This window comes from Hemicordylus capensis, chromosome 2 (genome assembly GCF_027244095.1).
Source record: "Hemicordylus capensis ecotype Gifberg chromosome 2, rHemCap1.1.pri, whole genome shotgun sequence".
NCBI classification, from domain to species: Eukaryota; Metazoa; Chordata; class Lepidosauria; order Squamata; family Cordylidae; genus Hemicordylus; species Hemicordylus capensis.
Window position 1 is genome coordinate 368,363,563 of NC_069658.1, and position 815,138 is coordinate 369,178,700.

The window sequence follows — 815,138 nt, forward strand, 5'->3', positions numbered from 1 at the left end:
TTTTTTGAAGGGCGGTATAGAAATTGAATTATTATTATTATTATTATTATTATTATTATTATTATTATTATTATTAATTATCCTTGGTTGAAACTAGGGGTCCATTGACAGGGGGAATAGATCCACAAGTAACTAATAATATTTTTAATTTTAATGTAATAATGTGTAAAAATTGACTCAATCCCTGCACGCCAAGTTGTGGATGGTTCCGACCCACCAGGGTATTTGAGTTGTGTAGCCCTGGCTGAGGTGAGATGCAAAGGTATCACTTAGAGCAGAGACATGTGTTTGGGCATCAGAAGACTAGGCTGCACCCTTAATCTGTGTACATTAGGGTTTGAGAAAAACAAGTTTGCACCTTGTTATGAGACTTTCTTCCTGCTGAAATGAAATAAACAGTGGCAGAGAGACTTCAAAAGGGCCATATTCATGGCATTGTTGCCTAGCAACAATTTATTTATTTAGACATACATGCTCTTGCACGCTCCCAATTTCCCTAAGTGGAACGGAAACCAAAGTTAAGTTTGGTTGCTTTAAGAGGAGAAAGCCCTGGAGGCTTTTGGTGTTTCTGTGATTTCCTTATTTATAGATATTAGTAGAGCATAAGTGGAGGCAAGGAAACATGCTTTTGATACCACTGACCACGGTATCTTTTTGGATAGGCTGGCTGGGTTGGGTATGGGAGGCACTGCTTGGAGGTGGTTCTGCTCCTACCATGAGGCCCATTTCCAAAAGGTGGTGCTAGGGGATTACTGCTCAACCCCTTGGCAGTTGTGCTTTGGGGTTCCACAGGGTTCCATTCTTTCCCTCATGTTGTTTAACATCTACATGAAACTGCTGGGAGAGGTCATCCAGAGATTTGGCCTGAGGTATCATCAGTATGCAGATGACACTCACTTCTCTCTCTCTTTTTCTCCAGATGCAGGTGAGGCAGTGACTGTCCTGAATTGGTGCTTGGACGCAGTAATGGACTGAATGAGGGTAAACAAGCTGAGACGCAATCCAGATAAGACAGAAGTGCTGTTAGTCGATGATTCCTCTGCCTGGGTGAATGATGCTCAGCCTGTTCTAGATGGGCTTACTCTCCTCCAGAAGGACCAGTTTCACAGTCTGAGGATGCTCATCAATCTAGCATTGTTGCTAGAGGCTCATGTGGGCTCATGAGGGCTCAGAGCACCTGTGGCTGATATGCCAACTACAACATTACCTCATGCTCTGGTAACCTCTTGCTGAGGGTGAATGCAATATGATGTACATGGAACTGCCTTTGAAAACAGTCCGGAAACTGCAGCTGGTACAAAATAGGGATGCAAGGTTATTAACTGGGACTGGACGTTTTGAGCATATCACACCAGTACTTCATCAGCTGCACTGGCTTCCAGTGCACTTCTGGGCCCAATTCAAAGTGCTGGTTTTAACCTTTAAAGCCCTAAATGGCTTGGGACTGGGCTACCTGAGAGAGTGCTTGCCACATATGACCTTAAGATCTTCTTCGGAAGCCCTCCTCCAAATGCCCCTGCCAAACAAGGTGAGGCAGGTGGCTACTAGGGAGAGGGCCTTTTCGGTGGTTGCACCTTATTTATGGAATAGCCTCCCCAGTGAGGTTCGCCTGGCTTCATCATTTTGTTCTTTTAGACACCAGGTAAAGACCTTTTTGTTCACTCAAGTATTTAAATTTAATTTTTGGTTTTTAAATTTGATTTTTAAACTGATTTTAAAAGAATTTTTCAATTGTGTGTATTGTATTTTGTTTTTGTCCTCCTTTTTGGTCTGTTATGATTTAATGTGCTATATGTTTTTATTTTATGTTTTAATGCTGTGTTGTGAGCTGCCCAGAGAACAATTTGTTATGGGGCAGGTAACAAATAAAGATTACTTATTTATTATTATTATTATTAATCATCTTCTTCTTCTACTACTACTACTACTACCACCACCACCACCACCACTAGGCAGCAGATCCATTACTCCACACCAGTTCCCTAGAGAGAAGCCCTGAGGTTCTCTCCAGCCAAAGTTCCTTCAGCCAACTTGGAAGAATCTACTTCTGCCTCTTCCGAATGGTAAACTTGCCACAGCCCCCTTCCCTCAGCTGGTGGGGAGCCAAATGATTGAAGTTCTGCATATGATTCACACTCACATGGAGACTCCCAGACTATCTGCTAGCCAATAAATTGTTGCCTACCTCTGCCTTATTCTAGCCTGCCCAATAAGACCAGTCATTTATTCTCTTCCCAAGCAGGAAATGCTAGTTTGCTTGAAAAACCTATTTTGCTTGACTTCTGGCATGTTCCTGGCCTTTAACTACTGGTTTGACCCTGACTCTGTCCTGACTGTCTACTTGGCTTACCTTCTGGCTCCTGGTTGTCTCTGATCCCTCACTGTCTCCTCAGTTTGATCTTGTCCTGACTGATTTCCTGGCTCTTCTGGTCCTGGCTTCTAGTCTTATACCTCCTAGTGACTGCCACTTCTGGCTCAGTCCTGATGTTGGCCAGTAGACATAACAATACATGTACTGGGGCTGTATATCACTGAAAAAAATCCAATCTGAATTGAGTGTATTGGCTTGCTGGTGCACTAGGGTGGGTACCTGCATTGAATGGATCTGATAGTACAGCAGGATTGTGTTGACCTACTCGGGGCTTACCTGATTGCTGCAGTTTCAAAAAATGGTTGCCTCAACAGGCAGCAGCAATGAAGTTTAAGAGCTCCACTTTTTCTCCCTAGCAACTGCCCCACAAAGCTCTGGGGAAGGAAGCAACATTGTGATGTGTCTTTATCTCAGTGCATTACTGGGAAGAAGAAGAAGAAGAAGAAGAAGAAGAAGAAGAAGAAGAAGAAGAAGAAGAAGAAGAAGAAGAAGAAGAAGAAGACTGCCCTCTGTGAGTTGGGGTGGCAGCTATTTCCCCCCAGTAATGCCCTGAGGAAGGGATGCAATATCATGATTTTGCTTTCTTCCATAGTGGATAGTGGGGCAGCTGTTGGGGAGAAAATTTGAGTTTTAAAACCCCATTACAACTTTAAGTGAATGAAAAGTCTGAGAGCTCATGACACCTCTTTCAGATAAGACCCCAACCTCCACCAATCTGATCCAGGGTTTATCACACACCCCTCTACCAGATATGATTGGATTGGGCCCTATCAGGTAATTTCATTGAATCCAATCTGTCGAAAAATTGTCCAGTATGGCCTGTATTAATTCAGGTCTGGTTATCAGCCCACTTCAATGAACAGCTTAATATACATAACATGATATGAATGGGAGCAACTGTATTTACATGTACTTAGGCATGGGTTTGGATGTAGAAAAGGATAGGGATTAAGGAAAATATGGGATTTCACATAGTAAGTTTTCTAGGGTTTTATAGTCATAAGCCTAAAACATACAGCTAGAACTCACTAATGCTCCATGTTCTTGACACTGGCCAGTATATTTTACAACAGATAGAGACTACCTGAAGTGATACAATCTAATTTAATAGTGGATTAAATTTAGGTCTCTCACCCATAATGAACTGGGCTTCGTGTAGTTCTCCATCTCCATATTATTCAAATCCGATACATTTATGAATAAACTACTGACTTGAGCAAGAATAAGAACTCATCTGTGTCTCTTTAGCTATTGTCTTAAAGTGTCCTGAACATACATAGGAAATAGGTTCTTGTTGTTCCTATCCTTATGTGCTCTTGACTGGATATAATTAATTCTATTTGGGTGTATATGTGTGTACGCATGCACATTTTAATGAAAGTGTGACTTCTCTTTCACATTCCATAAAGAACATTTTGGTCTTAAAAGCAAGCTGTCACTTGACACTGGGTTAACAGAAAACTCATGTCAAGTATCTGATGTGGCATCTGGGAAAAACGCCAGAGTTCAGAATTACTAATTTGCTTCCACCATGAGTGTCTAGAAGAGCTGAACAAACAGGCTTGTAATCCTTGTGTACTGAAGGAATATCTTACAGGTGAAGTAATACCATTCTGTTTGATGCAGGCTCCTTTCTAATTACCAAGTTAGTACTGCAATAATGGGAATTTCTTTCCATAAACTTCTGTTCTCAGGAGAGATAATTGTCATTCTTTATCCTTTGAGACTGCCCTTCCCAATAGAAAGGGACAAGGCTGGTTTGCATTTTTTTTAATCTCTGCCAAAAAGTCAGACTAGGCAGTGGCTGACACCAAGAGCTCAATGAAGGAGCTGTTGAACCAGCGAAGACTGGCTTCAAATGGAGGAGTGATGTAGGAGCCAGAAGCACCGCACCCTCCCTGGAACTCAGGCTGGCTCTGATCCAAAGCAGAAAACTTTGGTGCCTGAGCTGGCCTCCCCCTCCTCCCAAGTAGGTACATTGGAAGCGGGGTTCCGATTAGCCAGGCAAGCATTTTTCCTCTGGTGCTGGAGTTTGGCCCGGGCGGAGCATTGCCTCTGCACACCAATATCATTCAAGGACAAACCAATATCATTCAAGAGAAACAGGAGCAGTGGATAAAATGTCTTCTTCCAAATAATTCCCCACTTTCTGGGGAAGGTGAGAATTATTTATCCCTCTAGCTGCTTTGTAAAGGTCTTGTGTGGAAACAAGACCAATCCATTAGATCTTTCACCAACATGCCCAGCAATGTGCCAGGTTAATCAGATCAATTTGTTTCAGGTTGTCCTCTTTCTTCAGAGAGGGAAATGAAGTAAGATTTGGTGTGCCCTCACATTTCTGGATGATCCAGGGTCTGCTTTGGGATGAAGCAGCTATGTAAAATGTTCACCTCAAAGCCGTGGTGGCTTTAAAAGGAAGTCATTGTGGTCCATATGTCACAGCAGCTGTGTACCCTGGACTTGCATCAGATCAGAATGTCATCTAGGTGGCAGCAAAGGAAGGACTCCTGCAACCTTAAGAGTGGCCCTAAGATGACTAGCATTATCTTGAGGGCCAGACACTGCCCAAGCCCCATCCCCCAGTGCCCGAGGTGGTTAGATGAACTGCCATCTGCACGCCTACAGTGCAGTTCACACTGCACACTGCTTTTCTCCCCTGATCTCTCCACCTCCTGATCTCCGTCTCCATCCATTCCTGATCTCCACCTATGCCTGTGATGTGCAGAGCAGCTGATTCCCACCTACACTCTGTCTCCTATCCCTCCACCCATGCATGTGATGCACAGAGTAGGCCATGTACCAATCCCCCATGCATCTGATTTCCCCATCCTGTATAGGTACTCTGCCAATTCCCACCCCCATCTTTCATCCAATCTCAACCAACTGCATCTCCTGTTACCCACTGGTAGTGTTAATAACTGCCACTGTTCTTGCTGCTGCTGCTCCGCCATCTTTGTCCATCCATTGTCCTGGTCTGCCTCTTGAAAAGCCAGAGGGTGGGAATGGAGCGGCACCCTTTCAAGAGGCAGATCTGGACAAATAGATGACAGGGCAAGCGGTTATGCTACACTTACTCTGCTGGTGACAAGTCTAGGTGGTGGTGGCTCCACCATTTTGTCAGGAGCTGTCTGGGTTGAGGCTGACAGCAATAGACTCTGAATAGAAGCTACTCCAAGTGGCAACCTGCTGAACTGTAATAGAATATTGAGCTTTTAGGCCCTGGACTGGTGCAACAGCTGGGCTGACCATTGGATCCTACCAGAATCAGGAGGCTATAAAGACCTCCTGTTGGGAGAAAGGTTTTGCCTCAGGAGGATCAAAGTTGACTTGAGTAGAAGGCCTTGATACTGACCTTGATACTGAATTGACTACTTGAATTGAGTAGACAGTGGAGTGCCTTTGATCCTGACAGACTGACTCCATTTGCAAGAGATGTTGATTTGCCTGCCTTCCTCTACATTCTACATCCTACTGAAATGTTGGTGGCAGTGTGGACTTGTTGGCTCCTGCAAGGCATAGCCTGTTCCACTGGCCCAACCAGGAGAAGAAGGCCCAGTGAAAAGGCAGGAGATTGGTACTTATGCAAAATGGGGGCTGGACCATACGTTGCTCCTTCGCTATCTCTCAGACCCTCTTCTGTCCTTCTGCTCCCCAGAATGAATGACTTGCACACCCTCTTTCCTTGCTTCCAGTCTTTTGCAATAATATGAAGATTTGCATATCCCTGGTTGGCCTCCATGCACTCACCAATCAGATAACTGGTGTCAGGTGAGGTGATCTGGGGGGGTTGTTATTCAGTGGCAGAGCACATGCTCTGTATGCAGCAGATCCCAGGTTCAGTTTCTGACATCTCCAGGAATCTTCCTCGTTGGGAAAGACCCATGTCTGATACCCTGAAGAGCCACTGCCACTCATTGTAGACAATACTTGAGCTAGATGGGCCATTCATTTGATTTTGTATAAGATTGCTTCCTATGTTCATAAATGTAAGGTAAAATACAACTGGAAGGTTGGGGCAAGTGCAAAAGATTTGAGAAATGTTACATCACTAGCCAGAAGTTTCACCCTATTCCTAAGAGAACTGAGGGTCCAGTTGCAGTATGAAGTGTAACAATAGCCAGTATCAGAGAAATTGTGTCCCTGTAGTCAGGGAAAGATTGTATTGGACTACATCTCATGTCAACATTCATTTTGCATCTGTTTCATAGGAGTCTTTCTGGACTGCTTCCAGCTTTCTGTTTTGTCTCCATTAAGAACTCATGGGTAGTTTACATTAGGTTCTGCATTATGAACAATTGTTGTCTCAAATGGCCATGTGTTAACTAATTCTGAAATACTGAGGAGATTGTGCTGCATGAAGGAGAGCTTTCAGGTCAAAGAGCTGGACTTGCACACAAGCTTTAAAGTAGAGTGGCCAGATACAAAGGCTGACAGGGCTCCTGAATATGCCATTGTTGTATAGAAGAGGGAATTTCAGCAGGTGTCAGTTGTCAGGCAAAAGTGAGAAAAGTTCCAATTTCTTCGACAAACACAACTAAAAAGGACATGAGCAATGTCTTCCTGTGTTTGGAAATTCTGTTTGAACTCCACCTATGCTCATTTTGGAAAGCAAACAGTGCAAGTTTTTTTTTTTTTAAAAAAAAAAGCACTGATGACAAATGTGGGACATAAACTAGACAAAGGTAAACACTTTCAAGGCCTATTGATTTCCATTGTGTGTAACTCTCCCATTTAAAGGGCTGTATATGCATTTGCAATGTTGGAAAGTGGTTGACCGAACTTGAATATCAGTCCCCATATATTTAAATGCTAAAATATGAATAGATAGAAATGATATAGGTAGTTAGACAAAACTGAAATGGAGCACTTTAGAACAACCACTTAACCTGTTTCCTTGTTGCTGTTATGACTTTTAAAAGTTGAAGAATGGCAATAGTTCTATTACTCTTTCTAGAAACAGACTAACGTCAGTGATAAGACAAACAGAATACAGTTCCAGATCCCTGGCATGAATATTGAACAAACCTGACTATGGCAGGAAAAAACCTGAGGCCACATTAATGTAGTCATATTTAATATGGGCCTGAAATATGTCTTGATGTCAGAGGTCATCAGTTCAATGGAGGTATATAAGGAGTACTCACAATAAGTCAGTGCCATAATATTAACCAGATTATTTAGCAATCTGAAGTGTTTAAGTGCAGCTATAGCACAATTTTAAAGCCATTATTCACTGCATTTTAGAGCGTGACATTATCAGGTAAAAGCAAACAAAAAAAATACATATGGCTACATTGCAAAAAGGTTTTAAAATCGTTCACATTTGTTACTGAGGTCTGTTTAACATCCCATTTAAAAACAAGGGCACAAGTCTTTGTCTTAGAAAATGATATATTAAAAATGTAGACAAAATTTAATATTGAGAAGGTTCATAGGATGCTTGTGACAAATATCTGCAAAATAAAGGTTTATTTGTTTGAAACTTGGAACATAGCACTCTGAGGGAATAATGTATATGTTTAATGAGATAATGATAAGTAGGCAAATTTACTTATTATATTTATTCTATGTTTATACCACCCCATCTTAAAACAAATAAAAGCAACAAAAATTACAATAAGCTAAAATGACAATTAACAATCAAATAATTAAAATCATCTAGAACAATTTATAGCAAGTTATCTGAACTACAGCCTAAGAATGTAGGGGAAATTAAAGTGGATTGTCATAGCAGCATGATATAGAGAGGCATATGAGTGTATATAACGTGTGTGTGTGTGTGTGTATCTATATCTATATCTATCTATCTATCTATCTATCTATCTATCTATCTATATATATATGAATATGAATGATATAGCACAACACCATTGGTGATCAAGTTAAGACTGCTTTGTAGGTTTGGATCCCAGCAGTACAACAGGGATGTAATCAGTTATAAAGGGTGTGTGTTGGTAATTTTAAAAAAATGTTATGTGATAGTGAGTCAACGGAATCATATGAATACTTCATAATATGAAGGATGAGCTGCACTAGACATACATAGGGAGGGAGTGGTTCTTTTTGACTGTACAACTGCTTTCAATACCACTGATCATAATATCCTTCTGGGCTGTCTGGTTTAGGGATGGTTGACATAGCTTTGCAGTGATTCAGCTCTTAATTGTCAGAAAGGTCCCAGGGAGTGATGCTAAGGGATGCTCCATTTTGTCTCCCATGCTGCAACTTCTGCAAAACGCCTATGGTGGTATTCAAGGGTTAAAGCAGGGAAATGTAAGTGTTCCCCACACCTGAAGCTTTGACAAAATTCACCCTCACTCCCAAAATGCCAAGCACCCTCCCTTAATTCTGCCCCTTGAAGAAAATGAAGAGAACTATTCAGATCAGCACTAGCTGTATGGTTGTGGTTTATGTTGGCTGCATCCAGAGGAAGGAAGCAGTTGGACAGTGAGACAAGCAGGCTGACAGCATTTTAAGACTTAACTGCATTGGTGCCCCAGGGAAGAGGCCATTTTTACAGCCTCCCCTTCTTCAGGAAGTCCTCTGTGCCACTCAAAAATATGTCCTTGAGGGCTGCATAGCCCTTGGACATATTTTCAGGTGGCACTGTGGCACGGAGCACTTCCTGGGAAAGGAGAGGCTGTCAAAAATTGCCCCTTCCCTCATGCACCAGTACAGTTAGACTGGAAGTGCTGTTAGTCTGCTCCTCTTGCTGTATCAGTGCTTCCGTCCTCTGGTTGTCAGCCCCATGTGTTAACTAATTCTGAAATACTGATGAGATCTTTTTTTCGAGTTTCGACTTGTTGGCCAGCCTGAGATCTAGTTAACACACTCGGCTGCATATAAATTGAATTAATGACTAAATGAATAAAATTACCATATACAAAGACAATCTTTCTGCTTATTGTAATATCCCTGATTAACATCATATCTTGAGGAAGACTGAAACTCAGGTGTACACATTCCCATCATTTGAAATGAATCCCACAGTGAGAGACAATAGCTACAATCTTTCACCAGTTCTGCCCATTGAACTTTTATTGATATTAATAGGAGCCAAGTATCAGTCAGTGCAGGACTGCAAGCCAAGGAAAACGTCTTCTCAGACCCTGGAACTCCTGTACGAAGTATGGGATCAAAAGTCCTCTAAATTTATTGATATAAATGACTTCAGAACAATAGTACATTTGCTGGTCACCTCCAGACTTGATTATTGCAATGCGCTCTATGTGGGGCTGCCTTTGTACAGAGTCCGTAAACTGCAGTTGGTCCAGAATGCAGCAGCCAGGTTGGTCTCTGGGTCATCTTGGAGAGACCATATCACTCCTATCTTAAAAGATCTACACTGGCTGCCGATAAGTTTCCGGGCAAAATACAAGGTTTGGGTTATAACCTATACAGCCATAAACAGCTTGAGCCCTGGGTATTTAAGAGAACGCCTTCTTTGCTATGAACTGCACCGCCCATTGAGATCATCTGGAGATGTTTGTCTGCCATTGCCACCGGCTCATCTGGTGGCTACTCAGGGATGGGCCTTCTCCATTGCTGCCTCGAGGCTTTGGAGCACACTTCCTGCTAAAATAAGAACCTCCCCATCTCTTAGAACTTTAAAAAAGGCAGTCAAGCTGCATTTGTTCACCCAGGCTTCTAATTACTGTAGATATTGTTTTAATTGTGTTTTTCATAGTTTTAACATTTTAAATTTTAATTGTTGTAATGTTTTAATCTTTTTATCTGTTGTTTTTATTGTTTTGCTGTAAACCGCCCAGAGACTTGCATTTTGGGTGGTATACAAATGTGTTAAATAAATAAATAAATGTTTTAAATCTCTAAATTGCTCTTTTTAATAGTTTTAGTTTGTTTTTCTTGTGTTTATTTTTGTGAACAGCCCAGAGCCTTTGGAATCAATATAAATGAATGAATGAATGGATGAATGGGATCTTGATTTGTTTTGCAGGCCTTAAATTAAAAATATCCAGCATATGTATGTGTCAGGACTTGATAGGTTATAGTTCCTTAGTTTCTTTCTCTTCAAAGCAGAAAACATGAAGTAGACTTTAAGTACCTCCCAAACTACCAAATCTGAGAGAGCAATTCACACCTTTCTGTATTTCTACCTATAATGTCTAATTCTGATACGACTGCATTTTCTAATACTTAGAAGCTCAAATGAAATAGTATACAACAAATAAAGCATGACTTTTTGTTGCATTTGTTCCTGTCTTTGTCTCAACATGGCAAGAAAAGTCTTTTCTTTATTAATCTGGAAAAGCTAATCCTATCTGTGGCATAAAATCACAGCTCTCCCTGAGGGTGCAAACATATACGATTGGACATGACAAGCAGTGCAAGAACACCAAGTCCAACTGAGGTTATCAGGGAAAGAAGGAAAGGTACTTATTAAAAGTAGAATTGCCACACATAATTAAATGAAAGGTTTAATCAGTATCTTGACAACCAATCTTGAAAAAACAAAAGTCTTTTGAGAAGAATCTGCCAAGGGAAAAGCATGACAAGTGTGTGTCGAAAACATATCTGGTCAATCTTCTGGTTGGGACACTGAATGAGCAGGAAGCATTACATCACACACAAATCTCAATGTAGTAAGGTGTGATGTTCTACCAGTCCTTAAGATCTCAACTAGTTTTCTGATATCCCAAAATGGCACACTCAAACACAAACCCCTACTTGCACTTGGCCGGGCATCAGATTCCTACCCCAGTCTCTCAAAACAGGAAGAAGCTCTTCCTAAAGCAGGTTCTGACTTCACCATTTGTAACCAGGTATAGATATGCAAAACCACCTAATGGCGCAGTGGGAAATGACTTGCCTAGCAAGAATGAGGTTGTCGGTTAAAATCCCTGCTGGTACCTATATCGGGCAGCAGTGATGAAGGCATCATCTCCTACTGTGCAGGAGGAGGCAATGGTACACCCCTCCTGTATTCTACCAAAGACAATCACTGGGCTCTGTAGGTGCTAAGAGTCAACACTGACTCGACAGCACACTTTACCTTTACAGATATGCAAGAACAAAATACATTAGTAGTAGTAGTAGTATTTTTAAAGTAGCGGGAGGCCCTTTACAAAAATAAAACCTCAGACAAGCCCAGGTGGTCCCTAATAAGGCAGATGTGAAAGGGAGGGGAAACAAATTGAAAATGGCTAGACTAAGAAAATCAGAATATAGAAACAAGAACAAAGAAATCAAGACAGGCAAAAGCTGATTTTTTAAAGAGGGGGAAGGCAGATGAGAGAAGAATCAAATGAGGGAAGAATTCCATTTATAAGGAGATAACCCATCTCTCATTCCACTAAGATCAGGGTGGTTCTTATTAGCTTGGATGGTTTTAAAAGGGGCTTAGAATAATTCATGGAGGACAGGTCTATCATTGGCTATTAATCTGGTCTCTATGGGCTCACTTCCAGCCAGACATTGCTGAATACCAGTTGCAGGGGAGCAACAGCAGAAGAGAGGGCATGCCCTCACCTCTTGCCTGTGGGCTTCTTGGAGGCATTTGGTGAGCCAGTGAAATATGATGCTGGACAAGATAGGCCTTGGGTCTGATCCAGAAGTGCTGTTCTTATCTTCTTAAACACACATGTGCTATTCTCAGCTGCTCCAAAGCATGTGCACTAGTATTAAGGTAGATATATACTCAAAGGTAGTATATCGAGGATATATAACCAAATTAAAGTGAGAATAAAGAAAAGCAATTCTTGAGCTACTGCCAGCCCTGGCTCAGTTTCTCTGTGTCAAGCAGTGATGCTAACTTGACCTCAAGAACCTCTTGGGATCTCAAGGTATACACAGTTAATCTGTGTGTCTCAAACCTATAAACTGCCCTTTACCTATTAACTGCCCCTTACCCAATTTATTCATATGAGGAAGAAGTTTCTGAAAAAAGATTTAGAATAGGTCATGACTAGATGAAATTAGAGTTTCCTTGTGGTACTCATACTGAGTCTTTAGTACACAAGATCAAGCATATATGAGCTTTGTATATTTCGTGCTGGGTACATTTTGTAGCTTTCATATGGAAACTGGTTTAGATCACAGCATGCAGGGCAGTTGGGGGCTAAATCTCCATTCTAGAACTGGCTATGTTGAGAATGGGTTCCTCTGCAAACATAGCATGGTTGTAGGGAGTGCAGCCCAGAAGACCAGATGCACGGTCCATTCATAAGAACAGCCCTGTTGGATTGGGCCCAAGGCCCATCTAATCCAGCATCCTGTTTCACACAGTGGCCCACCAGATGCCGCTGGAAGCCTACAGGCAGGAGTTGAGGGCATGCCCTCTCTCCTGCTGTTACTCCCCTGCAACTGGTACTCAGAGGCACCCTGCCTCTTCATGTGAAGAATGTGCATGTACAGAATCTCAATGGTTAGATGACAGATTGGGAGGTATGAGGACCTTTCTATGATAAGGTTGCTGTGTTATTAAATTACTGTATCCTTGTTGTGGTGCTTTGGGATAGGGCTTACCCATTCAAGAGGTGAATCAAGGCAGTAGCTTCAGGCCATGGCGGTTGGTTGGCCACTTGTTAATGAAGTGGCTGGCAGTAGTGGTGGCTCCTTTGCTTCCTCCATCAGTCTGCTGCCTGGCAGCTGCCTCCCCATACCTCATTAATGAGCTCATGACCTTGGCCTACACTCACCACTGTGTTTTATAGCTGCTTCCCTCATACACACAAGAAAATCTTATGTAGATTTAACTAAAGGTTTATTCAGCAACAACTCCATTTTCTCCTTCTCCTTTCCCTCCCTTTTCCTTTCTGACTCCACCCCCCCCCCACACACACACACTCTACAGGATCCCTTGTGAGACCAATGTTCAAACAAACAAACAAACTGCAAGAAGACTACTGGATAGAATATAACTCATTCACTGGTGTAGCCTGGAGCATGGCAATGATTTCTAAATGGTGGGAAGTACCAAATAAGACTATTAATGATGGGTAAAAACATCATGTAGCAAAGGAGGAAATCACTGAACAGCTCTTTTGGCTGTGTGCCATCAGCAATCGGAGTGTCTTTAGGTGACTTTACAGTTTGCTGGTTCTCCTTCATTACTATCAAAGTATCAGGGCCAGCATCCAGCACACCTGGTGCTCATGACTTAAATTGTATGAGGGATCACCCAGGCTTAATAATGCAAGAGCCTCCTTCCTTAAACATTTTTTGGAATGGTAAAGAAGTGTGATTTTCAACGTGTACAGAGGGCAATGCTTTCACGGCTGAGTAACCACAACCAACCCACACCCATCTGGGATGCGAGAGAAGAGCCTCCAGGTTGGAAGGCATAATTTGCAGGCAGGCTTTGGCCTTAGCACCTCTTATTTTAGAAATTAAGCACCACTTATGCTTATCGCATCCTGGTGCTGAAGCCACACATAATTAACTTACAGGTACTTCACTGCCTCCAAGTATGTAAATACCCCGAGTGTAAGAAAAGAAAAGCTAACCTGCAAACCCAATGAACCCAGGCATATTATCTCTAAGTACACAAGTGGAAGCTGACTTAGCTTACATTTAAGCAGGAAGATGTGATTAGTCTTTAATATTTCAAGTGTTTGTTTAACTTGCGTTTCCCAGTTCATTACCTCAGCTTTAAAGCTACTGAAATGCAATTTACTGAACAGGCAAAGACAGGAACAATCTTTCATGTACTAATTACAGTTCAAGACTTGGATTTAAGCCTGCAATTCTATGCACACTTACAGGAGAGTAGGTCCCATTGTACACATTGGGACGTCTTTCTGAGTAAACATGTATAGGACTGTGTTCTAGGTTTTTGAGTAATACAATAGAAACTACTGAATATAATTTCATTGCTTTGAACATTTTTTCTGCATTGCACTTAGGTAAATTAAATATGAATGCACCTAAGGTGAGTTTAAAGTTGAAGAGCTATATTTTGAGGCAAGCAAAATTTGGCATATGTCCTTGACCATCCATAGTACCTGTACATGTTCAATGTGACTCATGGCCATGTTACATTAAGGAGATGAAATCCAGCTTACTTGTGTGGGACAAATGAAAATGCTTTCTTTTCTTTTCTTTTTTAAAAAGACCATTAGTGGGCAACTATCAAACTCTTAAAAAATAAAAAAGAGCATTTTACTGATCCTGTAATGCTCCTTATTATAGCAGAGGGCATGACCCACTTTGTTATAAAATCCAAGCCAATTCTTTTCTCAGGTATAAAGCCAGATTATCTTGGAAAGGAATGGGAATATATAGGGTCCAGAGGAAGCCAAATATTTCAGAGATAATAGAATGTAAAGTTAACTTATATGAACTGCTTGCCGCAGGCTTTGCCCCATCCATGCCCCCTTTTGTTTTCAGATATGTCAGGTCTGTTCATAGTATTGCATGGCTAAGAAGAGAAATGTAGCAACAATTTAGAGCAATTAGCTGTGTCTACCCAGTGTAATTACAACAGGAACCTCCATGATATGAAAACACACTAAAAAGTGTTTTTAGAAAGCCTTTGCACTGGTATTGTAATTATTCTACTTTCTCAGATGAAACGTGGACCATTTTCTCTCTGAAGGGTACCTGATGCTGATAAATGCAGGCATGAAGCAGGCTGCTAAATACTTTCCTGTTGCTAGATGCATAACGTATAATTTCCTGTGTACATGTCTATATGGAGTAACCATTTCTAGTTTCTCTTTATGCCAATGTGTGTTGTACAACAGTTCTTTATAAAAGTTGTAACTCAGTACAGAGAAAGAACAGGGAATTGTTGTGAGTTAAAGTCCAGCATGGAGGAAGAATAGGATTGTTTAGCTCATAGAACAAAACCTCAGAACAAAAAACCTGTTTTTGTTTAAATACAATTGAATGCATTACTGTTCACATAGACCAGAAACATTTAAAAGTGAGGACCAGTGACCAATTTTATTAATTATGGTATAATCTAACTTACTGAAATTATATTGAGTCATTGCCAAATTAAATTGATTAAAAATATGTAAGTTTTCAGCAGCAACATAAAAATTTGAGAGAGATCTTGGCTTTTGTAAATTATTAAGAAGTTATGTGGCTGAAATGATCAAAGAGCTGCGCATATAAATATATCTAATAATCATTGGATAGCTATTTGATACATAATACTAGAGAAATGTCCATCAAATGATGGAATTGTGTATGAAAATACGGCCAGGTTGTAGCTGAGTGGTTTGGTGAGTACCAGGCCCAGTTCCAGGGATGTGCACAAGCCGGTTCAGTGCCTCCTCGAGACAGTGCTGAACTGGCTTAGTTGCTAGCATTTGAACTGGTTCAGCAGGATGTAGAGCAGTTCCCTTTAAAAGCAGGTAATCAGCTCCTTTCCTGCTCACCTGCTGCCCTGCTGCTTTTCCAGCAATGGCGCCCACTCTCCAAATAGCCACGCACAGCTGCAGTGCTGTTCCCTGCCGCCTCTGCACATGGCCAGCACGCATGCTATTTGGAGAGCAAGCACTGCCACCAGAAAAGCAGCAGGGTGGCGGGCAAGCAGGTAAGGAGCTGCTTACCTGCTTTTTAAGGGAACCATTCCTCGTCCTGCTGATGGCTGCCCAAGCCATTCATGCACATCCCTACCAGTTTCTCTTACAAGTTGGCTTCGGTTCACCTTTCTTTCCCTTGGCTTTCTGCTTTTTAATTTTGTTCAGCAAGTATAAAATATAAATGCGAACACTGGACACAGAGCCAGGAGAAGGAGTAGGCAAGCAAGGCAGCCATCTAGGGTGCAGTATGCATAGGGGCACAACTAAGGCTGCCACACAAGGGTGCACCTAGGTAATTTTGGAGCCTGGACCTAAAGGCCTTTGGAGCCCCCCTTCTGCAAGTTAAGCATCATCCCGCTACACATACTCACTGTGACACACGCAGTATCTTTTAACACATTGGTTCTTGGGGGCACAAGCAGCAACTTAATTCACAAGAATGTAAGAATATAAAACAGGTACATTTATTCAAATAAGCATTAGCAGAAACAATTCAATGCAACTTAACACATTCCCATCCCACATATTTCTCTCCCCACTGCCCCCTCTGTTTCTAAAGCAGAGGTCACGTTCAGCCATCTGGCCCAGCACGGAGTGCAGCATGGTGACCATACCACCCGGGACAGACTAAAGAGGATTGGGGGGCCCCCAAGGGGTGTGGAGGCCCTGGATCTTTGCCTGGAAGTCCAGGGGAAAGAGTGCCTCTGTTGCCACATTAGCTGCAGAGAATTCCTGGACACAAACATTAAAAGGGAGCCCCACAAATTTTTAAATCCTGCATTTTTTATTGTGATAAGTAAAAATGCTCGACCGTGGAGCCTACCAGCCATTTTCCCTATTGCGTTCTTTGCATAGGAGCTGGTTAGGAGCTCATATGGTTTTGTGAGCAGTAACTGGGGGTGAAGCTACTTCAAAGCTTCATCTTATACAGGACAGTTGTGTTTTAAGGCCTGTTGCTCCTTGTATTTCTTCCTGCTGACTAAGAGAGGCCCTCACAAGACTGCAGGTGCTGCATTAATTGTAAACCGCCCTGAGCCTTTTCGGAAGGGCTGTATAAAAATCGAATGAATGAATAAATAAATAAATAAGGAAATGGGACCCCAGTAATCCTACTAGAGAAAAGAGGACTCTTTCTGTCCATATACATCACAGCTAAATCCAAAGTCCCACTACCACCATCACTAACTCTAGCCATGATCCGGAAAGGAGGGGAAGGGGTTTACTAAGCCAGAGAGAGACAGCTAACCTGGCCAGTTGGCAGCATGGGTGGCAGAGAAAGGGTAAGAATATGAGGTTTTAAAATATTGGCACCGTGTACCTACAATGCCTAGAAAAAAGCACCAGAAAAATTGGCAAAACTCGTTAAAGTAATTTCCATGCTCATATTCCTAGATATTTTATACCCACTTTTCCTACATCTTGATGTCCAATTAATGGACTTTCTAGGCCAACCCTGGGCATGTGTCAACCCTAGGTGCAATGAATTACAATTTTAAATATTAAGTGTTATACTTTATAAATATGTTTTTAATATCAGAAAATTCCTTTCTTTGTGGCATATATTTTGTGATGCCATTAAGATGAAGACCCAAAGCCTTTCAAAGGACATGGATATTTGGCAATTTGCAGTGTGGGAGAGGGAGGGATTACCTGAACCCTGACAAAAGGAGGACAGATATAGCTGCAATGTGAATCAAGAATCCCATCCTTCTCTCAACAGCAATTCACTAATCCTACATCCTGAAATGTGCACACGATCCAACTGCTTCTCAAGCAAGCTGTTAATATAGGTGGCCCTCGTTATCCATGGGGGTTCCGTTCTGGCCTACAACCATGGATAACAAAACTGTGGATAACAAGACCTTGAGTCAATGGGAATTGAGGAGTTAAGTTCCTTAAGGTTAAGAAAGAAGTTAAAGGTTAATAAGGAGGCAGGAATAAGTGAAATAAAGTACCATACCATGTTTTCCAGGTCTCTGGCTGTCCAGCAATGCTCCCTCGCAAACCCCCAATTCCTCTGATTTTCAACAAAAAATTGTGGGGGATTTTTATTTTAACAAAAGAGCCACAGAATGGCTCCATCCTGAAATATGGTGGCTGGAAATGACATCAGAAGTCTTTTCTGGGCACCCAGGAACTGTGGATAGGCTACTTTGGCATATTTTTTAGAGCCACAGATAATGAGATTGGGTCTCCATCTCCCAACCATGGATACGCAAAACCATGGGTGCCGGAACTGCAGATAACGAGGGCCACCCCCTGTATATTTATGACAGGAAGGGATAGCAGAACCCTGTTATATTCGGCTAGTTCACATGACAATCCAAAAGTAAGTGAGACAAGAACCCGAGGTTCTCAGAGGGTGAATGTTCCTGGCAGGTGTGTTGTCTGAACCCACCAATCTCCATTTCCCAACTTCCACCTGAGATTCCCCCCTCCCCAGCTTCAAATATCAGTGACAAGCAGGGTGAGGAATCTTGGGCAGAAGTCAGGAACCAGTGTGGGAGCCAGTTTTGAAAGGTAAAATTATGTACTTCATACTGCATAATTTTCAAACTTTGCCTAGGGCACACAAATGTCATCTAATCTGCACTGATTGGATATCATCTAAGCATATTGTAATTATTATTATTATTCTCCTCTTCCTGCAAACAATTTCCTTTAACCATGTTGCTCCCCTGCCCTGAGTCATAACAGTTTAAGAAATTCTTCCAGATATAAATGGCCTCTGGGCCCTCTTTCTTCTTCCTTCCAATTAATTCGTGCTCCCTCTTCAGTATGTTAAACCCCTGTCTCCTTCCCTCTTCCCTTCAGTTCTAGTCAGGTGTCTATTCAGTCATACCTGCTGCCATGTTAGTCAGACGATACTTCATTGGTCTTAGCAGATCTGTGCACCATGAGCATGTGCATCCTTCCCCTCTCTCAGCATGCTGGTACAGCTTTCTGTAATCACACGGAGGGTGTGGTTTGTCTGGACTGCTCTTCTACACACAGCCCAGAACTGAACTGAAGGGATGGGTGAAAGAGGAAGGAGTTTAACATATTCCTTATTAGTATTTGGGCTATATGTTTAAACTAATATTTGGAGCAAATGTAGAGCAGCCATTCAGATGGACAGCTCACACCCTGCCCTCCATGATAAAAGGACATGCTGGGAAGTCATCAGGTCTGTGGAGGATGTCATGATGGTCATGCTTCTGACATGTCCCCTTCCTAATCACATGTGGAGGAAATGCATACCAACCCAAAGTTAAATAGGATCAAGATTCCCTCTGGTTGCTTGTGTGTGTGTTTACAATTAGTGTTTGTCAGGTGAATAAGATTAATACTGCCAAAGGCAGTATTATCTGTGTACATAGACTGAATGCCACAGTGTGGCTAACAGAGTTACACTGTAACTCTGTGGTGCAAAGCTAGTTCTGGCCAAAATGGGAAAGCTCTTGCCCAATATGCCTTGGAGTTGTGTTGTATGTGCTCTTGGACAATGATCATGGTGCTTACACTGTTTCATCACACTCTATGATGTCCAACGCTAGTGGTTGCGCAACTTTGCAGAGCAAAGCTACCACCAAGAACACTTCTGTCAGTGTACTCTGTATGTGAGTGGCTGTAAACAACAACATTGGTTTTTACCTCTAATGGGTGGCATTCACAATGCCGTAGAAAAATACAATGACCTAGGAATGATCCAGGTAGTCAGCAAAGATGTGGACTGAAATTTCTTGCTTGCATAGATAGGGCTAAGGTTAAGTCTAGATAATAAACTTCAGATAACAACCTCTGAATCTTAGGTGTTACACATTCCTTAAATGGCCTGCTGGATCAAACAGAAGACTTGCTATAACCATCATCATGTGTAAATATGGTGCTGATAGCTAGACCAAATTACTCATGAGTAGTCCTATAAATAAGTGGGACTGCTCATGTGTAATTTCATCTGGAAATTAGCTGGTGCTATAAACTGTTCTCTATAATTGACCGTAAACTGTGAAATTATACAATACCCCAAATTTGGAATTAATCTCAGTAGTAATGTATTACTAATATGTGCTTGAAAATCTCATGCATATCATTAGCTAATTCATTTTGTGTAAACAGCTGTAATTGGGAGGTATTGAGTGAAAATGCATATTTTTCTTTCTTGGACCAAGAAACCCAATATGGACTTCTCTTGCATACTTCAAAGACAATAAATTTTTAAAGACATCCTAAACTTCAAAGGATTATATTCTGTTTTAACATCTGAACCTGAAGCCAAGTAGAGATTGGTCAGTAATTAATGATCTTATGCTGATCTGAGCTTTCATGAGAGCCATTGGAGAAAATAATCTGTTTTTATGATAACATACTGAAACCTATGAATAAATGTCTAAAATTTCCTTTTACTAACTTAGTATAGCTTAATACGTTACAGAAACTTAGGAGGAACAGGATGTGCAAGTTCCACCCTGGCATCTCTGTCCTGTTGAAAGCCACAAAGTGAAGGGTAAGGTTCTTGGTTTATTTTTTCATTTAAGATATGGGAAAAGTTTGTTGAAACTAAAAGCAATATGGCTAAATCCTATAGGCCCATTCACTCATTATGTTCAACACTCATACAATGAGTGTTCAGTGTACACAGGTACAGTCATTCACACAGGTACAGTCATTCTGTATCTGAATGCAGGTACAGAAGTACACTTGCTTTCTGTACCATGTGTTTGAACAGCTTGTATCTAGGTTCACTTTTAAAATGAAAACTGCTACAGTCATTCACACAAACATGTGTACGAGTGTACAGACAGCTGTACACTCATCCAGCATAATGTCTGAATTGGGCTAATATCTGGTTTGATTCCAGGCCTAGAATCAAACAGACAAATCAAGTCTTAACGAAGGAAGGCAATACCTGAGTCAGTAGGGTAATAATTGTAAACTTTTCTAACTCCAAAATAATGATGTGTTCTAAAGCTAATGATGTTGAGATATCTAGCCTGAAAGAAGATTAAATGGGCCAAAGAGATTAATCTTTTTAAAAATGAACATGATTCTGGTGAATTCCTAGTTTATTTTTTGAATTTGGGTGCACATACAAAATACATGTGTGCCCTGCTAAATATTAAGGGATCACATGTGTAAAATGAAGAACACAACTCTCTTAGAAATCACACACAGAGAGAAATGACAGCCTGATCTTTTCCTAGCAGCCACTGCAGACTGTCTATAGAAATGTGTCTAATTCTACATGCATGTGGCTTTCACACTTGACATGACACATATGCAGTTTTTATTTGGGTATGGATATGCATAATCATGCTCCTTACCAGCTGTAGCCTTTTCTAAAAAGACCATATGAACTCTTCAAAGTAATCAAATTTCATATTTACATTTAAAATACTAAGAATCCACGCAGCACGCCGTTTGCAATGTGCATACAGGAGATACCATTCCATTTGTAAGATGCTTCTTTTGATCTTTCATACTCCTAGAACAACAGTCATATCAGAGACTATGATTCAAATTGTTAGACATAAGCCAAGGTTAAATCAGAAATTGTTAATGCAAAAGGAAAACAGTGGAAAACTTTCCCCAACTTTAAGCAGTAACCTGTTGACAACACAAGACGAAGATGTCATGCTTTTGCTGTCTATACAGAGAGGCTAGCACTACAGTTCCTGAGGGAGAAGGCAAGAAAGGGAGCACCCAGGCCAAGGAATTCTTGTCCTCAGCCATGAAAAGACCTCCAGGGGACTGAGAGAACACTGCTTTTTAATTCTGTGGTAATATGTTTATTTTTAATATTGTAAACCACCATGGGTGCCTTAATCAAGGCAGAAAGGGAGTATATAAATGCAACGAATGTTAAATAAATAAATAGCTCTCCAGGGTTTCAGACAGGGATCATTCCCAATTGTCAGGGATTGTCATGGGATCTTATTCCTACGAAACATGTGCTTTAGCATAGCATTATGGCCCCTTCCCATTTTACCTCAACCCCACTTTTTGCAGGGAGCTCTGTCCCTTTAGCCATTTTGCTGTATCTCAACCACATCCAGAAGACTGCCTTTCTGGATAAAACCCACACACTCTTGTCACATATTCATTGGCTGGATTTTATTTCAGAGAAAAGTCAGAAATGCATCAGTATATTTATCAGTTAATATAAAGCTATAGGCACATATTATATGATTTGAAATATGATCTAATGATGCATTCGAATTTAGAAATAGGGAAAAAATAGTCTGGGAGTTGAAGAGCACTGTACTTGCCTTGGGCAGATGACTCTCTCCTGGAAAAGTTAAAATTGGTTAAAAATGTAAAGCATTTCTACCACCAGAGGGTAGTACAAGAATGGAGGAAAAAAAGGACAAAATGTGATTTTGGAAGTTCTGAAACTTGAGCTTTCTACATAAAAGGCTAACATGTTGGGTGGCTTTCCCCAGTACTCCTAACTATAAATGTGTGTCTGGAGAACCTTCCAGAAAGAAAAAGAGCAAGGAAGGAGCTAGGAAAACATGCATCCAGGCAGGGAAACATAAATTTTTCCACATCCTCAATACAGGTGGGGGAATTCATATATCCTAAGTGCTATATGCTAAAGCTGGCATCCCCCTTTCCCTTACTTTAAGACAAGGGTTCCCAATCTGGGTGCCCAGATGTTGTTCGACTACAATGCCCATCATCCCCAACCACGAACCCCATTGTTGCTGGGGATGATGGGAGTTGTAGTCCAACATCATCTGGGCCCAGATTGGGAACCCTTGCTTTAGGAAATAGACCAGTAGATAGACATTCTGCTCCAAGGACAGCCATTCTGCTTGTTTTGATGGAACAAAGAACTGGCAAACAGTAGGACACAAAAGAACAACAAAGAATTGGACTGAAATACTGTCCCTATTTCCAAGTGCTGTTCAGAGAGATATCTTTTTAAAAGCCGCACCATTATTTCACGCTTGATGAGATGATCAATTTTAATGAATGTATTGCTCTATAACATCAACTGTGGTATTCATAATATAAATGTACAGTTGCTGCCACCTCCTATGGTTGAGAGGATCTGTTGTAATTTCATAAATAATGAATTAATTGCCCTGTTACAGAAACCACCGGGCTTGATTTAACTCCCCATCTCTGCTTCTGATGGTGGTGGTGACCCACAGAATTAGGTCACAACTGTTAGGCACAACAGCAGCTGTGCTTGCCTTTTGACATTCAATGGGTTGGTCACTGATGAATGCGTTCTTCAAGTTCTGGTTCTTAAAGAAGACAAATTACGACCATGATTCTTCCAAATATTTAACATTCAGAAGAACACCCAGAGATTCAGGAATATATGACTTCCCAGTATTTAAAGAAAATGGAGATCATCTGAGAACACATTCTCTATGACACATTTAATTTCTTTAGTAATCAACGCATTACTACAAAGAAGTACACATGCTCTTTCACTGCAGCAGTGCTCCCAGAACTCTCAGGATCAGGGCCTACTAGGTCCCCTACCCCCACCCCTTCTGAACCAGAAACAACATTGAGATTGATGGTGTGTCACTGCTCTGGATCCTGCCATCCTCAGAGGTTCCGTTGGCAGTGACCTGGGACAGGGCTGTCTCAGTGATGGCACTGAGGTTGTGAACTTCGCCCTGACCCGCTTGACACCTGACAGGTACCCCCTCTGGCAATCTTTTGTAGAGCATAAACAACTTTTTCTCTTTAGACAAGTGTTTGCCATATTGGGTTGATTTTTTACCTCTCCACTGCAAGTTTGTGGTGAGTCAGTTTGTGGTGCAAGTTTGTTGTTGAGCCAGTGTGGTGTAGTGGCTAGACTGCTGGACTAGGACCAGGAAGATCTGAGTTCAAATCCCCATTCAGCCATGATACTAGCTGGGTGACTCTGGGCCAGTCACTTCTCTCTCAGCCTCACCTACTTCACAGGGTTGTTGTGAGGAGGAACTCAAGTATGTAGTACACCGCTCTGGGCTGCTTGGAGGAAGAGCAGGATATAAATGTTAAAAAAAAAGTTTTGTGCTTGTTCTGTACTCCACTTTGGCTGCTCTTGTGTCATAATACTGGGTTTTTAAATTGTGTTTTAAAATGTATATATCTGTGAAGTTTGGTTTTGTATGCCATCTGGGCAGAAAAGTGACACAAAATGTAATAATAGCATCATGCCTATGAAAAGAATGGGCAAACAGAATCTGCAATTATAAGCGGTGCTTGATGTACTGTATAAGGGCCAAGGGCCCTTCCTGATTGAAAATGACTCCCACAACCTTGTAGGAACCCAGATGTTGCTGAACTATTTAAAAACAGAGGGGTTTATTTTTGCAGTTGTAACAATACTTTTGCAGGAGACGATCTCATTCCTACTCCTGGGCCATTACCATCACTCCCTCCATTGAGCCCAGCAGCAGGATTGCTGTTGGGCTTGAGGGCTACCCTCCACCATTCCAAACATCAGGGTTGCTGCTGGATAAGGGCTGTTCTTCACCTCTTCCACTAGCAGCTGGGCACTTTTTTTAGGGCTGTTCACGACCTGCAGTTTGAGCACTGGTTCGGTGCCGAACCAGTCTGGACAAGGCCCAAACAGGTTCGACGCCACGGGGAGGGGAGCAAGGAGCAGGAGTTTTAAGGAAGAGGTGAGCAGGTCCTTACCTGCTCTTTGCCACCACATGCAGCTTCCTGTTGGGCCGGTGCTCCTCCAAGTACCCCCACTAAGCATCAGCATCTGCGGGTGATGTTGACCATGTTTCTCAAAGCTCCCCTCCCCGTGGTGCTCAAACCATGGTTCACGCACGCCCCTGCACTGCTTGCCAATGGGCAAAAGGTCCATACTCTGTCCTCTTCATTGTGACTCAGCTGGGCTGCCTCAGGATATGACAGCCTGTTTATGATAGGGTTGGGGTGTGAGGGACTGTCCCCAGTAGGTTTAGGGCAGGCACCCCCAAAGTACGGCCCTCCAGATGTTGCTGAACTACAACTTCCAGCATACCCAGCCACAAAAAAAATGTGTCTATGGATGCTGGGAGTTGTAGTTCAGCAACATCTGGAGGGCCGCAGTTTGGGGATGCCTGGTTTAGGGTATCCAGCCAGACAACGTGAGCAGATGCCCTTTGTGGCCAGTGTTACAAGGCTTTCAATAATCTCGTAAAGGAGGTCAAAATTATTCTCTATTTAATAGCATAGGCTGAGATGAACTGGCTTGCCTGACATTAGATGTTCTTAAACTAAAACTAACTGAAAGCAATAGGCATACCCATGCATAACTCCTGCATAGGAATGGGCTGCATGGCTGCTGCGGTCCTGTTCCTTGGGAGTATGCAGCATTTAAACTCAGTAGACCACTCTTTGAATTAAACATGTTTGGGATCAAGGTGCACATGAAATTTACTGAACTAAGATTTGAAATGGGAGCTTACTGTTGCTAATCACCACCTTACACCAGCCCCCCCCCCAAAGCATGGAATCTGCTCAGGCACATTCTTCTTCTCCAGACTTAGCTAATGGAGATTTCTAAGAGAATCCAGGGGGGCTACAACCCTTTGATAAAGCACTGCAGTAGATTCTTTACTGTGTATGTAGCCATTGGCCATTACGACGGTGGCCATTTAAATCTGGCTGGGAAATGCGTTTTGGTTGAGGTTCTGGTGGGGATTTAGCTTTTGCGCTCTTCTGTTACTTTCTAGCAAAGCCCTAGAGATTGGTAGGCAAGGAGTTATGAAGAAGTTCTTTAGGCGCAAATGCAAATGAATTATTGTTTAATTCTTCAGGTTCCTGACCCTATCTCAGTTGACCAAAGGATGCTTTGAAAAGAAATGCTTCGATGGAGAGCAGAGCAAGGTTTATTTTCTAACCCGAGGGATGAAGAAGATCGAGTCTGTGTCAGGATGGCAGTTAGTGGGCAGCCGCTGGCTGCGGTTGGTTAGGTTTACTCTCCTTCTCATGCCTACTCCCCCGGATCGGGCCCTGAAGCCAACGCCGAAACCAGACTGCAGCGGTCTCAGTCTCCGGGAGCTCTCCTTGGCCAGTTCCGCCGCGGCGAAGCAGCCGCTTGCCTGCGCGCAAGCCTCAGAGCGCGCCGCGACTCCCTCCGGCAGTCACGCAGCGCTCCTCAAAGTTTTGCCCTACCTTCCCTGCCAAAGTTCCGAAGTTTGGTGACGTCAGCAGCGCGGCCACCAATAGGCGCCGAAGGTGTTATTTTGGGGAGGGCAAGGGGCGGCGCCGGTGTCCGCCTGCTTTGCCTTGCCCAGTCCATGGAGAGGCGGCCGGCTGCGAGCGCCCCTGGATCCTCCCCAGCGCTGCCAGTGGCTCTGATTTCGGGATCTGGGCGCTGCTGTCGTCGCCGGGGGCTGTGCTGGGCTGCCCTGGAAGAGCTGGGCTGGCCGAGTGAGCGCGGAGCTGGTCTTGGCTTTAATTCCCACCGTCCGCCGGTCACCTGGGCTGGACGCAGCAGAGCAGGGCAGGTTGGGGCTTCAGCTGCGAAGAGCAGGAGAGGACGGCTCGGCTCGGCTCCCCTTTAGCCTGCTTTGCCTGCTGGGCTTTGGGCGCAAAGCGAAGATCCTACAGGGAAAGCGGCAGGCGATGCCTGCAGCAGCAGCAGCAGCAGCGCGTTCTTCTCAGCTGTGCTGAGAGCGCTGCGTGTCTCCCGCGCCGGCTGCTGTTGGGACTTGGCGAGATTTTCCTTTTCCTTTTCGTTTCTCCCCCCGCTCCTCTCGCCCCCCAGCTCCTCACTTCTGTTCAGAGAGGAGGCGAGCATGCTGGCCGCAAGGAGAGAGGGGTCAGGGCGCCTTGGGCTGCTCCTGGGGCTGTGGAGCCTCACGCTTTGCTTGCCTACCGAAGGATGCCCGAGTAAATGTACCTGCTCCGGATCCAATGTGGATTGCCACGGACTGGGACTCAAAACGGTGCCGCGAGGCATTCCCAGGAATGCAGAGAGACTGTGAGTACCAGTCGGCAGCTGGGAGGAGGAGGAGGAGGCTGCAACTCCAGCCAGGTTGCTTAGAATGGGACTTTCCTTGTTGGGCATAGGCACAGCTGGTACAATAAAAGGTTCCTGCGAGAAAGCGGAGGGATGGTTGTTGTTTCAAGAGTTGTGGTGATTCCTGGCTGGCTCTGGAGCCTGGGGTTCTGGCGGATGAAACTTAATTGCGCTGAAGTTTGAAAACAAAGCCAAACATTCCCTGGCGATTGTTAACCGCAGGGAGCTCTAGGGCTGCAGCTAACTTGGTGGCCACGGATGGTGCTGAGCAGCAGCACCTCAGGAGGAGACCAGTGTGATGCTTCGCAGAGCTTTAGAGCCAACTTTGGCTGTAGGATGCGCCTTTGCTGCTGCGGTGCTTGGAACTGCGCAGCAGTTTCGCCATTGTGTGTCAGTGTGAAGGAAGGGAAAGAGAAACAGGCAACAAGTATGTTTGGCATTTTCCCACACGATGCTCACTGGAATGTCTCACCAGACCGTGTGCTCGCTTATCCCTATTTGAAGAGCGTTACAACTGCACTTAGTCGGGACTGCACATTCTTTAGGGCATTAATGGCCACAGTGAACATGATGTATGTTGCTCCAAGCCTCAACTGCTTTCTGCTAGCCTGCGTGGCTCACCGGAGCTGCTTGGAGCTAGCACTGTGTGTGACTCTCCCCAGCTCTATGGAGGGAAGCACCATCTTAGGCAGCTTTACTTGGAAGTAAGTCTTGTTGACTTCTCCCAAGGCGGTCTGTGTAGGATTGCAGACTGGGCAGAGTGTGCTTAGCGGCTCCAAGTTAAATTCTGAGAAAGATGGGGCTAAAAGAGATACTAGCTAAGAAATTGAAGGATAATAGGATGCATTGAGCATTCTGTTTCTTTTATCTTTCCTGAAGCTTACTGGATAGACCAAAGCAATTCAGGAAATACTTATCTCATCCTTTTGGATGTAATGTATAATCAGTTTTCATTCCGCAATTTAGTAGACTTATGCAACCCACTCTGCAACCATAACTGGAAAAAGTCTAGTATCATGAAGTATATATTTTTGCAAAAACAAAGCATCTGGTGGCTCTTAAACACTTTTATTGTGGCATACCTTTTCACTGATTAGACCTCATTTTGTCAGATGCATTTAAGAGCTTTCCTCCTTGGCAGAAGATGGATATAGGTGCTCTGCTCATCCTTTGAACACATGAGTGTGGGGGGTGGGGGCTGGACTCTGTAAGCAGTGGACCCCAAAGTTCATGAAATGCAATGGATAGCAGTAGGTCTGTAATATAAAATAGATGTATTCTATTTACACACAGAGAAACACACACAACACCTTGGTATTTGTATGTATGTATGTATGTACCATCTCCTAATAAAGGATAACACTTCATGCATCTGGTGAAGTGTGTTCTAATCCATGAAAGCCCTGTAAATTCCACAATAAATCTGTTAGTCTTTAAGATGCCACAGTATTCTTTTTCAGAGCTTGCTGAAACAGCTCTGGAATTTGTATATATTCCTGGTTATTATTGCTATGTATTTTCCAAGCATGGGGGACCATGTTGTGTTGTCTTCATCTGAGTGAGTCCTTATAATAGTATCGCAGCATCAGATTCTTAATTGCATTTTTAATATAGTTAAAGCTTTTAAACAAAGTCCTTGGAAAGAAAAGATAAGGTTGCCATGTTGGTCCACTCTAAATAAATAAATAAATAAATAAATAAAAATCATAGGGTTAATATAATGCGAATTTATTTTACTTATATTTAAATATTGCCTTTTCCCAAATCAGCTAGTGGTTATGCTTACATCATGAATATTGGTCAGTAAAGGCATAATTTTACTGACCTCATAAAGGCCTTCCATTGGAAGTCAACTGGATTGGCTTCCAAGTATGTGCTTAGGAATGGGGTATAAGTTACCACAGTGAATATGGCAATCAACAATTGAGTAGCAGTATAACCTTAAAATATACAGCTTATTTCATTATGCAACTGGAAATGTACAGAGCTGAGCACTTGAGACAACCTTCCTACTGTTTCACTGTTTGGAGCCAGTAATAAATGTACTGAAGTATAGATCAAGTAGGTCTTGTTTACATGGCAGTGCCTGAGATGGTAAAAGCTTAAACTGATTTATAAACATTGTCAGAGGGAAAAGTATGCTAGCAGATGGTTAAGCTTGACTGCACCTTCTATTTGAGCTAAAAAAAATTGCCCTTCTAAAAGGGGGGGAAAATGAAATGAGTGACAAAGTTGGCCTTTTGGTGGAGAATCTTTTTGTACTAAATGTTAACGTTAAATTGATGTTTCATGGGTTGAGAATGCTCTTGAAAATATGGTTCATATTGAAAATTGTTGCCCACACTGATCAGTGTTATGATCTTAGGAAGCACCTAACTTGTGCACTCTATAGTCTCTTTTTGCACAGATGTTCAAAACTTAGTCGATTTCTATAAACTTACAAGAAAAGGTTAGAGTGATGATCTTTGCTACTTTGACACTCTAGTCAGAAGCAGACCAATGGTTCTTCCTGCTTACACTATTTCTAAGAACTGCACATCTGCAAAGTTTATGGAGATGATTCTTCACACTAGTGATCCAGTTCTCAAATACCACCAGGATGTGCCACCAAGGTCTTGTTCTGAAGGAGTGGGGTGGAAGCACCTTTTGGAAGTTGCCTAATGAAGCAGCTGTTCAGAAGCTGATCACCCACAAGAGGCTGAGAAGCACTGGGTGTTAGCTCTACTGGGCAGTTGCCAGCTGATGTGCCTGTAACCTTTTGGACATCAAGCATGATGCCCAAAGCTTGGGTTTAAATAAACTATTTCATTCACCTTCTAAGTTCTTTTCTGATCAGCTTCTTGGGCAATTGTACTATTGTAGACTGATCTGATGCCTAGGAGGAAGTTGCACTTGTTTAGTGACATCACAAGCCTTGCCCCGTAAGGCTGTATTTCTTGACAGATGGGAAACAGTTGCAATTTTCAGACTGTAGAGAGTTCAGTATAACACTCAGGAAAAACAAAAAGTTGCACATTGAGCAACTGAATTTCCCCTTGGCACCGTGTGTGTATACTTATTTGTGTGCATCCCTTTTCATTGTGCACTTCTAAGTTCTCCACTAACTTGGAATGTTTTTTCTTGACAATGCGACCTTAAAAGAAGTTGTTCTCTATTTCTTAAAATATCTAAGCGTGGAGTGTATTTGAATACACATTCGGTTGCTTAAATATCCACTGACTTAAATGGGCAGTTGAACTCCTTCCATCAATGAGATTTCAGCAGTTTAACACTGCCCAGGTTTGCTGCCTAGGCTACCATGCACACACACTTGGGAGTAAGCCCCACTGAACTCACTGAGACTTACTTTTGGGTAAAACATGCTTTGGACTGGTCTGTAAATATCATCCAGTGCCATCTTATGCAGGTCTGCTTGAAAGTAAGCCCCACTTAATTCAATGAGGCTTACTCCCAAGAAAGTGTGCATAGGACTGCAGCCTTAAACCTTTGTCAAGGAGAAAACCCTCACAAATCTACAATGATCTGGGTGCCCCTTGGTGTGTAGGGAGTAAGATGTTTTGTGTGAGACATGAGAAAGCAAAATTTGATGATGCGTCCTGTCAGTGTCTTATGTGAAAGTTTCTACATGGCCAAGAATGTATAACATTCACTAACAACATGGGGATTGCTTCTTTTCCAAGAACTTAATATGAGGCAGCTTTTTACTGTTGCCTTTGCTGTTGATATATGTAAGTTTGTGTTTTGGAACTCCCATTTAACTGCCGTTCTTGCCCCTTGGCCCAGATATCATCGGCTTTCCCCCCTAGCTAAAGCAAGAATACTAAATATATTTCAAATTTAGCTGCCTGAAATTAGTTAAGTGATATGTATTATTGCAACCTGATCTCTTAAACCTAAAATTAAAAAAACCAAAATTGCAGTTTTTTCATTGAATACTATTCTTATCCAGAAATAAAACTGTATTAGGCTTCGATTCTGTGATGCACACTCACTTTGGAGCAAGTCACATTGAACTCTGTTGGACTGAACTTCCAGATAAACATGCAAAGGGCAGCTGGTTGTTAGTCTCTTTACTGCATGTGGCTATGGGACAGATGTTCTTGGCCTAGAGAAGTTGAGTGTGCATTGAGGGAATATTGAAATAATGACCACAAGAGCCCCAAAACAAATTCGCAAATGCCATTTATAAATAGGATAAAGTTTAAGACTTCTATGATTGATGGTTTGCCTTTAAAAAACAACACTCTCCTACACAATGGAATGTAGAGAGCATTGGGCTCACCCTGAGACAGACTTCATACTTGGGAAATTACTATTTTATCAGGACACTTTAAAAGATGAAATAAATATTTAAAAACTAGAATGTGCAGTCACAAATCTTGTCAGTGGCATTTAACTCTTCAAGAGAGTTGGAAAAGTAAATTGCCTTATAATTAGAACTGGATGGAGTTCTCTAATATAGTAATCTTGAAGATAGCACCACAAGATTTGTTATTTATACATACTTGGAATGATTTGATCATTGAGCATCCTATCTAACTATTCATGGGATTAGAATCATTACCCGCCAGTGTAAGGTATTAAAGCCTTTGATTCAGAGCTAGCTCACGTGAGGAAAAGAAAATGCCAAGTCATCCCTGCTGAGCTGCCTGGGTGGGCTTCTCATCAAACCTTACTATATTTCCAGTAGATTTAAAATGCTTCCACCAAGCACCCTAAAACTTGCAGAGAGCTGGATCAGTGAACTGGGTGCTTTAATCCAAGGTCCCTCTTTAGCTAGGTATTGGGCAAATACAAAAAGATAACTTTCCACGTGTATGCCTACACGGTATGAGAAAAACTCGTAGCTGCTGAGTGCTAGAGGATGCTTTTGCACCAGAGAAATCCCCTTTTCTGCCCCCCACTTTTTCCCGAGTTAAAAACCAGCTCTGAGAGGCTTGTAAAAAGAAAAGAACAAAAAACTAGCTTTATTCATTTACTACAAAAATAGGTTGCATTTAAGAACACTTAAATTGTTACAGAGTACTTTTTAATTAGTACAGACTAGATTCATCTGAGGCTTTTGGATGGTTAGATAAACTTAATAATACTTAGTAGCTAACAAAAATACTTCAGCAGCACCCCCAAATGATACTGGGGTGGCATAGAGTAAAATCTTAGTTACTTAGTGGCAAATAACAGATATGTAGGAAATTCAAAGCACAACCAAAGAAACAGAAATTCTAATGCAAATTCTTACTAAACCACTTTCTCCTGCCCTAAACCTCCGAAGCCCCTAGCCTTGGCTTCCTTTTTCCTTGAACTTGCCAAACTCCTGTTGAAAATCAAGCCCCTGCAGTTCTATCTTCCAAGAGCTGCAGTCACCTTGTTGCAGCAAATTCCATTGCCACATGTCACCTTGCTCCTCCAGCACAGAACTTCATTTCATGTTCCCAGAATTCCCAGTAACAACTCTCTAGGTCCCCCCCGCAGAGTACTAATTGGGCAATCTCTGTAGGTCACCAACCTGTCAGTCAAGAAAAGGGTTCACTTCCAGTTAACTTTTTTGAGGGAGGGGAGATGGGTCATTACTAGGGGTGTGTACGGAACCGGCTGGTCCAGTTTGGTTTGGGTCCAGACTGGACCCAAACCAGACCAGGCCAGTTTGGTCCGGCACCCCCCCCCCAAAAAAACACACTACACAACAACTTTGTTTTGGTCCAGGGGGAGGGGGTTGTGAACTTTTTTTAAATTAAAAATATTATTTTTTATATTTTTATTTTAAAAAATTATATATTTTATATTTTTACATTTATAGCCCGCTCTTCCTCCAAGGAACCCAGACCGGTGTACTACATACTTGAGTTCTTCCTCACAACAACCGTGAGAGGTAGGTTAGGCTGAGAGAGAAGTGACTGGCCCAGAGTTACCCAGCTAGTATCATGGCTGAATGGGGATTTGAACTCGGGTCTCCCTGGTCCTAGTCCAGCACTCTAACCACTACACCATGCTGGAGTTGTTGGAGGCAGTGGGGGAGGGGTCCATGGAGGCTCCCCCTCCCCCCGCCGTCCTCCCTTCATGCCTATACCAGCCGTTTGGCCAGCTCTTCGGCCCATTCGGGCTTTCCCCCTCTGGCATGATGGCCATTTTGGAGGCTGCCATACCTGCGCATTTGGCCTCTGCATGGCCCAGTTCATGCAGAGGCTAATTGTGCAGTCATGGTGCCCTCCAAAATGGCCACCACGCCGGAGAGGAAAGGCCCAAACAGGCCAAAGAGCTGGCCGAACAGCCAGTATAGATATGGAAGGAGGCTGGTGGGGGAGGGGGAGCCTCCATGGACCCCTCCCCCACACTACCTCCAACAATTCCCCTGAAGGGAGTAAGCAAAAAAACCTATATCTTTTTTATTTTTAAAAAAGTCCGCGAACCCCCTGAACAGTGAGGGGGTGTTTGGTCCGGGGTCAGACCAAACAGGGGATGGTTCAGTTCAACCCCGAATGGTTGAACCGAACCAGTTTAACATCGAACACGTTCACACATCCCTAGTCACTACAGCTAGTTCAAGTCTCTGCATAGCTTTAGGTAGCCATGGTCAAATTGCAGCCTTAGTCTGCAAAATGGGAATATTGATTTACCTCCCTCCCAAAGTTAGTATAAGGTCAAACAAACTGAGGACTGCCAAGCAGTATTAAGTGTATGTGCTAGGTAAATTATCAGATGACACCATCATTTTTTAATAAGTTGGCAGGAAGTTTCTACCTTGAAATCTGGACACCAGATGCATATACTTTAAAATACTCCAATGCCACAGGAAATGAGGCTGCTGTGGCTCCTCTTACCTGTTTCTTCCCCAGACTCCCTCCACTACCCCATCGTCTGCTGATTCCTTTGCAGCATACCTGAGGTCCTACTTACCAGAGGAGGTGGACAACTGAGCTTATGCATGGAGTAGAGAGGGTGGACAGAGAGATTTTTTCTCTCTCACACACAACGCTAGAACCAGGGGTCACCCCATGAAACTTAAGGTTGGGAAATTTAGGACTGACAAGAGGAAGTACTTTTTCACACAGTGCAATTCTTTGCCATGGGATTTGGTGATGGCCACCAACTTGGATGGCTTTAAATGGGGCTTAGACAAATTCATGGAGCACAGGTTTATCAGTGGCTACTAGTCTGGTGGCTGTGGGCCACCTCCAGCCTCAGAAGCACAATGCCTCTCAATACCAGTTGCAGGGGAGAAACAGCAGGAGAGAGGGAATGCACATCTCTTGCCTGTGGGCTTCCCAGAGGCATCTGGTGGGCCACTGTGTGAAACAGGATGCAGGACTAGATTGGCCTTGGGCCTGATCCAGCAGGGCTGTTCTTATGGACTGGTGAGGGAACGGACAGGAGGAGCTGGAGTGACTTCCCCTTTCACAGCACTGGTATTTGAATGTACTGTATGCACCCATGTTCCGGTTGCAAGGTGACAGACCTCTATACAAAGCTCCACATTCCTTCATCAGATTTGGGATAATGAGCAGCACTGAAAAACATTACTTGTTGCATCACTGTTGTACTAAAAGCCACTAATCCGAATTGTGAAATGTTTGCTGTGTTTGTAGTAAACTCCATGTGGTTCTCTTTGAAAGAAAGCTGCTAGTAATTGTTTCGAAGCACCGTAATTGGCAGGGAGTGAGGATTTCTGCCTTCTGCATTCCATGGCCTACTTTAAGCCTGCTCCTAAATGTCTGGTAATTCTTACAGAACTATGGTGATGTTAACAATGTCACACATAAGCCTAAATAAACAATGCAGACATTCTCCAGTGATACATCCTTCTAGCATTAGGAAGACTAAATACAGAGGACATAATAAGTGGTGGCTAAAACAAAAATACTTATGATGATTCACATAGTACACAGAGTGCATTGCAAAAACCCACAGAAACTATTTCCTCCTTAAACCTCAAGAAAAGGAAAAGGCAGATGAAAAAAGGACTTGCATTGTAAGTCAGTTTCTTTTTTCTTTTTTCTTTCCCCTCCCAAGGATGTTCTCAAATACCTTTCACATGACCAGATTCTACTGTTGGATAGCTGGCGCATATATGGTCTTCATTTTCTTAGTTGGATTAAGATGTGCTACTAGAAGCTATAATTCATTATACACTTCGAGTCGGGTCTCACAGGTCTCTGCGGGTCTCTCCCGCAGACAATCTGGGCAGGAGCCCTGGGTGGCTGGATTGGCCACCCACAGGATTGCCGGCTCCGTGACGGAGCTGGGGGGAGCAGAGTCCGATCGGCTCCCGGGAGCACCAGCATGCCCTGCGTGAGTGCGCAGGGCATGCTGGCAAGACCCCCGGAGCCGGGAGGTGGCTTTTCGCCTCCCCTCCGGGGGTCTTCTCGTGAGTAGCCATGGCTACTAATGATTAAAAAAAAACCCAGGTTTGTGCAGTGCTCGTTCCGCAAACCCGGTTTTAGGGGAGGGGTATTTAGGCGGGTTAACCACCTGGGAGCCACTGTGCTCGCTTGCAAGCCCGGTGGCTCCCACAATCAGCCAAAATCGGGCTAGGCTCCCCTAGCCCAATTTTGGCTGATTGTGGGAATAGCCCCTTCCTGTTCACAGTGTGGCAACTGTTTTTTAAAAAAAATCTAGCAATGGAGAACTGCTTGCCCTATTAAAATGTGACATATAGGTAGTATTGTTAATGAATAATGAGAGGAGGTGAGACATGTAGCTTCTCTTAAGTAGGCACGAATATTGTGGGCTGTATTAACTGTCAGATAAAGACTTGCAGACAGTGAATGCCAATGTGATGCATCTGTCTTTGATTCTCTGCTGAAATGTTGATTGGTCACTGGAATTCTGGCACAATGCGGGTACGCTGCTTTTAGCCCAGCTGTGGGTTCCTGGTAAAACTGAAACATGCTGTCTCTTTGAAACAATGCTTACTATCTGTCCTTAGTTGTTGGAGGGAGAATGGTTCTATACCAAACATCCCAACAGCATTTTGGTAAGTAACATGCAAGTGATTAAGAACAACTCCTATGCAGTGAAGAATCCTTTTTACTAGCTTTAATTTGGGTATCACATAGTTCAGATGACATAATAAACCATGCTTTGTTCTCCTACCAGGATCTGAAACCAAGTTCAGCCATCCTGGCTGAAAATGAAACTGTAGTTTGAATAAGTCATAGAGGCTGTTCTCACAATGAGGGAAAACCGGGCTAAGGGAGCCCAGCCCGGTTTCCCCCCATCGCGAGAACCACCAGGCTTGCAGGTAAACCCGGTGATTCAATAACGGGTAGACGGCCAAAGTAGCCCTTGCCTTAAATGAGGTTAGCACATTGTGAGTCACATTGCTGCACGGCAACCCACAAGGAGACCCCTGACTGGGAGGCTAAAACAAGCCTCCTGGCCTGGGGGGGGGGGGTCTCCCCGGAACGCCCCACACTTCTGGGGGCCGGGTAGCCCTGCAACCTCAACTGGCTCCATGATGGAGTGGGTTATTGTGTGTGTGGCTGATCCAGCCACCCAGGGCAAAACTGTTGCTTGTGTGTGGGGAGAAAGGGCTTGGCTCGCTCTTCCCGCCAAACCCCTCCCGGCTCTACACCCCAATCGTGTGTAGAGCCTCATAGTTTGCTACATTTAGATGGAGCAGTGAAGAGTGGTTTGTGCAGACTAGAAGTGGAAGCTTCTATTCTCCCCCTCCTTATGCGTGAAAAAGGGGGGATGAAGCATGCAAAAAAAGCTCCAGCAAGCTTTGGGCAAATACACTCCCTCCTCTTTCCGCCTCCCCTTTTTTATTTGTGCATAAGGGGAGGAGACTTGAAATTTCTGCTTCTTGTCTGCAATAGCCTGCAATTTGCATTTCACTAGAGTGTGGCAAACTGTGATTTGTGAGTTAGGTCCCAAACCAGGATTTGAAAACATTGGTTGATCCTGATTCTGGATCCTGGTTTGAGAACTACAGTTTGTTGCATTTGAACAAAATGGGAAACTGCAGTTTGCCAACTAGAAACAAAAACTTCTAATCCTCTGCCCTCACGTGCATAAGAAGAGCCCTTCTGGACCAGGCTCCAGGCCCATCTAGTCCAGCATCCTGTTTCACACAGTGGCCCACCAGATGCCACTGAAAGCCTACAGGCAGGAGTTAAGGGCATGCCCTCTCTCGTGCTGTTACTCCCCTGCAACTGGTATAGGCTGAAGGTGGCCTATAGCTCTCAGACTAGTCGCTGTTGATAGACCTCTCCTCCATGAAGTTATCCAAACCCCTCTTAAAGACATCCAGGTTGCTGACTGTCACCACATCTTGTGGCAGAGAATTCCACAAGCTGATTATGTGTTGTGTGAAAAAGTACTTCGGTTTGTTGGTCCTAAATTTCCTGGCAATCAATTTCATGAGATGACCCCTGGTTCTAGTGTTATGTGAGATGGAGAAGGATTTCTCTCTATCCACTTTCTCCACACCATGCATGATTTTATAGACCTCTATCATGTTTCCCCACAGTCGTCTTTTTTCCTGAAGCCCCAGGTTTTCTGAAAGGGAAGGGGAACCATTTGAACCCAAAAGTTTGTCACAGTGTGTTCTCACAGAAGCAAGCTATGGTTTGTTATTAGGTTTGAATTTGGGTCACACAGAAGACTGGTTCAGATTCAGTGCATGCTAAATCATGGTTTAGAGCTCCATGAGCAAATCTCAGGGAGCCACAGACTCATGTAATTTCCCTCCCCTCTTGTAAGCATCAGAGAAGGATATTGAAAGCTTTTGCATTGTTTGCACATTAAAACAAGTCGCAGTTCTGCATTACCTTGAATTGTGGGGACTGTGGCTTGTTAATTCTATCTGAGATATTAAACCACAATTTCGCTGGTTGATATCATTGTAGCTTTAGTTAGTTAGGCTTGCTTATGTAGTGCTAAACCATGGTTTAGCATTACTGAGTCAAAACTTCAAAAAACCAGAGACTAAGGATATACCCAGGAATTTTTTTAACTAACTTTGGGATGCAATTGCAGCACCAGTCTATCTAGTATGGACTGGCACCTGGTAAGCATTGGCTCACCTGGTAGGCAGAATGGTTCAAGAGGCAGTTGGTAACATGGTTAATGATGCCTGGGCTTTCTGCCCTGCTTGATCTACATTTTCAGGTTCCACTGCTATTATCATGTTCTGTTCTGTGGTCCTCAGGAGTGAGTGTGAGTGTGTGTAATAAAAAGTGAAGTAAAATAAATGAACAAGAATATAAGGGCCAGGATGAGTGCAGGAAACAACTTATTATAGGACTGATTTCCATCCTAGACCAGGATGAAACTAGTTCTGGAAATAACTAATTAAAAGACCATTAGCTGAGAAGAGCAGGTGTTACTTTCAAATACTCCAAATGAGCAGACCTTAGCTGACTGAAGGCTGCAACCCTAAACATGTTTTTAGGGAATCCCACTGAACCAAATTGGAGTTACTTTTGAGTAAATGTAGAGGAGCTCTCTACATACAGAGGAGAGCTGGTCTTGTGGTAGCAAGCATGACTTGTCCCCTTAGCTAAGCAGGGTCTGCCCTGGTTGCATTTGAATGGGAAACCACATATGAGCACTGTAAGATATTCCCCTTAGGGGATGGAGCCACTCTGGGAACAGCAGAAGGTTCCAAGTTCTGTCCCTGGCATCTCCAAGATAGGGCTGAGAGAGATTCCTGCCTGCGACCTTGGAGAAGCTGCTCCCAGTCTGTGAAGACAATATTGAGCTAGATAGACCAATGATCTGACTCAGTATATGGCAGCTTCCTATGTTCCTACTTAAGACCTTGAGGCTCTACACACAATCCGTGAGGCAGGTCTCACAATCAATGAGACCCACTTCTGCCAGGTTAGCGGGGAGAGCAGGCTAAGCCCGCGCTCCCCACAGACGAGCGGGGCGGCAGCCCTAGGCGGCCGGATTGGTCACCCATACAACTGCTGGCTCTGTGACGGAGCTGGCGGGATCTGGGGAGTTCAGGGGCCACGTGGCCCCCGGAAGCTCCAGTATGCCCTGCGTGAGCGCACAGGGCATACTGGAGAGACCCCTGAGCCGGGAGGCTGCTTTTAAGCCTCCCGGTCGGGGTCTACTCTTGAGTAGCCATGGTGCAGAACTGTGCCATGGTTACTCTCGAGCAAAATAAATGAGTTTGCAGAGCACTCACTCTGCAAACCTGGTTTAAGGGGAGGGCTGGTTTGGCGAGTTAACCACCAGGAAGCCACGAGGCTCACCTGAGAGCCCGGTGGCTCCCACAATCAGGCGAAATCGGGCTAGGCTCCCCTAGCCCGATTTTGCCTGATCGTGGTAATAGCCCCCGTGTGTTGAGCCTAACCGGGCTCTGTGGGGAGAACAGGCTTAGCCTGCTTCTACTGGCTTCATCAGGGAACTGGTAAGCACAGCGGGCATCAGGGGCCACCTGGCCCCCGGAAGCCCCAGGATTCCCTATGCGAGTGCATGGGGCATTCGGGGGGGGGGGCTGACACCGGGAGCCTTGCTGTAGCCTCCCAGTCTTCAGGGGTCTCCTTGTGAGTTGCCACGCCACGGCATCTCATGATCAGGAAAACAGGGTTAGTGGAGCATTTGCTCCGCTAACCTCTTTAATGGGGTGGGGGGTATTTAGTAAGGTTTGCTGCCAGGAGCTGTGCGGCTTGCATTGCGGCACCCGACTGCAAGAAAGCGGACTGGGCAACCTTTGCCCACTTTCCTGCGGTTGTGAAAATAGCCTTCATGTCTATAAAGACAGGCATTGCAGGATTGTTACAGTGAAACTGTAACAAGTGCTGTGTGAAACTGTATTGAACCTTTGTTTTGATTCCAAATCCAGGTGATTGTGAAAGAGCAATGCCTCAGCAGCAGGGCCTGGGTGTGAGAGAAGGCAGCTTTACTATATTTACCCAAATAGAAGTTGACTGAAATTAAGATGACCCCCTTAAAAAGTAGAGATTAAATACAAGTTATATCTGCATTTACTCGAAAGGGACCGGTGTTCGCGCGTGTGCATGTGCGCGCGCTCACATGTTTTTTGGTGTCTGCTCAGTCAGTTTTAGATCCTGCTCAGGTTGAATTGGAGAGGTCCCACTCTGAATGAACGTGCGTGCACACTGCCTTGATACTGCCACCCAGAACAAAACTGGTTACACACACAGATGGGGAAAAAATAGAGAACACGGAAAGAGGCTCTGAATTTAAGACAACCTCCTGGTTTCTAATATCAAAAACTTGGGGTGGGGCGGATGGGGAGAAGATCTAGTTTTGGATTCAGTTAAATACCGTATGTAGTGCTGTGTTTTCCTGTTCAGGTTGGCACAGCAGGGTCTATAGATCCTGCCACTCTGTTAAATTGCATAGCAGTAGCATGAGGACTGCCTCCTGTTGCTGGAATCTTGTGCTAGAACTTGCCTGTCACTTCCTGTCTAAACGGTGCTGAGATGAAGCCGTGGCCAACTGTGCCTAGTCTCCTGAAGGCAAATAGTTTGTCCATGGGTGACCAGCCTTATTACAACATAGCTAGAATGGTTACAGATGCCTTCAAATAATACCTTAACTAACGAAGTTCTCCTGACTCTTTAAATACCTCTTGTGTTAGCCTGATGTGTTACAGCCTGACGTTTTTTGTATCATTGCAAGACTTAGTTGTTGTTGTTGTTGTTAATAATAATAATAAAAAAACATTATTATTAAAACAAACAAGTTGCTGGGTTGAACTTGAGTGATAGGCTAGGTTATTTCCTTTTCTCTTCTCTTTCTTTTTCCGTGTGTGTGTGTGTGTGTGTGTGTGTGCGCGCGCGCTGAAAAGTATGACTTAAGATGGACACCCTACATTTGAAGTTAAAAGTAAAGTGTGCCATCAAGTTGATTTCGACTCCTGGCGCCCACAGAGCCATGTGGTTGTCTTTGGTAGAATACAGGAGGGGTTTACCATTGCCATCTCCTGTGCCGTATGAGATTATGACTTTCAGCATCTTCCTATATCGCTGCTGCTCAATATAGGTGTTTCCCATAGTCTGGGAAACATACCAGTGGGGATTTGAACTGGCAGCCTCTGACTTGCTAATCAAGTCATTTCCCCACTGTGCCATTATGTGGCCACACAAAGTTACACAAGTATAAATTTAATGAACAGGCTTGTGGAGCAGTGGATGTACTGAACTGGGGGCTGGAGGTGGTGATGGGCTCGATGTGGGCTAGCAAACTGAGTTTAAATCCAGACAAAATGGAGGTGCTTTTGGTCAGTAGGAAAGCCAGTTGGGACAGGGTGATTCAGCCAGCTCTGGATGGGGTTGTACTCCCCTTGAAAGAGCAAGTGCGCAGCTTGGGAATGCTACTGGACCCGGCTCTGCTTTTGGAAGCTGAGGTGGCCCGGGGTGCCTTTGCACAGCTTCGGCTAATGCACCAGCTACATCCCCTTCTCAAGAAGGCAGATCTGGCCACAGTTACCCATGCCCTAGTCATGCTGTGGCTGTATTACTGCAATGTGCTTTACATGTGGCTGCCCTTGAAGAATATCCAGAAACATCAGTTGATGCACAATGCAGCTGCCAGGGTTCTATCTGGAACTACTTATTTGGCGCATATTACACCTATTCTGAAAGAGCTGTAATGGTTGCTATTTTGTTTCTGGGTTCAATTCAAGGGCTGGTTATTACTTTTACCTTAATGGTATGGGCCCTGAATATCTGAAGGACCGCCTGCTCACAAGGGTTTCTGCCTGTCCAACAAGATTGCCAGAGGAGCCCTTGCTTCATGTGCCAACACTGAGAGAGGTTAAATTGTTGGGCACACAGGATGGGGCCTTCTCTGTCGTTGCCCCCAGGCTCTGAGATAATCTCCAAGTGAATGTCTGCTCTTTGACATCTGTTGCTACTTTTTAAAAAAAGAACTAAAAAACCTTTTTATTTGTTCAGGCTTTTACCCCTTAGAGCTGCCAGGTCTCTCAGCTTTCCTGTTTCTGTTTGTCTTTTTAATGCTCTCCCTCTCTCCCTCTCTTTCTTTTTCTTTCTTTCTTTCTTTTTCTTTCTTTTTTTCTTTTTTATGGTTTGTTTCACTGATTTTAAGTTTTTTAGATGTAATGTTTATTGAATTTTATTGCATTTTAACTTCTGCAAACTACCTTTAGATGCATTATGAAAGGTGGTATAAAAATTGAACAATAAATAAAATAAAAACTGGGAACTGAAGCCCTGAAAAATTGGATTTGGTTCCAGTGAAGGTTCATCAGTATCTTTTAGCTGCCAGTGCAGTTCAGACACTTAATTCTAACAAGTGATCCAGAATTGGTTCAGACACTTCAAACTGGTTTAGTTACATTTCATAAATAATATATCCAAGTCACTTGTTTACACTGCAACTCTATAAAATGAATCAAATACCTGTTTCACTTGAGGAAAAGATGTATACATTGTTTACACGGTTTATTTTATTGTTTTTGTTTTGCTTCTGTTCAAGCACCAGGAGACTACTATTCCTAGGCCCTGCTACCAGTGGTCTCTTCTCCTCTCTTCTCTTCTCCTCTCTTCTCTTCAGATGGCTCACTGAGAAATTTGAGACAGGTTTAGAGATCTCACAGAAGTTCTGGGTTGACATTTCCTTAACCTTGGGAGTGTGCGTCCCTCCCTCTCCTGTCTGTGTGTGAGCTGGAAGAATTCTGCTGCTGACTGTGGTTGGAAACAAATCAATATCAGTTGTGACATCTGAATTGACTAATCTGAGTTTGTTCTAACCAAAATGCTTGAAATAAACGGAGACCCACTTCAAAGCTTATGCTTGGATCTCAGTTTATTTCAAGCACTTTGGTTAGAATGAAGCTTAATTGATTGGTTCATATGCCATAACCAGTCTTGGTTTGTTTCTAACCACAGTCAGAAGTAGAATTCAACTTGCGCTTGGCTAGTGGACGGAGGGAATGCATGCTCTTGAAGTAGAGACGTTGTGTAAAACCTAGACTTAACTTTGGCTTTGCATGGTGTCTGAACCCATTCATGATTTCTCCATAAAGAGCTGGAGTGACTGGGGAACCCATACCACCTTTCAAAATAATCTCCTGAGGGTCTGATTACTGAACTGGTTTTGAACCAGTTACCACTTCTTGTGAGAAGGGTTTGGCTCAGGTTCAAGGTGACCAATAAATTATAGGTTAAGGTTCAGTTTCCAATCGCTTAAAAAACCTTCTGAACTGGTTGATTCAGAAAGAAGTGAAGCTCCTGGCTCCGCTATAAACCCAGAATTTGCAGCTAGACTTTTGCTGGTACAACAGCTCCATATTGGGAACTTTCAATCGGCTCCCAAGATCTTGGTTATAGCCTAAGTTCTGGTCTAGCTCCTGTTGTGGCTGTTGACCCAAGCCCTTGCCTTTTTCCTGGCTTCACCTGCCTCTCCTGGCTTTGCACTCAATTCTGACTCTGACCCCAGGTCCCAGTCCAGCATTGCTGCCTAGCACAGACCCTAAGCATGGACACTTGAACAGCCCAGACAGTCTGAAGTAAGACAGGCATGGTGTGGGATGACTTGTAAGAGGACACTCTGCTGGGTATGTTCCACAACCCTTTTTGAGGCTCTGGGAGTTACAAAGGAGCAGAATAATATTTGGTAGGGGTTATGCTAGCAGCATAAGGGTCTCTGAAACCCCCCCCCCCCATTACTTGGTGGAAGCCACTATTCACTAGCTTTGATGGCATCTTCCTGTTTCGTCCCAAACCTTGTGATACAATCTTTTTACTTACGGGACTCTTGTAGTTCCCTCCATTTTCAAATGCCCTTTACTTCCATGGGCTGAGGCGGGGTGTGTGTGTGTATCGGAGAAGCATGTGACCATGCCCCTGCACATTCTGGCCTTCTATACGTCAGAGTGGATTGTTCCCCGACACATTTTCCTGGTAGACCCATGAATTAACAGGGGTGGGGAGTGGGTGGGGAATGGAAGAGGTGCTGTTTGTGATTTAATCTAGTCCGTGCTTATTGTAAGGATTCTCAGTTAACACATGCTGAAATGCACACATTGAGCCTTGATGCCAACAGCAGAAGAATGATGGTGGTGAAGATGGGGCTGCTGTTCCATGTGCTCCCCTTATCTCCTATTCAAACTGCTTGATTGTTGAAATATTCTGAATACCCTGGAAAGGATTGGGAAGCTGTTTTTCTTTGCAAATTGCATTGTGAAGTAGAAACTTCATATCCGGTGTATCGCCCAAAATGGAGACCATGGCATGTTTTACTACTAACCAAATAAAAAATTAAGTATTGGCACAGATGGAGGTGCGCTTAAGAGGGTTTGATATCCCCGTACTGTGTTAATCCTGCTGTTTCTCAGTTTTGTTTTAAATTTGCTGTTAATTGAATTTGTCATTATTTATGATTTTGTTTAATTGTGCATTAATTTAGCATTTTTGCATTGCTAGGCACTTTGGAGATCAGAAGGTAGACTATGAATGAAATATGTTAAAAATATATACATCTAAATAAAGAAACACAACACTTGAGGATCTACCCATACTGTTGCAGGCAGTCTCTGATCTCAAAAGTTTCTCAACTGAAAGTTGGTAAAATACTTGAATTTTGTGTAACAAGTATCATTAGCCTGCTGTAACTGGCTAATTTAAAAAAAAACCACACACCTAGGAAACTGCTGGTTTGCATTTCAACAGTATAAGCAAGAATCCAGTCACCCAGTGGCTTCGTAACCATTTTGAAACCTGGCAAATACATTAGCTAATCATATGGATGTCATCAGTCCTTGTAGATATGGTATTCTAATATAACTATAACATTTTCTGCAGTAGTGCAACAGATACTCAGATGTTTAATGTCTTGTACCGACTTTACTGTTGTAGAACAACACTTTCAGTGAATTCAACAACCTGTATACAATCCACCACTGTAATAGCTTAGGAGAACAGGCAACAGACAGTAGTGCATTTGGATACAGAATGAACATCCTCAGCTAAGGTGGGGATTCATCTGCTGTCGGCTTCCGGAGTGCAGTAATTACTGTGGTCATACAGGTTTTTAGGTGACAATATTTGGGGTGGAGCAGTTTGTAGTAGAAGACAAGGATTAGACTAAAGTAAAGGTAAAGTATACTGTCAAGTTGATTTCGACTCCTGGTGCCCACAGAGCTCTGTGGTTTTCTTTTGGTAGAATATAGGAGGGGTTTACCATTGCCTCCTCCTGCGCAGTAGGAGATGATGCCTTTCAGCATCTTCCTATATCGCTACTGCCCGTTATAGTACCAGTGGGGATTCGAACCGGCAACCTTCTGCTTGTTAGTCAAGCATTGCCCCACTGCATCATTAGGTAGCTTCAGGATTAGACTAGCAGAACATAAATCAAAGGCTAGAAAAATAGGGCTAAGCAAGTATGGGCTAAAGGAGGAAAACAGTCCTGACTTGCCAGGAACATGTCACCACTGCAATATCGAGGACTGGAATTAGCCTGACCCAGGAAACCTTTATAGGCTTCCCAGCCAATCAGAGTTGGGAAACATTAGGTCTTAGGAAATCCCTAAAGGAACAGGAGAAGATAGAAGGCTTTCTTTGACTTCCTAAGCCTCCTGTACTGGTTGGGTGGCTGATATGTGGATATGATCTGTTCTTGTGAAGGTTAGGAATTACTTTCCCCCCTTCACCCAGCATTCTTACTAGAAATTATTGGAAGCTGAGAGATGAGATTCTGCCTTGACCTGCCTTGCTGGAAGAAGGAAGCCCAGTTCCCTTATTCCTGAGACCAGTACACAGGTGTCAGGAGCTCGATAGCACAAGTTCTTCACTAAAATAACAACATGAATCTTTGCCAAGTACAACCCGACTGTGCATTTCCTTAGGACTGAAAGACTAGAAATGGACAATAATAGAATGAATATTTTTGTCATAACATGAAGAACATTGGTAAATGGAAAAAAAAAATACAAACTTGCTGGAAGGAGATCATTACAACTGCACAGTTGAAGCTATACATAGGAAACCCCAACCAATTTGGCATTAAGACTTTAAAAAGAACAGTATCAGTTTTCTGGTTGCTGCTTAAGTTAGAGAGAAAGTGTTTAAAGAAAAACATGTTCTGAGTTAGATATATTGACATGATTGATGCCAAGGATTACTTCCCCTGTGGGCATGGGAGGGCCTACCAAACCATGGGGGGGGGGGCGAAACTAAGGATGGGCAGATAATTGTGGGTTTTCTTTCATTTTAGCAGCAAAAAAAGTCTAAAATCTTTCCTTTACAGCCCACCACAGTTTTCTCCTGTATCATCACAGCGGTTGCTGCATCCTGGTTTGAGTAGCCAAGCTGGCAGACTGGTCCAAAGAAGGGAGCTTAAGTTACTCCATGCCCTTTGCTTGCCATGGCCTTTGGTTATTGCAGACAAAAAATAATGTAATTCCTTTCCATGGTAACTTCTAGCAAAGCCGCACCAGTTGTCAAGCTACTTCTGCTAGCTTGCTTTGACCTGTCCGCTGCTAGCCATCAGGAATTCATCCTAAAGCTGGGGCAGCACACGATTATTGACATCTTTTCTCAGATGGGAGGGCCATTGAGGTTATGGGCATTTGTCTTCATGCCATTGGTGGTATAAAATTGCTGCATGTATGCAGTCAGTCAGACAATCAATGTATTTGTTTAGCCGTAGCCATAACAAAAATGTTTGATTCAAAAATTGGGTAGGTAACAATATAAGAAAATTACAGAACACTAAAAAAAAAGGCAAAGATTGATTCATATTTGTATGCGAGTAGTTAGATCAGATGCGAGTAAATGTCAACAGACATGTGAGACAAGACTAATTTGCTACCATTTTAAAATTTCTATTGAAATAGCAGACATCTTTAAATGCCTTCCTAGGGAATACAGACTCTCCCAACTATATTCTCCTCCATGGCACATGAATAAACTTAACAGTGAGAATTATTACAATGCATTATGATGTTGGAATTACTATGTTGAATGTAGGGTTGTCTGGTTGTGTCTCTTCCCTTAAATTCGCTGTGGAATTGGGAGATGAAGGCAGCCATGGTTTTGTTTTGGTTTTGTTTGTTTTTACACATTCTATATCCTACTCTTCCTCCAAGGAGCCCAGAGCGGTGTACTACATACTTGAGTTTCTCCTCACAACCACCCTATGAAGTAGGTTAGGCTGAGAGAGTAGTGACTGGCCCAGAGTCACCCAGCAAGTATAATGACTGAATGGGGATTTGAACTCAGGTCTCCCTGGTCCTAGTCCAGCACTCTAACCACTACACCATGCTGGCTTTTCTCCCAGCCCCCCAGTTCTTTCATTTGCTGTGTCTCCCCACTCCATCTGATGAACATTGCACCTGCAGACCTGCGAAGCTTTGGTAAGGCTATTGAGGCTATTGTGTTTCCTGGTTCTGTGGTAAATCTAGAGGAACGGTGGTGGCGGGGGAGATACCTAGATTGCATCTTGGCAATTCAAGTTGACTGAAACTCTAGCATGCTTGCTAGCCTGCTGTCTAGCAAAAGTAATACAGATGCTGAGTTTAGAAACTGGTTTAATTTTGTTGAATTGATTGCCCAGGTTAGAAAGCAGTGTTGATGCACAAATCTAATGTAGACATCTTCCAAGGAATTAGGCATGTGGCATTTTGATTTGCCTCTGGAAGTCACCCGAATATACTTGTTTCAGCTGCCAGTGGTGTTATTGCCTGAAGCTTTCAGACAGAACTGTCAACTTTCTAGAAACTTTAAAAGGAACATAAAGTTAGAACTGGTCTTTGTAAGAAACTCTCTTGTATCAAGATGTAAAACTTGGCTGCTATTGGTACAGTGGTCATTATCTACATTAAAGATTTTGTTTCTTAAGCCATTGACTCACTTCTGAATCAAAGAGAAATATGCTTAAAAATAATTGTCAATGTTGAATGATAGAAGATAGGCCCACCAAGCAAGTTTCAGGAAATAGCTATTATATGATTGGGAAGGCTGGAACAAAAGAAGCTGTCACCCAGTGCCAAGCCCTTAAGAATAATAGTTGAAAGCAGAACTCTTAATATGGCTTAATGGCACAAATATGTAGAAACACCAGCATAATAAAAACAGTGCAAGTGGGATTTGAAAAGCAAATGGGAAAATCTTAACATGAGAATGCATCTGGATGGATGGGTGGGGGTTTAAAGGTGTCCTCATGTTCTTCTGGCAAACACAAGGATAGTTCTGGTTCTTATTAGAATAATTTAGAAGTCAACAAACTGCTGACCTTAATTAAGAAGCTTTTCATAATCTATCATCCTCTTCCTACAGCAGTTCCTTTCTAAATATTCTTAGGAGCTTGTTTTGAGCTTGGAAAATCTGTGTCTTGAATGCTCAGCTTGTTCAGAAGTGAGCAATATTTCTTTCGTCATAGTCAGTGGTAAGAACCCTGTAACCTCTTAGTTATGGCTGAATAATAACAATAAAAGACTTGTCAAGTAGCACTGGTGGCGCGATTCTGAAACAATAGAAATAAAAATATTTCTCTAGTTGTCATAAAATTCCATGTAGGCAATTAATGTCTTGAATTTCTGCTTGTTACTTAAATTTAAAGCATGGAAACCCTTCAGAGTTGAAAGAAGGTTCCCAAAACATTGCCTGATGAAAGGGTTATCAGATTCTAGCTCTCCAGATCCGGGTACCCAATCTGCACATTATATAAATTGGCTTGCAAATTTGCATATGCAAATTAGCAGCTGCACTTTCCAGTTGATTTGTATTTGCTCTGGATATCTACCAACAATAGTTAGAGAAGATACCTTGGCCTGATCATTTTCCTTGACATATTAACAGCAACAATAGAACAACAACAAAAATGCACAGTTTTTAAATTAAGTCTGCAATTCTGTACACATTTATTTGAGAGAAGATCTGATTGAAACCATCCGTGCTTACTTCTAAGTAGGCATGCATTGAATGTAAAGCCAAGAAAGTCCTTAAACATTACAACACACAGCCTGGTAGGCAGGTAGTGATTCACATCAAAAGCAAGCTATCCTCTCAACGGCCCAATAGAGATCCCCTGTTGATAGCAAAAAGGCAACATACCTCAGGGGATTACTGTACTTATGAAAGTGGGACCCTCCCAGCTAGCCTCCTGTGCACTTCCTCTCTTTATTCAAGCCCAGTGGATGAGCATAATAGTGGCTGCTCATTTTGCTCCATAACTCCGCTTGAGCTTAGCTAATAAATACATAAATAAATAAATAAGTCTGGGCAAATCCGGGTGAGATGCTCAAAACCGGGATGATACCTGGAATTCTGGAGGGCATGGCAACCCTACCAGATGAGAGCTTTGTGGTGTGCAGAAGGCCATTTTTAGTGGGAAGAATAAAAGATTTAGCCAAGGAGAAAGTACAAGTAGAATGGAGAATTCTTCAGATGGCCAAAGTCATGGTCAGAAGCAGGATACAGCAGATCAGCTGATGACTCCAAGATTCAAACCACAAGCTTACTAGGAATAGACGTATTATCTTATGTAAGAGTTTCCCACACAATATTCTGGCTCAAGATCTAGGACAGTAGTCAGATACAGTTCATTTGAATTCAGCTTTTTGCTGCCGTCAGATAAATTGGATTTTCTTTTCTTTTGGTAAACATCCCTAGGTTCTTATATGCCCTCTGTATGGGGTACTCATTTTAATACACTGATAAATGTTTATATTACTTGTAGGAAAACCTTGCAGACTTACTTGGTGGTGACTGAGAAGAGAAAATGATTAAACCCAGCTGGGCAGAGGGCTACGACAACCCTCTGCTGATGGTAATCTGAATGGCTTAAGTTCCATTAAAGATGGCTGTATGGCATCTGTGTTTCCTTGCTTATAGGAATAGAGGCCACTGGATGCTGTTTCACATTCTTTAGAAGCAGCACTTCAGGAACTGCAACTGAAATCAGTTGCCTGGGAGATACTTAAAGGCTGTTCATGTGAGCTTCAAGAGATGGCCCACTCTGTTCTCTCCAGAGCTTGTATAAGGAGCTGCTGTTGGGGGCAAAGAGTAAACAATGGGCTTGTTTGGTCAAGTCTGTTCATTGAAAATTGAGACCCCTGTTAATTGCTGTGTTGCAAGCAGGCTGCAGAGTTGACTCTGTGGAGTTGATTCTAGTCCGTGCACCATCTTGCATGTATTGTCCCATTGAATAGGAATATAGGAAGCTGCCATATACTGAGTCAGACCAGTGGTCTATCTAGCTCACTATTGTCTACACAGACTGGCAGCGGCTTCTCCAAGGTTGCAGGCAGGAATCTCTCTCAGCCCTATCTTGGAGATGCCAAGGAGCAAACTTGGAACCTTCTGCTCTTCCCATAATGAGAAGGAGGGGGACTGATTCACATGTTGCTATGTGTTCTTGCTAGAAAAACTGTTAATACCTTTACAATGACAATAAAATCTCAGTCCTCAAACGAAAGATGCAAGAGGCATTATCGCTACTGCTGCTGCCCCACAATAACCCATCATCTTAACTGTGGCCATCTTTTAAAAGCAGTAGTTCATTGCTTGCTCTAGTAGCAGCTACCTTTGCCTAATTAGGAGAGATTAGCTGCTACCAGAACCACCGATTGCCACTTCTGAAACATGTCCAAAGTTGCTGAAAAGCATGAGGCTTCTCCTTCTTCATCACCATTCTCCTCTCTGAGAGCACTGGTGAACTGATGGTACATCATTCCATCTCCTGCTGTCACTGCCTGTTCTAACCATGGGGAAGAGGAATTCCTGGTAGGAAGAAGACTTCTATCTACATATTCCCTCATTAGAAGAGCAGCATGTCAACTGAGCCAGAATGATGTGGCAAAAACAAGGAAAGCTTGTGGGGGCAGGGCGGAGGCAAGTGTCCCCTCAGAAAATTAGCTGCCTCCCCATCTGCCCCCCACTCCTGTTTCAGAAATCTAATAATGGGGGGGCTCAACTTGCCCACTTAGAAATGCCCCTTCTGTGCCCCACCTCAATTTTTCTCTCTGATGCTGCTACTGGCACAAAAAGAAAGGAAACCAGTGCTTGTTTACATGATCAGTTATCCTGTTGATAAGAACTTGTGAATTCATTCTGATTTCTGACCTTAGCCATTTGGGGCGTATATTCAAGATTAATGCAGGAAAATGTTTGACTAACAATCAGAAGGTTGCTGGTTCGAATCCCCGCTGGTATGTTTCCCAGACTATGGGAAAGGCATCATCTCATCTGCACAGAAAGAGGCAATGGTAAACCCCTCATGTATTGTACCAAAAGAAAACCACAGGGCTCTGTGGGCGCCAGGAGTCGAAATTGACTTGATGGCATACTTTACATTTCATAAAGCCAGCTCCTGGTAAGGCCAATGGTTCCTGAGTTGCCATTACCTGGGATATGAGATCATGTTAATGCAGGAGGATATACTATCATGGGTATGCTTCGTAGCCATAGAGAAACACTGTGTCATATGCCTACTTGGAGACAGTTGGAAAGTGGGTGAAGTGAAACACCCGTGCAATGGTTTGTAGAGTTATATCAGGACGCAACGTAATACTGTATATCAGGATGTTGATTCTGGTTATATCAGGATAATAAACCAGAGATAAGAATGTTGGAATCTGCTTTCTGTCGCTGTTAATCGTCTTGAGCAGTGGGAAAGGCCAGGGCTGATGCTTTCCTCTCTTTTTACAAACAAGGCAACTGATTCATCTCAAAACGATTCATCACAAAATGAGGGCAAAAAGAAGATTTCTTAACAATAATAAAAATGAGTAAGGCATTAAGAAAAATATTTGAAGTAGGATGAATCCTGGCAGCCTTAATGTGTGTGTCATTAAACAGCAGGAGGTAATGAGTGGGATAGTACTGATTTTGAAGCACTGGAATTGTTCAGTAACAAATCAAGGATAGAAAGTGACATTTGTTTGTGTTGTGGTGTTAAATTTAAAAAATTATCATATAAGTTTGAGCTTTTATTAAGATTGGTGTTGGAACAGGAAGACCAACAGTATTTCAAAGACTTGTGATAATTACTCTTGCAGAAGGATGGAGTGGTTAAGCAATTCAAACTTGTTTTTGTATCAGGATTGGCTCACATGGCTGTAACATTCCTGTTAGTAGAAATTTATACTACATTTGGAAAAGAAAAGAAAAAAAAGCTACTTCTGCTACGTTGTTACCAAAATATGCTTCACATTAAATGGCTATTACAGCATGTTTATGGGTAAAGCTTCCTTCAGAGTAACAGCTTAGTTCTGAACTCATGTGATTGGTGTTTATGTAAAGCAGGCATTCCATGCCATTGTAGTCTGTGTTTATATTTCTATCTGAAATCATTGCATTCCATTGTTGCTTCCTCCTCTCGAAAAACTGTCTGCAAACCTAGGGCCAGCTACTACCCCTTTGCCTGGCTGCATGGGTTGTATGCAGAAAACATTCATAGATGGTGTACGGTTTTCTGCAAAAACAAAACCACCACAATGAAAAAAGATGCTGGGCATAAACCACACACCCCCAAGATTTCTAGTTGGCATGTGTGGACACATTGAATTACTTTAGATTTAAACAAAAACAACCATCCATGAAAGGGAAGTCTCCTGCATCACAGTGTGAAAATACAGGAGGCGCAGACTCCGTAAGATCAAGCAGTGAGGCTGCTGGTGGTGGCATTGCTGAGCTGAAATGGAGATGGGGACATGATCTTCTCTCTACATGTAAATCAGAATCCCTTCCATGACTAGATTAAAATAGAATTCAGCGTTGCAAGCCTGTCTTGCATCCCAGGTGCTGCTCTGCAGGGAAGTAGATCACTCTAGCACCTTGGCCATCTTCACAAATTTGCCAGACTGAGGAGCCAGGCCAGTGTCAGTGTATTTACTAGATGACTCCATTGACCCATCCTGTCACCTGACAACTGCTGAATTACCAGACTGCTGCATTTCCTTCTGGCTAGCTGCATTGGCAGTGCTAATGGGCTGCAGGCCATTGGCTTCTCTTTTAGCAAAATGCCACAGCAGTGTGCAGAATAAGGCACTTGTGTCTGGCTGCCAGAGTGTCCAGTTTGAGACCCTTGGTGGCTGGCAAGGAGGGACATGTGACAGATGTCATGATAATGGGAAGTCTGGTGATAGCTAGGACACCTTGTCTTTTCTCTGTTGCTGCCTGCCTGGAAAAGCTCGGATGTTTTCTGCTGGACACACAGATGAGGAAAATTACAGCTGCTCCAGCTTTTTCCAAAGGAACATGTGCTTCTGCATTACCAGTGCTGAAGGCTAAGCTACCATTTAGGGAGGGCTGGACACATTCTATTTGGATCTAGGAACCAACCCCCAAATTAGGAGCCAGACAATAGACACGTGAGAAATTTCCTGGACTTTAAAGTTTAACATACTTAGAACAGAAACAGGGCTGCATGGGACAAATAAAATGTTCTATTCAACAACTCTACCTCTGAATATCCTAGTCTAGGCACCATGATTAAATTTCTGAGCACATTGGCTCCCTAGAGCCTAAGATTTCTCAAGCCCTGACTTAGGGTTTCTACCACATGGTTTGAAAAACACTGAAGTACACTTGATTTCAGTGTCAATATGTATGAGGCTGGTTTATTGTGTGGGTTGGAAAACATTGCCGAAAAATATTTTGGCTCAGTGTCCCCTACGAGTTCCAATCATGCATTGTCCATATGTTCGGCAATGATGGCATTCCATCGTATTTGCTTCAAGACTTAACAATCATTTAAAGAACAACACAAATATCTATGATGACAAAATGACTTCTTCATAGTAACTTGGCTTGATTTTGGAGTTCTAAGGGTGCTCTGGATTAGACCATTTCTTTCCCTTGGTGCTGGAGCACCTGCAGCCTCTCTCTGCTGTTCGTCATCCTCAGCCAGATGGCTGTTCTCTGGTATGGGGGAGGAGAAAGGAAGCTCTCTGTGTTGACCTAGCAACCATAGGCATGCTAACCATCAATTTTAGAATAACTGGAAATAGCTGGCAAGTGTGCCTTGAGATTGCTAGGAAAACCACAAAGTGCTTGTTCCTCCCCTCACCATCTTGAAATGGCCATGACACTGAAGTGCTACAGGGTCATGGTGAACTGCAGCAATAGTGGTGGTTGGTATTCGGCTGCAGAACCACTCTTCGGGCTTGATTAACTGTTCTCCAGTTAGTATCTGGGTCTGGAAGATTTATATTTCAGGTTTACTTCCAGACAGTTCTGTGGTCTTTGGTTGCTGGTATCTGGAGCTGGGAAGGATTCTTACCATATTCCAGTTTGGCTGTGTAGATACACAGGCTTTTGCCTTCCTCACAGCAAGGGAACTGCTCTGTTATGAAGTCCATGTGGCTAATATTCAGTGTCATAACTGGCACTTGGACATGAGGCTGAGCTTGGGGACAAAAAGAGTGGGCTGCTCACAAACTGGAGTATAAAATCTCAACAGCAGCATATAGCAATAATTTTTCCAAAGTGCATTTGGTGGCTCCCCCACCCCACCCCACCGCTTCCACTGAAACAGGTATAAGTGAATTTTGTTTCCTGTCGGATCTTACTTTGGAAGGATTTCGAAAATACTCGATGCTGTCTTTAAAAGTCTCATTTGCAACAAACAATGAGCATTTTGCTTCTCCCTGTGCTTAGTCCTGAGAGCTTCTGATGAAGAAGAGCTGCTAGATTGGCCAGAAATGCTAATAGTGAGAATGTGTATATCTGCATGATAAGTTAGACCTAGTGAACCCATTAAAGACATAACTGTATTTGAGTTGACTGTATCTACTTAGTGTTTCCAATTTGGCTGCTATCATGTAAACTTAGGCAGCTGAACTCAAGACTTTCCCCCCAGCAGTCGTTAAGGTAGATGTGGGGAAAGGAAACAGATACACAGCAGGGTGTGAGGCTACAACTTGTATTGATGAAGAGCTTCCAAAATGTTGGCATAAAGAGGCAGATGTTGGTGACAGCCTGACTGCTTACAGGATGGACCACCCAATCAGCTACTGTGAAACACAGGAGGAAAATGTGTCATGTTACTGCAGATGATACAGGTTGATTACACAGCCTGTAAACAGGTGTGATTGACAACTTAACTCACAGTGGACTGGCTTCTGCCCAAACCCCTTAAGTGCAAACTCATTTGCCAGCCTGGCCTTGGGTGCTCCTATAAGGGGGAGTCTGTGGGCAGCCCACCCCATGTGTCCCCAAGCTCAGCCTGATGCCAAAGTGCCAGTTACAAAACCGGCTATTAGCCACATAGACTCCATAACTGAACAGGTCCCTTGCTATGAGGAAGGCAGCAGGCTGAGAGTAGACAAGCACAGAGCCAAATAAGCTGCTGATTATCTAGACCTATTTCAAACCGCCTTTCGGGCAGGCTGTGGGGTAGAGACTGCCTTGGTCGGCCTGGTGGATGAACTCCAATTGGGAACTGACAGAGGGAGTGTGACTCTGCTGGTCCTTTTGGATATCTCGGAGGCCTTTGATACTATTGACCATAGTATCTTTCTGGAATGTCTGAGGGGATTGGGGATGGGAGGCAATGCTTTGCAGTGGTACCATTCCTACCTCACAGACAGATTCCAGATGGTGTCTCTTGGAGACTGTCGTTCTTCAAAATCTGAACTTTCCTATGTTGTCCCTCAGGGCTCCATATTGTCTCCGATATTATTTAACATCTCCATGAAACCGCAGGGAGAGATCATCAGGAGATTTGGTGCAGGGTGTTATCAATATGCTGATGACACCCAAATCTATTTCTCTATGTCAAAATCATCAGGAGAAGTCATAACCTCCCTAAATGCTTGCCCAGAGGCAGTAATGGGCTGGATGAGGGATAACAACCTGAGGCTGAACCCAGATAAGATGGAGATACTTATTGTGCAGGGTGGAACTTGGGAGACTATTTTGATCTGCCAGATCTGGATGGAGTCATGTTTTCCTGGAAGAAACAGGTATGCAGTCTGCCCTGGTGTCCCAGGTTGAGGCAGTGGCTAGAGGTGCTTTTTATCAGCTTTGACTGATACACCAGGTGCGTCAATTTCTTGAGATGAACAATCTTAAAACGGTATTACATATGCTCTTAACCTCTAGGCTTGATTACTGCAATGCACTCTTATTTGGGGCTGCCTTTGTACATAGTCCGGAAACTGCAGTTGGTCCAAAATAGGGTGGCCAGGTTGGTCTCTGGATCATCTTGGAGAGACTATATTACTCCTGTGTTGAAAGAGCTACACTGGCTGCTGATACGTTTCCGGGCAAAATACAAGGTGCTGGTTATTACCTATAAAGCCCTAAACAGCTTAGGCCCTGGGTATTTAAGGGAATGTCTACTTCGCCATGAGCCCCACTGCCTGTTGAGATCATCTGGAGAGGTTCAACTGCGGTTGTCGCCAATCCATCTGGCAGCTACTCGGGAACGGGCCTTCTTCGTTGCTGCCCCTGGACTTTGGAAAGCGCTGCTTGTTGAAATAAGAGCCTCTCAATCTCTGGCAACTTTTAAAAAGGCATTGAAGACACATTTATTCACCCAGTCTTTTAATTAGATTTATAGTTTTAATATTTTTTAATGTTTTTAAATGTGTTAATATTTTAAATGATTTTAATTATAAAATGCCCAGAAATGCAAGTTTTGGGTGGTAGAGAAATATTTTAAATAAATAAAGACGCTGGGGTAGCGTTTGAAAGAAGCAGTCTCCTCTGTGTTATATTGCTGCATGTATTGCACCTGGCCCAGCCATTTGCAAGCATGTTGGGAAGGGTAGAGAGCAACACAGAAATGATCTGACCAACCACCAAGCTTACCCTGCAAGTTACTGCTAGCTGCACAACCTCTCACTAAGGCTTTTGTGTCTCATCTCACCACTAGCTTCAGGCACAGATTGGTCACATACCTCAAGTGCAGGAACCTTGTTGTGCAGCTGTATCCCGGCTATGGATTAAGGGGGTATGCAGAGCAAATTCAAGGAGATTTCGGGTAGACGGTATTGCATTGTCCATACATTATTTGCTGCCTAGTGAGAGCACAGTACTGCACAGACCTGGGTCTCATCTAGCTTACATAAAGGAATTATCCTCTTAATAGGGCCTGGATCTACAATCAGTAGAAAACGATATGGATTTCTAGAAGCATAGGATTTTAGTGTTAGAAGGGACTTGCAGTACAGTTCCATGCCCAGTGCAGGAATCAGCTACAACTTTAAGTCCCTTCTAACCCCATCCAGCCTCTGAAAACCTCTTTGTGAAGGAGAGCCCGCCACGCTGTGAGGCAGACTGTTGAACAGCTGCTTAATTAGAAATTGCTCCTGATGGCTAGCCTGAATCTGCTTCCTTGTCATTTCAACCCATTGGTTCTAATCCTGCGCTCAGGTGCAACAGAGAACCAGAGGCTGTGCCATGACCAAAATAGCTGGTGGCAGGGTGGGGGGCGGGGGAGACAGGGATGGACCTACCTCCCCCCGCCAGATGAGTGTTGACGTCCTCTTTGGTGTGCCGATGTGTGCCCTCACAATCTGCGCTGCTCCATGCAGCATGGATCATTGGAGGCTGGGATTTGTCGTCCTGGCCTTCGGGAACCCCACAATGCACCATACAATGAGTGTGATGGATTGGGGGATTCCCCCAGGAGTTGAGTGCTCTGGGTGCTCGAATCTGTGTATGCTAGGGCTGCATGTAAGACCGGGGTCTTAACCCTGGCTAAGGCTGGGCTTCAAAGTCGGGATAGACTGGGCGAGAGCACTGGGATTAGGAATGATCCTGGCACTCCACACAAGCAGCCTAACCCAGGCTGGGCTGCCCTAGCCTGCATGTGAGAACTACCTTCAAGTCTGTTCCTTGTTCTATATGACAGCCCTTCCGATAATTGAAGATGGCAATTGGATCTCCCTTTAGTCTTCTCTTTTCCAGGCTAAGCATGCTCGGCTCCTTTCACTATTGCTTATCTTTCCCTGCCTTTGGAAGGGCTGTGTGACCCTCAGGCATCTATTTTTGGCAGAAAAAGATCAGTGCTGGAGGTAGGTAAGATGAGCAAAACTCACTCTTCCCACCTCCCTCTGCATGCTGCAGTAGTGAGGAAGCCGCCTGCTGAGTCCTTGCTTCTTTAGTCAGAATATCAGCCACTGGATATAAACCTGGCTGAGCCAATTGAACTATGCAATGATGATAAAGAAAAGCTTCAAATGGGTGATCACTGACACAGGTAACACCCTGTGAGCCAATTCAGACAATATATCTGAATATTGTCACAATTAGAATGTGGGTGTGCTGAGAGTGCCTTTGACATGATATATTTTGCATTATATGGACACCCTCCTGGCATAGTTTAATATTTGGAAAGTATGTGGAGCAGCCATTCAAACAGCCCCTCCCCATGCAATAAAGGGACACACACACTCAGTACGTCCTGCTTTTAATTGTGTGGGCTGGGTAGGTACTTTCTAAACTGGCCCTATGACAGTTGTAAGATTGACAGCTCTGGAAAACTAATAACCATCAATGCAGACAAACACAAGCAGTTTGAGTTATACTTATTTATTTATTACATGCATAGCCCGCTCTTCCTCTGAGGAGCCCAGACCAGTGTAGATGCTTATTTTTATCCTCACAAAAACCTTGTGAGGTAGGTTAGGCTTAGAGATACATTACTGGCCCAGAGTCACTCAGTGAGTTTCATGGTTGAATGAGGATTCAAACTCGGGTCTTCCCAGTCCTAGTCCAACACTCTAACTACTATGCTAGCTATATGATATAAGGCTATATGACACACATGTGTGTGCGTGTATGCGTGAGCACGCACACCACCATAAAAGAAATAATTAATATGCTAAGAATTGTTGACAGAAGGAAAAGGAAACTCCAGCAGGATGATATGGCATTGTTAGTTTATAGCTCCAACACTTGTATGTGACTGATTTATGGATATCACAAACAGCATTGTGAGCATTTTACAGCGTCTCACACTAATGTAAGTTGACTGTCTCCAACAGCGTTGATGCAGCAGCAAGCAGCAACAAAACAGCTATAGACTAACAATGCCATATCTCGCTGGTGTTTTCTTTCCCTGCTTCTGTCATTGTTAATATGGAGAACGTTAAGCCACACAACTCTTTCTGAAACAGATGCAAAAACACTGTTTGCCACAGAGGCCAAAAATGATATCAAGTTGTTCACACAAGTAAAAGGACAAGATTGAACAACAAAGGAGTTTCAGAAGCACAATAAGTCATACAAACAATGGACAGATATAGTGAGAAGTAGTAGCAATGTTACAAATAGCATGTACTTCCAAAGCAGTGGTGAAGTGTGAGCTAGTGGTATTACTTATCAAAATGTGTTGAGTAGAAGAAGAACCTATCTCTCAAGGACAAGCATTACTGATGGGTATACTGAACTTAGTATATGGAAGACCTGCTCAACTTTGACCCTCCAGCTGTCTTTGGACTACAATAATCCCCAGCCACAGTGGCCAATAGCCAGGGATTATGGGAGTTGTAGGCCAGCATCTGCAGAAGGGCCAAAGTTGAGCAGCCTTGATATAGAGGCTTAAATACTGTATACTTAAAGACCTGGAAATACATTTTTGCTTGTAAGATTACTAGGTGATAACTGGCAAGTCTATCTGGCATGCCATCTTGAAAAGTGTGTGAAGCAGATGCCAACATACTAATAAGGAATATTCTCTTGCAGTTGTTGGAGGCTAACACACCACTACCATGGCTCCCAACATTAGATAATTTTCATTGACTTGGCAGGCAATTTCATAACTTGATTACACAATTTTATGATTTCATTCTTCACCACAGCACCAGTGTACATAAAAGATTAGCATCATTATGTGCTTTCTAGGAAACACACACACTGGTAGTACTTAGCATGCATGTAATGACAGGTATTAAGACACTTTATTTCCATCCTCAGTCATTTGGGGAAAATATTTTATATGATAAAATTATGTGAAGCAGAAATTGGTAAAGCACAAATTATTTTAGAATTACACATGGATAAGGGAATTTACTTCTTAAACTATACTATACATAACAGTTCACTAACAAGGTAGTGACCGTTTGTATGTGTATCTACAGCAGCACAGGATATTTCCAAGAAAAAGCAGCTTTGGATGACCAAATAACATTGACATTTGAATCTAGCATTCCCAAATGTAGCAGCTCACACATATTCATGATCTGGAGGACCTGTGGCCACATTATCTCTCTCTGCAAATATAGAACTCCCATTTCCAATCAAGGACAGCCCCAGAAAGCTGAGTAACATCAACATTTGGATTCACCATCCCAAATTCAATTTTTTAAAGGTGAGCTGTGCAAATTTATACATCAAAGTACGTCTTTCTAGGAATCCTCTCCAAACATACCACTTTTTATATACCACTTTTTATTTTTATTTTGTCTAAATTAAAAAACAACAACCTTGCTTCAGCTGAGAATCTAAATCCCACCACAATAACTTTACAAGACAGTTAGAATTAAATCTAAGCATAGCTATTTATGTCGCAATAAAGAAGGGACATCAAGATATTGTGCAACTTGAAGGAATTTCTGAGGCGTCTATGTTATCAGACATGTTTAATGATACTTCATTAAGATTAGACTGAGAGCTAGAACCCTGAAAATCTTGTCAGGCATGATAGAAACACTGTGACTTTAGATCTGTAACAACTATGTTAAAAGCGGCTTAATTAGTTATGCTGCGCAGGAGAGGAGAGAAGCAAAGGGACCTAAGAACAGGCACAAGTGCCTCTTTTTCTTGTATGAATTAGCAACATCAGTGCTAACCTCCCTCCCTATTACTTTTGAATGTCATCAATTACCTTCAATTTAGCTTTAGTCCATGTAAGTTTCATCTCAAGTGCTAGAAAGTGTTTGTTTCTTCTAGAGCAGGAATAGGCAATTTTGGCTGAGGTTGATGAAAAACAGCTCCCATCATCCTCAGCCACAATAAATTGTGACTGGGGATGATGTGATTTGTAGTTCAACAATATCTGGAGAGCCAAGGTTGCCTACCCCTGTTCTAGAGCATCCTCTCTAATAAAACGCTTGGTGTCCGTCCGTGGACGGACACCAAGCGTGCGTTCGTGCCTGGCCTGTTCTGGGCATGCCCAGAACAGGGCAAGGGAGGCACGAACGGCAGGACCCGGCGGCCATGTTGGGGCCGGGAGAAGGAGAAGTGGCCGCCGCCTACGCCAGGAGGAGAGTGCGGGAGAGGCGGCGGCGCAGCCGTGGCCACGGCCAGAGGTGGCGGTGGCCGCGACGGGGCAACTGGCGGCGGGAGTGCGGGTGAGGCGGCGGCGGGGCCAGAAGCGGCCGCCGCAAATAAAGGAGAGAGGCGCCGGGGGAAGAGGCGGCGGGGAAGCTGGCCGAGGTGGTGGCGGAGCCGCCGCCGAGGCCTGGCGCCACCAGTAAAGCCGGGCGGGGGGGGAAACCTTGGGGCCCGATCCCACCATTCCCGTCCCCCCGCCAAATTACTAAGGGCCAAATTGGCCCTGAAAAATGCCGCCGCCGAACCGCCCTCCCAGCTGCCCGATCCCACCATTTGTACAGGAAAGAGGAGCTCGCTAGCAGAGCTCCTCTTTCTGCAAAGGCTCTTCTCAAACTGGCGCTTTGAGCGGAAAGGGCGTCCTTTCCGCTCAAAGCGCCAGTTTGAGAAGAGCCTTTGCAGAAAGAGGAGCTCTGCTGGCGAGCTCCTCTTTCCTGTACAAATGGTGGGATCGGGCAGCTGGGAGGGCGGTTCGGCGGCGGGGCCGAAAGCATTACTAGCGCCCGTTTTTCAACGGGCTAAAATTCACTTGTTCCCAATAAAACGGCCTTGAGCCAAACATTTATCCAAACAAGAGAAATCCTTATAATCACATCAGTGCATAACTCAGTGTGAGGATAGTCCAGAACTGAAAAGAGCCCCAAATAACCAGAACCACTTTGCTAACCTCAGTAGAAATTTTTTTCCAAATGAATTATCTCTGATGTGAAGTTGACAAATCACTGCATGCAGACAGTGACTTCAAACAATGTACAAAACTATATTACATAAACATATTGAGTTTCCCTGCCTATGTACAAAGGTTTGGACAATTGCCGGCTGGCTCACCCGATAAAGCCAGGTGTGTGCTGAGACTACACCCATTCTACTGTCACAGAGGACATCCTGATACATTGTCAGGGCATTCCTTAATCATCTAAGAAAGGTGTTCATCATGTTTTAAAACAGGGTTTTGGAGTGCAGGTAGAGAAGCATCCTACATGATTAAGGGACATCTGGGTGCGCTGTTGGCGTGACCCTGTCCTGATCGCATGGCCTGCGTTAATCTAAACTGGTCTTATGAGTTGTTGATTCAAGCTATTATGAATCATTTGAGGTTCTTTGCTCGCATAAACAAACCCTCTAATATACAAAGTTATGTTTTGTGAAGTTGATACCTAAGCAGAGCTTTGCTCCCTTGTAAGTTAAGGTGAACTTTGCCAATACATCAACTGTAAATTATAGTGAACTCAGTTAATTTTTTTAAGAAGAGGTTAAGTTTTAAAATATGACAAAAAGAAATAACTTACAATGTTTGCTTTAAGATGTGCTTAGGAATCTGATAGTAGTGAAAGTCAGTATCTTAAAATATACTGCTCTTACTTTCAAACAAAGCTCTTTCTTTCTGCAGGATATTCTCAGAGTAAAGCTTCCCTAGTGTTTTAAAGGATCTCTTCATAAATAAACCATTTCCTTAGGGGGGTGGAAATCAGTATACTACAAGATGGAGGATAGCAGAGCTAGTCCAAGAGATTGTAGCAGAATTGCTATGAAAAGCAATTGCAGTAATTGATTTCAACTTATTTCTAGGAGCAAAATGGCAAGGCGTATTATCCAAACATTAAAGAGATGAAACTCACACAAAAAAAGGCCATGCTAAAAAAACCAAGGAAACTGCAGTCCACGATCAATTACCCAAGAAGCCTGACAGCTGGATGGACACGAAAAAGTTAGAATGTGGTGTTCTTAAAGGAGTTCTAGAAACACAGTGGCCACTTTTGGTGGTAAATGTCTTCTGAAAGTGTCCAACTGCACTTTTATAAAATGAAACCACAAATGAGTTTGCTGTACTTCATAGAATGTTTATTGTGGTGCAAAATCATATACCATCCTTGTGTTGGGGAGCAAAAAGACAATAACAAAAAAACTTTCAGCTGGAGTCAGTGCCCAAGCATTATTTCGCTGGGTCCATTAGAAGCTTGTATTGTTAACCATTGTCTTGTGTCTGTTTGAAAAATGGACAAGAAGGTCTTCAGTTCTTACAAACTGAAAGATTGCTTTGTGCCCTTTAGTTGCTTGTAGTTCCCTTTGTTTAAGCTCCATATGTTCCTAAGAGAGTTGTATTTAAGAACATAAGAAGAGCCCTGCTATATCAGGCCAAGGCCTATCCAGCCCAGCATCCTGTTTCCTGCAGTGGCCAACCAGATGTTCTGGGAAGCCCAACAGCAGCAGATGAGGCATATCCCCTTTCCCCCCATTGCCCCCTGATAGCTGATATTCAGAGGCTTCCTGCCTCTGGACCTGAAGACAGAATTCAGCCTTCAAAACTGGCTGCTTCTTTTATATGTTTACTCATCTTATCTTTAATTACGCTTTCCACCTGGAACAGATACTAAACTAACCAGCCTGTAATTTCCTGGATCCCTTTTAAAAAACCAACATTATATTTTGGCCAGCTGGCACAGTCCTCTGGCACAGAGCCTGATCCTATGAGAAAATTACATATTTTTGCTAGAAGATCAGCAATTTCACATCTGAGTTCACATCACAACTCTCTAGTGGATGCTGTTGGACCCAGAGAGGAGTTGTTTTATTTATATGTGCCCTGGAGAAGATGTGACAATCACTCCCCCACCTGTGCTGTGGTAGTAGGGAATCCTCCTCCTGCATCCTTGCTCCATTAGGATAGCAATAGCAATAGCAATAGCAATAGCACTTACATTTATATACCGCTCTATAGCCGAAGCTCTCTAAGCGGTTTACAATGATTTAGCATATTGCCCCCAACATTCTGGGTACTCATTTTACCGACCTCGGAAGGATGGAAGGCTGAGTCAACCTTGAGCCCCTGGTCAGGATTGAACTTGTAACCTTCTGGTTACAGGGCGGCAGTTTTACCACTGCACCACCAGGGGCTCAAGGTTGACTCAGATGTCAGTGAGTCAACCCTTTCTCATGATTGTGTGAGAGGGCTTCGGGCGGGCAGTGGGGTAGGCAGCAGAAGCTTGCCCTCCCTTCAGTCAATTTGGCCACTGGGTCTGGGAGAGTCAGGATGTGTGATCGCATGGCCAGATGACCCATTGCTGCCCCCAAGCAGTGCAGGGATCAGGATATGTCATTCTGGCCCCCAGAAATCCCACAATTGTGGGGATCCCCCTGGCGACAGCCAGGAGCCTACTTCTGTGGTAGCGTTGTCTGGGAGCAGTTAGTGCTTGAACACAAGCAGTTAGCCTGAGTTAAGGGTGCACATGCACCCTTAACCTCTGCTAACTAACCAGTGGGTTCCGTAGATGGGTTTGCTGCCGCAGCACCGCTTAAGAGCCACCCAGCTCCCTCTGGTTCTCACAGGCAGCCAAGCCCGGGCTTCGCTGCCCTAGCTGCTTGTGAGAAGAGCCTCAGTATCTACAAAAGTAAAAACTTCCCTGCAAATTGTAGTATAACACTAACTGCTGTAGTGCATATCAACATATGATACAATCACACTACAACACTGTATGTAGTAGTGATGCTTTCATTCCAAAGCTTCCATGAAACATTATCTCATTAATGTTTCATGGGAAATAGACAGTCTACATAATGTAGTGTCCTATGGTACATGGCCATGTTTTTCTGCAGAAAATATGGCTGAAATTGCTATTTCTGACAAAAGGAAGCCTCGGATGGCCAATTAGCACTGGAATTCAGGTGCATTACCCAAATTATGTAACATAAGGTGAACATACTAATTCATATCCAATTGACCTCAGTCCATGTTTCAATCTTGCCTAGCAGATTTATTTTAAAGTTATTGAAAAGGTATTAGTGAGAGAACTGTAGCCAGCAGAGGGCAGTATTAGGCATTTCTCTAGTTCTGTGGTTGTCTCTGTAGGAGAAGGTATTCTTGGAGAAGACAGATGGATGGTTGTCAGGTGACATACAGCATCTTCATACTGGCATCTACTTATTGTGTAGTTTAATTTATTGTGTAAAACAAGGTCAGGAAGGAAGTATTAAGATGACCTCATTAGTAGCCTCCTAATGGACATGTGGCTCAGTTCTACAACTAAAGCTTAATGGGTCTGCCTGGATGGGGGACCACCTGAGAACCATATGTAAATTGTTACAAGTTCTTTGGTGTCAAAGTGGATACAGGTGTAAAATATATATATTATAACGACAAATGTGTAATCAAAGCAGTGTCCCTACTTTTGTTTTTGTGGGTCCCCCCCCCCTTTTTTCCCAAAGAGTCTTCTTCTTGTCTTTGAACGGCAGGTTTTGGAGAGGAAACCAAATGCAGATGGTGAACACTGAGCAACAGGGAAGTGTTCTCATATTGGGGAGGTGCAAGTAATTTTTTTCCTGATCTAGAAAGGGTGACCAAATGTTTGGGGGCTTAGGGATCTAGGAGTCTTGGGTGCAGGGGTGGGTGTGAATAGTAGTGAGCGGGGAAGGAAAGTGATATATTCAGGGATGGGGCTAGTCAATATAACTGGCCTTTATATACAACTGGCTACAAATAGCAGGCTATGTGATGGTTAAAGTCTCAAGACCAGCTCAAGCTATTTGCTTCACAAGGCAAAATGCATGATTCATCCAACCTAATCTTATTATATGGTGTGTGTGTGTGTGTGTGTGTGTGTGTGTATAAAAGAATATGGGTTTTTTGTTGGGGGGGGTCTAATTTCATCTCAGTTTCCTTTTTTGTACAAATGAACGAACAGAGGAAAGGGAAGAAACTGTCACTCCATTTATTTGAATGAGAGCAAAGGGCAGCAGTCCAGAAAATGAAAGGTGGCGGGGGGATGATTGTTCTTACATCTCAGACCATTTCAGGGGTGTGGTGCAAGGTGAGGAAGAGGAATGTGTCCCCCCGTAAAGATTTTCTGGATCAGCCTTGAAGGACTGAAATGCTGCCACACCAATAGCTTCCAGTATTGTGTATTGTATTTGACCAGCCGTGGTAAGGCCACTTTTGATATGCTGGCAAGACTATGTGTATACTCTGCTGGAACATTTTTTGAATTGTGAGAGAAGTGAAAGGATGTTCTAAGCAAGCCTTTCGTAGTTTGAAAAGGGAGGAAGATTTTAGCCTATGGAAAAAGCAGGTGGAAGAATTCCTGTGTGTGGTAAGAGTGGAAAGTGTTCGTATTTTAGGGAGCACTGGTGGTATTTGAGGTGATTGGGGAAAGAGAAGGGGAAAAGCAGTACCCAGGAGGGAGTTAATAGCTGGGTGGGGATTTGAGAAGTGGCAAGGAAGTGACAGAGACAAGCCTCAGGCTTCAGGGTGAAGAGATATATGGCAAGTAATAAAGGTGAAAAACTTAGTTAGGAGTGTTTAAGGAGGAAAAAAGCAACTCCCAGACTGGATGAGTTGCCAAAATGCTGTCCTGCTGTTTTATATTTAAGTTAGATGAACTGTGAGAAACAAGACACACAAACTGTATAAAGTACTTTCCATGCATAAATGGCTGAAGATTTCATGAGAGGCATCTTAGGGCCTGTAGGGTTGCCAGGTCTTCTCAAGCTCAGATCAGGAGGATAGCTAGCACCTAGAAGCTCAAGGATGGCACCTGCTGGAGCAGGGTGTATGTGTGTCCCCTTTGTGAGACAGAGAGATATAAAGAAATCCTAACCTTTGCTCTAGAAGTGATCTCTAGTGCCAGTGCATGCTCTCTCTCTTTCTCTCTCTCGTGTGCTAAAATAGATATGTATTATGCCTGTAATGGTATTGCACACTCTGTCCCAGAGAAAAATATACTGGGACTGAAGGAATATGCTGGAAAAGCAGGATCATTTAAACATTAGAATTGGGCGTGTGTGTGGAATAGCTTGCCTCTTTGTTTCTGGCTCTGCACCCTGATAGTCTTCCATTTATAATTTATACTAATAAATAGACTAAAATCCTATAGCTTCGGGTTAAACTGTAAGAACAGTTTAAAAACTCTGGAAAGCCAGACCAAAGAAGTAAGTTTTAAGAGCTCCCTTGCAGGCCAGTAATGTTGCTTAAGAACAGGTATGCAGTTTGGGAGTGCTCTTGGATCCTGGCTTCACCCTGGTATCTCAGGTGGAGACGATTGCTAAGAGAGTTTTTTCATCAGTTTCAGCTGATTTGTCAGCTGTGTCCATTCCTTGAAGAGAATGACCTCAAAACAGTGGTGCATCAGCTGGTAATCTCCAGGTGTAACTTCTGCAATATGTAGGGCTGCCTTTATACATAATCTCTGGAAACTTTGATTAGTTCAAAATGCAGCGGCCACATTGGACTTCGGGGTAACCTGGAGAGACCACATTATGCCTGTACTTAAACCAGGGCCTGATTAAGCTAGTGTGGGGCCTGTAGCATATGTTATGAAGGTGCCCCAAATTTAAAAAATGCACATAAATATTGAAACATAAATTATTTACTTGCATAGTAAAGTAATTCAATTTTTTTGTTTGCCTAGTGCCCCCCCCCAACTGCCCCATGCCTCCACTCAGCTGAGCCAGCCAGTCAACAAACTTTGCAAAACACACACACACACACACACACACACACACACACACACACACACTTTTGTGACTCCTGACCATGGGTTCTCCTTTGGAGTTATTTTCACAAAGAAAAAGGGGGTGGGGAACAAAACTGAATATTTAAATTAAAAGGTTCTCAGGAATTCTGTACTTTGAGAAATCTGAACTTATTAGCAATTTTGGCATACAACAGTGGATGTTTGATTCCAATGTGTGCAGAACATATTGGATGCCAGCAGCCATCACATTAAAAGGGCCATTTGACAATATTAAGAATATATGTTTAACCTCTTGTGTAAGCCTGACAGGAAAGCAGATGTATATTTAAAATAGTTGATGCATTGCAAATGAATGTGATTATGATGAGGTGCATTAGCAACTTCCATGAAAACAGAAGTATCCAAAAGACAATCTTTTGGCAGGAGGCACAGCCTCTTTCAATCTAAATTACACTAACATGCTTAATATTAAAAGGAGGAAATGCACAAATCATTCAGTGCAACCCTAAGCATGTTTACTCAGAAGTAAGTCCCACTGAACTCAATGAGCCTTACTCTCTAGTAAGTGTGTTTAGGTTTGCAGCCTCCGTTTATCTTTGGACAATTTCAATGGGCATCCCAATGTAAAGCTAATGAAGTTGGCAACGCAGCAGTAGTTATTTCAGTTCTAGAGGAGAGGAAAGGAGCTCACCTTAAATTTGGCAGTTCCTTGAAAAGCAATGATCACAAATCCCCTCCCAACAGCACTAGATACTAAAAGAGGATATAAGTGCCCTTATCCAACAAGACCATAATATAATCTCCCTCCAAGCTCCCCTCAATTGATCCACTAAACTTTGAGACTCCTCTTGCCGTGCATCTGAGTTACTTCCAGCTTTCTTTTTCCTCCTAAAGGTACACATTCTCATTATTTATCTTTACCCTCTCCCAGTCAGTTGGAAAATGCTGGCAACATTCAACTAGCATCTTCTTTAGCTTCCTTTCTTCTGCCCGGCATTAACAGTTAGTTGTTTTTTAATCTAAACTGCTCTTATTTCTTTTACTCTCTGTGTGTATGTTTTTAAAAACTTTTACAGTTTAAACAAATAAGGACCAACTCCCTGGTGATAAAGTTATCTTTGAGACCCCTTTGCAAGCTATCTGTTCCTACTATTGTTCTTACTACTCCCTCCCATGCTTCTTAACATAATAGATAATCCAATCAACACCATGGTGCCAGGAAGACCTTGCTTAAACGCCCTCGCCCTCAAGCGAGGGGAGTGATGCTGGAGATGAGAATGGGCAGCAGCAGGCAATGAGGAATGTCAGCAGAGAGCACCAAACAGAGAGCAGAAAGAAGGGGCAGACGTTCAAGCCAGGCATGCGGGGCCCTAGAAAACGTGGGGCCTGTAGCAAATGCTACATTTGCTACTATGTTAAACTGGCCCTGACTTAAACAATTGTACTGGCTGCTGATATGTTTCCAGGTAAAATATATAGTTATTACCTTAAGAACATAAGAACAGCCCTGCTGGATCAGGCCCAAGGCCTACTTAGTCCAGTATCCTGTTTCACATAGCAGTGCACCAGCTGCCTCTAGGAAGCTCATAGGAAAGAGGTATATGCATGCCCTCTCTCCTGCTGTTGCTCCCCTGCAACTGGTATTGAGAGGCATCGTGCCTCTGAGGCTGGAGATGGCCCACAGCCACCAGACTAGTAGCCATTGATAAACCTGTGCTCCATGAATTTGTCTAAGCCCCATTTAAAGCCATCCAAGTTGGTGGCCATCACCAAATCCCATGGCAAAGAATGGCACTGTGTGAAAATGTACTTCCTCTTGTCAGTCCTAAATTTCCCAACCTTAAGTTTCATGGGGTGACCCCTGGTTCTAGTGTTCTCTCCACTCCATGCATAATTTTATATACCTCGATCATGTCTTTGGGGTTCTTTTCCAAGTTAAGAGTCCCAGATGCTGAAGCCTAGCCTCATAAGGAAGGTGCTCCAGGCCCATGATCATCTTGGTTTCCCTCTTTTGCACCTTTTCTAGTTCTACATTATCCTTCTTAAGATATGGTGATTAAAGCTGTATGTAGTACTCCAGTTGTGCTAACTTGGCAAAGCCCTGCTAACTGGGCAAAGAGGCAACTTTTACCGTGGTGATCCTCTTTATTTAGCATGGGGAGAGTAACTGGCCCTATCCACCCCCAGCCCAGTACTTCCAGTGACTGTTGCTGGTGTCTATCTTATGTTTCATTTTAGAATGTGAGCCCTTTGGGGACAGGGAGCCATCTTATTTATTTATTGTTTCTCTTTGTAAACCATCCTGAGCTATTTTTGGAAGGGCGGTATAGAAATCGAAATTAATAATAATAATAATAATAATAATAATAATAATAATAATAATAATGTGATTGCACCATAGATCCAAGATCTCTCTCCTGGTCAGTCACTGACAGCTCAGATCCCATCAGCATATATGTGAAGTCGGGGTTTCTTTGCCCCAGTATGCTTAACATTGAACTGCATTTGCCATTTGTTGCCCAATTCCCCAGTTTGGAGATTTTTTTTTTGCAGCTTCTCACAATCTGTTTTGGATTTCACTATCAAACAGTTAGTGTCATCTGCAGATTTGGCCACTTCACTGGTTACCTCAACTTCTAGATCATTTATGAACAAATTACAGAGCATTAGTTCCAGTACCAATCCCCAAGGGACCCCACTTCCTGTTTCATACCATTGTGAAAACTATCCATTTATTCCTACTCTCTGTTTCCTGTCCTTCAAACAGTGACTGATCCACACATGAACCTGTCGCCTTATCCCATGACTGCTAAGTTTACTCAAGAGATTTTGGTGGGGAACTTTATTTATTTAATAATATTTCTATACTGCCTGATATGTACATCTCTAGGCAGTGTACAAAATTTAAAATATTTAAAAGTCACAGATTAAAATACATGACAATAAAAACAATAGAACAAAATAGTTATTAAAACAAGTTTTTAAAATAATAAAATAAATTCTAATTAAAAGCCTCCAAAAAAGGAGAGTCTTGAGGTTCTTCCTGAAATCAAACAGAGAAAGAAATCCTCTTATTTCAGTAGGGAGCATATCCCAAAGCCCTGGCGCAGCCACAAAGAAAGCCTGGTCCTGCGTTGCCACCAAACAAGCCGGTTACATCCATAACCGGGCCTCTCCAGAAGAATGTAACAGGCAACAGGGTTTATGACAAAGAAGGTGCTTTCTTAAATAGCCAGGACCCAAGTTGTTAAGGGCTATATAGGTAAGAACCAGCACTTTGTATTTCACCCAGAAACATATTGGCAGCGAGTGCAGTTCTTTCAAAACTGGTGTTATGTGGCGGTCCCTTTGTGACCACATAACAAAAATCTTGTCAAAAGCTTTTTGGAAGTCCAGGTATACTATGTCAACTGGATCACCTTTATCCACATGCCTGTTGGCACTCTCAAAGAACTCCAAAAGGTTAGTGAGGCAAGACTTGACCTTGCAGAAGCTATGCTGGTTCTCTTTCAGCAAGGCCTTTTCTTCTATATGTTTTTGTCCTTAAGTATGCTTTCCATCAATTTACCCGGCACTGAAGTTTTAGCAGACCAGCCTGCAATTTCCCATAAAGGGCCTCCCAACCGGTTCCATGCACATCCCTAATGTACTATTCTCCAGAAACAGACACTCAAAGGTCTCTCTGCCTCCCAGAGTCCACATATACGTTTTGAAACTCCCTCCTTTTGGCTCCCTCTCACTCCTGGTCCCACCCTCGCCAGCCAATGGGGGCACAGTTGCCCATGACGACACTTGATTTGTATGATGACAAGCCAACCAAGAAGCAAGGAGATCGCAAGCCAATCGGAAGCCAGTGCCAGAAAACCAATCAGCAATGGAAAAACAGGCCTCCAAAATGGTGCTTGAAACACCCAAAGCGTTTTGATTGAAAAGGGGTTGTTTAGTTTTAAGCTTGAAACAAGTCCTTTATTGTAAGGGCATTCTGTTGCAGACTCAAAACACTTGAAACATTTTGCACATCTCTAACATAGAGGCTGCAATTCTGTGCATGCTTACCTGGAAGTATGTGGCACTCTTCGGTAGTCATTCATTCATTCATTCATTTATTCGATTTCTATACCGCCCTTCCAAAAATGGCTCAGGGCGGTTTACACGGAGAAATAACAAACAAATAAGATGGAACCCTGTCCCCAAAGGGCTCACAATCCAAAAAGAAACATAAGATAGATACTAGCAACAGTCACTGGACTGGACTCCACTGTGCTGGGGGTGGACAGGGCCAGTTACTCTCACCCTGCTAAATAAAGAGAATCACCACATTAAAAGGTGGCTCTTTGCCAAGTAAGCAGGGGTTATGCAAAATATTGCACTATAAGACACTCTTCTTTCTCTATGTCTATTTTGAATATATTTTAGGTATTTTAAAAGGCAGCAAAATGTTTAAATCATAAAGTGTGGATATTAGAAGAATTGTATATACAAAACATTAATTAATGGAGGCATGGTTTATTGCATGGTTTATTGATTCTGTAAGTGGAGACTCTCTTTTCCTGGAGCAGAGAAAGTTTTTTGGAAGGAAAGTAAAATTCTACACCAAAGAAGCTAGCGATTTTGAACTTGGATTAGATTATTCAAATCTGTATGATGTGCAAATCAATTTACTTCGTGGATATTTATTGTCAGATTGCAAGCCTTACTAATGATTCAGTATTAAGTCTCTAGAACTTGAATGATGCCTATTATATTATTATAGTCAATAAGAACAATGTAGAGGTAAGAATAAAGGTATGGGCACATGGTGGTTAACAGGACTGTGATAAGTAGTAAAGTAAAGGTAAAGTTGTGCTGTTGAGTTGGTGTCAACTGCTGGTGCCCACAGAGCCCTGTGGTTGTCTTTGGTAGAATACAGGAAGGGTTTGCCATTACCTCCTTCTGCACAGTAGGAGATGATGCCTTTCAGTATCTTCCTATATCAGTGCTGCCTGATATAGGTGCTTCCCATAGTCTGGGAAACATACCAGTGGGGATTTGAACCGGTAACCTCTTGCTCCCTAGGCAAGTTACTTCCCCACTGCGCCACTAGGTGGCTCATGATAAGTAGTAGGACTATACAATTAGGGAAAATCTAATCTCAGATAGCCTGATAATCTGTATTGGGCTGGGATGTTGACATGTAGTTTAGAGAAACTCTGCCCCTTGGAACCACTTGCAGCTGTTGTTGGCCTTTCCAGGCATCTCCCAACTCATGATGGCTAGAAGCTTGCTTTTAAAAAAAGCAAATGTGAGAGTCACAATAGTGTGACATCTATCAGACTACAGTTAGTTTGAAACATAGTTGATGAGATCTCCGGATGAGATCCCAACTCACTACACTTACAAGATCTTAATGTCTCCAAGTCTGTTTCAGTCATAATTCAAAGTGTTGATGCTTTTCTTTGAAGTCCTGAACGGCTAGGGATGTCAGTACTTAAAGGATCACCTTCTTGCTCATAGGCCAGCCTGTATGGTGGGGTGGAGGGACTGCTGCTCAGGCTGTCCTTCAGGTGTCCCTGCTAGAGGGATGGCAACCTGAGAAAATACTTCGTTGGTTGTGTGTGCTGCCTTCCAATACTCTCCTCACCAGGCTTTTCGTGTGCACCAGGCAAAGTCTTTCGATCTCCACTGGTATTTTGTTTCATCCTTTAAAATTATCTGCTACTTTATTCTTGTGGTGATTTTTAAAATTTTTTTTTACTTTATTTGAGAGAGATACATGTGTCTTATAAAACCTGACCTCATTCTAGTTCTGCTCCGACTCGGTGCTGCTGTTGGGAGTTGCCTCTGTCATCATCTGTTCCTTAACTTCCACATAGCTGACTAACTCCAGTTGGGATACCAAGAGCACAGGATGCCCAGTTTCTACCTGTGGTAGTTCTGGAAGCCTGACAGAGACAAACCCTGAAGGTGCAATAAAAAAGAAACAGAGTGTCGTTCCATCATTAGTACTGCCTCCAGCAATCGGCTAACATTGTTCAAGTGCCAATTGGTCTTCTTGCACACTAATCTTTATAAACTTGTTAAATGCCTACTGGCATGAATAAATTCCATCTTGGTTTAGTGTATTGTGGGAGTCCTGCAAAAAAGTAGATGCTCTCTCTTTATCTGATGCTCTTAAATCATTTCTTTAAGATTTGAAATGCCTGGCAAGTGCTGTGTCAAATATGGATTTGCTTTCTCTTTGCAGTGACTTAGACAGAAACAACATTACAAGGATTACAAAGGTGGACTTTGCTGGGCTTAAGAATCTTCGTGTTTTGTGAGTATTGAGGTGGGCGGGACCCCTCTCCCTAACACGGTTTTGCTTTTGACACTCAAAAACTGCCATCAACAATGATCTTCCCTGTGTGCTGTCAGTCTGCGTGAAGCTTTGAACTACATTACCTTCAGCAGATCTCTGACTATCCAAAACATATCTTCATTGGACATATGTTAAATGTACACCTTTCTTTGGTAACATTACCCCTTTTCAGATGAATGCATATGGAGGAGAAAGTGGGATCATATGGCAGTAACCTTTGGCCTATGCATGTTTGTTTGAACAAGTGAAGAGAGTCCCCATGTGTATAACTGTATGGATGGGGCACTTTCTCCATGGAATTATGGTAACCTGCTTTTACCGGGTTCTCCATAATGCTGAGAGAACCATCTAAGTGTGCGATTGTATGTTTGGGGGTTCTCTTCAGATGTTCAAGTAAACACACGTAGGCCAGTGGCAGAGTATGTATGTTCATTTGAACACCTTCAAAGGTTCTTTTATTTGTAGCTTTTCCACCTGATTGTGATCAGTATGTTGTACTTTTTCACTTGCTTGTACATTGACTATGATTAGTAGGCAGAAGGTTGTCCGAAGCCCAATGCGTTGGCTACAAGTGCAAGTGACATTTCATCTTGGGGCACTGGGGGTCGGGGAAGGAAATGTAAAACAGTTGCTTGACTTATTGAAATTGTGGTAGAAATACCTGCATTAGATATAAGAACATAAGAAGAGCCTGGCTGAATCAAGTCAAGGCCTATCTAGTTCAGCATCCTGTTTTCCACAGTGGCCTGTCAGATGCCTCTGGGAAGCCCATCAGCACAGCAGCAGATTAAGGAATACCCCCTCTTCCACCGATTCTCCCTTGCAACTGCTGTTCCAAGGCATGCTGACTCTGAACCTGGAGTTAGCACATAGCTATCTTGATTAGTAGCCATTGTTCTTCGATGTGGTCTCTGTGCTTTACACGAATGGGCTTTGCACCTGCGCAGAGACCACAGTGGAGCTTCCAAGCTAGAAATCTAACTTTTTGCGGTAACCCCGCCCCCTCGGTATATAGGCGACTGCGCGGGCTTACCTCTCCAGTCTTTCTTCATCCGCGATAGAAGACACATCGTTGAGCACTCCTTGCTAGACTATGCTGTTGAGTATTTACCCTTGCCAGTTTTACCCTATCTTTTGTTCAGTACTCCCCCTCGTTAGTGTCTTTATTTCATCCTCAGTAACCCCCTTCCCCCCCCCTCAAAGTTCCTTTGAGTTCACCATTATGTCATGGCCTTCGGGCCTGGTGTGTTATGGTCTCTCCGCTCTTTCTTCGGCCTATGGCCAAAACTACTAACTTTAAGCAGTGTGGTAGCTGCATATCTAAAATCCCCTCGACTGACGGCCACAAACTTTGCCTTTTCTGCTTGGGAGAGGCCCATAAAGTTGGCTCTTGCTCTCGCTGCACGGCCTTTACCAAACAGGCACACAAGAATCGCGTTTACCAAACAGGCACGCAAGAAGTCTCGACTTCGCTCTTGGCTCTGGGAACAGGCCTTTAAGTGTTCGTGATCAGACAAACCGCCTACGATGCAGGTCCCTTCGAGCTCTTCTCCTTTGGCCCGGGGCTTACAGCCCATTTCCTCCCCACTTGGGTTCTCAGTTACCACTCCAGAGGCCAATGTACCAGTCAATCCCATGGCTTGGGCCTCAACCTCGGTACCGAAGAGTTCCGTAGCAGTGTCGATCTCGACGGCGGCACTTATTGAACCATGCTCGGTTCAATCTGCCAAAAAGAGAAAGAGAAAGAAGGCCCGTCATGCTCCTACAGAGCCTCCTAAGAAAAAGCATAGATCGACCTATGATACCGAACACCGATCCCGTACGCTGCAAACAGAGACTATCCTGGATGCTGAGGTGGTCTATGCATCTAGTCCCCATGATCCCGTATACGAATCCGAGCACGATTCTGAACCTGAAGAGATTCCCCCTGATCAGCCCTGTCGTTGGTCCAATCGGGACCTCGAGGCTGCTCTCGACGAGCGCTATGCCCATCAAGTTGAGGAACAGGCGGACTACTTTTACGCCCAGCAGGAGGTTCACCAACACCGCCGAGCCACGGCCACCATGGAACCACCCCTTCAGCGTTCTCTCTCACCCCGGCCGTCGACCTTGGTACCGGCTTCGATATCAAACCCATGCTTTGACACTACAGCTCTTCCCCCTCCACGTCCACCCCGAACCATGTCTCTGCTACTGCCGCGGGTTCCACCGCGAAGTTCTCCCATGCAGGCGGCCATGGCTGCGACCACCCTGAATTCTCAACCACCTCCTACTCGGCTTTGAATCCAACCCCTTCCTCCTCTGGTCTCGAGTGGCTCCTCAGATTCATCTTCAGATGAAGAGGGACCAGATTCCTCGATCTCAGACAGGATATCGGGCTCTTCACCCCCTACCATTATCATGGAACCTAGGCCCAGCTCTCCATCAGAAGATTTCCGAATATATACTGACTTTGTCTCCTGTATGGCGACCTCCCTGGGCATTCAGCTTTCCCAAGGAGATAAATCTGAGCCGGCGCCCTTTTTCAATTAATTGAGGACGATGCCCATCCATCGGTATCGCTCCCTTTGAATCCATCTATCCTCAAGGTCACCAAGGCCTCTTGGTCAAAACCCTCTTCCTTGCCCCAGACATCGAAGAAACTCGATTCCTTTTATAAGGTGCACGCCTCTGCTGATCAGGATGACCCCTTTCTGAAGCAATATCCTTCCATGGACTCCATTGTAGTAGAGTCTTCACTCTCAAAGTTCCGTGGATACACCTCATCCACACCACCCGACAAAGAAGGAAGGAAACTAGACACGTTTGGCAGGCATTTGTATTCCATTTCATCTTTATTGACCAGAATTACAAATTATCAGGCCTACTACTCTAGATACCAGTCTTTCCTGTGGGTCCACATGGCCCCCTTCTTAGACCATTTGCCTGAAGAGCAGCAGGGCCCTGTGAAAGTTTTTCAACATGAATCCACGCAGGTCTCTAAACAGGACTCCATGCAATCCGTCACCTAACTGAAGGTGCTGCTAAAGTGATGGCGAGCTCCGTTGCTCTTCATCAACACGCCTGGCTCTGATCTTCCGTCCTTATGCCCTATGCTAGATCCAGGGTGGAGGATCTTCCCTGTGAAGGTTCATCCCTGTTTGGAGAAAAGACAGGTGATACACTTCAGAAAGTGCAGAAACTTCGTAACACGGCCCACTCTATGGGATTTCAACAGTCCTCATCCAGGCCTTACAAGCCTCAGAAATGGCAGCAACAGCCATACTCCTCCAAACACCATTACTACCAACCGCAGGACAGATCCTTTCGTTCTGCCAGGTACCAGCCATACAGAAAGCACTCCAACTTGTCTGGCTCCAAGCAGCAGTTACACTCTAAGGGGTCTCAGCCCCAAACCAAGAGACAATGACTTGAAGTCCCCTCTCCGTTGGGGCAACAGACCCTCCCCCTTCGTCTCCACTTGGGAAAATATCACCACCGACTTTTGGGCTCTTACCATCATGAGGGTTGGTTATGATATAGAATTTGCATCCACCCCTCCGTACAACCCCCCGCTCCCCACGCCGGCCACCCCGGCTCTCCTAGTGGAAGTCGGCTCTCTGCTCACGAAATCTGCAATAGAACTGGTTCATATCCCGCAGTCCCCGGGTTTCCATTCTCGATACTTCACTGTACCCAAGCCGGACGGCTCCCTCCACCCTATCCTGGATCTCCAGGAACTGAACTCTTTATGTCACATACCGGAGGTTTCGTATGGTCACCATTCCCACCATCATCTGCACAAGAACCAATGGTTCGTTTCAATAGACCTCCGGGATACCTACTATCATGTCACCATCAGACCCCAGCACCGTCGTTTCCTCCACTTCCAGATAGCGGATACCACTTACCAGTTTCACACCCTTCCCTTCGGGATCCGCTCCGCAGGTGTTCACCAAATGCATGGTTCCAGTGGTGGTGGCCCTGCAACAACAAAACATCCAAATTTTTCCATACTTCGACGACTGGCTCGTGGTTGCCGACAACCCACAATCCCTTCTGAAGGATCTCCAAATGGTTATTGACCTCCTTTCCAACCTGGGGCTCCAGTTGAATTTTGAAAAGTCAGCTGAACCCTTCCAGAACCATAGAATTTTTGGGGGTCGTCTTCGACTCCATTCAGTCAAAGATCTTCTTACCTCAGCGCAGGATCCAGGCCATCCTTGACCTGTCATCCCACCTTCTCTACCACCCGTGTCAGCCAGCTCAAACGATCCAGTTCCTCTTGGGCCACATGGCTTCCACCACCTAGTCCTCCCTCACGCTCGTCTCCGTGCCAGGACTCTGCAACATTGGTTCCTCTCCGTGTTCTCTGCACACGATGACTCCCTCACCTGCACCCTTATGCTCCCGCCTCAAGTCCTGCGTTCCCTGCTGTGGTGGACGGACCCTGCCAACCTCCGCGTTGGCTCCCCCTTCCAAACCCGCGTCATGCCCTCCTACTCACTACGGACGCATCCATGGACAGCTGAGGTGCCAACAACCACAACATCCACGGTATCTGGTCTCCTTCCGAGGCTGCTTACCATATCAACTACCTCGAACTATTGGCCATTTTCAAGGCTCTAAGGGATTTCCTCCCTCTGATACGCGAATCTCATGTTCTTGTCCAAACGGACCATGCTCCCGCCAAAGCCTACCTGAATAGGCTCTTCCCAGCCCCCTCCTATTCCTAGCCATGGAAATGTGGTTCTGGTGCATTCACCATGGCGTCACCCCCCTGGCGGTCCATATTCAGGGACAGAACAACACCATGGCAGAAATATTGAGCAGGACCCAATCAACGTCACACAAATGGCAACTACATCCCCCCACGCCCCGCTCCCTCTTCCGCCGCTGGTTGCTCCCAGAAATAGACCTCTTCGCATTAGAGACGAATGCACAGTGCCACCTGTATTGCTCCAGGTCAGGTATAGGACCCAACTCCCTTGGGGATGCGTTTGCCTTGAACTGGACGGGACGTCTAGTCTACGCTTTTCCTCCAATTCCTCTACTTCCTCAAGTCCTTCAGAAAATCTCCCGGGACCGGCCGCACTGCATACTCATTGCTCCGTGGTGGCCCAGGAGGCCCTGGTTTCCCCGCCTCCTCCGCCTCTCCAACCATCAGTACCACCACCTACCACACATCCCTCATCTCCTATCCCTGCAGGGCAGTCGCCTCCTACATCCAGACCTACAGCGTCTCCATCTTATGGCTTGGCACATAGTCCCAACCTGCCCGTAGATCTACAGAGAATAGTCAATGCCTCACGTAAACCTGCTACCATCACCTCCTACTCCCATAAATGGACACGTTTTCAGAACTTTTTGAAGGACAGAGACGTCCCCTTACATTTCCTCTCTGTGGAACATGTTTGCTCCTACTTACTCTCCCTCAAGGAGGCTGGGCTCAAGATGCCTTCCTTGCGAGTTCATCTCACTGCCATAGTGGCTAACTCTCCATCATCTACGCCATCGTGGTTCCAACACCCTACGGTTAAACGTTTCCTCAGAGGACTCACTCACCTCTACCCAGACCCTCCAATCATGGCACCTGCATGGAACCTGACTTTAGTCCACTCCTCTCTCATGCACCCTCCTTTCGAACCCATGGCTACAATTTCTCTGGACCTACTTTCCTGCAAAGTAGCCTTCCTCATGGCCATCACTTCTGCCAGGCGGGTCAGTGAACTCAGAGCATTTAGAGTTACCTTACCTAGTTTTACACAAGGAATAAGTCATCCTTAGACCAGACATTGACTTCCTACCAAAGGTGGTCACTTTGTTTCATCGCTCCCAGCCAATCTCCTTACCTGCGTTTGTCTCTGAGCCGTCGACTGAGGCCGAACGACTTCTCCACACTCTCAACGTTCGCAGGTCGCTTGCCTTCTACTTAGACCAGACCTCCACTCTCCGCACTTCTAACTCTCTCTTCGTACTTCACTCTGGACCCAATAGAGGCAAGCAGGCTTCTACACAAACTATATCTAGATGGGTGGTTCGCACCATCTCTCTAGCTTACTAACTCTCCAGGAAGCCTCTCCCACCCTCCATCAAAGTACACTCAATGAGGGCAGTTGTGGCTTCCACTGCCTTGACAGGTCCATTCCTTTGGATGACATCTACCAGGCAGCTACGATGGTGTCAAAACACTCATTCATACAACACTACACCCTAGATGTCCAAGCCAGAAAGGACACAGTGTTTGGCAGGGCGGTGTTACAATCCATCTTCGCCTGATCCCTCCTCCAGGTGAGCATGGCACAGGTGCAGCTTGCTATGCGCCCATTCGTGTAAAGCACAGAGATCATGTCGAAGAATGACAGGTTGCTTACCTGTAACTTGGGTTCTTCTAGTGGTCATCTGTGCTCTTACACGCCCACCCTTCCTCCCCTCTTCTAATGTATTTTCTGCTAGTCTCTTTCAGATTGCGGACTCAGAAGACTGGAGAGGGAAGCCCGCACAGCCGACTATATACCAAGGGGGCGGGGCTACCGCCAAAAAGTAGTTCTCTAGCTTGGAAGCTCCGATGTGGTCTCTGCGCAGGCGCAAAGCCCATTCATGTAAGAGCACAGATGACCACTAGAAGAACCCAAGTTACAGTTAAGCAACCTGTCGATAGACTGGTCCTCCATGAATTAGTTTATTTTGTATAGGTTAACAAACTACTAGATTTCACTCAGAAAGTGTACAAATGTAGCAATCTGATCTGAAACATGCTTGCTCGGATGTAAGGCCTTGTGGAATTTTGGTTTCATGTAAGTGCATAGAATTTGGTCTCGTGGCAAGTTCATGAATGGCTGTTCATCACTCAGAGACCATAGCATCAAGTAATAACTTGATTGCATGAAAGATAGCCATGACAAATCGAACACAGAAAGATCTAAATAAGCAGATAATACCTCAGCAGATAATAATAATCAGCAGATAATAATACTGAGTGATCAGTTGCTAATTAATCTTAAAGTACAGGAAACACCTATATCGGGCAGCAGTGATATAGAAAGATGCTGAAAGGCTATGATAAACCCCTCCTGTATTCTTCCAAAGACAACCACAGGGCTCTGTGGTTGCCAGGAGTCGACACCAACTTGATGGCACACTTTACCTTTACAGTTAACTGAATAGCTCTGATGATTACTGCATTGACATTACTTAAAGGCACAGACTGACAGAAGGAACTCTGCTCCCCTGCCCCATGTTGCAGTGTTTGTGTTAGTTATTTCACGTTCCTATGACAGCTGAAAAAAGCTAGCAAAAAGCAATGCGTGATAATCTAAACTTTAAAAAAGTATTGTTTAATGGATTCAGCCAAGATGAAAGAACAATACTAGCTTTTAGGAAAGGACATTTTTTATGTGCTCAGTTTGAATAATAAAAAGACTGTTTATATTTTTAATACCAACAACTGCCTTTCTTTTGTAGACATTTGGAAGAGAATCAGATTAGTGTGATAGAACGTGGAACATTTCAAGATCTAAAGCAACTTGAACGGCTGTAAGTATTCTCTCTTTCTAGAATCCTTTCAGTTTTCCAGTTAAGAGAATGAGATGTAAAAGCAATCTTAGTGTGACTGGGTGATGAGGACATGGGGACATATTAGATAAATGTCAAAATAGCACCTGGCCAGCCCCGGAAAAACCCTTGAAATCTGGGTTGAGTCTGGAAGTGATGTACATTCAAAGTGTTAATGTCATACAGAAATGTTTTGTGCTTTCTGTTCCAACCTCTGTTAAAAGCTAGAAATTTCAACCCATCCGTTTGGTTTAAAAAATATAAATATAAACACACACACACACACACACACACACACACACACACACACACACACACGTGGACCTCATTATCCATGGGGGTTCCATTCCCCTAGAATACCATGGGTAATGAAATCACGGATGAGGCATTGAGTCTATGGGATTACAGGTACAATTCCATCACAGTCTCTTCTTCTGGACCAGAATCCTGATCTTTATCATGAATCCCAAGTAACGGTCTCTCATTAAGAATGAATAACTTACAAGACAAATGTGCTGTAGACAACAGTGAGTAACCAAAGATGTTACTCCATCATCTCTCTGTAGTTGATGGCCTTAGGGCATAGTCTGAGGGTAGATGTAACAGCCAACTTTCTGAAGGTAAGCAGGTCAAGGTGTGGTCAGTGCCTGGATAGGAGACTTACATATACGTTGAGTTCCATGATGGGAGAGAGGCAAGAGACAAGTAATAAAGAAATTACCAAAGAAAACTTAATACCATAACATAAGAAATACTGCTTGGGTGCATTTTATATTCACTGAATTGAAACTTACATCTTAATACAGTAACCAGAAAGGCTTTGCTTTTGGCCTTGCCTGTCTGTCTGTCTGTCTGTCTATTTATTACATTTATAAACCGCCCCATCCAAAAGCTCTGGGCAGTGTACAACTAGTTTAAAAAACATTAAAAGAAACATAATTTAAAACACACTACTTAAAACAATATAAAAACAATTTTAACACAATTTAAAACCAATTAAAATACTTTAAAACAATTTATGAGCATTTAAGCTTCTGATGCTGCATTTTTGGTTAGGCTATGCTTACCTGCCATTTTGCAAAGGTTTGTAATGATTAAGAGATTTCTCTCTGTTCCCCTGAGTTCATTCATACAATCCTTTTAACCCTTGGCGGCTTTGTCTCTAGGTCAGCAAACATGCCCATGCTGTCCCAGGCCGAGTCAGCCACGTGGCGACAACTGGTACCAACTTCCATATGCTAAACTGAGCTTGGATTGACTTTTGGTGCTCAATTGCCACTGTTAATAATGTGCAGTTGTGGTTAAATGCCAAATGCTATACAGGCTCAGCTTAGCATGTGGCAGATAGCATTATTTGGCATGCATTTGATTGACTCAGCCCTAGGGTAACATGGGCTGATAAATGCTGAAATTGCCAATTGGCGGATGCTCAAATGGTAGTGTGAATTAGCTCCAAGAAGAAGAAAATATCAGTCACTGCAAGCATTCAAGTGGAAAGTGTGACATAATATGTCCTAGCTTTAATGGCAATACCGTTGACTAATGCAGTAGGGCTGAATATTGAACGTTAGGCTACATTTGAAAACTGGATTTTATTCATACAATTTCTTTTTTACTCCTGTTGAAAATGTTTAATTACGCTTGTATTTTGATCTGTTATATTAGATGAAAAAATATTATTAGCCTGTTTTAATAAAGTAGCTGTTATGACAGCTAGATTTTTCTTTGGCCAAATAGTCATTAATATTGCAGTAAAATATCATTTGAAATAATACTTGGTTCATTTGTGGTTATTCAAAAGGCATGAAACCTTTATGCCAAATGAATGTTGTTTTAATAGTATTTCATTTGCCGACACATCAAAGTGGAACTAAAACTACAAACTAAAAATGTGGACATTTTTCTTTGAAATTTATTGCTTGTTATGGTTCCTGCATGTAAATTTTCAATATATGAAAAGGTCTATAGATTGTGTTCAGGCCAAAAACACACTTGTTGACAGATTTCAAATGACTTTGCTTTGAAGATTTACGCTTCCTAAAAACTGTAACTTAAATTAAGCATTTGGATGCACATAAGTTCTCAAATGGTAATGCAATGATTTAGTTTAATAGATGGCAAAATACTTGCGTAGTTGAATTGCCAAGTGCAAATAAAATGTGGCCTTGGAGAGGGTTCCACCAGAGGAAAATGGCTGTTTAGTTGGTGGAGGTGTTGGCTGCTCTGAAATCTATTGTGTCCTGTGAAGGCAAGTTACATGGTATATCTTGACATTAGTAAAATGTTGAATACTTTTTGAAGTCAGTAGAATAGTTGTTGTTGTTTTTTGAAAGTCCAACACGAGTAATGAAGTTGTTTAATGTATTCTGGCTCCATGTAGCTTGCACAGTGTAGGCTGTTGATGTTGACTACTGTTGATTGTTGACTACTGTAATCCACATTTGCTCCTTAGGATATAACTAGGAAGGATGAATGCTATCTATTGTGTGTCAGAGTAATTAAAATGTAATAATGCACTCAACAGAAGAAGTGCAGTGTAACAATGCATTGGCTCATAAAATGAGTGAGCATTCTACTAAGTGGTTAGAGTGCTGGACTAGGACTGGGGAGACCCGAGTTCAAATCCCCATTCTTTGCTTTTAAATTTTTTATTGATTTTTACAATATCTTAACAATCTCGTTACATCCAATTAAACAAATGTTGACTTCCCGCTCCCCAATCCGCGCAAATCACTAACTATACAATTCAAGCATTGCTATAGTAATTCAAAACATATATCCTATACCTTACAAACTCGATTTTACTCTACTCAGCCTGCTAATAAAGTTCAAATCCCCATTCAGACATGATACTTGCTGGGTGACTCTGGGCCAGTCACTACTCTCTCAGCCTAACCTACTTCACAGGGTTGTTGTGAGGAGAAACTTAAGTATGTAGTACACCGCTCTGAGCTCCTTGGAGGAAGAGCCGGATATAAAAATGTAACAAATAAAATAAATAAAAAAATAAACAAATAGTGAGCTTTTCTTGAATGTGCAGTTGAGATTGTGCTCAGCTGGTAGGCTGTCATGTGATCCTGGCTGACTATGGAGATTATTTATTTATTTATTTATTTATTTATTTATTTATCAAATTTGTATACCGCCCCACACTTTCGTCTCTGGGAGGTTAACAATAGCATAAAAACAGTTAAAAACATATACAAAAAACTTAAAAACAAATCAACAATTTAAAAATAAACCAGAGATTAAAACCCAAAATATTAAGGAAGCTGAGAAAGCTTTGGTGAAAAGATGGGTTTTCAGGTGTTTTTTTGAAAATTGCCACGGATAGGGAGGATCGTATCTCAGCAGGGAGCACATTCCACAATCTCGGGGCAGCAACCAAGAAGGCCCGTCTCTGTGTAGCCACCAAACAAGTTGATGGTAACTCGAGACAGACCTCCTCAGACGACCTCAGTGGGCAGTGGGGCTCGTAGTGAAGAAGACGCTCTCTTAGATAACCAGGGCCTAAGCCGTTTAGGGCTTTATAAGTTATAACTAGCACGTTGTACTTTGTCCGGAAACCTATTGGCAGCCAGTGTAGCTCCATCAGTAAAGGAGTAACGTGGTCTCTCCGAGATGACCCAGAGACCAACCTGGCTGATGCATTCTGAACCAACGGAAGTTTCCGGACTACATACAAAGGCAGCCCCATGTAGAGCGTATTACAGAAGTCATGTCTGGAGGTTACCAACAGATGTACTGTACCACTGTTTTGAGGTCAATGATCTCGAGAAATGGGCGCAGCTGGTGTATCAGCCAGAGCTGATAATTAGCACCCCTGGCCACCACCTCAACCTGAGAAACCAGGGAGAGGTGTGAATCCAGAAGTACTCCCAGACTGCGAACCTGTTCCTTTTGGGGAAGTGTGACCCCATCTAGAACAGGTAGATTGAAATAGTCTCTAGAGTTCTGACCCCTCACAATAAGTGCCTCCATCTTATCTGGATTCAGCTTCAGTTTATTCTCCCTCATCCAGCCCATTACTGCTTCCAGGCAGGCATTTAGGGAGGATATGCCAGCTCCTGAAGAAGTTAACATGGAGTCTGGGTGTCATCAGCGTATTGGTTACACCCCGCTCCAAATCCCCTGATGATCTCTCCCAGTGGTTTCATGTAGATGTTAAAAAGCATTGGAGAAAGTATGGAGCCTTGAGGGACACCATACTTAAGCTCAGATTTTGAAGAGCATCAGTCTCCAGTTTACACCATCTGGAATCTATCGGAGAGGCAGGAGCAGAACCACTGTAAAACAGTGCCTCCCACCCCCAACTCCCTCAGACGTTCCAGACGGATACTATGGTCGATAGTATTGAAAGCCACCGAGAGATCCAAAAGGACCAACAGAGTCACACTTCCTCTGTCAATTCCCAATTGGAGATCATCCATCAGGCCGACCAAGGCAGTCTCCACCCCATAGCCCACCTGAAAGCCAGTTTGAAATGGGTCTAGATAATCAGTTTTCTCCAAGATCTCTGATTAGAAGCGGGCAGACAGATGCGCTCCTCCCTGATTAGAAGCTGGCAGACAGATGAGCCCCTCCCCCAGTCTTCTAGAAGTTTTATACTTGTGAATATCAGTTCTGCATATTGAGGAAAATCTAGTCACATTCAACTGATTGACATATTTCAAGTCAATGATCTTGGTTATCTCAAGCAGCTTTCCTTGGTTTTTATGGAGGCTTAATTTCCTTAAGTGAGGAAGTAGCCTTTGCCAGAGATGAGATGATTGTACTGCATATGGGTAGTTTATCTTTATGAGAGACTTCTTTTTCCTTTTAAGAACTGGTTGGGATGGAGAGAAAATAGGGTAGATGGATCTGAGCGACATCAAAGTATATTTTCCTTGTTCAAAAGGAATGTTATGAAATTCTTTGCAAATATTTTCCAATTTAGTCACTAACAAGACAGTTGATGAATTGGGGTAAATAAATGTTAGTTCAGCTGTTGCATGTTAATTTCCATTGAGGTCATGTAGGGTTTGTGCCTGAAAAGAACCACCCTTTTAAGATTTTTATGTTCTTATGGTAACAGCACTGATCAAGATGAATTGCAATGGGAAGATTTGTAGCATACCAACTTGAAAAAGTTAAGAGTCACTCAGAACTGCCTGGTGATAGTCTATAGATTAAAGGCTAGTTCTGATAGAGCTTCTTCCTCTATGGTAATGCTTTTGGAATTGTTCCACGCTGGATTGGACGTAAAAACTGTTATAGCTGGCCTGTTATACAACTCAGTTTTTGAGGAGGAACCATGAGCAGGAAATTATATTCCACTCGCTTTTGCTGAAAGATCTTTCCTGGGGGAAAGGAATTGCATAATGACCAACTTCCGATATAGGAATAATTGGTACTGTACTGCTGTGGAGAAAATTATGGGATTAAAAGAGGTCCTGAAGTGCACAGGAGTTATCCAGATTAACCCTTTAATGTTCCTTTCAAGCCATGTGTAAAGACAGACTTTGGAATCCAAAACAGGAGCCCACTGGTAAAAAGTTCATTCACTGTTGCTAGCATTGGAGTGGTAGTGCTGATAACTGCTGCTGCACTGGAGATGAATAGAATGTTAAGCTCAGTCTTGTTCACAAAAGCTTGCATTTAACAAGTACCTCTTATTATTGACCGAATCACAGGATAAAAGAACCTGGACTAGAACTGGGCTGCAATGGCACACCTAGGTAATTTTGGTGCCCAGACACCCCCTGCCATGAGCCCCCCCCCACTATGAGGCCCCCCCTACATTTTTGGGGGACCTCCTGCCGCCACTCTGCCGCTGCCTCACCGTTCTGAACCACCAAAATTTACCTTAATTTTAGCCACCAATGTGCATGGCTGGGATGGGGGTGAGTCGAGCAGCACCCTACCCACCCACCCCCTGTGGCAGCGGTGGACAGAGTGGCCACTGGGCCTGCCCATCTGGCCCAGCATCCCTTAAACTTCAAGGCACTCCAGCGCACCTGAGCAGGACACAGGCACACTGGAGCACCCGGCAGTTTTCAAGGGCCATTGGGCCAGATGGGCAGGACCAGCAGCCGCTTCACCTGCTGCTACTGGCTGCCACCATGGGGCAGGGGGAGGCCTGCTCAGCTCACCCCCTGCCCCCCAGTGGCACACATTGGTGGCTAAAATTAAGGTAAATTTTGGTGGTTCAGTGTGGCAGGGCAGTGGCATCTGAGGCCCCCCTAGACCTTGGAGGCCATGGACTGGGGCACCAAGGTCCCAGGGTAAGAACACCTCTGCTGGGCTATAATGAGTCGAATTCTATAAGGACATAAATGGATACTGGAGGACTTAAATTGTCTTCAGAGTAAATATTGATGTTGAGATGGAAGGTGTCATTCTGCCATAATTAAACTATGCTAGTTGTGGTTAACAGTTGAACATAAACATAACCCAGAGGAAGGAAAAGGTCACATGCGATACAGAGGAACAAAAACAAAGGCAACCAGCATGGGGGTCAGATGCTTCATTTTGAAAGATGTAAGCGAGTGGGTAATGAATCCTCTCCAGCCAGTGGCAGCTATTGCCATTAACTTTCAGGGGTGGTTTATTAATTTGAGAAGGCAATATATTGGATTGAACAACCATATGATTATTATTCATATTTATATCCCATCCGTCTGCCATTGAGGTCAGGATGGCATTCTCTGATGTGGGTTATTCTAAATACTTATATTCCACTTTTGAATGAAAACCTCTTGAAAGTGGTTTATGTAGCAAAGAGAATGGAAAATTGGTTCCGGATGCCACAGGAACCCTCTGTCTAAAACGAAACACAAGAGAAACATCAGCCAGTGGAGAGATGCTGAGGCGCTTCACACAATCGGTGTGAAGCACTGTTAGTGCAGAGAGGGCGGGCTTAGCCCACTCTCCCCTCACATGGGCAAGGAGCCATCCCTGGGCAGCTAGATTGGCTGCCCACATGATTGCCGGCTCCGTCAGTGGGGTGGCTGGGATCGGGGAAGTTCCAGGATGCCCCGTGCGAGTGCCCAGGGCATTCTGGAGAGACCACCGGGGGCAGGAGGCTTGTTTTAGACTCCTGGCGGGGGTCTCCTCATGTGTTGCCACGGTGCGGAGCTGCGCCGCGGCAGCACACAATCAACTAAATGGGGTTAGTGGAATGCTCGCTCTGCTGACCTCATTTAAGGGGAGGGGTAATTTTGGTAGTTTGCTACTGGGAGCTTCATGGCTCCCATGGCAGCAGATGACCAGGAGAAATCTGACTAGGCTCCCTTAGCTTGAGCTCTCCTGGTCATTGGGAATAGTTTCACTATGTTGCTTTATCTCCTTAAAAGGCCATCACTAAGGATGTGTGAACTGGTCCAGGGCTTCAATGATTTGGGGGTTTGGTTCGGGCTTGAACCGAATCCCCCCCCAGTTCCCTCTGGACTGGAACCGAACCCCTCCAACCAGTTCGCGAATTTGGTGGGGTTTTTTGAAAAGCTTTTGGGGCGGCAGGATACCTCCCTGCTGCCCCTTCCCCCAGTCGTCGGCAAAAGGCTTCAAAAAGCCTTTTGCGCATGCGCACGTCATGTCTCTGTGACATGCACGCACGTGACAGAGACGTGATGTGCGCATGCAACATGCGCACGTGCAAAAGGCTTTTTGAAGCCTTTTGCCGACGATCACCCCAAAAGCTTTTCAAAATGAACATGCTGGCGGGGGAAACATGGTGGTGGGGGGTAAGTACACCCTCCCCCGCCCTTAAAGAGCCCCCCACACCAGCGCCGGACTGCCCTCATATCCAGACTGGTCCGGAGGCCTTCAGAATGGCCTCCGGACTGGTCCGGGCTCATCCCTAATCCCAAGTGGTACCCGGGACCTGGTGTGTGATATCAGTGTCGACGACCCTTTAGGGAACAGTGACCATGGTGCAATCAAATTCTGCATAGATGTGGGGAGAGAACCAGCAAGGAAGTCTAACACAGAAGAATTTGAAATTCAAGAATTTGAATTTCAGAGGAGGAAACTTCTCCAAAATGAGGAGTATGGTGAAAAGAAAGCTGAAAGGGAAAATCAGAAGAGTCACTTCGCTCCAGAATGCATGGAGTTTACTCAAAACCACAATACTAGAAGCCCAGTTAGATTGTTTACCCAAAAAGAGGAAAGGAGGATGCCAGCATGGCTAACAGGTACCGTCAAGGAAGCCATAAAAGGGAAGAAGACTTACTTCCAAAATTGGAAGGCCTATCCAAATGTAGAGAACAGAAAAGAACACAAACTCTTGTAAAAGAAATGCAAGATGACAATAAGGGAGGCGAAAAGAGAGTTTGAGGAACATTTAGCTAAAAACATCAAGGAGAATAACAAAAACTTCTTTAAATAAATCAGATGCAGGAAACCTGCCAGGGTGGTGGTTGGACCTTTAGACAATGAGGGGGTGAAAGGGATTATTAAAGAGCAAATGGAGGTTGCAGAGAAGTTAAAGTGTTCTTTGCGTCCGTCTTCACGACAGAGGATACTGAACATATACCTGTTCCTGAACCAGGCTTTTTGGTGATGAACTGAGTCAGATAGAAGTGATAAGAGATGATGTTCTGGAAAAACTGAAAAGTAACAAATCGCCAGGGCCAGATGGCATCCATCCAAGAGTCCTCAAAGAACTCAAATGTGAAATTGCCAGCCTCCTTGCTAAGATATATAACTTATCCCTGCAATCAAGCTCTGTACCGGAGGACTGGGAGGTAGCAAATGTAACACCAATTTTCAAAAAGGCATCCAGGGGCGATCCAGGAAATTACAAGCCAGTTAGCTTAACGTCCGTTCCAGGCAAATTGATGGAAGGTATCCTCAAGGAAAAATTGTAAAGCACATGGAAGAACAGGCCCTGCTGGGAGAGAATCAGCATGGCTTCTGCAAAGGTAAATCTTGCCTTACAAACCTTTTGGAGTTCTTTGAGAGTATCAACAAGTGTGTGGATAACGGTGATCCAGTTTATTATTTATTTATTTATTTATTTTTATTTGTTTGATTTATATAGCATTCTTCCAAAATGGCTCAGGGTGGTTTAAAACAAGGTAAAAACAATTAAAACAAGTTAACAGATAAAACCAGTTAAAAACAAGTTAAAAATAAAACCAATTCAACAGCAAAAAAGCCCTGGAGATCCCAGGCAACTATTTAAAACAATTTTACTTCCAAAAAGCTTTCAACAAAGTTCCTCATCAAAGACTCCTGAGGAAACTTAGCAGTCATGGGATAAGGGGACAAGTAGATGTGTGAATTGCTAACTGGTTGAAAGACAAGAAACAGAGGGTAGGGATAAATGGAGAGTTTTCATAATGGAGGGAAGTAAGATCCCCCAGGGATCTGTACTGGGACCGGTGCTTTTTAATTTATTCATAAATGATCTAGAAGTAGGGGTAAGCAGCGAGGTGGCCAAATTGGCAGATGATACCAAACTCTTTTGGGTAGTGAAATCCAAAACGGATTGTGAGGAACTCCAAAAGGATCTCTCCAAACTGGGGGAGTGGTCGACAAAATGGAAATGTGCTTCAATGTTGGCAAGTGTAAAGTGATGCACATCGGGACAAAAACCCCCAACTTCAAGTATTTGCTGATGGAATCTGAACTGTCAGTGACTGACCAGGAGAGGGATCTTGGGGTTGTGGTGGACAGCTCGTTGAAAGTGTTGACTCAATGTGTGGCAGCTGTGAAAAAGGCCAATTCCATGCTAGGGATCATTAGGAGCGGGGTTGAAAATAAAACTGCTAGTATTGTAATGCCCTTATACAAAACTATGAAGCGGCCACACCGGGAGTACTGCGTACAATTCTGGTCACCACATGTAAAAAAGGACATTGTAGAACTGGAAAAGGTGCAGAAGAGGACAACCAAGATGATCAGGAGCTTAGAGCACCTTTCTTATGAGGCATGGCTACAACACCTGGGGCTATTTAGTTTAGAAAAAAGATGACTGTGGGGAGACGTGATAGAGGTCTATAAAATCATGCATAGTGTGGAGAAAGTGGATAGAGAGAAATTCTTCTCCCTCTCACATAACCCTAGAACCATGGGTCATCCATGAAATTGATTGCCAGGAAATTTAGGACCAACAAATGGAGGATCTTTTTCACACAATGCATAACCAACTTGTGGAATTCTCTGCCACAAGATGTGGTGACAACCAACAACCTGGATGGCTTTAAGCGGGGTTTGGATAACTTCATGGAGGAGAGGTCTATCAGTGGCTACTAGTCAGAGAGCTATAGGCCACCTCCAGTCTCAAAGGCAGGATGCCTCTAAGTATCAGTTGCAGGGGAGTAACAGCAGGAGTGAGGGCATGCCCTCAACTCCTGCCTTTAGGCTTTCAGAGGCATCTGGTGGGCCACTGTGTGAAACAGGATACTGGACTAGATGGGCCTTGGGCCTGATCCAGCGGGGCTGTTCTCATGTTCTTATGTTCACATTGGCTGTCTGTACCAACATGATCTGGATGTGATGGAACCTGACTTTTTACTGTACTTTGTAGCCCTCCTTGTTGGTTGTTGCCGTGATCTTTGAATATGAATCAATGTCTTAACTGTATTGTCTGTGTAGAATTATTGGTGTGCTAATATGATTGACAGAACAATAATAATAAGCTCCATTCACAATATACCATGTCTGTCTTCAGTAAGCAATTACTACACTTTACTTGGTGACATTACACCTTTTTGATCTCTCTTTACTGATGAGAACGGACCTTGCTCCTTCCTAAACACTTAAAAAGTGGCGCCTCTTCTGCAAAGGAAGCCATTAGCAGCTCTGTCAACAGGCCTTCACAGGAGGAAGCCAAACTCGGGAAAAGGGCAGTTAGGAAGACCACAAGACGCATATTCCGAGAATGGAATTATTTGGGTTTATATAAGTGCATCTGCACAAGCCTGAAAAACACAGAAGCTTATTTTAACTAATAGAATAATAAGCCATTCTGATTTCATCAAAAACATTTGCATAGCAGGTCACTGACCCATAAGAATTCAAGGAAAAACAAATAGAGGTCATGTTTAAATAGACCAGAGGGTTTAAAACCACAATTCCTTTGCCTCCAAAGCAAGGATTACAGCCATGAATGAAGAAATAGTGCACAGAAGTAACACTGATGAAACAATAGATTTAGTATAGTCCGGTATATTTCTTGCTTAAACTAATTTTTCTTCTGTGACACATTTCATGTTTTTACTTCAGGGTGATTTATTCATGGATTTCTAATGCGTGAGAGGAATGCTGGGTTGTTCACACTTACAGTATGTGCAAAAGACAGGTTTTGTTACCTCTTCTGTTCTAATAGTCACACACATGTGGTGTGTGCATGGCGAAGTAGATAGTGTTAACTTTTAGCAGTATAAGTACAGAGATAGTGTAAGACAAACAGAGAATGTGGACATGAAGTTTATGAGCCTATTATCTGAGCACGAGGTTTTCTGAGCTTAAGGGACAAGGACTAGTGTTCTCTCTAATTTTTTTTTCATCTGTGTGCGGAATGAGTTTTGTTCTGGGTGGCAGTATCAATGCAGTGTGTGTGCACACATATATTCAGAGTAGGACCTTCCTGATTCAACCTGAGCAGGATCTAAAATTGAGTGGACATCAGAAAATGTTGTGAGCGTGCGCACATGCGCATGCCTTAGAGGGAACAGTGACAAGGACATAAAGAATGGAGACCCTTTGCACTAACCTGACAGAACTGTTTTAGCTATTATGAATGAATGAATGAATGAATGAGGGGATTGACTTGGCATTATGGGAAACATGCTACTAGTTTCCCATTCGCTCTCAACAATATAAAGCAGAACTTACCTTATTGTGACATCATGTTGTGATGATTCTCGAAAATTGATTGGCTGGGAAAATGTGGAATGTCATAATGTTACACATGAGGTAAACCTGGCTTTGACGTTATGAAGGGAGAGTGGAAAGTTAGACTTAGTGCCCTTTTTTGTAACAACTCTCTATTTACCATAGTTCAGGGTTTCTCAATGTGTGGGTCCCCAGATGTTATTGGACTTCAACTCCCATGATCCCCAGCCTCAGTGGCCTTTGGTTGGGAATTATGGGAGTTGAAGTCCAATTACATCTGGGGACCCACACGTTGAGAATCACTGCCATAGTTAGTTTGCTCTAGCAGCAACGATGTCAAGCCTTTTCTGAATTCCAGGATCTAAGTTAATGTGGACATGTACAGGTTTTCACTCAAGCAGTTGAACTGTTTTATACATTATACTGGAATCCTGAAAAAGTGGAAAGGCAAATCATGAATTTTGAAAATGAAAAATGAGTAAATAAACTGGTAGGTATAAAAAGGCTTATGGTATTCTGACCTTTATACAGAGTAGGCACTAAGAAAACCCATAGAGGTAGCTGGTAACTTCGCTCTACGTGTGGCCAGTGCAAATATAGGCAAACCATGATTGTGTGAATTTGCCTGTAACATCATTTAAAGAGAGTTATCAGTGTGTCACCTTCCCTTAGGCACGCTCTGTTATTAAAATGGCAAGGTTACTCCTTTGGGTGCTGATGATAATAGTTATTAGTTGCCCTGGCAGATTGCCAGACAGGTGTGTCTTTGTTTTGTCTTTCAGGGACAGAAGAGATGCAGGGGCTCCTTACAGTAGCCTCCAATTTCCCAATAAACCTTCAGGCAAAAATGTGTTTCCTGGTGTAGTGCTCATGTTGACGGCACATACTTCCTTGCTCCATACATGAAGCACACACATGGATAATTACAGAACTATTGTGTGTCCCGAAATAAATCATAGGGTCATCCAGGCTGCTCTAAATAGGTCTAAAAAACTCTAGCTTCAGTCATCTAGCTTTGGAGTCCCTCTATATTCTATATTTGGCCCCTGAAGGCCAGGATTCTTGTCTCTGCTAGCCATCATCACTTTAGCTCTGCAATCAACTGTAGTAAGCTTCTCCATCCTAGCTTTTATGGGTAGTGGCAGACTGACCTGGAAATCAGGACCCACTTGGTTCAAATCTGGTCTCTGCTCACTAATAAGTTTATTTAATAGAGTTTGTTTAAATATTTGATTTAAATAAAATTAAGATTTAATATTAAATAGCATTAATCTTTTAAGCAGTTATTATCCCTTAAGCGAGCCAGTCCCTCTCAGCTTCAGCTGCAAAATGTGGAATGTAATATTTATCTTACGGGGTTGTTGTAAGCATAACATCAAGATAATATACATGAAGAGCTTTGAACACTCATATGTGCTGCTTCTTATTGAAATAACCAAACTCATACATTAAGACAGGCCTTGACCATTTTTTCTGGATCTAGGAGCCAGCCCCAAACTGGGAACGGGGCAATGGACACTTGACAAATTTAGGGGGACTTAATGATAGTCGTTGCAGAGGGGAAGGGTAAATGGGCTTTTCTTTGTGCCTCTTACAAGTAATGTACCTAGAAGAGAAACAGGGCTGTCTGGGGCAAATAAAGATTTTACAAAATCATTCTACCTCTGCATATCTTAGTCTAGGCACCTGACGCCTGGGATCTGTGAAGCTCTGAATGAAGAGCCCATTGAATAATGACATTCATTGGATAGAAAGCATGCTCTGGCTTTCAACCTATTACAATAATTATAAGTGGAAATACATATACTAACAGGAAGTAGCTGATGCAGAAGCCATCCAGCTCATGTACTTATGTTACTACATCAAAGCAACTTAAATAATAATAATAATAATAATAATAATAATAATAAATAGCTGTTCCAGACAGCCAAGAACCAGGGGTCAAGTTGGTAGTCAAAAGTCAGGAACATACCAGAGCTCAAGTCAAAATGATCGACAAAATAATCGACAAGTCAAAATGATCGACATAGCAATACCAGGGGATAGCAGAATAGAAGAAAAAGAAATAGAAAAAATCACCAAATACAAAGATCTACAAATTGAAATTGAAAGGCTGTGGCAGAAAAAGACCAAAATAATCCCAGTGGTAATTGGCGCCCTGGGTGCAGTTCCAAAAGACCTTGAAGAGCACCTCAACACCATAGGGGCCACAGAAATCACCATCAGCCAATTACAAAAAGCAGCTTTACTGGGAACAGCCTATATTCTGCGACGATACCTATAACAGCAACAACATTGACAATAAAATTCTGGCATCCCAGGTCCTTGGGAGGGACTCGATGTCTGGATAGGACAGACCAGTCGATTACACCTGTCTGACTGTGTAAAATAATGATAAATAATAATAATAGCTGTTCCAGACAGCCAAGAACCAGGGGTCAAGTTGCTAGTCAAAAGTCAGGAACATACCAGAGCTCAAGCCAAGCAGACAGTCAGGAATCAAGAGATGACCTGGTAGCTGAAGGTCTGGAACACACCAGGGGTTAAGCTGAGCAGGCAGATCAATGAAGCAAGCAAGAAGAACTGCACCAGAAGTAAGGAGATCTTGCTCTGGAAGCAAGGCCTGCCTCAGACAGAAGTGCAGCAATCTGCCACAAGGGATTGCTTGTGGCAGACAACACACAACACCTCCGACTAGGCAAAACAAGATAATTACTGCTCTATCCTGTAACTGTCCATTGCACCCAGAGCAGTTTCTTTCCATAGATCCTAAGGGGCAAGGAGGGAGGTTTATCAAGGGAGAAGTGCTCACAGAGATTTACTGGCAACTGGTGGGGCTTTAAGTTATAACCAGCAAGCAGCTTAACCTGGGTCCCTCGAGGAGCTAAAAGATAGCTGATGCAGTTGAACGGGGCTTACATTTTTTAGTACCCTTCTTCCATAAGGGGAAGAGCAACTAGCATTCTGAATTAGATACTGCTTCAAAATACTCTTTGTGGGGATGGACACATAAAGCACAGTTCTATGATCTGCTGAAGTCCAAAAGAAAAAGTCTCTGACAATTTCCTAGTGAATCTAGAAAAAGTGCTGCTGGTCATTTCTGCAATGCTCATATCTAAAAATAAAGTAGGGTCTAGAAGTACCATTAACCTATGGTCCTCTGATGGGCAACCTTGGCCAAGAAGCTATTGATTGATTAAGTGCCATCAAGTCGGTGTCAACTCTTAGCAACCACATAGATTCTCTCCAGGGTGATCTGTCTTCAATGTGGCCTTCAAGGTCTCTCAGTGCTGCATTAACTGCTGTTGTAATTGAGTCCGTCCACCTTGCTGCTGGTCGTCCTCTTCTTCTCTTTCCTTCAACTTTTCTCAGCACTATGGACTTCTCAAAGGAGCTGGGTCGTCACATAATGTGTCCAAGGCCTCTTAAGACTTGTTTAAATTCAGCTTTGTTTTTTTCATCCTCATCTACTCTGCAGATACTAAAAATCACAACAGCTGCTCTTGATTCAGATGAAAAACTTAGTGGTGTGTAGCAGGATTGGGCTCTGGAGTAGTTTGTCCAAGTAGGTTCTGGCAGCCCTGTGCTGCATTGTCAGGGACTTTGGGGCTGAAATGAAGCAACAGCCCCTGCAACTGCTAGACAACATGTAGTCTCGGGATTAGTGAATCCTAGTATAAAGAGCTTCCTGGCCTTTAGTACCCTCTGTATTCTGTACTTCAAAGTCCTGCTTCTCCAGCTTCCAACTCAAGCCACTGATTTTAGTGATCCTGAGTGGGAAAGAATACATTGTCCAAGTCCAGATCCAGCCCATGCATCAAGTTTTCATATTTTCTAAAAATGTTGGCCTTGCAGAGAGCATTGGTTTAATCAGCTGGCAATGAACTGAAAACTTGATTTGTATTCTGTAAAACAGAATGTTCCAATACTCAACACATTGTTTTCCCTTGTTGCAAGTGAGGCTGAGGGCATTTGGTTCATTAGTCATATTCAAATATGGATTTTTTTTGTTTTTGTGTAAGCAGAGTGGAATTTTTCCCCAGAACGGTTAACTCAGCTATTAAAACACCTAGAAGATATAAAATAATCATTGGGTATACTTAACAGTCTGGTCACTTTTTTATTGTTCTAAGTGAACCTCTGTTTTGCAGTGGAGATAAAAGCAGATTTGTGATATAATCCTGAAAATATAATCTATTTTGTTTAAATGTACTTCAACAACTTTTAAAAACTGAATGGAAGACATCTAAATGAGGATAGGCACTGGCAAACTGTCTTGTGGAGCTTGTTTTGGAAACAAATAACAACTGGAAATCATATATGTGACAAAAGTCATTTGCAAAGAATGTTTAATTGGCTAAATTATCAAAGCAATTGTGTTCTTCAAAAAGCATTCCTTTTCACTCTGTTATAGATTTCCAACAAAAAAGGGAGAAGTATAATATTTTGATTATTCATAAGAAATGAACCATATTTCACTTATATCAAACTATTACATACCTGTTTATGTGCATATATGGACAAATTGTGATTGATTGATTTTAAAAACTTGTTTTGAACTCACAAGCTTAAGCTAGGATAACAAAAGACTTCATTAAATAGTGTTTCTGAATCACTGTTTAACTGGTAAGTATACAGCTTTGCACTGCTTTTGTGAACATATGAACCAGCTCTCAGTTTGCCACTGAGACTCACTTTGCCACCTGAAAATACTTTATTAGAAAATACTTATAAAGACTTTACATTCATTGATGTCACATTACTTTGAATTGCTATTATCTCATGACAATAAAGAGGAGAAAGGGAAATCCCACCGTGACTACAAAACAAAAAAAATGCAGATAATGATGACCAAACACTGAAAATATAGATAAACACTGGAAATGTATATTCAGAAATAATAAGCCAATAATAAATAATCCATAACATTAATAAACAAAAATCATGACTCTAAACTAAATAATTCCACAAGAAGAATAATAATAATGTATGCAGTAATACTCAAACCAACCACAATGCAGAATACATAAATAATAGCATGTGCAATAACAGTAATGCCTTCTCACAATGCAGAATACATAGATAATAGCATGTGCAATAACAGTCAAAAGTTAAGGAAGGAGGTGTAACTGAGCCAGGCAAAAACTGGGCTGCAGGATGACATAGGCAAAGTCAAGTATCAAAATGGAAGTGGCAGATGATAAAAGCACTGCAAAGCAGGCTGGTTCACATGAGCATTAAAATCAGGGGAGAAGGTGGGCTACTAAAATAGAATTCACATATTATTTTCCTCCAGCACAGAGATTGCTCCTGGCAGGGCTCCTAGTATTTGTAACCCAACTTTTAACTGAGGGCAGAGGCACCCTTTGGACTGGACTTCTGGGCAGATAATTGGGCCTCTCCCCCCAATTATCTCAAAAAATCCCAGAGGTTGGGGTGGCTGTGCTGTGCCAGGCACATGATGACTGTGTTGTGGGTGGGCTGTGGCCAGCCTGCTGATCACTTGATCTCCTCTTGCATGACCGGCGGGCGGGGTCAGGCACTGAGAGAGCTGGGAGGACCTGAGTGTGGCCAGCCTGCAGCTGCCTGCCTCTGCAGAAGTTCTGTTGTAGGCTTTGGTGGGCCTGGGCTTGGCCACGGAGTGAACAGGAGAAGAGAGAAGAAGAGGAGGTGTGAGGGCAGGGCAGGGGGCCATACACCACTTGTTCATGTCCTCTGGTAGCAAGCAATAGCAACAAGGAGGCCACAAGGGTGAAAAGGGCTGCTGCCAGAGCACAGGCAAGATCTGGCAGGTAGGGGAGCAGCAGGATCATAGGCTGGCACACGCTCTGCAAAAAGGTGTGTCTGTGTGGAGCTAGATTGTGCTTCCCCCTTCTCATTGCTCTGACTAAGAAGTGAGCTTCTTGTTGAGAGCAAGGCGGGTTAGCCGTGCTGCATGGACAAGAGTCAAAGCGCAGCAGTGGCTCTTTGCAGGTGAGAAGGCAGAAAACGTTTTGCTGTACTTTGCTTTGTGCCGAAGCACTGGTGGAGGGGAGGGAAAGGGGCTCCTCTGCTGAGATTGCAACACTGGGCTGCCTGATTCTATGTGTTAATACCTGGAAGTGAATTCTGTTACGTTTAATGTCGCTTAGGCAAGTGTGATTGCGGCCTTCCCCTTTCTCCTAATGCATGCTTGTCCCAAATAGACTGCTGTGTGGGTGAGGGGAACTTAAGCATTTGACTGTGAGAGAACATGTCACAGTGGTGACCCATGTGATGCCTCACTCGCGCGAGGAGGAGTGGAGCGTGCTGCGAAGGAGCTACAGGGCTTCCGCCATACAGTGAGCCCGGCCAGGTGTTCTTCTCTGTGGGGAGTGGAGGGGGGAGGTGTAGGTGGATGGAGCTGCCTTGCATTGTGATCCCCTGCAAGAAACAAGTAGCTGGAAGATATTTGTGGGGCTGGTGCCAAGTAATGCATTTCCAGGAAAGGCTCAATACCCCACAGTGCCTGGGCAATGTGTCCTCCCCAGGTAGTAGGGAGGAGGAGGAGAGAAAAGTCTTTTCTGGTCCCCAAACAGAGCTATCAGTCCAACCTGTCCACCTTTTTATCCCGGCAAGTCCATCAACCCCTTCCTACCAGGCTGAAACCAAAGTTCCGTCGAAACGTGTGCAGAGCTACCTATTTAGGTAACCTCTTCCTGCATTAAAAAACAATCCAGTTTGGCAAGGGAGCAATAGACACCTGTCCATTTGCAGGGGGCTAAATATCCGAGCCTGACTTTTTCCCAACAGCAAAATGGGAATAAGGTGAAATGTGGCAGGGGTTGGGAAACCAGGGCACTTTTCAGATTAGACCCTGCAACGGGGTCACGATGTATCTCCGAAGTGTGCTTCTGTACTTTCTGTGTTGTGACACCACAGTCCCTACACTGACAGCAGGGTGCCATTCATATTTCCAACGCCTTGTTTCAAATTTAATCACTGAGATATAGTGCTATAACGTTGTATGTCCAGCATAAAAGGGTTGCTGTGTTTTCCGGTTGTTAGTTTTCATGAGATTGCTCCCCCTGCTGGGAACTTTGCTCTTTACATTTTTGAATGTGATTTGCCCAAACCGAAGCATTTTGTCACTGTTGAGCAGGTAATCAGGAAAGCGCCCAGGGCATGATAGGAAAGCTCCACTTCCCTTCCTCCATCCCTCTACTTTGTTTACATCTAGCTGGAGGAAAACTACTGGAAAACTCAAAAGCACATGTACTACAGATAATATTTTATCCCATTCCTAATAAATTCTGCTTATCCGTTAGGATTTCTTGCCAATGGACAAGCACAGCTACCTGTGACTCCTGTGTATTTTAAAACACCAGATATACTATTTCCCCATCCATACTTCTGAATCCCTAACCTTCAAATAAGGAAACACATGTGTGTGTGTGTGTGCGTGTGTGCGCATGTGTATCTTCAGAAACTGTGCCATGAGAAACCAGCAGGACTTCAACAATGCCAATGTGATAAAATACATACCTAGTTCTACTCTGCATAAGAGGAAATTTGGAAACTCTTCAATATTATGCAGTATTTTTTCTGGTTTTCCCCCTCCTTTTTAAAATAAAACAATCAGAAATAAATAGAACATACATTTATCAAATAAACCATTCCAGGGTCAGCAAAATTCCTCCCAGAGAAAAGGGGCAGCAGGCGGCAGCTGGTCACTGTATTCATAGTGCATTCCACTGCTTTCATAGTGTATTCAGCTAATTTAAGATGCAGGACTCCATGCAAAATGTGGTATGTGCAGGTCAGTGGGAAGTATCTTATTCATAATTTCTTCTAAAAAATAAAAAAAAGTTCCCAGCTTTCCCTGAGCATGTTCTGGTGTAAAAAAAAATAGTGCATTGCAGCTTATCTTACAGCAGGGGGCAATAGACCTTTAGGTCCAAGCTACAAAATTACTGAGGCGCACCTCTGACTGAGGGTGGAGGAGAGGAGAGTCCTCCTATTGTGATTCTCCAGTTGTGAGAACCCTCACTCTGCTTCTACCCAACCACAGGCACCCAGCCTGCCCTCCCCTGCATGGAAACCATAGAGAATTGTGCTTACAGCGACTGCTGTGAATGGGCATGGTGCTAGCCTGCAAAGCACACACTATGATCCTGAGGCTGGAGCAGTGTTGGCAGGGTTGCATCTGCATCCTACTCTTTCATGGCCAGTGGGAGGGCAGGTGCTGAGGTTACAAAGCTTTTCTGGTCTGCTGGCAGTGCAAAGCATTCTGGGAAGACATACACATCCTTGGAGGACCTCCCATGGAGGACAGGGCTTGCTGTTGCCAAGTTCAGCAATCAAGCCCTCCACAGCTGTGACCATGTGCTTGCTGGGTTTGCAGAGTCAGGTGATGCTCATGTACTCACCTCACATTTGCTAAGGTGATGCTCACGTACTGTATATAGAGTAAAATCTTGCCTGGACTCCTTCCCACCTAAAAATGGTCTCATGAACAAGGCTAGCATATGCCGAAACCAGTGGAGAGACGAGATGTCAGTGGTCAGCCAAGAGATGTGTGCTGTGAAAAAACTGTACTCAGTGACTGTGCTTTACACTCTCAAGTTATGTTTAAATGTAAACACTAGAAAGATGCTAGGATGAAAACATCTCAGTGCTGCTTGCTGAATCGCAGTGTTTATGTTGCTTTCAAAGTTGTACATTGAGTACTTAACATTTGCTCCAAATATTAAAGACTGTAATGTCCTGTTCAGACACAGATATATGTGTGCAGGCATACATGTGTAAAAGTTTTTGTGTGATTGACCATACATGCTTTCATTTATGAGTGAACCTGAGTACAGTACAAGCACCCGCAAATGCAGGGTACAGATAGAATGTGTACTACTGTACATATGTTGAACATAATGTGTGAATAACACATATGCATATATATATCTGTATGTATATATACTGTGTGCAGTTCGTACATGTGTTGAACACAGCATGTGAATAGGGCTTAATATTTTCCAGATTCTAAAAATGGTGAGAATTTAGGATATATTTTGTATATGTTACCATGCTCTGGTAACCTATGATAATCCATAATTCTCATGCTTCATCCAAGTTGTGTATAGAATAATGGCTTCCTTGTAAAGGTAGAGTGTGCCATTGAGTCGATTTCTACTCCTGGCACCCACAGAGCCCTGTGGTTGTCTCTTGGTGGAATACAGGACAGATTTACCATTGCCTCCTCCCATGCAGTCTGAGAAGATACCTTTCAGCATCTTCCTATATCTCTGCTGCCTGATATAGGTGTTTCCCATACTCTGGGAAACATACCAGCGGGGATTCGAACCGGCAACCTCTGGCTTGAGTAGGTAATGTCTATAAAGATGGGCAACTAAAGTATCCCAAGGCAATGTAGGAACTGCTTTCCTTTCCTTTTGTAGTTTGTAGGGCTCATCATGGGAAGGGATCAGTCAAATTGAGTATTAATTCCCCCTGGGTTCTACAACTATGCAGGACCTCAAATGACCACTGTAGCACTATTTACACACTAAGTTGAAGAATTTGAACAAAGTTGTACAATGAGTGTACAGTTTACATAAGTAGAGATCTGTACACGTTATTCATATGTTCACGTTATTTATATGGGGAAGGTAACGGGGTGCAAGGCCATTCCACCTGCCTTTCTGGGACTCACCAACTGGCCCCTTTGCCTCCTGTGGAAAGTCCAGCCCAGACGGGGAGCAGCCTGCCTGTCTGCTCATCTGTTGCCAGGTTCCAGCTGGCTGGCTGCCAGCCTCCCAGATTGAACTGCACCACCTGTTGCTTGTCCTGGAGCTGCTTGTGGGAGGAGTGGCTTTCGGGGCTTGCAGGCTTAAAAACAAGAAGGCTTGCCAAAGGGGGCCGGCCTTTGGGGCTGGGCCTTTGAGGGTGGGACTGAAGGCTGGGGGGGTTGTGTTGTGCCAGGCCTTTTGCAGGTATATGTTTGGGCTTTCTTGAGTGGGATGGTGTTGGGGGTGTGCCCAGCAGTTCTGGGGCAGCTATTACTATAGTGGTGGGGAATAGAAGAATTGGCACTGGCAGAGCAGCTGGCCATTACAGGGGAAGGAAAATCAGTAATTTAGTAACAATTTGCACTTCCAACTGCTCTGTCAGCTCCCAGGCCTCGGGGAGCAGCTCCAAAGACCCACAGAGTCTGGCCTTGCTCCTCTGCAATGCCAGGTCAGTTCAGAATAAGACCAAAGTTGTCCACGATTTGATCATGGACGAGGGAGCTGACCTGGCATGTATAATTAAGACCTGGCTGGGGGAGGTGAGTGGTCCAGTGTTGGCTCAGCTTCTCCCACCAGGTTATTCTGTCATGGAACAGACCAGGGGAAGTGGGCAGGGTGGGGGTTAGAGTGGCTGTGGTCTATAAGAATATCATTTCCCTTACCAGGGCCCCTGTGAGACAGTTGACTTCTATTGAGTGCATATTTTTGAGGCTGGGAACTAGGGATAGATTGGAGATTCTGTTGGTGTACCGTCCACCCCACTGCCCAACTGACTCCCTAACTGAGCTGACGGAGCTGGTCGCAGAGTTGGTGATGGAGTCTCCTAGACCTTTAGTGCTGGGGGACATCAGTATCCACTTTGGGGCTGGCTTGTCTGGTGCTGCTGAGGAGTTCATAGCGGCCATGACAACTATGGGCCTATCCTAATTAGTTTCTGAACCAACTCATGTTGCCAGCCACACACAGAATTTGGTCTTTTGTTTGGATCAATGGGGTGTTCCATGGGTGGTTTTCCCCATTGTCATGAGCGGACCGCTACCTGATTAAGGGTGGTCTCACAGCCTGCAGGGGTGGTGGACCTATTAGGATGGTCTGTCTAAAAAGGCTGCTGGACCCAGTAGGATTTCAAAAGAAGGATTTTTATTTTGGTGTGGCCAGTGGTTTTTTTGATGCCCAGGTGGGAACCTGGAACAGGGAACTCATCGGGGCAGTAGACGTGATTGCTGCTAACCATCCCTTCCAACCTGCTTCAAAAATGGTGCCTTGGTATACTGAGGAGTTGTGGGGGCTGAAGCGGTTGGGTAGGTGACTAGAGTACAAGTGGAGGAGAACTTGGTTCGAATCTGACAGGATAAAGCATGTGACCTATTTAAAGACTTGTGCGATGGTGGTGCATGCAGTGAAAAAGAGATTTTGGTCTGCACGCATTGAGATTGCAGGTTCATGCTCAGCAGAGCTATCCCAGGTTGTGAGGAGTTTAGTCTCTGCTCCTTCTACTTCAAATCAGTCCCTGGGGTTGTTCTGCTGTGATGCTTTTAATGGGTTCTTTGCGAACAAGATCTCCTGTATTTGGGCCGACTTGGACTCCACTATTTCTGCAAAGTCTATGGAGGAGGTGTCCAGCAATCCCTCTTGCAGTTTAGGTTGGATCAGTTTCAATCTGTGACTCCTGAGGATGTGGACAAGCAGCTTGGGGTGGTGTGGCCTACCACCTGTTCTCTGGGTCCTTGCCTGACTTGGCTGCTTCTGTCTAGCAGGGAGATTGTTGGAAGTGGCCTGGTTAATATCATAAATGCATCACTGAGGGTAGGTAGGGTGCCTCCTTGTCTGAAGGGGCAATGGTAAGACCACTCCTTAAGAAGCCTTCCCTGGACCCCTTTAGTGATGGATAGTTACAGGCCAATATCCCTTGGTTGGGCAAGGTGGGGGGGGTGGCCAACCAGCTCCAGATTGAGAGGGTGGTGACTGACCAGCTCCAGGCAGTCTTGGAGGAAACTGATTATCTAGACCCATTTCAAGCTGGCTTTAAAGCTGGCTATGGGGTTGAGACAGCCTTGGTCGGCCTGATGGATGACCTTTACCGAGGAACCCCCGGAGGAAGTGTGACTCTACTGGTTCTTCTGGATCTCTCAATGGTGTTGGATACCATTGACCATGGTATCTTCTGGATCGTCTGGCGGAGTTGGGGATAGGGGTTACTGCTTTGCAGTGGTTCTACTCCTATCTCACAGGTAGATTCCATATGGCGGAACTTGGTGACAGTTGCTCCTCAAAATGGGAGCTGTTATATGGAGTTCCTCGGGGCTCCATTCTGTCACCAATGCTTTTTAATATCTACATGAAACCGCTGGGTGAGGTCATCAGGAGATTTGGTGCAGGGTGTTATCAGTATGCTGATGACACTCTAATCCACTTCTCCTTTTTCTCTTCAGGAAATGGTGTTCATTCTCTAAATGCCTGCCTATAGACAGTAATGGGCTGGATGAGGGATAACAAATTGAAGCTGCATCCAAGCAAGATAGAGGTGCTCATTGTGGGGGCTCAGAATCTGAGGGGTGAGTTAGATCTTCCTGTGCTGGATGGGGTTACACCCCCCCCCCCGAAGGAGCAGGTACACAGCTTGGGAGTACTCCTGGACCCAGGCCTCACCCTGGTAAGTCATGTGCAGGTCATGGCCAGGAGTGCTTTCTATCAGCTTCAGCTGATTTGACAGCTGCGCCCATTCCTTGAAGAGGATGAACTAAAAACAGTGGTGCATCAGCTGGTAACCTCCAGGCTTGACGATTGCAATGCGCTCTACGTGGGGCTGCCTTTGTATGTAGTTCAGAAACTTCAGTTAGTTCAAAATGCAGCAGCCAGATTGGTCTCTGGGGCAACCTGGAGAGACCATATTATGCCTGTCTTGAAACAGTTACACTGGCTGCCTATATGTTTTTGGGCAAAATACAAAGTGCTGGTTATTACCTTTTAAGCCCTGAACAGCTTAGGTCCAAGATATCTTAGTGAGCATCTTCTTCTGCATGATCCCTACCGCACATTAAGGTCATCTGAGGAGGTCCGTCTCCAGTTACCACAGTTTGTCTGGTGGCGACTCAGAGGTGGGCTTTCTCTGTAGCTGCTCCTGGGCTATGGAATGCACCCCCGGCAGAAATCCATAATTTGAGTTCATTACTGTCTTTCAGGAGAGCCCTTAAAAGTTATCTGTTTGGCCTGGCCTTCCAGGGTTTTTATACGAGTGTAAAGTGTTTTAAATGGATTTTAATAGTTGCCCTGGTTTTCCAGGGTTTTTAGCTGTTTGAATGTTTAATTGATTTTATTCTGTTTTTATAGTTTTTATTTTATTTTTAACTGGTTTTAATTGTTTTTATGCTGTTGTAAACCACCCTGAGCCATTTTGGAAGGGTGGTATATAAACCTGCCTGCCTGCCTGCCTACCTACCTAAGTAAATAAATAAATGTTGAAGTGTGCTTCCCATCTGTACCATACATTTGAGGGACCTGTGCCCAGGTTCACTTTTAAAATGAACACGGACACAGTCCTTCACATAAATAGATGTATGATTGTACAGATTTCTGTACACTCATACAACATAATGTCTAAATCAGGTTTGTGTGTCAGATCATTTGACACCTGCCTTCTCCCTCTCAGCCACTACCCAGGTAGTGCAATGGTTAGAGTGCTGGACTAGGGCGGGGAAGACCCAAGTTCAAATCCTCATTCAGCCATGAAGCTTACTGGGTGACTCTGGGCCAGTCATGTATCTCTCAGCCTAACCTACCTCACATGGTTGTTGTGAGGATAAGCATAACCATGTACTCCGCTCTGGGCTCTTTAGAGAAAGAACAGGATATAAATGTAAATAAATTAAAATTAAATAAATAAATTATACAATAGCTTCCTCCTTGGGTCACCCCCTCCCTCATGGGTTGGGTTGGCATGGGTATGTAAGGGCACATATTTTTCTCTGCAACATAACCTATGCAAAGTCAGAATTGTGGTTGATATATATTGTTTTCATTTCTTCACTTGGCAAAATACAATTAATTGTTCAGAGCTGCTCTAAAAAAATCTCCTTTAATCATTTAAATGATTTCCTATTAACATATATATATTTTCAAATAGCTCAAATATTCTCAAACTAGCTGGGCCGGTGCAGAGCATCTGCGCCTCCGGCTGGCCCACTCAATGCCGCTGCTTGTTTCTGCTCCTCCCCCACACTTTCTGGATGGTGGGTCAGCCGGCCCGCTTCTTCTCCCCCCATGTCCCCCCCCCCACCGTGTGTGCTTTCTAGCTAGTGGGCCGGCTGGAAAGACGGCCTGCCACCTCCTCCTGCCTGCCCACTCCAGGCAGCAGCTGCCTCCTCCCGGCAGCCGGCCCAGCCTGCCGCCTCCTCCTTCTCTTCCTCCTCGCAGCTGGCCCGGCCCACCACTGCCTCCTCCCCCCCCCCCCGGTGGCCGAGCTGGCCCACTGCTGCTGCCTCCTCTTCCTCCTGCTCCCGGCAGCTGGATTAGCGACAGGTACATTTAAGAGAATTAAATATATAGAATAGATATCAACTTGTTCCGCCCCAAGACTTTGGAATGTGCTCCCTGCTGAAATAAGAGCCTCCCCATCTCTGACAACCTTTTAAAAGTCTCTGAAAACCCATTTATTCAACCAAGTTTTTAAATTAGAATTGTGGTTTTAAACTGTTCTGTTTGAATTTGTTTTATGTTGTGAACTGCCTAGAGATGCAAGTTCAAGGTGTCTGTGTGTAAATTTAAAATATATATATATTAACAGATGGAGGAGCCATGTCCTGATATTTCCTTTTCTCATATTGATATCAGTTGGGCTTCGTTAGTTACTCTATGCAACAACAACCTTATACAAAATAACTAGTCAATGTGTAATATATTTGTATTGTAGTATATTTTATTTCGCACATTAACAGATGTAGCCAGTGATTTTGTTAAATAACTAGTGCTTATTGACTGAATTTCATATATAGCTGTTACACCAGTATAAACAAAATACAGCTGTGTCAAACAAACTGGCCTTGATTAGCTCATGTCACTTGAGCAAACCTCTTAAACAATGGCAAGTTACATCCAAATGTCCCCAATAATAAGACTTATTTCACTTCTAAAGAAGCAGTGCTGGCTCAGGTGCTAAATTCCACATCTCTGTTGAAATGCAGATGGATTAGAACTGAAGGAACAAAGTATTCTTGATAGATGTTTGTGTAAACATTAGCCCACCCTTTCGCCATCACATTCCTATACCAAAGTTTGCTTATCGGGATGTTAATTTAACTTCCTTTCTTGTTGCATCATGCAGAGGTTGCAGCTGCGGCATGTGAACTTAGATGAAATCATCGGGCAGTGCCTAGAACACATGCCATTTGAACCTTTCTGGCTAAGAGAGGACAGGGATGAGGTGATGGTGGTTCCCAGAACTTGGACTTCCTTGAGGTGCCATGTGTAAAGAAAGAATGGCTGTGGCTGCAGTCCTGCTGCTTCTGTGGCTTTCAGCTGTTACCTAAGAGCTTAGCATGAATGCTTTTCATAAACCTCAGATCAGTTAGCTTGCAACTGAAGTGTGGTTTAAGAAGCTCTTGACATTTGTATTGGTTGGCTTGATTTCTTCCACAAACTATTTTTTATCATTTCCCATTCTTAGATATTCTCAGTGCACACTTTTAAAAAATTAACCATGACATAGGAAATTAAATACCGGAAATAGTTTCATAATACAGCAAAGAAACAGGAACATGGGTGGTATACATATCTCGGAACCTAGATGCTTGTTGAATAGTGACATGGCTGTCTATGTTAGTGGATGTGGTTGAATAAATCCAGAGGGGAACAACAGAATGTGCTTCTGATATAGCTCCATGGAAACAGAACAAAAAGATAGTGTTTTGAGTAATGGAGCAGCATAATGTAATTGTAGAAGATTAAATGTATATTGCAGATATGATTACAAATATTGATAATACACTGCAACAGGATATTTCCAGATTTCAGGCACATATACCTACCACTCAGCAAGGCATAATGGAATGTATTTTCTATTTATTTATTTTAAAGCATGGTTGCCATAATTATATGGAAACATTGCAGTTTGGGATGTGTGATACCTCACCACCACAGCTTTCCTCAAAAAACCATGGATGCTGGATGATTGAAACCCTGAAGGGATTTTTCAAGGATCCATACCAGGGCCAGTGCTAGGACATTTGGCACTCCCCTGCAACCTATAAATCGGTGCCCTCCACCCTCAACAGCAGGCATCCCCATACTGCAGCCCTCCAGATGTTGCTGAACTACAACTCCCACCATACCCAGCCACAATAAATTGTGGCTAGGAATGCTGGGAGTTGTAGTTCAGCAACATCTGGAGGACCGTAGTTTGGGGATGCCTGCTCAACAGTGTATTAATGGCAGGCTGTATTAATGGCATCCCAACAGTGTATTAATGGCATCCCCTTCCCCTTTACGAACTCTCAGTTTGTTCACATGATACTACTATTTTTTCCTTCAATATAATATAATGTATAATATAATGTATAATATATAATCTAATGAAGAACTTAATGCTTCATCAGATTTTCAGGCAGCTCTTCATTCAGTGAGATTCATGTTATTGAGATGCAGCCAACCCAAGCCCAGACTTGCCCACTGGATCAGTGTTTCCCAAACTAGGAAATCGTGTCCCTCATTCTAAATTCATTAGATCCTCTGAACACCTCCTCTGTGACAAGCCTAGCACCCCTGTTCTTGCTGAATCCCACTGCTTGGGTGGCTCTTATGTCTTAAGTAAGTTGCAGTTTAGAAAACAAAATACCAGACTCTTAACTCATCATGTAGACGACATAGCCTGTGGGGCATACTAGTAATAACACAAAAAAGTACAAAACATACACAGAATCAGAACAAACATGGTCCCCAAACCCTTCCCCTAAAATGAATATGCAAAAAACATAGCAAAGCATTTTCAGCAATCTAGTATGACAGATATAAGCATTTCCCTTAGTTTTATGCAGCCACACCTCTAGGCCACCTCCAGCCTTAGAGGCAAGATGCCTGCAAATACCAGTTGCAAGGGAGCAACAGCAAGAGAAAGGGCATTTTCAAAGCAACTAAATCATCATCACTGCCTTGATGGTGTGTAAATCAAAGTGAAGTGAAGTACATTACAAGCCTGCAAGTAGGAACAAACATATATAAACGGATTATGGCCAGCATTTCACAAGGTGGGGAAAATGTGATCACGAATTAGTTGTCTGTTACCTCTCAAGCAACCCTGATTGAACTGCATGAATAATGAGCAGGGGCTTATCTCTCTGAGCTGCTTTGTAGGTTTATTTTTACAGCTATATTCATAATTACTATCTCCATTTATAATAAATTATTATAGAACAATTGGAAACTGTTCCTGTACAGTTTGTCTCCAATGAACCCACTAAATCCAATGCACTTGAGGGTCACTTGTTTGCAGCTTAAAACGAAGAATAATTAATTATATACTATTTATTTATTTATTTATTTATTTTATTTAAATCATTTGAACACAGATTCCCCCTAGTTCAATCCCTACCCAGTAGCCATCGCCACCCCCAGCACCCGCTTCCTTCAGAACTATCACGATTGTTAAAAGTAAGCAAAAGAACCAGAGCTTTGGAAGGGGAAAGGGTTTGAAGCTCGCCTTGCCTCTCCCGCTTGGGATGTTTCCAAGTGCGGTGCCTCCTCAGAGTGGAGGAGGAGGGAGCTCAATTGCTTCACGGTTGCTTCGTGGAGCAACCCTCTGCTTTGGTGAAGGTGACTCCCACCTTCTCCTCCGTCTCCGCCCCCTTTCCTCCTTCGCTACCCTGAGTGAGCGAGCGGGAGAGGAAGAGAGTTCCTAATTGCTATGCAGATGAGGATTGTTTGTGCTTCCTAATGCCACAGAGCAGCCCTCCTCCTCGGTGTGGCTTTTTTCGGTTCCAACTTTTCGGCTGGCAAGAAACTGGTAAAAGGGAAAAGGTGGCTAGTGGGGGGGATAGGAGCAGCATGCCTGGCGCCCCCACAATGGTGGCGCCCCCCAGCGATGCAGTTCTTGCTTACTGAGTTGCGCCAGCCCTGATCCACAAACATGCACACACTCACACACACCTTACCATAACTTCAAAAAGGAAGGGCATCCAATGTTGACCTAAATTTGGTCTCCCTCCACTTTCTAAACCTTACTTGGTTACTCTCTTCCACTCTGTCTCTCTCACTGCCAGATCTCTGGATTGGCTCTTCTCTCCCTTCCTTACCTGGACTAATTTGGGCTTCTCCTCTCCCTCCTCCTAGTTCTCCTGATAGGCTCTTTTGCCTTCGCTCATCTGAGTTCACCCAGGTTCTTTTCTTTCCTCTTCCCAGTCCTTCCCCAGTTTTCCTAACCACATTCTCCTTCCTTCTCTATCTGAACTCTCTTGGGCACTGTGCCTGCCTTTTCCTGATCTCCATGCCATACCACTAGAATGCCTCTGCCTTCCTTCTCTGCCCTAAATCTTTCAGGGTTTGCTCTTACTCATCTCCAGTTCCATCTGCTAGTTCTTTGACTCACTTCTCGCTCCCTTCTTCCCCAAGCTTTCTTGGGATCTTCTCTTCTTTGCCCTCAATTCTTCTACTGAGCTTTTACCAGTTTTTTCTGTCTCTCTCCACTCTCCAACTGATTTTCTCCACTAAGCAGACCAACCAACACTGCTTCATTTCCCTTTCCTGTCTATCATAGTCATAAGCATGTAGTCATAGTCATAGCCGAGGTAAGTGAGCCTGGGCACTTATCCATCTGAGTGGACAAGTCACATGAGAACCCCCTTGTTAGCATCATAGTCAAGCCTCTTTCTTGTTTTCAATAAAATATTTTTATTTGTACTTTTAAGCCTGTTGTTGTGATTTTCTGGGACACAACCTGTTTTATAACCATGCTGAACGATCCCACAAGTGAAAAGCATCCCTGGTAACACCAGCAGTGAGAATTGTTTAAAAGACACAGGAGAGACACTGTGAATTCTTTCCTTAGTTACATGTGAGGTCTGTGAACATGTTTAGCTATCATTTCCAAACTGATAATAAGTTATGTAGTTTTCTGTCTCCTGTATTGAATTGGGAGGCAGAGAAAACTACAATTCCATGCTCCTTAGCTGGAAATGATGCTTCTGAGCGAAGAACAAATTCTGCAAGTCTCTCCTGTGTGGTAAGTTCCGCTTATTCATTCTCTCTCTCTCTTTTCAAAAAAGCAAGAATATTTTGCTTGGGAAGAGGGAGCAACTATCAGAGAAAGTCTGTCTGTCAGCAGCAGTGGGGATGAACTCGATACAAGTTCTAAACTCAAAGGGCTCTGGGCCTGTCTGAATGTGGAATGAGGCTTTTTGAATGGAGGGAGTTTGCATTCCAACCCTTTCCCATTCAAAGTTTGCACCATCATTACGGTAATTGCAGTGCTAAATTAATTTGATTCCTTGTATCCTTAATTTATCTTTCAGTATTTCTCTTCTCTCACAGTGGTAGGGTGGTGAAATAGAACCCACATGGGTAATAGGATTTCTGTTGTAGCTTAGGCTTTCTCTAGAATGTTATGTTTTGCTAAGATTCTTTTACTTCTGTTACCATATCTGAGTCTTTGATATAAGAAGGGCTATAAATAAGTTAGATTTTTCCCCCCTGTCGTCCCCTGAAGAACCAAGAATGAAACGAACAGCTTGCTTCCATACATTTCAGTTCTTGAGAAGCATTGTCCTGCTGATACATTGTTCTCTCCTGTTGCCATGCTGGAAATAAGGGTAGGGCGAGTGGTGGAACTATGATTTCCCTCTAAAGAAACTGATTTGAAGGTCACATTGGGCTAGTTAAGATGATACTATAAGAGGAGAAACCTAAGTATGTAGTACACCGCTCTGGGCTCCTTGGAGGAAGAGCGGGATATAAAATGTAAAAATAAAATTAAAATTAAAAAATAATCACGTGGTGGAGGAAAGTGGGTGCACACCTATACTCCTCCCATTGAGTGCACTGCCCTGCCATTTGTGTGTGGGACTGTAATCCAAACCATCCCTCAACATGCAGATGAAATCTGGTTCAGATGAACAGGTATGCTGCTTGGGGGGTGATTATGGATCCAAACCTTTTTCTGGTGTCCCAGGTTGAAGCAGGGGGCAGAGGTGCTTTCTACCAGCTTCAGCTGATGCACCAACTGTGTCTGTTTCTTGAGATGAAAGAATGTGGTACACATCCTAGTAACCTCCAGCCTGGAAACTGCAGTTGGTACAGAATGTGGCAGCCAGGTTGGTCTCCAGGTCACCTCAAAGAGACCATACTATTCCTATATTAAAAGAAGTACACTGGCTACCAATAAGTTTCTGGTCAAAATACAAGTTGCTGGTTATAATCTATAAAGCCCTAAACCACTTAGACCCTGTGTATTTAAGAGAAAATCTTCACTATGAGCCCTATCACCTATTGAGATCATCCGGAGAGGTTCCTTTGTCATAATACCTGCCTCCTGTTACGATCTTCTGGAGATGTCTGGTTATGGTTGCCACCAGCTGGTTTGGTGGTGACCCAGGATTGGGTTTTCTCTGTGGCTGCCCAGGGCTTTGGAATGTGCTCCCTGCTGAAATAAGAGCATCTCCTTCTCTTTTTGTTTTCAGGAAGAACCTCAAGTCTCTCCTGTTTTCTCAGGCTCTTAATTAGAATTAATTTTAATAGTAATTTTAAAAACTTGTTTTAATAACCATTTTATTCTGTTGTTTTTATTGTCATGTATTTTAATTTGTGACTTTTAAATATTTTAAATTTTGTACACCTAAATTTTGTACAGAAACCTAAGTATGTAGTACACCGCTCTGGGCTCCTTGGAGGAAGAGCGGGATATAAAATGTAAAAATAAAATAAAATTAAAATTAAAAAATAATCACGTGGTGGAGGAAAGTGGGTGCACACCTATACCCCTCCCATTGAGTGCACTCAATGGGAGTGCAATGGGAGTGTATAAAAATATGATAGATAGATAAAATCTGCAGTTGCCATTAGCTCGTCTGGTGGCTACACAGGGATGGGCCTTCTCTGTCGCCACCCCAATACTCTGGAATGTGCTCCCTGTTGAAATAAGTGTCTCCCCATCTCTGACAAGTCTAAAGACACATTTATTCATCTAAGCTTTTTAACTAGACTTGTGGCTTTACATTGTTTTAAGGTCTTAATTTCTGCTTTAATTTGTTCCATGTTGCTGTAAACCACCCAAAGATGTAAGTTTGGGGTGGTGTAAGTGAATAAATAAATAATACTTTAAATTAGTATTTCAGTTACACATTGAGGGGAAGATTGGATGAACCTCTCCGTGCAATTAGGTGATGAAGTTAGGCACCCCGGATGGAGTTGTGTATGTGCTTTGCTCCTCTCCCATATAACTGAGAGGGCCAGTGAACATATCCTTAGAGCTATTCTATTGATCACTTGAGAAACAGAGCTGGTTTAGCTATAACACAGAACCATGGTTGAGTTAGGTTCCATGCGGTGTGCCTGTGTACTCCCTGTGCCCACATGAGCATCTACTTCTGATTTAGACAACAATAAAGCAAGATGGATTGTGACATACAAACTGAACAATCTTGATTTATTCTAACCTATTTACTTGAAATAAGCTGCTTTGGATCCCAGCGGTACCACGGATCCAGATCCTGGCGGTGCCGTGGCGCCAAACAGGGCACTGAATCCTGTCTCTTAACCTGGTTGCTAGGATTGTATGTCAGCATGAGCTACATGCAGCTCGCACTGACACAGAGACTGGAGTGTCCATCCCCTGGGGGAATCCCCCAGTGCACCGTGCTTAGCTCATGGTGCACTGTGGGATACCCAGAGGCCGAGATAACGAGTCCCCACCTCAGAGCAATCCATCCTGCTCCATGCTGCATGGAGCAGCATAGATCTTGAGGGGAGGACGCTCTGTATTCCCACCAAGCACAGGATGATTGTCGGGGGGGGGGCACGATTTGTGAAGCCTTTCCTCTGCCTGCCCACCCAGTAGGTTGTATGAATGGCCCCATTGTGTTGGCAAATACTGAAACCACTTGCTGAGAGGACAATGAATTTGGTTTGGATCACCATGCTTGAAAGTCGCATTTCCCTGTCTCCTAATGAAGCTTTGTACACTTTGCTGCTATTATTGTGTGTCTGTGTCTATAAGTGTGTGTGTGTGTGTGTGTGTGTGTGTAAAACACACACACACACACACACACACACACACACACACACACACCGCAGTACCTCTTCCAAGGAATCTAGCCTTTAGTGATCAAAGCTGGTTCTGAATTACATAATGCAGAACTCTTCCAACTTATGAACTCTATTCATGATAACATACTATTCTGAAAGTATTAAAACCTGAAGGTATGAACTGTGTGTGTGTGTGACAGACAGAGAGAACAAATGTCAAATAAACAGAAAAGCAACATACCACAAGTGCTTTGGTATATCATGCTGTTTAGACTTTGGAAGTTGGATTTAATATTCCTTGCAACTTCCCCCCCCCCCCGCAAAAAAGGTCAATGCGTGTTGAAAAGCCCATATGTTTCTGTGTGTACTGAACTAATTGTAACTTCTACTGTTCATAGACAATTGCCTTCATGGAAGAATCTTCAAAGGATTTTTGTTAACTTTGATTGTTCTTTATTTAGGCGTCTAAACAGAAATAAACTGCAAGTTCTTCCAGAGCTCCTTTTCCAGAACACACTGAAGCTAACCAGACTGTAAGTATAGTTTTTATTTTTGGCATACTATATGTGCTTTGTTTGGTTCTTAAGCCAGTAATTTTGACTGTGAGGTTTTGGTATGATGCTTTATTGAAGTGGATTTTGAGATGTGTCTTAGCTTATTGTACAAACTGTGCTGAAAAACAAATTTGAGGAGCATTTCCCTCGTTACTAGTGCTGTAGATTTATTGAGAAATTGAATGAATGTTGCTGAAGTTACAACTCCTTTTCAAAGTTTTTCATATATGAGGGATTTTGAGTGGTTGATGTCTAAGTTGTGATGACTGCTTTGAATAAAATAGTGTTTCAGACACTGTCACTCTTGTGCCTCTTGATGCCTGAAATAAAACTATGATGTCACTTATGTTTGCCATCTCTCGTGAGCCTTGAAGTACAGAATTTGCTAGCTAGATACATGTCAATTTGAGCTTGAAGTACACATCATTATGCCATTGAAATGGCAAAGTGTCAAGATCAAACTTCAATGAAAATTTTACAGTATTTTATGAAGATGATGTAAATTGCTTTCTGACCACCAGAAACTGAAATAGTTGATTTATCTAGAAAATATGTTACAAATGTTTCCCTCCTGGTTTATAAATTGTCCATTTATGTAAATATCTACATAGGATATGCGACATACTTTTGTATTTTGACAGAATTTCAGGCATTATAAACATTTTTAAAATGCTTTTGGTAATCTTGCAGCCGCAGCATATGAATGGCTCATAACAAATTTATTTATTTATTTTTATTAAGAATATTTATACTCATGTTTCTGCCTGACAGTAATTGAATATTGACAAATAATACACTAAGACTTCTTAAGGCAATAAGGCAAATATACTAAGACTCTCCAAGCTTTATGTGTTACACATATATTTTGATCCTACACTTTATCTGCATTTCTTATCCTTGGTTTCGAGCTGGTGAGTTCTCAGCCAGTTATTATAAAGGGTTAAGGGTTGATCTAGAAATGCTACACATTTCATACTTCATTTTTATAAACAATATGCAATTATACTTTAAGCTAATATTTTCACGGCCAAGAATGGTCGAAAGTTAAAAATGCTCCTGTATTTTGTGAAAAAGGTTTCCTGGATTTCAACATAATTCCTATCATTATGGATATGTCATAATTTATCCTTTCAGAAACAGTTTAATTAAGATCTTCAGCTTTCCACATGATGCGGAATGCAAATATGTTGTACCCTGAATAAGCTGTTAAACCATGTGCGCAACTATGAAAAAGGGTTGCATCCTTTTGACTTTGTAAATAAAACTGTCAAAGGAACCACTACTCCGAGGTCTGATAATTGGACAGCTCCCCAAAAGCCAAAGTTTAAAAAGAAAGGGGCAATCAAATTGCAGTACTCTTCAATTACAGAATATGTCTGCAATTTCTGTAATTATTTACATGGTCCTTTGTGACATCTGTTTGACATTACTGGTAGGGATATAAGGAGAATCAACCTTTGAAAGGAATGTGAAGCATCCTGTTAAATGAATTTGGTGCATACATTATTTTAGCCTTTCTTGCCAGGAGGAGGAGTCCATACTTCTCATGTTTGCTTTTTCTTTTGAGGTCATTTTATTGAAGTTCTCTGATGCATACTCATAGAACAATATCTTCCCCCAAAGGCAAAAGCAACAAAAGGGTTGTGGCAGGAAGGATGGCAAAGCAAGCAGAAAGGAGGAGGGTAGGCCTTCCTGTCATATCCAGAACATTTTTGCAATCTCTCTCCAGGTATGTTACTTTAAACCAAGTATGTTACATTAAGCCTCCTTACAGTATGACCAGTTTCAATGGAAGTAGGTCAGTGGAGACTTTGGATCTGTGTTTGTAATTTCAATGTCTGAATTCAGATACTCATAACTGAATCACTTCCAATCAATAGCACTCTTTGAAAGTACTTTTAAAAATAACTACTCAGACTAATTAACTGAGAAATTGCTTGGCCAATCAGCATTTAGTAGTCATCCATGTAATCAAAACAAAGTAGCCACTTTATGAATGTGGGAAGTGCGTGGGATTAAGGGGGAGGGTTCAGATTGAGTGTAAATAAGAACTTTGAGTTGTTCTAGAAAGTGAATAATTTAAAATTTAAAATGTTGCAGTTGGGACTTTACATTTAAGTAGTAAATAAAATGCCCCAGGTCTATTTGAAAAAGTAAGCTTTTCATCTTGCATCTATGACTGCTTGCAGAAATGATCAGTTCATAGGAAGGCTGCTTCAGAACCGTGACTAGTAATATTTTATCGTGGGCAAGTTTTCTAGGGATGTGCAAAACGTTTCGGGCACAGATCAATCTGTGCCCGAAACGAGCAATTTTGGGTGATTCAGGGCCGAACCAAATCACCCCCGATGCCCCCCGATATTTTTCGTGCCTGAGCCGAATCACCCCTGATTCGTGCCCGAAAAATTCGGCTGATTTGGGATGACGTCTCTTTGAATTTCCCGCCTTTTTGCCTCCATTGATTTGAATGCAAAAAGGTCTGATGTGACGTCAGCTTGAATTTTGGGTCCCAGGGGCAAAATAGCAGGGTGGGGTGGTAGTGCCTAATGGGTGGAGGCTACCACCCCAATTGCAGGGGAATTGGGCAAAGGGCTGATTTTGGGGGAATTTTTGAAGTTTTAGTGTCTTTGGGGCAGATCGGGGGCATAGAATGGGATCTGGGCAAAAAGAGTGGGGTGGGGTGGTAGTGCCTAATGGGAGGAGGCTACCACCCCAATTTCAGAGTGATTGGGCAGAGGGCAGATTTTTGGGGAATTGTTGAAGGTTTCGCGTCTTTAAGGTTTTTCTCCATAAAGAAGCATGGAGGTATCAGCAAATGTATAGCTTCATGTCAGGGGCAAAGGGGTAGCCTAGAGCAGTGTGGGGTTGGTGGTAGTGCCAGGTAGGGGCAAGGAAGCTACCTGAATTTTTTCAAAGGATTTGGGCAGAGGGCTGATTTTTGGGAAATTGTTAAAGTTTATGCGTCTTTAAGGTTTTTCCTCATAAGGTATAATAATGGAGCTTTCAGCAGCCCCATAAGTGCACTTGGGGGTGCTGGGGTGGCCCAGAGTGAATGGTGGTGTAGTGCACATGGGGTGCCAACGACCCCCATGGGTTTCTAACCCATGGGGTACAGGGTTCTGTTGTTTCTGAGGTATTCTGAGTGTGGATTCTATGATAGCAAATGAGATTTTCAATGAAACACCATGAATCCACTCTAATTTGCTATCATAGAATCCACACTCAGAATACCTCAGAAACAACAGAACCCTGTACCCCATGGGTTATTGTAGCAGGCTGGTATTTGGCTTTTTGGCACCAGCAGTGAGATTCAGCACTATCACACAGGAATTAAAGGTTGCTTTGATTTCTTGGGTAGATTCTAGACTTGTGAGTGGCTCAAAGCTTTAGTAGGTTAGTTTCTTAAGGTGGGGGAAGAGGCTGACAGCTGTGTGGCTGTAGGAAACATGGTATATATCTGGATCCAATTTTGTAGGTCACAGCATCGGAAAAGTGATGCAAAATGAAATCAACATTCCCAGTGGGAGGGGACATCACTAACAAAAGTGGTGAGTAGGCCTGGGCCTACCCTGAAAAAGTGGTGAATAGGCTCAGCCTCCCTGAGCCTCCCTTGACTTCAACCACTGCTGACTCAGTAACATGAAGTGTAGAGAAGCCGGATGAACGTGCCGCGGAACATTGGGGCCCCGATTTGATATCCTGAAAGTTGGCAGAATACAGTAGAGCCAGCTCTGTTGCCAGCAGCACCATGCTTCCTCTTGGTTTTGGAAGTCATGGGGCTTTGAAATATCCTAAATTGTGTGATAACAGAGCTGCCAGTTGCCAGTTTATGATTCATTATTAGTAATAGTGATTTAGTGACTACTATCCTTTTCAGATTTGCCAATCCTTTTTCAAAACCACCATTAGTCATTTTGTAGTTATCCGAGTTAATTGTGAATTGCAAGATCTTTTTCTTTCTGAATGTATGAAGTTGCCTTATACTGTATCAGACTGTTGATTCATGTAGCTCAGTATTGTCCATACTTACTGGCAGTAGTTCTCCAGGATTTCAGACAGTAGTGTTTTCCAGCCCTACCTGGAGGTGCCAGGGGCTGACCCTATAGACTGTCTTCATTTTTTAATTATTCTGCAAATCTATGCACATCCAAAGAATACTAACATGGTGAGTGTTATTCCTATATCATTGGTATTTTGCTTTTCTGGTTCTGTGTCCCACATGTGGTGCCTCTAATTGCTTTTTAATTTTGCTCTGACCAGTTCTGCCTAATGGGAAAAACCTCTGTATAGTTTAACAACTTCCTTTTTTGCTGCTGTTGGGGTTTGAGGGTATTGCAGACCTCTGTGATTTCCATAGCTCACTGATTATTGTACAATGCATTTCCCATGAATTTAAACATAATTTGATAGGGCACAGATTGCTTCAGGTCTTGTGGGATGGGAATCATAGTGGTTCAGTCTTTGCTTGGCAAATTATTGTGTGCAATAGTGCAGTTCAATAGCAATATTTGTTTCATTTTCTATCTGTTTCATGACTTGAAACAGATAGAAACAATGCAATGGAGCTAGCAAAAAAAAGTCCCATTAAAATATCTTAAAATGGTTTTTTTTAAAAAAAACAAACCTGTTAACATTACTAACATTTCTATAAACCTCTTGTTTAAAAGGCCAGCCTAAAAAACCCACAAACAGTAGTACTTCTAGAAAATTCCACAGCGAACTCATATATTGGTAATGAGAATGAGCTGAGAGCTGGATGGTCCTGGGTTCAAATTAGAGTTGAATCAATCTATTTAGTGTCAGTTTGCTTTCAATATTTAAAAAAACATCCTCTATATTGGGTGTGCTTCTAAGTTCCTTCCTCAGACCAAGCTTGGGGACCTGAGTGTTTGCTGATTTAACTGAACTAAAGCTTAGGCAGGGTGTCTGTTAGCTCTTTTACAAATCCTCTGTATCCTTTATATAGCCTCTGTAAGCTTTCCCCTCACACCTATGTTACTGGTAAAATTATTTCATGGTTCTGCCCTTAGCCATTCTTACAGTCACATCTGCTCTGGGCAGGGCCACATGGGTTTTACCAGTCACATGGGTTTGAAGGAAAGACTTACGGAGGGTATATAAAGGGATTCTGCCTAAGCTTTCACTCAGTCAAGTCAGGGAGCTTCTCAAGCTTAGAGGTTATACCATATCTTTGCTTGTAAGATTCAGGAGCTTCTTGTAGGTTCATTCAGGGACCACTCAGTTTCCTGCCACTTTAAAAATCAGCCTTTGGGGGCTTTTGCAACAGCTCCGTCTGCTCTATGATTAGTAGCCAAGAAACACTGCGTTTTTGTAGGCAGAGGAGGCAGAGAAACACTTCGTTTTTGTATAATTTGACCAGCTCATAATGTTCAGATGTATTGGATACCATTTCTCTTAATCTTTAGTGCAGAAATGCTCCCATCCTATGGCCTTGTGCTGGGGAATGGGTCCTTGTCCCACCCCCTCAGCATAGTCCCAGGGAGTGCCCCGACTGGTCAGGGCTTGCCAGAGGGGGGGCCCCGCACATGCTGCCTCTCCCTTTCCTGTTCAGGCTGGCTTCCCTCCCCACTGCCCCGGACCCAGGCACAGAATGGGCTTTGGCTGGTCATCCTTTTGCGGGCCAAGTAGGAATTTTTGGCCCTCAGAGGACTGGCCATGCTGGGGGTCTTTTTGCCTACTCCATTCTGTGTTTCCTATTAGGTCACAGCTGAGCAGGTACAGTGCAGGCTGGGTGGAGGTGTATAGGGGTTTGAGATCGGTGAGCACCCTTGGACGGTTTAAGAAGTGTGGATTGGTCAATTGGTCCTTAGAGGCGTTGTGGCTCAGGCACTTTGATTTGCCAGAAAACCTGCTTCAGGGCTTCATAAACTTTAAAGGCTGAGTGGTTTGTGGGAGTCTGAAGCCCTAGAAATTGCCCTGACCCTGAGGCGTTGACAATTAAGGGGATGAAGCAAGGTTTATCCCTTAAGGGTTATCAGGATGTGTTGCCCATTTTAGGCACTGGCGAGGACAGCAATGGTCTAACCCAGGCTTAGTTAGGCCTGCACTGTGGCGGGGGGCGGGGTCTGTTGTGCACAGTTCTCTGATTTCTCCACATCAATAAACTTGTGGTTCTTTTATCCAAACCGATTGCGTCTGTGTCTTCCTTGGGACTGGGGATATGTCATCTTAGGGCAATTGGAAAATAAGATTTTGCACATTTAGTTGAAATCTACTTTTTGTTCAAGTCATGGGTGATGGATCCTGATCACAGCTCAAACAGAGCTGTGCACAATGCCCCCAAAGTCTATTTGAACTCGGCGTGGAACTGTAGGCAAGTCTGACAAAACTTCAGGGCTTTGGGAGCAAAGAGCTATGCAATCCCTGAGCTTGTCTGGGAAGCTTACTACCCTTAAGACTACAGAGGCCCTTTATGTTCTCTCTGTGCCTTGCCTTGCCACTATTTTCCTGATCTTTTGTTGTACTGCGAAACAAAAAAATGTTCTTCCAAAAGCTTTAGTGTTATCACTAGGCTCGCATCACTAGTGAACATATGGAACACGGCTGCTTCTAATTTCCAGGCCAAGTTTCTAAGTGCTTTTAGCTTCAAACTAGCACCTTGAAATGTGTCTTGAAGCTAATGGGAGTCTAATGCAGACATGAATCTCTTCTGCAGTACAGTTATTCAGAGAGAAAAAGCTTGTCTCATGAGGCATCATGTGATAGCATGCTCTCTAAATTCGGTCCTCTCATGTGAGAGTGTTACCATGCTTGCTCACAAATGTATGTTACACACATGTGCACCAATGGTTTTGAACCAGTCTAGGGGAATTTATTTAAAACCAAATTTGCAAGTATGAATAACAAATGGACCATATCCTAGACTTTTTTTTAAAAAAAAGAGAGAAAGTTTTTAATGAAATGCAGATGCACTGTGTAAAATATGGTAGTTGACAAACCTGGTACAACTGCATTTGTGCAGGGTGAGATAAGGAGGGGGAGAGTAAGGGACTGAAGGCTATAATACCTAGGCAGTTGGTGGGCATTGGAACATGGGCAAGAAGAAGGGCAGTAAAAGATAGAGAAAAGAGAGAACCCAGAGCAACTTTGTTACCCGTCTTCATTCTGCTGTTTTGTGTGTGATGCCAAAAGGGGTGACTTCTACCTGAAAAGTGGAATCCACTTTCAGGGGATCTGCAAAGGTTTTGCCAAAGTGTCAAGCAAATGGATGCAGCAGAGTGCTAACTTGGTGCCAAACCCTATGTGTTGTGGCACTCTGTGTGCCCATAACTAGCAAAGGGGAGCACTGAGTTTCCCAGGTAGTCAGGTGCAGGGGTTAGGAACATAGGAAGCTGCCATATACTGAGTCAGACCATTGGTCTTTCTAGCTCAGTATTGTCTTCACAGACTGGCAGTGGCTTCTCCAAGGTTGCAGGCAGGAATTTCTCTCAGCCCTATCTTGGAGATGCCATGGAAGTTAGTTGAAACCTTCTGCTCCTCCCATAGTGGCTCCATCACCTGAGAAGAATATCTTCCAGTGCTCACACTTCTAGTCTCCCAATCATATGCAACCAGGGTGGACCCTGCTTAGTTAAGGGGACAAGTCAGGCTTGCTACCACAAGACCAGCTCTCCTCAAAAATGCCCATCCTCAGTGGCTCAAGAATTTGGTTCCCAAGTCCAGAAGACTCTCAGGCAGTCAAGTACAAGGATTAGCCTTTGGCAGGCCCATGCAGATAGGAACCCAAGGACTCTTAGTGCCAGGATTGTCCAGGGCAGTCCTGCATAGGCCCATGCAAGAAACACTCAAACTCAGCTCAGCACTTCTGGGCCCTGCAATCCAGTGTTCCAATTTAGGGAATGATTCAGCTTAAGGGAGAGGGTTTGAGCACACAGGCTGTGCTCAGCTAGCCAGAGCTCAAGGCAGTAAAAGTCAGTGTATGTATACTACCAAGCCCTTACAACATAAACTTCAGCAGCTGAGGTTTGAGAGCAGAGGCTTTATATAGGGTTATGTCCTCTGCAAAGTTCAAAAGGCAGGAGAATTTAGAAATACAAAGAAGGCAAAAGGAACGTTTCCAGGAACCAGACTTGGAGCAGGTATGGGTGTGGTAGTTACTGTTCAGATGGACCACAGAACAAAATAATTCTGTTGTGCTGAATGTACATAACTGATTTGGGACTTGACCTTGATTGCATTTTGGGATATCTCTCCATGCTTCTCAGGAGTAGTCTTTCAAAACGTTTTGCTGTGTCAGGATCTGGCTTCATTAAGAGTACACAGAATTCTGTGTGTGTGTGTGTGTGTGTGTGACCTCTTCCTAGGTAGCTTCGGCATCTTGGTCCTGGATTCATGTGGCATAGCTGCTTAATCCAAAGAGAGCCCAACTTCCCTCTGGCACCAGGTGGTAGTTCATGCATCACTCGGCCTTGCTTCTGTTGGAAGCTAGAGTTTCTGGGAGTGGGGCGGGGTAGGGGGTGGAGGCTGTCTGGCAACAAGAGAAGGAACTAGTAGGCCACCTTTTAAAATGAGCTCAAGTGATAAAGCATTGCCTGGACAAAAGTGACACGACTATAAGTAAGCAGGGGTTGCTATGGTTTTGGCTCATCCAGGAATTAGGGCTTTACTGTGTACAGATCCCAGCAGGTCTGCTCAGAAGATGGTAAATAATTACAAGGAACACCAGCTCTCTAGGGGCACTTCAGGTTTGAAAGGATGTTCACTAGGTCAGAGGTGAAGACTACAGACTGCCAAGAGGCTCTTGTACCATTTATCAAGCTAGAGCTATTTTTATTGCTTGTGTTGTGTTCTGACTCTAAATGGCATAATTTGAGCAAAATCATGTCTGGAAAAGTGACTCTGGTTACAAATCCTATGGCACCTTTCTGTTCACTCTATTTCCAGTGCAAGGCAGAGTGCTCTGCTTATTTTCTTGAAGTATGAAAGGAACGTTAACAAATTATCTGCGCTGAGTAGGAAACAAATGAGTGGATGTCAGAAAGTGAGTAATTGAGGTTCCATCCTGGATTTCCAGTCTCCCCTGTGTGAAGTTAGCTACTCAAGACTAATCTGTGCAGATGTTTCCCTTTTTTCTAATACGGCAAAAGGGAAAGAGAAGCAGAAGTATCAAGGCATAATCGTAAGATTCATAGAAGTTGGTATGGTGTTTTTTTCCTGATGGTTGCGGCATGTTGTACTGATTCTGGCAAAGATTTTGTTGTTTAGGAAATGTCTCCATAATGTTCAGACAGAGATTAATCTTATTTCTCTTAACAGGTGAAAAAAGATTTTCTATTTTTCTACTCTGGTTGCCCAGTCAGTGGTTGGCGTTTTCTCTTGGATCTAAAGGCCAGTGCCAGGTTGTGTAGTTAATGAGAGCCAGAGTGTATCACTTGCACTAGGGGTACCTGTATGTCATTGGTGGCCAGTGACAGCAGTGCTGGGGGCGGGGGAGGTGAGAGGTACCTTTAAAAAGTGATTACAGACGGTACTGCCGACACTTGCAAGCCATTGCGAGCAGCAGCACCCTGCCTGGTATCCATTGTGCTGGCTGTCATGGCTCCATCACTCACCTGGCCTCTGTGCTAGTAATCACTTTTTAAACGTAACTCTTGCCACCCCCCCTAGTGCCACCCTCACCAGCCGCCACTGCTGTATGTAAATTTTAATCCAAGGACCATTGCATGCATTATATACATGCCAAATACAAAGTTCTGGTTACCAAGCCCTTAATTGCTTGGGCCTATGTTATTTAAGAAAGCATCTCCTTCATTCATCACAAACTTCCCACTGAGATCATCAGGAGTGTATCACTTGCATTTACCATTGGTTTGTTTGTGGTGATTCACAACTGGGTCTTCTCCATAGCTGCCCTGGGAATTTGGAATGTGCTCTCTGCCAAAAGAAGAGTTTCCCCATCTCTGGCTGTCTCCAAGAAAGCTCTTAATAGTCATCTGTGGGTTTGTTTGTTTTTTTAACTTTTAATTGCTTTTTAATTGTTTTTAGTTTTAATTAATTTTATGTAAACTGCCTGGAGATGTTTATATCAGGCAGTTTATAAATCAAATCAAATCAAATCAAATAAATAAATAACAGCAAATATGGGTTGGCCAATGAGAGTAGTATTGTGGCTGTGGTGCAGTCAGTCCCTGATCTCTTACAACTGGCTGCTGCTGATGTGACATGTTTTGAAACACTTATTTGCCAACTTAATATTCTACCACTTTACTTGTACACAAGATAAATCTTTTGTTCACACTTTATAAGGACATATGTAAAGTGACCTCAGCTATGAGCAGTGGCCTGCAAATCTTGCCTGCCCTTCATAGTCAGCTAGTCAGCCAACATTTGTGTTTACGTCTGGCCCAGCCTCTTCCCCAAGAAGGGGCAGGGTCTTTATTATGTCAGACCAAGCTGTGGAAGTGCTTGAACATCTCCTAGAACCAGCACAGCTGTGATGAAAACCCCCACCCTCCTGTCTGACTGGGAGTTGGAATGAGCACCATTACACTGAACCTCAGATGGGTTCAGTGCAAGGCAATGGACATCCTCCCATTGTTATCCAGAGTCTAGATATGGTCACAAGCACCATCTGGCATGGCATAGACTTCAGAGAGTTTCAGAAATGGGTGTCATTGCTTTCTGAGTGTCTCTGATATTCCGTGTGTGGTCAGGGAAATTTCCTATCTGCAGGCTCTGGAGAAGGGCGAAGACTCCTGACAGAATAATTTTTAAAATGGGTTTATTGTTTATTGTTGGTATAAGGGTTTCTACACAGAAAGGGTTGGTATGGAACCCTTTCTGTGTAGCTCCGTGGATGCCCTTGGGCAAGTCGCTATCAATCAGTATAACATATATCTCAGATCTGTGATAAAATAATTCCATTTATGTTTCCTTGAGCTCTTTCAGGGAAGGGCGGAAGTAATATATATGTATCTGGGAGCAGGACACATTGTTGGCACTCGATAATGTGTTGCTCACAAGTGTTAGGAACATATTTGGAGATCACCATTAAAACAGATTAAGAAGCTTTAAGAAAAACAATATTTATGTATCTTGTGGTGCTTATATGTTACCTGGTATCCATTTAGAAAGCACAGTAAACCACCAACAGCTATAACCTACAGAGATGTTGCTTTATATTTTTTTAGCTTTCTTGATGTTTTCTTTAATCGATGGAACACTTACTCAAAACAATATTTAGCTCTAGGTGATATCTTTTAAGCATTTGGGGCATGCTGTTAGGGAAACTGGGAAGTGAAAGAGATTGCTCTTCAGAGGGGTTCTTAAACCATAAAGTTGAACCAGAATAAGAACAAATACTATTTTTCATATAGGGCGCTATTGCTGTATCTGCATTTTTCACTATTAACATCTCACTACTTTGTGTGAGGAAAGAGCACATCAAATTGTTCCAGGTATTTAATATAACATCAGTATATATTTGTCTAGTTTCAGGTTATCCTAAGGCAAGTTCTGATTTTAGAATATAATATTTTGTTCAAGGTAAATGCAGAAAGAAATAAAGAAACCCTAACATAATTAGCACATTGAAGATGTAGGTATAATTTTACCTACAAATCAACCACTGTTCTGTATGGATTTAGCAGCATGAATAGCAGCATGGTGGGTTTTTTCATCCAAGAAAATTTGGATGAAAATATTTGATGACTGTCCATTACTTAACGAACAAAAGGTGGCCACAGTAGATGTGTCTAGATTCCGTTGCAGCAAGCAGCAAAGAGTCTGAAGTTGACTTAAGAAGGCCTTTATATATTTAGTATAATATAACTGTATTGGTGGTAGAATATTGTACATCAGATGTGGATGACCTTCGTAGCCAGTTCCAACTTAGGCCACGAGAGAAATATCCATCAATATTACTAGAACCAGCTGAACGTACAATCTCAGGCAGTTGTCTAATGATGGATTTTGTCACACTGCAGAATTGAGCAGTTTAGATGAGAACCATCCGCGTAAATTAAAACAGTGGTGCATATGCTTGCAACATCCAGGCTTGACTACTGTAAGGCGCTCTACGTTGGACTCTCTTTATACATAGTATGGAAACTGCAATTGGTACAGAATGTGGCAGCCAGGTTGGACTCCAAAGCTACTCAAAGAGACCACATTACTCATATTCTGAAGGAACTATACTGACTACCCAATAAAGTACAGGGTATTTAAGAGAGCACCACTTTGTTCATGAACCCTGCCACCTATTTTTAAAAAATGAGGATGTAGACCCTCCTCCTCTGCTCCTGATTGTTGGTTATGTGCTGAATCTTAGCATATCCCTCCCCTCAGCCTGCCTGACAGACTTCAGAAAACCTGTCCCATTAATTTCAGTAAGACTGCTTATGAGTAACTTAGTGTGGATGTGAGATTGTAGTAGCCTGTTTCCCTACATTTAAACTTAAATTTGTATTTTATGTATATATGTACACACACACACACACACACACACACACCTGGCACTATGAGGTACTTGAGATGAAGGTATGCAACAGAAGGGGCACCCTTGTTTTTAAAAGGTTAGGAATCCCTGTTCTAGGGGCCAATTTATCTACCTATGATTTCTGTATACTTAAATGCAGATTACCTCTTTTGCCAATATACCTACCTCTTGACTTTTACTTGTTAAGACAGAATGATAAGATGCATTTGTGCATCTTATTCTCAAACAGATGCATTTAAGAGTTTCATTTGTCAACCATCTTAACTGTGTGTGGATGAAATGTTACACAAAGCTATATAAAAATAGTACATTATTTCAGAAAGTGAAGTGGCATTTCTGGCATATGATCTGAGTCCTCTTTAAATGGAACAGACAGCATTTCTTCCTGAGACACTGATCTCCCTAATTTGACTAATCCAGACAAATAAAAGGATATGGGGTTCCCTCCCACTACTGTGAACTGGGTTCTTTACTGTGGATCAAACTGAACTGTAAAAGACCTGCCTTATATAAGCTATTGAGTTGATATCCCAAACTTTATTTGAATAAACACATTTTAAAGAGTTTTGAATAAACTCATTATTTGAATAAACACATTTTAAAGAGTTTTGACTGAATAAAATTTCCAAAGAAAACAAGATTGATGGAAGAGGATATGAGATTTACAATCCAAATTTGTAATAAATTGTGGCTGAGGATGATAACAATTTTATTACATCACTCTACCTCTGACATCCTGGTCTAGGCACCACAATTAAATTTCTAGGCAACTCCCTGGCACCTGGGATTTGCCAAGCCCTGCTCTAGAGACTGTTCTTATTATGATTTGGGGGTAAATACTAAGGTTTCAATGCATTTTCCAGCATTAAAGGGTGCTTTGTAGCATGGACAGTGTCCATGTGTGTACATGCAAACATAAGTACAGTGAGCTTCAGCTTAACACAGAAATGCCTGCCCTCTTACCTGCTGTTCGTAAACTGAAGTGGGAGTAATTCTTTTTTAGTGGTTGCTGTGTTTGATAGAACCAAAGTTTTGGTTAGAGAATTCCCTGAAGGGTACTCTGCAGCAATGGATATGGAGAAGGAGATCAGTTGTCCCTGAAGCATCTCTTTCAATGCTGGAGTGGTGCAGAAGGAGTGTCTAATGGAAAGATGCTATGTTTGACAATCTGGAAATATAGCAAATAGCTTCAGTGTGGCTTGGTAACTGAAGCAGACAAGGTAAGCAGGAGGAGAATTTCAGCTATGTCGTGGGAAATGGCCTTGGCTAGCTCTCTGATTAGCAGCGGAGTGCAAATCTCTTGGGTCACTGCCAGGGTTCAGGAGAGCAAAGCACTGCTGGGATGTTAAATTGCTGCCATATTTCATTCATGGCAAAAAAAAGAGTTGACTGTTTGATTAGAGCTTATTGATGTTAGGGCCATGCCATCATTACAGTGCTTTAAAAACATGTGCAGAAATTATTTAAGAGTTGTGAACAAACAGGTTTCCATTTCCATTCAAGGAAACCTGTAAAAAACTATCAGCTTGCTTTTTAATGTGAATAATAATAGAGCATTGCTTATGGCTTGTACAGAAGAGGGGAAGGAGGTAAGCACAACTCACAAGCCAGACAGAGCTTCAGAGCTTCTTGATTAGGAACAGTGAGGTGCCTTCAGAAGATACAGAACAGCTCTTAGAATGTTTTTTATTTGTTTAGTATAAATGGCTATCTGGATTTTAAGTATGATTACATGTAAGATGAGTAGACCATTAGGCTAAAATTCTGTTGCAGTGTTGGTGATGAAACTACTTTTCATACAAGAATCCAAAACAGTTCAATAGAAGTCTAAAAATATTTAACTGAAATAATCAAAACCAACTGAAATGAAAAACAACCCCCAAAACAAATGGGGTTACAATTTTCTCAAAAGGGAAGTTCTTAGCTTTTCCCAAGAGTAGTCGTAGGGTATCTGCAAGAATCTCTGGGGAGGTAATTCCAAGTGGACTGGGGCAATACCCAAGGAAACCCTTCTTTTAAGTCCATTAGGTGACACTTCTTTCCTAGATGGGATTTAAAACAGGGCCTCTGCGGCTAATCTAGATTGAGGGGAGTGCCTGCAAGAAGAGTCATGTAACATGAAAGATATGATGAATTGTAACTATGCTGCCTGGATTCCCACCCCAGGGGAACCTAAGCCAGCACCCCCATCATGACCTGCAGATAGAGCTCTGTTTTCATCGTCTGAGGACCTGCCAACCCTAGCAGAGTTTCCCCTGGAGCCAGGGCTTTGAAAATCAGGCAAAGCCTCTTTAAACAACAGAGCCTTCCACAGAGAAAAGGAAGGGCCAACTGACTCATTGTTGTCCCTATCTGCTTTGTTACCAGTGTTTGTCTTCTAATTACTATTACTTCACACGAATAATCCCAGCCAGTCGCAGGGTTGTATCTCAAGTTGTTCTTCCTTGGATAGCAGGCACTTCGGTTCATGCACAAGAGGCCCCTTCCTGCTGCAGCTCCAGGGCCTCATGCAGTTCTGCTCCAGAAAGTCTCCTGACCCTCAGCTAATTGGGCAATGGAGAGCAGGGGCTACAGTGACAGAAATCACCCCTCCTCGCTCAAATGGTGGTGTGGTTAGAGTGTTGGGCTAGGACTGGGAAGACTTGAGTTCAAATCCCCATTCAGCCATTAAAATCACTGGGTGATTCTGGGCCAGTCACATATCTCTCAGCTTAAACTACCTCACAGGGTTGTTGTGTGGAGAAATATAACCATGTACACTGCTCGGGTTCCTTGGAGGAAGAGCAAGATATAAATGTTTTTTTTTTTAAAAAAAAACCTTTTAAAATGTAATTACCTTCTGTTCACAGCAGGCGTGGCCCAAGAACATGCCTCTGGGGGCAGGGGGCAGCTTCTTTAAGTGTAAACAGAGCCGGTGCTCCGTGCCACCCAGCAGCCCCCACAGCAGGGAATCGCCTCCGCCACTTACCTGGCCGCTGGCAGGGGTTCGCCTCCGTGGGAGCCAGGTGAGTGGTGGAGGAGATTCCCCTCCACAGGGGCTGCTGGACATGCACCGGCTCCGGTTTACACTTAAAGAAGCCGCACATCGCCCGCCCTCCACCTGGAAGCACGTTCACGGGCTGTGCCTGGTTCACAGAACTACGTAGGTTACAATCCTTGTAGAGTATGGGATCATGCTGCTATCTTCTTTAGCCAACTGTGTGATTGTGACAATGTCATTGAGGGCAAACAAAGCCGTTTGAATGTAAGGGCTACACTTTCTGAACCAGCCACATTGATTATCCCAGACCATCAGCAATCATGGAGTGAGCAGGTTGATTTCTCAACAGTGTCAAATCTAGTTATTTGATGATGATATTGAGGGGAAAATAAGTAATTAAGGTGGAGGGCAGTTCCTCCAGGATAAGTGAGTGTTCTCAAAGCAATCTTTGAAAATTTGCCAATAGAGCATACTTTTCAGTGCTGGTAAAAATGATAATTCAAAAGGGAATATTTTAGGGTTAGACATATTTATAATATATAATTGAAAATCGTGATCAAGTTATAGCTAGCTAAATGTTAAGTTATAGACCTTTCCCTTCTGGCAACAATGGATCTCTTTCCTCTCTTCATGATCTTCAAATACACTGCAGTAGTCTTTCCTCTGATCTCTTCCTGGGCATCCTCATATGAGGATAGCATCTTTGAACATTCCTCCCTCACCCAACCAACATTTATTTAGAATTTAAAGCACTTCAGGGAAGTGTGAAAAAATAGTTCCATGCTGCTTTGTCACTCCATCAAGACGCTCTGTGTAGAGCTCACACTGAGACATTGTCAACACAATGTAGTGCTGGTAAAAAGATGTTTGCTTAGCTTCTGTTGTTATGATGGCTGTTTGCCTGTCCGCATTTTCTATAAGTGTGTTGGCAGTAAGTAGACAAAAGAACAAATAGTTTATGTTGAACCTCACCCCACTCCCCCAAATATAGGACACATGGTCTACAAATACAAACCCGCTTTATCAAGCAACTTAATGATCAGTGGCCACCTGCCCATTATAAAACCACTGCACAGTACAATATTGTACTTCTGCCCAAATGTATCAGGGATATAAAACAATATTTTACTTTTATGTATAGCCTCTGACTTTGAAGTATAGAATGCACTTTCATGTAGGAAAAATCATTTCTACCACATGTACAGCATCTCAGCTGCCATTATCACATGTGATTATGTATGCGATATCTGTGCTTTTTCCTTCAGGGAAATGATATCTCTGGAGGACAATTGTCATTAGTAAAGTGGCCCTCACTTGGCACAATGGGTTGTTTGAGTAGCCTGCCAGAATGAGCATCCTGTTGTCATCGGGGGTGGGGGTGGATATGTTCCCATTTAAATATTAAATCTTTTTTTCCTTTTAGCTACCTTTACTATAATGGTGGCCACAGTGCTTCGCTCTGTACATCACAGCCTGTTTTCTTGGCAGGAGACTTTTCTGTCTGTTGTACACTTATTACTTCATCTTTGCAATTTAATGCTGAGGTCATTCTAAATATTGCATGCTTAATCTTCCAACATGAAGATTTAAATACTGAAAGGATACTTGAAGACATATGTGCTTCTAGATATCCAAGTTACTTTTTAAGACCCTTTTATTAAATAAAAAAATTGGAGATTCATAAAATGCTAGAATAACGAGAACTGTTCGGTCATAATGGAAAATAAATCCTGAACTGCAAAATTTGAAATATCCCATTGCCAGCACTGAGGTGTATTCTACATAAATTTTATTAAGTGTTGAATAGTCAGTGCATGCATAAAATGTACTCTTTACAGGAACATTACATGGAGTTTATTTGGTATAAAAGTAAACATGACAAACTAAGTCAATGAAAGCTTATTCTAACATTTAAATTGGTTACCTGTACTTGGGACTGTTCTTTGCATTTTTGTATGAAGAAACAATATCACTATCAAAGCTGGCTTTTTCATGATACTCAGTGAGATGGTTGTCTCAGGTGGTGGACGTAGGGGGGGGCTATGGGCACTGCTCCCTGCCACTGCTGCAAGAACCACCACACCCGTGTGATTCCTTTCTTATTGCTCTCCTTCTTTTCCCCACCCGCAAGGGTGCACCACTCGCCAGCCACTCATCCATTAACATTCTCTCTCCTTGCAGGCGAACAATGAAGCTGGCTGCTGCCATAGCAACAGTGAAGGAGAAGCTGTAGGCAGCTCCTTCTCCTTGCCTGCACTCCTTTGAAAGCCTGCAAAGGTTGAATTGGAAACTAGAAGCAGTTTTGGAAAGGGATGTGAGGTGAGGAGAAGGAGAAGGAGCAGCCAACAGCCTCACCTCCTTGCCCGCTCCCCTTTCAAACCTGCAAGGGTCGGATCCACTTTTGGCAGGATTTGAAGGGGCACAGGACAAGAAGAAAGGGCTGCTTACTTTCTTCATCGCCACTCTTCCTTAAAGCCTTCCGGGAATACCCAAGGAGGGAAGTAGTGAGGGGGCATTTTGTGGTTTGTCTCAGGCATCCAATGGTCTTGGGCCGTCCTGTTATCCATGTCATATTGCTTTTATCTGTGGCCCCAATCTGGAATAAGTCCAATGTAACTTGAATGAGTTGCAACTGATTGTCACACTGGATTTGACATGAGACATAGCTGATCAGGATCTTGTGTGATTGTCTGCCCTTGTGCAGCCCCGTACATCTTGACGAGAGAAGCAGGACTAGTGCAAAGGCTTCACTCTTCCTCCCATACAATTTTCCCACCGTAATCGGAGCCCATCCAGTAGTTAGGCTATTTCCCACATTCCTCTAGGATCGACAGGAAGTTGAAACAGCCAAGATTTCTTGAATGACTAGGCAGCTCCCAAATCCCCAGTTCCTTTTCCTCTTTCCTCAGGATCGGCAGCCAAAGAGAGAGCTCCTCCATTTCTCTGACTAAAACCTTTCCTTAACCAAATTTCCTCCCTCAAATATCGGCATTTGCCTGCCTGCAGGTACCTTTATCTCGCTGTACTTTCTTCCTCTGCACTCGGCTCCCTCCTCGGCTCCCTCCTCCTTTGATTCTTGCTCTCCTGCCGCCTCTCTTCCTGGGTCGCACATGGAGCACACCCACACCGCTGAAGCCTTTAGGGACTCACTGTCGGAGGGCAAATTACGAGCAGAAGCCCATGCCCCAGAAGGGTCGGCAAGCCTCCCCCTTGAGGGGGTGAGAGCTGCACTGTGCAAGAGAGCAAAAAAATCCAAAAAGAAGGAAAAGCACATCACACATGGTCCGGAGCAGCCCTGTGCTGCTGGGAGTCACCAGACACACCAGAAACAGGCCAAGAGGATCAGCGAGCACCTGATACTAGAGGTGGTCTGCCAGCAGTGGCAGCCTCGCTGGATACCTTCCCCAAGGCTCCTGGACCACCAGGGAGAAGCCACTGAGGTGGTTGACGCAGCAAGGGGTGCACAGGGTGGCAAAGCAGCCAACGCGGCAACGGGCGTTTACTGCCTGTAATCCTGGAGAATGCCACGCTTGTGGGAAACAGGGGCATTCAAGTCCTTCCCTTACCCGCCACAACTACTGCCACTGGCCCACAAACAGGGGACATCATAATTGTGAGTAGTCCAGTGTGCGGGCAGGGCACGGCAGACCCATCAGTTTTGGGGAGCGGGGCAGTGGCTGCAGGGGTTTATCGCCAGGGTGTTTAGGGCTCTGATCCCTTCCCTGGCTACAGAGGCCAGAGCACTCCTCCCCCATAGAGACCACATCCAGATTCATCCTTCCCAGACTCCGCCACCATCGGAAGGGCTATCCCAGAAGGAGAAAGGGGCCATTTCTTTCCCCATACTCCCATGGCTAGGAAGAGGCGGTGCTGCCATTGACCCTCATCTTCTTCCTCTTCATCCCCAGAGGGCACAGCCAGCAAAAGGACTCCCATTCAGGACCATATCACCCATAAAATACCCCCTTCCATGAGGGCTGAGAGAGAGACAACCCCAGTACATTTACCCAGGGACCTGGAGAGGCCGGATGCAGCTCCCCCTACTGGGACCAGGGGAGAACCTGTTCCAGCTCATGGGCCCAAAGACCTGGAGAGGTCTGATGATACTGATACCTTCAATGACACAGGAGGAGGAAATATCAGAGGAAGGAAAGGTGCACCAGCAGATAGCAAGCTCCACTCGCTTGTTCCTCTAATCAGATATGGAGGTTTTGTTGGCGAAGGCACGCTGCACGATTAATGCGCTGACCTCCTTGGAGACCCCGGCTCCCAACCAGGGCTTGGACCAGGAGGTTTTTTCCTCCACCTCCAAGGCCATGCCTGTAATTCCTTTCCCCCAACTTTTTCTCTCTACTGTGTTGGAGGAATGGAATACGCCCTTCTCCCATAAGTCAATAACAAATTATACTCACTCCCTGAAGAAATAACAAACATGCTGGCTCCCACCGTGGTAGACACCCTAGTCGAACAGCTGGTGTCGGGAACCATAGTCAGTAAGGAAGGGGAGGAGCACATAAAGCTCCCTGAGGATAAGAAGTGTGAATCACTCCTCAAATAGTCCCACGAGGCCAATGTAGTCAGGGCAGCTGCAGCGAACTTGATCTTTGCCAGGGTGACGGTTCTCTGGGCAAAGGAACTGGCTCAACTGGTCCCTCCTGAGAACACCAAGCTACGCCAAGGCATCAACAAGATGGCCAAAGTGGCGGCGTTCATGGCAGCCTCCAGCCTGGACTGTATCCGGCAGGCTTCCAGAGCCATGTCCTTGGCAGTAGCTGTCAGACGCTGTGTCTAGCTGAAGCACTGGAAGATGGACTCCAAATCTAGATTGAACCTAGCCTCAGCTCCAAGCTGTTTGGGGAGTCCCTGGAACCAATACTGGTGGAAACCAGGAAAAAGAAAAAGGTGATGCCTATCACCAGGATGGAAACACCCAGGGCATTTAGGAATGGGGCTCCCCCTGCCCCCCCTTTTCATCCCTCTTTCAGGCATTCAAACTATTCTTCTAGTTGTTCCTTTCGTGACTACAGATATTCTAGCCAAAGGCCAGGAAGACGCGCCCACTGGCAGCAATGGCCCAGGGGCACAGACAGACAGCCTTTCAACAAGCAATTTCAGGCCTATTCCTTTCAGCAAAGCAATGACGCCGCCCTGGTCGGAGGCCGGCTCCTGCTCTTCAGGGAAGCCTGGTCAGAGGCCACCTCTGACCAATGGATACTCCAGATGGTCTCAAGGGGTCTGTCCTTGAGTTCTCATCCTGCCGCCCCGCCCCCCCCAGACAAATTCATCACCATGCCTGTTCCCAATTCATTGGTCCCCTGCTAACTGGGCAAAGAGGCACCTTTTACTGTGGTGATTCTCTTTATTTAGCAGGGGGAGAGTAACTGGCCCTATCCACCCCCAGCACAGTACTTCTAGTGACTGTTGCTGGTGTGTGTCTTATGTTTCTTTTTAGAATGTGAGCCCTTTGGGGACAGGGAGCCATCTTATTTTATTTGTTTGTTATTTCTCTTTGTAAACCGCCCTGAGCCATTTTTAGAAGGGCGGTATAGAAATCAAATCAATCAATCAATATCGGAGAAATGGATGCAGATGGCTCAGGCTATCCAGCACCTCCTACAGAACAGCGCAATAGAGAGAGTGCCTATGACTGAGGCAGGACATGGCATATACTCTATGCTATTTTTGGTTCCAAAGAAGGACGGATCTTGGCGGGCAGTGCTAAACCTGAGATCTCTGAACCTCCACAACAGGAAATGCTCCTTCAGGATGGAGTCCATCAGAACCATCAAGGAGACAATAAGGAACCAGGAGTTCCTAGAGTCAATGGATCTGTCAGAAGCCTATCTACACATCCTGATCCACCCAGACCACCACCGTTTCCTCAGGTTCTCCTTTGGCAGATGGCACTACCAGTACCAGGCAATGCCCTATGGCCTCTCCTCAGTGCCCAGGGTCCTCACGAAGATCATGATAGTGCTGATTGCACACATCAGAACCCGAGGGGTCTGCATCCATCCATATCTGTACGATCTGCTCATGTGATCACAGTCACTTGCAAAGGCCCAAAGAGACGTGCAGCAGATACTTGCCCTCCTTTTAGTTGCATGGGTTTGTGGTGAACCACCAAAAGAGCCACCTGATTCCCACGCAAAGACTCCTACATCTGGGAGTGATTTTCGACACAGCAAAGGGGTGCATTTCCCTGTCTCTGGAACAGAGGAAGAAAATATCTCTACTTAGCAATAAAGTGCTGAGAGAGGGCGCAGCCCACCTCATGATGCTGGCCATGTTATGGACTGCATGATAGCATGCATAGAGTGCACACCATGGGCCAGGAAGCACTCTCGAAGCCTACAGTGGTTTCTACTACCTTACCAGGACGAAATCACGATACGCGCACAGATATGCTTTCAAGTTCTCCTCACAGTACAAGTCTCCCTTCATTGGTGGAGATCCAAGGTCCTATCACAGAGCCTCCCATTCACCATACCAGACAGAGTCACAATAACCACAGACACAAGCCTAGGGGGCTGGAGAGCCCACCTCCAACATCACTTTGTGCAGGGGCGATGGCACCCAAGAGAGCAGAAGGAGTCAATCAACTTACTAGAACTCAGGGCCATATGCTTAGCGCTCATTCACTTCCTACCATACATCAAGTACCTCCACATGTGTGTCCGCATGGACAACACCACAGCGAACCACATGTGAACAAACAAGGAGAAACAAGATCAGGAATCCCACTGATTCTCATGCAGGAATCAGCCAGACTCTTCACATGGGCAGAGAAGAACCTCTTATCCCTAATAGCGGAGCACCTGAGCAGCACTGTGAACCACAGGGCAGACTGGCTCAGCAGGAGACAGGTCGATGCGGGGGAATGGTCACTGAACGTGGAAGTCTTCAACATGATTACCAGGATACTGGGGCATCCAAAGATGGACCTCTTCGCCACCCTGGAAAACAGGAAAGTGCTAAGGTTCATGTCTCAGTTCTACCACCCACAGGCAGAGGAGAAAGACACATTGTCCAACAGTTGGCCAGCAGGTCTCCTATATGCATTCCCTCCCACAGCAATACTCACCAGAGGGATGATCCACAAAACACGCCAGGAGGGAGCAACTATCATTCTTATCACACCAAGGTGGCCACGGCAGCCATAGTTTGCCAACCTACTAGCCATGTCAATCCAGCCACTGTGGCCCCTTCCTAGATGCCTGGACCTACTATCACAAAGGCCACTACCCAACCCCAACCCAGACTGGCTCCAACTCAATGCCTGGATGTTAAGTGGGAAATCCTAGCCAACCTAGGATACAACTGCAAGGTGCAGTCGACAATACTAGCTGCCAGGAGGCCATCCACTAACAGGATATATGAAACCACATGGATGGCCTTCTCAGGATGGGCCAGGCGGAAGGAATCCAACCCACGATGGCTAAAGTCCAGGATGTCCTTCTCTTCCTGCAAGACGGTCTTGACCAATGTCTCCGCCAAAGCATCCTACACAGGCAGACGTCGGCCCTGGCATCCATACTAGAGCAAAATCCAAAGGGATCAATGCTCCTCTACCCGCATATTTGACGCTTCTTGAGTGGTGCCACCAACTTGGCCCCTCCACCAATTCACAGGTTCCCGTCATGGGACCTGAATAAGGTCCTCAGTGTGCTCACCAAGTCACCTTTGAACCCCTCAAGGAGGCCCCACTTAGAGTGCTCACTGGGAAGGTACTTTTCCTTGTGGCAGTCACCTCCATGCGCTGGGTCTCTGAACTGGGCACCCTATCCATTCGAAAGGAGCTGTGCATTTTCCAGGAAGAAGCGGTGATACTATATCTGGACCTGACATTTGTGCTCAAGGTCAGTTCAATCTTCCACCACTCACAGCCAGTGGTACTTCCCTCATTTTGCCCTAAGCCGACACACCCACCTTGGATGTGAGAAGAGCCCTATGCATATACATACGATGGACCAAGCCTTTCCAGAAGTCCAAGGCCTTATTTATGTTCTTCAGCCACGCAACACTGGGAAATAAGGTGACGAAGGCCACGTTGTCAAGATAGATATGGGACACCATTGCCCTGGCCTGCAGCATGCTGGAGATACCCGTTCCGGGGGGCAACACAGCACACCCTACGAGAAGTGCATCTGCATCAGTGGCCTTCTCGGCCAGGGCCCCACTCCAGGCCATATATCAAGCAGCGACCTAGGCCTCCATCTCCCCATTCATAAAGCATAACAAGATCTCAGCCTTCCACGCAGAGCAGGTGGTCCTAGGCCGCACAGTGCTCCATCAAGTAGTCTTGATGTGCCGGACCTGTGCGTGCCAGAGCTTTGGTACATTCCTAACTACTGGATGGGCTCCGATTACGGTGGAAAAGGGGTCTTACCTGTGAAGGGTCCTTTTTCACCGTAATCGGAGCCCATCCAAACCACCTCACAGAAGTCACAAGCACAAAGTAGGCCACATAAATAAATAAATAAATAAGTGTGTGTGTGTGTACACACACACACACACTCACTCTCTTATCTAGATGATAGACGAAGGTGTTGCATCATGGGGCAGGTCACATCCATGGCTCTTTGTGTGACACTTCTTACGTTTACTCCTTACTCTAACCTTTCAACCAATCTCTAATTCCAGAACAGGAGCTCTCTCCCATTTTCAGATAAAATTTGCAGCATCCTTCGGCCAGACAGTCGGAACTGGGGATTTGGGAGCTGCCTAGTCATTCAGGAAATCTTGGCTGTTTCAACTTCCTGTCGATCCTAGAGGCATGTGGGAAATATCCTAACTACTGGATGGGCTCCGATTACGGTGAAAAAGGACCCTTCACAAGTAAGACCCAATGTTCCTTTCTCCAGTTTAAATTCTACTCCATAATCTACTATTAGCTCTGCAGTGGGAAATGTACCAGATACTGGTATATTTCCTCCTGCAGAGCCAATAGGAGTTTGTGGGGAGGGGAGGTTAGATTGCAGGCATGAGTCCTGCTACCTCGAGAGCTGCCAGCTCTTATGAACACTAGCAAGACTTATGAACACTAGCAAGATTTCAAACTACTACAGTTAATGTTGAAATGGACAACACTGAGTTGCTAATCTTAATTTAACAAGTCCAAAAGTATGAAAGGACGCAACGTCAAAATCATGTAGCGGTCCACATTATGTTAATGAAAGTGTAATGGTGTAGGCACTTAATCCAGTTGAATACTTAAACTGCATTGCTAGCCTCTAAATTTTAGAAAAGAACTGAAACCTAGGGGTGTACATGAACCAGTTCGCAGGCCATGTTGGAGACCTGCGAACCGGTTCACTTGTCCAGCGGTCCAACGAACCGTTGGCCGGGGGGGGGGGTTGCTTTAAGGGCAGAGGGGTGTACTTAGTCCTCCCACCACTTTCCCCTCTCCGGCGCTCCAGTTTTCGGCAAAATCTTCAGGGCAGCATTGTTCTTCCCTGCCGCTCTGCCCCCTTGTTGTCGGCCAAATCTGGAAATAACACAGGCACATGCGCCTGCTGCCGCCATGCACATCACGCACATCACTGTGATGTGTGAGGCATGCGCGGTGGCAGCAGCGGGTGCATGCACCCGTGTTACTTCCGGATTTGGCCAACAACAAGGGGGCAGGAGCAGCAGGGAGGAACACTGCTGCCCTGAAGATTTTGCCAAAAACTGGAGCTCCGGAAGGGGAAAAGCGGCGGGAGGGGTAAGTACAACCCCCCCACCCTTAAAGCAACACACACACCCGGCGTTGGACCATGCCTCCACGGTCCATGCACATCACTACTGAAACCTTCATGTTACCTTTACTCTCTTAAGATTTTGGATGCAGAGACAGTTACCTAGTTTAACTACTGAGTGGCAGTTGAACCAAACGCATTTAGTATTTTTGGTTTTGCTAAGAGATTAGATGCAAAATTAGTAGTGTCCATTCGAAACTGAACCTGCTGCAGTTTTGAGTGGCTGATTCCTAAACACAAATCTGATAAGATACAGAAGAAAGAGGTTCAAAAGACAACACAGTGGTAATTTTGCCAAGGACCACTACCAGAAGTTTTCCTTAGTAATAGTGCTTTACTGATGGCCTGCTCTTCAAGATAGAACATTCTGATTCAGTGATGTCTTTATCAGGAAATGCATGAAAGTATCATGTACAATTTCACATGGTTAATCTAAAAAGTTTATTTCATGGTGAAAGGTCAAACGAGGTTAATCTTTACTTAAATGAGATTAAGGATTTACAGCATTTAGAGTCACATTCTGAACAAAACTATAGAGATGAACTAACCAAGTATGAGCTTTCCTTTTGAAGCATCAGTCAGCAGGCTGGAGCCATGAGCTTATCAGGAGATTTCCCTCATGGTAAAGAAATGAATGAGGAAACAAAACTCATCCAGGGAAAAGAGGCTGTCCTGCAGACCACTACTTTGAAAGATAACAGTTTTAAATGATACACTCTGTTCCCTATCTACATGCTTGGAGTGCTTTGCAATTAAGCACACTTAGGGGAAGGAGAAAATATTATCAAAGGATACCCTAAAAGGAAATCCAGGAACAAGAGTGGAGGGGGGAAACCTAGTGACTTTTAGGTGGTCTCTGATGGTAATGGTACATCAGCCAGGGTGGGGGCGGGACAGCTATCAGGGAAAAATGTGTTCCATGCTTCTTTGTACCATTATGGCAACTAGATAGAAGATGGAGTTGCTGGCCTATTTTCTGTTAAATAGTATAGCACCTGGGTCTTGCTGCTATACCATATCTCCCAAGGCTGGGCAGAATGGAAACTGCAGCCACCTGGCCCGGGAAGGATGAGATAACTTAGTGTGGCCACACATAATTTCTACGAAATTCCCTGGGCTTGGCTTCTTAGTATGAGCGAAGAAGGAGAAGGAGAAGGAGAAGGAGAAGGAGAAGGAGAAGGAGAAGGAGAAGGAGAAGGAGAAGAAGAAGAAGAAGAAGAAGAAGGTGGTGGTGGTGGTGGTGGTGGTGGTGCTAATGGCTTGCCTCCATTCCTGCCTGCTCTGCAACTCGTCCATCACCCCATCTTTGGCCCTGCCATCTACCTCTGGCCCTTGGATCGCTGTTTGCCCATGCTAGTATCTGACTGTCAGCTTGCCTTAGAGCATTCCATTTGCATCTGACCCTTTGGGAACATAATTTGCTTGCTCTGAAACTTGACCACCATCCTATTTGATCAAACTGCTTGCTTGTCTAGGGTTATACTGGGCCCTGACAAACTGATTGCCTGAGTCTTTCTCATGGAGAAGAAACTGCTTTTTCAAGAGTTCAACAGCTGTGCTGCATCTTTGGGAAAGACCTTTCTCAGCAGCTACACCACTCTATGAGGGTGGAGACCTATTGAAATGGCACGGCTCTGGAGACTGATGGACTCCAATGGATTCCTGAGAGCTCTAGGGGATTTTCCAGGTGCTCCTGTTGTTGCTCTAGTTGCCATCTAGAATGGAGAGTTAGCTTGGGTGATATATACAATCGTTCCCAAGTGCCCTCTCTTGCAAAAACAGAGCTCATCTTGTCCCTTGGTATACAGTTGTCCCTTGCCAAAAGTGGATTTATCAAACACGGTTTTGAGTATGTGCATATGGAATTTTGCAGCCTGTCTTGTGTAATATGACTTGAGTATGCATGAGTTATCACACTATTTGGGTGGTGAGAAGCACAAAAGAGAGGAGAGAGAGATGGGGGAGAGAAAGATAGTGGAAGAGAAGCAGTGCAGCACCAACTTAGCTCCCAGTGCATCCTCTCGGTGGAGTTTGTGAGGTGTTCTGCAGTTTGTGAATAGTTCCTGCCCCTAGTAGGAACAACCCTTGCAGCGAAGTCTAACCTGAGCTCACCTTCCTTGCTGGGTGCAGGCAGGCTAGCAAAGCCTAGCCATTAACAGCCTTCTCCTTCTTAGCGGACATGGCTGCTTTCTTTGCCTTTGCTTTGCAACAGAAACCAGGCTAGTGGCAGTGGGGCTGGTGGCCATCTCTCCACTCCTGTTGGCCTCGGTGTTTAAACCAATTAAAACAAGAACCAAGTGCGCCTCCTGTCAGTGGGGCCCTCAAATGATGCACACACCTACTTGCTCCTTGTGAGGTGAAGGTAAGAATTGGGGTGGTGCATACGGCTCCCTGCTCTTCCCTGGGGCTGCCCACTGTGTGTTTCCTTGACAGCTTCTAGCCTTCCTGAAAAGTGAGGAGAAAGTGCTTCACCTTGAAGCCAACCAATGAGCTGGATCTTAGCATCCCAGCCTTGGCCCAGGTAGTGGTGGGAGTCTGGTGGGGAGCTTTTGCCCTTCTAGGGTGGGTAATCCCTCTTTTCCATTAGGCATTGGGGTGGGGTGGGAGAAATGGATATTCTCTGCCAGGGAAAATAGTGAGAGGTTCTTCCAGGGTTTTTTAGTGATTTTCAATATGTTTGAAGTGCATTTGCAGCCGTGGTTCCCCTAACTCCCTGATTCCCATTGACTTCTATGTCTTGCCAACTGTGGAGTTTTGCAAGAACATAACCCTTGTGTTGGCAAGGGATGACGGTATACCTGGGTGGTGAAGCAAGCTGGGAGATGGCTGGAACACAAGTGGAGGAAAACCCGGGGTGAGTCTGAGCGAACACAGGTTAGAGCTTATTATCAAGTCTATTATGTGAAAGTGATCAAACAGAGGAAGTGGTTTTTTTGGTCCACCATGGCATCCTCTCAATGTTGTCCAGTGGGACTTTTCCGAGTGGTGCATGGCAAGATGTATTAGAACCCTCGGTAGCATGCTATGACACATTTGCACAGCACTTTGAGGGTAAAGTTACTTGCATTCAGCATGAGCTGGACTCTACAGTTGATGCAGTGTCATTAGGAGAGGTGTCCAGAGTACTACCTGGTCCAGTTTGCTGGAAGAGTTTCAATTATTGGTGCCCGAGGATGTGCTCAGTGGATTTCAGCTGATCGCATGCATTCTTGACTCTTGCCCTTCATGGTTTATTAATATAGTAGGGAGGGAATTCTTTAAAAAAAATAAAATTTGTGTGTGTGTACTGACACCTCACATAGGCTGCAGGGAACAGCGCCACAGTCACAGCCCTGAATGGCTGTTTGGAGAGTAGGCGATGCCAGCGGAAAAGCAGCATGACAGAGACGAGCAGATAAGGAGCTCCTTACCTGCTTTTTAAGGGAGCCTCTTCCCACCCCGCCGGTGGAAACATGAACAGCTCGTGCACATCCCTAGTCTGAGGGTGCTCATCAATCCAGCACTGTCGCTAGAGGCTCAGGTGGCCTCTGTGGCTCAGAAAGCCTTTTATCAGATTCGGCCGATGTGCCAACTGCAACCTTATCTGGATAGAAATAGTTTGGCCACAGTTCCTCATGCTCTGGTAACCTCTCATTTAGATTACTGCAATGCATTGCATGTGGGGCTGCCTTTGAAAATTGTCCAGAAACTGCAGTTGATACAAAATAGGGCTGCAAGATTAACTGGGACTGGGTATTTTGATCATATCTTCATCAGCTTCACTGGCTCCCAGTCTGTGTTTGGACACAATTCAAAGAGCTGGTTGTAACCTTTAAAACCCTAAATGGCTTGGGACTGGGTTGCCTGAGAGCATCTTGCCCCATATGTCCTGACTTACACCTTAAGATCTTCTCTGGAGGCCTTGCTTCAAGCACCCCTGCCAATCGAGGTGAGGTAGGTGGCTACTAGAGAGAGGGCCTTTTCAGTGGGTGCAACCCATTTATGGGACAGCCTCCCCAGTGAGGTTTGCCTGGCACCATCACTTTGTTTTTTTAGATGCCAGATAAAGACCTTTCTGATTACTAAGGCCTTTTAAATTTGATTTTTAAAACTGATTTAAACAAGTTTTCAAATTGTTTGGTACTATAGTTTGTATTCTTGTGGTTTGATGTATTTTATGTGTGTTTACTGGATGTTTTGATACTATGTTGTGAACTGCCCAGAGAACAATTTATTATGGTGCAGCTAACAAATAAAGATGATGATGGTTTTATTAATTGCTGAATGTTGAAGACTGAACAGCTTGTGAGTTGATTTGGGGTACATATTATTTGGTGTTGATGTAATCCTTCATCTGAATGGTAATTGTTCTACACAAATTATTTTGACATTTAAATGCTGCAGTAAGATTGCATAGTTTTCCTTCTCTAATGACAGCATGGAGAGGAGCTTTTTCTGGTTATTCATCTGCTTTCTCTTTTGACAACTTGCCCTGCAATTAATACATACTTCTGTGACTGTTTTTCTCATAAATGCCTTTTGAGTTCCAGAAAAGAAACCAACAATTGATGTGTCCCTATTTTCATATGACCTTTTCATTCTTTCAATAAGGTGTTCTTTTCTTTTGACTAGGTTTCAATCGGTGTGAATGCTTTTCCATAGCAACTCATTTTCTGTTGACACCCTAGTGAAGTGATCTTCACAATTTCTAAAGTGGGCCTGCAGGTACTGAGGGCTCATTCCACAGGGCGGGGGGGGGGAGTGGTCCCAGCCACAGCAGAGGGTGGGGAGGTGGTCACGGCAGCAGCAGAGGGAGAGAAAGCACATAGTGAGGAGCAGGAGTGGGAGAGAGAGAGAGAGAGAGAGAGAGAGAGAGAGAGAGAGAGAGAGTGAGTGAGCTCATGGTGGCTGAGAGGACTGGAGGCAGCAAGAGGAGGGAGAGAGGCAAGCCAGGGGCTGCCACTGGGGTCAGTGTGGGCCACCAGTGGCCCACAGGTTACACAGTGAAGAACAGTGCACTAATGCAAGAGTTGTTTTTTGCAGCATATTAATGTATAGAAGCCACTAAAACCTTGTAAACTAGTAAATTGTAATCCTTGAAAGGTCTGATTTGGGGTATTGCACGGAAAGATAGTTTGCATGTTTCTTCCCTCCCCTCACCCCCCCCCCACCAATTTGGTGTTTGAACCTGTGTTGTGAACATGATCACTGAATGCCATTCTAGTAGTCTTCATGACCGATATTATATAACTGTTTAGTTTGTATCTTTCCCCTCCATCCTCCCAGTGGATACAGAAGTTGAGCAGGTCAAGCCATATGTTGATTTTTTTCTATATATGCAGTTGCCTTTGGTCATAACATCAAACCGGAGGCAACTGTGCCAAAGGTTCAAATTTGTGGTCATCCAAATGTGTGAAGCCACAGTTTCATCACCCAACTGACCTGCGGTTTTCGACCACAAACCATAATCTGAACCTTTAGTCTGTAGTGAGTTTTGCTGCTAAGAACTCAGGTTTGAAGGCAGCATCTTATTGTCTGAATTCTGTCGCCGTCATAACCTGGATTTTGTTATGACTGCTCCTGAAACTATAGAGAGAGTGGCTCAGACCATCCCAGAAATGCATCCGCTCTATGCCTGCCACGCTTCTTGCTGGCCAGCTCTCCAGTCAGTTGCCCACGCTATGCAGCCAGTGCATTCCTCCTGCTATTGCCTGACAACAGGGACACCACGTTGCCATGTCCCATGCTTCAATACATTTAAACGATGATAACCACACAGCCAGCTCTCCACTGTGTCTTATGCCCCTCCACCATCAATCTACACAAAAAGGATGTGATGACAAGACAGGCACAGCGGGAGAAATTTCCAGCAGAAGGACTGCAGAAGTCTGTGCACAAACACATGGAGCCCTAATGACATCAGTTACTAAACAACTCAGTTGTTTCCCAACAAAGATCACACATTCTAGGGGAGTGATGCCATGTTGCTTGGCAGAAATACCAATGTAATACCAGTGTGAAAACCCACAGAAACCCCATCCATGGAAACCTTTCTGTTGTCCAGTCATATAAAGAAGGAGACAACAGCTCTCTCCATGAAACTCCTGTCTGAATCTGACCCATTTGCTTGTATTAGGGATGTGTGAGCTGGCTCGAGGTCGAGCTGGCTCACACTCGAACTGGCCCAGCTTGAAAGCTCACCCTCAAGCCAGATCAGGCCTGGTTTGGTTTGAGGTCAAGGCAAACTGGCTGGGTTGGGGCCAGTTTTTTGTTTTTTGTTTTTAAATATGGTGGACTTATCACCATTGCCGGGCTTGGTGGGGGTGTGTGTGCTTTCATGACCACTGGGGTGTCTCCTGATGTCCTCCCTCCCCCTGCCATTTTCAGTTCATTTCAGGCCATCTTCTGCCCATTACGGGTCTCTCTGTGGTGAGGTTGGCCATTTTGGAGGCCACCATGCAAGTCCAATGGCCATCTGCATGGCTGGGTCAGTGGAGGATTTCAGTGGTTTTTATATAACGCTGAAATTGTATGTCTCATTGTATGTAGTGGTTATTTACTGGCTGCAAAACTGTAATTAATATGGAATTAATGATAAAAATCCAAACTGTGTAAAATACTATGAACATACTATGACTCAGGGTACCAGTGAGCCCACAACTGAGCCACCTCATGCTTAAGTACCAAGCAAGCATCTTCCTTATGGGCAATTTATATGTCTTTGAGAGACCACTTGCTCCCGGCCACCAAGGAACACATTTGGCGGAATGAGTTTGTGGATATCACTGTTGAGGGAAATTGAGCAAAAGGAATCGGATGCTGTTTTGTGGCTAGCAGGAAGGCAACATTGAGGGAGTTCCAGTCACTGATTGGACACCTCAATGTTATGGGTAGGGTCATTATGCCAGGAGAGGCATTTTTGGGGAGGCTGTGTGATGCTATTTGCGGGGCTTGTACCCCACATCATTGGATCCGAATTACTAGGGATATCCATGAGGATATTCAGGTGTTACTCATCTTCTTTTTGGGGATCAGAGTGGTTTTAGCATTAGAAGGATGTTGGAAGGCTGATAATGGGCTAATCCTCGCCCTAGGGATGCACAGTCTCCCATTTCCCCTGCTATATTGGCACATGACTTACGTCTGTTTAGTGAGTTATGTGACTCTGCGTTTGAGGCTACGCTGTTTAGGATGACAACTTTAGTGGCCTTTTTTAGTGCCTTGAGTATTAGTGAGCAGTTGGCAGCTTCTAAGACGGAAAGTTCAGACAGAGCACTGGAAAGGGAGGATGTGCAGTACCCGGGGACGGGTGTGTTGCTAAAGCTTCACTTTCAAAAACTGACCAGAGGCAGCTGGTGTTGATTATCCAACTGGCCTGCAGCATGGATCCAGCACTCTGTCCTTTTGTGGTGATGCAACAGTTATTGTCAGGTTAGAGGGGTTGGACACAGTGTTTTTTTCCTCCGGCATTTAGATTTGCTGCCATTCACACATTATCAATTCTAGTCAGTTGTCAGGCAGGCATTGAGTAGAGAAAGTCTCCCTGCCAGTGTTTTTGGCATATAGGAGCAGCTTCTACAGCCACCCAGCTGGGTCTTCCTCCTCCTGTGATTCAGATAATTGGCCAGTGGAGTTTTTCTGCCTATAAATTAAATACGGTCATTTAAAGGGCCTCATTAGAGAATTATCGAGTAGTAATGATTGTTTCTTTTTCAGATTCTGTTGAAATGATGGACCAGTTTTGTTTTCTGGGCCAGTCAACGGGCACAAGCCACAAGTTTCGGAATGCAGTTGGGATGTGGCTCTTTAGTGTGTGTGGAGTGGCTTGGTCATCGAGGCATGAACTGTGGTCATTTGATGCCACTCCTGGATGAATACTTCAGTGGGCATCCTGGCCCGCATGTTCTGATCTTGCATTTGTGGGGTCATGATTTGGATTTGCTTAAGGGGAAGGCTTTACGTTTACAGGTGATCTTTGACCTGTAAGCTTTGTTGGCCCATTGGCCCAGTTGTTATTATGATCAGTTTAACACCATGACAACGTTGGAGGGGGGAGGGTGACCCCCAGTGTTCAGATTACGCTTGCAAGAAGATCAGTCATGGAGTAGGAAGAGCCATTTTGTTGATGGGAGGAATGAGCATTCCTCATGGGGAAATTAGACATAGCTGTGCGCAGATGTATAGGGTAGACGGGGTCCATTTGTCAGATCAGGGCAATGATTTTTTTCAAGGATTTGCAACAAAGCTATTTTCGGCAGGTGGGGTAAAGGGGCTAAACTGAGGGTTGTCCTTTTTATGGCAGGGGAGTTTGGGCAGGTCAGGTAAGGAATCAGTGGTGTGCAACTGGAGGCACCTGTTGTAGGTGAAGGGTGGCTCCATGAAACAGCACATCAGGGTTTTGTGGCCCCGGGGTTGGTTGGGAATGGGCCACGTTTTGGTGGCCATTTGGCTCACCCACTCAGAGCTTTGGGGTTCAAGGTGTGTGTGACCTGGGTAGTTGTCTCCTTAGCACAGTAAACTGTTTGGCTGGATGAAGTTATGCAGAAGACTCTGCTGGTCTCTTTCAGGCCTGGTTGCTTTGCCCCAGAGGCTCAAGGAAGAAGGCAGTTCTTGATAGGAAGCTGAATAGCCCCTGAGGGTGGGGTTGGAGTGGCCTGCACTCTAGTTAGTTATCCTGTTGTTTATCCTTTATCTTAATTTTGTGGGCTCTGGGGGCAATCACTTCAAGGTTTTCCTCTTAGCTTGCTTCCAGACAACAAAAATTGGGAGCACACAACCTCCTTCTGTTATAGATAATGACATATTTCAAAAACCTGTATTTGAGATTTGTTTCCTCAGGTTAACAAATCAGATTAACAAATTTATTCAGAGATGCTTCATTAATCCACAATAAATCCATATAGTGAATAGAACAATTTTATCCATCATATCATTCATTTTTAATATGAAAGGGTAGGGGTGTACAAACCGGCTCAACGTTGAACCGGTTTGGTTCGATGGTTTGGGGTTGAACCAAACCACCCCCTGTTTGGTCTGACCCCAGACCAAACACCCCCTGAATGTTTGGGGGGTTCGTGGACCCTTCTCTGTTTTGTTTTGTTATTAAATTTACCTTATCCCCCTAGGAAGAGTTCCTGGAGGTGGTGGCGGGGGGCCCCCTGTGGAGGTCCCCCCTCTCCCCACTGGCTCTCCTTATTGCCCCCTCTAGCCGGTTCAGCCACTCTTCGGCCAGTTTTTGGCCTTCTCCTGGTGGCCCAGTGGCCATTTTGGAGGCCGCGCACCTGCACGATTGGCCTCCAAAATGGCAGCTGCACTGCTGAGAGAAGCCCAAAAACTGGCTGAACAAGCTGGAGGGGGCAATAAGGAGAGCCAGCAGGGGGAGGGGAACCTCTGAGGACACCCCCACTGCTGCCTCCAGGAACTCCTCCACGGGGGATAAGGTTAAAAAAACCTTTTTAAACATAAAAGGTCCATGAACCACCACCCCCCAGACCGAACTGATCTGGGGGGGGGTTTCAAAGGGGTGCTAGACCGAACTGGTCCGGTCGGGTTCCAGTCCAGTCCGGATTCAAACCAAACTGGGCCAGCCGGTTCCATGCATGACCCTATGAAAGGGCTTTGAAATTGTTCTTCAGATGAAATAAGCCCTCTTGTGGTGTTATGCTGCAGAGTCTTGATTAGAGTCTTTCTGAATTCTGTTGAAAATTGAGTTTCTCATCTAAATTTAACAGTTTGTGTTACTGTATTATGAAGGATACTGTTCTGATACAGGCTTTAGAATTACCTTGGCCCAAAAGACATAATGATCAATATTCAAACTTTGATAGTTTTGTATGACTATGCTTCCAAGGAATAGAATCTCTAATACCCAGGAAAAGGCCCAAGATATCTTACAAATGCCAGAATGTAACACTACTTCTGACTGCAAAGTACACTATCCTTGCTCAGATTTGTGTATCTTATGCGTGTGCACCTAATTTACATATGCTGATCAGGCTCTCCACCCAACACCTTCAATAACTCAGGGAAATTACTCTGGTACTACGACAATTACTCAGGTGATGACAATCCCTTTGCAGCCATGGCGCTCTAACCAGACTGTGTGAATCCTGTCCATTCTGAACCAACTTGCTAGTGCCCACAACCAAATAATCAATGTTGAAGGCAGTTTCATTGGAAGAAAGTAGGGGAAAGAAGGGTTAATATTGTAAGTCAAGCGGCTTGTAAGAAAAGTAAAAGCAGGAAGAGACAGAGAGATTGAGTTGGGGGTGGGGAGAGGTTGATGAGTCTATCAATCAGGGGCAAGATCTGATTTGAGTGCAGTTGGAAATATATTTATTTATTTATCACATTTGTACACCGCCCCAAATGTTCCAATATCAATTTAACAATTTAAAAATCATCCACAATTTAAAACCATAAAATTTTAAAGCACTGAAAAAGCTTGGGTGAAGAGGTGGGTTTTCAAATGCTTTCTAAAAGTTGTCAGAGATGGGAAGGATCATATTCCACAGTCTCGGGGCTGTGTCAGAGATAGGGAGTGCATTCCACAGTCTCGGGGCAGCAACCGAGAACTGCCCCCATGTGGCCACCAGCTGGGCTGGAGACTGATCTCTCCAGACAAACTCAATGGGTGGTGGGGCTCATAATGAAGAAGACATTCTCTTAGATACCAAGGGCCTAAGCCATTTAGGGCTTTACAAGTTATGAATAGCACTTTGTATTTTGTCCAGAAACCTGTTGGCAGCCAGTGTAACTCTATCAACAAAGGAGTGATGTGGTCTCTCCGAGATAACCCAGAGACCAACCTGGCCGCCTCATTCTGCACCAGCTGAAGCTTCCGGACTATGTACAAAGGCAGCCCCACATAGAGCGCATTGCAGAAATCCAGTCTGGAGGTTACCAATGTATGTACCACTGTTTTGAGGTGATTCATCTCAAGAAATGGACGCAGCTGGCATATCAGCCGAAGCTGATAGAAAGCCCCTCTGGCCACCACCACAACCTGAGATACCAGGGAGAGGTGTGGATCCAGAAGTACTCCCAGACTGCTAACCTGTTCCTTTTGGGGAAGTGTGACCCCATCTAGAACAGGTAGATCAAAATCGTCTCTAGAGTTCTGACCCCGCACAATAAGTACCTCCATCTTATCTGGATTTAGTTTCAGTTTATTGTCCCTCATCCAGCCCATTACTGCTTCTAGGCAAGCATTTAGGGAAGTTATGCCATTTCCTGAAGAAGCTGACATGGAGAAGTAGATCTGGGTGTCATCAGCATACTGATGATCTCTCCCAGAGGTTTCATGTAGATGTTAAAGAGCATTGGAGAAAGTATGGAGCCTTGAGGGACACCATAGTTAAGGTCAGATTTCGAGGAGCAACAGTCTCCAATCAACACCATCTGGAATCTGTCCGAGAGGTAGGAGTGGAACCACTGTAAAACAGTGCCTCCCACCCCCAACACCCTCAGATGACCCAGAAGGATACTATGGTCGATAGTATTGAAAGCCGCTAAGAGATGCAAAAGGACCAACAGAGTCACACTTCCTCTATCAGTGCTGTTTTGCTGGATGCCAGGGTGGCATTCATCTGGAAGTCGGCTAGTATGTACAGTAACAATTGCCCACATAATGCACAAGGCAATGCTGGTGTTCCTAATGATCTGGCACTGCCACAAATGTTAATATTGTTTCTTTGCTCAATACTTCACAAAAATCACACTGGCCTTTTCATATATTGTAATTTCTTGACTTGTTAGTGATAATTACCTTCTTAAGGGTAGTATTTTTCTCATATAAAACCAGGAAACTTTAATGGAGATGATGTGTTACTTGGAATTTTTTGCTGTCAGTTGATAAAGATACTAAGCATACTACTATGATGAGTAGACAAAAATGCATACCCTAAAATCATTGTGTTTTTGTAAATCAGTAAATTATATTACTTTCTGCTCACTTAAAAAGAAATAAACATAAAAAAGTCAAAGGCAGTGGAATTACAGAACTGGGAATGAACTCTGAATGTTATCTGCTTTGTCTCTATTCTGACTCTAAGGGAGAGTTCCTGCTACTGATGATTCCAAATAAAAGCCTTCCGTTTGGTAACAAAAGGATTAGTGTGACTTACATGACCATAGTTCTTTGATCCTGTCGTTTGAGATGGTATTATAATTACATTTTCTGGAGTAGCTGTCTTCAGTTCCTGTAGATACTTCATAGTAGAGAAAATTGGTGTAAAACAACCTGAATGTGCAGAAACCTGATCCTAATTTCACAGGAGGGAGGTGTACTGGATTTTGAACTACCATCAAACTGTTGTCTTGTGCAAAATTCAAATGTATGAATATAACAAATAGAAATAATACTTTGATTTTAGATATTTGACAGTAAATAATTAATGTCATGTATTGCATAACTTAATGCTTAATAGCAAGCCATCCAACATCAGTGCAATTAGACTGGGGAAAAGAAGGAAGTGCTAAAAGCACCTCTGTGGGCGACTCTAAAATTGCCTCCAAATTTACATGCTGCCTCATGGATGGCTTTTTTCACATCCCTGTGTGCATATGTTAAGTATATAATAATAATTAATTTGGTGACACCACTGTTGATTCTCCTGAAGTAGCTCTGAGTCCTAATCAGCAACTGAAGAGAGGCTTCCAAAAGCAGGGGGGGAAATATGTCTCAAAAGATGTGAACGTTTATTTTCTTAAATATATTCTGCTTTCTCAAATATAATGTGCTGTATCTCATGGTGGAATCAGTCAGTGATACAGTTAACAACTGAAAAATTGGTGGTGTGAATTGCTTCAACTTTCTTGCTAGATTCCAGGAAATACCATAAGTATACTATGAAAAGTGAGTTTAAAAAAAGAGCAAGTTTCAAGTTCGAGAAAGCAACCTTTCTGGTTATGAGAGCCAAAAGAGAGAAAATATCTGTGACTGTGGAGCTTTGAGGACCAGAGCTGGCTTAGGAAAAAATCTAAGTATTCTGTAGGAATCGCTTGCAGTGTTTAGTCATCTTCTGCAAGATTAATACAGATTACCTGAAAGTTTTTAACTTTTCAGCAGGTTTATGGCTAATGTAAGGTTAATGTTCTGTAATCATAATTCATGTGCCTTAGAAGCTGCATGAAGTTATCCAGCAAATGAATCTTTACTGTCATGGTGATGAGGATAGCTTTACCTGCTGAATGTTCTGTTGGGCAGTTTCTAAAGGCACAAGAGCATTGCTAGAAAAACGGTGGCAGTCTACTGAAGTGGACTGTTGACTAACTGGCTGTTGCTTGTCAGAGGCAATACTGTAAAGTCCATAACAAAAGTGGTGATTGACTGTCAAGTGCTTTTTATTTCCAATGGTTTTGATCTGATGGGTCCATAGTTTTGACACATTTGGTCCTACCAGCATGCAATGATTCTCTTTTGGAGAAAATAAAAAAACAAAGGGAAATAGAAAGATAAATTGAAGAAGAGAGAGAAAATAGAGAAGTTGACATATCCAGGCAGATATATAGTAAATTACTAATGGTAACAAGGGTATATAAAGTAAAAGTGATACAAACTGATAATTCTCCTGGTGAGAGAAGGGTTAGAGACTGGAACGTAAGCCGCAATGACAGCAGAAAAGCCTAAACTGATTCTGTATGTGAGGCAGAATGACAGACTGGGAGTGTGCTTCATTGGTTTTTGCTTTTGTTTTATTTGCTTATTTATGTGATTGTTTCATTGTTTATGAATTATTATGTTTGTTAATTGAATTTTTATTAGCATTGCAAAATATTGATATTATTGGTTTTGTAGTTATGTTATGTTTATGGACTGTTGTAAACTGAAATTAATTGTATTGTTGTTTGATTTGTTACTGATTTACTCTGAATTCATCAATTGTATTGTGTTTTTGATATTTGTTTCTGTTGATTTGTTTTGATTTTTTGTGTTGCTCTCTGCGTTTGGCTTTGTTCAGGAATTGAATGTGAGATATAAGTAATGGTCTGTTTTTCTTAATGGGCCCCAGGTTGTGTAAACTAGGTAAAATGTTCTGGCAAAATAGACTCTGTGACCAAGTGACTAGCTACATGGGCTTGGAGCTGGGAAACCTTTGATTGAAACCCTGCTCAAGTATGCATTTATTAGGCACCTCCTCATACTTTCAGCCTCAGTTCTCTATCTTTAAAATATTAATATTAATGATGATAAGTTACCTCCATAGTATGTGTTGTGTAACATTTTATAATTTAGATGTGTTATAGCAATGAATAATCAACAGTGGCTCATTTGCCATACTAATTTCACTGGCTGACATGATGAAGAGTACTACTCAAAGTAGGACAATATCTAACTTATTCTTTCACTTTAAGTAGGACTACTTTGAGTAATTTTCCTCATGTAGGACACTGTAGATCTTAATGTCAGGAAACTGAATTTCAAGCTAGAAAGTAAAGCTACATATGCACTATTTTGTTCATGCTGCCACCTCATGGACCTCTTGAAAGGCAAACCTGACTATTTCAGAAGACAGTTTCAGACTGATTTAAGTCTTTAATTATTATTGTAAGTGCTGGGAATGCCACACCCAGTTAACTAAGTTATCCAGTTATCTTAATCAACTGGCTGGGATTTATTTTCCCCTGTGAGTTAAAGCAGATGACATTTAGTTGCTTCTAGAGATTTAAGCCTGCTTGGATGCCCTGCTAATTAGTTTGATTTAGATAAATTTAGGTTTGTATTTTTCCACTTATATTTGAGGAGATTGGAGGTTAGTGTATAAAAAACATTTCTGAAGGAAAGTTTGCATTATCTCTTCAAATTTGGAATGTGTGTGAAGAAACTTAAATTGAATCTGTGCACCTGAACTTTGAAGAATTTAATCTGATGTTTGTTGAGGTGGAATAAATATTTCATGAGGCAAGAGGGAAGGTTAATTTTGCATTTTTGCTGAGTGTGCATTAAGGCACAAATACAGATGACATGACTGTAAAAAAATATTTAGTTTTTGTTTGTAAAAATGATTTTTAAAAAGCTTTATGGCTAGTAGTTCTTACTGTCAACAGATGTGATTTTTGAATAGAAAACATATTTACATGTAAAAATGGTTTAGGTAGGTATTTTTAATTTAACATACCATTAAGAAAGAAACAGACAAATAAGATTGGTTCTTAAATTTAATTCCTGACTCTTCTCAATTCATCCCTTTCATGATGCTGGACAAGCACCAGTCCAAATTACCCCAATTTTCTAGGCTTCAGTAGGCTTGTGGAATGTGCACAAGTCAGATGGCAAATTGCCCCAAAGTGACTTTCCTGTATGCAATTTCAACAGCATCTTTTCAGCCACTCCACAGCATGTGCTAATAGAACTAAAGATGGTGGGGGGAATGGAGCACATTCCTAATGACTGATTAAAATGAAAATAACAATGGGATTAGTGCTTTCCTATAGTACTGATTCTTAAAGGGGAAAATCCAGCTTATTAAACATATTCAGATCTCTTAGGTTCCTGGCTCAGTCTCAGCAGAGCAGCACTAGCTGCTGGAAATGCTCAATGCGTTTTAGAAACTGGTTTGCAGCTTTAATTTCTTCACTTGATTGATTGGTATGGAAGGAATGCACCTGGTAAAAATTCCCAGCCTGGAAACTCAGAGGAAGTCACGTTGTCAATTTGCCTTTTGCAAGGAGGAGGCAGGTAACAGAGAGCTGAATCGTCAGAGGAGTGTTGATTTTGAATAGCAGCCCTAGTTTTTACTTTTAGAAGTGGTATTGCATCATTAAAGCCAGATGTATGTATAATGGTGTGTTTCAAAAGGTATGTTAGGGATTAGATTGATAACCATCATCTTGCTTCTGTTTTGTTCTGAGGAACCAAGGTACCTTGATGATTTTCTGTCTTGGATGAATAGATGTTTGTTTCCATGGTTTCTTTAAAAAAAAAACACAACCCCACTTCAGATTCAGTGAGCCTAATCAATAAACTGTGTTCTCTTGTTAGTTAAGACTGAAGTAGAACATGAAATACCCAATCACAAAGCTCTACAGAGAGTGGCAATGGCGTGGGGGGGGGGTACTTCAGTAAGGTAAATTATAGGTCATTTTGTTTTGTTGCTTTTGAGCTTAGAGGAAAGAAAGATTCTATTTTTCTACCTAAAGATTACTTCAGCATAGTCTGTGTCAAGGCTGCTCAACTATGGTCCTCCTGAAGACGCTGGCCTACGATTCCCATGATCCCTGGCTGTTGGCCACTGTGTCTGGGGGTTATGGGAGTTGTAGTCCAAAAAAAGCTGGGGGTGGGGCTAAGTTGAGCAGGCCGGGTCTATGTAGATTCCTCTGTCTGTTAATGAGCAGTCCTTTTAATAATGTTCAGGTATACACAGCCTTTACAAATAAAAAGTGGAAGTCTTTCAGAAAATACCTCCTCAGCCTTGTGCAGCAGCCAGCAGGGTCAGCCACTGAAGGGAGCCCCTTCAGGAACCACAAGGAAAGGGATCCACTCTGCTTGCTGAGAGTAATCATAGCTGTTTTGATTATGTGCCTGAGTGAGGATGTGAACCTGTGAAGAGCTGGGGGTGCTTCAGTTACTAGGGGAAGGTATGGCTTGGGGCTTCATTTACATCAGAAGAGGGGAAGAGTGGTTCAAGACCTTATTCCTATCTCTTCTTCTGGCTGTTCCTGTAATGGGAAGGTTCCCGGCTGCTTTACCAGTTTGTTCTTTGGTCTACTGGTGCTGCTGTTTAATTCTAGGTCGGTCCAGAATAAAATCTGTCTCATACACAATTTAATTGTGGAAGAAGGGGCTGAACTGGTTTGTATTATGGAGACCTGAGTGGGGAGCTGGGAGAGATTAGTCTTTCCCAACTGTGTTTACCTGGGTATTTAGTGCAGCATCAGCATAGGCTAGAGGGCTGGGGAGGGCTGTAATTTAGAAAAGCTCTATTTTTCTCTCTAGGCCCACTGTCAGGGTGAATGCTGGTTCAGAGTGTTTGTATGGTGTCAGGTTCTCAGGACAGAGTGGGGATTCTTTTGGTGTTGCCCACTCCCACAGCCCAGGGTGGGCCACCCTGCAGAATGGCCTATCCTGCTGCCCAGCTGTCTGCCTCCCTGAGCTAATGGAGGTGGTCTCGGATTTAGTGTTGAGGACTCCCAGAATGATTGTTCTGGGTGACTTCAAAATCTCTGCTGAGGCTGTCTTGGCTGGGGCAGCTCAAGACTTCATAGCCGCCATGACAACCATGGGGCACACTTGGAATCTGTTTTGGTTTTTTTCCAACTGGACTGGAGGATGGTGATTTGAAACTGGGGAATATATCACGTATGCCTTTGTCATGGTCAGATCACTTCCTTATGAGGTTTAGAGTCTCAGCAGCTACACCTCTCTGCAAGTATGGTGGACCTACACAAATGTTCCACCCCCAGAGGTTGTTGGACTCTAATGCAGGCTTCCCCAACTTGCAGCCCTCCAGATGTTGCTGAACAACAACTCGCAGCACCCCTAGTCACAATTTATTGTGGCTGGGTGTGCTGGGATTTGTAGTTCAGCAACATCTGGAGTGCTGCATGTTGGGGAAACCTGCTCTAATGGATTCCTGAGGACTTTGGAGGATTTTCCAGGTGGTATGGCAGGCACTCATGTTGAAGCTCTAGTTGCTCTCTAGAATGGAGAGATAGCTTGTGTGGTTGACATGTTAGCTCACAAGTGCCCTCTCCTGCAAAGCAGAGACTGTGTAGCACCTTGGTACACACCTGAGCTGATGAAGCAAGCTGGGAGATGGCTGGAACACAAGTGGAGGAGAACTTGGGGTGAATCTGAGCAAAGGTTAGGCTCTTGACTGATGGAGGGGTCATTTGGCAGAGGTGTCCAGAGTGACACCTGGTCTAGTGTTGCTGGAGGAGTTTCAATTATTGGTCCCCGAGTTTGTGGACAAGGTGTTTAGTAGAGTTCAGCTGACCACGTGCGTGCTTGACTCTTGCCCTTCATGGCTTATTAAATCTAGTAGGTAGGGAATTTTTAGCTCGGTCAAGCAGGTTCTAAATGCCTCATTGAAAGAGGGAATGGTCCCAGCTCTATTGAAGGAAGCTATTATTTGACCACTCCTAAAGAAACCTAGTCTGGACCTAGAGGATGTAAATAACTGTAGGCTTGTGGCCAATATTCCCTTCCTGGGCAAGGTGCTTGAGCGTGTAGTGGCTGACCAGCTCCAGACATTCTTGGAGGAAACTGACTATCTAGATCCATTTCAATCAGGCTTCGGGCCTGGCTTTGGAAGAGAAACTGGTTTGGTTGCCCTGTGGAATGACCTGTGCAGAGACAGAGTCAGGGAGTGCAATCCTTCTAATTCTCTTGGATCTCTCTGCAGCTTTCAGTACTATTGACCATAGTATCCTTTTGGATAGGCTGGCCAAGTTGGATATGGGAGGCACTGTTTGGAGGTGTGGTTCTACCTCGAGGCTCATTCCCAAAAGGTGGTGCTGTGTGATTACTGCTCAACCCCTTGGCACTTATGCTTTGGGGTTCTGCAGGGTTCTCTTCTTTCCCCTATGCTGTTTAACATCTACATGAAACCGCTGGGAGAGGTCATCCAGAGATTTGGCCTGAGGTATCATCAGTATGTAGAGAACACTTAGTTGTATCTCTCTTTTTCATCAGATGCAGATGAGGTTGTGTGTCTCCTGATACAGTAATGAACTGGCTGAGGGAGAACAAGCCGAGACTCAATCCAGACAAGACAGAACTACTGCCGATCAGTGGTTGCCTGCCTGGGTGAATGATGTTCAGCCTATTCTAGATGGAGTTGCATTCCCCCTGAAGGACCAGGTTCACAGTTGGGGGTACTCATTGATCCAGCACTGTCACTAGAGACTCAAGTGACCTCTGTCTCCCAGAGTTCCTTTTATCGGCTTTGGCTGATACACCAACTTTGACCTTACCTGGACAGAAATAGTTTGGCCCCAGTTCCTCATGTTCTGGTAACCTCTCACTTAGATTACTGCAATGCATTGTAAATGGAGCTGCCTTTGAAACAGTCCAGAAATTGCAGCTGGTACAAAACAGGACTGCAAGATAATTAACTGGGATTGGACATTTTGAGTGTATTACACTGGTACTTCATCAGCTGCACTGGCTTCCAGTCCATTTCTGGGCCCAATTCAAAGTGCTGGTTTTAATCTTTAAAGCCCTAAATGACTTGGGACTGGGTTACCTGAGAGAGTGTCTTGCCCCATATGTCCCAACCCAGACCTTAAGATCTTCTTCAGAGGTCCTGCTCCAAGTGCCTCTGACAAGCAACAAGTGGGTGGCTACTAGGGAGAGGGCCTTTTTATGGTGATTACACCCCGCTTATGGAATAGCCTCCCGAGTGAGGTTTGCTTGGCCTCATCACTTTGTTCTTTTAGATGCCAGGTAAAGACCTTTTTGCTCATTCCGACCTCTACAATTTTGATTTTTAAATTTGATTTTTAATTGATTTTTAAAGAGTTTTTAAATTGCTGTGTATTGTATTTTTGTGTTTTCTTTTTCCCTCTTTGTTTGTTATAATTTAATGGATTGTTTCATGTTATTGGATGTTTTGATGTTGTGTTGTGAGCCACCCAGAGAACAATTTGTTATGGACAGTCAGTCTTTTTTTCGCCCTTTGACCAATACCAAATACCTAAAACAATTGTAAAATTGAAAACATCCATATTAATAACATATCTGTACTTTGCATCCAACCATTAGAGAGCAGAGTATCTTGCACCTGTATTGCAGAAGAGCAGAATTTCACAACTGCATGTGTAATTGATGAATTAGTATCTATTAGCAAATATTTTATTTATTTATTTATCAATCAAATTTGTATACCGCCCCAAACTTTCATCTCCAGGCAGTTAACAATAACATAAAACTTAAAACAATTTAAACAATTGAAAAGTCAAAACCAGATTAAAACTGAAACATGTAAAAAGTTGAAAAAGCTTGAGTACAGAGGTGGGTTTTCAAATGCTTTTTAAAAATTGCCAGAGAGGGGGAGGATCATATTTCAGTAGGGAGCACATTTGACAATCTCAGGGCAGCAACCAAGAAGGCCCGTCCCCATGTGGCCACCAGCCAAGCTGGCGACAACAGGAGATGAACCTCTCCAGATGACCTCAGTGGGTGGTGGGGTGCATAATGAAGAAGATATTCTCTTAAATACCCAGGGCGCAAGCAGTTTAGGACTTTATAGGTTATAACCAGCACTTTGTATTTTGCCCGTAAACCATTTGTCAGCCAGTATAGCTCTATCAGCAAAGGAGTGATATGGTCTCTCCAAGATGACCCAGAGACCAACCTGGCCGGCGCATTCTGTGCCAAATGGAGTTTTTTAACTACGTACAAAGGCAGCCCCACATAGAGCACATTGCAGAAGTCAAGCCTGGAGGTTACCAGCATATATACCACTGTTTTGAGGTTATTCATCTCAAGACAGCTGGTGTATCAGCCAAAGCTCATAGAAAGCCCCTCTTGCCATCACCTCAACCTGAGATACCAGAGAGAGGTGTGGATCTAGAAGTACTCCCAGATTGCATTCCTTTTGGGGAAGTGTGACCCCCATCTAGAACAGGTAGATCAAAATAGTTTCTGGAGTTCTGGCCCCACACAATAAGTACCTCCATTAAATTTTATTTAACATAAAATTCATCCGTTTGTCCTGGAAAACTTTGTAAAACAGGGTCAATTAGTCTCCGCCTAAGACCAAGCAGATTGTGGAATTCTCTGCCACAAGATGTGGTGACAGCTAACAACCTGGATGGCTTTAAGAGGGATTTGGATAACTTCATGGAGGAGAGGTGTCTCAACAGCAACTAGTCGGAGGTCTATAGGCCACCTCCAGCCTCAAAGGCAGGATGCCTCTGAGTACCAGTTGCAGGGGAGTAACAGCAGGAGAGAGGGCATGCCCTCAACTCCTCCCTGTAGGCTTCCAGCGGCATCTGGTGGGCCACTGTGTGAACCTGGATGCTGAACTAGATGGGCCTTGGGCCTGATTCAGCAGGGCTGTTCTTATGTTCTGTATAAAAGGCACACCACAGGAGCACATGTCCAACAACTTGAACTCATTCCCACTTGTGACTGGGACAAAATGACCGTGTCATCTGATTAAAAGTACAGGAAGCCATCTGTCTGCCAACTTCAGGACATGTATATCAACAGGCTCTTAATTAAAGAATTTGCATAAATATTAAACAGCAAAGGGGCCAGGATGCAACCCTAACTGACCCCCACTAGACATCCTAATAGGCCTAGATAACTGTCCCTGTTGATTACATCTTACTCTGAGGCTTATATTCTTATACAATTTTATCAGCAGCAGCAAGATACCTATGACTACATGAAACCGCAGATATAGAATCCACATATAACAAGGTTCTCTTGTATATCTGTGCCATCTCCAGCTGAAGATTTGGCAATGCTCTTCATTTGGGGGCTGTAAAGGGTTGGACATGGGCTAACAAGCTGAAATCAAATCTGGACAAGACAGAGGCTTTCTTGTCAGGAGAACTGCTACTTTGCGGGTGGCGTATCAACCTTTTCTTGATGGAGTTGCACTCCCTTGAAGGAGCAAGTTCACAGCTTGGAAGCCCTCCTTGACCCAGCATTACTCCTGGATGCCAAGGTGTCTGCTGTGGCTTGGGAGGCTTTCGCCCAACTTCAGTTTGTTCTCCAACTGCATCTGTTCTTGTACCAGTCAACTTTGCTAGAGTGGTTACATATTACTGCAACACATGAGGCTGCCCTTGAAGACCTTCTGGAAGCTTCAACTGGTCCAAAATTCAGCAAAAAGAGTCCTGAGAGAGTAATGATGCATGTATGATATAACACCAGTCTTGCAGGAGCATTGGTTACCAGGTTGTTTCCAGGTGCAATTCAAGGTGCTGGTTACCTTTAAAACCACTCACGGTTTGGAACAAGAATACCTGAAGAAAGTGATATAAGGGTACCGGAAGGATGTAATGTAACTTAATCAACTCAAAGCCAGGATGCTCTGATGTGGAGATAATTACAGTTTGTCTCAGATTATCTGGGCAACCAAGCCAAGTGAAGCACGGACTTACCAGGAAGTCATGTTTTCTCAGCTTCAGCTTCTCATATCTGAAATATAAACCCCTGCTAACTTGGCAAAGAGGCACTTTTTAACATGGTGATTCTCTTTATTTAGCAGGGGGAGAGTAACTGGCCGTCCACCCCCAGCACAGTACCTCCAGTGACTGTTGCTGATGTCTATCTTATGTTTCTTTTTAGATTATGAGCCCTTTGAGGACAGGGATCCATCTTATTTATTTATTAATTTCTCTGTGTAAACCACCCTGAACCATTTTTGGAAGGGCGGTATAGAAATCGAATAAATGAATGAATGAATGAATAAATAAATAAATAAATAAATAGGGCTAGCAGCAACATAGGGGGTGGTTGCAAGGACTAACAAAATAAAGATTATAAAGTACTTAGACACTAAAAAGGACTGAAAACATGAGAAACCACCATAGCAGTTTTCATTAGTGCTTATCCATCAGGACTATGTTTTATGGAGAATGTAGTAAACTTAGATCAACCTTTCTAGACAGTTTACTACATACAGCTGTATCCAACAACTGTGCCTAGACAAGGAGGTCAAAACATAATATGAGTTCAGAACAGACTTCGAACTTGTGCATTTTTAAGCCTAAGAGTGTGTAATGCTAGTAACATAATGAAGTGTTAAGGAATAAGTAGTATCATTTGGCAGGAAAAGGATCAGAGCAGCTGCTGTTTATATAGAACCAGTATACAAAATTAAATTTAAAAAATGGTCATTGCTAAAAGTGTGCTATCTAGAAAATATTCTGATAAAGAGGTTCTCATAAAATTGAAAGTGTACAAGTTAAGGACTCTATTATTAGGAAATAATTTAAAATAAACTTCCTAAAATAAATGTGTCTACGCAGTAGTTCTCAAAAAACCAAGATTTTTTTTAAGTGCTGTGCACATAAATTAAATCATTTTCAATGTTGCTTAGCCAATTTAACAACTTGATACGAGTCAAAGTAGTGCTAGATGGAACATTCTAGAAAAAGGTAAATCCACAAACAAGGTGCTGAAGAGGTCTCAATTATTCTTAGTCCCAGCAGAGCAAATTGTTCAAGAGAAAGACCTCTGTGGAGAGCAGTTGCTATCCCAGTTATTCTTTGCAATGATTTGATTTCCTAGGTTATTTGTTTCATAATTTTTACTGTCATCATTTCCTACTATGAAGTTCTAATTCTGTTTGATTAAACTGCCAATCAAACGGGTTTGGAATTGAAGTAACTGTGAACGAAGTAGGGATGTGCATGGAATGGTGGTGACGCAAATGGCCTCTGCCCTCTGCATATGCACGGAGAATCATCTAATGGCAGCTGCAGCTTGCAGCAGCAGCAGCCCCCCTCGCCTCTGCTGTGCCCACCACTGGCGGCTTGTTTTTCAAGGTTAAGACTACCTCCCCACCCCACCCCACATTTACTATCAGAAAAGCCCTTTGTTTGTAAAGGGTAATCCTTGCCGGATTCCCCTTTACAAGTATACCTGTCAAGCCAATGAAGCCAGCTTGCCAGGTAGGTCTTTGAGCCAGGCTTGCACAGTAGAACTTGTATACTTCCTTCATTGTGTTTGAGATATGAAACCACTATAAATGGGGTATGTTCCATTAGGGCTCCCCCCACTTATTTTTAAAGGAAGAAAGGAAACCAACTGAATTCAGTGCAGAAGCAATCCCCATGGATGTGCAATCCCAACTTCAGAGTTAGCAATACAAACAGTATTCTTTCATATACATGTTTTGACAAAACAGAAGAATAAGAATAGCATCAAGAAGCTATGAATGACCAATGACCAAAGGCAGTGGTTCTAACAAGTCCCTGTTCCATCGAAACCGGGATTTCTTTACAGGAGAGCTACAGACAGAATTTCTTTTCAAAAAGAAATGCTTCCAAGCAAGTGGAAATTAAAAGGCTGCAGTAAAGAACCTCTGCAGGAAGTAACTTCCTCTGCCCACGTTGGTGAACAGCTCTCAGCAATTACTGTGCATGGTTTCTGCCACATGTCATTAAGATATGCATGTTATTGTTTTTATAAAAAGATGGAGGTGGAATTCAGCACTTGATTATAATTGAAAGCAACTGCTGATGTGAACTGCCTTGAGTGCATTGTGGTGAAAGATAAATTTTAAAATAATAAACTCAAATATGTCAGATAAGTAAATATATGCCATTCATTAACTAAATTTGACCCTATATTAAGTCTTGAATGAGCCAAGAATATATGCAGGCGGTCTGATGTGGTTCTTGAATATGGCAGTTGTGTTGGCCTTCATCACCACTTTTGTAGAATCTGGCCCAGAAGACATTCTACATGTTTTATGTATTATAACAATTTAAAAGTGCATATATAAGTTGTAGAAAGTACAGAAAAGTCAATTTTCTCTTGCTATATTTTTAATTACAACGACAACAACAAAAGGAAACATAACTGTAACCACTTAACAAACCTTTAATAAAGATAAATTCAACATTTATCTGTTGAATTAAGTCAGTTATCCTGTCAGGCATCCTGCTTTTTGAGATGATACCCCTCTTCAGCCCACTTGTCTTTTCCTATTGATGGGCTTGAGTTTAATGGGTTCAGTATTTGTGGGCTTTCATCAAGCATTGAGAAAAAGCCCATTTGTTCTCTAAGAGTTCTCTATTGAATAGAATGTTGGTGCTGGGGCATGGAAAACATCATGCAGTTGCACTCACATATTGCCCCTTGGGAACTATCATTTGGTTTCTATAATCTTGCACCCACCATACAGCATCAGTCACACCAGAGAACCAACTTACTTCAATTAACACCACCCAAACACACACATGGGAAAAATAGAAAGGTTTAGATCTGGATGGAGGGGAGACACCACCACCACAAACATTTGTGCAAAAAAAAAAAAAAAAAGAGTTTCAATAAAGAAGATATTCCTCAAACCTAATCCTTCTGATCTGGTGAGTAGCAAGGCTGGAGAGGACCCTGGGACAAGAGGCAAAGATGCGGGGAGAGGAGAAGTAGGCTGTGCCCTTTGCCTTCTTCTTGCCTCCCCCCATGCTTTTGCTGCAGAGGAACAGTAAGGACATGGAGGGGGGGGGACATTCTTGGGATGCCCTTTCTCCCACTCCTATGCAAATAATACCACACATGCCCCTCTTCAAATATCAAGAGTTTTGAACTAGAACATAACATGAATATTGTCAGAAGTCTAATTCTGACACTTACACAGACACACGTGTACACATTTCCATGGTTCAGAAATTTTTTTCAGCTGGCTTTGGGAGCCTGATCTGCTGAACACATATTCACAGAAACTCATTTAAGATTCTGACATGAAGAATATAAAGGGGAAATGGACTCAATTCAAATACAGACAAGCATTACAAGGAGGACATATTTGTGTAATAAGTAGTTACTGATTTCAATACCATCACTACTCAGACCGTGTTCCAGGAATTAAAGATTGTGTTTTTATGTAGTACTTCATAGCAAAGTCAAAAAGAAAAGTTACATGGTTTGGAAAAAAAAATCAAGGGTTTTTAACTAGAACATAACGTGGATATTGTCAGAAGTCTAATTTTGAATCCAGATTTTATTACATGCTTAAAATTACAGCAGAAGACTCAATAATTCTTGCAGTGTAAACTTAAGACTGCCTCTTTTATAGCTCCTTCAACAACAGTCATTATTTCAACCACTGAAATTAAAATAAGGTTGTATTATTAAATATTAATATTAATAATAATAATAATAATAATAATAATAATAATAATAATAATAATAAAATTTATTTGTTAGCTACCCCATAACAAATTGTATTGGTAATGCCCATCACTCCAGCCCTGAGTTAGAGCTTCTGCTTGAAACTATTCAGATTTGGCTCCTAGTATCGATAGCAGAGGACAAACTCCTCATTGACCAACTCAAAAGTGATAAAGCCCCTGCGAATAATCTTATCCCAGTAAAGATGACCAAGGCAAATCGTGAGTGGTGAGCACAAGTGCTGGCAGCCCTATTTACCCATATAATCAATTCGGCCCACAGACCAGAAAATAGGGGTATACACCAGTGTTCCCTCTAAGGTGTGTGCAAGTGTGTGCACTCAAACTTTTTTATGTCCGCTCAGTTAATTTTAGATCCTGCTCAGGTTGAAACAGAAAGGCCCCACTCTGAATGCATGTGGGGAACATTAGAGAGAACACTGGTGTGCACAAAACCGGTTGGCCCGGTTCGATTTGAGTCTGTACAGGATCCGAACAGGACTGAGCCAGTTCGGTATGCTCCCCATCCAGCCCACCTGATTATGCTGATTATGTATGTGGGGAGGTTGCGAGTCAAATTTAAAATTTTATTTTATTTTTTTAGTAGCCTTGAGGGAATAAATACTAAAAAGATATTAAAAATTGACTCACGAACCCCACCAAACGGCCGGGATCGGACCGAACAGTGGGTGGTTAGGTTCAACCCCGAACTGTCAAAACTGCTTACACATCATTACCAGAAAACTGGGTCTGGCTATTGTAGTATCTATCTTCAAAAAGGGAAATAGGAATGTTCCCTCTAACTACAGACACATAAGCTTACTTAATAACATCAGTAAAATGTAATGCAAGGTAAATAAATCAGAAACTCGTGGACTGGTTGGAGCAGGAGCAATCCTGGACAACAAGCAGGCAGGCTTTAGACCAGCGTGATCCATGACTGGTTCTTGTCTGATCATTCAACATATAGCTCAGAAATACAGTAGGACCCCCAAATCTACCTTATTTGCTGCATTTGTAGATTTCAAAGCAGAATTAAATTCAAACTCTAGAGTACATCCAGAGTACCCAGAATGTTGGGGGCAATATGCTAAATCATTGTAAACCGCTTAGAGAGCTTCGGCTATAAAGCGGTATATAAATGTAAGTGCTATTGCTATTGCTACTGCTACATCTATGGTCCAGGCTTAGTGGCACCTCGACTGAGAAAAGGCTCTTAATTGACACCCGGTTTCAATATCTGTGGATACAAAAGGGTTAAAACCTACACATCTGCAGTTCCCAGAGGGCTGGAAGTAACTGCAGAGGTTACTTCCGGCTGCCATTTTGTCTGCAAGAGCCCCTTTTTTGGCTCATTTCAGCAAAAAGAAAAAATCTGCACTTTGAGGGACTTTTTAACTTGGGGGAGGGAGCATTGCTAGATGCCAGGAGACTCACGGAGCATGGTAGGGCACTTTATTTGGCCCATTTTGTTGGGGTTTTGGTGTGTTTTTTTTAGTCTGGGAACCTAACCCCCCATGTTCCCATAGACTCAATTACTCATTATCTGAGTTTTTGTCACCCGTGCTAATCTGCAGGAATGGAACTCCTACGGATAATGAGGTCCACTGTATGTATCATCCTTATACGAGTGGCATGCAATTTCAAACCTCTGGATGATGGTTTCATATAGATCTTAAACAGCCTTGGGAAATGAATGGAACCCTGTGGGATGCCCTTAGCCAATGCCCATGGTGACAAATAGGAGTCCCCAGCATTAGCTTCTGACTCTGCCCTGGAAGAACGAGCAGTACTGGAAAAACCCAATGACTTCTAACTCATCCCCACAAGGTGGTCCAGAAGGATACCATTGCTGATGGTATTGAAAGCTGCTTATGAAACTAAGTCACAAACACTTTTTAAAAACAAAATGCATTTGTGGAGGTCTCAGTCTGCAGAATTCGCACAGTGGAAGGGGGCTTTATTCAGCTTTCAGGATCCCTTCAGGAGCTTCTCAAAGTTATGGTAATAAATAGCAAATAGTAGACTTTATTTATTTATTTATTTATTGTTGCATTTATATACCGCCTTTCGTTAAAAGACAACCCCAAGGCGGTTTACAAAACTTAAAACATACAATAAAAGACAATAAAAATATTAAGCTAAAATATATATATAAAAAAGACCAAATTTAAAATTTATCAAATACTAGCATAAAAACAATAAAACAGGTAAAAACACACAGAAGAAGCAGTAAAAACGATTATGAAAAAGCCAAGTTTTAACAAACTTTCTAAAAGCCGTGATGGAGTCCGAGGAGAGAATGGCCACTTGGAGAGCATTCCAAAGTCTGGGGGCAGCAACAGAGAAGGCCCTGTCCCGAGTGCACGACAGCCGGGCCTCTCTCATTGTCGGCACCCGGAGCAGGGCCCCCTCAGATGTCCTCGTCAAGCGGGCAGCAACCTTTGGGAGCAGGCGGTCCCTCAAATACCCCAGGCCCAAACCGTTAAGGGCTTTAAAGGTCAAAACCAGCACCTTGAATTGGACCCAGAAACGAACCAGCAGCCAGTGCAACTCTTTCAGAATGGGCGTGATGTGCTCCCAATGGGCAGCTCTGGATAAAACCCTAGCTGCTGCGTTTTGCACTAGCTGCAGTTTCCGGATATTCTTCAAGGGCAGCCCCACGTAGAGCGTGTTACAGTAATCCAGTCGTGACATGACTAAGGCGTGGGTAACCGTGGCCAGATCTGCCTTCTCGAGAAAGGGACGCAGCTGGCGCACTAGCTGAAGCTGTGCAAAGCCACCCCTGGCCACCGCCTCCACCTGAGCCTCCAAAAGCATAGCCGGGTCCAGTAGTACCCCCAAGCTGCGTACTTGCTCCTTCAAGGGGAGTGCAACCCCATCCAGAACCGGTAAAATCTCCTCATCCCGATTGGATCTCCTACTGACCAACAGTACCTCTGTCTTATCCGGATTCAATTTCAGTTTGTTAGCCCACATCCACCCCATCACGGCCTCCAGCCCGCGATTCAGGACATCCACCGCCTCCCTAGGATCAGATGACAAGGAGAGATAGAACTGAGAGTCATCCGCATATTGCTGACAACTCAGTCCAAATCCCCGGATGACCTCTCCCAGCGGCTTCATGTAGATGTTAAACAGCATGGGGGACAAGACCGATCCCTGCGGGACCCCACAGGCCAACGGCCATGGGGCCGAGCAGTAGTCTCCCAGCACCAGCTTCTGGACCCTCCCCCCAAGAAAGGACCGGAACCACTGCAACGCAGTACCTCCGATTCCCATACTCAAGAGGCTACCCAGAAGGATACCATGGTCGATGGTATCGAACGCTGCCGAGAGGTCCAGCAGAACCAACAGGGTCGCACTCCCCCTGTCTAGTTCCCGGCATAGGTCATCCACTAGAGCGACCAAGGCAGTCTCAGTCCCATACCCGGGGCGGAAGCCAGATTGAAAAGGGTCCAGATAATCCGTATCATCCAAGACCCTCTGCAGCTGGGACGCCACCACACGCTCCATCACCTTGCCCAGAAAGGGAAGGTTAGACACAGGTCTATAGTTATCCAGGTTGGAGGGATCAAGGGAGGGCTTTTTTAATAGTGGTCTTACCACCGCCTCCTTGAGGCACAAAAACCTTTTGGAGTTCTTTGAGAGTGTCAACAAGTGTGTGGATAATGGTGATCCAGTTTAATATTTATTTATTATTTATTATTTATTATTTGTTTGATTTATATAGCGTTCTTCCAAAATGGCTCAGGGTGGTTTAAAACAAGGTAAAAACAATTAAAACAAGTTAACAGATAAAACCAGTTAAAAACAAGTTAAAAATAAAACCAATTCAACCGCAAAAAAGCCCTGGAGATCCTGGGCAACAATTTAAAACAATTTTACTTCCAAAAAGCTTTCAACAAAGTTCCTCATCAAAGACTCCTGAGGAAACTTAGCAGTCATGGGATAAGGGGACAAGTAGATGTGTGGATTGCTAACTGGTTGAAAGACAGGAAACAGAGGGTAGGGATAAATGGAGAGTTTTCATAATGGAGGGAAGTAAGAAGTGAGATCCCCCAGGGATCTGTAGTGGGACCGGTGCTTTTTAATTTATTCATAAATGATCTAGAAGTAGGGGTAAGCAGCGATGTGGCCAAATTGGCAGATGATACCAAACTCTTCCAGGTAGTGAAATCCAAAATGGTTTGTGAGGAGCTCCAAAAGGATCTCTCCAAACTGGGTGAGTGGGCGACAAAATGGCAAATGCGGTTTATTGTTGGCAGGTGTAAAGTGATGCACATTGGGACGAAAAACACCAGCTTCAAGTATACGTTGATGGGATCTGAGCTGTCGGTGACTGACCAGGAGAGGATCTTGGGGTCGTGAAAGTGTTGAAAGTGTCAGCATCAATGGATCTTGTTGAAAGTGTCAACTCAATGTGTGGCAGCTGTGAAAAAGGCCAATTCCATGCTAGGAATCATTAGGAAGGGGACTGAAAATAAAACTGCTAATATTATAATGCCCTTATACAAAACTATGGTGCAGCCACACCTGGAGTACTGCATACAATTCTGGTCACCACATGTAAAAAAGGACATTGTAGACCTGGAAAAGGTGCAGAAGAGGGCAACCAAGATGATCAGGGGCATACAGCACCTTTCTTATGAGGCAAGATTACAACACCTGGGGCTATTTAGTTTAGAGAAAAGACGACTGCGGGGAGACATGATAGAGGTCTATGAAGTCATGCATGGTGTGGAGAAAGTGGATAGAGAGAAATTATTCTCCCTCGCACATAACATTAGAACCAGGTGTCATCCCATGAAATTGATTGCCGGGAAATCTAGGACCAACAAGTGGAAGTACTTTTTCACACAACACATAATCCACTTGTGGAATTCTCTGCCACAAGATGTGGTGACAGCCAACAACCTGGATGGCTTTAAGAGGGGCTTGGATAACTTCATGGAGGAGAGGTCTATCAACAACTACTAGTCGGAGGGCTATAGGCCACCTCGAGCCTTAAAGGCAGGATCCCTCTCAGTACCAGTTGCAGTGGAGTAACAGCATGCCCTCAACTCGTGCCTGTAGGTTTCCAGCGGCATCTGGTGGGCCACTATGTGGAACAGGATGCCGTACTAGATGGGCCTTGGGCCTGATCCAGCAGGGTTGTTCTTATGTTCATATGCCAGTTATGTTAGTGACTTAAAACCTTTGGTTATGTGCAACTCTCACAGTTGCTTTTTTGTTGTCATCTCATATGGTTAGGAAGACTACCAAATCCTCTTACTATGTGAAACCATGAGAACCATCCTCTGAGTTGCAAACTTTAATCATTTGTTCCTGCAGTCAACAAGCTTGGGAACATTAGAAGACTATTTCTGGCTTGCTCAAACTATAATTTCCAGGGTTCAACTGCTGCTCTAAGCTCTTCTTGGTTTGATGCATAGCTAGACGTTTCCTTTAAATATAGCATGAGGTTTTCAGTTGTGGCACATGACATTGTTTTCATGGCTGAACATTCAGTGTTCATATCTTTGCACCTGGTAGTGTGTGTTGCTTGTGCCTGCAGAATCATGAGGTCTAGGCTGCTATTCTTTAAATAGGATAAAATAATAGATGCATTTTGAAAGTGAGTGGTATTACTGCATTCGTTTTAACAAGTGAGTCTAAAGTAGCAATCAACATTATTGATGTATCCTTCGCTGAAAGAAGCAGAGATGTGAAATTTTGCTGAAAGATGTTTTATTTTCACTTACAGAGTGCTCAGCTTTTTTGTTCACATATGCACATAACACTAAGCCCACCAACATGTATCTACCCCCACAAAGAGCATGTGTGTTCCCATCCAGTTCTCATTGAAAATGCAAGATAACTTCCCCGCCACTCTGAAGGAGCGAGATACTGCAGCCCAGAAATCCCATCATCCTCTCGATCAGGTGAATGTGAATGCTTGCTCCTCTCCTGGGGCCCCCATCTATCCCTTTCTTAAATCCAAGCTCCCCACCCCCTATCTCTCAAGCCTCTTTCTCTTGCCCGCCTGGGATCTCATACAATTAGAACTTGTATTCTTATTGCTTTAACCACAAGGTTTTATTTTCTGTATCCCCCTCCCTCAAATAAATTCTTCTTTTGATTTTGAAACCATATCCTGCCTCAATCCAGTCATTTCTTGAGTCCAAACGTTTGCACAAATTAAAACTGGTGGAGCTGACCCCCTTTAAGAGTTAATTCCCCCACAAAGCCCGAACGTTGGGGTGCTGACCAAACACTCTAGGGCCAGTTCCATTAACAGGTCAGAGTGATTCATATCTCTATCAGTGAGTGTGTATTAGGGGTGTGCACGGAACTGCAGAGCTGCGGTCCAGCACTGGGGTGGGGGGTTCCTTTAAGGGTGGGAGAGGGTTTACTTATCCCTCTTGCCGCTTTCCCCCTCCAGCTCACGTATTTTCTGTAGTAATCGGGGAGGCAGGATACCTTCCTGCCGCCCCTTCTCCCGCTTGGCTGCAAAAGGCTTTAAGAAGCCTTTTGCGCGCGTGCAAAAAAGCCTTTTGCAGCCAAGCAGGGGAAGGGGCGGCAGGCAGGTATCCTGCCGCTCCGATTACTAAAGAAAATACATGAGCTGGAGGGAGGAATGTGGCAGGAGGAGTAAGTAAACCCTCCCTCGCCCTTAAAGGAACCCCACCCCACCCCAATCCGCCTGAACCCGAACCGCTCATGTCCGGACCGGTCCGGAGGCCTGTAGAATGGCCTCCGGATCGGTCCGGGCACATCACTAGTGTGTATACTGTTGCATGGATATATGAACCTGAGAACATTCTTTAATAAGTGTTGTTTGACATATTAACTCACCTCCAAAAGTGTTACACTGTTTTTCCCCCAGGTCCTTCTGTTTTTGTTATTTTCTCTCTGTTCATTATTAATGCAGCACACTTGTCTAGTCCAAACTCCATTGCTATATCGCTACTGAATATGCGGACAGTGTTTAGCAGTGATTCGGTTTCTGACTGGGACTTTCCATACAACTTCAGATCGTCCATGTACAGCAGATGTGTTGATTTTACTTGATGTTTTAGATGTTTGGTATCCAAGGCCTGTTTTGTTTAGTATTTGTGAAAGTGGGGTCATGGCGATTACAAACTACAGAGGGGATAGTGAGTCCCCTTGGAAAATGCCTCTTCTAATCCTAACCTGTCCAAGTGTCTCGCCATTGATTGTTAACTGTGTACTCCACATGCTCATTGCTTTTTTTCTAAATATCTGAATGTTTTTGCTGACCCCAGTTGTTTCTAAACATTTTAGTATCCATGTGTGAGGCAATGAATCGAAGGCTTTCTTGTAGTCAATCCATGCAACACTTAGATTGGTTTTTCTTCTCTTGCAATTTTCTAAAATCATTTTGTCAATCAGCAGCTGGTCTTTTGTGCCTCTGGTGTTCGGGCAATTTCCTTTCTGTTCAACTGGAAGCTGTTTGTTAGTAAATAAGTGTTGCATCACTTCATCTGCTATTATTCCAGTTAATAATTTGAACATGGTTGGCAGACAGATTATCAGTCTATAATTAATTGGAACTGCACCTTTTGCTGGGTCTTTCATGATGAGATGAGTTTTCCCAGTTGTTAGCCATTGTTCAATATCACCTCCTTGCAAAATGTGATTGAACTGTTTTGATAGTTGTTTATGAAGGCTTGTTAGGTGTTTAAGCCAAAAGCCATGCAGTTCATCGTCGCCTGGAGCAGTCCAATTTTAATTTTCTTTGCTTATTATTATAATTATTGTTATTATTGTTATTATTATTTTATTTATATTTTCTATCCCGCTCTTCCTCCAAGGAGCCCAGAGTGGTGTACTACATACTTGAGTTTCACTTTCACAACCACCCTGTGAAGTAGGTTAGGCTGAGAGAGAAGTGACTGGCCCAGAGTCACCCAGCTAGTTTCATGGCTGAATGGGGATTTGAACTCAGGTCTCCCTGGTCCTAGTCCAGCATTCTAACCACTGGTCAGGAGCCACTTAAAACAGCTTGAATGCAAATATATTGATCAGGTGTCTGTGTTTTTTCACGTAAGTTAAAAGGTATTAGAAAACAATTCTGAAGAAACAGGTTGTATTAAATAACTTAGAATAGTCAGAATTTCCTGTTATCTATATTTGTCCTGACACAAACTGATACGAAAATCATTTGAAGTGCTTCCTTGAATGAACATAGTTCATTTGTTTGATGCAAAACTCCAAGCCCAGAGATTTGCTGAAAATTATAGAGGGACTGAAAATGCCTACACAAGAGAAAAAATTGAAACAGGAGTCCAGAGTCTAATAAATCCAGTCCAGAAGTAATAAATTCTGAAAGGGAATGAAGGAGAGAAAAGAAGACCCCTTGTGTTCCCGGCAAGATTAATGGGGACAGAATAAACAGAGATCTTCATTTCCCACTCAGTGTGCTAACTTTTCCAGGGATATAAAGCAACCACACACACACCCCATCACTCCCTCCATGCACCATGCTAGAAACCCCAGCAAATCTCTCAACACTTATAACCAAGAGAAGCTGGAGAGTGTAGAGATTAGTATAGGGAGTGGTGACCGCAAGAAAGGTTTCTCCATGGGTCCAGCTTCCTATGGGTGCGAGGCAAGCTGGATGGACTGGCCCACAGACCGATCCAGATAGTGATTTTAAGCTCTTGTAGGTTCTAAGAGAGCATATGGAATGCTCAGTGGGGTCCCAAGTATGGCATACGAGGAAGCCCGAAGATTGTGGTGGGGTCCTTGGAGTTTCCAGTGTATAGCACGGGAGAGTACTTGTTGTAGCGTTGGAGCCCTGAGTGAGAGGCACACAGGAGCACAGGAAGGAGTCCCAAGTGTAAAGCAGAAGGGTCATGGAACTGGGTCATGGAACTTGGGGGTACTTGTATCCCGAAACGTGCCTTGGGGGCACATTCCTGCTGCTGTACTTTGCTGAGCAGAACAGCCAGGACAGGCCTACATGAAATGCATGGTGTCTGATTGTTCTTCCTGGGTGTCACAATGTGGGGTTTGCCTTTTGCAAGTAAGGCTGATTGTAATGAAAATCAGAGTAAGCAGGTGCATGAAAGAATATCCGTGCTGCGAAGAGCTCTCCAATAATCCTATCAATAATTTCAATAAAATACACTTCTAGGCGCACATAACTGACTCATCTCCTTTGTGATGGGGAGAACATTACTTCTCTGCCTTATCTGCCTTCCTTGGCATAATCTGCTGGTTAGCATGTTATCTCCTGTGAAAGGAGGGAGGGAAGTGAGGTGGTTCACTCTTATGTTTAGAGTGGCCTTGGATGCCAGTTAACTCACTATAGTTAACTTTTGAGTCTACTTAGCTTGAGTTCCCAGTATAGGGAGGGGGTGTGCATCTGGATCCCTGTCCCAATTTGCTTTGTTTGCAGGCAGATCTAGGGGCAACTATCCCACTGCCCACTAAGTGACCTGTCCCCATGTGTACTATAAACTGAGAGCTCACATTGTGGTGCAGCTCTTGAGCATATGCAAAGTGCAATCTCCAAGCCTGGAGATGCAACAGCAAACAGGGAGGCTCCTGGGAACCGGGTAAAATAAGTGTGGCTGGTAACAGACCTTACTAATACACTGTAATAACAAATCTCTATCTGAGAATCTAAACATGTCATAGTCTATTTGTTAATTTGTAATCGTAGGTTTTCAACAAAATGCAAGTTCTGAGAAATACCCTGGCAAATCATTAATGCAGGAATGCAGTCTTACCTGAGGTATCAGAACTTACAAAGCCATAGGAGGAGTAAACAAAAAACAAATTTTCAGCTGAATCTCTGAAAAGCTTGAACAGTTAATTTTCAGCGACAGTGGAATGATTTAAGCTGCAGCTATGTTATTATTGAACTGGTAGATGAGAGTTGGCTCATAGTGTATTGTTACGCCTGCTAACTGGTCAAAGACCCCCTTTTAAAGTGACATTTCTCTTATCCTTGGCAGGGAGGCAGCAATTGGCCTGCATCTCTCTTGCTCTTCCAGTGGTTGTTTCTTCATGTCTTCTTTCTGTCTTCCTTTTAAAAAATTTAAGAGTACAAACAGGGCAGCTCATCCTTGAGGCAATGTGAGGTGATGGTCTAAGGCAGTGCCTGCATGATGGGGCAACCTGCCTGACCCCATCCCATACCCATGGACACAGGATCACCTATTTGTTTGTTGCTGCTGCTGCCCTGGCTCCTCCCCCCTCCCTTTGACTCCCCTAGAGTCCTGGTGATAGGGGAGGGAAAAGGGTGGTGAAGGAAGTGAGAGGGAAAGTGAGTAGCTGGATCATTTTGATTCTTGCTCCCCTCCCCCTCCCGGTGCCTTCTACTGACAGACTTGTGCACTGCACAATGGAGCACTCATTGGTGGAAGGCACGGGGGTGGGGTGGGAGAGAGCGAAAGATGTAGGTTTTGGGCAGTATAAAAATATGTTAAGTAAATAAATAAACAAACAAACAAATAATAGAGCTAATGCTTCTGGTTTCCAAAATAAATGATTGAAGTGGGACTTGCATATCTGACCCTTACCGTCTCCTGAATTTTGTTCAGTTCCTATTAGGATGACTGGTTAAAAAGGTAACCTTTGCTTAAGGGAAAGCACTTGAGCTTTTGCAAGCTGTAGAAATTGGCTCTATGTTTAGCTACAGGCAATGCTATGGATTAAATGGTATTAGGAATATGTGACACTTTTTTCAGCAGTTTGGATACACATTCTTATTCAAATACAGATGGAGATGGCTTTTGGCAATATTGTGTTTGTACTTTTTGCTAATGGTGACATTATCATGCCTGTGTTGAGCTTGTTGCAACCATTCCTTTTTGTTGAAACAGTAGGCAGAGTGTGGGAAGAGAACAGGTGTAATCCTGTCAGAGGGGAAATACTGGGAAGAAAGATTTTGATGGCTTGGTGGAACCTATCTCCCTCTCTTCCCCCACATATCAGTTATTCCTCCATTCTTGTTGTTGGTACAAGGGATATACTTTGTGCCTGTTAAACTTCCAGGTGTTTTTCGCTCCAAATACTTGGCTTTTATAACAGTTATAAGTCACTTTTCCAACTCTGCTGATTATTATTATTTCATTTCTAGATGGAGGTTTTAACAAATGCATTTCAGAATTCTTAGGGGAAACTCCACTGTTAAAAGACCAACACTTTGCCTATATTTGCTTTCCGCCCCAAACTTTGCTTGTTCCTCATGAGATTGACTTGTTAAGGAAGTAGTTGTCCACCCCCCCCCGAATTCTCATACAAAAAGTGATACTAGTTTGTACTTAATACGCTTGAAGTGCTTTTAATTTGGCAAGCATCTTACAATGTTTATAGACTGTAGTCCTGTTAATACACGAAGCAATGGCATTCCAGCCTTATGGCCATGGAAATGCCCGCAATCTCACTTATGGCATTTTCCTCATCAGATAAATGCTGTGAGCAGCATGACATGGCTTCCTGGTACATCAGTGATGAAGGAGAGACTTCCAGGCATGCTCTGGGACACAGTGTAAACAAGTATAGTGCCCCCTGCGCGCGCGCACACACACACACACACACACCACCATGTATGAACAGGGCTCTTGTTTTTGCAACTTCCCTGCAAGCTTGATTGATTAAGTGCCGTCAAGTTGGTGTCAGCTCTTAGCGATCACATAGATTATCTCCAGGATTATCTGTCTTCAACGCAGCCTTTAGGTTTCTCAGTGGTGCATTCATTGCTGTTGTAATCTAGTCCATCCACCTTAAGAGACTTGGCCCAGGATCATGCTCAATCGAGTAGAGAACTTTCAGTGGCAACAGATGAGCCGGGTTACGTTTCATTGGAAGAGGAGGCCTGTTCCCAGGCCAAGCCTGCAGAAGACGCATCATGGCTACCTAGGCATCGGTCACCCCCTCAAAGGCACCAGGAGTGCATCCCTCTTAGGGACCAGAGTGCCCACTGGGACTCGGAAGAATGCTTCTCGGTTTACAGGTGAGATCGGTCCTGGGACCATTGTGAGCCATCATATCTGGATCGATACTGGACAGCGGAGCGTCATTCTTCCTTGAGTGAGTTTGAGCCTTCTTATGGTGCTTGGTGCCGGGACTCTGGATCATGTGATCAATATCAAATGGACTATCGATCTGACTGCTTGGACTATGTTAGGCCCCGATATGGACCTTGTAGAAGGCCCCACATATGGGAAACCCAGAACTGTGACAGGCTGGCGTGAACCCCCCTCACATTTGGAAGGGAGGCCGCGTTCTCGGTCACCGCAACGCTCCGCTTGGGATCAAGGTGAGCGATGTGAACCGCCCTCTTCAACTCCAGTGCTACAACAGTTTGCTGTGCCTGTTCAGATACCAAAGGAAGAACTTTCCGCTTTGGTACTGGACAATCCAGGTAGCAAACTAGACACCCCTATGGGTTTGACGCCCTTGGCACAGCACTCTTTGGCTACTCCGGAGTCGGAATATGAGAGTGATATCAGCTCCCAGGACTCTGAAGTTGTTTCCCTGGGGTCATCCCCGCTTGACATACAGTCGGATTCAAAACCTGTTTCACCGTCTGAGGACCTCAAACAGTACTCTGCGTACATGGCCCTCATGGCTTCGGTGTGAGCCTTGGAACTCAGCAGAAGGGAGAACTGGACCTGTTGTTCAGCATTATCAATTCAGAGGCCAAGGTACCAGCCACTTTCCCCCTGTTGGAGGTCATGCAGGGTCATTGGAAAAAGTCGGTGACTCTTTGCCAGCCTAATAGGCTCTTGGAGAATTTTTTGCAGGGTGCAGCTACAGGATGATACGGCCTTTTTGAAGAATCATCCTGCCCTGAATTCAATTGTCATGGAAGCGTCCCTGCAAAGGACCAGGGGTTACAGCCAGTTGGCACCGAGTGACAAAGAGGGCAGAAAATTGGACTCTTTCAGAAGGAGGCTTTACTCGGCCTCAGTTCTCCATTTGAGGGTGGACAATTATCAGGTTTATAACACCGTTATAACCACTTTTTGTGGGAGAAAGTGGGTCCTTTCCTGGATCTCCTGACGCAAGACAAGAAGGATCTGGCAAAAGCGTTTCTCCGCAAGGCTATTCAGGTGGCAAAGCAGGAGCTTTATTCAGCCCGGCATTCGGTGGAGTGCGCGGCTAAGGTGATGGCCACATCTGTGGTGCTCAGGTGACATGCTTGGCTGTGTTCGTCTGGACTGAACTACAAGGCCTGTGCCAGGGTCGAGGACCTGCCCTTTGAGGGCTCGAGCCTCTATGCAGAGCAGACGAAAGACATGCTCCAGAAAGTTCAGAACCTAAGGAGCACAGTGCGCTCCATGTCATACTCATCATCGAACACCAAACCAAACCACAAAAAACTGCCAGGTGGTTGCCTTGTCACCCACAGAAGACTCCTTCTCAACAGCAGTCGCCATCAGAACGTTGCTTTCATGGCAACTAGTTCCAGTCAAGGTACAAGTCGGGCTCCCAGCCTAGTAAGCCACCTTTCTAAAACAGCACCTGAACACCTTCCAAAGGAATTGAGCTTGTTAGGTTCCGACGATGTTTCTGCACAGGCGTATAGCCCATTAGTGTAAAGGGACAGATGACCACTAGAAGAAGCAACGTTACAGGTGAGTAACCTATAGTTCTTTTCCTTCAAGTTTTCCAAGCATTATGGACTTCTCAAGGGAGCTGGATCTTCACATAATGTGTCTGAAGTATGATAGTTTGAGCCTGGTCATTTGTGTCTCGAGTGAAAATTCTGGATTGATTTGTTCTATGATCCATTTGTTTGTTTTCCTGGCTGTCCATGGTATCCTCAAAAGTCTTCTCCAACACCAAAGTTCAAAAGCGTCAATACATTTTCTAATCTGCTTCTTCAAAGTTCAGCTTTCACATCCATAGGGAAAAACCATTGTCCGAATGATTCTAATCTTTGTAGGTATAGACATGTCACAGTATCTAAATATCCTTTCCAAGGCCTTCACTGCAGCCCTACCAAGTGCTAGTCTGTGGCATATTTCTTGACTGCTGGATCCTTTTCTGTTTTTGGTCGATTCTATAAGGCAAAAGCTATCCACCACTTCAATGTCTTTATCTTCATTATCAGTTCTGAGGCTGGTTGCTTGTACCTGTTATCATTAATTTAGTCTTCTTTACATTTAGTCATAGTCCCATTTTTTCATTGACGTTCACTACTAGAGCTTGCAGAAGCCACCATTATTCCTGTTAAAAACAACAGCTTGGGAACTGGTGCAAGAAATAGTGACTTTTCTAGAGCCTCTCAGGTATCTTACAGCAAATGTGGCACTTGATCTGACATCCTAGGTCCTTATGTAACTCTAGCCACTTGGCTATCCTGATTCTAATATGGATCTGTAAATGAGCCAAACTAGTTTACTGTGCAGGTCTGGCTAACATAATACTTTCCCTAACAGAATAAATGCTTCTCTTAATAGAGTCTGGTTCTGAGTATCTAAGGATAAAGATAGCAAGTTATGAGACAGAATAGAAAGATGATTCCAGCAAGAGAGTTGAACTCTTTCAAGGGGGCTGTTCCTGTTGGAGATGATATAATGACATTATCCAAGGCAACCATATGGTTTCTGTGCAGTGCTGACATAATTTATTATTTGTTAGTAAGGATCATGGTTAACCTCTGTGGAGGTTTTCTGTACCTAACTGCCGCTTTGTGGTATTTGCATGCTGCTGAAGCAATCATTCTCTTCTCACTTAGGGGCTGTAGCTGCAGTACATACTGTGGAGTATCTGAGCACAAGTTTAAGTCATTATTAGCTTCTGCCATCAGATAAAATTGGCCAGTGGCATAGCATTTCTAGGAGAATACAAACAAGAATGAATGGCTGGACTGGAAGTTAGACCTCTTGCTTTTGAGGCCCTGTTGCAGATGTCTCGAGTTGAGAGAGAGAAAGTTGAGCGACAAAGCCAGTATGATGTAGTGGTTAGAGTATTGGACTAGAATTGGAGAAACCCAGGTTCAAATCCTAGTTTAAATAGATTCAGGTCTAAGGGTCCCATACTGATGGGGTACAATGGTTTAGGACTGTATGCATCAGTAGATTCAGATTTCCAACGCTGGAAATCCCTGCCCCCACCCCCAGGAGGCACATAATGCGGAGCAAGTGCCCTGGATAGTGTGGTGGTGGTGGTCGGGCTTTAACTGCCCACCCAGCACTGGTGCAGAGGTGGTTGAGTAGCACAGCTATTCTCAGAAGCGTGTGGGGCAGGCATGGAGTGACACAGGGCAGCCTGGAAAGCCTGTGCGGCTGCTGGGAGGATGCATGGGCATCGAAGGATGGTAGTTCTGTGCTCTGAGCACACAGTCCTATCATGGTTTCAGCAGAACCTAGAGAAAGGATTGCACAAAGGATTTGTTCATCTTGGCCTTCCACTGGCACGTACCAGCAGTTAGGGCTAGTTATTATGACTATGACTTGCTCATAGTCTGATCTAGGAAAGTTGTCTGAGGGAACTGGCCAACATCTATAAAGCTAATTATATATGTCCACAGTATTCAAAGTTTGACTGGACAATATATAAAAATAGTCTGCCAAATAACATTTTTAACTGATAGCGTGTGTGTTTGTTTTTTAAGGCACAATTATTGTTGCATACAATTTGCTTTCCAAAACATATCTATCTATCTTCTTCTAAGTTAATTCATAAGATTTCCTGGCTGCAGCATAGATCATTGTGGGAGGCAGCCCTTATTAGGTCTAGACTGGCTGAACTGCTTTCATCAAATGGGTTGAGTTTTAGAATTCATTTTAAACACAGATCTGAAAACAAAGATGGAACTAAATGTTACCTTGGCAAACATGGTCCTAACTCCACATTCACCAAGATAATGGAAATTCAGAGTCAGAAAGAGTGTTTAACCTTCCCATCTTTCCAGATTCTCTCCTGTACTCCCCCCCCCCACCGCCCACACACACACAGTATGGGCTTCAGGAGAGCCCTTAAAACCTATCTGTTTGGCCTGGCCTTCCAGGATTTTGTAATTGTTGCAAATTATTTTAACAGTTGTAAATATTCAGCCTGGTTCTCCAGGGGTTTGAACTGTTTAAATGTTTTAACTGTTAATTAGTTTTATGCTGTTTTTATAGTTTTGATTTTAATTCATTTTGTTTTTACTTTGATGTAAACCACCCTGAGCCATTTTTGGAAGGGCGGTATATAAATCAAATAAATGCATGAATATCCACCAACAGATTTCCCCCTAGTAGGCTTTCTTTGAATTTTGGAGCCCAGCTGGGGGAAAAGAAAGGTTTAGGCACCCTGTCTCCTGCCCATGAATTGTGTCCTGCAGCCACCTGCCCCTGCCTTGTATAAGTAACTATAGCTTGGGAACCCCATGTTTTCTTTCATACTGTCTAGTTATGGCCTGATATTGTTTATTTGTTTATTTCGGCCCAAGGCCAGCATATAGTTATGGCCTGATAATGCCTGTGTGTATGTGTGTGGGGGCGGAAACCGTGATGACTACCTTGCATTTTCTGTATTAAATATAAGGGTTTTCCAATCTTCACTGTTGCACAAAAGGTAAAGGAAAACATGCTACGGACCATCTCATTGTCCCATTTCCCATTCCTTCCAGGTGATAGAGGGTTTTTATTAGCTCCTTCTGCCCTTCCATCCCACGGCCCTCACTCACGGTTTGCTCTCTCAAGCAGTGTTAATGTGGCAAGGCCCAATGTTTGGGGCTTGTCACCAAAGGCATAATTCAATGATAGTTGATGTATATTATCCAGATTATCTGTCTGAAATATGCATGGAGGTGAAGTGTGGTCATTTATCATACATGAGAGTTAAGTACTAATCCAGATCAGGAACAAATCCAAAAGTCTATCTGGCTGCCCAGCTTCTCTTCAAGCTGCTGTGGAATGAAGAAAGAATTTGGGAGGGAGAGGAGGGGTTGCAAACTATTAAATCATTGACTTAGAACTGAAAACTGTGCGCTTTAGTTCACTGTAAAAACACTAGAGGTGCCAAAGGAATTTATGACAGCTGGATTAGATAAGTAGGGTTGACACAAAGTAAAATTTATCTATTTCTGTAGTGTCTGTGAAACAGTCACATAGTCTGTGGCTAGAAAAAGCTGTTACTTCATGATGTTCATGTATATTCAGATTTAGTTTACTAATCCTTAAGCCTTCTAAGGTGGTGAGCAGGTGCAAATTGTGCTAGATCATTTTCCAGGAAATTTGTTCTATACTGTGTACCATGAAGGAAAGGTATCGTGAGCAAGATATAATATTATCTTATTACTAGTTGACAGGGCCCCTAGTTCGATCCCTCCCCCCCCCTTCAGGCCTCTCTCCCTGCCTCTGTCTTCTGGCAGGCGTCTCTGATGCCCGCCCGGTTCACTTCTTCTCCCCCACCACCTGCCCGCAGTTTCTCCTGTCTCATGCCCCAACCTTAAAGTGGAATCCTGCTCTCCTTTTCATTCTCAATGAGATCCTTACTAGATTTAATGGGCCACCTATAAGTGCCTTGAAACGGCCAGTTTCTCTGTCCTCTCTGGTCACCGCCTCTTCCTGGCAGTCCAGCCACCTCCTGACCCTGTGGGCATGCAGGCCACCGCTGCCTTCTCACCATGGCTGCTGCCATTTCCTCCAGCAGCAGCTCAATGGCCTCCTGCCAGGTGTGAGCTCCTGCCACCCAGCCAATCGCTGAGTGCTGGGACGCATCCCCACAGGCACATTTTCAAGGATTAATTATAAAGATAGTAAGATAATTATATTATCTGCATATATCAAGTATACAAAATATGTGTGTCGACTGCAACCTTTTGAGATGAACGTGACGCGTGGTTTACAACTAGCAGTAAATATTTAAACTCATGGTTCCTTAAAATTGCAAAATAGGTTTGGGAATGAAATAATCTTTCTGACAAGGAATGGGTAGATTGCTTGACAAGGGATTCCTTGACAAGGAATGTGAGATTGCCTTCTTGAGTAATGGATGATAACTGGGCAGCCCAGGGAAGCAGGCTGCTCTAAGAAGTTCTGCTCCAATACCCCTAACTCTAATTTGAACATAGTGAAGAAGGGATGAGGTGTTGTCCCACTGCAACTGATACAGCTGTCAAAACTCTTTTTGTTCCCACACCCCCAGGCACGGCGCAATAAAGACAAAGTTCTTTTTTGGAGAAAGGACCACAACTTTATTAACAAATTAATGACTTGGATGGTGTAGAGGAAACTCCTCCCCCAGCAGTGCGGGCTTAACTAAGGCTGGAGTCAGATTCTCATCCTTCCCAAACCTTTGGGTGACACATACTGGCTCAGAGTCTGGAATCAGATAATGCTGATTCCTACTCAAGTTACCAATTGGAAGCATCTGAACCTATCATGGACTTTACCCTCACAAGCTGCATAGCCTCTGAAGTAGTGAAGCCCAGGAAGCAGGTATGAATGGAAACCATGTCCTTGAGCCGCAAAACCTCTAAGACAGTGGTTCCCAACCAAGATTCCTCCAGGTGTTGCTGAACTACAACTCTCAGCATCCCCAGCCAAGTTGTAGTTCAACAACATCTGGAAGAACCCTGGTTGGGAACCACTGCTCTAAGGACAGGTTAACCACCCACCTGATTTAAGTAGCCCAAGAATGTTCACCATTGCAACCCATCCTAATGTTGTATGAAGCCTGTAATGCCAGTTGTGACCTAACTAAGCTAGCTAACATGGACTACAGCAGGCAAAATACTGTACCCACACAACAGCCAATCAGGTGAGAAGCAGAAAATTCTGCATCCAGGGTGGGAGGGAGGGAGAGCCTGTCTGGCCAAGACTGAAGCCCTGAGAGGGCAGCTGCTATAAGAGTTGTTAAGCCCCACCCACCCAGGGCCTGGCCCAGTAAAGAGCCCTGTGGCTTTTAAACCATGGGGTGAAGCAAAACACCACCCCCAGCATGGGGCAAGTAGGTGGCTCTATACTGCACAATCAGGGAATGGGAAAAGCGTGATAATTCCTGGATTCACCCATTGGCCCAAGGAATGAAGGAAATAGTCCCCCCCTAAAGTGGAATCCTACTCTCCTTTTCATTCTCAATGAGATCCTTACAAGATTTAATTGGCCACTTATAAGTGCCTTGAAAGCTGCATATGTCACACTGGCAGTATATATTGTGTCTTTGTAAAGTCTACAGATCTGACGAATGACTGTATTCCTTAGAAGCATAAAATATTGCTCTGTCTTGCTTGTTCTCTTCCTATGCATTATGCAGACTCTATTTTATATAAACTTAGTTTGGGAAGCAAATGCCATACTAACAGATGTTTAAAAAGAAAGTCAACTTGGATTAATAGGTTACAAGGGAGAAGATCATTATGCAGAGAGCTTCATTATGTCAAGTATATTTTAACTGACTTGGGTTGGATATCATTAATCTGATCCTCCCAAATCATGGGGAAGACTCCTGATGTTTCTTATCTTATCCAAACCTTAGTGCAAGTGAGAGAAATCTCCACCTCTTTCAAAATAGAAATAGGTGGGATTTCACCTCACTTTCCCTGATCTTTGGATAAGAAACATATTTTTAAAAATACATTTTTGGTTTTATCCTTTAAAACTGCAGCACACATTTGTGAATTTGTGCAGAGCTCAGAGGAAGGGATATGAGTTGCCAGGGGTGTGTCTGGCAAACTGGCAAGTGAATTTGTGCATCTCTGACTGACAGAGATACTATAGTTGATATGGTAGAAGGTAGATTAATTAGGAAGAATTGATTCATCATCCATCAGAAAGCATAAAATAAATCTTGGCAGGTTATGCTGTTTCAACAGGAAAAGGACAACTGTACAGAAGCAATTGGTGACATACAAAGACACTGTAGACATCCTTACTTCTCAACATCTCCCATAGCTGGTCGGTTGCTGACTTTCTCAAGTTTGCCTTTAAGGTGGTTTTACTTATCTGGCAAGCACATATTCTCTTGGTTGGTAAACATGTTTGATTAGTTATGTTTCAAGTACTAAACCAGCAATGATTTGCTTCTCGCAATAACAATTTGATTCTGACATGCACAATAACTTAGTGAGTCTTATGTATTCTCAAAGGAGATACAGTCATCTATCGCCAACCGCGGTTTTTCCAATCGTGGTTTTGAGTATCTGTGACTGGGAAATTGTGGCAGGTTTTGCCAACGGCGACCCGAGTATCTGTGATTTGGTAAAATATTTTTTTATATTTGGGGGGTTTGAGATTTGGGAGGTGGGTGATTTTGGGGTTTGAGAGTGATTTTGGGGGATCCCCCTCACTCCTCTTGCTGACTACTGGTGATTTAAAGGGATTCCGGGTGATTTTTGGCTATTTTTTGTCATTTCCCCCCTGTATTTTTTGGTCTTCTCCTGAACGTGATTCCCCAACCCCCTGTTTCCAGTGTTTCTCAATTACTTGCCAACTGCAAGTTTTCCCAGAATGGACCCCTCACGGTTGGCGAGAGATGACTGTATATATTTCACATGGTTGTTATTTGGGTTGGACAAGCATCCTTCCTGAGTTCTGGGGCTCTGTGTGCTTCTGTTTTGTGATTGTGTGCTCGAAAAAAGCAAGATCGGAGATATGGGAAGTGATACTCTACTAATCTCTCTCTGGGTTAGGTGGGCTTTCCCTCCTACTTTGTTCAGCAGCCAGGTACAGCTACTGGATAGGACAGAGCCCTCCTGCCCAGTGTGAGCCTCACAAAAGATCACTTCCCTTGCCTCCTACTGTACTTCTTATGAGCAATATGAAGCACACACAGCTCCCAGATCCGGGATGCTTGTCTTGCCCTAATGCTTATTGTGAGAAACAGCCTATTTATGTATGCAAGCTCTCAACAGTGCAAAGTACCAGTTATTGCAAGCATGGCATTTAAATGATAGCCTTTGTAATACAAGGTTGATTTGCATGGAATAAGATATATTCAGTTTTATTGGTTGATAAACAGTTGGGTAGTGAATAAAATGATCACACCTTATCACAGCTATTTTTAAAGCCATTAATTGCTCAATATAATCTAATAAAACAATTCAGTGGCTGGATCTGACTGGCTACTCTACACTACTGCTGCCAGGAGCAGCATTTTAAAACATCATTTACCCATGGTGTGTTTCTTGTTTGTGTGTACTAGACATTCTCATGCAACAGTTTACTGTTTAGCAGTAAAGGGTGCTGCATCTTTCTTGAGCGATCCACAGATTAAGCAATGCTATATTGTTGGACAGAACAGCTTCTGAATCAGTTAACTTATGATAAAATTTAACTGCATGTGTTTGTGTGTGTGCATCTGTGTCATTTGTTACTATTTTGGTTATTAGCCAGTAGTATCATTTGTGCTGGTATGATGATAAAAAAAGCTTTTCCTGAAGGTGAGTGCATTGGAATCGGGGAAGAAAGGAGATAAGAGTATGACAGGCTCCACCCACAGGCACCAGTTATGATGTCTGAATCACTGGGTTGCTTACCTCGCACCCTTTCTATAACTGGATAAGTAAAGAAATATGTCCCTCTTCAAAGCAATATACCTAACCTAGAAAGATCCCCAGATGTTTTCAGTACAAATGATGCAGACCAGGTGTGTGTTACACATGAGTCATGTCTTCACTGACCCATAATAAAGCCAACCCAGTACAATCATGAGTTTATATAGGCTGCAGTTCTGCCCATTTGCTGGTGGTGCTGCTGTTGGTTATTTCTATGTACAAGGCATCTTACAGAGCGACACCGGCAAAACCAGACAGGTTTCTTTCCCTGTGGAACTTGCAGTCTAAAATATACAATGGGGGAAATGACAGATGAATATAGGCAAATACAATTGCAGACAGAGGTGCAACTAGGTAATTTTGGAGTCTGTACCTAAAGGCCTCTGGACAACCCACCTACCGACCCACACAGTATTTTTAACACATTTTTAATGTGACCACACCACTGGGAAAGACTAAAAATGATTTGCGGGGCCCCAGGGGGTGTGGAGGCCCTGGACTTCAGCCCGGAAGTCCAGTGGTAAGAGTGCCTCTGGTTGCAGATACTTAAAACTTGGTTATAGATGAGAATACAGCATTTGAAGGACAGCTCTTATGAGAACACCCATAAGTTCTTCTACCAAAATTTCTCCTTAGACTAGTCAAAGACGTTAACTGAATGCATGCTCAACTGTCCAACAGGCTAGCATGGTTTCTTGGTAATGTCCAAAGCCATTTATTCTGCCGGTGCAAAATGGCCTGGCAAGGATGTGAAGGCTCTTGCTGGTACTCTTACACTGGCTACAACTCGCATGTGTTCTGCTTCATCTCTGCCTCACCTCATCCTGCTTCCAACATGAAAGGAACTGTTCTGACAGTGGAACAGTTAGCTTAGTTTTCTAAAATTATAGCTTGCCATGTGCATACTTCTGACAAACTGCATCCTTGTCTCTTCTGGTCTTTGGTTCTGGAGAACTGTAATCCAAGCTTTATAGGCTGCTCTGCAGGGTGGTTTGGGTGTAGATAATCCCATTTTGTTGAACAGATTAGTTCCTTCAAGGGTTATGAATCTTGGACTAGTTTCCACTTGTTTTATACGAGACTTGTTTTAGTATCCACAGAAGCTGCTCTCTGTTCAAAGAGTTTATCATAAGTTAAAATAGTGTTAACGGCAATGTTAAGCAAGACCTACTTCAATGTTTAGTTACTGATGGAACTGATTTGACCTTTTAATCCAAACAAAGCAAATTGAAGGCATTATCCAAACATGCACAATTAGCATATGCAGTGTATAAGGTAGTAATAAATTATAGTGGTTGCTGTTAATATAGGATATCAGTATCAAGACAGGATACATGAGATTGGTATATCCTACATTCACATCATTTGATTTAATCCCCCTTAAAGAATGTGATTTAACAATTTTACTGTGAACATAAATGATGTATGATATAAAACCAAACTTGTATTAACAAAACAGAAAAATTGAGTTACAAAGTGGTTTGTTTTTAAGTAACATGCCATTTCAATATTTGTCCAGAAATCTGTGTCTCTCTATTGCTGATGGATATTTAGGCATTATCCGTTTTATTCAATTTTTTAAATGGTTTCTCGTATGACCAATACTGTATCTTAGATTAGCAGACAAAACTATCGAACTTATAAATTAAATATAATAGGGGGGAAATCAGCATTTTGGCCTTAAATGCTCTCTTCTTATCAAGACCCAAAACATGGCTCATAACATAAACATCACCATCCAAGTCAGTTCAGTATAAACAGCTCCTATTTTTTAGTAGGCATCCTGCATGCTTTGTAGTTGGTCTTTTATAACTAAGGATGGGTTCCTTCTGACTGAAGCTAAATTTTTTTGTAATTATGAAAATTGCATTTTTAGTTTAAGAGTCAAAATTTACTGTATGCAAATAGAGAATTCAGTTTGCTTTGTGTTTTTGACAGTGTGATATATCTACCAAGAGGAAGGCAAAACTTCAGTGCTAAAAGCAAAACTTGGATTGTCTATTCTACAGCTGACATCCTGGAGGTGGGGGAGGGTCAGTAGTGCTTTTTTGGTCTGTTGAAGAAAAGAACAAAGGTGATACCTTTTATTAAATAACTGTAGGATGACATAGCCTTTTGAGTCCAGTGTAAGGTCCAAACCTGCCATACCTTGGGGATAGAAACTGAGCAGTGTACCCTTCAAATGCACTGTCTTATACAGAGAGGTACCGTGGCTTTTTGCACAACATTCTAGTTCTGTCACAGAAGGCATATGAGACAGATGGGAATATGTTGGGGGTTTCATCTATCTGTGGTATGCTTCAGGAATGCCAGTCCTGCCAATAAAGATGGGAAGCTGTAAGGCAGGCTTTGTGTTTTCCAATAGAGTGTGATCTATTAGACCAACTCTGACAGTGTTTGGTCTTTCCTGCTGTGCACAGATTGAGTCCATATAGATGGCTAATTAAACTTTGAGTCAGTAAACAGATATGAGAAGTCACTACTTTGAAGATGAGAAGATCACAGGAACAATATCCTGTTGGTTGGTTAGCCTCAGTTAAAGCTCAGTATGGCAGCTCCTTAGCGAAGGATTCTGTTAATTGTAAAGCCCCTTCTGACATTTGTAGCAGCAGCTAAGGGTTTTTCTAAGAGCAGATAATGTGTATAAAAACTTCTTATTTCATATTATTTTATTTCCATAAAGATGTTTGTTTAATATATATGCAGTTTTCTTGAGAGCAAAACATTTACATTGACACAGTGGCTGAACTCTGCTTTATATATTTGAATGTGAAGCAGCTGAATCTAATTCCTTGTATCCTGTCAAACCTGCCACATTTAAAATAATTATTTATGTTGAGAGAAGTTCTAACAGCGATATGCTTTTTTAAAAAAAATTGCACCTAATTTATCCTAAAATAACATGAAGGAATCTGAAGGTTTATTTTTATGGTGGCACATAGTGGATTTTCCCTTGACATAAAGAGAATATAATTTTGCATAAGGATCTTCTCAGAAGTACAGTAGAGGCAAATAAACATGTAAGATAGGATCAATATTAAATTAGTCTCTCTTCATAAATATAAATATATGGAAGCAACTTCCATAGATATGGAGTACTTCCTTATGTATAAAGATGTTTTAAAAAGTGGGGTCTAACAATGTAGATGTTACATCCACACAAGATATTCTGGCTGTATACAAGCAATCACTCAGATATACAAACATTGGCTGGGAGCCAAAGAACTATACAGCTAGATCTGTATGCAAGTGGCTTTAGGACTTGTAGGGTTTTTTGTTCTTAAATATCAGTTATTTCAGTTTCAAATGTAGGTTGTGATGGTACTTGAGTCATCTGCTCAAGGGGGGAAAGGTCAAAAATTCCATAGGGCTAGTTCAAGCTTCTACAAAAATCTAAACCATGGTCTGTAGACCTGTGCAAATATTCAGCTCCAAATAACCAAAGCTGAATAATCTGTGCAGCCCTTCAGGCAACATGTGGAGGCAAGTGTTCCCAGTGCATGCCTCCACACAGGACCAATATCCCTAACTGACCTTCTGAAGGCATTTAAGCATGCCATCTTTAAAGGTGTGCTGAGAGGTATAGCCCTTTCCCAGCATTTAGCTCCATGGAGAAAGTGTTGGGAAAAGAGTACACCTTTCCAAGGGGACTTTTCACACTCTACACAGCAGGGCTCTGTGCTCTTTAGGGCCCTTCAGAACCCATGGGGGGGGGGTCAGTTAGTGATTCCATGTGGAGATGAGTTCCATCTCTGTGTGAGATGAGTTACAAATTCTCACCTACTTAAGAGTCTGTGCAGATTATTTGGCTCTGACAGCCAAATAGTTGCCTAATGGGCAGCATTCACTCTAGCTTGTCATAACTAAGCACCGTTGAAATCAATGAAGCAAATTATCCGTGACTAACTTAAAGAACTGAGCCATTTTGGACTGAGCTATTTTTGGAAGGGTGGTATATAAATTGGTATATAAATTTTGGAGGCTGGACCTAAAGGCCTTTGGAGCCCCCCCCCCGCTGTAAGTTAATCATCATCCCTCTACACACACACACACACACACACACACACACACACACACACACACCATGACACACACAGTATTTTTAACATGTGGATTCTTGAGGGCACAAACAGAAATTGAACTCACAAGAATGTAAATATAAAATGGGTATAATTCAGGGCTGGATTAAGGGCAACTGATGCCCTAAGCACAGCCCAATAATGGTGCCCCCCCTCAGCCCCCTCCATTGCTTAACTGACAAGACATTAAGACTCAAGCAAATAATTTACTTATTCCTTAATATTTATTTAAATTATAAAAAGTTTTCTTCTAGATTTTTTAAGGTAAAACAAAATAATTCCACTGCCTATGATTTCTTATAAATAGCCACAACAGAAGGAATGATTGAGAAAAATATTTCATCTTCAAGGTCAGACATCATATCATCCGACCATCTTTTACGTGAAGTTTTATCAATATTTTGTACTACTCTTTACAGTAATCTTTCACAAATCAATGACTTTTTTACTTCAGATACATAGTTTAGTAGTTTATCGAAACCTTAGTTGCTCACTGAGCCAAAGAAAATGTTCCTTTAACAATGCAGAGTAAAGTCTAACATGACAGATAAAAACAGTTACCAAAAATTGACTAAAGTTGAGAATGACAGTGAAATGCAAGGTGGCAAAAGAAATGCAAGGTGACAATAAGGGAGGTGAAAACAGAGTTTGAGGAAAATTTAGCTAAAAGTATCAAGGGGAATTATAAAAACTTCTTTAAATACATCAGAAGCAGGAAACCTGTTAGGGAGGCTGTTGGACCATTAGATTATGAGGGAGGGAAAGGGATTATTAAGGAGGATATGGAGGTTACAGAGAAGATCGATGAGTTCTTTGTGTCCATCTTCATGGCAGAGGATACAGAGCATAAACCTATATAAACCTGTATAAAGCAGATTTTTCAGGGACGGAGGCTAAAAAAAATGAGTCAGATAGAAGTGACAAGAGATGATGTTTGAAACTGTCCAGAAAAACTGAAAACTAACAAATCGCCAGGGCCAGATGGCATCTATCTAAGAGTCCTCAAAGAACTCAAATGTGAAATTGCCAACCTCCTTGCCAAAATATATAACTTATCCCTGCAATCAGGTTCTGTACCGGAGGTCTGCAAGGTAGCAAATGTAACACCAATTTTTAACAAAGGAATCCAGGGGCAATCCGGGAAATTACAGGCCAGTTAGCTTAATGTCCATTCCAGGCAAAGTGATGGAAAGCATCCTCAAGGAAAAAATTGTAAAGTACATAGAAGAACAAGCCCTGCTGGGGGAGAACCAGCATGGCTTCTGCAAAGGTAAATCTTGCCTCACAAACCTTATCTTTGAGAGTGTCAACAAGCATGTGTATCAAGGTGATCCAGTTTACATAGTATACCTGGAATTGCAAAAATCTTTCGGCAAAGTTCCTCATCAAAGTCATGGGATAAGGGGACTAGTACATGTGTGGATTGCAAGCTGGTTGAAAGACAGGAAACAGAGGGTAGGTATAAATGGAGAGTTTTCACAATGGAGGGGAGTAAGAAGTGGTGTTACCCAGGGATCTGTACTGGGACCGGTGCTTATTAATGTATTCATAAATTATCTAGTAGTAGGGGTAATTAGCAAGGTGGCCAGATTTGCAGATGATACCAAACTCTTTCGGGTAATGAAATCCAAAACGGATTGTGAGGAGCTCCAAAAGGATCTGTGCAAACTGGGTGAGTGGGCGACAAAATGACAAATGCAGTTCAATGTTGGTAAGTGTCAAGTGATGCACATTGAGACGAAAAACCCCAACCAAGTATATGCTGATGGGATCTGAGCTGTTGGTGACTGACCAGGAGAGGGGGTCGTGGTGGACAGCTCGTTGAAAGTGTCGACTCAATGTGCAGCGGCTGTGAAAAAGGCCAATTCCATGCTAGAGATCATTAGGAAGGGGATTGAAAATAAAACTAATATTATAATGCCCTTATACAAAACTATGGTGTGGCCCCACTTGGAAAACTGTGTACAATTCTGGTTACCACATCTAAAGAAGTACATTGTAGAACTGGAAAAGGTGCAGAAGAGGGCAACCAAGATGATCAGGGGCCTAGAGCACTTTGCTTATGAGGCAAGGCTACAACACCTGGGGCTTTTTTGTTTAGAAAAAAGATAACTGTGGGGAGACATGATAGAGGTCTATATAATCATGCATGGTGTGGAGAAAGTGGATAGAGAGAAATTCTTCTCCCTCTCACATAACACTAGAACCAAGGGTCGTCCCATGAAATTGATTGCCAAGAAATCTAGGACCAACAAATGGAAGTACTTTTTCACACAATGCATAATCAACTTGTGGAATTCTCTGCCACGAGATGTTGTGACAGCCAACAACCTGGATGGCTTTAAGAGGGGTTTGGATAGCTTCATGGAGGAGAGGTCTATCAACGGCTACTAGTCGGAGGGCTGTGGGCCACCTCCAGCCTCAAAGGCAGGATGCTTCTGAGTTCCAGTTGCAGGGGAGTAACAGCAGGAAAGAGGGCATGCCCTCAACTCCTGCCTGTGGCTTCCAGCGGCATCTGGTGGGCCACTGTGCAAAACAGGATGCTGGCCTAGATGGGCCTTGGGCCTGTTCTTACGTTCTTATGTTCAGTGAAAGAGTTAAGGGCATGATAGCTTGGGGGGAAACTCTGTGATGCGCCCATTCCCTTGATGCCCTAAGCACGTGCTTGTTTTGCCTTATGGTTAATCCAGCGCTGGTATAATTATGTAAATATGCATTAGCAGAAACATTTCAACCCACAACTTAACATATTCCCATCACACACATTTCTTTCCACTCTGTCTCTAAAGCAGAGGTCATGCTTGGTTTCCCAGCACAAGTCACAGTCACGCTCCTCCACCTGGTACAGTGCGAGCCAGTGGTATGGCAACCACACCACCTGGAACAGACTCCCTCAGAGGAGTGTGAAGGCCCTGAACTTTGGCCTCTTTTAGAGTATGGTGGAGTAGAAACTAACTTCCTTTTGTTGGGTCTGCTAACACACTGGTCAAGCAAACTCTGAAATGTTGATTGCAAAATAGACATCTCTTACTACCTAGAACAAAGCATTTTTTGGGGGTAAAAAATTACTTATTTAGATACTGTAGATCACTTTTTTCTTGGCTAAATAAAGACATTAAAGGGGCTAATGTTAAAGATGAATACATTTAAACAGCCTTCCAACATGATTTCCAAAATTGTTAAAACATGCATATATGTTGAAAATTGATCAGTGCTTCCATCTAGAGTTGTGAGACGCGCTCGCCAAGAGTGTGCCATGCCCAGTCAAACAGGTACATCTGGAAGGTAGATGCCAGTCTTAAGTAAAGGTTCAACAGTGAACAATTCATGTTCCAATAACTTAGATTTTTATTTTATCCCCCCCCTCTCTATTTACAAGTATTGTTCAAAATGGCTCACAAAAGTGGTGGTGGGGGTATCTTAATAAACAAACCTATAAACTTCAGTTGTTGTTTTTAATATGGAGAACTCTTCAGCAAAAAGTTTCATATAGCAAAAGAAAAAAGAGATAGTAGATTTAGGTTAGACAATATACTCGTTTAATTGATACCATAAGACGGTATAAGACCCTTGCTCAGAGCTGTACATGTGAAGTGAAGCACTTTCTCAGATCAGTTAGTTACACTCATAAGTCTTGTCTTGTTGTGTGGTATGTTAGAAGTGAGAGAATTCTAAAGAATTGCTCTTAGCACCTCTTCTGGCTACTAGAGGCATGATGAGATCTTAATAGATCAGTTTGTTAGAACTGTTCACTTGTTGTTGAAGGCTAGTGCCTGTTTGGGTATGTTGTTCTATGTCTTTCTCTTAGTGTATGATGTTTCAGTTTCTTAATAAATCTTTGTTTTTTTAATTCAACCTAATGTCTCCAGATAATGAGGCTGTTCCCACAATCAACGGGAGAATAGCTCATCTTAGCCCGCTTTCCAGGGATCGTGGGAACCACTGGGCTTGCAGGGGAGCCTGGTGCTCCCAAGCCAGTTAGCCCGCCTAAAACACCGTCCCCTTAAATGAGGTTAACGGGGCACCATTAACCTCATTTTGTTGCTCATGTGTTGCCATGGCATGCGGCGACACACGAGGGGACCCCTGACCGGGAGGCTGCAAGCAATGTCCCAGCCTTGGGGGTCTCTCCAGGATACCCTGCGCACTTGCACAGGGCATCCTGGAACTTCCAGGGGCAGGTCGGCCCCCAATCCCCAACACCCCTGCCAGCTCCGTGACGGAGTCAGCAGCCATCCAGCCCATCCAGCTGCCCAGGGCTCTGGGCAGGATCGTCTGTGGGGAGAATGGGCTAAGCCGGATCGTGAGAAGAGCTTCAATCCCTTGAGCTGAACTGCTTTACTACCAGAGCACACTCTGCTATGTGAGGATTTTAATGTTTCTTCTCACACCCCTCAAGTGTGAAGCCCAGTATTGGAAGACTGGGCTCCTGGACTACTGTGACCAATAAACAAAATGCTCCGGTTAATGATGAACTGTTGTTCATAACTATTTGTAGAAAGGAGCAAAAAACGAATGTTAGGAGCAAAACATTACTTTCTTGTGTCTCACTTGGTGGACCTTCACTTATATGAATACAGCCTGAGTATTCTTTACCATTTGATTATCGCCTGTGGCTGTTTTTACCCTGTGGTGTTTAGCAAGTATACACCAGGCTTGAGGTTATTCTTCCAAGAAAGTGAGCAAGGGTATATGGTTTGCTTGGTTTCGCCCCCCCCCAAACATTTATCTATCTATCTATCTATCTATCTATCTATCTATCTATTTATTTATTTATTTTCCCCATATTTGCTATTGGTAGCTAGCTAAAGGCAAACATGGAATCTGTCAGCATGAGAAGGCTATGAATGTCTTGGTCAACATCTCTAAAATATGGTGAACGCTAGATGTTAGTTTGAATGTATAAGGTTTGCTGGTGTATTCTTGATTTAATTGTAGTAAAAGGGAAAAGAACTACTGGAATTGTTGGAAGTCTTCAAATTCAAAAAGTTACCCAAAGGAAAATGTTAATTGCCAACTGCACATCACACAATCCGTCAACGGTAATTTGGTTTTAATTAAGGCAAGGTTGTTTTCCAGTTGCAGCCTCTTTGATTTGACTTCAGTACTTCATCATAAATGTTTGGGAAATGTGAATACCTTCCTTTTATAGCTTTGTTTCTGTAGAAGGGAGTGTGTGTGCATGCGCGCCTGACTGTCTCTGTATTCCTTCATAATCTGCAAAAATGAAATCAGCAGAAATTAAATTTGAATATCTGTGATCCAGCTCCAAGGACAGGTTTCAGCTATGAAGTATGTATCTGGGGGATGTTTCCTTCCAAGTAATTAAAACAATTAATACACCAGAGCATACTATTGATTTCTGCTATCAAAACCCAGCATGAGGCAATCTGTATTACTAGAGCAAACACTGAATTAGTGTCCCAAGTTATTTAACTGTTTTTATTTTCCACCCTGCTACCCTAGTCTATAGCAGTTAAGACCAGGTGGCAGGGAAACACATAGTCTGGGTATGATTATGGATAAAAATCAAGAGAGAACACTTGTTCAAAGTACCTAGAAAAGGAGACTTCTATTAATGCATTCTTATAAGGTTGTCCAAAAAGTTTAAGATAAAAGCTTCCTTCAAAGGTAATTCAGTATAACTATTTTGCTGCACAGAAAATAAAACTGCTGGGGGAAAAATGTTACTTATTTTCTGTGCAGCAGAGTACTCATACTGTGGTAAACTTTGAGCCTCGGATTCAGGAAATGTTTTCCAAAATGCTTTGGCTAGCCTTACAAAAACACATGAAAAATCCTATTCTAGGCACTTTGAAGAAGTTTTTTTCTCTCTTGTTTTTGTTTGGTGCCTCCTAGGGATGTGCATGGAACCATTTGGTGCTCCATTCTAGGAGCATCTTACCGGTTCCGGCAACTGGTGTTCGAACTGGTTTGGAGGGGGAGGAGTGAATTTAAGGGGCAGGGAAGGCACTGCCTACCTGCCAGCCCCACCACTTTCCCTCCCGCAGTGCTCTACCAAAAAGTGGTGGGCAGGGCTGCAGCATGCCTCCTTGCAGCCAAGATCAGCATCGCCACACAAATGGCCAACGTGCTTTTTGGAAGTGCACCGGAGGGGGAAAAGCAGCAGGGAGGGGGCTGGCAGGTGGGCAGCACCTCCTGCCCCATAACGTGAATCCCCCTCCTGCAAGTGCACGGAACTGGTTTTGTGCACATCCCTGGTGCCTCCGCTCTCTTTTTATTTGTATCTTTATGAGTAAAATGTTATACTTTGGACTAGTGTTTTGAATGGGCACAGTTCAAAGGCTTTTCCTGAAGTAAATTAATTAAGAAATGAAATAAAGAGCTGGGGAGATCCTATATCATTGGCTGCCATCTTGACTAAATTTCTCAACGGAAGTCCTATTGAAATTAAGTAGTCCTTTATTATTATTTATTATTATTTATTTGATTTCTATACCACCCTTCCAAAAATGGCTCAGGGTGGTTTACACAGAGAAATAATAAATAAGATGGACCCCTGTCCCCAAAGGGCTCACAATCTAAAAAGAAACATAAGATAGACACTAGCAACAGTCACTGGAGGTACTGTGCTGGGGGTGGATAGGGCCAGTTATTCTACCCCTGCTGAATAAAGAGAATATTAACTCCTTATTGGCACTGATAAGCAACCTAGTCTGGATGTCAGCCAGTGCCATTTATGACAGTGTGTTATAGTAAAAATAAATAAATAAATAAATCCATAATTGAGGTACTGGTGATGAAACAGTTCACACAGATCCAGTATTTTTATGGAAGGATCTTTGTGGAAGAATTAGGAGCTGCTATAATAGGACCCAAGAAAACAGATCCATGTACTTATTGACCTCATGTTGTAAGTTATCCAGCAAAGAGCAGCAATATGAGAAGTTGAGACTCCTTACTACTTGGTTTGGAAGTCCAAAGCATCTCTCTCTCCCCCTTTAGCCAACACAGCAAGCATCCCAACCCAGCTCAGATCTCGTTCAAAGGAGGAGCCTTTTAAACAAGCTCAGAGTGCCTGGATAGTTTTTCTTAAACATTTTTGTTCTGTCTTAAAGTTGTTGTTGTTTAAACTGAAATCCCACATTTGCATGCATTAACCAAGTGGATGGTTTGAAAGCATGCATGAAGTGCTATTTGATGCAGAACATTTCACTGCAATCAAAGTGTGAGATACAAATTCAGTTGTTCCAACAAACGCTCCAGAAAAGTCATATGAACAGAGAAAACAAACCATGGCTTTCTGAAGCACAAGAAGGGATTTATAGACTGAAGTGAGCAGGGATTGGTCTTTGGGGTCAACTGTCAATTACTACTGGCTAGCAGGTATCCTTGTATTGCAATATTTAGTGTAACAGGCTTGTAGAAGACGCAGAGCACCAGTGGCAAAAGAAGTAAGGCACTGGATCCTCCCTGCCAAGATCCCTGGTTTGAGAGTCCCCCCCCCACCCCACAAAGTATTAAAGGAAGGATGAGAAGAATAAATGCCCTTTCAGCCACAGTTGTACAGTCAATTATCATACTAAGAGCCAGTGAAGATGGTGATCACTGCATGGAACAGTTGGACCAACCCCAGAGATGGAACCACATGGAGGGCATAACATCTGATCAAGTGCATCTGCAGAAATAGCCACCATATTTAGCTGAATGCAGCAACTAAAAAAATTAGCCCCTATGCTCTTATTGTCTCTGGGCTATATCTGAGCATGTACCAGGTTATATACGATTTATTTCTTCCCAAGACTGTGATCCCAGGGCTGTTTCAGGAGACTACAAGCATCTGAACTGGTCTGAGTGCAAATCTGATGGAGTGACACACACTTAAATTGAAAAATGCAGTTATTGAGATTTTCAAGTAAGTGTGTGTGTGTGTGTGTTAATCAACTGTGCACATTAAAGGTGTTTAGAAGACTCCTATCCTGTTCCCTTCTGACTATTCAATATCGTACAAATTAACTACAGCGGTTTATGTCAGATGTGCAAGTCATTGGATACAATAACCTCACAGACTTGAAGGAGTAAAATGAAAGAAGGACCTCCATTAAAGAAACAAATCACACAAGGTTTGGGGGAAAGAGCTATTCTAGATGTGCTGTGTTAAAATAGACTTATGAACTTCATGGCTGAAGGAAACTATAAAGTAGTGGTTTAAGATTAATCGTATTTTTTATAGTAAGAGACAGGAGTTTAAACCATGTTGCATTTGGAGCACTGTAATCTAATAAAGACATTATGTCAAAGGAAAGAAAAGAATTAAGCATAAAACTCAAGCAGTATCACAATTGCTAAAATAAAATGACATGTGTGCTTCCATTTGGGAGGGTTCTTCCTTTATGAACCCCTCCTTTGAGCCCCATCTTGGCATGTAGTCCTGGCTAGCTTACAACTATAAAGTGCTGAAGAGAAGTGAGCAGAGGGTGGGAAAGAAGGCGGAAATATGTAGCACTGGAAATTTTCAAAGAACAGCTTTGAAGAAGGATCATAATAGTTCTGATGCTGTGTGGGCTTGAGGAATTTCAATAATGGTGCAGAATTTACAGTATATACCCTGTGTAAGACTGGCTGTTGGAGCTGATAAATCTTCCATATGCCTGCATTTTGATTTTTTGCTCCTAATAGGGTCTCCAGCACATAAGATCAATTGGTGGTATATGGCTTATTATTATTTTTTAGAAATTCAGTTAAAATTCTCTGTTTTCATAGAACAAATGCTTATCTGTAATCTTTGTAAGCTGGAGAGCAATATGTAGAAAGTGCTTCTTGAAAATGGCAGAAAGTGTACCTTTTGAATATTGAAACAGAAGTTTTATTCAACATTTTTTAAAAGGCATGTTGTGGAGGTGCAGTTGTGCTTAAAGCTGAATATTTGATATGACAATAAGAAATGTGTTAAATTTCCCAAAGCTATAGCATTTAAATTATTGAACCATTGAACTATTTTTGGAAATGCAGGATGAGAAAACAGAAGTTGACTCTCTAGTATGTTAGCTGTATAATACAAGCTCACCATGTGTTTATACTGGGGTTTGCAAACGGATTAAATTTATTTACTAGTCCAAGTCCTATTGCAGTTGCTGCAACTGTGTGCTTTCTGACAGCAGTTTGATAAGTGCCTATGTCTTTCATTGCTCTGTCAGATTCCTTTTCCAGTTCACTGCTGCCTTTATTGAAGTGCTTTGGTGTATTCCTGTCTCAGAAATACAACTGCCCTTGCTGACAGGCTGGACCAACTGCTCAGATCTTGCTTCTACATAGGACATAGGAAGCTGCCATATACTGAGTCAGGCCATAGGTCCATCTAACTCAGTATTGTCTACACAGACTGGCAGTGGCTTCTCCAAGGCTGCAGGCAGGAATCTCTCTCAGCCCTATCTTGGAGGTGCCAGAAAGGGAACTTGGAATGTAGATGCTCTTCCCAGAGCGGCTCCATCCCCTAAGGGGAATATCTTACAGTGCAAACACTTCTACTCTCCCTTTCATATGCAACCAGAGTGGACCCTGCTTAGCTTAAGGGGACAAGTCATGCTTGCTACCACAAGACCAGCTCTCCTCTCTTCAGGTGGAATGGTGCTCTCAACTTGCTTTAGGAAGCTGGTGATGGTGGTCTGCTTTGCCTTTGTCTGAAGAGCCCTGTAAGCTTCTCTGTAGGGTTGCAGTGTAGCCTCCAACTGTTTCTTGAATCTTATGCAGTGTTCCATTGATGGGTCAATTTCTAAGGCCTTCTCAGCCAAGGCAGTCCCCATCTTAGGAAATTCTGACAGGACCTTGGTGGTTAAGGGCTTTGCTGCCATCATCTCCTTCTCTCCCTGCTCTTCTTCGTCGCTCACAGTAGCCATTTGAATGTGCTCCTCCAAGTCCTCAACTCCTTCTCATGTGACCTGAGCAGTTTCTCCACCTCAACTGGCTGAATATCCTCCAAGCCTTCACCAGCAACATTGTGCATGAAGTTGATAATTTGTGCCACTTTGTCCTCTGTTAAGAAGGGACTACCCCTGGCCACAGCTTTTTCCAGCAAGCATTCTAGGTTCTCAGCCAGATCTCCTGAAGGGATACCTTGATGACTTCAATACAGTCAGCAATGCTGTAAGTCTTCCAACAATCGTTGACTGAAAGGGGTCAGTTCATCATGTCCAGCAGCCTCTTGAATGCCTTGTGGGTGCAGTAGGACTTAAACGTTGTAATGAGACACTGGTCCATGGGCTGGATTAAGGAGGTGGTGTTTTGACGGCAAGAAGGCAATCTGCAGATTTGGATAGAGAAACTGCAGGGTCTCAGGATGGCCAGGGGCATTATCCAGCAGCAGGAAAATGCTGAAGGTGAGTTTTTTTGCTTCCAGATATTGCTCCATCTTGTGTAGGAAGCAGTCTCTTACCCAGTCAGTGAAGAGTGAGCAGTCACCCATGCTCTCATGTTGGCTTGCCAGAAGACCGGAAGTTGGCTCTTATTTTCCCTCCGAGGGCACAAGGTATTCAGTGCCCAGCATTTATTCATTCATTTATTTATTTGATTTCTATACCGCCTTTCCAAAAATGGTTCAGGGCAGTTTACATTAAACAAAACAATTAAAATCAATTAACAATTAAAAACAGAGACTATAGAACACCATAAAACAACAGTTAAGACATTCAAAAAGTTTAAAAACCCTGGAAAACCAGGTTACAGCAAGTTAAAAACATTTACAACAAATTAAAAAACCTGAAAAGCCAGGCTGAACAGATAGGTTTTGAAGCCTCTCCTGAAGGCCCATAATAAATTCAAATTGTGGATTTCTGCTGGGAGTGCAATCCACAGCCCAGGAGGAGCTACAGAGAAGGCCCGCCTCTGAGTTGCCTCCAGACATACCGGTGGTAACTGGAGAAGGACCTCCTCAAATGATCTTAACGTATGGTGGGGATCATGCAGAAGAAGGTGCTCACTAAGGTAACCTGGACCTAAGCCATAAAGGAGCATTGGCTTCACCATGCAGTCTCCAGCAGCATTCCCACAGACTAGAAGGGTTATCTGGTTCATTCCTGCTTGGAGAAAAGGATTGGCATTCTCTTCCTAGACAAGCCTGTCTCGTCAACATTGAAGACCTGCTCAGGCCTGCATCCCTTCAGCTGCTGCAACACTCTGCTGGGAATTTGCTTGCTACTTCATGATCTGCAGATGCAATTTCCACTGCCAATTTCACATTATGGGGGCTGTAGTTCTCAAACCAGCCCTTGCTTGCCTAAAAAGTGCACCCAGCATCACCAGATGTTGCTGCTTGACCTTGTTCAGTGAAATGCTTGTACAGCCTCAGTGCCTTCTCATGGATCCGCTCAGTGACACTTACTTCTGAGCTTGGTCCTCTATTCAGATGTTCAGGGCCTTCTCCGTGTATTCCATGGTGGGATCACAAGAGTGGAACGCCACCTTTGCACTTCCTGAAGTGCTTATTGCTATACTTGTGCAGATGCTGGTTGTTCTTTCTGATGTACTGCACAGTCAACTTGTTAATGTCGTAATGGCTCCCAACAGATGCTGTACTGTTTCCTTGAGCCAACATGTCCAGCAACTCAGACTTTTGACACAGGGACATAACTTGGCACTGCCTTTTCTCTGCTTGCCTCTCCCTGAACTCCCTGCCTAACATTTCTCCATTTGTGGAGAAAAGGAAACTGTGCAATCACTGCGGGGGGGGGGGGGGCTGTGCAACCAGCCCCCCCGCCCCCGGCTCTTTCCTCCCCTTAAGGAGGAGAGCTGGTCTCATCTCCTTTGCTAAACAGGGCCTGCCCTGGTTTTCATTTGAGTGTTAGACTACATGTGAGCACATGTGAGTCCCCTTAGGGGATGAGGCTTCTCTGGGAAGAGTACAGTACAGTTTCCTCCATGGAACGTTCCAGTTCCCTCCATGGCATCTCCAGACAGGGCTGAGAAAGACTCCTGCCTGCAACCTTTGAGATGATGCTGCCAGTCTGTGTAGACAATACAGTACTGAGCTAGATGGACCAATGGTCTGACTCAGTGCTGTGCAGTATAAGGCACAGTACAGTATTGTCCAAAGTACAATGCACAAACACCCCAGAGGAACTATCCCAAAGATGACCTGGACTTTACCTTTGTGCAGCAGCTCCAAGGAAACATTCCAAAACATAAGACACTCCAATGCACTCCAAACTCTTTGAAGACACACTCTCCAACCTCCATCATCAACTCCTGGACAACCCACCAAGCTCCTCCCTCAAACCACACTTGCTCCCCCAAGCTCCTCCCACAAACCACATATAAGGCACTTCCCAAAAGCAAAACTAAATGTCATGCCCACAAAATCTGCAAATAGCCGAAACCCTATACTGTGGATAACAAGACCTGGTATGTGCTTGTCAACTGTGAATAAGCGAAACCATGTAAAACAAACCTGTGGAGATTTAGGGTCATCTGTGTTCCACTTTTCAACTAAATAAATGCAGGTATATCAGACTGTCATCCCAAATCTTAAACCAGCTGGGCACCCAGCATGGTGTAAGTGGTTGGACTAGGACAGGGGAGACCCAAGTTAAATCCCTGTTCAGCCATGAAGTTCACTGGATGACTCTGGGCCACTTACTTATCTTTCTCTCATCTATCTCACAGGGTTGTTGTGAAGATAAATATTATCATGTACACATTGCTTTGGTCTCCTCAGAGGAAGAGTGGGGTATAAATGTAGTAAATAAGTTTTAAAAATTGGGTTAACTCAGATTTACAAGGCTTTTAACATTTGTAATTTTAACTTTCATATGTAGAGCAGGTTTATCAATTGCTTAAATGTGACTACAGCTATAAACCTTCAACTTGCATTTTGCAGTGTGCTTAAGTGTGTCTGATTATTATCTATCACTGGAATGTTGGGGGCTGACCTTCCTGTATGTGCCATACACTCCATTAGTAAGACTTTACTTGATCAACGCTCTAAAACAAAAGCATTTCAAAATAAAAGACTTGTAATAGAACTGAGAAGTGTGAAGACTTCTGTTTCTAAACTACTTATAAACGGGAGAATATGCTTGAACTTTTCAGATACATTTCTAGACTGTTTGAAAGAGAATGAGAAAGTAAAACCAATACGCGTCTTTGAGTTTTTCCTCTTTTGGTCAAACTGCAGAGCCAGATAGATGTTTGTTAGAAGCAGTCTCTAGAATGGGTAGTGGTAGCAATAATCTAATCCATCTAGCAGATTGGAAAACTGAACTTTTTAGGCTCTGAACTTGATAGTGTCTGGTTTGTTTTCAAGGCAAAAAGTTGCTATTTGCACACAATCAGGTCAAAGCCCAGCAGCCCTAGAAGCCCAGCGGAGGAGAGGAAGAGTCCATCTGCTTCCCACCCAGTGCTGCCTGCGGTGAAAGACTGGGAGGGTGCTGTTGGCTCCTTCTGCTGCTTACCTGCCTGCTCCTGCTTCCCCTGTGAGGCTGTGATCTGCTGCCTCTGTGTAACATCTGTGGGGAGTGTGTGCAGGACTGGGGCCAGTTCCTGAGTGACTCAGCACTTCCTGGGGTCACCTGCCCAGCTCTGGGCCTTTATAGGAATGCTGCTTGTCTCTCAGTTTGTTAGAATCCCAACAGAGGAGAGGAGTCCATCAGCTTCCCATCCAGTGCTGCCTGGGGTGAGAGAACAGGTGGGTGCTCTTGACTTTTTCTGCTGTTATCTGCCTGCTCCTGCTTCCTCTGAGAGGCTGTGCCTTGCTGCATCTGTGTAACATCTGTGGTGAATGTGTGCAGGATTGGGGCCAGTTCCTGAGGGACTCAACAGTTCCTGGGTTCACCAGCCCAGCTCTGGGCTTTTATAGGAAAGCTGCCTGTGGCAGCTGGCCTGTCACCAAAGAGGGTTGCCCCTTTCGGGGATAATGAGAGTGAGGGCCAGGCTGTTTGGCTCAAGATCCCTTGTGGGTGTGTAAAGGTGGGTGGGCATTTTAATTTGGCTTCTTTTTGAATTCCTGGGTGAGTTGAGTTTATATTGGTTCTGGGTTTGTCTGGAAATGGGAGGACAGGGATGTATCCACTGATTGTGGGGCAGTTATTTCAGTGGTGGTGGGGAATAGAAGAAATAATGTTGACAGGTCAGCAGGCCATTGCAGGGGAAGGGAAATCAGGAAAACTTAATAGCTGTTACCCCTTCTGACTATCCTGCCATCTCTTTGAGCTTGGGAAGCAATGCCAACCAACCACAGAGCCTCATCTTACTCCTTTGTAATGCCAGGTCTGTCCAGAATAAAGCTAAAATCATCCATGATCTGATCCTAGATGAAGGGACCAATCTGGTATGCGTAACAGAGGCTTGGTTGGGGGAGGCTGGTGGCCCAGTCTGGTCCTGGCTTCTCCCTCCAAGGTACTGTGTTGAGGAGCAGGGGAGGGGATTTGGGTGGGGACATGGAGTGGCTGTGGTCTCTCAGAACAATATCTCCCTTGCCCGGATTCCTGCCGAAGTGTCTGACCATATTGAATGTGTGTACTTAAGTTTGGGGACCAGGGTTTTTGGGGACCAGACTGGGATTTTTGTTGGTGTACCGATCGCCCTGCTGCCTAATGGAGACCCTAACTGAGCTGATGGACTTGGTCTTGGATTTGGTGTTGGAGTCTCCCAGGCTTGTGATAGTTGGGGACTTGAATGTTCACCTTGGGAGCGATCTTTCACTCTGAACAGGGTGGTGTTCTGTGGGTGGGAACTCCTGTGCTTTCCTCATTGTCATGGACAGACTACCATCTGGTTAAGGTTAGACTCACGACCATGTCCCACTTGCGCAGGGATGAAGAGCCCATTAGGATGGTCTGCCCGAGAATGTTACTGGATCCAATAGGCTTCCAAGATGCCGTGGAGGAATTTAGTGTTGGCATGAAACCGACATATTATTACATAGAGCGCATTTTAAGATCTATGCTCAGGCTATATGTGCAACAAAGAAGCAATTATTTTTCTCCTGAACTTCCTGAATGTGAACTTCCTCAAGTTCACATCTGGTGGAGTTGTTCAGGGTCATGAAGGGGCTAATGTGCGCCCCTTCCCCCTTGAATCAGTATTTTGAACCGACCATTACTCACTGTGACGTTTTTATTGAGTTTTTTGTGGACAAAATCTCTTGTATTCAGGCCGTCTTAGATTCAAACTCCAGAATTGGTACAGAGTCTGATGCTGAGGTGTCCAGCAGCTCCTCTTATGTGATGACCCTGGATCAGTTTCAGTTCATGACTGAGGATGTGGAAAAGTTACTTGGAATGGTGTGGCCTACCATCTGCCCTCTTGATCCTTGCCCGACATGGCTCATACTATCTGGCAGGGAGGCTGTTGTAGAGGGCCTGGTAGAGATTATAAATGCTTGTCTGAGGGTGGGCAGGATGCCTCCTTGTCGTAAGGAGGCACCCATTAGAACACTTCTGAAGTAGCTTGCCTTGGATTCCTCAGAATTAAGCAACTACAGGCCTGTCTCCAATCTTCCATGGCTGGGCAAGGTGATTGATAAGGTGGTGGCCTCCCAGCTCCAAGCAGTCTTGGAGGAAGCTGATTATCTAGACCCATTTCAAACTGGCTTTCAGATGGGCTATGGACTGGAGACTGCCCATAGGTCAACCTGATGGATGATCCCCAATTGGGAATTGACAGAGAGAGTATGACTCTGTTGGTTCTTTTGGATCTCTCGGTGGCTTTAAATACTATTGACCATAGTATCCTTCTGGAACATCTGAGGAGCTTGGGGGTGGGAGGTACTGCTATGCAGTGGTTCTGCTCCTACCTCACAGACAACATTCAACGAGGTCTCCACTTGTTCCCAATGTCGGGATTTGATTTATGCTCTTTTGTGTATACAAGGTAAACACGGCATAAAACACTGCAGAAAAGGGTGTTTTGCTGTTTGTTAATTTGGCATTTTTATAGAAATGATCCTTTTTTTACTCAATAGAATTGGCTTTTTATCATTCTTATCTGTAATTCTGAAATGTTAGGTTGCTTCTTTATCCTTTTACCAAACTGTGGGCGGTGAAAAGTGTGGGAAGTGGTTGCTGTTTCTTTTTCTTTTTCATAATTTGTATTGCTTGGTATCTCCAAACACTTTTGTTGTATCTATCCTTTAGCTACTTTCTAATCTGAAAATTAAAATTCTATTTATTTTTTAAAAAGAGATAAAACAGAAGGGGACATAGCAGAACCACATAAAGAGCAGACAGAAGGCTGTGCCAGCTCATCCAAGAGTCCAAAGAAAGATAGCATACATCAGGTGAGAGAATCAGTATCTAGGTGCTTATATGCCAATGCCAGAAGCCTCCAAGCCAAGATGGGTGAGCTGGAGTGCTTGGTTGCTAACACAGAAATAGATATAGTGGGCATAACAGAAACATGGTGGAACAGTGAGAACCAGTGGGACACTGTTATCCCTGGATATAAACTCTATAGAAAGGACAGGGAGGGGCACCTTGGAAGTGGAGTAGCACTGTATGTTAAAGAAGGGATAGAATCTAACACGCTAGAAAACCTAGGTGGACTGGAGTCCTCCACAGAAGCCCTATGGGTGACAATACAAGGCCTGAAAGGAAATGTGCTACTGTGGAAGTGCTATTGCACTGTGGATCAAAATGCTGACAGTGACTGGAAGTTGCAGCAGGAAATCAGGGAGGTGTCAAGGAGAGGCAGGGCTGTGATAATGGGTGACTTCAATTACTCACACATAGATTGGGTAAATTCACAGTCAGGTAATGACAAAGAGGTCAAATTTCTAGATACGCTGAATTATTCTGCCCTAGAACAGTTGGAACCAACCAGAGAGAAGGCAACCTTGGACTTAATCCTGAGTGGCACCCAGGACCTGGTGTGTGATGTCAGTGTCATCAGCCCTTTAGGGAATATTGGCCATAGTGTGATCAAATTCAGCATACATGCGGGGAGAGAATCACAATAAAAGTCTTAACACAGACGTTTTGAATTTCAGAAGAGGAAACTTCTTGCAAATGAGGCGTATGGTGCAAAAAAAGCTGAAAGGGGAAATCAGGAGAGTCACTTTGCTCCAGAGTGCATGGAGCTTACTCAGAACCACAAGACTAGAAGCCCAGTTAGATTGTATACCCAAAAGGAGGAAAGGTACCATTAAGCCCAGGAGGATGCCAGCATGGCTAACAGGTAATGTCAAGGAAGCCATAAAAGGGAAGAAGACTTCCTGCTGAAATTGGAAGGCCTGTCCAAATGAAGAGAACAGAAAGGAACACAAACTCTGGCAAAAGAAATGCAAAGTGACAATAAGGGAGGACAAAAGAGAGTTTGAGGAACATTGAGCTAAAAGTGTCAAGGGTCCCCTCAGTTTGATGCTGAGTGGCACCCATTAAACTTTTTCTTGCCAAATCTCTTGCTCAGCTTACACATGTTGCACAGCTATAGCCCTCTTCTAGCTATCAGCAGGTGGAGAGAATTCAATCTAAATTTCTTAGAGCTGTACTTTCGACCCCCCATTGTGTCTCTAACGTCAGATTGAGACTGGAGATGGGTCTAGTCAAGGTGGAGGCTAGATATTGGATACTTATGATTTTTTACTGGATTAAGATCCATCATTCCCATGGTAGTTTAGTATCTCTTACATTACAGCATGGTGTAGTGGTTAGAGTGCTAGACTAGGACCGGGGAGACCCGAGTTCAAATTCCCATTCAGCCATGATACTAGTTGGGCCAATCACTTCTCTCTCAGCCTCACCTACTTCACAGGGTTGTTGTGAGGAGAAACTCAAGTATGTAGTACACCGCTCTGGGCTCCTTGGAGTAAGAAGGGGATATAAATTAATTAATTAATTAAATAAATAATTTGCAGGATTCATTTTATGCCTCCTGGGAACGTAGAATACTTACTAAATTGGCAACATTGGGGTTGCTTCCGCTTACCCTGCTTAAAATGTAAGTACATCAAGCCCGTGCCTTGGTGAAACAGAAAATATTAGACATGGAGCGGCAGGAAGATTTATCTAAGTCTCCAGGTTTTTATTGTAATGATACCACAAGATATATTGTTGCTCCTTTATCTTATCTACAACAACTAGACATCCACAGATATAGGTTGGCTTTCACACAGGCCAGATGTAGGTGCCTTCCCTCTGCTGTTCTTGAAGGTCACTACAGTGGGACTCCTTATGCGGAGCGTCTATGCCCTTGTGGTGATGGGGAAGTTGAATCAATCAAACATGTTTTGCTTCATTGCTCCTTTCAGAGGCGTAAGTATAATAGGGCAAGGGGAGACAGTTGTCTGGGGGCCCACTGCCTTGGGGGGCCCCCAGAGGCAAGTCACATGACTGACTCCCCCAGCTTGGGCTTCCTTCAGTTATATTCATCCTCCAAAATTGATGTGAGTGTTAAGACCTGGAGCTACCAGAACAGCATGTCTTTCTCTAGTACCATTAAATGACTTGCATTGTCCATAATTCACAAAACCTTTAAAAAAATAATTAGGATGATGTTCGATTGTGGCACATAGGTGTGTGTGTGTGTGTGTGTGTGTGTGTGTGTGTGTGTGTATATATATATATATATATATATATATATATATATATATATACATACACTATCCTTTTTGTTACCTCTATTCAGCCTCATTTAAGATTTCTTTACTTCATGAACTGAGCTTCAGTGAGGGGAGGCCCATTTTAAAATCTTGTCTCTGGGCCCACTACAACCTTGCTACGCCCCTGGCTCCTTTAATAGGGACATCTAGAATTAATATCTAATTTCCCAGGAAATTTGCCTAGTCCACAAGTGGCTTTCCTGCTTGAGGACAGTATTCCTGCCATCACTTGGAAAGTGGTGGGCTTTTGTGCGGCAGCTTGAAGATTGCGTAAGTTTTTAATTAACAATTCTAGTGCTGCCCTATAACCTTTTAGTTATAATATTGTTCGTAGGTTAGACTGTTGACTTATCTTTTTAATTGTTATTTACATTTTAATTTTAATTGTATTTTTTCCTCCTTGTTGGGCTGCTCATAGACCATAATAAACTTTGAACTGAACTGAACTGAACTGAACTGAATTGAACTGAACTGAACCTAGTGCGTGATGTCAGTGTAATCAGCCCTTCAGGGAACAAAAACTTCAACAAAAACTTCTTTAAATACATCAGAAGCAGGAAACCTGCCAGGGAGGCGGTTGGACTGTTAGACAGTGAGCAATTATTAAGGAGGATATGGAGGTTGCAGAGAAGCTAAATGAGTTCTTTGCATCCGTCTTCACGTCAGAGGATAATGAGCATATACCTTTTCCTAAACCAGGCTTTTCGGGGAGTGGGGCTAAAGAACTGAGTCAGATAGAAGTGACAAGAGATGATGTTCTAAACTGTCTGGAAATATATAAATATATATTATTTAAAATATATAACTTATCCCTGAAATCAGGCTCTGTACCAGAGGACTGGAAAGTAGCAAATGTAACACCGATTTTCAAAAAGGGATCCAGGGGCGATCCGGGAAATTACAGGCCGGTTAGCTTAATGTCCATTCCAGGCAAATTGATGGAAAGCATCTTCAAGGATAAAATTGTAAAGCACATAGAAGAACATGCCCTGCCGGGAGAGAACCAGCATGGCTTTTGCAGTGGTAAATCTTGCTTCACAAACCTTTTGGAGTTCTTTAAGAGTGTAAACAAATGTGTAGATAAAGGTGATCCAGTTGACATAATATACCTGGACTTCCAAAAAGCTTTCGACAAAGTTCCTCATCAAAGAGTCCTGGGAAAACTTAGCAGTCATGGGATAAGGGGACAAGTACATGTGTGGATTGCTAACTTGTTGAAGGACAGGAAACAGAGGGTAGGTATAAATGGAGATTTTTAACAATGGAGGGGAGTAAGAAGTGGGGTCCCCCAGGGATCTGTACTGGAAACAGCGTTTTTCCCCATAAATGATCTAGAAGTAGGGGTAAGCAGCGAGGTCGCCAAATTTGCAGATGATACCAAACTCTTTAGGGTTGTGAAATCCAAAATGGATTATGAGGAACTCCAAAAGGATCTGTCCAAACTGGGTGAGTGAGCGACAAAATGGCAAATACGGTTCAATGTTGGCAAGTGTATAGTGATGCACATTAGGGCAAAAAACCCCAACTTCATGTATATGCTGATGGGATCTGAACTATTGGTGACTAGAGGAGAGCTGGTCTTGTGGTAGCAGGCATGACTTGTCTTCATAGCTAAGCAGGGTCTGACCTGGTTGCATCTGAATGGGAGACTTGATGTGTGAGCACTGCAAGATATTCCCCTCAGGGGATGAAGCCACTCTGGGAAGAGCAGAAGGTTTCAAGTTCCCTCCCTGGCTTCTCCAAGATATGGCTGAGAGAGATGCCTGCAACCTTGGAGAAGCCGCTGCCAGTCTGTGAAGACAATACTGAGCTAGATAGACCAATGGTCTGACTCAGTATATGGCAGTTTCCTATGTTCCTATGACCAGGAAAGGGATCTTGGGATCATGGTGGACAGCTCATTGAAAGAATCGACTCAATGTGTAGCGGCTATGAAAAAGGCCAATTCCATGCTAGGGATCTTTAGGAAAGGGACTGGAAATAAAACAGCTAATGTTATAGTACCCTTATACAAAACTATGGTGCAGCCACACCTGGAGTACTGTGTACAATTCAGGTCACCACATCTAAAAAAGGACATTGTAGAACTGGAAAAGGTGCAAAAGAGGGCAACCAAGATGATCAGGGACCTAGAGCACCTTTCGTATGAGGCAAGACTACAGTACCTGGGGCTATTTAGTTTAGAAAAAAGATGACTGTGGGGAGACATGATAGAGGTCTATAAAATCATGCATGGTGTGGAGGAAATGGATAGAGGGAAATTCTTCTCCCTCTCACATAACACTAGAACCAGGGGTCATCTCATGAAATTGATTGCCAGGAAATTTAGGAGCAACAAATGGAACTACCTTTTCACACAACACATAATCAACTTGTGGAATTCTTTGCCACAAGATGTGGTGACACCCAAGAAGCTGGGTGACTTTAAGAGGGGGTTGGATAACTTCATGGAGAAGACGTCTATCATTGGCTACTAGTCAGAGGCCACCTCCAGCCTCAAAGGCAGGATGCTTCTGAGTACCAGTTGCAGGGGAGTAACAGCAGGAGAGAGGGCATGCCCTCAACTCCTGCCTGTAGGCTTCCAGTGGCATCTGGTGGGCCACTGTGTGAAAAAAGATTCTGGACAATGGGCTTTGGGCCTGATCCAGCAAGACTGTTCTTAACCGCCCTAAATTCTTAACCTCCCTAAATGCCTGCCTGGAGGCAGTAGTGGGCTGTATGAGGGATAAAAACTGAGTCTGAACTCAGATAAGACAGAGGTACTTATTGTGTGGGGTCAGAACTCGGGAGATGATTAAAATCTGTCAGTTTTGCATGGGGTCATGCTTCCCTGGAAGGAACAGGAGCACAGTCTGGGGCTGCGTTTGAATCCGAACGTCTCCCTGGTATCTCAGGCTGAGGCGGTGGCCAGAGGTGCTTTTTATCAGCTTTGGCTGATACACCAGCTGTGTCTATTTCTTGTGATGAACTGGATTACTGCAATGCACTCTATGTGGGGCTGCCTTGTATGCAGTCTGAAAACTGCATTTGGTCCAGAATGCAGCAACCCGGTTGGTCTCTGGGTCATCTAGGAGAGAACATATTACTCCTGTGTTGAAAGAACTGTACTGACTTCCACCACATTTCCGGGCAAAATACAAATTCCCTGCACTCCCTGTTGAAATAAGAGCCTCCCCATTTCTGGCAACTTTTAAAAAGGCACGGAAGACACATTTACTCTCCCAGACTTTTAATTGGATTTATAGATCTAATATTTTTAATATTGAGTTTTAAATGTTTTAATGTTTTAAATGATTTTAATTGTAAATCCCCCAGAGATGCAAGTTTTGGGCAGTATAGAGATATTTTAAATAAATAAATAAAATGCATGTGTCGGTATCTCACTTGAGTATCTGTTCACAGTACCTTAGGAATAGGAGTCTGCAGCAGGTCCTCAACCTGCTACCTTGGCAAAGAATCAACCTTTTAACATGGTTATTCTCTTTATTTAGCAGGGAGAGAGTAACTGGCCCTCTCCACCCCCAGTACAGTGACAGCTGCAGGTGTCTGTTGTATGTTTCTTTTTAGATTGTGATCCCTTTCGGGGGACAGGGAGCCATCTTATTTATTTATTTTCTGTGTAAACCACCCTGAGCCATTTTTGGAAGGGCAGCATAGAAAATGAATGAATGAATGAATGAATGAATGAATGAACTGGCAATATGAGTAATGTCAGGTAGAGATTTAGCCTTTATATTTTTATTTAAGCACAGGTCAGAGTAGTGGACTACAAAGTAACTTGTAGTAAACTACGAGGTAAGCAGCAAAAGGTGCCCCCTTGGCAGCCAGAGGCTAGAAGCAGTGTGTAGGTAATGTGGGGAGACCTAATGCCTAAAATGCTTTCTTGTTAATGACTGCCTTTTCTTTGACTGCGCTGCTCTACTCTGCCTTGTTTTGTGCCTGGCTTGCTTTCGCTTCCCTGCTGTTGATACCCTGACCTCTGAATTGGCAGAATCTCTGTCTGGGTCCTCTTCTTTCTTCTATCAGCAGCCACCTTGATCCATGTTGCCCCCTTTTCACACCTGCTTGAGGGACACATTGCAACCAAAAGTATGATGTTTAAACCTGTGTAGATTGTACAGATTAGATAAGGGAAATGCCAGAGTAACTCTGAATTTTAAAATGCATGATTCTGGACAGGAACTTAGATTAGATAATAGCAGCTAGGACTTGTGCATAACACATGTAAATGGCTTTGAAGTTACTAAACCAGATCCTCAAACAAATGGGAAAACTGATTTAGCATTTCAAAAGAAGCTTAGAAAGATTTATATTCTAACTGGGGAGCCCTGTTTAAAATATATAAAGCTTTTAGAGTCCCAACACTAAAACAGATGCAGTTCCTAGTATTTCACACATGCCCTGCAAGATATAATTCTCTGTGCTGTGTAATTCATTCAACAATTACACTTCCCTTAAAATAGTGGTGATGTCCTTGTTAAAATATCCCATGGACAAATATCTGTTAAAGACTGTCAAGGTTAATTCAAACAGGAGAGGAACACAGCCCCAAATCACTGGAGAGTCATATTTTCTAACAAGTGGAGAACGCTTATTTCTTCCCTCTGAAGTGTCCAGCATAACTGGTGCATCCTGGGAAGCAATGTTTCAAGGATCCCTAGGAAGCAGACGGTACAGCAGAAATGTGGGAGCCTAACTATGATTTAAGACTGCTTAGAAGTTTTTCACATATGTAAGAAAGAGAAATAGCGGTGAGGGCTTACATTCATCCCCAAGGAGCAGGTTAGGAATGTGAGGCTGAGTCAGGCACTCAGAACTCAATTTGCAATGTGTTTTGAGGATCATATGGTTCTTTGAATAAAATAATGACTTACATATCCACTTTGTGGAGCAAATATGTCTTGATATCCTCTTGAGTCCTTGCACCTTGCCATAAATTTTCCGTTACTTTCTTTCAGTATCTCTCTCCAGTCTAACAAAACATGAACTGACTGCTTGGGAAATGGGACAGGGTGTTTTAAAAATAAAATATTGTGAAGTGACATAGATTAAAAAGCTTGATATTTATGGTATCTACAGACATTACCCTCAAATGTTGGCATCATATATGTTAAAAAAGCCAATTTTCATCAGTTGCTCACATTGAACTGACAGTGCAGTGTCAATTGCACTGTCTCTTTCCTCTGGTGGGTGCATGCATAATGGAAGCCCCACGTCATCAGGCCAAGGCGAGGAGAAGATATATCTGTGTGGAAAGTAGTGCAGGGACACAGATTCTTTCCACTCAGAGCAGAGTTGTAGACAGATCTCTCCCTTTGCACCTGGCTTGCCTCCTTTGGACACAAGCTGGCTGCAAGGGCACAGACTAGTCCATGCTAGAGTAAGGGAATGCTTCCTTCCATTGGTACAGTCTGTCCTCCATCATCCCTTGTGTCCTGGCTTACCTCCATACATATGAGGCAAACCAGAAAGGCACAAAGAAGAGAGCTTCCCTCTTTGCATTGTTGCATCTAAGCTTCCTGGATGCCCAAGGGAACTAATCCTCTGGGCATATGTATCTTCCTAGGGAAGAGGCAAAAGCATTGACCAGGCATAAGCCTTCTTGGTATTTGTCATATAGTGGTGTTCTTTCACAGTAGCTCATAGATGGAATGTAAATGACTTTGCAGTTTATTTTTGAGAAAAACACAAACATTACTTTGTAGTTAACCTTCAGTTTGCTTTTGGTACACAGTGTGTGTGTGTGTGTGTGTGTGTGTGTGTGTGCGCGCGCGCGCTTGCACCTTGTGTCAGGGACAGCATGTTTGTTTGTTTGATTTCTCAACTGCCCTTCCAAAAATGGCTCAGGGCGGTTTACACAAAGAAATAACAAATAAATAAGATGGATCCCTGTCCCCAAAGGGCTCACAATGTAAGAAGAAACATCAGATAGACACCAGCAACAACCACTGGAGGGGTGCTGTGCTGGGGGTGGAGAGGGCCGGTTTCTCTCCCCCTGCTAAACAAAGAGAATCACCACATTAAAAAAGTGCCTCTTTGCCAAGTTAGCAGGGGTTCTTTATTTAGCTTAAAGAAGCATCGTGGTTTTTACAAACATGTTGATGTCTATAGTTTGCAGAAATTATGTCAAGGAAATTACAAATCTGTTAGCAAATACCTGTTTAATCAGGCAGCAGAAAAACCTATTTCTATGAAATATGAAAATGTGTGCCCCCCCCCCAATGCTTCAGCAGTTCAAATAGGTTGTGGCATTGCTTAGGATTGTGGCATTGCTTAGAAGATCTCATTTGTTCATAAACTAGCTAGTAAAATGCTTCACATAGATAAATTGTGTGCTAGAATATGGACCAGCTGACCTAATTATTTAAATTTTTTGTTTAATGCTTTTTATGGTGTGGAACTGTTAATGTTTAGTTATTCCTGTCCCAGCATTGATTTTTCCTTCAACCCTCCCTACCATTTTATTATTAAATTGAATGCGAATGCAGAAGTATTCTTATGTAACTTCTAATTACTTTGTGTGTGTGTGTGTGTGTGTGTGTGTGTGTGTGTGTGTGTGTGTGAGAGAGAGAGAGAGAGAGAGAGAGAGAGAGAGACTTTCTCAAGCACATTCTCTGAAGAAACATTTTCTAAGTTGCTGTTAACTTTATACACTTTCTCCTGTTTAAAGAAAATGCATCTGAGAAACCTTTCATACTAAAATGTCTTAAAATTTTAATACAGATTAAACTGCAAAGTTCAGGGAATGTGCAAATATAAGGAGTTCTAAAACATATACAAGTTCACAGAATTGACCTCGACCATTAGACTAATTAGTATTTATGTTAATTTATTTTTGTTTCCATTTTTATATCATCTTTCATAAGGGATCCCAAGGCAGTTTACAAAAGTTAAAATACAATAAAATTTCATAAAAATCACATTTAGGAACATAGGAAGTATCCATATACTGAGTCAGAGCATAGGTCCATTTATCTATCTGTCTAGCTATCTAGCTATCAAATTTGTACATCGCCCCAAACTTTCATCTCTGGGAGGTTAACCATAGCATAAAACCAGTTAAAAACATATACAAAGAACTTAAAACAATTTAACCATTTAAAAATAGACCAGAGATTAAAACCTAAAAAAATATAGGAAGCTCAGAAAGCTTGGGCGAAAAGATGAGTTTTCAGGTGTTTTTTGAAAATTGCCAGAGATGGGGAGGATTGTATCTCAGCAGGGAGTGCATTCCAAAATCTCGGGGCAGCGACCAAGAAGACCTGTCTGAGTAGCACCAAACTAGTTGACGGTAACTGGAGATGGACCTCCTCGGATGAGCTCAATGGACGGTGGGGCTCGTAGTGAAGAAGACAGTCTCTTAGATACCCAGGGCCTAAGCCGTTTTAGGGCTTTATAACTAACACTTTGTACTGTATATAACTAACACTTTGTATTTTGTCCGGAAATCTATTGGCAGCCAGTGTAGCTCCATCAACAGAGGAGTAACGTGGTCTCTCAGAGATGACCCAGAGACCAATCTGGCTGCCGCATTCTGAACTGACGGACATTTCTGGACTACATACAAAGGCAGCCCCACGTAGAGCACATTACAGAAGTCAAGTCTGGAGGTTACCAACAGATGTACCACTGTTTTGAGGTCGTTGATCTCGAGAAACGGGCGCAGCTGGTGTATTAGCTGGAGCTGATAGAAAGCACCCCTGGCCATCGCCTCAACCTGAGAAACCAGGGAGAGGTGTGGATCCAGAAGTACTTCCAGATTGCGAACCTGTTCCTTTTGTGGAAGTGTGACCCCATCTAGAACAGGTAGATCAAAATTGTCTCTAGAGTTCTGACCTTGCACAATAAGTACCTCCATCTTATATGGATTCAGCTTTAATTTATTCTCCCTCATCCAGCCCATTACTGCTTCCAGGCAGGCATTTAGGGAAGATATGCCAGCTCCTTAAGAAGCTGACATGGAGAAGTAGATCTGGGTGTCATCAGCGTACTGGTAACACCCAGCTCCGAATCCCCTGATGATCTCTCCCGGCAGTTTCATGTAGATGTTAAAGAGCATTGGAGAATGTACAGAGCCTTGAGGGACACCATACTTAAGCTCAGATTTTGAAGAGCAACAATCTCCAATCAACACCATCTGCAATCTATCTGAGAGGGTAGATTAAGTATTGTCTACACAGACTGGCAGCAGCTTTTCCAAGGTTGCAGGCACAAGTCTCTCTTGGTCCTATCATGGAGATGGCAGGAAGGCGACTTGGAACCTTCTGCATACGATCATGAAGATGATCTTCCCAGAGCAGTCCCATCCCCTGAGGGGAATATCTTACAGTCTTCAAACATGTAAACTCCTATTCAAATGCATACCTGCTTAGCAAAGGAGACAATGCATTCTTAATACCACAAGACCAGCTCTCCTTCAAATCTTAAAATTACTTAAACAGTAAAAACCATAAAACACAAAAAACCCCAACCACTCATTTTATTATGATGATAATTATTTATTAATTACAACCAACATTAAAGACTAATGTTGGTTTTTAATCCAGGAACTATAAGGCAGACCAGACAGTACAAAGGATTTTAGAGCTGTGGCTTTTAGTACATAAAAAGTCCCCCCGCCCCCACTAAACAATTGTTTAAGAAGATTCATATGTTTAGTGCTGGACAATTAAAGCAAACAAACCAACATTTATATACAGCTTTTCGACAAAATTTCCCAAAGAGGTTTACACACAGAAAATAAAAATAAAGTAATAAGATGGCTCCCTGTCCCCAAAGGGCTCACAGTCTAAAAGGTAGACACCAGCAGCAGCCACTGGACGGATTCTGTGCTGGGGCCATCTAGTCAAAATTTAAGGCTGTCCAGTGAAAATGCTGCGGTTGCAGGGATATACTACTCCTGTTGCATTTCACCTCCACAACTGGTCATCTACAAACAGATGAAATGATTAAGTTGTCTTGACAATATAAGGATATGTCCATATTGGTGATGGATGTTTGTGGTTAGTATAGTGCCATAAATGTGCCTGCCATTTTACAGGATTGGCCCTTGGGAGTTTATAATGTAAGACTTGATACAGAGTAGACAATAGAGATGGATAAATAGGTTAAGAATATGCACTTATTTTAGTGAATCTTACTTAGGTTTAGTTACAGGAGGCCAAGGGCCTACTTCAACAAGTGAGGAATGCAGGCATATGAAGGGAATTAAGATTCATGTTGAGAGTGTCCAGTTGCCTCGGGTTGGCACTAGGAAACCGCCTCATAGGTCAATTGCTTCTGTCCATCATGCAGCATTTTGGGAACACTACCAGAGGTTCTGGTTTCTTACCCTTGACCTCTTTTGTTTTGCCTCATCAATGAAAGAGGGTGTATTAATAAAGTTAAAACTTCCACAACCAATACCTTGTAGGCAGGACACAAAGAGACACTCATCTGCCACACTGCTGGCTGTTAGATATCCTCATGACATTTTTCCACAGGGCAAACAGGAACTGCACTCAGCAGCCAGTCTCAATAACTAGGAGTGAACAAAGGCAAAGCAACTCAAGCATGCTGGTGTAGTCTAATTAGCAGCAGTCATAATCCCTCCATTGGCTTTCCAGTTTTCTAGTTTTGTTGTCTGATTCTTCCTTTGGAATTAAGCAAAGTTTAAGTTTCTTCTAGTAGCAAGAAGTAAGAACTTTTTCTTCGAGTGTTCAAAATTCTTGTAGTAATGAATAGTAGTATATCTAGTAATACTGAAGGCTATGCACGAAAGTGAATAGGTGACACACTTCTGAAGGTTTGACTTCTTTCCCTCCAGCACCAGGCAAGGCCATTTTGCTGAAGCTTTGAAGTAAAGAAATTTGTACATAGTGCTTTTGATATTATATTTTAGTTTCACATCACAAACATAAACACCTAAAGTAATACATTTATCGAGCCAGGATTTTTTGGAAAGTGGTTAAATTTCCATGCTCTTGTCTAGGGCTCCTTGGAGGAAGAGTGGGATAGAAATGTAAAGAAATAAAAAATAAAATAAAATAGTTTCCCATGCCCATGGTCAGCATGTGAAACTAGTCGAGCCCCAGTCACGCTCTGTTACATTGGAGCCTGACTGGGGAAGAAGGCAGCATCATGGTTGCGGGCGGTGGGTAGAATGAGTTAAGGATGTGCCAAAAATGTTTTGGAGGCCATTATAGAAGCGTCTGAAACATTTTGGCCACCGGGGCCATTTTGGATTTTGGAGGTGGCAGGAGTGCTCCCTTAAGGGCAGGGGAGGGTGCACTTACCCCTCCCACCGCATTCTCCCTGCCAGCGCTTTGTTGTATCAAAGCCCCTTGGGGCTGCAGCATAACTCCCTGCCTCCCCGTTGCCATCCTTGGCCAGAAGTACTTGGCACTTGTGTGTGTACAGCAGACAGGCGCATGTGCCCAGCACTTCTGCCCACTTCCGGCTGAGGACGGCAATGGGGCGGCAGGGAAGTACACTGCTGCCCCAAGGGGCTTTGATACAATGAAGCGCCGGTGGGAGAAATGTGGCAGGAGGGGTAAGTGCACCCTCCTCCACCCTTAAGGGAGCATCCCCGCTGCCTCTGAAACGTGGAGGAGTGGTTCCGGGTACATCCCTAGAATGAGTGTCTATAGAGGTGGCCCTTCTCCCCCCTATTAATGCATGGGGGAAAGCACGCCACTATCATGATACTGTGTCTTTCCCTGAAGCACTATTGGCTGGCTGAAGAGGGAAGAAAAGCAGGTTTGTTCAGCAGCACTGCTACTTCCTATCAAGGTAGCAGGGTGTTTTTTTTTAAGAAGGACCACCCACTACATTGGTGCAAGGTAAGTCCTGCCATCCCCCAATACACTGGACTAGTCCAGTGCAGTTTGTGCTATTGGATTGATTAGATGAGAATTTCTCCATGTGTGTTGTAATGCCAAGCTTGACAACACAAGCTTGATAGGAATCAGTGCGGATCCCATTCTGATCATTTTGGTGGTGCACTGTCCTAGTATTTGGAAACACTATTACTATAGATATTATATTATATTATATTATATTATATTATATTATATTATATTATATTATATTATATTATATTATATTATATTTCACAATATCTTCTTTATATATAATTCTCTTAAATGTACCTGTTGCTAATCCCATGTGTGGCAGCTCTCGCGAGGGTTTTTAAGCAGCTGCTACATAGGATAGTGATGGGGATGCGGGAGAAAATAGGGATGCCAGCTAGCGGCCAGAGGAGGCGGCGGTGGGCCGGGCTGGCTTGTAGCCGGCTTTCTAGCCAGACCACCAGCCAGAAAGTGTGGGAGGGTGGAGAAGGGTGGGGGAGAGAAGAAGTGGGCCGACCAGCTACCCCACCGGCCAGAAAGTGTGGGGTGGCTGAGAAGCGGGCAGGGGAGAAATGGGTCGGCCAGCCAGAAAACCAGGGTGGGGTTGGGGGAGAAAAAGGCAGCGGCTGTGGGTGGGCCAGCCAGAGACACAGATGCTCTGTGCCCGGCCCAGCTAGTTATATTTTATTGCACAATATTGCTCTATTATTAGAAACTCTATTACACAAGTAACTATAAGGTAGATTTACAAGTAGGCCCACTGTAGTACAGACTGTGGTGTTATGATTTGTCAAATATTGATTGATTGATTGATTAAGTGCCATCATGTCAGTGTTGACTCTTAGCGACCATATAGATAGATTCTCTCCAAGATGATCTGTCTTCAACTTGGCCTTTAAGGTCTCTCAGTGGTGCATTCATTGCTGTTGTAATCGAGTCCATCCACCTGGCTGCTGATCGACAATATCAAACCCCGAAAAGTGACTAGAGTTCATGAAACCACTTTGCATATACAAACTCAAAATGTTGGGGCTTGAGCACAACTTGTATTCAAACATCCTCTTCAAAAAATGAATGCTAGAAGCTGGAACTGCAACCAGAGGCGTAACTAGGGAAAACGGCGCCCGGGGCAAGCATTGAAATGGCACCCCCCTGCGCCCCCAACATACTGCATTATACTTAGGTTTTTCCTCACAAGCACCCGCCGCCGCCGCCAAGCCAGGCCACTGACTGGCCGCCAGGCACCAGCAAAGCAATGGGGGGGGGGCGCGGGCGGCGCGGAAGGGACCGCTCGTGGGGGAGGGGGCGCCGACACGCTCCCTTGACTGCTGCAGTGCTGCTGCACTGAGCAGAAAGCATTTGTATTAACAAAAATTTTTTAAAAAAAATTAAAAAATTTTTTTGTCATGGCGGCGCCCCCCATGTGACCAAAAAAGATGGTGCCCGGGGCACGTGCCCCCCCTGCCCCCCTATAGTTACGCCTCTGACTGCAACTCAAGATTCCTAGGATCTTCTGCCAGACATAGATTCTGCAGGTTCAGTCCAATATCCAACATTTGTGGAAATCAGATTTGACCTTGGGTTAAAAAGAAAAAAATAGAATATGTGCCTTGGAATGTATCAGAAGATAGCTGAAATATCTATATCTGAGGACCCAAAATCCAATTCCAGAACTATATATAACACGTGACTGGCAGTGTGGCTACCTTCCACTGTTGGAGAAGGAGCGTCAGAAAGAAGCTAGGCTTCAAAGACTTGATTAATCTCCATACTATATCTCTACTGAGGCAATGTGGAGAGCTTAGAGCTATCAAAAATCTTGACTCCCTAATCTTTGTCTTGACTCTGGACAGGAAAGTTGCCAGGAAGAATTTTGCAACATCCAGCAGTGGGTGTGACAGCAGGCTCTGAGCCATGCCCTGCCCCTACTGAAGGAAGGGAAGCTGCAAGGTTAAAGAAAAACCACAGGAAGAAAGAGTTTCCAACTTAGTGGCAAACTTATCCACCAACAAGACCCACATTGGAATGCTTTGAATCTGGACTTAGAGACGTTTTGGCTGTGTTTTACAGCAATTCTATTCCCATTTCACCACTACTCAGCAGGTGGCGGCATGCCTAAATTAGTGATGAGTAAGTGCCGTTGAAACTGAGATTTACTGGGATTGTTAGTCATGACTAACTTGTTTCCTTGATTTTGGTGGTGTTCAATCATGACTAACTAGTCTGGGTGCTGACCAATAATTTTGCCCGTTTTTTATGATTGCCTTTATCAGTGCATGCATTGACAATGGCAGCAGTACAAGGTCACCAAACATGACGTTTTATTAGCAGTACAATGTTGATGGAGCTGCTTTAGAAGCCAGTTAGAGCAAAATGGTTAACATCAGCCTAGAAAGTACATTTGAGGATTGCAACTGAGCACATGTATATTTGTAATTCTTTTTTAAAAGTCTGATTTGAATCCTTCTTGCATGACTCTTGCCAATAACTTGTATTTGCAGTGTTTATAACTCTGAAGTGATAAGAGCATATGTGATTTTAAAAAAATAGCTGAGAAGTTTCATCTGCACAATTTATTTCAGTTCTAAGTACACTAACAGTTAGGCTTAGGTAATTTACATGCCATTGCTAGTTAGTTTGAAACTTTCTTAAAACAGAGCTGTTTAGAATCCATATAAAGTGTGTTTGCTAAAAAGCTTGTCCTGGTGGTGCTTGTAGGATAAAATAAGGTTTTAATTGCTTTCAGCTTAAGCTATTCGTTTTAATTTTCAAGGCTCATAGTTTTTGGAGAATGAAAATTTGCTGAAAGGTCTTGAAAAGGTCCAAATACTCATAATTGCCCTACAATTAGTCAATCAGAGGTGGTTAAAATGTGGAATGTGTCAAGCAATTCGCTGTAGAAGATTGATGAGAGAACTTTGTAAACAATAGCACCTTTCCTGTTGTTCCTACTTCATGTAGAGTGCTGTTTTTAAACCCTACAAGACAAGTTCTGAAAATTGTATACAGTTGGGAAGCACAATTTGAATTCTGAAGTTTGACATGATCAACTGTAGAGTGAGTGGTTAGTCTGTTATGTCTGCTCTGTTTCTGATATTGTTGCTTTAAAGACACTATTATATTATAAGATAATTCTATCTTTACCAACGTGCCATCTGAGTATTTCACAACCCATGCTTATCCATGTTTTCTCAGAAGTAAGTTTCACTAACTTACTTCAATGAGATTTACTCCTAGATCCATGTGCATAGGCTTGTAGCCGTATGGGGTGTTTGGTGATGTTTGTAATGTCCTAACTCTGTTGAGTCCTGAGGTATTGGAATGAAACTTTATATTCAAATTCAGGTCATAATCATCTGTATCCAGTTTGGATCAGTGGAGGTGCAAAGTGTGATAGGTGAATCCTTAAGCTCGATTTGTAATTGGGCTTGGCTAACTGAACAATTTTCTGAAAATACCTTGGTTATTTCCACCCCCAGTCATGAACCCTTTTGGATCCAGTCACATTTCCAGTTTATTAGGAGTATAACGGAGGGAAAGATCTGGACCCCACATCATGAGCTCACATCCTCTCTGGACAACTGTGATCCCTCCCCCAACCTCTTTAAGTGGCTGTTGTGGTAGAAATTTCTGTAGCAGCATATCTCTCTTGGCACTTTAGAATGAAGGTTTGTGCTTCTGAGTCAGGTGCAAGGTCTGGCTTGACCCCTACTCTTATTTTGAACAAGAGTGGAATGAGCAAAGTTGCCAAAAATTATGTGCCTCACTAGCAGAGCAATTTTAAAACATATAAATAAATACATGTAATTCTAGGTTACTTTTCCAATGGAATAAAACTGGGGAATGTGATGATATTTGTCACCAGCTGAAGTACCATCTGTAATGTGAACTGTGCTCTGCTAGCCCCAAGCGCAAAGCAATTTCCAACAAATCCAAAGGGAGACATTTTTAACTCTTAAACTGGTTCTCTGCCTAGATGTGTTAAAATGAAAAAGTGGTTGAGTGTTTGGGTAACTTGATAATGGTTTCATTTCTTTGTGTAAGCCCTTTTTCATGCACAAACTGAAATTTCTGTGGTTTTGGCTAAGGATCTCCGCAGCCTGCTCATGCTTTGGCCCTCTCGGCTCTCCATGCTATTTCTGGAGTCAAATTTATTATTAGTCCCTTGGGTCTCTGAATGAGGCACTTCCAGACGGCTCTTGATCCTGAAAGGAAATGTACCACTTTGGCAACAAAGGAGGGGGTAGGAAGTATGACCCCCATACTTGGAGTTTCATAGTAGGGGCCTCAAGGACCTAGATATACTCTTCAGAAGAGGAAGATATTTATCAGCATTCCAGCATCTTGAAAATTTAAAGGGAAACAGAGGCTTGCTAAAGTTTTAAAGCCAATTCATGTAGACTTATCACAGCCGTATCAGAAGAGCTTTGCTGAATCAGACAAAAGGACCATGTAGTCAAGCATCCTGCTTCCTACAGGGGCCAGCATGATGCTATCAGAAAACCCACAAGCAACAGCTCTCCCTGATTCTTTGATGCTCAGCCTGGAGTTTCCATTTAGTTATCATGGCTAATAGCTGCTGATGCAGCTCTTCTCTTTGCAAAACCATCTAAAGCTAGCAGCTTGAGTGGAAGGGAGGCTTAGGTGTCAAAGGGACAAGTACATGTGTGGATTGCTAACTGGTTGAAAGACAAGAAACAGAGGGTAGGTGTAAATGGAGATTTTTCAAATGGAGGGAAGTAAGAAGTGGGGTCGCCCAGGGATCTGTACTGGGACCGATGTTTCCCCCCCATTAATGATCAAGAAGTAGGGGTAAGCAGCGAGGTGGCCACATTTGCAGATGATACCAAACTATTTTGGGTTGTGAAATCCAAAATGGATTGTGAGAAGCTCCAAAAGGATCTCTCCAAACTGGGTGAGTGGGCGACAAAATGGCAAATGTGGTTCAATGTTGGCAAGTGTAAAGTGATGCACATTGGGACAAAGTACCCAAACTTCAAGTATACCCCAACTTCAAGTATATGGGATCTGAGCTGTCGGTGACTGACCAGGAGAGGGATCTTGGGGTCATGGTGGACAGCTCGTTGAAAGTGTCGACTCAATGTGTGGCAGCTATGAAAAAGGCTAATTCCATGCAAGGGATCATTAGAAAAGGGACTGAAAAAAGAACTGTTAATATTACAATGCCCTTATACAAAATGATGGTGCAGACACACCAAGAGTAATGTGTACAATTCTGGTCACCACATCTAAAAAAGGACATTGTAGACCTGGAAAAGGTGCAGAAGAGGGCAACCAAGATGATCATGGGCCTAGAGCACCTTTCTTATGAGGCAAGGTACAACACCTGGGGCTGTTTAGTTTAGAAAAAAGACAACCGCGGGGAGACATGATATAAGTCTATAAAATCATGCATGGTGTGGAGAAAGTGGACAGAGAGGAATCCTCTCCCATAACACTAGAACCAGGGGTCATCCCATGAAATTGATTGCCAAGAAATCTAGGACCAGCAAACGGAAGTACTTTTTCACACAACACATAATCCACTTGAGTAATTCTCTGCCACAAGATGTGGTGACAGCCAACAACCTGGATGGCTTTAAGAGGGGTTTGCATAACTTCATGGAGGAGAGGTCTATCATCGGCTAATAGTCAGAGGGCTTTACAGGCCACCTCCAGCCTCAAAGGCAGGATGCTTCTGAGTACCAGTTGCAGGGGAGTAACAGCAGGAGAGAGGGCATGCCCTCAACTCCTGCCTGTTGGCTTCCAGCGGCATCTGGTGGGCCACTGTGCGAAACAGGATGCTGGACTAAATGGGCCTTGGGCCTGATCCAGCAGGGCTGTTCTTATGTTATTATGTTAGTTGTCACTTTCTTTCTCCTGCTGGATGGCTTGTTTATGCATCTGTTTATAGTACTTAAGAGCAATAGACTTAGGAAGCACAATTTTTGCTTGTGTATTTTTTCTCCATGCACTAGCTTTACACGTCCTGCCTTTTTCTAAAAATAAAGCAATACAAAAAATCAACATCCTATATATTAAGTGATTACAGTTTTAAACTATAAATATTGAGTGTGAACTCACAAACAAAAACATAATAGAAAGGGTATGGCACAGAATTTTTTCTTCCTCTTAAACTCTGACACCTACACTTCATTGCCCCAGATCAATTATGGAAATCCATACTGGATCAAGAGCCACAGATGTATCTCAGGTACTGTCTCTCTGAGCTGGATTGGTTTCAAGGCCATATACACTCAAAGCCAACTTATGCAAAGTTAGATTATTATCTAGTTTGGAAAGGGGTTTTTAATCTTAAAATAGCAGCAACAGTGTGTGTGTGTGTGTGTGTGTGTGTGTGTGTGTGTGTGTGTAATATCCTGATTAGTTTTGCAGAGCAGAAATAGAGGGCATTAACCCTTTAATTTAATGTGTGACTAAGACCATTAGGATAAAAGTGCAAAAGGGTGTTATTTAGCTTCAGTGTATGGTAGCTATCTTTTGGGGGGAAAGAATCGGTTATTGTTATACCCTGTGGTGCTAAGAAGTTCCAGACACTGGTGCTAGTGCTGATCCTGCCTCCTCTGCATCTGATTCAGAGTCACTACAGTAAGCAGAGGCTATGATGAACCTAGCCATGTCATAGATAATGTAGCTATCGCTAAATGCAATGTGATAAATATCAGTAATTGGAAGAAGCAAAGAATGAAGATTTCTTGGCTTTATTGCTTAGTAGGATGAAATGGAAAAGTTTCATGGCCCTTGTAGTAAAGGCAGGAGACTTGGGTTCAGGAGGAGCAAAGTACTGGCAGACAGCCCAACAGCTTGTTCCTTTCTGAACAGGAGTTGCAAGTAACACTCTTATTCCCGAGATGAGAGAATGGTACTCATGTTGCTGCAGAAGTGAAGTTTGACAAGTGAAGAACCAGGATAAGAAACTGTGAGGGGAGAGGGAAGACAGCTGGAAAAAGCAGGAGATGTACCAACATGCTTTCTGTTAACTTCCCTTGACCATTCCTGAGTTTTGTTGGTGATCACTTTGAATTGCAAGCATGCCAGGTGCAATTTACAGGTTGCTACTTGAACAGACTGGATTTAGAGTGTGGTTTAGCTCAAAGATGCCTGTTGACTCTCTTTAGCTTGGATAGTTTTGCTGTTGGAGTTACCTTCATAATGCTCCCCCCTTGAAAAAATTAATCTGCACTAAATTGCTCAGAGTAGAAGAACAAATATACTGCTCTTTCCCTAAGCAGTTGTTGAAACTAGCAATGTGTGTTGCAGATCTTCTCATTTCCCAAGCAATCAATGGTTTTCCATTAACTGTCAAAAATCAGTTAAAACTAAACTCATGAAATAAACAGTTCTGAGAGCCAGGGTATCTATCCAAATAGCAGAGTTCCAAATTTGAATTTGTCCCTGGAATCAGATTAGGTACTGAAGTCAATGCAAGCATCATTTAAATTTAAAGACATGCCAATATTTAAAAGGAGTCCTTGGGTAATATCCAGAAATCCAGTGTGTGTGTGGTAGGTACTTGGAAGCTGGAACTCTGTACTGGGTTGATGAAGGCTTTTAGTTTTATCATAAAACTTTTAAAAGCAATTCTCTTACTTAGGCCTGGAAATCTAGTCTTAGAAGAGGTAGTGTAGCATTAAGCACTGACAGCAAGTTTAGGTTTAATAGGTACTAATCACTCAAACACACAGTTAAACCATACTTTAATTCCCATCATTAATTCTCCTCCATATTTAATTTGCAGGGGTGTTTCTAATATCAATGAGTAGGGATGTGCATGGAACCGGCAGGGGCCGGTTCGAAGGTGGAGGGGGGGGGTCAGCTTTAAGGGGAGGGAAGGGTGCACAGCCCCTGTGTCCCCCCCTGCTGCAGGTCCCCCCTCACCCTCTTAAAACCCGATCCAGTGGGGTGGCAGCATACTTTTCTGCCACCCCGTTCTCTCCTCGGTCCGGAAGTGACTGGATGTACCCCTCACACATGCACCTGAGGTACTTCTTATCACTTCTGGACCGAGGAAGGAACGGGGCTGTAGGGAGGTATGCTGCTGCCCTGCCAGACCAGTTTTTAAGAGGGCACCGGCAGGGGGAACTTGGCAGGGGGGTAAGTGCACCCTCCCCCGCCCTTAAAGTCCCCCCCCACCTTCTAACCATCGGCTGTTCAAACCTGTTCGGAGGCCCATAAAAGAGCCTCCAAACAGGTTTGTGCACATCCCTCCCTATCAATGAGGGATTGTGAAGGCAGAATAAGCTAGTTTATAGAAAGCAGGATTAGAATGCTTGTATGCCCAGTATACCAATGGGCATGCAGTATTTAAAACTGACATTCATGCCATAAACACTGTTGCCATTTTCCTTAGACTTGGCTGTGAATCGTAGGAGAATAAAACTGGAACAGTTTTATCTCTGCCTATTTCTCACATAGGTATCACAGTATATAATGACTGCAGATGTGTGGATTGCTTTGAGGTAAGGAGTTGTAAGGAATTTAAACTAGAATTAAAGTTGAGCAGCTAGATCTAAAACACCAATTTGGCAAACCAATTTGGTGGATTGTTTCACAACCCTAAGACTTGACTTCTGTATTGCACTCAAGATGACGTTACTCTCGTACAGGGGTGGGGAACCTTGGCCCTCCAGCTGTTGTTGAACTACAACTCCCATCATCCCCAGCCACAATTATTGTCTTAGGGTTGTGAAACAATCCACCAAATTGGTTTGCCAAATTAGTGTTTTAGATCTAGCTGCTCAACTTTAATTCTAGTTTAAATTCCTTACAACTCCTTACCTCAAAGCAATCCACACATTGTGGCTGGGGATGGTGGGAGTTGTAGTTCAAAAACAGCTGGAGGGCCAAGGTTCCCCACCCCTTCTCTAGAAGACAACTCTAGGAATATATAGATGAACATATGAAGTTGCCTTTCATCAAGTGAGACTCTGGGTCCATCTGAATCCATCTGAATCTAATTACTTTTAAAACTCAGTTTTATCGCCCCTCCCCACCACCACCAATGAACCGGGTCCAAACTGGCTTGAGTTCAAACTGAACCAGGCCATTCTCAAGGGGGTGCTAAAACTGAACATGCCTGATCTAGTTTGAATCCAGTTTGGATTTGAACCGAACCGGGCAAAGTGGTTTTGTGCACATCCCCAGTCAAACTGCATCTCTGGTTGATTCTCGCTTTTCAGAGGAGCTGAGAACAATGAAATGGCTTGGTGGACAACTAGTGCACGACTGGAGGAAACCTGTGAATTGAATCATGCTGAACACAGGCTCAAGTTCATTTTATAACCTACTCTGTTGCAGCAATGGAGATGAGTAAATCTCTCTTTTCCATTATTGTGTCTACTCAGTGTAATCTACTGGACTTTTTCTGGCTGCTGACGGTTTGGTAGTCCAATGTAACCACTTTGCTTAACATTGTGCAGAAAAAATTGTTCACAGCCACTCTGACCTGGGCTTTGCAGATAAAGAGGAATGTGACTGATAGACAATCTCTTCCAGTTATTATGGCTGTCTTTCAGTTTATTCTGCCAGAGTATGTGGACTTTCTTGGAGGACTAAGGTCCATCAGTTGCACTCTTGATCCCTGCCCATTTCACCTCTGGAAATCTTCCACACTGCGTTTGGTAAGATAGATTACACAGGTTATTTATGCCTTTGTAAGTTGTCCCTCTTGCCTTAAACCAGTTATCTTCACTATTTATATAGTAAAGGCTGTGCCACTTTGCTGCCGAGAGGGCTTGTTCCATGAGGGGGCGGGGCAGTGGCCTTGGACTTGATAGAGAAAGTGTGCAGGGGTAGGAGGAGAGAGCACACGTGTGGTGTCAGCCACAGCAGGCATCACTGGCATCAGGGGAGTGAGAGCAAGAGGCAGAAAGAAGGCAGGCAGGCAAACGAGCAATCAGCAGGAGTGGGAAGCAAGAGAGGGTGTGCAGGCCAGTGTCAGCAGTTGTGGTGGGAATAGAGAAAGTAGGGAAGGGGGAGGAGAACATAAGAACAGCGCTGCTGGATCATGCCTAAGGCCTATTAGTTCAGCATCCTGTTTCATACAGTGGCCCACCAGATGCCTCTGGGGAGCCCACAGGCAAGAGGTGAGGGCATGTTTCTCTCCTGCTGTTTCTCCCCTGCAACTGGTATTGAGAGGCATCATGCCTCTGAGGCTGGAGGTGGCCAATAGCCACTAGACTAGTAGCCATTGATAGGCCTGTTGTCCATGACTTTGTCTAAGCCCCTCTTTAAAGCTATCCAAACCACCACATCCCATGGCAAAGAATTCCATAGATTAATTATGCACTGTGAGAAAAAGTACTTCCTCTTGTTGGTCCTACATTTCTCGACCTTCCATTTCATGGGATCACCCCTGGTTCTAGTGTTGTGAGAGAGGAAGAAAGATTTATCTCTGTCAACTCTTTCTACTCCATGCATAATTTTATACACCTTGATCCTGTCTCCTCTTAGTCGCCTCTTTTCCAAAGTAAAGTGCCCCAGATGCTGTAGTCTTGCCTCACAAGGAAGGTCCCTGATCATCTTGGTTGCCCTCTTCTTCACCTTTTCCTACAACACCTTTCTTATGATATGGTAACCAGATGTGGCTGCACCATAGATTTGTATAAGGGCATTATAATATTAACATATTTATTTTTAGTCCTCTTCTTAATGATCCCTAGCATGGAATTAGCCTTTTTCATAGCTGCCGTGCACTGAGTCAAAACTTTCAAAGAGGAGGAAAGTGAGAGAGAGAATGTGTGTGGTGGCAGCGGTACTGAAGGTGGGAGAAAGAGTGAAAAATTAAGTGTGCTGGAGCAGCAGCAGGAAGAGGGGAGCAAGAAATAGAGAACATGGGTCAGCAATTAGTGGTGACAGAGAAGGAGAGGCAGGAGGGGAGAGAAAGAGCCCTCATGAGGACCAAGGTGCTAGAGGTGGGGGGAAGGCAAGCCAGGGGCTGCCCCTAGGGTCTTTGAGGTCTGCCAGAGGCCTGCAGGCTGTGCAATGAAGAACAATGCCTTAAACTATGCAGTTGTGTATTCCCTTTGAAAGAATTCATTTTTAGACAAGGGGTACATGAATAATGACTTCTAAGTCTCAAATTTACCATATTTAAGATCTTAGGCCGAATGGAGATGTCTATGCTCAAAGTGGTTTTGGCTGAACCTGAGCTTTTGGATCCCTTCCAGTTTGTCTTCTGATCTGGATTTGGAACTGAAACTGCCTCAGTTGCTCTAATGGATGATGTCTTCTGGAATGGATGGGAAGACTGCAATACAATTGATTTTCATTGTCTCTTCAGCAACTTTCTATACTAACAATGGTGTCTTTTTGTTATATCTAATGAAAAATGAACAAAGAGGCACTGTTTTACAGTGGTTTCCAGTCCAATCCCTTAGATTACAGCTTCCCAAACCAGTGGTACTCCAGATGCTGCAGAGCTACAACTCCCATCATCCCCAGGTACAATAAATTGTAGCTGGGGATAATGGAAGTTGTAGTTTAGCAGCAACTGGAGTACCACTGGTTGGGAACCCCTGCCTTAGATTGATCCCAGAAGGTGATGCTCTGCCCCACGCATCTGTGGGTTGCCACAGATATCCTCTTGTCCCCAATGCTTGCTAAGATCTACAAGATTTGAAGGTTTGGCTGAATTATTACCAATACTGATGACGCTTGGTTCTATCCTAGCAAAACCTAGGGCAATGGTGGAAATCCTTCAGTGGTGTTTGGAGGTGATTCTGTTTTAGATGAGATTAAACAAACTAAAACTTAATCTTGAGAAGATGGAAGTGCTGTTATTGGGAGAACTATCTATTCTGGATGGAGGTGTTCACTTGACTCTAGATAAGGTTATGCTCACCCTTAAAAAGTCAAATATACAATCTGGAGATGATACTGGAGTTGTCTCAGGATGCCCTCTTGCTGTGGCCAGTAGTGCCATTTAAAAGAGTTGGCTGGCTCTGCTCTGTGGTATGTCACTAAGGGAAATTCAGTTGACAGGTACTAGAGAAGGGACAATGCCACATTTTAGAAAGGTTTACTATATCATATTTAGCTTTAGTTACATTATCTATTTCATGGCCCAGTCTGTCATAGCCTCTGCTCATGGTAGTGATTCCGAGTCAAATACTGAGGAGGCAGAACCAGCATCAGCCCTAGATCTTGACACCAGACCAGAATTTTAGAAAGTCCTTGAGATTGAGGCCCCCAAGGAAGCTGGGTTCTCTGAGTACCACACTTGGAAATTAAGCCTAGAATAGAGACAGTCTCTCTCACACCATCACCCTCCACTTAATGTATGCATGCAAATGAAAGTTACAAGCTTGGCAGGAGTAAACAGAATGGAGGAGTGCCAGACTCAAAGCCAGAAGGCTGTCATCTTCATAATTCCACTCTGCGTAGTCTGGGCTTAGTCTTCCTTGGGCTGGTTTCAAATCTAAACAATCTAGTCTAACATTTCCCATGCCATGGGGCTAGGAGTCCAGAGTAACGGCATATTCAGGATAAGAGAGATTGTATTCATGTAAGTCTAAGGAATCAAGCAATGCTGAGAGCGAAGTAAATATGGGTAACTACTAACTAGGCTACAGACAAAAGGACAGAAATGAATGATCTATAGGGGCTATTCACAGGTGGGTGTGCCTACCAGACAGGTGTGCTTCCTAAGGAAGGCTTCTCAAATTTTGCCTCGCCCCCCTCCCCGCCAGACAATCAATTGTTTTGTTGATGAGAGTACCCCCTGTGCTCCCACACGATCAGCCCTGCTCCATGCAACACAGAGCAGGGCAGACTGATCTGAGGCCAGGACTCATTGTGAATCCCAATGCAGCACACAACACACATGCTGCATTGGGGGATCCTCCCAAGAGACGGGTACTCCAGACGCCCATCTCTGTGTGAAGCTAGGTTGGAAGCAGGCTGTGATTGCACACGATCAAGTAACTTGCTCCCTTAACCTCAGCTAACAGCCTTGTAAATAACAGGGCTAGACGAAAATACTTGACTAACAAGCAGAAGGTTGCCAATTCGAATCCCTGCTGCTACTTTTTCGGGCAGCAGCGATATAGGAAGATGCTGAAAGGCATAATCTCATACTGCGTGGGAGGAGGCAATGGTAAACTGCTCCTGTATTCTACCAAAAGAAAACCACAGAGCTCTGTGGGCACCAGGAGTTGAAATCGACTTGATGGCACACTTTATCTTTAGGTAGTGTTGCCCCGCCAGGATTGGGCCAAATCCAGGCAATGCTCATCTGCAGCCTAACCCAGGCTGGGTGTCCCTAGCCCAGATTGGGCTGAATGTGAGAACAGCCTCACTGTCATCTAGGTCACTTCTGTGGGTTGTAGCAGATATTGTAGGCTGCTCCTCTAAATGCACCACTGATATAGGTTCAAGACCCTTTGAGAGCCCCATCTTTACACAGTAGCAGATAGGAATGGAGTCTGGTTTGGTTACAATAATCCTGTGGTATAATTTCCTCAGCCTGTAAGATAGGTTGTTCAATAGGCTGTAAGTATTAATATGATTACTAACCTCTTCTCCATGGCGTTTTAACGTATTCCTCTGGAGAAGCTGCTGCTCAGAGGATTTGTCTGTCATTAAGGATAATGTCTGCCTTAGACATATCTGGAAATCCACATGTCTTCCTTAAACAATACAAGTTTTAGTTGATTTGACAGCACACAGCAAAGTAGCTGGATAGCTGTCATCTCAGTAATGATAGGGTGGGGTGGGGGACATTGCAAGCAGAGCTGATTCCAGGAGAGGCCTCTATTTGACTCAACACAATCTCATTTGACATCAGTCTTTCCAGGATTTGATTTCTATTGAGACTGGTAAAGAGGGCATGGAGGAAACAATATGAATTAGGCTGGTCTGCTTAGTAATTCTATAGTGGTTTGTGATTGTTGACAGAGAGCTCTGCCCCACCTCTCTCTCTCTCTCTCTCTCTCTCTCTCTCTCACATACTCACGCTCACTCTTACATATACACACAGATTGTACATCTGCCTTTACTCTTTCCTCATCTTATGTGGTACTCCTTAGACATTTGTCCTGCTGTACCTTAATTTTTCTGATATTTACAGGCAACCAGAAAATGGAATGTGTTCTTGGTCCTGATGAGCTCATAGTGTAAGACTTAAAAGGGAAACAATGAGCAGTTTTAATGCTTGTTTAATTGGCTTTGGTGAATTAAAATGGGGGAGCCTGAAAATGTCTCTAGCTTTCATATAAATCTGCTGAACACCTCTTGACCCCTGTGTAATAATAAATAAAATGCATTGTGGCTGTCTGAGACAGATCGGCTACAGTGGAAGATATGAAGACATTTCACTAGAACATCTGGCATTCATTGTTTTTCCTCAGGGAGGAAAGGAGGAATCAAAAGCCGTTTGGCCAGAATTTCATTTACTGCTTTTCATATTGCCATATGGATTTCTAAAAGAGAAAAAAAAAGAGTACTGTCCTAAGCTGGAATTGTTTGATGGAGAAAGATGTTACTTTTTTCATAAGCTCAGTACAATCTACATATATAAAAGAAATTCCTCTCCCGCAAAATGTTCTATTATGTGGCAAGAGATGTGCTATGTATGCTTCATATATCACTCCACTTTTGTCCCTTAGACTACAGAGACATTTGCAAGCTGTAGTACATTAGAACTTAAGATATGCTGTGAGTGTATGTATTAGTCATCTTGTTTCTCTTCAGAGAGAGTGAGTTCTTCCTCCACACTAGTCTTTGGAAGGGTGCTTGGGAATTTTAAGGGTGAAGTATGTCTGCTTTTTTTGAAAACCCCAAATCTCCTAGATTCATATTCACTGAAGTTGAACACACACCCCTCCCCACTACAAACAAAATTTCATACAGATGTCTTATAGAATGGCAGGGCACCAAGGGAATCTTCAAAAGTTAAAATATTTCATTTTTTAAAATTTTCCCCATGACCATAACAAACTAGAATTATACCAAATGTTATGGTTTGTGTGGAAGAAAGTAAATAATTTATGTACACTTGTATATTTTTATATATGAGTAAGAAGTTGTCTTTTGTACCTGATATAGACATATCATGAGAACTTATTTTAGTGCACTTAATGAAATCAAGGAGCTGTGTCATATGAATTGTGTTTCTAGAGCAGAATTAGGTGTCAAACTATACATTAAATATGGAGGAAAACCCTCCTGTAATATTTGCCATTCCTTTCCGTTTCTCTCCAAGTGCCTGAAAGCTGCCTGTGGTTGAGCTGTATGAAGCCATTGGCTGAGTTTCTGTGATGTCACACAAATCTTGAGGGTGGGAGGGGAAGACCGGAGATAAAGGCCTCAAATGGATGAAAGAGGGTAGACACAGGAAAAACAGGATCTAAGAAATAAGTGGAGGAAGGGTTGTAATGGAGTGAGATAATGTGCAAAATAAAGTGAAATTGAGGGGAAATTAAAGACTAAAGCTGGGTTCAGCTGTGAGCCTCCCACTAACATTTTGGCTGAATTACTATGACTATCTGGCAGACAAGTCTCACCATACAGCTGAGATGCCTGTTTCACCATTTGGTAGAAAGAAGTCCAGATAGGGGTGTAAGGCTGAATTTTTCATGTGTTCTCAGCTTGCTTAAGGGACATTTGCATCATCTCCTAGTAGCTGACATGGTTGAAGGGAAAGGGAACAAAACTTGTTCCCATTTTGGAAAACCATTTTGTTCTCTCAAAACCATTTTGGAGAACTGTTAGTCACTTTTTCTTGTTCTCTGGGTTGCAGAGAGTAAATATAAACAAAAATAGATCTAGTATATAAAATAAATTTTGAGTAAAAGGTTTTATTTACCGTTCTCATGAATAAAACAGAAATCAGAATTGGTCAGTTTAAGTGAAGAAGTAAAGATTTTTTACAAGTTTCTAAAAAATTTCCACATTTGGATTATTAATCATGCATTGCCAACTAATAACATGCCACTGTGATATGAATAAAATAATACAAAAATGTTCTAATTATTAGCTTATCTGAAGTACTGACTGTCCTTGCGTTCCCTCAATGTATTTTGAATCCAATGAATAGGACTGCCATTCACAGTTGAAGTGAATCAAGCAAAAGTACCCTGTTGTGAATTCATTTCCTCTCCAGAGTCTGTCTACTTATTTTAATGAGTAGGTTGATTAAAACAAATACAGGTATCATTTGCACTTCTGGGGTGTTAAAGTAAGACAAGATTCTTTAAAATATGTGTGTATGTATTTATTTAAGAAATAAATACCTTTCTATTTAAATACAAAATTGGCAAGGGAGCTTTTAAGGAAAAAATTCATAAAAGACTAACAATAAAGTACAGTGACAAAGTGGCAAAGTGTATAAACATGATGAAATAATAAAATACTATACAGTAAAGCTTCAGAAGCAGCAATAAAATATGATGATCGCTGTTCAGTTGAGAACTCTGTTGAAAAGAATTGCATTGACCGACCGGGTGTCTAAAACTAGCTACCAGGCAGATTGGTATTTAAAAAGTGTTAAAAAATGAGGTGCTACCCAGAAAAGCTCTATTTCTAGTCACCACCTGTCTTTTTAAGGTGAGGGCACCCAGAAGAGGGTATCGACAGATGATCTTAGCATGTGAGTAGGTTTTTATGGGAAGATGAAGGTTACCTTGACCTACTAGAAGAAAAGCAGTCCTGATTGGAGTAGGATTTCTTGCAATTTTATGTCGATAGCAGAATTAGAATTTGAAGAAGTTTGTAAATTTGTGGTGAAAACAGCAATATTGTCAATACTCAGCTTTTGTTTAGAATATTTGAGAACTAGCTGGGCGGGGCGCAGAGCATCCGTGCCTCTGCTGGCCCACCCATCCCACTTCTCCCCCCCCACTCCCAGCCATGGCTTCTGGTTGGCTCTCAAGCTGGCCAGTCCCCTCTTCCTGCCTGCCGCCTGCTCCCAGTGGCCGGTCCGCCCACTTCCCCCTCCTCATCCCGGCGGCCAGACCGGCCCACTACCACCTGCTCATCCCAGCGACCGTTTTCTCCCATCCCCGTCTCTAGTCCGGCAGCTGATCGGGAACTCTCGCGAGAGCTGCCACACATGGGATTAGTGATGGGTACACCTAGGAAAAATAAATATATAGATACATTCTTCCCCAGTTCACAGTGCTAGAGATACAGAGGATCATGTTCAATACCTTTTAAATGTACCCTTCATGACTAAGGCCTGGTGAAACAATGCCGACTCCAACACACATGGGGAAGGAGGGGCTGTGCCAAGAGTGTGCCTATTGGAATATCCTCCATGGATGCCCCACTCCCAACGCCCTCCCGGCCTGTCCTGTGATCACATGTAGGGGTGGTTTGTCTGAATGGCCCCTAAGCATGCTGTTCAAATACGTGTTTAAATTTGTTAACTTGTTTCAACTGTCAGGTTCCCATTGTTTGGGATGGAAGAGTCTGTACAGACGTCTTTGCTTCTCACAAGGCTGGTATTTTTTCATGACATTTCTAGCTATAATTTTCCAGACACAGGAGATGGAACTGTTTTGAATAATCGTTTGATTAGGAGCACAGAACTTAATGTCATAACCTGGTATCTAATCTTAAACAATAGTACAGACACAGCTAAGTTTCCACTCACATTATCTATAATATGCTTGGCTCTTCAACTGAACAGATGTAACTGAAAGCATTAAGAATATATTACCCATGCTGGGCTCATAGGTTTTGTTTATGCACATATCATGATTCATACCCCCCCCCCCCCATTTAATTGGCAGAGTAATGGAATGTTATAGTTGGAAGGAACCTTGGCGGTCTTTTAGTTCAACATCCACCACCCTCAATGAAGGAAACGGCTACACCATCTCTGACAGTTGTCTGTCCAGTCTCTGTTGGAAAACCTCCACTGAAAGAGAGCCATTTCAGTATGAGGTAGCCTGCTTCACTGCTGAACAGCTCTTAATGCTAGGAACTTCCTCCTAATGTTTGGCTTGAATCTGCTTCTTTGTCATTTCAACCCATTGCTTCTAGTCCTGCCCTCAGGAGCAATCAAGAACAAGCCTGCTCTTTCTTCAAGCAATCGAGCTTCGATGTGGCAGCCCTCTAGATATTCGAGAGCAGACAGCATTTCTCTCCTTTATTGTTTGTTTAATTGTCCAGAACTTAACAAATCCCAAGCACCAGAGTGCCATGGCACTTAGAAATTTAACCATGAGAAAAATGGCTCAGCGGTTACATAATAGCAGATCCACCTCCTAGGGCAGAACATGCTGTCGCCACCCTTCCCCACTTCTCATTTCTGCACCACCTTTTGTGTTGGACATCTTATTCAAGGTAACTCCCCCCATTAAAACAACAGTTCTTTTGTTAAAGCTGAGATAGTGAGATGTGAACTCTTTCCCCATGGGAAGAATATGCCTTTCTTCTACCTTTCATTTTTTAAAAAGCTTTTTGAGGAGTGCATGCTTAAGTAATGCACTTTCAAAAAATATGTATTTATAGGACTTCCTTCAGATGTTAGAACAGTATGAGGAGATCTGATCCCTCTCCCACTTCTTCATAGGAATGTGTTGGCACTAATTCTCCTGACTAGGATATTCAGAAGTGGCATTAACATCTTCATTTCTGTCAGCCCTGTTTCTGTTCTAAGTATGTTACTTGTGAAGGGAATAAAGAGAAGTCTCTCTACAGTGTCAGTAGTTAAGTCCAGTAATTTTGTCAAGTGTCCATTATCTGGCTCCTAAATTCTGGCATTAGTTCCTAAATCCAAAGAAAATTAGTTAAGGCCTATTTTTGTCTTGTCTTCTTTAGGCTAAATATACCAAGTACCTTCAACTTGGTTTCTAGACCCCTCATCATCTTTTGTTGCCCACTCAGTCTACTTTATCAACTTCTGCCTTAAATGCAGGGTCCAGAATTGCAAACAGTATTCCAATTGAGGTCTAACCAGCACAGAATAGGGTGGGCAATGATTTTTCATGATCTAGACACCATTATTATTTCTTGTTTACACCGACAGACAGGTGTTATTGACTGGTTTGTTTTATCCAGACATCGAGTCCTTCCCAAGGACCTGGGATGCCAGAATTTTATTGTCAATTGTTATAGATATCGTCGCAGAATATAGGCTGTTCCCAGTAAAGCTGCTTTTTGTAATTGGCTGATGGTGATTTCTGTGGCCCCTATGGTGTTGAGGTGCTCTTCAAGGTCTTTTGGAACTGCACCCAGGGCGCCAATTACCACTGGGATTATTTTGGTCTTCTTCTGCCACAGCCTTTCAATTTCAATTTGTAGATCTTTGTATTTTGTGATTTTTTCTATTTCTTTTTCTTCTATTCTGCTATCCCCTGGTATTGCTATGTTGATTATTTTGACTTGTTTTTCTTTCTTCTCAACAACAGTTATATCTGGTGTATTGTGTGGCAGATGTTTGTCTGTTTGTAGTCGGAAGTCCCATTATATTTTTACATCTTCATTTTCTTCAACTTTTCAATTTTATGGTCCCACCAATTTTTGGCTATAGGTAGCTTGTATTTTTTGCAGATGTTCCAGTGTATCATCCCTGCTACTTTGTCATGCCTTTGTTTGTAGTCAGTCTGTGCGATCTTCTTACAACAGCTGATTAGGTGGTCCACGGTTTCATCTGCTTCTTTACAAAGGTGGCACTTGCTGTTTGTGGTTGATTTTTTGACTTTTGCTCTTATTGCATTTGTTCTTAATGCCTGTTCTTGTGCAGCCAGTATTAAACCCTCTGTTTCTTTCTTCAAGTTGCCATTCTTAAGCCATTGCCAGGTCTTGGTGATGTCTGATTTTCCACTTATATTGTGCAAATATTGACCATGCAGGGGCTTATTTTTCCATTTTTCTGCTCGGTTCTTGACTTGTCCTTTCTTGTAGGCCTGCTTTGTTTCATTGGTGTTGAATAGTTTAGCGTTATTGACCATTTGAAGTGCATATTCTTCACTGAAGTGCATCTTCTTCATCTTGATATATTCTTCAAGGCCTCTTTTCTCCTCCTCTACTGTTTGATGGACTTGCAGCATTCCTCTTCCACCTGAGCTGCGAGGGAGGTATAGCCTATCAACATCACTGCAGGGGTGCAGAGCATGATTGATGGTCATGATTTTCCTCATCTTACGATCTAGCGTCTCTAGCTCTGCCTGGGTCCAGTCTATTATTCCTGCAGTGTATCTGATAACAGGTATAGCCCAGGTGTTTATGGCTTGTATGGTGTTCCTGCCATTGAGTTTGGACTTGAGGATTTTTCTAACTCTCCTGATGTATTTACTTCCAATTTTTCTTTTAACTTCAGTGTGTGTGATGTTATCAGCCTGGAGAATGCCCAAGTATTTGTAAGGTTCTTTCTCTTCCAGGTTCTTGATCTTGCTTCCATTGGGCAGTTCTATTCCTTCTGTTTTTCTTATTTTCCCTCTGTTCATTATTAATGCAGCACACTTGTCTAGTCCAAACTCCATTGCTATATCGCTACTGAATATACGGACTGTGTTTATCAGTGATTCTATTTCTGACTGGGACTTTCCATACAACTTCAGATCGTCCATGTACAGCAGATGGTTGATTTTACTGGATGTTTTAGATGTTTGGTATCCGAGGCCTGTTTTGTTTAGTATTTGTGAAAGTGGGGTCATGGCGATTACAAACAACAGAGGGGATAGTGAGTCCCCTTGGAAAATGCCTCTTCTAATGCTAACCTGTCCAAGTGTCTCGCCATTGATTATTAACTGTGTACTCCACATGCTCATTGCTTTTTAAAATAAATATCTGAATGTTTTTACTGACACCAGTTGTTTCTAAACATTTTAGTATCCATGTGTGAGGCAATGAATCGAAGGCTTTCTTGTAGTCAATCTATGCAACACTTAGATTGGTTTTTCTTCTCTTGCAATTTTCTAAAATCATTTTGTTAATCAGCAGCTGGTCTTTTGTGCCTCTGGTATTCGGGCAATTTCCTTTCTATTCAACTGGAAGCTGTTTGTTAGTTAATAAGTGGTGCATCACTTCATCTTCTATTATTCCTGTTGTTGTTGTTGTTGTTATTACATTTATATCCCACTCTTCCTGCAAGGAGCCTAGAGCGGTGTACTACATACTTGAGTTTCTCCTCACAACAACCCTGTGAAGTAGGTTAGGCTGAGAGAGAAGTGACTGGCCCAGAGTCACCCAGCTAGTATCATGGCTGAATGGGGATTTGAACTTGGGTCTCCCCGGTCCTAGTCCAGCACTCTAGCCACTACACCATGCCATGCCTCTAAGGCTGCATTAGCTTTTTTAGAAACTTCATCACACTGCTGGCTCATATTCAATTTGTTGTCCACTTAGACACCTATTTCCCTTTCACATGTACTGCTGACAAGTCAGCCCCCCGCCCCCCGCACATCCCATTCTTGTGCATTTTATTTTTCTTACCCAAATGAAGCTCTTAAACTTAATCTTGTTGATATTGACCCAGTATTCGAGCTTGTCCAGATTGGACTGAATCTTGATTCTAAGGTTTTAGTTATTTCTCCTCCTTTCCCAACTTCAAGTTATTTGCAGATCTGACAAGCATCCCCTCTATTATTTCCTCTAAGTCATTTATGAAAATGCTGCTCAGGACAGAGCCCTAGGGTACTCTCCTCAATACTTCCTCCAAGATTATTTGGGCCGTTAATCAGTACCTGCTGGGTACAGTTGTTCACCAGCTGTAAATCCTTCTAACAGTAGCATGATCTGGCCCACATCTCACCAATTGTCAAGAAGGATATTGTGGGATAATTTGTCAGTTTGGACCACTTCTCATGTATAGGGATCAGGGATAGTGCATTGGATTACCCCCATCCTTCCAGTCCTTCCTTGGGGGTAGGGGGAGGTTCCAGAAGGTGATGCTGGGCAATTTCTGCTCGACTCCTTGGCCTCTGGCCTATAGAGTCCTATAAGTTTCAGTATTGTCCCTCATGCTGTTTAACATCTACATGAAACTCCTGGGAGAGGTTATCAGGAGGTTTTGGCTGAAGTGTCATCAGTACACAGATCACACTCAGCTCTACCTTTCCTTGACATCCAATCCTAGGGAAGCAGTGGATGTACTGAACCAGGGGCTGGAGGCGGTGATGGTCTGGATGTGGGCTAGGAATCCAGGCAAGATATAGGTGCGGTTGGTCAAAGGAAAAGCCATTTGGGACTGAGTGATTCAGCCAACTCTGGATGGGGTTGTACTCCCCTTGAAAGAGCAAGTGTGCAGCTTGGGAGTGTTACTGGACCTGGCTCTGCTTCTGGAAGCTCATGTGGAGGTGGTGGCCAGAGTGCGCCATTGCATCCCTTTCTCGAGAAGGCAGATCTGGCCATGGTTACCCATGCCTTAGTCACATCACAGCTGGATTACTGCAATGCGCTCTACGTAGGGCTGCCCTTGAAGAATATTTGGAAACATCAGTTGGTGCAGAATGCAGATGCCAGAGGTTCTCTCTGGAACTGCTCACTTAGAGCATATTGCACCTGTTCTGAAAGAGCTGCACTGGTTGCCAATTTTTTCCTGGATGCAATTCAAGGTGCTGGTTATTACCTTTAAAGCCCGTAACAGTTTGGGCCCTGGATACCTGAAGGACTGCCTGCTTTCAAAGGTTTCTGCCCACCCAACAAGATTGTCATGGGTGCCTTTGCTCCATGTGCCAATGTTGAGAGAGGCTCAATTGTTGTGCACACAGGACAGGGCCTTCTCTGTTGTTTTCCCCCAGACTCTGGAATGCTATCCCAGCAAACATTTGCTCTGTGACAGCTGTAGCTGATCTTAAAAAAAACAACTAAAGACCTTTACTCAGGCGTTTACCTCCTAGAGGCTGCCAGGTTTCTCTGCTTTTACTTTTTGCCCTCTCAAGACTCACCTTAATAAATTCAGGCCCATCATCATGCTGGAGAACCTGCTGGAGGCCGCATGACAACTACAACTATGGTCCGTCCTTTCAGATATCATTCCAAATAATAATTAGCACAGAAACTCTGGTTTGTAAGTCTTTCTGAAACAAAGGTTTCTGGTTTGCTAGCTCTTTGTAAACCATGACTTATCAGTTCAGACACCAAACCATATTCACACTTTCTTAACAGTGGTTTTGCATAGTATGAATTGACTTCATCAAAGCATCATTTGGAACATTGATTATACAGGTGAAACTTGGAAAATTAGAATATCGTGCAAAAGTCCATTAATTTCAGTAATGCAAATTAAAAGGTGAAACGAATATATGAGACAGACGCATTACATACAGAACGAGATAAGTCAAGCCTTAATTTGTTATAATTGTGATGATCATGGCGTACAGCTCATGAAAACCCCAAATCCACAATCTCAGAAAATTAGAATATTACATGGAACCAAGAAGACAAGGATTGAAGAATAGAACAATATCGGACCTGTGAAAAGTATACAGTGTACTGTGCTTGATTGGCCAGCAAACTCGCCTGACCTGACCCCATAGAGAATCTATGGGGCATTGCCAAGAGAAGGATGAGAGACATGAGACCAAACAATGCAGAATTGCTGAAGGCCGCTAATGAAGCATCCTGGTCTTCCATAACACCTCATCAGTGCCACAGGCTGATAGCATCCATGCCACGCTGCATTGAGGCAGTAATTGCTGCAAAAGGGGCCCAAACCAAGTACTGAATACATATGCATGCTTATGCTTTTCAGAGGTCCGATATTGTTCTATTCTTCAATCCTTGTCTTCTTGGTTCCATGTAATATTCTAATTTTCTGAGATTGTGGATTTGGGGTTTTCATGAGCTGTACGCCATCACAATTATAACAAATTAAGGCTTGACTTATCTCGCTTTGTATGTAATGCATCTGTCTCATATATCAGTTTCACCTTTTAATTTGCATTACTGAAATTAATGGACTTTTGCACGATATTCTAATTTTCTGAGTTTCACCTGTATCTTGTATTCATGATGATACGAAAACATTCAATTCTAAATCAAAGATTTAAATAATTTAGTTCTTATTTAAACTTAGTTCTGCAAAAATATACATAGGGTTGCATTATTAGTCACAATTTTGTCTAAGAATATTAGTCACATTCTTTAAAAATAGGAACTTGACATTGTAATACCTTGTTGGGATTTTTAAAACATTACAAAAGCAGGAAAAATTAAAGGCAGCAAAAATAAACTAAAAGTCTTTAGCAAGAATATGGCTGATATTATGACTTCACCACTTCCCTTCTACTTAGCTTTTAAGGAAGGTTATGAAAACATTTATATAATGCTCAGGAAACAAATGGTGATACGCACGGTAATTAAAACATTTTTATCCCCATGCTTGATGGCAGGCAAGGAAGGAGGGGTTGGCTGGGAATCTGTTTAGTCAATTGTCCTGTATTATTCTTGATGCATGGAGTGAAACATTGAAAATGAATTGATAATTTATAAATGTTTCCAGTAAGCCGGTACGTGCTTGGCTCTGTGTGTGTGTAGAGAGAGCGAGAGAGAGCGAGAGAGCATGAAACAGATTTTGCATCTGATTTCAAGCTCGAAACGAAATGCACGATGCTCAAAAGATTTCATTGAAACATTGGCAGAGTCAGCTGTTTCAGCAAAACAGACTCCAATCACCCCATTGTTCCCCATGGGTAGCTCCTTGGGACACCAAAGTGGATTTGATGGTAGGGCATGGTGCTACCCACCACCCAACCCACAAAAGAAATGGGCAAGCAGTCAATTTTTTAATTTTTTAAACTTTCCTTCCAAATCCCCACAGGATCGATAGGTTAGAAATTTGTTAAAAATCACCCGCTTGTCCATTTCCTTTTTGGGTTGGGTGGTCGGGTGCACCCATCATGCCCTACCACCCAACCAACTTTGGTGTCCCTAGGAGCTACCCATGGGGAACAGTGGGGAGTTGTGTATTTCCCATTGTTCCCTGTGGCTAGAACAAACAGAGTACACAATTTTGCAATCCTGCCTTGAAAAAACACTGCAGAAGCTCTCAGTAAAACCACTGCTAACTGGGCAAAGAGGCACCTTTTAAGTGTGGTGATTATCTTTTATTTAGCAGAGGGAGAATAACTGGTCATATCCACCACCAGCACAGTACCTCCAGTGACTGTTGCTGCTGTCTATCTTATGTTTCTTTTTACATTGTGAGCCCTTTGGGGACAGGGATCCATCTTAATTTTATTATTTCTCTGTGTATACTGCCCTGAGCCATTTTTTGAAGGGCGGGCAGTGTAGAAATCGAATAAATAAATAAATAAATGGGAATTTGTCCCTCCCAATGCAGAATACACATTTCAAACATAATCCAAAAATGGCCAAAAAATTATCACTGACCCAGAATCCACTGCCAGCCACAGTGTCTGCACTGCAGTAACATCATTGGCACAAGTTGCTCTTTCAAACACAATTATGACTCCTTACATTTGTAGCATTGCAAAAACTTCCACAGCAGCACCCTCAGCAGCAAGCATAGCCATAAACTCAACTACAGCCACTTGAGTTTCACTCAAGGCAAAAATGACCAGGCTCAAACTATCATACTTCAGACACATTATGCGAAGATCCAGCTCCCTTGAGAAGTCCATAATGCTGGGAAAAGTTGAAGGAAAGAGATGATGAAGATGACCAGCTGCAAGGTGGATGGACTCGATTACAACAGCAATGAATGCACCACTGAGAGACCTTAAAGGCCAAGTTGAAGACAGATAATCCTGGAGAGAATCTGTCTATGTGATCGCTAAGAGTTGACACTGACTTGATGGCACTTATCAATCAATACCTTGCAATGCAGATTGCAAAGCAGACTAAAGCAGTGAGTGAAGCACAAGTTAGTCTCAAGTCCACACATGGAGCTCATTACAGCAATCACCAAGAAATATTACACACTCAGTCTCTCTTTCTCTCTTCATTTCTTGCCACAACAATCTGAATCACAACTCAAGAAAGGCAGGCCAGGCACCCAAGTTCTGCCTTTGTCAATCTGAGATCCAGCGAAACCAGATAGTTATATAAGCAATAGGACAGCAAGCATATTTTATTTATTTATTTATTTATTTATTTATAAATAATATTTCTATACCACCCAAAACTTGTATCTTTGGGCAGTTATTAAGTGATGAGAAAAGAAAACCACAAAATAAAAACTTCCTTGATTCCGTTCGTCCTCTCCTGATGTAAGGGCTCTCCTCTCTCTCTCTACTTCCCAGTCCCTTTGAATACATTTTGGAATTCCCTCCCTTTTTGCTCCCCCTTTGTCAATCTGAAATCAAGCAAAAGACGATAGAACAATCGCACAGCATATTATACTCAATGCTGAGAAAAGAAAACCACAACATCAAAATCCCCTTCCTGCTGTCCTGATATATCCTCCTTCAAGAGAAGCATAGGGTCTCTCTTCCCCTCTGCCTCTCTTTGAAGAGGTTGGCAAAGTGTTGGCAACAGTTGTTCACCACAGATAATGCATATTTCTTAAATTTTTCATGTTTTTTTTAGCATTCCCCCAAAATTCAGGCCCATACTGGATTCGTGCCTTTGCTGGTTTGAAAAACACCATTCTAGTGATCTTGGGGTAATTATTGTTCAAAATCCTCATAATAACATGGAAATAACTAAGGGAAAGTTAGCAAAGAACATAATTAAGTCTACCCATTGAGAATTCTGAAGCCAGAGTTGGGAGGGGCAAGGGACATGCTGGTTCTGAAAATAGGTCTGATAAGGACAGTCTATGAACACTCTGGCACTTGTAGAGTCAAACAACCATTCATCCTTCTCCCTTTCCTTTCATGGGCATTTGTTTTCTCCCTCAGTCCCCATTTCTGTCAGTCCCACCAAACTGGGGAAGCAGAGGCCCTCAGCAAAGCTTGGAATAAATTACTAGAAAGTATAGAGGCGTATCTAGGGAAAATAGCGCCTAGGGCACGCACTGAAATTGCGCCCCCTGTCCAAACATCTGACACCCATCTTTCAGATAACTTTACCATAATATCAGATCAAAAATACAAGTCAAGCTTGTTAAGCTTTTAACATTTCAAAAACTATTTAGCAGTGGACATAGCCATACCAAAAAATGCTGGAAAACTACAAATTTCAGTATGCTGGGGCTCATGAAATACCCAAATACTATGTGGAGGTGTACTTGGAAAACTAAATAGAAGTGCCTGTCTAATTCTCTAGTATGCTTTGTAGCATCACTATTACATAAGTTTTAAAAATAAATGGAGAATTTGACTTTTCCCAGATACTCTGAAAATAATTAAAGGATATGCAGAGTAAACTGTGTCACTGCTTGGAATATATTCTAGTATTTCAGAAAGACAGTTAAAATGAGAGAAAGAGAGCAAGAAACTCCCAGTGGCCTTAATACTAAGGATTTCACACTGATTCAAAGACAAACTCACCATTAATAGCCATATTATTAAGACATCACATTTAACTCACTTATCACAAGACGCAAAGTAAGAGCAAATGAATACAATCCTAGCTCATAAGCTTCAGCTCAGTATTCACAAGCCCTGATTCTCTGTACATAGTGCCAATCGGAATATGTGTACAGTGACATATATTATATTAATTATTATTTTTTTTAAAAAAAAAAATTACCTGTAGCCCCTTCGGGGGGCTTCCTAAAGGCCATGGGGGGGGTCTACAAAGGTTCCCCCTCCCCCTGCTGGCCTCTAGGGCCTCTCAGGGACCATTTGAGCATGTGCAGTGGTCACTAAAAATGTTTTTTAAAAATGGCCACTGAAAACAAAATGGCCACCACACATGCTCAAATGGCCTCTGCAAGGCCTGGCATGGCCTAGGGCCTCACAGAGGCCATTTGAGGATGCACGGTGGCCATTTTATTTTTGGTGGCCATTAAAAAAAATTTTTTTTTTTAAATGGTGCCCTCTTCAAGTGGTGCCCAGGGCACGTGCCCTGCCTGCCCCACCCTAGATATGCCCCTGAGAAAGTAAGTCCATTGATACCACTGGATTTTACTTGTGACTAAATACACATAGGAACTGGGACCAGCAGAGATCCTAGGCAAGAATGTGGACCCTCTCTTTTCCTCCCAGCCCCTCAGCAAAGCATAGAAGGGGGGATCCTTTTGAGGGGGGGATCCCATGTATTTATTTGGTACGCACTTCTGAGTGAATATGTATAGTGTTGGGACCAAGGAACCTATGCTAGGAAGTTCCAAAGATGGAACCTCATGGAAATCCTAAAAACCATTCCCACCCAGCGCCAAGAAACCACCATTCTGGTGCAGACTGCTCTTGAACATGGAGGTTCTACACCAGAGCCAAACTGCTTCTCTTGGCCATACTCAAGAAATGAAGCTTCCATGTTCACAGGCAGTTGTGCTCACGTAGAACTTTCATATTGAAAGGCATTCTACACCACAATGACATATTTTGGCACTGGGTCGGAATGGTTTCTGAGATTTCCTTGCTGCACTTTTTTGGAGCTTTCTGGAAGCATGTAGCTGAGTACTGTGAGAAAGATGATGCTTGGCTGGAGTATACATGCTTTTTCCAGCAGCATTTTGATAACTCAACCTGCAATTCTATGTGTACACCTAGAAGAAAGTAAATGCTATTTACTCTCATATACTGAAAGGAAAGTTAACCAATTCCTGAAAAATGGTTGAGGGAAAGGAGAATAATTGAAAGATCCTTTTAAGCATGTGAGTGGGGAGGAAATGTAACAAATTGTTCTGGTAAGGACTAATTCATGTGTTCGTGCATCTGCCATCTTGAATCGGGGTGGATGACATCATTACTAACTTTACCATCATGGCATCCCTTTGTGTCCCTACAGTTGTAGCAAATTTGGTTCAAATCAGTTAGCCCACTTGCATATTAAACGTTTATGCATCCACCATCTTGAATTGGGGTGGATGACATAATCACAAACTACACTGTTGAGGTGTCCCTTCAACTGTACCCAATTTGGTTCATATTGGTCCAGGCATTGAGAACGAAGTTGATAGGGGAGACTGATTCTTTCTCTTTCTCTCTGCCGGGTGATTATTAAGATTACTTTCCTTAAGGAAAGTAGGCTAAATATCCTGTGAGGTAAAACCACCACCACCCCACTCAGCACACAATTTGTTCTCAAAGAATCTGATAATTAGCCAAAGCATCCCACAGGGCATAAGATCTATTGAAAACAATTTAAAACAAAAATGCCAATAATTTCTCCTCTCCTACATTAGAGAATACAGCAAGAAAGAGATAGTAACTGGCTAATGAGGAACATTATTCAAAGTGATCATACTGAAATTAAAATAACATGTTAAGGAATGCCTAATGTACTTTTAATTGCAATGATACTACTTTGAGTAACCTATTATCCTATCAGCCATTAAGCATTGTAGAATCCTGAGGCTGAAAGGGAATAAATCTATTCCGTCTATGCTCAGAGGCTATGTAACTTGTGTGCAATATGTTAAAATGCTGAAAGAACTCCCTCATCTTAATTATATTAACAGAACTGTGACATAAGGAAAGGTTCTTTGGTAGGAGTTTTCTCCACCATAGTAGCTCGCTCTGTAATTGGAGGATAGATTTTCCTTTCTCTTGAAAAATGACTGATTTTGATCAGTATTATTTGACAGTAAATATAATATCTTAAGCCTTGTTTGACAGTTACTACTCATGCCTCTCCAGACTAATAGTATTATTGGCCTCAGTAACTGGACTGGGCACATAATTATTCTTAAAACTAAGAGTATATGTATGTATTTTATTTTAACACATTTCTTTACTGCCCAATACAGTATAGAAATCCCTGGGTACAAGTCCCTGGCTAGTTCACAACCTAAAATCACAACAATTAAAACATTAACACAATCAAAACAGTTTAAAATACAGATAAAAACTCAGTTTAAGGTGAGAGTTAAGCTGCTTTACATTTTTACTCATGCTCTAAAAAGAATGGAAATTGCAAGTTAAGGTGCCCATCATTATGCCTGCTCCATATATGCTGTAAGGACTTTTTACAGTCTGGTATATGATTATGGCTTTAGAAATGAGGTTCTATGCACCCAAACTTTGCTTTGATCAGAGGTGTATTGGGCAGAAATTTACCAGGGGCATCTCTACGAAGTGATTGGAGAAGCTACCCCTGTTAAATGTCTGCCTGGATGCATCCCTCCCCAGCCCAATGTCCAAGTCTAAGTGTGGGTGCATGGAGCCTCATTTCTAAAGCCATCATCACATACCACATTGTACAAAGTCTTTACAGCTTATATGGCACAGAAGTTAAGATGGGCACCTTAACTTGCAATTTCCATGCTTTTTAGAGCACAAGTGAAAATGTAAAGCATCTTAAGTCTCATCTTAAACCACAGGTTTTTGGATTACTGAACACACACACACACACTCACACTCACACACTCTCTCTCTTCCAGGAATTAAAGGATGTAATTTGTAATAAATGCAACAAACTTAAGGTTATTTTAAAATCTCTTCCTTCTTCCTTCCTTCCTTCCTTTCAAGTTAGGAAGTAGGGTTCCATGTTGAAAAACAGTATTTCCAACTGCCTGCTGTAGTTTTTGTGTCTTCAAACTGTGTTCTAGAACTTTGATTTGTGTTTCATTGGTTGTCACACTGGTACTACTAGCATAAACCCTGAGTAATAATGCAGTTGCTTTCTACAGTGGGGAAGCTGTGGTTACAACACAGCAGAATATGGCCTTCCCAAGAGTACAGGAATGGGCAATTTATCCTACGTACATGCTGCATGTTACATCATGCATATATTCATGTTCTTAAATGCATAGAATACGTGTTTCTTCAAGTACATAACAGATTGCACTTCCCAAAACTGTGTGCAATGAAAAACAGCAGTTTAAACTGAAACTGGAAATTTTTAACCTCTTCTCTGATACTGAGTGAGACCTGGACATTATCTATATTAGGTTAGATCACATGATCATTATTTGGGTAAGAGAAGCATCCTACTTATTCAAAAGGTGCATGTGCTCCTGTTTTGTGATTGTGAGCAAGTAAAAATTGAAGAAGGAGACGAGGAGGGAAGTGGTTATGTGTGAGATTCCCACTGGGTAGGAGGGCTTTTCCTGCTACCTCATTAAACAGGGTAGGACGGAGCCCTACTACCCACCAGGAGCCTCATACATGATCACTTCCTCACCACCTACTTTGCTTTTTGCTCACACATGATAAGAACATAAGAACAGCCCTGCTAGATGAGGCACAAGGGCCATTTAGTCCAGCATCCTTTTTCACACAGTGGCCCACCAGATGCATCTGGGGAGCCCACAGGCAAGAGGTGATCACAAAATGGGAATGCACACAGCTCCTGAGCTTGGGTAGGATGCTTGTCCAACCCAATTAATGATCATGTGAACTAGTCTACTGGCAGTGCTTCTTGAAGGTGTCAGAGAGGGGTCTTTTCCAGCCCCATCTGGAGATGCTGGACACTGGGACACTGAACCTAAAACTTTGTGCATGTAAGGCATGTACTTTATCATGTAGCTTCAGCTTTTCCCTTCACGCACCAAGGAGGAATAGGAGAGAGCACAGGAACCCAAGGCTGCTCTGCTCAGGCACATAATGTTAAGCCATGGTTTAGTGTTAGGTTTGCATGCGGACAGTACAAGGTAATTTGTTAAAGCCACACGAGCGATTTCCTTGTGGCTATTTCTTGTGTTCCAGTTAGGAGCTGGCTAGAAAACCAAATAAACTTAATGAGAATGCAATTGTTAAGAAAGCTTCCAGCAGTTTAGTAATGTTGTGACTTGCTTTTCTCTTATCCAGGAAATCCTAATATGAAACTAAAGCAAGGAAATTAAGTGCTATTGCATGTACCAAATAAGCTACTCAACTAAGGCTTTTCCTAGATTAGGAAACACTCTTTCCTCATTAAGAAATAATTGATTGTGGTCAGATGTTGTGATAACTCTTGGGAGATTTTAAACCCAGCACCTTCATCTGAGGCTCAGCATGTCAATAATGGATCTCTGGTGGGATGATGCAGCCGTAATTGAGATGCTGTACCAGCTGGAATCCAGATGAAGAATGCCTTTGAAAATTTAATCACAATCACGTTGTACATTAAATACTTATCTGTCTAGGTTGCTAAAGAGTGGAGGAAATGAAGTTGTCAAGAAAAGTGGGAGTTTACAATGCAGGGAAATGCACACCTTTGGTCCAAGAATGTGGTTATTCAGATAAGATAAAAGAATTCTTTGGCATCTTATTTATATTTTCCATAATGCTTTCCAAGTATTCAAAGCTGGTTTTTTTCATATTAATGGTTCAAATATGTTTGTTTATTCTTATTTTTTATTTATTTTTACCTTTTATATCCCGCTTTTCCCTCCGAGGAATTCAGAGTGGTGTACATGGTTATGTTTATCCTCACAACTACCCTGTGAGGTAGGTTAGGCTGAGAGATACATGACTGGTCCAGACTTACTCAGTGAGTTTTGGGGTTGAATGGGGATTTGAACTTGGGTCTTCCTGGACCTATTTATTTATTTGATTTATATACCACCCTTCCAAAATGGCTCAGGGCGGTTCACAACATGATAAAAACAATTAAAACAAATCAACAATTAAAATCAAACCATTAAAACACAATAAAACCAATAAAACAGCTAAAAGCCCTGAAAACCAGGGCAACAGTTTAAAACAGTTTAAAACAGTTAATCATTTAAAACTCTGGAAGGCCAGGCCAAATAGGTAGCTTTTAAGGGCTCTCTTGAAGGACAGCAAGGACCTAGTCCAACACTAGCCACTACGCTATGCTGTCACTCATACTGGTGATATAAGACAACAGTGTGGCACCTGTAGCAGCCAGTGAGAGGTGGGGGGTGGGCTTTAAAAATAAATTAGCAGGTGCTTACCAGCATTACTGCAAACTGTCTCTAGTAGCGGCGCTCGGCCCGCCTTCCCACGTGGGGCAGCGGCGACACCCCGCCTCCACCCTCACCAGATGCTACTGTGGTGTGTGTCTATACGTACTTGTGTGTGTAAATTAACAATTTAGTTAAACAAAAACTGTTGAACAAAGTACTGTATGCGTAAGTACTATAGCTGTGAGAAGACTATATAGACACTAAGTGCTATAAATGTAAGAAAGCTGCAAAGAAGTTTGGCTTGCCTGAGCAAGGTTTTTCAGTAGTTGTCATGTTCAACAATTCATGTTATCTGGGGCTGTGCTCATTTCCCCTCAGTGGGCAAGCACGTCCACCTCTCTCCACGACCAAGTAGACTGTTTAACGCATGAGACAGGCTCTTCATGCTGACTCCCAGACACATGGGGCAGGCATTTTCCTCCCCTGCTTTCATGAGTTCAGACTGCGTGTTAGCAGGCATTGACATGGAGACTAAGGCTGGTGGTCTGCATTGAGGAGGAAAGCGGGGGGTGGGGTGGGGGCTGCTGATTTCTCCATTATGTAAAGAGGAGAACTTCCTGGGGTTAACGTACACATTTGTCGTAAATACATGCATTTAGTCATAAATAATAAATAAATGGATTTTATTTAGTTAGTTCTAAAGGGGTTTCTTGAGGACAAAACCACAATGTGCACATTAATCCAGGTGCTTCTCTTGCTTCATATCTGTAAACAATGCAAAACACATTTAATTATTGAAAAGTATCCAGACTGGGTTATCTGAGTACATCAGTTTGTGTTTTCTGCAAGCAGTTAGTATGTGAAGTGGTATTTGAATAGGCAGTAACTTATAAACATCATAAACCACATGTAGCCAGTAGGGAACAGTAAGTAGGAAGTAGAATTATCCAGGAGACGTATACTAGCTTCAGGAAAGCATATGTCCTTAAGAAAACTGTGTGTGGAAGAAATCACCATGAAAACATTTGCTACACTTTAATATTTATGCACTTCATTGCAAATAAATGGCATGCAGGGTTGTATTTTAACCATGAGAGCAGTGGTTCTTAATCTGGGGTGCATGCACCCCCCGGGGGTACAAGATGCCCTTTCAGGAGGTGCAAGAAATGCCCGATTTTTAAAGATTATTTTGAAAGGTAAATAATCAAAAACACAAATTAAGCACAGGCATGTAAGTCCATCTAGTTTGTTTCATCAAACCTATAAACATTATAATACACATTATACCTTTTGAAACTATTATATAACACAAAAGCATAAAAGATGTTATGAAATAATAACACTAAGTCTGGCACAGAACTCTTACCACTAGCAAAGCAATACAAGCAGTGAAAACATAGCCGAAAGACTCATGCATGGCTTCGCTGATTGGCTCAGGGCTGCTCGGATCACTTTTGCAGTGAAATTATCGTGCTACAACATACAGTGTACCGCCACATTGCAGGGTATTTCTTGATGCATGCGCAGATGATGTGGCAGCACTGTGGCTTTGTTTGAGTAGCGGTTATTCTGCAACGTCTCTGGATAGTACTTGTGAATTTTACTTTGAAATTAAAATAAATATGTACTCTTCTCTTTCATTCTAAAGTTATGATATATATAAATAATTGTCCTATTTTAAATAACTGTCCTACTTCCATGATAGTTTGGTAAGGGGTGCAAGAACATATTTTGAGAATGAAAGGGATGCAGACTGCAGTCAAGGTTGAGAACCACTGCATTAAGAGCGTTTAATCCGTGCTTAGCATTTACTGCTGCAGTACTGTGGTTTAGTGAGAAATTTAAAGAGCCCTTTCTCATGAACAGAGAAAGGGCTCCAGAGGGGCAAGGGGAGAAAGCCTCGAAACGTTTACCTCCCCTGCAGACCATCCTCTTCCCCTTGCTGAGCGAATGGATCGTTCGTCCAGATGGTTCCCTGCAGCAGGAGGTTTCTGGGGCTGGGAAGCCCCTGAAACCATCCTAATGCGGTGCATTATGGGATGTCTCCCGGTGCCAGTTGCGAGGCTTCTTGCATCTATGTGCTGTGTGGAGCCGTGCAGCACCAACATGCGATCAGTTAGCCTGGTTTCTGGGTGCCCTCGCCCTCAAAACCCAGACTTAAGTGGCTGGCTCCCCAAGCGGGTTTGCCACCATGCTGCCGCCAGGAGCCATGTGGTTCCCAGCAGTTCACACTGACCGGCAAAGTCAGACTGGACTTCCTTAGCCCGGTTTTGTCTGCACGTGTAAATCGCTCCAAAGCCTTTGTATAAGCAAACAACAAATTCTGTCATTCTGTAGTATGTTGTCCTGTTTAAGTTATGTCTGATTTTACACCTCTTCTTCAGTTCTGAAATGTTATTGGGGGTTTTTCTTTCACATTTTAAACCAGCTCTCCTCTTGGATCTCTTGCCAGGTCCTCTTTAATTTTTTTTTATTTTTGTAGGCTTTAAATTGGTTTTAAATTAGACATGATAAAGAGACATTTGAAAGTGGTTTACTCTGCTGTTGTAGAACTGCCACCATGCAGGCAGAATGGTAACAGATGTCTCTAGAAGACTTCACAATTTTGTTCTTATAAATATCAATTCATTGTAATAGTGGGCAAATTTGCCGAAGATTTTTTATATTCATGAATGTTATTCTTGCTGTTGTTAATACAATGCCTTCCACGTACTGTACCTGGCACATTACAACAGATGAGGGGATAAGTCTCTGCCCTGAGGAACTTGCAATCTAGAATCAGGTACAAGGGAGACAACAGAGGAAGTGGAGGCAGGATAAGAAGATGTGGTTATTTCATAGACATGTACTGTACTTAGACTTGTTGCAACAGGGTGTGGGGACAAGGGGGTTGTGCCAAAGGCTTCATGGAAAATGTAGGTTTTGAAAGATTGTCTTTCCCTACTTCTTTTCAAGAGAGAGAGATTTGTAGTTGAGCTAGCATGCTTCCAGTGACAATTGTGTGACAGCTGAGTAGGGGATGAGATGGTGGCAAACCCAGATGCTCAGTGGTAGAACATCTGCTTTGCATGTAGAAGGCCCCAAGCTCAGTCCATGGCATCTCCAGGTGGGGCTGGTAAAGACTCCTGCCTGAAGCTTTGGGGAAATATTGCCAGTCACACTGGGACACATTACAGCAGGGTTTCTCAACGTGTGGGTCCCCAGATGTTACTGGACTTCAACTCCCATAATCCCCAGCCCCAGTGGCATTTGGTTGGGAATTAAGGGAGTTGAAGTCCAATTACATCTGGGGACCCACACGTTGAGAATCCCTGCACTACAGTCACACTGTAGACACACTGAGCTAGATGGGACCAATGGACAAGGTAGCTTTCTATGCTCCTGTAAACCTGTGCTTTGTTAGAAATCTAAGAGGCTCTTCACACAAGCAGTGTGAAAAGCCTAAAGGGGGTTTGCGGGGAGATCAAAACTTGGGGAATCGTTGGCCAGGAGCCCCACAGTCTCCCAGTCTTGGCTACAAGCAGCTGAGGCTGGCAGACAATTGGCAAAACAGGGTTAAGAGAAGGCTCGCTCTCTTAACCCTGTTTAAGTGGGTGGCTGGCTCAGTGGGTTTGCTGTCGAGGTGGCGCCAGGGTCAGGCACAATCCCGGTGGTTCTCATGAATGGGTTCTCATGCATGGGCAAGCCCGGGTTTGCCTTTGCATGAGAACAGCCTCAATCCATAATCAGCACGCTGAGTAAAACCCTGGCTTCTGAACTAGATATGCTGTTAAATGAAAATGCTTTCATCCTATAGACTTTGACATGCAATGCAGAGTACAAGATGGAACACTTTTCTGCTTCTGCCACAACAGGATATGTTAAGGAGTAAAAATGTGCTAAAAACACTTTCTTAAGCTGTAAAGAGCCCAAACAACCCTGCAATCTTAAACTCATGTAACAGCACCATCATTGTTATGTTAGGATGAGATATAGTGCTTGTCAGAGTACAGAGAAAACTAAGCCAAACCATTCCTCTGCAATAACTTGTAATGAAAGAGTAATTATTTTGATTGTTGTAAATTGGCTTTTCCTTCCTAAACATGTGACTGTAATGTCTCTGTTTTTCTAATGCTAATACGAATGTTTTATTAGGAAACCACAACTTGACGTTGGGAAAATGCATAACACTCAAAGATAACCCAATCTTCTTTGTTCTCTGTGGGTTTTCTTGCTATGTACTGAAGTATTTTAAATCGTGTGTGTGTCTTTCTGTCTGTCTGTAAATACAGAGAAGCGTGTAATTTCAAAGCAGGTTTATTGGATAAGTTTGACTTGGAGTCCTGTAACCCCGAACTGCTGAGAGAGTTCAAATGCACATGCTTTTGAAAACTGCTTCCCTATGGTGCAATCCCAAACTAGTAAGATGTAAGTGTATGAATGAAGCAACCATAACAGCAGAATCAATCACATAGGTTTTTCACAAACTCTTGATGACTGGTTGAAAGGCAGGGCAACAATAATAGGAGCAGAATCCTTGTGATTGGCCCTCTACCTCAAGGCTACTTCAGATTTCCTCTATCAAATTTCTGAGTATGGTGGGCTTGTATTACAGGTAAATGGCTTCCACACTGCTGTGGATGTATGCGGCAAGAGACAGAATATTGAGTCTTTGAGCTAGTGGATACTAGGCATGTCCACCCATTATGTTCTGGGGGGAAATGTCAACGTGGAGCATAGAAAGCTGTAAAATATAGAGTGGGATGGCTGGTCCATCTAACTCTGTATTCTCTACACTGACTGGCAATGGCTCTCCAGGGTTTCAGGCAGAGGTCTTTTCCCAGCTGTACCTGGAGATGCCAGGGATTGAATCTGAGCCTTTCTGCATGCAAAGAAGATGCTCTACCACTGAGCTAATGTGTATCCCCTCTCCTGTCCGGGTGGGGGCAGGGGGCGGGAAGCAATAAGCTGGAAAGAGTAAAAGGTAGAAGAGAGTCTGAAAACCATCAAGGTGAATGTTTCTCTCAACTCTTGGGAATACTAGGAGTCGGAAGATATGAGAGAGTCAATCAGGTTTCAAGCTGCTTCTACCCTTTGCTTTTTCAATATTTCCCCCTCAGTCTCACTTCTTTCAACACCTTCGGCAGGGTCAGACGATACCTCTAACTGGTGCACTGAATCACATGGGGAAAGTGTGGACATACATGTTTCTTCCTCAATCAGTTTGTAAGTAGTATTTATAAGTAGTTTATAAGTTTATAAGTAGTATTTAATAGCATGACGAGGGGATGCGGTTTGAATGTTCTGTCTCCCATACAGTTATGTGGCAGTGAGATGGTATACTGAGTGTGTAGCAGATTTGCGCACTCATACTGCTTCCCACATGGATCAGTGGGGCTGGTCAGATATACCATCCTAACCGGGGCTTTGTCTCTTCCACCTCTTTCTCTCCCCATCCCTTCTTCTTTTATTCCTTTTTGTCTAGGCACTCTTCATTTCACTCTCGTGTCTGTAGCTTCCTGTATTCTCCATTCAGGCTTCTGTGACATCATAGCAGGTCAAGTTGACTTCCTAGATTTAAGTAAGCAAGTAACTAAGACCAGTTGCCATGGGGAATTGTGAAACCTTCTTCTGGATGTTTTAAAGCAGAAACTGGGTAAACATCTGTCAGGAGTTGTTTAAGTATTGCAAATATTTCTGTAAGCATGAAGGTCTTGATGGCCCTGGAGATCCTCGGCATCATTATGAATCACTTTTAGGATGCCTTAACAGAATCTGTATTATGAATTTACGTCTGCTAGTCAGCTTATATGAACAGAGGCATTCCCATTTAGAAAATGTGATCGCTCTCCATATAGTGACTTAGAACATGCACTTTTCTCATCAGGAACCAATTTTACTGTAAGCATAATGCCAAGAATGGTGCATGCAAAGTCATGCATGTAAGGCATGCTTCTGGAAACACTAAAACACGCCCCTCCCCCCCCCACACACTGGAAGAGGAGCTGAGAATTGTTCACCACTGCCGTCTTTCAGTATGGAACCTGATATTCTACCTTCTGCTAACTGCTTTTGCAAAGTAGGAAAGGCTGTGAAGCTTACAAAAGTTTACAATTATTTTATACTTGAATCCCTAACTTAATTTTCATCTTATTATCAAGTGTTGAAAACCTGTGTTAGAGTTTTGATATTGTGACAGGAAAGCAAACGGCTATGGCTGCAACCTTAAAGACATAGGAGTTACACCCTCCTGAACTCAGTAGGACTTGCTTCTGAGTAAACTTGCATAGGATTGGACTAAGTGTGTTGAGATTATTGGCATTTGTACCTACTTGTTCATACTGAACCCTTTTAAAAAAACAACAACTTTCTGTAGGAAAAGCTGCTGCTTTTCCAAAACCTGCATGAACTGGTGGACTGTTTAACCTGCTTTTCTATAAATATCATGAAAAGACATTCATACAGTTTTTCTCTATTGATGGAAGTAGCAACAAAGTAAGTACCTTTAGAGACGGAAGCAACATCTTTTATTTAACAACCCATCCAGATTTCTCAACCTCTTTTCTCTCCCTACTGAGAGAATTAGTTTAACCATGGCAATGGACTGGGCTGGGGATCAGCCAGCCAATATGATGGTATAATGACCTACAGAGAGCTTATTCCACAAAGTGTGTGTGGTACAGGGAAGTCCTGGTCCATCTCAAGGAGCATTTTACCACAAAAGGATGTGGTACCCTTGGCTTTCATTCTGACTTTGATTGGCTATATGAACGAAATGTGGTTTCCTGCAGCTGTGTCTGCCTTAGGAGAGCTGAGGACTATTCCATGTGGTTGATGCAATATTTATAAAACTTTAAAGGTGATTAAAATAAAGGATTGTTGTCACCCTAGATCTTCAAAGCCCTGTGTGACAATATTGATCTTTCAGCCAAACAGCATGATGCGATAGCCAGAATAGTGCTAAGGTAGCTGTTTTTGTGTGCTTTCTTTGGCATAAAAATCAAAGATAGCATTTGTCTCTATCTTTTTAATTACATGGCTTTGATTTTATAAGTGTCATGTGTTTTGCCTTTGGGGATCTCAAAGGATTGGGCCTATGTTCCTAAAGTGACTGTCTGACTACTTGGTTCCACTTGGTTGATTTTTTTTTAAAAAAAAAATAAGCTTGATCCTCAGTTAAACAGGTTGTGGAATACAGAAACCAAGTCGACGAAAAGGGGATCGTTTTAGTCTTAAATGGTTCTTCCCAGGCCTTATTATTATGCTCCCAGAGAGGTTGGCATCCAGACTTTGGTGATGGTGGTTGGAATATGTTGTCCTTGTTCCCAGATTTAGGCTGCAATCCTTTCCACATGTACTTCAGAATTAGCCCCGTTGAATTCAGCAGAACTTCTCCTCATATACATGCATAGGGTTCGGCCATAAAACCTTTTGGGGTTTGGAGTGGGTGTAATTATGAGTGTTTTTCTTATGTGGTTTCAAACTCAGACTTCATCACCGATCCCCTCAGGTGAAAGCATCTATAACTGAATGACTTGGAATCCATTCTGCAGGCATATTTTCCCAGAGATGGTACCAGAGGTAATCCCCCAAGTGACAACCCGTTCAAACATATTGTGTGACTGGATCTGTCAATGGAACCACTTATGCTTCAGGTTCTTAAAGGGGAAAAATAGACGCACTCATGGCAGATAGATCTGTCATTAGCCATGATAGCTAATGTTTGCTCTCCGTTTGCTGTCATCCTGGTAACCTCAAGGACTTCCCCTTACTCTGGAAGATAAAGGTCAGGCATATGTTTCCTCCACATAAGTTGCTCACATAACTGCAGCAACAAAAGAACAACACACGATTCCGATCCAGAAATTATTTTGTACAAATGTACAATTGTCTGTACACTGTTTATGTGTGAATGATTGTACCTAATAGCGCAGCGGGGAAGTAACTTGCCTAGGGAGCAACAGGTTGCTGGTTCAAATCTCCGCTACTAAGTTTACCAGAACTATATTGGGCAGCAGTGATATAGGAAGATGCTGAAAGGCATCATACTGTGTGGGAGAAGGCAATGGTAAACCAGTCGTGTATTCTACCAAGAAAACCACATGGCTCTGTGATTGCCAGGAGTGACACTGACTCGACAGCACAACCAGATCAGACTTTCATTTTAAATATGAAACAGGGTACAGGTTTCTCAAAAGTGTACTCCTGTATCTGTGTCCCACATCATGTATAAATCACTGTACCTGTGTACAGATCTGTACCTGTGTACATTTGTTGTACAAGTGTTCAACATCATTGAATAGGACTTCTGATATCCTGATATAGCAACGAGCAACACACTCCTTGAGTTTGCCTAGATTTCTTAAAACAATGAGTTCCCCTCTCCCCATTAAAAAAAAAAAAGTTTGTGACCCCCTTGGGGTCTGCTAATATTTAGTGGGGAAAGCTGTAAAGCACCCATGAGATACAATGTGATATAAATCAAATAAACAAATAGGTTCAGATGGAGTATCTTTTGGAGGGCAGATGCTTTCATGCTCTGTTTGTGAGCTTTTGAGAGGCATCTCTGGCTGCCCAATGTTGAAAACAGGATACTGGGTCCTTGTTCTGATCCAGCAGAGCTGTTCTTAGTCTTCTGTAGCAAATGTGTTACCTGTGGAAGCTTTTTAATCAGGGCACATATCCTCATAGAATTGAAATGTACCTCACATATTTCTCATATCACCTACATAGCTGTCAGATAATGAGGGTAGGAGTGTCAGTGAATGGGCACAACAAAGATAAGTAACTTTCTGTGTGGATGTATAAGCTGGATGCCTGATTTGATCGCATGGCTTTTCTCTGACTATTGGATTGCAATCCCACTTCATGCTCAAGATAAGACCTATCTCTGGATGTCTATAAATTGAGATATGGGCAATAGGATGGGCAGAGGAGTTGTACAAATGTTCTGCAAAAAGTAGGAAAAAGGAGGCTGTTTGTTTATCTTTGCTCACTTTTCAGCCAGAATTTTCAGCTTCTGGCTATTCAGGGCTTGAGTTGCTGTTGAATTCCTAATGTTTATCTACACACCAGGCACTCAACCACACTGGCTGCACTGCCAAAAAGACTTCAGCATTTTCGCGAATGGACCACCCTGCCGGTGGGTGAGGTGTGTAATTCAGTCTCAAAGAAAAGATGCTGTGCAGAGGCTGCTTATTATGTTGAAGTGTGTGTGGTTTTCTGGGAGGCATTACTTGGCAGTCCACAGAAAATATTAAACTTTCCTTGACTTGGAAAGGCCAGGATGACTTAGATTCATGGTAAAAGGTCTGCAGTTCATCTCTGCTGTTAAGTGTTTGTGTTCAAACTGATGTGGTCAGGGGAGGTCTTGACTTACTTCTGAAGTTTATCCTTGCATCCTGGATACTCCTAAGCAATGACTGCTGGGAATTACAGTCTCTTCTGCCTTATAAAGATACTTTTCGAAAGTGGGGTTATTTCATACCTGAAGAGCATGATAGTCTATCAAAAAGACATTGCTGACATCCTGACCTGACAGAAATCCTGCTGAAATTCAGTAGTTCTTTAGAGAAACTCTTGAGTGGTACTACTGAATAACTTAATCTGGATGTCAGCCACTGATTGCAGAAGATTCATGGGAAGCTACATCTATTTTCAAAAAATTGAAACCCCTAACTGCTATCTATCTTTATTTACCTACCTACCTTTGAATATATACACCAGCAATTAGAATTTCCCCTCCTCACCATCCAGATAAAGGCTGGTCAAGCATTTCATCCCATAAGCGAAGTGAAGAGTCTTTTCTATTTTTAAGAACAGCTGCTAGGTCCTGTGGGTTGTATTCACCTATCATCACTGCTCTCCTGAACTGTCTGTCTTCTTGTCTTCCCTCCATTCACACAACTATTGCTGTAAGCCACCTAGTATGAACCTGCCTCAGTATATGGCTTGAGTTGAGAAGTGTGGCGGGTGGGTGGGGAGGCGGGGACTGGAAACATTTGGTGGGAAAATGGGATTTCCCCATCCTTCCCCCGCAAGTGGAGAGACAGACAAATTGGAGATTTTGGAAAAATGGGGGGGGGGGTTTAACGAGAGAGAAAGAAAGAGAAGTAAAGAGTTTCTCCTGTTTATAGTTGAGCTAATGCTGACTGCAGGAAGACTTCAATTTCATATAATAAAAGTTACCTTTTGATGTTGATCTTATTTTATTTCTTTTCATCTCTGCCTTCCTAATTTTCAGTTGGCAAAATATCAGACAAGTCCAGATGCAGCAGCTTGCAGGTAGTATATCTCAAGGTTTTACAAATTTGGTCATCATGCTGCAATTGTGCCTAGAAATATTATCATTGCACCTAGGGAAAAAACCTCATAATGAAGGCAATGGCTACATAGAGCAGACTAATCTTCTGCAGGGACAGAGCGAGGGGAGGGAAGAAGGGAGGTGCTGGATTGGCTTCAGTCAGAAGGGGCTCAGCTCCATCCACAGAACAAAAAGGTGATATCAGGAAAGGGGAAGTACTGAGCCCCCCCCCCCCACACACAACTGTCCATTTGTGTACTATTATTCCATTTGTCCATCGTGAAGGTGCAGCCTCCTGTCTCTGCTGCATCTGGCCAATCTCTTGCCTGTTCAACAGGCTGCGCCCAAGGAATAGGAGGATACACACCACCCTGCTTGGGCAGTGAGCTTCTCCATCTCCGCCCCTCCTGACACAGAGTAAATTAACATTAATTGGTGGGGAGGGGAAGTTGGCACAGGAGAGCAAGGTTTAAGTTTGCAGCCTTATTTTATGGGTAAGTCCCTTTGAATGCTATATCTTACTCCTAAGTAAAGATGCCTAGGACTGTGCTGCTTTTCTCTCTCTCTGTACTTTTATTGACTCTTGTAAAATATATATTTAAAATTAATTTTGTCAACAGTTGTTTGGTCTAATTCAAAAATAGAAGTTTTCATTGTCCAGGAGCACATTTCACAGGTAAATCTTTCTTAGCCCTTTCATCACCAAGCATTTTCTGTGAAATCTTTCAAATCCACTTCATCTAGTGCATACTTTATAATTTACTTTTACAACCAAAGATTAGGGGGTGGGGAGAGTGAGAAATGAAAGGGGTAGAAAGGGGCTGGTGTGGGGAAGGAGAACTTAATTGGGGGTTCTCCCAGCTACCCCTTTCAAAACAGAGATGGAGGAGAGAGGGAAAACAATGTTTGGCTGAAAAATAAATCTGGTTCCTAAATGTTTGGGCTGGCTCCTATATTCAAATAAAATAAAATGGGCCTGGTCTATTTCTCGCACTACATATATTTGTAATTATTGTTTAGTATGTTTATGACATTTAAAAGTAAATATTTGTTTGTTTATTCAGTTTATGTATCGACCTTACAAAAATGGCTCAGGGCGATTTACATCAATATCTTAGTTTAATTTTCAAAAAGAAAAAATCTCATGCAGTAACTATACTGTATATAGTTCATTTTGTGTCTTGTAAACTGTAATGTAAGTCTAAATGTAATACAAGCAGCATTGCATATACAGGTGAAACTTGGAAAATTAGAATATCGTGCAAAAGTCCATTAATTTCAGTAATGCAAATTAAAAGGTGAAACGGATATATGAGACAGACGCATTACATGCAAAGCGAGATGTCAAGCCTTAATTTGTTATAATTGTGATGATCATGGCGTACACCTCATGAAAACCCCAAATCCACAATCTCAGAAAATTAGAATATTACATAGAACCAAGAAGACAAGGATTGAAGAATAGAACAATATCGGACCTGTGAAAAGTATACAGTGTACTGTGCTTGATTGGCCAGCAAACTCGCCTGACCTGACCCCATAGAGAATCTATGGGGCATTGCCAAGAGAAGGATGAGAGACATGAGACCAAACAATGCAGAATTGCTGAAGGCCGCTAATGAAGCATCCTGGTCTTCCATAATACCTCATCAGTGCCAAAGGCTGATAGCATCCATGCCACGCCGCATTGAGGCAGTAATTGCTGCAAAAGGGGCCCAAACCCTGTCGAGGCCTTGGTTGATCTCTGGAATGGAGAGATGGCCCGGGCTGTTGACACGGTTGCCCCCAAGCGCCCTCTCCGGCTTGGTAGAGCCCGTTCTGCTCCTTGGTTTTCCTCAGAGCTTAGGGCGATGAAGCAACTCGGACGACGGCTGGAACGACGCTGGAGGAAGAGTCGTCACGAATCCGATCGAACACGGGCTAGAGCCCATTTTAGGGACTATGCCGTGACGGTGGGGGCGGCGAAGAAATGCTTTTTCTCCGCCTCCATTGCGTCTGCTCAGTGCAGGCAAACAGAGCTGTTTCGTGTGGTGAAAACTTTGCTCCACACATCCCCCTGGACAATAGGGGAGGAGTCATCTACGGCTCTTTGTGATCGGTTTGCCTGTCGCTTTGCAGATAAAGTCGCTTGCATCCGTGCTGACCTGGACTCCAGAGTTTTGGCAGTTCCTTTGGTACCATCTGGTGCCTTTGGTACCATCTGGTACCGTGCCTTTGGTACCATCTGGTCCCGTTGTGTTGGATTCTTTTCGGTTGGTGCAGCCTGAGCATGTGGACAAGATCCTAGGCAGTGTGCGGGCGACTTCGTGCGCTCTTGACCCTTGCCCTTCATGGCTAATAAAAGCTGCCAGGGAGGGGACAGGTAGATGGCTGGAGGTGATCGTTAATGCTTCGTTGAGGGAGGGCAGGATGCCATCGTGCCTCAAGGTGGCGGTGGTAAGACCTCTATTTAAAAAGCCCTCCCTTGATCCCTCCAACCTGGACATCTATAGACCTGTATCTAACCTTCCCTTTCTGGGCAAGGTGATGGAGCGTGTGGTGGCGTCCCAGCTGCAGAGGGTCTTGGATGATACGGATTATCTGGACCCTTTTCAATCTGGCTTCCGCCCCGGGTATGGGACTGAGATTGCCTTGGTCGCTCTAGTGGATGACCTATGCCGGGAACTAGACAGGGGGAGTGCGACCCTGTTGGTTCTGCTGGACCTCTCGGCAGCCTTCGATACCATCGACCATGGTATCCTTCTGGGCCGCCTCTCAAGTATGGGGATCGGAGGCACTGCGTTGCAGTGGTTCAGGTCCTTTCTTGAGGGGAGGGTCCAGAAGCTGGTGCTGGGGGACTACTGCTCGGCCCCGTGGCCGTTGGCCTGTGGGGTCCCGCAGGGTTTGGTCTTGTCCCCCATGCTGTTTAACATCTACATGAAGCTGTTGGGAGAGGTCATCCGGAGTTTTGTACTGAGTTGTCAGCAATATGCGGATGACACTCAGCTCTATCTCTCCTTGTCATCTGATCCTAGGGAGGCGGTGGATGTCCTGAATCGGGGGCTGGAGGCCGTGATGGGGTGGATGTGGGCTAATAAACTGAAATTGAATCCGGATAAGACGGAGGTGCTGTTGGTCAGTAGGAGATCCAATCGGGATGAGGAGATTTTACCGGTTCTGGATGGGGTTGCACTCCCCTTGAAGGAGCAAGTATGCAGCTTGGGGGTACTACTGGACCCGGCTCTGCTTTTGGAAGCTCAGGTGGAGGTGGTGGCCAGGGGTGCCTTTGCACGGCTTCGGCTGGTGCGCCAGCTGCGTCCCTTTCTTGAGAAGGCAGATCTGGCCATGGTTACCCACGCCTTAGTCATGTTGCGGCTGGATTACTGTAACGCACTCTACGTGGGGCTGCCCTTGAAGAATATCCGGAAACTGCAGCTAGTGCAAAATGCGGCAGCGAGGGTTTTATCCGGAGCTGCCCGCTGGGAACATATCACCCCCATTTTGAAAGAGCTGCACTGGCTGCCGGTTTGTTTCCGGGTCCAATTCAAGGTGCTGGTTTTGACCTTTAAAGCCCTAAACGGTTTGGGCCCGGGGTATTTGAGGGACCGCCTGCTCCCAAGGGTTGCTGCCCGCTTGACTAGGACATCTGAGGGGGCCCTGCTCCGGGTGCCGACAATGAGGGAGGCCCGGCTGTCGTGCACTCGGGACAGGGCCTTCTCTGTTGCTGCTCCTAGACTCTGGAATGCTCTCCCGGTGGCCATTCGTTCCTCGGACTCCATCACAGCTTTTAGAAAGCTTTTAAAGACTTGGCTTTTTACCCAGGCTTTTACATAATCGTTTTTTACTGATGTTCTTGTGTGTTTTTTATCTGCTGTCTTGTTTTTATGTATGTTTTTAGCTTGATGTTTTTACTGCTTTTATTGTATGTTTTTTTTTTTGTAAACCGCCTTGGGGTTTTCTTTTAACGAAAGGCGGTATAAAAATGTAAAAATAAATAAATAACTAAAATAAAACCAAGTACTGAATACATATGCATGCTTATACTTTTCAGAGGTCCGATATTGTTCTATTCGTCAATCCTTGTCTTCTTGGTTCCATGTAATATTCTAATTTTCTGGGATTGTGGATTTGGGGTTTTCATGAGGTGTACGCCATGATCATCAAAATTATAACAAATTAAGGCTTGACGTATCTCGCTTTGCATGTAATGCGTCTGTCTCATATATCAGTTTCACCTTTTAATTTCTATTACTGAAATTAATGGACTTTTGCACGATATTATAATTTTCCGAGTTTCACCTGTATTTCATCCTCAAAGTGCTCATTTTTTCAGGAAAAGGACAAAAGAGAAACCAGATTTCACCCCAATTCTTTCAACATTTCTGGAAATATGACGTCTCTGATTACAGCAAAAGGCTTTGTGCTGACTCTGCACAGGAATATGGCATTATGAAACGTTGAAGTATGGCTGTTGGAAAACTATATCTACCTGGAAGCAGATGCATATAGACAATCAAGCAGCATATTGCCATAGAATTAGCATTTAGAGATGTTGACTTTCAGTGTTTTTAATAATTACTTTATTGCTTCTTGACCTTATTGCTAAGATCAGTTATCTGGACAGGTGGCCCCAGATTCTTTATCTACAGGTAGAAAAATAGGCACATTTTGCCTGTCCGTGGTTCTGTGTCCAGAAATTACCTGGAAATTACATCTGTTGTCATTTGTAGCTACTATTTTACAGCAGAGAGTCATTTTGTGGCTCTTAATTATTTTTGGCAAATATTTGACTATTTTAGGGGCTTGGGGGGCATTGCTGGAAATCTGAAGAATAAAGTACAGTTCTTTTCTCCTCTTATTTCTGCCTTCCTTGTTTTGGGGGGAGGGACTTTGGGGGGGTTAGGAACCTAACCTCTAGATTCCCATAAGGTAAGTTTTCATTATTCATTGTTTCTATATTTGTGCCTATAGGTGAAAATGGAAACTTGCAAATACTGAAGGCCATCTTTATTACCACTCTGAACTCTATTTTCACTAATGTGATCTTATCTATTATTATCGGTTTAATACAAGATAAGCTCTTGATTTTAGATTGGCATATTGCATTGATTGTTGATGTGGAAACTTGCTCTGCCCCCTCCATGCTTCTGGAAGCACTGCATTCCCTCTCAGGGTTCATTACTCGGAAATGGGCCTTCTCTGTTGCTGCCCCTGAACTTTGGAATGTGCTCCCTGTTGAAATAAGAGCCTCTCTATCTCTGGCAACTTTTAAAAAGGCGCTGAAGACACATTTATTCACCCAGGCTTTTAATTAGATTTATGGTTTTACATTTTTTATGTTGGTTTTAAATTATTTTAATGTTAATGATTTATATGTTTAAATGATTTTAATTGTTTAATTGATTTAGTATTGATTTCAATTGTTTTGTTTTTATTTTGATGTAAACCACCCTGAGCCGTTTTTGGAAGGGCAGTATATCAATCAATCAAATAAATAAATAAATAAGAGTGCAAGCGAAAGAATCAAATAAATAAATATTAAGTACTTTAGTATTAGCCATTTCAGGCTTGCAACTGCTCTTGGCACACAGTATTTGGTTTGAAGCTTTATCTATTTGTTTAAGATAAGAATAGCTTTTAAGCATATCTTTAAAATAACATAAATCAGCAAAAGTCATTTTTGAATCTTGGCAAGAAATACAGTAAAGCAAACTTCAAAAGCTTTTTAATTTAGTTAGAAGAATTAAATTATTTTACCAGCTCCTTTCAACGAATTACCTAATGTAATTAGCTTCATGTTTGGAGAGAGTATAGTTTGATGGTTTGTAAAGGTTTACATAGGCTATATGGAGTGGGGGAAAGCACTCCAATACCAGGACTATGAAGAGTGTTAGAGAGAAGACATATTCGCCTTCAAAATATTTAGCCAGGAAAATGAATTGGATTACTTTAAAAGGCACATCTTGGATAAGCAATTGGAAATGATGAGCCATCAAACTTCTCTCCCTTATTAATGTTGTGCTCTGTTTTCTAGTCAGACACTACTATACCATAAACATATAATTAAGTATCTTAATTCGTCTCGCCCCCAATTTTCTGTATAAATGTATTGCAAATATGTCTTCTGTCATAATTTAAAGTCTAGGCAGGTCATGTAGTTACTGTCATTCTCCCTATAAGATATTTCAGTCTTAATGTAAAATGAAGAAAGAACATGGAAAACTAATCTCTTTTCATAACACAGTAAAGACAAAATGTGTCGTCAAGTCGATTTCCATTCCTGGCGCCTACAGAGCCCTGTGGTGTTCTTTGGTAGAATACAGGAGGGGTTTACCATTGCCTCCTCCCATGCAGTATGAGATGATGCCTTTCAGCACCTTCCCATATCACTGCTGCCCAATATAGTAGAAGTGGGGATTCAAACTGGCAACCTTCTGCTTGTTAGTCAAGCATTTCACCCCTGCGCCACTTAAGGTGGCTTTCACAGTACTAAGAATGTAATCCTTTGCATGTTTACTTGAAAGCAAGTCACACATTGAAAGCAATTCAGTGGGCTCACTTAATGTGTTTAAGAGTGCAGCCTTAGTTGCATTTGGTTACATGGGGAAGCTGTATTTCCTTCAACCTTTCATCTGCATCAGTTTGGGACAATTATTTAGCGTTGCCATATAGAGTTTTGTGTGGATTCTAAGCGTGCTACATCGTACGTATTTGAGACTTTAGCAGGCCTGTATTTCTAGGTGTCTTTGCAAGTATTCAGATCTTGTAGTTCTAGATATTTGAGGGGAAATGTGCAGACAATATTCTGCCTAAGTAAGGAGCAAGCTTGTTCCAGTGGTCTAGCCAATTAGTGGGTGACCCTGTGATAATTGACATATAAGCAGTGATAACCTGTTTCATATTTCCCTTCATTTAATGTACTATTGACCAATGAAGAAGATGCAAGCAGGTTCTGAATCTGAAGCTGGATTTGTATTGCTCTCCTTGTTGACTATAGCAAAGTTTATTTTGTTCTTTGCCAGAAACTTAGCTGGCTTCTACACAGAGCAGCATGTGGTTTGACTAACTTTCCTGTAAATTGATATCTTAAAAACAGAGGCCTCAAATGTGTTATTAACATAGAAGTGAGGAAAATGCACTTTGTACGTACCCAGAAGAGCCATTTCCTGTATTATTATTTCACATATTTCAGGTCTGAGATTTATTTTTGAAATGGTTGAGGGATGGGGATGGGGTGAGACTTGGATCATTTGCAAATCTGTATCAGAACAAATGCTTAGTAGTAATTTTCCTTTAAAGCAATACAGTTGTAAAATGTGTTCTACCAAGACTTCATAACAAGCCGCATTCTTGCCCCAGTATTCCTTTAAAGCAATACAGTTTTAAAATGTTTTTTACCAAGACTTCATAACATGCCACATTCTTGCCCCTTGGTTTTTCCTTTTGAAAACTTCAGGCTACTGAAGACTGTTTCTTCAGTGTGCTGCTTTTCAGCCCATTACCTAGGATGAGAGCTGGTCTTGTGGTAGCAAGCATGAATTGTCTCATTAGTTAAGCAGGGTCCGCCGTGGTTTCATATGAATGAGAGACTAAACGTGAGAGCACTGTAAGATATTTCCTTTAGGGGATGGAGCCACTCTGAGAAGAGCATCTAGGTTCCAAGTTCCCGCCCTGGCATATCCAGGATGTGGCTTAGAACAGTGGAGAGAGGAGAGCTGGTCTTGTGGTAGCAAACATGACTTGTTCCCTTAGCTAAGCAGGGTCAGCTCTGGTTGCATATGAATGGGAGACCACATGTGAGCACTGGAAGATATTCCCCTCAGGAGATGGAGCAGCGCTGGGAAGAGCTAAAGGTTCCAAGTTCCCTCCCTCTATCACCAAGATAGGGCTGAGAAGGATTCCTGCCTGCAACCTTGGAGAAGCTGCTGCCAGTCTGTATAGACAGTGCTGAGCTAGATGGACCAATGGTCTGATTTGGTAGAAGTCAGCTTCCTATTGTGTCTCATTTCATAGCCATCCCATCTCTTGACCAGCTTCCCTAGTACTCCTCACTTCCTCTCCTTCTCTCTCTAGCGTACAGCCTTTCTCATCTGAAGCACTAGGCAATTTGCGTTTTCCATCATGGGGGTGTCACTAGTCACTAGCATTACAAATGGAAAATTAGATCTCAGATTACTGAGTAGAAGGTGCCCTAATGATCAATATTATGGCATTCTTTCTGACAGTAATATTTCTCCCTAGGCCCACACTAGGTGATGCTCTGGTGATTCAACAAAATGATTATATAGGAAGTACCACGGTTTGATGCATTGGGTTGAATGAATGAATGATTTATTATGGTCATAGAAGAGTAGAAAATGCATACGATATACAAAAACACACAGTATAGTCGTAAATAAAGACTACAGAACTATCACACATAATCATTAGCATAATCAATAATCATTATACAAACAGTGCTCAGCCATTCAAATTATGATAACGAATATTTATATCCCACTTTTCAAACAAAAATGTCCAAAGTGGTTTAAAGATAGTTGTGCCGTCAAGTCGGTGTTGACTCCTGGTGACCACAGAGCCATGTGGTTTTCTTTGGTAGAATACAGGAGGGGTTTACCATTTCCATCTCCCACACAGTATGAGATGATGCGTTTCAACTTACAAAGCAGTTAACATCTAAATAAATAAATAGGCTCCCTGTCCCCAAAGGACTCACAGTCTACAAAGAAACATAAGATAGACACTAGCAACAGCTGCTGAAGGGATGCTTTGCTGCGGATGTATAGGGCCAGTTGCTCTCCCGCTGCTAAGTAAAGAGAATAACCACTTTTAAAAGGTGCCTCTTAGCTCAGTTATCAGGGGACATTTTAGTCAAAGTATGTTGGGTGGTGCAAGCCTCAGAGCAAAATGAGCAACTCTATCAGAAATAGATGGTTTCTGATCTGATAGAATAAATAAATAAAATTCATCATACCTATGTGACATTTTAACTAAAATGGGTGTAATAAAAGTAGACTGAATGTCTCAGTAATAAGAACCATACAAAAGAACATATTCCAGTTTCCTCTTCACCCATATCACAAGGACAGATACACTTATTAAATGGAATATTCCAATATCTTCCCTCAAGAAAAGCTGATGGTAAGGCATTAAAACGTGCCAGTGTTACCCCCCCCCCACCGATGAATCAGGACTTTAAGGTAAAAGAAGTGTCCAGCTGGAGTAAATCTGAGCCTAGAGTCCCCAAGGCTAGAGTAGATGGGGGCCAAACTGCATCTTTTTGCAGCTCGGTATCTCATACTGTGCGTTGTTGTTGTTGTTGTTGTTATGATGCATCTATATTATTATTAATAATAATAATTATTATTATCATCTATTACATTTATATCCTGCTCTTCCTCCAAGGAGCCCAGAGCGGTGTACTACATACTTGAGTTTCCCTTCACAACAACCCTGTGAAGTATGTTAGGCCGAGAGATAAGTGACTGGCCCAGAGTCACCCAGCTCTTATATCCCGCTCTTCCTGCAAGGAGCCCAGAGCGGTGTACTACATATTTAGGTTTCTCCTCACAACAGCCCTGTGAAGTAGGTTAGGCTGAGAGAGAAGTGACTGGCCCAGAGTCACCCAGCTAGTATCATGGCTGAATGGGGATTTGAACTCGGGTCTCCCCGGTCCTAGTCCAGCACTCTAACCACCACACCACGCTGGTGTGTCACTGTATTGCATACACATTGGTAATTTTAGCTTAATGATAACCTAAAGATATTAAGCAGGAAGTAAACTCATATGTTAAAAGTTTTCCCCCAAGAAGAACAACCTCCAAATGCTTAAAAAGCATTTACTAGAGTTAATGGGGCCAAACCAACTGGAAAAAGTATTAATTTTAGCCAAAAGTTAAAGACCTAAAGCTAAGCCTGGGTCTCAATTGTAATTAAGCCCAATTTCAAATACAAAGATGCACTGGAAAATGCGGCATGAAACTGAAAAGATTGCTGAGCTCTCAAAAATTTTGGATTGAGCAACTTCAAGGGGGTCATAGTTATGACAAGCACACAATTGTGTGCCATATAACGATTGCAATACAACTTTTGCCACAAATGCCTTGCTGCCTGAAGGAATATGACGTCCTCCAATAGTATGTAATAATCCAATAGCAGTAACACTCCTCTGTGTGTTCTCCGTGACAGATAGTTTGCCCCTTCTAGGAACCTGTGAAGTGGAGCCATGCTACCTGCTCTAAGTTGTTCCCATTCATTTGCCACCTGTCCTTAAACTGGTCTCCTTGCAAAGACTATTACTTTGGTCTTTTGGTAACTAATGGTCAGAAGTGCATCATTACAATAAATGGCAAGAGCACGTAATATTATCCTCGGACGAACAGATATCTGAGACAGAATTACTGCATCATTGGCATATAAAAGTACAGAGATGGATTTGTTGGGTTGTATATTAACAGAATGAGCAGGGTGCATTTCTTATGTTGCTAAAAGTTCATAGACAAGAATAAATGTTCTTTCCTATCAATTTTTCTGTTTTAAATATTTTAATTATCTAATATGAAAATATTGTGTTCCATCTGGAAATAAAATATACATCCTTAAATTCATATATATCACTAAGTTATATATATATATATATATATATATATATATATATATATATATATATATATAAAAATGAAATCTATATCAGTAAGTTCATATATAAGTTCACAGATTTGATCATATGTATACACTACACCAACTATGGAAATCACATACATTGTGAACAGCAATTTTAAAAATGTGATAACACACAGATATCCAGATACATAATCAAGTCTGCTGATCTGTTGTCTGGAAACTACACAAAAATTATTACCACATGATATATAATTAGCAAATTACCACTAGCTCTGTGATTTCACTAAGCAATTCATTGCATCTGCTCTCAGAAAGGTACAAAAAAGTACAAACATTTATTTTTGTAGCCTTAAAGAAATACTAATATTTGATATGAAGTACAATTGAAGAATTATATAGGTGGGGTGTGTGTGTGTGTAGGTCTATCTATCAAATCTCCACCCTGAATTCCTGGAAAGTCAGAGTTGAAGCTGTGAAGTCGAGCATAACAATTTTCTGAATACAGTTAACAATATCACATAAAATATAGTCTGAAAAACCTCAAAAGTAAGTCACTTAAACACTACAGGAAGTCACCTCAATTCTAGTAGATTATTTTTTGAATAAATTTAATCACAAATACCAGTTCTGTTTCCAGGTGTCTGTGAAGGTTTTTAAGAAAATTAATCAGGATTTTCCCACTAATTGCTATATGAATGTACACGGATAAAATAAGACTTAACATTAGTTATATGTTTACATGTTATGATTGCTGTTGACCTTCAGCTAGAGACAGCAGTTTGCTTCAACAGTTCAGACTAATATCTAGGTATTTCAGAGTTTGCCGAACTTCTTATATAAAAACACAAGTGGTAGTGTAACTATCAACCTCCCTTCCCAGATAAAGTTGCAAATGGCATTGAGGCTAAAATGAATTATTTGAAATTGCACTTGTTTCTGCCTTGGAAGTTGATTACCTGCATTTAGCAGCATGATTGCACTGGGCAGGTGTTGAAACTCCACTTGATACATATGTTTAGCTTTCTTGCTCACTGTTTTGAGCTCCTGCACATTCTTGTGTTGCCTCCCAGAAGTGAATGCTTACAGGCTTTCCTTCACATTTACATTCTCATTTTGTCTGGAAATTGCAGAAATGAGCCCCTGTGGTGTCCAAAGCAAGTCATTCCCTCTAGTCTCAGGTGAGCAACTTCAAGTGTAATGAGACATGATGTTTTCGCAGTGTTTTTACAGTGAGAGTCTCCTGTTCAGACCACATGAAATGGCTTGTACATGGGATCTTGTTTTCTTTAAAGAAGAAGGGAATTCTCTGCTTCCTGCTGAAATAAGGGGCTGTGTGTTTTGTTTCCCTGCCATTCACTATGAAAACACTGTTCCTGTGACTCCTGAGCTGCCCATAGCTAATGGCAGAGATCAGATTTCAATGCAGAAAATGAGCTGAACCTGTTACTGAGGATTTTGTGAGGTCTTCTCAGCACAGAGAGAAGTTCAAGGGTGGAGGTGTAATAAGGTGCTTAAAATAAGGAATGGATTGGATCTGTTGTTTTGTTTTATGTAAAATAAGGGATGACCACGAAGAGGCATGGCAGGGTAAGAACAATCATAAACTGTGTCGTGTGAATAGGAAAGTGCTTGAATTATTAGAATGGGAATTAGGTTAAATGATTAGGTTAAACCTAGGGAATTAGGTTAAATGGTTAAATAAAGGGAGAAAGGCATATAGGTCTGTAATTGTGTTCAAAATGTTCCATTTCTGCTGTTAAATACACTATCAGATGTGTATTTAGGGTGCACCATGAATCTTAGCACTAGGACAGGAGCAATTTTTTAGAAGCTTTACTTATATTCTTTTTTTATCCAGTTCTTTTGCCCCTGTTGAATCACTAACTCTGCAATCCTAAACACACCTGCTGATGAGGAAATCCCCCCAAGCTCAGTGAAACCTGCTTCTGAGTAAATGTGTAACTTGAACATTTGCATAGCAAGGGAGTGCTGGGTTTGCTTATGTTGGTTTTCTCTATATGGGTTTCCTTTTGTCACATCTAGTTTAGCTCTTCTTGCCAACCCTGTGGTGAGTTTATTCTGAAAGCATCACTTTGGGTCTTCTGGTGCTCCAGTATTCATAGCTGCTATAAGTGCTGCTGCTGTTGTCTGTGTCTGTCTGTCTGCCGATCTAAAACAGGAGTTTCCAGCCTTTTAAAACAACTATACCTCTTCTGTCACAAATCTTCAGCTTGGGTAACTCATAGAGATTGTCTGTGTGCGTACACACACATACACAAACACACACACACACACACACACACAAATGTTAGAGTTATGAGACCATCAACTCTCATCATGGCTTACATCCAGACTAAGTTACTCATGAGTTGAAATGAATGGGACAAAAGTTGTCTCATTTACTTCAGTAAGGTTTGTTATGTGTACACTACTTCAGTCCCTGGCTTACATCCAGATAACATTACTCACAAGTAGTCTTACTGAAGTGAACTTGTCCCGTTACTTTCAATACGAGTCATGTGTGGAGCCTGACCGCCAGTGGCCCGTGTGTGGCCACGGCGGCGACCCCGCCCCCTGCACCTGACGTCAGATGCAGGGGGCGTGGTCTGGCTCCCGAATGGAGCCCAGCAGCTCCATTCAGGAGTTGGGAGGCAGGCCGGCGCTGCATTCACAGTGCCGGTCATTTAACCGCACGGCCCCTTCAGGAGCTAGTCAGGCAGGCACTGCATTTGTAGCGCAGCCAGGGGCAGCTCTTCTCTGTAGGGAAGAGCCACTCCTGGCCACACCACGAACGCAGCACCAGCCATTTAACTTGTACTGGCGCTGCGTTACCTTAAAGGCAGGGAAGAGCTGCTCCTGGCTGCGCCGCGAACACAGCGGCCATTTAACTCCTGAATGGGGGCTGCGTGGCCCCCGCTTGGGAGCTAAACCAGCACCCCCGCGTCTGACGTCAGATGCGGGGTGTGTGTCGGGGCCGCGAGATGCAGCCCCTGATAGGGCGCAGCCTGGGTTCTTTGAACCCGTTCTCCCAATGGTGGCTCCGCCCCGATATGCGTACTCACTGAAGGACATGGATGAGAGTTATTGATTGGAGAAGTTTGTCGCCCTAACTGAAACACTTACATTTGTGTGTTTATGTACACAAAAATTTAAAAGTTAGAATTTTGTGTGTGTGTGTGTGTGTATACATACATACAAAAACATGTAATTCAGGTGTTACAGTTAGGGAGACAAGCTACTCCAGTCAACAACTCTAATCCATATGAAGTTACTCATAAGCAGTCTTACTGCAATGAAAGGGACAAGTTTACATGTCCTATTAATTTCAAAGGAAGTACTCAGTGCTAATTTTCTGAAGCCTGTCAATCAGGTTGAGAGGAGGGGTATGCTAAGCTTTAGTGTGTAGCCAGCCAATCAGGAGCAGATGAGGAGGGTCCTCAACCTCTACCTCCCTCCTTTCCCTTCTGTAGTGGACATTGCTGAGGACATGTGGGCTTGAAGCTGGCGATCCTCAGATGGCGATCCTCAGACTTCTCCAGTACACTGTACACTGTACCTTTCCAGTACACTGTTGTTCAGAGTGGGCTTTGGTTTTCTTCATGAATCTACATGGAGCTCCTAAATATAGATGGAAGCCTGCCTGTGAAGAGAGAAATGGTGCATGATAATAAGTATGCCATCAAGTTGATTTCGATTCCTGGCGCCCACAAAGCCCTGTGGTTTTCTTTTGGTAGAATACAGGAGGGGTTTACCATTGCCTCCTCCCCTGCAGTATGAGATGATGCCTTTTGGCATCTTCTTATATTGCTGCAGGGATTCGAACCGGCAACCTTCTGCTTGTTAGAGAAGCATTTCCCCGCTGCGCCACTTAAAGTGAAGCATGTAATAGTGGTGCGCAACTGTTTGTATTTGAAACTAAACTGGAGTGGTTTTGCATATCTATCTTGTTCTTAAGGTTGCAAGGCATTTTAGGCTAGAGAATGAGTGTTTACCATTAAAAGCGTTGCAAAAGCATAGACAAAGTAGTAGTAGTGGCTTTCCCTGCCCGAATCCTTGTATGTGCTCTTATCTCCTGCCTGCAATAGTGCAACCATGTAGATCCATTTGCTTCTTCAGTAAGAGGGTGGATGAAAACGTAGCTGAAGAGAATTGCACCTCCGTTGCCTAAAAGTGGTGCTTTTGGACATTACTGCTTGCTCTTCAGGTTGCAGTCTGGCAATCTTTTTCATTATCTGTGCATAGTCCTGCACTGGTACAAGATGTGTTGGAGAAGATGCTGGCTAATCTGGTCTTTCCCTTTGCTTCTCTGCCCACTGTTGGAGTTGTACCACATAGCTGTTGCTAACTGGCTGGCTGGCTGGCATAGCTTTTCATGCAAGTGGTGCAATGCTGCTTCCAAGTAGCAGTGTGTGGCCAGTGTGGCATTGTGTCTATGTGAGATGCTCTTGTGATCTTATTTGTTTCATATTTAGCAAAATGAGGGGATTTTTTCTTTATTACATTACTTGCTCTTCCTACATTCATGCTAAAGGTGATAGGATTATGTTGCAAATATACTTTTATCTTGGTTAATAAAACCAAAATGCTGTCTGATCTTTTGCTGTTTTCCCCCTTGATATTTAAGAATGGGGAAAGGACACCTGGTAGAAGAGGCATTTTCTATTACTTATATATTTAACATTATAGTTTAACATCTGTTTGCAAGCTCACAAAGAAAACTGGCTGGTGTTTCTTAGGATCAAACAATACAGTGTACAGGTGAAATTTTATATTGCTATCCTTCTAAAGTATTTTGTCGTGGCAGAATCTAACAATCTGACCATAATACCCACCAATGAGGAGATATTTTCAGAAATGTGTCAGTCCCTAATCGGTGTAATTTATAACTGAGTATCTAAACTTCCACATGGGATGGTCCGCCTCTTCATAACGTTGTCTTGGGTGGGTTTTTAGATAGCCTGTAGCATGTCTCCCATATTTCTTTGCTGACTCCTTGAGATAACTAGGGAAAGCAGTAAGATTGCTGGAGGACTTTTATGTTTGTCCTCAGCCAAGACTTCATAGGTGGAGAGGAATTCTCATCTGGGAGGTAATTAGGTACAGATGAGTTTATTTAAACTAAGCACCTTTCAGAGATAGATTAATCCTGCTGAAGTAATGTGAGGTACTGTAGGAGCTGAAAATGAAAATTATTTGGTTTGGTTTCTTGGAATGATCTCTGAAGTTCAGTGAAACACCAGATCCCGCCCCCACCCCACGACTACCAACCCATTGTATTTTCTTCAGAGATGCAACTTTTGGGTGTGTATGTTTGGTGATTGGTTCTTGATGAAGTCTTTTATTAAGAAATCTTATGATATAATGAAGTAATCTATTGTGTTGGCCATGGTTGGAAGTTCCAGGCAGATGGTATTTCAGTAAAAAAGAGTAATAGAAATATTTTTGACATGTTTTCCTTGGGCAGGGAAAGATACAGTCTTCATTAGCTGGGGTGTAATTTTTCAGTATAGTAGATCTGCTTTGTATCATTTGTAATGACAGAGGAAGCCAACTCCCAGATCTAATTGTAAATGACTTAATTTTGATTTCTCGTTTTTAAAAATCTCTTTGAGTTAAATAGTTACTTGAAACATAAAGGTGACTCTTATAGACCCCACAGGGGAAAACACATTAAAACTTTTTAAAGAATCATAGCCAAAAATAATTCTCATGATTAAGATCTGGTTCATTCATGATCTTAAAGGCTGGTATTAGATGCTACATGTTCTGCTGAAATTAGATGTAAAAATAAACCTTAATGATTAACTTTAATGAAGCTGAAAATAATAGGAGCAAAATACACTAGCATCATCATAATCCTTTATTGCTTTAGCCAAGGCAGTTGCATAGAAATATAATATGGATAAAATAAAACAAACCAGAGATATAGCAATACAAACTTCAGAACCATGAGATGAAATATTCATTACCAAGTCGAAGCATCGCCATAGCAGTCAGCGGCATTATCTGAAATAGTTTTTGCACATATTCATAAAGCTACCATGGCAAAGAGTGAGACTTCATGAGTCACGAAAGTATCTGAATCAGATATATCTTGACAATAAAAAAATTCAAAATGCAAATTAGCTAGTATGGTTCCAAGAAGTGTGATCATTTCTTAATGTGAAATTATTGTACAGTGGGCAGTACAATAAATAATGAGGCAAATCTTCAGTCTTTGGCACTCCTTTGCACAAGAGGAGTTTGGAGATATCGGCCATCAAGCATAGCCATTGGCATTGTTTTGAAATGCATGGCCGTAAAAGCTTGTCTGAGTTTCAGAAACGTGAGGTTTGCCAGATAAACTCTTAGGTGATTGTCTTTAGAGAGCTGAAACCGCCTTGAACATTTAGAATCTGTCTGTCTAGAGAAATATGATGACTAAAAACCCGGCCTCGAAGGCTGTTCTTTGAATGGAGGGCAGGCAGGAGATCTATAGAGATAAAATTGAAGCAGAGTGGGAAGCCTAGAAACCCAGGCCAGGTAGATCTGCAACTGCTTGTAACATAATGTAGATAAAAGCTTATCTGTAGTTGTTTTTTTTTTTTTAACATCCTTAGGTAGTTAAGCATAACCTAGTGGATATGAGTTCCAATGAAGAAAAAGCCCTGCTTTGACCCGGACCAAGGCTGCTGATGTCCTGGGTGGCAGAAGTGAAGTTTCTTAAGAAAACTATTTTGTAAAGTTTCAATCTTAACAATTTGTAAGTCGCCTCAACTGCATACTATTGAGCCCTACGAAATTTGGGCTTCTGCCTTATTTTTAAGTAAGCTGGATCAATCAGGAAGCCACCTCCATCTGAGTAGTGACAGTGAACCTCCCCCATTGGATTTCTCTCAGGTTCAAAACCCTATAAAAGATCCAGATCCCCCACTGTGACCAGTGCTCAGAGCTCTGGCCAATATACAGTTTTTGTCACACTGTCATTGGGATGTGCTCTCTAAACAGGAGCTCAGTGGCCTGTGCTACTAAATACTACTCCAGAACTTTGCCCTGCCAAGAGCTGGTCTTGTTCTTATTCCCTTTCCCTTCTGAGCTGAAATCATTAGGTTGCTGAGTCTCTATTGGAACCTGGATCGTGGAATCCAGAATCGTGAGAATCAGCTGACTGGGACACTTGAGTGGGACATTGACCTTTCTTTGCACCCTGAGTCCCTGGGAACTCTTCCAGTAATAGGCTTCCATGAGATCTCATCTTGTATTTTGACGACTGAAGAGTCCAGGATTCCCTCAGCAGAAAACCCAGAGAGAATCCTTAGAAGCCAAGTTTCTCCTACGGTGGTCATGCCATGAGTTCCATATTCATGCCTGACTGCCTGGGGCTTTTAGCGTTCTCCCTGATTGCTGTGAGCTCACGTAGAGTTGTCAGTGGACCCTGTTTTTGCCCTCTACCTAGCATCCTTTGGCATCACACACGATGAGCAGCATCCAGGAAATCTACGTATATGGAACTGTCTCTTTTCTTCAAACCTTATGCTCTTTTCTCCATTCTATCTCCTTGTCCACAAAACTGCTCCCCCTCCTTTTTTATGTTTGCATGCTTAGTTGTCTCTGACTGAATTTTACCTTTTTAGTCTGTATAATTAGTTTGTACTCCTGGCACTCCCATTTTGCATCATGCTTCTATTATTTCTGTTTTCAGAAGCCTAGTCTCTGAGTCAATTGTCCTCTAAACATAAAGGTTCACCCTCGAGTCAGTGTCAATTCCTGGCAACCATGTGGTTGCCATGTGGTTTTCTTTGGTAGAATACAGAAGGGGTTTACCATTGCCTCCTCCCACACAGTATGAAATGATGTCTTTCAGCACCTTCCTATACAGCTGCTGCCCGATATAGGTGTTTACCATATCCTGGAAAACATACCAGTGGGGATTCAAACCAGCAACCTCTTGCTCACCTGGCAAATCATTTCCCCGCTGTGCCATTAGGTGGCTCCATTGTCCTCTAGGGGTACTGATATTTGCCTTTGCCTAGACTGCAATCCTTTGTCGTTGCATACTTGCAAATTGGTTCCAGAGCTAATTCCCCCAACTTGAGCAAAAACATAGTCACAGAATGTGATAGTTCACATGCACCTGAGCAAGTGTGGTAACACTGTTCCCCCAGATTTAAAGAACTTCACAGTCACAAAAATTAAAAACATATTAAAAATAACATAATACAAAAATAAGCAGAATTCACATAGGCCCAGGTAATAAAAACAAGTTCACAGCTTATCATAAGTCAACAAGATGAGAGGAAGCTTGTTTGCAAAGTCAGGTCTTGGACAAACTCTGAAAAACGGAGATGGAAGAAGCATTTTGAATCTCACAGGGGAAAGAGTTCCAAAGGATGGGGGCAGCTATAGAGAGAGTCCTCTCTCTCATGGCTGTCAAATGAAGGTGTCTCATGCAGAAGGGTCTCCTAAAAGATCTAATAGGTTGGGCAGATTCATGGGGGAGGAGAAAAGGAAATTCTTCAGATCCCTAGCCCAAAACTGCTTGGGGCTTTAAAGAAAATTGGCAGCTCTTTGAATTGCACCCCAAAAGACTAGTAAACCAATCCAGGTAAAACTGACAGTACTGTGTCACTTCAGAGGACCTCAGAGGGCAAACTAAGTCGGAGAAAGGGACATTTGAAAAATAAGGTTTATTTTTATAGAGCAAAGCACAGTGCAGAAACTTGGGAGTATTGGAAATGGGAGTGAAGGCAGCTCCCAGAGGGTGAGTTCCAAGATTCCTATCCACAAAGCTGCTGCCAAAGAGGAGACAAAGACGCCAATAGCCAGTCAGAGATAACTCAGGGATTCAAGGCAATCAAATGCAAGAGTTAGTCTGCGCAGTTTGCATAGGCAAAGTAGGCACTTGTCTATGGTGGCAAATTTTGAGCAGTGGCAAATTTGCCTATGCGTTAATCTGCCACTTCTACTCGGGCGGTGGGGGAAAGTTAAATCTACATTTAAACCTCTTTAAACCGCTGCTGAATGGCAGCAGGACCAGTGGCAAGAGCTCCTAGTGGGCCCGCCTGCCTCCCAAATCATGGCAGGTTGTCGGCTATCTTTGCGTGTGTGAGTGTGGCAGGATGGTGGAGGAGAGCTCTTCCCATGGGCCCGCCTGCCTCCCAAATGACAGGTCAGGCCATTTTTGGCCAATTTCGGGCCTTTTTCATACATGCATAGAGCCCCAAAATGGCCCGAAAACAGCCTGGCCTGTCATATGGGAGGCAGGCGGGCCCTTGGGGAGGAGCTCTTGCTGCCGTCTCTGTCACCATCCCACCACACACATTCACGAAGACGGTCTGCTATGATTTGAGAGGCAGGTGGGCCCACTAGGTGCTCTTGCTGCCGGCCCTACGGCTGTGCGGCAGCGGCTTTAAAAGGTTTTAAAAGTAGACTTTTAAACTTTCCCTGCCCCCACCACCCAAGCCTTTTACTTGTAAAGGGGAACCCTTGCCAGGATTGCAAATCTTGGGTGGCCTATGGGCAGCAAAAAGCTTAAGCTGCCCCTGAGTCTGTGGCAAGCTCATGCAGGGAACATCTAGTCCCGGCTATTATATTCCCAGTTTCAGTGATTCAGCTTAGGACCAAGGCAGACTTATGTAGGTTTCCCTGCAAAAAAAGGGGACTTTCCCACCTGGAGGATTCCCCAAGAATACTGATTTCAGCTCAGGATTAGCATTTAGTAGTCCAGTGATACAACTTAAGGGGGAAAGAGGGTTTTAATGCATAAGCAGGCACCTGGCTCAGAGCAGTAAAGCAGACGGTGCCACCACAATTCACTGTAAGAAGTTGCACGTATGTCTCAAAGCAAAGGCAATGTATATGGGTTTTTTCTCCACTTTCTGGGGTTTCCTAGTAGGGGTGGAAAAGTGTCAAGAAAAGGGGAAATACTTAGAAATCTTTATTGAGGGGTCAGGGAGATAAGTGTGGGTGAAGAAGTTGCCATTCATATGGAGCACCAAGACAAAAGGGCAGCAATTATCAGTCTTGGAACTTGTCTTGATTGCATTTCAGGGTGCAATTACAGGACTGGCATTTTGTCCTAAGATGCTGCTAACTCCAAAGAGAAAAATAGTTGAAGAGTTCAGCAATTCTGGGTGGGTGTTCTGCCTTCCCAGGCTGTTTGCATAGGTTCAGTTTGCATGACTAAGCTATTATGGTCCAAATGGAGCTTTTCTCTCTCCTGGCACCAAACCCTTGTCTCTGCAACAGTCTCGCTCAGGATAAATGCTGCATTCCAAAATGGAAAGGAGGCTGTTTTATAACAGCAATGTTTGTTTTCTGTAGTGGATTTTATTAGCCATTCTTTTGTAAATAAGAACATGATGTTAAGGAAAATATAGGATGTAGTGTGACAGCTTGGAACAAATTTATACAACACTGGAAAATGCAGCATTCTTTAATTATGAGGGCCACTTCATGTATTTGCTCACTGAAATCAAATTCTCTCTAACAGAAAGCTTGCATTTTTGTAATGTACAAACGTTCAGGCATTGTTTGTTTGCTTAATTTCATTTATATACCACCCATCCCAGAACGTCTCAGGGTGGTGAACATACAAATTTATGTATGTTTTAAAAACCTTTAAAATCTTTAAAAATCTTACATATATAAAATAAAAATATAATGAAACATAACATTAATTAAATAAAAATAAAAATAAAACTCATTTTAAAAAATGAACTAAATATTATTAAAAACCCAGCTGGAGAGATGCGTCTTGAAGGCATGCAAGGATGGTAAGCCTCTTATACTCAAAAGGGAGTGCATTCCACAACCTAGGGGTGACAACTGAGCAAGCCCAATTCCAGGTTGCCACCAGGCCAACTGGAGGCACCTGAAAACAGACCTCTCCTGATGATCTTAATGAACAGTGGGGATCTTTCAGGGGAAAGTGTTATCTCAAGTAACCTGGGCCTAAGCTATTCAGGGCTTTTAAGGTGATACACATCACTTTATATTTTGCCTGGAAACATACCGGCAGCCAGTGCTACTGTTTAAGAACAGGCATGATGTGGTCTCTCCAGAGACCAATCTGGCTGCTGCAGCTCGAACTAACTGGAGTTTCCAAACTATGTACAAAGGCAGCCCTACATAGAGCTCATTGCAGTAGTCCAGCTTGGAGGTTTCTAGCTGATGGATCACTGTTTTGAGGTTATTCTCTTCAAGGAATGGGCAGTTTTGAGGTCATTCCCTTCAAGGAACGGGCAGAGGCGTCGTATCAGCTGAAGCTGATAAAAAGCACTTCTGGCTATAGCCTCAACCTGTAACACCAGGGTGAGACCAGGATCCAAGTGCACTCCCAAACTACATGCCTGTTCTTTCTAGGGGCGTATAACCCCATCCAGAAAGGGAGATTCTATTCCCTCCAGATTATAACCCCCTACAATGAGCACCTCCATCTTGCTTGGATTTAGCTTCAATTTATTATCCCTCATGCGGCCATAAATCCCCTGGTGATCTCACCCAGCTGTTTCATGTAGATGCTGAGCATTGGTGACATACTGTTTTCCAACATGTTTTCCATCATGGATATGTGAAGTGGGGAACTGCTGAAGTTATCATTTTCCTGGTTCATGAAGAATTAATAATCTTAGTAAATAAAAGTAACACTTAGCTTCAATAATGTGTTTTATGTGGCCCATCTTGCACAATGAGGTACCTAGAAGAAGGAATACTTATATTTTTGTTGGAACAATTAGTCTTTACATTACTGGAAGCAAGCTTTTGATATGTTCTTTGTCAGACTTCAATGTTTGGAGCAAAAGTGAAAAAGAAAAAATATTTTTGACAAGACCCTTTAAGAACTTGGATGGGTTATTTGATTCAGTTAGAGGCGTCACTTTTAATTTAAAACTTGTGAGTTTCTTCAGCTCTGTTAGGCAAGCCAAAACTGCTTGGGCCTAAAATGAAGTATAACTGAAAGGTGATAAATCTAGAGTAAACTGACACAACTCTCTCCCCACCCCCAGCATGTGCTAGTTGCATCTATGCTTTGATAGTTTGGTCATCGGAAATGACCATTAAGTTTTTGTGACTGATTAAAGTACCTTTTAATGATTCCTATAGTGATACATTAATCACACGGTGAAGTTGCCATATGACCTAAAAAAGTTGTAATGACTGTCATGAAGAGAGAAGTGTAATTGCCATACAATAAACAGTCTTAGGAGCCTACCCATGCTGCCTTGGTTGAGGGGAGTGCACATGCAAGGCAAGCTTCTCATCACAAAAATAGGTCATTAACGGGCTATCAAAATCTACCTTGAATTGGACACACTAGTGATAGCCAAAGACCTTGAAAAACTCATCAGAACAGTTAATACTCCAAGAATCAGAAATTCTCAGATTTTGAAAAATAAATGTGATTAAACTGCTGTTCGAGACCTTGCATGAGTTGAGATTATCCTAATGTAATAGGATCACTATAGTTGACATAGAGAAAATGAGAAATGAGTGGGGCCTTGCTAATCATCAAGAAACTAAACAGTGGATGGGCTGTGGCGATTTACCACATTCTGCTGATAGGGATAATTCGTTTCAAGGTGCCTGAGCTGTATGAATAAGGAAGGTCCTTCCAGATCAAAAGTCCATTAAAAATTCTTTCAAAGACTGTGTGCTCTGTAGGACCTTTGGGTTTTGTGTTTATAAAATTAAAGCATTATTTCATTTATTTGAATGTGAAACAGTTTCAATATTTATTCTTGTTATATCTGGCAGAGATCTTCAGTGTGCCCTGTTGGTGCTGCTTGGTTTGTCTATAGTTTCCTTTAATTGACTTTTTTGGGAGGGCAACTTAAGACCTGAGGCAACACCAGCTAATTATTTTGCTTAGGATAATGGCATGAGACAAGAAATGCACAGAGAGTTGTCATTGTTCCTCGTCCTTACTCTATCTATCTATCTATCTATCTATCTATCTATCTATCTATCTATCTATTTACTTTATGTGCCCCCTAGTATAAAAATCTCTTTGGAATCTCGATCACTCTGTACTCTGCTGATACAGGTTTGTGAGTAAATTGGCACTTGATTCTTCATATGTCCTTCCATGGAAATTGATCACAGCAGAATCAGCAGAATTCTATTTAATTTCCTAACATTGTCAAAATGCAGTTCACTGAATGAAGTCATATGCTACGAGCTACCTAAACACGCCTGTACACAAACTGTGCTGACCACCTTTACGTTCTCAAACGCACATTCTTTTACTGGATAACTGAACAGTGTGTCAAAAACATAGTATCTGGGTGAATATGAACCACGGGCTCTTTAGGAGCTTGTTGGGAACTGTGCTTCATCAGCCATTGCATTTCTGCTGGGAACTGGAAGCCTTCTGGGAACAGCTCTTTGTCTTGCTCCTTCCCCAGTATTACCACTGCCGTAATTGGTCACTACTCTTTCACGCCCCTATATGGATTTCCTTTTCCTGCTAGCAAACTTTGTCTGAAAAACAAAGCACCTAGTGTGCTTTGTTTCTTCCCATTCCTGCTTTGCTCCCTGGACCTGTTGTGAGCCTTTGCCTGGTTCCTTGTTCCTAACACCTGAGTCTTCCCTGGCATCTGCCTCAGCTACCTTGACTGCCTTTCTGAAACTGATCTCCATTTACTTCTCATTACTATTATTTCATCTTGCACTAAAGGGCCAAACGAGATTTTGCACAGATGATTTGTGGAACACCCACTTGGCTTAAAAAAAGAAAGGCAGTGATGACTGTCATTTGACTGGAAGAATAGCATGGAGTATGGGCAGCATAATCCTTTCCAGTTAGGTTGAAATTTTATCAAAAATTGCTCTCCCAGATGCTTTTCTACTTGTGGAGGAAAAACACAGGTATCCGTAACTTTTCCTCTTTGGATGGGAAAGCAGCTGGTAAGGGGGTTACATGCTCCTTTACCATGCCATTCTTCCTGTTGGAAGTAAAGGACTCTGTGCTGTCTCATGTCTCAGTGACAGAGGGGGCCAGATTAGTGAGTCAGAGGGCTAGAGGGGTCAAGACATTGGGCATTCCTTCTCTCTACTGCTCTGACACTATCCCTTTGATATGTAGATTGCTGCTCTCGGGGACTTCCTGCCTGCCTGCCTGCCTGCCTCTCTCTCTCTCTTCCTTCTTCTTCTCCCTATCACACACACTTGCCTCTCTTTCTGCACCATGTGTGCAGAGATGCATGCAGCATCTCTCTGCATCCAGCTAGCTAGCTAGATTAGAGATCCTATCTCTCCAATTTCCTATCTAGAATGGAGTTCACCAATAAATACTCCTTAGATTGATTTGAAACTATGAACTGGCTCCAAGTTTCTCTTGCTCTCAGCAAACATGCATGCCTGGGCAGACTCTGCTGTGTTTTGCCTCTGTGCACTCTGCTGTAATAGAAGGGTATCTCTTACCAGAGAGACATCCCAACATTTCTGAACAAATGTGAAGCTTCCTGTAGCTTTTTTTCCATTTTTTGTTAAGAAAGCTTGAAGACAGTTCCATATATCTTACATGTAATGTATAATTTGTCTCTCAGTCAAATACTTCAGCTCAGCTACCCCACTGGAGAAAGCCAGGCCCTCTGAGAGTCCAAGTCTTTCCCCCCATCCCCTGAGAGATCCTGACATTGTATGAAGGTGCAGAACTTCTGCAGTGCATAGTGTCCTGAACATTTCTAAAGTGATATGAATCCATTCTGGATATAATTGATAATCCTGCTCACAAGTCCTATTTGCCTCTGTTTCAGTAGAGTCTAGTCTCAAAACAGAAACAATTCTAGTCTCAAAACAGAAAGCAGTTCTGCATCATCATAATTTTACTGCCTGTCCTGAAGGGACAAAAACACCCTTTCTTTCCCCTTGGGTGCCATTCAGGTGCTTAGGGCCATAATGTCCTAGCTGTCCATCTGCATTATTTTCAGTTATCCCTGGTTGCCTGTTCTAAAGTGTTTGTGGTAAATGGCCTTGTGCCAATGTGTTAAATAAAATGGAGTGAGCACACACATCACTAAGACTCCATTAAAGTCATCTTCTCTTAACTGTTGCCAAGAGAGCACCCGCTGAAGGCACTTGTTACAGAAGAGGAATGTAGATTTCAGTAGCAGAGTTTTCAGAATTAATGTCTGCTTGGGCAGAGTAATTGATTAACAGGCTTTAAAAAAAAACCTGTTAAAATTCTGTGGTTCTCTTTAGCTAATATATAGAAATGGAATGCACTTCACAGCAGAGGAAGCCTAACTTGTTCTTTATAGCTTTGTTTAGCCATGGGCTTACTTCAGTTTTATTTTCCATTATAAAATAGATGCTTCTGTAATGAATAAATCACTTTCTGAAAGATATTTGCAGCAATAGGAAAGAATAGCAAGGCTAGCTATTAGATGTATTTGGTGAGTGTAGACCAGGATTCATATATTAATGCTGTATTAAATGTTAGGACAGCAAAACTGACAAGTTTCAAGACCTCACTGGTTCTGCAACATTGGCTGTTAACCAAAAATTTGAGGATGTGGACAAGCTGAAGATGTAGACAAGCTGCTTGGAGCGGTGTGGCCTACCACCTGTTCTCTTGAAGCTTGCCCGACATGGCTAATTCTATCTGGTAGGGAGGTTGTTGTAGAAGGCCTAGTAGAGATCATAAATGCTTCTCTGAGGGAGGGCAGGATGCCTCCTTGCCTTAAGGAGGCAACTATTAGACCTCTTTTGAAGAAACCTGTGTTGGATCCCTCAGAGTTGAGCAACTATAGGCCTGTTTCCAACCTTTCATGGCTGGGCAAGGTAATTGAGAAGGTGGTGGCCTCCCAACTCCAGCAGTCTTGGATGAAACTGATAATCTAGACCCCTTTCAGACTGGCTTTTGGGCGGGCTATGGGGTGGAAATTGCCTTGGTCGGCCTGATGGATGATCTCCAGTTGGGAATTGACAGAGGAAGTGTGACTCTGTTGGTCCTTTTGGATCTCTTGGTGGCTTTCGATATTATCAACCATAGTATCCTTCTGGAGCTCCTGAGGGGGTTGTGGGGTGGGAGATGCTACTGTGCAGTGGTTCCACTCCTACCTCTCGGGCAGATCCCAGATGGTTCCCTTGGGGACTGTCGTTCTTCAAAATCCGAACTTCGGTATGGTGTCCCTCAGTATTGTCTCCATATTGTCTCTAATGTTGTTTAACATCTACATGAAACCGCAGGGAGAGATCATCAGGAGATTTGGTGGAGGGTGTTATCAGTATGCTGATGACACCTAAATCTTCTTTTCCATGTCAACATCATCAGGAGAAAGCATAACCTCCCTAAATGTTTTCCTGTAGATGGTGATGGGCTGGATGAGGGAGAACAAACTGAGATGAATCCAGATAAGACGGAGGTACTTATTGTGCGGGGTTGGAACACAGAAGATGATTTTGATCTGCTTTTTCTGGATGGGGTCACACTTCCCCAGAAGTAACAGGTATGCAGTCTGGGGGTGCTTCTGGACACAAACCTCTCCCTGGAACATAGGAACATAGGAAGCTGCCATATACTGAGTCAGACCATCGATCTATCTAGCTCAGTATTGTCTTCACAGACTGACAGCGGCTTCTCCAAGGTTGCAGGCAGGAATCTCTCTCAGCCCTATCTTGGAGAAGCCAGGGAGGGAACTTGAAACCTTCTGCTCTTCCCAGAGCGGCTTCATCCCCTGAGGGGAATATCTTGCAGTGCTCACACATCAAGTCTCCCGTTCATATGCAACCAGGGCAGACCCTGCTTAGCTATGGGGACAAGTCATGCTTGCTACCACAAGACCAGCTCTCCATCTCCCTGGTATCCCAGGTTGAGGCAGTGGCCAGAATTGCCTTCTGTTAGCTTCGGTTGATATTCCAGCTGCATCCATTTCTTGAGATAAATGACCTCAGAACAGTAGTACATCTGCTGGTTGTCTCCAGACTTGACTACTGCAGTGCACTCTGTGTGGGGCTGCCTGTGTTGTACATAGTCCAGAAACTGCAGTTGGTCCAGAATGCGGAAACCAGGTTGGTCTTTTTGAGCACCCTCTTTGAACACCGATTTTCAAAAAGGGATCCAGGGGTGATCCGGGAAATTACAGGCCAGTTAGCCTAACGTCTGTTCCAGGCAAATTGATGGAAAGCATCTTCAAGGATAAAATTGTAAAGCACCTAGAAGAACAAGCCCTGCTGGGAGTGAGCCAGCATGGTTTCCACAAAGGTAAATCTTGCCTCACCAACCTTTTGGACTTCTTTGAGAGTGTCAATGAGTGTGTGGATCAAGGTGATCCAGTTGACTTAGTCTACCTGGACTTCCAAAAAGCTTTTGACAAAGTTCCTCATCAAAGACTCCTGAGGAAACTTAGCTGTCATGGGATAAAGGGACAAGTACATGTGTGGATTGCTAACTGGTTGAAAGACAGGAAACAGAGGGTAGGTATAAATGGAGAGTTTTCACAATGGAGGGAAGTAAGAAGTGGGGTCCCCCAGGAATCTGTACTGGGACCGGTGCTTTTTAATTTATTCATAAATGATCTAGAAGCAGGGGTAAGCAGCGATGTGGCCAAATTTGCAGATGATACCAAACTCTTCCGGGTAGTGAAATCCCAAATGGATTGTGAGCAGCTCCAAAAGGATCTTTCCAAACTGGGGGAGTGGGCGACAAAATGGCAAATGCGGTTCAATATTAGCAAGTGTAAAGTGATGCACATTGGGATGAAAACCCCTAACTTCAAGTATATGCTGATGGGATCCGAGCTGTCGGTGACGGACCAGGAGAGGGATCTTGGGGTTGGGGTGGGCAGCTCGTTGAAAGTGTCGACTCAATGTGCAGCAGCTGTGAAAAAGGCAAATTCCATGCTAGGGATCATTAGAAAGGGGATTGGAAATAAAACGGCTAACATTATAATGCCCTTATACAGAACTATGGTGCGACCACACTTGGAGTACTGCGTACAATTCTGGTCACCACATCTTAAAAAGGACATTGTTGAACTGGAGAAGGTACAGAAGAGGGCAACCAAGATGATCAGGGGCCTAGAGCACGCATCTTATTTATTTATTTGATTTGATTTGGTTTGGTTTGGTTTGGTTTGGTTTGGTTTGATTTGATTTGATTTGATTTATATACCGCCCTTCTGAAATGGCTCAGGGTAGTTTACAATTAAAACAGAAAACATTAAAAACAATTAAAACAGAGATACAAATATAAATACCAATTTAAAACAACTTAAAAAACAATTAAACTATCAAAACAATTAAAACCCTGAAAACCAGGTATTAAAACAATTAAAACTGATTAAAAACCCTGAAAGGCCAGGCCAAACAGATAGGTTTTAAGGGCTCTCTTGAAGGACAGTAAAGAGTCAAGATTACGAATTTCCGCTGGGAGTGCATTCTACAGTCCAGGAGCAGCTACAGAGAAGGCCCGCCTCTGAGTCGTCACCAAACGAACCGGTGACAACTGGAGACGGACCTCCCCAGATGAGCTTAACATGCGGTGGGGATCATGTAAAAGAAGGCTCTCTCTAAGATATCTCGGACCCAAGCCGTTCAGGGCTTTAAAGGTAATAACCAGCACTTTGTATTTTGCCCGGAAACATATTGGCAGCCAGTGTAACTGTTTTAAATAGGCATCATATGGTCTCTCCGGGTTGCCCCAGAGACCAATCTGGCTGCCGCATTCTGAACTGACTGAAGTTTCCGGACTACTTATGAGGCAAGACTACAACACCTGGCGCTTTTTAGTTTAGAAAAAATACGACTGCGGGGAGACATTATAGAGGTCTATAAAATCATGCATGGTGTGGAGAAAGTGGAGAGAGAGAGAGTCTTTTCCCTCTCACACAACACTAGAACCAAGGGTCACTCCATGAAATTGATTGCCAGGAGGTCTAGGACCAACAAACAGAACAGCTTTTTCACACAATGCGTGATCCACTTGTGGAACTCTCTGCCACAGGATGTGGTGACAGCCAACAACCTGGATGGCTTTAAGTGGGGTTTGGATGACTTCATGGAGGAGAGGTCTTTCAAAGGCTACTAGTCGGAGGGCTGTGGGCCACCTCCAGCATCAAGGGCAGGGTGCCTCTGAGTACCAGTTGCAGGGGAGTAATGGCAGGAGAGAGGGCACGCCCTCAACTCCTGTCTGTGGCTTCCAGCGGCATCTGGTGGGCCACTGTGCGAAACAGGATGCTGGACTAGATGGGCCTTGGGCCTGATCCAGCAGGGCTGTTCTTATGTTCTTATGTCTCTAGGTCATCTCAGAAAGACCATATCACCCCTATCTTAAAAGATCTACTCTAGCTGCCAGTAAGTTTCCGGGCAAAGTACGTCTTGGTTCTAACCTATAAAGCCCTAAACAGCTTAGGCCCTGGGTATTTAAGAGAATGAACCACTCCAACCATTGAGATCATCTGGAGAGGTTCGTCTGCAGTTGCCACCAGCTGGACTGGTGGCTACTCAGGGATGGGCCTTTTCTGTTGCTGCCCCGAGGCTTTGGAACGCTCTCCCTGCTGAAATAAGAGCTCCCCCCCTCCAATCTCTTTCAGCTTTTAAAAAGGCAGTTGAGACACATTTGTTCACCCAGGCTTTTAATTCAATACTTTTTCAATAGTTTGATGGCTTTTAAAAGTCGTAACATTGTTTTAAATCTTAAATTATTATAATGTTTTAACCTTTTTATTTGTTGTTGTATGGTTTTGTTGTAAACAGCCCAGAGACCTGCATTTTGGGTGGTATACAAATATGTTAAACAAACAAACAAGAATAACTCAAGCACTGGTTCAGATGTAATGCAGATCCACAGTTGCATGTGACATCCCTGAGGCTCAGGAGTATGAGATCCTTCCTCTTTCCATGCCTGCACAAGTGTCAATTTTTGATTAATGTTAGAATAAACCAAGATTGGTCATGATATTCAAATGGACTGAGCAGTCTAGTTACTTGAAATATGCTGCAAGCTGTACCTAGGTTTTGAAGTAATTTACAGATCACTGAATTAGAATAAACTGAGATTAGTTTAGATGTCGCATCCAATCATAGTTAATTCTGACCTGACTCAAAAGTATGTGCTCACATGAGCATGGGGTAAGATGATTTGATCCCGAGTCTTAAGAATACTGCAAACTTAACTGTGATTACATCTGAGCCAGTCCTGAGAAAGTTTGCACTGGTGAAACTTTTCAGTAAACATTATGCCATGATGAATACACATCCGTTAATTTTGTATTAATCACATTATTCTATGTGTTGTGGACTTCATGGAAGGCTATTTCTTTACAATTAATACTGTTTTCTTAGGGAGGAGGTTAACAGTAGACACAGACAAGGCTTCAACAAACCTTGAACTATCTGACTCAACACTTTCTGACACAGCACAGTCAGGTCTACTAGGGATGTGCATGGACCAATGCTCGTGCACAGATTCAGTGCTGAGCCAGTTCGGGGAGGGGAGCTGGATCAATTTTTTTTTTAAGGAGAGCAGGTCTTTACCTGCTCTCCACCACCACATGAAGCTTCCTGGTGCAGTGGCGCTAGCACACACATGGCTGACCACGCATATGGTGCCTGCCGATTCGCGGATGCCCTGTGCATGCTGGCACCACGTGCGGATTCTTGTGTCAAGTGTCGCCACATCAGGAAGCTGCATGCGGTGGCAGAGAGTAAGGAGCTGCTCTCCTTTAAAAAAATAATCCCGCTCCCCTCCCTGCGGCCGAACCATCCCTAAAGTCTACAAACCCAGCCCTAGTCAATCAGACTAAAACATACCTGAATAACTTCAGCCTTCCTGCAGATATTGACCTACAACTCTCATTGCCCCTGTATATCGGCCACTGTGGCTGGGGATGATGAGAGCGGTAGTCTAACAACAACTGGAAGGCCAAGTTGTGAAACCCTAGTCGAAAACAATAGCATTCAGTAACCCAGTGGCCCTGTTATCTATATGGGGAAGAGTTTGTGAAATGCCTTGCAGAACCTTTGAAAACCAGGCTGAAGCCACTTCTAAATATAGACATTGAGTGATTGATTGATCACATTTATATATCATCTGATGTGTGTATTATTAGGCAGTGTACACGGTTTAAAACACAACAGATATGAAACAGTAAAAACAATTAAAATAATTTCAGAGAATAAAAGTTAACAATTTTGTGGGGATAAATTTATTAAAAATAAGTTGCATACAGAACAAGAAATGTGGAAAGGGGGGAGTAAAGAAATACACACAGGAGTTAAAGGAAAAATAAAAAAAACAGTAGTTGGGTCAAAACTAATAGTAAGCTCAGTAGTTTAGTTAACTTAGGTCAGTAACTGGGCCAGTTCTTGGCTGAAAGTATTAATCTCAACAGCATTTGGCAAGCCTTGGACACCCGTTGAAGATGGAAAATGGTGACATTGGCTATTAGCTCAAATATTTATAAGAATCAAATAGGGAAGGCCTTCCTACTTTCCCAGGGATAGGCAGCTCTTAAGCCTATGCATGAAGACCTGTTGTATCTCTGATGCCACACCAGTCTTAGACCAATCTGAATTCAGAATTTTTCCTCAAAGTCCTTCCTCGTAAACGGGTTTTGACTTTAATGGCTAAATGTGAGACTGGACTGGACTGGTTTACCTGTTGTGTGAGATTGTACCTTGATGGCTGAGTTCACAAAATCAGAATGCCTCAGAATGCCATATAATGCCTCAAAATGAGCTGTTTTGAGTATTCCAAGCAAGGAACAGAATGCTCTTCAGCCAAAGGGCCTGTTCCGAGCTCAGAACAAAATGACCCCATTCTGATTCGGAACATTCTGAGTGTACCGAGCACCATTTAGGATTCCAAAATGGCTCTCTTCTAGTCTCTGCCCATATGGGGGAGCCATTTGCGGGGTCACCACCAGCTACATGCAAATGGCTGCCGTGCATGCATAGAGGCTAGAAGAGCACCATTTTAAAAATCAAAATGGCAATTGGAACGTTCCAACTCAGAATGGGGTCACTCCGTCAGAACAACCAGCTTGGCTAGTTGTTCAGACGGAATAATTCTGGGATTTTGCATTGCATTCCAAGTTCTTAATGGAATGCAGAATCTATTTTGTGAGCCTCTTATGAACTCTAATAGTTCTGTGCCTGCCCAAAAATGTGATACAATAGTTATGCTAGTTAGATTCATCTGAACGTATGCAGAGAAGACTGAAACAAATAGGAATCCGTATGAGAGTGCCAGCTACTTACATTTCTTAAGGTTGATAAGTTCAGGTTGAGGTAGCAGGTATTTGCGTGTTGTCTTTGGTCACACTATTTCCATGGAAACACAAGGGTATTTTTTTTCAGCTGTGCATAAGCTACAGTCATGTAATAATTGTATTTACCAAAGCAACCCACATGCTGGCAATTACTCTATCATTGCATTTTCTTCTCTTCTAGTAGTTCTTATTAATTGTGGCTTGTTCAGAATACATGGATGCAGTTACTACTGATTTAGGCAACCACTACACTTCTCATGTGTTCCAACACATGAGAAGGAAAGAAAGTACAATATCCTGTGCACCAAAAAGAGTTGGGGAATATGCTACAGATCCTGAATGATATAGGCCGTGGCTTTGGTATTGGTGCTTCATTGCTTCTCGGCCTTTTGGCTAAAATCAAGTGTAAGGCTCAAGATGTTTGGATATCCAGGAAGTGAAAAGTATCACAAACCCTACTATACTCAAGGTACTTTTTGGGAAATCCACCATAGATTTCCATTTTAGTGTTTGTGAGCCTTCCTTTCTCCGCTTTTAAATCACTTGTACATAGACAGGAAACTACAATAGGTACAGAATACGCAGCCAGACAAGTCTCTGGGACAACCCAAAGGGACTATATGATACCAATTAAAAAAAAATTGCACTGGCTGCCAATATTTTCTAAGTGAAATACAAAGTGCTGGTTATTACCTATAAAGCCCTCAATGGCTTGGGTCTATGATACTTAAAAGAGTGGCTTCTTTGTCATGAATTCTGTTGCCTATTGAGATCATCTAGGGAGGTCTGGTTATGGTTGCTGCCAGCTTGCTTGGTAGTGACTCGGGACTGGGCCTTCTCTGTGACTGCCCCAGACCTTTGGAATATGCTCCCTGTTGAAATAAGAGCATCTTCTTCTCTGTTTGCTTTTGAGAAGACCCTCAAGAAGACCCTGTTTTCTCAGACCTTTAACTGAAATTAATTTTAAACTGTTTAATTTGTTTTATCTTATGAGATTGTTTTACTTTTTATTCTGTGGAAGTTTAACTGTTTTTACTCTGTTTTATATCTGTTGTGTGTTAAATTGTGTTCATCGCCTGGAGATGCACATATAAAAATATGATAAAATAAATAATAAGTTGTAATAAATAAATAATAAATTGGAATAAATAAATAATAAATGCAGTATAAAAATATGATAAAATAAATAATAAATTGTAATATTTTATAGGGTTTCTGTTGCATAGTATATTGTATGAGCCTGGAGGGCTACTAGTATTAAACTCTAGTTTATAAAGTGATTCTAACATTTCTAATAGGGAAACACTCTATAAACAAAATTGTTGCTAGCATAAAAATAGCATCTCTGAGTGTAACGTGTGGAAGTTAACAACTCTAGGGAATAAATGTAGCTTATACAACACTAGTCACTTCATGAATTTTTGTTAGATTTTTCCACATTTTGTTTTGTTGTGCAGTTGGTTCTTGAATGTCAATACTAATACAAGGTCCTACATTATGCTCTGGATCCTAAATACATTTTTAAGGGTGGTAATTTTCTTTTGTAATGAACATTGTCAGTTTAAAAAGTAGAATACAGAAACCCTTATTTGCTTAGGGCTGGAATCCTAAATATGCTTATCATCGAATAAGGGACACATTGAACACAGTGGGACCTATGTTGGAGTAAATAAGAATAGTATTTCCTTGCATGCCACTTTTTACAAGAAATTATTATTATTATTATTATTTCGATTTCTATACCGCCCTTCCAAAAATAGCTCAGGGCGGTTTACACAGAGAAATAACAAACAAATAAGATGGATCCCTGTCCCCAAAGGGCTCACATTCTAAAAAGAAACATAAGACACACACCAGCAACAGTCACTGGAAGTACTATGCTGGGGGTGGACAGGGCCAGTTACACTCCCCCTGCTAAATAAAGAGAATCACCACGGTAAAAAGTGCCTCTTTGCTCAGTTAGCAGGGGTAGACTTGTATTTCCAAGTAGACTTGGAAATACAGGAAACTTGCTGGAAGGATAAGGATACTCTTGAGTAACAATCTTGGATAGCTTCACTTCAATGGCACCATTTATCTTGGTCTTAAAAGACTTGCTTATAGACTTGCTAAGGAAGTAGTATCTGTATTAATGTTAATAAAGATAGAACTCAAAGAAACAGAGAATTTGTGCTCTTGATTAAAATTGGGAAGTGTAATATGGAGCCACCTGCTGGCTATTTGTAAGTTGCTGTGCTTTGTTACCTATAAGAAAAGACCAGTCTGTTTTCAGTTATACTTTTTGCTGCAAATGAGAAATACAGGAAGGCTTTAAAATAAATAGGTTAATAAAAGAAGGTTAGAGTTGTTATTTATTAACTCTGAAAACAGCTGGTAAATAATTGATGCTGAGTTTTACATTTTTACTCCTTATCTGAAAACCTTTCATACATAAGAAAAGACAAAGGACTTGGCTGCAACCAAAATACTTACCTACTTCTTGTGACATTAAAACAGGGCTGGCCCAAGTCCCTCCCCACAGCACCTTATACGGTGGAGCCCTGCTCCTTGAATGGGCATCTGCAGGGAGTTTTCCAAGGGTAATGGTGGCAGTGTTCCCTCTAAGGCATGCACGTGTGTGTACAATCATACATTTATTGGTGTCTGCTCAGTTAATTTAAGACCCCGCTCAGGTTGAATCAGGAAGGCCCCACTCTGAATGCAGATGCGCACACACTGCCTTGATACTGCTACCCAGAACAAACTGCTTTCCACACACAGATGAAAAGAATTAGAGAGAACACTGAGTGGTGGCAAGGCATATTCATATATATGAAATCATTTGTTATATTCTATATTAATCCAACCAACCATGAATCTGGAGAGAGGGGAATTATTTCTTTGCCCCCTTGCTGCAGAAATCCACACTTCCACCTCACCAGCAGTGTGCTGAGCATGCCCCTCTTCTTCCCCTCCCCAATGGTGCACAGAGTATGTTGCCCCCCCCCACACACACACTTTCCCTCCTTCTATCCTGCAGGTCTTCCCCTTCTTTGGTCCCCCATTTGCCCTACCTAGAGGTGTACTGGCTTCATTTGCTGCTGCTTCTTCTGCTGCAGTTTCAAAAGGCAAAGGGAGTGGAAGGAAGTGTGGAGAAGGAAAGCAGAGTTGTGGGATAGAGTGGAGATGCTTTGACCCACCAATCTGCTCTCTTACCCTAGGCTTCTCCTTTTTTGCAGGTTGAGGAACAGCCATGGCTGACAGGTCATGGCTGGGTAAGAGAGGTGCCAGGGTGAGATTGGCGTGCTGGTTCATGGGGCACATGCCTCAAGTGTCAACTTCTTCACTGCACCTCATTTGCAGGCCCTGCATTTAAATGCATTTTGAATAGGATACACAAGCAAGATGCTTGTATTGTGAAAAGTTTGCTCAGTGAAAATAGCAAAGGGTGTGTGTGTGTGTGTGTGTGTGTGTGTGTGTGTGTGTTTAAAGCTGTTTTTCTTTTGGCTGCCACAGCTTCAGTCCCTACTATCTACACGTAAATGATCTCAAGTGGAAGGGCTGGGAAGAACTCTGCCTGAGACCAGTCTGGGTAGATAACACTAGTCTACATGCACCAATGGTCCGAGTGTGTACAAAACAGCCTCTATGTGTATTCATAAACTTTAGTTCTGGAACATTGGATTAACAAGTGATAATTGCTCTTTATTATCATGTAGAATTCTATAGAGAGTGTATTTATTACAAATTATATACTAATAAATGCTATAGAGTATTTATTAACAAAATACATATTTGCAATACTGTAGAGTTTGCAAAGATTGTGGTTTTTAAAGAAAAATAGACAGTAAGAAATATGCAACTGGTACAACATGGAGTGCTGTTGAAAAGTTATGTGTATTGCTATTAGGGCCAATGCCAAATTTAAAAATATTTGTCAATTGTAATGTAATTAATCACATTTGCATATGAGTAAAAGCAAACATTATAGAGCAAATGGTACACCTCCTTTATTTTTGGATGATGCACTCATCTGTTGTAGCAGGCATAATCTTAGGGCCAAACTGGATGAGATTTGGGGTTTATTGTTAAGTAAAAATAGGAGCTGCATGGGGTGTCAGTCTAGATCCAGAATGCAATGCAGTGGAAGAGGTGTTTAACTCTTTTATTCTGTGCTGTTTTCTTGCCAAAATCCCCCCACAACCTGCTATGGGTATTCAAAGGTGCTATTTACTATAATGGTACCATCGGTACCTAGACATTTTGTGGGTTTATTGGTGGGTAAGCAGCATGGAAGTAAAGAGTTAACCATCTCTACTTTTCTATAGTCACCCCGATGTGAATTGGGTCCCAAATGGCTGCTTTCTCTATTCTTAACATAAAAGTAAGTTTTAAAAATTACTTTTTAAGGTAATTTTTTTTTACTTTTTTTAGTAAATCAAAAAATTTTTTAATTCCCAATGCCTGTACAAACAAGAGCTATGTGTTCACCTGTGAGTACTGCAAACCTATGAATTGGAGCTATCAATGGTACAACTTTGGCCTACCTCAGTCATCTTAACTGGTTAGGTGGCAGGGACCACCGGTGCACTTCCCGCAGCCACCAGCATGTGACCCCCCCAAAAAAAACCCAGTGTACCCCTGTGCTGCAGGTCTGTGCTTGGCCCAGTGCCACCCCCCCCAGCAGTGGGGGGGGGGAGGGTGTACACTGAAGATGCTCACTAGGCACCTTCCTGTCTTCTCACCTCCTGTTGCCACTTCAGAGATGGGGCAGAAGGTGCGGGGGAGGGCGAGGAGGTCGAGGCAATTCAGGGTCCACCAGCAGGATCTGTGCAGATCGCGCAATGAAGAACAGTGGCATATATAGACGATTTGTTCTATCCTTGACTTAAGAAAGTTTAGTTGTGATTTGTACTGGCACTCTGTTCATTCTGAATTATTGTATTTTTTAAAAGTTGTTTTGATTTAAAATAGTGTCTGCTATTTGTTTATGTGCCCGAAGAAAGGCTATATTGCCTTATTGGGCCTTTCTAATAACATTAGTTCTGAGTGATTTTAAACTTCTGCAAAACACAGGACTGCATGCAATCTACAAAAGGCCTAATTAAACTATTCTGTAAATCGACTCCTTGTTTCTGCTACAAGTTTTTAAATGGAACGTTTCCTAATGAGCTCTCTAAAGAAAATACTCTGTGAATGATCTTTATTGGAAAATAGTCTTTTTTCTGAGGTCATGTCGCAATATTACCTTGGAAACTACTAAAATGTGAATTAAGCTGAAGTTTATCTTGAATATTTTAACTAGGAATATTATTGCTAACCAGATTTCTTCTTTTTATCAACTGATTTCAGAAAACGCCACCACATTGAATTAGTGGCATTTTGAATTTAATATGTCTGATTGTTGATTCTGCTGGCAATACTAGTTAGTTAGAAAATGTTCATTGTGAATTTAAATAATCTACTTCATGAATTATTCCACAATATTTTGAGGAGTAAACAGGAAATAATTGGCCATGTTAGTTGGGCTGGTTTAATCCATGTATTATTGGGCTACTTTTTAAATATGGTTTTCTTATTTATAACAATGCAGAAACATATGATTAGACTTCTGTTCAGTCCATTTGTATCCAAAATATTCCCCAACAAAAAATAAGAAAAAGCTCAAAGCCATTTATAATAATTAAAATTGTGGTATATGTGTAATGTATAGGGGCTTATGATGTAGCAATCCAGTTTGTTTTGATTCAACAGCCCTCTTCAGACTTTTTTTTTAAGGTGCTGTACTTGCTTACAGCATTCCAAAATCACTCAGAAGTTCCGTCCTGGCAGTGGCACACTCAGAATCCACATCATCCTGCTACCCACACATATAGCATTTGTCTTGCAGAAAAACGCTGCAAGTGTGGACAGTGTGAGGGTGATGCCTTCTAAGCACATTAGTGCTGTGGTAAGGCTTGCAGGTGTGCTCTTGGAGCGTTGTATGTGGGTACAGTGTTACTTTTAAAAAAAAATCTGAAGAGCGCTTCTGTGGCTGTGGTTTAGAGTAATTCTGTGTGTGCAGTTCTCTGAGGCAGAGCCTGTCTCTGTGTCTCCCTGTCTGTAAGTTAGTTTATGTGAACTAGCATCAGCTATTAATGTAGTTCCAATAGCTGAAGCTATTTCATAAACTAGTCTGTGGGCCCAGAGAAAATATTTTTTAAAAAACCCCACCCCCACCCCCCCAGCTCATGAAGTAAAGAAATCTTAAATGAGGCTGAATAGTGGTAATGGTACTAGAGAAAGACATGCTGTTCTGGTAGCTCCAGGTCTTAACACTCACATCAATTTTGGAGGATGAATGCAACTGAAGGAAGCCCAGGCGGGTGTGTGGCTGGGGGCATCAGTCATGTGACTTGCCTCTGGGGGGGCCCCCCAGGGCAGTGGGCCCCCAGACAACTGTATCCCCTTGCCCTATTATAGTTTCGCCCCTGTAATCTGTGCTGATGCTGACTTGTTGAGCAGAACCTGAATGCAGCCCTGTAGCCAACTCTCATTAGGTGGAGCAGCCACATTTCTCAGTGGGCCTTTTTCTTCTTCTTCTTACCAGCCAATTTTGTTCTCTCCCTTTCACTGCCAGAGGAGGATGTGAGGGGAAAAGGAAAGGCAACAACTTTTCTCCACTCCTCCATGCAGAGAGAGTATTAACTTACATTGCAGGCTGTGTATGAATATGGTGAATATTTATATATTGCTTTTCAGTCCCCAAAGCGGTTTACATATATATATATATATATATATATATATATATATATATATATATATATAGTAAAATTCGAGTGAACAGAAAACTCATTATGAACACCAGAAATTAAATGTTAGGGTATTTTTTGTTTCATTTAGAAATAAGATATTAAACTTAGCTTTGATGCTAGTTTCAGATTCCAAAAGATGGCAGATGGGCTATTTAAAGGTAATCTGCCATTGATACATGCACAGTATCTCTCCCCCCCCCCCACCAAGTTTTCCTTTATAGAGCACAGCACCCCCTTCTGTCTTTTAAGCTTGTTGGAGCCTTCGCAGTTGCTTGAAGGGGCTAGAGTTGAAGAGGCATTGTGTAAGTGCTTCATTTGTGACCCTCTGAATTTGCAGCCTCTTGCTGTGCTCAGGTAAGTAAGTATGCACATGATTACCTGCTTTGTTTTTTGCACCCAAACATGACTGAATATGAAAAAATATCTTCTGACAAGCTACATACTATGTTTTGACTTCATTTCCATTTGCCTGAGACAAACATCTTCAGAAAATTATGTCTTCAGGAAGCAAATTTTGCTTCAGGCAAGTTTGCAGTCCCAAACTGGCTTCTTCTATTTTCATATAGAATTTTACTTGGTTTTTAAATTTTTAATTTCTTTTAAAACTGGATATCCTCGTCATACTTAATATACTAATACTGGCTCAAAGAGCTGCTTCCAAATGCATGGTAGCTCCTGTATCAATACAGTCTTTGGCAAACTTTAGCATCGTGTAGGCTCCAAGTGTCCTTATTTCCCAGGTGCAATCCATATTTTCTGGAATCTGTCTGTGGTAAATTACCTGGTCTATTTGGTTACCATTTTTGCCTCTGGGGATACCTTGTCCAGTTTTATTCATGCAAGTTGCTAAAGTTATCATTCTTCAAGATTCAGCTGCTCTCTCCCCACACAGAGTCTCTAGAAATTAGATCTCCAACTGGGCAGTGGGTGGATACATCCTGTCCCTAGTTCAGGTAAATAGATGCACAACACTAAGGCACTACACAGTGCACAGCATATAGTGGGTGGAATCCAGTCTTCATCAGTGTGGGTGGGTAGAGGATTGGGCGGTATGAGTATTGGTTGATAACAATATATCCCCCATTTTCAGCTGTCAAATATTGTAGGTATGGGCTTGGCTTATCTGCTTTGGTAGTCTGGAATAATGTACTCTGCTTGCTCTCAATACCTGCTTTCCATTTGTGGCATGCTTGTAATCAGAATTGTGCACCATGACTCCTGGGTTGCCTGGACACACTGCCTATACATTCACAAGCATGTCCCTATTCTTTACTTCATAAACATGTGCCCATAGTCAGCGTGGTGTAGTGGTTAGAGTGCTGGACTAGGACTGGGGAGACCCAAGTTCAAATCCCCATTCAGCCATGAAACTAGCTGGGTGACTCTGGGCCAGTCACTTCTCTCTCAGCCTAACCTACTTCACAGGGTTGTTGTGAAAAAGAAACTCAAGTATGTAGTACACCACTCTGTGCTCATTGGAGGAAGAGCAGGATATAAATGTAATAATAATAATAATAATAATAATAATAATAATAATAATAAAAATAAATAAGGCACTACCTTGTCATGGTTGTGGGGCTTGCGTGCTCTGAGGAAGGTGAGAGCTATGCCAGAGGTCCAACCATACTGGACAGGTCTCACCAGAGGAGCCAGACAAAGAGTGACTCTCCCATCAACAATATGGTGAGACGTAACTTTAATAAATCTATACCGGATCGGTCGTTGCCCGGGTCAACAAGGACCGCGCCAGGTGCTGGAGTCCCTGGACATCTGGTGGCAAGTGGGCAACAGGACTCAGGATCTTGAGTTGAGCAACCAGGGCTGAAGACAGCAAAGTTACCGGAAGAAACGTTGCTTAACCAAAAAAAAAAGAAAAATGCCAACAAGGAAATAATGATCTGCTATTACAAGTCTAGTCCAACTAGAAGAGGTTATTTAAAAAGAATGTACCAAATTTGGAAAGAGAAGCATCCAGATACAGAAATAACAGAACAAAGGCTAGCAGACCAGAGAAGATTCATAATAAGAAATAAAGTATTCACAGGAGTTGAGCTGGAAGAACTGCAAAGAGCAACACAGGCTCAAGACATGGAAGAAGAATTATCACCAACTGAAGCAGTTGCTCAAGCGCAGGTGGAGGAGGTGTTGGAAATCAAGGATGCCACTGTTGCTGAACTGTTTCAAAATCAAAACCAGGCAACCTCTCCTCTGCCTTCACCTCAAAAACCCAAATGCCGTTCAACAGAAAAGCAACAAGAACTAAAGCAAAAAATAATTGAGCACATGAACCAAACAACCACCAGGGTTCGACTTCCAGCTCTAAAAACAGTTGCCAAAAAACAACTTGCTCAGGTATTAAAAGATGTCAATGCTGCACTTGCAGAAATAACAACCAAGAATTTGCAAGAAACAAACCAACTAATGTACAGTGCAGCAACAATAACAATACAAGAGCTCGGATATAAGATCAATGGACCTGTAAAAAAAGAAAGTAGTACATCACCTAAATGGAAGATTAGATTAGAAAATAAAATCTCCAGGCTTAGATCAGATGCTAGTAAACTGAAAGATATGAAAGACAAGAAGCTGAAGAATGAAAACACCAAACAGTATCTGATCCAAAAATACCACCTAGATTCAAGGAAAATTAGAGAAGTCCTGGAAATAATAAAGCAGCAAATAACAGCAGTGTCAAAGAAGATTAGCAGGTATGAAGCCAGAACTACACAACACAGGCAGTATCTCCAGTTCCAGTCGAATCAGAGACATTTCTACCAAAGCATAGAAGGAGAAACTGCAAGAAACATAGAAACACCAAATCAAGAAGAAACAGTGAAATTCTGGGGGAAATTATGGGACAATCCAATAGATTATAATAAAAAAGCAGGCTGGATGAAAGAGGTCAAAAAATGTAACCAACAAATGCAAGAGCTAATAATAACACCAGAATTAATAAGTGAAAGAGCAAAGAAAATTAAAAATTGGACTGCTCCAGGCGACGATGAACTGCATGGCTTTTGGCTTAAACACCTAACAAGCCTTCATAAACAACTATCAAAACAGTTCAATCACATTTTGCAAGGAGATGATATTGAACAATGGCTAACAACTGGGAAAACTCATCTCATCATGAAAGACCCAGCAAAAGGTGCAGTTCCAAGTAATTATAGACCGATAACCATGTTCTGCCAACCATGTTCAAATTATTAACTGGAATAATAGCAGATGAAGTGATGCAACACTTATTAACTAACAAACAGCTTCCAGTTGAACAGAAAGGAAATTGCCCGAACACCAGAGGCACAAAAGACCAGCTGCTGATTGACAAAATGATTTTAGAAAATTGCAAGAGAAGAAAAACCAATCTAAGTGTTGCATGGATTGACTACAAGAAAGCCTTCGATTCATTGCCTCACACATGGATACTAAAATGTTTAGAAACAACTGGTGTCAGCAAAAACATTCAGATATTTATTTTTAAAAGCAATGAGTATGTGGAATACACAGTTAACAATCAATGGCGAGACACTTGGACAGGTTAGCATTAGAAGAGGCATTTTCCAAGGGGACTCACTATCCCCTCTGTTGTTTGTAATTGCCATGACCCCACTTTCACAAATACTAAACAAAACAGGCCTGGGATACCAAACATCTAAAACATCAAGTAACATCAACCATCTGCTGTACATGGATGATCTGAAGTTGTATGGAAAGTCCCAGTCAGAAATCGAATCACTGCTAAACACTGTCCGTATATTCAGTAGCGTAGTACACTGCAGGAATAATAGACTGGACCCAGGCAGAGCTAGAGACGCTGGATCGTAAGACCAGGAAAATCATGACCATCAATCATGCTCTGCACCCCCGCTGTGATGTCGATAGGCTATACCTCCCTTGCAGCTCAGGTGGAAGAGGAAAGCTGCAAGTCCATCAAACAGTAGAGGAGGAGAAAAGAGGCCTTGAAGAATATATTAAGGACAGTGAAGAAGATGCACTTCAAATGGTCAATAATGAGAAACTATTCAACACCAATGAAACAAAGCAGGCCTACAAGAAAGAACAAGTCAAGATCTGAGCAGAAAAATGGAGAAATAAGCCACTGCATGGTCAATATTTGCACAATATAAGTGGAAAATCATACATCACCAAGACCTGGCAATGGCTTAAGAATGGCAACTTGAAGAAAGAAACAGAGGGTTTAATACTGGCTGCACAAGAACAGGCACTAAGAACAAATGCAATAAGAGCCAAAGTCGAAAAATCCACCACAAACAGCAAGTGCCACCTTTGTAAAGAAGCAGATGAAACCGTGGACCACCTAATCAGCTGTTGTAAAAAGATCGCACAGACTGACTACAAACAAAGGCATGACAAAGTAGCAGGGATGATACACTGGAACATCTGCAACAAATACAAGCTACCTGTAGCCAAAAATTGGTGGGACCATCAAATTGAAAAAGTTGAAGAAAATGAAGATGTAAAAATATTATGGGACTTCCAACTACAAACAGACAAACATCTGCCACATAATACACCAGATATAACTGTAGTCGAGAAGGAAGAAAAACAAGTCAAAATAATTGACATAGCAATACCAGGGGATAGCAAAATAGAAGAAAAAGAAATAGAAAAAATCACCAAATACAAAGATCTACAAATTGAAATTGAAAGGCTGTGGCAGAAAAAGACCAAAATAATCCCAGTGGACATTGGTGCCCTGGGTGCAGTTCCAAAAGACCTTGAAGAGCACCTCAATACCATAGGGGCCACAGAAATCACCATCAGCCAATTACAAAAAGCAGCTTTACTGGGAACAGCCTATATTCTGCGACGATATCTATAACAATTGACAATAAAATTCTGGCATCCCAGGTCCTTGGGAAGGACTCGATGTCTGGATAAAACAAACCAGTCAATAACATCTGTCTGACTGTGTAAACAAGAAATAATATCTGCAGCCACAATTTCCAAAATCCCGCCAAAGACTAAACTACTTACTCTCGGTAACCACTATAGATCTACGAACAGTTTATATTCTGTTTATAACACACTGTCACTTACATAGAAGACTACAGTATTGAGACAATTATAATTTTGTGTCTCGCTCTAAATGCATTGGGCTTGTTAGATGACCGACTGACTTTGATATAAGCTGCTCTGTCATTCTTTAGATGAAATTTGTTTTTTATTTCAGCCCTTATTTTGTCTGTATTTATTGTTTGTTTATCATATTTATATATTGCCTGAAATATACGTCTTTAAGTGGTGTATACAATCCAAATTACAATAGTGAAAAAACACTTTCACAGAATAAAATCAATTAAAAACAATTCATGATGTGAAAAAACAGATGTGCCTTAATGGTATTTTAAAAAGCAATCAGAGATGGAGAAACTCTTATTTTGACAGGGAGTGCCCCGGGGCAGCCATAGAGAAGGCCCGGCCCTGAGTAGCTCCCAGACAACCATAACTGCACCTCCCCAGATGATCTAAATAGGCAGCAGGGTTCATGACAAAGAACATGGTCTCTTAAATACCCTGGACCTAAGCTATTCAAGGCTTTATAAGTAATGACCAGCACTTTGTATTTTGTTCATAAACATATTGGTAGTCAGTGCAATTATTTCAGAATCAGTGTTATATGGTCCCTTCATGTTGTCCCAGAGATCAACCTGGCTGCTGCATTCTGTACCAGATGTAGTTTCTGAACTATGTACAAAGGCTGCCCCACGTAGAATACATTACAATAGTCAAGCCTGGAGGTCACCAGCATATGTACTTGAGGTCCTTTACCTCCAGAAATGGGTACAGCTGATATGTCAGCTGAAGCTGATAAAAAGTGTTCCTGGCCACTGCCTTAAACTGATAAACCAGAGAGAGTTTTGGATCCAGGAGCACTCCCAAGCTACATACCTGATCTTTCAGGGTATGTAACCCCACCCAGAACAGGTGGATCTAAACCATCTCTCAGATCCTGACCCTGCACAATCAGTATCTTCATCTTTTTTGGATTCAACTTCAGTTTGTTATCCCTAATCCAGCCCATTGCTTTGTCCAGGCAGGCATTTAGGAAAGTTGTGCCATCTCCTTATGAAGTTGATGTGGAGAAATAGATTTGGGTGTCATCAGCATATTGATAACTGTATATTGATAAGACTCTACAGAAAATCACCAAAAATAAATTTGGCACCAAAACACCAAATGTATGGAAAAAAATATTGCAGGCAAGCCAATTGGATTACCTTGACTCTTTAGATTGTTGCTGCTGCTAAAGTTTTTAGGTTTGCTGTGGTCTTGGCTCTTCTCTTCCCTGTTACTGTTATAGTCCCTGACAGCCTAGGCTAGATTTTCTCTGCCCTTCCTCTTGTTCTAGTCTGTGTCCTCAATCATATTCGGCCTTTGTTCCAGTCTGTCTGTTCTCCTCCCGTTTTGGTTACTGTATTTCATCTTACCATAGTTGTACTCCTGAATTAATACCCTCACCTCCCCCGCTTTTTAAATTGGACTAGGTTGCCAGGTCTCAGTGTTTGATCTGAAGTTTTAGGGGTTTATTCTCCTTCTCAGAGTGACCAGGAGAATAAGTAAAATCTCAGACTGAGGCAGTTGCAAAGTGATGATTTATTAATAATAATAATAATTCGATTTCTATACCGTCCTTCCAAAAATGGCAGAAAGTCTGTTTGCAGAAAGTCTGTTGCAGAAAAAATAGCTGATGTTCTAGGGTGTAATCTGGAAAGCACCCTGGATACAATACCAAATGAGATATTTTTAGGACTCTTGAGAACAATACATAAGCCCTAAGATTCCGGTTCTGAAGAATCTATAGAAAAGTTCTCTGAGTATGACTGACCATGCTCTAGGGAGCTTTTCCAGTCCAAAGAGTGTTAATATCCATTCAACACTGAGGCTTGTTGGAAGAAAGCTTTTGATGTCACCATGAACTACAAAGGTTAAGAAAATATGAGGAGATGGGGAAAGCTAACAGAGGATGCATAAAGTGATTGGTTGTTTGAGTGGAGGATGTCTCCTAGAGTGTGTTCAGATAAGCTTGGGAAGTATGTGTGTTCTTTTAACTCAGGTTTTGAAGCTTCCTTGGACATGTTTAGTGCACTTTGAGTTAGTGTTTAAGATTTAGACAAAAAGTAGACATTGAAGGCTAACCATATTCTGCACATGTGCAGAATTTTGTCTTGCATTCTAACCTGTAACAGGGACAAATTGCATTTGATTTGTAATATATGCATGCATTGCAGCCAGGCATGTTCATATTCTGAACCAGGTACTTGTAAATTTGGCAAAGCCAGTCCTTGGTGTTTTTACACCCCTCTAAAATTAGAGAGATATTTATTTGTTGGCTTGGGGCTTTTTTATGCTTAGGCATGCAGTTTGGAAGTTGAATCTCACTTGTTTCACATTGCCAGAAGATATAGATTTATAAAGAGAGAGTTTGTGAACGTAACCATGTAGAAGTCTTAAAGAAAGTTCTTCAATATGGTTATCTTGACTTAGTAGATCTATTCAAGCACACTAGTTTTTAAAGGTCTTAATACTTCTATAATGCATAAGTGGGTCAAGCCTAATTTGGTGATTGGTATCTTGCACGTCTTTGTGTTTTCTTCATATATAATGCATTACTTTGCCCTATGTAAAACAATTTTGTACTATTTGTGCTTTAGTATGTGGCTGATGATGTATACTGGTCCTCTATCAATATCTTTTACTTTCTAAAGAACCCCTTGGCATACATGGTAATACCAAATCTGAGCTGCATTATTAGAATGACGTGCTAAATAAATGGACGATAGCACTGACAAGAGAATCATCCCACCACAAGAGATGAAAATTCTATGGATGTTTGTCTTATAGACAGAGTTTTAAGTATAATTTCTGATTAAGCAAACATCACAGCCTAGCTCGAAAACATTGAGAGAGCCATCGTTAAGTCAAAACTCATATTTTGAAAACGTTGAGCTGGCTTTATTCAGGAGATTTAAAATTAAACAGATATTTCACATTGAAATTGGAAGAAACTTGTAGCTTTTTAAAATCAGATGTACATGTAAGTGTTATTAGATTGTGAGAACCATAAACTTTTAAAACGAGCATATTCAAGTAAATAACAAATAAGAACAGAAGCCATAAATATAACTAGCTTAACCCGCGCAGAGCATCTGTGCGCTAGCACAACTTGGTTGCTCCCCTCACCCCCTGCCACAGCCCCCCACCTCAGAAATCTTTCCACCCTCACCTGAGCCTCACTCCTGCTCCTCCTCCTCCATCCAGTTGCTTCCATCCGCCTCAGCACTCTTGGTCACTCCTCCATCCCTTTCCCATCCCCCTCACCCTTCTTGGTCGTGGCTGCAGCGTTGTTGGCGCCTATTAGCCAGGCTGCAGCCCCCTATCCCCAGACACCTCCCCACCTTCACTCTATCCCCACTCCTACTCCTCCACACAGGAGCAGCAGCAGTTGACCAGGCCCTTCCTTGCTGCCACCCCCACCATGGCCACTTGTTCCCCTCAGGCCACTGACAGGATTGGGCCCATCCCTTACCCTCGCTTCTTTCTCTCTCCCTCTCCCTTATTTTTCTCTCTTTCTCTCTACTCCACTCGCTATTACCCTCTGTCTTTCCCCCCTTCCTTGTCTCTTTCTCCCCCTTCCTGAGTTAACAGACCTTGTTTATCTTGTTTCCCCCTCTAATTCACACAATGGCAGCCCCCTTCTCCTGAAGGTGCTCTTTCCTCCTAACCACCCCTCTCTTCGCAGACCCCTGCCCACTATCCATTTATATATATAGATTCCTCTTCTCTACAATCAAGAATATCTTCCGACCAGTAACAGTTGCATTCCAACTGTCCTTAATCTCTTCCCTATCTGCATTTGGAATCCCTACTGCCCAATCAGCATGGTGCCACAGGCTCCTCCTCTCTATCTGCATATGGAATCTCCACTGCCCAATCACCACGGTGCTTCTGCTCGCAAACTCGTGAGAGAGGTGCCACACATGGGATTAGCCATGGGACGCCTTAGGGAATTATATAGATAGATACTGAAAAGTCCTGTTCTAATTAATGCTCCCTGCCATTTGGCTACTTAAGCCAGATAACCCCTGCTAAATGAGCAAAGAGACACCTTTTAAAGTTTTAAAGAAACACAAGGCAGATACTAGCAACAGCCACTGGAGGAATACTGTGCTAGAATTGGATATGGCCAGTTGTTCTCCCCCTGTGGCTGTTGCTGGTATCTGCTTTGTGTTTCTTTTTAGATTGTGAGCCCTTTGGGGACAGGGGACAATCTTATATGTGTATTATTTATTTTTCTACATAAACTGCATTGAGAACTTTGGTTGAAGAGCAGTATATAAATAGTTGTTGTTGTTGTTGTAGATAGCCTGACTGATTTTTATGCATTTTCTGCTTAGCATATGCTCTGATTTTTCAAGCCTTGGAAAGAAAAACAGTTCTGACCACAATTAGCACAAACAGTCCAATCCTTAACTCTGCATATGAGCTTATAATATAATAAGTGATGAGGAGGAGCTTCAACTTGACCTCATCCCCAAAGACGAAATTCATGGTTACTTCATGTCTATCTCCCTGCCAAATATATTGTGGGTGTAGTTGGAAACCATGAAGCTGAAAGAGACTTTTTGAGTTGGTTCTAGCCAAGATCAGATAGTTACCTAGGTTTTAAGTTCATTTAAAGGGGGGGGGGGATCTGTCCGATATTGTTCTGTGCAAAACATTTTTTAAAAATCCATGTATTAAGATACTTTTTGTTTCATATGGGCAATAAGATGATTTTCAGTTGCACTACATACACTCCCCTGCATCCATAACATTAACATTTCAAATTGCTTTTAGGAATACTTTAGATACAGTCACATTATTAGGGAAGAGTTTCTTTGGTGCAGATACATTACTTTAAGACCCGTGAATGGGTGTGGTGTTTTTTGTTTTGTTTTTGTTTTAATCTATTTTAGACCATAAAAAAAACCCAGCACCTTATTTCTTTATCTTGTCCCTCAGCTTTTCAGGAGTACACTTTATGTACCTTAGCCGTGGCAGAAGCTTGTTGATGTTAATACAATTCTGTTGTGTGGCACTGCCTTGGATTCTACACTTAACTACACATTTTGCCTTGTGGCTGCCTTGACTAACTCACTTGGTTGTGGAAAAACCACAAGAATGAAGAGAGTTACAATGACAACTATGAACCCTTTAGACTGGAGAATTTCTTTTACAGAGTTGGTCCTCTAGACACAATCATGGCAAATGGCAATATTTCAAAGCCTGAATATGTAACAAGCAGTTCATCAAGGAGTGCTTTCTGTTAGAGGAAATAGAGTATTACCCTCCTGCTGCTGTAAACAGAGGAGATAGTAGCGTTGCTTGGAAGACCAAGGACAGAGCATAAACATTTGTTTTGAACAATCTCCGGCTCTTTTGAGTCTCTGTGATGCCAACATTTTGTTCATACAACATTTGTTCATAACCTTTATATTCTTATTTGTTTAGATATATTGTCTTAGTCTCATTAAGCTAAATATACTTATCCCACTAGCTGTTATGGAAGAAGCAGACACTTTGGCATTGGGGAAGGGGAATTTCCTTGGCTCAGTAGATGTATACTTTCCACTCTACTATTGCCAAGCTGGAAGGAAGAGCAATGATTAGATGTGAAAAACTCATCTAATTGGCCTTGCTCTTGTAGTTGCTTTATTCAGTAGCTTTTTGATAGCTTCTCCTAAGATTTGGAATGCACTCCCTGCCTAGATGTAGGGTTTGACTTCCTTATCTGCCTTCAGGAGAGCCTCAAAGATGCATTTGTTGATGTAGACATTTGGCATTAAAATTGGTTAATTTTTTATTTAAAAAATTAAATGTTAATCCTGTTTAAAGTTAAGTTTAAATTCTGCTTTTACTGTATTTGTTTACATGCTGCCTAGAGATCAAGCATTTCAGCGATATAAAAATAATGAATACAAACATGTCCAGCCAAGATCAGGGAGAGAGATTGCAAGATCATAAGTTAGTTTTTTAGCTTTATGTCAAACCGTATTTCACAATACACATATTACACCATATATTGCCTTCCGGTGTGAGATTCTGCCACAGTAAGCAGCTACCATACCACTTTGAGCAGGGGCAGAGCCACCATTGAGTGAGTAGGATGAAAGAACCCAGGCCACTATTAATCAGGGGCCGTGCCTGGCGCCCCAGCCACACCCCCTGCATCTGACATCAGATGCAAGGGGTGTGGCTTAGCATCTGCCATCAGACATGGGATGGGGCCAGGGGCCGTGGTGGCAGGCTGAACTCTGGCCACCACTGGCCTCCCTCCCTCCCTCCACCCCTGACTTTGAGTGTACCTGGAAGGGAACCAGTTACTTGAAAACAGGGACATATGCAGGGATGGGCCTTCTCTCTTGCCGCCCTGAGACTCTGGAATGCACTCCCTGCTAAAATAAGAGCCACCCCATCTCTGACAACTTTCAAAAAATCTCTAAAGACACATTTTTTTCACCCAAGCGTTTTAATCAAAATCATGGTTTTAAATCTATTTCAGGTTTTCATTTTTGTTTTAACTTGTTTTATGTTGTTTTAAACCACCCAGAGATGGAAGTTTGGGGTGGTATACAAATAAAATAAATAAACGAACAAACACAAAATGAATAAATAAAATGCTTTACAAGTTTCTAGTGTTGAAGACCCATGTTAAATGAAGAATCTTGTTCATGATTCTCTTAACCATCATCTGTCCCTTTCAGTGGCACATAAATTGGAAGCAGAGACTAGTTTGCCAGCGGCTCACAACTACAACTGATTGTGCCATAATTAATATGTCATATACTTTGACAAAAGTTGCAGCAAATGAGTCTTTTTTCCTAGGTTTCATTGGGCAGCATTCAGACTGATTGCCCTCACACAGAGTGTTTTAAATGTATGTGTACAACAATTACACCCCCTCCTTTCTTTTGCCCTTGAAGAATGGCTCTGAGGATCTCTCAGTCCTCAGAGTCATATTTTCAGGGGGCATCAGGAGCAGCAAAAGGAAGAATCAATAGAAATCACTGAACATTTGAAATGTTCTAATAAAAAGGCAACATTAGTCTGGATGCTGCCTAGTGTGTCTGAAAAGTGCCATCCAGTAGAGCTATTCTGGACGGTCAAAGGCGTGGCCAGTCTAGACTGTGTTCCTGCCACAAATACCCCTGAAGGCGGCATATTAATTGTTACCTTAATTTTTTAATTCCTCTTGATGAAAAGAAATTGCACAACAGCCAAATCTTAGTATTGCCTTGCAGATGGTACAGAAGACACAGACTCTAAAATTACTGTATGGTATGTTTACATCTCTTTATGTGAATAATATTTTATATTTTAAAAGTTTTTATTAATGTTTATGAGACCTTGAGGATGACGTGTGGGAAAGAGTTTTGAAAGTACTAGGAAATGTGTGGTGCTAAAGTCGGTACATACATGTCTGGCAGTGTAACAACCTGTCTGAGGTGCATAATAGCTTTTTCTAATTCTCTGCTGTCTGGCTCCTGTCTTCTCCAGTGCAAGTTATTTTCAACATTATTTTGCTTGTGGTTAGGAAAAAGATATTTAAGTTTAAATGAAAAGTTGGTTGTTGGTGTATGTAACAATCAGCCAGTAACAATCTTTCCTTTCCCCTAAAAAGTGAACCGGAAGTAGTAGTAAATTTATTACGGTCCTTAGACCAGCTTAACATTTAAAGTAATACAATTATAATTTACAAAATATTCAGATTGCTAGTACAAGCTCTACGAAGTTTAGATGCAACAAAACAGAACTTGGCCACGTTTATTGAAGTAACAAGTTTAAAATTTGACAATAAAACATCCAAGTAAAATTGATTTGTATGACCAGGATAGTTCTTTAAGAGAGGAGCAATAAACTTACTACGAGCATCCCTATAAAAGTGAACCGGAAGTGTATCCTGTCCTGGCTGAAGGGGTGGATTAATTTTTTTGCCGCCTATAAGCAGCAAAAGATTTGCTGCCACAGGGACAAAAGTAAGGGGACTTGTGGGGGAGGGCAACTTAATTCTGTTTTTAAAAAACCTTTAGAAATGCCGCTATGTAGCGGCAGAGGTTCCACCCACTTCCTGAACCACCACAAGAGTGGAGGTGAGGTCAGGCACTGGAGGAGAGTGGCGAAAGAGCTCTTCACTCAAGCCCGGCTTCCTTGCAGATGAGTCAGACTGGGCAATTTTGGGCCTTTGCACGAGCGTGCACAGAGCCGTGAAATTGCCCATTCTGCTTCATTTGCGAGCAAGCTGGGCTTGAGTGAAGACCTCTTTCCCACCATCTCTGCCAGGATGGCAGAGACAATAAATACAAAGCAAAACCCATGAACAACCTTGAACAGGTAGAAATATGAACAATATGTATAATACACATTTGAAGGATAAAAAAATATACTCCAAGTATAATCTGATCCACAAACCACAAAAGGCATCAACAATACAGAGACATGTAAATGCAAAAAATGTGGGCTAATAAAAAGCTCCACAAACTCAAAGATATTGTTTTTGACAGAAGCTGATGTAATGCTTGTAGTGCCAAATTGCTTGAAGTAAATCCTCATAGGTGAGAGGTAATCATCCTGAACAAGAAACTTGACAGACTTCCTAGGTAAAAGTCACTTTCGAAATAGTCTTCATCAGAAGAACCAATAAACTGCACATCAATTTAAAAAATGATAATACACCAACAATACAAAGTAAATAATGAAAATGTGTCAAGATTCAACAAAACCAAACCTTCTATCTGGAATAGCCTTGCCTCTTAGAGCAGCACAGTAACAAGTACCTGCTAGAGCATGCTAATCTCCTTAGTAAACAGCACTCAGCCTTGAAGTTAAATACTCCCCAAATAAGTCAACCAGTCACATCAACAGGTGGAAATAATTAACGAGCTATAGTGATCTTCATACAACCCTTAAAAGAAACTGGAGAAATCACAGTTTACATTTAACCCATTAAATGTAACGTATAAATAAAGTAAGTCTCTTTTTGGAGGAGAATCCTATGTATATCCTGTTTATCAAAGGACTTTGATATAAATTTGAACAATACAAAGAACTTCAAATCATGAGGTGAGTGGGATTTTTCAACAAAATGTTGCACTAATGGGGCATCCAATATTCTGTTCTTAATCCTGGATCTGTGTCGCCAGAGACCCGAAACCGCTCTGCCTTATTTGTGAGTAAGCTGGGCTTGAGTGCCCAACCTCATCTTGAGTGCCGTCCTCCAGTGCCCAACCTCACGTCTGCTCCTGTGATGGTTTAGGAGGCAGGCAGAGCCTCTGATGCTACACAGCTGCATTTTTAGAGGTTTTAAAAAACAGAATTAAGTTGTCCTCCAAGATGCCGCTCCCCAGGATTTGCCACCATAGGTGGATGCCTATACTGCCTCTGCAGTAATCCACCATTGCCTGACTGACAGGCAATGGGCTGGGCTGGGCTTGCAGAGGACGTGTCGCCATGGAGTTTAGCTGCAGAAACAATTGCAGATCCTTGAGAGACAGGATTGCAGGAAGCTTGATTCTCATCAAGTGGTGGAGGAGTTTTCATGGGAAAGGGAACAGTTTGTTAGTCAGTTTGTGTTAGACATTTATTTTCCTTTCGTGTGCTCTGTATATCCTTGCAACTGGTCTAGGACAGTATACCTGTAATGTAACTAAGCTAAGAAACAATAGCCTGTGCCCATCCATCCAGGGTGCTGCAAAAAGTCTCTGTTAACGTTTAAATGTGCTTTTTTATCTTCCTACATCCCTGTTCCTTGTGCTCTTTGGAAGTTTTCTTGCAACTACTGAGTGTTTCTTTTACCTGTAACTAAAAGCTACGAGAGCCTCAGATGGAAGCTGCCTGTAGTATTTGGAATAAAGTTTATTTTTCTTTTTTGTTCTTTGCAATTTTAACAAGCCTCTTTGAGTGGATTTTTAACTCAGGAAAGGGGGGCTGGGAAGGGGATTTTGACTCTGGTGCAGACCGTGTCTCAATGTGATTGTTCATCACCAAGTTTTCTCACCACGTGTAAGCTTGCCCGTGGAAGGTAGTTGTACTTTTGTACTTTTGTAATTCCCTGTCACCCAAACCAGTGGAGGGGGGGTGTTAAACTGTGTTAATAATTTGGGTGTGGCAGCAGTGAATAAACTACTAGAAGTCCAGGAAACATTTTGGGAGAAGCCTTTGTTCAGAAAGCTCACGGGGGAGATGATTCAGCATTTTGTTTCCTCTCATATGAACTTGCTCTGAGACAAAAGCTTGGTAATTCCTACAGTGTATCACTATGAAGTAGACTGAAACTATTCTGTACTTGTTCAGCATTCTGACTCGGCCTCCCCACCCCCACCCCCATAATTCACAGGAATTATGTAAGACTACATCTCATCCTTTACTCATTTGAAGTCAGCATGCCTTAGTTTCTTGAGAATCAGTAGCCAACAGTAGCCAGCTTATGAAGCAGCATTGCTACTTCATGAGGAGCATTGCTACTTCTGTAGTGCAGACTAGCAGTGCTCTACTTCTTGCATGGGACTACACTGTCATTCACAGGGACCCAATTCCAGGTCACAGGGAGCGTTTCTGGGTTGGAGGAGATAGACAACATTCACAGCCCACATGCAAAGGCAACAGCATCAGCACACATGAAGAGCCAAGACTTTGTTAGAAGTGCTAACACTTCATTAAGTCAGGGTGCAGGTTGTTTGCAGGTTGTTGTTTTGCTATTGTTTGTTTTATTACTGATATTTATAGACTGTTTCCCCATTCATTGAGGGCCAGCACAGCAGCAAAGCAGCTGTGTTTCATTACTACTTTCCCTCTTGTGTTTTGTGCCCCTGCTTTTTGGGGATTTGGGGATTGAAGTTTATCTCCCTCTCTTCTAATTCAAAGTCAAGGAAATTGGAAGGCTTTATTTGTCCTCAGTGACATGGTCATGTTCACTATGCAATTCCTGCTTGGCTGAAATAACATAGTAAAGATGTGGCGGGCGGGGGGGGGGGGAGGAGTTCAAAAGACTGAAAAGTCGAGCTTTCTCCCCCTGCAGACTCCTTTCCTCCCTGACAATTTTTCCATCATACATAATAGAAATTTGGCACAGAGCTACTAAAAACTGCAAAACATGTAGTACTATAAGGTTCTTTCATTGTGTCTCCTGTTTCATGCCTTGCTGCTTGAGCTCCCCTTTACTAACTCTTCTTTGAGGATTCAATCTAATCTTTATCTGCTGCTCCAGTTCAGAGAGCAGCCAGCCATTCTGGAATGCCTTTCCTCCTGCAGAGGTTATGGTGGCTGTAGAGGTCAGGTGGCTTAGTGTCCTTCAGACACTAAGTGAATACCCAGCTTTTTCCAAACATTGGTGTGTATGCCCTCCCCCCCAGTGGGGGCTGATACTTTTTGCGGGGGAGGGGTTATTTATTTTATCGTTGTCTCAACTCTGTTTTGATTATTTTTTGAAAACATGGGATATGAGCTTTTAAAAACAATACTCTCTCTCTCTCTCTCTCTCTCTCTCTCTCTCTCTCTCTCTCTCTCTCTCTATATATTTAAAGCAACCTTGTTTTATGTGAGCGTAATGGAAACTAAGTCAGCAACTGGCTGCCAGACCCGTTCAGCATGTCAAAATGAAATTAATACATTTGTAGCTAGATGTTGTCAACTGTAATGTTTCTTGATGAGGGCATCCATCTAAGGCTATGTGGCAAGAAAAATAAGTGAGGAAGATTGTAATGTTGATTGTGACCTCTAATTGTATTTGATTGGTTGATTTTCTTCAGTGTCATGGAATTCTGACTTGCCAAGTATTAAAAATACTTGTGATTGCTTACAAATGCAACTAATCTCTCTTCTCCATTTTAGTGCTGGAATTACTCTAAAATATTTGCAATACTATGTAGTTTTTGGTGTGGCAATTCTTGTAAGTCTGTACAAAAGTCTTTCTCTACCATATTGGCCAACTTACCTGTAATATTACACTCAGCATGACATTACTGTATGTATTACATTATGCATTAGTTGCTTGATAATTTCAACTCTTAATGTGTCATTTCCATACAATTAATTACATAGCAGAATAATTTTGCTATATAATGTAGAAATATATATTGTTCTCAGAAACATTGCAAGCCAGCTTTAGCGAAACAAGGGAATGACTTTATTTCTAAATGAAATTGAATAAAAAGATAATTTAGCTGTTGCATGGATTCTGTTCCTGTGTTGGGAAGCAGTAATACAAAACTACAAGTCTTGATCAATGCCTATAGGAGTGTTTCCACCAATTTCTGTTTGGCTAAGCCGGTGCCCTAATATGGGCATGATTATATTTTGATATTGTCAGTATCCAGAGCTGTATTTTTTAATGATTCCATGCTGTATAGGGAGAAGCCCATATAATAATCAACCTGAATCAATTTCCTGATGTGCAGTGAGAAGTCTGTTTCTTACTTTGTGGAATCAGAATCAAGTTTATGACTGGTGTCTTGGTTGTTTAGTGCGCTATCATCCATTAGAGAAGTAACCATATTACTTGTAATACTTTGCCTCAAAGATGTTCTGAACAATATCCCAAGAGATATATGTCACATTAAACTCCCATTGGAATAGGAGATAATGTGTGTAAATTCTCAAAAACTGGAAGGGAGCAACATAATTCTGCCTAGAATCCTGTGTCACACAGGCTTGTACTGTCAAGTTTAATTGTAGTCATCTACCCAGCCTTGTATGTTGTGGGCTCATTTAATGGTGTCTGGGAAGTACGGTAACAGCTGTGGGTCCGTCCACATAAGTATCCACAAAATGTTTTTCAAGAAGTGCTTTGAAATACCCCCAAATAATGCCAGAGTATCTCTGGGTTGATTAGAAGACAGTAAATGTGATCGTGTTTTACAAGATCTGAGACACTTTTAGGAAGGAAGGATTTTAGATAACAAGGAAGATTAAATAAACTGCAGCAACATTTGATACTAGTGTAACCACTAGAGCCCTCACATGAAGACTGCTAAAAAAGAGAGAGAGTAGAGTTTCAGCATCATGGCTGATGGATGGTTTCAGCATCATGGCTGTTGTATAGAGTCCTTCAGCACTGAAGGTATGGAGTCTATAATATTTAAATGCTGCCTGAATGCTGGGAAAGCACAGAACCATCAAGTGCAGTATCATCTCACCCTTCTTCTTACATTGAGTGACTTCATTTTAGTCTTGTCACTTTGCGTCCCTAGTTTCATAGTTAGTGGAAACTTGAACCTGGATTTCACATTTCAGATTCCAGCACTATCTTCCTCAACATTCACTGCCTCTAGAAAGTTTTCCTGATGTCACTGCAGCAACATATTTTGTAGCCATGAGAAAAATGCTGGCTTTGGTGTATGTTTTTTCTGTTTTAGGGAACAGAAGCACTTTGCTGATCAGAGAGTATGCCCACAAGTGTATTCTCTGTGGCATACAGCTTGAACATTCCCTCCTAAAAAAATTAAATGTTTACAGAGAACAGGAGGCCACAGACATCAGCTGGTTATCATAGGCAGCCAAAATTTATGCTTGCCTCTGACCCTGGCCCAAGGGGCAGGGGCAGTTTCTTCCTAATACCATGCTGGCCTTTGGGTTCCAAGACCCAGCATGACTGCATGACAACAACCCCGGCCCTCTTTCCATCCTGCACTGGGAAAGAGGGCCAGGGATTCTCCTGCTCTTTGAGCTGAGGCCCAGCAAGAGGTCAGGGCAATCTCTCACCCTTTTTCTGAACCTGGAGACATCGTGTTGACTTTGGAGGGAGGAATAAAGTCTTTAGATGTCCTTTTGCTTCCTGAGCCTCTGATGATAAGGACTTTTGCTTCCTAAGCCTCTGATGATAAGTCTGAGAGTGCCCCAGTCAGAAGGTGGAAGCTCTGACCTTAATGAAAATGTGCTCATCTTTTGTGATCTTGAAAGCACATTTGTGAATCCCTGATAGAGGTGGTTTTAAAAAAAAATGTTCTTAATTCTTTTGGATTTCAAGCTCTTATAAAATATATCCCTTCATCTTATTTTGATTATATAAGCATGGTGTATGATTTCTTGTAGTGTGTGATTTGTAGCCCCAATGGAAGCATTTCTGCTGCCATTATTTTATTGCTAAATGAGCATTCTTCACCAAACTAGAGATAATTTGAAATACATCGTTTGGTCATACTTGTTTCTTTTTTGTTTTGCTTAACAGCTTCAGAGGCCCTGATTCATTCCAGACCGCAGGGAAGGGGATTTAACTCTTTGCCCTTCCATGGTCCCATTCCATATTGGAAGAGCTGTGGTGGTGACAATGAGCTAAATTCCCGCTTCTTCTAGCAGAGGTCTCTGTCCAGCTCGGAGCTCACACAGCTACTATTTAGCTTTTTTTTTTTTTAATAAGGAAAAATATATGTAGGGGCAAATGATGTATTTAAAAGTTGCATCTAGTTTAGCCCTCAAGCCTTTCCCCTGATGTCACAACTTAGCCAGTTGGTTACTAGGCCTTTTCTGTTGTGGCAACCTGCCTTTGGAACTTCCTCCCTAGGGAAGCTTGCCTAGTGTGACCATCACTTGTCATTTTGGAACCAGACCAAGACTGTTCTTTTATTTACTGCTGTGATTTTCTGGTTTTATTCTGCACTGCTGATTTCTTCTCTCCTCCCCCCCCCCTTATTTTATTGTAATATTGTATTTGATTTTTGTAAGAAGCCATGGTAATTTTTTATAAACAGAAAAATGAGTTACAAATTGCAAGTTTGCTTAGTGTTGTGCTACCCACCTCTCTCTAAACATTATAGACACAGGTATGTAGATAGGTAATGATTAAGATTCCCGTTCTCTATATTTCAGCTCCTGATGATCTTCTGTAGCTTAGACTAATGAAAGACTAAACTCAACATGGTTAAAATTAAGGATCAATGAATTCATTGAAAGTAGTAGGTTTATGTAAATAATCACTGAAGAATAACAAAAAACAGCCTGTTACTGAATAGGAATATGTTCTATAGCAAAGTTACAGTTCTTAGCTACTTCATTCTGTGGAAAGTGTTCTATCCTACTGTAGTCTTCATATCCCCTCTACTACATTCTCCAACAGCTGGTATCCATTTCCCACAACTGATAAGATGGCAAACATACTCCTCATACATTTATTTTGCAAATCAGATTTATTTGGTTCCATGAGGTTTGTATGTAGCTGATTTGATTTCCTTTTCTAACAAATCCTTAGATAGGTTTGTCAGATATGTGCACATTAATTCATTGTGGATTTTGTGCAGTTGTGCAGTTGTCCTTCCCAGGATACAGACATAACATTGATCTATCTGAATGGCATCTCAGGCATAATTAGCTCTTCATAAATAATGAATTCTTCACAAAGTCTACATTTTTAGTTGGATCCAAGCCATGCTGTCAGTCCAGAATTTGATTTGCCTAGCCTAATTCAGAATATATACGAATAACATTTATTACACCAACTTTAGTTGGCATGAGCTTGTTTAGCTTTTGAGTAAGCTTTTTGAGTTGGGGAGCAACCATAGTTCAGTGACAGTACATGATTTGCATGTAGAAGGTCTTGGGTATCCTTCAAGGTCCCTGGTGGCTCCAAGAAGGGTTAGAAAAGTCTGCCTGAAACCCTGGAGAGCCACTGTCCATCGTATAGGTAATGAAGAGCTAGAAGAGCCTGACCCAGGCAACTTTTAACATGTTCATATGAGTTCCATGGCATTTATCAGACAGAAATCCAAGTAGCTTGTAGCTATCTAATTCAGGCTGTCCCCAGGTCTGCGGAGCCCCTGGGAAAAGTGCTCTCTGTGGGCCTCCCTTTACATGGATGCTTCCCATAAGGGTAGTGCTTGCCTTCTTTTTGGTTGGGTGGGTGTTCAGCAAAGTTCCTGCTCTATGACCATTCCCTTGCATTTCCTTTGTGGGCTCCCAGCTCACCCACCCTCCTCCTGCAATGGCAAAGGAGTGTGAAAGAGTCACATTCCATCATCACCACCTCTCTTTGCATTTGCTCCATCAGGAAAAACGTTCCTCTAGAAGTCTCTAAGCAGTTGCAGGAACCTTTTGGAACAAGCTCCCACTTCTAGATGGGAGTGTGATGGAGGATACGATGACATAGTGAGTGACTCCCTTGCTTTCTCCAGAAACTGGAGCTTTCCTTCAGGGGCCCTCCCTGATGCCATAAGGGCCGCTGGTAGCAATCACTTATTTTTGAATGGAGGAGGCAGTGATGGAGTGATTCTTAGTGAAGAGACTTCATGAGTGCACAGGAAGGACACTTTAGGATCTGGCAGTGGTCCCTTCGAAACTGCTTGAGAGTGCCACCACCCTATAATGGCAGCCCTTTTATGGAGTAGGAAAACTATGGTCAGTTGCATGTCACTTAAAATAGATGGTAGCTTAATAATATATGTACCGTTTTACACATACAAAATAAATTGAACAACTTATTTACCATTTCATAGGTCAAAGTAGATGTGTATTTTGTGGCTAAGATTTTTTTGCTGCCTCTTGTTAAACAGTTCATGCTTAGTGATGGCACTACAGCCACACTTGGCTACTACTGTAGCCCTTTGGAAGCTGTTGCCTATTAAAATTCATGCTGCACTAAGCCAGTTGGTCTCTCAACATACAGTGATTTATGCTGGAATTATGTACGCTTTGGCCTCTGAATCCAGAGAGAGAGATGGTTAGCAGTACTCTTAGACAATTTAGCTGTTGTGGATATGCTGGTTATCTGAAAGCCTGAGGAATGGGGAAGTGTGATGTGGCAGACTGAGATATCCTGTTGGAGAAAAGGCAGCAGGATTGCGGGGGGTGGAGCACTAGAATCGTAGAAAGGGGGATAAAGCATGGATTTGGCCTGACTAAGAAGTGTCAGGCTGGCAGGCAGAAACCAAGGATAAAAGGCCTCTTGGGTGCACACGGGGAAATTTTGAGTAGGGTTAGGACCGCAGTTTGGCATAGGGAGCCATTTGTTAGTGAAATCTCTCTCTCTCTCTCTCTCTCTCTCTCTCTCTCTCTCTCTCTCTCTCTCTCTGCATGTGCGCATACACACACATATAGTCATGTTAGAGTGAAAAGTGTATGCTTAGCTTGTAGTGTAGAATTTTTTATATGATTGTTCAGAACTGAAGATGAATAAGGCACATAAAGAATGGCGTTAATAAAGGATATAAAAATGGCATAGCTCAGTAGAAGAGTGCGTGGTTTGCCTGTAAAATGTCCCAGGTCTGAAGAGCCACTGCCAGTTAAACATAGGAACATAGGCAGCTGCCATATACTGAGTCAGACCATTGGTCCATCTAGCTCAGTATTGTCTCCACAGACTGGCAGCGGCTTCTCCAAGGTTGCAGGCAGGAATCTCTCTGTATGCTTTGGTAGTTTGTTGGTTCAATAAAAAAATCTTGTCCTATTTAAAAAAATAAATCTTGTCCTATCTTGGAGAAGCCAGGGAGGGAACTTGAAACCTTCTGCTCTTCCCAGAGTGGCTCCATGCTCTGAGGGGAATATCTTACAGTGCTCACACTTCTAGTCTCCCATTCATATGCAACCAGGGCAGACCCTGCTTAGCTAAGGGGACAAGTCATGCTTGCTACCACAAGACCAGCTCTCCTCTCCTTAAAGTATCAGATATTCAGAATAAAGCTGCTTAACATGTTTTTTTCATCACTATTATCGAATATTGTGAACTTTTTCTTGACGTCTTGAGATCAGCTATAACTCAGATAAAGGCTCTGATTTATGTAGTTCAATAACATGTGATTCAAAAAAATGGTGCAGGAATTATGTAGTGGTTTTATTTTAATTGTGTATTGTTATAATCTTGTAATGGGCCCTAAATTATTCTGGGAAATGGTTGGATAAACTGAATGGCAGTTAAGAGAGTCCCTTTTTTTCTCTTAAAACCATTGTTTGAAATTGTATGGCTTGTACCTTTAACTTGGATAGCACAACTATGGCACACTCAAAAATTTACAAATTCTAGTTTGAAAAGTACCAAAAGGTTTAGCTGTCTATGAAGGAGGACTGAGCAGAAACAGAATCTTGTTCAAGACCACACAGAGCTCCCATAAAAAGAAACTGTCCTGCCCAGCTCTTCTGAACCTGTGAGTTATGTCCTATAAAAGGTCCCGTGGAAGCTCAATTGTAGGGAAATTGGAGGTTTCTATTTAAGCCTTCAGTTACAAACACTTGCATTAAAAGAGTTCCAGCTGAAGCAACAAGAGACATACCCTTGAGTATTGTTACCCTAAATTTAATATTCACAGTGCACTCCCTTGGTAAAAAGCAAGCCAATTACAATTTTGAGAGTATCAGATTAAAAAGTACAAAGCAACTTCAACAGGGAAAATCCTATGAAGGCAGTGCAGAGGTTAAGCACAAAATAGAAGGTGGCCAAAGGCAAAATGAAGCTTTAAATGTAACATAACAGAAGTTGTGAGCTGTTTTATGAACTGCCACCTCACCCCTTTAAAAAGCTGCTAGAGGTTCCTTATAATCCTTTGCGTTTTCCCCCGTTGTGTTTTTTAAAGTCTCAGGTAAAATAGCTCTTCACCATACTATAATTTTGGATTATTTTTGTGTGCTTCATTTTCTTTGGTTGCTGTAGTTTTAAAAAGGAAGTTTCCCAGGGCAGATGGCCTTGTGCACGCTGTTGGGCATGTTGCACCAATATATTAGTTCTCTTCTAGTATACTTGACCAGGGAACTCCATGCCATTGTAAGGACCTAAAATAGCTGCATAAGGAAACATTTTGCTCAGACAACTAACTATCATGTTGGTTTTGTGTCAATTGTGGGTTGCACTTTTGGCCTGATGGTGTGTCAAGTGAGGGATGCTTTCAGAACCCCCACATTTCACTTGTGGCATTTCTGGTACAGTCAGTATGAATTGGCAGCTGTGACATGGGGAGTATACGGTAGCCATGTAATGCCAACCCTCCTGCTGCAGGTTAGGCCATTGCCACAGTATTTGTGGCATGATATTTCTGTCTCAGTTGTTTTTTCTCAGCTGCTCATAGAGACAGCCAGTTTAGCCCTATAGGGAACCTAGGCAGCACCATTCAAGTCAGAAGCAGCAGCATGTAAATATGGCTCTCTTGGTTGCTGCTTCTAACAAAGGTGGCTCAGTGCGCTAACTGAGACTGTACCTCAGAATTCACCCTGATGTGACAGATGCCTCATTACATAGCACCATACAAGAGAAGAGAGCAAATGCCCCTGCCCTGAGGGGCTTATAATAGAAGAACACACACAGGAAATCAATAGAGGAAGGGAAGATAACTTTTATGTACACAAACTTAGGCTTAGTTGCAGTAGGGTCGGAATTGTGTCAAAGGCTTCATGGAAAAGGTGGGTTTTGGGGAGAGTAAGGGAGGAAGCATGGCACAGTTGTTCTTGAGTGAAGTTCTAGGCATATGGAGAAGCGAGATAGAAAGGGAAGAGTCATAAGAGCTGGAGGGGAAAGGGGTCGTGGCAGGAGTGCAACAGGATATGAGAGGAGAGAGAAAAGGAGGGAAAGGCCTGATCATTGAAGACCAGTTCTAGCATGAATACTAGTTGGAGATTTATTATTATTTATTTATTTCGCATATTTTTATACCACCCAAAACGCAAGTTCTCTGGGCAAATTACAAAACAATAAAAACAACCAATAAAAAGATTAACATATTTCAACAATTAAAATGTAAAAATCTAAAACTATTAAAACACAATTAAAACATACCTAATTAAAAGCCTGGGTGAGCAAATGTGTCTTGACTGCCCTTTTAAAAGTTGTAAGAGATGGGGAGGCACTTATTTCAGCAGGAAGTGTGTCCCAAAGACTCAGGGCAGCAATGGAGAAGGCCCGTACCCGAGTAGCTACCAGACAAGCCAGTGGCAACTGCAGACAAACTTCTCCAGATGATCTCAATGGGTAGTGCAGTTCATAGCAAAGAAGACATTCTCTTAAATACCTAGGGCCCAAGCTGTTTAGGGCTTTATAGGTCATAACCAAAGTCTTGTATCCAAACCGGAAACTTAATGGCAGCCAGTGTAGATCTTTTAAGATAGAAGTGATATGGTCTCTCCGAGATGACCCAGAGACTAACCTGGCTGCCGCATTCCGGACTAACTGCAGTTTCTGGACTACATACAAAGGCAGCCCCACATAGAGCGCATTGCAGTAGTCAAGTCTGGAGGTGACCAGCAGATGTACTACTGTTCTGAGGTCATTTATCTCAAGAAATGGATGCAGCTGGAATATCAGCCGAAGCTGATAAAAGGCACCTCTGGCCACTGCCTCAACCTGGGACACCAAGGAGAGGTTTGTGTCCAGAAGCACCACCAGACTGCGTACTTGTTCCTTTTGGGGAAGTGTGACCCCATCCAGAACAGGCAGATCAAAATCGATCAATCATTCTCTCACATATATATATATATATATAGTTAGTTTTTAATTGTTTTTATGTGTTTTTATATGTGTTTTAAACTGTTTTATCATTGTGAACTGCTCAGAGACACGAGTGTGGGGCAGTATAAAAGTGTAATAGATAGATAGATAGATAGATAAAAAATATATCCCGAATTCCGACCCTGCACATTGAATACCTCCGTCTTATCTGGATTCAGTCTCAGTTTGTTACCTCTTATCCAGCCCATCACTGCCTCCAGGCAGGCATTTAGGGAGGTTATGCCTTCTCCTGATGACACTGACATGGAGAAATAGATTTGGGTATCATCAGCATACTGATAGCACCCTGCACCAAATCTCCTGATGATCTCTCCCAGCAGTTTCATGTAGATGTTAAACAACATCGGAGACAACATGGAGCCCTGAGGGACACCATACAAAAGTTCAGTTTTTGAAGAACAACAGTCCCCAAGAGACACCATCTGGAATCTGCCCGAGAGGTAAGAGTGGAACCACTGCAAAGCAGTGCCTCCCACCCCCCAACCCCCTCAGATGCTCCAGAAGGACACTATGGTCGATAGTATTGAAAGCTGCTGAGAGGTCCAAAGGGACCAACAGAGTAGATTTCCTCTGTCAATTCTCAATTGGAGATAGTCCATCAGGCCGACCAAGGCAGTCTCTGTCCCATAGGCCACCCAAAAGCCGGTCTGAAAATGGGTCTAGATAATCAGTTTCATTCAAAATTGCCTGGAGTTGGGAGGCACCCTCTCAATTACCTTTCCCAGCCACGGAAGGTAGGAGACAGGCCTATACTTGCTCAACTCTGAGGAATCCAAAGCAGGCTTTTTCAGAAGTGGTCTAATAATTGCTTCCTTAAGGCAAGGAGGCATCCTGCACTCCCTCAGAGAAGCATTTATGATCTCTGCTAGGCCTTCTACAACAACCTCCCTGCCAGATAGTATTAGCCATGTCAGGCAAGGGTCAAGAGAACAGGTAGTGGGCCGCATCATTCCTAGCAGCTTGTCCATATCCTCACGAGTCTCAAACGGAAACTGATCCAGCCTAACCACATTAGAAGAGTCGCCGGACACCTCTGATTCAGACACTGCAGTAATTGTGGGGTCTAAATCCAAGTCGGCTGGAATACGAGAGATTTTATCCACACACAAAAAACCATTAAACACATCACAGCAGGTAACAGATGGCTCCAAATTCTGATTCAAGGGAGAAGGGGCACTCACTAGCCCTCTCATGACCCTGGACAACTCCGCTGGACGTGAACTTGCGGATGCAATACGGGCCGAAAAGAATCACTTCTTTGCCTCCCATATTGCCAGAGCATAGATCTTCAAATGTTCTCTATGTTGTAATCTGTCGGATTCGAGTTGAGACTTTCTCCACTTGCACTCCAGTCATCTACCTTGCCACTTCAGCCCCCATAGTTCTTCCGTATACCAAGGGGCTAATCTTGAAGCAGGTCGGAGAGGATACATAGATGCGATCATGTCTACTGCCCTGGTGAGCTTGCTGTTCCAATTCTCCACCAGGGCATCATCAGGATCATTGGCAGAGCCAACACTAAATCCCTGTAAGGTTTCGTGGAACCCTATTGGATCCAATAACCTTCTCAAGCGGACCATTCTAATGGGCACCTCGCCCCTGCCAAGGTGGGGTGTGACTGTGAGTCCAACCTTAACCAGATGGTGGTCTGTCCATGACAATGGGGAAATCACAGGAGACCCCACCCATGGAACACCACCCTGATCAGAGCATGTGACCTGCAATGTGCGTTGATCCTGAAACCCTTTGGGATAGGCCCATAGTTGTCATGGCTGCTATAAACTCCTGAGCCGCCCCAGACAAATCGGTCCCAAAGTGGGCATTGAAGTCCCCTAGCACCACAAGCCTGGGAGACTCCAACACCAAACCCGACACCAAGTCCGTCAGCTCAGTTAGGGACTCCATTGGGCAGCAGGGCGATCGGTACACCAAGAGAAGTCCTAGTCTATCTATGGTCCCCAAACTTAGGTACACACAAGTTTGGGGACCATGGATAGACTGGCACTTCTCTTGGTGTACCGATATGGTCAGACACTTCCACAGGGATCGTGGTCAGGGAGAGGTTATTCTTATAGACCACAGCCACTCCACCTCTCCGCCCACATCCCTGCACCTCATGTTCATGTTCAACCAGATCATGTTCAACCAACCCTGCTGATGCAGTTGGGTAGACTTAATGTATTTGGCTGCCTGAATAAGAATCCTAGACTTGTTCTGATTGAAAAAAGAAGAGAAATGGGCAAAGTCATTTGTAGATTGCTGAAATAGTTCCTGTGTTCTGCACTGTTTCTTTCTACTCAAGGGAAAAGGAAGCAGTGTACTGCCCTAAACATGAATCTGAGATGACCTGACCCATCAGATACATGACACAGGACCTGCACATGGCACAATTTAGTATCCTGTAAGGTTCTACTGCTGACAGTAAGAGATTTTTTCAGTGCCCCATGTTTATGTGGTTCATACTGATCTTGGGCTCTGAGTCTAAGCTCATAACCACAATTTTAATAAAAGGATATGGGTAAGGCATCCTGGACTGCTGTTTTGAGTGATAACAAATATCACTTTGAACAACATCATACTGATTTGCTATTGTAATGATGAAATATTACTTTGAATAAAGTGTGTCCATGTTTTGTACCATGTGCCCTTGTACCCTTGCTATGTTTTTGGAAGGCCAGCCCTCTCCTATTCATGTTTTGGGCAGTATTGCCTCCTTTCCCCTAGTGTAGAAGGGAATTGTGGGGAGCATGGAAGCTATTTTGGCAACCTACAAATTACTTTTCCCATTTCCCTTCTTTCTGCATTCAAAACAAACAAGCTTATTGATAGTCTGGGACTGTTACTCAGACATTTCTGAAGCCAAAGGCAGTTGTAATGGGCCCCACTGCGGGGGGAGGAGGTGCCAAGGAACCAGTGTTGACATGACCATGTGATGGTTCATTCTTATCTGAAATTGCATTTCCATGAAAAATGTCACTTAGCATATTTTGCCAGTTTAATGGCTCCTTTAATGTAGCTCAATTAATATTGTTTGTCGATCTAATCCAACACAGCTGTTTTTGAAATAGTGGCTAGTAATACTTCTATCATCACAAAAGGCTTACTACATCCTTACTCTTTCTTTCTGCCCATTTCCCTTAGGGAATGCAGTGCATATTGTCTTCATTAGTGACTTGATTACAGCTGTGGCCCTTCAACTCCCACTACCCCCCGCCCTTTTTGGTTTTCATTTAGGTCCATACTCCATCAGTGTTCTAGCTTGTGCTTGGCCCAGAAGGCACAGCTATGTACAGGGTGGATTTAAAGATCATAGAAAAGTCTTGGACAGGGCTGTAGGGGAGACAGTTAAAAGATTAGATGGTAAATTTACTTAACAGAAAATAGTCCAGTGGGACCAAACTTCATATCCTGTTTTGGGATAATATATTTCCTTCTGTGCTCTGGAATGAATCTGTCATCTGAAGTCTAATAATGAGAGGCAGAGGATTTAAATCTTTGACCCTCTTCTATATAATTTAATAAAGATAAATTTCTCCTTATCTTGTTTAGTACCTGATATTAGATTGCTTGTTTGTACTACTCTGAGAACTCAGCACAGGGTTTTGTCATTTAAACACAGTGTGATAGAAACACTCTTCAGAATGAAGCTATTGTATTTGAAAAAAGAAAAAGAAAAACAGAGAACACCATGTGTGTAAGGCTTCAGCTTTTCTTTTATGATGATGTTTCCTGAATGTGTGGCAACAGCAGAGGCTAAAATGCTTTATATCAGACATGTATTCTTGTATCCTTTGCCTCCATTTGAGTGCTGAGAGCTATATGGATTGGATTACAAGACTAGAGCTTTAAGCTTGGCATTTGATTGATGGTGGCACATGAGTTGCAGGTCAAAGCACAGTGGTCCTAGTTCTATAATGTGTGACCATACACAGCTACATCAAAATGACCTGGTCCAATTCCTAAGCATATCTAAAAGCAAGCCAGTGTTTCTCTGCAGCTAAATTTTAGTCTTGCATATTCACTTGAGAAATGGAGAAATAGCAATAGGAAGGGAGGTTGTGGGCTGAGCCTGTTTACAGCTTTGGTGCACAAAGGATGCTGTGGCTTGTACCCTTCAATGTGAATAAAACCTACCAGCTAGATTCTGTTTTTAGCATTGCTCTTGTAATGCAAGTGACAGAGCTGCTACACCTTTGAACGGACCGCTGTTGCACTGTATGCAGATCATCTGCCACAGGGAATCGTGGGAGAGAGGAGCCCCAATTTCCAGTAACCTCGGGAGAGCTGGTCTGCATGCTGGGCAAAAATAAAGATATGTCTGGATGGGCGACTGGACTCGCAGAATGTCTGTCTGGACTGGTTCTTCGCAGCAGTCGCCAAAACTGGGAGAGGTGTTGCCGGGGTACCCATCCCCGTGGCTGGCTTGTGTGGAGCAACCGGGCTGGACGGCAGATGCCGTCCAGCCTGCATGCATGTCTCCATGGCCTAGCATTCTTGTGAAAGAGCAGTCCATGGGAGAAGGGTTTTTGTCACACGGTATCAGTGATTCTGCCTGATCCCCCTGTCCCCCCAGACAGTGGTTCTCATGAATTGTGAATGGATATCCCCATAGCCATATAGAATCATTCTTTTCACTGGAGGCAATGTTGCTCCTGCTGCACGTCCCTTCTCATGATTAAGGGACCCAGGGACTGCACATCTTCACCCAAGGGGAAGGGGCTGGGCCATCCCTTCCCCAACATCATGGTCCAAAAAAATAGACCTGAGCCATTCAAGAATTCCTGGGTGTGACTGCTTTTTAAACCTGACGCCGGGTACCACCGCACTGCTCTGTGTTGCCTTCCCAGTAATTTAAAGGTGTTGCACAGTTTATGTTGCCACCACGACTACCTATGCTTGTGAATATACTTCTTTATCATTTCATTTTTGAGAGCAATGCACATAGTGCCTGTGCCTATTCGTTATGCCATTGTTCGAAGATAGAAAACAGACCTCTATTGATTCCAATGCAAATTAAAAATTGATAAACATCTTTTCCTGTTTTCTTCTGGGCCAGCTCTTACATCTCTTTCATAATAAAGTTACTTATGTATTCAATCCCATCTCAACCTGTTTCAGGCTCTGGAAGAGGGTAGTCAGCAGTAACCATCCTTAGGAGATCACGACATGCGAATTGGCCCTGGATTATGAACCAAAAGATTATTCTGGAGGATTCTGACACAGTTCCATTCCCATAAACATTTTCTTGCTTTTGGTGTGTTTACCCTCTCTTGTAAGCAACTGTTCCTTACTATGACCCAAATGTTGCCCCAGTGCCGTGGTGTCCTCAATATAATTAAATTATAAAAACACATTTTTAACTCAATAATGTGAAAGCCAACCTGGTCAGGTTTCTTCTGCTCACTCGCTCGTAGACAAATCCCAGTTGTATAGTTTCTATGACCACAATTGTTCATCAGATTTTGGGAATCATACAAAAGATGTCCCACAATATAATAGAATTATGGTTTGCTTCCTGCACTCTATGCCGTCATCATTGGCCGATTAGTAACTGCCATAGCTAGAATAATTATGAAAACACGAGTTAATATTTCACAGGGTCAGGTTTGTTTTTCTAAAGATTTATTAACTTTAATTCGTACTGGGCCCTTAATTTAGCAGGGTGGGTGGTAGAAAATATCATTTTACGCTTGAATGACAGTACACTTGGATGCCTGGACCTTAGTTTCTGCAGTCTCCATAGATACCAAAGACAATACATTCAAAAGGCTGCACTGGAAGAGCTATTACAGAAGGAGATCTAGGTATTTGACACTTTGCAGGAAGTGCACTGAACAATGTATAAGTCGGGTCTCTATTTTGCTTAATGTTAGAAGCTCACAAAAGATCACGCAAGGTAAGAAACATTATTGTGTGCTCAAGATTGTTGGACCCCCTAAAAAAATGAGGCTGTTCTCACAAGCAAACCAAGCTCAGGCATAAGCAGCCTGGGTCTGGCTACCCATGAGAACCGCCGGGATCTGCATGGATCCCAGCGGTGCTGCAGCACCAAATCCAGAGCCGCAGCCTGGCTTTTAGCCAAGGTTAAGGGTGAAAAGGCGACCACAACCCTGACTCCAGGATCATGTGTCAGCCCAAGTTGCTTTCACTGACACAGAGACGGGTGCCTAGAATGCCTATCCCCTGGGGGAATCCCCAGAGCACTGCACTTGGCATGCTGTGCATTGTGGGATTCACAGAGGCTGGCACAGCGAGTTCTGGCTTCTCTTTATAAGCACAACTGGGAGCAGCTCAGAGAGACATCCACTCTGCTCCTAGCGGTGCTGGTCCTGTGGGCGTGTGGCTTGCGTGCTGACTGGGCTGCAAAGGGTTTCCTGGGGGAAGGTAGGTTGAACACTGCCTTTCCTCCCTCTCCCCCCGCCCCGCCTGCCTGCCTGACCATGCGCGCAGGGTCATGTGCATAGTGGTATTTAGTGCAACATACACTATGAACCTTGAACTGTTCTTTGTGTAGAATATGTAACATATGTATTACATTTTATTATTTTATAGCCTCTCATTCTTTCATGCTGAAGCTCCAAGCAGTGTACCTGGCTTTCCCTGGTAGTCTCCCATCCACAGCTTGATCAACCTAGCAACAGCAAAGCTGCATCATTTGCCTTCAGTTCATTCCATACAGCAGGTTGCAATATATGCCTGCCATTAGAAACACAGAACTGTAATGCTGTAGATTCAGTGCAATCGCTTCATGTTTGCTTACACATTGAGATATCTCAGTGTTAGTCAATTGTTGGCATATACATTCAAGGATTTGAGGCTGAAGAAATTTGGGGGGGTAGGATTTTTTCAGTTGACTGTTTTGTCTTGTAAACACTGACGGAAGCCTATTAACACGCCTATCTTACACATGCAGAAATGAGTGGCATTGACATTTGTGCTGGAGTGAAGCCCAAGCACAGAGTGACTGGAAAGCCTTTTGGTTAGGGATGTGCACAAACAGCGATTTAAGCACATTTCGGTTCTGGGGCTCAGGAGCTTTAAGACAGAGGAGAGCAGGTCTGCTGTCCCATGAAGCTTCCTTCCATGTGTGTGGCTTCCATGTGTGCCCCATTCAGCTTCCTTCCATGTGCATAGCATCAGCACACACATGATGTCCGCAGATGCGCGGGCGCCATTTGTGTGTTCAGCAAATGGCAACTGCACATGCACGGATGCCATGTGCATGCTGATGCTATGCAGGGCTTCTTGGGATGCATGCCACCCCAGCAGGAAGCTGCATAGGGTGGTGGAGAGCAGATAAGGACCTGCTCTTCTCTTTCTTAAAACTCCTGGGCCCCGCAACTGGAATGTGCTCGGACCATGGTTCATGCACATACCTATTTTTGGTGCACTGAGCACTGGCAGCTTCCTTCATGCACTTTATATATAGGTGAATGAAACAATGATTGTTTTAAAATGTTTTCAGTTAGCAAATGTTTTGCTCTTTGCAAAGAAAGGGAGCATTTAGTGAGGCTGCTACCTTTATAGTGAAAGTGACTAATCAGTGCCAAAGCTATGTACTCTCCTAGCAGAAAAGTGACTGGAGTTTTGCTAAATAGATATGTTAGCATTAGCTTGTAAGAACTACTCCATATGTGGTATATTAGAAACAGTATAACAAATAATGGCTGCATTGATTTATTGTGCACTACTAGAAATAGCAGATCAATGCTGATCAAATCGCAAACAAACAAACAAACAAACAAACAAACAAATAGAAGAGGCCAGTATGGCCTCCCCAACACTATCAGTATCTATATCGGGGTGGCATTGACCTGATACTTTACAATGAAAAACACCTGATTAAAAACAGCATGGAGCTGGCTTGGAGAGACTTTCTCTCCAAGCAGGCTGCAGACCTGGTCTTAAAGGACTGCACACCCAAATTCGGAGGGGTGAGGGGCCCAGGAAGCACCACTGGGCCAGAAAGTCTCTCCAAGCTCCCAGGCTGGTTTTGGGTTTATATCCTTTTCAGAAGTAGAAGGATTTCCAATAGGACAACAGAAGTTTTAGTCAGAATTCTGCCTATCAAGGCTCCTGCTGTCATATCCAGTCTTCTTGCAATAATGCCCAATAGTGGGCATATCAATCCAATAGGAATATCAGACCGATATGACTGCAGAGCCTTACTGTCTACAGTATTAATGTCAGCCAATTCATTGTCTTCAGTATTTTGTTATAACGTATGGAGCAAAAAGGGAAAAAGAGAGCATTTGATACCCTGTAAGAAAATTGCCTAATTTTTTCTCTCTCCCACAATATGCTGACTCTATAATCTATATCTGCATATACATAAAATAATCCTGAAGGAAAACACATATTTACTTTGTTTTTAGATGATGCATGAGTTTGTTGCAGCTGGCATCTTCTGAGGCTTCTCTTCTCTAAACAGCTGCTGCTGCTTCGTCCTCTTCTTCCTCTTCCCCCCCTCCTCCCTTTTCTTTGTCTTCTTTATTGCCCACCCCATAATGATTGTTCTTTAGGTGGCATTATTTATTTATTTATTTATTTATTTGATTTTTATACCACCCTTCTGAAAAGGCTCAGGGCGGTTTACAATTAAAAACAGAAACCATTAAAACCAATAACAATTAAAACAGAGATATAAATATTAACACCAATTTAAAAACATCTTAAAAAACAGTTGAACTATCGTAACAATTAAAACCCTGAAAATCAGGTTGGCATTAAAACAATTAAAACTAATTAAAAACCCTGAAAGGCCAGGCCAAACAGATGGGTTTTTAGGGCTCTCTTGAAAGTCAGTAAGGAATTAAGATTACGAATTTCTGCTGGGAGTGCATTCCACAGCCCGGGAGCAGCCACAGAGAAGGCCCACCTCTGAGTCGCCACCAAACAAACCGGTGGTAACTGGAGATGGACCTCCTCAGATGACCTTAACGTGCAGTGGGGATCGCACATTACAAAGTAAATACATTACATTACAAAGTAAAACAATAAAACAGCAATACAAATTAAAAATACAATTAAAAATACTTTAAAACAAAACCCCACCAAAATAAGCTAAAAGCAAAATAAAACTTTTTATTTAAAAAAAGCATGGATTAACAAAACTTCTTACCCTGAAATCTAATAATATGATGATGCCAGGTGAGCTTCACTTGGGAGGCTATTCCATAAATGGGGTGCCACTGCCAAAAAGGCCCTCTCCCTAAGAGCTACCGACTTCACTTTGGTGAGGGCACTTGTAGCAGGGTCTCCAAGGAGGATCTTAAGGTCTGGATAGGGGCATATGGGCAAGGCACTCTTTCAGGTAAACTGGTCCCAAGCCATTTAGGGCTTTAAAGGTTAAAACCAGCACTTTGAGTTGGACTTAAAAATAGGCTGGGAGACAGTGCAGCTGAAGAATCAGTGGTGATATGATAAAAACTTCCAAAACACCTTGTGCTCCTATTTTGACCATGAGTGGAGGCCACTTTACTGACCTCTGTGCAGAGGCCATTTGTGTGACCTCAAAAATGGTAATTGTGCATGTGTGGAGGTCACTAAAATGAGGCCCAAACCAGACTGCTACTCAGCTCTGTCTATCGGGAGGGGGGGTTGGCTGGCAGGGGGGCACCGCAGCCGCCAACACCCGCCTGTGGCTGCCATTTGTCACTACTTACTTATTCCCTTCCCACTTGCTCTACCCTTAGGCAACCCCCCCCCCGTCCCTTTACTGGTAAAGGGGAATTTTCACTGGATTCCCCTTTATCAGTACAGCTCTGAGCCAGCTCAGTTGGAACGAGCCGAGGCCTCAGTTCGAACCAGTCGAGCCAAGACGGCTCGATGTCAAGCCAGCCTGGCTCAATGTTGAGCCCAGCTTGTACATCCTTTTTTGATGGTAGTAAAAACAGCTAAGAGGTCCAAGAAAAGCAAATAGAGTCACTCTCTCACCCCCGACACACACACAGAGGCATGGTGACAGAGGCAGTTTCCATTCCAAAATGAGGCCTGCTGCTTCACTGAAATTGATCTAGATAATCAGTTTTCTCCAAAAGTGCCTGGATCTGGTCAGCCTTTCCCAGGAAGTGGATATTAGCTGCAGACCTGTAGTTGTTAACATTATCTGTGTCCAGACTAGGTTTCTTGCTCAAGCTTTTAGTAGCCTACTTTCCTTAAGGAAAGTAAACTTATGAGATCACCCAACATTTTGTGTGTGTGTGTGTGTGCCTATCAATTTCGCAATGCCTGGACCAATATTAAACAAATTGGATAGAGTTGTAGGGACAACTCAATGTCGTAACCTTTGATGATGTAATCCACCCCATTTCAAGATGGCAGATGTGTGAATGTTTGAGGCCCAAATGGGCTAACTTGTGGACTGCTTAACTGATTTGAACCAAATCTGGTATAGTTCTTGTGAGTGACACACAGGGGCACTTCAACAGCATTATTTGTGGTGATTTAATCCACCCCAGTTCAAGATGGATACATCAACATTTGAAGCTCAAGTGGGCTAACTTGTGAACCACCTAACCAATTTGGACCAAATTTGCTACAGGTGTAGGGACAAAGGGACAGCTCAAGGATGTAGTTTGTAATACTGTCATCCACTCCAGTTCAAGATGGCGGACACATGAACATTTGAGGTTCAAGTGGTCTAACTGATTTGAACCAAATTTGTTACAGTTGTAGTGAGTGACACATGGATACCTCAATGGCATAGTGTGTAATGATCTCATCTACCCCTAGCCTTTTAACCATTCCTGCACTGTTGGTGGTGAAGTGTAGTCCTTTGGCCACTCCCAAGGTTCAGGTCCTTCCAGTGTCCTTAGTCAGAAAGGGAGGAGCCAGGTGCAGTTGTGCCTTGGGCAGTGTATCAGTTGCCAGGATGCGTAATGGATAATCTTTATGTCCGATGACAGATATGGAAGAGCAGTACAGACAACATTCTCAAATGCAGCTGATGAGGGCCTGGATCCAGATAACATTAAGGAAAATGCTGTGATCTTCCAAAAATATTACATGCTAAGGCTTGGTCCAAATCCTCTGTCTTGGGCATGAGTGGGAGGCACTTCCATGGGCACATGGAGAGAAGTGACTGCAGTTCCAGCTGCAGCTCTTTTACCCACAAAGGTTGCTCCAGAAGACTCCCCCACCTTGAGGGAGAGGCATAGGGAGCTGCAGCTTGAAGGAGGGAGCACAAACTCCTGGTAAGTGGGAGTAATTTTGTGCCACTTTGATCTGAGTCTAGGTGTGTTTTGATCTAGAATAGTTCTTCCCCAGGCACTTGCAGGAGTCAATACTGCTTGAAAAATCATGCTACCATCATAGATGAATTATATCAGGAGCAATTGCTTGGCTTCCTTGTTTATATGATTTGTCTTAAAACACTTTTGTTTGATGTAGCTGTATATTAAGTGTAAATGCCAAAATGTAACTATCAAAAGCTTTTTCTGCTGTGATTTTCCTGCTTTGTGCATTATCTCTTCAAGCAAAGCATAGTGTTTAATTTTGCATATATTTTCTCTCTTTCCATTTTATTCTGATTGCTTCTCAATCTATTTTTCATGGATTTCTTTACTGTCTTTAGTCTCCTTTGCTTGCAAAAACTGAATTCCATCCTAGGTGTGTGCCCTTTTCCTGCATCCTGAGTTTATAAATATTATCATCAAAAGTGAATAATGCAAATAAATTCAGTATAACATGTATAATCTAGTATGCCAGACACAAGGTAGAAATGCCCAGTAGCCCCCAGCAGAGGGCACCATAACCTGTCAACACTTCTTTCCTGATGCATTTAACAAAAACTAGGCATTGGCTTTTCAAGAAGATAAGAACTCCAATGTTATGCTACCCCTGATTGATAGATAGTGAAGCATCAGCTCCAAATGGATATACTTGTTAAAAGGTAGTAACCCCTTTCACTGCTTTTTTGGTTTTGTTTATGTTTAGTGCTAAAGAAGGGAAACCTTCATTGTCCTTGATTTTTATTTTTTTTAAGAAATTGAAAAAAAAAGCTTCACTAAAGGCATTGGTTTGAAGAAGAAGTGGTTGATAGTGGTTTGGTACTTGTTTTGGTTCCCCTAAAGCCTTTGTGAGCACCCTCACATTTGACTGGTGAGGTGGGAAGTGCTCAGCCCCTTTTAAAAAAAAAATGGTAAAAAGACGGCTGAGCTGTAATATTTCCAGTTTCATTCTCATTTACAAATGCTTACCTTTAGGGGGGCAATATTTCCCACAGTGCTCTGTCTAAGCCCTGAATGCACAACACTCTCACATCCTTGTGAAACTTGCCCCAAAGGACTATTTCAAAGTCTCCAGGAACCTGTGCAGTCCTTGATTGAGCCCCTAGAGCTAGTCCTCCGAGGACTATGCTGTGAGAAACACCCAACTCAACTCAGGCACTTAAGCAGACTCCCTTTTTGTACACCCTATATACATTCTTCTCTAGCCCATGTGACTGTTGATGAGATCTATTGATTGGAGAGAGCTTGTGTACACTATTTGTCTGAATCCAAAGCTAGGATTTCCCCCCAAGATCTTTGATACTGGAAATCAGGAGTCCTGCTCCTTTCAGGTAAATGCAGGTATAACCTGTATTTAACCTCTGCTTTTAAAGGCATCATCTTATTTATTCATTCATTCATTCATTCATTGTTAAATGTATATAGCTCCTTTCATTAAAAACAATCCCAAGGCGGTTTACAAAAGTTTAAAAAGTGTAATAAAAATAACAGTTAAAAGCATTAAGCAAAAAATATGAAAACAAATCTGATTTAAAATATATAAAATACAAACATAAAAACTGTATGCGGATAAAAACGCACAGAAGCAGCAATAAAACAAACATGTAAAGGCCTGGATAAAAATCCAAGATTTAACAAGCTTTCTAAAAACTGTGATGGAGTCTGAGAAGCAAATGACCACTGGGAGAGCATTCCAGAGCCTGGGGCCAGTAACAGAGAAGGCCCTGTCCTGCGTGCATGACAACTGAACCTCCTTCATTGTCGGCACCTGGAGCCGATCCCCCTCAGATGATCTCATCAAGCGAGCAGCAACCCTTGGGAGCAGGCAGAACCTCAGGTATCCCGGGCCCAAACCGTTAAGGGCTTTAAAAGTCAAAAACCAGCACCTTGAATTGGACCCAGAAACTCACTGGTAACCAGTGCAACTCTTTCAAAATAGGTGTGATATGATCATACCAGGCAGCTCCAGATAGAACCCTAGCTGCCGCATTTTGTACAAGCTGCAGTTTCCGGATATTCTTCAAGGGCAGCCCCACGTAGAGCACGTTACAGTCTTAAATTCAGAGTCATCTTCAATCCGGGTAAACATGGTAGTATGGATTAAAGCTGTTCAGTCCTGTCCCTCAGTGCAGAGCTCCTCATGTCTGGCAACTAATGAAGCAAGATAAGGCATCATTATGGACAGAGCCATTGGACATGTTGGTCCAACAACATCCAGAGGCAGACTAAACTCTTAAATATCTCTGAGCTCAGTCTATCCCTGCTGGGATCCACCTCCTGACTTGGAGAGCGGTAGTCGTAAAGGGACAGCTGTCTGGACTAGGGATGTGCACAAAACTTGAAAATCTGGTTTGGCTCGAATTGAACCGTAGTTGAGCCGAACCCGATCCGGTCTGGTTTTGTAGACATTTGAACCAGAACTGGTTCAGTTAAAACTGAGCCCGGTTCTGATAAGCTTGAAGCCTCTGATAAGCTTGAAGCCTCTGTACCCTTACCAGATTCCCCTTTACTAGTAAGTTTCAAGCTGGCTCGAGCCCAACTAGGCCCAGTTCGGCTTGACCCGAATCTCTTCAAGCCGAGCAGCTTCAAGGCAAGCTGGCTCAAAGCCGAGCTGGCTTGCACAACCCTAGTCTGGACCAAGTCTAGCATTCTTCCTCTACAACCGATCCTGCCTCAGCTGTTGCTGGGGCTGACATACAGATATCATTTAAGGTGATGAAAGAGAGAGCCAGCTCCCCTGATGGCTCAGGTTCTGAGATTGTTGTTTTAATGGGATTCAGACTATGGGTGTTGCCTTGAGGGGCTCCATCTCTAGGACTCTCTCAGGCTCTGGCCCAGTGTTGGGTCCGGTGCCAGTCTTGCCTCTTTGGAGTCAGACTCTGAGTTACTGATTGGGGATGGAGTCCTAAAAAAGGGAGGCTATCCATGTTTTTGCTTAATTCGTTCAGAAAGCTTCCCAAGTTTGGTTCTTGTGTAGAGATCCAGCACAGCATAGCAGTTAGAGTGTTGGACTAGGACTGGGAAGATGTGAGTTCTAATCTCCATTCAACCATGGAACTCACTGGGTGACTCTGGGCCAGTCATGTATCTCTCAGCCTAACCTACCTCACAGGGTGGTTGTTAGGATAAACATAACTGTGTACACCGCTCTGAGCTCCTCGGAGAAAAAGCGGGATATAAATGTAATAAATAAATAAATAAATAAATAAATAAATACAATGTGGGACATGCAGATTTTGATATGGAGCATGGAAAGCATGGAAATTCAGCTCAGTTTAAAAATGGCATAGGAGGAAGTTTTCATTCATTACCTTCTGCTAGCCAAGGTCTATAATAAATCAATCAATCATGCATTACCATGGTGTCATAGGTGCACTCTTTATGTATGTATTTAAAATATTTACATCTCATCCCTTCAATGCACTACCCGTCGAGGAAGCTCATATGGTTAGGGAGACAGATAAAATTATTTTAAAACAGTAAGGCTCTACACATGATCCATGTGTAGAGCCAAAACGGGGTCTGTGAGATTGGGGTTTGACCTGCTCTTCCTGCAGACGATCAGGCAGCACTCCCTAGGCAGCCGGATCAGCCACCCAGGCAATTACTGGCTCCGTCACAGAGCCAGTTGAGCCAGCGGAGTTCAGGGGTCTCCTGGCCCCCCGGAAGTTTAATAAGGCATCACGTGAGTGTCTGGTGCCTTGTGGGGAGCCCCCCAATGCCAGGAGGCTTGTTGTAGACTCCCAGTTGGGAAGCTACTTGTGAGTCACGGCATGAAGCAGTGGTATATGAACTTTTAACCCAGTTTTCGAGTGCTCTCGCGCCTGAAAGGAGGGGCCTAATGATCATCACCTTCCGTGGTGAGGGTGGAATCACTCCTTGATTCAAGGAGGTACGTACCACCTCCTATATTAATGAAGTACTGGCATTCAAGTATGCTGTCAACAAAGAAAACAAATGGTGTGATCTAGTTTCTAAATTTCAGAATAAAGAATGCCTTTTAAACAGGGTTTGGGCTGGTAGATTTGTTCTACCAGGGAATAGGGCAGGGCTGCTCAACTTCACCCCTTCGGCAGATGTTGGCCTACAAATCCCATAGTCCCTGGCTACTGGCCACTGTGGCTGGGGATTGTGGGAGTTGTAGTTCAAAAGCAGCTCAGGGGGCAAAGTTGAGCAGGCCTGGAATAGGGTTTGGTGCCAATTGTGTACTTCCAGTGGAAATGCCAGTGGTTAAGCCCTAGCAAGCTCTACCTAGCATCCTGGGAGCTGGATTCTACATGGTCCGTAGGCTTTGTAACTACTGCTGGTGCTTGCTGCTTTGCTTCTGGCCATGAGGCTTGAAATAGCCCCGGTAGTTACAAGTCTTCTAATGAAGTGCAATTGACGTCAATAGAAAAATACTTGGCATATATGTGTAATTTATTGATTTGTAAAAACTACATGCATTGTGAATTAAAGTCCCTATGTAATGTCTTCAGCATAAACCCCAGCAAGAATGGAAAGTTTGAAGCCAAGTTACTTTCCACAAATCATTTAGGCAAAACTCCCCTGGCTGCAACCTGATACATTCTGCTGCAGCACAACACAAGGTACGACTTTCTCTTAACGTGGAAACACTAAATCTGAGGGTCTTTAACAGCACCTTGTTTTGTGCTCATTTGTTGTAGATCTGATTCAAATGATAGTGTTAAGATTATGTGGATGCAGCCAAATAAGCTTTGTGCTATTTGATGAATGAGATACATTTTGATCTTTAACATCAAATATGGCTAAAAGGGAAAGGGAACCAGTGTCACATGAGGTTCGTTATGAGCACTCTATAACCAACCTGGCTTGCTTTCCATTCTGCTGGAGTTTGGCTGAACTAAATTCCGTCTGAACAGGAAGTCTTCCTAAAAATTGACATTTGCTTTGTTTATAATTTCTGTTGTTTATTCCCATTTTATTAGGCGTTTATATTAAGTTTTTTAAGAAGCACCTGGGTGAGATTATACTTTGTGTTACAGGAGGCTGGTTTGTTGCTGAAATATGTTGTTATAAACAGGGTGGATTTGATTTAAATCAAACTGATTTAAATCACGATTTAAATCACTAGCAGGGTGGATAAAAATAAAAAAAAATCTGACGGGCCTCTCCAGATAACCTCAACGAGTGATGGGGATCATACCAAAGAAGGCGCTCTGTAAGGTAGCCCAAACCCAAGCCGTTCAGAGCTTTAAAGGTAATAACCAGCACTTTGTATTTCGCCCAGAAACGTATAGGCAGCCAGTGCAGCTATTTTAAGACAGGCATAGTATGGTCTCTCCGGGTTACCCCAGAGACCAATCTGGCTGCCGCAACTGAAGTTTCCGAACTACATACAAAGGCAGCCCCATGTAGAGCGCATTGCAGTAGTCAAGCTTGGAGGTCACCAGCTGATGCACCACTGTTTTCTTCAAGGAATGGACACAGCTGTTGAATCAGCCAAAGCTGATAGAAAGCTCTCCTGGCCATAGCCTCCACCTGAGATACCATGGTGAGGCCTGTATCCAAGAGCACTCCCAAGTTGCATACCTGTTTCTTCTAGGGAGTGTAACCCTGTCCAGCACAGGAAGATCTAACTCATCCCTTAAATTCTGATCCTCCACAATGAGCATTTCGGTCTTGCTTGGATTCAGCTTCAATTTGTTTTCCCTCATCCAGCCCATTACTGCCTGTAGGCAGGCATTTAGGGAGTGAATGCCATTTCCTGATGATGATGATGATGATGATGATGATGATGATAAGGAGAAATAGATTTGGGTGTCATCAGCATACTGATAACACCCTGCACCAAATCTCCTGATGACCTCACCCAGCGGTTTCATGTAAATATTAAAAAGCATTGGTGACAGAATGGAGGGACTCCATATAATAGCTCCCATTTTAAAAAGGAACTGTCACCACGTCCCACTATCTGGAATCTGCCTGAGAGATAGGAGTGGAGCACTGTAAAGCAGTGCCTCTTATCCCTAATTCCCCCAGGTGATCCAGAGGGATACCATGGTTGATGGTATCAAACACCGCCAAGAGATCCAAAAGAACCAACAGAGTTACACTCCCTCTGTCAATTCCCCGGTTAAGGTAATCCATCAGGCTGACCAAGGCAGACTCAACACCATAGCTCACTCTAAAGCCTATTTGAAATGGGTCTAGATAATCAGTTTCCTCCAAAACCACCTGGAGCTGGTTGGCCACCACTCTCTCAATCACCTTGCCCAACCATGGGAGATTGGAGACTGGCCTATAACTACCCATCACTGAGGGATCCAGGTAAGGCTTCTTAAGAAGTGGTCTAATAATTCTACCCTCCCTCAGCAATAAGTTAATGATATTAACTAATCCATCCCCAACAATCTTCCTGCTAGACAGAAGCAGCCAAGTTAGGCAAGGATCCAGAGAACAAGTGGTAGGCCGCACCATCCCAAGCAGCTTATTCATGTCATCAGGCATCACAGATTGAAACTGATCCAATCTAATACTGCAAGAGGGATTGCTGGACACCACCTTAATAGACTCTGCAGAAATAGTGGAGTCCAAGTCGGCCTGAATACAGGAGATTTTGTCCACACAGGGACACCTCAACATTGTTGTTTGTGATGATACCATTTACCCCAGTTCAAGATGGCAGATGTGTGATTGTTTGAGGTGCAATTGAGTTAACCTGTGGACCGCCTAACCGATTTGAACCAAAATTGCTATAGCTGTAGGGACACATAAGGACAGCTCAATGGTGTAGTTTATAATGATGTCATTTACCTTGATTCAAGATGGCAAACTAGTGAACATTTGAGGTGCAAGTGGGAACCTATTTGGACCAAATTTGGTACGGTTGTAGGGACACATAGAGACATCTCAAACACATAGTTTATGCTAATGTCATCCACCCTAATTCAAGATGTTGGGCATATGAACTTTTGAGGTGCAAGTGGGCTAACCTGTGAGCTGGCTAACCGATTTGAACCAAATTTAGTTCCGTTGTAGGGATAGGGAAAGGAAAATAGGCAGATTAGTTCTTACTAGAACAATTTGTATTAGTCTCTTACCTGGTAAGTTCAAGTAGGACAAGCATCCTGTGTACTCTCACTAGGGAATTGTTTCCCAATAAGACAAGTCTCATGATTGGTGAGACTCGTTGGAGGGGAGTAGCAAGGAAAGCAGGACTTAGCCCGCGCTCCTCGCAGATGATCCCCAGGTAGTCCTGGGAGGCTGGCTTGGCCGCCCACACGACTGCCAGCTCTGTCACGGAGCCGGCGGGAGGTGCGGGAGAAGTTCCAGGATGCCCCACGGGAGTGCGCGGGGCATCCTGGAGCAAACCCCAAGCCTGGGAGGCTGCTTGCAGCCTCTCATTGGGGGTCTACTCATGTGTTGCCGCACTGCAGAGCCACACTGCGGCAACACACGACACGCACAAAAAAAACAGGTTAGTGGAACACTCGCTCCGCTAACCTGGGCTAAGGGGAGGGCTTCTTAAGTGGCTGACCCGCTTTGAGGCAACTGGGCTCGACTGCGAGCCTGGTGGTTCTCACGTTCTGCTAAAATCGGGCTAGGCTCCCCTAGCCAGATTTTAGCTGATCGTGAGAATAGCCTCTATGTCTAGGTAAAAAGGATCCCCTCAAAGATGAAAGGAATACAAAGAACATGTAGAAGATTATTGCAACTGATGTCCAATGTGTTTCTATAAATATGATGAAGATTGCTGTCATTCAGATTTAAGTGTTCAGCAAGGAAGGATACCTGGTTTTTTTTATTGTTAATAGATGACATCAGATGACTCTGTGGTTGCTTGTGTCATACAGTAGCATACAATGTAGTAGTCTCTAGTGAGGCCATGCTGTGATACAGAACTTACTGGGTCTGTAGTATCTCCACAGTATTCTACACAATAGCAAAGGTGTAGTAAGGACAATTTACACACAGTCAAGATAAATGACCTGAATAGATACATTTACCAGTGATGATATGATAAGCAGCACTCCAGTTGCAATGTTCAGTTACCATATAAGTGGATGCCTACAGTAAGGGTTATCTTTAAAGCAACATAGTTAATGGTTCAATGTATGAAATTTCAGTTGTGGAACAATACAATAGATACCCTGTCTAATTGTAAATATGAACTATTTCCAGTGAGTTGTTCCTGCTTTCTTAGAATTCTGCTTCAGCATAACTTCCATCACAGATCATTTATTCCTGTCATTTTTCTGTTTTCCACTGAAGTCCAACTTAGCATTGCATCTGTGGCATTATTGCCTTTGCCATTGTAGCTGTAGTTTGTTGGATATAAAAACAACAGTTGGAATTTATGACACTTTTTTCGAAAACCAACTTTTCAATGTTTGAACCAAAGAGAATGAATACTTATTTCCAGGTATTGTTCAGAAATTTGTAGAGATATTTTGCATGTAATGAAACCTCTACCTGCTGTACTATTAAAGAATTTACTTCTGTTGTTTATTATGCTGGTTGCTGTTAAAGTCTATTCAGAAATTGTTTCATTCATGCTGGTTAATTTTATGGTTTGCAACTAAATTTGGTGAAAATAACCAGGTAAATACTGGCAAATATAGGTATTAATGAAAAACTCTCTAACGTAATAGATAAAGGTAGGTTGGAACAGATGGAGAAAATTTCAGATGGTAAAATGAAATTTTCTCCATCTCTTGAGCTAATTTTCTGTCTTTGTAAGTGCAGCTACTACATATGTGCCATGTCATTAAATTTTGGTGTTATTTATTCAGCAGATTCTAAGCTGATTACGGAGTGTGCCAAGGCACTTTTCTTGTTCTGAAAAAGCAAGCAAACCTTGGCACTTGTCCTTTATATTTTGTATTCGTTTATTTTCCTACAATGCAGTGAAAAACAAGGGGCTATTCTCATTATTTTCTTCGATCGTGAGAACCACCAGGCTCGGCTGTGGGCCTGGTGGTTCTAGAGCGGGTAACCTGCTCAAGAACCCCGGCCCTAAAACCAGGTTTGCAGAGCAAGCGCTCTGCAAACCTGGTTTTGAAGATTGTGAGTAGCTGCGGTGTGGCTTCACTTCATGCCTACTCATGAGGAGACCCCCGGAGGGGAGGCAAAAAGCCGCCTCTTGGCTCCGGGGCTCTCGCTAGCACACGCTTGCGCAGGGCATGCTGGAGCTTGCGGGAGCCAATTGGCCCCCGCCAACTCCATCATGGAGCCGGCAATCATGTGGCGGCCAATCCGGCCGCCCATGGCTCCCTCTCCGCTCGTGTGCAGGGAGAGCAGGCTTAGCCTGCTCTCCCTGCTCACCACCCCAAACCGGGTCTCACGGATCGTGACACCCGGTTCAAGATCTAGTCTTTAAAAAAGAACATTTGTGGGCTGCTAAAGTAAGTAAATCAAAGATCCATTTTTTAATATCTGGAGGGTATTTACATTTACATTTTGTTGAGTAATGCGTTTAGACACCAGAAAGGCCCTAGTAAGCCATTTACATTGATTAAGGGTTATTCCTTCTACATCAGAAGGCAATCCCAACAAAACTGAAATAGGATCTAGAGGATATTCCTTTGCTATGACTAAATTGACATAGTTACTTATCTTTTCCCAGAATGGAGATATTACCTTACAGTTAAGGAACAGATGTATAAGTCCCACCTCTGCTTCCCCACATCTCCAACATTTGTCATATTGCTCAACCCACATTCACAGAGTCTAATTGGAGTCCAATAAGAACAAAAAACTATTTTTATTGGACTAACTTAAGCTTCAAATCATAAGATACTTTGGCAGTTTCTTGCCCCATTGATGTGAGATATCGTTTCATGACCATTTGAATTTGCCACTGAATGTTAGTGTCCCCAAAACCTATGCAGTCTTGTGGTGTGGTCCAGGGGTTCTCAACCTGCAGTACTCAAGATGTTGCTGAACTACAACTCCCATCATCCCCAGCTTCAAGTTTTTTTGGCTGGGTATGATGGAAATTGTAGTTCAGCAATATCTGGAGTACCACATGTGGAGAACCCCTGGCTTGGTCCATTAGCTTCAGCTTGAAGAAGCCTTCCTTCCCTTGGATGCTCTGGTTTAATCAGTTACTTCCTCTTTAGCGCATGGCATGGTGGCTGCAAACTTATGATAAACTGGAATATGGTATGATGTTTATTGGGGTAGTAGGTCTCAATGAATAAAGTTTCAAGTTTGAGTATACCTTTGTGAGTCTTGTCCTAGAAATGTATCAAACAGATGTCATGAATATATTAGTACAATAAGAGTAATGGCACCCTGTCATGGGGAAAGGAGAGTGACTCTGTTTTGGACTCTGGCATTGTATTTGGAAAGTTACTTCAGGTCACTGTGGATGATTTTGCATTATATTTTCAGCTCTGCAAAGATGCATTCTTTTTATATCTTCTGTTGTTTCCAATAATGTGTTTTGATTTTAATGCAAATCAGAAATAGTCTTCTCCTGCAGTTGCATGGGTAGGCAATTTTAAATATCTCTGGATTCCCCACTCCAGCGGTGTTTGAATATTTCCTGTCAGTTTCAGGTTTCCAGTTCCTGTCGAGAACCATCAACAAATAGATTGGCTTGCATGATTCCTGACTGTGTTTTACTCAAACAAATCTTGATTTGGATTTAAATTGTCACCTTTCCCTTTTATCTTTTTCTGCTTTGTTCCTTATCTTCTTGCATATCTCATTAAGAACAAAACACTGGATCTTCAGTCATCTCAGTAACTTCTTGGGGGCCCAAGACATTAATAAGGAGGATATAATTTAATTGTTAGAAACCTCTTTTCTTCCCACTAGTTTTGTACCATCCAAAAGGACAATACATCTACTTTTCAAAACATTTATGTTCTAATTCCCACCCACCCCCATTTATTAATATTTTTCTTTATAAACATCTTTTCTCACCTTTAATTTGAAACTATTTTATTATCTGTTGCATATTGTTTTGTTTTTATCTGCTCTATTTCTTGCTTTTATTTATGAGTGTTGGTTGTTTTATCAGGTAGCAGATGATTATCACTTGCTTGTTGATGCAAGACAAGTATCCCATTCTTTCATTACTTGATAAATAATAATTATGCAAATATAGGTAAAGTAGTAATCCCATTATTCTGTACAAAAAGTATTGTCTCAAAAAAATCTGAGAAGATCAAGCCTAGGAGACATTCTTGGCCTTTGTGACTCTCAGTATTTTAGATTCTTGAACCCAGATTATAGAACATTTTGTTCTTCTGGAATGTCTTCAGTGGAAAGAAGAAACTTCTCAAGCTCTCTTAGGAAAATAATTTTAGCATCACCTGTGTCATATTTGTGAAGAATGCAATATAGAAATCTGACAGAAATTATAGAGATAAAAATCAAGGGCTCACCTGTTACAGCTTAGAAGTGTTTCATATTCAGAGCATATGTTCCCAATGCTAATCAGGTACCAATAGGATTAAACTCATCCATCTGACTGACAACACCTTGCTTATGTTCTCCCCCACCACCGAAAGGTAATAAAAATCCACGATCCTATCTCATAATCAATACAGCATCTATTCAAGCACCTTTTGCATATGATGTCCTGATACTTCTCTGATAAGAGCACAGTTCTCTTATGAAGGTTACTGAATACTTCACAAATGTGCCTTGGTCCTTTTGAAGGGTAATTTACATCAAAGAAAGCAGAAAAATGCCACTAAGGCTGAAGAGCATATTAATGAGCTTGAGGAATGTAAAACAGGAAAAATACTCTCTGAAGTATATAATGAAGCTAGGAACATTGGAAGCTGCCTTTTACTGAGTCAGACCATTGGTCCATCTAGCTCAGTATTGTCTACACAGACTGGCAGTGGCTTCTCCAAGGTTATGGGCAGGAGTCTTTCCCAGCCCTATCTTGGAGATACCAGGGAGGGAACTTGGAACTTTCTGCATGCAAGCATGCCAATGCTCTTCCCAGAGCAGCCCCATCCCCTAAGGAGAATATCTTATAGTGCACACATGTAGACCCCCCATTCAAATATAAACTAAGATGGACCTTGCTTAGCAAAGGGGACAATTCATGCTTGCTACTGCAAGACCAGCTCTCCTCCCATATGGGCTGTCCTCACGGGGGTGTGGGTTAGGGGCGAATCAGCAGGTGCATGGGCCTCTTAACATCTCAATCCAATATGCTAACTGAGTAGAGCAGGGATTCTCAACGTGTGGGTCCCCAGATGTAATTGGACTTCAACTCCCATAATTCCCAACCAAAGGCCACTGGGGCTGGGGATTATGGGAGTTGAAGTCCAATAACATCTGGGGACCCACACGTTGAGAAACCCTGGAGTAGAGAGACACTTTTAAAAAGTGGTGGTTCTCTTATATTTCGCAGGGGGAGAGCAACTGGCCCTATTCAACCCCAGCACAGCATCCCACCAGTGGCTGTTGCTGGTATCTGCCTTATGTTTCTTTTTTGATTGTGAGCCCTTTGGGGACAGGGGCCCATCTCATTTGTGTATTATTTATTTTTCGATGTAAACCACTTTGAGAACTTTGGTTGCAGAGCAGTATATAAATATCCATCGTCATTGTAGTAGTAATATTCATAATATGTAAAACATAGATGCAAACATACACAATTTAACAGTTGCATTCCAAACTTTAATTCCAAAACTGAATTATCTTGCAATAAAAATCTCATTTGGACACTTGGATTCCAAACACTTAACTCAAACTTGGATGGACCCCCATCCTCATCTCTCTCCCTTGCCAGGCCATATGTTGCCTGGAACTGGGAGATCATTGGGCTGGCGGTGGAGACCTGCTGCAGAAGGCAACGGGCTTCTCCTTCCTCAGTTGCTGGTAGTGGTGCGGCCCCATCCCTGATCCCCCACCACCCCCAGCACTGTACAAGATGGCCGCCCACCTATGGCAGCAGCACTTGGAGCCAGGCTCCCCGCCCCCACTCTGAGTATTATGTCTCTCTGCAGTGCTTCCCGGCAGCGATCCTCCCTGCTGCCACACTGCAGAACGACTGAAAAGAATGGAGGCAGGCTGGTGCTGTAACTGGCCCACCTCCTTCCTTGATTGGTTGATCCTGGCCATGTGCTGGGGAGGCAAGATGGCAGCGCTGGGCCTGCCTCAGTGCTGGCAGCAGAGAGAGCAGGAGCAGATGCACATGTGCAAGCCAAGTGGGCGAGGCTGCTGAGCAGTGAGGCAGGCTCACTGCTTACTTGGCCAGTGTGCCACCACAGGGCCCCTCCAGGCACAGTGCAATCGCACCGGTTGCCCCACCTTAAGGATGAACCTGCTTCCCATTCTGGGTTGTGAGGTTTTAAAGGGCCCAATGGTAGTGGGATGAGAGCTGGTCTTGTGGTAGCAAGTATAACTTGTCCCCTTAGCTAAGCAGGGTCTACCCCGGTTGCATATGAATGGGAAACTAGAAGTGTGAGCACTGTAATATATTCCCATCAGGGGATGGAGCCGCCCTGGGAAGAGCATCTAGGTCCCAAGTTCCCTCCCTAGCTTCTCCAAGGTAGGGCTGAGAACAATTCCTGCCTGCAACCTTGAAGAACCACTGCCAGTCTGTGTAGTCAATACTGAGTGAGATGGACCTATGGTCTGATTCACTATATGGCAGCTTCCTATGTTCTTATGTACGTACATTACAATAAACACATAATTTGACCTTATTTATGTGTACTAAGTTGAAATAGCAACTGTCATGGTGGGTGGGAGATGAGGGACTGTGGGGAAGTTCTTATATTGATATCTACTCTTTTCTCTTGCCATCTTGTCTGTGTAGTCTGTTACTTTTACCAGGTGCCTAATAGTCCTTTCTTTGCTATAACTTAGCTGCAATATCTTCAGGAACCAGGAAAGGTTATAGTCTGATGGAAGGGGTCTTCCATAAGAATGGAATATTTGCTAGGTCAGGGTTCTAACCTGCTATATAATAGATTATGGTTCAGGAGGCGGTTTAGGGAGAGCAGAGCAGCTGTCCCTTCTCCCATGTTTCCAATGACATATGATTGATTCCCGAGGAGCCCTTGTGTATTGTAAGATGTAGAGTGTTAGTTCCATAAACATTTTTGAAATCCACTGTCTTGTGGGAGGGGGAGTGAATGTACCTGATTATTTTAAAATTTGTGGGGCATCTTCCTCAGTCCTGAAATCTGAAAATGGTACTCCTGTTCTGGTTTTGTATGTTTCATGCTAAAGTGTTGTATATAGATTCCCCCATACCTAGTGCGAATATGATCTCCCCAGAGCGGGAGTCAAGTGTTTGGATGTAGTGCCGGGCACCTCTCTTCTCTCACATATCACATTCTAAATATGTTAAGTAGCTTAAATTAACCAGGAGTATTTTCGGACAGCAGACTTTACTGTGAGTTCACATTTGCCCAAAAAACCTGACCGCCAAAGTGGATTTTTTACCCCAAACATAAACAGGGCTGTGCTCTAAAAGGCAATTAAAAACCCCAATCGTGTGTGAAATGCTCCCTGATAGCTCGCAGGGACTTTGGGGTAAATCTGGCCGATATGTGAATGCACACCCTCCATTCCAGAGGAGAAGCGAGCTAAATCCCTGTCTGGAAATGCTCCAGGTGCTACAATACTGTTTGAGTTAAGTTTAGTTTGTGGTTGTGTGGTGATAACCTTCCGTCTTCCAACATTTTTCATTTTATTAACCATTATAACAGTGAAGGTCAGAGCTCAAGTTACTCCCCCAAATGTCTGCAGCAAGCATATTGACAGGATAGAGATGTAAATAGAACCAAATATGCTGTATACATATTCTGATACTGCCGAAAGAATTAGTTCCTAGGAATGGTTGATTTAGACAGGAGATGTCTGTAATTTGATGGGCTTTCTGATATATTTATTTAAAAGTTAAATATATATTTAAAGTTATTGTTAATTCCTTGCTATCTTTAGGAAACCTATTTCCAGTCCAGCTGTAAATTTTATGGGATAATGGAAGTTTATTTCTACAGGTGGCCCTCGTTATCCACAGTCCCAGCACCCATGGTTTCGCATATATGTGTTTGGGCCATGTGCACCTGGCCTTGTTATTTGCGGATTCAAAAGTATTAAATTTCACCTATCTGCAGTCCTAGGTGGCTGGAAAAGGTCATTTCCGGCCACCATTTTGCTAAACAGAGCCATTTGGTGGCTCTTTCTTTTAGAAAACATTTTTCCTGAGAATTATTTTGGGAAAATGGTGGAGTTGGGGGTTTGGTGGGGGGGCATTGCTGGACAGCTGGATACCTGCAGAGCATGGCATGGTATGTTATTTCTTCAATCTCTACCTTTTATGGCTTTTTTTTCCTCCTCCAGGAAACTAACTCCCCAATTGCTATTGACTGGGAACAGAACCCCCGCAGATAATGAGGGCCACCTGTATTTTCTGGCCTTGGGAAGCCATTTGTCTGTGATGGTTGCTGATGGGCTGGAAAGGATGTGTTGTATCTCCAAAATAACTCGTATCTCAAACCAGGAATGTGCAAATTGTTACACAGGAATTTTTAAATTGTAAATGTTTTTAATCTGCTGTAACCTAGTTTTCCATGGTTTTTAAACTGTGTTGAATGTTTTAATTAACTGTTTTATGGTGTTTTATGGTTTTTGTTTTTAACTTTTAATTGATTTTAATTGTTTTGTTTTAATGTAAACTGCCCTGAGCCATTTTTGGAAGGGCGGTATAGAAATCACATGAATGAATGAATGAATGAATGAATGAAAGAAACTGCAGTTTCATTGCAATAGGGCAGATTAACTATGTTGGTCCATTAGGACAAAGTTAACAATTCCCCTCATTTATTATATGCTTAAAATGTTTAACACCTTCCCATCATCACCAGCAAAATAGGCAACAAAAAGATCAGACTGTTACTTTAAAAAAAACACACACCACCTTCTGTGAATACAACTGTTTTAACTAGTTTAAAGATAGGAGAGTTGGCACCAAATCAGTTTGGAGGATATCCCACAATTACAGATGCCGTATAGAGAAGGTTATATCCCTGAGCCTCTGGACACCTGGAGCAGGAGTTGAGGGAACTTAAGCAGTTTCAGTTGTCCCAAGTTTATTTCTTATTGGACCATAATTTTTTCATGATATCAAAGAAATTACAGGATATGTCCTACTGTTAAATCCATTAGTCATGCTTATCTGCTATTTAAAATCTATGGTACTGTCTGAGGAATTGGAAATGGTTATACATCTTTTGACAGCAGCTAGAATTACAAGAAGTTACAAATGGAAACAAGAAGATCCACCATCTGTTTTTGAATTGTAACTCAGAATTTAGGATATGGTTCATATGATCAGATTGACAAATTTTGTAAGATTGAGGCAAGGCAGGCAGGTGGACAATAGCTTAATCCAGAAAAGTGTGTATCTTTATCATGAATTGTGATGACGCAGTACAGGATAATGTTTTGAGTTGCATAGCTCTTCCTTAGGCTGCTGGGTATTAAATAATGTGCAGCCTAAGAGCTTGAGGTTTTAACCTGATTTAAGCTGACTGTTTTTTCTTCTTTTATCCTCTTAAGAGGTGATTTGCATACATGGGCTTAACAACAATAATTTAATCAGATATCTGCTTTCTCCTGTTCGTCTTTTTCTTGAGCATCTAGCCTGACAGGAGTGTAGCTATAAGTGAACAAGGGTGGGCAAAATGTTAACATAAGAACAGCCCTGCTGGATCAGGCCCAAGGCCTATCTAGCCCAGCATCCTGTTTTGCACAGTGGCCCACCAGATGCTTCTGGGGAGCCTGGAGCCCTCAGGCAAGAGGTGAATCCTCTTTCCTGCTGTTGCTCCCCTGCAATTGGGCAGCTGCTCACTTCCTAGGCCCCTGAGGGAGGGGACCCTCCTCCAACCTTGCTATGCCCCTGCAGCCTGGGGTGGAGATCTATGACTCATACTGTATTATTGAGTCAAGCCAATAGTATATCTACAGGCCCAGTGCAGTCAACCTGGCATGTAGCAGTTTTCCAGGGTACCAGACAGAGATTGACTGGCAAACTTAAGTGAAAGGATTCCCCAGGCCTTTTGACAGTGAATACAACTTCCTGGTTTGCAGGAAGCATCCATAACTATACCTTTCCTAAACAAAGTACACCAATCTATTTTATGTCAGCAACAGAAGGTTTCCATTCACAAAAATATCTCTGGTATCAGAGCTGTCTGCCTTGCTGAATGCCTCATGGAGCTCTGCTGACTTCACTATAGGTTCTAAATCCCTTTCCTGGTGTCACAATATGTATGTTCCATTAAAAATAAACTTTGTTTTGGTTGGTTTGTCCCCAGATTTGTTCCTTATATTAAATTACCTGTTTCCTTTCTTTTCTGGCTCAGAACCTTAAAAAAACAGATACTGCAATGCTGTTAGGCTTCTTGTTGTCAACATTAGTAGTAATGTTTTTCTCTTTTAGTGCATAACCCATCTGGGTATCTCAAAATACTTAACATCATTGTTCAGAAATACTTGCTTTATTGCTTAAGATTAAACTCTGTCCTTTACAAGACCATTGTTCTTCATATTATTGGGTGGCGGGGGGGTTGGATAATATTTTTTGGTACATAAAATTCAGCAAGATAATCATGTTTTCATCTTTATCTCATGCATTTATCCAACAGAATTTTACTGTATATATTCTATCTAGTGTGTTAAAATAATGAGGTTTTAATTAATGTTGTTTGGTGGCAGGAATCTCTTTAAAAATGGAAATGATCAAATTATGATAATATAGATCTTAGGAGGATGAAGAGAAGACTAGAACTTCAGTCTGGTGGCCTCATTCTCACTGGCTAAGATACTTGGGGGACAGATCTTCTTAGCCTATTAGCCAACATAGTGTAATGGTTGGAGTTTTGGACTAGGAACAAGGAGATCTGAGTTCAAATCGCTATTCAGTCATGAAACTCACTGGGTGACTCAAAGGGTCTATACCCTAGACTTAAAAACACTCCCAGCATGAAAAGGGAAGATGCCACCAAAGATTAAGTGATCGCCCTTAAGCCTTTGATATGTCTTCTCATTTAACACTGAAAGCAGTTAAATCCTTTCAGCAATCAGGAAGTAAAGCTTTAGAGTGGTATTTGATCATTTAGTTAGCCATACTAATTTTCAGAATAATTCATCTTTTTTGTTTTGCTTTAACACCAATGCAAGTAAAAAATGAAGACTAGAAAAGAATCCCATGAATATTTCATTGAGCAACAATTTGAATACAAGTGTTACTGGTATAAATTAACAGGGAATATACCAGGCAACACTGATGCATCTGAAAACACATAAACTTGGAACATAAACTTGCATCTTCCTTTCATATTCATGTTCTGGGAATAGAGGGGATGTGTCTTGAGCGAGAGTTGTCCAGCAGTAGAGAAGAGCAGGTAGCGGGGTATGATTTGACCACAGAGCCTGGGGGACTTCCCAGTCAAGGCTCCAAGGGAAGGCAAACATTGTTTCAACAATGATCACAGTTCATTCAACTGAACTCTGAATTTGTGGCAATGGCCTGCTGAGTGTTCAAGTTCTCTCTCTGGACAAAATTCTCTTTCTGAACTTGGCACATAACTTGGAACCATCCACAGGTTTCCAGGTGCATCTTATCTCCTTAACAAGGGTCTTATAGAGAGCAAGAGATTATGCAGTCATTTAGATGGTAGAACTTTAGATTTGGCCAGCATTCAGCCTTGACCTTATGGTGTTCTGTGCAACTCCAGGAAGTGTTGAATATAAGAAGCATGTTGCTGGAAACAATGGCATGGTTGTCCACATCCTGCTCAATCATCACCATCCTTCCTAGCCAAATGATGGTTTGACTAACATAACAGTGCAGAAAGGTGTCACAGGAAGAGGGCTGCAGGTTCCACAATTGAGAATGCAATTCTCAAGCTCCAGGGACAGTATTAGACATCATCTTCTTCCCCGGATTACCCCTTGGCATGCTTTGGCCTGGACTAGGTCTCTGCCAAGTTTGGGGAATGCAGGTTCTCTGTGGCTGGTCTCCTCCCACAGAAGACCCACAAAAGATGAGAGTCAGTACACATTCCAGAGCAGTCATTCAATCTGCTGAAAATGTAAGTTGACATCATAGTTTGTTAATGTTGACTCACAACATATGCCAAGAATTAAGGGTGTGCAGGCTGGCTTGGAATCATGCCAGCTCAAGCCGGCTTGGCTTGAAGGCTTGCGCTCGAATTGAACTGACCCCATAGAGAGGAGAACCGGTCCGAGTTTGAGTCGAGCCATGCCTGGCTTGAAAACCTGCCTCGCAAGCTGCCTCAAGGGGCTCAACGGGAATACTTGTAAAGGGGAATCCAGCAAGGATTCCCCTCAAGTAAATAGCTTTTCCAATAGTAAATGTCGGGGATGGAAAGGGTAGTCTTTAGGTAGTCTTTACCTTTAAAAACAAGCTGCCGATTGCATCAGAATGGTGGAGGAGGTGGAGGAATCAGTCAATAGATTGTCAGCCAGCATCAGGTGAGGTTCATGAATGTGTGAATCAGCCTTAATCATGGTCGATGGCAGTGGGATGATGGAGGTGGTGGACAGTAGAGGCTTGGACCTTGATGGATTCCCCTTTACAAGTATACCTGTAGAACCCCTCAAGCCAGGTCATGAGGCGGCTTAACAGCAGGGTCAGGCTCTCTTCCACCGAGCGTGCAGCTTCGGGAGGGATGCACATGGAGAGGTGAGGGAGGAAGGGGACACCCGCCTAGCCAGCCAGATCAGCCGAATCAACCCTGGCGATCAATGGGGTGACAGATGTCGCAGCCAGATCGCCCTCACATCTGCGGGGTCAGGCTTGATTGATCAATTGAGCCCAAGTCCAAGCCCTCTTGGGGTGGCTTGAATCTGGTCCAGAAAACTGGTTCCATACACACCCCTACCAAGAATGGTAACTTAGAATGGATTTTCACATGCATGTTCATTTGTATTCTGCAATAATTGTCAAAGGTCAAATACAGAATTCTAATATTTTATACTACTTTTAAATTGAATCAGTCGATAGGTTCAGCCAACAGTCATTAGCTGAGGTTCATGAAAGTGTGACTAAGCCTTAATCATGGCCAGAAAACTATGTTCTATTCAAATTAGGCATACATTTCTAGAGACTATAAGAGCTGCTTACATACAAACATATTCAGGTAGTTTATTAGTTCTGTAATTCTGTTTGATATTGAACTGTTCCCAACCACATTTTGAACTTCAGATTGGAAGGAAATATACAGGCTCATGATTTTCTTTATAAACCTAAGTGCACACCCTGCATCAAATGTATTAGAAATGGCTTAGTTGGATTAACAAAAATAAAAGGTAGCAGTCCCCTCTACAACTTGGAAGATGCAATTTCTAGATTTTTGGCTTTAACTGGGATACTTTGGCCAGTATGTGGTGATGACCACCCAAAGAACTGAACAAGCCAGATTAGTTTTCATGGCATATCAGATGATAAGGATTACAAAGCTGTCCTTTAAAACAGCCAGGCCAAATATTGCATGTGGTTTTACTTTGTGTCTCTGCAGAAAAATGAGTCTAAAGGGCATATCTTCAGGGAGACAACTTTCTTCTTATCGTGTCAGACATCCCTTTTTGTTCCCAAGGAGGAAACAGCATTGTCAAGTTGAATATTAGTTTTTGTTCACCAACAGTGGCCTGCTGAGTGCCATGGGATGTGTCTCAGGTGGACCACAAGAGAAAGCAATTGTGTTTTCTTTAGCCACTGTCCTGAAATGAAGACTAACATTTGTTTCTGATAAGTCTATGCAGTGACATAGCTAGTCAACCAATGGCAAAATTATCTGTCATTATGGAAAATGGCAGAAGTGGTGTGGTAAACTTATCAGTTGAGTACACAATTGATAAGTATAGTTGGCATTACCTGGAAAGTAGAGATGTGCAAAACAATTCAGGTACAAAATGATTTGTACCTGAATCTGATGATTTGTAGACAAAACAAATTATCCCTTTCCTCAATTGCCCAGATTCGGGTACAAAACAAATCACCCCAATGCAGACCAAAAAAATTCAGAGATTTGGACCTCCATTTTGTGGCCAAAGTGAGTTGGGTGGTAGTGCCCAATGGGTGGAAGCTACCACCCAAATTTCAAAGAAATTGAGCAAAGGAGTGATTTTTAAAGAATTTTTGAAGTTGGTGTGTCTTTAAGCTTTTCCCCATAGGGAATAATGTGGATTTCAGCAGCCTTATAGCTCCACATGGGGGGCACCAGGGTATCCCAGACCAGATTGTGGTTGGTGGTGTTGCCCAATGGGTGCAAGGAAGCTACCATCTATATTTCAAAGAAATTGGGCAAAGGGGTGATTTTTAAATGATTTTTGGAGTTTACATGTCTAAGCTTTGGGGATTTCAGCAGCCTTAGTTATAACTCCGGGGGGGGGGCGCGGCACCAGAATGGCCTAGAGTGGGTTGTGGTGGATGGTAATGCCCAATGGGTACAAGGAAGATACCACCTAGATTTCAAAGGAATTGGGCTAAGGGGTGATTTTTAAAGCATTTTTGAAGTTCGCATGTCTTTGGGACAGATACAGGGCAGAAAAGGGGTTTTGGGGGCAGAAGAGTGGGTCAGGTGGTAGTGCCCCAATGGGTGCCTGCAACTACCCAGATTTCAAAGAAATTGGTGAAAGGGGTGCTTTTTAAAGAATTTCTGAAGTTTGTGTGTCTTTAAGCTTTTGACAAACATTGAATCCATTCTCATTCCTACCAGAGAATCTGCTCTCATAAGAACACCTCAGAAACAACAAAACCCAGTGCTCCATTGGCTTGCCATTTGGGGGGTGGTTGGCACCCTATGTGCACTACACCACACCCTGCTCTGGGCCACCCTGGTGCCTCCCAAGTGGACTTATGGGCCCCCATTATTCCCTATGGGGAAAAACTTAAAGACCTGCCAACTTCAAAAATTCTTTAAAAATCACACCTTTGCCCTATTACTGTGAAATTTGGATGGTAGCTTCGACCCACTGGACACTACTACCCACCACACCCACCCGGGACCCATTTTTTGCCCTGAATTGATTCATATTTGGAAAATTTGGGTACAAATCAAATCTGGGGTGATTCAGGCGGGCAGATTCAGACCCCAAACAAATTGGGGGCAATTCAATGTGGGTACAAATCAAAATGAAAAAAATCAATTCGTGCACATCCCTACTGGAAAGCTTTAAATCATTGCATAACAGGGTCTTGATACAAGAAACACCTGGTCTATATCTTGTGTTTTGTGTTTTCCTCTCTCCATTTATACAGGACCTGGTTTTCCAGAAGTTTCTAAATTATAGTAAGTGGTGTCAAAGTTGAAAATGAAATCAGATTTTGTAGCATCAAAGTGAAAGGAAGATGAATGGCTTCTCAGCATGTACATCATGCAGAAGGAGTTGGAAATGCATGCATCTCACACAGAGGAGGCAATGCTCCAACTCATTCCAAAGAAATGTCTTAGCTCAGCATGACAGAGTACTAGAAGGAGCTTGCGCAGCTACTTTAGTAGTGGCATCTGTTAGCCTAGTTTGTATGCCAGTTTTTCAGTGTTCATGCAACATGCAAGTGTTTGCTGAAAGAGGATTGTCATTATGATGACTAATTGGGGCTGCTTGTGTACATTTCTGCACCAGTAAAGTGTTATCTTCAAAATGTTTTATGTATAACCTTTACTGCATCTTCAGTGCATTTCTTTAATGATCTCAGGGGAAAATAAATCCCAAGTTAATGCATGTTCATATTCAGGGCTTTCTTAATCTAGGTTCTAAATCTTTCTTTAGTTCCTTTACTTAAATTATCAAGATTCTGTTAAGTTTCATGCACCCTGGGTGAGGAATGTAGAAAACTGTTACCATATGTTAAACATTGTAAGATGCTCATGATATCATCCTGTATGAACATGTTCAAAATGGATTCCAGATACTGTATGATGATGCTCAGTCATACAGTGTTTGCTGTGGAATAATATTTGTGCTCACATGCTGGGTGCATATATTTTTAAAAAAATATAACCTTAGGCAGAGAAAACCTGAACCATTAGAATTCTGGGCATCATTAAAGTCAATAAAATGTTGTCATGCTAAATACTGAAGTCTTTTTTGTTTTAAGCAGAAGGATTGTGACCCATCAAAGTAATTTGTCAAGCAATGCATTCTTAACTTTTAAAATTAAGTGTGCAATAACTTCAGTTTTAATACTGAAACTGCCGACAAAGTTAAGCAAGGCTTAACATGATTATAACCATCAGGCTGAGTGAGAGTTTCATTTCTAGCTCAAAAGCATCGTGGGCATTGATTAGTTCTGAGCAGGATTTCCGCCTCTCAGCCATCTCTTCAGTGGCAGCTTGTTTGTTTCATCTCATAGTGGGAGCCATTGAGAACCAAGCCAGATCCATCTGCAAAGGCCATGCTTTGAAACATGTTCTGTTTCTTGGTGATTATATTGAATGGCATGTTTGGAACAGGCTTCTATTATATTTGCATTCTGCCTTTGGTACATAGTACCTAACTACAGCAGTGTTTTGACTGCACAACAACCCTGTGAGGTACATTAGAATCAAATAAGGCCTCTTGGCTGAAGCTTGGCTGAATTTCACAGAGGAGCTGGGATTTGAACTTGAGTCTCGCAGGTTAAAGCACAAGACTCCAGTCACTGCATAACTCATCTCAACTTTAAGACATCTGCTTCCTGCTATGCCATCCTAGTCTGATGAGATGCACAATAAAGGATACATTGTGGTTTTATTCAGTTTATTATTCTGTGATTCTTACATTCCCATTTTTACAGAAGTTCTACTTTGCACACCAAAATGATCTATATTTAGGTGTCATCTAGTGATAACCTTGGTTGAACATAGTTGTGCCATCTGTTAACATCTCCTTCCATTCTTTCCAGTTTGATTTGTTAGCTATTTTTGCAGCACGTTTACTATCATGAGAAACAATGTAGACAGCCAGTGATAATGTTATACAAATAAACGGGTCTAGTTAAGAACTATTTTTCAAGGATATCATCAATAGAAAACATCTGGATGTTTTTTCTTGCCCCTTCAAAAGACTCTGAATGTTCCTATTAGGAGTGAGCAAAAGTTGGGGTGTGTGTGTGTGTACACATGTGTATGATTTGTCTATGTACAAATTGTCTTAGCTCAAAAGAAAACATAAAATAGTTTAAATTACCTAAATTTTAAAACTGTTGTCTCTTGTAGGCTGTTTAGCGCTTTACCTCTCTCGTGAATTATAAGATAATTTTACATCTCCACAAAAATCACCCACTTTTTCTGTGTACAAAGTCATCAAGATGGATTAGAATCACTACACAGAGAGAGAGAGAGAGAGAGAGAGAGAGAGAGAGAGAGAGAGAGAGAGAGAGAGATACATACAAGTATTCACTGTGAACTTAATGTAATGTAGCTGAAGGAGAGAAGGCAGTTAGAATTAGGATCATATTTAACTCTTTCCCCAGAGTGGTGGGAAGGGTTAAATATGCTCTTTCTAGTGCTGTGGTCACAATCCTGATACTCCCATAGTTGCTATTTAACTTAAAAGAAAAACCTGAACAAATGTTTAAGGCTAAAATTATGCCTTTAATGTAGCATATAGTTTGGCCCCAAGTATGCACTCTTAAGAGTGAGTCACTCATTGACCTGCACAGTTGTGGAGGAGCTTTCTTTTATGCTGTTGCTGTCTAAATATGGTGCCTACATGGCATTGTTAAGAGTGCATGGGTTTGCTTCTGTACAGGCTGTGAGAGGGTTTCCTTCATGGTACCGTTAAGTGGTGTTTGGGGCATATATACAGATTTATCTTCCACTGTATATCATTTGAAAGTAGTGGCATAGCCATGCTGTTGCACTGTGCAAAGTGGACAATTGCCAGCTCTTTAGATTTCTTATCAATTGATGGGAAAAGGTGCTTGCATAATGATTTTATTTATTTATCATATTTTTATACCACCTGATATAGACATGTCCAGGTGGTGTACAGAGTTGAAGCATTGCGGCCACACCTGGAATACTGCGTACAATTCTGGTCACCACATCTAAAAAAGGACATTGTAGAACTGGAAAGGGTGCAGAAGAGGGCAACCAAGATGATCAGGGGCCTAGAGCACCTTTCTTATGAGGCAGGGCTACAACACCTGGGGCTTTTTAGTTTAGGAAAAAAGACGACTGCGGGGAGACATGATAGAGGTCTATAAAATCATGCATGGTGTGGAGAAAGTGGATAGAAATTCTTCTCCCTCTCCCATAACACTAGAATCAGGGGTCGTCCCATGAAATTGATGGGATTGCCAGGAAATTTAGGACCAACAAACGGAAGTACTTTTTCACACAACACATAATCAACTTATGGAATTCTCTGCCACAAGATGTGGCAACCTGGATGGCTTTAAGAGGGGTTTGGATAACTTCATGGAGGAGAGGTCTATCATCGGCTACTAGTCAGAGGGCTATAGGCCACCTCCAGCCTCAAAAGCAGGATGCCTCTGAGTACCAGTTGTGGGGGAGTGACAGCAGAAGAGAGGGCATGCCCTCAACTCCTGCCTGTAGGCTTCCAGTGGCATCTGGTGGGCCACTGTGTGAAACAGGATGCTGCACTAGATGGGCCTGTTCTTATGCTGTTAAAACAATACAAAACATTTAAAATTCACAAAACAAGTAAAGAACAAGTAAAAACCATCTCAAAAGAGAAAAACATTTTAGTTTAGTTTAGTTTAAAAAGTTTTATATTAAAGTTTTTAAATTTTCAGTTAAATACCTGGGGAAATAGGTATGTCTTGAGGTTCTTCCTAAAAGCAAGCAGAGAAGGAGATGCTCTTATTTCAGCTGGGAGCATATTCCAGAGCCCTGGGGCTGCCACAGAAAAGGCCCAGTCCCGAGTTGCCACCAAACGAGCTGGCAGGAACCATAACTGGACCTCTCCAGATGATTTTAATAGGCGACGGGGTTCATGACAGAGAAGGCACTCTCTTAAGTACTATGGGCCATTCAGGGCTTTATAGGTAATAACCAGCACTTTTTTGTTCAGAAACATAGCAGCAGCCAGTGCAATTCTTTTAAAATCAGTTTTATTTGTTCCCTTTGGGTTGACCCAGAGACCAATCTGACTGTTGCATTTTGTACTAGTTGTAGTTTCCGGACTATGTATAAAGACAACCCCACATAGAGTGCATTACATTAGTCAAGCCTAGAGGATACCAGCATATTTACCAATGTTTTAAGGTCATTTACCTCCAGCAATGGACGTAGCTGGCTTATCAGCCAAAGCTAATAAATGGAGCTCCTGGCCACTGCCTCAAGTATCATCTCCAAAGTACATTGGTTTGCTCATGCACAGGCTGTGAGAGGAGCACAAAACAGAATGGCCTTGGTTTAACCCTTAGTTTCTTTCCCTCCCTTGCTTGCTACTCAGATGTTCCGGAGGATGTTTTGCAGTGATGGCTCTTGAAGTAAAAGCACTTTTTTCCTGGTTAGGTCCTGACAAATGGATTTAAAACTGAGAAAAGCTCATATTTCTTCAACCTTCCAATTATTTATTATGTTCACACTCGTGCGCGCTTCAATGGCAGTGGTAGGGGATTCTTTATTTCCTTCTGCTGAATTAATGTAGCATATTTCTGTTGACTTCCTTAACTGTAAAAGTCAACCTTAAATTGAGCAATATACCTAAGATAAGATGTCAAAGGTTTTAAGGTATAAGAGACTTGTGGCCTTGTGACATAAAGTGTGTGCTGTAGTCCAAAAGTTAGATTTGTTTTAATCAGATGTTAATTCAAACCATAATATTGTCATGACTGCAGTAGCATGCTTTCAGGAAAGTGTGTCTGCAATAAAGGCAGGCTGTCAAAAGTTCCACTTATTAGGAAAGAATGTTGATTATATCAAGCTACTTATAAATATACAGATGACAGGGGTTAATGAAGCCAGTTTGGGGTCTGTAGCAGAACAAAGTTTGCATTTGAACTTGGGTCTAGCAGAGATGGCAAAAATGCAGAATCAGCATAGTTCAGTACTGACAGAAAGAGGGAGGAGGAGAAGGGAAGTAGTACAGCTTGCTGGCCTTTAGCTGCTTAGTGAAAGGTTAGCAAAGTGTGAGACACTTAAAGTGGGGGAAATTAGGGGGAGAGGAAGCTCCCTTGGCTTTGAGAGATCCTTGAGCAGCTCACTAGGGGAGCCTGCTGAAAGGAATAATAAGGCAAGTTAAGAGAAATGGTACCAGATGTGGCTGCAATGCCAACAATCAGCTAAAAATGTAAACATACATAAAGCTTCAGTAATAAAGTTGTTACAGCTGTAATACTTGGAATTGTAAGAGAAAATATGAACTTTTTCATTTAACTAGAGATAAATCAAAATCTGCTTCACATGCAGATCTGTGCCTTTTCCCTCTATATTTAATACTTCATGTAATTTACATACGTTATCACTATTAATAGCATCCACTTTTTTTTAAAAAAAAAAAGCAAACTAAAGCAGTCATTCTCATGGGTTTACACATGTGATTGATTTGCCTGTGTTCAAGATTGCTGCACTTCAAGAATATATTTCAATCATATAAATAATCATATTTGCACATCAGTTGCAGTTAAATTTCCAGTAATTCATCTGTGGGCAAGTCTGTCTCTGTAAACACTATGACTCCTTTGAATTTCTGCCTGCTAATAAAATGGAGTAATTAAAATGGAACCCTAGAAGGCGAAAGGGACATAAATGTTTACCTTTTATTTAAACATATATACAGAAGATCCTAACATCCTAATATAGATCAAAATAGAGACTCGAAGGGGGCAGATAGGAGAAGAGAAAAGATGATTTCATAGATGAGATGGGGATTAATGGCTGTGGGGTCCCTAGGTTTTGACACTTGTTTTCCCAGTGCCTGACTATTTTTCAGATTGACTATTTCTGCGACATTGTTAGACATCGGAACAGGCAGATCCTTTAAATGATTATTTTTTTTGGCTGGAAACCTTCCTCAGGGTCCTCTTTGGAGATTTTATTAAGCCCTTTAGCTGCCAGACTTCCTTCAAGGTTTTCTTAGTTAGAAATCCCAAGCTGATAGTAGTGCTATTAGTACTAAGTGGCAACAATAATAGCAGTGCACAAAGTATTGTGTGCAGAACACATGTGTGACACAGTCCCTGTGCTGAAGGCTTACAACCTGTATTCACCATCAGAATCCAGCTGCTGAAATTCTGTATACTCTTCCAGCAAAGTGGGGTAGGGACACAACTGCTCACTGGCAGACTGCAGAAGCAAGAGTTTAAATATGATAGGGGATACTTAATGTGGCGGCATGTAAGGGGAGAGTGTGTTTGGCAAATGAACACGTTGTTAAATCAACTAGAAAAGGTTACACTTTTTTCACATGCTGCATTCTCAAAAGAGCTATAACTTCATAAATAAACATTTCTACCCCAAAAGAGGATCTCTTTATGAGGTGAGTAGAGTTGGAGGTTTCTATCCCCACAAGTGCAGCGGAAATATCACTTGAATTGGTGGCAGCAAGCCGACAGAAGACTTGAGAGAGGAGGAGTAAGGGAGGGTTATTCAAAAAACACCAATTCCAGTCCCTTACAGTACCAACTCTAAAAGCTGACTTATGAGTTACTCTTTTTCAGATGCTTGATAATTCCCATGTGCTTAAAAAATTGGTCTGTGTTTAATAATACATGGAACTTGATGTCTCAGGAACCACTGGTCAGCAAGCCATGGAAGTTACATGCATTTCCAGGGCACTTTCCAGATTACACCCGCTGACAGGGTCACAACGTGTCCATTAAGTGTGCTTTCGTACTGCCTGTGTTTCGACATCGCAGTCCCTGCACTGTCAGTAAGATGCCGTTCACAATTCCGATGCCGCCTTTTTGTCTTATTCCTACAACGTTGCATGTGCGTTGCAGAAAAACAGCTGTATTTTCCTGTTGTAGGAGGGTTGTGCAGGCTATTTACCAATCAATCAATCTCTTTATTTCGGTCAGTGACCAGCATGCAGGCTATTTACGTTTTCAAAACAATCCTGCCAAGCTGAAGCATTTTACTGCTGAACAGCACGTAATCTGGAAAACACCCAGGACCAGAACCTCTCAGAGCAGACACTCTGCAGTTGAAAAAGTAATAGATTGTTGCTTCAGTAGAAGTCTTTCCTTTCACAGCTATCGTATTATCCTGAGTTAGGGTCACTTTGCACATCTGCTCTTGGTAGAGGAGGGGAAAGCCAAACCTGCATCAAAGTAGGGAACAGACTTGCTGTGCTCAACTGAAGTCATTTTGAGTTTCATTGAATGCAATATTCAGGTGATCTGTTTTTAGAAAGAAATGTCATCCCTAGGAATATACATTTTGCAAAGAAATGTCACTCCTAGTAATATGTTAACAAACAATTTGTTACTTGGACGGGGTGTGTGTGTGTTATGTTTTTCACTGACACTTTGACTGTTTTCAGTACTTCCTAGTACTGAATTTTAAATAAATGTTTGCTGCCTAGTTTATCAGCTCATCTAAAAAGATATTTTCAAATTGCTTGGGAGTAGGAGGGATATTGCTTCTTATTAATCATCCATGTTGATCCTTCTCATATATTAGTTGTCCTGAAAATGTGAGTTCTGCCATTCATCACGGAAGGTGTTTGTTTTATTCATTTAAAATCAAGCACATTTTGAAAAACTAACTAGGGGTTCTTTTCAGATGATATATTTACATGTGGAGGAGGGAGAGAGGATAGCATCTGCTTGATCTCTATGCATTTTGTTATAAGCTCTGAAAACCATGTGTACACATGTATACGCATACATGTGTACACATGGTTTTCAGAGCTTATAACAAAATGGTCAGGAACCCTGGGGGGGGGAAGCCAAGTTGCTGAACTGATTACACAGAGAAAGCCTGTGTAAATAGTTCTGCCATGCTTCTAGTGAAGGGAGGCAGCCTCACCATGATGCAAGAATCACTTGATGTAGTTGTTCCACCACAAGGGAGATGCAACAGTGGTCAAGTCATAACACACAAATTCCTCTTTCTGGGAAGACACCCAGAACTGTTTGCAGATGAAATTATTTCTTACTCTTCAGCAATCCCCATTTAATAATTAGTATTCGCTGCAAAGCTTAGCTGAGTGGTATGTAAGCTATTACAATATTAGCACTGCTGAATAGATGATGTTTTAATGAAATTGTTCACCTGTGATCGCATTCCATTTCCCCTGGATGTCACTGTTGCTCCACATAAATGAAGGAGAACTAGCATTCATCTGGCTAGATAATGAATCTCTGATGTGAATGCACAATCTCTCTCCCCTCCCTCCATTCTATAGCAGAACCAGCGTTTAATTCTACAGCCCTTTCTAGTAATTCTCAGTAGTTTTAGGACTGCACAAGCATCTGACATGACAGGACATTTTTAGAATATTCATTCTTCTAATGGAATCAAGGACAAGTGCCACATGTAACACAAATGCAGTCTGATTTTGTTATAAGCTCTGTGACTCCCCTACTTGGAACAGTGTTGTTATACAGTCCATGGAACAAAAATGACATGGAGGTGGCATTTGAGATTTAAGCAGAAGTCCAGTCTTTCTTGCATAGCAGTGTTATCTGGCTTGAATCAAGGGTGGAGTTTCAGTAACCCTGAGATCAGAATGGCTACATTTTAGGACAAACATTGTGAGTTCTGCCTTGTCTGTATACTTTGAACTCTACTGGAGCTTTAGGCTATTGGAACCTCCAGTACAGTAGAACATGATGCATTTTTGTTCAAGAGTTGTTCCTTTTCACACAAGAAGCTACAAAATTTGTGATCTTGAACACTCAGTGATTACTTGTGTGACTCTGCCTTATTGCAGCCGTTTAGGATAGTGTGAACATCCAGAGAAGCCATGTGTTGTGCTAATGTTTGCTGGATTAGTCATATGTGAAAGTCATGTTATAAGCTTGTTTTAGTTTGATGCCAGCCAGTAGGCGTACAGTTCTATAGAGAGCCTACTGGTATAATGAAATAATTACAAAATCTAGGGCTGTTATCCAATTACTTTGACATTTAGCTGTTCTTTGCAGCTAATGGGATTAAGTTCATTATAAAGAGATTAAATGTAGAATCAGAGCTGAGGATAACAAAGATTTGAGCATGCAATCCGGGAAAGCTTATATGAGTTTGGACATTGTGACACTCTGGAGATAATGTAAATTGGTAGGATTTAGTTCTTAAAGTCCTAGAAAACTTCCCTGATTTTGTCCATAATATTGTGCATCATGCATTCCTTTAAGAGATGTCAGTGTTTTATTACTTTGGGTTTCGTTTGTAGTAAAATGTTTTCACTGTTCAGCAACTACTCAGTCGACTGTAGAATAGGCTGAAGTTGAAATACTACGTAGCTCTGTTCAGCTTGATTCTCTTAATATAGATTGTGGGTTGGGGAAATTAGCATTCAGCAACTTCCTAGCTACACATCTCTTTGCACAAATGTGTTTCTATATTACTTTTATATTACTTTGTACAACTTCCTAAAAGCCTTAGAAACCAATATTCTCTCTCTACCAGCATAGTTTTGTTAAGGACCTGACACACAATATTAGGAATCACATGAGTATGTGCTATACCAATTAGTTTGCCACCTCTTCCCCCCACCCCCATCCCCTTTAATGGTATATTGGAAACATTCAACAGATGAACTCTTTACTAGCTTGCAAAAAGGAAAACTATCTAATTCTGCCTCATAGCACTTGTTAAAGGCACAGGAACCTTGACAAAGCAGCATCACCCAGCCCATTCCCATAATTGGATTACATGATCATTTATTCACTACATGACTCTTTCTATCACAACTGTAATTATGCATATTCTTTTTGCTAGTAAAATTCTGTCATAGAGATTAGTTTAATGGTATGGAAATATTTAGCATTTTGCCCCTTACTTCAGATGCTTGAGGCTTTATTTAAGTTGGGTCTTGTTAGGGCTCAGCCTTGGACTATGGAACAATTATATAAAGCACATTTGTAGAGTGTCTTTCCATCATCAATGAATACCTACCATTGAATTAGCCCTCCTACATCTTTGTATTAGAACTAAGGGATTCCAGCTCAAAATGCATGACTTATAGACAGGCTTAAGTATCAGAACTGTTTTACAAATGAAGCACTGCAGATGTGGAATGATTGTATGCTTAATGAGACCAGAGATTTTATCTGGAGAAATGTTTGGGTTTCCTTTTACTGTATTGAACATTTTTCTACAGCTGTTTATACAGTCCAGCACTTTGTCCCTACATTTTTTCCAACAATGGCCAGGAATGTCAATGCTAGCATGGTGGAGAAGTGGAAATAGTTTGGCCCATGCTACCATACACATTGGAGACTATGACAGTTCCTTGTTAGAGCTTCTCTACTCCTCCTTATCCACCAACCATTCTAGACATTAATTTTAGTTTAGACCATTTGTCTGGGTAGCAAGAATTCTATTTTAATTAACAGTGCAATTCTAACCAAGTTCCCTCAGTAACAGCCACTGAGTTCAATTAGACTTACTCCCAAACCAGCACAGGCTTGCATCCTAACTCTGGCAAGGAGCCCTAGCCCAAGTCTCACACTGACACATCCCTAGAAGTATCATAGAGACAACTCTGTAGCCCCTTGACACCAGACTGGACATGGCATATCTAGCAAAAAATTCAGAAAACTCAAGTTGCTCAGGATGTTGCCACTGGTAACACATTCTGTACTAATGGCCCATATCTAGGGAAGTCAAGTATCAAGCTACAAATTTTTCTCTGCAGGTCACAGATACTCATGAAGGAAACAGATTAACAGAGTAGCCTTTTAATATCGGAGAGCTGGTCTTGTGGTAGCAAGCATGACTTGTCCCCTTTGCTAAGCAAGGTCCACCTTGGTTGCATATGAATGGGAGACCACATGTGAGCACTGTAAGATATTCCCCTTAGGGGATGGAGCCGCTCTGGGAAGAGCAGAAGGATCCAAATTCCCTTTCTGGCATCTCCAAGATAGGGCTGAAATTCCTTCCTGCAACCTTGGAGATGTTGCTGCCAGTCTGTGTAGGCAATACTGAGCTAGATGGGCCAATGGCCTGACTTGGTATATGGCAGCTGCCTGTGTTACTTTAATAGAGTTCAAGAGTACATATAGAGATTACTTGAAATTAGAGACCTGACTAAATATGTTTTTAAGTTGCTTGTGGTGATCTAGAGGCATCGCTTAATCTGTATTTGGTGCAATGGGTAAAAGTGTGTGCAGGCTCCAAATTAGAGTAACTCAATTCTAGATTTCAATGATATTTTTCTTGCCACTCTGCCCCCAGGAGGTACATGGTTTATGCAGTCTTCAACAAGAACCGTGGTTTCACTAACCTCCTTGGGTGAGTGCCATGTAAAAATGGGTAACACCTCTTGAAACAGTATGTCAACTGCTTCTCAGATATGTAAATGATGTGCTGTTTTCAGCCATACAGTCTTGTAAATGATGTGCTGTTTTCAAAACAGTCAGTTTTCTAAAAACGTTCGAGGATTTGTTGATGCCTTTTTTGTATATTTTTTACAGGCTTCAGTTATCTTCAATCAAAGAATTCGCAGAGTTGGTTCACTCATCCATTTACATTTGATTCCTTATGATTTGGTAACATGTAACTGTCAGTTTCTATCGAAACTGTTTCTGTTGTACAATTCAGTGCAAAATCAGATTGGTAAAATTGGACCATGTCTGGTTTTCTTAAATTGGAGGTGTTCGAAAAGAGCTCGAACCCAAACCTGGCCAGCCCACTTCAGATCAGACTTCTCCAATCCCTTTTGTAAAAATTGAGAGCTTTCCAGAGTTCCAAATGGCACCATGCATCTGCTTTCCCCCCGCTCCCAGCAATCACAGTTGGGGGGTGAGGCATCTTCTGCCCACCTGCCTGTGTATAAATCTAATTTTCAAAAACATTTTACAAAGTTTTTAGTCCATTTTTAACACACAAGCGATTTCCAGGTTTATCCTGCAATTATCTGATGTTACATCTCTTACCCTACAACTCTCTGGTATGAGATAACGTTTCTTCTGGTTTCACTTGAGTATTTGCAGTTACTTTAAAAAAAAATTGTTAAGGTTTCTCCGACTTCAATTCCAACTCCGACCCCAACTTTCAAAGGGGTCTAAAAGACCCCAAACTGTTAGTTGTGGGGCTGGAGCAGACCCAATCCTGACTTTTCCATTTGTGCACGGGCCTACAGTTTTGTATGTGAGAATATAAAAGATGTAAGTTGCAGCAGTGTTGTTTGATCTGTGATGGTTCATTTATACATACAAGTCAAGATGTTGCAGTCATAACATGATGAATGTGCCTATGTCAATCAGCTCAAAGATTGCAGCTTTCTTGTTTTATCTTGTTTACGTTTTCTAGACTGCTAATAGCCTATTTTACAGTTTATCTTTCATTTGAATTCTGAAATCACATGAGTATTGAACAGTTTAGACATACAGTGGTCCCTCGACTTACGAAGTACTCGACATCTGAAGATTTCGACATACGAACGACAAAAAATACCGGAAGTCGTTGCCGCTTTAGATGCGGCTTCCTCGACCTACGAATTTTTAGATGCGGTTTCCTCGACTTACGAATGTTTCCGGACCTCCGTGGATGCGCTTTTCGACTTACGAAAATTCCGACCTACGAACGTGCGTTCGGAACGGATTATCTTCGTAAGTCGAGGGACCCCTGTATCTCTTACCAACGTCACCAACTCCCTCATTGAGCAAGGAAGGACTCTGTCTCCCTAGGGCCATTCCACATGATCAACCAAAGTATGTTCCAAGGATGTCTGTGCAATAATGTGCAAAGGATTTTAACAGCAACCACAGCTTGCTAGTGTGTCTGCATTACATTAAAAGCTTAGGCCATAGTTCCCTTAAGGACTGCCTACTCCCAAATGATTCTGTCCAACCCATGAAATCATGCAGAGAGGTTCTCCTGTGCATCCCACCACATACTGGAGCATAGTTGTCGGTGACATGTGGACAAGCTTTGCAGTGGCGGCCTTGGCTCTCTGGAACTACCTGCTCCTTGACCTTATGCTTGCTCCTTCCTATTCTATTTAAAACAGAAGTTGAAGACTTTTTTTTATTTCAGCAGGTCTTTTCCTAAATCTCTCAACAACTGTTTTAATTATTATCCTGTTTCCCTGCATTTTTATTATTCCAGAGACTGCTTGTTTTATTGTGCTTTGAGATTTCATTATAAGCCATCATGAAGTCTCATGTGAAGAATGTTGGCATATATTAGATAAAAAAGAATAATTGCTGCAGGGAGCTAGACCTGCTTCTGATTTGTTACTCTGCTTTTACAAATCCTATGAGATGCATGCTGCAACAGGTGTCTGCGCCCTGCCAAACGAATAAAGGTCCCAAATTAAAAATTGCATGAAAAATAAATAAAATGCCCTGACAACTAACGGACTGTCATTGAGTACTGTAAGAGTCGGGAAGAACATCATTTTCAATCAGAAATGGTCACCGAGAATATCCAGATTTTTGTAACATTCACAAAACAACACCATAAAATATGTGCCATATCTATAGCATGAATATGTTGTCTTGGTTTTCACACTTTGTGGGTTAAATAAAATGTATTCCTACACCAAAAACACCACGTAAACACACACGTGTGTGTGTGTGTGTGTATACACCTTGTTATGAACGAGGAACAACACACATAAGTATCAATTTATGAACATATATAAGTATCCATTTATAGTAATTATTATTTATGAGCAGAGATAGTCATAGCTTAGTTAAGTCCAGTTAGTTTTGGTAGCCAACATGCTACAGAGTCTTTTGAGGGCAGAGAAAAAACTCCCTCCTCAAAAGGAGTGAATTAAGTAATAGTTTGTGAGGCTTGCTTGGCAGTGCTGGGTAGGGGGAGAAGAAAGTTATTTTTGCATTTTTCTCCCTGCAAAATTCCTTTTTGTGTCCAGGAATATATCTGTGAGGGCTATGTGACCCTCATGGACATATTCCTGGACACAAAAAGGGTTTTGCAGGGAGGGAAGATAAAAATTGTTTCTCATTCCCCCTCCACTCAACCAGCACTGTGAAGCAAACCTTGTCTGCAAAGCAAACCTTAGTTAAGAGGATGTAGATCTTTCTTTTCCTTTGTAAGGCTGTGCAGCATGTCAGCCACTGAGACGTGGTCTTGATACTGCAGAATATATATTGTAGAAAGGCTGTTCCACATATGTCTGATTTATTAGAAATCTTTATTATTATTATTATTAATAATAATAATAATAATAATAATAATTTATTTATTCAATTTCTGGACCGCCCTTCAGAATAGCTCAGGGTGGTTTACAAATACCATAAAACTGTTAACATCAATCAATAATCGGGAATAAGAATTTTAAAATACAATAAAACAGTTAAAAAAACAAAACCATTCAGAACCTTATAAAAACCCGATACATTAAAAACCCTTTAAAACAATTTAAAAACCCTGGAAGGCCAGGCCGAACAGGTAGGTCTTGAGGGCTTTCCTTAATGACACTATTAGTTTAGAACAGTGGTTAAGAACATAAGAACAACCCTGCCGGATCAGGCTCTAGGCCTATCCAGTCAAATCAGGCCCAAGGCCTATTTTGTCCAGCATCCTCTAGTCCAGCATCCTGTTTCACCCAGTGGCCCACCAGATGCCTCTGGGAAGCCCACAGGCAAGAGCTTTTCTTGCATATTTTTTTACTAAACCTTCTTGCTAAACTTTCATCTGTGTTGCTTTTTATATAGTTCATTGTGAACAGATTATTTAATTTTTTCTATCTTTGCTTTTTAGTATATTTAAACTGCAAAAACATCTGTTTTAAAACATTTCAGGGGAGTCTGTCTTGGTCATAATTTTAAAACAATGCAAATTCCAATTTAACACGCTTGCTTTCAATTTCATCCTGTTCAACTAATACATGCTTCCTAGATTCTACAGCTACATAATTACTCCCAATGCATAATGTAGATTCAGGAGGTACAGTTCAAATAATCAGCTCCTATACATCATGATCAGGGGCATAGCAAGGTTGGAGTGGGCCCAGAGACAAGATTTTAAAATGCCCCCCACCCCCCACTGAAACTCAGCTCATGAAGTAAAGAAATCTTAAATGAGGCTGAATAGTGTTAACAAAAAGCATAGTAAAGTCTCTCTGTGTGTGTGTGTGTGTGTGTGTGTGTGTGTATGCCACAATAGAACATCATCCTGATTTTTTTTTAATGTTTTTGTAAATTGTGGACGATGCAAGTCATTTAATGGTACTAGAGAAAGACATGCTGTTCTGATAGCTCCAGGTCTTAACACTCACATCAATTTTGGAAGATGAATACAACTGAAGGCAGCCCGGGCGGGTGCGCAGCTGGGGGAGTCAGTCATGTTACTTGCCTCTGGGGGCCCCGCTAAGGCAGTGGGCCCCCAGACAGCTGTCTCCCCTTGCCCTATTATAGTTATGCCCCTGATCATGATAATCATGATAAGGATGTATAGTAAGTGAGTATTTAACCTTTAGTTGTTGAATTTGTTTTATTTGTTGTAGACATGGGTCCCAACTCACCTTAACTATCTTACACTGTGTATTGCTTTGCCATTTACACAATGCAATCACTATGGGTTAACTATTATAGCTCACAACATGTATTAGACTATTCTGCTTGATCCTCATACATTAAATTAAATCACTACATAAAAAATGCAAATTAAATCAGTACATAGAAGATGCTAATTAAATCATAATAATTGAAAAATTAATTTGAGCTGAAAAAATACATTAACAAATGTAGGACTAATGTAGGTTAGGAGTTCAATTATTTACTTTTTAAAATTAAACCAAACCTAAAATTGCAAATTAACTGCTTCTTGAAGATTCCTTAATGAATGAAAATACACAAATTTAATTTTGTAAATAGAAATATTTCAAAAACCATCTTCTTATTCCATGCGTCTCCATGGTATCCGTCTGTTTTCAAATGGGCAGAAGTCAAAGGCTTGTTAATGTACCTTTTATTTTATTTTTTTAAAGAAATCTATGCTTCAAAGGAGCATAAGAAATTTTAAGCATGTAAGACTTAATGGTTCCATATTATCATGAGATTAATATAGATCCATACTGCCTTACCATGATAGTACTGTCATAGTGTAAAAGTTTAATAGATTTAGGGGTATAATTGATAATATGCAGTGTTGGTTGCATTAGCACTTTGAATGTCCTCGGCCTCAGAGCATTTTATTGGGTAAGTCACGCTGAAGTGCAGGAAGGCTAAGTGATTTACTTCTGATTATAGTGAAAGCCATTTAGAGAGCTGAGAATAAAGATCATGTTCATTTTTGATATGGTAAATGTACTTTGATGTTGCCATCATTTTCTCACAGTGAACATTCATTCTGAATGCTTCTATAGGATATTAAAACTGAGACATTACATTCTGAATAGTTTTGAAGCAGAGCTCCATAAAGTGGGAAAATATTCCAACAAAACACTCATCATGCGAAAAATGATTGGTAAAAGGTGCCTGGGAGAACATCAGTGATATTGAAAAGGGACATGGGAACTGTTCCTCAGTCTGTACAAAACTTTAGCAGCTTGGTTAATTTTTTTCAAAGGTATGCCATTAGATATTGTTTGTTTAAAGTTTTTTTTTGTGTTTTTAAATTTGCTTTCATCATACCTCGTATCCTTCCATATTCCCTTCTTTTCTCTATTCCCACTTTCTGCACTTCCTTTCCTGTCCTCCTTTTTCAACACATTACTTTATGAACAGAGGGAAGAGAGAAAGCAGATGGGTAGACAAAAAACAAAGGAAATAATAAAATAAAGTGTGGTGTGTGATTATAAGGATTTTGAATATAAGGTCTACTGAAGTTTCGACTTTGTTGGTTGCATTAGATTTAGCTCATGCAATGCACATATTAAAACTTTCGATGGCTTACCTTTCATCCTCTCTCTCCTGTATCTGTATGGTACAACAGCCTCATAAATTGTGACAAAGTGGAAAGGAATTCCAAAACTGTCATTCATTGATGATATTGTCAGAGAACATTTAAAGCTTTTAATGTAATGGAATTTTGAGGTTGGTTTTAGGTGATTTTGTTCCCTGTCTAAATGACACACCATAAATTCATAAGTATGGTCCTTTTCCATTTTAAGTTTAATCTTGAATTGCAGTCGGAAGCAATCTTTAGCCATTTGAATCAATGCTCTTTGAATGTTTTTAGTTGGCATAGCTTAGCAGTATAACAGAATTGCTTATGAATTCCTTAGAATCTTCTGTAATTAGATCGTAAGTATCTAATTAAGAAAGAGTATTAAAACATTTCATGGAATTCTTTCCAGACTCATATATATTTGTGGCTGGATTCAGTACTAATTTTGAGCAGTTAGGTGCAGTTGGCATATCTCTGTAATACAAGAATTGATTTACTTAAAGAAAATAGGTCTGGATTTAGCAGTTTTTTGTTTTTGTTTTTTAATACTTTTTATTCAATTTATTCTCAACATAAGATACATACACGCACACACAAAAAGAAAAAGAAAGAAAAAAAGAAAGAAGAAAAACACAAACAAACAAAAAACATGAGGACTTCCATCTCATCATTAGAACAAGTATCACAATACCCAAGTCTTGCCTGTAATTTAATCATTCTCCCCCCAATTAATTGCACAAAAATCAGCTCTAGGGCATTTTAAAAACATTTTTGTTACCAATCAAAAGCCTGATAGAAATCCATTTTATAATATGTTTTTAGGTAAATAAGAAGAGGGCCCCACTCCCCTTTAAATACTTAAATAATTTATTTCTTAATAATCCTGTTAGCTTTGCCATTTCTGCCAACTTTAAGTATCCAATCCTCTTTACTTGGGCAGTGGATGTCTTTCCATTTGTATGCAAATGTCAATCTTGCTGCTGCTGCCAGATACATAGAGAGGATCCAGTATTTCCTAGGCAATGAACTGTTATCAATACCTAATAGTATTGTTTCTGGGCTCTTAGGGAAAGTCATTTTAAACACTTTCTTAAACTCATTGTATATTAAATCCCAATAGCCTTTAGACTTATTACAAGTCCATCATAAATATATATATATAGGAACCCTCCTCTTTTTTACACTTCCAATATTTGTTTGACATGTTCTTGTAAATTAAAGCCAACTTCTTAGGAGTTAAATGCCATCTGTACATCATAAGATTATTTGGATTTGGAATTTTTTAGTAAATTGGATTAGCCACTAAGAAACTTGTTTGATGCTCTTCCTATGTGCTCAGCTGGCGTTATATTTAAATATTCTGGTTGCTTAGATGTATGCTGCTGTTTGTTTTGTACTTCATTTTCATCCAATATATCACAAAGGCACCAAAAGGTTTTTGTAAATGCACCTTTATTAATAGTTTTGTAACTTTTATTTCCATAAAATGAAACAGAACCCCAATTCTGTGAAGCTTACTCTATTTACATGACTTTTCATTTTCGTCAAAGAAAATGTGTAGCTTATGGGTGTTTTGCAGGACCTAAGCAAATTTACTTGAAAATGTTCTTCTGAATGACTGGCACTTATTTCAAGATAAATGTGTTTTGAATGGTATAGATAGACACACATGAAGTGATTGTTACAGTTTAGGAATCTCTCTTCCATGGTTTTACTTTCAATATAAAAATGGGCTTTGGTTATATGATTGCATTGTGTACATATTTTTAGTCATTCAAAGCATATTCTTCCATTTATCGGGTTGATATGTTGGAGAGATACTGGTGATCCTTCATTAGGGATGTGCAAGCAAGTTCGACGTCGAATGTGCTCGACGTTGAACCTGTTTGGTTCAACCGTTCAGGGTCAAACCGAATAATCCCCTGTTCGGTCCGACCCCGGACCAAACACCCCCTGACTGTTTGGGGGGGTTCGTGGATTTTTTTTTAAAATTCAATATATGCCGTGGGCATGGTTTAGAGTGTAACATTGTGAAAGCCTTTCTCAGTGGAGCATGGGTAACATTGGCCAAATACTGTGAGAAGCTTCTGTGTCTCTTATAATAGCGGTGCCAAAGTGAGAACTTTGAAGACTGTACTGCAGCAGCATCTCTGCTGGCATTCAAGGAGCTTGATCTCTAATATTTTCTCTGCTCCAAGATCTATGTTCACCCACTGAAGGCAGGTAGTACAACTGTAGGATATACAAAAAATGTTTGGTCCATTGATTACCACCCACAAAATGTGAATAACAAAATTTGACTAGGTGATGTTCCAGGAGTACTTACTTACTAGTCAGTTTCTGCAAGCTCAGGCAGAGTGGATAGACCATTTAGATTTTATTACTAATAGAATGTTGAGGGCTTATGATGGGAGAATGCTGAAACAACTCCTCATCTTCTACATTGTCACTAAGATGTTAGTATAATTCCATTTTTCATGCTGACACTTCTAAGTACATTCCTGTCTGCATATGTAAATTTTATAGTTTCCACCCTAGATGGGGGCAGGTATGCACGACCACCAGTTACCCATATCCTTTCCACCAAAGGGGAATGGTTTTTAACAGAAAAGGTCTGGGGTGAAAAGCTTAAGCAGCCCACCCCACCTTCCCATCTTCCGTCCCCTTAAATCTGCAGCCTCTGAGGCTGGTTTTGGTTAAAGAAAAAAACCCAGTGAAATAATTACATGTCATGTCTAGTTTGAGTCTCAGGCTTGTTAAGGTTTTCAGTAAGCTACAAAGGAACTTGAGATCCTAATAGAAAGACTTGCCATTTATCTAGAAATGGAGATTCTTCAAGGCCCACTAAGGTATTAGCTTGCAAATAACTGAGCGTTGTTGGTTTATGTATCAAGCCCAGAACAGCATTAATTGCCAATCAGGAAAATTCCTTGATTGGGCAAGAGTTCTGAAAGTCCCATTTCTTTGAAGGGCCCATTGCTGCTGCTACAGCTTCCAGCACCATGTCGCTTCCCTGGAAGGCAAAATACGGACAGCATCTAGACATTTCTCCTGATCATACTAATGGTCCTTGCTTCATCTCAGGGACCAAGATGATCACCACCATGAAGAGGTAATTAACCCCTAACTGAGTAAAGAGGCACCTTTGCAAGTTGATATTTCCTTATATTTAATGGGTGGGGATCAGTTGTCCCAATCCAACCTCAGCAGAGTACTGTATATCCAGTCAACGGCTCATTGAAGGTAGCCCGTGTGAAAACTCTGGAGCACCCTGCTGCCCTTTCATGCACCACTTTTCACCCTCCGCTTCCCAGCCACTGGACTGGCAGAAGCATGGGGGCTGGAGAGCGAACATTCATCCAGCTGTCACGGGGGTGGGGACAACTCCACTGTGGCTGGGGGGGGCAGTGGGGTCCAACCTGCTTTGGTCTCTATGTTACAGCTGGGTCAGCAGCTGAGCCTTGGCAGTGGCAGTGGGCAGCAGGAGCACTGCATTCTGTACTGGGGATGAGAAATGCTGCTGCAAGCAGGCCAGCAGGGGAGCAAGGCAGCCCTTGTCAGGGCCAAGGGGTTCTGGGAGACAAAGCAGAGTGGGTTCTTTGGACCCATCCACCATATTGAAGTTCCACCTCTGTCTCCAGTGGTTGTTGTTTGGTGTCTGTTTCCTTTTAGATTGTGAGTCCTTTGGGGATAGGGATCCATCCTACTTATACGTTATTTTTCTATGTAAACTGTTTTGAACACTTTGTTGAAAAGTGGTATATAAATATTTGTAGTGATAGTGATTATTACCTTTTTTTCATCATCACTAGGAAAGGGTGGTGGTTCTATAGAGAACAGGTGGTAGTTTCAGTTTGTCTCGAGCATCTCTGGTTCTTGGTGGGCTCCAGGAGCAGCTTCCTCATAAGGGCAATGAGAGCACAATGACTTCAGGTGATAGGTTTGTTAAGGGGCAGTGAGTATGGCTGCCATCCTGTTCCATCATAGGCATCATCTCACTGCCTGTTGCCTCTGCCTCACCTCATCTCCACTGCTGCTCCTCTGCCTGTGATTTCCCTCTCTTGTGAGCTCCAGCCCCCACCCCCCCGGCATCTGTCACTCTGGAAGCCCAGCACTGATTGCCAACCCTCTCCCCTTTTCTGTCCTCTTTGATGGCACACAATCTTTGAACCAGATCTTAACGGCAAGGCAGGCAAGTCCTCCATCATCACTAGCCAGCATTTCCACCAGTTCTTACCTTCTTTGCAATGATACATTTGCTAGAATTAGACTGGCAGGAACAGCTAGCTGGAGGTGAGTCCATATTTTTTAACTTGATCCAAACATTGGTGGCTGAACTTTGACTGCATTACTAACAGACACATCCTTTGGAAGCTGACCATGACTCAGTGAAGGGGAAAAGATTGTACCTCAGTGTTAGAGCACATGATTTGCATATAGAAGGCCCCAGATTCAGTTCCTGGCATGTCTAGGTAGGGCTAGGAAAGACCTCTTTCTGAAACCCGGGAGAGCTCCTGCAGTCTATAATTACCAGTGATCTGATACAATATAAGGCAGTTTCATATATTCATAGGCCTAGATAAACCCTTTTATTGTGTTTCAGTCTCTTCTTTGGGGTCAAGGTGCTTGAGCAAGTGGTGTCCTTTCAACTCCAGATCGATCTGGATTATCTGGATCAATTTCAGTCTAGACTGGGCTTGGTATCAAAAGTGCCTCGATTGTCTTTATGGATTACCTAAGCCAGAAAGCCTATAGACAGGTGCAACATCAGTGACCTCATTGTGATTAAAGGATCCATGACTGGCCCCTGAGGCCCTGATGAAAAGAAATATGGGAGCCACCAGAAAGCCAGCCCAACAAGAAGCACTCCAAGACAGTGCCAGGGCCACTTTCCCAAAGCCATGTGACTTGGAGCACTCTTCAGCAGGTATGCTGGCTACCACCACCATCTTTTATCTACAATGCCCCTACCCTGTTGCTGAGTCCAGTGCATTATAAGAAAAAGTTGCCAAAGCACAGCTAGCACAGCTGCCAAAGAGCACTCTAAGCTGCCACTCCTGCTAAGATAAACCCCTACAAGAGTTTGGGGGGGCGGGTTAGCTTGGAGGTAGCTCAGAACATTCTGTGGCCACTATCTTCCTTTACTGGTAATGCAATGCTTTGCTTCCACTGTTGCTTCTTATGACACAATGGTGAGTGTTGCATTATAGGTTAAAATAAGGAAGATGACAGCTGCTAGTTTGACTCCCTACTCCCGCTGTTTGGAATGTTCTCACTTGGTTAAGGGCCCTGACAAATTTGACACTGGCACTGAGCACAGAACAATGTGACCTTGCTAATTCTCCTGGCCCCTTTGATTGCTTTTGAGCCCATCAACCGTAGTTTCCATTTGGACTGTCTGAGTTAGAAATTAGAGACAATGTTGAGAGTGCTCAGTGATGTATCTATGTAATTGTAGTGCCCAGACTGCTCCTGCTGTGAGGCCCCCCTGCCACGAGGGCCCCCAAAAACCTGATTTTGGGGGCCTCCTGCCGCCATCCCCGCTGCGCTTAACCTCAATTCCCCCCCCCATAATTTCAGCCACCATATGCGTGGCAGAGGGGTGAGCTCAGCAGCCCCCCCCCCGTGGTGGTGGACAGAGCAACCGCTGGGCCTGTCCATATGGCTCAGCAGCTCTTGAGAACTGTGAGGTGCTCCAGTGCGCCTTTGCAGTTGAAATAGATTGTCGCAAGCCCATGATGCCATGGCCCCCCTGGCCATTTGGAGCCCCCACCCCCCAGACCTTGGAGGCCACAGACCGGGGCCCCAAGGTCTGGGGGTAATAACACCTCTGGTAGTGCCTGGGTTCCTATCAGTCAGGCTAATCCCCGAAGGTATGTGGGGACATTTGTTGCATCCCATGGAAGTTGTGCAATGGGGTGGTGAAGGGCTTCATTTTGTCTGAATAAACAGGCATAAGATTGCTCTGTACATAAATTCTAATATTGCATTTTCCTAGAATGTGCATGAAGCAACAAAAACAACAAAAAGGCTTTGCAAAGCCATTGAAGAGGCTGTAATATGCTTTGTGCTCCCTGGCTCAGTATATATGCTGCATAGTAACAATTCAAAGCACTGTTCGTTTGACAGTCTTTGCCTCTGCTCAGCAATGCTGCAAATAGGAAATCAGTGCTGAGGCAAATAAAGAGGTTTTAGCAAACATCTAGACTGGATGGTTGGGTGAAAGCAAATGTAGTAGTAAAAATCCCTGTCAGTGTACAATTTATTTTGTGGGATGAAGGCGCAAATGATAATTCTAATGATTATGTGCCAGTAGTATTGTGGTGCTAGTTGTGAGGTCTTTGCAGTTGACTGTCAATTTTGTATGCTGAACTAAATAAGAAATAATTAAATGATACTAAGCAAAGCTTGAGGACAGAATCTTAAGAGTGTATATGCATAGCAATGTGCAACCTAAAAGAAAAAAAGTGATATTAAGAAATCTACCTGCACTCTGGTTGCCTTAGCATCTGCTGGTCTGCTCCTAACTGCTGTGTTGAATACAGCTATTTATTTTATCAAAAATTCTATATGTAATACCAAGTGTCAGACATTTAACCTGTGGTTGTTCTTATCCTTGGTCCGCCCCCCCCCCGACCTTGAGTAAGTGATAGACATTTTATGATTTAGTCAAAATGCTTGAATGAATCCTTGCCTAGGATGGAAGACCTAAATATTACCTCAGTGCTTCCTGAAGATTGCTCAGTATACGAGGGTGGAAACCATTTGTTATTACTTAATGAAAAGGTTTCCTCCATAAATCACATCTTCACTTGGTACTGACTGAGAAACAGCAGGAACCTTCAGTATTGCCAATCTTCTAATAGACTTGTATATCCTGGTTGGTGTACTACCGTCCTTATTGGCCGTCTCTTAATTATGCAGTGTTCTTTATGCAGTAAATGTATTGTTCTTAGTAAAAAACCAAAACATAATGCATACATTTTTCTTGTTATATAAACTCTTGGCAACTCTCATTACTTTGCATTTTGTGAAAAATAAAGTAGGGTATACTGGCAGAAATGTCTTAACAGATGAATGGGATTGATTAATCTCATCTATGAATCTGGAACACTTGACTGAAATGCTCAGAGAGGTCAAGAATTGATTATCATTGCTATCAATATATGAATAATAAATATGTCAAAAATGAGTATCAAAAGACAAAAAAGAGCACCATTGTTGCAAATGAATCTACATCAGTTGCTTTCAACAATCAATCAATAGTAATACAGGAAACCTAAACAAAAGGTTCATGATTATATTTACAAGAGTATGGAAGTTCAAGATGAAGTCCATATATTTGAAAAGAAAAATATATTAGTTAAGCTAATCCATTCAGTTTTGAACCATAAGGATATGGAATGGATGGATCAAAGTACACATTATTATGTAGCCAGTATCATATTATAGGGGCATATAATTTGTATTTAAAATATGGATGCCATGCACTTCTATACATTACTATATTTTGTATACATTTTCTGTACGATTATAAATATGAATATTTGATAGTGAGTTTTTGTTGTTCTGTGGTGCATGTATGCAAAAAAAGGGAAATAAAGTGGATCTGCAGGTATATTTATTTATTTATTTATTTATTTATTGCTTGTTTCTATACCACCCCATAGAAAAAGGTCCCTAGGCGGTGCACAGTCTTAAAAACCATTAAAACATTGACACATACAGATAAAATACAGATAAAAACACTAAAACCCAAAGCTTTAAAACAATAAACTAAAAGCCCGACTAAACAGGTATGTTTTCAGTCCTTCTTAAAAACATTCTGAGAAGGGAAAACTCTAATTTCATTAGGAAATGTGTTCCAGAGTCCCAGGGAAACTCTAGAAAAAGCCTAGTTTTGAGTCCAACTGGACCTCCTCAGATGATCTTAATAGGTAGCAGGGTTGATGAAGAAGAAGGTGTTCCCTTAAATAACTTGGACCCAAGCCATTTTGGACCCAAACTATAGTTTCAAACCCTACTTCTGAGAGTGAGGTAGCAGAATAGTGTGTTTGGTCTTTGTTTTTACCTATTTATTTTAAACTGTAAATCAAGAGTACCTCCTGCATATAGAACAATATGATGTCAAATGGAACCCTGGCTGGGCCTACCATCAGAATGCTGCCGCAAGGATGCTCATGGGTGCAAGTTGCTTCATGAGTATTACACTCATCCTGCATCAACTTCATTGGCTACTGGTCTGCTTCTGGGCTAGACTCAAGGTGCTGGTATTGACCTTTAAAGCCCTACACGGCTTACGGCCGGCATACCTGTCGGACTGCATTCACCCATATGAATCTGCCAGGTCCCTCCTCATCATCTCAGGCCCTGCTCATGACTCCTCCACTAACAGAGATCTGGTTGGTGGGGACTAGAGACAGGGCCTTTTCGGTTGTGGCCCCTTGGCTTTGGAACACCCTCCCTGAAGATCTTCGCCATTTTCCCTCCCTCTGTGTTTTTTAAAAAACATCTTAAAACACACCTTTTTAAGGAGGCTTTTTAATGCCCCATTTTTATTTATTAATTTATGTTTTATTATATCTGGTAGGTTCTTTAGCTTTTTATATTTTCAGTTTTAATTTGAACCTAATAATGATTGTGGTTTTTAATCTGACAACTTTTGTTTGTTTAATTTAGTTAATGTTATTACTTTTATTGTATCTTGTGTCTATCTTATTGTTGTGAGCTGTCCCAAGCAGTAGTGCACTGGAGGGGTGGGGTATAAATATTTTAAATAAAGAAATAAATACCATCAGACTAACGCTATGCTACTGTGGCTGAAAACTTACAAGCTCCAGAATACCTTCTTTTCCCCCACAGAGCTTTAGTATTTTTTTCATATATTCAGATATACAAGATCAGTGAGATTCCCTTCCTGTTCACTGTTAAGGAAACTCACATAGATTTTTAAACATTCCAATCTGGCAATTAATTGTATGGGATACATAATTTATTCTTGTGAGAGAATCCCTTTCAGGTTCTCTCTAGTAGATAATGCATTACAAAATGAATGCATTCCAAACGTGTAAAATGACCCCCACCCAGATCTTTGCTTTACCACAGATACACCGTTTGAACAACTTCTTTGCTACTTAGAATAAATAAAATCTTCACTGTGGGTGAAAGAAATGTTTATCCCATCTGCATTTAATTTTAAACTTGTGTTTTCATCTTCAATAAATCACAAGGAGGGAGTTGTTATGTGTTATTAAAAACCCTGAGCTAGAAGTCATCTACAAATTATTTGGCACCAATTGCCCAACAACAGGTGTGATTTAGGCAGCAGGCGTCCTCCTTTCCCCACCTATCCAACCATGTTTAACCTGGAGTGAATGGGACTTCTTACCGGGCCTCACAGGCCAGATATCTGGAGTTAACCGGGGCACCATGATGCTGCATTATCATTACAAATAGGTGGATTGTGTACTAATGTTGAGGTTTAGGCAGATTATGTACTAATTTTGAGGTTTAGCCTAGAATTGTTTCATTGAGGTGCTCGTTTGAGAGTAATTGCAGAGGTTCAGGTACTCATTTACTCATATGTACAAAATTTGCTACTTAGCTACCAGCTCTCATTCAGGGCTATAATTATCTGCATAAGCACTGCACTACCGTTGACTTAAACTCCTTTCTGTATATGTGTGAATGTGAAGAAGTTGTAATTTCAAATTGTTCCTCTGTACAAGTCTGCCTTTAATGTTCCCTGCTGGTTGCCAGTGAGCAAAGCAAAGAGTGTTACGTAGAAGCACAAATAAAACCCTGTCAAGATTATTTACATAGTACTTTGCTTTTGTTAGAATATCTGTTTTCCCCCTACTTTTTAATCATCCTCACTACTAAAACTGTAGTTAACACAAATAAAATATCAGGCTCCAGAGCTGTACAGTCGGGACCACTTCAGTAATTATAATTTGTATTGACTTACCTCACTTCCCCTGGGGAATTTTGGATGCCTCTAAGTATGTTAATTTAACTTTACTAATTACAATAATTACACACAACAACCCATCAAACAGTTAGGTTGCTACCCAGATATTGTGCCAGACTGAAATCCAGAAAATGGAAAATGAAACTAAGAGTGCATATCCCATTTTCCTTTACTAGAGTGATTCATGCTAAATCTTGTCTTGGATTCTGGGCCATGCAGTGAGTTAATTGTATTTATAAATTGAGGTAAACCTGCTTCTACTAGTGACAAGAGATAAGGAAGTGTGGAAGAGGTCTCCACTAACTGCTAATTCTGTGATTCCAGGAGCCTTTTCTCACAATCAGTGGAAGAGGGCTCCACTCTGTCAGGGAGAAAGCCTTAAAATGCTTACCTCCCCCACAGTCATTGCTTGTCTTCTGGCTAGGTGAGCAGATCACTCACCCAGACATTCTCAGGCTGCTATTGGCAGCCGGGAGAACCTGTGCGACTGCGTGGTTCATTATGGGGAGCTTGCCGATGCAGGCTGGGAGGCTACTCGTGTGTAGGTGCCACGCAGAGCCAACACATGATCAGTTAGCCTGGGGTAAGAGCGTGTTTGCTCCCTTAACCCTGGCTAACAGCCGAGGCTCCCTACTGGGTTTGCTCCTATGCTGCTATCGAGAGCCATGCAGCTCCCAGCAGTTCCCATGCATGGAAAAAACCAGGCTGGTCTTCCTTAACCCAGTTTTGCCTACATGTGTGAATAGCCCCCAGGTCTTCTAGTTGCTCAACATGAGGCTGGGAACTCTCTCTCTCTCTCTGTCTAAATTGTGTCAGACTGTTATTGCTCACCCAGCATATTAATAACATTGATTTCAGTCTCTATGGAGGCCAGAGTTGTGTTTTAGCCACCGCCTTGTGAGGTGAGTTAGTCTGAGGAAAGCTGGGCCAAAGGCCACCAATTTCCTTCAAAGCTGAGTGGAACAGAACCTTGAGTTTCCTCATAACCTGATGAATCACTTTCACAAATCACACTGACTTTCTAAGACAGTGAAGTTTGTAGAATTTTGGAGACTCCCTAACTTATATGTAGGTAAGGCAAAAAAACCCACCAAAAAACCCAAGTCCTGCTATGCTGCCTCATTGTGGCTGGGGGTGGGGGTGTTCCTGGGATGGATGTGCGAAGTACGCCGGGAGGTATACTCCCAGTAGGGTCACCCAAAGCGCGAAGGTCATCCCAGCTGCCCAGCTAAAGCAAGCAGGCACCTATATTGGGCACCAGCGATATAGGAAGGTGCTGGAGGTGGACGATCACTTCAGTGACAACAACAAAGGCCTCATTTCATACTGCGCAGGAGAAGGCAGTGGTAAACCACTCTTGTATTTTACCAAGAAAACCACATGGATAGACAAAATGGAATGATTGTTGATGTAGTGGCATATGATGGGCCCCTCAGGTTGGATGGTACTCAAAATGCTACTGAGAAAGAGCTGAGGATCTCTCAGAGTACCGATGGTGTTTATGACACAGTTAGATTAAAGCCTTTTGAATGTCTAGCAGCTGATGTTGCCATGCGGGAAAAGAAAATCTGAAGCTGCAAAGACAGAATTACAATTGGAACGTAGAACGAAAGAAGCATGAATATGGGAAAGCTTGACACAGTGAAAGATGAAATGAATCGACTACAGATTGACATCTTGGGCATCAGTGAATTAAAATGGACTGGAATGGGACACTTTCAGTCAGAAAATCATACCGTTTACTACTCAGGACACGAAAACCAAAGGAGGAACGGTGTTGCTTTCATAGGAAGGATATAGCAATGACAGTACTTCCATACAATGCGGTCAGTGACCGACTAATATCAGTTAGATTTCATGGACAACCCCTTAACATGACAGTTCTTCAAGTCTATACCACAACTGATGCAGAAGAAGAGGAAGTTGATGAGTTTTATGCTCAGGTCCAGTCTGAAATTGACAGAACATGCAAGCAAGATGTGATGCTGGTGGCTGGAGACTGAAATGCCAAAGTTGGAAAAGATAAGGAGGAAAACAAAGTTGGCCTATATGGTCTAGGAAACAGGAGAATGACTTATCAATTTATATCAAGCCAATGACCTCTTCATTTCTAACACATTCTTCAAACAACCAAAGAGTTGTTTGAAGAACTATACACATGGACATCACCAGGTGGAGTACACAGAAATCAAATTGATTACATTATTGGTGTAAGGAGGTGGAAGAGCTCAGTTATAACAGCAAAGATAATGCTGGGGCCGATTGTGGAACCAATCACGAACTGCTCATGTGCAAGTTCCAAGTCAAGCTAAAGCGGAGAAGCAAAGCTATCCAGCTTCCATAATATGATCTTGAGAATGTTCCCACCATTTTCAAGGAGGACATGAGGAACCGCTTTGAAGTTCTGAAACTCATTGATAGGGAACCAGAGGAACTGTGGAATGAAATCAAAGAAGTTGTTAAGGACGAATGTGAAAAGAGAATGCCAAAGACCAAGAAACAGAAGAAAGCAAAATGGATGTCAGAACAGATGGTGGAAATTGCCCAGAAGAAGAGAGAAGCCAAAGTCAAGAAAGATAAAGACAACAGGAAGGAACTTAATAGGGAATTTCACACAGCTGTTTGAAGAGACAAGGAGCAATACTAGAGTGACATCTGTAAAGTACTTGAGGATGGAAATAGACATGGAAAAACAAGACAAATTTTCCAAAAGATCTCTGACCTCAGAAGAAGGTTCCAACCTCAAATTGGTATGAGCCCCTGGTGGCGCAGTGGTAAAACTGCCGCCCTGTAACCAGAAGGTTACAAGTTCGATCCTGACCAGGGGCTCAAGGTTGACTCAGCCTTCCATCCTTCCGAGGTCGGTAAAATGAGTACCCAGAATGTTGGGGGCAATATGCTAAAATCATTGTAAACCGCTTAGAGAGCTCCGGCTATAGAGCGGTATATAAATGTAAGTGCTATTGCTATTGCTATTGCTATTAAGGGCTGCCAAAGGACAGATAGTAACTGATTCAGAGAAGATCAAACAGAGATGGAAGGAGTATACTGAAAATATGTACAGCAGGGACGTCAACATCCAAGATACTCTAGAAGATATTCCCTACTTCCAAAACTTCTAGTATGGGAAGATGAAGTTAGTCAGCACTCCATTCATTACCACGTTGGAAGGCTACAAGAATTGATGGAATAGCTACAGAAACATGGCAGGTAACAGAAGAAGAATCAGTCAAGGCTCCAACCAAACTATGCCACCAAATTTGTAGAACAACACAGTGGCCAACAGTTTGAAAGAGGTCAGTCTGCATGCCCATACCAAAGAAAGGAGACTGAACAAATTGTGCAAACCATCACACAATATCCTTAATTTCACATGCTAGCAAAATAATGCTCAGGATCATCCAACACAGATTAGATCCCTACATGGAAAGGTAAATGCCAGATGTTTAAGCTGGTTTCAGAAAAGGCCGAGGAACAAGAGACATTATTGCTGACGCACGCTGGATAATTGAGAAATGCCAGAAAGAAGACTACGGAAAAGCCTTCGAATGCATCTACCATGTCAAGTTGTGGAATTTCCTTAGGGAAATGGACATCCCAGAACATCTCATTGTTCTCATGAGAAACCTATACACAGGACAGGAAGCCACAGTGCAGACAGAACATTGTGAAATAGACTGGTTCCAGATCGGCAAAGGAGTAAGGCAAGGCTGTATACTTTCTCCTTCTCTATTCAATTTATATGCTGAACATATACTGACAGAAACTGGATTGGAAAAAGAAGTGTGTGGTTTTAAAGTTGGAGGAAGAAACATCAATAACCTGTGCTACACTGATGACACCACTCTGATACCTGAGAAGGTAGATGATCTGCAAGTTCTAGTAATCAAAGTCAAGAAGCACAGTGAAAAAATGGGACTACAATTAAATGTAAATAAGACTGAACTAATGACAACAGGTACAGCAACCAGCCCCAGAATTGATAATGAAGACACTGAAGTGGTGGATAGCTTCTGCCTTTTAGGATTGGCCCTCAACAGTAAAAGATCCAGCAGTCAAGAAATACGTCACAGACTAGCACTTGGTAGGGTTGCAATGAAGGTCTTGGAAAGGATATTTAGATGCCGTGACGTGTATTCACCTACAAAGATTAGAATTGTTCAGACAATGGTTTTTCCTGTGACACTCTATGGATGCGAAAGCTGGACTTTGAAGAAGCAAGATAGAAAAAGCATTGATGGTTTTGAACTTTGGTGCTGGAGAAGACTTTTGAGGATAACATGGACAGCCAGGAAAACAAACAAATGGCTCATAGAACAAGTCAATCCAGAATTTTCACTCGAGGCACAAATGACCAGGCTCAAACTATCCTACTTTGGACACATTATGCAAAGATTCAGCTCCCTTGAGAAGTCCATAATCCTGGGGAAAGCTGAAAGAAAGAGAAGAAGAGGACAACCAGCAGCATGGTGAATGGACTCAATTATGACAGCAGTGAATGCACCACTGGGAGACCTTAAAGCCCAAGTTGAAGGCAGATCATCCTGGAGAGAATCTATCTATGTGGTCGCTAAGAGTTGACACTGACCTGACGGCACTTAATCAATCAATCAATCAAGGCAAAAATGAATGTGGCGTGTGATGGTTGGCAGCAGCACCAGAGCTATCAATCATATTTTGAAGCCCAAGGAACCGCCTTCCAGGAGCGATTGCAAAGGGGAGCAGCCTTTGGAATGGAATGGAGAGGAGCTGTTAAAAGGAAAACCAGTCAAAAATGATGTTCAGATAGGGCCTGCACTGGGACCAGAGGGGTTCCTGGGAGGGACTGGGTAGGACAGGATCTGAGTCTATAGGTGTAAGACAATCAAACTGTGGTTACCTCAGTTATATTATTAACCCATCTGCTCCAAATACACAGTGTAGAATTTCTGCTATTGGCTGAAGTCTGTGTGTCACAACCTTATATCATTAATTATATACACTTAGCCAAGCCTTGCTGTTTTTGTTAAAGAAACCATTACGAATGGGAAGCCCTGCCTTGGCGGAGAGAGAAGTCATTAAACTTGTTGTACACAAAGAACCTTTATTTTGTTTTTAGTTTAAAGCTCATTTTGTTTCAAGTGTGTTGTACTTTCTATCATGAGAGCCTCAGCTACTGGGATAATTCAGGGTAAAAATATAGCCAGGAAGAGGTTGTTGGTGGCAGCAAAACCTAGTAGAAAGGGATAGGAAAATATTATTCCATAACAGCAACCCAAATTGGTATGTGTGTTAACCTCACTAGTTTTAGTACAGACCCACTCACGGGCAGAGTCCAGACTGGGGAGCAGGGTGCCATTCATGACAAAGCAAAAGCAAAGAGCAAAGGCACCTGTAAGTAGATGTCCTTGCCTGGGGGAGTGAATGGTTGCAGCAACTAGTATGAGAGCGCTATGGTGACAACCCCTCACCCCATGCTTCAAGACAGTTCTCCAGGACTTTTCCTGCCTTGTATACACTCTAAATAGAGAACAAAGCAGGAAACAGAAAGAAACTTAAGCAAATACCTTGCATTAAAATTTGGCTGTATCCACAAGAAAAGATTATTATTGACAGCCATAATGACCTAATTGTCTTTGCTGTTCAGTTTTCTCCCTCCTTTGTTTTGTCACATTTGTCATCACTGTATGAAGCGATATCTTTTTCCGCCCAGTAACACAAAACAAAAGGGTAGAGGCAAAATGTAACCAATACCCTGTGCTTTGTTGAGCAAAGACACTGGACACCACCACTCCTAGACATAAAAGCCTTTTGCTTCTGGCCAGTAGACCTGGGAGAAATCAACCACAGATGATGGGGGACAGTGGATAATTTATCATGCCCAGCTCCTTTCAAGACAGACTTTCAAACCTGGAACTTCACTATGAGATACAAATACTTAAAGTGGGGGGTGGGGGCTTTAAAGTGCTTATATTTCTTTACCAAATGATATATCTAATCAGCCCTATCCTTCTAAGCGTGATATGATCAGACACCCACTCAGCTTCCCAGAATGTTGTCCCACAGACTCATAGTCATGTGGGGCAGGGATCCACCCATTACATGTGATTTAAGTATTATTTAAAGTATTTATAATGGCAAGTGATGGATGGTTCAAATTAATCTCTTCCTTCCCTCACACACATGTGATTATGGCACTGTAGGACAACATACTGGGAGGGGGAGCAAGACATGCATGCAAATATCTCGCATTGCATGGTGCACCTATAGTCTGAACCAGCCCTATGAGTGTTTAAAGAATGTGGGCTCAGTGATAGGCTTAGCTTTGATGACTAAATAAACCTTGATTGTCCGGAGACAATATACACTTAGATACCAGCGGCTCTGAATAAAAACAGGCCCTGCTGTGAGTTTCCAGATACATTTTATTTATTAATTATTTTATTTATTAATCAAATTTGTACACCGCCCCAAACTTTTGTCTCTGGGTGGGTGATCATTTGGCTGGGTGATCTTGGAAACGATGCTGCACTAGATGAACCTTTATCAGATGCCCTTGTGTTAAGATACAGAAGTGGTTTGTACTGTTTCTTTTAATTTTGTAAATATACCTGGTGCATGGTCTAGTGTGGGCAATAGATATGTAAGAAGGATGATAGTTATAGAGAGATGAGAGAGAAAGAGGGCAGATTACTGCTGAGCAATTTCATAGACCAGTATAATTTGGTACAGGCTGCCTGACCTCTGGAATCTCCCAGATGGTCACCCACCCAGGACTATGGTGTCTGGGAGAAGATGTGATCCTTCGGATTTCCCCTTCTTGTTCATGGATGACAATTTTGTGGGATAAGAATTGCTGCTGTTTTATGCAGGCAGCTTCTGGTGAGTTAGGCTAGCAACCACCTTGGTTGGATTTTCTTTCAGATTATGTGGTTTATTGGCAGTGCAATTCCTTTAATAAAGATTATGGCCTTAGTTCAACTTAGTTGTCATGGCAAAGCAATATTTATGGTGTGCTGTGTAGCGTGTGAACCCATTTAGCAATTAAACTTCTGCTGCATCAGGCGAGACCTGCAAGTTGCTGCTACGTGAGATAACTGATGCATGCCCTGGTGCGGCAACTCTCCCAGGTGGAAGTTTGAAAGAAAAGAGTGCTCTGAGCCTCACAGTTGGAGGTGTGGTTTAATTGTTTGACAGCTCTCTGTATGTTTATAAAGTTTCAGCAGGGGTTACACAGCATGTGTCCCTTAACACTGATCTTTCAGAATTGCCAAAAGCTTCACTGTGAAAGATGAAACAAGACGCTTGTTTAGAGCAGGGCTCTGCTGCCAAAGGAAATTGTCAAACATTAGATCTGCAGCTGCACCTACAGCAGCCAAATTATTGCATTGACATGATGACAGCTCCTTAGGGTTGCTTCCTAGGGATCACACAACAGGGGGGTCAAAGGTATGTATATAGCAGAATTGCATGCATCACAGTTAGCAGTTGTGGCTTTCTCTTAGTGCTCTTTTTGTGGGGGTTGGTAAACAGGTTTATGAACATGGTGCTCTACAACGTGTTGTGTAGCCATATGAGAGACCTTGTCATTGACTTTATAGTGCATGGCGTACAATCTGCCAGCTTTCTGGTCCTTAAGGACAAGAAAAGCAAAACATTTGAAAAGCAGCTCTTACAAAGGCTCACAACCTTTCTAGCTCTGGTTAAGAGGAACAGTATTTCTGCTCATTTGGCTGCATACCACTTCTGTTTTGTTCCTAGTACAGAGAAAGTATGGTGAGCAGTCTTTCCTTTTTAACTAGGATTTGTCAGCAACACCCCTTTGATTAGAAATTATAAGGATTAAATTGAAATTTTAATTAGGGCAGAGCACTGCATAAAAATGTGTTTAGGTTTTCTTGTCCACAAGAGCACTGCAGTGGATCATTACAGAAGAAGTGGGCTGCACATCATGTCAGCCAGTGAGTCTAAGATCATATCTTTAATTCCCCTCAGTACATGAGCATGTAATTCAACTGGATCTGGACACTTAAGCCCATTTTAGGTAGGTAGGTAGGTGTTCTTACCATCTTTTAACCTGTCTTGAGGTATTTCCCTCCTGCCTTCATTTGTGCATCTGTTGCCTGGCTAGGACACATTTGCCCAGCTGAAGATAGATGCAAATTAGGAGTTAAGCATTTCTGCCTTCTTTCTGTCACCTGTTACCATTTCAGTGTCTTCTCTGAGCAACTGATCTACCACTTCTTGGATCGTCTTCTTGTTTCAGATATAGCCGTAAAAGCCCTTTTTGTTTTTTGGCATACCTCTCAAGCTCCAGCTAATTCTGAGGCTTCACTTTCTTGATATCCCTACATGTTTGAGCCACTCTTCTGTAGTCTTCCTCAGTTATATGTTCTTCCCTCCTATTTCTAATATGTATCATTTTTATTTCTCAGTTGTGCCGATAGTTCTCTGAGAGTCTGCACTGGTTTCTTGAGATGTCTCCTATTTTTCCTTGTCATGAAATTTGGTGGCCATGAAGTTCACGAATGGAATGGAATGGAAATAATGTGTATACCTGCATAGAAATCCATGAATTTGAGTGTGGAAGTTTCATGTCTATCAAATCACTCAATTAGAATTTCCAGTTCCTCTCTTTTGTTTCCCATGCATATAGACATTGGAGACTGTAGGTATCACCATTTACTGCTGTTCTTGTTGCAGTGACTTGTGAATTTCTGCTTCCTCCCCACCATTTTGCTTCTTACTTTGGCATATGTTTTCTTGTCCTTAGTACTTCATTTTATACTTGGCACTGAGTTTTTGTCCTTGCCCATTAGATTCAGTTTAAAATCCTCATAATGAGGTTTGAGAAGTTCCTGTCAAACATATTCTTCTAAGTCCTCATGAGGTACACACCATAAAGTTCCATGACTCCTTAATGTAGGTAATGTAAGCAATGGTTGAAAAAAACTAAGCCTTTCTCAACGACACCATCTTTATAGCCAGCTGCCTACATGCAGGCTTCTCCATTCTCTTCCTATGTCTTGACCTTCTATGGGAAAGCTTGAGAAAAGCTTGTACCTCCAATTCCTTCATTTTCCTACCCGTCTCATGGTTCTCCTAGTCCTTGTAGTAGATCTGTTGCTGGTTTCTTCTGGTGGTATCACAAGTTTGAGAGAAGGTTGCTACCCTCCAGTTTTTTACCTAGCATTTCCAGAATAGCAGGCCTATCTCCATGGGGCTGGGCCAAATCTGTTCAATATGCCCAAGCATTTTTGAGATTCACTAATACTGAAGGTGAGATATATGCTTCAGCATATGCATTCAGAATATGTCTACTTTTCCTTGTTTGTTTAGAAAACTTATATCCCACCTTTCAGCCTGATAAACCTCTCAGAGCAGTTTACAGACTAAGATTTTTAAAAAATTATTAAACCAACATAAATATTTAAAAATTAAAGTATTAACTAGCTTAAATAAGCATAAACTATGAAGAGCCACAACAAAACTTTAAAATCAACAGTAGAAGCTAATCACTGTACAGTTTAAATTGTGGCCGAACTGATCCTAAAACCTATTAGGCTTGTGCCTGCCAGTCACAACTTAGGAGGGTGTCCAATAAATGGGGTGCCATAATGGAAAAGGCCTTATCTCCAGTAGCCACCTGCCTTATCTCTGAAGACAGGTGGCTTCATTCACCTGAAGAAGGTCTTTCAAAGAAGATCTCGATATTCAGGTAGTTCATGAGGATGCTAGTAAACTAGCACTAGGTAGTTGACTTCCATACTGTATGGGCAACCAGAGAAGGGAAATGCAACAGCAAAGGTGCATGAAATAGAAGCAGTTTATTTCACTTCTCAGAAAAAAGGATGCTGCTTCATCCATAGGCCCATTGTGGAGGGTGCTGCTGCTTTTGGAAGACCTCCTTTCTTAACTTTTTAACGTAATTTATCTTCCTCTACAGCACAGTTCTGCAATACTGTATTCTGTTCCCACACACAATATTTGGTAGAAAGATAGTTGGTTCTGACAAGCCTCTAAACATTCACATCATAATGTAGGACCAGTGGAAACTACTTGAGCTTCTTCATCCAAACAGTTGTCAGATTATACAAGCCAGTTTCCAGATTCAAATTGGGCTTTTGGTCCAGTGCATCCTCCTGTCCTTTATTATATGCGCACATACTGAAACGCGACTGGTCCATATGCCAGGGAAGTAAGGAATCTGAGTACACCTCTCGGAGACCCATTGTCACCACTCAGTGCAGGGCAGATACGTGTCCACTTGCTGCAAAGGAACAGCCTGAGTCTCACCAGGGCAAGCAAGATGCTGTCTCTCCATGCTATACTCTAGTCTTCTCAAGCTGGGATGGTCTTGCCTTTGTGTATCCTGCCTAGTAAGATTGTGAAATACACAATTTGCTAGGATATGTAGAAATCGTCACTGGAAGAGTCCAAGCTGAAACTCCAGCAATAGGATACATACTTTCCAGAATTTAATTGTGATAAGGGGATGGTGGTACTAAATGGTCTACACAGTAGTGACTCCCGGTAATAGACTGCCTCAACAGGGAGAGCCCTGACTTGTAGCCAGTCCTTGCAGCTGCTTCTGCCTGCCTGCAAACTGGTCAAATGGTGTAGAGGTGACTATGTGCAATCCTATGCAAGTTTACTCAGAAATAAATCCCACTAACATGCTATGTTTTGGATTGCAGCCTGACCCGGGGTTTGAAGACCAAGTTACAAAAGGGGAAAAAATACTACATTAGGTGGCATGTGAATGCAGGCTTTTAGAAAGAGGTTATTGCTCTGTCAGATAAGAAATAAAATCTGGGATAAAACAATCTCAGTTATTTTTTGGTTCAGTCCTCAAATGTTTGATTAAAAAACAAAACTGCCCAAGAGTATTTTCTCCCTAGAAACCGGTATAAAAAGGCATTGGGCAGGCAGCTTCTAATATTTTATTTAAAGTGGACATTTATGACTGGCTATTGACCTTGAGATTCCATTAGAGGTAATGAAGGGCAGCATTTGAGGTTTCCTACACAGCGTGCAGCAAATGATGCATACCCTGGGATCATAGAACATTTCCTGTTCTACGCTGTGCAAGGATGGTACATAGAAGTATTTGCATTTGTTGCTTCAACAGAAGAAGATGAAATGGCAATTTTAGTCGATCAGCTCAGTTTGGGTTTTTGAGTACCCACAGCATGCTGATATTAGTTATTGGTCAGCTTTATTTATAGGAATTTGTACTCTGCCTTTGGTATAAGACGGTAGAGAGAGAAAGGAATGGCACTAAAAAGCATTACAACAACAAACAGTAATAGCAGTAAAAAGTTATCAGTAAAAATGAGTTGTCAGTAGCTACTGAAATATCTCTGCTCCTTTACATGGCAGATTAATTCCATCATATAGAACAATACTGTGGCTTTAGATCAGAGGTAGATAAGCTTGTGTCTCTAGTTGTTGCTGAATTCCAATTCCCATCATCTCCAGCCACAAATTTATTGTCGATTTATGGGAGTGAGGGCCAGTATACCAGTTTAAGAAAGAAAGAAAACTACTATGATATGTATAGAGCCACTAAATTAGTCTAGGGCAATTTCCGCACATCCATACATGGAAGGATGGAAGGAAGGAGAGAGGGAGAGAATGAGATGGACAAGAGAAAGAAAGTGGGAGGAAAAAAGAAAAGGGAAGAGATCCTACACATCTGATGGTTGCAAAGTAGATGAGATGTGTGCACATGCTCTCTCCCTCTTACACTCACACTCGCCCCATCCCACTCCTGCCAGACTGGAGGAGCTGGCATACTGGCCCTTTCAGGAGCTGCTAGAATAGAGTGCACTCAGCTATCCATGGCACTTTCCATCGTGCCTTCTTTCTGGGGTCCTTTTCTCCCTTTTGCTTTTTGGCAGAGACTGGCTGTCCAGTGAGCTCATCCAGAAAGAGCCAAAGATAACTGAGCACCTCCACTTTAGCTCTTCCTTAAAGAGCCAGCGCATCAGCTCCTCTGACTGGCCAAAACTCTGTGGTGATGGGATTCCTGATGGTTCTGCTGGGGCCCCCAAGACTTAGACTTAGCCCAAAGGTCTGGTCAAAAAGAAGCCACTGTTTTAAATTAAAAAGTGATCTGGGACCGAAGTGATCTTAATGACACTTGCTTCCATATGAACCTGCCCAGCCTTAAGATCAGCCTTGGATAGCCTGTTTCTGGTCCACTATTAACCAAAATTTGATTGATATAGACAAGCTTGATATTGATTGTATTCAAGATCTTTGGAATAATGAAATTGAGTACCCTACCTTTTCAAACCAATGCGGGCCACCCTGCATTGGTTTGAAACAGAAACTCCCTCTTATTTCATACCTGTTGTACACTTCAGGGAACACTGAGGTGTTGATCACAGACTCCTAGTTGTTGGACGTGTAATTTTGGATGTGGGAATACTTATGCATATGATTTGGTCTTGACCTATTTATTGTTCCAAACTGCCTTGAAATTACTGAGATTGTAAACATGATTTTACAGTGATCATTGGTAGTTAAAGATGTTCATACTCTTCTGGTATTCCTAGATGGAATACTGTATATCAGCATTCCTAGATGAAATACTGTATATCATTACATCAGAAACTTTGGATTCTCCGAGCATGGGGAGTTACAGATAGGATTATTATGCAACAATGAAATGATAAACCTACTCCTGAATTACAACTTTAGATAATTGATCTGTGTTCCTTGTCTGTATTTGAACTGATTTCTTTCTGGCAAAATGGTAAAAAAGAAGAGTTTTCAAAGATTTGGTATAACTTTAATGAACTGTTTGTTCTTTGAAGAGATTATTCTTAGAATAATATGTTTTTTAAAATATAAAATTTATATGTTAATGTTTAAGATCTTAAAAATTTATTTGATTGTATTATTATGATGTCTATTTCAGCTGAAGTATAATAAAGGGGATAACTGAACAAAGAGGCGCCTTTTTAAAGTGGCGATTCTCTTTATTTAGCTGGAGGAGAGCACCTGGCCCTACCCATCCCCAGTACAGGATTCCTTCCTGTGACTGTTGCTGGTGTCTATATTATGTTTCTTTTTTTAGATTATGCAGCCTTTGAAGACAGGGAGCCATTTTATTTATTTATTTATTTATTTATTTATTTATTTATTTATTTATTTATTTATTTCTATGTAAACCACTTTGGGAACTTCTGTTGAAAAGTGATATACAAGTTTTGTCATATTCGTAAAGGGGCCAATTAAAAAAAAATGATTGGCAGATACCAGAGGTAGGGCCTTGTCAGCAGTGGCACCACAAATCTATCATTTCCTTTCTGGGGTATTAGGCTAAGTTTCCCACTTACTGTCTTTAGATGGGTGATTAATACCTTAGTTTTGCAGAAGACTTTTTATACCACTGGAATGTGATGTGATACCCCTGCTAACTGAGAAGAGAGGCACCTTTTAAAGTGGTGGATCTCTTTATATTAAGCAGCGGGACAGCAACTGTACCTATTCAATCCCCGCACAACATCCTTCCAGTAGCTGTTGCTGGTGTCTTCTTAAGGTTTCTTTTTAGATTGATAGCCCTTTTGGGACAGGGGACTCTCTTACTTATTTATTTATTTATTTTTCTGTGTAAACCACTTTGAGAACTTTTGTTGACAAGCAGTGTAGTAGTAGTAACAACAACAACAAATCAATGGCTACTAGTCTGGTGGCTATAGGCCACCTCCAGCCTCAGAGGCAAGATTCCACTAAATACCAGTTGCAGGGGAGCAATGGCAGGAGAGGAGGCAAGCCTCACACCCTGTTTTGTGAGCTTCTTGAAGGCATCTGGTGGGCCACTGTGTGAAACGGGATGCTGGACTAGATGGGCCTTGAGCCTGATCTAGCGGGGCTGTTTTTATGTTCTTTTGTTTTTATTATTGTTTTACTTGCTACTCCTGTTCTGGTTTGGTGTTTGGCATCTCAAGAACAGCTTCCGAGGGAGGGGGGGCGGTCAAAGTGTTGGTAACATGAGTAAAGATGGGGACAGCGCTGGCTATGTAACTCAGCTTGAGGCTTGCTCTTCTAGAATTTTTATTACCCACACAGGCAGGTGGTGATAATGGAACAACAGTTGTCGCCTCAAACAACTCCACTGTGTGTGGGGTTTTTTTGTTCTTGTTTTTCATAGTGTTTATTTTATTATTAGTGTTTATTTTATTATTTCTCTTGCTTCTAACAGTTGTGTAAGCCTTATGAATGAAAAGCAGGATGTACATGTAGGCAATCCATAAGGAACAGTTTTTATTGATAGTCGATTGGCTCCCAGCATGCTTTGAGCTTCATCAAAAGAAAGAGTACGCAGTAAGACTATTTATTTAGTATATTTGTATACCAGTCCCAAACTCACGTCTCTGGACAGTTTACAACATACTTTATATAACACATTATAGAACAGTATCATAGATAGCCCTACCTGCATATTTTAAAGAAGTTCCCTGACAAAGAAATGCATTGGGACCCCAGAAGCTCTTCAAAAGTACCATAGTTTCTGTCATGACCTAGTCCTCAAAACCCTACATCTTCCCTAAAGGTCTCAGAGCTAGAAACGATCTAAGAGGAAATTCCCCATTGTGCTTTTCCAGGAAGATGAGGATGTGTTGCCAGACTCCAGACCTGGGAAAGTCAGTCCAGATCATTGGAGTCATCGCTCCAACCACCAAGACAGTTCATTCTCAAAGCTCCCAGGTAGAGAAAACAAAAGGCACAGTTTGAGTCCATATAGCAGTAGCACAAAGCTGTGCAATGCTCCAAGCTGAGCACCATATGCATAAATTCACTGAAAACTTGTATAAGGATTAAGATGGTGGTAACCTTCAAGCTTTCATAGGAATATATTGGTACATTTGGAGTGATTTTTCAGCAGGTGCAAGACGCTGCAGATGGAAAGGGAAGCTGCATGAGTGGAACTCTATCTGAAATTTAAATCTGGGCAGGCAGAATATGACTGTGATCTACCAGTCATTATCAGACTCATTACAATATATCAGCCACAGTTTCTTCTGACACCCTTTGCACTCCCTTCCCTTTCAGCCAAAACTGCACGTTTGATTGGTGGCAGGGGTGTAGCTAATTGATTGAGCAGATGGGTTCAAAGAACCCAGGCCCCCAGCTCCTGAGGGCCCTCCGGGTCCACCCCTCTCTATTTTCTTCATTATCTCCCTCACTCCGAGGGGCTGACAGGGAGAGGGGCTAACACAGGCCTCTTCTCCCCTTGCTACGTTCCTGATTAGTGGACTGAGTGTATAGTAGTGCTAGTTCCAATCTCCATCCCTCCCTTCTCAGTTTACCTCTCTAATTAATGTGCAAAGCTGCTTCCTGCACACATTTGTTCTTTCTCCTCTTTTCCAGCTATATCCTGACCCTGAAACAGCAGCAACCAAGAAGTCTTTACAGCCCCACTGTACAGTTTCGCCTCAGTGCCAACAGAGGAATCCTGATTTTTGCACTAAGCTGTGAAATGAACAGAGATTGGTTAGAGAATGAGGAGTGGGTTTCTGTGTGAGGTGGAAGAACTTTGGACTTAGATCTGATGGTAGGAAAACGTGTTATTGATTGGAGAATGCACTCATGGGCACGTGCCTTACTCCTAATGTCTGTCTTGTAGACATTACAAGAAAAGATAGAGAAAGTTAGTTGTGAAAAAAGAAAATCTTTTTATAAGATCTCTGAGTAAAGGATCCATTGAAAAGTGGATTGCTGTATGGAGTTAAGTGGCCTGGTTGCACAGTTGTTTAATAAATATGGTGGAAATAGGGATGAGTTTCCCCAGATTCTAAATAACTTGGTTCCTCAGTCAAGTCAAGGCTTGAAAAGGCAGTCTCCTGGCAAAGCAAGGGGGAAATATCTCTTGCTTAGTTTACAGGCTTGTTTTCAAAAGATGTGGCCTGGAATATGGGGAAGGGAAGGACAATGCCCCATGGAGGACCCTGTGACCCTGAGAGACCCCTCATGAAGGTCAATGTTTTCTAGGATGCTCTTTTCAAAATTAGTCTTGGAGTTAAGCAGTGGGGATTTTCTTCTGTTGGCTAGCTCTGTTATAGTTTTAAGGGGTACACAGTGTAGGGGAGTGGAGGAAATAAAGCTCCCACAGAAGACCCTTGACATCAGAGGGTTCCATGTTGGCAGTTGACTTTTGTCCTCCTGCCCCAGGAGGCAGCCCTTAAAAAAAAACCAAAATCCATTTGGCCCCAGTTTAATGTAATGGAATCACTTCACTCTGGAGATGTTGAGGTTTATCTCTATTGCAGTCACCCTGTAAATCCTGTTCTGTATTTCTAGGTGTGTGGGGAGATAGCAGATTGCCATTGTCCATTAATATTTAATATACCTCTGACACTTCCTTTGAGTTGCACTGCTCCTGAGTTTTGAGAGTGTGTGGATGGAATAGGTTGCAGTTTATCAGCAAGTAACACTCTTATATCAGAGCTGAGGCACAAGGTTATCCTTCCTTCCTTCCTTCCTTCCTTCCCTCCCAACAATTTATTAAACATTTATTTCCATTTAGCTTTCAAATTGTTGTTACTACTGTTGATCTTGTTCCTTCTAATGCCTGTATCCAAAGATTCTTGGACCAAACATGTCTAAGTGAATAAGACCATTGCTTCCTTAATCACACATATAAACAGCAAATAGTGTTGGTTTTTTAAATCTGAAAAGGAAATAATATTCAAATTGGTTGCCTGGCAACAATTGTACCCACTTTTTTTGTTGTATATTAACCGTGCAAGTCCCAAGATGCTTCTTCTAAAGACTAGGTGTCTAGAAAAAATGATAACCCATTGTTTTCTGTATTATTATATTCACAGTTATTTAGTGGTGCCATCGTAATATAATCTTTCTTAATCTGGAACCCCTATAGTATCATTTCAGCTGTCAGACACAATTCTGACGGCACATTGGAGGGCTGTTACTCAGCTGAGAGTCCAGATGGGAAGAACTTTACCACTTGTACCACTGTCACTAGTGGTATCTTAACATGCTGCCACCTTTGATGATTAAGTGACATTCCTTCCAGCTTGGCAGACATCTTTTCCCAACCCTCAGTCTGCTGCATTTTGTGGCCACTGTTTCTTTAAAAATTCTACTTTTGTACCTACAAAAATGTTCCACTAGAAACACATGTACTTTTCAGATCTACAAGAGTTTCGCTCCTATGGAAGCCAAGATCTATTGAAGCCAGAATGTAGTTTTAGCCTATTAATCCTTAGAAAATAAAATGCTTGCCTAGCTGAATTCAGTGATGAAAACAGGTAGCATACTTTTCAGTAAGGTTGGTGTTTGCAACAGACATTTTAAGTACCCCTACTCTTCTTTCCGTTTTCAGGTTGGCAGAATGGCAGCATTTCATTTTCTTCAATATACCCCGAAATTCACCAATCTATAATGCATGCAACTTGGTGGTTGGTAGGAGTTTTAAAAATATATGATTTATATTTTCAAGTCTGAGAAATCGTGTGTGTGTGTGTGTGTGTGTGTGTGTGTGTGTGTGTGTGTGTGTGTGTGATTCAATAATCCTGCTCTCTAGCCTTATAGAGAAATGGCATACACAATTTCCCTTTGCCAGAGTGTTATAAGAGAACTCAATCAGGGAAGAAAATGAAAACCAGACTTTACTTGTGTGTGTATGTGGGGGTGGTAGGGAAATTGTGGTGTTTGACTATGATCCTTTAGAGATTTCCTTTGGATGAATACTAATCCAAGACATTGAAATGACATGTACAAATGCTTTTATTCTGCACCCACAGCCTTAGTCATAACCTTGGTTTACCTATGGAACCACAGTGTATTTTATATTACCAGCACTTAATAATATGCTGTGCATAAAATGACAGAAAGATGCAAAGTTGTAGTACATGCTTGTGAAATGCTGGGTTACTTTATTTTTAACTATATATACAGCTTATACACTTCTTGTCCTGAGGAAGGTCATTTTTTTTAACCAGTCCTAAGAGCAAAGCTGGCACTGGCATCTACACTGTAAATATTATAGAAAACTCCAAGGATGGGGTGGGGGATGCAAAATTGCATGCCAGCAGAGATGATTGACAAATTCTCATTAAACCTTTCAACTAAATCTGACTTGTAAGACTAGTAATTTTTGAAAAAATAAATGTCATTATCGAGATTCTCAGATTCCTAATGAATGAAGTTTTTAGGAAACCCTTAAAAAAGAGGAAAAACCATAAACATTGCCTAGCATTTCATCACTACTATGCTTCTAACCTCTTAGATTCCTTAGCTGAACTTGGTTACTGAAATCACTGTACATACAAAACACCTGTAGTATGTAGAGATAAACACTGGGCAGCATCTAGACTGTTATAATTACTAAATCTCATTGAAATTAATTAATTAATTGAAATTAATTAATTGATTTATTAATGTCAATGGGACTTCATCATAATTAACTACTCCCAGTGATTTCAATGATGTTTGGTCAAGACTATCTAATTAGGATGAGATCATAGACAGAGGTAGAGCATCTGCTTTGCATGCAAAACATCCCAGGTTTAATCAGTAGATGGCTTTAAGAGGGGTTTGGATAACATTATGGAGGAGAGGTCTATCAACAGCTACTGGTCGGAGGGCTATAGGCCACCTCCAGCCTCAGAGACAGGATGCCTCTGAGTACCAGTTGCGGGGGGGACGCTGGGGGGGTACTGACAGGTAGGCAATGCCCTCCCTGTCCTTTAATGCAAACCCCCTGCCCTTCAAACTGGCTTGGACTCCAGCGGACCAAACTGGTTCAGTGCTCCAGGAAGGACTGCTGAACTGGTTCTATGCACATCCCTAAAAAGAACCCATTTAACCACCTAGCACTATGCTAGCCAGTTGTGAAGTGGTAATAGCTGAGCCACTGACACCAGGTAGTTGGCGAGATGCTTGCAAGTTGCTGCCCTGGGTGCAGGCACCGCCTGAGACTGCTGTCTCACTTCACCTCATTCACAAACTGCCCCCAACGCCAACATTGCGATTATGCACCTCAGGGATCATTGTCTTGAGTGTGAATATGAATGGAAAGCTTTCAGGACAAACTTATTTCAGGGAAATAGCACAGAGCAGAACAAAGTAGCATTTGTCATTAAAAATCCTGTATATCCTAACTCAAATTAGGCGTGATGCATGCTGCAGTAATGCATACAATCAGTAAAATTATCATTATGCTTTTCATATGCTGTATTTATGTATGTAGATGTTCAACTCTGGATAAAAAAAATTATGGCTTGGATACTGAAGTGTCCAAGCTTTGGATGTAGATGTGCAACTCTGGATAATAAAAAATTATGGCTTGGATACCAAAGCCCTTTGTTGGGCAGTGTCGGCAGGAGCAACGGCAGGGAGAGCCGTTCCGGCCACGCTGCCAATGCAGCGTGGGCTGATCTCTCTCCTAAACGAAGCCACATGGCCCCGTTTGGGAGGGAGCTCGATCAGCCCCACTGCATTGTCAGTGAGACCAGGAGCAGTTCTCCCTACCCTTTAAGGCAGGGAGAGTCACTCCAGCTGCACTGCCAATGCAGGGCAGGCCGATTTAGGCTCCAAATGGAGCTGTGCGGCCCCATTTGAGACTGAAATAACACCCCCACACTCACATCTGACGTTAGATGCAGGGAGGTGTCTGGGGCCACGCTTGCAGCCCCTCATTGGTGGCGGCCCAGGTTCTTTGAACCCGTTCGCCCAGTGGTGGCTCCGTCCCTGTGAATGCTTATGCAAAGTTGTGTGCCACCATGTATCTATTATCTTTGTATTCATGGAATGTCCAGATATTGTAAGATTTGCAGGAGACAATCAGAAACAGCATTGTCAGAGCAGAGTGAGCAACATTCATCAGAACGCAGGCCTACTGGCTTAATACAGAGCTGCTATAGTCTGCTGCTGTTATTTACTACTAATGGACTTTGCAGTATCTCTATGATTCTGCTGACTTGTGTCCCCACCAGAGCACTCTAATTTCCATTTATTAAAAGAATTCAGAAAATGTAGAATTCCATAAAGGAACTAGAATCCTGAAACTGCGTCCCTGAGAATTGGGAGATAATTTCAGGAGGCACAGGTTGTTATCGAAGTAGATGGCCAAAAATTGCCCACCGCTTGGACAATGCAGAACTCTGGTACATTGACAAAGGGTTAATATGGATATCAGCTAATAATGATAATGATTAATAATTTGCCATTGATTCTGTGGCACTAACATATATGTTATAAAGACATAATGAAAAAATATAACTAGATATCTTAGAGCAATAAGAGAGTTTATTGTTTTGATATTTATTCTGTGGATTACACACATTAAAAATCTGGTATTAAATTTAAAAATATGAAAGCCTAATACTCACTACCATAGCTCTTATACAGAAAATAAAGCATTTCTGTTGCATCTCTGCGTTCTAGCAGAAAATGAATATCAAAAGGTTTTACCATGTGGGCTAAAGTAAATGACTACCTAATATTAACCTTAAAACACACTAATTAAACCAAAAAGTATTTTAAAAAATAGCAGACCATTAACACTATATCTCTATCCTGACATCTCTGAATAGAAATAGTGTAATTTGGGGACATATCTACTAACTATTTTAGGATTTTATAATCCTGTAAAATATTATGCTATGAATAAATAACATCTTTAGGTTTAATAGTTCAGATTGGGAAATGAAGCATTTATTCTGATCAATTCCTTTATCTTGTGATATTCTATTTTCATATCTTAATGAAATGATAGCATTTCATTAAGATATGAATGCAGCAAGCTGATTTCTTCTGGAAAAGATCATTCTTCATTGTCAAGGAGTAGTACTGCCAGGTGTTCTGATAAAGAAATTAGCTTAATGGACTGACAAAAGGATTGAAACATTAATTGCTATGATTAAGACTGTTTTGTGATGGACTGCTTATTTCATTATAATGGCTGCAGAACAAATAATTTTCATACCTCTTTTACTAGTGTAGAGTAGTATTTAACAACTGGTACTGCAACATAAATCATAAGGTAAAAAGCTCTTATTTAATTAGGGTGAAGAACCCTTACTTAAGATTTTGTAAAAATAGCAATTGATGGAACTGAAAACTATTTTTTAAATGTTGATTGACAGCAAAGTAGTAAAAATGTTATCTAAGCAAGTATGTATGACCAGGCACTTCCTAGAAGAGGTTCAAATTAGCCTCAAACAGCCACCCACATCACTTTTCTCTGTGTTACGATTTTGGGGACTGATTTTAAGTGTGGCCATCCCTATTTGCCTTCATCACCAAGAATGAGCCTGGGTGTTTCCTGGGATGCGGGGAATGCTAGGCTAGGCAGGTGATGGATGGAGACACAGATATTGAGAGGTGGAGCCAATTGTAGGCAGCTGCGGACACCAAGGGAAGCAAAGATGCCTAGGGACACCCTCTCCCTGCTCCATGTCTGCCAAAAAGCTGTATGCAACTTTCTGCCCACCTTGGGTGACCACCACTTAACCTGAGTGTCCATCCTAGCAAACAACATTTTAAAAAAATAAATAGAGATCACTTGCTTAATCCTTGCCCAAAGAACATAACCCACAGTAGACATGTTGTTGTTGTTATTGTTTTATTCGATTTCTATACCACCCATTCTAAAATGGCTCAGGGTGGTTTAATGTTACAGACATTACATTCTCTGGCCACAATCCAGAGAAAAACCAAATTAGCTCTCTGTAGAGCAAATGTATTTTTGAAGTTATTTTCCTTCAAGTCACTTCTGCAGTTATTTGAAAAGCAGATTGGACTCAGAAATCCATTCACATGTCCTAAAAGAACTTTCTGTATTCTTATGCCAATTTCTAATCTAATTAGTCCAGTCTTAAAGTTTGCTGTTGCTTCCAGTGTTTTATGACATGCATTTTATTAATAGTTTGCATACAGATCAGATCATGATGCTTTGCATACAGATCAGATCAGAGAACAAGAGAGAGAAAACAGAGATTGCATCTCTCCGCTTCGAACAAACACAAACAAAGAAGCCAGCAAAAATGGCTTTTGGCAGCCACTGCAACAGCCAGCCAACCTACCTGCCCTCTAAACAAAATGGTGATTGGATTCTTCCAAGTAGCTAAAAGCAAGAGATTTCCCCATCCTCTGGACATTATTATTGGCTGCCTGAAGAGTCAATCAGCCTAGACCCTCTCTGATTGGTTTATAAGGCAGTCCTAGGATGGCCATTTTACAAATACAAAAGTAAGCATGTTATTGGCTCTTGCCTTATTAATATTAATATTTTAAAAGAACTGGTGCTTTTCATTTGTTCTTTGAGGTTGGTATTTTTGTCACCCACCTCACAACTCTTAAAGCAGCAGCAGGGAACAGAGTGAGGCAGTAGGCACACAAAATGTGTGCCAACTGAAAGAGGAGAGCTGGTCTTGTGGTAGCAAGCATGAATTGTCCACTTTGCTAAGCAGGGTCCACCCTGGTTTGCATTTGAATGGGAAACTACATGTGTGAACACTGTAAGATATTCCCCTTAGGGGATGGAGCTGCTCTGGGAAGCGCATCTGCATGCCTGCCTGCAGAAGGTTCCAAGTTCCCTCCCTGGCATCTCCAAGATAGAGCTGAGATGGACTCCTGCCTGCAACCTTGGAGAAGCTGCTGCCAGTCTGTGTAGACAATACTGAGCAAGAGGTGAGCTGATCTTGTGGTAGCAAGCATAACTTGCCCCTTTAGCTAAGCAGGGTCTGCCCTGGTTGCATATAAAAGGGAGACTAGAAGTGTGAGCACTGGAAGATATTCCCCTCAGGGGATGGAGCCACTCTGGGAAGAGCAGAAGGTTTCAAGTAACTTCCCTGGCTTCTCCAAGATAGGACTGAGAGAGAGTCCTGCCTGCAACCTTGGAGAAGCCATTGTCGGTCTGTGAAGACAATACTGAGCTAGATAGACCAATGGTCTGACTCAGTATAAGGCAGCTTCCTATGTTCCTAAAATGGAGGTAGAGACAACATGGCTGACTGAGAAATTTAAGGTGAGTGCAGCCCACATTGCCCATAGCTGAGATACGCCTTTGACTGATGAGGATAACATAGGGTTGCAAATTGTCTTTGCTGTGTTGATTGACAATTTTGAGGGGATAGTGGAACAACTCCCAAGATCTTCTAGACTCTGGTGACCCTTTCTTATTTTATATTGTGTAAAATATACTCTCCGTGTAAACCGCTCTGAGCCATTTTTGGAAGGGCAGTATAGAAATCGAATGAATGAATAATTGCTCCTGTCTGGATGCCTTGCTCCCTGCATGAGTGAATGCTTTCCTCAGAGGCCAGTGACTTCGCATGCTTGGGACAAGAATGCGTGATCCTAATTAGCTAAATTAAAAAGAGAAATCAAATTTCTATCTTGCATTTTCCAAAAGACTCGTCAGCCTACAATATGAAAATAAAATCCCAGAAGGGAGAAAAAAAACCCCACAGTACTTCCAATGTCTTATATTTTTCAGACTTAAGAGATAAATTTTGCAAATTGACAATTTCTTAAACTGTCTTCACTTCTTCTCCAAGTGGTTTTAATAATTTAAATTGTGTTTAAAGTGTATTTATTTTGTTTTTATCTGTGTTTATTTATGTGAACCACCTAGACCCATCTGGGTGAAGTGGTATAAAAATTGTAAAAAAATAAATACAAATATGAATACGACAAATATTTATACACCCCTTTTCAACAAATGTTTGCTATCTATCTATCTATCTATCTGTCTATAATGGCTAACTGTTCCCAAGAGCCTCACAACCTAAATAAATATATAATTTCACTCTCCACTCTTAATGGAAGACAATGTATAGCATATCTCATTGCATTGTATAGTCTTAGGTGCAACCTGGCAACATGAAACATAATCTTTTATCGCCATCCTTAATGAGTGGACAATTATCAAGTGACATATGCTATATTTATTTTATCATATTTATTTTTAAACCGCCCAAAACTTACATCTCTGGGCGGTTTACAAGATTAAAAGTAAAACATTAATTAAAAACCAAAACAAAAAATTTAAAAGCAAGAAATTTAAAACACAATTTAAAATTTTAAAACAATATTCTAAAAACAACATTAAAACAATCAAAACAATATCAGTTAAAAGTCTGGGTGAAGAAATGCTTCTTTAGAGACTTTTAAAAAGATGTCAGAGATGGGGAGGCTCTTATTTCACTAAGGAGTGCATTCCAAAGCCTCGGGGCAGCAATGGAGAAGGCCCGTCCCTGAGTAGCCACCAGATGAGCTGGTGGCAAATGCAGACGGACCTCTCCTGATGATCTCAGTGGGCGGTGGAGTTCATAATGAAGAAGACTTTCTCTTAAATACCCAGGGCCCAAGACCAACACCTTGTATTTTGCCTGGAAACATATTGGCAGCCAGTGTAACTCCTTCAGTACGGGAGTAATATGGTCTCTTCTGGATGACCCAGAGACCAGCCTGGCTGCCGCGTTCTGGACCAACTGTAGTTTCCAGACTGCATACAAGGGCAGCCACATAGAGCACACTGCAGTAATCCAGTCTGGTGGTTACCAGCAGATGTACCACTTTTTTGAGGTTGTCTAACTCAAGAAACGGACGTAGCTGGCATATCAGCCGAAGCTGATAGAAGGCACTTCTGGCCGCTGTCTCAACCTGGGACACCAAGGAGAGACTTGGCTCCAAGACTGCGTACTTGTTCCTTCTGGGGAAGTGTGACCCCATCCAGAACAGGCAGATCAAAACTGTCTCTCAAGTTCCGACGGCGCATAATGAGTACCTCCATCTTATCTGGATTCAGTCTCAGTTTGTTATCCCTCATCCAGCCCATTACCAACTCTAGGCAGGCATTTAGGGCATTTAGGGAGGTGCCCTCTCCAGATTGATATATAAATCAATTCCAATCTGTTTTCACATTTTATTTGATAAATTTATCACATGTTTATATCCCATATGAAATCTCTGAGCTGTTTACAAATTAAAACAAACTTATTGCAACCATTGTTGACAGTCTGATAGGAAAGATCATTGTATTTTATGGATCTGATTAAAATAGAGGTAACTACACACTAACAAATACAGACCTTTGCAGACCACATTGACAATGTAACAAGAGGGCAGTGCATTCAGAAAAAGAAAAAAGACCAAATAAGACATGCATTTTACTTTTTTCTGAGAAACAGTCTAATGAGAAGTATCTTATATGATAGTTAAGTCTCCCTTTTAAAAAAAGGTTTTGTTAGGTTTTGTTTGCTGACATAGAATAGAAATTATAGAACATTATAGGAATTGGGGTCTGGGTGCGAGGTGGAATCAAGTATTTAATTGTTAAAGGGTTATTATTTTTCTTGTTTCCATATAATTTCTAGAATGAAATGATCACAACCAGTGATGTCCTGAAATATGTTGCGAGAGTGATGAAGTTTGCTACTCATCACAAAACAAATCTTCAAAATAGATGCAAGATATTGGAAGGAGTGAGCATATAATTAGGTCGAAATGTACCTTATAACAATGGGACTACTTTGCTAAGAACCGGATGGTAAAGATGAACTGGAGGAGAAAAGACATTTTAAAAAACCAGTTATTACAAGGTTCATTAATTCTCCCAAATCACATGAATGGAGGGGAAAAATGAGTCTAGAAGAATTACTGGCTTTAGTTCAGAATGTCAATTTCTACTTTTAATCCCAGTTCTCACAATTTATTTGACATTCTGAACAGCAGCCAAAAAAGCTATTATAAGTATAAAACACACTCATTGGTATAAATCTCATTAAGTTGAGCAATTTAATTAAGGTATTGACATGCTTAATTGAAACGTGCAAGGAGAGACCATTTTCATATCTAATTTCCATACGCTTTCTGCTTTAAAAGAAGAAAAAAAACCCTGTAAAAACATTATAGATTCAGCTAAGCCTTGCCATCCCAAAGGAGCACTTGCTCCCATTTACCTTGATTTAGAGCCAACCACTCTCCTAAGTGGAGGTCCATTAAATAGATCTGATGTATGCCTGACTCAAACATGCGTCAGCTCCTCTTATGATCAATAGAGGAATGAATATATATATATATATATATATATATATATATATATATATATATCCAACTTGATTAAATAAAATAGTCTTCTGGGTAAACTTAAGATACTTGGAGATAGGCAGAGAATCAATATATCAGCCATTTGAACATTAACTATGTGCTTAGAAATTTTATTCTCACATTTTGAAGATGCTTGCAGTTTTTAAGTATAGACGTGCAAAAGTCCACTATATAGGAAGCCATTATGCACAATACTTTGCTTGGTCAGAAACACTCTTGTTCTCTTTTATATCTTTAATTCCTTTCTTAACTATTTATTCTAACACCTTATTATAGATGGCTGGTATCCAAAAGGGTTAAAATAAATCTTCCATTGGGGGAAATGGTGTGGTGGTCTTCCCTAGGTTACATAAGCCATGGAAGAACCATAATACTCAACTTACTGATAATAGTGTGAATACGTGGTTCCTGTCTTATGTATAAAGGCCATTGAAAAATTACTGAGTGATTAGCTCTACAATACGGCACGGGCACAAGTTTACAAGTATTTCAAATTTGTAAACTTTTTTCTTTGAAAATAATAAATTTTATAGACATTAAGCCCATAATTCAGGCATACAAAATATGATTTGCCATAATATACAATCAAGTTTTTAAATGTGTGCAGAAGGAACATCACACAAAATTCCTTGCTCATTCCTTCCCACATGTTCCTGAAAACCCACTACTTAGAGACTGGAGATCTTTGAGAATGGCTTTTCAGAGGACCTAGGAGGCTGCCATGATGGATGCAGCCTGTTGCACATGGATACCCACATGCACAGGATGTGATGCAAGGGGACTCCAGAGGGAAACCAGGTGCAAGCGCCATCTGTGAACAGAGCCCTGATAGTAAAAGTGCAGCAAATAAATAAAATAAATTTTCTGGTTACATGCACAAGTATAAATATTACCAAAGACTTGGAAACACTTGATTGAGCCATCTACAAAATTTCATTTATGACTCACTTGTGTAACTCATAATATAATATAGCTTCCTTCCTTTATCTTCATATGCTGCACTTGGTCAATGTAGTTATGCATACATTCACACCAGTAGGGTAATGCAGAAAAAATTCTGAAATTGAAAATCTTCCACAGCTATATGTATAAACTACTGTGCCTTTCACATAGTGAAAGGGATATTTTAGTACTCTACAGTTATCCAGTTATTCTAAGCATTTCACCAAGAGATGTTTCTTATGAATGGAACTAGAAGGTTTTCAGCTCAAGACAAGAGGAATAGACAAGTGTGGTAAGATGTCCTTGCCCATAGACTCATTGATAAAATCACCGTTTAGTGAATCAGAATGTGGTTCAAATAGTTCTGAAACAGATTTTTGTCAAACTAATCTAAACTGGAACTAATAAGTAGTGCAAATGCTTCTATAGTGACATTGAAACTGAAAGTGAGTGCCCAGTGAGAGAGAGTTAAACTTTCTTGAAGTGGACAAGAATAGCACAGTCTTTAGGTGTGCAAAATTAGTGGTCAACATTCTGACTTAACAGTGCACAGATGCTTCAAACAAAAGCCATGTTCACAGCGCTAGTCTCCCTGCTTCTGAGCTGTAGGTGTTCGTGCATAAGAGTTTTATATTTATGCTGTTCTCCCCTTGTTCCAGAAGCACTGTGAAAAACAGCCACGAGGGCTGTCAACCCTTAGGGGCATGTTTCTGCTGGGAAGGAGTGTTTTCAGAGTGGAGAGTGGTGAAAATCTTCCCTTCCCTATGCACTACAGCACAGTGTTAGTGTGGATGTCAACCACTATATGTTAATAATAGCTAAGATGTTGAGAATTGTTTGGCCTGGCCTTCCAAGGTGTTTAAATTGTTTTTAATTATTTAATTGGTTATAAATGGCTCTGAATTGTTTTAGATTTGTTTTTATATTGTTTTAACCTGTTTGTTTTAAATGCTGTTTGTTATAGTATTTTACCTGTTGTACACTGCCCAGAGCCTTTGGATGGGGCGATGTAGAAGTGTAATAAATAAATAAACTAGCCTACCCACACAGAGCATCTGTGCACTTTTTGGGGCCAGCTGTTCCCTCCTGCCCCACTCTTTGTTGCCCTCCCTTCCCCTCCCTTCTGCCCCACTCTCTCTGCCCCACATTTTCTTGGCTTCCCTCCCCGTCCATTCTCTCTTGCCCAGAAGCGTATCTGGGGAAAATATCGCCTAGGGCAAGCAGTGAAATTGCGCCCCTGTCCAAACAGGAATCCTGGGACTTGTAGTAAACAATATCTGGAAATCCCTGTTAAAAGGAACACTGTACCATCTAGACATGGTTGTTGATCAAAACCTGAAAACATGAGCCATCTCTGTAAAAGACTTAGAACAACAGTCAGGAGTTATGTGAGGATACCAAGTGTCATTTTCTCTGTCTCATCTCATGCTTTTTTAAAAACATGACTTTGTCCTAGAGGATCACCTGCCCAAATAGCCACTAGCAAAATAGGGGAAGAAGAAGGTGGTGGTGGTGGTGGGGTGTCTATAAACCAGTGAATGATTCATGCCAGCCTTTGTCTTGTGATGACTGTTGGCTCATGATGGGGTATATGTGCATTCACCACACTAGTGCTTACTTTGACACCAGGAGGGAGGAGGATACATTAGTTTGCTACACTAGACAGAGGAATTTGCAACAGGAGCAGACAGCCAAGTTCTGCCAGGGCCAAAACTAGCCCCTGTCAGACTAAGAAATCATTGTAATTTGCCCCTTCCTATCACAAGCAGTGTGCTGTTCTTTTATTATTGACTGTAACTCTCAGATATCCCAGTCATGGATGGAAAATTCAGGGTCAATTTACAAGAGACACATTTTCTACATGGGAGTTTCTTCTGTGCTCTTCAGGTGTTGTGCAGAAACCCATGTGTAGTGATCAATACATATGTATCTATTCCACCAGGGGCATAGCAAGGTTGGAATGGGCCCAGAGACGAGATTTTAAAATGGGCCCCCAGACCCTCCAGAGCGTCCACACACCCCAGGCTCTCAAGGATTTAGGTCTGATATTTCAAAATACTTATGCTGCCTGGAAATACATTGCACTGAATACACACACGCACACTTCGCAATATATAGTGATATACATTGAGTACTATATATTTGTGCTACTTTTAATGTCTAGAACACATTAGAAACACTAATTATTAAAATGGCCCCCTCGCTGCAGATTAGCAAAGGAACCTTTCAACCATGCAGGGTGAGCCTCTGTTTGTTTTCTCAGAATTCTGAACAAATTTAGTAAAGTTTGATTCCAGGAGGTTTTTCACATGAAGCTTTTAAAGCCCTATAACACACATCTCCTCTGGAATGGAGGAGCTGCATTCACATGTTGGCCAGATTTACCCTGAAGTCCCTGCGAGTTATTGGGGAGCAGTTCACACATAAGTAAAATAAAATAAAATAAAACAAAAGCATAACACATGCTTCACAGTTCTCACTCAGACCTTCTGGGTTGCAAAACAACTTGAACATAAGTGCATTTATGAATGAATGAATGAATAAATAAATAAATAAATAAATAAATATAATATAATATTGTTCCAGAAGAGCTGTTCTGCAGTTTGCAGGCCCGGCAGGGCCGATCCTAGGCCTAGCAGAAGGCAAGCAGGATGACAAGTGGCTGAGGGGCCCTGGGGCTGGGCAGGTGGGCAATGGGGTGGGGGTGGCAGGAACTCGCGTGGCGCCCTCACCTCAGTGGCTGCCCCGCCCCAGTACCACCCATGCTCTTGCCCCCTCCCCCTCCTGCACCACACTCTCTTGTCCTCCTTCCTGCTCCCCTCTCTCTTGCCCCTGCCCTCCCCTCCCACCCTTCTCCCCTCTCCTGCCCCTCTCCCCCTCTCCTGATCCCCTCTTGCCCCCCGCCCCACACTCTCTTGCCCTCCCTCCCCCTGCTCCGTCCCTCCTGATCCCCTTTCTCTTGTCCTTCCTCCTCTTCCGTTCCTCTCCTCCCCCCCCCCGCACTGTGCATCTTACCTCAGCGGGTGGCAAACAGGGAACCTCCTCCCGGGCAGCGGAGTCCAACCGCCCATTTCCCCCCCACGCCGGCCTCCAATGGGCGCCCATGGCTTCGTGCTGTAGCATGTTTCCCACTCACCCCTCACACTGGCACCTCTTCTGGCCATCGTGCCGCCGCTGGCTCCCACTCCCAGCAGCCTTGTCCTTTCCCGGGATGGCCTGATTTGGCCAGGCCGTCCCGCTGCCTCCTGACGGCCAGCCTAGCCCGCCTCCTCAGGCTGTTTTGCTGGCTGCTGATACTGCCCACTGCCATTTTTTCTTGCCCGCAACTCTCACCCTTCGGCAGCGGAACTCTCACAACATGTTGCAAGTATTCTGCCGCCAATTCCAGGACACGCATGCCAGCTAAGAGAATTAAATATATAGATTGTTGTGTTCTATTGTATATCACACGGGTGATCCTCATAAGTCATCTATGCATCATTGGGCTCGTTTTTGGAAGGTAAAATAATCACAGAACAAGATGCTGAGGGATGGGAGAAAGACACTTACTTGCATTCAGCCACTGACTATGGATTAATGGCCATTGTCATGTTTTGAGGAAATCTTTTCAAAGTAGCTAAAAGTCTCTTTAACCTTATTCTGCTGCTCAGTTCAGCAAAGTTGTCAGTGTTAACTATAGTTGAGTGCTCAAACTAGGATTTGAGCTCCTAAATGTGCAGCCAGCTTTGGTTTAGACCTGCTTTTGTTTTCCATCTGCTCAACACTTTTTTCAATGGTTTCCAGAAGCATAGTAACAGCTATAACTATTATTTGTCCATTCACACATCACACCAAACCATACGTAGTACAGAACTTGATTTTTTTAGACACACTTAACCATTTGGACATTGGCACAATCATAACTAAACTTTACTTAAACATGATTGACATGCTGTTTGAAGTGAGCCTCCTTTTTCAGTGATATAAGCTGCTCAGTAAGTGGCTTGGTAGGGGTGCAGCTGGTCCACTGCAGATTCAATACCTGGGGTTAGGAGATGAGGCTTGCCCCTTGCCGACCTTTCTTGAGAAGGTTGGTGAGCCGTCCAACAAAACAAGAGGAGAGGCGGTTGGCTACCTGTTGCCTGGCGGCTACCTGTTGCCTGGCAAGGTTTCCAGTGATTGAAAGAGCAAATCATTCCTTGGCCTAGAGGACTGGCAATGGCATGATCACAGACCCTGGGTTCCCCAGGAGGAGGATGGCTGGAGATCATGAAGGAGACAGTGGGAGACATCCTCAACCCAGGATGATGGTGGTCCTGCACTAGTGAGACCACACCCAGTAAGCCAGGGGATCCTCTGCCATCAGCCCTGCCAAGATCTGAGGACACTGCCTTGTGCAAATCCACTGAGGTCCTCCTGGTCATGTCAAAGGGTCCCACCTGGAACGAGCACCTGTAAAATCATTTAAGGCCGTTTAAACACCCACACTTGCCTACAAAAGCTAAGTCAACTTGCCTCAGCAGCAGACTATAAAACCTATCAGTCTCCAGAGCAGGAGTCAGCAACCTATGGCACATGTGCCAAAAGTGGCACATGAAATGATTGTGAGTAGCACTCATACCACTAGTCTTCCAAATAATGGCACACACATTTCTAAAGAAAAAGTGTTGTCATTTACTTATCCTACAAAGTTATGTTGCTTTGACAAAAGATGAATATAATTTAAATAGTTAATGCTTGTGTTTTATTCATTCCTGGAATATTTACTTTAAATTATGCATACTAAGCATTTTTAAAGCATTATTTATTTTACATACAACAATAGTTTAATTATATATAGAGAGAGGGAAAGAACTCAATGTTCAAATGTATTACTGGTATACAAAACCTTAAATTAAAGTGAATAAATTAAATGTGAATAAATATTCACACTTATTAGAGTGAATAAATTAAGAAGCAACATTACTTCTGGAAGGTTGCCTATCCCTGCACTAGAGAAACTCTACCGGAGCAATATTCTTCTGTTGCAGTACCCAGCTCCTAATTTAGCTCTGGCCGTGGTCCTGACTGGTTGCCATGGGAGCTGTCCTGGGTCTGAGCTATTCCTCATCCTTGCCATTGAGGAGATTGTGGTACAGACAAGGGCAGCTTCAGAGGGGGGCGTGTAAGGGTGTTCAATCACCTTATCAGAAAAGTAGTTGCCCCCCACCTGCCCTTCTCCCATTTCAGAAATGTAGTATATGGGATACAGTTTGCCCACTGAAAATGTACGTTGCTCCTTGTGTGTTCCTCCTCAATTTATTTTCTGGTCCCATTACTGGGTGGAGATTGGAGCACAATAAGCAAAGGCGCATTTGAAGGCTAGAAACAGGAGAGGAGCAAGAGCTGAGCCATGAAGGTGTCATAAGTGTCATTTTGTCATTTTTTTCTACAGGCAGACAGGGTTCAGATGTAGGGAGAAACAAGGCATTATTGCTACAGTAGTGAGCCTCAAAGAGCCGCGAGCTTTTGTGCTCTCCTTTTGCTTTCCTTGCGCAAGGAAAGTAAAAATGTGTGCCTTCAAGTTGAACTAAAGCACTGTTCTGCATTATGTACAGACTCGGGGAGCTGTAGTTTAGTTCAAACCTCACTTAGGTAAAACAAACCAGGATCAAACCATGGGTTCAGATCCTAGTTTGTTACCAGACCTCTTGAGGTTGGTTCTCATAGCCAGAAACCATGTCTGAACATGGCCTATCTGAACTTGGCCTACATGTAAGACACATTTCAAAGCATCACTCCTTGTGGTCTGCAATGAATCAGAACAAGTAATTGTAATAATCCACTGCAACCATTGAGAAATTTCTCCCTTTAGTCCATCTTTCTTCATCTGTGTTGAAAATTCACTCTTAATGAAGTGCTGCTGAATTTATTTTGAGATATTCCAATGTAAATGCCTTGTTGCAAGTGCCAGTGAGTTAGCGGTTGCACCCAGCTTCTTTTATACATGGCTGATAGAGAAGTGTGGATTTTTGGCAGCTTTGGAAACTGGTTTTGATGTCCGCCTGGCTTTTGGGAGGCACAGGTGAACAGGAGGACATGGGAGATATCAGTGCCACTGTTGCAGCCAGAAGTCATGAAGCATGCAATCTTAAAGGATGAGGAACTCTTGCAAGATGAGATTTTGTTCCCTCAATGGGACTGTAAGCCTACTGAGCCCTTTTCATCAATTGAGCCCATTCACTCAGTGCGTCTATGAGATGTCAGGTTCCCTTCAAAAGGCAGGGGGATGATGATAAGGAGTTCTCCTTACCTTGATGGATAGGCTGGGTAAAGCACTAACCTGTGAACGGGCTGAAGGAAGTGCCCAAGGCTTGTAGAGTGAGTACTAAGAGCAAGTGAGGCTAGAGGTGGTGCAACTCCTTGCTTCCTAGTTATGAGGCCACAAGGGGGAGCTATAGGTTTCCAGGGAAGGTCTCTCACCCCTCTTAGAAAGGTTTACTGAAATTAAACACCTACTTTAAGTGGATGCTTTAAACTATCTTCTTCTATTTTTTTTCCATGATTAGGTTTTCAAGGCTTTCTAACATTGAAAGCCTTGAAAACCTTCTCCTCCATGCTTTGTGCTAACACATTTTAGCTGGAATTTATTTATTTATTCATTCATTTATTTCCAGGTTTCTGTATGAAGAGTAGAGTTTAGACTGATATATGTCTGTGCTACAATTTCACCTGTCCTCAGAGGTGATAACAGTTAATTGCCTTGAGACTACTTTCCCCCCTTATGTGGTTCCTTGTAGTATGTAAACAAAAAGTGGAACATGTGAATTTTTATATGAGCCTGTTAAGCATAAGGCCTCTTCCCTTCCCCCTGCCAGGCATCACTTTCTCTTTTATACTTAATTTAATTGTATGAACTGACATTGTCAATCTGCAATCCAATAACATGTTTGATGGCAACTCAGAAGAAAGTCTAGTTAATTTTTGGAAGTGCTATTATGTAGATAAATATTCTTGCAGAGTGCTGAGCCAAGACATTTGCTGATTAATCGGAGTTCTGTCCTTGTCTTCTCCAGGAATAAACCTTGAAATGACAGAAGATACTTTAATGCTTTCAAATAGCAAGAACACACCCGCACTTTCTTTTTGCACAGTTGTGTGCCATTAAGTGAGAAGTCTGACACTAACCACATTGTAAAATCTCTGTGGTATGCAGTAGGGCCAAATATCCATCAAGACTTCCTTTCACATATCTGATAAGGTATTTCATTCTTTTTTCTTTAGTATACTTGTTTTTTCAGTGGTGCTGAATAGACTAAAATGATATATTTCTAAGTCTTGCTCCCCACCTCCAAAAAAGGTTGTGTGTCAAGGGAGAAAAATGCTAAATATTATTGGTTCCAGAAGCTCAATTGACAATCTAGGCAGATATACTCAAGATTCTAGCTCATATATTTTGTTAAATTTTAATCAGTGCTCTGTACTATAGCTGAAGAGGCATTTTGACACAGACTGTAAGAATCAGTATCCATTTTGTTGCTTTGCATGGTCGCTCTCTTGAAAAGTTCATAGAAAACAAGCTGTTGGACAGAAGGATGATACTGATAATGCGTTGAGCAGGAAAAATAATTTGTCTTGCTGTTAATAGGTGAAACCCTGTGTTGTGCAGATTATTGAAGATATGCAATAAGGTTAAAATAAAACAATGTTATTTTCTTGCTTTGTCATCCTTGTGGAATGCTTCTGAGAATTTACAGGTGCTTCTGGTACACAGTTAACACTCTTTTTAAAACAGCACTTTTCAGAATTGACTTGGACTCCTGTCTGTGGAGTGGAAATGTTTCAGTGTAGGTTAGTGCTATGTAGAACTACCACCGAGAAAAAATGGACAGATGGTTTGGTTATTTGGCCTGTGTGATGTGTAAGAGAGTTGCCTGACATGATAAGAATACAGAGAAGCCAGTAAGATATATCATGGATTGTTGGAAGGAAACCTCATACATAATGGGAATAGTTTATGAAAAAGTCCAGGGAATTTTCTGTATTGTGCTTTAGAATTCTTTGATTGCAGTGTTGGTCCACTTTTATTATCAAGGATCTCCCTATGTCTTTTAAAACTTCTTTGGTTCCCTTTAAAAACAGCAACAAAAAATCCCTTAAATCATGAAAAGTGCCATTATATTTAAATGTCATTTAAAAAGTAAAGTAGCTCCCAGCAGAACAATGCCTAGTTCTCATTGTTTTAATCTCTTCCAGAAAAAACACAACTTTGTGAATCCCATAAGGATCCTGCTTACCCCTACAGAAATATCTACCTAATCTTCATTAAGCCTAAACTTGCATGTTGAAAAGAGGATGTGGGGATTTTTAGATATTTTATTTTGGGATCTAACACAGTTGTTTGAAACTTAGTAATAAGTGTTTGTGTGTATGTGTGAGTGTGATCTATCTATCTATCTATCTATCTATCTATCTATCTATCTATCTATCTATCTATCGTGACTGAGCACATCCTCCAAGGATCCAGAGCATCCTGACAAGCCTATTAAGTTGCTTTTCAACTTTATCCTGTGAACACACACTTATACCGACACACAGCCCTACAATCAAAGACTATTTAGTAGATCTAACATGACTGAAATAGCTGAGGAATTTGTTGCTGGAGCACCATATGCCAAACTGGAATTGTTACGTAATTCTTACAGAGGCTAGAATCTGTTTAATAACATTTCTTTTTAAGGCCTAAAAGGAATATTAGTGCTAGTGCTGTTTCCAAAAACAGTTTCTAGTTAGTTGTGTAGCTGAATTGATATTTCTTTGTGGAATAATACAAATTCAGCACCCAAACAGAGACACTAACATATCTTCTTCTTCTTCTTCTTCTTCTTCTTCTTCTTCTTCTTCTTCTTCTTCTTCTTCCTCTTCTTCTTCTTCTTCTTCTTCTTCTTCTTCTTCTTATTATTATTATTATTATTATTATTATTATTATTATTATTTCATACAAATATACAATCCATCATCATTAAATAGTGATGAGTACATCATCATTAAATTTTGAGTTCCAAAAAGTAATCAACAAAAAGCATAACTGAACAAATTTGGTCTTTTCATTCATTTCTGATCTTTGAAAAAAATGAACTTTTGTAAGTACTGTAATGTGGTGTCCCAAATATGTGTTTACCAATGTATAAACAAGGGTGGATAACATAATAAATATCTTTATTATGACCAGTTAAAGCTTCAGAAGCTTTACATTTCCTAAAACACTTTCTCAGGTTTGGTACTGAACAATACAAAAAGCAGGGGAAATTAGTGCATGGGCAAAACAATATTGCTGGTAGATGCTTGATTCATGGAACTTTTTGTAATCTTTTTTGGGTTTAGGATTGTGCCCAGTGCAAAAGATCACAAATTGGATCAAGACATACTGTGAAAAAGAAGTAATAGTCACTCTCCTTTTTGAAAGAGACCATAGTGGTCACTCTCTTTTCTAATATTTACCTGAATCTCTCCAGCACTAATTTGGTAGCTGATGAACAGGACAGGCAACTCAAAGCTAATGTGACAATTCCAGTGTCTTTTTGTTTATGCTGATGGCAAATCTCAATTTTGTGGATTACTATATAATAAATCAATACAAAATTGACCTTTTAACTTTTCTGTAATGAAATTGAATGTGGCTTTGCCGCAAGACTTTAAATGACCTCTTATCAATAATCTAAGTCTTTTAAAGTGAAAATTTAACATTTCCACTTCAGATTCTTCTATTTGTTTAAGGAAGGGTAAGGTTAATGTTGTGAATATGTAAGATTGATACAGATTTCATCACAACTTTTCTACCTGTCAGTCAAATGAATATATACTATCGATAACCTTAACTGAAAGTTGATTGCCTTTGAAAACTGTCATTACTTGCATGTTTAAAAACTCACTTTACTCTTAGTAGTGAAGTCAGCTGCTATGCCCCCTCCCATGACTTGAAGAATGGCTGTTCTCTTATCGAACTTTTATATATGTTAAAAAATTATATAAACTCTCAGGTTAGAAATACCTGGCCGGTATTTTTAATAACAAGATAATGAAGCATCTGTGAACATCACTGGAACAGCGGGTTGTGATGTCATCTGATAATCATGGAAATATGCTGCATTTAAATACTGTAGGTGTATGTCCACAAGCAGTTTCTTGCTATCTCAAACCTATACTAAGTGAAGGCTGAATCAGATGTTCTCTCAAGGGCTCCCCACCATCAGCGTCCAACCCTACTATACAGAGAGTTTATTGTGTTGTTTTATGTCCTTTCCTGTCCACTTGATAGTGATGTAAAGAAGTAATCCTTCAATAAAACATTCTGATATTTTGAAGACATGAAAGGTTTTGTGTGTGTGCACATGTGTGCGTATCTGTGGACTGGTTCATGTTTCTTTGTTTCAGAGTTCATGTTCACCCTACAGGCACTATTTCAAGATCTGCTTTACAATCAGGAAAATATGGAAAACAGCCCTTTAACAAAGGCAACAGTAGAGAATGCTTGAGTGCTTTGCCTTTTTTGCAGTCTCTTACTCAGTAGAAATATTTTTCCAGAACATTATAGAGGTTATTATTAATTACAATTATTTGCTACTATTTTAAATACCATTTTTTCACTTTCTGGAAGTGTGGGTTTGTTTAACTGAAGACCCTTGCAGAAAACAGAAAGTCATAAACATGCATCATGATATTCACTTTTCTATTATTATTTCTTGTTTACACAGTCAGAGAGGTGTTATTGACTGGTTTGTTTTATCCAGACATCGAGTCCTTCCCAAGGACCTGGGATGGCTGAATTTTATTTTCAATTGTTATAGATATCGTCGCAGAATATAGGCTGTTCCCAGTAAAGCTGCTTTTTGTAATTGGCTGATGGTGATTTCTGTGGCCCCTATGGTGTGGAGGTGCTCTTCAAGGTCTTTTTGGAACTGCACCCAGGGCGCCAATGACCCTGGGATTATTTGGGTCTTTTTCTGCCACAGCCTTTCGATTTTAATTTGTAGATTTTTGTATTTTTTGATTTCTTCTATTTCTTTTTCTTCCATTCTGCTATCCCCAGGTATTGCTATGTCGATTATTTTAACTTGTTTTTCTTTCTTCTTGACTACAGTTATATCTGGTGTATTGTGTGGTAGATGTTTGTCTGTTTGTAGTCGGAAGTCCCATAATATTTTTACATCTTCATTCTCTTCAACTTTTTCAATATTATGGTCCCACCAATTTTTGGCTACAGGTAGCTTGTATTTTTTGCAGATGTTCCAGTGTATCATCCCTGCTACCTTGTCATGCCTTTGTTTGTAGTCAGTCTGTGTGATCTTTTTACAACAGCTGATTAGGTGGTCCACTGTTTCATCTGCTTCTTTACAAAGGTGGCACTTGCTGTTTGTGGTGGATTTTTCGACTTTGGCTCTTATTGCATTTGTTCTTAGTGCCTGTTCTTGTGCAGCCAGTATTAAACCCTCTGTTTCTTTCTTCAAGTAACCATTCTTAAGCCATTGCCAGGTCTTGGTGATGTCTGATTTTCCACTTATATTGTGCAAATATTGACCATGCAGTGGCTTATTTCTCCATTTTTCTGCTCGGTTCTTGACTTGTCCTTTCTTGTAGGCCTGCTTTGTTTCATTGGTGTTGAATAGTTTCGCGTTATTGACCATTTGAAGTGCATCTTCTTCACTGTCCTTGATATAGAGCCCCTGGTGGCGCAGTGGTAAAACTGCCGCCCTGTAACCAGAAGGTTACAAGTTCGATCCTGACCAGGGGCTCAAGGTTGACTCAGCCTTCCATCATTCCGAGGTCGGTAAAATGAATACCCAGAATGTTGGGGGCAATATGCTAAATCATTGTAAACTGCTTAGAGAGCTCCGGCTATAGAGCGGTATATAAATGTAAGTGCTATTGCTATATTCTTCAAGGCCTCTTTTCTCCTCCTCTATTGTTTGATGGACTTGCAGCATTCCTCTTCCACCTGAGCTGCAAGGGAGGTATAGCCTATCGACATCACTGCAGGGGTGCAGAGCATGATTGATGGTCATGATTTTCCTGGTCTTACGATCCAGCGTCTCTAGCTCTGCCTGGGTCCAGTCTATTATTCCTGCACTGTATCTGATAACAGGTATAGCTCAGGTGTTTATGGCTTGTATGGTGTTCCCGCCATTGAGTTTGGACTTTAGGATATTTCTAATTCTCCTGATGTATTCACTTCCAATTTTTCTTTTAACTTCAGTGTGTGCGAAGTTATCAGCCTGGAGAATGCCCAAGTATTTGTAATGTTCTTTCTCTTCCAGGTTCTTGATGTTGCTTCCATAGGGCAGTTCTATTCCTTCTGTTTTTCTTATTTTTCCTCTGTTCATTATGAATGCAGTACACTTGTCTAGTCCAAACTCCATTGCTATATCGCTACTGAATATATGGACAGTGTTTAGCAGTGATTCGATTTCTGACTGGGACTTTCCATACAACAGATCGTCCATGTACAGCAGATGGTTGATTTTACTGGATGTTTTAGATGTTTGGTATCCAAGGCCTGTTTTGTTTAGTATTTGTGAAAGTGGGGTCATGGCAATTACAAACAACAGAGGGGATAGTGAGTCCCCTTGGAAAATGCCTCTTCTAATGCTAACCTGTTCAAGTGTTTCGCCATTGATTGTTAACTGTGTATTCCACATGCTCATTGCTTTTTTAAATAAATATCTGAATGTTTTTGCTGACACCAGTTGTTTCTAAACATTTTAGTATCCATGTGTGAGGCAATGAATCGAAGGCTTTCTTGTAGTCAATCCATGCAACACTTAGATTTGTTTTCCTTCTCTTGCAGTTTTCTAAAATCATTTTGTCAAACAGCAGCTGGTCTTTTGTGCTTCTGGTGTTCGGGCAATTTCCTTTCTGTTCAACTGGGAGCTGTTTGTTAGTTAATAAGTGTTGCATGACTTCATCTGCTATTATTCCAGTTAATAATTTGAACATGGTTGGCAGGCAGGTTATCGGTCTATAATTACTTGGAACTGCACCTTTTGCTGGGTCTTTCATGATGAGATGAGTTTCCCAGTTGTTAGCCATTGTTCAATATCACCTCCTTGCAAAATGTGACTGAACTGTTTTGATAGTTGTTTATGAAGGCTTGTTAGGTGTTTAAGCCAAAAGCCATGCAGTGTATCGTCGCCTGGAGCAGTCCAATTTTTAATTTTCTTTGCTCTTTCACTTATTAATTCTGATGTTATTATTAGATCTTGCATTTGTTGGTTACATTTTTTGACCTCTTTCATCCAGCCTGCTTTTTTATTATAATCTATTGGATTGTCCCATAATTTCCCCCAGAATTTCACTGTTTTTTCTTTATTTGGTGTTTCTACGTTTCTTGCAGTTTCTCCTTCTATGCTTTGGTAGAAACGTCTCTGATTCGACTGGAATTGGAGATACTGCCTGTGTTGTGTAATTCTGGCTTCATACCTGCTAATCTTCTTTGACACTGCTGTTATTTGCTGCTTTATTATTTCCAGGACTTCTCTAATTCTCCTTGAATCTAGGTGGTATTTTTGGATCAGATACAGTTTGGTGTTTTCATTCTTCAGCTTCTTGTCTTTCATATCTTTCAATTTTCAATCGGATCTAAGCCTGGAGATTTTATTTTCTAATCTAATCTTCCATTTAGGTGATGTACTACTTTCTTCTTTTACAGGTCCACTGATCTTATATCCGAGCTCTTGTGTTGTTATTGTTGCTGCACTGTACATTAGTTGGTTTGTTTCTTGCAAATTCTTGGTTGTTATTTCTGCAAGTGCAGCATTGACATCTTTAATGCCTGAGCAAGTTGTTTTTTTGCAACTGTTTTTAGAGCTGGAAGTTTTTAGAGCTGGAAGTTTCATAAATTTTTTTCGGTAGTGCTCCCAGTGAGGCACTACCTTGGTGTGGTTGTGGGGCTTGTGTGCTCTGAGGAAGGTGAGAGCTATGCCAGAGGTCCAACCATACTGGACAGGTCTCACCAAAGCAGCCAGACAAAGAGTGCCTCTCCCATCAACAATATGGTGAGATGTAACTTTAATAAATCTATACCGGATCGGTCATCGCCCAGGTCAACAAGGACCACACCAGGTGCTATAGTCCTTGTACATCTGATGGCAAGTGGGCAACAGGACTCAGGATTCTTAAGTTGAGCAAGCAGGGCTGGAGACTGCAAGGTTACTGGAAGAAACGTCGCTGCTTCTATTATTATTGTTGTTGTTATTGTTATTGTTATTGTTATTAATTTCTTGTTTACACAGTCAGACAGGTGTTATTGACTGGTTTGTTTTATCCAGACATCGAGTCCTTCCCAAGGACCTGGGTTGCCAGAATTTTATTGTCAATTGTTATAGATATCGTCACAGAATATAGGCTGTTCCCAGTAAAGCTGCATTTTGTAATTGGCTGATGTCGATTTCTGTGGCCCCTATGGTGTTGAGGTGCTCTTCAAGGTCTTTTGGAACTGCACCCAGGGTGCCAATTACCACTGGGATTATTATTATTTTCATTTATTATAAGACTTAAGTGATTATGATGGCAGTGACTTTCTCCTGAAAAGTCTTTAAGAGTAATTTTAAAGACTGATATCAAGCTAATATTATCACACTTCAAAACCTACTCACACAATGTGGCATGCTTGTGATATGGATAGCAGCATCAGTGCAATGTGCAATTCCAACTTCTATACTCAGCAACCGCTTTAAAGCTGTCAGGTAGTTGAAAACTTGAGAGGTAGTTATACAGCACATAATACAAACTGTTGAAGATTTGTAGAGCCAGAGGAGACTACCTCAACAGCACCTAAAATCAATGCAATTTAAAACCAGAATTTATTAATCCTTTCAGAAAGAGAGACATTTCCTATGATTTCCTGTTTTCTTAGAAGGCTGCAGAAAAGACAGAGAATAGGGCTAAAAGAGGCAGCAATAATATAAATTATCTCTATGCTAGAAATATTGTTTAAATCACAATTTTGTGCTCTTTTTACTTTGCCCAAAGAAATACATATGAATATACATTTGAATACAAATTCAACATTTTTAATTTTATCTTTGTGTTGTAGTTGGAGCCAGTGCTTACCTGTTTAAAGTATAGTTCTTTCTCTTGTGCTGCTTATTTTGTTGTTGTTAACCCTTGGTTTTCTAATCATGATTTATTTTCCATTTAAGCCAGTTGCTGTCGCTCTCCCATCTTGCTTTCAGTGATATATGTGATACGTCATACTAGATTGATTGACATTTGAAAGCTGATTATCCTCTTTTCCTCTGTATTAGACTTAGAACAAAGGTTTACCATGAAGAAGTGGTAATAAGTGGTTTTATTCCACAAGAAGTGGAAAATAGGATTAGGAAGATGGTGTTTTACTAGTCAATTTTTAATAAAATGGGAAAGTTGAAATGAACTTGGATATGTCTTATTGAAAACAGCATAGTATTGTGCATGTGCAATTGTATGTCCATCTGAGAGAACAGTTACAGCTACCAAGAGAAATTGGTGTAGACTAGATGACTAGGATAAATTGAATTAGTCTGACAAGGACATTTGGGGTGGGGGTGGGGTTGGATATACCATCATCCTGATGGAAAACAGAAGAAAGCCCTTGGTGACACAGCTTGACCTGGAATGTCAGTGTGGGTTTTCTGTGTGGTGTGCTCTCATTCAGAGCAACAATGCCTGTTATTCAATAAAATCACTTTGCTGAAGGTTCACAATATAATGCAGAATTTGTTTAAATGGAAAATTTTATGGAGTACATTCTGATGAATTCTATTTAGCTCAAGAATCTGACTTAAAAGTGAACTACTTGTACATCTCTCAAACAGCAAAGTTCTATAGCTGTTGGAGAAGGTTCCTTAAAATCAATGTAGTGATTCAATGATATTATTATTATTATTATTATTATTAGCATTTATATCCCGCTCTTCCTCCAAGGAGCCCAGAGTGGTGTACTACATACTTGAGTTTCTCCTCACAACAGCCCTGCAAAGTAGGTTAGGCTGAGAGAGAAGTGACTGGCCCAGAGTCACCCAGCTAGTATCATGGCTGAAAGGGGATTTGAACTCTGGTCTCCCCGGTCCTAGTCCAGCACTCACACTTCACCACACTGGCTCACAACAAAGGTTTGCTATGCTTGTTGGTAATGATAAAACAGACCTGCTTAATTTAATTTTTAAATTAAATTAATTGAATAAACACAATTTCTGTATAAACTGAATTTCTGAGACAACTGGGATATTATAAGGCACAGTTGCCTGTTTTAAAGTGGGGGGTAAAACTTGACATACATAACTTCTTTCATGATTATGCCACCTATCTCAGGAGTTCCCAACATGGTTAATCCTAGATCCAGAAAATATTTTTCAATATATGTTTGTTGAAAGAGTTGTGATTACTTTCATGTCACCTTGTATAATATTTACAATTTTTATATAATTATTTACCATTATATCTCAAAGGAACTACTGAAATGTTTCTTATTTTTTTCTTGTATTAAATTATTTTGTTTGCCTATTATATTTTAAAGTAATAGCCTTTAGTAATAATAGTATTTAGTAGCAGTAATAGTAATAATATATGTTATGTCTTTCTATGCAGTATCAGGTATTTTTTCTTATAGAAAATTTTATCATTATAATAGAATCCTATAATATTATATAATATACTAGAATACTTTCTTATTAGAAAACCTTTTTTCCATATAGACCACTTCCTATTTTAATTAACAGTCATCTTCAAATTTAAAAAGACACACAGAAGAATTGGGAAAAAATCATTTAAAATGCATCAGGGTGAAATATGGTGCTATATTCTATCCAAATGGAATAGAAATCTGTAGGTTCCTTAGCTGCTGCTATACTATAACTGTCGTTTGCATTTTTGCACCCTTTGTTCAAGGAGCTCAGGGTGGTCTGCTAACCTTCCCTGCATGTTATCCTCACAACAGCTAACATACCTGTGAGGTAAGTTAGCTGAGAAATGGTATTTGCCTAAGGTTACCCAGTAAATTTCATGGCTGAGTGGAGATTTCAACCCACTCTAACCACTGAATGACAATAGCACCACATATGACACCTCTTAATAGTCACCATTTTTAAAGAATTCCCTGAACTGCAGTCTCCACAGCAATCACTTCAGCCCATGATTTGTTAAAATAAAGTATATGTGTAAATAGTTTTATCTGCTCAAGTCAAAGAGTCTGGTGTGAGCATTTCCACCCCCCACATTCTCTGTGTATGTGTGTATGTTTTCCCATTTGTTCTTAATGAGTATATATTTTCTTTTGTTTAGGGACTTAAGTGAAAACCAGATTCAAGGCATCCCAAGGAAGGCTTTTCGAGGAATTACTGATGTGAAGAATTTGTAAGTGGCATCTATAATAGAACTTAAGTTAAATTTCTTTTATTTATTCTATTTTACTGTTTGCAGACATAATAGTCTCTTCTCATTTTGTTGCAGGGCATTATGTTTAGGAAGGTGATACTAATGTCCAGTTATTTGAATTAATTACATTTCCTTTAAAAGACTATAAATCTAGGAATAAATCAGCAATAGTATATGTTGTGTTTTACTTATTAATAATTGAATTTAAAATAAGAGTGAAAATCATCACTTTTTGTAGCCAGAATTTTTAGACGAGAAAAGAGAGCTTATGTTTGAGAAATGTCTGTCAGGATTCTAATAGGATTATTAGAATCCTGACAAACATTTCTTTACTGTTTAAAACAGTTATTTTCTACATTTTTTATTCAAAATAATTGTAGCTTTCCAAAAGGAGCTGGAAGTCTGTGCTTTTCTCAAATCTGCCATACATGCATAATAAGTTGCATGCTAATCTTCTCTGCATAGTTCCTGTTTTCACAAAGCTATATATTTTAAGCTGATGTAGGTTTGTTAGAAAATGATCCAGTGTAACTTTCAACCATGCTTCCTTGTTTTTATACACAACTGTCGTTATATTGTAAACTTGTGGCAAGATATTCATTTCTCAAAATTTTTAATCATAGTTCAATAGATTGCAAATGTATTTCAATAACTTTGATATTCCACAGAATACATAATGCAGAATACTTTACTTTGGGTGATGATATACCACAAACAGTATAGTAGGCAAAAAGCATTAAGGGCACAGCAGCTTTGTGCTTATTAATGCTTACATTAATGTGCAAGAATGCAAGAAAGAGCCTTTGTTAATCAAAATGTTGTTTCCACTTAGTTTAAAGTTGGTTGTGGTTTTGTGGATTGCCAAGAAAATGCTTAGAACTAGATGTATTATCAGCCCTTTGGTGCATGTGCACAGCAGTTCTCAAGGTACATCTGACATGCTTCTGATCCTTTTGATGTGCCGTCAGATATTTGAAAGTCTAAGAAGAGCAGCTTTACCAATTGCTGGATGTAGGGACAACAGGAAGTGCAAGGGGCACACTCTTTCTGTTCTCTGCCTGAATATTAGTTTTTGGGAAGCAACAGCAGGCCGCAGCTATTGCTCTACATGTCCCAATTCTGAGCTTCCCAGAAGCATCTAGTTGACCACTGCAGGCAACAGGATGTTGGACCTTTGGCTTGATCCCTTAGGGCTCTTATGTCTATAATTCGTTGTAATGTCTGAAGTAGACCTAGATATCCGAAATGAACCCTCTGTTCTGAGACCTGAAAGTCTGTTTTAGAGTTTGCATTAATACTTGAATACAAATATGATGAGTATTTATTTACTGTTTTTCAACCAAAGTTCCCAAAGCAGTTTACATACAGAAATTAATTAATTAATTCAGTTGGTGCCTGTCCCCAAAGGGCTCACAATCTAAAAAAGAAACATAAGAAAGACACCAACAACAGCCACTGGAGGGATGCTGTGCTGGGGTCAGATAGGGCCAGTTGCTCTCCCACTGCTAAATAAAGAGAATCACCACTTTTAAAATGTGCCTCTTTGCTCAGTTAGCAGGGGTTAATATGTTGTTAATAAGTAAGTAAAGGGGACAAGGTAGGAGGTAAGTAAGTAAACAAGTAAATAAGTAAAGGGGAAGGTAGGAGGGCCTTTATGAATTCATATTCCCCCCTTGGGGCCTCCCATTTTATCCCCCAAGTCCTTATACTTATCATCTAAGAGAGCAACTGTCCCTGTTCATTCTAGCATAGCATCCCTCTCAACGGCTGTTACTTCTCTCTCCCTTGTGTTTGTTTTTAGAGTGTGAGCCTTTTTGGGACTAGGAAACTGTCTTTAAATTTGTTTCACCATATAAGCTACTTTGAGGACTTTATGTTGAAAAGTGGCATATAAATATGCTTAATAAGTAACTTCTGAAGGCCATGGTTCTGCCCTTTCTGGCAGAATTGAGGTCTTCCCTTCTCCTCTTTCTGGCTCCCTGTAATTCAAGCACTGGCTTGCATATCTCAGCACATTAGGAGGCACTCATGCTTCCTGTTTGTTCTGCATTAACTTACAGATGGACAGCTTTCAACAGACAAGACAAATTGTGCTTAATGCTACCGGTGCTAATACTGCCTTTAACATGGGGTCTCATGCATGCATTTTTCTTGCATATTTTCAGAGTAATCCAATGGATTAAATTCCTTTGATTCCTGATAGAGGTGTCTGGTCAGATGTTGACCTTAATGAGTTCATTAAAAAAACCCTTTGGGTATTACTTTTACATTTTGTAGGAATTTGGTAGCTAGGCCACATTACTATACTATTAAAATGATGTCACCAAGTTGAAACTTCCTATAAGTATGTCTGCAACCATTTCTTCTGAAGCACAATATTTTATATCAATAATATTTTTCTCTTGTAATTATCTTACAAAATCATATTTCACATTAATATGCTTACTTCTCTGTGTAACCTTCTCACTTTGTCACAGAATAATACAACTTTGTCTTCATACATTATAGTAGGTTGCAATGCAACTACTCGAAAATCTTATGTAAGTTTATGTAACTGAATAACATCCTGACAAGCTTGTGCCACAGATATATACTCAGCTTCAGTTGAAGTTAAAGCTACAATAGATTGTTTCTTGATTAACCATGAGATTGCCCCTTCTCCATAGAAAAAATACATTACCACCAGTGTTCCCTCTAACAGGGATTCCCAGATGTTATTTACTACAACTCCCAGAATCACCTGCTGCAATGGCCTTTGGCTGGGGGTTATGGGAGTTGTCAACAACATCTGGGAATCCCTGTTAGAGGGAACACTGATTGCCACTAGTTGATTTTCTGTTATCTCTGTCTTTAGCACAGTGGGTATCCATGTATCCTGCTTACTTGATTTGCTTACATGCTGGCAGTACTAATTCCAGAACTGCTGTGCCCTTTAAATACTGTGCAATTCTTTTAAGTGTAATCCAGTCCTTCTTTGTTGGTGAATTCATTTTTCGACACAATATTCCAACTGCTGCTGCAATATCAGGATGTGATACAGTTGTAATGAATATTAACTTTCCAATTCCCATTCTGTAGTTTTCATTGTTTTCAAGAGACTCATTGGATTTCTTCTCCTTTAAGAAACCCACTTCCATTGAAGCACTCATCCCATTTTCCTTTGTCAAACCAGGACACTCAGTTAAGTTTATCTTTTGCCTCTGAATGCAAAACTTCCATCATCTTACCTTTTTATTTGTATCCTGAGATAATAAGATGATTGTATTAACAACAACAACAAATTATTATTGTTGTTGTTGTTAGTAATAGTAGTAGTAGTAGTAGTAGTAGTATTTATGCCCCGCCCCTCCAGTACACTACTGGTACACTCCAGTACACTACTGGTATACTCCAGTAAACTTGGGTGGCTCACAATATCAACAACATGTACAATGGTAAAACAAAACTTTAATAAAATTAAACAAGTTTAAAGGCCAGACTAAAATCACATTTAAAATGACAAAATTTAACATTTCAAGTTACAAGTTATTAATAGAAAGAAGTAAAACCTATTTCACCCAAATCTTTAATTTCTACTTCTTTATTTAAATTCTTCACTATCTTACCATAATCTTTCTGATGACAAACAATCAGATAATCTTCATATATAAGAATGTACATCGATCTTCCATCTCTATCTGTTATATTAATTCTCCTGGGTGTGCCTTGGAATGTGCGGCCCAGCGCCCAGCTGATTGGCTGGGTGGCGGACACGCCTGATTTGCTGAGGCACACCCAGGAGGATTGGTTGCTGCAGCGGGCCCAGCTGTGGAGGCCAGAGGCGGCGGCAGGCCCAGCCCGGCGACGGAGGCAAGGCCCAGGATGGGGGAAAGAAAGGGGGGGCAAAAGTGGCGGTGGGGAGGAGAGACGGCTGGGCCCGGAAGCGGAGACTGGGGCAGAAGGTGAAGGGGAAGAGGTAACTGCCGGCCCCAAAGAGCTCACAGATGCTCTGTGCGGGGTCGGCTAGTATCTCATATATCTCATATACAGACAAGGATCAGCCTTTCCCTGTCTAAATTCTTCTTCCAGAAGCAGTTGATTTAATTTACCATTCCAAGCTCTGGCTGCTTGTTTAAGTCCATATATACTTTTCTGTAGTTTACCCACAAGAGTTTCACTTAATGGTAAACACTTATTTGTACCACATATAGTCTTTCTTTCTGTTTTTTGGTAACTTTACAAGTGTCCATGTCTTACACTTCTAAAGTAAACCTTAGCAGCCTGTATCCACTTATGTGTATCTGAATCAGGTATTCCTTTTATTTTATAAAAATCTATGGATTCAGGTATTTTCTCCTCTTCTGCCTTGAAAGAAAATCTTTTATGTGGGCTCCCTTTATTAATCCTATTTGAATGTCTCACCTCTAATTGTGTTCACTCACCCCTTCTTGATCAGATAACTCTGCATCAAGAATGATTATTACTTCTTTATTTTATTTATTAATTAGATTTATATACCACCCTTCCAAACTGGCTCAGGGTGGTTCACAGCACAATAAAAACAATTAAAACAAATTAACAATTAAAATGAAACTATTAAAACACAATAAAACCAATAAAACAGCTAAAAGCCCTGAAAATCAGGGCAACAGTTTAAAACAATTTAAAACAGTTAATCATCTAAAACCCTGGAAGGCCAGGCCAAATAGGTAGGTTTTAAGGGCTCTCCTAAAGGACAGCAATGATCTCAAATTATGAATTTCTGCTGGGAGTGCATTCCACAGACCAGGAGCAGAGAAGGCCCGCCTCTGCATCACCACCAGACGAACCGGTGGCAACTGGAGACGGACCTCCTCAGATGATCTGAATGTGCGGTGGGGATCATGTAAAAGAAGGCGCTCTCTTAGATAACTCGGACCCAAGCTGTTCAGGGCTTTAAAGGTAATAACCAGCACTTTGTATTTTGCCCAGAAACATATAGGCAACCAGTGTAGCTGTTTCAAAACAGTCATAATATGGTCTCTCTGGGTTGCCCCAGAGGCCAACCTGGCTGCTGCATTCTGAACTAACTGAAGTTTCTGGACTACGTACAAAGGCAGCCCCACGTAGAGCGCATTGCAGTAGTCAAGCCGGGAGGTTACCAGCTGATGCACCACTGTTTTGAGGTCATCTTCTCCAAGGAATGGGCACAGCTGTCGAACCAGCCGAAGCTGATAGAAAGCACTCCTGGCCATGGCCTTCACCTGAGTTAACAGGGTGAGGCCTGGGTCCAGGAATACTCCCAAGCTGTGCACCTGCTCCTTCCAGGGGAGTGTAACCCCATCTAGCACAGGGAGATCTAACTCATCCCTCAGATTCTGAGCCCCCACAATGAGCACCTCCATCTTGATTGGATTCCGCTTCAATTTATTCTCCCTCACCCAGACCATTACTACCTGTAGGCAGGCATTTAAAGAATGAGTGCCATTTCCTGAAGATGAAAAGGAGAAGTAGATTTGGGTGTCATCAGCATACTGATAACACCCTGCACCAAATCTCCTGATGACTTCACCCAGCGGTTTCATGTAGATATTAAAAAGCATTGGAGACAGAATGGAGCCCTGGGGGACTCCATATAGCAGCTCCCATTTTGAGGAGCAACTGTCACCAAGCTCCACCATCTGGAATCTACCCGAGAGATAGGAGCGGAACCACTGCAAAGCAGTGCCCCCTATCCCCAACTCCCCCAGGCGATCCAGAAGGATACCATGGTCGATGGTATCAAACACCGCGAGAAATCCAGAAGAACCAGCAGAGTCACACTCCTTCTGTCGATTCCCTGGTATAGGTCATCCATTAGGCCAACCAAGGCTGTCTCAACCCCATAGCCAGCTCTAAAGCCAGTTTGAAATGGATCTAGATAATCAGTTTCCTCCAAGACTGCGTGGAGCTGGTCGGCTACCACGCTTTCAATCACCTTGCCCAACCAAGGGAGATTGGAGATTGGCCTGTAACTGTCCATCACTAAGGGATCCAGAGAAGGCTTCTTTAGGAGTGGTCTAATCAATGCCTCCTTCAAACAAGGGGGCACCCTACCCTCCCTCAGTGATGTGTTTATGATATTAACTAGGCCGTCTCCAACAATCTCCCTGCTAGATAGAAGCAGCCAAGTCGGGCAGGGATCCAGAGAACAGGTGGTAGGCCTCACTGCCCCAAGCAGTTTGTCCACATCCTCAGGAGTCACAGATTGAAACTTATCCAATCTAATAGTGCAAGAGGGATTGCTGGACACCTCCCACAAAGATCCTGCAAAAACAGCGGAGTCCAAGTCAGCTCGAATACAGGAGATCTTGTTTGCAAAAAACCCATTAAAGGCATCACAGCAGAATGACCCCGGGGACTGATTTGAAGTAGAAGGAGCAGAAATCAAACTCCTCACAACCCGGGATAGCTCCGCTGAGCGCGAACCTGCAGCCGCAATGCGTGCAGACCAATGGCTCTTTTTTGCCGCACACACCACGACAGCATAACTCTTCAAATGGGTCACATGCTGTATCCTGTCAGATTCTAACCGAGTTCTCCTCCACTTGCGCTCTAGTCACCTACCCAACCACTTCAGCCCCTGCAACTCCTCAGTATACCAAGGGGCCATTTTTGAAGCAGGTCAGAAGGGACGCTTAGGAGCAATCATGTCTACTGCCCTGATGAGTTCCTTGTTCCAGGTTCCCACCAGGGCATCAACAGAATGCCGCACCAACGTCAAAATCCTCCAAGGCCTTTTGAAATCCCACTGGATCCAGCAGCCTTTTCAGACAGACCATCCTAATAGGTCCACCACCCCTGCAGGGGTGGAATGCGGCTGTGAGACCAACCTTAACCAGGTAGTGGTCCATCCATGACAATGGGGAAATGACAGGATCCCCCACCAACGGAACAACCCCCTGATCCGAACAAAAGACCAAATCAAGTGTATGGCCAGCAACGTGAGTTGGTTCAGAAACTAATTGGGATAGTCCCATAGTTGTCATGGCCGCTATGAACTCCTGAGCCGCACCAGACAAGCCAGTCCCAAAGTGGCTATTCAAGTCCCCCAGCATTAAAAGTCTCCAACACCAACTCCACGACCAGCTCCATCAGCTCAGTTAGGGAGTTGGTTGGGCAGCGGGGTGGACGGTACACCAACAGAAACAAAAAATTTTGACGTAGTTTCTGTTCAGCTTCTTCACCTGCTGGAAAATCTAAGTGACGATTAAACATTGTACTTACGTTAGTTTCTTGTTTCTCATCAAAGTAAGCAGCAGTGCGCAATTCGATGTTATCTGTGGCAGGGTTGAATATTCTATTATTTTTACTTCCCAATTCAGATCCCCGCAAAATTCCTTCTTCATTTCTACAGTCCAGTTTCCCTCTCTGCTCCTTGGGGATGTACGTGTATGCTTAACTTCCGAACACTTTGATGTGCTTAAAACTGGGGTTTCTTCCTTTCCACAGTTCAAAAGGATTTAAGTCTTTGGTTTTTGCTATCTTAATACCTCCTCCCCCCCAACAGTACTTATTCTTCAGTCCTGCGTTAAGTAGTATCTTCTGCACAATTCCCTGAGCATATTCTGGAGTAAAGAGCAGTGCATTCCTCTAATATAAGTGACAGGACTGCCTGTGCAAAACCTGGTCTGATGTCTGTATATATGAAACATAGTGTTGGATCATATTATAAGAAGTCTTGAGAAACAGAATAATTATGCTTGGGTATGCATGTATGCTCATCACTGAGTGCGTTTATACAATGTGGAAGGCTGGTGTAGCTTCTTCCCCATAGCAAGTGTACTGTCATAGCTCACAGCAGCATGAAGCTTTTCCTGGTTACTAGGCAGAACAATCTACATTTTTACATAGCCTGTTATGTACGTCAATGTTCTCTCTGCAGAGGAGGAGTGAGGAGGAAGCTTGCTGCGTTTCCCTTCTCCCCACAGCCTCCTCCAACAGTGGGTGGGGAGGAAGCCCTACCTACCAAGGAAGGTGTGCTATAGGACTGCTTATAACTCTTGTTATGGCAAGCCTGGGCAGATGAGGCCAGCCTCCTCCTTTACAGTTGTCCCCTTATATGAGATTTAAGCACGGAAATGAAAGCAGCATAGGAAACAAGTATTGTAATTTTACAGCTAAGCAATTAAGCAAGGCTCTGTAGCCAAATAGACAATCTCAAGGTGTAAAAGCTAATACAAGTAGGTGGCAATTGAGGCAATGTCCAAAATGAGTACAGGTGAGGCAAGCAGATACAAACAAGACAGAAGCTGGGACTTCTGTGTGTTGTTCACATAGTACATGTAGTTCTACAAGTACATGTTGCCAGGAGGTCAAGGCTAGAGGGAGGAAAAGAGTTCACAAGTAGCAGGATAATGGCCAGCCAGTCGATGACTGAGTGGAGTTAGGAGACACTAGTGGATTTCATCCAGATCAAGACTGCTGGATAAGACAGGGAACTCTGGTCTTAAAACAATGGTTCTCATCCAGCCATGGCTGCATAGTCCTGACATTGATTGTCTTCCTCTATTTACAAAGGTGCTACAGCTCTCTGATGAAGACCCAGCCTATCGTATTGGCTCATAGCACTTGTGGCCTTTGGCCTGCCTGCAGCTGAGCCCTGGTAGCAAGAAATGCAAAGAAAATAATTGACATAGACAGATTATGGTCCTGTCCGTTGTGTGCTTTATGTTGGACACCTGAGGAAACCATTCCAAGTGACCTTTTATTCAGAAGAATAATGTGATACTTCCCTTTGCTTAATTGCAGCTATTGGGATGGGGTACAGTTTTAACAATTTAGACTACTATGGGGATTATTGAGCTGAAGAGTGTCATCTAATTTGCAAAATAGAATAATTGAGTTGAAGCACATTTTCCCTCCAGACGTGGATTCCAGTAGAATCCAAATAATAACTTAGCATTCTAATGGTTCTTAAATGAAACTCTGTCCTGCAATTTTAGTTATGCAGATGGGTGCATTTAGTGAAATCTACAGAACTATTCTTTAAAAGATTTAATTGGAAGGTTCAATAGAGGAAATATTTGCATTCCTTTTCTTTCTTTGGCCGTGGGCTTTGCTAGTCAGGAGGAATTTTTCGACAACAAATTTTTCAAAAGCCAAACTTGTCACCCTTGGGGGAAAAATTGCCCATTGCAGTGCTGGCCCTAGGCATCCCAGCAAAATGTCAGGTAAGTAAAATTGGATTTTAGCTCACTTTAAAAATATTGAAAGAAAGTTGCACACAAATTGTTCAGAGTTTTTGTTTCTTACTTATTGTTTTATAATTAAATAATCTGAGCCACTGGGAAAGTCATCAGGAAATTTCAAATCATTTGATTATTTGCAAATCTAAATTCTAAACCACTGCAACACTCTCAATGTACAATATGATTTAATTTTTAATTAAATCATCCTATATATAATTACAGTATTATGTTCAGATATTTCCATAGATATTTTACTTTCAAAGTTTAAGCTCTTTCCTTAGTACTTTAAGAAAATAAGAATAACCTTTCTGGATCAGGCCCAAGGCCCATCTAGTCCTGCATCCTGTTTCACACAGTGGCCCACCAGATGCTGCTGGAAGCCACAGGCAGCAGTTGAGGGCATGCCCTCTCCGCTGCTGTTACTCCCCTGCAACTGGTACTCAGAGGCATCCTGCCTTTGAGGCTGAGTGGCCTATAGCCCTGCAAATAGTAGCCGATGATAGACCTCCCCTCCAGGAAGTTATCTAAACCCCTCTTAAAGCCATCCAGGTTGCTACCTGGGCAGAGAGGCACCTTTTAAACATGGGAGCAGGGGGAGATTAACTGGCCTTATCCACCCCCAGCAAAGTACCTCCAGTGACTGTTGCTGGTGTCTATCTTGTGTTTCTTTTTAGATTGTGAGCCCTTTGTGGACAGGGAGCCATCTTCTTATTTATTAAGGATGTACATAAGAACAGCCCTGCTGGATCAGGCCCAAGGCCCATCTAGTCCAGCATCCTGTTTCACACAGTGGCCCACCAGATGCTGCTGGAAGCCACAGGCAGGAGTTGAGGGCATGCCCTCTCCCCTGCTGTTACTCCCCTGCAACTGGTACTCAGAGGCATCCTGCCTTTGAGGCTGGAGGTGGCCTATAGCCCTCCCAACTAGTAGCCAATGATAGACCTCTCCTCCATGAAGTTATCCGAACCACTCTTAAACATCAAATGGAAAAGAACATTCCCTTTGGAATATTTTGTTGTACCTCATTGTCATTGTGAAAATGTTTTCTACAGAGATTACATGCAGGTAGACCATTTTTGCTTATTTCAAACATCGGCCCAAGTGTAACACTTTTGGGACTCCAGAATGATACCCAAAAAGCTCACTCCTAGGGATGTGCATGGAGCGTTTTGTGCACATCTGTGGGTGGGTGAGTGGAGAGTGGTCACTTTAACTGGGAAAAGGTAGGTCTTCCCTCCCCATCCATTGCTCCTCTGCTGCCCTGTTTATATTAAGCAGCTGGGCTGGTGCTGCAGACCACTCAAGATGGTATCCACAAATGCTCAGATGCCATCACCTTCCAGACATTGCCGAAAGGGTGCTGGGAAGTGGGAATGGATGCAGCCGGAGCTGCGTGGCTTTTTCAATGAGACAGCCCAGCTGTTTAATACAAACAATGCCATGCTGGGGCAGCAGCGGGCGGGGTGGGTGGGTGGCGGCAGAGCAACAGAGGGGCAGGAAAGACCTGCATTCCTCCATTTAAAGTGACTAGCTTTCTCCCACCAAAACGATTCAGCTGGGGCAGTGAAGTGATCCAGTGCCTCAAAATAGAGGTCCTGAAACGCTTCAAGCACATCCCTACTCCCTCCTGTCTGTCCCCAGTACATCTGTATTGCTGCTCCCCCCCACCCCCCAATTATGACAAGCTTATTATTATTGGGGCATGGGAGGAAGAGGTTTTCTGAGAGTATTGGCTATTGTTGACATTGTCATCAGTGATGTTAACTTCCTCTCATAAGACCTTAAGCAGGGCATTCTTAACCTTTTCCCTTATTTGATGCCCGAGTTGAATGTTTGTAATGGAATAGTGCCTGAAAAATGTCACTTGAGCTCAAAGGAGTACTTTCTGTGAGAAAGGATAATTAATATGACTAAATGTTGTATGACTACATTTAATATTTCTTTCAGTTGCACCAGTACTGCTGTAAATGGAAATCAAAGGTTGAATAGTAGAGTTGGATAAATACATAGGGCTAAAATGGACCTTTAGTGGAATTGATTACCACTGATATTAAACAAAATGGCCTTGACAGGCAGTTGATTGAAATGTATAATTAAATAAATTTGGGCTATGCAGTTTGTGTAGTGTCCTTTCTGAATGTAACTTGATTAAAATAAATGACTGTATGATTCAAAAATCATACGTAACATCAACATTCTATTTTTTAAAAAACTTCCTTCGAATAAAAACATACACTTGGAGGTTATCCTTGACTAATTTATGCTGACTTCATGCCAACTTTGAATGTATTTGTTGAAGATTTCCTGTAGCATATATTTGTGGCTGTCAAAGAGGCTTTTATCCTGGAAAAAATTGTGCTGGTTTTAATTACAATTTTAAATAGCTCTATAACCATTGTGAACTCTGGATTTACATCATTTTTATGATAGTCTCATAGTTCCTGGTTTATTGATTTTGTCATTTGTTTCATTACATTTAATGCAAACCTTTTGTACTGAGTTACTCTGTTCTCTGGGGACTGGGGGGGCAGGCGGGGGGGCAATATGTAGTCTCTTGGCCAAAACAGTACAGCACATATAATTTCACTGAACCCATGGAGAGCTGTAAATCCCGTTTAGCAGGGTGGCTGCAGAAATATGCCAGCGTGACCTGTTCAAAGTCGATGAGAATGCAGGGTTTGCAGGCAGTACTTGACTATGCACCCCTTTTCCTACAAAGCAAGGATGATTCTAGTCACCCGTATTTTAATATAATTAAGACAGATATATTTTTAAATGTTATGTTTGTGTTGTGAATGTTGATTAAGTACTGGATTTTTAAAAAATAATATTGCTTTTTGCGTGTAAACTATGAACTAATGTAGTCTGAAATTGTCAGGCCCAGAAAGAACCTTACACTAACGGCAGATCTAAGCTGGTTACCACGGCTTAAGAATGGTTACTTGAAGAAAGAAACAGAGGGTTTAATACTGGCTGTGCAAGAACAGGCACTAAGAACAAATGCAATAAGAGCCAAAGTAAAAAAATCCACAACAAACAGCAAGTGCCGCCTTTGTAAAGAAGCAGATGAAACAGTGGACCACCTAATCAGCTGTTGTAAAAAGATCGCACAGACTGACTACAAACAAAGGCATGACAAGGTAGCAGGGGTGATACACTGGAACATCTGCAAAAAATACAAGCTACCTGTAGCTAAACATTGGTGGGACCATCAAATAGAAAAAGTGGTAGAAAATGAAGATGTAAAAATATTATGGGACTTCCGATTCCAAACAGACAAACATCTGCCACACAATACACCAGATATAACTGTAGTCGAGAAGAAAGAAAAACAAGTCAAAATAATCCACATAGCAATACCAGGGGATAGCAGAATAGAAGAAAAAGAAATAGAAAAAATAACCAAATAGAAAAAGAAATAGAAAAAATAACCAAAGATCTACAAATTGAAATTGCAAGGCTGTGGCAGAAAAAGAATTATTATTATTATTATTTCTTGTTTGCACAGTCAGACAGGTGTTATTGACTGGTTTGTTTTATCCAGACATCGAGTCCTTCCCAAGGACCTGGGATGGCTGAATTTTATTGTCAATTGTTATAGATATCGTCTCTGAATATAGGCTGTTCCCAGTAAAGCTGCTTTTTGTAATTGGCTGATGGTGATTTCTGTGGCCCCTATGGTGTTGAGGTGCTCTTCAAGGTCTTTTGGAACTGCATCCAGGGCGCCAATGACCACTGGGATTATTTTGGTCTTTTTCTGCCCCAAACGGCCCCAAACCCAAAACGTTTCGGAGGCCTTTACAATGGCCTCCGAAACGTTTCGGGCACATGCCTACTGTAAACATTAGATCCATTTTGGAAGAGGTGATGGTGATGCTTAGTAGCATAGTCTCAAGGGTAGTACAGGTAGATATTGCCTACCTAGATGTCCTAGAATGCTGCTTCTCTTCCAGCAGTAGCATTAAGTACCATTGGCCACTATTGGAAGAGATGTTACAAAGTTGATCTTAGATGGGCTGGATGGGGCTAGAGTTCATTTTGAGGTGTGATGAAGTCCCTGTGACTCCAAGAGGGAAATTAACTCACACATCCCCGAATGTTCTTTCTCCCAGTTTGCAGCTAGGAATGCAGCTGCATTTCTCCAGATCAAGAATATAAGGGGCGAATGAAATGTGTACTCCCCTTCATAAACATATATTAGTTTATTGTTTAGCAACAATGCATTAATTTTAAATTTTAATGGAAAGCTGTTGAATTTATACATTGATGTGTTTCTGATATCAGTCAGTAGTGTCATCCACAACTGATCTAGTTGTGGGTCTCAGCTAGGGTTGAGAAACACAAGTGGAATTCTTAGAACTGTAGAATCATATGGTTGAAGGCGGCCTTGTAGAAGTATATCCCTTCCATTTCTGCACGACATTCAGGGCTAGAACATCGCCAACAGAGAACTGTCAAGTGTCTGCTGAAAGACTTTGAGTGACTGAGAGCCACTTGGAGAGCTAGTTAATTATAGCTCTGGCGGAGGGTTTTATTTTGTTGTTAAATTTGTTTTATTGTTAAATGTGTATACCACCTTTCATTAAAACAATCCCAAGGAGGTTCACATAGGAAAATTAAAACGACTATAAAAATTACACAATTAAAATATTAAGTTAAAATATAAAAACAGAGATCTAACTATTTTTAAATATATATATACGCTATTGTTTTATTGGCTCTGGCAAGGGTGGCTCTGGTGGAGAGGTGGGGGAAGGGGACAAGAACCCCTTCAAATAAATAGTTTGCCTCCTCAGCTGATCTTCCATTTCTGTTTCTGAAACTGAAGACACGAGAGACAGCTGGCCCTCCCAGAAATGCACTTTTTCTGCTTCTGTCTCCTCACTTTTTTTTTCTGGTGCTGCCACTGCTAATTGATTCAATAGCTCATGCTAACTGAGCAAAGAGGCACTTTTCAAAATGGTGATTCTCTTTATTTAGCACGGGGAGAGCAACTGGCCCTGTCTAGCCCCAGCACAGCATCCTGCCAGTGGCAGCTGTTGGCTCCAGGTAATTCAGAACACTTTCTGATTCTCCTGACAATCACTCTCTTCCATGCAGTTCCCTGCCCCTTACGAGTCTTATCTTCCTCCTTCACGTCTGCTTTGTTCTCACTGCAGTGTTCTCTGTGACCTGTCCAAGAAATCTTCTTTCTCTCTGATGACTAGAAATGTAGAAATTCATTATTCCAGTCCTCACTTTCAAAAGAGCAATCGGGATACTTGCTGCAGGTGCAGTCTGTGATGTCATCAGGATTGGATGATGACACCACAGAGCTCACTGTCCATCTTCTTGCCTCTTGTTCACTTCCTAAACTCTATCTCTACTGATGGCTTTTGCTGCTTTGTTGTTTTCTAATTGCTTGAATGGTACCTGAGGTCCTGTGAAGTGGTGATGTTTAGGAGATGCTGGTGCGCACCCTAAGTCATGTGCCTTTTTGCCCACTGATGGCGAGAGCACTGGGTGGCAAGAAGTCCATCTTCATGGCATCTCTGGCATTCTAAGCTAAGACTGCTGGTATAATATGTAGATGAGCTGTTACTTCCTAGACCACTGACCTCTTGTGGAGATAATGCAGGGTAGCAAAAAGCCCAAGTCCCAGTGAGGTTGCAGCAATTGTTTTCAGCAGAGGGTTTTGAGAGAGCATATAGATGAGCTGCTCATCTTGCCAAGCCTCCTGACCTGAAATACATTACAACAGTAGTACCACCATCATGCTCTTTTTGTTGTTTAGGTTCTTCTTATTTTGAAAAAAGAAAATAGCAGAAGCAAAATAGAGAAAGGAAGAGGATGAGTTACAGAGGCGGGGAAAACTCTTTTAATTATAATCATTATATGGAAAAGGGAATTTCAAGATAAACCTTCATGACAAGCTGCATAAGTCAAAATTCCTTTAATTGTATCTGGTCACCCTAGAGAGAAGTGAAAGATAAAACTGTGTAATGAAACAATTAAAAGTGGGCCTGTTTTGCAGCTTTGGGGAAAAGGTGAGTCTGAGAAGATTCAAAGCGGCTGCTGTGCTATTGCTAGGAGTTTTTTGTTTTGTTTTGTTTGTTTTGAGAAATGCAGACATTTACTGTAAAGGCAAGGTTTTTCAGATGCATAAAATTTTGCTAAGGCCAATGAAGGATACTTGTACAAAGTTGTATACATTTCAGATTTAGTAGTTCTTTATTTTGCAAAGAAAAAAGGGATTTGCAAACACCCCCACCCCCCCAAAAAACCCTCTTGGCCAATAATTCATCTTTTTTTCCACACGAATTTTTGCTTGATTTCCCCCTTTCTTTAAATTCTGAAATTTGCCCTAATAGTCAGAAATTTGGGAAGCAGAAAGGTAAATGGTTCTCTTTCACCACCCATGACAATCTTACTTAGCTTGAACTAAGCTAGAAACAGCAGCTAACAAACACATATACAAACCTTCCCTCACCCCACACATTATCTCCTTTTCCCCACTTCTTAAGTATAACTGCCTCTGCGTACATAATTGTGTGGAGTTTTACATGGATAATGCAATGTGTGGATAATGTTACTGAAAAGGAATCTTGATGTTATTGTGTGACTAAAGCATGGTCAGAAATGATTATGTGAAGAAGAAATCATGATGAAGAATGATTATGTGAATGTATGTGTGAATCAGTCTTTACTTTAGGTTTGAGTTGAGCTTTTCTCTTCATTGTTAAGCTTTATCCCCTTATTTCTGAGCGCTGAAATTGCTCTCCCCAGTAATCTAGCCTTTCCTAGGAAGCAAATTTAGATTGGGAAAATTGTGTTGGTATACTAAAAGTATATAAAATTGTGAAGCTCTTCAGATTATATGTTAGAGAAGATAAAATATTATATTATTTTAACCACCGTTAGCTGAATGCACCTGCAACTATAGCAAGCACAAAGGCCCTGGAAGTTATTTTTAAAGGCCCTGGAAGTGGTTTTGTAAAAAAAACTTTGCAATGCATATTAACTTAGACATGCATGGTTTATCAAATAAATATTTATTTTTAGATTCTCACTGTCCAACTTCTGTTACCTATGCAATGGTTACACCCAGACTAGAGTGCTGCAACACACTCTACATGGGCTGCCTTCGAATTTGGTGTGAAAGCTTCAGCTGTTCAGAATTCTGCCGCAAGGATGTTTCTGGGTATTAGGTTGCTACTAAGTATTATATTCATCCTGCAGTAGCTTCACTAGCTGCCAGTTTGCTTTCAGGCCAGATTCAAAATCTTGATCTTAAAAGTCCAAACTTTGAAGCTTGGGACCAGGGTATCTCTCAGACCTCATTTGCCCATATAAATCTGCCAGGTTTTTCATTCACAGGCCTTGATCTTGGTGCTGCCACTGATGCAGATTCAGTTGGCGGTGACCAGGAACAGCCATTCACAGCAGTGGCCCCCATCTTTGGAATGTTCTCCCATCTTAATTAGTTTTTTGAAGAACCTGAATACTCTCATTTTTTAAAGCAACATTTTAAAATTAGGTTTAATTGTGTTTACTGTTTTCATACGGTTTTCATTTTGCCTGCTGTTTTGTTTTGCAATTGACTTTATTTTATTATTGTTTGTTGTTTGGTAGTGTTTTTATTGTAATCTACTCTGAGCAGCAATGTGCTGGAGGCGCTGGAAAGTAATATTTTAAATAAAATAAATTAACAATAGTAAAATTCTGGTTCATATAGAAGGCAGTTAACTCTCATTAAATTAGGTATGAATTTTAAGTGTTTAAAATTCTAGGTTTTAGAATTTAGGTCTCTCTAACATCAACCTAGGTTTAGCCATAGTTCTCTCCTAACATCAGAGCTTATTTTGCAATTTGTATTGGTCTTTCAGGTGTAAAATAATTTCAGATTTAGAATAAGCTAGCTGTGTACTTTATCACTGTCCTACAGGAGAGAATAAACTGTGCATCAGCCTCCTAATTAAAATAAAAGCCTTCTTGAAAAAGGTTCCATGCAATGTTCTGCACATGGATATGCACAGGAGATAGGCTTCAAGCAAGTGAAAAACTGATAATTAATTATCTGTATTTTTCATTACCTTAGTAAAATGACTGAAATAAAGTCAATTGCAGCCTGATTCTAACTGTGCTAACTTATAAGTCATATTGAGTTGAAAGGATTGCAGCAGTTAAGCAGGGGCATAGTTACTCTCATAGCTTAGTATTGTATGCCTTCCTTGATATTGGACACTGTCAGGATAGCTTGTGAACGTAGGCATGTTAACTACATGACTTGGTGCACACTCCATTCCTCCAGAAGCACAACAGTGCCCATATGAAGGGTTTGCCATCTGGCTCACTGGAACCCTTCTCCCTCATTTCCCCTTCCTGTTTTTTTCTCAACTTGCTTGCACATTGCGACATGCTCACACCCAGAGACCCATTGGTGTTTCCTACTACTTCTATTACGATACAGTATATTTAGCTTTTTGCAGAAAACGTTCTCAAAGCAGTTTACATAGAAAAAGAATAATGATGATAAGATGGTTATCTGCCTTCAAAGGGCTCACAGTCTAAAAAGAAACACAAGGCAGACACCTTCAACATCCACTAGAGGGATGCTATGCTGGGGCTGAATAGGGGTGTGCACAAAACCACCTGGTCCGGTCCGGTTCGAGTTTGAACTGAAACCAAACTGCACTGGGCCAGTTTGGTTTTGGCCCCCTTCGAACCCCCCCTCACTTGGTTCGGTTTGGGAGGGGGTTGTCAAACATTTCCCCCTTTTTAACTTATCCCCTCCGGGGGGGCTTCTCCAAGGTGATGGTGGGGTCTGCAAATGTTCCCCCTCCCCCTACCAGCCTTCCCTTTGGGAAAAATCACCTAGTTTGTGCGCCCTTGACCCTTTGTTGGGCCTATTCCTTGATGCTGTGGCCATTTTGGAGACCGCCGTGCCTGCACAGAGGGACTCTGTGTGGCCTGGGTCATGACAAAACCAAACATGCTTATGCACGTGTGCAAAAGGCTGAAATGGGCTGAATGCTGACCGATCTGTCCCTTGGGAGCCAGGCAGGCTCAGGAAAGGAGCTCTTGCCTCTGCCTCCCCTGAAACGGTCTACCCTCAAGTGGCTGCCCCGGTGACCCCATCCCCACTGCGCAGTGGTGGATGGTTAAAAGTTTTTAAAAAGAGAAAGATTTAACTTGTTCTCCCAGCCCTCGGGGCGGGGCGGCTCTGAAGCCCTTCACGTCCAGGCTTCAAAATTACTAGGTGCACCCCTGATGAAAGTTTCTGTTACTTAACAATGCATTTGTAAAGCACAGATCACATTCACTTTAAAGCAGGGCTGCACAACTCAAATGCCCTAGTAGGCCAGAATCAGCCACAACTTGGTGTGCAGGGGCCGAGGTCAATTGTTAGTGCATAATTACTTTAAAAATATTATTACTTACTTGTGGATTTTTTCTCCTCATCCAGAGATGCACAATTTTAATTAAGGATAGTGGCCAGAAAATAGGCCCTATCCATGGTCAGTCAGTGTGGCACCTGCAGTCAGAGGCGTATCTAGGGAAAATAGCGCCTAGGGCAAGCACTGAAATTGCGCCTCCTGTCCAAACATCTGACACCCATCTTTCAGATAACTTTACCATAATATCAGCTCAAAGATACAAGTCAAGCTTGTTAATCTTTTAATATTTCAAAAACTATTTAGCAGTGGACGTAGCCAGACCAAAAAATGCTGGAAAACTATGAATTTCAGTATGCTGGGGCTCATGAAATACCCAAATACTATGTGGAGGTGTACTTGGAAAACTAAACAGAAGTGCCTGTCTAATTTCCTACTATGCATTGTAGCATAGCTATTACATAAGTTTTAAAAATAAATGGAGAATTTGACTTTTTCCAGATACTCTGAAAATAATTAAAGGATATGCAGAGTAAACTGTGCCACTGCATGGAAAATATTCTAGTATTTCAGAAAGACAGTTAAAATGAGAGAAAAAGAGCAAGAAACTCCCAGTGGGCCTTAATACTAAGGATTTCACACTGATTCAAAGACAAACTCACCATTAATAGCCATATTATTAAGACATCACATTTAACTCACTTATCACAAGAAGCAAAGTAAGAGCAAATGAATACAATCCTAGCTCATAGGCTTCAGCTCAGTATTCATAAGCACTGATTCTCTGTACTTAGTGCCAAACTATATATGTCTACAGTGTGTGTGTGTGTGTGTGTATATATATATATATATATATATATATATATATATATATATATATACACACACACACACACACACACACACACACCCACACACACACACCCCTGTAGCCCCTTCGGGGGTCTTCATAAAGGCCATGTGTGGGGGGGTCTGCAAAGGTTCCCCCTCCCCCCACTGGCCTCTAGGGCCTCGCAGGGACCATTTGCAGTGGCCATTAATTTTTTTTAAAAATAAAACAATGGCCGCTGAAAACAGAATGGCTGCCGCACATGCTCAAATGGCCTTTGTGAGGCCTGACATGGCCTAGGGCCTCACAGAGGCCATTTGAGCATGCACAGTGGCCATTTTGTTTTTGGCAGCCATTTAAAAAAATTTTAAGAATAGCGCCCCCCTTCAAGTGGTGCCCGGGGCATGTGCCCTGCCTGCCCAACCCTAGATACGCCCCTGCCTGCAGTGCATGCCAGCCCCAAACAGATATCAAGTCCTCTCCAGTTCCTAAATCGCTGTTGCTTTCAGGCTGCAATCCTCGGCATGCTTACTGGGAAATAAGTCTTGCTGGGTACACTGTGGGATGTATTTTCGAGTGAACATGTGTAGGATGGTGCTATAAGGCAGTTTAAAGCTCCTATGTTGCTGCAAGATATTCCTATCTGGGGGCTAGTAAAATAGTCTCTGCGGGCCAAATGTTGTGCAGGCCTGCTTTAAAGTCACACTATAAATGGATACAAGGGCCTACTTGAAGTGCAGCATGAAGTTCTGAATCTTCTCACTGACTCTCATTCTGCTGCCTCAAGTTTCAAGTGAACCACTGCATACATTGTGTTATGTCATTTTTTGAATATGGGTATGGTGATTGATCCTGTTACATACTTGAAATGCAAAATGCTATTTTGAATGTGCACACTAAATTTATTTTGATGTCACAGTGTTCAAGTGAGATAAAAATATTGTATTCAAGGGAGATAATGTGATAACTGTTTCATGAATATTCTAACACAACAGAATAAAATTTGGTACATCTGTTCAAAACAAAATTCTGCCTTTCAGGTTTGTACTCAGCCTGACCTCCCACATCTGATATTCATTTTGAAACGGGTCTGGGAATCAAATTGGGCTTTCAACTTGAAATGTAGAATTTTGTTCTGAGCATGTGTACCAAATTTTATCTCATGATTGCAGTGCTCTCTTGGAGTTAATCACACTAGAAAAAATCAAATGGAATGTTGAATGGGCTTATTAAGCTGAAGACGTCACTTTGCTCTGTCAGTGATTGTTGATTTTTGTATGTTCTTGTTTGCTTCGTTACTGAAAGAAAGTAGAGATGAATGTTCTCAGGAGTTCTTTCTCTTCTAATAGCCAGTACAATATCAGTGGATTCTGGTAGGTTACGATGGAGATAGGATCAACTAAAGGATGAAAGTACAAGATTGTATCATTGCCATCCCCATTCATACCTTAGGAGCAAAGTATGCAAAGCACTTCACACTTATATCCTGGCATCCTTACCTTAAAGGGTTGTTGTAAGTAAGTAGCATTATCTCCATGTTGCAGGTGGGAAGCTAAGGCCGAGGGGACTTTCCTAAGGTAACCTAGTGAGTTCATGATGAAGGCAAGATATTAAGTTCTGATTGTTAGCACAGTCTCAGCCATTTTCAAATATAAACAATTTATTTTGGCACATTGTTCCAGAAAATGTACATATGCTCACAACAGAAACAAGAAATTCATCTATTTCCAAGATAGAGACCAAGGCATTAATTTGATAGATAAAGCATCTTTCTGTACAAGCAAAAAAAATTCAATAAGATTAGATTCACCAATGATTCTCTAGTATAATTAATTCCTGTAGCAGCCCATTATTCTGCTTTTATCTAATAGCCATCTTCTCCTAACTTTAAATTATTATTTATAGAAATCGGGTTTCAATGTTTTCTGCCAAGTTGAACATCCATAGTTCAGTTCCTAAAGGGATGATCTAGTAGTTGTTAATGTTGCACAACAGAACATTTGTGTCTTTCTACACGAAAGCAAAACATGCTGCTGCACAGCTTATGAAAACAGGATTTTGATTTGTGCAGTGGTAATTTGACTTCCCTTTCCCAGCTGATCCAAACATTAAATCACAGAGGTGGTACAATTCTCCAGCACTACTGTTACTCTTGAGATGACATGTTGGTAGCTTTCTTAGATAAAATGTCAAAAATGGTCTCTTATCTGCTAACTTTCGAAGTAGACTGTAATTTTTCATATGGATATGACAGTGAATTCCCATGTAAATGTGTGTAGGATGTCAGAACAATTCTCAGATTAAACCTTCGAATCACCTATCACAAACATAGAAATATATCATGTTTTACTATCATGTCTTGTGAGCACGGTAGCAGCAAATCTTTGTTTTGCTTTACCATAACTCTTAGAATCTAATTGTATTCTTACTTTTTTAGCTATTAAAAAAGTAATAGCTTTTTAAGCTATTATTAACAGTGCAGTGAATAGATTGTTGGGCCAGGGACAACTGGGTTCAAATTTCTGCTAAGTCACTTACCTAGCTGTGTGGCCTGGAGCCAGCCTAACTTCCTCACAGGATAGATGTGAGAGGATGACCCTCCTCTTAAAAAAGAGAGAGAGAGAGAGAATGGAATGACCTTGTCCATTGCCCTGACCCCCTTAGAGGAAAGGTGGGATAAAAATAGAGCTCACTGATTATGGAAAATATAGCTGATATTTATTTCTAAGATCATTCATATAACTGCTGTGAATTCTCTGTAAATAAAACATAGTGACCCATATGTGCAGCATTATATGGGGATTCTTGATCGGCCCACACTGCTGTGGGTGTCAAAGGAAGCATTGCCAGTCTTGTGCAATAGCACAAGTATGCAAATACTTAAAGCAGCATGCCCACACTTTAGGAGTTCTGCTTACATTTGAAGCAATGTAAGTAGTGCTCCTGAAAGTTAGGCGTGCTGCTTTAAGTAATTTTGCACTTGTGCTCTTGTGCAAGACCATCCACACCTCCTCAAATGCCTGCAGCAGTGCAGGCCAGTCAGAAAAAGGCATGGAACTATGCGCAACATGTGCCAGTAATAGGGACGGAGGGAGGCCAGCCTGCCGCCACGGCCCCCCTAACCCTGCCCCCTGCATCAGGATCTGATGCCAGATGCAGGGAGCAGTCAGCCACCCCCCCATGTCCGATGTCTGACATGGGGGGCATGGTTTAGCTCCCAAACAGGGCCTTGTGGACCTGTTTGGGAGCTAAATCGGCCAGTGCTGTGTTTGCAGCATGGCCGGAGTGGCTCTCCCTGGAATGGAGAGCTGCTCCGGCTGTGCTGTGAAAGTAGTGCTGGCATATTTAGCTCCCAAACAGGTCCACAAGGCCCTGTTTGGGAGCTAAACCCCTCCCCCCACATCTGACATCAGATGTGGGGGGCATGTCTGGGGCACGAGGTGTGGCCCCTGAGGGGGGGCGGCCTGGGTTCTTTGAACCTATTCGCTCAATGGTGGCTCCACTCCTGTTCAGTAACTTGAAATACTTACAGCTAGAAGCCCTGCGGCACCTGATACATTGGAGAATGCTCCTGTTGTAAATAATTTGTGGGGCCACTCTAAGAAGAGCATCTACATGCTTGCCTGAAGAAGGTTCCAAGTTGTCTCCCTGGCTTCTCCAAGATAGGGCTGAGAGAGATTCCTGCCTAAAACCTTGGAGAAGCCGCTGCCAGTCTATGTAGACAACACGGAGTTTGATGGACAAATGGTCTGATTCAGTAGAAGGCAGCTTCCTATTGTCCTTTACCACAGGACAATTTGTTGTAATTACTGTGAGAGTTTGTTGTAATTACTGTGAGAGTTCCTGTTGTAGCAGCGCACCCCCCAGCACATCAATCCATGTTAGTGACTGACCAGGAGAGGGATCTTGAAGTCATGGTGGACTGCTCGTTGAAATTGTCGACTCAATGTGCAGCAACTGTGAAAAAGGCCAATTCCATACTAGGGATCGTTAGGAAAGGGATTGGAAATCAAACTGCTAACATTATAATGCCCTTATACAAAACTATGGTGCGGCCACACCTGGAGTACTGTGTACAATTCCTGTCCCCACATCTAAAAAAGGACATTGTAGAACTGGAAAAGGTACAGAAGAGTGCAACCAAGATTATCAGGGGCCTAGAGCACCTTTCTTATGAGGCAAGGTTACAATACCGGGGGCTTTTTAGTTTAGAAAAAGATGACTGTGGGGAGACATGATAGAGGTCTATAAAATCATGCATGGTGTGGAGAAAGTGGACAGAGAGAAATTCTTCTCCCTCTTCCATAACACTAGAACCAGGGGTCATCCCATGAAATTGATAGGCAGGAAATCTAGGACCAACAAACAGAAATACTTTTTCACACAATGCATAATCAACTTGTAGAATTCTCTGCCACGAAATGTGGTGACAGCCAACAACAACAACAAATATTTATATACCGCTTTTCAACAAGTTTCCAAAGCGGTTTACAGAAAGAAATAATAAATAAGAAGATGGCTCCCTGTCCGCAAAGGGCTCACAATCTAAAAAGAAACACAAGATAGACACCAGCAACAGTCACTGGAGGTACTTTGCTGGGGGTGGATAAGGCCAGTTAATCTCCCCCTGCTCGATAAAGAGAATCACCATGTTTAAAAGGTGCCTCTGCCCAGTTAGCAACCTGGATGGCTTTAAGAGGGGTTTAGATAACTTCCTGGAGGGGAGGTCTATCAACGGCTGCTAGCCGGAGGGCTATAGGCCACCTCCAGCCTCAAAGGCAGGATGCCTCTGAGTACCAATTGCAGGGGAGTAATGGCAGGAGAGAGGGAACGCCCTCAACTCCTGCGTGTGGCTTCCAGCGGTATCTGGTGGGCCACTGTGTGAAACAGGATGCTGGATTAAATGGGCCTTGGGCCTGATCCAGCAGGGCTGTTCTTATGTACATCCTTATCTCCTATACACCACTTTTCAATGAAAGTTCTCTGAGCCATTTACATAGATAGATATCTGTGAGTGAATGAATGAATGAATGAATGAATGAATGAGGTGGTTCCCTGTCCCAAAATGGCTTGCAATCTAAATTAAACACAAATTAGACACCTGTAACAGCCACTGGAAAAGTACTATACTAGGAATGCATAGGGACATTTGTTCTTCCCCTGCTAAATATAAGATTATCACCACTTTAAAAAACAAACACCTCTTTCCTCAGTTAGGAGGGAAGATACTTTTTGTTCCACAAAACACTGAAAGATGATTCGTATTCAGATACTTTAGCTCAAAACCAGTTTTTAAAGCAGTTAATGTTATTTGCTTCAACCATCTGCTTCTTGAGTTATTTACAGTACTAAAGAGTAGACTTGCTAATTTCAAACCAGGCAGGTATATGTTAAAAAAACGTGTCTGTAGAGAAAGACACACATTTTTTAACATATACCTGCCTGGTTTGAAATTATTTAGGGTGAGAACTATAAACACAACGTTTTCTTCCTAAAGATCAGCTTTGGCTGATACGCCAACTTCGACTCTACCTGGACAGAGATAGCTTGGCCACGGTTACTCATGATCTGGTAACCTCTCGCTTTGATTACTGCGATGAGTTGTATGTGGGGCTGCTTTTGAAAACTGTCCAAAAACTGCAGCTGGTACAAAATAGGACTGCAAGGTTACTAACTGGGGCTGGACATTTTGAGCATATTATGCCTGTGCTTCGTGAGCTGCACTGGCTCCCAGTCCGTTTCCAGGCCTGCTCAATTCAAGGTGCTGGTTTTAAGGCTTTAATGGCTTGGGACCAGGTTACCTGAGAGAGCGCCTTCCCCTATACGTCCCAACCCAGACCTTAAGATCTTCTTCTTTAGAGGCTCTGCTCCAGCTGCACCTGCCAAACGAGGTGAGGCGGATGGCCACTAGAGAGAGGGCCTTTTCAGTGGTTGCACCCTGTTTATGGGATAAACCCCCAGTGAGGTTTGCCAGCTTCATCACGATGTGCTTTTAAACACTGGGTGAAGCCCTTTTTATTCACTCTGGCCTTTTAAATGTTACATTTTGATCTGATCTTTACTGATTTTTTAAAAATGACTTTCAAATTGTTTTGTATTATATTTTGTATTCCCCCCACCACCACCACCATTTGCGGGGGGGAGTCTGTTATGATTTAATGTGTTGTGAGTTTTATCTTATGTTATTATGTTGTGTTGAAGGCCACCCAAAGATAATTAAGGTGTACCTAAAAAGAAGGCAGCAGAGTTTAAACCTTTGAACAGAAGTCAATGACTGCAATTTTGCATGCATTGTTGATAGCTGTTTCAGTGCTATAGTTCTGCTTTCCACTGAAGTTCTGCAGTGCCCGTATCTGTGTATCATATCAGATAATACGCTTGTTGTCATTACCAGAAGCCGGGCATGAGGAGCATACAGTTCAGCCAGACTCAAAGGTCTGAGCACACTCCAGAGAAACAGTTGCAAAACTGAATATGGGAGGAGGGGCAAGTGATTGTGCACTAGCTGTGATCTGGGTGGGTTGGCGGTGGCCAACCCACATAGTATACCCAGCACTGTATCAAGGATGGAGGAAAAGCATGTTCCACTTTGCCTTACCCAGATCACAGAGAGCATACTACCACTTCCCCCTTGTCCTACTTAGATCTTTGTCAATAGACTACCATTTCTCGGGAGCAGTCACAACGCTTGGGGCCCGGCTGGAAGCTTCTGCTACCCAGATTCTGGTTGTGAGAACAAGCTCAACATTATTTGAACTGCTATGGTACAGTGTGGAATTAGTGGTAGTGCAATCTTACCCATATTTTCTGTTCAGTTGACTTACTTCCAGATTAGTTATTACATAGGATTTCAGTCTTATGCAGCTGTGGGATTATTGAAACATTGAGGTCATTCACACAATCAAAAACTGTATGCTGCTGAGCTGTGTGTGCTCCCAAACCCAGGTAGAACACAGTTTTTGACTGTGTGAATGATCTCATTTTGAGTATGTTGGAAATTGGGTTTTAAATATTTGCTCTTTAAAAAAGTTTAGCTATTTCACTTTAATTGTATTCTTTTCTAAATGTTACCCATTCTGGATGTGAGATATAGGGAGTAAAATAAATTAAAGCAAACAAATTTTTTTTTTTTAAAAAAAGAGCTTAGAATGGTGGTAAGAGGAGTAGCAGCACAATATTATTAAAAGGTCCCCAACCTGCACTAGATTATACCAGTAGTTTCAACCCTGGTAAGTTGACCAATTTGATACCATTTGGCTGCATCATAGCCAAAAATTGTATCAGGGGTTAGAGGAGTTGGAGAAAGCTGGAAATATTTTTCTTTCTCCCAAGCATTTGAGAGGAACTTCTTCTCACACTTGCACAGATAGACAATAGGGACAGGCCCGGACCGGTCCGGAGGCCATTGAAAAAGCCTCCGGACCTGGGTGGTTCGGTTCGGGGTGGGGGGTAGCTTTAAGAGCGGCGGGAGGGTTTACTTACCCCTCCCGCTGCTTTCCCGCTCTGGCGCCGTAATCTTAAGAGTAATTGGGGCGGCAGGATACCTCCCTGCCGCCCCTTCCCCGATGTTGCTGAAAAACCTCCCAGGAGTGCTTTGTGCGCGCGCACGTCACAGAGACGTGAAGCACGCGCACGGTGTCTCTGTGGCGTGCATGCACGCAAAGCACTCCTGGGAGGTTTTTCGGCAACATCGGGGAAGGGGCAGCAGGGAAGTATCCTGCCGCCCCAATTACTCTTAAGATTACAGCGCCAGAGTGGGAAAGCAGCGGGAGGGGTAAGTAAACCCTCCCGCCGCTCTTAAAGCTACCCCCCACCCCAGTGCCGGACCGCAGTTGGCGGTTCCATGCACACCCCTAATAGACAATTAAGAGACACACTTAATTGTGCCTAGAAAACCAGCTGGGATCCATTGTACCTGTGTTTGAACCTGTGTAATGTGATTTCCGCAAATATTTTCTGTTAACTGCTTGATAACTGTTTTTGTGATAAAACTTCAAAACTGTCTGAAAAAGAAAACTCAAAAATCTAGCTGGGCTGGCATAAGCCCTTTGACTGATCATTGTGAGGGATGGGCCATAATTCAGTGTTAGAGCAGATGCCCTACATGTAGAAATTTCCAAATTCAGTCCCTGGCCATAGGATCCCAGATAGCAAGCCTGGGAAGTGTCTCTAGGTTGAGACCCTAGACAGCCACCACAGCGGGGGATCAGGGATCCGACTCAGTATAAGGTGGCTTTATATGCCCAGGAACAAGCAGCTCTATGGATTTTGGCCTTGACCCATACACAATAGACAAACAGTCCCATCACAAAAGAATGACAGCACCACTCCATTTTATTAAATTGGGATAAATGTGTGCTCCACTATTGACGTGTGGGAGTATACGGACTTCAGATAATAACTTTTCAAAAAGAGCAAAATGTTCACAAAGTGTCAGGGCTTTGTTCGTAACACAGCAGGCAGCCTTGTGTATTAGGTGAACACGCTCATACTGTACCGCTGCAGTAGTACAGTAGTCTCTAAAAGTAGCACTCAGCCTCTTAAGTAGCACAATAATGGTGTGTGTATTTAAAAAAAACAAAAACTTTTAAGTGATCACAGTAGAGCTTATAATTCACTTACAGAGAATTTGTTAGAGGCAGCGAGGATTGTATTAGCTGAACACTGGGAAGCGGCTGATCTGCTAACTGCTTCTGAGTGGCTGAAAACCTTCTTAGATATAGCAGAAGGGGTAAGTTGAGTGATAGAAGAGAAATGGGATTCACATGCTAACTGATTTTGTGAGAAAACCGGCCCATTTTGCTGATAATTGGAATGAATATTGTAGAGAGATACAGTGGGGGAAGTCTAATGCCCTCTTGGGTTTATGGAATTCATTTCACAGTTATTTGGATTCTGGCCTAGAAATTTTGCTATTGCTTTGTAATAGTTAGAATAATCAGCACCATCATTCTTGGTGGTTTACAGAGTTCCTTGAGCAAAAAATAGTTCCTTGGTACCAATGACTGAATTTTGACAGTGGGGAAAACAACAGGGGAGGGGAGTGAATGACAGCGAAATGGATCTGTAATTTGCAGAATTCTCTCTCAAGCTAAAATGTGGTTGGTACTCTTTGAAAGCTCTTTGGGGAGGGCACCAATGAATACCTATTTTTTCTAATATCTTCTTCTCTATTTTTTTCACTGGGCATTGAAGAACAACAGATGGTTATCAATCAAGAGTAACTAGGGAAACCATAAAACCTTCACCAATTGCTATGGAGATGGCCATTTATGTGGTTGGTATGCAGCGTTCATTACACCAGCAACTGGGCACAGTAAAATGAGGATGCTGTAAAAATCCTGAAATTGAAAAGTGGTGCTGAAACGAAGCAGGTTTCAGATTTTGAGCCCACTGAAACTGTTTTCTTGATAATATTTACTCAAATGACAAAAAGCTACAGTATTCTCAAAGCAAATGTCAACACCATTATTGCAGTCAAAGTAAAAAAAAATCAGGTACATGTGTGTGCATGTCTGTGCCTGAATGCATATAGTCTGGCCACCATGAGAGGTGGTCTAGTGAGGAGAGCTGGTCTAGTGAGGAGAGCTAGTCTTGTGGTAGCAAGCATGACTTGTCCTCTTAGCTAAGCAGAGTCTGCCCTGGTTGCATATGAATGGGAGACTAGAAGTGTGAACACTGTAAGATATTTTCCTCAGGGTATAAAGCCGCCCTGGGAAGAGCAGAAGGTTCCAAGTTCCCTCCCTGGCTTCTCCGAGACAGGGCTGAGAGAGATTCCTGCCTGCAACCTTGGAGAAGCCGCTGCCAGTCTGTGTAGACAATACTGAGCTAGATAGACCAATGGTCTGACTTAGTATGTGGCAGTTTCCTATGTTCCCATGAGCTAATGTTAACCATGTACAGCTGCTATAACTGTTGCTAGTCTCATGAGCTTGGACTCAAAGGTGCATTTTTCCTTGTGGAAGCACTGTTTTCAACTTTGTGTTGCATGAGAAAAGGGACCCCAACTCCAAAGGGAGTTCTTATGTATGAGACTTAGCCCTTTGGAAGACCTTAAAATGGTCCAGTAGCGCTTATGTGCTACAGCCTGCATCATCCTTATGAACTCTGTTTCTCGTGCTGTAAAGAAACCCTGAATACACTGTGGCTCTGCACGTCCAGCAGAGCTTGCTCAAAAGTTCGTGGAGCAGCAGAAAAGACATTTCCTCTTCCCCCTGACATTTGCTTGGATCCAAGCCATAGAAAGTGAAACCCCCCCCCCCCCCAATTTATTCCCTGTGTGCTCCTTTCATTCCAGTGCTGGAGTATTTATAAAAGTTCAGCTTACATGTATTTCATTTTTGAATGCAGTTGTTTCTATCAGACTGGTCATAGTTACTTTCCCCCCTTATATTATTATACCATTCTTCTTTTAAGGAGCATAGGGCAATGTATATTGAATGCCTCACAGAAAGCCTATGAGGTAGGTTAGTCTGAGAGATAATAACTTTCCCAAGGACACCAAGAGAACTTTATGGTTAAAGAGAGAACTGAAGCTGGATTTTTTTTTACAGTCTAACCCAACTTTTCAGTTACTGTGTTATATATTAATTATATTTAGGGTCCTAAGAAGAGCCCTACTGGATGGATCAGACTCAAGATACATTCATTTGGAAGCTACCACATATTAAATGAATTCACAGAGAGACTACTGGTCATGTGGTCTGGCTAGACCACATTTGTATTAACCTGTATTACAAGTGGGTAGTGTATTTTCAGCCACCAACCTTGTGATCCCATGGTGACAGGGGCTCAAAAAAGTGCTGCTGCCACTGCTACCAAGCACTGATGGATACACTACTCACCTTGTCCTGTTTCAAACACCCATGTGGTGAGGCAGTTGGGCTTGCAGCATCCTGAATAGGCCTGGCCAATTTGGTGCAACAAGGCCCAGAGGTAGAATGAAGTCCTAAATACCTTCAGGCTCACACTATCCCTCTCAGGCTCCACCTTCCTGCCTGGAGACCAGAGATATTTAAATGGACAGTCTACTAGCTTGCATCAAGCTCATCAAATCCTTCCTAGCCCATTGTTGGTGCTGTTGTGCAGGTTGGTGCTGCTGTGCAGCTTTGAGGAGCACAAGGTACCTGGTATGGAAGAATGCAGTTCATTAGGAGGCTCAGGGTGCCAATTTTGGGGTCTGTTCTTCCGGGGTCTCCTGGCTGGTGGTGTGGTGACAGGGGAATGGGCCTGGGCTGGAACCCTTCAGTCTAATTGCTCCTCCCCCTCAGGGTCAGAGTCCATGCTATGACTCACGGTCGGGATGAGGACATGGAGTATGGCCTATCCACGGAGACCCAGACAAGCTATGAGCCCAATAGTGCCCCCCACACACCCCCTTAAGGTGGCTGTATGTGACAGATGCTGAAAATGTGAAGCAGCCCACCACCACCTCCAGACACTGTTTCAAATCCATAATAGCATCTTACATCTTACTGAGAAGTAAACCTGGATGTGATAAATATACTGTGGTGTATATGATCTCCATATCATATTTGATGGAAATATTGTGGTCTATTTTACCATAGATTTACTTACATTTTAAGTGAATATTCTACTTATTTGAGAAGGGGAACATGAAATATTAAACTTAATTAAATTTATATTTTTATATTCCAGTTTAATATTTGTATTGTGTAACTTTTTAATAGGCTTAAATTGTTTTAAATGTGTTGTAAACCACCTTGAGGTTGTTTTAATGAAAGGCAGTATAAAAACATAATAATAAGTAAATCAATAAAATTATGTTAGGGTGATTTGGACAATATCCCCGCCTCATCAACCCACATGATTAAAATGGGAACAGACTGTACTGTACCTACATAATTTTGTGCTTGGAGAGTATCAGGGCATTATGTGAAGTAGTAAGCATGTGCACACTTATGACACATTCCCATTTTAATCGTATGGGCTGGATTGGGAAGGCTAACTTGGCAAGGATGCACCTTTTAACTTGGTAATTCTCTTTATTTAGCAGGGGGAGAGTAACTGGCCCTATCCAACCCCAGCACAGTACCTCCAGTGACTGTTGCTGGTGTCTATCTTATGGTGTGTGTGTGTTTTTTTTAGTTTGTGAGCCCTTTGGCGACAGGGAACCATGTTATTTAACCATGTCATTTAACCACAAGAAGGTTTAATGATGTGCATGCTCATGGCATGATCTCATTTTATCGCATTTGCTAATTTGTCAGGGAAGGGGGGACATTGGCCAAACCAATATCTCCCCCACCTATCATAACTTTTATGATAGGTGGGAAACTATCGTAACTTTTATGATAGTTACAAGGTAACTAGTGCACTGTTCCCTTAAATTAAAAAGTACTGAAGTGTAAAATTATCCACAAGAACCTAATGTATTAAACAGCAAAAATATTATGAAATATATCTAATATGTGAAACAGCAACATATTCTTTCATATCACTTATGTTCACTTGATATTCTTGGCACAGCTTCGTGGGGCTAAGATATTCAAACCTTAAATATTTGAATAGACAAACACATTCATTAACTTGGTCTTCATACTCAGAGTTTTAAATTTTTTTTAGTGGCTGTTGATGGCTAAATCCTTATTGTGCTACTTTGAAATATAGCAAGGGGGTATATCATTAGGGGAGTCAGATTTTATTAGTATCATTTAGGGCAGTGGTTCCTAACCTTATGTCCTCTGATGCTCGATTACAACTGTTTAAGTTAATTTACACATTCTCTTGTTTTCTTCTTAAGCATAACTAGAGTTATGACTCTATAGCTGGGGAATAAGGAAAAAAAGTGTAGCTTGTGTACTAAGAGGGTTGATGGGATACACCTCTTCCCATACTGAACATGCCCCAGTAAAAATAGTTGTTGTTGTTTTAAACCCTACTTTCTGTGCTAGGAAATGAGGAAAATTATATTTCCACGTGTTATAGCAAAATAAAACATGCATATAAGTAATTGTGGTTCAGTGTAGAATTGGTATGTGATTTTCTTGGCAGAGCTCTGTACCTTTAATAGCTGCATGACGGAGAGTCTACAGTTAGGGATGTGCCTGAACCACGGTTCAAAGTGCAGTTCGAGCACTTTGGGAGAAATACAAATGGAAACTTAAGAAAAAGGAGAGCAGGTGCTTACCTGCTCTCTGCCGCCCTTTCCAGCTTCCTGCTGGGGCACAAAAAGCCCCATGTGCTGTGGCTTTCACTACGCTGCATTACCAGTTTGGAAATGGCTTCACCTGTTGAATTTCAGATATCAGGCAGTCATCAGTATAAGTGTAAGATATCTAGTGGGGAGGGGCACTAGGAATCTTCATCCTACTCTAAAAGCAGTTCAACTTCTGTTCAAGTGCAAATTTTACAGAGAGCGTTGTAGCTGACATTTTGCAGAAAGTGATAAATGCTTTCTATATTCTCACCTCATAGTTTCTTGTGGGAAACTGTTCGTTATAAATCAGATAATCCAAGAATCTTTATAGATATATATAGATATATAGATATATATATGGCATACCCGTGGCTAATCCCATGAGTGGCAGTTCTCACAAGAGTTCAGAGAGCTGCCTGATATCCATGGAACGGGGTGGGGGAAGAGAAAATGGCAGCAGCTGGCTGGCTAGCGGGCAATGAAAACACCCGCAAATGGCGGTGGGCAGGTGAGCGGGTGGCCAAAGAAAACTGTGGTGGCCGTAGTGCGGGGAAGAAGACGTCTGGTGGGGGGGGGGGTGGAAAAGCAGACTGCTGGCCAGCGGGTAAGAATACTACTGGTGGGTGGGCAGGCAAAAATGTAGTGGTGGGGGGGAGGAAACGGCAAAGTGAACAGCCAGCTGGCTGGCGGGAGGGAAGGAAGGAAGAAGGTGGGAGTGGCTGGCTGGTAAGGCGGTGAGCAGCCGGCTGGCTGGCTGGCGGGTGGGTGGGTGGCAGAGAAGAAGACGATGGTGGCGGCGGCGGCTCCAAATTAGAGGTGCCGATGCTTGGTGCCCGACCCAGCTACTATGCATTATTTCATTCTGTTGCAAAATCAAAATTTGTAGATGGGATAATAGATTATTATTTAAACGTATATAGGCCTGGATCCACAAGTCTCCAGGATGAGTGAAAAGGGGGCATCTGTGATTTCCATCAATTCCTGCCCCCACCCTCAGTGTTCCTCAGGAACCTGAATGAGATTGGGCTGCTCATCTCATATTTTTATAAACAGAATAGTGAAATACTCAATATGATGTATTTCTAAAGCTCTCTAAAAATCAGAGTTCTGTATAATGCAGATCAAGACAAGCCCTGTGTAGACTTACAGATTAAGGCACAGTGCATCAGTGTCCATTCCATGCTTCAACGGAAAGATTTGTTTGTTCTTCCTCTGGTGTTTACCTCTAGGGATGTGCGGATGGGTCCAGAGGTTCAGGGGTTCAGGGATTTGGGATCAAACCGAAACACACACCCCCCGGTTCCATGCAGACCGGAAACGAACGTCCGGACAAGTTTGCAATCCCCCCCCCATTTTTTAAAATAAATCTAAAATACCTATAGCCTCTTTGGGGGGCTTCCTGTAGGCTGTGGTGGTGGGGTCCTTGAAGGTTCCCCCTCCCCCCGCTGGCCTATTAAATCACCACCACGGCCTGGGAAAATGCTTGGTTTGGGCCAGTTTGGGCCTCTGTAAGTGCATGCGGCGGCCACTTTGGCCACCACTGAGCATGCATAAATAGCCTCTGTGAGGCCTGGCATGGCCCAGAGCCTCGCAGGGGTTATTTTCACATGCGCAGCAGCCTTTTTTTTTAAAATGGCCACCATGCATGTGCAAATGGCCTCTAAGAGGTCCTGGGCCATGCCAGGCCTCGCAGAGGCCATTTATGCATGCATGGTGGTGGCCAAAATGGCCACTGTACACAATTACAGAGGCCCAAACGGGACAAAAAAAGCATTTTCCTATGCCGCGGTGGTGATTTAAGAGGCCGACATGGGAGGGGGAACCTTCACGGACAGACACCCACACCCACGGCCTACAGGAAGTCCCCCAAAGGGGCTAGAGATATTTTTAATTTATTTTAAAAAATTTCAAAAAAAATTGTGAAACCCCCCCCCCAGACTGGACGGGGGGGGGCGGATTTGATGAGGGCTGGACCAAACTTGGTCTGGACGAGTCCTGTCTGGACTCAAACCAACCTGGGCCAGCTGGTTCCATGCACACCCCTATTTATCTCTGCCTACATTCTCCTTCCCCCTTTTTATTATATTTTGTTAGATTTTTTTAATAGATTGGAAGTCCCTCAGAGCAAGGATTCATCCTCTCATTCCTTGTAAAGCACTATATACACTGATAGTGAACATCAGAACATGAGACAGCCCTGCTGGATTAGGCCCAAGGCCCATCTAGTCCAGTATCCTTTTTCACACAGTGGCCCACCAGATGCTACTGGAAGCCTACAGGCAGGAGTTGAGGGCATGCCCTCTCTCCTGCTGTACTCCCCTGCAACTAGTAATCAGAGACATCCTGCCTTTGAGGCTGGAGGTGGCCTATGGCCCTCCAAATAGTAGCCATTGACAGACCTCTGCTCCATGAAGTTATACAAATCCCTCTCAAAGATGTTGGCTGTCACCACATCTTTTGGCAGTGAATTCTACAAGTTGATTTATGCGTTGTATGAAAAAGTACCTCTGTTTGTTGTTCCTAGATTTCCCGGCAATCAATTTCATGGAATGACCCCTGGTTCTAGTGTTATGTGAGAGGGAGAAGAATTTCTCTCTATCCATGTTCTCCACACCATGCATGATTTTATAGACCTCTATCATGTCTCCCTGCAGTTGTCTATTTTCTAAACCCCAGGTGTTGTAGCCTTGCCTCATAAGAAAGGTCCTTTAGGCCCCTGATAATTTTGGTTGCCCTCTTCTGCACCTTTCCCAGTTCTACAATGTCCTTTGTGCTATGTAATTACTATTATTGCATATAGTGCTATGTAATTACTATTATTGGCTGACCTTCAGACTAAGGCTGGCTTCTTACAAATGACCATAATCCTGGTTACCAGGAACCTCCAGTTTTCAGGGAGCTCACAGTCCCTGCGGGTGTGGTGCCAGAACTCATCAAAATGCAGTGCTTGAGCAGACTTCTGACATTCACCCAATATTCTCTGCACAACTTTAGATGAAATGTCGGAGGGAACCCAACATTTGTGGATTCAGATGATATACACGCAAATTCCAGAACTGCTAAAAACATTTGTTTCCCTTTGATTTATTTTCTGGCAGTTTTCTGAACCTGCCCTAAGAATTGAGTACAGGGAATATTGTCCATGAAAAGGAGGGATGATTTTTAGCAACCACCCCTTCCACTTCAGCTGCTTGAAGCTACTGAAAACAGCTACTGAAAACGTGTCCATCAGAGCTGATGGACCCTCAGGGACATATTTTTTAGGAGGCAAAGGTGGCTGCACAGGGAAGAGGCAATCACTGAACATAGTTCCTCCCTTTTGTGTGTTAAAAGTAAAGTTGGTAAAGTTGTGACACTGAGTGAGTGTCAGCTCCTGGCGACCACAGAGCCATGTGGTTTTCTTTGGTAGAATACAGGAGGGGTTTACCATTGCCATCTCCCGTGCAGTATGAGATTATGCCTTTCTGCATCTTCCTATATTGCTGCTGCCTGATACAGGAGTTATCCATTTTCTGAGAAACATACCAGCAGGGATTTGAACCAGCAACCTCTTGCTCCCTGGGGCAAGTTACTTCCCCGCTGAACCATTAGGTGGCTCTCTTCGCATGTTAGCAGTGCAGTGACTGGTGACCAGCTTTTATAATTTGCAATGGCAGAAAAATAGGAAAATGGCATGCTAGGACAGAGAAGGACATCATTACTGTCGTTATGGAGCTCCATTTACAATAATTAATAACTAGCTGGCCTTGGCTCAGAGCATATGTGTCTCTAGTTGTCTCTTTTTTCTCCCTCCTCCTCCCCCTTCATTCTTGGCTCTCCCCCTGTTCTTCCCCCAGCCACCACAACTTTCTCCCCCCACTGCCTTTTTCTCTACCCCCACCGTCGTTTTCTCTTTTTCCCCCACCATCATTTTCTCTTTCCCCCCCACCGCCGTTGTCTCTTTCCCCCCACCGCCGTTTTCTCTCTCCCCCGTTTTCTCTTTCCCCCGGAGTCGCCGCTTTCTCCCACCCTGAACTGCCGCCTTCTCTCCCCCTGAGCCACCGCCTTCTCTCCCGCCACTGCCACTTTCTCTCCCTGCCACTCCCCCCCCCAGCCACCACAGCTTTCTCTCCACCTCCTGGCAGATTGCTCCTGAACTCTCATAAGAGCTGCCACGCACAAGATTAGCCATGGGTACATCTTAGCGAATTATATAGAGAGATAGATAACTGGGATTTATATAGCATTTTAGAGTGTTTAAAGCACTTCAGATACATTGTCCTGTTGTAGTCATGCAACAACCATCTAAGGTAGATCAGTATTCTTATACGCAGATGGCAGATAGGAGAGAATAGCTGAGAGGGAATGGCTTACTATGGTCACCAAGTGAATTCATTGCAGAGGCAAGGTAGAAAGCAGGGACTTCTTGATTGTAGCTCTGCCTCTTTAGCTACTATACTGTGAAATCATCTCTCTCTTTCTCTTTTTTTCTTTTTATGTTTTTCCGATGTTGTGTAGCTAGTAAATTTTGATCTGTCAGTGTTGGGATTTTTTACTCTTTCCCTCTTGATCTTTGTGTTATGTAGTAGCTAATTATCTGTCACAGAAGACTTTGTTATCTAAAGACATGTGACACAAGAGTAGATGATTTATATATTGTAGGACTTCCCCAGTGTTATGTGAGTGATGAGGCAAGAAGTGATATGCGGCTTGCATCTGCTGAGTCATGAAGTTTGAATTTTGTATAGACCATTGAACATTTAAAGGATTATATGGAAAGCTAGATGAGAAAGCAGTCCACACACACTTGTTAGGGAGTGAGCCTCATTGGACATAGTGGGACTTAGTAAACATGCATAGAATTGGGCTATAACTTTTGTTTCTATGATATGTGAAGTATGCAGTCAGTGAATATATGACAACGATAATGTTAATTTCTACATCAAGCAGACTCAAAGCAAGATACAATTAGAAATTGTATTCTGGAAACTCTGGATCTATTCTTAACAGAAGCAAAACTTCAGCAGTTAGGAAGATTCAAATTCTGTAAGTTCACTTCAAAATAAATTGTATACTTTTCATTTTCATTAAACAATTGTTGGGTGTGGTGAAGGGTCCAGTGGTCTCTGTTAGGTGTGATACGTACAGTGGTACATACGCTGGTAATCTCCAGGCTTTACTACTGGAATATACTCTACATGGAGCTGCCTTTGTACGTAGTCTGGAAACTACCATTGGTACAGAATGTGGCAGGCAGATTGGTCTCTGGGACAGCTTGAAGGGACCACATAACACTGGTTTTAAAAGAACTGCACTGGCTGCTGACATGTTTCTGGGTGAAATACAAAGTGCTGGTTATTACCTATAAAGCCCTTAATGGCTTGGGTCCAGGTTATTTAAGAGAGCGCCTCCTTTGTCATAAACCCTGCCGCCTGTTATGATCCTCCGGAGAGGTCTGGCTATGGTTGTCACTGGCTTGTTTGGTGGCCAACCGGGACCAGGCTTTCTCTGTGGCTGCCACGGGGCTTTGGAATATGCTCCCTGCTTTAAAATCTCCTCTGTTTGTTTTCAGGAAGACCCTCAAGATTCACCTGTTCTTTTAATTAGAATTAATTTTAATAATATGTTTTAATAATTGTTTTATGTTACTGTTTTTATTTCTGTTTTTATGCTACTGTTTTAATTGTGTTGTATTTTAATCTGTGCTGATTTTTAAATATTGTTTTAAATGTTGTACACTGCTTAGAGATGTACATATCAGGCAGTATAAAAATATGATTGATTAAATAAATAAATACATTTTCAAAATCCTTGGCACTGTTTAGAATGGGTTTTTTTGGGGGGGGAATCCTATGGCTGCTCAGATTGTTAGCTGGAAATCATAAATTACAAATCATTATTTTTAAAAAAAAAAAAAACAATTTTGAAAAAGAGTCTTTGTCTTAGCAACAATGTCCAGGAGCAAGATAATGGCTATTATTAGTAGTATGCTGTAGAGATTGAGGTTATATGCTGGGTGCACTAGAGTAGTACACTTTGGTTATAGCCCTACTCTATCTGCCTTTTCTGTTCTCTGGTCCTTTTAAAAATTCCTTCCAGTTCTGAATACTCCTGTTATGAGGTGAAATTTTTATCCTGTCGTGGGATTTTGTAAGTGTGGTTATAAGACTGAAATTTTTTATAAAATATTTTATTTCATTAAATACAAAATAAGAGGTTTGATTATGTTGTTAACATAACAAGGGGATTCCCAGATTACGCAGACATGCAAAATGTACACATTTCTGGGCTTGCTCTCTTACCATTTCTATAACTGGTGCAAGTTATCACTGAGGGGGATGAGAAAGGGAAACAGTACTTAGTGGTCCATGTAGTGGAAAAATCCAGTCAGTGGGCAGAGAAAAAGGTCAATCAAAGAACCATCAGGGAGGCCAGAGGCAAAGAGCGGAAAAGTCCAAAAGAGTTTAGGTAGGGAAGAGCTGATCAGGGGAACCACTGGAGACTGAGAACGGCAAGGAGAGAGATTTGAGCAAGTTCAGGGAGAGAAGGAAGGCACAGCCAGTCAGAGACCTGGCAAAAGACCAGAGGCATCTAGGAGGGAAACCCAAATGAGCTTAGGTAAAGAAGATAACCAGCAGGAAGTCCAAGGGTAAGATGGAGAGAGGCCTGAAAGAGCCCAAGCAAAGGGAAAGGGCAGAGCCAGTCAGGGAAACTGGCTGGAAAAGCAGATATAGGGAGAAGAGGGATCTGACAGAGCGTGGGGAGACACAGGGTCACGTTGGTCTGGAGAACTGGCAGAGAAAACAGAGCCTACAGCTTCTATCTGAAAGAAGTGTGGATCCTACAGGATTGGTGGTCCCCACTGGGAGCTACCTTTTTAACCAGGAGTTGACCACCCTCCCCACTTTTACTAGTGAAAAATAGTCTAGCTGATGTGATGGTAACACAAGCTCTCAGACACATTCATACATATCAAGGGAAGGAGGAAACCAGGGAGAGAGGGGGGAAATTCCTGGAAGCAAGGAACGAAGGATTCTCCCTGTCCATTGTGAAAGAAGGGGAAGCCAGATACTTTGCAAAGAAAATAGTATAAGATGATGGAGGAGTAGAGGGTCACAGTCTCCAGAATGAATCCCAGATACTCTGCAATTAGCGGGGTGCGAGTTTGCTGGCTATATTTATAGGTTGGAAGATGCTTTGTTACATGCTACATTGGTGCTCCCTCAATTAATGGTTACCGAGAGTGACTCTGGTGGAGAAAAATGGGTTTCAGCGAAGCGAGTCAGGAAGATGGGGTTTTCTTTTTAGGAAGGAGGTGAAGTGTTGACTATATGGCTTGTTACTTCTGGGGATTAAGATGATCTGAGATGCATGACTTGGTGATTCTAGTGCTGAGATCAGGAGTGCAGCTATATAAGTGGGTGAAGGAGGAATCATAGCTGCCTTACCCTGGAGTCTCAAGATTGCCAAAGCTTCTATAGGGGAAAGCCTGTTTTTAGGTATTGGGGTGTCTGGTTTTGGCTTCTCAAGTGAGGAATTGTAGCTGTGTTCCCTGCTTAGCTAGTCTTCCTATGCTGCATTTTGCCACAGTGGTGAACACTGTCTAACTCCTGGACTCTTCTTGGGGCAGGCAAATACGGACTGTGTGCTTCTTTAAGGATGCAAGGTGGGGTGTAAAGGGGCCCAATTCTAGACCTTCTGACACTCCCTTATAAAGTGCTCTGAATGGCTGGTTCAGATACAAACTAACAAAGACCATTTTGGAGTTCAGAGATTTCTTTAACCTGGTTCTGCAACAGCTGTAATGGTACAGTATGATGCACTGGAAACCCTGCAGCTTCTGTTCAGCTCTTCTAAGATTGGTTATATTGCTAGTAGTTTCCAACATGCCAATACAAGTTATCAGGTTTTCTTTTTCTTTTTAAGTTACTCACTGAATTAACCAGAAACGTCTTGTTCTTAGGGATGATGACATATGATGACACGTTCATTGAGATTATTCCCAACCAAATAACTATGTATAAGATTGTATTCTTAACATACTTTAGTATTTGTTAATATAATTCCTGCATTTTGATATGAATATATCAGAATCCAAGTAAATTCTATTTCACAAATCTTCCTTAACGCTTTAACTATTTCACTCCCAGCTCCATCTTATTATTGTTAAATTTGGTAGAACCAAAAAGAGAAAGTACATATTAAATAGTTTGAAAGTTCAGCATTCTTTCAGCTCTTAGCATGAATCAGCTAGATGAATCTGAATGAATACTATATTTCCATTAAGCACTAAAATACGATAGATATACTTATCATACTTTTTATACATTAAGCTGGTGTGAGTTTTCAAGCCAATGATGTCACATTTAACTAGTAAATTCAGTCTTTTTGTTACAGAGGAAGTGGGAATAATGTGTCTTCTACTCTAACATTCTAATAAATGGTTGGAGAGATCCTTTTAATTTTTTGCTGCTTCAATTCCTCTGCACCATCCCTCGCCTCCCACAAAGTTCTGTCAAGACTGTCTTTGAACTTATTTTCTCTTATTGTTTTTTTAAAAATATAGATAGATAATGCTTTAGTTCAACTACTTACAAAGTTTGATTTCCCCCCCTTGTATCTGATACAAACATATGTGAAAATATATTGAAAACGAATACAATTAAGGCCCTGTGGCAATATATTGCTCTAGATTTTTAGATAAAGTGACATTAATTTTAAGTTGTAAACAAAAATAATAAATATTGTAAAATCTGAATTTACAGAAAGCAAGAACAAAATATAGGAGATATAAAATCTCTCTTAGCCACACTTAGAGCCTCTCCTGCAAACAAGACTGTTCTTCATCGGTTTCCAGTTTTTCACCAATGTTAGAACTTCCTAGATCTTTAAAATTATTAGTATTTTCATTTTCCCCCAAAATCATATTTCTATACTGCCTGGTATAGAAATCTCCAGATGGTGTACACATTAAAACATAATATAAAAACAATATATAATAAAAATTCATAAAACAGATTAGAACAGTCTCAGTAAGTAAAAACATATTAATTTTTTTAAATTAAAAATTTCAGTTAAAAGCCTGGGAAAGCAGGTACAACTTGAGGCTCTTCCTAAAAGCAAACAGAGAAAGATATGCCCTTTCTTAAGCACACAGCCATATTCCAGAGCCCCGGAGAAGGCACAGTCCTGAGTTGCCACCAAACAAGCCGGCAGCAACCATAACTGGACCTCTTCAGATTATCTTAATAGGTGTCGGGGTTCATGACAGTGAAGGTGCTCTCTTAAATGCCCTGGACCCAAACTGTTAAAGGTTTCATAGGTAATAAACAGTACTTTGTATTTCGTTTGGAAATATGATTTATTTTAAAATATGTGCATTTATTTTAAAATATGTGTTATATGGTCCCTATGAGTTGACCCAGAGACCAATCTGGCTGCCGCATTCTGTACCAATTGTAGTTTCTGGACTACGTACAAAGGCAGTCCCACATAGAGTGCATTACAGTAGTCACGCCTGGAGGTCACCAGCATATATACCACTGTGTTAAGGTCATTTACCTCCAAAAATGGACGTATCTGGCATATCAACTGAATTTTATAAAAATACTCCTGGCCACTGCCTCAACCTGAGATCAGGGAGAGCTTGGGATCCAGGAGCACTCCCAGACTACAGTGAGGGAAATAAGTATTTGATCCCCTGCTGATTTTGTCCGTTTGCCCTCTGACACAGAAATGACCAGGCTATAATTGGAATGGTAGGTTTATTGTAGCTGTGAGAGACAGAATAACAACAAACAAACCCTCAAAAGCCCAGTGCCCAAAAGTCAGCGATGGATTTGCATTGTAGTGAGGGAAAAGTATTCGATCCCTTCACAAAAGATGTCTTAGTACTTGGTGGCAAAACCCTTGTTGGCAATCACAGAGGTCAGACGTTTCTTGTAGTTGGCCACCAGGTTTGCATACAACCCAGGAGGGATGTTGTCCCACTCCTCTTTGCAGATCCTCTCCAAGTCAGAAAGGTTTTGAGGCTGATGTTTGGCAACCCGAACCTTCAGCTCCCTCCACAGATTTTCTATGGGATTAAGGTCTGGAGACTGGCTGGGCCACTCCAGGACCTTCATGTGCTTCTTCTTGAGCCACTCCTTTGTTGCCTTGGCTGTGTGTTTTGGGTCATTGTCATGCTGGAATACCCATCCACGACCCATTCTCAATGCCCTGGCTGAGGGAAGGAGGTGCTCACCCAAGATCTGACGGTACATGGTCCCGTCCATCGTCCCTTCGATACGGTGAAGGTGTCCTGTCCCCTTAGCAGAAAAACACCCCCAAAGCATAATGTGTCCACCTCCATGCTTGACGATGGGGATGGTGTTCTTGGGCTCATAGGCAGCATTCCTCCTCCTCCACACACGGCGAGTTGAGTTGATGCCAAAGAGCTCGATTTTGGTCTCATCTGACCACAACACTTTCGCCCCGTTCTCCTCTGGATCATTCAGATGTGTATTGGCAAACTGCAGATGGGCCTGTACATGTGCTGCCTTGAGCAGGGGGAACTTGCGGGCACTGCAAGATTTCAGTCCTTCACGGCATAGTGTATTACCAATTGTTTTCTTGGTGACTATGGTTCCAGCTGCCCTGAGATCATTGACAAGTTTCCCCCGTGTAGTTCTGGGCTGCTTTGTCACCGTTCTCATGATCATTGCAACTCCACGAGGTGAGATCTTGCATGGAGCCCCAGACCGAGGGAGATTGACAGTTATTTTGTGTTTCTTCCATTTGCGAGTTATCGTGCCAACTGTAGTCACCTTCTCACCAAGCTGCTTGGTGATAGTCATGTAGCCCAGTCCAGCCTTGTGCAGGTCTACAACCTTGTCCCTGACATCCTTCGACAGCTCTTTGGTCTTGGGCATGGTGGTGAGTTTGGAAGCTGAGTGATTGCTTGCTTCTATGGACAGGTGTCTTTTATACAGGTACTGTAACAAGCTGGGATTAGGAGCACTCCCTTACAGAGGGTGTTCCTCATCTCAGCTCGTTACCTGCATATAGTGAAAAGACACCTGGGAGCCTGAAATCTTGCTGGTTGATAGGGGATCGAATACTTATTTCCCTCACTACAATGCAAATCCATCGCTGACTTTTGGGCACTGGGCTTTTGAGGGTTTGTTTGTTGTTATTCTGTCTCTCACAGCTACAATAAACCTACCATTCCAATTATAGCCTGGTCATTTCTGTGTCAAAGGGCAAACGGACAAAATCAGCAGGGGATCAAATACTTATTTCCCTCACTGTACATACCAGCTATTATTTTGGCGGGGGGTAACCCCATCCAGAACAGGCAGATCTAAACCAGATCTTCCCCACTTTTTTCTTTCTCTCCCACCCCTACTGTTGTCGTTGTGATTTATGTAAACCACCTCGAGTCTAAGGAAGTCCGACAGTCATTATCTCAAGGAACATTGGAAGCTGCCATATACTGAGTCAGACCATTGGTCTATCTAGCTCAGTATTGTCTACACAGACAGGCAGCAGCTTCTCCAAGGTTGCAGGCAGGAATCTCTCTCAACCCTATCTTGAAGAAGCCAGGGAGGGAACTTGGAACCTTCTGCTCTTCCCAGAGCGGCTCCATCCCCTAAGGGGAATATCTTACAGTGCTCACACTTCTAGTCTCCCTTTCATATGCAACCAGGGCAGACCCTGCTTAGCTAAGGGGACAAGTTTGGATTCAACTTCAGCTTGTTATCCCTCATCCAGCCCATTATTGTCTCCATTCAGGCATTTAGGGGGGAGTCATGCCAGTTCCTGATGAAGTTGGTATGGAGAAATAGATCTGTGTGTCATCAGCATACTGATAACACCCTAGACCATCCATCCTGATGATCTCTCCCAGTGGATGATCTCAGTGGCAGAGCCTGACCACCAGCAGCCTGTGTACAGTGGCGGCGGCCCCGCTGACCTCGGCCCCCGCATCTGACGTCAGATGTGTGGGGCATGGTCTGGCTCCCAAACGGAGCCTTGAGGCCTCCTTCGGGAGTTAGAGTTTAACTACTGAAGGGGCCTTGCAGCCTCCGCTCGGGAGCTAAACTTGCACCCCCACATCTGACATGGCGCGGCCCTGATTGGGCGCGGCCCGGGTTCTTTGAACCTGTTGGCCCAATGGTGGCTCTGCCGCTGGATGATGTCTCCCAACAGAACTTTTATGAGTTCTTTAGACACCTATTACAATTTTGTCCTAGGACAGTGCCCTTGAGTTTCTGATAGTTTCTTCCTGTCCAAGTACTTAAATATGACCTAACATAAACCATGGCTTGCTTGTTTCAGAGTTAAGACTGTATTATTTATTTATTATTTTATGTATTTAACATATTTCTATACCGCCCAAAGCTCACATCTTAAAACTCTTGGCGATTTACAACAAGCAAACTGTAACTTGAAATAAGATCTGCTTGCCCTGTAGAAGTATCATACGTTTCTAATGTGTGTAGTTTAAACATCATGGTAGGAGAGAGGACACATTTAGCAGACTATCAGCACAGACTATGGCTTTTTAAAGCCGTAGCAGGCATTTTGTCCACAAATAGGGGATGTTTTGACACATAGTTATCCACAGGACATTTTCCAGCAGGGTGGGGATATACACATATTTTAGGGAACAGGCAAGTTACATACCCTCCCCCCCACCAGCCCTTCTCTGCGTGTCCATGCTCTGACAATCTACTGAACACTTCTGTGTACATTAAGAGTGGGGCTTCCTGCAGTGATATATTCCTCTATCTCTGTTCTGTCTATAGACACTGTGTGAAAAGGTAGTTACATACATATGGCCTAAGGGATGGTTCAGATTCTTTCTTTCCAATTAATACAATTTAAAAGGGATGTGCCAAGAGCAGAGCTTCTGTGGATGTCCCAACTCCTTCCCAGCACGTCCCTGTATCGGAGGGTCTGTTCATCAAAGGAGTGCATGTAGAGCAGCCACTCAGATGGACTCTTGGCACATCTCCTTCACAATCATGTGGGCTGGTAACGGATCATCTGAAGTGACCCTATAACAATCAACATTTTGCTAGATACATATAGCGTTGTCTATTCGACTTTAACTAAGGTAAGAACAGGTTTAAATTTGACTGATTGGGGTATAGAATGAATACTCAAAACATATTCCCAAGACAGATTATTGCTTTTAGTTTTCTCATCATGTGCCACTTGTTTTCCATCCCTCCTGCACTGAATTATATTCTGGTGGTCCCTATTTTTCCAACTGCTGTTGCAAATTGTTTCCACAATGCTTTGGAATGTTTGTTTAACAACATTACTGTTTGTTTAATGGTAACACTGTCAAAGGCCTGGGGCAAGCAGGACTGTGTATGGCTCAAGATAGGGGATAGCGACCCCCCGCCTTGATGCCAAAACCCCAAGCTCAGATCCTGAAAAGCCAATACATGACTGATGTAAAACTGTGGCTACGTTTAGGTGGCTGGGAAGGGACCAGGGGTGAAGGCGAACTGAACAAGGGCCCCCGGTGTCCTTGCTCCTCTGCTTCAACTGTTTATATTTTCTGTCCCTGGAAAAACCACTGGCCTGTATCCAGCTTCATGTTGCATTAGTGTAATATTGTTGTGTTAGCACAAGGACAGGTGCATTGACTTGTTCCTGGCTAGTTCTTGCACTAACAGAAGATGTTATATGTTACCCAACATGTTGCATAACCTTTTATATGTCCTGGTGAAGGTCTTCCACTAGCTGGCATGCTCTGCATCACAGAACAGTGCAACTTCTCACAGCTTCACAAACTTCTTAAGTGCATTCTACTTCCCTTGTCCTAGCGCTCTCTCTCTCTCTCTCTCTCTCTCTCTCTCTCTCTCTCTCTCTCTCTCTCTCTCTCTATATATATATATATATATACACACATATACATATTATATATATATTCTGCTGTTCCTCCAAGGCGCCCAGAGCAGTGTACAAGATGTAGGAGAAGCCTACAATTATTAGAGTGTGCACACACACAGAATAGAGTTCTACAGATTTCAGCCACCTCTATGTACCTAGAAGCTGTATCCTGGAGAGGAGAGATTTCCACATACATCTGGGCCTCATGTATGTATCCTCATGTATGTACACTAGAAATACATGCTGATGGATACCAAGTCTAAGGGCACTACTTTTCTCAGTACTTTAATTATAGGGGGTAAAATCAGAGGTGCTTAAGGAAACCCATAAGCCCCACCTCTCAACTCCCCACAATTTTAGCCAAATCATGGCCCCAGGCACTGTGTTCGCCAAAACAATGGCTAAAGGAACCATCACAAAAGGTAAATAAATTTTAAAAAGATTCTGAAAAATTAGTGGAGAAATTTTCTTCCTTCAATAGAAGGAGATTAACCATTATTAAGATGCATTATTCATTCCAAATCTGAGTGAGTGAGTGAGTGAGTGAGTGAGTGATTAAAAAGACAAGCAGCTGTTTATTCACTTTCTGGGTTTCTTTTATAATTTCTAATTTCATTTACATTATTTTTACAAAATGCATTTTGCTTGTATAAACAGTTTGTAAAATCCCACCTAAAGTCAGCTAAGCTTGTTAACTAGATTTTTTGTCTGTTTATACTCTTTGTTTCATAATTCTAAGAAGTTATGGACTGTAGTTTTGGAACCGACATTTGTTTGAAGTATTGAAATAGCATAGTAATAAATGTTTCTGAAGTTAGAAAACTAAGCAACTTTAACTTAAGCAATACCTTTAAAGGTGAAACATAGTATGCATACTATGTTGAGTATATTAATGTTTTTAGTCAACTGTTGCAGTTTTTAACACATAAATCTGAGGGGCTACAGGCAGCCAATAACACATGAAAGGAACAAGATAAAATATCGACAAAATCATAAAATACTGTTTCTTTAACCTTCACTATTAAAAGCTATGGATACACTGAAATAATTCCTTTAAGCTATCCATATTCTAAGTAATACATGAGAAATGGCAACTTGGTGTTGTTTTTGTTACATTTGTAACTAAAGCAATATGCAGGGGTTTAGGGTAATAATTTGTGTTTGTAATGGACTGATTAAGAAATGTGGACAAATATGGCTGCATCTCAGCAAAAATATGGGCACACTGTATCTTTTGAGGCAGCGAGTGATGCTCAGCATTTGCCAGGGCTCAGCTTTGATGTGCAGTTGTGGTAACGCTTGGTCAGATCCTAAAATCAACAACATGAGCTATCTTATTTCCCCCCGTTATTTTATTATTTGGTCATGCCTGCCTTTGCCTAGGCATATGCAGATGTGCCCAAGTATAAGGATTGGCCCCTCGTGTGTATGTTTTGACATTTAATTTCTTGATTGGATCTTTGTTTCTTGCTGCACTTGCGCTGGTTCTCTGTTTAGTCAGAAATGTTTCAATAGACAGGCCTACCAGATGGGGCCAGTAACAATGCAGAAAAGCATTGAACCACCACAGACATTTGGTGCTTGGAATAATAAAAAGACTATAAAATTAGATTAGTTGAGTCTAATTTGGAATTGGTATATTCCCTATGCACCCTTGAAGCTCTTGGGCAGATAAAGCCTTGAGATTTAGTACTGTCAGGACAGAGGACCACAACTTCCAGTAAAAGGGAAAAACAGCATTCTGGGAGGTCACAGAGGGCAGCACGGTGACCTCCAATGATTTACAGGCCTTTAGCTTAATGAAATTGTTTCAGTGACATGACGGTAAAAGCTCATAATGGATTGGATGCCCTAATGTAATGAAATTATTCCCTTCTGCCTTAGAGGGGGGGAAAAGCGCAATTAATATTTACTGAGACCTGACAGGCTTCAGTGTGCTCTAGTATGCAGCTCTTTCAGACAGTCAGTGAGAAGAGACAGAGCAGCGTGGCAGGCTATAAGCAAGCTTTCTCCTGGTGACAAGCAAAGACTGCAAGGGGGTGGAGGGACACCTTAGTGACAGGGGAGCTTAGAACATGGTGCTCCAAGGCAGCATGGTTACCAGGCAAGCCTTCATACTTTTCCTTCCTTCCTGCAGGCAACTGGACAACAATCAGATCAGCTGCATTGAAGATGGAGCCTTCCGAGCCCTGCGTGACTTGGAGATTCTGTGAGTTGACTTTCTGATTTCGTGTGTGTGTGTGTGTGTGTACGAGTGTCTCTCTCTCTCTCTGGGTGCATGCTGCAGTGCTGTTATTTTGTTTTTGTTGTTTCTTTCTTTCTTATTGTTTTTTGTTTTGTTTTGTTTTGTTTTGGTTAGAGTATGTAATCTGCCAGGTAGAATTTCTCACTTGCTGACTTGAGGTTACAGATAATGAAAGCATAAAAGAAGGCTTCAGTTCCTGGGGTCCTAAAGAGTGCTGGAAAAGGCACATTGGTTTATGTATTGAACAGATGGGATTTAATGAGTTCTGAAACACATATAACGTGCTCTGTACATTCAGCTAGTACCTGTATGTTATATAGAGTAGAGGATGGCTAACAGGTTTGATTGGCATGATATTGGGAGGCAGTTTACAAATGTCCTAGACATGGAGGATAATTGCAAAACATACAGAAAGGGTTTGGCACGATAGCTCAGCACAATAGCTGGGGAACATCCCATTATGAAGACTGTGATAATGCTAAGATTTGCTGTATTAGCAATGTGAACTTCACATCTTTAATTCTAAAGCTGCAGTTTAAAATATAGGGCTGTACTCAAACTATTTATTCTGGATCAGATTAAATTAGCACTACTTCGGATTTTAAACTGCGGCCGGTTTATCAAAGGTAATTAACACGGTAATTAAGGGAATATTTTTAAAGTGTTTTAATGTGCTCAAAGAAAATAGCAGTGATGCTTTGTGAAGACAGGCTCGCTTTGGCCGCACACGTCTTATGTTTTTATGTTGGCTGCAAAAATAATTTTTAAAAGCCTAAAAGATCTAGCTAGTAAGTTAATGTTATTCTCTTAGTTAGATGTTTTTTGAAGATGTGAAGAAAACTTAGACTTAACTTTTCTTTCCCTGAAATTCTCACTTCATACCAGAAACCAAAGATATTTTGAAGATATGTAATTTATTAGATGTGTCAAAGGACACTTTCAAAACTTATTGCTCTTGAAGAGTGGCCTGCCCTCAGTGCTACATGCGGTAAAGGGGATTAGGCCTTCTAGGCCTTAAGACCCATGATGACAGTTGTGCTCACCTAGAGGCCTAGATGTAAAAAATTCTACACATGTTTAGTTTGCAAGTAAGGTATCTTAGCAGAGTGCAATTTAAATAGTGTTGTGGCCGCATGCATTTGAATACATATTAATTAAAATATTTATTAATTAAAATGCTTGGAATATATTTATGGTGAAACTGTGTTCTTTCAGTTTTCATCTTAGTTTTGTCATTAGATACAAACAGGAATGTGTGCTTGTCTTTTGCAAATATGTTTTGGAGATTTATATTCATCTGGCTCAAGCATTGGAGAACATGTAACATATTGCTGTTTACTGAAAATAATGCACTTATTTTGCATTCTGATTTGAAATTTGAGAAGTGTTCCTACTGAATTATCGTTTTACGAAAAGGGGACATTTTACTTTATATCCAATATTGATTTGATTGCCTATTTAAGAAGTAAATAAGGCATTTATTTCAGTTTTTTAGAAATAAAATAAGTAGTTTATTGTATTATTAAGGGTAACATATAGTTTGAAAGCCATCAGAAATTGTTGTCCAATTTCACTGTAACATGTTGAATGGCAAAATATATGTGGTGTTAGTGCAATACTGAATACTCTAGACTTCTAGCAAGCTTGCTTTCAAATGGTCCTAAACTCGCTTGGTGCTTGAAAACCAGTGTCACACACACATATACAGTAAGCATTTTTCCTGATACAGGTACTATTCATTGGAAAAATCTGTTCTAAATTCTGTCATTTAACACTACTTTCAAACATGCTCTTTTTTTCTCTTCTGGACACTGCTTGCACAGTGTGGTATTTCATTTTTATCTATATGTTCTTTAGCACTTTCAGAACACTTAAAGAAACCACGAAGAGCAGTTTTAAAATGCACATGGGATGTCACACATTTAGGCTTAAAGCAGGCAAAAAGTATTTTAAAACCCACAATGATGAGCTTTGAAGATAAACTTTGACAAAAGAATTTGTAAGGCACACAAAATGTAAATGCTTCAGAACATGGTGCCTGCTCCATTTTATACAATGGTGATCTAACCTTTAGTTAATTATGCAGGATAAAGTAACCTGGGCAGATGCTGTTCTGTTCATGTACTTTTGAAAACTCAAAAGTGACATCAAATCATGTAAATCTGAATTGAAACCTTCTACTTCTCTGTGAAGAAAAACATGTGAAATGGTAACTTCACCTAAATTAAGAACTATTTGTACAGATCATTGCATAAACACAATTGATACCTGTCCGTGCAGGGTTTTCCAAGGCATGGGCGGACCACTGCAGTGGTTCCTGTGACCAAAAAATTGAATGCATAACTCTGATTATAGAGTTATTTGAGTGATTCATACAATGTATTTGCATTAGCATCTGAATTTACATATAGATCATACAGATGTCCTGTGATTTTTGATTTTGTATTCTGAATGAACCCGTATCTTTATGTTTCATTTGTTTTGGTCAAATTGACATTCAAAATCAAAGGAAGAAGTTTTGTTCCAATATAGATTACCTAGACCCATTTCAAACTGGTTTTCAGGCGGGCTGTGGGGTGGAGACTGCCTTGGTCGGCCTGATGGATGATCTCCAATTGGCAATGGACAGAGGAAGTGTGACTCTGTTGGTCCTCTTGGATCTCTCGGCGGCTTTCGATACTATCGACTATAGTATTCTTCTGGAACGTCTGAGGGGGTTGGGGGTGGGAGGCACTGTTTTACAGTGGTTCCGCTCCTACCTCTCGGACAGATTCCAGATGGTGTCGATTGGAGATTGTTGCTCTTCAAAATCTGAGCTTAAGTATGGTGTTCCTCAAGGCTCCATACTCTCTCCAATGCTTTTTAACCTCTACATGAAACCGCTGGGAGAGATCATCAGGGGATTTGGAGCTGGGTGTTACCAGTATGCTGATGACACCCAGATCTACTTCTCCATGTCAACTTTTTCAGGAGTTGGCATATCGTCCCTAAATGCCTGCCTGGAAGCAGTAATGGGCTGGATGAGGAAGAATAAACTGAAGCTGAATCCAGATAAGACGGAGGTACTTATTGTGCGGGGTCGGAACTCTACACACGATTTTGATCTGCCTGTTCTAGATGGGGTCACACTTCCCCAAAAGGAACAGGTTCGCAGTCTGGGAGTACTTCTGGATCAACGTCTCTCCTTGGTTTCTCAGGTTGAGGCGGTGGCCAGGGGTGCTTTCTATCAGCTCCGGCTGATACGCCAGCTGCGCCCATTTCTCGAGATCAGTGACCTCAGAACAGTGGTACATTTGTTGGTAACCTCCAGACTGGACTTCTGTAATGCGCTCTACGTGGGGCTGCCTTTGTACGTAGTCCGGAAACTTCAGTTGGTTCAGAATGCGGCAGCCAGGTTGGTCTCTGGGTCATCTCGGAGAGACCACATTACTCCCTTGTTGATGGAGTTACACTGGCTGCCAATAGGTTTCTGGGCAAAATACAAAGTGCTAGTCATAACTTATAAAGCCCTAAACTGCTTAGGCCCTGGGTATTTAAGAGAGCGTCTTCTTCGCTATGAGCCCCACCGGCCGCTGAGGTCACTTGAAGAGGTCCGTCTCCAGTTGCCACCAACTCGTTTGGTGGCTACACAGAGACGGGCCTTCTCGGCTGCTGCCCCGAGATTGTGGAATGCGCTCCCTGCTGAGATATGATCCTCTCCAAATCTGGCAATTTTCAGAAAACACCTGAAAACACATCTCTTCAACCAGGCTTTCTCAGCTTTTTAAAACTTGTTTTTAAATTGTTTTGATTATTTAATTGTTGTTTTATGATGTTTTTAATTGTTAATCGTTGTTTTATGTTTTATAATTTTTGTTTAATTATTAATTGATTTTAATGGTGTTTTAATGTAAACCGCCCTGAGCCATTTGGAAGGGCGGTATAAAAGTTTTAATAATAAATAAATAATAATAATAGTGCTGTAGAGAAAACTGTTGGCCTGCAATTTAAATTTAATCTTATAATTGACATAATTCCTTCACAGTTAGCAAAGGCACATTTGATGGATGTTGTAGAATATGCATAATGATATCATGTTGTATTAAACAAATATGTTTGTTACTAATGGACAAACTCTTGGGCCAAGAATGATCATTGGACTGTAATTAGCAGCACTAATAAAAATTGCTCTGAAATTAGTGCATCAAACTTAATTTGTATTAGTGGCTAACATCAATCTGGCAAAGTAGTTGAGTCCAGAATTGTGTTTGACATTTTTGCAGCATATTGTAGTGGTCTGCTTTGTTGCCATTGTGCCTTCCATCCTTTCAATTCATAGAAGAGTTTTTGGTTGATAGCAAAATACTATAGAGGCTGTTCGCACGAGCAGGCTAGGGCAGCCAACCCCGCTCTTAAGTCTGGCTCTTAGCTCCCTTAACTGGGCTGCCAGACTTGTGTGTCTCCTTGGGCTCCATGAAGCTTGAAGAGATACAGAGACAGGCGCCTAGTGTGTCTCTCTGATGGGGGAATCCCCCAAAGGACCGCACTCATCATATGGTGTCTTGTGGGATATGAGGAGGCCAAAAAAACCCAAATCCTGGCCTCTATTGATCTGTTCTGCCGGAATGAGTGCGGGTCATGTGGGTGCACAGCTTGCTCATTGCAGGGACAGAGAGGGGTCGTCTGGAGAAAAGTAGGTCAAATCCTCCCCCCCCCACGTGAGTAGCCCCATAGTGTTACAAGAAGTGCAAACAAAATCCACATGAAAAATATGTGGCCCAAAAATATCTTTTCCATCAATTCTGCCACAAATAATGGCTTGGAAAAAACAACAGACCAAACTATAAATACTGTGGATGTTACTGATTCAGCACTGGTAACATCCAGTGGTAAAATATTTGCATAAGTAGCTGGGATTCAGAAAGGTCTCCACGTGTGCTCAAAACACTCCATGTGAAGTGTTTTTTGTTTGCAGCTACAGTCAGTCCCATCACATTGCTCTAGAAAGGAACACCTGCCCTCGCAAAGAAAAACTTCAGAGGAACTTTCTGAAGGACAGGGCTGACTCCAAGCTTTCCCAAACTCTGATCCGTGGCCCACCTCCACACCACCATTATATAAAGCAGGATGGTGTGGTCTCGGGGATCAGCAGAGGGCCCTTCTGAGACCTCTGGACCCTCAAAAGTTGCTCAATAATTCTGACCCATGATAAAAGTCCTGTTGGAGACACAGCAGGAATGTCTATTTTGAGAAGAAGGAAGCTGAAAGGCACTTGTGCACACTGTGCTTTGGATCTGAAAGTTCAGGTGTGTGTGTGTGTGTGTGTGTGTGTGTGTGTGTCCGTGTCCGTGTCCGTGTCCGTGTCCGTGTCCCTCTTATGGCCTTCCCTTGTTTACCAGCTCCAACTTCATGCCTTTTAGAGATCACTGTCTTTAATCTGCTTGATGGGGTAACAAATGGTGAATCAATGGTTAGTCAGTTCTCAGTTATGGGCTATTCTGTGTTCTGTCTTCAATAGAATCAAATTTAAGGTAATGTCATTAGAATAACATAGAAAATTGTTGATGTTATTTTATTATAGTTCTTCAATCCCATATATTTTCTCTATAAAACTGTTTAACTCTTTGCATTGCAAAAATACAAGGGAGTGATGGGTAGCTTAAATATGTGTGTATCTTTCATAGACAAGTTTCCTTTAATCTCTTGGAATAAAAGGTATTGGCCACTTTTGATGAGTTTCTACAATACTGTTGCTAGAATGAACCCCATATGGTCTACTTATTAGTATCACAAACATTTGTAATGGAATATAGAATCATAGAGTTGGAGGGTCTTGTAGGTCATTAGTCCAACACCCTTCTTACTTAAGGAAATTCTGAGCTACAGCAACTTCAACAGATGGCTATCTAGCCTCTGCTTGAAGACCTCCAGTGAGCAAGAGCCCATTCCGTCCAGAGACGTAAGTTTTGGGCGGTATAAAAATATGTCAAATAAATAAATAAATACCCCACCTCTGATTATTGGTTCCATATTCAAGTTGCTGTTACTGCTAAGAGGTTTTGTCCAACCAAAATCTGCCCTCCTGTAAGCAAGCCCATTAGATCTCGTCTTATCTGTATTGATGGTTTTCACTTAAATGCATAACTTTGCACTTGTCACTGTTGAACTTCATGTTGTTACATCCAGTTTTACATACTGTTAAGGCCATTTTGAATTTTATTCCCACCTATTTATTATAGGTGTTAGCTATCCTTCCCAATGTTATGTTATCTACACATCTGATAAGGATTTGGTCCACACCTTTGTCTAAGTCATTGAAAAAATGTTTTAGAATCCAAGCCCTGAGGCACCCACTCAGAACCTCCCCCAATAAGGAGCCATTGAGGAGCATTCCTGGAGTCTGGTTTTCTAACAAGCTGTGAACCACCTGATGGCTTTATCATTTAGCGCATATTTTTGCAAACCAAAATATTATAGAGTCCTTTATCAATGCTTTACTCAAAGCAATTTATACACTCCACAGTCTTCCAACAATCCGTTAAGAAAGTAACTTGATGGTGGGGAGGGATGAGATTAGTCTGGCAGGATTTATTCATGACAGATCCATGTTATGTTCTAGTAATCACTGCGTTGTTATCAAGATGCATACAGACTGAATGCTTTATTTTCTAGTATTTTTTTCTAGTATCGAAGTTAGATTGACAAGTTCATAGTTTCCTGATATCCCTCCCCCCATGTGAACATTTTGGGAAAGCATTAGTCTTGTCTCCAGTTTTCTGCACCTCACCCATTCCCCAAGATTTTTTTATTTAAAAAAAATGATAGACAGAAATTCAGAACAAGATCATGTAGTATTTTAAATATTACATTCAATTATTCCTATCTTCTCTATTCCAACAATTGTCCCTATTCTCTTAACCCAAGTATATGGATTTTTCTGGTCTCTTCTTTTTGCCCTAAAAGCACTACACTTGCCAGTAGCAAGGGCCATTGGCATCACAGTGTGGTGTCCTGTGATATAGACCCATATACAGGAAGAATCATGTAGAAGTGGCTGCTTCGCAGGTATGAACTGGCTCTTTTTCTCAAATGACATTAAAGGATGCAGTGAGTAAGAGTTAGCTGTGATCATGTGCTACTTTTAGCAGCTTCATTTTAATTCTTAACCAATTCAACTTCACATTTTTAGATCTATGGCTGTGCAAACTAGGAAGTTTGCTAGTTTCTTGGTAAAGCTCAACAATATGCCATGTTAGCTCTGAACCCAGAAGTTGAGCCTTAGGGCATATGACAATAAATATGTTATATGTATTTTTCTGATGGAAAACGTTTTTTCATGTCTAAGAAGCAACTTTAAAGAACAGTTAAGTTCATTTATTTTATCTGTTTTGTTTTATTGAGTGTGCACGCACTCTCTCTCTCTCTGTATATACAAATACACACACACACACATTTATACCTACTTAGATGCAACGTTTAAAATCATTACATAATTCTAAATAAAAGAAATGTCACTGCTTAATGAAAGCTTGTGGATGGCAAGGATACGATTTGTTGTTTTGTTTTGCTACATAGCATCATCAGTTTAGGCAATTAGAATCCATTTGAATTGTGTGAGTTGCATTCATAACTGCCATCAAGTAAGCAGAATATTAATGAGATTTCTCTTAAACTGTATGTGCAACTTTTCCTCTTGTCATTTAGAGTAAATTTTATATGAAGAAACTTCAATTTAAATATAAAGTAATGTAGAATGTAAATGCAAAGTGATTTTTACAATAATGTGTGTGGGGAATGTTTGCAACCATCATAACGAATATGCACTGCAGTTATATGTAGCTTTGCTGCTGTAGTGTAGTGAGTTTTCACCCCTCAAAGTGTGAAAACCAAAATCTGTAATAGCTACTGTTGTTATGACGTGGTCAATTAGCTGACTGATTCTGTTTTATTTCAAATCACATGTAATAGGATTAATGGAGAAAATCAGATTTTCCCTCCCCGCCTTGAATTTGTTGCTTGGAAACAGATCAGAATACACATCTGCCTTTGGCAGATTATTCTGGGCCAATGTGAAGAGAGATTGCTGGGAAGATAGCTAGTTTCTCCTTTCTATACCTCTCTAGCTTTCTGGAGGGACTCCAGCAGAAAGTGGTATCAGAACATCCACTAATTTCTCTTATCGTTCCCTGTCTCATACTAGATCACCGTAGTAAAGGAGCGGTGTGCTGGAAAAACACAGCGCTAGCAGTTTCAATTTCCTTTTTAAAAAAAATCAGATTAGACATATGAGAAGCCCCAGTAAAGTCATTTAAAGTTGTGCTCTTCAGGACTTCATTTTAAAAGAAAGCAGCCTCCTAATGTGCTCTGAATATACACTGAAACTTGATATGGGAGACTATCAATCACATCGCAGCCACCCCCAAACAGAAAACAACAACACTATCTTGGAGTTAGAAAAATATAGTGGGTTTTTTAGGATACAGATTTCTTACAACATATGGAGATACTTGAGACAATCTTCTTACAGTTTCTCATGCTAGAAATATGAGATAAAAAACAACAGAGGCCAGATGGCAAAAAAGTGACAGGCTTTTAAACATCTACCAGAAGAAAGAGAACAAGATATCTTGAGAGTGAGTTTAGTAGGTTGAATTTATTTCTCTGAACATCTCTGATGGCTCTAAAGGTAGCTGAAGGAAAAGTTTGGCTACCTTGATTAGTACTTCTGTTAAAGCTGTACTGTGGGTCATTCCAAATTATACTGATGAATATTTCTATAAAGCTCAGGTACCGATATCCAAGAACATAAAGTCTGATGAAACACAACTTCTATTATCTAGCATATACACACAAGCTATATTATATCCTACTAGTTGTAGTGTTCATCAGAGTGGAACTTCACCATCAGTACAACAAAAATGTATTTGTTTCTCGGTTTTTGCTCTGAAAGAATACATAATCACATTTTCATTCTCGGGTTATTTTAAACAGCACTTTCACTCTATTTCTATGGGGTCCCCCCATTCTCTACAATTTCTAATTTTGCCTCCTATTTTTAAAATTATTGGTTGATTTTATTGCTTCAAATTGACAGTGCTAGTTTATGTAAAAGACTCCAAATACACGTTGTGAGAGCTGCTGTGTAAATAAAAGATAATAGTGGCTATATTATATGTGATATCAGGGGTGTAGCTAGGGGAGAGGGGACCCGTGTTTGCCACTCTCCCTGGTGGCCCCTCAGAGATAATGAAGAAAATAGGGAGGGGTGGAGCTGGGGGAGCCCTCAGGATTGGGGGGCTGGGTTCTTTGAACCCATCCACTCAATTATAGCTACACCCCTTGGTGGTACACTATCTGCTGATTTGCAGGACATTTTCTCCCTTTCCTTAAAATTACCATAATGAAAGATGTGAAAATAGTGCTGGGACACAATAATTTTTGTGATGTAATTTCAAAATGGTTAGCTTAAAGCAGGCATCCCCAAACTGCGGCCCTCCAGATGTACCTGAACTACAACTTCCAGCATACCCAGCCACAAAAAATTGTGTCTAGGGATGCTGGGAGTTGTAGTTCAGCAACATCTGGAGGGCCGCAGTTTGGGGATGCCTGGCTTAAAGGGAGGGAAGTGCCCACCACTAGTTTCTAGGTGTGTTTGTTTGTTTGTTTGTTTGTTTGTTTGTTTGTTTGAACGTGACAGACAAAGAGCAACGCGCATAAAGCAGAAAATTAAAATAATGCCCTCCTTAGCTATGGTGATCAACCTATAATAATAAATTAAATACCGGTAATTGACCATTTGCCAATCTTTAATCATACTACAAAAGATAAGGTGATCTACTTCTCCTTGACTAATAGTAAGGTCAGTCCCAATTTCCTGCATCTGCAGCTAGGTCTTCTTTTGGTTTCTGATTATTACTATGTTCTCTCCTAGGCATTTTACCTTTTAAAATCCTTATAATGTAATCCATCAGTATACTGGGGAGTGATAACACTATAGGCAAAGCTGCTTCTGGATAATGGACATGTAATTTTAATGTTCAGTATAACGCCTAGCACACCATTGGCATGAAATGTTAAATAGTTGTGGACTGATCCTTTAACTTCAGACTGGAGTGTGCTTCAGTAGCAGTCAGCTATGTTGTGATGTCCAAGCTGCATTATGAAGACTTTACTTTTTCATCTTCAGTAGAGAAGAAGCCTGGACCTCATAATCAATGGAGAAACAAAGCATCACTCAAACTAGAAAATGAATTATAACTGCTTTCCTTTCTCTGTGTGAAATTAGGGATGTGCATGGACGGCTTGTCAGGGCAGGGATCGGTTTCTTTTAAAAGCAAGTAAGCAGCACCTTACCTGCTCTTCCACTGCCCCACCACTTTTCTGGGCACAGTGCTCACTGTACAAAAGGCCATGTGTGACTGCAGCACTGGCCCCAACAGCCTGCATGCCGGCACCACACACAGGCTGGTGGGAGCAGTGCTGCAGCAGTGTGTGGCCTTTTGAACAGCGAGCACCACACCCAGAAAAGTGGTGGGGCAGCAGCAGAGCAAGTAAGGTCCTGCTTACTGCTGTTTAAATGAACTGAGCCACACCTCACCGAACAGGTTCAAATACTGGTGCCTGAACCAATTTGGTGCTTCCCTAAGGATGCGCCAAACCGGATTGAGCACATCCCTATCTGTAATAGCCTGAATTCAGGTGGAAATAGAAGGCCATCATTCTAAAAGCTTTTGGAGTTCTGTGGGAATATTTCAAGAAAAGGCTGGTGAAGAAAAAAATGTTCTGTATCTTAGTAATTGTTTAGTTATACTGAATTCATTTTGTAGAACGTCCAACTTATGTAAGTTATTTTGTGCTCATCTAAAATATTTCTAGAGCTCTTAATGACAGCATGCTTTAAAACAGGGTCAAAACAATATAGCCACTGAATGTATCGAGCACAGTACAAACTCGCCCACCTACTTCTCCCATACAAATTAACAGTTTGGGTCCTATAGAGGCAGCTGCTTAAAAAGCAGTTTGGGGCCACACATACTTTCCTGTTTGCAGCAGAGACTTGAGTTGCAAATCAGGGCATACTTTACTATGAAACAAAGTTTGTGAGTGCCATTTATTTCAATGTATGGCACAGTAAATGACCTTTGTGTTACTTAGTACAATTAATTTGATATATCAACTTATTCTTCAACGAGCACCTTCATCAGTTTTTTCACCCAGGAATGCCTTTAGAAAAGCAAATAATGTAGATTAATAGCTCCAACTGAAACGTCAGTATCTTGCTATAGTTAGGTTCTTCTCAAAGCACAATAATACACTATACAATCCTGTTATAACTTAGGACTGGATAATGGCCATAGTGGGGCTTAATTTCCCATCTACTGCCTTATTCTAGAGATGTCCAGGTATGTTTAAAGACTGATTATATTGGAATCTACTTGATTCACCCTTTGAGGCCCCAGAAGGAAAAAGGATTTTGGCCTGCAATTTCATTTGTATTATGTATTTTTTTTTAACTCAGGTCTAGAAAGTGTGGTCCATCTTATCTTTCCCTACCATTGGAAGTAATTGGGTTAGAAACAAAAGTGTCATATAGCTTAGACTCAATTCTGGTTTGGGGCACTAATGAGGCTGTTATAGAAGAGCTGTATTTTCATGGAGGAAGTTAGCTGACCATGTTTTAATTGGAAATATTTCTGCATTCTAGTTTTCTAGGATCTGCATAGTGTCATTCCCCAGACTTGTATCCATATTTTCTGGTGAAATAGTTGGGTTAATCAGTTTCAGATTTGCATTTAGCCATGCAGTGGTCCATGAACTGCCGCAATGCGGTCTCTATGACACCATCTTTGAAGACCACTCAGCTTCTGCTGAAACAAAATGAGGTTGCCTGCCTGCTGGGCGGGGTTAGTAGAAGGGAGCTTATTTTATCCCTTCGCCTACTGCAGAGCCTGCCTATTTGCTGCTGGGTTTAATTCAGGTGGGTCTATATTATCTTAGAGCCATCTCTTGCCTCTTCTCATGCAATGGCATTTGAAACTCAGGTGAGATACTTATCTCATGACTTGAGCTTGTCGGACATACTTCCCTTAGTGGAGTGGTCTTCTATTATGCATGAGTGTAAATACTAAAACCAAAGAAATACTTCTCACCAGACTCATGACCAATAATATTTAGTTTATTTTCATGCTGACAGAATATTCTTAGAGAAGGAACTTAGGCTCAAATTGACTTAAATTTGTTCCTGACTTTTCTACATATTTTGTTTGCTTGTGGATGAAATACAAGTGGATCACAGTAAGTATTCAGTATCTATATTCAATTTTTAAAAAACTTGTTTTGTCACATTCATTGTATAGTATTCAATATGAAGAAACAGTATTATCAGAGAAAGATAATACTGAGGAAGCCTCTGCCACAGAGCAAGTGGATTTTTCAAACTTTTGTAAAATCTAAACTTTTAATGGAAACTAAAATTTTGTAACAAAATAAACTGCACTTTTGACCTAACATAAATATTATATTTGTTTCTTCATGAAGTTAAAAGGCATTTCCAAAGGCATTGTTTTTTGAGAAACCATGGTGCAGAGCGTTCTTTGAAGTGAATTTCTGTGGATATGGTTATTGGGTACAAGTCCATGTTCCACTGCCATGTTCCTCCCTGACTGACTTGATTGGGTTCATTTTTACACCTTTGCCTTGTGATTCAGTTCTCTCTAGTAGCACAGACCAATTCGTTATTTATATAGGAAGAAAAAGAATAATATTAACTAAAATAATGTTCAGTGTTGAAACTGTAGCCATTCGTAGCATTGTGAATAACTGGGGTATAATGATAGAGCTTTGTGAATAAAGACTTCTATTCTTTTGTTCTGTGGTGATACTTTGAGCATTGTTATCAACATTCAGATAACTGAGTGTGTGCCTTCCAAGATCCAATATATTTGTGGGACCATTCTACTGATCTGAAAAAGTTCTGATTTTTAGTATAAAGTTTCACTTCCTCTTGTAGATACTGATATTTTAGCAAAGAGTGTCTGCACTCAGACAGCCTCTCTTTCTATCTCCAGGCCCATAACTCATTTTGCTGATGTTCAGCTTCAGTTTATGTTCACTGTTCCTTATTTGTTGGCTTTATTATTAAGAAAGGGTTTAAATAAAGAATGTGATTTGAAGGGATAAGCTGCATGTCGAACATGCTTGGTCATTAAGGTAGAAAGTTTTTCTTTCCAGTTGCTTGCCCACTGGAAGAGTTAAATCAGATCTGGTCTCTTTCTGGCCATTATTTATTCTTAAATATCATGGCTGGAAGTAGAGGGGTGCTCATAACAAGAAAGAGTATAATACTAAACAGAAATTAGCTTGACTCTGCTTCCCTCATGTTCTGTTAGAACAGCTCTTAATGCAGTTTTAGAACTTCATGGTTTGCCCTTAAACGCCCCTAGCGGTCATTGTGAGACTATAGAGAAAACATCAGGAGTTGCTTGTGTGCCGCAATGCGACACTTGGCTGAAGGGCAGCAGCTGGATCAGTGCCAACCCAGGAGGAAGATGAATACTTTCACTGATATGGTCATAATGATTCTAAATAGGTCTTAAAACTACTCTTGCTGTCCTTCCCATACATAAAAAGGCAACCAGATTCTTAAAGCAGCTACCCTACAGCAAAGTACAGAATTGTCCTGATGCTTTTGAAGAGCTGAATCAGGTGCACTTTATGGACTGGTGTGTAATGTGAGTGTCTTTGTCCCTTTAACATTTTCTGAATCTGAACTGCTAATATGTCCTTTACAGCTTGTTCATTTAGGTATCCTGATATAAATATAGGGATAAATAAAAATATGCATTTTCATTCTAATTCTAATTTATTTCTTAATTTTAAGGAAAACAATAGGAGATGTTTCGTTAGCTTTATCCTGCAGGGACAGAGATACAACTGCTGTCTTCTTCAACATTCCAGCTATTTTGCTTGTCTAAATTTAATTTTATTTAAGACTGTGGCTTCAGGGTAGAGACTGGTTTAAGCAGTTCGATCACAAACTGCTTTGGACCAGTTCGAGCTGGTTCATTGAACTGACCAGCCCAGCCAATCAGTTAGACTGAACTGGTTTGCTTAGGTGCAGTTTGGTCTGAATTCAAACCTAATTTGGACCGAACTATACCAGACAGTCTATATACACTCCTAGTCAAATCTGCATAATGCAGCAACTGCAATAAATAATAATAGGTCATTTACTAGATTTAAAGAAAACCATCATCTATAAAACCAGCTGAACTGGGCACAGAGCATCTGCGCATCTAGTTCTCTTCTCGGCTTTCCTCTCGTCCTGCCCCCAACCCTCCCTGCCCGATGGCCGCCGCTTTCCTCTCACCCTCCCTGCCTGTTGACCACCACTTTCCTCTCGCCCTCCCTGCCCAATGGCCACTGCTCGGCTTTTCTCATGGCCAGCAGTTTCTTTCCATCTACCCGCCCATCCTTGTTGCTATCCGGCAGCTGCTCACGAACTCCCGCGAGAGCTGCCACACATGGGATTAGCAACAGGTATGTTTAATAGAAATATAGAGAGAGAGAGATGCACCATGGCAATTCTAACCATTTATCATGTAAAGTAATTTATTAGCACATGGGTGATATAGATTGGAACTAGACTATGTAAATAAAATGAAGAAAAGTACATGTTAAGGTACCATTGAAAATCCAGTTGTAATTGGTATCCAAATGTGAAGACTGTGTGTGCATATAGATTGTTAGGAATTGATCAGATGCACATTGCAACTAATAAACATTTTATCCACTAATGGCTGAAAGGAATTGAGAATAAGTATAGTAGCTTTCTCACATTTGCTTAAGAGATAGAATAGTGTATGGAATTCTTGCAGAATCTAAAATTTAATGTCCCTTCTTGGACACAAAATGTTAATTGGCAATAGATGGTGTTTAGCACATTTGTATTTTGAAATCCACTCCTGGATTTCATAAAGAAATAGAAAGAAGTAGTGGCCAGGCATGCCCAGTCCTTGGAACCAAAAATCAAATATTTCCAAATTTAGACAATGGAATCTAATTATGTTATGGCAGTAAACTGTAAGTAAGGAAACTGTGAAAATGAGGAATTAGGTATCTGAAGCAGATTGCCAATCTGAAGGGGTGTATGTGTGTGTTCTGGATAAATTGTGGCAATAGAATATACTTGTTTTACAAGAATGGATTCCTTTTCCTTTTCCAGAAAACAAAATCATGGTGGTCTAGAGACTATAATGTGATCTTGCAGCATATTAAGCTGCCTAAACTATAGCAGAACAGTTGATGAGGAAAAATAGATATAGCGAAATAATTTTATCTTTCATCAAAATAAATAATTATACTTTTTAGTATGTTTACTGGTAACTAATAAGGAAGACGTCACATGAATAAAAAGAACATTAAGTCTGATCTTCTACATACATTGCCAGTGTTACAAAATGTTATGCTTGCTCTGTTTCCTGCAGATCTTTCATCAGATAAGCAGAAAACTTCAAACTCCATTTATAGATCAAATATATGTAGGTTAGGACTACTAAGATATTAAAATCTTCTTATATGAAAATATTCTGATAGAGTCATTAGTAAGAATAGCACATTGATTCATGATAGTAGTATTTAAGGAAAGAGGGGGGAAATTATGTAGCTCAGTAAAATGATTGAGACCAGAAATTCTGTTATGGGATAAATTCTTCAGAGGCCACTATGAAACTATTAATATCAGTAGTCATAAACATTATATGTTGAACTTCAATACCTGTTGAGCCACTATTTTAACTTACATACCTTTGAAATTCTTATTAATAATATATCAAAAATACTTTTCTTTTTTGCGGGGGGGGGGAGTCGGGGTCCAAAACCAGAATCTGTTAATAGCTTTATTAGAGCCAACAACAACAACAAACCACAGAATTGTAAGCAACCTTTCAACCTTACTAGAATTCTCCATTAGGCTGGATGTTGAACAAAGCAAAAAATGGGAAAGGATGACTGGGCATGATGCAGTCCTAAAGTCTGCCGTTTATAACAGTCCTAAGGATGCTGATTAACCTCACTGGAGCTAGACATAATTTCAGGGCTTCTGAATTGAAGAATAGACAATGATGGCTGTTCCATGATTTTTAGAAAATATGAAATCTAGCGATTACCCTGTTCAGTCTGTAATACTAATTGAAGTACACACACCCCTTGTAAGACAGATTACAAAATTAAAAGAGAAAGATGACAATATTTTTATATTCACAAAGCTGGAAATTTCACAAAACAGAAATTTAATCAAAACCAAATTTGGTAGCATTATCTAGTGTTTAGATGGCATTCCACTCTTAAAAGAATAAGTCCCAGCTTCAGGTGGTTGAAGATATTTCCTCCGTTTCAAAATCCTTCTGCTGGATAGTTAAATGTGAAGGTACATGAAAGTTGAGGTCAACCATGCTGGTCCATTGGAAGTGGGGAATCCAAGCCCAGAATCTAGTAAAACATTTCTTAGTGCACACATGGGCACACATGCTTTCTCTCTCCCTTTTTGCTTAACATCCAACTTGATGAAGCATTCTGGGGAAATTGAAAGGTTGCTTAAGATGTAGTTTTGTTTGATCATAATAAAGGTACTACCATGTGGCTTTTGGATTTTTTTCTAATGGATCAGTGCACCTATTTATGATTTTGTGTGCTTTTTTGAGGGTCTACCAATTCAAACACACTTCTAAATGGGTTGAATTTTGACTATATGATTCCTCAAGTTCTATTTTGATGATAACGTTCCTCCCACTCTTACCTGAATCCATAAGAAAAGCCAAATAAATAAAATTGGCCAATGTAGCACACTTAAGGCCTGTCATCCTCTAAAATCTTGCCAAGTTTACAATTTTACCACTATCCCATTTCCCTCCATCTCTGACTGAGGTGTAATAAAGATTCTTCTCATTACATGGCAGAATGTTATAGATTCGCTTACCAAGCAACTGCATGGGCACTGTGAAGTCTCCAGTTGGTGGTAGTTGGTGTTAGTTACTTCTATTCACCCAATGACAGTTTGGCATATAGGTCTTTTATAGAATTGCATATAAGAATGATGGAGGATAACAATAATAAAGTACTAAAGATAATTATGCTGGCCTTGGGCCGAAATAAACAAATACAATAAAATAGTACCAAAGATAACTACTTATTTTTAATTAGCCAGGCATGAACCCACCCTATCCTAGAGGATTTATTAAAGTAAATCTGTAATGTTTGTAGTGAAATAGTCATTAACTCTTTTGTTCTGATGGCGTTTCTATAGTATGATGGCTCCTTTTGGCCCATGCTTGATATCAAGTAATGATATGGTTTTGAATAACTAAAGGTTGTGAAGAGTAAGTATTTGCAAATTAGCCTGTTCTCTGTCCTGGATTAAGCCATTTACCAGTGTGGCCTTATGCAGATATCAACTCTTGAGATATCTGAGACTCCTAGAATTTGCTACAGGCTATTGGGCTAAATAATTCTGTAATGGTACTACTGCCCCCCCCCGCACACACGAATGTTATGTTGATTAAGATGGTTAAGTGGATTCTTCAAGGCATAAGCATACCTGTCTGACAGGAAAAGCAAGTAGGAAACTACCAGTAACATCAAAGGACTTTTCCTATTTCGAGATACTAAGATCTGTAAAACTACTCGCATGAGTCATTTCGTAAATGTGTGGTTGATGAAAAAGCTTCAACCTTTCACTCCCTCCGTACTCCCATTTGTCCCAGAAAAATTAAGGCAACAAAATTGGATGAGAAATATATCTTGGATGTTCTTAATGGAGTTCCCATTGCACATGAAGGATCAAAGATGTTAGAACACTAAGAAGCAATAGCAATGCTTGGTGCAAGCTAAGAAAATGTCAACTTTGAAAATGTTCGGCTAAAATAAGCAGGTATGTTTTTCTTCTCACTTTACAAAAGGGAGACTCCTTTTGCAAAGTTCTGGCAAAGGAAGAGAGTTTGTGTAACAGCCTTTAATCTCTCAGCACAGCAGTTGGTTAAGACTATAATGACTGACATTCTGCACTGTGCAACATGGGTGGTTCTGAGCCATCCTCACTGCTGTGGACATCTAAAGCAATGTTTAGATGTTGCACAGGTATGCTCTTGTGCTAATACTTAAAATTGAGCAATCACACTTACACAACAATACTTCCATTATTTCCAATAGAAGTATTATCACTAAATACATAAATAAACACAATAGAATTGTGCAATTTTAAATGTTAGCATAAGAGAGTTATTGAGCAACTTTTTGGGCATTGCTTAAGATGCTCACTGTAATGTGGGTACAGCCAATGAGTGGATATAGTGAATATCCAGTTGGGTAGATACCCTTGTAAGCAGGAAAAATGCATGGGAAGCACTGATCTCACATATCAGCAATTATTATTTCTGATCTAAAATTGTATATCGACTTCATAGTTTGAGATTTTGGCATTGTTGATTGTTAGTTGTAAGTTCTTGATGAATACCAATCCCTAATAGCGAAGGTTGCTTCCATGACTGCTGTCCACCCTTAAATATAGTTAAATATCTCGTATGTTTATACCAATGTGATAGAACATGTTTATGTTCGTATGTTTATACCCCAGTGATAGAACAGCATTTGGATGGCATCTTAGTCAAACTACTTATACCCATTGGATGAATGAACTTGTTGCTTTTAAGTAAACATATTAATAAGCTTACATTCATCTGTAAATATCTTTTTAAAATACAGGGGGTTCCATTTTTCATATAATCCTGAAGGACTAATAATTCTCTCCCACAGTTTTGGAAAAAATGTGAAGAAGTAGAAGAAGAAGAAGAAGAAAGGAACCCGGGAAAGAGAATGATGTGCAAGCAGATGAGAAACAAATTAGCAAGAGAATGTTTAGTTTCATGTATATTAGAATGACACCTAGAGACCATTTAGCAATAACATTGCTTAAAAATAGCACTAAGAGGCTGTCAAATTGATATAGCAATTGGGACAAATATTGAGACAAAAATCCTGTTAGTTACTACTGCTGTTACTAATTTTGTTGCTAATTTAAAGGATCAGATTAGAATTCAACTACCATAAATCAAGTACTAATCATTTGCAATCAGCTGCTTTGATCTCCCACCCATGCACCTACGCCACCATCATCTCCACCCCAGCATGATTTTGTGCATGTGCTTTTGTTCCAGTCTCCTTGACATTTTTCCAATGGCTGCTATTTCATATTGTCTGTGTGTGTGTGCACGTGCACACATATGTGCACGCATGCGCGCGCGCGGACACACTAGTATACTGGCAGGAGGAAGAGGAAAGAGGAACTAGTGCAAGGGCCAGCTATTAGTCAAAAAGATGGAACAATGCTTCCGTTAACAAAAGTTGTTACTGATCTGTACTTTTACTGTAACTGTGCATTGCACCAGACACAATGAAGATATGAGACAAGTAAATTGAGTTAAATGGGCCACAGCTTTATAAAATTATTTTGAATAATGAAGGAGGATTAATGAATAATTATTTTGAATAATGAAGGAGGCTCTCTACCTCCTGCAGTGCGGAATCTAGAGACTTGCTGTCCACAACGAGTCTCCCTCAATATAGTGGGCGATACACTTTGGCTCCAGTCAGCATCTGACCTTTGGTTGATGCTGCCCATCTTAGCTGGTCTATTTATTGTCAAAGAACCAGCATCAGAAATCACCGCCCACAAGCTGTAAAGCCCTTTAAGGTTGGTGATTCCCCAGTAGGATGGAGAATGTCCATGGTCCTTGAGCCTTAAATCCACTAGGAACTGCCAAGGGACTTTTAGGGACTGCCAAGGACTCCTCATGCCAAATGCTTGCTTTAAGGTGCTCACCACTCTACATTACCCATTTATGCTGCACTGTACCTGCTGTTGTGACCAGGATGCCTAACTTTGCAAAAAACTTAGGCAAAAAAAGACCCCCAACCTAGGCCTGTCTGCTGGGAACCAAAAAATTCCTGCCTGCCACCCCGCAAAGCGGGTGACCAGCTGAAGCCTGTTCTATGCTTGGGGACTGGAGGGGGGCTCGCTTCTCTAGTGCAGACTGAGGTGCTTGGAGGACAGGCCAGCCATAGCCTTGCTGGTCCCACCCACGAATAACCTCTCCAGCCAACCGCAAGGTTCCAGTTGCCTCGTGCTTCATTTTAAACAAGGCTGGGACAAGGAAGCCTTACCCCGGATGAGCCAGAGCACGCAGCCATATTCTATTTCTAGTCTGCAGATATATTTCACATATTCTTTTCTATGTTTAATTCTTCAGAATTAATGTTGTAATGCACAGATTGCAATCAAAGTGACAGTGGATGACAAAATGATGTTTTGAGTACCTTATCATTTTAATGTACTTCTACAGAAAATGATATTGTCCACTTTCAATAAAACTTTCAACTGTAGCTTTCAAGTTATAGATCTTAACACACAACTAGATGAGCCACTGATGTGGTCATAATCTCCACAAATTCCATTTGAAGACAAAGTGAGGAATAAAACATTTTTAAACATATCTTTTAAATTGGCTACATATCCCAGGATGCTTTGGCTTTTGCTCAGTGTACAGATCCAATATATAGTCAGGAGATAGCTGACTATGACCACAAATGATCTGAAGTATGGCTGCCCTTACATTTAAATTGGATTGTTTCTTTCTCTTGGTCCTTTCTAAAAGGTTATTTTTTCTGTTTCTACACATTCTCTCTTTTCTCACAGTTGTATTTTATTAGCAGTAGCTCTTATATTCCCATCAAAAGTTTCTTTTGAAACTTACTTAGGAAAACTATTAAAATGATATCTAGATATAATCCTTTTGAAATACCATCTAAGCTGGTGATTCTTACCACATTTTGCAGAAGTGAATTCCATATCAAATAGTTGTGTTTTGTGTTAAGAATCATTATGTGCAGTATTGCCTTTAAAGGATTCTTGAATTTCGGCCCCCACGCAACAAGTATGGAAAAGTTGGGGGTATGGCTGATTTGTGACCTTTGCTCCTCAGCCTGCCAAAACTATTTGCTGTAATGGCTGGTGCCTTCAAAAAGTATGCATACTACAAATCCCATCCTCTCTGCCAGGCGCCACCGCATTTTTCCTTGGCTCTGACCATAGTAAGCTGCTTATGTCTGTTCCAGCCCAATGTCCCAGTGCAGCAGCGAAACACTGGTTTTTGTCTCTTGTGTCCCATTTGTACTGAGAATATATTTTTATTGACAGTCTTTCCCACACATATTCTCTCCCCCCAAGTTCCCAAGTAGATCACTTGAAAATATGCCCGTTTCAAATTAATTTCCTCAAAATGTTAACTTTCATCCAGATGCAACCCTTACCCCCAAAGAAAGACCAGTCCTCATTCTTCTCACTTCAGTCATGTCAGCTCAGTATTTGGTGCTTGTTCTTCAGACTGCAAATTAGGGATGTGCACGGAACCAGATCGGAGGCCCTTTATGGGCCTCTGAACCAGTTCAAACTACTGGCAGTTCTCCCTGTTCAAAGGTGGGGGGACGATGACTTTAAGGGCAGGGGTGCACTTACCCCTCCCTCTGCTTGCCCCCCACCAGCGCTCTATGTCCAAAGTGTCCATCAGAGCGGCAGTGTACCTGCTTGCTGCCCCGTTGCCCCCTTGACTGGATGTCACCAGAAGTACTCTGGTGACATCTGGTCAAGGGGGCAATGGGGCATCAGGGAGGTACATAGCCGTCCCAACAGACACTTTGGAAATGGAGCACCAGTGGGGGTAAAGCTGATGGAGAGGTAAGTGCACCCTCCCCCACCCTTAAAGTTGTCCTGCCTTCAAACTTCCCAGAGCCAGTTCCATGCACATCCCTTCTGCAAATGAACTCTGAAGTGGAGAAAAGGAGAAGCCTTGTCATTGTGAGACACTACTGCAGACGCTGGACAATAAACCAGACCAGCCCAGTTCTGCAGCAATAGTACCTCACCTCCAGTGTTCCCTCTAACAGGGATTCCCAAATGTTGTTGACTACAACTCTCAGAATCCCCAGCTCCAATGGCTTTTGCTTGGAGATTGTGGCAATCCCTGTTAGAGGGAACATTGCTCACCTCTGTACTAAAGATGGCAATCTGACAAAGTCAGGCATACAATTTTAAGATACATTAATGGGTTCTCACTGCCCAGTCTTCAGCCAGCCATGTTGATGAGCCAACTTCTCTGCATCCTCACTGTTCCTCCACAAGGAATAGTTGGAGAAGGGACAGACCCTTACACACCCTGTTGGTGCACTGGCATTGGCCAAAGCCTTGAGACTATTTGATTAGGGAGACTGCTTAACTCCCTGACAGCCAACAAGGAAATAAATCCTGATAAACTTAATGCACATTGATTTGTACTGTGGTTTCTTTGCCTTTATGATGGAGATTTGGCACACTGGATTTATTGAATAAAGATTTAGATAGTTCAGCAATGTTTTACTATTTGGGGTGTTTGTTAAATAAAAGTCATTTTCAGGCTACACTGTGCTAATGGCATGCAAAGTATGTATAACGGTCAGAATTTGGAATGCTGTAAGCTTGCAGAACATATTTTGTGGGCAGGTATTGCAAAAATACAAAAAAATTGTTGCATTAGGATCAGTTACATACTGCTGTGGAGACACACATACGCACACATGACAACCAGAACAGCACACTGTGATAAAGCAGTGATCTAATTGAAGGAGACAGGAGGAAATGTTACACTTGTTAGTACTACTATTGTTGCTGTTACTAATCAGCCAGCCTCAAAGGTCTCTGTTGTGGTCCTAGAACTACGTGACATACACACGTATACAGGATGGTTTTTCTCTGGATTAAATGACTGCTCAAGAAACAAGCAAAAGACTATTTCTAAAGAGATAAAGAAATTAAAAGGGACTGCACGGTATTCAGGTACCAACGAGATTATGTGTTACAAAATAGACTCTAGACAACTACAAAATTATTGGGTGGGATTTATTTCACAATGAAAATCCTAGTAAGTGTAAAGCTAAAGGGGAAAAATAAACTTAAACCATCTTTTTTGAGATCTAGGAGAAGTGGTTGAAAACAATTATTAGTGCAGTTATTGCACAGCAAATGTAATGCTAATTGTTGACTTTAATCTTCTTAAGAAATGCAAAGAAAAGACTCCCTTCTCCTGCCCTCAAACAAAGAACCACCCTGGGTCACTCTGGTGAGAAAGGCAGCAATTTTCATTGGGCACTTTTCTAAATGTGTCAGGTAATCTGATTAAAATATTTATGCACACATATGAATGGTTAGACAGAAGACATAAAAGTGCATGATCTGTGCATTATTGCTGCATTGCATAGTCCATAGGTTTGTGTATTTCTTTACAGATTAGTATTTGTGCTTATGGTTCTGGCTGAGCCAAATGTCATACAAAAAGAAGCCTGGTACTTATTATCCAGAGGCTTGAATGGCTAACAACCCCCTGGTAATTATGCTTGATGCTCATTAGGACTGAACAAGCACTACTCAAAAATTTAATCTACCATATCATTTGTCAATTTGATTAGTTGTTTGTGGTAATCGGCTTCAGAAATCAAATGTAACAGAAAATCAGAATCTATTTTTATTCACAAACTAAATTCTCTCTAACTCTGGCCCAATGCTTTGGAGGAGGAAGGGATTATAAAATGCACATCCATTCAAAACCAGAGTAACAAGGAAACATCATGCATATTTTATTGATGCATAGCCATTTCCCTTGAGAATGAGATTTTTTGCAATGCATCTTTTCTCCAAAGTACAAGGAAACAGACCTATTTCTGTGATTGTAAGCCTGGCATGGGATGGATGTTTAACTGTTTTGAATGGATCTTTGTTTGGTGGCATCATATTCTCCACAAATGCATTGTGCACATATTTTGCTCACCACAAAATGACACATTTATTAATATCGTCATCTGTCACCATCTTTTAATATAGGCAATTAAAAAAACAATGTTACTTTAGATCACACTTCTTCCTGATGTCATAGCTGTAAAATTTAATTCCAGGTCATTAGTGCTCCCACAGAATAATTTCAGTGCTGGTAAGATGTTGTAAAACATTTATTATTAGAAAGTCACAAGGTTCTCTCAGTTGCAATACTCATGGATGCTTGTAACTGCTTCTGTTACTTGCTTCAGGTAAGAGAAATGAAGTTAGTCCTGGCTAACCAAATATTTCTCTATAACTATTGGGAGTCAGTTTCATGTTTTTCAATGGAACTCATTAATAAGTGTATTTTGATTTGATTTAAATCAAAGTGATTTAAATTGTGATTTAAATTGTGATTTAAATAGCTTCACAGAAGGACTCAATTTTAATGATTTAAATCACAATTTATATTAATAGTCAAGAAGATTCTATTTAATCATCATCTTCTATAAAAGTACATTCTTGTTGTCTAATCTATATATTTAATCTATCTTTTTATTTAATTCTCTTCAATGTACTCGTCACTAATCCCATGTGTGGCAGCTCTCGCGAGAGTTCAGAGAACTGCCAGATAGAGACGGGGATGGGCAGGGGGAAGAAAATGGCAGCAGCCAGCCAGCGGGCCCAGGACTTAATGGTGGTGGCTGGTCGATGGCTGGCCAGCCAGGACAATGACAACAGCACTGGTAGGCGGAGAAGCCAGGGGCGGCAGGCAGGTGGGCAGCCAAGAAGTGGCTGGCTGGAAAGTGGAAAGCCCAGTCGGCCGGGGCGGGGAAGAAGAAGCAGGCGGGCCATCTGGCCCGCCCCCCAACCAACCAGAAACCATGGGTGGGAAGCAGGCGCAGGAAAAAAGAAGCGGGCTGGCAAGAAGTGGGGGGGTTGGCACGGAGGGAAAAGTATCCAGAAAGCGGCAGTGGGGCGGGGAAGAAGCGGCTAGCTGGCTGGCCAGAAAGCCACAGGGGGGGAGGCGGCATTGGGTGGGTGGGCCGGAGGGCTCTGTGCCCAGCCAAGCTAGTATAACCTTAATACATATCTAGAGATAGATGTAAGCTTCATTTTTAGAACATGGGTACACACGTCTTGGGCAACCAGGTCTTGCATTTTGTAGTTGCACTGTTTGCATTTCACAAACAGAAATGAAAGAATTGTGCAGAAGGATTCAAAGGTCACTGAAGAAGAGGAACCTTTGTGAAACAAGATGGGGTTCATTTAAAGTGTGTGTGTGTGTGTGTGTGTGTGTGTGTGTGTGTGTGTGTGTACACGTGCACACACATTTCTGCACTACCAGGAAGCACAGTTAATTCAGTGTGACTTGAATTAGATTCTGTTGACCTAACTAACCAAATCTGGAATATTTGATTTACTTGTAAACAAGGACACATGATTTTTCTCCTCTCTGAGAATATTCTTCCAGTGCTGATTTTCTAAATAAAATCTATACATTTATGTACACAAATGTTTGTGTTCTCCATGTGCAGAGTTATGTAATACCATGTAGTTGGATGATAGCATTTTTGCTGCATTATTGCTCCTGGAAGTTGAGAGGGAACTTGCACGAGGTTAGAAATATAGGGCTGAGGCTGGAGGGTTGTCATCTATATGTGAATGCAAAGTGGTAAGAACTGCAAGTCGTCATCAGGTCCTCTCTACCTGTCTTTCCCTGTCATGACTTCCTGGCCTTCTTAGCCCTCCTTACAACCTTTGTCTCAACCTTCTTTTCAGACATGCTCTTTCTTGTGAAAGTATAGAAAGACGCTGACTGTCTTGGTCCTGTTTTAACCCTCAGTATTTCCTTTAAGACCAGAGATTCTTAAACTGTAGCTGTGGACTGTAAGAGATTTGAGATGCCCCAAAACTCCCTTGCAATTTGAAACGATGGAGGTCTCAAAGGTCTTAGGTAAAAAGAATCTGTAGGTTCTTGTCAAAGGGTTGGCTGCTATGATCCCTAAGATCCGCGAAGACACAAAGATGAGAAACGAATAGGAAATAATCAAAGCTTTATTTCTCACCAAATTTCAGTGAATCTCAGCATACAGCAAAATCCCTCTCTCATAGAGCAATTGAAAAACTGACAGCTTTAAAGATTAAATGAAGCCCCCCCCCCCTCTTTTTTGTGGTCAGTTAGTTTCCTCCTTACTCCTCCTTTCTCACCAAGGAAAAAAACTTGCTCCATTCTTCCTCTTTTTTGGTGTGATGTCAGGTACTGGCTCAACTGATTGATTGATTTCGCTTCTTTTCACTTCCCCACAAAACGTGGGTTTTGTAGCTTTTGTCAGGTCACCCACACATCAATACTTTTACATCCTTCCTAATAATGATTGGTCAAAAGGGGTCTTGACCACTGGTGACCTATATTGTAATTTGTTATTCCCTTTGACATATAATTTTATTGATTGGAAGTAGAACATGTGTACATGAAACCTCAAGGTAGTAGGTTTGGGCGTACCAGTAGTGCCTGAGCTCCATCTATATAGTTGACTCTGAAGTAAAAAATATTCCTTTCTCTCCCCCCCCCATCATATGGCATTGCAGCTTCTCCACATCTTCTTCCCTCTCTCTTGTGATGCATGTGGGCGGGGAGGGGGAGAATACCTGGTCAGCCTGGACCCAAAACCCAGATATCTTATAAATACCACACAAAACATAAATACCACACAGGGTTCCACACACCACTGTTTATAGCCTGCGCACTGAAGATGGGTTCAGGAGCAAGAAGTGAGACCACAATGCAGCATACTTTCCTTTTGTACTTGCTTTCAGAGGAACAAGTAAGGAAGAAAGACAAGGTCCTTTGTCCTTTTGGCTGCTGCTCAGCTGGAACATCCCAGTGCTCTTCAGCAGAGCAGCCACCAAACAGGCCTGCGCCATGGCTCCCTTTCCTACTTTGGGAAGGGATGGGTGGATCTTGGTGGCTGCTGCATGGCATATCAGTGCTGTTCTGTCAAGGCAGAGACAACAACAACTGTAGTGGTCCACTGAGACCCCAAACAATTTCCAAGAAGACCTTTAAAAAAAAAAGTTTGAGCACAACTTCTGTAGACGTCACCTTTGCTATCTTACTTTGGAAAGTATTTTGTAGTCTATCCATGTTTTTGCCATCCTTGCTAGGGAAGACTGGTAGTTTCCATAAGTGGAGGTGCTATAAGTACCTGTCACTTTTTCCAGACTTCATTCTGGCTCCACTTATGGAAGACCCTCCTATTTGTCATCCTAGAGAGCTGGAATGTTTCTATCCAGCAGCAGTACACCATAAACTGAGCACAAACAGGGAAATGCTATTGACCTCATGGCCTAATTTTAAGTGACTATTCGACTGGTTACTGTTGAAAACAGAATGTTGGAGTAGATGGAGATAAGTGACTGGTCCAAGGAAAGAGACTGACTACATGTCAGGGGAAAGTCTTTACAATTACTGTTCTTATCCAATTTCCCTCAAATTATTTCTCTCCCAAAATATTTCCCTTTCATATCTCCCCCAAAATAATTACCTCTTCCTAAAATTCATTTCCCATCAGCTCAGTCCCAAACCATAAAAAAAATAATTTTGTTCTTATAGTCAGATTTGTCTTTTCTTTAGGCTGGCCTAGTGCAACTAAATGTTGATGTATTACTGGCTCTGTGTCCATCTTAAAGAGACATAAGAACAAAGGTCCAGGATAGAAAACATGGACAGTTGTTACTGAAGCAATAAGCACCCACTAGTATGATCCAGTCAACCTCCACCATTCACCCATCCTTCATGATCGTAGAACATTGTGAACACTTCTCCTTCCTCAGTATGGTAGTTGACTGAATTTGGGTTTTGCTCTTAAAATAGTGTTTCAGCCAGGGCTGGTTCTAGAAATGTTGGAGCCCACTGCAAAATTAAGTTGGTGGGGGGCTCTGTACAGCTAATTTCCTTTGGGCTAAAGAGTAAGGAGGTTGTCGGCACCTTGATCCCTCCGCAGCTCCTCTGTCTTGGCAAAGTTGGCAAAAATCTAGACCAAAGGAAAGAGAACTAACAGCAGCTTCCAAGCAACTTGTTTCTTCATTTGTATTTGCCTCATTTTCCTTGCAGAGGTCATCCAATGAAGCTGAATGGCAGGAGATTTAGGATGGAGAAAAGGGGGGACTTCTTCACACTGTGTATCATTAATCTAAGGAATTCCGTGTGCAGAACATGCACTTTCCATTCAGAAGTCCCTAGGCTCAATTTCTAGCTGCAAGGTTCTCAGGTAGCAGAGGTGGGGAGAAATTTTGAGAGCTCCTCTGGGTAGATAGTGCTGGGCTAAGTGAACCAAAGTCCTGACACAGTGCAAGGCAGCTTCCTATGTCCAGGGGAAACTTATGGGATAGAACCCCTGCTTTGCACACAGGAAGTGCCAGGTTCTTCAGTTTTCCATGGCTGGCATCATCCTTGGCTGGCTCCCTGTGGCTCCTGCCTCTCCTCCTCTCTCAGTATTGGCACAGCCTGTCTGAAATCCTGTCTAACAAGAGTACGGCTTCTGAAACTCTCTCTCTCTCTCTCTCTCTCTCTCCCCACTCCCCATTGCTGTTCTTCTGCACAAATTCCAGCCAAGCCTGAGCCCCCCCCCCCCCCCCCCGAATGCTATGGCCCTGTGCAGTTGCAGTAGTTCCAGTATACTCAAACTGGCCCTGGGTTCAGCGCAATGTGCACAGTGTAGATTCATACCTGACTGCAGCTATATTTATTATTTTTTATATAATTCTGTTTTTGTTAACCAAATAAGCAATACATATCACCTCCATCCAACTTGGTAGACACAACTAAACTAGGATTTTTTATCTTACTGTTCTAAGTTGATATTTTATATCTGTCTCTGTGTTACTCATATTTACAAAACAAATGCCTTTTAAACTACATTCAAATTGTTCCCATGGTGTTTTTTCCTCAGATTAGCATTTGATGTAGTAAATAGCACTGTCAATATAATGTAAATGACTAAATCCATCTGTTTGTTGTTGTGTGTTTTTTTTTGTAGTACCCTCAACAACAACAACATCACACGCATCCCTCTCACCAGCTTCAACCATATGCCAAAGATCAGGACCTTGTAAGTATTCCATGCTAAAGCACTCAGCAGCTTGCATTAACATACATAGTGCTCCAAATGTTTTTATTATTTGCAGTTTGACAGATTTAAATACAGCAGAAATAATGGTTTCTTCAGAGGCAACTGGTATCTTGCTTCTCATTGCAGTGTATGGGATCCGGGGTTGTGGTAGCTGGAACTAGCCTGAACTGGAGTTGGATGAGATTCATAGAAGAACAAGGCTACCTCAGTGTTGAACAGCTATTTCCGTTTTTATTTATGTATTTGTTACATTTTTATACTGCCCAATCTAGGAGCCCTGGGACAGCCAATGAAACAATAAAATTAACAACCAATAACCTTTAAAACAATTAAAAAGTTAAAACAATTTAAAACTCATTAAAGGCCAGACCTTTTTTTAAAAAAAGGCTTAAGGGCTCACTTAAAGGCTATTAGTGTTGTTAAGTCTTGAATTCCACTGTTTAGGAGCCAGAGGTTGTTTTCACCAAGCAGTTAATGTTGCAAGATAAGCCTACATGTCATGCAAGAATTCCTGGGACTTGGGGCATGATGTATGGCCTGATCAGCCTAGCATATAAGACCACACTTCTGGTAGCTGCACCAGGCTGGAAACTGAAGTTGTTGCTTGTAAAAGGACACAGAACTGGACAAAGAGCAAGAGTTGCCTAATTCAGGCCTTGATTCTTCTATATTATAACAGCAACAATGACTCTTAGTATTTAAACAGTGTTTTAGGGTGTTGAAAGTATTCCACATACTTGATCTCAGCAATGCTTACAGCAGGTCTCTAACACAGGCAGGGGTGGATCCACGGGGGTGGGGGACAAGGGTGTAGTAGCACCCCCTGTAAATTTGAATGGAGTTGACCTTTCCCGCCCACAGGGCAAGCATGCCTTCGCCATCACTGCCGCAGCCTGGCCACTAGAGAGTTGAGGAGAGAGAGAAAAACACAGCTCTCACTTTCCCTGCAACTGCCTCGGCCAGAGCTGGGAGGGATGGAGGGAGCCTGCTCAGTCTACTCTGAGTCTTGTCGCTCTCAAACTGGCTCCGGAGGGAGCGCGGGGGCTCGGCTGCTGTCACGGACTGCTCTGAGTCTTGCTCTCAAACTGACGGGCTGGGAGGGAGGGAGGGAGGGAGCGCAGGCGCTAGGCTACCTACTTGTAAGGAGCATTTCAGCTCTCCTCCCCCAATAGCCACAGCACACGCTGCACACATGCTGTGTACAGACAACACATGGCCTTTAGTACCAGCCTGCGGCTGCGCTTTCCCCGGCTCTTGTTTCTCCATTTGCTCCTCCCCCACAGCTGCGCCCAGGAAAAGGGTGGCAGCTGCAGCAGCTGTAGAAAAGGCCCGCCATTAGAGCTTCCTCAGAGTTAGAAAGGAGGGCAACAGTCGTCACCACACATTTTTCATCCCCATCCAGGGTGGTGATTGGCTGGAATGCAGAACCTAAGGTAGTGTGTATCATTGTCTCTCAAGCATTTTATTCATTATAAAACGTAGGGGCTTTTATTTCATTTGTAACTTTGGAATTATGTGGTTCTCTTCAAATCCACACACTAAAAATGTTTTTTTTTAATGGGACATTCTTTCAGCAACAACAATAATCATAATTATTTTTGTTGTTGAATTTTCAAAGACAAAGACAATAAGGTAGTCAGAGCAAAAGCAATCCAAATTCAGTTAATAGAAATAGGAAGAAAAACCACAGGTTCATCACCTGCCATGACAAAAAACAAACAAACAAATTCCCAACTTCAAACACCCAAATCATTATTCAGCTGTCTCAATAACCTATTTTACCAACATTGTCACACATGCATGTGCGCGCGCACACACACACACACACTATTTAATTTAAGGGGACCCCTGCCTATCCCCATCTGGATTATCTTTTGCATATCTGTACAATTTGTTCCAAAGATAAGTTCTGTTCCTCAGGATTCCCCTAATTTATTTAGTAGTAGTGCTATTAAAAAATATATCACCTGTTTAAAGGAGAACCCTAATCTGTAGTTTAGTTCCTTTCTTTTAAACTTAAGAGTTACCAACTTTAAAAGTGTAACAGCAAAACCCTGCATGCATTACTTGAGAATAAACCCCACTGAGCTCAAGTATATGTGCACAGGATAGAGTTGCTCATCTTCTTTATGATTGCAGAAGACAAGTCTGATCAAATCTGGACTGATGAGTCTTCTGGTTCATGCTGGTGGGCGAGGTGGTGGTGGTGGTTTCCACAGAAGTTGACTGGATCAAGTTCTTCAACTTGAGGAGAATGTCTGAAAGGAACTTATTAGAAATGTAAGGTAGAAATATTTAATCTCAATATAGCGTCTATTCCAACCTGATTTACTCAGTCCAGGAAGCAGAAATACTCTCCCCCTGCTAAATAAAGAGAATCACCATGTTTAAAATGTGCCTCTTTGCCAAGTTAGCATAACTAAGGTTCAGAGCTTAAGGTTCCTTAAGGTGTGTGATGGATACTGTATACCCACTGAAGTCCACAAATCCAAATAGTCTCCCCACAATATTTTCATCTTCAATCAAGAATATGCCCATAACTGGAAATCACCATGATCTCACCAGTTGTGAAGGCTTGCCAGATTCTATTCCTCAAAAAATAAGTGAAGGGGTTCTTAGGAGGTTCAAAGTTCAGACCTTTGGTCTGGGCTAATTGCATTGAGCATCAGGCAGGAAATCTGGTTGAGGTTTCACACACATGCATGTTACATACACTCTGCATAATAGTAGTATGTTTATTGTGGTCACAGATCAGATTAACAAACAATAACAATTAATAGCATTAATAAGAAAATTCAAGAATTTCAAAAGTTTACAAAATCACAAACTGTTCAGATTACTAATACAGTCCTTATGCAGCTTCGACACCACAAAACAGAACTTTGCCACATTATCTGAAATTACAGGTTTAAAATTGGCCAGCATAATTTCCAAATAAAATTGATCTGTGTGACCAGGATAAATGGAGCAATAAATTTGGTGCGTGTGTCCTTATAAAACTGACAATAAAGAATAACATGGGTGATAGACTCTATATCCCTTAAGCTGCAGGGACAACAGCACTGATCATAAGGAAGTCATTTGAATTTACCATCAAGTACTGCCGAAGGGAGAACGTTCAATCGTGCGAGGGTCAGAAATCTCCTAAATTTTGGTACCAAGATCTAGTCTAAATATTCAACTGGTTTATAGTTAAAAGTTTGAGAACCTAAGTATATTCCCTTGAGTAGCCGTGCAGACTCCTCCTGCAAATCTATATCTCAGAGCCGTTGCTTCACAAAGCAAAGCGCCTGCTCTAATCCTCGCCCAATAAGATTTTCTTGAGACGAGCCCAAGTGATGCAATTTTAATTTCAGAGCTGATTTCCATTTGGAAACGAAACTGTCTGATAATACTAAAGGGGCAGCTCTGCATAGTAAAGCAGCACCCTGACGTTCTGTATCCCTTATTCTGAACGCACAATCAGGGCCCTTGTCACTTTCTAATAGGACTTTGCCAATATTTTAACAAAACAGCAGTTATTGGAATAGCAATATATTAATAGGAGGTAAAGGATTTTCAGTGTATGCATTACTAAAGGCATTTTAGGTTGGTTGTTGGTTGGTTCTAAAATATTGTTAGCTGTGATATTCAATTTCAAAGGCAGGCACCCATTGCAGTATTGTACAGAATGGCAAGTGCATGTTGTTATCCTTTTATTCTGGAGCATATCCATTTTGCAGGATCTAAAAGCATTGGGATCCAAGAGTTTTTAAAGCCCATTGTTGCTCAGAAGGCTTAATCTTTATCAAAGGATAAGAATCTTTTCTGCCAGTCAGGCAGGAAAACCAAGAGATTTATTAAGCTTCTGGTGAGTCATAGCTGATTCCGCCTCCTTCTCCTCCAAATATTTATATACCACTTTACAACAAAAGTACACAAAGTGGTTTTACATAGAAAAATTAATAAATAAATAATTCATTATTTATTTTATTTTTATTTAACATATTTCTATACTGCCCCAAAATTTAATATATTTCTATACCACCCGTCTCTGAGCAGTTTACAATTAAAATCATTTAAATATTAAAATCATTATATGATTTTTATATATGGAAAATATATATGATACTTAATTTTCATGTATTGTAAAATATATATGTCTTTTATTTAAATACAATACCTGATGCATCCCCTATAATTTCCTGCTAGATCCGCCCCTGAGCATAGGTTAGTATTATCATCATTGTGAAGATCAGTGTTTTTCAGTCAGGGCTCCATGGAACCTTTGGGTTCCACAAGCATCCCTTGTGGTTCTGTAAAATTTTGCAGGTTCCCATCTCACTTTTCCACATTCACTTTCCATTCTGGTGTCAACCTTTGGAGACCCCCCCCCACTCTCGAGCCCCTCCCACACACTCACACACACCATGACAGATGCAACATTTTTAACATGGGTTCTTGAGGGCACAAACAGCAACTGAACCCACAAGAATGTAAGAATACCTCTGTCTCTAAAGTAGAGGACATGCTTGGCTGCCTGGTGCAATGGCAGGCCAGCAGCCACCACCCCCCGGGACAGACTAAAGAGGATTTGGAGGCCCCCAGGGGGGGGCCTCCAAAGTCCAGGCACACTCCAAAGTCCAGGCACAGTAGTTCAGGGGTAAGAGAGCCTCTCTTGCCAAGTGTGTCTATTTCTTTGCCACCACTGCTGAACAGTTAGTGTGTATGTGTGTAGAAAACGGGAGAGCATGCTGGCTGCTTATTCAGTACAAATGCTTCACTTTTTGAAAGTAGGTCTTTATCTCATGTGTATTAAGTGAATTTATTCTTTTAAATTACCTATGGGGTTGTCTTCCATCTGTATTATAAAACAAAGACAAATATTCGCCTTGGTCTGGATAGATTTATTTTCAAATACATTGGGAAGAATACAGACGAATCCTGTGATTGTTGATCACATTTAGCTATTTCAAAGGATAGTATGTATTACCTCCCAGTACACTGCATGGTGAATGCCCTGCAAAACAGGAAACGTGTACAACTATAAATCCTCATTTAATAGATAGATAGATAGATAGATAGATAGATAGATAGATAGATAGATAGATAGATGACCGTACTTTCCTTTTACTCGCCTAAAGTTGTATTTTGGTTATTTTAGTTTGGTCAGTCTGTGATAACTGGACCACAATGTCTGCTGCCGTTTTCCCTTTAGTTTAATTTCAGAGATAGCTTTGTATGTAGCTCCCTGGAGACGTATATTGACTCATTCCCTTTTACTGTAATTAAAGGGGAAAGGTGGGGGTTGTGGGGGGGGGGTAAGGAAGTCATAAATGGGATTTAAAGGAAAGCTCTTATATTGAATTTTGAGAGATACATTTTATAAAACTTGAATGCTGACCCAAAAGGATTTTCTGGAAATTTAATTTAGGCTGCGACTTAAAGGCCACTTTTAAAACCTAGAATTTGTATTCATTCCCCTTTTGTGTGCTATAAATGTATTTCCATCAATTTTAAGTGGCATGTTTCAGTCCATATGTACTGCCAAATAATTTGCAATAGCTTTCAAAGCAGCCCTGCTCTTAATGAAAAATAAAGGGGCTGAACTATAATAAAAAGGTTACATCTCTAATTTTATGTTTCATCTGTTTTATTAAAAACAACAGTGTCATCAAATGAAAAATAAGCAGGAATAGTAGAAAAATGTGTCCAAGTTCCTTCCTTTAAATGTTTTTAAAATATGTAGGTAGATGAACATTATTTTCTGTCCCTAAAATTCTTAGAAATGCCCTTTAAAGTATCAGTTAAGACTGCTATACATTTTAGCATTCCTTTTTAGATATAATCAATTATATTATTAGCTATCTTGCAGTTATGGACACAATCCAGTGTACCAACTTGTACATGCACAACCGTTTACCCATGTAGTGTACCAACTTCTGGCAAAGGAAACCTGCCACACCTAAATCAAGAAGTGCAATCTCTAATTTAGGCCATTTGTTTCAACTTAGAAACATTTCCCTTTTTATTCTTCTATATAAAATTGGCAAAAACAATTATGAAGAAATGTTCTTCCTGAATAATAAGTGTTCTGCTAGGTGGATTTTGGGAAGTTTTGTGCCTCTTTGAATTTCTGATTTCAGTTACGAATTATCCCTATCCTCCCTATTTAATATGTCATCAGGAACAGGTGAGGAAAACCTGAAGGAAATTATACATGTTGATCTGGTTCAGTTGGATTAGCGAAATCTAACAAGACTCACTTGTTCTTATCTGGGCCTTTTATCACAGCAGGAGCACTCATTGTCTCCAAGTTGCTCAGTGCTGCCCACAAACTACATTTAGGGGCTTCTATATTACAGAAATATAATCATATGTAAATTTTATTATATTCTAGGGAAGAGAAGGACTTGGTAACCTTTTCAGTAAGCACAGCACATGCGCCTGCCAAATTTAATCTCATTTGAATCTCATTGTTTGCTATGACAGTTGGGAAAGTTGAAGCACCTGCTTCTTTTCCCCACTTTGAATCAATAGAACTTATAAAGTTCTATGTATAGTTTTACTTTAGCTAGATTATGCCTTCAGATTTTTGAACTGGCTCTCACATTAATGTGAATAAATTGTAGTGAAAGCAGCCTGGGTTTCATCCATTCTTTGGAGTGTCAATTTCAACCTTTCTTTTTTCCCCCTTGAAGCCACAACTACAATACTGGGGTGTGTGTGTGTGTGTGTGTGTGTGTGTGTGTGTGTGTGTGTGTGTGTATAACCTTCAGATATCACATGTAACCTTGGTAGTAGCCATCCTCTGGTACGGAGTTGGCCTATCTCATCCAGCATCCTGTTTCACACAGTGGCCCACCAGATGCCTATGAGAAGTCCACAGGCAAGAGGTGAGGGCACCTCTTGCTGTTGCTCCTGCAACTGGTATTCAGAGGCATCTTGCTTCTGAGGCTGGAGGTGGCCTATAGCCACCAGACTAGTAGACATTGATAGACCTGTCCTCCATGAATTTGTCTAAGTTCCTTTTAGAGCCATCCAAGCTAGTGACCATCACCACATCCCGTGGCAGAGAATTCCATAAATTATGTGCTGTGTGAAAAAGTACTTGTTGTTGTTACTAAATTTCCTGACCTTCTGTTTCATGGGATGACCCCTGGTTCTGGTGTTGTGAAAGAGGGAGAACAATTTCTCTCTGTCTACTCTCTCTACTCCATGCTTAATTTTATACACTTCTATCATGTCTCCCCATAGTCAACTCTTTTCCAAACTAAAGAGCCCCAGATGCTGTAGCCTTACCTCATAAGAAACGTTAAGGTGCTCTATGCCCCTGATCATTTTGGTTGCCCTCTTCTGCATCTTTTCCAGTTCTACAATGTCCTTCCTAAGATACGGTGACCAGAATTATACACAGTACTTTAAATGTGGCCACATCATAGATATTTATAAGGGCATTACAACTGAAATTGCTCTGTCAAAAACAAACCCTAGAGGCCAGGCCTCTTTGGCCCCCCCTCCCCCAGCTGTTTTTGGACTATAGTTCCCATAATCCCCGGCCACTGTGGCCAATAGCCAGGATTATGGGAGTTGTAGACTTCTGCAGGAGGGCCGAAGTTAAGCAGGCCTGTCCTAGGCAACCAGATATCAAACTCTAGAAAATACTAGCCTTAACAAACTCACCTTTCTTGTTGGTTGATTCATTCATTCATTCATTCGCTTGCTTGCTATTTTAGGAAATAAAACAAAAGTTTGCAACCTCCCCTGGTCTGAGCCTTGTCTTCTCAAGAGCTGCTTCCAAACTGTTTTGTTACTATTCCAGACAAGTTTTGTTACTATTAGTAATCTATTATTCTATGTTATGGTGGAGTTTTTAATAATTTCCTTTTCATTTGTTCCGCTTCATGGGCTTTTTTGAAATCCTTGATTAGATCTGACAGGAATTAGTGCACATTGATCTGCTTCCTTTTGATGAGACAGCCATATTTATGCAAAATATTGCCCTTCATTTTCTGAATGTTGACTTTCCTGCTGTTTCTGCACCAGTGAATGAATGAATAGATGCAGAGATAGTTGTCTTACGCTCTTGTCTAGATGAAAGAAAGCCTTAAAAAGGTCTGTAATAATTCACTCACAGTACAGCTCCTTTACTGTACTCATTTATTTATCAAAGATACAATCTACATGCTTAAAGCATGACAGCTTGTTTTCAGTGTTTCTCTCAAGGGAAGATCCCTAAATGTATGCTATATACTGCAGAATTTCAGCACAAGTAATTTGCAGGTCAAAACTTGGGGGCTCCTCTTGGGATCTGGGCGTGGAAAAAACCTACATCTAAAGAAATCCTCAATGGATTCCCCTTTACAAGTATTGCTGCCTGAACTGCTGAACCGGTATGGCCGAACCAGTACAGCAGTCCAGTACAGACCAGACTGGTCAGTTTGACTGAACCAGTCTGGTGGAATGCAGTTCAGTTCAAATTTGATTTGAATTAGAACTGAACTATGATTATGGGTCTGTGCATACCCCTAAGTGGCAGCTGTTGAGTTCCGTGATGGAGGTAGGACAGGATATGCTGAGATTTGTGGTTTGGGATGATATGACCAATCTTGCCAGAGAGGCACTAGGACAGGAAGTAGATGCTCATGTGGGGAGTGTACATTCCTGGCGAACCAGCTGATTGCACAAACCTCAAGTGCCATCATATGTGTGAACCTTCCCAGTGTCTCAGAATTAAGTATATTTATTTATCTATCATATTTTTATGCCGCCTGATATGTAGATCTCTAGATGGTGTACAAGATTTAAGATCTTAAAAAATCAATATAATGTAATATAATGATCAGAGATTACAACACCTTGGTAGGGGGAAAGAATCAGTTTGTGAAGATCACGAGTAGGCTGTGTAGCTCTCCAGATGGAATACAACTACCATAATCCCCAGCTGTAAAATTGTGGCTGGGGCTGATGGGAAGCAACGTATGAAGAGCCACACATTACTATCCCTGGTATAGATGTTGACACAGCCTTGTAATAATTAAACTTTGAACTCTGATTAATTCCAACTACATATGAAATAAATGCTGATCTAATATGTATGTTAAAAGTTGCTTAATCAGTATAGCTAGCTGAACTTCACTGGAACTTAAGCTTGACTAAGGCTTTGGATCAAAGTTCTTGGTAACAAGGCTACTTGGTCTTGTTTTATATCAGGGCTGCACAACTCAAATGCTCTGGTGGGCTGGAACCATCCGCAACTTGGTGTGCAGGGGCAGTGTCAATTTTTAGCATATTATGGCATTAAAATTAAAAATATTATTAGTTACTTATGGATCTATTCTCTCCTGTCAGTGGACCCATAGATTCAACCAAGGATAGTGGCCAGAGAATAGGCCTGTCTCTGCTCAATCAGTGGGGGCCCTAGAGTACATGCCAGCCCCAAATAATTGCCAAGCCCTCCCTCTCCCTAAATCGTTGTTGCTTTCAGGCTGCAATGCTAGGCATGCTTACATGGGAGTAAGCCTCACTGGGCACATTTCTGTGCATGGAGCATATTTCTGAGTCTATTTGGAGCATATTTCTGAGAAAGCATGCACAGGATGGCTCTATAAGGGAGTTTCCAGCTCCTGTGTTGCTGCAGGATACCTGGGGGCCAGTAAAATAATCACTGTGGGCCGAATCCGGCCCCTGGGCCTTAGGTTGTGCAGGCCTGTTTTATATAAATATAAATAAATAGCTCATCCTATGTACGTGAACACCAATTTTTAATTGGTTATGATCTTCCGCAATATTGAACTTCTTGGAATTTAAAGATATGTTGTGTTGATTAAATTTTATATTATTTCCTATTTACAAGATGCTATGCCACTCAGTATCTTTCAATGCACATATATTGAAGTTTAGTTAATATGCAAATTTTTAAAAAGTATTCAGTTAATATCAAGTCAGATAATTAAGCAGCTAAAATATTTAATTGATTAAATGCACTTATAGACTTTTTTTAAAAAGAAAAGTCATACAAATGACATTACCTAGCTGAATTATCCTCTTTTCCTGTGCCACTAAAAAAAACCCACATTCAGTCCTTGATGAACAGATATGTATTTTATGGTCTGCCTACAGGCCAGGAGTTTGAAGCTTTATTGGACCATAGAAGCAAATTCTGGAAAGTTCCCAGAGAAATTGCCTTGTGGGTGACCAGAAGGCATACAAATCTAGGGACTGTCTATTTAGGTGCCGACACTGAGCTCAATTGCAACTGTCTAACATAAGATGCTCTGACACTGTTAATTTATTTGAGAGATAGGCTAGACGATCTTTTATAGCACTTGATATTTGTCAATATGATATGCTATGTTAGTTCATCAAAAATGAGTGCTACTGCTTTGTCCAACCCTGTCCTACAGAAATGACAGTTTTGTCATGTGAACTTTGCTTTAATGCCAGCTTGTCATGACTCATAGAGAAGAGATGAAATATTTGATAATTTATTTGCACATTCTAGCTACTTCATTCTTCAAATATAGAATTATTTCTCCAGGCAAGACAGCTTAACCTCAAATGCCCAAAGGCATGAAGCACCCAAATGTTATATAGATCTTAGTTTAAGCATAGACATGTAAAAACATTTGTGTCTTCACTGCTCATTCTAAGATGTAGATAGATTAATAACACCAAATTTACACCTAAGAAACTGAGGCTGAAATACTCCCTGCCCAGAGACACTTAGGCTGCAGTCCTTTGCACAGAGGCGTAACTATAGGGGGGGCAGGGGGGGCACGTGCCCCGGGCGCCATCTTTTTTGGTCACATGGGGGGCGCCGCCATGACAAAAAATTTTTTTAATTTTTTTTAAAAAATTTTTTTGTTAATACAAATGCTTTCTGCTCAGTGCAGCAGCACTGCAGCAGTCAAGGGAGCGCGTCGGCGCCCCCTCCCCCATGAGTGGTCCCTTCCGCGCCGCCCGCGCCCCCCCCCATTGCTTTGCTGGCGCCTGGCGGCCAGTCAGTGGCCTGGCTTGGTGGCGGCGGCGGGCGCTTGTGAGGAAAAACCTAAGTATAATGCAGTATGTTGGGGGCGCAGGGGGGTGCCATTTCAATGCTTGCCCCGGGCGCCGTTTTCCCTAGTTACGCCTCTGCCTTTGCACACTTACCAGGGTTTAGTAAGCCTTATGGTAATCAGTGGAACTTCTGGATAAAACACATGTAGGATTGCTCTGATAGTGTAATTTTATAGATGCACTATAAAATTACACAACCTAGTCATCAAAACCATTCATTTATGCATTTTGCCATCCAACAAGGCACCTTGTTGAGTTCTTTGGTAACTATTATTTATTATATTATATTATATTATATTATATTATATTATATTATATTATATTATATTATTATACTAGTACACTGCACCAAATTTCCATCTCTGGGTGGTTTACAGCAACATAAACAAATTAAAAAAGAAATTAAAAACTTAAAACACTTCAAAAACACAAGTCTGGTTAAAAAGCTTGGATAAATAAATGTGGCTTTAGAGACTTTTTAAAAGTTGTCAGAGATGAGGGCAGGGGTGTAACTATAATAGGGCAAGGGGAGACAGTTGTCTGGGGGCCCACTGCCTTGGGGGGCCCCCAGAGGCAAGTCACATGACTGACTCCCCCAGCCGCACACCCGCCCGGGCTTCCTTCAGTTGTATTCATCCTCCAAAATTGATGTGAGTGTTAAGAACTGGAGCTACCAGAACAGCATGTCTTTCTCTAGTACCATTAAATGACTTGCATTGTCCACAATTTACAAAATCTTTTTAAAAATAATTTAGGATGAAGTTCTATTGTGGCACATAGGTTATTTATACACACACGCACGCACACACACAATGTTACTATGCTTTTTGTTACCACTATTCAGCCTCATTTAAGATTTCTTTACTTCATGAGCTGAGCTTCAGTGAGTTGGGGGCCCATTTTAAAATCTCGTCTCTGGGCTCACTCCTACCTTGCTATGCCCCTGTGGAGATAACTGCATTTATTCAACCATGGTTATAATGAATAATGTTAAAACTCTCCGTTTACCAAGCAGCAGCATTATTGGGTGGTTTTTTCTTTTTCCTTTTTTTTGCAGAGGTGGGGGGCGGGTTGGTCCTTGATTCCTGTGATATCTTGTTGAAATTGAATACAAAAGCTAAACAACTATCTGGCAATCAGTTGCTGCAACTGGTCCACAAAACTAGTACAGGAAGCAGCATTTGATTAAACACAAATTAGATTGTTTCATTATGCCCCCATTTGGAAAGATTGTAGATTTTATATGAATGTCTTTCTGAATATTGCAGACGGCTTCATTCCAATTACTTGTACTGTGATTGCCACCTGGCTTGGCTTTCTGATTGGCTGCGTCAGAGGCGATCAGTAGGACAGTTCACATTCTGTATGTCTCCTGTTCACCTGAGGGGATTTAATGTTGCTGATGTTCAGAAAAAAGAATACGTCTGCTCAGGTAATATCATTTTGCTTTCTTCTGTCATTTTGTACTGATATTCACATTAAGCACTGAATAAAGTATTCTAACATTGATCCTATTTAAATGTCATTCTTTGCCAGTTTAACTTCAATCATTCCGTAGTTCAACAGTGTAATAATAATTTAAATTTCTATGATTTGTTCAGAATCTTTTCTAACTACTGTTCTGTGTTAATGATTCTGTACTTAAATTGTATTTTTTCAGCAGCAGTCCAGGTTCATATTAATTTGAGGGAGTAATTAACAAATAGTATAATGCCATTTCTCAAGGGAATTCCTTCCGAGCTCTATCTGACTAGCATACAAATTGAATTAATTACCAAGTGTGTGTGAAATACTGGTGTGTAATTTAACGCTCAGTACACTTTGGTGTGTATGTATTCTGACTGAACAAGGAAGTTCATATGCCTGCCTATGATACTTAACAAAGTTTTGGGGGATGTACTTTTCTTTTATGTCATCCACATTTTCTGTTTGCCTCCTTTAGGAGAAATTGCATAAACCTTGCAATGTGAAATATATGTTTATATTACAAACTGGTATAATGACTTCTGATATTAATGTTCTTTGTAATGAAATATTTCGGTCTTGTTCCACAGAACCTTATCTGTTTACTAATCATATAATATCTAATACAGTTCACAGATATTTTGTTTATTATGTTCTTTGGTTGTATTATCCCAGTATTGTGGATGGAGTAGCTGGAGATTTCTACAAAGCTACAGCAGTGAGATAAACCAAAGAATTTTTAAAGAATTGAACTCACATGCACACGCAAACTGAGTTTCCTTCGGTGACTTCAGATGTCTTTTATCACAGGGAAACTCCACTGCACACACAGTTGGGATGTATGAAGCTGTCCCAAACTGAATTCATTTGCAAGTCACTGAGAAAGTCCATGCATGTGTGGGAGCTCCATAATTTTATTCAGAGGTCCTGTTTGTTCGCTTTCGTTGGTGCAGAATGTGATGGCCTGCCTCCTTCTGATTGGGAACTTTGGGATCAGGCTGTAAGCATGAAGACCTTTTGAATCAGTGCTCTAGTGGAATTCTTGTCCTGTGTGTTTATTTCTAAAATGTCTGAATCCTCTTCCTGACAAACTTAAATACGCCAGGCAATTTAGCATCTGAATAGGAGGCTTGAGAAATTAAATATTTGTCTGCTTAGTAGTGCAGTGTCAACATTAAGAAAGAAAGTGCCGCTCCTGTATTTTCCACATCTGTATCCTCTTCTCTCTCCAGGGAGCTCAGAGAGGTAACTATAGTTCTCCCCACTTCCCATATTTCATCCTCACACCAGCACTGGGAGCTAGGTTAGGCTTAGAGTATGTGAGAAACCTAAGTCACTCAGTGACCTTCAGGCTATGTGGGGATATGTATATGTAACATGCTTGTTCATAGAATTATGACTGGGGTGTTTGTTTTTTGACAATTATTGTGTATTGGCTTGAAGCCTCAGTATTGATCTCATAAAAATAAATAACATTTTCTTGTGCTATTGACAAGAAAATCAATGAGGAGGCACAGCAGAACTAGCCTCTGAATTTACTAAATAAATTAGTAAACAATGTAGATCAGAATGGGTCTGAACAAGTGGTATAGATAAGGTTGAACTCTGTAAATATAGTTCAAATCATATAAGATCACAGGGAAAAATGAAATGATCTTTCTTCTCATTTGCAAGCCTTTGTCAATAATGCCCAAGCAAGATTTAAAAAATTGGAAATGCTGTAGCCCTGTTCACACCTTATATTGAACATACATCCAGTCTTTGTACAGTTTATGTGCATACACAGATATGTGCTGGGTAGGATTCCATGGATAGATAAATTAACAAGGAAAGAAGCTCCAGGTGGGTGAGAGTTTCTGAAGGAGGGGTAACTGAAGGCACAGTCACTGGAATCCGTTATGTTTATCCTGCAGAAGAGAAGACTAGAAGGGGGCTTGGTAGGGCAAATTTCAAATATCTGAAGTGCTATCACATAATTGTTCTCTTCTGCCCCGGGGCAGATATAATAGCTTACGTTGGATAGATTTTAGCTGAATATTAGTAGAAACAATAGGATTGGTTCAATCATTGAACCAATTACATTACAGAAAAGTGGACTCTCTCTTGCTGGAAATCTTCAGTCAAAGGTTGGACAGCCATCCGTTGGGGATACTCTAACTCTGGATTTCTTTTTATTTTATTGAGCAGGGTTGCATTAGCTAGCCTACATGAGTCCCTTCCAACTTTACAATTCTATGGAAAACCTTTTGGCATTTAAACCAAAATACAGTGCAGCTCCTATATAGTACTATTCAGTATGCAGTTACTATTTATAAGAAATAACATAGTATAGGAGGTGTGTGGATATGTTATTGTAAAATGTCCTGCCAGTAGGTGGCACTAGCATTTGCTAGTAGTGATCCTAATTAGAGGCAGAGTCCTTTCCTGCTTCCTGCCTGTACTTCTCGTTGAACTTGTTTCTTCCTGTAACACGATAAAAGAGGTATTCTTTTTTCTGATGGCTGCCTTTGAACTCCCATGACATGGTGTCAGAAGTCTGTGTTTTAAAACCACAAACTTAGTAAATGGCTCACTTTCCTGCATCAGACGCCTTCAGCTTTGACAAACGTGCTGCCTGGCCAGAATTGAAAGATTTGCCTGCTTCAGACTAGCTACAATGCTCCACAAAGAAGAAAGCATTGTACAAATAAGCTCTTCTTTATGCCATGGGAAAGGAAGCAAACAATATTTATAAATTATTAAACTTTGAGACTGTTTTGGCTAAATTTGATGGCCATTTCATTCCAAAATGGAATATACTCTATTAGAGGGGTTGCTTCCATCAAAGGAAGCAACAGCCTGGAGAAAATGTTGAATCATTTGTTAGTGGTATGAGCTTGCTGTATGAGCTTGCTGAGCACTGTGATTTTACAGACAGGAAGAAAGGAAGAACATCTCAGAAGACAGGCTGTCCTTGGGATTCTAGATAAGAATTAGAATCCTGTCCTTGGGATTCTAGATAAAGGGCTATCAGAGTGAATGCAAGTCACAGAAAATCTAGCTCTTTGTAAAACCATTGAAATGGCAAGGCAATCATTTAAGAAAAGTGCAGAAAGGAAGCAGAGGCCACCTGAAACCAGTTTGGAATAAATAGCCTTTTCTCCACAAAGCACTAACAGCAGGAAAAAAAGCTCTCTTGGAAATGCAACATTTAAATCTGTAGCTGCAAGGACTGAACAAAAGAAACCCCAAATAAAGCAGCTCAGCCATTTCAAAAGCATACTGCAGCAGAAATGGATTCACTTCCAGCCTGCATGTGATATGGGAGGATGCATAACATTGCAAAAATAGGGCACTTTGAAACTGCATGTCATACACGGATTGTACAAGAAGTTACCACAGAAGTGGAGGACCAGTTTTTCTTAGGCTCAATTTTTTTGCAAAGATTCTGAACCCGCATGGAGGATTGATTTAACAATTAATGGCAAGACTGTAAATTTCAAAATTGTTTCAGGCACTGTAATGGATTAAAGCCTTTGTTCAGAGCAGCTCATGTGAGAGGGAGGGGGATGCTGAATCATCCCTGGTGTGCTGTCTGGCTGGGCTTCTCATAAAACTAATTTGTATTTCTGGTAGAGTTAAAATGCTGCCACCACCACCCCTCTTATCGACAGAGCTTGAACCTCCCTGGGCTTGGGGTGGAATCCCAGGGAAAACTGTCTTTATTTTACTATTGGATAAGTACAAAAACCTTCCATGTGTAGGCCTACATGTGATGAGAAAAAGGATAGCTGCTGAGTGCTTGAGGATACTTTTGAACCAGATAAATCCCCTTTCTGACCTCCTTTTTCCTTAAGTTAAAAACAAATTCTGCGAGGCTTGTAAAAACCAAAGAACAAAAAACAGTTTTATTTAATTATTACAGACTGCTTCCATCTGAGGTGTTTAGGTTTTAAATGCACTCAAAAATACTTAGTAGGCTACAAAAATAGGTTGTCATGCTTCAGTTTCGGTTTGTATGCAGGCACGAGTTTACAGAGTCTTTTGCAATGCCTTAGGTGGGTTGAGCATATCTTATTTTAATTAATTTTCAGGTAAACAATAATAGGACAGTGTCAGGAATATGCAAAGCACACACACAAAGAAATAGAAACTTGTAACGCAAAATCTGACTAATAAACTGTTCCCTATGCTGAATCCCCTTTTCCTTGAAAACTCATCCAACACCTGATGAGAATCAAGCTTCCTGCAATCCTGTCTCTCAAGGAACTGCAGTTATTCCATGAAAGAAAGCTCCATGCTTGCTTTGACCATGAGGGAACAAAAACTCCATGCCCTTCACTAAGCCTTTCTGCACCAGCTTCTCCGGCACAGACTGCCCTTTTTGTTTCCAGAATTACCAGAAACCTCTCAGGTCCCACCCACCTGGTGTACTGATTGGCTGCCCTGGAGTTCACCAGCCTATCAGTTGAGACAAGGGTTCACTTCCTGTTAAGTCTTTAGAGGGAGAGGAGGCTGATCACTACAGGTGCAGATGTCTCAGTTATCTCAGAGAAGACCTATCCTAGCTTCCAGAATCCTTCTCCACTACACAAAGCAGAGAGTGTTCTACGCAGATGAGGAAGTCCCTTAGACTGTCTAGCACAAACCGCTTTCTAACAAACCAATCATAAAGGCAACCAATATGAGTGTTCTGTGTATGTGATTAGAGGCCATGATCTGGATAATCTCAGTCGTGGAATAGCTACCAGAATGGTACTGATGAAAGCAGTGGGAGAAATAAAAGGAGTGTTTGGGGACATTGGCCTACTCCAGGGAGACCCTGTGGACATTGTCTTAAGACAAGATGCTAAGCCATATAGCATCCACATTCCCCACATGATTCCCATTCCCTTATTCCACAAAGTAGAAATAGAGCTGAAGAGGATGAAGGCACATGACATAACTAAAGAAATCACAGGGCTCACACTATGGTGCACTCCAGTGGTCCCGGTCATAAAGAAAAATGAAAAAATACTTCTCTGTGTAGATATTAAAAGGATCAATGAAGCAGTAGTTAGAGAAAAATATGTAATCCCAATGCTGGCAGATCTACTTCCAGAAGTGACTGGAGCTAAAGTATTTTTCAAATTAGTTGCTTCAAGTAGCTAAAGCAGATTCATTTGCAACTGGCAGTGGCGGATTAACGGAAAGGCAGAGTAGGCATTTGCCTAGGGTAGCAAAATTTGAGGAGCAGCAAATTTTGTTGCTCCTCAGCTTTTGCCGCCCCTCTCAGGGGGTGGCTTTGGGGAGGGGGGCAAGGGGAAAGCCCCCCATTCACCTTTTAAAAGGAACCACTGAGCAGAGGGATGGGGGTGGCAGAAGCTGCAGTGGCAGCTGCTGGAACAGTGGGGAGCAAGGGGAAAGTCCCCACTCCATTTACCTTCTAACACACCACCACTGCCTGTGCAGCAGGATGGGTGGTGAGGGTGGTGAGAGCTCCTTCTAAAACAACGCTGCTGCATGGCGGGATTGGGCGATGGGGCCAAGGTTGGCAAGAGAGAGCTCCTTTCCAAATAACTGAATGGCCCTATCTGCAGGCAGCCGTTTGGGTCTTTCTTTGCACAGGAAATTTGGCCTCACCCTCCCATTCTCCCAGCAACCGCCGCTGCTGCCCCCATCCCACTGTTCAGCGGTGTTTTTAAAAAGCTTAAAGGGGCTACTTTCCCCTCATCCCCCCTGCAGCTGCTGTGGCCACTGCCATCCCCAGAGAAGGGCAGCAAAGCCGCCTATGGGCTGCTTAATCCACCCCTGGCAACTGAGAGACATAGACAGACAGCCATGCTGGCAGGAGAGATTTTTATCAACTTATAAGGAAATTTGAAATTTAACTGCCCTATGAAAGAGTGATTTGAAAGTTCCCATTGTTTTGGTATATTGATATTGGTTCCAAAGGCCCTATCCACCCCCAGCACAGTACCTCCAGTGACTGTTGCTGGTGTCTATCTTAAGTTTTCTTTTTAGATTGTAAGGCCTTTTCGGACAGGGATCCATCTTATTTATTTATTATTTCTCTGTGTAAACCACCCTGAGCCATTTTTGGAAGGGCAGTATAGAAATTGAATTATTATCTCTTGTTTACACAGTCAGACAGGTGTTATTGACTGGTTTGTTTTATCCAGACATCGAGTCCTTCCCAAGGACCTAGGAAGGCTGAATTTTATTGTCAGTGCTGTTGCTGTTGTTATAGATATCGTCGCAGAATATAGGCTGTTCCCAGTAAAGCTGCTTTTTGTATTATTATTATTTCTTGTTTACACAGTCAGACAGGTGTTATTGACTGGTTTGTTTTATCCAGACATCGAGTCCTTCCCAAGGACCTGGGATGGCTGAATTTTATTGTCAGTTGTTATAGATATCATCGCAGAATATAGGCTGTTCCCAGTAAAGCTGCTTTTTGTAATTGGCTGATGGTGATTTCTGTGGCCCCTATGGTGTTGAGGTGCTCTTCAAGGTCTTTTGGAACTGCACCCAGGGCGCCAATGACCACCACCACCATGATGATGATGATGATGATTATTAACAATAATAATATTAGTGTTATTCTATAGATATGCATTTTTATTAGATGATATTTATTGTTAATATATATGGTTCATAAGAGTAGGGGTGTGCACGGAACCGGCTAGCCCAGTTTGGTTCGAGTGCAAGCTGCACTCGAACCTGACTGGGCCAGTTCGGTCAGGCCCCCATCGAACACCCCCACCCCCGATTCGGTTCAATCGGGTGGGCTTCGCAATTTTTTTTTTTTTAAAAATTAAATACATTTTTTTAGTACCTGTAGCCCCTTCGGGGAGCTTCCTAAAGGCTGCCGGGAGGGTCCACGAAGGTTCCCCCTCCCCCCTGATGGGCTCATTTATCACTGCCACAGCCATTTTGCCTGCCACTGCGCATGCTCAAATGGCCTCTGTGAGGCCTGGAATGGCCCAGGGCTTCGCAGAGGTCATTTGAGCATGTGCAGCAGCTGTTTAAAAAAATGGTGGGGGGAGGGGTAACCTTCATAGATCCCCCTGCGGCCTTTAGGAAGCCCCCCGAAAGGGCTACAGATGCTAAAAAAATTATTTAATTTTTAAAAAATTCATGAACTGGTGCGGGGGTTCGGTTCCAGTCCGGACGGAACCAGGGGGGGGTTCAGTTCGACACCAAACCCCCATACTTAACTGTTGAACCACGGATCACAAAACCAGTTTTCACATCCCTACATAGGGGTATATTTATTAAATATCCAGCTCCATCCCATGTTTCTGTGAATATTAGATATTTTTACTATTTGTAGCTTTGATTGTTTTCAACATCTTCCATATATATAAATTGTAGTCTTAAGTTTGTTTGATAGTGGTGGGTTCTTTTGGTTGTTTTTGCATTTTTGGTTGGACCCACCTAGGTCCTTTTCATTCCTTTGGTATTTTAGTACATGGCACATCACTAGAAGAGCATGATAGAACTCTAACCCTTGTCCTAAATCTGATCCAGGAGTCTGGACTTATACTAAACAAAGAAAAATGCATTTTCCGCCAAACAAAAATAGAGTTCTTAGGACAAGTGATTACAGAACAGGTTATGAAACCATGGCCTGAGAAAGTAAAAGCCATTAGAAACCTAAAAGCACCTACAAACATCACTGACTTGAGACACTTTCTAGGAATGGCAAATTATTTCAGTAGATTTTACAGGATCTCTCCACAGAGACACAGCCTCTAAACCTGCTACTGAGATTTAATACATCAGGGAGCTGGGGCCTAGATCAAAAGTCTGCATTTATGAAAATCAAGAACATTATCTCAGTCCCTACTTCTGCACCTCTATGTTGCTAACAAGCCTACAATGGTAAGTGCTGGTGCAAGCAGTTATGAACTAGGTGGTGTTCTATTCCAGTTACATGGGTGGCGTGGATGTCAGTCACATTCTGCTCTAGGACCCTTATAGAAACATAGTATCATTATGCACAAATAGAGAGAGAATACCTAGCCAGTGTTTGGGCATGCGAAACCTTCTACAGATACTTGTGCAGTCTACCATCTTTCAGACTGCTCACTGACCACAAACCCTTGGTGACCCTAATAAAGGAGAGAGAGTTGGATCAAGCCGCACTACGATGTCAAAGTCTTTTGATAAGAATGATGAGGTTCAACCCAATAGCTGAAAATGTTCCAGGGGGAAAGCTGGTACTTGCAGATGCCTTATCACTTAGTCCCATATCACTCAGTCCCATATGGCAGGAAGATTTCTAGGACTTTAAAAAAGGAAGTACAAGCTTATGTTGATGCAGTATACACCTTCATGGAAATATCTGACAAACTGCTTCTTCAAATCAGAACAGCTACTCAGCATGATCCAGAACTTAAAGAAGTCTTCCAGTATATCCAATATGGGTGGCCTGAATATATCAACAACATTTCAGAGGTATCTAAGCGATACATTTGTGAACCTGGCCAACTTAGTTAATCAGACAGACTAATTACAAAAGGAAATATATTGTTGTGCCACAAATGATGAGGAAAGAATCCTAGATCTTATTCCCCATGGCTATCAGGGCTTAACCAAGTGCAGTGAGTGTGTCAAGCAGCCAGTATGGTGGCCCTGTATTGGAAATGACTTAAAGACCAAAGTCTCATATTGTGATTATTGCAGAAAGAATATACCAACTCAACGAAAACCCTTTAATTACCACACCCTTGCCTACTAGACCTTGGAAGAAACTTGCAGCAAACCTGTGTGAATTTCAAGGCCGACACCATTTGGTCATCACAGACTATTGTTCCAGATATATTAAGATACTTTCCTTGCCTACTATAATGTGCTGCAGCATCATTACACAACTGAAGGGCACCTTTGCCTGTTTTGGCATTCCAGAAAATCTTGTGACAGACAATGCAACCCAGTTTATGGCAGCAGAATTCAAGTTCTTTTGCGCATCATTTAATCTTACCCATGTTACTACAATTCTTCATTACCCTCCATCAAGTGGGGAAGCAGAGAAGGCAGTTGAGACCACTAAGAATATTTTGCGCAAGGATGACCTGCTTCTAGCTCTCCTGAGCTACAATTCCACACCTTGATAGCTACTAAATAAAGCCCTGCAGAATTGCTAATGGGCAGAAAAATCAGAATGCCTGTTACAACCTTAGAGAAAAATCTGGTCTCAGGGTGGCTCGATCTGTACAAAGTTGTATCTTCAGTTTGCAAAGCCAAGGACAGTTATGGGTGTTTCTACAATAGGTGACATTCAGTACAATCACTACCACACTTAGAGCCTGGCAGCAGTGTCTATATAAATAATGATGGAGAAAAGTCATGGCAGACTACCGCTGCAGTTGCCAGGAGAAGAGAGAAACCCAGATCATATTTAGTCAAGACAGATAGTGGATTACTTAACAGAAATTACAGACATATCCTCATCATACATGAGAAAGAACAACCTTCTGATGTGGAAACATTACCTGCAACCCCAAATTCCTCTATAGAGATTGTGCTGGGGCCAGCTACCAAACATGATGATACCATCACTCACTACTTGTTCCAGTCAAATTATCTAGAAACCCTTGAGGTTTCGATATGAGTAATAGACCTACAAATAGCCATTTGTTTAGATGTGCTATTAAATAATAATTAAAATTGTTGATTCAAGAAGTGGGGGGAAGATTTGTGGAAATATTATTTTAATATATTCAGCCATTAGATGGCACTAGTATTTGCTAATAGTGATCCTAATTAGAGGCAGAGTCCTTTCCTGCTTCCTGCCTGTACTTGTTGAAGTTGTCTCTTCCTGTAACACAATAAAAGAAGTCTTATTTTTCTAACGATTGCCTTCCTCTGAACTCGCATGACAGGAAGTAAGAGATGCAATTTTATTTTTTCAGTTGTCATTAATTTACTGTCAGTATGTCTTGTGTATGTCCAGCAGAAGTTTTGAGACAGCGGATTTTCCATGTACCATATTACATGCTGCTTTTGAAACACCCTTGTTCATAAACAACTTGTCATGATATTTTGATAGACATTTGCAAAACACAAAGTTTAAAGTTACACTAAGCACATACGCAGGAGTCTGAATATTATCCTTAGAAGTAGATTTCACATTTTTGAAAAGTGCACAAAGTGTGAACAGCTACAACAATGACTTATATACCGCTTAACAACAACAACAGCAACAACAACAGTTCTTAAAGTGCTTTACATAGAAAAAAGCAGATGGTTCCCTATCTCCCAAAAGGCTCAGTCTAAAAGGAAACCCAAATGTAGACACCAGCAACAGCCACTGAAGGGATGCTCTGCTTGGGGTTGAATCAGGCTAGTTGCTCTCCCACTACCTAATAAAGAAAATTTCCACTTTTAAAGATGCCTCTATGCCCAGTTAGTGGGGCTGGGTTGGGATTGCTTGGTTAATCAACTTGGCTGATTAAGATATTAGTCTGCCGCAGGCCAGCTCCAGGTTTTAGGGGACCCTGGGTAAAGTGCCTTCACTGCTTCCAGGTTAGAGAACGAATGGCAGATGATGAAAATGGCAATAGCAAGCAGGAGTGTGCAGCACTCTTGCTGTTTCATCCTCCTCTGCCTCTTTTCATAGTGGGAAGAAGAGAAGGAAGGGCAAGTAAAATGGCTGGGCAGCTGGCAAGCATGCTCTCCAGTTGCCCAGTACTTTTGCTGTCACAAACCCTCTTCCCCCTTCCGCCATCCACTGTGGCAGGAGGATGGACCAGAAGCTTTGTCACATGCTCCAGCTGCCTGTCACTTTCCCAGATCCCCTCCTCTCACATTAGCTAGGATAGTAATGGGTTTTAGCTGCATTCTGATATCACTGAGAGGAGAGGGTGGGGAAATGATTTTTGCTTTTGCTGCTTTTTCCTTCTCTTGTTGCAGTGAGAGAGGGAGCATGGAAAGCACTAGGCTTTTACCACCCATCTCCTCTTTCCTGGTGACCTCTTTAAATTTTCCCTTGGCACATAGGAGTCTAGGAAGCTGGAGACAAGTAAGAAAGAAGGCCAGGCATCAGCAGTGCCCCTTCTCTACACCATGGACTCTTGGCATTTGCCTGAGGGATGCCATGTACTGACATCACACCTCACCTCTAATAACATCCAGGTTTTAACTTTCTCTGTTAAATAAACCTGTACTAAAAGCTGATAGACAGACACTGTGTATCCATTTGTTTTGTGTTCTATGACCTACTGAAAGGTGTGACAATTTTCCTATTCTTGTGCTAATGGTGGTTTGAGTGTACAGGTATCAATTCTCAGTGGAATCTCTGACCCCAAGAAAAAAGTTTCCAATAATTCTCTTTTGCTTTTGTCAAGGGACATATTGCCTTGATTTTAGGGATGTGCATGGAACCAGTTTCTGTGGTTCAGTTTTAATTAAGATCCATTTCGAACTGGATTGTGGTTCCGCAACCCAGTTGGGTCGAACTGACTGGGTGGTCTGTTCCATTTGGCTGAACGGGGTCCGACCGGTTCTGTGGTTTGGCAGAGTAGTAAAGTTTGGTGAGGATTCTCCTTTATATGCCAAGGGCAAGCCTTGACAAAAGGCTTCTAAAGAGCAGTTGGGGAGGCAGCAGTGAGACGCACCTAAAAGCAAATGATAAGGTCCTCTCCTTACCACCCCAGCCCACTACAGAACGGCTGCACTCCCTCCCTTCAGCAGCCCACACATGATGATGCAGCTCCAGCAATGATCTGGCCTCCGTGCACACGCCCGAACTGGTTCATGCCCACCGTCCTCTGCTTGATAGCTAGTCATTAGTAGTTTCTATTTTTGCACCTTTAAAGAATTGAGGGTGTATTTCAGATCATGACATTTTTATAATAATATCTATACAACCGTATTTTCCAATTCATGTTGTGATATGAATTATTCTTGCACTTTTTTCTTACCATTGCTACATTAAGTGACACAGTGGAATCTGAAGCTTTAGCTTTTTAATACTTTAATGTTTTGGTTAGTAATGATATATAGAGAGATATTTTGCTGAATTATGAATACTCTTTGCTTTGGAATAGAGTAGTGTTTTAAGTTTCCAAATCTTTGGTACTGAAGTTTAACAGTGCATTAATGTAAACAACCCTAGAGACTGCCCCACTGTCCATAAGGCTTTACTTCTTCTTGGCTACACTGACTTATTTTATGACACAGCATTAAACAAATATCTTAATAACCAACAAGACGGAAACTTGTTCATTTCTGGTTCCTGCCCTGAAGGAGATGAGTGCAGCAATCTTCTCCCAGTCTAGTATTGCAACTATAACAGCAATTGCATTTGACTGGGAAAAATCAATTTTATTTTTTTAAAGTAATATTCAAAAATACTGATCTTGTTTTCCCTTTTAAGTAGTTTTCACTTAAATAGTACAGATTTCATTTAAAAGAACAATTGTTCTGGCACTAGGCACACCACTTCCATGGTGTTGTCACTTAACAGGAGTTTACATCTAAACATTTAAGTTAAATAAGCTTTGCTTGGCAGAATTGTATTGCTATAATAAGGCTTATTATAATAAGACTATAATAATAATTGGATTGCTATAATAAGGCAGAATTGTATTGCTAAATATGACTCTCTGTGTTAATATTATTAATTATACTATGCAATCATGAGAGTTCAGTAAGAAAGGTTTTTCAGAATGTTTCTACTTACATTTGCAAAGTCAGCTACAGTTAGTATTAGTTTTTTTAAAAAATGCATATGCCTGCAAAATGCAGAAACCTGAAGAAAATATAGCTTTACTGTTGACACTATTCCTTTCAGCTTTAATTTATGGAGTAAAAATTTTAAGCTGTGTATTGGTTTGGCTTGTGAAACGGCTGCTTAGCATGCAATAAATTTGCATGTAAAGTGGGTACAGATCAATTAGAATTCAACTTGCTGTGGTTGTATTTCAGAACACCAAATATTCTCTCATTGAGCTGCATTTATGTTCATTTGTGTTATCATGTGGCATCATGAATAAAAGAGCTGTCATAGATCAAATGTCATAGACAGAACTTTCATATACGCTTGCATTCTCAGATACAATGCTGCTTTTCTGTGGAAACAGTCTGCACATTCTACTAGGCGTCACTGAGGGATAAACCATCAAGGGTTAAGATAATGAATGATGAACATGCGTATTTGAATTAGCACTTAGTAGTTTGACACAAGAAGTGATAATATTTGAGGGGGAAAATCTTTATAAATTCTTGTAAAAGTACATACAAAATTGTGTGATGAGGTTTGACTGTATTTGGATGTACTGAGGAACCACGTTTCATCTAGATTCAGGTGAATGAGGATATGGGATAATGTCACTTTCCATTTCTACATATTTTCATTTTTGAGATAGTTTTATTGCCTGTAACATGCTATTTTTCAAATTAACGGCTAGATTTCTGTGTTCAGGTGACATACCTTATTGTCCACCCACCCACCCCCTGCCCAAACACCTTTTTGGATTGATTTATTTTACAATATTAACAAAACTGAACTGGAAAATAAATGGTGCTATAGCATATAAAGGACAGTAAGCTTGTGGCCAGGACCTGTCTCTTCTGAACTTTTGTATTTTGGTCACTGTAGGCACATATACATAAAAATAAAGGGCTGTATCCTAAGTGTTTGCATGGAAGAAGTGCTCTATTGCTGCAGGCTCCTTCCCATAAACAGAAGGGAAGTTGTGCTCGTGTAAAATGACCCCTTTTGGCTATGGAGCACCTCCACACAAATACTTAAGATACAAACCAAAATAACTGAACTAGATCTTGTTTTACATAAATAAGCAGCTCATCATAGGTACATTAACACCAGTTTTAATACTTATTATTTCGAATGCCTTAAGAATATTTTAATACTAATATGGATTTCTTTGCCTTCTCAGGTTCGCAAGCAGAACCTCCGTCCTGCAATGCCAATTCCATCAGTTGCCCATCTGCTTGTACTTGCAGCAACAATATAGTGGACTGTCGAGGAAAGGGCTTAACTGAAATTGCAGCCAACCTGCCAGAGAGTATTGTGGAAATGTAAGCATGATTTAAGTTCTGTGTGCTTTATAGGACATATTTTAGCCCAATATAAAAACCTCATGTGCAGAATTTTGTCTGAAAATGTCAACCATCTACTAGTGGCAATGCCTATTTACCAACAGCTTATGCTAGGAATTGTAACCTCAAATATGATACTACACACATAAATGGAATAAACTAGAGCCACTTCATTAATACACACAAATTAGTTAGCAACAAATTAACAGGATTATTAACTCTGAGTCTTTAAGCTCAGTCTCGCAAAACAGCAATGAGAACATGTCCACATACTTTCCTCCATCTCTTCTCTTTTGTGGACATAAGCAAATGATCTCTGAGAGGCATAGAAACCTCCCCAATCTTCTCAATCTTCTGCTCAATCTTCTCCTCTAGCTGCCCATCAGTCTTCCCTACACCCCCACTACCTGGGCTATCACCCAAAGCACGATCCCAGTCCATCCACTTTCTCTCCCATGAGGACAGTTGTGGCTCTGCCGACAGCACTTATCAGCCTCCTCTACCTGAGCTCCTGAGTTGCCTGGCCAGATGGGCATTGGGCACCCTGGATATGTTGGCCAAGCAGGCTTCCCAATCCCAACCCCAAATGCTACCTACATGCCCAGTTTATCTGGGGTACTCCATTACCCAGTCATACTCACCGGAAGGATTAACATCCGCATCCGGTGTATTAGGCTGGGAGATGACATCAGGCCTGGCAGGTTCAGCTGCCACATCTTTGGGGGCACTGATTTTCTCCAGCACATCGAACTGCTTCTCAATAGACTGTAATAATCACAATTGCCAATCTATTTTACATCCATTCCTGTGACCTCCCTGGAGCCTTTGCCACTGGGCGTCCCCTTTTCCTTTTCCAGAGCATCCAGGTTGGATAAAATCCGTGCCATGACCAACTGGCCGTCATCTTCAGAACATGAAGACTCAGGCTTTGACTGCTGAGGCACAGGGTGCTTCATGGCAGAGGCCTTCCCTTTGCCCTTACGCTTACCCACCCCCTTCTTACCCACACGGCTCTGTTTTTCAGAAGCTTAGCAGGTGCCGGCTTCCCAGCCTGTCCAGGAACACATCTCCCTGCCTTTTAAAGCAGGAATAGCCGATCCCAGCCACTCTGTGAATGTGGCACTGGCCAGAATTTGCTTGCAAATGGGGTTCACGGCCCTGTTTGCAAGTGAAACCATACGCCCTACATCTGCTGTCAGACACTACATCTGACTTCAGATGCAGGGGGTGTGGCTAGGGGGGCCGCTGGCAACAGGCTGAATTGGGGCAGCTGCCAGCTTTCCTACACTACTGCATTCAAGATATTAAAATTCAGAGTGATGATTCATACTATCAAGCTCCAGCAAATTTCAGAAGGTTTTCAGAATGAAAAGTTTCCACTTTGTTATCTGTAGTGTTAGAGAGCTGATAAAGAAATGTGGAAGTAAGAAATGGTGTGTTTGCATCAACAACTTTCCCATTGTTTCTAGTTTTGTTCTATCTATAGAATGGCCAGAAGCAAAATACTTTCTCCAATTAATCTTAACTATCTCTTTGGCCTATTCATCAGACACTTGATTTTCGTCCTAATGGGAAAGCTAGTACTGTCACCAACAAGGTTGCACAGTGTACGGTATTGTGACAGCATCAAAGCTGAGGGATAGGTTTGTCAGAATTAATGCTGTTGATCACTATGCAGATGTATTGGAATAATATCTGTACCACATTTTTGTGTGTCTCTTCTGAATATATGTAGGGTTTTGTGCTTTTTATTACTAGTTTTTCTAGTTCCGACAGTCTGTTTTTGTGCAGGATTTAGTGTGAGATGGTAACGAGTGTGAAATGAAACTCAGTTACTGTGGTTTTATTCCTTGGGGAGTGACAAGCAAGTATCAGTTCTTATATTCCTCCAGCAGCCAGCTGTAGAAACCTTGAGGTTATGAATCCAGTTTTATCATGACAGAAATGTTGTTGGGTTAAGCCTCCCTGTCACAGCACTTATAGCTGTGCCTATCTCTTGCCTAGCCATATATATATGTGTAATTTCCAGGTACAGGAGCCATTTATTCTTCTTTTCTTCACTTATAGCTTTCTGAATTTATTAATTACTGTGACTGTTTAAGATTCTGAAATGCCAGTAGTGATTTCAGGACCAAATTTAAGAACTTTATGAGATATTAGATTCTGATGGATTGTGAAGGTTGTGGGATATAAAGAATGTACAGTGTGTGCAAAATGTTACTTTCAGCAATAAAAATACTGCTTAAGACAAAGAGAGTACTAACTGACTTTCTGTAATAATTTTAAGGTTAGAAATCTGCCATCATAGTGCCTGGGATCTCTCTCTCTCTCTCTCTCTCTCTCTCTCTCTCTCTCTCTCTCTCTCAAAATAATAGCAAGGCCAACTGAAGATGTAATATGCCTATCACTTTGGAAACAATTTCCTGAAAGATGTATAGAATTTACCATGATTCTTTTGGTGTTGCATGTGTATAATAGTTTAGATACTTGTGATGTTTTACTTTTAGAGGAAACGTAACTTCATGTACTCTTAGTTCATAGATAAATCGCTTTAATATCAGTATGCACTTCCATTTCTCAAGACCTTCCAATAGGGCTATTAGAACAGTGAGAATCTGGCAATTCAGAGCAATTTTGGGCTCTATGGAAACATTAATTGCTCATTTACTGAAATTTGATCCCAGAACAATTTTATTTTAATGCAATATTAATTAAGAAGTATCTTAAGGATTCTTTACAATGCCCAATGAAATGACAGAGTCCTATGCCATTTAATCTAGAACAGACCAAAATGGTACTCTTCTGAACTTCAGACAGAATATGTGTGTGTGTGTGTGTGTGTGTGTGTTTCAAATTTGTATACCACCCCACCCTTCCATCTTTGGGAGTTAATGGCAGCAATTCAAACTAGGGATGTGCCGAAACGCGATTCAGCTGACCAAATTGCAGCATCCCCCGTTAAATGTGAAGTCTTACACAGCCCCTTTAAAGTGGAGGAGAAAAGGTCCTTATATGCTTCTCCTCCACTTGCCACCGTTGCCACCATCCTGGTGCTCCCCACAGCTATGCCCACATGCTGGCAGGGTGTTTCTCAGCTGCCCCGGTGTGGTGCTGGCACACACATGGCCTCTGCTCTCCTCCGCTTTAAAGGGTTGGGTAAGCTCTCAAATTTAAAAGGAGATGGCTGTGATTCAGACAGCCAAATCACATTTCGGCACATCCCTAATTCAAAGTAGCACTTAAGAAGTACACCTTCTGAACTTAGAAGACATAGAACTGCTAATTTCAACCTCTTCTAAACTATTAGCTGTAGTGATGGATAAGTTCCACTGAATAACTTCAGAAAGCATTCAATTTTTCCAAGTTTTTCAAAGACTTGTCAGGTAAAAAATTGGTTAGGCTTAGCTTTTTTGGAGAAATCTCAGAAAAACCAAATGCAGGGAAAGGTCACCCACAGGAATCCCTGTTATTTTTATGCACTCCAGGTAAATCTACCCTTGTGAACCAGTAGTTGGGCGAGCTTGCAGAAGCCACAAGAGTTTGTAGTTTTCTGGCTAGATATCATGGGATTTGTAGCTGTCTGTGCCACCCAATAATCAAATCAGAAGGAGTGTAAACTAGAAGTCCCATGAACTCTGTCAGAAAGTGACACTCCTGAGTGTGTTCAGAGGCATCATTTCCAGTTGAATCAAGACCTCACCTGGCTCAACTAATGAGCCCTCCCTTCCTTCAGCATTCCCCACACCTTCACAAGGGAAGGTTTGCTTTGGAGAGCTGGTAGAAAATAAAGGTGGTTGGGGCAACCTCCATTATGAGCTAGGTTGGAATTCAGATGACTTGAGTCTGAATTCAGAGAACTGAGTTCATAATTGAGTACAGATTCTAAGTTCCCCCAGTTCTGAATTTACCACATCACAGTGTACACAGATACATATTCACATGAAGCAGTGGTACAGCAATAAGATTCCCATCTGTATCCTGCATTTGAGGGGGCCTGAACTCATGTTCACGTTTAAAATGAATGCAGGTACAGTCATTCACACAACAACATGCACCCTCATACAGCATAATGTCTAGTAGGGCATATAGCTCACCTTCCTATTTGAGAAACAGTATGTAATGTGGTAGCTGAGAAGGTAAGATGAAGATACTGCCATAGCTGTTGCTACATGTCCTTGCCAAGTAGTTAATGTCATCTCTGATTTGTTGTGTCATTTAGGAAACAATAAGGCAAAAGACGTGTTTGAATTTCATATATTTTAATTTTGATGCTTGTGGTCAATGGAATGCTATCTGTAAAAATGTATACAAAATACATTTCATATCAGACTAACCTTATTTTACTACCTTAAGAACATAAAATGCATTGTGTATAATGTAGAACATAAAATTATACTTGTTATATTTATTCATAATTCAGAAGAAAAATATTTCATAAGAAGAGGTTTTTAACAAAAAAAACAAATGTCCAAATTACCTATATATCCACTGGAAAAATGAAAAGAAAAGAAAAAACCTCAGAGGGAGAAAATACCTAGAGCAAATGTTTGGTTTTGCCCATTTTTGTCCCACCTCCCCCAGACTTCCACAATTATAGTTAACTTTTTTCTCTGTGGTGTTAATGGAATTGATGCTTGAACACTCAGCAGTTCATGGAATTTAAAATTACACTGAACATTTCCTATTTCATGTCATTTAAAAGAAACTAGAAAACTAGGAATACATACACAACTGGGGTGTGGGTATGTGTGTGTGAGAGAAAAAGGAGAGAGAGAGAAAGACTTCTGAGCATAATGAAGTTAGCAATAATGGATCACATCCTAAGCAGCATGTCAGTGTGTCATTCAGATTAGGTATGGCAGAAGACAACACAGATTTCTTGAAACCCATAACCTGTATTTTGGATGAGTTTTCCTTTTCCTCTCCACAAGTAGTGTAAATCACTGCTTTGCATCTTACAGGTCATAGGATAACAGTTTCATGGTCATGGTAGTCACTTCTTGTTTATTTGAGCTACAGGTGAGCCAGTTACTTGAAGGTGAAACGCTGAATAGCATTTCATTATCCATCTGTTATGCCAAGCTGTCTCAGTAAATGTAGAGAATAAGGGCAGTAGGCTTAGGAAGACGTTTGCAGCTCCAGTTCTTTTGAAGAAAATCTGAAATTAAGCTAAACATTTTCTGTGGGAGAAACACCCCGCCCCCCCACCAATTTAAATTCTCCATGAATAAAATTCTGGGTTTGAGGGAGACATTTTTTGGAAAGGGGAAACTAATTTCTATATCTTCACAGTATTTAGGAAGCAAAAGTATTTTGATGATAGATGTATCATCAAAATACTTTTGCTTCCTAAATACTGTGAGTATTTAGGAAGCACCTTAGACTTCTTTATCCCCCCTCTACCACTTAATCATCATTACGTCCAGCTTAATCATTGGGGGTGGGGGTGGGGAACCCAAGGAAGTTATATGAACCCTCTTAAAAATTTTGAAACAAATATGAATTTAATAAGCAAAGCAGTATGCACTTCATCAAACTATACTGTATGGAATGCACTCACACAATGCAGATATATTGATATCCAACATTAACTACTCAATATATTGTAGGTGTAGAATTATATCATAGTAAAAGTATGTAGACAGATGTCAGGGCAGGAAAGGATTTACTGTGGGTTGCACAACTTTAACTAATAATTGATTTCCTGTCTTCTATTAATTGATTCACAAGCACATTATCATTGAAAAATATGATAGCATTTAAAGACATGGCAGGCTGTCAAGTATGTATGTATATATGTACACGTACACACACACACACACGGAACAAAGGCTGCTTTGACATGATTCCAGTCATACCATGGCCATATAAATCACTTGCCCTGGGCAAATAGTTCTTTCTTCAGGGCAATGGAATTCTGTGATATTTTGCTCTGATTTAGGGATATGCAAACCGGTGTAGACCTTCTCCCGACGGGAAGCAATACATTTGCTGAAAGCTCCATTCTTCCCTATTGAGAAAAACCTTAAAGACACCTAAACTTCAAAAATCACTTAAAAATCAGCCCTTTGTCCAATTCCTTTCAAATAATTCTGGTAGCTTCCTTGCCCCCTTGGGAACTACCACTCACCACACGCCACTCTAGGCCACCCCTTTCCTCATGATGTGAAGCGATACATTTGCTGGAATCCTCATTATTCCCTATGAGGAATTCAAAAATACTTTAAAAATTCACTAATAATTGGAGGAGTGACTGATAGCCTTGGGGTTTGGTGGGTCGTAGGCACCCCTGGGTGCCTACCACCCACCCCACTTTTGTGCCCCTAGGTGCTTCACAATAGAGGATAATGGACTGGTTCGAGTCCATTAATTAAAAATGAATTAAATATAATGAATTAAAAATATTTCAAATATTAATAAAAAAATCATAGGAGTGTCCAATTGCTTTGGGGTTTGGGTGGTAGTTGGCACTCATGGGTGCTCCACAATAGGAAATAATGGGCTGGTTCAAGTCCCATTATACCCTATGAGAAAAAACTATTTAAAAAATTCAAAAAATCATTAAAAATCGTAGGAATGTCCGATTGCTTTGGGAGTTGGGTGGTAGGCACCCATGCGTGCCAACTACCACTCCACTTACTTTTGGAGATTCAAACCAGTTCAAAACAGTTCAAATCTGAACCGAACTGAGGGTTCGATCAAAACCAAAACCGAACCTCCCCCTCCCAGTTCGAACCTGGTTCAAATTTGAACCGAACCCGGCGAACCAGTTTTGTCCACATCCCTACTCTGATTCAAAGTCCTCACTGCTAATTGCTTTCTCACATGTATTATTTACTTCCCTCCTGGTCTCTTTAATCTCATCCTACTCCCATTTGCCTTGATTTTAAAAAAAAATCTTTGCTTTTGATATTTTAGTATTTTGTGCACCTCTGTCCAGTGAACATTTCCTCTTACCCAACAAGTTAGGACATCCCATTCTGTGTTCAATATCTTTTACATAGTTTCCTTGTGTTCACCAAGAGGTTTCCCATCTTATCACCAGTATAAGCTGGCTGGATCAGACTCAGTTGCTGGATCTTTATCTTTTCAGCCTGCTCTCCATCATGTTCTCAGACAAGTTTCTTATATTTCCTTTCATGTTAATAATGAAATCATCACTTGTCCCTCTAAAAAAGGTAATTCACAAAAGGAGTGTGCCAGTGGACAGAGAAGATGCTTTCTGAATATGTAAAATGAGACCGTTGAGTCCAGTGGAAGGGATAGCAGCAATAAGGGATGTATCATCATGGAGAATACCCTGATAACTGGGCAAAGATGCAGCTTTTAAAGCAGCAGGTTTCTTATTTTTAGCAGGGAGAGAGCAACTGTCCCAGTTCATCCTAGCTCCCCTGCCAGTGATGGTGTTATCTCCCTTGTGTTTCTTTTTAGATTGTGAGCACTTTTGGCACAGGGAACCATCTCAGCCCTTCTGTTACATAAACCACATTGACAACTTTTGTTGAAAGCCGTGTGTAAATATTCTAAATAATCATAATAATGCATTTGAGCCTCTTACAGGAAGTGATGGTTCTTGAGTTCCCTGCCTCAGCCAGTTCACTCATTGGTGCACATTATTTGATTTTGCATTGCTGCTTATTCAACATTTAAATTCTCAAAAGGCATATGTGAATTTTGAAATTCTTTCTGTGCTGATGGCCCATTCACTCATATGTCATCAGGTGATGGATGCTACTGTCATCATGTGATGAGTGTGCTGGTCTCATTCCACCTGCCCTTGATTGTAGATAAGAGAGAGTGCTGCTCTATTAGAGGGTCAAGCTGAGGAATACTAAGCCTCTTTGCTGTCTTCACACCTTGGCATTGCACCATGGGTGATTAGCTGTCAGTTTGGACATTATGTTCCATGCCCATGCAGTTAGAAAGGAGACATGATGAGAGCATGCCTGTTACAACATCCTCTACAAGCATCCCAATGCCTTCCTGGCATATCTCTTTATTGCATGGGGGGCTGTTCATCCAAATAGCCTTTCTTCACATGCTCCAGGTACTTGTATCTGGAGCATGTGTAGTCCAGCATACACAATAAAGGGATTTATCAGGAGGGGTCAGGATATCCACAACTGGCAAGCTCTTGTCTTGTCCACTCCGAATCACTTGGGTAGGCACGGTATCATTGCAAAGTCAGAGAGCAAGAGAAATTTGTTCAGTGACATCCCTACCTGTGTTACAAATGTGTTCATGGTTTCCTAGTGCAACCAAGATGAGTTCTGACACCTCCAAAACCAAGCACAGCACTGCTGTTAATAGAGCGTAGCCTTCTCATTTGTAGAGTCTATTCATTTGACAGCTAAGGATTATCAGTACTGATGCCTCGTTCCATTTCCCCCAACTCACCCCACACAACTTAATGATTTATCTGTGTTATGGGTAGCCTTGACAAACCATTAGGCAGTAGTAGCTGAGATGTTGTTCAGAATGGGAAAACATCTAGCAAATGGTTCCCATTAGCAAACTGAGTAACACTTTCTCCCCTTTTCCACCAATAAAGAGATAGTTGCAATCTAAATTGATACGACTGTCTTACCTAGTTTGCAATGGATATTCCTCTTCAAGACAAAAAGCTTCATTACTCCCAAGAATGTGGTCTGGCTTTAGAAAAGCTGCTCTCTCTCTCTCTCTCTCTCTCTCTCTCTCTCTCTCTCTCTCTCTCTCTCTCTCTCAAATAGATGTCCTTAGTGTGTTTCTCACTGTGTGTTTAAAGTGTACAGGTGCCAACTGAGGAAGTGGCAAAAAATGCTGAGCTTTGAGACGGATTAGGACAGGATTCTAGGTGTTTATTGTTTGCTAGAAGATCATTTGTCACCTTTAAGTGCATCTTACCCCCTCTCCCTTGCTTTTGTCAGCTGTACGTTGAGTGCCTGGTCTGGGCAGCAGAGTTCTTTTTAAAAACAAAAATCAAAGACAGAGCATCCTAATGCCACATCATGTTCAGGAAAAAAAGATTCTGAATCTATCAGACTGGTCGGCACTCTCTCCAGGATTTGCTGTTTTATTAGAGAGAGTGAAGGAAATTGTTCTTGTCCTTTGACCTGAACAGTTGTTGAAGCCTTAAAAATAAAGCTCCCAAAGGGCAAAGAAGCTGTTTCTTAACAGAACAAAACACATCATAGAATTGTAGGACTGGAAGGTATCTCCAAGGGTATCCCTTCAGAATGCTGGTGCGCAGTTCACTGTATCTAAACAATCAAAGATAATTTATAAAAGGTTGTATAATATATTAAATAAAATTCTCTCTGTGATAACATCTTCGTCCACTCTAGACTTTTCTAGGTTTGTTTGTTCTCATTCCAGTTACTTTTGCTGGTAATGAAAAACAGAAACTGTAATGGAAACTGTGTTCCAGGGCCCCATTTAAGGGGTAGTGGTGTTTGGTGGTGGGCAGTCCTCCCCCTCCCCCCGCTCCATGTTTTAGACTGCATGTTTTGTTTTTGTTTTTTGAACATTTTTATGACTGATTTACTTTTGCTGTTGCCTAGGGTATTGTGTTGTTTTAATGGCATTTAGCACTATTGTTATGGTTTTTATTGTTGGGATTTTACCTTGGAATGATGTCTGATACATTTTAAAAAGAATAAAATTAAGATTATTCCTGTTGCTTTTCCATTCTTTTTCTAGCCGCCTAGAACAGAACTCAATCAAAAATATTCCCGCCGGAGCTTTCTCTCAGTACAAGAAACTTAAAAGAATGTAAGTCTTTTAAGACTTTCTAAAATGTAACATTTTTAGTGTTTGCAGTTGATGTCTGTGGTCCAGCAAGGCAGCCACCTATGCAAGCAAGGCTTGACACTGCTGGTTATGGAAGGGAAAGGACCTCCATGGATTCTGTGTATGATAACAAGCAAATCTACCCTCTCTCAAGATAATCCAGAAAGTCTCTGCAACACATGCCAACTCTGGCCAAAGCATGTATGGAAGGAGAACTGGTCCTGTGGTAGCAAGCATTAATTGTCCTCTTTGCTAAGCAGGGTTTGCCCTAGTTTGAATTTGAGACTACTGTGAGCACTGTAAGATACTCCTCTTAGGGGATGGGGCAGCTCTGGGAAGAGCACCTGCATGTAGAAGGTTCCGAGCTCCCTCCCTGCCATCCCCAATAGTCCGACTTGTTATAAGGCAGCTTCCTATGTTCCTACATTCCATTAGGGATGTGCACGGATGTTATTCGGTGCCGGTGGGGGTGGTACTTTAAGAGTGGGGGATGGTGTACTCACCCCTCCCACCGCATTTCCCCCGCCGCTGCTCCATTATTTTTAAGCCCCTCGGGGCAGCAGCTTTCCTCCCTGCCGCCCCGTTTCCCTCGTCGGCTGGAAGTAGCGGCCGCGGGTGCACCCGTCTGCCATGCTACTTCTGGCCACTTCCGGCCTTTATAATGGCCTCCAAAATGTTTCGGGCTCAAGCCTACATTCCATGTCTATCCTACCTTTTCATAGGCTACTCTTATAAGCTGCTCTGAGGTTGTGGGACTTTCTTCTAGGGGAGGTGTGTTCTTCTTTCTCTCTCCCAGTGTTTCAGAAGCATTTGAAGAGTCTGTGCTCTTTACTCAGGCTTCTAGTTAGTTGCTTTTTGCTATGTGTTTTGCTGTAACTTCTTGCCTGTAGTGAGGGATTTTTGTTTTAATAATGGATTGCCTTGTTTTAATGAAGGGCTGTTTTAATCTTTATCTTTATCTGGGATATATTGTTTTAAGGTGCATTGCAAACTACCTTTAAAACTATAGATGAAAAGTAGTTAAGAGTTACAAATATAAAAAATAAATATAAATACGAGAAATATTTATATTCCACTTTTCAATAAAAGTTCCCAAAGCAGTTTACATAAATACAAATAAATAAAATAAAATGGCAATAAAAATCCCTTGCATGACTTTGATAACCTAGCTTCACTTTCAGTAGCTCTTCTATCAGACCACTCAGAGTTTTGTTTTGTTTTGTTTTGTTTTGTTTTGAGTTAGTGTGAATGTGGCTAAAAGGAAAATTATGGGAAAATCTGTGCAGGCTACCAACTCTGACTGAAGCTATTCCTGGATCTCTCCCCCCTCCCCCGCCATATCTTTTCACAATATCAAATCATTAAAATCTCCAGGATTGCTTTGAGTGGTCGTCTAGAGATTAGGGATATGCACAAAGGTTTCCCAGTTCAGTTCGAATCCAGAGTGGATTCAGACCAGATAGGGAAGGCTGGGTTTTGGCCCCTCCAGACTGATCCCCAGTTCATTTTGATCTTGAAGTTTAGAACTGGCTCAAAGCCCTACAGGCAAAGGAGAAATCCAGCTAGGATTCCCCTTTACTGGAAAAGGAGCAGTGGGGGTGGGGGTGTTCCCTAAGGGGTTTTCCCTTTTTATGGCAGTAAAAATAACTCACATTTTGCAGCTGCAGGGGAGTGGCAGAGGCTCCCCTGACCCCTGCTGGCCTCCCCCAGAGTCTCCTGGCCTGGTTCGGCCCCAGTTTGGGCCAGAACAGGGCCTCTGTGCAGGTGTGGAGGCCATTTTTTTAACCTCCATACATGTGCCATTTGTGCCACTACACATTTTGAGCTGCCTTGCACATTCGTACTGGAGATTGATATTGATTCTTAAAACTGGCACACATGAATATCTGGTCCCAGCTACTGTATTCATGTCTCATAACATATATTTTAGTATCAGTTAATATGGTGAGAGGCCCAAGTGGTTTTTACAGATTTTTTCAATGTTATGTTGTATTTAGGACAGTTTGCCTAACCACATGACAATTACACTTCTATTTTCTGAACCCACTATTTTCAATATGAAATTTATTTTCTCAGAGGAATATTTTTATATAGTTCCTTTTTATTTGTTAACAATTTTAAGCAACTGGTTTAGGAATGACTGTTCTTGTAGGAACAAATTTCAAATGTGGCAATATTATGTTTGTTGTTGATAGGAAATAGCTTTTAAAAAATTAAGAAAATTTGGTGGACTAGGAGTTCTTTTTAATCACTCTCAGTATTATTCTCGAAAATGTTCAGCAACTTAAATATAATTATTTTCAATTTATGCCAGTAATAAAACAAAGTAAAACATGGCTATGTTTAAGTCTGAAAACCTGCCAGAAGAAAAGTTGAGAAAAGTCATCAGTTGGCGAACAGATGTTACAGTTGTTTCAAAAGTAATAATTAGTAGTTGCTGGTAATGGGAAATAGTCTAGAAGTCACAAAATATTTTTTAACCAATATAGTCAAAATAAGCTTCTTATTGAAAGTCATAAAGTTGCATTGTTTAGTGTGGAAAAATACCCTTAGCTCCAATTGCTTCAAGGACTGTGGCCAATCAGGATCCAGTTTATAATGTTTCAATCTGAAAAATTGCTATTGTTTAGAGTGAAGACTGCTTATCTAAGAATCTTCTGCTAAAACATGACATTTTGTTTTGGCTTGTTTTAAAACATGCCGCTTTGGAACCTGCAGTATTCTTTTCCAAGTTAACCCACTGAGCTTTGAAAAGATGACTCAAGTTATCAAGCAAACCCAACAAACCAAGTAGTGCTGTTTCCTTTCTCTTGCGTTTTCAACATAGCAACATTTTCTTGTAAAGCAATTATATATCAAATAGCAGAACAGTGGCTGACATGTCCCACAGCTTGTGCACAGGGGTCTGAATGTTCCACGCCAGTTTGGATGTCTAAAACACAGACCCATGTTTATTTAAAACAATAATAATAGAAACCCAGTTTAAACATATTCAAAAAAGGAAGAAAAGTACCACCAAGTCCAGGAGCATGCCAGCATGACTAATAAGTCAAGGAAGTTATAAAGGGGAAGAAGACTTCCTTCAGAAATTAGAAGGCCTACCCAAATGAAGAGAATACAAAGGAACACAAACTCTGGCATAAAAAAAATGCAAGTCGACAATCAGAGAGGTGAAACAAGAGTTTGAGGAACATTTAGCTAAAAGCATCAAGGGGAGTAACAATAACTTCTTTAAATACATCAGAAGCAGGAAACCTGCCAGGGAAGTGAATGGACCATTAGATGATGAGGGAGATAAAGGGATTATTAAGGAGGATATGGAGACTGCAGAGAAGCTAAATGGGTTATTTGCATCTGTCTTCACGGGAGAGGATACTGAGCAGTATACCTGTGCCTGAACTGAGGCAGGGACAGAGGCTAAAGAACTGAGTCAGATAGAGGTGACAAGAGACAATGTTCTAAACTGTCTGAAAAAATTAAAAATTAACTGCCAGGGCCAGATAGCATCCACCCAAGAGTCCTTAAAGAACTCAAATGTGAAATTGCCGATGTTCTTGCAAAAATATATAACTTATCCCTCAGGCTCTGTACCGGAAGAGTGGAAAGTAGCCCAATGTAACACTGATTTTCAGAAATAGATCTGGGGGCATCTGGGAAGTTACAGACTGGTTGGCTTAACATCTGTTGAGGGCAAATTGATGGAAAGCATTCTCAAGGGGATTGAAAATAAAACTGCTAACGTTCTAATGCCCTTATACAAAACTATGGTGTGACCACACCTGGAGTACTGCGTTCAATTCTGGTCACCACATCTAAAAAGGGACATTGTAGAACTGGAAAAGGTGCAGAAGAGGGCAACCAAGATGATCAGGGGCCTAGAGCATCATCCAACATCTGGGGCTATTTAGTTCAGGAAAAAGACGACTATGGGGAGACATGATAGAGGTCTATAAAATCATGCATAGTGTGGAGAAAGTGGATAGAGAGAAATTCTTCTCCCTCTCACGTAATACTAGAACCAGGGGTCATCCCATGAAATTGATTGCCAGGAAATTTAGGACCAACAAACAGAGGTACTTTTTCACACAACACATAATCAACTTGTGGAATTCTCTGCCACAAGATGCAGTGATAGCCAACATCTTTAAGAGGGATTTGTATAACTTCATGGAGCAGAGGTCTATCAACGGCTACTAGTCAGAGGGCTAGTAATAGTCTTCAAATATTTCTTCAAATATCTTTCCCCCATGTGTAAGGAAAATGGAATAGAGGCATGGGTGTTTTGTTTTTTTGTCTACATTTAAATTGGTTGTCTTATTTAATATTGTATTAGTATAGTAAAGTATGTAAATATAATTGCAGTGGGCAGATTCTTTGTTGTGTTAAGGCTTCACAAAAATTGGCATGTGAGAGCAATGGTCACAAATATACAACAAAGATGTGTGAGACTTTCTGTGGTTTCTCATAGCAGAGCTAAATTTTTGGTTTCAGCTATGTGTCACTCATATACAAAATAATTATATAAAACCAGATTATACATGGAAATCGATCTAGCTATACAGGGTGAAATTGAGATGGAACAGATGCCATCCTAAAAATTTCAGTTGGTGACTATGGTACCATATTCACTACCTTTTGGGAAAATAAGCGTCTCTCTTCCAACAGGATTAAGAGCTTTAAGTGGTGTCAGACCGTGTGTCGCTGGTATCTAAAATCAATTTTTTTTAAAGCTTGGGGCATATTGGTAAATTGTGTTTTCATCAGTACCTTGTCTTCTTCCCTTGTGTGTCCTTACAGTGATATCAGCAAGAATCAGATATCGGATATTGCATCAGACGCTTTTCAGGGCTTGAAATCTCTCACCTCACTGTAAGTAAAGGGTAACCTTGAATGGGAGATTTGGAGAGAGTCTTAACAATAAATAGATCAAGTATTGGTTTGTGATGCTTTCACTTTCCCTGTGCAATTGTCACCTTGTGTGAAGAACTTAATCTTTCTTAAATTAGAAATTGATCAGACTGACTTGAAGGTGGCATTGTTTATGCAACTCTAGATTCCATTTACAGATGAACATCTATGAAGGTTAGTAATTCAGACCTCCTAAGCATCAGCACAGACTTCGTATTTTTCTTTCATTGAGTGTCAAAATCCATGATGATAGTAAGAGCAGAAAATATCTTGCTGAATGAAGCCTAGGACCCTATTTATTTTTTTAGGAAACATATTGGAATTTAGTTTGCAAACGATACACCTAGGTCATGAGAACCACGGTTACCAAATTGCTTTTTCAGATCAGGTAGATGGACTGAAATATTGCATAATGAAAAGCAGTAAAGAAAAGCTGCACATCTCATAACTATGGGGTGAGGCTGGGGGGGTAGAACTCTCTCCTATTCTCATGGTAAGGGTGGACAGTTTCTGTTACCAAATCTAAAAACAGTGCTGCTTCAGCTGACCTGTAAACAAACCAGCTTAGTGTTAAAAATTATTTGGGTGCTTTAAAAAGCTAGTGGCTGTGCAGGACCAGAGGAAAAAAATTCAGCGCATGTAGTCTAAATTGATCATTTTCCAGGCTAAAGTCTAATGAGAGCCAGTGTGGTATAGTGGTTAGAGTGCTGGACTAGGACCGGGGAGACCCGAGTTCAAATCCCCATTCAGTCATGAAACTAGCTGGGTGACTCTGGGCCAGTCACTTCTCTCTTTGCCTAACCTACTTCACAGGGTTGTTGTGAAAGAGAAACTCAAGTATGTAGTACACCGCTCTGGGCTCCTTGGAGGAAGAGCAGGATATAGATGTAAAAATCATCATCATCATCATCATCATCATACATTTATCATTGTTGGTTTCAAAATCAGCTTTAGGCTAACTTGATTCAGAGTTATTAAGGTTATAATTATATAGGCTCACAAACTTGATCTTGCTTCTGTTTTTGTGCTTTATAGATGCCCAGTTTCAACTACAAGTAGCAGGGTTTACAAGTAGCTATGGAACTGGAATGCTCTCCCTCTGGAGACTCATCGGTCCTTTTCTCTTGTTTCTTTTGGAAAGTCAAAGAAACATTCCTATTCTGCCAATCTTTTGGAAGCAGAATTTTTTCATTTCTGCTGCTGGCAAATTCCTGTTCCCTTTTTAATTTAGGTTTTTGTATATATTAAGCCAGGTTTGATGTTTTATTCTGTAAACTGCCTTAGGAACGTTGTTGAAAGTAATATATAAACTATGTAAGCAAATGAAATATACTTACTTACAATACTCTTTTATCTGTTCTTTGATAAAGTGTCCTGATTTGCTTTTAACAGTTGGCCGAAGCATGATAGCGTATGCAAGATAGCGTATTTTCATTAAGCTATTACTATACAAAATCATTAAATTACAACACTGAATTACGTGCTTTAATTAGTTAGCAAATACCATGAAAATCAACTTGCAAATAAATCTGATAATATTATGATATTGCAGCACTTATCCACACATGGAGTCCCATGATTGAATGTTTCCCCTTACATATATTACATAAATATGCAAAGGAGAAGAATTCTAGCATAATTTTCCTATTGGAAAGAATTTAAACACCTGACCACATTTCACAACTGAAGAGATACAGTTGTGCAAAATGTATACTAAGTAATCTTTTATTTTGTGTTGACTGGCCTTTGGAAATGGGCTGCAGTTTGTAAGCATCCTTCTGAATTCAGTGTAGGAAGGTGTTCAGAAGAAGTCACAAGTCATTGTCTGTTCAATCCAGCGCTGTTTGAATGCCTTCTGTATGCAAATGTGTGATGAAGAAGAAAGTGAGTGCAAAATTCAGAGGCTGAGGAAGAATGCCTTTTTCAGGAGCTGTGAAACAAAGACAGTATAGGGATTTAGGACAAGGATGTTTGGTCAGTAGGCATGGGGAATGCATTTCAGAGTAAACCATGGATCAGGCTTTTGGATCCTGTTTGACATACAGTTTATGTTTGAGTTTTGTGCTTCAGCAACGTAACTCTAAAAGAGATTTGAGCTACATTTCAGCCCAAGTAAGGTCATGAGCATCTTGTCAAATTTTTTTTTTTTTTGAGAGGACATAACACGGTCCCATTACTGACAGAGTAAAATTAAAGGTTGCTAAACAACAGTAAATACAGTTAGGCCTAGGCTGGTTTTCCATTACTATAATTTAACTGCTAAAGCTCTATTGCTCTGATTGTGGTTTTTAACCCATTATTTTGGTCTTTTTGGAGCCCATGTAGCTCCATCTTATTCAGCTCCCTTTCTTAACTGCTTGGTATGCAAAGTACATTTTTTTAATGCCAGCCGTTTTTAAAATACCTTATCTCTGACCTGAATGTGATGAAGTGTTTGTTTCAACAAAATGTTTTTGTCTAAATTTTATGATTTAAAGCTGCACATAGAATAGGTGCTCCTATAGCTGCAGTAGCTGTCAAAACGGCAATAAATTGGAACTTAAATTTGTATAACCAAGTAGTCAGTACCAAGAACCACACTGTCTTGCTGCTTGTTGTCTCTTGTATTCAGAGACTTGCTTTAATTTCTCCAGATTACTGTATCTTTATATGAGCAGTCAACAGTGGCTTGATATTCAAAGTTCTGTCATAAGTGATTGTAGTATAGGTTGTCCTAGTTATTCACAGGGGTTCCATTCTCACCTATAGGCACAAATACTAAAATAACAAAATCTTTTCAATGGAAATTGGGGGGGGGTTAGGTTCCTAACCAAAAAAAGGGGCCACAAAAAAGCAAGGGGACAGAAATAAGACAAGAATGGGGCAGTACCATTCGCCTGCTCTCCAGCAATGCCCCCCAAATCCCCCAAACAGTCAAATATTTGGCTAAAACTTTTCTTTTAAAAGAGCCACAAAATGGTGGAAAAGGATTGCTGGAAATGACATCGGAAGTAATTTCTGGGTCACTTCTGGTCACTCAAAACAACAGATAGGCAAATGTCACCTATTTTTCTACCTGTGGATAATGAAATTGGGTCTCTAATAGGGATATTCACATCAACAAGCGGGGGTGATTCGAAGGCGGAGGTGCACTTAGCCCTCCCTCCGCTTTTCCACCACTGGCGCTCCATTTTCTTAAAGTCTATCGGGGCGGCAGCGTACCTCCCTGCCACCCCATTGCCCCTTTACCGGAGGTAACCGAAAGTATCTGAGGGGTATGCGCATGTCATGGGCAGGCATGCACATGGCGGGTGTGTGAGCGTGACGGGTGTGTGCCTGTGCCCGCAGGCCTGTCAGATACTTCTGGTTATTTCCGGTAAAGGGAGTAATGAGGTGGCAGGGAGGTACGCCGTGTGCGCGCCCACCTGCGACACGTTCACACCCATTGGATACTTCCAGTTACTTCTGGTTACATCCCCCTATATTGAAATTCCTGGGGAAGTTTTTTCTTCCCTAGCATTAGCCATAAAAAGAATGTGCTTATCTAGGCTGCTAAAAACCCTGTGCTAAACCCTGTCCTATTTCACTTTGTTTAGCTTGGGAGGTGTGGGGGTCAGTTATTAATTTTTTAAATGGTAACTCAAGGATATTAGAGCCTAAAGGGACTGTGTTCTCTACACACGCACACACACACATGCACGCGCGCGCGCACACACACACATATATCCTATCTTGTGGGCTCAGACTGTGTTATAGCAATTTCACCAAAGACAGATCAGATATATCACTGTCCTCAAGAGGCTTACAATCTTATTGCGCACAGTGTAAGACTTCTGATTGCCATTAGGCTTTCTGCTCGTTTAATCTGCCTGTGCCAGAGCTTAGAAAACCTTATCCAGACGGTCTGGATACATTTCATGTGATGTGTCAAGCCAGTCCACAGCTGCTCAATGATGAGTGAATTTATTTCAGATATGTGTATGATGTGAAGTTCTTTTCCCTTTGGATTTAGGCTCCTGACCAATTTTTAATGTTGTTAAGCGAGGTTAGATTAGTTTGGATCCAAACCCATCATGGGACTTAGTATTTGGCATGCCATTCACATTTACATTATCACATAATGAGTGAGGGTGTGTTATCATTTTGAAGGGCTGCCAGAAATGAACAAAGATGCTGTTGAATGAGTCGGATGATAGGCTATTTCTGTAATAATTGTTACCTAGAATTATTTGGCTGCGGTTTCTTTGGTTATGCTGGAAACAGCTTTTGTTCCTTGAGGTTTCTAATATCCAGGGCAGCTGTTTTCCAACATTCCTGCAGCTTTTTGCTTCATGGCAAAATTTCCATGCCTGTTAAGCTTTCGCCAGTGCTGAGGGACATGCCCTCAGCATTCCTTCTGAGACTTGTATGGCATTCCAAACTATTTGAAGGCTGAATAGGTAGATAAATTATGATAATCTAATACTTAAATAAAAAGTTTGTAACTACTTCCAAATAACAAACTAAATAGAGCAAAATACTGAGCTCCAGACTTTGCCATTCGGCTAAGTTGGAGTATTTTCATCAGCTGTAAAGCAACTACCATGTGCTTTTAAAAATCCTTTCCCCCTGATTCCAGGGCACCACTAAAATCGGTTCTAGGAGACCTTCCTAGAGAGCCATTTCGAGAATCAACTATTTGCTGATGGACTGTGCCTTTTTTTGTGTGAATGCCACCTGCGTTGGCAACCAGGTGGCTGTCAATTTGTCAAGCAATGCAGAATGATAAAAAGCAGTGCTGTCTCTGCTAGTAATGTGGTTGTCTCATCAAGACAGACCCTGGGCTCCAAAAACAAGATTGTCTCTATGGGTCTTCTGGTCTTGTTTGATTTTCTAATCCACTAAATTGTTCCAGTAATGCTGTAGTACTACTGGAATCATTCCAATAATGCACACTTAGTGATTTGAAGCCCAGGAAAGTGAAGTAATATTTTAGAAGCAGCTACCTCTTATTGTCAAGTCATGCAGATATCAAAAGTTTTATCTAACTTCATCTGCATTTGCATGGCTTTAGGCTTGAAGGGCATGCCCATTTGACATAGCTCCAAACAAATTACATAATGTTAGTACCCAAGCAGTTTTTATGTTTTATAATTCAGGGTTTCCTTGAATTATTCTTTTACATTTCAGATATCCCGTCCACCTTGTGCACCAAACAGGTTTGCAAGTTTAAGAGGTTGTGATGCATGAATATTATTTCCAACCTAATTTTAGCAATGCCCTGAGGTCCAGAAGATTCAATAAAATATATCCAGAGGAAATGTGCTGCTGTAATTTTCATATATCCATAACATCAGAGTATTGGAGATTTCCTATATCACCTTCTTAATAAACTAAGTTTTGCATTGTATGGTATCTAGAAGTAATACATTATTTGGGGAGGGAAACTTTAAAACTGACTTCAAAAAGTTTACTAATATACCGCTTTGGGATTGTTTATAATGAAAGGCTGTATATAAATTTAACAATAAATAGACAATTTATTTAATAAATATTTATTTAACAATAAATATAACAATTTCAGAAATCTTTTTAAACACCAAAGAATGAACTGAGAACATTTCATGTAACTACAGTTTACATCTTTAAATGGACTACCCCTTGATAGAAGGCAGTGGGTGACTTGAATATGAATAAGAAAAGAAGACTGTCTAAATAGTGGATCTTAATATTTTGTTTCTTTATGTTTTTCAGAGTGCTCTATGGAAATAAGATAACAGAAATCCCCAAGGGCCTTTTTGATGGACTTGTGTCACTTCAGTTGCTGTGAGTATTATTCTTGCTTCCTTTGTTGTGATCAAGATTTATGGATGTTTACAGCTTTAACTTCAGCAAAGTAAATGCTGGCTGGTTACCTTGTGCTCTGAAAATTCATTGGGGCATAAAAGGCTCTAATTCATGTTTGAGAAGACTGGCATATGAAGCCAGCTGAATGTCAAATTTCATGATGATGTCAGCAGAAATAGTCTTAGGGTAAAAAGAAGATTGTTTTATGGTTTATGGATTAATGTATGGGTAGTGTATGTCCACCTTGTGATTTTTCCTTTGGGACAAAGCATTAGCCACTATGTGAGTATTATATGTCAGCAGCAGAAGACGTTAACTTGCTATTTTCTCAAGATAAATGAATGATGTCTATTGGGCAGAAATGCCCTTAGACCTAATTAAATATTGCAGTTTTGCCTGCAAGTGCAACCTTTGCCTGCAAGTGCAGGCAAAACTGGGCTAAGGAAGCCCAGCCTGATTTTGCCAGTGCATGAGAACCATCATTTTTTTATCATCTGCAGCCAGGGCTGGGAGACTGCAGAGCTGCCTGCCGGTGCCGGGGATCCCCATAATGCACCACGTCCTCCCATGGTGCATTATGGGAGTTCCGAGGGCCTCCTGGCCCCCAAACCTCCCAACTACTGGCTCCCAGCAAAGGGGAATGGATCGTCTGTGGGGGAGGTAAGCTTTTAAAGGCTTCCTCCTCTTGTTTCTTGGAGCCCTTTCTTATGATTGTGAGAAAGGGCTCATTATGTAGTAGTATAGCAAAATAAAGAGAAGTTAAGTAATGGTAAGTACGTATTTGCTGCACGGGAAAACTATGGGGGAAAGTACTTTACAATCCTCAGATGATTTTACTCCACAGCAATAGCTCATATTGGATCATTGTGCTGCTTTAAAATGGAGAACTGAATTATTAAAACTATTGAAGGCCACACTATGAATCTGTAGCTTAGGTGTGATTTGAAGCCAGAACTGAACAGTATTGTCTGTTTTGTGGAATCACAGTAGATAAAATTTAAGTGAATCTAAAGAATGCTTTTGAATCCAGCAAAATGCTAATTTTCATTTTGCAAAGAATTATCCCAGTTGTGGAATCTCTTTCAACAGTGAAGGCATTAATAAAATGCCTTCAAATGTTTCCTATTTTGTCAAATTGGGAGCAATGAATTTGAAGTCAATTGAATATTCAGTATTGTATGTATCCATGCAGGTATTATGAATAATAAGTGTCAATAACCTTTTCAAACGCCCGATAATCTTCCAGTGTCACATTTGCATTTTATATTTTTGTCTACAAATACAAGCATATTAAAGCAAATCAGTTCTCCTTGAAATCATATTCTGTCACTTTGCTTGAAGCAAAGATAGTAACTCCCCAATTATCTTTCACAACCTTCCTTTTGATTCCTATTATGTCATATGCAGTTAGTAAAGACTGTTGTAAAATTACAGTTATATAGCCTTGGAACAATGACAAAATTGCATCTTTGGCTGCCTTCCCACCTATCTGTGTCTCATTGTTATCAATGAGCAGAGTCAGTCTTAGGGATGAGTGAACTGGGTAGTCGTCCAGGGCATCTACCTGTAGGGGACACCAAGCTGAGCCTGGGTGGCTTGCTGCTGTGTTTGCTTTCTGCAATGAGCTAGGGAGAAGGAGGTAAAAGCACAGATTAGCCATGGAAGAGCACCAAGGTTCTCCAGGGCACTCTCTATCCTAGTGCCAGCCCCTGTCATTGAGGTTTGCTTTTTAAGTGTGCATACTTAAGATTGGGTCGGATATTATTATTATTATTATTATTATTATTATTATCATCATCATCATCATCGTCGTCATCATCATTATCATCTTCGTCATCATCATCATCATCTACATTTTATATCCCGCTCTTTCTCCAAGGAGCCCAGAGTGGTGTATTACATATTTAAGTTTCTCCTCACAACGACCCTGTGAAGTAGGTTAGGCTGAGAGAGAAGTGACTGGCCCAGAGTCACCCAGCAAGTATCATGGCTGAATGGGGATTTGAACTTGGTATTTCTGCTCAAATTTACATCTAACACCTAGTTCAGCTGCTGATCTTCATTATATGTTTGTGTCTCTTTCTGAGTATTGCATGAATTTGATGAAAAGGCTCTATCTGTAATAGCGACTAACACGAAATGAATATATCAGAACAACATGCTATCCTGGACATACACAATTGTATGAAATTTGTAATGTTAGGAAGCAATCTAATTTTACTGATGGCTGGGCATGAAATATATAGTTAAACGTTTAAAGTAATCCTGCTCCAAAGGTGGTCTTAATATTAAATGCTGAAATTCCCATGGAAAACACAACGCAAATTTGCCTCATTTGCTATTCCAGTTGGATGTGAGACCAGATGAAATTGTATTAATTTCACCATGTAGTTTTATTAGAAGAGAGTTGGTTTTAGGAAGTAGATATTATTTTTTTAAAAACAAAACCTATATTGATCAGTTTCTGAAAGCCAAAGTAGCTTGTCTTGTCAACAGAAGAGAATTAGTGGTCAGATGGCTGGTGATAACTGGCTAGAAGCTTATATTTGCTGAGGCAGAGCTGGCTTACTCATAGACAATACCACTATCCAATGAAGAAGATTTGTATAAGAAATATACAAATTGTGACGAACTTGAGATTCATAATGTTGTATAGTATAGTTCTCTTTTAGGAATTGTTGTTTGAGTAGGATTGGTACTTGGTTGAATGTTATTGTTATGAGGATATCCCCCTACCCTCCAGTTTTAGAATTTTCATTTTTGCAAATGCTTAGACTCTTGGGATTTATTTTATGATCTGAAGTTCTTGCAAAATAAAACCGTAATGGCATGATATGTAATATATTTCTTGTCTGTCTAGCTATGGCAAAAATGAAAAAGAAGTACTTCCCACTTGTGATAGTACTTGGACTATTTGATTACATTAAAAGGTATATTTGGATTATGTTTAACTGGCACATTTAAATCTGAATTTGACTTTTAAACTATAATTGCCGATTTGTGTGGTAGTTTTCTTCCTGTATTTCTGAACCATAAAAGTCTGGTTTCAAACCTGCTGTGGAACGGTTGGAAAATTGCTCTCTGATTAGATCTAATTTAGCATTTAGTAGACTGTAGATTGGATTTTTTCCTTATTAGTTTGGAGACAAAATACTAAGAATGTTCTAATGAGAGTATCCTGGTAAGTATAATTTCTAAAGGTTTATCATGAGCATTGTAATACACTGTGCAGTGTTAGTAAGGGAGTGCAAATACTCTTTAAAGTAGGCTCTGTATTGGATAAGGAATTGTATTTCTTTAATATTCAGCTTTAAATTTTTTTGTATCCCATCATAATTCAGTGTCTCCCATTGGGTTCCCATTTAGAAGTCTTCACTCTGGAATTTTACTGTTTTGAATACTTGGGTATTGTTAGCACATGTGGTTACCTCACAGTTCATTCCTAGCTGCACATTATTATTTAATAAGTTATGCACCACTGGCCACAGTACAGATACCACCATTTTGTAAAATGTCTCTTTATTCCGTTACTCTGCTTTATTCCTCATCATTATCCAAACAAGACTCTTTTTTTTAATTCGTCTAGTAAACCCGCAACAGCTTCTAAAATTGAATGTTGTAAACTATTGCACTTGTTATTAGTAATGAGGATGGTTTTAGACAGCTTTGTGATGTCTAGGGTTCAGACAAGCCCAGTATACATGGATTGATAACTGCTTGTAGTATGAAGCTATATGAAGAGATGACACATTTATATTTATATTTATATTTTATATTTTCTGTTGGACAGTTTCTACAACTGTCAGTTTCTCCTGCCTTCCTACAAAGAGTGGCTGACCTAACTTTGCCAGTGCCCTCCCCCAACTCTATTAAAATACAGTTGGAATTCCCTATGTATCTTCATATTCTTAAACAGGGAGAGACAGCAAAATTGGAGTAATCTGAAATTCATATACTAATTCAAAATTTTGTAGATGAAAAACCATCATTAAGTTTTAAAAGACCTACAATAAAGTACTTATCAAATGGGTAAGCAAACTTAGCAGCCGTGGTATCTGAGGATGGACCATTTTATCAGTTAGCTGCTGGCTAAAAACAAAAGGCAGAGTAAAGGAATACAGAGACATTTTACAAAATGGTAATATCTGTATTAGGACCAGTGGTCTTTAACTTACTAAATAATAATCTGCAGCTAGGAATAAACTATGAGATAACCACATTTTGAAAATGATAACCAAGTATTCTAAATAGTAAAATTCAAAACAGACTGTGAAGACTTGCAAAAGGAAACACAAAGGGAGACAAAATGTGAAGCAGTGCGAAATGATTGTGATTGTGACAAAACATCCAAAACATCCTAACTTTACACACTTATGGGGCCTGACTGGGCTGTAACTACCAAGGAGAAAGATTGTGGTCATAGTGGAAAGCTTATGCAAATATTCATGGGCTCTGTGACTGATAGAGAGAGAGAGGTGTTAGATTAGTGTACTGCTTTTTTCTGCATTTCCCCCCTCAAAAATGTGATAGGCCTACTGAAGCTGCAGAACATATAAATTAAAATGATCAAGGAGATGGGGCCTTTTTCAACAAAAGAATTATGACTTGGGGCTTTTAGGAGGAAGAAAAAGTATGGAAGGGCAGATATTATAGTTATTTATTTATAATACTGAGTAGTATCAGACATGACACAAAAACACTTTTTGTTCTAATTAGGAATATGCAGTAAAATTATTTGGAGAACAAAAAATTTTAAGAACTAGGGATGCCAGCAAAATTATTCTGAGCCAGTCTCAAGAGAATCTGGGGGACCCGCTATAAAGCTCATCACCAATAGGGGGTGAAATCACAAGCCCTTGAATTTTTCTCTGCCTCAGATTAAACCCTGAGCAGAGAAGGAATTCCCTAGCTCCTTATTTAATGTAATGGAGCTTCCTGGTTTAAATATTGCTGGAGCAAAAACAAAGAGTGTTTGGGAAAAGCCAGCCCACGGTGGAGGACTCACAGGGGGTTGATTTCTTTCCCCAACCATCAGCTTTTGGTTCTGTAGCATTACAGCCCTAATTTAATGCAAATGACTGAGATTAATTATATTCAGTTGTGGCTAAATGGGGGCTTCCTCCTGGAAAACTAGGGCAAAAGTCCTAGGAATACAAGGGCCCCTCATACGAGTTTTTTCCTCCCCACCCTCCACCCCACCCAGCATTTTCCACAGGCCAGCCCTTCAAAGAAGTGTCAGAGTGCAAATCTAAGCCATGGTGAAAATCTCTGCTGGTTAGCTCTGAGGCATTTTTTTAAAGGGGTGCACCTTGAAAAACAGGGGAATGGAATGGGAAAAAAAACTCCCATATGGAGAACCCTCAAGATCTGAGAATCCATGTGGAGGCTCAAGAGAGACATTTCTCCTTTGCTTTGTCTGGAGTTTTTTTCTTTTAATTTTCCCAAGCCTTGGATTGGCTGAGATGAGAAACTGGGCTATTTCTGATTTATTTGGAACTAGCTTGGTTCATTTCAAAGTTTATCCAAGGTGATTCTGGGAAGCTAACTCATCTGTCTTAAGAGCTTGCTGGTTTGAGTCCCAGGCATACAATAGACAAACCATGATTTGGAGCTGCTTGTCTGCTTTTGTTTCCCATCTGCTCAAGACTCAGTTTCAGAGGTTCAGAAGTTCACACCTTCTGAATCTCCATGTTGCTACCGCCTCTTAAGGCAGACTCTAATGTCCTTTGTCAGTGATCAGTTAACTCACATGACAGAAACCCACAGTTAGTATAACCTCTGGTTTGCAAACCATCTTCACACTGTGCCTCCTATCATTTAGACTCTGGTTTGAACATAACATGAAACCATAGCTTAGATAAAGAAAGAATAGTTTCACATTATGTTTGAACCCACATTATGGTGGTTGTGGAGAATGCAGGAATTATTTATTTATTTATTTAATTCGATTTCTATACCAACCTTCCAAAAATGGCTCAGAGCAGTTTACAATTATATTCATGCTCTCTTTCCCAAATACTACAACTTTGAGACATCCAATGAAATCGACTGGCATTATGCTTAGGTCTAACAAAAGGGAGTTATTTCCACAAGCCCATAATGAATCACAGACTTCTTTGTCATAAAATTTAGGACTGGCATTGGCTTAGATAGCTTCAAAGGAAGTTTGGAAAAATTAATGTAGGATATTATGTTTACAGGACTTATGCCTTGGAATACCTTGAATTTTGAAGACAAGCATCAGGGATTCACTATATCTGTCATGCCCATGAGGCTTCCTGTGGTTTGTTGACTGGCAGCTTTTGTGTACAAAGTGCTAGGCTAGATGTATCTGTATTTTGATTCTGCAAGCAGTTCTTATGTTCTTAAGGCTGCTTCTCATGTTACACAATTTTGTTTGCAGGGCTATACCTATAGTACCTGTAAAAAGGGTAATGAATTTCTTTTCCACGCAGGTCTTTTGCTGTAGCCACAATGGAAAATACATGCACATTTTCCTTCCAACATAATAAATACACTGTTTTTCTACACTTCAATAATAAGTACACTTCCATAATTACACTGTGTATCCATGTAGAACAAAGTAGGAATTGAAGTTGGTCTTACTGGGCAACATTCAGGTTAGTTGTGGCTAAGCACCATTGAAATCAATGAGGCAAGTTAATCATGACTAACAAGTATCATTAATTTCAACTAAACTTAGTCATGACTAACTTAGGGCTGATTTTCATGATAGCAAGTAAGTTGGAGGAGCTTCCATCCAAGATGCAGCAGCTGTATGCACAACTGAAAATCACTAGTGAGGCAGCGAAAATCCCAGTTGTGTGACCTAGAGGTGAATGTGTGGGAGAAGCAATCCTACTTGGTCGGTGCAAGCAGCCAACATTGGTAATCCAACATTGGATTGGATCTAGAACATAAGAGGTCTGCTGTGTCCGCTGAACACCTAGGATCCAGAAACTTGGGTGGGAGTGGGGGGAAAGACTGCCTAAATTGCACAAAATAATCTAAAACAGGTCTGAAAAGCTCTCCCCACTCCAGATTTTCTTAGGCTCGGGTCAAGGCTTTATCTGTTGTAAACCGCCCAGAGACTTAAGTTTTGGGCAGTATAAAAATGTTTTAATAAAGAAAAAGATAGATAGATAGATAGATAGATAGATAAATAAATAAATAAATAAATAAATAAATAAAGGCTTGTCACAAAATGGCAGATGGGCATCATTCATGGAAATGGCACTCACTTGGCCTTTCTAGACCTGGACTGAAGCCTGGCATGATCATGTAAGTGGATGACATCATTGACCTCTGACATGCTAAGGAAAGGCCAAGATTCCTAGACCAAATGTTTTATTTCCTGATGACCAGCATACATCTAGCACAATCATTTAGCAGGCCCAGGTTATTTACAAACTAGATCAAAGGCAGTTCATCTATCCCTATTATGAATGCCATGAAGCTTCTTTAATTTTCATTATTCCAGTATGTGATCACACTTACTTCATTTACTTATAACTATATTCATCTTTCTCAATTCAGGGTCAGCACGTGCACAACAGGACTTTACAATTTGGTGGATTTTATTTAATAAATAAGCATGCATAGGTATTATAAGGCCCACTCATGTTGACATGCGTATTATACTATGGTCTTGTTCCTGTTGGGATATACGAAGAAACTACTTTATTATCTATGAGTATGCCAAAGAATTGCCAATTGCTTTAAGTACAAGAACATTCCCCACAGAGCAGCCTAGGCAATGCCAGATAAACAGACTGCAAGTAGAGGAAGGTACCCTGAAGAGAGGGCATCTTTAAAGGGATGAGCTCCAGAGGACTTAAGCTCATCAGCTGAGTTCCAGCTTTCGGAGAAAGGACAGTGTCATTGGCCAATGTGACCAAGGACACAGTACGACCTTCCCAATGTCACGAATGACCGTCATCCAGAGTATAAGTAAAATGCGCTCATTATCATAAAAATGGATCACTGTGTTACATACATAGCTGATCATACTGTAGATAAAACTGCAGTCTGCTACCAGAGTGAACTATAATTTGTGTGGCTTAAGTAAAAGATTTATGGATTGTCTGACAGTTCTTCCCATGTATTCGCGATGATAGTTATTCTCTATAGGCTTTTAAAACAAACACTTTTCAAATCATTTCTATTACAGTCCAACATCACAAGCATTTTCCTGGAACTCAAACATAGTTTCTCATGTTTACATGATTTTAAATGTAGTAATGTGTCAAATAATGTAAAGATTATTATCTAGTTTTGCCAGTGAGTAAGATGTATCAATTTTTAATAGGTATTGCTTGTTGAAGAAATTTCTGGATAATTGTACCAGACGTATGTTGGTGTCACAGTTTTTGAACGGAATCAGTTCTTTGAAAATAAAAATGTTTTTATGGTCTGAGACATAGAGATTATACAGTTTTGCATTATCGTATGCCATACATCCCTATATTTTCTGTTAATACTGAATAAATTTCAATACATTAAGATGATTAGATCAAAAGGAAGGTTTGCACAGCACCCATGAAATGACCAAAAAAAAAAAAAAAGCATAACACATTGAACAGATTGTGTAATTAAAGAATAATAAAATTGTACCTTACTCTTTATTTATTGATTGATGTATTTATCAATTTCTATACGATCTGATATAGACATCTCTAGGTGGTATGCCCTCTCCCATGTCCTTCTATGCTGCCTCATTGTGGCAGAGGGGTATTCCTGGGAGGGATGAGTGAAGTACACCTGGAGGTATACTCCCAGTAGGCACGAAGGTCATCCCAGCTGCCCATCTAAAGCAAGCATTCACTTATATTGGGTATCAGCGATATAGGAAGGATGGTCACTTTAGTGACCATGACAAAGGCATCATTTCATACTGCGTGGAAGAAGGCAATGGTAAACCACTCCTGTATTTTACCAAGAAAACCACATGGATAGACAAAATAGAATGATGGGCCCCTCAGGTCGGATGGTACTCAACATGGTATTGAGGAAGGGCTGAGGATCTCTCAGAGTACCGATGGTGTTTATGATGCAGTTAGGCTTTTGGATGTCTAGCAGCTGATGTTGACATCTGGGGAAAGAAAATCTGAAGCTGCAAAGACAGAATTAAAATGGGAACGTGGAACATAAGAAGCATGAATATGGGAAAGCTTGACGCAGTGACAGATGAAATAAATTGACTACAGATGGACATCTTGGTATCAGTGGATTAAAATGGACTGGAATAGGACACTTTCAGTCAGAAAAACATCTACTACTTGGGACATGAAAAACAAGTCTATGCCCCAACGACTGATGTAGAAGTAGAGGAAGTTGGTGGATTTTATGCTCAAGTTCAGTCTGAAATTGACAGCACATGCAAGCAAGATGTGCTGCTAGTGGTTGGAGACTGGAATGCCAAAGTTGGAAATGGTAAGAAGGAAAACACAGTCAGACTATATAGCCTAGGAAACAGAAATGAAGCAGGAGAACGACTTCTTAGTTTCTGCCAAGCCACTTATCTCTTCATTGCTAACACATTCTTCAAACAACCAAAGTGGCACCAATACACATGGACATCACCAGATGGGGTAAACAGAAATCAAATTGATTATATTATTGGTGCAGGGAGGTGGAAGAGCTCAGTTATAACAGCAAAGACGTGGCTGGGGGCCAATTGTGGAACAGATCATGAACTGCTCATGTGCAAGTTCCAAGTCAAGCTAAAGTGGGGGGGGGAGCTATCCAGCTTCCATGATATGATCTTGAGAATGTACCCACCATTTTCAAGGAAAACATAAGGAACCGCTATCCATCTTCCATGGTATGATCTTGAGAATGTACCCACCATTTTCAAGGAAAACATAAGGAACCGCTATCCATCTTCCATGGTATGATCTTGAGAATGTACCCACCATTTTCAAGAAAAACATAAGGAACCACTTTGAAGTTCTGAACCTTAATGATAGGGACCCAGAGGAACTGTGGAATGAAATCAAAGAAGTTGTTAAGGGAGAACGTGAAAAGAGACTGCCAAAGATCAAGCAAAATGGATGTCAGAAGAGATGGTGGAAATTGCCCAGAAAAGGAGAGAAGCCAAAGTCAAGAAAGATAAAGACCTCAGGAAGGAACTTAATAGGGAATTTCAGAAAGCTGTTAGGAGCAGTACAACAATATCTGTAAAGACCCTGAGGATGAAAATGGACATGGAAAAACAAGGCAGGTTTTCCAAAAAATCTCTGAACTCAGAAGGAGGTTCCAACTGAATTGGTATGTTAAGGAATGCCAAAGGACAGATAGTAACTGATTCAGAGAAGATCAAACTGAGATGGAAAGATCTGTAAATCTGTACAGCGGGTACGTCAGCATCCAAGATAGTCTTGAAGATATTCCCTACTTGCAAGAACCTCTAGTTTGAGAAGATGATGTTAGATCAGCACTCCAGTCATTACCAAGTCGGAAGACTTCAGGAATTGCTGGAATAGCTCCAGAAATGTGGCAGGCAACAGAAGAATTGGTCAAGGTTCTAAACCAAACTATGTCAGCAAATTTGATACAATGACACAGTGTCCAACAGATGGAAGAAATTACACAGTGGCCAACAGATTGGAAGAGGTTAGTCTGCATACCCATACCAAAGAAAGAAGACTAAACAGATTGCACAAACCATCACACTATATCCTTAAGTTCACATACTAGCAAAATAATGCTCAAGATCATCCAATGCAGATTAGAGCCCTATTTGGAAAGGGAAATGCTGGATGTTTACGCTGGTTTCAGAAAAGGCCGAGGAACAAGAGACATTATTGCTGATGCACACTGGATAATTGAGATAGCCAAAGAATACCAAAAAAGGTTAATATGTGCTTTATTGACTACAGAAATGTCTTTGATTGCGTCGACCATGTCAACTTGTAGAATATCCTTAGGAAAATGGATGTCCCAGAACATCTCATTGTTCTAATGAGAAACCTATACACAGGACAGGAAGCCACAGTTCGGACGGAACATGGTGAGGCAGTCTGGTTCCAGATCAGTAAAAGAGTAAGACTAGGCTGTATACTTTCTCTTTATTTATTTAACTTTATCATCAACATCAAACATCAACCCCCAGCAGCATGGGGTTGGCCGTATATATGCTTTGGGCTGTATATACTTTGGACTGGCCATATATATGCTTCCAAAGGAGTGAAACTTGAATTATATCTCTTTGTGACACACAAAGTTCCAGACTTGGACCATTGACTTGGATTCAATTCCACCCCACTCACTGGGTGATTTTGGGCCAGTCACCTATTCTCTGCCTAATGTGCCTCACAGGATTGTTGTGAGGACACAATGGCAGTGGGAGCACTTTGTTCACCATTCTAAGCATCTTGGAGGAATGGTAGGATAAGCATGTAATGAGTTTGCACTAATAGTAGGCTCAGACTACACAATAGTGAGGATCAGAGTTAAGTGAGGATATTCCTTTGCATGGTTTAGGTGCAATCCTATGCACACATACTAAAGAGTACATACTGTGGAAATCAGTGGAACTTACTTCTGAATAAGAATGTGTAGCATTAAATACATGTATTAAATGTATTAATAATAATAAAACAACAATCTCTTCATCCTATTATCAATATATCAGACTGCATGCTTTAGAGACTTATTTCTGTAGCTCTATATGTAGCTCTTTTTATGCCATCAAATGTCAATATGACTCATTATGTATGTGGTGATTATTCTATTGCTAGTACATGAACAGCATATAAACACTCTCAAACACTCCACAGCACCTATAATTGATGCTAACAACTGCTGTAATGCTTGGCAGTTAACACCAGTGGTATGCCACTAGCGTGTTGTCCTCTGTCAAAACATGGCTTCATATGCGAAATTCCAGTACTAAGGTTGCCATTGTCAATACAGCACTGGCGATGATCATATAGTACTAACTTGTCCAAGTCTATAATACCTTGGGGACTTATGTAACCTTATCCCCAGTGGAACTTTGAATCATAAAACACTTTATCATGTATCACAGTTGTTAAAACTAGTGAATAATAATGATGGTGTTGGGAGAGGTTGTAAGAACTGTAGGAGTATATTAGAATGTGATGTAACTTCAGTTACACTTGCTAGTTATAATGAAAAAAATGCAGGACTTTGTCATCAGTACGATCACAAATGAGCAGTTAAATTCTCTGCCTCATTTTAAACTGGATGTTGTGTTTTTTGTCTTTTAAAATTGTTGTTTAGTTTTAACAGCTGCCAAATGGCTGTTACTGAGCAGCAAACATAACTTGAGCTAAATTTCATATGATAACTTAAATCTCAATTACAACTTTAACCCCTGGGCTTGACTACTGTACTATAGGTGTGCTACATTTACCCATGGTGCTCTTCTTTCTTTAAAAAGCCAGCATCTTGAGAGGCAGCAGCTTCTGCCTACCTATTATGTTCAAAAGCATTGTGGCTCTTCAAACACAAGGCAGACAACACTAGCCTTTTTGCTTCCTTCTCTGAGCTTGGACTATCAGGAAGTAGTATAGACATCCACCTGTCTTAAAAAATTTTCAAGATAGGCATAATTCATAGGAATAAATGGATAATTTACCCCAGTTACCTCTTGGTGTCCATGTTCATATTTCAGCAGTGATAGAATGGTGAGAAGAGTCTAAATCATGATTCTGGCTAGCATTATATTGAGACAATTCAAAAATACTGCATAATGGTATGCTGAACTATTAGTGGACTTAAGTGTTGAATGTTTGTTTAGATTGTAGGCATATCTCCTCTGTGAATGTAGCGGTTTTCATAAGGACAGCCATTTTTCTCTGTGTATCATATTCATGCCAAATACATAGCTGTGTATCAAATTAATGCCCAAGCTAATTTGGGTTTAATTCTGCTACTGTACATTTTCCCATGTGTGTTTGTCCTTTCTAATTATTATTAGATATATGTCATTCAGGATATACCTCTTTAATCACAGAGCATATGTCCTATTAATTGTAGGAGAATTGTTAATGATACTGTGATGGGGAAAGACAGGAAAGAAAGTGGGGGGGAGAAGCATTCACTTTCTATAGACTGTGCTTTTCTATCTCTGGTAGTCTCTCAGGTTATTAGTGTACTTAAAATGATTTCTAGTCTGTCTGATAATGACAGAAACCAGCTTGTAGTCTCCTGAGTGTATTAAGGCTGCCAAGCTGCACTTCCAAACTAAGAGTAATCAAGTTATTCTCTGATAGTTTGCTCACTTGTCGTCTTTGATCAGTAAATTAAAATGTTGGTGAGAGCAAATACGACATCAACATCTCTCTCCTCTTCTTCAAACCAATTATTTTCAATCATTTTGTTTTGGGAGCTCAGAATATTATTTAAATGTGAAACACTTGAAATTGTACTCATGCTAATAGTTCAATCATGAGACTATTTTAATTGTGCAGAAGGACTCTTGATTATCTCATCTATTTACTTGCCACTTCAGTACACATTCTTGAAAAGGGCTTAGCTGAAGCATCTATTACTTTGGCAAGCCAGGACATATTTTCTCTTTTATGAGGTGAGGTTTTAGTGTTGTGGTACAATAACATTGTGCATATACCATGTGAGACGCATAATATTATGCATAAATTGTTTTTATATTGAGAGAGATAGCAGAGCCTTTTATAAGTCAACTCAGTATATGCTTCATACTAATTTTGGAATATTGAAGTGCAATAGTTTTCAAAATTCCTACTATTAGAGAACCATTTCCACATTGATTGGCCTTCTGAAGACCCCTTGCATATATCTGCCTTGGATTGTGGGACAGAGGCTATGCACTCTGTTTGAAGTACCAGACAGTTTTGCTAGGTGCCCACACAACTGAGAGTGCATTCTAACACCCCAGCTCTCTCTTAGCAGCCATGTATTCCAGAAGGATATTGCTGTGTGTGACATTGATATTGACAGACATTCTACTTGACAGATGACCAGTTTGTTTGTCTATCTGATAGCTTGTCTGTCAGTATCAATCTTCTCACTGAGAAGCCGTCGAAGGAATCCTGAATTCTGGTGAACCACCTAGTACCAGCTAGTTGGTAGGATTCATGTTAAAAAAAAAAATTCTGGATATGGACCTTACTGTGATCCAGCAAAGTGCTCCTTTTGTTCCTGACTGGTTGACCAATCAGGCACCAGCTAGGATACTAGACCCATTAGAGGACCCATGGCCAATCGCAGAAGCACACTTACCCAGTGCCCATACCACAGCAGTATCACGATTCACTCAGCTAGGGGCCCTCATATAGGGCTTTGCCGAGGGTTTCACTAAAACATGATGTTGGCCATACTTTATGCAGATCTGTTAAGCTATGGCTGTTAAGAAAAGCCTATGTGTGTACTCTTGCTTTGTAAATATTGAAGACATTGGTGGCCCATGGGTTCAAATGGGCCTTGTGGAGAGGGGGGAGTAGATAGCTTGAATGGTCAGTTAATCCCTGTATTGACCTCAGTTTGAAAACCATTGTTTCAAATGGCATTATGTGTTTAATTGTCTATAAGGAATCTGGTATCCATTTAATTTGAAATTAAACCTCTTTGAGATAACAGGTAGCTGATTCATGGAGATTCAGCAATGCCTGATGCTGAAACAGTTCTAGTTTGGAGGAATTCAAGAACCTCCTGTGAAATAACTGTGTACCACCAGATGTATTTAATATATCTGGTGGATCTGTTCCGTTACATGTGCCTCAGAATTCCCACTCTCATTAATGAACTTGGTAAATTAGGGTTAACCTGTTAACCCCCAACCTTTCAAAAGGTTGAACTCTCTGGTGGGGAGGGGCGTGTTTTAAACTTCTAAGGCAGGGCTGGACAAACTTGGCACTCTATATATAATGTAATGACGTTTCAAGAACTACAAATCCCATCATCCCCAGATCCCAGATCCCAGCCCCTGCTCTAAGAGCTGCTTCACATACTATTGTTTTGTAGCTCAGATTCTATGTTAAGATTCAGTCTATTTACTCTGTGAAATCTGTGTACAATATTGGAACATAGTTTCTCCACTTCTAAAATGTTATGGACTGACATTCTGACTAAAACTGCTTCTGTGTAGTGAAAGGAGACATAGCAAGTGTGGTAGTGTCCCTGCTTCTGAAGCACAGGTGCTTGCAAACTGGTGGTGGGTGGGTACAATTTTCATTAATCTGCCCTCCCCTCAGAAGCACTCTGAACAAAACATCGTTATGTTCCTTAGAAACATAATTGTGTGTTTCTCAAAGCACTTCCAGGGGAAGAAGGAATCAGCAAAAATCGTACCCCCACACGTGAGAACCCATGCTTCAGAAGTGGGGTTTTTATTGTTGTGGCCATGCGGTAGCGCACGCACAACTGCCTGCAGTTCCTTGTTCATGGACCTGATTTCTCTTAGAAGATATATACACTAGAGATTCAATCTGCTTTTAACAGGTATTCCACAGGCAATCCCTGAGGACTCTGGGATCTGTAGTTCTTTGGGGAGTGGGGGACAGTCACTGCTTGTCAAGTGTTCCCATATTGAATTCATGGACTTGTGAGCTGACATCACTAGTGGAAGAAATCTTCTGAGTAGTTGAGGATCTTGGCAAAGGGGGACAGTCCAAAGTGGCAGTCGTACATGTGCTTTAACAATATTATGTATTTGGATTTCTGCTCTGATGGAACTAGACAGGCTAAACCTTTTCAAAAGGACTCCCTGCTCTGTATAGGGGTTTGCACGTGGTTCAGTACAATACTCAGAACTAATCTCTGAGTCCAGTCTTTCTGATTTCTAGACATATTTCAAATCTGTTCTCTTTGTTTACAGGCTTCTCAATGCCAATAAAATCAACTGCTTGAGGGTAAACACATTTCAAGATCTGCATAATCTCAACTTGTTATCCCTCTATGACAACAAGCTACAGACTATCAGCAAGGGGCTTTTTGTACCGCTCCAATCGATTCAGACTTTGTGAGTATCCAAGAATATATTGCATTTGGATCCTCTCCACACACCCCATACCCAAAATAGGTGCTTTTGCAAATGAGGGAAGCACCTGATCCTGTGGTTCTTTCTGAATCCTTTACTCATTAGTAATGTTATGGCTGTCTGGGTGCTGGAGATAGGGACAGAACACATATGTTTAATAGGCAACACATCCTGGTAAGATAATTGAAAGGTTTAAAGGTTGAGGGTGACAGAAAGGAACAAAAGGATGGAAAGAAAAGGAAGATGGAAATGGTAGTGATGTTTATGTGCCTATTTCATGTTACTTATGAATCACTCTTTTAAAAAGTGTGCAGTCAGTGAAAAACAAAACCCACTGAAAGCCAATACTACGGTCAATAAAACAGGCAATTACAAAGGATAGCAACAGAACAGTGAAAGCAATACAATTAACTTCCAAATAAAATCCTGTTGAAGTAAAACTGTCTTAATAGTCTATCTAAAATGTGGGAAGAGATGGACTGGTAGAATGGTTCCAGGGAAGGCATTCCATAACTTGATAAAGGTGTGGTGGAGGATTCCTGGCAGTATTGGCAGTGGGCCCACCTGATACTGCTTTTGGCAGTGGGCATAAATAATAGGTGTGTGTGTGTGTGTGTGTGTGTGTGTGTGTGTGTGTGTGTGTGTGTGTGTGTTTTCTTGCTCTATGGTATTGGCCTATTGCAACTACCATGCCAGTCTGATGAGCGGTTGCTGCTGCTAAGCCTCATTCCAGTTCAAGTTAACTGCCTGGGAATTCGTATTATCTCTTCATATTGCATGTGCAGAGTGGAGACAAAAATTAAGGAGCATACATTTCTACAGGAAGCTGGTAGTATTAATAGACTCTAAATGAGTTATATATAGTAGAGACCTAGGTGAGGATCCAGCAGGGATATGTGTATCCAGTTGAAAATCCAGCCAGCCAGAACTTTGCTATCTGATTCACTGCTGCAATTCCACTGATAAACATACTGTCCATTATGCATTTTAAAAGTGGTTTCCAAAGTCGAGAAGCACATGCTCTCCATCTGATTATGTGATTTTCTCTGGCACATGCATATCCCCTTCTTTGTATCCTGGCCTTAAACTACATTCCCTTAGAAACATGTGCTCATCAGTCTTGCAGGACCTAAAGCATTCCATATCAATTTCTACCAAAAGCTGCATATTTCATGGATAATGAAATTTCATTTAAAATAATATTCCCACTCTTACAGAGTGAATGTTACATATCAGCATACCATTTTTGGTCACTTAGTCCCTGTTAAAATATTATTTTTCAAAATATCAATGTGATATATTTTTGTTTTCTTTGTGTCTTACAGTGAAAGATAGTATCGAGTTATAAGGATTAAGAGGGGAGTCAAAATGGTTTTATTTTTATTAGATATGTTGTATATACCATTTTTGACATTTTCTTGGATAGCCTTTCATCATAAGGCTATGAGAATTTATTTTTTAAAACTATCCAGGCTGCTTGGCTCCATCAGAAATGATTTTGGTTTGGTTTGTTTTTTTCTTTAAAAAAGGTTAGGTGGGGCTTGGTGCCAGCACTTGGTGAGGTTAGGAGAGAGGATTTGGGGTGGAACTGTCTATCCTTTTTCCCTTTTCCCTCACCAGCTTGAAATCTTGAAATACTCCTGGTGTAACTATCCCTTACATTCATACATGACCAAAAGGTTTAGGGCTTCTGCGCACAGAATTGCTCGTTTCATGAAGCAGTCACCACATGGAAATCACTTGAAATTGCTTCAGAATGGAGCAACTCCATGCAGTGAGCCATTTTATGTGAAGCTGCTTGCCACATTGACTCACATGGTTTCTGTACACTCTGCAATTAAACATTCTTGGCATGGAGACAAACCACACAATGCAAGCTGATCCACATAGAGAGGTAGTGCACATTATTTTAATTAATTACTTGATGTTGCTGTAAACTGTCCAGAGATGGAAGTTTGGGGCAGTATATTTGTATACTGCCCCAAACTTCCATCTCTGGACAGTTTACAGCAACATAAACAATTTAAAACATAAAAGGCATTTGAGGAGGTTATGCCTGCTGTGATGTCACTCTCCCCAAGAACCTGCACGTAGACGCCATGTGTGTACCGGCGCTGTGCATGGGTTCCTGGGGGGAAGCGCTGTCATAGCAGGAAACTGCATGGGATGGTGGAGAGCAGGTAAGGACTTGCTCTACTCTTTTTTACAGATTCTGCCCACTGCTCCCTCCGCCCCCCCTCCCAGCAGCGGCGAACCAGCTCGGACCTTGCCTGAACCAATTTGGCACTGAACCGGTGCATGAACCTCAGTTTGTGCACACCCCTAAACCAGCAATTAAAACCTTAAAACAATTTAAAACCACAAGTATAGTTTAAAAGCTTAAGTGAATAAATGTCTTTATAGACTTTTTAAATGTTGTCAGAGATGGGGAGGCTCTTAGTTCAGCAGGGAGTTCATTCCAGAGTCTTGAGGAGGCAACAGAGAAAGCCTGTCCCTGTGTAGCCCCCAGACAACTGGTGGCAACTGCAGATGAATCTCTCCAGATGATCTCATTGGATGATGGGGCTCCTAGTGAAGAAGACTTTATCTTAAATACCCTGGGCCTAAGCTGTTTAGGGCTTTATAGGTTATAACTAGCACCTTGTATTTCGCCCAGAAACCTATTGGTAGCCAGTGTAGTTCTTTTAATATAGGAGTGATATGGTCTCTTTGAAGTGACCCAGAGACCGCCTGGCTGCTGCATTCTGTACCAGCTGCAGTTTCCGGACTACTGATTCCACACTATACGTACTTCCATCCTAATTGGATTCAGTCTCAGTTTGTTATCCTTCATCCAGCCCATTACTGCCTCTAGGCAGGCATTTAGGAAGGTTATGCCTCCTCCTGATGATGTAAAATTAATTACAAGATAATTGAAACAATACTTAGAAAACAGAAGTTATATTCAGGCACCACATTTCCAACCCCCGAGTTTAGGTACCATGAATAAGCCCTGTGCTCACACGTGTTTTCCTTCCTTTCTTGCACAACCTACTTAATTGAATGCTTCCTGGTTTCTGTAAGCTACACTTCACTCTTATGTCTGAACTTGCAAACTGTGATTTAAGCAAGATCTCTAAACTGGGTTTGCAAACCAAGATCAAACTATAACCTACAATTGTTATTTTGGAAGATTCCATCAGAGTAATTTTTACTTACTTGGACATAATGGCAAACTATAATTTGATCAAACCAGGAACCATGAAGCTGAATACAGAAGGGCAATGCTAGTTCCCAATCCTCGTTGGGAACAGGGCTGCAATTAATAGGTACAGCACATGTTAAAGGTCCCAGATTCAATCCCTGTCATCTCCACGTAACACTGAACACCTGCCCGACCCTTTGGAGAGCCACTGTCAGCCAGTGTAGCCAATTAGATAGACCAATGGTCTAACTCAGGGGTTCCCAACCAGTGTACTCCAGATGTTGCTAAACTAAAACTCCCATCATCCCCAGCTACAATTTATTGTGACTGGGGATGATGGGAGTTGCAGTTCAGAAACTTGTGGAGTACCACTGATTGGGAATCCCTGGTCTAACTTAGTATAAGGCAGCTTTGTATATTCAGACCATGACATCTGAAGTTACTATTGTCATACATAATTATCTCAGGTGAATATGAGTATAAACAGTGATATCCCTTTGGAGAGGTTTTACAAGGCAGGGGTGAAATTTGAGGCCCAGGAGGAAATCCGTTTTAGACAAAACTCTATTAACTCTGACTAATATATTCCGATTTTAATTTCACTCTTGAGAGGAGAACTCTGGCTCATTTGTGACTTTGCCTACTTGTCTGGTTTACATATCCATATTTTGATCTCTATAGCTTTGCAGTAAAAAAAAGTTTTTGACCTGGCTCTTCTAAAAAGATGCAGTACCTTATGTCAGGCTCCCATCTGACAATGGTAGACAGAAGGTCTGTGCCCTTTACAAGCAGGCTTTGCTATATTAATTTTTGTTTCCTTCTTGAAAGGGCTCACTACAGACTTAATGAACTAAAAAATAAGATGGCTCACAGAATTGTTCTCATTCAAGTGCAGCTCCATGTGGCTTCCGCCAGGCCTGGTGTATTGGAAGCTGATTCAATTACTCTACTCTTCAGTTTTGTGTTTGTAAAAAAAACGATGATGGAGTACAGTGTCACTGGTCACTTCTGGTTAAACATCCCATCCCTCTTGCAGGCATTTAGCTCAGAATCCATTTGTGTGTGACTGCCATTTGAAGTGGCTGGCTGATTACCTGCAGGATAATCCAATAGAAACCAGCGGCGCTCGATGCAGCAGCCCACGTCGCCTTGCCAACAAACGAATCAGCCAGATCAAGAGCAAGAAGTTCCGTTGCTCAGGTAATTCATTTATCCAGCCTCTACTGCACTTTCAGTTCAGAAATAAGCAGGTCCAGAGAGCCTGCTAATCAAATCTGTAGGACAGTGTTTGCTATAATGGATATTATGGAGCATCTTTCTAAAATTAAATTTGGGAAATTGTATTAGTCCTCCAGAAAACCTATTTACCTTATGCATTAAAAGAGAGACAAACCTTTAGCTTGTTTTTTGATTTTTTTAAAAGTAAAAAGATAGGATGTAGTTTTGAAAGAATGCAAAATAGTATACTGCCAATAAAAGAGATAAGGTTTAAATGATCCTGTGATCCCACCAAACATCAATTTGTTGTTGTTGTTCATAGAAAGGAAGGAATTCAGACGTACTTCCAACAAATCCTTAGAGTTTTGTTCAGTTCATTAACATGAAAATCTTTTACAGGCCAAATAAAGGATTGATGTGTAGGGCAGTGTTCACAGTAACTGAAAGCTTGCTATATAAGCTTGTGTTAGCTGTTTTCTGATATTCACAGATAACTTTTCATTGACAATAGTACAATTTCCCTCTGCATACAATAGCTTGCTGCAGAAGCAATAGCACTGCTACAAGTTTGCCTCTTCAAATAAATCTGGCTAGAAAGGGGCTCTTGGGCATGAGTTGTACAGAAGGAACCATGCAAAGAATATAATAAATACACACAGTACAACAAGAGTGGCTGTGGGGTAGTCTTTCTTCAGGAGATTATCTAGTCTAGTGTTTGATCTTCCAAGTTCTCTGGTGTTTGATCTTCCAAGCATCAGCCAAGGGACATTGCCTTGCCCAGTCAAAAGTTTCTCTTGTTAATATACGTTTTCTACATGTAGTAGTAGTCCAATATGCTGATTATCTCAGGCAAGCTTCAACCACAGACTTCTGTCACAGAAAATTATTATTTGTAATCAGGATTGAGAAGAAAAAAATATTGTCATTGATAGACTATCTTGCAGTGCCATCACCTAGAAATGCAAGTGTTATTTTTTAATTCACTCCTACCTCTGAAAAAAGAAGAAGAAGGTGGGGGGAAGGGGGAGGGTTATGATGAATTGTGCTCCTGACATTAAGGACAGAAGATACTGGTTTTATGTGAGAGAGAATGGCATATGCCCTTTCCCCCCTTAAAATGTTCTCACTCCCGTGTATCAATACAGTGTCACCTGAAAGATCCTTAGAAAGAGAATATTAATTCTATAAATAACAGAGTTGTCCTTGAAAAAATGTATATGTACTTGGTATTTGGATCAGATCACATTTTTGGAGGTCACATCTGGTTCACAGCCAGGGAACAGTGCTCTTAAAGTATGCTTAGAACGAATAGGGACCAGGGAGTCAACAGGTGGGCTACAATATGGGTTTAATGTCTCACCTCTGCCATGTGTCCCTTGGATAAGTTAGAGCTTTAGTTCCTCTTTGCTGAAATTGGGCATGACTCACTCCATGGGATTGTTGTGAGAATAAATATAGTAAACCTCTTTGCTATGTTAAATCAGAAGTACTATATATTATTTATTTATTCGATTTCTATACTGCCCTTCCAAAAATGGCTCAGGGTGGTTTACACAGAGAAATAATAAATAAATAAGATGAATCTCAGTGCCCAAAGGGCTGACAATCTAAAAAGAAACATAAGATAGACACCAGCAACAGTCACTGGAGGTACTGTGCTGGGGCTGGATAGGGCCAGTTACTCTGCCCCTGCTAAATAAAGATAATCACCACATTAAAGCTATAGTGATGAATTTCCAAGCAGTTTGTGACCTGATATCTTCTTATGAAGTCATAACTATTCTGCCCTGATCATTGTTGGTCACCATGGATGATCTAATGGATGAAGTCAACATTAGAGATGGTTCTGTGGATGTTGTTGTACAGCATTGTGGCAAAGTTGAATGGTACTTAGGACCAGATGCCAAATGCGTTAGCATTATCCAATAGAGCATATGTGTAGAAGTAAGCATCCATTTTTGTCTTTTGATGTGATTCTGCGTGGCATTTGCAAGAGTACAACTTACAGTATGCAGCAGAAAACTGTTGTTTGGGGAGGTCTCTAAGATGCTCTGTTGACATTTTTTAATCTTATAGACATAAAACCCTGAACTGTTAAAGTGGTCTGATATAGTGCGTTTTGTTTTGATATAGTGCACTCCCCCGCCCCATATCTATTCAAGAAGATATTTACATAAATATAAAATTTATGTATTTATACAAATTATATATTTATCACATAAGCAAAAATGTACCTTGAGCTTTATTTCCTTAAATATTAGCTGGAGTGAGTCATTTGTACTATTAAAGTTTTCCTCTGATGATCTTATAAAGGATTATTTTGAAATAACTCTGTATATTTCTGCTTTAACATCTTGTAGTCCACATCAGTGTACAAGAACCTTTACTTATCTTCACCTTCAACTTCATTGGCATAATTTTAATCACAAAATAAATATATATATCCTATATTTTAGAAATATGGCTTGCTGGTGAAGTTTTGTGAATATTCATATATTATAGAGAGAATCTAACAGGTACATTAAGTATGTGGACAAGTGCAGTGTTTGTCTATCAATCCTGAGCCTCTGCTATTAAGTTGAGAGAAATCTTAGTAAACTGACTTAATTTTAGCTTTGAATATTTGCATCCGTTCAGGGAATAGGGTAGAAATTGAAATACAGGATTGATTTAGGCTTTAGGGACTCAGAGGCCCAAAAGAAAAATCCTTTGGTGTTTCTGAGTTCATTAAATTCCTTCAAACATTTTGTCCATCCAGGAGTGATATCCTGAGAACACATTGTTTAATCAATACATTATTTTTCATTTACATATTGAGTTTAATTTTTTAAAGGGCCTGATTTGTATATTTGTGAAGAAAAGGACCTGACCTGATTTATATATTTTTTTAGATAGATAGATAGATAGATAGATATTGAAGAAAACTGGCCTGAAGGGTTGTGAGTCAGTTAGCACTGGAGAGAATGAACATATCACAGCATAATGTTGAGTTAGAGAGAAAGCAAAAACCTCAGGCATGCAATCTGAAGCATTGTGGCTCATATAATTATTATCAAGGATTTAATTATCTTATCATTTACTTAACGCAGAGAAATAACTGGGCAGCAACTGCTAAAACATATATTTTAAACGTTGGTAAGAGAGCCATTTTAGATATTGCATAGAGGCACACCTGGGCTTGCTGCTGAGTATAAACTCAACAGAGAATTACAGCCAGTCACGGCTTCCTAATGAGTATATGATGGACATATTTGCAAGCATGAGTTTGTTTCATTCACAGTTTGTGTTTTTACGTATATCTTTAACATGTCAAATATAGAGATAGGGTAAGGCTACGTATTTTAACAACCTGCTCGTTTTAAACAGAATTCCGTAGTTTCATTTCTCATCCTGAAGGGAAGATGACCAGAATTATACTGTGGGAGGAAGTAGACTTAAACTTCCAGAAATATATTGAGAGGCAAGGCTGATCTGCCTGTGTCTGCAGATTATATGGATTTATAGGATGGATTTAAATCCTCTGTGCTTCGGGCAGCTGTCTAACCCACAGAAGAATGCTGGATGAGGGCATTCTTCTATCAGCAGCCAGCACTACTCTGTATTCAAGATGAACGGATCTGCATTTTTCAATGAGAGGGAATGCTTCCATTTTTAGTGACAGCAATAAAAGGTTATGCTGGTCTTCTCCCTCAGCTGCACCTGCCCAATAGCAGCCAAGCATCCAGCGTGACATGCCAGCCCTATTTCACCAGAGGTTCTTTTTGTCAGCAGGTTCTTCTTCTTGGCATATTTTGATTAAGATAACTGCTGCACAGCTTTGTTTTCTAAGGGGAAATCAAAGGAATCCAGTAGCAGATTGTATGTACTTGCTCAATGATAGCCCGGCGTCATTGCTTTAGAACTGGCAAGACTCCTTGATTAGTGTGAAACTCTGCAGTGTCTGCTGCCAATGGCATGAAAAACATTGCCCTACTCTGAGAAATGTCTCTCTTTGTTTTCTTCAGCAGGTTTCTTTTTCCTCCACTCTTTCTGTCACATTTGACTAGCAATTGATTGATCTGTCCATATTCTGTGGTTTCTGTGCTAATGAAAGAATGTTTAAAGGAAACAGAGTCACTGGCGCTTTGCCCTCTCCACCATAACAATAAGGATTTGTTTCCCATTTGAAGCTCTGATAACTGAAAGCGTTTCTTCAATATCCATGGCATTTGATTCCTGTTCTGTTTAACTGATTTAATTAGCTTGTTACATTTCCAGATAGTTGTCATACACACCACTTCTACAACTAACAATGCAGGTAGGACAATGAGCCATCTGCCAACAGAAATCTCTCCCTGTCAGATGTTGCCTCTTAGTAATTCAATCCAAATTAAAAATAGCGGCATTGGTACAAATGTGAAAGGCTGAGGCACAAGCATCTGCATATTTAGTAACACTTTCATACAAACTCTATCATTACAGCAAAATTCTCTGTGTCAGAGCACATTATAATCCATTCATCAGTAGCTGTCAAAAACATTTATAGAAGAAAGCAGGTCTTTACAGTATTTTGGATCTGTGCTTGAATTCCCATCAACAGTTTGCATGGGGTGGTGAATTCCCCCCCCCCCCAAATATTGTTTGCCACAGCTACAAGGTGGTGCCAAGGCTTTGTTTTACAATAGTTTTTCTCCTTGATACACATTCAGTAGTATCAGAAAAGCAAAGCAACTTCCGCTATACTTGCTGCATAGTTTTCGTTAACTGTAACAAAATCTGCATTTTCTACAATGGCATTCAGTCTAGCAGCAGTTCTAAAAGCAGTAGTTTTGTTCTGGTGTTTTTTGCTACAGACTTGTCAAACTGGAAAAATGGCAGTGCACCAAATATTGTAAAGAAATCCCCACAAATAAATGCAAACCTCCAGACATTACTTAAAACTTAAATTGAAATAATGAATACTGAAAAGGAAAATAGAAATGCAACATCCTGTGCAAGTCCCAAGTATTCAGTTTGCTTACAATGGATTGGCTTTCCCCAGGCATTATGAGATCAGTTGTCCTTAAAGGTGGTCATGGGCAGTAGATAAGTAATTAATAGTCCCTAACTTACCCGTGGACTGCATCACACATGACAATCTTCCTGCATAGCTATCACTTACATATTGAAATGAATGTTAAACTGCATATACACTGCCACATGTCTCGTTTGCAATGTACACTTGTGGTGGAAAGCTGTTAATTTGATTAACAAGAACGCTGGCTGGCTGACTAATGAAGTGTACATATTAGTAGGGTCTGTGGAGACGCAGTGGGGTCCCTTGTTCAACTCCCCCTGCCATTTTGTACTCATGTTGTTGCACAAGAGCACTAATACCTCCAAGTGCTCTCTGTGCTCCAGAAAGTTCTGTAAGAGCAGAAACGCACTGCTGACAGAGTGCTTCTTGAGCATAAGCAGCACTTGGCAGTATTTGCGCTCTTATGCGACATCATGAGCCTTTCCAGGCTGCCAATTTTAGAGCGGGAGGAAATGTTCTAACATCAAACGACTTAGGAGGAGAGTAGTCAAAGCAAAAATAAATGGTAATAAATATTTTCAGGAATAATGCGGAGTAAAGCGAGGTCTGTTCATATTCCTATCTTATGAAGTCTGGCTATGGTTCAAGTGGGCATCCCACCTCCTTTCTATTCAAGGGTGCAGGTAGAGAATAGGAGTGTGCATAGAACTGTTTTTGAACTGAACCACTGCTCCCTGAACCAGTTCGTTTGAACCAGCCAGTGGTTCGGTCTGTCCAATCTAACCAGTTCTACCTGGTTCGAGGGGCAATGTTTGTAAAGGGAAATCCAGTGATGAATAAAGCAAAGAGGAATCCTGACTGTACAAGGTTTCTAAGGGTGGACGGGGAGAGGCAAGAGGGCACCTTACCGGTGCCGGCTCCTATAAACCCCAGTGCTCCCCCACAGATGTGTAGAGGCTAGAACTGTGCCACCGCCACATAGGTTGCACTGTTGGGGTCAGCACCGGTGTTTAGAGAAGCCATGGCGATCAGCAATAAGGTACCTTCTCGCCACCGCCTCCAGCTGCCCTTATAAAACTTTTCAGGCAGGATTCCCTTTTTCTTGTGAATGGGAATCCTCACAGGATTCTTCTCTACAAACATCACCCATTGAATCAGGTTGAACTGGTCTGTAATGGACCAGGCCCAGTTCTGTTCAAACTCAGACTAGCCACCATTTTTTGAAGCCATTTCAGTTCAAGTTTGAACCGGTCAAACTGGTTCAAATCAAACCTGGTTTGATTTTAACCAATTCTGCACACCCCTAGTAGAGAATGAGCAGGTATGTGCGTGTGTATATTGGAGACCCTGCATTCTTTTAAACCAGTGATTCTCAAACTTGGGTCCTCAGGTGTTATTGGACTTCAACTCCCATAATCCCCAACCAAAGGCCACTGAGGCTGGGGATTATGGGAGTTGAAGTCCAATAACACCTGAGGACCCAAGTTTGAGAATCCCTGTTTTAAACCATAGTTATTTTTAAAGACAATTCTTAAAAGTTTGACTCATTTAAAAAAACAAACATTAATTTGCTATGGGTCTTGTGCAAGGCTGACATGTATCTATAGCCAGCTACAAGATTTTTTAACCTAGAGCTTAGTGGGAAATTAGGGAAAAAATCATAAGTTGGGGAGGGCTGGTCATGGAGTTCTGAAACCAGGCACAGTTGTAGCACAGTATACAGGGACTTCTGTGTACTCAGTTTGAAGCTGACCGGTGAACTGATTAATTTTTAATAATTATTTTAGACAGAGAGGGTATGTCAATGCTTTTGTGGTTTTTTAAATTTCCCCATTGATCTTGCACAAGACTGCAGTTGGTCACCAGGTGACAGATTTCTGCAAGATCAATAGGGAAACCAAAAAAAAAAAAGTGAAACACCTTCCCTGTCTAAAAAAAGTAATTAATATTCAATTGATTGACCCATAAGCTTCAAATTTAATACATAGAGTCCCATTATCCTGTGCTACAGCTGTCCCTGGTTTCAGAGCTCCATAGCCAGTCCTTCCCAACTTATGTCCCCCCCCCTAATTTTCCACTGATCTCTATTTTTAAAAAATTTATTTTTTTTTAACACCTTGTAGGTGGATATAGAGACATGTGGCAACCTTGCTTAAGACCCATGGGAAAGTAATTTATAAAAAAAATTGAGTCAGGCTTTTCAAGAAGAAAGAAATCTTTTAATTTAAAAGAACCTTAGAAATGAGGATGACTTCAGGGCACAGGAAACAAGTCTGCCCGGAATGCTATCATGTCAGCAGACAGTTGGCAAAGCCATCCTTCCATTTCATCTTGATTTGCTTTATCCATGGGGTCTCTCCACACATCAGAATCATACTCCATAGAATGACAGAGTATCCCATGAAAACAGTTTAACAAGTGCAAGTATTTTTGGACACAGATAGTCTGAGTTAAGCTCCATTCACAAAGATAAAACCTGAATAATTCAGCTTGCTATATGAACAGTATCTTGCTGTCTCAGTATGAATTCTGGCTAAAACCCACCCTCATATGAACTTCATCCCAAACATCAGTGTGCAAAAGTGCTGTAAAAGCCCCATGTGGAAAAGCACCATGAGTCCAAGAGGGCTGGTGGAGGTGCACTCAAGGTACTATGGGCTTCCACTGTATTCCTGAAGATCCTACTAACATCTGCAGACCCTACAAGCGTGCACAGGTGTCAGCCTCTGACTAGGAGCCCTGAAACTTAACAGGGATTTTGTGGCTTTTATTGTATTTGACAATTGTGAGAATTACTGGAGTGGGAAAGCATGCTCAGATTCTTACCCTCATTTGTAGAAAATCTTGCTTTAAGTCAAATTCTTAGCATTCATAAGACCGTTCTCCCCTCCCTTAAGCAGAACTCCAGATGAAGAGTCACAAAAGCCTATTAGGTGGCATATAGTTCCAAAAGAGAGAATACTGAAAATGTTTGGGTCCCCCTTCCCTTTTTTTCCCTTTTAATTTCTTATTTCTTCCCATCTTTTTGGGAAAGTACACTGGTGCCAGCTGTCTGCTGCTTCAGTAATGCTGGGTGAGAGGATTTTATTTAGGACTTTTGAAAGCCCTAGACTGATAATGTGGAAAGAGTGGGGAACTATGGAATCCTAACCAGAGTCTGTCAACTTTCAAGCAATTATTATAGATTAACTTCTACAAAAGAACAATAACGATATTCTGTGTCAAAATGGATTCGTTCTCTACTATGCTTTTGCTATAAAATGAGGTGATATTTCAAATTTACTTTCAAAGCTCTGCTAAATAACTGCCATCAAATCTTCAATTTCACAAAAATGCTATGCTCATAAGAGAGGTTGGTTGTTTCTGCAAAACTGGATGGAAAATTTCTTAAACAGGTTTACCGTATTAAAGCAGGTTTACCGTATTCCATACATGTGGTAAATGAGCAGATATCCTAGTTTATGGTACTGTGGATGTTGACGATTTGCACACGCTCATTGTATGTAACCTGTTGAGCACAGTTAAGGCTGTCAATTGCAATCCTTTGGTTGGATTTCTGTCACAGCAGTTCCACCTTCAAATATTTCTGGGGTTGCTCTCATGCACTAACAGTCCGTGCTTTAGAGTGGTTTTTTGCATTTGTAACAATACGTATTGACTTCTTGAACTCCAGCTCCTTTATGCATGGGTGAAGTGGACAGCAGCTCACAATGAAATCTCCAGCTTGTGCTTCTCCATGCTGCTTCCTCTCAACGCTCCTCTCTCTTTGGTGGCTGCCTAACACTGATTCTGGCTGTTGGTGGGATTTTCCTTTGTGCTTGATCTAACCATGTGGTAGAACAATACAAATGGAACATGGTTCTGTCAAGCACCATGGAAGGCTCCATGCTTTCCTGCAGCATGGCATGCTGGGATACTTCTGCTGTTTTCAGAAGCATCAAAAGGTGAGATATCTCCTCGTTTTGACAGGAAAAGTAAAAGAAGAAACCTTGCGGTAAAGAGAACTGTAATACCTTCAATAAAATTAAAAGGCCGAGTGTAGATCTTGCACTCGGGAGTGATTTTGCAAACAAATTGGACATCTACTTGATTTATGAAATTTGGTTTCAGCCTTAGTGAAATGGCTGGAGATTTTTTTTTTTTTTTTAAACATGTTAGTTTCATTAGCTGAAGATTAGACACAGGCTGCTTGAGTAATTCTGTGGGGGAACACTGTACATGTAAGATATCTAAAAATAGATGGTTGAATGAATCATATTCAATCATAGAATAATTCTCTTTGAAAATAAGTGTGGCCCCAGCAAGTGGCTAGAATACTGGGTGAATAGCTGAAATACTTGAGCGCTTTGTGCTGAACATCTTGGGTAAACTCAGACAGTCATGCACCGAGTGGTGATTCACTACAGGGAGCTTGTAATCAGAGTGCCTATAGCCATTTTCTCTTTCTCTTGGTGAACAATTTATCTTTCTCAATTATTTTAACTTCTTAAAATTTCTGCCTTCAGATAGCATTTCTCACATTGAGCCATCTGCTTAACACCTGCTGTGGAAATTATATACCTTGCTGATGATTCTGGGGGTATATTCTAGGGCATGCATTCTGTTGGGCCTCACTGTTGCCCCATATGAGCAGAGAATATGCCTCCAAAACACACCAACACTCCTGTGAAGCAGCATGTCACAGGGAAAGTTCACTAGTGAGTAGATTGATGGTGTTTTAGAGAACTTTTACTGCTGTTCCTGATCATTTGAGAAATTCCTGTAATTAACCTGCCGAGACCTGTCATCAGTTTTTCAAGGCCTGCTTTCTGACCCACCATCATCTCATGTTTGATTGGCAGTAACCAGACATAGGGCTTTTTCAGTAGTGGTGCAAAGTTTGTGGAATGCCTTCCCTGGAGAGATTTGCCAGGCACTATCCCTGAACTAATTCAAAAGGGTTGTAACGTAAAGACCTGGCTCTTCCACCAGGCTTTTCATTGATTTTCTTTAGCTGTTGTCTTAAACATTGATTTGGCTTTTACTTAATCTGTATTTTTAACTGTGTTTTGTGTGTGTGTGTGTGTGTTTTGTGGGCCACTTTGTAATTGTGCCTGTGCACTTTATTGTGCCTAGAAAGTGAATGCAAATCTAGTAAATAAATAAAGCATCCATGGAACCTCAGGGTTTGGGTGGTTTTTGGGTTCCCAAACACCATTTGGGAACCACAGGTCTAGCTAGTCCTTCCAAGTAATGATAATGTGTCTACTTGCCTCCCCCGTCCCCTGATTTCTAATTTGTTATGGAAGTGTAGTAAAGGTACACTTTACACTTGGCAGCCTATAAAGGTAAAGTTGTGCCGTCGGGTCAATGTCGATTCCTGACAGCCACAGAGCCATGCGGTTTTCTTTGGTAGAAACAGACGTTTTACCACACATTTGCTTCTGATATATATGATACAGTCCTTCTTACCAGCTGGTATGATGGTATAAACAATCAAGCCACCACCAGTGAGAGAGCTCACTTTAGGGTTATTTGGCCATCTGTACTGGACAGCTAGCCTTCCAGGTGGGTACATACCTCCATAATAAGTTACAATTAATTATCATCTTTATTTATCCCTTGTTAAAGCTTATAGTGAGATCTTTTACCCTATCACTTCCATTCATGACAACTTGTCCTATTAATTTCAGTGGCTCTTCCATTGAGCAATTTAGTCAGGATATCAGCCACTGAGCCTGAGATACCTCCTCTGCTTGATGGATGCATCTGATAAGTGAGGGGAGGTACTGGTTTCTTGAATATTCTGTCTTTTTTGTTCTGTTATGCAATAAATGTCAAATGTTTGCAAGAGCAGGGCCTATAAGTCCAGGAGGAATGGCTATCATTTTGCTGGGTTACAAATCTTGATTTCCCCACAAGCTGTAAAATTCATAACAGATACTTTAGCGAGCATAATTGCAGATAATAGACATGTATGCGAGTGATATACAAGCAAATAAAGTAGCAATATCATCTTTAAAAATTTATTCCAAACTGTTAGAAAGATAAAGGAGAGCGGGAGACACCTTTTTTAGTACCATGCCATTTTTCTTAGATTAGTTTTTTTTTCCCTTTAAAAACTTTTTGTTTTAATTTTGAAGTTGCAAAAGTATTATCTTCATACACAAAAGTTATATGATGTTCTAAGCTTCCTCTTACCAGCTCACCCACACTGATTGTTGTAATAGAGCAAATAATGCTTATACACTGATGTTGTACTGTACTTCTTGAATTGCACCATATCCACTTAAAGCCTCATGGGAGCATGCTGATAAAGTAATGCATGTAGAAATGGATGGACACATATAACTGGCACTGCAACCAGATGGCAAGTTTTCACATTAGTTTCCCTAGTGGGAATAAAATGATAGAGCTGCCACCTGTCCAAATGATCTCGAGACTCAAGTTAAATTGTAAATTTCTTCTTGTTGGCAGCTGATTGCTGCTGCCTTGCAAGTTGATGGGTAGCTCCGAGTACTTGGTAACAGCATGTGGTATTTAATACCCTGCACTCCATGGTCATCTAGATAATTCACATTTTAAAATGTTAATACATATTTGTATAGGTAATAAACACATTTTGCCTCTTTTTCGTGCCGTTACTAGTTCATTTATACTGAGCATTTGTACTGGGTGGAGATGTCTTGCCCTAGATAAATTTCTCTTTTTTTCTGTAGAATAAGGAGCAAGAGTTTAGGACTCTGGTTATGAAATAATATATAAAACATTCCTTCTTAACTGTGTTTCCCACAAACTACTTAGACTTTAGAGTATTGCTTGGCTCTGGTATGCCACTCAACTTTCATTCTAATTAGGGTTGTGCACGGAACTGGTTTGGCCAGTTTGGTTTGAATATGGACCAGATTTGAACCAGCCCAGTCAGATTTGAACCAGCCAAACAAGTTTGTGGGCCAGTTCAGGTATATGCTTGTAAAAGAGCATTTCCTATCCTAAGGTCAGGGGGGCAGGCAAAAGAAAGGGTACACTTTGTACCTTATCCAATAATCCAAGGTAGCGGGGGCAGGGGGGCTTCTCAAAGCCCCCCGCCAGCACCCTGAAGGACAGTCTGGGCCAGCTGTGGACCAGCCTTTTGGGAGCCGGTCTGGTTTGAAGTTGGACCGGCTGAACCAGGCTGGTTATTTTTGAAACACAGTTCAAATCAAACCAGCTCACACATTCCTAATTGCAATGGCTCAAATTCTATAAGAGAAATAACACTTCATGTGACAAAAAACACTTCATGGCAAGAGGAAAGGATGTCTTCATTCAACAGTAAAATATGGCACATACACAACTGTATTGAAGAATTTTTGAATCAATGGCCCTAAGAAGACTAACAGCCAAAACATGTCTGGCACATATTGTAAAGAATTATTAGACATATTTTTCTGAATACAGTTGATAGTTTTATATGGATTTTGGCATATTGTAAAGAATTTGAACATATTCTCTGAAACAGTCAACATTTTCATACAGAGTTTTGAGAAACATCCATGGAGCTCTATTAAGGACACCATATTGACTTTTATTGCACCAACTGGGAACCATAGAAGAAACAGTCTCTAGACTTTTTTTAGAGACTGTGTTTATATACTTTTTACGATAGGAATGTATATTTTAATGTGTGTTTGTAATGTGTGAATACTTGGAAGGACTTTACTATGTAAAATCAATGCACAGGAATTAAGGAAATGTTTTTGATATGTAAGTCTGATTAAAGTGGGATACTTCGTGGTTTAAGTTTTTTATCTTAAGACTGAGATTTGTATTTGCGGTTGTTTTGTGTACCACTTACTGTTTTTTTAAAACCCCAGAAATATTTTAATCTACCTATATTTTCACATTTTATATGGTGTACCAGCCCTGACATCAAAAGTCTATCATACGTAGACACCTAAGTATACCACAGAATTAAAGTTGTTTCCAATGAGAAGTGTTCTGATGGAAGTTAGTTATATTACATTCTGGGCTGCATGGTGAAGTAAGAGAAGAAAAAACAATAAATTTGCACCAAGAAGATCCATTTTTGAAATGTGTGATAATATTCTTTTACAGGATGAGCTACAGGTGGACCTCGTCACATGCGGTTCTGACAATTGCAGTTCTGTGCATCCGCAGTCAGACAATGAAGACCCGACCTCTGTATATGCAGTTTAAAAGGATTTAAAAACAACATATCCACTGTTCCTAGGTGGCCGGAAATGAACTCAGAGGTCATTTCTAGCCATTTTGCTTAGCAGAGCCATTTTGTGGCTCTTTCTTGAAAAAGATTTTCCCTGCAATTTTTAATGAGGAAAATGGTAGAATTGGGGCTTGGGAGGCATTGCTGCACAGCTGGACACCCTCAGAGCATGGTATGGTACTTTCTTTTTAGCCATTTTTACTCTCTAGGAAACTAACACCCCTGATTTTGATTGCCTCAATGCCTCGTTATCCGCAGCTTCAGCCAAGAGCGGAACCCCTGCATATAACAAGGTCCACCTGTAGGACCACATTAGGTGTGCAAAATACATAGGCTCAAAATTACACACATCAAATAATAAAAATATATAGTAATCATATTTAAAAACATTTACACACAATAAAAGGAAACTCATACCGGTGTTACAGCCCATTTACCAACCTTAGATACAATTATTAAGTATCCTTATAAAATTCTTTGATTATCAGTCATGACAAAGAGGTCAAATTTCTAGATACGCTAAATGACTGCACCTTAGAACAGTTGTTCTTGGAACCAACCAGAGAGAAGGCGACTTGGACTTAATTCTGAGTGGCACCCAGGACCTGGTGCATGATGTCAGTGTCATCAGCCATTTAGGGAACAGTGACCATAGTGTGATCAAATTCAGCATACATGTGGGGAGAGAATCACCAAGGAAGTCTAACACAGACATTTTGAATTTCAGAAGAGGAAACTTCTCCAAAATGAGGAGTATGGTGAAAAGAAAGCTGAAAGGGAAAATTAGGAGAGTCACTTTGCTCCAGAGTGCATGGAGTTTACTCAAAACCACAATACTAGAAGCCCAGTTAGATTGTATACCCAAAAGGAGGAAAGGTACCACTAAATCCAGGAGGATGCCAGCATGGCTAATGGTTACCGTCATTGAAGCCATAAAAGGGAAGAAGACTTCCTTCCGAAATTGGAAGGCCTGTCCAAATGAAGAGAACAGAAAGGAAAGAAAACTCTGGTAAAAGAAATGCAAGGTGACATGGGGGGGGGCAAAAAGAGAGTTTGAGGAACATATAGCTAAAAGTATCAAGGGAATAACAAATACTTATTTAAATACATCAGAAGCAGGAAACCTGCAGGGAGGTGGTTGGACCATTAGACAATGAGAGAGTGAAAGGGATTATTAAGGAGGAGATGGAGGTTGCAGAGAAGCTGAATGAGTTCTTTGCATCCATCTTCACGGCAGAGTATACTGAGCATATACCTGTTCCTGAACCAGGCTTTTTAGGGATGGAGGCTACAGAACTGCGTCAGATAGAAGTGACAAAAGATGATGTTCTAAACTGTCTGGAAATGCTGAAAACTAACAAATCACCAGGGCTGGATGGCATCCATCAAAGAGTCCTCAAAGAACTCAAATGTGAAATTGCCAACCTCCTTGCTAAAATATATAGCTTATCCCTGCAATCGGGCTCTGTACCAGAGGACTGGAAAGTAGCAAATATAACACTGATTTTCAAAAAGGGACCCAGGGGCGATCCAGGAAATTACAGGCCGGTTAGCTTAACATCCGTTCCAGGCAAATTGATGGAAAGCATCCTCAAGGATAAAATTGTAAAGCACATAGAAGAACAGGCCCTGCTGGGAGTGAACCAGCATGGCTTCTGCAAAGGTAAATCTTGCCTCACAGACCTTTTGGAGTTATTTGAGAGTGTCAACAAGTATGTGGATCAAGGTGATCTAGTTGACATAGTCTACCTGGACTTCCGAAAAGCTTTTGACAAAGTTCCTCATCAAAGACTCCTGAGGAAACTTAGCAGTCATGGGACAAGGGGACAAGTACATGTGTGGATTGCTAACTGGTTGAAAGACAGGAAACAGGGGGTAGGTATAAATGGAGAATTTTCACAATGTAGAGAAGTAAGAAGTGGGGTCCCCCAGGGATCTGTACTGGGTACGGTGATTTTAATTTATTCATAAATGATCTAGAAGCAGGGGTAGGCAGCAAGGTGGCCAGATTTGCAGATTATACCAAACTCTTTTGGGTAGTAAAATCCCAAACAGATTGTGAGCAGCTCCAAAAGGATCTCTCCAAACTGGGTGAGTGGTCTACAAAGTGGCAAATGAGGTTCAATGTTGGCAAGTGTAAGGTGATGCACATTGGGACGAAAAACCCCAACTTCAAGTATACGCTGATGGGATCTGAGCTGTCGGTGACTGAACAGGAGAGGGATCTTGGGGTCATGGTGGAGAGCTCGTTGAAAGTGTCGACTCAATGTGCAGCAGCTGTGAAAAAGGCCAATTCGATGCTAGGGATCATTAGGAAGGGGATTGGAAATAAATCGGCTAATATTATAATGCCCTTATACAAAATTATGGTGCAGCCACACCTGGAATACTGCGTACAATTCTGGTCACCATATCTAAAAAAAAGGACATTGTAGACCTGGAAAAGGTGCAGAAGAGGGCAACCAAGATGATCAGGGGCCTAGAGCACCTTTCTTATGAGGCAAGGCTACAACACCTGGGGCTTTTTAGTTTAGAAAAAAGATGACTGTGGGAAGACATGATAGAGGTCTATAAAATCATGCATGATGTGGAGAAAGTGGATAGACAGAAATTTTTATCCCTCTCACATAACACTAGAATCAGGGGTCATCCCATTAAATTGATTGGCAGGAAATCTAGGACCAACAAACAGAAGTACTTTTTCACACAATGCATAATCAACTTGTGGAATTCTCTGCCAAAAGATGGGGTGAAAGCCAACAACCTGGATGGCTTTAAGAAGGGTTTGGATAACTTCATGGAGGAGAGGTCTATCAGTGGCTACTAGTCATAGGGCAGGATGCCTCTGAATACCAGTTGCAGGGGAGTAACAGCAGGAGAGAGGGCATGCCCTCAACTCCTGCCTGTAGGCTTCCAATGGCATCTGGTGGGTCACTGTGTGAAACAGGATGCTGGACTAGATGGGCCTTGGGCCTGATCCAGCAGGGCTGTTCTTATGTTCTTATGTTCAGTCACCAGAATTACCAGGAACAAACTGGATGTGATTTCTCACATAAGTGATTTCAGCATCGAGAAATAATAGTTGCAATTACGACTGGTTTATAAAGTCTTGGGAAAGTTTTTTTAAAAACCCTTAAGTTTGTTAGTATGCATAGACATGAGAAATGATTTCGGATAAATATTTAGTTGTTCCCATCATGAAGTATGCGGCAAGTACTGTATGATTGGCTCTGTGCTGGCAACTCCTTGATTGCCTATCCATTAATATTTTGCCTGCCATAAGCACGGGGATCACATGTAAACCTCTCATTAATACTTCTAAAAAGCTGGAAAGGTTGATTTGTTGAGCTTCTTTGAAAGGCATTTCATTAGAACAAGTTAAAGGTGACCTGATGGTTATAATACAATGGCATGCAAAAGTGTAATTCTTACCAAATGTAAACTACCTGGCAAGATTAAAGTGGAAATGATTGGAACTTACGTTACATTAAACTGTGTTATTATGTCATTTATTAAAATATTTTATTCTTGCAAAGTCAGTAGTTGGTTTTAATCATATCTAGTGTTACGATGAAGCTGATTGACTTCTTTACTTTTCTGCCTTTGTTTGTCTGACACATCATTTGCCATGTGGCAGTTACTAGCACCAAAAAAAAATATTTTCTAAAAGGTGAAAAGGCACTGGCATAGTCTTCTAAGAGATCAGACAGGATTTCCATTTCTAGAACTGGACTGAAGTGAATTGGGTAAACCACTTTAAAGCCTCATGTAGGATTCAGTCAAATCTGGGTTGATTCTTATGCGGGTTCATTGAGTAAATAGAAATGTTTTCTTTTCTATCTTTGATTTCTTCTGGGGGTTTTTATAGTGCAACTACTCACCTGAAAATATTTCACCTTTACAGGTTCAGAGGACTACAGGAGTAAGTTCACTGGTGAATGCTTCATGGACCTTGTCTGTCCTGAAAAATGCCGCTGTGAGGGAACAATTGTAGACTGTTCTAATCAAAAGCTCACCCGACTTCCCAGTCATCTCCCAGAATACACCATAGACCTGTAAGTGTTGCATTTCTGACAAGGAGGAATATAGAAAAGCATTATTAACTGCTAAAATAATGGCTGTAGTATTTCTTCTTATTTTGCTTGCCAAATTGTTCAAATTCCTATACAACTTCTGCATGGTGGATGGGGGAGTAAAAGCATGTCTAATAAGTGTCACTATTTTAGAGCTATGTTTACACATCTTATTTGTTTTCAAGATACCTTTAAATGGAGGGCTTGGACTAAATTGTATGCATTAAATAAGACAAGTTTGTGGGTGTCAAGTTCAGCAATTTATGCACAGCTTTTCATACTTTGCCAGCTTTTCAGCATGGTAATTCATATGAAGAATATTCACATAGCAGGAGCGTTTGTCAAGATTTGTTAGGGTAGGGCTTCCAAATCCTCCACTCACCCTGCATTCTGTCTGCAGCCAATATTATTACTAGAAACAAATTTGGCAGAGAAATAGTTTTTGTTAATATTTGTATATGCCATATTTGCATGTGACACAGGTGCTTTTGAGACTGTTCAATATTGAAATATTTTTATTGTTTTTTATAAGGCGTTTACATGACAATGATATTTCTGTACTGGAATCTACTGGAATATTCAAGAAGCTACCCAGCCTAAGAAAGATGTAAGTTAAGATTCTTTTAAATTGTTAGTATAGAGATAGGCTCAGTCATTAACTGATGTAAGCTACAATCCTATGCACACTTTCTTTAAGACTAAGCTCCTTTGAGCTTGATGTGACTTACTTCCAAGTACATATGCACAGGTTCTGGCTGCACAGTGTACTATTGCAAAGTTCGTAGGACACACTTTAAAGAAAGGATACTGTTTCCTAGGCCTGTGCATTATGTGAAACTTATCTTTGTCAGGCGTCATTGGAAAGAGTTCTGCAATGACAGCAGAGAGAGCTTCCTGTAGTCAGAACTCTGCAAGCCTCCATGATGTCATTGTGGAATTCTGTCAGGAATCAGAAATGTTCGTTGGACTCTCCCTTGATGCTGCCACCACCCCCTCCTCCTCCTCCGTCTTCCTCACCTTTTCCTGGCTGGAGGAAGGGGCAGGACTGCATGTTGCTTTATCTTCACTTGAGAACCTAGTTTAACGAAAAGAAAAGCTCCATTTTAAAATCAAGCTTCAGAAGGGGTGTGTGTGTGTGTGTGTGTGTGCGTGCGTGCGTGCGTGCGTGTGTGTGTTTGTGTGTGTGTTCCCTCTGGAGTGAAATTAAGGCATGCAGCCCTGTTCACAGTCCCCACCCAGTAAAACGTTAGGAGGAGGCAAGGGCAACTGTGGTGGAGGTTGCGTTAGACAGTCAGATTCTCAACGTGACAAGAGAGTTGGAAGGTGCCTACATGGCCCCTCTAGGGATATGCACAAGCTGGTTTGGTGCCTGCTCTGGAAGCTCAGAACCAGCTCGGATGCCAGCATTTGAGATCTCCTGTCTTGAATGGTAGGCCTGTGCACAGTTAAAAATGCTGGATTCTAACAAGACACATTAGCAACACTAATGGGAGGGGCCTAAGGATGTGAACAAGCCGTTGGTGTATCCACTGGTGGGTCTGGGAGCTGTTCCCTTTAAAAGCAGGTAAGGAGCTCCTTACTTGCCTGTTCCTCTGCTTTTCCACCAGCAGCGTCCACTCTCCAAAAGCCCACACGCAGCTGCATTGCTGTTCCCTGCAGCTTTCACATGGCATCGGCATTCACATGGCTGGTGCACATGCACAACCTCAACCTTCTCATGTGCATGCCGACACGGAAGTTGCAGGGAACAGCACCACAGTCACATATGGGCTTCTGGAGAGTGGACACCTCCACAGGAAAAGCAGCGGGGTGACAGATGAGCAGGTAAAGAGCTTCTTACCTACTTGTTAAGGGAACCACTCCTGGCCCCACCGGTGTCTGCATGAATGGCTTGTGCACATCCTTAAGCCCTTCCCATTAGTGTTGCTAATGTGTCTTGTTAGATTCCAGCATTTTTTTTACTGTGCACAGGCCTACCATTCAAGACAGGAGGTACTTTAGAGGTCTAGTATGAACCAAAATGAATACTAGTATTAGGTGAGCTGTTGAGTTGCATCATCATAATAACAAGAAGTAATTTACAGGAAATGTGCCTTGATACATTGGCTTAAAATGTCTGCGTATAGTTTTAACCAGGACTTGGAAAAATGTGCATAATTGGACTGCTATTGATCTAATGACTTAAAATGTTTGTCAAATTAAAAGTGAACAAATATATATTGGCTACCTATACTTAAGATGCCATTGTGAATGGTTTACTCTATAAATACACATAAATGCTGAGGAAATTGCCATGTAATTTATTCACTATAACTATACATCTGCTAGAGAAAGCAGAAAAATACATATGAACACAATTGAGCTTTCGTTCACTGCTTCAGTATCATTCAAGTGAATTGGTCCCATAAAAGTAGAGTTCTTTTAAGTAAAATGGACCTATAAGAACACTTGAAATAACACGTAAGGATTAATGCAGTGCAAATATGGAACTATTTGTTGTGTTTCAACTATGTATACTGCTTTTCAGTGACATCATCCTCAACAGCCTGGTCAATGTTGCATATAAACAGGTCGTGTTGGCCATTGACCAGTCAAATATTTTTCAGAAATGTCAAAATTCCCTATACATTCACACACACATGTGCACACGCACACAATTACTTACGTTGCATACAAGAAATCCCAAGTGTAGTCCCTAGCATCTACAAGTAGAGCTGGCAGATACTTCTGTCTTAAACCCTGGAAAGCTGCTGCCATTAGGTATAGGCAATCTTGAGCTAGATGAACCAGTGAACTGACAATATAATGCAGCTTCGTCTGCTCTGTGTAAGAAAAATTTTCTCTGCAGTCCCTCAACATTTTGCCTCATGGGTTGTGCTCTATATCCTTGAAAAAAGTGTTATTCATTGTACATTTGGTAGATTTTTTTTTTTAAGATATGATAAATTCAGTAGCATAGCAAAAAAAAAATTCTTTTCTATCCTTGTTGTTGAGGTTGCTAAGTTACATTCATATTTAAGTGCATTCATAATGTGCTACAGTTGTGTTGCCTGTAATGTTTATGGGAAATTATACAGCTGTCTGGTTGGTTGGTTGGTTGGTTGGTTGGTTGAGTTCTCTTTTCCTATGTCCATTCTAAGCATTGGATGCTCAGTAGTTCTTTCAGGTTATGCAAGATCTTGATTCCAGGACTTACTTCAATTCTTTTTCTCAGTTCTAATCAGTTCTGTATCTGATGGAGTTTAGTAGAGTTTGGGTCTCCAAATTATTATTATTATTATTATTATTATTATTATTATTATTATTATTATTATTTACATTTTATATCCCACTCTTCCTCCAAGGAGCCCAGAGTGGTGTACTACATACTTAAGTTTCTCCTCACAACAACCCTGTGAAGTAGGTTAGGCTGAGAGAGAAGTGACTGGCCCAGAGTCTCCCAGCAAGTATCATGGCTGAATGGGGATTTGAACTTGGGTCTCCCCGGTCCTAGTCCAGCACTATACCTAGTCCACCACTATACCACTCTGGCTCAAATTAAAGAAACAAATGTAGAATTTAATGTACTGACATAGATCAGTACATAAATAAGTTCACTTCATGATATCATAAAGAATTCAGACTGGGATGAGCATCCAAACAACTTAGTCATGACTAAGCACCATTGAAATCAATGAGACACTAAGGCTGTTAATGTCTCATTGTAGCCAAGCCCAGGCTTGGCTGACCATGAGAACCACTGAGATCCATGTGGATCCCGTGCTGCTGCATCACCAAACCCAGGTCTGTAGCCCAGCTCTTAGCCAAGATTAAGGGCACCAGTACTCCCTTAACCTGGCTGCAGGGATTCTATGTGTGCTTGGGCTGCTTGCATCTGATGGGGGAAATCCTCCCAATGCACCGCGCTTGGGGTGTGGTGCATTGTGGGATTCCTGGAAGCTGGGGCCCACCATCGAGCCTGTTCCTTTTGGGGAAGTGTGACCCCATCTAGAACAGGTAGATCAAAATAGTCTCTAGCGTTCTGACCCCACACAATAAGTACCTCCATCTTATCTGGATTCAGCTTCAGTTTGTTCTTCCTCATCCAGCCCATTACTGCGTCCAGGCAGGCATTGAGGGTGGATATGCCAGCTCCTGAAGAAGTTGGCATGAGAAGTAGATCTGGGCATCATCAGCATACTGGTAACACCCAGCTCCAAATCCCCTGATGATCTCTCTCAGCGGTTTCATGTAGATGTTAAAAAACATTGGAGGAAGTATGGAGCCTTGAGGGACACCATACTTAAGCTCAGATTTTGAAGAGCAACAGTCTCCAATTGACACCATCTGGAATCTATTCGAGAGGTAAGAGTGGAATCACTGTAAAACAGTGCCTCCCACCCACAACCCCCTCAGAAGTTCCAGAAGGATACTATGGTCAATAGTATTGAAAGCCACCGAGAGATCCAAAAGGACCAACTTGCTCTGTCAATTCCCAACTGGAGATCATCCATCAGGCCGACTAAGGCAGTCTCCACCCCATAGCCCGCCCGAAAACCAGTTTGAAATGCATCTAGATAATAAGTTTCCTCCAAGACTGCCTGGAGCTGAGAGGCCACCACCCTCTCAATGACCTTTCCCGGCCATGGGAGGTTGGAAACAGACCTATAATTGCTCAACTCCAAGGGATCTAATGCAGGCTTCTTTATCACATTTTTATACCGCCCAAAATGCAAATTCTCTATTTGATGGAAAACAGACAATTGCGTGGGGATGGAAAGGGACATCACATGCTCTTGAGACTCAGATATTGCACCGAGTTTGGCTTTAACCAAAGTTCTGTGTGACATCTGAACCAGCCCTTTATTTCCTGAGGTATTTTAATAGAGTGGTATTGCTCTTGTCCTCTGTTTGCATGATGATTTTTAACTAGTAGGTATAGTTGAACGAATCAGCATTGTTTCCCGATAAATATAATGTGTAACAGCCATATTCCCATTTAGCATGTTATATCTTACGAAGCAATATGTTCTCCATGTCCTACTTGAATTTAAGTAGATAAAAACTTAAGAGTATAAGTGCAGTTCTGATGTCTGTATTCTAGCAGCAAGAGATAATAATGACCTAAAGTTGATCATAAAAATTGCCTCAATCAAATCTACCATAGATGCCTCCCAGCAGAAAGCTCTTACATTTCCCTTATTAACTAGAGTTCTTTATTCTCCTTTACCTGTTGTAAAGTAGCTCTTTTGTCCATTGCAGATAAAAAGATTATTTGCTTGTATTGTGATGTTAAAAGCCAGAGACTTGAATTGCTAGCATTTCCTTGTGTACAGTATTCTTTCCTAAAAAATCATGAATCATGAAGGTGGCTTGTTATTGCCACCTCATCTCCTCATTTGGAATGCTGAAACATATTCAAATAGTTTGATGTCCAAAGGCACTTAGCAGGCCAGAAATGCAGATTTCCAGTAAATCATAGCATGGATTTTGCAAAATGCCTCTAGGGTGGCATTCTTCTTCTTCTTTTCTTTCTCCATGTATATGAAGGAGGCTCTTTTCCAGTGGCAGGAAATTGCTACGTGATAAGAGTTTCTAAATCAGTTGAGTATAATGTTTATTATTACACAATTAAGCACTATCTATCTTTGTACACGACACCTTGCAGTGTAACAGTAATAGAGTAAGCCTGTCCTTTTTCCTACAACACAGAACTGCTTTGCACAGTGGCCAGTGTAAATAAAAAGGGATAAGAAAGTAAAATTAATTTATCCTCTTTCTCCATTCAGAAAGGAGTTAGCTTTTTAAAGGATTTCATATAACAAGTAAAAAGATGAAGCAGAAGGAAAGGTGATGCCTAAACCAAGGAACAACAAAAGGAGTGAGACCCTTTCTGGAATTAGGGATGTGCAAAACATTTCAAGTTCAAAACAATTCAAGTTTGAAACAGCTGTTTCGAGTTTGAAACAAATCAATTAGATTAATTAGAATTAAGGGCTATAGCAGGGAAATGCTTGACTAACAAGCAGAAGGTTGCCAGTTTGAATCCCTGCTAGGCAGCAGCGATATAGGAAGATGCTGAAAGGCATCATCTCATACTGTGTGGGAGGAGGCAATGGTAAACCCCTCCTGTATGCTACCAAAGACAACCACAGGACTCTGTGGGCGTCAGCAGGAGTCAAAATCAACTTGATGGCACACTTTACCTTTTCCTTCAAGCTTAAAACAACCTCGTTTCAGCTCAAAGCATTTTGAGTTTTTCGAGAGCTATTTTGGAGGCCTATTTTCCCTTGCTGATTGAAATATGGCACTGGATTCTGATTGGCCTATGATCTCCTTGGTTGGCTTGTTATCATACAAATCAAGTGTTGTCATGGGCAACTGTGCCTTCATTGTCTGTAGGGAGGAAGAGGGAGTGGAGAGGCCAAAGGAGAGAGTTGCTCTAGCTGCACTTATGCTATAGAGCAACTAGAGTTGCTCTAGTTGAGCTTATGGCTGCTAAGGGTGCTGCTGTGGCTCATAATGGTGTGTGAGAGAGTAACTTGTGCCAATTATGTTACTGCAGCACAGGCATTGTGGCTGGCAGTGGATTCTGGGTCAGTAATTCCTTTTTTGGGCTATTTTTGGACTGTGTTTGAAATGTATATTCTGCATCAGGAGGAGCAGATTCCTTTTTATTGTATGCTTCTAATCTGCAGTATTTTTTAAAGGCAGGGATACAAAATTGTGCACTCTGCTTATTAGAGAACAATATGGAACTCAAAAGACCCCATTGTTCCCATGGGTAGCTCCTAGGGACACCAAAGTGGGTTGGGTGCTATGGCATGATGGGTGCTACCTACCACCCAACCCACAAAAGAAATGGGCAAGCGGGTGATTTTTAACCAATTTTTAACCTATCACATAGGACCTTACGGGGGTTTTGGGGAAAGGTTTTTAAAAAATCAAAAATAACCTGCTTGCCCATTTCTTTTGTGGGTTGGGTGGTAGGTAGCACCCATGATACCACCCAACCCACTTTGGTGTCCCTAAGAGCTATCCATGGGGAACAGTGTGGTGTTTTGGGTTTCCCCATTGTTCCCTGTGGCTGAAACATGCAAAACATTTCAAATTTATTTCATTAAAACAGTTGGCTTCACTGGTATCTAGTATTTTGTGTTTTGTTTCAAAATTTATTATTCTCCACTGGATTGGTGCTATCTCCAGCACTGCAATGGGGAGTGTAATACACACCTTCAGCCCCTGACTTCCACTGGTGAGAAACAGGAATACAAAAGAATAGCCCCTTGGCAAAGGAGCATCCAGAAGCGACCTGTGCTGCCCTCCCCAACTCTTCCTGTTTGCATCACACAATCACATACACAACCTCCATATCTCCCTGCACCCACAAGTGGACAGCAGCATCCCACAGCACCGGTCCAACAAGCAGTGGAACTGGTTGCTGTTGCATAGGTGGCCAGGTCTCCCTGCCGGCATCTATTAGTAGTATGTGCTGGCAATGCATTGCTGGTCATGCCGTGCTGTAGCTTGAAGGGATGGCAGTGTGGGTCTTGGGACAGGTGTAGTTGGGTGTGGCAGGTATGGGTAGTGTGATGTGTTGTCAGGCAAAGTGCAGATGAAGTCATTCTGGCTGTGTGGCCATGGAGTGTGGATGGGAGAACAGAGAGCATCAGCAGACATGGTAGGGGTGTGCACGGAACCGCAGAGCTGCAGTCTGGCACTGGGGTGGGGGGTTACTTTAAGGCACGGGAGGGTTTACTTACCCCTCCCGCCGCTTTCCCCCTCCATTGCCCGTATTTCATGGAATAATGGTTCTTACGATTTCCTCGAGCGCCCCTTCTCCGGCGCTCTGCTGCAGCGATTGTTTTAGTAATGGGGCGGCAGGATACCTCCCTGCTGCCCCTTCCTCCGCTTGGTGTCATGGCTTCTTAAAGCCTTTTTGCACTTTATGCCATGGCGCCAAGCGGAGGAAGGGGCAGCAGGGAGGTATCCTGCTGCCCCATTACTAAAACAATCGCTGCAGCAGAGCGCCGGAGAAGGGGCACTCGAGGAAATAGTAAGAACCATTATTCCATGAAATACGGGCACCGGAGGGGGGAAAGCGGCAGGAGGGGTAAGTAAAGCCTCCTGCGCCCTTAAGGGGACCCCCCACCCTGAACCATCCGAATCCAAACCGCCCAGGTCTGGACTGGTCTGGAGGCCTGTAGAATGTGCTCCGGATCGGTCCGGGCACATCACTAAGACATGGTCCACTTTGGGGGACATTGTGAGAGTAGTCTATGGACATTGTGCAGGTAGTCAGCATTGGCGTGTGGTGCAGGTTCTCATGACCAAGGGATCTTGTTCAGGGTATCCAGTCGGATGACTAGTCCTGGATTAAATATTCTGGTTAACACCATGGAATTTAGCCATGATTCCTGCCACACATGGGTTCTCACGGTCACACCGATGTCAGTTAATCCCATTTAACCAAGAATAACACAGCCATGAGAATGCAGTCACCATTGTGACAATATAGACAATTATTAAAACATGAAATAAACCAATAACAAAAGCAAAATAATGTATTAGCAGATTGTGTCATCCGCATCCTTGTTGTTGATGAAAAACAACACGGGACACACTGTTGTTCGGACAGATCCATTCATGCTAGTTAGATTATAATTGTGCAGAAAAACCAGAAGTGTGAGAAGCATAATCAGTCACATCTCTGTCCGAATATTTTGTTTTCATCCTAGGCTTGCCAACTGAACATGGAGGAAGCTTGGTATAGGTTGCTTATGTGCCTTTAAGCGAGATGTGATATTCAAAAAGCAGGTGAAGATTTTTATGGTGCAGAGCTCAGTATTGTCACCTGCTAATTGCTGCCAATAATTGCTGCTACAATGATAGCTACAGGTGACTGTTCAAAGTTGACAACCCTGTTATATAGGCCACTTTCGCACATAATGCGAAACCGGAGTTTAAGGGGCAGAGGTTGGATTTTGTGGTGATCCGAATGTGTGCAACCATGGTTCTGTCTCAAAAGTGACCTGAGGTTTCCCTCCTCAAACTCCAGTTTGAACCTTTGGTTTATAGTCAGGTTTGTTGCTCCTCTCGGAGGTTTGAAGGTGGCAGAGTGTTGTCCGAAGGCTGAATTGAAGGCTGTGCTGCTTACTGTAATTGGAATTAAGGGAAGGAAGCTCCTCCCTCTCTCCTTCTCTGATTGGCTGCTGGGGCTGTCCTTTATGCCTGAAGGAAGCCCACGCAGCCAGTTCCCCCACCCACGCAGCCAGTTACTCCTCCTCCCTACAGTCTCCCAGACTGAGATTTTTATTGAGGGGAGTGGAAACTGCGGACCCACAGCTTCACATTACATGCTAAGGCGGCCACAGTGACCAACAGAGAAAATAGGAAGTGCAACGGGAAGTACTTCAAATTGGAAGTACCTGTGAGGATGAGCTCTTGGCACTAGTTCCTGACAGAAAAGCTCTCACACTTGAAGCACCCTTAGCAATGGAATAGTATTGCAGGGGAGTACTATTTGCATGTGAGAATGACAGAAGAAATCATTGCAAAACAGAGTGTGATAAGAACAAAAGTCTCACAGAATGGCACCAGATGGATTTAATCATGACAGTCTGAGTATGTCATATGGAGAATGAAAGATATACTATTATACTATTCAAGATCGATGGCTCTGTATGCCATTTTTGGCATTTATGCTGTGCCTGTAATAAATCCCCAGTTATGCCTTAAATCTTTACTATAGCAGCTAATATGAATTTAGCGCTATCACTGAGAATTAATCCTCACTAACTCTTCCCATTTCCTCTGCCATGATAGCAAAGGAGGTAAATCAATGCTTGTTCAATAAGATGTCTTAAAAAATTATTGGTATGCAATAACGATATATATGGGCAGCTTTCACTTGGAACCTTTGTCTGTTCTATCAATAAGTCATGTGTTTAAGTGGCCTCAAAGGATTCATTGACACCATTGATTTCAGGGTCAACTGTGCCTGCTTTTAAGAAGTCCCTTGATACAAATTTACATGATCACTCATCATGAATACTGAAAAGCCATTAGTTGCCTGTCTCTAATGAATGTGAACTGCAAGCATTTAGGAGGCAAATAATATCTGAATATAATACTAATATGATGAGATGTGTGCATGTAGAAAGTGTTTCATGAGCTTGAAAAGGAAAATCTCTCATGTCACTGGTCATGTAAAATGTTGGTAGAATTAAGAGTGTTATGGCCAATTGATAAAACAAAATTTTCACCTTATAACGTTACCTGTAATAGAATAAATACGTTTTGGAAAACTTCATCATGCACAGATTTCACCTCTGAAATCCACAGTAGTCGTGCTAAGATGGTACACCGCTCCCACATTAATTTGTCATAATGTATTGGTCTTGAAATAGTTAGCAACACTAACAATATTGATCTTCCCTATTGCTAGTATCTTTTGCCAGAACGACACATGCATTTTTGGCGATAAAACTCGTGAATCTCACTTCGTATCTTCTAGAATCTTTACAGATGTATTCAGAGGAGCAGCTTATTTCACCAGATATTTATTTATTTATAGCAATAGCAATAGCACTTACATTTATATACCGCTCTATAGCTGGAAGCTCTCGCTAGGTTTACAATGATTTAGCATATTGCCCCCAACATTTCTGGGTACTCATTTTACCGACCTCGGAAGGATGGAAGGCTGAGTCAACCTTGAGCCCCTTGGTCAGGATCGATCTTGCAACCTTCTGGTTACAGGGCGGCAGTTTTACCACTGCGCCACCAGGGGCTTATTTATTTGAAACATTTGATATACTGCCCACTCCAAAGACTCTGGGCGGTGTACAAAAACATGCAAAACAAGACAGCATTAAAATTACATTCTAAATAAAACTAAAGTAACTAACAAAAAAGGAAAAAATAGGGGGAAGCAAATAGGTAAACTACAGGGTAAAAGCCTGGCGAAAAAGAAAAGTCTTCAATAGAGATTTAAAAATCAACAAGGAAGGAGCTAAACGAATCTGCAAGGGAAGAGAATTCCAGAGAAGTGGGGCAGCAACAGTGAAGGCCCTTTCACGGGTCCTAGCACCCCGAACCTCTCGGAAATTGGGGACCGACAAAAGGGCTATCTGAGCAGATCTGACTGGATGGGATGTAACTGGATGGGAGAGGCGGGTCTGTAGGTAGACAGGTGCCAAACCCCGCAAGGCTTTGAAGGTCAAAACCAGGACCTTAAATTGAACTCGGTAGCGAATAGGCAACCAGTGCAATGACAGCAGGAGAGGTGTTATCCTGTCATATTTTCTGGCACCCAAAAATAAGATGAACTTATGAGAGATGAACTGTAAGTGAGATGAACTGCAACAAGGATTCGTTCTGATGGATTTTTGACCATATGTGGTCATGGTAGCACAACAAAAACTCGTATTAGCATGATACGATACAGGGATGTAATTATAATTGAGCAAATGGGTTCAAAGAAACCGGGTGACCCAACTCCTGAGGGGTTCCCAGCTCCACCTTTCCCTATTTTCTTTATTATGTCCCTCACTCCAAGGGTCCACTGGAGAGAAGGGTGAATACCGCCCATTCTTCCCTAGGAGCCCCATATCAATAATTGTTTTTAAGAAAAGTTAAGATTTTGCTTGAATTAAATGTTTGCCCTTGAATATATAATGCTGATAACATGAAATTGCCTAGTATTGATTAATGGTCTATTCTCTGCCACAGGAAACATCTGGCTACATTCTCCCATGCTGAATCAATCATGCACAAGCTGACATAATATGCTAAATTCAGGCTGACAATCATTTTGGTGGATCAGTGTGCTCACAGCTAATCAGGACTGAATTCAGTATGCTGACAATGGTGGTCTCTTTGTCTGTCTTCGGAAGATTTATATCCCAGCTTTCCTATAAAAGATAATAAGCAATAAGGATAAAACACAATCCAGCTGTTAAAATTGCATTTATTGAAAGTCCTTGCAGAATAAACATGCTTTTAGTGATAATTTAAAACAATTGGGGTGCCACCCCTGAAAAGGCCCTACCTCTGGTACCAGCCAAACAAATCTGCTAAAGGCAGGCCAGAAAGCAGGGCTTCTGATGCCATTGTAAATGGTTCAGGCAGATTTATTTAGGAGTAGTTTGTCTCTGAGGTAGCCAAATTCAAGATAGTTAGCTTGAAAAGCCAAAACTACCATTTTAAACTGGGCCCAGAAGAGAATTGGCAAACAATGCAACTGATATGGAATCAGTGTAACATGGGTATGGTTTGCACACACCAATGTTCGGGTATCTTCATTCTGCAATCATAAGTTCTGGGCTTTGTTCAAAGGCAGCCATATATAGCGAGTATCAAAGTAGTTTAGTGTAGATGTGATGAGGGCAATGATTACAGGGCCACCATCCTTAGATAAGGTATTCACTTGGGACACTTGACTTGCCCCTTGTGCTTTGTTTTTGCTGCCACATGAAAAAGCACCTTTTCAAAGTAGCTTTTAATTTTCCTGGATTAATTCTGGTTGTATTTTTAGATGCTGTCTTTGATCATAAATTATCTGCTTTTATTGTATTAAATTGGTTTTATTGTATTAAATTGGTTTTATTGTTTTAATGTATTATAAAGCTTGGTGCTTCCAGCAAGGCGAGATATAAATATTGTAAATAAATGAATTATAAAACTGCGGTTGGCATACTATCCAAAACTGGGTCAAAGGCACTCCCAGCCATAGCTGCCATGTGAACGTGTAGGAACAGCTCCATTTCAGAAGTTATCCTAGACTGTGTACTTGATCTTTTAGGGGAAATGCAACCCTGTCCAGACAGGTTTAAGATCTCCAACCAGATCAGGAGAATTACCAACAGCACTTCCACCTTGTTTGGTGGAACTAAAACTGCACTGAAGCACTACCCAGGTTTTCCATTGCCTCCATGGGAATCAGATATTGGAAATGAGAGGTAGAGCTTTGTGTCATCTGCATATTGATGGCACTGCAGTCCATGCCTATGGATGACCTCTTTGTGTAGTTTGATGTATCTGTTAAATAGCATGGTGGGTAAAATAGACCCCTGCAGAACCCCAAAAGCTAGTACCCATAGAATGAGGTATTAAGCCCCAACATCATCTTCTGAGATCATCCCTCCAAACAGTATATTGGCTTTGCTCAGCTGACCTTTTTCTATAGGTGCCACAGGCAGAGATTGTTATGTGAAAAGGTTCTGACATTGTTATGAAGTTGTCAGCAAATTCAGACATTTGCATACAGACATCTGTATCTAATAAAGCAGCATGAACTGCAAAAACACTTAGAGATTGAACATTCGGTGGTCTTCCCAGAGACGACATTACCGCATATGCTTATATTTACTATACATTTACACAATCTTCATATACAATTCTGATTCACGAGAACGTACCTGTATTTTTAAAAAGGTAATGAGACAACTGGCCCATAGTAGTAGTGATGATCAGACACAGTGACAGCAATAGGAACCTCTGCAGATTCTAAGGAGACACTTAACTGGATTTTTCATCAAATAACAACTCACCACCATATTAAATTTATCTGTTATAACATTGTTCCTGGGCTATTCCTGACATCGAACATAAAATCTAATCTTTTTAGTTTAGATAGAAGTAAAATGCATGAAGCTGTTTTAAGAGACCAAAGAGAGAGAGAGAGCTCATATTATTGTGGTTGTTATTGTGCTTTATTGTTGCCGCTGCTTTCCTCCCTTATTGACTCAGACTGCAAGAAAGGTGATGGGTCACAAGCTGTGCAGCCAGGCTGTCTCTGCTGTTCAGGAGACAGAAACCAGGCTACCAGTTACTCATATGAAGCATAACTCCAGCCTCCACATTTACTTTCACTCATTGATGACCATTGCAGAGCTAATACTTAATACATGCCAACCAGATCAGGCATGTGTGCAATGTATCATTGGCGATTATCTTCTTTTTAGAATGCTCCTTAGTATTAAACCCTGCTAACTGGGCAAAGAGGAACCTTTTAAAGTGGTGATTCTCTTATATTTAGCAGGGAGAGAGCAATTTGCCCTAACCGAGCCCAGCGCAGCATCCCTCCAGTGGCTGTTTCTGGTGTCAACCTTATGTTTCTTTTTTGGTTGTGAGCCCTTTGGGGACAGGGACCCATCTTATCGATGTATTGTTTATCTCTCTATGTAAACCGCTTTGAGAACTTTGGTTGAAGAGCAGTATATAAATACAAATATTTATATAGGCTAACATACAAATATTGTCCATCTCCTCTTCTACATTTGCTCCTTGTGCTACTTTGCCTCTATTTCTATTCCTATTGTCATGTCCCTTTCATATTTATCTCTTTTAAGATAGTAAATTTTTGGGCAAATCTGATTCAATTTTTTATTTTTCTTTACATCACCAAGTTTTTGGTTAAGACAACTATACAGAAAAATAAATGGTGGTAGTTCTTGTCCCTTCATTGCCCACTACAAGCATGCCTCTGTTTGGTTTGTAGAAATCATTAGTTATGTCAAATAATATTGCCTGTGTAATGCCAAATTTGTTTGTCCTTTTAGTAATCTGAGTAACAATAAGATCAAAGAGATCCGCGAAGGTACTTTTGATGGGGCAGCAGGGGTACAGGAACTGATGTTGACAGGAAATCAGCTGGAGTCTGTGCATGGACGAATGTTTAGAGGCCTCACAGGTCTCAAGACACTGTAAGTATAAAGCCTGTTTGCCTTTCTTCTATGGGGACTGGACAGGAGAGGGGAGAAAGAAAGCGTGATTGCTTTGCATATCTGTTAATTGTTTGATCACAGATATATTCAGAGCTGCTGACTTTGATATCAGGTTGTTTGCAAGAATCTCAGCACTTTGAGACTCAACAACTAGATCTCTCCTAAGTCACTGATATAAATTGGTAGTCCACTATAGCCTTTGTGAAGTCTGTCTGACTATACCTATTTGCAGAAGCCCTGATCTATGTTCAGAGTTCCTCTTCCTACAAAATTGTCCTGAATCATGTATATGATTTCCTCAAAAATATTTTATTTTTTCTATAGTCTATTTTAAGATGTGTCACAAAGGTTCCATGTAATCATTTGCTGTGCAAAAAAAGGTGCAGTAGTGTTACCCATTTTTTGAGCTGTGAATACAGATACTTCCTTCAAGGTATGATTTCTGTTGCACGGAAGCCACATTTTACCAGTTCCCAAAAGTGCTTGGAAATTGTTTTGTGCTGGGAAACAAGGTTCTTCCCTCACCTGTTGTATGTGTTGCATGGAATATGCTTGTGTATGTATGAGTGGGAGAAAGACGGAGAGAATTGTGGGAGTTGTACCTCATATTTGAGACAAGCATTACAAGTCCCCAAAGCTTATGTTTCCAAACCAGGAAATGTTAGTTTTGACAATATCTCCACCCATGGGCTAATCTTTATCTAGCCTAATTTGTCTTTTGATTGCCTCTTCACACATTAACTCTCCTCTCATGATTCCTTTCCCCTCCTTTCTTTCAATTGCAAAACTCTAATTCCAAGTTTGAATCTTTTCAGGATGCTTAGGAGCAACATAATCAATTGTGTAAACAATGACACATTCACAGGATTGAGCTCAGTGAGATTACTGTCTCTGTATGATAATCGCATTACTACAATCACACCAGGAGCCTTCAATACGCTGGTTTCTTTATCTACAATGTAAGTAATTTTGTTTTTGTCACTTTAAGTGTTGAATCTGGTTTATAATTTAATTATATGGAAGCAAGCAAGAGCAGTTTAATTATTTATTTTTGAAATATCCATCAGCTGTATAAACCTGTAGCTTTTCAAAGCTGTTTTACAACATCGATAATATTACTTAGTGCTCGAGCATATGCCAAGCATTTCACTTATGTTATGTCAGTAACCCTCACAATAATACTTAAAGGCAGTCATTATTATTATCCCCATATTACAGTGGGGACTGAGTTGCATTCCGGCATCATGGCACAGACAATATTTGGACTAGGGACTTTCTAGTTCACAGCTTAATCTATTAACCATTACTGTAGTAGGTCATGTGATCCGGCATAGCATGGGGTTGTTCACACAGCAGTGTGTGCATATGTTCAGGTGGGCAGTTGAGGGGGAGGCAGGGTTCAACCTAACTTCTCCCACAGCCTGGGTGGATGAATCTCCATAGTGCTCCCGACAGCACTGGTAAACACAGGCCGGAACTCATCCTGGCCTCTTGTGAATCCCACAATGCACCGTGTGACATGCATGATGCATTGGGGGTTTCCCCCAAGAGACAGGCGCTTTATTTTTATTAATATTTTAAATTTTATTTTACATATTTTTATACCACCCAAAACTTACGTCTCTGGGCGTTTTAGGCACCCGTCTCTGTGTGTTGACGTGCTAGTAGTAGCCTGGCTTGCCCCCGAGCCCATAGCCTGGGTTGAGAGAGTGCTTGCTCCCTTAACCTCAGCTAACAGCAGGGCTAAGAAGCGAGGCTAGGCAGTACTGCTTCACTGGGATCGGGCCTGATCCTGGCGGTTCTCACGCTTAGCCTAACCCAGGCTGATCGTCCCTAGCCTGCGTTGGGCTGCATGTGAGAGCAGCCTCCATGTCTGTGTTAGAAGGTCCCAGTGATTAACTCTGAACTAAGGCCCAACTCATGCCCTCATGTCAGCTCTGGAGGCTGATACTGGTCTCATCAACCTGCCAATACCACAGCAGCCATTAGCTTTTCTTGTGTTTTACCGATTTTACCGACCCAGTTATCCCATGCACCATGAGTTTTTGCTAGCACTGAATGAATCCCGCCGGGGAGTGTGTGTGTTTGTGTGTCCCCGTGTTTGTGTACACACACACGGACACCCCACCTGATATGCACATCTCTAGGCAGCGATATATGTGCTGGTAGCAAGGCCTTTGCGCCTAATTCTAGTGCTTCAATGATGGCATAGTTCCACATAGAGCTGAGCCCTTAGATAAGGACTGCACAACTTTGAGCTTTCCGCTGTTTTTGGATCGCAATGGACAATAGTCAGGAATGATGGGAGCTGGAGACCAGCATCTGCAGGAAGGCCAAAGTTGTGCAGTCTTGTCTTAGATGTTGTATCCGTAAGATGTTTATGAGTCCAAATGTTTGGTTTCTCCACCCCTTAAACAGATTTTATAACTGTTCCACTACAGGAATCATCTGAATTTTAATTTTATGACTCAGATCCTTCAGGCCTTTCACTAATCTCCCTACCCTAAATCTTACAACTTCTGGTTTGCTTTTTCTGCTTGCATAAAGGCCCTTTGAAGTGTTCTATTTGTATGCTTCATCATTCTGTATTGTAATTACCACTTAAGAATGCTCACATTACTTTCCAGTTTTTAACTTGGCAGAACGTAGATTTTTGCCTCATAGTGCTTTAAGAATTACTCTGCTCATTAAGACTCTGTGTGCCACCATCAATAACAATATCTGAGGGACTGCAGCCTGAACAATAGCCTTTACATTAAGAGAACCTTTTGTTCTCCTTCAAAAGGTTCTCTCTAAATGTTAGCTCCATGCATGTGAATAATCTTTTTTTTGCCAGTTGTGAGGTTGAAGTGGAGTAGATACTGATGGTTCAGCTTTGAGATGTTCATGCCAAGCCTGATACAATTATGTTTGTGCATACTGTGTATACATCATGTATAAAAGAAACACACAACTCACTTGGAATTGTAACCTACATGTTGCTCGATATATTAATTGTAAATAAGCTATTTTCCCATATTTATGGAGTTTTTTCCAAATATACTACTAAATGACTGCCACTTTAGTTCAGAGTTGTACTCCACCCTGGATTTCAATAGTTAACATGCTGGTTTTTTTTAATCTAAAACATGATAAATGAAATATTAATCAACTACTTTTCAGAAAGCCTTATTGCCCTACTTCCATGTGAGTGACTCTGACTATAATTATGTGAGGAAAAACTGATTACCCAATTGTATAACCTTAAACTACTTTCAAATGGCACTCTAGTGAGCTGGAAACTCTTTTACTAATAAATGCTATAACAAATTATTGTCCCTTTTAAGATTAAAAAGCTTTTTATCTAAAATAACTTTGTGTAATGAAGCTAGTTTTCTATTAGGCACATTAGCTTGCTGTGGAAGTAGGTTTAGCTTTGCCAACACAATAATATATCTGATTTCCATTTCTCTAATAAACTTCTCCATGTCTGATCATTGGGGGGGGGGCGGGGGGAGTAAAACATGATAACAAAGTAGCAAAAGGAATTATCAGTGTGGTCATTAGAGATATTTAGTTCTACAAAGGCTTGAACAATACTATCCTGTTTATCAAAGTCCTCTTGCATTGCTAGTTTACATTACTCGTCTTTCTACGGTCATTAAAGTTGTATTTTTATTCAGCCCATTTCCCAACTCATGGTAAGCTATAGTACTCGGTTTGATTGAATACATGGTGCTTATTGAACTAAAGACTGAAATTTCTGTTTAAGTTGATAAGGAAGCATAGTTTTACTACAACCAGCCCTCTTCCAAAAAATGGAGGTGCACCCCTGTATTTCTTGTGTAGCAGGCAGGGTTTGTAAACTGACTTAGGCACTTCTAAGGATAAATATTATATTGGAAGTGTTTAAAACGAATAAAAACTGGCTAAGTGCCCTGTTATTTCAAAATTCTAGGATATTTCAGGGTTAATAGTTTGAGGGGGGAAACTATGGATGTTTGAAATCATTACTCTTCTCATTCAAAATCTGGGCTTTAAAACATAGATCTGCAATCTAGGTACCTGTTATACTATTTTGCTTTGTGACTTCTGACCATCACATTGCCCCTTGTGGATGTATTTGAGCTTATCTTCACATAAACATTAGATTTTGAGGACCTTAGCATGACTATATGCTGATCCCTTCCTCTTCCCACCGTTGGCAATAAAAATGTCACTGAAGTGTTATGCATTATGTAATGGATTCCATACTGCTGCACTTGAGCTCTGGCAGTGGAGCTACACCTGTGGAAGTTGTTGGTTTTTTAAAAAACGTGTCTGTTACTCACTGCTTTTAACCTTACTTGATGGCACATTTCTGTTATGCCTTAGATATATGATGTGTATCAATCTTTCTTTAAAAATAAAAACAAAAGCAATCTGTGCTAGCCAAAAAAAAGTTTTGGAACACTTTGTATACCATTATTCAATGCAGTTTGTAACATGACGTATTAGCTTGGATTCCTGTTGGATTATAACAGCTGAGTTGCAACTATATTAAGTTGCAGCTCAGTTATTCTAAAGCTATTCTTTAAAATATGTATTAAATACTAGAGATGTGCATGGAACTGCTTCCGTGTACTCCCAGGAGGGTGGGGGTGGTGGGGGTTTCTCTATGGGGCAGGAGAGAAGCTGCCTACCTGCCAGCCCCCACACCGCCACTTTCCCCCTGCCGGCGCTCCCGCAAAATGCAGGCACGTGGAGCTGCAGCATGCCTCCCTGCAGCCCCTGTCAGCGTTGCAACGGAAATGGCTGGTGGGTGGGTGGGTGTGCTTTTTGCACGTGTGTTGCCCATTTCTGTCGCAACGCTGACCTGGGCTGCAGGGAGGCACACTGCAGCCACGAACCCACTTTTTGTGAGAACACCAGCAGGGAGAAAGTGGTGGGGCAGGAGTTGGCACGTAGACAGCACCACCCCTGCCCCTTAAAGAAACCCCTCCAGCGCCTCCGAAGTGGCTCAAATGCTGGTTGACAGAGCCGGTTCAGTGCTCCTAGAATGAAGTGCTGAATGGTTCCGTGCACATCCCTATTAGATACATGTTCTGTTTGGGGTGATATTAGGGCTAAACCAGATGTGATGCAGAAGATCTAGTCCTGAACTGCCTAGGCCACTGCCATTGCCTACAAAACAAAAAATATATATGCTGCCACTCTTGCACAAGAGCAAGCTTATGCAAATGCTTAAACTGGCACAATCACACTTCCACAACAGTGCTTATATTGGAAATAACATAAGTAGTATTGTGGAAGTGCAATCATGACAGTTTAAGTATTTTTTGAAGAATGGCAGTGCTTTTTAGGTGCCTACAGAGACACTGGCAGTTCAGAACCCCTCACATTTCACTAAGCAACATGTTGGCCAGTAGCTGTATGTGCAGGGGTGTAGCTATAATTGAAACCAGGGGGAGGCAGCTGGGGAGCCCAGCTCCTGAGGGCCCCCAACTCCACCCCTCCCAATTTCCTCATTATCTTCCTCACTCTGAAGGGCTGCCAGGGAGATGGGCGAACAAGGACCCCTCTCTCATAGCTACATCTCTGTGTATGTTTTGCTCTACTGGGTAAACAGCACTTTTTGGTGGGGCAATTTAAATTTGGAAAATGGTGCAGGGGGAAGGGGATAAATCCTCCTCACCTGCACAATCCCAAATACTTCCTCCCTTGTTGCTGTTAACTTTTTAATTTTTTAAGTGAGGAAGATGTTATTCACAGATCTTCTGTAATGTGACCCTTAGTGCAAAACAAGTAGCAGTATGCTGCTGAAACATCTTCAATGTTGACAGGTTACATTCCTGCAGGCTGTGATTTGTCATTCTCCAGTCAGAACAAGTTGCACAGTAAAGACGAAAACTTTTGAGTCATGAACCATCAGTTCCCACTTGAATCTCCTCTTTTTAGAAAGAAAATAAAATTATTGGACAGGTAGCCTCTTCTATGAAATAGCAAAGTTAATTGTCTGAATGTCGATTTGTCTTTGAAAAATCTATTCCTTGAATAACCAACCATACATTTTACCTTCTTTCCTTTCCAGTAATTTGCTTTCTAACCCATTTAACTGTAACTGTCACTTGGCATGGTTGGGGAAATGGTTGAGGAAGAGGAGGATTGTCAGTGGAAATCCTCGTTGCCAGAAACCATTTTTCTTGAAAGAGATTCCAATTCAGGATGTGGCTACACAGGACTTCACATGTGACGGTAAGGACAGTTTCTGGAAATGGTATAGTGAGGCACCTGATGGAATTCACAGTAGAATCAGTACTGATAGTTATAACTAAAATAGCCTGAAAAATGTGAGCTATCAGTTGGGAAGGATTACTAGCCATTTTAGCCAAACATTTGTTTTCTTTGGTAGTACTAGTTTAAAATCCTTCAATCTTGTACTTGTCAGTCCTCCAGTTACATAAGTAAGCACATTAATACTCCCATTCCTCCCATCAAAATATTCCTTGATAGGACTTTTTTGCCTTTCACTTTCATTTGGTGCCTTCCCAGGCTAGTAGAACAATGCGGGGACAGATAACTATCACGAATTTTCACTAATCTTTCATTAGTCTACATATCCAAGCAATAAAACTACTAAGCATTTATTTATTTGATATATTTGTATATCACCCAAAATATATGTCTCTGGGAGGTTTACAATAAAATAATACAAATTACAAAAAAATGTTTTAAACATTACAATAATTTAAAATTTAAAACAATGTTAAAAACTATTAAAACACTATCTGATTAAAAGTCTGGGTGAACAAAAGTGTCTTGATTGCATTTTTAAAAGTTGTCAGAGATGGGGAGGCTTTTATTTCAGCAGATAATGCATTCCAAATTCCTGTTTAGAAAAAAATATACAGGTTGAGTATCCCTTATCTGGATATCCAAAATCCGGAACGCTCCAAAATCCGGACACCACGCCATAACAAAAACAAAAACCAAAACTCCTCAGCTCACTCACTTGCAGATTCCTAATTTTGCTGCTTTTAAACATGCAGTTAAAACTTACTTATTTCAGAAGGCTGTTAGTGATAGGGGTTTTGTCTGTAATTCTCTCTAGTTGTGGCTCTGTTTTTATTGTGAAGCTTTTTAGTGTTTTTGATGTTCTCGCTTTGGCGCTAGAGGAAAAAGGGAAAGCCCCCCTCCGCCACTCCTTACTCAGTTTGGCGCCTGCTCTGTTGACGTATGTTTTGGCGCTCTGGATCCCATGCCCAAGATATCTCATTATGCAAATATTCCAAAATCCAGAGTACTTCTGGTCCCAAGCAGTCTGGATAAGGGATACTAAACCTGTAGTATGTGTTCAGCAAAAGGTTTGGGGGCTCCTAATTTCCTCCCTGCTATCACCACCATAAAAAAGCTTAAAAATCCAAAGTATTGCATGAAGTCTAATGCAAGTCTGTGTTGATTAAGAAAGCAAATCTCCTGTTGCATAGTGAAGAGCTTTAGGGCCCTCCAGACTGAGAATTTGCAATCAGTACTCCTAAAAGTAGATATGCAGCAGCCTGGTCTGAAATAGCCTGTGTCCTATGAAACCACAAATCTGTGCTTTGACCATCACTTTGAATGGATGTGTGTGATGAATATTAGCCCACTCAGATTTGGCACTGCTAATACATAGACCCAGTTCACATGTAATGGAAAACCATGGTTTCCTGCTATGTGAACAAACCTGGGAGAGCTACAGACTCAAGTGCCCCTCTATCCCCTCTATCATATGTGAGAGGAGATGAAAGAAAATACTTTTGGGAAACTGTGGTTTGTTAAAACAGGCCATGACTTCTTTATCTCTCACCATTTTGTTTGTGTTCAAGTAGCTTTCTGAATGAAAATGATCATCTTCTTAGCTAAAAAGTAAACTATTTTTTTATTTGGTCTACTACTCAGGAGTGTAGCATCCATTGGACAAGGGGGGACAATTGTCCCCAGGTGTCGTAAATCTATTAGCTCGGCTAACCCAACAGGATTTACAACCCCCTTCAGTACTTCCCCTGTGAATTAACAGAAAGTAGCAGCGGAGCTACATGAAGGAAAATAAAAGGCTCACAAAGAAAATAGTAAATGAATTAAGTCCCCTGAACTGAACTAGGTACCCCGCTCTAACAATAACTGAGTAATAACTGAAAAGAAAACAGAGCAAGGAATGAAAAAAGAACGAAGGACACCAGAACAAGGAATTAACGGAACAAAGCAGGAAAGCACAAACAAGGGCAAACTGGAACTCAGAAAAGTCTGCAATTCAAAATAGCACACGGTCTGTGGTCAGCAAAAGTTGCTAACAGCATCTGAGCAATTGACAGGCTGTCGCTGGCGCAAGAGAGACGAGCACGCGCGCCGTGAAGGGAGCATGCGCGCCGCTAGCTCTACTCTCTTTAAGCCTTAAGGAACAACGACGGGGGCAGGGGTCGCAGGGAGGAACTCTGCCGCCCCAAGAAGATTTTTTAAAGGACCAGCACCGGAGGGGGAAGAGCGGTGGGGGGGAAGTACTACCACCCCCCGCTTAAAGTAACAGTCCCCCCCGTGCCGGACCGGGGGAATTCCGGACCGTGCACACCCCTACTGATCAGCCCAGGCTCCTTCCTTCCTTCCCTCTGTTTGCCCCAATCCTGCCTTCCCTTCCCCAGCGCCCCATGGCAAACTCCTCACAATCACTTTCCCCATACCACCCACACACCTCCACAAATTGGCGGTTCAATCCTGACGAATGGACAGAGGAGCATTCCAGGGAGCCCCGCACTTTGTTAATTGCCCCACCCCGTTGCATCTGATGTCAGCCTCAAGGGGTGTGGCTTGGGGCACACACGTGTTTTGTGTGCACGATGGAAAAACGGGACGGCCTGGCTTCACTGCCCCCCCCCCCCCGGCCACCTGTAAGCTTGCTACGCCACTGCTACTATTACTACTATTTATAAACCACTTTTCATCAAAAGTACTCAACACAGTTTACACAGAAAAATAATTAATAAATAAGTTGATTCTCTGTCCCCCAAACAGCTCATAGTCTAAAAGAAACATAAGGAAAATTGCAGCAGCAACTATGGGAGGGACGTTGTGCTGGGGTTTGATAGAAACAGTGACTCTTCTCCTGCTAAATGTAAAGAGCATCACCACTTTAAGAGGTGCCTCTGCTCACTGTACTCCCTATACGACGGTCCAAAATGAGGGTAAAGTTATGGTCCAGTAGTGATGTGAGAACAGGGGGCGGGGTGGAAATCTGCTTGTGTATTTCTTCAGGGCCTTGTGCATGTCTGAAAATGATTAAAATCCACAATGGGAATAACCATCAAATGCCAGACTTGTTACAATGTTCAGTAAAGCCTTGCTCAGATTATGAAACATTTAATGGTTTTTTTATTGGCCGTATTTAAAGTATATGCTACCATATGTTCCTAGACATGTGTTTGGATACCGCAGTTTGCTTTTTTTCCTAATGTTTTGTGAAGCCACATATTGGTTTTGGGAGAAATCCATGCTTTAATATTCTTAACTTCAAAGGCTTGATTTTGTAACAGTAACCCTCTTGCTTTCCAATTGTAAGGTTTAATCTATTTTTTAAGATCTGTTAGTCAACACCCATGGTGGAAATGTTGGATATTTTTATGCATGTGCATATGGATCTCCAGCTCTAGTAGATTCATAGCTCATCTTGTTCCTTTATTCTCATTATGCTTGTTAAAAACAACAAGATGTCATAGTTGAGAAATTAAGGAATGTGCTGTATTCATATTGAAAGTCTGCTCTTTAACCAGTGAACATTAATAATTCCCCCAAAGAAATGATATTTTAAATTTCCTTTTTCTTTCACCAAAATAATAAACAGGAATGATAGCTGTCTTAGGGATGGTTCACACGTGTGTATTCATCACTGGATAACTGCAGCATCAAGAGATGTTCGCACCATGACATGTATAAAAGGACCACAACAGATAGTTTCCATATTACTTCACATCTCCTTAACTCAGTGCAGATAAATGGAAGCTGGGGTCATATATTTTAGCTGCCAGTGAACACAGATCTCTGAGAAGGGCTTGGCAGGCAGGTGGGCGGGTTTGGGAAGGTTTCATCACCTTACTGTCCCCGCAGATGATCCACAGAGGGTGCTCAGTAGTGGAGACGATTCTCCACTAGCTCTGGCAGCATGGAGGGTTGGGGGCTGGAACCAGTGTTCCCTCTGATTCCCAGATGTTGTTCACTACAACTCCCAGCATCCCCAGCTGCAGTGGCCTTTGGCTGGGGATTCTGGGGATTGTAGCCAACAACATCTGGGAATCTGTGTTAGAGGGAACACTGGCTGGGAAGTGTCCCCCCCCCACCGGAACTCCCATAATGCAGACAATCAGGGGGGAATTGGGCTAAGGGAGCACTTGTTCCCTTAACCACATTTAAGCTGAGGGCTCCACAGGAAGTTTTGCTACTGTCATGGCGCTTGCAGCTGCTTCTCACAAGCAGCCAGGAGTGGGCTTGGCTGCCTTAGCCCGCTCTTGGCTGCTTGTGAGAACAGCCTCATAATGTGGTATGCATTTACAAGTGTCTGTACACATATGCATGTTACCATGTGAATGGTTGTATATGGAAGCTTTTTAAAAGTCAGAATGGGGACTGAATCCCTTGAAAATATAGAGAGCATGTTTACTACTGCATACACCTTGAATGTATTTATGAATAACTGTACATGTGTACAGATCAACAATTACTGGTATGCTTTAAACACACTGAACAGGGCACAAGTCAGGCATTGAGAAAACAAGTATGCAGAAATCAAATTATGTAGATGCATGTTTCAGCTCAGTAATATAAAAATAAAGAATTGCTCTGGAAGGAATTTTCATGGGCCACCACAACAAATTTTCAAGATAATGTACACCTGAGATATCCTTGACTCTGTCCTGCCTTAGACATCTCTAAGGAAATAGATTCCACAACTTCAAAAAAAAAAAGCGGGGAGGGGCTCTTAAATTCAGACATTTTTCACTGCTGTTGATCAGAAATCTATATTTACACCATTTTAGCACTAAAACGCTTTTCAGCAAATCAAAGTCTCATATAACTCCACTTTCCTATCACAATTTCCCCTTCCTACCCACACAGAGCCACCTTCGACTACTTCAGCTTCAAGTGCTTATAATTGTTGCATGCAGCTGTTATTGGCATGGGAATAGGAACCGTTTCCATTTTTCCACATGATATATGGAGCTGAGGAGTCACTGAAATAATTGGAACAATTCTGTAACCCAGTAAAGGTGACTGTGGATTGTTTGTAGGTGTCATGATTTTATATGAGGTGAATTGCTGTATTAGAATTGAACATTCTCAGGCTCACCCCATTTCATTATTGAAACATGTTTTGACAAATTCACTTTTTTTTCCTTTCTCTTTCTCTCTCCTTGTAGGTAACATTGAAAGCAGCTGTAATCTCTCCCCCCGTTGCCCAGACCAGTGTAGCTGTATAGATTCAGTGGTTCGCTGCAGTAATAAAGGGCTACGGTTTCTACCTAAAGGTGTCCCCAAAGATGTGACTGAACTGTAAGCTATATTTTAAAGAGCTTCATTTAGAAATAAAAACCTCTGCAATATTTGTTAAATGGATTAGAACATGCAGGATACAGCATGCCTCAGTGGAAAACGACAATTAATTCCCTTTTCTGAGGCCAGGGATCTATGACTGTGATCCGTCCAGACCTTTAGTATGTTCAAAGGGATCATGTGTGTTCAGAGGGGCAGTCCTTACCCTGGAGTTTAAGCATCAGCTGGATATCCAGTATTGTGGGGCAGACTGTGCTGTTTGGGAAACCAAGACCTATCTTCCACACAGATTCTCCTCTCCAGGTTCCCTAGATGGTAGCTTGTGTTTCCTTTTCATTGTGGTGGTTAGAGCTTTCTTAATATGCCCCGCTATAGAAATGTGACAGAAAAGGCTCAATTTTACAGCCAAGCAACCTTATTCTACGTTTTGTTCTTTCCAAGCATGGTGAGTTAAATTAGTAAGTCAATGCCGATTGTCCTTTAGAGCTTTTTCAGCAGGGTGGGAAGCATGTTTACAATGAACCACTTGAATGAGCTACTGAAGATATATTCCCAGTATTATCATCTGTGGGCTAATTATCCCCCCAGGCTGACATTTTTAAAAAGAAAAGAGAAACGGTAAAAACAAACATTGAGCTCTTTTCTCCAAAGCTCCGCCAAATGCTAAAATAACAAAAATAGTTAGATTAAATTGTAAAGTAAATTTGCATGAGGTGAAAGTAGCTTCTCATTTGCAATGAATTTAGTGTGTGTGGTTTTATGTGGCAAAAATGCTGTAATATAAGGAAAGCTGAATGACATAAGACGTTGGCAGCAGAGGTATAGAGGTAGTTCACATGAGTGGCCAAAGCTAGGTAGAACTGAGAAAAACAAGGTAGAGAGGCTTGTGTGGAGCCTTGGTACCCGCTCCTACCCTTGGTCTTTTACCTTGGTCTCAGCTCCAGGCAGTCTTGGAGGAAACTGATTATTTAGACGCATTTCAACTGATTTTCAGGCGGGCTATGAGGTGGAGACTGCCTTGGTCGGCCTGAGGAATGATTTCCAATTGGGAATTGACAGAAGAAGTGTGACTCTGTTGGTCCTTTTGGATCTCTTGGCGGCTTTCGATACTATCGACCATAGTATCCTTCTGGAACGCCTGAGAGTGTTGGGGGTGGGAGGTACTGTTTTCCAGTGGTTCCGCTCCTACCTCTCGGACAGATTTCAGATGGTGTCAATTGGAGATTGTTGCTTTTCGAAATCTGAGCTTAAGTATGGTGTCCCTCAAGGATCCATACTTTCTCCAATGCTTTTTAACATCTACATGAAACCGCTGGGAGAGATCATCAGGGGATTTGGAGCTGGATGTTACCATTACGCTGATGACACCCAGATCTACTTCTCCATGTCAACCTCTTTAGGAGCTGGCATATCCTCCCTAAATGCCTGCCTGGAAGCAGTAATGGGCTGGATGAGGGAGAATAAACTGAAGCTGAATCCAGATAAGACAGAGGTACTTATTGTGCGGGGCCAGAACTCTAGAGCTGATTTTGATCTCCCTGTTCTAGATGGGGTCACACTTCCCCAAAAGGAACAGGTTCGCAGTCTGGGAGTACTTCTGGATTCACACCTCTCCCTGGTTTCTCAGGTTGAGGCGGTGGCCAGGGGTACTTTCTATCAACTTCGGCTGATACGCCAGCAGCGCCCATTTCTCGAGATCAATGATATCAAAACAGTGTACATCTGTTGGTAACCTCCAGACTTGACTTCTGTAATGCACTCTACATGGGGCTGCCTTTGTATGTAGTCTGGAAACTCCAGTTGGTTCAGAATGCGGCAGCCGGGTTGGTCTCTGGGTCATCTTGGAGAGACCACATTACTCCTCTGTTGATAGAACTATACTGGCTGCCAATAGGTTTCCGGGCAAAATACAAAGTGCTAGATATAACTTACAAAGCCCTAAGCAACTTAGGCCCTGGGCATTTAAGAGAACGTCTTCTTCAGTACAAGCCCCACCGTCCATTGAGGTCATCTGAGGAGTTCCGTCTCCGATTGCCTCCAACTCGTTTGGTGGCTACACAGAGACGGGCCTTCTCAGCTGCTGCCCCAAGATTGTGGAATGCACTCCCTTCTGAGATACGATCCTCCCCATCTCTGGCAATTCTTAAGAAACTTCTGAAAACACATCTCTTCAACCAAGCTTTCTCAGCTTTTAAAAACTTGTTTTTAAATTGTTTTGGCTATTTAATTGGTGTTTTATGATGTTTTAATTGTTAATTATTATTTTATGTAGTTTTATAATTTCTGTTTTAATTGCTAATTGATTTTAATGGTGTTTTAATGTAAACCGCCCTGACCCTTTTGGAAGGGCGGTATAAATTTTTTAATAATAAATAAATCAATAGGGGGAAAGCCCCTTCCTACTTCAGCAGCCCCAATCATGTGCATGATTGGGGCTGTTTGCAGCAGCTCTTAGCAGCCTGGCTTGAGTGCCGCCCATGGAGAGGCCAGGAAACTGGTAGCTGTTGCATTGACACATGCAGCCTCTCTGCTGCCTGAGCAGTGCATTTTTTTCTGCATTACAATACTAACTTCTGTTTGGCACAATAGCTATTAATTGAATCTTTGAGAAAATCAGCTTTTAGTTCTTGGAGTGTGTGGTTTTTAACCTCTCATCAGTGCTATTCAGTGGATTGTTTTTAGCTCTATTGTTTGGCACATCTCTCAGTTATGTCCTGTGCCCTTGAAGAGATAGTAGCAGGGGTGTAGCTATAATTGAGAGGAGGGGTTCAAAGAACCCAGACCCCCCAGCTCCTGTGCCCCCCCCCAGCTCAACCCCTCCCTGTTTTCTTCATTACCTCACTCACTCTGGACAGTTGTTGGGAGAGGAGTGAACACAGGCCCCTGCATAGTAGTGATGCTACTGGGCAACTGTCCTCTTTGGTGAGTTCTGAAAGTAAGACAACATGCATTGATGCATTATTAAATTATCAGCCTATTAAAGTGCTTGGCTTTTTGAGTGACCTGATTCGTAGAAATCTGTCTTGCAGGAAAAGAATACCATACATTTTTTAATATTATAGAAGTTGGTAGATTTCCAGTGATGTTTTTTATTTGCTATATCAGTTGCCCATCCCCAGGAACTCACTAAATTGGATTAATTCATAGCTAGTTCCTATGTTTATATATGTTTATAGGGCATTGTATGCCTTCAAATGTCATACCCATGTTTTAAAGTATAAAAAGGGTAACACCTATGTTTCATATCAAGATGCACAAACTCCAAAAATGCTTCTGGATGCTTGCTTTACATGCATTTCCAAAATAGCGCACCAACATTGAATTTTCCTATTTTGTAAAAGGACAGGTGTGGCTCCCAAATCATCTTGAAAATAATTCTGGAAGCAGATCTTGCTGGCTTCAGCAGCACCTGTAACAGCGGGCGGGCGGGGGGGAGACTTAGTGTGTCTGCTCATGCTTTATTCTGCAAATGGTACTTGTACATCTGCTTTCTCATATAGGAGTCTGTGTCCAATATTGCTCCCCTATCTTAAATTTCAGAGCAGTAACGATTGATGTGTGCTTAGCATGCTTTTCCTGATATCTGAGGCCAGGTTTTAGAGAGTTTCTAGAGCATCCCTTGAGTCTTTCTCTCTGACTGGCCTGATCTGGCAGTCTGACATACTTACAGTAATGAAGGGGAGGATTTATTTGGTAGCACTGTAATGAATGCTGTGGAGCCTTGCATTTATAAATTTCCATTTGCCAAGTGAAAATCACATCCGCTGTGTGACAAACATGTTCAGCTGAAATGCTTTTTATTAAAATGTAATCATGCGTGTTTATACATTTCATTTTGATAAAAAAAAAAAACCTGCCATACATCTAACAAAACCCAGTAAATTAGAACTGTATATAAAGTTCCAAAATATCCATACAACAGGAAATCCTTTACTGCAACAGGTCCTAAATAACATTACACTGAAATGGATACATAGACAGATGGAAAATTTCATTCCACAGCAGGTAGAGTTTCACCGTAGCCAAATGCTGAAGTAATACTTAGCAGCACTCCCACCCACCAGCGGTAGTGAACGGAAAATAAATTTGTGTGCCACAGGGCAGTATAGAAGATGCACTACATTATTATCCCCGAATTTCACACACTGAAATGTTGTATTTGAGAACCCACCTCTCGGGCTACTTTTTGAGTACACTTCTCCCAGAGTTAAAAGAGTATTGGGCAATTAGCTTAGTTTTGGAATTTGGGGCTCCTAAGGCATGAGACAGGAATATCATGCTCTGAGACTAATCTACAGAGCTACTGTGGGCTGTAAGCACACAGGTTTCAATGCCCTCCTACAGCATGGAAAGGAATAGGGGTATATAATATCAGCCTCTTCAATTGACCAAGACTCTGGATTGGCCAGACATAAGATCCTGGTCTTCTGCCCTTGTTGATTAACAGAGTAGTACTTTTTGCCTGTACTCCTAGGCTCCAACTTCAGTTTTCCAACTCCATCTACTGATCTCAGGGGACCTGAACATTCTCCAGATTTAAATTTAGATACAGCTTCTCTGGTATGTCCCTGACATTGATGCCCTATTTACGTATTTTGTTCAGCGCACATAAAATCTGTGTCTAGATCTGTACGTATGTATATTTATTCACCCATTATGCTCAGGTGCATGTACAGTAGCACACTTCCTGTCTGTACTCTGCATTTGGGCCTGTACCCAGTTTCACTTTTAAAATAAATATAGTTATAGTCAGACACCTGTATGCACATTTAGACCTAAATAAACCACCCTGAGCCACCTTAGGAAGGGTGGTATATAAATCAAATAAATAAATAAAATAAAAGATAGCCCCTAGTTTTTTTCAGTAGTTCTGTTCTTTTTTTTAAAAACCAGTTTGTAGGGAAAGGGTCGGGGCCAGCGCCTCCTCCTGGGGTGCAAGCATGTAGTCTCGGCCATACCTCATGAGCAAAACCATCCAACAGGACAAAGGGAATGAGCTCGAGAGCCATGTATGATGATAACATGTGCAATTGATGTATGTTCCTATGGGAAGCTACTGTGCCTCTGTAATGTGGAGAGTTCCCATAATACTGGGAAAAAAGGACTTCTTCATATTGGATGTAAGCAAAACTCTATAAAATGTGAAATTCATATTTCACATGCCACTCGTAGTCCACAAATAATCTGATCGTTGCCTAGTGAATTAGAACTGAAAATATTTGACCTCAGTTGCTTTCTGTAAATGAAAGCATAGTACAGCTGACCAAAATACCCCTAGATGAGCTGTAACTTCTAGGTAGCTTGATCATCTGTCAAATAGTAAGGATTGTTTTACCATAAATCTGGTAAAGATATCTGGTACAATGTGTGGTGTGCTGACAAATGGCCACTGTATATGTGCAGAGGCCATGTGTGTGTCTGCTGTGCACAGGGGCAGCTGAGAGAAGCCCCACTGGCATGTGGGAATAGCTGGGGGGGGCACTGGGATGATGGCAATGGCGGCGGGTAGAAGAGGAGCAGGTATGGAACTGCTCTCCTCCATTTTTAAGGGGCTGTGTAAGCTCTTGTTTTAAAGGGATGTGCTGGCGATTCAGATACCGAATTGCATTTTGAGCACATCCCTAGTACAATTTTCATCTTATGTAACTATGGTTCACATTAAAGATGTGTGCCTGGAAGCATCGATTTTATTATTGTGAACCTGCAACATGTAAATAAATAAAACGATGTGAAACAATACAGAAAATGTAATTAAGCAGCAAGCTGCAACAGAACTGTGTACAGATATTTTCAGTACAGTATATAAGCTGTCTATGTTTGTCAATGATGTCTTGGATAAATAAGTAAATTCTTGCTGGGTAATCTGCATTGTCCTGTGGATCAAATTCCATACAATTTTTTATCCCCTTAGGGCTAGACTTTATAGAATCCACATTTTGAAGCAACTTACCATGCTCTTTCTACAGTATCTGTATTTATGTTTGTATGTCCATCAAATATTGGGGTCAGAAACTAAGAGTTTGATGCACAGGGCCCATTCAGACATAGCATGAAATGTTGGTTAATCTGTGAAACCAGGAATCATCCTGCAGACGGTTGTTCAACTGCCTGGCTGGTTGTTTCACAACCCCTGGCTTCTAGGAAGAGGGACCCCTCTCTCTTCCTGGTCCACCGAGGCTGCATCCCAGCAAGCTCTGTACTACATACATTGCCAGACGGCGGGCAAAGCGTCAGGACATCAGTAAAGTGGCAGCCATTGGCCATAATCTTTGAGGGCCATACCCAGTACAATCATGACTTTTCAGCAATGATTGCCTGCCCTTGGCAGGGAAAAGACATTTTCACCCTTTCCTTGCACCACTATATGAAGGCAGGCAAAGTATCCTGGGGTTTGACAAAGGATGCTCTTGGACACCAGGCCAAGCAATCCAGGAAGGCCCAACACTCTCCTGCCTCTGCGCTGGCTTGCTGCCTGGGAGTTAGCCCTCTCATGAGAAGGCCAGTCCACTGGAAAAAAAAACTAGAGGCACCATGTGCTTCAGGTCTCCATTGAACTGCACTCTGATGAGGTAGAGTGCACTACTTCAACTCATGCACTCTCATCCAACTATAAGGGCCCCTGCTAATGGGCTCCGGGTATCTCTGGTTAATAATATAACTCATATTCCATTCCTTTCCCTCTCCACTCAACCCTTCCAGACTTTCAAGGAGTCTATCCCATTCCATGTGTCTGAGTATTTATGTTTGTGGTTTCGGGTGGGCAGAGTTAGGAAAGACTGAGGACAGATACTTCGTCCACAGCCAAACATGCTGGGCTGGGACTGGCCTTGCAGCATATGTAAATTGGTTGCCCTGTGGCATCCCAGGGCAGGGCATCCACATATTTGAACAACCCCTATGAAGTCAGGTGGCTGTGTAGGGCAAAAAACCTATGGATATGTGTTGTGGGGAGACCAGAATGTCAAAGAGGGTACTTAGACTTCTGATTTCGTGAAGAGTGTTGCTGGGGTACCCTTCCCTGGGCTTTGTATGGTCCTAGCAACCGGGCTGTGTGGCAACAGTCATCTGGCCCACATGCGTGTCTCCTTGGCCAGCCACTCTCATGAGAGAGCGGATCTTGGGAGAAGGGAACATACATCTATTGCACATGTTATACATGGCTCTTGAGCTCATTCCCTTTGTCCCATTGGATGGTTTTGCTCATGAGGTATGACTGAGACTGCATGCTTGCACCCCAGGGGAAGGGGCTGGGGCCCCCTTCCCCTACAAACTGGTAAATAAAGTAGAATATGACTACTGAAAAAAACTAGGAGCTATCTTTTTTAAAAAATTAATTAATTCATTCATTAAAATTTATATATTGCCCTTCCTAAAGTGGCTCAGGATGGTTTACACTAAAATAAAAAATACTGAACAATTAAAACCAAAAACCATTTAAAAGCAGATTAAAATTAAAATTAAAGCTAGATATAATTAAAAGTCCCACTAAAAATATGGGTTTTTAAGGCTCTCCTTAAGTCCTTCAAGGGTCTTTAAGGCTCTCCTTAGGTCTTTCATATCCATGAGGGGTGCATTCCACAACTTATGAGTGACAACTGAGAAAGCCCAATCCCAGGTTAACACTAGATGAACCAGTGGCACCCAAAGATGGACTCCTCCTGGCGATCTTAATGAGCAATTGGGACCTTGTAGAGAAAGGCACTCTCTCAAACAACCCAGATCTAAGCCATTCAGGGCTTGAAAGGTAATAACCAGCACTTTGTACTTGCTGGGAACATATTGGCAGCCAGTACAACTGTTTAAGAACAGGCATAATGTGGTCTCTCTGGGATACCCCAGAGACCAATCTGGCGGCTGCATTTTGAAGTTTCTGAATTAGTTACAAAGGCAGCCCTACACAGAGGGCATTGCAGTAATCCAATCTGTAGGTTACCAGCTGGTGTACCACTATTTTCAGGTCATTCTCCTCAATAAATGGGTGGAGTTATTGAATTGATCACTGCTGGGAAAACACGCTCCTAGCCACAGCCTCAACTTGAGGCACCAGGGTGAGACACAGATCCAAGAGCACTCCCAAGCTATGAACCTGTTCTTTATGGGGGAGATAACCCAAATTTTGGGTTATCCCATTGATGATAGACTTTCCTTTGCTGGCATGGCACCAGTCTGGGGTACCTCCAAGACAAGCGGGCCAAGGCTGAACATGTGGATATACATGTACAGAGTTGAGGGCACCCGTCTATACAGCTGTAGGGAGCAGCACCATCCATGGGAATCTTAAAAAGACAGACACTGTCCAGGCATCCAGGGAAATCAGTGCCTGCTGCCTAACCAGACAACACACTCAACACCTTTGAAAGGATGCCTTGCTGAGCACCTGCACTAGATCAGGTGTAGTTATTGATAAGATGCCTTGCATATATGCCCCTTCCTCTTTCTGGATGGGAGGTGTCAAAATGTTTTGTATGGTAATTCCAAGTAAAGGTCCTGCTTGCCTGGCAACGAGGCAAGGTGTGCATTGCTGGTTTCCCAGGAAATCTAATCCAAAAGACAGTGATAGACACCAGATTTGTGGGGTTACATATTGTCTCTTTATATGATTGGACCATAAAAAGGTTGCCATGGCCAGGGTTTCTGCAGGTTTGTTCCTAATTCAACCACAGTCCAATTTGGACAAACAAACCAAGCTTTAAAACCAAGGTGTGTAGTTGGCTTCTTTGTTTTAAGCACAACTTAATTTACCATCATGCTGCATCCAAACAGAACCCCAAGCTTTATTCTTGGCTTGTTGCAAGAGAAGTAACACAGAGCAGCTGAAAAACAGCCACAGATTGGGCAAATGGTGGAACAAACTGTGCTGCTGTCCCTCATTGGGGTAGGGAATTCTCCGCTTGTTTCAGAAGCTTCTGTGGCTCCATGTTGTGTCTGACAAGGCCCATAAACTCTAGATAAAATTAGGGTTTCAGTGAATTAAACATACATGAACACTTTCCCCAACTCTATGGTATATTTAGTTATGTGCTCTAGACCAGAGATTCTCAACGTTGAGTCCCCAGATGTTACCCCTGCTAACTTGGCAAAGAGGCATCTTTTAATGTGGTGATTCTCTTTTATTTAGCAGGGGGAGATTCACCCCCAGCACAGTACCTCCAGTGACTGTCGCTGGTGTCTATCTTGTGTTTCTTTTTAGAATGTGAGCCCTTTGGGGACAGGGAGCCATCTTATTTATTTATTATTTCTCTGTGTAAACCACCCTGAGCCATTTTTTGGAAGGGTGGTATAGAAAGCGAATAAATTAATAATAATAATAATAATAATAATAATAATAATAAATGTTTTTGGACTTCAACTCCCATAATCCCCAGTCCCAGTGGCCTTTGGCTGGGGATTATGGAAGCTGAAGTCCAAAAACATCTGAGGACACAATATTGAGAATCCCTGCTCTAGACATAATGGTGCAGCGGGGAGACAACCTGCCTAGGGAGCAAGAGGTTGGTGGTTCGAATCCACACTGGTATGTTTCCCAGAATATGGGAAACTCCTATATCAGGCAGCAGCGATATAAGAAGGTGCTGAAAGGCATCATCTCATATTGCACAGGAGAAGGCAATGGTAAACCCCTCCTGTATTCTACCAAGAAAACAACATGGCTCTTTGGTCTCCAGGAGTCGACACCGACTCGACGGCACACCCTTTCCCTTTCCCTTTTCTGTAGCTCTGTAGCTCAATATAATACGTCCTATTGGGATGTGGAAATCAAACAGTCTACCCTCATCACTGTCGTGTATAGTAGGGTCTTTATGAAGATAACATTAGCAGATTTGCTTGTCAGCCTCTCCCGGGAAGATTCATGCTTTCTTTTCTTGTGCTCATTGCTTTCTCTATAGCCCAGTACATATTCTGCTTACTCTGGCAGCTTAGAATGCCAGGCACCACAATTGCTGTCTTTTAATGAAAGAGACAAGGATGCCTTCCATTTTGCAACAGTCCACTATAAAGTGGAACAGTGGCAATTATTTTCTCACTAATTTACATCCAGAAACTGTATTCCCCTTCCGATCTCTTTCATCTAGATAGGTTGAGAACATTCTATAGAGAAAAATGAGATGCTTACAAAATTGCTACGAAATTGAGCTCTGAGTGACATTGTTATTATATTGCATCATAGCTGCTGATCAAAGTGATAATTGTAAAGTGGAATGAGTGTGATAGAGAAATTTGCTTCCAGATTCAGATACCTCTATGCTCTGGATAATAGTTGCTGCTTGTATGCTGCCTGTTAATTTGTAACTGAGAGAATTTCCCCTTTTACAATGAAAAGAGTCAAACAATGTAGCAGAAAGCTTCATCTCACATGACCCTATGCTGGCTTCTATAATACAAAAAACAAAAAAACACCTCAGCATCTCACTTAGCACACTATAGATGGAAATCTTTTTTTCGTTATAGTGTTTAGATTATTCTGTCAAAAGATATGACTTCTAACATTTGCTGTATTAGAAAATTTAAATTGCACTTCAAATCTAGTAAAACAATATTGAATGATCAAAAGAATCAAATTATACATAAAGTAATCAGGTTCTCATGGATTTCAGAAAAATGCCTTCAGCAATAAACAACTAAGTTGTAAATTAGCAAGGGAATCCCTGTTTTCCTGTGATTGCTTTATGTAATAAAACAACAACAATAATAATATTGCACAATGTCACTAAGAGGCCATTTCCACAATCACTGGAAAGTGGGCTAAGTTCCCTTAGCCCACTTTCCAGGGATTGTGGGAACCACTGCGCTCGCAGGCGAGCCTGGTGCTCCCAAGGCAGCTAGCTCACCTAATTTCCCCTCCCCTTAAATGAGGTTAACAGAGTGGTGCACAGCATCACACAAGTAGATCCCCGACCGGGACTCGGAGGTCTCTCCAGGATGCCCCGCACTCTCACACGGGGCATCCTGGGATTCTCAGGGGGCGTGCGATTCCCGCAGCCCCCGCCAGCTCCGTGACGGAGTCAGCAGTCATGTGGACAGCCGATCCGGCTACGCAGCTACAAGTGACTGCTCGTCAGGGAGACCGTGCAAACCCAACAGAAGCTTCTATAACTCACTGTGAAAGTGGTGGTTGATGCCAAGGACAGTGGGTGGGTGGGTAGGTGATGGAGAATGCCTGCCACTTTCGTAGGAAATGGATGTGGCGGCAACAAGGAGGTCAGGCAAATGAGTGGGTGCACCAACAAGAGACCCTCCTCACCCCTGTTTCCGCAGACTTTACCTGCTATAGTGGGTTATAATGACATTCCCTGCTTGGCACCCTAGGCAACCACGTATCAGGCAGGTTGGCCCTGTATATAACTGTGATTACATCTGTTTTGTTCCATATGTATGTACTAGGAAGCTGTGATGGTCTACACATGGTTTTCCTTCTTCTCTTCCCTCTTCCCCTTCTTATTGCTGTTGTTATTATAATACCACTTTTCAGACAAAAAGAGCTCTCAAAACACTTTACATCACAAAATGAATGAGAAAATGATTCCCTGTCTCAAACGCAGTCATTGGGAAAGGATCAATGCTGAGTTAATGAGGAGAAGATACAAGCATCGCCTCTTTGCCTAGTTAGCAAGCATTTTAAAGAGCCATGTGAGTGCTACTGCATATAATAGTTTACTCAGGGATGTAGCTATAATTGAACAAATGGCTTCAAAGAACCCGGGGGCCCCAATTCCACCCCTCCTTATTTTCTTCCTTGTCTCCTCCACTCTGAGGGATTGCTGGGTAGAGGGGCAAACATGGGCCCCCTCTCCCCGTAGCTACGCCCCTGAGTATACTGTAAGCATGCTTCGGCTTTAAAGAAGGAAAATAAATATAATACCATTTCAAAAAATAGTATGGGTATTGGGGGAGGGGTGTTGTATTAATCATCCCCACAACTGGAGTGTCAAACTGAAGATTAATACTTGAATTTCACACAACCGAGTGCCAGTTGCACATGAATTGCAAAAAATCTTTTAATTTTCTGAAAACCTATTAGCTTAGATTGCCAATAAGATTTCCTGTTTTCTCAGTTAATTCTTCTTTAGTATCTGCAGGTGTTCTTTCAATAATTTATCCTGTGGAACCTCTTACCTGGCGCTAATCCTTTGTACTATGTTAGGATTAGAGAATACACTTCCCCTTAAAAATAAATAAATTGCAAACTACTGTTTGTATGTGTTTGAAAGACAGATTTATAAGGCAGATGTGGATTTGGCACTGTATTTGTACTGTCTAAAGCTGAGCTGAATGGAGAGACGTGGATTTCTGAACTCCTTTGCATGTTAAAAAAAATATTTTGGCATGACTTAAAGGTATCCAAGTGAGAGCAATGCAGCTTCATTTGTCCTTTTCCAATGGAGCAGCAGATTGGCTGTTTTGCTTCCAAAACACTGGAGCATGAAAATTTGGCACATTTCTAGGTTCTAGTCCCATGAGGATTTTAGTGATCTGTGCCTTTGCAGCAGCCCTTTGCAATAATGCATTGTTTAAATGTAAAATATAGCCTCAGTAATATCTGACTTTGCATTTATATCTTGAATAATGCTGCCTCAGTTATATCAGACATTGTGTATTCATTTTACATTTTTACTAAGCAGTTAAAGTAAATGGTTGCATGGATAAGCATAACTAGACTGAGTCAGCTTCTGATGTGTTATTGAAATATTGCCTGCATGAGCAATTTGCAGTCAGAGGGCAGAAATAATTCTAATGAGGTCAATTAGCATTTGGAGTTCTTTTTAGTAGCTTTAATTAAGCACAACCTTATAGCAAGGACATGTGTGGGATGTTGTTCTTTTTTCTCACCTCTTTGTTCATGTGATCTATAAAATAACTAAATGGTGGAGTTTATTTTAGACTTCTGCAAAAAGACTTTTCTGTTCAGTATTTGCACTCTAAACAAAGATGCCAACAAAACACCATCTCATAGTGTTTCCCTGTGAGCTCATTGATTTGCAGTAAAGTTTAATCTAGGTTTTTTTAAAAAATAGAGAACCCAACATCAAATAAACATTCATTGCAATACACTAATACAATGTTGGCTTTGCTTTAACATGGATTACATAGATACAGTACACACACACACACACACAGAGTCAGGAATATCAGCATGCAATAACAGGCCTTTGCACAGACTGCCTTGACAGCTGCATGTCTGGATGTACACCTCCATCAGAATCAGTTGTGCTCTCACCCCTGGACTTCGGGGCCGAAGTCCAGGGCCTCCACACCACCATTCCCTCTAAGCTGCGCAGCTGCGTGTGTGTGCACAGCCTTCAACCCCTTCCCCAGGTAGCAATCACAAAGCGCCACTCACTCGCCCTCTTGGAACCCCTGTGGCTGCTGCTCCCAACTGAGTCCCTTGGTCCTTGCCCCTTGCTCTGTGGCTGCTGGTCCCACCCACACTGCCTTTCCCTGTTGCGTGTATTCCCACCCTCCCCCTTCACTGCTCTGCTCTCCTCCTCCCCCTTCGCCTTTCAGAGCCCACATGGCAATGGCAGCAAACCAGTCGAAGGGACTCGTAGCGGAGGCCGGAGCTGATTCTACTGACCTTGCCCTTTCCTCTGATGCATTTCTGGCTGGTGGTGCTGGACATTGTGGGTTGGAGATTGGAGCAGAGGGAGTTGCATGGAAGGAGCTGGATGACAGCGCTGGTGCTGCTGAACTCCCCCTCTTCAGGGACAAGCGGCGAGAAGTGAGATGGTGGTGGGGGGGGACAGCTGGAGTTGTGATTGGGAAGCTGGTATGGCTATGCCGAGCTCTACAAAAGCTTGTCCCTCTGCAAGGGGAATATCATGTTGCAACAGAATTAAGATGAGTCTTCTTTCCTTGCCTCCACCCACCCCACCCCTGGTGATTGAAACTGAAATCTTGTTTTGGGGAGAGATGCTGATGCAGGTACTAAGAAGCTAGGAGCATGGGGCGGGGGTGGGGTAGAGGCAGCCCAGGAGGCTCACTCTTGTAAGATTTCTGGTTCACATGGATTGCAAAACAGGCATGGTCAGTTGTCCTCTAGTATCTCTTCACCTGCCTGCCTCCCTCCCCTTTGCTCTGAATATTCTCTCCGCTGACCTCCATCTCTTGGGGAAGGGCAGGCTTTACCCCTGGCAGTCTGGTGCTCTCTGATGACCATGTTTACTAAAAGACTCACTTTTCCAAGCCCCTTCTTTTTTCCTAATCTGATTTAATCTATATGTCAAGTATGGGTGTGTAATTGTATGTGTGTGCTTGTGTCTCTTGGAAAACTATTATTTTTGAAAGCGTGATTCTGCGTGAATTAAGCCGCTGCCATGTGGGCTTCAGAGTGAAGGTGGAGGGGAGAGCAGAGTAGTGAAGTTGGAGGGTGGGAATAAAGGCTATGGGGGATGGGTGTGCACGGGGCGGGGAGCAACAGCCACGGAACAAGTGGCAAGGACCAGGGGATTCGTTCTGGACAGGGGGCTTTATCCCAACATTTCTGAGTTACTCTAGGCCAGATTGGCACAGCATCTTCTCTTACCTTCCAATTGTGTGTTCCTTCTCTCTCCCCCCCCCCACACACAATTCCCTTCTGCCTCCTATGCTCCCACAGCATCTTCTCTTCCCTCCTAGCTCTCTCTCGTTTCCCCAATTCCCTTTTGCCTCCTTTGTTCCCTCTTCCTTCATATATTGTGTGTTAGCCATTAATTTCTCACCCCATCTTGTATAGTTTCGTGATTATTTTTGGTGCTTCAAAGGTTGCCAAATACTGTTGTTCATACTATGCTTATGTTAACAAAGAGTTTAGGCTCCCAGACACCAGCATGATCCTACATCCCTGCTTTTATTCCCAGTTTGTGTTCTATTACCTCCATAATGCATGAATAGCCTTTTACCTGTGATCTCTTTTAATTCCCTTTACTGTCTCTTATAAATTTCCTTGAACCTATCCTAATACTAGCTCTTTAAATTCCCTTTAACCTATCTGTGTATTAAATCAAATATCCTCTTGAGATTTTAATTACACATGAATATGGTACATTTGTTTGTTACTAGGGTGCCCAGTGTGTCAAGGTAATGTTGATGCTTTGCCATTATACATGCAATAATAGTTTTTAAAGCAATATATATAATGACTAAAATCATTACATTCCTATAGAATAAAGTGTGGACAGCATTCTTCATTTCAGATTATGTGAAAGCATCTAATAGTTTAAATCCAATGTTATGTTTACACTATTCTGCAAATGTATGACTGGGAGGTTATTTTAAGAATATTAAGGAAATTGGTACAGTCATTGCAGCCCACATACACTTCTTTGCCTTTTTTAAAAATGATGTTGGAACTGATTGCTGAATGTACATTTCTGACTTTTAGCACTGCTCAAACCCAACCTCCTTTTAGTACAATCAGGGATACGGGAGAGTTCTTGTTGAATTTCAAAGTCCAAGAGTCTTTGCTTCAGGATCTGCCTAGCCTGGTCATAACTTAACAAAACCAGGTAGTCCATAGACAGATCCAAGGACACAATTTTGTCCTTAATAGCCCAGGCCCAAATAGGCTGGAATACATCAGCCAAGATAAGAGAAATCCATTCTCTGGGCATGTGGGGGGGGGGGAATCTGACTTTAAGCTAATAGGTCAAAAAAGACAACCAGGCCCAGACCTCGATCTTCAGAACACCCAACTCAAACCTTAACAATATATTGGAGACACATCTAGGTACTCTTAAGTAGAGCCCTAAGGAAATCATTTTGAACCACATCTTGTGCCCTCAAGAACCCAAATGTTTAAAATACTATGCTTGTCACGGTGTGTGTGTGTGTGTGTGTAAGGGGATGGTGCTTAACTTGCTGGTGGGGGGAGGCCTCCTACAAGTGGGGGGGCCTCCAAAGGCCTTTAGGTCCAGGCCCCCAAATTACCTAGGTGTACCTCTGATCAGTATGCACATTCTGACTTCATTGATCCTCTTTTGACACTGCTAGGAATGTACATCACCATTCATGGCCACTAATGATTAAGTATAAGTAGTTCACTATTAAAAGTGTTAAAGTATTAATTTAAATTGTCACAATTCTGATTGTTTCTAGATTTGCAGCAACCAAAAACATGTCATTCTCAAAATATTATTTTCAGATACCTGGAAGGAAACCATTTATCTGCTGTGCCAAAGGAACTCTCTATGTTCAAGCACTTAACACTGATGTAAGTCATATGACAATATTTGGTGCCAGCCAACAAAACTAATCCTTCTATTCCTGCTTTTGGGACCATCTTGTGTAGTGCTATAATGTATAACCATAACTGACAGATGTATAACATAACTGACACATGTTGCGATACATGCTGGAAATATTGTTAGCATAATAGGCTCTCTTTACATTGGAGGTAGAAAGCATCTATTAACCTCGTCTTTGTATTGGGGAGCACTGATAACTGATCGCCCTATGATAATTGCACTGATGCCTTGGGGTACAACTCTCAGGAATACATGGGAGGCAGGCTGAGGAGCCTCACACCACCCATGCTCCAACCTCTGTGAGCCAACGTTGTGCACACTCACAAAGAAAGAGAACTGCTTTGCCAATGTTTGGTTTAATGATCTTGGAGCATTGTTGCTACAGCCTTGGGGATCAGTCTTTATTGATAGTTTTCTTCAGTTTGGTTCATGGTCTCAGCCTAAGGAAAGATGTGTTTTCATTGCATCAATGGCCTTTCTATGTGCATTTTTCTTTAGTGACTTGAGCAACAACAGCATCAGCATGTTGGCCAATTACACCTTCAGTAATATGACACAGCTATCGACACTGTAAGTAAGCAAAGGTTCTGGCATCAACTTTAATTGCTATTCTAATTGCTGTGAAGTCAGTTGCATTAAGCAACGAATACTTAATGTTTCTAAGCTAATGAATCCTGCTCTTCTGCTTCAGTGAACTGGTGGCAAAGTAACATAAACTATTTTCTTTGATTCCCCTAGGATTCTGAGCTACAACAGGCTACGGTGTATTCCAGTCCATGCATTCAATGGGCTTAAGTCTCTCAGAGTGCTGTAAGTAGTACTTGTTCACTGTGTCTGAATTACAATTTAAGAGACTGTGGGTGACAGCAGGATTTTTAATGAGCAGATGGCTTTCACTTGACTCACTACATCACACACATTTCCAGACAATTAGCCCCAATGTACTTGTACTGAGATGTAAAATAGGCTGTAACTACTGATGCAGGTGAATGTTGGGGTTTTGTGCAGAAACCAAGATCCTTTTGAGCTTTAAGAAGATTATTTATTCTGAAGCTGCTTGAGAAGTAGGCTCCTCATAGAATGGGCTTGTAATATATGCTTCCATGCATCTTTTGTAGCAGGAGACCCTGAATCTGTACCATGGTATATGCGCCTGTACATATTATAGGAGTGGCTTGTAACAAGAATGGAAAGGAGGTCAATCTAGGAGGAAGTGCAGAACTAATCTCTGCTTTCCTCCCATCAACAAGCATCTTTGTCCTTTACCCAGGCTGACACCCAGTTCTGTAGGTGCCTGTCCTGAGAAGGGTAAAAGAAACTATGGGAAACAGATGGGTGGCACGTCCACCATGTTTGCAGTCAGTGTCTTCAGAGTCAGGGGTATGAATAAGTGTGAGCTGGCGGAGGCACACAGGTTGCACTACTCACATGCTTCCTGGAGCTTCCTCTCTTCACCTCCTCATGCAACTGGCAGTACACCATCAAGAGATTTTGTATGGGAAATGGGGAAGGAAGCACTGGTGAAAAGCAGGACAATTTGAAATGGTTTACAGCTGGTTGTGACCCATGATCTGCTGCTTGTTGATGCAGAATGGAAATCTGTTTTGCCACTAAGGGCTACTTTATACATGATGATACACATGAACCAGTTACATGCTGAATCCCAACCAATCATTTGGTAATCTTTTGGTTGTTGTTTTTTAGAAGTATTTTAATTGGTTTTAAATGGTTTTAATCATTTTTGAATTGTTTTTATATTGTTTTTAGCACTGGGTTTGAATTGTGGGTTTTATGTCTTTTTTAAAAGTTGTACACCGCTCAGAGCCTCTGGATGGGGTGGTTTATAAATGTAATAAATAAATAATAAAATAAATCATAAATGATATCTTCTATATAGAAGCAACTGCTGGTAAGCATTAACTAGCAGGATTATCTGTTTATATCTAGGCGATGGTTCACTATCTCTGCACTCTTACTGATGAGGATGTACTTTTGTTTCAATTTTGATTCAACTTATTTAATGCAAGCATTAAGTAGCAGTCAAATCAAAATGATCTGTATTTTTATGGAAAGAATGTGATGCTAATTGAGGACTAGTTTATAAATCCAGATGCTGGCTTTTCACTTGCTGAGAAAACCTGCTTAATAGTATCTTGAAAAAGGTATTTACACTGAAAAAGATAACATGGAGCACTTTCACTCCTGTGCAAGAGTGAAATGAAGCATGAATGAGTGTCTCTCTTTCTGAGCTCTGTGCATTTGGAAGCCTCCAGATTGATTTGATTTATTATGGTCTACAAAACTCTGGTGTCAGCTACAACCCTCACCACATGTCATCTACGTTGTTATTAAAAATCAATTCTCCTGGGTGGGGGGAAGTGCTTCCAAGCGACAGCATGCAATCTGTTAGTGTCATTTATTTATTATCAGTGTTCCCAAGGGAACCTCAGTGAGGAATAATCAGCAAATGCATTTTGAGGATTCTGGATTTCTTTTAAGAAAGGATGCATAGCTCATTGTCTGGCTGGGTTTGATGTGCAGGTAACGGGCCTCTTTCATGCAAGAACTGCTCCTTTCCTAATTGTTTTGTTTGCGAAGAAATTAACTTTATCAATATTAAATAAGGAAATTATCCTATCAATCAGAATGGATCCTTGAACATAAGTGTAACTACGGTGCCTTAAGGTGTGCCTTGTTCAGCAGCTCTGACTGTGTTCTTTTTACAGTTTCTTCATATATTACATTTTTAGATGCATGCTTGAAGGGGTTTTTTTAAAATATATATATATATATATTTAATACTATGAATAAAACAGAGATGTTGAAGATATGTATGATACAGGTGCATCAGCCAGAAAGTTGAGATTGGCTGCAGTTCTTTATTTTGCATATATGCTGTGACAGATTTAGGTCACCTTAAGTGGCACAGTGGGGAAATGCTTGACTAACAAGCAGAAGGTTGCTGGTTGGAATCCCCGCTGGTACTATATCGGGCAGCAGTGATACAGGAAGATGCTGAAAGGCATCATCTCATACTGCGCAGGACGAGGCAATGGTAAACCCCTCATGTATTCTACCAAAGACAACCTCAGGGCTCTGTGGGTGCCAGGAGTCAAAATCGACTTGACGGCACACTTTACTGTGACATATTGAGGTTTGTTACTGCACAATGTGCAAAAAGCCCTTTAGCTGCCTCACAAACAGAACCACTGGTGTACTTACTCTCTTGCTAGGAGGAGCTCAGTAGGATTTCTTAAGTAGAAGGGCTTCAGCTCTCCCAATCTTTCTTTCTTGAAATACTTTAAAAACCAAAGCTGTGCACACTATACAAATAAATATGACTTATAGACCAGGACTGCACAACTTTGGCCCTCCTGCAGATGTTGGATTACAACTCCCATCATCCCTGACTATTGGCCACAGTGACTGGAGATTATGAGAGATGTAGTCCAAAAACAGATGAAGGGCCAAAGTTGTGCAGCTCTGCTGTAGATCATCAGTTTGATATTTTTAACCACTTTGAGCAGGAGCTCCATCCTCAGAAGAATCTAACTAACTAACTGCATGTGTGGCTTGCCTCACAGCTGCAGCACATGGAGAGGGGGAAGCAATTTTGGCTTCTCTCCCCTCCTCACAAAAGCCATTTTGGCATCTAGGAAAATGTCCGTGAGGGTTGCACAGTCTTCATGACCATATTCCTGGATGCCAAAAGGACCTCTGCAGGGAAGGAAGAGAAGCAAAAATTGGTTCCCTCTCCCTACACTCTGCAGCTGCAAGTTGGACCCCGTACGCCGTTAGATTCTTCTGAGAATGGAGCTCTTCCTCTGACATTGTAAGCCTTCAAGGCATGTCAACCATTAATTATACAATCAAGGTGGTCTGTGTCATTAGTATATGCATGTATTCTGTTTCCTCTAGAGATCCAAAATCATGTAAATACAGAAAGCAGTAATCAAATGGGCACTAAAGCATTTCACTTTTTAGTATAAATTTCTCTGTTATATATTTTGCTTCATGACACTTTTAGAAATTGGAATTGCAGTGGCTTTTGATAAAATGAAACATAAAATAAAATAAAATAAAATGACATGTTTTTGTAACAATTTATTCTTTAAAAATATAAAATAATTTTCATATATTTTTATTTCTCCCTGTGTGTGTATCTATGTTCTGTGTGTCTAGATAGATAAACAGATACACATATAGATTGGTTGAGACTCTTTGGGGACTAAACTGTTAATTCTGTTAAACTGTTATTGTGAAATATGACGGGATGTCCACAACTTCTATAGTATAAGATCTCACATAACTAAAATATCCCCAGATAGTAAAATAAATAAACTTTATTGTGTTAATTGTTCTTCATTGATTATTTGTTAATTGTTCATTTATTATTTCATTCATATATATATATATATATATATATATATATATATATATATATGAATGATTGATAATATTTGTAGGAAAGTCTACAACCGGTATACACTATGAAAAGCAGAAACAAGTGTGCCCACAAGAATGAAATATAGTTGATATGATATCTTGTTCCTAATTAACAAATGCCATTATTAAGCAAAATAAGAAACTGAAAATTGAATTTGCCACCTTTGACTGAACATGTTTCAAATTTGAGTTTGAATTGTTTGGAACAAGACGGCACTTGTATTGTGTGAGTTTATACAGTCACTGTCCCCATGATTCCATGATCTAGAGTGGACCATTCATAAATGATTCATAAATTGGTAGGGCTTGCATAGCATCTTTTCTTCCAACAGATTGTTACTGTCTTAAAATTATTTTTTCTAGTTTGTACTTATTGTCAAAAGTGAGTTCTAAATTTAAAATAATCTCTACAAATGCTCTAAGCAAGCTAAACAAGAGGGGAAATGTTTTAACCAGTACAAATGTAAGTGGCTTTGACCTAACTATGATTAAGCAATTGAAATATGGCGGCAAGATTGTGCTACCTGTCCATCTGGAACTGATCATGTTTATAACATTCATCCATTTAACTCAGAATCTGAAACCAGCTGAAATCATGGTTTCAGGTCTTTGTTAAGGAGGAATCTTGGTTAATTTAATGACAAGTAGCAAAATCCTGCTACCATATTTCGATTTATTAGCTATGTAGTAACCACTTATGCTTGTACTGGTCCATAGTCAACTGTCCTTATGCCTGGTAGTTATAATTGTACTCTGGATTGGAGAGAGTGCAAAGGAAGTGGATGTGATCCTGAGCACACTCCAGTTGCTTATATATAGTTATACAATTGCCAGCATTACATTTAAGATCCCTTTATTGAAAGCCTCCCTGATGGCATAATGGTCTTAGTTGGATTTTCCACTTGGATATATTCACAGCTCCTTCTTGTTCTGCAAATTGTCTGCACCATTTCCCCTTGATTCTTCCTTTAGTATTTATTGTTCCAGTCAGTTATGTCCCAGTTATGTTATGGTCTGCATTCTCATGCAAGTTTTGATAGAAAATATTAGGATCTATCTGTGCAGTTTCTTCCTTTCTTAGCATCTTCCCCAAACCATTTAAACTGTAAATTATGCTGGCAGCAAAATATGCTCTTTCTTCATTATGTATCCAGTGTGTTTTAGAAAGTGGTTGAAAACACCTGCATGTTGTAACACTGTGCTTGGTCCATACTCTATTCTAATATCGTTTTTTCTTCCTCTCCTAGGACTCTTCATGGCAATGATATTTCCAGCGTCCCTGAAGGGTCATTTAACGATCTTATGTCACTTTCCCATCTGTAAGTATTGCTGCCCTCGGTAGGCTAGTGACAGTGTACAAATCATGTTGCTAAGTAGGATTTGTACAGCTATTTATGTTGCAGACGCATTTATATATATATTACCTTTGTGCAAGTTTCACCTTCAATGCAAATTTAAGACAGACTGTGTGGAACACAAATGTATGTGGAACACAAATCAGGGTCTGAGGCTGTATGGAATCTTACAAAGATTTTAAACATTAAATAATTTCAAATATATTTAAATAATTTCAAATATTTTGTGTCAGCTGTAAATGCCAAGATTTCAGAAAAGCGTGAAACAGATTCCATCTGGATTGTTGATGATGCTTGATTGGGTGCATGGATGTTCAAATAGCAGTTTGGTAGCATGGGCTTATCCATGATTTGAATTGTTAAATTCCAGACCATTTTCTCCCAATAGTAGTTTTTAAACATATTTTTAAACCTATGTAGCAGGGCATTCTTATCACTTACCACTTCTAACAGAGTGTATTGTGGAATAAACAAAGTTTATCATGGAATGGTCTGTGTGAACTTTGAAGTACAAAACAGAGAACTGGAAAGGCAAGATTCAAGCCGCACACAGTCATTGCTGCATTGATGCTGCCATGGTTAAGATTTATATAATGTTAAATGCACTAAGGTCCAGGGATATAGCTACAGTAGAACAGTGGGGTACAAATCTTCCTGGACCCCTGAAGGAAGAGAGGGGCTACTGGCTGAATGACACCTTGCTCTTTGCTCTCCCCCTTTTCTTATCTGGAAAAGACCATGTGGGGGCAAGGGTCCATCTTCACGTATCCCCCAGGTCCCACTCTAGCTTTGCTATGGCCATACTGAGACCCCACAAATGCTGTTTAAAAAATGCTTCTATATTTCACCTATCAGACCCTGCTATTTCGGGGTGGAGCAAGTATTCTATAGAAGGTTGCTAACCAGCCGCTAGAAGCAAAGCAAGGAATTATAGCTAGCTTTTATCATTATACCTGGCTTTTATCCATATACTAAAAAATAATCAGAATATAATAAAATGAGAATGCTTAACTCTACTCAGTATATTTATATTGAGTATGCAGTAAATCAGATATTTTGTATATATTTATGTTTAGGATCATTTAATCCATTGGAGTAAATTTGTAATTTATGTTCATTACTTAGTAAGCAACTGTCTTGTTAGGACTGTGAATCAGTTGAAAAACACTGAGTAGAGAATAATTATTTACTATATCACTTAACTGTGGATAAAATGGGAAGCTACATTAAATTAATGGACAACAGGATGATGTTTTAGGATTAATTAGTAAATTAAAAACCACAAGTCATAGGATACCCCAGAGTTCTTCATGAATTCCAATAAGTATGTTTCCAGTCAGATTTGAAAGCACAGAAAAACTCGGGGAGTTCCAAAATTTCTGGCCCAAATAAATTATCATCATCATAACTTTCAAAATCACTTCCACTTACTAATTACTTGCTCCAGGTATCGTAGAATAGAAAGAAGGATTGTCCTATGGGTGAACTTAGAAACTGAGAGAAATAGTCTTTGGAGTAGAATTTTTTAAAATGCAGTATTCAGGAGGTTTCTGTAACCTCAACTCTTAATTAGCTTCTTGTCCTTCATTCAACCTCTACTCCAAATAATGAATGTAAAACTAGAATAGCTTGTTCTGGAACAATATATTTTGGGTCAGTTAATTATCTTGGAACTGGAAGACAATGACACCTTTCATTTTTCAGAGTAAATTGTCGTACAAAGACTATTTTGTCTGCAAAATAGGCTGCAGATTTGTCAGATAATATCTTAGCTTTTGGCTGTAGGCAGCCTTGGTTTGCTTAGGGCATTTTCCACCCAGAAGAACTCTGAGGGTGAGGCAATGGCAACCATGAGGGATTACATGCAACTATAAAGCAAATCGCTTCCAAATAGCATTCAGCTATGCTATTTGGGCATTGAGATAGCATAGAGTAAAACTGAGCTCCATGGTGATGGCTCATCCTTCATTGAAGTAGTAACATACTGTCTTATTGCTGCTTATCATGTCTACCTTTCATGCATGCATTCTTAAGACTGCATGCATTACTAAGAAGAACAGTAGAAATCTATCTCCATTTTATGTGAAATCCAATTTACATGCTTGCTTCCAGTGTCTTCTATGGGGCAGTGCTATGAGATGAGACTATAATCCCCTGCTTCTCCACCTCCTTTTGCACTTCCTTGTTTGTAAATGTGGGGCAATTTTTTTCATAATGTGCAACATCTTTGGTTTTTTAATATTTTCTTATATCTGACTGCTAATGCAGATGTTACATTTATGAAAGACATATCAGATAATTGAGATGAATCATTGCCATATGTGTTCTTAATTCTTACTTATACATTAAAATGAAGATGTAGTAAGGGGTTTCTCCTATCTTTCTTTCTAAGATATCCCATAATCCATAGCTTGTTGTTCAGGGGGAAGTTCTCTACATCTTTCTGTAGTTGCATCCCTTTTCCAAAATGGCAGTTTCATACTCTGCTTAGTCAAACAAGGAGTGCCAGTATTTTAGGAGACTGATATAAAGATTTTAAGCCTGTCTCCAAAAGATCAATTATTCTGGCAACTCTGGAAGAGCATCCCATCGGATCATAATGGGAATAATCAGAATGCGAAAAGAGAAACTGAACATGCTAGATAATCACAGAATTATATGCATGCCATCGATTCCTCCTGTGGAAAACAAGAGACTATCTGTCTCTTGCACATTGTATGCCTTACAAACAACAACAAAATCACATGAACATATTAAAAATCATGAGGTAAACGTAATGCCTACCCTATTTTCATGCCTTTATACATTGTACAATGTGATATTCATAGATTGTGAAGTTCATGGATTGATCAGGTCTGGAGGAAAGAATGTGTGAATGCTGTGTAGTAGCAGTTTGAACTTGCTTATCATTTGACCATTGTTTATGGTTTAAGGAGTGAGATAAACACTGTGCATTGTTCTGACAGAAAATTAAGTGACTGTTTTCCACTAGCTTTATTAATCAACTCTGGCATGGTGGCGGCGGGGGGAGGCTTGATGTTGCAGAATCAAGGGCTTCATATGAGCTGTGGCTTGTCTCTGAAAGTAGCCTGTTTTAAATTCAGTGCCAGTTCTCAACTTAAATCTAGGATGGTTGGCTAGATGTTAATGGAGTTCCTGTCCTTCAGTAGTTCAGAATCAGAGGGGATTTCATGAGCTTCAGCTTTTCCCACCACTGCAACCAGAATTCTCGGTACTGCACAGAGGAGGAGGAGCCATGTCCATTTTTACACTGTTAACCTATCAGAACTTGCAGAAGTTACCAAACGTGCCTCTGAGCACATGTATATTGCATGATTTTGCTTGAGCCAGGTGTTACTAGGGTTGCCAACCTTTCTAGATTGTTCTAGAGTCTCCGGGAATAAGAGCTAATCTCTTGGAGACTAGAGAAAGCAGGCTGGGAGAGAACAAGCCATGCAGCAAACAAAATTTATTTATTTTTAATGTTTCACTATCTGTTCTATATCTCTGCTGCTGCTGCTCCTGGCAGCTACTGCTCCTATCCCATTTCCACCTACACTGCTGATTGGGTGGCTGAGAACTAGGAAGAAGTTGGGAGACCCCCCCTGTGGTGTGTACAACTTCATGGCTCCCCCCACCACACACCCTCGCACCCTGCGCTTTCTCACACCTGCAGGTGGTGTGTGTTTGGTTGCTGTTCATCCTCACAATGTTCCTTGCCACCACTCTTCACTCAGCTGGGGAAGAAACTGTAAGCAAGTGGAGTGGCTCTGGAGCTATCATGTCTCATTCTGAAAAGTTTGGGAAAGCAATTTGCAGATCAAAAGCATCTAGACAGATTGGTGTTTACTTGCATATCAAACTTCACTGCCGAACAATTCTGCCCAAGTCCGGCTGCCAACAATATTTTATGTTATTTTTATGAAAATGTGGAGTCATCTTCTTCTGAAAAAAAAACCTGAAACATCAGTACTCAAGGCAGCTTCGTATGTGTGCAAGAGATAGTGCAGCTTTAGACAGTAGGAACTAAAGTCCTTTGAGGAAGGAGGGCTACAAAGGGAACAAAAATATCTGTTTCTCCAGCAGTACCCAAACTGTTCTGCTTTTGTTAAAGATGCATTGCAATGCATAGATAGCAGAATAATCCTGTTAGACTAGACTGTGTGATAATGATTGAGTTGCCTAATGACCATCATTACCTAATGACTTCTTTCATTGTGGTGTGGAGGATTTGCTCCTTCTCCCAAACCAAATTGAACTATGCTGTCCACTACACCACACTGTTTCACAAACAAGAGAAAGGTCAGATAAGGTCTAACAACACTTCAGGTTCCAGAATAATTCAGTTCATTGTTTTGTAATTTAATGTGGACATTTTTGTAGACGTTGAGACGCAACCCATTACTGCATACTTGGTATCAGGAAACACCCCGCAGAAGCAAGAAAGGAGTTATTTGGGAATTCAGAGATAGAGGCAGAAGGCATTAATGTTTCTGAGCATTGGCTGAATGTCTTTTACTGAACAAGTTCAAGTTGTGAGGTCCTATGGTCAAGGAATTATCAGAGACAAGAGCAGCTGTCTGGACTTGCTGCTATATTGGCAGAGATTTGTCTAATTTCAAAGTGCATGACTTGTACACTGATGTGATGAATGAGCTCTGTAGGAATTCTTGACACATTGAGCTCTTCTTCAGACTTAGGTAAGTGAAAATGGCCATGTTTTTCCTTAATGTACATCTTAACTTCAAAAAAATGTTTTAGAAATTTATCCCACTCTTCCTCCAAGGAGCTTAGGCTGGCATATGTAGTTCTCATCTGATTTTATCCTCACAACAAGCATAGGCAGTATTGACTCACCCAGGTCCAACTTGGATAACCTGAGTGGTGATTTGATTTAAGCCTAGGTCTCCTGGGACCTAGCACTACACTACACCACACCATGGTGTAAAATAAATCTCAGACCTATTCTCAGCCTGTGCTACTGGAAAAATTATAGCTGTTCAGCCATGTTACTGTTTTAGTGGTTTGTTTTAATTGTAAACCACCCTGAGCTATTTTGGAAGGGTGGTATACAAATCAAATCAAATCAATCAATCAATATAAACCTCTTCCAAGGTTTCAAGCTCTATTCACATGTTATGTTCAACACTGTACAATCTGTGTGCAGTGTACACAGATATGGATCTGTACATGAACATGTATCTTCATGTCATGTTGAACACAGATATAATTCCTATCTGTACCACTTCCTATCCATACCATGCTTTTGAGGGACCTATACCCACTTTTAAAATAAACACAGGTATAGTCATTGTACCCAAAAACCCCAATAAGACAGGACACATAAATGGAGTAAACTAGGGCCACTTTATTAATATACACAATTTAACTAGCAACAAATTAACTTGCAACAGGGTTTTTAACTAACCAGAGTACAGGTGCTCCTCCCCGTGTGAAACAACCTCCTAAAGAGGATTGTCCCCCCCACAAGGGTGAAAGGCCAGGTGTTGAATCTGTCAGGAACCAAACTGCTGACATCCTCTCACCATGTGGTTTTCCAACCTCAAGTGGAGGGCTACTTGATCCACCACAACCCAAGCTGCAAAACTCTGATTTGGTGAGCAAAGCAATTCCCCAAAAGGAGGCGATTCCCAAATCTCAGGTCTGCAAAACCCTGAAGGGCTGTTCCATGGTAATGCCCCTCATCTCAATGGCCGTCCAACTGAACACTGTTAAGTAATCCTAACTACCCACACCCTTACTCTCCTGCCAGAAAAGGAGGACAAACCTCCATTTAGCCCCCCTTCCCCCACCCCACTAAAACATCTCGAAGACCCTGCTGAACGTCCCAGAGGAACAAATTGTTCCCCACATCAGAAAGGAGGATGCTGTTAGCCCTGTAAAAGGGGCCACACTTAGGCCATATGGCCGGGTGTGAAATTACCCTGCCCCCCAAGGCAGCAATTGCCTTGCCAACCTCACGGTTCACCTTCTTGTGGGCCATATTAAAGCAAGTCGGGCCACCTTGATCCCTCCAACACACATGAAGAATCAAGTTGGACCATACCAACAACAAACCTGGCCAATGGGCCAGTAAAGAATGTAGCTCAGCAACTGCCTGTAAAGTCAAGGCCTTGCCCTTCAGTCAGCCAAGATCATTGCCCTCCATATGAATGACAAGGACATATGGGGGCCCATGTGATGTGGTGAACTCATCCAGAAGCAGCAGGAATTGGCACCACAAAATCCTTCGATGGCCAAGCTAGTCAATTTCCATGACACCAGTACAACCCGCTGTGTACCCACACTGATGTTGCATGTACTTCAACTGGCTCAAAAGACATAACTATGGCCACAGATAAGTACTCAAATAGTTGATGGAAATTGCAACAAATCTGAAGGAGAAAACAATATTACCCGCGTACATATCAGCCTGCTCACCACCTTAAAGAACTAATGTAGTGGCAACAAGCAGATGAACACCAGTGCCCGATCGCACAAATGTGACTCTCAGGCATCCCAGCAGCCACTGTCGAAGACGCAGACCCAGTCCTGGAAGAGTGAGTACCATAATCAGAAGGGACATTGCCCTCCGACACTAATGCTGCCTTCATGATGGACCAAAACTGGAAATGTATAAGAGGGGAAGAGTCCCCATACATGAATAAAGAGCCCTCCGCCTCAAAATAAATGAGCAAAGCCCACACCAGTCACAAAGCCGCTGATGGCCCCTGGACAAGGGTAACCCTGTTGACCCTTCCCCTCTGGTCTATCTTGGCCATCCAAATGAACAGAAAGATCCCTGCTCCCTTCACTGTAACAACCCACCAATGCAGGGCCCTTCTCAAGGTGTCAAACCTGGAAGTGACAACCAGCCCGCTGATCCGCAAGGCCCCAAACAAAACAATCAGGATTGAAACTCTAAATAGCAGAATATAATTTGGAATTTAAATTCACAAGCTATTTTTTAAACAGGTGTGTCGGGAAAGAAACCCTGGAACTGGGGCATGGGGGGTGCATTCACGCCCAGCTCTCTAGCTGTTGTTGAACTACAACTCCCTGGGGGTGGTGGGAATTGTAGTTCAAAAACAGCTAGAGGGCCAAGGTTCCCCACCCCTGCCTTAGGACTTGCCAAATGCAGTCATGTGCTCCGCCTCTCAAGATAGTCGCCATGTGTTTCCTGCTTATTGAGGTCAGACACAACCCTGCTCCCCACCCAACCGCATAGGCAAGGCTGAGGGGAGCGGCATTCACACAGAAACATACAGACATCTGAATGCAGGCACAACATAAACTCCATGTTCAACACTTGTACAGCAAGTGTACAGTGTATACAAATATACTGTTGTGCAATGGAAACATACCCTACCCAATACTTTCTTTCTTTCTTTCTTTGGTCACTTGCTGGGTGGGACGTTTAGAGCATGCTTAAGGATGGAAACAGGGCAAGGGCCCTAAGATACGTTGTCGTCATCTTCCTCTCTTCCACATGGAAGTTCTGGTGTGTGACTCTGTTTTACAGCTATATACCAGCCTATACATTTTTACTCAGAAATGAATCCTGTTGATTTCAAGAGGGCTTGCAAGAAAGGGTGCTGAGGATTTTCATCTTAGGAATGCTTGCTACCTCTGGTAGTGTTTCTGACCTGCAAAGTGAATAAAAATTCTAATACTCCTTAAAATCATTCTATTTCATCATTGGTAGGCTGGATTTAATGAATGCAAATTCATACGTGTGGGTGTGGATAGTATTTTGGTCAGTAAGGATTTGTAACTTGGTATATTTGCTTTAAGGAAACATTTCTGTTTGCCTTACTCAATTTTGATGGATGAACCCCTGCTGGTAATTCAACTCATGAACTCTCAGCTTGAATTTGACTAGGGCAGAGTTTTTTAATCAGTCACGTCTGTGGAATTATATCAACAACATTAGTGTAATTTCATCTGTCATTATTCTGTCTGCATTTTTCTCTCAAAACATTTTTGAGCTTGAACTCTATTTTCAGAAACACTTTTTGTTGTGTCTAATGGAAAACGTTAACATCCAAAATTAATTTTTGATCATTTTTCTGTGTAAATAATTTCCTAACTTGCTCTCTAGGAGCCAAAGTCAGCAAGCACTTCTAAGCATGTCTGTGGGTACAATCTTTATGCCAGAGTCAGACTAAGACCGTTGGTCTTAGAAATGATATTCCTATAAGAAGTTCCAAGTTGGGTCTGGTAAATTGAACACCTACTTGCTATTAATGTTCCTTTGTGTTTTTTTAATTAGAAGTTAAGGGAATATAGATACTGTACTAACTGGTTTTATAGAGACTGATTAAGTGTCAAGTTGGTGCCAACTCTTAGCGACCATGTAGATAGATTCTCTCCAGGATGACCTGTCTTCAACTTGGCCTTTAAGTGGTGCATTCATTGCTGTTGTAATTGAGTCCATCCACCTTGCTGCTGGTCGACGTCTTCTCTCTCTTTCCTTCAACATTTCTCAGCAATGGAGCTGGGTTTTTGCATAATATGTCCAAAGTATGATAGTTTCAGCCTGGTCATTTGTGCCTCGAGTGAAAATTCTGGTTTGATTTGTTCTCCTACACACTATGATCTATTTGTTTGTTTTCCTGGCTGTCCATGGTATCCTCAAAAGTCTTCTCCAGTACCAAAGTTCAAAAGTGTCAATACTTCTATCCTGCTTCTTCAGAGTTCAGCTTTCACATCCATTGAGTATCACGGGGAAAATCATTGTTCCTAACAATTCTAATCTTTGTAGGTATAGACACGTCACGGCATTTAAATATCCTTTCCAAGGTCTTCATTGCAACCCTACCACGTGCTAGTCTGCAGCGTATTTCTTGACTGCTGGATCCTTTACTGTTGATGGAAGATCCTAAAAGGCAGAAGCTATCCACCACTTCAAAGTCTTCATTGTCAGTTCTGAGGCTGGTTGCTGTACTTGTTGTCATTAGTTTCGTCTTCTTTCAATTTAGTCGTAGTCCCATTTTTTTCACTGTGCTCCTTGACTTTCGTTACTAGTTTGCAGATTATCTGCATTCTCAGCTGTCAGAGTGGTGTCGTCAGCATAATGCAGGTTATTGATATTTTTTCCTCCAACTTTAAAATCATGCTCATCTTCTTCCAATCCAGCTTCTCTCAGTATATGTTCAGCATATAAATTGAATAAATAAAGAGAACGTATACAGCCTTGTCTTACTCCTTTGCCAGTCTGGAACCAGTTTGTTTCATCATGTTCCATCTGGACTGTGGCTTCCTGTTCTGTGTATAGGTTTCTCATGAGAACAATGAGATGTTTTGGGACACCCATTTTCCTAAGGATATTCCACAACTTGACATGGTTGATGCAATTAAAGGCTTTTCTGTAGTCAATAAAGCACATCTTGACTTCTTTTTTGTATTCTTTGGCTTTCTCAATTTTCCAGTGTGCATCAGCAATGATGTCTCTTGTTCCTTGGCCTTTTCTGAAACCAGCTTGAACATCCTCCATTTCCCTTTCCACATAGGGCTCTAATCTGTGTTGGATGATCCTGAGCATTATTTTGCTAGCATGTGAAATTAAGAATATTGTATGATGGTTTGCACAATCTGTTTAGTCTCCTTTCTTTGGTATGGGTATGTAGACTAACCTCTTCCAATCTGTTGGCCACTGTGTCAACAGTGTCCAAATTTGTTGGCATAGTTTGATTAGTGCCTTTACTGATTCTTCTTCTGTTGCCTACCATATTTCTGCAGCTATTCCATCAATTCCTGTAGCCTTCTGACTTGGTAATGACTGGAGGGCTGATCTAACTTCATCTTCCCATACTAGAGGTTCTTGCAATTAGGGAATATCTTCTAGAGTATCTTGGATGTTGACTTCCCTGCTGTACAGATTTTCAGTATACACTTTCCATCTCTTTTTGATCTTCTCTGAATCAGATACTATCTGTCCTTTGGCATCCCTTAACGTAACAATTTGAGGTTGGAACCTCCTCCTGAGTTCAGAGATCTTTTGGAAAACTTTCCTTGTTTTTCCGTGTCTATTTCCATCCTCAAGATCTTAACAGAGGTCATTGTTGTACTGGTCCTTGTCTCTTCTAACAGCTTTCTGAAATTCCCTACTAAGTTCCTACGTGATGTCTTTATCTTTCTTGACTTTGGCTTCTCTCCTCTTCTTAGCAATTTCCACGATCTGTTCTGACATCCATTTTGCTTTCTTCTGTTTCTTGGTCTTGGGAAGTCTTTTTTCACATTTGTCCTTAACAACTTCTTTGATTTCATTCCACAGTTTCTCTGGTTCCCTATCAATAAGGTTCAGAACTTCAAAGCGGTTCCTGATGTTCTTCTTGAAAATGGTGGGTCCATTCTCAGGATCATATTGTGGAACCTGGATAGTTTTGTTGTTACACTTTAGCTTGACTTGGAACTTGCACATGAGCAGTTCATTACCTGATCCTCAATTGGCCCCTGGCTACGTCTTTGCTGTTATAACTGAGCTCTTCCACCTCCTTGCACCAATAATGTAATCAATTTGATTTCTGTGTACTCCGTCTGGTGATGTCCATGTGTATTGGCGCCGCCTTGGTTGTTTGAAGAATGTGTTAGCAATGAAGAGGTCATTGGCTTGGGAGAAACTAACAAGTCATTCCCCTGCTTCATTTCTGTTTCCTAGGTCATACAGTCTGATTGTGTTTTCCTTCTTACCATTTCCAACTTTGGCATTCCAGTCTCCAACCACCAGCAGCACAACTTGCTTGCATGTTCTGTTAATTTCAGACTGAACTTGAGCATAAGATTCATAAACTTTCTCTTCTTCTGCATCAGTCGTTGGGACGTAGACTTGAAAAACTGTCATGTTAAAGGGTTGTCCACGTAATCTAATTGATATTAGTCGGTCACTGACCGCATTGTACCCAAGTACTGTCATTGCTATATCCTTCCTGACTATGAAAGTAACACTCTTTCTTTCTTTTTCTTGTCCTGAGTAGTTAACGGTATGATTTTCTGACTGGAAGTGTCCTATTCCAGTCCATTTTAATTCACTGATGCCCAAGATGTCCATCTGTAGTCGATTCATTTCATCTTTCACTGTGTTGAGCTTTCCCATATTCATGCTTCTTACGTTCCACATTCCCATTGTAATTCTTTCTTTGTAGCTTTAGATTTCTTTTCCCACATGCCAACATCAGCCACTAGGCGTCCAAAAGGCTTTAATCTAATCATGTCATAAACATCATGATTAGAGGCAGCATAGCAGGACTTTGTGGGGAGGGAGGTTTATGGGTAAGCTACTCTTATGGGGAAGCTACTCTTTTTAAAACAAAAAAGCAAAAGAAAATTTGATATTTAGTTGCTGAAACAGTCCAGATAACATCTGAGACAGCAGAATTAGATATTAAAGTCACACATTGACCATGGTAATTGGGTAAAATAAGTAAGTTATTTCAGGGACTAGCTGAATAACTATGTGGGTCATGTTTTGTTTTGTTTTGTTTTTAATTCTCCGTAGGGCACTTGGTACCAACCCTTTGCATTGTGACTGCAGTCTGCGCTGGCTCTCAGAGTGGGTGAAGGCAGGCTACAAAGAGCCAGGAATTGCACGATGCATTAGTCCAGATGACATGACAGACAGGCTGTTGCTAACGACACCAACCCACCGCTTCCAGTGCAAAGGTAGATGAAAACTTTTATGACACAATGTGCTCTCTGTTGTATACCATACTACTTCAGTTGAACCCACACCCAGATTCTTGGCCCAGCAGTGGTCAAGGGTTTTGGTGCACTTCCAATTGTTGAGTGAGCTGCTCTCACATGAGTTAGCTGCTCTACAAGGATGGAGCTGACGACAGCCCTGCCTCACGTCATTGTTTGGTGTAACTATGCTGTATGGCGGAATGTATGTCATATATTGGAAGGGCTTTTGTATGACTGCTTCAACACACATAAGTCACAGGATGTCATTTCATTCACTTAGTACGCACAACTTTATCTGAATAGATTTATATATGCAGTCTTTTAAAGTAAGAAATAAATATAGTATGGAAGAAAAAGTACTTCAGGCTATAGATTTCACAAGCAAACATTTTAACGATAAAAGACACAACCTTCAAAGATAAAAATTAGCAAAGATTATGCTTTTTGTGACTATATGCTGCCTATATAGTAATTTTCCCACCATTTATGTGTGCGTCTCATTTTCTATTTAATTAGTCCAAGGAAAATGTTTGCTCCTCTGACAAAAAGCAAAACAGGTGGTGGGGGGGGAGGAAAGCAAAGGTGAAAACGTCCTTCGATAAAGCTGCTTCACCTTTTATAGCATTTATCATTGAAGTGTCTTTTCATATTTTTTTAATACAAATAGTAATTAATTAGGTGTAATTCATCCCTGCAAATTTGCCTTTATGTTTTTAACTCTGGCATAATTATTACATAATTCGGATATCAAAAAGGTTTCTCTCCCAGCCTTATTGCCTGCAAAAAATTGTGCAAAAGAAATCAGTGTGAATTGTTCCTTGTCTGACAGAACATAAGAACAGCCCTGCTGGATCAGGCCCAAGGCCCATCTAGTCCAGCATCCTGTTTCACACAGTGGCCCACCAGATGCCATTGGAAGCCTACAGGCAGGAGTTGAGGGCATGCCCTCTCTCCTGCTGTTACTCCCCTGCAACTGGTACTCAGAGGCATCCTGCCTTTGACGCTGGAGGTGGCCTATAGCCCTCCGACTAGTAGCCATTGATAGACCTCTCCTCCATGAAGTTATCCAAACCCCTCTTAAAGACATCCAGCTTGTTGGCTGTCACCACATCTTGTGGCAGAGAATTCCACAAGTTGATTATGTGTTGTGTGAAAAAGTACTTTGGTTTGTTGGTCCTAAATTTCCCGGCAGTCAGTTTCATGGGATGACCCCTGGTTCTAGTGTTCTGTGAGAGGGAGAATGATTTCTCTCTATCCACTTTCTCTACACCATGCATGATTTTATAGACCTCTATCTTGTTTCCTCACAGTCATCTTTTTTCTAAACTAAATAGCCCCAGGTATTGTAGCCTTGCCTCATAAGAAAGGTGCTCTAGGTCCCTGATAATCTTGATTGCCCCCTTCTGCACCTTTTCCAGTTCTACAATGTCCTTTTTAATATGTGGTGACCAGAATTGTATGCAGTACTCCAGGTGTGGCCGCACCAAATTTTTGTATAAGAGCATTATAATATTAGCAGTTTTATTTTCAATCCTCAAAGGCAACATAAATCTTGCTTTTTTAATAAGAAAAGCTGCTGAATTCCTTCCCCTTCAACCTATAAAATCTTCTGTTTTCTGTACTGGGAAACTACACATATCTATAGGCTGTGTACATATATACATACCCATATCTATAGCTGTCTCAACGCTCAACACTAATTTGAAATAGTCACAATATACTGTAATTGCACATAATGAACAACTTTCCACTTTCAGACAGTTTGCTTACATAAAACATTTGTTTTCCAAATACCACAATTTTCTATGTAACAAGCTTGGTTACAGGCTCTGTATATGGCAAAATGTGTGGGGTCCATCCATGTATTTGTTTTAACATATTTGTATGTTATTAATTACTGTTTACATTTTCAGCTTAAAAAAATTAACTGCCAGGAGGAATTAAAGAAAAATGTTGCATGTTGGAAGAAAACAGCTTGCATTTGTAAACAGGAAATATGACACTCAAAATAGTTTATTGGAAAATAAATTTCCACGAATGTCAGATTCAATAAGAAACAATGCTATTATACATTCTTTCTCTCTCTCCCTCCCCCCACCTCTCTCCCTTAAATAAATTACATTTAAACTAAACACTAATCACTACATGTTCCGGCTAGCTCACTGCAGACTTGCACCTAAGCTTAGCACTCATGCTGCCAGAGTTCAAAGGTAGCAGGAGGGCAGCATACATATGCAACATATATGTGCAGAGAACATATATCTTTTGCTTCTCCCCCCACTTCATATTTTTTTAAATTAATAATTCGCTTCATATTTTGTGATTCCCTGAACATGTAAACACATACACCCCACTATTGTCTTCCCTATGAAGGACTGCCCACTTTACTTTTAGAGGGAATGACATTGACTTTCCAGCTGACCCACAAGAACAATGCCCTACTTGCTTCCATTGTGCTGAGCCCCAATACATCCTTTACTAAATGGAATAAATGCAGGCTGTAATTGAAAACTCTTCATCAGATCTATAGTCCCTTTTTATTCCTGTGAAAATTAGGGATGATGTTTCTGATTTGGTCATTCTAAAGTGTGATGGATTTAAGCTGGTAGTACACATGAAAATCATATTTAAAACATCCAGGTTTTCCTTTCTGCTAATGATTACTGCTTGCATATGGCTCACACAAAAAAATTGATAACTTAACAAATGATGGAAATTTCCAATGAGTGCCAGTGGATTGCTGCATTCTTTACAAGACTAGCAAGGTAGAATGAATTCTCCTTAAGAAACCCTTCTTTCCTCTACAGAAAGCGTTATCTTCTGTTGTGGCTCTGCCTCTGCACTTGCTAACTACTGAACATTGCCACCTAGTATAATTCAACAGAACCACCAGGGAAATGCTTGAATAACAAGCAGAAGGTTGCTGGTTTGAATCCCCGCTAGTATGTTTCCCAGACTATGTTTCCCAGACTATGGGAAACACCTATATCAGACAGCAGTGATAAAGGAAGATGCTGAAAGTCATTATCTCATACTGTGCAGGAGGAGGCAATGGTAAATCCCTCCTGTATTCTACCAAAGAAAACCACAGGGCTCTGTGGGCGCCAGGAATCAAAATCAACTTGACGGCACACTTTACCTTTACCTTAAGTTCCAGTAGCAACATAAACCCTTGTTCCAACAATGAGTTCTATTGTCTAATATATCTTAAGCTGTAAACACACCTTTTTCAACTATGGTTTTTTCCCCCCCAGGACCTGTTGATATCAGTGTTGTGTCCAAGTGTAACCCCTGTCTATCCAATCCATGTAAAAACAATGGGACTTGCAACAGTGATCCAGTAGATTTTTACCAATGCACTTGCCCTTTTGGCTACAAGGTATGATAACACCGAAGGGAATCTTAAGTTGCCTGTTGATTTCATGTAACTTGTGTGGTACAGTAGGGAGCATTATGTTTACAAGGAATGATCAACACTGGTATTGCACAGCTGACAGTGCTTGCTATGGAATATGCATTCCAAATGGCTGTTTTCCTTGAAGGAATGAAGAGATACCCCAAGGGAGAAAGAACACTTTCTGAACTCCTTTTTGTGTGATACAGTGCCCAGCCATCAAAGCTGCTATCTGAATTTGAACAATACCAACTTACAGTATCTCAGAATGCATAACGTTTATTACAGTCTGTCTTGAGTTTTGGATATATTATGCAAATGAATTTGCTAACATAAAAGCAGTGTTGCACCTATATGTGACTGATGATGGTGGTACAGGATCAACAGACTGAAATGATCCACGTCCGGAGAATTGAGCAGAAAATAGCCAGGTACAAGAGCAACTTTTACATGAGAAGGGAAAAACTGAGTCAGTTCCCCTGGAAAAAAACCAAACATATTTACCACAATTTTTTGAACAAAAGTGACATTTGACAAGTTCAAATGTGAACCATATGAAAGAAGCACTCTTTTTTGTACCAAGCTGTTCTCCACCACAGTGTCGTGCTAATTCAGTAACAATACCTTGCTTCCTTCTCACCAGCCAGCATCAAACACGTACATCCATCTGGAAGCTATTTCCTTTACCTTGATAAATTGTCCTGAGTCTGCCCTCTTAGCATTTGTTATTCCTTGTTTGATGTAGATGTGGAGAAAATCTTCTGTGGAGGAGTGCTTTGCTGCAGTGGTGGGATGGGAGGGGTCCTAAATCCAAGTATGATTTGGACTTGGACAAAGAGGACTGAAGGAATTTAACTCATCACTCAGCAGTAAAAGTGGGGGGGTGGGGTGGAGGTTTTCCTTATCTGGTGCTTATAGGTCTTAATCAAAGAAACAGCTGGGCCTCAGCCATATGAGCTATCAGAGATGAAAGTAATCACTGATACAACTGGAGTGTTGCAGTAATTCAGAAGGATCTAGTGAACAGAGCCTTGGACATAGAAATATGGGTTCAAATTTTAGATAAGCCATGGATGACTTGGAGGGCTTGTACATAGAACCTCTTCTGTTCCCCAGTTTACTAGAGCCAAACTGGACATAAAAGATAAAATCCATCTGTATTGGACATAAAATCAGACTGATATGAACCAAATTCACAGCACATGAGAAGGGGCACTAGGGGGTCCTGGTTTGGGTGGAGTTTTTTTTGGGGGGGGGTTGTTTTGTATGTTTTGCCAACCTGCCATGTTGATTCAAGAGGGAACCCTGAGGAACATCCCATTTAGAAGAGCAACCGTCCTCAAGCACCTCCATCTAGAATCTACCCAAGAAATAGGAGCAGAACCACTACAAAACAGTACCTCCTATCCACAAATCCTTCATGCAATCCAAAAAGAGAGATCCATTTTGCCTGGCTCTTTGCCAAAATATGTATCCCCTTTGTAAACAACAATACAAGTATTTTATATTTTAGAAATGAGAGATAGACCTAAAGTAAGGTAGATAATGTGATGGTCATATAGGAAATCTGATGCATTTTAATGGTGTTAGCACTGCCAAATAACAGAGATGTGCACAAAATGGATTTTGTGCTTTGTTTTGAGCTCAAAACAAAATGCAGTTGGCCAAAACGTCTCACCAAGACAGCAGTCGAACCAGTTTTGATGAAACAGAACTCAAAACGTTTCAAGTGTTTCAGCTGTGGAGGACAGCGATGAAACACTAAACACCCCATTGTTCCCTATGGCTAGTTCCTAAGGACACCAAAGTGGGTTGGGTGGTAGGGCATGATCAGGGGTTATCTTACCCCTGGACTTTCAGGCCAAAGTCCAAGGCCTCCACACCCCCTAGGGGCCCCCAAACCCATTTTAGTCTGTCCTGGTGGCATGGTCGTGCTTAAAAAGTTTTAAAATTTGTTAACAATACTGTGTGGGGGTGGACTCCAAAGGCCTTTAGGTCCAGGCACCAAAATTACCTAGGTGCACCTCTGGGCATGATGGGTGCTACCTACCACCCAACCCACAAAAGAAATGGGCCAGCAGGCAGTTTTCAAGCTTAGGGAACAGTTTAAAAATTTGTTTAGAATGGTTCGCTTGCACATTTCTTTTGTGGGTTGGGTGGTAGGTAGCACCCATCCTGCTAACACACAAACCACTTTGGTATCTCTAGGGGCTACCCATGGGAAACAATGGGGTGTTTTGAGTTTCCCCATTGTTCCCTATGGTCGGAGCAAGCTGCACTCATAGAGTGCATGCTAGTTTTGCACACAATGCATTTTGCAATCCTTCTGGGGGTGGGGACACCACGGATTAAAAACACTCATTAAAAGGGAATCTGTTCCTCCCAACACAGAGAACACACATTTGAAACACAGTCAAAAAAGGGCCAAAAAAGAATCAGCGACCCAGAATCCACTGCCAGCCACCATGCCTGCACTGCAGTAACATCACTGGCACAAGTTGTCCTCTCACACACAATTATGACTCCTCCTTAGCATTGCAACAGTTGCCATAGCAGCACACTTAGAAGCAAGCATAGCCATAAACTAAACTAGAGCAACTCCCTCCTTTGGCCTCCCCCTACCCCCCAGCTATTGGGGGCAGAGTTGCCCATGAATTGTATCATGGGTAGAGTTGCACTTGATTTGTATGTTATTTGTATAACAAACCAACCAAAAAACAAGCCAATCAGAAGCCAGTGCCAGAAAACGTATCAGCAAAGGAAAAACAGGCCTCCAAAAAGGTGCTTGAAACATCAAAAAGTTTTGACATAAACGAAAAAGGGTGCTGGACTAGATGGGCCTTGTGCCTGATCCAGCAGAGCTGTTCTTATGAGGTTGTTTTGTTCGAAGCTCAAAATAGGCCCTTTATTTAAAGGACATTTTGTTTCAAGCTCAAAACATTCAAAATGGCTCATTTCAAGTCAGAATGTTTTGCCCATCCCTACCGAATAGTGGCCTTACAAATGTTAAAAGATCAGAATGCTGAATGTTTCACTTTTTCCTCCCCAAGAATAGCAATGAATCCATTTGTTTATTATTATTATTATTATTATTATTATTATTTTACACAGACAGGTGTTATTGACTGGTTTGTTTTATCCAGACATCGAGTCCTTCCCAAGGACCTGGGATGCCAGAATTTTATTGTCAATCTTGTTGCTATTGTTATAGATATCGTCGCAGAATATAGGCTGTTCCCAGTAAAGCTGCTTTTTGTAATTGGCGGATGGTGATTTCTGTGGCCCCTATGGTGTTGAGGTGCTCTTCAAGGTATTTTGGAACTGCACCCAGGGCGCCAATTACCACTGGGATTATTTTGGTCTTTCTCTGCCACAGCCTTTCAATTTCAATTTGTAGATCTTTGTATTTGGTGATTTTCCCCCCATTTCTTTTTCTTCTCGTCTGCTATCCCCTGGTATTGCTATGTCGATTATTTTGACTTGTTTTTCTTTCTTCTCGACTACAGTTATATCTGGTGTATTGTGTGGCAGATGTTTGTCTGTTTGTAGTCGGAAGTCCCATAATATTTTTACATCTTCATTTTCTTCAACTTTTTCGATTTTATGGTCCCACCAATTTTTGGCTACAGGTAGCTTGTATTTTTTGCAGATGTTCCAGTGTATCATCCCTGCTAGCTTGTCATGCCTTTGTTTGTAGTCAGTCTGTGCGATCTTTTTACAACAGCTGATTAGGTGGTCCTCTTCCACCTGAGCTGCGAGGGAGGAATAGCCTATCAACATCACTGCGGGGGTGCAGAGCATGATTGATGGTCATGATTTTCCTGGTCTTACGATCTAGCATCTCTAGCTCTGCCTGGGTCCAGTCTATTATTCCTGCACTGTATCTGATAACAGGTATAGCCCAGGTGTTTATGGCTTGTATGGTGTTCCCGCCATTGAGTTTGGACTTGAGGATTTTTCTAACTCTCCTGATGTATTCACTTCCAATTTTTCTTTTAACTTCAGTGTGTGCAATGTTATCAGCCTGGAGAACGCCCAAGTATTTGTAATGTTCTTTCGCTTCCAGGTTCTTGATGTTGCTTCCATTGGGCAGTTCTGTTCCTTCTGTTTTTCTTATTTTCCCTCTGTTCATTATTAATGCAGCACACTTGTCTAGTCCAAACTCCATTGCTATATCGCTACTGAATATATGGACAGTGTTTAGCAGTGATTTGATTTCTGACTTGGACTTTCCATACTACTTCAGATCGTCCATGTACAGCAGATGGTTGATTTGACTTGATGTTTTAGATGTTTGGTATCCCAGGCCTGTTTTGTTTAGTATTTGTGAAAGTGGGGTCATGGCGATTACAAACAACAGAGGGGATAGTGAGTCCCCTTGGAAAATGCCTCTTCTAATCCTAACCTGTCCAAGTGTCTCGCCATTGATTGTTAACTCTGTACTCCACATGCTCATTGCTTTTTTTATAAATATCTGAATGTTTTTGCTGACAGCAGTTGTTTCTAAACATTTTAGTATCCATGTGTGAGGCAATGAATCGAAGGCTTTTTTGTAGTCAATCCATACAACACTTAGATTGGTTTTTCTTCTCTTGCAATTTTCTAAAATCATTTTGTCAATCAGCAGCTGGTCTTTTGTGCCTCTGGTGTTTGGGCAATTTCCTTTCTGTTCAACTGGAAGCTTTTTGTTAGTTAATAAGTGTTGCATCACTTCATCTGCTATTATTCCAGTTAATAATTTGAACATGGTTGGCAGAACATGGTTATCGGTCTATAATTAGTTGGAACTGCACCTTTTGCTGGGTCTTTCATGATGAGATGAGTTTTCCCAGTTGTTAGCTATTGTTCAATATCATCTCCTTGCAAAATGTGATTGAACTGTTTTGATAGTTGTTTATGAAGGCTTGTTAGGTGTTTAAGCCAAAAGCCATGCAGTTCATCGTCTCCTGGAGCAGTCCAATTTTTAATTTTCTTTGCTCTTTCACTTACTAATTCTGGTGTTATTATTAGATCTTGCATTTGTTGGTTACATTTTTCAACCTCTTTCATCCAGCCTGCTTTTTTATTATAATCTATTGGATTGTCCCATAATTTCCCCCAGAATTGCACTGTTTCTTCTTTATTTGGTGTTTCTATGTTTCTTGCAGTTTCTCCTTCTATGCTTTGGTAGAAACGTCTCTGATTCGACTGGAATTGGAGATTCTGTCTGTGTTGTGTTGTTCTGGCTTCATACCTGCTGATCTTCTTTGACACTGCTGTTATTTGCTGCTTTATTATTTCCAGGACTTCTCTAATTTTCCTTGAATCTAGGTGGTATTTTTGGATCAGATACTGTTTGGTGTTTTCATTCTTCATCTTCTTGTCTTTCATATCTTTCAATTTACTAGCATCTGATCTAAGCCTGGCGATTTTATTTTCTAATCTAATCTTCCATTTAGGTGATGTACTACTTTCTTTTTTGACAGGTCCATTGATCTTATATCCGAGCTCTTGTGTTGTTATTGTTGCTGCACTGTACATTAGTTGGTTTGTTTCTTGCAAATTATTGGTTGTTCTCAAATCGAATCACTGCTAAACACTGTCCATATATTCAGTAGCGATATAGCAATGGAGTTTGGACTAGACAAGTGTGCTGCATTAATAATGAACAGAGGGAAAGTAACAAAAACAGAAGGAACAGAACTGCTCAGTGGAAGCAAGATCAAGAACCTGGAAGAGAAAGCACCTTACAAATACATCAGGAGAGTTAGAAAAATCCTCAAGTCCAAACTCAATGGCGGGAACACCATACAAGCCATAAACACCTGGGCTATACCTATTATCAGATACAGTGCAGGAATAATAGACTGGACCCAGGCAGAGCTAGAGACGCTAGATCGTAAGACCAGGAAAATCATGACCATCAATCATGCTCTGCACCCCCGCAGTGATGTAGATAGGCTATACCTCCCCCGGAGCTCAGGTGGAAGAGGAATCCTGCAAGTCCATCAAATAGCAGAGGAGGAGAAAAGAGGCCTTGAAGAATATATCAAGGACAGTAAGGAAGATGCACTTAAAATGGTCAATAATGCGAAACTATTCAACACCAATGAAACAAGGCAGGCCTACAAGAAAGAACAAGTCAAGAACCAAGCAGAAAAATGGAAAAATAAGCCACTGCATGGTCAATACTTGCACAATATAAGTGGAAAATCAGACATCACCAAGACCTGGCAATGGCTTAAGAATGGCAACTTGAAGAAAGAAACAGAGGGTTTAATACTGGCTGCACAAGAACAGGCATTAAGAACAAATGCAATAAGAGCAAAAGTCAAAAAATCCACCACAAACAGCAAGTGCCGCCTTTTTAAAGAAGCAGATGAAACCGTGGACCACCTAATCAGCTGTTGTAAAAAGATCGCACAGACTGACTACAAACAAAGGCATGACAAGCTAGCAGGGATAATACACTGGAACATCTGCAAAAAATACACGCTACCTGTAGCCAAACATTGGTGGGACCATAAAATCGAAAAAGTTGAAGAAAATGAAGATGTAAAAATATTATGGGACTTCCGACTACAAACAGACAAACATCTGCCACACAATACACCATATATAACTGTAGTCGAGAAGAAAGAAAAACAAGTCAAAATAAACGACATAGCAATAACAGCAGGGGAGAGCAGAACAGAAGAAAAAGAAATAGAAAAAATCACCAAATACAAAGATCTACAAATTGAAATTGAAAGGCTGTGGCAGAGAAAGACCAAAATAATCCCAGTGGTAATTGGCGCCCTGGGTGCAGTTCCAAAATACCTTGAAGAGCACCTCAACACCATCGGGGCCACAGAAATCACCATCAGCCAATTACAAAAAGCAACTTTACTGGGAACAGCCTATATTCTGTGATGATATCTATTACAATTGACAATAAAATTCTGGCATCCCAGGTCCTTGGGAAGGACTCGATGTCTGGATAAAACAAACTAGTCAATAACACCTGTCTGACTGTGTAAACAAGAAATAATAATAATAATAATAATAATAATAATAATAATAATAATAATAATAATAATAATAAAAGGGCTTAAATTGCATACCGAACACACTCACCCAAAAAGCGATCCAAACAGTGTGACTCTGACAAACAGTGTTTAACACAGGTCACAATTCCCCAAATGCAGTTGATTACATTCCTGCAACTTACATGCTGTCACATTCCTGCATCTGCCCAGCAAAATTTCAAAACATCATCAAGAAAGAGGGAAGACTTCTCAGACCCATCACTGCCTTATGTCCTCAGCAAGGTGATGCCAGTATGTGTGGAAATGTGGAAGGACAGCAGTGGCGGAGCGGGACCGTCAGTGGCATGTGTGTGGCCGCTGCTGCGGCCCCACTGACCCCGCGTATGACATCAGACATGGAGGCGTGGTCTGGCTAAACAGAGCCTTGGGAATGCGCTACTCCATCTCTCAGCTCAGCTGCAAAATCATCCTCCCACCGTCACCTCCCTCCAGCCCGTGGCAGTCGCTTCCTTTGTTGTCAGCTTTGGGGGAGAGGAAAGGAAAAGTCACCGGCGGGATCTGGATGAGCAGAGGGGCCTCAGGCGAGGTCCGGGCTGGGAGCCTAGGACAGATCCTTTCTTGTTGCTGTTAGTGCTCGCCTGTCTCTCAGTAAATAATCCCTTCTGACGTTGCCAGCTTAGCACTTGCATGACACACTTGTAAGACCAGAATCCGGCGGTGACGCCTCTTTCCCCCCACTTTGCCTCCTCGATCCAAGAGGGAAATCCAACTAAGTCAAGTGCCCAGTCCAGCGGAGGGGCTCGATCTCACAGTGAGGGGGTCCCACTACAAAGGGCCACTTTGATCCCAGCACCTGGCGTAAGACCACAGGTCACACTCAGGACACGGTGAAGGAAATCGAGGGGGTGGGGAAGAATTGCTGTGCGAAAAGCAACCTGACTCAGGGAAGAAAAAGAGAGGCAAATCCCCACCGCTTCTTCTCATCCAGAGAGTTGCATAGGAAGAAAAGGGAAAAAAGATAAACCCTTCGGTTTCTCTTCCCCCTCATGTCCGTTTCCCACCCCCTGCAGACAAGGCAAAAATCAAGGAACGTCTAGGGCTCCATTCAGCCTGAGACCGGAGAGTTGTTGCCCTTTCACTGCTGAAGGGGCCGTGCGGCCCTTTCAGCATTTAAATGAAGGCTGGCGCTGCTTTCGCAGCACAGCCCCGGAGCAGCTCTTCCCTGCCTTTGCAGGGAAGAGCTGCTCCTGGCTGGTGCTGTGACCGCAGCGCCAGCCTTTGTTTAGCTCCCGAAGGGACCGCGCAGCCCCCGCTAAGGAGCTAAACTAGCCTCCCTGCGTCTGACGTCGGATGTGGGGGGCGTGTCAGGGCCACGGACGTGGCCCCTGATTGGTCAGAGGCCCGGGTTCTTTGAACCCGTTGGCCCAATGGTGGCTCTGCCCCTGAAGGACAGTGTTGGTTTCTTAGATTCCAATCAGTATGTCTTGTGTATTTTTTGTAGCATAGTTGCTTTCTGATGTTCAGCTACAGCAATTATAGATGTTAATTAGCCTTTTGAATCTTTATCCTTGTGGTTAGTTTCAAAGTTGTGCTCCCAGTGCTTGCACATGTTACTGTATTATTTATTCCCCACCATGTTTTTCTCTTTTAAATAAAAACTCGGAATAAAGTTTAGATGACAGAATGCCAAGACTCCAGGTGGAAACCCCCAAATCTGGTGCCCACACATGCAGGCAACATGGCAACCTCACCACTGCCATCACTTTCAGAGCCTCTTCTGCCTCCACAAACATAAGGCACTCGACTTTAAGAAAAAAATTAAGGGTGGGTGGTCATTCTGGAGAAGGAGGACTTGTAGAACATTTTTATAAGAAGGCTTTCTTATATTTAGTCCTATTGAAACCTGCAGGAAATGTCTTAGTTAATATATGACTATATGTTCTTTATTCTGGAAAATATTTATACTGGCCAAGATTTCAATAACTTTTAAACTCGTCATAAATTCATCACAATTCAGTGTCTATTAATGTAGTATTGCTTATAGAAGGAATGGAGAGGACTTTAATTCTTTATAAGGTTAAAAAACAACTTTCGTATACAACAAAACTGATCAGGGGATGGTTGTATTGTTTTTGTTCATATGAATAGCAAACGAATTGCACTATTTGAAATTGACAAGAAACTTAAACTGTCTTGAAGTGCCAAGTGCAATTTACATAATTAGAGTGCCATTGTCTCAAATATGTCTTCATTTATAATGGGAGTTCATTTCCAGGGAAAATAATTTGCTATTGCCTGATTAATAGCGTAAAAACATAAGAACTACTGTACTGTCAGGCCAAATGTCCATTTAGTCTGATACTCTCATCCTGTGAAAGTTAATTCTATAAGTTAATTATTTGTTTTAAGAATTTCTTTTTGGCTGTCTGAATTGCTCATGAGCATGGGCATGTCATTAGTATGTTTATAAACTGTCATGTCAGCCCTTAAATTAAATAACCCCATCTCTTTATCCTCTTTCTTTGTAAGATGCTCCAATCTCCTGCTTATTTTAGTTGACCTTTTCTTTACAACATCTTCATGAGCAAACATAATGTTGTCAGTATTACAAATGTGGCTTCATCATTCATTTATAAAAAGGCATTATGATACTTGCTATTTGTTTTCAGTCCCATTTCAAATAATCCCTAAAACTGAATTTGCCTTTTAATTTTTATTGTTCTGGCAGGCTGAACTGACACTTTCAGTGACTGTTTCACTATAACCCTAATATCTTTTCACTATTTAAGAATTGTAAAATTTATTGTACATGGTAGATTCTTTCTACCACAAATACACATACATATATGGTTGGGATGTTTTGTATGTGTATTTGTGGTAGAAAGCATCTTTTTGTCTTACAACAGAACAGAATTTGCCGTTTTAAAAAGCATATTATTTTAACAATTGTAAAATAAAGTTTATAATCTAACACTGCTTTGTATAGAGGGATTAAAGAAGAGATTGCTAGCGAAGATATAATGAACTTCTAAAAAAACTTCCTGTGAGGATAAATGCTTCAAAAACAAAATGCTGCAAGTTTCTAAAGAGCAAAATAAGATTTTTAACCAGTAACACTTGTTATACTACACAAAAGCAACAACAACTCCTCGTCCTCTATAAATAGCTGAGAAATGGTCATCACTATTATAATATAGATAGAATACTATACAATTTTAAGGAGTACATTGATTAATTTATTAGTATACTTTGATATTGATGCCTTTTTGAATTTGGGATGTGAGCATTAGTTGGCAGAAGCACAGGATTACCTGTGAAAACAGGGAGCACATTGACAAGCATGCCAGGCAGACAACTGGGATAGCTTTTGTTCTATAAGCACACAAAGGTGACCACAGAGCAGCTGTCAGAAGAACAGAAAATTTGTTACTTTGAGGCTGTCGTTTAGAGAGGGGGAAAGCAAAAATCTAGGTTGCGTGGGGAAGAGAGTAGCTGTAAGATTTATTATGGTCAGTGATCAGCAAACTTGGAGAAAGAGACTATCTATGACTAATTAACTCTTCTATAATGGTAAATATTTATAGTATATATAATCTTAAAATACAAAAGAATACTTCCTTGTGGCTTTTCTTATGCTGCTTCCCCATGTTGAACATGTTCTGTTCAATTCATAAACAAGATCAAAAGTCATGCACATAATCTATGCTGCTTTACATCTTTAGTCATAGTAGTTTATTATTGTTCTTACTGAGTATTTTACATTAGTACAAAGGGAGCCAAAAATCTGAAAACTGGGTGATAAAATAACTCTCAGGAAGTGTCTTACAGTTCCTGAGCACCAGTCTATTTATTCTGCCCTTCTCACAAGAGTGGGTTTAAAAAAAAAAAAAGCTATTACTGAAGAGGAACTGGTGATCTAATTCTGCAGGCTACATCTTTTGTCTCTGTGAATGAGAAAATGCAGGTGAGGTAAAGTAGAGTGAGTAAGTTTGTGTGTGTGTGTGTGTGTGTGTGTGTGTGTGTGTGTGTGTGTGAGAGAGAGAGAGAGAGAGAGAGAGAGAGAGAGAGAGAGAGAGAGAGAGAGAGAGAGAGAAAATAACAAATTGTCATGAACGTTTCTTGACAGGGTCGAGACTGCACCACTCCCATTAATGCCTGCATTCAGAATCCATGCCAAAATGGGGGAACATGCCATCTCACTGACACAAATCAAGATGGATTCAGGTAACTGAAAGCAAATTGCATTAACAGCAAGATAATGAATGAAGCAACTTAGCTTTTTCTGTTTCACAATAATGAAAACCTATGACTATCATACAAAAGTACCCCATAACTGCAAATCCTGACAGATATTAAATTAAGGTATGACCCAGGCAAAGCTAAGCATGTTTCAGTCCCATTTATTTCGATGGAAGAATTAAGCACATTCTTAAATCTGACCTGTTTAAATCAATGGTACTTTAAAGTGCTTAACTTTGGCTGGGATATGGCCCTAATTTATTTTCACGGTGACATCTTTTTCTTCTGAGACAGGCAATCTTAAGGCCCAACTAGACAATACGGTTATCACATGATTTAGGCCTGTGTGCTTCAAATTTATTTGGTAAATTGACATTTAATCCAGACAAGACAGAGGTGCTCATGATCAGTAAAACTGCAGGTCTAGGAATTGAAGTATAGCCTTATCGGATGAGATAGCACTCCTCTTGAAGCCACAATCTTACAGTCTCAAAATTCTCCTGGATTCAGTCATGAGCTTGGATCCACACCCAAGCTATGTCCAGGAATTCATTTGCCCAATTTTGGTTGGTGCACCAGCAGCACCCATACTGGCTTGATGACAAATGCCTTAGCGATATCCAGGGCGTAACTATAACAGGGCAAGGGGAGACAGTTGTCTGGGGGCCTACTGCCTTGGGGGGCCCCCAGAGGCAAGTCACATGACTGACTCCCCCAGCCACACACCCACCTGGGCTTCCTTCAGTTTTATTCATCCTACAAAATTGACGTGAGTGTTAAGACTTGGAGCTACCAGAACAGCATGTCTTTCTCTAGTACCGTTAAATGACTTGCATCGTCCACAATTTCCAAACCCTTTTTAGAAATAATTAAGGATGATGTTCTATTGTGGCACATAGGAGATATATATATATATATATATATATATATATAAATTTTACTATGCTTTTTGTTTCTATTCAGTCTCATTTAAGATTTCTTTACTTCATGAGCTGAGCTTCAGTGGGGGGGGGGGGATTTTCAGATCTTGTCTCTGGGCCCACTCCAACCTTGCTACGCCACTGGCGATATCCCATCTGGATTACAGTCATGTTCTCTTTGGGGAAATGCCTTGGAAAAGTCTTTTTACCTTAAATGGTTTGGGACTGAAACACCTCACTGGTCTTTTTAGGCACTCAGTGATCCTCTCCTCAAACCAGCCGCTTTTTTAAATTTAAAAAACAATACAAGTTAGCAGGCTGCTGCACATGTCTTCCATGTAAAATTTAGGATGACCCTGTGAATGTCATCTAGATCTTTGGTTCAGTGCCAGTGGAAGCTCTTTTTGTGAATGGAAGAAGAGTTCTGCTCACACAAAGACTAGGGGTGTGCCGGAACCAGCTGGCCCAGTTCGGTTCGAGCCCGGATTGGGCTCAAACCAGACCGGCCAAGTTTGGTCCGGCCCCCATCGAACCCCCCAGTCCGGTCCGGGTGGGATTTGCAATTTTTAAATAAATAAATAAATATCTCCAGCCCCTTCAGGGGGCTTCCTGCAGGCCGTGGGGGAGGGGGTCCATGAAGGTTCCCGCTCCCCCTGCCGGCTTCTTAAATCACCGTCGCGGCCGGGTAAAATGATTCTTTTTGGCCTGTTCAGGCCTCCGTAAGTGTGTATGGCGGCCATGCCAGGCCTCGCAGAGGCCATTTATGCATGTGTGGCGGCAGCCTGAATGGCCACTGCACATACTTATGGAGGCCCAAACGGGCTGAAAAGAATCATTTTACCCGGCCACGGCAGTGATTTAAGAGGCCAGCAGGGGGAAGGGAAACCTTTGCGGGGGGACACACAAACACACACGGCATGCAGGAAGCCCCCCAAAGGGGCTAGAGGTATTTTTATTTATTCATTCATTTTTTAAAAAATGTACAATTTGCGGACTTGTCTGGAGGTTCGGTTCCGGTCCGGACAGAACCAGGGTGGGGTTTGGTTCGATCCTGAAGCCCCGAACCTCCAAACCGAACCCCTGAACTTCCGGACCGGTGTGCACATCCCTAACAAAGACCCTTTGTGAGAATCCAGTTCTCTTTCTGTTCACAGAAGGAACTTCCAGTGACAGTGCATCACTACACTAAAGGTCTGGATGGTACCCTGAGACAGTCAGGAAGTAACTATTGTGCTCAAATGCTTGGTATCTTTTTTTTTTTCTAGTCACCATCCAGCTCCTGCAGGCAACAGAATGAATTGCCTTCCAGGATCCTTTGTGGCTCAAGATGAAAGACTATTTTCTCATGTATTATGCTGTGTGTCTGAAATGCTATAAGGAGAAGGCCCCTTTGGAATTTTCTGTTGTGTGGCCTGCAAAAGAAATTATTTATTCTATACATTTCCCTCCTCCCAGGGAAACATATTAATACACAAACTCAGCTGCCAAACTTATCAAATCTTTGCTCTTGTAAAAGGAAACTTAAGCCAAAGCATTCCTCCATATTAAATGCCAAGTGATTTAACTCCTGGGTTCTTGTAGTCACAGACAAGAAAAATTTATCTTTTAAGTAATGGTAAGGTGGTGACATAAACCAGGAAATTCCCCCTGTTATGAATGAAACTCCATCCTCACACCCTCCTTTCTCCTGCTGAGCCTTGGTAGCATAAGGGGCCCAAACAGCAGGTGATTCCACTTCTCATGTTTACTGTTGTAACAGGCTGCCACAACAGTGTCAGCAAAGAGCATGGGATCAGCTGGAATTCTTAATCAAAACCTTGTTTATGCTTTTAATTGTTAATCATTTAATTTTCTTTTTGAAATAATTGCCTTTCCTTTTATGTATTAATGTAATTTAAAATGTTTATTACTCTTTTGTGATAAAAGGTGCAAAGGGTGTGTGCAAATGAGACTTGGTGTACCCATTTCACAGTTTCTATTTACGTTCTCCAAGACTAAGCTTTAGTGATTGAAATTCCAAATAGAGTTTTGATTCTAGTTGTCTGTAGACATTTTAGCAGATACAGCTTGAGAAGCTATTTTATGGATTATAAAATGTAGGATTATAAGAGTACAAATGTAGGATTATAAGAGTACATACAATCCTTGGAATTGAGATACCGAAGGATAAAATCTAAATGTAATACTCACCAATATAGATGTTCAAATCACATGTGTTTGCACTCCTTTGAGTAAAAGGTTGCCTGAGGGGAAATAGTGGTGGCAAAAATATCAGACAGGTATTCTCTTTATATTAACACCATTATTACCTACTTCTTTCTTTGCTGTGACAATGGTTAGTAAATCCTATCTTTAGATCGGTAGTTGATCATTGCTGAAATCTTGATGGCATTGGGCACAATCAAGCTGACATGAAGCACTTTTAAGTCCTACTGATTTCGTGAGAAAGGTTTAAATTTGTGTTTAACTAATTCATTGAAATGAGACTTAAACGTATTTCGTTTTGCCTGGATTGTGCCCATTGTGATAAAACCTATATTGCTCCTATGCTAATTGTAAATGTTATTTCTATAGTTGGAGCACATCAGTCTGCAACACTTTTTGCCTTTTCCTTCCAATAATAAAGAACTAACTTAAGGACTTTAAAAAAACACAACCCACCTTGAACTAATAGATTTTGCAGTGTTAATGTTCCATAGTTGACTGATGAGTTCAGTGTTTATGGGCTATTGAGTCTGTCCAGTTGATGTGCAGGTGTGCATAGCTCCTTAGCCAAAAGGCCCTAAAACATTCCCTGAAAAAAACCTGTTTTGAACACAACAGCTGATTTGTAAACTACAGTACATCTGGCCAATGTTCATCTCATCCAAATAGTAAATCACTTGATCAGAGCATGCTAATATAACTTAGTATTTTTAGTGCAGCCAGCCATTTCAAATTGTTTTAAAAGAAATGCCTCTAAAAAGCTATATATTCATGGCCCTTGACTGAGATACATGTTCCTTAGTGAAAAGGCACACAGTTCTCTGGCACCTTAAAGGCTCATATTGATCTGCTTCATATATTTGGTAGCAGCATGGTAACTTTTTAAAAATAGAGTTCATAGGGTGTGCATCAAATGGGAGGTTGTGTGAAGCATCTTCCTAAATGGTCTGCCCAGTTACAGTGAACATAAGAAACTGCCTCAGGGGTGGAGGGAGTCTGGTGGTGGCCTCTGTTAAGCCACTGCTGTAGCCCCATGGCCCCTCTCCCTGCATCTGACATCAGACACAGGGGTGTGGTCTCACTCCCAAACGGGGCTGCACAGTCCCATTTGGGAGGGAGATAGCCCTGATGTGTTGGCAGCGAGGGCAGGAGTGATTCTCCCTGCCTTTAAAGGCAGAGAGAGCCTTTCCAGCTGCACTGCTAATGCAGCGCAAGCCAATCTCCATCCCAAACGGGGCCGCACAGATCTGCCGCATGGCCCCATTTGGGAGGGAGATCGACCCTGCTGCATTGGCAGTACAACTGGAGTGACTCTCCCTGCCAAGGAAAGTCATTCCGGCCGCACGGCCAGTGCAGCGTGGACCAATTTCAGCGCGGCCCCATTTAGGAGAGAAATAACCCACCCACCCCCGCATCTGACGTCAGATGCAGGGTTTGTGTCTGGGGCTGTGAGGTGCAGCCCCTGGGGGTGACAGCCCGGGTTCTTTGAACCCGTTGACTCAATGGTGGCTCCGTCCCTGAACTGCCTTCTACTATGTCAGACCATCTAGCTCAGTATTGTCTACACTGGTGGCAGCAGCTGTCAAGGATTTCAGGCAAATCTCTTTCTCAGCACTACCTAGACATGCCAAGAACTGAACCTTGGACCTTCTGCATGCAAAACTCAACCACTGTGCTTGTTGCCCTTGAATATTACAGCCATGCCTTATTGTGTCTTAAATTTATGTAGGCAACAATTTATTGCATTAAATGGACTTCCTCCTTTAACATTTCCTAGTCTAAGGCCTACATTACCAGTTTTTAACCACAAAAACTGTTCATGATCATTCACATCTTTCAGTAATTCTAAAGACCAACCACTCAATGTGCTATGGAAAATAATGAAACTTGAAACCCTTCAGTGTTTCAAGCAGTGATCTGTCCTTGCTCTATCTGGACATGCCAGAAATTGAACCAGGGTCCTTCTCCCTGCAGAGTGTTTGCTGTACCACCACCAAACTATTAAGGCACCTTTTAGAATTCTGTGTTTGAATAATCCAGTTCACAGATCTGCAGGAAAATTACACACACACACACCCCTTATAAAGTTATAACACTCTCTTCCCTGTAACACACACTCTGTCCAAATACTTCAATCCAGCTACTAAATTTGCAAAGTATAAAATCACAGCCAAGCCTGGGAGAGGAAATATCTCTTTCTTAATTGGAAATCAATTGTTAATTTGGTCTAAATGCACTGCCTCTAGTATCTAATTCTGTACTCCTCAAGTTTTCAGAGTTTGTCTCCTCTGTCATTACTGATTCAAATTTGAAGAATTTCTTCTTTATCGTAGTTTTTTCTGGAAGTCAATTCTATTTAATATCAATAGTTCTGTCCTTGTAGATTAAACTTGTCTTTGGGCAGCTTTGCATGATCCACCACAAGTGAGGTGCAGCCCCATTTGCAAGCTAAACTCCCCCCCACCTGCATCTAACGTCAGACGCAGGCATGGCTCAACTTCACTCCCTGCGTCTGACTTCAGATGCTGACGTCTGACACAGGGGTTGGGGCTGGAGGGGGCACAGTGGTGGGCTGAACCCGGGCCTCTGCTGCCCTCCCTCCACTCCTGCCTGCGTCGTTCACCCAACATTCTCGTGAGATTCTCTGCCTGACTTCAACTCTTAGTTACACAAGTTGGGAGAATGTCAGGCAGAGAATCTCAGGAACCAGACTTGGGTGGGCAGTGCATCCACTGGAAGTGTGCATTGCCAATTCCAACATTTCCCACCCTTCCTTCCTTTCAGCAATTCATGTGAAACCACCCTCTGAATCTTTTTGGTTTGCTGAGTCCCAGCTTATGGCTAATTAATTACCTTTGCCCTCCCTGGAACCTTGATGCGGCACATGGAGGGGAGGACAGAATCTCTTGTTTTCTGTGCTTAACTGATAGTAAATTGGTCTTCTGAACATGTACCCATAGATGGCACAGCTACATTCTGGAACTCAGATTGCATTGCAGATTGTTTAATTTTTTGTGCACACACACATCCAAAGAATATAACTAAAGGCAGGGGCACTGTTTGTTAGTAGAGGCAAATGAATATTGTTTACAGTTCTCCAGCTAATTGCCAGAGTCCTTATTCATATTATATTATTAATTGTATATATTACCTGTTCAAGTCAGAATGTGGCACGCAGAAATAGAAAACAAAAACCACCACCATAACACTCTTTATTTTTCTTTTCTTTTAAATTGAAAGAATGAATCTGTACTCCCAAAACTGAGTCCTTGTCTGCCAGGTTGCAGCCTAGAGCACATTTTTATAGCTGAGTTATAAACCCCTGAAAAATGGGGTTTTGTACTGGAAACTGGAGACATGATGAATGGATCACTTTATTTAATTAGAGTTCTTTTATCCTCCCCCCCTCCTACTCACACCCTTTTTTGGCTGCCAAAGATGCTGTGCCAGCTCTTCCTCTCTTTTCTTATCTGCCTCTTGTGATCCTGTGTATCTCTACAGGGTCAGAAAGAGGACGTTTTTTATTGGTACTAATGAGGTAAAAGACAGGCAAAGAAAATATTTCATACTGATGTAGTGTGCTTTAAGTGGAATTGATTCAAGCAGTTTGTTTTCAGTCAGACCTTCTAAAGATTTATCCCTTCCAGCTATCATGACCTATGAGTGCTTAGTGTAGGTTGAGAAGTGTCAGGACTCTTCCTCATCATCAGTTTCAATAGTTCTAGTGGTGTTTTGGTTTTGGGTTGTGTGTTTTTTTTAAACGCTCTCTGCTTGTCACATTATCCGTATGCATTCACGTTTGTTTTGCTATACTGCACTGCCTTCCTGCCTTTTTGTCCATATCCCTGTTAAAAAAATTAAATCATCCTAACCTTAGGAGGATTGCCCTCGCCCTGCTGCACATAATTTTGAAGTAATCGCAAGTATTTTACTCAGCAATCGTAATATTGCTTCTCTTTATTTCATTTGCTTCCTCTGTTTTTTTTATTTCATGGAACACTTTTTTCTCTCTTCTAATCTCAGACTTTTTTAGGAGAGACAAACTCCTGTGGAGTCTCCCTCAGTTACTGTAGTGTTCTCTCACATATCAGTTCAGTGTTTTCCTGTGTGTGTTCCTGTGTGCATGCATGGACATGATCAAGGGTCCAGGAATGTTGACTCAGTTCACCAGCTGGATACAAATGTTACTTGTCAAATGGTTCTATGTTGGTACATGTGTGCTGTTGGGAAGAAGCTACTCTAGCTTGCCACATTGTAGGTGTATGCAAGCTGGCTCGGTTTGAGCTGGACTTGATGTTGAGCCGGCTTGGCTCAACAGGTTTGGGATTGAACCCGAGTTTGAGCTGAACCGAGCCAGCTCGAAGCTATACTGGTAAAGGGGAATCTGGTGAGGATTCCCCTTTTCCAGTACAGGCAGCAGCAGGGGGCCTTGCCTACATATAGATGGGGCAGGAGGGGAGTTAAAATGTACTGATATGTATGAGCCACAGCAGCTGCAGCTCCCCCCCCCGCACCCGCCCGCCTCCCCCTGAGTTGTCTGTGATGGTTCGGCCTTGGTTTGGGCCTCTGCACAGGCATGGAGGTCACTAAATGCGCAGAGGCAATTTGCATGGCTCATACTTGTAAATACATTGTAGGGAAGAACACCCTCCCCTCCTCCCCATACTATTATAGGCAAATTCTTATCGGATTCCCTTTTACCAGTATAACTTTGAGCCAGTTTGGTTCAAACTTGAACCGAGTCTGCTTCATCTGGGCCAAAACTGGGGTGGGGCAGGCCATGTCAGCTCGAATTCACTCCAGATCTGAGCCGAACTGGGAAATCCAGTTTTGTGCACTATCACGTTGCATAAACATAAGACATAAACTCTTGCCTTGGTGACTGGGCTCTCTCCCTCTCTGCTTTCTTCCACGCCTGGGTTCAATGAGAAAAGCAGAGGGGGAAGGGGGCTGCCTCCACAACTGGGCTTTGCCTACAGGGAGAGCCCGGTCAAGGAGACAAGTGCATCTGACCTGTTTTCATCCATGGCAGCTAAATATGACAGAGAAAACCAATTTGGAGGCACTTGCCTTGGCAATTGGGCTCTCCTCTTAGGCAGAGTCCAGTTGCAGAGGCAATCCCTCATTCCCCTCTGCTTTCCTCTCTCACGGCTTGGATTCCTCTGTTGTGGTTTGTCTCCAAGCCTCAAAGAAACCTGCTCAAGAGGAGAAGGGGCTGCCTCTGTGAGTGACTGGATGCTCCCCTGCCCCCCCCGCCCCGCCCCGCCCATGATAGCACAAGGATTGAGGCTGCGGGGTAGGGAATGGAAGGAGGCATTTACACTCATCTGCCTTCATTTTGCACTCATCACTGATGAGTAGACGAGTGCATTTCCTAAGCCCTGAACATAATCATCAGCCTTCCCTCACAAGTTAAGGGGACTGGGGTTTTCAAGGAGGATCTGAAGGGCTGAGGAAAGGGGGAGAAATAGAACTACAGCTACATCCACAATTCAGTTGTGTTTTTAGTGTTAACAGAATCCACACCGTATTCTAAACTTTTGAAAGTGTTCTAAAAGAAAAAAACAGACAGGGTATAGTGAAAGTGGTTTGAAGGCACGTTCACTGCATTCGGAGAGATATTATTTCAGGGCAAGAGAAAATAGCAGCTTCTCTCCCAGGGCAAATAGCAATTTCAAGGGAGTGATTTCAGGAGAAAGCATCCTAGTTCAACACCACCTGAACTTAGTCAATGCGTAGATATATATTGTATGTTCTGCCTATTTCCAGCTTATTTCAATCTAATGCAAATTTTCTTCCTCTTCTCTAATCATTTATTAAAAGTTGTTCCTGTCCTCTTGGGTTCGAAGGGAAGAAATGTGAGATTAATCCAGATGATTGTGATGATAATGATTGTGAGAACAACTCAACGTGTATGGATGGAATAAACAATTATGCTTGCCTGTGTCTCCCTAACTATACAGGTAAGCAAACACCACTGCTAGATAAATAGTGTTAGAATTCTGGGAAACATTCCAGGAGTGTTCCATTTTAGCCCTACTAACAGACAACAGGTGCCAGGTAAGATGTAGACAGCTGCAGAAAAAAATGTAAATTCAAAAGCTAGGTGGAGGCAAAAGTAGCCTAACTTATGTCTGCATGTAACTTGCTGGGCTGTTTAGGCATCATGCAAAGTGAAGATAAAACTTTGTCTTTGCACGATGTCTCATAGCTTTGAGAAAGCTCACTATGCCCTCCCTTATGCACATAAACCTCAGAAGAATTCTACTTCTAGTTGAGGTAAGAAACAACTCATGATTGGTCACAACATCTGAACCCACCAACCCTGATTTATTCCAACGAAGATTTATTCTAAACCATGATCTCTCAGTTTGGATGTCACAACCAACCAATCCTGGCTGATTTCTAGCTAATTTACTTCCACCCAGAGACAGACATTTGGGGCGGTATACAAATTGGATAGATAAATAAATAAATACATAAATACATAAATAATTCTTCTGAGACTCATGTATGAAGAAAAGAGGGGAGAGCATGTGCTCCCAAGGGTTTGAGATGTCACATGAAGCCAAGGATTAATCTTGGCTTCCAAATGTTTTTCAGAATGAGGAAGATGCTGAGGCACTTAGGAATACCATGGTCTTAATTATCTCAATTCAGCCATAATGGAAAGGAGCCTAACAACTGGATCCTATGCAGAATAAGGTGTGCCTAACCCATTGGATTTAATGGGGATGCAAAAATTGTGGAATATACTCTCCAGGAAGGCTTCCTTGGTTAGAAACCGGATTTCTTTCTGACACCAGACAAAGACCTTTTTATTTGGCCAGGCCTTTCAGCATGCATTATTTATTTTATTTATTTATCATATTTTTATACCGCCTGATATGTACATCTTATGCATTAGCTATCTGATGTTGACATACTGTCTTTTAATTAAAATAATGGGATGGGGGGAGAAAGTGGTTTTATGCACTGCTTTTTCCAACAATAGAATACTGAATAGAATAGAATAAATAATAGAATACTCCTCCAACAATAGAACACTGGTAAGGGTAAGTAGCAGGTAATGAGCAATCTTTCTGCATAGCCCTCTTTTCTGCATAACCTTTCTGTATAGCCCAAATTTAATTGTGTATTTGTGTACCGTTGTAAATCATGCATTATAATTTTAAAGCTGCAGTTAAATAAATCATAACAAAATGGTAACTGGTTGGTTAAAGCTGTGTTGTATTTTAGCTCAGGTCTTTACAAGTGTGTTGATCTCAGATAAATCTGTCGACCACTGTTAGTCATGATGGCTGCATTTCTAGACTGAAAGGCAATATGCCTCTAATTAACAGAGGCTGGGAAAAGAGGCCAATAGCATATTGTCCTCAAGCCCTATTTGAGGATTTCTTGAAGGTATCTGGTAGGCCACTCTGAGAAGCAAGATACCTGACTAGATCACCTTTGGTCTGACCCAAAAGGTCTGCTCTTAGGTACTTATACGGGAGCAGATTAACCTTTTTGCCGCTTATAGGCAAAAATGATTTGTCGTCCTTTAAAAAAAACACACACACGCAGCCTCTGTATGGCGGCAGTACTGTGGGGAGGGGGTGAGAGGAAAGGCCCCCCCACACCTTTTACTTTAATTTTTAAAGATGTGGCTCTGCAGTAGCTGTGGGGAGGGGGGTGACCAGGCGAGGGAAAGTTCCCCCTTTTGCCCGCTAAAGATCGCTGCTGAGAGCAGTGGAATGGGGCGCGGTGGTCGCAGCTGGTTGCAGGGAGGGGGGCAAGGAGGGGAGAGTGCTCCCTTTCTTTTACCTCTAAAGGCCTGCTGCTGTGTGGGCAGCAGACTATCTCACTTGGGAGGAGGGGAAGAGGAAGGACCCCACTCCTTTGCACCCAACATGCCCTTTGCTTTCCCCGATACCAAATGAGTGGGAATTCCCAATGTCATGTTTTCTCAAGGGGCTGGGGCTGTGCAGGAAGGTGTGTGTGTGTGTGTTTTTGTCCCAATGCACAGCCCCTCTTTCATCCAAATAGAACCTTTGAATCTATCGGGGTGTTGTTGTTTTTTTACCCCTTGGATAATCCTGACCAGAAAAGAAGCAGAGATCTTTCAGTTCCCCTAAGCCCCTCTGATCCCTCTCTCTGCCTGTCAGATTATCATCCTGAAGGTCTTTCTTCAGGTCTGCAGAAGCTGAAGCTATGGCTGAACGGGGCAGGGGCATTGGGAGAAGCAGTTCACCTATGCAAAAGCAGGACCGGGAGATCCTTCATTGCCTCCAGCCCCTCCAAACCTGCAGCCTCTGTCCCTGGGCATTCCCCAACCTCCCTCACCTGCTGGCTGCTGCCACCAACCTGCACTTTGCACCCACCCAGTTTCAGTACCACCAGCAGAGTATCACTGGCAGTCTGTGTGCGGCCGTGGCGGCCACCCCACTAACCCAGCTCCATGCATCTGACATCAGACGTGGGGCTAGTCATGCCCCCGTGTCTGATGTCAGACGTGGGGGGTGGGGTCTGGCTCCCGAATGGAGCCTTGAGGCTCCGTTCAGGAGTTGGAGTTTAACTCAGCGCCAGCTTAAGTAGCTCCTGAAGGGGCCACGCAGCCCCTTCGGGAGTTAAACTAAGGCTGCTGCTGCTTTCGCAGCACAGCCTTTTAACTCCTGAAGGGGCCGTGCAGCCCCTTCAGGAGCTACAGCCAGAAGCAGCTTTTCCCTGCCTTAGCAGGGAAGAGCCACTCCTGGCTGGCGCTGCAAATGCAGCGCCAGCCTTAGTTTAGTTCCCAAAGGGACTGGGCAGCCCCCACTCGGATGCTAAACTAGCACCCCCGCGTCTGACGTCAGACGCGGGGGGCGTGTCAGGGCCACGAAGCGCAGCCCCTGATTGGGCATGGCACCGGTTCTTTGAACCTGTTCGCCAAATGATAGCTCCGCCCCTATCCAGGACAGTGATAATGCTAATGTTAGAAAAAGCAAAGGATCCTTTTGGGGAGAGAAAAGGGAAGTGCATCCTCCCGTGTAGAGTCCCATTCCTGTGCTCTCTCTAGGAGTCTCTATTCACTGCATTTAACCATCTTCCTGCCTGCCTCGTGTGTGCATTCACATGTGAGAAGGGGAGTAGGAAGGTGCTCATCTGTCACTGGCACAGCAGCGGGCTTTCAGAGGTAAAAGAAAGGGGGCATTCTCCCTTCCTTGCGTCCCCTCCCTGCAACTAGTCACCACCGCACCCCATCCCACCACCCTCAGCGGCGATCTTTAGGGGGCAAAAGGGAGAACTTACCCCATGCCTGGTCATGCCCCCCTCCCCGCAGCAGCTACTTCTGCCATCGCCACTGCTTTTTAAAAAATTAAAGGTGGGGACTTTCCTTTTGCCCTCTGCCACCGCTGCGCCCAGTGACAGAGAGACGCAGCAAAATTTGCCGAGGCGCTCCTCAAATTTTGCCACCGTAGGCAGATGCCTTCTCTGTCTCTCCATTAATCCATGGCTGTACTTACATCATTTCTCAGACCACAGTTGAGAACTAACACAGGTGGCCCTCGTTATTTGCAGGGGTTCCGTTTTTGCCTATAGGCACAAATACAGAAACTGCAAATAAAAAAACCTTGAGTCAAAAAAAGAGGGCCAAAAAAGCAAGGGGGCCGAAATAAAAGCTCAGTACCTTATTCTTCAAGTCTCCAGCAGTGCCCCCCAAAGCCCAAAAATGGTCACATGTTTGCAAAAAGGGTTTTTTTTAAGAGCCACAAAATGGGTCTCTGCTGGAAAATGGCAGCCGTAGATAATGAACTGGGTCTTTAATACCCAATCACAGATATGTGAAACCACAGATATGGAGTCCGCGGATAACAAGGTCACCTGTACTGAACTATATAATTCTTCACTTAACATGTTCATTTGTTCCACGTCTTGATAACAAAACTGATTCCTGTTTCCACTAATATCAATAGTGGTAAAGCAATCCCTCCTTTAGAACAGAAGAGCACTGCATATGACAGTTATGTCAGCAGACAAGTTATACATTTATTTGTTTTATGTATTGACATTTACACTCTGCTCCCATTTCACAACTTCATGGAACATTGCATCACACACACACCCCAGTTGTCTTGAAAATTAATGGAAAAATAAAATTTAACAATTTATCATTAAGTATACCATTAAATATAGATCTAGCTCCAACAGAGTTGCTTAGTTCTTACCTCTGGTCTGAGAAATGGTATATTTAGAGATATGCTTTCTCTATCATCTGTCCTCAGCTTTAGATCTTTTCTCCTCCCTTCCTCTACTCTCTCTGATTTTATGAGTAGGAATTATATTAGCCCAAGGATCTAAGAATACAAGCCACCAAATTATTACTACATACACTCACTGTATGTTGGTAAGAAAATATCTACATCTTTTAAACCATGAAAACGTGAACTGGTCTTGTTACTCTCAGAGCTTCAGACACTTAGCGAAAGACTCCTTGTAAGCTGGAGTGTATTACATGTCATGGGATTTAATAAGTATCAGGTTTGAGCGGCTTGGTAAGTAAATCTAAAATTTCCCAAACTCTTAAAATGTTGTTTGGGGCCCATTTGGGATATCTTTGTAAATAGTTAGCTGGGAAAACTCTTAAATCTGAATGAAAAGTAATTGTTGCTTTTAACCATCTTTCTGCCAGAAACCATTCACATGCTTGAACTCAACTGGAGAGGGTACTTTGAGCCAGTGGTTCTTATTGAGGTTTTTCTCATGCGCACCCTAACCCAATCTGGGGAAGCTCAGCCTGGATTAGGCTGTGTGTGAGAAGTGCTGGGATCAGGCCCTCAACACCACCTAGCCCAGCTTTTAAACCCAGATCTTAGCTGGAGTTTAGGCTCGATCGAGCCCTTTACCCGGGCTCCAGGATCGTGTGTTCGCTGGGGCTGTGTTGAGCCCCAGTGGACATAGAGATGGGCACCTAGAGCGCTCATCACCTGGGAGAATACTGCAATGCATTGCGCATGTCACACTGTGCATTGTGGGATATCCGGAATCCAGAATGTGTTGTCCTGGCCTCCGGAGTTCTGCACTGTGCTATGCAGTGTGGATCATCTGGGAGCACATTCCTCACTCCCAGCAACAGTGAATCACTTGTTTGTGGGGGGGGAGAGAGATGAGTTCAGCCAGTCTTACCACCACCCGACCTGCCTGCCACCTGCCTTCCCAGTCGTGTGAACAACCTCATTGTGTTGTACCCATTCACTTTTTGCTCTCTCTAGGAAGGTAACATGACACAAGGGTCTTCATTCAACTAAGCAAAATATGCTTTCCAGCAAGGCCTTGGATGGGATACTGCATCTTCACTGTCTTGCTAGAAATAATTTGAATGGGAGCCTAATCAGGGATTTCACCGTTGATAGTGGCTTTCAGTGGATCATTTCTGTCTTTCAAAATAGCTTAGATGTAAAGCTCTTGGAAGGAAAAGTCAAGTTGTGAAGAAAGTTTTCAGTCATTTTCTACTTAAATTTGTAACAAAGCTCACTTGTAAAGCTTTCAGGGTTGATTTACCTGCAAAAATGTTTGTCTTCATTATTTCAAGTTCAGGGCTCACAAATGAATGAATCACAGTTCATTACTTTGTATTTCACGAAATTTTCTTTTGAGATCCCTGGGGCGGGGGCATAACTATAATAGGGCAAGGAGCTACCAGAACAGCATGGAGCTACCAGAACAGCATGTCTTTCTCTAGTACCATTAAATGACTTGCGTCATACAGACACACACACATATATTTTACTATGCTTTTTGTTACCACTATTCAGCCTCATTTAAGATTTCTTTACTTCATGAGCTGAGCTTCAGTGAGAGGGGGCATTTTAAAATTTTGTCTCTGGGCCCGCTCCAACCTTGCTATGCCCCTGGGCGGGCGGGGGGGGATGTATTGCCTTATGACTCTTGCCCATTTTAGGGCCCCGATGCACTCTTTATCTCTGTCTTTTGAGATTGCAATTTTCCATAGAAGAGTAGACAGCTTAATTGCAGAGGTCTCTTGGAGCAGATGAAATACTTGGAAAATTCAGCTTGGAAAGAGGAATAGAGAAAGTAAAGCATAGTATCGTGAAATATGAGAGCTGTATCATTCCAGAGCAGAATGGAAATTAACTTTGCACATATTCAAGTAGCAGCCTTCTTTCTTTCTTTCTTTCTTTCTTTCTTTCTTTCTTTCTTTCTTCTAATAGAAATTGGCTTGTAGGTGAATTAATATGGGGTAAAAATGCTGTTCCTTCCTCCTTTAAAATATCAAAACTGGATAATTTAATTGCCAGCAGTATATTTATTTTATGTATTGTTAAATTTCTATACTGCCTTTCATTAAAATAATCTCAAGGCAGTTTACAAAACATTTAAAAACAATATAAAACCATTTTAAAAAAACTACACAATAAGAATTAAAATTGAATAAAAACATTAATTATACTATAAGAATTAAAATTGAATATAAAAATACAAATCTAATTAAAAGTTTAAAAGCATGTACAATATAACTATAAGATACAAAGCAGCAGCAAACAGAATGCTCATTTAAAGGCCTGGGTAAAAAGCCAAGATTTGACTTGCTTTCTAAAAACTTTAATGGAGACTGGACAGCAGACGACCACAAGGAGAGCATTCAGAAGTCGGGGGGGGGCCTTACTGAGAAGCCCCTGTCCCTTGTACACGACAGGTGAGCCTCCCTCATTGTCGGCACATGGAGCAGGGCCCCCACTGATTACCTCATTGGGTGGGCAGAAACCCTTGGAAGCAGGCGGTCCCTTAGGCTTCCAGGGCCCAAACCATTTAGGGCTTTAAAGGTCAAAACCAGCACCTTGAATTGGATCCTGAAATAGATTGGTAGCCAATGTAGCTCTTTCAAAATGGAGGTAATATGGTCCCAGCGAGCAGCTCCGGATAACATCCTAAGTGCATTTTGCACTAGCTGCAGTTTCTGAATATTCTTCAAGGGCAGCCCCATGTAGAGTGTGTTACAGTAATCCAGCTGTGACGTGACTAAGGCATGGGTAACAGTGGCCAGATCTGCCTTCTTGAAATGATATGAAATGATGCCAACTAGGATGCAGGAATTGTATTTCAGTTCTCAAGAAATGATATGATCATCACGAGTATCAAGAACAACTGATTCCCATACCATAAATTTAAAAATGGGCTTAAATTTATTCATAGATTTATTCTCAAATTTATTATTATTATTATTATTATTATTATTATTATTATTATTATTATTATTATTATTTCGATTTCTATACCGCCCTTCCAAAATGGATCAGGGCGGTTTACACAGAGAAATAGCACACAAATAAGATGGAACCCTGTCCCCAAAGGGCTCACATTCTAAAAAGAAACATAAGATAGACACCAGCAACAGTCACTGGAGGTACTGTGCTAGGGTGGATAGGGCCAGTTACTCTTCTCCTGCTAAATAAAAGAGAATCACCACGTTAAAAGGTGCCTCTTTGCCAAGTTAGCAGGGCTATATTGCATTTGATAGATGGTAAAATAACTGTAAAACTCTAATGGCAAAATCTCCTTCAACATTGTCAAAATTGTATCCTTGGTTACTAAATATAAAACCAACAAAAATATCAAGGAGTATCTTTGACATAAAGTACCTCTTCTTTGACTTTATCTTTTAATCTGTTTTAAATGGATGATTATTTTGGCTTTCTTTGTGACCTTGATTGTTACTTAAATAACTTGGGAAGATGATATGGCTAATGGTGGCATACATTTAGTTTGGTTTGATGTGCAATCTCCATCCTTTCAGGAAAAACAACAGTAATCTACCTTCAATAATAATTTCAACCATGTTTGTGTTTCTAGTTCTTCAGCTCTATATTTTTATTTCAAATCATTTTATTTCTGGGAAGCAAATTCCAGACTAGGTACATCACTGCTCTTTTAAATAAAAGTAACTCTATATAGGTTTTCAGAGTGGGTTTTGTTGTTGTTGTTGGTTTGCTCCACAAGCTTTTAAGAAAGCAGTAGTTACAGCTTAGTTACACTAGTACTTGATTGCTCCTCTCACCCCTTGCCACAGCCCCCCTCACCTCAGAGATCTCTCCTCCACCCTAACTCCTGCGCCGCATCCATCCCATTGCTTCCACTCCCCTCACCCCTCTTGGTTACTCTTTCACCCCTTTACTCCATCCCCTTCACCCCTTTTGGTCACAGCTGCAGCGTTGCTGGCACCTATTGGCTAAGCTCTAGCCTCCTATCCTCACCAAGCCCGTCCTCACTGAGCCCCGCTCCTGCTCCTCCCCCACAGGAGCAGCAGCAGTTGACCGAGCCCTCCCTCGCAACCGCCACCACCATGCAGGGGCGTAGCAAGGTTGGAGGGGGCCCAGAGACCAGATTTTAAAATGGGCCCCTTGCTGATATACACACACAAACACACTTCACAATATATCGTTCACTCACACTCACATCCCCATAATGAATATGGTGAATATCTAGTTCACATTGAATCTAGTTTTTTTACTCTCTGCTCCTGCCGATCTCCAAGAGACTCAACATAATTCATAGGGGATGCAACATGGGCGGGTGGGGAGTCATGTGATGTGCCTCTGGGGGACCCCTCGAGGCAGTGGGGCCCCAAGACGAGTGGGGCCCCAAGACGACTGCCTCCCCTTGCCTAATGGTAGTTACGCCCCTGCCACCATGGCCACTCGTTCCCCTCAGACCACTGACAGGCTCGGGCCCGTCCCTCCCCCTTCCTTCTTTTTCTCTTCCCCTCCCTTCTTTTTCTCTCTTTCTCTATCCTCCACTCAGTCTTCCCCCCTCTCTCTCTTTCTTCCCTCCTTCCTTTCTCTCTTTCTCTCTCTCTCCCTTCTTGACTTAACAGATCTTGTCCATCTTGTTTCCTCATCTAATTTACTCAACAGTAGCCTCCTTCTCCTGAAGGAGCTCTTTCCTGCCTCACAACCCCTCTCTTCGCAGACCCCTGCCCACTATCCTTTTATATATATATATATAGGTTCCTCTCCTCTACAATCAAGAACACCTTCTGACCACTAACAGTTGCATTCTAACTGACCTTACCCATCACAGGCTCCTCCCCCCATCTGCATATGGAATCCCCACTGACCAATCACCATGGTGCCACAGGCTTCTCCTCCCTATCTGCATATGGAATCCCCCCTGCCCAATCACCACGGTGCTTCTGCTTGTGAACTCTTGCGAGAGCTGTCACACACAGGATTAGCCATGGGTACGCCTTAGAGAATTATATATTGACTAGCTGACCCCACACAGAGCATCTGTGCAGTTGTGCACTGAGCCTATGGCATCCCCCCGCAGATCGGTCACTCGCTCTCCCCCCCCGCAGATCGGTCGCCCGCTCTCCCCCCCCGCAGATCGGTCGCCCGCTCTCCCCCCCCCGCAGATCGGTCGCCCGCTCTCCCCCCCCCCGCAGATCGGTCGCCCGCTCTCCCCCCCCGCAGATCGGTCGCCCGCTCTCCCCCCCCGCAGATCGGTCGCCCGCTCTCCCCCCCCCGCAGATCGGTCGCCCGCTCTCCCCCCCCGCAGATCGGTCGCCCGCTCCCCCCCCCCGCAGATCGGTCGCCCGCTCCCCCCCCGCAGATCGGTCGCCCGCTCCCCCCCGCTCCCCCCCCGCAGATCGGTCGCCCGCTCCCCCCCCCGCAGATCGGTCGCCCGCTCCCCCCCCGCAGATCGGTCGCCCGCTCCCCCCCCGCAGATCGGTCGCCCGCTCCCCCCCCCCGCAGATCGGTCGCCCGCTCCCCCCCCGCAGATCGGTCGCCCGCTCCCCCCCCCGCAGATCGGTCGCCCGCTCCCCCCCCCGCAGATCGGTCGCCCGCTCCCCCCCCCGCAGATCGGTCGCCCGCTCCCCCCCCCGCAGATCGGTCGCCCGCTCCCCCCCCCGCAGATCGGTCGCCCGCTCCCCCCCCCGCAGATCGGTCGCCCGCTCCCCCCCCCCGCAGATCGGTCGCCCGCTCCCCCCCCCCGCAGATCGGTCGCCCGCTCTCCCCCCCGCAGATCGGTCGCCCGCTCTCCCCCCCGCAGATCGGTCGCCCGCTCTCCCCCCCGCAGATCGGTCGCCCGCTCTCCCCCCCGCAGATCGGTCGCCCGCTCTCCCCCCCCGCAGATCGCCCGCCCGTCCCCCCGCAGATCGCCCGCCTGCTCGCTCTCCCCCCCCGCAGATCACCCGCCCGCTCGCTCTCCCCCCCGCAGATCGCCCGCTCGCTCGCTCTCCCCCCCGCAGATCCCTGAGTTAACAGATTTTGTTCATCTTATTTCCTCATTTAATTCACACAATGGCATCCTCCGTCTCCTGAAGGGTCTCTTTCCTCCCTCACAACCCGTCTTTTTGCAGACCCCGTCTGTTTTCCTTTTATATATATATAGATTCCTCTCCTCCACAATCAAGAACATCTTCCGACCAGTAACAGTTGCATTCCAACTGACCTTAACCATCACAGGTTCCTCCTCCTTATCTGCATAGGGAATCCCCACTGCCCAATCACCACAGTGCCACAGGCTCCTCCTCCCTATCTGCATATGGAATCCCCACTTCCCAATCACCATGGTGCTTCTGCTTTCACAGGCTCCTTCTCCCTATCTGCATATGGAATCCCCACTGCTCAATCAGGTGCTTCTGCTTGCAAACTCGGTCAGCCAATCACCTTCTTTCTACCACGTCCCCACGCATGGCCTGTCTTGGAGAATTAATAATATAGATGACTGTATAATGTTCAGTTTATCCCCATTTTCCGATCCATCTTTGGGTTTTGTCCTATAAAGGTTTTTCCTAGCCTTTAGGCGCTGCAAAACTTTGATTTTGCATAGAGCAGAAAATATTTCCCATCTCTTATTTCTTATTCTTTTAGGGAGCAAAAGTATGCAATTTCCTAAATAAGGTTTCAGGCAATAAAAATATGAAACACATTGTATTTGGCTATACCTTAACTAGTAGGCCGTTAAGGTAATAGCAAAATTGGGTGCATGTTTGTTTTTAAATGGTGATACACCCAATATTTTCCCCTCCCATTGAGCAAGGAACATATGATTCAGATTATGGATTTAAAACATTGACTGTGGCATGAAATAACTAGCGTATATTCTAGTGTGGCAATTCCAGTGTGGTAAAGTGACAAGTTAATTAAATAAAGACAACTGCATAGAGATTGTTTCTGTGGTGCTTTGTTGTTTTTGCTGCCTTCAATTTAAAGTCATTGAAGGTCATGATGAGTCAGTGTTAACATATGTTCTCAGCCGTTAATCCTCAGTGGGTTAAGGCCTACAGACATCATTAGTGATCTCTGTGTTTCATTTACACAAGTAAGAACAGAGAAAATAATATATGAGTTTTGTTACTATTTCTACAGTTGCATATCTTCTGGGTGCATGTTGAACATTTGAGGTATTCACCTGTTTAGGTTTCCCCCTCTCAGTTTATACTAGCAGTAGTGTTTCTCTCATGCAAAAGCAACTAATCAATGTGAGTGCAAGAATCAAACTCAACAAAACAGCAACAGACCTGTGTTGTTTTTCAGAAGAGGGTCACTACTTACTCCTTATAAAACAGGAAACTTGGGTTATTTAAAGCATATTTGGAGCAGGTCGGAAATATGCTATAATATTTCTTCCCATGTTTGCCCTCCCCCTGCAAAATTGCCTCTTAGAAGCAGGAGTAATTTTGGGGAGGGAAACAGCTAGGGAGACATTTTGGGAAGGAAGTGAAGGCAAGGGAAACATTCAGCTCCTCTCTCCTGCCCTTCCCATACATTTTAAATTGCTCATATGCATGAGTCCCCCCACTTCATAGGAATTTAATGATGACCAGATTCTGACATATGGGTATGGGCAATGCAGCCTTACATGGGGGTTATCCCATTTTTGCCAGTAGAAAAGGCAAGGCTGGCATCAGGGGTCAGCATCACTAAGCAGATGCCGAAGGCCCGTGGCCCGAGAAAGGGTCCCTGCTGATCCCTGAGTATACCTCTGTGTCCATTGCCTTGTGTGATGGTGGCAGAGCTTGGATCATTTGCAAGGCAGTCATTAAGGAGGTGTGTTGAAGCGCCTGGTTTCTTTGTATCTTGTGTGTTAAGCTTCGCTTATGGCATTCAGACTGTTCGTTTGCATTACAGTCTTGAGACACACAGTTTGGGCAAATCCCGTTAACCTACCTGAGCAGCTTTTTCAGCTGCCTGAGTTGCTGACCTTGAAGAGACTATCTTCAAGATCTTCCCCACTGCAATAGATTGTGGCTGGGGATGCTGGGAGTTACACCTGGAGGGCCAAATTGGCCCAGCCCTGATCTACACAAGAAATCTTTATTATTGTTTCCTCAAGTACTGGTGTCATTTGTCTGCCTAAGCAGTGTGCACAACAATTCTGTTTTGGGAAGGGGCAGAGACTATGGGCGAGCTTAGGGAACTTCCTCCAGACATCAAGGAGATAGAGCATCTGTTTTGCATGCAGGAAGTCGCAGGTTCAATCCCTGGCATCTCCAGGTAGGATTGGGAAAGACTGCTGCCTGCTTCCCCTAGGAGAAGCCACTGCCAATCAGTCCAGACAGTATTGACCTAGATGGACCAATGGTCTGACTCTCTCTAAAGCTGCTTCCTGTGTTCCTAAACTATGCATTGTGTGAAATCTTAAGCAAAAAGTGGGGGAGAGCCCTTAGAACATCAAACCTATAACACAACGATGTTTTGTGAAGAATAAAGACACATATGGCAACAATCCACCTCCGTTGCCAAGTCTGCTCATATATCTGTGGTAATTGTAATGTCTGCATTAGCTTCTACATCTGTCTGTCAGGCAAGGATAATGGATAAGAACTAAACTTCTCAGGTTTGGCCAACTCGCAAAAGATATGACATATACAACTCTTTAATGCCAGAAAATCTTTTTTTAAAAATCTATAAGAAAAAGTTCAAAGCAGAAATGAATAAAAATCTTGTTGAATAGGGCTAACCAAAAGTGATCCTAATAAAAAGTCAAGAATTCTTCAACAGAACCTCAATGAGCATGGCAGACAGAGCTACATTGGTTTCTCACTTTTCTCTTCGGGGTGGCTTCAGTGCTTCGATATTGCTAAATTTCCATTTCAGGCTTAGGAATGTCATAGCCAGTGGTGCAGCCCTGACCAATAGTGAGCTGTTTTTCCAGGTATTCCTATGCTCCTTGAAGTAGTGGTTATCTGCAAAAAGAATGGAGTCCCTAATCTCAAAACCTTTCTAACTAGTATTTGCCTGCAATTGTATTATATATCTACAGTGCCAGCAAATATTCATGCTGTGTGATTTTACACTTACTCAGCAAATGTTGTTGTTGTTCCTAAAATAATTAGATGCTATCTAAAGATTATATGCACCATCTTGACTGAGTACTGGTTTAAAAAAACTAAAACACTTGGGTTTTGCATTCTCTGCAGGATTGCACAGGTGTCAGGCGGATTTATAATTGTTCCAGTACTGCCTCAAACTGATTTTTCCCCTCTTTCCTAAGAAAACCCCAGGTTGATATATGATCGGTCTAGCACTTTGGATAGTTTTCAGGGAACCAGTAGCAAGTTATATGCTAAACTATAAATGATTGAGTATTGTAACTATGAAACTGTACACTCATTTGGCCATTCACAGAATATGACATACACACACACACCAAGCAAGGTGAGTATCATAAATTATTTTTAGTAGGAGTGCTCCATGTGGTTCTAACTTTGTGCAATTTCTTTGGGCATCATTTACAACTGATACTTAGCCAAAGTTTGTTACTGTAATTCTTATGGCAAAAGCACTGGCAATATTGCAGGATCTTCTGTTTTGATTTTGTTGCCAATAATCATATTCCCCAAATGAATTTTTCATTAAGCTGAATATTTCAAAGAATACAACACTGACACTGATAAAATTCTTTACATCTTGATTTTTGCTGTTGAAAATTTTATTGCGGGGAGACAGAGAGAGGCCTGGGTACAAATGGATGTTGGGCCGTCTCTACACATACAGCTTGTCTATGATATTTTACAGTGTAGTTCAAATTGCTCAAAAGACTTTGGGATCAGTTTGCTATGAGGATTTAATAGCCTGCCTATTATTCACAAGAAAAGGGTTCCAGTTCCATCATGGGCAGTATCTCAAGTTTTGAGGTACTGAAGTGTAACCAAATAATATGGGACGCCTGGTTTTGAACATTGTAGATCTGTTCATTATTAGAAGTTAGAAATACAAGACTCGGTCTTGGGTTGAACAGGTAATAACTAAAAACAGCTGGACTGTTTCTTGCACTTGAGAGCCATTTTGCTGAAAAGACAGCCTATCCTGTGGGTCCAGGAGATGCTGTGCTCTTCTAATGCATGTTGTAAAATTACATGCAGTCTTAAATCTGTTTTGCATTACCGAAAGGCCTATTTTTATAATGTTGAATAAAGTTATATTATTCTAGGAAACGAAAACACTGAGTGCTGATTTTTATGTCTGGATAGGAGAGGGTTAACCCAGGAACCTGTGGTTGTCTGGGGCAGCAGGAGTTCCCCTAACCAGAAGTTCCAAACCTGGGTAACCCACATCTGCTACCTAGGTTAAAAGTCAAGTAGGGCTCAAACAAAGCCTGTCCTACCTTTTCCGTCGGTCATCTGCAGCACCAGCATGTTTAAAACAGTTACCGCAGCCCAATTGTGTGGGGTTTGGGTAAGTGAACCCAACCAAGGGGTTGTGCTGTCTGGGAGGCACAGTGTTGTAATGTGTCTCTCCTCCAGCTCACCCCCATATTGTCATGAGAGTGGGGTCTGGCTCTAAATGAAAGTTAATTCTTAGCTTATTTATTTTATTGGGGTAAAAATATTTATTTACCCCAATAATGTCATGTTCATAGATGGGTCACTAGGTTGTTTGGTTTTACTTTGCTTTTTTTGCTTCTGGCTCCATGCCATGTGAAGTACCATGAAGAAGTAACGTGAACTAAGCTCTAGTGAATGCTTATCCTCATGTAGCACCTATGTTGCTACATTGAGGTGGATGCTACTGTTGGTGGAATGAAATGTACAATTTCAGTTTTGGTTGCAACCAAAAGCAAGAGAATTATTGTTGCACCTTTAAAGGCTAACAGATTTACAATGACATAGGCTGTAGTAACTAAGTCAATATGCTACAAAAGTGCATCTAATGGAGTGGACTCTAACAAAAAATGGTTTTGCTATAATTCTGAGTCTTTAAAGTTTACCCAAGACACAAGTACCCAAGACTAGGTTGGACTGTTCCAAGTTTGTGGACCCACTTTGCTTTCTTTGTTTTAGTCTGTCATACACTCAGACCTTCTGAATTTCCTCTGCTTAAGTAGATCTTGGTTCCTGAACTTCAGGTTGGAAATAGTTGAGGAAAATTGACAAACATCTCATAGCAAATGCACTTCAAAACCTTCTTAATTTGTCTCTTGTCTCAGGAGAGCTATGTGATGAGGTGATTAACCAATGTGTGCCTGAACTAAATCCTTGCAAACATGACTCCAAATGTATCAGTCTTGACAAAGGATACCGGTAAGTATGAATGTATAAATATGTACATGTTGCGCCATATTCAGCTACAGACTACAATGGAATTCCATGATGAATTATTTTGATGGGCTGGCCCATCCACTAGGTGAACTAGGCACTCACCTATTGCACCAAGTGGAGAGGACTCCGACAACCTGAGTCATATGCCACCCAGTGAGCCAAAAGCAGGGCCAGCCTGCCCACTAGGGGAATTTGGGTGGCTGCCTCCCTTCGCAGCAGTCGAAGGCAGCAGAGCAGTGAGGACAGCAAGTGAGGGATGGGAGGGCGATAGGGACCACCCACCTGCCTGTTTGCTCACCCACTCTTGAATTATGGGGACTGCCCACCCACCTACCCACCTGCCCACTTGTATAATGGGAGGCACCCCTCATGTGGGAGAAGGGGGTGGGGGGGCACCAAAGCTAGGCTTTGCCTGGGTCATCAGCAATCCTTTGGCCAGCCCTGATTTTGATCTACTAAACAACATTGTAATGTGCAAGTTTGTTTGTTTAGAGAAAGTACTGTTTCACATGTGACAGAGGTGAAAAGATAGCTTGCTCTCAGTTTTTCCCATCCTCCCCCCCCCCCACCTCTCTGCCACTCCCAGAGCACTTGTGTGCTGGTCATGTGAGCACACGGCACTGGGAAACCTGTGTACATTTGGTTGTGTAAACAACCTTATTGTATAGTTTGGGTGTAATATGCTATAAGGCCAGAGGGGGTACTGAAAGAAGGTGTTATAATGAAGGGAAAGGAGTTTTCTTCTTATATCCTTCCTTTGTTCTTGTGTTGTTTAGAATTTCTGGATATTCCTGTTTCTCCTCCTCTTCCTCCTCCTCCTCTCTGAGATGTGTGAATCAGCATGTTTTTACTGACTTCTGCTTTGCCAAGCCTTAACAAAGTTACAAGGGATGTGCACGAACTGGTCCGGAGGCCATGATAGAGGCCTCCGAATCGGTTCGAATGTGGCCCAGTCCAGTGGTCTGGCGCCAGTGGGGGTGGTTCTTTAAGGGCAGGGGGCTTGCACTTGCCCTTCCCACTGCTTTCCCCCCGCCCCTGCCCCATTATTTTGGAGCAGCAGCGTTCCTCCCTGCCGCCCCTGCCCCTGTCATTTGCCGGAAATACCAGAAGTAGCAATTGTGTATGAACCTGCCACCACGCACGTCACACGTGTGCATGTTGCAAAATGTGAAAAATCACCCCTCCCACCTTGTGCAGTGACACAGTGTTAGTCTGGATGTCAGGAAATATTGACAAAATGTTAAGTGTAGAGCATAGAACATTTTCACTCTTAATTTACTGTTGCAATATCATGGGAGTTTCATGTAACAAAATGGTTTGTTGCACAATAATAGTACTGAACATGTTTTTTTTAGCAAGCTGGTGATTTACTGGCATTTCTTCAGGCTTTCTCTTTCAGTTAGTCCATTCCTGGGCTAACCTTTTGATCTCTGCATGTTAGAAAACAGAGGTAACATGTTGATCCCTACTCCTGCTTCAGAGTTCGTTGACTGGTTTCACCACTTAGCCTGTATAAATTCAAACTGCCCTGTTATATTAGAGTTCAAAATCTGGCATAATTATTCTTAAATTTGGCCTACCTAATTATTAAACCCCAGTGGTAGAAATGAAGGAGGACCTCAAGTGTTCTCTTACAGAGCATAAAACTAAATATAAATATATTGTCAGAAAGATTTTAATTTGTGTAATACAATGTTTTCTCACACCTTACAATATTTCTAATATAGCAGCTCTAATTGCAGTGTACACTGTGGGAGTACATCAGCCATGCTTAAATGGGACCTTATTTCTTAGGACAACAGTAAAAGAAATTAATCATGATAATTGTTAAATTAATTGTATGCTGCAGTTAAAGGCAGCTTCACAAAATATTATCACTATAATCAAAACAAAATCAGAAAGTATGCCATTGGGTTACAACAATAAAAGCGGCCATGGCTTTTTTAAATTAAAAAAGTTGACTTTTCATATGTGTGTGTGGGGGGGGGGGGAGAAATAATAATAATAATAATAATAAACAGCAGCAGCAGCTCAGGTGGAAGAGGACTGCTGCAAGTCCATCAAACAGTAGAGGAGGAGAAAAAAGGCCTTGAAGAATATATCAAGGACAGTGAAGAAGATGCACTTCAGATGGTCAATAATGCGAAACTATTCAACACCAATGAAACAAAGCAGGCCTACAAGAAAGAACAAGTCAAGAACCGAACAGAAAAATGGAAAAATAAGACACTGCATAGTCAATATCTGCACAATATAGGTGGAAAATCAAACATCACCAAGACCTGGCAATGGCTTAAGAATGGCAACTTGAAGAAAGAAACAGAGGGTTTAATATTGGCTGCACAAGAACAGGCACTAAGAACAAATGCAATAAGAGCAAAAGTAGAAAAATCCACAACAAACAGCAAGTGCCACCTTTGTAAAGAAGCAGATGAAACAGTGGAACACCTAATCAGCTGTTGTAAAAAGATCGCACAGACTGACTACAAACAAAGGCATGACAAGGTAGCAGGGATGATACACTGGAACATCTGCAAAAAATACAAGCTACCTGTAGCCAAAACTTGGCGGGACCATAAAATTGAGAAAGTTGTAGAATATGAAGATGCAAAAATATTATGGGACTTCCGACTACAAACAGACAAACATCTGCCACACAATACACCAGATATAACTGTAGTCGAGAAGAAAGAAAAACAAATTAAAATAATCGACATAGCAATACCAGGGGATAGCAGAATAGAAGAAAAAGAAATGGAAAAAAATCACCAAATACAAAGATCTACAAATTGAAATTGAAAGGCTGTGGCAGAAGAAGACCAAAATAATCCCAGTGGTAACTGGCGCCCTAGGTGCAATTCCAAAACAACTTGAAGAGCACCTCAACACCATAGGGGCCACAGAAATCACCATCAGCCAATTACAAAAAGCAACTTTACTGGGAACAGCCTATATTCTGCGACGATATCCATAATAATAACAGCAACAACATTGATAATAAAATCCAGCCATCCCCAGTCCTTGGGAAGGACTCGATGTCTGGATAAAACAAACCAGTCAATAATACCTGTCTGACTGTGTAAACAACAACAACAATAATAACATCTCTTTCTCCACCCTACACACACACATGCACATACACATATGAAAAGTCAGCTCTCTCTCTCCACATATGTGGAGGAGCTATAACCTGTTCTTGGACAATCTTCATGAATTTAAACTGGCAAGTATGTGCATGTTGAATCAAAAAAAATCAAACTTCTCCCCTATTGCATGCTCAGCGTTGCTTCACAAATGCTTCTTTAATCTGGCTGTCAGCCAGTATTCTTGGTTTAGCCACAAGCTGTATTGAAAGGAATACAGCAGTCATGAGAAGAGGAGGCAGCGGATATCATTGAAGTGAAACATGGCAAAGGAAAAATGCAAGACCCAAAATTCCTTTTGCTACTATTGTAATTATTCATGACTTTTGGAAGGAGCACACAGGCACAGTTGGCAAAACAAAAATAATAACATAAGAGGAGAAGCCAGCAACTGGGAAGGAAAGAGCATGCAAGTATTTTGAGTTTTTGGCTACAAACACATATTTTGTGATTACCACCACACTACAGGTGGCTTTTTGTTGCTTTTGATCTCCATGTCTATGATTATGTAAAGGGGACAAATTTTGGTATACAGCTTTCCCCCTTCTCCAGTTTTGAATTGTATTTATTTGTATTTATTTTAAATTTTCTATACTCCAAAGCAGTACCTGCAATTAATATAGTGTATCTTCCCAGGAAATCTACCTCTTGATCCAGGTGCCCAGTCTGTACATATTAGAGCACAGTTATAAATAAACTTTATTATTCTGGAGCATGGAATTACTACCTGACAGAATAAAGCACTGATTTAATGCAGCCCTTCCAAGAAAAGTGGTGGTTCTATCATTACTGTGATAGCCAATACACATCATAAAACTGATCCATGGCAGCTTTGAATAAGGACCTGCACATCGTTCATTATTACATCACTTTATATTAGGACAACAGGGATCAATAAAGCAACAGGATTAAATGCTGCTATTTCCTCCCACAACGTCTTATGATGGATACCGTTTACTTGCCAGTGTGCCTGAAGTATTGCTGGGCTTCTCTGCTATGTCTTTGCAAACCTTTGAAAATGAATAGCCTCTGGTTTTAATACGATGCCTTCTCCAATACTACATTGCTTTTTTCTGTTCCTTCATCATTACATACAGAAGTGTAGATTCATCTGATCCAAAGTAGTGTTCTTAAAGGCAATAAGACCCAACCTATTCTGATTCAGTGCCTAGAGACAATTGTTCTGGAATGCCAGTTGTTATCAGATTGGACATGATGTTAATCACATTTTTAAGAAATGTTATACAGGCGAACACTGTTATGCGCAAGGTTTCTGTTATTTTCTACAACTGTGGATAACAGTACCGCAGATAATGGTTCATTATGTCAATGTGACTGGGGGGAGTTAGGTTCCCGGAGGCTTCAAAATAGCAAAAAAGCAGGGGAAAGGGGCAGAAATAATGGAAACAAAGTGCCTTACCATGCTTCGTAGTTCTGCAGCTGTCACACAATATACCCCAAACATCCAAAATTGCCATATTTCCACAATTTTCCACAAAATTATAAAACAAATGAGCCACAAAATGGCTCCTTTCCTTAAAATGGTGGCTGGAAATGACATTTGAGGTCATTTCCAGTCACCCCGAAACCACAGATACGTGGAAATCAACCTTTTCTGACCACCACCACCCCCGCATACACCATGGTCAGTGTCAGTTATCTGACCACGTGGAACTGCGGATGACAGGTCCGCAAATGGAGAGGTTCGCCTGTATAGAAGCCATGTAGGCCCTGACATGGATTGGGGCTATGGAAGGGGCAGAGTTAAAGACCCTCCCCCTATGCCACAATCATGATCCAAATCAAGGACTCCCCTCAGCTGCTATTTATTTATTTTTTTGGCAGGGGGAGTTTAAATGCAGGGACAAACAACATGATTAACATTATATCCAGCTTGGTCCTTAATGTTTTTCCTCATCATTCTCAGAGTAGAATTATAGGTGTTTTGGGGACTGACCACTTTTATAAACCATGGCTCTAGTTATCAATTGTGGTATGCAAGTGAATACAATTCAGAGAATTTCAAATGCATAAACAAGGCTTATGTACATGAAAAAACTGATTCTGAATTGTGTTGGATCATAACCTTTCTTGGCCTGCAACAATGAAAGTGCTTGTCATGCACTAAAATATTGACCTTCATGAGTCAGTATCCAGACAGTAACTCAGATATATAAGAAATCAACATATCCAGAAATTAATAATAATACTCTTAATAGAATGCAAATTAGTCATCTGTTTATACCTGTGTGCTACTGCCAAGCCTATGGAGCATAAGATAAATCCATCTGCGTGCCAGCATATTCACCCATGTCTCTCTGTCATCTTCTGTGACCACATTCTGGCCATTGTACACAGGCACACAGGGTGACTTGAAGAGATTTTGCTAACCTCTTTCCCCTGTTTTTATCTTTCTTTCTGCACAGTCTTTCTTGAAAAGGAGGGATCAGACTAGAAGAAGAAAAAGGGTTAGCACTAGAATTAAATAAGCTGTTGACATCTAGAGTTCAGAAGTACATGAAAGTATAGTCTCCAAAATATGTAACATATGCTAAACTAGGGAAGTAATAGATGTCCTTCTTTTGTTCTGGTTTGAATGATATGCTTATTATTTTCCAGCTGTAGAATAACATCCAGCTGCGGGGTTTGAAATGTGGTTTATAGTCTGAAATACATTCAGGCCAGTCCAAAATGTAGTGTATAAGATTTTGAGAGACTGCCCAGTTTTCCAGAAAGATCTGCTCCCTCTGGCCTGCGATCTTGAATGCCAAGTTTCAGATTAGAGCATATTTTAAACAGCTGAATAATAAACCTCTGAAAATAGTGTATATAATGGAAATGCTGATACAGTTTTGACACAACCAACTTAAGTGTGTGTCTGTGTGTGTCACCAACCAAAGGATACTGGGGTTGGGGATTATTGGAGTTGAAGTCCAATAACATCTGGGTACCCAAAGTTGAGAATCCTTGCTCTAGTACTTGCTACAAATGATGCGTCTGAAACCATGTATATGTTCTATGTCAACAATAACATTTCAAAGTTACACATGTGATTAAACAAACTTGAGAATCTTTGTGCCAAATCAAAGTTTTTCCAGGGCCTTTCTTTTCTGGTCAGGGAGAGGGGCGACTTTGTTAATGCTACTTCTTCATCATCAGGTTTATGAGATGTACAATGCCCTTTTTACTTTGACTAGTTTTGAGATATAAGCTTTCATTCTTATATCATTATCAATTCTCAGTGGTTTGTGATTAGCCACCTAATGTTGCAGCGGGGAAGTACCTTGCCTAGGGAGCAAGAGGCTGCTGGTTCGAATGTCCTCTGGTATGTTTCCCGGACTGTGGGAAACACCTATATCACGCAACAGTGATATGGGAAGATGCTGAAAGGCATTCTCTCATACTGCGTGGGAGATGGCAATGGTAAACCCCTCCTGTATTCTACCAAAGAAAACCACATCGCTCTGTGGGCGCCAGGAGTCGACACCGACTCGACGGCAAAACTTTATTTTTACTTTTTGTGATTATTAATGTAATGCGGTGTGATCACCATGGATCACAGCACGATGGTGATTATTAATGTGGTGTTGTGATCACTGTGGATCATTGATGATCTTGTTCCAGATGTGAATGCTTGCCTGGCTACAGTGGAAGACACTGTGAAACTGACGATGATGACTGTGTGGGACACAAGTGTCGCCATGGTGCATTGTGTGTAGATGCTGTCAATGGATACACCTGCATTTGTCCTCAAGGATTCAGGTAAGCAAAGCAGCATAGTCTCTTCCAGATAATACATAATCTCTGAGTGTGCTATTCGGGCCCATAGATCTGCTCTTTGTGAGACAAGGATGTTTTATACATGCACATGGCTGTATTCAGTCGTTTCTAACTGTTGTTTGGATTCTGGAAGGGCAAACATAATGGACAGAATTAGAGTTAGTAATAAAATTAAGATAATTACTGCCAAGTGTGGCTGCTTACACTTCACAGGCAAGCTGAATCAAGCCTACCTGTTTTGAGACAAAACAATTCGTTGCATACATAATTTAAATACATACTCCAGGATGATGGGCCTTGCAGAAAATAGATTTAATGTAACCAAAGCTCCAAAACACAAATAAACATTCTTGAACGTGCAGTATTGCTATTTAATAAAATGAATAATGCCATGCTGAAGCTTTTAAGTTGGAATTATTGCATCGCCCACAACCCTGGTCCCCCCTCCCCCGCCTTTTGCCTTGTTGAATTATTTTTGTATGGGATTTTTGATATTAAAACTAAGAGGCAGTTAATATTAGTGCATATACATAACGTTCTTCCTTTACAGAAAATTATACTAATCGATTTATTTGAATCTTCAGGTCTTTGTTGTGGTGATACAAAAGATTTATGGGTTAAGAGATATGTTCTAAGACAAAACAATACCATTTGTGTGTTCCCTTTAGCATATTTGGAAAGTACAGGTGGCCCTTGTTTTCCGCAGCTTTGGCAACCACAGTTTTGCATATATATGGATGGGTCTTAGAGACCTAGTTTCATTATCCGCTGTATTTAAAACAGATGATTTTTGCCTATCCACAATTCCTGGATCACCGGTAGTGACTTCCAGTGACACTTCTGCTTGCATTTCTGGTGGCATTCCTGTCTGGAGGCAGTGCAGAGCCATTTTGTGGCTTGTGCCCCCCCCCCCCCCCGCAGCCCATAAAAATCAGCAAAAAAATCGACTAATTTGGAGGTTTAGGGTGAGGGGGGCATTGCTGGAGAAGTGAAATGTAAGGTGCTGTTTTATACTATTTTTATTTCTGCTTCCTTCCTGCATTTTCTGGGGGGATTTTTGGCAATTTTTTAATGCATAAATGTAACCCCTGATTCCCTTAGAGTTAAGGTTTCATTATTAATGGTTTCCATATTCATGATTGTTGGTGAAAACAGAACCCCCGTGAATAACAAGGGCCTCCTGTACTGCATTAGGGTGAAGACAAACATAATATTCTAAGTGTGATGAATATAGTCTTGTCTTGAAATCACATTTAGGGTACACACATACTTACAAACAGAGTAGTCATGGTATTTGTTTTCCTGCTGTGCGGTTAACTCAGTTACTCTCCAACTTGGCCATTTAAATGATGTATGTATTTTGATTGAATCTAACACCAATTTCCTTTTTGCTCCTCACTCCATGCTTCAGGCAGGTTGTCTATCTCCTCTTATTATACTGTTCTATGACACATTATTTTCTAAAAATTCCCAAGGTTTTTTTTATATGTGACAAACTGGAACAAGGAGCAAGGAAGGGAGGCTTCATTATTTCTCTGACAGTTAGTCAACCAGTACAGGGCACCAGCATCTTTAGCTACAAAAAAAGGTGGAGGAAGGAACAGGTTGTCCCCATACTCAGTTTAGGGAAGAAGATTGTTCATCTGCTGAAAACATGGTAGTGTACTTCTGCAGCAGACTTGTCACACAAATTATGTTCCTCTAGATCCACCTTTGTTTCTCAGATAGAAAACATTTCTTCAGACCATTACAAAAGTACATATGGTTTATGGTTTATTAGCCCCACACATTTTGAGTCTGACCTCTTCTCTACAAAGGCACCTATAAAAGCAAAATTCATATCCATTACAATGTAGTAATGAGAGAATTATTTAAAAATATATCTGAAAAACTTAAATGTATTTGGTATAATCCCATCTTCCCTTCTCGTTTAAAACTGTCACACCTAAAATGTTCCATCTTTCTCTACGCTTAAACTACATTTAAATGTTCAATAAGGAACACAAATTATGGTCGGCCACAGAAGCTAACTGGGAAAGCTCAAGTTATGGTGCACAGTGTTCCTTTCTCACTATTCCACCACCACCACCGCTCTAAAATATTGAGATCTGATTGTCATTTGAGTGCTTTGCCTTTGGTATAGAAGATCTCTAGTCTCATAATTTGAAGTCTAATTCTGACAGCTGCCAATAGACCAGTCTTCTGAAAATCTCACTGTATGTCAAAGATAAGAGCACTTTGCTGAATGGATTTACTAACCATTGCTTTGTGATGTTAGATATTGCTGCCTTCCAGACAAATATTTTCTGTATTTGAGAACACACACACACACACACACATACAGAGAGAGAGAGAGAGAGAGAGAGAGAGAGAGAGAGAGAGCAATAACACCTGGCGGAAAAAAGGATTCTCATAAAACAGAAATGTGGGAGCATTTGTGAACCTTTTTTCCTAGGCACTAAGCTTGCCATAATTTACCGTCTTCCCACTTTCATCGTTTCTCTTCTTTTGCCCTTACCATGCACTCCTGTTGCATTACTCTGCCTTTAGCATTCTGTAGAACAGGTATTGATTCTTTCAGTGATGTAAGGCCATGGTTTCCAAAGCTCAGTGCTTACAAAAGATAAGATAAGCAACTGAATTTCTTTGTCCAGCATGCCTTTTCTGATCTCTCCTTAAATCTTCTCTTGACTTTGTGCTGGTTGCACAGAAAAAGGCCAATGGATATATATGTCTAAGTTCCTAAAAGCATCTGTTTGTACTGGAAATGTAACATGCTACTAAAAACCAGACACCTTTAAGAGCACACCTTTGATGTGGTGAGGGAAGCATCATGTGAATACACAAACTACAGATTTTGACAAGATTCAAATCCACTCTTAAACTGAGTTTAACGATGACCTGGAGAGGAAATGGGACTCTCCCAGCATACATCAGCTACACAGCAAAATAGTCTGATTTAGGCTTAAACTGTTACAGGTTGGAGAGTAAAGATGCTTACACTGTAAATATCAAACACAGATACATCACAGTCCTAAAATCTTAATAACCTTAATAGTTTTAAGACTATTTTGACTGTTCATGCTTGTCATTTATACAGTGATTTGGTTACCAATTGTCCACTTTTACCCCATTTATCTGCTCCCTGTTCAATGTATTCCAAGAAACAAAAAGCCCTCTTTAAAAATGCCACATACCACAATGAAATTTACAAAGCTTATGTAAACTTCGACAGGAAAAATTCTGTAAACTTCTACAGGTTGCAATGTTTGCTCAGCCAGGGAGTTATTCACACATGGCTTCATGCTGCAGGGTATCTGAAGAGTGACTCTGCTTCACAGCAGATTCGCAAATGTTTAATTCGGGGGATTAAATGGACTGTTCACATAGGGTCAGCTCCTCTCCACAATCCCTTCAGATCTTTTCCCTGTATGCGTTCCCACAGCTTGCTCCAGCTTGCTCAGGTTTTTTTCTCCAACCAATCTCATCCCAGACGAGGAGATGAGAGAGCTTTTGTTGTTAGTTTGACAGCTGGTTATGGAAGAATGGCATGACAAGTTGCCAAACAGCTGGATCAAACAAGAGAACGCTTAACCCTAACCCTAACCCTGCCTTTGTGAGTGAGTGACTGTCTTCATCACCTCATTCCCCCGACACACACACACCCCAGACCATTTAAGAGGCAGGGAAGTTTAAAGTAGAAATCATTGCTTTTTCTATGTCATGAAGAAAAATGCAGTCCCCTGGAATCAGCTCAGACAAAAAGGTTCAGGTTACATCAAAGCTGTAATCTCCATTCTGCATGTGTGAAGCCTACGTTAAGACCCACATCTTGCAGTTTGTGCTTGCATTTAACTCAGGAATTTCTCCCTCTCCCTCCCCTTCTGGACTACCTCCACAGAATTTCACCAATCTGCCACAACTCCGCCCCCCCCGCCCCCACCTCCCTGCACTTGCAATTGCAAATCACTCAGAGCAGACCATACCCAACACTGCTGTCATACTCCCCTTCATTGAGTTTTGAAAAATGGCAAATTACAGGCAATGGCCACTCCACACATATTGGGAGAAGTCCCGGGCATACCAGAAAGCTCGGTTTTTCAAAAAATAAAGCCGCCGCAAATAGAGGATTTTTTTTACCCTGGACATAATTCGGGCCAAGCTAGATGTGCAGCAGTAATTCGGGGGGAAGCAGAATTGGGTGTGTACTGGTCCCTGATAGCTCGCAGGGACTTCGAGGTAAATCACACTGATATGTGGATTCACCCTCCATTCTGGCGGGGATGTGAGCTAAAAGCCCTGTGTGCAAAGCCTCCAGGAGATTTCCTGGAAGCAGCGCTGGACAAGCCACCATTGTATATGCTAACCTACCTCACAGGATGGTTGTTGTGAGGATAAAATGCCACTCTGAGTTATTTGGAAGAAGGGCAGGCAGAATAGCTAGGATGAATATATGAGTAGAATGTGAGTTGCAGAAATTGACAGAGTAGTAGTCTCTTCCCAACATTACTTTTAGAGCTATGAAGGCTGGAGTATTCTGCAGTATACTTTTCACTCCTTAGGCACTGCAGTTTAAATTGAAGATTAAAATTCTGCTAACAAAAGATTTCTGCTTATTATTCTTTACACGAATTTGGCCTTCTGTATTTTCCTGGCAGGCTGCTCTACTGGGGATTTAAAATCTTCTTTTGTAAAGACAGCAATTGCAAACATTGTGAGCACCACGGAGTTGAGTTCTATGATGACTGTGCATGTAAAATCAATTGCAATTCATTTACGATTGGGTACAGTGGCACATGCCTTGGGCATAAACCATGTAGTTATTTGAAAGTCTAAGCACCAATGAAAGAGACGGATTGCTTGGGGTGGCCCGTGGGAATGGAAATGAGGATGGTTGTAATAAACTGCAGCCAGTGACAGTAACCTGAACTAAAGTCTAAGAAAGCACAGAAGGGCCACCAGCTATGACAAAAGCTCTACACTACAAGTAGTTCCATATCAGAGCATTAAACCTGTGATGTACATCTTCATAACGTGTGCATGTATTTTGCAGCATATATAGACTCTATACACGCTGTGGGAAGCTGTGGCCAGCTGTTCCTTCTAAGCTCACATACATGCAGCAAAGTCCATGCATGGACATTTGGAGAGGATCTCTTTGGGTGTTGTTTTTTTTTAAATCAGCACCATTCTTCCTGAATACAAATGGATTAGCGCTAAGGAAAAGGAAGCTTGTCTGTTTGCCTTTACTTTTTCCACAGAGAATTTTCAAATTACCTGTCATGGTGGAGATGTAGCATGAATAAAGTGATGGATTTTTATATGCACTGATTTTTTATAGCTGTAATATTTTATCTCTAAACTGTGTGGTTGTCTCACAGATTAGTTTTACCTTAGGCTAGGATTCTACAGTAGATGGTAGGATTCCGGTGTTTCTTTTTTAAATAGGAAGACAGAATATACATTTTAAAATGAAAATATTCTGCAATGTCTTTGTTCAAATATATTTAATCTAGCTGATCTGGCACAGAGCATCTGCGCCCCTAGTTCTCCCTGTCTCTCCTCCTTCATCTTCAATTCTTTCTCCACCTGCCCTCCAGCCCCATTTCGTTCTCCCCACCCCCACCCCGGCAGCCTGTTCTCCCTCGGTGGCCAGGCTGCTTTTCCTCAGCAGTCGGCCGCTACTTCTCCTCAGCCAGCTATCTGCCAGCCTGGTGGCGGCTGCTTCCCCTGCTCAGCCGCCTGCCGTCCTGGCAGCCACCTCTTCCCCTGTGTGGCCAGCTGTCCTGGCGGCCGCCACTTCTCCTCCATGCCCGCTTCTCCTCCTGTCCCTGTCGCTAATCCGCAGCTCTCTCGCGAGAGCTGCCATGCATGAGATTAGCAACAGGTACGTTTAAGAGAATTAAATATATAGATAGCACATTCCTTGTTACTCGGAGGAGCAATTAGCCATTTGCCTGCTTACTTGTCCCAAGTACCAACTGCTGCTCCTCTAAACTCTTCAGTATTCTTTCACAGATACAGGCATGAAAAACTGTATCTTGTGGCACTTTACGACAGAGGGAGGCAGCCTTATAGCCAACAACCCTTAATTTCTTCTGACCCATGGACTATCTCAATCACCACTCCTAAATTTAAGTAGCCAGGAGAGATGTAGCCATCGCAGTTGTTTAAGGCTGGGCGGGGGGGGGGAGGGAGGGGGATGCAGTTATGTCTGGTGCTCCTTCTGACTGGAGGAATTCTCATTGTGAAACCATCACAATGGCCTCTTCCAGGCTTAAAGGCCCAAGTAAGACAGTTGCTGTTGAGCTGCAGCACCACTCTGTTCTCAGACTATAGAATATGAATATGGGAAGCTGAGAGAGAGGTAGATTTGGGTTGCTTCAAGTCAAGAAAATCTGGTTCCATCTTCCACAGAGCATGGAAAACATGGTTACATACTTTTGTTTGGCTTACGGACGTAAATAAAATGATTGATTGATTGGTTGGTTGGTTATATACTTATTTATTGATAGCTCTTTAGTGATAGGCAACTCTGAGGAAGCTTATTCATCTGGGTACTTCTTGAATTAAATAGTGTATTCTCTTCCTCACTGCCAGACATGGACTCTGTTAAATTTGTTTTTACTCGTGTATGAACTCTGTTTAGAATCTGTGAAACCCTAGTAAGCAGAGTATGAATTTAGTAATCCACCTGTTTTTTGATATATATTTTATCTCTCAAGTGACACGTATTCCAACTGCTGAGCTTTGTATAATGCATGTTGTTTTGTTATGTAGCTTTTTCAAAGTTCCCCCACTGTGATACTTTACAGCAGGGAATCTGAGTAGCAATTGTTTAAGTAAACAAGAATCATAACCAACATGCAGAGCCTACGCCTGCAGCCACAGACACTTCATACAAGCGGAGACCAGATGTTAGATCCAGATTCCTCTTATTAGATGTACAAAACATGGCTAGGGTTGCCAACATTGCATTGGCTGAAATTGGGACAGGGACTCTGAGGATGGGCCGGCGATCTGCCTCATTTGGAGGAAGGCGGGGCCAAGGAAGGGAGTCTTTTGCCCATCTTCTCTCCAACTCCATCCCTCCCTCCATCCTCCTAGAGTCAGTCAGTGGCAGCCACAGCAGTGAGTGTTTGAGTGCCTTTCTTTTAGCAGCAGCGTGCCTGTTGCCAGCACACCCACCCCAGCCAGCCCTGCCCCAAAGAGCAGCCATTCCTTTCCCATAGTTTGGGAGGCGGGAGAGCTCTCGCCACTGCTTTATAATTTTTTTTAAAAAAAATAAGGTCAAAAAGCGGGAGAAATTGTGTCCCGAACGGAACAAGCATTTCCTCGCTAAAGGTTGGGCCATCCTGCACAGTGCGGGACAGTTGGCAACCCTAAACATGGCCCTGACATGCACTTATGCATCACAAAAAAGTTGACACTGGTAACTTCACTGGATTGTGAAGAAAGTCTGTGATGGAATGAGATTGCAACTTAAGCAGTATCTTCATACTGGTGTGATGACACTGGAACTTCTTAAAACTCAACAATTGGCATGTTTCCTACAACACTTTCTTTGAACATGTTCATTTGAGCTGTAAATGAACATTTAGAGGTTTTACTCTCTATTCTGACTGACAAAATAAAACTGTCATCTAATAAGGTATAGTACACATTTCTAAAACAAACCAAATATACGACTTTATTATAACACTGTTCTCCCAGAAATCACATTTTTAAAAAGCAACTTACATAAAAGGACTTGTGGAATAGATGATCCTTATTTTAATGCTTTAAACACTACACCACATTTTAAACACAAATACTCTAAGAACAACAAACAAAATAAAATAATCACAAAAGCAGCAAAAACAACAATGAAGCAAAAATGGAAAACCCAACAATAAGTAGTTGAAAGAACTCCACAATAGTCAGTGGCTGACATCCTAACCAAAGCTCCAGATGTACTAGGTGAGATGCTTCTACTAACATAGGCAGTAATTGCATGGGGGGAAGGGACAGTTTTTGTTGATCTCCCTTTCTCCTGGAAGTGTCCTTCACCACCCAAAAATAGGTCCCTGAGGGTCACACAGACTGCTAGATGCAGCATATTAAGACCTTGGTTAGCTCCCAGAGGAGCCAGTGTCAGAGACTAGAGCCTACAAGATGAGAGTTATGATGTCAAATAGGTGTTCCCTAACATTATGTTCTGAAACCTACTTTCTATCAAGGACCACAGCCACTACAAAACAGTGTCTCTAAGTCTTATCCTGTCAAGTAACTCAGAAAGTACACCATGGTCGATTTCATCAAATGTTGCTGAGGGGTCCAGTGGAATGAACAGGGACATACTACCCTATCCAGTTCCTGATGTAGATTTTTCACCAGGGACCAAGGCTGTTCTAGCACTGAAACCAGGATGCAATCAGAGACTGAAATGGATCTGCTTGAGCAGCTTGTCCTGAAATGGAAGACTGAATACTGGAAGCTAATTATCCAACATTGAATACTGTAATCCACCAGGAGTCTCAAACAGGGGACAGTGGCAACACAGTTCAGGTACCTTACTCTGTATTTGAGAAAGGAGAACTGGCTGAGTATTGCTACTCTGCATCACTCCTCCTTACAGTGCCAGAAAGTAAACTGCAGTCAACCTGTTCATATCAGGTGGCCTGGGAAGCCAATAGGTTCCCTGCTAACCCTATGTAAGAACTCCCCTAGACTTTAGTCGCTTGACTGAGCTTCTCAACTCTGGCAGAAAATGCAAAACAGACTCTTCTTGCCTTGTTTCTGCTTGCCACACCTTGCCTGCCCGCTATGGAAGCTGACCACCAGCCTATATTTGACCAGTCATCTGCCTTTGGGACCCCATCTGTCTGTTTTGGAATCTGACTACTGGCTTCTTTTGACTGCTCTATTTGCCTTGGATTCTGCTGGCCCTGACAGCTGGTGGGATCAAGGAAAGACTTCTTAAGCTTGCCTATTCAGTACTAAGAGAACTATTTCCACTAGGCAGCCTGTTGGCAGCATATTGCAGATATCTGTGCAGCCCTGGCAGGCTACTGTGGTGGGGGATGAAATTTCTGGGAATATATTTAGTGTTGAAATGCATGTTATATAAGAGGGTGTTGAGTAATTACTTTGATTTTCACACAATGTATAGCTTCAGACATCACACAGAACCAAGGTTAAATCTCAGTTGGAATTCTTCCAACACGCACACAATATCTCCTAGCCTCGGGAACATTCATTTCCCATTCCTTGCCTGCACATGAACTGGAACAATTCTACATTCAATGGTGATTAGAACAAGCAAATATCAGTGATGATATGTGAGACAATCAACCTTTGTTCATTATAACCAAAAGTACTTGAAATAAACTTAGACCTCAATCCAAGAGTTGAAGTGGGTTTCCGATTTCTGTTTATTTCAAGCACTTTGGTTGCAATAAAATAAAATGGGTTAAGCCTGATCTTTATTTGTTTCTAACCACTGTCAATGGAATTCTTCCAACTCGCACACAGATAGGGAGTGGGGGAGGGGGTGCTTCTGAGGCTAGGAGGAAGCTAGCACAATAAAATGTCTCCTTGCTTCCATATGACATCTGAACCCACCTAATGTTTGCTTTTCATTGAGAGAGAGATTAGAAGGCCAGGTGGCACACATTAGGGCATAGCAAATTTGGCATAGTTGATCTCACAATTTGCTCCAGCCCATCCCTAACCTAATGGGATCTATTCTCCTTTGCCAGTCACCATGTTCATAAGAAATTGTAGTATATCTTGGAGTTGATTTGTGTTTAAAATGTACACAATAAACTAAGGATCATTTCTTCCACAAGATCCTTTTCTATTGGATCCAACTGCCTATTTTTAAAATTTAAAACTATATCAGGGCTGTATTAAATATAATATTGCTGGTAGAAGCTAAACAAATTATAGCTGCGTATATGGCTTTGAGGATATTTAAAGACCCCTGAATCAAGCCATTTAGGATCTCAGATCTGAACCACTGACTCTCTTCTCAAATGAGCTTTAAAGATTTGGATCCATTATACCCAGTCCAATATGCCTCGCTGAATTTGATAGAGCTCTGATAAATAGAACAATTTCTCAGTGCAATTAAACATGGCAATGAGCAAGCATAAGCACTGGATTGATAGCAACAAGTTCAGGTCTAGGCTTCATACACCTTAGCATGTATGCTGTCTAGGATCCATGCTAGTTTATTATAGCAGTGGAGATTTAAAGTGTGAGGCCAGCTAAAGCCTTATCAAATAGTGGTGTGCTCTGTAAATGCAATAGGGACAGGAGAGACATACAGTTCAGGGAGTAAAGAGGAGGTAAGTGTAAGAGACAACTATGATCTATAGAAAGAGTTCTCTAGCCAAGAGAGTAAATTTCTGGTAGCCACAGACTGTCAATAGTTTTTCAGACTGAGCTACCTGGAGTATATGACTTTCAGCTGATAAATAACATAGTGTAGAGATGTGCAAGCTGACTTGCACTTGAGCCAGCTCAGCTCGAAGGCTTGCCCTTGAGCCCAACCAGGGGGCCCGGTCTGAGGGTGAATCGAGCCAAGCCCCTGCCTTGCAAGACAGCTCTACAGTATAGTTGTAAAGGGGAATCTGGCAAGGATTCCCCTTTACAAGTAAAGAGCTATATGTGGAGGGTGAGGGGGAAGGTCTCCTTCGGTCTTTGGTCTCTGAAAATCAAGCTGCTGCACAGCAGGATGGTGCAGGCAGAGGGGGCTCCCTCCCACCGGCCTCCCAAATGACAGCCTGGGCCAGCTGCAGCCCGTTTGGTGTCTCTGCACACTCATGTGCATGTGCAGAGAGGCCTGAAATCGCCAGCCTCGGCTGTCATTTGTGGGGGCAGCAGGAGGGCGGAAAGAACCCTTCGCTGCCATTCCCACAGCCGCTGTGGTCACTGCCAGTGCCATCCCACCACGCAGCGGCTTGATTTTCAGAGGTGAAAGACAGAAAGAGACTTTTAATAAATAATAATAATAGTAAACTTTATTTGTTAGCCACCCCATAACAAATTGTTCTCTGGGAGGACCCTTCACCTTGCCCCCACCCCACCCCACACATAGCCCTTGTAAAGGGGAATCCTTCCTAGATTCCCCTTTGCAAATATAGTTGTCGAGCCCTTTGAGCCAGTTTGACAGTGGGACCAGACCAGACCAGGCTCATTTGGGCCCGAGCCACCCAGGGCAGCTCGAATCTGGTCTGGATTCAAGCCAAACTAGGTAATCTGGTTCCATGCACATCCCTAAACATGGTGGCTTATTATGGAGTGATTTCTCTTTCTTCTGAAAGCCACATCTTGTTGTTTGGAAGATACTAAATAATATTTGTGAAAACAAGCAAGAAACTGGGACAGGCTAGGGGGAAAATTGATCTTGCTTTCACAGTGTGTTTCTGTTCATGACTTTTAAAAATCTGGCTAATTGTAGGTATATTCAGGAGTTAGTTGTTAGCAAGTTGTATTAATTTTGACTGACTGTGGCTTTCATAACCACCTTTTGTGCTCTCTATTCATGGTACATTCTGCTTCATTGCAAGAAGCAATTTCAGTTCTTGATTTTGATTAAGTGCCGTCAAGTCGATATCAACTCTTAACGACCACATAGATAGATTCTCTCCAGGATGATCTGTCTTCAACTTGGCTTTTTAGGTCTCTCATTGGTGCATTCATTGTTGTCATAATCGAGTCCATCCACCTTGTTGCTGGTTGTCCTCTTTCCTTCAACTTCTCCAAACATTATGGACTTCTCAAGGGAGCTGGGCTTCGCATAATGTCTCCAAAGTATAATAGTTTGAGCCTGGTCATTTGTGCCTCGAGTGAAAATTCTGGATTGATTTGTTCTATGATCAATTTGTTTATTTTCCTGGCTCTCCATGGTGTCTTCTCCAGCACCAAAGCGCCAATATCTTTTCTGTCCTGCTTCTTCAAAGTCCAGCTTTCTCATCCATAGAGTGTCATGGGGAAAACCATTGTCCAGACGATTCTAATCTTTGTAGGTATAGACACGTCATGGCATCTAAATATTCCTACCAAGACCTTCACTGCAGTTCTTACAGCTTTGCATTTCTTTGATATCCTATATTTGCCTGTAGTTACTGACTTTTTCTCCAAATCTGTCTAATGGTTCTTTGCTACAACAATACAAAATGGAATAAAAATCTTAACAAGTCTTTGGAAACAGGGCATATATCATTGCAGAGTCTACTTTACATCTTCTATGGGCTGGGGAGTGACTTTCATTTCATTATTTATTCATAAGCTGCAGTGGCTCCAAATGATAAGAGTATGATTAATGCTATGCTCATTATGATGTGTAAATGAGTTGGTTGTTTGCTTTTAGAAAGCTATAAAGAAGAACTTGGGGACAAAAGGCAGGAACATTGATGAGTTATCTGCAAAACAAAAAACTCAAGTAAATCTGAAAGAAATCTTCCTCTTTCTCAGCTTCCCCTGCAGTTTGTATCTGATAATAGGGTGAGCACAGCTAAATTAGTGGGCATGCAGTTTCAATGTACTGTTTACAGTTAGAACAATCAAGTAGCCTCTTGTTGAAGGTCACAGTAATTCTTCACACATCTTCCCCCTAGCAATTGTGTCTTTATTTTTCAGAGATTGTCTATCATTGGCTCAATCCACAAGGGACAGCAATTTCCTGGGAAATTTTCAGACAAATAAGAATATTAAGTCACTCTACAGGGAAAAACAAAACACTGCGAGTAGTACTCAAAAGTTTGATCTAGAACCACTTTCTGATATTATTACTCATTCTTGCTATGGCTCAGTTAGCTGAAGCACAAAGTGCCGGTTATTTTTCTACATATAGCTCACTTTCATGCAGAAACGAGCATGAATGTCAGTACTATAAGTTATTAACCTATGAGTCTGTTTTAGAACTATTTATAAGAAGCCACCTCAAAGTTACCTTGCAAGTAGGGATGTGCCAAAAAACGATTTGGCCTCTGTTTTGCCGACCATACTGATCATGCAAATGGCCACCGCGCATGCATGTAGGCCATGTGCATGCTGGCATCATGCAGGGGCAGCTGGGAGATGCTCCACCAGTGCACAGGCATCGCTGGGGGAAGTGCTGGGATTACGGCAGTGGCAGTGAACAGAGGAGCAGCTATGGACCTGCTCTCCTCTGCTTTAAAGGGGCAGTGTAAGTCCTCATTTTTAAAGGGATGTGCCCATGATTTGGATGCCAAATTGTGTTTTGAGTATATCCCTACTTACAAGTAAGACGACAGTAGATTCAGCAAGACCTAGAAGCTAGTTGTGATACTATAGAATGCATTTTTCCCCATCTTAAGACCACTCATGGACGGAGAGGAGCAGGTGTTCTTGAAGAGCATTTCTTTATTTATCATATTGATAAACCATCTGATATGTGTATCTTTAGGCAGTGTACACAATTTATAACAACAAATGTAAAACAGAGTGAAAACAAAGCAATTTCACGGGATAAAAACAATTCACAGAATAAAAATGTTAAAACAATTTCATGGGATAAAATTAATTTCAGATAAAAGCCGGAGAGAACAAATGTGTCTTGAGGGTCTTCCCAAAAGCAAACAGAAATGGAGATGCTCTTATTTTGCCAGATAATATTCCAAATATTATTATAATTTTGACAAATAATATTCCAAAGCCAGGCGTCAAGCCTGGGGGTCAGCCACAGAGAAGGCCCAGTCCCAAGTCACCACTAGATGAGCCAGTGGCAACTGTAACCAGACCCAGGGGTGTAGCTATAATTGAGCAGATGTGTTCAAAGAACCCGTGAGAATAATATGTGAGAATAATGGTTTATAATTCAGAGGAAATTTTTTTTAAAAAGAAAGTTTATGGGAAGCAATATTGTATTTAATAGCTTGTGTACAAGTCTGAGGGGAGACAACAGTCAGATGTAGCTAGTCTTTTTGTTTGTTTTATATTTGATTGTTAAGTTTAACCCTATCCTGAACAGGGATGTGCAGGACCCAGCGTTCGGCCGGTTCAATGGGTGGGGGTTCCCCCGGCTACGTTTCCCCCACCGGCACTGTCATCAAAATCACTGAGGCAGGGCAGCAGCATACCTCCTTGCCGCCCCGGTCAGCTTCATGCCAGAAGTGGCCCGTGCACACACATGCGTGATATGTGTATGTGCACTGGCCACTTACGGTACGATGCTGACCTTTAAAAGAGCCCTTAAGATTCATTTATTTATTCAAGCTTTTGACCAGTTGTAAGTTGATTATATGGTTGTTATTGCTGTTTTAAATTTTTTAACTGTTTTAATGTATGGTTTTTCACTGTGGTTATATTGTTTTATTTTTTAAACCACCATGAGACATTCATGTGTGATGGTATAGAAATGTAATAAATAAATATAAATATAAATATCTGGAGTTGTTTTTCTCCCAATTGTCTTAACATGGGAATGGGATAGCAACCACCCTACCATAAGAAGTGCATTCATTCTGGGATGGTTTTCTGCCTTGTGTCATATTCTTATTAATAACATAATTATCATAACTGGTTTGAGGGCCATAACTCTGTATATTTTGTGTACCAGAGTGCAGGTAAGGGTTTGACAGCAAGAGCATAGCTGGGAGCGCAGTAGTTTGCTTGTTTACACACATTTATGCAGCTGGGGTGGAAATCTACCCCCAAAACCAGATGAGGGTTAATGATAAAATTTAACCTTGTATACTTTTGTATTAATATAAATCCTGATAAATAATTTTTAAAGTAATAATCCACAGAGCCCAGACTTATAATATGTGTATTTTCAGTATTGTCACAGGGAAATATTGTGTGTGTTCCTTTCTAGACCAACACTGATGGAAATCAGGGAGATCAGGGAGGATATTTTTGCTCCATTTCAGGATTTTTTTAAAGGAAACTGCATGAAATGAAAGATTTAGTTTTGAAAGGCTGTTTTAATTTTGTGTTCATCATTTTTCTTTTCAAATGTCACATGAATTCCAACTGAATATTTATTAGTCTAATAATACACTTACCTTTTTTTATTTTGTTAAAGAATTTTTCTGCAATCTGAAATTTGTTTCATCTGAAATAGATGGTTTCCCACTTGGCAGGGTGGGGAATAAGGTTGATTTCTGTATAATATTTTCTGCTCATGCAATTGTTTTATGAAGTGATATCATGAGCACATATCTATTATATATTATCTATTTCCAGGATGAGTCTCTGTGTGTGAACCAATGTAGGATCCTTTCCACAGGATCATCTTGAGTACAGTTATTAACCCATTCATTGTATGTAGTTTTCCATATGTATATACTCATGAGATCTCTTTAAAAACAGGAAATGTTAATTCAGAGTTGGCCCAGTATCACAAATTGGCAGAACCTGACAATGTTACCATCGGATTTCAGTTTGGAATAACAGTGTCCTTTTCTCATTTTTAAAGTGGACTCTTCTGTGAAAATCCTCCGCCAATGGTTCTCCTCCAAACCAGCCCTTGTGACCACTATGAATGCCAAAATGGAGCACAGTGCATTGTCATACAGCAGGAGCCAGTTTGTCGTTGCCTGGCTGGTTTCGCTGGCCAGAAGTGTGAAAAACTCATTACCGTCAATTTTGTTGGGAAGGATTCTTATGTTGAGCTGCCACCAGCCAAAATCCGCCCTCAGGCAAACATTTCCCTTCAAGTAAGTCATGCAAATAAGACCACAAATCTTCAGTCTTGAAATATATTTTTGGATCCTTATATCCACATAATGTGCAGGTATTGGCAGATGTAACAGCAAATAACTTAGACAAAGGCCCAGTGCATGGTTTATCCTACAAAGATAACCAGGAAAAATAGTCTCCTTGTGGTGAGCAATGCCCTACCATGTACAACTCAAATTATTCTACATTATTTAGATTCAGTTTCACTTTCCACATCTCAGTCTATGAATTCGCTCTAAGGATGTGCAAATCGATTTGGACTCGAATCTGGCTATTTCGACTTGGAATTGAATCACCTCTAAAAGGAGTGATTAGATTCAAAGTCGAATCAAATCAGCTAGATTTGGATCGAATCTATCAGAATCAATTCGAGTACGGGGCAAGGAGGGGCAGGGAGGAGAGCCACATTTCATGCTTTTAAAAAACACACAAAGAGGCACCAGGACGCCCCAAAATTGTGCAGAGCCTGCAGTGGTGGGAAGCAGTGACCCAATCCACCATGCCTGTTTGAGAAAGAAGAGGTGCGGAGGCACCTTTGAACTGCTCCTGGAGGGAGCAGTAACTGCAAAGCTGGCAGCAGCGCCAGTGGAGAGGCAACAACTCTAAATAGATAGCTAGATAGATAGAATAAAATAAAACTGCTTGCCATCCTGCTCTAGGCGCCAGCAACTTCTTTGAGAAAGAAGAGGTGTGCAGGCACCTTTGAAGCGCTCCTCCTGAGCCATTTTGGAAGGGCAGTATATAACTCTAATAAATAAATAATAATAGTAGGAGTGGTACCACTGCAGAGCCCGCAGTGGAAGAAAGGCGACAACCCGACCTGCCATCCTGCCATCCCTTCCTGCAACTGGCTTGGCCAGCTGTTCAGCTCACACTAACTCTCACACCGGGACCAGGCTGTCCTTCAAACGGTCTCCGTGCACACACATGGAGGCCATTTAAAGGGATATCCTGGTGTTCCTTTGCTAGAACACCGGTGTTTTCGTGTGTGCTGAGGCCGCTTAAAGAATATCAAGGTCCCGGTGTGAGCAGCCAGTAGGTCTCAGGGAGGGTGTCGGGTCACCACTACCTCACCCCCACTGCTGCATGCTTTGCAGCTACCACTCAGATGAGAGGTTCAAAGCTCATTGCACCTCTTCTTTTTGGAATCAGCAGCCAGTGGGCCACAGGGGGATGGTGAGGGGGATGGCCGCCGCCTCTCCACTTCAAAAGGTACTGGGTGACTCGGGACCTCATTCTTTTTAAAAACAATGAGGAAAAGAGGCTCTCCTCCCTCTCCCTCAGGCCTGTTTCAGGAAGATTGGATTCGAGGTTGAATCAAAACCCATGTGTTTCAATCTCAGTTTTTGATTTTTGCACATCCCTAGTTACCGTCACATGAAGCATAGAAAGATAAAAGACAACTCAGCTTTGCTTCCATCTTTGGCACATCTAAATAACATAAGAAGCCACCTCATTCTCTCTGGTTCTGCCTGCATAAAGAAGCAAACATATTTTGTGTTATGAGGCATGGCACATTTAGCGGCAAAGGACAGATTTGGGACTTGATTCTGAAAACAGGTTCATGACAAAAGTATCATTTGGATGGTAACATTCAAACCAGACTTGTTTACTACATGAATCTCACACAGATGGTGTTCTCAAAGCTTATTTTGCAGTTAAAATATTGCTTCTCCATCTGGTAGTTAATTGCCTCTCAAGTTAAAAAAAGGTTTTAACTAAGCATATATTAAAACAGGGTTAAGAAATGGCTCTTAATGAAAATAACACTTATTTCTGATTGAAAACAAACAAACAGGAATTCACTTTCAACTTAGCAACCGGGGAATACTTTCTTTGGGGAAGAAAATGAATTTGTAGCCTTTAAATATTGCCACTTATCTTACAATTTAAAAAATCACCATGTTGACACATTGACTGTAGAAATACTTTGAGTCAGTATTCTTTCTTGGTAGATACTTCAAAGTTCACATTTTGGGCCCTTTTTTAAAAAAAGAAAGGCGCATGCAAGAGATTGGGGAGGGGAATTGCATGCATGAAGTTTCATGGCCCCTGGCTAAAATGCAAATGCTTGAAAATTGACTTATTATAACATACAAACCAATATTTGTAATTCCTGATGTGAGGGGGAGCGTCGGCAAAGGATGGTAGTGGAATTCCAGGTTGTTATAGGTAACTTTTGGAAGTTTAAGAGATGATAATGTAAACGTGTTATTTCTAGTTTTTTGTTTTTCATATATATATATAAAAATTTAAAAAAATAACATAAAATCCATAGAATGGGCTACACCACACTAAAGATGGCAGCGAAGAGGCCTTTCTCAGATACCACAGCTGTCCAGTATTGCTCTTTAGAGTGAGAAGAGACACTCCTCCTACCCCTCAGGGGGGAATCAATGGGCTGCTGTGATTTGCTTGCTGTATACTTTATGGATAAAAAAGCTCATGTGTGGGCTGAGCATCTGCGTTGTATGCAGAAAGTCCCAGGTTCAATCCCTGGCATCTCTTGCTCAGATTGGGAAAGATTCCTGCCAGAAACCTTGAGAGGGCCATTGCCAGTCCATGTAGAGAGCACTGAGCTACATGGACCAGTGATCTGACTTGGTTGAAGAAAGCTTTCTATGTTTTTTTATACTGCTTATTATAAATCAGCTCTTTCTACCTGAAGATACTGGCAGGCCACTTGGTGAGGTGCGGACTCACCACTTGACTCTTGTCTGTCCTGGCATGGTAAAAGGTAAAGTGTGCTTTCGAGTCGGTGTCGACTCCTGGAGCCCACAGAGCCCTGTGGTTGTCTTTGGTAGAACACAGGAGGAGTTTACCATTGCCATCTCCCACGCAGAATGAGATGATGCCTTTCAACATCTTCCTATATCACTGTTGCCCAATATAGGTATTTCCCATAGTCTGGGAAACATACCAGCGGGGATTTGAACCGGCAACCTCTGGCTTGATAATCAAGTCATTTCCCCGCTGCGCTATTAGGTGGTACTACACTGTTTTTTGAAGAAACTGAAAATAGTTGACAATTGAAAATTGTTTTAATGCCTTTGTATCATGATTGCTGTTTTTATATGTTGTCTGTGGTTGAATAAATTGTCTAGAAATTCATTAAGGTTGTTCACACAACACAGGTGGGGGAGGGGAGGCAGGATCTCACCTACCTTCTCCCGGATGATACTCGTCACCTTGGCAGCACGACTCATGTTCCCACACAAGCAGTGCAGCAATCTGGAGGCCAGGGAAACACAGCTCAGCCTAAAGAAATCCCATAATGCACTGCGTAAATTGCATGGATTTGCAATTTGAAATCCAGTAGCGGGATTTCCCTTCTGCTGCGTGCTCCAGCCTGCAGGAAGCCCAAGCAGCCACACAACCTGGTACCAGGGTAGAAGGATGTGCTTGAGCACTTCTACTTCGGTAATAGCCCAAGTACAAAACTTGGGCTACCTGGTGGGGCAGCGGTGGGATTGGGCCTGATCCCAGTGCTCCATACAAGCGGCACTTTCCAGGTAGAGATGCACAACCTGAGTAGGGCTGCTCGTGTGAACAGCCTCATAATGTTACATTTTTTAATTTGCTTCTAAGCCACCTCAAGCTGTAAGAGAGGTGGTATAAAAATGTCTTAAGTAAAAAAATTGTTTTGGGTGAGGTTTATGCTGTTCAAAGAGTTTTGTTAGCCACTCAGAGTGCTTTTTAAGCAGAAAGGTGGGCTATAAATCCTAAAAACAGCAGACTCCAGATTTCAAGCAGCTCTTGGCTGCAATCTAGCAGTCTTGATGTACTTTTCAAGCTCCATATGTTCACAAGCTTCTCTTCTGAGCTGCGGGATATTTGACATAAGCAGGGACTCTTGGTATAAATGTTTCCCAGCTATGCTTCTCATAATATATAAATTATGTGCATTAAGTTAATTAACAGTGAGCATTTGTGCTAGTAAACCTCCTTGCAAAGATGACGCATAGAAGTTGTGATTCCTATCAGAATACTTATAACAAATTCTTCACTTAAAAGTGTGATTGCATTGGAAGAAATGCTTTAATGTCCATTATTTTCAACTGTACATTAAATGATAGTTATCCTGAGCACGCAGAAATATATATGTATACACCTTTACTTACTCTATCACCATTAATCATCTTCAATTTGACATTCACAGGTAGCAACAGATAAAGACAATGGCATTTTATTGTACAAAGGAGACAACGATCCTCTAGCTTTAGAATTGTATCAAGGTCACCTGAGGCTTAGCTATGACACACTGAACTCTCCACCCACAACTATATACAGGTAAATCCATTGATTGAAAGATTAGGAAGTAAAAATTTCCATAAAGAAGGGAAGCCACATTATTTGTTTCTTCTATAACTTTGGACGGGCAGGCGGGCAGGGCGTGGAGCTTGCTTACAATTTGTGAGTGTGTGTTTTCAGTTTGCACGAACTTCACATTTTCTTTCAGGTTATGAGTTATGAGAAAGATGCAGTTTAGGAAATGGACAAGAAAGGGGTTGTTAATCTAAAGTGTTCCATTAAAAAATAATTATGTTTAAAAAATTCTACAGGTTGTACTTCCACTTTTTCACAGACTTCATGCTCTGGGGGTTTTCTGTCCCAATTGTGAATTTTGTTCTGCATTCTTTCACCACTTACAGTAAATGGGCCACAGCCCTATTGATTTCAGTTAAACTTATGTTTGCCCCAGAGTCTCTTTTCTAAAAGAATGAGAAAATTGTGAAGTATAGACTCATGGGTCTTCTAATCCAGTCTCTTAATGCAGTGGTTCTCAATCCCCCCCCCCGCCCACTCCAATGTTGTTGGACTACCATCATTTGGCCATTGTGGTTGGGATGACGGGTGTTGTAGTCCAACAAAGTTTGAGAACCCCTATCTTAATGCAAGGCAGAGCCACTTACTGTCATGTATCCTTCATAGATCCACCTTTGCCTATACATATGCCTCAAGCAGAGTGCCCTGAAGGAAGTTCATTCTTGTTACTAGTTACAGAAAAAAATCATTCTTGCACCAAGTAAGCCAAACAAGAGCTGCTTTGGGGAATGAAAATAATCATTAGCAAATCTGACATGGAGAAAAAAATCTGGCAGCAGATATGATGTTCAGACAAACCCTAATGCCATCTCCTTACTTTCAGCATGGTGTTGTGCTTCCCACAACAAACATGTAAAATGTGAATGATGGATATGTCCTTTCACACCAGTGTGAACACTGGGGAGCCAAAGCCAAATCAAGGCTCCTAAGTATGTATGCATGGGTGCTTAATTTTCCGAGCAATTCTGGTGAACCTGTGTTAAACACAAGTAATGCAAAAGTACAGTGCTGGTCTGAATATAAGCAAAACGTATCCCCTGAATCCAACAAAGTGTTATTAGCGAAGGTTTTTCAGCACCCAATGCCGTGTCTCTAATTCTAGCAGTTTTTGATATCTCAGAGAAACCCAAGATCATATCTTCTCTTTAAAAGTGATACTGTGGTCCTGCACAATAAACTTAAAGGGGCCAATTTTATGTACAGAGAAACAGGAAACTCGCTACTGAGTCTCAATTCCTTGTGTGAAATTCTTTAATACTCCGGAAACAAGGCAGGATGGGTAATAAGCTCTTTTTGGAACTGCCGTCTGTTCTTTTTAGGGGGCTGTGTTGTACACACCAGAGTGGAAGCAAGCTCGGTAGGCTGCTTTTTGTGCGGGTGGTGTATTGACTAATTAGGCAGTACATTGATTTCAGCAAGCTCTGTTCTGGAACAGAAAGGCCAGTCATTAGATCTGAGCTAGCCTGTCTACCCATCGAAAGGGTTTTTGTTGGTTACTTTCACCAGTGATTAGAGCCTGGTGGGATCGGCATGAAAACAGACTCTTTATTCTGCAGCTAATCCTAATTGATTCCATGTTATAGCAAAGCCAAAGTTGTTATAGCAGTTTTATGCCACTAATTAGAACATAGGGGAAGGCTCATTAGTTGCAGACAACACATGAGGTGACAGATCAGAGCGGGTGCCTGTTCCCTATTGTTGATAGCAGAATGCTATAGTGACAAGAGGCTGTTTCTTTTACCACTGTGTTTTATGGATCCTCTCCTTCCTGGCAAAGTTACCCATGGCGCTAAGCATCAGTGTCCTCATTATTCCTGTGCCCTTCATATTGATCAAGGAGGAGGTCTCCATTCGGAATGACACCTCATTACCATAAGATTAATGGCCTGCTTGCTGACTGTGTTTTGCACTGTGTGATCTGTTGAGATGGTGAATGCTGCTGCTTAATGTGATGCCCTTTCTAAAATGTCACTCTAATCTTTTATTAGTTTAAGGAGTATAGCAGAATGGGGATTAGCATCAAGCTCGATAGGAAAAGATTGGGCTGAGGGAGAAAAACTGCAGCTAAAGAATGTCAAAAGATGGTGGGGAGGGATAGAGCTTCTAAGTGGATTAGTTCCCCCACCCCCACCCCTTAATGAGTGGGTTTCGGAATGGGAAAATTCCAGTTCTTTTTACTCCCTGTTCCATAAATGGGCATGTTTTAGTAGTAAATCTTAGACACTATAAAGAAGTCCCATGATGTAGATTCTAATAGTGTTTCTGGGCACACAAGAATTTAACATTAACCCAGTGGCACCTGATGCCTCAAAACTGTGAGGGCACTATAAAACCACTCCAAGCAGCAGGGAAAGCCTGACAAGCCGTGAGGCATAGCCTGCAGGCAAGGTTCACAGAAACATCCTGTTCACCTAAGTTATGCATGTAACACTGCACGTGTTTACAAGACACCTGCCACCAAGCAACACCATCCAAACAATGCTCTCCAGCCAGTGCAGATTAAAACTGTGGCACAACGCCAAAGCAGGAAACAACCTACATACAGAACAGAGCAGATGCATCAAGAAAATGAGCCAAGCCACATATTACATATCATACATGATATGCAATACATCATAAAGCATGTAGAAAACCTTCTTTAAAACATTTATCCATTTTAGATGGGGAACATGACACCAAAGTCCAATAGATGCCAACACATACAGCCTTCTCTCTTTCTGTGTCTCATGTACACAGACAGAACTCACACAATTTCCCCCCCTGCCCAAGGCACTGAAGTGCAACTAGGTAGTTTTGGAGCCAGGACCTAAAGGCTTTTGGACCACCACCACTACCCCGCTGCAAGTTAAGCATCATCCCCCTACACACAGACACCATGACACACGCAGTATTTTTAACACATGGGTTCTTGAAGGCACAAACAGCAACTGAACTCAATGTAAGAATGTAAGAATATAAAACAGGTATATTTATGCAAAGACCACTTAATGGCGCAGTGGGGAAGTAACTTGCCTAGAGAGCAAGAGGTTGCTGGTTTGAAACCCCACTGGTATGTTTCCCAAACTATGGGAAATATCTATATCGGGCAGCAGCAATATAGGAAGATGATGAAAGGCATCAACTCATACTGCACAGGAGATGGCAATGGCAAATCGCTCCTGTATTCTACCAGTGAAAACCACATGGCTCTGTGGTTGCCAAGAGTCGACACCGACTCAACGGCACAACTTTATATTTATGCAAATATGCATGAGCAGAAACATTTCAACATGCAGCTTAACATATTCCTATCCTGCATATTTTTTTCCCCACTCCCCGCTCTGTCCCTAAAGCAGAGGTCATGCTCGGCCACCCGGTGCAGCACAGGCCAGTGGCACGGCATGGCAACAACAACACCCCAGACAGACTAAAGAGGATTTGGGGGCCCTCAGAAGGTGTGGAAGCCCTGGACTTCGGCTCGGAAGTCCAGGGGTAATAGTACCTCTGCCCAGGCACAGCCAACAGAAAGTCATGTTGCCCTCTTTCTGTGCTTGTGAGTTTCCCAGAGGTATTTGACTAGCTGCTGTTGAAAAGAGAGTTCTAGACTGAAAGGAGACAAATGACTTGCCCAAGGCCACAAACCAAGTACAAGACATGTATGGAATCTGAGCTTCAGACACCAAAGTCAAAGCTAAACATGAGCCAGAAGTGTGATGCAACTGCTAAAAAAGCTATGCAACTTGGGCTTCATTGACAGAGGCATATTGTCCAGGTTACTAGAAGTAATAGTTCCATACTATTCTGATCTGCTCAGACCTCACTTGGAGGTTTTCCAGATGGTGAAGTAAACCACTTTGAACACAACCTTAGGGTTGTGCACAAACTGGTTTGGCGCCTCCTTTGGGAAGTGCCGAACTGGCTCGAGCACCCACAACCAAACCGGTTTGGCATGGCAGGAAGCGGTTCCCTTAAAAAAACCAGGTCCTTACCTGCTCCACTGCTGCCCCACTGCTTTTCCAGGCATGATGCTCACTCTACCATCCGCGGCGCTATTCCCTGCAGCCTGCGCACAGCATTAGCATGCACATGGCCACCATGCATGTGCCTGCATGAGCTATCCGTACACATCCCTACTGCTGATTCCTACAGGCGGTGTTGATGGATGGCCAGATAACATACAGCCGTGTGTGTGTGTGTGTGTGTGTGTGTGTGTGTGTGTGTGTGTACCAATCACTTTCAATCTGTGAGAGATGCTGCACCTTCTTGAACTACATTTTTACTATCTTGAACATGGAGGGCAGAATATAATAGGAAGAGGAACAGTGTGTGGACAGATTGAATGCAAGTTGTGAGATGTGATTATCTGTGTGGACAGTGATGCAGGAAAAGTTTGACTCCAGGGGTTACCACCGCACATGCCCCTTTACTTCCACACTTGGGCACACCTTTCTGCATCTCTGTTCCTTTGTGCACAGTTATTTTCTGGTTCTCCTCCCTGCATGATGGTCTCTTGTTATCTGTCACTGTGCTTTTAAAAAAATCTAATAGTTCTAGTACTAGACCACTTTTCCACAAACATACCATTTACCTCCATTTATTTTTGATAGAGTCAAGGGAGGGTAGGGTGGTTTTTGTGGGTTTTTAAAAAACATATGGGAATTGGTTCTCCGTTCCCCCAGGGACCAAGTTCCATTAGAGGAAATGATTTCAGGAAGTCATTAATTAAGAAGCAGCAATGTTGCTTCTTAACAGCTGCAGTGAATTGTGTGTTTTTACTCATTCAGATATACCAGGCTCTGCAACTAATTCAATCCCTTTGTGAAGATCAAGCCTCTCACCCCACCACCCCATTTCCAAATCCTTTGCCTGTCTGTACTAAAGCCAGCAGCACAATAGATGCATGTTTGCTTGGAAATATTCAGTGTGACTTGCTCCAAGGAAACAGTGTAGTGAAGTAATTATTAATTAAGAGTAGTGATTATTAATTAAGAGCAGTAATGTATTGAAGGTCTAGGAGTTTAAACAAATACTAGCTGGGCCAAACGCAGAGCATCTGTGTCTCTAGTTCTCCCCCACTTGCCTGCTGCCGCTGTTTTCTTTGCCTGCTGCCATTTTGTTTCCCACCTCACCCTCAAGCCTGTCCGCCACCACCACTTTCCTCTCCCCCTGCCGGCAGCTCACTCGCGAACTCTTGCGAGAGCTGCCACACATGGAATTTGCGACGGGTACACCTTATAGAGAAGTTAGAAGATTGGGTGGGAGGCATCCTCCAGATCTCAGCGTAACATAAGAATGAATGGGATGTGCACGGAACCACAGAAACATGGTCTGGCACTGGGGGGAGTGTGTCTTTAAGGGGGGGCGGTAGTACTTCCCCCCCGCTCTTCCCCCTCCGGTGCTGAAGTTTCCAAAAACATTCTTGGGGCGGCAGAGTTCCTCCCTGCCGCCCCTGCCTCCGTCGTTGTCTGTAAAGGGTTAAGGTAGAAAGAGCTGGTGGCACACATGCACCCTTCGCATGTGAGGCATGCACGAGCGCGCGCACCGCGAAGGGTGCATGCGCGCCACCAGCTCTTTCTACCTTAACCCTTTACAGACGACGACGGAGGCAGGGGCGGCAGGGAGGAACTCTGCTGCCCCAAGAATGTTTTTGGAAACTTCAGCATCGGAGGGGGAAGAGCAGCGGGGGGGGATAAGTACTACCACCCCCCCTTAAAGACACACTCCCCCGCCCTGCCAAACCGCTGGACCGCCGGAATTCCGGACTGTTCCGGAGGCCTTTTCTATGGCCCCGGACCGGTCCATGAACACCATTACTCCAGAGCTCAGCGTAACATAAGAATGAATGGAACTACATAAGAGGGGTGGATCTTTCAGTGTACCAGAAGAGTGCTGTTCTGCCAAAAAGTGGGGGGGCAAGGGGAGTGATAATGGTGGGCAGGAAAATGGAAAAGGGGAGGGACCGAAACCTGCAGTCTTTCCTAACTCAAAGCTGCTGTGTGGATGGGAAACTTCAGGGGAAAGGTAGAGTAAGAGTGGACACCCAACATTAATTTCCAATGTAATTTAATTGCAAGAGTCCACTGAACCTCTCCTTCTGTCTGAAAAGTGTCACTGTGTCCAGCTCCAGGCACCGCATTTGAAGGAGGACATTGATAAACTGGATCAGTTTCAGAGGAAGACAAGAAAGATGATGAGGCATTTGGAAACCAAGTCCTGTAAGGAACTATTAAAAGAACTGGGTTTTTAATATACAGAAGAAGAGACTAAGAAGAGATATAATAGCAGTCTTCAAATATCTGAGAAGGGCTTTCATATAGAAAAGGGAGCAGACTTGTTCTCTGTTGTTTCTGAGGCAGAACTAGAACCAATGGTTTGAAATGACAAGGAAACAGATTCAGGCCAGATGTTAGGATAAAATTCCTAACTGTAAGGGCTGTTCAACAATGAATCAGTCTGCCTTGTGCAGTGGTGGGCTCTCTTTCTCTAGAGGTTTTCAGACAGAAGCTGAAAGATCCTGGATGGCCATCTATCAAGATTGCTGTAGCAGATTCCTGCAGTGAATTAAGAGCAGATTCCTGCTGAATTAGAAGAGCTTCAAGGCCCTTCCAGATCTAAAAGTGTACTACTGTATTTTGTGTTTCAGAACATTTATTTGTTTCCCCATTTGCTGCTTAAGCATGATGCCCATTTCACAGAAGGCAAACTAGTTAATTTTCCATCAGTGCCAACCTCAATCAGTTATTTTCCAGTTAATTCACACATACCCAATTTCCCATTCAGATAACCTCCAATAAGTCTCCCTTCAATTAAGCCCCAAAGCATGGATTTTCCCTGTGCCCCCAAGCCTCAGAAGAAAGGTTCTATTTTGTCTGAGTTCAATTTCCAGTCTGTCTGATGAACAGCACTAGGTGACTAATGGGAGCTGATTATTGAATTGAATTGTTTATTTTGATAGTTGATCAGAATTACAGAAAAACCCAATAAAGAAAATCAAAAGAAAAAGATCACTTTAAATCCATAATTCAATAGTAGCACTACCATTAAAACTATACATTAAACCGATACCCACTTCCGGCAGACTTTCCCAGCTATTGAACAAAATTTGGCAACATTTAAAGAAATTTCATCAGATGTATCAGCTAAAAGCAAATTAAGAAGAAAATTATCTGAATGGTCTGGAAATTCTTTTATGATGGGTAACAAATAGTAATCTCAAATGTCCCTATAAAAATTACAATATACCAGTACGTGTGCTGTCGTTCCTATTCTCCCGCTGGTACAAGGGCAAAATCTTACAGCATAAGGTATTTTATTGTACCTCCATTTTAGTACGGCCGTTTGAAGTGCATTGAGACGAGCTAGTGTTAGAGCTTTGCGATACTTGAGGTTGGGAAGAGTTATTATAAGATATCTAGCCAGATTATTATTGACACCTTGGTTTCCCAAGATAACACAGATTATCTTTTCTGCCTGTCTGTTCCTTAAAAGGAGGGACTTGGAGGGCACAAAAGATGTGAGCAGAATGGCAGCTGCTTTCCAGTTAGAGGGCTTATAATCTCTGAAAACTGCATGAGAGGCCACCACTACTTAAACCTCTTTTAGCCAATTAGCCCACTAATGACTTTGGAAGAGCTCACAAGAAGCCACCCTCAGAACCAGTGTTCCCTTGAACAAGGATTCCCAGCTGCTGTTGACTACAGCTCAAGCAAAAGCCATTGCAGCTGGCGATTCTGGGAGTTGTAGTCAACAACAGCTGGGAATCCCTGTTCGAGGGAACACTGCTCAGAAGATGATTTTAGTGTCAAAGTTGATATAGAGTTCTGGAGAACCTGAAAGCTTGCTTAATGTGTCATTTTATTTGGTATTAATAAAGAAGATCGTTCATACAACCAGAGTGGGGAGGGCTGGGGGGAAGGCAGGATCTTACCTGCCTTCCCCTAGACAGTCCATCCGCTTCCTGGCTCCACTGCTCGTGTGCCCACTGGCACAGCAGCGGACTCCTCCAATATCCCACTCCTCTCCCTGGCTGCACTTTCTAACTGACTCTATGGCTGCCACTCCCGTCAGCCATTTTAGCAGTCACGGTGCTCCAGATGAGTACAATGTGAGGTAGAACAGGCTCCGTTTCCCTTCTTCCTCACTTTGTACCCACATAGCAGATCTGGGCTACCCAGGTCTGGAGCAGCTGGGTTGGGAGACCTCCAGCTGGCCCAGATGACACAAGCTGCTTGGTTTAACTTTCCTATCCAAGCAGCTTGTATCATGAGAATGGGCTCAAGGTATTGCTAGAAAGTTGGACTAGAGTTGGACTCTACTTCTATAGGATCCAATCGAATAGAGGAAATTCCGCCTTGTGACGTTACATAGGCACCTTTGAGTTGGCCAAGGATATGGATACAATTCTTTCAGGCATGGGTGCTGCAACATGTTACTTGGACCCTTGCCCCTCCTGGCTGGTTAGAACAGCCAGTGGGAATGTTAACTCTTGGCTATGGGAGTTGGTTAACTTCTCATTATGTGAGGGTTTTGTGCCAGCAGCCCTTAAAGAGGCGATAGTTCGCCCTCTCTTGAAGAAACCCTCCCCAGACCCTGAGGTCCTTGACAACTATAGGCCAATCTCCATCCTCCCTTTTTTAGCGAAGGTGTTGGAGAGGGTTGTATGTGCCCAGCTTGAGAGGGTTTTGGAAGAAACTAGCTACCTCAATTCTTATCAGTCAGGTTTCAGGCCTCGGCATAGCACGGAGACAGCACTGGTCGTTCTGGTAGATGACCTTCTTTGGGACCTTGACAAGGGTAGTGCCCCTCTCTTGGTCCTTTTAGATCTCTGAGCAGCTTTTGACACCATCAGTCATGCTATCCTTCTTGACTGCCTGCGTGGGTTGGGTATTAGGGGCACTGTTTTACAGTGGTTCCATTCTTACCTTTGTGGGTGTGTCCTGTCAGTATGCATTGAAGGCAGGTGCTCTAACCCATGGCCACTCCTTTATGGAGTTCCCCAGGGTTCAGTTCTTGCCCCTGTCCTTTTTAACATTTCTATGAAGCCGCTGGTCAGGTCATTTCCCAGTTGGGGTGAGATTTCATCGATACGCTGATGATACTCAGCTGTATATTGCCATCCCAGACCATTCTGGGGATGCTGTTTCTGTGCTTACTCAGTGCCTGGAAGCTGATAAGGTCTGGATGACTCAAAGCAAGCTCAGACTAAATTCCATTAAGACTGAACTACTTTTATTCAGCCCTCGTACTGGTCAACAGTTGGATGTGAATCTTTTTTTAGATGGGGTGGCGCTGCCCCCAAAGGAGCTTGTTAGTGATTTGGGGGTTCTTTTAGACTCACGCCTCCTGCTTGAACAGCAGGTGGCGGCTGCAGCCAGAAGTGATTTTGCCCAGCTTCATCTGGTTCGCCAATTACGCCCTTAGGCACAGATCAGCAGGCACTAAATCATGCCCTTGTTATCTCCTGCTTAGATTATTGTAACACGCTTTATCTAGGGTTACCGTTGAAGATGATTGGGAAGCTACAACGGGTCCAGAATGCAGCGGCTCACCTACTCATGGGTGCCAGAAAATATGACAGGGTGACACCTCTCCTGCAGTAGCTGCACTGGTTATCCATTCGCTTCTGAATTCCATTTAAAGTCCTGGTTCTTACCTTCAAAGCCTTGTGGGGCTTGGCGCCTGTTTACCTACAGAACTGCCTCTCCCATCCAGTTACATCCCATCCTGTTAGATCATCTCAGATGGCTCTTTTGTTGGTCTCTGATTTTTGAGAGGTTCAGAGTTCTAGGACCCACGAAAGGGTCTTTTCGGTTGCTGCCCTACTTCTTTGGAACTCTCTTCCCCTTCAGATTCGTCTAGCCCCTTCCTTACTGATCTTCAAATCTCTATTGAAGACTTTTTCTTTTTCACCAGGCTTTTGCCCTGTAGTTTACTTTATTTGTTTTCCATTCACTTCTTTAGTTTTTAATTTAGAATGCAATCTTTAATGTTGCCTTATTTACATGTTTTTGTACACCGCCCGGAGTCTTTGGAGTGGGCAGTATATTAAATGTTTCAAATAAATAAATAAATAGGGCTGCAGGTTTACCTAAGAACAAATACAATGGAATGTTAATAATTGTTTTTCTTCAAGCATCATTTTACAGACATTGTTACATTTTATTAAGGAATTGAAATGTGTCTGTCTTATAGTTTAGTCCCTTCAAGGGGAACATTAACGTATCCTCCAATTACCTTTATGTGACCAAATCACTTCCACAGCTGGAACCAGTGTTTTAATTGAGCTGCCTGGGGCTTGATACTTGGAATCCGATTTTGAACCTCTTATTAGAGCCCTGGAACTAGCATGCCTCCAAGATTCTTCACTAGGCAGGACTTGTTGAGGAAAAGAGTATCTTCATTTTTTCATTCTGTATCCCTCTGTATTTTCCTCACTGTCAGGAGCCACTAGACAAGCCTTTATTCACATATTCCAGATTTCAGGGCTTAGATGTGTTGCTTTTGGTTGGTAGTTCAGTTGCGCCCCCCCCCCATGAAAAATGGAGCTAATATAGGAAAAGAAAGGTGCTGAGGTTCAAGCCATACCTCTCTAGTCACATGTAGTGAAGGAAGGCACTCTGAAAATAAGATATTATGAGGAAAGTAACAGTTTCATCTTACTTTAGGCAGAAAGAAATAGACACAAGGTGAAACAGTTTTTCAGACACCTTTCCCATTACCTGCTTCTCACTCACTTTTCTTGTGCTGCCAGAGCTTTTAGGCTGGCCTTTATACTCCAGCACCCAGAGTCTTTTGAGAATGTGTTCTTGCCTTCTCCACTGAACTTTTGTAAATATTTTAAACAACAGTATGGCAACATGCTACGCTTCCCCCATTGCCTGCATTCAATGGAATAACTTGCTGATATTTCTGAATTGGAATTTTCAGAAATATTTTACAAGGGCTAAAACGCAGTTGGGACTGACTATAGCTCTAAATGGGTTTCGCAGCAGAATTGTAACTCATTCAGCCATCCCCCTGGACTATGATGAAATTGAATGTAAAGAGGGCGAACATAGATTCTTGTATCACAGAGAACTTTCAGATGAAGACCTTTCTGTTCACTCAGGCCTTTTAAAATTGAGTGAGTGTGTGTGTGTGTGTGTGTGTGTGTGTGTGTGTGTGTGTGTGTGTGTGTGTTTAAAAGTGTTTAAATTGTTGCTTTTGTTGGTTTTGGTGTGTTGATTTGATGTGTTTTATATGTTTCTATTTGATGTGTTTTGTGAGCCTCCCAAATAACAATTTGTTGTTGTTTTCTGCAGTTAGCTTAATGCTAGAAAAACTGTGTTCTTTCTTAAACTGTTTTAAGACAAACACTCCTCTGTTAACTAAAATGTGCTCCACTTTGGAGGTTTGGCCTAATGGCTATCTTTAGTTTAATCAAATGATGTAAAATTAGAAGGAATTGCTACCCTACAGTTTGTTTGCTAGATGGGCAGCAGCTGGTTTGTAAGGTGTCAGGAATGGCAACCATGTTCTCTCTAAGGCGTGCGCATGTGCTTTCGTTCACAAGTTTTTAAATGTCCGCTCAGTTTATTTTAGTTCCAGCTCAGATTGAATCAGGAAGGCCCCACTCTGAATGTACGTGCGCACACACTGCCTTGATACTGCCACCCAGAACAAAACTCATTCCACACAAAGATGGAAAAAAACAGAGGGAACACAGAATGGCAAGAACCCACCTCAGGATCTTTCTCTTTCCTTTTTACTCAGAAGCAATGTAGAATTTAAGAAAAGTCTGAGCTTCTTTTGGGATTCACTTCAAATTCCTTCAGCCGTATGTCTTGGAGTAGAAAGGTCAAAGATTGTATTAATGTTTTCCTGGGCACTCAGCGTAATGTCAGGTAGAAGTCAGTAAATATCCTTTAGCAGAGATTACATTAAGTATATTGCCATTTATCACTAACTTGGAAAGAGAGGGAAATTAACTCACGAACCTCCTGCAATCAAACCAGAGCTGTTTTATCAGGAAAATCTTGCTATGGATATTCTATGGTTAATGGAAAATTTAAAGCTGAAAACTTTAGCATATAGAGATATTTTATTGCCAACATTTTCAAAAGACACTTTCTGTGTTGACATTTTTCCAATTTATATATAAAGCTTTTGGGGCCTTTTATTGTGTTTTGTTAAATCACTGTTAAGTATTTATGTTTGAAGACTAGATTTTTCTTTTTAGCACTCTAGTTTGTTGATTTTAGGTTTTGTAAGAATTTAAGTTAGGATAACAGTTATGATTATATCTGACATTTGCAGGACAGAAATTTGTATTGATTCTTTTCTTCACTGGATAATTTTCTTCTGTACTGTTACTGGAATGTTAAAACATTTTAAAATGGGACTTTAGAGTCTATATCTTTTAGGAGAATATCCATTGTCAATTTAAAGGAATGTAATTCAGCCAACTAATGACTCATTTTACCATCGACCTTGAGAACTTGTTTATACTCAGTATTAAAAAGCTTTAGCTTTTGTTTTAAATTTTAAGTTATTGAATTTTCTGCCGGATTTAGAATTAGAAGACAACTAGCTGATCTGGCGCAGAGCATCTGCACCCCTAGTTCTTGCTGACTCTCCCCACCTGTCAGCCCCATTTAGTTCTCCAGTTCATTCCCCAGTTCATTCCCACCCACTCCCAGTTCGTTCCCACCCCCACACTCCCAGTTTGTTCTCCCTCGGTGGTCAGGCTTTTCCTCCCCCCCCCCCCGCCACTGCTGCTTCTCCTCCTCGCCACTTCCAAAAATCCTCAGTTTCAACCACTAACTGTTCGCCACCACCTTTCTTCCCTGCCCACCTCTGCTGCCGTTTCCCTGCCAGGCCAGCATCCACTGCCTTCCCCTCCCCCTGCTCCGCCTGCTGCTGTTGATGCTGTTTTCTTCCTGTCCGGCCGTCCTCTTCCCCCCCACCTGCTGGCTGCAACGCTGCTTGCTGGCATTTTGTTTCCCTGCTGGCCAGCTGGCCAGCTGCTGCCACCGCCACCATTTCCCCCCTCTCAGCCATCCTGTCGCTATCCCGAACTCTCGCGAGAGCTGCCATGCATGGGATTAGCAATGGGTACGTTTAAGAGAATTAAATATATAATAGAACTCTCGCGAGAGCTGCCACAGATGGGATTAGCAATGGGTACATTTAAGAGAATTAAATAGATAGATAGACAATGCACTTTAAAGGAAGTCCAGAAGCAGGCTATTAATTTGATCATTCATTGTCAAACAATTCATATAATATACAGAGAAGGCCATCATGTGAAATAGGGTTGCCAACTTCTTTGAAGAGCCATTAATAGCTTCATTATAAGCAGAAATTCAACAAGTATAACTTTTCCCAACACATAGATGCTGGAAACTGCTTGATTGTTGCTTGTTATGCAAAAGATAAGAGAGTTTATTTTTTACATTTCTTCTCTGCCCTCATGGCTCACCTTTTGCCAGATAGTAAGAAAAACTGTTTGTTCATGTTGGAGAAGACAGTCTGTGTGGTTGTAGGCTGTTCTGGGCTTTAAAGGCCAAAACCAGCATTTCAAAATGAGCCTAGGATCACTTGGAGCCAGTGATAATCTTTTAACACTGGAGTGCTGGAGGTCCAGTTTATAGTTTGGCTGACAGATTCTATACAAATTGAAGTTAAAAAAAAGACAGAGGACATCTCCCAGAAAAAGTTGGTGACCCTGACATGAAATGATGTTAAGTGTGTTCCCTTGTAAATATATTTCATTTATTTATTTTTATTTATTGTTGAATTTCTATATCGCCTTTCATTAAAAACAACCCAAAGGCGGTTTACAAAAGTTAACAACATACAATAAAAATGACAATTAAAATATTAAGCTAAAAATATAAAACAAATCTAATTTAAAAACTATAAAATACAAACATAAAAACACATAGACACAAGAATAAAAATATATACTGATATAAATATACTGATACTGTAGTTGATAATGATGGGAAAGGGGAGCAAGGAGTGGGGGGAGAGGGATTCTGCATAAGCAAAGCAACAATATACACATTTTATATACAGGTAGTGCCTGCTTCCAAAAATGTAGACAAAGGGTACACAGTGAAGGTCAATGGTAATGAGGTCTATACCTATCAGCAGGCACATAACCAATTTTATGAACAGCTTTCATTCTATAATCTATATCATATTTAAAGGTTGCATAATAAATTGTTTAAGGAATCATTAAATAGTCTTACACATTACTAAAATGTGAGTGTCCTTCCCTTTAAATTTATGGAAGCATTAGCTTTTTGAATATCTGAGACACATGTTGCCATCTAGATCTCCGGAGAGAGCATGGTGCTACTGTATCTTTACCGGGCTTCCTTTAGCTATGCTGAAAATCTTGAACCTATACGTACGAGTTGCCACCCAACTAATAAAGTGGAAGCAGTTTCATTTGCTGGCTCGCTATCCGGTTTCTAAAGAGACAGTGGGATAATTTTTTCTTAGTGTTCAGCTTCCAGTTTCAGCTAAACGGCTTCATTTTCTGCCTGCAATTCAAGCTGGGAACATTTTTAATTACTTCCAGTACTAAGCACTGTCAACATAATAACTGCAAGTGAATAAAGCAGGTGCACATCTTTTCAGAGCAAGAAAAGGAGGACTTTGTAAATCACTTCTGGATCAACAACATCTCTTTGCATATGATTACATGTTTATCGCTTTCTTTTTCTTAATCATTGTTTTTGTATTGATTTCAGTTGTACAGACACAGGGCCTAGATACTTTGCCACTTTGCTGGTTTTCATCCTGAATATTAAAATAGAGGAATATATTATATGTTGTATGTAGACATTTCATTCTCTTCTTGAATTTGGAAACAAAATATGGCCCTAGTACCTGCTGTTTGTGCCTCAAACTCCATATGACACTCAGTTATGTCAATATTTTCCCACTGGGATTTTCTTTTTCTTTTTTATCCAAAACTACAGCAGGAACAGGAAGCCTTATTTTGGATCAGAATGGGCATTTTCTGGAGGAATGTGTGTGATCACTTTCCCTTCAGAATGGTGGGTTTTTCTGGAGGGGTGTATGTGATCACTTTCCCTAAAATCTATTTTTTTCTCATAAAAATTGCTTCCTTGGAGCTTCTTTTTGCCCAGTGAGATAGAATTGACCGAGATTCTGTGCAGTTTAACCCTGTGATCAGCTGTTTATTAGTAAAAACAGAATAAAATATTTTAATTGAATAGGTCAGGAGCTCCAATCCATGGATCCTCAGATGTTATTGGACTATAATGCCCATCATCCCCCGCCATAGTGGCAATTGGCCATTGTAGCTGTGGCTTATGAGAGTTGTAGTTCAACAACATCTGGGTCCCTAAGGTTAGAACCTCTGGAATAGGATAAGTACTGTAGATGAATTGTAATAAGGCTCAAAAGTATACTAGTCAGGAAGATGCTTGGAAGGTATAGTAAAGAAAAGAGTGAAGTTTACATTTGCATTAGTCTAGGAGCCAAGCACATATTTGTTACATGTACTTATTCTTTGTGAAGAGAAAGTTCATTGCTTGTCTGAGAAATGGTATGAGTACATTCTTGTGATGACAGTGAATTCTTGGATTTGTATAATGCTTCTTGTGTGCAAATCAATCACATTATCTTGATGTAATCTTTACAACAACCTATATTATTATTGCTGAGAGGGTTTAACTTGCCATGGCCCAGCCTATCACAGCCCCTGCTGAGGACCCTGCTCCTGACCTATTCAATTAAAATTAGCTTTGGATCTTGACATAAGATCAGAACCTGAGAAAGTCTCAGAGCTGAAGTCCCCCCCAAGGTTGTTCTCTCAGGGCCTGGCAGCACCCATGGAACCAGACCCAACAGAGAACTGGCCTTGCACATACCCTCACCCTAATATCTTCATGCCAGCACCAGTGCCAGACTCCAATTTAAGTCTTACACACTCCAAGCAGGGAGGAGGAACTCAGGAGGGGTTGTCTGAATCAATTTGGTGTCAAGGCAGCTTGTTCCCTTAGACCTCCCTGGGGTCCTGCATACTGGCCTCACCTCGCCTTGCCTTGCCTTGCCTCATGAGCAACCAGGATAGGGCAAAGACATTACATTGGTTAGATATGAGCTAGGGAAGTCCTGATTTGAAGCTCAGTCTCCTGACTACTGTGCTACACCAGCTCTCCAGATTACAAAGAAGTTAAAAATCTAGGTAGGTTTAAATCTAGGTTAAATATGTATTTAAAATGTAATATTCTGATAAACCTTATCCCTGAATGTCAAGATATTCCATAGACGGGACCAATGCAAATAAACAGAACTAGGCTCTGTATTCAGAAGGTCTGGAAACCAAATGCTTTAAACTATAAAAGTTAGAACTTATCAAGCAGCCTTCAGTCTTCATTTTGTGACCCTGGAACCCAAGTCTCATCTCTTAAATACACATTTCTCAGAATGCATTTCCAGGGAATTTAGTGAAGGGAATCAATCCATGGTCAAATGTGTGAACACATCCATAATGATAACCAGTCATATTACCATGCTCCTGGATCCTCATTTCTGCTCTGCTCACAGAAATGTGAATGAATCACAATTTTGCTGTAATTACTGTCCAATCAATACTATTTCACTTTGAGGTCCAGGTAAGGGTTCCCAAGAGATTGCAAAGCAAGGATATGGTGCCTACAAAGTATTATCTTGTCCTGCGTATGAAAACTGCTGACAACAGCTACTTTGCACATGTTGTTGGGTATGTGTGTGTATGTGGGTTTTCCTTTCCTTTTTCTTTTTATGCACAGATGGAGCTATGGCTATTCCCCCCCCCCTTAGATATGTCAAATCAAATGCAACTGAATATCTTGAAATGTGTTTATATTTCAATGAGTTTTTTCTAAAGTATATGTTATGAATTCCAGAGGAATTGTTCCAAACAAGGCAGATACCACTTATTGTAGAACATTTTAATAGTTTCACTGGAACCTAGCCCAAAGTGAAAACTTGAGCACTGTTTCTAATTGGTTGGCCGAGAGTTGTTAAGACAAGCTTTGGCTTTATGAATCCAAACACAAAGTTGATTCTGGTCCAGCTCCCATTTTAAATTCTCTCTTTTTCTCGCTCTTACACGCACATACAAATATTGCTATTTCTTATTTAATTTCTTATCAAAATAATTCTTGGAGTGCTAGATATGTTTGCAATCCTAGATCATTTACAGATGTTCAGATATTACATTTACCCTTAGTCAATTGTACAGATCAGCTTCATTCTTCTCCATTCCTAGAAAGTTTTAATTTTGGTGGTAGTTCATCCTGTCCCAGTTTCATTTTTCTGCCAAGCTGTTTACATTCTGATTTGAAATGATTGGATAGACCAATAAGTAATATGCAAGCAACACTGTTTCTTCAAAGCCCAAACACTATCTTTTTGTGATGCTCTACTGCCACCTAGAAATGAAGTGTTAGACTGCATCTTAATGTCATACCATGCAACCCAACTTCCCAGAATTGTCTCTCTCCTACTTGTAGAGCCAGCAAAAGTTTCCACCTTGCTATAATTTGTCTTAAGATAACAACCCATGCTTTCAAAACACTGGTATTGAAAGCATTTCCACTTTTTGCTGTAGGTTGGCATTGTCACTCTGGAGACTGATCTAAAGAATGTATTTGCCTGTACTTTTCGGTAGTGCACAGAGCTGAAGAGAGAGCAGTGTGCTTAAATCCTTGACACTGGGCTGCTTTCTCCTCTTGCATTGTTTTTTGGTGGATTCGTTAGAAGACCACCTGATTGCCAGTTGAGTTCCCAGTTAAGAAAACCTTGTAAACGTGGGGAATAGCCCGCCCCTCCCCAGCATGCCCTGCTGGCCCAACTGTGAATGCACTGTTCAATGTCTGTGGCTTTCTTCCCTTCATCTCTCGCCAAGCCACTGTCTCCAGCTGTCTCAGTCGATTGCTGACTCCTCTACAGAAACAGCGAACCAGGCTCTCTAGGAAAAGAATAATCACATAAGTGCTTATCTTCTTGAAAGGAAACCCTTTCTCAGAATCCAGAGTTGTCTTTGGTGGGGTACAACAATCACTGATTTAACAAATACAATTTATCAGGCTTGTCTTAGAGTATTAGTACTGTGTTCTCTCTACATTATCAGCCGGAGCTAAGCACTTTTCAGCCCCATTGATTTCAAAGGGGAAATAAAGCATAAGCTTAAATCTCTGTCATTGAAGCCACTGGTGCTTAATAGCAATAGCAATAGCACTTACATTTATATACCGCTTTATAGCCAGAGCTCTCTAAGCGGTTTACAATGATTTAGCATATTGCCCCCAACATTCTGGGTACTCATTTTACCAACCTCGGAAGGATGGAAGGCTGAGTCAACCTTGAGCCCCTGGTCAGGATCAAACTTGTAACCTTCTGGTTACAGGGCAGCAGTTTTACCACTGCGCCACCAGGGGCTCTGGTGCTTAACTCAGTGCTTAATTCAGAATAGATTTGTATCCTTGGTGTCTTATTCTCTAGAAAGTGTAGATGTGCTATTTCTATCTAAGAAAAAAAAGCATGTAGTGACCAATATTCAAAGAACTAGATAGGTGCATGGTCTAGTTGTGCAACTGACTTTTCCCCCTTTGAACAGCTGCCACACATCCCTTCCCCTGTTATATCACAAAACCATATTTGAACCCCTCCATCCACCCTCCATCAAAAGCAGTTAACTATGTGTCATACAGAGCCTGGTGTTCAATAAGAGCGGGCTTAAATCTCCTCAGATTCACAGAACTAGGTAGGGGATCCTGGCAATGGACATCACACTAGCATTTTACATTGTGGTAGGCTTCACATATCACTGGCAGTTGTTGAGTGTTTCATTACCTTCCCATATGGAAGGTTATTTAATAAATCCAGGCAAAACCAGTAAAGGATCTGAGCTATGCACTTTGGAGTGACTTCTATCCTCTTGGACAGAAATAGTTGAAATGTGAACTGCTGTACCGTGAATTTGTGTTTTCAAATAGCTATAATCCATCCCCATATGTTTCAGCACCAAAGCACTTAATTTCTCTAGCATTCGCTTTCATTACATCCAGGTCAGTTTAATCATGTCCTGTAATCATTTTTGATTGTTAGAATTTATATTTTAAATTGTATTATTTTTAATAGTAGTAGCAGTCGTGTCTGTGTGTGTGTGTGTGTGTGTGTGTGTGTGTGTGTGTGTGTGTGTGTGTGTGTTTAGAATGTGAGCCCTTTGGGGACAGGGATCCATTTTATTTATTTGTTATTTCTCTGTGTAAACCACCCTAAGCCATTTTTTTGAAGGGCGGTATAGAAATCAAATCAAATAAGTAAATAAATAAGTGCCTAAAATGTTATGAATGCGGGAGAAACTCATTACTTGTGGGAGTGGTGGTTTTCAGTTCCTTGCTTACTACTGCAAGTAACAGAACCATGAGTAATGGCGCATTATGGCTGTGGGGAAAGGGGGGTGAGGTTCCAGGGTGGAGGGGGAAATCCAAAAAAAGGTCCAAACCAGCCCAGAATGGTGAAAACACTTACTGTGGCATGCTCTGCAGGTCTCTCGTGTGCCCAGGAATGTCCCCCAAAGGACAAAATGCCACCAAAACCTGTGAAAAATCACCTGGGGGGGGGAGTCAAATTTTTAGAAGAAATGAGCCACAAAATGTCTCCTTTAGACAAAATGGAGGGCAGAAGTGACCTCCGTGGCACTTCTGGTCCTCTAGGAACTGCGGATATGTGGGTTTTAACCCTATCATATCCATGGATACTGGAAACCGGTTTCTATTAGACACCCTGCAGAACCATCAATAATGAGATTTTTCTGTACTGTACAAAGTTTAAAAAATAAGTCAAGCCCTGCCTGCAGGTTTACAGTCTAATTAAAGACAATAACTCTAAGGAGGAAAGAAAAGGGAAAATAAAAATTTTAGAAGAAAAAGTGCCTTTCATCTTGCTGATGGGTGGGGGAAGGGCCAGAACTGAAGGCAGCGTATACTTTTAACTGCCAGTAAAAGCCACTGCTGCCAGCATCCTGCACGGAAATGAGCTATGTGCCTGACCGCCACTGCTCAGCTGGCCAGTGCACACGCACGGCAGCCGTTTGAGGAGTCAGTCCTGCAAAAACGACTGGAAAATTTGTCAGGTTTACCTTTCAAATGGCTGCTGCACATATGCATCAAGCAACTGAGTGGCAGGGCGGTGTGCACGGCTTATTTATTTGCTTGTTTGTTTGTTTAAAATATTTATACCCCGCTCCTCCAGTACACTACTGCTTGTTGATAGGGTGGGATGCCAAGTAGCAGCAGGAGCTTTTACCAGCAGTTAAATGTATTTTTCACTTTCCGCTCTGCTTGCCCTGCCCCAGCCTCCACCAGCTGCCACTGCTTACCAGAATTATGAATTATGTTACTAAATATTAAAACGATGAACACCTTTAGAGCAGGCAAGCAATTAAATTCTATATATTAGCTGTTTGGTGAAGTGGGCAGGCAGAGTAGTGTGAATCTAGTTGCCCTCCCCTGTTCTCTGTCCCAAATTTTAAAGAGGCTCCATAGCTCTAGGATAGTTCAATAAGGAAATGCAAGGCAAACAGTACAAAAAGTGGGGACTTCACCAAGTCCATTACCAATTAGAGCACTTCTCTGCATGGCCCCACAATGCTTTGCCAGTCCACAAGTGAAAGGCCAGCACCACAATTAAACGTTGTCAGAAAAACCTCCACAAACAAGATCATTAGAAAGGTTGGAGAGACACACTGGAAAGCAATGGTTTGCGAGAAAGGGTCGTCACAATACCTGTTTGGGTGAATGATGTCAATTCCAGAGATACTGTGCTAGTGTGAAAGTATCCAGAATATCGCCCTTGCAAAAATTAATATCTCATGTTGGCAAATGATTGTCATGTTTTAAAGTGTACACCTATCCTGTTAACCCAAACCCTAATTCCCAGTCATTGCAGCTATATATTAATGTATGCTAATTACATATATTCATTCTGTTCTGCATTCATATTTTCTTATGGAGCTAATGGAGGTGAAATTAAGCAACTGTAATCCAAGCCCAAATAGCATAGCTAAACATTTCTTCCTAATCTCCTTCTCTCTCTGTTTTCTCTGTAGTGTGGAAACAGTAAACGATGGGCAGTTTCACAGTGTGGAGCTGGTAATGTTGAACCAGACCTTGAACTTGGTTGTAGATAAAGGTGCTCCCAAGAGCCTTGGCAAACTGCAGAAACAGCCAGTGGTTGGTCATGACACCCCTCTCTACATTGGAGGTGAGTTCAGCTTTTTGCAGAATTGTAACGGGATCAAATCAAACATGACATTGGGAGATATATGAGCTGGTCTCCTGCAGTTTCTTAAATAGTAAATGCTGTTGTCAGGAGGGCACAATTTGGATCAAGGCAGCTGAAGTCTTTTTGTTTTGTTTTTAACGTTTCCTCACACACACACACACACACACTCCGTTAAAATTCTGAGTTCACACTCCAGATCTGCTTTTTGCCTTGCAGGGGAAACAGAATCTGGGATAGACAATCCAGATTGGGGAAACAGCACAGAACAAAAAGCATGGGAAAACCCTCCCCAAGTGCCATGGCCCCAATCTGAATCTCTCTCTCTCTCTCTCTCTCTCTCTTTCTCTCTTTCTCTCTCTCTCGCACACACACACACACACACACACACACAGCTGCATTTATCAGATTTTAAAAAAACAGATCTTCCAAGTATCACTTCTAGTTTGGCCTTGAGTTTCCCATTACTTCTGCAGGTGTCCATTCCATGCAACAGAGATTTCCTTGAGATACAGATACTTGAGGACATTAAAAATGAAGGTTCTTAGATGTGCCTTAGAAGAGGTTATTGCTGTCTTATAAGGGCATGGCTACATCATGGAGTAGATGACTTTCTTCTAGTGTTCACTGACTACTATTCCTGTGATCATGTGTGCACATACCATTTTGAAGTAACTAAGCTGTCCTATGTATGGGCAGGATTATTTATTTATTTGTTTGTTTGTTTATTTATAAGACGGTATAAGAGCATTTCCACACTTCAGAGCTTTTTTCAATGACCTTTAATACGCAGTTAAAAGTTTAAAAATATCTGAGAATTGAGGATGTGCTATCAGAGCACTGAGGATGATGTCTTACATCAGAACGTTAGCTATTTTGCTACATCTGTGGTTTCATTTTTAAGTTTTAAACTTTTGAATATATTTTTTATTTAAAATATTTCTATACTGCCCAAAACTTGCACCTCGATTTCCAATTAAAATCATTTAAAACATCAAATCAATTAACAATTACAATAATTTAAAACCCAGTATTGAAAATTTTAAAACTATAAATCTAATTAAAAGCCTGGGTGAATAAATATGTCTTCAGTGCCTTTTTAAATGTTGCCAGAGATAGGGAGGCTCATATTTCAGCAGGGAGAGCATTCCAAAGTCCAGGGGGAACAAAGGAGAAGGCCTGTTCCTGAGCAGCCGCCAAACGGGTTGGCAGCAACCACAGACGAACCTCTCCAGATGATCTTAACAGGCGGTGGGGCTCATGGCAAAAAAAGACATTCTCTTAAATACCCAGGGCCTAAGCTGTTTGGGGCTTTATAGGTAATAACCAGCACCTTGTATTTTGCCCGGAAACGTATCGGCAACCAGTGTAGCCCTTAGTTGTCTACTGCCAACCAAGATCATTATTTAAAGAAAGAAAAGAAAAGATCCTTAGCTATAATTTCAGAGCAGTACATTTGTAGCACACAATTGCAGCAAACACGTGCCGCCGGAAAGATGCACTAGTTGCCCAGCAAACAATCAAAAAGTAAACCAGATGAGAGAGAGAGAGCCGGGGAAGAGGGAGATTTCTCATCTTGTTACCCAGCAACATTTTCTGCTGTGATGGACACAAGGCAGAATGGAAAAAGTGAAGGAAGGCACAAGGAGTGATTAATTGATATGAAATCCCTGCCCGCACACGTTATTTTATTGTTTCAGGATCAGGGTAGAGTACAATATATCCTCAATATATATCTTGTGAAGCAGATGAGGTTTAGATATCTTGGGTGCGAGGTCTGAATGTAGAGCTCAAGCTACTGAGTCCCATGCCTCAGCAGGTTTTAATTCTAAGTCTCACGTGTTCAGGAGCTGGTTAGGCAGGGAGCTCAACTGTCTAAGCTTCATGTTCAAACTTCACACTCTGTTCATTCAGTATAATATTTGGGGGGTTTTTTAAAGTTAGAATGTCTTGTGAGTTTGGGTATTTAATCTCGAAAAGTGCTTTCATTTCCATCATTTTTAAAAAAATATTTAAAATATTTATACCTCACTCCTCCAGTACACTACTGCTTGGGGCAGCTCACAACAATAAAATAGATACAATGTAAAAAAACCTAATAAAATGAACCAAATTAAGTAAACAAGTTAAAAGTCCAGGCTAAAACCACAATCAGAATTAAGTTTCAAATTAAAAGTTATTTTAAACACTAAAAATTAAGAATTATAAAAACTAAAGAAACTACCAGATATAACCAAAGATGGAATATTAAAAAGCCTCCTTTAAAAGATGTGTTTTTAGTTGTCTTTTTAAAAAAACATTGAGGGAGGGAGCATGGTGATGCTCTTCAGGGAGGGTGTTCCAAAGCCGAGGGGCCACAGCCGAAAAGGCCCTGTCTCTAGTCCCTGCCGTAGACATTACATAGGCATATGATGTCTACATGATATGGGTGCTTTCCAGACTGTGCAGGAGGAAGTGGGTTAAAATCTGACAGCTAGCCCTAATGTTTTGAAGCCAGTTAGAGCTAGATGCTTCGGATTTTACACCACTTCCTCCCTTGCTGAGGCTTTGAGAGGAGAGAGAGAATGAGCGGGGGGAGAGAGAAGGGAGGAGGAAATAAAGCAACCCCCACTCCTGGATCTGCATACACGACACTTTCCTGGGGAGAAGAGGAGGAGGGGGTGGGTGACTAACAGCTTTCCCTCACCTCCTTTTCCCTCACCTCCCCTCTCAGTGAATTTGCACAAGGGCAGTGGACCCACCAGTGGACCCGTGCCAACAAAAATAAATAAATCAGCAATTGACACACACACCTCTAAAAGCAAGCCACACTTCTATAGCTGCAATGCTATGCACTCTTACCTAGGAGGAAGCCCATAGAACTAAATCATTTACTTCTGAGTAATCAGAAAACCAGCTACTATATCATGACACACATACAACGTGTTAAGCTTGAAACATCAAGATAAGATCCAAAACGGGCTATGGCTATTGGAATGCACCCTGCTGCTTCTGTATGCAAGATGGTTTCAAAACCCAGATCCTATGAACAGACAGCAAGCCTATACATAGTAAAGTGATTTCAAGCTGCCATCTGGAAAGTCCCCTGCTGTGGAATGAGGCACAGAACATAATACAACTAGCCATGCTCAATGAATGATGGCATGGGATGGGGCTGTGGGAGAGGAGAAGAAACTAATCATCAGCCCAAACATACTGTGTGACTATATGCTTGCTTAGATTATTTTTTGCAATATTGTTATGTTTACATAATGTTCTTGGAATGCAATGGAAGTGCTCAACAAAGTAATACCCAAGATGCATCTTGACTTCCTTTGTAGGCATTCCTACATCCACTGGATTGTCTTCATTGCGGCAGGGTACAGAGAGGACACCAAGTGGTTTCCACGGCTGCATTCATGATGTCCGCATTAATAATGAGCTTCAGGATTTCAAGGATCTCCCACATCAGTCAGTTGGGGTTCTTCCTGGGTGCAGGTCCTGTAACATCTGCAAGCATGGCATCTGCCGCTCTATTGAAAAGACAAGTGTTGTTTGTGAGTGCCACCCAGGCTGGACAGGATCACTATGCGACCAAGAAATTAAAGACCCCTGCCTCAATAACAAGTAAGTTTCACCTAATGTTGTTCAAGGAACAGGGCAGAGAATGAAAGAGTTTTGCTCAATTAATGGGCATACTGAGAAGATAAGGATCATCTGTTAGTGCCACCCCCACCCCATCCCAAGCATATTGAGATGAATAAGATTTTTATCTGAATATTCAGGATGGTAGACAAGGGGGTCTTTGATCGGCACAAAATGCTGTCTTGCAACTACTCCCCTCAGAATTTAAAGGGAATGAGAACTGAAGAAAGCAGCATGCTTGATGGAAGCCTCTTCTCATCACTCTGGCTATCTTTCAAGGCTTGCCAGGGAGCTGAGCAACAAGAGAAAACTGCCAGCAAGCAGCCTCCTTTCCTTAACTCTGTTTTGGAAGCACCAGGTGGAAGCATCCTCGTCTTTGCAAAGCTCTGGCAGAGCACAGAGTGAGGAGCCAAGGCTGCCAGCAGCCTTCCTTCCCCACATGGCACCTTTCCAAACCTTTGCAAAGGTTAAATGGGAGCTCTGCACCACACCCCATTGGACTCCTTTGCAAAAGGCTTTGCAAGGCTCAGAAGGGACACTTCCAATCCAAGCTTTGAAAGGCTCTGTGAAGAGGAGGGAGAGTTGCCAGTACACACACCCCTTGAATGGGCTCTTCTAAGAAGTTCCCTTGTGCTCCTGTGCTGCAGACTACACAGTTCCACTGTTAGCATGGCAGGGGAGAGATTTCCACCAATCTCCCCCTCACCCAGATACACTTCCTGCGACCCAGAAGTAGCCCCCTGAGCGTCGTGCCACAGTTCTGTAGACAAAAACCACTCTTCTCCTTATTTTTAGGTAATTCACATGTGTGTCATATCAAGCATCAACTTAGAAGAGGCATTTCAAAACTGTGTGTGATGTAGAAGGGGTATGCCTCTTCTAAAATGGTGGTCACCATCTGCAATTTTTGAAAGAAGTTGTACTAAAAATAATACAGATCTCTAGGGATGTGCACAAATTGATTTTTTTATTTGATTTGTGCCCCAAACAAATCACCCCTGATTTGTTTTGTATCCAAATCTACCCCTTCCAAATCATCCCAGATTCTATTTGTATTTGATTGTGATTCAGACTGATTCAGACCACTTAACAAGGTCCTAAGTGCACCAATTTTTGATGGTGGGTAGGTCATCTTGGGTGCCATCTACCACCCAAATTTCAAGGCTGTGGGACACTTGGTTTATTTTTAATATTATTATTATTTTTAGTTTTTACTGATTTTGAACATTTCTGCCATAGGAAAAAATGGGGATTTGAAGTTGCCATATCCTAACCTTAACATGGACCCCCAGCTTTCATTTAAAAGAAGAAGAAGAAGCTAAGTTCTAGTCCTTGTAGAAGTGGAGTTATGGAGCAAAATGTGCACTCACTATTTTTCAAGTGTTTGGATTCTTTGGTGTATAATAACTTTTCCTCATAATGAATCCCTATGAGGATTCATTGCACGCCTTCATTTTTTCTGTTCATTTTGACTGTCACTGGACAGTGCCAACTGTCAACTGCCATGTGCCAACTACACCCCCACCCCGCACCTGCAAGGCAGTGAGGTATTCATTTTAAATTTTAGGAATATTGAAATGTTTAGATTCTTTGGTGTCTAATAACTTTTCCTCATAATGAATTCCTATGATGATTCATTATACACCTTCGTTTTTTCTGTTCATTTTGACTATCATTGGACAGTGTCAACTGTCAACCGCCATATGTCAACTACACCGCACACACGCGCGCACACACACAGAGGGGTACTCAGTTTATTTTTAAGGTATTTTTGAAGTGCTTCAGTTCTTTGGTGTCTTCATTACATACCTTCATTTCTTCTGTTCATTTTGACCCCACTGCTTTGCAGTGTTAGTGGCATCCCATGTTCCAACTACCCCACAACCCACAAGCTACTGGGTACTCAGTTTATATTTTAGGACTTTTTGAGGTGTTCAGACTCTTTCGTGTGTAACGAATCCTCATAGGGATTCATTATGAGGAAAGGTTATTAGACACCAAAGAGCCTAAACACTTGAAACAAATCCTAGAACATAAATTGAGTAGTACCCGACTGCCTTGCAGGTGGGAGTAGGGTGTAGTTGGCACATGGCAGTTAACAGTTGGCACTGTTGAAAAGACAGTCAAAATGTTATTATACGCCAGAGAATCCAAAACACTTGAAAAATAGTGACCACACATTTTGCTCCATAACTCCACTTCTACAAGGGCTAGAGCTTAGCTTTTTTTAAAAAAATGAAAGCTGGGAATCTGGGGAATTAATAGGATGGATCCAAATCTCAAATCGATTTGAATCAAATCAGGCACAATTCGATTTGTACCCAAATCTAGCCCATGGACCACAGGGGTGATTTGTTTTGTCTCCAAATCACCTGAATCAGCTAGATTCAGGTACAGATCAATTTGTACCCAAATCAATTTGCACATCCCTACAAATCTCCCCCGCTCCAACAAAATCTTCTGCCCAATTAATTAGAACACCTTTTTCATCAATCAAAGGGTGTTTATTTTTAAAATCAATTAAAGTTGCAACTCTAGGGTTGTTAGGCCATTTTTGTTTGGATTGGTTTATTTCTAAAATGCCAATAAATAATAATAAATAATAATAATAATAATAATAATAATAATTATTATTATTATTATTATTATTATTATTATTCAATTTCTATACTGCCCTTCCAAAAATGGCTCAGGGCAGTTTACATAGAAAAATAATAAATAAATAAGATGGCTCCCTGTCCCCAAAGGGCTCACATTCTAAAAAGAAACATAAGACACACACCAGCAACAGTCACTGGAAGTACTGTGCTGGGGGTCGATAGAGCCAGTTACTCTCCCCCTTCTAAATAAAGAGAATCACCATGGTAAAAGTTGCCTCTTTGCCAAGTTAGCAGGGGGTTCTAGGAAGCTCTACATTATTTTCAAGAAGCTGGATGTTGGAGGGAAACTTAACGAATCAGAAAAGAAAACCTATCTGTGAGAATGTTAACTTTACTGCCCAACTCTACATTCAGTCTCAGATCCACTACTTAGCACACACTCTTTCTCTTTACCTTTTGCCTCCTAAGGTGCCTTCATGGTAAATGCATAGCCAGCAATTCTGCTTACACATGTAAGTGCATAGAAGGTTATCTGGGCATGTACTGCGAGCGAAATAATGATTCCTCCAATCCCTGCAGAGCTCTGAAGTGTAGCCATGGACAGTGTAGGATCTCAGCACATGGGGAGCCCTATTGCGAATGTGATCCAAACTACAGTGGAGAACACTGTGATAGAGGTTGGTATTGCTGCAATGTATGTGATACTTGTTTGACTCTGATCTGTTTGTTCATTTGCAAAGGAACACAAGTAGTTTTGGAGATTTTCTCTCCATTCCATGACCAATTTCTATTTATAGAGATTACACACACACCTTGAACACCACCACTGATGCACTTTCACTGATAAGAAATGGATTTCTGATGTCTACAAATGCCACTAAAACAGCTGCTGTTTGTTTCACGTATCTAAAGATTACCAGAGAGCAAGTACATGTAGAATCTAAGTTTCATTCTCATTTCCTGCAGCTGATCTACACTGCTGCGCATAAGCTGTCACCTCTATTTTGAACACTACTACATAAGCAGCTTGCATGAAATGTCAGAACTGTCCACAATAAGCAGTCTCTGTGTAGCTATAGTGGGAAGACCAGTGTCTATACATGGCTGGAGGCAGTAGAGAAATATTTGCAAAGGCAAGGTTATATTGTCTTTTTCAAAACAAAAAACTTTGGACTACATGTTTAAATTGACATTGATAACAGTGCCTTTAAGATTAACCTTATTAACATGTAGGAAAAGCTTGTTACTTGGAATGTGTGTTTCAGATCTAATGATTCAAAGTAGGGTTGATCAGCAAATCACATTCTCAGTGTGTTACAACTTGCTAGAGATTATTATGAATAAAATAATTCACTGTAACCAGGAAATAAACAGGACGAGCCCCCAGCTTGCAGTTAAAAGCAGCTTTATACCTACAGATAGTAGCATAGCCCTCCCACAATCCTTCTGTCCAGAGCAACAAATTGGGTAAGTCCCATTAGTGCCAATATGCACAGTATACATGGTTCTGTAATTAATCCCATCAAGTTAGGCAACTGGCCTCCTCCTGAATCCTCCCCATGAATGGTTGATGTGGGGGTTCCATTCCATGGGGATTTGTGGGGCTTCCATTCCATGGGGGAGCCCATGGATAGTGAATCTGCAAATAATGGGGCATTAGGACTATGGGAATCGGGAGGTTACGGTCCCAGACTGCTCAAAATGGCTGAAAATCACAGTTTTTGCCCCTGTCTCCCCCAAAAGTTCCCTACCATGCTGTATAGTAATCGAGGTCATCCAGGAGGACAAAAATGGGCTGAAAATCATGGCTTTTGCCTTTTTTTTTCAACTAAATGAACCATAACATGGTTCCCAAACACAAAATGGCAGTCAGAAATGACCCTCTGAGGTTATTTCTAGCCATCCGCAGCCCACAGATTACCCAGCTGCAGATACGCGAAACCGTGAGTGCTGGACCCGTGATTAATGAGGTCCTCCTTTATATGATTATACAAAAAAAGAGGAGAGGTTCACATGAAGTGCACTGTATCAGTGGAACATGAACTGGGCAGAGCAATTCTGTGGCTTGGCTTGGCTCCCTGCTGCTAATGCTGGCATAATATTGGCATAATGGAGTGCTTTGGTACAGATCCTGTGAGGTTCTGAGGAGACACGTGTTTGCAATATACCCTTTCTCCTTTGCTGGTAGCCCTGACTGTTGCTTCTGTGAATTGCTCCCCCCCCTTTTTTTTTTTTGCTCAAGTGTCCTTTCACCAAAGTTCCCATAGGATCATAGGAAGCTTCCTTATACCGAGTCAGTCCATTGGTCCATCTAGCTCAGTATTGTCTACACAGACTGGCAGCAGCTTCTCCAGGGTTGCCGGCAGGAGTCTCTCTCAGCCCTGTCTGCAGATGCCAGGGAGAGAATCTAAGACCATCTGCATGCAGATGCTCTTCCCAGAGCGGCTCCATCCCCTAAGGGGAATATCTTACAGTGCTCACATGTAGTCTCCCATTCAAATGCAAACCAGGTGGATCCTGCTTAGCAAAGGGGACAATTCATGCTTGCTGCCACAAAACCAGCTTTCCTCCCACGTATACTCTCTGTTCTCACAACTTGAAGCCACAATGAAATAACCCCATTCTGCTCAGGGAGGGGAAATATCTTCTTTTTATTATCCTTCTCCCCCCTCACCACCTGTGAAAAACGTTTTGAGAATGTTCCTGTTGAAAAGTGGTGGTGGTGTTACACCAGCATCAGATTTTCCAGTCTATCAGTAGACCAAAGTTATGCCCATGTAATGTGAGCATCTTGAGAATCTACCAACACACATGCACTTGATAACCATCTTATCCTTGTCCAGCCAGCATAAGTCAAGGATAGTCAACGTGTGAATCCCATGTTGTTGTTCAGGCTTTTTGCCAAGCAAAGGATGAACTTCCTCATACTGAGTCTTTCTTCAACCTAACAGAGAACCTGTGCCAAGGAGAGATCATTCGTGAACTGATTCGGAAGCAACAAGGTCCTCTCTCATGTGTCTCCATTGTCAAGGTACCTCGCATGGAATGTCACGGCAGCTGTGGAAATGGTCAGTGCTGTGTTGCCCTCCGGAGTAAAAGGCGGAAATACGTCTTCCAGTGTGTGGATGGCTCTTCCTTCACAGAAGAACTAGAGAGGCATGTGGAATGTGGCTGTGCAAAGTGTTTATAAGCAGCCTGCTCAGCCTCTTTTGCCCCTCTGTATCGACTCTGATGTGCTATGAAAAACGGGACCTATTTACTTTTAAGTGAAGAAGAGAATATTAAGTATATTGTAAAATAAGCAAAAATAGAAGTTATTTTTATTATGGAAAATGACTATTTTCATCTTTTATTATATAAAGTATCTGACCGTTTGGGGTATATGTATCATATAGTGCGTTATTTTTACTATGGTTTTTTTTTTTTAACAGTTGTAAAAAAAATATTTTGGAAAAAATGTTCCAAACGTAAACACAGGGATAAAAAAACAGAGTATAGTTGATAAGCTTTGCACGATGGCCAGATGTGAAGGTAATTCAAAGGATCTGCCACAGAAATAGTGAAACGAGCCTTGAGAGATTTGGATAGATGCACATCTCAAGAGCTGTAACTTTCAGTTGTCTTTCCTGTTCAGGCATGCTCAGTTAATATTTTTCAGCTGATAATTAAACAGCTAGTTGTGTTTGTCAATATTGTGGATCCACTTGATACCGTTGCCAAAAAAGCACACCATGATGCTGCAGCTGCTTGGACCTACACACAGATTCTGTCATGCACATATTAATGCAGTTGTAGTAGGTAGTATCAATCAATCAATATCTTTATTACGGCACTTGACCAGATTTCAGCATTATAATACAAAGTTAACATTCAATGCAGTTGGTACAGTCTATCACAGTTACATTTAGATAGAGGAAGTTTACCCAGTCATGGACATCCTTACCTAACTGATGGGGGGGGCTTTCGCCATTGCTTGATGAATCCTATATTCAATGGCACAAAATCTAGTGACACAAGAAGTAACAAATACAGTCATCTGCAATAAGATCGGTTACATAAAAGTCCATTGGTCTTCCCTGAAGGTTCTCTAACAGAGGTAAAATCAATTTGCTATGTGGAGTGCTGTAAAATTTACAATGAAGTAAAATATGAGCCAAATTATCAACTTGGTCTGATCCAAAGGAGCACTTGCACAGGTGATAGGGTATCTTTTTGTATCTCCCCTCCATCCAAGCTGATGGGACAGCATTATAACAACCTAAGGTGAGGGCGCGCCGATGGGCTGGACATGTCAGCTTGTAAAGATAGCTTGCTGTAGTTAAATTTGAGGTGACCCACCAATTCTTAATACAGTTAGGGAGTTTGCTTCTCTCTTCTTGTGATTCAATATCTAGAAGACATTGTTCTAGAATTCTATTGACTTGATCAAACCCCATAGCAATTAGAGATTCAGAAGCGAGTCCAACCATCTGGAAATTGTAGTCATATGTTTTGTCTTCTGTGTACAATTGATTCTCAAACTGTTGTGTTAATCATCAATTATTGTTACTCTCTGGCACAGCCACTTGTGCAAAAGATGAATATGAGTCACATTTTATTTTATTATTTTTAAAAAGTAACAGATGCACTACGTAACATCTACTCAATATCACAGGGGATAATCCACTTACTTGGCACATCCTCCTTTGCCCCTCCCCATATGGAGAAGCACTCTGTTCTGATAACCCACCTCCCCCTGTTGGCTCCCATCCTCTACATGCAGAGCAGTCAGTGTGAGTATGTCCGTGCATTTTCACATTCAGGAAACAGATTGAATAGTAATCACCTGTTACTAATGGTGGTAGTGATGGTGACCTCTTCACTTGTAAATCCATGTGATTTTAGGTAGCCTTAGATTGCAAAGCAAAATGTAAAGAATGCACTGAAAAACTGCCTTACCAGGCTATGACAATCCGTTTTAAAATTCCTCCGTCTTCAGCGGAGGAATATTTCACTTACTTCAAGCACTCTGCCACAGTGCCCATTAAATAAACACAACTATATTATTACTCCTTTCAGTAAGGCCTTATGTGTGGTGAGCTTGAAAACAATGTTTCAGGATGACAAATTCACATTCAAGTCCAGTCTACACTAATTGCATACTGACAAGTGTTGTGCATGAAGTTTTAACAATGTTTCACTTGCACACCGAGGAGAGGGGGTATTTTTGCCAATACCCTTCCTTCTATGGCCCTAAATGCTCCCCACAAAAATATGTCCTTGAGAGTTGGAGAAAATTCCAGGACATATTTTGGGGAGGTAATGAGGGCAGCAGAGGGAATGGAGAATCTATGAATATCACCATATGTGAATAAAGCATCCTTTAGCTTGCACAGCACTTCTCAGTATGTGATCCACTGCTTGTCCCATCTGGCAGCTCCCTGTAATAGCATCTGCTGATACACATGGCAGTGTAGAATGGCTTGTTACATGAATTGTCTCCAAACCACTGCTAGGTATTTCTCGTGACTGCTAGCAAGGGCATGGAACGTCTCCACATGATAGCAGTACAGAGGTCCACACGGCAAGCTACTCTACATATAGTTACCACATAGAACAGCCACAATAGCCCTATTCAGATGTTATTTTTTAAAAGCTGTGAGTACAGCTGTCCAAAAGTGCTCTGGATGTCCCGCCCAGCATTTCACTCAGCCATCCACCCATGTTCTTCCTGGTTACTGCAGCATTGTCGGAGGCGGCAAATGACATAATGGAAATGACAGGCATTTCTGTGATCAGCAGGCTTGGGCACCCAGACCTGCCACTCACTGAAACACCCACCATCATGGTTACTGCATTTGCCTCTTCAGACCAATGCTGCAGTAACCATGAAGAGTGACACACTGGGAGGGACTTCCAGATGATTGTACTCGCATACAGCTTTGGGATGGCTGTACTCGCATGCAGCTGTTTAAAATAAAGTCTGAACAAGGGCTAACATGGACATTGTTTCATGCAGTTTCATTGGGTGTGGGGATAATGAGTAAACCATCTTCAGAATGGAGCTTTGGAGAGCGGGGTGAAATTAAAAGTGAGACATTGCTCTTAGGAATGTAGTACTTGTTGAGTACCATAAACGCCTTCAACATGTTGTATAACCACAAAACCTATCTAGCTTATTTTCTCAGGTCCCTTTTTTGTTTCATTTGTTTTGCTTGCATGTGCGGTATAGGGCAACCTATAATTCTAAGAAGCCATCAGTGAGAAAGAGTGGAATTTTCAAAAGTGCCTAAGAGAGACTTTAGCTCTCCACATTCCAGTTTGATTCTGAGGTACTGGCAAAATCCCATGAACCTAGGATCAGACCCTTTCCAGTAGAGGACATCCATCCCTTTTTAAAAAAAAAAAAAAAGGTGGGGTAGGTGGGTGGGCGTGAATCTCACCCATTACTAGCACAGCCTCCCACCCCCCAAAGAATAGATTTTAATCATGCTACATACATCTTACCCTCTTCTACAGAATTCAGGAGTCTGAAAATGCTTAAGAGTCTTTATTCTAATTACAGTCTTTTGTTAGCCACAATAGTTTGTTCAGATTTCCTCATGGATTCTCAGGATAATTTCAGGCAGGAGGGGAACAACTGACACAATAGTCGCCTTTCAGAATAAATAGTAGTACATGGAGCCTGCAATCAGTGTAACATAAAACAATCACTAGTTACTTTGCCAAAAACTGATTGAAATAATACAGTTCAGGAGTGATGGGAAAGCAAAAGCCGCTACAGAAAGTGGGATTTGTTATTTTGAGCACAATATGTGATGCTAGTAGCAGCTGGAATTTATAATGTAGAAATGTTCTGCAGTCTGCAGAGACCAAAAGTTTGCAAAAGCAAATGCAACAACACTCTCTTATGTAAACAAGACTTTGGCACAAGCATTTTGTTTCCTAATGATTTATTCTTGTTCATGGCATTTGTTACCCAAGAAGTATTGCCTCTGTTGCAGAGAGTGGAAATCTAGCCAGAATAGACAGTTGAAATGCTACTAATGTAGCAATGTTTCAGTTCTGCAAGGCGACTGTCTTGCAGACAGCTTACTGCCAGAGAGAAAATGAGAAATGTTTGTTTAGATAGGAGCAGAGGAAAAGGGGGGGGGGTACATCTTCCACATGAATCATTTGTATTTTTTTAATTCATTGTGTTATTAGACAAGGCAAAAAAGGCCATCAGCATTCTGTAAAATAATTTCAAGGATGTTTGAAAAACTGAGAGGTGCAGCAAGAACTAGCCACAGTAGATTAAGGCTGGCCCTGTTCCATCAATACATACTTGGATTATGTGGTGACCTAGAAGAAAAGACACTTTATTTGTTTTATAGTATTGAATGGTCTATGCTGTGCTTTGTAGCAACTGGTATATAGAATCTAGTTTTCTGGGGGGTTTTGTTTTGTTTTTAAAGTGCCAAAAGGTCTATGAAGTTAGTTTTAAAAGTGTTAATTAGATCTCTCTCAACTGCCTAAATGACAGTATGGTTCAGCTACTGTAAATGGACTGCAGTAGCTTACGTTAAAAAAAATTAATATAAAGAAAGATGCTAACCCTATAAAGATTGTACATTGGCAATATGGACTGATATGAATTTTGTGTATGTTACTAGATTGTCCTATTGTGATGTAATGAATTTAAGTAAATTGTGAATTATGGACTATTATACCTCGTCCTGAGTTGCTGTACAAGTCATTTTTCTTCCTGTTTGGGTGATCCCTCCCCCCGCCCCTGTACTTTCACCTGATTCAACTGACTGAGCATCTTCCAGATATTCTTACTACAAATGCTGCCTCTTGGACTAGGACCACACAGTGAATTCACATCATGTAAAAGATTTCTGCAGCCTCTAGAGATTGATAACAGTATCAGCTGGTATGAAGTAGTTTGCCAGTTTCTGGATTTATGCAGGTGAATTCATTGAACGCTTGTGAATAAACAGGGGGAATCAAGACTTCAGCTACAAAAATATCCAGTTTACAGAGCTGACTTGAGGCCCCTCACATCAGGGTCATGTACTGCAGTTCTAAGCATATTTATTCAGAAGTTGCTCTCGTTGAGCTTGAATGGCTTTTATTTATTTATTCAATAAATTTGTATACTGCCCACTACCTAAGTCTCTAGGCAGTTTACAGCATAAAACAAAGAACAGTTAAAACATATAAAAAACAGATTAAAATATCCATAAAAATGCCAACTAACTAAAAAGCTTTGCTGAAGAGATGCATCTTCAGTTGTTTCCTAAAGGTCAACAGGGATGGAGCAGCTCTAATCTCAACAGAAAGTGCATTCCACAGTCCTGGGGCAACTACAGAGAAGGCACACCTTTAAGTCACCAACACACGAGCTGGCAGCACCCTCAGATGAACCTCCCCTGCATATATTAATAGGTGGTGGGGTTCATAACGAAGAAGGCATTACCTGAAATACCGTGGGCCCAAGGCATTAAGGACTTTATAGGTAATAAGACCAGCACTTTGTATTTTGCCCAGAAACCTACTGGTAGTCAGTGTAGCTCTTTTCAAATTGGAGTAAAATGGTCTCTATGGGATGTCCCAAAGTCCAATCTGGCAGCAGCATTCTGCACCAATTGCAGCTTCCAGAATACATACAAAGGCAGCCCCACATAGAGTGCATTGCAGAAGCCAAGCCTGGAGGTTACCAGCATGCGCACCACTATCTTAAGGTCACTCACTTCCAGGAAAGAGTGCAGTTGGTGAACCAATCGAAACTGATAAAAAGCACTCCTAGCCACTGCCTCCACCTGAAGTATCAGAGAGAGGGTTGGGAGTCTAGAAGTACTCCCAAACTGCGAACCTGTTTCTTTCGGAGTAGTGTAACCCCATCCAGAATAGGCAGATCTATCCCATTTCCCAAACTGCAGCTCATTGTTCCCAAACAATGAGCAGTTCCATCTTATCTGGATTCAGCCTCAGTTTGTTATCCCTCATCCAGCCCATTACTGCTTCAAGGCAGGCATTTAGGAAGTTATGCCATTTCCTGATGAAGCGGACATGAAGTAGATTTGGGGTGTCATCAGCGTACTGATAACGCCCTGCACCATCATCATGCATCCCCTGATGATCTCTCCCAGCAGTTTAATGTAAATGTTAAAAGCATTGGAGACAAAATTGAGCCCTGAGGGATACCATACAAAAGCTCTCAGTTTGTAGAGTAGCAGTCTCTAAGTAACACCTTCAGAAATCTTCTCGAGAGGTATGAGCAGAACCACTGCCCCCTACACCCAGTCCACGCAGGCAATCCAGAAGAATACCATCTGGATATCATATTAAGGATACTTAATCCCTAGAATATGTGTTTTGATTGCAGCCTTGATAGAGAACTTCGTATCAGACTAGTCAGCCTTGGACATCTGCACCAAAGCAAATAAATGGAGCCTTTGTACACCATTATTGTCAAAAATGGATGTGTTTCATTCTGTGTTTGGCTTATTTGATTCTAAAAATGAAATAAACTGAAGCATTTCTTTATGTTGAAAATAGTGGTTTCATATACAAAGGTACGGCTGTGCAAATCAGTAAAGGGGGATTTCCAGTGTTGGAAATCCCAGCCCACACCATCAGTAGGCATCAGAACACAGGACAAGTGCCCCGGGTAGTGCGGTGGAGGCCTTTAACTGCCCACTCAGCACTGGTGCGGGGATGGGTACACGGTGCAGTGAGTCATGGAAGCTTCCAGGGGGCAAACAAGGAGTGATGTGGGGCAGTCAGGGAAGCCTATGCAGCTGCTGGAGGGACACACGGATTTCTGGGTATGGTAGTTCCACTTAGGCTTTCTTCATGGGAAGAAGCTCTGAGTGGAACGACCATGCACAGAAGCCAATGCAGGCTTCCCAAGCAGGCTGACATCACTCCCTGCCCACCCCCGGAAGCTCCCGAGACTTGCTACAACACTCAGACAGTCACCGCACAACTCAGAGCACTATTTTTGATATCTCCTGGTGAGGGAGGTGGGATTTCCAACTTTGGAATTCCCCCTTTACTGATTTGCACTGATACAGGGAGTAGGTTTTTGACCAGCCATGGCTACCATGGGTTTTGGACTTGGTTCCCTTTTGTAAGCCAAAGTCTTTCTTTTTTTTCTTTTCTTTTTTTTTTTAAGTCTGGATATCTTCCTGAACTATTAGTGGCTGGTATTGATTTCTTGGGAAAGGGACATGACCACAGATTGGGAAGAGTGGTGTTATAAATGAACATGGTTAAAGGAGGAGAGATAGGGCTACAAGAGAGCACCAGTGCTTACCCAGCCTTTGGTCATGAGAATGGGACCCATGTCTACCACAATTGCCCAAGTGTACCTTGTATCATGCTGTTTCTCCATGAATGAGATAATGAACCAGTAGCAGATGCTAAGAAATGGGGCTTTTTGAAAACCAATGATCATGTTTGGCTATGCTGAGACTGGGCAGAAATCATTTTGAACTTAAGGCAGAATCAATGTTCAGCTGGAAGTAATTTGTATTTCTTAAAACCATTCTACAGGGACAGGATAGTGTTAGCAACCATATTTTTAATAACCTCAGCTGGGATGTTTTAAGAATCTTATGCCTAGTGTCAATTCTGACATGCAGCAAGTATGAGCTTCATCTTCCAATATCTCAGGATGGACATAGATGTCTCAGGGTCAAAATAAGCATGATGGTAGCACCCATGTTGGCTTGTTCATGTATACATCATTCACGTGTAAAATAGGGATTGAGGAGCTAACTTTAACTTCAAAAGTGATGCAATTAAATGGGGCAGTTAAATCCTTCCCCATCCACATAATGGTGCAGTGGGGAAATGACTTGACTAGCAAGCCAGAGATTGCCGGTTCAAATCCCCACTGGTATGTTTCCCAGACTATGGGAAACACCTATATTGGGCAGCAGCGATATAGGAAGATGTTGAAAGGCATCATCTCATACTGCGTGGGAGATGGCAATTGTAAACCCTTCCTGTATTCTACCAAAGAAAACCACAGGGCTGTATGGTCACCAGGAGTCGACACCAACTCGACAGCACACTTGTTGTTTTTTACTTATTAAATTCTTCCCCATCCCTCATCTTACCTCCCCGTAATCCTAAATGTTAGAACAAATTATCTCTCCAGTGACTCACCCAAGTCCTTGGTAAGTATTCTGAAATATTATCCAGTGATTCAAAGTGGGTCAGAGCTGCTGCTCACAGGGTGAATATGGGGTGATGAACATCATCAATTGACCAAGAACTCTGGATCAGAGTTCAGACAGGATCAGACTGAGCAACTTAACATTCCAGAGTGGGACAACAGTGCTGCTACTCTAAACACTCCTCTGGGACTTTCAGGATCTTAGCACTGTGCTCTTTGGGAATAGTTCAATGCCATCAAATGACGTCATTCCATTAATTTCACACTTAATGCTTGCTGCAGGGCCATCCATGAAGTGCAATTCTGTACATGTTTATTCAGAAGCTAGTCCCATTGAAATCAATACCAGTTACTGTCAAGAAAATGTGCAAAGGATTTTGCCACTGTAAACCTTTTAACATATGCTGGTTTATGCATCTGTAAAAAGCAAAGCTTTCCAAGACAAAATATATGCATATCTTTCTATGCAGTCAGCATTCTTTCAAAGAAGTTCCTTGTACTGAACATGAATTATGCTAAGGCAAAGCAGACATGGATGAAGTCACTGCTGAAACAGTAATAGTTTTAAATAATACCAGGAGAAATCTGGAACGTCTTGTGGGTAACAACTTTCAAAAGTCACATTTTCAGATGGATTTGAGATTACATCATAGGCATTTCCATCTTCAGCTAAACCTATTTAAACCCCAAATTAAAACCCTATATAAAGAGGCAGATCTTAGCTTCTATTGAAGCCATTAAGCATATGCTACATTATTTTATTTCGGTCTTCTATAGAACAGAATTTCCAGGTGTGCTGATAAAGCAAGCAAGCTTATATATAATTCTGTGTCTCAATTAGATGCAAATGTTAACGTATTGGCCTGCTGGTGAAGTCAGGTGAGGCAGAGACAGCAGATTGTCCATTGGCCACCTCTGCTGATCCACTGCCCCTCCAAACCTTTACCCAGTGGCAGCACAGCAGCTACCACTACTGCTCTCTTCCTCCTCCTCCAGAGGGGAAAGGAGGAGAAAAATGTAGGGAGGGAGTAAAGTGCCGCTCTAGCCTGGCACTTCCCCTCCCCTTCCCCTCTGGCTTTTGAAAATGTCCAAAGTGGGAGCAGAAGGACCTTAATTATGTTATGACACAGCAGAAGATGAGAGCAGTGGTGCCATGCTGCTATTAGGTGAGGTAAGGGGGTAAAGAAGCTCTGCGGGCGTGGGATGAAAGAAAAGAGGTAATCAGCAGCAGCCCCACTGGGGCAAGAGGGGGAAAGAGAAAAAGCTGGGGGCAGGGGAAGAGTGGTATACTCTGCATGCCATGAGGGAAGTAGGGCAGAGGAAAAGCAGAATCAAGGTGTCTGGGGTAGAGAGCTGGGTGGCAGTGGCTTGCTGTGCTGCCTTGGGTATTATGGAGGTTTGTGCCACCTCTGATGTTAATGCAACAAATACAAATCTAGGAACCATCCACGTCTAAGAACTAGAGGCTATAGGTCTTTCACTAACCTCTAACCAGAGAATCCTATACCGGGCTATGCTGGTCTAACATCATGCTAACATAGCTGGGATGCTGTTCCAATCCAGCATAAGACAGGAGGAGTATGGACAAGCTCATTTTATCTGATCTTAGGTGAAGTAGCAATTTGGGAAAGAGTCCCTACTGCCTCCCATTATTTACTTTGCTGTTACATGTGATCAGATAGCTCACATGGTTTCCCAGAAGGCAATATATAAACTTTTTAAAATAAATGAACTTACAATATTAAGGAAACCAAATTGCAGTTGGGACTAATGTAACAATAGCTGACATCTAGATTCATGCTGCACAGGTGAAACGGGAGGGTCATGTGACCCTCGGGGACATTTTCAGGAGACACAATGGGCTGCAGATGGAAGACTGGCAAAAATTGCCCCCAGCTCCACTCCACCGACAGTAGTGCCAGTGCTTCCTTAGTCTAGATGTCAGCCGCCAAAGAAAAGAATTTACCTCTGTTGTTTATAGAGCCATTGCATTTTCATTTTTCCATTAGTAATTCACAATCAGTTTTCAAGCATGTACTCAACATGGAATCCTGTGCATTTTTGAAATAATGTAGAAAGCACAATATGTGAATATTGCTGTTCCTAGTAATTTAATTTATTTCTATGCACATCAAAACTTTTCTCTTAATATCCCATGGCATGTGATCACTGCTATTAAATTTGCAAAAAATTTAAAGTGCGTGACAAAAAGGGTTAAAAGACAAGTGACGAGTCACTAACCAAATTCAAATGTGGCTTCAACAAACCCTGGAACTGTCCTGTTTGAGAATTCCTGGCACTCCACAGCCAGAGATGGCATAGTGACATTGGCGGTGCCTCATGTCCAAAATGTTTGGTGGGCCCATGCCTCCTGGGCTCAACTGCACCCTGGCCTCCATGACCCTGTCCACCATTGTCAGCTGTGGTGCAGTATAATGACATCATGGCCTGTTGCCTTAGTGCCAGGCTGTGATGTCATTATGCCACACTATGATGAAAGGGCAGCAAGCCACTGCAGCTGTTGCAGCCAGATAGAGCTACAGAGGCCTGTAGAAGCTAGAAGTGGGCAGGAGGGAAGGTGAAGGGGCAGGTCGCAGGCAGCGAATGGTGGGCCAGGCAGCAGGCCTGCAGCAAAGGTGTCAAATGGCTGGGCCTGAGGCAGCTTTCCCCTCACAGGGCCCAAGGCAGCCCCCCTCTCCTGTAGGGATGTGCACAAACCTGTTTGGAGGCCCTTTTACAGGCCTCCAAACAGGTTCCAGAACCGGGTGGTTCAAAGTTCAATGGTGGTGGGGGGTGGCACTTTAAGGGCAGTGGAGGGTGCACTTACCTCTCCCTCCACTTTCCCCCCACCAGCACCCAGTTTTCCTCAAGTCCTACGGGGCGGCAGCGTACTTCCCTGCCACCCCGGGCACTCACGCGCAAGCTACTTCTGGCTGAAGAGGAAACGGGGAAGCAGGGAAGTATGCTGTCGCCCCATAGGACTTGAGGAAAACCGGGCACCAGTGAGGGGAAAGTGGAGGGAGGGGTAAGTGCACCCTCCCCTGCCCTTAAAGTGCAACCCCCCGTCACCATCGAGCCACCCAGTGTAGTTCATGCACATCCCTACTCTCCTGCAGGAGCAGCCCTGAGCAGCCCGTGTTCACGGAACACAGCCACTCAGTTATAGAGCCACCCCTGGCCAGAGACCTAGAAAGACACTTCTGGAGAATACAATTTAAAGGGTTAGTGCTAACGACAAGGCAGTTACTATTCACTGGCATATGAAGAATAATTTCGCAAGTACTCCTTCAGAACTTTATTCAAAATATCCTGATTCTTCATTACAATACTGCTCAGGGTAGTTTACAAGAAATTATAGCTTTTAAAATTGGAAAGAAGCCACTTCTAACTATACAAGTGTTTTGGGTTTGTTTTTTAAGTTGCACATAATTTAAAAAACTGTCAAGATGGGGAAAGGAATATTGGTCTTACCGTGAAGGGTTCTTTTTCCCTGTAGTAGGAGATCCTCAGGATGGGTAGTGAAGTGAGCATGCTCGAGACAGAACTGGACCACGTGACTTGTTTGTTAGCGTAGCCTCCTCCATCCTAACCCCAGTTCCAGGGCTGTTGAGTGAGGTGGTATGTTGAGTGGAGAGAACTCTGTGTAAGTACTCTGTAAGCTGTAGGTAAAGAAGAAAGTGGGAAGAACTTAGACGAGAGGTTAGAGAATAAGATAGACAAGTGCAAAAAAACAACCTAGGAGTCTACTCCTTAGGGGCTGCCTCCATCCCCGATCAGGCCCATCCTCCAGTTGGCCCCATTAACCATCTGTGCATCTCTACCTCCCAAAAATACATCCGGGTGGGGCTGAGGATCTCCTACTACAGGGAAAAACGAACCCTTCATGGTAAGACCAATGTTCCTTTTCCCCCTGAGTAGGACATCCTCAGGATGGGATGTGCCCAAGCTGAAGACACTAATCCCTGGGATGGGAAGGATGTATTCAAACCCCTTGTCAAAGCACCGTGCGCTCCAAGGCTGCCTGTGCCGCTGAGTGGTCAGAACCTTATAGTGCCTAGGGGAATGGAGCAGCGGAAGGCCAGGTGGCTGCTGCCCTGCAGATCCCCGATAGTGGGATGGGCTGAAAAAGGCTGCAAAGGTAGCTGTGCTTCTGGTCGATTGCGCCATGAACCGAGTGTTGAGATCCGAGTAGGCCAGGCGAATGCATGATCTGATCCTGCCAGTCGAGGTGCCTTTAGAAACTCTGTTCCCCAAAGAGGAGAGACGGAAAAAGACAAGGAGGGTGTTGGACTTGTGAATGTGTCTGGTGCGATGAACGCCAAGCCCTGGGCCCATCAGGCTTGTGCTACAATCATTCCCCTGGCTGGACAGGGGAAAGGCAGAATGAAGGAAGAATGTCAACTCTGGATCTATGGAAGTGAGAATTAACATTTTGGGAGGGAGGTGGTGTTCAGGCCATGATGCACTGCATCTAGCTGGAAGGTGCAATATACCTTCTGTGCCAAGAGGGTACCTAGCTCAGAAACCCTTGAGCCAAGGTAATAGCTACCAGGAAGAGGGCCTTATAAGACAAGAGCCTCAGTGGACTGGTAGCAATGGGCTCGAAGGAGTCCTTTGTGAGAGCGTTTAGGAACTCAGTTGAAGTTCCAGGCAAAGAACACCTGACTAGAGAGAAGATAGGTGTGTCGCTCCCCCAAGAATTTGTATGAGAGTGGGCTCAGGTTTGGTTGATCCAAGTCAGTGAAAGAAAAAATGGCAAAACCGAGGCCAGTGAGGAGGCTTGGTGCCTCAGGGTGCTTGGTTGCAGAGGAAGGTCTAGGCTGGCCTGGAGAAAGGTGAGGACCTCAGGCACCCCTGTGGGGAGTGGATCTCTCTTTGTGAGATCAACCCTCTGCGGAAGGCGAGACAGGAGGCTTGATATATTCAGTTGGTTGATTGGTGTCTGAAGCCAGAATGGTGTCCTAGACCTGTAGTATCTTTCTTTCTTTCATTCTTTCTTTCTTTCAGACAATACATACACATAATAGTACGACCACTACATAAAAACATCCATTAACCATCCTTCCAGATATGTAAATAATTAGATGGAGGAGAATAACTAAAATTATCTTGATTTGTGAACAGAATAAAACTGACCAGATCATAAAGAAAAATCAGGATAATTAGCTTGATCTGTTCGAAGACGAATAATATGAGTCAATTTTTTCCGGATATGGTAATGTGCCACAAAGACTGGTATCAAGAAGTCAATGACATCGTTTTATGCTTCCAACGTAGTGCAATGGAAAATCCAGCCTCAGTTAACATAAAAACTACAAGATCCTTAGATGATAATGTCAAACTAACTTCCGAAAATATATGTAATAGAGGCAACTCTGTCCAAAAGCAGAACAAGAGCAGCATAAACGGAAGTATGTACCCCTATCACAACAGCCATTCCAATATAATGGGGACCAACTCTGATTGATGTGGGCTGCTCTAGAAGGGGTCAAATACCACCTGAGAGAGAGCTTAACAAAATACTCTCTAATTCAGAAAGAGGTAGAAAACACCAGCTTCCATTGGTATTCCTTTCCATAGTAAGTCGCTAATAGTTTGCTCAAGCCAACTTAAGGCCAGTTAATGGATCAGATGATTGGCTTATTAAAATCTCCTATAATCTAGAAATCAGGCCCTTAGAGTCTTCTGAAGCCTTTAATATTAATTCCACAAACATAGTCAAACTCCTATTAGCTTGCTTAACTATATCAGGATGTAAAATAGAGGAGTGAAACTGAAGAAAATTTAACCAAGAGCAATGCTTATTCATAAACTTCTCCCAAAATGGTTCTAATCAATTGGCGTATCGAAATAATAAAAATCCCTTAATCTATTGTGTGACACCTCCCAGACATCAAGTAATCGGGAGGGAGTGTCAAAAGTTAGAAATTTGGGATGACTACAAATGGTTAACAAGGAGAAATATGGGAGGGCAAAAATTTTATGCCAAATCCCCCAGATCTTAAAGGTGGTACTTAAGGTGGATTTGTAAAAGATTTAGAACTCTTAATAAATTCAAATATCAATAACTGGTTGTTGAAATTACCAAGATGTTCCTCGGGAACCTTCATCTTCACCCAGAACTTTTCCAGGTCTACTATTAACCACAAAATATCCCTAAGATGCGAGGCTTCATGGTAGGCCATTAAGTTTAGAACTCCGATACCATCCTGTTATACTTTCCTATACAATACATTATTACGAAATCTGAACCTTCTGACAGAAAAGCATCTTTGTGCCCCTTAGCCACTAAGTTCACGCACTCAGCCTCCCGGCAGAGAGCTGTACCACTGGAATTGGTGTGAAGTAGTGTTGCCTGTAAGGGTGAAAGAGAACCGGACCAACTACGGGGGACCCATTGGGCTCTCTGTGTGGAGAAGGCATAGCCTACTCCTATCCCATGTTTTGACCAAAAACTGGGTCTAAGTGGGACCAAAAGGGGTAGCTCCCACAAATGGAGCAGTAATCAAAGGAAACTTAGAATAATCGTCAGCATTTCAGGTCTTAAGCCAAGATGACCTGTATACAGCCACACCCACCACTATGGCTCGACTGTGTACAATCTAAGCTAGACTTGGCCCTAAGAGCAGCAGTCTTGGTCATTTAGTTAATGCCCTGGTGAAACCTTAGGCCGGTCGGGAGGGACCATCTTGAACAGTGCCTTGGTCCAGAGTCGAACGCTCGAGCAAGATGGGGTTGGTGGTACATATCTTGAGGGATGTGGCTGAAGGAGTCTCGGACCTTCAAGAGAAGGGAGTGTCAGCGCCTGTCGTCCTGGGGCTAGAGAGGTCCCTGTCCTATGAGTGTAGGAGACCAATTGAGCCGCCGGAAGGGACAACCTTAGGCATGGCCAAAGGTTTTGAGGGGTCCCCTGGGACTGGAAATGTTTCTTGGGGAGGTCAACCATCGGTTTGGCCGAGGCCGGGCGCTGCCACTCCGCACACATCACCCTACGAAATAGAGGGGAGAACGTAACTGTGGATGTTACCAGATCAGCTGCAGGGAAAACTTGTTAGTCAAGGGGCGAAGACGGCTCTGCAGTTTCTGATGAGGAGACAGCACTGATTGTGCACTGCACCTTAGACAGTAAAACCTTCCGAGTTCTGCTGAGGAAAAAGGTCTGGCAGAGTTAGAAATGGGTGGCATCACATCCTCCCCCTGATAATTCCCCTTCCTCCTTGTCTGGCTCCAATGGCCCAGTAGGGTCCAGAGGCAGAGATTGCAAGGAGCCCCTTTTTCTGACTGATGGTCAGGTGGTAACTGGGCTGTAGGCCTCCCCGGTCTTTGGGGAAGGGGAGGGTACAAGGTGATGCCTTTCAGGCTCTTCGTAAATCGCTGGTACCTGTATAGCTACCCGCGGGGATTTGAGCTGGCACCCTTCTGCTTGTTAATCAAGCATTTCCCTGCTGCACCACTTGAGGTGACTGGGGGGAAGGGAAAAGGGGAATGGTGCAAGTTGACCCGGTGTGAGACCGGAAGGCCGCCTTATTGTTATTATCATTACATTTATATCTCGGTCTTCCTCCAAGGAGCCCAGAGCGGTGTACTACATACTTAAATTTCTCTCTCACAACAACCCTGTGAAGTAGGCCAGGCCGAGAGAGAAGTGACTGGCCCAGAGTCACCCAGCTAGAATCATGGCTGAATGGGGATTTGAACTCTGGTCTCAGCCCTAGTCCAGCACTCTAACCACTACACCACACTGGCTCCACTGGGGAGCTTGGGCGTTAACAACTCCTGTCCCACCAGCGAGGGTGGGAAGAAGAGGGGAAGAAATCCCTGCGCCTTCTCTTGGTTTTGCATGGCAAAAAATATGGGCATACACCAACCACGCTCATACAGAGGGAAAAACCCCTGAGCCATGGGCTGGGTTCAGGCGAGGGTGGAAACAACTTGGGAGTCACGCGTGTCCCTGAGTGTAAGTGTAAGGGGTGAGGCCCCCGCAGAACTGGTAAGGGCCATGCCAGGGGAGTAGCAAGCGAGGTTGTAGGTGGCTCAATAGAAAACGTTTATATCTTACAGCGCTCAGTCTCCCATTCAAATGCAAACCAGGGTGGACCCTGCTTAGCAAAGGGGAAAAATTCATGCCTGCTGCCACAAGAACACTTTCCTCCCACTGCTCCGAAAAAACGCACGCAGCCATTGAGAATCCTGGGTGAGAAAAGGTCTTTACTTACAGCAGTGACTGCTGAGGCTGTGCGGGGAGCGTGTGAGCAATCCATCATGCAGCATGGAAGGAATGCGCGGACCAGCCAGTTCCCCCTCAAACGCTGAGGCCCCAATGGCCGGAGGATGAGATGCCAGGATAGTGCCCACCGGGCTCTGGTCGTCTCTCTCAAAGCGAAGGGGCTTGTTTGATTCAGTCTTCCACTTGGCGCCATTTGGTTGCTTTTGCTTTCCAGCTGGCCACCTGAATCAACAGGCACTCCCTTAAAAGTACGTTGTGCCCTTTCAGACGCTGGAAGGACTCACTCAGGCTGGCGCCTCTATTTCTTGGCGTCCACTGCGCCTGGACCTCTTGGAGGCTTTGGCTAAGTGCCGCCCCAAGGTCCCCGTCCCTGTTGTCTGAGCCACGGCTGCAGTCGAGGGGGAAGCTGAAGTAGTCATGCTGGACTAAGGCGCGGCAACAACAAGAGCTGAGAGAACACGTGCGCAGCTGAGAAGCCTGAGCCTCCAACGCTCTGAGAGAGCGAACTCTTGACACGCTGACCAGGACCCCTCCAAACACATGCAAATACTTTAGTAAGTAGCCAATCAAGCCGAATGCAAGCTAAAAGGATTAACTTGAGTAGGAAATCTTATCTGATTGTTTGTTTGTTTGATTGTTTGTTGGCTCCAAATAGAGGCAGCTCCCTTCCTCACCCTTGCAGAGCAAAGTGGAGAGGAAGGGGGGAGGGAAACCACCAGGCAGGCACAGACCTATGAGTTGTGACTCCTGTTTCCCTCAATAGCCAGAGGCTGGTCATTAAGGAGAATAAATAAAACAAACTGAAGAAAAGGCTTAACTGCATGAGCTCTCTCCTAAAACGTCCTATCCCGAGCAAGACAGAACTGGAACTGGGGTTAGGACGGAGGAGGCTACGCACACAAACAAGTCACGTGGTCCAGTTCTGTCTCGAGCATGCTCAGTTCACTACCCATCCTGAGGATCTCCTACTCGGGGAAAAGTGAGGTAAGGAAACACAAAATCATTAAGAAAAAAAATACAAAAATAGTTACTAACTGTTCAACATACTTGGCTGTTTAACATACTGGGCTGTTTCAGACAAGCACCCGCTGCAACACACGAGGACAGGATTGTGCCAAGCATGCGTCCATCCTGACATCACTGGAGGACATCCCAACATGCTGTTGGATTATCCAACATGCTGTTGGATAATCACGTGTGGCAGGGCATTCAACTGAATCCCTCTACACGTGCTCCCAAACCCATGGTTTTAGAGTGTATATACAGGGCACTTCAAACGAACGTTCCTCTTACATGATTAAGGGATGATCTCACATCCCGTTGGGATGTCCTCCAGTGATATCAAGACAGGCACACTCTTGCATGACCCCATCTTAATTGTTATAGAGCTTGGAGGGGAGATTTCTTTATCTACCCAGCTGTAGCGGAAGTGCACAGGTAAGGAGAGCACTGCTAATTAATATTGTCTGGAGACATAAAGTTCTAAATAAAGTAGTTTAAGAAATCCATCAGGGAGAAAGATGAGGCCTACATGCTTGGTTGCTAGCTTCATACAGGAAGAAGGGAAAGGAGAAGATGGGAATCTCTCCAGGTGAGAGAAAGAAACCTGAGACAATCAGTATATTAAAGGGAAAGTAGAGTAGAAAAAGGCCACCTTCACAAATAATGCCAAACAGGAGATGAACAAGCCAGAGGTTCACTTTCATGGCCGTTTGAATGTGCGATGCCATGGTTTCATCACAAAAGTGACCCCAGGTTTCTGACCCCAAACCGTAATCTGAACCTTCTCAGTTTGTAGTGAGTTTTGCTGCTGGATCCTCAGGTTTGAAGGTGGCATTGTGTCATCCAAATCCTGCCAGCATCGTAACCTGGGTTCTGTGCTGTGGCTGCTCCCAAAATCATAGAGAGGGCAGCTCAGACCAGACCAGAAACATGTCAGCTCTATACCAGCCCCTCTTCTCACTGGCTGCCACTCCAATCAGTTGCCCCACCCTCCGCAGTCCCTGCCTATGCCTCCTCCTGTTGCCTGGCAACAAGGACGCTGCATTGCCACGTCCCAAGTGTCAGTGCATGTAAAGACAGAGAAACACACAAGGGGAAGCCCACTTTCCACTGTGTTTTAAGACGGGCACAGCAGGAGAGGTCTGCATCAATCAACGGCTGCAGAACTGTTTTCACAAGCACATGGAGTCACAGCGAAGTCTGGTTTAAAAGACAGCCCCTGGAATTCTTGAGTGGGTCTGTTCTATTTTGTTTTTTACAAGTTTGTAGGAGAAGAGGGTCCTCTCCCCTTCCCCTGGGGTGCAAGCATGCAATATCAGCCATACCTCATGAAAAGACCCGTCCTGGGTTTCACCTAGATAAACCGTTAAATAAACAGGGCAATAAAGCCAAATAGTCATGATAAAACCTTAGGCAGGTGGTCGTCCCATCCTCCCATGGACCACTCTCTCATGAGAGAGACAAGCCAAAAAGGCACGCATGCAGATCAGAGGGCTGTTGCCACCCAGCCCAGTTGCTAGATCCCTGCAAGCCCCAGGGAACACCTTTCCCAGTCCCAGTGACTGGTAGAAAGCAAGAGTCAAAGCACTTCCTCTGGCAGTCTGGTCATCCCTTAACACATATGCATGTTGGGGTTTTTGCCCAGCAAGGCCAGGATAGCTGAAAACGGTGGTTCCCCTGACCCGGGCTTCCCTGCAATGGTTGATCTACATATGCCACAACGCTGGTCCCAGCCGAGGAATTTTGAATGTGTACTAGGAACAATCCCTGATGTTACCCAACTCTCCCTGGAACCACCCAAACACATGGAGCAGCCTGGCCTCCTTGGGAGTCTGTAACAGTTGAGTGGAGAGGGGAAGGTGTGTAGTCAGTTGTATTGTTAAAGAGATACTGGGGGCTCCACATCAACGGGGGCCCCTATAGTTGGATGGCCTACCTCTTGAGAGTGCAGTCCAACAAAGATCCAAAGCTCATGGAGCCTCTGGTTCCCTCCAGAAGAAATGGCGTGCTGAGCAGGCTGGATTTTTGGTCTGATCCAACAGGGCTCCTCTTATGTTCTTATAATTGTTAATTGCCCTTTATTATCGTTTGAGCCATCTCTGGTACATTTTATTTGGAAAATGTGAAAAATAAATGTTAAATAAGTAGGTTAGTGGGATTCAGGCCTGCTGGAGAGCACACCTGCAGCACACCTTGCTGTTTTCCATCTCTTGTTAATTGAATACTGAAAAAACATTATATAGCTAGACAGATAATTATCTTAAATAATTTACATATATAATATAATGAATAAAGTTAAATACTTGTGGGGGGGAGGTAGTTGAAGTTGCTATTCCTGAACAAGCTAAATGTAAAGACATTCACTTTCCCTCGATAAAGTTGTGGAACCACGCAACGCAACTAGAAACCGGAACGCTAGGGAGCGCCTTCCATTCACTAGCGCGCTTAGAAAAGGAGGAGCGGGGGCGGGGGAAAGAGTCGGGGCTTACTATTGGCCAACTGTCTGTCGGGTGAGTGGCGTGTTTCTTGCTGTGGAGTTCCGCAGCTGCTCGGCACTCTGGGAAGCCGCTGCAAAGATGGTTTCTTTTTGAGAAACTCTGATCCCCGGCATGCTTCGCGAGCACAGAATGGCCGGGAAGCGGGTGGAACTTCGCGGTGCGCTCTGGGTGGTGTAGGAAGACGAGACATTCAGCTTCTTTTTTTCCCATCTGCCCCTGCGCGGGTCCCGTGCCTTATGCCCGGGGTGAAGACGGGTGGTGTACGTCCGTCGAGCGAGGGGGAGAGAGAGGGGTGGGTGGGCGGAAGAAGGAAAGAACACCGGCGTTGGCCTCGGCTCGGATGGACTCGGCGCGGTGGAGCTGCTGAGTCCCAGACCCACCCTCACACGGTGCCGGCCGCCATCTTGTGTTGGCAAGCGCCCAGCGATCAAGGAGGCGGAGGAGGGCCGGTGGACGGGCGGTGCCGTAGGTGTGGGTGGGGCCCGGCGGCGGGCAAGTTCACCCTCCTTCAGTCTCTCCCCCTGGCTTGTCCGGCTGTCCAGCCGATAAGAGGCCCACGGGCTGGTGTCCGTGTGAACAACCCTCTCTCAAGGCCCTTCCCTTCCCCTCTCTCGGCCCATTCCTTCAGCACCTGCTGTCAGAGAGGCGTGCGCGGGCCCCGCCAGTGAGCGCGAGAGCGACTCACGCGCCGCCGCCCGGCCTCTGAGCGAGCGCCGCTTCCTTCCTCCGCCTGCCTCAAGAGAGACCCCGCAGCTCGAGCCAAAGGAACTGACGAGAGGGCAGCTGCGGCGACATGAAGATCAAAGATGCCAAGAAACCATGTAAGACTCCCGATGGCCTCCTGCTTCCCCTTTATGCTTCTCTGCTTGTTCTTGTGCGCGCGCGTGCAATTGCTTTGGGAGTGGGTAAGCCGTAAAGATGAGCGCAGTTCTAGGGGTAATCTCTCCCCCCCCCCACGCCCATTTCTTGTCCTATATCACTGCTGCCCGATATAGGTGTCTCCCATAGCCTGGGAAACATACCAGCAGGGGTTCGAACCAGCAATCTCTTGTTCCCTACGCAAGTTACTTCCCTGCTGAGTAAAGGTAAAGTATGCCCTCGAGTCAGTGTCGACTCCTGCCGGCTTCTCTGTGGTTGTCTGGTAGAATACAGGAGGGGTTTACCATTGCCTACACCAGCGGGGAAATGCTTGACTAACAAGCAGAAGGTTGCTGGTTCGAATCTCCACCAGTACTATATCAGGCAGCAGCAATATAGGAAGATGCTGAAAGGCATCATCTCATACTTTACTCAGCAGGGAAGTAACTTGCCTGGGAACCAAGAGGTTGCTGGTTCAAACCCCTGCTGGTATGTTTCCCAGATTATGGGAAACATCTATATTGGGCAGCAGTGATATAGGAAGATGCTGAAAGGCATAATCTCATACTAGGCAGGAGGAGGCAATGGTAAACCCCTCCTGTATTCCACCAAAAGAAAACCACAGGGCTCTGTGGGCGCCAGGAGTCGAAATCAACTTGATGGCACACTTTTACCTTACCATTGCCATCTCAATCTATGAGATGATTCCATATCTGCACCAATTCACATGCTGTGTGTTTTCAACACAGAAAACTCTTCTGTCAGGCAAAAGCATGAGAAACTATGAGTTGTCACAGCTCATGTAAATATTCATTCTTTTTTATTGCATGTATGTATATGTGTGGAGCACATAGCTGTGGCTACTCAGTGCTAGCCATATCTCTAAGCTAGTTTCGTAGATTCCCTGCAGGCTTTCCCTTAAAGAAATGGTTGTGGGAGTTGGAAATTTTTAAAATATAAAATGTTTGTGTGTACTACAGAGAGGTTTGATGACATGAACTGACCCCAGTATGGAAACTGGGACCAAGGTGCCATTCTTCAATTATTAGCACATTTAGCATTCTGATCTGCATGATCATTTTATAGATGTTTCTGGGACATTAGTACTGGTGTTTAAGTGAGCACACAATCCAATCCTATGCATGTTTACTTGGAATTAGGGGCAATTAACAAAATGGAACTTACTCCCAAATATGCATAAGATTGCACCTTAAGTATAGGTTCATTCAAATTGTTACCAAAATGTGTCTCTGAGTAGTCGTGTGACACTTGAGGAAGGTATGACTGGTTATCATGCATCTTAATAGTGTACTGTAAGAAAGCAGAGGAAATGGTCAGTTATAAAAAGCTTTTGTCAGAATAGCAAGTAGCTTTGATATGAGGTGTAGCACACACCATCTCTTTCATTTTGGCCCCATCAGGTAAAATATTGTATGACTGGGCTTAAACTGAAATATTAAGTAGATGAAAACTTTGATCACATCAGATAACTTGATAGAAACAACTTCTATAAGTAAATAGTACTGTCTTGTACAAATTATGTTATTTGGGTTTTTCCCCCCTGGTAACCAAACAATTTATGTAGTAATCTATTAGTACATGTTTGTTTTTTCACTTGCATGCCTGGAATATAATATTAATTTTAAAAGGACAGCAGTTTCAAAGAAGCGATAGATGCCTAATGTGATTTTTCATGAAAGAAAGTGGCACATTTTTGCCTGCCTCTTCAGTTGAGATTGTTGAGAATTTTGAACTGTGTTCTAACTGTAGACAGACACCTTGCAAGCAGCTCACACTGTGTTTTTTGTATGTATCACAAGTGAATAAGGTTAAATAAAATATGTAAATAATACAGTAATATAATAAAAACAGTATCCTTTTGCATTCTGGATATTGTAACAAAGGGAAATAGGGCTCTATTCCAAATTAAACAGGCTACACCACGCCAGCGTGGTGTAGTGGTTAGAGTGCTGGACTAGGACCTGGGACTGGGAGACCCGAGTTCAAATCCCCATTCAGCCATGATACTTGCTGGGTGACTCTGGGCCAGTCACTTCTCTCTCAGCCTAACCTACTTCACAGGGTTGTTGTGAGGAGAAATTTAAGTATGTAGTACACCACTCTGGGCTCTTTGGAGGAAGAGCGGGATATAAATGTAAGGAAAGAAATATTTTTTGTGAACAGCATAGAACCTCTGGAGTCAAGCAGGATCTATCTTCTATCTATTTAATTCTCTAAGGCATACCCATGGCTAATCCTATATGAGGCAGCTCTCTCAAGACTATGGAGAGCTGCCTGATAGGCTAGCCACGGGCCGTTTGGAAGCGGGGGGAAATGGTGCCAGTGGCTGGCCTGGGGCGGAGGGAATGGCGCTGAGAAAACGGTGGCAACAGGCAGCAGGAGGTGGCGGCCATGAAGGAAGGAGGAGGAGGCAACGGGTGGCTGGGGGGAAGAAAGGAGGCGGCAGCAGGCGGGGGAAAGAATGAGACAGAAATGGCTGGGTGGGGGGAGAATGAGGCAGAAACAGGTAGGTGGGGCAAAGAGGCGGAAACAGGCAGGCGACAAAACGGTGACAGTGGGGGGGGGTGGCGACAGGCGACAAACTAGAAGTGCAGATGCTGTGCACCCAGCTAGTATAAAATACATAAAATAATAAGTAAATAAATTATAGTAGGGTGTTGGTTGATCAGAAGCACAAGAAGAACATAAAGTTTAATAATTTTGTTATTTATCAAATTTGTAAACCACCCCAAGCTTCCATCTCTAGGCAGTTTACAACAACATAAAACAAATTAAGACAGAAATGAAAACCTTAAAACAATTTAAAACCACAGTCATATTTAAAAGCTTGGGTGAAAAAATAAGTTGTTAGAGACTTCTTAAAAGTTATCAGAGATGGGGAGGCTCTTATTTCAGCAGGGAGCAGATTCCAGAGTCTCAGGACAGAAAAAAGAGAATACCCGTCCCTGTGTAGCCGCCACCAGATGAGCTGGTGACAACTGTAGACAAACCTTTCCAGATCTAAGTGGGTGATGGGGCTCATGGCAAAGGTGGTGTTCTCTTAAATACCCAGGGCCTAAGCTGTTTAGGGATTTATAGGTTGTAACAGGCACCTTTTATTTTGCCCACAAACTTATTGATAGCCAGTGTAATGCTTTTAGTATAGGAGTGATATGTTCTCTTGAGGATGACCCAGAGACCTGGTTGCCGCATTCTGTACCAACTGCAGTTTCCAGACTATGTACAAAGGCAGCCGCACATAGAGCACATTGCAATAGTCATGTCTTGAGGTTACCAGCATCTCTTGAGTTGTTAATCACAAGAAATGGATGCAGCTAGCATATCAGTTGAAGCTGATCTAAAGTACCTCTGGCCACCACTTCAACCTGGGACACCAGGAAGAGATTTGGATCCGGAAGCACTCCCAGACTACATACCTGGTTCTTCTGGGGAAGTGTGACCCCATCCAGAACAGGCAGATAAAAATCGTCTCCCATGTTCTGACCCCGCACAATACTCCTTCTTAACTGGACTTACTTTTACATCTGTTTGTTATTCCTCATCCAGCCCATTACTGCCTCCAGGCAGGCACTGAAAGAGCTTATGCCTTAATCTGATGTTGTTGACATGTCAAAATAGATTTGGGTGTCATCAGCATACTGATAACACCCTGTACCAAATTTCCTGATGATCTCTCCCAGTGGTTTCATGTAGATAGTATGGAGTTCTGAGGTGCGCCATATAAAAGTCCACATTTTGAAGAGCAACAGTCTTCAAGCAACACCATCAGGAATCTGCCTGAAAGGTAGGAGCAGAACCACTGTAAAGCAGTGCCCCCAACCCCCTCAGACACTCCAGACAGTTACTATGGTTGATAGTACTGAAAGCCGTCAAGAGATCCAAAATGACCAACAGAGTCACACTCCCTCTGTCAATTCCCAATTGGAGATCAGGCTGCCTGAAAGCCAGTTTGAGATGGGTCTAAATAATCAGTTTCCTACAAGAATGTCTGCACCTGAGAGGCCCCACCCTCTGTTACTTTGCCCAGCCATAGAATGTTGGAGACAGGCCTGCATTTGCTCAACTCAGAGATCCAATGCAGGCTTCTTCAGAAGAGGTGATTTCCCCCAACATTCCAAGCAGCTTGTCCACATCCTCAGGAGTCACAAACTCAAACTGATTCAACCTAACCACATAATAAACTAATAATAATAATAATCTTTATTATCCACCCCATAACAAAAGAGGAGTTGCTCGACACTTCTGCATCAGAAACTGCAGTACTTGGGATCTGAGTTTAAGTCTGCCCAAATGTGAGAGATTTTTAAATAGGAGAAGGTTTTCTATATTTTATTGTCTCCATCCAGCATAACACTTCAAACTGACAAATTTTCAAAGCACGGATGTGTACCTAGGAACATAAGAAGCTGCCTTATACTCAGTCAGACCATTGGTCCATCTAGTTTAGTATTGTCTACACTCACTGGCAGCAGCTCTTTGGGGTTTCAGGCCGAGGTTTTTTTTTACCATCCCAGGGACTGAGCCTGGGACCTTCTGCGTGCAAAGCAGATGCTTTTCCACTGAGCTATGGCCCCATCCTTGCCAGGTAACTTACTTTATGATATGGTGATAGTGCTCATAGATAGTGCTTATCTGGATTACTATTACACGGTGTCCTGAAGACTTCTCACAACTTCTCATCTGCCAGTTACTACCTGGGTATGTATGTGGTGCATATAAGATTTTTCCAGGGTATGAACTGGGGCTTGTAGCTCTTGCTGTTGCTTCAGTGATAGAAAAAATGCTGAATTATTGTGTACTAGCCAACACTAAATTGGAAGAGATGGAGCATATCCATTGTCCTTTACATAAGACAAGTCTTTTGTGAAGAAGAGTTCAATAGGTATGATAGTATGGGTGCTTTTAACATCTTAAATACAACTTTGCACTTTAAGTGGAATTTGGCATGTTTAACTAAAGTTGCATCCTGCTTCATTATCTGGATTACTTTCTGATAATTCAAGTCCAGGCTTGACTATTGCAATGCGCTCTACGTGGGGCTGCCTATGTACGTAGTTCGGAAACTTCAGTTCAAAATGTGGCAGCTAGATTGGTCTTGGGGGCAACCCGGAGAGACCATATTATGCCTGTTTTGAAACAGTTGCACTGGCTGCTGATATGTTTCCGGGCAAAATACAAAGTGCTGGTTATTACCTTTAAAGCCCTGAATGGCTTGGGTCTGGGCTACTTTAGGAGCACCTTCTTCTGTATGATTCCCATCGCACATTGAGGTCATCTGGAGAGGTCCATTTCCAGTTACCACCAGTCTGTTTGGCGACTTGGAACAGGGCCTTCTCTGTAGCTGCTCCTGGCCCATGGAATGCATTCCCAGCAGATATCCGCAGTTTAGGCTCGCTGTTGACCTTTAAGAGAGCCCTAAAGGCTTACTTATTTGGCCTGGCCTTCCAACGTTTTTAAATTGTGTTTAAGTATTTTAATTGGTTTTAAATTGTGTTGAAATTGTTTTTATATTGTTCTAAGTAGTGTGTTTTAAATCATGTTTGTTTTTATGTGGTTTAAACTAGTTTTACACCACCCAGAGCCTCTGGATGGGGCGATTTAAACATGTAATAAATAAACGCAATATTTTGAAGTAAGCTCTGCTGACCATTCTTGCTTCTGTGAAGAAGTATTTAGAATCACTTGAATGCCGTCCCTGTGTCCCCCGACACATTCGTGTAGAGTTAATAACTAGTTCCAAATAAGTGTGAGTGTTGGTATGTAAGCTATTGCTGTCTTGTTGGAAGAAACCAAAGTTCACTGAATGCACTTAGTCAAGCTTTGTTGCTCCTTGCTGAAGAGTTATAAACATACAGTTTATGTTCAGGTACTTGGAGAAAGGTGTGGGAGAACTTTATAACTGCAAGACATTCAAAAAGTTACATAACAGGATTCTGAAAAGTCTTCAGAGTGAACAGTATAAGTTGATTGTAGGGAAAGCAATGATTTAAAGTATGATCTGTTGTATATAATTTTAAAAAAATGTATTACTGTATGTGTTCATAGTATACTCTACCCCTCCCCCCACACATGTGCTAGCACAAATAGTAATCGTAATGTAGTGATGTGTTTGAAGTCACTTATTGTAACCTTAATCTAAGATACATTAGAGCACTATAAAATCTTTCATGCATCCTGACAATCAGACTGATGTTGGGGAAAAGACTGTATAAGTGGTGTATTTATCAGAGAAAACTCAGTTCTTTTCGGATATCCTTATTCAAACATCATGAAAAGATTAGCCTGAATTGAGTTTCTATAGCTTCCACTTAATATTTTTATATACCTCCTAATTGTCTTTGACAGAACAGATAATTTAACAACGGATACTGCTGTGCTAAAAGATTATAAGGCTGAATATAAGGACCGGGCATATGTCAAACTCAACTCTCCCCCTGCCCCCAGATGATGGCTGCCAAGTTGCTGGGAGCACAGATTCCGGTGATCCCTCAATGCACCGCATATGATGTGTGAGGCATTGATGGATTCCCCCAGGAGACAGGCATTCTAGGCACCCATATCTGTGTCTGCTGGGGCTAAGCATAGCCCCAGCGAGCACATGGTCTTGGAGCCTGGGTTAAGGTTGTAGAGCCGGGCTACAAACTGGGCCTAGGTCACACTGCGCCCCCCCCCCCCATCGGGCCTGATCCCGGCAGTACTCATGCACAGCCTAACTCAGTCTGGGTTAGGCTGCACATGAGAACAGCCTCTATCTTTTTCCTATACTTCTTGAGAGGCTGTATTTTGACAACTGCCAGACTTTAAAAATGATTTGTTTTTTTTAGTGTGTGGGCATATTATATATGGCGATTTGGTATTTTATCTCTTGGCTTGGTCTCTGTGTAGTAAAGCTGAAAAGGAGAGCAAAATCCTATTTCAAATATTTATTTAGTAAATTTCTATTTTAGTTTGTAAAATAATCAAGGTGGTTTATGAATGCTTTATTTAACACACACACACACACACACGGAAGGAAGGAAAAACGCTATCTTAAAATAGTGGCTGTCATCCAGACTGATATTGAACACACCCAAAACATTCTAAAGGCCTCCAGACCGGTCCGGGCATGGGGTGGTTTTGGTTCGGGTTGGGGGTTCCAAAGCCATTTGCAGCCCAGCCGGCAAGGGGGAAGGGGACGGCAGGGAGTTCTCCTGCTGTCCTCTTGTAATGGGGGTAGATTTGGAAAGAAGGGGGCGGCGGGGGACCTCTGGGGAGCTTCAGGGGGCGGCCGCCAGCCGAGGGGGACTTAGCTTGAAGGGGGCGGCAGGGACTGGGAGTGATCCTGCCGCCCCGATTATGGATACGAGGAGCCCGCACCGAGAGGAGATTGAAGAGGGCGGCACCTTGCTGCCCGATTACTACAAAAAATACGGGACTTTAATGGAAGGGGTGAGTAAAGCCCCCCCTGTTTTGAGTGGAACCCCCCACCCCAGTGCCGGACCGCAGCTCCGCGGTTCCGTGCACACCCCTACAAGGGGGACGGGAAATTGGTGAAAATCAGTGCTGCCACACGCAACCTCTCCCCCCCCCCCGTGCACGTGAAACATCTTTCCATGTGTGCATTAGTCTGGATGTCAGCCAGTGTTGTTCAAAACACATCTGAAAATATTTACTTGATGAATAATATATTTTGTATTTTTTAGAAACATATTGGGTACTAGCAGACCTGCACAGAGCATCTGTGCGCTTTCGGTCCGGCTGTTCCCCCTCCTGCCCAGGTCTCTCCTCTCTCCCCCTCCCTCCAGCCCCGCGCTCTCTTGTGCTCCCCACTTCCATTCCTCCCCCCACACGGAGCCACACTAGGCGGCGGGCAGCCAAAAAGAGCCCCGCCACTGCCGTTACCGCATGTTGCCCACTCACCCCTGCCAGCAGCGCTTCCCGCCTCCTCGCAGCCTGGGCTGCGGCAGCCGCAACAGCAGCTGGCCGCCGCTACCGCCTCACAGCAGCTGGTCTGCCCCTGGCCACTCCAAGCGGCGGGCAGCCAAAAAAGGCCCCGCCACCACCGTTACTGTCCATTCCCCTCACCCCTGGCAGCCCTCCAGGGCCAGTCTGTTCTACTGCCTCCCGCTTACTCCCAGGCCGCGGACGCGACGGTCACAACCGTGGCTGGTGCCAGCCGCCGCCGCCTCCTCACAGCGACCAAGCGCGGCGGGAGCTAACGTGCGGCTGGAGCTTCCACTGCCATTTCCCCCCCACAGCTGCATCTCAGCTCGCGTTGCGAGCCGCCTCCGCCCAGCCAATCCCAACGGCTCTCGCCTCCCAGCCAATCCGGCGCTTCATCTGGGTTGCTGCCGGGACGCATCCCCACAGGCACGTCTACGAGAATTAAATATATGGATAATTGAAACTTGAACTAGAAAATACTTTGCTATTACTTCAGTGAGTAGTGCATGCTAATAAGTAGAGATATGCAGGAATAGTGATGGTTCATCTGAGTGGAATAATCGTGCAGAGAAGTTTTAATTACTGTGTTTTATAAGGTTGAAGAGTGTGACTGCATGTACATGGAATACAAAAACATTTAGTTCTATGTGTATGAATATTACCTTAGACTCGTGCACGTCACCCTTCCTTCATGTGAGGAGAGGACTTAAAATTTGTTTGGGGCTTAACATGAACTAAAGTTTTTATTGCATCCAAGTTGTAAATTGTTGACAGAATAAACCAGTCTTTCTCAAATTTTAGTATAATGGGAAACTGTAGCTTATTCTAAACAAGGAAGGAGTTCTTTGTGGAGGAGAGAGGCAAGCCTTCACCTTGGCTTTGCAGTGCTTGTGGATGTAATGCTAAACCATGGTTTAGTGTTACATGTGCATTTGACCATTGTGTTAAGTACTAGCAAATAAGATTTCAACCTTTAATTTTCATATGTACTGTGTTTCCCTGAAAATAAGACAGTGTCTTATATTAATTTTAGGCCCAAAAAATGCACTAGGGCTTATTTTCGGGTAGGTCTTATTTTTATTGAAGTTCAAAAAAGTTCTAGTTTGAATAGCTGGCTGCTACCCTTCTACTCAGTGTCCTTTCAGTCCATCAACTGTTACTCAGACATGACACCTCAGTTTGCTGTGTTCTTGACCTTAATCAAAAGTTATTTGTGTTTCCCCAAAAATAAGACAGTGTCTTATATTAATTTTAGGCCCAAAAAATGCACTAGGTCTTATTTTCGGGTAGGTCTTATTTTCGGGGGAGGGCTTATATTAGCGGTACATCAGAAATTACTGCTAGGTCTTACTTTTGGGGTAGGTCTTACTTTTGGGGAAACACGGTATATTGTTTTCTAATGATAACTTTACTTTTCTACAGCTTTTCCATGGTTTGGTATGGACATTGGAGGAACTCTGGTGAAACTAGCATATTTTGAACCTATTGATATTACTGCAGAAGAAGAGCAGGAAGAAGTTGAAAGCTTGAAGAGTATCCGCAAATATTTGACATCAAATGTAGCCTATGGATCCACTGGTATTCGGGACGTCCACCTTGAACTAAAAGACTTGATACTTTTTGGGCGAACGGGAAACTTGCACTTTATCAGATTCCCAACCCAAGACTTACCTACTTTTATTCAAATGGGAAGAAACAAAAACTTCTCAACGCTGCATACAGTGCTCTGTGCCACTGGTGGTGGTGCCTATAAGTTTGAAGAAGATTTTCGCACAGTAGGTAGTTTATTCTTGCCTGCTTTTTTCTGTAACATAGTCTACTCTAAAAGTATGTTGTTTGAATGTTTAGGTCAAGTAATGAAACAGAGCGATGGTTGTTTCTTCCATCAGAAGTCTGCTGGCTTAAGATACCTAGGGGTGCATACTTTGAAGCTTTTTTGTCCTCTTGAAAATAATTGCCAGTGGAGCAGGTGCTGCATCCTGGGAGCTAATGGCTTTAATGCCTAGTCACATAGGCCCAGGTTCTTCCTGAGGGAATTTTGCCTCATTACCTTTCTTAGTTCATGCTCATTGCTGGAAGCGGCTCCTTATAGGGATGTGCACGAACAGGTTTGGAGACCCTTTTACGGGTGTCTGAACCGTTTTGGATGTTGCCCGGCTTGAGGGTTCAACGGCGGGGGTGGTGGCTTTCAGGGCAGGAGGAGGATACACTTCTCTTCCCCCCCCCCGCCGTGTTTCCCCCACTGGCGCATGTCTCACTAGAAGCCTGGCGGGGTGGCAGCATACTCCCTGCCTCCCCGTTCTGACATTATCCGGAAACAGCTGCAATTGTGCATGTGCACAAACATTGGGTGCGTGCACGTGATGTGTGTGCATGAGCAACACATGCAATCGCAGTTACAGCTTCCGGATAATGGTGGAGCAGGGCAGCAGGGAGGTATGCTGCCGCCCCCGACGGGTTTCTAGTGAGACATGGGCCCGTGGAGGAAATGTGCGGGGGGAGGGGATAAATGCATCCTCCCTTGCCCTCTAAGCCGCCCCCTGTGGTTGCATGCACATCCCTAGCTCTTTATCCTCCTCCATTACTTTTTCAACACAGAAATAATGACTGCCAGGACTCTCCATGGCTCTTCGAAGTCTTAGACTGGAAAGCTTTGGTGCTCTTTCTCAGCTGGAACCTTCAGTTCCTGCATTGTTGATCCCTGCACTGTTTGCTTAGCACAGTCTGTTTAAGTAGGATTAGAAGACATTTACAGGTATTTTAGTTACTTGGAATTTTTTTCAGTCCTAGGCACATGTGTTCTTTTGCCCACGTTCCCTTGGTGCATCTCCTCCATTGTAATGAACTATTAAATGCACCTACAACAGTCTTCTCTTTAGTTTTTGGTCTGTCACAGATGAGCAATATATTCTTAGCAATTATTTTTTTGATTCAGCCATGTACTGGTAAGGGTTGGGTTAGTCCTTTTCAGAATGGTGTTGGTATAGCAATGAAGGTGAAACTCAAAATAACATTATTTTAGATTTTTTTCTTTGCTTTATGTTCTTTATTTTTATGTTTGCTTCTTGTTTTCTCCCCTTTGAGGGTATGATGACTTGCTTTGCCATCAGCCTTTGACACTTGGTGTAGGCAGAGTCAGCTGAGTCTTACAGGTCTGTTAAAATATTGCCACAAAGAAGGGTCTGGAAATAGATAGTGAATATGTATGGCGTGCACAGCAGTTCTGTGAGCAGTGTGTTCTTTTTCAGTGGGCGGGGGGGGGATTTTGCTGGTTACGCTTAGTGTGTTGCTTAGCACACACGCACACCTACCTGTAATAAAAACAATATCCTTGAATCTTATAGTAAAGAGGGTTGTGTTTACTCCAATTCTGTGGAAGGTTTGATGGTGATCTGATACGTCCATTGTTTGAAATTATGCAAGGTATGGATAGAAAACTCTTAAATTACTTTACTGAATATATAGCTGCTAAAGTATTTACTGCTTATCAGGCAGTATTGCTATTTATTGGTTGCATTTCTTATTTGAAATGTTCTGATACAAATAATCTCAATTGTAAAAACTTGTGAACTTTTGTATAGCTTATTTTTGTAATCTAAGTTTCTGTATTAGTTAATATCATTTGGTGAGGAAAAGCTACACAATAGAATCCAAGTTGAAATCAGAGTGAGAGGATAGTTGGCTTCTGTATCTCAAGTTTATGCTGAATTTTTTCAGTGTCTGTCTAGTTCTGTTCATGAATGTAATGTGTTAACATGTCTCTTACATCTTCACAGATTGGAAACCTCCAGCTGCACAAACTGGATGAACTTGACTGCCTTGTCAAGGGCTTGTTGTATATAGATTCTGTCAGTTTTAATGGCCAGGCAGAGTGCTACTATTTTGAAAATGCATCAGAACCTGAAAGATGCCAAAAGATGCCTTTTAACTTGGATGATCCATACCCATTGCTGGTTGTAAACATTGGTTCGGGAGTCAGTATTTTAGCTGTGCATTCCAAAGACAACTATAAGAGAGTAACTGGAACAAGGTAGTGACTTTAACGCTGGTGGTATTATTATTATTATTATTATTATTATTATTATTATTATTATTATTTCCATTTTATATCTTGCTCTTCCTCCAAGAGCCCAGAGTGGTGCACTAAATACTTAGGTTCCTCCTCACAACAACCCTGTGAAGTAGGTTAGGCTGTGAGAGAAGTGACTGGCCCAGAGTCACCCAGCTAGTATCATGGCTGAATGGGGATTTGAACTGTGGTCTCCCTGGTCCTAGTCCAGCACTCTTACCACTAAACCACGCTGGTCTAGTTAAGGTCTTGTGAAAAAATGTTCTAGTGTCATCTTACTAGCTTCCTTCAAACATTATTCCAGTACGAAAATTCTCAGTACTTGTTTCGTTATGTGATTAACGACATTATGAATTGACAGCCCCAATTCTCTTTTTGAAGGGTATGTTTTCCCTGGTACTGAGTCTATAAAAAGTTGTTAGCTTTTTTTCTTTGAGGTAATGGAGAACTTTTCAAAATCTTTTCTAAACACTGCTAGGTAAAAGTGGGCTGATAAAGGAAGGGAAACTATCAAGATTAAGAAGATAAAATATCCTGACTCTTCTGAGCTCCCCAGTTGCTGGTGGTTGCAGCGCAGACCACAATTGTGACAACTTAGTTGTGGTCTCTGCTGGTAAGACACTTGCAGTTACTACAACACACTGCTTTGGCTGCCTAAGCTGACAGAGGAGCTTCAAAAAAAGGGGGGGGGGAGGTTCTGCATACCAGCTAGTTGCTACAGCGCAGAATGTCTCCCCAGATATCCAGAGCCCACTGTAGCAGCCATATGACGTTTTCAAGGAGGCTTGGTGACCACACTGTATTTACCTGAATCCAAGACTAGGTTTTTCCCAAGATCTTTAGTATTAGAAGGGGGGGGGGATCTTAAATTCAGAGCTTCCTTTCCAGTAAATATAGATCATACCTTTATTTAATCTGTACTTTTTAAAGGGAGTTGTCTTAAATTTAAAGCTTATTTTAAAACTAACTTCTATTCAGGTAAATATGGTTTACACCACAATCCTTGTACATGCCTTTTCCTGTTTTGCCCTTAGCCCTCCTGCAAGAATAGGTTTGTTTTTTTTTAAAGCAACTGTCTTGTGAGTTGGCATTTAATAACAGTTTTTACAAAATGTTTCTGTGTCTGCTTAGTCTTGCCTTTTTTCTTTTTTAAAACAAGATTGACTGTCCAAGAACCTTCATGATGTGGTAGGCTACAGTATAAAACAGTACATTAAGCATTAATTTATAAATAAATAAATTAAAACAGTATATTAAACATTCATTCACTAGAACTGCATAGCTGTATATTCAGTTCTCTTAGTTTAAAACTTTAAGTTGTTAGTTGCAATTATTAGAAATCGGGTTGATCTGGTTGAGACAGATAAGACAGCCATAATATTGTATGTTTTAAGAAAAACTACTTACAAGTCAGTCTCTTTCTTCACACCAGTCTAGGTGGTGGAACCTTTCTTGGTTTATGCAGCTTACTAACTGGATGTGAAAGTTTTGAAGAAGCTTTAGAAATGGCATCTAAAGGGGACAGCACACATGCTGACAAACTAGTCCGTGATATTTATGGGGGAGACTATGAACGGTTTGGCTTGCCAGGATGGGCAGTGGCATCTAGGTACGTGTTATAAAAGAACATCATACATAGGTATCATATGCTTCGCTTGAACTGAAAATACTCATATTCAGAGGCTTCTAAAGAGCATCTGCTTTCTCAGTTACTATGCTTGCTTTTAAAATGTTTTCATGTCCCATGGATGCTTTTTATATCCCTATCCTATGGAGTGTAGGCTGTGTTTGTGTGTCCCTAATGACTGTCTACCACAAACCTTCATGCTACACCCTTTCAAAAAGATAGCAATTCTTTGAAAAGCTGGCTCTTAAAAGCAAACCAGATAGATGTGAACTTAATTTGTGTGTGTACAGGCAGACCTCGTTATCCACAGGGGTTAGGTTCTTGGCCCACCACCTCAGATAAGGAAACTGTGAATGTCAGGATGTTAATCTAATGAAAATCCAGGGGTTAGGTTCCCCGTGGGGGCCAAGAGGGGAGAAAGAAGAAAAGGATTGCTTCCCCCACCCCGGCAACATCCAGCACTGGCCTCTCTCCCTGCCAGGGTGCACTAAGCCAACATTCCCTGTAGAGCGGGGGCTGCCAGAGGGCTGGTCACTGGCCACCGCTTCCACCCTTCATGCTCCTTGAGCACTGGCCTCTTTCCCTGTGCCACACCGCATGCTCCTCAAGCTCTTCCCTGCAGCGCTGCTGCCACCCACACACTCCTCAAGCATTGGCCTCTCTCCCCGCAGCGGGGGTTGAACGCAACATCCCCACAGACCGAAGGGTGAGCCAGAAGCAGGACAGAGCCAGCACAAGGAAGGTCTTCCTCTGAGAACTGGCCCTCATCACTGCCCAGCCAGGGCTTTCTTATCCCTTCCAGGCCTTGCAAGTCCTGTGAGACCCAGGATTTGGACAGATTTCCAGGTTTCATGAGAAGGTTTCTCTGCTGCACGGAGAGAGGGAAGCGCTTGAGCGGGCGGCGGTGGCACAGAGAAAGAGGCCAGTTCTCGAGCATATGGGGCAGTGGCCGATGATCGCCCCTCCCTCTGGCAGCCCCCACTCTACAGAGGATGTTGTCTTTGCGCACCCTGGCAGGGAGAAAGGCCAGTGCTTAGGAGAAACCTGGCAGGGAGAGAGGCCAGCACTGGATGTTACCTTTGGGGCGAGGGCAGCAATCCTTTTCTTTTTTTCCTCTTGCTCACCAGCAAAAACAGCAGATATGCAAACCCCTTACCCGCAGTTAATGAGGCTTGTCCTCTTATTTTAAAACTGCAGATATGTGAAACTGCAAGTAATAGAACTACAGATAAGTAGGTTCCCCTCTATAGTGTCTCATCTTTCAAAACACAAACCATCCCTACAGTAAACAGAAGTAACTGTAAGGATTAAACCAGACAGTAGTGTCTTCCTCTGATCTGGACATTTTTCAACTCTATTTATAATCTATGAAACAGATAATTCCCCCCATTCCCCAGCCAGAGCAGTTGAGCTTGTCCTCAAATACTAGTAATGCACCTGCTGCTGCTTCCTTTGCTCTTTTAATATTTGGGGCAATTAAAGACTAGCAGTATTCTTCCCCAAAAGCTATTCCCAAGACACACAGTGCATGCTGTCATACATGATTAGTATTGTTCTCCCCAACCTCCAGTCGGCTATAAGTAGGGATGTGCACAAAATGGATTTTGCATTTTGTTTCAAGCTCAAAACAAAATGCAGACAGCCAAAACATTTCGTCAGAACAGTGGTTGACGTGATTGTTTTGATGGAACAAAATTTGAGATGTTTCAAGTGTTTTGTCCATAGGGAACAATGGGGAAACTCGAAACACCCCATTGTTCCCCATGGGTAGCTCCTAGGGACACCAAGGTGGGTTGGGTGGCCGGGCATGATGGGTGCTACCGACCACCAAAAGAAGTAGACAAGTGGCCGATTTTTAACAAACGTTTAGTTTCCCAATTCCTCATAGCATCCTATAATATAAGGGCTCTCTCTGCCTTCCAATCTCTTTTAAATTTTGATACACTTTCCTTTGGTTTCCCTCTCCCCCCCCCCCCCGCCAGTGGGGGCATGACTATTTGTATAACAAGCCAGTCAAGAAGCAAGGAGATCATAAGCCAATTGAAAGCCAGTGCTAGAAAACCAATCAGCAAATGAAAAACAGGCCTCCAAAATTGCGCTCAAAAGTTACGCATTGAAATAGGGTTGTATTGTTCTGAGCTTGAAACAGGCCTCTTTTTTAAAGGGTGTTTTATTTCGAGCTTGTGAGACACTTGAAACTCTCAAAATGTTTTGCACATCCCTTGCTATAAATTGGTAGTGGCAGTGACATTATAGGTGAGCGAAGGAAGAACATTTCAGAAGCCTCTAATAGTGATCATTGAACTTGGAGACAAATGCTCCTACCTCTTCGCATCAAAGCTTATATTCTAAATCGTAGATTATTTAACATTGTGGGATCTTTTTGTTTCTTCCTAGCTTTGGGAATATGATCTACAAGGAAAAAAGGGAGTCTGTTAGTAAAGAAGACCTGGCTAGAGCTACACTAGTTACTATCACCAATAACATCGGATCTATAGCACGAATGTGTGCTGTGAATGAGGTAACTGCAGATGAGAGGAAGCAGCAGATACTACACAATGTGTTTAATGCTAAAATGGGATAGAAGGTAGAAGGACTATCTCCTCTGTCAATCTCTTCACTGGGATTAAGAGTTCAAAATTTTTCTATTTCTTGCTTTCACTTTCACACAACAATTGGAAGAATTAAGTTGATAAGTACTAGTTATGTCCAAAGCACTCAGGGTATTTTTAATTATTTGAGGTTTAATTGAGCAAAAATTTAATGGCAGTATAAGCAATTTATTTTATAATTTGACTCAAATATAAATCTTTCCCTTGGTGAATTTGTTTAAAGAACACACTTTGTCTCTGCTGCTTTCTGGAGCATCATATCTGTTTCACATGCATACATCTGACTTAACCCAGTTTACATAGAACTCCCTTGTGTTATGCCAAAAGAAGATAAAAACATGTGCTTATCTAGAATCTTTCTCAATGTCTTTGGCTTCTTTACAGTGCTGCCTTGTTGCATATGGATCAAGCAGCATTGTACAGGGCTATGAAGGCACTGAGTACTGCTCCATTTTGAGTAATGGTCTGGTTTAGTTGTCATGAACTTTGCTTGCTCCAAATAAGAATAAGAACTTGTATTATTATCCCTATAGCAATTCTACTTTCATCTTGAGGAATGTAGTGACATATACAAACGGATATGTTTGCAATCAGCTCTTGTTTTTGTCTATCACTCAGTACCTGTAGTATTTGCTTGGCGCTTGCAATATGAAATCGCTTTGCTTGTCCCTCTTTTTCCTCCTAACCATGCATCCATCTGTACAGCTACAGTGTTACGCTAATGTGGAAGTTTCACTGAGCCTTGCACAGCTGAGCTGCTCTCTACTCCCCAGCACAGACTACTTAGCCAACTATGTGGGAGACAGAGGTGGGGTAGTGGTCAAACAGTAGGATCATGGGATAGGGGCTTCAGGTTGAGAGATGGAAATAGGTACTAGGAACCAACACTTCCCGCACCCCTGCCCAAGGGAAGTTAATATTGGTAAAATAATTGAAGCTTTTGTGTCTAAATAGCATGTGTATTAACAGGCTACTATACAGGTCCTTCTAAATTTTGCCACATTCATATTGGCTCTGACTGCTGAATACAACCAGTGTTCAGCACCATCTTTAAGTAAATGGATAAATTAAACAGAACTAAAGCTGATTTAAGTTTATTTTCTTATATCCCAGTGAGGAAACTTGTATTGCTTTTTCCTTCAGAAAATAAACCGTGTTGTCTTTGTTGGTAACTTTTTGCGTGTGAATACATTGTCGATGAAGCTTTTGGCATATGCACTGGATTACTGGTCCAAAGGCCAATTGAAGGCTTTGTTTCTAGAACATGAGGTATGTATGACTACAACTGAGTGTAGACATAAATCATCTTATAAATCAATAAAATGGATTATCTCATCTTATAATTCAAGTACTGCATTTACCTGAATCCGACTAGGTTTCCCCCTCATGCTATTTGATATTAGAAAGCAGGACAGGAGGTAATCTTCAGTTCAGAGTCCTGTACAGTGTTCTTTCTAATGTGTGCACATTTGTGCATGCTCATGTTTTTTGATATATGCTCAGTTAATTTTGAATCAGGAAGGCCCTACTCTGAATGCACGTGCATGTACACTGCCTTGATACTCCCTCCCAGAACAAAACTCATTCCATACACAGATTAAAAGAAAAAGTAGAGAACACTGTTCCTGTTCCTTTTGAGTAAATGCAGGTATAATGTGGATTTAATCTCTACTTTTAAGGGGGTTGTCTTAAATTCAGAGTCGTTTTCGATTTGGGTAAATATGGTAATTCATTTCAGTTTCTAATACCTTGAAAGTAAAAACAATTATTTTCCTTATTCCTGATTTGGAAGAAGAACTATCTAAACAGTATAATCCTTGAAGTGGAGAAGAAACTTAAATTTTTGATTATGTTCATTAGTATTGCGTGACTTGTTTGGGGAAGTTAGAGAGATCTCTAAAACAATTTGTCATATATGATGTAGTTGCCCTCCCAAAGGTTCTACAGTTCTCAATGTTTAAGGCTAATACACTTGATGAATGTGCATGATTCTCTCCTCTTGACACAGTGGTGCTTAAAGTTGCTTAACTTTGACTGCATCATGCCCAATTTATTTGTTTTCTCAAATAACTTAAACAAGTTTAACTGGCAAATGTCAATGAAGTAATTATTAATGCTAATTTTTTATAATTAAGATCGAAATTACTACCGTATTTGCCAAATAGCATGGGACGGTATGACCATCAACAGTTAGCTTAGCCAGTGCCTTGGAACTTGGGTTTTCAGTCATTTCTCCCTGGGCAGCAGTTGCCTAGTGTGAATAATTTCTTCTAGGAGGGCAGGCATACTCATTGCTTCAATAATCCCCTCCAGTCATACATGCAGTTTAAGCATTGCCCTGTTTAACACAGAGCAGGACCATAAAAGGGTTGTGATTCATTCCCCCTTCTGGTCTTAGAGCCAGTTTTTTCAAAAGCACAATGTGGAGAGATGTGCATGCAGTACTTCAGGAACTGCACAAAGTCTCAAATTTAACATGAGTTATATCCTATTAAGGTTAGTAGGCAAATGAACAGTGTTCTGTACACAGCATCCATAGTGCTGCTTTGTGGACTGCAAGAGCTGTACATGAAGCTCTATCCCACTGCCAACCACAGGATGAGAAAGGAGCCTGGGATGCCTCAACAGGGGAGTGTAACTGGTGAGAGAGGCAGGAAGTGAAAGAAGAGTAGCAGTTACACACCCTCTCTCCCTCTCTCTCTCAATCTCAGTGGAGATCTGGTTGGTTCAGAATACAATTTATCCACAATATAGTCAATGTATTGAATTTCTCCAGTTTTCAGATACACTCAAATGAATCAGAGGTGACGCATGGCATGTTATTATGGATTTGCTGAATAGTTTGTGAATTTCAAAAGACCAAATTCTAATATGGTTGCTGAAACTTGAATCATGCAAATCTTCTTTCAAATACAGGGGTACTTTGGAGCAGTTGGTGCTCTCCTTGGATTGCCAAACTTCAGCTGAAGCTTAAAGCATCACAAGTACTGAATTATTTCGTACCTTTCTGGCATTATTACAACATTGTTTTTATATCAACTGGAACCAAAGGGGGAAAGGGCCACAGTTCTGCAATAGATGTCTTTAATGGTAAGAGTTATTAGCTGTCATACTGAGACAAAACTTGAAATCTAGTTGTTTCTGTAAGAAACATATGAAAGTTTTTTCTTGTATGGCATCTTCTAACAGATATTAAACTATAAGTATGCAGTACAGTCTTTGCAAAAATGAGCCTCAAATCCAGAATTGGAATTGTTCTAACTGTCCAAACCTTGCCACGCTAATCAAATTTCTCTTCAAAAGTGCCCCTTAAGGTTATTTGATTTTCTTCTTGTGTGAATTTCATTATAGCATTGTTCATTTGAGTGTGTTCCATCAACTCCAAAAATTGACCATAGCCACATCCAAGTGCCATCTACTGCAAGTATAGCTCCTTGATGCAGAAGATTTTCTTTTAGTGCAAGGAAATTAAAATGTATTGAACTACTTAATTCAGACTTCCAGTATTAAAACTTCTGGAGAATAAAAATACAAACATCAGCAAAGGCTTTGTACAACTGACTTAGTGTTAAGCAACCAAACACATCTGTTAAAATTATACTGCGTAGTCCCGCTTTGTAAAGATCTGCAGTATCCCAGTTCATGAGGTGGTTAAATTTATATTGCTTATTTGGAAGGTTTGCGTAGGGTTTTAAAGAGTTAACGGAAATATATTGAACACCCAAAATAATCTACACAGAAATGTGCCAGTAGAAGTAACTTGTATTGTAACAATAGTGTTATAGTTTATGGATCAGCAGACTTTATGGAATATAATACTGTCTCAAAACCAATTGAATGTCTCAAATGTACTTGAACTCACTTTGAATTGATCAAATAGAACCTGTGTTTATCCAAAATGTGAATTTTGGGAAAGTTTGTGGTTTAATGCATTATGGCAGCTCTGAAGTTGTACTGCAGATTCAAAAGGTCCATTGTTCATTGTAGTTTGATAAACTGTTCCAGAGACTACAACAGTGTGGCCTTAGAATAAACTCCATCTATTGGGACTACTCCTATATTTTGACTGTCTGCTGTTTCAGACTTGATTGTAAAAGTTTACAATAGTGGCATGTTAATAGACTGCTGCAGCAAAGCTTACCATAAGATCTCAAAAACGTATCATCTCAAAAAATAAACTTTCTATGCACAAGGATGTGTTGCTGTATCCTGAAAGAATATGCAGTTATCTAATCCATGAATTGAGTTTTATATAGGGAATCTACCACTCAAGACTAGAATAAAAGCTAGTTCTTAATTTACTTGATCAAATTGATAATATTCTGGCACACTGATATTTTATACATCGGTGTATATATATGAACATTGAATCTCCAGATATTCAGCATGTATAGCTTTTCTGTTTTTTAATTCCTTAAAACCACATTTCAGTGCTTATTAGAAGTAACAAATATTTAGTACAGATTAGTATTGATGTTGTGCTGATTCTAAAAGCTATTTCTATTCCTAGGACTTATAAATAGTTATCTTTGTTAGAACAGAGGGCATCATCCAAAGGTCTTCATGTGCTTCATTGTCTGACACTGAACCTAAGCACACTGTCTTGACTTAATGAGGCTCAGTACTTGGTTTTGATCAATTTGTGGTGTTTAATTATGACAACTTACTTCATAAAGGCTTGAACATCACATGGAACCTTGATTGCAAATTGCAAACTCCTAATTAGAACAAGCCAGGGTTTGACAGGTTCAGACATTGCGGTAAAATGATTCTATAAACTGGGACTGGGACTATAAAAGTTTCTCCACTTGTACATGAGGCCAAGGTATGTTAATGTCAGGCATGGAACCATTATTAAACTACAGTGCCATGTAACAACTGAACTTGGCCAATGTTATGTGAAAGTGACTTCTTTGCCTTTAAAACATTTTTTATCTTGTAATGTTTAAACAAAAACAAATCCTTCAATTTTGAATAATACTTAGGTACACATCCTGGACTGCAAGAATATTCTTAAAGTAGTTATTCTCTGTGTTGTCTGCCATTAGGAGCTGAAGGTGACTAAAACCACTTATACAACACCACTCTAGCTGCTAAGCAGACACTTTTTAAAGAAGTCTTTCTCAGTAGAAGCAAAGGATTAAACATGTAATGAATCCTGCTTGATAGTGTTAAATTACAGGTTTGAAATAGTCCCATAAATAAATGCTTCAGCAGTTCCCGTGCTGCACAGCTCCATATTTATTATTACAAAGAAAATTCTTTTCCAACCTCCTTTTGTTTTTGTTTGTAGGCATAGAACTTCCCAGTATTTTCCCTCATGCTGCAGAAAGATAAAACTGTATAATGGTTCACATATGGTCATGTTGCCAGTGGTCTTGTGTTGTACAAAGGGAAAAGGCAAGTTGGATTTCCTAATAATATTGTCACAGAGCAATCCTTTTTTCTAGGAACATAGGAATAATTAGGACATCTTTCAACTTTCTGGGAGCAGGGAGAAATGGCTGGTTAGGTTGGAAGAGGGATATTTCCTTCCTGAAGAAAAGGGGTCCAAATTCTGAATTAGGTGGCCCTTAGTCACATGAGTGTCTGCAAAGTCTTATTTTTCTGGTGTTCCAATGACAATTTGATCTAAGAGTATTCCTGTAATCAGTAATGGCTTTAGATCACCCTGTAGCAATGAAGAGTGGTGAATCTGTAGATTATGTGAAAAGCTGTAGATTATGTGAATAATGAGCTGGCTTAGCTATCACACAGGGCTTTTTTGTTGTTGTTGTTCCTTTTCTCTCACTCCCTTGAGGATTATACAATCCGGGTTCATTTTACTTAGACCAATATACATCCTTAATAAAACAAAGTTCTTTTTTTAAAATGTAATTTCATCTCCTTAATAAGCCAGTTTATTTTCATTGTACATTGTCAGGACATGTACAGGTTTTCAGTATCCATTCCATCAAGATGGTGTTAGAACCAGGAAAAGACTTTGTTTCTATAACCTTCTCCTCCCCTACCCATTAAACTAAGGGATTAGTGGATCATGTGCTACGTAATGCTTTTCCTGCACACTCTTGTCAGGTGCATTTTTAAATTAACATTCCATAGACAGACAAGGATAGTTGAAGAACCAGATCACTGTTCTCACTGTTTACCGTTTGTGTTACACTTTTAAGTAGCTAATGTCACATGACCCTGTTTTGCTACTCTGTCTTTGTGCCATTGAAGTTATTCAATGTGGTTCAAGTTATTCAAAGCAGAGTTGAAGTATAAAACTCTGCTGAATGTCATTGATCGTGGATTAAGACTAATGTGTATTGGTCTTTCTAATTGTTTTGCTGCCTAAGTGTTCACTAGCAAAAGTAAATCTATTAATGTGACTATTTATAAGTTTTGTGTATACTTGCTTTCATTCAGCATGTGGGAAATTTAGGCAGCTTCCATTATACCATCATCCAAACCTTTACTAATTTTGACTGCATACATAAAGCCCATCCATACATTTGAGCCACTGTTTCTGAAATTATTCAGGATATTTCTCTGGACTGTCTCACTCACTGAAGCAGAAGACACTTGCTAAAAATCTTGCATGTTCTACTCTACAATGTGTGAGGTGACTGCATATATTCCTGGCACCATGTGCTGGTGCCAGTCCATGACTCCCTGCAACATGTTTCTTTTGTGTTGAGGGGTGGAGAATGGTGGGAATATAGCCACATTGCTCATTACAGGGTAGAAGCAGCTAATGCTAAATTTGAATGCATTGTTGAAATTATATTGTATTGCTTCTATTGTAATGTGTGAAGCAGTCCTGACAGTTATTCTTCAAATACTTTTCAAGTGCTTCTACTGAAAGCAATTTTCTGTCGCTCAAAGATTAATAAATTGGACTTGTTCAGTTTCCTAAATATTCATGCCTTGTTGCTTTGTAAATAGTGAACTGATAAACTTTGTGAATTTAGTATCTGTTAGGTTAGGTAGATGACAATAGAGTTTTTGGTAGTAGATTAAAAAATATGTTTCTAATTGGTTGCTTGTGCTTTAGGAAGCAGTATTCTTGCTGTTGATGTGAAATGAAAGAATGTTGTAAGGATTGTAATAACCCCTTTTTTATTATGAATCAAATTGAGTGTGCCATTTTGGAATTGAAAGATTAGCATCCTTTTTCATTATTCTCTTGAACTACAATAGATCTGCAATCTGAATTTAACAATAGAACTGGGATATTTTTAAAAATGTGAATCAGATTGCTGTTCAGAACACCTGTGCTGATAGAAAGGTTGAAGTGCAAAGCTTAAACATTAAATTTATGTGTGCCTTAGTAGAGCTAATAGGTTAAATGTCAAAACTTGCAGAAGGAAGCACACACATAACAAGATTTTTGTGTTTGGGGAACAAACAAGATGCTTTAATTCAGGATGCTTCTCAGATGATGATATGTTCCAAAACATATTGTAGTAGGGTTGAAGTTCCTTGATTCCAAAGAATGGATCATATTCTAAACTTTTCCCATAAAAATAGAAACAGAAGTCTGCAAGCAAATCCTTGGGTCCAACTGTTGATATTTTTCCTTAAGCATGTTCATAAGGTGTGTGTGGGCAAGTGGTCAAAGTATGCATCTTGGTAATTTGTGAACAGTCACGCATCCAACATTCATGCCACTAATCTGCATTCAAAAGATTTGCTAAATGTCTGACACAAGTCAAAGGGTACATGTCTTTCAGAAGCAGAACTACATGCCTTGTAAGTAGAACAGTCTCTTGAAAATAAGCTAGAAATTGTGTGCCTCCATTGCTTTGTTACACATAGAAGAAAATACAAAGAAACATGGAACGGAGAAAAATAGCTCTGTAGACTTGTGCCATAGGAAGGTTATGTCAGCAGTTAAATATTTTTTACTACTTATCTTTCTCGCTGTGATGAATAAAAGAAATTGTTCTAGTGTAGGACTGTTTGCCCTTTGTACTATGGCTGCTTTTCATTGCATCAATATGCTGAGTAGACATGTTGTCTTCCAGTTCAGTAAAACTTAGCTCAAGCTGTTATACTTTGTGAACAAACACTTCATTAAAGCCAAGAGGTTGTCATTAAAATATTAACTTTGTATAAAACAGGCTGCTGCTAATACTTATGTTGTATGAAATGGATTGCTTTGTTAACAATTTCAGAAATTTCTCAAGTTTGTGTGCTAGTTTAAATAGCATAAGTTGATCTACATCATCCTGTGTTCATTTGTATTTCTATTGGGAATACCAGTTTCTACATTTCTAAGGTATTTTAGACAAACCTTTCCATGAGACTGATTGAGAAGTGGACAGAGTTCTTCTGGAATCAGAATAAGTTTTCTAAAAAATTCACTTAACTGTTGGATGCTAGTGCATTTAAATAGTTGCTTTCTGCAGCATGTGACCTTGAGGTTTAATCATTACAAAAAATTTTTTTTAAACAAGGTTTTATAGATAAGGCACATTTTCAGTTTACAGTACACTTTGATAATCATATTGATAGGAAATAGATGGAATTTTCATTTAATGGCAAGATTGGCATTTTTATAGCATGTGGTTTTAAACGTCTTTGCTTTGAAAGTACTTTGTGATTCCATGGCAAATTCCTGTTCTGCAAACCCGTTATGCATACATTTACCATAACAGCCATTTCAGATACGTTGCCTTACTTTGGTTGCAGTGAACCTAATGTCTCACCTCTGTTTAATATTCTAATGATGAAGTTGGTGTAAAGTGTGTTTTGCATATTTTAATTCATAGTTGTTAAATTATTTATCACATCTCTTGTAAACTGTTTAATTTATTTTCGTGTCTGATTCTCTTCTGTGTCATTTTTGTGCCGCCAAATGATGGAAGCCTATACTGTAATCATTCCCATCAGAACTGTATAAAAATTTTCTTTACTGCTTGCATGAGTAAATGTGAAATTTAATTTCCTTGTATGATGGGCCTACTTCTTTGTTTAACTAGTTTTACTACTGTTCTGTATGAATGAACAGAACTTTGATTTTTTTCTAAATAAATAACTACTAGTGCTTGCTTCTCTTTTGTATTTTTTAATTCCACCATACCATTACAAGTTGTCTTAATAAAAGGTTAAAATGACATTTTGAATTTCTCCCTCTGAGATTTCATGCTTGTACTGTATTACTATTGATTTGTGGGATACACAGTGATCCATTGTTTGGTTCACTTGGTAAAGGATTATTACCATTCTGGTTCAGGCTCGTTTGTTTTGGGACAATCCTGCTCCAGCTTCAGGTATATGACAGGTTTCCAAGGATCAAGGAATGACTCTGTTAGAGGTGGAAGAAAAGAGAACAGTGACAGATTACCAGAGAAGAAGAAAGAAAACCTTATGCCTTCCACTTTACTATACTATGAGGTCATATAAAGAGGTAAGAGTGTACTGCATACTTGTAGTTTATATAAATGAGCCGTATTGTACTGCTTTTGTTTTTGAATGAGAGTGCTGCTTCACAGTATATCATTGTTGGAAACGCCATGTTCATGTTGCAAATGCTTCTATACTCATTTTGCTTTGTGTCTTGGACTTCCATTGGGTAAGAGCAACGAAACAAACCAACGTTATAGCGTACACACAGTTTCCTACAAAAGTGTGCTGTAAGTGTAGAAAGGACTGATGACAGCATCCCAAGCAATCCTCCACATTCTCCAACAGAAGAGGCTAAGTTATACTGAATCCAGGTTGCTGAAATGGCGAAGGTCCTTGGCCTAGAGCTAAAGCCTCCAGTCCCTAGTGTTAAGGATCCTGTCTCTGATTTTCTTGTATCAACTATGACATCCCATCCTGCAGCACTACTCACACTACCAGTGCTGATAAATTCCGCCAAGTCAGCATGACTGCCACCTCCAAACAGCTGGAAACCTTTTACAGAGCCCAGGAAGACGATTGCAAGTTTCTGTTTAAGTATCCTCCAAACTTACTGGTTGTGGACTGTGGAATGGCCAGCAAGTCAGGCCAAAAGCTCTCTGCCCCCACAAACAGGACAGAAAACTGGATTCTGCCAGTCTTGTTTAAAAAAAAACACACAACAGTAAAACAGCTGGTTCAGCCCTGGAAGATTTATCTGGTTCTCACCTACCCCACCCCGAGCCTTTATCCTCTGCCTCTATTAAGCTGTTCTCCTTTAAGACCGATTTCTTAATTGCTATAACTACCACTAGGAGGCTTAGCAAACTAACTGCCCTAAGTGCTGATGCTCTCTTCACTCACTCTTCCTAATAAGGTTGTTATGAGCCTTCTTACCAGAAGTTGTATCAGACTTGCACATTTATTTTATTGAATTTCTATACTGCCTGATATAGAAATTTCTTGGTGGTATACAAATTAAAACATAATATAAAATATAAAACATTTAAAATGCATAAAACAGGTAAAATCACAATAGATAAAAACATTAAAATTTAAATTAACCAAGTCATTGGACTTCCTCCCTCTTCTATGTACCCATTTTCACTGCTAGAATGCTCCCACCATTCCTTAGACATTTAGGGGACACTCCTCTTCTACCTGGACAGGAGTAAGGACTTCAGAAAGCCCACTAGACTATATATAGCTTTTGAATGTGCTATCAGATCAGCCTGTATCTCGAAAAATACTTTCAGAATGGCTGGTAAGGCTTATTCTCGCATGTTACAGCAAATGGGGTGCAACCTCCTACCATTAGGGCCATTTGGCAACACCTCTGCTGCTCATCTGTCTGGAATTGAGTTCTCAGATTTGAAAAGCCACTGCCAGGTCTTCCAACTTACCCTTTACAGAACATTACACCTTGGACATCAATTCTGCAGCTGAGACTAGCTTTGGGTGAGCAATGCTCAAGAAAATACTACAACTTCTCATCCTTTGGCCCACCTCCTGCTAGGAGAGCTCACTAACCTCCCACATTGTGAAGGATACTGGATCACCACTATGATAAACAAGTTGCTCACCTGTAAACATAGATCTTTTTGGTCATTAGGTATCATTCACAATACCTGTCCAGCCTCCCTGCCTTTTGGATCTACATACCTACTTAGCCGTCTTGTTTTATGAAATCCATTCTGCACAGTGGCCATCCAGGAACTTCGTTAAGAATTGCTGTGTCTCCAAATATACCTCCAAAGACTGTGCACTCTGAGCACAAAGGGCAGATCCTCAGCACTTTGAGGAGCTTGAAATCCTCCTGCTGGGACTATTGCGCAGGCACAAAGCCCCCTTTATGAATGATAGTGGAGCACCAAAAGATAAAAAGTTACAGGTTAGCAACCTGTTTTTCTCTCTGTAAAAGGCAAAGTGGCTCTCCATCCTGGAGGAATGACTTGCTGATCTGTCTTGGTAAGCATCCCAAGATCTGGGCAATTGTTAATGCAACTTAGCAAATAGAAAATCCACTGTGTGTGCTTTGCTTAAGCAAAAATAATCTAAGTCTCAGGAGCATCAAGCAACATTGGGCACCTTTCTCTGAGACAATCAGGCTGGGCATGAGTGCCCATTTGCAATGCAAGGTTTCTACCCAGTGATTAGCTCAAAACAAGGCACTTGTTTTGATCAAATTGCTCTCACCTATAACAAACTGGATGCTATAGCTGAAGCAAGGTCAGTGCTGGAGGCTTCTCGGCCAATCCCTTGTTGCAGTACTTGAGCCAGTTTCCCCCTCAAATCTATGTAGTCTGTGGAGTGCATACAGTCACAAGTAAAAATTTGTCCCTATTTTGGCTGGTAAAACCCAGCCAAGAGAGACTGAGGCCTATGCTAGTAATTAGGGATGTGCGAATTGATTCGAGTAAGAATTGATTTGTACTCAATCTAGATGATTCGGGTGATTTGAAGACAGAAAAAAAATCACCCCTGTGGTCCATTGGCTAGTTTTGGGTCCAAATCGAATTGTGCCAGATTTCTTTTGAATTATTCAAGATTTGGGTTCCTCCTATTGATTTGCCCAGATTCCCAGCTTTCATTTTTTTAAAAACAACTAAGCTCTAGCCCTTGTAGAAGTGGAGTTATGGAGCAAAATATATGATCACTATTTGGCTTCTTGGTGTCAAATAACCTTTTCTCATAATGAATGCCTACGAGGATTCATTATACACCAGAGTCTAAACACTAGGGTTGTGTATATATGTATTTGTTTATTTCAGCCCAAGGCCAGCATAAACACCAGGGTTGTGCATTTTGTATTTCTTTCTGTTTCGATTTGTACGAAATCCGAATCAACCCCATTTTGTATTTTGTCCGAAATTAAGCCTTCCGAATCACCCCAGTTTTGTATCTGAATTAATACGAATTAATTCAGATTAAAAAATGGGTCATGTGGTCAAAAGAGTGGGTGGGGGTTATAGTGCCCAATGAGTGGACGCTACCACAAAAATTTCAAAGGAATTGGGCAAACTGCTGATTTTTGGTTAATTTTTGAAGTTTGTGCGTTTTTCAGATTTTCTCCATAGGGTATGATGGAGGTTTCAGGAAAAGCATAGCTTCAGGCAGGGTAGAGGGAAAGGGTGGCCCAGAGTGGAGTGTGGTTGGTGGTAGTGCCCAGTTGGTGCAAGGAAGCTACCATAATTTTTTCAGAGGTATTTGGCAAAGGGCTGACTTTTAAAGAATTAATGAAGTTACGTGTCTTTCAGATTTTCCTTGTAGGGTGTAATGGAGGTTTATGAAGTCCCATAACTCCACTTGAGGGGCACTGGAGTGGCCCAGAGCAAGTGGCGGTGTAGTGCAGTTTCTCAATGGCCGGCCCATGACGAGTTGAGTGCTGGTCCGCGACTTGAGGAATTCCCCCCACCCTCCGCTGCAAATCTCCATGGTGGTTTTTTGGTTTTTTGTTTTTAAATTATTCCAATTCCAGCCGCTGCGTGGCCGAGCGGATGGCTGGGGTGTGTGTGTGAACTGTCCAGTGGTCCTTCCACCCGGCTCCCCTGGCGGCGGTGGATACCAGAGCGACGCCGTGGCCTTCCCTCCAGTCCGACGTTGCTTTCCAGTTGCGAGGCTTGCAGTTAATACACTTAACTGCGCAGGCGTGCCTCGCAGCGAGAGCGACACCATGGCCTGCCCTGCAGCTCGGCGTCACTTTCCCAATTGCAAAGCGCCAGTCTATTCTGTGAGGCTTACTTGGCTCAGGTCAGCAGTTGGGCGGGAGCTGAGAAAGGGAAGGCAGACCGGGAAGTTTGAATGCAGCAGCAGTAGTGACGAGGCTGGCACGATGAGATGGTGTTGCGGGGGGACCTGGGGGTCCAGCTCCACTAGCGTGCAGCTGGCAAAAGAACCGGTGAGCGTTGGGGTAGGCAAGGTAAGGGGAGGATTTTGTTCCCTTTCCCACCCCTTTTTTAGGGTTTGGCTTTCTCTCCAGTCAGCTCCTAGGACGGGCAGAAAGACAGACTCCCAGACGCTGCCGCTCGAACAGGGGGTCCTTTTCTCCCTCTCCTTGTGCATCCCCCTCCTGAGCCTTTATTTGCTCGGAAAGCAAGCAGGGAAGGTGGGGAGGCTAGCAATGAGAAGGCAGGGAGCTCTCCTTGCTTTCCTCCTTTCCCTGGAGATCTTTTAGCTGAGTCACAACGAGAGGGTCTGCCCATAGATCTTCTTTTCTCTGTTGCATCCATGAAGATAAAGGGGCGGGTGCAGCCGTTTAGGAACTGGCCTAAAACTGGGTTTGATTGGCAAGATTTCCCTTGAGAAGAATCACGGGGACAGCAGCTGCTAAGTTGGGTAGGCAAAATCTGGTGAAATCTTAGAAATTGCTGCTTTAAATTTCCACTGGTCAGATATGTACTGCAGCTGTGTACTACTTAGCTCTGTTCTCCACCCCATTGCTGGAAGAAGAAGAAGAAATTCTGCAAAACCAAAGCTTGCTGTACAAAATTACTATATGTTGCAGAATTTTGCTTTTCATTTTTCCCCACTATTTAAAAATAATTTGTTTGTTTTTTGCACAGCTGAAATAATGTTATGTTTGAATCAGCTGTAGACTTGTGCTAATGAGATGGATACAACCCTTATGGCCCTAAGCATTTTTAGAATTGCTTCCTTTCTGCCAACAATATTTTGCTCACTAAATCAATATTCACATTATTAAATTGGATTAAGTAACTCTGGTTCAAGAGTTGCTAGTTGCTAGTGTGTATTACTCATTTGACTCTGTCATTCACCCGATTCAGATACCATAATTGCACCACTGTAGCTTTGTATAGCAGCCTAAAGGGGGAGGAAGTCCTACCCCTACTGTGTCAATCACCTATGCATCCCACCTCTCGTCTGTACAGCAGAGCTTGTCTGATGAGCCCTACTCGTGATGGCCAGTGTTCCTGTGATTGCTTGTCTGAAATGGGAAGAGCCCTAAGCATGATGGTGAGTGCTTTCAGGATTGCAAGGTTGAATCAACCCAACCTTGCAATCATAGAAGTGCCCGCCATCGTAAGTACCATGAATATTTGTATACTGCTCTTCAACCAAAGTTCACATAAAGGGTTGTGTGATCAAATTTTTATTTCCCCCTGGCCATCCCCTCAATCGCACACCGGCTGGCATTGGAATTTTTAAAAATACATGGAGGTTCACAGCAGGGGAAGGCAAGTGGCAAGCAGAGCGAGGTGCGGCACGGTGGGGTGGTTCTTCCATCAGTTTTGTTTCAAACTTTCTCTCTCTCCCTCAAGTCAAACCTACCTATCCTCTTTCAAACTCTTTCTTTTCTAGCTTTTTTCTCTTTCTCTCCCCCTTCAAGTGTGCCCCATCCCCTTTTTCTATCCCTCTGTCTCTCTCTCGCTAAGCCTGCCCCATTCTTTCTCAAGCCAAGCCTGCCCTATTCTTTCCCTCTTTCTTTCCCAGTCTCACTTCTCTCTTTCCTTTTTATAAAAGCCTGTGTTGTGAAGGATCAAAGTATAATCTTATCAAAAGTTAAGAGAAAAACTTCTCTAATTTGTTTCCTTACAAGTGCTCTGTGTTAAGTGTGATGATTTGGCAGAGGTGGAAAGGAAGAACAATGCATTTTATTATGTATTTTGTACAGATTGTATTGTGTTTATTTTATTAGCATTTTAATTTAATTTAATTTATTGTAACTTAAATTAATCTTGGCCTGCCAGAACTTCAAAAGTTAAATTTTGATTAAATTCATTTTAATTAATTTCACTTTAATTTTATTGATTTAATTGATTGATATTAAGTGTTACTTTACTAACTGTTGGTCCAGAACTGCACACGAAGAATGTAGCGGTCCTTGCAACTCCACCCAAAGAATTTAGCGGTCCTTGACTCCAAAAAGGTTGAGAAACACTGGTGTAGTGCATATAGGGTGCCAACCACCCACATGGGTTGCCAACCATGAAGTACAGGGTTTTGTTCTAGAGGTATTCTGAGAATAGATTCTCTGGTAGCATATGAGAGTGGATTCATGGTTTTTCATTAAAAATCTCATTTGCTACCGGAGAATCTAAACTCAACACCTCAGAAACAACAAAGCCCAATACCCCAATGAGTTAGCAATCCAGGGGGTTGGTTGACACCCTCTGTGCACTACACCACCACTCGCTTTGGGCCATCCCAGTGCCCCCCAGGTGGAGTTATGGGGCTGCTAAAACCTCCATTATTCCCTATGGGGGGAAATCTTGAAGATGCGTAAACCTCAAAAATTCCTAAGAAATCAGCCCTTTGCCCTATTTGTAATCTGGGTGCACCACCCTTGGGGCACTGCCACCCAACCCACTGTTTTGCCCCTGAAGCCCCACATAAACAAGTTGAAAGAGTGAAGAGAATGACCAATGAGCCAGCGTGGTGTAGTGGTTGGAGTGCTGGACTAGGACCGGGGAGACTCGAGTTCAAATCCCCATTCAGCCATGATACTAGCTGGGTGACTCTGGGCCAGTCACTTCTCTCTCAGCCTAACTTACTTTACAGGGTTGTTGTGAGGAGAAACCTAAGTATGTAGGACACTGCTCTGGGCTCCTTGGAGGAAGAGCGGGATATAAAATGTAAAAAATTAAAATAAAAATGCCTTGGTACTATGGAACAGCTTCAAATGTTCATTTTACTGAAGTGAAGTGAGCCGTAGCCCAAACAAATCAGCCTACTGTTCAGAATTGTTGAGATTTATCATCACTGCATTTAAGAAAGTGCAAAACCATGGATCATGGTTACAAGAAAAAGAGAAGCAACTAAGATTCCTGGGGCTGTCAATAGATTGACAGGTGTGTTCCCCATCCCCCTCTTGTTTCCTGTAGTCCCATGTGGATGACCTGTCCCTGCAATGGCAAAAGTTGTGAATCCCTGGCTAAGACATCATGTCCCACCAAATTACATTGTGGCCTAAATTACATTAGACTGCTCAACTTGGGCACCAAAACTTAGACACCACTATAACTCACAAAAATCAGAAGAAAAACAAAATAGCTCTTCAAAAGAGCCCCGAATAAGTCAAGAGATTCTTTCTAAACCTTTGGAAAGAAAAACCTATGTAATTTCAGAACTTTCCTAACCAGCTTCTCGAAAAGCTTCTCCACACAATTTATACCATGGCTTTTAACAAGAGCTTTGGAATTGCATTGAGCTCCCAAAGATATTTGGGTATTTCTGTCTCAAAATGCTGTCTTACAAATCCCTTTGCAAGGTCAGTTTGCATTTCAATCACACTGAATACAACACTTAACTATTCATGCTCAACTGTTTTTGCATATCTTATCTTCTGCTAAACACTCAGTGCCTCAGCTGGAGTGGAGAGAGTCAGAGAAGTCAATTTGATTGCAATGCTTTTCTGAAGAACAAAGCATTCTGTCCGAAACACAGTCATTTCAATTCGGAAACCAAAAAAATCTCATTTTTTAATTCTTGATTTTGTTTTGGTTACAAAACCTCTGAAATTGCCACTTTCAGGCACAAAATGTTTTGTGCCCGAATCGAAATGCACAAGCCTACTGAACACCTCAGACATTCCTAAAACATAAGCTGAGTACTCAGTGACTTGCAGGTTGGGGGGGGGGGGGGTAGTTGCATGAGATGGCATTAATTCTTCACCCCTATCTGTAAAGCAGTGGGGTCAAAATGAATAGAAGAAATGAAGACGTAAAATGAATCCTCATAGGTATTCATTATGAGGGAAAGTTATTAGACACCAAAGAATCCAGACATTTGGAAAATAGTGATGCACATTTTGCTCCATAACTCCACTTTTACAAGGGCTAAAGCATAGCTTTATTATTTTTTTATTTTTTTATTTTATTTAAAGCTGGGGATCCATGTTAGGGTTAGGATAGGGTGACTTCGAATCCCCATTAATTCCTATTCTGGAAATTACAAAATCAGTAAAAACTAAAAAAAGATCCTGAAAAAACCAAGTGCCCCACTGTCTTGAAATTTGGGTGGTAGGTGGCACCCATGGGGACTTACCCACCACCCAAATATGATGCCCCTAGGACCTTTATAAGTGGTCTAAATTGATCCAAATTGAATTGAATCAAATCCAAATTGAATCTGAGGTGATTCAGGGAGACAGATTTGGACACAAATCAGGTGATTCAATTTGGGTACAAATCGAATCAAAAAAATCAATTCATGCACATCCCTTTTAGTAAAGTTCATACTCAATTGTTTGAGCAGAAAGGTGTAACAGTTTTTTTGTTTGATTGGCTGTTTAAACATTTATATGCTGATTCCTCATTCAAAAAAAGTTCAAAGCAGTTTACAGCACCAAAAATAAAACTAACAAATCAACAATAAAAGTAAATTGAAAACCTTTAAAATGTAACAAATAACTAACCTCTTTGTAATTAAATGTAACAACTAACAGCTCATTGAATGTGTCAGTATGCGACAGCTGTGGAAAAAGGCCAATTCCATGCTAGGGATCATTAGGATCATTTATTTTCATTTTTATTGAAGATAAAAATGCTAATATAGTGCCTTTATAAAAAATTGTGGTGTGGCCACAGGAGTACTGTGTACAGTTTTGGTCACTGTATCTTAAGAAGGATATTGTGCAGAGGCACAGCAAGGTTGTAGTGGGCCCAGAGACAAGATTTTAAAATGTATATATGAGCCACAATAGAACATCATCCTAAATTATTGTTTAAAAGCGGCGGGGGGAGTCAGTCATGTGACTTGCCTCTGGGGGCCCCCCCCCCAAGGCAGTGGGCCCCCAGACAACTGTCTCCCCTTGCCCTATTATAGTTACGCCCCTGATACTGTGGAACTGGAAAAGGTGTAGAAGAGGGCAGCCAAGATGATCAGGAGCCTGCAGCATATGAGGCAAGACTTCAGCATCTGGGGCTCTTTAGTTTGGAAAAGAGGTGACTACAGGGAGACATGATTGAGAAGTATAAAATTATACATGGAGTGGAGAAAGTGAATAGAGAGAAAAATTTCTCCCTCTCTAATAACACTAGAACCAGGGGTCATCACATGAAATCGAAGGTTGAGAAATTTAGGACCAACAAGCGGAAGTACTTTTCCACACAGGACATGATTAATCTATGAATTCTTTGTCATGGGAGGTGGTGATGGCCACCAGCTTGGATAGCTTTAAAAGGGGCAAATTCATGGAGGACAAGTCTATCAATAGCTACTAGTCTGGTGGCTGTGGGCCACCTCCAGCCTCAGAAGCATGATGCCTCTCCATACCAGTTGCAGGCAAGCAACAGCAAGCAGGAGAGAGGGTATGCCCTTACTTCTTGCTTGAGGGCTGTCCCGAGGCATCTGATGGGCCACTGTATGTAATAGGATAATGGGCTAGATAGGCCTTGGGCCTGATGCAGCACGGCTATTCTTACGTTAACCTTTAAAGCAGTAGCATAGGAAGGCCAGCAGTGGCCCTGGTTCAGTCCACCACCAGTGGTCTCCCCTGCCACACCCTCTGTGTCTGATATCAGATGCAGGGGGTATGGTTTTGCTTGCAAACGGGGCTATTTGCGAGAAAATTCTGGCCAGCACCGCATTTGCAATGTGGCTGGGGTGTGAGACTTGGCCCCTGAGGGTGGTGGCCCGGGTTCTTTGAACCCATTTGCACAATGGTGACTCTGTTACTGCTTTAAAGCCCTTCACAGCCTGGACTTAAAAGAGCTTTGAGATTGCCTTTCCTTTCATTGTTTCCCATGTGTGTCTTTCATCAGGTCAAGTTTGAATTTCAGACTACTGCATGAGGTAAGAATGCCAATAGCTAGAAGTCGAGCCTTTATATTTGTTGCCAGCAGAGGGAGTGCAGAGACTACAAGTTTCTGACTTGTGAACTAAGCTTGTATCTTCCCAGCCAAATATAGTCTGGTTTCCTTGTATAATCTGTTATGCTCAGGTAAATTCTGCTGCTTCTGAGAACTCTTAACAGCCTGGATCAAGTCAAGCATGCTGACAGTGGCCAGCATCACTTTGTATCATCTTATGTCATTGGGGACTGCTTGTCCGAGGCTTGTTCATTTGGGCCAGCGTAAGTCAATAAGCCTCACCATGCAAGCAACTACTTTAAAGTTGGAGGGCATACATTCTGGTTCATTAAACCTGGGCAGCAGAAGTCGTATGTGCATTGTTAGTTGGAGGTTCCTGCCATAAATCGTGGTCTCAAGTAAGCCTTGGCACAAATTTCTGGATTATTTATTAACTTTTGATAACACTGTGCCTATTGCTATATTCAAACAATGGTTTATATTTCTAGCCAACAGACAATCTCACTTTTCTTCTGGTGTATATCATTTTGGTAACAACAGCTTCGGTACAGCAGAACTTCCATTTGTCCAGCTGTTGCTGGTGAATTGGTTCTCAAATTCACTTTCACCACCACTTCATCTGTCATTCACAGACAAAACATTTTAGGTTATGGTGGATGGAGCAAAGATTCACAGTAAGGGCCAAAGGCCTACTCTTGGAGTATACTCAAGTTTAAATTACAAAAGAGCATATTTAAACAGCATTTGTTTTTACTCCTTTTTATACTTCATAATAATAACTAGAAATTTAGGCTGACAGGCAGAGCAACATACCAAGGACACAGCAAGAGGCTCCCTGAGTAGAGAGCATGGGGAGGGGGAGCCAGGCCCATAGCCAGCTGGTGGCATGGTGTGTACCTGCCACACCAAAAAATTCTCTTTCCTTCCTAGCCTCACTGGCTGTTTTCACTGAACATTCACTGAACTCCTCTACTTGGCTGATAAATTCCACCCAGATTTACACAGATGTCAAATGCGCTGCCCAGATTGCCCAGATTTTACTCTGGATCCGATCACATGGGAGGACAGAGGAAGAGGGGAAAGTATACAAATCTGTCAAATAAATTAAAAAATGCAAATTAGTTGCCGTATAATATGCAAATTAGGCCACTGGGATTTGGGAAGCTTGAATATGGCAACCCTACTCCTGAACAAAGTGCAGCAATGCATGGTGAGAATGGTCCTCTCTACATGCTTCCAAGGAGACTGTGCAGAGTATTCAGTCTTGGCCAAAGTTTCAAACAGACCCAATAAACAATTAGGAAGCCACAGTTAAGATTGATGACCCCCAGGCTCCATCACTAGCCCTCAGGCTTTACAATGAAGAACACTGACTTAAAGTGTCTGTCCTGGCTCTGCAACTTAGATTTACTCAAAACAAGAACTGGAAAATTGAGGAAGTCTGTATGTGGGTGTATTTGTTTGTACCCAGCTATGGCTGTGAAATGAGAAAGCATAGTTGGTGGATTAAAAATGTGGGGCCTCAGAACAGGGTTCCCTGTAGGGACCACAAGTTCTTTCATTTGGCCCTGTGCTCTTCATTGAACTGCTGCAGATAAACTATTTCTGTTCTTCTGAAGCCGAGCGAGCAGTAGTGCTGCCAAGAATTGCAGCTGAAGAGCAAAAGGTCTTGAAACTTGTAGCTTGCAGAAAATACATTTCTGTTTCTCAATTCATTTTGGAGCAGTGTCAAGAGTGAACTAGAATGAACCTATGAAATGTCATCTTCTAGCAATCAAATTTTGTGCACTGTCTTGTCGCAGCAATTGCTGTGGGAAAGTTTTCTGTGACCATAGCAATGTATCACATTTTACTTTCATTTTAGTGTTATCTTGTGCTAAATGTTTTGGCTATGAATATTGATAGATCATCAAGATTTCCATTAAATCAGTTTATTCCAAGACAAACTTCCTCGACTAAAAAGGTTTTCCCATCAAAATCAGCATACTGTTAAATCTCTACACGCACCTCAGAAAAGGTTAATGTGTTTATTTGTAGGTCACCTTCCAATAAATTGTACAATTACAAATTCAATTTGGTAAAAATTGGAATTTCTTCTTCCACTTGCCACATTATTTACTGCCAAATAGATTTCCTCGGTTTTTCAATTATAGAAAACATTTGGCATTCTTAATACCTAGAAGGAGAATTTAAGAAAGTGCAGAAAGCAGCTAGAGTATTACAATGGCACATAACACATTTCTCTGGGTGTTTTTTTGTTTGTTTGTTTGTTTTAAAGAAAAGCACACTTAAAAAAAATAAATTCTGGCAGACAGAAGCCAAGAAAAGGATCATAATTAAGCCCTGCTGGGTCAGGCCCAAGGCCTAGCTAGTCCAGCATCTTGTTTCACAAAGATGCCTCTGCACCTACTATACAAACATGTTTTATGGGGGGAAATATTAGAAACAGCAGTAACAAATAAGAGATGCAGTTTGCTGAAAAAGAAAAAGATTTAATTCACTAAAAGGGTCTTTTAGAACACATTAGAAATTGATTTATGAAATTAGGGTGATGGTTGAAGAAGGGTTTATGCATGTTGGGAGGTTGGATAGGTGCTATATGTTGTTGTGAAACAAAGCAAAGGAGAAGGGTGATTATGCCAAGATCTATGGCAGGGCTGCTCAACTTCAGCCCTCCTGCAGATGCTGGCCTACAACTCCTATAACCCCTGGCAATTGGCGACTGGTTGGAGATTATGGGAGTTGTAGTCCAAAAATAGCTGAGTGGCCAAAGTTGAGTAGGTCTGATCTTGGTTAAGGTCATGGGGAGATGAATAGGCAAGATTCAGTGCTATCTGGTGTTCCGTAGGTGGGGACTCCTGTGATTTCCCCATTGTCATGGATGGCCACCATCTGATTAAGGTTGGACTCACAGTCTTACCCTGGTGAGCAGCCCATTAGAACTGTCTGCCCAAGAAGGTTATTGGATCCAGTAGGGTTCCAAGAAGCCTTGGAGGGATTTAGTGTTGGCTCTGCACGTGATTCTGTTGACGCCCTGGTGTAGAATTGGAACAGCAAACTCACCAGGGCAGTAGACATGATTGCTCCTAAGCGTCCTCTCCGACCTGTTTCAGAATTGGCCCCTTGGTATACAGAAGAACTACGGGGGCTGAACCGGCAAGTTAGACGACTGGAGCGTAAGTGGAGGAAGACTTGACTAGGATCTGACAGATTACAACATAGAGCGTATTTGAAGATCTATTCTCTGGCAATATGGGCAGCAAAGAGATTCTTTTCAGCCTGTATTGTGTCTGCAAGATCATGTCCAGAGGAGTCGTTCAGGGTTGTGAGAGGGCTAGTAAGTGCCTCTCCGCCCTTGAATCAGAACTTGGAACCACTGTGATATTTTTAATGAGTTTTTTGTGGATAAAATCAATTGTATTTGGACTGACTTTGATTTAGACCCCACAATTACTGCAGTATCTAAACTGGAGGTGTCTAGCAACTCCTCTTATGTGGTCAGGCTGGATCAGTTCCAGGTTATGACTCATAAGGATGTAGACAAGCTGCTTGGAGTGATGCAGCCTACCACCTGTTCTCTTGACCCTTGCCCGACATGGCTAATACTATCTGGCAGGGAGGCTGTTGTAGAAGGCCTAGTAGAGATCATAAATGCTTCTCTGAGTGAGGGCAGGATGCCTCCTTGCCTTAAGGAGGCAATTATTAGACCCCTTCTGAAGAAGCCTGTCTTGGATTCTTCAGAGTTGAGCAAGTATGGACTTGTCTCCAACCTTCTGTGGTTGGGCAAGGTAATTGAGAGGGTGGTGGCCTCCCAACTCCAGGCAGTCTTGGATGAAACTTGATTATCTAGACTCTTTTCAGACTAGCTTTTGGGTGGGCTATGGGGTGGAGACTGCCTTGGTCAGCCTGATGGATGATCTCCAATTGGGAATTGTTGGTCCTTTTGGATCTCTCAGCGGCTTTCGATATCAACCATAGTATTCTTCTGGAGTGTCTGAGACAGTTGGGATTGGGAGGCACTGCCTTGCAGTGGTTCCGCTCCTACCTCACGGGAAGATTCCAAATGGTGTCTCTTGGAGACTGCTGTTCTTCAAAACCTGAACTTTGGTATGATGTCCCTCAGGGCTCCATATTGTCTCTGATGTAGTTAAATATCTACATGAAACCAGTGGGAGAGATCATCAGGAGATTTGGTAGAGGGTATTATCAGTATGCTGATGACACCAAATCTTTTTTCTCCATTTCAACATTATCAGGCGATGGCATAACCTCCCTAAATGCCTGCCTGGAGGCAATGATGGGCTGGATGAGAGATAACAAACTGTGACTCAATCCAGATAAGACGGAGGTACTTATTGTGCAGGGTCAGAACTCGGGAGATGATTTTGATCTGCCTGTTCTGGATGGGGTCACACTTTCCCAGAAGGATCAAGAATGCAGTCTGGGAGTGCTTCTGGACACAAACCTTTCCCTGGTGTCTCAGATTGAGGCGGTGGCCAGAGGTGCCTTTTATCAGCTTTGGCTGATATGCCAGCTGCATCCATTTCTTGAGACAAATGACCCTAGTACATCTGCTGGTCACCTCCAGATTTGACTACTGCAATGTGCTCTATGTAGAACTGCCTTTGTACTTAGTCCGGAAACTGCAGTTGGTCCAGAATGCGGCAGCCAGGGTGGTCTATAGGTCATCATATCACTCCCATCTTAAAAGATTTACACTGGTTGCCAATAAGTTTGCAGCCAAAATACAAGGTCTTGGTTATAACCTATGAGGTGAGGCTTGGGGTATGCTAATTCAGCCAGTGGCAACCAGTGGTTCTGGCTGCATTAGGGTGGGGCTGGGTTGGTCCATTCAGATTTCCATTGTCCTGTTCCATTTGTACCAGCACAACAATGGCTTACTGGGTTGCCTCAGGCGCCAGGGTTGGGGGCGTTCAAGCCTCACAGGGAACTATATCTAAGCTGTTCATTGAAAGAATCACTGTAATTGTTTAATTGTTGTTTTAAAATGTTTTAAATTGTTAATTGTTGTTATATTGTTTTTAATTTGTTTTAGCTCTTTACTGTTTTAGTGGTTTGTTTTAATTGTAAACCACCCTGAGCCATTTTGGAAGGGCAGTATATAAATCAAATAAATAATAAATAAATAAATAATAAAGAAGAGTGGAATAGCAGTGTCACAAATACTAAATGATTTTCTATCCCTGAACTAGTTGGAGAAGTTACACCTGCTGAAATGCCCTGTTTGCAGTTCTGGAAACCACACAGAAACCCTGAGCTGCCTGCATTTATCTCTGTGGAATCGAGTGACAATCTCCCTACCTCTTTGGCATCCCTATGAAACTCTGGCTGACATTCTGGCTAACAAAGTGTGTGCATAAGAAGGGACTGTGGAGACCCGCTGGGAGCCTTCATCCAATCTGGAACACTCCCCACACTCCAGAGGAGCTTTGCAAGATCAGAAACATGTCACTGACCCCAGTCCCTCCTTACGTGGAGTTTTTATACACACACACACACACACACACACACACACACAGAGTATATACTTCATTATACTGCCCCCCTTCCGCCGTGGCTGACATCCTGCCTAATTGTACACCCTCACACTAGGAAGAAGCATCTAGGAATTTTTGGAGATAAACCAGAGCAGGCACTGACATAAGTCTTCATATTAATATGATAAGAGCAAGTCAGGCCTATGAACTTCAAATACTGTAGAAAGCTGCCCAGAGGCAAATAATGGATTTCTCACTTTTCTGCTCTTGGAAAGTTTTTAGATGCAGGAAGGAGAAAGAACTTGCAGTCTGCAGAGGGCTGTTTGTTTGTTTGTTTGTTTGTTTGTTTGTTTTGCAGAAAATGAGCATTTCCTTGCTG

The 815,138-nt window shown here is 42.0% G+C and overlaps 2 protein-coding genes, 1 long non-coding RNA gene and 1 other non-coding gene across 13 annotated transcripts; 2 read left to right on the forward strand and 2 right to left on the reverse strand.

Annotated features, from left to right (window-relative positions):
- Positions 1–25,854: 25,854 nt before the first annotated feature.
- On the forward strand, positions 25,855–757,818 carry SLIT3 (slit guidance ligand 3). 6 transcript variants are annotated; one of them, XM_053288108.1, is made up of 36 exons: positions 25,855–26,779; positions 73,675–73,746; positions 81,232–81,303; positions 115,568–115,639; positions 434,028–434,099; positions 482,674–482,745; positions 511,696–511,767; positions 524,094–524,257; positions 538,155–538,296; positions 547,996–548,067; positions 552,883–552,954; positions 558,706–558,777; positions 574,622–574,765; positions 579,004–579,167; positions 596,289–596,439; positions 596,990–597,064; positions 611,001–611,144; positions 611,981–612,124; positions 617,215–617,378; positions 622,565–622,697; positions 638,815–638,883; positions 639,416–639,487; positions 639,656–639,727; positions 644,611–644,682; positions 656,216–656,379; positions 659,655–659,779; positions 670,928–671,025; positions 679,989–680,128; positions 695,580–695,673; positions 702,459–702,596; positions 718,045–718,285; positions 722,467–722,597; positions 743,734–743,888; positions 747,227–747,512; positions 750,599–750,807; positions 753,082–757,818. In XM_053288108.1, exons 1-36 carry the CDS (start codon positions 26,595–26,597, stop codon positions 753,318–753,320), a joined length of 4,563 nt encoding a protein of 1,520 aa, XP_053144083.1. In that variant the 5' UTR covers positions 25,855–26,594; the 3' UTR covers positions 753,321–757,818. The 6 variants fall into 6 exon arrangements, with proteins under 6 accessions (XP_053144083.1, XP_053144084.1, XP_053144085.1 ...); XM_053288109.1 differs by having other exon boundaries at positions 750,710–750,807; XM_053288110.1 differs by lacking the exon at positions 25,855–26,779 and adding an exon at positions 50,346–50,484.
- Positions 115,034–115,155, reverse strand: LOC128348417 (small nucleolar RNA SNORA23). Its single transcript, XR_008318140.1, has one exon. It is a non-coding gene; the product is annotated as a small nucleolar RNA SNORA23 (small nucleolar RNA).
- On the reverse strand, positions 756,687–764,052 carry LOC128341698 (uncharacterized). Its single transcript, XR_008314516.1, has 3 exons — positions 763,524–764,052; positions 763,249–763,333; positions 756,687–756,794 (listed from the first exon to the last, which is right to left on the reverse strand). It is a non-coding gene; the product is annotated as an uncharacterized LOC128341698 (long non-coding RNA).
- Positions 764,053–773,040: 8,988 nt separating this feature from the next.
- Positions 773,041–799,153, forward strand: PANK3 (pantothenate kinase 3). 5 transcript variants are annotated; one of them, XM_053288115.1, is made up of 8 exons: positions 773,048–773,830; positions 777,569–777,672; positions 783,234–783,586; positions 785,588–785,841; positions 787,313–787,489; positions 789,905–790,028; positions 791,263–791,388; positions 793,036–799,153. In XM_053288115.1, exons 3-8 carry the CDS (start codon positions 783,251–783,253, stop codon positions 793,084–793,086), a joined length of 1,068 nt encoding a protein of 355 aa, XP_053144090.1. In that variant the 5' UTR covers positions 773,048–773,830; positions 777,569–777,672; positions 783,234–783,250; the 3' UTR covers positions 793,087–799,153. The 5 variants fall into 5 exon arrangements, with proteins under 5 accessions (XP_053144091.1, XP_053144090.1, XP_053144089.1 ...); XM_053288114.1 differs by lacking the exon at positions 777,569–777,672 and having other exon boundaries at positions 773,050–773,830; XM_053288116.1 differs by lacking the exons at positions 777,569–777,672; positions 791,263–791,388 and having other exon boundaries at positions 773,041–773,830.
- The last annotated feature ends 15,985 nt before the right edge of the window (positions 799,154–815,138 follow it).

Coding starts and splice junctions, on each gene's coding strand:
- SLIT3 (XM_053288108.1), top strand. CDS start 26,595: ATGCTGGCCGCAAGGAGAGAGGGGTCAGGGCGCCTTGGGCTGCTCCTG. Junction 644,683..656,215: donor CTTATGTCACTTTCCCATCT/GTAAGTATTGCT, acceptor AATTCTCCGTAG/GGCACTTGGTACCAACCCTT. Junction 671,026..679,988: donor ACAAATCAAGATGGATTCAG/GTAACTGAAAGC, acceptor ATTTATTAAAAG/TTGTTCCTGTCCTCTTGGGT.
- PANK3 (XM_053288114.1), top strand. CDS start 773,803: ATGAAGATCAAAGATGCCAAGAAACCAT. Junction 783,587..785,587: donor TTGAAGAAGATTTTCGCACA/GTAGGTAGTTTA, acceptor ACATCTTCACAG/ATTGGAAACCTCCAGCTGCA. Junction 791,389..793,035: donor CTTTGTTTCTAGAACATGAG/GTATGTATGACT, acceptor TTTCAAATACAG/GGGTACTTTGGAGCAGTTGG.